General features: G+C 38.0%; 4 protein-coding genes, 1 long non-coding RNA gene, 1 other non-coding gene and 1 pseudogene across 7 annotated transcripts; 3 read left to right on the top strand and 4 right to left on the bottom strand.

Moving 5' to 3' along the window:
* The window catches only part of LOC101035910 (uncharacterized), a 12,209-nt pseudogene extending 7,295 nt beyond the window's left edge, over positions 1-4,914 (bottom strand).
* Positions 4,915-44,001: 39,087 nt separating this feature from the next.
* On the bottom strand, positions 44,002-96,493 carry HAO1 (hydroxyacid oxidase 1). Its single transcript, XM_003933214.4, has 8 exons — positions 95,229-96,493; positions 89,411-89,562; positions 72,234-72,489; positions 64,211-64,386; positions 53,763-53,854; positions 46,441-46,599; positions 46,266-46,335; positions 44,002-44,399 (listed from the first exon to the last, which is right to left on the bottom strand). Exons 1-8 carry the CDS (start codon positions 95,363-95,365, stop codon positions 44,329-44,331), a joined length of 1,113 nt encoding a protein of 370 aa, XP_003933263.1. The 5' UTR covers positions 95,366-96,493; the 3' UTR covers positions 44,002-44,328.
* An 11,640-nt stretch (positions 96,494-108,133) lies between these two features.
* TMX4 (thioredoxin related transmembrane protein 4) lies at positions 108,134-164,673 on the bottom strand. The gene is made up of 8 exons (XM_003933213.4): positions 164,303-164,673; positions 155,281-155,396; positions 144,426-144,471; positions 142,358-142,486; positions 139,115-139,160; positions 131,025-131,126; positions 127,514-127,577; positions 108,134-125,453 (listed from the first exon to the last, which is right to left on the bottom strand). Exons 1-8 carry the CDS (start codon positions 164,476-164,478, stop codon positions 125,083-125,085), a joined length of 1,050 nt encoding a protein of 349 aa, XP_003933262.1. The 5' UTR covers positions 164,479-164,673; the 3' UTR covers positions 108,134-125,082.
* Positions 125,464-127,506, bottom strand: LOC101048235 (large ribosomal subunit protein eL36-like). The gene has a single exon (XM_074406260.1). It carries the CDS (start codon positions 126,596-126,598, stop codon positions 126,281-126,283), a length of 318 nt encoding a protein of 105 aa, XP_074262361.1. The 5' UTR covers positions 126,599-127,506; the 3' UTR covers positions 125,464-126,280.
* An 89,159-nt stretch (positions 164,674-253,832) lies between the features above and the next one.
* On the top strand, positions 253,833-978,119 carry PLCB1 (phospholipase C beta 1). Of its 2 annotated transcripts, XM_074406259.1 has the most exons (33): positions 253,833-254,343; positions 271,361-271,438; positions 483,786-483,854; positions 730,447-730,584; positions 750,913-750,992; positions 752,687-752,740; positions 754,006-754,081; positions 760,990-761,090; positions 762,332-762,498; positions 788,500-788,646; positions 800,862-801,019; positions 811,874-811,956; positions 817,747-817,831; positions 819,163-819,340; positions 823,832-823,899; positions 826,479-826,575; positions 829,114-829,198; positions 831,195-831,319; positions 835,415-835,569; positions 837,573-837,737; positions 839,153-839,252; positions 840,240-840,344; positions 841,351-841,460; positions 856,856-856,988; positions 860,855-860,908; positions 865,213-865,432; positions 874,216-874,396; positions 888,645-888,721; positions 888,828-888,917; positions 890,007-890,064; positions 890,680-890,766; positions 901,788-901,905; positions 975,738-978,119. In XM_074406259.1, the coding sequence occupies exons 1-32, from the start codon at positions 254,245-254,247 to the stop codon at positions 901,884-901,886; spliced, it is 3,522 nt and encodes a 1,173-aa protein (XP_074262360.1). In that variant the 5' UTR covers positions 253,833-254,244; the 3' UTR covers positions 901,887-901,905; positions 975,738-978,119. The 2 variants fall into 2 exon arrangements, with proteins under 2 accessions (XP_074262360.1, XP_074262359.1); XM_074406258.1 differs by lacking the exon at positions 901,788-901,905.
* Positions 271,446-390,187, top strand: LOC141585683 (uncharacterized). Its single transcript, XR_012519303.1, has 2 exons — positions 271,446-287,466; positions 289,024-390,187. It is a non-coding gene; the product is annotated as an uncharacterized LOC141585683 (long non-coding RNA).
* A 4,261-nt stretch (positions 978,120-982,380) lies between the features above and the next one.
* LOC120367942 (U6 spliceosomal RNA) lies at positions 982,381-982,487 on the top strand. The gene has a single exon (XR_005582183.1). It is a non-coding gene; the product is annotated as a U6 spliceosomal RNA (small nuclear RNA).
* Positions 982,488-1,153,433: the final 170,946 nt, after the last annotated feature.

The raw sequence follows: 1,153,433 nt of genomic DNA, 5'->3' as shown, positions 1-1,153,433 counted from the left end.
TCTGTTCTCTCTTATTCCTTCTTGTTCTTATCCTCTCCCCTCTCCTTCCTTTTGCTCCAACAAAGGTAATAAACTGACATGGGCTTGGGTTTTAAAAATAGTTGGGATTAGACAGATATTAGAAGAAGGCATTTCAAAGACAGGTACAATTAAATTAGGTTGAGGTATTAAGTAGACCAGACCAGCCAGTTTAAGGAGTGATGCCAAGTGAGGTGAGACTAGAAGTTTAAGTAGTGTCCGGATCATGAAGATTTCCAATTAACAAATCTGTCCCCAGACAGTTAACCATGAGAGTTTTTAGGATTTCGTGAAAAATAATGACATAGAAAAAAGTTAAATTTTAGGAAGATTATGTATATTAAATAGAATTATACATGAAGGAGTATGTATGTAGTTTTAACTATAAACTACACAACACAAAAGTACATGGGTCAGTACAATGAACTTCAAAGAGATTACACATTTCCCTTTAGTGAATGGAGGTAAGGAACTTGTAGAAAAATGACTAATGTTTACTCACAAGGAAACAACTGGAAGGAGGTGGAGGGATGTGGGTGTGTCCATGAGTAATGCAAGGAGGAAATAAAAGAAAGAATAGAGATCTCTCTAATTCATCCAGTACCTTTCCTCAGGGATAGAGTCTGGCTTTCAAATGACCAGCAAGTCAACATTGGCAGCAACTCAGCCACCAGAGCAATATCCAGGAAGCTACTGGAATCACAGAGGATTTTGAAACACTGCGTCTGGATTTCAGTGTTATTCCTGAGTAAGTCTGTATTCTTCCCTCAACACCTCCTTCTATGAGAAATGGAAACTCGGGAGACACAAGGCAAGGAGGGACAACTGGACACACCAGCTGAATCATAACTTCTAGTGAAGACGTCTTTGCTATCATAGAATCTGAGTGATGGCTAATAATCAGACCAGCTCCCAAAAGTAGCTTTTCCTACAGGAGGGTGAAACAGCCTCAGGATTTCAGCTCAGGGGGAAATATGTCTGTATGAGTAGGAGACAAATGGAGTTGTGTATAAGCATATGTGTGTGGTTTTCAAAGCAGACGACAAACACAAAATCACATAGCCTCCTGGTCTGATGGATTTCCCTGACTTGGATGTTTTAGTGATGCAGTTTGACCCTCGAGCCTTCATCTGAGCTAAGGTTCCCTCCCTCTCTTCTTGCTTCAGCTCAGTGTTTTGCTTGAATCTGAGTCATAAGCTCCTTAAGCTGGCAGGAAGCGGATAGTCGGGCTGGCAGCTCGCTCTCCCCCAAGCAGAGGGAGTGTCTTGGCTGACACCTAAGCAACCTTTTCCATCCCCAGACTCTGTAACAGAACCAATGAGCATTAGAAGAATGGAAGGCTGGGCTATACTCACAGAGTAGAAGAGGGAAACCATCCTATAGAAATCCATTAGCTCAAGCCATGGTTAAAAATAAAAATGGCTTATGGAATTTCCTCATTCACTCATGAAGTCCTTAGCATCTTTTGTGTTCATCCCGCAAAGCTGCTCGATATACACTCTCAATCTAGCTCCCATCCCAGCCCCATGCGTCTTTATTCTCCATCAGGTTTCTGAATGATTTTCCCCCCTAGCAAACTCCATCCTTTCCTCTGCTTATCCTAAACCACAGCCACCTTAACAGCTAAGCTCATACTCACAAAGGTTGCCATGTAGGGACTTAGAAGAGAACACTACCAAGTATGACACCTTGGCATGCTGAGTACTTTGAAATGGAGGACATTGGAAAAGCCTCTGCGGGAAGATCTCTTTTCCCTCTTCCCTCTCCCTCGCTTAAGACATGTCATAGAAACCAGAATTCCTCTCCCAAAGGTAGGTCATAGAAATTAGAATGCCTCTACCCCAAAGCAAACCATAAAACTTAGAAGGGCCACTCTCTGACCTACCTTTCCTGAAAATAGGTCGACATACCCTCATTCCAGAAGGTCCTGCCCCCTGCCCAGGAAGAAATAATTCTACACAGAGATATCAGGAAGAAGCTGAACAAACAGGTCCTGCTAGGGTCTCTTCTTTCCCCCAGTTTATTGCCGTTAGATCGTACTTTTTGGCCCAATTGTTTTTCTCCACAGCTATCCACTTCTTTCCTTAGACTTAGCATAAAAACACACAGCTTTCCCTGGGTCTTCAGGTATTCATTTCTGAAGGCTCCCATGTCATGTAAAACTTAGTTAAATAAATGTATGATATGCTTCTCTTGCTAACCTGTCTCTTGTTATAGGTTGTGAGTCATGCCTCTTGTGATGGATGAGGGAAAAGCATATTTTTTTTCTCCTTTCAGCCCCCACTCATGGGTAAAGTAGTAAACTGCAATCTGAAGGAATTAAGGGAAGACCTCTCTGCTGCCCAGTTCCAGAATTCCCACTTTACTGCACGAAGAAGGGTACAGATATGATCAGAGAGGAAGGAAACATGGAGACATTATCAATCATTGATATTCCAGTTCCCGTAAGTTGTCAAATTAACTTCAACAAAGATCAAGGGCACAAGCAGAGAAGGAACCAGATTTGGGGGAAACAGAAAAAGTAGGAGAGAAAAGTCTGGCATATGAAGCTTGTCATACCTAATGATTACTACAATGTGGGTGACCTTGGAAGCTGTAGTTCAGGAAAAGGGAGGGTGGGAGTCTGAACACCTGGCTGGAGCGAATCTGCCAAAAGAGCTAAGGGGTGTTGAAAAGTCATGGCAGAATGTTGGCAGCAAACCTTACCTCCTTCATAGTTTTTCCTTCCACCAACCCGGTTCCTTAAGTTTAGGACTGAGACTTGGCAGGCTTTCTGCGTGCAGACCCCAGTAGAAAAAGTCTGTCTCACCAAAGAAAGATCCAACCCTCTGTATGCCCCTTTCCCAACTCCTTCTGACTCCCTTGCAACCTCCCACCATCACCTGCCTTCCCCTGGCCCTCATCCCAGCCTACTCAGACTTCTGACATGGGGTAAGACTTCAAGCCCAGGGCCCCTGGCCTGTTTTCCACCCGATGCTTCTCTCTCTCTGCACCATTGCCTGATACCTTCTGATTGCTCAGACCAGAGCTCTACTGTCAATCAAGTGCTTGACCTCCAGAAGGCAGTCTTTGGCTATCCAATTTAAGGAAAGTAAAAACAAAACAAAACAAAAAAATCCCTAAAATATTTGAAACAGGTTCTGTTTGGAAAGTTAAAGCTGGTGAATACTGAATGTGTAAAATAACGTCTCCCACTGTCCTAGAGAGAACTTTGCAAAGCGGCTATAGTTCCCATATTAGAAATATATGCAGTTTTGTTATGAATTGAGCTCTTTCTTTTTACAGACACTGGCTCTTTGTTTATTTCAGATATGAGCAGCTACACAGCTGCTCCCCCGTTCAATATTTGCAGCATATTAGTTATGAGAGATAACATTGAATTATTAATATAAATAATGTGTTAATACTAACCCACGTGTATGTAGAAGAGGTCTTGGAAAATAGTTCCTATGCTTATTTTAAAATGATACTCAGAATGCAATTTTCATAGGGGAGAAGAGGACACATATTCATAAGCACCAGGCTCAAGAAAGCCCATTTCTTTTTTTCAAATCTGTTCAGATGAGATGTGCTCTTCAGTCTTTCCCCACATGCCCATTCGGAACATTTCAATGCCAATCTCCTTGAAGACAGATTTATCTTAGAGAAACTCAACCAAACTAAGATCTTGTGGCTTGGTGTTTGAACACTGCAGATTTTATCTGACAGTTTGGGATTTAGAAATACAAGGAATAGAAGCAATCCATCAGAAAGCAAGGAACTTAATGAAGTCTGGTAGGAAACAGAAGTGACTTCAGGAAAACTTCATTCAAAGAGTTGAAGAAAGACTAAAATGATGAAAGTTGACTTACAGAGGAAAGAGTTAGGTGAGAATCTAAATTCAGACAATAATTCTGTCTCTAATGAGATATGTCACCTGAAGCTGAACTAAATGTTTTCTAATGTCTCATAATATGTTATAATATCCCATGAATGATGTACTATTTTATGTTCCTTTCTGAGTTCAGCCTCAAAGAAATGATGCAAAGGGAAATAGTTTATACAAAAATAATAATAAATAGTTCATACAAAAATAGTTCTCCTCAAAATAATTTCTTTATTTGCATTTTTTGAAATTCTTGAAGAGAACAGAGAATCTCCAGTAATGCTTTTAAAAAAAAAAATTCCTCTTTACTTTTATCCACAGAAAGACAAGAGACTTCCAAGACACTTTCTTCAAAATACCCAAGAATACTTCCCTCTAACCCTCCTGCCTTCCAGACATTGACTCCTACTTTTGGCCCTTCACCACTTCACCACTTTGTTATGACAATTGGTTGGCTGCTTTTTGCTAATCCTTTCCCCTCTCCTCTCACTTCTCAGGCCCCATCCCTCTATGGTTCATGCCCTGGTTCTCCATCACAAATGCCAGAGGGACAGCACAGACCCTCCTCAGACGACAGAACTAAAGGGGGCCAGATTCTTATTTGTCCTGCAGTGGATGTGAGAGACTGAGCATGCAGAGCGGAATGCCTTGCATTGTCATGCCAGACCTCTATTGATATGGCACCATGTACGAGAGGCTGAAGAAAAGACTGAGTCAAAAAATGAGACGTTGAATTTATTAGGGAAACTTACATAAAGGGACAGTCCAGTGGCAGTGGACTGGACAAGAAAATTGCTACTATTTGTAAAAAGCATGCAGGTTATATAGCACTTTCACTTAGCAGCTTCTACCTAGCAACCTCCATTTAACCCAAATAAAGGCCCTCTCTTCTCTGTATGGCCTGCATTCCAAGGGATGGACCGGGGATTCAGATGTCCTTCATAGATAAGGAGTGGATCTCCAGGTTGACCATTCCTGGATTCCTTAGCTAGGGACTCTGAACATACATTCTTCTTAGACCGTCGAGTCATTCTCCTAAGAAGGACTCCTCAGAATATGCTTAAGTTACTGCTCTCAGGAGCATCTGTCATTCACATATCCATTTTGATAATGGCTCATGCATAGTCTTAAGTAGAAATGATATTTTAAAATGCATAGCATATTCCAAAGGGTTTTCCAGATAGAAACGCTAAATCTTGATGAGTTGCTGTGAAGTATTCTATCTTGAAGTAGACTATATGGCATTCAGTGGAAATTAATGCATTAGAGCAACATGCATTGGTGTGGACAATTCTCATGCATATCTTCCTCTCCTCCAATACTCCGTTCTTTGAATACCTTGGTCTCCCCAGACTGTCAGCTATCTCTCCTCCAAGCCCCGCCTGGGTTCCCCCCTCGTGAACCATAGCGCAAAATCTTACTCAAGACAGTAAGCTGTGGCCATCACAGGACTTATCATACTTATTTGCCATTTCTCAAGAATCATTGTCCTGTGGCACCTGGCGACCAATATCTTAAAAATATTTTCCCATATATTTTGTCTGATTTATTTTATTTTATTTTATTTTATTTTATTTTATTTTATTTTATTTGAGAAGGAGTCTCACTATGTCTCCAAGGCTAGAATGCAGTGGCACAATCTCGGCTCACTGCAACCTCTGCCTCCTGGGTTCAAGCAATTCTTTTGCCTCAGCTTCCTGAATACCTGGGATTACAGAAGTGCACCACCACCTCTGGCTAATTTTTTGTATTTTTAGTAGAGATGGGGGGGTCTCACCAGGTTGGCCAACCCGGTCTTGAACTCCTGACTTCAAGTGATATGCCTGCCTCAGCCTCCCAAAGTGCTGGGATTACAGGCATGAGCCACCCTGTCTAGCAATGTGATTGTTACTATTTCAGTTAAGCAGGTTAATACAGTTCTTAATTGATCTCAACCAGAAGGAAATTCCCAGCAGCTATGGGTTTAACAGAAACTCACACTATTTGGTAAACTAAATTGCTAAAGAGCCACAGCTTCAGATACATAGCAGCCCTTCTGCCACCAAAACCAGATCTCAAAGAAAATCCCACAACCTTCACTGTGTTTTGGGTGCTTTCATCACAGTGTACAGCGTCACTCAGGGCGAGCAACTTCTTCTTGGGTGTATTAGTTTCCAAGGACTGCTATCACAAATTTCCAGAAGCAACAGAAATTCATTCTTTCACAGTTCTGAAGGCTAGAAGTCCAAAAACATGGTGTCAATTTATAATTATCTGGAGGCAATTAGAATGTCTTCATTTTATTCTAACACACAGCATCCAGCATTGTACTTTCTTCCTTAGACAATATCTAAAGTGTCTTTATAATGATTAATTTAATTGTAATGGCTAAAAGCCTTTTCCGTGAAGGTGATTTCAGCCTCCTGTTTTCAATTTAGAAACTCCTAAAAACAGCACCAGGTGTTTGTTCTCACGTGCTTGTAAGGAACACCGGACTAGGGAACAAGCTATTTTTCCCACCTGTGTGGAAGTTACTGGAATGCTAAACTGGAGAAATTTCATTATCTTATAAGCCACAGAGAAAGATAAAGTGGTTGCTATAAAACTTTTAGCTAAAGCTAAGACAGAGTCAATCATAAAATGCATTCCTGACTTCAGAGATAATTAAAAAGTGAAAGATAGTGAATTCAGAATTTAAAAAAAAAAAAAAAAAAAAAAAAAAAAAAACACATGTACGGTGTGGATATAACCTTTGTGAGCAAATGGAGGTTGCTATCTTGCCAGTGACCTTTCACCCTGTCCACAAAGTTGCTCCAGCTTTCTACACTATGAGATTCGCTCATCTTCTAATCCCTTCACCCGCAGACATCCAATCATATACTGCATCTCACAGGTCCAACCTAGCTGGGCCCATCATATTTAAAATTTAAAACAGAAACACCAGAGGCTGGGATTCTTTGTAACCAAGTCATACTAATGGCAATTGTCTGACACATGGTGCTGGGGTGTCTCACAACTTTCCTGCAGACTACTCTTTCCAAAGGCTAAGGGGTTTAATCCCCCCTCAATTCCGCAAAACACCCCAACATCATTCCAGTAAATTCTTTTTTGTGGCTTGAGTCAGCCAGAGTTTATTTTTCGTTTCCTGAAACTCAGAGAACCTTAACTAACACAATGCCCTAAGAACATTTTCGGAAAGCTATGAAAGAAATTAACCTTAATTATCTCTGAGAAATGAACTAGGTGTCCTAATGGTGTAGAAGGCAACTTCTGCTATTACTTTGTAACGATCTGTATGATTGGATGTTGTGTTGTTATGGTTTGGAGAAAGTCATTGGAGCAAAGGGTTTCCAGTTCAGAGTTTAGTCTGTTTTGGGGTGTTCAATTTTACACCAGGAGCATCTATTACTTGCATACATTTTTCAGCTAGGTTCTGTGTGTGTGTGTGTGTGTGTGTGTGTGTGTGTGTGTTTACTGTCATATTTGAAAAGGAATAATATGATGGTAGCTTTTTGATTTTTCATGGCTTATGCTTCTCCTTATTCTGGTCTAGCCCCCTTATTGCACAGACATACAAACTGACCCTAGAATAGTTAAGACAGAGCCAACCATTTTACAGCTACCATGAGATCATTGCTTTAGACTAGCCTAGAATTACTCTTATTGATAATGACCTCGTCTTAAAAGTAATGATCTTATTTTTAAGTGCAGTAGATACTTAATGATCAAACATCTTCCTATGAAGTTGCCTTACCTGTTCTCCTTCTATGTAATATGCCAAATTTACTCAACTTGAAACTTTTGCTGGTTAATAACCTCCTACTTTGCAAATAAGGTTAGATGAATTTGTTATTGATCACACTTGAATGTGAATTGTCTTAACTGGGTTGTAGGTAGGCAGAGACTTGGATAAAATCACTCTCACTGAATAAGCTGGGTGTTCTGATGGAACTGTGATAAATTTAGACTATTGGATGTCACATGGGAATACTCCTGTAGCTCCCTCCTTCATCTTTCCCCACTGCTACCACCTAAAAAGAAAAAAAAATTAATATGGTCAGAAAAATTTTATCCCCTGAAAGGAAATTAGCACAAATCAAGACAAATAGACTGAATTAGCCATTTGTGGAAATAGGTCATTCTGGGAGTTGACCTGCAAATATCATGTCGTTGGAGCAAAGGGTTTTGAGTTCAAAGAGGGCTGGGGAAAACCGGCCGGCATGTTACAATTATAAAGCAGTAAACTCTGCAGTTGTGTTTTACCTTGTTTAGGATGATGTCATGGTGCTTTAGCAACTGATTTTAAAGTAAGCATCAGAGTGTAAGAATGTATTATTGTTTGTCCAGGACTGTCTTGAGAATCAGAGAACCACCCAGGATCACTCTGATTCTACACAAGGGATCACAGTAATTTAAACAAGCAACAGGTGCTTCCTAGTCCACTAAACTTAGTGGAAATAGGGTCACAAAGACAGAAAGGAAGGAGGGAGAAATGAGTGGAGGGATGAAAAAAGGAAGTGACAAATGAAAGGAGGGGAGGGAGAAAAGAGTAAAGGCAAAGAAATTAGGCAGAGAGGAAGAAAAAGCCCCCTCTCCAAAAACAAACATAATTCGGCCCCTCAAAGTGTTAGAATGTTGGAGCAGGGTAATGATCCTTTCTTCTTGTATATTATAATTATATATATATATATATATATATATATATATATTTTTTTTTTTTTTTTTTTTTGAGACGGAGTTTTGCTCTTGTCACCCAGGCTGGAGTGCAATGGCGCGATCTCGGCTCACCGCAACCTCCGCCTCCTGGGTTCAGGCAGTTCTCCTGCCTCAGCCTCCTGAGTAGCTGGGATTACAGGCACGCACCACCATGCCCAGCTAATTTTTTGTATTTTTAGTAGAGACGGGGTTTCACCATGTTGACCAGGATGGTCTCGATCTCTTGACCTCGTGATCCACCCGCCTCGGCCTCCCAAAGTGCTGGGATTACAGGCTTGAGCCACCGCGCCCGGCCTTATAATAATATTTTTAACCAATTTTCCTGATACAAACTTACATTATTTTGTAGTGTGAATCTAAATATGGAAGTTATCAGGTCACTCCGGCTTGAAATTCACAACTAGTCCTCCATCTCCTTTAGCGCAATGTGGTTTATCAGTTAAGTTTGCCTTTCTTAGCTCAGAACCACACCTCCCAGCAATGTCCCTTCATAGTGCCCTGGATTTTTGTTGATATGTGCAGTATGCCTTGCTTTTTCATACCCCTGAGCCTTTTGGTATTCTAGTCTCTCTAGAGAGAAAGAAAAGTCTGCCTTTTAACCCCCACCAACCATCACCCGCTTTGTCTTACTGTCTTAACCAGTGAGACTCTGCTCAAACAATATTTCTTCTGTAGAGCCACATGTGCCTCTTCATAAGAGAATGATTCATTAAGATTTTATTGGCATATAACAAATAAACTGTGGTTATCTGAGTGAATCCCTCTCTTTCTTTGTTAATATTGAGCTCCTAAGGAACAAACACCTTCTCGTATTTACCAGCATATATATACACCAGTCTCCCATGTATACTTATAAGTTGATCCTCAAAAGTACTTGAATTAATGAAGAAGGCAATAGAAATGATTTTCTGGAAAATGTACTCAAGACTTGAAAATGACATTAAAAAAATTCTTGGCTATTTTAAAATTCTTTAGGGATGGCTATTAATTTGTAGAAAATGAATAGTAATGTGGATAATTCCTGTCCATAGCAATGCAAATGAATTATATAAATCCCTGCAAGTCAAATTTTCATTTGAACCGGTCAAGATCTTACTGTTCTCCTTATTTATTAATGAGTCAAATAAAATCTTTGACATGCATTCATTTTATATTTGCATGAGTCATGATTTTACTATTTTTTTTTTATTAATTTTGTCTGTCCATAAACGGCCAAATAGCATAGGTTAATAGAATATTGAGAATGTTTTCTATTAAACTTAACATAATAGCTGTAAGGCAGCATGGAAGAGAAATTAATGTATCTGTTAAAAACATAATACTAAATTAGAACACCAACAGAATAACATAATAGAGTCCTTTAAAGCAAGTGGTTGCCAAGTTTACATACACACACTCACACATGCACATACGCTACGTATATACCTACAAAGAAATATATGCACGTATATGTGTTAAAATGTAACTGATACATTATAGTCAATATGTTTTCCATAAAGTAATTACAAGTTTATAGGTTTCTGCATCACAAGTATGTATCACACTCTATTAAACATGTGGTCATGAGAGCACAATGTTAACTCTATTGCTTAACTCTTTTAATCACTATTACTCACCCTTGCCTGTTATTTGCTTTTCCATCATTTTCCTTAGCTAAAGCCTATGTATCATCCCCCTGCCAGACATCCCCCTTCCACTTATTTGAGTGGAAATAGGAACCTTTCCCAATAAAGGACAGATGAACAGACCACATTAAGCAAAAACGTTTCAAATCTAATGACCCATTAGTCATACTCAACTGATGACCCACTGAAATGACTGGCCAGGTAACTAAGTCAGCTAGCTCAAGGGAAGCATTTATTATACTGCTCTCACTTTTCCAAACCCAAGGACCACAGCTTCAGCCTCCTTTCACAAAGACAGGACATGGACCCAGAAGCCATGTGGCTCTTTACCTGCGCAGTGGGAGTTTCTTGTGGATACATGCATGCTTCAGAGGATCGGGAATACACCCTTTCTCTAAGACTGAAGTTTAGATTCTGTCTAACTCTAAGAGAAGGGCACTGCAAGGTCGCCAGTCCAGCACCTTTTTTTAAAGCAGTACATCATTTCTTAAGATACATATTACGTATGATTAGAACTTTACCCTATTTTCCTCCCTCTCTTAGCTGGCATACCTTTGGAGTAGAAAAAAAAAAAATCAAAGCCATTCCCACACAAAGGTTCACATTGAAGTATGTTTAAGTGTCAGAGTAAAACTAACAAAAGACAGGAAATAAGGAGTTAGACTTTAACTCAGTCCTGAACTCACCCTATTGTGCCTAGGTACCAAGGGGTCAGGAAAGAAATTTCTAGGTTCAGAATTAGCTCCTTCTGTTTCCTTTCACTGCGAAATATTATACTTCAAAAAAATAAGAAATTGACAAGAAGTCCCCAAGTGCCTATAACCCCCATAGGGTGGTAATCTGTGCATATCTCTAGCTTTAAAAGGCATGATTCAACCTTACACCTCTTCAAAAGTACAAAAACATGTGTTACCTTTGGTAAATCCCCTTCTGTATGTATCTGTTTTTTGGCTGTACTATTTCCTTTTCAAAAAAAAGTAAATAAGAAAAAGAAAAGATGGCCAGGCGCGGTGGCTCAAGCCTGTATAATCCCAGCACTTTGGGAGGCCGAGGCGGGTGGATCACGAGATCAAGAGATCAAGACCATCCTGGTCAACATGGTGAAACTCTGTCTCTACTAAAAATACAAAAAATTAGCTGGGCATGGTGGCGTGTGCCTGTAATCCCACCTACTCAGGAGGCTGAGGCAGGAGAATTGCCTGAACCCAGGAGGCGGAGGTTGCGGTGAGCCGAGATCGTGCCATTGCACTCCAGCCTGGGTAACAAGAGTGAAACTCCGTCTCAAAAAAAAAAAAAAAAAGAAAGAAAGAAAAAGAAAAGATGCCAGAAGTAGGGAAAAACAAGGATTTCTTAGCAGATAGCAACTGGCAACTTATTTCTGCTTTTCTCTTCTAAAGAAAGTGCTAATTTCATATCCAAACTTAATTTTCTAATCTAGGATGACTTCCAGTACCAGGTATAATTCTGACTCTTCCTGATCGTTTTTCAAATTTGTCCTATGGTAATAATTGCACCTGCCTCCAGCTTATTCGCAGATGGAGAGTGCAACTCCTCTGCAAAGGGAGACTGCCTTTGGGACCTGGAGCCTGTTTGCTTAGAGTTCTCTCACAGCAGTGCTGGCATAGACACTACTCAGGTATACATGCAAATCTGCTGATTGGAACTGGGAATGCATTTTATATTTTGCATAACGATAAACCATAGTTAGCCTCCTGTGAACCACAGTATTGCTGAGGAAATTAGTGAGGGTTATTAAGACTGCAGGTACCACGAGTGCAAAAGACATCGTTGGGGAGAAATACTCAGGGTTCTAACAACTCAGGGTCTGTGACACTCTTGTTCTTGGATGCCCTTCTCTCATGCTCCATGACTTCAGACAGAAAGATGTTCTAGCAGATTCATCTCCCCAGATATGAAAAACTACAGATGATTGAAAGTTCTTGCTGGTAACAGTCTCCCAGATGAATTTGCAGAGCAAGCCTGCACCTGCCACCCAAGAGGACGAGAGAACTGGTACTTTTTTCTCATCACATCCATCAGTTTATATTCCTCTTCAACCCCCAAAAGAAGCGAGCAAATCATCATTCTTCCTTTGACCAAGAAGAACAAAGCCTTTCTTTACCCCTACTAGTAGGAGCAACATTATGGAATAAAAATGAAAAACATCAAAGCAGTCACAATGTTTAAATAAGAATTGTTGGTGCACTGTCTCCCTCAGTTGGGTAAAAGTTTAAAATTGTTTCCCGCTTGCTGGTTCACACCTCTTACTCTCTTCTCCCCTCATGCAAACACACATCGTTCATTTTCACTTAAGTCTTGTAAGAGGGAAACTCAGGCATTGAGAAGACTGTTTGGTATAAGTGTTTCCAGTAAATAACTCAGTAATTTCAGAGAATAATAAAGGCTATAAAAAAGGAAATAGTTAAAAGCGTCATGTAATTTATCATCCCAACTTGTTAAGTTTTGAGAGTGACAGGGGTCAGAACAAATGCTACACTGGACTGGGCACTAAGACAAAAGTCTCCATCTGGGACTCTCCCAGACAAACCTGAAGGTGGGAGGTCTCTCTTAAGATAAAGCGATAAAAATTTCTGGAGTGACTTTCAGACGTGTACTTAGAGAGGCAGTGGGAGGCAGAGGATTGAGCCCAATAGTGCCTGGCTAAAGTGAGCTTTGGAAAGAATTTGAGAGGACGGAGAAAATAGGTAGGTACTTAGCTTATTACACTAGATCTTTGAGAGGTAAGAGAGGCTTACACTGATCAATACCAACAGGATGAATGTGAAGGATTATTGATGTGAAATGAATAGATCTCAAAACCTCATGTCTATAAACAGGGTGAATCAGAGGTGATTTTTCTGAGTAACTCAGTGATGTCTTTAGCAGTATTTTGGGAAAAACTGAGGCCAAAAAGTTGAGTAATAGGCACAATTTCGCCAGCTAATAATGTGACCTCCAGATCTACTTTTTAGTAAAAAGATGACTCTATTTTAGTGTGATAAGGGTCATAAAGGGGACATAAACAAGAAACTCTGACATCCTGGGAATTAATTCTACTTTTTCCAGGTATGGTAAGACCCTGAACTACAATCTAGAGATGGACCTTGCTCACTCAATCTTTAGTTGTATTACTTTTGATGAATAATTGCCCTTTTATGGGCCTCAATTATAGATTTGAAGCTCTCATGTAGGAATGTTCCTTCATTGCTGTGTACCTTGGAATACACAGCTGTCTCTAGCAGAATGCCATTCGCCATCTTGCCTACCAGAGAAGCCGTTTGTCATGCCCAAAGTTACCACCTCTGTGAGAGTTTCCCTGAAAAATCATCCTCTGGAAACATAGCCTACCAATCACCATCTGTTGATTTCTTGTGGCAGATAACAACTTCCTCTTTCCTAACCACCTTCCAGCCAAGGATAGCCATGTAGCATGCTTAACCCAATGATACAAAATCAGAAATCTTTTGAAATGGGGATTCAAGAAGACCTTTTATTTCTCTGGTTCAAAGGAACAGCCATCACACTCTTTTGCCCTTTTCCCTTCAAGCTGCCTTGAACACCGTTATAACTTTGTAGATGAATCAGCCATCTGGCAACCATGTTGCTACCAATGACAGAATGAAATCCAGCAAACTAAGTTGTAGAAGATGTGATTAGTGGATTCATTTATGTCATTTCGAAGCACTGAACCAGCCCTGTATCTAATTCTATTCTTCCTATTATAAAGACAAATAAGCCCCTGCTTTCCAACCCCTGTGAGCAAGTTTTTTCTTAAAACTAAAGGCATGCATAGTTAGCACACTACCGGCTATCTATTGCTGAGTAACAACCCCCAAATCTGCAGGTCACTTGCATAGTCCTGCTGATCTGGTCCATGTTTCTGTTGAGGTTTTCAAACATCTGGAGGCTACACTGCCAGGCTGGCTAGACTAGGAAGGCCTCATCTGGGACATCTGAGCTCCACTCCATGTTCTCTGTCGTCTCCTACCTGGCTAGCCCAGGCTTTCGCATGTGGGAGCAGGAGAGTTTAAAGAGAATGTGGAGCAAGCAGGTCTTTACCATCACTTCTATCATGTTGTTGGCCAAAACGAGTAACTAGGCCAGCCAGATGCAAGGGGAGCAGTGGAGAATTGGAGGCATGACTACTTGCACTTAATCTGTCAAACAATTCTAAAGTATGGGAGTTTGAGAACAAGGATTGTGAGATATTTGTAACTTCTATAGAGTAAGCCTTCCCTAACCTTATTTTTAGCCAAATATTTGCTCTGCTTAATTCACAGGGCTACTGAAAGAACCGTTTATTTCTGAGTCCACAGTAGATCAAGTGGGAGGACTGTGGAGATGCAGGGAAACAGATACTTTACCACATACTAAATTACTACTGGTATAATTAGATTTTTGAATGCATACTTGCAGAGCAAGGTTTTCATCCATCTCCAGGGGCTTTGGAAGAAGACAAAAAAGGAAACCAATACATAGACAAGCTTTAGCTCCTGGCTGAATTTGAAAGTTGTTAACACAGAGTGATTCTTATTCTTGCCATCCAGTTATCATTGCTCATTCCTAGTGAATAGCGTGTCGTACGTCAGTCACCTACTTGAGATAATACTTATTTTTTTCCTGGGACCAAACCCTCCCACCTGGTCTATATAGGCTCTTTTGAGACGATTTTCAGCAGATCATCCTCATTGTTCCCCAGAATCACGAGTAAAGAAGCTTAGAAAACTTGTGAGATCATGTCTTCTAAAGAAAAATTTTTGACTTTGAACAAGTTGGAAGTAGAGAACCATGTGTCCACTGTCTGGGAAATAATCAATAAACATCCTACTCCTAATTTATGAGACATCAGAGACTGGCTAAATGCTCACGAGTTTCTTAGGCATACAGCTGAAATACACTTCCCTGACACTCTGTATCTGGGTGGGGATATATGGTTGTTTTTTGCCAATGGAATGTGAATGGAAGACACACCTTCTGCTGTAATGCAGGGATCTGCAATCTATAGCCTACAAGGTGAAGGTGGCCAATCACCTGTCTTTGTAAATAAAGTTTCATCTGAACATAGCCACCCCTACTCATTTATGTATTGTCTAAAGCTCCTATAACGCCAGAGTTGTGTTGTTTTTAACAAAGATTAGGTGGCCCTCAGACTCTAAAATATGTACTATCTGTTTCTTGACAGAAAAAAAATTAGTTGACTCTTGGTTTAAGGCATATTAAAGTGAGTGCCTGTTCCACTTGCTCCTTATCTGCTATCTGAAAGATGTCAGGCCAGTTTTTGAAGCCATGACTGGATCTTGCAGAGGCTCGTTATTAAAATAATTGTATCTCTGAATGGATGCACAAAGCAGAGGCTTTTGTCCAAACAACAGACCCATCCTCATTCTCTTGGAATTCATATTGGACCATGATACAAGCAAAGAATAAAACTTTATTGTTTTGAGGTACTGAGACCTGGGGATTATTTGTCATAGCAGCAAACACTACCTACCTTGACTATTGTAAATGAGCAAAGCACAGGGCTCTACACAAATATGATATTTAAAAATTGAGTAACTGCAGCACAGAAAAACAAAGGCATTGGCCTAAGACCTATAGCGAAGCTTGGTCGAGACAAGAGTAATTATCGTTTCCCCAGCATTGTGGTGAATTGGCAGACAATCACCAGAAATCAAGTCTAGCACCAACCCTAGGGTCCTCTGACAGGTGATGTGACTCAAGGAAAACTGAAGATTCAAGCCCAAAAGAATATCCCCTTGCTGGCTTGTCACTGATGCCTGACTAATTTGCTTTTTGTTAATAAAGGCTGCCTTGTTGTTGAAATATGAAAACCCCAGAAGATCATTAGCTATTCAGTATTAGAAGTGATCTCATTATACTCTTTTTAAAGAAGAACCAGTTAAATAAGCCAGAAATATATTTTTATTCTCTCAATACGGCTAAAATCCTAGACCTGGAAGAAAGGGCTATAAAAAGAAAGGTTGGTACTTCTTGCAGAAATAGATGGTTGTCTAACTTTGCCCCCTTCACTGGTATAAGGCATGACTCGGGAACCCGGAAATCATCTTGAACTCAGAGGCCAAGACGTTTTCTTAACTACCGTTCCCTGTATTCCTTACCTGCTTTGTCACTTCCTCTTCAATGTGAGTCACTTCCTCTCAGAATTCTTCAGATCCATTTCAGATCTATTCTTTTTTAGTCTTTCACAACCCCGGCAATTAATAAACGCCTCAGGAGAGCACTTGTTACACTACATGGCAAGTGTAATTTTACACATCTGTCTCTCCTACCAGACTTCAGTCCAGGGCCATTTCCTGGCATAATTTCTGAAATACGGAATATAGCCATATATAAATATTTGTTGAGTTAAAGGAAAACTGTTCTCTAGACCAATGGGCCTCCAGATCTGATTAAGACTTAAAATTTCTTGAGGAATACATAAATATGGATTTCCAGACCTTCTGAGTTAGAATCTAGAATTTAGACCATCAAACTGTATTTTTCACGAAGTGATGGTAGAGCACTGAGTTTTATTCTCCAAGAATCTAGACAAGCATTAGTCTTTCTCTTTGGTGGTCGGTACTTGCAAAGCCTCACAAGTATCATGAAAACAAGGTGGAGAATACATTCATTTATTTATTTAGTCACAGTTATTGAGTGTCCCTTTTGTGTCAAGCACTGCTCTGAGCTTTGGAAATACAGTAATGAATAAAATAGCCAAGAATTCCTGCCCTCATGAAGTTTGTATTCCAGGAAGCTAAGCAAGACAAGTTAAGTGCAAATTGTGTTTGTAGTACGTGCTGAAGGAAAAAAATAAAGCTAGGAAAGGGTCAGAAAGTGTCAGAGAGGATCCCATTTTAAATAGAGCAGCCAGGGAAGGCCACAGTAAGAAGGTGACATTGAGTCAAGATGTGAAGGAAATGAGAGTGAGAATCATACTTGGGGGAGGAGCATTTAAGGATAAAGAACAAGTGAATAGATCCTAAGAGAGAAGCTCTCCTGGAGCATCTGAGGAGGAGTCAGGAGAACAGCAGTAAGAGAGAGTCAGTGACAGGAAATACTATCCCAAAGTATAGAAGAGGTCACATCACACTGGACTACCTAGGTCACTGTTAAGGTCTTTGCACTTCCTCAATGTGAGAAGAAAAGCCTGTAAGGCAGGCATTCCCAAACTACTGCTCCGGAGCATGCAGCCCCCTGAGGCCATTTATCCGGCCCCCCTCCACACTTCAGGAAGGGGCACCTCTTTCATTGGTGGTCAGTGAGAGGAGCACAGTATGTGGCAGCCCTCCAACGGTCTGAGGGACAGTGAACTGGCCCCCTGTGTAAAAAGTTTGGGGACGCCTGCCGTAAAGGTTCTAGGCCAAGATTTGACAAGGTCCGGTTTACCTATTAACAGCATTTCCGTGGCTGCTGTGCTGAAATTAAAGTGGGGACAGGGGCTGATGCAGGGAATTCCATTAGAAAACTTTTGTCCTAATTCATGTAAGTGATGATAGTGGATCAGACCAGGATGTACCAACGGAGGTAGTGAGAAGTTTTTGGATTCTGAATACACTGTATTTTAAAGGCAATCCCAACAGGTTTTGCTTGTAGCTCAGGTGTAGAATAAGAAACAGGAAAATCAAAGATAACTCCAAAGCTTGGGGGCTGAGCAAATAAAAGGATGGCATTTTTAAGTATCCGGATGGAGAAGATAGGAAATTGAGTGGATAGGGGATGGATGTAGACGCTCAATAGTGTTAAGTCGAAACACCCAAATGGAGACCTAAATGAGAATAGATGTCATCAGTAACCTATGTGTTTCTTCCTCACTGACCTTTTCTGGCTTTGATCTCCAATGCCCTAATTCAAATATCTACTTTCTAAGCAAAGGGATAATTGCATATGTTGGTAAAAATTACTCTTCGAAACCATAGAAGGCAGCACTATCAAATGAACATTATTATTATTTATACATGGAAATCCCAGGACGATGCCATAAACCCCAAGAAGGGCCTTTCATTTGGTCTTTTGAAAACCAGGCTCTAGGAAACATGAGTCCACAGCACCCTCAGGGTTTTTGGGCCAGAGGAATACAGACTGGATTTTTTGCAAGCAAATATAGTGCCCTTTATGGAAACCTTCGCAGTTTGCTAAACTTGTGGAAAATTAAACGCCCATCATTAAATTGTAACCTAAGGGGACATGAAGAAACAACTATCCATGCACACCCACCTCTTCTCTCCCGGGAAGTAAAAGCATTTTGTGCAACTAAAGGAATGACAAGTTCAATCGAGAATATGTAAAAACCAATGGATTTCCTTTTTAAAGAAACCAGAGTCTGTAGTTGCAATCCATCTCCCACTTCCATCCCATCTTGCAACCACCAGCTCTGCCCTCGTTCCCACCCGTCAAATCTTGGTAGAAACAGCTGTCACCACAAAAGTCATACTGGGCCAGGCAGACAGCTGGCTCTGTGATTCACAAACAAATTAACCTCGGTATTTTATTTTGAGCAAAGGGGCTTCCTATCCTATGTTCTTCAGGGCCATCCATTTTTTGTCCTTGTGTAAACACACACGGACTCAAATGTCACACAAGACTGAGAGACATTTGGGGTTTTCAGGGTCACTACCCACTATTGCTTTTTAAAAATATTTCTTCTTAATCAAAGGCCTTTATCTCTTGACAGATTTTCCAGTGAAGAAGCGTACCTAGTTGAAGTAGCCAGACTCATGGCTGGAGTTTCACTTCTCAAAGAGGGAGGGGTGTGAACATCGTTGTTCCATTAACAATTTAAGGATCAGTTCTCAAAGTGTAGTCATAGGTGTAGAATTAACAGATGACATAATAGGATATTTAAAAATTTTAAGAAACCCGCAAATATATGTCTTGCAGCACAGCACCATCTACTGACCAGATAGAAAAAGAATATGGGGGTTGGGGAAGAACGGAGGGAGAAAGAAAGGGTAAGGGATGAGAAGGCTGGGGGGAAGGGGAAAGGGAAAAGAAGCTGAAAGGAAAAGAAGAAAAAAACAGGACTTTAGATTTCTGTTAATGCAATTCCACATTCCACAGATAAGGAAACAGAGCTTGGAAAGCTTAGTTCAATTCACCAAGGATACAAAAGGCTCTCCAGTCTCCTTTTATAAGAAAAATTATTTTTACATTTTTGAGGTTCAAAAAAGAATTATCCTGCTGTAGAATTTGATAAATTAATCAACATATACCAATGGAACTGATTAGGGAGTGCAGATATAGACCCATACGTTGAGTCCATTATTTTTCTACCTTTGTACAAAAGCAATTCAATAGCAAAATGATAATATTTTCAACAAATTTTGTTGAAATGATTATTCAAAACACATGTAATTTCAACTCATCGTTCTCATCTTATGTAAAATTTTTATACACTTTGTATGAAAGTTAAATATATATCATAAATATCATAAACCTACATAAAAACCATAGAAATTTAGCCGGGCATGGTGAGGCATGCCTGTAATCCCAGCTACTTGGGAGACTGAGGCAGAAGAATCACTTGAACTTGGAGGCAGAAGTGAAGTTGCAATGAGCCAAGATTGCGCCATTGCACTCCAGCCTGGGCAACAAGAGTGAAACTTAGTCTCCAAAAATAAAAATAATAATAAATAAACCATAGAACTATAAAACTTCCAGGAGAAAACATAAGAGGAAAACTTCATGATCTTGAGTTAGGCAAAGAAATCTTGGATAGAAAATCAAAAGTGTAATCATTAAAGAAAAAATAATAAATAGAAACTATCAAAAAATTAAGAATTTCTGCTGTTTAACAGACCCTGCAAAGAGAGTGAAAAGACAAGCTAAGAGCTGGGAAAATATTTGTAAATTGCATATCTGATAAAGAATTTGTGTCCCCAACATATATTCAACTTTTAAAACACAATAATAAGAAAGCCAACAACTGAATTTAAAAATTGTCAAAAGAATTGAATAGACAAAATGTTCTATAGTGGTACTAAAGAGGAAATTAAAATTGTGGAAATTAAAACCACAATGAGATGCCACTACATACCAATAAGAATCTTTAAATTTTTAATGTCCTTACAATATTAAAGTATTCAAAATGATTGGAAATCTTTAATGTTGCTGGTGGGAATTTAAAAATGACATAACCACTTTAGAAAACAGTCTGACAATTTCTTTATATAGCTAAATATACACTCAATATGACACAAGAATCCTAATTCTATGTATTTACACAAGAGCAATGAAAATTTATTAAAAAAAAAAAAAAAAAAAAAAACTATGGGCTAAGTATGGTGGCTCACACCTGTAACTCCAGCACTTTAAGAGGCTGAGACAGAGGATTGCTTGAGCCCAAGAGTTCGAGACGAGCCTGGGAAACATAGCAAGATGCCATCTGTACAAAAATTAAGAGAGTAATGGTGTGCACCTGTAGTCCCAGCTACGTGGAGCACTGAGATGGAAGGATTGCTTGAGCCCAGAAGGCCAAGGCTGCAGTGAGCTGTGATCGCACCACTGCACTTCAGCCTGGGCAACAGAGAGAAACCCTGTCTCAAAAAAACAAAACAGAACAGGCCGGGCGCGGTGGCTCAAGCCTGTAATCCCAGCACTTTGGGAGGCCGAGGCGGGTGGATCACAAGGTCAAGAGATCGAGACCATCTTGGTCAACATGGTGAAACCCCGTCTCTACTAAAAATACAAAAAAAATAGCTGGGCATGGTGGTGCGTGCCTGTAATCCCAGCTACTCAGGAGGCTGAGGCAGGAGAATTGCCTGAACCCAGGAGGCGGAGGTTGCGGTGAGCCGAGATCGCGCCATTGCACTCCAGCCTGGGTAACAAGAGCGAAACTCCGTCTCAAAAAAAAAAAAAAAAAAAAAAAAAAAAAAAAAAAAACAGAACAAAATAAAATTATGCATGACCATTTATAATTCCTTTAGGTGTGATCACCAAAACCTTGGCTTTCCACAGATAAGAGATACATGAACTATGGCATAGGATATACTACTCAACAATAAAAACAAAGGAAATCGTGATTCACCTAACAATGCAGATGAATCTCAAAGGCATTATGGTGTTACATGAAAGAAGCCAGTCTCAAGGGGCTACGTACCGTATTATTCCATTTAGTGGCATTCTTGAAACGGGATATCTTTATAGGGTTACAGAACAGATCAGTGATGGGTAGGGCTGCAGTGGGAGAAGGGGTTGGCTCCAAAAGGACATATGGGAATTTAGGGGACTAGGAGGTGAGAAAACTTTCATATCTTGATTGAGATGATGATTACGCAGCTGTAAGCATTAGTAAAAACTCTCACAGCTGTACAACAGAAATAGTAATTTTGCTGTATGTAGATTATAACAACAAAAAATGTTTAAATGGTCTGTAGTCTGGAAAATATTTTTCAAAAACATAGAATTAAAATATTCTGCCCTTATACATGATTTGTTTATATAAATGAATTTGTTAAAAAAAAAAAAAGTAAATAAAGAAAATAAAATGAATAGTGACTTCTGACTCAAATATCTTTTATTTTTAAATAATGGAAACTTAATGTCTAAGTTTTTAGTGCAATATGAATAGTTGGTTATATTATGAATATTTTAAGGATCAAAATTTATTACAGAGAGTAAGGCTAGGCACAGTGGCTTATGCCTGTAACAACACCACTTTAGGAAGTTACGACAGGAGATTTGCTTGAAGCCAGGAGTTTGAGACCAGCCTGAGCAAAAAAGCGAGATCCCCATCTCTACAAAAAATGAAAATTTTCCAGTCATGGTGGCTCATGCCTATAGTCTCAGCTGCTGCTTGAGATGCTGAAGCGGGAGGATTGCCAGAGCCCTGAAGTTCAAGGGACCTGTGACCATTCTACTATACTCTAGGTTATCTGACACAGCAAGACCCTGTCTCAAAAAATTGTGGACAGTGGACTGGGCTTACATTTGATGCAATCTTTGAATATGGTTTTAACGTGAATTTTTATCCTCATGAAATGCCTCTAAAATTTTTTTCTGGTAGCTTCCATAATACATACAAATAAGTGAATTCACAGTTCGGAGCACTGTCTCTTTCTTTTCAGGCTTAAAAATTATATTCCCATCAACCTTCATGCAGCCATACACTTGTTCTCACAACCTAGGAGACATCGCTGCTCCAAAGAGTTCAAATATTGCCCCATATCGGAGGAACACTTATTGACTTGAATTTATGATGCCAGGAGTAATGGTAAACTGAGAAGGAGAAAAACTGGTAAAAACCTTCACAACAATGAGAGCCGGTTTTCCACTTTAATATTTATCTTATCAGTGGTCTCCTTACTGCTTTTCTGTAGGCTTCTAGTCCACTAATAAAATTTACTTATTTAACAATTATTTTCTGTATGTCTGTTATGTAAGGTACTGTGCTAAAAATGAACTCGGAATATTGTGGAAAACCGAAAGATAAAGGAAGTATCCAGAAACAGCTCAGCATCCTGGGGAGGATATATAGATACATAAAGTCAGAAATTATGGCACAATAGTATCAGATGTTGATGGGAAGCTTCAGGAGCACAAGAAAGGGGGGGTCACCAAAGGCAGGGGCATGGAGCATAGTCAGTAAGAAAAAATAATTATGAGAGCGTAAGCATTAACCTGGTTGATGCCCACTGACCGTCCATTCACCAGGTTGATTGAGGAAAATGGGCAGTAAGAGAAGAAAATATGAGCAAAGCCCTAAAGGCTTAGAAGTCTTTAGCTTTCTGTAATCTTGTAGTTAAAGCTTTGCCACATGATAAAGATTATGCTTGGAAAATATAAAAACTCAGCAAAACTTTAAAAAAAAATTCAAAGCTTGGTTTAATTGATCTGCAGCTATCCATTTGAAATAATCCAGTTGGTGTTAAGAGGAAACAGAGAGGCCAAATTTTATCTAGATAAAATGCTATCCCTAAATGATGTAATTACTAGTCTTTAATTGTGGAAAATACTTTGATATTAGAGTGACAGCCGACACAACTAAATTTTCACAGAATGTTGTCAGTAAAAAGCAAAGTGTGTTGGTCTTTATAACCATTCTAGTTCTGACACTGTACATTTGAAGGTAGAATCTGACCAGATCGATTTCTGACAGATGTTGTTTTAGAAATAGTTGCTCTCTTTTTATGTATTTCCTGCAACAGGAATATCTTGAACATTTAGTCATGCCATTTCTTTGCATCTAAATTCATTGTTGGTAGAAAAAATATCCATTCATTCGACAAGTCTTCATTTTCTGCCTACAGTGTGCTGTAATTAGAAAATCTTCATTTGTATTAAGTACTTGGGTAATTATTCTCATCAGTCATATAAAGTCTTAAGATGTACATAAAATTTCTTAACGCATAGCTTAATTGCTTAGGTAAGCTCTCCCTCAGACCTCAAAAGCTACAATAAAATAAGAACTAAAATGTTACAAACCTAGCCATATTTTTTATCTGTACTATTTTTAAGATGGCATTTCAATAATTATTATTCTTTTACCATGCCATAAATTCACTTCTCTGTTACTTTAATAGCTTAGTCATAAATTTATGGTTCTCAATTTTAGTGAATTTGTATGTCTTCAACCATCAGTATTTGCCTTTCCAAAATATCCATATTAAGTAATTCAGAAAGAGCATCTTCACACCTACAATGAGCTGGTCTTCAACAAAGTCAACCAAAATAAACAATGGGAAAAGGCACATCAACAAGAAAAAAAAATCTCATTAAAAAGGGAGTTAATGCCATGACTAGACACTTTTCAAAAGAAGACAAGTGGCCAAGAAATGAAAAAAAAATGTTCGGCATCAATCATCATCAGAGGGATGAAAATCAAAACTGTAATGGGATACCACCTTAAATAAATCAGAATAGTTATTATAAGAAAGTCAAAAATAACAGATGTTGGCAGGGTTGCAGGGAAAGGGGAGTGCTTATATACTTTGCTGTAAATGTAAATTAGTTTATCCGCTGTGGAAAGCAGCTTGGAGATATCCGAAAGAATGAAAAATAGAATTACTACTTGACCCAGAAATCCTGTTACTGGATATGCACTCAACAGAAAGTAAATTGTTCTACCAAAAAGACACCTGCACTTGCATGTTAATCAGATTACTATTCACAATAGCAAAGGCATGGAATCACCCCAGATGCCCGTCAGTGGTGGATTGAACAAATTAAATGTGTACTACATATACACTATGGAATACTACACAGCCATGAAAAAGAACAAAACCATGTCCTTTGCACCAACATGGATGCAGCTGGAGGCCGTTATTCTAAGTGAATTAACACAGAAACAGAAAACCAAATACTTCAAGTTCTCACTTATAAGTGGGAGCTAAATATTCGGTACACAGAGGAAGAAAGATGAGAACAATAAGCACAAGAGATTCCAAAAGGGAGGAAGGAAGGAGGGGGTAAGAATTGAAAAACTACCTACTGGGTACTATGTTTACTGTTTGGGCAATCTTTCTACAGCTATTTAGCAAGAAACCATTTTTTCAGGTTCTGGTCTCTCCTCTGCAGTGACACAGCACGTGCTGTGTGAGATACCCTTTCATGTAGAGAATGTGTTGCATTGGGCAGAAGAAAGTACTCCTACAGCAAATCATCTAAGTGAGCTGCTCCATAAGGAACTTGAAAAATTGGGCAAAACAATGCAAGAAGCAAGCATGAAACCTGAGGCTGTTATCATTGCCAACATACAAAGTTAAATACATGCAACCATTACCAAGTATGTCTGCCCACGCCAGTCAGTGGATCAACTTAACACTCACCATCTTTTATTTTTATAAGCCAAGAGAGAAACACAAGAAAAATATTTCACCTTTATATTTATAAGGCAAGAACAGAGGACATGAAAAAGGTAAATTTGGAAGAATATTCACTGTTTACTTTGGGTAGTTATTGTTAACTCTTAGAAGTTAAATCAAAAGAAATGTGGGATTCTACCAATCCTGGGCGGTGCTAGAGAATGTTCACCCTCATTTTTCATTACACATATGCCATGTACCTTCAGAATTGAACCTCGCAGTAGCCTGAGAAGCAGCACATCGAGAGAGACTCAGTGATGGGTAATAGCTTCATTACCTCCTACCCACTTGATAATTACAGAGATTTTGTTCAAGTCCACTTTGTAAATTTCACACCTGCAGGTTGGTAGCCAACTTAATTCAGGTGCTAATGCTCCCTTAACAAATCTGCTGGGAAATCTTGACTAGTCCTGAACCTACATAGCACAGTCCTTAAGTCCCATTAGGATTAAGAACTTGACATACAGGCTGGGTGTGGTGGCTCACGCCTGTAATCCCAGCACTTTGGGAGGCCGAGGCGGGTGGATCACGAGGTCAAGAGATCGAGACCATCCTGGTCAACATGGTGAAACCCTGTCTCTACTAAAAATACAAAACATTAGCTGGGCATGGTGGTGCGTGCCTGTAATCCCAGCTACTCAGGAGGCTGAGGCAGGAAAATTGCCTGAACCCAGGAGGCAGAGGTTGCGGTGAGCCGACATCGTGCCATTGCACTCCAGCCTGGGTAACGAGTGAAACTCCATCTCAAAAAAAAAAAGAAAAAAGAAAAAGAAGAAGAACTTGACATACAGAATGAAATGCGTTCCTCATCTGCAACTCCTGCCCTCAAGCCCACATCTGCAATAGTCTCCATCACTCCCATGTTGTTTCTTAGAAAATTGGGTAGAGGATAGTGTCTGCTACAGGGAAGATGGCTGAGCTCCATTCAGAGGCTCTTGTTTAATAGACATGTTTCACATGGCTTGCACCTGTAACTCCATTCAGAAGACTGATAATTAGGCAACTGGAGGCTACTTTGCTGCCCAGAGAGTCAGAGGTACCTGGGGATTGATACCCTTCAAGGATGACCAAAAATTCCAGTTTGCTTAAGACTAAAAGATTTCTCAAGATGATTTAGTGCTGAAAGCAGGACAGTGCCAGGCAAACCAGGACAGCTGGTCACCCAGTGCACCCCCAAACTCCAAAATGGACAGTGCTTAGCTTCAAATGGGGATGAATTTTGGGGTGAAACTATACCCCAGAGCTCCTTGCAGGACCCAGCTCAGGCTGGCATTTCCTCTGCTTGTCATCTTCCATTCCGTGTTTGGTTGCCTCCCTCTCACCTCTCTATGTTTACTGGAAGTACCTTCTTCATAAGTCTTAGGCACCCCTTATCACAGGGGAACATTTCTGGGGATCCCCACTGAGGACACCTGCCTCTCCATAAATGTTAGAAAATTCTAGGATGTGTCTTCCACTGAGATCCATGAGGCAGTCAGAGATTTCATTTCAGCCAAATTTTTGAGCCTCCTCTCCTAAAACAAAACTGATACTGGAAATATTAGCAAGTAGAAAAATCTCTCATCTTGTTTTTTTGTTTGTTTGTTTGTTTGTTTGTTTGTTTGTTGTTTGTTTCCATAGCCTCAGGTCAACCTGGATGTGGTGGTGATGGCAGCAGAGGGTGAAAGCAGAACTGATGGCCCAAGAAAGTAAAAGAAGGAAAACAGAATTTAAATAATAAATACCAAGCCATCAGGACATGATTATTTCCTCTACCGTGGGGCTTGAAAGCTATTTTTCCTGAAATAAGACAAACATCTAGAGTACATTTTAAAAAATAACTTGCTTTACTATGATATATAGTAATATACTGATATTATTTATATAGACTTTAAAATATTTTTAGAAACTGTAACTCTGTAAAATATTAACCTGAACTGGAATGGTCCTCTTTAAAAAATATATAATTTTTTTTAAAACTCTCCTTCACTGACTTGCTCTTTCAATGAACCACTGAAGTCACTATATGATGAGGAGCAATTTGCAATAATTTACCAAAATAATAAGGTAGCTCTATATACTGTGTGTCTGATTTTTTTTTAAAAAGAGTTTCCTTTTCAGGACCCCATGAATGTACAAGGTTCAAACAAAGTGCGGGGCGCTAATGAACAGACTGTTTTCCTGTGCAGGGCCCCTGTACAGAATGACTTCATTCAGGGCTACTGCTCGCGCATGGAAAGTGCTGGTAAAAAATCCCACAGAGTTCAGACGACCTTTTCCTAACTTTCGTTTTTTTTTCCCTTGTTTGTCTTTCGGGCCTAAGCCAGGGAAAACATAAATATTCATCAGCTGATATTTGCAGTAGCTGTGAAGTTATGAATGAGGCCATGCGGGTTTCCTCCTAGCCCATCTACAGAATGGCAGCTCCTCCACTCAGCTCCCAGCCAAACGACACTTTCCAAAATCCCCAAAGTGTACTAGAAGGCTTTTCAAATTCAGTCTTTTTTTTTTTCCTTTAATGCTCAAAGCAGAAATGCTGTCTGCTTAATGTTTACCCTGGGATTATAGAAGAAGAAAAAGAAAAACATTGCTTTGCCAAGCTTTAAACTTTCAGATGCCTTGACGTAACAGGTAAACGTGCTAGCAGCTCAAAACGCTAGTAGGATGTATCAGTGGATAGGATGGTGTCAGGGTTTTTTAATATCAAACACGAGACAGACACCTGAGGCATTTATTGTGTGAAGAGCAGAGAAAATAACCATTAGTTTGATCTGGTTCCACTGCTTTGTTAACATCCCGACAGGTGTTAGAGATGTTGGAAAACACTTTTGAATAGGATTTCAGATAGGTCCTCAATATTGTGATATAAAAAGAATGAAAATTATGCCTGCTGGGTCTGGAATGGAGCAGGTCTTTCTGTAGTCCAGATTCCTCACAAATTAGTGCCTTAAAATCTGGAATATTTCTATCTTCCAGGGTCTGTTACTCAAATAGAACTTTAGTAGAAGGTGAATTGTGAATGGAAGAGACCATAGGGTAATGAACAGAAAATAGTCCATCGGTGTCTACAAACAAACAAAACCTGTTCTGGGCTTAGCATAACCGTATGTCTTCGAGCTTCCTGGATCTGGTCCCTGTAACACAGAGGTCTGAAGAACCACCTTCAGAAAGAGGAGGCATATTTGAAAGTGATGGTAAAGATGTTGTCTAAAACACTTCTGAAAACTGCACTGTGCCAAGAGGCAACAAATGATGAGTAACAGTGAGAATGCAATTAGGGAACAAATTGATTCAACTAGTATAACACCCGCCTCTCAAGGATTCACTTCTACAGATGACTGCGGGACTGACTGGTGAACCCAGAAGTAACCAGGATTGTGGTCCAACTTTTAATACAAGAAATAAGTTTGTGATTCTAATAGAAAATGACTTTTAAATAATATTTTTAATGTATAATTGTGAAATACAAAATGGAACAGCAAAAAAGAAGTCAACAGCACATCAGCTAATCAATCAATCCCCAATGATTAATGAGCATAAACAATGAGACATGTTTTTATAGATACAGAATATATGTGTCAATGTTCAATATTCCCCTTTTGAATTTGCTCATCAGTATGTTTTATTCAAAGCTCAATATTTGGTCTCTCCTTGTCTCTTTAGAAATGTTACCTCCCTGATGGGTTTATTGGGCAATTTTAGGGTTGGAGGATTATTTGTAAGAAGTGTCACTAACTACAAGGTCACACTTGGTGAAAAATTGTTAGAAATATTCTCTATTTTTGAATTTTAATTCACTATTACAGATAAGGATCTCTTATAGTCATTGTTCTGTATTTTTTCTAGGGTTAGCCATATTACCTATACCTGGCAGTGGAAATCACTGTCTAAACCACCAAACCAAAGAGGTGAAGAAAAGGGTCTCAGGTGTTCAAGTAAGGACCAGATCCCAGATTGGCAAGAAAGCTGACTGGAACAAATGCTCATGGCTTGGTCTCTGTCTCTTTCTCTGTTCTGGAGTAGCCTTGCCGGGGCCAGAGTATTCTCCCTGGCTTCAGCCCTCACCAGAATAAGGCCTGATGAACAGCTGTGGGAAGGTGTCAAAGACCATGACCTTCTGCAGGAAAAACTAGACAGCATTACAGGAGTGATGGATTGTCATGCATGCCCAGAGACATTTGGGAGGCTCGCTGAGTTAGCACAGGCAGGAAGACATTTCCTCTCCCTCTATTCCTTGCCCAGTACTGAGTATTTTGAGCTAGAAGTAGCAGAGAGCAGAATTATTTATCCATCTTTCTCTATGAAACTCATTTTGCAAATCACATCATAACACAACATCAAAAGGCATTCCGACTTGATATTCATTACACTTATGTTATCAGAGAAGAAAGTCACTTGGTTCAAAGGTGGCTCATAAAATCTCGTGTACAAGTGATTTTATGCTTTGTTCTTGGACACAAGTAAAAAGCATCTCTGATTTGGTGATTTTTCTTTGTTTTGAAAGGGATATTTCTATGTTAAAGCCCACTATCTGAGTTACACTTTTTCTTTCATCCCTCTGCCTTCTCTGGAAATACTGTGTTTTCCCCTGTGAATATCTCCTCTGTTCAAGTACACAGCTAGAGTATTCAACAAGACCAGAGACCACTGTATACCCATAATCTGATCATTTGATGCATATCACAAGGACAGCTCATCAATGTGGCCTATGTAATTTTTAACCTAAATTGAGAGATTTTGACAGTAAACAGGGTATATTATTAATTATACTGGAAGAGTGAGTATAAAACCAAGATTATTATGAACACACTGTTTAACATATGACCACCCTACACATGGAATCTTCTAGCTGATTCTATTTTTATCTTCAGTTTCCACTTTTGCTATCTAGATAATAAGTTGCTTTCCTATGAGGAGATTTAATAACACCTTATTTGGCTGCTTGATCACAGCTTTACCAAGTTTTCGTCAACATGCTTCACTTAGCCTACACCTTCTTGAGATTGTCTGGGAAATGTTATTTTCCTTCTGCCTTCTCAATGATTTTAGTGATTTCAAAAGAACATCACAGCCGGGCATGGTGGCTTACGCCTGTAATCCCAGCACTTTGGGAGGTTGAGGTGGGTGGATCACCTGAGATCAGGAGTTCAAAACCAGCCTGGCCAACATAGTGAAACCCTATCTCTACTAAAAATACTAAAATTAGCTGGGCATGGTGGCAGGTGCCTGTAATCCCAGCTACTCAGGAGGCAGAGGCAGGACAATCACTTAAACCCGGGAGACAGAGGTTGCAGTGAACTGAGATCATGCCATTGCATTCCAGTCAGGGACAAGAGTGAGATTTGATCTCCAAATAAATAAATAAATAAATAAATAAATAAATAAGCATATCCCATAGACAACTGTGTGTTCTGCCTATATTCAGAGCTGACACTAACTCAAGAAAAATAGATTATTTCCATTGCTTCGAAGAGACTACTCGGTGGATTCGAGGTATCCAGTGTTGGCTCTCTATACTGAAGTATGCTCAGTTCCTGATAGAATCAATATGATTTGCAAGTTACAAAACGGTCTCCAATCACTTCCATGAGGTCAGTGTTTACCCGTGTTAGAGAAGGGCACCTTTGTAGAACAGTCGCTTGCACACATTGGGTTTGGATTTCAGGGTTTCATGATACCTGAGGATTTCCAACTCTTCTGTGGTTAATTCCTTTTACTGTTTGTTGATCTTGAAGTGCCCCACTGTACCGTTCTTGCCTCATATAGTTCCTTCTGCATTGTAATGTGGAAAACAAAATTGTACCACTTCAAATTTGATAATTTTTGAAGTAATAATTGCCTGAAGTCTGCAGTCAATTTAAACTGATTAAGAGAATTCGAAAAGGACTTTGCATAAATAAACGTTTATTTTTCTTACCATTAATCCCTGATGAATTTTGTTATTAAAACTTTATCAATTATCTCCAGCTCTGTGATAATTAGTTGACTGGCCTTGGGTAAGTCATAATATTTCTGGCGAGTTCCCCAAACTACAGATGAAGGGGCTGGATTTTTAACATTTCTCACATAGCATTCCACAGAACTCTAGTTGTTTCCCATATTAATTGTACACATTCACAAAGGACTAACAGGAAATCCCTGGTTTAACAAATTAGATTTTCTTACTATAAGACTTAAGATACCCTACTGTGCAGAGTGTCTTTTCAAACCACAAGACTCAACTTTACGTTTACATGATTAATTTATGCACTTCAATAATAAAGTAACCAAGAAGTTAAATTTCCAAGAATAAACACATTAACTTTGGAATAACATGTTAAACTCCCATCAAATATTCTTGGTCTTAAACTGACATTATGGTTCTGGATCACTGATGGGTGGGTAAGAAAAATAAGACACTACTCATAGTGGGTCTCCAGGCAACTTCTCCCAAAGCATGCAACATCCCAGTTGCAATGTGATGCTGTAGCCATCAGGTGTTATACAATTAAGATAAAAGAACTAATGATTCCTCAATCCTTTTTTAAATAAAAATATAGTCAGAAAACATTAGTTGATTTGTAAGGAGGCCCACAGATAAAGTTGTTTGGTTTACCAATACATAAGACAAAATATACAGGGTGCCAAGTACATTTGAATTCCAGAAAAAGAGGTAATTTTGTTGTCGTTGTTGAGACATAGTCTCACTCTGTCACCCAGGCTGAAGTGCAGTGGCACTGTCTCAGCTCACTGCAACGTCTGCCTCCCGGGTTCAAGCAATTCTCCTGCCTCAGCCTCCTGAGTAGCTGGGACTACAGGCACACGCCACCATGCCCAGCTAATCTTTGTACTTAGTAGAGACAGGGTTTCACCATGTTGGCCAGGATGGTCTCGATCTCCTGACCTGGTGATCCACCTGCCTTGGACTCCCAGAGTGCTGGGATTACAGGCATGAGCCACCATGCCTGGCTAAAAAGAGGTAGTATTTTAGTGCAGGTATGTCCAAAATATTGCCAAAGTCCAAAATTTTATATACTAAAACATTTGTTGTTTCTGTTGGAAACACCTATTGTTTCGTTTCCAATAAAACTTTTCTACTCTGGGAACAACGGTACTCCTCATCCCTCCTCTCCACATTACAACACTTAGAATGCATGGTAGCTCCCAATTCATAGAGCATCCTTTCTTTCTGACCAAATTTGATTGGTCAAGAGACTCAATTAGCATTCTGCTCTCAGATAATATTGAACTTTAGCTGGAACAAGAGAGTGAATTCTTCCAGTGGCAGAAGAGATATGAATCTGGGGAGCTGCAGATGGCCATGTGCCTCACTAAGAGGCAGATGCAATGTATAAAGCCTACATTCTGGGGAAACAAACATGGAAAAAATAAAACAAAAATAGTCCTGCATCTTTCAAACTCATGGTCCCAAGCTTCCCTGGGCCCAATTGCGTCCACACTTTTACTGTGGCTTGGTGGTTCAACACTTTGTGTGACTGAGATAGTAAACACTCCTTCTTTTCCTCCACCTGGTTCAAGTTGCATTTTGTTCTTTCCAATGCAAGATCATGAGTTATGAAATTTTAGCTAAACATTGTTTAGGATGCTTAGATAAAAATTAACTTTCTCACAAACACTAAAGATGTATTAATTACTCACCACATTTTACAAACTAACTTGCACAATTGAGATGCAGCACATACCTTCATCCAACTGATGTGCCCACAGAATTCTTTTTTCAAAGACTGGATTATAAGACTGGTCCATGGAATACACATCTATAACTTCTAGCCATATGCTCTGACATATTTTAAGTAACTTTGAAATTCTATGACTTTGTGACATTTTAATTATTTATTAATCTCAATTTGATACTTATTTGCTGAGAATAGAATCAAATGTTTAAATGTTGAAATCTGTACTTGAGAAAAATCATACTTTGATATAATATTCCCTGTTTATTTCTGTTATAAAAATTAAGCATATTTTACAATAGCAATTTATGATTACAAAAAATTTATTTAAAATCTGTGTTCTTAAAATTTTCCATTAAATCTTGTGATTTTACATTTTCTCAATGGCATACTTTAAAGTCTTTGCTCTATTTGATTCTAAGCATAGAATGTTAGAGTTAGGTCTTTAAAAAGTAAATAATATCCATGACAAATATTTATTAGTTGATTAAGAAAATATTTATTGAATACTTATAATTTTACATGCAAGGTGTTGGTAAGACAGCAAAAAAAGACATATTTCATCCTATGAAAATGACAGTCCAGTTTCTAGCACTGTTTTCTCATAATTTTCCATATTGATGCTTCTTTCATTCTTAGGACAACATTAAGTTGACCCACATGTCTACTTAACAGCATGTAAGAAAGTAAAGATCATCACATGTCATCCCCAAGACCATGGTGCAGTCTATAAGCATGACTTGATTTCCAGGCATCTTTCCCATGTGCTTTCTCACCCCTGAAAGCATTCAGTGTGGTCACAACTGGAGGCAATGCTAAATGAGTTGACAGACCACCACTGAAGGGCACTCTCTCCTTTGTTCTGGATGCTGTATTTCTATTACCAAAGTGCAGAGCAGAAGTCAATGAGGCCTGACAGAAAGGGTTCTTTGTCAGGAGCCCAAAGACATGGATGGCTGCTCTTACCCCAGTACTCATCATGGAATGACCTCAGTGATCAGAGATATATCTAATGGCATCTGCACAACATCTAGAAAATTATAGTTTGTGTCCAAAAACCTTCCACCCTGCAAACTTCCTTCTCATCCTCTATATGAAACTGCCTGAAAGTTTTTAAAAAACAGTATATTGCTTTAGTAATTGACATCCTATCATATGACAGCAGGTGACAGGCATAATTACTGATTTTAGTAAAATGCTTTAACAGTGCAGACAAATTCTAATTATGAACATTTTCTGACGGCAGCCCATATTTCTGGGTTTCAAATTAATCTAGTCTGGGAAATAATGTTGGCCTTTATATTGAATAGACTGCTAAGAATACCTGATTTTGCTTTATTTCTGTGCAAGAGTCAAAAAGACAGAAGTGTCAGAAGCACATACAATAAATTTTAATTGATAGGAGAGTTAGATTCTTGCAGGATGTGAGTCTTATTTTGTTGTTATTATTGTGGCAGCTGTATCATCTCTCATTTCTCCTCTATTGGGCAAGGTGAAAGACATTAGAGGATAATGTAAACCTTCATTGTCAGGAAGGATTGAATAAGCAACAGGAATGTAAATATTTATGAAAACAACTAGAGACTGAATAGTTGTAATTGATTCATCATACATAATTTTAATTAACATTTAAAATATATGTTGTTATTTTATTAATCTGAAGCCTTGAAGAACTTTGGAAGTAGGAGTGTTAACAAAGAGGATGTTTAGTAGAGGAGGGAGAGCTTCTCATTTCCTGAACTTCTGGAAGAAAGACGTCTCCAGTGGGGAGGTAGTTTGGACATTAACCTCCTGTATCCTTTTAACCACTCCCTTCCAGAGAAAGGCCCAAAACTGTGGGGAGTGTTCTTCTTTCCAAACACTTTCTTTATATGTTTATTTGCTTGCACTTGCATCATTTTCTCCATCATTTGCCTGCCCAATAAAGGCAGAGGACAAGATGGACAAGAGATGGCAAAAGAGTTCAAAGCCAATCAAATAATTCTGGTTAAATTGTTAACAGACCCGGAATAAGATTAGCCAAGAAAAATTTAGCTAAAATAAGATTTGGGGGGAAAATCTGTGGATTTCATTTAGATTGTGTTTACATGACAACAAAGCATCTGGTCAACTTAGTGGAAAGTAGGCAAATTGTTTATGCAGTTATGTAGACAAAACAGTTGCTTCAGTGATTACCTTTTCAAGTTGTGGATTCTGGCTTTCTTATACACTGCCCTGCTTATAATGATGAATTTATAATAATTGTATAAACTAAATTTTTTGATAGATTAACATTTTACTAATGCCTGAGTCTTCCAATATTTTTTGTGTTTTTGTCTAGTTGGTGGTGGTGGTGCTTTTTTATCTTTTTATTTATTTTGTCATATATGTGGCTGATAATCTTGCAAACAGTGAGTGCTAGCTTTATTCAGTCAAATAATTGAAGAAGTTTTAAAAAGAGTTTCTTCCTGACTACTTTTGTAGTGTATTAAAACCAAAATATTACTATGTAAAACAGGAATGTTCACATCATGACATATATTATATGAAATTACTATTACTCAGAAATTCTCCAAAAAAAATGTTGAGAGATATTGCTCTTTAGTATTTCAACTAGACAGTATGGTTATAGTATCAAATACTATTCAAACCAATCCTGCTGTTGGGTATTGATATGGTTTGACTGTGTTCCCATCCAAATCTCATCTTAAATTCCCATGTATTGTGGAAGGGACCCAGTGGGAGGTAATTGAATTATGGGGGCAGGTCTTTCCCATGCTGTTCTCATGATAGTGAATAAGTCTCACAAGATCTGACAGAATTATAAGGGAGTGTTTCCCTGCCCAATCTCCCTCTTTGCCTGCTGCCATCCACGTAAGATGTGACTTGCTCCTCCCTGTCTTCCACCGTGATTGTGAGGCTCCCCAGCCACATGGAACTGTTAAACCTCTCTCTTCTGTAAATTGCCCAGTCTTAGGTATGTCTTTATCAGTGGTGTGAAAGTGGAGTAATACAGGTATGTACTCAAAAGAAACGAAACCAGTACATCAAAATGCTAGCTGCACTCCGATGTTTGTTGCCACACTGTTCACAGTAGCCAATATTTGGAAGCAACCAAAGTGTCCAGCAATGGATGAATGGATAAAGAACATGTGGTATGTGTACACAATGGAGTACTAAGCAGCCATAAAAAAAAAATGCAATCTTGTCATTTGCAACAACATGAATAGAACTGGAGGATCATTATGTTAAGTGAAACAGCCAGGCACAGAAAGAGGAACATTGCATGTTCTCACTTATTTGTGGGATCTAAAAATCAAAACAATTGAACTCTTGGACATAAAGAATAGAACAATGGTTACCAGAGGCCGGGAGGGGTTATAGGGGATGCAAAGGAAGGTGAGGATGCTTAATGGGCACCAAAAGAGTAGAAACAATGAATAAGATATTGTTTATAAATTATTGTGCTGGTATTTGATAGCACAATAGGATGACTATAGACAATAATAACTGCACATTTTAAACTATTACCAGGTATTACAAGGGAGAGTTTCCCTGTCCAATCTCCCTGAACTAAAAGAGTATAATTGGATTGTTTGTAACAATCCTTGAGGGGATTAAAAAATAAAACAAAATTCAAACCCAAACTAAATTTGTGTATATGGAATAGCTATCGTCTACTATTATTCAGAGTTTTTTTTAAAAAAAACTAAGTGGTTGGCACATTAATAATAAAACTAAATAACATAACATCAAGAAATAAAGAAAAATCACAGCCAAAATACGTTCTTGACTTGGGCAATGATACTTGTGCATATGATAAAGAAACCTGTGCTCTTATGTCAAGGAGATGCCAACATTTCTTGAGAAAGACTTCTTATTGGTGTCAGTTTGCTGTTTAGGATACAGGGAGGGTTTTATTCACTCTGCTGGAAATATTTCATTATAGCTAAAAGCTTTGTTCCTACTTTCCAGATTTCCAGGATGTAAGTCATTACGTTACAAGCCAAATATTCTTATTGCTGTTCTTTTCATAATAGATTACATATGGACTATTTTTACTGTTTGAAAGCATAGCACTATTTGTCATTACAACCTATTGTTTAAATATATTACTATTCCACCTAAAGGATGAAATCTAACATTCAAGATTATTTTCTCAAGATTATATGTCCACTCAATGGCTGGGCTGCACCATGAACTCTAAACTTTAGAAAAACTTACTGCATTTTTCTAGGTTATCCTTACCAACAAGGTAAGGGTAAACTGAAACCATAAATGGAAAGATTAATAAGAAAAACAAAACCAAAATGATTCCACAAAACTGCTTTAGGTCAATATAGTATTTTCCTTCCAAATAATTTTAAAATTTTATTACATTTGTTAATGCAATTGCTATACATACTATATAGAATAACTTATACATTATATTACATTTATCACTACAATTTATATGTCTACCATATGGGTAAGAGGTACTATAAAATTTTATTTTATTTTTTTAATTGGAAAACTACATCAAAAGACTTTCTATAACATCCTTAGGATAATCAGGTAGCAAGGTTGGTCAACTTCAAATAGTTTTGAGTCTATTAGATTAAGTTTCCCCAATGCCTAAGTTTATTCTTAACATGTAGATCTGTGCTATTCAATACACACCCACTAGGCACATGTGACTAATTAAATTTAATTAAAATTAAATAAAATGAAGCATTTGATACTTGACACATTTCAAGCACCCAAGAACCACAAGTGGCTTATGGCTACTACACTGGAAGTGCAGGTAACATTTTCATCATCACAGCATGTTCACCAAAGAGCACTGGTCTGGATCACAAAAATCTCTAAGGAAGTTTGTTGTCATGGAACAAATGTTCAATAATATATAATAACCATTGCTATTAATGTAGTTATAACATGGTTGGTAAGAATAACACAGAAAAATAGAGAACAATGCTGTAAAAATGTATGTTAATAATTGAGATGAGACATGCTGATTTTTTTTGTAAATTCAAATTTAAAATAAAATACAATGGGCTAGGCATAACTCTGATTTACAATCATAAGCAATGTGACATTTAGTTTTACCTTAGCTTAAGTTATTGATATCAAAGATAAATCATTTTTTAGACATTGGGTTTGGGAAATGAATGGGGGGAGATTAAGTTAAAACATCAAGAACGGAAAAATAGCCCAGTTTTGATTTCTTCACATAAAATTCAGTGCCAGAAAGCAATCTAAAATGTCTACAAACAGAAAATGTGACTCCAAAATAGTATACCCATCAACAGTATCATTCAAATACGAAAGCATCAAGTAGATTTTTAAACATTCACAAACTTAAGGAATACAACTATTTTTGAAATTACAGTTGACCAATGAAATCTAAGGAACCAGGAGGTGAATCAAAGTTTAGAACCAGAGCCTGGAGAAGCTATGAGAATGATAAGTACTGAAACCATTTAAAAGAAAACCAATATTAAACAGTTTTGGAAATCAATGATAGAGAATACAATGATTTACATTTTGATAATATAAAACTAATATATTAACGACCAGGTGCGGTGGCTCATGCCTGTAATTCCAGCACTTTGGGAGGCCAAGGTGGGCGCATCACCCAAGGTCAGGAGTTCAAGACCAGCCTGACCAACATGGTAAAACCCCATCTCTACTAAAAACGCAAAAATTAGTCAGGCGTAATGGTGCATGCCTGTAATCTCAGCTACTCAGGAGGCTGAGGCAGGAGAATCCCTTGAACTTGGGACACAGAAGTTACAGTGAGCTGAGATCATGCCACTGTACTCCAGCCTGGACAACAGAGTGAGACTTCATCTCAAAAAAAGAAAAAGAAAAAAATATATATATATATATACATATATATAAATTAAAATATATATATACATATATATAAATTAAAAATATATATATATTAACTAATGGGAAGAGGAGAGGAAAAAAGGACAGTACATGTAAGAGACTCATTACTTCATTTTTTATAGCAATGAGTTAACTGATGCTAAAATTAAAACGTGTATGCAATAAATCAAAAATTACTTCAATCTTTTAAGTTTTCATAATTTTCCAAATACATTGTGCAGGCACTCTTAAGCTATAATATCTCTTTTTTAAAAAAAAAAATCTTAATTTTAAATGTTTTCAACTTTTCTTTCTAAAATCGAAGTAAAAATAAATTGAATATTTTACTTAAACATAACATTTATTGTATAGTCCTATTTTAGTGAAGCTGTAACTATCCAATATGTTCATTTTGTCCACTGCACAGATAGAGCCAGATTTTCAAGACACAAATTTGTAATACAGAAAGAGTTTAATTCATGTAGAGCCATCTAAACAGGAGACTGGAGCTCTATTATTACTCGAATCAAATTCCTTGAACATTTCAGAGTTTAGGATTTTTCAAGGATAGTTTGTCAGGCTAAGGAATGGGTGCTGCTAACTGCTTGGGGATGCAATCACAGGAGTGTGAAAAATGGTCCTTGTGCACTGAGTCTGCTTCTGGGCGGGGGCCACGGGACCAGCTGAGTCAAGAGTCACAGATTGGTGCCGCCCAGTCCTCAGAAATGCCAAAGCCTGAAAAGATACCTCAAAAGGTCAATCTTAGGATATACACTGGTAATGTTATCTGCAGGAGTAATTGGGGAGGCTGCAAATTTTGGGCCCCCAGAATAAAGGCTGATCATCCTTTAGGCCTACATCGTAACAGAATGCAGGCTCCTCTCATCCTGCTAACCTGGTAATCCTTCATTAGCTTTACAAGGGCTGTTTAGTTTTCAAGAAGGGATATTATCATTTAAACTATAAACTAAGTATCTCCCAATGTGACCTTGGCCCAAGCCCTGGAATGACCACAGGCAGTTTGGAGGTTAAAGGCAAGATGGAGTTTGATTAGCTCAGATCTTTTGCACTGTCAGAATTTTCTCATTGTTACAGTTTTTGCAAAGGTGGCTGCAAAACTATGTTTATCTATCCAGCTGCTACTGATTATACATACACAGCAATGTCTGACATGATATTCAGCTAATCTCAATAAAAGTTGTCTCTGGGTAGAATCTGTGGTGATGTTTATTTTACTCTATAAAGAACTTTTTTTTCCCTAAATAAACACTATAAAATAAAATACTTACTGGAATGTCATATTATCTTTCTTGATAATAATCATTATTAAAATATTACAAAATAATATCTTCCTTTGAATGTTGATTTACAGTTCATGATAAATTCTCACATATTTTACCATGCTATGTTCATAATCACCCAGAGAGATAGGCCGATGCTGCCACCCTCATTTCACAGCTGAACATCTGAGGGTCCTCTGGTTAAATAATGATTCACATAGCTAATCACTCAGATCTTTAGGATTCTAATCCAGCGCTTTTGAGCAGGTTAGCCTTGATGTTCATTGAGTAAATTTAGTGAGAAAGCTCTAACATAAAATGTAAAGAATCTCACCATAAAAGACTGTCAATAAGCAGATTCCACTGTTAGAAACGGACTCAGGATGCTGACAGTAATGGAAGGTAAATCAGCATTAAAGACAGATGATCTAACCAGAAAAGATAGATAGGAAGCCAAGCAAGACTCTTTTCCCCTGTGATGCTGAATCAAAGGAACAAACAAAATCAAACGTATTGCTCACTTGAATTCCAGCTCTTCTTTTGGCATCATTCATGGTAACACAATTCTTAACTGAAGGTCCTGGAAAACTTTCAATTGAACTTATACTCGCTATCTACGTTCAGAAAAATATCAGTGGAGAAGGAAACAGATAAAAAAGTATCTTTTTATTTCCTCCAACAATGGGCAACCACATTAGGGAGGAAAGAAGACACCTATTGCTCAAGTTTGATTAGGGTAAGGACAGGAAATTGCATATTTTAGAATAGAAGAGATTTCCCATCATATAAACATATAATAATAGCCTTCTATCATTTGGGCTAACATTTACATTACCTAAAATAAACTCTCATCCTGATGTTGTTCTATAATTGGCATGTGACAGAATGCACACTGAGGCAAATATAAGTTCAGAAAGCATCCTCTGTCTTTATGTTATAAGAAATCTTCAGACTTTCCTAAACAGACAAACTTTATTTTGTTGCTATGCAACTGACATGCAACATAGTCCATCAGACAGTAAATAAGTTATGAATTTTATAATGAAAAGTCTTTTCTCTCTGTTTGAGAACAAGCCGCAACTTCCTTTCATGCTTTCCTAATCCACCACAGCCCTCTAAAGCTGTTTCACAAACGGCAATGTTTTGGCAAGATAAACAAGCAAATGAATAACACAGCAATGACCCAAATGCAGTTTGCAAACATCACGCTAAGAAGCATCAATACCATTCAATTCATTCCTACAAGCCTGGGAACCTGGGCTCCCCAAGCCTGGTAAAAAGAAGTTTGTTTCGCACCCACGTTCTTCCAGGTGGCTGAATATAAATAAGCTTAAACAAAGGAGATTCTGGCAATATCTGTTGAGAGGCACCCATCACTGCTACGCATCTCAGCCACGATTCTGTGTCAGGGCATAAGGTTGATTTCAGCCATGAGGAAAACATCCATGAGGATAAAATGTTTCAGGGTTGAGACTTGCGGCTTGTGGGCCACATCCATGTTTAACATGACCTGTTCAGTGTTCAAAATGTTAACTATCATCCAACATTTAAAAATTTTTACATAAAAATCTAAATGTCTTGCATTTCTTGAAAAATCATAAAATAACACTGAATTTGCATTTTTTTGCAAAAATCAGTTAGAATCGACTTCCAGCAGAAAACTGGAAATAACCTAATAGGAGAAGAGATAGATAAATTGTAGTACATTCCTACAATGGATTACTACAGAGCAATAACCAGAACTAACTCAACATCATGAATGAGCTTCACATATCACAAGCAAAAGAAATGACACACAGAAGTGCACACTGCCTGGTTCCACTTATGTGAAAACTAGTGAAAAACCAATCAACGGCAGTGAAAATCAGCATAGGTTTATCTCTGGTGGAAGGAGTATGTTTGGAGATGTTGGAGATATTTTATATTTTGATCTGGGAGGTAGGCTTATAGGTGTAAATGTAAAGTGTAGCCACTGATAAATTCAGGTTTCAGCACCTTCCACACCTTGCTGTATGCATTTCATATGTCAATAAGAAATGAAATTAAATGAAAATGTATCAATTGGCTAAGGAGCAGCTGGCCTTTTAAGGTGAGGCCTGGCCTCTCTGCCCGTAGCCAATAACTGTCTCACTCAGATGGCTGCAAAAGAATCCATGGGCTGGGGCCCAGCAATCTGTTTTAAGGAGCCCTGCAGGTGATTCTGATGAACTATTAAAGCTTGAGAAACTGCTATAGAGCACTATGTACACAAAATAACATACAAGAAAGGCAGAGGCAGCCCATATGAAGCCCTGTTACCCCTTCCCCCATCATATTTCAAGAAACCTAGGAAGAGAAGAGTTTGTTGGCTTCCTCAAAGAAATCTATCAAGACTAAGTTACAAAATTCTTGGAAGGAAATGTGCAGCCAACACACACCATTCCTCTTTTAACCATTAGACATTTTGATTTCACTACTGTTAAAATTGGGTCCATATCACTCATTTTAAAAAGTAGAAGCAAACAGCTATATATCTTTGATTATGATAAAATTATCAAACATAAAGCATTCAGATATGTTCCAACTCTGAAAACATAAATGAAAATCTACATTAAAGGAGTTATTGTGGCTCAGGGAATCTTAAAAGTTATGAGAAACTCACAAATTCCCCATTCTCACTGTTACTTGCATAAACCTTACATAAAACACCACTTGGCAATCTCTATTTTCTGGGAAGTTATCAACTTTTAAGCAAGTGCCCACACAACCACACACTGCGATATAGTCAAAATGGAAACTCAGTGGCAACAGAGAAGGCATTTTGAATCTGTCGAGGAAATCAGAGATGCTTACTATATACTTATTCACTGATTAATATTAATTAGAAAAGCATAAAACAATTACATGTTATGATAGAAATATTTACTCTGTGTATTTGGAGAAAAGTTAAGGGATAACTTTTCTTTTTTGTAAGCTTAAGTGATTCTCCTTTACCAAACTGGTATATATTCTCAGAACAAAAATCTTTTTGTGTTCATGTTAATATTGAGGAATGCCCTAGCATTTAGAAGGAGAAAGAGAGAGAGTTCTGAGAATAATAAAGCATAATAATAATACTACATAATATAATAATCATGTTTTCAGGTGATGATTCTCTGAATTGTTTCATTCAGTACCTCACAGTGGTTGAACACACAGAGAGATAATGAAAAATCAACTTCAAAATTACTTTGGCTACCTAGTTCACCTCCAATTTGTCAAATGCTTGGTTTGGGAATTAATCTAGACGTCGTGTGATCAGGGCTTCGTGGGCGTGCTCCTAGTGCAGTGGACAGGGCTCCATGCTCAAAAAGGGGTCTCAGGCTTGGGGTTTGATGCCCTGTGGTTGATGGCTTGAAATACTTAATAATGTTATCATTAAATTTGTGTTTTATAAGTGAAGCTCGATATGACAGTGGACCTTGTGCTGGGGACACTAAGAGCCTAGCATCATTCATTGTTCTAACTCCTGCCAACTCCCCATGTCTGCTAAGTGAGTTCCTGGTTACTGGCTCAGGCATTCTGCTCAGTATAGTTGCCTGGCACCCTGCCAGGGTCCGGGGCATGGACACAGGAAAGGTCGAGGCAAGTTACAAGGCACCCAGAAGGCTCTACTCTTACATGTGGGTACCCCCATGCCCAAGAAAGCATAACATGAAATAGCAAAAGACTCCATGACAGGTTAAGAGAAAAACTGTGGAAGAAAGGAAAAGGGTTGCATCTTGCTTTTTGAACAAGTGGCCCACATTTTCATTTGGCATGGTCCTCACACATGATGTAGCTACATTTGCCCGTTTCAATGGTAAAAAATCAAAAGAGTAAAGAAAGGGAAGTAGGAGGCATAGAACCAGTGAGGTACGCAGAAAGGAAACGAGGGGATAATTAGGGTTCAGAAATTAAAATTAAAATTTCATATTGTTACAAATGGACTATATATCTTCTTTCCAAAAATGCTTTATTCCTCTCTGATTAAGAAGTAACATACATCCCAAAATATTCAGATATATTCAGACACTAAAGATGTGATTGTAAATCTTCATTCAAAGAAGTATCACCAATTACCATCACCCAATCCAGTTCTATCCAGTGTTACCTTCTCAATGTTGTGAATCAGGCATTTCCAGCACTTTGAACCTGAGCTTACTCTGTTTTAAAGACATCTAAACTGAATGCAGGTTAATCAACAATGAGATCATTATCTTTTCACCTTACTGTTTGCTACCTCCAATTTTACTAAAGGATACAGCACTTTAGCCTGCCAGGGGATGACGTTGACTAAACACATTTTCAATGTTTTCTTTTTAACAGTTAATATATTTCCAGGATGAAAGTCCATTTCTTTCTAAAAGGTTCCTAGGACACCCATTGAAAAGTCAAAAGCAATGAACTAAAAGGGATTGCTATTTTGTTGGAAAAGAACGACACCCTTTGTATTGAAGTGGGGAATTACAGACTGTGGTCACCCTCTGCACAGTGTCTCTTTGTCAAGTAATACATGCTGAAAAAAAAATAATACAGATGGGAAAATATTGTGCACTGTCAGATCTTGGAAACGGCCAAAGGATTTTTCCTCACCAATGTCTTGTCGATGACTTTCACATTCTGGCACCCTGAAAAAATAATGCATACATTTAATATGAACTGAATGCAATAATAATCAGGCAGGTAATCGTTTTCCCAAGGAATGTAAAATTTGACAAATGTAAGGTTTATGATTCAAGGTAGGCTTGCCAAATCTTATGTGGCATGAGACCATTTTTTATTACCTAAACAGTCCTTAACACAAAATGACTGGCACATATTTTTATTAACACAAAGAGTATATTCTTTCTGCCACATTTAATAGAGAGTCAGTGACTGAAAGCTCTCTTTTAGGATATGTCTGTAGCAAATTAAAATGCGTATTGAGGATTCACAGAATGGCATTATCCTCGCTGAGGCTCTGTCTGCAGACTGAGTACAGTAGTGAGTAGACCATTTATCTGGGGAGTTCTGTATATGGGAACAATGCAGATCACATGGATTACAGAAAAGGAAACCCTCTTTACCTTCAAAAATTGGGTCACTGATAATTAACTCATGGCCATTCTTTCTAGCTACTGGTTCTTTCTGAGTCAAATTAGAAATAGTCACTAGTAATATTTTAACATTTATTTATTTATTTATTTATTCATTCTCTCATTAAATATTGTTTGTGTGCCAGGCACTGCTCCAGGAACTGAAATACTGTAGTCAAGACAACAAAGCCCCCTGCCACATGCATCTTTTGTTCTAAAGGGGAAACACAATATATGATGCCTATAATTTTAAAAGGAAATTCTATGATAATGATATATAGGAGACAATCGGTGCTGTGGAAAAAGGAAGAAAGAAAACTAAAAAATAAAACTGGAAGTCAAATGGATGGGTGGAGGATGAATTGCTATTTTAAACACAGTGATCAGGATGGGCACCTTTAAGAAAGTACACTTTATGTGAACACGTGAAAGATGAGAGGAAGTTATTCATGAAGGTATCTGGAGGAAGAGCATCCAGGCAGAGGGAACAACCATTGCAAATACCCCAAGGCTGAAACATCTGATACAATCAAGGGACTTCAAGGAGACATGTGTCTCCTGGGTAGAATAAGGAAGGGTCACATTAGTTGAAGTTGGGATCAGAAAGATAACAGGAGTCAAGCCACATGAGGCCTTATAAACTCCTGCAAGGACTTTGGCATTTACTCTGAGTAAACTAAGAGCCACAGGGGGTTTTCTGATCCGAAAACTAACATGATCTCAATTAATTTTTAAAAGAACCATTCTGGTTGCCATGATCAGAATAGACTGGGAGAGGTTAGGGAGGTGAGGACAGACACGCTCACCCACAATGTCCATGGGAAGAGACACAATGATGGCTCTAGCCAGGGCAGTGGCAGGGGAGATGACAGGGAGGTCAGATTCTGATTATATTTTGAAGATCGAAGATAGAGCCCCTATGGCTGTGAGGGTGTGAGAGAAAAGAAGAGTCAAGAACAACTAAAGATTTTTGACTGAGCAACTGAAACTATTGGATTAACATGAACTGATAGAGAAACTGCAGGTGGAGCAGGTTTAATGTGGAAGGTTAGCAGCTTAGATTTGGACAGGTAAGGGTTTTGAATGTCACTTAGCTATCCAAAGGGAGGTGTCAACTATCCAGGTAGATTTATGTGTTCATGCATTATGAGATGAGAAAGCGTCAGATGTTGCATCTACCCTTAAGCACTCATACTCACCAAAATATTCCTCATAAAGCTGTGAAATATAAAGATTGAGTAATTACTAAAGACTATGCACATGTAGAGTTTTTCAAAGCTGTCAAGATGGGGTCAACATCAAATTTAATATACCCCAAATGATCCCACACTCTTCCCTTTCAATTCACTTGTCTCCACCAAGGACCTTCACTTAAAGACCATAAAAGAAAAGAAAGTTGTAAAGAAGATTGAGTCTTACCACTCAGAGCCATGGCCAACCGGAACTCTTCCTTTAGTATCTCAAGGACGTCTCGAACACCTTTCTCCCCCTAACCAAGATACAAAATAATTGTGCAAATCAGTCTAACTTGTTTTATTTATTTGTTTTACTGTAAAATTGTTTGTTTTATATATTTATTTCTTTGTCCAATTACCTGGAAAGCTAAGCCCCAAATGACTGGTCTCCCTACAAACACAGCCTTGGCGCCTAGAGCCAGAGCTTTCAGAACATCAGTGCCTTTCCGCACACCTCCATCCAGGAAGACTTCCACCTTCCCTTCCACAGCCTCCACAATTTCTGGCAGAGCATCAATCTGGGAAAGAAAAGTTCAATAATGTGACTCTATTAACACTGAATTGTTATTCACCTCCACCTCCAAAAAAACCACTGACATATCCAGCTTGGGCTTAGAGTTAAAGAAGGCAAGTAGGTTTTGAGTCAATAGTAAAATTATTTCCTCCTCAAAGAAGAGAGGTACAAATGCTAGTAGCTAAAACATCAACGAAATTTGGAAATAAGTAGCTTATTTTTCTTTTAAAGTGCAAGGTTGCCTTTTTTTGTTTCTTATATTCAAAGATTGTTATAATAAAATAAGAACATAAAACACTTGCTCTTAGCTTTGTTTTTTTGAGACAGGGTCTTGCTCTGTCTCCCAGCCTGGAGCGCAGTTCTGTGATCTCACCTTGCTGCAACCTCCACCTCCAGACTTCAAGCGATTCTCCTGCTTCTGTCTCCCAAGTGGCTGAGATTACAGACACCCACCACCATGCCCAGCTAATTTTTGTGATTTTAGTAGAGACGGGGTTTCCTCATGTTGGCCAGACTGGTCTCTAACTCCTGACCTCAAGTGATCTGCCTGCCTCAGACTCCCAAAGTGCTGGGATTATAAAATGTGTAAAAGTAAATGAAGTATTGTGTTTACATAAATTATTCTGAGCATTACTCGTTGCAAATCAATTGTTAAAATTCATTCTCAGATAATAGTGCAAGCAGTGTGCAAAATGCAAACACAACTAATAAAAGCAAAAAGTAGTCTCTTACTTTCTCATCCAGACTATTTTGCATCCAACCATACAGCAGAGAACTGTCTATGAAAATAGTTTTCTTGATTTTAAGGAAATGTGACCACTTTCACCATGAAGATCTGGTCTTGATTGACAACTGATGATGATGGGCTTAGGTTGGCATCAAAGTGCACTTGCCTGCACGCTTTGGCCACTTCAGCCAAAAACATGTGAGCAGAGTTGGTAGAATGCCATTTCTGAACACAGGCCTTAAGCAACCTCGTGCATTCCCGCTTACTCTTTTGCACCATGTCACTTGCCTTGAGAAGAGCTTCCACCAGGTATTGTTTCCCTTCATCTTTGGCCCCAGGATAAATATTCAGGAAGCAGAGCTAGCACAACCAAGCCCAGCTGGAGCTGACAGATAGTTGGATACCAGCCACCTAGCTAGTACCAAGCCTAAATCAGTAGACACTGGTCAACACAGACTTTCATGGAAATAAATGATTGCTGATTTCAATCAATGAGTTTGGGGTTATTCATTTTATAGTGTCATATGGCAGTGGCTAACCAATACCATTGGCTACTTTGATGGGACTCTGCATTTTAGAATAAAAACAATTTACAAGGTGGGCTAGAGGTCAAAATCTGTAGAAATCACTCACATTCATCTCAAAATGTTAAAATCTAAATTAAGTACAGTTCCAACTTAAAATGTATGCTGAGGAAGCTGCCACACACTGAAGTCCACCTTGTTCAAAATAATTGTGCTGAAATCATTCAAAGGTTATCCTACCTCTACCCTAAAATTTTAGAGTCTAAACTTAAATAGAGTTTTATGTATGAGGCTGAAGACCAAACAGGGCTACGGATCTGAAGGAAGTGGAGGTAACACTTGGCATGTGGCCCCTAAATGTTTGGCAGGTAGTGTGATTTTCCTCTTTTCCTTTTGGCTTTCCTGCCTTGCCAAACATGCTTTGGATCTATTTACATATTTCCCTTTTCCTATACATAGTCCTCTTTTTGCATTCAGGCAAGTTACGTCAACATATAAATGCTATAATTTCCAAGCGATGATGCAAGCTATAATTAAGCATATTTCCCCATTTGAAACCAGAACCAAAGAAAAATATTAGCTAGCTTAGGTTCAATACACATTTTCAAAGGCAGTCAAATCAAGTGTGTTTAGGTAATTTCCAATGCCTACCCTGGCCTAAAAGTAAACTAATAAAGATACTTATAAACGTGAATCTTGTGTTAAAAAACTGAGACCAGATTGGTGTTTCGTGTGTCTGTGAACAACAATGTTCCATCTATTGCTAAGCGTTTCAATCCTTCCCTTTTTCTTTCAATAGCTGCAGTTTTACTAGGTGTATATTACACAAAATAATTCCGATCAGAACAGATTAGATAAATAAATACAGGAGACGGACTCACTATGTTATAGCCCTGTTTATGTTACCCTCTTTTCAGCTTTCTATACATCTGTGAGGCCATTCATTTTAGCTGTTTCTTAGTGCTTCTTTGGGCAAGTAATTGTAGGCTTAACTCCACTAGAGTTAATCTCCAGGAAAATATGGTAATATCCCTGTATACTGTTGCTTATTCATCCCTCTATTTGCTGTTTTATCAAACACTTTATAAAGGACGTGGTATATTCAAGGCACTAATGTCAGGCAGAGTAAGGGAGGTGGAAAGAAACCCACAGGGGTCTGACTGTCAAAGAGAATCCTCTTTCTCATTTGTGTTTGAGTCACACTCTTCCAGAATGCTCCCTCCACAACTTGCTCCACCAACTCCTCCCCCAAACACAACTTCTACTCGCAAGGAGCTCTCTCTCACCTTTCCACCTTCCTGTTGCATCCATTGTTGTACTCTTGATTTCTGACATTTTGGGTATGGAAACATTTGTTCAAATCAGAACAGTTCAAAATAAACAAAGCAGGTGGAACCAAAGGTGCTTAGTTAAACACAAAGAAGACAGAGTCCAACTTACTGCCCATAAATACTCCCCAGGCTGTGTACCCACTCCACCCATCACACTTCACCATGCAGCCCTAAGGGGCTTTTCCTAAGCACACTTAGGAAATCACTGGTCCATATACATTTTGCCGATTGTCTGCAACTGCAAAAATGACTGCAATGATTTCCTCTCTGTCTTCATTTCCTTGTAACATTATGGGAGAAAGGGAAAGGAAGGAGGGTTCTGTTCCCCCACTGCTTAGATCTGAACTGAACTTGTGATTTGCTTTCACCAGAGGAATATGAGCGAAGTGACAGGATGTTCATTCTAAGCCTAGATCTCAGGGGGCCTTGCGTGCTTCCGCTAACTCTCTAGGAGACCTGCCATTTCATGAGAATAAGCCTAACACGCGCTGGAAGATGGGAGACAATGCAGAGCATCCCTGCCGAGCTCATCCTATGCCAGCCTCCTAGTAGACCTAGTAGCTGGTCATAGACACATGTGAGTGAGTCCAGCCAAGACCAGAAAAGCACTCAGCAGATCTCAGCCCAAACTGCCGACCCACAAAATTGTAAAATGAGATCATGACGATTGTGGTTTAGCCAGTAAGTTTTGGAGAGGCTTGTTACACAGCAAAAGCCAACTGATACATTAAATGTTTCTCAAAGATGGAATTGCATGGACTCTTTTTTAAAAAAATAAATTAAAATCTCTTAGAGTTCACAGGACATGCCCAAGAACTTAACAACCCAAATGATTATTCTATAAAAATGTTTTGCAGTTGAGAGTTTTCACCGTGAAAGAAAGTCATATTTCTAAGCTTGAGGTAGTTTGGGTCTGGATAGCATCAAAATAAAAAGGCAAAATTGAAAAATAATGCTCTAGTGGGGAGGTGGGAAGAGATAGCATGGGGAGAAATGACAGATACAGGTGAGGGGACGGAAGGCAGCAAAGCACACTGCCATGTGTGTACCTGTGCAACAATCTTGCATGTTCATCACATGTACCCCAAAACCTAAAATGCAATAAAAAAATAATAATAATAATAAAAAAAAAAAAAAAAAAAAGAAAAATAATGCTCTTAGGATTCAAATACTCCAGAGAATCTCAATTTGAGAAGATCTAGTGCTATGGATTTTAGAAATCATTATTCTAGCCTATTATTTTCTAATTACTTCAAAGCCAATCTGGATCAAATTATTACCATGAAATGATAAGTGTATTTTGGACACAGTCTTGTTTTTTAGTTTTTCTGGGATGTAGCAGGGGCCTAGCAGTACTTCTCAGAAGCAACATATTAAGATGAATTGAAGTTAAATACCTGTTCTAGGATTCCTAGTGACAATAACTATTTCTCCATATAAGCAAACTCTGATTTATATTAGCCTGGCTAATATAAATATTTATATTAATGGTGAAGTTACTTTTGCACCAACCTAATAGAAATGTAGAATTCAGAAAGTTGTCCACGTTCTTTTTGTAAGCAACACAATCCTGTGAAGATGTGTAGACTTAAAAGTGTCAATGACTTACTCACCTATATCTTATCCCCTAAGAAAGGTGAGACAAGACTCTTATTTCAGTGCTCTTCCCATGACATCATGCTGCCTTCGTGGCTCTAACTTATGACATAACAAAATCTGCAGTACAGCAAGTTCTTCTGTGCAAGTACTGACACCTGGACACCACAGCCTCCCCCAAGCTTTTGCCACTCAACGCGAAAGCCACACACTGAGGGAAAAGCACCCTTCACTGTACACAAAATTCTTACTCACATTTCTCTCATCATCATGAGCTTTAAATCTGCTCTGAAGTGTGAGGCAAAACTCAAGCAAGTATCTCCCCTCACGTACACAGCATGCAAAGAGGAAGCTTATTGTTTTGTTTTTTAGATGGAGTCTTGCTCTTGTTGCCCAGGCTGGAGTGAAATGGTGCAATCTTGGCTCACTGCAACCTCCACCTCCCAGGTTCAAGTGATTCTCCTGCCTCAGCCTCCCAAGTAGCTGGGATTACAGGAACCTGCCACCATGCCTGGCTAAATTTTTTTCCTTTTCTTTTTTTTTTTGAAACAGAGTTTAGCTCTGTTGCCCAGGCTGGAGTGCAGTGGCACAATCTTGGCTCACTGCAATCTCCGCCTCCCAGGTTCAAGTGATTCTCCTGCCATAACCTCCCAAGTAGCTGGGATTATAGGCACCCACCACCACACCTAGCTAATTTTTGTATTTTTAGTAGAGACAGAGTTTCACCATGTTGGCTAGACTGGTCTCAAACTCCTGACCTCAGGTGATCTGTGTGCCTCAGGCTCCCAAAGTGCTGGGATTACAGGCATGAGCCACAGTGCCCAGCCAGTTATTGTTTTTTGTTTGTTTGTTGTTTTTTTAAATTTTATTTTATTTAGTGGTGATTTGTGAGATTTTTGGTGCACCCATCACCCGAGAAGTGTACACTGCACCATATTTGTGGTCTTTTATCCCTGCCCCCCCAACTTTTCCCCCCAAAGTCCCCAGTGTCCATTGTATTATTCTTATGCCTTTGCATCCTCATAGCTTAGCTCCCACATATCAGTGAGAACATACAATGTTTGAATTTTTATTCCCGAGTTACTTCACTTAAAATAATAGTCTCCAATCTCATTCAGGTCATTGCAAATGCTGTTAATTCATTCCTTCTTATGGATGAGTAGTATTCCATCATGTATATGTACTGTGGTTTCTTTATCCACTCATTGACTGATGGGCATTTGGTTTGGTTCCACGATTTTGCAATTGTGAATTGTGCTTCTATAAACATGCATGCGACAGTATCTTTCTCAAATAATGACTTATTTTCGTCTGGGTAGATACCCAGTAGTGGGATTGCTGGATCAAATGGTAGTTCTACTAAAAGTAAAACTAAAAGTTCTTTAAGGAATCTCCACACTACTTTCCATAGTGGCTGAACTGTTTTTTCTTTGTTTGTTTGCTTGTTTGTTTATTTATTTATTTATTTATTTATTTATTTTTATTATACTTTAAGTTCTGGGGTACATGTGCAGAATGTGCAGGTTTGTTATATAGGTATACATGTGCCATGGTGGTTTGCTGCATCCATCACCCCATCATCTACATTAGGTATTTCTCCTAGTATTATTCTTCCCCTAGCCCCCCACCCCGCTACTAGCCCTAGCCTAGCTCCCCACCCCCTAACCGGCCCCAATGTGTGATGTTCCCCTCCCTTTGTCCACGTATTCTCATTGTTCAACACCCACTTCTGAGGGAAAGCTCTTAAAATCTGCCCCAAGTGCCTCTGTTGGTTTTTTTGGCTTTAGGCTCTTTGGGGTCTAATTGCTCTTCAATATAGTTCTAATTCAGTCCCACACTTTTTTTTTTTTTTTTTTTTTTGAGAGTCTTGCTTTGTTGCCAGGCTGGAGTGCAGTGGTACAATCTCAGCTCACTGCAACCTCTTCCTCCCACATTCAAGCGATTCTTCCGCCTCAACCTCCTGAGTAGCTGGGACCACCGGCGTGCGCCACCACACCCAGCTAATTTTTGTACCTTTAGTAGAGACGGGATTTCACCATAGCCAGGATGGTCTCGATCTCTTTACCTCGTGATCCACCCGCCTCGGCATCAAAAAGTGCTGGGATTACAGGCGTCAGCCACCGCACCCGGCCCTAGTCCCACACTATTTAGGCCAGTTTAGTTCACTTTTATACCTAGATTCTGGACTCTGATTTTCCAACCCCAATGTATAAAAACTAAAGCTGCACATTGGAATCTCCTGATAGCTTTAAAAAAAATGCTACTGCCTGTATATACCGCTAAGCCCCAAACAGAGATTCTCATAAATTGATCTGGGGAGCAGAGCAGGATTCTTGAAAGCTCCCCAGGTGATTCCAATGCACAGCCAAGGTGGTTCACAACTCAGCCAGACTAGGCTATTTGCAGCTCCCTTCCCCTCACCCGGGTCTAAGCCCTTTTCTCCTTTTCCCACCTCCCCACCCTTTCTCTGTAGCTTTTCAAGCCCCACCCCACAGGAAATTCCAATAGGTCCCTCCACCTGATTTCTTGCCTCAGTTGTACTGATGATCTCAAATTCTACCAAAGCCTTTGCATTCCCACAATTCTCTGTTAGCTCACTTCTTTGAACATTCATGGCATAATCCTTTCTTTCATACTCCGGTTTACATACTTATTGATGTATCTATGAATGCCAGAATAATCCCTGCCTACAAATGTCTCCTTATTTAACAGGGACTTTCATAGGTTACAAATAAATGTACTTGGCTAATTAAACATAAATGTTTAATAATTATTATATATAATTTATAATAATTATTAATAATAATAAAACATAATTTGGGTAGTTAGGTGCCACTAAACTTAAAATCCAAGATCTCACATATTTGCACCTATTTCACCTTGAATGATCACAGAAAGTATGTACACAGAGGAGGCAGACATAAAGATAGGAACACAGTGATGGAAATGGGAACTCCAAAGGGAAATCTCAGTGTTTGCAAAAACTCACAGTGGCTGGCACCCCATCAAGTTGTCGAGCCCCATGATTCGACACCAAGATCCCATTCAAGCCATGTTTAACAGCCTCCCTGGCATCATCACCTGGAGAGAGTAAAACAAGCATCTTAGGAAAACTATATAACTTAACAGGAGGCTTGAGTTTAGAAGCCTCCACATTCCAGTCAAAGGGAGGCTGATTCCCACATGCATACCTTGGTCAATACTTTTACCATAACGGTATACCCTAGGGTTACTGTTAGAATATTAGTGTTAGTTTTCTTGGCCAATGAAAAAAACAAATGTTATTACTTATAGCAATTTAATTGTAAAATAAAAGTATCAATAGATAATACATTGACATAAAGCATATTATCTTTACACGGGTGTATTTTTGCTAAATATTTTTAATTAATAAGATCATACCACTTTATCATTTAGCAGAATTATTCCTTGACAATTTAGATAGCATAAAATAACATAAAAATGGCAAGCATTTTAAATGTAACAGGCAGTGAACAAACCTATTTCTAAAAATAATCTTTAATACAAAGTTGTTATAGCTTTAGTAACTATTTTAAGTACCATTGTTCTATAATTAAATATATGTTTGCTCCAGAAAGAAACCATTTTCTAAAAGAATCATGAAAACAACACTGGTTCTCAGGTTTAACGTTCAACGTGCAATATTAAGCAAAACCAGCTGGTTCAAGAGTGTAGTAAAAATCAGGCCTTGGAAACGTAAGCAAATGGGTATAGGTCATTGCTAATATCTACACATTCAGTAGTGGAGATAATAGGCAGACTTGACTATGAATAATTTTAAAAGATAAGCAGAAAATCTGTAATTTTAATTATTTTTTAAAGTATATGCTATCATTTTCCAAACTTTGTTTTATAGAATCCTATTTTTTAAACTATTCTTATTTTTTTCAAATGATGATGGTGATACTTGTCTTCTAAAATTATAGGTATGTGAAAATTTTAAACCTATATGTTATAGACTGAATATGTTTCCTCTCCAAATTTATATGTTGAAGCCCTGAGCCCTAGTGTGATGGCATTTGGAGATGGGATCTTTGGGCGGTAATTAGGACAAGATTAGGTCATGAGGGTTGGTCCCTTGTAAGGAGATTTGTGCCCTTATATGAAGAGACAGCACAGAGCTCTGAGCTCTCTCTCTCTCTCTCTCTCTCTCTCTCTCTCTCTGTGTGTGTGTGTGTGTGTGTGTGTGTGTGTGTGTGTGCGTGCTTGCACAAAGAAGAGATCATGTGAGCACACAGGCAGAAAGGCAGCAGCCTGCAACCTATGGGGAGAGCCCTCACCAGAAACCATCCACACCAGGACCCTGAACCCAGACTTCCCACCTCCAGAGTTGTGAGAAAATAAAATTCTGTTGTTTAAGCAACCCAGTCTGTGGTAGTTTGTTATGGCATCCTAAACTGACTGGGATATCATAGTATTATAATTATTGCTATTTGAGAATTCATCTTTAAGGAATCCTACTACAAACTCTAAAATGCAATGAAATAGTACAAAAGATTATCTGGTATATGAATTTCCAGTGTTTACCAACTAGTTTGTATTTTATCTATTCATTTGTGAGCCTGTGTTTTGTTACACATTTTGTTGTAAACTCCTACATAGTTAATAATCTATACTTATTTACGTTAAATATAAGATCTAATGTTTCTGTTAGATTGTTTTTCACTCTCTGTTTTAATTCAAGCATGCATTATATTTCATGAGATTTCATTGGTAACTTCTGAGCCACTCCTGGGGGAAAAGCCCTAGGCTCCAGATGAAAAGATGACTTTTTTCCCACCCCGTGAATTGCTTAATACTTTACATTTCATTGTTGCTTAATATTTGGACCCTACCTATTTTATAATGCAGCTTTCTTTTTCCAGATTTCTAATTGCCTTTCTTCTCTTTTTTCCATTTATTGTGAGACTTCAGAACATCATCAAGTTCTTCAAACTTTTCAATTCTTTGATCTAACCTATTAGGTCACCTTATTCTCCCCCTGGAGATAACCCCTGGAGCCCTCTGCCTTCCTGCTCCATTCGTTGTGGCTACTCACAAGACGTAATGTCTGTCTTCAGCTTTGAGTTTGCTCTTTTTTTAAATTGCATTTTAGGTTTGGGGGCTCATGTGAAGAACATGCAAGATTGTTGCATAGGTACACTCGTGGCAGTATGATTTGCTGCCTTCTTCCCTATCACCTATATCTGGCATTTCTCCCCATGCTATCTCTTCCCAACTCCCCACCCCCTGCTGTCCCTCCCCTATTTCCCTCCACAGACCCCAGTGTGTAGTGCTCCCCTCCCTGTGTCCATGTGTTTTCATTGTTAAACACCGTTCTATGAGTGAGAACATGCAGTGTTTGATTTTCTGCTCTTGTGTCAGTTTGCTGAGAATGATGGTTTTATTCTTTCTGAGTTGAGTATCTTGTAGTCTGAGTATGCCCTCGTTTGGTGTATATTCTCATTGTTTGAAGTATATTCCTTTGTAACTTTCTTAAAAAGAATCCAAGGGAGGTAAACTTACAGACTACCTAAATAGCTTCTCTGGTGTGTGCATGATAATTGGATTGAGTATAATAATCTAGGTGGAAAAACCATTTGCCTGAGAACTTAAAGACATCAGTCCATTGCCTTCTAGTATCCATTGCTAACGCAAAGACTGACACCAGTTTGATTTGAATTCTTTTATAAGTAAGCAGTTTTATGTTTATTTTCTCTCTTATACACAGTATTTTTCTGAAATTTTATAAGGAATGTGATAAGTTGTGATTTGTTTTCTCATTCTAATGACTTACATCACCAGCTTTCAGAAATTATTGGTCTTTAATAACTTCCTCCAGGCCTCTTTCTTTTACTTTTCTATCTGAAACTACTATCAGTAGGATACTGGACATTTTAAAGTGGTCTTCATGTACATTCATGTAATAATCTTTTCTTTCTACTTATCTTACTGTTCTCATTGTTTTACCTTTTGGGAAATGTCATTGACTTTATTGCTCAGCCATTCAGTCATTTCAGCAATCACGTTTTTAATCCTTGAGAGCCCCTTTTTATGCTTGATTTTCTCTATATTAAAAAAGTCAGAAGTCATTTTTCTAATCATTGGGAACTCTTCTTTATGCTCTACCTTTCTTTTCATGGCAGACTCTTCCTATTTATATATATTTTCAACTTCTTTGAGTCTATCATTTGGATTTTTAAAAGTTTTTTTTCTTATTTTATCTCTTTTTCCTGGGATCAACTTTTCTATAGATTCATCTTGATTTTTTTTATGTTTTGGTGTTTCTGATATGCCTAGTGATGCTAAATTTTCCATTTATATTTAGGGAAGAAAGATTGAGGAGCTGTGCTGTTTTGTAAATTAGTTTTGTTCTTGCCAAGTCCTTGCCTGCAGTGGAAATTCTTTCTTGGAAGTTCATGTGCGAAAAGGCAGGAAATGTCAACTAAGAGGCAATTAGACTGTGAGCTCCTCAAGTGTCGGGAAGAGGACAGCATCATGTCATATTGGAAATGCCACCCACCCATATTTGGTCCCAGCCATTCATTCATTTCTTTAGACAGGATCAGCTACTTTCTTACTGAGAAGTCCATGCCAAGTGTCCACTGTTGCAAACAAAGTGGGGTGGGAGCACGTTTTCTGGCAGGCACGATAGCTTCCCACATTGATCTACGGTCAGTCCCCTTTCATTTAGTCTTCATTACCCCCTCTGCCATCCTTGCAGACTGTATACCTACAGCCTCTCAAGCATTCCATTACATAATCTACCCCTAGCTCCTCCAGGATTTCCTGAAAGCCTATCTTGAGGTATAGTTTTCTTTATGTTTTCCTGCTATTAACAGGCTTTCAAAAGTTTCTTAAAATGTATCTGCTGTTTCCGCACCTCATACTCCTTTGCTTTGCCGTCATTGGTGTATACATATTTTTATTTCTGTACTTTAATTTCAATGAGGTCTTGGCTTTAATGAGAGGGTTCATGTTTACTCCATCCATCATTTTAAACCAGAAGCCCAATACACTTTCATTTCAAACATATATAAATGGTTCTCTAAAGATAGGGCCTTAACACACTACCATAGAACGTTCTGTGATAATAAAAATGTTCCAGATCTCTGCAGTTCCATCATACAGAACCACTACTCGTGTAGCCATTGAGCAACTGAAATGTGGCAGTGTGACTAAGAGACTGGAATTTTGCCTTTATTTCATTTTCATTAACTTACACAGCCACATATGGCTAGTAGCTACCATATTGCACAGCTCACCTTTAATGTTTCCATGAGCTGACCTGTCCTAAGAGACATAACATGGTATTTATTTTTAAAATCTAGGTGTCATCATAAATAACCTTGTAAATAGTATAAAATTATATTCAGAATTGGTGTGATTTGCTCTGGTTATCTAGTTATGTACATGATACTAAACTTCAAGTCAAATGTAAAAAAAACACTTAAAAAACATAGACAGTGGTATTTTTGAACTTCATAACTGAGCATATGTTAGTTCTCCAGTTTATATTCCTATGTCTTCCACTATGTAGCTACATCTTGCATCATGAGAAATCAAATATTATCAATAAACAAATCCCGTAAAGGAGGAAGAAGTGATTCACTGCTTAGGCTAAGTCACTCGACCACCTGGACCTAAATCCCACATCTGCTGTCTGCTTTCTGTATAAGTGGCAAGTTACTTAACTTCTCTGTGCATCATTGTCCTAAACCAGAAAACGAGGATGCTGATCCACATGTGATTAGCTTGTGGATTAAATGAGTTGAATGTGCGTTTAGAAAGTGCCTGACACATGTGGAACACTCAGACAAATATTAATGATTATTACTATTTTCCTCTGATGGTGCAGGGAGTATAAACTAAGAAGATGAGTAGGTGGAGAAAGATTTGTTTGCAGGATGCGTTTGGCAAATCTATTTGAGTTCTGTTTATAACAGTTTCATCCTAGTCAGGATTACAATAATAAAGTGCCTCCCATTTGAATTAAATGCTTCTTAAGTAACAGTCTGTTTTCCACCATCATTTCAAGTGGTTTTTCATATTCTGTAGGTAGTACTGGGAATATAGGGAGCATGACAGAATTATTTACTCAGAGGATAGGATTGTGAGTTTCTAGAGAAGCAAAGACAATAAGGGTAATTTATAACCGGATATAAGCCCCTTTTATTAGCTGCTTATTCAGCCTTGTCCACAGTTTTACATTTTATTTTAACACAGAGAGAAAAGCAATTTTGCCTTAATGAAAGGGTCAAAATATAACCACTTAGCAAAATGTTTATGAATCTTGGATATTTTTATTACTTCTTAGACTTTTAGAGTGTGGTGTTCCATATTTGTGAACTTGCCATTAAGTTCATTAAATGAGAAACACAGTCGTCAATGGGCAGTGGCACTGTTTGCTATCCTATTAATATTTTATTTCCATATTTAATTTAAAATACCCAAGTGAAATGCCAGTACTCAAGATTGGAGCTCAAACTTCAAACCCTTGGAACTTTTGGCCTAGACTCTGTTCTGATTTAGGGGAGTGTAATAACTAAATCCCAGACACATGACAGCAATTTTAAAAATATTAAGCGAATATTTTTTAGAGTACCTTGAACAATATATACAGGCATACCTGGTTTTATTGCACTTTGCTTTATAGCAATTTTCAGATACTGAGTTTTCTAGAAATTGAAGGTTTGTGGCAACCCTGCATTAAGCAAATGTATCAGCACTATTTTTCTGACAGCACATGCTCACTTCGTATACCTGTGTCACAGTTTGGTAATTCTCATTCTATTTCAAACTTTTTCGTAATTGTTACATCTGTTATGGTTGATCTGTGATCGGTAATCTTTGATGTTACTATTGTAATTGTTTGGGGGTGCCATGAACCATCACATTTAAAACGGGGAACTTAATTCATGAATGTGTGTGTTCTGACTGCTCCACTCACTGGCCATTCACCCATATCTCTCCTTCTCCTCAGGCCTCCCTATTCCCCGAGAAACAACAATATTGAAGTCAGGCCAATTAATAACTCTAAAATGGTATCTAAGCTCTCAAGGAAGAGTCACATACCTCTCATTTTAAATCAAAAAGCGGAAATGATTAAGCTTAGTGAGGAAGGTATGTCAGAAGCCAAGCTAGAACAAAAAAAAAGGTAGGCTCCTTGTGCCAAACAGCTAGGTTGTGAATGCAAAGAAAAAGTTCTTAAAGGAAATTAAAGTTGCTACTTTAGTGAACACAGGAATGACAAGAAAGCAAAGCAGCCTTATTGCTGATAGAGAAAGTCTGAGTGTTCTGGATAGATGGTGAAACCAGTCACCACACTCCCTTAAACCAAAGCCTAACCCAGAGCAACACCCGACCTCTCTTCAACTCTATAAAGGCTGAGAAAGGTGAGGAAGCTGCAGAAAAAAAATCTTGAAGCTAGCAGAGGTTGGTTACTGAGGCTTAAAGAAAGGAGCCATCTCCATAACATGGAAGTGAAGATGAAGCAGCTGAGTGCTGATGGAAAAGCTGCCGCAAGTTATCCAGGATATCTAGCTAGGAAAATTGATGGAGGTGGCTACATCGAACAACATATTTTTAATGTAGATGAAACAGGCTGTATGGCATCTTCTTCCAAACAAGCCTTCCTCATATTGAAAGAAGGTGCCATCTAGGACTTTAATAGCTAGAGAGGAGAAGTCAACACATGGCTTCAAAGCCACAAAAGACAGGCTGACTCTCTTGTTACAGGCTAAGGCAGCTGGTGACTTTAACCTGAAGGCAATGCTCTTTTACCATTTCAAAAATCCTAGGGCTTTTATACTAAACAGTTATACTATATGTTATAGTATATAATAGTATACTAAATACTATGCTGATTTAGTATAATCCTAGGATTTATACTAAATCTACTCTGTCTGAGCTCTATAAATAAAACAACAAAGTCTGGATGGCAGCACATCTATTTACAGCGTGGTTTGCTAAATATGTTAAGCCCACTGTTGAGACCTACTGCTCCCAAAATAAAAGATTTCTTTCAAAATATCACTGCTCATGGACAGTACACCTAGTGATTCAAGAGCTCTGGTGGAAAAACACAAAAAGATTAGTGGTGTTTTCATGCCTATTAACACAACCTCCATTCCACAGCCCATGGATCAAGGAGTAATTTTGACTTTCAAGTCTTATTATTTAAGAATATATTTCATAAGATTATAGCTGCTATAGTTAGTGATTCCTCTGATGAATCTGAGCAAAATAAGCTGAAAACTTTCTGGAAAGGATTCACCATCCTAGATGCTATTAGGAACATTTGTGATTTATGGGAGGAGATCAAAATATCAACATTAACAGGAATTTGAAAGATGTTGATTCCAACCCTCGTGGATGACTTTGAGTTCAAGACTACAGTGGAGAAAGTCACTGCAGATGTGACAGAAACAGTGAGAGAACTGAATTAGATGTGGAGCCTGAAGTTGTGACTAAATTGCTGCAATTGTGATAAAACTTAAATGGCTGAAGAGTTTCTTCTTATGAATGAACAAATAAAGTGGTTTATTGGGATGAAATCAACTCCTCATGAGGATGCTGTGAACATTGCTGAAATAAAAACAAATAATTTAGAATTTTACAGAAACTTCACAGATAAAGCAGCAGCAATTTGAGAGGATTGACTCCAGTGTTGAAAAAGTTGTATTGTGGGTAAAATGCTTCTCATGGTACAGAGAAATGTTTCCTAAAAGGAAAGGTTAATCAATGCAATAAACTTCATTGTCTTATTTTAAGAAATTACCACAGCCACCCTAAACCTTCAGCAACCAGAACTCCGATCAGTCAGCAGCCAGCAGCATCTAGGAAAGACCCTCCACCAGCAAAAAGACAACTCCCTGAAGGATCAGATGATCATTGGCATTTTTTAGGAGTATGATATTTTCCAATTAAGGTAGTATATGTATTTTCTTATACAAAATAGTCCACAGTATAGTGAAAACGTAACTTTAATATGCACTGGGAAGTCAAAAAATCTATGTGACTTGCTTTATTGGGGTGGTCGGAACTGAATCTGCAGTTATCTCTGAGGTATGCCTGTATATGAAGAGCTAACTAGAGAAAAGTTTCTCAGAAACAAAAAGCTGCAATAGAAGCAAGACAGCCTAACTGAAAAAAATTAAAAGAAAAAGGAAAAAAAAGCTCTAGAAAGCACTCTGCCTTTGCTCAGAAAAGCCATTTGTTCGCTAATACGAGTTCTGATGAAGACCAAATCCTGTCTCAAGCACACGTTTGGAGCTAGAATTGCAGTTCTCCAAGGGCAGTTTAACCACAGTAAGAGATTATATCTTGCATTCCAATTTGCATTCATTAAAATACAATTCTTAAAATGGTGAAATGGTCAGATGTTTGGTAGTGATCTTTCCAGTTGCTCATGATTTCATGTTCCTGCAAACATAACCTGCACTTTTCTGTAAAAGGAAAATGAAAAAAGATGGGTGACTCTCAGTCAATCCATGTGACTTCTTGATGAGGACCTGTGAAATGGAGAAAAGTGGATTTCCCAGAACTGACCCTGCCACCACTCCCTTCAGATCCAGATTGAGCATATGTGTTCCTTGGTGCAATTGTTGTCATAGAGATGGTTCTTGTTTGTTAAATAAATGAACCAAATAGTTACAGAAAACTAGACAATGTAAACTGTACATGTATAAATAAGTTATTTCCCTTTAAATGTCACATGCCCCCATCTCTCCTTCTCTTGGTTTTTGAACTTTCTCTAATTAGAAACTCGTAGTTTTTATCAAGAAGTTCAGTAAGTAAATATTTGGGCTATCTAATAAGTGTAAAATGTCACAAAAAACATTTAGAAACAAGCCAGGAATCCATATGGATGAGAAGAAAAGGGAGGTGGTGGTGATGGTGGTGGTGGTGGTTGTCCTAGTAATGGTGGTGTTGGTGGTGGTGGTGGTTACAGTAGTGGTGGTTGGTGGTGGTTGTTCAGGTAACTGTGGTGTTGATGGTGGTTGTGGTTCTGGTGGTGGTGGCAGTGATGGTGGTGGTGGCGGTCATGGCGGTATTGGGAGTGGTGATAATAGCACTGGTGGTGGTATAAGTGGCAGCAGTTGTCCTTATTATGGAGTTGGTGATGGAGATTGTGGTTATGGTGGTGATGGTGGTGGTGGTGGTGGTGGTGGTAGCAGTGGTCCTAGCTAAAGTGATAACAGAATGAAGTTCTAGAAATCAAAATATTTTTCAACGTAACATGTGATAGTAAATCTAATTCAACTGATTTGCATCATATCTTAAGGGAGAAAGTTATAGAAAATGATACACATTGGAAATCCTAAATTGAAAAGGTGGCTAAAAAATAAAATGACCTCCTTCTTATCTTTGTTCCTTATTTGAAACAATTATGAAATAAGACTAAAATTTTACTCTTCCTTAATGTTTTAAAGCCAGTTCCCCTGGGCCATCTCTATGATTAACTGTCTTAATTTTCTAATTTAATTATACCTTCTCAGTCCCCTCCCTGCCATTACTCTAGGTTATCGCTACAATTATCTCTTTTCTGGGCAACAGCAGTTTCTAAATGTCTTCCCTGACCACAATTTTGACACCTCCATCAATTAGGTCCATTGTGCAAAGCATGATTTCTCTAAAATGCTTAACTGATGAGGTTGCTTCTCTAATTGAGACACTTCAGTAGTTCTCAGCCACTTTGAAGTCCAAATTCTCTAAATGGCTTGTTTTTCATTAAGCATAATTGCTTTATTCTGCCAATACTTCGGTCTGAAATAGAGTTTACTGGCTTGATATCATGGCAAAAAACTCAAGCATCAACTTTCATTTTGAAAAGTGTTTTCTAACCCACTCTTATATAATTGTCCATATTCTTGTTTGAGCCACACCCTTACATTGCATGGATTTCTATATAACATTTTATTGGACACAAAATGCTTGTTTTCTACAAAATACACTGTCTTTTTATCCAAGGATCTGAAATTATTTTATTTTTTAAAAAAATATTGGCACACACTAAGTATGATGTTTATGGATTGAATGAGTGAGGGAGTGAATAAGAGAATGGATGAATGAATAAATAAATGAACAGCACAGAACCTTCTGGTTAATACTATTTAGTCCCCACAGTTGAATGCTGCCACAGTAAGTAGCACTAATAATCATGGATGACAACATGGATGCAAGTAAAGGAAGTGAAACCATTGTTTAAAGGTGTCTGTAAAAAGCTAACTTCCTACTTCATGAGAGTTTAGCTCTGCTTCAGAATATTTAAGAATGAAGAGATATGTATTCACTAACATGAAAAGAGAGAATTGAGAATTGGAATCTCTCTCGATATCCATGTTAATTTTTCCTTATTTTCCTTTAAGAATATTATGACCATATCCACAAAGGATCATAAAATTGGTGTGAATTCAAGTGGAGAAATAAACGAACCTCTCAAAATGCCCTTTGCAACAATTGGCAGTGATGTCAGTCTTCTCAGCCATTTGATATCTTCCCAGTTGATAGATGGGTCTATTGCTTTAGCCACATATGCAGCAAGTCCACTGTCGTCTCCAAAATTTTCCTCAGGAGAAAATGATAAAGCACTGCTTTCAAAATTTTTCATCCTAAAATGAGAGATGCATAAAATGAGAAACTTGCCAAAGTTAGAAATATCTTTCCAATTATTCATTCAATGAAAAAAGTTACCCTTTTCAAATCAATTGGCTGTTCACTCCTCATTCATCTATAAGTCAATTTCATACATATTTTCCATATTTTGATGTAGGACTGTAGACTAAATGTGACACTCTAGTGGTCTTAATCAGTGACCGAAAGTTTATTTTATACCTTAGCCTGTGTTTATACAAACAATTACGTTTCAAGAAAAAAGAAGTGTCCGTATTCAAACATCTCCTTTTTAAGACAGTTTATGTATATAGACAATAGAGTTGACACTGTTTTCAGCCAGCAATGCAAATTAATCATAATTTTAAAAACATTTTTATGGTGCTTTATAATTTACAAAGAGTTTCATATGCCAAAGTTATCACAATTTTTTCTTTAAAGGACTCTTAGAAAGTAAAACTGATACTCTGTGATTCCCATAGAAAATAAAAACAGAGGTACACAACGAATTGTCTCAAATATAAAACTAGCTAATAGTATTTGGGCACCATTCTAGGTCTCTTGACTTGGTTCCTAATTCTGTTCTCTTTGCTCAGATCTCAGTTTCTTCCTGGCTTTGGTACCTGACCTCAGGAAACCTCACAATGCCCTTGTAGAAATTCTAGAAGAGGTTGGAACTGCAGTTAGCAGGTGTTAACACTAGTGTCTGTTGACCCTGTAGACTCCTTCCTGCCCTGCTATTGTGGTAGTGGTGGTTGTGGGCATGGGAGAAGTGGGAAGTGTTTCTCAGCAGATGAGCTGTCACCTCTTGCCTTTCCCTCCGCCTTTCAGTTGTTCTCTCTGAACCTCTCTGCTGACTCAAACTTCTCTCATCTTCCAGACAAGTTTGACAAGATCATGAGCTTTTCAGTTATCCATACCTTCATTTCTCTGCCAGTGGTTTTGTTCTTGCTCCTGGGCCTGAGTCACCACCCACACATCAGACTGGAAGCATTACGGATGTTGAAGTGTAAATACCCCAGCTCCCTCACCCCTAAGTAGACTACCTCTGAGATAAATTCTGCCTAAGCTCCCAGAATTTTCCAGCAGGGTTAAGCTTAAGTTGCCCACAGCTGTAGCTGTCCTGGTAATATGCCCTTTGTTGAATGCCTTCCCTCCTTTGCCTCAGTTTCCTACTCCTTTAACAGTATTCTCTTTACCTTCCAAATGAACTAATTGCACTTAAATCACAGGCTCACAGCCAGCTTCTAGGAGAACCCAAACCGAGACATAGTACCACTGAGTTGCTTCCTTCCCGTGTGCCTATTTTCACTGACCCAGCTTAGCCCAGTATTTCTCTAACTCACTTCTAAGAATCTGCAGCTGGCTTCCCCTATGCCTGAGGTCCTTTCTTTTGGCCTAATATCCTGACTAGATTTTGGCAGTTCCCTACACTAGGAGCAACATCTTTTCAGCCTGCACGTCTGACTGCTAGATAGATGGATGACTTCAGGGTACACAATAGAATCATTCCTGTGACTTATCTGCCCACAGCCCCAAATCCAGTTGCAAACTTCTCCTGAAAGGCTGTTTTTGACAGTAACTGTGACTTTGACAGTGACAGTGACAGTGACTGGACTCACCTTGCTTTTCTGTATACTGTTAATTCTCCTGCCAGTCATCTCCTTTTTTGGTAAAAGTATAGTTGTATGTATATTGATCTCTGGTTTAGTCCCTTCTCTTTCTTTCCCTCCACTAGTTCTGTCATTAAGTATAGAAAAGATTATGGAGCCATATAAAAATGTATATACCATACTAGAAGAACCTAGGCACACTATTCTAAAATTATTTTTAACAGTCATGACTTTCTTTAAGAAAAAACTGTGATTTTTTTTTACACTTTAGTGTATTTTAGCTAACATAACTAGTTATGTAGCTTGGGTGGCATATATTATCATAAAGACGTGAACATTGATATTTCATATAACACAGTTCATATCCCATATAACTCAATTCATATCCCATATAACTCAATCCAAGCTGTTGACAAAGCTTTCTCAATAAGGATTTAAATAGTTAGTCCTATAGTTTCATGGACTCAGATGGCCATAAAAGATCATAGAAAATTTCAGTGAGTCACATGGATGCCCATCTAGTGGTTGGCCTTTGGTGGGGATTTTAGCTGAAATGCCTGGACTTTGTGTTTATTTAAGTCAAACCACTTACGCTTGTACATTATCTCATAGTCCTTCGTCCTCTCTGTCACCCTAATTTGAATAAAGCTAACTTCTGGTCAATAAACATATCCTTACCATGAAGACTTATTTCATTACTTACAAATGATTAAATTATAATAAATTCCAAACTTTTAAATAATATTGTTAATAAGAAAAAGTCCAATCTGTCTATCCCATAGCAAGACCAGGAAAAGAAAAAGAAAAACATCTGTATGTGTATATACTCTGCATGGCACCCCACCCCCATCCCAAACAAGCTCCAGGGTTTCAGCAGGGGTGGGGTGAAAGGGTGAAATGGATAGGAAAAAACAGAAACATGGATAAAATTATATAAATAACTGTTGTTATTCTTGGATGGTGAAATGCGGATCAACACTTGAATGAATGTTGCCTTACAGAAGTTTCAGTGCACAATGAAGCCTTGTTGTTAGTCTGAAACTTTGTTCAAAGCCAGAAGCCAAGAAAAAGTTTTCAGATATCTTGACAGAGACTCACGATGGAGTGTTTTACCAAGGGCTCTGAAAGAAATCTCCATGAATGCTATTTTTATTCGGATTATGACATATATATAAAAAAAACACTTAAAGTGGCTTCTGATAACTAAAGTATTTCATTTCATAAGGAGAAAAAGGGGAGAGATCAAAATAATAACATGATTACTTAGGGCTTAATTCTGCAAATCCTGATCTGTTTAATGACGCAAAGGTAAGAAACAAGACTTCTTCTTTGTAAAGTACTCATTATCTCTTGAGTGGCCCTCAAATATACATTTTAATATAGAAGGTGTTTCAGCTGTTAGTAATTTAGCATCATAAAAAACAGTAACAACTGCTAATGTAAGTTAAACATTGTTAACCAACAGTAACACTAATTATCATGAATATTGAGTAATACATAATATTATCTGTTGTAGGTATTGATAATGTAGCATTAAAGATAAAGGCACATAATTTTGTCTTGGGAAATGAAAAAATAAAATGACCAATAAAACCTACAGTATTAACATAATGTGAAAAGAAAGAGATGGAAAGAGGGGCTCTCATAAATACAGACATTGATACATGGGCCTCCAGACTTTGATTCTGCGGTTCGGAAAACGCTTGTGTTGAGAACACAGCCTGGTAATTTCTTCCTCAATGTGGCTGCTAGAAGAAGCGTTCAGGGAATGAATTTTGAGTTCTAATCCTGGTTCAGCCTCTTACTAGTTTTGTTACATTGGGAAAATCTTATATGTTCTAGTATGTTTTATTGATTGATTCAACAATCACTTATTGAGCATCTACTACATGCCAATGTTTTCAATGTTTAGGATGTATCGATAAATAAAATAGTCAAGAACCCCTGCCCATGATAAGCATAATCAATAAGTAAATTAGAAAGTGTATCAGAACATAAACACTATACAAAATCAAGAAAAAAAGTAGATCAGATTAAGAGGGATAAGAGTTGGCAGAGACTCAAAATGAAACTTTAAGTATGCTAACCAGTGTTGGCAAAATTGAGACGCTACCTTGAGGAGGAAATTAGTAGAACTGTGTTTGTGGTTATTTGTTACAACATCAATAAGAATAGCATGAAGGCATTAGATTACAGTTCCAAACGTCAGAAATCTAAAATGTGTCTCACTGGACTAAACCTCAAGATATTAACAGGGCTGCATTTCTTCTGGAGAATCTAAGGGAAGCCCTATTCCTTTGTCTTTTCCAGCTTCTAAATACTCCCTGCTTTCTCTGGCTCCTGACATCACTCCAATCTCTACGTCTGTCATGTCATCTCTTTCTTTGACTCTGACGCTCTTGCTTCCCTCTTATAGGAACCCTTTTAATCACATCAAGCCTACTGCGATAAAACAGGAGAATCTTCCCATCTCAAGCCCCTTCAGTTAATCACCTCTGCAAAGTCCGTTTTGCCACATAAAGTAACAGGTTCCAGGGATTTGTTCATGGACATCTTTGTCCTGCCGTACTTACCGATGTGAACAATTTCCTAACCAAGGAATTTAGAGGCTATTGTGCCATGAACCAAGTCCTTCACTGATCTCTCTTTTCCCTGGCCCTCCCCTACCCTGTTATGCTGCTCATATTTGCATCTCTACCATCAATTTTTATTGTGGTTTCCCAGTATAGAGACTTGTACATCCATTCCTAATGTCAAGGCTCAATGGAAGTGAGGATATTAGTCATGTGTTGATTCTGGACATGAATGCTACAGACAGAGGGAACAGCCAGTGCAAAGGCTCCAAGGTTCCAGCATGCCTGGCATATTGAAAGAACAGCAGGAAAGCCAGAGTGGAAGACGAGGTGAGGATGTGAGTGCTAGGCAGTGACACAGAGGTCACAGAGACCTATTCACATTGAGTCTAGCAGGCCACTTTAATCATGAGAGACCTAAGAAGACAGTGGCAGGCCCATCTGTTTTAATCTGATATATTCTGGCTACTGTGATCAATAAATCACTTCTGGGCTTAAGAAAACATGATGCTGGGCAAATCATAGAAAAGGTAAGTGTCATGATCTGCCTTGATCTTAGTCAATGACCAGAAATTACTTTTCTTCTCTTTAAACTGCCTTGGCACTGCATTGAAGGGCCAAATCTTAATTCAGGGTAAATAAACCATCTCCGTGGGGATACAGAGAAAGAAAAAGTTCCTGCCCCAAAGCCTCAGGAATCACTACTGAACTGGCTTCATTCCCTGCTTCTTCCAAGAGCAGATAAGAAATCCCTTTACTCCTCTCAGTTTCAGGAACCCCCATGCCATTAATAATGTATACGCATACATCTGTTTTGCATATGGACCAAGCAGAGACTACCAAACCTCTGAACTCCTGCTGGGTCCAGATGCCAAGATCGATCGGGACCCTCCCCCACACCCAGGCAGAGGAAGCAGCAAGGGCTGGAAAGAGCCATGCTTTACAAAGTCATTCTCCTCTGGATTTCCTGCCTCCCTTGCCTGCCAAACCTCACTTCTCAAAAGCCAGGCTTCACCTTCTATGAGTCAGGTCAGTTGCGGAAAGAAACCGATTTCATATCAGGCTGTAACAGATGAGCTTTTTGGGTGCATGTGGCCTCAGGCGGAAGCCTGGACCTCCCATTAGTGTGCTCTGCCTTTGAGAGCTGAATGTGGGCCACTGAAGAACTGACCAGAAGGCACTGGCCTACACCGAAGTCCGCTAGGACAAACAACGCCAATGTGCACTCTGAGGGGCTGGGGTACAACCCGCTGTGGGGTGTTTCCCGTGTTCCCTATAACCTGGATGTGTTGCTCATTATTTGATCATCTTCAGACCGGAGATGTGACAAGCTAGGGAGCCGCAGCCAGTTCTATGCACACTGACGGCTGAAAAGGGTCTTTGTTTCATGGCCCTTCACGTCATCTGGGAAGGAGCCCAGGAGGAAAAGAAAAGGGAGAAAGCAAATCAACCTTCCCGCCACTCATTGAGTGGCCCCGGCACTGAAGAAGCAAGAGGTACCAGCCAGAATTAACAACTGTGTCATCCCCACCCCGTCTAAATAGATGCCTCTGTGAAACACATTGTGCTGTCTAGAGCAAGAAAGTGTGTCTTAAGTTCAAAACAAAACAAAACAAAAAACGGTACTGTACTTATTATTGTTGTTACTATTGTTAGCAGTAGTAGTATTAAGAGATGGAGGAAAAGGAAGAACAAATTTCTTTTCAAATGGCCAAGGGGAAATAATGAGGAATGTTTCCTGTAAGAAGTCTCGATAGTGGAAAACTATTTTAGAAAGTCTTTAAAATAAAAGGTAGTCAAAATAGAGAAATAATGTAAATACAGGTTTTATATTGGGGGAATTTGAAGCCATCAGCTTTCTGATGAATTTGGCAAGGAATAAGACTATGTCAGAGGCTTTTGTTTTGTTCTCTTTAAACACAGGGTGTTTGGGTAACCTTGAGTCTGGGATATGTGGAACAGTTTTATTGGCAAGTTCGGCAGGGAAAGCACTTTCTTTTTCTGTCATTGGCCTACTCCTGGTGCCACATGCAGAAATAATATCCTAAACCAGCCTGGTAGTAGCAGGAAGGTAACATTACACAGCTAATTCACACATAGCTCAACAGCAAGATTTTATGCATAGTAGTTTATTTTCACATAGCCACATCCACAGCAGAACTATATGACACTTGTATAAGACCATGCACCAACTTCCATGGTGAGATACACTCTGCACTGACCGTAATAGATATGAAATTCCAGGCTTCCAAAAATATTCTCATCCGTATATGGAATGTGAATTTGATTTTGGATCTTTTAGTTTTTGAATACTTTAGAAGGTGGCTTCTTTTGTCTCCACTCTTTTGTCTCTTTTCAATCTTCCTAGCCCTGGCTTTTAATTTTTTTTTCCAAATATAATTCGAACATAGAATAAGCAAGGGCCTATGTGGAATGAGGTCTGAGTGCCCAGAAAGGCACTCCTCATCATCTTACATATTCTGATAGAAGCTGTAGGAGTCCATCATAAAAATGTTCTTCATTAAAACTAAGATTTTGATCTCTTTTCAAATACTTATAGAGGGACATCAGACATTTACATGAAAAATCCAAGAGGACATTTTGGTGGCAACTAAAGGAAGGAAAACATGATGGCAAAAATAGGTGTATAGATAGTTTAAGGAGGTTGGGTCTTTCCCAGAGACTTCCACACAGTTTCTAGCTTTGACTCAAGATGATTGTAGTCCCAATATACTATCAGGAAAGAGACAATAATTCACTGCTGTGGACAGGGTAAATGAATGGCCTGATGAAACCGGTATATTTCAACATCAGATTATGTGATATATTGTTTTTGATAAGATGAATGATTTGAGTGAATGAATGAATGCTTTTTTTTTTTTTGAGACAGAGTCTCACTCTGTCGCCCAGGCTGGAGTTCAGTGGCACACTTGTTCACCACAACCTCTGTTTCCCAGATTCAAGCAATTCTCCTGCCTCAGCCTCCTGAGTAGCTGAGATTACAGGCACCTGCCACTGCGCCTGGCTAGTTTTTGTAGTTTTAATAGAGACGGGGTTTCACCGTCTTGGTCAGGCTGGTCTTGAACTCCTGACCTCGTGATCTACCCGCCTTGGCCTCCAAAAGTGCTGGGACTACAGGCGTGAGCCACCGCACCGGGCCTAATGAATCAATCTTGACCCATGGATGAACCACAGTGAAAGGACTATTGCTGAAAGAAGTAGACAATGAGGGATCAAATATGTTGCTTTTTAAAATTGCTCTTATTTTCTCTTAGCCTTAGCTTCTCCATGTATAATATTAAAAATAAAATGTAAATATGGCTCTTTGATTTTGACAAAGAAATATGGTACCAGGGTGATAATAATAAACTGTCACTTGGGCAAAATTAAGTATCATCCATCCGTATAGAAATTCATCCTTCCCAAAGCCATAGCCCTTAACGCACTCTGGTCTAAAAATGTATTTGACTTTTATAAGCATATAGGCCATTTCTGTTCCTAATGTATAGCTCAAAAAAGTGACATCTACAAAATGGATGTGATTAGCTGAAGATTAATCAGATAGTTAGCAATGATGCTATCAGTAGTAGAGCCCAGACCCTATCATTCCCAGACAAGATCCCTTTCAACCCAGCTCAGGGCCCACACGATCATGGTTACCTAAGTTGTGGTGGCAGCTTGAATCTGTTACGCACATCATCCAGACGGTTGCCCAAGTAAGGTGTGTCCACTGTCACAAATATGGCCTTGTAGCCCGTTTTCTCTGCCTGCCGCACTAGTCTCTTGGTGACTTCTCGGTCCTTGTAGATATACAGTTGCAGCCAACGAAGCGCCTCAGGACCAGCTTCCGCCACTTCTTCAATTGAGGAGGTGGCCCAGGAACTCAGCATCATTCCCGTTCCCAGGGAGTGGCAGGCTAAGAAAGAAATGGAATGATCAAAACAGGCCTGGCATTGCTCATCCTTCCAAGCCTTTGTAGTTCAATGAGTAAGGGTCTCTAGAAGAGCAATTAGGCAATATGAAGTCAAATCTTTTAAAGAGAGAAGCAAGTCCAGTCCATACCATCTATTTCCTGACTCTACCTCCTCTGCTACAAATGGCTGCTGGATTTATTGCTGCTCAGTGTTTATTTCACATGATTAGAAATACACAATTCTGGCCGGGTGCAGTGGCTCACACTTGTAATCCCAGCACTTTGGGAGGCCGAGGCAGGTGGATCATAAGGTCAGGAGTTTAAGACTAGCCAGGCCAAGATGGTGAAACCTTGTCTCTACTAAAAATACAAAAATTAGCCAGGCACAGTGGCGGGTGCCTGTAATCCAGCTACTAGGGAGACTGAGGCAGGAGAATCATTTGAACCTGGAAGGCAGAGGTTGCAGTGAGCTGAGATTGCGCCACTACACTCTAGCCTGGGCAACAGAGGAAGACTCCATCTTAAAAAAATAATAATAATATGCATTTCTTTCCACACTTTCTATATGGTTCCTGAAGAAGAAAATCAGTCCAATAGTCAAAAATGTCTATAAATACTGGCAAAAAAAATTAAGAACAACCTGAATGTCCAGCCTTAGGGGATTGGTTAAATTGTAGTTCATATATAAAATGAAATGAAGATACCCATTAAAATTAATATTCTTATGATGATCAATTTTCTGTGACAATATGCTAAACCATGGTGCCTAGATATTTGGTGAAACATGTCTGAACGTTGCTATGAAGGTGTTTTGCAGATGAAATTAACATTTTTGTTAGTAGACTATGAGTAAAGCAGATTATCTCTCATAATATGAGTGAGTCTCATCTAATCAGCTCAAGGCCTTAAGAATAAGACTGTGGGCTGGGTGCAGTGGCTCACGCCAGTAATCCCAGCACTTTGGGAGGCCGAGGTGGGCAGATCATGAGGTCAAGAGATCGAGACCATCCTGGCCAACATGGTGAAACCCCATCTACTAAAAAAAAAAAAAAAAAAAAAAAGAATAAGACTGTGAAGGAGAAGGAGAAGGAAGACTGCTAAGAAGAAGAATATTTCTGCAAGGAGCCTGCCTTCAGACTGGAGCTGCAACATCAGCATTTCCCTGCCCACCTACTCTGCAGATTTGAACTTGCATGCCTCCACAAGCATATGAGCCAATTCCTGAAAGTGTCTATCTATGGATAGGTATTTTAGAGATAAAGATGGATTGAGATAGAGTGATAGACATATGTATGTATCTATCTGTATCTATCAAGAGAGAGAAAAAGATGAGAAATCTTCCAGAGGGAGATCCCATTGATTCTGTTTCCCTGGAGAACCCTGAGTATTACAGTTATAAAATAATATAAACATAGAAAGATGTTTAAAATATATGGACATATTAAAGAAAGAAAGAAGTTTAAAAAATGACATGGATTACATGATATCACATTTATACAAATGTAGTTATTGGTAGATGAATCTAAACAAACTAAATGCTAATGATGGGTGGGAGAATTATGGGATTAGTTTAATTTTTTCTTCCTTTTTAATTTAAAATTTTATCCTTCAAAATTATATCAAAGATATAGTCTACCATTTATGTTGTCTTTTAAAATCTAATAAAATGTGTGTGTTAGATATCCCAAGTAGACACATCTTTTTGAGCAAGGTAGCAGTTACGTTTTGGGGGGAAAAGAAGGAAGAAACGGGCAAATAAATGAAAAATTAAATAGACTCATCTAACTAATACTTTTAGAGGGTACTTGAAAGAACATGGGTGATAGACTTTCTTCCAAAAATAGGTAGTAAAATTGGAGTCAGCTTTAGTGAAGGAGAAACTGATAGCATGTTTATATGTAATATATAAAACAGTCAAAGCTATTATAAAGTATAAATACATAAAAGTATATTATGTGAAAGTATTCCTCCAAGTCATTTGACTCATCTGCGTGCCCACCACGCATCAAATGGGTATAAATATAGTTGTCCAAGTGGCACTCACAGGATGTTGATGGAAATCCAGTGAGCTGCTCTTTGTAAATCTACAATGAGAGGTTAAAAAGTTCCCATGATTCTCAAACTTTAGCAGGACAACCACATCCCCTGGAGAGAATGTGAAAACACAGATTTCTGGGTCCCACTCACAGAGCTTCTAGTTCAGTAGGTCTGAGATGGGGCCCCAGAGTTTGCCTTTCTAACCATCTCCCAGATGAGGCTGATGCTGGGTCACATTTTGACATTTAAACAGTACCATAGCCATTAGATAATAAAAGTCTCAGTTTAAGTGTAATAAAATGGATTTTGTTTTTGAGAATTGTTAATTTTTCAATGCTTTTGAAGGTGTTTTTCATACATGTTCTCCAGGTCAGTGGTTAGCGACAGAAGATCTGACTTGGAGGTCATCATGTCTATAGATCATTAATCTGTTTGGGAATTTCTTTAATAAAAACTCATGACTGGCAAAATATTGTCCAAAGCCCCCATTTTGTTAAGTAACAACACAAATGAACATCCGGACCACTGTCTGATTTTGGTTGAGATTGGGAAATGTGGAAAATAAATTCAGGTCACTTACTGCTGTTTGAAAGGAACACCAAGGGACCATTGATTGCTTGGATCAAAATCCTCTAACAATCAATTCGCCTAAAAGAAATTATGTCCTTGCTGGGCTTGCTGGCTCACATTTGTAATCCCAGCACTTTGGGAGGCCAAGGTAGGCAGATCACTTGAGGTCAGGAGTTCAAGCCCAGCCTGACCAACATGGTGAAACCCTGTCTCTACTAAAAATGCAAATATTAGCTGAGCATAGTGGTGCACGCCTGTAATCCCAGCTACTCGGTGGGGGGGCTGAAGCACGAGGATCACTTGAACCTGGGAGGCAGAGGTTGCAGTGAGCAGAGATAGCACCACTGCACTCCAGTCTAGGTGACAGAGTGAGACTCTGTCTCAAAAAAATAAAAAGAAGGAAATTATGTCCTGAAGAGGATGTTACTTAAGATCACACAGAGATAAGGAGAACTCAGCATGTCTGATCACTCTCCCAGGGCAATGATCTTTCTAGACTCCCTACATGCCTAAATGACTCCCTGGTACCAAGCATAGATAAATGTACTCTCTCACTACTTCAGGGCAATGACACCCAAGAGAGTAGGTTTGCCCTGTGCATGAGATACTGCCATGCGTTGGGAAGGCATGGAATCTTGGAATCAGGTGGGAAGGTCCTCTGTATACTGGAGGTACAGAATGTGGATGCACACAGGGTTCTGGCAAAGAGAATCACTCAGATAACAGCGCATGTTTTTGTAGTTGATACAAATCCATCATGTTGTCTAGCAGCAGTTGTGCCGATAGGGAGGTCAGAATCCACAAAAGGATTCCCTTGAACTCATAAGAAATAGCTACAGACATTCTACACAGATTACCAAAATGCCAACACACACACACACACGCACACACACACACACACACACACACACAATTTCTATTTCTCTCGAATCATCTGACTTGCAGAAGTGTCAGCCCTCACAAACAATTTACCCAAATCATTTGGGTATGCATATTTAGAGAGAAGCAAGTCTGGTCCATACCATCTGTTTCCTGATTCTACCTCCTCTGATACAAGTGGCTGCTGGAGTTATTGCCACTCAGTGTTTATTTCCCAATAATTAAATCATACATTGCTGAAATTTTGAATCAGAGTCTCCAAAATTCTTTCAAGAGAATGCTCCTGTATGTAGGGAGCATATCAGAGTCTGTCTAAGATATTATCATTTGAAGCTGGGAGAAAACAGAGGAGCAAAACATCAGGCTCCATACTCCCTGGAATAAATATGAGTGATCACTGTGATCTTAATCCACTTGTGACTATTTGCTGTGACAAAGTAAAATTATTGATGAATTACATTCATTATTTTTAATATGGTTTTATGTTAGAATGAGCTAAGGGAGTCTGGGAATTTATAAAGACCATTCAGAGAGGCAAATATTTGTCTATTTCTTAAGGACAGATCTGAGATGAAGTTGATACATACCAGAATGGCAATTATGTTTGTTGAATTATTAAAATACTTCCACTCCAACTGGTAAATAGCCACATTTCTGAAGTTAATAACCCTAGCCCCTGAGTCCCTTCAATATGCCATTGTGCTTCAGTGTGTCATCACTTCCTTTCCTCCTCAAGGAACCCCCAGACTTCCTCACGTTCCAGCAACTTAAACATCAGTGCCTGGCAGAGCAGGGGGCATCCAGCCTGTTAGAGCATTCTATCAAAGAGACACATGCACCTGCATGTTAATCATAGCACCATTCACAATAGCAAAGACATGGGATCAATCCATGTGCCCATCAATGGTGGACTGAATTTTTAAAATGGAGTACATATACACCATAGAATACTATGTAGCCATAAAAGAGAATAACATCATGTCCTTTGCACCAACATGGATGCAGCTGGAAATCATTATCCTAAGTGAATTAATGTAGTAACCAAAAACCGAATACCACATGTTGTCACTTATAAATGGAAGCAGAACATTGGATACACATAGTCATAAAAATGAGAACAATAGATGCTGGGAAATACAAGAGTGGAGTTGCAATGGGGAAAAGGGCTGAAAAAAAAAAACAACTATCTATTGGGAACTATGCTCACTACCTAGGGGATGGATTCATTTGCACTCCAAACCTCAGCATCATGCAATATGCCTTTGTAACAAACCTGCACACATACCCCCGGTCCTGAAATAAAAGTTGAAAAAAAAGAAAAAATAATGGGCAAAGGACCCGAACAGACATTTCTCAAAAGAAGTGATATAGCTGGTTTATAGATATATGAAAGAAACTTGGCATCTCAAATCATCGGGGAAATGTAAATTAAAATCACAATGAAGTATCACCTCCAACTGTTAGAATGGTTATTATCAAAAAGACCAATGATAACAAGTGTTAGTGAGGAGGTGAAAAAAAGGGAACCCTCGTGGAGAAAAGGGAACCCACTGATGGCAGGAATGTAAGTTATCACAGCCATTTTGAAAAACAGAATGGAGGTTCTTCTACAATGATGTTGATGCTCAAGAGACCCATTCCTCTTTTCCCTGGCAAATACAGTGTCCAATACTCACTACCTTTATGGAGAAAGCTTTTAAACGAGAGTAGAATCTTCTCCAGGGCCAAGAACTCCCTGTGAGGACCTATATAGGGAGAGAATATCTAAGGAGATAATTTCTGCATTCCCAGGATACACATTACTTTGGAGAGCTGGGAACAAATAATCCAAGAAGTGCAACCAGAACATGCTTTTCCTCATCCCCCATTCTAATCTGTTTACAACTTTTCACGGGGGGAATTGCAGAGTGAGTCTAAGGGGCTATCAGCACTTGCATAGTCCAACCATCAATCACTAATACTTGGAAGAAAAAATTTAAAGTTCTCAGTATATGTTTTTGGTTTCTCTACTCTTCCATTTGCAATGTAACTATAATATAAATAAACTATAAATATAAACTATATAATAATATAAAATAAATGAGATTAGTATCACTGCTTACTAACATCCATTCCCCCCAGTCTTATCTCAAAAAATGAGCTATGGCCAGTGGAATGATTTCTGTTTTACATAATAAAAGTTCATCTCAAACCCACCCATAATAAAGATTCTTATTAGAGTTAAATTACATGCCCTAGAGTGGGAAGATGCCACGAGGGTCTGCAATAACTTGACATAAGGTAAATGTAGCTCGACCTTTCTAAACTGCTCTTCAATACAGGGTTGTCTAAATTTCCTATGCTATGGAACCCATAAGCAACTGCTGAGATTTATAGCAACTCATCAGATATGAATGCAGTTACCTCTGGGATAGACACGAATTCTAAACTCCAATGTACAGCGATTTAAATGAGCTAGGGCAATGTACAGTGATTTAAATGAGCTAGGACAGGTAAACAGCTTTGGAAAGCAGCCCTGTGGCTGAGAAATGCAATTGTTCTTCTAGAGTTTGGTAGTTTTTTATCTTGTTTGTTTGTCACATCAAGCCTTAATGAAGACATTTATTTCTGATCCTGGTAATCTGGATGTAAAGAAGTAAAAGTAGGCAATCCATTGAATACATAAATTTTAGAGGCCTGGATACTAAGCCTGCCTGTCCCAAGTTTTTAATCAAACTACCTTGAAGACATCTCTCAATTATCTAGAGTCTCCTCGTGACTTCTCACTCATTTCAGGCAGTCATTCTAAACTTGACAGGCTCTCAGAGGACCTTGAAGGTCTTCAGAAGAGAACAATATCCATCTACATCTAATACTGTTCATGTTTGAAGTCTTTAACTATGCCTTTGACTTGGAACCAACAGAAACTTTCATCCCAGGCTCAGTCCAGGTCTTCTCAAGCTTTGAGGTGCATAGGAATCACAAGGGGATGTTAACAAAATTCAAATTATGACTCAGTAGTAGTTCTGTGGTGGCACCTGAGATCTGCATTTCTAACAAGCTCCTGAGTCCTGCTGATGCTGTTGTTTCAAGGACCATACTCTGAGAACCGTGAGGTAGACATTTTATTTCAAAAGGACTCATCCAAGTTAGCAGAATATGTGTGATGTCCTGAGCAAAGTTGGGGTCATTGAAAATGGGAGGGAAAGCCAGAGCAATGGCAGTGGGGTTGGTAGTGGTTGTTACATGGTTGCTAATGGCCAGCCATGCCTTGCTGATAAATCTGCCTTTCTTCACTGCTGGCAGCCTCTGGAGAGGGGCACAGGCACATTTGTGCATTTGCTTATGCATTCATCTCTTACTACTTCTAAAGCCAAGGAATTATGCTGTGTTCGTATGATAGCCCCTTGGTACACTTAACCATTATCTCATGACTTTGCTTTGATTTAAGTTGTGTTTTGTTTTTTTTTTTCAACTTGCTTATCCTGGATTTGTCCAGCTTCCTAGATCTCAGATCAGAAGCAAAAGGAAATGACAAAATAAAAATAAAGTGGTACAAGATGAAGAAGAGAGCAGTTACCCAAAGCTGAGAAAGCACAATTTACCAATTATAAAATAGTTTCCAAATGTTTAATGTCAGGGCCAACAATCTTACACATAGAAATAAGATGATGAACCAACAAGCAAAACTAAATAGTTATCATGCTGGGCTTGATGAGGAAGGAAATTACAATACATTTGAGAATGCTGTTCATCCACAGCCACCATCACCACCACCACAAAACAACAATAGAGGAAATCGAAAATATTAGTTATCAATGAGAGTAAATTATTTGGAACATAAATTCATGTGGGACTAATCATATACCAAGATTCAATTAAGCAACATGTTACTTTAGACCCAAATAATTTCTTTGAAAATAACTCTCTTTTATGGGAAGGCAAAGTCGAGCTTCCAAAATTATGGTTTTTAAGGAAAAAAAGGAAAGAGAAAGCAAAAAAGGGTAATATGTTCAAAGGGCCTGAAGTGTTGAGGTTTTCTTAGGTGCGTTTGATTAAAAAGCTCCTACAAAACTTAGTCATAAAAACAGCTGCACTGAAAATAATTTTGTTGAGAAAACTCATTTTGTCATCTGCACAGGAAGTCATTACGTAATGGGGAAAATATGCAATGACCAAGTACCAAGCAGTTGTGTGGTTCTAAACTCAAGGCCTGACGTACTGAAGTGTTTGTATAACTCTACACCATAATGTCCATTGAGTGTGTCATCCTGTCTTCACAGAAAAACTACCATCATAGAGACGCAACCAACATTGTTGTATGAATGTCTGAAATGGCAATTGAGATTAAGCAGAAAAATAAAGTTTTGAAGTCAGTGGTCTAAAAGAATAAACCTTAACTACAATAATGCTTGAAATACTTAAAAGTTGTCAAACAAATCTTAATTAACAACTTTTGAAACTGAACCAATTCAAACACTGCCAAGAAAGACCAGGAAACCAGACTTAATCTCTCCAGTGCTTTCATGATGGTCCATTGAATGAATCTGGAGCTATATAATCTTGAGTGATCACACTGCCACTACACCTCTAGACCTTTTTTTTACTGTATGAAAATATTCGCAAGGAACAATTAGTCCCAGCGACACCTTAGCTCTCCATCCTTGTTTTCACCGTATTTCTAAGGAAGAACTCTGCCAATAGACTAAAGCATTAACTCTACTGAAGTGATTCCTGTGTTGTTATTCTGTCATTTTACTGAATTGTCAAGTTCTGACATAAGTGGCAGATCACACGGAGACACAACACAGTGATAGGCCTTTAAATAATGGTTTTAAGGACTACTGAGTTGGCATACAACAACTTCGACCAACCGTCCAGTGTTTAACAACTTTAGTGTTGGGACACACATTTGATCCTCTTGACTTCACTATCACATTTTAATGTCATCAGGCACATTAACAATTCTAAGAATAAGCAATCTCATACTCTCAAGAAAGCCACCCAATAGCTTAAATTTTGGTGCAAAATCCTAGAAATCATTTGATGACTTTCTTTAATGTGGCTAGATCCTAATTTTTAATTGGTGTTTTAATTAATAATCTTGTTTCATTGCAAAGTAATTTTAATACTGAAGCCACCATCTTTATAAAAATACTTTAGCATAGAATTATACATTTTAGTATATGCATATATATTAAATGTCCATAATCTTTTAATACATATATAAGTATACGTAATGTGTGTGTGTGGGGTGTGTATGCCTACCCACAGAAAGAACATGCCACTGACTTTTTATTGTTAGCAAAGCAAGTACAAAACATAAAATCTGGTAATACTTTAGAGTGAAAGACACTTGGGTTCAAACCCCCTCTCCACCATTACTGGCACTAGACCTTGGTCAAGGGCTTTCTTCTTCTCTACTGTCAAACAGAATGAGAATAACTTCACAGGCCTATTGTAAGGATTAATCACAAGAACATAAAGTACAAGCATTACACCTGATACATGACAGGCACTCCACTTCAGAAAGAGTAAAAATTTTCCTTAAAACAAGTCCAGTGCTTTCCCTGGATTAGGTAAAATTGAGACTAATGGGGATATTTTCCTAGTAGGTATGCTGAAACATATATCTAGTTGGTCACCTAGCACAACACATAAATATATAAATCAATAAAGCTTTCAGAAATACATCGTTTGGACTTGGAGCAAAGGAAATGACAATTTTTCCTGTTGAATGGTCTTTCACTCAATGTAAAGGTTGATCACTTAATCTTGGAAAATCCAGAAAATTCAACAGCTAAAACTCTCACCTACACCCTCATGCAGTTATTTGGGGTCTGTGTGGCTCTTTGTGTTACTTTGCAATCTGTTCCACCTGCATCTTAATAGGTGGTCAAGTCATAGCTGAATCCCAAAACTTCACTTTGGAATGTTCTGGCCTTTTAGGCTCAAAAAGAAAGTGTTTAGATTTAATGGTTTTATGGCCCATCAAATCCTGTGTGGTAGCCTCTAATTGCATCCAGGGGCTGGAATTTCTTTTAAAACTTTTTTTTTTGACAGTTTAATAAGAATTTACTAATATGCTGAGCATTCCTGGAACGCATTAGATAGGTTTTAATTTTTCTTGATATGAGGTCCCAGCACTCCCTCATGTGGCACTTGCCCACATAACAAGTCAGAAACAAAAGGATAGGTAAATATTTAATCCTTTTTTTCTCTTTCTTTTTGATTTTTCATTTTTAAAGGGAGAAAAAAACCATCTCAAGTAGCTCCATGAAAGATGAAGGAAAATTTTATTGTAGTTACTGTGCATAAAACCTAAGAGGTTTCCATGATAATGTTCTTAAAGTGCCAGAGTATAGTAGGCATTTTATTAATTGGATATTTAAGAAGAGATGTTTTACTTATCCTGCAAGACTAAAATTTAGCCTACTGATACCACCTATTTTATATGTGTTAGCGTTTATGTTTATTATTGCTATTTCCTTCAATGTGTTAAATATTTGTAGAAATAATTTTGTATTTTCCTTTAAAAAACATAAATAACAAAATTCAAAAAAATAAATAAAAACCTGCTAGCGTTTCAAATGGATATGCCGTTATAAGTAGAGGCACTTATGAAATGAGCATTATAAGATTACAGCTATTAAAATGTTGATTAAATAATCTATTGAATCAATTTTTTATTCACAACACAGTGCATTAAAAACTGCCCTTCATTCAGTATTTTTCAGTTTCTTTCACTTTAAAAGACTTCTTAGAATTTTAATTTTTGTTCAATTTTATTCATGACCCATATTTTATGCTCCCAAATTTTGCACAAAGTCAATATTTCCTAATAAATTTCACTTTCAGTGGCTTATTTCATCTTCTCAAAGTTAAAAAGATAAAACAATAAAACATAGGATGTTTGCAATTAATATTTCAAGATGATGGCATAGTTCTTGCCTTAGGATTCTTGCTGCAGTTAATGACATTTGGAAATATCAGTAACAGACCAAGATATTATAGGCAGCACTGACTAAGTGATTAATAACCTGAGCAAAGAGTTTAACCTCTCTAAGCTTTGGTTTATAGATGACTGTAAGGATAGGTGAATAAATAATAAAGTCAAATTGTGTGGCACCATTAATTGCTCAATAAAGGTTGGTGATCATCATTTTTCACAAGACTTTGAGGTATCACTTTCTGAGTTTATCCAGCATTTATTAAAAATATATTTGTAGCCAGGTGCGGTGGCTTAAGCCTGTAATCCCAGCACTTTGGGAGGCCAAGGCGGGTGGATCAGAGGTCAAGAGATCGAGACCATCCTGGTCAACATGGTGAAACCCCATCTCTACTAAAAATACAAAAAATTAGCTGGGCATCGTGGCACATGCCTGTAATCCCAGCTACTCAGGAGGCTGAGGCAGGAGAATTGCCTGAACACAGGAGGCAGAGGCTGCAGTGAGCCGAGATCGTGCCATTGCACTCCAGCCTGCGTAACAAGAGCGAAACTCCATCTCAAATATATATATATATATATATATATATATATATATATATATATATATTTGTGTTTTTAGCAATAGTCAGAGATAGTTACATATCTTGTTCCTCTCCTATAGACCAAGAATGTACTTTGAGAAATGGAAATCAAAAGCATTAAAATGCTCACTGCCTCATCTAAACCCTCCAGGGCTGACATAAAGTACAGATTTTAGAAGTGTAAGAAAAGGTATCTCTATACTTTGAATTGTCTCCCATTTTGCATTTGATAAAATTTGAAATGGTATCAAAATCATTTATTTATATACTAAAAAAAGTGGCAAAGATTATCCACTTCTATGCCAATTTTCTGGATTTTTGTTTTTGGAGGTTTTTTGCTGTGAAAGTTTTTTCTTGTGTTTGTTTGTTTGTTTGTTTTCTCTTACCAGCAGAACTCTTTATTTAAAGAACTTGTCTTTTGAACACCAATATGCAACACAAGTAGCTGCATGGTCAGTGTCACACCTAAGTTCTGTAAGATCCCTGGGAACAACCCTAGCCCCCTTGGGACATGGCATTCAAACCACTGGTCTTGCTCAAGTAGCTCCCTTTATCAATGAAGAAATGTAATCCTAGAGAGTGAAAATGACCTGCCACAAGAAACGAAACTAGTTCTTTGTAAATTTCCACATAAATCAGATGTCCCAGATGGACAGCCCTGGGAACACTTGTAGCCCACAAAAGTATTTACTTTGGCCCACAAATTGTTACCCCAAACAGTGTTTTAGGGAATTTTGATTTATTTGCCCACATTTAAAAAACAGGAGATGTACATAGAAATCAAGATTTCTGGCTTCTCTTAAAATTTCGGAAGATTTGGCAGCTCCACACCCCTGCTCCATTGGGTTATCAAGCACTAAGCTGTGGCTGCACCCTTTTGATGGAACATGCAATCTCAGGTTCGCTACAGCCTCCACCCAGGGGCTGGCATTGCTTTGTTTGTTTGTTTGTTTCAATTTCATCTTTTTTTGGACATTTGCATTACAAGCCTGGCTCCTAAAGGCATCTTTTTTCCCCCCAAGGTTTTTACATAAAGCTTAAAATAAAAATATTTTTAGGAAAGAAATAGAAGTTTTTATTTCCACTAAGATGTAAGTGGAATATACTTTTCTGAAAGTGAGTTTTTGTGTGTGAAAGATAAAGAATTTGGGGACTTCGGGCTCTCAGAGGCAAATAAAGATAGTGTGTGCCCCATTTCTGTAAGCTTTTCTAGCATTTATTTCATGAACCCTCACAAAAACTCCTGCAGGAAAGAGCTCTTTTTCATCTAGGGTTCCCAGATTGAGCAAACATACTGAACACCTATGATTTGTTGTTTGTCTGAATTCAAATATAGCTGGCCATCTACGTTTTACTTGATAACCTTGTATTCATCATCATTTTGAAAATGAAAAGTGTAGCTTAACTGGTCACTCTACAACCATGCAGCAGTGTAAAAGTAGAGTTCAGTCCTCTGTCCCAGTTAACAAAGTATGTGCTCCACAGCTGCTAGAGGAAGGGCAGAAAGGCCCTTGAAGTTAGACTCTGAATAAATCCGGAGAATCAACTGGGAAAGTGAAACTATGATGCCATAGCAATTCTTAGAATTTTCTGGAGGCCAATTCTAATTACTCAGGTCAGACCATTGGCTGTGGCCACCAATGGCTTTCACTTAACTCTTGCTGACCACGCTGAGGGAGACAGTTCTCCAGAGAGATTGATAACCAACCCCTGTTCTCTAAATCTTGCCCCAATTTCTCTTCCTTGCTAGAGTCTTAGTCCCCGGAAACAGAAACGCTTAGCAGCCAGATATTTAGGAGGGTGACAAAAAAATGATCCTCCACAACAACTTCCACAGACTTCACAATATTCCCAAGGACTGGCTTGCTTGAGAGGATTTCCATATTATTTCTTGGAATGATGGAATAAATCCAATAATAACTTCATAATTCCATGTGGATTTTCTGAGTTTTCATAAATAACTCTCTGCCTAATACGAATATTCTTACACATGTTACTTAAATTCTCCTCTGGCTATCTATAGCCTTCAGTTAGCTATTATCCTGGTTTGCATACTTCCAGAAGCCAAAAATGACACAGAGATGTGAGAGCAAGTCATCTTATTTGGAAATGATCTCAGTGAGTCGAAGGAATCGGGTAGTGAGAGAAGAATGGGAAAGAAGCCAATAAAAGATGGCATGTTCATGGGCAGGTAAGTTCTGTGGGCAACTGGGACTCAATCCTTTCAGGGAACACTGGGTGACCATATTAGAAAATGCTTTACTTACCCTGATTAAAGAAAGCCGGGGTATTTATCCACCTACTGCTGTAGGGTTCCCTCATTAGCTAGGGAACCCTCTCCCCCATTCCCCTACTTCTAACACATCTATCTGTGGGCTCCTGTTGCAAGAGAAAATGTCAGGCAAAAAGTGGCAGGTCTGATGGAAATGGGAAGCAACAAGGGAATACCTCCATGGCACCAGCAGCATCTACTCCAGGCAGTCATTCTTTCCTTGCAAGTAACCCACTATCCCACAACCAAAACACACCAGCCAAGGAGTACTCATAAGCTGATGACCATTAACTTTCTGGATATACCTAAATATTGAATAGACAACCTACAGTTAGTCTTTGAAACATAGGTGAAAGCTTAGAAACCCTTGAGAGAGGTTTCTAGTACAAATACAGCATAGAAACTCTGCAGATGCTGCCCTAATAGGAACCCAAAGGAGGATCCTAGATTTTTGAGGGCAGCATGTATACACTCCATTGTCTTCTCCAGTTCCTCTGTGATCTCGATGTCACCACCCTCTCTTTGTTCTGCTGGTTCCAACTTACCCAGATGTCTATTGTGTAACTAACTCTCTTGAGAGGCCTGCTTTACATGTTCCTAAAACTATAAATTAATTACTTCCAGGGGATCACAGTGGTTTTCTCCTTATGACACTTCATAAGATTTTCTGAAATTAAGAGTTATGCAAAGTGGTGAGGAGCCCAGATTCTGGAGACAGAATACCTGGATCTGAATCACATCTCTATCACTTATAAACTGTGCATTCCTAGACAGGTTACTCAGCTGGTATGTGCCTCAGTTTCTCCTGTGTAAAATAGGTTTAATAATATGACCTATTTCTTCAGGCTGCTCTGAGGCTTCAATGTTGTAGTACTTGTAATATACTTAGAATAGAGTCTGGAACATGATTTTATAAGTGTTAAATAAATCTAAGAGGATAAGACTGTAATAGGCATTTAATATCCTCTTATGGTTACTTCTTGAGGAAATAGTCCTACTCATGCTGTCAAATCATAGTGTCTAAGGAAGCTTTCTTTTCCTCTTTTTTCCCAGCCCAACTCCACAAAGAATAAAGACTGGTCTTGGAACCATCAAAAATGACTTGGAGAATAAATCTGTCATTGATTACCTACGAAAAACTGTTTTCTCTGGAACTCTAGCTACTTGCCCACAAAATGGGGACAGCAACACTTGTCAAATATCAAATAAAGTAATAATGTGTTGTGGTTAGGCTTTGTGTCTCCCTCCAAATCTCATCTTGAATTGTAATCCCCAGGTGCTGAGGGAGAGACCTGGTGGGAGGTGATTGGATTGTAGGGGCAGTTTCCCCCAGGCTGCTCTCATGATAGTGATTTCTCACAAGATCAGATGGTTTTATAAGCATCTGGCATTTCCCTGCTTGCACTTCTCTCTCCTGCCACCATGGGAAGAAGATTGCTGCTTTCTCTCTGCTTTCCACCATGATTGTAAGTTTCCTGAGGCCTCCTAGCCATGTAGGACTGTGAATCAATTAAACCTCTTTCTTAATAAATTACTCAGTCTCCAGGTGTATCTTTACAGCAGTGTGAGAAGGAACTAATGCATGTGTGAAAATAATTTGCTGGCTCCAGGGTGCCTTACCCAGTGAGCTCTGCTTGCTGCTTCTCTGCTTTCTTTCTTCATTTCCATTCTCTTCATGGTCCCTTGCCTTTTTTTTTCTCTCCTCTTTTAAATCTAATTTTTATCATCTCTTCCTTGCAAAATAATTCAAAGAAGAGTTTATAAGAATGAGCCAAAAATCAAAGGAGTATTAAGTCAGGAGTACTCTTATCACTTACAAATAAACACTTGTAAATTGTGATCTTTGAAACTAAATATGTTTTAGGACCTGACTATTGTTTGCAACTGATTTCCTGCTCTTTTAAATTAAAACATCTTTCCATGTTATTGTACTCTTCCTATATGTTTTAATTCGATGTTGTTTTTATGCATTGAATTAAAAAATATTTTACAACGTATTTCCAGTTAAGAGATGTTTAGGTATTTTTTTTCTAATTTTTCTCCTACTGAAAATAAGAGGCATGAAAGTCCTTGCAGAAACTCTTTTTTTTTCCTCAACAATCATAATTATTGTTTTGGAAGTCCTAGAAGAGAATTTTTAGCATTATATGGGATTCACATTTTTAGAGCTTTGATATAAAGTGCCAAATTATTTTCTAGAAAGACTGTTTCACTTTACACTTTTCTCAACACTATTTGAAAATGCACGTTTTCTCCCTTACCTAATCATACTACCTGATCTTAAAATAAAAATTTGATATTCAGAAAATAAAATAGTTGGTCATAATTTGCATGCCTTTGCTTATTAATTAAACTGAATATTTCGTATGTTTGTTGGTCAATTTTATGTCTCCATTAGTAAATTTCTTATTTATATCTTTTGTTTATTTATTTCTCTTTGTCCCTTTGGGAAATATATTTTCTTGTTCTTCAAATATAAGGGCTTTTTACTCGGAAAAAAAATTAGCCTTTTACAATCTCATACTTTTTCCATTTATTTCAGTTTATCATTTACAGTTTATTTGTATTGAAATTTAAGAGCACCGTAGTTTCAGTTTTTTGATGTTCATTTGTTTTCTTTGTTCTAAGGTTGTTACCTAGAGCTACATGCGTGAGAGGGCCTTTATTATCCCCATTTTGTATAAATATATACCCATTTTGTATTTTCCTTTTTTTGTCCTTCTCGCTGCTAAGTCTGTCCAGCAAAACCTCATTGTGCAATTCAGGATTTTATGTCAGACATTTCAAAAAGGGAGGTAAATTCACAAGATCCTTAATTTTTAAAACTAAAATGTTTAAAAATATTATATAGTCATGCTCTTTTTCTGCCCTGCTTATCATCAAAAGAATTCATTACCAACTTTTATATGAGTTTCTGAAGCAGAATTTGGAGAGATTTTTCTCTCTGCACAGCCTTTCAAATGTTCACAGTTGCTAGAGAACTGGAAAGTTAATAAATTAGCCCTAATAAGAATTTTTTTTATATCACATTTGATTTTCTCATTACTCACTCCTGAGGCACCTGGAACTGCTCTATTGGGAATATAACTCATCCATAAAAAAGAATCATGATCCAAAACACATGAAAGAAAACACAACCAACCACATTACTGCATTTGCTCTTTGGCTGTGAGAGCCACTTTGGTTTGGGGGCACGCATGAGGGTTTGGAGATAAGGTAGCCAAAGGGCTGGATTCCAATTCTGTAACTACCTGGCTGTGACCTTGGGTAAGTGTACTTGTCAGAGCTCCATTTCCTCAGACGTCACTATTAATACCCGTAATATAACCAACAGTTACTGAGCCATGACTCTGTGCCATGCACTTTGTGTGCTTGAACTCATTCAATCCTCACCATAACCCAATGAGGCAGGTACAATTTTTGTCCCCATTTTACAGCTGAGGAAACCAATGCAAGGAGAGATCATCTTGCACAGTTACACAGCTGGACAGAAGAAGAGCAGGACATTCAAAAACAAGCATTTTGATGGTAGAGTCTATGAGCTTAATGCATCTGAATGTAAAAACATCAAGGGACACGTTTGCTTGGTGCATGCAGAGAAGGAAGTCGATAAGCATTAGCCTCCTTCTGTCCCTCGGGTGACAATCTTCCTCCTACCTCGCACAGTGGCCAGCTCGCCATCCACATGAGCCATGCGCTGCATGGCCGTAGCCCCGACGCATACTGGCATGCTGACCCTCTGTCCTAAAACAGACGTTGACAGGTCTGTTTCAGAAACATTTCGGAGCATCCTTGGATACAGCTTCCATCTAGAATTTTTAAAAAATAGGGAGCTTTAGCATTTCAAAAACATAACCAGAACTTTGACATTACATTTTTGTTAAAAAGAAAAAATATCATTGGATTTTTTTCCATCAAGCAAATGACTTTATAAAGCTAATGGAAAAGAGGCAGTTTTACTGTTTGTTAGGATAGAAAGTTAACAATTAGAGGGTAATGAATTTTCCACGCAATTATTTATTAAAGTATAATTAACATAATATTCACCCATTTTAGTGTACAGTTTTGTAAATTTGGACAAATGCATATGGTGGTGTAACTGCCATGACAATCAAGATCTAGAAAAGTTCAGCCATTCCCAATAATGTCCCCATTTTCTTTTGTAGTGAAACTCTCCCCAGTTCAATCCCCTGACAACCACCGATGTATTTTTTCTTTGCCCTGATAATTTTGCTTTGCAAGAAAAGCATGTAAACAGAATCATACAGTATGTAGTCTTTTGAGTTCAGCTTCATTCACTTAACATAACACCTTAGAGAGTTTCTCATGTTGTTGTTTGTATCAATAGTTTGTTCCTTTTGGTTGATGAATAGTATTCCATTATACAGGGGTACCATCATTTGTTCAATCATTCCCAAGCTAAAATACATTTGGAATAGTGCCATCTTGGGGGGCAATTCTAAATAAAGCCACTACACACATTCACGTACAGGTCCTTGTGTGAATGTAGTTTACATTTCACTTCTCCAATCTTGAAGATCAAGATGGTATACAAGTGCATAGAGTTTAGCTCAGAGTTTAAGGAGATATGCTATGTCTAATTTGTCTTCTTTTTATGTAATTAACAGCAGGCAATTACTTTTAAAATAATAATTTGGTTCCTTGAAAATTATTGAGCTATATGCTGCATCCATTAAAGTGTAATGAAGAGTAAGGGTTTTTTTTTTTTTCTTCAGTTTAATTGAACACTTTTCTCAAAAATGTTGTTGCACAAAAACTGCAATTTGGGGGTTAAAAATTTTTTTGAGTCCTGGACAATATTTTAAATGACTTTTCTGTGATTCTTCTGTGTTGGAATGAAAATTACCGACAAATCAGCAACCAAAAATTTACCAGTAAAATTTACAGGAGAACTAGTTCTCTTTCTTCCTGTTAAATTTCTATCTCCTATTTGTTTGGATTTATTATTCTCCTCATTAGTACTGATTAAAACTGAAGAAACTACAGCCCTATTTCTAATTGCATCTGTATAATAAACATGTTGTATAAGCACACATGCGTATCTAACCAGCATTCATCTGGTATTACCTAGATTTAGCTCTTCTTCCAGAGATAGCATGACTTTTTAGTAAATATAGTGAAGCATGATATAGCAATGCAGTAACTACAAAAAGAAAAAAAAAGGAGAAGAAAAAGCAAAAGCCCTTAATTGTAGCATATTTCCTGTAGCGGAAGAAGAAATTCTGCCTTATGTTGCCTTGTGGAATAGCTAAGGGTCTGTAATCTAACCCTTCCTCACATAATAAAGTAAAAACATCCAGTCCCTGAAAAGCATAATAAAGAAGTTTTACTGTGTGATTTCTATGCTATTCCTTTGAACATCATAATTGTCATTATTTTATGTCACACCACATGCTCTGTTGCTGAAAGTCTTTTCTTCTCGACGGACCCTCACAGCGTGGTTCTTTGATCTCCATTTGGAAGCGGGAGAAGCAGAAGCCTTGAAAAGAGTTTTTATTACCAATCATCTCTAAGTGTGTTGTTATTAGAATGGGAGAAAACGATTTTAATAGCAGCCATTGGCATGCCAGCCTTGGAAGGCATTAATATTTACTTAGAGCTAGAGAAACAATGAAAGCTTTTATGACAAGAACACACGAAGCTGCAGGGCAGCAGGTGTGTGTGTGTGTGTGTGTCTGTGCGTGTGCGTGTGCGTGTGTGTGAAAAACGACATTTTTAAAGGTCAAATTCCCATTTGTAAAGCAAGGCTCAATCCTACAATCTCCAGACAGCAGCTTAACGCTTGTCCGCTTGGTGGCGCAGTCACTTTAATAACTGTGGGCTCTTGCCGTAAACAGTATTTTCTGTTCTGAGGATGTGACAGAGGCTCGTTAACCAACGCACAAAATGCAATTCCTACGTAAATTTAGATAAAATCAATGGAATGGGAAAATGTATGTTATCTAAAGAGTCCTCCACGTTTTGATAACTTTTCAAACAGCCATCACAACAATTGTGTCAGCTTAGTAGTTTTCCAAGCTTTGCCCAACCCCACCCTACATTCAATCATACATAAAATAGTACCTCACTATATCCTCGGACTGTGCTCTCCTGGGCCTCCACTTTGGAAAAAGAATATGACGATTGGCAAACAGTTGAACCAACTGAATAATAAACCTTTTTCAAAGGGTAGAAAATGAGATGCCAAGAGTCAAGGAAGTGGGGTTAAGGTGAGAATCTGTTCACAGGACTTTTAACCCCGCTTCACATCTAACAAAGGCCTCAAATTTAACTTATTAAAAAATCAATTGATATCCACACTCCTCACAAAGTAGCTGCTCTGTTGAAGGAAGACACTCATGCCTCACCCAGCTTTATAACTGCATGCTGTTTCTGAATCACACCAACTGAACATAGTGGATTAATGTTTTATAAGTTATGTAATACTATAATATTGCATTCCAATTTTCTGCATATTAATTTTTGACTCTAAACATTTAAAAGCTATAAACGAAAAAGCACCTTATTCATCTGTTGTGGATACTAGCTGAGTGATTTTGTAACATTATGCCTGTGAGAACACAATGTCACTGCTAAGTTTATATCACTTCTCAAATATTGAAGTGAGAGAATGACATCAGTTTACCCATCTGTTATTTAAAAGAAAATAATGCAGTCTTTAGTATCAACCGGTGATGCAACAGAAAAGAGTTTCCTTTTCTGAAATTATGAGGGCTTCTAAGTATCCAAATTGTTGAATTACCTTCCATCAATGATAATTTAAAAAAAAAAAAAAAAAAAAAAAAAAAAAGCTACAACAAATGTGAAGACCGTAGCTGAGAAGGCCACTTTTAATTAATGTGTAAGAGAAACAAATTACTGTTCTTCAAATTAATGCCAATCAATTCAGGCCATGAAAAATGTAGCAAGTCGACATTTGCCCTGTTTTGTTACAACTGCCATAGAAAATTTTGTTCTTCTGGGTGGTCCATTTATTTGTCCTTTTTAACTTTTTTTTCTACTGCCACAGTAATATTGGAGTCTCAAGTCTTACCCAGAAATATCTCCAAGCAACTGCTGGGTCACATTGAGTGGCCCATGTCCACAGAACTGAGTACAGAGAAATAAAAGTTGTCACTATGAATGACACTGTTGTGCTTGTGAGAGGTGTATAAATTTTGTAAATGTATTTGAAAATTCTGACGTTGTATCACAATGGGTTAGCTGAGGTTTGAGTGTTTTGCACTTTTCATTAGAATCAGAATGTGAAATTCCAGGTTGATTTCCTTCATGCCATCTACCCAAAGCCTCCACAACCCTGGCAGAAAGTCTATTCTTAGTTTCACATGACCAGCTACACAACATAGTGTGAGGAATCAAGGATCACCTAGCGAGTCACACAGCACAATAGGAATTGAGATATTAGCTAGGTAACAACCCCTAAAATTAGTTGCGATAAAAACTCAAGCAGTTGATAATAAAATAGCATCAGCTGTCCCCCAAAGAAAGTTAATCAATACGGTTTTTTTTTTTTTTTTTTTTTTTTTTTTTTTTTTTTTTTAGTTTAAAGCCAAACAAAAGAGAATGATCAAGGTTCATGGAAAAGGTGGCATTGCAAATTCATTTTCATTATCAGTGTCCTGTCCCTAAGTTACTTGGTACACACATAGGATGGGGATACTCACTTGAATATTGTGTAATTCACATATGGCATGAGGCACTTATCCAGTTTACAACTTAGAAGTCACCAAGCCTTCTATGTCTCCCAAAGTTTCTACAATTGATAGGGTTGCATAGGTGATCCATCTGCTTTGGGGCTCCCCTTTGTATCCTCTTTTAGACCTCCACTTGGCCAACTATTTTGGGCCCATTTTGCATCATTTCAACCCAACAGCATTCTGAAGGTTGATGCATCCAGTGGAATGTAAGCTCCTATAGACAGAAACTTCATCTGGTTCACTGCTTTTTCCTCAGCATGTAGTTAGTACACAGTGTAGCTCATGGAGACTTCTAATTATCCCTGGTTAATTAGCTAGCATGGGACAAAGGGAATTAAGAAGTGAGGAAGGCTACATATAAATGAAGTAAACAGGCACTTGAGCATTGGAGTCCTGGCAACGCCGAAACACTAACCCTATAAATCTGCCAAGGGTCTGAAGTTTCCTTGGTTGTAATGACCTATTTGGGTTAAGGTGTTTTCAGACCACTCGTAGGCAAATCACATTACTTGGTAGACAAACTTAACATTGGCCTGAGAAGGGGCGTCTTCCAAGAGCAGAAACTTTTAAATGAGCCCAAAATAGTAAATAATGGTGCAGAATTCTAAGCTCCTCTCCTCTCAGTCATCTTCCCTTCCCATGACTTCCCTGGCATTTGTTGAGCTCATTTGGGTTCCAGGAGAAACCTAAGACAAAGTCAAGGCTTGGAAGATTTGAGGAGAGGCCCTGTCCTCACCCCGTTGCCATTCCCCATTTTCTGCATGGATTTGTGGGTGAATCAGTACTGCCTACCAGGGACCACCTTGGTCAGGATAATTTTGTTTCTCCTAATTTAAATATAGAAAACTGATTTTGCATGATTTTGTTGCAGGCTAAAGAAGAAATCAGGGAAGAAGGTGGATTCTCTCCCCCTGCATAAGTTCTGCCTTTTTGACTTTAAATCACCATCAATGAGTAGCCACAATACTGATTGCCTTTACTAACAGCCACAGTGTTAGATGGATGAGACTGAAAGAGTGGAGTGGAGTGAAGATTCCCCTCTCTTGCTCCAGCAAATAAACCATTTTTGTTGCAAAAATAAAATAAAAAAAAAACCTTTGAAATGATTTTATTTATTGTTTTTATTACAAACAGAAGACATAAACTGTGTCACTCACCATCTTGTGCTTTGAAATATGAAAGTCCAAGGAAAACTAATTTGGGAAGAGAGATGAAGTGCTTTTAAGGAGAGATGTAACAGCCAGGTTGAAAGATTAATGCTACATAAGGCAAATTGAAATCTAAAGTGAAAGTTTAGACAACAGTAATCAAAATGAATGATAACATGAAAAGCCAGCAGGAAGAGAACATTTGAGCCAACAGTCCAATCTGGTTCATCCAGATAAGATGGTTATCTGGCATTTAATGCTGTTTTACACCATAAACATAAGCACTCACTGTCATACTAGGAAAAAGAAAAGTCATCTGAATTTATTGCTATTTTTATATGTAGTTAAATAAATTGTTATCATACTTCCAAGTGCAGTAAAATAGGGTCGGCTTTTGCAGTCAGTTGTTCAAGATTCATAGGCTTGGGATATTTTTTTTCAACAATTTGAAAGCCCAAGATTTCTTACAGCCCCAAGAATTTTCCCCTCACTACTAAGCACAAATCTGAACAAGTAATTCCACACCACCAGCGTAAAACTAGAAGACCTTATTGTGGTGCAGTCTTTGTATAATTTTAAAACATGATTTTAAAAAATGAATTTTCTTACCTGGAAAATGCTGCAATATTATCAGCCAAAGTTTCTTCATCATTTGCCCCAGACCTATAATAGTCATATATAGACTTTGGAAGTACTGATTTAGCATGTTGTTCATAATCATTGATACAAACTAGCCGGGGAAGCATTTTCACAGGTTATTGGATCCCAGATGTTTTTTTTTTTTTTTTTTTTTTTTTTTTTTTATGTATTGCCTTCTACATCCTCGCTGTTCTATTATTTGTCAATTATTAACAGACTTTTGCCAAAGTTCAGATTTAGTCCCCTGTTGCTTACATCAAGTAAGCAAACATTATATGCTTAGCCTTTGAAATTTCATTTGCAGGCTATCTGCCAAAGAACATCTGAGTCACTATCTGCCAAAGAACACCAAATTTGGGGCTGGGGAGGCAGCATAAGGTAATTAGGCATCTGTCACATTAAAAAGGGCAAAGGAATAAGTCAAATGTTAAAGACTTACAGGACTTAGAGGAATACCCATATAAAAGCACCCTTGGTTAGGTTTTGTCTAAGTTTGCTTCTTCCACATGATCTGTGCCTGTGCTCTTTGCTTTATACCCAGAATGGGCTACCCACTCATTTTCCTTCTACATTTCAATCATGCACAAATCATGTAAACAAGAGCTTATGAACCGAATGGGGCACCCATGAAATACTGTATTCCATGAAATTGAGGGCTTCTACACAATACAAAATTTAGCTGATTACAAACATAAACACAATTTTAAAACGTGATTTAAAAAAAATAAATTTTCTTACTTGGAAAATGCTGCAATATTGTCAAAGTGTCTTCATCGTTTGCCCCAGACCCATAATAGTCATATATAGACTTTGGAAGTACTAATTTAGCACGTTGTTCATAATCAAAATTACAGCCAAGTTTTTACATACATTCTGTATCTTTGAGGTTTGCAACATGACATTATGATATATACGTACATAGAAAAGTTGTTATAATAGTGAGGCAGATACAACATATCTATCATCTCACGTCGTTCCTTTCTTGTGTTTATGACAAGAACACCTAAAATTGACTTAACAAAAACCCCTAATACGGTACAATTTTATTTTATTTTTTATTTTAGTTTTTTTGAGACGGAGTTTCGCTCTTGTTATCCAGGCTGGAGTGCAATGGCGCGATCTCGGCTCACTGCAACCTCTGCCTCCTGGGTTCAGGCAATTCTCCTGCCTCAGCCTCCTGAGTAGCTGGGATTACAGGCATGTGCCACCATGCCCAGCTAATTTTTTGTATTTTTAGTAGAGACGGGGTTTCACCATGTTGACCAGGATGGTCTCGATCTCTTGACCTCATGATCCACCCTCCTCAGCCTCCCAAAGTGCTGGGATTACAGGCTTGAGCCACAGCGCCTGGCTTACAATTTTATTAAGTTTAGTCCTCAAGTTGCACATTAGCTCTGTAGACCATGGGTCCCAAACCCCTGAACGTGAACTGATACCAGTCCATGGCCTGTTAAGAACTGAGCTGCACAGCAGGAGGCAAGCAGCCCGTGAGCAAACATTACCACCTGAGCTCCGCCTCCTGTCAGCTGAGCAACGGCGTTAGATTCTCATGGGAGTGTGAACCTTGTTGTGAACTGCACATGTGAGGAATCTAGTTTGCACCACTCCTTATGAAAATCTAATGCCTAATGATCTGAGGTGAAACAGTTTCATTCCTAAACCATCCACTTACTCCCACCATCTGTGGAAAAACTGTATTCCACAAAAATTGTATTCCACAAAACTGGTCCCTGGTGCCAAAAGAGCTGGGGACCCTGTTGTAGACTCATGGGTCCTACATATCTGCTGTTTTTTGTCCTTTGAGCTATATCTCCCCATTTCTTCTCCTCTGCTTCCCACTAGTGGTAATCACTGTTTCATTCTCTAGCACTCTGCATTTCAGGTATTTTTTAAAACAAAATCCCACGTATAAGTGAAATAATACAGTAGTTTCCCTTTTGTGCCTGGCTTATTTCACTTAGTATGATGTTCTCTGGGTATCCTGCATATGGCTGGATCCCATTCTCTTATAATGCTGAATAATATTCCATTGTATGTATACCTATACATTTTCCTTATCCATTTGTTTCTCAATGGGCATTTAGATTTACCATTAATTCTTTTTTTTTTTTTTTTTTTTTTTGGCAGAGTCTTGCTCTGTCACCCAGGCTGGAGTGCAGTGGTGTGATCTTGGCTCACTATAGCCTCTGCCTCCTGAGTTCAAGAGATTCTCCTGTCTCAGCTTTCCAAGTAGCTGGGACTATAGGCATGTGCCACCATGCTTGGATAATTCTTTTTTTTTTTTTTTTTTTTTTTTTTTTTTTTTTTTTTTTAGTAGAGAAAGGGTTTCACTATGTTGGCCAGGCTGGTCTTGAACTCCTGACCTCAACTGATCCACCTGCCTTGGCCTCCCAGAGTGCTGGGATTGCAGGCATGAGACACCGCACCCAGCCTACCAATAATTCTTAGAGTCTTATCTTGCTCTGGAGAGGATATAGGGAAGTGCCATTCCAAAAGACCTGTAGTCTCAATCTATAATTTCATTAAATCATGGAACACCTGGGGAAGATTCACTTCAGTAAGATATGCTTGAGAAAGCAATGATTTTAACTACAGTCAGACCTGAGTTTCAATCTAGGAACCTCCACTTAAATCTGCTTGCCAGCTCTTCGCTACCTAAATTCCAACCACCTACATCTGTAGAACCTGCTCTTGAACTTGGAGCCTGCTTTTCCATAAACATAGCATGCCAAGCAATACAGTTCCATGCCCTGTGGAACAGCCTTCAACCACAGGCCCAAGGAAATTTGTGCATAAATACCCGACATTTCTCATTCTTCAGGTGGGATTACTCCTAGGTTTGTGTTCTACATTGCAGGTTTCAATTGTCCACAGTGTGAGCTGATTGATAATCTGCATCATGTTGCTGCCTTCCCTTCTAATCAGACTTTCCTACACCTCAGTGGTGCTTCCTCTACTTCCCAAATAAACTCCTTGCATTTGTGTGCTTGCTTCTCAGTCTCCTTTTGGTGGAACTCAAACCAGGACAAGGAGAAATATTCATCCCTACCCTGAGGAGTGACTGTGAGAACAAAAGATACATGGTCGGTGAAACACGTGGCATGTAGTAGGCACAGTTGACCTCTGAACAAAAAAGGTTTGAACTGCGAAGGTCCACTTCCATGTAGATTTTCTTTAGATTCATTCACCCCTGAGACAACAAAACCAACTTCTCTTCTTCCTCCTCTTCTTCATTCTACACCATATGTAGATGACGAGGAGGAGGAGTTTTGATGTTCCACTTACACTTTATGAATAGTGAATATGTTTTCCCTTCCTTACAATTTTCTTAATAACATTTTCTTGTGCTAGCTTGCAAATATATTCTTACAGTATATAATACATGTAACATAAAACATATATGTAAGTTGATTTTGTTATTTGTAAGGCTTCCAGTCAACAGCAGGCTATTAGTTGTTAGGTTTTGGGGTAGTCAAAAGTTATACACAGTGGGTCGGTACTTCTAACATCGATGTTTCAATGGTAAACTGTATTTCATTAACATTACCCACCCTCATCATCTCAATATACTTTACCAACACATTTTTCCAAAAGACTTTTGTTTAATGTCAATTATATAAGGACAATTCCCTAATGTACAAGAAATTGGACAAAGAGAGTCTTGGTTTTCTGGAAGGCCACTGCCATTTTTCTTCCAGTAACTTAATCCCTTTGAGTATTTCTTTGCTAGGTTTGCAATTAGTCCAATTGATTTCCTGCACCCTCAAGAGAAGTGTCTTTCATAAATAATATATATTTATATAATCAGATCTTTTTGAAAAACTGCCTTATCCTATGCCGTATGAGGCTTTACATGGTAGAAAGGATAGGGTGTAAAATTATGTCTTACTGTGGGTAAATATCCTTTGAGTTTCTTTTGGAGAAGGAAAATCATCTAAGATGAAGAAGAATACTAAGGAGCTCAGTATGTAATCTGTGACTTAGTTTTGACCTGTGGCCACAGAGAGAACGCAGAGCACAGTCACCTGTTACATGAAATTCCCATGCTGTGGGTCACCAAAAGGAGCAGAAGAATGGATATGGTCAAATCTACTTTCAATACTGACAAGGCAAGTAGAAACCAAAGATGGAGGCTCCATAGCAGCCTATTGGGCAAACTAGGAATGAAACCAGAACCAAAAATATAAGCTGGTAGGTCATTCCCGGCCATAATGATAGATATGGCATACAAAAAATAAAAATTTTTAATTTAATCAAAGGGACATGCTGTTAAAATTGACATTGAATTTTTTTTTTTTTTTTTTTTTTTTTTTTTGAGACAGAGTTTTGCTCTTGTTACCCAGGCTGGAGTGCAATGGCGCGATCTCGGCTCATCGCAACCTCCGCCTCCTGGGTTCAGGCAATTCTCCTGCCTCAGCCTCCTGAGTAGCTGGGATTACAGGCACGAGCCACCATGCCCAGCTAATTTTTTGTATTTTTAGTAGAGACGGGGTTTCACTATGTTGACCGGGATGGTCTCGATCTCTTGACCTCGTGATCCACCCGCCTCGGCCTCCCAAAGTGCTGGGATTACAGGCTTGAGCCACCGCGCCCAGCAATTGACATTGAATTTTATAGTACATAGGTTTATTCTCAAAGTTCACAAATGCTTACTTTTTGCATCAGTATAGTGATAGATAAAATGACACATTAAAATTGCTATTAGGATGTGAAAAATCTGCTAATAGGATAATCAAGTTCTAAGTAACTCAGTTTCATAGTTATCAAAGCCATTATGAAAATGTGGTCAAAGGGATCTTAATTACTTATAACCAATTCAAAATTTACAGATTAAAGCACGACTGTTTATGTGCAAATTTAGCATTTATTAAAACAATTAGCATCCTACAACTAATGTAATTAGAATGAAGAGGCAGTCAATTATTCTGAATTAGGTCAAGTACTGGTGAAACTAAAGAAGACACATCACAGCCAGTGGTTCTCAAAGTGTGGCTGTGAACCACCAGCATCAGCAGCAACTAGGAAGTTATTAGACATGCAAATTCCAGGCCTCATCCTAGTCCTACTGAATCAGAAACTCGACAGCTGTTCATGCTATAACAAGCCTTCCAAGTGATTTGATGCACAATTTTGTTTGAGGGCCATGGTTTGGGCATGACGAAATGTAAAGGGGAACCTTTTCTTAAGAGGCATATTCTTTTTAATAATCTCAAATTTTATCTTAGATACCGAGGCATATATGCAGCTTTGTTACCTGGGGATATTGCATGATGCTGATGTTTGGGGTACAAATCTTGTCACAGGTAGAGATCACAGTACTTGATAGGTAGTTTTTCAATCCATACTCCCTTCCCTGCCTACTCACTCTAGTAGCCTCAGCATCTGTTGTTCTCATATTTATGTCCATGCATGCTCAATGTTTAACTTCCACTTCTAAGTGAAAACATGCAATATTTGGTTTTCTACTCCTGCATTAATTCACTTTGGATTATGGCCTCCAAACTGTCTCCATGTTGCTGCAAAGGACATTATTCCATTCTTTTTTATGGCTGCATAGTATTCCATGGTATATATGTACCACATTTTCTTTATCCAATCTAACATTGATGAGCACCTCTGTTGATTCCATATATTTGCTATTGTGAATACTGCTGCAGTGAACATATGAGTGTATTTGTCACTTTTGTAGAATAATTTATTTTCCCTTGGGTATATACCAGTAATGGTATTGCTGAGTTGAATGGCAGCTCTATTTTAAGTTCTTTGAGAAATCTCCAGACTGCTTTCCACAGTTGCTGTACTAATTTACATTCCTACCAACAATGTATAAACATTCTCTTTTCTTCACAGACTCTCCAGCATCTGTGTTTTTTTGTTTGTTTGTTTGTTTTGTTTTTTTGACCTTTTAATAATAGCCATTCTGACTGGCGGAAGATGGTATCACATTGTGGTTTTGATTTGCATTTTTCTGATGATTAGTAATGCTGAGTTTCTTTTTTATGTTTCTTGGCTGCTTGTCTGTCTTCTTTTGAGAAGTGTCTGCTCATATCCTTTGGCCGTTTTTTAATGAGGTTTATTGTTTCTTGCTTGTTGATTTATATTCCCTACAGATTCTGAATATTAGGCCTTTATTGGATACATAGATTGCAAACATCTTCTTACATTCTGTAGGTTGTCTGTTTACCCTGTTAATAGTTTCTTTTGCTATGCAGAAGCTCTTTAGTTTAATTAGGTCCAACTTTTCTATTTATGTTTCTATTGAAATTGCTTTTGGGGACTTAGCCAAAAATTTCTTGCCAGGGCCAATGTCAACAAGAGTGTTTCTTAGGTTGTCTTCTAGTAATTTTATACTTTGATGTCTTACATTTAACTCCGTGATCCATGTTTAGTTAATTTTTGTATATGGCGAACAGTAGGGGTCCAGCTTCAGTTTTGGCATTTGGCTGGCCAGCTATCCCAGGGCAATTTATTGAATAGAGTCCTTTCCCCATTGCTTGTTTTTGTCAGCCAGTCACGGATCAAATGGTTGTAGATAAGTGGCATATTTCTGAGTTTTGTTTTCTGTTCCATTGGTCAATGTGTCTGTTCCTGTAACAGTATCCTGTTATTAGTTACTGCAGCTTTATAGTATAGTTTTAAGTTGTGTGGTATGATGCGCCAGCTTTGTTCTTTTTGCTTAGTATTTCTTTGACTATTTGGGCTCTTTTTTGGTTCCATGTGAATTTTAGAAGGTTTTTTGTTTTTTTGTTTGTTTGTTTGTTTGTTTTCTAATTCTGTGAAGCATGACATTGGTTGTTTGATAGGAATAGCACTGATTTTGTAGATTGCTTTTGGCAGTATGGCAATTTTTATGATATTGATTCTTCTAGTCCATGAGCATGGAATTTTGTCATTTATTTGTGTCATCTTTGATTTCTTTCAGCAGAGTTTATAGTCTCCTCTTAGAGTACTTTCACCTCCCTGATTGGCTGTATTACTAGGTATTTCATTTCCTTTGTGGCTATTGTAAGTGGAATTGTGTGCTTGTTTTCACTCTAATCCTGGACACTGTTGATGTATAGAAATGTGAATTATTTTTATACATTGATTTGTATCCTGGAACCTTATTAAAGCCACTTATGAGTTCTGGGAGCCTTTTGGCAGAGCTTATAGGATTTTCTAGGCACAGAATTATATCATCATTATATCATCAGTGAACAGAGATAGTTTGACTACTTCTTTTTCTATTTGGATACCTTTTATTTTTTTCTCTTGCTCGATTGCTCTGGCTAGGACTTCCAATGCTATGTTAAATAGACATGGTGAGAATAGGAAATCCTGGTCTTATTCCAGTTTTCATGGGGAATGGTTTGAACTTTTGTCCATTCATTATCATGTTGGCTGTGTGTTTGTCATAGATGGTTGTTGTTATTTTGAGGTAATCTGTTGAGAGTTTTCGTCATAAAGAGATGCTAGATTTTATCTCATGTTTTTTCTGCGTCTGTTGAGATAATCGTATAGATTGTGATTTTAATTGTATTTATGTGGTGAATCACATTTATTGATTTTGCCTGTATTTCCTACTTGGTTGTGGTGTGTTAACTTTTTGATGTGAGGCTGGGTACAGTTTGCTAAGATTTGTTGAAAATTTTCACATCTATGTTCATCAGTGATAATGGCCTGAAGTTTTTTTTTTTTTTTTCCCCCCTGCTGTGTCTTTGCCAGACTTTGGCATCAGGCTGATTGTGTCTTCATTGAAGGAAAAATAAAATACTTCTGAGATAAGCAAATGCATGAGAAGCCCATCTTCAATATTTTTTAATAGTTTCAGTAGGATTTGTATCAGTTCTTCTCTGTACATCTGGCAGAATTTGGCTGTGCAACCATCTGGTTCAGGGCTGTTTTTCTTGGTACATTCTTTATTTCTCATTCAATTTTTAGAAGTTGATATTGGTCTGCTCAGGATTTTACTCTCTTCCTAATTCAATCTCAGGAAATGGTGTGCTTCCATGAATTTATCCATTTCCTTTAGATTGTCTAATTGTGTGCCCAGAGTTGTTCATCATAGTCTTTGAGGATATTTTATATTTCTGAGAAATCAGTTGTAATATTGCCTTTGTTATTTCTGGCTATGCTTATTTGAACATTTTCTTTTTCTTTGTTAGTCTAACTAGTGATCTATCAATCTTTTTTTTTAATAACCAACTCCTAGTTTCATTGATGTTTAGTTTGTATTTTTGCATCTCAATTTCATTAAGCTTGTTTCTAATTTAGCTCTTCTTTTCTTCTGCTAGATTATGTAATGAGGCTAGCTTTTTTTTTTTTCTTTTTGTCTAGTTCCTTTAGGTGTAGAGTTAGTCTGTTAATATGAACTCTTTCTAACTTCTTGATGAAGGCATTTAGGTCTATAAACTTTCCTCTTAACAATGCTTTGGCTGCATCCCAGAGATTTTGATAAGTTGTGTCCCTATTTTCTTTAACTTCAAATTTTTTTTTTATTTCTGCCTTAGTTTCAGTGTTTACCCAGGAGTTATTCAGGAACAAGTTGTTTAATATCCACATATTTGGGTGGTTCTAAGAGATCATCTTGGTATTGATTTCTGTTTTAATTGCACTGTGGTCTGAGAGTGTGCATGGTATGATTTCAATTCTTTGAATTTATTGAGACTGGCTTTATGAGTGAGCATGTGGTCAACCTTAGAACATGTTTCATGAGCAAAGGAGAAAAATATATATTCTATGGTTGTTGAGTGAAATGTTCTGTAGATGTCTATTTGGTCCAACTGGTGAAGGGTTAACTTTTTCCAGAGTTTCTTTGTTAGTTTTCTGCCTTGATAATCTGTCTAACACTGTCAGTGGGGTATTGAAGACTCCCCTATTAGTGTGAAGTTGCTAAGTCTTTTCTTAGGCCAAGAAGAACTTGCCTAATTATACTGGGGGCTCCAGACTGGGTGCTTATATATGTAGGATAGTTAAGGTTTCCTGTTGAATTGTGCCATTTATCTTTATATAATACTCTTCACTGTCCTTAATATTTACTGGTCGAATTCTGCTTTAGCTGGCGTAAGAATAGTGACTCCTATCTTTTTTGTTTTCTATTTGCATGATAAACTTTTCTTTATCCTTTTACTTTGAGTTGTTGGTGTCATTACATATGTCATACAAATGTCTCTTGAAGGACAACAGATGATGCTTAGGTCTTATCTTTTTGTCCAGCCTGCCACTCTATGTATTTTAAGTGGGGCATTTAGCACATTTGCATTTAAGGTTAGTATTGATATCTGTGATTTTAATCCCGTCATCATGTTGTTAGTTGGTTGTTACATAGAATTAATTGTGCAATTGCTTTCCAGTGCCTGTGTGCTATGTGCTTACACGTGCTTTAGTGGCAGCAGGTGTCATTCTTTTGATTTCATGTTTTGTACTCCTGAAGCCTCTCGTAAGGCTGCTCTAATGAAATGCATTCCTTCAGCGTTTGCTTATCTAAGAAGTATTTTATTTTTCCTTCACATATGAAGCTTAGTTTGGTGGAATATGAAATTCTTATTTGAAATTTCTTTTCCTTAAGGGCGCTGAAAATTGACCCTAATCTTTTCTGGCTTGTAAGGTTTCTTCCAAGAGGTCTGCTTCTAGCCTGATGGTGTTCCTTCCGTAAGTGACCTGACCCTTCTCCCAGCTGCCTTTAAGATGTTTTCTTTGGCATTAACATTGGTGAATCTGATGACTGTGTGCCTTGGGGATGATCATCTTGTATAGTATCTAACAGGTGTTCTCTGCATTTGTTGGATTTGTATGTCAATCTCTTTAGAAAACTTAGGAACATTTTCATGGACTATCTCTTCAGTAAATATATTTTCCAAGTTGCTCATTTCCTGTCCTTCTCTTTCAGGAATGCCAGTGAGCTGTAGATTTGTTCTCTTTACATAATTCCATGTTTCTCGGAGGTTTTGTTCATCTTTCTTATTTCTTTTTTCTTTATTTTCATTTAACTGAATTGATTTGAAGAACTGGTCTTTGAGCTCTGAGATTCTTTCCTTAGCTTGGTCTTTTCTGCTGTTAATACTGCCAACTGTTTTATGAAATTCTTGTAGTGAATTTTGCAGTTCAAGAAATTTAGTTTAGTTCTTTCTTGAAATGGCTACTTTACCTTTCAACTTTTGAATCGTTTTACTGGATTGCTTGGCTCCCTTGGATTGAGTTTCAACTTACTCCTGGATCTCAATGAGCTTCCTTGTCATCCAGATTCTGAATTCTATGTCTGTCTTTTCAAACTTTCACACTCGTTAAGAACCAATGCTGGAAAGCTGGTGGGCTCATTTGAAAATAGGAGGACACTCTAGCTTTTTTAATTGCCAGAGTTCTGACCCTGATTCTTTTGCACCTGGGAGAGCTGGTGTCCCTTTGACTGTGTTATACATTGGATATAGTCTATTGATTTCACTTCTGGACGTTTTCAAAGGGCTAATGCTCTGTACGGGGTCTTTGTTGTTGAATTCTTGTAAATGATACGACTTTGATGATTGGAGAAACACCAGGTTTTTCATCTTGAGTTCAGTTAGATAAGATGATATGGCCTGGCCTACCTGGCATTACCTGGTTTCAAACTGGCCTACCTGGTTTGCCCGGCCTACCTGGTTTTGTTGCCTGGCCTGGCTGGTTTCAAAATCCTAGCCTCAAGAGATGTTCCCACTTCTGCCTCCCAGAGTACTGGGACTACAAGCATGTACCACCGTGCCCACTCTTCATCTTTAACTTACTCTTGTCTTCTTTCTTCTCTTTTCTCTGCCTCCTCACCTTTATTTTCTTCTTCTTGTTTCTCTTTCTCACTCTGTCTTTCCATGTTGCAATTAGAACCAATTCCTAGAGAGACAAGTTACCTTTAGCTAGGTTTTTTGTTTTTGTTTTTGTTTCGTTCATCCTCTAAGTGTGTTGCCCTTTGAGGTCCTGGCTTTAAGCTAGACTGAATAAGTATGCCAATGGCTATCAAATTCTGGGAAAGGCTTTCCTCTTTCATGCTCTACAACCACAATACAACTTGTTGCCTAGGGGTGGCGTGAAGATAGAAATGAGAGTGAGAAAAGTTTGCATGTATTGCTACATTAGCTTCAGTTAACAACCTTTTCAGTATTCACCTTTAAACTAATGTGGTTTGCCTGCACTTCCCACAACAACCATGAGGTCATTAAAAATAAAGCTCTAGTGTGTGATGCTCCCCTCCCTGTGGGGTCTGTGGAGGGGAACTAGGGGAGGGACAGCGGGGGATGGAGAGTTGGGGAGGGATAACATGGGGAGAAACGTCAGATATAGGTGATGGGGAGGAAGGTGGCAAACCACATTGCCATGTATGTACCTATGCAACAATCTTGCATGTTCTTCACATGTACCCCAAAACCTAAAACACAATTAAAAAAATATGTGTATATATATATATATATATATATATATATATATATATATATATATAAAATACAGCTCCAATGCAGGATTGAATTCAGCACATACACTTAGAGGAAAAGCAGCTTAAGAACTCCACTTACTTCTCCAGGTTCTTGCTCTCATAGATTTTGGTCTGTTTATTCATTATTATTTTACGAGCATTTTGATATCTTCAGAAATATAATTTGTTATATCTGAAATAGCTGTTGTTTTTACCAGGATGACTGAACTGGTATATTTTAGATCACTCAGTATGAATATAGGGAAAAAATCATTTGACTACTAACTACTGGTCATAAATTATTAGTTGTGCTTTGGCTTTTTCATTATCCCATATGCAGTATGGAAATGTAATTTTCCCTTGGATTGCCCCCTGCATTAAAGCATTTTCCCCTCCTATCCCGCCACTGAAGATGTCATCTCTCAGGTTTCCATCTTTATATGATAGTCTCTTAGTCTCTCATCCTTATGTAGCTCCACACAGGCGCTCTGTGTAGACAGGGCTTAGTAGAGGAACTTTAGGAAATCTTAGGCTTCAGTGCCATTTACCTGCCTGTTGAGGTTTTACTTGGTTTTGGTAGTTTTGTGTGTGTGTTTTGTTTCTTGAGAATATCCATGACTTTCTTGTCATCTTGCCATTTCAGCCACACATTGTAAAATAGGCTTATAACATTTTATCTCACATCTGCAGGTGTTTTGTGAAATACTTTACCTCAGTAAATCTAGTCCACATATCTCTAAACGTTTTAATTATGGTTTTAATTATGGGCCTGTTGCATAGAACTTTAAATGTTTATTACAGTCAAAGATATCAGTAGTGCTACTGAGGATCTGGCTTTTTAGTCTCGTTTGGAAAATTCTTCTGCAGTCTTAAAAACATGTTTTCTTCCATCTGGAGCTGATCTTCGTGCACTGTGTAATCACTATTTTGTTTCTGTAAGCAAAGTGGGCCAAATATTTGGTTTAACAAATACATCCAGTTCATTCCTTCAAGGCACATGGTGAAATTGCATGTTCTGGTTTCCTTGTGGATAGAGCCATGCTGGTTCTGGGCCATATGACCAGTGCTGGCCAATGAATTGTTGATGTCTGATGACCATTGAATTGGGTTTGGAGCGTTTAATTGCCAGTGCAAGAGCTGTATTAGCTCTCTTTTCTTTGGCAGATCAGCAACCTCTATTCTAATGGTGGCTGCTTTGTCAGCCTGGGTGATGATAAGAAAATCCCCAGGCAATACAGGACTGGCAAATAGTATGTGACTATAAATGCCAAAAATAATATCTTTGGCATACAAAGTCACTAATGTATCCTAATCTTACCGATATACATAAGACCCAATGTAAGAATTAATTTATTTTTCCAAATAAGTAACCAATTATCTCAACCTCACCAAGTGAATAGCGCATCTTTCTCCACTCATTTAATGATATTTGTTAAGATAGAATATTGGATACCATGAATATAACCGAAAACTCATGTTTTTGTTTAATCCATAAACATTTCCCATGTGCACATAAACATATTTCCAAGGTTAATGATGAAACAAGATGGATAATGGATGCTAGCAATCTTTAGAGATTTCTGCATGCTGCCTACAAAAAGATGACATATAAACCCCAGCCACCTGCCTCCTGACTTTTTTTACATAGCAGAACTTGACCTCCCATGTGATTTAACTTCTTTGTGTGGGTGTCTTTTACTAGCATCCAAACGCGGATCCTCAGTGACCCAGATCTCCCTTCACTGTGAGTCCCAAGAAATGATGTAATAAGGTAAACAAAAAGATATGTATTATATATACATACATAGATACATACACACATACTATACACACCATGTTTTAAATATATAAATAAATGAAATTGCAGTTTACCTTACATATAAGCTAAGCTGTAATTTATGGTTAAATGAGTTAATTGTAGTGATAATATAATATAGTATGTAAGACTAGAGATACTAGAAATCATTGAAATTAATCTCCTGGAGTAAAATCCCAGAAATAATCATTAAAAATGATTCCTGTTTTGTTTTCTCTAGCATGGGTGTGTGTGTATGTCTGCATATTCTATGATTTTCATATTCAGTATTGTAAGAAATATCTTGATTTGACAATTCTGTTCTGGCTCTTATCGACTGAAATATTTTCTCAAATGCCTGGCCTCAAGCAGTCTTCTCATCTCAGCCTCCCAAAGTGCTAGTATTAGGTGTGAGCCCCCATGCCCAGCCCTCAAGTGAAATTTTCTAAAGTAATCAAACACTGTCAGTGAGGGCACATCAGAAACTCTGAGAATATTTGAAGTGCCTAATAATATAGCTTCTGATGCCACAAGAGTAGAATGATGTTTCCTTGTAAAATCCTATCATAAAACCATGTGCCCCCCCCAAAAAAAAGAAGGACCTCATTGTTTCTAACATTAGAAAAATATCTGACCAACTGCTAAGATGGGTTACTTAGAATTTTGAAATCCTAACTGAAGAAGTTATCTGCTCTATACAAGAAGATACATACAAGACAAATACTCTGGCATTGAACCCCAGCATCTAGGTGGATACTAACCCTAACAGTTGTGTCAGGTACTGCCAATGGGACTATGTCCTGAGTAAAGGGCCTTTATTCTTAATGAACCCATGTAAAAGCTGTCAAGTTCAAAAAAATAGACCCAATCTGTTAAATGAGATCATTAATATCCCAGATCTCTTCTGGATAATAAAAAACCAAAGAATGTTCCCAAGTTTCCGTAAGCTCTTATAAATTTACCTATGTGAATAGCCTCATTATAATAAGGAAAATAAAGACTGCTTGTCAACTTCCATGCAGCATCTAGGGAAGTATACCTATTTTCATTACAGAAAACAAAAACAGACCATTTTTCAGGTGTTCCATTTTTTTATGTGTCTGTAAAGCCCCAGCAATGGGTAATTCAAAAGACACATCATAGGGTTTTCCACGGTTGGTTGTCTTTCCAAGTTACAGGGAGACAATGTTATAATAAAACCTTGTAGGTGGGCTGAGTGTGGTGGCTCACACCTGTAATCCCAATACTTTAGGAGACTAAGGCTAGAGGATCCCTGAGGCCACGAGTTCAAGACCAGCCTAGACAATATAGCGAGACCCTATCTATTCAATGAAAGAGAGAGAGACAGAGAAGGAAGGAAGGAAGGGAGGGAGGGAGGGATGGGGGGAGGGAGAGAGGAAGGGAAGAAAGGGAAGAAAGAGAGGGAAAAAGAAAGAAAAAAAGAGAAAGGAAGGAAGGAGGGAGGGAGGGAAGGAAGGAAGGAGGGAGGGAGGGAAGGAAGGAAGGAGGGAGGGAGGGAAGGAAGGAAGGAGGGAGGGAGGGAGGGATGGAGGAAAAGGAAGGAAGGAAGGAAGGAAGGAAGGAAGATCTTGCAGCTCTTTTATTTTCTAAGCCTTGCTTTACCCACTGTGGAATAACTCCTGAAAGTTAAATGAACAGAGGTTTAATAATCCTATCTTAACCCTTCCTTAAAAGAGAAAAATCACACAAAAAATAGGTTGAAATGTTGAAAAGAATATGGTGAATTTGAAGCAGAAAGAGAATTAGAAAAAAAAATCCATCTGAACATTTTCAATATTAAGTGGCTGTCAAAATATTAGCAAAGTCAGTTGTTCCCTCTGAGCTCTTATGTCACTTCTGGAAACAATAACATTAGCATTGTTTTCACACAAGTCTTCAGCACACACGCTTCTACCTTTTTCTCCACTTTAGTTAGACAGTCATTAGACAACATTGGGAAGCAGGCCAGCTCACAGTTCTTAGCCCTTTTATCTTAATAGGATTTTCCAGAAATCATGTGGACAGGGATGATACAAATTATTCTGCCCCTTCAATTTTCAGTAAAAGAAAAGTTTCTGTGAATAAGATTTCAGTATTGATAGGCATCAGTATTTTCCAGAAAAGAGATGGCATCATTTCCAATTTACAGGAAACAATTTTTCAATGGACAGTAGAAAAAGCACAGGAAATATAAAATGATGGACTTAAAAATTATGGTCATACAGTCAGATTTTTATTTTAACTAACATTTCTAAGTGGAAAGAAAAAGCGTTTTTATGATTCTTGTATCTGGAGTTATCTACTGCTGAAAAAAATCTAATAATGTTTTTAATAAATGGTTTCTGAATACATGTAAGTTCTCAAAATGTTTGGATACATATAAAATAAGCAGTACTTAGGATTCAAATTCGACTAGTAAGGCATATAATCTATCTTTCTATCTGCCTTTTTTCACTTCCTTTGTTTGGCACACTTATAGAAAAGCAACAGCTTCCAAAGTAGTTTCTCAAATTAGGTTCCATGGATCGCTAATAGATATTCCTTCACAGAGAGTAGCTATGTGTAGGGAAAAAAAATACGTGGTTTATTGGAAGATTACAATTGTCTGGATCAAAACATTCCAGATTACCTGGAATTAGTCTGTCATTATCTTTGAGCTATTTTACAGCTCTATCAGTTGTACACGTCTGATGGAAATACACAATAAGACATTCAGTTCTAACAGTAGCTTAATCCAATAATTTCATCTTTCATCATCATTCACCCATGACGCTTAGGGCAAAACCTAGGAAACATTACTAATTCTTTTCCTTTCATCATCTACAGCTAATCCAGTAACAAGTCCTATTTGTTTTAACATGAAATTATACCCCAATTCTCACTGCTAAATAACGTGTGAATTTCTTTTTTTCTTCATTCAGGTTTCTCTTTTATTCAACTATAAGCAAACAGCAGAATTAATGCAACGTTAGCAACTCCAGACCAACTTTTCTTGTCCCCATGAAGAACGATTAATTTAACAGACACAGATGTGTGAATTTCAACCATCCTTATCCAAGCCTCATACTCTGTTGCTTGAACTGATGACCAGATGATGAAACTTAAGTCATCCAGGCATGGTGGCTCCTCCCTGTAATGTTGGCAGTACGAGGTTAAGGCAGGAGGATCCCTTAAAGCCTTAAAGTCCGACACCAGCCTGGGCAAGAAAATGAGACCTCTTGTCTCTAAAAAATATTTTAAAATAGCCTGGCATGGTGGCATGATGCCTGTAGTTCCAACTACTCAACAGGGTAAGGCAGGGGCCCAGGATGTGATGTGATGATGAAAGTGGAGATTGGAATGATAGAATAGGAGCCACAGAATGCTGGCAGTCTCTAGAAGCTGGAAGAGACGGATTGCTCCCTAGAGCCTCCAGAAGGAATGCAATTTACTGACACTCTGACTTTAGCTGCCTAAGACTCATAACTTCTGACCTCCAGAATTGTAAGATAATAAATTTGGGTTGTTTTAAGCCACTAAACTTGTGATAATTTGTTACTGCAGCAATAGAAAATCCATATAGTTGCCCTCAGTAGATATTAGCTTAAGGAATCCATTCCTCAACAGAGGCAACATATAGTCAGGCGCTGCAACACAATGTTTTGGTCAGCACATACACAGACAGACCTCATATATGACAGTGGTCCCATAAGATTATAATGTCATATTTTTACAGAACCTTTTCTGTGTTTGGATACATTTAGATAAACAAATGCCATTGTGTTGCAATTGCCTACAACACTGAACACAGTAATAATATGGTGAGCAGATTTGTAGCCTAGGAGTAATAGGCCACCTCTAGCCTAGGTGTGTGGTAGGGTCTACCACATAGGTTTGTACACTCTATGATGTTCATAACAACAAAATTGCCTAATGGCATATTTCTCAGAACATGTCTTCATCATTAAGCAAAGTGTGACTGCAATAATGATTTGGCACACAGATTGAGAACTAAAACTTTTGGAGTTCAAATCTCATCTCTTAGATTATAATGCCAGCTATATTATTATTGTGTTTTATTGCTCAGTGAGAAGTCCTAGTCCTGTGTTTCTTAACCCTGGCTGCACATTAAAATCACTTGAAGAGGTAAAAAATGTTCACTCTTTATCTCTGAAAAGCGGGGCCAGCTACATAATTTATAAGCCCCATGCAAAGTGAAAATGCAGGGCATGGTGGCTCATGCCTATAATCCCAATATTATGGGAGGTCAAGGTGAAAGGTTTGCTGAAACCCGGGAATTCAAGACCAGCCTGGACAACATAACAAGCCCTCATCTCTACCAAAAAGATACAAAAGTTAGCCAAGCATGGTGGCATATGCCTGTAGTCCCAATTACTCGGGAGGCTGAGGCAGGAGGGTTATTACTTGAGCCCAGGAGGTCGAGGTGGCAGTGAGCCACAATTGTACCACTGCACTTCAGCCTGGGTGACAAAATGAGATCTTGTCTCCATACTACTACTAAAATATAGTAACATCAACAACATAGCATTTAAGCAAAGCTCTGGGCCCGTCTAAACGTGGAGTCCTATGGAACTGTAGGCACATCCTTAGAGCCCACCTTGCTCAAGGGATTCTGAAATTATTCTGAAATAAATTATCTGTAACGTTTAAAAGCCAAGTTATTGTAGTACAAAACCCCAGCTGGAACCACCAATGTAGTCCAACAATATCACTTAATAAAAAATATTGAGCCCCATGTTCAATGCTGGCTTCCCAGAATGTCCCTAAAACAATCTATTGAGGCCTGGCGTGGTGGTTCATGCCTGTAATCCCAGCACTTTAGGAGGCCAAGGTGGGCAGATCATGAAGTCAGGAGATTCAGACCATCCTGGCCAACATGGTGAAACCCCATCTCTACTAAAATGCAAAAAATTAGCTGGGCATGGTGGCACGCACCTGTAGTCCCAGCTACTCAGGAGGCTGAGTGAGGGGAATCTCTTGAACCCAGGAGGCAGAGGTTGCAGTGAGCAGAGATTGCGCCATTGCACTCCAGCCAGGTGACAGAGCCAGACTCCGTCTCAAAAAACAACAACAGAAACACAACCTATTGATAGGAAAAAGTTGAGCTTATTGCTTACTACGGTATCACAGCACTATCTCAACAGTCTTAATTGCATCTCAGAGGGAGGAATAGCAAAACTGGGAGATCTATTGATATTTGGAAGTTTCCTTTAAAGGATTTCTTTGAGAGTGGCAGGAAGATTGGTTAGGCCTGGGTAAGGATCAGAGTATAATAGTGTGGGATCAGTGGACACCTTAAGGCAAAAAACTTGAACACTACCATTTGATGTCTTCTATTGAAGAGTCTGATGAGTCTTTTAGAGTCTCTGGAAAAACACATTATACTTATTTGTAACTTTCATCTTTCTGAGCAAATGTTTTCTGGAATAATAAAATTATATTGATGAAAACTGTGGAATAATCAAGTCAGATTAATTTAGATAGCTATGTAGATAGCTTGGATTCTGAACAGAAGGGTTAAATGATTTACACAGTATTATGTAAGTAGTGGGTAAGTCGAGGTAGACCTTAAATGTCCTGACTGAAAGGTATAAATCAGGCTGCTTCTATAAAACCCAGGAATCTAAATCAAACCACTCACGTTATCATAATTTTTACAAAACACATTTTGAAAGACAGTATCCTCAATTGGCATTACACTTCCAAAAAAATTGTTAAGTGGTAACTTTCAATTGGCTATTGATAACAGAAAAGCTTAAAGTATTCATTTTTCATCATTAAATAGCTGTTTTTCAGTCCAAAGGTAAATTATGGGAGTTTTTGAGGATTTTGAAATTGTGCCACACTTAGGTAATAACAAATCTGTAAATCTCATAGTTTGTAGCAGAAAACACTGAGTTGATTCAGGAAATCAGAATTGAGAAGGCTTCACAAATTATTACTTCATGGCAGTTACTGTAAATTAAAATATATCCTAGTCTTTCAGCCTAAGTGCTTTATTTTTTCAAATGAAGCAGCAATGCATATTTCAGAAAATTTTACAATTCTCCATCTTTCTGTGTTCACTGAGTTATGTCAAGAATAGAAGTCTTTGTTGAATTTTAGCTACACTAGAGAAGTTGTAGTTCTAAAGAATCAGCCCACACTTGTGCAAACTTTCACAGTAAGTTTTCTCAAATTTTCTGTTGGCTTTAGATTTTTTTCTTTTACAAAAAAAGAAAACTAATTAATAATGATCTCTGTGACTGGAAGGCTATTTCCTTGAGGAGACAAGAGTGAAATGATGAGACAGAAGAATTCCTTTGGAGAATTTTTTACGTATAAAATTAAATTGCTTTCTGAACAAAATACCTTAGCCATTGCATACTCTTGTTTGGTAACTTGTGACAGTGACATGGAGAGAAAAAAAAGTGGCAGAAGGACAATTCTTCCCTATGCTGGAACAGCAAGTAGTGAGATTCTTTTTCCATACCCCCAAACTAACTCACTTCTGGGCATCCAGGAAAAACTGAATGGAATTAATGTCACTAACTTGAGAACTCAGTATAACATCTTTCACTCGAATGTGAAACTTGCTATAAGTAAATGTTGGGGAAGGAAGGAAGAACAATTGTTTTATTTCTGGTTTTAGACTGAAGACCCAAAGGTGGTGACAGTTGGGAGGTAGTCAGCAAAAATATAGTCCACAGAGGTAACAAATTATATCAGCTTTAATTTGTGAGTGTTTGATGATTCCTCCTGCCCTCAGCAAGGAATGTGAGAGCTTTCTCTTGTTTCCTCCTTCACCCACTCCACCTACCCTTAGACCCTATTTATACGAACTCGGGGCAGTCAAGTAAGGAGGAAAGAGGAAAGAGAAAAATATAAACATTTGTAGTGGAAAAGGTTGAGACTTTCGAAAGGAGAAAAATTGAGGCTTGGAAGGAAAGGAGAAGGAGAAGGGAAAAAAGCAAGTGCTTTTGCAAAAAGCATGGAAGGGAAAGTTTGTGAGGGAGGAAAATGGAGAATGGGAAAGAAGGTAGGAGTTGAAGAGTAGCCCCAGGGATCCATGTATGATAAAGTAGAATAATAGAAGAAATGCATGGAGCTTTTAAGAAATGTGAGTCTAGATAATGAATTAGGCTCTCATTATTTTTCAGAGATAAAATGATTTATGTTTCTGGCTCCTGGGGTGAGTTTTGTGGTCTAGAAATACAGGATCATGTAGAGTCATGGAATTTAGACAGGTTACATTCTAGATGTGAATCTCCAGGTCTCTGGGTGTATGACATGATACCCAATTGCACCTTGATTTAAATTATTACCCGAGACAGTAGTGTATAATTGGCATGAAAACCAGACTCTTCAAACATTGGAAAAAATAAATGGGAAGCTAAGAGTTAGTTCTTCTAGCTCCAGAAAGTCCAAGCAATGTGGTTGAGGCTTTGAGAAAATGAAAACTGTAATCTGGCAGGGAGAAGGAGAGATGCATGGTTCCAATTCGAAAATCAGACTTAGGAAACAAATATAATGCAGTAAAATTGAGATTATCTTTAAAAGAAAAATTTCCCTTGTGAAACTGCCAACTGGATATTAAGTTTAAGACAGCTTCAGTGGTCATCTAATTTCTCAAGAACATACATTGCGTTCTTAACAGAGAGAGAACCCATGTCAATCCTGCTTGGAGCAGTCAAATCTGCTGCCTTCTGTACTATGCTGAGTATTTTCATTCCAAAGGCATCTGGCTGCTGCCATGAAGTCCACTTCAAGTAGGCTTTGGAACTGTTGCAACAGGCAAATAACTCCCAGAAACTTGAGAAATTTGTGGAAAATAACAGGCAAAAAAGGGCCAAATCAAAAAACCTTGAGTTGTGATTTGAGCACTCCACTAAAATGTTGTAAGATATGTGGACACAAAAATAAGAAATGCAGCACCTACTCTCCTATGCCAGGGGCGATTTATAAAGTTAAAGCAAGAGAAGCTGCTGTTAATGTTACAGATGTTTTTGAGAGGAGGTACCCATAAGAAGTAAGTGGGTAAAATAATTCCTAAGGTGGAATGTCTGCCAAGAGTGATGGAATGAGGCTTGGCAAATGTCCTGGTTGAATAACTCAACATGCTTGAGTCCACATGAGGATCACCCTGGTCTGCCTGGCCAAACTTGGAGGACTAGACATGATCAGTGTTTACTTCTATCATGGAGAAGAGGAGCATCTAGTGGTAGTTTCTACCAGAGGGTATTTAATACCGAATAGGGACTGGAGGAAAGGACTAGAGTCTCCAGATGGGAAGCGGTGGGGAACAGCGTTATTAATTCCTAAATGTAATATTTTGGCCATCAGAGAGTTCTCCCATTCTCTACCTCCAATGTTTGCAGAGAGGACAGCGATGAATTTTGCTGGAGGCAGCTAAGTCCAATAGTTCCTTCTTTGAGAACTGCCTGATGGGAATTTTAAATCTACATAGTATACACTAGAGAAGCTGGGGAGCAGCAGATGTAAAGTGTAATAGGTAAATAGGCACAATTCCTTTTGACACATGGAAATTCATGGCCTCCCAATCACCTCCTTCCCAATCAAGAAAAAATAATGGCAATGCCATTTTGGTATTCATTACCAAATACTACACACCAATAAAAAGTATTGAACTGATACATGCAAGATGGATGAACCTAAAATACATTATTTTGAGGAAAAAAAGTGCCTAATTCTTCTGTGTTATGTTTTAGTTGTTTAATTTTTTTAATTTAAAGCTTCTATTTAATAATTTTATCCCAAGTATTTAGGCAAGTCTTACCTTGCTATCTAATAGTTTCCTTGTGTGATTTGTAATTTTGAATTGAGTTTATCTTAAGCAAGACTTTGTCTATGGGAATCTTTAAGCCAGACAGAGGGTGTTTTCAAGAGCAGCTCAGTGCTTGCTTCTGCTAGTATATATCCCCTCCTCCACCCCCGACCCCTGCCCACCGTGTATATACCCTGCCAACTCTATTAGCCTTTTTATGAGAATTGTTTTGGTGTAGGTCCTTTTGAGAATATGAAGCTACTGTAAATTCAAACTTTAAGTCGTGTAAGGTCAAACTATTGATTGTGATTTCTTAGAGAAGTCTATTATTTTTCAACACATAGACCAAGCCAAGACAGAAGAGCTTTCTTGAAGTGTCTATGTGCCAGTGAGATTTTTTATTTCACCAAGGATGGAGCTGGGAATTTTATGCAGTTTCAGTTCCAGTTTTCTAACTTGCTATAGTCAAGGTTTTGTATCCTATACCTACATGGACAATAAAATGTACACTCTGCTTACCTAAGGCAGTAGCTGCTTTCTCTGCTATCACTGGTGGCAGTTCCAATATCAGGTCATATTTCTTGACCTCTTGGTTTTTGGCCTTGTGAGTTTTTCTTACCTTCTTTTGAGTTCAGTTCTACAATTAAAAAGATATTGGTTATATTTTAACTAGCATTTCTAGTTTTTGTAGTGGGATGGTTTTCGAATGATCTATTTCATAATATCACTTTTCAAGTAAGTTTTGGAAAAGCTAGAAACTAAGCTTCTCCTTGGAGAGTCACATGATTAGCCCATTAAAGGTCACCAATTTAAAAATTATCTGGTCATAAAACCCTTTATGGTACATTACACACAAAGACCTCCCTGACTTCGGTTTGGCCCTAAATCACCATTTTGTTTACATATTATGAATGAGGCAGTTCTCCCCCCAACTAAGACTAGTCATGAGCTGCTTTTTTAGATCACTACTTTTTTCTTTTTTTTTGACATAAGGTCTTGCTCTGTCACTCAGGCTGGTGTGCAGTGGCATGATCATGGCTCACTGCAGCCTCAAACTCCCTGGACTCAGGCAATCCTCTCACCTCAACTTCTTGAGTAGCTGGGACTACAGGCACGCACCACTACACCTGGCTTATTTTTGTATCCCTTGTAGAGACGGTGTGACATCATGTTGCCCATGCTCATCTCAAACTCCTGAGCTCAAGTGATCCAACCACCTTAGCCTTTCAAAATGCTAGGATTACAAGCATGAGCCACTGTGCTCAGCCAACCAGTTGGGATATCAAAGATATTCAAATGAGAAAAAGTTCATGCAAAGATTAGTAAGAAACTGTGCCTCCATCACTCCCTCATTTAAAAAAAAAAAAAAAAAAAAAAGAGGGCAAGAATCTACCATGATGACTTAGTAGACATTCTCTTTGAGATTAAAGCTATCCTCTGTTTTCACACATGCTGCTTAAAGGTTGTGTATACCCAAGGGGTCCCATACCACCTTAGCCTCCGTAGCCCCTAAGGTTGCCCTGCTGGTCACACATACTGTCTACACCCTCAGCCTAGGTCAGTTTCTTTTTTATAAACTCATATAGCATCCATTAACTTTTCCACTTGGAACTCTTTTCCTGCTAATATTCACCTTCCCAAGTAAAATACAAACTCCATGAAATCACGATTCTTGGTTTGAAAACTCTGGTATCTTGAAGGCCCACAATGGTCAAGTCCAGCAGGAAGACACCCAGCACTGGGGCCCTATGTACTCTGTCCTCTCCTGCCATGTGTGCATTCAATCATACCATTTCCCAGGAGCTTACTCTATAAAAGGTCTGGGGTTACAAAGATGGGTAAGAAAAAGTCACTGTAGCAAGAGATCGCTACCTCTCAAAGTTCCCTTTTTTCTTAAGTACACAGCAAGATTACACATCCTATTCTTCCTTTCAGTTAGGTATGACCCCGTGACTAAGTCCTCTCACAGGAAATGTGAACGTAAGTGATGCATGTGTGCCAGCCTTGCTAAAACCTCTCAGCAATGTTCCTCTATCTCTTATTCCTTCTGACTGATGGGGATGAAAATGATCACAGCCACTTTAGCAGTCACATGTTAAATAGCAAAGCCTCCCTTGACCTTGAGGCCCAGAAAAACCACAGAAAAACCTGCATGGAGCACAGCCACTATTGTCTGGTTTGCCTGCCCTGGACTATGTGAATCAGCTATACAATTTGGGGGTCTGTTAGCACAGCCTGGACTATCATAATACAGTTATCAATCTCAAGAAGCCCAAATGTTCTAAGAAAGAATTCCTGTTATTGTGAAATATATTTCAATGAACATTCAAGACTACAGCAAAGCAGGAAGTTAAATTTGTAATTCAATGTTGTTGGCTTCAAAGCTGCAAGCTTTGCTACAGGCAAGGATGAGTAACCAAAGTCATCTAGGCAGACACAGCATTACGGACCTCTCTCTGTATAGGCAAATAAGCATTCTGAGCCACTATCTCTGAGACAGGACCTTGGTGGCATGCAAATTTAGAAACACACACCCCCCCTCTACTGTTTTCCAAAGGACAAAAAATCAAATCTCCATTGTTTCAGTCTCTGAGGATGTTTCAAGGACCCACCTTACCTCCTTGATGCTTTTCCACTAAAGTGGTGGGGAGCGTTAGGTGTAGAAGGGAGTTTTCTGAAAGCCCCAAAGACAAGGTCAATCCAGTGTCTTGGAGGAGCAGTAGTATCCCATACCATCTGGCTACCCCGAGACCTCAGGATAGAGGGAGACCCCAGAGGTTTCTAAAGGCAACACACTGGCTGCAGAGGCCTTGGATCTTTGGATCCAGCCTTGGTTTTGTGTACTTTCCAGAGCAACTAAAGGGCACGGGGTCTGAGTTTCACCAAGTTGGGAAGGGAGAAAGAGACAGAATGAATGAACAGACTAGATGGAGGATGGACACAAAGGAAATCTTTTTAACAAATTAATATTTTTTTGCTGCCTAGGCAAATGGCTTTTGTGAAAATACTTGTATGAAAAGCAATACACCATTTGTTTTTACTTATTAATCACAATCATTAGGTTTTGATGCAAATGGGAATTTACAATAAAATGAAACAAATAGGATCAAGAATTATGTACAATACTGTGATCAAGTGATTTGTGATTCAGGCAATGTACTACTTAAACACATATCTGGATTTCTCATTCCAATTGCTGCAGATGCCATTTGAGGAAGCAAAGAATACAGAAAGAAACATAATTAAGTTCATTAGGCTAAGACTAATACAAAGAATATATATAACAAATTTATGATGCATTGCATTACAAACAAGCAATGTTTTTAGTATAAAAGTTGCATTTCCACAAAGCAGCTACCTAATAACAAATATGAATAAACTACTTCAGAAATGCATCAAAGTTTTATGAGTCACACATATACAGTGTCACAGTCTACATAAAGCTTTACTGAGAATAAGCCATCTGAAGGCCATGTCCCAGGCTGAAGTGATCAAAAACCTTTCAACTGAAGCTCTTCCTTCCGGAAAAGCTATTCAAAAAGTTGCCATCAGGTTCACCAGGCTTGGTGACTTCACATTTGGCTTTTGAAGACAAGCTAATATCTCCTCCAGAGGATCAAAACATAGGACTGAGGTAAAGAGATACTACATAAGGAAGAACTTTTCTGTTGGCATATGAGATTAACATGAATACTTTCGATGATGTTGGAACATTTGACAAGATGGGTCAACCACACATTTATAATACTGACAGAAATAATACTGCCAACACCAGGATGAAGGACACAGCCTATTGATAGGAGCAAGAGCACCAGCCTCCCTCCCTCTTCTCTCTCTCACTTCATACCAAAAATTTTGTGCTGAAATCTCATGTTTTACCTTATGTTTTCCAAGTTCTTTAAAATTTATTTTTCTCTGGACTCTTTAATGTTTCCATCCTGTAAACAACATACCAGCTCTACTACTGATGCCCTTGCTAATAAAAAGTCACATGGTAAGTATTTGCCTTAAAATTGACTTTTATCATCTACCTCAAAGGTGCTTTTACAGGAGGCAGGTTCTGTAAACTTACATATTTCCAAATCATATCAGAATATCACAGTTGTCAACAAGGAACTTTGGCCATAAAAAGTAAACTTTTGGCTTTTTCCACTATCAAAAGCTAACCCAGCTGAAGCTTATCTATTTTCTATGACAGTAGTTATGTTGAATGTATAAAGAGGTCTGTGGTTAACAGGCAGGGATTCTACGCACAAGATGAGCTTGTAAGTATATGCCCATGCACTGCAAGGCCCTGTGAGCCCAACAGGCCCTGTCCCTCATCCCATCCAATAGCTATACTTCGAAGGGAAAGAAAAATGTGGATTGCTTGTATGTTGCTTTAATATGAGATAGCTGAGCAAGCTGGGTTGGTTTAGCAGATCTAGCAGGAGATAAATAATAAGCGAAACTAACATAAAGGTAATCAGAAGTTTCAAACTTTCCTTCTAATCAACGAAAAGGTACCCTGCTCCAATCCCCAAAACATGAAGCAATGCACATTCCCATTCCAAAACCAGTTACCTTCACTGCATTCACCTAATTTTAATTTACATAAAATACCATTCTGTGACTAAATAACTGATATTGCAATAGAGGGAAGCATGATTTTAATTTTTTTTAGATTTTAAAAATCAAAATCATGTTTCCATATACTCAAGTTCTGGATCAAATATATTATCTATAGAAAAAATCCACAATGTCTTATTGAATTGTTCACATAATTTTAAGTTTAAATTATTTTAGGTTAACTTTTCTCCTTTAGTTTATATTAAGTATTCAAAACAAACCTGAAGTCTTAAGTGGAAAGACATTAGTTATGTACTTATCAGGCCATCTGGTAAAAAATCCATCTTTTCCATGATGTTAAAAAAGGGAAAATCAGGAAAAATCATTCCCACAGATAAATATTTAAAGTTTTAAAGGGTTCTCTTCTCCAAGATTCTTTTTTCCTTACCCTTCAGTCTTTTTAAAAGTATTCCTGAGAAAGAAAATACATTTTCTGCCAGGCACAGTGGCTCACACCTGTAATACAAACATTTTGAGAGGCCGAGGCAGGTGGATAACCTGAGGTCAGGAGTTCAAGACTAGCCTGACCAACATGACAAAACCCCATCTCTACTAAAAGTACAAAAATTAGCCAGGCATGGTGGCACATGCCTGTAATCCCAGCTATTTGGAGGCTGAGGCAGGAGAACTGCTTGAACTAGGGAGGCGGAGGTTGCAGCAAGCTGAGATTGTGTCATTGCAGCCTGGGCAACAAGAGTGAAAATCCATCTCAAAAAATAAATATTTGTCTTATTATATAATTAGATATAGATCAAATATCCCTTGTCCAAAATGTGTGGGACCAGAAGTGTTTCAAATTTTTCTGGATTTGAGGATTTTTGTATGTGAGAGATTACCTTGGGAATAAGACCCACATCTAAACACAAAATCCATTATGTTTTACGTAGACCTTATACAATATAGCTTGAAGGTAATTTTATACAATATTTTAAATAATCTTGTGCATGGAACAAAGTTTTGATTTCACTGTGACCCGTCAAATGAGGTCAGGTTTAAAATTTTCCACTTCTGACATAATGTTGGAACTCAAAAAGTGTAAGATTTTGGAGTGTTTGAAGTTTTGGATTGGTGTATCAGGAATGTTCAACCTGTACTATTTGGGGTCCAGTTGGAAACTGGCTTTACATTTATAAAAGCCAGGGTAGACTGTATTTCTGCCTTCCCTCCCCTCTAGTCAAATCCTCCACTAAAAAAACAAAACAAAACAAAACAAAAAAACAAAACAAAACAAAACAAAAACAAAAAAACACAAATATTTCAGTTTGAGTGGGAGGCATTACATAGAAAAGCCAAACTATAAAACCATTCTTATTCCATAATACCTGTGAACCTGAGTTTACTGTTCTTTGAAAACTCTGTTTCAGCTGATTATAAGAGAAAGAAATCCAGTGACAGGAGGACAGGCAGGCCCAGCTCTGCTCTTATCCAGAAAAGCTTCCTGGTATCAGGGAGATGGAACTGCCACCATCAGAACCATGGCACTTTGGGTGAAGATGTGTCAGCGACCAAAGCGGCAGGAAATGGGCAGTGACTAAGGGGGCAGGAAATGGGCAGGACATGGCAAGTTTCTCCCAGCTCATCAGCTGGGTGATGGCCTCAGTCTTGAAGCTGCACCACTGTCTGAAAAGCACAATTACTGATGACTCTTAAACTTTACCATACTAGGGAAGGAGACTGTCAAGTAATTGAATTGGAAAGATGAAAAATAATCATCTCTAAAAATTGATGCTGTCAGAAGAATAACCTCCTTCGTGCAAGTCTTGCAACAGCTTCATTCAGCCACAGGAGGGCAGAGAGGTTTCAGTACCTCCCCCCATTGAGCCCTGTGCTCGCAGTTAATACGAGGGAGGGGTTATCTAAACAGATGGATAGAAATATACCACATGTTCCTTTTCAAATACAACAGAAACTTTTAGAGTTTTATAAACCTGTACTCATTATGCTGTCTGGATCCAAGGGGCATAGAATCAACTTTAGGCATCGTTCATATGCTTGGAATCTAATTTCACGAATTTATTCTAATACAAAAATCAGGTAAGAGAAAAATAAATGGATAGACTTTTTAAAAGAAATTAGGCTCCCTGGGGACTTATAGTGGATTGCGTATTGAGAGATTTACAAAGATATAATTCTTTGGAAGATTACAGAAGATGGAAACAAAATCAAATCTTTCACTTTCAGATACTGAAGTTCATTAATTCTTTCACCAAAAGCACAACAGTGGAGGAAAACCAGAAGTGGCTTTTAGTTATTATTAAAGTAGTTCAAGACCCAGGGAACCCCTTGAGATGAAAACAAAACAAAATAGTTTCAACTTTTCTTCACAAGACCACCTTATACTGGCAAGACTTAGAGGACTTCTGGCTTGAAAAAGAATATTGTTAAGGAAACTTAAAAAAATAAAAACACTGTATTTTGGCCAAACAATTTTTTTAAATCTGTCTTGTAAAATCCTTACTTCCTTTTGAATCTCTGATGGCTGCAACATTTCATTTGAGATGTTTGGTGGTCATGGCCTCATGGGTTACGGTTACTGATTACCTAAACCCATAGGTCAGAATAAGCAACATAGTTCATGTAAACCTGGTTGCTATCGGAGTCCTCTAACCAAGAGGTAATTGTGAAGAGTGTGGAAAGCCTGAACTCCCATGGTGGAAAAGTTGGAAAAATTAAAGGTAAGAAATAAAACATGACACAGGAGAGTCAGAGGGCTGCGATGACTTCTGAGCTCCTTTCTATACCCAAGGCCTTCTCAACTGCTATCTGTTGAGTGTTCATGCACTGTGGTGCCTGATGTTTCTTGCAGTTTGACAAAAATAAATCATTTACACAAGACAAGGAAGTAAGGCTTCTATGCTACGCTTTGAGGATGCTCAGGATCCAACGCTCTTGCTTTGCTTTTATTTCTCGGCCTGCAGCCTTGTCTGTAGAAGGTGCTATTTAGGGCTGGGAGTGGCCTCCTCTAGTCAAGACTTTCTCGCCGCCAAGTAAATGAACTTGTTCCCATCCCAGCCCCCAAACAGATCCCAACACTACGTTTGTTTGTCTATATCCTGACTGTCACACCTGACTCTCCTTAGCATAAGTGAGGCTTACTGCCATGAGACCAAATGACTAGAGAGCATCTTTTAAGAGAGAAGCTTGCTCATTTAGGAGAAATTAAGGATTTGGTTCAAACTGCAGGCCAGAGGGAAGCTGACATATTGTTTTGGTCTGTATTCTTGAAAACCCATCATTAAATCTACAGTCCCTTGTCAGTATGCTGACTTTTACGTTGCCTCAAGGAGTCTTCCGCCGTCTCTGTGTCAGCTGGGCAGGGCTGCTCAGAGATGGCTTCTTCAGGCTCCTCAGGCTCTAGTTCCTCCTGGGTCGCACTGCCCTCTCCTGGGGGCCCCTGGTCATTGGCCTCACTTCTGTCTTCATCCACACCAGCAGCCAGGTTGTCCTCCTCCTCTTCTTCCTCGGCTTCATCCTCATCGCCAAGGTCTTCTTTCTCTTCTTCATCATCTACAAGGCTGTCTTTGTTTTCTTCTTCATTTGAATCATCTTTGTCCTCCTCTGCATCCTGCAACTGTTCAGCCCTATGAGCCTCCTCCGACCTCCGATTCTGCTCTGTGGAGGGAAGAAAGAGGAATATCCTCTGAATAAACAATTGTAATTTAGTAATCAAATGAGTATGTTTAGCGGTGAAATAAAAACTGAGGGAAAGTGACAGTTTTTTCTATCTTGAAGCTATGGTCACACAGGATAGATTCTCTGGTTGGCATCCTAGTCCCATTTAGGGCTTCTCCGTCTGTCTCTGAAGATTTCACGGACCTTAATGACTTCAGCAGGGCATGTGGGCAGCAAGAGCAAAGTTTCCTTAATGCTCTGTATTTTGTGTCTTGTAGAAGGCTCAGTGACCCTATTGGTCATGGTGATTGGTTCAGAAATGTGACAAGCTGAGCCACTCAAAGGACCAACAAGGAGTTCTGGGCCAGACTCAAGAGGAAAAGTCTCTCTTTCTTCAGGGATTTTTAAACAGAGAAAATGAGCACGAACTGTCAACAAGTCTTATGAATAAGCCACACAGAAAGAAAAACCTAACATCACTTGGGCCATGCTTGAAGCTAGAACATCCCTGGGCTTTTCAGTTATGTGAGCTAATAAATTTTTATTTTTTTCCCTAAACTGGTTGATATTGGGTTTCTATTATTATTATTTTTTTAATCAGTGTGGCAGAGGAACTATTTAATCATTAAAGTCATTTCCAGTATGGGGCCTCCTTGCCTGCTGTCCCAGGAAGGGTGGGTGGGTAGGTCCACCAGGGCTTTGATTCGTGGCGTGGCTTAGTGGGCACCAAACAGATGCTTGAAGGACTCCGCTCCCAACCTAGGACAGCAGCAGAGCCAGGGCTTGGGTGGAGCTGTTTATTTCAGGGAGAGAGCAGGGGAGGGGGCTCACTCTTTCTTGGTAGCGGCTGTTCTCATGGCAGCCAGGGCATTGCTCAGCTCCTCCCGCTTCCTCTTGGTGCAGATGTGTGTCCCCACCCTTTTCTTGACAAATTTGAGGGCCCATTTGTCCTTGGAGACCTTCAGTAACTCCATGGCATGCCACTCGTACGGGGCAAAGCCACACACCTCCCGGATCATGTCCCGCACAAACTTGGTGTGTTTGGTCAGACACCCGCGGGGGCGGCTGTGCCTGGGCTTGCTCACATTCTTGGTTACCTTGTGGCCCCTGTTGAGGCCCACAGCCATGGGATAGCGAAGAGCCATGGCTGCTACTCTCCAATGGCGACCGTGGCGGAAGGGCCGACGTCGCAAGGAACTATTTTCTAATTATCAATCAAAGTCTCAAAGCCTCAAAAACTTCAAGAACTAAAAGGAAACATGAGTTTATTTAAACTCCTACATAAAATTCAACATTACAAAGTCTCGTGAACATCTTTATGCAGTCTCAAAAATAGTCTGGAATAAAGACATGCAAATCCAGGGCCACCTGGCCCTAGAAGCAGTGTGGAGCAGTGCAAGGATTTGAGGAGACTGCTTTTAAAGGACTTAGGAAAGTTACTGGCAGAGAGCAGACTCAATATATATTGAATTCCCCTTCTTCGCTTCTAGTTCTAGTTAAAGGAAAATATGACACTGATTAATGAAGAGCACACACTTAAAAAGAAAAAGCATTTACCAAAATGAAATATTTCCTAATTTAAGAGAAGGAGAAAAATAATTTTTGTTCAAATCTACCTAGGAAACATATTTTAAGAAATTTGGAGGCCAGGCGCAGTGGCTCAAGCCTGTAATCCCAGCACTTTGGGAGGCCGAGGCGGGTGGATCACAAGGTCGAGAGATCGAGACCATCCTGGTCAACATGGTGAAACCCCGTCTCTATTAAAAATACTAAAAATCAGCTGGGCATGGTGGCGCGTGCCTGTAATCCCAGCTACTCAGGAGGCTGAGGCAGGAGAATTGCCTGAATCCAGGAGGTGGAGGTTGCGGTGAGCCGAGATCGCGCCATTGCACTCCAGCCTGGGCAACAAGAGCGAAACTCCGTCTCAAAAAAAAAAGAAATTTGGTAGTGATGATTTGGCCTAGCAAATCAGAGAGAAAACCCACTATGTATATGAGCACAAAAGGGCACATCGAAGAATTCCAAAAACACTCTATGTCACCGGAGCGCATCGTACTTACCAGAATGCTCCGATAAATGTCTTGGAAACGGCACATAGAAACATTCTGATATTACCACCAAGACCTGGAGGGGAAAAAGTGATTTTACAGTGAAGAGATAGGACATTTATTACCAAAGGGACTCAAAATTAGGCCTTGCTTCTATAATCAGATATTCTTAGACTATTAATTAGCAGCTAGTCAAAAGTCTTCACAAGAGACAAGGATATAATTAAGAATTTCCTAGTTTTCAAATGTGATATAATACAGGAAAATACTAATTTAGAACAGTGGTCACAAAGTCAAAAGTCTACAGAGAACCACTATAAATAGATGAACCAAGCAGGTATAAGAAGATAGACACTATGAACCAAGTCTTTTAAAATACATATTCTGGACAACCAAACCACTCTGTATATAGGCTGCCCCTCACCAGTGGGTAACCCCTGACTGAGTGGTAGAACATTTCACAAATGTTACAACCAGCTGTGGGTGGGGAATGATTGAAGATGACTTGAAAGGAGGAGGCATTTAATGCCCTGGGCAGTCAGGAGAGAACAGCAGCACCACTTGGCTGCTCTAAACTAAACTAAGCTGGATCTCCATGGGGGATCTTGGATCCAGAGAAAGCCCTGAATGATAAACTGAGGAGACCCAGGAGGTGGGGCAGTGAGATGCAGGAAGGCTTGGTGGGTTGGGGAACAATAAACTCTAAGGCATTAAATCAATTTGAACAACAAAGAGAAAAAGCATTCCATCTGAAATGACTCAGGTTTGAAAACCTTACATTTTAAAGTGATAGTTATATGTTTGCTGGGTATTCCAGGACATAATTTTTTTTGACTTTTCTTTTTTTATTTATAATTGACACAAAGTAACTATATATACTGACGGGGTACAATGTGATGTTTGAATGCATGTATATATAGCATTATGATCAAATCAGGGTAACTGCCATATCGCTCATCTTAATTTATCCTATTCTTCTATTCTGGAAAGTGGTATACCCAACAATGTCATCTCAGGTTTAGTTTAGTCTATCTAACTTACTCATTTAATTTTGACTCAGTTGGTGAAGTTACCATATATATATATATATATATATATATATATATATACACACACACATATTTAGATCCTAGCTTCCCAACAGGCATGTCATCCCTTAAGGAGTCTGGGCCATTCAGAGTCAGCCTCAGGCAGCTTTGCCCCTCAGTACCATCCCTTTACACTGGCATGCTACATAAATATTCTCTATGTGGCTAAGATATGGAAACAATTGAGAAACAATTCTCCATCATCCTAAGAAGTTAACAAAAATGTCATTCTGGAATAGACGATTTAAAATGGGATAAGAATGCAGATGTTTCAAATTATATAACTCTCACAAAAAGAAGTTGAAAAGTACATAAGAAATTAAAGGTTACTAAAGGCAAACATTCTAGTTGTTGTGTGTTTACACTTTACAGTTAATAGAAAAGGCATTCTGTTTGTTTGTATGTATGTATTATTTTTATTTTTATTTATTTATTTTTTGGGAGACAGGGTCTAACTCTGTCACCCAAGTTGGAGTACAGTGGCAAGATCACAGTTCACTGCAGCCTTGAACTCCTGGGCTCAAATGATCCTCCCACCTCAGCCTCCCAAGTAGCTGGGACTACAGGCGTGTACCACTATGCCAAGTTAATTTCTGTATTTTTTCTAGAGACAGGGTTTTACCATATTACCCAGGCTGGTCTCAAACTCCTAGGCTTAAATGATCCATCTGCCTCAGCCTCCCAGAGTGCCAGGATTACAGGCCTGACCCACTGTGCACAACCTAAAACAGGCACTTTTGAACACAGATATGTGTTTATTTTTTTGAAACTTATTAACAATAAAGGTATGACTCTTCTTAAATTTATGATTCTTATGCTTTGAAATTGTTATTTTATTAAATAAAGTTATTTTCCCAACTTTTTACTAAGGAAGGATAGTCTATCTCACTTAATCAGTTGAACAGGCTAGAATCAACTCTCTCCTTTCTTCACGCCAAGGCTCCAATAACCCTTCTGCACTAATTATCTGAATCTAGGCTTTCAAAAGAATCTAAGGCATAGGCAGGCAGGCCCAACTCAATTTCATGAACTTAAAGTCAACCTCAAAGTAATATTCTAAACTTCTAAGCATTTTCACTAGACTTCCAGCAGGTTCACACACAACCTACATTCCCTATAACTCCATCATTGATTCTCCTGGGACCTCATACTGTTCCCCCTACAAGAACCTCACACTATGCAGCCCCAAAATACACTGCTAGAAAAATCTAGCAACTAGACAACAGATGGGAGAAGCACACTGACATTCCATTTATAACCAGTGTCGATTCTCTTTAGACCCGGGCAATGGGGACATGCTAATTAGCAAAAAGATTAATGCAACAGAACAGAACATACCCAGGACCTAATGAAGGACACATACAGGTATCTAAGTAAGTCTCATTCCCACCCCTCAAGTTAACATCCGGAGCCAAGTCTTAAAGATAAGCCATGATTTGAATTAGTTATGTTCATGGAAAAGTCAAATTGAGCCTCCTTGGCTCCTTGGGGGTGGTTATGACTTATTATCTCAACTGTTAACATTTTAAGCTTATTTTTAAAAAGAACTTGCTAAACAGACAAAATTCACTATAAAATATTAGGATAGACTTTAAGATAACCTTACCTTAGAGTCTGTTCTCTTATATAAATTTTTAGTAATCATCAATTATTCCCATTATAGTGTATAGGAACTATGTGATTAGTATACATTATAAAGGTTTTTTAAAATTTTTTGGCTTAATTAGGGTTTAAAATGAAATCGAACTAATCAAGATTAGGTTAGTTAAGAGAAAGAAAAAAGTAACAAAGAATACAACATGCTAAACATTTATAGTTGCCTATACAGTTAGATAAATAAATTTACTATTCAACTCTTGCCTGAAACACTGGGGAGAAAATGCACAGATATATACTGGGTACTGATTTTCATGCCCCAAAAATAATCGTGTTGTTTTAACTACATTATCTTACAAACTATATCTCAGGAAAACCAGAGTGTATGCATGAATAAGCAGCTGGTCAGCATTAGTTCAACTGGAGGATAAAAACAAAACAAAAAATCTTGCATCTACCCAAGGAACAAATTCAAAACACTGGCCTTATCACTACAGTGTTCTAATTAAGTGAGCCATATGTGAAATCACAGCTGACTCAGTTGTCTTAGAAACTATCAATTCAGGTAGGGTCTCTCTTTTATTTGTATCACTGTCTATACTCTAGGCAGTGACTCCAAAATATTTAAGGGATAGGATTGGGGATAAGAATTTAATAATTTTTCAATTGTATCTCACATTACCATTGAAAGCAGTCTCAAACAAGCAAATGCCATTTAACTACTCAGATTACACAAAACACCATTATGTTACGTGCTTTTTCTTTCTCGGCTGCCTTTTAGTTGTACATGAAATTCATTTTGCCTTAAAGACAGAAAAAAGTTTGGTATTATCTCTTACCAGACCCATGAAAAGGCCAAAAACCAAGGTGGCTATGACGAAAAAGACGTAAGAACACCAAGCAGGAATTCCAAGGGTCACTGTGAAATAGTTGTGAAGATGCTGTAATTTGAAGGAAAAAAAGTAAAGTATTTATTTTTTCGAGAACCAAAAATATTTGAATCTCCTTCTCTAGCTGTTGTTTCTACATCCATAGATTCCCACAAAGGTTTATCTATCTAAATGATTCTTAGAGAACACATCAATTTTATAATACTGGGAAACTGAGAGTAATAAGTTCATTACTAAAAAAGTTACACTTGTTTAGAGTTCATAATCTGGATAGAATTCTGGTAGGAGCGTTTTGACAGTCCTTTCTTCTATCACGATGGATGCTTTTGGTCCTCCTCCCCTAATAATTATATGTATCTCAATGTTTACTTATAATAGGGCATTCATTAAAAAAATGAAACTTTTTCAGCCTTTATTGACTTTTCAGTAAAACTAAATTACTACTTACAGAACATCAACCATTTAAAATGTCTCCATACCTCCTTTTTCTAATCAGACTCTCATTGCTCTATATCTATTCATCCTTTCAAAGTTTAGTAAATTACCAGAAAACATATAATGTAACAGTAGACAGAAGAAACAGTTTTTTTCTGGTTAATGTATTATGAGCAAATTAGATTTCAGCAATCTTGGAATAGAGTGTACATCCCTTCATGCTCACTGTTCCCTAAGACTCTATTTGATGAAAAATACTTTAAAAAGTAGTGAAGGGACATAATCATTGCTAGAAATTACTTACATGCTAAATCATACAGAAATTAACAGATATGAACTTGCTATTTTAAAGTCAAAGCCTACTTAGATGTAGACTTGCAGAAGCCATGCTTCCTTACAATGATTTAGTCATTTGTTTAAGATGCTGACAGCTTCAAAAATGGCCATTAACTAAAATTCAAGCAATTACTGGACACACGATGAAATGGCTCCAAATACCACCAGCAAGCAGAGGTAATGACAATGACTTGCCTAGAACTAGTAAGGTTGATGAAAATGAGTCCAAGTTTCTATTTTAACTTCATATTTCTCAAATTTGAAATCACTCCCATTGGTTTCTTAGTTTATGTTAATGCAATCAAATAACATTTTATTCTGGCTTAATTTGGAATGATAAAGAAAAATGCTTGTTATCAAGCATAACCTGAAATATCTCTCTACAATTTCTTATTCAGCAAAATAGGTAGAGCTAAAGACTCAGCAAGTATTTTAAACACTGACACGTGGAATCAAAGTGTTCAATCAGTGTTTGTTGTATAAGGAAAAGATGCATCAAATACCTGAACTATTCATAGGAAATGCAAACACACTCTTGATTTGTAAAGCTGGCATCTGTCTTCTGTTGATGTCACTGGCTATCAGTGTGTGTTTAGCCAGGACAACTGTTTATTAAGAGTAACTTAGTATTTTACAACTCAACAAGCAAAGGGCGTATTTGAGATATCAAAATATCGTTTCATTCAAACTCTTTTCAATGGAAGTTTTAAAATTTATTGTACAGTTTACTACTTTAGAAAATACTATGTATTCAACTTATGCTTTTCTCAGGGACTCAGTACCATCATCAGAATTAAACTCTGATATATACCAATGAATGAGAAAATGGTAAAAGTCAATCTGCCTTTGTGCCAACCCAGGAATGTATTCTAGAACTTGATTTATAAGTAGCTGCTGATTTATCTTACTTGTAAGATTAGGACAAATAATGTGCAGTTTTAAGTCCTTCTGTACAGTATCTTATGCCCTATCTGCAAAATAAATGATAAATGCAACTCTCAAGAAACTTTCTAAATTATTTTTTAATTTCTTTAAATCATTTGCTTTTCAAGTATTGCATTCTGACTCAAACACTTAGTACTTTCAAGAAATCCCCTTATTTTAATAAGCTGCACTTTAATTTTCTTGTATCAACTTCCTCTTTAAAGGGATTTGAGTTTCTTGGAGAAACTCTGCCATCTTCTGGTCTTTTATGTCATTATTACTAAAGATTCACTAATCACATCGTACCTTCACAACTACAGATATAAATCTTTATCTGTTTACTTTGTCTGAGTCTACAATAGCTTTAAAGCCCCTTATGAGTGTTAGGTACCATGTCCTTGAAGTTTTGCTTTATATATGTTTCCAAAGCAATAGCTTATTAAATCAAATCCAATTCAGTTTTATATTATTGTGTTTCTGTTTCTTTAATTACCAGGCAAAGTGACAGTTTTCACTTAATGGAAAATACTGATCCTTGTTCAATATTATATGTGCTTACCTCAAGGAAATATCCCTTGTTGTTCATTGAAAATGCACAAAAATGTAACCTGATGGGCATGATACCTTATACAATTGTACTACATGAATAAGAAAGCATCTTACTCTGTTCACTGAAAATACACTAAAATTCTGATGGGCATGATGCCTTATATTATCACAGTGCATGATTAATTTAGAGCTAACTTTTGGCTACATACGTATTTGAGTGAGAAGACAAAACAAAACATCATTACAACAGAATAAATGAGAAGAGCATTCTAATCAGTGGTCCAATGGACTTAAGGAAGACAGGCAGGTCAAGGCCCCCATGCATCTGAGGTAGAGGCTTTCCTCCTCAGAAAGGTAAAGCACTCCCTCTGCAAGTCTAAACTACTGCAGGTTGAATTAAATCCTGCTTGGTCATCCAGCCCAGTGTTAAGAGTCTCATTCAAACCTGGAGTGGCCCTGAAGGACAGAAAGTCTTTGGATTTAGAGTTCACCTGTGTCATTGGATATACTCTGAGGAGATCTGGAACAAGTCCTTTATCTCTTTCAGACACAGATCAGAATCCCCAAAATACCTTCCCTGGAAGCAGACAGCTAGGAAAGACTCTTCAGTGATGGCCAAGGGTTCACTTCTTTCATGCTTTAGCTTGCAGCACTTGTAACAAAACATAGCCTGAAGCCTCTCGTAGGATCTTTGAGAGGTACCTTAGACATGTGCACCACTATCTCACTGTAACATTCTACAAAACATTCTAAACATTTATATATATATGAACATTGAGAAGAGGCATGCTATGTAAATCACAGAAGAATGTTTTCAAGTTTTAAAATATATTTGTTATTCTCTAGTCTAAATGTTCATGGCTTTTAATTCTAATAATCAGATACTTTAAATAAAGCCTTAAATCTTCTGTCATGTTGTTCTAATAAAAAGGGAAGGTAGCATCCATCACACAGATTGTCCTCCCAAGGATGTAGCACATCTTATTTTAGCTAAAATTTGCCATATGCCTACATCCTCTCAAAACAACAGTAACATTTAGGAGAGGGAAGTTACATCCTGTATTACCTCTGTGAACAGCAGAGATTCACCAAATCCCATAAAATAATGCTTTAAATACATTTAAATGCTAAACCTAGTTAGCAGAAGCATACATAGGTTGAGAATCCCTTATCCCAAATGCTTGGGACTGGACCTGCTTCAGATTTCTGGTTTTACTAGATTTTTGCATTACACTTACCAGTTGAGCATCACATATCCAAAAACCTGAAATTCAAAATGCTCCAGTGAGCATTTCCTTTAAGTGTCATGTTGGTGCTCAGTTTCAGATTCTGAAGTGTTTTGGATTTTGAATTTTTGGATTTGGGGCTGCTCAACCTGTATGTTGAGTGACTACCGCAGAACCCTATTTTAAGCCTGCTATCAGCATTGGCTAAAAATTTAACAAAAGTATTCCATGTTGCCTATAAAGTGAAGGGAAAAGTAAAATAATAAAGACAATGATGATTAATAAATATAATTAACAAAAAGCAATAATCAAGCACATAAATAGGTACCAGATTCTGCACTAAGCACTCAAAGGGTTCTAGGAACAAGCCCATGGCAGGAAAAAAAAAAAAAAGATTCGGGGACCTACAAACAAGGTGGGAAGCAATGATGTGCCTCTCTGCAGCACTGTAGCCAACTGTGAAAAGAGGGAAGACAAGACTGAACGGTCTCTCTCCACACGTGTGCCACAGACAAAAAACCCAAGGACTTCTAATCCCATTTGATTTGGCAGTGATGCTTCTTGAAGTACAATCTTCTGCACATTGCTTTCATGATATCCACCTCACTTTGTGCCATCCATTAGAGTATTAACATTTCTACTTAGTCACTTTAAGTTGTATATAGATTTAAAGAAATTTTATATTGCTACTATAATATAAAATCAAAATCAATTTTGTCCTTTGAAGATGTCAACTTTCTGAGAAACTCCTCTAACTGTCCCATCTCCCAGGCCTGAGTGACTCCATCTTTAAGTGAGATGGGGAAAATGTTGAGACTAGCCATGAGGATAGATATTATAGCTAATGTGGTAATTACTTCTGTGAGTTTATACAAAAATTAAAATATGCAGGTGAATGCTATGAATGACTGAATTGAAAAGACAATTTAAATTTAGTGATGGAAAGAACACTGGAGATCATCTCCCCGTGTCCACATTGTGGTACAAATGACATATGGAGGATCTCTGGGATTCAGGGTAATAGCAGGAAGCTCACAGGAATTGCCTTATAAGACTATTCCAGGGATTTTCTCACCTCAAGGGTTTACTCAAGCAAGAACACAGGGAAGGTTGGTATAAAATTAAGAAGGTCAAATGCAAACCAAAACACCTCCCGAGTTGATAGGAATTTGGCCGTGTAAGTGCCTCATCACCAGGGGAACCCAGAATCTTGAGCACCAGCTTTTATCTCCAGAATGTCAGACTGAGCAAGTTGGCTTTACTTCGAAGGCAGAAAGAAGCTCAAGCCTCTTAAGGAATCGAGTTCAGTAGGCTCTGATTTTCTAGATAGATCTCTGATCTTCTAGATATTTTCTAGATAATCACTAGTTCAATAGGCTCTGATCTTCTAGATATATTCTGTTTTTATTTTCTCATTACAGAAAAAATAGAAGTTATAGAAAAAAGGTTTTTAAAAATTGTTCATAATTCTAATATCAGAGAAAACTGTTGATTTCTCTCTAGGCATTTTCCTACATACATACAAAAACTCCAATAAACATCACATTATACTGTTTTATCTTCCCATATAAATACTTAAATCTAACCAGCTACCCATCCAGGGAAGTCTGTTGCTGAGGAAGGACTGATTACTATCTGTACATGTATCCAGATATTTCAATAGGATAAAGAGACTACGGATAGGCATAAACAATCTTGTCTCACTGGCATTAGCCATTCTATCTTTCCTTCTTCCATCTTTTTAATCTTTCTCCGAGACTTTACACTTTTTTGGTTCCACCTCCCATCCCCATCTCTGTCTCACTATATACAGTGTTTCTTCTCTTCATTATTAATATATTTGCACTGCAGTTTCATATGATCTAGAGGTGAGTTAAAAAACAATTAAGTTTGCCACAATTATACATTCAACATTGATTTGAGGAACTCCAGCTAAAGAAAGAGTCAGCTGAATGAGCTAACTGAGCAGGCAGGGCAGTCAGCTGGGAGGACTGACTGAGTAAGTGGCTCTCTAAGGACAGCAAGGCAAGACCATAACTGGAGGTGGAAGTGGGAACCAGAGACCTGATGGGTAGCCTAAAGGACTGGGTCTCTTTAGGTCAGAGATTGTATGCCTCGTAAATAAGAGGACAAGAGCCAAATCCTAGAAATACAAGTGGCAAGAGGCCTACCTAGAGATTTAATGAAAGGATGGGGACTTATTTCTATTACCAAAGTTAGCAAGAGGCTTGGGGAGGCTACATGCGGATATGGAGGATACTATCAGATTTCACAAATTATTAAGGTAATGTATACACACACACAAGGAGATCAAAATAATCTAATACTATACCATTTGTGCTCTTTTATGTACAACTCTCTTCCATTCCCCTACACACACACACACACACACACACACACACACTCTCTCTCTCTCTCTCTCTCTCTCTCTCTCTCTCGCTCTCTCTCTCCAATCAGGATAAATGTTTTTGTGAGCCCAAAAAATATAAATGGATTAAATTAATCAGTTAAAAGAATTATGTATTGCTATCTACTTTTTATAAGATTTACTTAAAACATAATAAAAAGGTTGAAAATGGAAAAATTATTCCATGCAAATGTTTATAAAAAAAGATAAAACATGGTATTAATAATTGTATATTTTACATTCTACATTTTACAATTACAAAATGTAATTATTTGTGTGCCAAATTTTAATTTATTTTATAAAATTATCATTTTTGGTTCCTTTCGGAAATATATCTGGAAAGAAATTATAAATATACATTTATATAACATATGTATTCTACTTCTCAACCATTAAGAAGAACATATTCATGAGTTATTCAGACATGGATCAAATTCTATTCTCCAAATGGCTCTTTTTCTTCAGTTTAATGCATCCACACGGAGTACATCTGTGTTGCCCATAGTTGGGCACTGTGTGTACAAAGATAAAACACCCACTCCTGGCCTTGACACACTGTAAGTGTTACACATTGTAATCATCTGCATGACATAATGAAAAATTGTATCTCCTTATTTAAACTCTTGTTTAACTAAGCTTCAAGTGACAAGCTACATGAGGTCAGAGTATGTAACTTCCCTGCTACTGTCTTTAAAAGTAGAACTTCTCTTTTACAATCAATGAAGGCCATAATCAGCTTCCATCTAAGCTCTTCTTAACCTGCAGAACAAATTCTATTGTTCTATACTTACCATAGATTTGGTGCTAAAATTTCAGTCAGTGCTGCCTGACAACCATCTATTACAATTCTTCTGTTGAATTACATAGTATAATGCTACACAGCTCAGTCAGCTAGCAGGCTACATGATTTTGTCAATCTTTAATATCAACATACTGCAAAAGGCAGAATCTCTCTTCCCAGTTTGCAGTTCATAATTCTCAGCCCTTAATTTAAGGTCTCACCAATGTTAAGAAAGCAGTAAAAGGAAACCACATGAAACTAAAACTATCTGGAGAGCAGAAAATATTAGTTACTGTTTATTGTAATAAACAAATGCCAAAAAAGTTAAAATTTAACCTGAAAGACTGAAACCAAGTCTTTGATTAGCCTCTGTTGTAAAAAAAAAAAATCACCAACCAAAAAAACCCCATAGTAGGTATTCTATTTCACAAGGCAGAATATAAATGTTACTGAGAAAGTGGAATACAAAAGGTTTTTCTCAAATGTCTTTCAACATATATGAATGTGTATGAGACACAGAAAAAGAGTCTTCACAAACTCTTTGAATATTACCTTCCAAACATGGCACCATAACCTACAATCATAGCATAGAAAAGACATATATAGAGAGACTCGCTTCTAAGAATTTTTGAAATATTTTGAGCTATATTTAATTCTAGAGCAATTTTGTTAAATCTGGTTGGATTTAGTCCTCCCCTACAGAGAAGGAGAATAAAAGGTTACGGGACATATTCAAGATTATATAATAGTTCAACAATTCAAACTGAAATACAGTTCTAACCCACTGAAATGACTCAGAAAAATTATACAATCAAATATAGCAGGGGTCTACTACTTAAAGGCCAGATTGTAAATATTTCGGGCTTGTGAGCCACAACTCTCTGTGGCTCTGTCACAACTATTTAACTCTACCATTGCAGAATGAAAGCAGTCACAGACAATAGGTAATGAATAAATGTATCTGTGTTCCAGCAAAACTTTATTTACAAAACAGGCAGCTTACCCACAGGCTAGAGTTTGCTAACCCCTGACATACAGAACTACTTTCAGGCTTAGATAGTCTTTCCTATGTAGGGAGACATGCCAATGTGAATTTAAGATAAAATAAAATCACATAAGCCCTTTTGCTTGGATCAAAGACTCCATCACTGATCTAAGAAAATAAGACTTTGACACAGTAGTTACAGGTTCGTGTTCAGATTATGCCCTTCTACATAAAGACATTACTACTGGGAACCCCACATGAGAGTAGCTGCATGGCTTAAGAAAAAAAGTGAAATTATAAATTTACTTATAAATATTTATTTTCCTATTGCTTAAAAGCTGTATTTTTATTCTTAATATCTCTGCAAATATAAATGTTTTATTTAAGATTACTTACCCATATTTTGCCAGAGATGCTAAAAAGACCAGCCATTCCAGACATCCTTAAAAAATAAAAAGAAGAAACATTGATCACATATACTATTAAGAAAGCAAACAAACAAACAAAATGAAAATCAGGTCAGGAGGACTGGTCCTTTCCCCTCCACTTCTTGCTACATATTTTCCCCTCTCCCAGATTCGTATCTGTTCTTATAGAGCTTAGATTCAGTGGCTATCACTTGAATCACTCTGCTGCAAATCTATTCCAGTTCCTTAGCCCTTTCTCCTTTCACTGTACCACCTGGCAAAAATCTCAACCCTGAGCAGCTGAACGTCTCTGGGGGAAAAACATCACATAACCAGCTGACGGTTCTTTCTTCTCATAGTACCATACCTAAGTGGACACTAATACTGTCCAGAATTTTCTAGGCTCTAACTAAGATAATAGCTCATTTCCTTTTCCTTTTCTTCAAAACTTACACATTTTCCCATCCCCATGTACTCTCAGCTAACAAGCACTTCTCCAAGCTCTCCTCCTATGTCACTGTGAAATCAGAAGCCACCATGTGATCTCTCTTACTTTCCCATTACCAGATCTGAGCCTGGTGTCCAGCTGCATCCACCTTCTCTTGTTATGACAGGGAAAGTCTAACTGTCTTATCACAGTCGGAGCCTATCCCTTCTGTCTTATTACGACTTGGCTCTTTCTCTCATTTTCCCCTCCTGCATGAGCAACTTCTCTCTCTCTGCTAGAATAGTCTCATAGGCATATAAACCTGCTCTACTCTCTTCTAACTTTTTAAAAATATATATACTTTAAGTTCTGGTATCCCTGAACCTCACAGGGCCCTCCAGCTTCACAGACAAATTTCTCCAGGGTCCTCTACACGTGCTGTTTCTTCTTCTTTACTGTATCTTTAATCCATTCAAATCTGGCTTCCACCTTCACCACTACAGGAACCCTGATTGTCAAAGCCATGATGACCTCACCATGCTTCACTCAAAGTCCATGTATCAGACTTGACCTCCCTCCTCCTCTTAGTAACATGGGCCACAAGAGACTATACCCTTCTTCTTGAACACTTTCATTTGGTTTCTGGAAAATGGCAGAGCCTGGTTTTCATGATGCCTCTCTGGTACTCATTTCAGTTTCCTTTTGTTGACTTCTCAACACAGGTTCTTAATTTGGGGGTGGCCCATGACTCACCTCCAAGTACTCTTCTCCTTTTCCTTCTTTCTAGGTGTTCCCCTCACTTCAACACTGCCTGCAGGTTTTGTCTTTGTTTTCCTGAATTCTTCTAGGGACCCAGCTCCATGCACCTGACATGGTTTGAATCTGTCTGTATCCCCACCCAAATCTCATGTTCAATTGTAATCCCTAAAGTTGGAGGTGGGGTCTGGTGGAAGGAGATTGGCTCATGGGGGCAGTTTCTCACGAATAGTTAAGCACCATCCACTTGGTGATGTTCTCTTGATAGTGAGTGAGCTCTCACGACATTTGGTTGTTTAACAGTGTGTGGCACCCCCCACCCTTCTCTCTTGCTTCTACTCTGGCTGTGTGATGTATGTGCTTCCCTTTCACCTTCCACCATGATTGTAAGTTTCCTGAGGCCTCCCCAGAAGCCAAGCAGATGCCAGCATCATCCTTCCTGTACAGCCTGCAGAACCATGAGCCAATTAAACATCTTTTTTTATGAATTACCTAGTCTCAAGTATTCCTTTATAGCAATGCAAGAATGGATGAATACAGCAGCCAGTGTGACAGTTCTTTGAAGTCTGCATCTCAAACTCTAGTTTTATACAGAATCCTTAATTTTCTCTCGCCCAAAGCATTAAGTAGTATCAAGATTCATCATGTACTCAAACCAGAAACTTTTAAGTTTTACTTATGAATCCTTCTCCTTCACCTTGGCCAAGTCTACCTTCAAAGAATATGTTAAATCCACTCAGTCTCTCCATCCCCATATCCCCACTGCCACCACCTGACACAAGCTACCACTCCAAGGCTGGACTCGCTTCATCCCTTCTTGCCCTCGCCAATCTCCTCTAAGAGTCACCTTCTCCTTGCATGTACTGATAACTTCCAACTTCTTTCCTGTGGCCACAGGCCCTGTGTGATCGGGCTTCAGCCTGTCTATCTTACTCAGCTCATCCTGTGCTCCCTTTCACTGTGCTTGACCCTGGTCACCACTCTGTTCCTTAAGTATACCAAGCTCTTTCCCAAACAGGGGCTTATGCCTATGCCATACCATTCCTGGGAGTATTCTTCCCTCTGCTCTTTACCTAGGCTAGTTCCTTCTAGCCTTCAGATCTCACCTAGAGGCCTCCCTTCAGAGAAACATCTCCTACTCCCTCCACCTAGAAGAGTAGGTCCATAACCCCACAGCTATCCCCTGTCTTTGTAAAGTATGTTGTGTTTTTTATCCACCCTTATCCAGACTATGATTCTCTGTACCTGAGGCGAATGTCTGTCTTGTTCAGTGTCGAATACCTAGCACCTAGAAAGGTATCTGGCTAAATCAGTGTTCAAATGGTTGTAGAATGAAATGCCAGAGGGGAGTTGTTTTTAGAGCAAGCTATGTGTTTCCTTAATATTAATATAGATGCCACAAGCTGATTTATTCCTGAAATATTGCAAGATTTGCTCGTTTTTCAGTAGGGAAATTTTTTTACAATTGTATATACTAATATAAAATTATCTATATATATGACAATCCATTCCAAATTAAAACCAACTGTGGAAAAAGTTGTTATGGCTTGGCCTAATCTACCTCACTAAGTATTAGACAGTTGGCCATGAAGGCCAAAAGCCACCCCCAGTGGTATTCTGCTAGGCAGCCAAAGACCCCACAGGTTTTGTTTTCCACGTAATATATAATAGCAATTCCTCCATAAACTATAATTTAATAGTTACTCCTCTGTCTCATCAATAACTTAAAAGGAAGAATGATAAACGATGTTCAAACCATATTTTGTAAAGAGAAAAACAGTCATCATGGCTCAATGCCAAAGGCAGAAAAGAGGCTTTCTGTAACTCACCCAAATCTGGCTACTTAATTCCCAGTGTACTAAAAACCAGCTGAAACATATGTGGGTCACAAAACCAAAAATACTGCATGGGCTAAGCGTGGCCACGAAGAATCTGGGTAATAGGAAGCAAATGTGAAGAAAAACATGGGCTTTTGAGGCCCACAGGCTATTAACTTAAAACCTCCTGTTTCATTAATAACACCTTGTCATTAAAAAATTAACAAGTTACGTTAGAGAAGCCGGGGATTTCCAGCCGGTCAGAGGCTCAACTGATTGCCATTTCTTCTCTAAGATATAATTCTGCAGGTCTTCGAAGATTCCTGGGCCACGGTAACGGCGGAATATCCCATCCTTTGCACTATAAATTATGAAAACAAGTAGAAAGCAAATGCATTAAAGCAACAGATGTTGCCGATAATAAAAATTAAAACAGCTATTGGTCATACATCTGAACTCCACTTGAATTTTAAATGGACTCAACTGAAAAATATACACAGACATAAATCAGAAAGCATTAATAAGCTTTATTACAAATGATAAATCCAAACCTGAAAGTGTTAACATTCTATGTTATCACCATACAATGTGAGTCCTTGGCAGTGTTTCATATGCCAAGTTACTTTTTATTATTTTTGCTACCAATTACTTTAATTTTTCTCTTACAATAGCAAAATAGCCATTGTTACCAAGTTTAAAACACTGCATCCACATTTTCAAATGTATGTCATTCATGGCCCTCCCTTCAAACACCAACAAAAAACCTCATACCGCCCCTTCAACCTGGTCTCTCTCTCACCTACTTGCCGCAATCAGGGCTCCCAGGGAAGAGTCTAGGCTTGCTGTTTTCTCCCCTTTATGTCTCATTCACTACTTGGGGCAATTGGGGGTTCTGCTCCCAGGACTCCCTTGAAACTGCTCAAATTGGGGGTCTCCAATGACCCCTAAGTGCCATATCAATTTCTGTTTCCTTCACCTGTCACTGGCATTGTTCACTCGCTGCTGAACACCACTTCCTTCCTCCTTTTGCTTAGCTTTTATAACAGGAGCTCTCTGGACTTCTTCCTGCTGCTCTGAGCATCCTTTCTCCAAATCTTTCACTCACTGTCTTCCTTTGCAGATGTCTTAAAGTTGGCCAATCCCAGGTTCTGTCCTTGACCTGCTTCCCTTCTCACCATACATGTTCTCTTTAGATATATTTCAATTGTTATTTACTTCAATGCTGAGGAATTCTCAACATATATCTCCAGTCTAGATCATTCTCTTTTATTCCCCCAAGATGAAATTTCACTCTTCTTGCCCAGGCTGTAGTGCAATGGTGCGATCCCAGCTCACTGCAACCTCCACCTCCCGAGTTCAAGTGATTCTTCTGCCTCAGCCTTTTGAGTAGCTGGGATTACAGGTGCATGCCACCACACCTGGCTAATTTTTATATTTTTCGTGGAGGCAGGGTTTCACCTTGTTGGTCAGGCTTGTCTTGAACTCCTGACCTCAGGTGATCCACCGACCTCAGCCTCTCAAAGTGCTGGAATTACAGGCATAAGCCACCAGGCCCAGCACAGTCTAGATCTTTCTCCAGAGCTCTGGGTCCTGACATCAAACTGTATCAAGACTTCTCCATTTGGAGCTGGGAAAGTTAATTCACCCTATCTTTTGTATTTTTGTCTCTATCTTCCAAACCTCCTTTTATTTTAATGGCTCCTTATCTTGCAATAGTTTTTACTAGTTAGTTACACATGGCCTGTGGTAGTCATCATAGACTCTTTCTTCCCATGGCTAATCAGCCACCAAGTCCCATTGATCCCACCTCCTAGTTATCTCTCTAATCCACTTCTTCCTTTGTCTTTCCCCTGCCTGTACCTGAGTCTCTTTAGCCTCATCACTCAGCATGATCCAGCTATATCTGTGGTCCTGCCATATAGAACTAGTTCAAAGTTCTCAAAAGGTACCTCATTTTCTCTTGGGCTTTTATATGCTATCTCCTTTAACTGGAAAGACCTTCTCTACCTTGTTAGTTTAATCCGTTCCTACTTAGATACTAAGAATTATCCCACCTCTGATATCATCAGAGAAATCTCTGACTCCTCCTACCCACCCACCCCTGCCTGACATTAGGACTTCCTTCTCCGCAGCACTCTAGGCAAGCTTCTCTTGTCACAGCTCTCACTCAGAGCACATTAGCCTTGTTTCCCTCACATGTTAAGCCGAATGAATGGCAGTCATGGAAGACAACTTAGAATTCCTGGTACACATCTATCGATTTCTAATCTTTGCAAGACCAGAAGATTATTTAAACTTACTGAAAAAATGCTGGGAGAGTGGTGACAAAGAAGCGGCCACTCAAACCTACAAGAAGCACAAACAGAACAAAAGTTACACTTAAGTCCTTCAAAAAAAGCATTCTTGAGGTTACTTCCATAATCACATTATTAAAATCATTGCAATTATTGATTCCCATTTACTATTATTTTTTGACTTACAGAAATTTCATTTCTACCCATTTTTATTTACCTAACACTTTCCAGTAACTGACATACAATTTGCTTATCTTCACTGTGTTATCCTGGAATTTCAAGGTTTGAGCATCACTTGGATTGTATGGAGGCTGAAGGGATAGGATTTAGAGCCATGCAAACTGGGGTTTTGCAAAGTTAAATACTGATTTCCCCATTTACTAACTTTATAATCTTAGATAATTTAACCTTTCTGAGTCTCAGTTACCTTCTCTGTAAAATGTGTGTATAAATACCTTACCCAATTATTATAAAGTTAGATTAGGGCAAGTATTAGGCTTACCATGGTGCTGGGTACATAATGAAGGACTCAACAAACTACAGGAATGCTTCTAACAGTTATCAGTTTAAAAAGAATAAGTAAAATGAAATGCTTAAGATCATGTATAATATATGTGAAAAGTATTTTTTTCAATTCGTCTTAGCAAACCTTTACTGAACACGAAGTATATATCAAAATGCTATGCTATGTGCATGTAAAGACAAAGATAAATAAAACCCTCAGTACCTCAACAAATATTTACCAAGCACCTTCTTTGTTCTAGAGACTGTGCTAACTGCTCAAGACACATGGATGAACAAAAACATGTACAACCTTTATTGTCACAGAGCTTATAGTCTAGTAGCAGAGGGAAAATACTTACTCAAATATTCACAATCACAACCACAAACAGAGAATGATAATATCAAAAAAAAGGAGGGAGAGGCATGAAAAAAGTGCTGAATGAGACTAGGAGTAAAGAACAGATCCCTGCCCTTTAAATGTTATACATAAATAATATTTGCATGGGCACCAAGAATTAGTAAAGATAATGAAAGCTTAAGGATCCTCCTGGCCAACATGGAAAAATGACAGAGGCATCACTTTAACATTTCCCATCACAGCTGCCTTTCCCACTGTAGAGTCATGTGGACAAAATCAAATATCTATTCAAATTAATTTGCTCAAATTATATATCTCTGTGGTCACTTGCAATTGAAAACACTGAAGCTTTACTTTTAATAATACAGGAAATTTGCCTTTACCTATTTTATAAATTAAACCCATATTTCTCATAATTTAGCAACAAATGATGACTCTAAGAATTCTCTATTTTATTTCATTCAGACTAAGTGGATTCCAAAACATCTCAATTGTATTTAAAAGGAAACACAGTACTCCATAGTAAAAGTCAATGTCACAAAAAGAAACATTTACTACAAAAGCTAACATTGTACATTGGAAAAAAAGTTGTGTCACCAGTAATATAAACATAAGTGACCTGAAAAGAGGTCAACTGAGGATTGTAGCAAGCACTTCTAAGTGCCATTTTCATCTGTGAGATTGCTCGGAGTTTCACCCTAGAGGGGAACAAGGGCATTCTACAATATACTTCCAATTCTAAATTGCCAGGGGGAAAAACATTGTTATCCCTAAATACTTTAAAAACTAGTATATGCCTTTAGTTTCAGATAATTATTACAAACAATTTCACATATTAATTCTTACATAGCTACAAATTCTTACGACCAGTCAAAAATTTTATCTAAGGACAGTTTTGCAATTAGGGATGTATATTTTATCTGTATGGCTTTTTAAAATGGAGTGAAGAAATTAAATACTATCTCATCACTTCTTAAGAGTTTTTTACTTGAATTTAGACAAGATTTCTATTAAATATTAGGCTTCACTTAAAGTGATTTTTCAACTTACTCTTTTAAATATTTTTTATGTTCTTAGTCATCACTGGCTATGACAATAAATAAAGAATCAATCAGTAGAAAAAAATTCATAAAACACAATTATACAATATATAAAACATTTCCAGAATCAGAAGCCTTTAGTTTTAAGTCTTTTGGAAGTTGCACCTTATTTCAGAAAACATAAATTATCTTTACAAATAAATATGTCCATTAAAATCAGTGAGTACAAAGAAAAAGTAACAAAGTAATGGATGGTCTCTGAGATTTTTCTGCATCTTTCTGGTTCATGCTAAAAGGAGTAACAGGACAGCTGTTCCCAAAATTGCCAGATTAAAGGGTATAATAACTTTATGTCTCTTGATATGAATCACTATGTTGTTTCAGTGACTATTGTACCAATTTACAAGGTCATCAATTAAGGTTTATTAAAATAAAGACCAATAAATTATATCACCTCAAGATTACTTTCATTTATGTTTGTCAATATTTCTTCAAATGACAACCTATGTGGAATATTAATAATAAGGTTGTAGCATCCAACTCAGATGAGCCTCAGTTTGCTGTCTGGAATAATATTGTGTCATGTAATGATATATTCAGTAAAATCAACAACAAAACCCAGAATAGCTGAAGTCCTCCTAGATGATGACATAATACTAAATCCTTGTAGATCCAACACCACAAGCGATTCAACTTAAGAAAAAAAAAAAAGTCACTTCTGGGAGGCTAAAAGACATCTGAAAGCTCTGGGTCTCATCTCAGTGCTCCAAAAATGTCTTCTGACCTTGAACACTGATTCTATGAAGGGTCAAGAGAGATGTTTTTTACTTGAAAATTAAAACATGACCACCTTGGAACACAGAAGTACCATCTGAGATTGTGGCTTCAGGGTTTAAAAACACAGTTAAATGTGGATTTGACAAAGAATAATTTGAACATTATAATAGCAGCTTGTCTCAAGGTTAACATAATAGTTCACTGCAAGAACTTCAGTAAGCTTAGAAGAAACAAGTGTACTCCTAAGCCTTTCACTAAGAAAAACAAAGTTAGGCCACAAAGACTTCCAAAATTTCTGCATATCTTTTTTACTTTAAGGTTAACTTTCACTTTAAAAAAAAGGCTGTGAAGCAACATAAAAAGGGCATAAATGGAGAATGCAGGATAGATTTTAACTTTGTATCAGAAAACTTATCTGAAACACATGCAGCAAAAGAAAGCAAAATTAAAAGCTTAGAGAAAGAACAGAATTATGATAGAGAATTACATTTTGATAAGCCAAAACACAACAGAGATTCTATAGGTTCAGTATTAGGAAAACAGAGATAGCTAATAGCTACCTATTAGCTATTGTTATACTATTTATTAGCTGTGTTACCTTTCTCATGTTACTAAACCTCTCCTAGTCTCAGTTTTCTGAGTAAAACAGAGATAAACAGTTTGTTCTTCACAGAGCTGTTATGAAGCTAAAATGCATGTAAGGGTATAACACAAATACAGGCTGAAGTAAATGCTCACTAAATGTTGTTGTTATCACCAAAGAGGGTAGCAGAAGGAAAACACAATGAAAAAAAAGTTAACCTTACCTCTGAGATTGAAACAAGGTTGTCATCATAATAGAATACTAGATAAAATTTAAATTATAAAATTAAAACTATAACACTAACTGAAGCACAGTAAACTAAACTGACTTCTGCATTAATCAGTAGTTTTAAAAACAATTCTTACTCTTGGCTGTGTGGTAGGAATCTGGCTTACCTCTAATCTAGTGAAATAGTCATCACCCATGGGGATCTATGAGCAGCTGCTGTTTTCCTGTCCTTGACAACTAAGCTCATCTGCATGGAACAGAAGGTTCAAGTATATACTCATTAAATTTAATTTCCCAAAGTCAGTTCAACTGAAACATCACCTGATCTATGCAGTATTAAACAGGCAATGCGATATAACCTAATCTAAAGGATGCCCTTTCCTTGGCTTCTACATATCAGCCATAAAAATGCAACATGATTATATTCTCTAGTCTTGATGATACGGAAGACAGCAGGGAAGTGCTGGGAAGGGAAGGACCATCCATGGAGAGGGCTCCACCCTCAGGCCTGTGCCCATGGACCTAGGTGAGAACAGGCATTTCTGTTTTTATACCCAAATGTTGCATTTCCCAAGACAACCATGGCCCGCCACACCCCCATCGTGTGCATATATAAATCCCTAGTCTTTAGCAGGCACACAAACAAGCAGCTGGGTGTCAAGATGAACACATTGGCAGAAGAACATACAGGGAGCTGAATATTAAGAGGACACTGAGAGGAGCACGCCTTTAGAAGGACACACCAGTAGAAGCACATACCAGCAGAAAACCACCACCTTCCCACTGCATCCCCTTTCTGACCTCTCCATCCACCTCACTGAGAGCTACTTCCACTCATTAAAACCTTGCACTCATTCTCCAGGCCCGCATGTGATTTGATTCTTCTGGTACACCAAGGCAAGAAACCCCAGGATACAGAAAGCCCTCTGCCCCTGCGATAAGGCAAGGGGGTCTAATTGAGCTAACACAAGCCACTTACAGACGGCTAAATTGAAAGAGCACACAGTAACACTCGCCCACTGGGGATTCAGCTGTAAACATTCAACCCTATACACTGCCATGGAATTGGAGCCCCACAGCCTGTTCATCTGCATATTCCTCCTAGAGGTTTGAGCCACCAGGCACCAAAGCAGCGAGCCACACCCCCATCACATACCCTTCGAGGGGACAAAGGAACTTTTCCCATTTCATTGATAAGTCTGAAATCTTATTTTGTTTAAAACACTTAAAAGAATCTCTTATTAGATGTACTAATGGAAAAGGTACAAGATAACTAAAGAGTATACATGAACACTTCAAAATTATTGTTTCCCCTCTTTTTAAATTTTGCTTACAGGGAAAGAATTGAAATTATTCCTTACTAGCACTTCTGTGGCAAGGCAGGAATATACTAAGGAAGAGCCACAACCAAACATAAATTTGTATACAGAAATACACAGTAAAGTGTTCAACTATGGGGAAAAATTGTATCATTTCAATGGGTTTCTAGTTTTCATTCAAGACATCAGAGTTTGTAAAAAAGAAAGAAAGAAATAGTTTCCAAGATAGAGGCAAGCTGCCCCAAAGGCTTGCCAATGAGTTAGTACCACATAAGACACTCTTCTTTACTCGGCTTCCAGACCTCCTACTTCTCCCTCTCTTATCTTACTGGTACTCCTCCTCTGCTGCAATTTATTTTTTATTTTTTATTTTTATTTTTTTGAGATGGTCTTTCACTCTCATTGTCCAGGTTGGAATGCAATGGCATGATCTCAGCTCACTGCAATCTATGCCTCCCAGGTTCAAGTGGTTCCCCTGCCTCAGCCTTCTGAGTAGCTAGGATTACAGGCACCCACCACCATGCCCAGCTAACTTTTATATTTTTAGTAGATATGGGATTTCACCATATTGGCCAGACTGGTCCTGAACTCCTGACCTCAGGTGATCGGCCCACCTCGGCCTCCCAAAGTGCTGGGATTACAGGCATGAGCCACCACACCCAGCCACAACTTCTTTTTTCTAAATGTTGCAGTGACCAGTTCTCACTGCTCTAGCACACACAGATTCTCAATAATCTGAATTTTTCTTCTAGCTCCAAATGCCAAGTTCACTGATAGTCCTCAAACTTACATCTCTAGTTCATCTCTATTTGGATGTCTATTTAGCATCCCAAACTTAGCCCCTGTTCCAAACCTACTTCTCCTGAGTCTTCTCCATTTCTTCCTTTTCCACCACTTCCAACAACCAATCCATCAGAAAATCCTAGTATCTCAAATCCAACCACTTACCACTGCTGTTACAAGTCCAAGTCATCATCTCAGCTCTGAACTACTGATTTACTGCCTAACCATTCTCCCTGCTTCCTTCTGATCCCCTTTAGTCAATTTTTTTTTCACATAGCTGCCAAAGGAATTATTATAAAATATAAATCATATTTCTCTTCTGCTCCAATCTTCCAGTAGCTCCCTATCCATACATTGTAGGAAATCTAAACTTCTTGCCATAACCAACAAGACCTCATAGGGTGTCGTTCCTAGCTACTTCTCCATCCCCATTTGTCTCAAGTACTCCACTGACTGTCATACTGTTGCCCAAATAAGCCAAGTACACTGCTACCTACACATGGTGTTTGCTCTGCCTGGAATGCTCCTCCCACAAAGCTTGTTGAAATTTACTTCCTCAATTTATCAAGACCTCTAGCTAAACAGGGTTTTTGATAAATTGAGGAAGTAAATTTTGTACATTTTTATCCAATCATTTTGTATATTTTTATCCAAATTTTTCTTCATATCCCTTACCAACATTTAACATTACTTGCCAATTTTCTTTTGTTACTATTTATCTCCTCCACTAGAATGTAGCTCAATGAGGAGCCAGGCCTCTATTCCCCTTATTCACCTTTCTATCACTGGTATCTAGAACACAGTCTGTTTACAGTAGAAACTCAAATACTTGTTGAATAAACACATTACTTATAATCACTATTAGAAAATTAATTGAAAGCATTAAATTTGTAATTCAAAGTAAAATTATAAATTTAAAACAGTATAATCTGAAACGAAATATTTTATAGGTCTCTTGAATAATCATGCATGTAGAAGTTTATCTCCTATTTTTTATTTATGAGTTGTACTTTTTAAATTTTTTTCATTTAAAATAATTCTAGAGCCTCTGCCTATAAAAAATTGTTCAAACACATAAAGTAATCATCTTTTATTAGGCTTTTTTTCACTATTCCTACAGAATACCAGAGTTTTTTCCTTCTCCTTTAATGAATATTTCAAGTATATATATCTTAGATATACATAAAGCCGAGTCAACACTGAATGTATTACAAGTATTTCTTAAAATCAATTTCTCTCTTACCTCATCATCAAGAAAACCTAATCAATTCACAATGTTAAAAATAGCTGCAAGTCTACATTTTTAGAGGGAAAGAGTATATTTAACTACACATTAGATTTGTGAACCTATCACAAGGCTGTTTAATTCTTTTAATTCAAATCATGCTATAAATTCAGGGCAGGTATACCAAATTATTGAAATGTAAATTGACCAGCTGCATATTTAAGAAACCTATCATAAAATGTGCCTGGTGCCCAGTAATTAACAAGTCTTATATCTGATTTTATTTTACTTAAACTCTAAAGACGAAACAAGTTTTCAGCAAAAATGTATTTGCAACGATTTAGCCTCCAAACAGAATAACTTATTTTAACAGCCAAAACCATGAACTAATAGCTATAATTGCCCATCTCTAGATGGAGGACAGACAGGTGGATTTGCATCAAATGCTTACAAAGATAGAGGCATGAGGATGCATGACTTTTAATAAAAAACTCGCTCCATGGGTTTGTTGACACATCAATTTTAACATATATTATCCATTTTGTTGTCCAAGTAACTGGTACTTCATTACTTTGTGTGTTTTGAACACACAGTTTATTACAGAAAATGAATATGCCCATTTTCTTTTTGCCCTTGTAAAAGGATGCAAGGATGCAGTAGGTATAAACTGAATGTCAATAAAAAAAGATGACTATTAAAATTTTTAAATAGCAGAAATAAAGGGTATTCAAATAGGAAAGGAGAAGGTCAAATTATCTCTATTTGCAGACGACATGATTGCATATCTAGAAGACCCCATCGTCTCAGCCCAAAATCTCCTGAAACTGATAAGCAACTTTGGCAAAGTCTCAGATACAAAATCAACGTGCAAAAATCACAAGCATTCCTATACACCAATAACAGATTTAAAGAGAGCCAAATCAAGAACGAACTGCCATTCACAATTGCTACAGAGAGAATAAAATACCTAGGAATACAACTAACAAGGAACGTAAAGGACCTCTTCAAGGAGAACTACAAGCCACTGCTCAACGAAATAAGAGAGGACACAAACAGATGGAGAAACATTCCATGTTCACAGTTAGGAAGAATCAATATCATGAAAATGGCCATACTGCCCAAAGTAATTTACAGATTCAACGCTATTCCCATCAAGCTACCAATGACCTTCTTCAGAAAACTGGAAAAAACCACCTTAAACTTCATATAGAATCAAAAGACAACCGGCATAGCCAAGTCAATTCTAAGCAAAAAGAACAAAGTGGGAGGCATCACACTACCGGACTTCAAACTATACTACAAGGCTACAGTAATCAAAATAGCATGGTACTGGTACCAAAACAGAGATATAGACCAATGGAACAGAACAGAGGCCTTGAAGGCAACACCACACATCTACAACCATCTGATCTTTGACAAACCTGACAAAAACAAGCAATGGGGAAAGGAGTCCCTGTTTAATAAATGGTGTTGGGAAAACTGGCTAGCCATGTGCAGAAAGCAGAAACTGGACCCCTTCCTGACACCTTACACTAAAATTAACTCCAGATGGATTAAAGAGTTAAACATAAGACTTAACACCATAAAAACCCTAGAAGAAAACCTAAGCAAAACCATTCAGGACATTTGTGTAGGCAAGGACTTCATGACTAAAACACCAAAAAAGCCAAAACAGACAAATGGGATTTAATCAAACTCCACAGCTTCTGCAGAGCAAAAGAAAGTCATTAGAGTGAATCAGCAACCAACAGAATGGGAAAACAATTTTGCAATCTACCCATCTGACAAAAGGCTAATATCCATAATCTACAAGGAACTAAAACAGATTTACAAGAAAAAAACAAATAAGCCCATTCAAAAGTGGGGAAAGGATATGAACAGACACTTTACAAAAGAAGACATACATGAGGCCAACAAACATATGAAAAAATGCTCATCATCACTGGTCATTAGAGAAATGCAAACCAAAACTACATTGAGATACCATCTCACACCAGTTAGAATGGTGATCATTAAAAAATTGGGAGACAACAGATGCTGGAGAGGATGTGGAGACATAGGAACATTTTTACACTGTTGGTGGGAGTGTAAACTAGTTCAACCATTGTGGAAGACAGTGTGGCGATTCCTCAAGGACCTAGAAATAGAAATACCATTTGACCCAGCAATCCCATTACTGGGTATATATCCAAAGGATTATAACTCGTTCTACTATAAGGACACGCACACATGAGTGTTCATGGCAGCACAGTTTACAATAGCAAAGACCTGGAACTAACCCAAATGCCCATCGATGATAGACTGGACAGGGAAAATGTGGCACATATACACCATGGAATACTATGCAGCCACAAAAAAACAATGAGTTCGTGTCCTTTGTAGGGACATGGATGAACCTGGAAACCATCATTCTCGGCAAACTGACACAAGAACAGAAAATCAAACACCGCATGTTCTCACTCATAGGTGGGTGTTGAACAATGAGAACACATGGACACAGGTAGGGGAGCACCACACACTGGGTTCTGTTGGGGGGAAATAGGGGAGGGACAGCGGGGGGTTGGGAGCTGGGGAGAGATAGCATGGGGAGCAATGCCAGATATAGGTGATGGGGAAGAAGGCAGCACATCACACTGCCATGTGTGTACCTATGCAACAGTCTTTCATGTTCTTCACATGTACCCCCAAACCTAAAATGCAATTAAAAAAAATAAATTTGAAAATAGTCAAATTTTGGAGATTTAGATTATAAAAGGCCAACTTTTCTTTTATATATAATATCAAGTTATTTTAAAACTGCAAACACCGACAGGCATAGTAGCTAACGTCTGTAATCCCAGAACTTTGGAGGCCGAGGAGGGTGGATCATGAGGTCAGGCATTTGAAACCAGCCTGACCAACATGGTGAAACCCTGACTCTACTAAAAAAAAAAAGATACAAAAAAAAAATTGCAGATGCCTGAAATCCTAGCTACTCAGGAGGTTGTGGCAGGAGAATTGCTTGAACGTGGGAGGCAGAGGCTGCAGTCAGCCAAAACTGGACCACTGCCTCCAGTGTGGGTGACAGAGTGAGACTCTGCTCAAAAAATAGGAATGCAAACACAAATTTATTGTATATATCTTTTCAGAATGTAAAAGTCTCTATATCTCTCCACTCCTTGGGGTAAAAATGATTCATTCTTTCTTATGAAAAATTACATGATTCACAGCTAATCAGTGTAGACAGAATGACAGAATTAGAAATTTTCTCTTCTGGAATCGCAGTAAAATATAGTAACTGATTCAGACAAGAGCAACATGGATCTTAAAACCCCCAAGAATCATTCCAGAGGTTACTTGCTAATCACAATGTGGGATCCTTTCTTCATAATTGAGATACTTAGTGTCATCACCATAACCAAGTGCTCAAGCTTAACATTACTACTAATGGTGACAGCATGTGCATGTAATATGAAGTCACAGTATCATCTATGAAGTACTCTTGCCATAAATGTCTAACCTATATCATGCACCTAAACTCTCAGTTTGTAGAAAATACTCATATAAGTTAATATTCTTATAAGTTACATGTCACCATAAGGAAACACCTAGGAAAATCCTGGCCTGATCTTTTCAGAATATCAACGTCATTTTAAAAAATGAGGGATAACTGTTGATTGAGAGAGAGTAAAAAGATGTTAACAACCAAATGTAATTTATGAACCATGATTCGGTCCTCAGTCAAAAAACTGTTAAAAAAAAACACATGGGAAATAATTAAGAAGGCTTTAACATGCTAAAGAATTGAAGGGTAAATTATCACGATGTCTGTAACTTATTTTCAAATGGTTCAGCAAAATAAAAACAAATATATATGCAAATATGTATTTGCAAACATACACATGCAGAGACAGACCCAGGTATGCAAAAATGTAATCTGCTAATTAAAGGTGTCCAGTTTATGGGTAATCAATATCCTAGACTCTCAATGTTTCCACATGCTTGAAAAAACTCACAATAAAAAGTTGTTAAACTTTTGCAGTTTATGTTCAACTCTTACGGTACCTGGCTCTTGAATGACATCTACCTTCCCCACACTGATCTGAAGAATTTCACCATTCTTTGCAAAAGTCTCCCATTCTGAATCAGTCTGCTGGCAGGATGGACACCAGGGGGCATAACTAGAAGAGAAGAATAAGAATTATATTAATAAACATATGGAAAAAATCTGTAAAACAAACTAGAGTAATAGAATGTTTAAATTAAAAAATAAATTCTTAAAAAAGAATTATAAGAGGAGGCTTTTCCAAAGTCATTTAATATAGAAAAACAAGCACATTGTTCCCCCTAGTATTTAATGTATGAATGTCAATTCTATAGGAAAAAAATTGGCCAAAGTTTGAGAATATTTCCAATAAATATTATTAACCATAAACATTTTATTTCAATGTTAATAGTACAATTTTGTTACTCTCCAGAGAGCTTTTGATTTTTTTTTTTTTTTTTTTTTTTTTTTGAGACGGAGTTTCGCTCTTGTTACCCAGGCTGGAGTGCAATGGCCCGATCTCGGCTCACCGCAACCTCCGCCTCCTGGGTTCAGGCAATTCTCCTGCCTCAGCCTCCTGAGTAGCTGGGATTACAGGCACGAGCCACCATGCCCAGCTAATTTTTTGTATTTTTAGTAGAGACGGGGTTTCACCATGTTGACCAGGATGGTCTCGATCTCTCGACCTCGTGATCCGCCCGCCTCGGCCTCCCAAAGTGCTGGGATTACAGGCTTGAGCCACCGCGCCCGGCCCGAGAGCTTTTGATTTTTAAGGGGAAGCACTCTTTTTAGTGCCCCACTAAAGGAGGATAATTTTCACAGGGTGCACCTAAACTAGCAAAACCGGTTTCAAATCCATCAAAGCTACAGATCTGGTGGGCAGAGATCAGATCTGTTGCTTGAGGGTCCTCAACAATGTTTCCAAGATCTATGGCAAGTCTGAACTATTCTGAAAAGGAAAGTAGAAGCTATAGGCTAAACCAGCTCTAATCCAACAGTGTCTTACATTTAGCGGCAGTTAAAAATACCTTGGCTTTCAAATCAGAACTCTACTTTTTACAGTAATTTTTCATTCAATAAATACTAAGAAAGCACTATGGTAGATGCTGAGGCAACAGTTGTGAAGGAGATTTGGTGCCTCCTCTCCTTGGGGATGGTACAACCCAGAGATGAACAGAGATAAGCACTGGGACAAACACTATTACTACTCTTATTTTTATGTCTAACATTTTTCATAATAAAGGCTTGAATAAATAGAGAAATATGCCAACTTGTGGATGAGCAGGCTGAGCATTTTTAAAATGTCAATGCTCTCCAATTTATTTTTCATTTGTTCCATTTCTGAATTGCTTTTTACAAAATGTGGCACCTATTATGTTTGTATTAAAGGAAGAAAGGGGCCGGGGAGAGAAAGTAGAAAAGAATGCCTGCCAACAATATGTAACACTCTCACACACAAAATGCCTTAGGAAGGGAAACAAAGTAAGGGAAAAGTAAAAAATTGATCAAAATCCTCTAATAAGATTTAGGCTCAAAGGTGCCTGTCAGGTCACTATTTACAAATCCCTTCAAAATTCTGAACTGTGCAAAAAGCATGTTAAGTACCACTGAAAAAATCAGTGCAATTACACACACAAACCAACTTTGCTGAATAACAAAATAAAAACAGAAAGCTGAAATTGGGCAAGATTTTGATATTTCACATTATAAAAGAGGAGTTCAGGGTTAAAAAGCCAAGATTAGGAGAAGGAATGCATTTATTTCATGAAAAGTACTGAAAATTAGGCAGAACCCAGAAGAGAACTGGCTACCTACCCAAAGCCAAAGCATTCATTACTCTATCCAGCCAGGCCCCAGAAGCAGCAAGACTTAGCAAGCACAGTTGTTCACCATCTCTAGAAAAGGCTACCTTATAGCTGATTCCAAGATCATGCTAAAACCCCATTAATCTCCCCATTACAGCTCACTGTCCAAATCCTGAGATCCAGAAGAAAGGAGTAACAAAATAATCTGCAAACATCTTTGAATGTGGATTTTGTAAAAACATTCGTGACTGTATTTCCAGGGAAAAATACATTCTTGATATATAGTAGGTGTTCAATAAACATTTGCTGAATAAACAAGTATATCATCTTTAATGAAAATCATATTCTTCATCTGTGAAAACAGTTATTTTCTATGTAGTTTCTAAATATCCAAGTAACAGATGAGACTCAGGCAGTTGGCAAACTTTAGGGGAAAAAAGGAATTCTGAATTATTAAGTAAATTTCAACAGGCATTTCATGATATTGAATAAGAGCTCTGCCAGAACAATCAGAAAGATCAACCAGGAATTAACCATGATATTCTAGGCAGGTTAATAATTCTCCATGCCTCAGCTTCTTCAACCATAAAATGGGATAATTATGGTAGCTATCTTAAAAGGTTACTGAGAGATTAGATGAAATATGAAGCAGGTACATGCTGCTTCAATAGGAGCAATAATTAATACAAATTACATTTGTAATATTATTTGGGGTCCAAGACATTTTTACAATGCATTAGCTCATCTGACCTTACAGCCTCACTGCCAAACAGACAAAGCAGGTATACAGACTTGCTTAAGATCACTCAGAGCAAGAACCCAGACAGAGGTAGTTCTTTGATAAAAATCGTCAAGGAATATAAAACTCTACCCCAACACCCAGAGGGAGAAAGAGAGAAGTTACAAGAAAGTAACAAGAATAAGAAGACTATCTTGAAGTGTAACATAACGAACTTCAGATCCTCTTTATTTCCCTAGATTCTCTTTCAGATAAATCAGAGGCACATTTTCTACATCAGCAATTATTAAATCATGCAAATTTCATAATTTAAAAAATCTCAGGCCTTAATCTCTAGATAGCCTATTACATAAGTTTTTTTTGGGGGGGGAGGGAAACTGACATTCAGATATACAATTATAATACATCCTCAGATATGCCACTGAGGTAATTTTAGATATGCCATTTCTACATAGCTGCTATTCACTGGTCTGTGGCATTGTTAATGGCATTATTTCACAGATTTAACCACAGCTGATTTGTGTTGGAATGCGCCCAGATGTTCTTTCAGTGGCAGAGATAAGCCAGCTCGGAGTCCTTCGCATGGAAACTGGCCCATTGTTGCTGCAGTTTTTAACGTTTTTAGTATTCTTTTGTATATAAAGAACAGTAATCTGTGCAAAAATTTAGAAACTAAGTAAAATATCCAGGGACAAAATGAATGCAAGGATAAGTCATGTGACCTTCATGCTCTTCTCTTACTTTGTGTACATATACATACACACACATATATATATAATTTATGTATATATGCATAAATTAAACTTAAAAAGAACATGAACATGATCTTCATTAACAGTTATTTCAAACTAGTTCACACTGGCAATCTTATCCTAAGAACTATAAAAGATATGACCTACCATAACTTTGTCTCTTACACATAATCCTTAAGAGCCTCCAAGGGCAGTTAGCTCCATTGCAGTCATAGAAACTGTAAATCAGTATCTTTTCTACTGAACTTTTGTTGACTTGTTTGCAGGTCACAATGGTATGCAAAATTAATAAACTTCATAAAGATATTTGAAATATATTCCAGATGGCCAAAAAGCTCTGCTAAATTACACCAACTTCTATACCAGTGCAATGTTTTTAACCATTTCTGGGAAATGAAATTCTGTTGTCCATGTTAGTATTCATGTCCAAAGTGGCCTGAGGTTCTGCCTGATGTAAGGTGAAGAACACTCAATCTTTTATTCCATGAACTTACTGAATCTGGTGTAAGATTTCATTAGGTTCACTAAATATTTCAGAGAAAGACTTACTTAATTACATTTCCTAGAAAGGAAATTTTACAATAAATTTTTATTTACCAATAAAGAACAACTCTTCTTCTGTTTTGACTCTAATTTCACCAGTGTTTCTCAGTACACTCTCTTTTCTCCTGACTTTTTCTTTCCTTGCAGAAATGAGACGGTCAAAAACAAATCCAGTCAATTTTCACTTAGTAGAACGAACTTTGATCAAAGTGCTCAGAATACTCAGTAACAATGAAGAGGAAAGAGGTATGCTAGACTCATCTTTCTATGACTTAATAAAGGAAACTAAATAAAAATGTCAACAAAAGACGCCTTAACTACCTCAAATGTTATTCTTCTTTTTTGGCAAATGTGGAATGACTCACAAATTGAAAGTCTTATGCTCAAATTTATTTATTTGGACAATAATTTCTAGAACATGCTATCACAAAAGGTAGAGAAATATAAAAACTAGCAGCTCTATGAAAATCGTAACACTGCTGGAGAAAGTGAAATTCATGATTTTCACTAGAATTAACACTACATGAAAGTAGGGACTGCTGCATCACTTGCACCTAGAACAGAGTCAGGAAGGTCCTAGGCCACCACAATAAATATTCTATTAGTAACCACATGGGAGATGATGGTAATTATCCTTAAGACTTCAGAAGATATATAAAGATGTTCCCTTCAGTGATATGCTTGAAGTGCCTGATTAAAAGAACAATTAGTCTATTATTCACTCATTTATCTTGTCACAAAGTATTTTTTGAACATGAACTACTTCTGAGTTATTAAAGCTTTGGAGATAAACAGGGAAGGAAAAAATATCCTTGTTCCTTTACTTAAAAGCTTATAATAGAGGAAGTCAAAGAAAGACCTAGTACAAAAGTATATAAATAAATTTATAATTACTACTTGTGATAGGATCCTGCTAGACACAACCAAAGCATAATGAGATAGAATTTTCCTGCACGTTGGGATGTTGGGAAGGCAGGACACCTGTTTAAGTGGTGAACAGTGTCAAGAATGGGCATACACTAAAATGTTCTTTACTTGCAGAAACTAGAGAGATGGTAAGAGCTTGAATGGGCCTTTGAATCCTTTAAGAACAAGGCCTCCCCTCAGGTGAGTCAGGTTGCTGGCCAGATGAGGGCCTAAGCAAGAGTCCACCAGGTTCTGTGCCTTCTTCCAGGCTTCCACGAGAAGTAGGAACTGCGTTATCAAAACCTGCGAAGCTCAGGCTGGCATTACGGCCTTGCTCACTACTTACTAAGGAGCTGGCATTAGCCAAAGCTTAAATCTTGTTGTTTCTTTTTTTTAATCTCCCCTAGTCGGTGAGAATGGGAATAATTCTTCACTAGATTGCTGGGATGATCAAATAAAATAGTCTTTGAAACATGTGATGTAAGCAATGTAACTGTTAAATGTGATTGTGATGATGAGGAGGAGGAAGTGGAGGAGGCAGACGCAGGTGATAAGTATGACAAGTTTTAATGAGACTTTAAACCCTTTGTGGAGACTATCTAGAATCCAACATTTGCATGTTTTTAAATACCCATAACAGTACCTAAAGCAGTGGTTTTCAATTAGAAGCATTTAGTAGAGTGCACACGGGATGGGAGCTATAATTTTTTGATGTCACATGACTGAGACTACTAATATAATATAATGAGCAACGATGCCAAAGATTCTGCAACATGTGGGCCATCCCCACACACCGAAGAACTGTCCACCAAAAATGCCAATAGTGTCCTCTTGGGAAGCACTGATAAATGTCCAACACAGAGGAAGCATTCAGGAAAAATTTACTAAATAAATGAACATAACTTATACGACATATTTCCTTCAGAGCACAGTAGGCCAATCTTTTGGAAACCTCATTCTTCTTTACTTTCGCAGGTACCCAACACTGAACCTGACGTAGAAACATTTAATGACTCTCTCTCAAACATTCCATCAAGACCTCAAGGCAATCTATTAAAATGCAAAAAATTGTAACTAATTGACATGGGCAAGCTAAGTCAATGATGTTCAACACATCTCTCCAGGTATAAAGGAAGACTAGAAAGACAATACTAAAACCCAGAGGTCCTACAGAAATAAACAAAGCTTTGATCTATCACCAGGTGTTTAATTTTAATTTTGAAACATGATCATCCCAGGAACAAAAATCAGAAAAGGCAATAATTTATAAAGATTTATATGCTTTGCAGAGGTAAATTAACCCAAAGACATACTTTTCCTCTGAGTATCAGTTTGAAGGTCAAAATTAAGCCACTTGGCTATTTCTTCTGGGCGGAAAAAGCCATGAGAATGTATCATATTACATACTTCTGTGTTTCAAAAGAACAAAATTCATTTTCTCCAGGACTGACATAATGAGAACCAAGCAAGTGTTGAAAGTAGCAAAAGGTTGCAAAGGAACTGAATGAGGAGTAGTATAAAGCAACAGAAATAGAGAAAGCATGCATCAGAAAGTAATTTAAAGATTAGATCATTTTTCCTAATTCAGAAAAAGGGCAAATGAGTATACAATAAACCCATAGCATTAAAGAAAATGCATGAAGCAATGGAGGAACTTTTCAGATTTCTAAAAGCATCAGAATAGAAATGGTGAATTACTGCAAATATACTTTTAACTGATACATTTTAAACACATTGTAAATTCAATTGCAAGAATCCAAAAATTGACTGTTGGGAAGACAAAGAAAATATAACCAAATTAAATTTCATAATAGGGGCTTTTTATGTCTTAGAGCTGCCAAATACTGCTAGATTCTTAAGAACAAATTGTCTATGCCAACATAACCAGAAATTACATTAGAGGGTATCTGTATGACATGGAATATAAAAGAAAAAATTCCCAGGAGAAAGAGAGCATATAAGCAAATGACCAAATAAAGAACTGTCATTCAAAGTAATAAATACATTTTGATATTAGCAGAAAGCTTCTCAATCTGTTTCTTTAAAGAACTACATCTTTGAACTCCTAACAATTTCCATTTATGTATGACCAGTTCATGTGAATAAAGTGTTAACATGAAGCGAACATATTTTGTTTTTCTCTGTTATATACATCAAAAAAAAAAATCTGGTAACTTACAGGCTATTTGAATGAATTCTTTGAAATTGACAGCAGGCCTATAGTGATACTGAGGCTATAACGAATTTTATATTATTTTAAGTACTGGATTTTTTTTTCACAGCAAGGAGGAAGAATATCACCTAATAATACAGAAAAATCACAAATAGGTAAGAACCAAAATATTTCTTCGGAATGGGCACTTGGGTTTTAGTACGTAAAAAGAAGTTGGATGGAATGGTTTAGATCAACTCTCCTTTACAGCCTTGCTTCCTAGTCTACCTATTCTGAAGTGCACTTGATAAATAGAGAACTTCTACTAAAATGACCTTGTGTCTACACCTCTTCCTTCCCGATTACAAGACTCATCTTGCATCACAGCCCAAGCATATCCCATACAACTGGATATATGACAAACTCAGAGCAAGTGATTACTATGATTATACAATCATAAAAAAGTAGAATTTAAACCATCAACATAGCCAAACAGGATTTGTTGGCTGTCACGCATTTAAAAACTTATTGAGGCTTTAGTGTTCTTAACTCTATTAGAAAAAAAAAAAAAAAAAAAAAAAAAGAGCAATTCCAAAAAGACCATGAAGGAGTTGATGTCATTAAACATGAGGAGGCCTTTGTTTTAACTTTCCTTACATACATACACAAACTCAGTTTTACTCTGTAAACTGACATCTAGGAAAAAGTCCATTTTGTAAGCACCTACTGAAAAGAGAACTTTCTGTAGTATTGGCTGACAAAACGTCGTTTATCCAAAACTCTTAAAATTATTACATAGCAGTCCTAATACAGCTCCACTTATTTTAAAAGTTTCTCAAATAGAATATGACACCCTCGCCTCCTTCCAAAAATAGTTAAGTGGAAGATTTTAATAACTTGTTCGTGTCTACAGCTCCCACTGATTATGATATCAAGGATATTTCATTTTGAGGTCTAAAATTTCCCCTTCGTTGTGACCAAGAGGTAAATGCACATTTGAAAGGGTGACATGCCTTACGTTCTTTGAGCAAGGTAATCTGCCATGTGACATAAATTTTGGCTCTGATCTCACACTGGGGTTTTCACTCCGTAGACACTTGCTTGCAATCTAAATTGAAAGAACCAAAACTTGGTCTTGGATAAAGGAAAGAGCCAATCTGTGTCTGTGTCCTCAACATAAAATAAATATTGGATAGTAGTATACAGATTGCCTGAAACCACCCTGACATTCTTCATCCCCTGTAAGCCCACTATGATGGTCTCAAGCCCATTCAGACATCTGTCCACCGTTCACTGCAAGCCTTCTTTCAGATGGTCACCTCCTGTTACAAGTTTAAACTATGATCAACAAATCCCTTTCTTTCTCCTAACTCAAAAGTATAGTTTTCTTCTGAAAGAAAAGGCACTATCCCAAATTTACCTCTGTTGTTAAAAGGGGTAACATGTATATTCTTTTCTTTATGACAGAAGCACAATTATTATATTACCCAGAAAGTCCTACCTTTAAAAGTTATAATAAATATCAACATTTCTTTGAAATCTTATTGTAAAACTGAAAAGGCATCCATGTTTGTGTTTTATTTTCACAATGACATTTCAAGGTCTTCAAACGGAAGACTATGATACACACGGCCTGCCTTCACCGTGCTGCAATTACTTCAACAGGTAACTTAACTAGCCTGTGCTATGTATTCATACTGCACATGCATGTCACTGAGTGTGCTTTTCTCTTCCAATGCATATCTACATATAAAACCACACTGTTTGCTTGCAGATTTTCTCCCTTCCCTTCTCCTCCCTTTGGGAAGATGCCCACTCCATCCCCAAAACACCTTCCCCCAAAGCAAGGGGACGCTCTGCACTCGGCTGTCACTGCGAGGGCTGGGCGCGCATGCGCGGCGCGAGCGGCCCGGCCCCGGCACCAGCACCGCCGGTTTTTGGCAACGTGGGTCCGGGGCCCCCAAGTCTAGCCCAGTGGCAGTGCGGGATCTCGAGCGGCCCGGTCCCGGCGCCTCGGGCTGATGACAGGGCGGGTCCGGGGTTTCAGGTTGACCCCAAGCGGCAATGCGAGATCGCTAGCGGGCCGCGCGAGCCTGGGAGGGTGACGCCCGAGGACACTGCGGCGTGCGGGGCGGGCACACTCACAATTTCAGCATCCACTCGCCCTCCATCACCAGCGTCCAGTTGGAAGCGGTCATGGGCTGGACCCGGCTCTGCTCTGCCGGCAGCGCGGCCTGATCGGGGCCTGTCGTAGCCGCCGCCGCTGCGACCCAGGCAGCCAGGAGCGCCGTTAGCTGCGAGCCGCAGCGCCCACCCGCCATGTTGGGCGCCGAGCGAGGCTCCTCGGCCTGGCCGGGAGGGTGGGGAAAGGCAGCGGCCGGGCCCGCAGCCTCGCTCGCCCGCCCTGGTTTTTCAAGGCAGCGGGAGACGCCGGGGCCACCCCGCCTACGCCCGGCCGCGCAGACGGGCGGTGCTCGCAGCGCCGCGGCGGACGCCTCCTCCCGTCGTTGCTCGCCCGCCGCGGCCACGCCCCCTCCCGCCCCCGCCTGCCGTTGCCCGGGGTGTCGGTTGCCTAGGCAACCGCCGCCCTTTCTTCTGACCGCCAAGCTGACAATAAACAGATGACCCAATGTTGCCTAAGTTAGAGCACGCAGCGCTGCTGCTAAGGCTCCAGTGAAGGCGGGGTTGGCACGTGGGGGCTTCTCTAAAGGGAAACATGGCCGGTAATTTTAAAATCCATCCCGTCTTCAATGACAGCAAAAAGGAAAGCAGCGGACTGCAAAGTACACGTCGGTTTAATGAAAAATGGAGGGACGTGGTGAGCATCTCCTGCTGAAGAGAGAGGAAAATTTAAGTACTCTCTGCATGGGTATATTGAAGCATCACTAATTGAGGATTTGATGAAGCCAGGCTATGCACTTGCATTGTTTTTTTTACAAAAATAATGTTCTTGATTTCATAGAAACTCTTAAAAACATGAGTACTAACTGATAAAATGAGTCAGTTAAGACTATTGCCACCTGCAGTAAAATGGACCTCACGTTTCTCTTGACTACAGTTTTGTCAGATTTAAAATGAGGGTAGCTTTAAGTGATTTCCAATTTTCCTTCCAGGCCACATTAGCTGAATCTGTACCTTGGGACCACCACACCATTAGTATGTAAGACTGGATTATAATTAGAGGATCAAGAGCTTTCTCAAAGGGTGCTTTGTATGTGTTTACTAGGTGTGCAAACCATGAATCTCGGTAATGTGGTTAACAGATCATGAAAAGGATGTGGTTTCTGCCCGGGGCTTAAAACGAAGACAAGCTAGGTGACTAAAAGTACTTCAGGGCACATGAGAGCAAACTTCAATCAGTACTTATATGAGGGGAAAATTAATTTTGCCTAAAGAGAAGATCTAGTCTGGATTATGCATTAATTAGTATTAGCTAAAAACTATGTGCACCCAGCCCTTATCATTAAAATAAAACACTCAAGGGTTTACGAACTATTGGAATTTAAGAAAATGTTTTTGTAATGAATCCTACTAAGACTCACTGTTACTAAGCACATACACATCAATCCCATAAACTCGATCGAAAACATTTTACTGTGCTTGTAAAAAGCAATGATTCATAAACAGGAATTCTATCACTTTCAGTGCAACTTTTTTTGTATCGTATATGTAATTGGTTTAAAAAGTTCTTAAAAAATAGCATCTGAAATTAAAGAATTACTATTAACTTTGCTAAAGGTGTAAAGATGTGATAACTATATTTTAAAGATATTTATTGCTTATAGATAGTGAGATATTTATGGATGAAGTAACATGATGTCTAGAATTTGTTTTACAATGCTCCAGAAATAAAGTGTAGGGAATGGAGAGAAGATAGGTGAAAGGTAAGTGGTGCAATATCAGTCAGTGTTGAAACTAAGTTCATTTTGCTTTTTTTAACCTACTCGTGCATATGTTAGAAAATTTACAAAATGAAAAGCTAAAAAGAAAGAGCATCTGCAGCACAAAAGACAGCTGTTACTGAAGCACGTCCTATCTCTAACAAAAGTTGTGGGTTTAAGGATTGCATTTTTTGGCCTTCTGACTAAGGATGGTAGCAAGAAAGTGTGGGCGTGACCTTGTGGTGAGGAGTCACAGACCAGGGTAAGGGAGCTGTTGCTGTCAGACTATGATTGGCATCTCAGCCCTGACACTTCCTAGCTATGATTCGGGGCTAAAACTAGTTAACACCAAAGTTGTGTTAAAATGCAGGTTGTAATAGAACCTGGTCCAAAAAGGTGTCTGTAAAGATTATATTAGATAAGAATAATATGCTGACTCAAAAAGCTTATGTACTAGGTTGATGCAAACATAATTGCAGTTTTTGCCACAACAATACTGCCATCATTAATATCATCATTTGGAGACAACAATATGCTGTAATGTCTCTATTTTTCCTAAAGTCAAGTTCACTTAGTGTGATACACAATGACTTTCACAGTCCAGCTTCAGTTTTGCCCACTTTACATTTCACTGTTCCCACAATTCCCTGTGTCCTAGTAACACAAGCTGCTCCCCAGTCCCAAAGCACATTGTGTATTTCAGTGTCTCCTTGCCCCTATGTTCTGCTTAGGACACTCTTCTTCTGTTGTCCAGTGAATCATTCAATCTCTGTCATGCAGCCCACATTGTACCTCTGATAGCTCATGCAGAAGGAGCTGCTGTCTCTTCTCAGAACCAGTTGCTCTTCTGTGTAACGGATATGGTTTGGCTCTGTGTCTCCATCCGAATCTCACTTTGTAGCTCCCATAATCCCCACGTGTTATGGGAGGAACCCCAAGGGAGACAAAATCATGGGGGCAGGTCTTTCTGTGCTATTTTGTGATAGTGAATAAGTCTGAGGAGATCTGATCGTTTTAATACAGATTTCCCTGTTTACAAGTTCTCTCTTGGCCTGCTGCCATCCATGTAAGACATAACTTGCTCCTTCTTGCCTTCCACCATGATTATGAGGCTTCCCCAGCCATGTGGAACTGTAATTGCACACTTGATCGTAGCCAAAAAGCCAAGAAGCGATCTGTAAGTCCAATAAACGCTTTTTCCTGTATAAATTACCCAGTCTCGGGTATGTCTTTATCAACAGTGTGAAAATGGACTAATACAATAACTTTACCACATACCTGTCATAGTATAATGCAAATATACATAGTTATCACCCTCTACCGTCACTCCTTCAACCATTCTTAAAAACTCTTCAAGGTCAGGGGCTTTATCTTATATATCTTTGTGTCCCCTGCATTGCAGAATACCCATCCCATAGGTGTCCTTGGGATAGGTAGCTTCTGACACTGCTCCTGAGATCTCTCCCTCCTGGTATTCAGCCCCTTGTGTGATTCTTCCCTCTTGAGTGTGGGTTGGGCCTGATGACTCACTTCTAACAGAAGATGGGAAAACTGATGGGTTATGACTTCTGTGATAAGGTTACGAAAACCTGTAATTTCTGTCTTGCTGGAAACTTCTTTTCCTCTTGCATGCTCACTCTGCGACTCTGTGTGGAGAGCTCCATGTGACAAGGAACCTCCATGTGACAAGGGAGGTCTCCAGCCTGAGGAACTGACACCTCAGCCCAACAGTCCTCAAAGAACTGGATCTTCAAACAACCACATGAGTGATCTAGAAGCAAATCTGTCACCAGTGCTCTTGAGACAGATGAGCCTTATAAATGACCTGGAACCCGGGGGCACAGCTTAGCTTAGCTGGGACCTCCACCCACAGAAACTGTGAGGTAGTCAATGTTGTTATATAATATCAAGCCACTAAGATTTGGGGCAATTTGTTATGCTGTAATTGATATCTAGGCCAGTATGTGATCCATGTCCATGTTTAAAACACGGATTTACAGTTTTAAGAATATTGGTACCTGGTACTAGGAGAAAGGGCTTTTGTCCCCAGAGTAATGGTGGCACTGCAAGACAGCTTTGGTTACACAAAAATACGTGGTTCCTGGTAAGCAAAGGAATTCCTAGGACTCTGATGAGGTAACATCATTAGCAGGAGAGAGGGGGAAGGTGTGGTAGATGCATATCTAGCTCCCTTTCTTTCCCTACCCCACAGAGGAGTCTGCTCCTACCTCCCTCAGAAGTTAGGCATATTTATATGAATAGTTGTGACCAATGGGCTATGACTGGAAGGGGTGGGTATGTATCATTTCCAGGCTGAAGCATTTAATCACCAGCACAGAAGGTCCCAGTGTTTTGTTTCCTGCTGTGGAAATTTTAGAGAAAAGATCATGATCTAAGAGTCTACAAAACCAGAGCAGCCTGAATAGTTGAGCTGCCTCACGGAGAATAGTGGAACTGGGTGGTTCCCTGGATTCTTAAAAGTATTTTATGGCCAGGCGCGATGGCTCAAGCCTGTAATGCCAGCACTTTGGGAGGCCGAGGCGGGTGGATCATGAGGTCAAGAGATCAAGACCATCCTGGCCAACATGATGAATCCCATCTCTACTAAAAATACAAAAAAAAAAAAAAAAAAAAAAAAAAATTAGCTGGGCGTGGTGGCGTGCGCCTATAGTCCCGGCTCCCCAGGAGGCTGAGGCAAGAGAATTGCTTGAACCCAGGAGGCAGAGGTTGCAGTGAGCCCAGATCACGCCACTGCACTCCAGCCTGGCACCTGGCAACAGAGCGAGACTCTGTCTCAAAAAAAAAAAAAAAAAGAAAAGAAAAAAAAGATTTTATATAGGCAAGAAATAAATTTTCACTATGATAGACTATTCAGGTTAAGTACTGCTGCCTAACCAACCACCCCAAAACTCACCTGTCATGGTTTTGGGGGATAGAGAGCTCAGCTGGGCTATATTTGCTTGTATTCCTTTATACGGTGGCAGACACCTGAAGACCGAGGCCAGAATTAAAGTCCCTATCACTCACTTCTGGCTAGTAGCATAGGCTGGCTGGAACAGCTGGGGACTGTACAGGCATTGCTCTTAGCCATGCATTCTCTCTATGTGGCTAGCTTCGGCTTCCTTCAGCATGGCAGTTTGAGGTCTGTCATACTTATTTTCTCTAGAGTAAGAGTTACCCAGAAGGTCAGGTGGAAACTGCATTGCTCCAGAGGTCTGAGAATGGCATTTCTACCTCATTCTATTAGTGAAGGCCCTGAAGGACACCCCAGACTAAAGGGAAGAGGAATTAGACTACCCTTTAATAAGAAGCAACAAAATGAATTGCAGCCATACTTACTCTATCAAAAGGCCACTCCAAAAATTTGGAATTGTCACTGAAGCATAATCTAGCCTGTTTTGACTAACTCACTGTTTTCCTTTGACTACTTATTTATGAGCATCTGAGAGCTGTTTATTTTGGAGGGGAGGTGATATTTTCAGAGAGCAGAGTAGGAACTTCCTCTCCCTTTTCACCTTCTGTAAAATGATTCTCAAGCCTGTGGGCAGGTAGATGGATTGATGCCTTGGCATTTAAGTGCTCATCAAATGTTAAAGAATTTTTGTTAAGCTTCTTCAAAAAAGATTCAAAAGCATATGCTGAGATTTATGTAAACACATCTATTTTACCCCTGAATAATGGATGTAGGGAAACGATTTACCAAGAAGGACAAAACTTATATTCTAATGATTAAAAATTTTAATACATAGCTATAGACAGTGACTTTGATAAAACTGGTAAGTCAGGACTTGATATTAGGAGGATAATCAGTGAGAGATAAGAAGATTGTATTCAGATTACAAACCCTATATTAATAGGGTATAGTCGTAATATACAAAGGTTTTCCTATTGAAGATGGTAAAACCAGTATGGAAATATTAAATAAGTTAAGCAATGCTGTAAAATTAGTCCATAAAGTAATAATAGTACAAAAATTTAATTACACAAACAGACTTGCTAAATGCCTTACAGGAACAAGAGGTAGAATGGAGAATTTAAATAGGACACAGTAATATTTCCTAGAACCAGATGGTAGAAGATATCATGAATGATGAAAATACACTGAATTGCACCCAGGCTTGTGCCTAGAGACAAATCCAGAAGAAATGATAAGCCTCTAAGAAATAACCCCAGGACAATGTCATGGTGCAAGAAAATCAACTAATTATTTTCAGAACTAATGAATGAGCTGAGGAAAAGAGCAGGAATGCAAGAGAAACATAGAAATCAATTATTTTCCTGTACACTACTTAGAATTAATTTTAAAATGTAATATAGACAAAGATCTCATTCAATAGCTTTAAAAAAACCCTATGTTTTAAAAAACTAATAGAAATATACAAGACATAGGGAAAAAGCTACAGGACATTATGTGGCAATTATCGTAAATTAATCTATAAGCTATAAATCTAATACAATACCATTGCAAATTTCACCAAGTTATCTTCTATAGAATTATAAAAATCTACCTTAAAAATTAATGCCTGAGACCAGTCAACAGGATTTTGAAAACAAATAATGATGTAGGTCTTGGCCCTCTTAGGTATTAAAATCTGCTATAAAGTTACTATAAAGAACAGTTAAAGGGAAGTATTGGCATGAGAAGAAGCAAATAAATAAATGGTTCAGAATGAAGACTCAAAAAACAAAACCCCCCAAAATAAATACTCATATGTTTATGGGTATTTATATATGTTAAAGGCCATATATTAGTCAGGATAAGATAGACTTAGGTAGCAGTTAAAAAAAAATCCCTAAAATCTCAGAGGCTTAACTCAAAAAGCTAATTTCTCTTGCATGCAAAATTGACCTTGGAACTAACAGACTCTCCAGAGAAGCTATACCTTAGTCAGGGTCCACACAAAACACATTGCTTAAGTCTTGTATCTCTGCTGTCTCAACATGAAACCTTTCCCATGCACATAGTAAGAAAGGAGAAATATATACGCTTCAAGAAGCTTTTTGCTTTCTTAGTCCACAAGTAACACCTACCAATCTAGCTCATACGCCATTGGCAAGAACTAATCATAAGACCTCGCCTAACAGAAAGGAAAGATGGTCTACCATGGGAACTAAATATTGATGAATATAATAATGTCCACACATGACCTTTCAAACCAGTGGGAGAAGTGAGACTAATATACAATGGTGTTAGAACAATTTCCTCTTAATCAGTGGGAAAAAAAGTATATCTCTACATTAATCTATGTCCAAAATAAGTCCTAGATCCACTAATGAAGAGCACAAAATTTAAAATGCTCTTGGAAAAGCGTTTGGAAAATAATTATATAACCATCTAGTGGGCAAAGCCTTCCTATGTAACGTATGAAACACTGAAGCTATAAAGGGGCTTTAGGAAATTTGCCACACAATTAAAAAAAAAAAAGCAAAGCCAAACCAGGTGAAATGATCTGAACTATACTTTTATTTGTGAAGGATTTTACAGCCAGCCTTATCCATGAAAAACCCTTTTCTTTGGTAGATAAAAAATGAAGACCCATTGTAGGTGAGAAAGTTTATGGTCCATATGTTGCCTTATAATCAGTCCAAACTCTTATTAACCCACATCATGAGTTTAAAAGAACATGGTCAGGAGACCTCGGCTCTTCCAGCAAGTCATCATTTGTTAGGTCCTGTTTCCATGATTTTGTAATAAAAGAGGCAATAATTGAAAATGTACTCCTCATAATAGGCTCTATAGCAGATTCTACTGTAAAGGCTATGGTTACACAACAGACTTTACATTCTCTTGTGAAAGTTATGCTAAGTGATAGAATTGGCTAAACAGAAAAGTATCTGTGCAGCTGCTGACACTTGTGGCCTGTGAGAAATACAAGAAATGTCAATTCTAAAACTTCAGTTCTAGGAGATTAATGAAAAGACCACATAATCATGTGAGTAGACTCTTCATCTAGCTCTTTCTTTAATCTATTTAATTTCAGGTGGTGTGGTTTATAGGGACCCTGGATAAGGAGCATACTCCAAACTATTGCTATAATCCTCCTGATAGTCATAGTAATAGTCTCCCTAGTGTGCTGTATTCCTTCAAAGGTTTCAAATGTTTGCATGCAGCTATCTCTAGAATGTCAAATGGTCTTTCTTCAACTGGAATGACAAAATGTGAAAGAGGAAACCATAACCTATGAATGACATGCTGAGACTGGAAACCCAAAGTGATAGTAACTGAGAGTGGCACTAAGGCCTACATTTTGGTCACACTCTCACCTAAGTGAGAACCTGCTCAAAAAAGGGGAAGTTTTTCAAAACGAAATTATGGAAAGCCATTGTTTTGGACTGAGCTCATGCACTAGGCCCCAATAGAGCAAATCAAATTAAAATGGAGTCACTTGTGCTGAAAGTGACTTAATCAAACTAAGGACTTAAGGAAATAGACCCTAGAACAGACCAGTTTTTGTTTTTCTCCTATAAACAGAACATTCCAGCAAAAAGATGTATTCTCTACTCAGTCCTTGTTCCCTCCTTAGAAAATCCACTGTTCTAATGTTTCCCAGCGGGTTTCAAGACCATATGAATACATTTACCATGGTGTTAGTGACGTCAATAACTAAGGTTTTGCTCATTCTCTCAACATTGAGAAAATGACCGAAAGGAGGAATCGTTAAAGTGAACTAAATATGGCCTGAGAAGGACTCCATACTTCTACATTTGAGTCCTTGTGGATGAAATGCAACCTAGCTTAATAGTCAGACAAGACTGAAAACCTGACTTAGGAGTATGTGCCTATAACTGAGTGTTGGCCAATCCCAGCAGCCGTATTTCAACCACTCGTAGACTGCTAAGTGTTCAAACTGTGTTGAAGTAAGGCAAATGGCAAACTGTAACCAATCCAGCTGTTTCTGTACCTCACTGCTGATCTCTGCATGTCACTTGCCTTTTCTTGTCTATAAATCTTCTTCCATTACATGGCTACACTGGAGTCTCTATGAATAATCTTCTGTGATTCTGGGGGCTGCCAGATTCACGGATGGTTCATTGCTCAAACTCCTTTAAACTTAATTTGGGTGAAGTTGTTGTTGTTTTTTATCAGTAGGTAACAGGTAAAAATGACAGGCAGAGAAAATTTCAAGTCGGGAAAATGGCCTGATAAGAAAATATAAGAACCTTAAAGTTTAACTCTCGGTCTGAAAACAAAAAACAAACAACGAAACAATATTTATGATGAAAATATATCTGTTCTTGTCTTTTGACATTTGGAGACTGGGAAATCAGGAACTGTATTTATGTACTTAATGGATTTAGTTAAGATTTATTTTTACTGAAGAGAAGAAACTGGAAAGGAACAAAGATATCCATTGTGTTTACTGCTTTGCTGCAAGGCAGCAAAACGTTAACTAAACCGTGGTTCTTATATGTTTACCAAGAATTCACTTTACTTTACAGATCTCATTTTAGAAAACATTTATTGATATTTGAACCAGATATCATTTAATGTACTTATATGATGCATTTTTAAACTTTGTTTTGTTTATATTTCACTGAAGGTAGACAACAACTGTTCATTTAATAAAGGTTATTTTATATTTCTAACTTAGTATCTTTTCCCCATTTCAAGCTGCTCTCCCTTTGTCTTCATGTAAAATTTTGAAATCCAAAATTAGATACAAATAAACGCTAATATTTTAGATAATACAGGCCAAGAATTTACTATTTTGGATTTTAATAAAATATATTGGGATAATTGCTAGGCAGTAATTTTTATGTTCTTGATAGAAGCTGGGAAAGCAGTTAAGATGGATTCTGTAAGAGAAAGCAGAACTAAAAGGTAACTACAAGTCCACATTTCACATAAATCATTAGCAAATTTTACTACAAAAGCATAAATATACTTTAAACTTCTAAATATAGTAGAATAGAGTCTACATGACACCATTTAGTCTAAGTGCCAGTGGCATGCTGTCAAATGCTTGACAATGCATGTTCCTGAGGTGGGGGAGCCCTGATTTGTTAAGTTTGCTGACTTCTGTGGTCTAAGTATTGCTGCTATGACTGCTTTCAGACTACCAACTTGGTATCCACCAGCGAGTAAAATTTTTAAAGCTTATCAATTGGTTCTTGCAAACTAGTACAAGATAATTCCAAAACCACACTGTAAACACTGATAATAGTATACTACCACTTAACAAAATACTTACTCTTTACTTTTTCTAAATGTTAATGGGATAAACTAAAAACTCTAAAATACATTTATAAAATATATGAATATAGGATTGTATGTATTGCATATATATCGACTTTAAAAATAGCACACTAGACTCATTTTAAAATTCTACACTTGACCCAATCCTATGCTTTTAGGCACTTACTGAATTTATTTCTTTAACATCTTTTTTTAAAAAAACATAACTAAAGAACACACATGTTATCAAGTGAATTATTTTGCTACATTAAATGTTACTGGTGTCACTGCTTGTGTATATTGCTGCATGCACACACACACACACACACACACACACACACACACACACGCACCTTGAGTTTTTAAATAACTAAATTTAGTACAGGTGGTTGGGCTGTGGCAATGGTCCTCTTTCCAACATAACGAAATGACGCTTTTCCTGTGTTCCATGGCAGATTTACAGCACTGCCTAAACCCTAATGAATCATAACATTATTTTTTTTTCAAAATGCACTTACATAAAAGACAATGTGCTTTAAAACATCTGTAATACAAAACATGCACTGTGTTGTCAAGTTTTCAGCTTCTACCTTTTTTTAATCAATAAAAGAGAATGTAAATCTAACTAACTCAAAAATGGTGTTTTCCTAGACCAAAGGGCCAGGAATATTAGGCTAGTTTTAAAATGTTTGATTTGAAAATAGAAGAACTTTCTCTATTGGTCTTATTTTATGCCATGCACAGGGAACATTTTCATCAAATCTTTGAAGGTGATGAAAAGTTCTTCTCCCATTAACTAGTGGCCTGTAAAACTATCACTGACTAAAGGAACTGGGGAATGAAAGCAATCTCAAAGCTAGGATTTGCAGAAGCAGCAGCAAATGCTCCTGTGACAAACTACAGAAATGTCCTACTACTTTTCACTTATGCAAAATGTGGTATGCTCGAGTAAAAATCATGTTGGCTATTGTGAATGAGTAACAACCATTCTTGGATTATATTAGAGATATTCATTAGAGAACACCAGTGGGTCTCAAGGAAGGGTGGGAGGTGACCTTGTTCCCCAGGGGACATTTGGCAATGTCTGCTGATATTTTGGTTGTCAGAACTTGAAGTGGATGAAATGTTACTGGCATCTAGTGGGTAGAGACCAAAGATGCTGCTAAATATGCTGGAATGCACTGGACAGCATCCCACAATAAAAAGCTAAAATTTCAATAGAAACCTTGTGCTATACACAAATATTTGCACACATGTAAAATCACACAGATGAAGAAACGAAGCACCACCAGCACCACTGAAGCCCCTCACATGTCCCTCCCCAGTCACAACACCCTCTAGTCCCTGCAGAGGTGATCTCTGTCTCAACTTATGTGGCATATATTTTCCTACCCGCATTTATAGTTTTTCTATCTATGCATGTATCACTAATATTAGAGTATTATCAGTCTCATATTTTATATGAATATGTTTTTAGATGAATATTATTCTTTCATCAGATTTTCTCTATCATCTTGCATCTCTCACTCAACATTATGTCTGTGAGTCTTATGCATTTGACTGAATGTAACTGGTCTCTTAAGTTGCTGTGTACTATTGCATTGTATGAACAAAACATGATTTATGTGTCCAATTTAATGCAGATTGATGTTTAAGTTGTTTCTTTCTTTCTTTTTTTTTTTTTTGAGATGGAGTTTTCGCTCTTGTTACCCAGGCTGGAGTGCGATGCCATGGTCTCGGCTCACCACAACCTCCACCTCCTGGGTTCAAGCAATTTTCCTGCCTTAGCCTCCCAAGTAGCTGGTAGCTGGGACTATAGGCTCGTGCCACCATGCCCAGCTAATTTTTGTATTTTTAGTAGAGAGAAGGTTTCACCATGTTGACCAGGATGGTCTCGATCTCTTGACCTCGTGATCCACCCGCCGTGGCCTCCCAAACTGCTGGGATTATAGGCGTGAGCCACCGCGCCTGGCCTAGGTTGTTTCTAAATTGAGACTACCAAAGACAATGCCACTATGACCATCACTGTACATGAACCTTGAGACAGATGTGGACCAGTTGCTCTACATTATATACAGAGGATTGAAATACTAAATCCTGGTGTACATGTATTTTCAGCTTTACCAGGTAACATTAAATTGTTTTCCAAACGGTACTCTGATGCACAGTCTATGAGAATCCCTAGTAAATGACATCTTCTCCAATATTTGCTATTGTCAGACCTTATATCTACCAATCCAGTGGTTCTACATCTTACTGAGATTTTAATCTAATTTTCTGATCACTAACAAGATTGATAATCTACAAATGTTTATTGATCAACTTCTTGTCTTTAATAAAGGGCTAGGTAATTTTTATTCTCAATTTTTTTTCTACTGGTTTGTCTTTTTTTTGTTGATGTGTAGTATTTCTTTTTATATTTTGGAAATTAATCCTTTGCCAGTTACATGTAGATTTTTCACTGATTTTATGGTGTCATTTTGATTAATACAATTTCTTAAAGTTTTTAATGCATTTACGTACACTTTTCTTTTTGTTAGTACCTTTTGTGTCCTGTTTAAGAATTTAAGCAGCTAGAAAGCTACTTTTACTGTATTATCTCTAAAAGTTTTCCAATTACGTCTTTATTTTCTTAGGCCTTTACCCTCTTTAGTTTTTTAATACTGTGAAGTAGGAATAACTTTTTTCTCAAATGGCTACCAAATTGTCCTAGAAACACTTAATGAACTGTATTAACTTTCCCTAGTAATCTACTACTCTGTCATAGTCTATTGGTACATAGGTAATTCAATTTCTGAGTTGTCTGCTCTGTTTCACTGAATCATTTGTCTTTCCTGTACTGACTCTATACTGTTTTAACTAGCATAGTTCATGGCCCACCTTGATATCTGGTAGATAAAATTGTACCCCTTTGCCTATCTTTTTTATTAGTTGCTTGGGTGTTCTTGTTTTTCTATTTTTTCATATACATTTTAGAATTATTTCATTTTAGCCAATCCTAAAATCAAACAAACAAAAATTGCTTATTATGTTTGTTGGGATTACACTGGTTATTTAAATTAAGGTAACATTTTCCTTTAATACACCTTATTTAATGTCTTTCATTAAAGTTTTATATTTTCTCTATCTAGATTATACAATTATTAGTCATATCAACTACTAATTATTCAATTTTTAATTCTATTTTAAATGGTCTTTTATCATTTTTAAACTATTTCTAGTACATAAAAATACAAATGTTTTTGTATATAAGTTTTGTAAACACCAAACTTGCTCAACTCTTACTCATTTTTTTTTTTTTGTGATGGAGTTTCACTCTTGTTACCCAGGCTGGAGTGCAATGGCGCGATCTCGGCTCACTGCAACCTCCGCCTCCTGGGTTCAAGCAATTCTCCTGCCTCAGCCTCCTGAGTAGCTGGGATTACAGGCACGTGCCACCATGCCCAGCTAATTTTTTGTATTTTTAGTAGAGATGGGGTTTCACCATGTTGACCAGGATGGTCTCGATCTCTCGACCTCGTGATCCACCCTCCTTGGCCTCCCAAAGTGCTGGGATTACAGGCTTGAGCCACCACGCCTGGCCAACTCTTACTAATTTTTAAAAAATTTTTTCTGAAGCTTTGTGACCAAAAGAGTTCTAAGACAATTCCTAAGATTTCTGCCCTCTGGTGGACACTCCCTTTACCTGTGGGCAGGGCCTGTGAGTATGATGGAATATCACTCCGTGAGTAATAGGTTTAGTTGCGTGGCAAAGATAAAAGGATTTTGCAGAAGTGATTAAAGTCTTGAATCAGCTGAGCTAATCAACAGGGGGCTTGTTCTGGACAGGCCTAGCCTAACCAGTTGAGAGCTCTTAAGGAGGGGCTGGGCTCTTCCTGAAAAAAGAACTTCTGCTAACCTTGAAAAAGCAAGCAGCCAGGCTGTGAACTGCTATAGAAAGAGATGGCCTCCAACAGCTGAGGACCTCAGTCCTACAACCACAAGAAAGTGATTTCTGCCAGCAACCTGAATGAGCTTGGAAAAGGCCCCTGAGCTCCAGATGATAACACCCAGGTCAACTCAAGTCATGAGCAGCGAACCCTGTTATATTGCTCCTTGGCTTGTGGTTCATAGAAACAATGAGATTATAAGTATGTGGTTTTTAAGCCATGGGGTTTGTGGTAACTTGTTATACAAGCCTCTTTTAAATTCTTTACATACACAAATATATTCTAAATGAATAATGAGGCTTCCTTCCCCATCTCTATACCTTTTAGTTCTTATTCTTCCCTTATTGCTTTAAAACTTCTAGTACAAAGTTGACTAGAAAAGGTGGGAGTGGCATTATTGTCTAGTTGTTTACATCTAAGGGAACATTTTCATGTTTTGATGTTAAGTATGACATTTACTGTAGGTTTTTCATAGATACTGTTTAATCAGATTAAGCAATTCTTGTTGATCCCTAGAATTATTGTCAAGAATAAGTGTTGACTTATATCAAACACTGTTTCTGCACCTTTTAAGAATAAGTGTTTTTTCCTTCAAATGGTTACTGTGTTGAATTATGTTAGCAGACATTGTAACATTAAAGTAACCTTTTATCCCAAAGAAAAAACGGTGAGAATAGCAGTTTAGTTATGATGCTGTATTCCTTTTATAAATACTTGGATTCAGTTTGCCAATATTTGGTCTAAGATTTTTGCATTATGTTAATGACTGGAAATGAGCCTTAATTTTCCTTTATTTTTCTGGCTTCTTTGGATTCTGATATCATGAATATGCAAGTCTCAGGCAATAAATTTTATGGAAGAGTTGTATAAGATTGCAAAGTTTTTTTGAGTGGTAAAATATCTACAAATGGAGGACTACTGAAGAATTGGATATAGTGTCTGCAGGTTGTAAAGAAAAATATATTATAAGTATGCTAACACTTAGAAACACTCAGACATAGTGAGCTAAAGTTGTTTAATCAGTTAATGATTTTTGTATTAACATATCTGCAGAAATAGAATGAGACTATAAATTAGTGTTTCCTGAACATATTTCACTATCAAACACTTCCTCAATTTTAATTTGTAAAATAAAGTGTTTTGTTAATTTAAAACTTTCTTCTTTCATTAAAAGTTTCAAGAGAAAGAGTTTCTTTAGTGTTTTATAAACATGAAATCCTAAAATGACAAATGCATACTGAATTTAAATATTTAATCAGCATACATCAGTTTGTTAATAAATGCTGCTTAGGTATTAAAGCATAGATTTTGCATTCATGATGCATAAAAAAGTGTAAACCATGTGGTTTCATCCCGATGCAAGAAGAATACAATGCCACACGCGAAAGTAATCTCAAAATATTTGCATTTCTCAAGCAAGCCCTTTGAAAACACTTAAGCCACATAGTGCTTCTTAAAATAAGTAAATAAATAAAATAAAATTCTATTTCTTTTCCTACACAATACCGCCTACATCAAAGCTGTTAAGTCTTTCTCTAATGCACTCATGCGTGCACACACACACACACACACACACACTTAAAAAATATAACACTTCTTAGACCTTGGCCTCTTGTTACTCTTTTCCTTCAACAAGAGCCACTGAAGTTACACACTCACTCAAAGATGGGAGAGACGAGACTAACGGAGACAAAACAGCCTTGACTTCAGCAGCCAAGTGGAAGTCTGGAAACACTGATAAACATGAGCCCCGTGGGCTTCCTGTCGTACATAGATAGACCACACCATTTATAAAGGTGAATTATGACATAATAATGAGCAATTATGTGTACCAATTTGGCAAATTTTACTTGTATTTCTGATGATTTCCTAGATTTATTTTTCCTTTTGATTAATTTTTTCTTCGATAATACACCTATTAACTTTCCATGGACTAGTAGGTTTCCAAGAAACATGATCTCTACAAAATGTACTGTTTTTTTTAAACATCGTTTAGTATTTAGAGATCTTTTTTTAAGATTACTTCCTTCAAATCACTATCTTTTAGGTAACTTAGAAATGTCCTTATTGGGGTTGTAGTGAATAATGAAGTTTGCAGGTGCAGCATATAACCAGTGTCAACCATATAAACAGTATTTGAATATTATTTGTGGCTTTAATTAATTACAGGTCTTTATAACTTTTAGTCATGTGAGCTTATATGAATAACTTCAGTTTCACATATATCATGTCGTAGACACCTCATAAGTTTAGGTTTGCAAATGATCAGCTGAGGTTTTAGTAAGAAGAGCATAGTAAAATAAGTTGCAGTTAATTTATTGATGGAAATTTCAGTCGTGGCTCACCCTCTATTGCTAATGAAAACTATTTGGTAGTCTTCAAAACAGAAGATTTAGAAGATATATAGAACACTTCCACTTGTTACTATGGGATTCTATTTCAAATACTGTGAATTCATGAACAAGTTGAGAGAGAGGATGTGGGGTTGTCATGGATGTTCTGAAGTGAGTTTGTTTACTCTGATAATTTACCAAGCTACATGCTTATGGTTTGTATACGTTCCAATATTTGTATTTTACTTTAATTAAAGTATTTGAAATTCATGTTGTTGAAGTTTATTAATGTGATATAATGTTGATCATTTAGGAAATTATAATAAACAGGTTATAAAATAGCACATTTAGTGTGATACCATATTGGAAAAATATGTAAGTATACTTAATCAGAAAGAAAAAATACTTGAAGGGTGTACACCAACACTTTGCTAGCAATTCATGAAAAGGTTTCCCCCAGTTAATAAAAGCATCGTAGTGTGTGCTGTAGCTCATACAGTTTGTAGACATTTCTTTTCCTTTTTTGAGACAGAGTCTCTGTTGCCCAGGCTGGAGTGCAGTGACACGATCTTGACTCACTGCAAACTCTGCCTCTTGAGTTCAAATGATTCTCCTGCCTCAGCCTCCTGAGTAGCTGGGACTACAGGCATGTGCCACCATGCCAGGCAAATTTTGTGTATTTTTAGTAGAGACAGGGTTTCACCATATTGGCCAGGCTGGTCTCAAACCTGAGGCTCAAACCTCAAATCTGAGGCTGACCATAGGTGATCTACCCGCCTCAGCCTCCCAAAATACTGAGATTACAGGTGTAAGCCACCATACCCAGCTCAGTTTGTAGAAATTTCTATATCAGGACACAAAGAGCTTCCTCATTGTTTAATGGCTTCTATGTATTTATATCTAATCGAATCAATATTCCATTGATGGCATTTAGGTAGTTTCTAAGCTTTTACTCCTGTAAACAGTGTTGCAATGAATAATCTTGTACATATACTGTATTGTTCATTTGTAAATACATCTGTAGAACAGTTTTCTAGAATTAGAATTGCTGACTTCAAGGAAATATGCATCTTAATTTTGACAGCCGTGGTGCTTCATAGCAATGGTGCTTCATGGAGATTGTATCAATTTATGCCCCTATAAGCAAGGTATGAAAGTACCTGTTTTTATACATCTTTGCTAATAAAGTTTGTATTCACCTCATTTCCCCCCAAACTTAAAGCAAAATATATAAAAAGAACAAAGACAAATATTTTGGTAGTATTATGTGATTCACTCTCCTTTTGTTTTTTTTTTTAGCTTTTTAAAGATTTTCAAATAATCAGGAAAATATCAAATTATAGAACAGTATTTATACCATACCACCACTAGTGTAAAAAGGGTTAGGAAAAGAATACAAGTATGAGCCAGGCGTGGTGGCTCACGCCTGTAATCCCAGCACTTTGGGAGGCTGAGGTGGGTGGATCACAAAGTCTGAAGATCCCGACCATCCTGGCCCACATGGTGAAATCCTGTCTCTACTAAAAAAAATACAAAAAATTAGCCAGGCGTGGTCAGGTGCACCTGTAGTCCCAGCTACTCGGGAGGCTCAGGCTGGGGAATGCTTGAATCTGGGAGGCAGAGGTTGCAGTGATCCAGGATCCCGACACTGCACTCCAGCCTGGCAACAGAGCAAGACTGGTTCTAAATTAAAAAAAAAAAAAAAAAGAATAAAAGTATGTATGTATATGCATAGACATCCTTTAGGAGTCTGGGTAACACACAAATTGTCATGAATCAGAGATACATTTCCCTACATATGGCATGCTTTATTTCAGAATGGCAAGGTCCTATGCAATCAAAATGCTCAGATGCAGCAGAGAGACCTGGGAAGTTATGCTGGCTCCACAGGCTAGAAGGCCATTCTTTTGGTGAAGTTCACAGAACTGTGAAACATTTCCACTATAGACCTACATACTGCTCAGGTCCAACCTATGGGAGCTCCCTCGGCCTCAGTGATTCTGGGTTCTATGGGCTATCTTAAACCAGGACTACCTTCTAATGGCCTTCCGGAGACAATGCCTCTTCCTCCTATAAATGTCCATTACGTTTATTTATCTTGAGGTCCAGATGACTTAGAAATTAGACCAGATTCTCTGCCTTTCTCCTGGGGGTATTTCCCCTAAAAAAAAATTGTGAGTAAATTTCAAACAGCCAACTTAATCTTTCTTTCTAGAAGGATATACAACAGTATTTTAGGGATGCAAGATAGTGGAGATCAAGATAAGATGGACATTTTAAAATGAATATTCTTTGGGGACTTGTAAGTGTATTACTTATTTTAAAATGATTACATAAATATAATTAACAAAAGTAATAAAGAAGAAGCCTGCAATTTATAACCAATACCACATGATATTTCTGGATCGAATTGTATATATATTCATGGAAAATGCTTCTATGCTATATTTAAACATGGCTAATCTAATTTTGGTAATGGAGTATTTGGCACAGAGACGATTGGGGCCGAGGAGGAGAATGTGACAAGATTAAAATCCTTGGGAACATTACAGATTCTTGTGTTTGGTTTTGGATATCTGCCTAATTAAAGCCTTTTTTTCCCTCCTGATATGTATTAGTGGATTTCATGTGCCTTCTGAATGTATTTATGACATTACCATTTTTAAGTTTGCCCATTGTATATGTAAGTGTGCTTTCTGAAGTGATGGAAAGGCTTCAGAACATTACCATACTAATCCTGTCTTTGTCACTCTATGGCCTTAAGAAGGGCATAACGTTTTTATCTTGGGTGCAGATACAGTATGGGATGGTGAGGAAAGCCAGACAGACCTAGGATTTCGGCTGGGCTTGGCATGCCCTTGCTATTTATGTGACTCAACTTCTCTCCCTTTCACTAACCTGATCCCCATCTGTAAAATGGGAATATCAATGCCAACCGTTTTAGTCCACATTCCCTAGAAAACAAAGTGTACAGGCAGGTTGAAAGCATCAATACTTAACTGGGGGGTTGTAGGGCAAAAATCTGGAGCAGCAAGTAAGGGAAAGAAGAAACATGAGGCAAAAGGATACAGAGAGCCGTGGTAACCAGCAGCTGCATCCACTTGGCACAGAATTTCCTGGATATCTAAAAAGGGAATCCATGCATCAAAGCAGGAAAAGGGAATACAATTGGCTGAGCTTCACACATCTCCTCTTTCCCACTGGTCACAGTTTGCCTCCATTGACTTTACCTCCATGCACCACCTCGTGACATCCTTTAGCCCCTTCAGTTGCCTCTTGGAATGACATATGTCAAGTCCTGTGGTGTGACATTCCATTGAAGTCCTCTAGTGGCTGGAGGAGTCAGAACTCCAGATGGGTCTGCCTGGCTGCTTTGTGGTGGCCAAAAGGGAAGTTCCAGCATTCATGGGACAAGTAACCATCAGCCCCAGGAGGTGTGCATGAGCCGGGGCAGAGCTGGCATTGTGTGGAAGTGGCTGAGGCAGAGATTAGCTAAGGTTCTGGAAGGTGGCTAATCCCCAGAGAATTGTGGACATGTATAATAACATTTGCATCCATTGTATCCAGCTTGCTTTGTGTGTGTGTACGATGGCTAAATAAAATAAACTGTTTCATACCTCATTTATAGAGGTGCTCAACAATACTATTTGCCTCAAATGGTGTTTGGTGAAAGGCCCGTCTATACAAAGCAACCACCAAATGCTGAAGGAGTGGAGAAACCAAATAATCGGACAAACAAATCCAGTTTATTAATGAAAGGTGTTTTATTGGGTGAACTTACAGACTGAAGCAATGGTCTTGGGCAGCAGCGGGGCAGGTAGACCTCTGCACCTTTACTCCCAGACCTAGGACTCATATACCATACAGAAATGTATAAATGCTCAGTACAAAGCAATTAAAGGCAACCCTCCAGACAGGCAAGAATACTGTGTGCATCATAGACTATAATTTGTGCAATAACATCAAGGATGATACGTTCTTAAATTAGGGACAGTAAATAAAGCAGAAATCAGGAGGCATTCACAGGACTGGGGCCAATCAGAAATCAACATGGTGGATTAGCCTCCAAGATGGAGTCACCTTTTCTCCACAAATGGATATAACAGCTATAGCAATGATCTCTCAGGGATATGATTAAAACTAAAAATATATTAGGTAAGTTTTCTTTGAACATTCCAGAAAAATCCTTTAGTAATCACCTAGGTTTAATAATTAGCAAGGTTTTCTGTCCCTGCATCTTTATTGCAGCACTATTCACAATAGCCAAGATATGGAATCCATCTAAGTGTCCATCAACAGATTAAGACAATGTGGTGCACATATGCACAATGGAATACTGCTCAGCCATAAAGAAGAATGAAATCCTGTCATTCAAGGCAACATGGATAAGCCTGAAGAACATAGGTTAAGTGAAATAAGTCAGACATATGCCAAGAAAAATAAATACCATATGTCCTCCCTCCTATGTGGGAGCTAAAAAAAGTTGAGCTCGTAGAAGCAGAGAATAGAATTGTGGTTATTAGAAGCTGGGAAAGGCAAAGGGTAGAGGAAGGGGAGAGATAATGTTTACAAAATTCCAGGTAGATAGAAGGAAGGAGGTCTCGTGTTCTACAGCACTGTAGGGTGACACAGTTAACAATAGATCGTATGTTTTCAAATAGCTAGAAGAGGATTTTGAATGTTCTCAACGTAAAGAAATGATAAATATTTGAGGCAATGGATATGTTAATTACCTTGATTTGATCATTACATATTGTATACAGGTTTCAAAATATACTAAGCACTATTCTGACACAAAGGAGTAATAATTAGTCATATTGTTATTCTTGCTTTTTTAACATCTCCTTTTATATTGTTTTTCCTACAAATTTTAAAGCAAATTCTTGGCATAATAGTTTTTTTAACAAGAAAAAATTCAGAGTTTATTACTAACAAACAAGGACTTAAAAAAAATAAAATCAGCTTGGTAATATATCTAGTAAAATGAACAAAATTTATTCAAGACTTGGGGGATTTTTTGGTTTTGTTTTCTTTATTCTCCACAGATGATGTGTCTTCCTATCTTCCTGCAATAGATGATAAGAAGGGAGGAGAACTGTCCCAGGAACGTAGACAGCAGTACAAAGAACATCTCTGTTGCTTTTTCTTTCCCTCTTTTTTTTTTTTTTTTTTTTTTGCTCTGTTTTGTTTTGTTTGTTTGTTTGTTTTTTTGAGAGGAAGTCTTGCTCTGTTGCCCAGGCTGGCATGCAGTGGCATGGTCTCAGCTCACTGCAACCTCTGCCTCCCAAGTTGAAGCGATTCTCCTGTCTCAGCCTCCTGAGTAGCTGGGATTACAGGCTAATTTTTTGTATTTTTAGTAGAGACGGTTTTTCACCATGTTGGCCAGACTGGTCTCAAACACCTGACCTTGTGATCCGCCCACCTCGGCCTCCCAAAGTGCTGGGGTTACAGGCATGAGCCACAGCATTTGGCCTCCCTCCTTTTTCTACCTCCTCCACCTGTGATTCCATCTCAGCCTGCTGCACCACAACCATCTCTTCAACCACAACTCACTCTTTTGCCTCCACTAAATGCTGCTTATGAGGTCCCTGTCCCTTCAGTCCCCAAACCACCATCTCTGCCACTTTTCACTTCACTTTTTCACTGGCGTAACCTCCACACTTTGGCTGCCAATTTGACTACACAGTCATTTAGCTTCAGAAACCCAAGTAAGCTTATTACCTACAAGAGATGTAAGCCTCGTTAGGTCCACCTATTAGATTAGGAGACACCCAGGTTTGGGAAAGTTGAACAAATTATTTAGTGTTATTCAGTTCTTCCAATTAGAATATAAGATTATATTTTTTTCTCTTATGCGATTTTTTGCTTGAATCCAGCACTTTAACTCCTCAATATCATGTTAAAGCTTGGCCTTGTCTTTATATAGGTATTTTCTAAGCCTGCCTTTTATATTTTCAACCAGGGTTTGTTAAGAATAGTCAGAAGCCTAAAGTACTTAGTCCACCTGAGACCGTTTTTGAAGTTATCATCTGGTCATTGGCTCTGATGGTTCAATCCAAATTGCTTAATGTTATTTGGTACCCCATCTATTCATATCACCCCAGTTTCTTAAACATGTCTTCTAACTGTTAATATGATCAGGTTATGAGGTCGACACATTGTTTTTGATTGATGTGTCTATAAATTTAAGCAATAACAGACCCTTTCTCCATACCCCACCATTCTATATCATTTATGTTTTGAAGAAACGTGCCAATTTGTCCTGTAGAAGTTTCTCATTTTTATTAGCATCATGTCATCAAATCCACTTCCATCTTTAACTCCTGGCAACTATGATCTGTTATTTGTTGGTACAGGTTTGTTTTCCAGAATGGCATATAAATGGAATCATAATATGTAGCCTTTTAAGTTTGGCTTGTTTCATGTAACAGAATGCATTTGAGATTCATCCACGTTGCTGTGTGTATCAGTAGTTTGCTGAGTATACTCCATTGCTTGTATATCTAATCTCTAGTTAAGGAACATTTAGTTTATTTCTAGTTTTTGGCAATTGTGAGTAAAGCCACTATATATATTTGCATAGAGGGTTTGGTGTGAATTTAGGTTTTCATTTGACTTGAATGGGATTTCTGTGTCAAATAGTAAGGGCATGTTTAACTTTATAGAAAACTGCCACTAGGCAGTACCATTTTGTATTCTCATGAGCAATGATAAAAATTTGAGTTGTTCTGCATCCTCCGGGCAATTGGAATTGTCAGGGTTTTTATTTGTTTTATTATTTTAGTTATTGTAATAGGAATATATATAAAGAACTATTATTCTAGCATAAAATTAATGAAATAATGAATATATGGTACAACGTGGATGAAAAAGCATTATGCTAAGCAAAATAAGCCAGAAGCATTATGCTAAGCGAAATAAACCAGAAGACACAAAAGGACAAACATCATAGGATTTCTCCTTTATGAAATAGCTACAGCAGGCAAATTCATAAAGACAGAAAGTAGATTAGAGGTTACCGGGGCTAGGGAAAATAAATTAGAGGTTGTTATGAGACAGGTATACAGTTTCTATTTGGGGTGATACAAAAATTTTGCAACTAGATTATGGTGACAGCTGCACCACATTGTCAATATAATTAATAGTGCTGAATTGTATACTTAAAAGCTATTCAAATGGCAACTTTTGTGTTGTATTTTATCACAATTTAAAAACCATTATAAAAATCTAAAAACAAAAATAGATTTTCCAGATCAATTTTCATCAATTTTAGGATGACAATAAAAGGAAATAATTGTTTGTCATGGTTGGTGGCTCATACCTATAATCCCAGCACTTTGGGAGGCCAAGGTGGGTGGATTGCTTGAAATCAGGAGTTTCAGACCAGCCTGACCAACATAATGAAACTCCATCTCTACCAAAAATACACACATTAGCCAGGTGTAGTGATAGGCACTTTTAATCCTAGCTACTCAGGAGGCTGAGGCAAGAGCATTGTTTGAACGTGGGAGGTGGAGGCTGCAGTGAGCCAAGACTGTGCCACTGCACTCCAGCCTGGGTGACAGAGGGATATTCTGTCTCAAAAAAGAAAAAAGGAATTGTTGAGCAGTCTAAGGTTTCATGCACTGTTGGCCTGCACTGTCAAGTTACAGCTCACAGAAAAAAGAAAAGAATTACAGGAAGAAGTGGGAGACATTCAGTGGGTTTTGATGACATTGAATTTGAGATTGTTACAGGCTATTGGTAACATGATTCCATGCAATGGAGAAATCCATTTGAAAATCATTAGCATTTAGTGATAGCTGAAGAAACTAGAATGATAATTAAAAATTGAGATGATTTTAGGAAAATTTAAGCTCCTCTCCCAGTCTAATAAATTTAGTTACATTACACACTCACACACACAAAAATCAGATGGAAAACAGCTCCCTTCTTAACAGTAGTCATAATTCTATACTTGACTTTTCTCGAAATGGAAAAATTAGAGTCAACATTGTTGTGCTTCTTCATAGCAACAATCTAATTTGGTTTTCTTTTGTTTACTGCCAAAAACTTAATTAGAGATATAATCCAGGGTCATTATTTGTCTATTAACTCCAGGGGACAGTGGACTTTTGATGGCTGGTTTTGAGAATCAACTTACATGCCCTGGTGCCCTCTGTGAAAGCAGGGATTGTTGCTAAGACCCCTACACACATATCACCAGAAATGACTAATGGGCTTTACCCTGGAATGACCTCACTGTGATAGCCTCCCAATCCAAGGTTCAAATGAGGTAACACATGAGAAAACCTTGGTATAATTTAAAGCTCTCTATAAACATTATTTATTGTTATTACTTTAATAAAATTAGGCTGGGTCAATGGAACAGCTTGTATCTTTAGCAAAACCATCTTAAAAGGAACCTTAGTAGTGTGAAGGCTTCATATGTGTGATACTAACAGGTTTCCCTAAGGACTAAATGTCTCAGGAATCGTTCCTTAACTAGTACCTAAACTGCGCCGTTAGTGTATTGGGGGATTTTCAACCTCAGCAATAAAAACATTTTGGACCAGATAGTTCTTTGTGTGGTGGGTTGTCCTGTGCATTGTAAAATGTTTACTAGCATCCTTGGCCTCTGCCCACTAGATGCCACTTCCACCTCCCCAGTCCTGACAACCAAAAACATCTGAAATATTGACAAATGTTTCCTGAGGGCCAAATACCCCCTGCTGAAATACCCCTGTAGACATTTACATCTTGTCTCATTTACAAGAGAGATAAACAGTATTCAAGAGCAACGCTCCAATTGTTACCTAATTGGACTATTGACCTCCAGAGATGCTGAATGAGAGACGCTTGACTACTAGAGAGCAAGGAAGCTGTTCAAAGTGCCGCAGCTGATCCCAGAACACCTGACAGCACAGGGTGCAATTGGGTGATTAGGTAAAAATTTTCTCACTACTAGAGGCGTCTGTCCTCTCTGCATCTCTGCATCTATGGTTTCATTCTCAGCCTCAGCAATCTCCCAGCAAAGCCACAGCCACAATACCATTGCCATAGATTTGTCACTCCTGGGGATAGAAGGGTGGAGTTCGCTCCACTTAGGGAGAGATGAATAATGATTTTTTAAAAATCAATTTCTGAAAAACTGATAGAACATTAAGGTGATCATAAACACTCTAAACATTCGGATTTCTGATGTGAGCAAGAAAACATTCTACACATTGACACATACTATGTAAGATACTTAGGAAGTCTTGTATTTTGTTGCTGCTGCTGCCGTTTTTAAATTACAAATGTGGAGTTCAGCAACAAACAACCCACCACGTAAAGAAGGTGCCTGAAAACTGAGAAGCCTTTTCTTTATTGGTAAGAGAAGTAATAAATAAATAGAAGGTAACTATACAAGAGAAAACATTTAAAAATATGTACGTGCAAAGGTATATACATGTTTTATTTTTAAATAATTTTAGACTTATAGAAACATAAAAATAATACATGTATAGTTCCATGTGGCTCCTTATCAGTTTCCTCTGATATTAACATCTTGTCATCATCAACACAAGGATATTAACATTGGTGCAATATAATTAACTAAGCGGCCTTATTTGAAGTTCACCAATTTTTCTAGTAGTGTTTATTTTTCTGTTCCAAAATCTAATAACCATGGTCCTACATTGCATTTAGCTGTCATGTCTACTTGGTCTCCTCCAATATACAACATTTTCTCAGTCTATCCTTGTTTTTATGACCTTGGCAGATAGACTGTTCTTCCATTTGGGTTGATGTGATTTTTTTTTTCAGGATTAGGTTGAGGTTCTGCATTTTTGGCAAGAATACCGCAGACATAATGCTATATCTTTTTCAGTGCAGCCTATGAGGTGATTCACGAAGAAAATGTATCATATTATCAATAAATGTTATCCTTGTTCTCTTAGTGAAGGTGGTTCCTGCCATGTTCTACACTGTAATGGTATTGTTTTTCCATTTGTATTTTATTGGGGAAGACACTTTGGGATTATGCATACATTTAGCTTCTCAAACTTTCGCCTACAAAATTTAGTATTTTATCAGCACATCTAGCCTACCACCATTATTTTTCTGGTATTTTCCTAGAAAGATTTTCCATTTCCTTCATTTCTTCTACATTCATTAATTAGAATGATTGTCTAAGTAGAGCTTTCCACACACCATCCCCCATTTATTCATATCTTCCAATCGTTACTCTCTCTGCATGAGTGCATGGATATTTCTTAATTCTCTGGGTGATGATTCAATCCTATCATTATTTGTTTAGTTGTATAGATTGTCTTCGTTTGGCTGTTGGGAGCCTTGTCGATTTGTGCCTGTGTCTATATGACATGCCTACATTCTTTTCTTAGCATCTCTTGACTTCTGGCACCTTCAGAGGTTCCAGGCTCGTCTTGTATTTTTAAATTAAATCTTCTTTTTTTTAAATTTTTATTTAAAAATGCAGATTGAACAGGTTTTTCATGCAGTAAATAAAAAAGAACTAGGCTTTACAAAAGCCGAGTAATTATTTTAAAAGAAAAAAGGTAATTTTGAGGCCAGGTGGTGGCTCACGCCTGTAATCCCAGAACTTTGGGAGGCTGAGGTGGACGTAGCACTTGAGGTCAGGAGTTCAAGACCAGCCTGGCCAACATGGTGAAACTGTCTCTACCAAAAAAATACAAAAATTAGCCAAGTGTAGTGGAGCGCACCTGTAGTCCCAGTTACTCAGGAGGCTGAGGCGGGATTGCTTGAACCCAGGAAGCGGAAGATACAGTGAGCCGAGATGGCACCACTGCATTCCAGCCTGGGTAACAGAGTGAAACTCTGTCTCAAAAAATAATACTAATAATTTTGAAAGAGAAGAGAAATGGTAGATTTGGGGAGGAAAATACAAAGAGAACCTACAGAAGGGCAGTGCAAATAACATGTGCAACAAACAGGTGAATCTGGGAAGAGAAACAAGTGATAGCGGAGAGAAATAATTTTTACAAAAAATACAAACGACACGAAAACACAGTAAAGGAAAACGAAAAATTAACCAGAAAAGGGAAGTACACTGATGATTTATAGCAAGGAGTAATTTAAATCTGTGTTTGTATGACATTTGGGCCTTTTATAATATTATAACTAATATTCATTTGTACTATGAAAACATTTATGAAAATTAGAGAAAATATTCAAGATTCCAATCTTTTATTGCTCAGGGTCTTTTGATTTTAGCATTTGTTAAATTTGTGGATAGCTCCCTTCCCCGAGATAAAACCTACTTTGACTAGATTTTTTAAAAAATGAGATAAAAGAAGAAAAATGATTAGAAGAATTCATAAGCCTATTCCTCCTTATTAATTACAATGCCAAGCCTTGGTTAGCCATTACCCGTTCTGGTTTTGGTCCCTTCCCTGAAGCGAGGAATCTTAAATTCTAATCTGGGCTCAAGCTGCTGTTGATGCCCCTAGTCGCCAGGGAATGATGACTCCTTGGGTGGCTCTGCCTCTCTACCCATGTCCCTGCTGTTTGCACAGAAGCTCTGTGCTAGACAAGTTCTCCTTAGAGTAGGAATTGTGGGCTCTAGATAAAATCCAGTCTCACCAGAAACAAATACTTGCTACAGGGCTTAATAATAAAAGCAATGTCCTGGAACAGACTTGGTTATACTTCCAATCAGTGGGGAAATGAGGGCTTTTGTACTAGAAGATGTAATGTTACTAAAACTGGAGAAGCAAAGTTGGATTTCTTGCTCACACTATATGAAAAACTAAGTGGGAGTAGGTAATGATCTCTTAAGTAATACTAAAAAAAATTTAAAAGGCACAAATAAAATTAGCCTCCAACAAAATTGAGAGTTCCTGTTTGGTGTAGGGCATCATAGAGAAATTTTGGGAGAACTTAAATGTTCTTTCAAAAATGTTAAGATATTAAATCATATCAAAAGATATAAAGAAAAGTGTAGTTACCCAAAAGAAAAATGGGTAAACTATATGAATAAGCAATTCACAGTAGGAACAAAAATGGCTAACAACTATATAAATATAGACTTTACCACAGTGAAAATCAGAATATTGAGAAGCAACAATAAGGAATTTGGCAAAGAAAATTCCCCACAGTCATATATATCAAGCACTGGCATGGGAATGGGAAGTGGAAATGGGAAGCCCTCCTGGACTCCAGGTAGAAGTCTGGACAGTGCAACATACTGAAAAGAAATTATTACTTTAAGAAACTATTCTGTAAAATCCCTGTAAAGTACCCTGAGAATATAAACCAGGGAAATTCCTGCAGGAGGGTCATATACAAAGGTGCTTATGTAACATTACCTGTGGTACCAGGAGGAGGAGGCAACCTGGTGTTCTATCACTAGAAAAAGTGGAAACAAAAAAGTAGAAATACTATGTAGAAACTAGTCACAAATAACTGAAGTAGAAACAGTAAGGGGAAGAACCGAAGTAGAGTTTAGGTGAAAACAAGTAAGAAACTGAATGAAATTGAGATTGAAACAGTGCGGGAGAGGAGAGTGTAACAAAATAGAGGGGCTTTGTATAAAATAATGATTGTGTCCCAAGAATTGAGATGTATGCTTATTTTAACTCTTCACCCTGTAAACCCAAACCAAACATTTCTGCATCTTTTCCTCTGTGCAGATAAGCAGCTTGTTTTATTTAATATACGTGATGCATCTGTGATGAATGAACATTAAGGCCAAGGCAAAAATAATTTTATATTCCATATACTTCCTGTTTTATACTCAGCATATTTATTTAAAAACAATTTTTGAGTCATTTAGCCAAACCAAAAAAACCCAATAATTTTAATTATAATGATCAACACACATGCTTATAAATTTAAGATAAATTAGAAAATGATATTATAGAAACTTAATTACAAGGTCTGTGCTACAAAAATGAGTTAAGGCTAATATGTCTTTCAAAGTTTAACTGGTGTGTCTTTTTGATATTATGCCGAATGATCTTAAAAGTAAAAGTTGGTCCTTATTATATTTTTTCAGGGTATTTTTACTAAATCTGATTATTCTTCTTCTGATTGCTAGCAAAAGCAGGAAAACAAAGCTCAGAAATATGTCATCTTCAAACTGTTTAAATAAAATCAATCATAGATAATTTTCATATTTTTATCTAAAAGAAGATGTTATAAACATTGTTTCTGAAGCAACAAATACTTTTGACGTGCTAAGAGAAAAATGAAAATTGTTCCTAAAGTGAAGATAACTTAGGTTTCTCACCAAGTGAAATAATGCATAGACGTGTTTTATATTCGCTTTCACACCTTCTTTTAAAGTCTAAATAAGAAAGCTTGTAATTAATACATAAACTACCCATGTCACTCATTCTACTGCATAAGAGAGAGAATCAGATTCGACGGCATTTGGTTCTTGAGATAAGGTTGAATCCTCCCAGACAGGTGAGTTCTGAATACCTTCCTGTTGATTGGTTCTAGCTGATTTTAAGATTATTGCCACTAGATGGCGATAGAGGTTATAACTACGCAGTTAAATCTTGCATGCTGTGGGATCTTTTTAGTACTCCCTTCATGCATCGATTTATTTAAAGTATTCTTTATTATACAAATATAATTATGACTCAGATAACTGCAAGTTATTATGAATTCCTGGAGGACATAAATCTTTTCCATTTCTTTGTGTGTGTGTGTGTGTAATTTTTATTACTTCCCATACTATCTATATTTAAAATGATATTTCTGGGTGCATTGGCTCACGCCTGTAATACCAGCACTTTGGGAAGGCAAGGCAGGAGGATAGCTTGAGCTCAGAAGTTTGAGACCATCCTTAGCAACAGAGCAAGACCATCTCTACAGAAAAATTTAAAAATTAGCTGGGGCCTGGTGGTGCACACCTGTAGTCCCAGCTACTTGGGGGGCTGAGATAGGTGGATCTCCCCAGCCCAGGAGATCGAGGCTGCAGTGAGCCATGATCACACCACTGAACTCCAACCTGGGTGACAGAGTAAGATCCTGTTTCAAAAAATATTAATATGTAATAATAATAAATAATATAGGTTTATGTATATAAATTATATATACTATATTTATGCATTATATATAAATTTAGAGTAATATAGAAGGCAAGTACCAAACAGCAACATATATACCTTTGTTTATTGTCTTGTAAATAAAGGCTAAGCCCAGAACTTGGCTGATCTTCCAATTTGCAGAACCAATTTTTTGTTGACCCATCTAGTACAAAGTCTGAAAAACAGCAAGAACTCAATAAATATTTGTCAAATGAATGAATATATTCAGCTGGCTGTTGTCTCTCCATTTTTCATAAGCTAATCATCATTCTAATAATATGCTATTTCTTTTAAATAGCAATTAATTGATAGTGAATTTGCCACTCGTAACAGGGTATCAAATTCAATCATTGAGTCACTGAATTGTATCTTTGTTTCATGTCCTCAAAGAATCATATTTTCCTACACTTGCTTTAAAAGTTTCTTTGTCATAGTGATCATACACACAGGGAAGTTAATAAACTATAATTCTTCAAGTGTCTAAAATCAGATGATGCTGAAATGGATCATATGGCTACTGAATAAGACACAGAGTAAATTCTACATCTGCTTGGAGCATGTGACTTCCTGTGTAACATGGATAAGCCACTCAACATCACTTAATTACCATATAACAAAAGAGGCCCACTTAATTATGTGAGGATGTGTAAAATATACTTAGTTAATAGCTATATATTTATTATTGTCCTCTCGTTTACAGTGAGCAGTTTATTTCTGACCCAATATTACATTTTAGAATTAACTTTAATATGTACCCAACTTCTCACTCCATGAGGATTCTCCTCTGATATCAGAAACACCAACATTCACTACTAATGGTCCTCCTCAGAGGTTGGGGTCCCAGCCCCATGGGGAGGCTTCTCCAAAATGAATTGCCAGCACCCCTTTATAGCGGTCTGAGTTTCAGCTCCATAGGTTCCCTCCTTTACAGTTCTCATTTTAATCAGACCGACACATTGTCTGTGTTCTCCCATGGGATGGTCCTTGTTTCCTACAGTTCATAATTCAGTGATACCTTCTTTTGCACTTTATTTCTTGTCTGCTGCATTAGCACTTTTTTTTTTTTTTTTTTTTTTTTTTGAGGCAAAGTCTTGCACTGTCCCCAGGCTGGAGTGCAATGGCATGATCTTGGCTCACTGAAACCTCTGCCTCTCGGGTTGACACAATTCCCCTGCCTCAGCCTCCCAAGTAGTTGGGATAACAGACACACACCACCACACCACACAGCTAATGTTTTGTACTTTTAGTAGAGATGGGGTTTCACTATGTTGGCCAGACTGGTCTCGAACTCCTGACCTCGAGATCCACTCACCATCGAATTCCTCACTGTCAACAGAACTGGTACAATTTCTGATGGCAGAACTCTACTGCTCTGAAGTGCTCTTCTAATCCTATTGAAATCTTGATGAGTTTCCCATCTAAGACAATAAGAATTAAACCAATACATAGTAAACATTTACCTTTATTTTGAAAATAAAAGAGTTTCTTAATAATGGGACAGAAAGAACACAAAGGCAGATTTAACAAAACGTGTTATCAATTTTGGCTAAATATGTACCTTGATTTTACAAACATATTTTAAACTGACTGGAAAAATACAGTTCAAGAACTTCTAAAAAGGGATGACACTTTGACCCTGAAACTGAAAACATTGGTATACTGTATAATAGTGAAAGGAAATTGGATATGTTTAATGAATCCTGAGTATTACACTGTTCATAACGTTAGCAAGGACATATTATGTTTTATGTAACTTCTTGCTTCTCAGGATCAAACTAAGCCATGCGGACATTTTTTTTTTTTTCTCATTCAACAGCTTGTCCTTTTCAAAAAGTAGCCACAGTTTAATTGGAAAGAGGTTTTGTCAGGAAAATTAAATTAGCTGGAATAAAGATTCAAGGATTATGATTTCATATCTATTTTGGTAGCTTCTGTTTATCTGTAACATTTCTCAGATAGTGGACTACAGTAGAAGGCTCAGTTTTATTTTGTTTAATCAGATGTTGAGCTTGCTTTTCTTATTTAGCATATAAGTTACAGTAACTACTGATTTTTGAAGAGACACATTTTTTTCTTTTAATGAACGTATCTTTACTGAACTTTTTTCAGATTGCATAATGCTTGCTTTTTAAGACAATTTAGAAGAACATCAAATTATACAAAAGAAAGTAGAATTTCCCTGAAATCTCACACTCTATTATGTATGCACATTAATTTACATAATTTTATGTAAGAATGGAATATAATGGAATTTTTTCATATTGCTTTGTAAAACTTTTTGGCATTATCTTGTATTGCTAACCATGACCATAGCCTGTAACCCAGCAATCCCAGCCCTAGGTATACACCCTGGAGACACCCTTGCTTATATGCCCCAGGAGATATATACAAAGATGTTCATAACTGCCCCAAAGAGAGTGAAAGAAAAATAGAATCTCAGGACCCCAAACTCACTACGCTGCAGAGAAACTTAAGCTTGGGTACTGAGTCATGCAAAAATGTTCTTCCTTTCATTCACAAAGTGATAGCTATAATTGCACATGCTTACTTCGTGTAAAATGTAGATTTACTGAGCACTAGATGAGTGCACAACTTTCGCTTTTATTCCCTTCTTTTCACACACAAAATGTAGATTCACTGAATGCTAATCAGACCTGCACAAGCTGTAACCACTTGCTTTCTTGCCTACCCACCCTACTTTTTCTTTTCTTTTTTTCCTCTTTCTCCTGCTTACTCTTTCCCCTTTAAATATTGAAATCCCCAAGCCCTTAAGTTTTTTCCTGGAAAAAAACATAAGCTCCCCAAGCTTCTTTTGGGAAAAAACACAAGTCATAGGTTCTACTGCGACTTGTATTTCTTTTTCCCAGGCATGCCCTCAACCTTGGCAAAATAAACTTCTGATTGATTGAGATCTGCTTTCATCACTTTTTGGTCTACTGGAGGAGCAACACACCTGTCCATCCATAGGACTAGAGGTAAGTAATTGGTGGTGTAGTCATCACCAGACAATCGTGCCTTTAATCTCATGTGATATTTCTTTATCCTGTTAGGGCTTTCAATCTTAAACTCTCTCTTGTGTGCTATTAATACTGTAAAACGTGTCTTCTTTTTATTTTTGTTTGTCTTAAAACTACAATGTCAGTATTAAAAATTTCCCCTTTTCTTAAAGAAATATTTTGCTCCTTTCTTAAATTTTGTACAAATTCATTTTTCAAGTTCAGGAATGTTACCAGGAATGCCAGGTTTCATTTCTTCAGCTCTGTCAGGAGCTCATTTCTGCTTTAGCCATGAAGAAACTATCTTGCTTCCACTTAGGGTAAATTTTTTCTATTATTTAATTATTAGGTCTCCTTCATCTGCTCTTATTAATAGCATTTTAGAGTTTCTGGAGTTGCACTCCAAATGGCTTACCTCTTTTTTTTTTTTTTTTTTTTTTTTTTGAGACGGAGTTTCACTCTTGTTACCCAGGCTGGAGTGCAATGGCACGATCTAGGCTCACCGCAACCTCCGCCTCCTGGGTTCAAGCAATTCTCCTGCCTCAGCCTCCTGAGTAGCTGGGATTACAGGCACTCACCACCATGCCCAGCTAATTTTTGTATTTTTAGTAGAAACGGGGTTTCACCATGTTGACCAGGATGGTCTCGATCTCTTGACCTCGTGATCCACCCACCTCGGCCTCCCAAAGTGCTGGGATTATAGGCGTGAGCCACTGCGCCTGGCTGGCTTACCTCTTATTGGCCAAATCCTTGTAAATTTTTTGTGTTTAGAGATGTTTAATACACAGGGTCTTCCTGCTCTGTTCTTCCTTTCAATATTTCTCCTGAATTATAAAATTTGATAATGATTTTTGTTTTCAAAAGAACTTTATGTTTTGTCATTCAGATATCCCCTTACATCTTTTTATTTATTCATTGACTTACACAGTTTAGATTGTTAGTTAAAGTTGTCATCTGTTTCCTGGAATGGTTATTTTTGCTCGAAGCTACCTATGGAGGGTGATGGGACCCATATCTTTCTTCCTCTGACTTCTGGGTTCACCTCACTTTATTATTATTTTTCTGTCTGCTTGTGAATGACTCACCCTTAAGTCTATCCTTAAATAAATATTTGATATCCAGCAGAAGCATCCAGGAAAAGAAAAAAATCATAATTATTGGTGATAGAGGAGAGGAATTCCCATTAAAGTGTTAAACGAGGCAACAATAGTTGCTACCATGATCACTGTGCTGGTGATCACAGCCAAAATAATGTAACAAGAAAGAAATTAGGTACATTGAATAGAAATAAAATGAAAAAACACGACATTATTTACTGATGATATCATCTGCCCAGAAAATCTAACTATATCAACCAAGATATCGTTAGAACTAGTAAGATAATTTATCAAGATGGTCAGATCTAAGATTAGCCTACAAATCTCAGTTAGCATTCAATAGGAGTAATAAATGTTACAAAATATCTGGAAATAAACCTATCAAGAGATAAGTGTAAGGTATAATAAGAAGACAACTATGAAACCCTACAAAAGGGAAAAAGAGATAATGAGTATATAGAATAGCATTGCAAAAATCTTAGATAAGAAAATTCCATATTATTAATATTTGAATTCTCCATACATTATGCTATAAATTTGATGCAATTACAACTAAAATTCACAGTGGAAATTGTTACATAATTTAGAGTAACTATATTTAAATCTCATCTGGAAGAGAAAAAAATAAAGATTAAAATAACAAATATACTTTTTATAGAAAAAAATAATAAGGCATTACTCTCCTGGTCAGATATCATAACTTACTCTAAATCTTCAGTCATTAAAACAACATGGCAATAATTTTAGAGACTATGGAAGAGTCATATAAACTAAATGGACCAAAGCAGACCTATTTTCAATAGGAAATTCAATATATGATAAAGGTGATATTTTAAATCAGAAACTGGCGAGCTATGGTGGCTCATGCCTGTAATCTCAGCACTTTGGAAGACTGAGGTGGGTAGATCACCTGAGATCAGGAGTTTGAGACCAGCCTGGTCAACATGATAAAACCCCCGTCTCTACTAAAAATTCAAAAAAATTAGCCAGGTGTGGTGTCTTGTGCCTGTAATCCCAGATACTCCGGAGGCTGAGGCACGAGAATCAGAGAATCGCTTGAACCCAGGCAGCAGAAGTTGGCAGTGAGCTGAGATTTCGCAATTGCGCTCCAGCTTGGGTGATAGAGCAAGACTCCATCTCAATTAAAAACACAAAAACAAAAACAAAAAAGCAAACATAAAAAAACAGAAACATAAAAGGTTGAATTGTAAAGTATACTGAGGTTGTGAATTCTGCATTTGGAAGAAAAATAAATTCAGTTAAGGACTTCACATTTGTTGCAGATCAGGTTCTTTGGGAAGGAGTTTATGAGACGGAGATGTGCTGTCAAAAGGTTTTCTGGGGAGCTGCTCTTTAGATTGACACCTGCGGGGAGGTGAAGGAAGCCGCAGTGGGCCCTAAGAAATGAACTGCAATTTAGGCTCAGTTGAGGCCTGGGCCAACCCTAAAGGGAGCTGTGAAGCTAGGGTGTCCCTTTAGAGCTGTCCAGCACTGGGGTCAGGGGCCCCGCATTTATAGTTCCACAGGGATCAGTCATTGGATGTGGGCTGGCCCCAAGAAGGGAGCATGAACTTGGGTGAGTTCTCCCCTACTGAGAGGGTTGACGCTGCAATGCTCACAAAATGAATTCCAGATGTAGTTAAAAAACAATGGTAGGAAACTATGATATGGGGTGTAAGTTTTTTTAAAAGTAGAGTATATTACAATCTAGGAAAAGAAGGCATTTCAAATGATAGATGAATTTGACAACTAAAAAGTTGAGAAAGCCTATAAACATATTTTCACATAAAGAAAGCCAAATGGCACACTGGGAAAAAAATTTTTTTTGCAATGTGTTTTAATCAATATGTGATGCGCAGAATGTAACAAAAAGTAGCTTTCCTTTTCATTCTCAAGAGACATCTTCAAAATTTTTCATTCTTTTTTTTTGAGATGAAGTCTTAACTTATTGCCCAGGCTGAGTGCAATGGTGTGATCTCAGCTCACAGCAACATCAGCCTCCTGGGTGGAGCCCACCACCACACCTGGCTAATTTTTATATTTTTAGTAGAAAAAAGCTTTCACTATGTTACCCAGGCTGCTCTCAAATTGCTAACCTCATTTGATCTGCCCGCCTTGGCCTCCCAAAGTGCTGGGATTACAGGTGAGAGCCACCGCACCCAGCCTCTCAAAATTATTGAGTAGAAGCTTCAGTGGGCCCCACAACTTTTCTGTCCTATGCTCATGTGAAGTCAAAAACACACCCTCATTTTAGTTCAGGATATTAATCAACACGTCAAACTTCCTTCTGAGATAAGATTTCTCCTCCTCCTCACCAGCTCTGTGTTGCTGGCCATTAGAGACAAGGATGTGGTTGGCTTCTGTTTGTTCTTTTATTTCTTTTTCCCTGATATCCCCTAGCTAGCTGTGGTTTTAGACTCTGCCTAGCAGAAAAGGAGGGAGAGGTAAAGAGATGGAATTGGAAAGTTTCCATTTTGCTGGGGATGGGTTTTGTCACCATTGACTTCTTGTGTTCTGGGGCTGGCTGATATTTAAAGGGAACTCTTTCACATAAGACATTTGGTGGGGTTTTTGGATGCCCCAGTGGCCTCTCTCAACCCAGCCACCGCATTCACGCCTTCCCGGTCGATGCCTCCAGTTCACTGGTGGACCACATCTCACACTCTTGCTGTTAGAGCACCTGCATTCTCCCAGGCCATTTTTAGCACAGTTGAGAAAGACACTTACATTCTTAGACCCACTATGAGTGGAAAAATATTTATTTCCCAAAATGTAGCCCTCTACAGTCTAACTAATTTGTCACCTTGTAGACATCTGGAATAAGAGGCAGACAGTAGTCTGCTTTTTCCTACTTGCAACCACTTGGAGGATGGTGCTCACTAGATGTGAAGAGAAGGGAGGAGCTTTGCTGGTTCTGCAGGGCCAGGGCTCAGGCAGGATAAGTCACACCAGGCAGAGTCTCTGTTAAGAAACCCCTTATAAATCCCTGCCTACCTTCTCAACCTACCATGGATAAAGTCTTTTTTTTTTTTTTTTTTTTTTTTGAGAGGGAGTCTCACTCTGTCTCCCAGGCTGGAGTGCAGTGGCACAATCTCAGCTGACTGCAACCTCCACCCCCTGGGTTCAAGCAATTCTTCTGCCTCAGCCTCCCGAGTAGCTGGGAGTACAGGCATATGCCACCATGTCTGGCTAATTTTTGTATTTTTAGTAGAAATGGGGTTTTCACCATATTGGCCAGGCTCGTCCTGAACTCCTGACCTTGTGATCTGCCTGCCTCAGCCTCCCAAAGTGCTGATATTATGGGCGTGAGCCACCGTACCCAGCCCTAGACAAAGTTTTTTTATTTGTTTGTTTTAGATTCAAATGTGTTCTTTTTGAAAACATCCTATCACAATATATAACTGAAAAGTGATTGCTATACAGAACTCATAAGGAGCTTCTACAAATCAACAAGAAAAAGACAAATAGCACTGTAGAGAAATGTGGGAATGGTATATACAGAGATATACAGAGGTATATACAGACAGATACAAAGAAAACATGCTCAAAGTCACTGGTAATCAGCAGAATAGACCTGAACTCAACTGGCACTTGGATTGTCAACATTAAAGAGATTTAAAGCATCTAGTTTGTCAAAAATGTGGGGAAGTAGACACTGTCATGCACTGTAGTGGGAGTATGAATTGCCAATTTGACAAGGGCTATGAAAGTTTTGGGAAAATGTTATTTGGCTATATAATTAAAAATTCAAGTCCTCATACCATTCAATCAATTAAAAGAGACTATATTAAGTTTTCTAATGATGAGTGAAAATGGATCATCAGAGATCAGGAAAATATACACAGTTGTAAAACAGAGATTTATTTTTGTACACATCTGATTTGTGATCATTGAAGTGTTTGCAGCACGTGTCTTACCCAAGTTTTTATGAGAATATATTCCTGCAACACTTACCCACTTAAGAAGTCACTTCATTTTATTATTGTTTTGCAGTAAATCAGTTCCACAAATACAACATTTGTTTTACAAAGCATAAAATGATTTCATCATCACACACTTCTTTGTTCTTTCCCAGGCTCCTAGCTTTAGAGGAAGTAAGCAACACCTTCTTTTTTATTTTTATTTTGTTTTGAGTTTTGCTCTTGTTGCCCTGGCTGGAGTGCAATGGCACTATCACCTCACCGCAACCTCCACCTCCCGGGTTCAAGTGATTCTCCTGCCTCAGCTTCCCAGATAGCTGGGATTACAGGTGCCCAACACCATACTGAGCTAATTTTGTATTTTTAGTAGAGACAGGGTTTCTCCATGTTGGTCAGATTGGTCTCAAACTCCTAACCTCAGATAATCCACCCACCTCGGCCTCCTAAAGTGCTGGGATTACAGGGATGAGCCATCATGCCCGGCCAAAGCCTTCTTAACAATCATTTTATTGCCATTTGGGAAGAATTATAAAATTACAGAATTAGACAAGCAAGACATTTATTTAAACCCTGGTTTAACTATTTCACTAGGTCATCACCTATATTCTTTTGAGATTAAAAACATCAGATTAAACTCTAATGTTCACATTGAAATTGTTTCCATAGCTCTGAAATTAAAATCATTTTATTTCTACAGTCAATCCATATTAAAATCGTCTTCTGTTTAAGAAAGTGTCTCCGTGGCCCATTTCTCCTTCCCTACAGTTGTCCTTCTAAGGGAACTTGGGCCTCAAGAATCATGTTTCTATTACTACAGGACCCTGTCCAACCTATTTCTGCAGCTAATTGGATCTTGATGTTCAGGTGACCCAAGATATATATATATATATTAATCAAAACGTCTCTTTTCAGTATCTGGGAGTAAGATCAAGACACTAAAGAGTCTGGATTTGTTGCTTGAACAGGAAACAGAAACTCAAGAGAGTTAGAGATGTGCATTCAGAAGGAGGTCAAATCATTCTGCAGAGAGGGAAAAATAAAAGTAGATGTATAGAGAGAAGTTGGGAGGGAGACAAATTACAGCTGCCTGCTCCCCTATAATGGTTTATTCCATAATGGTTCAGAGTTGTTTTCTTTGTATTGGAAATCATCACTATCAGTAATAACATTGATTGAGCATGTATTGTTTGCCAGGAACTATTCTAACCACTTTACATATGAGATACTGTCTCTTTCAATCTCTATAGCAGCCAGAAGACTAAGGACTCTTACAACCCTGCAAATGGTGGCAGTTTATCTACCTATGACCTCAGAACTAGTAATGCAAACAGCAACAATCTGAACCCAGGCTGAATGACTCCAGAGCCCAGATTTGCTCTCTCCTTCTCTCTCTTAATTAGCTTTTCCTTTAATTTTTCTCCTCCCTACCATAAGTTTTTATTTTGAAAATTCCTTCTTGTCTCTAGTATTTTCTTTAGCATCACTTCCTCCCACCCACCCAGGATAAAATTCACATCACGTTTGCTTTGAGTTGTCGGATTATTCTAGTCTCCTTCAACCTGAAATAGACCCTGATGTTTTGTTTTGTTGGTTGGTTGGTTGGCTCCCTGTCCCATCCTGTTCACAGTTACCTACTGTTGCATAACAAGCTACCCCAGAGCTTAGCAACTTCATGCCATTAAAAAACAACCATTTAATTATGGTCATAGACCCTGTAAGTCTAAAAAAATGGACAGGGCACAGTGGAGATGGCTTGTCTTTGCTCTATGAGGCCTGGTGCTTCAGCACCTGAGTTACTGAAGACTGGAATCCCCTGGAGTATTCTTCATTGACATGCCCCAGACTTGGCTTGGACTTGGATGATTCTAGGACTGGATTCAGCTGTGATTATCACTTGGATCACTCACACATGGCTTTTTCATGTGGCTTAGGCTTCCTTACAACATGGTGGCTAGAGGGTAGTTAGCCATCTTACATCAGCTCCTGGCTTCATGACCACATATTCCAACACTACATTTAGAAGCTGCAAGGCCTTTAATGAGCTAGCCTCCGAGTCACATGCTGTCACTTTGCCTCTGCTGTGTTGATCAAAACAGTCACAGAGGAGGGAACACAGACCATCCCACCTCATATATTATTGGGAATAGTGTTAAATAATTTACAGCCATGTTTTTGTTTTGTTTTGTTTTTTGTTTGTTTGCTTGTTTGACAGGAGTTTCCCTTTTGTTGTCCAGGCTGGAGTGCAATGGTGCTATCTTGGCTCACTGCAACCTCTGCCTCCGGGGTTCAAGCAATTCTCTTGCCTCACTCTCCCGAGTAGCTGGGATTACAGGCACCCACCACTATACCTGGCTAATTTTTCTGTATTTTTAGTAGAGACGGGATTTCTCCATGGTCTTGAACTCCCGACCTCAGGTAATCCACCCGCCTCTGCCTCCAAAGTGCTGGGATTATAGGCGTGAGCCACCACGCCCGGCCCAGCCATGTTTTAAAACTATCACAATATCCTTGATATCTTTGAAGCATCCAGGTCAGTTGAGCCGATTTTGAACTCTCATGTCATATTGTTGCCTTCTACAAGTTACCCTGTTAACTTTCCAATTTTTATTTTCTAACTCTAGTTTGAAGTGGATTTCTGTTAAAGTGCTGTAAACAATAATGAAGAATATTTCCAATGTTTTAATTGTGCTGAATTCTCTTGTGCTAGACAAGCAGGCAGGTCTTCAACAAAACTGCTGTTTATTGTTGAAGAAAATGTTATAACCTTCACTTTCTCTTGCTCACATCACCAAATATAAAACAACATGTAATGCCTGTAACTCAGAAGGAATATTGAACCATAGCATCTTGTAGCATGTATCACATGCTATTGCAGGAAGAAAAAGAAAACTGGTGTGCCATTCTTTTTTTTTTTTAAGTTCTTGGATATACATGCTGAACGTGCAGGTTTGTTACATAGGTATACCTGTGCCATGGTGGTTTGCTGCACCTATCAACCCATCATCTAGGTGTTAAGCCCCACATGCATGAGGTGTTTGTCCTAATGCTGTCTCTCCCCTTTCCCCCCACCTCCAAGAGGCCCCAGTGTGTGATGCTCCCCTCCCTGTGTCCCTGTGTTCTCATTGTTCAACTCCTACTTATGAGTGAGAACATGTGGTGTTTGGTTTTCTGCTCCTGTGTTAGTTTGCTAAGGATGATGGTTTCCAGCTTCATCCATGTCCCTGCAAAGGACATGAACTCATCCTTTTTTATGACTGCATAGTATTCCATGGTGTATATGTGCCGCATTTTCTTTATCTAGTCTATCACTGATGGGCATTTGGGTTGGTTCCAAGTCTTTGCTATTGCAAATAGTGCTGCAATAAACATATGTGTGTGGTTTGTCAGTCTTTTAACAAAAATTAGAAGGATATGAAATCCTCAACCAAGAACAATTTTTTAAATAAGGTTTGTTGATATATAAATACATAATTTATATCTGGTAAAATTCACCCTTTTTGATATGCCATTCTATGAGTTTTGACAAACTAGAGTGTATAGTCAGTCATGGAAACTTCCCCACGGTTAAGATATAGAACAATTCCATTTACTTCAAACCATTCCCTACTGTGCCTTCACAGTCAATTCCCTTTACTCACTCTTAGCCTCTGGCAACTACTGATCTCATTTTTTACACTGTAGTCTAAAATTTTCCAGAAGGCCATATCTATAGAGTCAAATTGCATGCAGCTGTTTGGGTTTGGCATTTTTCACTTCAACAATACATTTGAGATGCATTCACATTGTTGCGTTTATTCGTAGCTCGTTCTCTTTTACTGCTGAGTCGTATTCCACTGTATCAATGTACCCACGATTTCCATCCATTCTCCCACCAAGGGAAATTTGGACTGGTTTTAACACACGACATTTTTTTTTTTTTAAATAGCAGGCTTGGGTAAAAATGAATCTTGTTACAGAGTCTTTAATTTCTTAACTCTTCACATTTCCAGGTCACTCTGAGTGTTTTATTAATAAACTTTAGAAATCATCGGTCTGAAAAGAATGATGAAAGCTTTGAGGGAGCACTGTCTTTTTTCTAATCAATCTCTTCCCACTGAATTATTTCCAGTTTGATGCAATTGCTCCTGTTTCTCAACAGTCGTGATTATGGAAAGTGTTAAAAGAGGATTATGTTCTGATTGGTGACAGCTGGCTTCATTAACAATTGGATGAACAACGGATTTTCCAAGTGTATAACTTTAAAAAATTGAGCCAGGAGCTGGGTCAGAGGATGAAACGAACACCCTCTTTGGCTGACTTTGAAGCTTTAGGTCCTCAAATGATGCTGTTGCTTGGGTAATCGCGGACTCGCTGCGGAATCGAGAGAGAAGAGGCAATGGGAGGCACTAGAAAGAACATGATGAATATTTCTGCTTTTTCCATTATCCAGCTCCCTTTCTGCAATAATCAGAGCGAGTCATTTCACATGCTGTGCATGATTTCAATAGGTTAAGAACTAATTTTAAATCCATTAAAAATGAGTCCATGTCAGCATTGTCTCCGTGACCCCTTGCCTTTAAAACAACTGGGAACAATGTTGCCTCGCTGATTTTCTCACGCTATTGTATCATTTGGCATAAAACAGGTGTGCCATAGACGTTTCATTGTCAGCTCAACATAATGTGCCTGCACAATTTTCTAATTTCACTGTCAATGCAGCAATCTTTTCTCCTTTGTTAAAAAGCTCTCAAAATTACTGTAATGCCAATGCATATTGAATTTAAGTCAAATCGTACATTTGTCTTTCTAACTTTAAATCTTTAAAAAGCAAAATCTGAAAAATTAGAGATGAACCCTGGTCTGAGTCACTGTAAGGTAAATTTCTCTTGTTTTGTGACAGTCAATATTTCTAAAAAGAATAAACAAATAATAGGAAAAATAATTTAAAGTTCTTCAATTGTGCTTGAATTCTCAAGTCTTATGTCTTTTATTTATTTCCAGTTCTTTTCTTTTTATAATAATCTTTTCCTTAAAGGAGTTTCCACTGAAAAATGAAATAAGCATCAATTTGGATTCACATGCCAACTGTCTGTTTTCCTTGTCTACCTAGCTCCCTAATAATGCTACTTTCTTAGTACCTCTCATGAGCAGTGTCTGGTGAGGTACATAACTAGGCATTTACAGAGCTATTCATTGTTACCTCAACCAGGATCACAAAATGCACACTTCTTTGTCTGCACTGATCATTTTGTGTGCAATGAATGGGAATGAAAATAGATTCTATTATTTTTATTATATATACAAGCTAAGGGTCCAAAAGAGAAAACACAGAAGCACAATGAAGAAATGAAAAAGACAACTGGAGACTCTAGGGGTTACAAATTAATGTTTCAAACTGTATCTGAGAGTGGAGGACTGACTTAGGCCAACCCAATGCATTAGGCCAACCTAATGCATTCCTGTTCATTAGGCCAACCCAATGAACAGGAATCAGCATGGTGGAATGTTAATACCAAAACTTTGTATCTGATCCTAATGTTAAAGGACAAGAAAGATGTAATGGAGTCAAAGGCAAAATGAGCCACTAAAATAATAGCAGTAAAAGAACAGACACAATATTGCACATGTTAGGTGCAAGGAATAATGCAGTCTGGAAATACAGGTGTGTAGTAGGCAAGTAGAGGAATGAAGGCTACAAAGGTGTAAGGGGGCAAGTTTATGAGGGGTCTTGACTTCATGCTGAATTTGTTCTGTAGCCCTTAGGGACTTGTGAAATGATTCTGAATTGAGAAATAATGAATGACATGTACATATTCTGGGAAGGTTACTTTAGGAATCTTGCACATAATAGATGAAATGGCATTTGGGTGACAAAGTTATAAACTGCAAGAGAAGAGTTGGTATATGATGAGAGCCTGACTATGGGTAATGATGGAGAAAGGCATACGAGATGACTCATTTGAAATATATTTTTGAAACGAACTTGATGACCTACTGAATGAAGAGAATTGAAGCTAATACTAGTACTTTCTAATTCTAGAAAGTATTAATAGGACTGGATGATGACCAAATTTAGGGAGAGAAGGTTGAGTCTAGTTTGGAATTTTTTAATGTTGATAATGAAACCCTTTTGTGTTTGTTAACATGACAAGGATAGCAATTAAAAGTAATGGAAAACCAAAACTGTGTTATAAATCTTACTTTGAAAATTCATTGTTATTATTGCTTATTTTCAAAACTGGAAGAAATTTTGACTATACCTGAAGCATTTGTAGGAGAAAAGATAAATGAGAGGAGAGAAAAGAAAGACAAACAGTAACAGTGGGCTTAATTTACAAGACAAACATGTCTGGACAATGAAATGATATATTAATATTCTGTAAAGATTGCAGGCACGATAGAAGACTAGAACACATAGATTTAATACATAGATCTTTCTATGTATACATAGATTCTCTTTCTTGGCATCTCCATTCCAGCCCAATCTACATGAGGAATCATCAGCACCATAATAAGAGAGGAATTAAGTGAAAGCATAATAATTAATCTACATCAGTATTTTTAATATCCTTAAAATTGAAAAAAAGTGATCTTACAAATGAGACGTACATTTAATGGGTCTTCTTACGCCATTCTTTTTTCAATTCTTTGTATTACTATAATTTATTCATTCAAAAATATATATTTTAAAATCTCTTACTATGTTTCAGGCACAATTCTAGCACTGGAATGTAGCAGTATGCACAACAGACTGAAAATCTCAAGAAATTTAATGATTATCCAGAAAATAACTTCCCCTTCAAAATTCACAGCAACTTTATTATGTATTTACTTTCTCCTTCCACTTGTCAAGGACAACTACAGCTAAACATACCCATTATTGTAATATACAACCTGCATTAGGCTTGGCAATTGCCATAGGCCAAGAGACACCTGTCTCATAGAGATAAGTGGGTATTAGGATTTCAGCATAACTCTGCTAACTGCAAAATGCTCAATAAACATTTAAAGTGCCTCTGTAATTCAGTAAGTGAAGCCTGTATTTTATGAATAGAATTTAATTCATGTTCATAACTGCTTTAATTTTTCACATGATGAGAGCTTTTGACATTGCACAGTTCATTTTCCCAGAAAGCACAGTGAGTCCTTAAAATAATTATTTAACTAACCTCTGAGTGAACTAGCTCTGCTGTCACTGCTAAAATTTGGATGTACTCATTGTATTAATAGGTTTTGGCTCATTTCTGCTTCTTTACTTCCATCTTTGAAAAATAGACCTTGATCTCAGTGAGCTACATTGTGAAAATATAAAAGGCATTTAAAAAAATAAATCCCACTGTTACTTCTAACTATTATTTCCTCTTGGAATTTCATTCTGGAATCTAACATAGTTAAATCTAGATGGCATTGAGGATCTTCATCATTGTGAGAAATTCCCTTATATAATGTTAGCTGGCTCACACTGTTAAAACTGACTGGTATTTTCTCTCAGTCCCAGAAAAGTTCCCAGGATTAGAAGCAAATACAGTACATGCTTTTCTTCAACTGATCATTAAAATCCAAAATGTTAACTACTAACATGTTTGTAAATTTGTATTTGAAAATCATATTTGGACATGCTTTGATCTTATTTGAACTATGACCTCTGTGTGTTATAAATCTTACTTTGAAAATTCATTGTTATTGTTGCTTATTTTCTGCTACTTTGATGAATACAATTCCTCACTTCAATAAGACAAATTCCTGCCAGAATATCAAGATTCACAAGTTACCCAAAACACTATAATTTCACTGAAATAAAGCAAAATGTTTCAGAATAGCCCTCTGGAAGAAATCCAGCATTTAAGAAATATTCTTAACTTGGATGAGCAAAATTTCTGTGCAATAGGGTTCTGTTTCATTGTATTTATAGAGTTTACAGATGCCTTGAAATATGTTCTTTTCCTCTGAGAGAACATGAAGAAAGCCAAATATCTATAGAAATTCCTGAGAAAGTATGTTTTAAGCAAAACTGTCTATGTGGAGAAAAAAAATAAAAATAAAATGAACAGATTTTTATTTTTCTCAGCACTGAGTAGTTTCCTTGAAAAAGTTCCAGTAGGGGAAATCATAAAATAAAATTACAAATAAGGTAGCTTGCTAAAATTATTATGCATGAAAAACTTCCTCTACAGTGTGTTCCAGATGAAAAGAATTTATATCTGTGTTTCAATGTTAGTCATACATTCACGGCATAATCCGTTCCGTTCCATTATGTATTCCACAACCTTGAGATTAGATCTTGAATCTTTTTATACACTAGAGCTCCAAGATTTTATTTGCAGTATTGGCTTAATTTTTTAAAACATATGAATAAGATGTTTTATATGCATTTTTATTTTTATCACCATGCTGTATATATTCCAGGCACACCATGTCTGTATGTGATGGTTGCATAAAAAAAAACATTGCATGGTCATGCTTAAAGAAATGAAATGCAGAGTTTACTTCTCACTTTACTGAAGGTCAAAGTTTATTTCTCACTTTACTGTAGTTCAAAGTTTAAACTTCTCACTTTGCTTTCTAAATTTATTTCTCACTTTACTGAACACTGCAAGATATAAACAAATCTCTTTAAAAATAAACCACCAAGAGTGTAGTGGAGATGAGGCTCCACTGTGATATTTCTTTGAGCGAAAGTCAATCATGTGATTAGAGCTTCACAGACTTTAAAAACAAGCTGATTGAATGTGGTGTTTAAAATATCGGAAAAATATTGAGGCATGCATATTTTAACTTTGGCTTTGGATATTAAGAGTGAGCCCAAACCATTCTAACTGTATAAACCACCACGTGGTTGACTGAAGCTATCAGGATGGTATTCCACAGTTTATGGCTCCTGCCAGGCCACAGTATTTCCAGGCTCCAAGGTCAACAATCATCCAGTACTTGTTCCCATAGCAGCCGTCATTGGAGGAGAGTGTAGAGAGACTTATGTCCCTTTATTTTTTTCTGAGAGCTATAACGCTGCATGTTCAACTGCATCACCTGAGATAGAGACCTTCAGAGTCGCTGTTTCCCCATATGGAAACCAAGGCAAGAAAGCCATCAAATGATTCTAAATTTAAAGAAAATAATTTCCTTCCACTGTGATGTAAAACTTTATAAGAAATAGTAAGATTTAAGTAGAAAAATATTTTCTATTTTAACTGGCTACATACACAGGACAATTCAGTGAATAGATTGCAGATTCATTATTTTAGAAGCTTTAAATAAAGCATAGCTCAAAAATGTATTTGTGAATTCTTTTCAAAATTATTTTATTTCTCATAGAAAAGTTTATACTGCTACTCGATTTGATTTTGTACTGCTTTTTCTTATTTTCTAAGGATGTGAACTCTTTTAATAAAAATGAAGGACAAGTAAATTTGCCATTCTTATGTGTTAAACTTACATGTTAAACCGTAAAGATGAAAACAACTGTTTCCTTTATTTACAGTAAGACAAGTTAATGTTTTTGCATGTCTACTAAGTACATTCTACTGGGTTGCAGAAATTTATATATAAATTTATTCATTAGAGTGAGGAAATGGATGAGAGAGTATGTAAATAATAAGAGATATGATGTGTTTATTGCAAATAGCTGGTATAGACAATAAATACAAATGCAAATTTAAAGGAGATACATTTCTTGTGGTTAGGCAGTCAGGGAGGGTTTTATGGGAAAGTAAATAACAAAGTAGCATTCTAAAGTGGAAAAACATTCTTTCATTCCATAGACTTTTTTAAGGTACCTCATGTACACAGGGAAATCTGAAAACTACTGTTGGAACAATAGTAAAAAAGAGCATGGCTGTGGCATGAAGACACTTAGAGTCTGGTCGGTTCATCAGTTATTTATTGCCAGACAATGCTCAATTAGGATAATCATAAACCTTGGTAGCACACAACAATAAGCATTTATTTAGTTCACAAGCTCATGGTTTTGGATGATCTTGGCTGGACTCATTTGCTCCCACCTGGACTTGTTCATGTGTCTGAGGTCAGCTATGGGTTGCTAGGGTTGCTCTGTGGATCTTGGTGGGGCCTGCTTATATGGATTAGGGCAGGGGCAGAGGGGAGCTGGCAGTTGGCGGGTACCCTCGGTTGATGTAACTTGGGCATATTTCATTCTTTGGCAGGTAATTTTCTACTTATATCTCATTGGTCAAAACAAGTGATACGGTCATTTCCAGAGTCAGAATAGCAGGATACAGCAAGATTACAAGGCAAAGAGCTTGGCTACTGAAGGGTGCAAAGCACTGGGGCCTTTGATGCAATCTTTCTACTAAAGTGACTGAAATATGAACTACAAGATTTGAATGCTTAAGGAAGGGACACATTCACTTGGGAATTAAGAGCAGAATCAGGATAAATTCAATCTGTTGTGGGTTCATGAAAAAATTTTCAAAGTAAATATTATTTGAGCAGGATTTTGGAAAAAGGGTTCTATGTGAGAAAATTTTAGTAGATTTAGTGGAGCAAAGACACAAGGGTCAGAAAGCAATCAGCCAAGCCAGGTGACAAAAGGGACAGCAAATTGATTCCACTCTTAGTTTGGGGTAGGGAAAAATCTTGAGAACAAGATTTCCAACATAGACTCAAGTGAGAGTCTAAATTGCTTGGAATGCTTAGCTAAAGGAGTCTGGATTTTATTTGTAGACAGCAAGAGTCTTAAAAATTTGCAAACAGAGGTGTGCCTTTTCTCAGGATAGCTAATATCTGAAGTGGAACTTGTGTTCAGCTGTGTAAGTTTACTACTACTTATGCTCAATGTATTAATTAGACCTACCCAGAGCACCCCTACTACATGGGGTTTCTTTAATAATACTATAAACTGAGGTAGAAAGAGTTAAGATGTTAATGGACACTGATGTGTGCAATTTTGAAAGTGACTTCTGAAGCAAGTTGTGGTTTATTCTTGTTTCATACACTGATTTTCCAAAGTCTTGAAACGGTTTTAGGACAAATAGAAAAAATTAAGACTACTCCAGATAAATAGGAATTGGACTTAATACAGTAGTTTAAAAGTAGAAACTAGAACAAAATACAAAGGAACTTTAGAATAAGATACATTCTTTTATGTAATATAAGATCTAATGGGAAGAGAAAGCATATAGTTAAAATATGTTACAATACTTTTATGTGATAGAAGTGTTTGCAAGAGTTTTGGGATCACTAATAAGAGAACTCTTATGTGATTAAATTTTTAGTGAACTACATCATAATTTCACTTGTACTTATTCTAGGACAGGCTAGGACAGAACTGTTTGGATTATGAAGTAGATGCCTTCAGTTTCCTGTCTACAGCCTTCAGATCTTATCACTTCTGTGTCCACTGGCCTACTTTCAGCTGCAATTATCTGCACCACTTTGCTCGAGAATGTTCTCCAAAGCTGCTGATGTCCTTTCTGCTTCACTGCCCATGTACAGGGTGGTCTGAAAATGACAAGAAAAATAATGCCCATAAAGAGAAGCCTTGATCAATGACTGAAGGAATTGGCATGTGATAAATGTCTTGCTCCTTAATTAGGGTAACTCTTGAGTGGGTGTTCTATACTGTCTCCTAGAGTTCTTCAGCAAAATTGATTTTTCAATAAACTCACAAAGGTTATTTGCCAGATAGCACACCATTTATTGACTTCCTTTTCCTCCATCTCTTACTTCCCCACTTCCCCTATGGATGCCTCCTGGATCACCTCCCAGGTAAGCTGCTTGCAGTCAAATGCTTATCTTGGAGTCTGGTAATGCAGGAACCCCAATGAAGACATATAGGATACATGTCATTAATTTTGTGTTAGCCAATGGAGCCATGTTTGACTAACACCGAAAATGATGTATATGTGCAACAGAAGTGATGGGAATGACTAGAGAACTACTGAGACACAAAAGCTCTCCTGAGCCACACTTGGACTGGTTTTCTCTCTTCAGATGCTTAAGGCTCCACTTTATCTTCAATAACAAATTAGGATAACATTATCTTTTATGGCCAATGATATTCCATTCAATCTCATTCTAATACAATTAGGAACCTACTGAAAGTGATTTTTTTAAATGTAGAGAGATTTGTTCTGAAAAAATACAAGTTCCTTTGCATTGTTTTTGTGGTCTAGGCAGTGGTACCAAGCTTAAGGTGGAACATGATAACCAGAGATATGTTCCATAATTGGTGATGAGAGACAGACATTAGCATAAGTGAAACATCATTTTTACTTGGTCTTTCATGTGGGACTAATTTTGCATTCTCTCTCAGCCACTACATTTTCAGAAAGAATCACAAATTTGATTTTATAAGAATGATCTCGAGGGACACTCAGTAACGCCTAGTTTTTTCTATTTTTTTGTGTGTGAAGTGATAGTAATTCCCTCATCTCATGCTAAAATTAGAAGTAAAAGCAGGAGCTACTACAGGGTCATATATGAGAAATCTTATTCATTGGTCATAGCTAATTATCTTATTGATTACTATTTATATAACTGGAAGAAAATAGTCTTTTAGTGTAAGAATCAAAACTGCTGTGGTTTTCTCAAAATGAATGCCCATATTAAGACAAAATACAATGAATTAAAAATTTTCCTCACTTTAACCCCATAAAATTATATTCCCAAATTATATTTGAGTAAATCTCTCATGCTTTCTAAGTCAGTTTGTTTCTAGCCCCTTGCAGCTTCCTTATTAAAGCACATACAAGAGTAATGAGTAATGTATAGACCAAGAAAATGTGGATAAATTGACCTCCCATTAAAACGACCAGAATAAATAAAAAAGTATGACCCTGTCCTCAAAGGAAGGACTGAAGAGATGACACATTTAAAAAGTACAACGACTTCCTTCCTATCCCTGGAACATCATGAGTACTTCTGTCAAAAATTGGAATGGTATCCTCCTTAGCTTTAAAATATAATGCCTGCATTAAATCAAGATATGAAAATTTTTTTTAATATTGGTAATTCTTATGCAGTATAACCAAAGGGAACAAATTGCTTTTAGAAGTGAGCAGTGTCTGTCAGATGTCCAATTCTTAAAGTTACTTTTACTAGTTCCATTTCATAGATAGTGAAATTGAGAAGTTAAGAAACACTCCCAGAGCTTGTATTTCTGGATCTAGAAACCATGCCATTAACTATGATATGATAGCTAAAAAGCAACAGGGTCCAGGAAGAATGTAAGATACCATCTGTTAATTTGAAAAGGAGATGAAGAGATTGGGAACATGAGGTACTGTCCCTCTGGGCTATAGTAACTCTTTTGAACAGAGAATAAGACAGTCTTAATTTCATTAGATTAGCTTCAGTTATTAATACTTTATGCTACATTCTTAAATTTATGAAAAGAATGAAAATTCAAAACAGACGTTGCCTTTGAAAATACATGAAGTATTTTTTTTTAATTTCATTTGTTTTGTCTTTTTTTCACACTAAGATATTTGGAGATAAATATTCCTCACTACCAGCTCTCTTTAACTCACAACTTCATATATTATTCCTATAATCTGATTGTATGATTTTTCATTTGCCATTGTATAACAAACTGCTTCAAATCTCAGTGGTTTAAAATAACAACTTACTAGTTCTCATGAGTGTGTGGTTCAGCTTAGTGGTTCTGCTGATCTTGTCCAGGTCTCATTTATGTATCTGATGTCAATTTTGGGTTTTGCTGGGACTGAATGATCTAGCATGGCTTCAAAAGGACCATTTGATTCAGTCTACATATCTCTCATCCTCCTGCAGGTTAACCCAAATACATTCTTATGGTAATGCCAGCGGTCCACGAAAGAAAGTGGAAATACCCAAGTGCTTTTGCAAAGCTGGCTTCAGTCAAGGCACCTGTTCAAGGAAAAGAATCAGTGCAGGATAGCACTACCACAGTATATAGTTGCCAGGAGGTGTGAAAAAATGGGGACATTAACAAAGCCAATCTGCCATAATACTTAAAAACAGTAGGTTTTCCTTATAGCTCTTGTAATAAGATGTAATAAGTTGGCCAGCTTTGGAAACCACCGTATTGTCATTAAATTGGCAACTTTATGTTATTTGTAGGCAAATAACACTCCAGTCAGTCCCCAAATTAATATATTTTATTTCCCATTGTGAATAATGGAAGTCCTGCAGGTGAGTTCATTTCCCTCCACAGTTCTAGTCTCCTCCAATAGAGACCAGAAATCATAAATAAAAGAGAGAGCAGTTCAGTCCACTTTGGCCTTATAGCATTGGAGGGTTTTCAGCTGCCAGTTGAAGTTGCCATGTCCTAGTTTTGAAGCAACTACAGATGGTAGTGTAGCACCTTGCCTTGTGTTATATTCTCCTCAAGGTCAAATTGACCCTGTGAGGGGAAGGTCTGTGTTCTTTTAGTCCCTTACTTGGAAATGTTTCCAGGTTCTATTGGGTCCCAAAGTGGTTGATAGACACAATTCACTGTCGGCAGCCCTTTGGTGAAGATTAAGACTGCAGTGGAAGAGAACTAATGGCCACCGTATCTTTCACTGATTCTCTTCTACAGAAGGGTGTCCTACAGGCAGGTGAGATGCTATCCACACCAGTGAAAGGATCATTGCTGGTTAGAAACCTGGTAAGGAGAGACACCTGCTACCATCAAAACGATAGCTGAAAACATTCTTGGCTTGTTAGGATAAATGAGAAGAGACATAAATCCAGGCTATTAGAATTCTCAGTGCCCAGGCCTTTCAGTTCATACACAGTAAAATTATGTGGCTTCAGGCAGACCTAGTTTTATTACTTAAATAATTCTTACTTCAGAAACACTAGACTTCTCCATGGATTGCTCTGCTGAACTCACATATTTGAGCTGATTTTTGGATCAATTTATCTCCAGACGTATAACTTTATTTCAAGTTATCTGTAGCCCTCTGCTGCTACTGGGTCTTTGTGGCTGTCACTGTGGTTTAGCCTTAGCAGTCTCTCATTTAGCAGGAAGTATTTGGATGCCTTCTTCCCAGGAGATCCAGAGTACCTTGTATAAATTAACCTGCTTCCTCTATCTGAGACTAGCTCTGACAATCAATTACCTTCTCACAGCACCTTCCTTTGAGTATTACAAATTTGCCTAAATGATAGCTATTTAAAACACACTTTTAAAAACCATTTTTGTCATCCCAGTCATTGGATAGGCAGAGACAACCAGGTGACAGGCTCTTTGAGGTTAAGTGTATAATGTTCAGAGGATTGAAAGGCTTCATTCACGATCCCAAGTTTGTTCCATTGTAGATGTGGTCCCACATTTCCACACATAAATCTCAGTCCATACTTCATTCACTACAAATACACATATGACAATTAATAACATACATGTCCATATATGTGAATATATATGAATAATATATATTTAGCCTTAATCCATTCATGAACAGCCCTTTCATCAGTATCCACCTTGTGCCAGGCACAGTGCCAAGTGCTGAATTATATCAGAAGAAGATGAAGATAAACATGACATGGTTTTATTTCTTGAGCACCTGTCTGTTTTTAAGGCAGGCAGGAACAGCTATAGGAAAAAAATGAGCATTTTGGCTATTTTTTTGTAATTTTTCACAAATGTAAACACATACTGTTTATCATCAGAACTCAGAGAACATGGATAAGTTGTGTGCAATTCACTAGGCTAAACAGTTTTTAGGGCTTCAGAGATGCTTTAAATAAAAGTTCCAGGACAGAATTTATCACAAGCAGGGCTATTGCGTACTTGGAAAAGATAACTAAGGTGAGTCAGCGCCTGGCTTTTTCTTTTGATATAACTCAGATGACTGTGATTTTGCCAAAGTTATAAATGGCCAGCAGGCTCTTTGCTGAAACATATTTTCTTTATCCCGAACTGTAAGTTTTGCATCTTCTACTTTGGAAAATTTTATGCGCACCACTAGAAGAGGCCTTTTGGAGAAAAGGCATAGTTGCATGTTGAACAGTGATACCTGTCTCACTACTCAACATCCTCATTAGTACCTTGTTTAAATTACATCTTTGGAAATTCTCCATATTCTTTCAACTGATGTCTACATTCAGCACTAGAAATATTATTAAATAATCTATCCCACATTTTTGCCATTAATGATTTCACTTTGAGCCAGGCTTGATACCTATAGAAACAATTGAGGGTTAGCATATTATTTAATTTTCAATAATTTGAAACATAGGGTGATAACAATTTCTGAGATTTATACTCAGACCTAAAGTAAAAGAGATGGAAACAGAGTAAAAGAATGGCAGGGAGAGAGAGAGAGAGAGAGAGAGAGAGAGAGAGAGAGAGAGAGAGAGAGAGAGAGAAAGGGAGAGAGGGAGAGAGAGAGAAAAAAAAAGGAATTAATTTTCTATGTAGATTCCAGAGACAGAAAGGGGCTTAGTTATTTGACAATATTAGAAGAAAATAACTTTTCTTCCCACTCAGTTGAGTGACCCTTGAAATATGGAAAGAATCTATTATCATTATTTTAAAGGCCTGAGGCAGAGCAGTGTATTTAAAAGCATATGCCTAACACTTTTAGAAAGCATGAGACATTATAAAAGAATGCAAGCCTTAAAAGAGAATCCTATTTCAACATTTAAGGAATTGATTTTACTCACTTAAGGAGCTGGTAATGGGTATAAATCAGTTCCCAATAATTAGCAATATATTTCACAAAAAGTGATTGTGTAATGCTTAAAGTGAGCCAAGCATGGGCAACCTAATATGGTCAGGAAAAGCAATAACCTTTAGGATGCTAAACAGGAGGTATGGTCTACATTTTTGGAAGGGATGTGGACACAAGGTTTAGTATTTCATGTAGGTATCTCTATACTGAATATGGTCATTCCCCAGGATGTAAAGAAAGCTAATCATTTACTCTGTAAACAATTGTTTTATATGTTTATTCTAGTAAATAACAGGAATATTGGGCATTGAATCATTATACAGAATGAATTTTTGTCATTGATGAGAAGGACACTTGTTTATTATAAAAAGTTTTTAAAGATAAATATTCAATTGAAAGGACAGCATTCTCTGTCTATTCCTGAAAATGGTCAATTTTCTAGTTAATTATTGGTCAAGATGTGTTCTGCTGGAGGACGTTGGTCATGAACTCCCTTTGACTCTCAAAAAAGTCAAGTGGCTACCTTCCTGTGTCTTCCTCTCCCCAGGAAATCACAGACTAAAGTCAGAATCCTGAACTCATTTAACAAGAACCTTAAATTCTGGGAGCAAACGTTCTGATGTCATGAGCATCCACATATTTCCTGCTTTCTGGAAATGCCTGTTAGACCACCCATGGGAATGTGTAGGAGGAAAATGAGCAATACGGATTTTTCAATTTGTTAGGTAGAACTAGTGCTTCCAGTTAATTATTCATTTATATTCCCCCAGTGGCTTATAGATAAGTTTTATTTTATTTATTTTTATTACACGAATTCATATGTAGATTCTATTTCCAAGTTCCATTCCTAAAATAGCAAATAAAACTAAAGAGCTTTTGAATAATCACCCATCCCAGGCCATTCATACTGTATCTTTTTATTCCTTTTACTGTGCATATACATCATATGTGACTGTGTATAGATGTGTGTGTATACATTCATATACTTACAAAATATATGTAAAACATTAAACAGTTTTTCCATATAGTTTGGCTATTTGCATTTCCTCCCTATAAATTTCTTATGTATAACATTCAAATGAAGAGCTTATCAAAATATAAATACACAGGAATTTTTGACATATGAATTATTTTATTGGTTGTATCACTGTGTAGGTCACTTAGAAAGATTTTAGACATTTTTCCTTGTCAGAGCATAGAGAACTACCAATTTTTTTTAAATTGCTGGATAGATATTCCGCAGAGGATATTTAACAGATTTTATTCAAATATTCCCTTTTTGTGCCTCTTTGCACGTGTGTCAGGTTTTTCTAGCATAACCAGAAGTAGAATTGTTCAGTCAAAGGAAATACATATTTTAATTCTAATTTTAAAGAAATTCTGCAAAATCCTCCTTCAAAATAGCTGTACCAAATTATTCCCAGCAGTCATGCATGAAAGTTAATATATCTCTCATCCTTGCCAACACTTGAGACTAACAAAGTTTTAAATTTTTGCCAAGCTGATGCAAATTATTGCATCAAATTTGTTCAAATTTTCAGTTCCCTGGGTAACAAGTGCAGTTGAGCATGTTTTTCATATAGTTATTGGTCAGTTGCATTTCTTACCCTGAATTTCTAATTTATGAAATTCAAATAAAATGCAATTATTATGTCAATGAGTGTAATAGTATTATTTTTGTCTATCTTTTAGCTATATTTGGTAAATATATTTTCTTATCAAATTGAAGAAATTAAATATCTTGAATATTTATTTAATTTGTTTTATAAATGATTTCCCTATTTTTGGTTTGTCTTTTAATTTTAACAATCACATATTTAATACTATAAAACCTTGAAATTGCTGGGCACGGTGGCTCAAGCCTGTAATCCCAGCACTTTGGGAGGCCAAGGTGGGTGGATCACGAGGTCGAGAGATCAAGACCATCCTGGTCAACATGGTGAAACCCCGTCTCTACTAAAAATACAAAAAATTAGCTGGGCATGGTGGCTCGTGCCTGTAATCCCAGCTACTCAGGAGGCTGAGGCAGGAGAATTGCCTGAACCCAGGAGGCGGAGGTTGCGGTGAGCCGAGATGGCGCCATTGCACTCCAGCCTGGGTAACAAGAACGAAACTCCGTCTCAAAAAACAAAACAAAACAAAACAAAACCTTGAAATTACGATATGATTTAAATTTGTCAAACTTTTTCTTTATAGCATTGTCAGACCTTTTCAAAGTTGCCAACATACTCTCATTTTTGTTAAGGTTTTGTTTATATATGTTGATTTTAATCCATCTGGAATTATTTTTTGTAAGGGATGGGTGGAAGGCAGGGTTTGAACTTAACTTTTTCCAGATGCAAAATCATTTCCAGATGCCCAATATCATTTTGTGACTTTATTCCCTTGCTCATAGGAGATGCCACCTCATTTACATATGAAATTCTCATAAATACACATATATTCTTGACTAATTTCTCCCATTTAGTTTTAAAAAATTATACCACTTACAAATATTAGAATTTTATCTATTATTGGCAATAATCAATTATGCTTTTCATTTATTTAATCATGTTTATTGCACATTTATTATGCGCTGATCACACTATTGTAAGCCTTGGGAGAGAGCAATTAGCAAAACAGACCAAGTCCCTGCTCTCATCGCTGTTATGTCTCTAAGGTGCGGTAGGCCAGAGAGCACCACTCCACCAACGGGTATGATGTGGCTAAACTGCAGGATGTCAAACTTAAAAAAATGTTGACATTCTCTTATATTGTCTGATCCATTTTATCTTCATTAAGTCTACGGAATGTATCTGGTTTTGTTTTTGTTTGTTTTAACTTATTTAATTCTTTTCTTCTTTTTTGAGACGGAGTCTCACTCTGTTGTCCAGGCTGGAATGCAGTGGGGCAATGTCGGCTCACGGCAACCTCTGACTCCTGGTTTCAAGAGAGTCTCCTGCCTCAGCCTCCCAAGAAGCTGGGATTACAGGCGTGGGCCACCATGCCTAGTTAATTTTTGTATTTTTAGTAGAGACAGGGTTTCACCATGTTGGTCAGACTGGTCTCAAAAGTCCTGACGTGGTGATCAAGCCACCTCAGCCTCCCAAAGTGCTGGGATTACAGATGTGAGCCACCGTGTCTGGCCTAACCTATTTATTTCTAAACTTCACATCAGAGATGATCACTATGCAAAACTTTGAAACTACAGAAAAAGTATATGGCAAATCCTTTTTCCTAAAAAAATTTGAAATCAATTGGAGGAAATGAGACATCAACAATCAAAAAGATAAGACGTAAATAAGCAACCGGCCTAATAAATGAGAGGCTTCAAGTTAGTACAGAGCTAATTTTAATATTAATAAATAAACCATAAAAACCATGCCAACTTGAGAGACCAGGTCTTTGTCATGTGGACAGATTGGTCTAAACTCTGACTCTAGTTATAAGTTTACAAATGATTGGATACAAACAGCGTGGCATTCTTGATTAGGGAAATTTCATCAGTTTTACTGGAAAAAAAAAAAAACGACATGTCATTAGAGAGTAGGCTGAAAAAGTAGTATAGAGAGAGCTTTTAGAGGTCCTTAAATAGCTAAGTAGTTTGATTACATCAAGGGAAATCAAAAGAAAACTTTTTAGCAGAAAGCCATGGTCAACGTGTGATTTCAATGAACCAATGGTCCTGGAAACCTTGAAGACAGGGCTTCTCTAGACAAAAATCTGTCTTCTTTACCTCAACTTTTCTTAGATTTTTCTCTTCTCCCAAAGATGTTCAGTGTCCTTGGGCTGACCTTTTCTTTTTAGTAGTGCCTTTTGGTATTTTGGACACTCCAGAAATACAAAATACTCTTCTCTATTTCTCAACCCCTATGGAAAAATTAAATAGGCTCTGAAATCTGAAAATAACCCATAAGCACAGATTATCATGGCTGCTCTTGAAGATAACTTTCCTGTAAAACACATTTGCATGTAACATAAGTTGCTGAAGAAAGTCAAGAGACAAAAATCTCTTTACTCAAAAGTGTATGAGAATTTCAGCTTCTGGTGTGGCCTGGGAGGAATGTTTTTGTCTCTGGATAAGCTTTAGATCTCATGGTAGCCTCTAAAACGACTCCCAGTGCTCTCCTCTGAGCTTTCCTCTGTTCGTGTCATCCCCTTCTCTGAAATGTAGGCTGGACTTAATGTTTTGCTTGCGATAAACAGGATATGGCAAAAGTGATGAGATGTCACTTCCAAGATTAGGTTGTAAAAGCACAAGTTCCATCTTGCCTGTTCTCTCTGGCTCTCTCTCTTTAGGTCAAAATGAACGCAAGCCAACTGCTATGTTGTAAACTGAGTGATAGCAGGCCCCCATGACAAGGAACTCAAGGAGGACTCAGTCTACCAGCTAATGAGGACATGAATACTGCCAACAAACATGAGAGTGAATTTGCCCCTAGTGGAGGCTTGAGCTGGCTTCAGCATTAGTCTTTAAGACTGAAGACCCAGTGAAGCCACACCCAAATTCCCGACCCTAAGAGTCTGTGAGATCAGAAATAATTTATTATTTTGTAAGTTTTGGGTAATTTGTTGTTCAGCAAACAAAACAAATACAGGCCACCTCCCAGCAGAACATTTTGTAGCTATTGTAGGACTCAGAATGTTGGCATAGAAATAGATTGAAATCAACTGGATTTATGCCCTGTTAGATGTTTGAGACCCTTGTAATTTCCTGCTAATGATGGTCAAGTCAGACCTGCACATCTCCAATGCTGTAAACATCTTAACACAATTTTCAGTTGACTCTGGAAGTTTCCTGTAATAGTCTCTTAATAATGATGAAGTTTCATGTCTCTGTGATCAACTATCACTCATGCTGGCTTCTCTTTTGTGATAAGAAAAATTACATTATCAATTAAAATTGATGGGAAAGGAAAAGTATGTCATTTAGAAGATCATCATTCTTGGTCTAATGCATCTTTCTATAGCTGAGTTTCCAGTTTAACATGCAATCTCAGAAAATTGAAATGGAAAATGTCAGTATAATTGTGCTCTGAAGCCATGATAAAAAGTAAAAAAATGAATTATCTCTGTAGTTGTAATAAATACCCACAAATATTTCTTTTTTTAAAAAAAGATAAAATACAACTAACAAATTGCATAGTATGAGTGATTCGGCTTTTTTAGGAAGAAAGACTGCACAATGATAATCCGTAAACTCATAACATTAATAATAAGCTCTTCATTAATAACAAGCATGAGACAGCTGCACTGCATCTTAAAATCCCACAGCATTTCCCAATTGCATTGCTAACAAATTGAAGTCATACACCCAAATGTGGTGAAGCAATCCATTCACTAGCAGCTGTGAAAGACCGGTCAGCTTAAATAGACTCTGAAGATAATTTAACTGGCAAAGGCAATTGAAAAAATACTGCACTCATGGATGATTTGTGAATCTGAGGCTATTGATAGCCTGCTCTTACCCCCTTGAGACTCATCCCTGCACGATGAAGGCTGCTTATTGTAAACACCTGCTGCTTTCTGCCTGTGAGCTTTAATTCTGACTCATGTTTAGGGCAAACAAGACATGCTGCAGGAAGGATAATGTTCTGTATCCAAACTTCAACCAACATTGGAGTAGAAGCTGGAAGACAGATACACCATCTCCCTGCATTTCTGTTGGCATAACCTCAATGTATATTCTACATTATCTCCTAGGGTCTCCCCACCCAACTACACATATTTAAACAGCAGTTGCCCACAGTAGGAACTGCTTTGTAATGTCGCCTTTATTGCCTGACTTTCATTCCCTGTTTTCCTATTCCACTACTAGTGTTTCCTGAGATCACTTCTAATAACCAGCAATGTTCCTAATATCACTCAAATAAAGTATTTGGACTAAAATCCATGTCTCCACTTCAGTTTCTAAGGAAATCCAACCTAAGACAGCTTATTTGACAGTTGTGCATTTTAATCGGGTATTATTCTCAAAGAATTTGGGAGGTTTTATACCCACTAAAATGCTTAACGATGGAGGACACAAAATGCAGCAAATTTTCTTGAGTAAGGAGCCAAAACCAGACTTGGGACATTACATTATGAATTTCTGTAACATTTTCCTTTACCTATCTTCAATTTTGAAGTGGTTCCAGAAGTCCATTTCTTTTATTACAACAGAGATTTCCAACACAGTCTTCAAACCTTCATGAAACAGAGGGTTAAATATAGTATTCCACAACCCAAAGAGACTGTGAATACATAAAGAAAGGTTCACAGTATTAGCAATAACTATAATAAATTCTTATTATGGGACAGGAAATGTTATTATACATATTTACCCATTCCATGTTCAAAATAACCTTAAGCATTAGGTACTGTTCTTGTTATTTGATTTTGTCATTTTGTAACAGATTTATTGTTGACATAAATGACATAAAATCTTTACATAAAGTACAGTTTGACAACTCTAGACACGTACACATACCCGTGAAATAATTATCACCATTAGGATAGTAAATATATTCCAAACTCCCAGAAGCTTTCTCATGATCCTTTATAATTCCTCTCTATTCTTTACCTCTTCTCCCTGCCATCCTGAGGCAACAGCCAGTATAGATTAATTTACATTTTCTAGACTCCATACAAATTTCAGAGTAGTTTCATCCATATCTTCTAAAGAAATTGCTGGGATTTTGACAGGAATTGCATTGAAACTGTATGTAATTTTGGGGATAACCGACATCTTTCCTGTGTTGATTCAATGTATGAATGTAATATGCACCTCCATTCAAATTTTCTTTGCTTTCTTTCGTCAGCCTTGTGAACTTTTAGTTTATAAGTACTGTACATGATTTTAAGAGGTACTCCTAAGAATTTTATTTTTTGAGCAATTGTAAGTGATATTACGTTTTTAATTTCTGTGTTTACATGCTTATTGCTAGCATATCAATACAATTGATTTTAATATGTTTATCTTGAATCCTGTGACCATATTGACTTCAATTATTGGTTTTAGGAGTCACCCACCGTGATAGCTGACTTAAGAATAAATATTGTATTGGTTGATTTCTGTTCCAAGCCTCAGCTCCCTAGTCCCAAACCACTGTTCTCTAAACTTTCCCAAAAATTACTTGTACTTGAATATTTGCCTTAGTGTCTAGAGGGATCAAAATTAAGACTACAGATTACCAAGGTCATATGCCATGAATCACATTGTCATGCATTAGATCCTCTCCAAACATTTTTTCTTAGAAACAGGTGATATAAGCAGTGATGCATCACTAGGTATTTAACAAGTAGCACTGTGGATGAAAGTGGCACCTTGATTTGTAGCATTTGCCAATTTCTGTTATGCTAATATTCTATCCATTGGTGATTGCAAGTTGCCAACCTGAAGTAAGTGGATTCTCAGTCTGAAGAGATGCATCCAGTTGGCTTTACAAGATAATATGAGCTGGTTCAAGCATACTATTAACTTAAGCACCTCTTGAGAGATGATTATAGGATACCATTAGAAAATTTTAATAGACACTAGTACAAGCCAGTTTATAGTAATCTGTTGACAAGGCAAATTTCAATTTTTTTCTTTACATGTTGATTGATGGAGTTTGAAGATGAAATCCCAAACAAGGGAGTATCAAAATGTTCTGAGTCCAGTATGTCATCAGATCACTGGCAAATATCCAGTCCCTGTTCCAAAGTACTGAGTGCCAGCTGACTTCATAGAATATTTAAAAAAAGCAACTCTCATAGTCAAATGTAATTGCCTAGCCACCATAAGCATGACAGAAAGCTATTCTTTTAATCATTGAAAACAGATTGATCCAATTCAGTGCTGGATCCCCTTACGGGAAAATGTGAGCCTGAGGTTTTTTCCAATAAGGGTCTATTGAAAAATAGTAGCAGAAAGCTAACACCATCAAGATTTTCTCAATGTACATGGTATGTGACTCTGTCTCCCCTCAGGTGAACCCATTCAGATATGACCTCCACAGAAATCTGTGGAAGTGTATTTCCACCGTGGCATCACTAAAAAGCTAGTATTCTTCATTGGCTATTTCAGCACATCAAAGATATATTGCATTATTTGACCTAAGTGATTGCTACACGTTTTAGGATGTTTTACTGCTGATAGATTATATAAAGAACACCCTGCAATTCACTAGGCAGTATTGGAAAATGCATGGATATCCACTTTTCTATGTGTTTATTGGGAAAAGCAATATAAGAGTTAGCTAGTTCAACTTCATGTTAGATTTGCTAGCATCCTTTAAAAGATGTTTGGGGGAGTCAGGTTCATGTTCATTATTTATAGATACTAATATCTTGACTAATAATGAAACATGACTTCCTACAAAGCAGAAACATAGAAAGAATAAAAGTTGTAGGAAATTGGAACATCTCCAAAATTCAAAAGTAAAAGATAAACCAGTTCCTTCAGTGTTCTTGCTTAATAGAGGCTTTATATAACAACTGCTCAACAGAAAAACAAACTCACCCATTAAATCTGAACAACTGCAATTTTCTGGCTTTACCATTCTGCTGGGCATACTTCTCAAAAGACAAGGCCTGAACTTCATCACAAAGCAAGATAGTCTTTCTGATCACGTTGAAATATTCTATCAAAGAGCTGGCAGTACAAAACTTTTGAAGGCTGCAGTAAGTTTTAAAAGTAAAAGGGTGAACAACTTGGTAGTACACATTATCTTTTAATGCAGGGCAAACAGGTAACTCTTGGTGCTGTTGGGCATGAAGAAGAGATTATTTCTAATCCTTTGTTTCCAAGAATATGTAAGAATGCCATTTATTACAATAGTTGTAATGAAAGAAAAGTAGTCCTCCAGTAAGAACTGATCATCTGTTTGACTGAATCATTTTCAATATTCCTGAATTATTCAGTGTCATGCTGAAAATACAAATCATGTGGGTTATCCATGCTGTGGAGTAACAGCAAGAAATCTGTAATAGTGGCAGGCCAGCCATAAACCTAAATCAGTGTCTCCCTGTGAGATTAAGCATCTTCTGTGGGATATTCCCCAGATTTAACTGAATGGGAGATGGTAGATGAATTTACCTATTTGGTGCTTACTAAGTAGGTGAGTCTTTGACTAAAACCCCCACTGGGCCTCTATGACCAAGTATGGCAGATCCCAGAGTGAACTCACAATGATAATGTTGTAGCTGGGAATCATTTGCCACAGCAAAAAACAAACAAACAAACAAACAAAAAAAAACCCTGTCATATTTGACAATGTCTGAGATAAATTTCTCTCCCCTTATTGAAATATGAGTCTTGAGAAAGACTCACCAGCCTAGGGAGAGACAGAACATTGTGTAATTCTTAATGGTTGTATCCTTTGTATTGGTAAAAGTCCTGAACTAGAATTTCAAGAAAAAGTGAATCTAGACAAACTGACAAAATCTTTCATTCTTTTCATACATCATTAATGATGAGCAGCTTTGAGTTATTTTACCATTACAAAGGAGGATGCCTTGACCGTTCACTCATTTGTCTTATTGATTGCTTGGTCAGCAAATAGACACAGCTCTCTTGTGCACCAGCACTAGGGAAGAAAGGTGAGCAAAATAGACATGGTTGTTGTATCCATTAATTTTATCACCTGCCGTACAAAACATAGATATGAAAATTTAAATTAAACTTAATTATGTTCAATGAGCACAACAAAAGATTCTCAATATTAACTAATCAGAGAAATGCAAATCAAAACTACAATGAGACACCACAACTTCTAGGGTGACTATAATTTAAAAAATAGATAATAACAAGTGACAAATGGTGAGGATGTATAGAAATTGAAAGCTGTACACATTGCTAGTGGGAATGCAAAATTTTCAACCTCTGAAAAACAGAACGTTTCTCAAAAAAATGTAGAGTTTTAGTTAAAGACTTACCTACTTAGTAAGCACCAAATAGGTAAGTTCATCCACCATCTCCCATTCAGTTAAATCTGGGATCTCAAAAAGTTAAAGTTACCATAAAATCTAGTGATTCCATATATGCCCCAAATGATTGAAAACATGTCCATGCAAAAATTTGTACACCAATGTTCATAAAAGTATGATTCATAATATCCAAAAAGTGGAAATAACCTAAATTTCCATCAACTGATGAGCAGATAAACAAAACTTAGTACAATAGAATATTAATCAACTACAAAATTTAGTGAAGCACTGACACTTACTGTAGCATGGATAAACCTTGAAAACTGTGTGCTAAGAGAAGGAAGCCAGACACAAAAGGCCATATGTTATATGATTCTATTTATAGTGAAATGTCCAGAAAGTAGATTCAAGGTTGGTAGGGGCTGAGAGGCAAAGGTACTGTGGTCACTGCTAATGAATAGAGTTTCTTTTTGACATGCTGAAAATACTCTGGAATTAGATAGTGGTGATGTTTGTATAACTTTGTGAATATACTGAAAAACACTGTTCTTGTTGTTGTAGTATAGTCACAAAGTTATGCAAATACCATAAATTTTTTTACATATTAAAATATGCTTTCTTAATGGGTAAAACTTTATGGTATGTATTTTATGGTATTTTTAATGTAATGTTAATCTAAAATCCAAACAATGTAATATATCAATATGTTAGTACATTTAAATAATTTACAAATAGATCTACATTGTTACAGTGTATACAAAATAAATTTTGCTGATGGAGTGAGTGCAGGATCAATGGATTATATCTCGTTACTTTTAAGGAAATGTGTAGAACCCTAAGACAAAGGAACAGGTTACTCCTGGTTGAGAAAATCCTTACTTGCAGGATTCTCAGTGCTGCCTCTGCAATCTTCATTTCAATTTGGTGCATTTATTCACCTGTTTCCACTGCTTCACAAGCCTGAAGTTTGTTTCTACTCTAGCAGAAAGTGCATGCAAGCTTTTGGCAGAACTGAATTTTTGCCTTTGTCTCTAGGTCACCTGAAAGTCTCTGAGATCTATTACCTAATTCTATACCTATGCAACTGGATTTGTTTTACCTAATCTCTGTCACATCTTGGATTCCTGCGTTTGCCAAGTTTGATTTATGACCACTGACTCAGCCAATATACTATTTTCTATCTGATGTTCATCTCTATACTTGGATCACATTAGCCCATCTGTTTACACATTCCTCCTGTCTACCTTTACTTTCTGTATGCCCTGTGCTCACTACTATCGAACTCAGTAGGTCTCCAAGCTTTCTCCTGCTCTCATTCCATCAGTAAAATTTCTTTGTATACACCGTAACAACGTAAATATATCTCTGTAAATTCTTTAAATGTACCAATATATTGATGCATTGTTTAGATTTTACATTATCTAATGTTGCATTAAAAACAACCACAAAACTTAATAACATGCAACAACAAACTTTTTTTTTTGTGCTCACATACTCTGAGTCAGAAATGTGGACAGGGGATGGTTTGTATTGGTTCCATAATGCCTGGAGCTTCAACAGGCATTCTCAAATAGCTGAGAGTGACTCAAAATGCTGAGGTATGGGATCATCTGAAGGCTTCTCTGCTTACCTGTCTGGTGCTCAGTCTGGGTTCACCTGGGATTTGTGGTGGACCAGAGTGCCTACACGAGAACTTTCCCTGTAGATTGGGCTGCCTCACAGCATGGTGATCTCAGGATGTTTGGACTCATTACATAGTCATTCAGGGTTGCAAGAGCAAATGTTCCAGTAAACAAAATGAAGCCTGCATCACCTTTTATGACCTAGCCTTGAAAGTTACATGGCCTCTCTTTTGCCACCCTCTATTGATATAAAAATTTAAATTCAAGAGGAGAGAACATAGACCCAACTCTTGATGAGAAAAATGTCAAGAACTTATGGCTGTGTTTTAAAAATTCTGCATGTAGCTGGGCGCGGTGGCTCAAGCCTGTAATCCCAGCACTTTGGGAGGCCGAGGTGGGTGGATCACGAGGTCAAGAGATCGAGACCATCCCGGTCAACATAGTGAAACCCCGTCTCTACTAAAAATACAAAAAATTAGCTGGGCATGGTGGCACGTGCCTGTAATCCCAGCTACTCAGGAGGCTGAGGCAGGAGAATTGCCTGAACCCAGGAGGTGGAGGTTGCGGTGAGCCGAGATCGTGCCATTGCACTCCAGCCTGGGTAACAAGAGAGAAACTCTGTCTCATAAAAAAAAATAAAAAAAAAAATAAATTCTGCATCTGTACATCACATGCACACAAAAGATAAATTTTAAAGCATGAGATAAAAATAAGTATTCGTGTAAGTTGCAGTATTTTAATTTTCACCCACTGAATCAACTTAGTTGCTCATTGATATTGGATAGCATACTGGAGACTGATTGGTCTCCATGGGTGAGAGTTAATATTTCCTGCTAAAGCTGTAAGGATGGTTAATGTTGACATGTGGGGCAACTCTCAGAGATACACCAGTTTTATGCACCATTCCTAGCACACTTGTTGCAATGCTATCTCTTTCTTTCCTACTCTATAATTTACGTAACAATTCCAGGAAGTGAAAATGGCATTTTATGGGAGTAGCCCTAATTCCATTCTCATTTAGTAATAATACATATTAGTCATAGTCTGTTAAGAATAAATTACTTGTATCACACTTCACAACTGATTGCGGCACACTGGTGTAGTGACACAAGGATCAACAGTTGTCACTTGAAGTGCTGTTGCACAACTCTAATGCTGGCCTCCCTCATCCTGCAATTCACGTCATTGAAAACGTTTTCTCAAGACTGGGACAATATTTAAAAATAAAAATTCGAGGATAAATAATATTTATTTGTAAATATCTGCTCCTCTGCAGTGTGATATAACACCTCTCCTTCAGCTGTTATAGTCATTTCCTATGCTGGTGCCCCATGTTTCTCCCCTGGGTATGTTCAAGGTGAGAGGAGAGAACCCTTGTGGGGTGACAAGAAGTAAACAAGATTGAGAATTTCACAATGAGAAAGTGAAGGGAGAGGTAACCATGGGGATATAAACCTTCTGTGGAACTTGTGGAAATTATAGAGAGGGCAAGAAAATTTGCACAGGATTCAGTCTGGGGATTGAAGCCAATTTTGTAAATCTCAAAGGACACGATGTAATGTTTGGTTACAAAAACACGAAGCTAGTAAAAGTGTTGGCTGGCATTCAGCCAAGAGCCCAGTTTTCTCCAGTTCTTGTTGGCAAAGTAAAGAAGCCTGATTTGGCTGCCTGTAAAATGAGAGTAAAAGAATCTGCTACAGCAAAAAAATGGCCAACGTATAGCCTTATAACACAGTTATAACAACTTAAAACAAAGCAATGCTAGTTTCTAGCATCAAATGCTCTGCCTCATTCATTCCCCACCATCACACAAGTCTCAAGAGGAGAAGCATTATATCTTAAAGGAAATGCACACCAAGGGATGTGCAAGATGATCTACTGTAATGTGTAAGGAAAATATGAGCACTTCTATTTATGTTTATTTTGTAATCCATGTTTTAAAATGTGTGGGTTGCATTCGTACAGAAGTGCATGCATATCATTTATAAATAAATATATTTTATAGATGTATGTACCAGTTATTTTTTACTCATGAGCACTTGGAGTTTAAAATGTTTGATACCACAGATTGACAGGATAAGGCATGGTTTTAGGGTACCCAGAAACTAAAAGTACAGTTGAATCAGAACATGCCACAGGTTAGGCTACAAGAATCAAATAATCTGCTAAGCTTTGGATAAATTATCAAGTATTTCTCTAGCTTTTCTGTATATCCCTTGATAATTAATTGCCTACAGAACTGTAATGAACGAGAATTACTAAGAGCAATTATGAAAGTTCCTTGGAGAAAATCTGCTCATAGAGGAAAAGACTCCTTATAATAATAAATAGACACATAATAATAAAATGTCACTGCAACTGATAAATCCTGGCAGGGAAATATGGACACCACCCTGATTCCTCTAACTTTGTCAGTTAATAAGATTTGAACTCACAATATTGTGTTAACATTAAAATAGGAAGAATTGACATTGTCAGGCATTTTGCATATGTTAATCTATTTGATCTTCATTACAGCTCTGTAAAAAATGGCTAATAATTTCTCCCATTTTACAGAAAATGAACCAGAGACTACGCACTTCGCAGAATGCCTCTCAGCTAGAAAGGGAAGAGTCAAGATTCAAATCCAATTCTTTTGACTCCGAATGACATGGTGCTGGACTGTTGTGGTTATTCCTATCTAGACAAAAAATAAAGAAGTTCTTTGAAGTTCTCAGATTTCTAAACAATATTGTTTTTTCTGCATTTTTGGAGCAAAGGAGAGGCAGTGCCCACTGGTCTAATGTTTTAAAATGGAAAGAGGATGTTAATGTAATATTGAAATTCATGTTAAAAAGAGAAAGTAAGATCATTAAAAACTCTGCTCATAGCATTTAATTGTTGACCCCTGAATGATTTGTGGAGCTCTCTTTGACATTCGGCAACTGAATGTTGAATTAGGGGCATGTTAATTGGAAAAAGTTAATTGTCATCTCCATCTCATTAAACCAATTCTGTGAGACAATTCAAGAGACTACATGGCTATGTAATTTCGACACATCATTTGTTTGCTAAGTCACTCAGCCCTGGATACCATTTATTTTTCAATTCTGAGCTAAATACATACATGATTAAAAGCTCGATTAAAAGCTCAGTCTACACAAGGGGTTGATGTGGGTTTGATGAAAGGGTCAGTCAGGGCCTTTTCTTAGCAGCAACCCCATTGGACAGAGAGCATATCTCCCCAGAGGGTGTATGCACTTCAAAGCATGCTATTAAATGATAAGAAGGAGAAGGAAAAATGCAATTTCTCCAGAATAATTTTTGCAACTACAGAAATATCTTGCACAGGTGGGTATGCAATTCTTTCCCATTCTTTCCTAAATGTACAATGCTGTGGCCTGTGATGAAATATTTGGAATATCTAAGGATCTGCGCCTCCTGGGAGTTGCAGATAACAACCCATTGCCTGCATGATCATATTTCTATTGTCTGAAAAGGTGAAGAAAAACCATGGGGGCTCTACAGATGTGAGTGATTCAGTGCATTGGATTCAGAAACAAAACTACTAATCAGTTGCAAAAGAAAAGAGCAAATCTCAGTCCAAAAATTTCATGGTGCTGGTGATACAAAATATGCTATGATATATTTGAGAATATAGTTTTTTTTTTTTACAGGAAAAAGTAATAGGAAGTTTATATTTGCTGTGTAAAATTGTCTGATAAAATATGTGAATATTCCATTAAATAGTTGTAGTATTTTATATACTTGATTCCTGTTTCAATGATGTTAAATCAGCAAACATTTTTTTTTTAATTTGAAGCATTAGTAAGCAAGTTAGAATAAACTCACTTGGGTCAGTATGGAATTACCAAAGATGAGAAAAGATTATAGTGACAGAGGCATTTGTCCTCCAAGCCTGATTTATTATTTATCCTGAAGTATCTTCTTTAAAAAATACTTGCCCTCTCCGTCCTTCCACTAGTCCTATTGAAACCTTTAGTTCTGCATTTCACTTCTTGATTCAGGAGCTTTCAAATCCTCTTGAAAATAGAGACTGTCCCAAGGGTCCATTAAGATGGTGGTTAACTATGCTTACTGAGTGCCTTGTAACGTTTAGGTCCTTGGGATAGGTTGGTAACTTGACCTTAATCAAACAGAAAAGTTGATTGCTTATGTTTATCATTGTCTTATTTATATATTATACTCATTTTTTTGATTTCTGAGTGAGCACAAAATTGTTCTGAGTGCCATGATACCCTGTCCTTCCCATTCTTTCTTTTTCTTTCTAATTCAACTTCATTCCCTTTGTGAGTAATATTTTTATTTATCCAAAATTTTCATTCATAGAAATGTATGGTGCCAGTTATTAGGCTCCTACTCTGTAGCAGGCAGTAAGCCAGATGCTTTACACAAATTAATTTTAATCTCTAGCTGTATGGAGGCAGATTGGGAAGAAAAGGAACTATTATAGTATTTTTTGTCACTTTCAAGATTTGCAATAAATATAACCTTCTCAGCTGCCAAATTAGGAGTATTACCTGCCAGCTACTGCAATCCATGAGAAATGGTTAAGTTTAATTAGACAGGATCAAATGGCTGGAGGAGAGATTGAAAGCTGTCACCTGAAGTTTCTCAGCCTTTTGTAGATATGTATGTGTGCCTGAGCATGTGTATGTGTGTGTGTTATGTGTGTACATATATAATATGTACGTATATATGTAAGAGAGACTAGCCCAGTACATACTTTTATATATTCATCAGAAACAAAATGATAAAGATGCTCCATTAAAAAAAATAAAACAAATGTGATGATGAATTAGTGGCTGCCCTACCTTCTTTTTTCCCCTTAACTCTGGTAATGCTTTTACATTATTGTCTGGGCCTCCCATTCACATGATTTCCAGAAAGTGAGCTAGTTACATTTTCCAGGAATTAGTCTTGAGAAGGTTCAAGTCCGTGACTTTCAGGGGAGTCCTCACTGGAGAACACCTTCAGGGATATATGCATGTATATCTGATTCAGAGTGTAGTCTTCCCAAGTTTTCACTCAAATCTCTAGAAGACACAGATAAAAGTGAAAATAATGCAAGAGAAAAACTGAGATGATGGCCTTTCCCTAAGCAGAAGCTGTGAAAAAGAGACTCCTGGGAGAAGCAAAAGGACCTGGACACCAGGCAATGGCCTTAGTGTGAAACGCAGAGGACCTCAGTTTGTCTCCAAACATTCTAAAATGTTTTACTGGTTTTTTGCAACTGAAGTAAAGGTTTCTAAAATGATCCACAATTAGAATTTATTTCTGAAGCCTAATCTGAATTTATTGTGTTAAGATTTAGATCCATATTTTCCTTCTCAACTTTAACTAATTGAAAAAAATTATTTAATGTCTGTACCTGAATTACCATTGTCCTTTATGTAATGACTTTATGTGATTTAGAGTCCCTTGCTTATGTGTAAGTAATCTGATCTTTAAAATTGTTTTTTATATACTTTTTTGACCTCAATTTAATAGCTTTCTTGTTATTATCAATAATATTAAAGTAAGTAATAGCTGTTGAGTAAATAACTTTGTGGCAAGGACTGAAATATGATTTACATAAACTATAGGAAGTAGTAGTCAAGAGTAAATGCTCTGGAATTTGAAATTCTATGTTTTCATTCTGCCCTTATCACTTAATACTGTGTGACCTTATGCAAGATACTCCCTGTGTTTTACTTTATTCATGTATTAAGTTGCAATAAGGAATTGCAGGAAACGTCTGGTTCCAGCAACAGTGGAATATTAGAGTTCAGATTTATCTTTCCAGCTGAAATAATAAAACCAACTGAGTGAAATATACTAACTATGGTTTTCAAGACACTGGACATTAGACAAGCAAGAATCGTGATCCCAGAGAGACATGAAACCAAGGAGGTTAGTCGTTAATTGGCCCCATCATGTGAACTTTTATGCCTTGGCAAAGAGATGGAGAATCCCAGGGAAAGCACAGAATATTCTGGGCTTGATTTGAGGAGAAGGAACTGTGTCTGGAGAGAACAAGTTGTCTACAGTTCTCTTGACAAAGTGTTGGAAATCGGAGAGCTGAATAGAGAGAGAATTCCAGAGATATACAAGGGGTGTCCCATGGCTACTCAGCAGAGCAGTGATGGGCACTTGCTCGTATAGAGATTACCTGAGGCTGAGGAAAGAATGATTCAAAAGGATTAGAATGAAGACTGTCTAACACTCACACAGGACTGGGAATAATGGATGTACCAACTAGCTAAACTGGAGAACCTCAAAATTCATAGAACATTGGATACAGTACCCAGTACTCAGCAGTGGGCCTCAGTGGTAGATAATGATTAACCTTAGACTTAGTATCTTATGGATCCACATACAAATTATAAAAGCAAGACATGAAAGGATTGAATTGTTTCTAAGTAACTTAACTCTCTTCTAGAATAAAGCTACAGGACACATTTATAGTAATATGTAAACATTAACACACCAAAGGATAAAATTTGCAGTCAATGCCAGCTATCCAATCAAAAATTGCTAGGCATAAAAGGAAACAGGAAAATAAGATTCACAATGAGAAGAAAAATGAATTAATTCAAAATAATCCAGAACTGACACAGATATTAGAATTAGCAGACAAGGACATTAAAGCCGTTGACATTGATTAAAAAAGATAAGTAGAGAAACGAAAGATCAAATTAAACATCTAGGAATGAAAACTATAATGTGTGAGATGAAAAATGCACTGGATGAGATTAATAGCTGATTGAGCATTACAGAGTAAATTGTTAGAAAGTGTGAAGACATAGCAATAGAAACTATCCAAAATGAAATGCCCATGACATATGGCGGGCATGAAAACCAAGTTCCTGTGCTTTTCAACATAGCATGTAGATTGCTCATTGAAATGCAATCAACACATCACATCTGCTTTTAAATAAATGAACACAAAAGCCTGGAATGGGTCTAGTGAGTTGCCATCCACTGGAGTGTGAATCAGGGATCTTGGTAGGAAGCAGATGACACTTCAAGCTGGGTAATCGATGAAGGTCGGTAAAAGGACTAGCAAAAAGGTTAGAAAGAAAAACGAGGGATGCAGGACCCTGGCTGAGCCACGTAGTAACATCAGGGAGCTACTATTACTCCTAAACCTGAAGAAGTAAGAGGTGGCCCCCAGGACCTGTGGAAAGAGCTGTGAGGGCAACTTGACTGGAGTTTGACAGTAGATGGGACCAGCAAATGAGATCCAGCTGGCAGAGAGCCAGGAGAATAAATACTCTGACTTCACTCTCCTTCCTTCCTCCCATTTCATCCTGATGCATCCTATGGCTGAAGCCACCAGAAGACAGAGAGCAAGGTACCCCTGGTACCTTGAGATATTTATTTAGCTTAGTGTCCCAAAGGCCAGGGCAGACAGCAGTGTAGAGAAGGACAGGTAGAAGATCTTGGAGGTTCAACAGAAGACCTTTAACATGGAGAGTTTGCTACCCCAAGCCTTAAGTGATAGAAGTAAAATTCACTTGACTGCTTAGCCTGTGCTTGATTGGAGAACGACAAAGCTGATATGCTTCAAAGAACCTGGTGTGCTAACAGGACTTCTGACAATATTGGAAGAGTAACTTGTTCTTGTTAAGAAGCATAACCAGATGGGGTCCATGGTTTAACTTCCCACTTAAACAGTGTGCAGCTGTCAGTTGTGGCTACAATCCTGTGTTGCAGAGGGTTGCAGGCTGTAATTTTGTGCCCAAGACCTTCCAGAGAACAACTAGCATGCTCTATGCAAAATAAGTGCAGGCTTGATCTATCCACATTGCTAACATCAAAGCATATTCTTCATTAATTGAATGTGACAGTGCATTTACCCCTCCTTTACGAGAGAACAAAATACTGATTCAAAGATTGTTCCGACTATGAACTCCAACACCACACACAATAGATGCCAGTGAATCAGTTTGGTCTATTTCTTCATGAATAGATTCTTCTGTGTCGTGTATCACAGTGAGTCCTAACTTGCAAAGTCTTAACAGTGCTCTCTTGAGTTAAGCCAGCAGTAGACTTCTCTCTAACTTTTACTTGGCATGGCTTTTCCTCTTGGGCTATGATGATCTCAGCTACATTAGTGTGCAACTTGTACACACAGAATATTAAGGAAATGACCTGAATAAATCTCTTTCAAGTAAAGGGTCAGACTCAGGCTTCTGGTATTTGTGTCTAAAAACTGGGATGAACCTTTTCTGGTTTCATCATTGTATGATCCTGGTGACCTCATTAGCCCCTCTAAACTTTAGTATTTTCTTCTATTGAGAGACATTTAACTTCCCTTCTTACATCCTCAATGTTTTGAAATCTTATAAGGGCCACCTAATTACGAGATAGTACAATCATATAGCTTACAGTTATCAAACATAAATATTAATAGTAAATATCTGAAAGCATGTACATTTGTCTCTTGTTTTCTGCTGCATAGTCCATGGGACTTATAAGGTATATCTTAACTAGACAAAAGGAAAGGTATTTTATTTTATGAAAAGTTGCATGAAGATGGAAAAGCCACTTGCTTTTAAGATTTAGATTTCCTATGTAAGAAAGAGGTATGATGAGTATATTTACCTCAAGAATTTTCTCGGAAATGGAAAGAATAAAAACTTTTATTTTAAGAAAAAGATTTAAAAAAAACTTTTAAAAAATCAAGTCATAAAAATGAAAGCGGCTTCTTTAGTTACTGTAGGTGATGAGTCATAACATTCGATACATCAATTTATTTTCATTTTACATAAATAGTGTTTGTTACCCTTGACGAATATTAGAGTCAGGATTCCAGTCTATGAAAATGGAAGGTTTCAGGATTTCAAAAAACAACATATGAAAGTCATGATCTGAATAACTTTGGTAAAGTGGAAGCAAACTCTGGATTTGCAAAGAGAGAGAACACCAAAGAACTAATTGAAAACAAACAAAAAAGTCTTTTATAGGTTTAGTGAGATTTTGGTTTAATAGTAATATCCATACACATATAATTTATCTATTGCTATTACAATGCTGTGTTATCATTCACCCCAAAACCAAGTGGTTTAAGACAACTGATATTTATTGCTGCTAATGAGTACATGGGTCAGCTGGACTGGTCTTTTCAAATTGGCTGAACAGGCTCACACATCTGCGTCAGATGTAGGGTGGAAAGGCAGCTTCCTTGGACTTGGCTGGGCTCTCTCTCATATTTGGGAATGGACTGGCCTTAAACTGGTCTAGATTGGGCTTAGCTGAAATGACTAAGCTTTTCTCCGTTGGTTTCTCATATCCCTCCCGCAGGCTTGCTAGGGCTTATGTCTATGGTGTTTGGGCATAGTTGAGGCTTAGGCTCAGAATTGACCTGTTTTCACTTTGGCACTATCCTTCTGAACAAATCAGTTGCAAGGCCAGCCCAGATTAAAGGAGTAGGCAAAAAAGACTTGACTGTGATCAGTGCAAAATTACATTGCAAAAGATGTAGATACAGGGAGAGGAGGAGAATTAAGGCCACTTTTGCATTCAGTTTACCATGCTACTCTACTTGAATTTTCTTTCAAGCAGAAGTCGAAGGCTTATAAACATCTGGAAAGCTTCAGAAATTTGGACATTGCTGCAGCACCATGACACCACAACTGGCAGGCTATGTAGAGCAAGCCAGATTTGTACTTAGAGGGATCTATAAGACATGCCAACTATTTTTATGAATGTACAAGGTTGGCTGACATACATTTTCTGATGTCTGAAACATCCCATTTGTGCTACTTGAGCAAACAAATCAGATGTGATAACTGGTTGTGTGATTCCCCTCCTCAGCCGTCCTTATCACAGGAGAATTAAGTTGCTAATTATTTTACATATGGGATTTAATTTACAGAATACATTAATGTTATTTTCAATTACTGTCTCAATTGCTTATATTTTTAAATGAAGGAAAGTTATCTTACTTACTCATATTTGGAAAAATGGCCCCTAATACAAAGGGTAGTTGTATAGCAAATTTATTTGTATATTTAAACACCAAAATAGTATATGGTGGGAGGAGTACTTATAATTCTTTGCTTCTGCAGCTGTAGACATTTCTTCATTTAAACATGGAGTTCTAAAGAGGAATTTAGATCAATTATAATAATATTTGTTGCCTGGCTTCATTAATAACAAAGTTTCTGCTTGCATAAATTGCATATAGAGAAAATAGAACTAAAGGATATTATGGGGACAATAAAATGGATGACAATGAAATCACTTAAATCATTGAAGAAAATTTAAAATTACCTAATTAGGAAAGCCATAACTCCACTGATTCTTTTAGGTTATTTCAGAGTAAGCCAAGGCAGCATCTCAGCCATGGTCACTCCCAAGATAAGATTTGAAGTTATGAAATGTAGCACTCATACATATAGAAAATTGAACATTTTCTAACCAGTCATGAAGTGAGAAAAATAATCTTACATGTTATGCTTCAACTTGCAATGTTTTTACTAGTTCTAGTCATGCTTTATAACATCAGAATATTGTATGTGTTATGCATGTAGCAAGAGTTAAATGAGGAAATTACTGCAATTTCATCAGTTCATTTTCCAAAGTCTGAATTAAAATTCTCTTTCCCTCAATTTTTCTTTCTGTACCTGCTGAATTGCTTTTGAGCTCAAAGGTCTGTGCCGATCTACATGCTCTGTGTAGAGATTAAAATCTTATGCAAGCCTTGGACTTAAGAGTTCTGTTTTGGCTTTTATCTGCCTAATATTAGTAACTGTCTATCTTAACTTCTTGTTCACTGAATTCATGAATTTATTTAAGTGGGATATTTATGTCATTTAAAAATAATAATAATATTTAAATCTTATGTTGGCGAAAGCTGAAATTTGGGGTTAAATCCTGGCTCCTACCTTATTAATTAGATGACATTGATAAGGGTTTACCTTCCAAAAGCTTATTTTTCTCACCTTTAAATTGGAGATAATGTTGCTTAACTCAAAAGATTGTTGTAAGTAATATAGTTAGGTAACATTCATAAAGCAAACATGTAAGAATTCTATTAAGTAATGACAGCCAGAAGTCACACTTTAAAACACACCAGTATCTTAATCCATGGAAGAATCTTTGCTAGGGAATATGACCAAAATAAGAGAAGAAAACCTAAAAATATGGATATTGAAGTTACTTATCCAAAAGCCCAATCTTATTACCCTACAGTATGAGCCACATGTAACAAGCCCTGTCTATGCACTTAAAGCTTTCAATTGGCATTTTTTTTCTTGTTTCACTTTTAAAAAAATAAACTGGCAGCCAAAAAAAAAATCAGATATTTATGGGAAGCATCTAAATTAACACTTGACATCATGATGACACAATGAAAATCAGAGGCAAAGCAAGCAGGAGGAAACAACCAGGTGGAGCCAAGACCAGCTGAGACAAAGACCAGCCTTTAGAAGACTTTAAAAATAAACACGATAGATCAACATGATGGAGAGAACTTACAAAGAGACTAGGATGCCATAAAAATGATCCTTCAGAGAACAAAAACAGCTCTTCAAAATTAAAAACATGATAGCAGAGAGGAAACCTGAAGCAGAAGAGTTGAAAGGTAAAGTTAGGAAATGCCATAGAAAGTAGAGCAGAAAGATAGAAGAAAGAAAGATAAAACATAGAAGACAGGAGAATGTATAAGAAAATTAGAGGATCAATCTAGGAGGTATGATATCCAAAACATGAGTCTTCCAGAAAGAAAATGAAGGAGAGGAAGTAATCAATGAAATATTTCTAGAACATTTCCCCTAATTATAAGTAATGATTTTCTAAATTAAAAGAGCCCAATTAGTGTCTAGCATAGCAAATGAAAATAACTCATAGGCGGGTGTTGAACAATGAGAACACATGGACACAGGGAGGGGAGCACTACACACTGGGGTCCGTTGGGGGGAAATGGGGGAGGGGCGGGGGGTGGGGAGGTGGGAAGAGATAGCATGGGGAGAAATGACAGATACAGGTGAGGGGACGGAAGGCAGCAAACCACACTGCTATGTGTGTACCTATGCAACAATCTTGCATGTCCATCACATGTACCCCCAAACCTAAAACGCAATTAAAAAAAAAACTTAAAAAAAAAAAAAAAGAAAATAACCCAAACCACAGGCCCAAACTCACATAAATTCAGTACTCTGTGGAAAAAGAGGAATGGCAACAAATTTCCAGGGATAAGAAACCCACAAAACCCAAACAAATTTTCATATGGAGGATCAAGGCAGACAAGCAAATTTCTCAAAAGCAATACTGCTAAAAGACAATGAGAGAAAGAAAGTCTTCCAGATTTTGAGAGAATGTGATTTGTAAACTAGGATGCTTCTGTTTGGCCAATGTATCGATTAATCATAAAGGGCAGAATAAAGGCATTTTGGTAAATATCAGCGTTCAAATATTTTACTTCCCTTACACAACTTCTCAGAAAGGCACATAAAGATAAAATCCTTGAAATCTTGCTGGGTTGAACAAAAATGAAGGCAAGAATTAGAAGTTTCCAATAGAGCCACAAGGCAAAGGGAATTCTCAGCCTAATGATGAAGGAGAGCTCCAGAAGATAGTGGTGCAGAGACCCAGAGCACAGAGAGAATCTACACTGGAGCAGAGAACAAGTCTCCAGAAAATACCCCATCAAGAAAGAGGGATTGAGAGAATATTCAACATGTTTGCATATATCGCAAGGAGCTTTCAAAATGGAGGCTATCTCTGCCTTGAATTAGTGGTAAGGACAAAATGAGCCAATATAAGTGATAAAACACAGCATGCAGAACAAAATATACAGGAAATGAAAGGAAATTATGGCAACTGAATAACTCAAACTCACCTGTAAATATATATACCCTTATAGAATTCTAAGGAACTATATATAGTATTATAATTATATATCATACCTAATATTAACAATGTGAACATGAAATATTGAGCTAACCAAAATGAAGATAAATCCATCTTTATGGTGGTACAATAAGGGCAGGAGAAAGAGGGAGGGGATTGTGAAAAAAGAAATTCCTATCTTCTACACTGAGAAGGCGACAGACAGGGAACAGAGTGAATCACTCAGCAGCTATATAAAATATGTGGCTAAATGCCAAAGAATCACTAGAATAATTAGAAGTATTTACATCTGAAGAGAGGGAAGTTGTGTACAGGTAGGACAAAAAGCTGCTTCTATTTATAAGTATCTTTGTAGATTTATTTGATTTTTAAATGTTGTTGGTATAATTTGATGGCAATAAAGACTAAATGTTGAAAACAATGCATCTATGACATTATTCTTATTGGTTCAGTGTTTTGGAAAATAAAGACAAATATTTTTCCAAATAAAGAGTTTGTTGGCGTTTTAAAACATGAACACATTGACATATAGACACGCACACGTGTTTGCACACATATTTACATCATCATCATCATACAAAGCAACTATTTTCTAGATGTAAAACATATTTTTTTCTCTCAGTACTGCAGTGCTTGTCTAACCTTTATCTGTAGATTTTATTGCACATTCTTGAGAACCCAAACCTGTTAAACAACTTTACAGCTAAGTCTTGGCAGCAAGAAAGCAGTGGCCAACATTATTCTCTGCCTCCTTCCCCTGGAATAAAAAACAGTGAAAATGTAGGATATATTTTATTACTAAATACATAAACATGGATGCTTCCAAAAATAGACAAAAGTAATAATCGGTCTCATTAAAATACATAAAAGTCTTCAATTAAATGAAGGATCAAAAATTAAATACGTATAAAGGAGGCAAATAATTATGTAAATAATCTCATGTTTAAAATTCAAATATCAACTATTATCAATTTACAATCCCGTAGTGCCTTTTTTTCTAAGTACCACTGGTCATCGTACTATGAGGCCAAAAATCAGTTCTCTCAACATTCAGGCGTAAAAAAAAGAGAGAAAGCATTCAGATGAATTAACTCTCAGTATAGAAATTAAACAGTGTGTTAGCTTTCTCATGTGGTTCAATCTTAATCTCCACCACAGCACATAAAACAAGATTCTAACATGAATAATTAAGTGATTGGTATGTTTCCCATGCAATGCGGTGTCAACGTAGACTTTTTTTTTTGCCTGACTTCAATAGCCCATCAAAGCTCAGCATGTTATTCCATTAAACAGAGTTGGCCTTAGCTATTCTGTAAAGCATGAACATCTTGGGAAATGAGGCTTGAGATACATGCCTAGAAGGCACTGTGGTTATTTTATGGATAACAAAAAAGTCAAATTTTCTGCCAAGATATTCTTTGATAAGAAATTGGTTCCCAAGAAAGTTGGAACCAGGATGCCAGGACACTAGAGAATCACTTACCTGACTTTGGCACTAATAGATCCCACAGGTGCTTCGTAACTCCGATGTGCATGCAATCTCCTGGGCCTCTGGCGAAAAGGTACCCACTGATACAGTAGGCTTGGAGTGGATTCCAAGATTCTGTATCTCTAAGAAGCTCCAAGCAACGTTGAAGTTGCTGGTCTATGGACCACACACTGAGTAGCCAGGCATTAAATGATACTATAAGCTGCTCATTTACTACATTGCCAAATTTCATATGCTGGCACGGAAGACAGAAATCTAGTAATAGATTCATTAGATTTTCTATCACATAGAAACACAACAGACTTTACATTCTCTTGTGAAAGTTATGTTAGAAACTCAGCATATTTTGGATAACTATAATAACCTTGGAAATGGATAGGGAAATCCTAGAGAACAGGTCTTAGCTACATTTAATGAGAGCTACGCTATTTTCTACATATGCTTGGTGCAGTTTTACATTTTATTTATACAAATAATGCTAATGAGAAGTGCTATTAACTGAATTTCTCAAATATTTTCAGAGATTAATTTGCATTGTTATAAATTAGATGCCCCAAATATTATTTTATGAGAAACATGTGTTTTGCAAGATGATTTCCTTAGAGAGAGAGGGTGTGTGTGTGAATTTTCTGTTGCCAGGTTGTTTTTGTTGCACATGGTGGTTATGGGTCAAAATCTTATATTCACTCATCTTTACCTAGTTTAGCCTGTTTCCCATCTTCATATATAAAACTTATCCTGCTTCAGATCTACTGCAGTATATGGATTTACTTGTTATAGTATAATAGTGGAATTAACTAAAGCTGCATATTATATACCACAGAGAAATAAAGAAATGACACATTTATAAAGCAGTAAATGCTCAATTATTTTAGAGTAGACTGTGAAAGTTTCAAGAAATATTGAAATTACGTTTTCCCGTAAGGGTTGGCGAACTATAACCTATGGGCCAAATCCAGCCTGCTCCCTGTTTTTGTAAATAAAATTTTATTGGAACACAGGCACACCCTATCAGTTACACGTTGCGTATGGCTGTTTTTGGACTACCGTGGTGGGGCTGGTAGAGCTGGGTAGTAATGATGGAGATCAGGCCTGCAAAGCCTAAAATATTTCCTCTATGACTTTTGCCAAAAATGATTGTTCTGCCATACAATTAAAGCTTATATTCAAATACCTTAATCTGAAACCGTAACAGGAGATAGCTTTATAGCCTCCACTTGGTAAGATTAGAATTAGACTGTAGGATGACTACAAATCTTACTTTGTCTCACTCTTTGGAAGATGCAGTGGCAATATAACTCATATCACAGAATAGAATCTGGTAGGGAAGTGGGAGGTTCTCGTCATTGTCTTTATTTGCAACTTATTATTATTTTTTACCACTACAAAAAAGGGAACTATTTGCTTTTTAAGTGTTTTCAATTATTTTTGTCTATAGTCATTAAAAAGGAGGTGTTTTATGCATCTTCATCTTGATTATTTGAATTTTTTGCTACAATTTTAATTTAGTCATTTTCCAAGTTATTTTTCTTTTCCCTACTTGTAATATAACCACTGCCATCTGTGGCTTGGCTTAGCTTTTCTTTCCTGCTCTTTATACATGTTTGCCTATGTGCATTGGATAGTTAATAGGAACCAATGGGCATTATATATATACATATATAAAATAGGGGAAATGTATATGTATTTAAAAGTTATCTGATTTACCCAACTTACATATGTACAATTTGAATTCAATTCAGTTGATTCAAAACTTTAGTGCCTTAAACTGCTAACCTAGAACCTCTTTTTTTGTGAATCCCAAAAAATTCCCAGCTCAACATTATTCCTTATCTGTATGATTCAGTTTGGCATTACAAAACTAGGTCAACAATGATGTAGGATTATTTGTTTATTTCAGTTTTCATAGTCTGAGAGAACGTGGGATACATTTCTTTTAAGTCATACTATTTAGTTAAATGAAGAATGAAATTGTCCAAAGCCTTGTTCATCAATTCCCTAGCATATTATAATATCAACATTAACATAAAAGATGTGAATTCAAGTGAGAAAAAGCTAAACCTCATAAGAGAGTATCTGTAAATCACCACAGATTGACATTCATGGTGACATCTACTTTAATTATGTAGCTGCTACAATAGCATTGGGACTAATTTTTAATAAAATGCATCACTATGCAAATTCCTTTGTTACCTACCTTTGCAGATACTTTGAGTACAATTATTCTCCATAAAAACCAGTGTTTCTATACTGATCCTGGGGAGGCCAGGCAGGTCAAAATTATTTTAAATTTTGGTGGAATGAATGAGAACCAGCAATTTATTCAGGAACAGAACCTTAGGGAAATACATGAAAAAAAAAGACATTTTCCCCAACCGGCTGGCACAGAGCTTAGAAAGGCAGTTGGAGAACTGGTGTGGAATAAAGCAATAGCACTAGAAGCTGCCAGTGTTCAGTATTTGCTGTTATATCATTGAGAGTTGGTTGTGACTGCATAGGGTGAAAACCACTAAATTATAGGGGTTTAAACAAGATGGAAACTTTTTTAAATGTCATTTAAAACCTCGATGATCTAGGATGGTGTGATGGGAGACCCAAGGATTTCTTTCTTCTCTACTAGTCTAGCTCCTGGTTTTCATGCTCAAGGTCACCTCCTGGCTGGAGCTTCAGCCCTGGAGTGTTCATTCCAGGCCACAGGAAGGAAGAAGGGGGATGGTAAACAAAACACACTGTGACTTCAAATTAAATTGAGAGTCCCGCTACTAATGGACACTAGGAAAATAGATACTGGATGGCAAATAGAAATCTCTAACAAAGCCTCTTTGAAAAGTGACTTTCCCCCCTCCTTTGCATGCTTTAAGAATAGGAATAGTTGTAACCAATAAAAAAGTCAAAGAGTTTGCTTTTAGTTTCCTAAGGTGGTGTGACTATAGTGAAATGAGGGAATACCAGAAAGAGAAGTCCTGATGAAGCAACATCATGTTATTGTTTGTTAAAACTTCTAGAAAAACGTGAAAAGATGATTAGTCGTATTTCATAGCTGTCACTGTATCAGTAATGGTGGTTAAAGTCTTTGTACACAAAGTGAGACACTGAAGTTTAGAATTTAACTTCAGCAAAATTTGGAAGAGGATTATTACCCCAAACCAATTAAAAGGCAAAAAGATGTTTTAAAAATGCAAATTTGTTCAGTGTCCCTAAGTGAAAATAAAATGAAATTTCCTTCAGATTCTGTTGCTTACAACCACGGATATCATTAGACCTAAAGCTCAGTGGTTTTATTTGACATGAGAGAGTACTGTGGGTATGCTGATATTTATTTTTATAGAACAGGGAAGATATATATCTGGAAGATAAACTGACTCATGAAGATTATATGTTTACACTGGCATGTCTCAGTCACTGTGTCTGAGGGCCCAGAGATGACAGGGAAGGAAACAGGGTGAGGTGCGTGCTTCTTACCATCCTGAGGCATAGTTTCTTCAGTCTTCTCCCCAAACACCTACATTTTCTGTGAAATCTGGATTGTGCTGAGAGGGTCTCCCCTTAAACATTTTTGTATCTGAGCTTCCAAATTATTTTTCCAAAATTGTGTTTAAGGCGATCAGCCAGATTTCAAAGAAAGCCTTTACTTTATATGAAGGGTAAAGTAGAGCTTAAATGAACATAGGGTCATTTTTCTCGTTTTCCAAGAAGAAAAAAAATAAAGCCTCACCATTTTTGTAACATAACCAAAGCAATCTGAAGGCTTTTTCTTTGTGTGATAAAATTTAGAGAAATGTATTGTGCTATCAAGAAGGGGTTCAAATAGGAACCTCTAAGGAAGATGTTCTTCTCCATGTATGGGTGATAATGTTAAGTTGTCTTCCTTTGAGTCTCTGCCTATGTCAGTGTTTTGCTTGATAACAGAACTCACTGAGTCAGAGGCTGGGAATTTCATCATGATGCATTCTCTTATTTACCATTCAAGATGTATAAACCTTATCTTTTATAATAATGTGAAATGTGATGAGAATAATGATGCCAATGGCATTTAATTCTTGGCTCTAATACTTTATAAGTGTGCTTCTTGCTTGCATAATTGTACTGGGCACATGAGCAAGTCATCAGGGTGACCTTTTCCCATGGAGTTAATCAGGGACTCAAATGAACAGAAGCTCTGCCTTCTTCAATATGTGCCTTCCAAGGTCACCATGGGGATCATCTTCACTCTGTCCAGCCAGGCAAGGAAAGAGCATGGATCAGCACACATGGGGGCATTTGACATGCAAAGAGTATTGACTGTAGCCCAGATGCGGTTATTATAAAAACTGGTTCTGGGTAGTTTTTCTCTGTATCTCTCTTATTTCAAAAAAGGTGAGTTAAAGGAGCCCTGATGCTTAGGTGCAATTAGAACTAATTTATTCGTGATGGAAAAGAGCTTTTCAATTCTAGAAGGTTAGAGATAAAAATGAATATGATTAAAATTTGTGGAATCAATGCAGCCTAAAAGAAGTTTACTAAGTCACAGACCATAGAATTAGGGTGCTATCTTTAAAGACTAAAAGAGTTATTCTAAGGCATATAAAGAGAATATAGTAGAATTTTTAGAATAACTGTAAGTGTGTTAAACAACTATTGATTAACACTGTGACAGGGACTTAGATACATTATTTTATTTAATCTTTGTAATACCTCTTTAAGATAGCTTAGTGTAGTGGTTAAATATGCAGGCTCTGGGGTCAAACTGCCTGGTATAAATTCTGGTTCCTTCGCTTACTACGTGGAAAATGTTGGACAACTACTTAACCCTTCTCTGACCCAGATTACCTAACTATAAAATGGAGATAATAGTAACCCAGCTCATAGGGGTTAAAATGAGGATGAATGCATTAAAAATGTAAAACCCTTAGAACAGTATGTGATATAATAAGCTTTGACATTATTATTATTTCTCCATTTACATATTAGGATATTGTATTTCAGGAGAGATAAGAGACTTTCCCAGGGTCACATACCTAGTCATTGGTAGAATTGGCTGTTAAAAGCTATGTCTATTCAAACCAAAACACTGTTCTTCCCATTCAGGCCTCAAGTGAGTTATGAGCTGACAAGAGACAGGAGTACATACCACAATCTAGTTTCCAGGAGAATTAGGACTGTTTACATTATCTGGTGGCAAAAAGGAGAGAGAAATTACTCATATCTGCCTTGTAACTTCTAGAAGTATCTACCATGATATTTAAGAGTCAAGGTTCTAAAGTCAGACTTCCTAAGTCTGTCTCAATTCTGAATTTTGTAACTGGAGGAGGTTTATTCACCCTCCAAGACTTAGTATCTAAATCAGTAAAATAAAAGACAATAATAATATCTAGTAACAATAAAGCTTAAATAATAAAGAGATTTATTATCTCACTTATTAAAAAGTCTAGAGGAAATTTAAAGGGTTTAAAAAGCTCAGGAAGGACCAGGTTTCTTTGTATCTTTCTTGTCAGTGTCCTTTTACATAACAATATGAGACAGAGAGAGAGAGAGAGAAAGACAGACAGAGAGAGAGAGAGAGAGAGAGAGAGATTTCCCTGAAGATATTAGTCAGAACTGAGTCCTCCTGTAGCTCCTAAACCAGTCACAGACAAAGGAGAATGGAATTATTGTCATTAGTTTAGGCCAATCATAGTTCGTTCCCTGGAAAGTGAGAGGGGCCATCATTCCTAGGCATGATTGCCACCAAAATTTAGTCAGGGTTTGCTTACAAGGAATAGAAGGTGGAGAATGGTGTTGAATAGGAAGGGTTATGTTTTTGAGTTCTGGGAAGTGCTTAGCTTAGTGCCCTGATCCACAATGAGTGTTCAATAAAGGTTAGCTTTGCCAACTCCCCGAGGCTGACATTCCCCGAGGGCAATTCTGTGCTCTCACAAAAAACAGACCTTCCAATTGTTTCAAAAAACAGTACACAGCACCAAACTTGATGGATCACAGGCCTGGTTCACACAATTTTGGATTTCTTACAGATCCCTTTGCAGAGCAAAAATCTCCACAGTTTAAAAACATTTCTATCTTGTATACCGAACAAAAGGTGTGGAAAACGAGGGAGTTAAAGTATGCTGCTTCAAGGCTCATGCTACATGCTGAAGAGACTTATCCTGTAGTCCTCCTGCATCAAATTGTGTCACTTTGCTGGCTGAAGATACTCTTGCAGCCCATGTTTGTCTTGAAGACAGCTCCTGTTCAGATTTCTACAGCATTCTCTCCTTTGTGCGTTCATATTCACAGCAATAGCTGGGAGGAATCAGGACTAGATGAAATACTCAACTATCCATTGCCAATAATCGTGCTTACCCAAGGTCTCCCAACTCAGTGCCATTCAACAATGAACATTTATTGCTATGTTCATGAGTCCGCAGGTTGGCACGGTCTGGCAGATCTAGGATGGTTTCTACTGGGCTTGCTTCCAAGCTGTAAATGGGGCTTAGGTCTGCCCTGATCGTCTCCTTGGATCAGAGAGAGGCTCCCTGAGTTATGTTTATCTCATGGAAATGATAAGAAACCCAAGAGTGAAAGCCCAACCTCAAAGCATATTTGGAGCCTTTGCTCATATCACATCTTCAAAATCCCATTGGCTAAAGCAAGTCACATTGCCCAACATCAGTGGGGTGGATAAATAAACAGCATGTCTAGTAAAAACTGTAAGGTCACAAAGGAAAATGTGTGGACACAGGAAGGTGCAAGGAGCAGAGAACTACGATGCAATAAGCTACCACAGGAGGTTCAATCTGTTTTCTTATTTTGCTTAGAGCTCATTTTAACTCTCCAATCTCCTCTTCTAGTGAGCACAGCCGTGTCTTGCCTTCCTAAGCCACTGTGATAAGTAAAAACTATTTGTCCAATAATCTTTACAGTAAATAACAGAGATAGAAGAAAAAAAAAGAAAGGAAAGAAAAGGAAAGGAAAAGAAAGGAAAGAGGGAAGGGAAGGGTAGGAAAGGGAGGAAAGGGAAGAGAAGGAAAACAATTTGGTAGGATCAGTTGTAAGAACAATTGAGAAGTCCTGGAGCCCTGGAGGCAGAGTTTCATTGCAGTACTCTGGAGTAGAGAAAATCAACATGAGAAGGTGACTGGTACCTTCTGTGAGGCAATTAGCAAGCCAAGGCTGCTGGCTAGAGGGACCGTGGACCATTCAGGTTTTAGTTTAGGGACATGCGATCAAAAAGAAACCAGTCAGCTTTTCATGGAATTCTTTGTAGCAAGTGGCTTCCAAGCACAAGGCAAGACCTCCAAATGTCAGCAGGAGTCATGGGTCTTGTTCACCAGGGTATCCGTGGTGATTACAGTAGTGGCTAGTATACAGCTGGCTACCAGTAAGTATTTAAAAAATGCATTGAAATGTTTAATAGCAAATTTTTGTATTGGATTTTGGTAATCTTTTGACTGAGTCCGTAAATATCGGGCATTGGAATCCTGAGGGCAGAGAACAGGGAGCATGAAGACAAGAGACAGTAGTGTTTCTCTCCATTTTTCTCTTCATATTGTTTCTTCTTTTTAAAAATCAACCTTTTTGAGATGTAATTTACTTAAAGCAAACTGCACTCAATTTAGGTGTACTTATAGAACTTACAAGTTTTGAGAAATAGACACCCGTGATATAGAACATTTCCAACACGCACAACAGGTACTGGCAACCCTTCCCTATCTCTACCCATCCCTGGCCACAGGCAGACTTTCTGTCAACACAGACTAGCTTGCTGTCCTGCAATTCCTACACATGGAATCATGCAGCCTGCAGTCTATCGTGTCAGGCTTCTTTCACTAAGCTTAAAGTCGCGATTCATCCCTGCTCTTGCATGCCCACTCATATTTATTGTGGAATAGTTTTCCAGTGTTTGGGCATACCACAGTTTGTGTATCCATTCACCTGTTAATTGACATTTGTGGACTGTTAATAAGAAAGTTATTCACATCGCTTTATAAGTCTCTATGGACTTAGGCTTTCATTTCTCTCGGACAAATACCTAGCAGTGGAATTTCTAGGTTGTATGATAAGTAAACATCTTACTTTGTAAGAAGCTGTTCTCCAAAGTGGCTTTACTATTTTATATCCCTTCCAGCAATGAACGAGAGTTCCAGTTGCTCCACAGCCTTTCAAACGTTTGGCATTACCAGTCATTAAAGTGTTATCCATTCTGGTCTCTCTCTTTCCCTTCCTCCCTCCCTTCCTTCCTTGAATTGAGAAATGTGTGTTGAAGGAGTGAAGACAAACATTTCTGAACCTATGTTCCTAAATGAGCAAGTTTTTTTTATTAATAAGGGTCTCCCCTAACCGCCACACATCCTACATACTCAAGGAGAGGGAACCCTTTTTCTTCCTTGGAAAATAAAACCTTTGCTTTCTTCACGATGGGCTTTCTATCTCAAAAGCACAACGAAACCATTTGCCCAGGCTTCAAGATCAGCGCGCTGCAAACTCTCAGGCGCAGCGAGGTTTCTTTAAAGAGCCTCTCAACTGCGCTCTTCTCTGCTTACAAATGGTAATTCTCTTTCCAAATAGCTGCTTTGTGGCCGGCGCTGGAGAGCTCCAGCTAGAGCCGAAAGCCGCGGGTTGCCTCTCTGGTTCCTCCCTAGGGGCCCCTTTTCCCACCCGGTTGGGATCCAAAGACGCCCCAGAGCTCGAGCCCAGGTTCCCAAGAAAACCCCAAAGAGCGTTAACGCTCCCGGGCACCCCAAGTCCTCCTGCAACCAGGGCACGGGGCATGCTCAGAGGGAGTGCGGGAGGCAGGCGTTGGCTGCAGTGGGGCGCAGGAGCCACGAGGTGCCGCTGCAGCCCCGCTTCCCGGCGCCTGACCCAGCGTGCGAAGTTGGGCTGGGAGCCGCGGGGGGAAGGAAGGACCCAGCGAGCGAGGGTGGCGGGGAGGAGGGAGGAGGGAAAAGAGCGGGGAGGGGGGGCGCCGGGCGTGTGTCACTCGCTCTCTCCCTCCGCGTGTAGAGGATGTGCTGAATGGTGCGCTTGGAGGCGGCGGCTGCGGAGGAGCAGGATCCGGCGGCCACTGGCAGCCTCGGCTGCCCGGCTCGGTGTCTCTTCGCCTTCCGCGGCTCCTTACCCACCGCGGGCTGCCGACCTCGCGTCCCGCCCGGGGCATGGCCCGGCGCTGCGCCCCCAAGCGCTCCGCTTGCTGAGCAGCGCCCGAGGGAGGTGCGGAGGCCGGGAGGCCGGGGAGGCCGGCGGGGGAGCAGAGTCGAGAGCCTCAGGAGAAGAGAAAGGAGCCCCCGGCCCGCGCCCCGCGCCCCGCGCGCGGTCCCCAGTCCCTGACGCGCTCGCCCGGGCCGCCCGGAGCCCAGATGAGCCCAGATGGCCGGGGCTCAACCCGGAGTGCACGCCTTGCAACTCAAGCCCGTGTGCGTGTCCGACAGCCTCAAGAAGGGCACCAAATTCGTCAAGTGGGATGATGTAAGTATTGGGGCGGCCCAAGTCGGGGCGCTGGCTCGGGCATCGGGCAGGGCGGGTGTCGTGGGGGTGGGGCGAGGGGCTCGTTATGCAATGGGCGCACTGGGAGCGGGCAGGGGCCGCCTCGGGCGCACAGGTTGGCATCTGCCAAGGCGGATGGCCAAGGGCAGGAGCTTTGCGCGCGCTCCTGTTTCATCGGGGTTTAATAGTTGCCATCCTTTCTGGGTCTGGCAAGCGCCCCCTGAGGGTCTTAAATCTTTTGGGCCAGTGGAGAGGGAGGGACAAGCTTTGCCTGGTGACAGGTCCTGAGAGTTCGGAAAGTGGGGAGTGTGAAGTTAGGACCAACTAGAAAGCGCCTGGTGTGAACAGGACGCGCCCCTCTCCGCCTGGGGACGCACCTCCTGTTACCTCTTTTGCCCGATTTCAGGAAGGAAGGGCCTGAAGTTCAAAACAGTTTAGTGATGTGAACCCTCTTAGCGCTTCTGTGGGAGTCCACGCTGCGGAGGACACAACGGTCCAGCCAACAGGTGGTCGTTGATGCCAAACTTCAGCGCCTGGCTTCTGAGTGAGGGTCCCTGAAAAGGGCTGCGGGGACATGTCTGGGGAGGGCGTGAACAAAATGGGGGCCCTTGAGGGGTCCTGGAGGGCTCTTGGGCCTGCAGGCAGGTCCGAAGGGCTGACTTTGGAGAACTGAGCTGGTTGGAGTCTTCTGCTTGAAATAGACACGTTGAGAGGTTGCCCCACAATTTACCTGCACCATTTGACAGGTAGGGCAGAGCCTAGCCCAGTGCAGGGGTCTCTAATGGTTTAAGTGCATCCCGGACCCCGGGACTTCAAATGACTTCTCCTTCCCCTCTACCCCAGTTGTCTTCAAAACACTTAAATTAGTCATCCAGCTGAAAACATGCAAATCTTCGGATGGAGAATATTATGGTATCAATTTTTATGCCCTGGGTGTCATTTAAAAGGTTCGATAAGAAAAACCCACTGAAATAAACCAGAGTTGCCAGGCCCTAAGGAAATTTAAGTCCAAATGACTAATACATCTCTTCATCAGGAGGAATTATAGGAGAATGAGGTGTTCTTACAGAAAAGATTTTCCACCTAGTAAATTATAGCCTGTTATCCTCTAGGGTATTTTTCTTTAATCTTCTTAAGCCATTTTCCAGTGTCTGAAAACAATTTAAATATTCCAGGTAGTGAATCCAATTACTTAGCTGAGTGCGTCTGTGTCTATATTTTGTCCAGCTGGAAGCGCAAACGGAACTCAGAGTATGAGCCACAGCTTCCTTGAAAGCTCATGCCAATTATTAAATGCTGTAGGCAAGGATGTAAACATAGATTTTTTTTTTTTACCATGGACTTCACACTTTTCTTCCTTCTTTTCCAGTCTAATTGGACTGAATGTTTTTGTAAATGAAATAAAACCTAAACAATAAATACAGATGCAGATTAAATGCTTTGTGCCAGGGGAAAAAAGACAAAGAAAATACAGTTCAGCAACAAATAAGTCTTGCCCTTTTTGGGATCCTTGAATAGAGAAGTGATGTGATGATGGATTTACTGAGGGAGTGAAGGGGAAAGGGAAGAAAAAGAGACTTTGTAGAATTAAAAAATAGGAGTTTCAGTATAACCTTTGGATGTGTATACAGTGATGATTCTAAACTGTGTTTTAAATAATTCTCTATAATTTCTTGTTTGGGAGAAAATAGCCAACATCACACTAAGACTGAAAGTATTCTATGAAAACACATTTTGATATATCCAGGTAGATGACTTTTATTATGTGCATTTCCATAACATATATTTCTTACTCTTCTATTACTGCCAATCCTGGACTGGATCCTGGAGTGGTGAAGAAAGTAGACAAAATCCCTGCTGTTACAGACCTTACATGCTAGGTGGAGGAGACAAAAATCATCAAAAACACCAATGAGAGAAAGATTGAGTGATGTATTGAGGGTAATAGAGAGGCTATTAGTGAAATACCACCCAAATAAGTTGAAAAGAGCTCCCTCTGAGCATTGCAGCAGTGAGTTTCCAAAGAAGCCGTCCTGGAAGGAAGGATGTAGGCACTAAGAAGGCCAGTAGAATCTCAGGTCTTTTAAAAAAGAAAACCTAGACTGTACTCAGGCGTCAAGTTATCTGGAATATAATGAACTATCCTGCAGGGTCTTTGGTTCTCTGGGTCTCCAGCTAATCAGTGGACTACAAGGGACCCAGCCTTTCTTAGGGTTGCCTTTTTCCTCCCAGGCATCCCTCTTCTACTCTTCCCAGCTCATATTTGCCCTTCCAGAATCAAGCCAGTTCAAGTGATCTGGCTATTTATATTGTACCTTAGTTAGACAGTGTGTTGAAGACAAAAAAGGACTAGATCTTGAATTAAAGGCCTGAGTTTACTTCCTAGTCTTTCACCAGTAAGCTGCCTGATTTTAGGCAAATCACTTAGCCTCTCTTAATTTTTGGTGATTCTTGTGTAAAAGTGTGGTACTGTTATGGGGCATTCAAAATAATGAATTTGGAGCTGTTTAGGGCGTGAAGAAATTATCTCTTGCTCCTGAAGTGATTAAAGCAGTATAATCACTGGTCCTGTTGTCCTGACCACCATATGAAATGGAAGATGTCAACCAGAGGGTGCAGTACCATGCATAATTTGTTGGCCACCTACCAAGTCACGGTGAGGCTGTGGATGCTCTAAAGGTGATAGTCTAATCTTTAACATAGGCACTAACTAGCTACAACAGACAGCAAATGGATAATAGATACTGGAGATAACCCTGTTGTTCCAGAGCGAGGCATTAATGTTTTAGCTGCTTGATCATGGGGAGGTCTGAGGATTCCCAGGGTCTGTGGATGGTGGTTTTTTTTTTTAAACCATTTTGATGTTTTAAAACTCATGGTGTATATGGTCTGAACATCAAGGCTATACTTGTTCTCTTGAACTTGGCATGGAGTTAAAGGACTGACCAAATGATATTTAAAAAATTCAACTTCCTGTCTTTGCTTTGGTTTTGCATTTGTCTATTAGCAGGTTCTGGTGGCAGGAGGTGGGTGTAAAGGTCTGTGAGTATTATGGGAGAATTCTGGTGAGGTAGACAGTGGAAGGAGAGTTACTTTCTTGATCTAAGCTAGGGACCTTGGGAGATTGTGAGAGAAGCCCCTCTCTCTTCTGGACCTTGGCCTTGGAGAGAAAGAGGAAGGAACGTAAGCTGCACGATAGGGCCCCCAGTCACCTCCCAGTCACTGATTTGGCCGTTTTCCATGCCTAAGCACTCTGTTTCACTGTCACACAACCTCTGAGGGATGGAAGGGTTGTCATTTGTTTGTTTTTTCTTTTTCTTTGTTCTCACCTTCCAAATTCAGATCTTACTGTGGGCAGGTTGCTTAATGCATCCCAATTTCAGTTTCCTCAACTGTAACATTCAAATTGTAATATTTCCTAACTCACAGAACGGCTGTTGAGCTTAAATGAACGAAAGCATATGCATTGCTTGGTATAGAGCTTGACGTACAGGAAACCTTCAATAAAACATATTTTTAAAAGTTACTGTCCCTCAAAAGTAAGAGGAACATGAATGTTATCAAAGTGGTTAGCAGGTGTTATATGACTCTTTTATTTTACTAGTGGAAAAATTCAGAGCTTACTTCCATTCCCTTTAATGTGTGGTTGGTTTGATATTTTATAATTTGAAGAAAAATCAGGTTTCTTAACCCCTTTTAAAAATCTAGGTGTTTCACAGAAAAATAAGTCTACTTAATTTAGAGCAAGACCTATTCTCTAAAGCAAGTCAGTTTACAAATAATTCTAAAGTTTATGTTTACTTAAATTCCACATATATTTATGTATATATCAGTATATAATTTCACGTTGTGCATTCTGTGTTACAAGCATATACTAACACAGAAAAATAATTGCTAGACTAAGTTGTTTGAGAAGTCTGAAGAAACTCAGAGATTTGGATTTGCATTAATGCCTTCCAGATTCCAATCAAGCAACTCCCTCCTTTACCACACCTCCAACCCCTACAGGTAAAACAGGTAATTTAATAAATACTAGTATATTGCACATTTCCCAGCATCCTACACAAAAGCCTAGAACTTTTGCATTACATGGAATCTGCTGTTCCAGTTTCAAAAATGATGACAAGAAAATGATGACAAGATGACACTGACAAGATTAATGAGGGAGCAGAGGGGAAAAAGGTTTTTGAGGAGGGAATTTAGTAGCATTCACTTTGGAAAGGTTATGGAAAACAGAGAAGAAACTTCTTTGAGTTGGCATGTGGCTGATGTGGATAGAATAACTACAAAGTGCAAGGTGGATTTCAGACTAAAAGGCTGAGCCATCAGGTGCCCTCTAAAGACCCACTTAAATATGCCCAGTTAGGTCCATTTTTCTTATCCAAAGAGCTTTTTGAATTTCTCGCTGTCAGTCAGTAATTACTGTAATCTAAGTGTAAGAATATAACTTTTTTCCAAGCAAATCAATAAAGCTACTTGCAACTTAACATGCATACAGCAAAACACAAATCCTGTGTCTAGCTGGATCTGTTTTCACAAAGTGAACACTCCCATGTCATCACCGCCAGATCAAGAAACAGCATCGCTTGCCCCAGAATTCCTGAGTGCTCTCTTCCTGTCCTTACATCCCCTTCCAAGGGTAACCCTTATCTTGACTTCTAACTTAATAGCTTGATTTTGCTTGTTTTTAATCTAATAAGCTATTTTTATTTTGAATAAAAACTTAAAAAAAAAAAAACCTCTTCAGCCTAAAGCATTTTTATTATTGCTGAATTGATCCTCTTGAACAATAACAAAAGTGACTCATAGTCAGTTTAGATGGCCCTTGATCAGTTCTTATCTGTCCCAGAGTGAAGTCTGGGAAGGGCAGCAGGTATAGTAAATGCCTTGAAGGAGGAAACAGTTAAACAAAACCCTAGTAATTTACTGAGGAAATGGAATGCTTAAGGCTGTTATTGGAATGGCAAAGCAGACTAGTACAATACTGTTGCTGGAATATATTTTTCTCTCATAGGTTTTCTCTCTTATCTTGCTTAACACTGATATTTCCTACCTATGGTGCATGAGGATAATTTGCACTGGCTATTAGCTTCGTTTGAAAGTTTAACCTATCAATAAACAGATTGAGGTTATATTTACCTGCAATGATATATAAATGGAACGGAAACATTTTGCTTTTTTATGTGGGAATTGGTAACCTGTAGTTAAATGTTTCCTTATCAGAATTGTTTCATGTTATCATGAACAAGAAGTACCAGCAGAAAACGGAAGGGGATTGATGGTGAATTGTTGACTGATGCTATGGGTCTCCACTTAAATAACAAACCTCTGATAACTGAAAACATTAGTCTTCTTGTTACCGGAGCTAATATTAGGTTCATGTAATCTTTTAGATTGTATCATGAATTCCATATGGTCAAACACTTTTCAGTCTATTCCATCTAATCTTTTCCCTGTCCTACATCTGATCTCCTAATCAGAGCTATGTGCCCCTATGTGTAATAGTCAAAGGAAATATAGATATATTTCAGAGGTCATTTACGTATATGACCATAAAGACGCCATTGATTTTTGTAACTGACTCACTGAAATAGGATATAAAGGAATAAACTATTTGGAATAGGATCTTAAAGATGCTTATGCTCTTTAAGAGTCTCTCTGGTTTTCCTCTGATCTCTTTAAGATCCAGTGTTTATTTTAATATCATTAACATGTGTTAATTTTCAAATATTTTATTTAAATTTGTATTTCAAAAACAGTTTACGTGTATCTATTAATCAGGTTAACTAAATCTATACATTTATTAAGAAACGATTAAAATTGGGTAACAGACTATTATGTAAAATTGGAAAAGAGGTATTTTTATTTATATTAAAGTAATTTAAAAATATTTTTATTTATATTAAAACAGAAATAAAACATCCTATATATATTTTATATTTCAAGGGCATTTTAGTATACTATATTTGGTTAATGTTCTATTTCTTTTTATTAAATTGATATCCAATGAACAAGATCACAGAAATTGGATTAGTTAATAAAGAAAACATTTACCTGAAGTAGTCACCTGCATATCAATATGTAGCATTGATGTCTAGATGATAGATATTATTTTGCCATTACAAATGTCAAATTTTTTTGGAAGTTGTCTATGAAATAGTTAAGGATAAGGAAAATTCAATTTAATTTTAATCAATTTTATAGAAGAACCTATATGAGTTCATAAATCTGGAAAACCATATAACAAATCAGCAATTGATCTGGTCGAAAAAAAGTTAAGGATGCCAATCACGATTCTCCTCAGGTGTGCTGTGTTGGATATGGTTGAATCTCACATAGCATTCATTCTTTTCTTTCTTTTTTTTTTTTTTTTGAGATGGAGTTTCGCTCTTGTTACCCAGGCTGGAGTGCAATGGCACGATCTCGGCTCACCGCAACCTCCGCCTCCTGGGTTCAGGCAATTCTCCTGCCTCAGCCTCCTGAGTAGCTGGGATTACAGGCACGCACCAACATGCCCAGCTAATTTTTTTTTGTATTTTTAGTAGAGACGGGGTTTCACCATGTTGACCAGGCTGGTCTCGATCTCTTGACCTCGTGATCCACCCGCCTCAGCCTCCCAAAGTGCTGGGATTACAGGCTTGAGCCACCGCGCCCGGCTAGCATTCATTCTTACATCCTCTTAGTAGGACTTCCTATGATACAGAGTCTGGACTTCTAAAGCTACATTTACCAGACTCCTATCTGACCAATATTCTTCTTGAAAATTAATGTTTCCACCAAATAAATTCATGCATGTGAAATGTGCAGGGTGGAAACATTAAAGAGGCCACTCTGCTGTATCCCTTGGGTTCTTTCTAGAGATACATGAGATGCTAAAAGAGATGGCATCTTCTGTAATAGTTCTTCAGTATCTCTGAGAGGCAGTTGTGACAGTGGCCACACCCTGTTGGCAGCTTACACTTTTTTGGCTTCAGCCACATTGGTATTTTGGACCCCGGAAGTTCCTTCTTGATTTCTCACCTTTCTGTATGTGGTAGAGACAATAGCTCTCTTTAAGGGTCTGTGCTGCTATGTTCTGGGATCATTCATGGAGACCCAACCTAAAGCCCGCTCCTTCAATCCTTCCAGTCTTTCTGTCAAGTGCTTTATTTATATTAAGACCCTTTGTCTTCAAAATTTAAGAGAGATTTTTGTTTCTCGCACCAAGTCCTGCCTGATATGGCCTTTTGCGGTTCTAGGATTTTACAACTTTCAGTCCTAAATATAATAATCATCTAAGCATCTTACATGGTTTTCTCCTTCAATACTACAGTAGAGTAAAATGGAGTTTTTAAAATAATATTTCCTCTGGAATTGAATATCCAGAGTGAGTCTTAATAGCAGGCATTTATGCTTATATAGCAACCCTGCTTATCCCTGTTCCATCATCAAGACCACCTTGGGTGGTAGGAAAAAGAGCAAGGGTTCTTCTTTTGCATTTCACATAGAAGTAAATTGAAGCTAGTGATTGTGATTTGTCCAAGGACACATGACTAGTTAGATCTGGAAAAGGAATTTAAAACTAGATCTCTGGCTACATTCAGGGTCCTTTCCAGTCTACCATGATGTCCCCAAACAGGATCCTTTTGGTAACAATAACAACAACAAATTTATTTATTTATTTATTTATTTATTTATTTATTTATATTTTTTAATGAGAGGGAGTTTTGCCCAGGCTGGAGTGCAATGGTGCAATCTCAGCTCACCACAGCCTTCGTCTAATGGGTTCAAGCGATTCTCCTGCCTCAGCCTCCTGAGTAGCTGGGATTACAGGCATGCACACCCGGCTAATTTTGTATTTTTAGTAGAGATGGGGTTTCTCCACATTCGTTAGGCTGATCTTGAACTCTTGACCTCGTGATCCACCTACCTCAGTCTCCCAAAGTGCTGGGATTACAGACATGAGCTACTGCACCCGGCCAACAAAAAGCTTTTAACAGAGTCTAAATGAATACAAATTTAAAGAGATCGATAGATTTTTCCAAAGAATTTCTGTTATTTTAGGATTCATACATATGAAGCTTAGATCCCTGCAAACTCAGTTTTTGAGCTATTGTCTTTAAAATAGCTATTTTTAAATGATGTATGTACAGTCCATTTTTGTCTACACCATGCAAAATGTGTGAGTGTTGGAAAACCTCACTGCTGCTTTGAGACAAAATGGGTAAGCCAGCTGCAGTGGCTCACGCCTGTAATCCCAGTTCTTTGAGAGGCCAAGGCATGCAGATCACTTGAGGTTAAGAGTTTAAGACTAGCTTGAGTAACATGGTGAAACCCTGTCTCTGCTAGAATACAAAAATTAGCTGAGTGTGGTGGCGCACACCTGTAATCTCAGCTACTTGGGAGGCTGAGGCAGGAGAGTTGCTTAAACCCGGGAGGCAGAGGTTGCAGTGAGCCAAGATTGTACCACTGCACTCCAGCCTGGGTGACAGAGCAAGACTCCATCATGAAAAAAAAAAAAAAAAAGGCAATGTATGCTCTATAGTCTTTAAAGATATTCTACATCTTCCATCAGTGTGGAAACATGCACATGGAAAGACAGCTATTCAGATGTGGTATGAAAACAAAGGTTTTTGTTTTTATTGCCTAATAAGTGACAATTTCTGCATTCATCAAGACTCTGTATTTGTTATTCCACCTTTTCGTCCTCTCAACATACTTTCAAATGTTGTTTTCCTGATCCCTGTTAAGACTGGTCACATGGCCTCTCATAGAAATAACATGGAAGATTAAGAATATGGTAGGCTGAATGAAGTGTAGAGGGTGAGTTGCCTGCCCCCAAGCATGATGCAGAATGCAAGGTAGTGTCAATTGAGAGACCAGATCTATATTACTTGTGCAGGGAGGTGGATATGCCTTGTTTATATTACAACTAGAGCAGGGCTTTGGGAGGGCTATAGCTTTATAATTATTTGTCTTTTTTTCCTAACAGAGAACATAGGCCTGGCACCCTGGGGGTGCTGGTGTGCAGGAGATACTTGTGGAATGAAGGAATTGTCTGGTGTGTGTCTGACTCACAGTGGGTTCCCACAGGGGAGTGTGCAGCCTTGAGGCCAACCTGGAGGGCAGTCATGCTCCTGTGAGACCTTTGTGACCTTTGAGCTGTTGTATAGCATTGGTTGGGATACCCTGCTCCTTGTCCTTCCATTCCATCTGAAATCTCCCAGGCTCCTAAGGGTCTCTGTGGCCTTCTTAAATGGGATTTCTCCATGTGAGTTTGAGAAGGAAAATATTTATTGGCAGTGCAGAGATCATTACTGTTACAGTGCTGATTTCATTTAAGGTCCAAATATGGCTTAAGATTGAGTGTGTACTCCACTGCAATTCAATATTGGTTGAAGATGATGATGTTTAATGTATTTGTATCTCATATACTAAATGTTACCATTAGTTCCTATTTTCAGAAAAAGATGCTCATACATACACCAAATATTGCAATGAAAATTGCCATTAAAGAAATTCAGAAATGTTGGGAGTGACAGAACAAAAGATGCATCATCATGAAAACATTCTATTACGATGATGATTCTCAGAGAGAAAAAAGAATGCTTGTGCTTTATTACTAAAGGGAGAAAAGTGACAAGCCATAGTTCTAAATTTGATTTATAATAAACTTCCACCTGCACTATTCTTTGTGTACAGAGGCAATGGAAGTCACTGGGACAATGCTTTTAATTTCCTCCTTCTTCCACTCCTCATTTAATGTACTTGGCCCCCCTCCATTATTCCAGCTGCCCTCCTGCCCCTGAGAAAGCACCTCGCCTTCTGCATTTGTATTTTGGAGCCCATCCTTCCTGGCATCTCTGAATCCTGACTTCATTATTATCTGCCACCACTCCCCTTTCTTTTGACAGTATCTGTGTGAGTTTCTCCTCAGTTGAAGCTTCCCTAAGAACATGCCAATATGCCTTTACTAGTAAAAATTCTAACATCAAAACCAACACATTGTTCCCCAGCCCTTTTTTCTCCTTTAATTACCGTCTTCTCCCTCATCTCCTTCCCTCTACTATGAAAGCATAATGTACTCACTGTCTCCCTGTCCTCACCTCCTACCCACTTCTTCTCAGCCCTCCAAAGCCTTTTTCTGCCCTCACCACTACTTTGAAATTTCTTTTGCTATGGCTGTGGGCAACATGGCTCCCAGCAACCCCAAATGATATTTTTCAGAATCTTCCTTGTTTTTATTTCAATGAGTACCTTCCACCCATTTATTCATTCATTCACCAGTCATACTTTAAAAATGTACTGGTATCTCTTTTAAGCATTGTGCTAGTGTTGTGGATTGATGATGATTGATGATTTCGTGCCTGCTCTTATTGGGGAGACAGATGCTAAGTAAATAGAATCACAATTATTTTCATTATAACTGCTACAAAGGAAAAAAGTACAAGTGAGTATGGGAAGCGTGGAAGGTTTCTCTGGAAAATTCTATTTATGAAAAGTGGGATTTAGGCCAACATGAGTAGAAGAATGTGTAAGGTGGAGGGAACAGTAGGTGTGGGTATTCCAAAGAGCCAAAGAACACAGGATTTTGAAGGACAGAAGCAGAATTAGCATGTGGAGAGTGTGGCTCAGATAATGTGGATGGATGGCAAGGACCTGCATATATACTGCTTAGGTTCTTGCAGGATTTTAGAGATAAAATCAAACAGAAACGATTAAATCCATGTTTTCAACCCTGGCACCATTGGCATTTGGGCCCACTAGTTTTTGTTGCAGAGTCTGGTCTGTGTAACGTGATACTTAGCAGCATCTCTGGCTCTAGATACTAGCTGTCAGTTGCCAAATCCCCAAGTAGTGACAACCAAAATTGTCTCCAGACATTGTCAGAAGTCCCCTGGGTTGCAAAAGTGCAACTTGAGAATCACTGATTAAAATGATAAATGATATACTGTGCTCTTAGAAGTATCAGGGCAGTTCACCACCCTCCTTCCAACCCCAAAGGCCAGTAAGTACATGAAAAGATGTGTAACATCATTAGTCATTGGGGAAATGCAAATTACAAACACAATGAGATGCCACTGCATGCCACCAGAGCTATATGTTATTGAAATTATTGGTTTTTCTTATCTGATGTCCCCACTAAGCCAGGAACACCTTGGTTGATTGGGGATCCGGGCTTTAATTTGGTTCTCTTGTGGATTATCTGAAATATCTTGCATGGTACCTGAAGAACAATGCTTCCATTGTTTCCCAACATTGTGTTAGAAGGGATTTTTCTGCTTGTTCTGTAGCAAACCAGTATCTTCACATTGCTTCTCTCCACTGTTTCACATCCTCTGCTCTAGACCTTCTTCATTTCTTCTGCTTTTCTTTATTTTGGGAAATTTCAGATTGGATACACTCTTGAAGGAAAAGTCTCATCAATGCTGATACACATGGATGTTTTACTTAAATGATCTTAATTCCCCAATTAGCATCCAAGACTCCCTTTCTAATGTTTTCATTTCATAGTCAGGGCTGTATTGCTTATGTTTAGTTTGACAGGCATCACATCTGATTTTCTGTGACCCTTAGAATTTGTTGTCCCCTGCATGGCTGTTTTCCCCCCAGTGTCTCTATTTGCCGTGTTTGGCTCTGCTGCTTCCTGATGCAAGTCTTGGGCAATCCCTGTGGAACATTGCTTGTTATTTTTCCTGTTGACTCTGTAGTATTGATTAGTTTAGAAGTGCATGCCTCTATTCATGTGTGTTCTCTTGTAATAGCATAAAAACTTGAGAAGTGATGTGGAGTGAGAATTGTGGTCAACCTTGGCCAGAAGACTTTCTGACAGTGGTGCTAAGGAATGTGCTGTGGGTCTGTGGACTGGCCCATGACATGAGCCTTGAGGTTTAGGTTTATGCTTTGTAGTAGTTTACTAGGACTTCCATAATAAAGGACCACAGCCTGGGTGGATTATACAACAGAAATTTATTTTCTCACAGTTCTGGAGGAAGTGGGAGATAAAGGTGTCAGCAGGGTTGCTTCCTGCTGAGGGCCATGAGGGATGGATGTGTTCCAAGCCTCTCTTCTTGGCTGGTAGATGGCCAACTTCTCCTGCATCTTCACGTCATTTTCCTTTTGTACATACCTGTGTCCAGATGTCCTCTTCTTATAAGGACACCAGTTATGTTGGATTAGGGCCCTCTCTTAAGGCTGCCTTTTAACGTAATCATCCCTGTAAAGACCCTATCTCTAAATAAGGTCACTCTTTGAGGTACTGGGGTTAGGACTTCAACATGTGAGTTGTTGGGGAGGTGGCCATGACAGAGCCAATGACATTCCTCAGCCTGGTAAAGTGTAGCTCAGAGGGGAACAACATGATGGCCCTTGTTAGATACTGAAGAATTTACACTTAGAGAGGAAGTTAGATTTATTTTGTACTACTTAAATGTTAAAAATTAGATGATAGCTGCATATGTGGATAAAATCATAAACTATCTTGCTGGAATTGTGTGACAAGAGCACTGAGATTGCTTTGTGAGAAATTTCCCTGTTAAGGAGTGTCCCCATGAAGATTTCTTCTAAGAGAACTATAACAAGAACCACATAGGACACTTGTAAATGTTCTAGTTACCTCATTAAAACAAGTAAAAAAGAAACAGATGGAATTAATATGAATAATATATTTAATTTAATCCAGTGTAGCCATTTTGACATGTAATCAATGTCCAAAATCATTAGTGAGCTATTTTCTATTCTTGTTTCCATTCTTAGTCTTTGAAATCTTGCAGCACATCTTAATCTCAGCAGTCACATTTCAAGTGCTCAGTAGTCACAAGGGAGCCACAGCAGCTCTTGTACTGGACAGCAGCAGTATAGGGCATGCATTCTCAACAGGAGCCATGTTGCTTCCAAGGAAATGAAAAGTGGTTTTGGGGAACAAAAAACTCTTTTTACTCTCTTTTTTTATTTTTGGTATAAAGCACAGTTATACATACAGCATATAAACAGATATTCAGCGTATCTGCCATATTGAAATGTCATGGGGGATGATCAGAAAAATAAAACCCCAAAAAGCTCCTTTGCAGGGCAATAATGGAAAATGTTGAGAACCACTGTTATAGAGCGTGTTTAATTTCCAGCGCTTCCCATGCCAGCTTGACTGGCTTTCCTTGAGCAAGTTAGTTAGCCCAAGACTTGGTGTAGGTATTTTTAAATGGGAATAATAATAGTGTCTCCCTCTTAAGTTATTATAAGTATGAAAGGAGGAAATCTATGTGAAGTTTGCCACAGTGATTGCTTAGAGCAAATGTTGAATATGTATTAGTTACTATTCAGTGAGGGATTTTTATAAAAAGGTATACTGGTATTAGAAGTGAGTTTGGATTAGTAGTACCTTTGCCATTTCATCTCAGTTTCTTTAATATTTATTATTGAGTTGTATCAGTGCATTGATGAGCAAATCATTGTAATGTTAATGTTGATTCCAGTGACCCTTCTTGCTGAATTGTTTCTTATTCTTCAGGATTTTGAGGTTTTGTTAAGGTCTTTTGCTTTGCTCCTTGATCATTTTTAATTTGGCTTACAGACTCTTTAGAGATTGATGTAAATTACTAAATAACATCTTCTTAATTACTATATTAATATTCACTATTTATGATATTGGAATGTCAGTAAGATGTGTTCTAGCAAATAAAGAGCAGCAAGTAGAAATTTACTGAACATTATCTGCTATTACCAACTGAAGACTGGTATATTTATTACTGTTTTCTTTTTTCAGACAAATATTTGTCAGAAAAAAACTTGTAACTTTAAGTAAATTACAGTTGAATTCTTAGAAGTAGTGTACTTACAAGATATTGTTTGCCTACATTCTGAGGTCACAGGTGTTCTTGGAGGAAAGCATCAATATATTCTCGACTCAAAGCCTTACCCATTATAGGCTTACATCGTGGTTTTTTAAGCGTGGCCCTGGACCAGCAGCATCAGCATCACCATGAGCTTCTTAGAAATACTGATTTTCAGTCTCTTTCCCAGAGCTACTAAATGAGAGACTCCAAAGAAAGATCCCAGCAATCTGTGTTTTTACAAGACCTCTCAGTGAACCTGATGCATACAAAAGTTTCGAAGTCACAGTCTTATGAAATACGTATGTTATAGATACTGATGGAGAGGTAAAAGATTGAAATAAAGACCTTCTGAGAGTTGTCTTCATCATTCTGCAAAGGTCCCAAGAGTCCCGACCTGTCTGCAGTTTCTTTGTCAATGAAGGATGGCCATATGTTTCATGTTTGAAACCTGGGCATATGTTCTGACAATTAAGAATATTCGAGATCTGGGTTGAGTAGCTACTTTGGTATGGGGAGAATATAGACACTAGCAGCCATGTGGGAGGTGGGAAAACAAGCAGGTGGAATTGAAAATAGACATTCATATATTTCTGGGTCAAATCCTGCCTTGCATGGCAAGAATTCCAAGTTCCAGCTGATTTTGGAATGTTAGAGGTGATTATGAAGGAAGCAGGCAGGGAGCCGAGATAAATGATCACTTAACAGAGGAACTGTGGCCGGAAGAATGGGGTCAAGAAACATTGAACAAAGAAGATTTGATTTTGAAGGGGGACAAGAAATAAGCTAGAAATGGAAGTATCTGAAACAAACTAGGCAGCCTAGAACAGTGTTCCTAAATATAAATTTTGAAAAATTTTATTCTGCTCACTTAAATGTTATTGTCTGGGATCCTTGCGAGGACACCAAGATTTTGATTAGAATTTTGTCAGATGCTCTGATAAGAAAAGGAACTGACCTGAAAAAGATAAGTTACACCTATAGTTAATTCTAAATTCCTCTAGAAGTGGGAATGTGTGCTGCGTGTAGCCTGTCAAAACTTTTATTTTGCCCACTTCTAGAAGTAACAAAATGGGACTGAACTATTTCTATGATTTATTGGAAATATTGCTGTGAACTGTTATGCATGCAATCTCATGAAAGAAGCCTAAAATATTTTAAAAATTATTCTTTCATTATAATATCAAGTTTGTTTCCAAACGTCTTTTTTTTTGACATTTAGAAGTAATTGGGAAATTTAAAAATTCCAGCTGAAGTTCCTTGCAACAGCATAGTCCTTGTAAAAGACATTTTTCAAACTGCATGTTAAGGGTGTATATGTGGAATATCAGGATAAAACAGAATTGTAGTTCCTAAAATAAATAAATAAATAAATAAATAAATAAATAAATAAACATTGTCCTAATACATGATCCAGTAATTCCACTTCTGGGTATATGCTGAGAAGAACTGAAACCAAAGACTCAAAGAAATATTTGTGCACCTATGTTCATAACAGCATTATTCGCAATAGCTAAAGGGTAGAACAATCCAGATACTCGTCAGTGGATGAATGGATAAATAAAACATGGCATATACATAAATGGAATATTATTCTGCTTTAAACAGGAAGGAGATATGACACATGCTCCATGAATGAAGTTTTAGAACTTTATGCTAAACAAAATAAGCCAAACACAGAGGACAAATACTATATGATTTCACTTATATATCTACTTAGACTAGTAAAATTATTTAATTACCTAGAGTAGTAGAATTTATAGATACAGAAAGTAAGAATGATGGTTGCCAGGATATGGGGGGAGGAGGGCATGAGGAGTTAGCGTTTAATGCATGTAGCATTTCAATTTGGGAAGATGAAAAACTCTGAAGATGGATGGTGCTGATGATGGTAGCACAGTGAGGTGAATGTATGTAATACCACTGAAATGTATATTTGAAAAGAGTCAATGTTACATTCTGTATATTTTACTACTGTAACAAAGAATATCCTGATAAACTTTCATTTAGTATTTTGATACATCTGTTTTTAAATATAATTTACTAAAATAATAATGAACATTTCTACATGGCAAATGTGCCCAGATACTTTACCCCAAATTATCCTAGATAATTTCTCATAACAACCCTCTGAGTTAGGTATAATGATTATCCCCTTCTTTTTTCACTTGTGTAAAGTTATGCACCGAGGTGGGACAAGCAGGAATTTGAACCCAGGAGGACATCTTCTAGAACCAGGATCTTATAATAAAACTTAATATGTAGATTGAAATCATTCATATTGCTCTGCCTATTAAGAATAAAAAAGTCCCAAATGCCAAAATTATCTTTGCAAGTTCTAATTTTCATTACAAGTTCTTTTAATATGCTAAATGATATGACACACTATGGTTATGTGTATGAAAATGTTTAAAAAACTGGCAATTTATATCTCTCTAAAAAATGCAATTCCTGCAAAGGCCTGAATGTTTCAGTATAAAAATCCACATCCAGTGACATGTATTTTCTTGTGCAGATGGTATGTCTTGCTGAAAACTGCTTAGAGAAAGAACACTTATTTTAGAAATTGTTTAATATTGTAATTACAATATATGTGAGTTTTGATTTGCACTATGCATGCTTTAAAATCAGAAGACTATTTACCTATGCTGTTTTATTTTAGCATGTAAAATTGAAATTTGCAACGAGTTTGTATATATCTTTCTGAATATGTAGAAGATGGCCTTATTTACTGTTACCTTGGAAATAGTGATGCTCAAATGTTATGTTTTACTCTCTTTATTACAATTAAAAATCATTTTATGGAGCAAATGTAATTTTAAATACTATTCTTAAGCATTGATTTTAGTTAATATGAATCATACAAAATATGTAATGATGTTTAGTGTTAAAATTATTTGAAAAACGAAATACTGGTTTTTAATAGAAAACATACCTTGATCAATAAATGCATAACAGTTTTTACCTTTATAAGTTATGCATAAGTATTCTGATTATTAGAAAAGGACCATAGTTACATAATGGATAATTCTATGAAGTTAAAAGTGCCATGTCTAATTTCTTTTGAAATTTTTCTTAATAATTGATGACTTTGGAGAATCTCTTTACAATTATTACTTCTTAAATAACTCTAAGATAGATTTTTCTACAATGATATATGTTGATATTCATGTTTATTCTTACATTTCTAGGATTCAACTATTGTTACTCCAATTATTTTGAGGACTGACCCTCAGGGATTTTTCTTTTATTGGACAGATCAAAATAAGGTAAGAAATGAGATATGTCTTTCTTACATTTTTCAGTCATTTTTGTCATTTTCTACTTTGAAAAGTATTTATGTGTCTTATCTATAGAAGCATATCCATTTCACAGATATTTTGCAGTTTATTGAAAGGTTCTACTTTTAAAGAATATCTAATATATTCTTAGGATTTAGGACTTTTCTAGTTTGAAATATTAGATTTGCTAAATTCTAGAACAATTGGTATTTTTTAGTTCTGATTATATTATGTGTTAGGATAAGAACAGGGAAATTTGAATTACATTTGGTGTAGAACATTATTAGCCAATGTTACTGATTTAAGTCCTCACCCATAAAGGATGCAGAAAAATGATGAGAAAATAACCTTTGACCCCAATAGCCATACCCTTGGCTTTTATTTCTCTTTCTTTTCCCCTGTGCTGTTCATTAAGGACTCTCTCAGAATCCTGCAGGAATTTGGCCTTGATAATTTGTTCATGTCAGAAAATCAAGAATAAAATTTCTTTAGCCTATTACTGCAGTTTTCAGGAATTGCTTACTAAATTAGCTTTCTGCCCACAATACCATGAATTTAGTATCTCATTTATTATGAAAACAATTGATGATTCTGTACTGAATTATTAAAAAGTAGAATGTCTGCCGATCATAAGATTTATTTGGAGTTTAATAGGCAGTTAGACAAGAACACTCATGGAAAGTGGTTATTATTTCAGACATCATTGCCACAGTCCTATACTTGAACCTCAGAGGCCACAGAATGTAGAATGTTTTTGTTCTCTAAGTTTTGATATATGGAGAAATGAGATAGGGTTTACTGAGAATCCTAAATACATATTGAAAACAATAGAATAGTAATAGTATACCATTAAAATAGCTGGAACCTCCACAGTTACTGATGAAGGAACCAATTCTTAGCTCTTTCAAAACTCCACATTAGTTTTTTATATCCAAAGTTCCTGGAGTTGTCTGTCAGCTTTGCCTTCTGTCTCTGGGGCAAGCTCAATTACACCTGTGAGGAAGGTGGTGGAAATGGCCCTGTGCATGGCATGGTGGGGGCCCTGTGGATCCTTGGGGGAGTTCTTAGCATGCTGGAAGGTAATGTCTGGTCCCAGGGCCACTCCTGAATCAGCCTGTTTATACATCATTCAAGAGGCAAATTTCAGTCTTGTCCTGGAGTTAGATGCTGAATCTGTGTGCCCTGGAACCATGTATGGCTGTAGAAGTGGGGGTAAACCCTAGACCCTATGCTAATGTCAAAAATTGTATTTGAGTAAGATTTTCTACTTAATGCTCACATTTATTATTGGGTGTGTTAATTGCTTTAGCTTAGACATTCTATTTGGTTTCCTGCTGTTATGTGTAAAACAATGGCTTGCAAGAGGTTTGTTTTTTGGTTATTTTTTTCTTCTCCCAAAGGATATTTTTAGAACCGTTGAAACTATATTCATGAAATGCCTAGAGCGTTTCTAAAGGTTGGGTATTTGTACAAGAGACCAAACTGTCAGTTTGATTTTTCAACTTGTAGATCAACCTTCTATAAAAGCAACAGAAGATATTCTGGGATTTTTAAATAATTCATTGCAACTCAGTTAAGCTCCCCTTTAGGCCAATCATCAATATTTCTTTGCTTAATAAAGAAAAAGGGTTTAGGACCAAAGGTTCTTTGTTGTGTCTCTATTGTGAACCCAGTATTTTGACCCATGCTTATTTTCAAATGTAGGAAATTTTGTTTTCATTTTTTATGCAAACTTTTTAATCTTGGTTGTAATGCTGTTTGTGACCAACTGAAACAGATAATGTGGTAGCAATTCCTTTTACCACTTTATTACTTTTCTTTTCATGGATATTACTCTTACAGTTTTAGCCAAGAGATAGAAATAGTAAATTTTACTTTTCACTTTCTAAATACCAAAGTCATCTCTCAGTCATTTATCAGAATTTGGAGGCTTATTTCTTAGTCAGTGATCATATATCTTAGAATCCAAAAGATGAGAGGATTTAAGAAAAAAAAATAAACTTACCATTCTTTCAAGTTTGTCATTTTCTTTCTGGCTTTAAGCCCAGTCCTGGAACCAGAACGAGTGATTCATCCACTTTAGGAGATGGACGACTGTAAGTGATGAATTAGAGTAAATGTGTGCTAGGAGAAATGGTGCGTGCAAATAAAGGATGGCACGCCAAGCTTTTAGTGGGTATTTTTGCATAAGATCATTTGAAGGTACATGGATGAATGACACAATCATGAAGCTACTTAGAGGACCACTTTCTTTAAAATATTTTTTATCTGGCAATTAGTTTTAGGAATCTGCCACATGTACCACCATAGAGATAATCTCTCAGAGAAAAAAAAAATGTGATGCCTTTAAGTTTATCCCTTGATTTTATACACTGTGTTTTCCTTTGGTTCGGAAGCTTGCATTGGCATTTATTATAATATGCCTTTCTTCTCCCTTTGGGCTTGTTCCCAATATATTCCCTTTTTGGTCCATGAAGCTTGTACCAAAGCACTTGGATTAGCAATCATCTGAGGCCTAGTCTGCTCAGAGGTGAGCAGAAATTCCTAGCAAAGAGGATTTAGCAAGACTTTTTGTTTCTCTTTTTTATAGCATTGAAGGTAAATAGTCACATTGTATGGTGTTCTATGCATGTCCTTCTCTTGTCGCGGCTACATCAGATTTTGTTATCAGAGCCACTTATTTCAAGCCAATGGCTTTCCCCTTTGTAGAAAATGACATGCTGCCTTCCAAACCCCTCCTTTGATTTGTCACCACAGAAATGATAGGTGACAAAGAAGACAGCACAGATGATGGATTCAGGAATCAAAAACTAAAGCTAGCGAGTCATCTTTAGGTAGCAGAAATGTGCTTTAGTGAAACACTGACAGAATGTTTGGAGTTGGTGGAAGCAGATAAATATGAATATTATTTTTAGGGATAAATACTCATGCTTTGTACCAGCTCTGGACTTATTTTAATAATTCTCTTCACTGTTTTTGTTGGCTCTGTAAATCTTATTGAGTAAAATTAGCAAAAATGAATTTGTGAATATGACTATTTTAAGCAGAGTGGTTTTCTTGTATAAGTGTAGGTGATGTGAAGAGGATGCGTTTATCTGTAAGTCATGGGTAAGAAGGGAGTCCTGCACAGCCTGAGTACTTGAGAGGCTGCCTGCATTAGGCTGTAACTTTTCTTTGGATCTGTGCCACGTGTGTACTAGGAACCAACACAGGAAGTATTAGCTGTGAAAACCATGTGAACTATAAGAATCTGCTCCACTGATTTTGAAAGGCTAAAGAAGAAAAAAGATCAATGTTAAAGAGCTAACCAAAATCTATTCTGCTAGAATATAAAAAAAATTAGACCTTCGCCTTGCAACTTGATGCCCTGCTTCTGTGCCAACATGGGTGTAAAAATAAAACTAGTCGCTGCTAGTTCAGATCCAAGAAGTTCAATATAGTTCAGTAAAGCCATCCTTGTCTTCATAAAACTGGAGCTTAGGAGAAGGGAGGAGGAACACATCATTAAATTTAAAATGGAAGGGGAGGAAAAACACATGGTTTACATGAAGAACTCCTATTACTTTCTTTTTTTGTTATACATTTTATTTATTTTTAATATTGTGAATAATATGCAAATATCTTTTTATCTGTAAAAGAGTAAAGTGGTATAACTTCTTTAAACTGCAATCTCCCATGGATTCCAATCTTTAAACTGCACTCTCCCGACTCCAATCCTAGTTGTCTATCCAGAAACAACTAATAGTAATAGCTTCAGGATTTCTTTCTAGGTCTCTTTTAAATAAATTTGTGCAGACATAACTATGGAAATATTTCATTTTGTTTTGCTTATGTTCATTTTTATACTAAGTCACATCATATTATTTTAACTATTCACAATTTCCTTTTCACTTTACACTGTGTCTTAGAGAACTTTTCAAGTTAGTACATGTATGTCTATCTCATTCTGTTTAATTGCTCTATCTTAGGGATTTTTTCATGTTAGTACATGTGTATTTATCTCATTCCTTTAAATTGCTCTATCGTATGTTAAACAATTGATTACTAAATTTTATTCAAGAATGTGAAAGTTCTCATTGATGGATTCTCGGTATTTGCTTCTAATTTGGAGTTACAAGGCATCCTGTAATATGGAGTAATAGTCAGCTCTGTGTAGCCCTCTCTGGGAATATGGGTCAGGGATTCCCTAAGATAAATGCTCAGAGGTGCAATTGCTGATTCAAGACTATCTATACCTATCCTAAATTTCAGTTAATGGCTCTACCATCTTATAACCCCACAAGTCTTATTTGAGTGGAACTGTGTTATTCAACCCAACCAACAGTAATAGGAAATACTTTATTTTTTTGCCAAACTGATGCAAATGTTATATTGCCTTGTTTTAATCTGCAATTGCCTGATTTGCTAGTAAACGGTATATATTATCATATACTTATTGGCTATTTCAGTTATTCCTTACATGGATTGCCTATTTATATCTCTTGCCATGGTTTTGATAGTTCTCTGTATATTCTAGATGTATTCCTTTAGCTGTTATAAATGTTGCAAATACATTCTTCCTGTCTGTGGTTTATCTTTGACTTGTTTAACATTTAATATATGAGTAACAAAAGATGACTTGACGCTTTAAATTTTGATGTAGTTACATTTCAACTACCTCCCCACTTTTTGCTTTATTTAAGATATTTCTGATTCCTTTTCTCATCGCCATTATTAATCTAGGTTTTTAACGCATATATAATATGTTATGAGGACTGGTGCGAGGTAGATCTTTAACTTCAATTTCTTCATATCACTCATAGTGCTGACACTTTCACCACCTTGTTTGGATGCCCCAAAGATCTGTTATATTTTAATACCTGTGGATTGCTGGGTTCTGATTTCCTACTTCATTTTTATCTCATTTATTTTCTGCCTTTCATACTTTCTGGTTCAACACCTGTAACTCTTTTTGTTTATCCATAATCCTAGATGATAGATTTAAATTTATACCTGCAAATTTAGTCATTTCTAGTGACTTAGCACAGGAAAGATTGGTTCTACCATCCATGCCATCTGCCATTTTGTTCTGGCTTGTGAATTTGCATGAGACATCATTCTGGATGCTTGCACAGAGTGATGATTCAGTTTCCCTTAATAGTAGCCGTAGATAGCCTTCTCTTATGATAACCTTAAATTTCTACAGAGTTCAAAAGCAAATTTTAAAAGTTAAATATTTACATAAGTCACAGTAACATTTTTCAGCATGAGTCCAGAGTTCAAAAATATTTTGGATGATGCATCATAAATGTCAACAAGAAAATCTAGTGATTTCCTATTAAAAATAGTTTGGCTTCCATAAAAGACTACTAGACACCACATATTTCATTCATGATTTTTAGCAGTAAAGCTTTCTCTTTGGGATATACTTCTCTAGGGTGTCCCAAAAACATCAACTTTGATCCTTCTTGGGTATGGTAAGTGGGACAGGTCATTTAACAGTCCACTGAGTGATTAAATGCAATGATGTAGTTATAAATTTAGAAGATAAATGCTATTCATTTTAACAGACATTATCTCTTAAAAAAAACCAGCAAAATTCGTGTGAGAATTGCTTTGTGAGGGCTGGGATTGTTCCTTGGCCTGGAGCAGTGTGTCAGTCATTGTTGACAAAGCAGCAGCATCTAGGGACTAAGTCTTTTCCTTCACTTTTTCTGAATTTCCTTCACCAGTATTGATGATATTAATAGCTAGAATAGACACAGTGCCATATCCATACCCTCTTCCTCACCATTCCTGAGAACACAAACTGGGCTCCAATGGCTGGCCAGTGCCTGTGTTCGTTTGCTTTTTCTGGCTACTAAAACTCATATTGCCACCCATACAGCTGCCCAGAAGTTCCTGGCAATTCACACTCACCCTGACCAATGGGATTCAGTGGATAAATACCACAGCTCCCTCACCTCTTGGGTGGGATAACTTAAAGGTGCATGCTTTATATTATATCCCAGAACTCTCTAGTTGGATTAAGCCCAGTCACCCACAGTGGTAACTAACTTGAAAATGTTCCCCTTACGGGCTTTCTCTCCTTCCTGTCTCACTTCTCCCCTCCTGACTGTGTTCTAAAACCACCTCTAAAATAAACTACTTTTACTGGAAGCCTTATCTAGCAACTGTTTAATGCAGATGCATAGTGCTAAACAACTTAATATAGATGCCCCCGAATGAAGTATTTTAAAAGGATTCCTTGGTTAAGAGGCATTAAAACATATTAGGCGAACACTTCTGTTTGAAGCCAAGACTGGTTTTCCTAAAACAGTTCTAATTTGGGAAGCCCAAAGCTGGTTGAAGAAACCAGCTTTGAAGCGGTGACAGATGTGGATTGTCACAGTCTGGCTCTACTATGTATTTAATGAGTCACCCTCAGTGAATCTCTTTAACAACCAAAGCCTTGGTTTCATTATCTATAAGATGGGTATTACTCTCTTAGAGTTGTGAACATTCAATGTGTAAAATGAATGACTTTGCATAATACCTGCTACTTTGTAAACTCTCCATCCTTTGTGGTGGCTTTTATTATTGCTACATAATAAACAATTCATCTCTGACCAAACAACTGTCCATAACTATTAGGGACCACAAAAATGTGCTGTTTTGAAAACCAAGTGACCATTTATTTATGTATATGTTTTTATTCCTTTTTTCTTCTTCAAGGCAACATTGATTTGTTTTCTGTTTAGACTCTGCTGTGGTCTTTTGATCTGAAACATTGAAGCTTAAGTCTGTTTGGGCAAATAAGATGTTTATTTATGTATTTCATAATGTTTTGGGAACACAGCCATGGAAGGCAAAAGAAGGCATTTATTGTTTAAAAGACTTTCCCTCTGAGGATAATTTGCTAATAAATACTCCATCATCAGTGAAAGTTTCTTGGACTCTTGGGAATTTGAAGCGTCTTATGGAGCAACTTTTAAGATTATTTAAAGGACTTTGATAGGAGACAATGATAATATTCATAGGAAGAATTGGACACAATCATGGTTGCCTGTGCCTTTTTCCTAAGATAATCACTTTAGGGTTGTGATAACTACATGGGCATCAGGCCACTCCTCTTCCTCCCTGCTGACCAAAACTTTAGAGATTAAACCTTTAGTGTTTTTGAGCATAGTTTAGCCACTAAGCCAAGGTTCAGATTGCTAAGGAACAGATCTATCATCATATAAACTTCCAGGTTAAGTTTTTCCATTTTTCTTAACATTACCTTCGTTTCACTTCTGTGACCCCTGAAGATTTTGCACCAGTGAACTCTGGCTAGTGTAGAATAGACATGCTGTGATGCCTTAGCTTATGTAGACACAGCATACGAATAAATGTTATTAGAATGGAATCATTTACGAGTTCTTCTTAGAAGATGTGATTCATGATTTTTTGGTAGAATTTCTAATTGAAGTGTAGCCTCTTAAAGTATATTTTAAAATTAGGCTAGCCATTTTGAAATGGCTTCATTGCAGTTTCTTCAGAATCATTTTCAAGGTGTAAATGCATTAGTATGATTTTTATGTCACCATCACCACACTTCATTATGCGAATAACAACAGCAATGCTTATTTTAATACATTGTAACCAGAGTTTAGAAACATCTAATACTATAAAAATTTATTACTACTAATATAATTTAATTACAAAAATATGCTTCAGTTTTATAAGTTGCATATATTTTTCTCTTCCCACTATTTTAGTAGAAATTAAATTGGATATTTTCCATGCTATGAGGATATTATAATGGAATATTTGTACTTTTTGATACCAAAAAATTGTTCAAGACATTGGATTGGAAGAATATGTGAAGGAAATACATTCTGCATATTGTTCATAATTTTACTTTCTGTTATGGAGAAAATTCCTTTGACTTTGTTGCAGATAGAATCCCCAGGTACTTGGTATTGATATAATGCCATGCTCTTTTGTTTGATTTACAAATGTTGTAGGTAGAGTAGGCATTTTTGTTTGTTCTGTAGTTCTCTTTTTTTTTTTTTTTTTTTTTTTTGCAAATTCAAGATTGTTTGATGGTAATGATGGAAACATCGTTGAATTAGTCCATTTTCACATTGCTGATAAGATATAGCGGAGAGTGGACAATTTATAAAAGAAAGACGTTTAATGGACTGACAGTTCCATGTGGCTGGGGAGGCCTCACAATCATGGTATCCAGTGAAAGGCTTGTCTCACATAGTGGCAGACAAGAGCAGAGGGCTTGTGCAGGGAAACTCCCATTTTTAAAGCCATTAGATCTCATAACACTTATTCACTGTAATGAGAACAGCATGAGAAACCAACCCCCATGATTTCATTACCTCCTGCCTGGTCCCTCCCACAACACATGGGAATTCAAGATGAGATTTGGGTAGAGACACAGCCAAGCCATATCATTCTACCCCTGACCCCTCCCAAATCTCATGTCCTGATATTTCATAACCAATCATGCCTTTCCAACAATCCTCCTAAGTCTTAACTCATTTCAGCATTAACTCAAAGTCCACAATCCAAAGTCTCATCTGAGACAAGGCAATTCCCTTCTGCCTATGAGCCTGTAATATCAAAAGCTAGTTACTTTCTAGATACAATGGAGGTATAGGCATTGGGTAAAAAGACCCATTGGAAATGAGAGGAATTGGCCAAAACAAAGGGGCTACAGTCCCCATCCAAGTATAGAATCCAGCAGGGTGGTCAAATCTTAAAGCTCCAAAATGATCTCCTTTGACTCCATGTCTCATATCCAGGTCACACCAATGCAAGAGGTGGGCTCCCACAGCCTTGGGCAGCTCTTCCCCTGTGGCTTTGCAAGGTATAGCCCCCCTCCTGGCTGCTTTCATGGACTGGCCTTGAGTATGGCTTTTCCAGGGACATGGTGCAAGTTGTAGGTGGATCTACCAATCTGGGGTCTGGAGGATGGTGGCCCTCTTCTCACAGCTACACTAGGCAGTTCCCCAGTTGAGACTGTGTGTGGGCTCCAGCCCCACATTTCTCTTCTGTACTGCTCTAGCAGAGATTGTCTCCAGTTCAAAGTTTCACAAATCTTTAGGGCAGAGGCAAAATGCTGCCAGCATCTTTGCTAAAACATAACAAGAGTCACTTTTGCTCCATTTCCCAAAGAGTTTCTCATCTCCATCTGAAACCACCTCCGCCTGGACCTTATTGTTCGTATCACTATCAGCTTTTTTGTCAAAGCCATTCAACAAGACTCTAGGAAGTTCCAAACTTTTCCACATTTTCCTGTCTTCTTCTGAGCCCTCCAAACTGTTTCAATCTCTGCCTGTTACGCAGTTCCAGAGTCGCTTCCTCATTATTTGGGTATCTTTTTAGCAACACCACTCCACTGGTACCAATTTACTGTATTAGTCCATTTTCACACCACTGATAAAGACACACCCAACACTGGACAATTTACAAAAGAAAGCGGTTTAATGGACTTACAGTTCCACATGGCTGGGGAGGCCTCACAATCATGGTATAAGGTGAAAGGCATGTCTCACATGACATCGGGCAAGGGAAAAGGGTTTCTGCAGGGAAACTCCCATTTTAAAAACCATTACATCTCAAGAGACTTACTCATTATCACAACAACAGTGCAGGGAAGACCTGCCCCCATGATTCCATTACCTCCCACTAGGTTCCTCCTACAACACAGGGAAATTCAAGATGAGATTTGGGTAGGGACATAGCCAAACCTATCACTTGTCAAGCTCTTTCTATATTTACTCGGCAAGACAAGCCTCTTTTTTCTCTTGGTATAATAAATTTAGATCGATAGTTGGGTTATTTAAACATTTATCACATGCATACAAAATACTAAAATAAACAATATACTTTCTTCCATTTAAAAATATTTTAAATTTAAGCAATTTAAAAGGCAAAAATGGAAACTTTGAAAAACTGATTTATTAGGAAGTTGGTACCTATTATAAATAAGTTTCTCAAATCTAGGGAAGTATATAATATTCAGTAATTCCCTTTGCACATACCTTTCATTATTGTTGTTATTATCGTTGTTATCCCTAGCACCACCAACAGCAAACACATATATGCTGTTTTATGTATGCCAGGCACAATTTGAATACATATATAGTCTGTATATTTATTGCATATACATATTTTATACATATATTTATATAGTATATGTAGCATATATGTACTTGACTACATATATATGCTTTGTGGTGGCTTTTATTATTGCTACATAATAACCTACATAATAAACTTGTAGCATATATATGTAGTCTATAATAGTATGTTTATTGTGCATGTATGCTACATATATACGTAGTGTGTCTATATGCTGTGCTACATGTATACCTACATAGTGCGTTTATGTGTACAGATATATATGGTGTGTGTGTACAGACATATGCAATTTTATGATGTCCATAATCCTATGAAGGACAGTGCTACAATTATCTACATTTAAAAGTGAGCAATCTGAAGTGTACACAGAAGTTAAGTCATGACCTCTGGTCACACAGTTGGTTAATGGCAGAGTCAGGAATAGAAAGAACAGTGGCGGCACAGTCTGGCTCTATGTTCTGGCTCTTAACTTTTTGCTTTTTAAAGAACCAGAACATGTTTAATATGTAAAGTTAAGTTTACCTGCAGGACTTTTTCCTTAGATTTGTTTGAAAAAGAGACCTCAGTAGGCCTAGTCCGTTTGCTACAAAGAGACAAACTGTGTGAAGAAGGTATTCTCAAGTTAGGCTGCACATTGAAATCACATGGGGAGCCCCAAAGGACGCTGCTGCCTGGGCTTCCTGCCCCCGGAGAATCTGACTTAATTGGTCTGGGGTGTGGTCAGAACCTTGGGCTTTTTTTCTGAAAGCTCCTTATTTGATTCTAATGTACAGCCAAGGTGAACACAGATAGAAAGCAAGCTGACCTTACAAATTAATTCAGTAAACTTCCTGAAAGGATGTACTCTCTTTGCCTTTCCTGCCTGTGGTGTGGCCTACTTTCTACTCAGAAGTAATACTCCACATGAGCAACTACAGGCCCTACAAGATTCTGAATTATTTGACTATAACTGGATAATATTCCTTATACTGTACTTAGTAAGGCAAGAAATTACTAGCATTTTTTAGAATGAGTCTCAATATCTAAGTTTGAATTAAAATAGATTTTTTTATTATTTTCTGTCAATTAGAATTTTTTTAACTTTCCATTCCCTGAATTTTCCAAGTATTACCTGGTTCTTTTATTCTTACCAAACATGCCCTCAAAATTCCAGCCCTGTTCATTAACCTTATGTTTGTGTTTTTGAGAACCTTGTTTAGATCACAGTTCTATGTAAATCCCATACTTAATTAAATTAACTGCACCTTTGAATAAGTGACTGTGGTTTAAAGAATGACTTTATGTAATTATTTTATATCTAAATTTTCGCTTATGGATACAAAGGCAGATATTATCTTATTAAATTGCAGCAGTATATCATTTCTTATCAATTTGTAGGAATCCTTTCTTAATTGAGATACTCAATCAGGCAAACTAGAGAGAGCCAGATAATGTCAGGTGTGATAGGAAGCTTGCCTTTCATCACTGCTACACGATACATTTCAGAGTAATAAAATTCACATTTCTTCTGTTTGAATGTTTGGTTTTTATTCTGTCTTCTATAGGAAATGGGGATAGTGGTAATGATTTTTCATAAGATTTCTCTCTGGCATTGTGCAAAACTCCCCACTTACTTAGGGACTGTGGTCTGGAAATTATATTGCATCATGGCAAACAATGCACCTGTGTGAAATGAATGCTTCAGCGAAAAGGTTTATGGGAAAGAACTAGCTGCTATGTTAAGAAACTAATGACTGCCAGTATACATAATGGATTCCATTTTTAGACAAACATTTGGTCCTATAGCGTGGCTTCATTATGCAAGAGAACAGAAGTTTCAGCATTACATTGTGAATATTGAGATATTAGTATATCAGAGTATATGCCTTCTTAGATACTAAAGTGACTTTTTCATGGATTTTAGCTCTGACATAGTTCATAACTAGAGGGGAAAAAGTCAAAAACACAAACAAAATTTCAAAATAATGTCAGGTTTCTGGTGTTTGTAGGTTGAGTTTCTCCAACAGTTGATTGCAAGGAAAGGATTGAAGCTCAAATGGTTTATTTGGGAGGTGACCCCAGAAAACGTGGGCAGGGCAGTGGGGAAGTGATGCAGCCAGGGAAGACAGCCATTAAAGGGTGAGCTATCAAATAAGTTACCAGGGTGGACAGGTGAAAATCCATTCCTTTGAAGAGCTCGGGGAGCTCGTGCAGAGGGGAGAGGGCGAAGTGGTATTTACCCACCAGTTCCTACTAATCAGTGATTGGGAACAGCTGTCTCAGGGGTTAGCTTCTCGGCTAGAAAAGCCGAGAAAGAAAGCCAGTCTTTTCTCGGCAGAAAGCCAGTCTCGCCTAGAAACTGAGGCGTTTTCAGGCCAGCAGGCCTCAGGCTTTGAGGAATGCCTCCGACGCAGATGCAGTTGTAACCTGTCCGTCGGCGTTCATGGAAACACATGGGCACCACCAGCAGCAGCCGCTCTGGAGGCTTTAATTTCTGGTAAGTCAGACTTTTAAAAACTATATCACAGTGTGCAAAGTGGAGCCTGCACCCGTTCACAAACAGTTCTTGGTTGGCCTGTGCAAAAAATTAAATACATGAAAGTGAGTTGCCAGCATTTAAAAATCTGCAGGTTCATGTACAGATCTGGATTTCTAAAAAAATCAGAAGGCCTGGCAGTACCGGTTGACCTACCCCCATGGCCACATTTAGCTGGGGCAGTGAAGCAGCTGCCTGCTTTATACAAGGTGTGTGGTATGCAGTCTGCCGCAGTCCCCACCAGGCTAGCCTACCCAATTTACATGGCCTTTTAGGCTCATTTAGACATTTGAGTGTAAATATTTGGCTTCTAGGGGTAACATCCTGTAGTGGAAGCTTCAAAAGCTAACGGTGGCAAAGCTTCATATGGAATGAGGTTAATTATCTTACAGTGGACCTACTGGAGTGCTGCGGCATAAAGACAAGATTTACGGTAGAAAAATGGCTGAAGGTCAGTGTATCCGGGTCCTGCTCATAATGGCCATAAGAAAAGCAATTATGCTCCAATCCCCATTTTTCTCTGAAATATGGACCTGAAGTGTGGGAGCCCTGAGGTCCCTCTCTGCCTTAAAAGGCTATTATTCCAAAGTGACTTTCAGGTGGCATTGTGGTAGGTAAGATTTATAAATATGAGTCCTTGGCAGAGGATTTTCATGCTGAATTGGGCCATTGATCTAGGGAAAATAAGAATGGTGGACTCTGTGACACCAGGTAGAATGACTTCCCTTTGCCAAATGAATGGGATTAACTTCACCCCCAGATCAAGTCAGTGAGCATGGAGTGGTTTAGCCAGTGTAGTCCACCGCCCTCTCACCATAGAAGCTGCGCTGTCTCATACTGTAGCCTCTAGACTCGTGTCACTGTTTACAGTTGTTTTAAATAATTAAAATGAATTCAGTTTCTCAATCCCACTACCCACCTTTCAGGTGCTCACTAGCTACTTGTATCCAGGTGCGGTTTCCATCATTGCAGAATATGTTATTGGGCATGGCTGCACGGAACTTAGATCAGGAGTGGCTCTTCAGAGTCATTGCAAAGTTTCTTGCAATAAGAAGCTTCCTTGAATTTGTGGAGAAAGAAATTTTCCTTCTTTTTCTGGATTATATGCTGCAAGGATTTAATATCCAGACTCACTTTTGTTGTCTTGTTCCCACGAAAGAAGATGTTGAAGTAGCTCAGTACTTGGGATCCCAAAGGGGAAGCTAGCTTGCAGAAGACAAACCAGTGAAGAACCAAGTCCCTAGTGGTGTCATTTGAGATGCCAGATCAGTCCATTTTAATTCCATGAATGAATCAATCTCCTTCATAGTCTATGCCAGTTTAAGATAGAGTGTTTGTCCCTTTGCAGTTAGAATTACTGACTGACATATTGGGCAATCATTTATTTGAAGAAAGGTAGGGACTCAGATGTTAAGGATCCTGCTACATCTGGCCCATAAACTTTGAAGAGAAATAAAAGCGGGAATAGAATTTGTTAACTGTCAGTGGCTGTCATTCCCTGTACAAGACATGAGTATTATTTTTGCATAGTTTTTGAATCTGGGCTTTAACATATCAAGGATAGTTTTAGTGGCTTCTAGTCATTATGAGGAGAGAATATGTCTTGAGAAACATGGGGAAAATTGAAAACTGTACAGAGAATATAAGTTTTTGGCAATTTTGTATATTTACGTAATAGCCTTAATGGTACCACAATAATTTCTAGGGAAGGGATGTCAAACTTATTAAAACTGTTGTGCTGCAGACATTGTATCAAAGTACCCTATATGGACAGAGTATCACATAAATTCATCAATTGACATTTTTCCATTTTGCATTGAGGAAACTGAGGCTATGGATAGTGATTTTTTTTTTCCCTAGAAGACTCTTTCTAACTCTGCCAATTTAGAATGGAACCTTCTCTTCGGTCTTCTAGAATACCTTATGACTTCCTTTACCTTAGCACTTTAATGCTGTGTTGATTCTGACTCTTTTCCTTTCCCAGTGGATGATGAAGGCTTTGAATTCAGGGACTTTACCCCATTTTTTTGTGTGTGGCATTTTGAGTACACTGCTAACATGCAGTCATTGCTCAATGGATGTGTGTCAAATGAATGAGACTTACAAAGGCTGTGTATCTTGTCTAAGGTTAGGGGTTGCTAAGTGGTGGAAAGCCAGATCTGTCAGGTGCAACCCAATGACCTTTCAATAGATCATTCATTTAAAGACTTTCCCTCTAGTTTAAATCTCCAGCTGTCTTACTTTTAGCAGTTTATGTGGCCTCTGCCACCTGGAAAAGAGAGAAAGCATATTAGGACATCTCCACCTATTCCCTGCCACCAGCCCTAACAGCACACTTTCATTTTCAGCTGCTTCCTTTTGTTTTTCTCTTCCTTTCCCAGGCCATCCTTTCCACCTTGATATAGACCCTAGCTTCTCAATGATTCCACACTAAAACTGATCCCTTCTTTCTTGTGTTGTCAATATTTCCCCTGTAACCAGATCTGTATATCAATATTAAATATGACCTGGTTCTCCCATCTTAAAAGGAAACCCCATACCCCCTCTTAACCCTCACTGGCCACTTCCTTTCTTTCTCACTTTCATAACAAGCTTCTTCAAAGACCTGCTTGTACTCTCCATTATTCACACCTTCCATCAACTCTCCAATCCATATAAACCTGGATTCTGCACCCACTACTCCATCACTCTTTCTAAAGCCATCAATGACCTTCACATTTTAAAACATATGTGACATCTTTAACTCTCTTGGTGCTTGATTATCATCATAATTTTACATTGTTGATCACCCCATTTTCCTTGAAACACTTTCCTTTCTTGACTTTCTTGTTCTCCTACCCCTTCCTGCCTCTCCAGCCACACATTCCCAGTCTACGTTACTGGCTGTAAGTTGTGGAATCTCACCTGCACTTACAACTTATTTTATCATTTGGACACATTGGCTCCCAATTTCACATCACCATCCAATACCCTGTTCCTGAGATACCAGAAAGCAAACATTTCCAAGATTGGTATCATACTTTTCCTCTCTTAATTCCTGACCTGGTCCTGATGCCTTATTAAAGGCACCATCCTTCACAGAGTGGCAAAGTCCTGAACCCTGAAAATCTTCTTTAACACCTCCTTTTCTACCTTCCCTCCAAGTTATGGGTGCCTTTCCTTTTATGCTCCATCCACAATAGCCACACTAGCCTTCTTCTGTTTCCCTAGACGTGACATTTCTTTCTGCTTGAAGTCATCACAGTACTTTTCCTCTGCTTGGAACATATGTTTTCTCCCCATGCATTAGCTCTTCCCCTGCTTCACCACACTTCTCACTGTTGTAATCCAGTGTTTTTTACATAGTTATATAATATCTAGCTCCCCTATTAGGACGTTGACTCAATGAGAGGCAAGTCCAGTGTTATCCTTGTCGATGTTTAACACCTGGCTCTCCTGGTGGGGAAAGTAACTTGTAGCATTCCCTAGTTTCCATGGTATAAACACTCCCACTGTAGTGTCTGATTTTGAGATACGGACACATCATCACTGAGCACAGATTTAGAGAGTGAAGGGTACAGTTGGCTCTCACAAGCTTACAAAGTTGCCCCAGCACACAGCTAGGGCAGATGCTTGTCTACCTTATTGACTGCTGCATTTTCATGAGTTGGGGCAGTGCTTGGCATAATGTAGAAACTCAGACTATTAGTTGGAGGGATGAATGTGGTGTTTTTATTCCCACTGGAAATGTGGTAAAAAAAATGCTTATGTTTCAGAGAAAAATCAAATTTTTTAAATTTTAGAATTGGACCAGGTCTGAAAGTTTATATGCAATCCCTTTGTTTTTCTTTGTTAGAATTGAGGGTCAGAGAATGGGGTCTGCCACAACCACATAGCTATTTAGTAAATGAGCCCAGGTTAAAATGCATATCCTTTAATTACCAACCAACACTCCTACTGTAGTGCATTGTCATTTCCAAGAAGAAAGTAATTGCTTTCTACTAGTGATTTAGTTCAGATTGCATTATTAGATAGTGATGTAGTTAAATGCATAAATAAATCTGCTTTGCAAAAGAAAAAGCAATATTTTATCATTTCTTTTTAAATTATGAGTTGTCTCTTAAAAGGGATTTCCATTTTCTTTTTCCTCTTTAACATTTTGATGTACTTATTTATAGAACAAAAACATTAGTCAGCTTTTGTGGTGTAGCAAACCACCCCAAACTTACGTTTTTAAACAACAACCATTTTTTTAAGGTCATTCTTCTTTGAGTTAACAATCTGGTGTAGGCACTGGGGGATCATTTTTCTGTTCTCAGTTGGGCTCCTTCTGGCTTCTGCAGTTACCAGTGGGTTGGATGTGTGGCTGTGCTGATACGGCTGGCCCTCCTGTCTGAGGCTTCAGCTTGGATGGCCAGTCTGATTTGTATCTGGCCCATGTGGTCTCTCATCTTCCAACAGGTGAGTCCGGATGGAAGCTGCAAAGTCCTAGAAGCAGAATGGCCATACTGGCACTTCTGCCACATTTTCTATGCCAAAGCACATTCATAGGTGGAAAAGTACATGCCACCTATTGATGACAAGATCTGAAAAGTCACATTGCAGAGAGGCATGGTTACAGTGAAAGGTTGTTTTGTATTAAATACAAAAGGTAATTTCTTCAAATTACTAGATGATTCTGTGATGGGACAGAACAGACTGATAGCTTCCTCATCTTTCTGAAATATTCTGGTACTTCATATTGCCTTCAAATGTGAAGGCAATATGAAGTACGAGGCCTGGACAATTGTGTTAAGGATAAGTAAGTGTTATCCTTGTCCTTAACAGTGTTGTCCTTGTCCATGTTTAACCCTTCACTCTCCAAATCTGTACTCAGGGATGATGTGTCCGTATCTCAAAATCCGACACTACAGTGGGCGTATTTATACCATAGAAACTGGTGAATGCTACAAGTTACTTTCCCCACCAGGAGAGCCAGGTGTTAAACATGGACAAGGATAACACTGTTAAGGGTAAGTAAGGATAGCACTTAACACAATTGTTAAGGATAAGTAAGGATAGCACTTACTCTCCAGTGAGGTAGTTGTCTCTCACCACACCCTAGACTTAAAGATCTCTGACTGGTGTTCTGAAGATTCCTGTGAGGCTAGGGGAGTAAAGCCACATCCTAACCTGGTACACAGACAGCAGCCTACTAGCAACGTCTCTTAAAACAGATGGTGTTTTCAGACATATTGAGGAATAAGCTGGGTTGGGAACAGTTGCAACAAGAGAGGGAAACCTTAAGTCATCTTTGAGGATACTGGTTTGTTATCAATCTCTCATTTTGTTATGCTCCCCTTTTTCTTCCTAAATGATTTGGAAGTGATTTTACTGTGCCTGATAGTCTTTTTTTTTTTTTTTGTATTCTGTGTTGGGAAATGGAAATAATTCAAAATCTATAAAAACACTGGGAAAATGGAAATCAAACTTTGGGATTCTTTACTGCTGAAAAATGATTATGGGAAATGTTCCATAGTGGAGAAGTAGAAATCATTTTAGACCCCTTCTTCTAGCCAGGTCCCACAACATGCATTTTTTTCTGGAATGAAAAACACATGAGTTCGACCAAGGAAAAGTTTGGTAGGTTTTGCCAATGAAGCATGGAAAAGGATCAGTCCTTAGTCTCAGCTCATCTCTTTTTATTTATTTATTTATTTATTTTAAAGCTGAGTATGCTCTTGGAAGATGTAGGCATCAGTGTATTTATCTGACTAAGCTGATGGGGCATGTGGTGAAGGGGAAGGAAGGACATTATCTAGTGGATGTATATTGGGTGGGGAGCCACTGAGGTTAAAAAATTCAACCGACTGCCATCTTTTCACTTTGTGCTGTATGGAATTTGTTCATGACCTCCATAATTGTTCTTTTGTAAGATACCCTGTATCTGATTATAGACTCTGAACTCCAACTCCCAGGGTTCAAAACCTGCCTGGAACACTATGTATCTCTGAGGAAGACATTTAACTCACCCGAGCTTTAGTTTTCTCTTCTAGAAACTAGAAATACTACATAGGACTCTCGTGAGGATTAAAGGAGATAACACATCTGAAATACTTGGCACAACACACATGCTGGTAGGTGCTTCACATCTGCTACCTATTTTTAGGATAAATTCTAGTAAATTTGAATGTATATTGTGTGAATCTAAACTAGAAAAGATTTTTAGATATTGATGATTCATATTCTGAGTCTTTTTCAACCTAATTTCATTGAAACATTGCCTTTCATTCACAAGGAATGCCGTTGTCTCAGGTTGCAGATAATACTGCCAAGTTGCAGGTATACGCCTTGATTGGACAACTATCTAAGAGTAGGTCTACTCACACTCCCAGGAACTTGGATCACAGATTTTGATGCCTGAATTCAGAGAGGACATGGTGCATAGTGCGTGTGGCTTAGGTCTACAGTTGCTTCTGGCCTATTGAATCTTAGGAATAGAAGGCTGAGGGGGAGAAGATAGTTTGTCATCAAAACTAAGGTTCTGGACAAGTTTGGAGGGCTCACTTGCTGGGCTGGGCCTAGTGAATGAGACTGAATTCTCAACCTTTTGAAAACAGGTACCATATTTGATTTCTTTGTGTCAGCGAGGCATCTTCTGTTAAAAGAATGGCATTAGGGTCTCAGTCAAGATGGCCTGAGGCATTTAATTAAAGGGACACTGATTTATCTTTTCTGCTGGTCAGTGTCAAGGTTCTGCCTTGGTTCTCTTCGATCCCTGTGTACCCACCGTGGATATATTTTTTTCTTTTTTTTAAATTATTATTTTTTTAATTGCATTTTAGGTTTTGGGGTACATGTGATGAACATGCAAGATTGTTGCATAGGTACACACATGGCAGTGTGCTTGTAGGCAAGGACTTCATGACCAAAACGCCAAAAGCAATGGCAACAAAAGCCAATAGAGACAAATGGGACCTAATCAAACTCCACAGCTTCTGCACGGCAAAAGAAACAGTCAGTAGAGTGAATCGGCAACCAACAGAATGGGAAAAATTTTTGCAGTCCACCGTGGATATTTTTGAGTGCCCATGATGTGCTCTTCATTGTTGTATCTGAGATCTCTAGTTGGGGAGGCCTACCAAAGTAATAAACTATTCAATCTATTATAAGGACAAACAGAAAAATCTTACTAACTCTAGGAGAAAATGGCATGTATTTCTTTTTTGTAATATGATTTCAAATCCTAAAGTAGCTTCACTTGATATTTACAGACCCCATGTAATAAACTCTATTTAAAACCAGAGGTAAGAAGGGGGAAGCAGTAGAAAATATAACTGGAGTAATCAGTTTCATTCAAAATGTAAGTGGGAGAATCAGAATAGAAAATAATGTGATTTGCAGATTTATTTTAAATCAGATCTAAATTTTTAGATTTGCAAGGTCTGGATGAAAAAGAGTGTCATTGCTTAGAACTTCTTAGGAAAATTGATCAATAAATCAGTAGGAAATAGGCTGTGTGGTAAGCTTTATTTGGTTTCTGCTTTTTGACCTAGAAGAAGCATATTATATTAAAAGGGTATATACTTGGTACACAGAAGCAAGGCGACCTTTAATCTCTGACTTTATATAAACATAAAAACCATGAATAGAAAAGACTGAGCCTAAGAAGAAATGAAAAAGGAGCCCTGAATCTTTGAGGCTGAGCCATATGAAATAGCCATAATTGTAGGTCAAAAAATGGCCATACACAGGTGGTTTCTCATAGGCCAAGAATACAGCCATTCTGAGAGAGCAACAGTATTACTTTTGATTACTTGACCATCTACTTATGACAGTTTAGAACCTCATATTTATGTGGCAAACATAAGTTAACTTCTCTATTAATGGATATGATTTTATCCTAATACAATAGTATATGGTGCAACATTTTATAAAAAATATGCTACTTTCAAGAATATCATGTTTAATATGTAATACGTAAACATGTAAACTATATGTAACATATATAAAATGTATAAATTTTATATATTTAACTGAGTGCAAATACAACTGTTGCTTGAGGTCAGCTTCAAATTGAAACTTGAGGGAAATAAGATTCAATTTAATCTCTCATATATTCATCAATTTATTTGCTCATAAGTTATGTTCTTTTTTTTGGTGTATGGGAGAGGAGCTGATATAGGTTGCTTTTGTAGTATAGGGTGGTAGTTAAAAGTACATACTCTGAAATCCATCTGCCTGGGTTTGTATCCCAGCTCTATTCCTTGTGAGGTGTGTGATTTTGAGTAAGTGACTTAACTTCTCTGCCTCTCAGTTTTAATATATGTGAAAAAAGGATAATAATAGTACTCCCTTAAGGTTGTGTTAGGGATTACATGAATTAATATAATGTGTTTGGATCAATGCTTATCGTGTTGGAAGCACTAGGTAAGTGTTTATTATTATTACTTCTCATGTAGTCTCCTTTATGAAACTTGTGTGCATAGGCTGTCTGGAGGATGACAATCTCTCTTTTAAAGAGAGAAGCTGTACTACTTCTATTGAACCAGAAATTCATCTGAGTAGGTTACTTTCTCATTCTAAAGTCCATGGAAGCCGGATAAACCTATAGGGTAGCATTTCCTTAATTAGTTTACAATTTCTGAGGATTGGTTGGTGGGAGTAAACTGAGTGTTCACTTGTCTGGGAACTGTCCCATCTGTTGTTGCCTCTCATGTGTTCTAGTGCATCGTTTTTTCAGGTATGTCCTTTCCCACAAAGCAGTTTGGTGTAATCATTGTAATCCCAGTAAACTGATGGTTGGGGTCTATGTATAGGAATGTGCACTTTGAGATTCACTCATTTATTCAGCACAGTTTTATTGAGCATCTACTAAGTGTTAGGCACTCTCTGTATCAGATATATTACAGATAATATAGAACTACTTCAATGCATACTAAGCAAGACAGTATGCCATTGAGAGTAGTAAGAGTGATGAGAAGAGTTCAGGGAGGGAGTAGTAGTAACTATTTTACATAGGTACTCAGGAAAGACATCTTTGAGATGATTTTTGAGCAGAGATTTAAAGGCTGTGACAGATAAGCCATGTGATTATTTGGAGGAAGAATGTTCTAAGCAAAAGAATTGGTAAAATGTAAAGGTGTGTGACTTCTGGGACAGTTTGAGAAACAGTCCAAGTGGCCGGTTGGCTGCAGCAGAGTAAATGGGGATTGGGATCAGTAGTAGGACGTGAGATCAGAGAGATAGCTGAAGGCAAGGGTAAATTACATTAGGTTTTTACAACCATTATAAGGGCTTTGGCTTTTTTTCTGTGAGAAATTCAAAGATGTTATAAAGTTTTGAATAAAGATTTGTTGTGATTGGATCACTGAGACTTCTGAGCTGTACAAGATGGCCAGATTAGATATAGAATCTGGACATTATTCTTTGTTGTTCTTCCCTAAGTATGGCTATACATCCCGGACATAATGTGAGAGGCAACCAGCAGAGAACTCTGAAAGGTGCTAAGAGGAAGGCAAACTGGTTTCTGGCATCGGGACTAGAGAAACAGCATAGGGCAGGGCATTTTATGTTTCCCCCTGCCGATAAAAGGTGATCAGGACCAGCATTTTACAACTTCTGACCTAGCAACAGGAGGTGGCTCAGGAAAGCTCCTTCCTTTCATGGATTTCATAGGAAACCATCCAGTGTCACCAGGGGAGCCCATCACCACTGGCATGGGGATCAGTTGAGAATTCAGTTAGCCATATGTTGGCTATCCATACATGGGCAGGGTAAATGCTCTTCTTCCTGACCAGGCCTGGAGCTTCTCCCTTTACCAAGAGGTATAACACAAAGTTACCAGGTTGTACCAGAAAAAGGGAGCCCATGACAGTGAGCACTGTGGCCTGGGATACCTTTTTCTCCATGAGCCTGAAACTCCTCTCTCCTGTCCAGAGACACTGGGACTGCTGGATGGTACCAGTAAGAGGTATTTCACTAGAACAAGCTCTTGGCCTAGGAATCCTGTTTGTCTCTGTAGACATAAGATGCTGCTTGCTCACTAAGACACTGGAGGATCAGACTGAAGAAGCCTCTCAGCCCCCTCAGATACAGGGACCTGTGGAAGCCCCTCTTATATCACATAAACCAAGCAGACCAAAATAACACAGCAAAGGTTCTGAAAATTAAAACATCAGTGGAATGACAACCCATAAAATAGACCAGAACTCATGTGATAAACTTAAACCAGGGTGACTATCAGTTAAAAGGAAAGCTTTGAATAAAATTTAGTCTTCTAACATAAAATTAAAATGTCCAGGATACAACTGAAAGTTACCCAATATATCAAGAACCAAGATAATCACTGCTTGAGTCAGGAAATTTGGTCAACTGATGCCAACATCAAGATGAATCAGATTTTGGAATTATCTTACAAGAATTTTAAAACAGCCACCATAAAAAGGTTTCAGAAATCAGAAACAAATTATTTTGAAACAAAAAAACTGTAAAACTTTTGGGAAAATACATAGGAAAATCCTTGGGAAAATCCTTGGAATATGGAACTAGACAGAGTTCTTTGACATCGAAACCATGATTTATAAGAATAATTGGATCTCATTAAAATAAAAAATAATTTATACATGTAAAATCTTAAAAAGAGCATGAGAAGACTATCTACAGACAGAGAAAGTGTAAACCACTTATCTGCCAAAGGATTTGTATCTAAAATACATAAAGGACCTTCAAATCCACAGGAATCAAGAAACAAACCTAAACAATCCATTTAGAAAATGGGTAAAAGGTCTAAGCAGACAACCCACTAAAGAGGATACACAGATGGCACATAAGCATATGAAAAGATGTCACCTTCATTAGCCATTAGGGAAATGCAAATTAAAACCCAAGTGAGATCTCACTGCACACCTATCAGAAAGGCTGGAATTAAAATAGTGACATTACCATATGCTAGCAAGGATGTTGAGAAACAGATCAATGGTAGGTTAGACAGTTTGGCAGTTTCTTATACAACTAAACATGTAGTCACTATATAGCTATTGTACTCTGGAGCATTGATCCAAGAAACATGTTTAAAAAGTATGTTCACACACAAAACATCTGTACACAAATATTCAAAGCAGCTTTATTCATAGCCCAAACTGAAAATAGCCCAGATGCCTTCAGTGAGGAAATGGTTAAAGATGGCATATCCATACTGTGGCATATGCTACTCAGCAATAAAAAGCAATGAACTATTGGTACACATAGCCTGGATAAGTCTCCAGTATGCTGAATGGAAAAAGCCAGTCTCAAAAGATTGCATGCTGTATGTTTCCATTTACATAAGTTTTGCAATGGCAAAATTTTAATGAGGGACAAATTTGGGTCTGCAAGGTGTTAGGCACAGGCGTAGGCAGGGAGGGAGGCTGCTGTGCTTATAAAAGAGCAACATAAGGAATGTTTGTGGTGACGATGCTGTTCTATATCTTGACTGTGGTGATGAATACATGAACCTACACATGATAAACTTGTATAGAATTAAATACACACACATGCTCACCCACTCACACAAAAGTAAAACTAGGGAAATCTGAATTGGATTAGTGGATTGTATCAATATCAATGTCCTGGTTGTAATATTGTATTACAGTTTTGCAAGATAATACCATTAGGAAAAATCGGGTAAAAGGTAAAAGTGCTCTTTCTATATTACTTACAACTGCATATGAATCTATAATTATCTCCATAAAATTTCAATGATATATAAAGGAACCCTGGAGTAGCACCTGAGGACTCTCAGTAATATCGTTGACCTCAGAACATCTCTAGGCAAAAGTGATAGAATATCACTTTATTAAGAGTTTTTCATAACATGATATTATCACTACTTCCTTTTCACTAGTCAGTAGAATAATAGTATGTTTATAGAAAAATATCTCATGGTATATCAGTGTTGGTATTAAAGTAAAATAATTTTACATGAGGGAGCAAAAGGCTGACAGATTTAAATCTTTGGGAGATGTTTACATTTCAGAAAAAGAATGATGGCTAAAGTCTGAATGTTTGTATCTCCTGTGAAAATCATTTGTTGAAATGTACCTCCACAGTGATGGTATTAAGAGATGAGTTTTTGGAAGGTGATTAGGTCATGAGAGCTCTGCCCTTATGAATGGGATTATTGCTCTAATAAAAGAGGCTTGAGGGAGGTTTTTTTACCCTTCCACCACTTGAGCATTCATGGAAGGCACCTTCTGTGAGGAATGGGTAGTTACCAGACACTGCGCAGTGTCTTGATCTTGGATTTCCCAGCCTCCAGAACAGTGAGGAATACATTTCTGTTGATAAATTACCCAGTCTAAGTAAGGTATTTTGTTATAATGGTCTAAATGGACTAAAATTATGATGTCAATTCAAATAAATATGACTGGGAGAAATGTTTTTGGGCAATATGGCTTTATTCTGCTGTTTCCCTTCTAGGCTGATATTCCCTCTTATAAGACACAAGGGCAGATATTAGTAACTTCACCCTCTGTTTGTAAAAGATGTTATTCAGGGCCCAAGTATTATTATTGTTACTATTTTAAAATTTTATTTTACTAATTTTTTTTCTGGTATGTGATTCAGTTTTTTGAAAAACTTTTATTCATTTTCAAGAGTACATGTGCAAGTTGGTCCTATAGAAAAATTATAGGTCCCAGGGGTTTGGTGTATGTATTATTTCATCACCCAAGTAATAAGCACAGAACCCAATAGGTAGTTTTTCCATCCTCAGTCTCCTTCTAGTCTCTACTGTCAAATACGTCCCCATGTTTATTATTCCCCTCTTTCTGTCCATGTGTACTCAATGTTTAGCTCACACTTATGAGTGAAAACATGTGATGTTTGGTTTTCTGTTCCTGTGTTAGTTTGCTTAGGATAATGGCCTTTAGCTCTTGCTGCAAGGGCACGATCTCACTGTTTTTTTGTGGCTGCGTAGTATTTTATGGTGTATATATACCATATTTTCTTTATCCAGGCTACTGTTGATGGACATTTAGGTTGATTTCATGTCTTTGTTTTTGTGAATAGTGGTGCAGTGAACATACATGTGCATATGTCTTCATGGTAGAATTATTTATATTCCTTTGGGTATATATCTAATAATAGGGTTGCTGGATTGAATAGTAGTTCTAAATTTTTTGAAAAATAGCCAAACTGCTTTCTAAGTGGCAACTAATTTACATTCCCACCAGCAGTGTATAAGTGTTTTTTGATTTTTCTGACTGGTGTGAGATGGTGTCTCACTGTGGTTTGATTTGCATTTCTCTCATGATTATTGACATTCAGCATTTTTTCATATGCTTGTTGGTCATGTATTTGTCTTCTGTTGAAAAGTGTCTGTTCATGTCCTTTGCCCACTTTTTAATGGGATTGTTTGCTTTTTCTTATTAATTTAAATTCTTTGTAGATTCTGGATATAATTAGACCTTTATCCATTTGCAAATGTTTTCTTGCATTCTGCAGTTTGTCTGTTAACTCTGTTGATAGTTTCTTGTGAAGAAGCTCTTTAGATTAATTAGATCCCATTTGCAATTTTGGTTTTTGTTGCAATTGCTTTTGGCATCTTCAACATAAAATTGTTGCTAGGGCGTCTGTCTAGAATGATATTTCCTAGGTTTTCTTCAAGGTTATTTATAGTTTTCGGTTTTACATTTAAGTCTTTAATCTATTTTGAGTTGATTTTTGTATATGGGTTAAAGAAAGGGTCTAGTTTCAATCTTCTGCATATGGCTAACCAGTTATCCTAGCACCATTTATTGAATAGGCAGTCCATTCCTCATTGCTTGTTTTGTTGACTTTGTCAAAGGTCATATGGTAGTAGTTGTGTGGCTTTATTTCTGGGCTCTCTATTTTGTTCCATTGGTCTATGTGTCTATTTTGTAATGGTATTATGCTGTTTTCATTAATGGATAGCCTTGTAGTATAGTTTGAAGTCAGGTAATGTGATGCCTCCAGCTTTGTTCTTTTGCTTAGGATTGCTATGGGTATTTAGGCTGTTTTTTGATTCCATATGAATTTTAGAACAAGTTTTTTCTAATTCTCTGAAGAATATCATTGGCAGTTTGATAAGAATAGCATTGAGTTTGTGCATTGCTTTGGGCAATATGGACAGTTTATCAAGGTTGAGTCTTCCTATCCATGAGCATGGAATGTATTTCTATTTGTTTGTGTCATCTCTGATTTCTTTGAGCAGTGTTTTGTAATTCTTACTGTAGAGATCTTTCAATTCCCTGGTTAGCTGTATTCGTAGGTATTTTATACTTTCTTCTGCCTATTACGAATGGGATTGCATTATTTATTTGGCTCTCAGCATTGATATTGCTGGTGTATAGAAGTGCTACTGAATTTTGTACTTTGATTTTATATCCTGAAAACTTGCTGAAGTTGTTTATCAGATGAAGAAGCTTTTGGGCAGAAACTAGGGTTTTCTAAGTACTAGGTGTAAAATCCTATTGTCTGCAAACAGATAGTTTGACATCTTATCTTTCTATTTGCATGTCTTTTATTTCTTTCTTTTGGCTGATTGCTCTGGCTAGGACTTCCAGTACTATGTCAAATAGGAGTGGTGAGAATGGGTATCCTTGCCTTGTTCTTGTCCCAGTTCCCAAGGGGAATGTGTCCAGCTTTTGCTCGTTCAGTATGATATCACTGGAGTTTTCATGAATGGCTCTTATTATTTTGAGGTATTTTCCATCAATGCCTAGTTTGTTGAGGGCTTTTAACATGAAGGCATGCTATTTTTGAAAAATCTGTTCTGCATTTGTGTAGGTGATTATGTGATTTTTGTTATTTCTGTTATGTGATAAATCACATTTACTGATTTGCATGTTAACCCAACTTTGCATCCCAGGGTTAAAGCCTATTTGATCATGGAGGATTAGCTTTTTGATATACTACTGAATTAAGTTTACTAGTATTTTGTTAAGGATTTTTATGTCAGTGTTCATCAAGGATATTGGCCTAAAGTTTTCCTTTTTTGTTGTGTGTTTGCCAGATTTTGGTAGCAGAATGATGCTGACCTCATAGAATGAAGCAGGCAGAAGTCCCTCCTCAGATTTTTAGAATAGTTTTAGTAGGAATGGTACCATGTTCCCAGGGCTATATCAGAAACAGAGTTGTATTTTGAAACAGATTAAGGAATAGGCCAAAAGTGAGACATACAGGGGCATGTGACATATTTTCAGCAATCCAAGAAACAGTTCATTGACAAAAATGTATTTGTCAATTTCCTTTTTAAATTCCAAATGAGAATTTGGGTTACATCAAAAGAATATATGCTATCTAGGGTAACAATAGATGAGGCTAAAAGTCTTTAACTATATGGTGATATGGGATTGCCTGAATCATGGTTCCTCTAAACATTGCAACCCTTAAAAAGTCATGCTATGGATGAATGATTAATGCCACATGAAATATTTATGAAACTTTAAATTTAAAAAAGGACTTGCATTTTGCATTTTCATACATTCATAATTTCAGTGTGTGTGTGTGTGTGTGTGTGTGTGTCAAGAATAAAAAAAGACTAGAAAAATATGTCAGAATTTTAACAGTGCTTTGCTTTGGGGAATGGCAGGAATGTGTGTAGGATTTATTTTCTTTCCAATGCCATTGTGCATTTTCAGATTTCCTCTTGATTTCTTTACCTTATTGTTGAAACTAAAAAATAACAATAACAATACATAATTATTTTTTAAAAAGGAAAAAGTTTAAGCAAAGGAAATCCTAACATAAGACAAATAGGTAAAACCACAGGTAGAGTTTATTAGCCAATATGCCAAAAGGCCTGGACTTGGCCTTTTTAGTTCAAATGATTTATATTTTGGCTGAGTTTCTTAGAAGTGTGTAAAAGGATTCTCAGTGGTGACTGGAGTGAATAGACTAGCTGTTCAGGAATATAATACCTCCCATATTTATTAATAGCCACCACTGGCTGGTCATGGTGCCTCACACATGTAATCCCAGTGCTTTGGGAGGCTAAGACAGGAGGATTACCTGAGACCAGGAGTGCAAGACCAATCTGAGTAACAAAGGAAGACCCTATGTCTACCCAAAAAAAAAAAAAAAATCTGGGAATGGTGACTCACACCTATAATTCCAAGTACTTGGGTTGCTGAGGCAAAGGACCACTTGAGCCTAGGAGTTCCAGGTAACAGTGAGCTATGATTGCGCCACTGCACTCCAGCCTCAGCTACAGCATAAGATCCTGTCTCTAAAGAGAAACAAAAAAGCTACCACTGATGCTGATACTTAAGAGATTTCTCCAGTATATACCCATAAAGAGGAAAAAAATCACAACTTTTAGCGAGTGACTATCTCTGTAAGACAGAGGTAATAGCATTCACAGGAATTAGTCTCATATCATTCTGAGACACTGATCAAAAGTTATTCATTACTGGCAATTCTAGCAGATGTAAAACTATGTGAACAAGGTGTGCAGCAGCTCTCTGGTGTTGACTGTGGAGGACTGGTAGCTCTAATATTTCCCTTTCCTGTGGCATACCTCTTTGCAGTTTGACTTTGTAGATTCTCTCATTGAGATTTGGAGAGTATTTCCTCACCAATTAAAACTGGGCTGGGGTTGTGAGTTTGTCTTGTAAAATGTCGAGGAAGTGATGGTGTTTCATATCTGAGTTTGGTCTTCCAGTGGCCTTTTGTGTTTTTGTTTCATCCTGTAAACCCCTATGTCTGCCAAGAGAACAAGCTCAGACTATCCTGCCAGAAGATGAAAGATCATGTGGAAGAGGGACAAGTCATCCTATAACATCAAGCTCCTATTTGGCTTGCCAGTTGATCACATGTATTTGAGCCAGTGAAGCAGCATTCAGCTGAGCTGGGCCCAGATTAGCAGAACCATTGATCCGTTCCATACACACATGAGCAAAGATGAGCCTTGCATGCCTTTGAGCTTTCGTAGTTCTTTGTTATGCAGCATTATTGTGGTAATAGATACACGATCCATCTGGCTTTATCCTTGTAGAGAAGAAGATTGGCTGTATATCCATCAGGTTCTAGTCCTGGTTCTTTCTTTAACTAGCTATGTGGCTTCAGCAAATATTTTAACATGAAGTGGCATATGTAAAATGGAAAAAAAAATTTTGTCTAACTCACGAAATTGCTAAAGTGAAAAATATTTGTAAATGTATTACTTATAAATCACAATGTAAATTGATTAATTTAAAACTCTGCTCTGTAATGATATACCATGTTTAAGTTTTTTTCCAATGCATTTGATCTTTCAGTTACTAAGCAAAAGAAATAAACATAATGACTATTCTAATGCCATGCCAGTCAGTGTTAAAATAACTTAGACATATTTTGATAGCCCTTGATATTTTTATAGTGAATTTGAAATTAACTAGATATGAAAATTGTTTTAGTTTTGGAAGTGTGGCTTACAGAAGGAGACTTAAAACAAACAAGCAAGTTTTGATTTACTCATGGGCATGTTTTAGTTCAGAATGTCAAGTATGAATGTCAGTTTCCAGGCATATCAGGCTGTGAATCGGATGCACGTGTTTCACAATCCACAGGTTTCTATACGATTTTGAAATGTAGAAAAAAAGTTTCGCTAATTTAATCTTATCAGAATTCAGAGTTACCTTATTTGCAGCCACTGAGATAAGTTAACTCTGTATCCTTAACTAACTTACTATTAGAATAACCACAAATATTACCATTTTGGTTAAAAAAGAACCTAGTTTTCTTGGTTTTACTGTAAACTGCATTATTCCATCTTGAAAATTTTGAATGCTTCTAGATTTTAAATATATTTTTGGGGGTAATATGTAATATTATAAAATTTTAAGTAATAGATTAATTATAAATGAATGAAATTAAATAAAATGTACTCCAGACACCTTCACCCAGAAACCACACTGTTGATTAACTTTTAGAAACTAAAATTTCAGGTAGCAGCCTGTGCATATATACACATGGAAAGATAATGCATAAATAGGAATGCTTTCAGAACAACTAGAATATATGATGCATAGTAATTTAATTAACATTTGAAATTTAACTTTACTTGAAATTAAGCATGAAAAAAGAAGCTGAATATAATCTAAGTGGCTGAACTCTAGTAACAATTTCAATGCCAAATGAATTGTTTCTAAAAGATACCTCTAAAGTTCATAAGAAATGATTATGAAGAAATGGAAGTTTACATAATAATGTAACTAAAAATTTAACTATCTCTAATTCTTGTTAGGAAAGACAAAGAAATTAGATTAGGTAGGCTTCTTTTTTACTTTACCATCTCAGCCTCTGAATTTGTTAGAGTTATATTATTTTTAGTTTTGAGGCTTCTGCCATGCTAGGATGCTTTGTGGCAGTAATTTCTGAAATTCTTCAAAATGAATTTTGTCAGAAACTTCACAATTCAATTAAAATTGAAAATGCAAAAAATCCTTAGATACATAAGGAAACCCAAACCCATTTGTAATAGTCAAAATGCACATTATAACCACACTGAATTTCCTTTTCTTACCAGGTTGTCAACATTCTGAAAGTTTGACAATACCTTTTAATGTTAAGGCTATAGGGAAACGGGCTTTATCATGCATTTCTGGGAAAAGGGCAATTCACACCACTCTTACGGAGGGTAATTTAGTGATATCTACCAGAACTACACATGGACGTAGCTTTTGACCCAATAATTTCTTTTCTGGACATTTTGTGTGTGTGTGTGTGTGTGTGTGTGTGTGTGTGTGCATGCGTACGTGTGTATATGTATATATACACACACATACACACAATTGTAATTGTGTATATATGCACATGCACAAAAATGATGTATGTACAAGGTTACTAAGCTGAATTGCTTATAAAATTCTAACTTACAAAGAACCTAACTGTCCATCAGTAAGGGACTGGTTAAATTAATGGAACATTCATACAATGAAATATTTTGCAGCTAAGGGGGAACCAGGAGGAAAAGGTGGAGAAGGGAAAAAGAAGAGATCTCTGTATTGGTGTAGAAAGATTTCTAAGGTGTATTGATCAGTAAAATGTTTGTCCAGAAAGTGTGTGAAGAGATACGATTATATTTGTTTGTATTTATGTGTATATATACATATATTTATCATGCCTTATATGTGTATATATACACTTTTTATGTAAACACTTTAAGGAAAATGTTTACCTTGTGTGAGAGGGGACAGGACAGGGAGGGCACTGGGAAACTGGTAACTCTGTCTCTTTAATTTGTTTTATTTGTCACTAATAACTTATTACAAAAAGAACATTAAAGCATTAATTAAGTGGATTCATTCTGAATACCGCTGCTTTGTCTGACTCTTCATTCATGATTTCTTTCATTTGTTCCACTTTTTGGTTAGCTAGATTTTTGCCATTTAGGAAATTTTAATGGAAATGAATGAACGTTCTGTTTTCTAAGTTGCTGCATGAATGAGACTATCTATCAAAATTGTATGTGTGTATTCTCCCTTGAAAACCTTTAAAATCTTTTGGTCTCACTTGTTTTCTACCTCAAAACCTTGTTAGTACTGTTTCCATACCCTATGGAATGAGATTTTGACAATTTCAAAAAGAAGAGTTTTTCAACCTATACTTTACTTTTTTTTGTTTTTGTTTTAGTGATTTTTTTTAATATAGAAAAGGAGCTCACTAAAATGGTTTATACATTCTAATTTTACCCCAAAGTTTGGATTTCTTATTGGGTTATCTTTTAATGTTTCATTATTTTGTGAATTTTAGCTTTATCTCTAACTTTCTTTGTATGTCTTGAGAGATTTAATTCAAAACTTTCTCTATGCAATTATTTGTATACTTTTCCTGAGTGTGTGAATCAAATTTAAGAATAATATGAAGTTTTGTGTTTGATTGTATGTGCATTAAAATCGATGTTAATTAATGGTAATTTCTTTACTCCTTACTATATTGTTTAGGTTATAAATTATGTGAGTGCTTTCTAATAGAGAGGTAGGCTGTTTAATATCTTTATTTTCTTTTGACTGTGACATAAGCCTTGAGATAACATTTTTCTATATGCAAAATGTACAAAGTGTCTCGCAAATCGGATTTTGCACCCATGATAAAACCATATGACTGAAATAATAAAAAGAAGGACATCATCTAGTTTATGTGCCTGTGATAGTCTAGATTCTCCGAGAAGCAAACATCATGGTGAGATTAAATGTGCAAAAATGTTATTAAGGAGAACACCCATGCAAGTGAAAAAAGAGAGGGAGCTGGGGACAGTTGAGAGAGTCTTCAGACTGTGATGCACATTTGACCTTGAGTGAAGGAGAGAGGGACACAGTGCTGGCATGCAGTTTCAGGAAGCCTGAAGGCGCATCAGGGTTCACTGTTAGAGGAGCCCCATGTGTCCTAGGAAAGGACCTGCCTTCATCTCTCTGTTGGGATTAGTCATTGCTGGGAGTACCAGATGGCCCCAGCATAAATGGGTTGATGGCTTTCAGAGCCAAGAAGGCTGAGCCCCTTGGTCAGCTGAGATTCCTATAGGGCTTCTTGCCAGTGCATCTTTCTAAAGCTTGTAGTGGGCCTCTTCTTACCTTACATTTGTTCTTGGATGACCTATCCACTACTGTGAAGTGGACTAACACCTAGTCTCAGTCTGTAGTCCTGATCACTATCCTATCTGGCATGCCAAGCCTGTTTTCCAATTGCCTTCTGTATACTTTGCTGCCCTGCAGATCCTCCACTCTCAATATCCCACAATGAACTTAGGATCCTTTACATCTCCCAGTCCCACTCTTTATTCCTGTCCCAGTTTACCATGTCTCCTTTCTTCCCCAACCCATATTGAAACTAGGAGTCATCTGTACCTCTTCCTCTCCTTCACATCAAATATCCAACCAGCCACCATGTCCTTTGCATGTATCTAAAGTTCTAAACTCTGGTCCCTTTTCCCGTTCCTGTGATGACAGTTCTAATTTTGTTCATAGGTTCTTCTTTATAATCACATACTTTAAGATGGAATTTGCCACTAGGTCCATCATCTCTTTTTTTACAATAGTGACTGGCAGGTACTGCTCCACTTCCAGGAGTTTTCATTGCTCATCTCTTCCTTAGCCATTCTTCTGCACTTAGGTTTGTAGAAAAGGTCCAGATCTGCAATGGTGAATGCTGTTGGAGTGCTGACAATTTTTCCATCTGCTTGTCACACACATATTATGAAAAATTTTTGATGGATGAGTTCCAGACACCAGAGCCAGCAATTCCTACTCCCTATATTATGATACAGAAAGCATCTAAAATAGATAACTGAATTAATAAATGTATAGGACCACTATATATTTTGTGGTGCTGGTGGTGGTGGTATGTGTGGCTGTGTACATATAGGTATGTTAAAACTAGATATGATAAAATCTTAACAGTTTATTGCTGTATGAATCAGTTATTTGTAACCAACAACCACAGAATCTCTGTGGCATGAAACAGCGGTGGTTATTTCTAGCATGTTCATGCATGTCTTGGCTGAGGCTTGGCTGATTTAGGCTGGGCTCACATAAGCTTCACATCAAGCTTTGTCTTAGGCGTTTTCTGCTGCAGGCTCAGGATGTGTATGAGGCTCTGGTCTTCCCAACATGTGTTTGTTGTGGGGCCCAGATTTAAGAGCCAGCAGCTGTGTGAAGAAGGTTCTTTTCATAGATGGCAAAATACAAGAAAGCAAGACCAATGGCAAAGCATATTTGAAGTCTTTGCTTATGTACTGTCCACTAAGATTCCTTTGGCCAAAGCAAGTAACATGGCCAAGCCCAACATCAAATGGTCTGGTGGGAGGGAATGCAAAGGAAGTAGACACAGGGAGGGGTGAAGTACTGGGAGCAGTAATGCAGTTGAACACAATTGCAATGGTTGCCTTCCATAAAAAGAAAATAAATAGAAAAAACTTAGTTTATTATATGCAAATGCCTTTCTTGTTTTATGTTGAATTCCAATTAGCAGAGGAGATGCATTTCCCTGTTAAAATTAGAAACTAAAAGAAGAGCAATGTGGATTTCTAGACAGAAGTAGATTTATGACATTATTACATGCTAATCCTTTGATAAGAGTAGCCATCAATTTATAGAAAACTTCCACAGTTCTTTTGGAAGCTTCTTGAGAATTGTCTATTTTCATCTATGTTTGTAATCTGACTCTCATCAAGAGTGAAGTGTATTGTGACGTTTTCACATTCAAAACTATTCTTAGCTCATTTTATAAGACTCTAACAATTGGCTAAAGAATCGAACATTAACATATAAGCTTTGAATATATCAGGATATAGAATCCCAGAAAGTAAACTTAGAATTCTTAAAGAATTGTGCAGCTGACTGTTAAAATTAGTTTAGAATTGATGACATTGTGATTTGATTGGTAATTCAAATATTTTGTAAGTGTTTCAGAGGAAAATAATGCTATAAAACAAATAACTTAGAAATTGAAATGATACATGTCCCAAGAGGTGAATAGTTGTAATATTTATTTAAAAGTAATGTTGCCTGTCCTGCTCCTGATAACCACTCTTTCATTCCCTAACTCTGTACATTTGACTGTTTTCTTCTAGGATTCCACATGTAAGTGAGATCATGCAATATTTTTTTTTTCTGTGTCTGGCTTATTTCACTTAGCATAATGGCTTCCAAGTATTTTTTTCGGGATTTTTGCTAAGTGAATAGTTATAGCTGCTCTCTCCATTGGAGAGTGGGTGTATGGGTAACTATGTGAGATGATGGATATGATAATTTGTTTCACTATAGTGACTATTTTACCATGTATATATATAAAACATCGTGTTATATACCTTAAATATGCACAATAAAATATATTTTAAAATATTAACATGATGTAGGGTTTCCTTTTTTAGTATTAGGAAGGATTCTAATTGTATATGTAGATATAAGACATTTCCAAATGAAATTTATGTAAAAACACAGATATTACACAAGGAAAATGGGTCTCTTTCAGTTTTACACTTGAAATGTAGACAGGGGAACTTTTATCCAATCATAGAAAACACAATGAATTTGTGGTGGAATGTACTTGAATTTTCTATCAAATTACAATATTTGTCAAAACTGTAGTGCATTTATCATCCACCATGCTTCAAGGGAATGTTTTGCTAGGAAAGAAACTGCACAAGTGTGAAAGAGCAGGAGAAAGAGAAATGTAGTTTTAATAGAAAGTCTGAGGTTTAAGGTTATGATATGAAAACTAGGTAGCATGTTCCTAACAAGTCCTGAATTAATGGCAAACTTAAGGCTTCACTGATTTTCTTTCCCCTCTACCCTGACATATAAATACATGATAAATATAGATTCCATACCAACACCTAAAGACAGAGTTCTTATTCAAGTTTCTTTCAAAAACTAAATTCAATGGCAGATGATAGCAATACAAGTGTGCTGTAGAAATATGCTCTGCACTCCTGTGTTTTCATAGTATACGTTCCTAATGCCCTTTTTGTGAAACCTGGTTAATAATTAAGCAGGTCAGAGTGTATGAACCACCTGAAATTATTGGATGCATAGTTTCTTAATCTTTTATTTTTGCTTATTTGAAAAGTTCAATTTTACACTTTCTTTATAAAACTATTTTTTCCTAAATACCCCAGGGTGATTTTGAAGTTTGAAATGCCTTAACATTCTTTCAGGGACAAGTTATGTTTTGTAGTTAGTGGACTGATACTCACATGTAGCTTCATGTTTATGATGACAGAGGGAAGTGAAGATTGCAGACAATTATCTTGATGGTCAGGCCTCCAGGTCAGCTGGCTGCCGTGTTTACAGACAAAGTGAGCAGGACATTGGGAAGTCCACAGGCAACTTGTTAAATACATAATGTCTAAATTGCCTTCTATTCTCAGGGCACAAGTCACTTGCTGGTGTAAGTTGGCTATTTAAGGGCGAGCATTAACTCTCGTAGGTCACTAGGGAACCATTTAATAAGTAACTAGAGGCCTGGAGATGTTCATGTATTCCTCTAAATGCCCTGGTTTTGTTACTGGTGCAGTTCATTCAAGGTCATTCTGCAGCTTCAAATATTTAATGTCCTTTCCCAAGTGAGTGACCCGGGTCTAGTGGAGAAGCTGGCTAATTTGTTATTTGTAGTCAGCCAGTACATAGTAAGCTAATCAAGTTCATAGTAATTATATCCTGACAAGAAAAAGCTGATTAACAGATGTAGTAGGAGTTTAGAGATGCTAAAATAAATCTGAGTTATGATAAAACAACCTCATTAGAGAAGAGTATATAAGTGCATAAAGATTCTGAGTTGAATACCTTTACAGTTTTTTGTAACTTTTTATTTTGATATAATATTTTATATTTTTTATTTTTGTGGGCATACAGTAGGTTTACATATTTATGGGGTACATGAGATATTTTGATACAGGCATGTAATGCATAATGATCACATCATGGAGAATTGGGTATTCATCCTCTCAAGCATTTATACTTTGTATTGATATAATTTCAAACTTAGAGTTTGTAAGATCAAGACAACGAACAACTATCCATCCTTCACACAAATTCACTGATTGTTATTTTTTTCTATCTGCTTCACATTGTATCTACCAAGATATCAATCTACATAACTTTTTTTTCCTGAACCATTTCAGAGTAAGTTGCAGACAGGATAGCCCTTCACCTTAAATAATCCAGTGTGTGTATTCTAAGGAGAACTCTCTTTACATGACCACAGTGCATAATTATCAAAATCATAATGATGCATATGACTATCCAGTTGTGGTATATGTTTTTAATATATTATAAAGAGAGAAACAGAAATGAAAGTGAATGGCTACTATTCCAAAATGCCACCATATTGGTTGCAATGGGACAGATACTTACCCTATAAAGGGGAAATGTAGCTGACTTTATTTAAGTAATGCATTAGGCTAAATTTCAATTATGAAGTTACTGGATGATCCAAATACACATTAGATGAGGGTTGGCCACTTATTCAATAACTCATTTGCATATTTTAGTCAATGCTCAGGTGTCTCTCTTTTTTTTTTTTTTTTTTTCCTAATAACTTCCAAAGGAGATAACTGGAACTTATGCAGCCTAACTTTCACATACCACTTGTAAAGCGGGATTGAATAAAAGGTGCAAGGAAGGTTGACTTTGGCCTCAATATTCAGTCCTAACTGGACCTCTTAGTATGTTGGATTTCTGGTTTTCAGTGTATAATTCAGTATAAATATAGTTAAGATACAATAAAAGGCTGACCACATATGTCTGAAATAAGAATTGTTAATAACACAGTTTACAAGAGAGTCAGTATAGTAACACAAGTAATACAGAAAAGGCATTCCATTTTAATTTTGGATTTTAGAAAATGTCATCCATTTATTCAGACTTTCTAATGATGCACTATTGTAGCGATAATTAACAAGGTTAAAACCCTCTTCCTGAAGACTTTAGGGAGATGCCTGCCCATTAGTATAATCTCTTTCTACCTATCTCATGTTTGTTTTTACAGCCCCTGTTTCAAGGGATAGTATTAAGTCTGATGGATTCTCTTGCCCAAGAAGCTAATTCAAAAACGTATTCACTGGGTGAACTGCAGACTGCTAAATGGTGGGACTGAGATTAACACCAAAGAACAACATGAAGAGCAGCTCTCACTCACCTGTGAGGATTTGGTTAGAGGTGTGGGAGGAGCGCTTTCCTGAGTATCTTAACATAGTGCTTCTCTGAAGGCACTGGTAGGTTTTTTTTTTTTTTTTGAAAGAATGCAATATCATCTGCAACCTGAAGTTAGTTATGGAGGCAGGATGTGCATCATCCCTAAGCCAGTTATGGAGGCAAGACTTTACTCATATCACTGTATTCATATCATTCACAAGGAGTAACTGCCACATAAGTGGCACCTAAGGATTCAGGGGATGGAGAGGTATCTTAGAGACAAATAAAGCAGACTTAAGGAATTGGATAGGTAGAAAGGAGGGAAGAGAATAATAGATATAAATAATAAAAGAAGCAGATAACTGTTGAGGAGTGGCCAAATATGGAATTGGGCTTGGCTAATGTGCTTGTCAGAAATTTCCAGTTTCCAATTCTCATGAAATAGGATGGGTGCTAAAGGAGTGGTTTCTAACATCCAGTTAGTAGAACACGATGTACATAATGGGTGGATGTCTTTCAAATATTCGATTACATTCAAAACTTTGCTAAAACATTTGTTCATGCACATCTTGCCATAGTGAAGTCCAGACCAGGAATTTCTGCCTTTGCATATGTAATAGGATATAACCAGAGACTGACAAAGAACATTCAAAATAAAGAGAACTATTATCTTGACACTTATTTTGTAGGAGATCCTGTGGGAAAATAGGCGTATTTACATATTGCTGGTAGGAGTGTAAATCATTACCTATAGGTGGACAACTTGGTGACAACTATCAAAATTACAAATATGCCCTTTGCCCTGAAGATCTAGTTTCTGTAGTGTATCTTACAGAATCACTTATGCAAAATGCATAAAAAGTGGAAGATTAAATCCAAAACCAAATAGTTGACAATGTAAAGAGGTCAAATAAACCCCAGTAGAGCCAGCCATGCAATACTATGCAACTGGAAAAGAAAAATCAAAAGGAGAAGTGGAGGAGGAGGAGGAGATGTGCTCTATAGGTTGATATGGAAATAACACCTAGAGAGAAGGCAAGAATAATCACATTTGCATGTATTTGCATAAAGGAACTAGAAGGAGATATAAAAAACGGAATAAAAGTGTTTTGTAGTGGGTGGAAACTGGTAGATGGAGACAAGGGTGGGTGTGAAAGTCCTCACTGTATAAAACTTTTTATACTTTAAGGTTTCTAAGCTGTTTCTGTACTAGTTCATGGAAAAAATGAAAAGAGAACTATTGTGTTCTTGTAAGAATGGCAAGGACTGCTAATTTTCCACCCCAACATTTATTATTCCAATTATTTTTTATCTTAAACCAGAACAATGCCCTCTAGACTTAATGATGTTTCCAGCTTCTCTTGCAGCTAGGTGTGGTTGAGGTCAATGAGGTATAAGTGCTGTTCGGTACATCTTGGTACTTTTTAAATGGATCTATTCAGCTATGAAGGTCTTTCTGCCTGGCTTTCTTCTTTCTAATATAGATGTGATGTCCAAAGGCTCAGCAGATATCTTGGCAATGAGGGGACCTTGATATTGGAAACCATGTGCTAAGAGGACAGAGAAAGACCCATGAGTCCCTGGTGATACTATGGTGCCAACATACTGGCTGCTTCCTGGTTTCTCTTATATAAAAGAAAAAAGCTCCCACCCTATGTGCATCACACTTATTTTGATCTTTATGGTGTTGATTAGACACTGGAGTCTAATCCAGTATTTGCCCCAGTTATAGAATACTGTTTTTCTTTAAGATTGTTACTTTGTGAACTTTGCCTGAGCACTCTAAACTTGTGACTTCACTTCAAATCCAGTTCCACTTTGGTTTGATACAATTATGGCATGTGAAAAATGTTTCTGGAGAATCATGTGATGTGACTATTACCTGTTAAAGTGTTTTGCAGTCCAGGGTGCCAATCTTGCAAAAACTCCCATAAGTACACTGTCGTTTTCTTTTTAATATAGGTGTATAGCTGAATTTTTAATATTTCATGTGCAATTAAATTAACCATACTTCCTGTGTCAAAATAAATATTCAGAACCTCAGTTAAGGATTTAAAGATGCAGAAACACATTGATTTTAGAAAAAGTACATGTCTCTTATCACACGTATAATTCTGGTAAAAATTATGAATAATAGAGAAAAGAGTATGGAAACATGAACAAAATTTGATTTATAGATTTGCAGGCTGTTAGCTAACATGGTAGAGAGGGCTGATGTATTTTCAGTCTGACATCTGTTTTGTGACTATAATAAATAAACTGCATTTGCTAAGTAAACATTAAACTTTTCCCTCAAAAAGATTTGGTAGTAAAAGGATATGTCATTGTCTCATTGCTGGAAGCCTCATTCTTTTTCATATTGGACAAGGAAGGGAATTCCATCAGTGGTAGCACAAGTCCATCTGTCTTAGATTAGACATCTGTGTAAACCAACTTTGCTCAGTGAAAAGCAATGTAATAACACCACTGAAGAGCTTTCTTAATAGACTGAGGAAGCAAACAAATTCAACTAGTGTTTCATAATACCTAAATTTTTAGACCTGAGATCACTTCTTTGGATTTTTTTCTGATTTTAATTTTATATATTAAGGATCTTAATGATTTTTCAGTTACTGTGAATAATTTTTCTAGTTTGTAACTCATCTTTTAACTTAAAATATTACATATGAAATAATTAAAAATAAAATGAAGATCTTTGTACTTACAACTCATATTTAATATAATTGTACAAATTTTTGTATATTGTAATAGTAATATCTTAAGCATTTATAAATATTATTTTGTCCTCATAAAATTATTTAAGGTATATCCCGAAACTATCTCTATTCTACAATGAGCATACTTAGACATGGAAAGGTTGAATGTGCTGCCTAAGCTCACATAGGGACTGAGTGGAGAAACTGGATTCAAAGCCAGGCAATTAGCTTTAGAGTTCTTGTTCTTGCCGCTGCATTTTATAATTGGTTAAAAAAGTATTTATTCTGGATACTAATTCATTGTTACTCATTTGCACTACTAATATCTTCTCCTTCTTGGAAGTCCCTTTTAATTTTGTTTATGCTATATTTTGATATATACAAGTATGTCATAGCCATTATAGGATCATAATGTGATCAGCCTTAGCAGTATTTTTCTTCCTGGGTATCATTTGTGTAGCATACTTGAAAATCGATTGTTACTCTTATGTCACAAAATAGAGCCTAATATTTTCTTCCAAAAATTTTGAGTTTTTATTTTTAACATTTGGAGCTTTAATCTACATGGAATTGATTTCTATGTTTGGTATGAGATAGGAACTTTATTATACCTATTTTGTTATAGAAAGTGTATAACATCAGCAATATTTATCACTATAACTTTATTAAGGCCTTGAACTTCTCATTTTATTTTTTGTGCTTTTAAAATTTTATTACAGTGAATGAAATTGTTTTATTGGCTTTCAAAATTTGTTACTCTAGTGTGTAGGAATTCTATTGGAGTTTAGAATAGTGATCTAGTAACCTTAACAGTCTTTTGAATTTTAATAGTTTTTTCCTGAAGACTCGCTTGTATTTTCTATGTAGAAAATTGATCTTATCATAATCGATACATCACCAAACATTTTTCTAACCTTTTTACCATTTTATATTTCTCTCATCTCCTTGAATTATCTTGAGCCTCTGATAAAATACTGAATAAAAGCGGCATTTATCTGGACTCATGTCTTTTCCCTGATCTTAGAGGGAAGGCTTCTTGTGTTTTAACATTAAGCATGGTGTCAGCTTTTGATTTTTAGAAGATATTTCTTAAGAGATTAAGATCAGTTCCCTTTTATGTCTGATTTGCTAAAGGATTTAGAAAAATTGTAAATAGGTTGTTTTGTCAAATGACTTCTCTGCATATAATAAAATGAGCTTTTCTCCTCTGAGCAAACTGCTTGCTAATATTTTATTTTGCATCTATATTCATAAGGCAGGCTCACCTAGGATTATTATTTCTTAGACTTTCCTTGTTCAATATCAAGACAATACCACTTCATAGAATAAATTAGAATAATTGTTTTGTTTTCTTTAAGTTTTATTATGTTCCCAAATCTTCTCAGCCATTTGAAATTAGTTTCTGTCTTGCATGTTTTATTTATCAAAAAAGGTCCCCCTCCAGCAAAAGTAAAATAAAAATAATCACCTCTTTTTCTTTATTTTTATTTATTTATTTATTTTTTTGAGACAGTTTAGCTCTTGTTACCCAGGCTGGAGTGCAATGGCACGATCTCGGCTCACTGCAACCTCCACCTCCCGCGTTCAGGCAATTCTCCTGCCTCAGCCTCCTGAGTAGCTGGGATACAGGCACATGCCACCACGCCCAGCTGATTTTTTGTATTTTTAGTAGAGATGGGGTTTCACCATGTTGACCAGGATGGTCTCGATGTCTCGACCTCGTGATCCACCCGCCTCGGCTTCCCAAAGTGCTGGGATTATAGGCTTGAGCCACCGCACCCGGCCTCTTTTTCTTTATTTTTAAATATTGTGTGTTTTTTTTAACCTTTAAATCGTAAACAGATAATTTCGAATTGGCCCCTCCATGTATATAAACAAAATGGGGTTATACAATTCTTATTTTAAAACCAGAGGAAAAAATCCAGAGGTTTTTTTTTTTTTTTTTTTTTTTAAAGCAGAAGCCTCAAATGTATTCTTCATGATGCCAGCCGGGGTGCCCAAGAGAATTGGTATAGGTTTCAGGTTTAAAATAAACCTGAACTCTACCTAATTCAACATTATGATTTGGTACTTCATGCAAAAATAAGCCTTCAACTCAAAATACAACTGGAGAAGAAAAATTTAATTCCAGAAGCCTTCCATCTCATACAGGTTATTACTCAGCCAGAGTAAGGATTTACTTTAGCAAGCAGTTGGAATTCCCAAGCATATTGAAGCAAGTTATAGATAGCCTGAAAAGCAATGTGATGTTTTAAAGCATTCATCTCTGGAGCAATTTTCCTCTCTCAGGTTTAGAATTAATGATGCTAACAATGACATGGTTTTAAAATTCTTGTTGAGTAAATTTAAAGGAAAATGTTAGTTTTTTAAATGAGCAAACATGAAGAACATGGTTTACCTACAGCATAAATGAAGAAGTACAGAGTTATTGCCTGTGTTGGGTTTTATAGATCCTTCTTGATTCCTGCCTATATTTAATAGATATGCCAGAATGAAAATGTCCATCATGGTTGATCTTAATGTTATTCCTCAGCCAGCATACTCAGGAAGGCAATATTTTGTAATCTTCTTCCTTTGTTTTGTTTTTGTTGTTTTCAGACAGAATCTTACTCTGTCCCTCAGGCTGGAGTGCAGTGGCACCATATCTGCTCATTGCAAACTCTGCCTCCTGGGTGCAAGCAATTCTCATGTCTCAGCCTTGTGCGGTAGCTGATTATAGACGTGCGCCACCATGCCCAGCTAATTTTTAGAATTTTGGTCATCACGAGGTTTCTCTATGTTGGCCAGTCTGGTCTCCACCTCCTGGCTTCAAGTGATCTGCCAACCTTAGCCTTCCAAAGTGCTGGGATTACAGGCATGAGCCACCATGCTCAGCCTGTGATTTTTTTTTACAACATTTATTTCTTGGCATTTGCTTACTTTTTATTTCTGTTAATGTTGATATTATACCATTTGGAAATTCAGCTATTTTATGTATACACACATATGTGGGCACTTTCTACATAGTCTGTTTCTACAGAGATATCTGTCTGTAGATATTTATGACAGATAGGCAGACATTCAAATGCAGAATGCATCAAGGTATTTGTTGGACTAGATGATATTAATTTCACACAGAATAGATTTACTTGCTTGTTTAATTCAGTCTCGTATATTGAGAGTACCAGTGTGTACCAGGCAATGCATTGTGTTCTGGGATCCCACACAGGGACAAAGACCTCATAATGGAGGGAGGTAAATGGTTTGCCTGCAATAATCACATCAGACAATATGCTGACTGATAGTCTGGTGTCATAAACAGTGTGTCAAGGGAGCACAGGGAAGGAAATTTGTTTAGCAGGGACTTGAGGGTGAATGTGGGAGGAGGGATGAGGAATTTGAATTTGGTCTAGGCCTTGAAGGGAGTTACATTTCAAATGGTGGGGAGCAAGTCAAAACATTGAATCACCAGAGTACTTTGCTTTAGTGAACAGGAAATATTATAGTGCATGTGGCAAATAGTGGTGATTATGGAGCAGGAAAGGTTAAGCTGGATTCAGTCATTCTGGATTGTATACACACACACACACACACACACACACACACACACACACACACGGTCAGTGGCATGGAGGATCATTTGGAAGCTGGAGAAAGTAAAAATCACTGCCGTTTTGAGGATGCGGATGAGAATCTTAACAATGGGTAGCAGTCTAAACAATAGGAACATGGAACAGACATAAGAAGGGGATGGAATTGATGACAAATTTAACATCGGAAATAAGTGAAGATGATGTGGAAGAGTCTAGTTTGTGTGACCATATGGAAAGTGACTTGTTAATAGAAGAGTATTAGGATGGAGAAATTGTTTTATTTTTAAAATGATTTCCAGTGTGGTGATGAAGAGAAAAAGGTACTGAATTGGATTTTGAACATACTGACTTTGAGGAGCCTACGGAAGTATTTGGGTGGAAATGTCACTTTATATGAGGAAAATGAGTTTGGGCTCCAAAAAGAGAGGTACGTGCCACCAGGATGGGGAGGATGATTTAAGCCAAGGGATAAGATGCCCTTGTTCAGAGAGAGATGCACAGACAAGCCAGGTTCCTGAAAAACAAACATTTAAGGCATATGATGGGAAGGATCTATTTTCTTGCTGAAGAATGATCAGTGAGGTGAAGGGAGAAAACTTGGAGGACATTTGATTGAAAATTAAAGAACAATGTTTCTAGAGGGAAGACGGAACAAAATAATAGATTGAGATTGTTTAGTAAGTGCCCTAATGTTGCATGCCTGTAATCGCAGCTACTCAGGAGGCTGAGGCAGGAGAATTGCTTGAATCCAGGAGGGAGGTTGCGGTGAGCCAAGAGCATGCCATTGTACTCCAACCTGGGCAAGAAGAGCGAAACTTTGTCTCAACAACAACAAAATGCCCTAATGTTCTTGCCCTTGAATTGATAGAATCCTGAAGCACATTGCACACAGTCTTCCAGGATTTCCCTGCAGGATTCAGCCCCAGTTGCCCACAGTGAGTGACTTATACTTTGAGACACCCTTCATTGCCTTCCATCCCCTCTCTGCCTCACTTCTCAACTTCCCTCTTAGTGCCTTCTGGGGCCACCTCATGATAACTTACTTGCAACCAAATCCTTGCATCAGGTTCTACTTCCGGGAGACAGAAAACCTAAGATAAAACAGAATTTTAGTTTCATTCTTCCTAAGAGTGGACTATAATGGATTGGAAGGAAGATGAACTGGAAAGAGAGAACTTGGAATGATAGGGTGGGGAAATAATTGAATATATAGTCCAGTGTCACAAACAATGTATCAAGGGAGCAGAGGGAGGGAAATAATTTGTTAAATTATTAACGACTAAATAATTGGATTTGGAGGGTTAGGGGCTTTTCATCTCTAGAGCAACACAGGAATAGATTGAAGTGAAAGTACATAATGGTATGATCATTCTTGAACATTCATCCTGTCATTTCTCACAGAAGACAGAATTGTTTATTGAGCTCATACATCTTCATAAGCACCCTGGGTGATATAGTTTGGATGTTTGTCCTGGGGTCAACTCTCAGTTAAATTGTAATCCACAATGCTGGAGGTGGGGCCTGGTGAAAGGTGTTTGGATCGTGGAGGCCGATCCTACCTGGCTTGGTGTTGTCTTTGTGGCACCTCCTTCCACCCCACCTTGCTCCCATAATGTGAGATGCTGGCTTCCCCCTTTGTTTTCCACCATGATTGAAAGCTCCCTGAGGCTTCCCCAGAACCTAAGCAGATGCTGGCATATGCTTCCTGTACAGCCTGCAGAACTGTGAGCCAGTTAAGCCTCTTTTCTTTACGAAATACCCAGTCTCATGTATTTCTTTATAGCAATGCAAGAAAAGCCTAATACACTGGCATAGTCCATTCATTCTAAGTCTGTTATTAGTCATTCAACAAATATTTATAAATCATATCCTGTGTGTCACACTTATGATTTTGTGTCTTGAATAATAGGGTTCAATTCATCATTTTTTTCCTTGCTACTTATTTGACAACACAGGTTGCTTCTACTTTCTGACATTGAATTCAGTTAATCTTATTCTGCTTTTGCCATCTGTGATCATAAGTTATTATCCTAGAAATGTTTTGAATTTAAACTGAATATCCATCTTGGAGTTACCTTAAATTCTTTATGCTAAAGTCCACTTAGAATAATAATCAGGAAAGACAGAGTGAAAAAAATTATTTAAAATAGTTGATTTAATGTTATGAAACATAACAGGACTCTTGAAAAGGTGATTAATATTCTTACACATGCTGAAACAGAACAAAATGAGATTTTTGTCTACTTTTCCTATCTGGTTCTTCTCCGGCTTCTAACTTTATTAGCATGCACATGGTATATTAATTAAAAGTCTTCTTGATATACATTCTGTGAAGTACTCATAACAAAAATAAGTATCAAACCTGAAATTCTTGAAGCTTCTAGATTCAGCTACTGACTTACTGAAATTATTTGGAAGAGAAATGAGTGATTAAATGATGAGGGATGAAATTGGTCTGTACTATATGTTACTGGGAAGTTGGAAAATCTTCAGGCCAATCAATCTAGTTTAGTCAACAAATAAATTGCAGGAAAAATTAAGACAGAATGGGAAATCATAGTTTAGAATGCATACAGCTTATCTTAATTCCAGTGTATAGCTTCGTTTAGATTGGGATTTTAAAAAATTATGGCACTTGTGAGATAATTTAAATATTGAATATTTGATGATATTCAGGAATTACTGTTAATTTGCTTTTGATGCTTTGGTTATTTGCAAAAGGGAAACTATACCTTTAAAGATACATTCTGAATTATTTACAGTTATATTTATGTGATATCTAGGACTTAGTTAAAATAGAATAGGGGAATGGGAGAAGGGATGGGGTTGTGTAGGATGGCCATAGGTGAATGGTTTTTGAGGCTGGTTTATGGTTTTGAGTGTGCATTATACTATTAAGTATACTTTTGTGTATATTCAAAATTACCTGATAAAAATGGAAAAATTAACAGTATATAGATAGATCATTCTCAGTGTATGAACAAATATGGTTTATTTTTTCCAATAAAAACTTTGTTATATGATAGCATGGTTTCTTAAATTTATCTCTTTAATAGTTGATTTTTGAACTGGTTTAATCTTATTTCTAACATCCTCCTACAGTAAGCTTTGCAAATCTAGTTTTGACCTTTGCTCAAGGAAGAAAATGAGAAAAGAACACATGTGTGCATGTTCTTTTCCTGACCTATGACTTCAATAGATGTTAGCACAGTGGATGTGTTTATAAGGTAAACATTCTTCCAGCATTTCTCATGTTTCTCCCATTTCTCATCCTTCTCCCACCTTCTTGATATTTTAATCATTAACATATATTGTGAACATTTAATGTGAACATTTTAGATAAGATGTAGAAGTCTTATATAGTGTCCCTCAGTTCAATTTGTTTAGTTTCAGAGCTGCAGGATTCAGTAAAATGAGATAGGAATGAGTAACTGCATAATGGAATATGAAGGCATTGTAATCATTGCGATCTTTTAAAGGAAATATGCCCTCAGTCTGACTTGTAAATTATTAGTCTTTCATATAGTAGTTTGGTAGATTTAATAAAATTCATTTTGGACTTGCATCTAGATTTGCTTCTGTCACAACTAATATGAAGTATAAAATAATTACTATGTTTTAACTAACACAGTAACTTTTTATTCCTAAGAATGGTAAATATTAAGAATAATCTATATCGCTATGCTGAATCATATAAATATATCCTAAGTAAATATTTCAAAAAAAGAAAATAAGCACAAAGATAGTCATTATAAAGGACAGCAAAGTCACCAGAAAAAGAAGGTTGTCATTATAGTATTTTCAGGAATAAAACAATTAGACATAAATCAAATGATAAAAAGTTTCAGAAAGTAAATGCATAAATCATATTTCAGTAACAGGAATTATTGAAGTGCCATGAGAAATAGTTTTAAAATGCAACAGCATAGAAATATTGAAATGTAAAATTAGGAAAAAATACAAGGAGAAGACCGGGCGCGGTGGCTCAAGCCTGTAATCCCAGCACTTTGGGAGGCCGAGGCGGGTGGATCACGAGGTCAAGAGATCGAGACCACCTTGGTCAACATGGTGAAACCCCGTCTCTACTAAAAATACAAAAAAATTAGCTGGGCATGGTGGCGCGTTCCTGTAATCCCAGCTACTCAGGAGGCTGAGGCAGGAGAATTGCCTGAACCCAGGAGGCGGAGGTTGCGGTGAGCCGAGATCGCACCATTGCACTCCAGCCTGGGTAACAAGAGTGAAACTCTGTCTCAAAAAAAAAAAAAAAAAAAAAAAAGAATAAAAGTTGTCTTCATTCTGATATAAATATGTAAAATATCCTAGTGTATAGACAAAAGACTGGAAGAGGTTGTTCAAAAATGAAGCCAAATGTTGCATTATAGTGTTGGTATTAAGGATTATTTATTTTTTCTTTAAAATTCTCTTCTGCTGTTATAATATTTATAAAATGTTAAAAGTGCAGAAAACAAAAATTCTGCAATAAAAACCCTAATTATATTGAAAATACATTCCTACAGGGAAGAAAATACAAGATTACTTTTAAGTTAGCTCTAATAAATACAGTGAATGATTTTCAAAGAACTGTCACATATTTTAAAGTCTAGTTTGTATTATATAGAACAATGCAGAGCATCTCTTGACTCTGTCCTTGTTAAACAGAAAAGGAAAATGGTTTTATATATCTTACACCCTTAAAGAAACATTGCATCATTAAGAAGATGAGGTTTACCTAATATCCAGTACGCTGCTGGACTCGGGTGGGTACTTACCAAACACTTGTGGAAAGTCTGAAAGGATGCTGGTGAGTGCCTTAGTCACTCACATAGTGCCTCCCAGAGGTGGTATTTTCTTTTCCATTGTCTCATTTTGTTCCACTATAATATGTTGCTTTTTACATTTTTTTAAGGGACCAGATCTTGGTTTGTCACCCAGACTGGAGTGCAGTGGTGTGATCATAGGTCACTGCAGCCTCAAACTTTTGGGTTCAACGAATCCTCCCACCTCAGACTCCTGAGTAGCTGAAACTAGAGTCATGCACCACAACACCCAACTAATTTTTTAATGTTTAGTAGAAACAGGGTCTCGCTCTGTTTTCTAGGCTGATCTCAAATTCCTGGGCTCAAGTGATCATCCCATCTGGGCCACACAAAGCACTGGAATTAAAGGGATGAGCCACATGTCTGGCCAAATTCTTGTTTCAATAACTGCCTCCTTCCCTTCCTGTTGCTTTTAAATCATAGATAAATGTTTTCAGGTGCTAACCTAGAGTTTTATTCATCCATGTTCCTATGAGATATTTGCATGCTAGAGGAAGGAAGAAGTTGAAGAGACAATTGGCTTTTTGCTGGGGGTTTAGTGCACTGGAAGACATCTTTAGAACATTTCGAGATTTGCTTCCTTTTGCCAGGATTCCAAAGACTAGACAGATATTTGAACCACACTGTAGATAACTGTTTTCATTTTTTCTTTGTCTCTTTCTTTTCCAGAGACATCATAAGTCCTATTCTGGGATCCCCATGAATTGTTCCATAGACTTAAAGAAATTCTTGGGCTGTGGGACTAGAAGGCAAAACCTTGTAACTGGATGGAATGTTACTTTTTTTTTTCTTTTTCTTTTTCTTTTTCTTTTTTTTTTTTTTTTTTTGAGACAGTTTAGCTCTTGTTACCCAGGCTGGAGTGCAATGGCGTGATCTCGGCTCACTGCAACCTCCGCCTCCTGGGTTCAGGCAATTCTCCTGCCTCAGCCTCCTGAGTAGCTGGGATTATAGGCACGCGCCACCATGCCCAGCTAATTTTTTTGTATTTTTAGTAGAGACGGGGTTTCACCATGTTGACCAGGATGGTCTCAATCTCTTGACCTTGTGATCCGCCTGCCTCGGCCTCCCAAAGTGCTGGGATTACAGGCTTGAGCCACCACGCCCAGCGGAATGTTTCTTTAGCTTATCCTTTCAATTAAGCTAAAATTAGAAACTCTGAAAAGCTGGCTGCTTTTAAAAGGAAATAATGAACACAACCTTTGAGAATGGTTGGTGATGGAAGGAGAAGGGAGGAGGTGGTCATTTTTCCGTACGTCAATAAACCATAGACATGCTTGGTTCATTCCACCACTAGGTTATTGCTGCTGGGAAGCAAATATTAACGCTGTCTCTTGTTTATGGAGTACTTTTTTTCAAGTTAATTAAAGGGTTTATTATCTCACTAAACACACAGACATCTTAATAAAATGTAGAGCTATGTTTAGTATCATTGCATCTATTTCCTAGATGTCATGTAGAGTGTTCTTGGAATATAAAAATATGATCCCTGCCCCAAGGAGTTTGTATACACTTTTTTGATGCACATACCAAAACATAAAATTGGCAAGTTGAATTATAGATGAGGATGACAGTGATGTTTTTCACATTTCATGAGACTACTGAAAATTGAATAACTGAGAATACTGGCAGGGCATGGTGGCTCACGCCTGTAGTCCCAGCACTTTGGGAGGCTGAGGCGGGCAGATCACAAGGTCAAGAGATCGAGACCACCCTGGCCATTATGGTGAAACCCCATCTCTACTAAAATACAAAAATTAGCTGGGCATGGTGTAGCATGCCTGTAGTCCCAGCTACTAGGGAGACTGAGGCAGGAGAATTGCCTGAACCCAGGAGACAGAGGTTGCAATGAGCCGAGATTGTGCCACTGCACTCAGGCCTGGTGCCTGGTGACAGAATGAAACTGTCTCCAAAAAAAGAAAATACTGTTTCAGATAAAATAGTGTGCAAAATATTTTATTGATTAATGTAAATTTTTCTAACGAAAGCCACTGATCAATTAGTTAAGTAAAATAGAAATGGAAGAAATTTTTGTTCTGAATATTAAAATTTTGCTCAGTTTTGTCTTGGCTCTCCAGTAAAGATTATAATCAGATAATCAAGATTGTATTAATGTGTTTGTTTCTAAAAATGTAGGCAGTTATCCTTGAAGAGGATGATTAATAGTGGTAGAGATAACATTAAAGAAAAACTGGTTCTACAGATTGTACAGATGGTCTTCAAGGGGCGGCTGTCCTGACCACAGGAACTCTGGCTGCTATTTTAATTAAACTTGAGGGCAGAAGAAAAGAAACCGTTTTTTTTTTTTCTTTTTAAATAAGTATTGAGGTTACACAATGTGTTTAACCTTGGGGTTTGTCAACAGCTGTTTAAAAAAAAAAGTTTGCAAGAACAAACCAGTTTTCAGTTTTGCAGTTCAGTAACCAAATGACTTTCCCATTGTAAGTGAAAGTGGGAAATAGCTTTTCTTAGCAAATGTAGACTTTGTTCTCAGAGGAGTTAGTTATTTTCAAACAATTGGTATATGTAAAATGTAATTTAGGAAAAGGAAAGTGTGTAGTCTTATGATAATTTTATAGTGATGTGTTACTTTAAAACGTTATTTCCTTAAACTTAATTTTTCCTTCTTTTTTTTAAATTATAAAAATAGTACTTGCTTGTTGAAAGTATTTGAGGATTTTCAATTCCGGCATCATAATTTCCGTTGGGAAAGAAGAACTAAATGATACAGAATTATGTGAAACAAAAAGGAGTTTCTTCATTCCCTGATCCACACAGGGGTCGTGTTTGTGATCAGTTTGATATGTCGCCATATAGATTGTTTTATTCTAAGTAGAGGCAAACATAGTGACATAGAAAATCATCAAATATAATGTGCACAAGTGTTCATCCCACCTCTGTTCCTGTTTAAGTGCGTTTATACAGTTTAGTCACTTCTCTTTTACTCACTTTGTAGCCCATGCTAAAGTGCGGTGGAACTATCATAGCTCTCCTTAACCTTGAACTGCTGGGCTCAAGTGATCCTACCACCTTAGCTTTCAGAGTAGCTAGGACCACAGGCTTGTGCCACTACACCTGGCTAATAAGTATTTTGTAGAGATGGTGTATTACTATGTTGTCCATGCCGGTCTCTCACTCCTGGTCTGATCTGCCAAGCTCAACTTTATAAATATTTTTAATGTGAAAAGTATGACTTTATTGGAAATATATCTCTTAATAAGATAGATGAGACTCTCTTTTAAAAATCAATTCATGTGCCTGGAGTGAAAGTTATTACTAAAATGAAATGAGCATTAACATCAATAGTACTACTATATGTGTATGTGTATATATATATAGATAGATAGATAGATAGATAGATAGATAGATAGTACGTGGTAAAAAGAATGCTCACATAAATAAAAGGATGGTAATAGTACTTTTTATAGTCATGCCTCCTATTTCTTTGAACTCCTAAGTTATATGCCAAAAACATCATCAGTGCTGTCACCAAAAGCCATTTTATTAATCAATTGATGGACAACTTAAGTAGGCTTACCTTCAAATTCATTAAATCTAAGGAATTGGAAACAACCTGACTTGTAGAAAGATTTATTTACCAGTAATGAGGTCTTTTACTTTCTCAATTTGGGGCAAGGGATCAAAAGATCATTCTCCATATCAGTTACTCTTTAGCTTAGTGGAATCACGTATAACTTAGAAAGGTTCGGAATATTGGTAATTTCAGTATACTTTTGCTCATGTAATTTTTTAAAAGGAAGGTTTTATCTTAAATTTATGTGTATGCAATCCTTGGAGCTGTAGTTTTAATTCATTCAATTCATGGGAAATGTTATTTACATATAATCTAATTGGAAAACTCAGCCCTCAATGTCAGAAAAGGTCTGATTTCATTTCTCAGTTCAAATGAACATGTTAATATGTACTGCAATGATCTCCATTTCATTTCTGAATTCTGAATTGAGATAGAAGAGGTGCAAGGATTAGTGAGGAGACGTTGTGCTACTGTCAAGGTTTTTTCCAACTTGTTCCCATTTGTCCTCATGGGACTATCCCTCATGATGGATCCATGCATTCTCAATAGCAGGGGATAAAGAGGCAAGATTGTTCAATGAAAACTGTTAGCTCTACCACTGCCTCACTCTATAGCCTATCTGAACTCTGAATGCATATATAATGCAGGGGAGACCAAAGCACCTTTATATGCTTATGGTGCCTTGGATGGAAGAAACTTATTACATTCCTTTGTTTGATGCCCTGGAGGATTCTATTCCCTGAGATTATGCCCCTTAGCAAGATTCTGGTTGGATGAGAGACCTGGCTTTAGTACTTAAGGGATGAGAAGGACATCGCTTTAGGGTGGTTAACAAAGGAGCAGGAGTAGCCAGCAGTCCCACAGACATCTTAGGCTTATCAGACTTGTGAAAATTGAAAACCTATTGGAATTTCATTCCCTTATAGATCTCCATGGCCATGTTTCTCTCGAAAAATCTTTATGTATACTTCTACCTCTAATTGTGTAACATCATTTTAGATCATTGACGTGGAAGAGTTAGTTGGCTGTTATGAGAAAAATGTCAGTGATGAGCATTTACAAATTTTGCTGAATTTGGACTTTTAGGTTCTCTACACATAATTACAATCAAATGAAGTTGTAGGGCTATAGATTAGTCTATAAAAATCTTCAGAGAAAGGAGAGGATGCGGAACTATGGGTATTGATAATGAAATAAGGTAGGATAATATAGACCATGCTGTCTTGGGTTGCTGAGATGCTTTAAATTGTACTTAGTTTTGTATTTTAGAGAAGAAGATGTATTCATTCCAAGTTCTGTTAACATCTATTGCAATTCTTTCGTGAATTGTGATTGGAACAGATTGCAAAATCTTCCAGTGTATCAGTTTTCCTAAAATAAATCATTAAAAGCAGTTCATTATCTATAATTCTTTCCTGAGTTAAAATAAAAATCTGCTTTCTAGGTCAATCTTCATTAAGCTATTAATATCCTTTTCATATTATAAGCCTTTTAATTTCCTTTATTAGCAACTGAAAGTAGCTGAAATATGAATGTCATTGTTTGAGTATAAATTGATGTTTGAATTCTTTTTAATCATTTTACTCTGATGTCAGTGAACTTCATTCTAGCCCACCCAGGGACAAGGAACCTCTCCAATATATTTATATTTACTGAGCTGTATTTATATCTGCATTTTACTTCTGGGGATAGATGTTCCTGGTTCTGATTTTTATTGCAGCAAAATTCAAGAATTGTCACAAGGATGCTTAGTTAGTGGTACATTAGAAAAGCCTGATTTTTATTTTGCTTTATTTTCAAGCAACTCAAAACCTCTTCAGCATAAAAACATGAGAACTCAATTTTCTAAGTCTAGAACAGCATCTGAATTTTTGATTCATAGTAATTGTTCAATTTTTAAAAAATTACTATATAAACATTTTATATGCATTCTATTCTAAATACAGTTGACATCAAGAAAACATGATGGGTGAAAAGAGTACTGGAGTAAGAGTCTGACAGCAGTCTTCCTTTTTCTGCTCTGACCTTTGTCAAGTAAACATGTCTCTGAGTCACTTTGTTACCATTTATAAAATGAAATGGTTGAGTCATGGTGATTATTCCTAATTGTGACTGAGATTTAGAATTTTAAAAGCAATATAAAATTAGAGAAAGCACAAACCACGTAGATATACATAACACAAAAGACGAAACATCTCTGCAATTTCAGACCTTGGCCAAAAGCATTGTTCACTGCCAGTGGCTGGATGATATACCCTTGTGTGAACACACAATTATTTACCTCTTGAAGGACATTAGGAGCACTTTGGAGTTTCAGTTGGACTCCACATGCAGAGACTCCCAAAGAACATTCTAGTACACATTTTAGAATTTATATATGAAAATGTGGAATCAAGGTATGTGAACATTTAAATTTTCACCTTTGCTACCACAAAAGCTATATCAAAAATTGACATTGTAGAGTTTTTTTTTTCTTTGCAAATCTGTATGAAGAAAAACAAGGTTTCTTTCTTCCTGAGTTCTCTTCCTCCACTGCTGTCTTTGTGAATGGCCACTTCATTCAAGCCTCTCCAGGTACCTTTTAGATTGCACATCATGTTTCCTGCTGAGTTTTCACAACTCTACTGTCTCAAAGCTTGATGGTGGTAAAAAGTGTATTCACTAATTCATCCGAGAGTTCTTGGGGCCTGGTGTTACACTGAAGGCTACAGTGGTATACAAGAGCATTATGTTTCTCAGTTGCTTTTGTGAAGCTTAAGGTCCAGTGGATCAGGGAAAAAACATGTTAATTAGATAATGGCAGGAATGCCTGTGCTTTTCCAAAATTAGAAGGGTGAATATAGAAGGACGTGACGGAGTCTGATGGTGGCTGGCAGTGACCAGGGGCTTCAGGGAAAAGCTCACTGAGAAGCGATCTTAGCTCCAAAGATGAGTAATAGCTAATTATCCAAAGTAATGGGGAGGAAGTGGGATGGGAGGAAGAGCTTTGAAATCAAAGACATGCAAAGGTCATATAGCAGGAGGTAGCAGGGCAATCTGGAGTTGTTGAAGTTATAAGGCCCGGTGGCTGAGCCCAGAACATAAGGTGAAATTTGGTCAAAGGTAAAGCCAGAACAGGGTTTAGAATAGAGTTTGCCCTGTTGGCCATTTTTCCTTACATCTGAAATGCAGTAAGAAGCCAGGGAAGAATTTAAGCAAGGTGGAAATAGGGGAAATGGTGGTAGTGGTGGTGGTGTGTGTATGTGTGTGTGTCTGTGAGAGTAACATCATTAAGTTTGCATTATCACAGATGGCCATAAAATATAAAAAGAATGCTTAGACTTTAAAAATTATGATCTTGCTTATCTTGTATGAGTTGTCTATGTAAGCAGATAGTTTATGATACTTTTTGAGGAAGTTCTCCTCAATAATGGGGTTATTTTCCAGCGTTTAGCAAGGAAATACAAATAAAGTCATTTTCCTACAGGGCTAAGAGTCCCAGTCCAATTTAGCATCCACAACTAACAGTTCTGTTATACTTTAATCCTTAAATATTAGACCAAAGCATGGACTAGGGATCCTCCTGATTAGGGTGACTAAAAAGCAAAAGTGAAACAAAGGAGGTTGAGGTAAAGAACAGTCTTACGTGGAAGGGTCCAGCTTCGGGACTGATTTACAAACAACTGAGTAGAAATGAGTATTAAATACATGTTGATGAAAGTAGCTATGTGATACAGTTTGGATCTGTGTCCCTGCCCAAATCTCATGTTGAACTGTAATCCCCAGTATTGGAGGTGGGGCCTGGTGGAAGGTGATGGGATTATAGAAGTGGATTTTTCTTTTTCCTTTTTTTTTTTTTTTTGAGACGGAGTTTCGCTCTTGTTACCCAGGCTGGAGTGCAATGGCACGATCTCGGCTCACCGCAACCTCCGCCTCCTGGGTTCAGGCAATTCTCCTGCCTCAGCCTCCTGAGTAGCTGGGATTACAGGCACACACCACCATGCCCCGCTAATTTTTTGTATTTTTTTAGTAGAGACGGGGTTTCACCATGTTGACCAGGATGGTCTCGATCTCTTGACCTCGTGATCCACCCGCCTCAGCCTCCCAAAGTGCTGGGATTACAGGCTTGAGCCACCGCGCCCGGCTAGAAGTGGATTTTTCATGAATGGTTTAACACCATCCCCTTGTTGCTGTCCTCACAACAGTGAGTGGCTTCTCAGGAGATCTGCCTATTTAAAAGTATGGCGCCTTGTTCTTTCTTGCCCTTGCTCTCGCCGTGTGAGACCTCTCCCCACCTTTGCCTTCTGCCATGATTGTAACCTTCCTGGGGCCTCCCCAGAAGCAGACGTCTACGTTATGCTTCCTGTACAGCCTGCAGAACCATGAGCCAATTAAACATTTTCTTTATCAATTACCTAGTCTCAAGTATTTCCTTATAGCATTGTAAGAACAGCCTAAGACACTGCTTTCATTCATTAAAAGGCTACTGAACCATGCCTACTACTATATTTTGCAGAGTTGCTTTTTCTTCATTTAGAACTAATGTCTTTTATTTCAAGACCTAATGTCGCCTCATTCCTTTTTCACATAATATCCTCTGATGTGGCCTTTGAGTTGCCCATAAGCAATCATGGAATTTGGGATAATGGTTTTGGGGCTGTAAACTATTTTACTTTATTTTTTTATTCTCAAATACAAAAAGCATGTAAGTGCTACTCCCAAAATTATTTGGGGGGACTATTTGCACTTTCTTGCTTGAGGTGTTATGGCTGTGGGGTGGGCAAGATAGAAAAAAAGCCAGACTAAATGAGAAATGGTGCAGTGGTTAGTGAAATAGGTTTCCCACCATCTAATTCCTTTGTGTGCTACTGGCTGAAAAAGTCCTTTTCCTTCTCAGCTCCACAGCAGCTTCTTCAGGAGAGAGTCTGATTTACATAGCTAGGCTGAATGCAGAAGCTGTGTTTACCATGTGAATTTGAGGCCACTGAGAAGATTATTTTGTTTTTCTGATCTCCTGACCTTCTGAAAGCTCCCATCAGACCTTTCTCCTCCCACCTTCCACCAAACTATAAATAAAAGCCAACCCATAAGCACCCACTCAGATGTATCCACTTCTTAAATTTTGAAATCAATTTGTTAATCTCAAAAGGCCTTAAAAACCTGAAAACTTAAGTAGCTAACAGATTTTTTAAAAAGTTCAAACAGATTCTTGGAAGACTTTGAAGCTAGGATGCTTGGGGAGCATCTTTATAGTCTGTAAAGGGATTAGAGGCGGCAACATCGTGTCGCCTCGCAAGCCAGAGGACAGCTTTGAATTACAGCCAATCAGGAGCCACAGCATGTTTTTGGAAGGTGGTGGCGGCCAGCTTTTTCCCTTCAAATAGCTGACATTTCGCAGCCCCCATCCCCCTTGGAGCATGATAGCCAGAGATTATGCAATTTGTTTGGAATTCTCTCTTAACAGTACTAGTTTGAGGCTAAGGCTAGGTTTTGAACATTCACAGTTTTTGTGTGTCTTGACAAACTTGTATTCATCATGTGCTCTGTGACCATCAGTATTGCTTTGGTTATATAGACCAAGTGTTCTGGGCTCAGATCCAAAACTTGCACAAGTAAATCAGACTCAGACTTAGAGATCTTTGAAAAGAGCTGAAGTAGGGAAAAATATTAGACAATTTGCCATAATTTAATATGTGTGTGTATATATGTATATAAATACATAGATTTCTTATGTGTGTACTGCTCCCTGCTGTGAACATATATGTAACTATATAGTCATATACAGTTATATATAATTATATATATTTATGTATAGTTACATATAGTTACATATGTATTCACAGCAGGGAGCAGCACACACATCATGAATAAGAGAGAAATCTACTTTATGCAGAGTTAATTGGATGATACCCTAATTCGATGATACCCATATCATTCAATAATTCAGTTTTGGGCTTTCTTTTTATGCTTTTCATTTAAAAAAGCTATTTATATGATGTTGAGGAGTTAAAATTAGCTGATATTTCAGGATCCTTTTGACATTTTATATGATTATAGGACATGGGGACATTAGTTCAGAAAAACTGGAAGGCTCTCACAGTTGAACAACTGCCATATTTGGGAGTCTTTGGTGAAGTTTTATGTAAACTGTATTTTTTTAAGGAGTCTTTATAATAGAATTAAAAGCACCCATCATACTTTGTACATGGACTTCTATTCACAGAATGAATTAAGCAAAGCTATTGAGCAATATAAACTTTTTGGTTAGAGAAAAAATAGCTCAAATGCTGTGGTCATTGTGGATCTCAGACTGAGTACGAGGCTTCAGAATTCACTCCTGAAGCTAGAAACAAACCTGAATCTGAGACCATGCTGGAATGCTGTAATTTTCTTCCACAGAGTTAAAGTAGACTATGTTGTCTTCTGTTTTGGTCTCCACAGTTTAAAATGGACTTCTAAAACAGACAGAGTTCAGAGATGAATTTGAGTTTAAAAATATGATTCTAAGTAAAGATAGAAAGTGGGTATAGTTGAGTAGAAATAGAAACCCGTTCATGACTCATGGTGTCCACTCAACCAAAGGTAGTTTCCTGGGAAGTAGAAGATTCTTCCACTCAAAGAGGTCAGAGAAAAGGGCCCACAAATGCTTATATTTAAATATTATAGGAGTACACAAAAATGATATAGCATAAGAGGGAGAAATTTAGAGTATTTCCCTCACTATGGATGAACGTAAAAATATTTACCATCTGCAGTGGCTTTATAGAAACTCAAGTACATGGAGCTCTAAGTCTACTCATTATAGAGCATTCAGAAACCTGAACAAACCAAAACCAAAATATGGTGTCAATCCACTTCTTTGACATGCCACAACTAGTGGCAGATACCTCCTGGGCTCCCCCTGACCAGACATTCACCCACATGTATGCTCTTGTGCATGGCTCACCACTGAAGTGCTTTGTTACTCCTCTTCTCTACATGATTTCAGTCTATCTGATGGTGAGTGGATACTGTGACGCTTTCATCCACCTCTCTCAAACCTTTTAAACCCACTTTATGGAAGGTGACATTTCCCCAGTTATTCCTTATTCACATTTCCTTTGTAAAGCATCTGAAACCTTGACACAGAAACCAAAATATGTTACAGTTCTGAGTAAAGACTCCATTAAACATGAAAAGTCTAGGACTAGGGGCTCCCTAATGCTATGGGATCTCTGTAACAAGTGCAGTAAAAAGGTGGGATAACGTCTCAGTAAATGGTATAGTTGAAGGCCAAGGTCTGCTGATTGATAAATTCACAGAGAAGAAAGCTCGAGAAGAAAGCAAGGGAATGAATGAAGAAAAAAGGAAAGAGAAGAGATGGAGTATCCCATCTCTCCCTGAGGATGGAAGGAGGGAGGACAGAGAAGAGTAGCACAGAGGCTTCCAGGTGGAGAGAAAGATGTAGCTGTTAAATAATCTGATGGAAGTGATGGGAAGGAATTTGTGAGACTGTAATATCAATGACCCTGGACTGCCTACCAAAGTAAGAAATGCAGTGTGATTTGCCAGTAGGATAATGCCTAGAGATGCAGCTCTTGAGGAGAGTTGTAAAGGAATAGTAATATAGTTTGAATATGTCCTCCAAAGTTTATGTGTTGGAAATTTAGTCCCCAATGCAACAGTGTTGGCTTTTCAGAGGTGATTAGGTCATGCACGCTCTGCCCTTATGAATGAATCAAGGCCATTATTGGAGGAGTTGGTTAGTTATTGCAGAAGTGAGTTCCTGGTAAAAAAGATGAGTCTGGCTCCTTTACTCCTTATTCTTGCTCCCACTTGCACACTCTTGCCATTCCACCTTCCACCACAGTATAATGTATCAAGCAGACCTTTGCCAGATGCAGGCACTTGATCTTGACTTCCCAGCCTCCAGAACTCTAAGAAACAAAATTCCGTTTATTATAAATTAGGTATTTTGTGGTATTCTAATGGCAACATGAAAATGGGCTAAGACAGGTGGGCTAACTATTGAAGTGAATTTTTTGATTTACATTTATTCATCCATCCAGTAATATTCATGCCCTTTGTTGTATACCCATTATATATGTTAGGGACATGTGCAGTGAACAAGGCAAATGTATTCCGTATTTCCATTGGTAGGGAATGCCTTTGCAAGTGTAGCTTGTAAAGGGGCAGCATTTTATCCCCTGGGAGAGTGTTAGAGATGGGAGTATCTAAAGGGGCTTTGGGTCCCCCCTGCATATTACACATGCTCAGAGTTCAGAGTGAGGCAATGATAGAGCTAACAGTTTTCTTTTAACAAACTTACCTCTTTATCACCAACTAATAAGAAGCATTGGTACAGAGGAGAGTGTTGATTCTGGAGCCAGACTGCCTAGTTCAGCTTCTACCACTTAATCAGTTCTGTGGCTTTCAGCCAATGACTTAATTCCTCAGTTACCTCTAATGTACACTGGGAGTAATAATACCTACTTCAAAGAGCTATTTTGAAGATTAAATAAGTTAGTGTTTATAAAATATCTTGGCATATAGTAAACACTCTATAGGCATCAACAAATAAAATTAGGAACTTAGACAAAATCTAGTATGTAAAAGGCAACAGAGAGCATGAATTAGTGGGCCTCAAGGAAGGGCAATGCCACTCCCTAGAAAATATTTTAGAATTTTGTGGGCATTTTGGTTATTCCATGGATTGGGGAATATGATGGGAAAGGGTCAGCACTTTCTTGCACAAGTTTCAAATTTTCTAGCCGATATTTATGCAGATGAAAAAAGGCATTTTAAAGTGACCTGAACTACATATATAATTCCATCCTATATATAGGTGTGTTAGGGTTTTATTGAGCTGTGAATTAGAAGTTTCAGAGTTTGATTTCTACACTGGATTTCCAGGACTGTGACTGCCTTATAATTGAGGAATGATTTCCCTTGTGTTGTTCAGAACATTACCAAGAGTTACTTACCATTTTATAATGGTACTGCTACACCAGTCCTAGCATTCGAATACTGAAGTAATGCACCTCCCTCAATGTGCGACACTCATGTTGGTTCTCCTTATTTGTACAAGTATCTGATGACTTCACTGTGTCTTCTAGTGAAGCCATGGCCAAGCACTAATATAGCAAGATGCATATGCTATTAGAAAAACTTGATTTCCTTTTATGTCTTCATATTTCAATGAGAGCGTTATATTGGTTTTTAAGAAATTATATCAGTGACTAGATTACATGATCAATGAATTTTATTTTATGATACATATTTGTTAGTGGCAGTGTTGGGACTGATATTGGTGGGAACCTCTGGTACAAGCAAAGGCCCTGGAGCAGGTGTTGGAGGTATGGAACCTGGATAGTTGTTAGAGGTTGGGCTGCTCTCTCTGAGGCAAGTACTGCTCTCTGTAAGGAATGCATTTGTTAAATGGGCAGGAACTGTAACCTGAGGGATTTAGCCTAGTTGTTGCTTCCCAAGCTCTGGTTTGTTGATGTAATATATTGACAGTTCTCTTTAAACCTTCATAAACAAGACAGAAGCTCATGTCTTTCTGATAGAGAGTAGTCACTACACCTAAACCAACAGCTCAGATGTGTCCAAATCTATTTGTTTACTCACACACTTCTAGAGTTAAGTTCACTTGCTCCCACAAATGTGTATTATTTGACTGATTTCTCCCACAAATAAGAGTTATATTATTAGAAGGATAGGTAAGAATTTGAATTGTTATGTTAAAAATTAATGCTTTCACATTGATGCATTTGATATATTATTTATAATTAGTATATGTGGCCCCTTTAAACAATGTGAGGGTTTTCTAAGTGATTATTTTCTTCTGGGTTACAAACTAATGGCAAGTGGGGAGTCAAGTTTAAAGATCCTTGTGCTCTTGGTAACTAAAACAATGCCTGGCATAGAATAAGAATGCAATACATCTTTGATAAGCCCTATTTTCAGGGTGTTAGATTTGGGAATGTAAATTGAGTTAAAGTTACACATTCTAGATTCTACTTCCTGATCTGTTGCTTAACTGAGTTTTGAACTTTGATAAATGACTTAAGATCTCAGTATCATCATCCAAAAACTGAGATTGGTATCACATGCCCAGGTTCTGTATAACATTTTTAAGATCAAAAGAGAGAAGACAGATAAAACCATTTGAAATTCAGAAAGTGCTAATCAAATGCAAGGTTTACTAAATTCCACAAAAACAGTAGAATCAGATTAGGGGTTATTCAGAAAGAAATAGTGCATTCACTAGGGGGTTCCTTGATTGAATAGTGTTCCCTGCAAATTCACATCCTCCTAGAATCTCAGAATGTAAACTTACTTAGAAATATATGTTTTTTGAGGATAAAATGAATTAAGATGAGGTTGTACTGGATTGGAGTGGACCCAAAATCTTATGACTGGCATCATGGTAAGATGAGGAGATGACACATGGGGAGTCACAGAGAAGGTCACATGATGACTGGGGCAGAGATTGGGGTGATACAGCTACAAGCCAGGGAATGCCAACCACTGCCAGGAGCCACTGAAACTAGGAAGAGGCAAGGAAAGATTCTTCCCTGGAGTCTAGAGAAGGAACATGGCCCTGCTGACAACTTGAGCGTGGACTTTCAGCTTCCAGAACCATGAGAGAATAAATTTCTGTTGTTCAAAGTCACCCAGTTTGTGGTACTTCGTTATGGTAGCGCTAGGAAACTAATACAAGGAAAAAGGGACAGGATCAGAGGTTAAATAATGCTTTTGGAAATTTGCCTTGTGGCCTGGCATCAGTACCATTGGCCAGACCTTTATGGAAATAGAAGCAGTTAGCATAAGGTTTAAAAGTGCTGGCTTTGAGATTATGGTTTCATCAGTAATACTCTGGGAGGTTGGGAATCTTCCACTTCCCACATGTAAACTCCAAGTAATGATAGCTGTATCCACTCTATTAATTGACTTGAAGATTAAATAATACATGTAGGTTAAATATATGTGTACATATATCTTGGAATAATACATTCTTAATGTTAATAATTATTGCTATAGACTAGGTAACTTTAGGCAATGATAGTTCAGTATCAGACAGCTCTACTTTACAAGACTGTGAGCCAAGAACTTAAAAAAAGAAAGGTGACATTTTTCATTTTGATTCAGGACATGATCACCTCTTTGTCAAAGCATCTAAATTCGCCTTTGTTATCGTGATGATGATAACCCATACTGGTCAATTAACCTCACTTGCCTGATTTGCATTCTAATTTTAAATGTTTTTTTAATCTATCTTTTAAATAACTTCAACGTTTGGACAATAAGAACCAAGAAATCGAAAGTTAAGAGCTTGAAAAAGTCCTTGAGACTTAACAATTTATTTATAGGCTCTGTATGTTTCAAAATAAAGGCAAGGTTTTAAATCTCAGTTATCATGAGAAGGTTCCAGGCTGGTTCTTTGCCAGTGTGTTTAACTGAGAGATGAACACACCAGATTCATCTCTCACATACTACCACTGTCACTGTCACTGATCTCTCTGACCTCAGGCTGGGCTCTCCTGTCCCCGATCAATAAATGGTTCTTCATTAGGCTTAAAAATCTCAAACAGCAACCTAAGTGCATTAACGAGATAGGTATTATAAGAAACATTCAGAAAAGAGAAGTTCAAGGGCAAAGCTAAAATTTACACAGTTTCAATATTTAATAAGTTTGAAAACTCCATATTCCACAGCCCTGTACATTTAACTATACTTCTCAAACATCTCTGTGCACACTTATGCTGAATTGAAGCAAAAAGTTCAAAATGGAAACTTAGGTTTCACTTTCCATTATTTTTCCAAGAACTTTTCGTAAATGTGTTCAAAACAGCTTTAATACTACATTTCATCATGTAGAAATTATGTAACCATATGTGCTTATTTACCTGCTTCTTGGTTCCATAGTGGTTGTATGTTAATTATAGCAACATACTTTCTGAACAAGACAATGTTTGTCATTTTCTAACAAGAAATTTTCTGACTTTCTAACAAGACAGTGCTTGTAATTTTGCTTCAAATGCTAACATGTATTTTGAAAAAATGTGAAATCATCTTTAAAAACACCTGCCTCGCATATTTACCACTCTCAGTGCTTGTTATTAATTTCTGAAGTTCCAAGTTTCATTTCTCTTCAGCCTAACTTCCTTTAGCATTTGCCATAGTACAGATGTGCTGGAGAAAAGTTCCCTTTATTTTATTCTGTTTAAAAATGTCACTATTTCTCCTTCATTTCTAAATGATATTTTTTCCTGGATATATAATTCTCGGGTAACATAGTTGTCTCCTTTCAACACGTTTAAGATTTTTGTCAACTTCTTGTGCCCGTTGTTGTTAATTACTCAAATTCATAGTTCATGTCTAGGTAATATTTTGTGTTACTCTAGGAACTTTCAAAGTTTTCTCTTTATTTTTGATTTTCAGCACTTATGATGAATCTAAACATGAATTTCTTTGTATTCTATTTTGTTTCTGCTGAGTTTCTTTAGTCTATAAATTCATGTCTTTCACCAAATTTGGCAAAATTTTGTTCATTTCTTCAAATATCTTTTCCCACTCTTCTCTTCTTTTGGGACTCCAATTACATGATGTTAGACTTTTTAATGTTGCCCCCTTTTACATCATTTTTAATAATTTTGTTCAATGTCTGTCTTCAGTATTGTAATCAGGTACAAATAAACTGGTTTTCTCAACCTTGACTACATCAACCTTCTCTGTGAAGTTTAATCCTTTACTATTCAGTGTGCTTTTGTAAAAATACTGTTCAGCTATTCAACAAATGTGTGTGTCATCCTTTTCTATAAATGTGTCATGGTCATAGCATTTAATTAGCTAAATTATTATTTCACTCATGAGTGATAACCTATGTCTATATGTCTACTGTCTATCCTAAATTAAACAGTTTTGTCCACTGATAGGTAAATGTTCCAATTTTATTATAGCTTGCAGCAGTGCCTGATAAGTGGAATTGTTTCTACCAGAGTGTCAATAAGCTTTCCTGTTTACATCCCATGTAAGGACTTGGTTGCATTTCTATTGCAGAAGCTATAGTTGCCCTGCTAAGGAGTCTTGCCCTTTCAGGGAATTCAGCTTCAAATAAAGTGCCAAAACTCAGGCCTTCTTTGAACATTTATATTGTCTCACAGCTCTATTTAGAACATGTTGTAAGATCACTCTGTCCTGAATAAGACTTGAAGACTGGTTTTTACCATCACATTGGCTAATACCCTGCAAGCCAGCCATTTGGAGGAGTCCAAGTTGAACAGTCAAGCCTGAAGTTTTGATAGGGTCTTAGCTTTGACCTTTTAGTTTTTTTCTCTCAATCTTTCTTTCTTAGTAAATAAAAAGATTGATTGCTTACTATTGATTGTAAAGTGTCTCAACTTTTGAAATTCAGCGTTTAACTTGTTTTACTGTGCACATTTGCTTTTGTTGAATTAAGTCCAGGTCTCTTCATTTCCCAGGGCAAAAAATCTTGGTTAAATTCCATGGGAAAGGATTGTGTTTTGGGTATATAAACATCTATCCAAATACTTGTAGAATTCAAAAAGAGCATACATTCTTAAGAGTGACTCAATTCAAACATATGCTTGCAAATTAAACCTCTTCTTTAAGGAAGCATATAGTTAATAGTTTTAAAAATGAATTTCCCCAACCTGATTTGACAAACTCCCGTTCTTGCAGAATAAAATATATCTTAAGTTCAGATAGGATCATTAGCCTCACCCCTAAGCTGCTTGCTCAGGAAGCGGCAATTATGCTCTAGAAAGCACAAAAGGGGTAGAGTTAATAGGTAAAGTATAGGGAGATTTGGTGTGTGTGATGTTAAGGGAATTTTTCAAAGTTGCTTATTAAGTTGCATACAGTTTCAAATTATTTTCATTTTGAGTTATTTTGCTTAAAACAAATTAGATTTTTAAATATTTTTATTTTTATACTTTAAGTTTTGGGGTACATGTGCAGAATGTGAAGTTTTGTTACATAGGTATACATGTGCCTTGGTGGCTTGCTGCACCTTTTGATCCATCATCTACATTAGGTATTTCCCATAATACTATCCCTTCCCTAGCCCCTCACCCAACAGGCCCTGGTGTATGATGTTACCCTCCCTGGGCCCATGTGTTCTCATTGTTCAACTTCCACTTACAAGTGAGAATATGCAGAGTTTGGTTTTCTGTTCTTGCGTTTGCTGAGAATGATGGCAGACACCACATTTTAAACAACAGTTTGCTTAATGTAAAATAAACATATAACTTAATTTGCATATCTGTTGGGTGCTTGTTTTGGAAATCACTGTGGTAAAATGAAAATAATAGAGGCATTTGAGCCAGGTAGATGTGTATTTGAGTCCTGGCTGACTAATTCTGTGGCATTGGATAAGTTTCTCAGCCCTTCTGAGCCACCATTTCCTTTTCTATAAATTAGAAATGATTGTATCTATCTTTAAGGGTGGGTTAGAGGGTTAGCAGTTCAGCACCCACAGGGTTTTTAATAAGTACTTTGAATTTTGAGAATAGATGAGACCAAAAAACTAAAATAGACACCTATGTAATCATCACGCAGTATATAAGCTTGAAAAAAACCTTTTAAAAAACTTTTTTATGTTACAACAAATACATAGAAAAGTGAATAAATTTTAAAGGTCGTAATTCAAAATAATTTTCACAAATGGAACAACCTCATAACCATTGCCTGATCAAGAAATAAGACATTTTGGCACCATGCTCTTGCCCACCACGCCACCCCTAGAATCTCCATGTGTTCTTTCTGTTCACTATCCATCCTCACCACGGTGAACTATTCTGACTTCCTTTCATTAGATGAGTTTCGCCTGCCTGGTTTTGAACTTCATATACACAGAATCACAGTGTGTACGCTTTTATATAATGGCTTCTTCAGCTCATTATGCTTGTGGTATTCATTTTTAAAATACTCATTGTGGAAAATTTCAAATGTACACAAAGGATGAGAAAGTATAGTGAACCCTAATGTATATATCACCTCTTTAAAACCATCCTCAACTCATACTTTGATCTAAACACTGATTTAATTCTCTGCTGTCCCCAAGGCAATGGGTTATTTTCCCCAAACATCCTATCATTTCATCCATAAATATTTCAGTAAGTATCTCAGTAAGAAAAGGATTCATTTTGTCACATATATGAACTTAACAGTAATTACATGTTTTCAATATCCAGTCATGGATCAACATTTCTCCATTATTTTTCCCCCCACTTTTGTTTTTTCTGCAGTTGGATTTTTTACAACAGAGTCTGAATCAAGTGTGAAGATACCGTCTTTTAAATGCCTAATTGTGAAGTTGGGGACTATTCTATTTATATAAACTGAGTCTTTGAGTTCTTTATGGCACATGTGAAGAAAGAAATATACTGCATATTTTCAAATTACATCTGTTGAGGTTTAAAATATTTTAAAATCTTAGAATTTGAGATAATCTTATAGTTTCCTGATATCTTGTATCCTAACATACTTGGATTCCCCTCTGTGTTGTGAAAGGGAACTTTCAGCTTCACGTACTTTTTCACCTTTGGTATTTTAGAGTCAATTTTTTGCTGTTTCTGTTCTCATGATTCACCTGCCAAGTGGCAGGCACAATGAGCAGTCTTAGCTAGGCTCATCTAAAGAAATTTATCACTGAGACCTGCAACAATTCCTTGAAAGGAACTATAGCCAAGGTGTTCTCACTTTCAGTTCTCACTTCTGCCAGTTGAACAGGATAGGGACTTTAAGGATATAACAGTAGAGCTGAGAGGATTAGGTGTTTAAGTGATTTTTCTTTTCAATTTTATCTTTTTAAAGCTGACTACAGCAAATATTTGATGTTACTACTTAAATATTTTGCAGTCTTTTCACATTTAAGACCTTTTTAGTCTTAAGTTTCTGCCTTCTTATCTGTAACCTGTACAAGGGTTTTCCTCTCTGTCTCTTCCATCACGGGATGGTGTCCAGGCACATGGGGAGGGCCATCTTGTTCTTGCAGTGGTCACTGGTTGATTGAGGGCTCCTATATTGTTTAATATCAAGCCAGGTCTTCTGTGGTTATTGAAAATCATGTGTCTTTTGCAAGTCATTCTCATACCCCTGATGGTGACCTTCACTGATGCTTCAAGCCATAAGCTTACCTTTCACTGTGAACTCCTGCCCCAAACCTACACCTACTTCTGTCCACCAATCCTACAGCTTCCCTTGGTACCTGTGTACTCTCTGCTGCATTCTCTCCACTAACTGTAGTGTGCTGGACTCGGCAAAACCACCTTTGCCCACTTACCCCTCTCACCTTTGCCGTTCTACTGTGCCCAGGTCATATTGAACATATTGCCAGGAGAAAGGTTGAGATTGGAGGATGTGTATGCGGAGAAGCTGGGGGCCTGTAGCAATGATTTTAGAATCCTTGATCCATAGTTTGATGCTTTCCTCATATGTTCTGCATTTTCCCTGAAGACGTTTCCAGGACCTCTCTATCTCCTTTATGTTATAACCTCCTACTGCAACAATCTAGGATTGATGCCCTGACTTCCTTTAAATGAACAGGTAATGTGAAATAGTCTAGTTGCCAAATTAAAGAGACATAAAAAGAAGCAAGTAAAACTAATTTTTAAAATATTTTTATTTAACCTAAAACATCTGAAATATTATTTCAACATGTAATCAATGTAAAATTTTATTGAGATATTTTACATTCTCCTTGTTTTATCTTTTTCCTTTTTTTTTTTGTGGGGGAAGGAATGAGTACAGAGTCTTTGGATCCCAGGATGTGTATTTTTCCTTTACAATACACCTCAGTTTGGACCAGCCACACTGCAGGACTAGAGGCTACCATATTGAACAGCATGAGCCTAGGTCATGAATGAGGAGGCTTCTAGATAATTTTAGGAGAAAAGCAAAAACAATAAATAACTCTTAGAATGGTGCAGCTTTGCCTGTCTACCTTAACATTTTATTATCTCCAGGTGCTTGCTGCCCACTGCCACTTGATATGTAAAATATTTCTTCCACGCAACTAGTTAGCAGAACAGACTGGAAAAAGAAATCAAGGCTCTGTTTTTCTTTCAATCCACCCAAACATAGCACAGTGCTGACCTCGCAGCAGGTACTCCCACTATCCAATCCCTGAATTAAGAACCGATTACAGGCAGCTGTTTGATGCCTTGCCGCTTTCACTCAGTGAGTTCGTTTTATTTGTCTGACAGCAAAGCCCCAATTCTGTCTTCACTCCTCCCACCCACACTTCTGCAAATTGCTTTATAGTTTAAGGTCGAAACAGCCAGGCTTTAAGAATATAATTTCATTATGTACAGGTTGGCAATCAAGAAAGAAAACTGGGAACTTTGTATTTAAAAGTGGAAACTATGGGAACTCAAATGAAGCCAATCCAAAAATTTGGAATGAAGCTCAGAAATGGTCATTCTGATTTTAATGCTCTCTAGAGTCCCCATAAAATATATGGGATTAGTAGACTTTCTGGGAAAACCCACTCAAAGAGATGACTTATCAATATATGCATGAAGCAAGAGCGATTCCCAGATTTTATCCAAAAATATGTCTAATGATATATGAAAATGATCATCCTACTTAAATGTATTCTAGTGATTTGAACAAATCTAAATAAGTTGGCTCTATCCATCGTAAAGCCTAATGGCACATTTGGAGACTTAAAAAAGTATGAAAAATGAAAGATGAACTCCTGAGGTTGAGGCAGGAGAATTGCTTGAACCTGGGTGGCAGAGGTTGCAGTGAACTGAGATTACACCTTTGCAGTCCAGCCCTGACTACCGGAGCAAGATTCCATCTCAATAAACAAATAAATAAAATAAAATATGAATAACAATTGGTTCATTCAATCTTTACCTCAGCAAGAGGATGTTTCATTTAATTACCAGCACTGATTGTTAATACAAACGCCCACCTCCCTACTACCACATATACTCACTCAGTTACCAATCTTTACAGAGCACACCTTTTTAATCCTCCTCAAAGCTGCACTTTCCTCTCTTTCCTGCCATCCATCTATCCATCTGGATTGCTGGAATGGCCTCCTGGCAAGTCTCCTTGCCTTCTCTGTGCATCCCCACCCCTATATTTGTCCTCTAGGCCAGTGTTTCAAACTCTCCACTTTTTTTGTTTTTGAGACAGGGTCCTTCACGCAGGCTGGAGTGCAGTGACATGATCAGGATCATGGTTCACTGCAGCCTTGACCTCCCTGGCTCAGGTGATTCTCTCATCTCGGCCTCCCAGAATACTGGAATTACAGGTGTACACCATGCTCCACTAATTTTTTTTTTTTTTTTTTTTTTTTTTTTGTAGAGAGAGTTCATGTTGTTCAGGCTCAACTCTCCACTTGTTTTTTAATTTTTTATTAATTGGCATATAGTAATTGTACATATTTATGGATACATAGTGAGTTTTGATAAACGTCTAGTGATCAAATCAGGGTAATTAGCAAATCTATCACCTCAGAATCTCATCATTTGTTTGGTTTGGAACATTCAAAATCCTGTCACATATATTTGAAAATATATATAATTTTTGACTGCAGTCACCCTACATTGCTATAGAACACTGTAATTAATTCCTCCGATCTAGCTATAATTTTGTATCCTTCAGCAAGTCCCCTGTGCACCCTCCCCGCTACCCTTCTCAGCCTCCAGTAGCCACTGTTCCACTCTACTTCTAAGAGATTCACATTTTTAGCTTCCATATGTGAATGAGAACAAGTAGTATTTATCTTTCTGTTCCTGGAGAAGAGCAGGTTTTTTCCTGAATGTATCACTGTCTAATATTACTATAAGACAATGTAAATGAATTATTAGAAAAATTAAATGAAAATGCAGACATGCATATTTTTAAAAATTTAAAAATTATTTTTAAAATTTAAATAATAATTTAAATAGACTAACATTGCTCTCTGATTGCTCTGTAAGTTCCCATATTTACTTTGTTTCTGTACTTACCTTCCTGTGAAATTCTAAAACAGCTTGGTTCATAATTCAGGTAGCACAGATATAGATCTGCATAGTCCAATACTATGCATAGCCAGTACTCACATGCAGATGTTCAAAGTTAAATATCCATCAGTTTAACTTAATTAAAAATTCCATTCCTCCATTGCATTAGCCACATTATACATATTCAGTAGCCACATATGGCTAGTGGTAACTATATTGGACATCATAGATACAGAACATTTCCATCATCATGGAAAATCTTATTGGACAGTGCTGCTGTAGACTCTTGCTATTTACAGTGTGGTCCATGAGCCAAAAGTTCTTACTTCACATGAGAGCTTGCTAGCAGTGAAGAATCTGAGCTGGATGCAGTGGTTCATACCTGTAATCCCAGGACTTTGGGAGGCCAAGGCAGGAGGGTTGCTTGACCAGGAGTTTGAGACCAGCCTGGGCAACATAGTAAGAGCCCATCTTTACAAAAAGTAAAAACAATTTAGCCGGATATGGAGGCACACACTTGTAGTCCCAGCTACTTGGGAGGCTGAGCTGGGAGTATCACTTGACCACAGGAGTTCAAGACTGCAGTGAGTCATGATCACATCACCACACTTCAGCCCGGGCAACAGAGTTGAGACCTTGTCTCAAAAAAACATAAAACAAAGTAGGCCTAAACCTACTGAAACAGAATGTGCATTTTAATAAGTTTCGAAGATAATCCCTATGTACTTTAAAAGTAGAAGCCCTACTCTGGGATATTTCTAGGCAATCTAAAGTCCAAATCTCATCAAACTATACTACTAATCCTTTTAAATTGATACATAATATTTGCACATATATGGGATGCATGTGATTATTGGACATGTGATCTTTTGGCACATGCATAGAATGTGTAATAATCAAATCAGAGTATTTAGGATATCCATAACTTTCAACATTTATCATTTTTTTTGGTGTGTTGGAAACATTTCAAATCTCTTCTAGCTATTTTGAAATAAACAATATATACAATATATCATTGTCAGGTATAGTTACCCTACTGTCCTGTCCAACATCATAATTTATACCTTCTATCTAGCTGTATGTACCCATCCCTAATCTTTCTGTAGCTGTCAAGATCAGCTATATCTAAAATGGTAGGCATTAGCCACATGTGTCTATTTCAACTTAAGCTAATTTAATTTACATTTAGTTTAATGTCAATTAAATTTAAAGTTTAAAAATAATTTTCTCAGCCCCTCAGTCACATTTCAAGTATTCGTTTCTCACATGTGGCTGTTGGCTACTGAGCTGGACACTGTAGATTTAGAACATTTTCTCCATTGCAAAAAGTTTGATTGGACATTGCTGATCTATACTCTGGTTTAGCATCCGGATATCTCATCTAGCAGAGCTACCCCCTGCCTACCTCTCAATCCTCCAAACAACAATGCTCCAGGTTGGGCCTTGTCTCTAACATGAATAAGTTATGTAATGCAGTTCCTATGCACCATCACACCTATTGTTCCTTCACCCTGACCACTGTTTTTCCCTTCCCTTCTTTCCACTCACCTCCTCATAATCTTCTACTAATCTGTGTCAAAATTTACCTCATGAGTCAGGTGCTCAGGAAAGCTTTTCTAGAAACCATCATATACTCCAACCCTGCCATGATTTAGATTGTTCTCTTTCATTTCTTAGGTAGAAACCTATGTATGTGTGTATCACATGCTTTTGTTACTGATTTATTCTCTCCATTTAGATCAGTATTTCTGAGCCTCAGCACTATTGACATTTCGTGCCAGATAAGATAACTCTTTCTTGGGAAAGTAGACAGCTGTCTTGTGTGCTGTAAGATATTTAATCTCATTCCTGACCTCTACTCACTGGATGTCAGAAACTTCCCCAGTTTCGACCATCAGAAATATATCTGCATATTATATGTCCCCTGGGGGGCAAAATTACCAATGCATAAGAGCCACTACTTTAGACCTATCTGTTCTCTAAGGAGAGCCTCTTGAGGTCTGTGAGACACTTCAAACCACAGCATGGTAGACAGGTCCTACACATAGCTGGCATTATGTTGGCATATATGCTGAATGAATGATTGATTAGGAAATCTGTTGTCAGAAGGTGTTTCCCTTCTTTCCTTGCTTCATTTGTTTCTTTCATTCTGCTTCTGCCCAGTAAGTGACACATTCCCAAGTCTAATTCTATTTCATAAGTGAACCCACTGACCAGACAGGTGAGCCCTGCAGGGCAGTCATTGATCAGATGTGTCTCCCATGGCCAGTTGGTTTGGTTGGCTGATCCACAGTAGAGGGATGGACAGAATTACCAACCTCTTAAACTGAAGACTGGGAATGAATTGATGTAACAGCCTCCCTGTGATGCAGTTTTATTAGCTATTTTATATACTGTATATATGTATGTAAAATAGCTGTATCTTATGTAACTTTTTAATATAGCTTCTAGCTATGGGTCCGAGTTGCCAGTCTATCAGCTTTTAAGCCAGCTGTCAACACAAGGTTTCAGAATTAGGATGAAACTTAATATACTATGCATTCCAGCAGGACTTGGTGGTGTGCATCTGTAGTCCTAGCTGTAGGAAACTAAGGCAGGAAAATTGCTTGAGGCCAGGAGTTCAGTGCTATGGTGCACCATCATGGTGCCTGTGGTTAGCTACAACACTCCAGCCTGTTCAGCATAGCAAGAGCACGTCTCTTTAAAAAAAAAAAAAAAAAAAGAAAAAAGAGATTATGCATTTCAGACTCCTCATTTTATCTACAGCTGGACACTTTCCTTAGGTCCTGCTCTAGCCATCATTAGCATCTTAAGATAAATGTAGAATTTTGAGGTGTCATCATTTATAATCAATCAAATGCAGAGTTATAAGACAATGATCTTGATTTGAAAGCTCCAAGCTTTGATGTCTGCTGCTCCCCTCTTCACTGGTAAGTTTCCTGGCACTAGAGCAATGTTATATGTTGGTGTTTAGTTTAGCTCTACCAATTCCTCGAGCCAAGAAGAGAAGACCTGAATGTTCTCTGCCATCCAGACCTGCAACAGCTTTGGAGTCTTATTTGCTTTGCTCTTCTATCTAGAATCTTCCCAGAAGCCTGATCCCCTACTTTGTGCATTCTGAAAGCCTGGGCCTTATAGTATTTATCCTTCATGCTGGGTACCGTTTTTGCCCCTGGTACCTGATACATCTTTATATACCCAGCTCTAATTGTCCTAATATTGCCATTCTCTTGTTTTGGACTGAAGGAAAGATGGTTAAGTCCTCTTTCCTGTCCTGGTTTAGTATTTCTCGCAGTGTTGTTCTAGATTTGACCTACCTTTAATCTCTGCTTGCATGGTCCGATACCCTTCCAGCAGCTGGTGCTAGCATTGCAATATGATGCTGCCACTATGCTATGGGCTGGGCTCTAAGTGGAAGTATGTATACATCTTTCACTGCAAACAGTCAGCTCCCTCTCTCACTGCAGGAGATGGCTTGCTTCAGCCCTATCACACTCTTGGTCCTAGGCAGCTTTCAGCTTCCTCTGTAACTCAACCACGTGGCCAGTTAGATGGATTGAGAGGTTGACCAATAAATCACCTGGGACCCTACTAATCATAAAACCATGAAGCTTTGTTACAGCCATTTATTCAATTCTATCAAATATTTATTGAATACCTACTCTGGAATAGCTCCAGTGGATACAAGTAAGATGTCATATTCATCAAGCTGCTGGTCATCTAATGGGAATAATAATGAAGCAAAACATGATTATTATACAGTGAGAAATGGATATATAAAGGGATATGATAATACAGATAAGGGAGAAATCGGAGAAAGGTGATAAGAATGAATCCTTTTTAGTAACAATGTACTGTATGCCAGGCAAGATGCTGGTAATTTCTATATAGTTTACACCTCTATTTAAAGTCTCATAACCGCTTGGTGAGGTGGACAACATTCAAAAATAGTGAAAACCGTCTTTAGAAATTGATACTTGGTTGAGTTGATTATTTTTTCTTTTACCTTTTTTTTGAAATGTAAAATACAGTTTAAAAGGTACACTGTTCTAAATAGTATAGCTCAGTGAGTTTTAACAAGATGAGCACATCCCTGTAACCAGCCGTCTGATACCCATATTAAGAAACAGGACATTTCCAGCATCCCAGAGGTCCTCACATTACCCTAACCGCACCCTCTTCCCACTACCCCGCTCCCTTCCTGAATTCTGCTACCTCTCCACCCAAGGCTAATCTCTTGGCTTTAACAGCATAGATTAGTTCTGCCTGTTTTATTGTTTACATCAATGAAACATATTCATGTACTCTGTGTGTGTGTGCGCGCGCCTGTATTTTTTCACTCAACTTGGTGTTTGTAAAATTTATCCACACTGTTGCATCTGATTGTAATTCTTACTGCTGTACAATATTCCATTGTGTGGATGTTCCGCTTATCCGATCGACTGCTATGGGCAGTTGGATAGTTTTATTTTTGGATCGTAGTTCACAGTGTTGCTATGGGTATTCTACTTTCATATCTTCTTGCACACATGTAAACTTTTCTGGCTTGGTATGTGTCTTAGAGTGAAACTGATGAGTTATAGGCAGTTGTGGAATTGAAGGTGATATGGGAAAGAGATGTACACAGTAAGCTCATGAACTGGTGACATGGCTGGTAAAAGGAAGTGCCTATAACCAGCTTTAATAGGTACTGCCAAGTGGTTTTCCAAAATGGTTTTAAATTGCTGAGTTTTGAGGAGCATGCAGGAGTTAGCCAGAAGGTTAAAGTAATAACAACAACAATAATAAAATAAAACACGGTGGAGTTACAGAAATGTGCAGTGTATGATTGTCAAATTTGGTTGTTCCTAGTTAGCTGGGTGCATGAATTTGCAATCCTGTCATGTGTTCATTTTGCTTATTCTTGCTTGAAATTTCCAGCCACTAATGGAATGTAACACTTTACCCTTTTTGAACTACTACTTCTCAGTGCAGTACCACATTAAAGGTCAACTGTGAAATTTCCACATCATATTAAATACTATTCCTAGAACTGGATATAACAGTTCAGAATGCTACTCCTGTTCCAAGGTATACATATACTTTAGTGAACATGAAATTCTGTGTTTGAATATCCAGATTTTTTTTTTTTTTGGCCTCTATTGTCTTTGCTTGACTCTGTGGATCTGGCAGTGGTTGATAGATTGTTTTGGAGTACTAGATTAAAAACAGTATTTAACTAAAAATAGACCTATTGGCTGATTATCAGTGTTTCAAGAGGCAGTGTGAATGAATATGTTTCTTTTTGCCATGATGTTAGGTATCACCCAGAACATAATGCTTACTGGCTCAATCCCCCCCACCTTCTTTTTGGATTATGTTTGGAATGTATATGTCTCTTTGTAAGAATCCAATTTGAGAGGTTCAGAGTCACATAGTGAATATGTCTGAGTACTGATTTTTCAATAATGATTTTTACATGTTATTTCTTCTGAAAGATAACAGAGCACCATTTGCCAAAATTCATGTAACTTCCTCCTGGGTTAAGGTGTTTATTGGATGTTTCTGAATATATGCTCCATATGTGGTTATCTTTGAAAGTGTGTGTCCAAGATATTATTCAGAGCCTTTCCCAACCATTTAGAAATGTATGTGAAGCTTAGAATAAAAATATAACATGCATTATTTACTAGTAGTTCACATAATATGTTCCATTTCTAAAGCATGTTGCAAAATTATTCTACCAGGTAATTAAGATTGAAGTTGTCCTTAGATAATAGCTAGCAGTATAATAGAAATACCACATAATTGAGATTGATTTTGAAATGTGAGAATATTTTATTATTAGAAAATATATCCATATAATCATTACTTCTACAGATAGAGGAAAGCCACATGATCATACTAATAAAGTGATGAAAAGACATGATAAAATTCTACTTCTAATAATTTTTAAAATCTCTTGCAAATTAGAAATAGTAAGATGCTATCACAGACCAACAGCATCATACGTGGTAGTACCATTCTGGAGCTTGTCTCTAAATTGGGAAAGAGCCAGAGTTATTCACTGACATCCTTATTATTGAACACTGTTTAATAAAACGATTTAAGCACTATAAATATTAGAAAAGAGAAGACATTTTATAATTTGCATATGACATGGTTGTCTACCCTGAAAAAACAAGATCAACTAAAACGTTAATCCCAGTGAAGAGTTCAACAAGAGTATTATTTCACAAATACTTTTTTTTTTCAATGGAGTCTCACTCTGCCACTGAGGCTGGAGTGCAGTGGTGTAATCTCAGCTCACTGCAGCCTCCACCTTCCAGGTTAAAGCTGTTCTTCTGCCTCAGCCTCCCAAGTAGCTTGTATTACACCTGGCTAAGTTTTGTGTTTTTAGTAGAAACGGGGTTTCACCATATTGACGAGGCTGGTCTGACTTCTTGATTCACCTGCCTTGGCCTCCCAAAGTGTTGGGATTACACGAGTGAGCCACCATGCCAAGCCCTAAAATATTTTTATAAAATGAGAAGGTTTTTTTTTATGTCTAGTAATCAAAAGTTAGTGAAGCTGACATTCAAAACCTCAACCTAAAATACAAAAGACTCAGATTTTAAAAAAAATCCTAAGGAGTATATAGGATTCTTGTATTAAATTGAAGCTCTTAAGGCAATGCAAAATAGTTTTAAATAAATAGAAGCACTGTGTTTCTGGAAGGAATAATATTTTAAAGATACATGCTCTTTCCAAATTAAATTAATGCAAATTCAGTTAACGTTAGAAAGGTATTTTTCTGACTGGGAAAATGACTCAAATTAATCTGAAATTTTTTCGAAGAAACTACTTGAAAAACACTGAAGGACTTATGTCAACTAAAACTTCAAATATAGTGTAAGACAAATAATATAGCACTTTATTGATATGGAAATTAACTCATCAGTAAAACAGAATAGGAAGTTTATAAATACAGTAGAAAAAAAACAAACAACAAAAAAAGACATGGTGACTCACAACTGTAATTCCAGTAATTTAGGAGGCTGAGGCAAGAGGATGGCTTGAGGCCAGGAATTTGCCACAGACAATGTACTGACACCTCTGTCTTTACAAAAAAAAAAAAAAAAAAATTTTTTTAATTAGCTAAGAGTAGTGGTATCTGCCTGCAATTGTAGCTGCTCAAGAGGCTAAAGTGGGAGGATTGTTTGAGCCCAGGAGTTCGAGGTTGCTATAAGTTATAATCTTAACCCTGCACTCTAGCCTGGGTAACAGAACAAGATCCCATCTCAAAAAATTAATTAATTAACATAAAATATGCTAAGTCAATTTGGTAACACCGGATTATTCATGAGAGGCAGAAACTACAAAAGGAAAGACAAATTTGATAGCAGCATTATTTAAAAATACTTCTACACAGAACAATTCACAAATGCCAAGTCCAAACTAAACAAACTGGAATATTTTTGCTCAATAGGTGACATTTTAGAAACTTTAAATCCTTATTCTTTACTAGCCTTTACAAATTAAAGAGAAATAGAAAAATGGGTAACGAATATGAATGGGTAAGTAACCCCCCAAAAAAGAAAGAAATGCAAACATAAATAGATATCAGCAAGTTACTAATTTCAGTAATAAATAAATACATATTATAACAATAAATATTTTCACCCATAAAATTTCCCTTATTCTCAAAACTAAAAGTTCCTGTGGTTGGCAATGGGGAGGTTAAATAATGCTCGAATCTATTTTGCAGATAATTTAAATTGGTTCAGATTTTCTGGTAGCTTTTGGCGTATTTATCACAAGCATGAAAGTCCTCAAGCCCTTTTATTCAAGAATTTTATTTTTAATGCATTATTTTACAGGAGTTACAATGCAAGTAGGTAGATATTACAAAGTAATCCATTGTAGTACTGATCAATAGTATAACAAATTGAAAAGTAAACTGTAAGTATTCAGCCAAAGGGAATAAATTAAATAATCATGATATATGTCGATACTGGAATCTTAGGCAGACATTAAGAATGCTGCTACCAAATTAAATAATACATAAATATGTTCATGCTCTAGTGTCAAGGGAATTATGCAGATTGCAAATGAAAATGAACAATAATATCGTATTTTTTTAAAAAAGAAAAAAATGCCCAGAAGTCACATGGAAAAGCAGCAAAATAACAGTGGTTTTTTCTGTCTGGTGTGATTATAAATGACTTTACTTATTTGTACTTGCTTTACGTCTGCAAGTTTTTTTTTCCACAGCAAGTATATATTACTTTTATAACTTATGATAAAAATCCTATTTCATCGTATTTTACAAGAGACATGCTTTGTTTTCTAAAATCAGAAAACAAATGAAATAATTAGAACTATGTCTTAATTCAGAGTTTGAAGGAGGAATTTCTATTTACTGGTTTCCCCATTACTACTTAATTGGATAATCTAGTTTTTCATTTACCCTGATGTAGACACAAATAGAATCTGCAATATAATCAGGTGCCATCAATGGGATTAATTAGCTGACTAATTATGTAAATGGATCCCAGTTTTAACAACCATACTTCTGCAAAAATTGTCTTTTTCTTTGCAAAAACAATGAAGTATCATTAAAAATTAATCCGACCAACTTCTTATAAAAAGATTGTATAATGTCTTAGGAAAAGATTTGTAATATAGAAGTTAAGATGACCTTTGAAAGATGGACAGATTTGAATTTAATATTTGACTCTTCTCTAAGAATTTAAAATTATTCTTAAACAAGAAAATAAATGATCTGAAACTCAACAAAATCTTTTCCACATGAATTATATACTCATGGTGGCCCTGTAGGAGTTAGAGAGGTGAATAAACTGAATGAGTAATGATTAGTACTCTCAATAAACTTACTGGAAGGAGAGGTGGCTTAGAGGGTGTTGGTGGGAATAGCCAAGGTATGACTGTGATTTCAGGTAAGACAACTGGAGGATCTGGCAAGTTACCTCCACAGAAGTGTCCATCAGGCATTTGGAAATATGTAATTGGCTCCAGAATCAGACATGTCAGTGGAGATAATACTCATATGAGTCAGTTACCTAAAAGTGACAGCTGAACCTTATCAAGACAGTGAATTCCAGGTTAGTGTAGAGCCCTCTGTTTGCACAGTTCCAAGCCCAGGGAATGCTCTTCTCATTCTCTTATCTGGGGGTGTGCTCCAGGGCTTATCACTCACATAAACTACATTATGAACAATGCTGTTTCCAACTCTCTTCATGCCAGGTGTCACATACTAGATGAGGTCTCTTAGAAGTACAAGGACTCACCTTTATTAGGTACAAAGTGAGGAACAAGACAATACTTACAAACACTCATATTAACATGTGCAGGATGAAAGGGGAAAAAGAGGTCAGTCAACTGGTTTAAAAAAAAAGGATGAAATAGTCTAGGTTTAAGGAAAATGGAAAGGGGGCAAAATTATATGAAGTGTTTGGCTTGTGGTTTCAAATGTTGTAGGCAGACCTGAGGCAATGAGAACTGAGATAAGCCACTGGGCCTAAAAGAAGATAGAAATGGGTAATTTTGGAGATGGTGGAATCCATTGAGTAAATGGGGAGGAAAAATACATCAGACCCAGAGAAGCAGAAGCTAATGCCTGGGGAGGAATGGACGACTATGGATTTAGAGTGTAGCTTCATTGATTGAAGGACTTTTATTTATATTTAGCGAGACCAGAGCATCTTTTTATGTAGAGTAAAAGGAAGCAGGGGAGGGGAGAATACTGAAATAGAGGAAAAGGGGGATGGTTGAGTAAACAAAGAACCCTAAGTGAAAGCAGGAGGAGATTGGAGCAGTATACCACGACCAGGATTAGCCCTTGAAAAGAGAGGGAACACCTTTTTCTCAGAGCTGGGATGAAACTGAGGTGGACAAGGGACTAATGCCTTTGAGAACAGAAATATGTGGTCCAAAGAGCCATTGAATGCAACTTAAAATCTGGTTGGAATGTGATGGATAAGGAGAGACTCAAAGTTATCAAGCCTTCTCATGAACTTTCAGTCATTAGCCTTTCTATATGGTAAAGACAGAAAAGATTTTAAGCCATATTAGGCAAGGCAGTGCTAAGAATATGCTTTTGTAAAGTCACCACCTGGTGTAAGGAATAGGCATCAGCTTAGAGATGTTTGCAAATAGGCTAGTGGTGGGTGTGGATAAATCAGAGGTAGTACCAAAGGCAGTTTGCAAAAGTGTTAAGTTTTGTCTCTAGTAAATTGCATGTAGTTTTACCAAATACTGCTTCACTATTCTGTGTTTCCTCTTTCTGGTACTTAAAAATATTAAAGGCAGTTCATGTAACTGAGATAAATCTTGAGAAAAAGTGTTGAATAGAGTACTGAGTTTATTGGTTAACACTTAGAGATATTTTGCTTGATAGGAGATCCTTTTTATGAAACACAAAGAATAGCATTTTATTCTATGCCTTAGAATTTTGTGATAGAATTGGCAACAATTCAGTTCACAAAGAGCCACAGAACTGTAGCCACTAATGCACTGTAAAATGGGTTCTTTGTTGAGTGTGATTTGGAGGCTGTGTTAAATATCCTGCCCACAGCTCTAAGATTTTGGGTACAAATCTATAAAACTGTTTCACAGTTATGCTACTTCCTTTCAAGATGATAGATCAGTCCCAATGATTTGCTTATAAATCAGATATGGTTTTACAAAGCAGACCAAGAAACATTAAGATTTCTGAAAACAACTTATCCATAGTTTTTTTTAATAAACATAGAACTGGGAAAAAGACTTAATGATTATCTAGACTATGCCTCCAGTTTTTAAAATCCATTGTAATTGCAACCATAATCTACAAATTTTTTTTCACGTAAAAACCAAAAGCAACGTGAATGAGGTCAGTAGCTCCTTTGACATTTCTCAATCTCCCAAACAACCACAAAGGTTAACTGTTATCAGTTTGCTGTGAAGCCTTCCAAAGTTTTTGTGATACACACACACACACACACACACACACACACACACACACACCCCTGTCTAGTATGCAGTATTTAATATATATGTTCAATACATAGCATCATGGTTTTTTGCATTTTGCTTTTTATAGTGATATATCTTAGAGATCTTTGCATATCGGTATGCCTAAAGTTACTTCATACAGAAACAAATCTTCTGATTTTTAATATATATTTATGTGTGTGTATGTGTGTGTGTGTGTGTGTATATATATATAATTGTACTTTAGGTTCTGGGATACATGTGCAAAACATGCAGGATTGTTGCATAGGTACATACATGGCAATGTGGTTTGCTGCCTCCATCTCCCTGTCACCTATATCTGGCATTTCTCCCCATGTTATCCCTCCCCAACCTCCCTACCACCTGCTGTGCCTTCCCTAGTCCCCTACAACAGACCCTAGTGTGTGATGTTCCCCTTCCTGTGTCCATGTGTTCTCATTGTTCAACACCTGCCGATGTGGTATTTGTTTTTCTGTTCTTTTGTTAGTTTGCTGAGAATGATGGTTTCCAGATTCATGCATGCCCCTACAAAGAACACAAATTCATCATTTTTTATGGCTGCATAGTATTCCATGGTGTATATGTGCCACATTTTCCTTATCCAGTCTATCATTTATGGGCATTTGGGTTGGTTCTAGGTCTTTTGCTATTGTGAACAGTGCTGAAATGAACATATGTGTGCATGTGTCTTTGCAATAGAATGATTTATAATCCTTTGGATATATACTCAGTGATGGGATTGCTGGGTCAAATGGAATTTCTGCTTCTAGGTCCTTGAGGAATCGCCACACTGTCTTCCACAATGGTCGAACTAATTTACATTCCCACCAACAGTGTAAAAGTGTTCCCATTTTCTCCACATCCTCTCCACCATCTGTTGTCTCCAGATTTTTTAATGATTGCCATTCTAACTGGCATGAGATGGTATCTCAATGTAGTTTTGATTTGCATTTCTCTAATGACCAGTGATGATGAGCATTTTTTCACATGTTGGCCTCATATATGTCGTCTTCTGCAAAGTGTCTGTTCATGTCCTTCACCCACTTTTGAATGGGTTTGTTTGTTTTTTTTTTCAAATCTGTTTTAGTTCTTTGTAGATTCTGGATATTAGCCCTTGGTCAGATGGGTAGCTTGCAAAAATTTTTTCCCATTCTGTTGGTTGCCCGTTCACTCTAATGATTGTTTCTTTTGCTGTACAGAAGTGCTGGAGTTTACTTAGACCCCATTTGTCTATTTTGGCTTTTGTTGTCAATGCTTTTGGTGTTTTAGTCATGAAGTCCTTGCTTAAAGGCACAGAGATTTTATAGTATGCCAAATAGCATAACAATTTAAGAACTAGAAATCAAATATCCTATATCCCTTATAGATTTATAGTGCCTACATCAAAAATTTTCCAAATTTATAGAAGGAGAAAATAACATATATTAAACTAGCTCCATAAAATTTTGCTTCATACTTTTCCTATCCTTTACCAACAAAGCAAAACCATTTCTGACTGGTCATTTAAATCAGCAAGTTGAATAAAAACAAAAGCATAATTGCCAAATTGTGGGTTATGGGAAACTCTTATGAATACAAGATTCTTTACTTGTCTATTTTAAGTTATTTTTCCAGGTTGTATGGTACTATGATCACAATCTGCCAAAATTTTCATGGTTGGGGTATTTTCTAATGTAATTGAATTTCTCCTGATTTAGAAATTTATCAACAGAATCATCTTTACTTGTTCCGTTAATGTATTTCCAAATGTAAGAAAAATATGCACAGTGAGTTGATAAAAAGAATACAAGTAATCTACTTGTAAAATTAAGCCTCTACTTTCGAGGAAAGATCATTTTAATGGAGTTTTGGTTCATTCTCTGTGAGTTCTTCTATATCCTAATATAAGGTTGGGTCACAATTGTCTGATGATCCTGGCTAAACATTTGGTTAACCTCATTTTGGGTCCTCTTTCTCTCTTCACATGGAAGAGCACAGCACTTGAACTCTCCATGTTTGAGGACAACTGGGCTGACGTAGTGTGTATTTTTGGAGAACTATTATGTCTTTATAGTCACTTAATGTCAGCTTGACATTGAAGCAAAGTTCTGTAGGAGTCAACAAATACAAGAGGTGCAATGAAATATTAATTGGGCACTGAGTAGAGGCAAGGAACTGGGCTAGGCATTTTTTATATAATCTAATCTATGCTCACATGACTTACAACAAGGGTTGTAAATCTTGTTTTGTTTGATTTCCATATCAGGAAATGGAGGCCAAGAAAGAGAATAGTAACACGTCAACTAGAACATGCAGCGGTTCCCTAGGTTTTCCTACTTCTTTCTCCCACCTTAGTAGAAATCAGAGAACACAGGAGCAAAGAGAGCCTCTTGGAAGAAGTGGAGTTAGAGCTAAGTCCAAAACAGTGGCTGAGATTTAGATGATTGAAGGAGGAGGGGTCCACATTTAAAGAGGAAGAAGAGTCTGTATAAAGGCACAGATGAAGACAGGCATGGTACACACATGCTTCCACTGGGTTAATGTACAAGAAAAGAACCTTGTCTAGCTGGCTTTGGGAAGTACAATTTTGGAGGATAAAAGGCATTTGCAAGAAACTCACTGGGGTCTTGTGAAGAACATCCAGATATTAGGAGTCGGGAGCTAGGATGACTCCCTGTGTCTCTCTAGAGAACTTAGTGTTTCTTCTCTCTCCCTTGATCTTCCAGCTACATGTTTTCTGTTGTGGTGGTTGTTTTGTTTTTCTCTCTCTGCAGAATGGCTTATTTGCTCTACTCTGTGTGTGATCACATCAGTTAACAGCAGAGATTGCAGCTACTAGCATCACTAGGCCTCAGTGCCCGATTCCATGGGCCAGATGTCCGTCCCTGGTCCAGTCAGCTGTGATGAAGATAATGTTTTCAGGTCCTTATTTTCCTTGGCCTGGGAGCGGGTCCTTTTATGTCATCATACAAGCAGCTCCTCTAAGAAGGCAATGATTAGTATTTGAACCACAAGGAATAGGAGAAGTGAGGGGTCAATGTGGTCAGACTTACTATGGAGTATTTTAAAGGCCACTGCAAAACCAGGCACTTGATCCTCTAATTGAGAAGGAAAGTTTGCAAGGGAAAGAGGTTTGGTACAGGGCAAGTTGAAAGGATGGAGAGACTGAGCCCCAGAGGTGAGCTGAAAGGTAATAGTAACAATAGAAGCCTAGGGATAAATTACTAGACTTAGAGAGAAAAAAGAGAAATGGCAATCGCTGAGGAAATGAGGAGTTGCCTTGAAAGAAGGACAAGCAGGATTTATTGACTGGTTATAAAGGCAGCTTTGAGCTCCAAGGAGAGGGACAAGGTTGTGTGGCTTTGGGATATAAAGGAGAAGGAGGAGGAACCTGAATGTCAGGAGAGAGATAATGCATCTGGTTTGGGAATATTGTCTCTGGTTCAGTTGTGCTATGGGAATAATGGCCATAAGCCTACAAATGGGGTGTATAGAGTGAATTGGATAAGATGTGAAGCTATGTTAATTGGAAGTTAATGGGATGAGAAGTGGGGAATTTTGGAGAAAAATAGGAAGTCAGTGGCCCGTAGCCTTAAATCTAAATTTGCATCAATGCAGGGCATGCTATCTGAGGGTTGGTGATAGGATTTCACTCACCTTCCAGGTGGCTAGGTCATATTATCAGGTGGTGAAACAGTTGAAAAATATCATGACCTAAGAAAGTTTTGGTGCTTGCTGAAGCATAGTAATAATAGAGAGTGAGTTCTGTTCAGTAGGGAAAACTCTAAAAGGAAGCCCAACACTTCAGTGGATAAGACTGATTCTGGAGCCTGCTTTAAAGGTTGTGCTCAGCAAATGGCTGGTGATTCCCAAAGCTTACCTTAGACTACAAATGGAAACAGGAAAAGGTTAATTTTCTAACACAAGCCTAAATATTTCTTGTACTAGTGGGACCTAGCCATTCTGTAATGCAGGCAACATAGGTCTGAAAGAATGGTTGTATTTTGGCCAAACTACGAACTTCTTTTTGAGACCTTGCCAGTTCCTGGTGGAAGCAAGGAAATATATTTTTAGGCCTCTGTAACTTTGGCTAAGGGAACTATGTACTTCCTAATGATTGGCATCCAATGGATATAAATAGAACCTTTAAAGAGACAAGCCATATGCTTTGTGGTGCTTGCTTTATTTAACTCCAAATCTGATTTACAGACAGTTTATTTCCTAAAAACCACTCCATTTTGTTCATTAAGAATATACAATGGGAGGGATGGGGGGTTGGGAGGTGGGGAGAGATAGCATGGGGAGAAATGACAGATACAGGTGAGGGGAAGGAAGGCAGCAAACCACACTGCCATGTGTGTACCTATGCAACAATCTTGCATGCTCTTCACATGTACCCCAAAACCTAAAATGCAATAAAAAAATATGCAATGCACATAGGAATGTTTTGTAACTTGGCTGTGGAATCAGAGATCAAGAATATTTTCCTCCCCAAAGCTTGTGATAAGGTCAAATGCTAAAGGCCTATATTTATTGTTTTTAGCTGTTCTCTTAGAATTGAAAACAAATGTTTTCTTATTTTTTATTGTACTTTAGGTTCTGGGTTACATGTGCAGATCATGCAGGATAGTTGCACAGATACATACATGGCAAGGTGGTTTGCTGCCTCCTCCCCCTCCCCATCACCTATACCTGGCATTTCTCCCCACGTTATCCCTCTCCCCCTCCCCTCCACTGTCCCTCCCCTAGTCCCCTGCAACTGACCCCAGTGAGTGATGCTCCCCTCTCTGTGTCCATGTGTTCTCATTTTTCAGCACCCGCCTATGAGTGAGAACATGTGGTGGTTGATTTTCTGCTCTTGTGGAAACAGAGGTTTTCTAATACCAAAGTGGTGTTCTGTTGGCAATGAATCTGTATGGTACAATTTCCTCATCATTTTTATGCATGACCTCAAAACTAAATGCAGTTCTCTATTTTTTGAAGAATTAAAAGAATAGGGTTTTACTAATTAAGATCAGATTTATACTCTTTTGTATCAGATAATGTCATAGTGAAAATTAATATAACAAAGTCATACTGACATTTACTTTAGGCCAGTGTAGAAATAGGCTACATGCGCACTGGAATAGCAAAAATTGAATGACTGGCGATACCAAATTTGGCAAAGATGTAGATAATGAGAACTCTAATGCATTGCTGGTGGCAGTGTAAATTGGTTATGAGCACTTTGGAAAATTATTGATTAGTGTTTATTAGTGCACTACATATATCTACTGTGAGTCTAAGAGAAACGAGCATATGTGTCCACTAGAAGAAAGTTACAAGAATAATCATACAGTTGTATTTGTAACAGCTCCATACTGCAAACGGCGTAATTGTTTATCAACAATAGGATAAACAAATTGTAGTATATTCACAAAATAGAACACTATTTGGTGATAAAAAAGAATGAGCTATTAATCGATGCTACAATGTGGATAAAATTTCAGAAATGTCATGTTAAATAGAAGAAATAGGACACAAAAGAGAAATATGATTCCTTTTATATGAAATTCAAGAAAGGCAAAACTAATTGAAGCTAATAGACATCAGAAGAGTAATCCACTCTCTTTCTGGGGAGGGTTTTACCAGGAAATGGGTGCCTGATGATTTTGGAGTTGTCTAAGTGGTGCCATGGATGTGTACATATGCAAACATTCATCCCACTGTACACTAAGGTTAGATACTTCTCTATGGATGTGCTATACTCCAGTAAAAATATGAAAGGTGTTTTATTCCTCAAAATATTTCACAACACACTATTTTATCTTTTCCAATTCCACAGAAAAAGGAGAGGCTAAGGGTAGTACAAAAGGTTGATCCTGGGCCAAATTCGGGAGGAGATGATGCAATGGAAGTATCCAGGCAAATACAAAGCGAGTCACAAAGCTATCTCAGATTAACTTGTCTGTGTTTACTGCAAAAAGGAAATTTGTTCTATTGTGAAAGTAGTAAAATTGACTGGCTTAGGAGAAGTTCTATTTTGGGTGGGGGCGCCTGTATGACAAGTAATGTTTTCTATTTTATATCCTATCTAATCAGACACATTGAAGAAGAAAAAATTTTAAGCAGAGATTTTACTTTTTAAATTTTTAATATTTATATAATATATAGCCACTCTTATAAATAGAACCTTAGGCATGCGTGTGGAGTATTACTTAAAAGTGTTTTCCCTGTTTCTTCTACCTCCTTTACTTTACCTCTCTATTGCCACAACTTCTGTATGTCCTACCTAATATTTAAGCTCATATTATAAGGCACACTTATCATATAAATACATATGTATATATGGGTGTATATGTGTACGCCCATGCATATTAACATTCATAGATAAGTGCAGCTTTATTGGTCTTTGTGCTATAAAAATGATATGATGTTACACAAACGTCCCTGCAGTTTGCTTTTATTCACCCAGTAAAACCATGGAAATTCCTGCAAGTCAACTTGTATGTTATGGCAGCCCAGTAGTCTATGCTGTAGATATGGCACAATTTACTTAACCAGTTCTTCATTTATGAGTTTTGGTTAAACAAGGTCTTTAGTGTACTGCAGTGAGAAAGCTTTGGCTTTGGCTTGAAACAGCAATCAGAGTTTGTCACTTAAATGGTCTGAGCACATGTTTCCTCATCCATCAAATGGAGATAAGTTTATACTAGCCCACTCACAACACAGGGAAGTTATAAGGCTCAAAAAGACTATGTATAAGTCTATGTGTTTGGTATGATGGGAAGAGCTTTGCCAAGGTTAACAAAGTTCACTTGTGTTAAGTACTTGCTGTATATGAGGCACTGTTATAAGGTCTTTTTGTGTATTTATTTAATATTCACCATAATTAAATGTACTGTGTATTTTTATTCTTCTAACTTTTACCAAATGAGGGAATTAAGAAAAAATTGAAATAATTTTCACAAAATCAGCGGGAGACCTCAGATTCCAATCTTGGATTTTCCATTTGAGTGTTTGTGATTTTATCTACCATGCAATATTACTTCTCAAATGTGATGTTCACTGTACCTTTTATTTAGTAAATGATTGTTCATTGGTAATATGAAATTGGGTGGCGTTCAGGATTACACTGTCAAACAATACTAAAATTTAAAACACAAAAGACGTGCATCAGATCTCACTATTTTTGTGCAAAAGCCATCCCAAAATGTAATGACTTGAGATTACAGCTACATTTAGGCTTTCATTCTGTGATCATCTGGTTAGGGCTTAGTTGCAGGATTCTTCTGTTTCATCTGGGCTCATTCAAGCATCTGTAATAAGCTGCTGAGTCAGCTAGGCTGCTTTGCTCTGAAAATTGACTTCAGCTAGGAAAATAGGGGAAATTGAGCCATGAACCTCTTTTCCACCAGCAGGCTCCTTCAGGCTTTTGCACATGTAAGGGTATGGTTTCAAGAGAAAATGTAGAAACATACAAGAACTCTTGGGGTCTATGTTTAGAACTGACATAGCATGGTTTCCACCACATTTTATGCTAAAGCAAGTCACAAAGCTATCTCAGATTCAACCACTTGATGGAAATTACCACCAAGGCACATAGCAGAAGGCAAAGATAGAGGGTGAGGAATAATTGCAGCTATTTCATCCAGTGTGGATGAAACAAAGCAAAGCAAAATAAATTTTCTTACTACTTTATTTAATTGAACCCATAGAGCCCTGACACTGATTTTTTTTTCTTTTTTACCATTACTGTGTGAGAGAGTGTGTCCATATGTGTTTCTGCTGAGAATACCTCCTATGTAGTTTAGTTTTTATATCTTAGTTTGAAAATGCCTGGTTTTCTTTTCTTGGGGAATTTTTTTCTGAGATGAGGATTTGCTTGCTCTGAATGCCTAAGCTAGACTGAATCTCTCTACACTTTAGAGCTATCCTCATGCTCTTGAAGTCCTTCTGTCTGCAACGATTTTAATCCCTATTTTTCAGGTAGCCAAAGGACAGGATATTTTGTTGTTTTCCGCAGCAACAGGTCTGTTTGGCTAGATAATCAAGGTATCAAAACTAATTCTTTAATGCAGATGGCTTACAATACTTGTGAATTGCATTTTCCAAGGAGCACTGTCATACTTCTCAATATTACCACACTTCTCCCTCAGCATCCTCTCTCAGTTCCCAGCTATCTCTCAGCATCATACTGTCAGTTCGCCAAATACTTGCCCTGTTGTACAAAAAAAAAAAAAAAGACGTTTATCAGATGAGTACACTGAGGCACAGGAAAATATCTAAAGTTTCATAAAGGGTTTATCGCCTGGGATGCCTGGGTTTCTCATTTCTTGACCCTCAGCCATATGAATTTTCTAATTTGATTTTCAGATCGTTCCAGGTTATTCTTTTTTTTTCTTTATACGGCTTAAAGTGACATATTCTCTAACTCATTTATCCAACATAACATTTCTTTTAGAAGGCCTAGTGACATAGAAAGGATGATATCTTTAGAAATTGTTAGAAATTTTAAATGGTTAAATGAAGGAACTTCAGAAAACCATCTTAAATTAGGAGCTTCGTGAATGTTGCTTTATGTGTTTTACTCACGAATAGTAAATGAAAGCATGGATTTAAGTATTGGCTAGGCTAGTATTCAAATTCCAGTGCCACCATTTATAAATAATATGGATGAACTAGACAATTTAATGCAACACACACACACACACTCACTCACTCTCTCTCTCTCTCTCTCTCTCTCTCTCTCTCTCTCTCTCTCTCATCTAATACCTGGAACATAGAAGTAAATGGTCAATATTTTTTATTAGTAGTATTATCCTCAGAAACAAGGGGCAGCATAGGAAATGACTCTCAAGTCAGATGGGGAGTAGTAACTGGATGACAAAGGACCACTTGTACAGATGTCCTTGTGTTTCTTCACCTTAGCTGTAGGGTTTTCTTTCAAGTTTCCAGATTGTACCTGTATTATCCTTGGATAAGAGCCAATGAATAATACATGCGGAGTGCCTAGGGCAGGGTCTGGAAGGAGTAATGCTCTATAAAATTAGCCACCTTCTTTCACTTCCTCTCTTTCTGGGGGCTGACCAGCTCATAAACTAGTCCCGTGTCCTAGGTTCGTTTCCCCAAAACAGACTTTAAAATGTGGATTATGTGCAAGTGATTTATTAGGGAAGCATCTCGGGAGAGACTGGCAAAGGAGCAGGCCAAGGAGGGGAAAGAAGACACTTCTGGGTTCCATTTCAGATGAAGTCCCAGTCTCTGCATGAACTCACAGAGTACTCTGAAACATAAATAGCACCTCAGAATATGTCCTGCGTGGAGGTGATGGAGCTTGGCTTTTACACTCCTTCATCGATTTGCCACTAGCTGTGGACCCTCCTGGATGGGTTATAACCTCCCAAGCACTTCCGGCTCTCCATAGTGTTGGGACACTATGGAGAAATTATATGTAGCAACAGAGAAATTTCTGAAGAAGGCTGCTACAGATACTGCTGTAGCAGTGTCCGCTGTTGCCACCCAGCTTCCCATTTCCATTCTCAGCCTTGTGAAGAATGTAGTTGGAAACAAAGCGTGTAAAAGCTGGGAATGGGAGCACAGAACCTGCAGGAACAGAGGTGGCAAATCTGGGTGGCGGCAGCAGTGTCTGCTACATCCTCCTGGGTTTTATAGGCAGCAGGAAAACACATCTCTTATTAAAATGGTGGACTTCTGATGGGAATAGCAAGTCTACTACTGAGGTCAAAATCATGTGCTATTTTGTAAGTAACTATTAAAGCAGTTATCAGTCCAGAGAAACGAGTCCATCATTGAAGACCAAATACCCAGAAGATCTGCTTCACCCTTCCCCCAGTTAATCTTCTGCCAGAAGATTCACAGTCTAAATATGGCTGTGAGTCTTTGATTAGAGTGTTAGTAGGTGGAGGAAGGTAGTATGCAAGAATTGGCTTTAATATTATCCCTGTAGAAGGAAATAATTGGTGATTAGTTTTCAGGCTATATAGGACTATTCCTCCTAAGTGAATGAATAGCTGAGAGATTTATTTCTAAAGAGGTATGGTCTTTTTATTTTAACTTGAGATTTTAGGAAAGAGCAACTTTAAAAGAAGGCAAAGGAAATTTCAGGAGATTTCAGAATTTGGAAGGAATTTTGAAATTCTCTTTTGGGGAAATGAAATACTGAAACTTACATGGATATTTCTGAAAACCAAAATGAAATATTTTGGTTGCATAAATCTTCGACTATAATTTTAACTAAGGAAAGGTAATAAAAAAGATCCCAGTATTCGATTTACATAAGAAATAAAGTTCTTTAAATAGAAGATTTTCAAATTGCTGTTAGTGGTCTTTGACATCTTTAAAAAGGCATTTATATTTGTAGAAGGATGATCTATTTTAAGGTGCAATTATTTCTAATGTGCCTCATTTTGGGGTCTCTCGAGAGATTAGAAATTGCTAATAAGCAATTTTGAATATATTGGAAGTTAATAAAATACTTCATCTGTAATTCATGGCTTGTTATCATTCTCCCATTATTCTTGTGTGGGTAAAGACCTGTCCATCATTGGAAGTAATTGGAAAGAAAACTTTGCCTGAAGCTACATGAGAAGTGGAACTATTAAATAATGAATGGTTTGGGAGGCTGAGGCAGGAAGATCATGAGGTCAAGATATGAAGACCATCCTGGCCAACATGGTGAAACCCCATCTCTACTAGAAATACAAAAATTAGCCAGGCATGGTGGTGGCATGTACCTGTAGTCCCAGCTACTTGGGAAGTTGAGGCAGGAGACTCGCTTGAACCCGGGAGGCAGAGGTTACAGTGAGCCAAGATTGCACCACTGCATTCCAGCCTGGGTGACAGATCGAAACTCTATCTTTAAAAAAAAAAAAAAAAAAGGTGGCAAGATTTTAAAATAAATTTTGGAGACTATTGAAATGATGTAGCATCCTTTAACTCTCATTTTGATTAACAGAAAGTATCATAGATGGACAACTCACTTTCCCTTTCCCTTTGCTCTGTGTTCTTCCTGGTGATTTTAGGTCACATGCACTCTGAAATCTAAGCTGTCATCAAAGCCATGTCTTCATGTATGTCTGTCTGAAACAGCAAGGATAAGACAGACTGTTGGGGTGTGTGACCCCAGTGAGCCCCATAACCAGAAGTTCCTGAGTCTCAATTTGTTTCTTTTGATAATTGGCAGATAACGGTCTGTGTGATTTCTCTGATGTGACTGAGCATATTAGCTGTGCCCTCCCCTAATTATCCAATGCTACTCACTTGAAATTTATGACAGTGAGGATGGTGGATGAGAAGAAGCCTGAGGAATTGAGGCTCAAGCCTGCTGCCAAAGATTTACTGTCATGGTTTTAGTTGCGAAGTATTAACAGTCAAGCCAAGTAACTTCAATTCCTGACTTAGTACATTTAGTGGAGAATTAGCTGAGAATGAGTAAATTTTCTCCGACACAGCTGTAAAATCAAACAAGAGGAGTTGTTGAAAACTAGAATTTAAGCTTAAACCTATCTTTTCCATATCTGTTGGGCACCATCTCATATCTGCGAACATCTGACATTGGGAATGTGAAATGCAGGCTTAGGAGAATGCTTTCAAGGTGCATAGCAAAAGTGATTTTACCCTTTAGTGTTTCCCATTTAATATTTTCAATTTTTAGTTGATTAAAGAGAAAATTACTTAATAATCACATAACATAGATTGCTACTATAAATACCTATTATCATCTGTTAAAATTATCGCATTCTATGTTACTTTATTTGTAATCTGTTGGATTTTGTGACCTTGTGATTCAAATGATTTTGCATTTGTAAGGTAGTTGGTTAGATAACCTTCATCATATCTTTCGCTATCTTTTGGGAGGCTTTTTTAACCCTTCCTTTTTTTTAAAAAAAAAAAATCTTAATCCACAGTCTAATAAAGTAGGAAAAAACAATCAGGAAAGCATACCTACAGAAGTTCCATTTAAAACTTTTAGTGAACTTAAGTTTACTAACAGAGGATTTAATCTTCCTTTCTGTCTGTCAGTTAGCAAATATTTATTAAGCCCCAACAATATAACAGGGACATTGCTGGCTGCTAGGTCAGGGGGCAAGAGCCATGATACATTTCATCTTACTTTGAGGCTGTCAGTCCACAAATATTTATTGAACTCCCAACAATATGCCAGGGACTTTGCTAGCTGCTGTGGATTGAGAGATGAAAAGACATAGTTCCTTTTATTCACAGAATTTACAAAAGTGATACAAACAAAAAAACATAGGAGACGTAAGATATGTGCTCTAATTGTCTTAGTCTGTTCAGGCTACTATTACCACAATACCTTAGATTGCATAATTTATAAACATTAGGAATTTATTGCTCACAGTTTTGGAAGCTGGAAAGTCTAAGATCTAGGGGACCAGCAGATTTGGTGTCTAGTAAGGGCCTGTTCTTCATAGATGGCTGCTTTTGAACTGTGTCTGCCCTTGTCAAAAGTGCAAAGAGACGAGCAGCCTCTCTCAAGCAAGTTTTGTAAGGATACTAACATCATTCATGGGGGGATGTCCTCATGACTTAATCACCTCCCAAAGGCCCTACCTCATAATACTGTCATGTTGGGGATTAAGTTTCAACATAGGAATTTTGTGGGAACACATTTAAACAATAGCACCGATGATGGTTAGGCCAAGCACAGTACAGTCCTCAAGGAGAAAAGCTTTATATCTGCTTGGAAGAGTAAGGAGGATAGCCTTGGATCTGAGGTTTGGTGCACAGAAAGGAGTTTGCCAGGTGGATAAGAGCAGGAGAGGTCATTCAAAGTAGGGGAGACAACATGGTCAAAAGCACGAAGATCTGCCAGAGCTTCCAGAATGAATGAACTGTTAAGGAGTGACTACAGCTGAGGCATGACTGGATGAGGGTTAGATTATAAAGAAACTGTATATGGTGTTAAAAGTGGTTCCTGTATTTTCTTCCAGCTGGTTATTAGAGGGAATGTGGCCCTTCTAGGAGGCATCTTCTATGGTTAAGATAATAGAAAAGGGAATTTTGCAACAACTCAGATTACATAGTTGTGAGTGAAACACATTCCAAGGTCACTCTCCTTCTAAAGACTTCGGAATTGGAACAGACATTTTAATGGTGAAGTTTGTGGTGACATCACTTTGTTTGCTGCTGTAAAGACCAGTGGAATTAAGAATGCCCATGGATGAAAGATAATTATTGCCTTGGACTTAGGAAACTGGGTGTGAGTATTTTCTTATTGGTGGGTCAATACTGACAGCTGCCCTCTGCAAGCTCTTTGAAAAGGTAGGAAGCCCTGAAGCGCCTGGGTGATGTTAGTACTTGATGGCTTCAAGGAGATCTTTACAAATTTGATGCATGAAAGATAGGCAGTAGGACATGAGAGTGATGAAGGAGTGAGGTTAGAGTTGTACATCTATCATGGACTGGATAGGAAACAAAGAAAATCGGGGCAAGGAGGATATACAACTTGGCAGCGTCCAGATTCAGCTGTCCAAACAAGCAGGGAAAGTCCTTGGTGAAGCTTGACTCCCAGTGGTCACTGGTTAGCATCAGACACCTGCTAGTCTCTGTGTGTAAAGACAGCATGGCTTTTCTAGACTGTAGTGAATAACCACCAGAATCTCTCAGATATGAACTTACTTCCCTTGAAAACTATGCCTAAATGTCAGCGAATCCAGTGTTGGAGCTTCTTAGGGTTACTAACACCAAGGAAACTTCATACTTCACTTTTCTCTTATCCCTGCAGAAAGCTGGAATGAAAGAAAAAAAGATGAAAAGTAGGTCATATAAATTGGTAGTGGCTAATTCTAATACAGTGATCTCATATAACATTTGAATAAATTAGAATGCATTTTGATGAAAATTTCCATTTTATTAAATAGCTGTTTCGTGCATAAGCAGTGCAGCTGGACCACACCATTTCTAAGATTGTTTTTAATAAAAATCTCATTAGCTCACCAGGGCAAATTGAATTCTCACTTGGTTAACCCATCTGCTGTGCCTTACTCACCTCTGCTGAATTGAGCACTGAGTGCAGAATTCAGCTAGCCAGACCACTTACTATTTGACAGAGATGTGGAGGAAACAACCTTTAGCTGTGCCATGTCTTCCTCTCATGGCTATAATTAGCATCAGTTCAATAGGCTTGAGTTAAAACAGTTTCTATGGTGCCATTATAGCTTTGTTTTGCCTCACTTATATTTAGGTGACCACATGTTCAGGTTTTTCTGGGACAGTCCCTTTTTATGCCTGTTTTGTCAGTATAATTCTTAATAATGTCCATTGTCACTCTCTGAAGTATTGCAGTTTGGATTAAAAATAATGTGGTCTCCTATAGCAAATACTATGAATTTTCTCATAGCCCTCAAACCTAACCATTTCAGAATATTCTTACTGGCATTAGCCTGTTGATATTGTATGCAGAGTGCTCTACTGAAATGACAAAAACTCTTGGCCCACTCACCAGGCTGTAAATTAGAGGTATTGACTTCCCTAAGACCATCCCTTAGCCGATACCTGATAGGAATTGGTGGTCAAATTTTATTTCATTTTATTTTTCCTCGTGGATGTCCAGTTGCTCTAGCACTATTTACTTAGAAAATTTCCTTTTGCTAGTCTATTGGCATCCTTATAAAAAATTAAGTGATTTTATATATGTCAATCTATCTCTGGACTCTTCTGATCCATTGACCTACTCACATACCAATATGAGACTGCCATATTTATGCTCAGATGACTTTAGTTTGCCATTGGGACTGAGAATCACCAGTTTAGACAAACTGTGATTTATTGCTTAAGGCTAAATGCATTGCTGGTCTACATGAATTTACAGTTTTATTCAGAGGAGAGGATGAATATTGAGTTGACATCTAGCAGTTTCTGCTTCACATATCTATTTATTTCAACATTTATTTTAGATACAGGGGGTACATGTGCAGGTTTGTTACCTGGGAATGTTACCTGATGATGTGGTTTGGGGTACGAATGATTCCATCACTCAAGAACTGGGCATGGCATCTGAGTTTTTCAATTCCTGCTCCCCTTTCTCCCTCTCCCCTCTAGTTTCCCCCAGGGTCTATTGTTGCTATCTTTGTATCCACCAGTACCCAATATTTAGTTCCCACTTATAAGTGAGAACATGCAGTATTTGGTTTTCTGTTCCTGCATTAATTTGCCCAAGATAATGGCCTCCAGCTGCATCTATGTTGCTGCAAAGGACATGGTTTCGTTTCTTGTTATGGCTATGTAGCATCCCATGGTATACATATACCACACTTTTTAAATCAAATCCACCCTTGATGGGCACCTAAATTGATTCCAGGACTTTGCTATTCACACATATATTTAAAACATTTATACTAAATAATATGTTTATTATGAATAGTGCTATATTATACACATTTCATAGAAGCTTTTTCTCCCTGCTAAATCTTCACATGACTCTTGGACATAATGCCTTTGTGACCACTGAAGCACCTTTTGACATCATCTAGTAGGCTTTTCCAGAACACATTTTTCACTTATATTTATATTGTTTGAGGTACTGCAAACCTCTTTAAATTGTATACAACACTTGCAATTTTTAGGTTGTACCCACCTGGGAATAATTACTAAGTCTGTCATCATTTTTGTTTAATTTCCTGATAAATTTGTTTCATTTAAGTAAACCTCTAGAAGTATCCCAACTAGGATTAATAGAGGTAATTTTGGGCTAATGTATCTTCCCCAAACATTGTTCTGTTGTTCAAAATAAGATAATTATAAAGACATTGGTAACATGAGTAACTTTGTTAGGACTTGACTGTAAAATCACTCTTTCTTGAGGAGTGCTTAATCAAGAAAAAAAAGTATCATCTTATATACAGGCTTATGTAATAAACAGGCTACCAATCTTTGACTTTGTAACTTGGTTTGACTATGGTCCAACCTAATATGGTTGACTTATTAGGTTGAATTACTTTATACCACTATGAGGCACTTTTAAAAATAATGTATGCCTCTTCCAGAAGATCTCTGCATATCACACATATAAACTAACTAAATTACCAGGACATGGGAAAATGGTGTCATATATCTTAGTTGCTGAAGGTTCACTTTATCTTCAATAATAAAATTACAGATCTACCTAGAATTGAACTTAATTGCACAATATTGTATTTCCTTTGCCAATTAACCCAATGGAGGTTTGAGGTAATATGTATGAAAAATGCTTTGTAATCTGAAAAGTACCAGGCACTTGTTAATCGCTGTCATTACTATATTGGAAAAACTACCTGTGGCCACTTGCAATGGAGAAAAAAGTCTTAACACTGAGCAAAGAACAGCTCAACCCTTAGGCATGTACTTTATTATCAAAACATTTTCCAATGACCATGATTCACTGCATATGAAAACTAACTCCAATGTTTTTTAAACTAGTGGTCTTGATCCATGTGTAGGTTATGATATCATTTTATTGGTTGGACATCAGCATTTTAAAAAAAGAATGGTGCAGTAAAACATAACAGTATATACTAGAAAACATTAATATCGGAGATAGTAAGGATAAATATTGTTGTGAGAAGCTCTCTATATACATATACATAACTGCATAGATACGAATACTGTATGGAAATAGAAAATGTTCTGATTGTGAATCACTGCTCAGAAACAAAACAAAATGAGATAAATTCAATAACAATGTCATTGCCCTAATCCTTATTTAAGATTGTTGAAGAGTGTAATAGCTGTCCTTCAGCTTAGCAGTTAAAAGGTATGATATAAAATGTCAAGACAAATTTATATATCATATGCTTGTAATTCCTGAGTCCATACAGATTCTAAGGATTTTTACCATTAATATCCTTCTAATAAAGCTTTGCATTATTAAAGACATCCAGCTGGCCAGTAATGTATAAAAAAAAATCAAGGAAAATAAATCAAGCTTTATACAATTATATTTTATGTTAAATAACAGTTTAATTTCTTCTATGGGGTATAAATATTTAATAAGTAGTTGATTTTCAAAAGGCCAATATATTTTAAAATATTCTGGGTATTTTTATCTATATAGTCATCCTCATAATGATATTTCAATCAACAATTTGCATATATGATGGTGGTCTCATAAGATTTTAATACTGTATTTTTACTGTACCTTTTCTATGTTTACATATATAAATACTTTCCATTGTTTTACTGTTGCCTAGAGTATTCAGTACAGTAACATACTGTACAGTTTGTAGCATAAGAGCAATGGGCTATACCATATATGCTGAGTCGCCATATATGCAGGTGACTATACCATATATGCAGGCGACGCCATCTAGATTTATGTAAGTGCACTCTGTGATGTTTGCACAATGAAGTCACCTAAGGACACATTTCTCAGAAGTTATCCCCCTCATTAAGTGACACATGAGTGTATTTCCTGCAATAGAGACTGTATCCGTTAACTATTGTTGTGTAACAAACCATCCCAAATATAGTCACTTCAACAACCATTTAGTTAGTGCCAATTCTATGAGTTAGCATTTAAGCTGGCCTATCCTGAGTGGTTATTCCTGGCTATGTATGGTCCTGGCTATTCCTGGGTATGTATGGTTCTTCCTGGCTGTATGTATGTGTGTATGGTCAGCCATTCCGCTAAGCCACTCTGGTTTGGAGAGTCTTTGGCTGTTTGCTTGAGGCACTTCAGCTGTCCTCTACCCTGGTCATCTCTAATCCTCAATAGACTAGCCCAGGCCTGTTCAAAAGGCAGAGATAGGGCTCCAAGATAATGGAAGAATGGAAGGCATATTGAGGCCGAAACTGGATCAGGTACAGTGTCATTTTGACAGCATCCTGCTGGCTATAGGAAACCACATGCTGGCCCAGATTTAAGGGGATGGGGAAATAATCTTCAATTTTTTTGATGGGAGAAATGGCAGAGTAATAAGGCAAAGGATAGAGAGAAAAGTAAGGAGGCCATTAATGGAGGCCATGAATGCAGTCAACTTATCAGATGTTCTTCTCCTCCCTACCCTTTTCATTGGTGCAATATAAAGAAATCCTTCAGGTCAAGTGTCCATAAAGACCCTCTTTCCTGCTTCTGGCTGAGCTCCTAGTAAAAAGATTAATGTGGAAATTAATAATCCATGGATTAATAAGTAGAAGACTTGCTTAAACTGGGTAAATTTCTCTCAATTTGATTATAATATTTTTCATTTAAGAATTTACTGTTGCTAATGGAAGGATTGTGTTTTTATTCTGGGAGCATTGTGAATCTTGCCTTACTGAACAAATGGTTTCCTAAAAGGGTGTGAGTACATAGAACTGTAAATCAAGCCATTTTTTTAAATTTTGAGCCCACAATTTAAAGGGATCATTTTACATGTGTTCGCTATCCATTGATCTCTGAAAGTTGTAAAGTTTAGATGGATGATTCCCCAAAGCAACCTTCACCTGGAGAACATAATTCCTATTTTTAGCTCAATATTTGGGCCAGAAAGGCTAACCTGTCATACAGTTTATAGGTAAGATAAATATCATCTGTTTAGAGTAGTTTCATCAACTAATTCTAGGAAAAGCAGGTACTGGAGTGATTTTTACACAATTGTTTCTTGTTGAACACATTACAAAATTAGAGACAATGAAAAAGAAAATTACATAGGATAGTGTTACATATCTACCTATATGATAATAATTTTATAAGAAATCAAAATATAGCATCTGTATCTACCTGCTCTGTGATTTTTATAGTCTCATGTAATGAGCGAGATAATTTTAAAAAGTAGTTAGGATGACTGACTTCAAAGATAGACTGCTGGCATTTGAATTTAAGCTTTGTTATTTGTTATCTGTGTGTTCTACATCATTTATTCTTTTTACACCTCCCAGTGTAATGGTTCCTACATCAAAAGGTGGTTGTGAGAATTTGATAAGTCAGTATATGTGGAATAGAGAGAACAGTGATCAATGCCTGGTAGGCAATAAATGTTAACTCTCACTGTCAACATGCCAGTTGGTTTCTATTCCAACCTTCCTGAATTTTCACTGATTTTTTTTTTCATGTTTTAAAATTTCTATGATGTATGCCTCTGCCAGGGGCCTGAGATACAGAGATAAAGGACAAAGACACTGTTCCCAAGTAGCTTGAGGTGTATTGGATGAATACCCTCCACCACACACAGATGCACAGATAGTGATGCCACTCATAAATGGGATATAAGACTTAAAGATCATTCAGAATGTTCATGAGACTTGTTTTTTTTAAGTTGTTTCTAATATATAATTTTATGAAGCAATAGGCATGCTTTTTAGGCTGTTAGCTAGAATGCAATGAATTACCTAGATTTACTCAAGTTTACACTCATTCTGCATGTTTTTATAAATATAGAAATTTCTCATTGTGCATGGCATGATTTTTTTAAAGAAGAATTATATATAAAGAGTACATGAAGCCTAAGAAAAGTGGCACATTCTTTACTCTTGTAATATGCAATCATCTTATTCTTTGTTTGGTGGTTTCTCATTGTTCCCTAAAAATGTACCAACCATATATTGACTGAATTATGCCACAAATAAAAGAAAAAGTGATTATAGTTCTCTTCATTGATCCCTGGACTCCATTTAAGGATTTATTGTGGAGCCTTCCTGGAGAACAGGCTGAGTCAGTGCTATACAATCTTTACTACTGAATTAGTTACTCTTAATTTGGTCTCATTCATGGGTTTTCATTTACTCTGGAAGTGGTAAGCTTAGCTGATAGGAAGACGTTTGGTATATGAATTTCATACACTTGAAAAAATGAGTCGAATTCAGTTTTTCCCTGCAAAGTGCTAGACCTTAAAAATCTGATTTGCATAGACTAGAATTCATTGATTAAGAAGATGAATTTATTATAGATTAAGAATAATTACTTCTGAAGAGAAAATCCTTTGAATTTGGGATTCTATTTAAAATTGGCAATAATTTTACTGTTACCAATAAATACATTGTTTTTAAAATTTCAATTAATGCTATTTTTGACTTAATATGCACATTGTTAAGCTATGTGTTTTTTTTCCTGTTTTTAAAATTTAAGTATACTTTGCACAGAGTAAAATTTACCCAAACAAGTCTATAGCTGTGCAAGTTTCAACAATTCTGTACAAAAGTCATCACCAAAGTCAAGATACAGAACAATTGTCACTGGCAACATTTGCGTGCATTCTCTTGTCATCAACCCCTTTCTCCAGTGTCTGGCAACCATAGATTTGTTTTCTTACCCAAAATATAAATGAAATTATACAATATGTAGCCTTTTGGGTCTGGCACTTTCCATGTAGCGTAATGCCTTTTAGACTCATCCGTGTATCAGTAATTCATTCTTTTTTACTACTGAGTAATATTTTATTGGATGAATACTTACAGTTCCCATTCACTTGAAGGACATTCGTTTCTAGTTGTTGGCAGTTACAACAAAGGCCATTTAATTATGTTCTTATTTGTTTTGGAAAAGATCCAATAAAATGGTAAAATAATTTGTGTGTATAGGAATAGGGTGTGGTAGGGAAGTCTGAATCCAGAGGTGTTACTGAAAGCCTCTGCCAGCTGGGCATGGTGGCTTGTGCCTCTAATCAAAGCACTTTGGGAGGCCGAGGTGGGTGGATCACTTGATATCAGGACTTAGAGACCAGCCTGGCAAAATGGCAAACCCTAACTCTACTAAGAATATAAGAAGTAGCCAGGCGTGGCGGCACACTCCTGTGGTCCCAGATACTGGGGAGGCTGAGGTGGGAGGATCGCTTGAGCTGCAGAGGCAGAGGATGCTGTGATCCAAGATTATACCACTGCACTCCATTCTGGGTAATGTGATGAGACCCTGTCTGAAAAAATAAATAAATCAATAAATAAAGTCTCTACTAAAAGCAAGTATATATTGTCTACTAGCATAATCAGGCACACCAGTAGATCTCAGACTGTGTTCCCATTTGATTACCATTGTTCTGTTGCTTAAATCCAAAATATGCCAATTTTTAAAAATAATTTTCACAATTAGTACATTGTATTTCCTCAATCATAAGTTTTCTTCTAATCATTTGAAATACTTGGATGTCTCACAGAGAATCATGTGGTACCTTATTTGGCACACAGTCATCACATTGATTTTCCTGAAGTTGAGTCTAGTAACTTTGGAGTGTTACATAAGCATGTAACTTTTAGGCTCTCTCTCCCTAAAAAAGGAATGTCATAGGAACACATTCTAAATCAATCAGGATGTGAAAATAGGACTCTTCTTGTATTCTAGTGGCCAAGGAATAAAGATCATGGCTACTAAATTCTTTTTCTTTTCATTCGTTTCTTTTTCTTTTTTCTTCTTTTTGAGACAGTGTTGCCCGGACTAGGGTGTAGAATTGACGTCATAGCTCACTGCAGCCTCAAACTCATAAACACAAGCAATCTTCTAGCCTCAGCCTTCCTATCAGCTGGGACTACAAGCACACACCATAGCACCAAGCAATTTTTTTTCTTTTTTTAAAGAGGCAAGGTCTTACCATGCTGTCCAGGCTGGTCTCAAACTCCTGGGCTCAAGCAATCCTCCCGCTCTCAGCCTCCCAAAGTGTTGGGATTACAGGCATGAACCACTGCACATGACCTACCACTACATTTCTTAATGAAAACCACAAAGTAAGACTGAGAGGCTTGGAGAGGATGAGAAAGCTGAGATTGGGTCTTGTGGAGGACTTTAGGGAGAGCTAGAAATGTTGTCTGAGATCCCTCTTACACCTCTAGTGCAGTGAGTAGGGCTTAACAGGACCTCTTGCAGATGGCTTGTGGCCAGTGAGGAAGAGTCTTCTTAGATTCTCTCCAAGGTGCTATTATAAGAGAGATGAGCAAATTCTAGCTTAGATAAGCTAGAATCATCTATGCCTAGAGCTAAAGAGGGAAAAGCAATGAGCTAGAGGGAAGCACAGCATGCCCATCCAAAGAGCTCCTAAAAAAAAAAAAAAAAAAAAAGAGCTCTTGTTGTGGAAGCGAAGTTAGCAGATGTTTTTCATGCTGCCTGTAACTCCTATATCCAAGGGAGGTGCATCCTTTCTCAAGCAGCTGTAGGTACCAGTTACTAGAAACTCAGAGCTGCCCCCATTCTCTGGCCAACTGCCCTGGGATGTCAGGAGACCCCTTTCCCAGAATGCCTAGTGATTTATGCCTTATGCCAATCTGGAGACTGCCCGGGGTCAGTGAAAAATGCAGAGGTGTAAAAGAAAGCCTGGCTACCTCAAGACCTGGTAGCCTTTGTGTTGCAATCCATACTCCCAGAGCTCTACAAGGGATCAGGTGGACACTAAATTTTAATCGGAAACATTTTTGCCAAGCTCCTCCTGCCCGCTCCTGCTTCTCTTGATCTTTTAGAGGGTTCTTCTGGGAGCTCTCCCTCAAAAACCATTTGCACAAGAATCCCTGTCTCAGGCTCTACGTTTAGGGAACTTAACCTCTTATAGGGGACTCTCAGGAACCTAAAAAAACATCAAGAGGAGGGAGAGAGAGAATTTGATACATTTGCCATGCTTAGAGAGCATATTGACATGTTACTATGGTAGCCATCAGGTAAGAACCTCTCTGCCTCCCCCTTATCCCTTCGCTAAGCTCCTCTAAATGCTAAAAACCATGTAAGCAAGGTAAAAAATGAGATGTCTAACTAAGTTATTTAGGAAAAGATGTCTTAAGGCTATCAAACCCCTTTCCTTCCTGTAAGATTCCAGCTTTGTGGTTGGTCTTGAGCCTTATGAAGAGAAGCCTTAACATGAAATGAACATGATCTTTCCATGAGACATTAATTGTTGACTAGGGGGATCAGGGAGAGTGTAACTAGAAAGTTCATGGAGACTTTTGTCTAGGAACCCAAGAATAACCAACCCACCTAATTTATTGAAAGTGACCATGGGGTAGAGTGCATGATATCTCCTGGGTCTTGCCTATTTGGTTACTTGTTATCCTAGAACAATCAAAAGGACAAAAATGTAATACAATGCTGAATTGTGACAAATGAAGACAGAAAACTTGCTTTTCTTCTTAAACCAAGAGCATAAGCATTCTATTTAATATTGACATTAATTCTCATTGAGATATAATCCATCAGACTCACAAGTCTCCATGTATTGGTCACCTGGGCGTTGAGATCTAATCCATCACACAAGTCTTTATGTGTTAGACATCTGGGTAGCTCCACAGACATTTCAAACAGGGCACTCTTAGCTGCTTTCTTCTTGATGGCAGCTGGGGATTTTAACTTCCCTTTATTTTTTGTTTGTTTTTTTGAGACAGAGTCTGACTCTGCTGCCCAGGCTGGAGTGCAGTGGCATGATCTCGGTTTACTGCAACCTCCACTTCCCAGGTTCAAGCAGTTTTCCTGCTCCTTCTGCCTCAGCCTCCCAAGTAGCTGGGACTACAGTAGCCCACCACCACACCTTGCCAATTTTTTTTTCATTTTTTGTTTTAGTAGAGACGGGGTTTCACCATGTTGGTCAGGCTGGTCTTGAATTCCTGACCTCAGGTAATCCACCTGCCTCAGCCTCCAATGTGCTAGGATTATAGGCATGAGCCATTGTGCCCAGTCTTCCTTCCCTTAACACAAGGAAATATCCAATACTAGGGGATAGAGTAGTGGGACTGTATAATCCATGATGTTTTTGTTTTATGAGAACCCCAATGAAGAAAGAGAAACAGGGAGTCATAGTTTAGAGCAGGCATCCCCAAACTATGGCCTGGGGGCCGCATGCGGCCCCCTGAGGACATTTAACTCCCCCCCTCCCTGCACTTTAGGAAGGGGCACCTCTTTCATTGGTGGTCAGTGAGAGGAGCACGGTATGTGGCAGCCCTCCAACGGTCTGAGGGACAGTGAACTGGCCCCCTGTGTAAAAAGTTTGGGGACACCTGGTTTAGAGCATGACACTCAGTAGAAAAGAATAGAATTTAGAATTGCCTTCAGTCACTGGAAGAGTGTGAGTATACCTGGCTTTCCCCCCCAACCCCACCTTTGTTTTTGAAATGGAGTTTCACTCTGTCATTCAGGTTGGAGTACAGTGGTGCGATCTCAGCTCACTGCAACCTCTGCCTCCCGGGTTAGAGTGATTTTCCTGCCTCAGCCTCCCAAGTAGCTGGGATTACAGGTGCATGCCACCATACCCGGATAATTTTTATATTTTTAGTAGATAGGGGGTTTCACCATATTGGCTGGGATGGTCTCAAACTCCTGACCTTGTGATCTGCCGGCATTGGCTTCCCAAAGTGCTGTGATTAAAGGTATGAGCCATTGCACTGGGCCTACCTTGCTATTTTAAATATATAAATATGCAGCTTTATTTTATGAATTTTTATGCTCCCCAAAATTTGAGTTCTCTTTTAGTACAGGCTGTTATAACAAAATACCATAGATGGAGTGGCTTAAACAGACATGTATCTCTCACCACTCCAGAGGCTGGGAAGTGTAAGGTCAAAGAGCCAGCAGATTCAGTTCCTGGTGAGGACCTGCCTTCTTGCTGTGTGTTCAACTGACCTTCCTTTTGTTTGTGTATGAGGGAGAAAGAGATTTGTCTTCCTCTTTTTAGAAGGACTTTAACTCCCTCAGGAGGGTCCCACTCTGATGACCTAATCTAAACTTAATTACTTCACGAATGCCCCACCTCTAAATATAATCACATTAGGGATGAGGGGCTTCAACAGACGAATTTCGGGTAGCACACAAGCATTCCTAATGCAAGACAGAGGTAACGTTTCTGTTCTGCCACTGACTGCCCAAATAACCCTGGACAACTTCCTTAACCTCTCTAAGACTTGGTTTTGTCATCTGTTAAATGGGAATAAATGAGTTAATATCTATAGTACCAATATATAGATACACACACACATTTCCCTCTTAGGCTTTATTTTGATCCTTTATTAATGTAGTATAAGTCAATATTTATTGGTAACAAAGGATATTTTCACCTTAGCAAAGGACAGATACAAAGTTTTACTCTAAAGAATTTTGGTGCTTTTCTCCTACTGCCCTGGGTAAAATGTAGCAATCCCATATAATCTCCCAGCATGCATGGTTGGAGATGCATTTTAGGGTGTTGGGGAGATAATTAGGAAATGTTGAGAGTGATATCTAGATGTCTAGCTCTTACCTCAAAAGGAAATTACTCATAAATCCAGGTAATGGCCATGCTGAAAATACTTGTCATTTGTCTGATATTGTACATAATTCTAATGTTTAAGGGCATCAGCTTTAGTGGCAGGTACTCATGAATTTAATCCTACCTTTACCAATTACACCAGTCATTAGCTGCATCATTTTGAACAATATCAATCTTCTCATCCATAAAATGGGAGTAGCAGTGTCTATTCCTTAGGGCAGTTGTGAGGATTAAATGAGTAAATGCACATAAAAAAACACTTAGTCCTGAATCTGGCACATGAAAGTACTGGGATAGTCGTTATCATTGGAATTGTCTAATTCAGGGCCTTTCATTCCATAAGGGATTGGTAAAGTACCATTTAAGACTTGCCAACCAGTGGGGGAGCCATTTAATATCCAAATAATATCACTGATCATTTCTAACTGAGCACATTTTTGGCTAGAAGGGAACTTTGGATGAAATATAAAAACAGTTTTCACAGACATTTTTGTTCTCTCATTTATGCTTTGAAAAAATATTTTCGGGCATCTATTATGGGTAGCGAAATACATCCCAAATTTATATCTTAGTGTATTCTTGTTCTTTCATTTTTATTCTGCAGCATATAAACTTCAGTAATTTCTAGTGTTCAGAATTGTGAAACATAAATACATGCCTCCAGTTCCCATCAACTTTGCTAAGTCATAATAATAACAAAATCAGTCTTTTCTTTAACCTAGTAACAGTTACTTAACAATAAAAGCAGCTGCCAATAGAGCAGGAATAGTGTTTAGTGTTTTGTGAGCCATTTAAAAAAAATTTTTTTTTTTACCATCACTTTAGGAAATCATACAGGTGTCATTGTGGGAATCAATCATTAGATTAGAGTGGAGGACTAATTTTTATTGTAAAAATAACCATACTGACCTGGATACTTACTTAGAGTCTAAGTAAGAATGCCTGTCTTCTTGAGTCCCTTACTTTATGTAGTCGAATGCTAAGTTAACTTGCTGTTAAGGCTTTGGGTTCTCTTTCAGTCAATACCAGTGCTAAGGCATTGTGTATCAGCAATTTTTAATTACGTATCTATTAACCATTGACACAATAATGCTGGGTAACAAGCCACCCCAGAACTTTAGGCTTAATGCAACCGCTTGTACTTTCTAAAAATATGACTGTTGATTCTGCTGATCTGAGCGTATCCCATCATGGCTCATTCACATGCCTACATTCCGTTCTGTATTAGCTTTGTGGTTTCATTTGTCTTGGAGGGGCAATTACATGGCTGGGCTCTCAGCTGAGAAGAGTGGGCTCTTCTCCATGTGGTACCTCATCCTCCAAGAGGCTAGCTCTGGCTTTTACTCAGGCTAGTCCAGTCATAATCTCATAGCAATCACATAGCAGCAAAAAGAAAGCAGAAGTGCTCAGGCATGACTACTTCTTGAGTCAAGTCAGCTAATATCCTATTGCTCAAAGAAAGTCCGTGGCCAAGTCAAGAGCAAGAATAGGAGGGAGCTACAAAGTTATAGGGCAAATGATGTGGCTACATGGAGGCTATAAATTGGGTTGTTCATGAAACTAATCTACCACAGATGGTAGGACCCACTGCATATCAAAGCCGCCACCTTTTAGGAAGATTTCCTGAACTGGACTTTTAAAATAGCCTTTCTGTCCAGACGCCCTACCTATCATCTTATCTGCCTGTTAAGAATGGGTACATCTGGGCCAGATAGGTATGCTGCTACTGGTACCTTAAATACAAGACGTGACCTGTTTACACTGCCAAAAAGAAATGCTTCAGTGATATCCTCTACTGGTGGAGGAATGGTAACTTGTCAATACTTAGCAAGCGATAACCGTGCCTTAAGGGTTGATGTTGGCTCTTGCCGATCCCCTTGGGCTGACGATTCTCTGGCTGCTGCTACTGTTCGCTTTTATGAGCCCACAACTGAGTCCTATGGAGAACTGTTCCTAACTTACAGGTCGCATCCCACCCACTGCCTTCTGAGGGGTAGCCTGTCTGACACAGTGCCAGCATCCCAACCACTTTGCCTCAAGATGGACATCTCTGTGGTACAATCCATGCTCCAGAGCTCCTTTGGGTCCGCACTCAGGACGGACTCCAACTGAGGCCACATCTTTGCTCAACTCTGCCCCATTGCCTTTCTGCTTCCCTCCCTCTCCTGTTCCTGAGAGTCACTTTCAAGAAATCACAGGCATCCTAATCCCTGTCTCAGAATCTGGCTTTACCCAGCCTGAAATACATGTTACAATGTTATTTTCTGTCATTTTCTCTGTGTATTTTTTTTTAACTTCTCAGTGCCTTGAAAAAATAGAGAAAACTTCACAGATACAAAATGAGATTAAACTCAGACATTTGAGATATATTTTTAAAGGCACTGCTTCAAAATTTTCAGTGCACCTGTATGTGTTGAGGCAGTCTTGGAAGAAGGGACATCAACTTTGTTTCAGAGAAAATGAATTTATCCCCTCCCTCTGCCTGGCTTGGCCACTTATCAATCCTGAGAATTTATGAAGATCTTTTACTTGATTCTTTATATTCTCATATGCAAAATTGGAATATTAGTTACTATTGCAAGGGATTTTGTTGAGAATTAAGTTAAATGAGATAATGTATGTCAAAGGAGTTTAAAGGGCAGATCTGCTATTTTTACTTATATACTGTATTTTCTTATAACTCAGAGCTTTAAAAACCAAGTATAACTACCTAACTCATAAAATGGAGTCGTGAAATAATAAAACTGATTGTCTTACTCCTAATTTTTTTTTGAAAATGATTTTGTTGCTTACTATTTTTATCATTTGGTCAAAATTGAAACATAAGTTTTGTGTCTCTATCCAGGGGATACAAAGACAGGATTCTGGCTTTTATTACAACAGCACAGTAAGATACAGGAATGTTCACTTAATTTTAATGTTATATTTTGACTTCTTCTGAATGCTTTTTCAGGCATATGGCAAAATAAACTTTCAAAATTAGTAAGCTCTGAGGTATAAATAATAAACAATCTTTATTTGTGAAATGTAGATCTTTTCCTTTAAAAAAAACTCAGCTAATTATATTTAATTCTACTGAGCTTTACAATTTGTGGATATTATGATCAGCAGATTGCAGATTCAAGCTGAAAAGGACACTTTCCTTGGTACCAGATCAGTGGTAAAATTCACCTGTATTTTGGGTTAGCCCGGGGTTAAATTAAAAATAATACTCTTTAGTATTTGTGGCCAGAATATTTACCAAACAATCTCTACCAAAAAGCATTCCTTCTTAATAAAAATAATGTCCTGGAGATACTGCATAGCACTGTGATCCAGATGCGCACACTTGTGCTAAGAGTACCTGTGTGTGCAAAAACTTCTCTTGTCATCACTTTTGTAATCACATTACACTGACGTTCAATGTTTCTCCCCCACACCCTGCCCTTCAACTTGCTTTGTACAGAGTGTATTTATTTTCTTCCTTAAAGACTTTCTTTTTGGTTCAAAAATACTTTCTTCAGAAATTTGGAAAATTCAAGGGAAGGAAACAGAGCTAGCTGACTTAGATTCAAATGAAGTTTGATGCTGATTGTTATGTAACAGAGGCATGTAATAAATGGGAATGCAAACCTCTGAGATGATTGATACTGGACAAGGTTTGGGAAATGTTGAACAGATATTTTCGCATATGTTCCAGCATCTTCAGTTAATGCGGAAAAACTAAATGTGCTTAGATTGATAGATAAATAAATTGATTAATCAGTCAATATACTGATTAATCTGAAAAAATAGAAATCAAATTCTTCAAAGAAAACCCAGTGATGAGAATTCTTAAGATTTAAGATCTTAAGTTTTCATTCTTTGAAATTTATTCTTTAGTGTGTGTTTATCCTGATGTCTGTGCTTTAAATCCAGTGTTTCCTTTTCTAGTTTTTGAAAGTAATTACTTTCAAAAAGTAATAGAAGATTCTTGCTTATTTCTGTCAATAGGGTTTGAAATAATCTGACTTTTGATTAAATGCCTCAGTAGTATAGTAGCATTTAAAAAATTATACAGCTACTGTTACATAATTGCCCTTAATCCCATCCTGTACCCCTTTTGCTGATAGAGCAAAACAAACCTACGCAAGTATGGAAGAAATTATCCACAGCGGTTACCAACCCCCGTGCTGCTTAGTAGAATTCATTGTTGTACATAAACTCAGGCTGAAAATACTGAACATTCTTCAGCCATGGCTGTGTGTTGTTGGCTGTACCATTGTCTTTTGTTTGCTATTTAAAAATTTTTGTCTACCGTGTTTCACTGACCGTGGTAGACATCATTCCCTTAGATGCTTTTGGTTTGCCTATAAGAAATATAGGAATAAAAGAGATGAGGATGATTACATTTTGGCTTCCTTCAGTCTTTCTTCTGGCAGTTTAGTCAAACCTCATCTTCTTTTGTTGATTTTGTAATGTGAGAATTTAAGGTATTCAATAGTAGGTTATATGACTGAAGTTGTTGGCTGTCTCCATTCCCATGAAGAGGAAGTATTTCTACCTCTCTCCAGTAGAATCTCAAAATCCCATTGTCTTATTTTAATTCCTGATAGAATTAAGGATCCATGTTTTAGAATTAATGAAAATTTTAAAACCAGGTTAAATTTATTTTATGGAAAATCATTTATATTACTTTAAATTCATGGCTTTTGTTTCTCTCATTGTTATTACTTTCCGAGTCTTTTGATCTTAATTAGAGAAATTTCTGCAGTGGCTCCTCTAAGAAGTAAGCACATATATAATAGGTGAGGCACAAAAGGGCTTGATTTATAAAATGTTTCATTAGTAGAGAAGAGAGGCAAGGTAGAGAGTCTTGTCTTCCAAAACAAAGTTGTCCTTAAAAGTATTTAAAATTAAAGCTTGAATCTCTTGGAATCCACCAAGACAGAAATAAAATTAATATTTATGTAGGTGTATGGGCTGTAGCATCCTACAATCCAGTTACATAATAGGGACAAACTAAGGTAACCCTGGTATAACGTCTTGTAAAAGAAGAAGTGAGGTTATATAATTAGACTGCATTTATCAAGCAGCACATTCCACCTACACAGGCTCTGAAGAAAGGAGGAAGTGGGGAGGGAAAGATTTCTAAGGAATAATGACTAAGAACAGTTTGATATGTACATTTGTGTCATCCTTTCGAACTTTTTTTTTTTCTTTTAGTATTATGCATAGTGTCACTTAGGTGCCTCATGGCTTACAGTATTTTCCTTCAAAGACCTTGATCAAGCAGTGTTTGGGGCAAAAAAAAAAAAAAAGAGTTTAGATATATGGTGGGGGGAAGCAATGCTGGACCTTTTAAGAATTTTGTCTAAGGAAAAAGGTCAATAGCTAACTAAGAATATGTTTATTTGGAAAGATCATTTTTGTATTGGTAAGTAGAGTTACTAGGTGAACAGAGAGCACATGTTTTGTGCCTTGAGAGGAGTGAACCGGAGGATTAGACTAAGGGAATATTATTGCTGTTTTAATGCAGATATTGCAGTATGTTTTCTTAATCCAGCAGTATCGTAGCAAGATACAAAAGGTAGAAAGAAAAACCAAGTTGGTAATAAGGAGCTTTATTATGGTGACCAGTATACAGGAGGGGCAGTGGATAGGGAGAGTCATTCCAACCACTGCCTAAACCATAAATAGTTGTCTCTATTTCACTCATTCAGCATCACTTCTGATAAGATGTTTCTCAGTGCTGTGCTATTAAAGCTGAAACAACAGTAATTCCTGCTGAAGAAGAGTATTTTACCAACTGACCTTGAGTATACCCACATTAGAAAACTAAACTGCAAACCAATTTTCAAAATTGTTTCTCCTATTTTTTTTCCAGTGTTGGAGTTTGTTGGAAATGCTAAGAAAATGCCCTCACACCAAATTTATCAGACATCAGAAGTGTAGTGCCTTTCACTTGTCTCAAACTTGAGGTGACAGCTGTTGATTAGAGAAACGAAAATATCAAAGTCCCTGCTAAATTAAATGTAGTTGCTGAAATGACCAACAATGCATTCATGCAATCAGTACATGACTGCTCTCCCATTGCTGGTGTTTGTGCTCTCTCTGAGTGCAAAACATCTGGTGAGGAATATGCAGCACATGTATGACTTTCCTGTTTTCAGTGGCTGTACTCATTGCTGACACAAAGGAGAGCAAGTACAAGTAAAGCAGTGACAATTAAAATGTAACAATTCCCCAAATATAGACTGATGTAATCATAAGTTTAAAAGACGACAATGAACAACAAATACTGTCAAATGCGTGAGAAAAAAATTGTCTTAGATTCTACTTTTTGGAAATAATCATAATTAAAGTTGGATGAACTAAATTCTAACAAGGAAGTTGACAAATAACCAAATCTATGTTTAAAGACTTTTGGTCCACCAGATCTTGCATGTATGTATCTCTCATTTTATGACTTGGCTTTTCATTTTGTTGATATTAACCATCAATAACTTCCTTTTGGCTCTGATGGACTTAAGTCTAAAGGTCTCAAAGTTGAAACTGGCAAGAATGAATTGCTTTTTAAACTCATTTCTGATTGATAATTTTACTTATTTAAAGGAGAGGCTATATTTTACATATACATCATTTGGCAACAGTAATTCATTTCTAAACTTTTATGGTGCAGAATCTATTGCCAATTTGGTGAATAATTTAGATGGACACTAATAGTCCTGCTTTGCCACTTCAAAGCATCCAGCCTGAGAAATTTCATAAGTAGAAAACGTAACCCCACTGGTTGAACTGATGTAAAGAACTACCTTTTATGTATTCCCTTATATTTGAATTTTTCAAAGCTTCTTTGGAATATTGTTTTTTAGGAGCAATAACAATTTTCATTTATTTCAAGAAGTTGATTTCCAGTAGGCTTCAAAGACATTACAGTTCTGCATGGATTAGTTTTAAAAACCAGAGTGAGAAAATAAATTGTTTCTAAAATTTATGGTATAAATACCATAGGCACTAGTATGGAATGGATCTGGATTCTGATTTTACCTCCTCCATATAAGGTGTACTTGGGAAAATCTGTTTCCTGATCTGTAACATTAATACCACGATAGTTCATAGAACTAATGACTTAGAAGATGCAAATGTATATCCATATATAAACACTGTTGGAAAATAATAGAAAGGAAAATATAAGAGAAAATCACCATATTGAATTTAGTAGAAAATTACCATATTTAGAAGTGATGAATAGAGGCAGAAGAAACCGGAAAGATATTTTCAATGTAAAAATTCATTTTAAATAATGATTAACCACTATTAACAGCTTTTCATATTTGCTCTCTGTATTTTTTAAAGCATGACATTGTTTTTGTACCACCCACATACATTTGTGTTTGTATGTGTGTCAAATAGTGAAAATATAACAAAATCAAAGTTTTAAAAAAATTACCCCAAAGTCTACCACTCAGAAATAACCATCATGTCAATGGTTTAACATTATTCTAAATATATATGCAATTATCAATATAGATAAAAGTATATAAAATAGTTAAATAAAAATAATTATACAAATACTATTAACATGAAGCCTTAAAATTTTTGTTTTTATACTGGTTGCCACTCTATGAAGCATGAGAACATTCACCCCCCTAGTGTGTCCCTCCCTCTCCGCCTCTGTCTGGATGTTTGTCACTTATGTCACTAATTTTACATTGAGCATCTCTAAAACACTCATGGTGTCCTAGAACCATGATTTCTGTATTTCATTAGTACTAGCACTATATTTAAATAAAAAGATCAGTGTTTTCATTCCTCCATTTACCATGGCTTTGTATTCTTATTTAGTTTGCTTCTTCTCCTAAATGGTTCTATTTTATCATCAAGGTCTATTTTTTAAAAAATATTTTTAGAAAGGATTCAGAGGTGTATGTATTTTATGAGTTCTCCCATGTTGGCCAATGTCAATCATTTCCCTTAAAAATGAATACTTTAGCACAATATACATTTTGGGGGTCATATTTATAGCCATTTCTCCATGGGCTTCTAGCACTAAATAGTGCTGTGCAGAAGTCTAAGGAGAACCTGTTCTTTTCATTGCAATGAATTATTTGCTTTTGGTGCCTAGATGCTTGAAAAAGTGTTTTCCTTAAGGCTATTTTGCATAGTTGTTTCGGTCTTTTTTTGATCTTGCTTGTATGCCTCTTTTCAAACATTCTATCTTGTCTTTAAAAATATTGGTGACTTCTTGACTTTCTTTATCTGAGATCAGAATGTTTCTTTTTACAGGCTTTGGTTTGAGAGTTGAATATTTCACGTTCTTTCTGATTCTCTTGAGAAGGGAGGCTGAAGGGAATACTGATGTCATTTGCATTCTTTCTCAAATTTCAGGTCTATTTTCTCTCACACTTTGTTAAATGTCCTGTACTAGGTTTGCATCAGCGTGCATGCATATGTGTGTGTGTGTGTGTGTGTGTGTGTGTGTGTATAGGTGTGTAGGTGTGGAGGGGCACATGGTCAGGCTCTATTAGCTTCCTCAATTCATTCTGAAGCAGTGGTTGGGTTCATCCCTAAATTCAAAGTAATTATTGTCACCTATTTTGCTCAGTGAGAAGCATCTTTGGTATTACTCAGACAAGGGAAACTACCAGGATACCCACTCAAGTTGTTTCTTTCTCAATTTGTGGTTATGAACCAAAACTTCCAGTAAGTTTGCACTCAGCCATTGCCTTAGAGGAGGGATCAGTGTTGGGAGTCAGTGACTTTATGTGCCATAGAAATTTCTGTTATTTTCTCAGCTATTAAATTACTGCATTAGGTCAAGCTTTGTTTCTTATATGTTCCTGTTTTATTTTGTTTATAACTGTTTTGCCCATGTTTAAATGTATTCTGCGAAGTAGTTTTCATCTTCTGCCTTAACCTGAAAATCGCAGGGTTTTAACCTAAGCCCGGAAAGTTACTGCTATTTCCTTTGCAGATGGTGCATTGTCCCTGTGGGGAAGCTATCTAGAGGGTAAAACCAACGGTGTGAGCTAGGCTTATCAGAAGGACATTTCACTGAACACCCGCTGGCTTTTATTTTGTTGCTTTATCTCTTGTCAGTGTCAAGGGTATTATATTTTTTCCTTTTTTTTTTTTTTGTCACCACTTACAAGCTGGATAAGACAGAACATTCACACCTCACTGACTTTCTTTTTATTGGGAAATTTTGATTTTTCCTCTTGATTTATTTTTTCTTGCTCTGAGGTTTATAAAACCAAAGTGAGGAACATTCAGATAAGATGCACTATTGAGATTATTTTAAATCCCAGCATCTTTAATATTTTGAAAACAAAACTTAAAAAGTAATTTAAAAATTTCCTAAAATTTGAAGGTGTTTTCCTTTCTAAAATGTATTTCTGCAGGAATTCTCACTGATTTGAAAGATAAAATTGTATCAAATCAATATCCCCAGTTAAAAAGCTAGTTTTTCATGATTTATTTCCAAATGCTATTAAGGGAATAAAGTTTAAACTTTTTTTGTGCGTACATGTTATTCACATGTGAGAATAATGAAGCATAATATAAGATTCTTCTGCTGTATCCTTTGCTACATGTAGAATGCTGCTTGGGAAACCTGCCTCACAGTATGGTTGTGAGGATTAAATGTGCAAATATATAGAAAGCACTTAATACATATTATCTCTGGCTGCTGCTGCTGCTTTCATTGTTATGCCATCCATTGAAAATTTCCTCGTGGATTTGTTCTTTGAGTGTTCTGTTTTTATATCATTAACTCCTTGAATGAGATTTTTGTATAACATTTAAAGCACAAATTCTATTGATTTTCTAATACTCTAAACATCTTTTCTCCAAAACATGTTGTGTTGTTTGTTAAAATGGGGTAAGGGTAGTCAGTGGGCTGTGATGGAGAGGCCTCAAGTGAATCCTTTGTACCCATCTTCAGCAATTGTCTCTTAGCATGAGTCTCCAAGCCCAGGGCAGTAAGGGATTCATATATACAACAGCACATCCATAGTCCCTTCATGATATGCTGCTGGAATTGAGGAATGGGACTATTATATCCTTGATTTCAATCTTAAACCCACTTTTGGGTAGCTCATAATTTTTACATTGTATTCTCCAAGAGTTCAAATCCCTTTGCACACGTGAAAATTATATGTGAAATCATTTGCATATGAGGATCCTATCACACCAAGCCACCTGCAAAAGAGAGGGTATTTTGAGCATAGCATCCTAAATCTGGATTATTTAAAATGAATAGTTACTGTACTTGATGCTTTATTTCAAATTTCCTCTTTAAATTACTGCAAACATTTCACAACGTAAACGCTACTCATATGTATTTCTTAGACTCACAGCTTTGACACTAAGTTTAAGTGCAGAATCTCAGACTCCAAGCACATCCCAGACATACCAAATCAGAATTTGCATTTTACTGAGATTCCCGGAAATTCCTAAGCATGTTAATGTTTAATATTACAATCCTAATGTAGTTGACACTGTTAATAAGAGAAGCCATTACACTCAAGAGAAATAGGGATTTAAAAGGCCTTTAAACATATGAGACAGAAGCTCTCCATAATTTTTAAAATTACAATCTAAAACTACAATCCAATGCCAATGTTCTCTTCATAGACAGATAAAAATCCAAAGGGGTGACAATATACTGTGGAATGCCCAGAAAGAGCATTAGCATTGCTGGAAGTTGGGGAACTTTTGTGCATTGCTGGTGGGAATATAAAATGGTCCAGCTGCTATGGAAAAAAGCTTACCCATTCCTCAAAAAGGTAAACATAGAATTACCATATGATGCAGCAGTTCCACATCTAGGTATATTTGCAAAAGAATTGGACTCTAACGAATAAAAAATAATAATAATAATAAAGCAGGGACTCTAACGAATACTTGTATGCTGACGTTCCTAGCAAAACTATACACAATAGACAAAAAGTGGAAACTCAAATGTCCAACCCGGATAAATGAATACGCAAAATGTGGTATACTCATATGATGGAATACTATTTGGCCTTTAAAAAAACATGAAATTCTGGTATTTCCTAGAACACAGATGAAGCTTAGAAACTTTATCCTGAGTGAAGTAAGCCAGTCACAACAGACAAATATTGTAGGATTAAAATAGGCATATTCACAAAGACAGAAAGTGAGATTACAAGGGGCCAAGGGGGAAGGAAGAGTAGAAAATTATTATTTAATGAGTACAGTGTTTCTATATGGGATGATAAAATGTGTTGTGTAAAGTGGTGATGGTTACACAATATTGTGAATCTACTTAATGCCAATGAACTGTATGCTTAAAATGGTTAAAATAGTATGTTTTTTGTATACTTTACCATAATAAACAAACTACAGTATGTTCATACAAAATAATATACAGTGATGAAAATGAATACACTATAAATACACTCCACAGGTTGAATATCTCAAATATAATGTTGATTGAAGAAAGTCGTATACAAAATAATGCATATAATTATTTGTGTGTAAGTTCAGTTACATAAAGGGCACATAAGCAAAACTAAACTATGATTTATCAAGATGCAACTATTGGGAGAAGGTAAAAGGAACAAAAGGAAGGAAGTGCCCTGGAAGGCAGGTTAGCAGTTATTGTTGATGACAAGCAGAGGAGGCATCTTTGTGGTGCTGGCAGTGTTCTATCTCTTAATCTGGGTATTCACTTCACAATGATTTGTTTAGCTGTACATTTTTTTTTTTCTTTTGGACAGAGTCTCACACTTTTGCCCAGGCTGGAGTGCAGTGGCACTATCTCAGCTAACTGCAACCTCCGCTTCCTGGGTTGAAGCAATCCTCCTGCCTCAGCCCCCCATAGTAGCTGGGATTAAAAGCATGCACCACCATGCCCAGGTAATTTTTGTATTTTTAGTAGAAATGGGGTTTTGCCATGTTGGCCATGCTGCTCTCGAACTCCTGACCTCAGGTGATCCACCTGCCACTGCCTCCCAAAGTGTTGGGATTACAGGTAGCTGTACATTTCTTAATGCATTTTATGTATGTGTGTTACATATAACAATAAAATGTTTTTTTAGGCCAGGCACAGTGACTCATGCTTGTGATCCCAGCATTTTGGGAGGCTGAGGCAGGTGGATCACCTGAGGTCAGGAGTTTGAAACCAGGCTGACCAACATGGTGAAATACCGATCTCTACTAAAAATACAAAATTAGCTGGGCATGGTAGTGAGTGCCTGTAATCTCAGCTATTCAGGAGGCTGAGGCAGGAGAATCGCTTGAATCTGGGAGGTAGAGGTTGCAGTGAGCCAAGATAGCACCATTGCACTCCAGCCCGGGGTGACAAGAGCAAAGCTCTGTCTCAAAAAAAAAAAAAAAAAAAAAAAAAAAAAAAAAAAAGTTTTTCAAAAAGAAGTAAAAAAAGTGGTTATGTGTTGAGGATGATAATGCAAGAACTGGATGACATGGGCATGCTTCTCTTAACTATACCATTTTTTCAATTCAAATTACTAAACCAGTAAATTACCAAATGACTTGGATCAGATAAATCCAAGAAATTTTGATTCTACATAATCAATTTAGCCTTCTAGGAAATATAAATACTTGTTTTATAGAAACATAAAAATAGAAATATAAAAACAAATGCCTTAAATATAAGTATCAAATTTGATTTATCTTCAGTCAGTACTAAGTTCCACTTCAAAACTGTTTTTTGACTTAGGTCATTAAATACTAAACATTTAGTTATTACAAATTAATAGGAAAATATAAAGGAGGATGGATTTGTTTCTTTTTCAACTGAAATCAACAAGAACAGAGAAAAGAATACTCTGGATATTCCTAGAAGTCACACATATAATTTCTATTTAAATTTCATTAGTCTGTGCTCAGTCACAATGGAAGACTGGGAAATTTCATCATAATTGTAGTTAATACTGTGCCCATGTAAAACTGGTGATTCTACAGGAAGAAAGGAAGACTGGATATTGGGAGAGAGCTGGCAGTCTTTTCCAGAATGCAAAAATGTATAAAGAAGAAAATAACTATTAAAACCTAAATATATGGTTACCTTTAATTTTTGACATAGCTCACTTCAGTACTTCAATGCACTACATGTTTCAAAAAGAATTATATGTTATAAAATGCTATTTTTCCTTTTTAATAAACCCTCAAACATTCTAACAGACTTTAAAACATTATTTTAATGGCTGCATAGTATTATATACTATTATAATATATTTAACTGAATTCATACTTCTGAGCATTTAGATTTTTTTCTAATTATGTTCAAAACACATTTGTGTTTATAATTTTTCAGTTGTCTAACATATATAACTTATAGGTTAAAATATTCTTTTTAAAGTTTTTATTTTTAAGATTGCCTCTCAATAAGGTGGTATAAAATTATATTCCTACAGTTATATCTGAGTACTCACTGCATCAAATCTTTCTCATTATTAAATAGAACAGATTTTAAGATGATTACTCACGGAATAGTTAACAAATGGCCTCTTATTATTGTTTTAATATCTATTTCTTTGTGAACAACAGAACCTTTGAAAAAACCATTCTTGGTAATTTGTGCATCTGGTTTAAATTTTCTCTATGTGATCTTTATCTGCTTTTCTACTTATAAATTTATGAAAACTCTTCCAATGATATGGATACAATTTATCTTTAAGCATGGTGAAATATTTTCCCAGCTTTGAGTTAGCCTTTTCTTTCAATATTTATATTCTTGGAAATCTGCTTGGTGATAGTATCTAGAATAAATATTTATTTGTATCTAGTAAGCAGTGAATAAATGTTCATTTAGTGAGAGATCAAAAGAGTGAACAATTAATTACCACATTTTATTGCTCTTAATGCTTACCGCTAGTCTTTTCTCCTTTTAACTAGATATTACCCATTTGGAAGTTTTTCTTTTTGGTTTTCATCTTGAATGACTAGAACGTATATGTTTTAGCAATACTTTTGGTATGCTTCATATACACATGCATATCAGAATATCATTCTATTGACTTTACCAAAGAACTTGGGTGATTGTATAGAATTCACTACAGCTGTTTTCCTTCAAAACTCTGTATACCTTTGCCTATCTTCTGGCATGTGAAACAAGGTGTAAGAGTAGCCTGAGTTTTATTTCTTGGTAAGAAATTATTGGCCAGGCACAATGGCTCATGCCTGTAATTCCAGAGCTTTGGGAGGCTGTGATAGGAGTTTGTCTTGAGCCCAGAAGTTTCAGACCAGCCTAGGCAACATACCAAGACCCTGTGTCTATCAAAATAAAAGAAATTATTCCTCTTTTTGTTTTATCTTCTGGGCAGCTCTAAAGTATTTTTCCTCTCCTCTTTAATTATGCCTCCCCAAATCAGCTCAATATAATAAGTGGAAATTGATAACATTTCATAACATCGCCTAGGAATATTAGGAATTTTATTAAATAGACAGATTTGGAAATGTTTCCTTCCACTTTGCCCTTAATTCTTATTTCTCTTGAGTCTGCTTGGCCCCTTCCTCTGGAGCATCAGTTTATACTATTTGAGTTTGCTTCTCATATCTGTTGTCTTCTTTCTCATTCTAAGAATCTTTGTCTTTTTTGCCTCTTTATCCTGGGAGAATTTAAAAGGGTTGTTCCTATTCCAGTGGTTTGATTTTTCCGATCTGACATTTATGTGCCCATTTTCTAATTAAGATGTTAATACTGTTGTGGTATTTTTATTTCTCAGTGTTATCTTAGCCTATCCTGTTCTTGTTTTGTTTTTGCATGTGTCTTAGCTCCTATTTTCACTCATTCTCTGGCATTTTCGTCTCATTGTTTACAGAGTTCTTGTTTCAAGGAATTTTATTGATCTTATAAACCAGATGCTTCACTTGTGTTTGCTCAAGTAAATATTTTCCCAAATGTATGCTCCTTCTCTTCATTTTGCTTTTTTCTGTATATACATATGCATATATGTATATTTAGCTCAGTATCTTCAGGGCTCAATCTTTTAAAATGTTTTTCTTTTCATATTTATTCAGAATTGAACACAGAGACTATGAAGCAGGCCAGATATTTGACCATAAACATGAAATAATGGCGGCTAGATTCTAGGATCTTTTCACATCCAATTTTTTGTTTTTATTTTTTTAAGAACTCTGTCCCATTTCTGAACCTGGAAGACTGGATGTTACAGTCATAGGTTCATATGGCTGGTTCATTGATCCAGATACTTGAAGGACATGGATGTTTTCTGTATTTAACTTTCTGTGTGGAGTGGCCTCTGTATCAGGTACATAGTGTGACCACGGATGCATGACCTTCCTTGAGCAGCTACCCACGGCATTATTGAAATGAAGCTCCAGATCAGGGAGATGATCCAAAGTTTACTTGGGTAGCTGTTTCGTAAAACAGAAAAACATTCTCCCTTGGCCTTCACACCTGTACCCACCAGTTGGGGGTTTCCAGGAAACTGCAAGAATTGTAGTGTAACCATGCTGTGTTTATTCCTCAAGTGGGAGGCTTGCAAGATAGTTCTCAGTGTTTCCCTTCAAACAATTTCTCTTCTCACCAATATTTAGCTAAATTTTTATGTTTCTCAAATATTGTTGGTATTTTTTCAGGGCTGATACATTTGTCCTTTCATTTTGTAGTTCATTGATCATTTTATCAGGAATCCAAGAAGCCTAGCAGAAGAGAATAAGATACATTTTCAGATTGGCGTGTGGCTCACACCTGTAATCCCAGCACTTTGGGAGGCCAAGTCAGGTGGGTCACCTGAGGTCAGGAGTTCAAGACCAGCCTGGCTGACATGGCTAAACCCTGTCTCTACAGAAGTATAAAAATTAGCCAGGCATGGTGGCACATGCCTGTAGTCCCAGCTACTCGGGAGGCTGAGGCAGGAGAATCACTTGAACCCTGAAGGCAGGGGTTGCAGTGAGCCAAGATGGTACCACTGCACTCCAGCCTGAGCAATAGAGTGAGACTCCTTCTCAACCAAAACAAAGAGAAAAGACACATTTTCTCAGTGCCAGGTTTACATGAATGCCATTAGCTTAGCCTGTCTACTGTTTTGATTCCTTTTTCTCATAATATGTAATGGCCATATTTCAATATTATTCAATATACTGACAAAAATTATTTTATACTACTATTTCATTAAAGACGCTATATATACATACTCCCAGAAGTATTTGAGCTGGAGGAGACTGGACTGTTGGCCCGTAGAGGGGATCTGGGCACGGAACCCACAGCACCCAGTGCATTAATCCTTTACAGTTCCTTCCATGCGAATTGTCTGAGTGTGCTCCTTGCCCATTTAGTTAATTAATTTTTAACAATTCAACAGTTATTGTCTACTATATGTTCAACAGATAGTTATTTCCTACTATATGTCAGAGCTCTTGAATCTTTCCGAGAGATGTTCTTCAATGAAACACAGGGATTTGCCAGTTCCTTATATTTAAGAGAGGATATCCTTATAGTAGCTGCTGTATAATATTCTCTTGTCTGCTGTATTTTTAATATTTTCCTAGTTCCCTGTTCTTGCTGTAAACATGTTACATGGTTTTGGCCTGGACAGGGTGAAAATTCTTATACTGTAGAAATTATAGGCCTTTGTCTATACTTCTTCCATTGCTTTGTATGTAAGGGCAGCCAAGTATATAAATTCTCATATCCAGAGTTTTAATCTAGTTATTTTAATATTTAACTTTTTAATCCAACAGGATTTTATGTTGAATTTTTTGTGATTAGTGATATTCAAATGAATGTATTTTCCTCAGAAAACAAGACAAATTCTACAGTGGTGTCTATCAAATATTTCCTACCAATTCATTTCTTTACCCTATATTCCCCAAAATATCACCTCAATGTAAGTAAGCTTAGTCTACATTTATGTTTATGTATAAATATATATAATATTCAATAGTGTGTTACATTGTATATGATGTAATAGTCTATGATACATGCATATAAATTGACATGTTTTTATGTGTATTTAGTTTAGTGTTTCTGGGATCAGGAATAGTTAATAATATAAAATTTGTGATTAGAATAAAGAAAAAGACAAGATGTCACCAGTTTATTGATGATTACTGCCACCCCAATACCTCATCTTGTCCCCAGGAGGCTTGCTGAGGCATGTGGAGGAGGGATGGAGAGCCAGATGGTGCCTGTGGCTCCATGTAGATGATTCCTACAGGACTGGAAAGCAATTACTCAGTACCAGTCCCCTGGGAGGCTGCTGACAAGGCAGGCATGTTCCCTGCATTCATCTCTACAAGGTGTAATAATTAAGCCAGCAGAATCATAGCACTGCCTGATGGATGTACAAAGAATCAGCATGGACCCTCTTGGCTTGTTCATTATTTCGACGTCACCTACACAAACTAGTAATTACTCATGGAATTTATGGCATTTACATGTGATGATGATCTTTGCTGCATTAATGCCTTCTAAAGCTATGGTCCAAGGGGCCAGTTAAAAACTGTTTATTACCAGTGAAGCTTAAGCATTGAGGATTTGAGTATCTTTTACTGACACTACACTTAGAGAAAGATTTTAGATGTCTTCATGAAGAAGAATACAAAGGTGTGTGCTGGATGTAGCCATTTTGTTGATATTTGGCAGCAGCTTACTAAATACCCTGTAAACCAGATAACTTCTCAGTTTGAGGTGTAACTGTGTATTATATTTCTCCTACTGACTTAGGCTAGTTGCAGAGACTCAGCAGCAGAGGACGCTCCAATTGGTACATTGGGAATTCTTGGCTGAACTTGAAGGCTGTGTTTTAGCTGTGTCCTTCTCTATATTGCATTTCTATCTAGAGACCAATGTGAACTAAAATGGGGCTTCTTGTACTCAGCTTCTTCTTCTTTTTTTTTTTTTGCTTTCCACAGACTGTGTTCTTTTTTTTTTTTTTTTTTTTTTTTTATTGCATTTTAGGTTTTGGGGTACATGTGATGAACATGCAAGATTGTTGCATAGGTACACACATGGCAGTGTGCTTTGCTGCCTTCCATCCCCTCACCTGTATCTGTCATTTCTCCCCATGCTATCTCTTCCCACCTCCCCACCCCCCGCCCCTCCCCCATTTCCCCCCAACAGACCCCAGTGTGTAGTGCTCCCCTCCCTGTGTCCATGTGTTCTCATTGTTCAACACCCGCCTATGAGCGAGAATATACGGTGTTTGATTTTCTGCTCTTGTGTCAGTTTGCTGAGAATGATGGTTTCCAGGTTCATCCATGTCCCTATAAAGGACGTGAACTCATCGTTTTTGATGGCTGCATAATATTCCATGGTGTATATGTACCACATTTTCCCTATCCAGTCTATCATCGTTGGGCATTTGGGTTGGTTCCAGGTCTTTGCTATTGTAAACAGTGCTGCAATGAACATTCGTGTGCACGTGTCCTTGTAGTAGAATGATTTATAATCCTTTGGATATATACCCAGTAATGGGATTGCTGGGTCAAATGGGATTTCTATTTTTAAGTCCTTGAGGAATCGCCACACTGTCTTCCACAATGGTTGAATTAATTTACATTCCCACCAACAGTGTAAAAGTGTTCCTATTTCTCCACATCCTCTCCAGCATCTGTTGTTTCCCGATTTTTTAATGATCGCCATTCTAACTGGTGTGAGATGGTATCTCAATGTGGTTTTGATTTGCATTTCTCTGATGACCAGTGATGATGAGCATTTTTTCATATGTTTGTTGGCCTCCTGTATGTCTTCTTTTGTAAAGTATCTGTTCATATCCTTTGCCCATTTTTGAATGGGCTTGTTTGTTTTTTTCTTGTAGATCTGCTTTAGTTCTTTGTAAATTCTGGATATCAGCCCCTTGTCAGATGGGTAGACTGCAAAAATTTTTTCCCATTCTGTTGGTTGCCGATTCACTCTACTGACTGTTTCTTTTGCCGTGCAGAAGCTGTGGAGTTTGATTAGGTCCCATTTGTCTATTTTGGCTTTTGTTGCCATTGCTTTTGGCGTTTTGGTCATGAAGTCCTTGCCTACACCTATGTCCTGAATGGTTTTGCCTAGATTTTCTTCTAAGGTTTTTATGGTATTAGGTCTGATGTTTAAGTCTTTAATCCATCTGGAGTTAATTTTGGTGTAAGGTGTCAGGAAGGGGTCCTGTTTCTGCTTTCTGCACATGGCTAGCCAGTTTTCCCAACACCATTTATTAAACAGGGAGTCCTTTCCCCATTGCTTGTTTTTGTCAGGTTTGTCGAAGATCAGATGGTTGTGGGTATGTTGTATTTCCTGTGAGGCCTCTGTTCTGTTCCATTGGTCTATATCTCTGTTTTGGTACCAGTACCATGCTGTTTTGATTACTGTAGCCTTGTAGTCTAGTTTGAAGTCCGGTAGTGTGATGCCTCCCGCTTTGTTCTTTTTGCTTAGAATTGACTTGGCTATGCGGGCTCTCTTTTGGTTCCATATGAAGTTTAAGGTGTTTTTTTCCAGTTCTGTGAAGAAGGTCATTGGTAGCTTGATGGGAATAGCATTGAATCTGTAAATTACTTTGGGCAGTATGGCCATTTTCACGATGTTGATTCTTCCTAACCATGAACATGGAATGTTTCTCCATCTGTTTGTATCCTCTCTTATTTCGTTGAGCAATGGCTTGTAGTTCTCCTTGAAGAGGTCCTTTACGTTCCTTGCTAGTTGTATTCCTAGGTACTTTATTCTCTTTGTAGCAATTGTAAATGGCAGTTCGTTCTTGATTTGGCTCTCTTGAAGTCTATTACTGGTGTATAGGAATGCTTGTGATTTTTGCACGTTGATTTTGTATCCTGAGACTTTGCTGAAGTTGTTTATCAGTTTCAGGAGATTTTGGGCTGAGATGATGGGGTCTTCCAGATATACAATCATGTCATCTGCAAATAGAGACAATTTGATTTCCTCCTTTCCAATTTGGATACCCTTTATTTCTTTTTCTTGCCTGATTGCTCTGGCTAGAACTTCCAGTACTATATTGAATAGGAGTGGTGAGAGAGGGCATCCTTGTCTAGTGCCAGATTTCAAAGGGAATGCTTCCAGTTTTTGCCCATTCAGTATGATATTGGCTGTTGGTTTGTCGTAAATAGCTTTTATTGTTTTGAGATACGTTCCGTCAATACCTAGTTTATTGAGGGTTTTTAGCATAAAGGGTTGTTGAATTTTGTCAAAAGCCTTCTCTGCATCAATCGAGATAATCATGTGGTTTTTGTCTTTGGTTCTGTTTATGTGGTGAATTACATTTATGGACTTGCATATGTTGAACCAGCCTTGCATCCCCGGGATGAATCCTACTTGATCATGGTGGATGAGCTTTTTGATATGCTGTTGCAATCGGTTTGCCAGTATTTTATTGAAGATTTTTGCATCTATGTTCATCATGGATATTGGCCTGAAATTTTCTTTTCTTGTTGAGTCTCTGCCGGGTTTTGGTATCAGGATGATGTTTGTCTCGTAAAATGATTTGGGAAGGATTCCCTCTTTTTGGATTGTCTGGAATAGTTTCAGAAGGAATGGTATCAGCTCCTCCTTGTATGTCTGGTAGAATTCAGCTGTGAACCCATCTGGACCTGGGCTTTTTTTGGGTGGTAGGCTCTTTATTGCTGCCTCGACTTCAGACCATGTTATTGGTCTATTCAGGGTTTCGGCTTCTTCCAGGTTTAGGCTTGGGAGGTTGCAGGTGTCCAGGAATTTATCCATTTCTTCCAGGTTTACTAGTTTATGTGCATAGAGTTGTTTGTAATAATCTCTGATGATGGTTTGGATTTCTGTGGAATCTGTGGTGATATCCCATTTATCGTTTTTTATTGCATCAATTTGGTTATTCTCTCTTTTCTTTTTTATTAATCTGGCTAGTGGTCTGTCTATTTTGTTGATCTTTTCAAAAAACCAGCTCCTGGATTTATTGATTTTTTGAAGAGTTTTTTGTGTCTCTATTTCCTTCAGTTCTGCTCTGATCTTAGTTATTTCCTGTCTTCTGCTAGGTTTTGAGTTTTTTTGATCTTGCTCCTCTAGCTCTTTCAATTTTGCTGATAGGGTGTCAATTTTAGATCTCTCCTTTCTTCTCATGTGGGCACTCATTGCTATATATTTTCCTCTAGAGACTGCTTTAAATGTGTCCCAGAGATTCTGGTATGTTGTGTCTTCGTTCTCATTGGTTTCGAAGAACATCTTTATTTCTGCCTTCATTTCATTGTTTATCCAGTCAACATTCAAGAGCAAGTTGTTCAGTTTCCATGAAGCTGTGCGGTTCTGAGTTAGTTTCTGCATTCTGAGTTCTAACTCGATTGCACTGTGGTCTGAGAGACTGTTTGTTATGATTTCTGTTCTTTTGCATTTGCTGAGGAGTGATTTATTGCCAATTATGTGGTCAATTTTAGAGTAGGTGTGATGTGGTGCTGAGAAGAATGTATATTCTGTGGATTTGGGGTGGAGAGTTCTGTAAATGTCTATTAGGTTTGCTCGTTCCAGGTCTGTGTTCAGGTCCTGGATATCCTTGTTGATTTTCTGTCTGGTTGATCTGTCTAATATTGACAATGGGGTGTTAAAGTCTCCCACTATTATTGTGTGGGAGTCTAAGTCTCTTTGTAAGTCATTAAGAACTTGCCTTATGTATCTGGGTGCTCCTGTATTGGGTACATATATATTTAGGATCGTTAGCTCTTCTTGTTGCAGTGATCCTTTTACCATTATGTAATGTCCTTCTTTGTCTCTTTTGATCTTTGTTGCTTTAAAGTCTATTTTATCAGAGATGAGAATTGCAACTCCTGCCTTTTTTTGCTCTCCATTTGCTTGGTAGATCTTCCTCCATCCCTTTATTTTGAGCCTTTGTGTATCCTTGCATGTAAGATGGGTTTCCTGGATACAGCACACTGATGGGTTTTGGCTTTTTATCCAATTTGCCAGTCTGTGTCTTTTGATTGGGGCATTTAGTCCATTTACATTTAGGGATAGTATTGTTATGTGTGAATTTGATGCTGTCATTTTGATGCTACCTGGCTGTTTTGTTGGTTAGTTGATGCAGATTCTTGATTGTGTTGCTGCTTTTTTACCATTTGGTGTGTTTTGGGAGTGGCTGGTACTGGTTGTTCCTTTATATGTGTAGAGCCTCTTTCAGGAGTTCTTGTAGAGCAGGTTTGGTGGTGATGAAATCTCTGAGTGCTTGCTTGTTCACAAAGGATTTTATTTTTCCTTCACTTATGAAGCTGAGTTTGGCTGGATAGGAGATTCTGGGTTGAAAGTTCTTTTCTTTAAGGATGTTGAATATTGGCCCCCAGTCTCTTCTGGCTTGTAGGGTTTCTGCTGAGAGATCTGCTGTGAGTCTAATGGGCTTCCCTTTGTGGGTAACCTGACCTTTCTCTCTGGCTGCCCTTAGCATTTTCTCTTTCATTTCAACCCTGGTGAATCTGACGATTATGTGCCTTGGGGTTGCTCTTCTTGAGGAATATCTCTGTGGTGTTCTCTGTATTTCCTGGATTTGAATATTGGTCTGCCTTGCTAGGTTGGGGAAGTTTTTCTGGATAATATCCTGAAGAGTATTTTCCAGCTTGGATTCATTCTCTTCATCACATTCAGGTACACCTATCAGACGTAGATTAGGTCTTTTCACATAGTCCCACATTTCTTGAAGATTTTGTTCATTCCTTTTTGTGCTTTTTTCTCTGTTCTTGCCTTCTCTTTTTATTTCATTGAGTTGGTCTTCGACCTCTGATATCCTTTCTTCTGCTTGGTCAATTCGGCTGTTGAAGCTTGTGCATGCTTCACGAAGTTCTCGTGTTGCGTTTTTCAGCTCCATCAATTAACTTATTCTCCTCTCTATGCTGTCCATTCTCGTCAGCAGTTTGTCCAATCTTTTTTCAAGGTTCCTATTTTCTTTGCGATGGGTTAGAACATGTTCTTTTAGCTCATTGTAGTTTCTTACTACCCATCTTCTGAAGTCTGATTCTGTCATTTCATCACCCTCCTTCTCCATCCGGTCTGGTTCCCTTGCTGGTGAGGAGTTGTGATCACTTTTAGGAGGAGAGGTGTTCTGGTTTCGGGAGTTTTCATCCTTTTTACGCTGGTTTCTACCCATTTTTGTGGGTTTATCCACCTGTTGTCTGCCTCTGTCCCAGGGAGTTGGAGCTTTATGAGTTTCCGTTGCACTACTGCCTTTTTTGATTTTTTTTTTTCAGGTCGGACCCGCCCAGCTAGCAGCACGCCTAGCCACTGCCTGCCCGCAGGGGCTTTGCTGAGCTGCTGTGGGCTCCGCCCAGCTGCCCTGAGCTCTTCCCTGTAGTCCTTTTTATATGGGCGTAGTTAGAACTGTCTGGGCAAGGGTGGCCCCGCCTCTGTTATGGCGGACTCTCTCTGTTGTGGCAGGTTGCCTCGGCAACGGCGGGTTGCCTCCGCAAGGCAGCCTGCCTCCGGAGTGGTGGAGAGTCTCAGTAATGGCGGAAGCCCCTCCCCCACGGAGCCGGACCGTCCTGGTTCACCTGTGCTTGGTTTGAAGGGCTCAACCCAGAGGGTTTCCAATTACTGTTTTTGTTTCCGTTGTTGTTGGGGGTGGAGGGGTGGGACCAACCGAGCCTGATCACCTGGCTCCCTGACTCAGAGTCTTTTCTTTTAAGTTGAACGACCCCGCGTTCCAGTCGCTTGTTGAAAAGGCGCCGGGATCTCCCGTGCTGCGACTCACGGAGTCGGCTCGAACCGCGGCGCCGGCTCCTGGTGGATTTTTTGCCTAGGAATCTCCTGGCCTGACTCGCTATTTCAGATGAATGGGCTATTCTGCCGTCTCAAGGCTCTGCTCGCCAGCTAAGAGGGCTCCCAGACCAGTGGCTTTTGTACCGAGAACCGTAGCAACAGGGAGTGGTCACAGCAGCCGCGCGGGCGGAATCAGCCCCTCGGGGGCCAAAACAGCTGCACCGGCTGGGACTGCAACGCTGGCGACCCCTCTGCCTGGGTATCTCCTGGTCTGTGGGCAATAAGAGTTCGTCTGGAAATGCGGCGTCCACTCACCCTCTGCACTTTCACTGGGAGCTGAAGTCCTGAGCTGTTCTTAGGCGGCCATCTTGAAAGTCGGATCCTCAGCTTCTTCTTGAGAGGCCTGTAGTCTACAAAGAAATGAGAATTGGCCATTCATCTTGATATCTGGAACTCTTGCCCTGGGATGCTGTCAAAGAAAAAAAATTCTGGAGAGAAGAGAAGTTACTCTCTTTTGTCAGATTACCTAGAAGGAGAGCTTGAAATGGAACTTCTGATGCAAGTGATTTTTGGAGTTAATGCTCCCTGGAGAAACAGAGTGAGCAAAGAAAAATAGGATAGGATTACAAACAAAGTAAAGATGGGACAGGGGGTCTAGCCTTCACCTGGTCCTACAGGGAGCTCTGGAGCAGGAATTGTACCATAGAACTGTCCTGCGGATTGTCATGGATTACCAGCAGCCTATCCCTTCTAGAAGTGGGTGCATAAACCTCCAGTATCTTCAGGGTGGTACTCCTCAGCCAAGAACGGTCCTTCAGAGAATGGTAGAAGTGCCAGCTGTTAGCAGCTGACACCTGCAGCATCTACAGAATGGGCGCAATGACCCAGTGAAGGAAACCTGAGTGGGGCACGGAAGCATTAACTACAGTTACTGACCCACCTTCCTTTCTTTTGCTTCTAACAGTCACTCTTTCTATTACTGTTAGGTACAGTCATAGCATTTATTGCTATCTGGAAGTGGCAGGTATATTTACTGCTTATTATCTGTCTCCTTTCTACTAGATTCCATAAGCTTCAGAGCACATCAATGTTGTATCATCAGTTTCTAAACAAGTGCCTGGCATATAGTAGGTACTTGGGACACAGTTTGTTGAATGAGTGGGGGCAGGATGAGACAGGAACTTTGGAAGTCTATGTCATGCCCATTTGTAGTGGATGCTATCAGTGGCCCATCCAGATCACCTCAGATATTGGCTTTTCCATCCCAGGTTCCCATTCTCCAGCTTCTGCATGTTTCACTTCTAATTAGTGTCATCTGCTTATTACTCTGTGCCTTATTGGTTGAAAAAATAATAGCTAGAATTGATCGAGTGCTTTCAGCCTGTCTAACTCTGCTTTAAACAAGCACTTGACATGTACTAAAGCAGTGCTTCTCAGGCTTTAATGTGCACACAAGTCCCCTGTGGATCTTCGTAAAATGCAGACTCTTTCAGTGGGTCTGATGGGAGACCTGAGGGACTGCATTTCCATTGAGATCCCAGGGAAAGCTGATGCTGCTGGTCTCCAGACCACACTATGAGTAGCAAGTGATTTGCTCATTAATCTTCTTAACTGCTTGGTGAAATAGGTTCTATTATTTCCATGTTACAGATAAGGAAAGTAAGGCAGAGAGAGGTTAAGCCATATGCTCAAAATGACACAGCTGCTAAGAGATGGAAACAATTTGAATCCAGGCAGCCTGAATCCCAGTGTGTCCCCTGATACACTCTGAAGAAAGGCCTCTATTGAAAGATGAAGTTGTAAGTGAGGTTGACCAGGCTAACAAGTAAAGACAATGCATCCCTCTGGTGTATCTCAAAGTGAATAAAGTCTGTACACTGCCCCCAGGACACTTGGAATCTTGAGTGAGCATGACTCAATGGGAGACTGTTCTACTGTCAGTTTCTCTTCCAGCCTCCCATGACTCCAAACCAGTAGGCTGCATTTTTGACAGTGTTTCCCAATGGCTTCAAAGTAACCAATGAGTGAATGCCAGTGCCTAATAGTGGTGGATGATGACAGCAGTTATAATTTCTCAAAGATCATTTGATTGGCCTTTTGTAATATTTCAACATTTAATGTAAAACATCAGGCAACTGGAGATTTATAACCTGATTCATTCTAATTGATTTCTTGGCTTCCTTGGGTCGAATTAATTTTTCTATGTACCCTAAAATGGTACAGTAGGCTTCCTAAAAGCTGTTAGAAGGCAGCTGTATCATAGTTCATGAAAAGCTGAGACTTGGCTTTTATTTGATAGGTAAATAGAAATTGATTTTGCTGTTGAGGTCCAGACATAAAGTAGGAAAATTGACTCCAGAACTTGAGAGAAGATCCTGGATTACTCTGTTGTGGTTTGGGTTCCCCCAGGAGGAGACTGAGACAAGGGCTCTGAATGCAAGTAGTTTTCTGGAAGGCAGTGCCAGGAAACTCGTCAGAAATAGGGAAGTGAGACAGGGAGGGGAGGAAGACAGATAGGGGGTGCATTGTCAAATAAGTTATATTGTGAGCAGCTGGTGTTCAATCTATGGAGTTGCCTAGGAGATAGCACAGGTTCACACTTAGGTTTTATTCCAACCGGGAGCAAGTCACCAATTGCATCAGTCATGGGTTGAGGGATACTTTTTCACATTATCTCTAAGCACTTCTGGACATAGGCCTGGCTGGCTTTGACAGCCAAATAAAACTCTCCATCAAAGAGATGAAAGTGCTTCCACTTGGAGATGTAGGGTTGAGTCTACCTGGGAATAATAAATGGCAAGGGGATGTAGACAGAGAATACAGTGTTACAGTGTCCAAATATAAACTGTGTTGCTTTGACCTTTTGTGCCCTGGTGACTTCCCCCGCAGTGCCCAGCCACTTGCTCCTGACCTTGCATAGAGCCCATAATCAAGACTTCTGTGCCACTGACTTGAAGATCTTTAAGACAGCTGTCCATCTTACATTTTATAATACAACACTGTATCACAGTTTGAAAGAACATACATTAAATTATAACTATAAGTTACAACTATTGATGAGATGATACAGACTTAAAGGGCCTTGGGAGTTTATTCATCAGTGTATTCAGAATACCCCTCATGGTGACTTGGCTTTGAGTGGACCCCCAGTAACAATCTCTGTGAAAAAAGGAAGAAATGAGAAAAGAAACGCCCTAACAAACTGAAAATTGAGTAGAAGCTTGGGTGTTGCAGTAATTTTTAGTGGGCTTAAAATTTAATCTTGAAAATGCAATGCTTGTATTTAGCATTGTCAAAGGCATAAGAGGAATAACATAGTTATTGAACATCAAATCAATGAAAAATAAATCCAGCTCCTGATCAGACTCTGCTGCTTGCAGGGTGTTGTTGCCTGAATCTTCTGACTGGCACTACACATGCTTTCTTGCCACCTGCCAAGCCCAGCTCCTCTTCTGTCTGCTCACCTGTGAGACTTATTCCTGCCCAAAATAAGGAAAACAGCAAAAACAGTGTGGCCACTGAGACTGGACTCAAGGTTCAAGAACAGCCTTCCCTTTGGATTCTGTTATTGCCACCAAGAAGCTACTCATGGAAACCCAGGAGCAACTAATTATTAACCTGCTTCTCTCAACTGTTTCTTTAGGAATCATGTGAGTGTATAGACGCTACAGACAACAAGGATAATTTCCAAAACCAAGCCCTGATTTACTTGTCGATATCTGGAAATGTACATTCAGCTTCTTGTGTTTTATCACACAACTCCATGACACATTTTCATTTTGGTTTTATTTTAATTAACCAAGGATGTGCTCACCATGTGCCAGGCCATACCAGCAGTTGGCAAATTAAACTTTAGTCCTCATAACTTCACCATGGTGTAGGTACTGTTTTTATTCCCACTTTGCAGATGGGGAAGTTGAAGCACTGAGAAGCTGTCATGGTGGTATTATCCTGAAAATAACATTAAGATTGATGAAATGTATATATTAACTGATTTCGACTCATAGGTTAATCCTTCTGCCCTTCCCTGCTCCTATCCCAGATGGCTTTTGGAATGTTTTCTGGTACATACTAAAGGGTTTATCTGTGCTGTCTCTGGATTCTACTAAGAAAAATGTTGCCCAGGCTCTATTATAGTGAAGAGTAGGTTATAAAGTCAGCACATAGTGGAGAAAATGCCACAGTCCAAATTAACTCTGAAAATGCTTTCAAATACCTCCAAAGTACTGCCATGTGGTTTTATGCATCTGACCCTCTGTGGTAATTCTAAGGGAGTTGAAGTTCTAAAACAACAGAGCCTGACTGAAGAAAGAAACTTTCAAATCACTCAGCTTCTAAGATAACCTCAGGGTCGAATGGGTATTGGATGAATCAATCAAAAAGCTTCTGCTTGCCTGCAAAGTTGATTCCTTTCTAGTTACACATCAAGCCTCTTTAATCTCAATGTCTGGTAATAGGCTTATTTGTTACCTTAAACATATTTGCTCAAGCACAGTTGTGCTTTTTGATGAAATGTAACCAGTTCCTTAGGAAACAGGTCTCAAGAAGTAGAAGGCCTGAGTTTGATTTCCAGTCTTTTTACAGATACTTAGAATTGACGAATTACATAAAGTGTTTGACCTTCAGTTTTTCCATGTGTAAAATGGGTGCATGATCTATACCTAACCTTATAGGTTCAGTGTGAGGACTAATTCCCATGAAGCTCTTTGAAGGGTGCCTGGCACTTACTAAGGGTGTTCCAAATGTCAACTATTCCTGTTATTCTGAAGTCAGAGATTAATTTAAAGACTAGGTTATAAGATTCAGCTGTAACATATTGTTCTACATAATGCTATCATTGCCACCTGGTTCCATTACTTATAAGCTTGTGACCTTAAGTTACTCAACCCTCTATGGCTCAATATCCACAACTACAAAAAGAGGTTTTTAATATTACATTTCTCATAACATTATTGTGAGCATTAAGTTAATTAACATATGTAAAACTCCTTGGACAATGTCTGGGTTTTTAAATCAGTTACCACTGCTGTACCCCAGAACCTAGCACACAGTAGGCACTTTTGTTAAGTGGTTGAATGGACTATCAGTAGCCACAGCAGGAAGAACTTACCACTTTAAAGTGTCATGTTTTGATTGATACTGTAGTTAGAAAAACATGGTATTTTGTCACAGCATGATTTAATGTCATATGTGGTCACATTAATTAATGTCAACACTGATCTCATTCAAATAATATGCATCTGTAAATATTGAGGAACCATCAAGTTTACAATGGTGGATACAAGCTTCCCAAAATTCCAAGTTTTGCTTGGTAGCTTGCATTTTATTATTGGCAACGCATATACTCAGTTATCTACCTTGAATTGACAGACCCACTTTATTCATTTTCAAGAAAATGTCTGTTGCATATCCAAGTCTGAATAAGCCTAGTTTTCCTGACAGCTCTTCTTTCAAGTAAAAATGGTGTTACATGGGAAGAATGACTGGTTCAACTTGGAACTCACTCTCCTAAGTGTTTCAGTATGCTGCAGAATTGTTTTGCGCATAGTTCTCATTTTGTCATACAGAATATTTAAAAAGCTTATGGCGTTTAAAGAGTTATAGTCAGAATTTAACAAAATTGATAACTTTTAGCACTTCAAGAATCACATTCTTGAAGTGTGTTTTTAACAATGAGTGTGTAGAGTGAATAATCCAGTGATTTCTGGTACAATGGAAGTTTGGTGCCATTGTCTTGATTTGTATGAAGATACCAGCAATTTTTTTCATCACTGCTTTTGTATAAAGTGCAGATGTCATCTCGGTGAAAAAGGTAGTAACCTCTTAATATGATTATGAAATTATTTTGACCTCAGGACATTCAAAGGGTCTTGGGGAATGCCAGAGACCTGTGGACTATGCTTTGAGAATCACTTAGCTACAGAAACATTCAGTAGATAAAACTGGCTGGTGAAAGGGATAGCAGTCAGGGATGACACCATTTCCCATTCTAAGACAGTGAGTGGGCACAGATGCCATTGCAGAGGAAGGAGGAACTAGACAGAGAGCGGTTTTGTGGTAGGAAAGATTAGTTCCATGTTTGGCATGAGGCATCTAGAAGATACCCTATTTGAGTTGCACATCTTAGGACATCTTGTGCAACTGTTCATTCAAGAAAGGTTACTAGAACATCCACTGTGTGCTGGGGATAAGAGGAATGTTTTTCATTCCCAATTTTTTAATGCAGAAATCATTTTCTTAGTGAAATTGTAAGCTTCTTTAGAGGATGACCTAAATTATATATTTAGAAAAAAATTGTATGAACCTAATACAATGCAAGACATTGACAAAATATCCCAGTTTACAAAAAATGATATTCTCCTTCCTGACTCCCCACAATGACATAACGTTTTCTTATCCCAAGTCAGACAGTAGATAGTCTCTTTAAAACTTCATTATTAATCAGGAAATTAATGTCACAGTGAGATATTGTATATCCAATAAATTAGTGAAAATTTAAAATTCTGACAGTACCAAGGGTTGAGAATAAAGTGGGTCATTGGGGAAATGAAGCATCCCCTATGACTCAGTATATGTACATAAAATATATATGCATATATATAGCCATGTTTACATATATGTGTGCATGTATATATTTATACCTATTTGTACATATGCATGCATATGTATGTGTGTCTATATCTACATGTCTCTCTATATATGTATCTAAGTATAAAAGTGAAGACAAGATGACCCTGGACTAATCATCCAACTAGCGAACACAAGCACTCCTGATAAGATGGTTTTATCAGAAGTGCTTGTTCTCTGCTACTTAGAAGATTAAATTGACACCACCATTTGGAAAACAATTCCCTATAATCCAGAAAATCCAGTTTTAGGGATATACCCTGCCAAAAATCTAGCACAAGTTTACCAAGGGAACTGTACAAGAATGATGATAACATGCTAATAATGGCAGCTTAAACGACCATCAGTAGGAAAATACCTAGCAGCATAGTCCCACAATGGAATACTATATGGTGTTAAAAAAATGAACGAACTACCACTACGTGCAGCAGCATCTTGAAATCATAGAAATACAAACTTTAAAGAAAAAATCCCAAAAGACTACAAGTAGTATAATACCTTCTGTTCAAAGCAAACATAACTTTAAATACATTATAGTGGATAATACCTATTTGATAAAACTATACAAACAATAAAACAGGACTACATTTAACCAAAAATTTTAAGAAGGTGTTTTCTCCTGGTGGGTGTGTAGAAAAAAATATGCTATAGGAGGAATATATAGGTCAAGGCAATGATAAAGGTAACCTATATTTTAAATTGGGAAGTAGATAAATTTGTTTTTATTATAATAGCAGAATACACACAAATGAATGTGTGATACACATATTGCTGAGTATTAGGTTTATAACAAAAATAATATTAAAATATGATAGGAAATGTTTCCTTGTTAAGCCTTTAAGATTTTGTAACTTTCTTATTTTTCACATGTATTGTAAATACAAATTTATCTGCATGTCTCCTAATAAATTATGCGAGTTTCCAGGGCAAAAATGTTATTTACATCTTGCCTTAAAACAAAAGAATTTCTAGGCTATATTATGCACTGAAGCTATTGTTTGTTAATCAAAAACAATCAGAATAAATACATAAATAGAATCTGCTTTCTAGATTGATCTGCAGCCAAAATAATTCACTGATTTTTTTTTTTCACTTCTGTTCTTGCCAAAGGATATTAGCTATGATTTGGCATTTAGGCAAGATATATATATCTGTATATCAAATCCTAATTTTTGCTTATTTGAGACGTCTCCCTTTGTCACCCAGGCTGGAGTGCAGTGGCAAGATCATACCTCACCGTGGGTCTCAACCTCCCTAACTCGAGTGATCCTCCCATCTCAGCCTTCCAAGTAGCTGGGACTACAGACTCACACCACCACGCCTACCTGATTTTTTCTGGTTTTTTTTTTTTTTTTTTTTTTTTTTTTTTTTTTTTTTTCTAGATATGTGGTCCTACTTTGTTGCCTAGGCTGGTCTCAAATTCCTGGGCTCAAGCAATCCTTCGACCTCTACCTCCCCCAAATTTACTTTTTTAAAAAAAGTAAATAGTAGATTACTGAACCAGTTTTGACTAAGTTTGTGGGGTGAGTTCACTTCAACTCAATACTACAGAGGATTGAAATCTATACTAAGATAGTCAGTGCAATTATTTTCATGTTAAGACGAGATATCAGAACATTTGTAAAATTGGCTTTCTGTTAGTAATTAGCCACTGAATATGTCAAGTTAATCATATCATGTCTTGCTGTAGCTTCACATGAGAAACTTGCAAGTCTGTTTCGTACAATATTGTGTCTTAAACGCTGTGTGTGATCCATCTGTCCTCTGAAATTACTTGGCTTCACCTCCCATCACCCATCAGTGTTCTTTCGGGAATCATACAGATTAATAGAGTTCTCACTTCCATGCTGTGCCCTGAACCTTTTCAACTTTAGTATAGTCGTGAAGGTGGGGAACAGGGACAAATGTATGCCCACCAAGAGCTGGGAGCTCTCCACATTTTGTCTAGCTGAAGTAATAACCAAGTTTATTGGTATAGGCAATGTCTTGTAGGTCCCTTTTCCCATTAACTTTGTGGTTGTGAACAGTTGTCTTGAGGTTAGGAGGAAAGGTGATTTAAGGAAAAAGAAGGAACAGAGAGATGGAACGTGTATGTAGCCCTTTCTTTCTGAATTATGTCTCCTTGTTTGGCGTTGCTTCCTCTGGGTGTTTTGTTGCATTGGCCATGGTTGAGCCCAGCCTTTATTGATCCCCCTGTCCTGCCAGCACTGTGTGATGTAAATGCAAATGTCTGTAGTCATTGGGATGCTTCATAAAGTGTGGAGCAGATCTAGAGAAAGGTTATGAAAATACACAATGCTTTTCCATTGTAGCTTAAATCAGACATTATTTACATATCATGAGGTGACCATATATTTGAGTAACCATTTATATGGAAGTTGAGAGAGTTTAAAAGTTCATTTTTTTGTTAGAAAGTATTTTCTACTCAGTTGCAACCTATTATATATCAGTATTTCATCATTTACCTTGCTTTGAAAGAGCTTGAGTATATATAGGGGTGTGTGTGTGTATACATACATATACACATACATACACACACACCTATATACATCTGTATAGATGTATGTATATGTACACTATGCATATATACATTACATAATCATGTATGTGCATATGCAGGTGTACATGCATGCATATTTCTAAACATATGCATGTGTATATGTGTGTGTATAGTTATATGTATATAAGTATAAAATCGATGATAAGATGGCCCTAGTATGCAACCATACCACTTGTGTTTCTTTCCCATATTGAAAATCATCAGTCTTTCCCTATTTCTGTAGAAAAAAATGACTTTATACTCAAAAAGCTTATTAGCCACGTTAATAGTAATGTTCAATATCTGGAGATTAGCTAAGTAGATTCTTACCCCAAATAGTCAATACAAAAGTAGTATATGAAAAAGCCACTAAATAACATGGCGTTTTTAATTGTTTATTGACAAAAATTCCAAAAGGGAAGTGGAGAAAATGGAAAAAGGCAATTGAATGCCAAGTAATAATCATTATAACCACCGAGGGATGGCTGAGAGTAGATAGTATTGATTGGAAAAAGAAAGCTTTCTTGGGATTCTGAGGATGTCAGTATCATTAATGCACAACCACTGAGAAAGATTTTAAAAGGTGAGACATAGACATCACTGTTAGAAGTAACAGCAGGGCATTTTTTCAGGAAGCTTCTGGCCATTTGGTCAGTCAAAAGCTATTAATTTCAGTGAATTCTGCCTGCATAATATGTGCAGCCCTCTAGACAGGCCACCGCCAGTCCTAAACCTCAACATTCATTTGCTGTCTTACCACCTTAGTAGATTTCTCTCCGGGTTTTTGTTTTTGCCAAAACCTTTACTACATGATTTTACAGGCTTACATGCTTCTTGTTTGCCATTTTAAAATCACAGTCCCATCAAATGTCCGTTCTCTTTAATAAGATGAAGCAAAAGCCTGGGTGCTTGGCTCACATGTGTAATCCTAACACTTTGGGAGGCCTAGCCAGGAGCTCAAGAGCAGCCTGAACAACATAGATCCCATCTCTACAAAAATAATCTAAAAAATCAAAACAGGGATATAGTGGTGCATGTGGGTAGTCCCAGCTACTTGAGTGGCTGAGGTAGGAGGATCTTTTGAGTCTGGGAGGTCAAGGCTGCAGTGAGCCATGACTGCACCACTGCACTCAACACTGTGTGACAGAGCAAGACTCTGTTTCAAAAAAAAAAAAAAAAAAAAACAAGAATTTGAGTCAAGAATGTAAAGTGAATATAAAGCTCTGCATCTGCACCACAAGAGAAAAGAGTCATTGATAGAGTTTGCATTATGAAGAGTCCTTGTGACTAGCAGATGCTGAGAGAAAAACCAACATATTTTGTATTCTTGTTCCTCAAACTACTCATTATTATCTTGGTATATTTCTAATATTTATTTTTTAAACTGACATACTTTAAAGTAAATATACTGAAAAAGACATTATTCACTGACTGAATTAAATATTCCATTTAGAAGTGTGGAATTCGGGCTTTTTTTTTGGTCCTCAACATGGAATGAGTCAGTGTGGAATATTGATTGTTCATCTGAATATTTAAATCTTGTTTTTGTTTAACATGTCTTTTTGGCTCAGAAATAAATAATTCCATGTAAACATTCTTTAATTTCAGAAGTATTCTTGTATTCAAAGCTCTCATGGTATTACATAGCACACAGGAATTCAAATGCAGCAGAGCATCTAAAACACAACTGAACATATGTGTAGGCATGTGTTATGCTAATAGGAAAGACTATGCACAGCATCACTCTAACCATAAACATGCTTCATTAAGATTGTAGACATAGGTATTAGTAATTGCACAATCACTTCTGCACCAACTTAAAGGTAGGTAGGCAGATAGTGTAGATTCATTCATTCATTTATTCATTTTTTTACTGAAGAAGTAGCAAAAGGGAGACTGCAAAACTTCCTAAAATCCTCTTGAGGCAAAGCCAACACATTATCGCACCTGTACTTCCCATGCTGCATTGCACACTTACTGCTTCCCAAATCTCTCTCCTTTCTAGAGTGTCCCCATGTCCTGCTGGAATTCAGTTTAGACTCTTTGACTGTTCTCTCTATCCATTATCCTGACCAACACATAAAGGCATATAAGCCAAGCTACCCAATAATTATGCCCTGAAACAGTGGTTTTTAGTTCTTTTTTTCTTTGTGATTTTTATGAACTCACAATAAAACCTATATTTTGTCATGTGCCTTGGCATACAAGTAACCGTCTCGCTCACGCACACACAGACACACAACTTTCAGACCCAGGCCCTCTCTCATTCTCAATCAACATTTTCTCAAGGGCATATCATTGAATCTCATGGATGGAAGCATACCTGCTGTCCACTCCCAAATTCACATCACTGTTTCTTCCATATGCCCCTTTTGAGTTCAAGGCTGTCTGTCTGATATTTCCACTTATATGTTGCTCACGCACCCTGATTTCTCAGCTGTAACTGAATTCTTAATTTTCATTTACCTCCAAAACTGCTGTTCCTGTATTTCCTTTTAAATAAATTCCTTAGCTATCAACTTAGTTGCCCAAACTGGATGTCTAGGAGTCTCTTTGGGTACCCCTTAGATTCTTCCATCACTGTGTCCTATTGATTTAATATCCAAAATACATCTAAAATCCACCTACTTCTCTCCATTTTCACTTTTTCTTAAGGCTCAAGGACTTCCTCTTGCTTAACATTGCTGACTGTTCCTCAGGGCACAGCTATAATGTTGCCTTATGTATCAGCTATCCATTGTCATGATAATTTTGTGTAACAACCACACAACCTCACTGGCATAAAATACAGTAGTAGGCATTTGTTGCTCTCACATTGGAGTGGATAGGGTTCACCTTGATGACTCTACTGGCCTTAGCTGAGTTCACTCACATGTCTGGGGATCAGCAAGCTGCTGGCTGACTTAGGATGGCTTCAGTTAAGAAGACTAAGATGACTCAATTCTGCTTCAAGTGTCTTATCCTCCCTCAGGCTAGCTAGGGAATGTTTTCATGGAAATGACAGAGTGACAACAGCACAAGTAGAGACATCAAGTACAAGTATTTTTTTCAGCGTTCTGGCATGCTACATCTTCTGATAGTCCATTGGCTGCAACAAATCACATTTCCTTTTTTTTTTTTTTTTTTTTTTTGAGACGGAGTTTCTCTCTTGTTGCCCAGGCTGGAGTGCAATGGCACGATCTCAGCTCACCACAACCTCCGCCTCCTGGGTTCAGGCAATTCTCCTGCCTCAGCCTCCCGAGTAGCTGGGACTACAGGCACTCACCACCATGCCCAGCTAATTTTTGTATTTTTAGTAGAGATGGGGTTTCACCATGTTGACCAGGATGGTCTCGATCTCTTGACCTCGTGATCCACCCGCCTGGGCCTCCCAAAGTGCTGGGATTATAGGCGTGAGCTACTGCGCCTGGCCACAAATCACATTTCTTAACTTGTGATCAAGGGATAGAGAATTAGACTTTGCTTCCTGAATGGAGATCTGCTAATTCCATAGAAAGGACAGGGATCTAGTGAGGATGATGAAAGCCATCGATCTACCACACTAGGTCAGAAAGGCCTTTTCCCCAAAATTAGTCTCACCTCTCTCCCATTTATACTGTCTCACAGCACTCCTTCTATGATTACATAGCCATTTGTTTAGAAGTGGCTATTTTTAAGGAACTAGGTACTATTTGAACTTGCAAGCCCTGCGAGAGCCCAGGGAAAGGACTTCCCTTTTGTTTATTCACTCACAGAGCCCAGCACAATGTCTGGTTTATTGTTAAGTGCTCAGTAAATGTGGAGGGGAAGGCAGGGAAGAATTGGCAGTGGAATTCTCAAGGTGCAGATGATGTATCCTCAGATAGCCCCAGGCTAGAGTGCTGCTTACACCTGCAGGTAAAGATAAGGACTTCAGCCAATAAATTGGCCCACCACCACAAGGCCTCTGATTTGATTGAGCCCTTTGGGAGATGCACCAGGGAGACTCACCCTGACCAGAGTCTGGGCAGGAGTCAGTTCTACAATGTTGCAATCAGGAGAGCCTTGCCTGCCTATTTCTACTGGTTAAACTTCCACCTGGAATTATTACATGACCCAGTCAAAGCCGCTGGAGAAACTGGTATCCCTGAAAATTCAGCGGTCCTTTGAGGAACGTAACCTACAACAACGTATACTCTGGTAATGCCACGTTTCACAATATCTTCCATGCCAAGGGAGGCATTTTTTTTTTTTAGTAAAATGTTCTTATAGTGCAAGAAAAGAAGCTGCTTTTAAAGAGCTGAATTTGGTACCTCACAGTTTAATAGACAAAACCATTTGCTATTTTCAAAGGGTTTCAGGGGAATTTAAGAACTAAGAAGGACTGAAACATCCATAATACTTTTTTTCTAGCAAATTATGAATACAAGCAGCATTAGTACAGTGGAGTACAACTGCAAGGAATCAAGGGGATTATAAATCCAATTAGAGAAAAGGCAGCCAGAATGCTGGTAAGAGAGCCACCACCCACTGCTCCACCGTGACCCACCATTCCATGTCCCATCCTATCCTCCACACACTAGACACATGCAACTCCTGCTGCCGCTGGGTCGTGATCCCTGTTGTCCTTCTGGTCATGCTGTTTCCACCATCTGGAATACCCTCCCCCACCTTTCCTGACAGTCCAGGCTCCACTCAACATCTAGGCAGTAGGTATAAATTTAAAATGTTCAAATGCTTTGACCCAGTACTTTTGTTTTGAAGGATTTATCCTCAGGAAATAATTGGAGTTGTCCCTTGAGTTTGCACAGCAATATGCCAGGATGCTAGCAGTATTTACGTCATCTCCAGGAGTTAGGATTTGGTGGTCAAGAATGTGCCTTTGGCATCAGACTGCCTTGATTCAAGTCTTGGCTTCACCATTTGGTGGTTCTGTGACCTTGGACAAATCATTTAACCTTTTTGCCTCAACTGCTTCATACTGAAGACAGAATTAACATCCACAACTACCTCCTAGATTTATTGGGAAGATAAAAAGTGTCAGCAAATGTGAAATGCTTTGAACAGTGCTTGGTGCTCAATAAGAACTCAGTACATGTAAGCACTTATGCTTTCAAATAGACTCTTGTTGAGATTTTTTTCTTCATTTTCTTGCTGTAGTTGCTACTAGTGGAAGGATTAGAACCTTCTCTTTGTATTCTTTGCAGTCTTTAACCTAGTATGTTAGATATATTTGATGTTCAGTGAACAGTTGTTAATGTGTCAAGAAAAATAATGAAGGTACTTTAAATTTTTTATGGAAGAACACAAGCCAATTTGCTAATTTGGGGAGCTACTTTTCTTTCATCATAGCATCTGCAGATGTCATGACAGTTTTTCAAGACCCTGGCAACTTGATAATGTGGCCCAAATATGGAGCCAATTTAATTCTGCTATGAGTCCAATTAAACAGGCTAGATTAGGTCAAAATTAGACTTTTAATTATACTTTAATGTCAGGAGTCAGCGTTGTGCTTTAGCTATTTAAAACTTTGGTTTTCAATTAGAAATTTGATAGTAATGTATTGAGTGCATCTCTTCATCTTTTCAGAATGTAAATATCTAGCTCTTTTTCTTCTTTGGTTAAAGAGGATTCCAATCATTCCTGCTTGTGTAAGTTGTAAGTTGCACACTCTAATGCCTTTTCAGTTTTTAATTTTATTTTTTAACATGCGCCTTTATCCATACACAAATTGTGTCAAAGAACAAAATTGTGTTTTTCAAGTAAAAACTAGGGTTCCCTTTATTTTTTGAGAAATGATTTTCTTCATTAAATGTTATGGTATACCATAACATAGCATGTGGACATTGGGATGGAACTTTAAAGATGGTGAAAGACAGTCTTGATACAATAAGATTGAAGATGAAAATAGGCTAATAGAATTGCAACCAATTATACTGGCTGCACCCACTGCTATGCTGTGAGGTAGGGATCAATAACAAAGCTTGGTGTACTTCTAGAGATTGGAACTATCTGTACAAACCAAGGTAAGCAGTAGCCTTTCCTTGTGAAAGCAGAATTGATTCGATCTTAGATATCCTCTGTATGTCCCTGAAATAGAAGTTCTGCTCCCATGAGCAGCTTCTGAGAACATAGGAACATCTGGGCTGAAAGAAGGTTTCCTGTTTCCTCCTTGTTACCTTATTCTTTGCATAGATCCGGGGTTTCAAAGTAAAGGTCATGATTTTATCTCTTCAGTCATTTTGTTGCTGGGCCCTATTTACCTTTATGGCAAATGTTGTTGCTATTTCTTAAAACTACCAGTAGTTATACTTACCTTCCTGAGCAGGTGGAAGCGCAGGAGTGCCACAAAGATGAAGATAGATTTTAAAAGAAGTTTTGGTAAGAAACTAGGGAAGTGATGAATCATTGCCCTCTGCTAAACAGAAAACAGACTTATTAATTGGAATACTGCATTCAAGTTAAGTGACATTTTACTCTTTTTTTGTATGTAGTGCATTACTTCTTTCATTAAAGGACTACAGAAACACAATATAAAGGTAATTTAAAAATCTCCAAACAGTGAAAATACTACTTTTTCCCCTTCAAAATGGCCTTTTATGTCCAGTTTGAGCTACATTTTTCTTCCTTAGTAAAATCAGCAGGAACTTCCAGGTGGCTGAAATCCACCCTGTGCATTGTTGCTGAGAACATTTATAGCACATTGTTCAGAACAGAATAGCTGAGAACGACAGGGGGCTCTTCAAATGTGCCTCATCGAGCCCCAAATGGGAGATGTGTTTTTGTCATTTCAGAGTTTCGGCAGTAGGGTCTAGGATTCAAAGCAAATACCAGTTCCTACAGAACACAAGGCTTAATTAATTTCCAGCAGGACATGAGTGATTGCCAATAAGCCATGAATTAAAATGGAACGGTGCACCAAAGACCAGGTCCTCATCTCAAATGAATAGCATTTCTTGCTGTTTTCTTGAAAGGAGAGCTGAGCAAGCTCCCATGACAGCTGTCTGTCTGTAAGAGGCTAACTGGTACGGACAAACACCGAACAATAAGTCCTGGCCCAGTAAAAAATGGGACCAAATCTGATAAGGGCATTTTGTCAGTATCTCCATCACATAGCCTATGATTTTTATGGAGAATCTATTTTTTGGCTTCATTATTTCTCGTGTTATTAATATTCAGTCTTGAGAAAGTCCTTAAAGGTCAGCTGTTTCCATCACTCAGTCAGTGCTTGCAGTGCACTGGGGCTACTTCTGCCAAAGGGGTGTCCAGGTGCTGCTTGAACTCCTCTTGTGGCCAGAAAATACCCCCCTCCAAGAGCAGCCTGTTTCATCTCTGAGCAGCTCAGCCAGTTTTCATTTTTTCTTAAAATTGAGCAAAAACGAATCCCCTGCTGCTTAGATCCGTTGAGCCTGGTTTATCCCTGAGGGCCAAACACAATGAATCAAAAACCTCCTTCTGCTTGATAGCTCTTTAATAAAAGGGGAAGGCAGGTCTCACACTCCCCCTGAGGGGCCTCTTCTGTGGGCAAACATCTCTGAGCTTTTCATATCTTCTTTGAGAGTGCTTTGTGTATATGCGTGTATCTGTGTGTGTCCACTTGCTCTTATGTAAATTCTGATTACTCTTATAATAGCCAATACATACAGAGTGCTGCCAGTGGGCCAGGCAGTGTTCTAAGTGCTCCCATAATCTTCACAACAACTGTATAAACTGGTTACTAGGATTATCCCATTTTACAGAGAAAAAATGAGGCACAGAGAGGTTAAAAAACTTGTTCACCAGGATCTGCCTCCACTATTCCACACTCTTAACCCCAGCACTCTAATGCTTCTCATGTCCCCATTTGTCTATTTCAACCATACCCGTCCTGAAGACGAGAGCCATTGCTAGTTTCTATGGAAAACTGACATCACTATCATGTACTCCACATGGGTTATATGCTAGGAACTATAGATGTGTTGGTCTGATTAATCTTTACAACAGTCAGCAATCATTGTTTTCGAGGATTTGTTGTTTGATCCAGCACTTCTCCATCCCATCACCATTAATCACTAATTATGTTAATGAGGAACACCTGTACTTAGGCTCATGCCATTTATTCCTTTTCCAGAGTTATTTATTATCTGTATTTTAGAGAACTTTATTAAAATGGTTAATCCAGAACTTTTTGGTTTGGGCCAAACGAGCAAAATGCATTGCTGGTTTATGAAGACCTTTTTTTTTGGTAAGGAGACAGTTTTTCATCTTTTCGTAGCCAGCAATTAAAACTACATGAGATAGGAATTCAAATTCTTTCTGAGCAAAATACTCTTCCTACTGAGAAATGTGCTCAAAGTGGTTAAAGACAATGGGAAGCAGCAGAATTAGGATTTGAACTCATATGCTTCTGGGCCAAAACCATGGAGTTCCCAGTCTGCAAACTCACTCTGGGGTCTGTAACCACGTGCGGCTCCCTGCAGGAGCCGACCAACTTTGGTAAAGGCGGGAGGCATCCACTTCCTGTAAGGCGCAGCCCTGCTAGTCGTGACTAGTGCCCTCTAGTGGTCCGATAGAAAGGGTAAGGTGAGTTCTGGTTTATGATTTGACTTGAGGCATTCAGAGGCTAAACGTCCACAAGGTTGGTTCCCTGAATCCCCATAAACCTTGCTGTTTACATCTATTCTTCAACTCTGAGGCCCTCACCCTATGTCTGATGCAATATGGAGTCAGCCTTTAGCGACAGAATTGTATACTGAATAGCTCATTTCTGTGCCGCTGCAGTGGTTAGCTTTGTTTTTACAGAGATGCACACAAGAAAAAGTCTGAGACTAGAGTTTGACTTGTGGGCGGCTAAGATAAATTGAACCCATGTGTGTGGTATCCTCATGATTGGGAGCAGCAGCAGAGAGTGGGCTAGGATGCTACCAGAAATGAGCTTCAGGAGCATAAAAATAAGGACTTGTTCTTTTACATCTGCCTCTGTTGAGGTGTGTCAAGATTTGTTGGAATTAATGCATTTCTCATTTAAAGTTTCAGCACTCTCAGAGGATGTCCAGCGATGGACTATTCTCGTTATAGAATGAATCGCTTCATTGGGTTGCACTTTGCAAAGATTGGCTGCAGGGAATAAGTGATTTGTTGGGAAAGAAGCAGCAAAAAAGAGTAGAAACAGAAAAGAGTCAGTGTCTCAGACAAGTCTTCAACTTTTCCTCTCCATCCAAAATGAATTCATTATGACTGAGAGATTCCGGCTGGACTCCTGGAGACATTTAGGAGTGCCCCAGAAATGCCACTTGCAGGTCACTGGTCATGTCAAAGTAAAATCTTCTGCACAAGTCAAATATAAGAAGGAAACCTGTTTCTTTTTAGTCAGATTTGCTTAAGTTTTGGACTGGCTCCTAGATTGGCTTCTCACTTTGGGCAAGCCCCTTAATGTTTGCAATCCTCAATCTTTTCATCTGTAAAGTAGGGCTTGTAATGCTTACTTTGTGAGACTCTTTGCAATCAAGCAAAGTAATGTCTGTAACTTGAATAGTCTAGCGCATACATAGATGCCTCATCAAATGGGATTATATTAAAATTATTGTTTTAATATTAGGTTATGAAAATATTGCTCTCACAATTTTTTGTTCAATTTTGCACATGAGCAGTTTAAGGAAACTTTTAATGGGATTTTTAAAAATACTTGATTTGGAGGCAGTGAATCCTTAAAAGCTGAACCATGAAATGTTACTATCAGGGAAGAGCTGCTGCTGCTGCCGTTTACACGCATTAATGAAATCCCCAAGAATTAAGCTAGGACCCACTGCATTCTTAACAAGGTGGTTTGGAGTTTTCAGATATATCTTTATTTCTTCAGCTCATTTGCAAATACTTATCTCTGATTTAATCATTCAAATGACTTCAGAAACACAATGGAAACAGAGCAGAACTAAGTGTTTCCAACTGTCAGGTCTGGTGAGGGATGATGTAAAACGGGACATTTAGCTGGCATCCTGCATGGTCTCTAAATAGAATTAACAAAAGCTTCCATGTTTCAATGGCTAAAGATAGTATGTATTGTAAAGGCAGCATGCCTGGGGACCTAAGGGTGGGAGTGGGTTGGGTGGGCATGGGCACATGTGGGTGCAGGCATGGCATTCTGAAGGGTCAGTTGAAAGGCTCTTCGTCTCTGGATTCAGCTTTAACTGGTTCCAAAATAATGTAGCAGAAAATGGCGTTCCTTCTCGTTTTGGTGTCAGCTTCAAATAAATTATGGATACTAAAACTACAGAGGTAATACTGATTGAAGAATTGAATAATCCGCTGATTAACTACAGATTGTCAATCGGAATAATCTGTCAAAGATCTGACTGCCCACCTTTAGGATTTAGATAGTACTTTAATGTTAATGAGATTTTGAATTTTTTGTGCTTTTAGTTTGGTGTACTTTTAAAAATTATTTTTGAGGGTTTTGGGTGTGTGTACTTCGTTTTTTGTGTTTTTTTTGGGGGGGTGGTCCAGCATTTCCCCACCTCTTCCCAATTCATCATTATGTTGTTAGCTAAGAACACCTGTACTTGACTCATGGCAGTTTATTCCTTTTCTAGAACAATTATAGGGATTAAATATCAAAGCAGTTATTCCTGAACTTTTTATTTGGATCAAATAAACGAAATGCACTGATGCTTTGTGTTTTATGCAGATGACTTTCTCCTGGTAAGGAGACAGTTTTTCATATTTTCATAGCCAGCAATCAAAACCACATGAGATAGACCTTATTCTAATTATTTCTGAGCACAATATTTGTCCTTTATTATTTAATAATCACATATGTAACACTTACAATCTGCCAAATGATTTATATTCTTTGCAAATATTAACTAATCTTCATAGAGACTTTCTGAGTGAAGAACTATTATGCTCCTGTGTTACAGATGAGAAAACAAATACATGGAGGCTACGTAACTTGTCAGAGATCACTAGTAAGTGGAAGAGGTGAAATTTGCAGCTAGATAGTGTCCCATAGCTTAATCAGTGATCTCTCAGTACTTGTTGGTCATACCTCTTAAGTCTAATAATAAAAAAAAAAAAAATGCCTGCCAATCATAGCATTGTACTTCTTCTGCCTTTATAGTGTGGTTCATTTTGAATCCCAGATAGGGACTCATGGATTCTTTTTTTTTTTTTTAATATTTAAAAAAATCTCAAATTTGGTGACTTAAAATCCATGTAGATTTTTTAAAAATGTGGACCTAGAACTATTATTGGAAAAAAACATTGTGAATAAATAAATAGTGTGGTTTATGGGATCATCAACTGTTAGCACTGGGAGGAATAGTATTTTTCTTACCCTTTTATTTTCAGGATGAAGAATCTGAGGTGGGAGAGTCTCTGGTTTTATATAACCATAGGTTGCCCATGGCTTGCTTTCTGAGTAGACTGGGGGAGATACTTGCATAAGAGAAGGACGTGTGTGAATAAGAGGGTATGGTTTTCTAAGAATGATTTGATTAATCCTTAGAAATATCATTCTTAAGAGGCACAGAGGGAAGTCCTCTCTACCCCCAGAATAATGCACAAGACTTTACTGATCTGTAAGGGTCATACACATAGAACTAAGGACAAGAGAATTCCTATGCCCCTGTAATGGCCTACATAGGAAAAGCATTTTTCTTGAATAAGAAGACATAACATCCTTCAGATTTCTACAAATATAGTAGAAATCTATACTTCTACTTGTAACTGGAAATAGTTAAACAGTGTCATATTTGGATGACTGTATTTAAACTGGCTAATAGTTTTGTTAATTGGGGCTACAAATGAGAAATAGAGGTCCCATGATGATCTAGTCCATTGAAGTGTCAAGTTTAAGTCTCCTGGTTCAGAATTAAAGGGAGTAGCCGTAGGGTGAGAAGCAATCTGTCCGTAATCCCGTTGACAGCACTTTTCTTCAGGCTTTGATTCATAGCTCATCTGCTCCCTGCTGATTGCCCTCAGCTCAGCAATGCCATGCTGGTTTCCATGGTGCTGATTTGCATACCAAACCAGGACTTGTATTTTTGTGTTTGCCTCACACATTTCCAGTGCTAAGTGTTCTTCTAAGAAAAGGATTAGCACACTAGCCAATTAAGGGAGTTTGCCAGAAATAAAGCACCCAGGGAATGTTTCTTCAGGTTACATATTGCTACTGCTATGCCTAAATACTGACATGGTTGATTGGTTTTCTTAGGCCAGCAATGAGTCTTAATGATAAAATGTCTACTGTATAATCTTTAGTGGGGATTTTTTTTTTAAATCTGTCTTTTAATCAGTTTGGAATGATTCAGTGATTAAAAGAAAGATTTGTCGTGGAGCAGAAATGGATTTCAAGAAGTTTACCTTCAGAGCTTTTGTTGGTTTGTTTGTGTTACGATGGGTCTCTCTAGTGGAAAAAACTTCCCCAACCCTTTGGGAATATTTTCTTTAAAAAATCATGTTTTTTAAAGAAATTACCTGAATTATCTAAATCAGCATTCTAATCAACTTGAATCATCTGAACAAGAGCTGGAAAATGTTTACTTGTAAATTTCACCAATGAATACTACTTAGCAACATAAAGTTGAATAAAGTTCAACTGTTATTCCCAAGCTTATGGACCAATCCTGAAACATGATGCTGAGTGAAAGAAGCCTTTTACCAAGAGTGTATACTGTTTGATGGCCTTTAGATGAGTTTCTAGGACAAACTAAATCTATGGTGAGAGAAGAAACAGCAGTTACCTCTGGGTGCTAGGGCAGGATTGACCTGGAAAGGGGTATTTGGCGGGCTGTCTAGGGTAATGAAAATGGTCCATTCATCATTTTTGTTTCTTTTGTAATTTCCATTTTTATTTTAGATTCAGGTGTTATATGTGCAGGTTGGCTACAAGGATATTTTGCATGATGCTGATCCCTTCACCCAGATAGTTTTCTATTGATCCCGTCACTTGATGACTTTTCAGCCCTTGGCCCTCTCCCACTGTCCCTCCTTTTGGAGCCCCCAGTGTCTATTGTTCTCATCTTGATGTCTGTGTTTACCCAAGATTTAACTCCCACTTAAAAGTGAGAACATGTGATTTTGATTTTCTGGTTTTGTTTTAATTTGTTTAGGATTAAGGCCTCTAGCTACATTCGTGTTGCTGCAAAGGACATGATTTGTTCTTTTTTGTGGCTTCTGCATGGTATTCTATGGTGTATATGCACCCCCATTGGTGGGCACATAGGTTGATGCCATGTCTTTTCTGTTATGAAATTATACTGGATATCTGGGTACCCGCAATTAGGTGTTGGCTATGTTAATGTTTTGCCTGCTCTGATGCTACTGCATGCAGTGCTTGGGGAGTGCCACTCTTTACATGAGACAGAACCAAGAGAAATGACCCTCCCACATAGTAACATGGGGAAAAAAGGAAAGCAAATTATGTTTATTTTTAACATTTTACTACAACTTTATATCACTCTCACCAGCAGTGAACAAACTTTCCTTTTTTTCTATAGCTTTACCAACATCTTTTATTTTTTGGCTTTTTAATAATAAAAATGGTCCATATTTTGTTAGTTTAGGTGACCTGTATGCATACAGCAAAACTTGTGAATGCTCACTTAGGATGTATTCATTTCGCTGTATGTAAATTTTACCTCAATGTAAAAAAAATTGTAAAAATAATGTTCTTCATTGTAAAATCTAAAGCAATTGTTATCAAATACTTAGAAATACTAGAAACTGAGAAAAGGTGGTATGATTTGTAGCAGTTCAATTAGTTAGAGAAAAGGCATCTGTGATTGTCCCTTTGACTGAATGGGATTCAAAACCTTGTTTCTCAGGGTGAGCTTAGGGTTCATCTCTATTAAATGCATCATTTCTGAGGCTTTCCAAATGCTGCTTTCACTCCGGAGTGATCTTTTGCCCTTACCAGTACTTTGGCTTTTTTAAGTTGCCACTTGAACTTGGGTAAGAGGCCAAGGATGTGGTGGCTGAGGCAGTCAAATCTCGTGGAAGGTGGGTATCAATGGATGCCCTGAAGTTAAGGTTGGTCCATATTCCACAAATGACAAAAACGCATATGCAGTTGTGGGCCCAGAAATGGAGTGATGGAGAAGACCTTGTGTAATGTCTACACGGGAGAAGAGTGAGCCTTTGAACTCCAACTGTCTTGTGAATTTCCTTCTCTTTTGATGTCCCCTCTTCCTTCTCACTACTCAACCTCTAAGTCCATGCTGGTTGCATATACAGATAACAGTGAGTTGCAGAAGATATTATAGGTGGCCTATCCAGATCCTTGTCACCTGGCCTGTGCTTTTAAAGCCAGGTGCTATGAGGATTAATTGGAAAGTCTTAACAGCTGCCTTCATTCTCAGAGAATTACCTTTGACTGATGGAAGTTATCTAGCCACGGATAGTTGTAGGTCTACCCACCCACCAATGACACCCCTTTTCCCCACCTGCTCACACCTACCCCTCTCTTCTTCCATCCTCCAAAGCCTGCAGGACTATCCCACCCCCACAGTTAGGAATGAGTCTGTGGTAACTTTCATGCTCTAGAGCGCTCTGTGGGATCAGGCCAAAGATTGCACTTTATTTATCTACTTCATGAGGATGGTAAAGAACCTCAACAGACCTTCAAAGAGACTGAGGTTTGCATTTAAGTCAGGATCAGTGATTGCCTCTAAGAAGAAATTATACTGGATGTCCGGGTACCTGTAATTAGGTGTTAGCTATGTTAATGTTTTGCTTGCTCTGAAGCTACTGCATGCAGTGCTTGGGGGGTGCCACTCTTCTTACATGAGACAGAACCTCCCACATAGTAACATGGGGAAAAAAGGCAAATCATGTTTATTTTTAACATTTTACTCTTCTTAAAAGGGCACTGTTTATACTAATTCCATCTGTAGAATTTCCGACACAAGGGACACATACTGAAGTAATATAAACCTGATCTTGAGTTATTAGAATATGGCAAAGACTTTGTCATTCCTGAGAGCCACAAGCCTCTATCTTCCCCCTGCGTGCCTCCTCCCACCCACCGCCTTTCTCTTAAAAAAAAAAAAACCTTCAATCATGCAATCATTGGTCAGCTCTTCTGTGCTTGACACTGTCACTGTTTTGAAGACTGGCTGTCCTCTTCAAAATATTTGGCATTATAGAGAGTTGCAATAAAAGTATAACTCTTTATTCTGTGCATTTAATTATGTTGAAAATGATATGTATATTTGTATTTAATAAAATGTGAAAAGAAAGGAAAAGAATTTTCAGAATAAGACTTTGTGCCCCGGAGGGTTTCTCAGCCTCCCTGCAGCATGAATTTTACTTAAAGCAAAAAGCACTAGTGTCTTTAAAAATACAGTGGGATGCAATAGAAGAGACTATATCAATCATTTTTTTATAAAATAGTGCTGTATAAAAAATCATCTGAAATTAAAATAATTAAATTAGCTCAGGTATCTTTAGTTTGTCAGCATAGACTGGGCTCAACTGGCAGTTCTTCTGGTTCTGGCTGGGCTCACCTGTTCCTGGCAGCTGGCTGATGTTTGGGATGATAGAGACAATGGAGCTACATGTCTCTCATTCTCCAGCAGACCACCCTGACCATGTTCTCATGGTGGTGACAGAAGAGCAAAGATGAGAGAAAACAAGATACTTACACCGTTTGAAGCCCCCACCTGTGTCTTAACTTCCTAAGATCTTACTGGCTAAAGACTGTCACCTACTAAAGCATAGGGTCACTGTAGGAGGGCATTACAAGATTAATGATCAAAGATGTGAATGCTGAGAGGAGCAAAGAATTGGACACGATGAGCAATCTACCTTATATAAGAATATACATATGAAATTTCATCAAGTGAAATATGAAGCTCTCTAGCTAGAACCTCAAAGCTCCCAAAGTAACTTCACATTTTCTCCCTGTTTTCTTTCCAGAATCTTGCTCCTACTAATTGGTCTTGACCTTTCTCATTTTGAACACTTAATTTCTCTTTCTTGGAATATCTGTTTTTCTTTTCTATCCAAATCCAAAATATTCCTCAAAACCCAGCTCAAATTTATACTTTACTAGAAGTCTAATATTTGTGTCTTTATTCAACTTGGTTTATATATTACTTTACAGTCATGATTATTTTTATTTGTGTAACACTGCCTTCTTGCTTCAACGAAGTTTAAGCTCCTTCAGGTAAGGAATCATGTCTTATACTTATTTGACTCTCCCGAGGTAGGCATATTGTATAGTAAGAGTTTAATAGTAAGTTGATTGACAGGTAGTTGACAGGTAGTTCCCTTTTCAAAGTTCTACGCTAATCTCCTTTTCCTTGTCTCTACCAACGTTATCTTCCTCTACATCTGAGATGGCATCTTGAGTATCATCTTCAGTCCATTAGTAACAGCTGTCTTGGAGAGGAACAACTCTAGCCATAACTAGGAAGAGTTGAAATGAGTGCTACTACAGATTTGTAATGTCTGCCATAAATACAGGAGGGGATAGGTCAGGTGTCCCCAAACTTTTTACACGGGAGGCCAGTTCACTGTCCCTCAGACCGTTGGAGGGCCGCCACATATTGTTCTCCTCTCACTGACCACCAATGAAAGAAGTGCCCCTTCTTGAAGTGCGGCGGAGGGCCGGATAAATGGCCTCAGGGGGCCGCATGCGGCCCGTGGGCTGTAGTTTGGGGACGCCTGGGATAGGTCATTCATATTTACTATCAAAACAGTTCTTAATTTTTTTTTTTGGAGTGGCCTCACATCTTCTAAGCTCAGTGGAGAAGTAGTAATGATATCCATTGAAGGGAAATGATAGTGATGGCAAAATATTAGAAGATATGTAAGAAGCCATATATTCAGGGAAAAAAAACTTAATAGGCAGTATTGTGCTTACAGAGGGGCTTTCAGCCAATGGACCTGACATCAAATTCTGGTTCTGCTGATTACTGTCACTGTGACTTTAGGCAAGCTATATAACTTTTGCCTGCCTCAGTTTCCCCATGTGCTAATAATGGCACCAAACAAGGGTTGTTTTGAGTCTTTAATGAATTAATATACCCAAAATGCTTAGCATTTTTCTTGGCCAATAGTAAGCACTGAATAAAATACTAGCACTATTTTTTATTAAGCAGTGGTAAAAATTACAAATAAGTAAAACATATCTTTAAAGTTTAGATAAAATGTAACTCCTCTACCTGGAAATCTTACATGAGGGCAGTTGATGAGAGGAAGGGGAAGTGAGTGACCCTGGGTCTAACAGAGGGTTAGGCTAATCCCACGATACCAGGAACAACTTTGAGCAATGAGTTGGCCAGCTACTGGCACTTGATTTCAGTCAGATTCAATTAGAGAAGCAGAGCCGCTAATGAGAATTGGTTCCAGGAATTTGACCTGATGAAATTGTGGGAGCTGTTAAACAGCCCCTGTAAGTCTGTAGTCTTCACATCTGAGGGTGGAGCTTAAAGTCCACAGGGAAGGAAGGATAAACGTAAAGTGGGGGAGAGCAAGAACAAGCTGCAGCTCATGAGCTAGAGCCAGACTTGATGAGACCAGACTAGAACTCAGTTCAATTCTCACTTCCTCCATCCTTGGACTAAGCAGGGATCGTACAGGAGAAGCTGTCTCACTTCATGGAGCTGAACACATCTCAGACTGAGGAGGTGATGGATTTGAAGGGGCAGAAAAAGGTGAAGCAATTGCATGACAAATAAGTGACGAAGGGCATCTGCCCTGACCTGAATGGGAAGAGCAGTAGGGCCACTTTATTTCTTTTTTCCAGCTTTTCTGCAAAATGTCTCTTGTGGCTCATCTAATCATAAATAGTAGGAAATCTTGTTAACCCTAGTTAAGCTGACACATTGAAAAGTCACCATACTTCTCTCTAGTGGCCATGTGGTACAACAGAAAGAGAATTGGCCTTCAAGTCAAAAGATCTGGCAGTGTAATCTTAGCCAAAATCACTTACCCTTTCTGATGTGTTCAGGTCTTAGTTTTCTTATGTATAAAGTGAGGGAGGAAGGTGGGCTTTTTCATCCTTAAGATCCTTTCCAGTTCTTAGTCTGTAATTTTGTCACCTTACTGCCTACTTTCATGAAGTCTCTTGTGTCTACCTGTCTTGCTTACATATTTCCTGCAATTTTGCCCTAAGAAAGCCAGCCAAGCTGAAATGAGCAGTAGGCAAGGGAAAGAAGCCTAAGTGTTTGCCTAAGCACTCAGGGCTGCTGAAGTCAGATGCTGAAGGCAAAGGGCAACCATAAGTGATTGAATTAAATATTTACTGTGTTAACCGTGACCACTCATGGATTTCAGAGAAAGCTGACCATATTGACTGGAGTTTTCACTCCAGTTTTTCTAATGATATGCAATCTTAACTAAATCTGCCAGCTCTCAGGGGGTTGAACACTATTCAGCAACATTAATTTCTTTGTCTACTTCCAGTTACAAGCAATTATAATCTTGGCAGTTTTACTCACCTTGAATAAGCACTTGTATGCTTTATTGATATCTGGCAGAGCTGACTCCTTCCATGCAAAGACCCACTTATGTTTCTGACACCGATAGCTCTACAAAGTGCTCAAGCTGCAGATCAACATTTGCTGGGCATTCTAGGGGAAGATGTTATTTCTGAATGTGGTGGGATAGAAGGTTCCAAGAAAGCTCAAAGAAATTGTGTTTATATGCTCTTACACACATTTTTTGGTCCTCTCCCCTTAAAATCAGTGAATGAACCAGTCCTGAAAGATACTTGGGACAGTTTCACAGTCTCTCTTTTTTTTTCTGATTTTATTTATTTTATTTTTTTATTGCATTTTAGGTTTTGGGGTACATGTGAAGAACATGCAAGATTGTTGCATAGGTACACACATGGCAGTGTGGTTTGCTGCATTCCATCCCCTCACCTGTATCTGTCATTTCTCCCCATGCTATCTCTTCCCACATCCCCATCCCCCCGTCCCTCCCCCATTTCCCCCCAACTACCAATGACCTTCACAGAACTGGAAAAAAACAGTCTCTTATTGACAGTTTCCTCTTTGGAATTCACCTATCCTGGAGAGAGCAATCTTGCCTATAATGCCTCCTTCTTTATAGCATACAATCAATTAGTGCTTATCCCAGTATTTAGGACCCAGCCCCCTCACCCCGATTCAGGACAACTCTGTAGGTCAATCTCAACCTGGAGTTCCCATGAGGTAGGCTGAGACCTCTTGGGCAACTGTGACACAGCCAAACTTCTTTTATTCCAACTGTTCCCTTCCATAGTTGTTAATCCTGTAACTATTCTCTAATAACTATTTACAAATCCCTATCTTCAGGCTTGGTTTTCCAAGGAATCAGTGATATAATTGCCATGACAATGAAATAGATCAGAATATGGGAGGCAGAAAGACCAGGGGTGGGAACTTGAATTTCTTTCCTCGTTTATAACATGATCTGGTTGGGAGGATTCAAGGCAGCCTAGTTAGTATAGATCCACAGTCCCCTTTGGGGATCATAGTGCTCTCACTCTATCCCCTCACAACATTTATTAACTTTTCTCATATAAAATTTATTATGTTTTACATTGCTTGCTTACTTTCTGTCTATACCCACCCCCTGCCCACATACCCTCAAACAAGAAAGTAAGCCCCACCAAGGTAAAGATCTTTGGTTTGTTTACCAATGTATTTCAAACACATAATAGCTGTCTCTAAATGCTAAGTGAATGAATGGGCAAATACAGGCAGGGAGAGGAGTTGGGAGGATGTGACAGTAATGCAGGTGAGCAGGGATAGAGGCTGAATGACATCAAAGAATGGGGATGAGAAGTGGTTAGATTCTAATGTTTTGGGGATAATAGAATGCACAAAAGTGCTTTAGAAACACGAAGTTCTCACTCTTGAGGATACATCAGATTCCCATGGAGGGCTTCTCAAAACAGATTACTGGGCTCCATCCCCAGAGTAGATGAATCTGGTCTGTAATCAAGGCTTCGTTTGGGTTTATTTAACAACATCTACCATCATAGACTGAGAACCCCATGGTAGGTGGGGCTGTGCCACTCTGATCACATAGGCTGTGTCCCATCACTAGTGGAGTATTTGGCACAAGCTAGTACTCAGCAAGATTTGTTGAGTGAGTAATTTACCCTCCCCACACATACAACCCCATGCAAATATGTGCAATCAGGGTACTTGCAAATCCTTAGTATTATCAGAAGAAAAATCCAAGTTCTAAGGCATTCTTATGCCCCAGTGTTGACCAGAATTGATGTGTGAAGATGAGCTCAACACCCAATCCAGATTATTCTTAGTGCTGTTCAAGGTGGGAGAATCATCAGCCCCTGCTGGTATGTGCTCTCATTAATTATTATCCTTCTTATTTCAACTTAGTAAGGTTTTTGGTTATTTTACTCATTGCAGAAATAAAAAAAGTTAGTGTTGGCCTTGTAACAATGAAACTTCATGGTTTAAAAACAATTATTAAATAACCAATTCATCTTTCTTCTTTTAGTTTGTTTGAAACTCTTTAAAAAAAATTATTTTCTCCTGTGCACTGCTGGCAACATTTATTTTCCTTCCATTGAGAGTTCATTAATTATTTATTTTACTTTTGAAATTTATCTAACATTTCAACTTCTTTATTGGAATGCAGAGACCAACACTGAGCTTGGAATTCATAAGTAAAATGGCAGGTATAGCAGACATTATTTCTCTTAAGCCTTATCTCTGTGATGCTTCCTAGTATTCATACTAGATCTTAAATTAAAAAAATATATTTTGGCCGGGCACAGTGGCTCATGCCTGTAATCCCAGCACTTTGGGAGGCTGAGGCAGGTGGATCGTGAGGTCAAGAGATCAAGATCATCCTGGCCTACGTGGCGAAACCCTGTCTCTACTAAAATTAAAAATTAGCTGGGTGTGGTGACGCATGCCTGCAGTCCCAGCTACTTGGGATACTGAAGCCAGAGAATCGCTTGAACCTGAGAAGCAGAGGTTGCAGTGAGCCGAGATTGTGCCACTGCACCCCAAGCCTGGTGACAGAGCGAGACTCCATCTCCAAAAACATTATATATGTATATTGTAAATTTTTAGACAGTGTATGATGTTATATGACTTCTAGGACTTAAAAGACATTTGACATTTAAAAGTCAGAAACACTTATTTTCCTTTTTGACTATACAGTCTACTACATTCATTATTAATTCCTAGCTTGATTTTCTAGTGGGAGATGAGGGAGGAATAAAACTTTCAAATAATAAAGTGTACCTGAATTAAGACCATTTTGACTAGTCAAATGCAAATATGCAGATATTTTTAGACCTTTTGAACCTTTCATAGAAACTGCTTTTTTTTTTTTTTTTTTTTTTGTAGGCATCGGGCTGTTTCTCAGTTATACAAATAAAATAGAAATTAGAACTGAGATTGTTTTATCTAACCCTGAGTTCTCAGGGATTAGCTTGATACCTTCCACATCAAAGATGCATGGACAGATGCATTTTTGAATGATTACCAATAATGAAGTTTTAGTATCATTTTTATCCAAGGCCACTGTATTTTGTTCTGTGTTTATTTTTTGGATTTCTGTGACAATATTATGTTCCTTGAAAACCAAATAAGAAAAAAATGAAAAAAAAATGTTTTCGTTGGGCCAATAAGATGCCTTTGTGCAGGTTTTTGTGGTCTGATGTTCAAATGATACAACAGTCAGATAATCCCTAAAAATAATGATTTATAATCTATTAAGTGTCAAAAGGGAGAGTAGTCATCTTACTCTTATAAAATACTTTTTTATACTCATAAAATACTCTTTTTTGATAAGTTTTATATATATATATATACACACGTGTGTGTGTGTGTGTGTGTGTGTGTGTATTTAATCCAGTCCTTCCAACAGCTAATCCCTTCAACTTACACTTAACGTGGCCTGTGTTTAGCTGCACCTGCTCAACATATCTTTTAGTAATGTAGTATATATTATATATAGGCACCCATACACATATGTTTAATAATGCAATGACTGCTTTCTTACAGCTTTGAGGACATGGGTCTCAGTCACAAAACCTAGTGTTGAAATCTTCTATTATTGCATCAGTTCTTTATTGCCCAATAATGTTGCATAACTAATCACTCCCAACCTCAGTGGCTTAAGACAATAAGCATTTATTTAGCTCATGTAGCTGTAGGTTGGAGATTTGAGCAGGGATCACCTGGGCAATTTGGTCTTCTGGTCTGTCTCACTTATATGTCTGATGAGTAGCTGACTTCTGTGACATGAGTGACTGGGTCGTCTCTCTCATCATCCTGAAGGCTAGCCCTGGATTGTTCACATGGTTGCCGGGCAGGTCTCCGACAGAGTGGGAGAACGTCGGGCCCTTTGAGACCTAGGCTCAGCATGACACACTGTCATTTCTGGTGCATTCTTGGGCACAAAAAAAAAAAAAAAAAAAATTGAAAATCACAAAGCTTGCTGGAATGCAGACTCCACTTCTTGAAGGCAAATGGTGTGAGTATAAGAAGGAGGGGGTGATTTAGGGCCATCTATGCAGTCCATCAGAGCTATTCACAAGCTGACTTGGAGCAGTTTACTCCAGCCTCACCTAGATAAACAAGGAGAGTTCATGCTTTTCTTTCCCTTACTGTGACCCCATGGAGGGTGCATTACTCTGGTGAAATAAAGATTCTTCTTATTTACCACCAAGGCATGGGAGCAAACCAGCATACACACTGTCACTCTCCTATGCTGGGACGAAAGGGGGAGCCTCACTGCATGTGTTAGTACTAGGTTTGAGGTGAAGAAGATGAGACATGTGAGGTCCAGGGCCATGGCATTTTGGCTGCCTGGCTATACCAGGATTTAGTGGAATGCATAGAACTTTCTCACTAAGTACATGGTGGATGAGTAAATGTGCTTCTCTGTGTGTTGTTATTGTATTTAATAAATTAAGTGTGTTTTTCACACTGTAATCTTTCAGAGTAGCATAGACTCACATACCTATGAAATTGATGACTGTGGGTATCAACTACCAAACATCCATGTAATAGCAGTTAATACTGAGTATTAGTTACATGCCAGACTCAGTTCTAGGAGCTCCCTTTTGGTAACAGTTAATTTTTAGGAGGTAGGTATTAGGTATTATAAACTTCCTTACTTTGCAGATGAGGAAATTAGGTTCCTAGACATTAATTGTGTGGCCTAAAGTCACACAGCTAATAAATGCCAATGGCAAGATTTGCCCTCAGGCAGGAAAGCTCCTGGCTCAGAACCCTAAACCCCTACTCTACAGCTGTGGCTTCAGTTAGGGTTTTCATATGTGGTCGCTGTTGTAATTCTGGCTTCCTTCCTTTGAACCAACTTTCAGGAAAACCAAACCATGACTTGCATGTCACTTCATGGGTGTTTTTCATCCAGTTCTGGCTTTGTCCTGACAGTCATTTAGTACATATCTAATAAGACTTTCCTTTGCCATCCATTTACGTGTCATCAAGGAATGCAAAACAGTTTTAATGGAAAATTCTTGTAATATTAGCCAAGAAAGAAAACAAAGAAAAAAGGAAGGAAAGAAGAAAAGGGAAGTAAAGCAGGAAGGGAGAGAAAGAAATAGAGAGAAAGGAAGGAAGGAAAGAAATGAAAAATAAAGGAAAGAAGGAAAGAAGAGGAAGAAAAGTTGAATGGATTGCAATATTTTTCTGTCATCCTCAATATTCGGCTCTCATCCTGTACTTCTGTGTTAGCAAACAATTGAAATAAACCTTTTAGGTAGTAAGCTAATTCTGCAGCATTCATAAAGGACAGCATGCCATGCTAACAACTGGCAAAACTACTCTTATTTTTGTTTGCATAGGTTTATACATGTTGCTGTTTTGTAGCAAAATGTAAACACGTGAGAAAAACTGATTTGAAACAGATTTTAAACCAGGCAGCCCTTTCACTGGTTCCTAATTGGTATTCATTATACCCCTTACTGTCATGTTCTAAGCACTTCGTACATTTATTTTTCAGTCCTCAGTTTCCTCTTATAAACTTCCATGTTCTGCTGCCTAAGAATTTGGTACATGTTAATAAAACTCAGCTTTTAAAATAAGCATTCTTGCTGCCCTGGCAATTAGGAGACGCTTCGAAGAAATTGAAGAAGTTATATGGATCCTGGGATGTGAACAGTGGGCTTCTGATAAAAGGAGATCAGAAATTCCTTTAAGTATTTTACGAGTATCCTGTAGTTCTCAAAATCGCATATACAAAATATCATGGGTACAGATCAACAACAAACTTAGACTTGCTTTATAATTGTGCATGGTCTACAGCTTTGTTACCAAGTCACCAACATGTTCCCAAATAAGTTAAAAAAAAAAAAATCCCACATTAAAGACCTCCATCCTATGTCGCTCTCTTCTCTTCATTGGGTTCTGGAGGACTTTGGTCATCATAGTTGACGTGTCAGTGTCCCCTCAATACACACGCGGGGTATATACTGCTAACATCTTGTTATAAGAGTCTGTGATTTTCTGTCTAAGAGATCTGGCTTCCAGAATGTTTTCAGCCATATGCTGGGCAGGCTGAAAGTATTGGGGAATTAAAGCCCCTGAAAGCAGCCATCCACTAATTACTAAGGAATTTGGTAGAAAAATATCCCAAGTCCATCAGGTTTTAGTTGGGACAGATCTGGGACATGTTCTCCTGAGTCTTCTAGAATTCCCCAGCAGAACTGAGCCTTTATTGCCAACAATGGTTACCCATTTATTAATATTCTCTATTTTGGCATCTTTCCCTTCATTGCCTTGTATTCCCACTCACCTGTCATTGCTTCCTAGGATTACTTTTCCCAGATAAACTCCCTCTACCTCAGCCCTGATTCAGAATGTGTTTCTGGAGAGACTTTATAGAAGACATCTTCTATAATATTCTAAAAATTAAATTACTGAAGCTATTCAAATTATTTTCTTATATTCTATTCTTTTCTTATTTCTATCATCCCATCCCCATTTATCTTGTTTTCCTGCATTCCGAGATTATTTAGCACCATCTTACAAGGTCAAGTATTTTATACACCAGCTAAGGAGTAAAGTATGAAATAAAAAAAACAGTAAGTAGAATATAACACTGGACTCTTAATAGTTCTTGCTGATAATACTCTTAAGATAAAAAAACCTCATTAAATTCCAAGAGAGAAGATGGTTATAAAAACTGAATGAAAAGATAGAAGATATTTCACAAGCATTTCTTAAATTAGTTTTTTAAGAGCCTTAGATCATCAGATATCAAGTAGAAAAACACTCAAATCTACAAAGTGTTTCTCAGTAAATGAAAGAATGCAGAAATTTACTTCCAAAGTTTTGAATTAAACATGATAGAAGAAGGCATCAGTTTGGAAAACTTTCTCAGAACTCTCCCTATTAGAGTGGGCAGCCTACCTTATCTGTCAGAGGAAAGATAGTAGCTGTTACTGACCAGACATATGTTGAATTGTTTGAGTCTGTACCGCATGTCAAGGTTTGACAGAACTGACATAAAAAATATGCCTCACGTCGTGTTAGAATTGAAAAGAACAGCTTATGTTCATTAGGAAGTGAGGCTCTTCAAAGAAGCTTCCTGGTGCAGCCTGATCTCCAGCTCAGAGTAAAAAGGGTTTCCTATCGAGCTCAGTTAACTGATTCCTGATTCCTCTGGAGACAGTCCCAACAGGGATTTGAAGCCAGCATAAACTTGGTTACATGTACAACTTGCAAGATTTTGTCATTCTCTTTCTTTCTGATATGTTTTGTGTTCTTTCTAAAATACAGTCGGTGATACCTTAAGTTTGTATAAGGTCTTTATGGGAAAATTTATTTATAAAACACACAATATTCCAATTATCAATTGCTATATAACATATCACTCCAAACTTAGTGTTATAAAACAATAACAGTCATTTGTCGTTATTATCTATTGTGGTTCTGGGTGTCAACTAGGCCCAGCTAGTTAGTAATCTTTCCAGGTCCCTCAGGAATCTGCACTCAGAGGGTGCCTGGGGCTAGAGCATTGCAAAAGCTTCCTTCCCCTCTCACATATCTGTTGTCTTGTCTGGGCAGACCCACACAGTTGGACATTGATCTCTATTCCTATATACTCTCTCCTTATGGCCTCTCTAGCAGGATGGATTCAGGATAGTTGGGCTTCTCACCAGAGGTTCAAGGCTCCAAAGATTCATGTCCTACAAGGGAGCACCAGGCAATGGCTGTGTTGCCCTTCACAATCTAAGCTTCTGTAGGCTAGAAGCAAGTCACTAAAGCAGCCCATATTCAAGGGAGGGGCATCAATTTTACCTCTTGATGGAAGGATTGTCAAGAAATTTGCAGACTTTTTTTTAAAAAAAAAAAAAAAAACCATTACATATAATAATGATTATCTTTCGTCATCATAGGGCCTTACTGGTATTTGTAAGCCTACTTCACTTAGCCTTATGTCATGCTTAATCGTTGCCAAAAAAAAAAAAAATCTGGCTAATGTAATGTACCAACAATTATAATACAGTGATACTTTTACTAATTCTTATGCTCTATTCAACTATCCTTTAAAATATACTTATCTAGAAGGAAGAGTTAAGTGAGAAAACCGAAGACTTAAAAGTTGTTGATTTCTAAATCAAGAAAAACATATGTACTATTGTTTTTTCATTGAATTCAACTGACTTTTAGAGTGACTGATAGAATCATAACACCGTATGAGAATACTATGATTAATACAGCTTAGTAAAGACAGTTTTAAAATTATGAACAAAACTTAGTCCTAGTTCATAGTCCCTAAAAAGTTAGGGTGTGTGTGTGTGTAAAATTAATTGACAAGGATTATTTACACACCATTATAGAAGTCATACTAATTAAATATAATGAAAGACAGGTATTCAGTTTTGCATGAGGGTCAGGCAAGAGTTCCAAACAATCTTCTAAATCTACAATCAATCCAAAGGAAATTATAAACAATAGGCTTTGTATGGAGAGAGTAGGTGGATCATATTAGGTAATAATCACATGGCTAATTTTTCTTACTATAAATTGTGATTTATGTACCATAAATAGCATATAAATGTTTGTTAAATGACTGAATGGGACCTTATGAAGTATCACTGGGCAAAACCTACAACTGGCAACTCTTCTCTAATATGGGGACTCCAAGGGTCGTTGGAACCTGGGGACTGGTGACTTCTGGAATTACTTTCAAGTATAAGTATTTGAATTGTAGTTGAAAGAAAATAAGACCATCAATTTTCTGTCATTTTAAAATATATGTGTAAGCTATGCCAAGGGGCACTTTCTCATTTGCTTTCAGTGTTATTTTGGTTTCATGAATTCATAAACATCAGCATCTCTACCTATTTTAAAAAAAAACACCTGTGCTCAAATCCTTGTCTTAGTCACCGCTTCTAGGGAAACATAAACCAAGACAGTGATTAATCGCAGTTCTGGGTATTTGAAAGAGGTTCTTATGAATTTTTCCATGTGGGGATAACTTCTAAATAAGTTTCCAAGAATGAAAATTTTGAAGTTTTTGCTAATTAAAGATACTGCTACAATCCAGACACAAACAGGTTTTTCCGGTGCTCTTCTTGTGAAGCTTTGCATTTAAACTGAAGATTTCTTCTCATAACAATCATGGTGCCAACAGTAGGACATCCCTACTATTCACAGGAATGGGAATAATGGGAGTTAACAGGTGAGGCAGAAAAGAAGGGACATTTCAGAGATTCTCTGTAATGAACAACTGACTGAAAACTATAGCATCGATTTTTCTTGGTTGGATGAATTAATGCACAGTCTGAAAGACAGTGTTTTAGATTTCAAGTTACAGGTCTTCTAGAAGGAGCTACCATGTGAGCTAAGATTGATGCACTCTAGGCCATTATTCTGGACTCTTCTCTGATAAGCCTGTGAGATAATTTTGTTGAAGTGTGATTATCCCAGCATTTCAGTTATGTTTCACTGGAAAATTTAAAATATTTTAATAAGCAACATTTGTTTGGAAGAGATATACCATCTGTGAACTTGGCCTGCTATGATGTGAATCCTCTTTTCTGTTCAAAGGAGGTTTTCTCAGACACCTGTGGAGTCGGAGACTAACATGACACTTAAGTGGTACTTACTATGTTTTAGATACTGAGCTAAGTGTGATGTATTAGTTCATTTAATCCTCACAGCTGGTCATTTAACCATTTCATCTACTTTAAAAACAAGACTCGGGTATAGTGACATGTGTAAGGTCACACACATATGATTTGGTGGAGCATGGATTCAAAACCTGTCTGTCTTTAGAGTCCACGCTTTTGTGAGACTCCATCTTCAGCTGTTCCTCAGCAGTTCCTAGTTAAGCAGGAATGTGGGTAGGCAAGTCCATGATGACAGGGTTAGGTGGATACTGGAATGTTCAAGAAGTTCCGGAAAGCACTGAGGATGAAAGGCTTGACTTCACCTTGGAGATTTAAAAGCTCCAGAGGACAGCACCTTCATTTGAATTGGAAACAAAACAGTATTTTGTTTCCAGGGAACAAAATATTTTATACTATTTTGAAAATCTTTATGAAGCTACAAGTACTTGTAGTCAATTTTGTAATCTAGGTAGCAGTAATTAAAAGTTGATTCTTTTAAAAGAGATTTACCCTTCGAAGTTGTCTACGTAAATATTTTGCTCTCTGTTAAGTGTTCCTACTTGGAAGTGTAAACATCTGCTAATGTGTTTCTGTGAGTGTCTCTAACTTCAGAAAGAGTTCTAATCTATTTTCTTCAAGCTCTTCATGCTAAATATTAATTCTCTGGGAAATTACATAGCAATATATTGGCCTCTATAGCATAGATTCTTCATATAAATTAATGTATGTGGTTTTAATTTTTTGTTACTCATTTCTCTAGCTTGTAAGTATTTACTTGTGTCCTGAGTGTAGGATTGTGGGGTTGGAAGGTTTGCATTCCAGCCCAGCTCCTACAGCACAGCACAATGAAGCTGAAGGCCATAGAATAGGCAATTTTCAATTGCTTTTAAGCTTTCTAGGAATGGTAGGTTATGATTTCCCTCAGCCTGTGATTTATCTAGTTTTATAAAAAATATATTTCCTTTTTTTATGACTGACAAAATCGTTTCTGGTATAAGTTACCTGCTTCTTCAGAAAGGTTTGTTGGTGACTTAGTTCAGCTGTTAACCTGTGAAGTCTCTGAAGCAACAAATGCCTATTATTAATCATATCTTTTGTCCAGGAAATCCCCAATGTCTTTTAGTATTTTTAAAAGAAATATATCTTTTATAAATCAATGCCAGATTGTAAGCCTCACTTTTATTTTACTTCTATCATCTTCCAGAAATTTCTCAAAAGTATACCTGCTTATTGGTTTTGAAATACTACACGGAAACAGATGCTGATATTTGCTAGAGTGTGGACAGGCCTGCTTTTGCAGAGCCCAAATAAAAGTGACTTAAACAAGATGGAGGTTTTTTGTTTATTTTGAGATAGGGTCTTACTTTGCTGCTCAGGCTGGAGTGCTGTGGCACAATTGTAGCTCACTGTAGCCCCAACTTCCTGGGCTCAAGCAATTCTCCCACCTAAGCCTCCTGAGTAGCCAAGACTACAGGTGTGTGCCACCATGCATGGCTAAGTTTTCTATATTTTTTGTAGAGACTTGAGTTTTACCATGTTGCCCAGACTGGCTTCAAACTTTTGAGCTCAAGTGATCCACCTACCTTGGCCTTCCAAAGTGATGGGATTATAGGTGTGAGCCACTGTGCGTAGCCTGTTTGTTTTTCATGTTGAGGTCTGAACCAGAGGGCAGTTTAAAGTGACCCTACTCCATTTGGCTGTTGAGGTGTCCAGGATTGTTTTATGTTATTCCACTATGTCCTAAAGTATTTGTATGTCTGAACATGTGTTACAGCACCATGTCCTCATTCCAGGTGTGGGGAGGGAGAAGAAAGTGGGAGGAAATTTTTCCCTTGAAGGACATAATGCAGAACTTTCATACATCACAGATGCGCTTGTTCTATTTTGGCCATAACTGAGACAGATGCTCATGCTTAGCTGCAAGGGAAGTTGGAAAACGTAGCTTCTTAATGCAAGAATTCAACCAGCATACTCAGAGGTTGCTCTTGCCAGAAGGAAGAAAGGAAAACATGGATATTGGAAACTGGCTTCTGCCATGAAAGTGGCCTCTACCATTGCAGGACTCTGCCATAGAAGGCCTGTTAGCAGCCTCTTCCGTAGAAGGCCTGTTCAGCATAGTTCAGTTTAGAATATCAGGGTCTTCCTAAGTTTATGTCATGACAATTCTAATTTCTAATGTTTAAGTTAACTTGTGGTTCACTTAGGCCTTCAGGTTTTTTTCTGAGGGTTTTCTGGCTATCAATTTATTTCTCACATTGTTTAAAATTGTTATCTTCTAGTTGCTACTATAGAAAATTGATTATCTTATAGTTCAGTTCACTACAAATATATGTGTACATATGTACAGTTTTATATATATGTACAGTTTTATGTGTATATGTATACATACAAATGAGTGTTATATACCTATACAGTAATACACATGCTTATGTACATATATACACATATATAAACACACACAAATCACACAAATGCAGGTTGAGTATTCTTTACCTGAAATGCTTTGATCCAGAAGTGTTTAAGATTTTGGATTGTGGCCGGGCGCGATGGCTCACGCCTGTAATCCCAGCACTTTGGGAGGCCGAGGCGGGTGGATCACGAGGTCAAGAGATCGAGACCATCCTGGTCAACATAGTGAAACCCCGTCTCTACTAAAAATACAAAAAATTAGCTGGGCATGGTGGCACGTGCCTGTAATCCCAGCTACTCAGGAGGCTGAGGCAGGAGAATTGCCTGAACCCAGGAGGCAGAGGTTGCGGTGAGCTGAGATCGTGCCATTACACTCCAGCCTGGGTAACGAGCGAAACTACGTCTCCAAAAAAAAAAAAAGATTTTGGATTGTTTTGGAGTTCAGAATATTTACATTATACTGGTTGGCCATCCCTAATCCAAAAATCTGAAATGCTCCAAGAGCATTTCTTTTGAACATGTTGACACTCAAAAAGTTTAGGATTTTGGAGCATTTTGGATTTTGGATTTTCATGTGAGAGATGCTCAACCTGTACATATTAACATGACTAGGGGTATTTTGAAGAATATTTTGTCCACCAAATTCTTTTTTCTCTCATTTATCTTACTGAATGCCTTTATCATAGCTTGAATTTGAATTTGCTGCTTCTGAAGAGTGCTTAAAATGGAAAGAGGAGGCAGATGCTGGAGTTTCTGGTATCTGCAGCCAGCTTCTCTTGTCACTGTGTTGGCTTTTCTTAATTTTTAAGCATATGACATATGACAAATTGTTTTTTGTTTTTGTGGTGCGTTGCCTGATTGTGGCCCTAACTGTTTCATTTTCATTTTAGTTATCCTGTGTCATTTCTATAGTGTGTTTTATTTTTTCTTTATTTCTGGGTGACTAATAAATATAAGCATTTATTTATTATATATAAATAAGGTAAACTTTACAAATTAAATGAGCATGTATATGTATAATAGCTTACTGCTACTCTAATATGGGACTTTGAGTGTATTAAAGTTGATTCTGTTTTGAGTTTTCATATGCTCTAAGACACATGCCTCAAAGTAAGATACCTAATAGGAGTACCTACTGCGCTAGGCTTCTAGAGGATTCCCTGGGGTGGGAGACTGCTTAGAAAGGAAACATGGAACATAAGCATGATATGTTATGGCCAACTAACTACAGACATCTAGTCAATTGACTAACAAGGTGTGTGTAAGACCCTGCACTGGGTACACAGTCAGGGAAAAGCTATCAATTCTGAATAGCTCCAGTATCTTCAGAATCAATTACTAATGCTAACATTATCTTCCAGTGTCAGTTGAGAATGCAAGATTCACATGATATTCCTAACTAGTTACTATGACTCAATTGGTTAGTTTTGGGAGGTCTTAAACGACAAAATTTAATTCTGTATTTCTGTATATGTAGTCAGTATTTTATAAAAAAGCAATTTGGCGACGTGGTTCCATATGTGTTTCTATGAATTGAAACAAATGCCAGCCACTGGAAAAGATTTCTAAATGTCTTATTTGCTTTTCTAGCAGATGTGCTTGAAAGTGAGTGCAAATCTCCCAACTAGAACTACCAGGTCTTTGAGTATAGGTGGCATTATGTCTTAGCCTAAAATAAATATATTTTTTTTCTTTTTTGAGATAGAGTTTTGCCGTGTCACCCAGTCTGGAGTGCAGTGGCATGATCTCAGCTCACTGCAACCTCTGCCTCCCAGATTCAACTGAGTTGTGATTCTCATGCCTTGGCCTTGTGAGTAGCTGGGATTACAGGTGTGTACCACCACACCTGGCTAATTATTGTATATTTAGTAGAGATGGCATTTCATCATGTTGGCCAGGCTGGGCTGGAGCTCCTAGCCTCCAGTGGTCCACCTGTCTTGGCCTCCCAAAATGCTGGGATGACAGGTGTGAGCCACAGTACCCTACCAAAGACTTGTTTTTATTCACCACACCTATAGCTGTTTTTTAAATCCCTGCATTCAGATAATTAAAATATTTTTCTTTAAATTTCCAGAAAATTCCAATATCCAGATTCTTCGCTGAAGCTACTATATCATTGTTCTTTGTGCAATGATAATATCACTGATGACATAACATCTTCCTCTGTCAGTGGAGCCTAAAGCCTGATTTACAATGAAGCTTTTTGGCATCGCTCTCTTTCTAAAATCCTCATTTGATGCAGGCTGTAGTTTACTTTTAGGGTTTGCTTCAGAGTCCACCCATGCAATACTCAGAGCAATGCCACAGCATGTTCTGAAGTCAGAGTTGGGTCTGTTTAGTCTAGCAACCTCATGAGGACCCTGTCTTATAAATTGCATGAACTCATCTACACAGTAAAAATGTGTATTTCTATAGGCATTACTTAAATGTTTTTAAAGGAGCTGCATTTCAGTTTTCCCTCTTGTAATTAAATGCTGACATATTTGCAATCGAAAATAGGAAAAACTAGGTAGGTGGCAAGCAGGTGTTCAGGAATAATTCTTTTCTCAGGCAAAAACCACTAATATCAAGATTCTACCCCCTTGTTTCTTCTGCTAATAAATATAGGACAAAACCATGGGGCCTTAAAATAAATGGGAATAATAACATTGAATCAATAATAACAGCTATCATGTGCTGGGCCTTGTTCTTAGCACTTTACAGCGTATTAACACATTGTATCATTATAAACAATATAGACAGCAGATATTCTCAATTTCCTTTTTAAATGGAAAGCTGAATCATAGAAAGGTTAAGCAGCTTGCACCAAGCCTCACAGCTATAACTGGTAAAGGTGAGATTTGAAACCAGATAGTCAGGTTCCCAAACCTGTATGCTTTAACCATCATTACAAGGACACAGTTCTAAGCATTGCATATAAACACTCAAGAAGCTGCATTTTATAGCCATAGAAGAGCCATGTCACATTGATGAAGCGTGCTCCTTAGCAGACTCTCAAATGTTGCACCAGCTCACTGGCTTGGGTAATTAGTCCCCCTTTCATTGGTTCAGTTGCATTGGGCCAGTGTTCATTTCTCACACCCAGCAACCACTCTCAGTTCTGTCATTCCGTTGAATGCATGCCAAGCTATGGAGCTTCCTTTTTTCTGCAGAAGTTGTTGGCTCAGGATTCCTACTTTCTTGATAGCATTCAAGGGATCCTGCAAAGTCAGCAGAGTGTTCTACAAGTCTACTTTGAGGACAAACTCATTGACATGTAACAGATTCTGAGATTGGTGTCTGGACATTTTCATGCCATTTGTTACTAGTTGAGTTGAAGGAATGCTATTGGGACCTACAACATTAGCATCTAAGTCCTTTTCTGTGTCATAAAGGATGGATGTAAAATAGAATGAACTATGAAGGAGGGAGGTAGGAAGTATGATATCCTCTCAGAGCATAGATTTTCAGTGTACATTGTACGTTTATTATGCACAGAGCACTTCTGGTACCTATGAGGTTAAGCTATATAAAATACCATTTTGGTAGGTCAAAAACAGTGGACTAGCAGAAATTTCATCCACGTACATGCACAGACATACAGACACATGCACAGTGTATACACTGTGTGAAATATGTTGTTATTTTAGTTAATAAAACAAATGGACAAACTCAAAATTACCCGGTGGAATTGGGCTTACCCTCCAAAGAACATTAAAATCCTGTATGACTGAAATTAGAAAGAGACTCTAAGGACCCATTCTTAAAATTCTATCAGGAAAGAATGTTTTACAGACAAAAACTTGCTTTTGGAATACTATGCTTGCTACCCTATTCTCAAGGCAAAATTTACACATTGAAAGAATGAGAATACATGTGAAGTTTTTTTGTTTTCTATGTTCAAATCGGAAGAAGGGCAATATACAAAGCCGACATATTGAAATTTTTTGTTTTTTTGTTTTATGCCAGTCTGCTGAAGGCAAAGCCTTTTCTCTTGGCAGGTTTACGCCTTTTGCAAGGTTTTGTGGTTAGGGGCGTGCCTGTGCTGCAGTGATGTGAGTGAGCAGTTTATCAGCACTGTTTTTCTGACAGAAGTTACTGAAGCGTGGTGTCTGAGTCCACCAAACCATTACATCTTCAGTTACCAGGCACCTCACTAAAAGGAGGGCTTTGAAATATTTTGATCCTAAACAAAGAGCTTGTTGTTGGAATAAAGTGGTGTTACTTTGTTTTGTTTTATTAAAGAAATGAAGGCAAATGCTCATAGGAGGTGGAAACTTACCTTCAGTTTTGGGTAAATAGCCCTTAAATAGAAGTATATGGAAAAACCTGGCAGCTTACTAACAGATATTCTGTGAATTTTTTTGTGTCTGCCTCATACGGCTTAATATCACTTCACTCTGCAGAATTATGGAATATAAAGTAATACTCATCAAAGCAGCACAGGTAAGACAATTGGCCCAAGAATTAGCAAATGTAGGATTTGGGCTCATGTGTCCCATTTAACCATGGACTTCTCTGGACTTTTTTCTCCTCATCTGTAAAACAAGTGATTCAAGACCATGAACTGGAAGATGTGGTTGGGTGCTGGGTGTCTGTTCTTAGGAGGCTCTAGGATTTCTGGCAGCTGAACTGGCAGAGGAACACACAAAGCATTTGACCTTGCTCCCATCTTTCATAATGCCTCGTGCTGCCCTTGGTATGTAAATGAACATGATTCTACTGACTTGCTGTCAGCGGGACTTGCACTCTGGGCTGCTCTCCAGTGGCAGGGAAGGATTTATGCTCATTCATCGATACTTGTTTTCCCAGATGCCTCTGCTCCCACTTTCTACTGTCAAACTGAGCATATTTGCCAAAGTCAGTGAAAGAGTTTATTTGTTCTTTGCAAACAGGCTAGAGTGGGAAAACCTAAATATATCCCCAAATAGACAGAATTTAAGTGTGATGTATATTAACCAGAAAATTCTGTAAATTTATCGATTATGTATTAGTTATCTCTTGCGGTATATTAATAAGCCAAATGCACTGGACACTATTTTAAGTGCTTTCTATGTAGCATCTCATTTAAACTTCATGACCGCTCTATAGTATGGTAAATATGATTATCCTAGATGAGAAAATGGAGATGCTGAAAGACTAAATGACTTGCCTGAGGTTACACGCAGCCACTCAGTGGCAAAGCCAAGGTTCGAGCAGTCGGACTCCAGTGGCAGTCCTTATAACTGCTACATTGTTCCTCTCTTTGACTAATAGTGCTTTTGTCTACCTGTCTTTTGAGGCAGGAACTCTCAACTCATAGCCAAAGTTAGGGATTCTAGTCCTGGGATATCAACCCAATTAAGAGGAATTATTTGTGTGCAAACTTTACCATGTGTAAGTATGTGAAAATAGCACATACATGATTAGAATCATACTTGCTTAACTTTTAGGGTTCTTATTTGACTAAAATACTTATGTAGCTGCTTTGGGAGATATATAGCTGTGGCACAGATGGCTAGATGATCACTAAAAATACACATGCCTTTTCATGGTGTAGGGAGATTACTGGCAAATGTCTTCTCAGTGAAGAACTACATGACCAATTCTCACCAATAAAATGTGAGAAGTGATGTGCATCACTTCCAGGCTGACATGGTTACAGATGTGTGCTTTCCTCACCATCTTTTCCCCACTCCCTGATTGAATAGAGGGAATTCCAGTCACGTGTTGAAGATTATGAAGCCAAAGGCATCGGAGCCTGATTCCTGAATGATTACCTGCAGGAAACCCCTCTGATCAGGAATACCCACATTGGATTTTCACATGAGTAAGGATAATCTTGCAGTGAACTAAGGCACTGAGTTCTATGTTCTAAAGTTACTTTGCCTAACTACTGCCAAAAGCTCAAAAGTAAAAAGGTATTGTTGCTTCAGTCTAGGTGGGGATCCTATGAATGTCCAGCCTTTACAATAGTAAGTAAGTAAGTGAACTTAGCAATGTCTTCTGTTAGGTTTTGATAAAGAAAATTTTTATTTCATAGCCTCAGAGCAATGTTTTCCAACTAGGGGCAATATTGTACTTATCTCTAGGGAAGATTTGACAATGTTTGGAGACCTTTTTTGTGGTCACAACTTATGAGAGGTTACTACTAACATCTAGTGGGTAGAGGCCAGGGATACTACTCAGCTTATACCCTTATAAGGATACCCTTATAACATAAAAAGCATCTGGGCCAAAATGTCAACAGTGCGGAAGTTGAGAAACCCTGGCTTAGGAGCATGTTTGCAGCTGCAGGTGTGAACATCTTTGCTGTGTTCTTGTGACATGTAGTTCAGTTGAACTGGTAGAGACCCTGTCTACCCCCTGCTCTGCATTGGGTCTTCCTTACTGGGTATACATCATTCAGGGCACATATTCTTTACAACAAGACTCATTTGGTTCTCATATGGCATTCTGTTGTGAAATAAACATTGAGTGGAATAGAAAACATTAATATTAAAGCTAGATCTTTCTGTTAACTTGCCCCAAATCATATAGCTGTTAATAAGCCTCTGTAAGCTTCACTTCCTTCACCTGTAACTGGGAATAGTATCATCTGCCTCGTAGATTTGTAAGCATTAAATTGAATGATATACATAAAACATTTACTATAATCACTAGCATATAACAGGCATTCATTATAAATATTCTTTTCCTTCCCAGGACTTCATAAATGTGACAAAAATAACTTGTTAACAAGATTTGAAAACATACAGTAAAATAAATTAGAAATAATTTACTGAGTGCCATAATGTACTGACCCATATTTTTGTATATTATTGCTTTATTGGCTGAATAACTGGTTTCCAAAACAAAACAAACAAACAAAAAACACTAAAGTTAAGATTCAGCTCTAACTCATGCCATTCCAGTTTTAATTCCAGTCACTTCTTAACAAAGAGTTGGTGAACCTTTTTTCAGCAGTGACTTGGAGAAATGTTGCTATCCTGAAACAGGTCCAAATTCTTTCTTCTGTGGTCATTCTGGTTCTGTGTGGTCTTCTGTTCTTTTATATCCTAGGCTAGTCTATGACCCACATCTACCTCTGCCCCATGCTTTAGCATGCAAAGTGGCTTATGTCCTTGTAGCAAGGTCAACATACCGTTGCAGAAGATTCTCAGGTGCTCTTGGCAATGAGTCAAAGTTCAAACACTGAATTTCAGACTCTTCATACAATTTTCTATAGCCATACCTATTTCTGTACCAAATGCTATCGACACAGATTAATGCAATGCTAAGCCTTAATGAATGAAAGGTCTACTCATCAATACTTGCACTACAGATGTCTTTTCCTATTACTTGGGGAGTGTTTACTTTGCTCCAATGATGTAATAAATGTTTTCAAAATAGCCCTAGAATTTAATGGAAAAATAGTATTTTTGTATCAGTGGTTGTAATTTTTTTGTGACACAGCATACATAATAAAAATATATTTGCAGATCATTTGGTGCTGGAGGTGACAAGCTGGGACCTCTTACTCCTGAGGACTCACCCAGCCAGGCCAAAGAGTCAATATTTAGGCAGACCGGTCACAACCGTTCATGACATGCTGACTTGCTGAGGAGCTCCATTCTAGACTGTCTTAGCGTTGAACCATAAAAAAGACCATTTTAACACAAAGTCTTAGATACCTCCCTGTAACCCTCAATCTCCTAAATAGTTCACATTAAAGTCTTGTCCTTTACTCTTAGGTTTTGTGGTCTTATCTGAATTGTCACTTTATCTTCAGGAGCTTGATTCATGTTTCATGATTGTCCCTGATGGCTACACTTGAGTGTCTCTGTGTATACATGAGTAGATCTGGTCCCCACCCATAGTTGTTTTCCTCCTGTCTTGGAGATTGCTTAGTGCTCCTGTGCTGTCTTCCTTCAAGCATGATACACATTGTAATTATTCTCTTTTGTTTCAGAAATGCATATCAAGTTCTATGCAATTAATGCCATTACAAGGCAAATGCAGAGCCCTTCCTGGCATTTCCAGTACATCTGTAACACAGCAGAAGCAAGCACTGTAGTTTACGTGACTTAGGAACTTCTTTTTTCTATGACTGTTAAAATGGCATGTTAAAACGAAGACGTTATTAGCCAAGAAAAAAGGTCTTCTGGAGAACAGCTGACTGCCTACGATAATCCTGGTCAGGGTGAATTGGGTCTGGTGCTGCTTATAGAGGCCTGTTGATCTCAGCAGAGAGAGATTCAGAAGGGTGAGGCAAGGGTGGTAGAGCAGCAGGATTCAGTGGAAACATTTGGAGCCTTTAGCCTGAAGAAAAGTAGTCCAGAGGGCTGCAGGAAGTTATGTTTAGCTCTCTGAGGAAGAATTCCTAAAACTGATCTTAAATTCTTCGGTCAACGGAACAAACACTAAAGAGTAAAAAAGATAGTCACAAAGAGAAATACAAACAGCACATTTAAAAATTGGTTACTAGTGTCAACAGATAGTTGTTATCCTCCCAGAAGATTTTCTATGTAAACCTAAAGCTACACCTATATACATACATATTTTTATTATGCATATATATATTTAAGAATAGTTTTACAAAAATGGGATTATGGCTCATCTATTTTCCTTAAACTGGGAGTCAAATTTGGATTTCATATAACAATGACATTTTAAGAATTGGGAGTATCTAGGATTCCATGCAATAGTATCACCAGAGGAACAGACTGCCTCATGAGTAGCAGGCTTGCCATGAGTACAGTAACATAAGCCAGCAGGTCTCCACATTTAGTATTTATGCACATCTCCTGGGGACATTGTTGAAATGCAGATTCTGATTCAGGAGGTCTGGGCTGGGGTGTGAGATTTTGAATTTCAAACAAGATACCAAGTGATAGTAGTACTAGGACTACACTTTGAGGAACAGGGGTCTAGCTGAACATCCCTAGGGATGCTAGAAATAGATTCCAGTCTTGGAATGGAATAAAATAACCCTAAATTTCCATATAACTTGAACGTTTTACTTCATCTGGGTTTTAACTTTATTCTTTTCTATGGAAAATAATGTTGATTATATAGGTGTTTCATTTGCTGTCTCACCATTATTCATCATTTTTTTTTTCTTTTCTATTTCTCTTTGTCCAGTATAGCCTACAATACTGTGGTAATAACTATGATTACAATCTTTCCTTTTTAACATTCAAAACAAATATTTTATTTCTTCCACTAGTTTCTTATATTATTTAAAAAACAGGTACTTACATATTTTAGGATGATTTCTATATGTCTAATTCAGTTCCCATAGTAATATGAAGATTATATTTAAATTATCCCCTAGCAATTCTATTAGAAGGATTCAGAATGAAAAATAAAAATAAATAATAATGACCAAGACCAATTAAACACAGCTTATGTGATATACATTGCTTTAAGGGGTTTATATACATTAAATTATTTAATCCAAAGTGTAGACCTATGGAATAGGCATTATTTTTATTGCATTTTATTGATAAAGAACCTAAGTCATAGGGAAATTAAATAATTGATGACAGTCACTCAGTTTTTGTGGTAGAATTGAAAATTGAACCCAGGTAGTCTAGCTTCTTAGTTGAGCATCTCACTGTTATAGCCATATTGGAACAATTCATTAGAATGATGCAAAATAAGATGTTACCTTATATCAAAACATGGGTTTTCATTTTAGTACCATGAGGGTACCATTTTTTGCTGATAACTTTAGTCTTTTAAATAGACATTTAGCCTTTGAGGGCATCCATGCTTTTTGTAATTTCTAACAAAATTGCCTTGTTGAATTGCCTTAGACATATGGAAAATGTTGGACTATCTGATTTAAATTTCATGAAGTAAACATTAAAATAGCACTTGTAAGATACATCTGAAACTTTTTGAAATTCATGATGATAATTTGGTGGCCCTTGCTAAACTAGAGGATGCTTGGGTTTCAGTGTTGGTTTCAGAAATTTTAAAACTCTTTTGCAAAGTTAGCATTCTCTCTTTAGCATTCTCTCTTAAGAGAGAAGTTGAGATAAGTGATTTCTTTTCCAAAGAGGTTTATCTTCTTGGTAAGTTAACTGTGAATAGGATTTAGTATTCACTCCTTGACATGTATTTCTATAAGGAAAATGAAAAGGATTACTTAAATGAGTAAGAGTGAGGTCCTGGCATCTGAAGTTGTAGAGTTGTCTATGGCAAGGACGTGCTCATTTCAGCACATTATGACCATTGCTGGAGAGAAGGATGAACAGTGAGGGATGAATGATGCCCAGAAAGGTGCCTATATCCAAGACTGTGGTTCTCAGGAATCCAGAGACATCCAGGAGCCAGAGATATGAGGGCAGTGGTGGTACTTCAGGAATGATTCACAGTTCTATGAATTAGCAAGGGACAGTTTGTTTCTACTTCCCAAATACTTTAGTTTATTAAATTTTTATAATATATAATACACTCTCATACTTCCAAAAATATAAAGGGCAGGATTTTAACAATGAGAGGCATGTTGGTTATTCACGGAGTTCTGCACATTCATAAGGAAAGCTTAGATGTGTCCTATTTCTCTGTGAGAGTATATTCTGCCAGTGGAGCCCAGCATTATAATTATTTTGTTAACATTAATGGGAGGAATGTCTTTTCATTGATATGCTTTTGTTGAAGACATTAAAGTGGTCAGGTACCAGGACAACTGTTAAATAGAATAGGCAATTCTGGTGCAGATTCTCTGTTTCATTGATTCTTTTTGCACCTTGTGATGGTGGTGATGGTGAAGTCTAAAGAGCAGAGTTAGAAGAAAGATGATGAACTTAAAATTCATCAATGAAAAGGTATTTTTTAGCCCAGCTGTCAGAACAAGAAAAATTTTTATACGATTTTTTAATCTTACATATTAACGGTTCTTCTTTAGGATACAATTTATATGGAGTAAAATGTACAAGTCTCAAATATATCACTCAACAAATTTTGACAAGCGTATACACATGTGTAAATACAGAATAGATTAAGATAGAACATTTCATGGCCCCAGAAAATTCTCTTGTTCACTATTCCAGTCAATACCTCTCCCTACTACCCCTGCATACAAATAAAATACTCAGTGATGACTATCATCTTATTACCCAGCTTAGTTTACTGATAATTACCGTTCATCTAAGTGGAACCACATGCTGTGTTTTTGTACGTTTGGCTTCTTTCATGCAATGCGATATTTTTTGAAACTCATCCATGTTATTTCATGTTGCATTCCTCTTTTTTTTATTGCCATGAAGTATTTATTTGTATGACTGACACAATTTGTTTATCCATTGTTCAGTTGATGGATATTTGGTTTCTTTTCAGTTTTAAGCTATTATGAATAAAGCTGCCACAAACAATTTTGTACAGGTCTTCTCATGGACATATATTTTCATTTCTTTTGGGCAATTAACTAAGAAGGGGCTTACTGAGTCGTGGAAAAGGTGTCTGTTTTACTTTATTAGAAATCCCAGTTTTCTGAAGTTCTGTGTCACTTTATATTCTCACCAGGAGTGTGGGAGAGAACAAGGATGGTCTTCATCACAGTGCTTTGCTTGTCACCTGCTTTTCATGTGGGCACTTCCACAGTCTTATATACCACTGAGCTGGAACAAGTAGGAGAGTGATAGGCTGGGGACAGGAGGCAATGGAATTACAGAGTTAGTGTAGGAGAGGTAATTGATCCTGCCCTTGCCAGCAAGACCAGCTCATTTACTCCCAGAACTGCTCCTCAGACCAGAAATGCCTGCCAATCTTCCATTAAAAGTTACACCGTGCAGACTGGCTGTGTTACAGAATTAATTCTTGGACTGGCTTTTAGCCCACTTGCACCTTGACCTCATCTCTGCCTGTTTTATCTCACAACCAGCTCATGTGTATTCGTACAGCTTCACAAAAACTCTCTTCTGTTGTTGGTAATTTTTTTGATTGATCCTCATCACTGAAACTTCATAGTCATGAGCTGTCCCTTAAAAGATACAGAACTTTGGGCCAGTTACTTAGCCCCAAGATTCTGCTTCCTTGTCTGTAAAATGGGGATCAGAATGCTATACTAAAAAGCTAATGGGGCCAGGCACTGTGGCTTATGTCTATAATCTCAGTGCTTTGGGGAGCCAAAGCAGGAGGATCACTTGAGGTCAGCAGTTCAAGACTGAAGTGATCACACCACTGCACTTCAGCCTGGGCAACAGAGTAAGATCCTGTATCTTAACCAAAATAAATAAATATTTTTAAAAAAGTTAATTCAACTGTTAATGCCTAATAAAGGGATCAGCACATAGCATGTGCTCAGTAAATGCTATTCCAGCACAACCCCTCCTATTGTACTTCCTACATGTGATTGGTTTTCCAACCCTCTAATTCCCCTTAACTCAGAATTCTAGTAAAAGACCCTCCTGGGAAGGAGCCTAAGAATTCATGCCCAGGTCCCTTCCTTTCCAAGGCTCAGCCTCAAACCATTAGTCTGAGACAATTATAATGAAACGGGCACCATTTCGACTGTAGACTTTAAAGTTCCTGCCAGCTTGAGCTGGGGCTCTTCGGATTTTCTCTTTTGTATTTCCCAGGATGAGGATTAGATTTTAAGGATTACATGCTAAAAACAGACCTTTATTATGCATTTTCAAAAATTTCAATGTATTGTTAAACTCCAGTTTTAACACACATAGTACCATTACCACCTGCTGAATACCTAAACATGATTGTTTTGTGCTCTTGATGTTCCTGTGATCTCATGGAGTCTAAGGTGCTTTTCCCAGTTACAGCAGAGAAGACTTCTTGAGCCCTGGGTACAGAAAGGTCATTGTTTTTATCTTAAACAATGTCAGCCACCTGCTGCCCACTTTTTTTCAAGCGCTTCAGTTTCCAGGCATGATGCCCGTGAACCAGTCTAGCTCTTCACACTCATCCCTCTGTCTCTTGCTCCAGCATTATGCTTGGGTGTCACGAGCCTACATGTGGACATCCCTTCTTTCCCCTGTCCCACCATGCCCTTCCCCACTGCATACACATCACAAAACTTCTCTTCTCCATGCCTTCACTCACATTATCTCTCTCTGGTTAGTACTTCCTCATTATCAATGTGAAAGCTGCACGTACTACTCATTCTGTGACTTCACTGCTCTCCTGTACAAACTCTTTAGAGAGTCTTTACTCACTTCTCTTAATGAAGACTCTTTAGAGTCTTCATTGTGCTTCTTCTCCTCCTAGTCTCACTCCAGTGCATTCCATTATGGCTGTTGCCCATCCACTCTGCTGAAAAGTTGCCAGTGTCCAACATCTTATTCCTTTTCATTTGACTTGATGCCTTAAGCTCATTTTATTATGCCTTATGGGCCTACCTCTTATTTGAAAGGTGCTCTTCTCCTAACTTATGGGATGCTGGACTTGCTGTTATTTTTCTGCCTGGACTGTTTTCTCTCAGATCTTCATGGGGATGTTTCTTCTCAACATGGATACAACCACCTTGCAGAGGCCTTTCCAGTCCCAGGACATCCTAATCAAAGCAGCTTCCTTCAACCTTTGGCCTCACTTTCTATCTACTTTACATTTTTAACAGCACTACTTATATCTGACCTTCTCATTGATTGATATAGATGTTAACATTTCATGGGAAGTTTGTAACCATTAAATTGCACATTTGTCAAGAATGATCCCTGATATTCATTAATGACCCATGTGCTATTCCTATCCTAAACCCTTTGCATGCATTAGCGCATTTAACATTCACAATAATCTTATGAAGTAGGCACTATTATTTTCGTTTTATGTATGTGTAAACTGAGGTACAGAGAGGCTAGATAACTTGCCCTTGATCCCAAAGCTGTAAGTAACATAATGAGAATTCAGATCCATCTATTTTCATGCCAAGATCTGTGATATAAATCATTGAGGGGGGAAAAAGTGATTTAAGCTGTGTGCCCATATTTTCTGGGGACACAAAGAAGGATTTGGTGGGACAGAACATCTTCAAAGGCACCACCTGGAGAGAACTAACATTTTGTTTGCTCTGGAGTGTTGAGAATTTAAAGGTTTCACTTTGTGATGGCTCGAGCAGTTAAATAGATCACACACAGTGAGGAATTCGTCTCATTTTGCATTGAGTGTGTAAAGCATTCATAAATGATAAAGAACTGCATTATGGATCTGTGTAAGTCTTAGCGTAAGACTATAATTTTTTTTTTTTTTTTTTTTTTTTTTTTTTTGGAGACGGATTCTCACCCTGTTACCCAGGCTGAAGTGCAATGGTGTGAACTTGGCTCACTACAACCTCCACCTCCCGGGTTCATGTGATTCTCCTGCCTCAGCCCCCAGAGTAGCTGGGATTACAGGCACCTGCCACCATACCCAGCTAATTTTTGTATCTTTAGTAGAGATGGGGTTTCACCATGTTGGCCATGCTGGTTTGAAACTCCTGACCTTGTGATCCACCTGCTTTGGCCTCCCAAAGTGCTGGGATTATAGGCGTGAGCCACTGCTTGCGGCCAAGAGTATAACTTTCTAAAACTTGAAGTTTGTAAATAAGATATGTTAGTTTACTTATTAATGAATTCATAATCTAGAATGAATTTAATTTGATTAAATTTTATGATTAAAGCAAAATAAGGAATATACACTGATCTATATTTTTTCCCTTTGACTTTCCACTTAATCATTAAAGCCATGGTCTTAATGGATTACTGGCAAGGGAAAGCAGATTGTAACACATTTTGCAGCTAGAGAGAGCAGGTGTTTCCCACCTGTTCAGTTCCATCTCTGGGATGAACTTTGACTTCATTACATGAATCCAGAGCATACCCTCCCAGCTTGTTAGTGCTCCTGTGAACTGTTGATTGGTTGCAGGCAAGCCTGAATAGGCCAGCACAGGAGCCAGTCTGCCTAGAAATCCTAAACTGAGTCTAACCTGTTCTCAGCAAATTCCATCTCTGCCTCTCTGGTGAGTCCTCACGGCAATCTTGTCTCCTGCCTATTACTTCCCAAATAGAGACAAAAAGTCTTTGGAAGTGTTATACTAATGAATTTATATATAAAACCTCTCTCAGAAATGTTTTTGTTTTTCCTGGAAGGGGATGATTAGAAAGGCCGATATGTAACACCACAGAATGAAAAGTATTATTCAGCTACAGTAGATACTGGGTGCCCTCAAATCACAACAGGCCAATAAATTCCATCCACATGGGTATCCCAGGAATAGTTTTATACAACTGGATTATAAATCAAGTATTTGAGGGAGAAGCTGTTCTGTTCACTAATTGCCCAAAACATTCCTTGAGTCTGCACCTCCTTCTCATTCCCACAGTGACTCTCTTTTAGGATTTTATTATTTATCTCCTAGTCCACTTTTCAAACTCATTGTGCCTACCAAGCACATGGAGCTCTAGATAACACACAGATCCTGACTCAGCAGGTGTGGGATGAGGCCCAAGATTCTGAATTTCTAGCCAGATTCCAGGAGATGTGATGCCATTTGTCCACCAAATCACACATTGTAGAGCAAGATCCTAGCCCAGTACTTTCCAAGAGAGTAGGCCTCAAAATCCTCTGTAGACATGTGAGAACACAGATTTCTAGGCCCCATGGCAAGAGATTCTGATTCAGTAGGTCTAGGATGGTACCCCAGAATTTGTATTTTTAAAAAGTTGCCAGGTGAAGCTGCTGCTGCTGGTCTGGGTATCCCACTTTGAGAACCACCATCCTAGATTATTGTAGTAGCCTGTGCCTTCTCTCTGTCCCTTCTACTTCATTATTTCACTGTCACCAGAATTATCCTTAAAATTCTAAAAATGATTACTTTGTACACTTTCATTGTTTAAAAAACTGCTAACAATTTAGGATACTTCCAGGCTCCTTGGCATACTGTAACACACAGTTAGAAATAAGCAGCTAAGATGTTTTTCAGAGGCCTGCCTCAGTGGTTATCTCAATAGCTACTGTGACACATAGCCCATCCAGTTCACATGCCTGGATTTATCAGTGATTTAGAGAATTGTTTATTTCAGGAACTTGTGCAGACTACAAAAGCATTTGTTGTCTATTTATTTCTATATACTATAGAATGATGTGTACAAACTGTTAGTAATCCATAACAAGACAATACTAAGTACAAAGCCATCATGCTTTGTAGGTTATCAGGATTGGCAGACATACTGGCTAATATCAGGATTCCATTGTCAACCTCCATGTCCAATGTCTTCAGAAACTGGCTAGTGTCAAGCCAGAGAGAGGCTGTTCTGTCCTGCTCTGACCTAGCCTTCACATCTGCCCTATTTCTGTTAATTGTCTTCTGTGAGATCCCATGCCATTTCTTCTCCAGGCTACTAGATGCAAAGATTGTTTGTTGTTGCTGATGTTTGTTTTGTTGTGGGGATCTTGGTCCTAATTCTTTTTCTTTGAATCTGTAAATACTCCAAGTGCAGTCCATAAAGAAGCTTGACTTGCCTCCAGAATGCACTGCCAGATGCTAGCTTCCAGCTTTACTAACCAACCCGAGAGATGGATTTTGTGGGTTTGTTTGGTCTCGTAGTTTGTGCCAACTGGGCACTGTGTCCTTAGTCCACCCTCTTCTTTGCACACAAGTACAAAAGGGAACATTTTATTCTGCTCCTTTGGGTGGGAACAGTCACTTTATTTATGGGGTGTGAGCTAAAATTTGATTTCTCTATTGCATAGTGCTCTGGCTTTATCTGTGTACATCTACATCCTTTATTATTTTGCCATTTCATGCCCAAGATTTTCTAGGCTTCTCATGGTGTTCCAGCCTTTTGTAGCTTCAGTATTCCTTTCCAGCTTCACCTCCCAGTACTGCGGCCCATCTACTCCAGCGATCCCCTGAAAAATCATGTCCTCTGTAGTACATCCTCTCCCAGTGCTCACCCCAACAGGAGTAAGCCCATACATGCAGGCCTACCCAGATCCTAAACTCAATCCTTTTAAGCCCAATGAAAGTCCAGTGGTGTGTCTTGCAAAGGCTATTGACTTTAACTCCTCTCAGTTTCACTTTTGTCTGGTTTTCAGAAATCAGGGAAGTGGTTGCCGCAGGCAAATGTTTGAACATTCAGGACAGTTAAAAGAAGAAAGGATATAAGGGTTTGTGAAAGCCAGCACAATTGATGGAGATTTGGCAAGCCTAAAGGAATTTTTGCCACTTAATGATCTTTGTTTTCTTTTTGCAGCATAACCTGAGGCAATTAAACGCAGAAAACTAATCAAACTAGCAATTATTTTTTAGTATACTTGGTACAATGCATATTCACTCTCCACGTTTTTAGAATTTTTGAAAAGTAAAGAAGCTTCAAACTGTCAAAGTTGGCTCTTCTTTCACTCTTCATGCCTTAGTAGGAAAAAGAAAAGAGCTGTGCTATTTGCTCTGGGTCCTTTTATGCACTGACACGGATGCGTTGGAAGGATTTGAAATGTGCTGCAATTTGAAACTTGAGTTCCTTTTACTCTTTATTTCCTTTTGTGCTTTCACTCATTGATAACCCTTGATTGATAGTGTTTAAGTCAGGGGATAAGCCTGGGGTTTAGAACATGGATGTTCTCAGCGAATGACCCTAACCTTAAAAGGGAACTAAAACTCATCAGGCCTCATGTGTAGAAATAGTTTATTTTTAATGAGGCCCGTATTAATGAGCCGCAGCCCTACTCTTCAGGGCTGTGGAATGGAAAGCCTTGAGTAGCAAATGGTGTTAGTTGCCTGGCCAGGCCATCTTTCTGGTCCAGGCAGTGTTCTCCAGCTGTGACAGGTGCTGCTCTGGGCATTGTAGGATGTTCTGCAGCACCCCTGCACTTAATACCCTAGATGCCAGGAGCATCCCGCCAGGGTGACATACAAAATATTCCCAGACTTCGCCAAATGTCCGAGGCTGGAGAAAGATGAGGCAGAGGCAGTGGGAGGCAAAATTGCCCCCAGTTGAGAACCATTGATTTCTAGGGATCCTGAAAGTGTGCTGGGCAAAAGCTGACTCTCTTCCTAAGCTGATCCAAGCACAAAGAAAAGTAGAAGCATCTGCAAAATGAAGACTACGTTCTTTTTGTAATATCACTATTTCCTCTCCACCCAATTTTGGCCAGTTTTTAGAAAATGACATCTTCCTCAAGCACCTAAACTCACAGAAGAGAGAAGATGTCATGGCTTTTGCTTTGAAGGATTCAGTGAGGTTTGGTATAGTCTTCACATAAAGAAGCCAAGGGTATGTGCGTTTTATGATAGGTCTTGGCAAGATACAAAATTACAACAGAGGTTTCATAGTGTCCCAGACTTCTGTTTTGTTTTGTTTTGTTTTAGATGGAGTTTTGCTCTTGTTGCCCAGGCTGGAGTGCAATGGCATGATCTCGGCTCACTGCAACTTCCACCCCTGGGGTTCAAGCGATTCTCCTGTCTGAGCCTCCTGAGTAGCTGGGTTTACAGGCATGTGTCATCACGCCCAGCTAATTTTGTATTTTTAGGCTAATTCTGGGGTTTCTTCATATTGGTCAGGCTGGTCTTGAACTCCTGAACACAGATGATCCACCTGCCTTGGCCTCCCAAGGTGCTGGGATTACAGACATGAGCCACCATGCCCGGCCTTTATTGTGTTTTTTAAAAGAAAATAACTTATTGATTATAACTGCCAGATATTATTAAGATGGAGATAGTAAAACTATTCAGATTGTCACCCTATTCAGATTGCAAAGCTGACTAAACTAATTTCAGCCTTTTCTTGCTAACAAATTTCACTCTTTGTTTTCTCTCTCTGTTTTTGCCTGCCTATATGACTCAATCATTTATATTTACCCAGGATGAAAGGCCTACATGCAATGAAGAAAATTAAGCAAACCTGATTTTTAAGGAGAATACTTTAAAAACTATGATTTTGACATTTTAAGAATGTTATACTGACCTTGATCAATCATGAAAATTAAATGCAGAGATGTACACCAAAGCAAGGCCCCTAGCTTAATAAAGATGTAATTTATACTGTTTCTTAACATTTCTTTTTTAGTCCACACAGCTCACATTATACCTTTTCTCAAAGTAATCATGACTTATAATTTAAACTGTTAAATACACTGCCTCAATCTTGTATTTTGTTGCTACATTAATCAAGTTAGTGACAAAATTCTATCCAAGGACTCTTAACCTTGCCTTGCAAGAAAAAGTAATGTTCACTTTTTAAATGAGCCATTAAATAAATCCACTGACTTTTTGAGTAAAAAAAAAAAAAAAAAACAAAAAAAAACAAAAAAACCTCTCCTTGTCCCAAGAACTCAAATTGCACTCAAATTGCATTCAACAGTTGCTTTTGGAACCCCAAAGACAGCAGCAAATAGTAAGAGTTATGTATCTGGAAGGCTTCTTGAATTCCAAAAGGCAATTTCCTTCCTCTCCAGAAAGAAGTCAAAGAGGAAAAAAACAGGACTCATCTAAAAGATAACTTAAGAAGTAAATCATAACTCAGTGGAAAGCTAGCTATTGAGGCAGATAGAAGGAAGATACAGGCTTTCTAGAGAAACTGGGATTTTAAAGCATTTACGGAGTAGGGAAGAAATGACTGTAAATAAAGCCAAGTGCTAAATATAGAAACTATGGAAATAAATAGCCCATGCTCCCAGGATAGCCTTAGCTTTGATGTTAAGCAGCAAAGCAAATCCAGAGGGTTCCTGTTTAAAGCTATAAACAGAAAAGAATTAAGAATATGCTGATTGAAGGAAACAAATGTGTTTTACCTTGGGAATTACCTCTGCTTTGTGCTATTTATGGAATAAGAGACAATAATGTCATAGCAAGCAAAATTCTAGAGTTCATAGTGGAAAAAAAATATGCCTTTCATTGTCTTGAAATGTCTGTTTCATGTTTTGTTGTAAGGGAGCTTTAGAAAGGTAGGTGCCTTATTCTGACAGTGCTAGCTAACAGATAAAGCAATCAAGAACATGAACTCTGATAAGCAGACCTGAAACCAAACCAGAAGGCAGAAAGGGGAAAGGATGAAGTCTCCAATTGGAGCTAGGTGATGTGTCTAAAATAAATTGCATGTGTGCCTTTCTTTTATATTTCCTTGGATCAATTTTCATGGAAATTTCCATTAGTGGGGTGACCTAAGTAAGTAATGGATAGAGATACTTAATTTGTTTGCTGATAAGTTGAGAATAGAGCCAAATTAGGGGAACTGGAATTGCCAAAAAATGTAGGTGGAGTGTCCTTGAAAATATTGCTCTACTTATTGTTTCTTTTAGGGCCATTTATAATGTTACCGTAACAACCAATGAATGGATTTAGGCCTTAAAGATAAGACGAAACAAAAGATGATAAATTTTTTAAGTTAATTTTTTAATTGAATTATATAAAGAAATATCTATAAAATCTCAGGGTTGCTTTAGTTTCTAGTGTTCAGAAGACAAAAAGAGCCTGGCTTCTTAAGTCAGGTAGTAAGCTGGTAAATCATGTCACTGGAGAAAAAGATTGGGAGTATGCTGGGGAAAGAGGGTTGCAAATACTGCAAGTTTCTGTTGGGGAAGAGGTGTTCGTAGTCATGACTGCAAAGATGACCTGGGAGAATCTAGGAAGCAGGTCATAGGGCAGTTCCAGAAAGAGGGAGAATTATTGCATGACTCCATTGTTTTTCAGCAAGTGCTTGCCTGATTACGTCAGAACATACAACTTTTGCTGATTAGAAACATGCAGGAAGGATTGTACTTCTAGATAGAGAGACCTTGTAATTGACCTTGTGTCTACTCTCCCCTATACTTCCAGCATCCCTTGCAGCTAGATGTGCCTCTGAGCTAAATTCTGGCCAAGAGGTATCAACAAAAGCCTGTGAGAATTTGGGGATCTTTTCTTAAAGGTAGGGACCTAGGCTGCTTCTTCCTTCCCTTTTTACTGCAGGTTGAAATGTAGCCAAGAAGAATTGCATTGGAGTAGACGTCTCTACCATGAGGGAGATGCTGCATACTAGGGATTGAGAGGCTGTCAGAGAAAAAAACCTGAGACCCAAACAACTCTGTGATGCAGTGCTAGCAGTCTGGTCTCCTACTTCCAGGCTTCTTTCACGTAAAAGAAATAAGTCTCTAACCTGCCTAAGATACTGTTATTTTGGCTTTTTTAGAAACAGCTGAACTGAAACTTAACTCATACACATTCACTATGATTATAAGTAGAACTAAAAGATACTTAAGTCATATTAAGCAGTTGGTTTTATTTCCCCAGTTCATACTGAAACTAGAACAATATATTTGCTTAAAAACAGAAATCAAAATCAATCAAACATAATTGATTGAATATGGATTGTAAAGAAGTACAAAATGGAATTTTGGCCCCTAAGTGGCTTTCTTCAAAATGAAGAAACAAGACATTTAAAAACATATGCATATATGTATGTGTATATATATATATATATATATATATATATATATATATATATATACACACACACACACACACACACATATATATGCATATATATACACATGTATGTGTGTGTGTCTTTAGGTATATACACATACACATATATATACACACACATAAACATATCCACATCTATATACACACACCCATATACTATACACATATACCTATATAAAAAACAATATAAAAAACTCCATCGTGTAATAGTGTAATAGAACCCGTGGTACACAGAAAATACAACGCTTGGGAATTCAGAGGAAATAGCTGAAAGACATGGAAGTTTGTGGAAGTTTGGACAGAGAACCTGATTGTGAAGATTAAAAGGAAAGATTAGACAGGCGACAAGAAGAGGAAATAGGACACAGTGAATATATTGTTGATAAAATGAAAGAGTTTTAGGTTGATATCTTAATATGACATTTATAGTCACAATTCAGTATAAAGGGTCTTTTGCTAGCATTCATGTCTTTTATCTGAGCTTAATACAATGTATAAGTTACCATGATAGACCTCACTGTTCCACAGGTAGCGTTTTCAGGAAAACTATGCAATTAGTGTCTGAATTTCTTTTATGAAGAGTCCTTACTATTTGTCTTCAACTTGCAGTTCTGTGGTCAAAGGAGCTGAGTGAATGATTGCGGTGTAGTAATTGTGTCTGTAGAAGATATAAGCAAGGTGCTTTGTTAAGCAAAAACAGTATTTGGTTTTGTTTTATGGGTTTGTTTTTGCTGGCAGCTTTGCTAGTCAAGACTGAAAAATTAGGGCATTTAAATAAAATATTGGATTAAGAATGGTGGTTGTTGGCTGGGCGCAGTGGCTCATGCCTGTAATCTCAGCACTTTGGGAGGCCAAGGCGGGTAGATCACGAAGTCAAGAGTTCGAGACCAGCCTGACCACCATCTCTACTAAAAAATACAAAAATCATCTGGGTGTGGTGTCAGGTGCCTATAATTCCAGCTACTCAGGAGGCTGAGGCAGGAGAATCGCTTGAACCCGGGAGAAGCAGGTTGCAGTGAGCCGAAATCATGCCACTGCACTCCAGCCTGGGTGACAGAGTAAGACTCCGTCTCAAAAAAAAAAAAAAAAAGAAAAAAAAGAAAAAAAGAATGGTGGTTGTTACAGTTTCTTATATAATTAAACATACTCTTACTGCGTGATCTAGCAGTTGTGCTCCTAGGTATTTACCTGACAGATTTCTGTGGGACCTAATAGGTCCCTCAGAAACCTGCACACAAGTATTTATATAAGCTTTATTCTTAATAACCCCGAACTGGCAGCCACCAAGATATTCTTCAATAGGTGGACAAACTGTGATATATACAATGGAATATAATTGAGTGGTATAAAGAAATTAGCTATCAAACCTTGCAAAGAAATGTACCAACCTTAAATGCATATTGCTATGTGAAATAAGTCAGTCTGAAAAGGCTGCAACTTGTGTAATGCCTTTTATATATTATTCTGAAAAAATCCATAGACCATTTTATTATAAATCAGTCATTGAATGAATAAATAACTGGGAATACCCAATTCTCCCATGTAGGTTACCAAATAATTTACGTAGATAATATCCCCTCAAGGAGGTGGAGCTTAACTGCCTTCTCTTACGTGTGGGATTCATGTACCAACTTCCTTCAAAAAAAAAGCACAATGTGGAAAGAGGGGATAAAGAGTAACTCTGTGGTGCAGAAACTGACAAACACTGCCTCAGTCAGCTGATCACGGATAATCTCATCAGTATTGTCAGGTTGATAGTAGGTACCTCTGACGTGATGTGATGAAAATGGCACTTTAACTCTGTGGTCTTTCTCCCAAACAACTTCAGCCTAATCATGAGAAAAACACCCTGTACCTATCAAGGGATATTCTTAAAATGCCTGAGTAGTTCTCCTCAAAACTGTCAAGGTCATGAGTAACAAGGAAAGAAAAAGTGAGACATTAATGACAGAAGGACTAAATGCAATATGGTGCCTTTTGGGCACAGAAAAAGAACAGTAGGTCAAAACTAAGAAATATGAATCAAGTATGGGCCTTAGTTAATACTAAAGTATCAATATTGGTGTATTCATTTTATCAAGTGCATCATAGTAATGTAAGATATTAGCCATAAGGAGAACTGCCTGTGACATATATGGAAATTCTCCGTACAACTTTTCTGTAAACCTAAAATTATTCTAGAATAAAAGATTATTTAAAAGAAAAAGACAAAAACTAAACATATAATGGTGGTGGCCAGGGGCTGGGAGTGAGGTTGGGGAATGGAGAGTTATTGCTCAATGTGTACAGAATTTCTATTTGAGAAGGTGTAAAAAGTTCCTCAGATTTATGGTGGTGGCGATTACACAACAGTGTGAATATACCTAATGCCACTGAGTTGTACACTTAAAAATGATTATAATAGTCATTTGTATCATGTATATTTTATCACAGTAAAACAAGAATTTCAAGAAAAAGCTCAGATACACAGAAAATTAGAGAAGAAAAACATCAGAAGGACTATAAACAAAATTTAAAAGTAGACCAACAGTGGAAAAGGAAGGAGAGCTGGGTAAGATGTGCAGGGCCAAACACTCCCATTACTAGAACACCGGGAAAGAAAACACCTGTTTAGAAACCACAGAGAATAAATTAATACTCACAGTTTACTCTTGATTTGCTAATTTTTAAATTGTACACACCCTCTTCCAAAAACCTTACAACAGAAGGCAAGGAATACAAAACTTTTTGTTTATTAGTAAATTAAATTTGGTATTGAAAGTGGAAAAACAGAACAAAAAGTGGAGGTGCTGATACACTTTGTCCCTGAATACTGGCCCTCTGAGCTGAGGAGAGTTGGGGTAACCAGATGTTATACACACACATACACACACACACACACATACACACGCATGCACGCATGTATGTGTATATATATGTGTGTGTGTGTGTGTGTGTGTATGTATGTGTGTATGTATATATATATATATAAATTGTTGTTATTGTTGAGACAGAGTCTCGCTCTGTCTCCAGGTGCCAGGCTGGAGTGCAGTGGTGTGATCTCAGCTCACTGCAACCTCCCCATCCTGGATTCAAGCAATTCTTCTGTCTCAGCCTCCCAAGTAGCTGGGACTACAGGCGAGCACCACCACACCCAGCTAAGTTTTGTATTTTTAGTATAGACAGGGTTTCACCATGTTTGCCAAGATGGTCTCCATCTCTTGACCTCGTGATCTGCCCACCTTGGCCTCCCAAAGTGTTGGAATTATAGGTGTAAACCACTGCTCCAGGCCATCAGATGTTATATTAATGGGCTGGCATTTAGGAGCCAGGCATTACACTCAATTTTATATATCATTTTAAACCCTCACTACAGCATTATATGCTAGTAATATTATTTCTCACTACAGAGCTAACATTTGAGATCATAGTTTTCTGTCAACGAATTGAATTTAGTAGCAGTGAAAATTCGTAGACATAGGAATATAGCAGAATTTTTGAGTAAGGCTGTAACGTTTAAGTGAACTTAGCTGATCCTATTTATATTGGAGAATGCTTGCTATAAATTCAATGGGAATCTGTCTACCAAGTCAGAGAGTGGTTTAAATGTGCTGATGTATCTGGAGTATTACAGTCTACAGTCATAAAATGGAACCCTAGTTGTACAACTCATTAGCTATGTGCTGTCAAATTACTTAACATATAGATAGCTCAGTTTTACCATTTATAAAATGGAGATAAAACAGATTCTTGGCTTATAATGTTCTTTTTCCTTTTCTGATATCACATGTGCCTGCTTTTTATAATCAGAGATAGTGGCATTAGAGAAAGAGAGGAAGAAAGAGAAAGAGAGGAAGGGAGGGGAGGGAGGGAGGGAAAGAGAGACAGAAGAAAGAAAAAGAGGAAGGAAGGAGGGAAGGAAGGATCATATAAATCCTATATTGAAGTATCCTAGCTACAATAAAAAACACCAGTTTATTATTTTTTATTTATTTTTTTAGGGTGGGGTTTCACCGTGTTGGTCAGGCTGGTCTTGAACTCTTGACCTGAGGTGATCTACCCACCTTGGCCTCCAAAGTGCTTGGATTACAGGTGTGAGCCACCGCGCCCAGCCAAGAAGTCTGTCTTGGGTGTTCTTTATATAAAGGTGACTTTCTTCTACCTGGTGATTCAGGGACTTAGGCTCTGTCCAATCTAACAGCTCTAGTATTCGCTGAGGTCTCTTTGTCCTCTGTAAAAAGGACACAGCAGAAAGAAAAAGACCTGAAATGACCCTCATCTCTTCCATTCACATTCCATCTGCGAGAACTACTCATATGACCCTCCTTAAATACAAACAAAGGGTGCTGTAAAATGTGACTGGTATTCAGGCAGCAATTTCCCTGTAATTCTTTGAACTGTGCAAGGCAAAGTGCAAATTTTGGTGGTGAATGAACCATCTCTGCCTTAAGCTCTGTGCGAGGCCAGTAATGCTGAACTGTGCAAACCCACTTGCCTGTATAGAAGAGTAGCACCATTATAGTAAGGACTAATGCAGTAATCACCAAGGATAATGGGAGCACTCAACCCTCATCTTTCTATGTGCCTTAAATGATTTAAAAATAATTCCAACAGAAAATATTTATAAAGCATTCGGAAATGCTTATAAAGGATTAAAATAATATTAAATCATGGAGTCTCAGCATTAAATGATTTTAATGCAACAAAGTTTCATCATACTGCATTTTTCTTCTTAGCTTTAAAAATAGACTTGCAGAATAGATATGGCATAAAGTGAGACTCCACAGTGTCTTGAATTTTTTTCATTGTATTTATACGGATATTCTCTTTTCCAGTGTATCAACTTTTAGTTATATATTTTGTGCAAAAATAGCACCTGATCATAATAAACATCATTTTTTTTTATTTTTATTTTTTTGAGACGGAGTTTCGCTCTTGTTACCCAGGCTGGAGTGCAATGGTGCGATCTCGGCTCACCGCAACCTCCGCCTCCTGGGTTCAGGCAATTCTCCTGCCTCAGCCTTCTGAGTAGCTGGGATTACAGGCACGCGCCACCATGCCCAGCTAATTTTTCGTATTTTTAGTAGAGACGGGGTTTCACCATGTTGACCGGGATGGTCTCGATCTCTCGACCTCGTGATCCACCCGCCTCGGCCTCCCAAAGTGCTGGGATTACAGGCTGAGCCACTGCGCCCGGCCACATAAACATTATTTAAGTAAAATAACATGCTGCTTATGAGTGCTTTAAAGTAAACCTCAGTGTTTGTAAGAGAATTATTAAGAAGAAACCCTTGTATATCCACATGATTAATGTTACCAATCTCTAAGTGTGCATCCCAGTGGTTCGGGGAGATGCACAGAGTATATCAGAATCACCTGTAGGATTGCTATAACACAGATTGCTAGGTCCCAACCCCTAGAGTTTTCAGTTCAGAAAGTCTGGGATGTGGGCCAGGAATATGTGTTTCTAAGAAGTTACCAGATGATGTGATGCTGCTGGTCCAAAGACCATACTTTTAAAACTACTGATTTTTCTGTCAAATAATGCCAAAGAAGGTAAAGAGAAAGGTATCAAATCTATGTGGTTTCTCTGAGGTTGGACTACTTGATGTGTCCCAGCTTTTATGTTTTAAAAAATATAATGCCGAAAGACATACAGTGCTTAAGACTCAGGTTAATTTATTTCTGTAATCATAAGGCAGAATAGCACCAAATTCGGTACATAGAGGCTTCTGTACTTAATTTTGACTGACCCACATAGAGAAAATGTGATTTATCTGACTTGAAATTGAAAACCCGAATAAGCTACGTTGTGAAACACAGTTTTTATGATGGGCCCTATAAGGAGAGGTATGAGTTATTATAGGAATGACAGTGATTAGGCTAAGGGTACACAGCAAATACATTGCAAAGATATTAAGGAAAATCACAAGAAAATTATAGAAGACTTTAAGGAAAAGCACTAAATATGAGTTCAGGGTCTGAGCTAAGTGGATTTTCAAAAAAGAAAAAATCCTGTGTATTTACTTTCTTAATACAGAAGAAGTAATTTGGAGGAACACTTATTTTTAGGTTTTACTTTCATCTGAGCAAAAAGAAATATATTTTGCAATAATAAAGTGATCTAGCCTCTTGGGTGCTCAAAACCTGTGTTAAGGATTTTTGAGTTATTTAATTAGAAAAATTATGCACCTAGGGATAGTGACCTTGGTCAATATTTAGGCTTCAAAAAATGATTATGAAATTCAGTGTTTCTAAACTCCAGAGGATAAAGTGTTTTACCATTAATACTATAAATTGTGGGTTAAATGAATAAAAGTCACAGTGGATTCTTTTTTGAAAGTCTGGGGCTACCTGGAATCAGCATATAGGACCCAACTTCAAAAGGTGAACAATTATAGTAATCAATAATATATTTCTATGAGGAAATAATCTGGAGCAAAAACATATTTCACAGACCAGGGAGGTAACATTCAAGCAACTAAAAAAGGGAATGACTATTTCTTACAACTATCTTGCCCTTGGTGAAAAATTCTAATATAGTGATTTTTTTTTTCTCCACTATATTTACAAAGGAAGCATAAAACTAATGATGTTGGCTGGGTGTGGTGGCTTACATCTATAATCCCAGCAGTTTCGGAGGCCAAGGTAAGAGGATATCTTGAGCCCAGAAGTTCAATATCAGCCTGAGCAACATAGTGAGACCTTGTCTCTACCCCCGCCCCCACCCAAAAAAAAGGGAAAAAGAGAAAGTGAGAATGTCTTGATTTGAAGGAAGAAAAGGATTCAAAGAAATTCTGCCCTGCATTCTGCTGATAATTTTATTTGAGAACACTTTCACTGTCAAACGTTTCTTAGTTCCTCACCCATTTTAATATTTCAGAAAAGTCATCCAAGGACTGTTTTCTTTGGTGGTTTTCTTTCTGGCAACATTATGCCTGCTCTGTTCTTGGAGTGTTCTTCTGCCTTGACAAGGTAAAGTTCATGCCTAAACTTTACCTTGTGCAGAAACTCAGGGTCAAGTGCACCTCTGAGCACTTTTAGAGTGAGTTTTTAAGGGGACAATGTTGTCACAACTGCTCTCATCATCAAACAGCAAGCCTTCATGATAGGCCTGCCAGGGAGGTGGTCCTGGCAGCCAGCTGCCTCTGTTTCTTTTCCCTTTCCCATTTACACTGTTGCGTATTTCTCCATATTGCATTGATGTTTGCCCAAGAATAGCAAGCCTATGGGCTGACCCTAGTACTCCAGGGCCATAAGCTTGCAGAGTTACCACGGTGACATGGCCCATGGTTTGTCCTGCCCCATCTTGCTTTCTTCCTCCTCCTCTCCCTTTATTCCTTCCTTCCTTTCTCTAGCAGTACTTTTGATATGTAATAGAAAAGCACAGGACATAACAGGAAAAAGTCCCTCTGAAATGTTTTCGCGTTTATGTTTTGCATTATCCCAGTAGCCTGTTTCATTCATGTACTTTGTCTTTAGAGTGCAATTGTGTGCAGTACTTTCTTTGGATTCTGTGCCACTTGCACTGACATTCTCTTGCCTTAATGTTGTCTCTTCTTATCTACTTATTTCCCATTTCTCATCTGGTAACTTTTTTAAAGATTCTATGCTTCTCCCCAATTTATTGGAATAAACTGCCCTGTGTTTCCACATTTCAGGCTTTCTAATGAAGGGAGTAAATGTAAGAATTAACTCAGTTTCTCATGAAGGTCAAGTCAAGGTTGTGTTGGAAGAAGACAAATGCCTTCTATTAGTTGTCTTTCCTTATTTTGTTTCTACCTACTGTTCTGAAGCAGCAATTGTAGTAAACATAAGGCCTTTTAAAAGAGTTTTTACACAATATTATTTCCTTCCTCATTGTTATGGTGTGCAGATGGGAAGCATATAGGCTTATTGCTCTGCAGCTTTCTGTTCAGAAGCTAAAGAATTCCATCAAGAGTATGTTTTTAAACTTCCTCTTGATAGCCACTAATCCACTGCCCACTTTCCAAATCTGTCCACATTTTACTCGAATAACTTAAATCCCTACACTCCCTCTTTAAAACATTTCAATGTCTAATTAACTTACAAAAAGGTCAAAAAATTCCCTCCTTTCCATGTTAGCTTTATTCTCTCTTCTAAATCTGTGCCATCCCTGCGTTATCCCAAGGTTTCTGGTGGGTAAACTTTATGTAGATGCCTGCTTTATCCTTGAATTTTGGCTTTGCAGTAAATATTTAGTTTGACCCCTAATGATTAAATTATTTTTCTTTTCCCTCTTCCTACAGGATCTCCTCTCAAGAACAGTTGAGGAGATTTCCCAGTCTTCCTATCATTGTCTTTAAAATCTGTCCCCATTCCACTTTTGGTCTGACAGTGATTGCTTTTTACTTACTCCCTCTCTGTTCATAAAGAGGTAGTAATACTAAATAGTGTTTGTGAAAATGCCTGGGGAAAAAATGTTATTACATAAAATCTTTTAAAAAATTATCCTTATTTTAAGGAAAGTTTTAATGATAAAATAAATTATTTTTATTCAACTTTGGAGTAGAGCTTTATATATTCTGTTATGGATAGATTTTTTTAAATGAAAGTCAGAGTAGGTGGTAGGAAATAGAATAAACCTTTACCAAGAAAAAAGTAAAAGTGAATATAAACATACTTCTTTTTAGCTATGGGTGTGACAGAAATGAACTCTGATTTGGGGATTGGGTAAACTGTTGTTTTTTATAGCTTTATTTTTAGTACGGAGTATTTTTTGTTTGAAGTCAGACACTGTCTTTCAGATGATGATGAGGGAAAGCTTTTGTGAAAACCATTTGCACATTAGATTACGTGGTATTTATGCTTATGTTTTTCCAGAAGTACTCAATATATTTAAAAACCTGATTAAAGATGACATAAGATAAAATGTGATAAATTGTGACTGAGAACTCCTAGTCTTGATGAATGCTCATTTTGTGAGTATAATGATTAAAACGATTTTCAAGAAAATTTTTAAACATTCAAAAAACATACAGAAATATATCTAAAGCCAAAAAGGTAATTAATAGAAAAACTATGAGTTTAAAAATAGTAATCTGTGATTCAGAATAATTTCAAGTTTAACGTTGTTTTCTAAGTTGATCATTTGCAAATGATAGCTATCTTGGATCATGTTCTCTGAACAGACCCAGATTCGAGGAGTTGTAAACAAGTGATTTATTAAGGAAGCTACTTCCAGGAGACATCGGTAAAAGAGGGGAGGAAGCAAGACATGGAAGAAGTGTTAAGTAAGGGTGAGCTTTCAGGTGAAGTTCCAGCCTCAACCTAAGCTACTGAAAGCTCCAGAGCACAAATTACACCTGGATTTGCTTCTACTGCACCTGTCAGACATAAGCTATCAGCCCTCTTGGGAAATCTAGCATCCCAGGTATTTCCTGCTCTCTGCATACCTAAGTGAAGTGGCTCCAAGAAGCCAAAAGTAGTCAAAGGCTGCAAGTCAGGAATAAAGTGCATAGACACTGGGGGATGGGAGTCTAGCCAGTAAAGGAGCCCAGCAGGGATCCAGGTTACTGTCAACAGTGGTTCCTAAAAGAGCTTTAGACAAACTTCCTGAGGAACTGGAAAATGGCCCTAGATTGAATTTTTTCAATCATTCATAGTTCTTAATATGAAGAGCTAAGTTCATTTTGTGTACTTACATCATGTTGAGATTGATCAACAGTTGAATGAAAAGAAGAGTTTGCTTTTGGTAAATTTACAGCACTTAGGCAAAACCTTGGAGCTGATTTATTGATTGTTTTTCTCAGGAAAATTCATTAAACATAATATTCCCTTTCAGACATATCCAGTCCCTATCCCCACAAATTAGCATCAGATAAGATTCAGCTGGATTCCTTCTGTCTTGCCAGAAAGCCAAAAGTAATCTTAAGCAAATCTTCTTTGAAAGAGAGGGAAAAAGATATTATTACACACTTGTCAACTTAAAATATCTCATTTTGGAAAATAGATTAACTCATTACATATTCACAATGTCTTATGAGATGAAAAGGTCTTCAGAATGCAAACCTTTGACAGAAAAAAATTGTGATATATTTTGGAATAAATAACTGGAGAAAATGAGACTATCCAGGTGGATATAATAAATTAGCTACTAAGGTAAAGCAAGGATAAATGCCATCTATCTATACTTCAGAAAATATGGAAATCACCAGACATGCTATACTGTGTGATGAGAAAGAAAATACGTTGGTTGCTCACTAGATGTAACAGGCACAGGGCTGAATCAAAACATGGAAATCAGCCAAGCATTTTTAGAACCTCTCTTTGACACCATCTGGCCTCTAGGGCCCAATGTGGAAATTGCTGCTTTAATCTACGTGGTATTAGAACTACTGGTAAACACAGTAGTCTGAAGAAGACTTCTCAGCTTTATTAGCGGTTTTCTCATTGCTCTTAGGACTCTGATGCAGTTACGTTGTAACTGGACGTAGGAAGCCTGTCCAAGTGTCAGAATGCCCTATCCGTTCTAGACCTAATTAGCCTTCTCTGTGGGCAGCCGTTGTCTTCATTTAATATCTAGGACAGAGATTCTCAAACTTCAGATTGCAACTGAATCACCAGGAGGTGAATCACCCCTCACAGATTGTTGGGACACCCTGGAGGTTCTAGTTCAGTAAGCCTAGGGTTGAACCAGAGAATTTGTATTTTTCACTTGTTCCATGTGATGATGATACCATAGGTTAAAGGGCCACATGTGGAGAACCACTGGTGTGGAGAAATGAAGGCATTTAAGTCCTATAAGCAGCTAAGTGATGAGTTCAGATATTATATTATGCTAGGATTGGGGGAGTAGTTTGCACTGCTAGATGAAAAAGCTTGGCTGGCTGTTCAGCCACAATGAAATAGGTGTAAACCAGAGATAACATTTTAGATGATTCAAAGGGAAAATCTGGCTACATTTTTATCATCTGGACTTTTCAAGTGGAAACAGCTTGTTTGCCTGATGAATCTATATCGTTTCCACATTTCTTTTCAAAAGACCTTTTATCAAAATCAGATCTATGCTCACCAAAAATAGGAAGGTATTTTTTATAACTAATGAGACTGTTTGCAAAATGATGCATACTGTTTCTAGTTAATCTGATTAGTCCAAAATGAGGACTTTAGCTTAACACAAACAGTAATAGAAAATTGTGAAAATGCCATCTTTTTCATCATAGTTGTGACTTTTTTAAACCCTGAGTTCTGAACACATGCAGCGTCATTCTTCATAAAGATGTGGAGAATTCCTCAATGAGATGCCTGGTAATATATAAAATCTAGAAAAATAAAGCACATTGCTATAAAAAGCCAATAAACTTCTGAAATTATTCATCTTTTAAATATATATAGATTTTCCATGTAATTATGGAACTTTTTTCTCAGTCCTTTAATGTCACCCTAGTAAGCTGACATCTTGTTAAAATGAAGGCAGTTACTACCATCTAAATCTCACCTGTTTTTCATTCATCATTTGAAATAAATTGCTAATATATCTCCTAATACTTTGTAGAATCTGGAAGCAAGTGTAGCAGTTTCTTCCCTCAGAGTCATAGATGCATGCAACTACACCATAAATACTGTTACAAGTAACTTTTATTCATTTTATGTCTTAAAGCCTTGGCACTATCCATAGATTTTTATGTTTAGCTGCATTAACTTTCAATTTTAGAAATGTTTTACTCTTAGATGACTGTATAAGAGTTTCTAGGGTTGCTGAAGAAGGAAGGAAGAATGAGAATATTTGGCTATTGCACAACCAGCAGCCAAACTATCTCACCTGGTAATCTGCAAAGAATAAAGTAACTGCATATCCTCCGATATATTTCAGGCTATATATATATATAGCCTCTGAAAACTGCTGAATTTATCATGGTATTTTTTCTTATACACGAAAAAAGTAGTTTTCTTTCATTTATATTATACAATACTCCTACTACCCTATTGATATCAAAAATTTTTAGTAAAAAAGTAAGTTTGTGGATATGTAGATTCTTTTTTCTATTATGTACCCAGGGTTAGCGATTCTGGGCAATTAACATTTTCTCTGGGACTTAGTTTCCTCATCTGTGTTTTCTTTCCATTATCAAGGTCTGTGATTCTATTATAGTAATTGTTTCTGTTTGGGCATATTCAATAATGCAGCCATTTTTATGCAGGGTAGAGTGCCAAGATATGTAAATTCATTTACATTTCTTTTTAATTAAGTACATTAGAACTTGGAAACAATGGGATTACTATATTAGTTATCTACTGCTTCATAACAAACTGCCACAACTTAATGGCTTAAAACAACAAACATTTATTATCTCAGTTTCAGTGGGTCAGAGTCTCACCTGCTTAGGGTCTCCCAAGGCTGAAATCAGGATGTTTGTTTCCTGGGCTGTGTTCTCACCTGGAGCTCAAGTTCTTCTTTCGCGGTAATTTAGGTTGTTGCCAGAATTCAGTTCCTTGTGATTGTAGAACTGATGCTCTTATCTCCTGGAGGCCTTTCTTTCCATAGTCAGTACACAGCACAGCCAGCAGATTAGTGTCTCTGCTGCTTCACGTCTCTCGCTTCTATACCCCGTTTTGAAAGGCTCACCCAAGATATCTCTCTTTTGGGTAAGTTTAAGTTGTCTGATTGGGAACCTTAATGACACCTGCAAAATCTATTCACCAGTTATGTAACATAATGGTGGGAGTGACAGTCCAGCACTTTTGCCATGTTGTATTGGTTAGAAGAAAGTTGCAGGTCCATCAGTCGGAGGGAGGGGAATACACAAAGTCCTGGATACAAGGAGATGCAAATGAGGGTGGCCATCTTAGGGTTCTGCCCACCAAAGATAGGGAAAAATGTTTGTGAGAAATTGTGCAATTGACCAACAGTAGTTAATAGTAGTCATAACTATCTCTGTTAGTTCTCTCATCGGCAAAACAGAAATATGATACTTAGATGACAGTATTATTGCAAGGACTAATGAGATAATACATGAACGTTTTATAATTCTTGGCATGTTGGTTCTCTATTGTTTTGACTACTATTGCTGTTGTTATTAATGGTATTATTTGACTTTGCCTCCTTTGTAGGAACCTTTAATGTCATCCACAATACTTTCTCAGTTTTTATTTTATTTGTACTGAGCAGACTCTTTAGATTAAAAAGCACATTAAGAGAAATTGTCTAGGTTTTTTTGGTTCAGTATTCGCCTGTATAGTGACCTTGGCTCCCGGAAGAATGCATGAACTTCAGACGGTGGTGGATTCCTTATCTCCCTAGGACAGGCAATGGGACAATGAAGGAAGCAAGGACATAAATTAAAAATGAAAAGTTATCATCCACATTATCTGCCACATTTGTATACTTGCCAATAACATTAGGCCAAAGACTTTGGAAGTAGGGCCAGGGATAACATTCAGACTCTAGAACAGAACCGGTAACATCCAGAGGCATTGGATCACCCAATTTTCCCCAATTTATACTACGATATTTATGAGAACATGAGAGCATGGAAGGTAATTATGACCGCTGTATTAATGAACTTTCAATTTCCCTTGGTTGCTTGCAAAAATAAGGCATCTTGTTGGTTTTCTGGGTAAAGATGAGTCTGACTGTTTTATATACTGTGTTCCTATTAGGACCAAAATCTGAAATACCTAACATCTTCAGCAGGGTGTCATTCATTCACAAACCAGTATGAAATAAAGCCTCTGTGCTGAACTTCATGTTAAACACTGTACAAATGGAGGTACAAGCTCAAGGTCTTTTTGTTGATGGCTTCACACCAAGTGGTGAAACCCCATGTCATGAGACAGTTACAGTACAACCCGTAACACATGAATGATCTCATTGTTTTTCCCATTTCAAATGTTGATGCTATTCTGCATTTACCTGTAACACATAAAATTTTTTTCTAGATGTTTTCTCTCTTACTTAGGTTTTAAGTTTTTATGAAACAGGTATAGAGTCCAGGGTTTTCAGATCTTTTTTTTTTTTTTTTTCTGTGTTTATTTGCATTCCTTGTGTGTATTCCAGATGCTTTACCTAACAACTTTTAACTTTTCTGCCAGGATCTTTTCCGTTTCAATTAGAATGGGAAATCTTGCAAGAATAATAATGTGTATATATTTAGTACTCCCTGCTTGGTAAATGGAGATCTTAGTTTAATATTTCAGTTGATTTAGCAGCAGCCCAAAGAAGGAGATGTTGCTGGCATCTGCACTTGCGTTTGACAGATCAGGATACAAGGCATGCATGAGCATCTGTAGCAACTTGTTTAATACTGCATTGATAAGTGATAATTTTAGGGAAGAACTTAAATTTTCTGCCTCCTAATTCTACAAAATTTGCACTATATTAAATCTAAGTGTGTTTAAGTAAAGAAGGCCAGATATGTCATCTTTCTCTTTTCTCTGCCTTGGTTCTTGTTGATGACTTGTACATCTCATTTCCATTGGCGTTTCTTACTGTGGGTTTCCATTGCAAGTTGTGGAAATAAAGATGAAAATGCTGCCTGGAGAACAAAGGAAAAGAGAGACCAGGTGGCAGACGGTGCAGGGATTTCTTTGAGAGGTACATTGCACAGATTTTTTTAATCCCCCTCAGAGGTGGAATAAAGTTAAGGAACAAAAAATTGAGTCTAAGTCCATCTGCTTCTTGTTAAATTAAAACCCTTAATTAAAAGACTCTGAAATAGTTTCTTTTTTAATTGTGCATTTTAAGGATGTTTGGCAGTCAATAAAATATATTAATGTATTCTACTTCTGGTAAATCAAAATAGACCAACCTAATACTATACCCCACACACATGTGGAGGTATACATACTCACAACGCACACACCCAGTCATTAATATCTTCTCTGTGAAATGTTTATGACTATAATTGCTGCTCTGATTATATACTGTGTGAACCTGAAGCACATTATTATATTGGGTGACTAATAGAATTCAGTAACAGTGCACAGAAGTTGGGATTCTGGAAAAGTTGTGTTTTAAATTTTATTTCTTCCTGAGTTTGAAGTGGATTTCATGTTTCATCTACCACATAGTATGTTGTGGCTGATGGATTGAAATTTCTTTGCTAAATAATAAACAAAAATGACAATTTAGTCTTCCCTTAGCTTGCCTGTTTTCTCATAACTCATTCAAAATATTTTTTAAAAATACCAAAAACCTGTTATTACTATTTATTTAGTAATAATGAATTATCACTAATTAATGGATTGATTAATTAGTAATAACTATTACTAATTAATGAGTTTGGGGTATTTTAAGAAAATATGACTGTTAATTCACTTTTATCCATACTGACAAGAAGAGAGGGCATATTCATCAGTGCATCAGTGGATACATCTGAGGTCCTGAGAGGTTAATTTCCAAGCTTTGCAGGGTATCATTAATGGCCTTGGAGATAAAGGGTTCTTTTATTGCATTCCTCCTTTAATGATTTGGGTAGGTTATGTGACTTAAGGCACTTCAATTCCTTTTTCATTGCTGGATGTGCTTAAAGGTTAGAGAGAACAAATTTAAATTTCTTTCTTCCACTTTTCTAAAGATGTCTCTGATGTTATGAAGCATAATGCAAAGGTTCTGTAGTAGGACCATAGATATGGCAAACAAAACAATTTCAATGGTTGCTTGAATTTCTGAACACGTATGACATTTCTGAACATGGATAGGATATGATTTAATACTAAAGAGAAATTACTAAAATAGCATTTGAGGGCATTTGTAATTCCATAGTTTTTCTTCAGCTAAATCTCACCACTAGATATACTTTTATATTCAGTAAGTATAATATTTTTGATAGTTCCTGATATAAAGAAATGACAGTTACAGATTCTTCATAGTAACCTAAGTAATGTAGTGCTTTATCAATGGTGGTCACATGAAAGGCCTTATAACAACATGAGTGAGTATAATTAGTGCTTCTCAAACTGTGGTCATTAGTACCAGCAGCAGCAGCATCACCTGGGGGTTTATCTGAGATGCAAATTCTCAGGGCTACTCTAGATTCTGGAGTAGCTACGCCAGAATATCTGACAGGTGACACCAAGTGATTCTGTATTTTGATAAGCCTTTCAGGCAACTCTAATGCAGGTTACAGTTGGAGAGACACTGGTATGGAAGGCATGATTATACTCATTTAATAGATGACAAAATTGCTGCTCAGTGTGGTAAAGTTATTGACTGAATACAGGATAATTAATTTTAAGGTCCTCACTCAGACCCAAGTTGTCTGCATATATACCCTGTGATCTCTCTCTCAAAGAGAGGAGTAAAGAAATAATGAATTCCACAAAGCTGGAAAAAAGAAACTCTTAAACACTTAAACAAAACGAGAAAGGGCAGAAAGGGGCCATTTCACTGCTTTATTGTAATGAGAATGCATTCTTAAAACTATTGCCACAAAAATATAAACCTAGAAAAAGTTTTAATGATATAAGAAACACGTTTGTGGTCGTGCATTGGGTTCCTCATTTTCTTTTTAGTATCTGAGAGAAAGAAATGCAGTTAAACTCCAGAGGGGTGGCTGTGGCATGTTAATAGAAGTGGGAGGCACTATTTTAAGCATTGCTTTCTAGCCAAATTAGTTCATGGACAGCTTTTCCACCTAGGTCTTTCCTACGCCACATTACCCTTGATGATAGTGCCCTGCAGTGGTTTTCATGCACCCAGTTGGTGTTAACTACCCCTTGGTGGCTTGGGGAATGAATCCTGAAAGTGGAATACAGTGTTCATTATCTGTAATGCAAAAGTTTGTATAGTGATACCTGCTAAGACCTAGTTCTTTTTGAACTCAATTTGCACTTTGTGTATATAATCAAACAAGTTATGTTTAAATCTATTGTCTCTTCAGCTGGGAGGAATTTCCTTAAATAGAAAATATTATAGGCTGGGCACAGTGGCTACGCTTGTAATCCCAGACTTTGGGAGGCCCAAGTGGGTGGATCACTTGAGGTCTGGAGTCCAAGACCAGCCTGGCCAACATAGCAAGACCCCATATCTACTAAAAATACAGAAATTAGCTGAGCATTGTGGTGTGTACATGTAATTTCAGCTACCTGGGGGCTAAGATATGAGAATCATTTGAACCTGGGAAGTGGAAGTTGTAATGAGTTGAGATTGTACCATTGCACTTGAGCCTGGGTGATGGAGTGAGACTGTGTCTCAAAAAAATATATACAGAGAGAGAGGTTATAATATGTATATATAGTTATAGATTAGGTAAACATAATACTGTGTGTGAGAGAGATTTTTATCCTACATAGATGTAAAATATCATGCAACATATATGGAAAATAACATCAAACATAAATGTTAATGTTTTATACATAATTGTGAAGAGAACACCCATGTAATAACTATTAAATCCCAAAGTAATTTTTGCTGATGCTCCATATACCTCTGTGACATATCCTAAGTCAGTTGTAGTTTTCTGTACACAATTTCTGCCTCTATGAATTTGTACCTGCAGTTTTCTCTCTCTGAAACCACCACCCACCCTCACACCCCAACCACATAGTTATAATGCTGACAAATTCTGTCTCACCCTTGTGTACTGACTGAAATCATGCCATTCCTCTCTGTCACCCATGTCTGTAGGGCACTTTGAAATATTTCTTTTAGCATATAATAATTGGTTTGTTTGTGAGCTCATCAAAACTGGGCTATTATCTTTGAATGTTTTAGTTTAACACTCAGTACTGGTGTGTACCTGATACATTGTACGCATACAATAAATAATGCTCCAGTGAGTTAATTACTGGCATTTCCACTTGGATAAACCCCTCGAATCAACATCTCCAGAATGTACTATCATTTTGCCCAAACTTCTGAGTTTCAATGTAGGGAATGTGGAAACTGCAGCATGCTTTATGACTTCCCTCTTTGCTTCAGTCAGTTCCTCCATGGCATCTCTCTCGTTTCTTCCAGTTCCCTACCTTCATTTTGTCTCTCATCTCTCGTCTCTCATCTCTCAAATCTCCACTTAGTTCCCATCTTCTAGATTAAACTTCTTCAAGCTTGGTTTCCTTACTGTTTCTCATCTTCCAGAAAATATTTTGGTTGACATTGCTGCAGAGATGAAACTTGGGCATATGCTTAACTTAGTTATGTCCGGTTTTTCCACCGTTTCTTCAGTGAGGGCTCTATAATGTACATTTGCCTAAGTGGAGCACTGAACATGGTTGAGACCATTGTTTTCTAACACTCATAGGCAACCTCCAGTATTGTGGATGGTGTAGCCTTCAGGTAACTGTGGCACCAGTCACTCTGTCCTGCAAGATCCTTGCTGGGTTGTCGCCTGTCACGCCCCAGGGATTGGGAGGGTTTCTACAGGGTCAGACACAGCATGCAATGGGCTAAGGAATCTTCTAAAATGAGGAAAAGGTAACTTATAAGATCAGGGTGAGCAAGAGCAGAGACCTACTGTTTCCTGTCCACCCTTCATCCCACAGAGAGGTATATCAGTTGTTCTGTTGGACCTGCTGTGTGGGTTTGCATTCAAGGGGTGAGGCTTCACTTTTAATTTGGCCCTCATTACATGACAATCTTAGGTGCGGGAAAATAATCAGACCAGTTTGCACCAGAAATTTGGAACTGGCATCAGCTGTTTAAAGAAGTTGCCTAAGAACAAAAGGTGCTGGTTCTTAGGAAGCTTGGCCAGTAAGAAGTTACAGCCACTCCTATCCAGAGGGTCTATTGGCAGCTGAAATAGGATGCAGTGCATTCTGGTGGGAGAAGGGGACTCGATGCTCTATCCAACTTGCTTATTGTCCAGGAATCATAGTTTGAACATCTGGAGTCACTTTAAGACAACTGCTTATTGCACTGCAGTCCTACCTGGCTGGTGGTAGAGTCCACTGTCTAACGCAGTGACCTGTGTGTGTCACAAACCTCATGGCTCATCTCCTTAGGCAGACATTGAGGGTTTCCATCCTTTGGCCCATATTCCTTTCTGGTGTTATCTCCCATGACTTCTTGTCACGTGTTTATGCTCTAGCCAAATGGAATACTGAATGTCCTCCCACGTCAATCCCCTTCCATCCTTCTACACAACTGTGCCTGTACCTTTGCAGTTCTTTAATCCTGGATGCTTCTCTGTCTTTCTCCCTACCTCCTATCCCTGCAATTTTCTCTGTCTCTGAAGACCATTAATACGTCAAGGTTCAGCCAAAACCTCTGGACTTTTCTCATCTAGTCATTTGCTTATATTTTCCCCTCCAACTGGGAGGAGCCCTCTTCCTCCCCACTTCTTTTCTCCAAGCTAATGACTTCTCATAAACTTTTCTCTGAGATCCTAGGAGAAAAACTGTTTTCTTTGCTGCCCTCCTCCACCATAGCAGTTAACTTTAAAATTGGCATTGACACATTCCCCTTTGTCTTACACATATACATTTATTTACACTTCTGTTTGATGGCAAGTCCATCCAGAAAAGAAATCACATCTTGTGTGTCTTATTCCCTAGAATAACTTGTGTATTATGAGTGTTCAATGATGGGTAATGATTAATTGAAAAGATCATGTTGTGAGGTATGTGTGTAAAAGGCTGGGGACTGGGGGAGGCAGATTTGTATCTCTGCCTTGGTGGGATAAGCTGGGTATGTGTGTAAACCAATGGGAGCATCTCCCTACATCGTCCTCCCTAATCCTTCTCCTCACCGACATACCCTCCTACCCTCACTTACACTCAGAGTGACTCCCAGAATTATATTCAACAGAAAGAACAAGCAGACCTGATTCATTGTGATTTAGCAATGGCTTATAGAATAGACTGGGGACATAACCACACACTTTTTGTTTTCAAAATGTATAACTGAGCAATTAACAGTTAGCTACCTTTTTGTTTCCATTCTAATTCAATTGAGAAGTGATATAAGAGGAAAGAAATATACCAACTGCAGAGAAGTCTTCAATCAAGTCTCAAGATATTTTTTAAGTGATGTCAATGACATAAAGAAGAAAGATCCGTGTGGTTGCTTAATGATTTCACATTTTTTGCCTTCCAGGAGACGGAGCTACTGGATCTCAGCCTTGTCAAAGATGCCAGATGTGGGAGACACGCCAAAGCTCCCAAGGTAGGAGGCTGAGTGTTATGCATGCATCAGATGCTACCTCAGTTGTTTAACTGTGTCACGATATCAATTAATTGCCCCAATTAAAAGTTTCTATGTTGTAGATGTTGTAAAATACAACAGCAAGTATGCCCTAAACACTTTCATTTTTATTAAAGATGGAAACAATGAGCAAATATGTGGGCTGTTAGACATAGGGGCTTGCTTTATGACCTCTAATTTTGCCTTTTTTTGAAAAAAAAAATGCCAAGTTACTGGATGGTTAAATTGTACTTGAAGCTGTTTGAAAAAAATCCTTGAACCTCGTAAGCATATGGGAACTCACCGTTAGACATGATGAATGAAACTCCTGTATAGCTTAAATGCTCTGCAATTGGAATGATTCTATCCATGATGCCAAAAGATGTTTAGTCTTAATTCTGCAGATGTTACTAGTGAAGATCAGCATACTTTGGGATGAATGGTGTGCAGTGTCATTTGTTTTGGTTTCAAAAACTTACTGAAGAAATGGTCAAAGAAGTGTTTGCAGTCTATTTTTTGAAGATTATTTTTAAATATTGGATGAAGAACACAATTTTTTTAGGCTTACATGATCTGGTAGGGTATACTAGCAGCATGTGTTGACTTGCCATCAAAGTTAAAAACTATTCTTCATTGTGTATAAAATGTAATGCTTTACATTCTTCATTTCTAGCAGAGAGGGTATTGGCAAACACAGAAGTATGGTTGCCATTTAGGAGCTCAAGGCCTCTTTCTATAATTGATATAAAACTAGCTGTTTTTCTATTTGTCTTCCCACAACTTTTGTTTTATCTTTAAAAGTCAAAATTCTTTCTTGACATCAAAATGCTTTGTTGCTTTGGAGATGCAAGAAAGAAAATCACCTGGAATAGTTATTCTTCAGAGATGTAACAAGGTAGTAGGTGCCAATAAATTCTATGACACAGCTACTGGTTTTTGTTTTTGTTTTTGTTTTCCTGAAAGGGTTAAAATGATCTATGGTAAAATGTAAAAAATAAGGGCTTTTAGAAAGAAAAATTAGAACTGTTTTCATGAAGGCTTCTGTGTTTCATATGAAATTAGTCTGTTACTTACATTTATCTCCTTAGTAACACAGAATTTCAGTAGTTTAGCCTGAGTTTTGTATCAGACTTACCATAATTAATGCTTTGTTGATGATTCAGAATTTCTCACAGTTTTAGTATAGAAAAGAATATTTTTTCTTCTTCCCCCAACAACATTTCGGCCAAGTTTCATGTAAGTCTGTTAGTTCCAAAAACTACATTGATAATATAGCTATAAAATTTGTCTTTGAACCTAAGTTTATTGGCCTAACTTACAATTTCAATATCAATATTAGTAAAGCCAGTTGCGGGGACTGCATCAGAGCACGCTTTGTCTCCAGGCATTGAAAGTCAAAGTGAATTCTGCTGCCACATGGAGGGTTTCTTTTAGGCTTGGATCTGTCTCTTATTGCAATACACAGCTTGCTTGTCAGTTAAGTGTTTCGTTTATGGATGTGGTTTGATAAAAGTCTACTGAACGGTGACGAATGAACAGAAGTAGAGTTTGTACTGTGCTGAGCTGATAAACCACTCTTAGATCCTAAAATGCTTCTCTTAAGGATGGATTTTTAACACTCAGAATACTCTGACTTGGACTGTTTTTTTCCATCAGCTCTTTCTTGGAGGGACCGATTGCTTTCTCTGTGGATTATCTATGCTCCTGGCTTCATATTTTTCCCGCTCCTATCCCTTGCTGGTGGTCAGGAACCTCACTCTCCTTTAATAATTCCAAAGTCTGGTTCTATTAAATATTACCTGTGTGGCTTTCCTGAGACTCGGACTCCTTCCTTATTAGCTAAATGGCAATGATAATGATAATAATAAGTACTCGAAATGATTGCTATAAGGCTTACAAGAAATAATTCATTAGCAAACGTTTAGCACAGGAGTTCTCAAATTTAACTGCTCTTGGAATTGCCTGGGAAACATTAAAAAATGCTGATGTGTGTTTTCCACCTCCAGAAATGCTGATACCATAAGAATCAAATTGATATAGGTGTGGTGTGGGCGTCACAGATTTGAAAAACAAATTTGCACAAAATTTGAGCACCACTGCCTTAACCTGCTATTGGTATATAATAAGTACTTACTAAATATTAGGCGATATTGTTGATAGTAACATTGTTTTTGTTATCACTAAAAAAATTCAAGTCAGAATTATATAAGTCCACTTTTCATTTCACTCACTTAATTTGGAAAAGTTTATGTCAGCAAGAAGGATCAGAAGAGGGGCTTATCTCAAAGGGGGTTGACAGGCAAGAAAGAAGTTACTATTACTGTCAGTTTAAAATCTTAAAAAAAAAATCTTCAAATTTCCTGCTCAAGTAGGATAACTAAGAATGTAATTTATTGAAAATGACTGGAATGTATTGAAAATTTCAGCAGAATTGCCAAATTCAGGTTAAAGTTTCCTTCCTCTGCTCAGTTAATGTCACCAAGGACTAGGTGCCTCTCTTTTTCATCAGTATGCCATCCAAGGTTCTGGAAGCGGTTCTGATATAGTTCGGCTGTGTCTCCATCCAAAATCTCATCCTGAATTATAATCCCCATCAGCCCCTTGTGTCAAGGGAGCGACCAGGTGGAGGTAATTGAACCATGGGGGCAGTTCCCCTTCTGTTCTCCTGATAGTGAGTTCTCATGAGATCTGATGGTTTTATAAGAGTTCTGTAGTTCCTCCTGAGTTCATTTTCTCTCCTGCTACCTTGTGAAAAAGGTGCCTGCCTTCCCTTCATCTTCCACCATAAATGTAAGTTTCCTGAGGCCTCCGCTGTCATACAAAACTGTGAGTCAATTAAACTTCTTTGTTTTATTAACTACCATCTCAGGAAGTTCTTTATAGCAGTGCGAGAACAAACTAATACAGGGTCCTTTTCCATCTTCAGGTTCCCCTTGGCCCTTTGCACACCACACTTGGCAGCTCCTGGCCTCCCAGTTAACAGTTTCATATGGGGTGGGCCAAAAGAGAGACTAACTGTCCATGAGATAATTGCATCAGGATTAAAGTATAACTACCCTGTAGAAGGTATAGGCCTGCAAGAGGAAAACTAGACCATTTAATTGGTTAGAAAAAAAGCACCAGTAGGACTTGGAACAGAAGATTAAAAGTATAAAAATATCAGGATAAAGTGAATAAATCTTTGAAACTTGTGACAGAAAGGCAATGGTAACAAAAGGACAGATTGAGTGCAAGAGTTTCTGCGGGGGCTTATAGACCATAAAGGAAGGAAGAACATTTGTGAAACAGATATTTGTCAAAATACCGAGGCACCCCACAAATATTTATCTCTATATTCATATTATTTGTTTTTTACTGCATCTCATTACATAAAAATTCAAGATCTAGTTGAAAACGACTGTTTTTTGTGCCTGCTGTGATTCGAAATAACATTTATAGGAAATGGAAAAGCTTCCATGTGTTACCCTGTTTATGAATTTAAATGTCAACACCCAACACAATATATGCAATTCCAGATCTTTTCTGTATATAACCTTTGTTCAAGTTACCAGTTTTAAAATTCCACATGAGAGAGAAATTGGGAGATTTTTATCTACATGTAAAAACCAAAAGAAAAGAAACATGATATCCTTTGAAATCTAAAAGGTACTTATTTTATTTCTTGCTCTCTCTTCCCCTCATTCCACCCTCCCAGGTTTGTGAAGCACATATAAGGGCAAGATGCTGTGGTATAAACATCTTGTCTGTACTATATACATGTACTTTCTGGATCATCACTTCAAAAAGATCTTTGCTTTTAAAGAAAGTATTTATCACTGTGGCCTCTGATGTATTAGTAGTTTCTGACCCAACAGAGCCATTCAGTGGCTCATGTGCAGCTTTCATAAAATAAAATAAACTTGCCAAGTGTAGAAAAGAAACTTGTACAGAGTGAGTTGTTTTGTGAAGCTTTTTTCATGCATGTTACTGTATGTTCTGAGTCACAGTATGAAGTGTAATTTTTACTGTGGGCAATACATAGCGGAGAAGTTTCAAAAATTATGCTGCACAAGGTCATTTCCTCTTCCTCATGATTCTCAGCTGTATTGAGTGCTTAGAGGTATGGAAAAGTAGGTGAAACCAGGAAAGTGGAGATGTGGGTTCAAGTGCCAACTTTGCCATTAACAGGCATAAAGAAGTTGTGCTGGCTGGGTGCAGTGGCCCACACCTGTAATCCCAGCACTTTGGGAGGCTGAGGTGGGCAGATCACAAGGTCAAGAGATCGAGACTATCCTGGCCAACATGGTGAAACCCCCATCTCTACTAAAGGTACAAAAATTAGCTGGACATGGTGGCATGTGCCTGTAGTCCCAACTACTTGGGAGGCTGAGGCAGGAGAATTGCTTGAACCCAGGAGGCAGAGGTTGCAGTGAGCTGAGATCATACCACTGCACTCCAGCCTGGCTCCTGGTGACAGAGCAAAACTCTATCTCAAAAAAAAAAAAAAAAAAAAAAAAAAAAGGTTGTGCTGTCTGCCAGCACCTCTGCTTCCTCATCTGTGAAATGGGGCATGGAGTAAATGGTTTTAGGTGTGTAAGTTCCGTTAGCCCTTGATTCCAGCTTTTAAATTGAGAAGTTAAACACCCAAGACTTTCCATCTTACATATTCTAAAACTGAAGTTGAAGACGTTTACATAACCTGAAACTTCTTACCTTTGTCATGCAAATCAAGTGAACCCAAAACAAAAAGTCACACTCTAGCTAAGGTAAAGTGCTTCTTTATGTGTGGCTTTTAAAGCTTCTTTGTGTGGCTTCTCAGAAGCATTCTAGAATTGCTTTTGGATGCCACAGGGAGCAACCTCATGGTCACAGAGGCCCTCCCAACCTGAGTACATGAAAACTGCATGCTGACAATTTCCAGCTCTCAAGAATGCATGCAGCAATGTCATTGAAAAATATTTTAATAGTTACACAAAATAAACTGGAGTACTGATCTGACAACTAGTTTATTCTATTGGTAAAGGGAAGTTATTTCAGATATGTAATGTTAATTTTAATGCAGATTCTTTGTAAATATCTAGGCCACAATTAAATTCTAGATGGTAAGTAGTATCACTGGAATCATATAAGGTAGATTAGATAAAATCAAATTTTAAAAATTGGTTAGGCTTTTCTTTCCTAATCTCTACATAAAAATGATGACATTTTTACTTCATTCTTTACTGATTAGACAGATAGTCATTGAGTGACTATTTCTGCCAGGTACTGTTATAGGTACTAGAAAACAGCAATGAGCAAAAAGAACAGCAGCTTTGCTGTCATACAGCATTTTATTTAAGAGTGAGGAAGTAGTGGGACTTTTTAACTGGGTCTTAACAAGAAGAAAAGAAATCCCTGATTTGTTGTCTTGGCTGATTTCCTTTGGGTAACTATTTCTTCGGAGTCAAATTTCAAGCTACCAACCTGATATCATTCAATGAAGAATTGGAAAGCAATACACACCATGGCCAATAGACCTATCAGCAGCTTCCGGCACCTCACAGGGTAGGGGAAGTGGGTAACAGATAAGTTCCACTCACTGAGGAGCATAAAGCAGGATTGGAGACCCAAGACAATGAGTGCTGAGAAGGGGTCTGCTGCTTTACAGAGCTATAATGGGATGAGGTCTCTTGATAGGATGCAGTCATGAGTAGAGACATGAATTTAGTGAGGGAGAGCATTCCTCTTTATAGCAAGAGCAAAGCATGTTTCAGGCATAGAAAAATGAAATGTGGCTACATAGAAGAAGGGAATACAGCAAAAGCAAAGCGTGTTTCAAGCATAGACGGTGGCCAGCGTTGTTTCAGTAGAATTCAGGCCTTGTAAGCCGTGAAAATGACTTGGGCTTTTCTTCTGATCGAAGAGGGAAGGCATCTAAAAGTTCTGAGCAGAGAAGTGACAAGATCTGAGCTTTTGAAAGTTCTGCTGGTAGCTGTTGAGAGTAAACTACAGAAGAGAAAAGAAGCAGCAACCACCAGACCAACTAAATAGCTGCTGCAGATATCCTGGGGTGAAGATGATGACTTTTGCCCATGGTGGTAGCTGGAGAAGTGGTGAACAAAATGATAGAATCCGAATACGTTTTAAGATAGAGACATAGAGTTTGGTAATGTATTGGATATGAAGTTGAGCAAAAGAAAAGATTCTACAACAACCATTAGTGTTTTGACCCAGAGAATTGGGAACATTGGGTTGTCATGTCCTCAGATGAGAAGGGAGGAAGAGCACATTTAAACAGAAAAAAATCCAAAATTTGGTTTTGGATGTTTAAATGTTGAGATACTTGCTAGACTTTTACCCAATAATGTCAGGAGATTTAGACACAAGTCTGGAGTTCAGGGAAGATGCTGGCCCTGGAGATATAAATTTGGGTATTTGAAGCTCAAAGCCTGGGTGAAGTCTCTTAAGGAATATAGGTACAAATGAAAGAGAACTGAAATCTGAGGCGTGAGATTGCCTGCATTTAAACTTTGAGGAAACTTGGAGGAAACAGCAAAAGAGACTGAGAATAGTATATACTTAAAAGAATAGAAGGCAGGAACTAGAACAGATAATTGTATACCAATGTCCATTGATGGATGGATGGATATACAAAACGTAGCATATACTCACAATGGACTATAGTTTAGCCTTAAAGCAGAATGAAATTTTGACACATGCTACAACCTGAAGGAACCTTGAAGACATTGTGCTGAGTGAAATAAGCCAGACACAAAAGGATGAATATAGTATGACTCTATTCCTATATGAGGTACAGGCACACCACAGCAGCATTGCAGGTTCGGTTCCAGACCATCATGATACAGTGAATATTGAAAAAACATAAGTAATACTATTTTTTTTGTTTCCCACTGCATATAAAAGTTAGGATTACACTATACTGTAGTTCATTACATGTGCAATAGCTTTATGTCTTAAAAATCAGTTTTTGGACATAATTTTAAAATTAAATCAAAAATATTTTACTGCTAAAACATGCTAATGATCATCTGAGTCTTCAGCAAGTCACAGCTGGTCTTGCTTTGATATTTAAGGCTGCTGGCTGTTCAGGGTAGTGGTTACTGAAGATTAGGGTAGTGGTGACAACTTCTTAAGACAACAATGAAGTTTGCAACATTGATTGACTCTTCTTTGCAAGAAAGATTTCTCTGTAGCATGAAATGATATTTGATATTTTACCCACAGTACAACTGCTTTCAAAATTGGAGTCAATCCTCTCAAACCCTGCTTCTGTTTTAACAACCAAGTTCCCAGGTACATGACAGGACATGCTGGTTTGTTACATAGGTGTACGTGTGTCACAGTGGTTTGCTGCATCTACCGGCTCAGCCTCTGAGTTCCCTCCCATCATCCCCACCCCCAATAGGCCTTGGTGTGTGCTCCCCTCCCTGTGTCCACATGATCTCATTGTTCAACTCCCACTTGAGTGAGAACATGTGGTGTTTGGTTTTCTGTTCCTCTGTTAGTTTGGTCATGGCTTCCAGCTTCATCCATGTCCCTGCAAAGGACACTAGCTCATTATTCTTTATGGCTGCATAGTTTTCCATGGTGTATATGCACCACATTTTCTTTATCCAGTCTATCATTGATGGGCATTTGGTTTGGTTCCATGACTTTGCTATTGTAAACAGTGCTGCAATAAACATACGTGTGCATGTGTCTTTATTGTAGAATGACTTATATACCTTTGGGTATATACCCAGTAATGGGGTTGCTGGGTCAAATGGTATCTCTGGTTCTAGATCCTTGAGGAATCACCATATTGTCTTCCACAATGTTTGAACTAATTTACATTCCCACCAACAGTGTAAAAGCATTCCTATTTCTCCACATCCTCACCAGCATCTGTTGTTTCTTGACTTTTTAATAATTGCCATTCTGACTGGCATAAGATGGTATCTTATTGTGGTTTTGATTTGTATTCTCTAATGATCAGTGGTGTTGAGCTCTTTTTCATATGTTTGTTGGCTGCATAAATGTTTTCTTTTGAGAACTGTCTCTTTGTATCCTTTGTCCACTTTTTGATGGTGGTATTTTTTTTTCTTGTAAATTTGTTTAAGTTTCTTGTAAATTCTGTATATTAGACTTTTGTCAAATGGGTTGATTTCAAAAAAATTTGCCCATTCTATAGACTGCCTGTTCACTCTGATGATAATTTCTTTTCCTGTGCAGAAGCTCTTTAGTTTAATTAGATCCTGTTTGTCAAGTTTGGCTTTTGTTGCAATTGCTTTTGACATGGACATTTTTGTCATGAAGTCTTTGCACATACCTACGTCCTGAATGGTATTGCCTAGGTTTTCTTACAGGATTTTTATGGTTTGGGATTTCGCATTTAAGTATTTAATCCATCTTGAGTTAATTTTTGCATAAGGTGTAAGGAAGGGGTCCAGTTTCAGTTTCCTGCATGTGACCAGCCAGCTTTTCCAGCACCATTTATTGAATAGGTGCTTGTTTTTGTCACATTTGTCAAAAATCACATAGTTTCAGATGTGTGGTATTATTTCTGAGGTCTCTGTTGTGTTCCATTGGTTCTGTATGTCTGTTTTGGTACCAGTGAAATGCTGTGTTGGTTACTGCAACATTGTCATATAGTTTGAAGTCAGCTGGTGTGATGCCTCCAGCTTTGTTCTTTTTGCTCAGTATTGTCTTGGCTATACAAGGTTGTCTTTGATTCCATATGAAATTTTAAGTAGTTTTTTTTTTTCCCCTAATTCCATGAAGAATGTCAATGGTAGTTTGATGGGAATAGCATTGAATCTATAAATTGCTTTGGGCAGTATGGCCATTTCATGATACTGATTCTTCCTATCAATGAAGATGGAATGTCTTTCCCTTTGTTTGGGTCCTCTGTTATTTTCTTGAGCACTGGTTTGTAGTTCTCCTTGAAGAGGTCCTTTGCATCCCTCATTAGCTGTATTCCTAGGTATTTTATTCTCTTTGCAGCAGTTGTGAATGGGAGTTCATTTATGATTTGGCTCTCTGCTTGTCTATTGTTGGTGTAAAGGAATGCTTTTCAAACTCTGATATCCTTTCTTTTGTTTAATTCAGCTACTGATACTTGTGGATGGTTCACAAAGTTCTCGGACTGTTTCTTTCAGCTCCGTGAGGTCATTTATGTTCCTCTCTCAACTAGTTTTTTTTAGTTAGCTCCACTAATCTTATATCAAGGTTCTTATAATCTTTGCATTGGGCTAGAACGTGCTCCTTTAGCTCAGAGTTTTTTATTATCCATCTTCTGAAGCCTGCTTCTGTCAGTTTGTCCATCTCATCCTGCATCCAGTTCTGCACCCTTGCTGGAGAGGCATTGTGATCCTTTGGACTTGAAGAGGCTCTCTGACATTTTGGGTTTTCAATGTTCTTGTTGTTGTTGTTGATTCTGTCTCATCTTCATGAGTTTGTCTAGTTTTGATTGAGGCTGCTGACCCTTGGATGGGGTTTTTGTGGGGACTTTTGTGTTGTTGATGCTGTTATTGTTGCTTTCTGTTTGTTTTTCTTTCAGTGGTCACTTCCCTGTTCTGTAGTGCTTCTGCAGTTTCCTGGGTTTCACTTCAGGCCCTATTTATCTGGTTTGCTCTCATGCCTGGAGATGTCACTCAAGGAGGCTGGGGAATAGCAAAGATGGGTGCCTCCTCCTCCTTTGTGCATCTCTGACCTCAAGGGGCACCAACCTGATGCCAGTGGGATCCCTCCTATAGAGGGTTTGTGACAACCCAGTTTGAGAGTCTTACCCAGTTGGGTGACATGGGGAGTAAAACCCATTTAATGAAGCACTCTGTCTGTCCCTTGTTGGATGGGGGTGTGCTTTTCTGGGGGGAAACCCACTCATCTGGGCTGCCTAGATTTTTCGGAACTACCATAATGAAAGGCTAAGTCTGCTGGTCCGCAGAAACTGTGGTCACCCCTGCCCCTGGGGCTCAGGACCAGGAAGGTCAGTGTTACTTCCCTGAGCTTCTGACTGGAGCTGGAGTTCCTGCAGAGCAGTCCCACCGAGTGAGGAAGGATGAGTCAGGGTCAGGCCTCAAGAGGTGCTCTGCTGCAATCTGCCACAGCTGGTGTGTTGGGCTGTGGGGAACCTCTTGGGACCAAGCCACTCAGCCTCCCTGGCCCCAGAAGTGGAAAAGTGTGGCCTGGAGCTATAGAGATGGATGCCGTGCTTCTCCCACCCAGGGAGCTTAGCGTGACAGGCAATTATGAATCCCAGGGCTGGCTGCTGCTCCTCCTCTAAAGAGTTCAAATGGCCTAGACAGCAGGCAGCCACATCTGTGGTGCTGGTCACCCCTCCCTCCCAGGAACTCAGCAGTACTTAAGCAGATTCTAGCTGAGAGGCTGTTGGGAATCGACACAGCTTGGATTGGGACCCTAGGCCCCAATGGCATGGGTTCATGAGAGGGATCTTCCAATCCATAGGTTGCACAGTTCCATGGACAAAGCAGTTTCCCCTGCTGGGTAGCACGCTCATTCACCGCCTCCCTTGGCTGGGGGTGAGGGCTTCCCTGCCCCATGTGACTCTCTTGGAGGACCACACTGCTCTTCCTTCTTCTCCATAGATCATGCCAGCTGCCTAGTCAGTTATGATCAGAGAACCTGAATACCTTGTTTACCGGTGCAGGATTTACCTGCTGTTACGGTTCTTTTCATGGAGCCTCTGGTCACCACTGCTCCCAGTTGGCCATCTTGGCCCTGCCTCCCCATTCAAGTTTTATTATAAGATTGCAGCAAAGCAGTCACATCTTTAGGTTCCAATAATTCTTGTCTTCTTGCAATTTCTACCACAACTAGACTGACATTCTCCACTGAAGTCAAAGTTGTCCATGAGGATTGGAATCAGCTTCTTCAAAACTCCTGTTATTGTTGATATTTTGACCTCCTCCCATGATTTATAAATGTTATTAATGGCATCTAGAATGGTGGATTCTTCCAAAAGGTTTTCAATTTACTTATCTCACATCCATCTGAAAAATCCCTATCTATAGCAGTGGTAGCCTTACATAAAGTATCTCTTGAATAGTAAGATTTGATCATCAAACTTATTGTTTTATGGGCTACAGAATGGATGTGTTAGCCGGTATAAAACAACATTATTCTCCTTGTTTATCACTATCAGAGCTCTTGAGTGACCAGGTGCATTGTCACTGAGCAGGAATATTTCAAAAGGGATCTTTTCCCAGCATTAGGTCTCAACAGTAAGCTTAAGGTATTTAGTAAATTATGCTGTGAACAGATATGCTGTCATCAGACTTTATTGTCCTATTTATAGAGTACACGTGGAATAGATTTAGCATAATTCTTAAGGGCTCTAAGAGTTCCAGAATTGTCAATGAGCATTGGCTTCCACTTAAAGTCACCAGCTGCCTTAACGCCTAACAAGAGAGTCAGCCTATCCTTTGACACTCTGAAGCCAGGCATTGACTTCTCTCAAGATATGAAGGTACTAGATGGCATCATCTTCCAACAGAAGGCTGTTTTGTCTACATTGAAAACCTGTTGTTTGGTGTAGCTACATTCATCAATGACTTCAGCTAAATCTTCTGGGTAACTTGCTGTGGCTTCTCTGTCAGCACTTCCTGCTTCATCCAGCACTTCTTATGTTATGGAGAAGGCGTCTTTCCTTAAACCTCATGAACCAACTTCTGCTAGCTTCATACTTTTCTTTTGCAGCTTCCTCACCTCTCTCAGTTGTCATAGGACTGAAAAGAATTAGGGCCTTGCTGGGTTAGGTTTTAGCTTAAGGAAACATTGGGGCTGGTTTGATCTTCTATCCAGATGGCTCAAACCTTCTCCCTATCAGCAATAAGTTTGTTTTGCTTTCTTATCATTTGTGTGTTCACTGGATTAGCAATTTTAATTTCCCTCAAGGACTTTTCCTTTGCATTTACAGCTTGGCTATTTGGCACAAGTAGCTGAGCTTTTGGCCTATCTTGACTTTCGACATGGCTTCCTCATTCAGCTTAATTCTTTCTGGCTTTTGACTTAAAGTGAGAAATGCATGGTTCTTCCTTTCACTTGAACACTTAGAGGCCATTGTAAGGTTATTAACTGGCCTAATTTCAATATTATTGTGTCTCAGAGAATAGGGTGGCCCCAGGAGAGGGAGAGAGATAAGTGAACAGCTGGTCAATGGAGCAGTCAGTACACACATAACATTTATTCATTACATTCAACATCTTATATGGGTGCAGTTCCTGATGCTCCAAACAATTATAATGGTAACATCAAAGATCACAGATCACCATAACAGATATACTAATTATTAAAATATTGTGAGAATTACCAAAACGTGACACGGATGCATGAAGCATATACATGCGATTGTAAAAATGGCACCAATAGACTTACTGGAGTCAGGAATGCCACAAATCTTCAATCTGAAAGAAACAGAAAAACCTACAATATCTGCAAAGCACAATAAAGCAAAGTGTGATAAAATGAGGTGTGCTTGTAGCTACTGTTACATTGTAGAAAGTTGCATGGTGGTCACCAGGGCTGGAGGAGGAGAAAATGAGGAGTTGCTGTTTAATGGGTACAGAGTTTTAGTTTGAGAAGATGAGAAAGTTCTAGAGATGGTTGGTGGTGATGGTTGCACAACAGTGTGAATCTACTTAATGTCATTCAGCCATATGCTTTAAAATGGCAAATTATATGTTATGTATGTTTTACCATTTTTTATTTTTTTAATTTTTTTAAAAAAGGAAGAAACAGAAGGAGCAGTTAGTGAGTAGGGAGAAGAACCAGAAGAGTGCATATTCTTGATGCCTAAAAAATATTTCAAGGAGGGGAATCAAATGGTGAATTCAGGTCAAATGATGAATTCTCTTCTAGCTTTTCTTCCTTTGTGGAGACTTCACTTTAGTATACTTGTAACTTTACTGACGATACCCTTTTATATATGCTTTCAATTTTTTCCTTATCTCATGAGTGTTTCCTGCTAATGTTCAAATTAGGCCATTTGTTTAAGGGTTGTCAAATCTCAAATAGAATCTGGATGCCAATATATAAATCTCATAATGAGCTGTTATTTGGATGTTATACAACAGTGGTTTCAATGAATCATCCATGAGGACTGGAGTTGAAATGAATGCTTTATTTATTGTCCCCCATTCCTGATTATCAGCTGTTTCTCTGACTTTGTACAGATTTCGCCATTATGTGAACCCACAATCATAAAATTTGGTATAGATATTTAAGGTTTAGGAAAGAAGAAGAAAACTGTTTATACAACAAAATTAAAGGTTTCTCCTTTTTTCTCCTGGTTGCTAAGGAGATCGACCTTTGACCCTTATTCTTGGCTCCAACTATTTCTTAATTTACCTAACGTGTCAATAGTTTTTTTGGTTTGCTTTTTTGGCTTGTTTCGCCATTCTGTTACTATAAATGTGTGTTTATTTACATCTTTACTAAATGGAGCAAAATGGGGCTAAAAATTTACTGAATGATCTCTGTGTGTATGTGTGCATGTGATGATTTTGACAGCTATTCACATTTATCTTTAGATGTAAATTATATGGCATAGTTCCTTTTTTATGTTCATTAAATTCCATAGATGTCAGTGGTTTCCTTGGAAACAAAAACCTTTATATAACTACTCAGATTTGGTAGCAGAAATATCTGGATGCTGGCAGGGTATCAGGGGTGGTTAAGGAATGGTTCCCTTGGTAGATATTTGCATTTAAAACTCTTCTGGCTTTTCTCCCTGTCCCTTACTATCATGGCCATTCAGTAGTGAATAAGAGAAGATTTTTAAAGCAACCATTAAAGTGTAGAATATTTTCTGTAATGGTTAAAAGCTTTTTACTTAAAAAAAAAAATCGCAGATATGCTGTCTTTTCTGGGATGGTATAATTTCCCAAATTTGAGAACAGGTCGGTGTATCTCCTATCAACAGTTAAATTTGTGTGTTTGGGCAATGCCTACATTTTTCAGTGTATATGGTATCCATTTTGTAAAACACAGTGAACTGAATATGCATGTGGTTGAATCAAGATTCTATGCCATGTATAATGGCAAGCATCTGTCCTATTACCCTATTGCCAAAGGGTTCTAAAGGACCTGGAGAAGTTGTAGAGATGGTAAGGGAAAGGTCACAGTTCTGCTCAAGGGTAATCATTGGTAAAAGGCCTGTCAGCCAAGAACATTCTCATGGTGGCCCAGAGTGGACCTGTTGTTGAAGGCAGAATTACCATGAGTTAATCAAATGCAGGTCTTTTCAGAAGATTGTGACTCATTTTATCATTGCTTCTGTCTGGTGTAATTTCAACATAAATCCAATTTGTTCTACATGGAATAATACATAGTTGCATTTTGGAAACATTTCTCAATGTTAATTCTTTTAAATGCAGTAATACGCCATCTTGTGGACATATCCAGTATTAAATTCTTAATTTCTACTTAGTGAACTCTAAACCAGGGTTTTCAATCATGGAGTCTAATACAAAGATATGAGAAGCACTTGAGGAGCTTTTAAAATCTGATGTGCAGGCCACACCCTGATCAATTAAATGGAAATGTCTGCTGTGTGGCTCCAACACTGATATCTTCTTTAAAGTTTCTGAGAGTGTCCTGTGTTCGGCCAAATTTCAAAACCATTCCTCTAAGTAAAAAAAGTGCCGGTTTAAATGGATGATTTCTCTTTTGGAAATAGAGATTTTTATGCAGAAAAGTATCGAGAATTTTCCTACAAAACATGCTTGTCAAAAGGACCACTTTTCAGTCTAGTTTTCCTTAAACTTGACCACTATGCTTAATGTAGAGAAATATGCCACGGTACTTCTATCAGTCTTCTCTGTACTCTGCAAAGTACCACAGACTCAGTGACTTTACGATTAAACAACAGAAGTTTGTTTTCTCACAATTCTGGGGGTGGGAAGTCTGAGAGGAAGGTGCCAGCAGGGTTTTTTCTTTGGAGGCCTTTCTCCTCAGCTTACAGATGGCTGCCTTCCCTGGGTTTTCACATGGTCCTCCCTCTGTTTCTATGTCCTAATTTCCTCTTTAAAAAGGAACAAGTCATATTGCATTAGGACCCACCCTCATGAATGCATTTAACTTAATTACCTCTTTAAAGCACTGATGCTGAATACTGTTACCTTCTAAAGTACTGGGGGTTAATACTTCAACATATAAATGTTGAGGAGACACAAGTCGGCCCTTTAACAGTGTTCCTTCATTACATTACAAAGTCTAGTTAAGGATTTGCTTCTTTATAAGGAGTAGCAGTGTATGATTATTTTGCTGGTGGTTTAATATAGAAAAGCAGATTTTTTTCTTTATAATCAATACAATGGTCAATGTGGATAAAACTGTGCAGTCAGAATCATTTTGGAAATACACATGATCACTTTTGCAGAGTGGCTTTATTGCAGAATATGTTGATTTGGTACTATCAGCACTAATTTCTGCATGCCCCAGGGCACCCAATATGTGTCTTTGTGTATTGTAAGTGCCTATAAGAATGTAGTTATTAGGGGCACGAGTTCTTGGGTCAGACAGCCAAGCCACAATGCCAGTAACAAGCTGTATAATCCAGCAAGTTATATCACATCTCTGAGACTTAGTTTCTTCATCTGAATTATAGGAATAATCTCCATGTTTATATCATGTAGTTGCCGTAAGAATTCAATAACAAAATGCATGTAAAGCAACTAACACAACTGTCACATCCATTGTTCATCTAAATGCATTTTAGCCATCATCATCATCATCATTAAGTAAATAAAATATGTATCTTATATGATGTATTGGGGAAAAGCAAGGTAAATAGGCACAATTTGCCTATTTACAGTAGAATTCCAAGTACTACTATGGATTGTCACTAAGAGATTTAGACTTCTGTAGCTGTGGCATTTAGCCTTACTGATTAAAATCTAACTTCTAGATATTAACTATAGAAAAATGAACCTGAGGTATATTTATCTTTGCAGCCAAACACCTATCCCCAGAGAACGATTACAGCAATGTTGTACTAAGACTCACAGTTCTTATTTAGAAAACTGTCTAGATTTGCCAACAGTTAAATAGATTTTTTCCAACCATCAAAATAATTTTAGAGCAATTTACTTTCAGTTAACGACATGTCGGCATCTTTTTCTACACTATGAAGTCATTGAAGCAAAATCCAAAGCACTGTTTTTCTGAAATGGAATTAACAAGTTTCGGTGTCAGAGAGACCTAGATTCAAACTCCAGTACACTTATTAGCTGAGAGAACCCAGAATGGTTTATTAGTTTCTCTCTGAATGATAATACTTTCTGTATTGATTTGTCTTGCTAGTTGGATTTTAACTGGTAACAAAACATAAATCATAATGTCTGACACTACTTACTTCCCTATGGGCCTGAAGTTCACTTTTCAGTTTATTCTTAATGTTCTGTAAGACTGGTAAATAATGAAGTATATATATTACTTGAACTTCCTCAATTTTGGAGATTAGGTTATAAACTAATGTGGCATGTAATTTGATGCATATACCAACAGGGAAAAATACTGGGATGTGCTTTAATGAAAAAAATATTTAGAAGTGGGAATATTCTCTTAGAATATGGAGTATAATATTACAATTCCTTTTCAGCCTTAGGACTCATAGTAGACTGGGCACTGTCCTAGTTTTCAGGTCACCTAAGTGCTATAGTATGAATGTTTGCATCCCCTCCAAATTCATGTTGAAACTTAATCTCCAGTGCAATAATATTAAAAGTTGTGGCCTTCTGGAGGTTACACAATGACTTAGGCAATAAGAACTCCTCCCTCATGAATGTGACTAAGGTCCTTATAAAAGGTTTCACACAAGGTTCAGTCCCTTTTGCCCTTCTTTCTTGGCTCATGTGAGGACACAACATTCAAGGCACCATCTTGAAACAGAGAGCATCTCTCACCAGCCACAGAACCTGTCTATGCCTTGATTTTGAACCTCCCAGCCTTCACGTCTGTGGGAAATAAATTTCTATAAATATCTGACAGATCTTTGCTTGTAAATTTGTTTGTTATAGTAGCACATATAGACTAAAATACTAGTTTTTAATTTGGGTACTGCAGTTGGTGGACTAACCTTGGTAGAGTCATACCATCTTTTAGGAATCTCACCTTCCTCATCAAAAAATGAAGGAGACAAGCAAGATGATCCCTGGGGACTAAAGATAATATTTGTATCCACCATAGAGCTATTGGGAGAATTAAATGATGTACATATCTCAAATGGATTTGCCAGCCATAATGTGTGACACAGTAATATTAATTTGTGAGCAAGTTGGGTAGAGTAGAAGGAAGTTAGGGATGTGTACCAGTTTATTCTGAGAAATTTGTTTTGTCATCTTTAAATGGGAAATGGCTGAACATTTTTAAATTCCTTCCGTGTACTATACAAAAGTGAAATTTTACGTCACTGCCTTTGAATGTGATACATGGCACATGGTAGCTATTTTCATAGATAAAATAATTCTTATGTATGGCATTTCTTATGTAAAAAGTGGCAATTAAGATAGTAAAATACTTGCCACTTGGCAGATCTTTGTTAATGACAGAAATAGTTTTCCAAAACTACTGAAATTAATATCCATAGATATTTCAAGGAGATGAAATAGCCTAAATAATTAGACAGTATGTTTATTGGTACTTAAAGGTGAGACAAGATCACTGAGATTAAAAGATCAGAAAATTCTTCTCACACACCTAATACATTTTCTCTATGCCACCTGGTACTTCTGTACTCAAATATTGTTTGATTTTTAAATTTATACCCAAGCATTACTGATTTCAGGTAAGACAAGAGGGCTTGGGGGAGGAATTTTCTTATCACTGCCAGCCGTAAATGGGCATAGCTTTGTCGATAGTTATTGTATTTTTTTTCTCAAGGATATTGAGTACTTTATCCAAACCAAGGCTCAGTATTTCTCCAAGCAAGTTCCTTGGGATACTAATAGATTTTATGAAAATGTTGGCTGGGTGTGGTGGCTCACACCTGTAATACCAGCACTTTGGGAGGCCAAGGCAGGAAGATTGCTTGAGGCCAGGAGTTTGAGACCCAGGGCCTTATATCTTAGAAAAATAAAGAATGAAAGAAAAGGAAAAAGAAAAGAAGATGGATGCATGGATGCAGTGGTGCATGCCTGCCTATGCTCTCAGCTACTCAGGAGGCTGAGGTGGGAGGATTGCTTGAGTCCAGGAGTTCAAGGCTGCAGTGAGCTATGATTGCACCACTGCACTCCAGCCTGGGTGACTGGTCAAATAACTTTAAGAAATGCTAGGGTTCCTTTATTGCAGGATTTCTCACAGCTTTTGATGTGTTGGACATGGGTTAGTGTCATTTCTTTCTTTTTCCTTTAACTATGGGTCTCTTTGTCACAAGCATCTCATAGGATTAATATAAATGTTCTAAAAGCCATTTATTATAAAGTCAACCATACTCAATAAACTGAGACAGCAGATTATGAGTTACGATTGTCCTCACAATAGTGCAGATCCTAATTAAAGATGTATAGAGATCAGGTTCTTAGGTGATCTAAACCAGAAACATCTTTCTCATATCTCTTGACAATATTAATATAACATTGAATTTTGTCTTATTTTTTTTATTTTAAACTTTACTATTTGCATTATTCCCACCTAATTTATTTTTTCAATTTGAGATCTTAGTTTAGGACAGAAAGCCATCAGCATTGCCCACATGTTACTCAATACACAATAATTTCATTTATTCTCACAGGACCTGGAATCTATGCTATCATTTAGACAAGCCTAATGCCTAGTGTACCACTAGAGTGCAATTCCGTGTCTACTCATAACTATTTTTAGAGCCCATTTTTCTATGGTTTTACATCTTACGAGTTACGTAAAACTGGTACCACTTGGCCTTTGTGGAAGGATTTTAAATCAAGGTAAATCCTGAATTGAGGTTAGATTAAAAGTAGATAGAAGTTACTTAGGTAGCAATAACCTTTAACAGTCATGGTTTCTTTTTGGTTCCTGACGTGTGTATGCAGAAGGAAAGAAGTATGATGTTCTCTGGTTCATGGGAGTTGACTTTTATGCCCTGAAAATGAGGCTTTACTTCTGTACCCTTAAAATGGAGAACAGCTGTGGTTAAGAGGTTCCACCAGTATTATCCATGTGGTCATAGACAGGTTGCTTAACTTCATGTCTTGCTTTCTTCATCCACAAAATAAGGTTAATAGTACTATTTCTCAGGGTTATTGTGAGAACTAAATGCCATAACATGTTTCATAAAAGGGGATCTGTAAGTTATAGCTATGGTTATCCTTAAAATTACAGGTCATTAGTACATATGTTTAATAGGCTTGAAGTTGGTGCCCTTATTTTACAAGTTAAACTCTTGGCTGCATTATCCATATCCATGTTTTTCTTTAGATATTTGCATTTGCCATCAATAGTGTGTAGTTTTCTATCTGGCAAAGTTTTCACTTGGAATGATATTTTTCACAACATTTTTTCAAAAGCTTTGTACAGTACTCATATTTCAAAAATAGTAAGGGCATGTTTAAATTTTTACATTAAATAGTTTCTTCCTAGACTATTTCAGGATTTTTAATATCTGGTTAAAATTGTTTATCAAACACAATTTTTCTATGAATGTTAATTAAAAATTAAAATGGGGCCGGGCATGGTGGCTGAAGCCTGTAATCCCAGCACTTTCGGAGGCTGAGGTGGGCAGATCACGAGGTTCAAGTGATCGAGACCATCCTGGCCAAACATGGTGAAACCCCATCTCTACTAAAAATAGAAAAAATTAGCTGGGCATTATGGCATATGCCTGTAGTCCCAGCTACCTAGGAGGCTGAGGCAGGAGAATTGCTTGAACCTGGGAGGCGGAGGTTGCAGTGAGCTGAGATTGTGCCACTGTACTCCAGTCTGGTGCTTGGCACCTGGTGACAGAGTGAGACTCTGTCTCAAAAAAAAAAAAATATATAAAAATAAAAATAAAAATAAAAATTAAAATGACCTGCCTTTAGTTGAAATAAGTCATTTTGTATCTGTGCATGAATTATATTTTCCTTGATTCTTATAGTAACTTAGTGTAAATTTAATATGAGTTTAAAAAGAAAGTTTCATGGGTTGAGACACATACAAAGGATCTGGGAAATTTCATAACCATTGACTTTATTATTTTTGCCATGGGTAAATCTCTACTGTTGGAAGCATAGTTAATGGCACATTTATTTTATTTTATGGGTCTATGAAACATGCTTCTGTTTTAATCAATTTGATTGCAATTTTGTTTGAAGATTAAAGATTGTATAGAAGGCATTGTCTACATATTTTTACTTATGAATACCAGATGAAAACCTAAATAAAATTCATTTAAGATATATTAGTTCTGTCCTACACATATACCAAAGAATGTGGAATGGCTGAATAAGGAAGATTAAATTTTATGTTTATACAATGTTAAAGTCAGTAATTCTTTCAAATAAATTATATACAATATTAAAAAGGAATACCTCTTAAATATCTAAAATAAAAATAGATGTTTTAGTGGGCTATTTCACATAAGTTAGTGGTTGATAAAACTTTAAGAAAGCATGTTAAAAAATAAATTGTGTAAGTAATAGAAAACGAGACTCAATATTTAATTTTATGCTTAGCTGCTCAAAATTTCATGGTTTGAGAGTTCTTAAGTCAAATAACTTATTTGAAGGATACTGTAGAGCATTTGAAATACTGTGAAAGTGTGACTAGAAATCTGTTTTTCCCATTTTTTAGAAAAAACAAAGTAAATTGTTATTCTAGAGTATAAAATATAGAAAGTCATAATAGATGGAGTCTCTGCTCTGTAAATGTTCTCCCCCAGATACTTAACTGTATCATGTTATTCTAAATTCTTTCAAGTAAATGCTTAGAACTGTTCCATGTATCTAGAAACTCATCAAGCTGCTTTTAGTCATGTCCCTCACATGTTCTGCTTGTAATTTACTAATATTCATGCCTTATTTAAGATTGTAAATGCAGAAACTATAAAATTGTAACAAAATAATATTTTGAGCTGAATCATGCCTTGCTTTTGTAAATTGAGCTTGTTTCTCTGGCAACAAGATGTTAGACAATAAATCATATATCTAAAACCATGTAACTACAGAAGTGGGGAGCTCAAAGTTCAGGAGTATCATCTGACTGTGTTGATGGCATCTTTGCCCCAGTTAATAAGGTGTGGGAATGTTGACTCAAAGACAGAAATTCAAGCTGTGGTGGATCCAAGGGGATTCAAAATATTTCTTTCAATCCTAACAAAGCATATTGCTTTAATAGCATTAGATGGTATTAGTTGCATGTGGCAAAAATTTCATGCACTATTCTTCCTAGCACTACCCTGCAACACTAGAATTATGTGTCCTTGGCATTAAATAAATTTTTGGTTGTAGGACTCAGAAGAGTAAAATCAATTATTTTAGAGACCAGTCATGAATGATTACCTCAATAAAGGTTCAATTTCAAGAAATGGGAAATTTCACAGTTTAGTTTAAAAACAAGATGGGAAGAGTAACAGCAAGTGAGCCTTTAATTTTGTCAACATCTGAAGCTACTATTAATATAAAAAGTTTCTTTGAAAAAAGAATCAAATTGCCTTAGTAGTTTAGTAATTCCAGATATACCCAATCGTGTGTTTATTTCCCCAAAGATCAAACTGTGTTCATCTATGTATTTGCATACATACATACTCATGTTTTTTCACCTAACATGACATTATAAGCACAGCCATGATCCTAAATATTTTTAATCTGCATCAGTTGTATAGCTGAATAATAATGCATTGATTGGAAATTATATTAACTACTTAATATTTACTATTGAATATGCAATTTCTGTTTTATTTTTGCTATTATAGGAAAATCTGAAGCAGATACCTATTCTTCATTTAGCATTTTTATTCTTTGGTATTATTCTCTCAAATTGTAATCCTAGCAGTGAGATGACAGATCTGAATAGATCTAATTCAATCCATGATCACAGGTTTCTTCCTCATTTCCTCTCCTGTCATGTATTTCTTCTGGTTTTGCATAGCAGCAATTTTGATTTCTTACTGCATTAATATGTTCACTTATTTGTCATAGTCTACACAAAATAATTCTAAAATTATTAGAATTCATACTGATGCTACAAGTCCACTAGAGAAAATCCAACATTTCTTTGCAGTTCTCTTTATTCCTTTATTGTATGTCTCACTAAGAATATATGCTCCAGGATTATTAAAATTGGTTTTTTAAAATTATTACTATACTTTAAGCTCTGGGGTACATGTGCAGAACGTGCAGGTTTGTTACATAGGTATATACCTGCCATGGTAGTTTGCTGCATCCATCCCCCTGTAATCTACATACCTTTCTCCTAATGTTAGTCCTCTCCAATCCCCCCCGCCCCCTGCTGTCCCTCCCCTGTCCTCCACCGGGCAACAGGCTCTGATGTGTGATGTTCCCCTCCCTGTGTTCATGTGTTCTCATTGTTCAACACTCACTTATGAATGAGAACATGTAGTGTTTGGTTTTCTGTTCTTGCGTCAGTTTGCTGAGAATGATGGTTCCCAGCTTCATCCTTGTTCCTGCAAAAGACATGAACTCGTCATTTTTTTAGGCTGCACAGTATTCCATGGTATACATGTGCCACATTTCTATAGTTATATTATTAATTTGCTATACATTTAGATTCATTTATTTATAGTTACATTAAAATTTGTAGATTAAGATGCTCTACTGCTTTTATCAATTTTTACATTTGGAAAGTATAAAATATTCATATGGTTCAAAACTCAATATTATATAACAGAGAATACTCAGGAAAGTCACTCCCGTCATATCCTTTCACGCTATTCCCTTCTGATTTTTTTTTTTTTTACCATGTTTCTATTTGCAAAAGTAAGTAAACACACACAAACACATATCCAGCTACCCAGTCCTCTCATCTCATTTAATAAAAAGCCCATCTTTTCCTGGTAAATTGAGATGCCAGTTTTTTCAAAATATGTATAAAATACCCCAGTCTTTCTTACACAAAATGTAGCATTCTATCTATATGCTTTTTTAGGTTGCCTGTTGCACTTAATATAACCTCAGTATCTCTCCATGTGGGTCATGGGAATTTTTTTCATTCTTCTGCACAGCTGTGTATTACTCCACTATATGGAGGTCCTGTAGTTTTTTAATCAGTCTTTGAGTATTTAGGTTGTTTCCATTATTTTTTTTTATTATGTATAAGGCTACAATTTTTTAAAAAATGCCTTTCTTTACATATGCAAAAGTTTAGTTTCAAGGTAAATTCCTAGATTTGTTTGTTTTGCTAACACCTTCATAGACTTGTTCTTTGTTTAGTTTTTACCAGTTTCTACTTTCCTTGCAATGTATTAGAGAATCTTTATTCACTCATAGCCTCACCACGAAGTGCATTACTAAACTTCTTATTTTTGCCAGTTTTGTAAGAAATGTTATTAGTACATTTCTAACTTACATTTTCTTACCTAGGCATGAAACTAAGCATTCTTTCATGTTTGAGGACCACATCTGTATATACATACATATTTTTCTAAAACATATATAAATATATATTTATACACACACATATATGTCTTAATAAAATATGTATATTTTAATATGTCATAATATATGTCTTAATATACATAAATGTGTCTTAGTCACTTTGGACCTCTATAACAAATTATAAATATGTCTTAGTCACTTTGGGCTTCTATAACAAATTACCATAGACTGGTGACTGAAATAAAAACACTACCCACAGTTCTGGAGGCTGAGTAGTCCAAGGGTAAGGTGCCAGCAAATCTAGTGTCTGCTGAGGGCCCACTTCTTAGTTTGCAGATGGCTGCATCCTCATTGAATCCTCACATAAGGGAAACCAGAGAGAAGGAAAGTTGACTCTCTAGTCTCTTTTCTAAAGATGCTAATCCCATTTTGAGGGCTCCACCCTCATGACCTAATTACTTCCCAAAGTCTCCACCTCCAGTGTCCTATCACATTTGGGTTTAAGCTTCCACATATGAATTTTGAAGGGAGACAGTCAGTCAGTCCGTAGCAGAATGTTTTTGTGTATTTTGCACTTTTTTAAAATCTGATATTTGGTCCTTTCCCCCGCCCCTTGATTTTTTAAAGCTCTTTATATATTAGGAGAATTAGCTCTCTCTCCTACCTTAGAGGTTCAAAAATGTTTTCCAAGTTTATTTTTTGCAGTTTGATTTTGTTTTTGGTGTTTTGTTATTGTTGTTTCTGTATTGTAAGTTTTTGTTTTTATTTTTATCTAGTTAATATTTTCTTTTATTTTTGGAGTTTGGGTCACAGTAAATATTCATTCCTAGTTTATAAAGAAAATTCACCTATAATTTTTTTTTTCTAGTATGACTTTCTGCTTTTCCATTTAGATCATGGAGCATCTTGGAGGTTTTTTTTTTTTTTTTTTTGGTTTGTCATGAGGTACGAACTCAATTTTATTTTTCTAACTTAACTATTTTTTTGTCCCAATACTATTTTTTTTTTCAGACCATCTTTTTCCCTATCCTGGTATTTAGGTATTCCAATAAAATATTTAAAAGTCCAATTGTATATCTCTTTATATTTGCTATCCAGTTGTGCCAACACCACTTACTTAAAAGTCTGTCTTTTGTACTACTTATCAAAAAGTCCAACTTTTGTCCAGGTAAGTTGAGATACCACCTTTTTCATATATAATGTTTCCATGTGTATCTGGATCTATCTCTGGACTATTTTTTACTGTTTCATTGTTCAGTGTGTCTATTAATGCTTACTGAAATACTTTAAATTCAGGTTTTCTAAGGAAAAAATGGATTGTTATTCTAGATTAACAAAACAATCACAAATTGTCATTTTTCGCCAACCCGTTATATTAAATTTTACTCTCATTACTATACTCTCCTTTCCAACAGCCACCTTCCATGAGAAAACTATTTTTCCCTAAGACAATTTTTGTTTCATATTTTATGTGATTAGAGAATGCCATTTTCTAGTTTTCAGAACTTAGTTTTTTTCCTTTATTTTTTTCAAATTCCTAGAAAATGACAAAATAATTACTAAACAATTGGCAATATAGTGTAGATTTACCCACAAAGTCCAGAAAATAAGAATAAGAAAAACACACTTGTGGTTACTCTGCCTTATAACTTGCATTTTAGAAATCCATGCCATCATATAAGTGGTTTGTTCTATAATTTCTGAGCTCGTTTTATGTAAGAATAACTCCTGTGCATTATTCATGTTGACAGGCCCTTTAAATAGCCATAAAGCCTGGGGGAACAGATTAATGCTGCATCTGCCCTGTGCTTTTTAAGTCTATCATTTTTATGGAATGGAAATCTTCCATAGTGTCAGAAGTTTTCTGACATTGCCAACTGCTTGTGGTGGCATAGGGAAGTACCTTAGCTGCACTACATGGGTGACAATGTCATATTTCCTGATTGGATTTTTATCTGAGGAGGGTGAGAGCTGTCAGTTTCACTTCTTGTTAGAAAGATATTTTAAGTTGAGTAAGTTTTCCTTTAAGTGAATTGTCATAGGTACCAACTCTCTGAGCCTGTATATTCTATTCTTTTTGCCAGAATTTTTCTTACCACTGATTACCAGGCACATAACCACTCTTGCCATTTGTGACCTTTGGGAAATGAAAATTAAAATGACATTAGTCCACATGAGTAGCAGTGTAATCGGTCTTTAATGTTTTAAAATTGTTTTTATTTTTGAAATAATTTTACATCTACTAAAAAGTAAATTATAACTATTAAAGGTTATCTTATTAAAAAGTATTTCCCCTCCTCCATTTCTTCTGTTCCCTTCCCCTGAGGCAAGAATTCATAGTACTGCAGTTTCTTGTTTTTATTTCCCAGAAAACCTGTAAATGATGACATGCTATCAAATGCTATTTAAACTTAGCAATATGTTTCAGAAATTATGCCATGTCGGCACAAATACACATCTTTTTTTTTTTTTTGAGGTTGTGGAATTTTAATTTGTCTTATAGATGTGCCATAATTTATGTACTGAGTCATTTCTTAATAGGCATTTTGTTGTTTCCAGTTTTTTGCTGCTTCAAACAATGCTTTGATGTGTGTGTGTGTGTGTGTGTGTGTGTGTGTGTGTGTGTATGTGTGTGTGTGTGTTTATGTATAACATCATCTTTGGGCATAATACGGGTATATTTGAATTTCCTATTGGGGAAATTGCTGAGTCCAAATGTATGTGCATTTTTAATTTTGAAATACATTCCCAAACGGCTCAACAAAGAGATTGTATCAATCAATTACACTTTCACCAACAATCAAGATTACCTGTTTCTTCATAGTCTTGTGAAGCCATGTGTGGTTGAATTTTTTTTTTATTTTTGTAAATGTTATAGATGAAAAATTGGGAGCTCTTTATTACTTAAATTTGCATTTCTTCTATTATGGGTCAAGAGGAAACTTTTCTTATGTGTAATTTATATTTCTAACCATATTTTTTGCCCATTTTCCAGTAGATGGCTGTTCTTACTGCTTTGTAAGATACTTTGATAAATTAAGAGCTATCATATATTGGAAACATTATCTCCAGCTTTTAATTTTAATTTTACCTTGTAGAATTTTTGCTTTCCAGAATTATGTTTTGTAGTCAAATTTATTAGTTCCTTTTAAAAAATGTGCTTCCGATTAGAGTGCTGCCTGGAAGAACTATCTATTCTAAAATAATAAAGACCATTTTGTGATTTCTTCCAGTGTTTTTACGATTTTAATTTTTATGGTTGCATTTTTGAGCTTTCTGGATCTTATTTTATGATAGTGACAAAAGAATCAGGATTCGTTAAGGTAGTCCATGATAACAAACAACCCGCTAATATCAATGGAGTAACACATCAAAAATACATCTCTTGCTCAAATCATCTGCTGAAGGTCTGCAAAAACATTCCAAGATAGATACCCTTATCTAGAAATGTTTCTATCTTGAGCTCTACCATCTCAACAAGAGGCCTTGTATTTGCTGTGGCAGGAGACACAGCTGGAGAATCAAAGAGGATTCCTCAATGCCTCAACCTTGAAGTGATGGACATCCCTTCTGCTCATTGCCCATGTATAAATCACATGGCCCAGCCCAATTCAAGGAGGCTAGGACAGACAGACTCCAATATGCCCAGGGGGGAAAGGAGAACCAGTGATTAGTGAGCTCATAATGTTTACCATAATATTTATTTTATTTTACTCTAGGTGGCTGCTAGGTCATCTAACATTACTTATTGAATAATCCATGATTTTCTCATTGATTTGAAATGCTATCTTGGTTATACACTGAACACCACTGTATCTTTCCATTTTTCCCCTAGTATCATTGACTTTTCTATATGTTTTTAAGCTAGTAATAAAATGTTTCAATTATTGTGGCTTTACAATACATATTACTTGGTATAGTCCTTAATTTTCATTAGAATTTCAGAATCAATTTATATTGTTCTCCTAAAAACCCTGTGTATTTTTTTACTGGTATTTATTTAAGTGATGAGATTAATATCATACAGTTTGTGTCTTTAGCCTACTACTTTTATGCAAGCAGAAAATGTTTTCATTTATATTCAGGTTGTCTTTTATAACCCTTAGTAATGTTTTAAGGTCTTTATCATATACATCTTACACAGTTAAAGTTAAGCTTCCTCTGAGTGTTCTATCACTTTGGCTTTTTAAATGGAGCTTTCATTTATATTTTTAACCACCTTTTATTAAATAAAGGAAAACTAATTTTTAGCATATTATGTATTCATGTAGTTCACTGATTTTTTAAAAAAAATAGTTTTCATTTGATTTTTTTCATTTTAACCCATACTCGAACAATTATAGTGTCATCTTATTTCTAAATTTTATATCTGTTTTTTCTTTATCTTCGAATTTAACTTTACATATTTTGATTTGGTAAAATTCTCATCCCTTTGCAGTTGGGCAAAAATTAATTGATGTTATATGTGATATCATTTTATTAGATTCTGAACTCTTTGTGAATTAGAACTATTTAATTCAATAAAAATATTATCTCCCATAGGAAAATCACTGAGTTCCCAAGTGATTAAAAAAAAAAAAAAACATGGTTCTTATATGCTCATGATTCTTACATTTGAAATCCTCCTACCTTAGCTATCCAAAGCCAGGCACAGTGAGTGGCTCATGACTGTAATCCTAAGGCTTTGTGGGGCTGAGGTGGAAGGATTACTTGAGCCCAGGAGTTCAAGACTTCTGTGAGCTATGATCACACCACTGAACTCCTGTCTTGATCAATGAAGCAAGACTGCATCTCAAAAACCATACAAACAAAAAACAACAACAAAAATGGAAAGCAATAGGGAGTATACAAACAGCTGTAATACAAGATCAAATGTAGTAGATAATGTAATTGGAAATTAAAAGAAGTGTTTGGAAATACTAGGATTTGAATTTTGCCCAGGGGTGCTGGGAGTTGGAATGGAGGGAATGCAGGAAGATGGGTAAGGCTTCACAGAGAAGGTAGCATTTAAATGAAATCTTGATGTTAAGAAACAAAGCCACTTGTGAGCAGGGTATAGTGACAGGTACCCATAGTCCCAGCTATTTGAAGGAGGAGGATCTCTTGACCCCAGGAGTTTGAGGCTTCATCGAGCTTTAATAGTGCCACTGCAAGACAGGATGTACATTGCAGAAATGGTCATTGCGTTCCACAGGGGAAAATCTATACTCATTTTTGAAGCTTTATTTTTTTTTTAACATGTAGAATAGGTAAGCCCATGAACATTCAGTATCTTCAGGAGAATAACCATATGTGGGAATGATTCACTAGTAACTCATTTGTACATATCTTAATTTAAAAATTGAGTATCCATTATACTGGAAACTAGGACCATTTCTTTCTTATTAATTGAGAGTTATGGTTTGTCTATAATTTCATTTCTTACTCAGAATTTATCTTATACTTTGAATTAAATCAGACTTGCTTTTTACGTATCAACAGAAATTGTGTTTTTAAATCTATTTTTAAGTAAAAATGTGACATTAATTTTGTAGCAACTAAGATGAGTTTTTCTTTTTTTTTTTTTTTTTTTTTGAGACAGAGTCTCACTCTGTCACTAGGCACCAGGCTGGAGTGCAGTGGCGTGATCTCGGCGCACTGCAACCTCTGCCTCCTGGGTTCAAGCAATTCTCCTGCCTCAGCCTCCCGAGTAGCTGGGATTACAGGCATGTGCCACCATGCCCAGCTAATTTTTCTATTTTTAGTAGAGACGGGGTTTCACCATGTTGGCCAGGATGGTCTCGATCTCTTGACCTGGTGATCCGCCCCTCTTGGCCTCCCAAAGTGCTGGGATTACAGGTGTGAGCTACCGTGCCCGACCTAAGATGAGTTTTTCTTTGCAGACAAATTTAATTTAAGGAATACTGATAATCAACTTTCATTGAAAGCAATGGGTTTTGTGATTTCATGGAATAAATACTCTGTTCTAAGAGTTAAGTGACCTATGTTTTTGTTTCAGGGTTTTGGCTAAATAGCTGCATATCTGTGGCACAAAGCCATTTTTTCTCAGTTTCCTATTGTGTAGAAAAAAGCATGTGGGATCATAAAATTCCTAGATTCCTTCCATTCTGAAACTTTTCAACCCAATTGCAACTTTGCCTTGCATGTCATATGATTTTCATTTCTCTACATAAAGCATATCTCCTGGCACTGAACTGAAAATGAGATTTTAAAACACCTAATATAGAGGATAAAAGATACAATTCCTAAACTTATTTTTCATTCGCTTCTTCCTTTTTTCTCCCCTGAGAGGCAGGATGTCAAGCTCCTTGGAAAACTGATATTTCAAAGGAAATAACAGTTTACAGCTGAAGTATGGAATTGAATTATTTTATTGTCTCAGAATGATACGGTGGTGAGGGTAGCATTCTATAATCTAAATATTCAAAATTTCCAAAAATGTAGATTATTTTAATAATTCTTCCCCAGAAATATTAGTATTTACTAGTAGTATTTTTTAAAAAGTAAGTTTTTGCAAGGTATAATCAGTATTGAATCCATAAAACAGAATATTTTGGAAGTATGGTTTTAATACCATGGCGTAATTATTGCTGATGATTACTAGAGTTTTGGATTCAAGTAACATTAGAATACCACAATTCTTGAAGTTGCATGTGTCCAGATTAGCAAAATAAACAATATTTTCCTCTCAACCCTTAATTCCTACCTGTTAGTCCTATTTCCTCTGATATTTTCAGGAGACCTCTTTGCTTTCACTAGATAGTCAAATGATGACTCTTTTAGTTCTCCATATAGAAGACAGAAATCAGTCTTACTCTCAAGCTCTAACAAACCTTACCAAAACCCAGTGGCATAAAACAATAAACATTTGTTATTGCTAATGAGTTTGCCAGTTAGTTGAGTGGTTCTGGGTTCACATATGTGTCTATGGTCAGCTGTCAGTTGATCAAGTGGCTGATTTGGGCTGGAGTCTCACATGTTTTGGAGACATCTGGCTCTAGACTAGTCTAGGGTTGTCCCTACTCATCTCCACGTGTTTTGTTCACTTCTCTTTTAAAATCAGCACTCTTCTGGTTTCTCCTGCAGAACAGTAAGAGACAGAGTGGGAACACACAAGGCCTCTTGAGGCCTAGAATTGGAACAGGCACTCCATCAATTATGCCACATGCTTTAGCCCAAAGCAAGTCTCAATGTCAACCCAGGTTTCCCCTGATTTAGGAGTAGGGAAATAGACTACCCCTTAATAGTAGGAGCTACTGTCATGTTGCAAAAGAATGTAGATAAAGTGAAAGTAGAGCATTGTGGCCACTTTTGCAATCAATCTACCCGACTTTTCCTTCCGAGAAGCTGGATGTTTCCACTGAGATCAAAGCCAGCTGAAATCTGGACAATCAAGTAGCCAAAAATGTTCCCTGTTAGACCTCAGCATATTGAACTTGGCTTTTACCAATTTACAGAGCCAGTTGTTAAACACAGGTATTAAACTACATAAACTTCCATCTAAATACATTATACTGAAAAAAGATAATCATGCTAATACTGTCACTTCCTAGTTTTTATTATTATCCATGCTCTCAAGGTTATTTACAACCATTATGTCCAAATGGTAGAAATGCTATATAATGTTGCTACTGACATCTCTGCCCAAATCTGTGCTCAGTGACACTATGTTGATAGATTTAAATTTATCTAAAGAGATTTTAGATAAATTGAGATTTTTTTTTTATACCAGAGAAATTGAAACACACTACTAATTAGGGTTTTTTTCTTCCTTTTTTTGTTAGTTGCTTGTTAACATGCAGGTAATGGTTTAAATTATAGCTTCAGTCATTAAAATATGGCATATGCATTCAGGCAAAAATTGCCTTGTGTTAAGTTTTCAACACGTAATAATTTTAGGATGAAATTATTATGTATTAAAAAGCAACAAAAGGAAAATGAGGTTCACTATCTTCTGTCTCCTTGCTAATAGAGACAAGAGCTTATTTATTTGGGTGAATCAGATGAATTGAAGTTTGCCTTGCAGTATTCCAAAAGAGCAAAAAGTCATTCCATCTATATAAGAGCCTCTCGAGCAGAGAACCCTTTTCATAAAGAAAATTCATTGGAGAAGCACTGGAAAATGAATATGATACAAAGAGTAAGACTATTCAAATTATATTTTTCAGTTTTACTGATAAATTTATTACAGTAAATTCCCAGAAAAAGCAAGAATTGTAGTGATTTTATATGAAGGATCAACTTGTCTGTTTTTGGCTTTTTAAAATCCGTTTATTAGGGGGTATTTCGATGAATTGTTGGAATGTGGTATTGGACAGTAGGAACTTAAGATAAATATTTGGGATGTGGTGTTTCAGAGTAGGAAAAATGAGACTGGGATGTAAGTAATGACTTAGGATTCTATTTATAAGCCCCTCGCCATCCTAAGAAAATTGTTTTAACTTTCAGTGTAGCTTCTGAGGCTACAGAGCCCATTGCCTCTTGGTATTTTAACTGTTACAGATAACCAATGGAGGAAAGCTAGAATGAATCATGTGATACGAAAATGAGACCTGCATAGCTTAATATGGAAACAAATGGATAAATTTGAAAATAAAAAAAATATATTTTTTAATGTGAGCAAATAGACACATCTTTTATACAGAATAGTCCCAAATAGCTTATGTGGCTAATGCCCCCTCAATAGGCTGGAACAAAACTCCCAGCCTATAAATCACAGGTAATGACTATCTTCCAAAGAGTACAATATGGAAAAAGGGAAAAGTAACTTTCTCAGTGGAGAAACCTGACGAACACTCTGTATTAGTCTGTTTTCACACTGCTGATAAAGACACACCTGAAACTGGGAATAAAAGAGGTGTAATTGGACTTACAGTTCCAATGGCTAAGGAGGCCTCAGAATCATGCAGGAGGCAAAGGAACATCTTAAGACAGTGGCAGCAAGAGAAAAATGAGGAAGAAGCAAAAGCAGAAACCCCTAATACGCCCTTCAGATCTTGTAAGACTTATTCACCATCACTAGAATAGCACAGGAAAGACTGGCTGCCATGATTCAATTACCTCCCTACTGAGTCCCTCCCACAATATGTGGGAATTCTGGGAGATAAAATTCAAGTTGAGATTTGGGTGAGGATACAGCCAAACCATGTCACACTCCCTCAGCCAGGTGATCAAGGTCAACATTTTCAGTATTAAGTCATGTTGCTGGTTTGTAACCTTGATGGGATGTAATAATGACATTATCTCCTGGTCTTCCTCCCCAAAACCGATAATTCCAGTCTGTTCATGAGAAAAACATCAGACAAATCCAGATCAAGGGATATTTTGCAAAATACCTGAGCAGGATTCCTTAAAACAGTCAAGGTTTTGAAAAATAAGGAAAGTCTGAGAAATTTCATAGTATAGGGGACCCAAGAAGGCATGGTGAGTAAAAGCAATGTGGTATCCTAAATGGGATTCTGGGACAAGAGAAGGACACTAAGGAAATATGAATAGAGTATGGACATTAGTTTTTTAAATATATCAATATTTGTTAATTGGCTGTGACAAATGTATCATACTAATGTAAGATATTAACAACAGCAGAAACAGTTTCCCCTGCTGTAGAGGGTATAGGAGAATACTGTCTATTCTCTTTGGAAATTTTCTGTAAATCGATATACAGACATCTAAAATAGTTGCTGCAGTAGGGCACGGTGGTATGAACCTATAATCCAGCTAATCATGAGGCTGAGGTGGGAAGAATCCTGGAGCCTAGAAGTTCAAGGCTGCAGTACATAAGGATCACACTTGTAAATAGCCACTGCATCACTCCAGGAGTCTGCGCAAGACCCATTCTAGAAAAGAAAAGAAAAAGTAAAATAGCTACTGTAAAACTTTTCTGAATAAAATTTTAAAAAATTGGGTTGTAATGACAAATATTAGATTTCCCTTAGCAAATTCTCTGATATTTTAAATCAGATGCTTGGTACATAGTATACATTTTTAGGTAGCTGGATGCAACACATATTTAATATAATGATTCTTAACTGTGGATAGTTTTACACCTTTAAGCATATCACCATTTTTGTCTGAGTAGCTGAAATCACACTGTAATAAAATGTCAACCGTGTTAGGGTCTATTTCTAGCTGTGCCACAACCCAGCTGTGGCATCTGAAACAAATTACTTCATCTCACATTCAGCAGCCTTTCTGCACATGCCACAAATTTATTGCTGCATGTTCAAGACATTCAGAAGCCATGTAATAGTACTAATTATTTTTCTATTGGTAATGGCTATGTAATTTCCTAATATTAACTCTTCAAGTTCTATTTGCATAAGGACTCTATAATCCAAAATATAGTTGATTTACTATCAAATAAATTTAATTTTCAATATTTTATATGGTATTCAGCATTGCAATTTAAAAATTTCTTTTAGAAACAAATAGCATTTTTGTGGGTTAGAGATTGATTTGGCGGGACCACATCCACATTCACTTACCATGTGTTCCCAACTAAATCAGCTGAAGATGCAAGAACCCAGTGGACATAAACTCAGAGCTGAGAGAGAGAAAGTGTGTATTAACTAGGCTTCACCCTGGTGGGGAAAGGGCTTTTCTGTGATGGCATGCAGCTGCCCATGACATTCTTTTTACGAGCTGGGTCTTGACAGAATTAAAGACCATAACTAGAAATTGCTATGCTACAAGCATTTTCTGTGGGGGACTTATATCCCATTCTACATAAACAACATTAGCAATCGGTTGTCTGCAAATACTTTCTTGAATGAAATTTGACATCTCTGAGGGCCAACAAGGATGCTGCTCCTTTGGAATGTATATTCTTTTTGTTTTTATTATATATTTTTTGAGATGGAGTTTCACTGGTCGCTCAGGCTAGAGTGCAATGGCACGGTCTCTGCTCACTGCAACCTCTGCCTCCCAGGTTCAAGTGATTCTCCTGCCTCAGCATCCCAAGTAGCTGGGATTACAGGTCCCCACCACCATGCCTGGCTTATTTTTGTATTTTTAGTAGAGATGGGGTTTCACCATGTTGGTCAGGCTGGTCCCAAACTCCTGACCTCGGGTGATCCACCCCACTTGGCCTCCCAAAGTGCTGGGATTACAGGTGTGAGCCATCATGCCCAGCTGGAATGTATATGCTATTAAGAGTGGGGATCCATAATAGAGGACAAACAAGCAAACAAATAAGATTATTTAAGAAAGTGATATGAACTATGAAGAAAACTAAAGCAGAGTCACAGGAAAGAAGATGATAGGGGATGAGGTCTACCCATTGAATCTGATTTAATACACGTTTATTTGGGTGGTGCAGATAATGGATTGGATCTGAGGAAAATGATCATAAATCTATTCTCCTGATAGCTAAGAAAAATTAGAACTAATAAAAATGATAATTTTATATAAATAAATTTCACACTGTATATGCTTTTTTCTCTCTAGCTTCGTTCACTCAATATTATATGCATATATTATTGGATGTCACTTTAGATTGTCTATTTTCTTTGCTGTGTAGAATATTTCATTGTATGAATATACCAAATTTATCCATTGTACAATTGACAGTCTTTTTTATAGCTCTTGGTTTGATGCTATGACAAAGATTGTTGCTTTCAAAATCCTAACACATGCCTCTAACACAAACACCTGTGGGTGTAATTGCTGAGTCTTAAGGGTGTAATTACTGAGTTTGGATTCAGATTTCAAATTGGGTTCATATTTTCTCTTCTGGTTTTCTAATCTCCTGAGACCCAAGGCTGTCCTTCCAATGGCAATGCTAGAAAGTAAAAAGATACAGAAAACTCTTCCTGCCTGTTAATGCTCTGGTTCAGATCTGGCTCTGTCCTATCTCTACGGCATCTAGTTGGCCAAAACCAGTCACATGGTCCAATCCCAAATCAATGGGCAGAGATGTACACACCACCTACTCAACCCCACTTTGGGGTTCCAGAGGGTGGGATTGAGGAATTTAGAACAATTATTGTATCCACTACACAAGAAAACATGATTTTCCTCCTCTATCTGTCATTTCAATAGCAGGTCTACATTCATTGATTATCTAGAATGTAATCAAAGTGTACATTAAGAGAAGTGGGAAATCAGAGACGAGTAACTAGCGAGGCCCTGGTTTACAGGATTTTATGGTCTAACAGGACACAGGCCCATTATTTGACCTCCTTGTGCTTCCTCATGTATAAAACAGCACACTACTGCATGCTTTACATGGATATCATGAAGAGTCATATGAAGGGCAACTCATCAAGATTATAAGATCATAAAGATATAGCTGTTATCCATATCTGTCTATCTACTTGTCTTGATTTTTAAAAACTAGCTGCAGCTATATTGATAGGTACTTTGGAAATAAAATGATATGGAGGAAACACAGCTTGTTAACAGTGCCTACGTTTGGGTTTTGGCATAATCAAGATTTTTTTTTCTTTTTATATGTTTCAATGTTTCCTAAAATTTCTTTCAGGATCATCTGTGACCAAAAGAAAAAAAAAAAGAAAAACTCAATGTACATTTTAAAAGAGAATTTACCCAGTGGATTGGCTTAACTGGGAATTTCAGCTCCAAAATTTGTTTTATTTGTTAAAGACATTGACAAAATTCTGTAGATAATTATGCAAACATTAAAGTTTATTTTGTTTTTATAGTTACCACCTTGGAGTTTTCTAGAAAACGTTTTGTTTGTAGTATATATTTAGGAATTGGATTTCTAATAATTTGCATTATTTTTATTTTAATATGTCTGCTTAAACTATAAACAATGAAGTGGTCTGCCATGTTTTTCTTTCTTTCTTTTTTTTTAAATTATACTTTATGTTCTGGGATACATGTGGTGATCATGCAGAATTGTTGGATAGGTACATACTTGGCCAGGTGGTTTGCTTCCTCCATCCCCCGTCTCCTGCAACTGGCATTTCTCCCCATGTTATCCTTTCCAGCCTACCATCCCACCCCCACTGACCCCAGTGTGTGATGCTCCCCTCCCTGTGTCCTTGTGTTCTCATTGTTCAACACCCACCTATGAGTGAGAACATGTGGTGTTTGCTTTTCTGTTTTTGTGTCAGTTTGCTGAAAATGGTGGTTTCCAGATTCATCATGTCCCTACAAAGGACACAAACTCGTCGTTTTTTATGGCTGGATAGTATTCCATGGTGTATATGTACCACATTTTCTCTGTCCAGTCTATCATTGATGGGAATTTGGGTTGGTTCCAGGTCTTTGCTATTATGCTGTAGTGAACATTCGTGTGCATGTGTCCTTATAGTAGAACAATTTATAATCCTTTGGATATATACCCAGTAATGGGATTGCTGGGTCAAATGGAATTTCTATTTCTAGATCCTTAAGGTATTGCCACACTGTCTTCCATAGTGGTTGAACTAATTTACACTCCCACCAACAGTGTAAAAGTGTTCCTATTTTTCCACATCCTCTCCAGCATCTGTCATCTCCTGACTTTTTTAATGATCACCATTCTAACTGGTGTGAGATGGTATCTCAATGTGGTTTTGATTTGCATTTCTCTGATGACCAGTGATGATGAACATTTTTTCATATATTTGTTGGCTTTATAAATGTCTCCTTTGGTAAGTGTCTATTCGTATCCTTCACCCACTTTTGAATGGGTTTGTTTACCTAAAACCTAACACCATAAAAATCCTAGAAGAAAACCTAGGCAAAACCATTCAGGACATAGGCATAGGCAAGGACTTCATGACTAAAACACAAAAAGCAATGGCAACAAAAGCCAAAATAGACAAATGAGATCTAATTAAACTTAAGAGTTTCTGCACAGCAATCATTAGAGTTAACTGGCAACCAACAGAAAAAAATCTCTGCAATCTACCCATCTGACAAAGGCCTAATATCCAGAATCTATAAAGAACTAAGGCAGATTTATAAGAAGTCAGCCATGTTTTTCTTGCCTCACCTTATTGTTATTTAAAATTGTCAAGTGTTAATGTTTTCCTCTCCTTGACAAAGATAGGGTGTGCTGTCACAAAAACCCTTGTTATATGAAGGCTCTTCGAGGTTTATTTAAATTGTGAACATTTGTACTCAATAACATGAACAATGAGCAGTCTGCATTTTTCTTTTTCAAGTTGTCAGTGTAAGCAAGTAAAGGCATTTTAAAATCTGAAAATCTGCTTCCACCAACAGTTTTAATAATTAAAGTACACAAAATGTATCAAACATTTGAGATAGGTCAAGTATTCTGTTGAATTTGTTACAGATCTTGAAGTTGACTCGGTCACTAATTGCTACTTTTCAGAGACCCTTTCAAGGTATGCTAGCTAGGTATGAAAGGCTAATATCAGAAGGCTTCTATTACCACTGTTTGGTTGCAAAGGTAAAGAATATCCAATAGACAACTAAATTCTAGATCCTTCTTTATTTGTGATATGGGACATTTTTTTTTTTAACATATTCTGAATCTTGTTTTTTGCAACTTTCACTGTCTCAAATTAGATTTTAAAACTCAGTAGCTAAAATAATTGATCTAGCACCATCTCTGGTGTCTTCCATGGACTTGTTGCCTATAGTATATTCTGTCATCATCTGTAGTTTTCCAAACTGAATTACATTTAATTACAATCAAACAATTCATGCTGTATTTCAACTTGAGGCATATCTTTATTTTCCAGAAAGACTGTTTATCAATAGCCACTCCTGACTTCCTGAAACTCTAACAGATTAACTGAGAAGAAAACAAGTATTATATTTATAAGGGCATTTTCAGCTACTGGAAAAGATAAATGACTATATGAGTCAATAAAAAAGCATCATTTTCTTGGAAAGGTAGATTGGAAGAACAGTATTAGGACAAAAAAAATATCTTTTTCATGAAAAAAAAAGATCTGTTTTCTCAGTCTTCATACTAAAAATGAGTAGTGTCTTCACATATTTTTATTTGGAATAATAAAATTGAGAAAGATTATTACTATAGCCAGTATACTAAGAAAAGAGGACATATAAGCCAATCAAATTTAATGTAATTGCCCCACTCTATCTTCAACAAAACAAAAACAAAAAAACAAAAAACAAAACAAAAAAAACACTTGGAAATAAGATTTATGAATTGCACATTGTCTTGATGACCCATGGAATTTCTAACCAACTCTTTTAGAAGAAGTGTATCTAGGCCAGGCGTGGTGACTCACGCCTGTAATCCCAGCACTTTGGGAGGCCGAGGAGGGCAGATCAGGAGGTCAAGAGATTGAGACCATCCTGGTCAACACGGTGAAACAGTCTCTAAAAAAAATAATAAAATAAAATAAGTGTACCTATAGGATGCCTTAGACATACCCTCCCTTTCCGACTCCTGTATGAATGTGTAAGAGAAGAAAAAATTCCACAGACATAGCAAGGTATGTTGGAAAGAATTGGGGAAGGTGAGAAATAGAAAAGATTAAAATAATCAAAAGCTCAAAGAAAAGTAAAATATTATTTGAGAACATTTCTCCAACATTTAATTCAATGCACGTTCAGTGCTTTCTGCATTGCTAAAAATGTTCTGTATCTGTGTTGTCTGTATAGTAGCCATTAGCCACATGTGGCTGTGGACCACTGGAAATGTGACTTGTGTGACTGAGGAACTGAATTTCTAGTTTTATTTCATTTGAACTGTAAATAGCCACATGTGGCTAGTGACTGCCTTATGGGAAAGCACATGTTCAAAGCTCTACCTCTCAAAGTACATTTCGGAGTTTACTAGAAATACAACTTCTTGGCTCCCACCCAGACCTACTGACTCAATATGCATTTTAACAAGATCTCCAGGCAAGTGGTTTGCTCCTGAAAGTTCCAGAGGCCCTGCCCTAAAGCAGTGTTCACTTACTAACTAATCATCCATTCAGAAACATTGAGAATTCTTTATTTTTATCATGGGAGAGTGAACATTAGCAGTGTTTTCATTTTATCCACAGAGGAGTACTTGATGCAACAGGATGAGTCATAATAGTACTTGAAATGCTTACTTTAAATCTTTTCCAAATGTGAACAAAACTTACCCAGCTGATTGATCTGTTGATTTTCCCCATTCATGAAACAAACACAGAGTCCTTACGTGGTAGGTGGAAGAGCATTAAGGTTTACCCAGCATTGGATTTAGATATGTGCCTTATTTCTCTGTAGTGAAAGAAAGTAGTCTTGACACCTGGGTTAAATAATTATAAAAAATAGTAAAGGAAGTAACCATTATAAGTATTAGAACTAGAGAATGGTGTTAACAATTTATTGCATTTGGCCCCTTTTCATAGGTCTTAATTTAGAGTCCTACAAAAGCCGACTCTGAGACAAGGACTTGCAGGTAGATTATTTGAAAGTGATCCGAGAAACCATAGTGAGTGGAGTACGGGGAGTGAAGCAGAGAAGGGACAAAGGTCATTAAAGGGTACTTTGATGAGTGGGCCACTGATATGAGCAACCAGGGCTCAACCCCTCGTGGTGCCATCTGAGAGGCTGGGCACGTAAAGGAAGAAGGTAGCATGTGCGGAAAGTGTGCACCTAAGCTGCAGGAGTCCTCTTAGATGGTGGACATGGCGTAGGACACCAACAGGATCTTGTAAACCATAATGGAAATTGCTTATGTAATGGGATCCTACCTGTAATGTGGGGTAGAAAAATATCAATGGCTGCTGGGGAAGGAGAACTAAGATCCAGGACACCACCATGAAGCTAGTAAAAGTCTCCTACTGGTCAATTTGCCTTGAGTAGGTTGCTTTTGGCCACAGGGTATAATGGAGGCTTTGGACTATGTGATAGCAGGGGTTATTTTCTGCTCTCGTGCCAGTATTCTTCTGCATCTTTCCTCACCAATGTTACATTTATTTACTTTTTCTGAAACTTGCTCTTTCACTCTGTCTCTCCCCTAGGGAACACTAAAAATAACCTGTAGGTTAAGGAATCTCCAAAACACAGGTATGATTGCTTGAAATTCTGTTCAACTTGTGTGTTGAGCTACTTCTAAATTCAAGGTATTCTGAGTACTTGAATGACACTTTTTAGGACCAAAATAATGAGAACCCATGGTCTGACAAGGGAGATTTTTCTGATCCTTGTTGCATTTATTTAGGTTTATCTGAAGCATGATATAAAATAACTTATGTATATACATAGCAAGTGAGTTCTGAATGGAGAAAAGATAGGACTATTTATAGAAAAAGTCTTTTTAATGTAAAAATATTACATTAAATTAGATTTAGTTACATATGATGAAGTTGTCATTTCTAAATAAAACAAAATTCTAAAGGCTCTGCTCGAAATTAAAAAAGATGTGGTCACACTAGCTACAGAGGGTGCAAATGTATGCTCACTAACATCAAGCAATTTACTGTCCCTTTGGAAGGCAATATATATTCCCCTAACCAGGTCAAATAAGTTTACAAGGGAATACAGTTGATGTGCAGACACATGAGTATGACTTGTAAAAGAGTCTATAGATACTCTGGAGGATGTATGTGTGAGACAGAGTATGGGATTTTACATGGCTAGTAATGACCTGCTTGGAGATGGAAGCATTTGAGCCAAGTTTTGAAATATGAGTGCTTTGTGTAGAGACCCTTCCAGGGAAACAAAGCAAGCAGAGCTGAGCATGATCCTGGTAGCCTGACTGAAGAGTATTTGGCAAATTAAAGAAAATATAGTTACCAATGCCAGGGAAAAAATGTGAATGCTAGGCATGGTACTTCTGGGGAATAGTCCTTGATGGTGTCTCTTTTACAGATGAAGAGACAGAATACACACACACATGCACACACACAAACACACACACATTCTGTCTCTTCAGCTGTAAACACATATATATGTAGTTTTAAATACATATATATGTATACACATATATATTTTTTACCTCTTCGGTGTGTGTATATATTATGTATACACACATATAACACACATTTATAACACACTGTGTGTGTGTGTGTGTGTGTGTGTGTGTGTGTGTGTGTGTGTGTAGCAGAGTAAAATTGATCTTAGCACTAGGAGTCTATTGTACCAATAGTCCAGGGTTTTTCTTTTTTAATTCTATGTAAAACCAGTATCATTGATTATCAATGAATTCATTGATAATAAAGAACAGAATAAATTCATTTCTGTTCTTGTGTCAGTGCCTTGTACTAAAACTACGATGCTGAATAGAACATGTTCTTTCTTTTAGAGGAGCTCAAAATACAGGCAAACAAATGATTACACTTCAAAGCTATGTCATAATAAAAGTGCCCATGAAATTATATACAGTCTAATTCTAATCAGATTCTCCAATTGATTTGCTATTTTATTCCTATTCTCAGTGGACTCCCATGTACTTTGTAAGGAGACAGAATGTCTGAGCAGTGAATCTTTAGAGAGAAAATCCAGTGTGTCAAATACCATCTTGGATAGCAAATATCCATCTTTTACTTGTGAATAATAATTCGGTCTAGCAGAATGTCCTCATCCAAACTGAAATGAGCCTACAGACCCATCTGTAGGAAAACAAGAGGACTCTGAAGCATTACACACAGGATGTCGCTGATCTTGGGTCACCTGGCTGGCACAGAGCAGCCGTCTGTGGTTCTGTACCTCTGACTGGATTTCCTCCTTCAAATTCTGAAAGTCCAAGGCATGGGGACAGTTCCCTGGTGAAAATCACCAGAATTCTTCTGTGGGCCAACTGAATTGTTGAGGTGGGAGGTAGTAAAAGTCAAATTTAGGGTCTAGTTTGGCCTCCCTCTTTTTTTTTAAATTATACTTTTAAGTTTTGGGGCACATGTGCAGAATATGCAGGTTTGTTACATAGGTATACACATGTCATGGTGGTTTGCTACATCCATCACCCCATCATCTACATTAGGTATTTCTCCTAATTATATCCCTCCCCAATCTCTCCACCCCCTGCTATCCCTCCCCTAGCCTCCTTACCCCCCTCAACAGGCCCCGCTGTGTGATGTTCCTCTCCCTGTATCCATGTGTTCTCATTGTTCAACAACCACTTATGAGTGAGAACATGCAGTGTTTGGTTTTCTGTTCTTGTGTCAGTTTGCTGAGAATGATGGTTTCCAGATTCATCCATGTCCCTGCAAAGGACGTGACCTCATTCCTTTTTATGGCTGCATAGTATTCCATGGTATATATGTACCACATTTTCTTTATCCAGTCTATCATTAATGGGCATTTGGGTTGGTTCTGAGTCTTAGCTATAGTAAACAGTGCTGCAGTAAACATACATGTGCATGTGTCTTTGTAACATAATGATTTATAATCTTTTGGGTATATACCTGGTAATGGCATTGCTGGGTCAAATGGTATTTCTATTTCTAGATTTTCGAGGAATCACCACACTGTCTTCCACAATGGTTGAACTAATTTACATTCCCACCAACAGTATAAAAGTGTTCCTATTTCTCCACATCCTCTCCAGCATCCGTTGTCTCCTGATTTTTTAATGGTCACGATTCTAACTGGCATGAGATGGTGTCTCAATGTGGTTTTGATTTGAATTTCTCTAATGACCAGTGATGATGAGCTTTTTTTCATACATTTGTTGGCTGCATAAATGTCTTCTTTTGAAAAGTGTTTGTTGATATTCTTCACCCACTTTTTGATGGGGTGGTTGTTGCTTTTTTTTTTTTTTCTTGTAAATTTAAGTTCTTCGTAGATTCTGGATATTAGCCCCTTTGTCAGATGGGTAGATTGCAAAAATTTTTTCCCATTCTGTTAGTTGCTGGTTCACTCTAATGGTAGTTTCTTTTGCTGTGCAGAAGCTCTTAAGTTCAATTAGATCCCATTTGTCTATTTTGGCTTTTGTTGCCATTGCATTTGGTGTTTTAGTCATGAAGTCCTTGCCTATGCCTATGTCCTGAATGGTATTGCCTAGGTTTTCTTCCAGCCAATATGATGTTACGTCTTATGTTTAAATCTTTAATCCATCTGGAGTGAACTTTTGTATAAGGTGTAAGGAAGGGATCTAGTTTCAACTTTCTGCATGTGGCTAGCCAGTTTCCCAATACCATTTATTAAACAGGGAATCCTTTCCCCATTGCTTGTTTTGTTAGGTCTTCCCTCTCTTTCATTTTGTGACCAGCTTTCTTTCCCATTGCCAACCTTGATCTACAGTTAGTTAAGTCCCAAAAGTAGATGCAACAGCAACAATCTGTAATAGACATCACCAGTTCCAGTTTCCTCAGTTTTGTAAGATGGGGTTGCTCTGAAAATCCCTTTTTCTGTCACTCTAAGTGGCTCTGCCTCCCTGATCATGTGTCAGCTGCATTGGATCCTTGCACCTGCGCAACCTTCAGGCCACCTCCACCATCACTCACTGGGAGATATGTTCTGTGCTTGAGTATCTTCAGAACATGCAGATTTGTCCTAAACAGGCCTAGGAAATTAATACACAATTATATGTAAATTTTTATTTTACTGAAATTTGCCGTGAGTAAAATGACAGTCCCTTAGCTACTGATGGACTACATTCTAATAGCTTTCTTTCTTCTTTTTATCAGATTATTCATTTAATATAAATTATATATTTTTATGTATTTTTTCAAAGATAATCATTTTAGTTTTAAAAAATTATATTGTAATAAAAATCAAAATCTTTACATTTATATGAGGACAACTACTTTGTCCATGAACTTCTTATTTAATGACAATGTAATTTTCATAAAGCACTAAGTACTGTAAAGGCATGGGTTGTCTCAAACACACAGATGACTTTGTTTACTCTAACCCAACTATCCGAGAGTAAGATTGGTTTTGCTGGGTGAAATGATCCCCCTTCTCCAATGCTTCTGATACTCCATTTCATTATCTGCCTACAAAGAGGGGAGAGGGCAACAACTGAAATTTCTTACAGTCGCAAAAGAACCATTTTTAAAACTCAGTCTACATAAAATAATTCCTGGATGTTTTCACTAAAGTTCATTAATGTAATTTTCACATCATTATTGCAGCTAATGATTATGTAAGCATCCCTGATCGTGTGGAAAATTAAAGATGTTAAAATATTGACACTGATGTTAGTAAATACTGGTTGTTTATAAGATGTCTGCATTTTAAAGGCTTTGTTTACATAATCTATTAAAAATGGAAGTTTACTTATCTTTGGTGTGTAAAATTAAACATGTGACTCTGAACTTTGTAGAATGTTTAACGGCTTTTATAATACATTTTTGGGGGGATTTGCATTTGTTATGGCATTGGTCTTTTTACTGACTCTGCTTATATTTTCAGAAATGTGTCTTTAGCCACTACCCAAGGACAGTGCCTGACCAATAAAAAGCATCCAAAAATGTTAATGATTATAGATAGTTCCACAACTTACAATGGTTTATGTTATGATTTTTAAAATTTTCCAATGGCTGGAAAGTGATACACATTCAATAGAAACTGTACTTCAAGTACCCATAAAATTATTCTACTTTTCACTTCCAGCACAGTATTCAATAAGTTGCAAGAGATACTCACACTTCATTATAAAATAGGCTTTGTGTTAGGTAATTTTGCCCAGCTGTAGGCTAAGTGTTTTGAGCATATTTAAGGTAGGCCAGACTAAGCTATGATGCTCAGCAGATCAGTTGTATTAAATGCATTTTGATTTATGATATTTTCAGCTTACAATGGGTTTATCAGAACATAGCCCCAAAATAAGTAGAGAAGCATTTTTATTATAGTGATTCCACATGGAGACAATAGTAGGAAATGGAACCAGCTGTTCAAAAGCATAGTTTGTTTGTAACTTAAATGTTTATGTATCTAATCTTCTTATAAAGTTTGATTTTTTTTTTTTTTTTAGGATACTATACTGGTTGTCTTAGTGTTGTGGCAGGTTTGTGACTGTCCTTGATTTGTAGTCCTTAAATATCCATAGGAGCAGAAATTTATATCTGAAATTATTACAAAGGAATTTGTCTATTAGAAATATGCCCAAGTTCCATTATTCAATAAGGTCACAGCAGCAATTGTGATTAATGGAGCTGATTCTTGACAGCTCTCAGGATACTTCCAATGCATATTATAACTTGTATAACAGAGAAAGCCCTTAATTTCTTTATTACTCTGTAAAATATGAGTAATAATTCCTGCCTTATGAATTGTAATGAAAATGAGAGAAGCTCCCAAATGATCTAGGTGAGACAATCAAGTGGAGATCACACCAAGATGCTGGGAAGTCAGCTAGCCACTTTCTCTCTTCTAGCAAACTGCTCCTACCTACATCCTTGCAAGAGACAGGACTCTGATTTGTCATTTTTAAATATTCCATGAACCACCAGGATTATTCACTATTATTTGAAACCATAAATACATATTTGGTTTTAATTTTTAGATTTAAGGGGTACTGTACAGGTTTGTTACATGGATATATCGTATGATGATGAGGTTTGGGTTTCTAACAATCTCCGCCCAGATAGTGAACACAGTACCCAAAAGATAGTTTTTCTATCATTGCTCCCCACCCTCTTTTGGAATCCCCAGTATTTGCTATTCCCATCTTTGTGTTCATTTGTATCCATTGGTTAGCTCCCACTTATAAGAGACAACATGTATTATTTGGTTTTCTGTGAAACCATAAATATTAAATCTAAGAGTAACAAGAGTCTACTGAATAACTACAGCAGCATTCCTTAATGTTATCTTTTTGAATAAATACAATTTTGACAGCTTCAGCCCTGTACGTCAGATCAATGCACTTAAGTAGCTAAACAAGAATGTCATAATATAGTTCCAACCTGAACTTAAATTCCAAGTATATCTGTGAGAGAAACAGAAAGATCCAAATCAGAAGAGCAAATTTGCCATCCCCATTCAGAATTTCTAATCTTACTAGAAGTACATACTTTTCAAGTATTTTGGTTTTAAATTTCCTGATGAAATAGACCAGTTTGGCAGTCTGAAAAGGAACTATAAAAGCTCAGCTGTCAGACAAAATAATGTCCCTAGGAAGAGACACAACTGAGGGAAGGACATAACTAACAGAAATAAGACACAGGCATCAGCTTTCCAAGTTAGACCAGTGAGAAGAATGAACAGCATCATTATGTGGAGAAAATGAATTATAGAACTTTATCATTGTGAGCTCACTGATGTAATGAATTTGCTTACACAGTTTATATGTGACAAAGTTTTGTAGGTATCCACTTCTCCTTGTCCTTAAGCAATAAATTGCCAAGAGTCTACAGACTTGGCCTTCTTGCTGAGAAAATATGTAGAAACTGTCATTTCAGAAAGAAGCAAAAATGAGTACAAAACATTGAGACAATTTTTTTGTTTTGCCTGGTTTAATTTCTTTTTTTTTTTTTTTAAGGCAATCAAACCCAAGGATACATCCTTGAGAAAAACAGGATAGGAAAGAGTCTCTGTGGTCAGCTTGCCCTGTTAAAGGAGCACCCAAGACCATCAGATGGTCTGCAGGGAAAGTGTTTATGCTCTAATATCAATACATTTGTGAAACCTCATATGTCCTAATGCTCTCTTGAAGAGTGACAATTCATATTAGCATGCTAAAGGCTTTAACTTGTACATTAAAGAAATCTCTAAGTTTAACCTAGTGAGTCCCAAACTTTTTTGGCCAAAAATCCCTTCTGTGCCCTAAAACCTTTGCATCAATGTTTATTTAATCCAAACCTGAATTTGTCCTTAGTAACTTCCTGTGCAACATACGGTCCTTAGACAAACAGCATCAGCATCACCAAGGGATTATTAGAAATGCCAATTCTGAGGTCCAGCCTCAGATCTATCAAATCAGAATCTGCCTTTTAACAAGATTCTCAGGTAAAATGAGCATGCATGCAGAAGTTTGAGAAGCACAGGCTCAGTATTCCTTCCGACTCACCACCTTCACTTCCTTGAAGTTAAAGGTCTACTGAGGAAAGGTCTTATGCACAGTATTTAAGCAATATTAGAACTACAGGCAAGTTGTACCTGTAAATAGTATTTGCACATGCTGCCTCTCTAGTTTCTGTGATGCTGGGAGATGTCTTTCAGAGGCCTGAGTGAGTCTTTACAACCTGCTCAATTTGTTTTGTGAATTATGAATGATGAAATTCTAGATTACAAATAGCAGACAAAGAAGTCTGTGCCTTTTCCTAGGCATAGTATCAGCTGGTGAAGTTTATAGAGTCGGATGTACTTAGTAGAAATCAGAGTGTGACTAACACTTCAATAATAAGATTTGCATATGCACAAAAAGGGTAGAGAAGTCCAGGATTGCAGCTTACCTGCCTTTCAAATATGATTATTGTTTTTTTCCAATAGGTGAAACATTTTTAAGGAATTAAAACACCACTCATTATGTAAAATGCCTGCAGAAATCTCTCTATCAGAAGCAACTAAAATGTATACAGTTGACCGAGAAGGAGAACAAGGGCCCCTTCTCAGGTCTTGGAAATGGTCTGAATATTGATAGGGGTTATATGGGTCCATGCATTTGTCAAACTCAGCAAATTATTGAAGGTCTGTATATGATTTCACTGTCTATGAATTATACGCTAATAAAAACGTACATTCATCTTATGAAATTTGAGTGCAGCTGATATTAGATACAGCAATGTAAGCTGTCAAGAATACTTTAATGGAAATGTGCATTTGGAAATAAATGCCCTTCACCTGGTATATGGAGAGATTTTTATTGGAGGGAATAGCCACTGAGTAGGCTGGGTCCCTGTGACCTCATGGGCATGCCAGTCAGCAATGCCAGCTCTCCAGATAGGAGAGGGTGTTGTAGAATAGGCTCTGAATTATAGATTCTGGGTTCAAGTCTGGCCCTAGTTCCCAGTGACCCAGGACATGTGATTTGACCTTCCTGTGCCTTCGTTTCCCTATCTGCAAGTGGCAATGATTGGAATATTTCCTTCACAGGAATGTTTTGAAGACTGAATGATTTAACATTTGTGAATAACAGAATAGTTCTGGCACACAGCAAACACTATATACATATTTATCAGATAAACAAAGTGACTCCAATAAGCTAGCTACAACCACCATAACTGTCATCTAAAACTTAGGCTGTTTTATTTTTTTACAGCACTTATCCTTCTTTAAGATGATCTTATTTTGAATTATTTATTTGCATGTCATTGTCAGTTACCCACCCACCTACTTCATGAGCCCCAAGACATAAGGGACTGATCTGTTTTGTTCTTCACTGTACTCCCGGGGCACTAGAACAGTGCCTGACACAAAGTAGATAGTAGTAACACACTGAATGAAGGAAGGAAGGAATGATGTTTAAAGCAAAACAGATTCTTAAAGAAGTGAGTCCTATGATATAAATGTTCCACCAAAATCATATCCTTAAATACTGATTAAATTATCATGGGCCTATTCTGTGTGCTGAGTGGTACGTAAACAGCCTGCTAAGGCTGAGGTATCTGGATTGATATGACCAAGAAAGTCTCTTGAGTGAGAAGGAGTCAATAACTGGAAAACCCCAGACCCTAAGGCTTGTAGCATGTCCCAAGATCTGAAGAAGTTTTATATATCAATATTTAGACTAAAATCATATTGGTCCTCAGAGAGACAAAAACTTCTGCTTTTAAGAATACTCAGAAGCTAAGCAATTAATTGTACTATCTAATTGTGCCATATTTACCTTTTTTCTTCAGGATAGTAGATCAACTGAGATTAAGCAATTAATACAATGACTGAGAGGAAACTCAAATTAACAACAGAATAGTTTTGCTTCTCAAATTTGTCAGATGCTGTATTTCCATTAATCCCTCCATCTGGCTTCAAATTTCATGAGGCAGGGTCCTGATCATACTCATCTATGCATTGCTGAGTTTCCTAGAGTGTTTTGTACTTAATACGCACACTAAACATATAATCAAGCTAAATGAATTAAATTTGAAAGTGTAAATACATGCACAAGGATGTATTGAGACCCAGGATTTAAAGAAAGGCTTTGTATTTTATCAAGACTGCCTGCTGAAAGGACAGAGGGGTCACCCACACAATCTAGAAGTTGGGCTCACTCCTTACATTTTATTTAATTCCTTATTGGCCTTCCTAGACCTACAATTTATTCTTACAAACTTGACATGCACGTGCACACACACACACACACACACACACAGTAGTGACGGATTTACTTCAAGTACCATGAGTTATGAGATAAGCCAAACAGAGCAAGAGTGTACAATACTGCAAAGTATGTTGCGGTGAAGATTCATGTTTGAGTCATAGGACAGGACTCCAGATGTTTATTTTGACGGGTTTCAGATAACATACCTTTACATTTGAAAGGCAATAGGGTATTTGCTCAGTTACACAATATGTATTATCTTGTTGATTAAATTACTTTTTTTTATTTCTATGATGTAGCACTGTTTTAGTATGGAGGGGCTCATTTGACAATTCCCTAACCTTTTTAGTAGAAACGAATTTTGATACAAGACCAAATGAGTGTCTCTTTCTTTTCACTAACTCTCATGACCTGTGTTCTGAGTTTATTTTTAACTTAAGATGCATGAGTCCTCTGGGCTGCATTCTGTCATCCCCAACATCATTTCTACAGACTGAATTGACCAAAGATGGCTTAGCAAGCAAATGCTATGTGTTTAGCAAGTCTTCCAACCAAAATACTTACCTATGCTCAGAAAGACCTGATCATGTTAATGGTAGAGGGTGGTAACTGCTGGTTGTCCAGGTTCTTGGCATTTTCAACAAAGAATTGGAAAAAAAAAAAGTCCAGCAAAACAAAGAAAGAATGAAGCAACAAAGAAGGAAATCAGGGATTTATTGAAAACAAAAGTACACTCCACAGTGTGGGAGGAGACTGGAGCTGGGAGCAGGCTCAAGTCCCCAAATACAGAATCTTCTTGGGTTCAAATACCCACTGCAAGTTTCCCACTGGCCACTTCATGCTCACCTCATGTAACTGAAGCAGTAGGCTTCAATCAGTGTGATTGGTCGCAGAAAGCAGCCAACCAGAGGATGAAATTAAGTTACAAATGTCACACTCTTGTGCAAACATCTGATTGATTGCTTTTTGCCACCAATGACCTGCATTCTGAGTTTTTTTTTTTTTTTTTTTTTTTTTTTTTTTTTTTGTATTTAAGATACTTGAGTCCTCTGGGCTGCATTCTGTCATTGGCTGCTTTTTGCAACCAGAGGGTAGAGTGAAGTTACAAAGTTACCAAGGAAGACTGAACCTGCAATCAGTCTGATTTCCCATGAGCCTCTTAGAAAATGTCAAAGCGGGGAGCCTCTGGTCCTTTTGCTACTTAGGCATGGAAAGTTAGGGTTTTCCTTTTAATTTAGTTCTAGGAAGTTGGCCTGTAACAGCCTTAAGTTCCCTGCCTCCAGGCCTTATTCTCCTGCCTCAATCACGTTATCTGTAGCAGTGCTTCAAAAACTATTAAGCGCATCCACATCTTGGGGGAAACTTTGAAAGTGCCAATGTGAATTCACTAGGTCTGGGGGGTACCTGAGATTCTGTATCTCAAACTGGGCCCTGGGGGTTGCTAGAGACCACACTCTGAGAGGCAAAGCTCTAAAGGGAAATATATTTATCACATTCCCACAAAGGGATTCCTTTTTTCTTTTTCTTTTTTTTTTTTTTTTTTTTTTTTTGAGATGGAGTTTCACTCTTGTTACCCAGGCTGGAGTGCAATGGCGTGATCTCGGCTCACCGCCACCTCCGCCTCCTGGGTTCAGGCAATTCTCCTGCCTCAGCCTCCTGAGTAGCTGGGATTACAGGCACGCGCCACCATGCCCAGCTAATTTTTTGTATTTTTAGTAGAAACAGGGTTTCACCATGTTGACCAGGATGGTCTCGATCTCTTGACCTCATGATCCACCCGCCTTGGCCTCCCAAAGTGGTGGGACTACAGGCTTGAGCCACTGCGCCCGGCCGGGATTCCTCTTTAAAAAAAAAAAAAAAAAAGAAAAGAAATCATGTTTTCTTCCTTAAAACATAGTTTAGTATTGTTTTTCTCTAAGTAATGTGACTATAAACTCTGTAGGCAATGAGGAGATTCCCAGCTCTGCTGGTCTGAGTGCAAAACAATTTTTACACACCATCATCAGCAATGTCCATGCTCATTAAGGCTGTAATTTTTGGATTTTCCTTTGCAATGGGCTTCCCTGTTAGGTTTTCACTACATCCAATTTCAGAAAAAAAAAAAAAGTTTTGAGAAAAGATTCTCCATGTGAAAGCACTTCTGTGCTGTTTTCAAAACTTCTCTCTCATTTTTCTGGTATCTTCCAGCAGGCAGTGGGAAAACCTGCTTAAGCTCACCCCTCTTTCATTTTGAGTTTATGGTGACACTTTTTTGGCACATACGTCAGGAGAGCCCGCTTTTTAGCAAAGTTGAAAGGAACACGGGAAGCACTGCTTCATTTCTGCCTGGAAAAGCCAGGGACACGATGAAATGTGATTTCGTTTCCTGAGACATGGAAGGATGATCGGCGAAAATGAAACGGCACAGCCATCTCTCTTCACTAACGGCCAACTCCTTGAGAAATGTGCTACTTTAACTCTCAGTAGTTTCTGGACGAGGCCTAAAATCAATCATAATCCTAAAGGAAGAAAAAGTTGTATTTCTTTTCCAGTGGTATTTGAGAGAACAGGAACTCCGTTACAATTTGTACTCTGTTCATGGAAAACTGACCATGCATGCTGGTTTTGTTTATTGGTTTGTTTGGATACACACCTGCATGCACATGCTCAGACCACAAAATTGAAGCTCAGAATGGAAAACAGAGGTTTCCACTGAGGTTTCAGCCAAAATAAATGTAAATTTAAGCCTTTCTTTGGCAGTTTGTGCTATACAACTTCAGAAAGTGGGGAGATGCAGGTCAAAGGGCACAAAGCAGCAGCTATGTAGGATGAACAAGTCTAGAGATCTCATTGACAACATGAGGACTGTAGTTAATAAAACAGTATGGTATTGGGAATTTTGCTAAATAAGTAGGTTTTAGCTGCTCTTGTCACAAACTCGCAAAAGTAACCATGTGAGATGATAGATAATGTGAATTTGCTTTAAAGTAGCAATGATTTTCCTGTCTATGTATCTCATAACATCGTGTCGTGTCGTAAACCTCAAATATATACAGTACAATTTATTTAAAAATACATATAGGCTGAGTTTTTAAGAACATAGAAAAGAAACAACTGGATGAGGATGAGAAACTGACATAAAATGGAATATGATGACAATGATGATCATGATGATGATTTATTATTTTGTGATGGAGTCTCACTGTGTCACCCAGGCTAGAGTGCAGAGTCGCCATCTTGGCTCACTGCAGCCTTCCTGGCCCAAGTGATTCTCCTGCCTCAGCCACCCAAGTAGCTGGGATTACATGTGTGTGCCACCACAACTGGCTAATTTTTGCATTTTTAGTAGAGACGTGGTTTCACCACGTTGGCCAGGCTGGTCTCAAACTCCTGACCTCAGGTGATCCATCCACCTTAGCCTTCCAAAGTGCTGGGATTACAGGCATGAGCCACCATGCCCAGCCAACTGTAAGGATTTTCATAGATGTGTTTACATAAAAGAAAATAGCGCAGGAAGAAAATTGTGTAGTGTCAATAGATGAGACAGGATTATTCACTCCTGTTTTATATTCTCCATCCCAAGAGAACCACCATTTAACTGCAAAGGCATATTAAGAGCCATGTAGAGGAGTTGTAGCAGATTGAATAGGAAATTCTACCTGGTTCCAATGAATTCAGATCTCCCAAAGATGTCTACCTGGCCTTTCAAAGAATAGGCCAGGTAGTCCAGGTTGTCTTTGAGAAATGATAGAGAACATAGTGTAAGAGGTGAGGGGATTCTGTGGCCTCCATCTAGAATTCTGCTTGGCATCTCTGACAAATACTTCTCAGAAATATGAGAAGTAAAGGGAGAAAATGTTTGAATTCTGTCCCATGGCAGTTAATATGGAATCTGTTTTGCGTTGTGAATTAGTTTTGTGATTCCAGTACCACTGGGGGTTCCAAAAGGCCTTTCAAGAGCCTCTGAGAGGCCAATATTATCCCCAGAAAGAATCAGAGGATGTTTCTTATATGTACCCAAGCAGTATCTATGAGTCCCTTTACTTGCTTATATCTTACCCTCTTCTGCCCTAGGAACACACTCCTGGGAGAAGTGACACCTTCTTGCCAGTCTAGAGCACTGTAGATGTTAACCACCAAAGTGGCTGACACACATACTTACTCATTTGATTTTAATTTGCAGAGCAGGAAAAACAGCCTTAGATTTTTTTAAACTTCTCTAACTCTTTAATCTCTGGAAGAAATAACTCATGGTGGGAAGACAAACGAATCTCCTGGTAGACCTTTTGAACAAGAGTTCATAGATTTCAGTGGCACTGGTAGCCAGTGTGACACAATGGCATTGCTGTCCATTATGGTTTTTTTAGTTTGTGATCTATTTGTGGGTCACCTTTGTGGGTCACAACATTATGAATTTAATGTTGTAGATTGGGACCTGCAATTTTTTAAAAAAAAAGACAAAAGAAATAGAACATAATAGAGTCAAGCACCATGCAATCCAAAATGTCAGGGGTATCCCAATAAGGGTGAATGATGGTTTGTAAAACTTCAGTTATGTATGTATACATGGATGTATGAGGGTTCTGAGTGATAATACAAAATGCATTTTTTACTGAGGAGCATGATCAGAACAATGTCAAACCACTGACCCACATCAATGTATTTCTGTTAGAAAGATATCTAGATGAAGTTTTTGTGATAAAAAGAAGAAAGAACACCAAAATACGTGTGAATCTACCCTGCACAAGCAATTTAATCTTTTTAGCCTCTGAGACAGAAGCTCAATATTACCCTGTTTATGAATAAAACCTCAAAGATCTAAAGAGGTGAATTAACTCTCAGGGGCTTTAAAAGATAAATTAACTTGAACACGCCTAGTTGTCTTTTTCAGAGCCAAAATTTGAACATGGATTCACTTTAGCCGCAGCAAGCACACGTCTATCAGAATTCAGGGTTGGTAACAGAAGGGCAGGCCAGATTGGAGAGAGCTAGAAGCGTATTCCAGGTAGAGACAATGGTGCCTAATGAAGCCTGAGGGTCTCAACGCTGGAGAAAAGCCAAGGGTTATTTACATTGTGACTGGGTGTGAATCTAAAGCTACATCTGAAACTAGAAGATAAGCCTGTGAAGGGAATGGAAAAATGCCCTGATTTTGAGTTACATTAGCAAAAAAAAAAAAAAAAAAAAAAAAAAAAATCGAAGCTGAGTCCAAGATGGAATAATGTCTACATAATTAGAGAGGACAGAAGTGATCACGAAGACCTACGGGACGGGGAGAGGCCTCAGGTGATGCAAAATCTGAACATAGTGATTGAGGTCAGGAGAACAGATGCTCTTCCCAGGTCAGTTTTAAGGCTGAAAGTTTTCAGGAAAACTGGAAACAAGGCGTGGTTGGGAATAGCAGGCTGAGCTGATGCATCGGGAGACTTCACATCTCAGCATTGCCTTGCCTTGGAACAGGATGGGCCCCAAGTGTGGCTGAGAATGCAAGTCTCAGGGGTGAACCTACCTGGGAGATTTTGAAAGGAATACCGGTTCTGATGTGAAAGTTTCTTTTCAAAGAATAGGCCAACCTAACTATAGCAGGGCTGATTATGATGGAAATATCCTATTTTTATTCCTCATCAAAAGAGCCAGCCAGTACAGTGGTTCTTGATTGTAATCTCAGCACTTAGGGAGGCCAAGGTGGGAGGATCACTTGAGGCCAGGAGTTTGAGACCAGCCTAGGAAACATAACAAAACCCCATTTCTACTAAAAATTTAAAAAATTAGCCTGGCATGGTGGCATGTGTCTGTAGTCCTAGCTAGTCAGGAGGCTGAGGAAGGAAAATCTCTTGAGCCCAGGAGTTGGAGGCAGCAGTGAGCTGTGATCACACCACTTAAAATCTAGCCTGGGCAACAGAGCAAAACCGTGTCTCAGGGAAAAAAAAGAAAACGTGGAAATTAAAAAATTTATCTTCATGATTTCTCTTTATTAGTTTGACACATTAAAGGGGTTTATATTTTACATATATGCATTAATATATAATTAATTAAATATGTATTAATATATTATACATTAAACTTACATTGTCATCTTCTTCAATTCTAAGCCTTAAGTGAAATGTAGAAGAAGACTGAAGAATCAAAAAATTAGTCAGCTTCAGGCATTATCCCAAATGTTGAAGTTTTCCATGTGAATAAATAAAACCTCTAAAATTAACAGGAGGCTATTTTCACTGTTGTCTGTTGGACACAAACTTTAATTATGACAGTGATCTGAATAGCCAAGTTAGACTGTAAGGCTGCTTCCCTGAATGGAAACATCAACCCTTTCTGCTTTTTTTGAAAAGGAAGCAGAAACAAACAGAAGGAGAGGGAGAGGGAAAAGGAGAAATCTTTCTGACAAAATGCATCAAATGTTTGACTCTTCACTTCAGATGCAATTTTTAAATACCTTAAATTGTTTCGTATCTATTCTCATAAGGTTTGCCACCAAATGAGTTTGCTGTAAACTCATGACCAGATGTTTGGTTTTCAGAAGTTTCAGAAATTCAGAATCATGGGAAGGGATTGTAGACCTGTATTTGGTATGTACAATACTGGGGGACTTGAATATTAAGTCTGATTGGGAACATCTCTGGGTTTCTTTTGTGTACACATTCTACACAATAGTGTAAAGTTTTCTAGAAAATTTAAAGTGTCAGAAAAATTACATTGGGGTCTGAGTTTTTATGTGAGAATCTTACAAAGATCAAAATATTAGCTACAATTTAAAATTTGAGTTGAAAGGTCTTGAATGCTGTATTAGTCTGCTTGGGCTGCTGTAGTAAAATGCTATAGACTAGCTAGCTTAAACAACAAACATGTCAGTTGGGAAGGCTGGGAAGTCCACGACAGGGGTGCTGGCGAGGTAGGTTTCAGAGCATCCCTTCTCTTGGCTTCTAGGCAACCACCATCTCACTGTGTGTTCAAATGACTTCTTCTTTGTATATGGTGGTGGGGGCGGGAGATGGGAGGGCTCTCTAATATCACCGTTATGGGATTTTTTTTCCTTAGTTCAGCTAAAGATGGGGGTCCTTATCCCACAGCCACTAAAAATTAGGCTTGCAGACAATTAAAAGCCTGAGGAGGGCAAGGTTATTGGGTTAAAGAGGGAAACAGGGACTCTCCATAGGGCTGGCCAGAATCCTTGCCATAGGGCTTCCTACCTGACAGATTGAATCCCAGTTTCCACCCAGGAATAGGAGGAGCCAGGCTTCCCCAGCTGCCAACAGCAGAAATTTCTGTAGCTCCACCCCAGTGCACACTCCTCCCAGTGTGCAGGTTGGTTGGAGATTTTCTGGGAACCCCCTTCCCACCTGGATGTCTCATTTGTTTTTGTAAAGACATAAATCCTATTCTATCAGAGTCCCACCGTTATGACCTTATTTGACCTTAATTACTTCTTTCTAGACCCTATCTCCAAATACTGCTGCTTTAACACATGAATCTGGAAATGGGGGCCATAATTCTATCCTTAGCAAATGCTAAAACTCAGAACTTGAAACTGCTTTACCAAATGATTATGATGTGCTGTGGTCTGTAGTAGTTTTTATTTTTTTAGCCTAGTGTTTTTCTTTCCCATGTTTGTTTCTTTTCTGAGGAATTATTTTCTTCATGATCAAAGTGACAGAAACTTAAAAGTGGCATTTGAAGTTGCCAACATTAAATCTTTGATCAATCCAGCCTAGTCACCAGCCAAACAAGGAGGAGAGATTGTTGCTCATCTATCTAAATTCACAGCTCAAAGGTGCAGAAATCCAGCTGGAGTAGAAAACATTTTCTGTCTGGAGTTAAATTTCACTGAACTCCCCATGCCTGGATGATTTCTCCCAGTGGCACCCATGGAGGCAGGATTGTGCAACCCCCATCACCCTCTGTAGGTTTCCTGATCACACGTGGAATCCATTCATCAGCCCTGGCTGAAACCAGTTTCCCAGAGCAAACAGATTCAGAATGATCAGCACAATCAGCAGAAGTTCACCAAAGTTCTAAATAGACCCAGGAAGGTTTATTAATACAATTAGCTTTACGGAGGACAGTTACAACAGGAAGCAAATTCCTTACGGAATCCAGTCCTCTCTTAGCCATGTTAGTTGATTAAAAGGAAAGCCTCAGACCTCAGAATCAGGAGCAAAATTGAAAACATCTGGAAATTTAACTGTCCAATAACTGTAAAGTTTTAAATGTAAATGTTCTAATAACTGAAGTAAAATACAACTTTCTAATAATGTAGAACAAGAAAGCATTCTAGAAAACTGTCAGGAAAAATATTAATGAGGGGCTGGAGGGTTTAAGTTTGGGGAGAGTGGGATTGTTTTGATTTGCAATGTGGAGTGCATGTGCAATTTTGCCCATGCTTTCTGAAAGTCTTCCATAAAGAGGGGAACTGTGAATTGCAAAGTAAAGTTCCCATTGTGGAGTGAAGTTGCTTAGGTCATAGTTTATCTGTGTGATCCTTAGGAAGTTCACTAATCTCTCTTATCTGTTTTCTGGGCTGTAAATACAGGCAATGAATAAAAGTAACTGCCTCACAGGATTGTTGCAAGTATTAAATGAGAAAATTTATAAAGAGTGAATATTCAGTAAATGACGAGTGTATCCTCCTCCTGCTCCTCATTATCATCATCATCATCATGGTCAATTGGTTTCATCCATCTGATAATGAAGCACTGAATTTCCCCCAGGAGTGCTATAAATGATGTCTATTTGTATATAGATGCTCAAAATTGTTTAATTCCATCAGTATGACATCTAGATGGGTCATGGGTAGCACCAAGGGATAAGCTCTTTCTCTGGAAGAATAGTACATTTCTTTCTATTAAAAAAACATGAATTACTCAACCATTATATTTTTGGTTTTGCCCTTATTACCAGAAAATTACAAGGTGATTTTCAATCACAGTGAGGATTAGTTTCTGTGACTAACACACTTATTTCTTTCTCATTCTTATTAGTTTGATTTCCTTCTTAAGCTAAAAAGCACAATAGTTGTGATTGTGTGTTTCATTTTTTTGAATGAGGCAGGAAGATAGCTGACAGTTAATTCATGTATTCATTATAGTTTTGTGTCTGTACTTCCTCCTGGAATTTAAACATTTTTGAAGATATGGTCTCTGTTTTATTTTTAATTTTTCATTACTGTAAAACTTTATTGAATGCCTATATGTGTCCCACATATCAGACCCTAAGATTTCACAGATAAGTTAGATTGGTTTCTGTCCTTAATGGTGTTCTCATATAGCAGAGGAGAAAAATCAAAAAATAATAATATATGAAATGCATGTAAACATGTAAGGTCAAGAGGGCGAAAATTTATTCTGTCTTATTCACTGCTTTATCGCTACTAAGGCAGTGCCTAAAACAGATTAGATGTTCAATTAATATTTGTTCAGTCAGTTACTATCCCAGGCGTTTTACACATATTAGAAATATGAGAACTAATGTTTATTGAGCAATTCATATCTGTATACCAAACATTGTACTGTTATTTCAACACCATGAACTAGAAACAATTAGTAAGGTTATGAAATAGGAGTGAACACTGAGGTCTAGAGAGGTTATGCAATTTGCTTATGGCCACACAGCTAATAAGAGATAGACAGAGGTCTGCTCTAGAGCTCCTGCACTTAACCAGTACTTCCATCCATGACACTGTCTTACACTAATACTTAAAAAGGTGGAGGATAGTTTCCCACACATCGTGTATCATAAAGGTAAAATTTTCTAAGGCAGGACCTGGTTAATGGAGGCCACATTCAAGCTGATACTCTCAGGACTCCAAAATGTACACACTTTTCACTATACCACACAGCCTCTCATGCACCTAATCACACACATAAATCTTCTAACAAAAGTTTGTAGAAATTGTGCTGGGACCATGTTGTATAGCTGTAGTGCGTGGGTCCATGGTGTATAAGATGCTTGCAGGAGAATATCTGTTAAAGGTACAAAGTTAACCTGTTGGAGAATGAATTTGGTATGATACTTACAAGCTCCCCAGTGGCTTGAGTGTGTCACTCTTCACAACACTGCTTAGTTCTTAATTACACTATAAGCATTAAGACAATGTATCCTTACTGTACAAAACTATGCAGCATAAATGTGGTAGACATAATTCTAAGATGGCCTTCAGGACCCCACCCCCTGGTGTTCATGTCCTACCCATTAAGTGTGGGCAAAACCTAAGACTTGCTTCTACCCAGTAGAACATGACAAAGGTAAAGGGATTTTGCAGATATAAAGTTTTATGTCAGTTGATTTTGAGTAAATTAAAAGGGAGATTATCCTGAGTGAGCCTGACTTCATTAGTTGAAAGCCCTTAAAAAAGGAACTGGGCCCTTTTGGAGGCAATAGACTGTCCTTGAAGACTTGGTGCAGTTAGTGGCTCGTTTGGAGAAGCCTACAGGTCAAAGAAATATGACAGCTTACGGATCTGCAAGCAGCCTCTGGTATCCACGGCCCCAGCAAAAAGCCAGGGCCCTTGGTCACACAGCTCAAAAAATTGAATTCTACCATCAACCTGAATGAGCTTGGAAGCAGATTATTCTCCAGTCAAGCCTCCAAACATTAATACAACCTGGCTGATCCCTTAGTTACAGTCTTATGAGACATTGACAGGAGAGTCGGTTTAGATGTTAATATCTCATTTCTGTTACCAGATATACTGCAAAGGCGGAGAGTTTTTTCAAGGAAGTTGTGACTAAGCACCATTTGAAATATTATTGTGGTTGACTAACCCCAGATGGAAAAACGGATTCATTATAATGATGCCAGGTGATTCCTAGATCAGATACACTAAAATTTCTCTCCACACAAGGAAAATCACAGTGCGTTCTCTACTTCTCTTGGAAATTCCATCATTAAGGATATCGAATATGGCCAGGCACAGTGGCTCACTGTAATCCCAGCACTTTGGGAGGCTGAGGTAGGTGGATCACTTGAGGCCAGGAGTTTGAGACCAGCCTGGCCATGATGAAACCTGTCTCTACTAGAAATACAAAAAAAAAAAAAAAAAAAAAAAAAAAAAAAAAAAAATTAGCCGGATGTGGTGGCACAAGCTTGTAATCTCAGCTACTTGAGAGGCTGAGGCACAAGAATCAAGAATCGCTTGAACCTGGAAGGCAGAGGTTTCAGTGAGATGGCGCCACTGTACTCCAGTCTGGGTGATAGACTGTCAAAAAGAAATAGAATAGCAAATATAATATGTGTGTACATAAGTTAATTATTTTGAGCAATGACTATCTGCTTCAGAAAATCTAGAATTTTTAAAATGTATTCAGGAAAAACACTTCAGGTTTATCCTTTTACATTGTGACTATGTGGGAAGAGAGAGTTAATTTTAAAAATCTGTTAACAGCAAACAACTCTTTTTTCTTTTTCCTTCTTTTTTTTCTCTTTTTTCTCTCTCTAATCATTTTATAGGTTTTTGGTGTCTGTTGTTTCTTATCCATGTATTGCCAACCTTTGCTCTAGGCTTACATACTTTTAACTTCAAACCCAAGAAGGATCCCTGATTCTACCTGTTCCAGTAAAAACCCATACCTTTCATTAAACCAACCTAGAACATGTAGCAACACTTGATCTAGCCAGTGTAGCCATGGACTTTTTTTTTTTTTTTTTTCCGAAGCAGAGTCTTACTCTGTTGCCCAGACTGGAGTGCAAGGGCGCTATCTCAGCTAACTATAACCTCCATCTTCTGAGTTCAATCGATTATCCTGCCTCAGACCCCCAAGTAGCTGGGATCACAGGCATTTGCCACCACTCCCAGCTAATTTTTGTATTTGTACTAGAGATGAGGTTTCATAATGTTGGCCAGGCTGGTTTCGAACTCCTAACCTCAAGTGATCCACCCACCTTGGCCTCCCAAAGTGCTGGGATTACCTACATGAGGCACCATGCCCAGTCTGTAACCATGGACTTTAATAATCTGTTAAGCCAGGCCTGAAAAGCATGCCTTTCTCTGTAGCCAGGAGCAAAATAAGCTTATCAGAACCCTGCAGACTGGCATTACTTTTCCACTAGGAAAGTGGATTAAAATGTTCCATTACTGAGACAACTTCAGACGTTTTCCTCAGAGTGGAGATCAGAAAACCAGCTTAGAACCATCTCAAGATTAGAAAGAATTTTGGCTAAAAGGAGAATATTCTAAAGCTACTATTTACTAAAATATTACCTAATAGTACAAGAAAGACAACTGTATCAATGGAATAGAAGAGACTAGAAACTGTTCAAACAAGCATAACTCATTTAGAATTGAGGCATGAAATGCTATTTCATTGTAGCACTATTGTTTTAGAAATGGTTTTCTTAAACTATACACAAATATATGAACACAAATCCATTACAGTACAGAGTAGTTCAGCTACTATTTCTCAAATAACTAGTCATCCAGTATAGTAGACTGACATCTTACTGTTTTTACCATCTATTTGTTCTCTCTGGTATGGTGTTTATTTCTAACATTATTTATATTTATATGAACATTTTTGGGCAAGATGGCAATAAAAACTGTGCACCAGAGTGGCAAAGAAAAATTCCCTGTTCAATGTAAAAATAGCACTTTTACTGGGGCTCTGGGAATCTTCAAGACAGTGAGCAAGGAAATATTAGGTAAAATTACAATTACTTAGCTAATTAGATATTAGAGGAAATCCTCGAAAACTTAGTAGGCTGCATACATATCACTGCAACCTATAAAGATTGACAAGTAGAGGGAAAAATAATTGCCAATAAATGATACTGAGTATATATCTTATACTATGCCATTATGAGATAATCACTCCCAGAAACACAAAAAAGTATACTTTATGAATTTTATATACTTATAAATATATTTTGTGTATTTACAGTATTTTAAAAATTTATATTTTTATACATGAATTTTATTTTGTATGACCTATCATATATTGATGCATAATTCATAAATGTTTATTTTTGTTAAATAGATATCAGCATCTGATATAAATGACATTTCCAGTTGATAGTGAAATGGTGTTTTCTGTAAAGATATTGGAACAATGAATATTCATACATAAAAGTAATTTTGGCACCCTACTTCCTACCATATAAGCAAATAATTTCTATATTGTATACATATCTAAATATTGAGGGAAAACAAAAATTACTGGAATATGCAAAATACACATTTTGTAACTGTAGAGTGGGAAAAAAACATTTTTGGACATAGCACAAAATCCAAAAGCCATAAAGTTAAACACTGGCAGATTATCTGCTTAACAGATTATTGGCAAAAGACATAGTAGACAAAGGTAAAAGACAAGCTAAATGTTGGGAGAAAACAGTTACAAGATATATCAGAAAAAGAGAAGTACATATCTCTGACATATTCTTACATGGCTCTTACAATCCAGTAAGAAAGTAAAGTTGTCAGGTATCCGTGGATGCAAGCCGTAATTGTCTCTTAGCCATAATGTCTAGGATCAGGATTCAGATGACTGCAGTTCCTGGCCAAGTGCCCCCCACCTTTGTTGAATGTCCTTGCTCTTTCATGGCTTATGGACCGTAATCACTGGGTCCAGATCTTCACAAAATTTCCAGACCCAAGGAGCCACAAAATCCTTTATCCTCACCCCAGGCCACAAAAAAAATCTCCTCAGAAAGTGTCCACTGGCTATCTCACCTGGCCCCAAGATGAAGGAAGGCACCCACTTTACTTTTTTGTGATGAGGCGGAGCATGATTGTCCTTACACATGACCTTCAGGCACTGTCTGTTCGCTCTTTGGTTGTTGACTTTGCTGGCAGGGAATTCGGAGGGAAGGAGAGTCAGAGACATGCTCTCATAAGGTCATCTTCTTAGAATACCACTCTCTCCAATTATATTAAACATCTCTTTAGAGTTTTCTACATTGCCAAGTTCCGTTTTTCTACCTTTGTATCCCTAGTGCTTTACACAGAGTGGACATTCAGTAAATATTTTGGCAAGAGTGAGCAAATGATTTAACAGTCGATGGAGTGCAAATTGCTAACAAGTTACTGTAGCTTTTCCATCCACAATGTTCAGGGTCAGTAGCTAAAGTACTCATAGTAAAGACGCCAAGCTTCCAGGCATCTCGCAGGGTATTAGCACACTGAAGCATTTATTAGACTCAAGAATATACTTTTTTATTGGCTAATTTCAAACAATACCTAAAAAAGAAACCTCTTTTTTTAAAGGCTTCAAAAGATGACAGGATGTTTTTTTCCAAAGACTCATAAAAACAGGTAACGTAAACTGTTAATATTTTATACGAGAAACTTAGGTACAGAAATACTTACCCAAGGGAGCTGGAACTTATGTCAAATTTTCTTGAGGAATTACATGGCTTGAACTATTTAAACCATGCCCTAAACAAGCATTTATCGCTCTTTGAAGTTATGTCATATTTAGAAATCTAGATTCATAATAATTAGATATTTAGATAGATTATATTGGAATATTTGGAAGGTTTATGAATAGCAGATCTGTAAATAAAATTTGTATCTTCACTACTGGATTTTCTACATTCTGTCTTATGTTTTATTTAAGCTTTTTTCCCCCCTTCTTTTGACTGGTTAGATTTTTTTCTCATTTCTTCTTTCTTCTAGATCACTGACTTTTTTACAGGCATAGAAAATGCCTCTTACTATGCAACAAAGTTCTTAAATTTTTAAAACCTTTCTTTGACTAAAGCATCCCTTGCCCTCTTTTCGAAGCTATGATGACCTAAAATAAAATAGAAAATTTTATTTTAATTAATCATATCTCAGGATTTGTAGGCTCACATGTGGATGCACGTATATTACCTCATTAAGGGTAAAGAAGGGAGTCATACAAAAGATTATGTTGGTTTCGAATAATGTTAAACTAAAGAAATGAGAAGATTTCTAAATAATATAGTTATACATATTCAGAGCTTCTTTCATAAGGGCATTTGAAATATAAGCTGATCACTTCAAGGTCACCATGAAATAGGAAGATTTAAACTATTGGTGTTTGGACAGAAACAACTTTTAGCTTGAAATTCAGCAATTAATTGCTGAAAAATATATCTCCAAGGCTGGAAAATCATTTTAGTAGTATGCAATATTCTGATGACAAAAAAGGTTCAAACATTTGTGAATCCCATAACTAATATTAATGTGGGTAATGGGAAATAATGATGTATTTATTTTATTTGGATTTTAGTCATGTTTTATTGTCTATAAAAATGACTTAACTGTTATAGCTGGAACATTGAAGAAAGAAAGGAAACAGGTCAAATGGGTCCCCAGTGATTTCCGATGGTACCTGGACTTTCCCGAGAAATTGATTGCTACATACTACTTCATCACACACTTTTTAACCAGTCAAGTTCTTGTCTATGTATCCAGACAATTCAGTCTCCCCAGAGCTTACCCATGTTTCCATATATCCAGAAAGTTTGTATATTATGGCTACAAAAGAAATTAACCCACTTTGGAAGGGTTGGGGGAAAGGAGGGATAGAGAGAGATTTGTTAAAGGATACAATAGGAGGCAAAAATGCTAATATTATATAGCATTGCAGGATGACTAAAGTTAACAATCATATGTTACATAGTATCAGATAGCTAGAAAAGGATATTGAATGTTCCCAACACAAAGAAATGATAAATGTTTGAGATTATATATATATATACACACACATGTATATGTGTATACATGTTTGAGATTTCATATATATTATATATATATATATATATATATATATATATTATATACAATACATGGTAATTACCCTGATCTGATTACTATACATTATATAGATCAAAACGTCACTAGGTACTCCATAAATAAATGCAATTATTATGTGTCAATTTAAGAAATTTAAATTGACACATTAATTTCTCTCTTTAATTTAAATTAAATTAAAACGAGAAATTAACCCAGCCTCACCATTTTATAGTAGAGGGACTTAAGGTGGAAAAAATTCAAGAAACTTTACTCTTGTCATTCAATGCAGTGATCTTTTGAAAAAGGTAGCATTACAAGAAATCCAGTATATACCGGAAAATAAGTGGCCACATTTCTCAATAATGTTCCAATTATTATTGGTGTCTACAATTAGAGTTAAAACATTGTTTCTAACCAGTAATAATCCAAGTAAAGTAGTAACATCATTTATTCATTGGCATTAAGCATCTATGGTTAGCTCTACAGAATTTACAGTTGAAATCTATGTGATAACATCAATTTTTATATTTATAGACCATAGTACAATACTTACAGAAGAGCTTGATACCAGATCATCAGCCAAAAATTTTCTGAATTTGATATGAATTTTCAAAAGGTAGAGTTATTTGCTGCAAGAGAAAATTGCTTTGAGTGCATTTTGCAGTCAAGAATTTTCACACCTTGCAATTTACTAGTTGCAAAGATAATCTGATCACAGAGTAGGGCATTGGGTCATTGTAATTCCAATTTATATCAAGAAGAAATAAATACTCTTTATTATGGAGGTTTGCTAAATGAGTTGAAGTTTATCTAAATGCAGACAGTTTTGCATGAACACTAGGGACTGAATGGAACACTGTTTACCTACTAATTAACCACGAAGGTATGAAACATAAGCAATGACCAACCACAACAGAAGAGCTCTCAGGTATTAATCACTCTTTTAACGGAAAAATTCCTATGGGCAGATAGTGGAGAGGGAGAGGACAGCATTCTCTTGAGATTGTCTTTGAGAAGGTTGATCATGAAACTCCTTATATCTGAAAAAAAATTTTAATGCTTTTAAATATCAATCCAGGAGGATTAGCTAAGCAGCAACAATAAAGCACCTTATCATATAACTGTTACGTAGTTAGTTTAAAGGAGCATTGTATCAAGATAAATACAGAAAACCAGGAATCCGTTTTGAAGTCATAACTTTGTTCTAGTTCTGACTTCAAATTTAAAACACACACATGCAGCAGGCACACTGAATGTGATTGAATCTAGAATATTTGAAGAAATAAAATAATTGAATATATTCCATTTGTTAGTGTGTGCATGTGTTTTCCAGACATGGCTCAATGATTCTGTAGTTTTTCCTTATTTTTATTTCGAGAATTTTCTAGAAAAATTGTTTTAAATACTTTTTACTTCTTGGTTATCTTAGTTTGTTTGTACTCATATAGCAGAATATATGAGATGATAATTTCTAAAGAACAGGAATTTATTTTCTCACAGCTCTGGATATGGAGAAGTCCAAGGGGCTGGCAGGTTTGGTTGTCTGGTGAGGGTGTCTCTCTGCTTCCAAGGCGGTTCCTCTAGAGGAGGGAACAGTGTGTCCTTACTTGGTAGGATGGAGGCTTAAGCCCTATGTGAAGCCTCTTTTATAAAGGCCTTAATCTCATCTTTGAGAGAGGAGCTCTCATAACCTAATCGTCTCTTAAAGGTTCTACCTCTTGATACTATTACATTGGCCGTTAAGTTTCAGTTTCTGAATTTTAAGGGGACATACCGAAGCAAAACAAACATTAGGTTTTTGACAAAGTTCCTTTTTCTTTTAAATTTAAAGCTTTGTCCAATGAATGTCTGTAATAAAAGGTTAGTGAAGCCCTCAGACCAATATTACCATCTCTTGAAGGTAATTCAGATGGACCTTTCTTGAGTTATCAAGATTTATAATATCTATTCAAAAATTTTTTATTTTATTAATAAAACACAGGAGATTAAAGTACCATGGCATGACATGGAAACTAGTAAAACAACCAAATATGAAAAACAAGCATGCTGGGAAAATCCTAAAAATGGTGAAATGGCTACCAAGTCTTTGTTATTCCCTTGGACAGTAGCACAACTTGGAAAGACTTAGCAAAGCCCAGATTTCAGAAAAGTAGAAAAACTGCATTTAATGTTTTGATTTTAAAATTATCTTGTAAGTTTTAGTGCAACTGGCAGTTGACTGTGGGTCCTAACCTTGGACTCTCTTTTTCTCAAATGTAAAATTATTGGCTGGCATGGAAGACCATCTATGTTTTAGGATGAGGTCCTACTTTTTATAAAGTAATAGAAGAGTATGCTATTCAATGTTAAGTGAAAAATAACTTTTGCCAGTGTGGAAAAGAAATGAGAAGGGAAACCGATTGACCATTAGGCTTAGTTTTCTGTTTGCTGCCCCAACTTCACTCCATTCCCTGTCTTTCAAGTTTCCATGTTTTTCTTTCCTACTCTTTGCCCCAGAAAACTGCATGATTCAGGCTCCCTGACCAACTGACTTCAGCTTGAGTTTCACCAGTGGGAGGTACTGTCATGCTACTGGAGGGCAGGAGAAGACAGACATGAAATGGTTATTCCCTATTCCCTTCTGCTTCTGCATCACATTTCTGGCAGTGCCTGAATATCTCCCTAACTACAGCTCCCAACAGGCAACCTCTCTTTCATGGTTCCAGGTCTTACCAGTTACAATCGTTCTATTTCTATTACAACCCCTTCTTCCACCCTTATCCCCAACTCTTCCAGTAAAAAGCAGCTCCCGACAGTGGCTCCCCATATTATGGGGAGTTCCCGTAATAGCTCCCCATAGTGGCTGTCTCCTGGGTGTACCAACTTCTTTTGTTGGTTCTCCCAACCTGCTTACACTTCAGAGTTTTTCCCTCATTAAAGTCTCTTCACTTAATTTATATGATTTGAATTTGTTTATTTGCTGAGATATTGACCAATACCTGATTTTTAAGCTCCTGATTAGGAACACATAGGAAAAAGAAAGTCGAGTGTTAGAAATGAGTAGAAGCAGACTGTTTAGTCTCCTCAGATTAATAGCTGTTTGTGCAGACGTCATCAATAAATAGATGCTTGCTTTTTTTCTTTCTGATAAATTGTTCATATTCAGAAATTCTATGAAGCTATCATGGAAGATGTTATTTTCTAATTTTACTTGATGCACAATTTGGAAATATAATTAATTTATTCAATCATCAAGGTTCAAAGAGGTCTCAGTGATCTGGGATTCTAGATATGTAAAATAGAAATTCTGAAATTGCACACAGTCATAAGTATGAGTGTATAAAGATACATATACTGAATGATTTGCTTTGCAACATAGTGATTTGGCTGTTTAGAAATATTAATGACATTTGAACATCATTCAAAGAAGTCAAAGACCAACTATACCCTGTGCCAGTCAGACCATATATGGAGACCTACTGCCTTTTAGGGGCACTATGATGAACAAGTAAACAACCAAGAGAGCTGTGTGAGAACTGGTTTTAAGCTCAGGGTGTTTAGAGCTAGATTTAGGGGCCTGGGTTTTACTCACATCTTCCTCCCATGCTAGCTGAAATTTGGGCAAGCAGCGTATCCTTTGCTCCTCATCTCTGAAATGGGAGTCCTAAGATCATGGAAAGACTCGTTAAGGAAATACATGTGAAACTATGCCTGACACATTCCAAAAACTCTCCGGACAATACTTAGAATACTACTAACAATTACCAGTGTGTAGTGGGTCTGGAAACCACATGATGTGAGTAACAGTCTAGGGAACTGGGAACAATTAAGCATGTGGACTTTAAACATACTGAGAAATAGAGTAGGTTGATTTCAAAATGTAAAAGATTGTCCAAGAGGAGAGAGAATTGTTCTAGGACGGCAGAATGAGGCTCTCAGTGAAAGGTACAGAGGAATATAATTTGGCCCAATAGTGGAAATACCTTTCTAACTTCTAGAGCTGACCAACAAGTAAACAGGCTGATGAGCAATGTCCTTTTGAGTCATTTGTCAACAAAGACTAGATAATTACTATGTGGAATATGATTTTAGGAGGAACTCTTGCAATAACGGTTGGAGTAGGGGAGGGGAAGGACAGGGGAAAAGGTGACAACATGACCTCTAATTTCCCTTTGCACTCTATGATTTCAGACTCTCTGTATGTGTTGGACAGAACATCAGGAAAACGGCTACAACCTTTGTTTGCATTCATGTTGTCCTCTTTCAAATCAGGCCTTTGGCAAATGTCCTAAGGCACAATGTTCAAACTTGCTATTGACAATCCTATTTATATTTTCCTGTTCAGATGCTTTGCCTGCCAGAGGTTCATTGGGTGTCATACAATAGTCTTCTGTGTCACCAGCCTTGCAGATTTCTTCAAGAAACTGTTTGTTGAGTAGGCGCTTACTAACTGGAACAAATCCCTTTGCAAAGGTTTACCTTACTTTTCTTGAACAGAATGAAAAATGTGTTGAGTGGGAAAAGAAACTTCATAGTGTTTGTGTTTTTCTTCTGGCCCTTTCTGCTAGGTATCCTCACTCTAATTGTGCAGGCTCTAGAAACCTGAAACGCACATCAGTCCTGTGCCTTTTTCTGTTTCTACCACTAGCGGTTGATAATTATAGCTTTTCAAAGATACTCAGCACATTCCATGTTTTTGGTGGGAACAGAGCCTCTATATGGCAAAGTTGCTGATATACTTCTAACTAAATCTGTAGACGTGTTATGTTTAGGAGGCAGCGGAAGAAGCCTGAGCTGGCAGAATAATTGCTGTGTTAGGATGCCAGTGAAGACAAATTGTGTGCCCAAGATTGTGAAAATCCTTTCTTATAAAACTTTTTTCAACACGAGGGCTCCTATTGGGACAGAGATGGCAATGTCTATTCTTTCTGAGAAAACTTGGAGAGACTGTCAATGTGATATCTCAGGGATAATTCATTTTTGAAAAAGGAGAGTCTTTTCTACTGAATACTTTTTTTACAGGGACATTTTTAGCTTTTCAAACTGTACTTTTCTTCCCTGTCTAGATGTTAGCTGTTTGTATGAGTGGTGATGACAAAAAGTAAAGAAGTGCATCTTATGAAAACTCAGTTCTTTAAAGTCACGTAGATGGCTTCAAAGTAAGAAAGGAAATTATATCAGCTGAAAGGCAGTGCACAGGCTATTGAATAGGATGAACTTGGAGGTCTCTTCTAGTCCTGGGATTTTATGATCCCATGATAACAGAAACTACTAATGAATGTGACATTTCATATCTCATCCATTGGCTATTTCACATGTCAACTAAAGTGAGAAGAGAAATCATTTATTCTTAAATGCAAAGAAATTGAATATATTTCTTGGTGTTGATGAGCACTGATCATAGTAAGATACATGTTTAGAGATAAGAAAATAAAAACAGTTTATACTTATTGAATGCTTGTCACATACCAGGTCCTATATACAACATTTTATATGCATCATGGATTCTATTGTTGTCAATGTCTCCTGGAGGAGGAAACTGAGGATTGTAGCTATTCTGAAGCAGTGTCATTCAGTTGACACTAAACGAACATCCTTTCGGCTGCCATCACATCCTGCTTCTCTATAGCAGACACTGGTGATTCATCACACCCCATTTCTTCAGCACTCTGGATTTCAGCTCAAGTGCTATAGACAGTTAATTGCCTATTGCTAGTGCCCCCGCTTCCTTCAACTGCGTGTGGGAGAGTTGGAGAGGGAAGAGAAACGGGAATACTCTTCAGCAGGCAGGTACCATGAAGAGAGGATAATATACTCTACCTAAGGACAGCCCTCAATCGGTGGAATGATGGGCATAGTTTCTGGGTAAATTCCCAGCCTCATTGTCCCAAGGAGGACACTTCTGGGGCACATACTACGATAGTTTCTTAGAGTGTTCCCAATAGGAGTGAGTCCCCTTCCAAAATGGTAAGAAACTCATTCCTGCTTTCTTCTAATACATCTTCCTTCCCTATCTCATTGTCTCTTCTCATTGCTATGTCCTAGGATCACCTCCCAAATAAACTTCCTGCCCTCAAGTCCTTTACCAAAGTGCTGTTTTGGGAAGGAGTCAAACTAAGATATTTTTGAAGAATGCACATGTTACTGCTATAGTAGTTACAGGCATAGTCTTGCTAATGAACTGTAATATCCATCATATGATGGTGTTGATGGTCACAAAACCTAGTTTTATTGAGGAATATTGCTATGTTATTAAAGCTCTAACTATGTAATAAAAGCTAATGGTAATATATTGATATTTGTTCTTTGGAATGCAATTATTCAATAAAATAAAAGGAATCTCTACCACACATTAGCATGACCCCTTTGAAGTCTTCAGAAAGCCTAATGATTTAGCATGACTATTCCAAGATTATTTTTCCTAGGCTTCCTCCCAGCCCAATCCTGGAAGTGCTCTGCTATTAATTTCCTTTGTGGTCTATTTGAGTCTCAGATTGTAGGTGAAATCATTAAATTCTCATTTCTTTTGAAAGATTTCACACCAAGTCTCTTTTCATCTACTTCAAAACCTGGTATTTAATTTGAATGGAATATAACAACTACATTGATATAGGGAAAGTTTTATTCAATGATTGAAGAAAGCCATTACATGATTTTTTTTTTTGTAGTCTCTGAAATTAGTGAATAGATAGAGACACCCGTCAGCTGGATCATTCTTAGGTATTATTTTGCTTATACAAACAGAGCAGTGCTGAAATGTAGAATTCTCACATGAGATTTTTACCATTTACAGCTGTTTTCTTCTTGTTTCTGATTTTTTCGATCTCTGCTCCTCAAACATCCAGGTAGCTTTGCTCAGTGCTTCAAGTGAAGGACTGGAATGTGTAATATATTTTTCTATAACCTTGTAATGAAAGCATGATCTCTTCTTAAGGACTCTATTCTTACTGGGATAACTATCAGTGATTTTATACTTTGTAGATTTTATTTGGCTTGTTCTACCATCCTCCATTTAATACATATGACAAACTCAGTAAGATCAGGCTAAGAACTGGTTCCTAGAAGCTAATGTTACCGTGGACAATTAACAAAATTTTTGTGGAAGTACTACAGAGTTAGAACACATACTAAATAGTACAATTCTACACAGATTTCATCAATTTACTGTTAAGTTGTAAAAACTAGGCCTGTACCTGATGAAAACATTGGCAAATGTATATACCATGCCAGTGAAAAATATGCACCAACTGGCAAAATAAGACATGATTCTAACAGCTGTCCATGTTCAAGAACTGTAACAGTAGTGGGATGAATGCTAAATCTTTACAATAATATAGAAATTGTACACTCGTTTTTTATGGGTTATAAGACATTTTTCATTTTTCAGCCACACAGTATTGATTCATCAATTCCATATTCAGTTCTGCCTATATATGTTCATGTCACATAGTTATTTTCTCATTAAAAATTTACTCTGTCCTTGCAATAAGAAACACAAAAGTGTTAGGTCAAAGGAAAAAAAAAATGACAATTTACATCTAGATAAAAATTGTAAATACATTTATTTTTGACTCATTCTGTGAATCCTTTTCAGACTGCCTTCTTTATTTTTTATTTTTATTTATTTATTTTTAAACAGTCTCCTTCTGTCACCCAGGCTGGAGTGCAGTGGTGCGATCTTGGCTCACTGCAACCTTTGCCTCCTGGGTTCAAGCAATTCTCCTGCCTCAGCCTTCCGAGTAGCTGGGATTACAGGTGTGTGCCACCATGCCTGGCTAGCTTTTGTATTATTTAGTAGGAATTGGATTTCACCATGTTGGACAGGCTGGTCTCAAACACTTGACCACAAGTGATCCATCCACCTTGGCCTCCCAAAATGCTGGGATTGCAGGTGAGAGCCATTGCATCTAGCCCAGATTGCCTGCTTTAAATAAGCATTTTAAGCTTCTTATGAACAATTTCCCTATTTAATCCCTTCATTTTCTCCCTTTCCTTCCCCTCCTATGACTCTCTTTCTGTTCTTTTCATTTGCCTGTTTTCCTTTCTCCTTTCTTTCCTTTTTTGCATCCTTCCTTTGCTCATTCTTTCTTACCTATCATCTTTCTTTCCTCCCTCTCTCCGTTTTTCTTTCTTTCTTCCTTCCCTTCATTTATTCTTCCTTATTTCTTGTTTTCCTTCTTTCTTTCACTCATCTAAAAAAAAAACCTTATAGATCTTTGAGGAAACTACTTTAGTTTTGATATTTATCACACAGTTGTCTGTAACCCAGTTCTGGAGTGTTTTTCCTATTTTTAAAATTAAAAACAGCTAAGTGATTTACTAGGAAATTTTGGAACAATGTTGATTCTGAAAGTTTTTAAAATTTCTAATATTTAAAAAACAATTGTAGCTCAAATGAGCCTCAATTTGCAAAGCATCATTCCATTTTCATTTTTAATTCTCTGTTCCAATGCCTCTGCTAAGAAATAAACATTTTCTTGTAGAAAGAGATTATTCCTTTTAACTTGTTTTTCTATTTTAATTTTTACTCAGCCTCTTAGCCTTTTGCTAAAACCAAAAGTTTAAAAGAAAGGTGATGAGGGAATTTTTTAGCCATGTGAGAATATATGGTAAAATCATTCAAGTGGATGCAACATAGTCTACTGGAAAAGCACTTGGGTTTTGAAGATAAAACTTATCTCAGTTCTGCTATTAGTTAATTGGCTTGGGCAGGCATCAAGGTCTTCCTCTGAAAATTGTAGTTCAATTTTCAAACATTTATTGTGTTTCTCCAAAGTCCTAGGCATATTCTTGTGTGCTGGAGATGAAAGATGAATAACACGTAGGTACTGTCTTTGAAGAACATAGAAGAGAGAGTGAGCTAAAACAAATAATGATTTGTGTGCTAGAATTGAGCCAGGCTGTACAGAAAGGTTCTATTAATAGATCTCAGTGATCCCTGCAAAAGAAGCATTTGATTCTGTCCAAAGAGATGAGTACAGAAAAAGCCAAAGAGAAGAAATGATATTTGATTTGGGATTTTGAAGGATGAATAGGACTTTACCAGATGAATACATTGGAGGAAAGATATTCTGGTAGCAACACTGAGAGTAAATAACTGTAGGACGTAGGGCTTGTGAGTAGTGTCCAAGATGGTATGTACATTGGTGTAATAAGGATTCCTTGTCAACAACGCCATGTTTGCTTGCCTGGTTAAATGTCCCTGAGTACACCAGCTGACATGAGTGCCAGAATTCCAGCTATGAGAATTTCTCCTCTATTTATTTTAAACCTAGATAGAAATCAGCCCTCTTTGAAGCTTGCCTGACTTTGTGTCACGTTTTCTTCTCCTTATCTACTCCTTTGTGAATGTGATAACTCAACTTTTGAACTGTAATTTCATTTCTGGCTTTGCAACCTTCCTAACATGCTCATTCCAAAAACTACTCTTTCACTGCACTGCTTAGGCAGGAAGCCCCCAGCATGGGTCTCAGAGTTCTCATCATGTCACCGTAGTGTCCCATGGGTTCCAATGGAAGGTGAGCAATAACAGTAGCTCCTGCGGCCACCTCACGGAGCTGTTGTGAAGAATAGAGATGATAATAGATGGACCATGTATTGGAGGTCAATAGACTTGGATAATTCCTGAGTCTCACTGAGTAAGCCAAGTCAAGTTATTTAGCTTCTATGGGCCTCGATATTCTTGGTTTCCTATGATGGGGCTAATTGTACCTTCTTGGTAGAATTGCTGTGAGAGTTTTTATTCAACAAATGTGGACTGAACACTTGATACATATATAGGCTACTATTCTAGGGCCCGGGCATGTAATTGTATCCCTCTAAAAGGCATGTGCTGAAGCCCTCACCCCCAGTGTGACTGTATTTGGAAATAAGACCTCTAAAGATGCAATCAAGATTAAATGAGGTCATAAGGGTGTGCCCTGATCCCATGGACTGATTTTTTTTTTTTTTAATATAGACAGAGTCTTGCTTTGTCACCAGGTGCCAGCCTGGCGTGCAGTGGTGTGATCTTGGCCCTCCGTATCCCGGATTCAAGCAATTCTGCTGCCTCAGCCTCTCAAGTAGCTGGAACTACAAGCACATGCCACCACGCCCAGCTAATTTTTTGTATTTTTAGTAGAGACAAGGTTTCACTATGTTGGCCAGGATGGTCTTGATCTCTTGACCTCATGATCTGCCTGCCTCAGCCTCCCAAAGTGCTGTGATCACAGACGTGAGCCACTGCGCCTGGCCTTGGACTGATGCTTTTTTAAGATGAGGAAGTCACCAGAGCTCGCTCGCTCTGTGCACACACAGAGGAAAGGCCATGTGAGGAGACAGGGGAAGGTGGCCCTCTACATGTCAGGAAGGGAGGCCTCACCAATAACTACCACTGAAGGCACCTTGGTCTTGGTCTTCTAGCCTCCAGAATTGTGAGGAAATACACTCCTGTTGTTTAAGCTACCCAGTCCGTGGTGTGTTGTTATGGCAGCCCAAGCCCACGAATACAGGCTCTGAGGCTGAAATGACCCAGGCATGAGATTGCCCCAGAATCAATGATGAGGATTGATGCTGGGAAATGTCTTGGAGAAGTAGCCAGGATTCAGGGCACCTTTGCCAAGATGAGGAGTGAGGAGTTGATGCCAAGGGGGTTGGATGTCTTTGGAGTATGTGCTTCAAGGAGTAAAATGATATATGTATTTTTAAAAGATCAAACTGGCTGCTATGTGGGGGATTGACTCTGGGCCAGAGAACATGGTCTTGAGAGCATTAGGTAGAAGACATGAGCCCCCAGTGGAGTTGGTGAGAAAAGGTTGGGATAAATTTTGGAGATGGAGCTGACAGAATTTGGTGATGGATTGGATGCGAAATGCGAAGAAACAAGTCAGGATGACTCACCAGCTATTGGGCTGAGCATCTGAGTGACTGATGGTGTGGAGACTGCAATTCTTACATCTATAAAGCTATTCTACAGACACCAGTGTGGCTCACTCTCTCTCCTCCTGCATTTCTTTACTAAATGTCACCTTCTGGTTCAGACCTTTCCTGGGCAGCCTTTCAAAAATTGCATTGTCTCTCTGTTTCCCTGTCATGCCTTTCTTTTCTCTATAGCATTTATCCCCATCCAACATATTGTATATTTTACGTCCCAGTTTTGTTTATTTTCTTCTAAAATGTATACTTCATGCATTTTTGTCTGTTTTGTTCACTGCTTTTTAGTTCACATTGTCTTGAACATGGTCTGGTATATAACAGGTGATCCATATTTCTTCAATATAAGGATGAATGAATGAATGAGTGAAACCTGGGGAAGAGGAATCAAGAACTTTGTTAAAATGAGTACTAGTCAACTGGGTATGGTGGCTTATGCCTGTAATCCCAGCACTTTGGGGGGCCGAGGAGGGTGGATCACCTGAGATTGGTCAGGTCAAGACTAGCCTGACCAACATGGAGAAACCCCATCTCTACTAAAAATGCAAAATTAGCTGGTGTAGTGGCACATGCCTGTAATTCCAGCTACTCGGGAGGCCAAAGCAGGAGAATCACTTGAATCCAGGAGGCAGAGGTTGTGATGAGCTAAGATCGTACCATTGTACTCTAACCTGGGCAACAGGAGTGAAACTCCATCTCAAAATAAAAAAGAGAGAGTACTAGTCAAATATAACAACTAGTATCTTGCCTACAACATGGTAACAATTATTATTACAAGTATTCTTTCTCTTCTAAGTCCGCTGAACCCACCTCTTAGTAGACTTTGGTTGGGATTTTCTGAGACTGGTCATTCTTAGTTCTGAGGCTGAGTGAGCACGTGGTTGGGAGAATGTGGGGAGAACACGGCCGTGACCAACTTTGTCTTTTTGTAGTACTCACTCCCCACCATCACACACATGGATGCTTACACAGATTTCCTGTTTCCTTCATAGGCTCCTATCTTTGGGCTGAGTATTAATTCCCATCATTCAAGGACAGTAATCAGGCAGGGGCAGTAATCAAAATGATGTGTACAGCAAAACCAAAGCTTTTGCATCATAATCAAAATGATGCAGTAAATTATAGGAATACGTGTTCTGGCTTAATCAATGACTGATCTTGTCTGGATGCTTGATACAGAGAGAATCAAAGATTTGGTTTCAAATTGGCCAAGGGGAACATATTATGAATGATCTCATATGACTTAGCATGCTATCCCAGTGATCATTTTTTAAATAATAAGATTTTACTGTGTGTCTTACCATACAATTTTAGCACAAGACAACCAAGAAAAATCCTTTAGTATTTGTCTTTACTTTATATAGTGTCTTGAAGAATGACCTGCCTTCCGAAAGTTTGTTACAAGACAGATGATGCAGGCATGAACAACAAAAAAAAAAATGGTGAATGTGCTTGTACCCAGCAGTGTTGAGTAGATTCCTGTCTTTACTGTGAATTGTGAGTGAAAGGTTTGGGGTGAATATTTTGTTTTTCATTGAGAAGTGAAATAATTGTTAGTTTGTTTAGTGGAACTGGTTTTAGGGGATTTTTTTTTTTGTCTTTACACATTGCAGAGTAACAGTAAAGAAGTTGGTTGATCTTTTAAAGGATGTATTTTCTGCTTTTAATATACAGCAGTTTTATGAGAAAAATTTTCACATAAAAATAAAATGTATATAGTATAGATTTAATAGGTATAAAAGGAAAAAAATCCTTTTACCTTCACTTTTTCTGGGCTGCTTTAACAAAACACCATAAATTAGGTAGTTTTTAAAGATCATAAATTAATTTCTCAGTCCTAGAGGCTGAGAAGTACAAAATCAAGTTGCTGGCAGATTTGGTGTCTGGGGAGAACCTGCCATCTCACAGATAGCATTCTCACTGTAACCTCATATGGAAGAATTGACCAGGGAGCCCTCTGGTGCCTCTTTTATAAGGGCACTAATGCCATTCATGAGGGAGGGCAACACCCTCAGGTGTTGTGACTTCCCAAAGGCTCCACGTCCTAACATCATCATCTTGGGGGTTAGGATTTTGATATATGAATTTTGGATCGGGACATAAACAGTCAGTCTACTGCAAATTTCTTCATGTCAGTCACATTTTATCCAAAATCATCTTATATGAAATTCTCTAGAGGTAGTTATATTTTTTAACCAACTGTACTTTTATACAATAACATATTTTAATATGCCACCTGCAAAATGGCCTCCTGATGAGGCAACCTATTTTTTGTAAGTGTAAGAGACCTAGCTTGAAGCAAGTCAAGTGTGAAGCACTGTCCTCTCTCTAGCAGGGACATAGCACATCTAGGTGAGAGCAACATGAGCGTTGCAGAGGTCATCTTGGCCTCCTGTCCCACCTCCACCACTTACAAGTTATTCACTTTTATTATTTACTTCCCAACCTGTTCTCCATGAACAATGCCACACAGACACCTAGAGTGACTCTGTTATTTTCTTGTCTTCAAGTCACCTATTTAATTTTTTAAAAATTGTTATTATTATTTTCCATTACTAGGATAGAGACTTGCAAGTTTGTCATGTAATGCCCTGCATAATATTCCTGCTCTCTTTATTCAAAGTAATTTCCTATTTATGCCCCTAATGTACGTGTGCGCATGCACACACACACACATGTGCACACACGCATGCACGCACACACCACCCTGTCTTCCAGGCAGCCTCAGCCACCTGTACTACTCCTGGCATGCTGTCTCCTGCACAACTCTCATTGCCTTTTACCTTCTCTGTAATCTCCCTATCTGTCCTCTTACCAAATAACTTTATAAACTTATTTTTAAATATGTGCTTGTGAAAATAAATGAAGAGCACACAAATGAGAACAAACAGGTGATTTATTTAGCGTTTGCAAGGGAGTCAGTCACTATCAATTGCATGAGGAAGCTGGAGTTGAGCTATCTAGATGTGAACATCTGATGTGGCTGGTTTGAGAAGCAGATTTGGCTTCCTCTGGTTGATCCTGAGTTGAAAGGAGGGAGCCAAGGAAAGTGAAGTTGGCAGTCATTGACGGTATGAGGATTGTTGGGGCCAATTGCTATAGAGGTTGTGGTTTAGCTTCCAGCTGGTTACTGCAGAGGTTGTGCTCAGAGTTCTGTTGTTATATATTGTCTGGCCATTGTCCATTTGTATATTCCATCTCTCATGATCAGTATTTTTTTGAATGAGTACATGAATATTTCATTTCAGTAAATGATCATTCCCTCTTCATCCATCTTCATGGTAAAATTCTAATGTCCTAGGTTCTTTATCTTTCAACAAATTACGTTTCCCTTTTTTTTTTATTGCATTTTAGGTTTTGGGGTACATGTGAAGAACATGCAAGATTGTTGTGTAGGTACAGACATGGCAGTGTGATTTGCTGCCTTACTCCCCATCACCTATATCTGGTTTCCCTTTCTTAATGGATAGAAAGGAAGCTTCTCCATAGGTCTAAATGTGCTGACTTCAAGAGAAAGCATATTTCTTTCCAACAAGAAATTGCTCAAGCCTCTTAACCACTATGCTACACCACAATCCTTAGATGAAACAGAGAATTGGGGGCATATATTCTCTCATTTTTCACAATCCATTTTTAACACATATTCAATTTGACCTGCTTACCTTATTTACATTACCTGCCTCGGATGACAGACATTTGAGGCTGTCATTCTGGACTCTTATGTAAGTTTTTCCTTTAAAGTAAAGAAGCTGACCTTCCAAGCTAATTTATCCCACTTAACAACAGTAATAATAACATACCACCCACTCCAGAAAGGAAATCATGTGGATGAATGAAATAATGTTTGTACAGAACTTGACACTCCATAAAATATTCTAATAACATGGTGTCTACACTTTGAAATGTTCAAATCCTATTTCAATAGAATTAAAAGCCAGTGAAGAATAAAATGTGAATTGCTTGTCACACTTTTCCATAAAGGCGTGGGGTGATACTGATGCCATTAGACAATTTAAAAGCTGGGTTTTAGCAAAGTTTCTGAAGAATCTGATTGGTTTGTGGGGGAGGAAATGATGGTGGTATTGGCGTGGGGTGATACTGATGCCATTAGACAATTTAAAAGCTGGGTTTTAGCAAAGTTTCTGAAGAATCTGATTGGTTTGTGGGGGAGGAAATGATGGTGGTATTTATTTATATCCATTTATGTAGAAAAACAATGGGTTATAACATGAACCAAAAAAAAAAAAAAAAAAAAAAAACTTATGCAGCTAGATTCACAGAAATCTGTCTACTCATCTCCGAGGGAAAGTTTTGGCTAAGCAAGTTAATTTTGTCCTTAGACATTTGCATAGTAATTGTATTGAGTCTGAATGTGCATCTGCATGGAAAGCATGTTTTTTCAATCCTGTTCTTTGGACATGGTTTAATATAGATCCTGGCAAGTCCTTAAATAATAGTTTATTGATGTTGAATGCCTAATTACTTTACGTTTAGATCTTTTGTAACCTGATGCTTGAACCCCTAGTTTGCAGTATATTGCTTCTGCTTTTATTGGTGTTACCAGGTAATATTCACCTGAGTTTTTCATACGGTCTTGGTTTGAAGGTAGTCTACTAAAGAATGCCTACATATAGTGTTTAAAATATTATTAAAGAGTGATAATTAAATGTGCCTAATATATAAGAAGGATGTCATATTGTTTAAACTAATGCTTTTATTGTGACTGTTGTGATGAAAACCTTGATCATGTAAATTATCTAAAAGGATTGTTATAAACTTCATGTGACCTCAGGTCATTGAAACCATTGGATGTGGTGACCAGCCATAGAGGCCACAACATTCTTCCCTTGCCTGTTGTATCCAAGGTCATTTTGCAAATCAACACTTTGCATGGGACAACCATCAGGGTTTCTAGAAATCGCCTGGAGTGATAAGCCAGAGTATTTTCAATGATAGGATTTCCTAAAATTAGTGGGACAGGTGTCATTAAGTTACTGTATAATATCCTTCCCCAAAATTATGAATATCAATATAGGTTATGTGCTATGAATAATAGGAGCACACTGAATATGCGCTCCTATTATGCCAGCTTCAGTGACAGTTTTTAGCTCAGAAATTATGAACTAATGTTTTGTCTATCTGAACCAGTTTGGCCTCTGTGGTTGGAAGATATATGGGCAGATTTAAGAACTTGGTTTTTTTTTTGTTGTTGTTGTTAATTCAAAAATGAATCTACTAAACTCTAGATGAGAATCAAGTGGTGATAGAGGTATCAGCTGAGTGAGTTCTGTATTCTGGAGCTTTCTTGAATCCTTCTTAGTAATTCATAACATTTTTCTAGACTTCATGGCTGCAGTTTCATATTGACATCATCCAGTATCACTCTAAAGGGACTCTAAAACTACCTTCCTGGCATTCATCTAAGAGCTGGGAAGCCATCCACTTACACCTGGCTTAGAATATCATTTTTAGAGACATGACCACAAGCCTGCTGACATTCAAGAGCATAGCTTAAGTGCATCCCACTCAGAGCTTTTTGAATTCTTCTTGTAAATTATGATGCCTATTCAAGGTTCAGTGGAAATACTCCCTCTTCTCAAGTATTTATCGAAACACAAGGTGAATACATCATACACATTGACCACTGTTCAAAAATTTCTGTCCAAAAGAAGTTTTAATATATGCAAAGTCTCTGTGTGATGCCTGGCATATGGCCAACTGTGTAGGATGACCATGACGTTTATTACTGATTTCTTACTGTTTATTTTTAATGTAAAGTTCTCTGTTTTTTCTAAAAGTTCCTCACTATTTCCCTCACCCACCTTCCTACATATTTATATATTTTACTTGGTTGTGACTGTTTCAAGAAAGCCCTTGGAGCTTTTTTCTAAAGCACCCTATTTAAGATATTCAAGTACATAGGAATCACTGGGGACTCTTACTACCATTCTGATTTTGTAGATTGGGGCCAGAGAGTCTTCATTGCCAACTAGCTCCTAGGTGATAGAATTGGTGCTGACAGCACACTTTGAGTGGCAAGTCTCTAGAGCAGTGCTATCTAATAGAACTTTCTGTGGTGACGGAAATGCTTCATATCTGTGCCATCCAGACCAGTGGCCACTTGACTGATGTGGCTAATGAGTATTTGAAATGTGGCCAGTGCAACTGAGGAACTAAAATTTAATTTTATTTAATCAATCTAAATTTAAATAGATACTTACCTTATTTGAGTGTGCTAGGAGAATTAATATCTTTATAGCTCCTTGGCTTTCCTCAGTCTTGAGAAAAAGAATCTGAAAGTTGAGGGCTCCATGTAATCTCTGATTTCCCAGAATCTTTCCTAGGGCTAAGAATATTATGTATGCATATTAATGACATTCCTATTAAGAGATGTAGTCTACAGTTTTGGGGGAAGACTCATAGAACTGTCAAATAATAAAAAGATTTGACTTTGAAGCTATAAGACATGGTGGGTAGGTGGCTCAGACTCTACCACTTACAGGATAATTTCTGACAAGTTACTTAATCCCTCTAAGCATCAATTTCCTCATCTCAAAATAGCAATCATGATTATGGTAATGTAATACCTGTCTCACAGAGTTGCTGCATTATGCACATAAAATTCCTGGCAAATTGTTTTTTTCAAGTGACATTTATCCTGCAAATGCTAGTTTTTGTGATTATTTCAGTATGAATTTCTTTTTTCCCCTAATTATTGATATTTTGGTAATACAGTAGAGATAGGTGCCCTGTGTGGATATAATTGCAATCTCATTGAGAGGTCAAGTACTAACACAAACTTCTGTGCAGTTTTGTATCATTTCTCATGTGCAGAAAGTAGTTTTGATGGTCAAGGAGAAGGACTTCAGCATGTTACTTTGATTCTTTGCATTTCATGTTATTTTATGTGGAAATAAATATATTTTTGGCCTGATATTTAGTGTTGTTTGATTTAATTTCCTTATAAAAATGTATTATAAAAATGTGTCATAAATGTTTTGCTAATTGTGATCGAAATTTCATAACTTTCTCATCTTAAAAATACCCCATTCCAATTTGCCAAATACGTAATTTCCCCTTGTTTATAGCGATACAACAGACGTATTTTCTTTTTTTTCTGTGTATATTTGCTTCGAAATAGCTTTTTTGTTTTTCATACCTTTTGTTAATATATATGCAAATATATGTGTAAATATGTAAACTATATGTATTTACACACACACACACATATATATATATACACATATATATTAACCAAAAGAATTTCCTACTTCATGAAAATAAAAATCGCAATAGCTAACATTTGGCAAGTGTGCAAAGCGCTATTCTAAATACCTTATATGTATAAAAGCATTTTTTCACTGAGGCTGAGTAAATCTTTAAGCTCTTTTACTGTCTGCTGTGATGTTGAGTTCTGAAGATATTGATAGTCCTGTTATCACTGGTAATGACATGAAGTGCCATCCAATCACCTTTGTACAATCATAATTTATGTATAGGTTGAACTGGGAGCTTCACCATTTAAGCATGATTAAGACAAATCAAGGCATTTCTGAAGAGAACAGATTGATTTTGTTTCTTAAAGTATTTAAAGCTTGTAAGGCAGCTGTCTGCTTTTATATATTCTTAAACAAGCATCATAGACCTTATTAAATAATTTAAGTGTTTTGTTTAAAGCTATTTTGTTTGCAGCAAACCCAACTTTCCATTTGCATTGATCTTTATAGACATTTTACCTTCATTCTAGATTACATTTTAAAGTAAACCAACCAATCTGGGTAAATGTAAAAGCAGTCATATGTTAACAAATCTCCTGAGACAGAATTGGTGCTGGGTATTTCTAAGTTCCTATGGAGGGAAGATAGTTGGAAGTTCAGACTGACCCTTTTACCATCTGAGATCCATGCCTTGCCCATTGCTTCCCTCCACAATAAGGCTTAATTTTCCTAATAACCTCTCAGGCATGAGTGACCAGGTGATCTATGGCCAGCCAGTGAGCCAACAACAAGTAGGGAGAAACTCCTTTCATTAATAGAAAGGCAAAACTTTGTGAAGAGAGCACCATTCTGTTATTCCAACCTCAAATAAATGATAATTTATTTATTTATTTTATTCTAGTTTGTTCATTTATTATTTATTTAGACAAAGTCTCACTCCATCACCCAGGCTGGAGTGCAGTGGCATGATCTTAGCTCACTGCAACCTCCATTTGTCAGGTTCAGGCAAGTCTCCTGCCTCAGCCTCCTGAGTAGCTGGGATTACAAGCATGTGCCACCATGCCCAGCTAATTTTTGTATTTTTAGTAAAGACGAGGTTTCACCATGTTGGTAAGGCTGGTCTCGAACTCCTGACCTTGTAATCCACCTGCCTAGGCTCCGAGGTGCTGGGATTATAGGCGTGAGCCACAGCGCTCGGCCCATTTATTTCTTATACACTCTGATTAAGAGACAATTCACTACACTGTTTTTTTTTGTTTTTGTTTTTTTTTTTTTTTTTTTTTTTTTTCAGATTCATGCCCATTTATCTTCTTAAAGTGAAGTTACTACCAATGTTCCAGGATTATCTAACCTAGTACAGAGCAGAATATTAATGTGTGTGTGTGTGTTTGTGCGCGCGCGTGCACGCATGCTCATGCATGCTTTTAATTATACATTGAAGATATGCTAAAATATTTATAATCCCTATCAAAGATACAAAGAACAATAATAAAATAAGCAGCTTTCCCTATCTTAGAAGCCCTCTGCTACCCTTTTCTTATCCCTTCATTTTCTTCTCCACCAGTGTAATGGCTGATCTGAATTTTTCATTTACTTTTCTCATTCTTCTTTTACAGTCATACTACATATCAAGCACCTCTAAAGATATAGTTTAATTTTACATATTTTGGACTTCTTTAAAAAAAGAATCATACTGAAAAAATGAACTCATTGCATGTATTCTTATGAAACTTCATTTTTCATTCAATAATTCTACTTGAAATGTATTTATGGTGATGCAGCTCTATATTTCTCACTTTTGCCAGGTTTAACTTTTCCTCTTTTCTCCTTTGAACTAGCTTGAAATTACATACTTTACTCTTTTTTCTAATCTATTGGTTACTCCAGAAATTTTGACATGTATACTTTAATCAAAATCTTTATTATTCTCTTGAATAATAAAATATGTTCAGCATTTTAGCTTCAGCCATTGTTGTCTAGTATTTAATTATATCTTCCTAAACCACACAAATTAGACATTTTTACTACAGTCAATGCTTACTGAAATTCACTCACATATTTATCAGTGTTTTTTTTTTTTTTAAATTTACCTCCTTCATGCATCTCTGACTTTGCATTTGGGATTATTTTCCTTTGGACTGGGGTTGGTTCTGTAGGAATTCCTCTAGGGAAGATTGTCAAATGTTTTCCATTTGTTTTAATGAAAAATGGCCTTTTGAAATCTTGTGTATTAAGGTGGATTCACTGGGTTTTCAGTTCCAGGTTGACACTTGTTTTTCTTGGCTCATTGGCAACAGTTTCTCCTGTGGTCTAACATTCACTGTTGCTGTTGGGAAGTCATGATAATTGTTATTCCTCTGGTTGCTTTCAATATTTTTGTGTTGTATTGGGTGTTCTGGAATTTCACTGAGTCTCCAGATGTAGATTTCTTTCTAAATATCCTCCTCAGTATTTCCTGTGCTTCGTAAATCTGAGGTTTGAGGTAATCAGTTCTCAAGAACTTACAGCTCATTGCTACGTTGCCTCCCTCCCATTCATTCTGTTTTCCTTTTCTCAATAGACTTTCCCACGCTGGCATGCCTCCCAACAACTTTCTTATGATTCCAACCCAGTTGTCTCATTGTGCTGCCTTCTAAATCACTTTCATAACTATCTTCTAAGTCAATAATTTTTCCTTCAGCTAGTCTAATCTGTACTGCAGCTATGTTCCTTACAGATGTTTTATCATTAGATTAGAGTAGCTGGCATAGGGCAGCAGGCATAGGCTGAGGTAAACAACCTGGATGACTTAGCAGGTTTGTGGTGCAAATGCACAGCCCCATGTCTTATATAATCATAGCCATGTAGACATAACATAGAAAAGCTCACCACCATAGCCATAACATAGAGAAGCTCACCATCTAGTTCTCAGCCACTATTGTTTGTGTGATGTATAAAAGTAACACTGACCCTGTGTGAGAGCTGCTGAATAAAGCTATGTTTCATCTACTTGCTGTTTCTCAAGTATTCTTCTAGCTCCCTGCTTCATGTCCACCCACTCTCCTCAGCCCTCAGCTGTGCTTGGAACCTGACCCTGAGCATGACAACATCCACTGGTTTTCAATTTTAATTATCATCTTTTTAATTCTTAGATATTATTTTTTGCTTTATTTTGAAATTGATTTGGTCATTTTTAATAGTTCTTCCTTAGTCATATTATCATCCTTTTATTTATTTCCTGAAATGTGTCAGACATTCTTAGATAATTCCTATATCTAAAAGAATTATGAGTTGAAGTTGTTGTTTGCTATTTGTGCTCTTCTTATTCATGTTGACTTGTTATTTTATATATTATGCATTTCCATGGAACTTTGTTTTAAGTATTGTCTGAGACCTGGGTTCATATCAAGGATGATTTTTGTTTGCTTCAAGTAGCTCTCCACAGATGTAGAGGTGGGAAACCAATCAGTGACCAATAAATTCACACCCCAACTCCCTACAAAAGTATGAATGCAAGCCATAAACTCAAATACAGACCAGGTTGTGGATATGAAATCTCATGGGAGATATTTTTTCCCCTTCGCTTAGTGCTCAGTTCATCAGGCAATTTCCCTTTTTGTTTTCTGGAAGAATTTATTTCCAGTTTCAGCTTATAGTGCTGTTCCAATTGTATAAGGTATCTCCAGTGAGACCCCCCACACTGGAAAGTCTTCAGATTTTGTCTCTCATTGGTCCAACCCCACATCTGAAATCATACAGATGGAAGCTCATGGTTGCCAAGACTCAGCAGATAGCCTCAAGGTGAAACCTGGAGTTGGTGTTAATGTCTCTTAAGGGTGTTCAGTTTGTTTTCATAGTTTTTTTCAGCAGAAGAGCTATGCAGGGAATCTAGACGGCATACTGTAACAAACAAGACACATATGGCAGCTCTTTTCGCTATCCCCAACAAAATACTAACAATTGAGCTTATAATCAGCTAAATCCAAATTCAGCAAGATTTTTCTTCCCCATCTTTTACTTGTGCAGTTGTGTTTTGAATCCAGATTAAAGACTTTAAATTTAGTACTACTAAGTTTTTTGTTTGTAGTTTTGACTTAGCTCAGGAAAACTTTTTGGATCTCAATTCTATCATTTAACAGACACAGTTTTCCCCAGTTTCATGTCATGCATACATTTGGTCATCACAACTTGAATGTTTTTACTATACCATTGTAAAAATATTGAGTAGGATAAGATAAAAGATACAGCCTCAATATCCTCCCTAGGTAGAGACTCATGTATTGACTAGGTCTTCTGCTAGGAATACTTTCTTTTTCTTTTCTTTAAAAAAAATTTTTTTTGAGTGACAATCTCCCTCTGTCACCCAGGCTAGAGTGCATTGGTGCAATCTCAGCTCACTGTAACCTCTGCCTTCTGGATTCAAGAGATTCTCATGACTTAGCCTCCCAAGTAGCTGAGATTACAGGTGTGTGCCACCATGCCCAACTAATTTTTTGCATTTTTAGTAGAAATGGGGTTTCACTGTGTTGGCCAGGCTGGTCTCAAACTCCTGAACTCAAGTGATCTGCCTGTCTTGGCCTTCCAAAGTGCTGGGATTACAGGCATGAGCCACCATGCCCATCCGTATTTCTTCATTGTATCTTCAAGAACACATTTTGCCAAATACCTTTCTGAAGTCAGTGCACATTATATTTATGATTTTTCTAGCCACAGAACTAAATCAGTTAACATGAATTTGACTCATAAATCCAACTCTGTGTTAATCAAAGGGCTCCATGGATAGCTACACCAGGTCATCATTTATCATCTCCTTTTATTTCTCACTGGGGTCATTTGAATATTCTGACTCAGAATTACATCCCTTGATGCCTTGCTAAAAGTCAAGTTAAGCTATAATGGAATTGTACCTACTTTACCTAATATTTGTGGAGCCTCTTTTCCTGAAGTCTGTAATAAGGACTCTATGAACTGCCATGAACTCCATGGACAGTAGGTGTACAATGTGGTGTTTGAGTTTTTTTCCTTTTCCCCAGATGTCCAGGTAATCTGTACTGTATTTCTATAATGACATAGCAGCCAATCTTTTCTCCATTTGGGTATTTTCCAGGGTGCTTTCATTATCTTGGTTTTGGATTTTATCAGAATGTATGTCCTTGAACTTGCACACAAGAAAGACTTTCGGTGATTGACACATCCAAGCCTTCTTATTTAGTTTTGCTTCAACCCAACCATATTGCCTGATAGGAAACAGCCAGGCTCTACTGTCTGTATCATTGGGATGATTATAAAAATAATTTGACTAGAGTTTTCCTATTTATCATTCAAATATATAAGTTTCTACTTAGCAATATGAAATAATAAACCACAGCTATACACAGAATGTGGATAAATCTCTCGGAGATCATATGGAGCAAATGAAACAAGTTAAGTCATATGCAATAGACTGCTTACTCTTGTTCTGTTTATAGGAAGTTCAAGAACAAGTAAAACTAATAAACAGTTCTAGAAGTCAGAATAGAGTTTTGCCCTGGGATTAGGAAATATTGACAGGAAGAAGCATGCAGAAGACTATAGAGTAATGTTCTGTATTTTGATCTAGTTAGTAGTTATAAGTCTGTATACATACATAAATATTCATAAAGCTGTACATTTATGTGTGCATTTTACTATATATATATTATACCTTAAAAGAAAAATTCATTTAGGTTACGAGTGAGAATCATTTTAGTACAGTACTTATATGCATATGGACTCTGGAGTTTTGGATATATCATCAGTTGATTACAATAAACATTTGACTGATTTTGGAAACTAAGTTTCCTCATCTGTAAAATGAATAATTTTCTGTAATAACTGTACATTTTTACTTTTTATATAAGGCATAATGGAGTGATGTGCATAAGTCACTTACCATCATGACTGCCACAATACATGTAAGTTTTAGTATAATATCCTGATTCAGAACATTTCCTCCTTTTTAGGTTTTTTCAAAACCTCCTGCTGTTTAGATAGTTGACTGACATTATTCAATACATCAAATGGTATTTTTTTTATTAGTTTTCTATTTGTGACTTGCTTAGTAATTATAACGGCAACTGACATTTATGTAACTCTTTATATTTAAAAGCTACTTTTATATACATTATCTAATTCACAACAGTGCTGTAAAAATGATATTAATTTTATCCTCATCTTGCCAACATAGAACCTGAGATGCAGAGACCTGAAGTAACTTGCCCAAATATAGCAAGGAAGTATTAGAGGGAGTCAGAACTCAGCCATTTATCTTTAACTCTTCAAACCGAAGGGTACATTTGAGTCACCTACAGAGGTACTTACAAATTCAACCCCCCAGCCCCTGTAGCATCTGATTCTGCAGGTTTGAGGTGGGTCTTGAGATTTGTGCATTTCCCAGGTGATACTGACACTACTATGCTATGGACCTCACTTTGAGTAGCAAAACTTTACAGATGAATAAAGTGTGAACATCGGAAATGAGTTCTGCCTTCAAAGAGCTTGCATTTCTTTTTCCAGGAAACAGGATTGAAGTATGAAATAATAGAAGCCCCCTAAAGTGTTTTATAATGTAGAGACATACTCCTAGCTGAGAAAGAAAGTTTTATAGCAGAAGAGAACTTAAGAACACTCAAATTATATATAGGAGAACAATGTATGCTTAGATACGCTAATTTTAATGGTGCTCGATGATTTATATGCCAAAATGTTAAAATGGTGGGAGGCCCCTAAATTAGTATTCTAATTCAAGTATCCTAGTCATGTTATTCTCACAAATTGTCATTTCATTATGTCGAGTAGTATTTTAGGATATTTTAACCATTGTTATTTAGGTCTTTGATCGACGTGAAAATTAGCCTCAGTGTTGTAACCCCAGGTTTTTGTCAGTGTAACTCTCCTTAGTTCCAGCTTCTTTTTTAAAAAATGTACATGTATGTACCCATAACCATTGTTACTAATTGGAGCTACTTGAAGAAAAGAGAAAACAGTGACCAAATCCTTATAAAAATAAAAAGCTTTCCATTTTTTTTCCAGCTTTCCTTTGTTTCACACCAGCCATTTACAAGAGTTTTAACAAGCAGCCAGTCACCTATATTTTTTAAATAACAGCATTATTAAGATATAATTCACATACCATATAATTCACTCATATGAAGTGTACAATTCTGTGGGTTTCAGTGTATTCATGGAGTTATGCAACCATCACTACAATGTAATTTTAGAACATTTTTGTTACTTCCCAAACAAACCTTGTACCCATTAATAGCTATTCCTCATTTGTCAATTCACTCTGCCCTTTGCAACTGCTAATCTACTTTCTATCTCCATGGATTTGTCTATTCCAGACATTTCATAGAAATGAAATCCCAAAAATGTGGTCTTTTGTGACCAGCTTCTCTTACACAGAATGTTTTAAGGTCCATCCATGTTGTGAAATTGATCCATTTTTTATTCCATTTTATGGTCAAATAGTATTCAATTGAATGAATATGCCATATTTCATCTATTTGTTCATCAGTTGATGGACATTTCAGCCGTTTCCATGCTTTGGCTATGAGTAAGAATACATTCATATATAAACTTTTGTGTGGATAAATGTTTTCATGTATCTTTGGTATATAACCAGGAGTAGAATTCCTGGGTCATATGGAAACTATGTTTAAACCATAAGGAACTGAAAGTTTTCCTAAAGAGCTGTGTCATTTTACATTCCCACCAGCAGTGTATAATGATTCCTGGTTCTCTACATTCTCACCAGCTCTTGTTAACATTTGTCTTTTTGTTTATGGTAGTGGGTGTGAAATGGTAGCTCACTGTGGTTTTGACATGTATTTCCCTAATCCTAGTGATACTGAGCTTTGTTCAGTCAGGTACACCAACCAACCAGTCCTGTATTGGGTGCATATGTGTTTAGGACAGCTGGTTCTTCTTGTTGCATTGATCCCTTTATCATTATGTAATGCCCTTCTTTGTCTTTTTTGATCTTTGTTGATTTAAAATCTGTTTTCTCAGAGACTAAGATTGCAAAGCCCACTTTGTTTTGCTTTCCATTGCTCGGTAAATCTTCCTCCATCCCTTTATTTTGAGCCCATTTGTGTCTGTGCACATGAGATGGGTCTCCTGAAACAGCACACTGGTAGATCTTGACTCTGTATCCCATTTGCCAGTCTGTGTCTTTTAATTGGGGCGTTTAGCCCATTTACATTTAAGGTTAATGCTGTTATGTGTGAATTTGATTCTGTCATGATGATGCTAGCTAGTTATTTTGCACATTAGTTGATGCAGTTTCTTCACAGTGTCGATGGTCTTTACAATTTGCTATGTTTTTACAGTGGCTTGTACTGTACTTTTATTTCCATGTTTAGTGCTTCTTTCAGGAGCTCTTGTAAGGCAGGCTGGTGGTGACAAAATCTCTCAGCATTTGCTTGTCTACAAAGGATTTTATTTCTCCTTTGCTTATGAAGCTAAGTTTGGCAGGATATAAAATTATGGGTTGAAAATTCTTTGCTTTAAGAATGTTGAATATTGCCTCCCATTCTCTTCTGGCTTGTAGGGTTTCTACAGAATGATCTACTGTTAGTCTGATGGGCTTCCCTTTGTGGGTAACCTAAATTTTCCTTCTGGCTGCCCGTAACATTTTTTTCTTCATTTCAACCTTGGTGAATCTGATGATTATGTGTCTTGGGATTGCTCTTTTCAAGGAATACCTTTCTGGTGTTGCCTGTATTTACTGAATTTGAATGTTGGCCTGTCTTGCTAGGTTGGGGAAATTCTCCTGGAGAATATCCTGAAGTGTGTTTTCCAACTTGGTTTCATTCTCCCCATCACTTTCAGGTACAAATTTCTTTTCATTCTTCTTTCTTTAATCTTGTCTTCATGCTTTATTTCATTAAGTTGATCTTCTATATCTGATATCCTTTCTAATGCTTGATCAGTTCAGCTATTGATACCTGTATATGCTTCACAAAGTTCTTGTTCTGTGTTTTTCAGCTCCATCAGGTTATTTATATTCTTCTATAAACTGGTTATTCTAGTTAGAAATTTCTCTAACCTTTCTTCAAGGTTCTTAGCTTCCTTGCATTGTGTTAGAACATGCTCCTTCAGCTTAGAGGAGTTTGTTATTACCCACCTTTTGAAGCCTACTTCTGTCAATTCTTCAAACACATTCTCCATACAGTTTTGTTCCCTTGCTGACAAGGAGTTGTGATCCTTTGGAGGAGAAGAGGCATTCTGGTTTTTGGAATTTTCAGCCATTTTGTGCTGGGTTTTCCTTATCTTCATGGATTTATCTACCTTTGACCTTTGATGTTGGTGACCTTCAGATGGAGTTTCTGTGTGGATGTCCTTTTGGTTAATGTCGATGATAGTCCTTTCTGTTTGTTAGTTTTTGCTCTAACAGGCTCCCCTGCTGTAGGTCTGCTGGAGTTTGCTGGAGGTCCACTCCAGACCTGTTTGCCTATATCACCAGTGGAGGCTGGAGAACAGCAAAGATGCTGCCTGTTCCTTCCTCTGGAAGCTACGTCCCAGAGGGGCATCTGCCAGATGCCACAGCCAGAGCACTCCAGTATGAGGTGTCTGTCAATCCCTGCTGTGTGGTGTCTCCCAGTCTGGAGGCAGAGGGTTCAGGGACCCATTTGAGGAGGCAGTCTGTCCTTTATCAGAGCTTGAGCACTGTTCTGGGAGAACCACTGCTCTCTTCAGAGCCTGCAGGCAGGAACGTTTAAATCTGCTGAAGCTGTGCCAACAACTACCACTTCCCCCAGGTGCTCTGTCCCAGGATGATGGGAGTTTGATCTATAAGCCCCTAACTGGGCTGCTGCCTTTCTTTCAGAGGTGCCCTGCCCAGAACAGAGGAATTTAGAGAGGCAGCCTGGCTACAGCAGCTTTGTTGAACTGCAGTGGGCTTCGCCCAGTTCAAAGTTCCTGGTGGCTTTGTTTACACTGTGAGGGAAAAACTGCCTACTGAAGCCTGAGTAATGGTGGATGCCCTTCCCCACACCAAGCTCGAGCCCCAGGTCCACTCTAGACTGCTATGCTGGCAGTGAGAATTTCAAGCCAGTGGATCTTAGCTTGCTGGGCCCCATGGGGGTGGGATCTGCTGAGCTAGACTACTAGGCTTCCTGGCTTTAGCCCCCTTTCCAGGGGAGAGAATGGTTCTGTCTTGCTGGCATTCCAGGTGCCACTGGGGTATATATATATATATATATAAAAACTCCTGCAGCTAGCTCAGTGTCTGCCCAACTGGCCTCCCAGTTTTGTGCTTGAAACTTAGGTCTCTGGTGGTGTAGGCACCTGAGGGAATCTCCTGGTCTGTAGGTTGCGAATACCGTGGAAAAAGCATAGTATCTGGGCTGGAGTGCATCATTTCTCATGACACAGTCTCTAATGGCTTCCCTTGGCTAGGAGAGGGAGTTTCCCAACCCCTTGTACTTTCTCAGTGAGGTGACACCCCGCCCTGCTTCGGGTCATCCTCCATTAGATAAACCCACTGTCTTACCAGTCCTAATGAGATGAGCTGGGTACCTCAGTTAGAAATGCAGAAATCACCTGACTTCCGCATTGATTTTGCTGAGAGCTGCAGGCTGGAGCTGTTCTTATTTGGCCATCTTGACAGCCGCCTTCTCTCTCTCCCCACCCTCCCAACCCCCTTTGAGGCAAGGTCTCATTCTTAGTCCAGGCTGGAGTACAGTAGTGAAATCACAGCTCACCACAGCCTTGACCTCCCAAGCTCATGTGAGTCACCCACCTCAGCCTCCTGAGTAGCTGGGACTAAAAGCTCACACTTTTTGTTATTTTAGAAATGGGGTCTCACCATATTACCCAGACTTGTCATTCATTTATCTCTTTTGGAGAAATATTTAGATTCTTTGTCCATTAATTTTTTTTTTTCTTTTTAAAATTTAATTGTAAAATTTGAGTCACTTTTTTGTGCTATTCCTTGTTTTTGTCTTGTCTTGTTTGATTTGATCTTGTTTCCTGACCTTTTGGTGACTAGTGAGTAACTATTGGTAGAAAGTGGGTAATAAACATATTGCAATGAGAAAAAAGAGAACCAAATAGTGTGGAACACTTGCAACTATGATAACTAAGTTTTACCAATTATAAACAGGTTAATATTTGGTTTACCGTTTAGAAAATTATAATATATGATTTACACATTGGTTGTAATAGAGTAATCTGTATCTTTGTGTTAGATTTAATACCACCACTTTCCAAATTGTTCCATGGAATGTTAATAGATTTTATGTCGAAAGGGGGTCTGTGGCTTAATAAGTCTGGAGAACCATAGGCTCAATAAATGGGATGGAGTATTTTAACGCAAGGGCTTCCGTAAACCTTTAATATGTAAATAGACACACATTGTAAGTGTTCAAAGAAAGAGCTGTATATGAAAATGAAACCCTTTTCTTTCCCTAGTCATTTCTTTTAGGACTTGTATTCTGTGGAACACACTCAGGGAAGCATTGCTTCATAGATTTTTTTTTTTTTTTTTTTTTTAAAGAAAGTGTATTGCCCTAGAGAGCTCAGATTGTGTGACAACTGGACAGGTACAAAGACTGGATATAGCAGCAGCAACTGTTAAGTTACATGTTACAAAGTCAGAATTAATATGGGACGGATCCTGACTTTTACGAAGTGAAAATTAATATTAATTGAACAGAAAGAGAAATAAACGTAGGAAGACTGGAAACAGTTTGTGATTCCTCTCAGCTAGCTGGCATGTTTATTTTTTATTACAGTGCATAATTGACCCCCTGCTAGGTGAATTGGATTTTGCAGGCTTGCTTTGTTGTGTATTTCAAAGAACTCTAAATTTAACACATGCTGCTCCTCAGGGTTCAAGCTTTGAATTGCCCTCCTTTTCAGGGGTGTGTTTTAGCTGGGTAAGTTTCTCTCTATTCAAGAACAGTAACTTTTTCAATGCAGACAGTTTAATTATCAATATCTTCTAATTTAGGTAATGTTTTGGTGAATCTCATGTTTCCTCATAAATTTAGGGAGAATGGAGCTACTTCTAGAAATAGGAATTAATAGTTGAGTTGTTACTGGCTCTTTTATTGTCCTTTCCAGAATTACAAAAAAACATAGTCATTCACAGTTCACATTGCTTCAGGTAGAAAGTATACAACATTTTAAAATGATTACATATTCATTATAAGTGCAAATATAATTATTTTTGACTTCTCCCTTAAGGTAGTAGCAATGTGTCCATTAGGAAATTTAGCTCTTATTTTCAGTGAAGTAGCAGAACTTTTGTTTCAAGGCAAATTAAGCACAGATACTTGATGGCAAAAATATTATTGTTTGCAAACCTTTGTGGAGTTTTTTGGGGGACAAATTAAACCATTAACTCAAAAGAATGGCCCTTTTATTGTTATTTTCTTTTCATTTATTTGCTTTTACGTATATTATTAATTTTATTTTATTTTTTACCAGTATCAGCCCCATCACTGGGATTCTGGTGACCGCTTAATTTTACTGTGAGGTAGAAGCCAGAAGATGGATAAGCCAAGCCCCAATATGATAGCTAAAGCCACCTTAACTAGCTAAACTGACGTAATAGAGCTTAGCTCTGACCCCAGATATACGTATATAACATCACTTTACAGAATGACTCTCTCTGGAATAGCTACGTTCTCTTTCAGCCAGGCAGGGTGGTGCATGCCTGTAGCCAGGGAAGCTGAGGTGGAAGGATCACTTGAACCCAGGAGTACAGGGCCAGCCTAGGCATCATTACAAAACCTCATCTCAAATAAAAGAAGTTATCTTCATTATCGAGATGTTGTATTGATCACCCAAGTATGGTGAAGAACTGAAGAATAGCCAATTAAAGTGTTTGATTATGAAAACATGATGCAAGGTAGGGACAAGGAAGGTCACCAGGGTTCTCCCTGTGGCTAGCTGCTGTGAAAGATAAACCCCCACATCTCAGTAGCTTAACACTATAGAAGTTTGTTTTGTTGTTTACAAAATACTCTTTCTGGTGGACTCTTTCCCTTCAAGCCATGATTCACATGACCAGCATCATCCATCTTGTAAGACCATCATCTGCAAATAGAGACATGCAACTTACTCCACTAGGCTGCATCAAACCAGAAGGAGAAATAGCATGAAGGGTCACCAGTGGAAGGTTTCTGTGAACGTGACTCTCTAACTCCATGGGCTAGAAGTCGGTCATATTACCAAACCTCATCCCAAGGGACACTGAGACATGTAATCCAACAACATATGTTCAAGAATATGAAATGGATTTTGGTGAACACGCAGAGATCTTGACACACACAGCTGGATATTTGCTTTTTTAAAATATATTTATCATGTTGAAATTAATCTGGCCGGGCGTGGCGGCTCAAGCCTGTAATCCTAGCACTTTGGGAGGCCACGGTGGGTGGATCACAAGGTTAAGAGATCGAGACCATCCTGGTCAACATGGTGAAACCCCGTCTCTACTAAAAATACAAAAAATTAGCTGGGCATGGTGGCACGTGCCTGTAATCCCAGCTACTCAGGAGGTTGAGGCAGGAGAATTGCCTGAACCCAGGAGGCAGAGGTTGCAGTGAGCTGAGATCGTGCCATTGCACTCCAGCCTGGGTAGCAAGAGTGAAACTCACTCCGTCTCAAAAAAAAAAAAGAAATTAATCCGACTAATGAAATGGAGTAAGTTATCTTGAAAGAAAAAAAATTACACATTCACACACATTAATTATACATTTAAGTCTTAGCCTAATAATTAATATATCTACATGTTAAATAATTTCTTTAATAAGTTCTCTTCAAATTAGTTCAAAGATATCTTTGGCATTCCTGGAAGGCACATTTTATTGATCTGCTCTCAATTTACAAAACAAATAACTGACTCTTTCTATCTCCTGAATCTCCTTTGAACATTAAACTGAGTAGCAAAGCATCACACATAGCTAGAAAATTGATTTTGACATCCCAGCCTTGTTAGTTATCATTTCAACAGCTACCATTAGTATCAAGACTGAGCTGCCTGCCACAGCTCTAGTGCAATAATGGGAAGTAAATATCCATCCAAGCACCCTGGCCTCTTCTCTAAAATAGAAAATGACATCATGTAATTGGTTTTGTCTGAACTGCTCAGTGGGTGAAAATGTGATTCAGAAGAGTTAAGGCATGATGTCATTATTCCTGAAGTGGATTCTTGCAAAGGCTGGGCACTCAGCAGCCTGAGTCTTGAAACCAACAGCAGCACAAAAACCTGAGACAGAACCTTAACCCCATTTATATAATATGGTGACTTTTTTCCGAAACAGGAATATGGTGCATTATCTTTAAAAAGAAGTGATCACATGCTCCAGAACGCCACTGATGCCTCTGAGAAATCTTATTGAATTAAGACAATTAATTAATTGTCTGCTATAGTCTTGACTCTTGCCAGTCTCTCACTTGAGCATGTGTTGTAAATTAGGCAGGAATATCATTAGGGCATTCAGCTCATTCCCATGCCCCAGTGGCAAAGAGGGGCAGGGCATGAAGATGATTTTATTTATTTAACAAATACTGACCACCTGCTATGTGCCTGGTAATGATCTTAGTGCTGGATGTATAGCCAGGAATAAAATGAAATTCCTCTTTTTATACATAATAAGCAAATAAAAATACAACCCAATGACAGGTAGAGCTTCATGCTGAAGAAAGATAAAGCAAGCTGAAGTGCTAGAGGAGGGGTATGCAGGAGTGGCATGGCACAAAAAATGGGGTGTCAGAGTATGATATTTGAGCAGAGGCTGAAATGCTCTGAGGGAAAAAATCATGTTGATATTTGTTGGGGAAAGAATTATAGGTGTAGGGAACAGCAGGGGCAAAGTCCTTGGATCGGAGTGTGCTTGGCAAGTTTAAAGATGAGCAAATGTAAATGATGGGTAGAGTGGCCGGAGTGATGGTAGAGGGAGCAGAACATGCAACATGCTGGATGCTGCTATAGGCCCTCATAAGGGACTGACTACAGAGCATAAAGTGACTCTATTTCAGACTTGCCATTCATGCTTGGTCACCAAGAAGTGTAATGCTGGGTGGTGGATGGGGTCTACATTCAGGCTGGGGACTCAGATGTGGCGTTTCTGGACCTTGAATGATCAGTAAAGGATGGGAGGTTGGTTCCAGGTTCAGAGAATAGGGAGGTACATTGCCCATAAAGAATTTTAAGAGTTCAGGCCGGGCGCGGTGGCTCAAGCCTGTAATCCCAGCACTTTGGGAGGCCGAGGCGGGTGGATCACAAGGTCGAGAGAGCGAGACCAACCTGGTCAACATGGTGAAACCCCGTCTCTACTAAAAATACAAAAAATTAGCTGGGCATGGTGGCACGTGCCTGTAATCCCAGCTACTCAGGAGGCTGAGACAGGAGAATTGCCTGAACCCAGGAGGCGGAGGTTGCGGTGAGCCGAGATCGCGCCATTGCACTCCAGCCTGGGTAACAAGAGCGAAACTCCGTCTCAAAAAAAAAAAAAAAAAAAAAAAAAAAAGAATTTTAAGAGTTCTAAGTGTGACCACAGTTGGTGATTTTATTATCACATCAGTGCTAAAATTCTGCACTCTTCTCATTCCATAATAGTCTGCTGCTTTCACCTGAAGTTCACCAGGTATGAATAAACATTAAGTAATTCAGCTTCCGGATATCTAGCAACAGTATACACTTGTCAAAAAAGATCTCTCTCTCACACACACACACATACGCGCACACACTCACTCTCTCTCTCTCTCTCTCTCTCTCTCTTTCTCTGTCTAGTATATTTATCAAGGAGAACTCATTGAGTACATGAATTTATAATGGGATTGTATATTTTCAAAGATATGACATGAAAAATGTTCAATCAGTAAGATAAGGGAGAAATTTATGTTACATGGTACCCAAGATCTACCAGTAAGGTTTTTTTAAAATACATTTTATTCATTCATTCAAGAACCATTTGTGGTGGGGGCTGGGGGGAGCTTACTCTGTGCTATTGAAGACATAATGAAGATGAGGAGATACGCTGGCATCTGAGAGCAGTGGTACATGCCTGTAATCCCAGCTACTCAGGAGGTTGAGGTGGCAGGATTGCTTGAGCCTGTGGGTAGGAGACAAACCTGGGCAATATAGCAAGACCCTGCCTCAAAAAAATAAGTGGGAAAAAAAGAGAGAGCTGTCCTTGCAAAGGGCTGTCCTTGCAACGAACCAGAAAGTAAGTATAACTATTCTAATTTTACCAACAAGGAAACTGAGGCATGGAGGAGTTCAGCCTGTGCTCAGAATCACAGCTGGTAACATGAAGTTGTAACTCAAATGTAATTTTTTTCTACACCTGTCTTTTTAAACAACACCAATTGGACACTTGCACTTTTTTTTCAGATAATTGGTGTATGGAAAGTATTCCACTCCGCATGGACTATTGGGTGGATATATAACATCTTAAATATAACCAGTATCTTGTACAGGAGCAATGTTTGTATGCAGTATAGAAAACCAATGGGATAATTCAATGCAAAGTAGAAAGTGATAACACACTTTCATGATTAATACAAGGCTAACTGGTAGAGAGTGTACGCTGTTTTCTTTAAGAACAAGTCTTCATCCCACCCATGACCCTTGTATTAATATTTCTGTAACTTCCAATTATTCACATGGCTGCTTCTCTACAACTCCACAAAGACAGTATCTAATGCACTGTCATACACCATTGCTTCCCATCTTGTTAAAATGCCAGTTCTGACACAGGTCTGGCATGGGGCTTGAGATTCTGCATTTCGAACAGACTCCAAGCATGCAGATGTTGTTGCTCTGTGCTCTTAAATGTTAAGTTTAAGGCTATTACAGCCATTTCTGGCACCAACCAAAACACTGTTTCTTGGTCCCCACCCTTACTGCTGATTACTTTTGCAAGAATGTTTCCTAGGAAGACCTAGTAGGGCAGCTTACAGGAGGATTTCATGAAGACATGGAGTGATGGTAGAAAAGAATAAAGAGGAGAAGTAAAGGTGTTGGAATGGATTTTGTACCTCATTCCTGAAGAAAACACAGACCAATCACCTCCTCCTTGTTCAGCTGTGTCAGCCTGATTTGGCACAGCTGATTTGATGATGCATGATCTCACACAGCAAAGCTATTGATCACCTTGAAGGATATGTATTTTGCTCCTTGGTGTAACCTAAATTTTACCTTGCTAAAACAAAGCAAAAAGAATCCGGTATTCTACTTGTATTATTCATTCTGGCTGGATGTTCAAGTTAATTTCCTTAAGTGCTTCAGATACTATATTAAAACTATCCTTTTATCAAATATTTTAATATAAAGCTTTTGAAAACATGCAAGAGAATTTCTTCATTAGAGCCTTCTCCAGTTGTGATGAGCACACAAATCACCTTAAAATATTATTAAAAACATAAATTTTGACTCAGTGAGTCTGGGGTGGGTATTGAAATTTTCCATTTCTTAAAAGATCCTAGATAAGGTGGATACAGCAAGTCCTTGGAGTGCTCTGAATAGTCGGGCCTTGGGATGTCTTATCTTCACTTTTATTATGATGGTTTTTTTGTGTGTGATACTCAAAGTGATGAGGAAGCTATATGTTTGCATACCACCAGAAGCTTAAAATGATGGAAAGGAGACCCCCACCCCATCTTTTAGGCCACTGGTCAGATTCTACAACCACAATATTACCTTACCATGGTGGATTATTCAAACACCAGCTATAGAAAAAGGATTTTTGTCAGCAAGCTGATGATCCATTCTAGTTTTCCTGAAATCAAGCTATACTTGAGGATTACTCAGCGGGTTGCAAAGAGTACAGACATTTAAGATCCACCCCAGACCAACTAAATCGGAATCTCTGGGCATAAGTCTAATGAGTCATCTCTAAACCAGCAACACCTGCAAGCTTATGAGCCATACAGAATCGCAGGCCCATCCAGATCTACTGAATCAGAACTACAGCTTGAAAAGATCCTCAGCAATTCTAATGCATGTTCCATTTTGAGAGGCACTGCTAACTGGGAGGTAAAGCTGTAGAGTTGCTGCAGCAACTTAATTTTAGGTACTAAAAGTCGCTTTCCTATCTAATAGTTTAGACATCTGCCTGGTATTAGGACCAAAAGAAGACAGACAGACATAAGGGCCCATCCAAGGGCAGTTACGTTGATTATAGGCCTTCCTGAGGCATCTGGAATGGTATAAAATAGCAAGGAGAGAACACCAAAAATGTATCTAGTTCCATGTAACTAGTGTGTATTAGTCCATTTTGCTTTGTTGTAAAGAAATATCTGAGACTGGGTAATTTAGGAAAGAGCCTTATTTGGTTCATGGTTCTGCAGGCTGTACAAGCATGGCACCAGCATCTGGTGAAGCCTCAGGAAGCTTTTACTCATGGCAGAAGGCAAATGGGGCAGGTATGTTACATGGCAAAAGAGAAAGCAAAGAGTGGGGAGGATGCACCAGGCTCATTTAAACAACGAGCTCTTCTGTGAACTAGTTGTGCAAGAACTCACTCATCACCAAGGGGATGGCACCAAGTCACTCATAATGAAGGATTTGCCCTCATAATCCAAGTTGCTCCCTCTAGGCCTTATCTTCAATCCTGGGAATCACATTTCAGCATAAGAGTTGGATGGGACACACATCCAAACCATATCTTAGTGCTTTACATAGACCTTTCCACCTATCTCTCCTCTTTGTCGTGGGTGTTCATTGACTTTCTCCCAGAAAGTCCTCACTGCTTACTTCTGGCTTTAAATCTATTGAATAAAAGTTTATCTGAAGGAAATTACATCACAGTTTTGTTGATTTGTAGTGGTAGCATTCCTTATCACTGGCTGAAACTCAAGTAAAGGAGTGAACGATCAAGCATTTATTGAGAAACTAGTTTGTGCCTGGAGTCATGCTAAAGATTATGGTGACAAAAGCAAAAGATTAGTTTCTTGGCACTTGTTGAAGATGCATGTATTTAACTTACGAATAATATACACAACTCATGTGTTATTAAGTTATCCAGTACTAAAAAGTACATAATGGGGATTGAACAATGAAGCACAGACAGACTGAGCAGAAAAAAAATTAGTGAAGGGAGGTGTCATTTTGAATTGAGAATGCAAGAACCATTGGAACTTGAGTTGATTGGATTTAAGATGTGGGACATTCCATTTAGAGAAAACAGCTTGAATAAAGGCAAAATATATAAATATATATAAATAGTACACATAGTACACTGATGACAGGAAACAAATAATAGAAAAGCTTATTCTTAAACATGCAGCACTATTTTATATTTTGCATTTTTAATTTGGGGCATAGAATTTCACATATGTTGGGAAAATTGTAGAAATTCTGATTAAAGAAGGTAGGTTTGAAAATAAGCATATTTTAAATAGTTATAATTTTTACTATTTTTTCCTCAAAGTTATGGATTGTAGTGTTTCTTTGTAGTTTTTGCTAACTTCAGCATGTAAACTATGAAGGTTTTATGAAATATCAATTCTGAAAAATTTTTTTCCTGCTACTAATGATCTAAAAACTGCTACTTTAAGCAGGCTCTTTTCATAGATTAAAAATGCTCAAAATTACTTGGATGTTATGTACTGCTGTTTCATAAAAAACTTCATTCTATTATAATTGTAAAAAGCTTCACTACATGGTTTATAAGCCAGTTTTACAGTCTGGCTGTTAAGCCTAATTCTTTAGATAATTACCATTTGAAATTTCAGTTGTCATTAATTCTTCATTGTGGAAAACTGGATTTATAACTTCATTATAATTATGGAATAATATTACTATGTTCATAAGAAGTGCACATATTCAAAATACTGTAAAATTATAATACTGCACTATAATTTACATATTTCTTTAATATCTTTAATTTTTATTAACTTTTTTATATCATCTACTGTAGAATGCTAAATGGTAACATATTATATCATTATAGAATAGGTACAGGCCATCAAAGTGTACATTTTTATGTAAATATTTTATTTTTATTATAGAATGAGTAACTGAAAATAAATGCAGCACATTTTCAGTATTAAGACAATGCTGACATATATTTCAGATGATACAATATTTCTAAAACTGAAAAGAAATTATAAAACATTAGCTTACGTGAAATAAGATTCATGCTACATGAGCTTTAATACTGCAAAATCTATGGCTACTTACAGTGGAAAAATTTGTGAGGAAAATGATTGTATGCTATATCTTTGCTTTCACTAACAGCAAACATGGAGTGACAATTCTTAATAAGACTGCAGACTCCTTTACAACTTAGCCATCTATATTATTTTCTTCTATGCCCCTAGCATTGATGATAGATGGTGTTTATTCACAATTATTCCTTTGCTCTCCATGTTTGTCATGAATGTAAGTGGAGTTGACAATCTACTGCATTGACTTGGCCCTATGACTTGCTTTGGCCAAATGTTAGTGGATGTAATGACTTTATGTGTGCTTGTGTGGTATGACTCCTTCTCTTGCATTTCTGCCATTTACTATGAGAAAAACGTGTTCCACATAGTTGATGATTTCAAAATGAAAAAGACATGAAGATCAGAACCCAGCCTGTAGCATAACACAAGTCTATATGCACAAAGCACCTTTCATGCTGCCATGTTTTAGTTCTGAGATTTCTAGGTATAGGAGTTCCTCGAGCACTACATATAATAATGGTGATCAAATATCTAGATATTGGTTTCTAGAGGTTTTCTCAGTAGTAGGACAGTAGCTGAGAAATAAAGGAGAAATTGGCTAGGCCAGGAGACTTCTCCATCTCTGGGGTTGCAGGTAATGGTTCAGATTATCTCAGAGATTCAAAGGTGCAGCGTAAGTACATGGTTTTCCAGGTTAGCAGGGTCAGTAAGTTACCAGAAGATTTGCAAGCATGACTTGGTCCAAGTTGAACAGAGAATAAAATCCAGAATATGATCAAGCTCATATGCACCACCATAAAATGAACAGAAAAGCATCAACACAGGTTTGGTTAATACCCAGTGTTCAAGGAATGAGAAAAGGGATAGAAAACAAACTTGAAGCATTGAAAAACTTTGTCAGGTCCTGAAACTAGGGGAAGTAGAAGTGGGAAGGAGCTGTTCTGAAGGACGTCATTGAGAAAGGCATATTTATATCTGAATAAGTTCTCTCCAATCTGCCTCAATTTTTAGTAGTTTGCCTAGTGTCGCCAGATTACAGCCTTTTGGTGTGGCCTGTGTCACCAGTGGGGAGAGCTCTGTAACTGTTGATAACTTCCATAGAAGGGTGGGTTTACTGTCAAGTCCTCCAGGTTCTACGCAGATGCTCCCAGGGTATCTGACGGAGGATGGATTAAGGGAGTCTTTTGAAGAATAGAGTAGTATACAACTTGAGAACCACAATGTGGACTGAGCTTGAATCTCAGATAGATGGTGTCATAAGCAGACTCATAAAACTGCCTCTCAGTTTGGGGAACTGAAACTGAAAGTTTACTATTGAATATAGAAAAATTTTGGCCAGGTGCTGTGGCTCACACCCAGCACCTTGGGAGGCTGAGGTGGGCTGATCACCTGAGGTCAGGAGTTGGAGACAAGCCTAGCCAATATAGTGAAAGCTGGTCTCTACCAAAAATACAAAAATTAGCTGGGTGTGGCAGTGCATGCCTGTAGGGTCCTACGTAATTGAGCGGCTGGGCCCAGAGAATCACCTGAACCTGGGAGACAAAGGTTGTAGTGAGCCAAGAGTGCACCACTGCACTCCAGCCTGGGCAACAGAGCAAGACTTAGTCCCCCTAGACCCCCTCCCCACCAAAAAAATAAAAATAAAAATAAAAATGTATTTTACATTTTACATTAAATTGTAGCATATTTACCTTTAGTAATAAATTTTTATAATATGTCATTACCAGGCAGATGAAAAAACTTCAGATATTTACTTTCAAAGTGCCTTGGGTGTCTTCTGATAGAATTGCTAAGAGCAAGACTAGTATTCTAGCTAAATAGCGCTAATTTGATAATACTAATTATTGTGAATTATTTGAATGACTGCTGATAGATATGTTTTAATTTGAAGGGACTTTTTCTAGGAATATTGATATTTAATATCTGTTATATCTTCTATTGATAGATGATTATTAAGTTTGCTATTTTCTCTACAGAGTATTAGGAATTTCAGTTGTTACTGGTTGGTGGTTGCATTTAGTTTTGCTAACCAGAATGCTTAATAAAACATTTTAAGCTTGTTATGCCTCGGCTGTATTTTTTTTTTTGTAAATTCACTCAAAATTAATTGTAGGCTAGCTTACTTATAATAATAGTCCTTAATTACCATTTTTGGGGGGAATTATTTTATATAGTAGTTGTTCTCCTTCAACTAGAGTGTATGTGCCTTCTCTATCCCTCACCTGAATAATATAATGCTGACCATCATGGAGTAGGCACTGAACTTATAAATCATTTGAGTTTTTTGATCTGAAATTCACAGCTGATGAAAGCAATTTCCCAAGCTGAGATCTACTTGAATATCTCTATCCTAAGAAAGAGGCAAAATTAAGTATCATGATTACTTTCAGGCTTAGAATAAAATAATCACTTAATAGTAATGTGAATTTTCATAAACATTCACAGCTTAAAGAATTCTTTTAGTATGCCATGTATTTATAGTTTAATAAAACCTGTGTTTCTTTATAGCTCAATCTATTTGTGCTTGAAAGAATTTATTTTTTAAACTGTGGTTCTGTAGTCCTAGGATAGAATGTGTGTCTTTTGTGCAGCTTCACAAATTAGCATATCCATTTACCTATAGAAATGCATAAAAGAATATTTCTTTAAAGATGTATTTGTATAACATCCTATAGTCTCCTCTTTATTGAAAGTAATAATAGCAATATTTCCAAAATTATTTAATTTTCCAGTCAATGCCGAACAGTCCCAATTATGGGAAAGTGTGTTCCATTTTGGAAAATGCTGCATGCAGTTCTCATTTTCACTCAGAAAAATAAAAGGCAATTTAATTACAAAGGATGCAATTTTATAGATTGAAAAAAAAATACAGAAATGCAGACTGCTTGCCAAGTGGGGCTGTATGTAATGAAGTAGATTTTGAAAACTTATGCTTAAAACACAATCAAAAAGTCACAGAGTGTGAGGATGTTATGGGTGGCAAAGAGATATTTGGCAAATGTAAGCAGGGCAGGTAGTCCTTCATTTTTTTTTCAACCCCATTTTCTAAATGCTGTCCGCTAAAGGAGGGTAGTTATTTAGGAGTAAGGAAATGATTGTGGGAAAAAATAGGGGAAGCACTTTTCTCTCCATGTGCCTGAAATCTGTAACATTGCTCTCTCAATCTATGGAAACAATAAAAAAGGAGAGACAGGCCATAGCCCTGGTTGATTAACCAGCCCACTATTTAAGAGCACAATTCCCCAAAACAGCCATTTTTTTCTATCTAATAAACATTAGTCTCAAATAACATATTCACTCTCTAATTTTATTGTAAACACCTTATGACAAAACCTGAATCTTCTATTTTATCCTAACAAGTGATCCAATGTGCTCCCTAGAGAAGACCCTTCCTAAGTGTGTTTGGCTGAGTTTAGCTGTTCCACCTTTTTCCAAATGTGGCACTTTGTCATACCTTATAAATGCACACCTAGTTTCATCATTCCATTAATCACATGCTGACATAGCAGCTTCAATGTTTTTAAATCAAACATTTACAGTCAACATTAGTTATATGAAGTCGGTCCTCAGAAATCAATATATGGAACATATTTTTATAGTTGACATTTTATTGTTTAACAATGACCTTCCAACTGTTGGCCAAGTAATTTGCCTTCGTCCGAAATCGTAGGTACTTAAACAAAGAGTTTTCTGGGGAGATCTTCCTAGTTAAAAACATTGAGTTTTTATCTAAACTTATAAATAACTTTGGGATATTTGATATGAGTTAGGGTTAGAACAATGCTGCTTATTTCCAGCCACATATATAATTAATTTAAATTCTTCTAGATTAAAAAAAAATGTGCAGAATGCTGCAGAGCTGCAAATGAAGACTGTATCCCAATAAAACTATTTGATCCTTTAAACTGGCTTGCTTCATTTCGTATTGGATCAAAGACAATGGAGACAAAATGTAGGCAGTAAAATAATAATGTGTTAGTTCCAAAATAGAAATAGGAAATTAAGAACAAGAAAAACAAAACACAAATACACAGACCTAACAGCTAAGCTGGCTCGTATCTTAGGACCTTTGGACCTGCTCTTGCCTATTCTTGGACCTATTGCTTTCTCAGATCTTTTGTTGTGTTTTTTGAGATGGAGTTTTACTCTTGTCACCCAGACTGGAGTATAATGGCGTGATCTCGGCTCACCATAACCTCAACCCCTTGGGTTCAAGCAATTCTCCTTCTTCAGCCTCCCAAGTAGCTGGGACTACAGGTGCTCCCCGCCATACCCAGCTAACTTTTGCATTTTTAGTAGAAACGGAGTTGCACCATGTTGGCCAGGCTGGTCTCAATCTCCTGACCTCAAGTGATACTCCTACCTTGGCCTCCCAAAGTGCTTGAATTACAGTCATGAGCCACCGGCCTGCTGCTTCTTTCTTGTCATGTGTCTCTTTGAGATATAACTGTTCCAGAGATGCTCTCCTTGACCATCTTGTCTGAACTATCTGTCTAGTCCCCTTGTGACATCTCCCTTTGCTTTATTTTCTTCAGATCATCTATCAAAATCAAGTCGTTCACTTGTTCACTTACATGTGTAAGTATTGTTGTCTGTCTACCCCAATTCAAATACCAACTCCAGCAGAGTTTGTCCTAGTTCTGCATATGGACACCAGGTGACACTTTCTAAGTAGTTTAAAGTGAGTACATGTTCTTAGGAACTTGCTATGTGGCCAGAAGCTTTCTAGAAGTTAAAATGAAGAGAGAGAAATTAGAAAGGCAGATGCTTACCACTGCTCCCCAGGGAAGAATAATTTGAAAACCAGCACTTAATTATAATAGGCTTGTTTTGCCAGGAACCCCATTCAGTGGGTACTGAACTGATACAGTGAGAAAACTGTCAAACAGAACTTTGTACAGGAGATACTCTTATTGTGGTCCAAATCTGGAGGGTTCTATTAGAATGAAGTTCATCCAAACATATAACTTAGATTAAGGGAGCAGATGTATACTCTTCAGTCAGTCCTCCACAAAACTCATTTCTTTCCATTGGGTTCTTTAAAAGATCTGGAAAACAAACAGAAGAGTTATTTAATAAATTACCTATTTTTTCCCAAAGTTCCCCTTGTTCTCCTGCTGATGATTAACTCTTCAAATAAATTGTAAGTTGCCTAAAGGCAGAAATGATAATGTATTTAAATATGCCTTCTTATTACTGAAACAGAAGAAGGTCTGTATATATGGCAGATGTTCATTAAGGATCAGGGTTCAGTGATGTTAATAGTATTATACAGGTTCATTAGTCACATAAAAATTCATTATGTGCCAGGCACTTTCAAGGCAAGTTCTGAGAAACAACATTAACGGTTGGGCACGAAATATCAGACTAGAGGACCTCATCTGGTGAACTTGGGCATGAATGAGCACAGCTAATTAGTGGCAGAGTGTAGGACTTATTCTGCTAATAGGACCAATTCCAATGTTGGCATGGACTCACATAGGGAAATGTGTTATACATGTTTCCATCACATAGAGAAAGCATTAAAAATGTACGTGCTTGGACTTTACTCCTAAATCAGAGATTTGGTGTCTACAGAGGTGTTGAAACTCTCCCTCAATCTTGAAGGCTGTATTAGTCTGTTCTCATGCTGCTATAAAGAACTGCCTGAGACTAGGTAATTGATAAAAGAAAGAGATTTAATTGACTCACAGTTCCACAGGGGTGAGGAGGCCTCAAGAAACTTACAATCATGATGGAAGGAGAAGCAAACACATCCTTCTTCATATGTAACAGGAAGAAGAATAAGAAGAGGGAAAAACCCCTTATAAAACTATGAGATATTAAAAGAACACACTCACTATCAAGAGAACAGGAGCATGGAGGTAACCGCCCCCATGATTCAGTTACCTCCACAGGGTCCCTCTGACCACACACGGGGATTATGGGAACTATAATTTAGATGAGATTTGATTGGGGACACAACCAAACCATATCAGAGGGATACACTGAGATACAAGGGGTGTGCATGAGGTACCTAGGAGATATAGAGAAACAAAGATGGAGGGATCCGGTTATCCACTGAATATGATAAATTACTCCAGAACTTAAAGGCTTGAAACAACCACTTTATTATTGTTACTGCCATGGTCATATACAGAGCTCAGTGAATAACCCTAATCTCAGATCAACAATGTGTATTTCATACTGAGTTCTACGGGAACTGGGAGAACTGGGGATGGTCAAATAGCTCTCTTTTGTCTTGTGCTCTCAGGCTTCTCTGGGGTGTTTCTAAGATGACCTTTCCACCACGGTAACCTCAGGGTAGTCAAACTTCCTGTAGTTCAGGGAGTTCTTGGAACTCCGAGTGGAAGGTGTCAATCTCCTAAAGCCTGAGCCCAGAAAGTACCACAGCCTCTCTTCTGCCGTATTCTATTGGTCAAGCACATACAGGGCCCTCCAAGAATTGAGAAGGGGAGACATAAACCCCTAACCTCCAAGGGAAGTGTGTCAAGGAATTTCTGACTGGCTTCGTAACTTCAGCAGCACTTTTTTTTTTTTTTTAGCTCACAAAATCAAGAGCAAGAGTTGAAAAATTTTCTGACCATATGAAAGATTAATTCTATGCCATAAACCTTAGAATATGTGGAATAGTTTGGAGGTGCTTCTAAAGTTAGTGTTAGAAAAGCTTGTTTAAAAAACTTATAAGTGTGTATAAAATAGGATTGGCAGAATAATTAGTCCTATGTTAATTTATTATTGATTTATTTTAATTTGCATTTTTAACAGGGAAGAAAAATCTAAGTGGCAAATAAAATAATGTTTCAATGTTGGATTAGGAAATAAAAATTTTGTTAAAGTAGCTATTTTAGGAGGTGGTGGTGGTTGTTAAAGCCAAAAGAATGTTATGTTGTTATGAGGAAAGAAAACGTAAAATTAAACTTTACTGAATTGAATGCAAATGTCAACATGCTTAATGTTTATGTTGTGTGTCAAGTGGAAAAATACATTGGGTGGAGTTAAAAACATTAATTTCAGTGTAGACATAAAAATCTCTGGAGCATTTTATACTGAAAATAAGATGCCTGAAGCATATCCAGGCCAATGGGAATGCTATTGCTGATATATTTTTTTTCTTGTTCTACCCAGTTGCATAGCTGTACCATAAACCTAAACTCTCAGAGTTTTCCAGGCTTGAATAAGCACCTATTATTGTGAACTTGTAAGATAGTTTTAACTCAACAAAGCATTCTGTTAGGGGTGGTTTCCCCCATGCATTTTAGCCTGTTGAAAATTAGTCCACTTTTCACATACTTTAATCTTCTACCATACTGGTCATCAATAATGGGGAGGTTTTTGTTTTGATTATTGTTGTTGATATTTTAGTTCTTGGATTGAGAACATAATTTAGAGCACTCTTGAATTCCCAATTAACTACCTGACTCTCCATTTTTTTACTACTCTCGTCTTTAACTTTAGGTGGCTTGTAGACTGTATTCTTGTTTTATATTCAATAATAATAGTTTTGTAAGTGGGAACAGCTCACTGTGTGGTTTTGAGATTAACAGACAGATAGAAAGTACTGAAGTGGGCCAACCTTGGTGGCTCACACCTGTAATCTCAACACTTTGGGAGGCTGAGGTGGGCAGATTATGATGTCAGCAGTTCAAGACCAGCCTGACCAACATGGTGAAACCCTGTCTTTACTAAAAATACAAAAATTAGCCAGGGATGCTGGTGCCTTACTGTAATCCCAGCTACTCAGGAGGCTGAGGCAGAAGAATCGCTTGAACCTGGGAGGCGAAGATTGTAGTGAGCTAAGATTGTGCCATTGCACTCCAGCCTGGGCAACAGAGGGAGACTCTGCCTCTGTCTCAAAAAAAAAAAAAGGTACTAGAAAGTAAGACCAAAATCGTCATTGTTTCCACTGAAAATGCAATTAGTAGTAAACCTTTATAAGAAGTCCACATACTGCTTTTTGATTCTTAAACATGGTTGTTCTAAGTGCTATTTCCAAATGTTTAGCAGTTAGGTTTAAATGACATTGTGTTATTTTATGATGCATATAGCTCTTTAATGAGGATGTATGACAATTTAGAAAACATCCGTGGGAACTCACTCACTATGGAAGAGGTGCCAAATGCAGTAAGACTATGATTGTTCAAACTCAAGCTATTGCTATTATCTATGCAAATCCATCTTTTCTAATTCCTTTTCTTATAATCCTCAAAACCTTTTGTATCGCCTATTAGTTTATCAGATACTGTGTAATAAGGAAGTAAACTAATTCCTTATTTTTCTTATTAAAATATTATTCATTTTAACAAGATAAGCTAAAAATGTTCTTGATAGATGGACCTTTCTTTCCCAAGCAAATGATAATAGACTGGGATCACACTCATTTGGCTGATCAAATCCAGTGCCAAGAGCACGTGAAAAGCAGTCAGATAGTCCGTTTTAGTCCCACCAAAGACCTTCTCTCTGAAATGTTATAGGAACTATAGACTCTTAGTCCTAAGTTTTCAACAGTGGCATGTTCAGAAGGACCCTTCTTTTAATGAGTAATAAAAGTGAAACTTCCATTTTCCACAGGAATGAATAAAAGAGAGGTAGCCTGATGATACTATCTAGGCATTATTTTGAGATTTTCAACGGTTTTCTGGGAACACATAAAATTTGTTATGAAATTAAACAATGTATCTTCTGTGGTTTGAATGTCTTCTCCAAAACTGTTGTTGAAACTTAAACCCCAATGTGGCAGTACTAAGAGGTGGGGCTATTAAAAAGTGATGGGGTCATGAGGGCTTAGCCTTCATAAATGGATTAATCTATTCATAGATTAATGGATTTATTAATGGGGATAGGAAGACAGGTGACTTTATCAGAAGAAGAACAGAGACTGGAGATAGCATACTCAGCTCCCTTGCCATTTGATGCTCTCACCAGATGCAGCTCCTCCAATTTGGACTTCTCAGCCTCCATAACTGTACAAAATAAATTATTTTTTCTTTATAAATTACCCAACTTGAGGCATTCTGTTACAAGCAACAGAAAATGGACTAAGACAATATCCTAACTTGTTTTGAACAATCCACTATAATGTACACTCCATCAAAGCAAGGTCTTTGTTTTTTTCATTATGATATCTCCAAAAATGAAATCAAGGCCTGATCTATATGCTCACTATCTATTAAATGAATGAATGAATCTCAATGCTATAAAGGTGACAACATCCAGGCATTAATATTCTAATGATGTAATTTTGCTACCACATGATGAAACATGATAAACTGATCAGGTTGTCTTGATCCACTGAGTGAAAAGAATCAATCTATTTAAGACAGATAAAGCAGTTAAAAAAGCAAACTCGAGGCAATTGAATTTCTTATATATCTTCATTCTGACCTGTTCAGATGTACTGACTTGCCAAATGCCATGGTTACTTTTATGGTTACTTTTCCCTCTTTAGACTTTCAAGTTGGAAAAAGCTTTTTTTTTTTTTTTTTTGCGATTCAGAAAGATATCAGCCATGCAAAAATTTTTTTTCTCTCAATTGCTTTTATTCCAAAATCTTAAATACTGACAATCCTGCAAGGATGTAAATGTTTTTGTTTGTTGACGTTCTCTATCAAAGAGACTTCTAAGCACTTTTGTATTTCTGATGTGAATAAAAGAAATACAACATTTAATAATAATCCAGGCAGGTTGCAGGTGGCATAAGGCTTCAGAATACCACCATAGAAATGAACATGATTGGAAATGCAGCAGTCAGCATTTTGACAGAAGAATGAATGTTTCAACTGCTTTATGTTCACAAATTGTTTCTATTTTCTTTATATTTTACAAAATATAAGCCGTGTGAGTTTGTGTCATATGTGTATGTGTTTGTATGTAAATTGAAAGGTTTATCCTGTAATAAGATAGAATCAGAGATAGAGTCCTTGCTATTCTCAGGTTATTTTTTCCTTGTTCACATTTTTTTACACTTGAGTAAAATACTTCTGCAAGAATATTGGAATAGTTTTATGACTAAATCCTAGAATATGCAAAATAGTGAATTACAGTATACTTTTTTCCATTGGACACTAGTTTGGCCATACTTGGTTGGCCTCTGGAAGTACGAAGTAGAGGTTTCACAGTGACATCTCTAACAGAGCTCCCGGGGGACATAGAATGACACCCAATTCTCTTATACTGGGATTCATCCAGGTGACCAGCGCTTGCTTTGCAGCAATCATCTGTGGCGATTACCCAACTGTAGAAGGGTTTTCAAGAACTCCATCATGGAGTTTTGTAATGGTAGATTAGCTGTCTTCTACTTCCCCTGGAATGGCTGGGATTCTTCAACACCAAAAGAGGCACTGAGGCTTTCTTAATTGGCGTCAGTCAGAGAGGGAGGAGACATGGGAAGCTTCTCAGTCTGATCTGTTCCTCAGCTCCTCAGCAAACTTCTACAGCTACTCCAGGTCTGTTTCAATACAGGGATGGTGATTTGATGAAATTAATCATAACAGCCCACTTTAGAGGTCTGCCTGGTATTTTTAATAGCAGATGTGTTTAGTGTCCTACTTACGTCCTTTTTACGGAGGCTGGTGCACCCAGCCCTTGAGATCCTGGATACATTATGTTCCATCCCTCCAAGGGGTGGCACACAGGCAGTGACTGACTGTATGAGGGTGTAAATGTGCAGCTCCCTTGCCTCTAGGTGTGATGTGGGCTCCAGGGCTCCACAGAGATCAGGCTAATCCAGATGCCAAATCTTCGCTAGCTCCTTCCCCTGCTCCATCCTACACCTCTCACTCCCCTACAGGTTTTCCTTAAGTGTATTCCCTTAATAAATCATGGTACAATTATTTTCATCTCAGCCTCTGCTTCTGGGAAACCCAGCTAAGAATGTCAAATATGGAAACATCAAACCTCTGAATATAACCAGGGCTACCTCTTACGTAAAGACTTATACTTGAAATAACCTGAAGTGCTTAGAATAATCTACCTTACCTTTTCTTGACTAATTGAAATTTCTCCAAAGATGCTTTAATTCACTTCTGCAATGGTTAAGATTTGTATTACTAGACCCACTCAAGTCATTTAAATCTTAAGTGCTCTGTAATGAACAAATGGACATTTTTAGAATTTTCATGTTTCTTCATAACATCATATCAAAATTGATTGAACTTCATTAGATAACTATTTTGTTTTGCTAATAAGCATAGTAAGACTTCAAATAGAGGTATTTGTTGAATCTATGTAAATTTTCTAGATTTAATGACTTTATCCCAGACAGTGCTGGCATACAGATAAACATTTAACTGATAGCTTATTTTATGAAAAATATAACATGGCAAATGTTTACAGTCCTGTTTAGTCTCATCAATGGCATGTTAATAAGACAAATGGAGATTAGGAAACATTTTTTCTAAATGGACTATCTCATTTTGTATGGTACCAGTAAGCAGTATTTACATGAAATAAATTATTTTTCATATACTTATTGAATACTTTAGAAGTATGTGTAATAGTGCTAAGAGCTGGGAATCCAGAGTAAAATATAGGTCTTGCTCCCAAGAGGATACATCTACTGTTGGGAGGTAAAAGGGGGTTGGGAGTGAGCACAGACTTGTAAATAATTTATGAGTAAACATCTATACACGAAACTCACCTAGAGCATGGCAGAATATTGGGTATAGCTTTAGCAATGAAAAGAACAAAGTGCTAAGAGAACATAGAAGAATGTACCACCGGGAGCTGAATATATTTTTTTTTCATTAAAGATGAGTATTGCATAACTAAAATATTTCAGCGAATGACCTGGAGAAATAAATAGTTATAATAAATAAAAATGTCTTCATGTCTTTTTATAACTGCTCATTTTGTAAAAAGCCTAACTTGGCTGCATACCTTTTTCTCCGTTCTTCTGATACATTCTTGGAGTTCGAGAGGTATCTTTGATTTAGTAGATTTTTCAAACTGGTTTGGGTCAAGCAGGTGGTGAAAATCATAACTGCCTCCAGAAACCAGGAGGGCCCAAACAGTACAGGACTTGGCAGGCCCTGGTGGCCTAAGGTCAGCCAGAGTGCAGATGCAATGCAGCAAACATAGTACCAGCGTTACCTTAGCAAGTTCTTACTTCTTGGAAGTACTGACTTGTAAAGTAGCATTTTAACTTTATCATGTTCACCTTGGAGTCTTCCACATCTGAGTCTAAAAGGGAACTGTATTCTTCCTGCAAATTTGAGATTTTCTAAATAAAGTTCCAGGGCACCAGTGGTTCCATTGGGTAAGACTTAACGATTTATTTTAATGAGGAGCCCTTCCTCCTTGTTGATGTCTGACAGCATATTCAGATATCCAATCATTATGGGGTAAGATAGAGAGAGTCAAGGTAGAATATAATATAAAAATTTCTCGAATTAGACAAGAGAAAACTCTGGCCCTATGGTAGATTGTGTAATTGTCCAAATATTTGCTACTATGTTACCTGTTCTTCACTGAGCCCCTTTCTTCAAAAGGTTATCCTTCACACCCCATCACTGTGAGGCTTGAGCTTTGAACAATGAAATGCAAGGGAAGCAGTGGAATCCATTTCTGAGCCAAAAAAATTAAAAGCCATTGAGTGGTTCTGCTAGGCAATCTCCTGGGTCGTCTCCAGAATCTGGAGTGAAAAGCCAGACTGATCCATGAGGAACATTGTATAAGCAGGAAGTAAGTATTTGTAGTTCATAACTGCTAGTGTTTTGGGGTTGTTTGTTACTGCAACATTGACCCATTGGTAGAAACAACTCAGTTTCTGTATAATAGGATATTATTTTAAAATCTATTATGAATATTCATGTATAAGTCTGTGTATGGACATATACTATTTCTCATAAATTTTTAAGAAAATGGCAAACTGTTTTATAAAGTGGTTCTATGATTTCACTGTCCTACTAGCAGTGTATGAGACTTCCAGTTGCTCCACTTTCTTACTAATACTTTGTATGAGAGCATTTTTAAAATTTTTGTCATTCTAATACATGGGTAGTGATATTGCAGTATGATTTTAATTTGCATTTCCCTAATGACTAATGATGTGAAGCACCTTTCCTAGTGTGTATTTGCTATGCCAATTTCTTGTTTGCCGAAGTGTCTATATAAACATGCCTATTTTAGGAGAATATTTTATTTTTAGATTTTGAGAGTTGTTGGCTTGTATATATAAGCATATAGATGTGTATATACACATATTAGCATATACATGTGTTTTTTCTCAATACGAATCCCATTTTTAGATGTATAATTTTTCAAATATTTTCTCCAAGTCTGTGGCATGTCTTTTCATTCTTACAGCACTATCTTTCAAAGAGCATAAATATTTCACATTTATAAAAAAGCATAAATATTTAACTTTTATAAAATCTAGTTAGCAATTTGTTCTTTTAAGGATTTTGGTTAGTGTCATAGATATAAAAATATTTACCTAACTCAAAGATTTTATTCTTTTTTTTCTTTAATAATTTATTTTTTAGTTTAGGCTTTATGCTTAGGTCTTATAAAAATATTGAGTTATTCAATCCATAAGCATAGTATATCTCTTCGTTTACTTAGTTTTTAAGTTTATTTCAGTATTGCACTTTAGTTTTCAGTGTATAAATCTTTAGTGTTTCTTGCACTTGGGAATGCATTCATTGAGTTTAAATTTATTCTCACCAAATTTGAACATTTTTCAGACATTATGTTCTCAAATATTTTTCTGCCTCTCCACCTCTTTCACGGACTCTAATGATTTTACATTAGACCACTTTTCCAGTCTGGAACTTGTTCCAGTGGGAACAAGTACTGTGTGTAGTGCTGACCATAGTTACCTCGAATTCTTGTTGGTAGTCTTTCCTCAGCCTTGGGAAGTTGGTACTCAAGTAAGTACTTACTGAGATCCTGTACAGAACTCCAGAGTTATTTCTCTGTGAAGCTCTTCCAGTATTCCTTTCTATGAACTCAAACTGCCTTAATCCTCTTGGATTCTCAGCAATACCTCCTCAACTCAGGAAATACCTGGATTTGTCTTTCCTGTACCAAAGATTGCCAACTCTCACAAGGCAATAGTTGGGTTATGATAGTACTCATCTCATTTGTTTCCCTGCACACAAGGATGACGGTCATTTGTTATCTGACATTCTGTGTCTTTAAAACAGTTGTTTTGTATGTTTTGGGTTTTTTTAATTGTTGTTTCAGATTGTTGAGGGTAACTCTCATCCCTGTTAATCCATTTTGACTGAAAGTAGAAATAACAAAATTGACTTAGAAACCATATATATATATATTTGGTTTACGGTGTAATGGGCTAAAGTAATTTTCTCCAAATTGTGTTATTTGTCTTGGCCACATCATTAACTAGCAAACCTACTCAGTTTTAATAAATGGTTGCTTTGCCAACCATTTTTATTCAGCCAGCCCGTCTCTTTTAAAATAAGAAAATTAAGCTACCACTTTGTTTACTTACATAGAGTTGCACTATTTAGGCTTTTGAAAATAGGCCTTCTGACTTGTAAAGAATTTATTTGATTGTGTGTGACTCACTCACTTTTATGTAGCTTGCATTGTTAACTGCATCTTCCAAACTGAATTCTGGTGATGCTGATAAACTGTTCAAATAGGTATTTTTTAAGTTTGCATCAAAGAAACTTTTATGGATATGTTTGGCATAATTAAGTGTTTTTTCTCTCTTTCTCTGTGTGTGTTTTAAGTAACATGGCATAATACTAAATAATCCAAGCAGGAATGATTTGTTTTTGAGTCAGATTTCCTCCTATACCTATGTTGGGGAGTAATTTAGTAGGTTATAGTTTTAGTGTGATAAAAAAGGTAGGGGGGTGCTGGTAGAAATGATGCCTTTCTTCTGTGCCTAAGTAATAATGTAAACAAACATAAGTCTGGAACTAAGAATATCTGCCTGAGAATATATAGTAGGATCAAATCTGAGCACAAATATTCCCAGTAGATTTTTCTTATACTGATTTAGTTATGAATTTGGAAATTTGCTTTCATGTCTCAATTTCTACAAAGGAAACTTTATTTTGTGTGTGTGTGTGTGTGTGTGTGTGTGCGCGCGCGTGTGTGTGTGTGTATTTTTCATGTATGTTCATTTTTTTCTGTTTCTTAACATGTTCATTATATAAGTTCATAAATGATAGCATTCTCACTGTAAACAGGTCAAACTTTTCAGATAAAATTCCCTTATATCACCTTTTTATCTCCAACTGATTTCTTTCCCAGAAGGTAATCACTGAAATGAGCTTAGTATGGGCACCTACCAATGGGGGCCCCAATATCCCTTTCTGTAACATACCTGCCACCATTGAGGTTTGAATACTCATGAGCTGCTCTCCCCGTATCAAACATCTATCCATGCCCATATGTCATCCATCTTTCACTGATTTCTCTCATTTCTGGTCATAAGGGCATCTCTTTTTATTCTATTATTTGGCTGAGAAAGTGGCAAAAATAAATACTGACTTAAAAAATCATATTCTAAAAATATTTTAAGTTTAGAACAAAAGTAAATATATAATTGGTTAAATTTTCTTATATAGGTTCTAATAAATTTAATTTTCATCAAATTCCAAGGCTGTGGTTTTATATCATTTGATTTTAACTAATGGTTTAATTTTATGGTAGATTCCAAAGGAAGTACTATTTAGAGGAGATAAAAGGGTTTGGTTTGCTTCCTGTCTCTGGAACATTTATTAAATCTCCATAGTTTTCAGAACCTAGCAAATGGTAAGCTTTTTTCCATTCCAGTTTTATGAGATGCTTTGTTTCTTATAAAGTTTTCAGAGTGTTGTGTGCTTTAGCACCATTGGAAGCTGAACTTCAGCTATTGCTCCTTGCCTTGGTGTATGAGAATCTCCATTTCCACCTTCGAAGATTCTGAAAAGGAATTAAAAAGTAATGTCTTGAATATTTGATAAATTGAAGATTACAGGAAAACATTCTGGAACATGATTTTCCTTCCGCTTTTGAAGTTTTTCACTTCTTTTTCTTTAGATCTTTCTATAGATATTCAGAAGTATTTTAGGTTGAATTATTAGGTATTTAAGGAATTCTAAGACAATAATTACCCTGAAATTAACTCAAATTACATAATTATGTATTCTATACATGACACATTGTATTGTTGTGGTAGGCAAAAATGCCATGACCCAGCACAATATTTTTAAATTAGCAATGTATTTTATTTTATTTATTTATTTATTTATTTATTTATTTTTATTGCATTTTAGGTTTTGGGGTACATGTGATGAACATGCAAGATTGTTGCATAGGTACACACTTGGCAGTGTGGTTTGCTGCCTTCCGTCCCCTCACCTGTATCTGTCATTTCTCCCCATGCTATCTCTTCCTACCTCCCCACCCCCCGCCCCTCCCCCATTTCCCCCCAACGGACCCCAGTGTGTAGTGCTCCCCTCCCTGTGTCCATGTGTTCTCATTGTTCAACACCCACCTATGAGTGAGAATATACGGTGTTTGATTTTCTGCTCTTGTGTCAGTTTGCTGAGAATGATGGTTTCCAGGTTCATCCATGTCCCTACAAAGGACGTGAACTCATCGTTTTTGATGGCTGCGTAATATTCCATGGTGTATATGTACCACATTTTCCCTATCCAGTCTATCATCGTTGGGCATTTGGGTTGGTTCCAGGTCTTTGCTATTGTAAACAGTGCTGCAATGAACATTCGTGTGCACGTGTCCTTGTAGTAGAATGATTTATAATCCTTTGGATATATACGCAGTAATGGGATTGCTGGGTCAAATGGGATTTCTATTTTTAGGTCCTTGAGGAATCGCCACACTGTCTTCCACAATGGTTGAATTAATTTACATTCCCACCAACAGTGTAAAAGTGTTCCTATTTCTCCACATCCTCTCCAGCATCTGTTGTTTCCCGATTTTTTAATGATCGCCATTCTAATTGGTGTGAGATGGTATCTCAATGTGGTTTTGATTTGCATTTCTCTGATGACCAGTGATGATGAGCATTTTTTCATATGTTTGTTGGCCTCCTGTATGTCTTCTTTTGTAAAGTATCTGTTCATATCCTTCGCCCATTTTTGAATAGGCTTGTTTGTTTTTTTCTTGTAGATCTGCTTTAGTTCTTTGTAAATTCTGGATATCAGCCCCTTGTCAGATGGGTAGGCTGCAAAAATTTTTTCCCGTTCTGTTGGTTGCCGATTCACTCTACTGACTGTTTCTTTTGCCGTGCAGAAGCTGTGGAGTTTGATTAGGTCCCATTTGTCTATTTTGGCTTTTGTTGCCATTGCTTTTGGCGTTTTGGTCATGAAGTCCTTGCCTACACCTATGTCCTGAATGGTTTTGCCTAGATTTTCTTCTAAGGTTTTTATGGTAATAGGTCTGATGTTTAAGTCTTTAATCCATCTGGAGTTAATTTTGGTGTAAGGTGTCAGGAAGGGGTCCTGTTTCTGCTTTCTGCACATGGCTAGCCAGTTTTCCCAACACCATTTATTAAACAGGGAGTCCTTTCCCCATTGCTTGTTTTTGTCAGGTTTGTCGAAGATCAGATGGTTGTGGGTATGTTGTATTTCCTCTGAGACCTCTGTTCTGTTCCATTGGTCTATATCTCTGTTTTGGTACCAGTACCATGCTGTTTTGATTACTGTAGCCTTGTAGTCTAGTTTGAAGTCCGGTAGTGTGATGCCTCCTGCTTTGTTCTTTTTGCTTAGAATTGACTTGGCTATGCGGGCTCTCTTTTGGTTCCATATGAAGTTTAAGGTGTTTTTTTCCAGTTCTGTGAAGAAGGTCATTGGTAGCTTGATGGGAATAGCATTGAATCTGTAAATTATTTTGGGCAGTATGGCCATTTTCACGATGTTGATTCTTCCTAACCATGAACATGGAATGTTTCTCCATCTGTTTGTATCCTCTCTTATTTCGTTGAGCAATGGCTTGTAGTTCTCCTTGAAGAGGTCCTTTACGTTCCTTGTTAGTTGTATTCCTAGGTACTTTATTCTCTTTGCAGCAATTGTGAATGGCAGTTCGTTCTTGATTTGGCTCTCTTGAAGTCTATTACTGGTGTATAGGAATGCTTGTGATTTTTGCACGTTGATTTTGTATCCTGAGACTTTGCTGAAGTTGTTTATCAGTTTCAGGAGATTTTGGGCTGAGATGATGGGGTCTTCCAGATATACAATCATGTCATCTGCAAATAGAGACAATTTGATTTCCTCCTTTCCAATTTGGATACCCTTTATTTCTTTTTCTTGCCTGATTGCTCTGGCTAGAACTTCCAGTACTATATTGAATAGGAGTGGTGAGAGAGGGCACCCTTGTCTAGTGCCAGATTTCAAAGGGAATGCTTCCAGTTTTTGCCCATTCGGTATGATATTGGCTGTTGGTTTGTCGTAAATAGCTTTTATTGTTTTGAGATACGTTCCGTCAATACCTAGTTTATTGAGGGTTTTTAGCATAAAGGGTTGTTGAATTTTGTCAAAAGCCTTCTCTGCATCAATTGAGATAATCATGTGGTTTTTGTCTTTGGTTCTGTTTATGTGGTGAATTACGTTTATGGACTTGCGTATGTTGAACCAGCCTTGCATCCCCGGGATGAATCCTACTTGATCATGGTGGATGAGCTTTTTGATATGCTGTTGCAATCGGTTTGCCAGTATTTTATTGAAGATTTTTGCATCTATGTTCATCATGGATATTGGCCTGAAATTTTCTTTTCTTGTTGAGTCTCTGCCGGGTTTTGGTATCAGGATGATGTTGGTCTCGTAAAATGATTTGGGAAGAATTCCCTCTTTTTGGATTGTCTGGAATAGTTTCAGAAGGAATGGTATCAGCTCCTCTTTGTATGTCTGGTAGAATTCAGCTGTGAACCCATCTGGACCTGGGCTTTTTTTAGGTGGTAGGCTCTTTATTGCTGCCTCGACTTCAGACCATGTTATTGGTCTATTCAGGGTTTCGGCTTCTTCCAGGTTTAGGCTTGGGAGGATGCAGGTGTCCAGGAATTTATCCATTTCTTCCAGGTTTACTAGTTTATGTGCATAGAGTTGTTTGTAATAATCTCTGATGATGGTTTGGATTTCTGTGGAATCTGTGGTGATATCCCCTTTATCATTTTTTATTGCATCAATTTGGTTATTCTCTCTTTTCTTTTTTATTAATCTGGCTAGTGGTCTGTCTATTTTGTTGATCTTTTCAAAGAACCAGCTCCTGGATTTATTGATTTTTTGAAGAGTTTTTTGTGTCTCTATTTCCTTCAGTTCTGCTCTGATCTTAGCTATTTCCTGTGTTCTGCTAGGTTTTGAGTTTTTTTGATCTTGCTCCTCTAGCTCTTTCAATTTTGATGATAGGGTGTCAATTTTAGATCTCTCCTTTCTTCTCATGTGGGCACTCATTGCTATATATTTTCCTCTAGAGACTGCTTTAAATGTGTCCCAGAGATTCTGGTATGTTGTGTCTTCGTTCTCATTGGTTTCGAAGAACATCTTTATTTCTGCCTTCATTTCATTGTTTATCCAGTCAACATTCAAGAGCAAGTTATTCAGTTTCCATGAAGCTGTGCGGTTCTGAGTTAGTTTCTGCATTCTGAGTTCTAACTCGATTGCACTGTGGTCTGAGAGACTGTTTGTTATGATTTCTGTTCTTTTGCATTTGCTGAGGAGTGATTTATTGCCAATTATGTGGTCAATTTTAGAGTAGGTGTGATGTGGTGCTGAGAAGAATGTATATTCTGTGGATTTGGGGTGGAGAGTTCTGTAAATGTCTATTAGGTTTGCTCGTTCCAGGTCTGTATTCAGGTCCTGGATATCCTTGTTGATTTTCTGTCTGGATGATCTGTCTAATATTGACAATGGGGTGTTAAAGTCTCCCACTATTATTGTGTGGGAGTCTAAGTCTCTTTGTAAGTCATTAAGAACTTGCCTTATGTATCTGGGTGCTCCTGTATTGGGTGCGTATATATTTAGGATCGTTAGCTCTTCTTGTTGCAGTGATCCTTTTACCATTATGTAATGTCCTTCTTTGTCTCTTTTGATCTTTGTTGCTTTAAAGTCTATTTTATCAGAGATGAGAATTGCAACTCCTGCCTTTTTTTGCTCTCCATTTGCTTGGTAGATCTTCCTCCATCCCTTTATTCTTTGTGTATCCTTGCATGTAAGATGGGTTTCCTGGATACAGCACACTGATGGGTTTTGGCTTTTTATCCAATTTGCCAGTCTGTGTCTTTTGATTGGGGCATTTAGTCCATTGACATTTAGGGATAGTATTGTTATGTGTGAATTTGATACCGTCATTTTGATGCTACCTGGCTGTTTTGTTGGTTAGTTGATGCAGCTTCTTGATTGTGTTGATGCTCTTTTACCATTTGGTGTGCTTTTGGAGTGGCTGGTACTGGTTGTTCCTTTATATGTGTAGAGCCTCTTTCAGGAGTTCTTGTAGAGCAGGTTTGGTGGTGATGAAATCTCTGAGTGCTTGCTTGTTCACATAGGATTTTATTTTTCCTTCACTTATGAAGCTTAGTTTGGCTGGATAGGAGATTCTGGGTTGAAAGTTCTTTTCTTTAAGGATGTTGAGTATTGGCCCCCAATCTCTTCTGGCTTGTAGGGTTTCTGCTGAGAGATCTGCTGTGAGTCTAATGGGCTTCCCTTTGTGGGTAACCCTACCTTTCTCTCTGGCTGCCCTTAGCATTTTCTCTTTCATTTCAACCCTGGTGAATCTGACGATTATGTGCCTTGGGGTTGCTCTTCTTGAGGAATATCTTTGTGGTGTTCTCTGTATTTCCTGGATTTGAATATTGGTCTGCCTTGCTAGGTTGGGAAGTTTTCCTGGATAATATCCTGAAGAGTATTTTCCAGCTTGGATTCATTCTCTTCATCACATTCAGGTACACCTATCAGACGTAGATTAGGTCTTTTCACATAGTCCCACATTTCTTGAAGATTTTGTTCATTCCTTTTTGTGCTTTTTTCTCTGTTCTTGCCTTCTCTTTTTATTTCATTGAGTTTATCTTCGACCTCTGATATCCTTTCTTCTGCTTGGTCAATTCGGCTGTTGAAGCTTGTGCATGCTTCACGAAGTTCTCGTGTTGCGTTTTTCAGCTCCATCAATTCACTTATACTCCTCTCTATGCTGTCCATTCTCGTCAGCAGTTCGTCCAATCTTTTTTCAAGGTTCCTATTTTCTTTGCGTTGGGTTAGAACATGTTCTTTTAGCTCATTGTAGTTTCTTACTACCCACCTTCTGAAGTCTGATTCTGTCATTTCATCACCCTCCTTCTCCATCCAGTCTGGTTCCCTTGCTGGTGAGGAGTTGTGATCCCTTTTAGGAGGAGAGGTGTTCTGGTTTCGGGAGTTTTCATCCTTTTTGCGCTGGTTTCTTCCCATTTTTGTGGGTTTATCCACCTGTTGTCTGTCTCTGTCCCAGGGAGTTGGAGCTTTATGAGTTTCCCTTGCACTACTGCCTTTTTTGATTTTTCTTTCAGGTCTGACCCGCCCAGCTAGCAGCACGCCTAGCCACTGCCTGCCCGCAGGGGCTTTGCTGAGCTGCTGTGGGCTCCGCCCAGCTGCCCTGAGCTCTTCCCTATAGTCCTTTTTATATGGGCGTAGTTAGAACGGTGGCCCCGCCTCTGTTATGGCGGACTCTCTCTGTTGTGGCAGGTTGCCTCGGCAACGGCAGCCTGCCTACGTAGCGGTGGAGAGTCTCAGTAATGGCGGAAGCCCCTCCCCCACGGAGCCGGACCGTCCAGGTTCAGCTGTGCTTGGTTTGGAGGGCTCAACCCAGAGGGTTTCCAATTACTGCTTTTGTTTTCCTTGTTGTCGGGGGTGAAGGGGTGGGACCAACCGAGCCTGATCACCTGGCTCCCTGACTCAGAGTCTTTTAAGTTGAATGACCCCGCGTTCCGGTCGCTTGTTGAAAAGGCGCCGGGATCTCCCGTGCTGCGACTCACGGAGTCGGCTCGAACTGTGGCGCCGGCTCCTGGCGGATTTTTTGCCTAGGAATCTCCTGGCCTGACTCGCTATTTCAGATGAAAGGGCAACTCTGCCATCTCAGGGCTCTGCTCGCCAGCTAAGAGGGCTCCCAGACCAGTGGCTTTTGTACGGAGAACTGCAGCAACAGGGCGTGGTCACAGCAGCCGCGTGGGCGGAATCAGCCCCACAGGGGCCAAAACAGCCGCACTGGCTGGGACTGCGATGCTGGCGACCCCTCTGCCTGGGTATCTCCTGGTCTGTGGGCAATAAGAGTTCGTCTGGAAATGCGGCGTCCACTCACCCTCTGCACCTTCACTGGGAGCTGAAGTCCTGAGCTGTTCTTAGGCGGCCATCTTCCCAGCATTCCCCCTAACAATGTATTTTAAATACTTGAACGTTCTCTTTTATATCAGAAGCTAGCCTGCTATTAAGTCAGAAAACAAAAGATAGCCACCAGAGTGAATGAAATATATTAGGAAGAGATGGGAGAAAAACAGGCTTTTCTCGTTCTGTAATTCTGAGTGTTCTTTAAATGTGTCAGAATATTTGCTTTGTCCATTTTCCTTGTCAATTTCTACTTTTTCCTTCTTGCTCAAAAAGTTCCATAATGCTCCAAGTCATAATTAAGTCACTTTTCTTTCCTCCCTCTCTTGCTGTTTACTTCCTTGCTTCCTTCCTTCTCTACCACCGCCAATTTACATAGTAGCTCCACCCCAGGGTTCTTTTGGGTTACTACCCAAAGTAGTAACTTAACCCGCAAATTTCAGTTTCATGTTATATGTAAAACACAGATTATACTTACTGTATTTCCCAGGGTTGTTATGGCGATGACTGAGCCACATTATGTGAGAAGCCTAAACATCATGCCCTTAATACTGAATATACGTTCTTTTCCCACTTTTCTTTCTTCACTGTCCCACTCTGAGACTCCTTTATTCTTTCCACTCTAAGATAGTTTTAAATCTTTTATGAAAAAATAATCTTATGGAGAAAGGGAGGAGAGGTGGATTCATGAGCAGGGGGATAATAACAGTGAACTTATGGCATCAGCTTTTACTATGGCTAGTGACCATTTTAAGCCTGTCATTTTCAAAAATTCATTTAGTCTCATTACAATCCTATGAAAGTGCTGTCATTATGTCTATTTTACACTTAAGAAAGCAAAGTCTTAGAGAGATTAAGGCAAGATTATATAGTAAGTGATGGGGTTAAAATGCAGACCTTAACATTTTGGCTTCAGACTCTGCACTTTGAGTTCAGCCAGTGGTTGGAACAGGACTGATAGCAACAAAATGTGGACTTTGCCTTTCCTTTCTTAACCAGTCACGCCACTAACTTGCATTGGCCTCAATACCCAACATTTCCCTACCTTGGGGCCTTTGTATTCTCTATCCCATCCTTTCTGCAATTTTTCCAGATCTTTCCAGCTCAGCAAAGTTTCCGTATCTCCACATTGCCTTGTTCACTCACGCTATTCAAAGTAATGCAGGGTACTTCCCCCAAAGCAACTTTTATGTTCCCATGGCTTGCTTTATTTATTGCCACAGGATATGATCTCCTGCCTTAGGTTTTCCTCCTTGTTTTCTGCTACCCCTGAAGGATGTGAACCATAACAGAGCATAGACATTGCTTTTTACTTTATAGCTTAATCCTCAGTGTCTAGTATTGTTCTTAGCATAGAATATGTTCAATGTGAACTGAACGAGAAAACTGAATGAAAGGCTTTATCTTACATAGCAGTGAAGGTATGTCCCAGACTGATAACTCAAGGAGAATTTACTCTCTAGAATTGTGCAGTAGCTGAACATGGTGGCTCATGCCTGTAATCACAGCACTTTGGGAGTCTGAGGCAGGTGGATGGCTTGAGCCCAGAAATTTGAGGCCAGCCTTGGCAACATGGCAAGACCTCATCTCTACAAAACAAAATACAAAAATTAGCCAGGCATGGTGGCATGTGCCTATAGCTCCAGCTACTTGGGAGACTGATGTGGAAGGATCACTTGAGCCCAGGAGATGGAGGCTGCATTGAGCAGTGATCGTGCCACTGCACTCCAGAGAGAGAGGAAGTTGTGGAGTAATTTGTACCCTTTACTTTGAAATGATTAATAATTAGTGATTTTCTCAGTCCTCTCTCTTTTTCATGGGTCTCTTAAGTAAATGGTGATAGATAAGATTCACAGGCCATACCTTAAAGCCATTGATGGAGGTATATTTTCTTACCAGGGTGCTTTTTCAGCATGGGGTTGGCTAATAGTGTGCTTAAATGCCATCATACCTTGGTATAAGGTAGAAATCAGGTCAGAGAAAGACTGGCAGAAGCAGATCATAAGTTAATACATGAATCAACTTGACTTGTATCTCACCAAGTACAATCTTTTGTTTAGTGGTTTGTCTAGTACCAGATTCTCATATTCCTACTGATACTTTAAAATTAACCTCAATGCTCATTTTTATAATAATGCTGAAGGTCAGGCAAGAGATAACATCCTCATTTATAGGTTGAGGAACTGAGTCAAAGAAGTACAGGACTTGTATAAAGAAAAACTAGCCTATATGTTGTCTCTAAATGCTGGGTCTGAACTACTTTGACAATATTAAGAGATTACTTGATATAAAATTTTAAGACTGTTATGATTACAATGAATGATAATATATGTGTCTAAGGAATTTGATAAACATACATTAGATGCTCTAATCAATTCAATTGCTAGAAAGGGAAGAGGAAAAGGCACAGAACTTTTACTTAGGCTCATGCTTTCCATGTAGAAACAAACATTGAAATTTGGAAGTAAAAGACAAATCTACATCTTATTTTGGGTTTAAAGGCTGCCTATGTATATTAATACAGTAAGATCACCCACACGTAATCTTTTAAATCATCAGTGAGTCAAAGCATGCTTGGATTATAAGATCATATAAAACTATACTCCAGCAGCCACAACCAATCTATTTTATGGTAAAATGCATGGTTAAATATTTTATAATTAATTAGCTTGTAACTATTATGAGCAGCCTTCACAAACTAAAAAATATTTGTCTGGTTTTAGAAAGTGCCAAGGATGAGAAGGGTAATTTGAGTAGCAATTACTTCTCTAAGCGTATTTAATAATTGCTGGCAGAACTGTATTCAAAATATTATCTTCTGAATTACTTTCCAAAATTAATTTTAGACAGACAGTGTTTACCTAAATCCTCATATATCATTTTAAACAATAACAAATATCAGATGTGTATTTCAAATATTCAACAATGCAGTTAATAAATTTTAAACATTAAATGATTATGTGTGGGTGATTTAAAGAACAAGAAGATTAATAAAATATTTGTTTTTTATAAAGGTACAGAATATATTTTGAATAAATAAAGTATGGAAAAATATACCTTAATTCCTCATGCATTTTTGAAATCAGTTAATAAATAGTAAACATGCAAGAAGCTCATTAACTATAGAAATTTAGCCTTATTAGGTAGTGTTTATTTTTAATTACTATGTTCATTTTCTAGTCTAATGCATAATATTTTTCACAAGTATTTCAGAACCTCATTTTTTCTTTTTATGTAATAATGACTCTCCAAGTATCATTTTGTTTCTTGGTCATTATTTATCTTTTAGTAAGACAATAAAACCAGTAATGAAAATGTATTCCTATAAAACACTTACAGGAATTACACTGATAATACAAATAGCCAAGAATCAAAACATGCCTTTATGTTATTTTTTTTTCTTTCTTTATTGCATTTTAGGTTTTGGGGTACATGTGAAGAGCATGCAAGATTGTTGCATAGGTACACACATGGCAGTGTGATTTGCTACCTTCTTCCCCATCACCTATATCTGGCATTTCTCCCCATGCTCTCTCTCCCCAACTCCCCACCCCCCACTGACCCTCTCCTATTTCCCTCCAACAGACCCCAGTGTGTGATGTTCCCCTCCCTGTGTCCATGTGTTCTCATTGTTCAACACCCGCCTATGAGTGAGAACATGCGGTGTTTGATTTTCTGCTCCTGTGTCAGTTTGCTGAGAATGATGGTTTCCAGGTTCATCCATGTCCCTACAAAGAACACCAACTCATCGTTTTTGATGGCTGCATAATATTCCATGGTGTATATGTGCCACATTTTCCCTGTCCAGTCTATCATCAATGGGCATTTAGATTGGTTCCAGGTCTTTGCTATTGTAAACTGTGCTGCAATGAACATTCGTGTGCATGTGTCCTTATAGTAGAATGATTTATAATTCTTTGGATATATACCCCATAATGGGATTGCTGGGTCAAATGGAATTTCTATTTCTAGGTCCTTGAGGAATTGCCACACTGTCTTCCACAATGGTTGAACTAATTTATACTCCCACCAACAGTGTACAAGTGTTCCTATTTCTCCTCATCCTCTCCAGCATCTGTTGTCTCCAGATTTTTTAATGACTGCCATTCTAACTGGTGTGCGATGGTATCTCAATGTAGTTTTGATTTGCATTTCTCTAATGATCAGTGATGATGAGCATTTGTTCATATGTTTGTTGGCCTCATGTATGTCTTCTTTTGTAAAGTGTCTGTTCATATCCTTCACCAACTTTTGAATGGGCTTGTTTGTTTATTTCTTGTAAATCTGTTTTAGTTCTTTGTGGATTCTGGATATCAGCCCTTTGTCAGAAGGGTAGACTACAAAAATTTTTTCCCATTCTGTTGGTTGCTGATTCACTCTAATGACTGTATCTTTTGCTGTGCAGAAGCTGTGGAGTTTGATTAGGTCCCATTTGTCTATTTTGGCCTTTATGTTATTTTATTTAACCTTCAAAATAATTATATACAATTAATATTTCTTTATTCCACAATGCTTATTGGGAAACTAACAACTATGAACTCTTCTGAGAATTTGGGGTACAGTGGCAAAATAAGGTTGTTAAAGGTCCCTGTTCTCTTGGAGATTACCATCTCAAGGCAGGGAACATCCAGAAATAAGATAGTGGTATTTGGTGATGCATTACCAGAGACATGTGTTGCTGTAATAGTGACTAACCCAAGGACAGTGAGTTAGCTTTTGCTGCATAAATTGCTCCCAACATTTAGTGACTTAAGACAACCCTTTCTTTATGCTCATGTTTCAGCTATTTGAAATTTAGGGTAGGCTCACCTGGCTGGTTCTGCTGATGTAGGTCAGGCTAAGTTCTGTTAGAACAACTTACAGGAAAGCTGTGAACTTCCAGGTGAGTCAAAGACTGGCTGCGAGAGTATCCTCCACTGAGATGACTTTTGTGTCACCTGGTGGTGTAGGGGTCCCAAGTGCAGCATGGGTCATTAGGAAAGCAGATATTCTGGCCTTCATTTCATTCTTTTGAGTGTATGCTGTATAAAAATTGACCAAATTATGCACAAATCTTCTTGTATCACTTATCAAGCTTGAAAACCCAAGAAAAGATAAAATTCATTCTATCACTGCAGTGATATTACTGAGCTTTCCAGAGTCTATTCTCATGCCAAGATGTATGTTTGTCAAATTTTGAACCAGTATGTGTTTTTCATTTGGAAAGTAAGTATTTTATGATGACTTCTCAAGTAAGAAATAACTATAATAGTTTATGTGGTTATGGGATATTTTAAGTAAGGGTGAAAAATAATAATTCTGAGGAAAATACAAGTATTACTTTTTTATTCACGTTCCCTCATTTTCTTCTATTGTACATTTCATGGAGCAATGCCTTCCCTATATTCACCTGACCTGTTGAACACCAGCACAATACTGAATAAAGCAAAAACTTGTGTATGAGTTACACTGGAGAAAATCAAATAACTGTATAATTTTTTCTGGCATTAGGAAGTCAGAAAGATATGCAGAATTAGTGCCAATGACTGTATCAGTTGTTCAATGATGTGAAGATAAAGAGGTCATATAGCAGAGAACTGTATTTGTATACTCTTGTCTATAATATTTAGAATATATTGGTTGTTATTTAAATTCATATAAGCTTGTTTTATTCTTGGTATATGTGCCAATATCTACCCTTTAAAATTCAAGGCATTCAAGTAACTCAAAGGATGTACTGAACTCCTACATTTGTAATAAGTGAATAGGCTACATTGCTGCATTTTGATAAAAATAGAAGCACACATTAAGTTAAATATTTGTGGAGATTCGGGTTGATTCACAAAACTTTTCTCTTTTTATTTTTCATTAATTCATTCAACCAATGTATGCTAAATGTATTATTTGTTAAGCATTGTTTTAGGTGAACGGAACATTGATAAATAAACAGGTAATGTCACTGCTGCCTTTGAGCTTCCAGTGTGTTAAATATTAGATGGACAAGTCAGTTTTTCTACTTTTTAAAAATAACCAGCAAATAATATTTTTTAACAAAAATTATGATGTAAGAATTTATTAAAGAATTCAGAAAAGACTACTTTTTTTCTGATTATATAAGAAATTTACTGAAAGATTATAGAAAAGATTATGACTAAGCTGTACCCAGTATTTCAGTGATTTTTTTAGCAGATTATTAATTTAGGTAAAGGTCATTTTCATTGGAAACATCTATCAAATCAGTCCATGAAGTAAAAGGAAGCAAAAGAAAGCAGAGTCTAACGAAGGAGACAGAACATTTTAATACAAGATACCTTTAAATTCTCTTTTATACCATACAAATTGGTCTCTTGGTTTGAGAATTCAAATATTTTACAGTCAATACAACATACATTTACTTTTTGGTTCAATATACTCTTCTAGTCTCTAGTGAGATACAGATATTTCAGATAATAAGAACAAAATCTTGCCTCAAATGCTAGCATCATTGATGTCAACATAGAGCCTAGTGTAATCCTAGATATGAGCAATGATGGTAGATTTGACAGCTGCATAAGGATCACAGGAGAAACTATATCAGAGCTTTACCTTTATCAAACTACTATATAATTTTTTCTGTCATTAGGAAGTTAAAAAGATATACAGAATTAGTGCCATACCTGAGAGTTCAATACAGAATTTAGTTCCATACCTGAGAGTTCAGTCTGTGTGCAAATAGTTCACACTGTCTCTAAGTGTTTTATTTCTGTAATTAGAAAGGTAAGCTTTTGCCAAACTCTTTTTTTCTTATTTTTATTCTACATCCCTTATTAGTGATTAGTATCCCATGCTCAAATGTCAGCTTGCCTTGAACCAAGTCCTAGAGACACTCTTAATTGTTTTTTATGGTATTGGGCAAGTGATTTCTTCTTCCTAAGATGTAGTTTCTTCTTCCGTAACATAAGATTCGTGATGAAGGTACTAACTTGTGGTAGGGTAGTCAGGAAGCTTAATGAAATCATAGTTAAACAGTTAATTCCTGGAACCCCATATGTATGCTGGATATCCTCCCTATTGATACCTGTATTCATATTTGCATTCATAATACCCATTTCTCAGGTACTTCAACAGTTCTTATCCAGACATTCCAGTGGATACACCTGAGACTGATATCAGGTCATCCTTTTTTCTTCTCACACTGCCAGCTACACAAGAGGTACCCACTGTGGATGCACCGAGCAACCAGACAGAGGCTATGTTCCATTCAAGACCTGGAACAGATGATCCCTTTTCCACAACCTCTGCCAAAACAAATCACTTGGTACAATTTCTAACTCCAAATTCATGTCTTCACTTATTTGCCTCATAACTCCTTCTATCTTCTGCTGTCAGGACTGGCTAGGAGAGATACTATTGAACAAGCAGTTGACTGTTCTTCCCCAGGTGCCTAGCACAGTGCCTGGTGCACCACAGGCTCTCAGTGTGTGCTTGTGGAAGAAACAAAGACACAGTGTGTCCTTTGCATTGGAAGCGGTGGCCCAAGGTATTGGGTCCAATCCAGGTCACCTCCATTGTGCCTTCCCATGAGGGCTTGCTCAGCTCTCTCCCACCTCCTGAGACCACCTCTCTAAAGAAGCTGCTTCCAGGTTGCTGCATAGTTTAGCCTGGACTACTGAATAGCATCCCTGGTCCTTCTGAATTGTCTAGCTGGCAAAGCAAATGGTCAGTCTACGATTAATCCCCTGCAATAGATGGTAGGAAATATACCCATGCTGTATCTTGGCCTGAGGCACAACTCTTCTGTGGAGTTGAGTTGCCTCTACATTCATGGCTTTTGATTGTTAGTGTGCAATCTTAAGGCCTTAACATATATTTACAGTCTTTAAAAGTACAGAAGTGGTGTATATAGTATGCAGTATGCCACTATTTTTTAAAGATATATTGCATATATATAGGATTTTTTCTTGCTTGTATTATTCCTATTTTATTTTATTCTCCAAAGTGGATATTGTTTTCTTCTAAGAAATACAATTCCAAAAAAGCAAATATGCAAACCAATAAAGAAGTAAAATTTATGGTTAACAGCTTCACTTCGTCTGTTAAATATAATTAACATATATCTTTTATATTACTAAGATTATTTACCATCTTAATGTATACAATGACTATTGCTTTATATTTTATTTTTAAAATGCTGTTACATAAACTTAAAACCAAAATTAACAGTGTTCCATAAAATAGCTCTAAATATAGCTATTAAAAATATATATCCTTATTATGTGCTAGGAAGAAAAAAATACTTGACATGAACTTTTCTGACATTTAAATCTTCTCTTATTCTTGTCAGCACAGTCACAGCAAATGATGAAGGTGGCATTAATAGCCATATCATTTTCTGAAAATTTTTAAACATTTTTTGACTCACAAGGCAGCTGGACATATTTATAGCTTGAAATCTTTTATTATATGTGGATGTCATTTATGAAGAAAATAAAATGCATAATTATTTTCTAGCGTATTGACTTGCATTTAATTAAACAGTTTTCCCCTATTTAAGTTCATTTATCTATGGAACATTTTCATGTCCTAATTTTTCTTTGAATAACTGCCTTCTTATAGATAAGAAAATTTTCAGTTTTGCTGATTGGTAAATTGATAATTATGACTCCAATTTCGGTTGTTGGTACTTTTCTCACTCCAGGTTCAAACTCGAAGAAAATATTTTGTTCTGCCTGCACCTGTGTAGAATTCTTAGAAAATTTCCTGGCAGAATGGTTGTAGAAAACCCCAATTACAGATAATAATTTTGCCATTTTCCTGATAACTTCTAGAGAGTAATAAATTTACAAAATTAGTTTAATTTTGTTTTACTCGTTTATCTTGTTCATTCTCATTTCTTTTCCCAAAGTTGTAGAAAATACATAAGCCCAGTACAGATTCACTCTACTTTTCCACTCTACTCTGGCCAGTCATCTCTCTTTATCAATCTTGGGCATGACCAAAGGGAAGTAGGGAATATATGATCCTTCCACTGACCAGCTATGTGCAGGGGACATTGGGCACCTGAGTGGACCATTATCTGGACAATGTTAGAATGAGAACCCCTCTTAGAGGTTAATGTGAAGATCAAATTAGTTAATGGAAGGGAAAACACTTTGGAAAGTGAACCATAAAGGCCACTCGTAGGTGGAGAATACTAGGAAATGATCTTTCTAAATGCCAAACTGATCAAGTGTTTTCTTCAACCTGCCTCCAACAACACAAAGTATCCAAACTCCTTAGGATGGCATTCAGATCTCTAAGAATAGCTGACGGCTTCTTGGACTGCCCTTTGATTTCTTAGAGATTACTGCCCATGGTTTTTCCTTTCCCTCAAATTCCTGGTAAGACACTTCTGTCTTCCTCCGACACACAATTCAATACCTTCTTCTCTTTGACACACCTCTTCCTTCCATCTCTCTTACCCGCAGGGTTAGAAGACACCTGCTGTGTGAGTGTATGCAAACCATACTTCACAGAGCAAGTGTTAACAAATTCCAGCTTTCATCCTTTTTCCTTTCCTTCTCATGCAACCCTATACAGTTATATGTACAATGTATTGAATGAGTATGGTGAGAAAAGAGTGATATATTTATATTTCTTGTACAGTCATCTAAAAATCTCTGAACGCAAACATGACTGATTAAAAAAAAAAGTTTAGAAATTGGAGGTTAGGATCTGGACTAATAGGTTTGGGGGGTATGAGGAGACTTCACATTGTATGCATTGCTTTTATCTTTTGAATTTTTAATCATGGAAATATAGTTATGTCAATATTAAGGAATTTTAAGTCTAGAAAAGTTGAGTGTAAAAGTTTCATTCACTCACCTAATATCTAAGTTACCAGACTTAGAAGCATGTGGTGAAGAAAAGCATATGGTTCCCATTGTCAACATTTCCTTTCCTCCCCTTGTCCTTCCATTTCTCCTCCGTTTCTCAGTATAATGCTCTAACGTACTTAGGGTTGAAGCAGAGATGGAGAGGAGAGTTAAGGAACAAAAAGATTTTACTTGAAAGGCATTGGTTTAATCAGTTTTGGGCAGCTGAGCTTGACAGAAAAAAAAAAAGTGTATTTCTGAGTCTGGCTATGGTCCCATTGCAGATTGAGAGATGGGTGTGCTCTGTGTCACCTCCACTCTAAGGCCCAGTGATGGAGCTTGCACCATTTCTAAAGTTGCTGGTTCCTGTGGCAGATGGAAAAAGCACATGATGGGTCATGCCCTGGCTCTTCAAATGTTTGCCCAGAAATGACACAAGTCCATTGAGCTATAAATTCCTGGCCAAAACAAACAACATGGTCACACCTAACTTCAAAGTGGGCAGAGACAGCCAGGTGCAGGGGCACATGCCTGTAATACCAGCACTTTGGGGGGCGAAGGTGGGCAGATCACCTGAGGTTGGGAGTTTGAGACCAGCCTGGCCGACATGGTAAAACTCTGTCTCTACTACAAATACCAAAAAATTAGCCATAGTGGTATGTGCCTGTAATCCCAGCTACTCAGGTTGCTGAGGCAGGAGAATCGCTTGAACTGGGAGGTGAAGGTTGTAGTGAGCAGAGATCACACCACTGCACTCTAGCCTGGGCAAAAGAATGAGACTCTATCTCAAACAAAAAAAAAAGTGGGCAGAGACATGCGGTGCCCCACGTATCTAGAAATATTAAAAATAATGGTAAATAGCACTGATAAATATTTTCTGAAAAATATAAATCAAGAGTGGAATTCCTTATAATTTTCCATTTAGTTATAATCTGGGCTGTGAGGTGGTTGTATTACACATGAAATTCACATAATTAGAAACTATAGGTGAATATGCCTTAATACTTTGCCCCAGCTTCCTCCTCTTTCTTTGTTCTTATCTTCTTCCCCTCCTCTTTCACTTATGTTTTCCTCTCATCTCACCCTAAAAACACAGTTTAACCTACAAGTTATCAGATTACCAAACCAAAACAAACAACAAAAGTTGAGTGCCCTCTAGAATATTTGGTTCCTAAGAAAATACTGAAAAGTACAGCATCACTGAATTGTCTAATATTACCAATGTGGCATTAATAAATGGGCAGTAGTGCTCTTTTATAACTTTTGTCTCTAGAAGGAAGATGTTGGATAGTTTTTTGTTTTTTAGAGATGAGGTCTTACTTTGTCACCTAGGCTGGAGTTCAGTGGTATGACATTGGCTTATCTCAGCCTTGACCTCCTGGGCTCAAGTAATCCTTCCACCTCAACCTCCAGAGTAGCTAGGACTACAGGCACACATCACCAAAGCCTGGATACTTACTTTTTAAAGTTTTGTTAGAGCTGGGCTCTTATTATGTTGCTCAGGATGGTCTAACACTTCTGGCCTCAACAATCCTCCTGCCTTGACCTCCCAAAATGCTGGGATTACATGTGTGAGCCCCTGTACCTAGCCAGATAGTTCTGTGACAAGGAGACAATAAGCCTTTTCTCAGGGAGGACCAATGGCAATTCTTTTTACCCCACATTGCCAACAATGATTCTTCCAGGGCCGTTTTCATTTCTTCAGTCTGTTGCTTCCTTTCTCATTGAGCAGCAAGTGCTCTTGAGACCCAGCAGTTTGCTGCATCTCAACCCACTGTGACTAATAAGAAAACATAGGCTGGGATGTAAGGAATGGATAATGGATACTGGTTTTAGTTACCCCACCAGAGACATTTTGAATTAATGCAATTGGTGAATAAAGCATTGCGTATGGTTCTCTCTCACCAGGGGAGGAAAGGAATAGAAAGAATAGAGAAATACAGCCTAACAGGCAGTTTGGTGTTTGTTCCAAAATAAACCCTAAAATCTTTACAGTGACAAATTCCTTATTACTCTACCATCAAGTGAAATGCTCCATGAAATATATTCTGCTTTGCTAGATGTGTGTGGACAGTTTTCTGAAGCTGTTAAATTGCTCAATGGTATTAACTCTTCTCCAACAGACCATTAGATATTTTAGCATTTAAAAGAGAAAAGAGGGAAAACAGAGTTGGCTCAGTTGAGCTGTAGTCTCTTGGAGCTGGTAATTATGTCACATCTGTTTGGAGAAACAAGTTGGCCTTTAAGAGAGTGAATGGGCTAACAATTTAATTAAAGATGGGTTAGATTGCATGCAAATTGCTTGCTATTATTATTGGAGGAATCTGTCGAAATGGACCACTGGGAAACACTGGGAAAGCACTGTTTTCCATGTTTCTTGAAAGAAATCATTCTTGGCATAATAGTAGAATTTAACTTGCTTTTCTGAATGTAAGTTTCAACCCTGCTATATGGAGTGAGATCATTGCATAGGGTCTGTGCACTTCCACAGTTTCTATTTTCCTCCTTTCTTACTCAGTTGCTATTCTTTTATAACTTGGTTTAACATAACACTTTTATAACTTGGTTTAACATAACACAGTATGATCTGGTTTGTGGTTGCTTTCTTCGGTTTGCAAGAATTTTGGAAGCAATTATTTGCCTTTAAAACAAATTATTTGCCTATTGGCATCTGGCCCATAATTCCAACCTAAAATTCTTAGCTCTGCGAACTTGTACCTAACTCAACTGAACTTGCTTATCTAAGAATAAGTCCATTGCCCCACCTCAATATTACCAATGGGATAGTAGAAGGTTTCGTAACCAACTCGGTTTTTTTCTCAGTGTCAAATCATCTATATCAATCTTTTTGATGGTGTACCCTATACTGAACATGGAAATTCCACCATTTAATGTGCTAAACAGCTAGCAAAGAGCTATTCAATAAATGTTGAACTTGAAAACTATACATTTTAATAAACCAAAGTACATCTCAGGACAAACCTGAACTTTAAAAAAGCTACAATTTTAGATATGTTAAAAAAACACCAAGTCCATTGTAAATGAATTTCCATTGTTTGATTGGTTATTTATAGGGTGAATTGCCAAAAAAGATAAAAGTCAAATAACCAATCTGTCTAACTGACCTTAGCTAATGTAAAATTACTTTTTGTAAGCCTAGGTTAGTTATGAAAAGATTGACTATTTACCCCAGTTTATCTGATATAATCTCAGATGACACCTGTTTATTGGTTCATCATTTGCCTCAAATTTTTAATTTTAATAGGATATTATTGGAATTTTATTTTTAAAAATAATTTTAATAAAAATATTAGATCGGTCTATTCATATAATAAAACTATAGTAGAACCTTGAACAAAATAGAGGTTAGGAGAGCTGACCCTTTACGTTGTCAAAAATCCACTTATAACTTTTGACTGCCTAAAATCTTAATGACTAAGAGCCTACTGTTGACCAGAAGCCTTACCAATAACATAGGCATTTAACACATATTTTGTATGCTATGTATTATATACTGGATTCTTAAAGTAAGGTAGAGAAAAGAAAATGCTATTAAAATTACAAGGAAGAGAAAATATATTTACTAGTAGTTAAGTGGAAGTGGAATATAATAAAGGTCTTCATCCTGTTTATCGTCACATTGAGTAGGCTGAGGAGGAGGGGAAGACGGAGTACTTGGTCTTAACTGTCCCAGGGGTTGCAAAGGCAGGAGAAAAATCAGAATATAAGTGAATCTTGCAATTGAAACATGATTTTCAAGGATCAGCTGTAATTTCTTAGTGATAAACCTTTTAGTCTCAAAAGTGTCATGATTTGAACAATAAATTCTATGGTCACATTTGTCACCCTAGGTAGAAATTTGTTGATTTCAACTAATTGGAGGCTACTGCATGATTGTCAGGATCTGAGAAAGCAACTGAGAAGTAACAGTTACAATAAGTAACAAACCTTTTAGGACAGTGAACATTTTAAGGTATATGTTTTATCCACATGTCACAACCAACAGTAAGCAAAGATCAAAATCAAGGTAGAAAAGCAGGATTTAATGGACATCGGAGATGGCAGATGTGAAATACAAGGCAGTAGAAATTTACAACAAGGAAAGGGTAAGCCAGAAAGAGCTGCTTCAAGGTGGTAGGCACGGGGGCATTGGAGAGAGTGGTGCCAGAAAGTTGGATTGAAAAGTTAATGCAACAATTACAAAGAAGTTGCATTAACGTTTTTGAAAACAAATATTTCAACAAGATAAATATAACACAAAAAATGTCATAAGAAAAATACATTATTATCGAATATTCGGTATTGAGTTTTGGAAGTTTATGTGTCTCTTTGTCTAATGCCATGATTTTGCAGGGCATTATTGTTAGCAATTTTTAGGTCTGTCTGTCCAAATTAGGCCTTTGCAGCATCTAACACCCTCCACCATAGCTCACTTGGTGGCTCAGCCTCAAATGACTACAACCAAGAAGGATTTAACACAGGGATTTTATTACTTACAACAAATCAGGAGGACATGGGATTGGGGTAGTTCCCCAAAATAGAGCCTCTCTGAACAAAGGTGAATACTGGGCTTTTATTGAGCCAGTCAGCTGAGTTATTGCATATAAAGGGGGAGTAAAGACAGCCAGAAACAGTTGCCTATCATACTTCTACCTATATCACATGTATAGAAAAGTGCAAATAAACTTCTTCCTGGGCAGGATTTTTAGTATGCTAATGAGGGGAGTAATCCAACTTCAATCCAACTCAAGCATCAGCATCACTGCATCCAACCCGGTTTTGTTTGGCTGGGGCTGAGCTTCTTCCTGTAACTTTTTGAACAAGAACTCAAGGTGTAACACTTACAAGTGGGTACTTTTTCACAGTGTGTACCCCAAAACCTGGAGACCCTGGATTACAGAATGACAGACTTGAAGTAACTCAAGTTCTAGTTGTTCATCTTTAGATGGTAAAGATGACTGTACTGTCCTTGCTTATTTCCAATCTACTGTTTAAAATCTGGTATATCTAATACCGCAGAGGCTAGAGATACAACCTTTGATCAAAGTGAGTGAATTCAAATAATCTATTACTAACCTGATCTGGAAACAAACATGGTGTTGAATGTGTACATATCAGCTGTATATTGAGAATTCACTATGAATAGGAGTTCTCTAAAACACTTCCATATAGAATGCAATTATTATTTTAAAATAAATCATAAAAATGTGCAAATTTAAAACATATATATGCTTTGAATTATATATATAAATAAATTATATATATATACACACAATGAAAACTAAACAGCAACCTCAGCCATTATTTAAAAGGGAAACCAACAAAAGATTTTGGGGGAAGGAAGTAGATTATTTTAGTACTAACATAAAGAATTGCCAGGAGACAAAGACAGCAAAGGCAATCAACTTTTAATTGTAATTTGAGAAAAATTATTTCAGATAATGCATTCCTCTGTTACCTGAATGGAGGACAGACCACTCCTTCCATTCCGCTCTTGGTACACACCACTTCCTAAACTGTCTTATTGCTTTGAATTATATATTTTCCCTTAATATCAATGTAAAATCTATGACCCATTGGCCATCAAAACCTGACCTATTTGAAGTAGTAGCAAGCAATTCAACATTAAACCTTGACTAGTCTTAAATAATATCTTGGGGCTTCATGTTATATGCTACCGAGTGACCGCCCAAGTTCCTTGCCCACATGTGGGTAGACAGTATAAATAGCTCCTTGCTTCAACATGTTCCCAAAACATATTGCACAGGAGAGAGCATCAGAGCACCAATTCCTGTAAGACAACTGGGAAATGATGTCAAAATTTTGAGCTGAAGCAGGGAAGCTTATTAAAAATATTTTCCATGTGCTTCGAAAATATATGCAAATTAATGTGAAAAATTATTCAATGAGACCAATCAATTTGGTGTAGAGAGTAAAGCAATCAGCATTTGCCATTTTGTTTGAACTCTAAAAGTTAATTAACGTTTTTCATCAAACTGTATTCTTCTTTAGGCTTATAAAGTGCAATGAAGAGGAAGTAAAGCGAGAGCGAATATCAGTGGCTAAACCCAAAGTTGTTTTAGTGTTTAGACTGTGGCAGCCTCTAGAAGACACTGGCATGAGAGAAGCCATTAAAAATATTAAAAATGAGAGGTGAGATAAAAAAAAAGATTAGATAGATGGATGGATGGATGGATGGATGGATGGATAGATAACAGGTAGTAGATTGATAGAGACAGAGAGAGATAAGATAGATTTAGATAACAGGTAGGTAGATGATAGATAGATAGATAGATAGGTAGATAGATAGATAGATAGCATGAAGATGGTTGAGGTGACTACAACCTACGCTTCTTTCTGAAATTTCTGGAATAATTCTTCATTTTCCAAGTGACTGCTCAATACAACATTGCTTTGTTAAGTAATTTAAAGACTGGTGCAAGTACAGAAAACATTGCCATCTGCTTTGTTTCTTTTGGTCTTGATTATAATGTTACTTTCTTTTCAGAGGCTGTACTGTGAAACACTTATTATTCACCATTATTTCTTGCAGTGATTATTGTTTATATCCAACAGTGCAGCACTGAATAATGTCTTGATTGATTGACTGATTAATATAGATTTTGTAGGTAAGAGGGGACAAAGAGTTTGAGAAAATTTTTTTGGAAATGTAAAAGTAATTATATTTTCTACTATATTTGAGACCCAAAGATCACTGTACTGATAATTTTAGTGAATAAAGTATCAAATATAATAAGGAGCTTGTTTATTCTATCAAACATTTGATTTCAGAACTGGAGCTTGCTTTCACTTTTGAAATTTTCCACAAGCTAAATCGAATCCTCTATATTTGTAACAAAATTAATTGTCCAAGTTAAATTTATTTTAGGATAACCCTGTTCTTTTTCAAACTGCAATTTAAAATTTACTGATTATACAGAACTGAAGATCATTCTGAAGAAGTAATTAAAATTTAATTACTATTTCTGAAAGAGAGGGTTTTTATCAGGACTTTTTTAGACAGGACAATAATTATTTCATTTTTTGAAATTTATTTATAATTAAAAAATAATTACATATATTTATGGGGTACAATGTGATGCTATGTATATACATTGCTGAATGAGTATATCAAGCTGGTTATCATATCCATCATCTCCCATACTAATCTTTTTTTTTTGTAGTGAGAATGCTTAAAATCTGCACTGTTAGCAATTTTGAAATATACATTATCATTAATTATGGTCATCACACTGTGCAATAGATCTCAAAAATTATACCTCCTAACTGAAATTTTGTACTTTTTGATTGACATCTCTGCCTCAGCCTCTGGTAAACACCATTCTACTCTCTATTAAGTTTGGTGTTTTTTAGATTCTACATGTAAGTGAAATCATAACAGTATTTGTCTTTCTCTACCTGGCTTATTTCACTTAACATAACTTTCTCCAGGTTCATTCCTGTTGTTGCAAATGACAGAATTTGTTTCTTTTTTTTTTAAGGCTGAATTTTATATATATATATATATATATATATATATATATATATATATGGAGAGAGAGAATATATAATATAGTATACTATATTATACCTATGGGATATATAGTATAGTATATATATAGTATGGTATATGTAAGTATAATATATATATAAATATAAATAGTATATATTACATTTATTAGTGTATATATACCACATATATATACTGATATAAATACAGCATATATATGTATACTATATACTATATATAGCACAGAAATGGACAGTCTCAGGTTACTAATATATATAAACGGCATATATATATATATATAAATAGTATATATACTATATATAGTATATATACTAATATATGACATATAATTATATATATAGCTAAATATATATAAAATATAAGTATATATATATAGCTGAATATATAGTCAGATAGTATACTAATATAGTATATATAGTATATACAATATAGTATACTTATATATACTATTTATATATAAGTATCCATTCATTAACTGATAGACACTTAGGATGGTTCCATATCATGCCTTTTGTGAATAATACTTCAATGAACATGGAAGAGTAGATATTTCTTTAACAGTTGATTTCAAATCCTTTGGATATGAACACAGGAATGAGATTGGTGAATTCTAGGGTAGTTCTATTTTCAGTTATTTGAGGCACCTCCCTATTGTTTTCCATCATTGGCTGTACCAGTTTATATTCTTGCCAAGACTGTACAGGTGTTCCCTTTACTCCACATTCTCACCAACATTGGTTATCTTTTGTTTTTTTTGATGTTAGCTATTCTAACAGGTGTGAGCTGATATCTCACTGTTGTTTTAATTTTCATTTCTCTGACAATTAGTGATATTGAGCATTTTTTTATAAACTGGTTAACCATTTGTATGTCTTCTTTCAAGAAATGTTTATTTAAATTCTTTAACCATTTTTTAAAAATTTGATTATTTGTTTTCTTCCTAAAAGATTGAGTTCTTTATATATTTTGGATATTAACTCCTTATCAGATGTGTGGTTTGTAAATATTTCTCCTGCTCTGGTTTGTCTCTTCAGCACAGAAATGGACAGTCACAGGTACCTGTATGATTGTTATTTTAAATACAAGCAGGAAAAGCTTTTGGATTCCAAAATTTCAGTCTATGTGATTGAAAAAGTGCCAAAGTGAAATTGAAACATTTACTGGATTGGGGATTAAGCTATTCATTCCTCTGGTGTTAAAACAATGATGTACTTTTTATTTATGAATCTATGAAGTTAAGCGCATAGTCATCACTTTTAGTACATTCTGATCCATTGAAACCCTGTAAGAATTTATGGGAAAATCTATGTAAACAAGCTTTAAATAAGACAGTATTCCAATACCAAAAATCAGAATTTAGGCATAGGTGCCATATTTACAATTCTTAAGTAATTTTCATGTATTTCACATATTTTAAAAACTCATGTTATAAAATAGCTTATTTCTCTTTACTCTCTGTGTATGAGGAAGGAATTAAATTTTGTAATATAAACCTCCCAAAAGTTACTAAAAATATTTATAAAATAAGCTGTTTTAGCTTCTTGGAGAAATTATGTAATGTCAAATTTTCTTTCCTTTTTTAAACAATAAAAATCATTGTGGCTTTGGATTTTTTTAATTGATAATAACTATACATTTATGGGGTAAAATGTATATATGTATCTAGTTGCACCCTATATTGTACACTGGGTTGCAATCTGTATCCATTATACAAATTATACCCCAATGTACAATATATGGGGTACAATTTGATACATGTATACATTGTGGAATAAATCAGACTAATATATCCATTATCTTACATACTTATCATTTCTTTGTGGCACAAACATTTCAAATTCATTCTCTTAGCAGTTCTGAAGTACACATTATTATCAACTCTACTCACCTAGTGTGCGATGGATCACCAGGAATTATTCACCTTGTCTAACTGAAACTTTGTACCCTTTGACCGACATCTCCCCTTTTCCTCCCACCCTCTCCCAATCTCTGGTAGCCATCATTCTACTTTCTACCTCTCTGAGTTTGAATTTTTAGATTCCACATATAAATGAGATCACATAGTATTTTTCCTTCTGTGTCTGGCTTATTTCACTTAGTATAATGGCTTCATTTTCTAAAATAAATGTTTAAACGAAAGGTTTCAATACTTAAGACGCAAACAAGTATTATGTGATTCCATTCTTTATAAATAAAGTTCAAGAACAAGCAAAGTTGATCAAAGAAAAGAGACAAACTTTCAGTAGTGCTGGACATATTCTTTAATCTTTGTGGAGGCCACACAGGGATATAGATGTGAACAAATTCACTAAACTATTCAGTCAATATTAGAGCCCCTGGCTATACATGTGTTATGCAGTAACGAAAGGCACATACACACTCATTCATTCACACACAGGAATAGTAATCTATGAAGTGACAACACAACACAGTGAACACTGTTTTTGTGGTAAAGTTGCAATAAGACAAATTATGTTACTTTTACAGTGTAAACAGTTATCTTCAATTAAATGCACCAAGTGTGCTAGAATATATTGGATAATTTAGAATGAATACCTATACGGCAGGTGCTGAAATCAAGAGAGAGACATTCCCATTGAAGTATTGTAAGAATTCTGTTCCCTCTCTGCCAGTTGCTGTCATGAGATAACACTGAAATATGATAGTGTTTTCTAAAATCTGCATGAGGATGGAACAAAAATGCTTTCAGTGAAATGCTAAAAGGCTACGAGAACTAAATAAAACAAAAGTGGTTAGGCATAGTGGCTCGTGCCTGTAATCCCAGCACTTCCGGAAGCCAAGGCAGAATTGCTTAAGTTCAAGAGTTCAAGACTAGCTTGGGCAAGATAGCAAAACCTCCACCTCTACAAAAAAATACAAGTAAAAAAATCTAGCTGGGCATGGTGGTATGTGTCTGTAGTCCCAGCTATTAAGAGGCTAATATTCATCTCCAGGATTTCAGGGGTTAGACTGAGATCCTGAGTTTCCAATAAGTACCCAGGTGATAGTAATGCTACTGGCCTACACACCACATGTTGAGTAACAAGGTCTTAGATTAAAATATACTTGGGCCCACTAACATTGATTAGCTTATGACAGAAAGACAAAATACAAAAATAAAAACGTAGAAGGCAAAATGTTAAAGTCAAGGTACAAAGTATTGTTGTAAGGAAAGTATTTGAATTTTCAATACATTCAGCCCTGGAGGAACAGCTTCCTACTACCACATATTTACTGTTTCTGTTCTAAAGTGACTGTAATAGCCCTTCAATTATAGAGCTGTTTCAGTAATAGCATCTGCTTCATTATAACAGCAGTTTTATTAAACTAATAGTTATCAGCATTGAGACATCATTACAGTAAATTACATTTATAATTATGGCTCTAAATATACTCAGGTTGCAAACAATTATTAAAAATTTCCACCCTAATCATTTACCTTTCCCGAAGCTTTCCTCCTATCTCATAGACACTGTAAATATGTGTTAGTGTATGCAGGCTTTTCTATGTAGCTGTTTTCCTATATCTCATACAGATTGTTCAAACTGATGCCTGGTGAGTCTAAAAACGTGTTCCTAGCTCAGAGAGCAACTAATTAGAACTTCTTTCTCAATCTCTACTGCCCGCAATCTGGGTCATCTCCATGTTTAGTGCCTTGATCAGAAATAATTTATTGTCTGGTTGTGCATGGCTTTGAGGAAGGCACAATATAAAGAAAAGTTCATATAAGAAATGTGCACATTAAACATCAATGCATGACACACACCCCAAAGCATAGTCACTTAAGCTAAAAACTATTATCACTGCAGTCAAGACAGCTGAGAGCGCTTACCTAGATTTGGCTCAGCTAGGCAGGTTAGTTGAGGTGGCTCTGGTCCACAACTAACTAATTAGTTGTATTAGTATGTTGTATTAGTCTGTTCTCATGCTGCTAATAAAGACATACCCAAGAATGGGTAATTTATTAAGGAAAAAGGGTTAATGGACTCACAGTTCCACAGGACTGGGGAGACCTCACAATCACAGCATAAGGCAAAGGAGGAGCAAAGTCACATTTTACATGGCAACAGGCAAGAGGGCATGTGGAGGAGTACTTCCAATTATAAAACCATCAGCTCTTGTGAGTCTTATTCAGTAACATGAGAATGGCACAGGAAAGATCCGCCCCAGTGATTCAATTACCTCCCATCAAGTTTCTCCCACAACACGTGGTAATTATGGGAGCCACAATTCAAGGTGAGATTTGGGTTGGGACACAGCCAAACCATATCATCATCTCACATGCCCCCTCTGAGCCCAGGGCCTCCTGGCAGGGCCCAAGCACATGAGAACACATTCAACCATGGCAGCACATTTCAAGCCTCCACTTCATTGCTTCTGATAATATTGCATTGGCCAAAGCCAGTCACATAGTTAAGCCCAACCTGTATTCATTTTGCCCACACTGAGGCCAAAGCAAGTCATATGGCCAAGATCAACATAAATGGAGCAAAGAAGTGTCATCTCCTATGAAAGCAAACAGAAATGAGTGATGATTTTAGGATAACAACCTACTCTATCAGAGATAGTTTCCCTTTTATACATGTAAATACAATAATGTCTAAAGTCTCTGAGTTTGTTTTCAGAACATTCTAACTAGCCACAGCCATATTTAGCCAAATTACAAAAACTGGGATTGCTTAGTTTCTTTTAGAATCTTAGGATTTTATAGAAAGTGAGAAATTATGGTCCTAACATCCATGTATATATATTCTGTGTTGATGCTATGTACTACCAGTCAGTCACCTGTAAAAGGTTTTTAACTGAAGTCTTTGGCAAGATAGATACAGTTGAGTTATGGTCAAGGCAGCAAGGACATTCACTCAACAAGAAGACCATTCATCACATATTTCCTATGTGCCCTTTGTTATGGCTATGCTGATAAGTACAACACAGTTCTAGGCTTTACAGTTCTTAGAGTTTACAGACAAATGAGTAAGATGCTCAATACAAGGTGGTAGGTCTTGTATACGAGGTGTATGTCAGAGCTCACAGGGAGTGAGTTTAACCACTAGACAGCAGAGTGGCTGCTAGAGCTGACTCTAGAAGGATCAGAAAAAATTCACAATAGGGGGTTGGGCATTCCACATATAGAGATGACATCAGGCTGCATTCAGGGAGCCACAAGTAACGGCATAGTAGTGTTTGTGTCTGATATCCCCTTCCTGACATCCCACAACCTAGTGTGATAGACACTGAGGGGGCCCTGTGTGGTGATCCTAGAGCCAAGTGAAGATGCAGGAACAAAACAATGTATTGGGACACAGAAAGATATAAAACAAAGGTAGTTGTTCTGAGAGGTGTTATCTACATTTGAAATTGCTGGGTGTTGTGCTGAACCCCTATTAACCTCAATCAGGAAGGCACAAGATTCAAGAGGCCAAAGAAGAGACCAAGAGCCAGCAAAGGAGATAGGGGATTTTGTTAGGGGCTCATGTACAGGGGAAAGAGTCCAGTGGTGGCGGGCTAGGTCAGATAACCTCATAGTCATAGGCAGTGGGCAGGTTGAGAAAACAGCAACTGCTAGCAAACAGCATGCACTTTATACAGCATTTCCAGTTAACACCCTCCCCCTAAAGATCTCCACTTGGCAACCTTCATATTGTAACCTAAAACTCTGGGCCTTAACCACCTGTATGGCCAGTGTTCCAGTGTTCCATAGGACTGGATGGGACAAGGGCTCAGATGGTCTTCATAGACAAAGAACAAATCTCTGGGTTGGCTACTCCTGGATTCCCTAGTTCAAAACACACACTGAGGTGTGTCTGCCATACAAGGTCATTCTAAGGGTATGCTTAAGTTATTGCTGTCAGATATGTTTATCCTACACCAGGTTGATGAGACAATGAGGTCATCAGTCAGAGCCACATAAACTTGACACCATTAAAAGTTTATCTTCCTATGAGTGGGATTAGTCTGATTCAGGGTAGAGGGAAATGGAGAAAGAGGGTCCAACAAACCCTGTGTAGCAGAAACAGCTCTACCAACACTCAGGTTCTCTTCCTCCTGGACACACAATGAGCTGCATTACCTAGCCGCCCTTGTAGTTATGGGATATATGCCTAATCCCTGATCAATGGAATGTGAGTGGAAGTGGTGGACCCCACCTCTAGTCCCAGCCCAATGCCAATGGATGCAGAGAAGCCCAAGACCTAGAGGAGAGCAGAGGGGCCAGATGGATGGAGTCCAGGTTCTTGAATAACTGTAGAGAAGAGAACCACCTCTTTCTCAACTCATCTGGACTATAGTATGTTCTTAGAAATTAAACTATATGACCAGGTACAGTGGCTACACCTATTAACCCAGGGCTTTGGAACGCTGAGGTGTGAGGATTGCTTGAGGCCAGGAGTTTGAGATCATGCTGAGCAACATAATGAGACCAAATATATGTTTTTAAATTATGTATTTAAATATATATAATATTTTAATTTATGGTGTTGTGGTGCATGCCTGTAGTCCTGGCTACTTGGGAGGCTGGAAGATCACTTGATCCCAGGAGTTTGAGGTTACAGTGAGGTATAATTTTGCAACTGCACTCCAGCCTGGGTGACAGAGTGAAACCCTATCTCAAAAACAAAATAGGATAAATTTTTTAAAAAGAAATTAACTTTTCTCATGCCTCTTAGATTTGGGAATTGTTTCTTAGCCTTAGCTGTCTACATTGACTAATGAATCTGGTCATGCTTAGTTTGAGTGTCATCTTTTCTCTCCCAGCTTCAGAAATACTATATGTTTAGGAACATAGAATTTCTTTCACAGCTCACAAAGGAGCCTCTCAAAGAGGGGAAATGTAGGATAGGACTGACAAAAGAAAACCCTACTGGGGAGAAAATATCAAGTAAAGACTGAGTATTCATTTCTACTCTTTGATAAAGAGCAGTTAATATTTTCACGGTTTTGGTTCAGAATATTGTCAGTTTCAGAGAAACTGAATTAGGATTAGGTTTCATTAGTTTATCCATAAATTTGCCCATCCTGTACTTATTGGGCATCTACTAGTGCCTAATGGTGTCCCCACCATTTTTGGCACCAGAGACTGGTTTCTTTAAAGACAATTTTCCATGGACCAGGGCAGCAGATTGGGAGGGCTGATGAGTTCAGGATGATTCATTGGAGTGCATTACATTTATTATGTACTTTATATTATTATCACACTGTAGTTTATAATGAAATAATTATACAACTCACCATAATGTATAATCAGCAGGAGCTCTAAGCTTGTTTTCCTGCAACCAGATGGTCTCACCTGGGGGTGATGGAAAACAATGAAAGATCATCAGGTGTTAGATTCTCATAAGGAGCATGCAAGGTAGATCCCTTGCATGCAAAGTTCCCAACAGTGTTCTTGCTGCTATGAGAATCTAATGCTGGGGACCATCTGACAGGAGGCAGAGCTCAGGTAGTAATGTGAGCAGTGGGGACAGGCTGTAAATACAGATGAAGTTTCACATGCTTGCCTGCTCCTCATTTCCTGCTGTGTGCAGCCTGGTTCCTAACAGGCAACGGACTGGTAGCCCATGGCCCAGGGGTTGGGGACTCCTGTACTACAGCATGCCAGACAAAATGCCTACTGGAGTTGGAAACAAAGTGAAAATAGACACAATCCTTGCTTTCTCAGTAGTTTACAGATTGGAGAGTAAGAAAAATGTTACAACTGTGGTGAATATTATACAGTAGTAGACAACGTGTGTGTGAATGCATTTAGTATGGAGTTGTGAAACACTTATGGGAGGAAAAGATAAGGAAAAACTCGGATGAAAGGACTTTAAGCTGACATCAGAAAGAAGAGTAATAGTAAACTAGATAAACAAGGAGTAGATGAGGAAGTAGGAGGTACAAAATTCAGAACAAAACACAGAATATCACCCACAACAAAGCCCTCTTTATTCTGTGTGCTCCCTCTCCCTCATAATGATTGACAATTTGAGGAAGGGGAGTATTCTTAGGGATCAAAATATTTTTGTATAATTGCTTCCATTTTGCATAATTGCCTAGTTTCCCAGGGTAAATAAAGGCAGGAGACACATTAGGGTCGAAATGCAGAACTCTACACTCTTTCTTGACTGACACAACAAAACGATATGCAAATATTACTATGTAGTATCTATGTTTTGCTTCTCCCCCAAAATTCCCATGTGAAAATAAATTTTCTATGACCTATATAGTGTCTTTTTGCTTAATCATTTTAAGGCAGTATGAGGACATCATGTATTAAATCCTGGAGAATTTTTAGTTTTCAGATTTCTTGTTGGATATTTCCCAATGAATAATGTGCACAGGGAGTTGATATTTGGGCCAGAACCATCACTTTAAGCATCTCTGTATTATAAGAAATCCTCAGGCTACTTAATGTAGTTTTTTTTAAAGCATAAATGCTTTAAAGTTTATTTTTTAGTCAAGAAGGAATTGCATTTTTTTCAAACCTGATAGGCCCAGAGAAAAGCTATTTAGAAAATCACACTTAGGTGACAGAACGATTAAAAAAAAAAAAAAAGTCCCTTTAGGGGCCATTAGCACTTCCTGAAGAAAAACTGTTGGTGGTTCTTCTTAACTTTTTAACTTACAGAAACAGCACTATTGGAAAGCTCTTGGTAAAACCCATAGAGGTAAAGCAGTTTATTTTGGAATCTCGTGTTGGGAATTTCAGGATATTCCATTGGTAAATTTTAAGTTAGCATCCTTATTATTGCAATTTCCATTTTAAATAGATATATAATATTTGTAATAGGTGGTGAGACAAAGATTGGAGTTTGGATATATCATAGAAATCTATATACTAAACTTCTGTTTAACTCTTCTGCCAGTTAACCATGGCCAACTGATTTTTTCTTTCTGTGTTAACCTCCTCCATAAAGTTTAAGATTCGAGTAACAATCTATGTACATCTGTTCCTAATAGTACTTTATTAAAGTACAATTTACCTTAGTAAAATACACAGATGTTAAATGTATATCACATAGAACTTAAAAATATATACACATTTAACAATCATCCAGATCAAGATACGAAGCATCACCCCAAAAATTCCATGTTGCCCTATTTTAGCTAACCACTCCATGACCAAACGCAACTGCTATCCAATTTCTATGGAGATAAATAACTTTTATTTCTTTTCAACTTCATATCAGTAGGGCCATAAAGTATGTAGTTTTTTTGGGTCTGGCTTCTTTTACTCAAAATCTGTGCATTTTGAGGATTTCTGAAATGTTAAGGATAGCCCAGGGCTTCTGCAAATGTCAGGTGGACATACAACTCAATTTATATAAATGCTGTTGGAATTAAACTAATATTTGTTAACCTGAAAGTTCCTGATTATCATGCAGTATCCCTAGGCAGGGACTCTGTTAAGTTAGGTATACAATATCTAAGAAAACTATCCTGAGACAAATATAGAAATAAAATCACAGGCAATAGCAAATATGTCTAAGCTTCTTATAGATAAGCTCATCCTAAGTACTCTTGAGGTGTAAAAGAAAAGGCTAATTATAAATTATTCTTATCCATTTATTGAGGCTGTTCCCTTAAGGGCTAATTCTAGGTAAGCTTCATTAACCTTGTATCAGTTACTTGTTCTTGAATTTTAAAAATTCATTTTTTTCATAATTTTTGTTCAGTTAGGCCCTCCTCCTCATTTGTACAAATTAGTAAGGTGTCAACCTACATGTGAAGTTCTGGAGATTAATCTCAAGACTTATAGAAGGGGAAAAAAAAAGAATAAGTAAAATTATCGAGGGACTTGTACATGCTAATGGCCAAGATACTTTCACCCACATTAACAAATTAAATTATTTCAGTAGGCCCTGCAGGGTGGCTCATGCCTGTAATTTCAGCACTTTGGGATGCTCAGGTGAGTGGATTGCTTGAGCCCAGGAGTTCAAGAACAGCCTGGGCAACATGGAGAAAACTAGTATTTATAAAAAATACCAAAAATTAGCTGGGTGTGGTACTGTGTGTACCTCCCTCCTAGTTACTTGGGAAGGGTGGGAGAATCACTTGAGCTTAGGAAGTCAGGACAGCAGTGAGTTCTTATCATGTCATTGCACACCAGTGTGGGCAATGGAATGAGACTTTGTCTCAAAAAAAAAATCCTTTCAATAAATTGTGATTCACAGAATCCAATACATCCAATGGTGCGCTAGTTCAAATACGTTGGTACTCAATCATAAACTGCATTCTAAAAATTCACCTCTAACTCAGTTATTTTATCACAGAAACACAGATATATAACTAAAGACCACTTTTATAGAATAGTAAATGTAAGTCTGCTGTGTGTATAATTTACCACATCATCAAATGTTAAAAGCTGTTGATCATGAGAGGCACTCCTGTTTATGTAACCAATAATAAAGGGAGAAGAAGACTGCCAGTTTTTATACAATTTTATGGTATATGACAGTCTAGTTTCTGAGATGTTAAAATATGAAAAGATATATCTTAGAATTCATGAAATACAGTATTTGTGTGGAACTGGAAATCCTGGCTATCAAGAATGTGGTTAAGAATCAGAAAGGCGAGGAGAAGCAAGGGCTTAGAACAACTGAAATGTTCGTTCAAAACCATTTGCAGCAGACTTGGGAAAATTAAAAGATGTTCCAAGACTCAGCAGCCCTGGACCACTACCAACAACCAAAAGGAAGTGGAGGCTGAAAAATCTCAAGGAAAGGGTAAAATTGTGAATTGCATTTCAACCACACAAAAACCAAAGTTCGGGAGTGTAAAATATATTCTCCTTCTTTCTTTCTTTTGAGACGGAGTTTCGCTCTTGTTACCCAGGCTGGAGTGCAATGGCGCAATCTCTGCTCACTGCAACCTCTGCCTCCTGGGTTCAGGCAATTCTCCTGCCTCAGCCTCCTAAGTAGCTGGGACTACAGGCACGCGCCACCATGCCCAGCTAATTTTTTTTTTAATTTTTGGTAGGGACGGGGTTTCACCATCTTGACCAGGATGGTCTCCATCGCTTGACCTCGTGATCCACCCACCTTGGCCTCCCAAAGTGCTGGGATTACAGGCTTGAGCCATCGCGCCCAGGCCCTCTCCTTCTTTCTTAACTGAAAACTTTCCATTGTAGCAAATGTGATCAGGCAGGACCTTGGCTAAATCACTAGGACAGTGGGTGCTGGCACAAAAGCTGGAACCTGTAAATGCCTCCAGAAGATTGTCCTTGAGAGACTAGAGTCACCTTCTCCCATGGTAGGCAGTCCCCTATATTCCCATGAACCCTAAAGCTGGTATGCAAGGATTCTCTGATCCTGTGGTGTGAAAACTCAGTCCTCTTGTCTCAAGGATACACAGGTAGAGATGCAACGTTGTTTCCGAGCCACCATTGGGTTGAACACACATCTTGCTTCCTTTCTTCCCTTACAAGTTTTTCCTGAGAGTCTTTCTTTAATAAATCATTTTTTAAGAATCTGTTACCTCTCCATCTCAGGCTCTGCTTCTAGGGGAACCCAACCTAACACACCCATTTTATCTATGACGTCATCCTCATTCTGGCTATGGTTACACTAACAGTTGTCTTCTCCTGGAGTCCACTGAGAAGGACAAAAGTCAGAATGGACCAATAAAATTCAAAGCCTATTCTCATTCAAGCACCCCATGCTCTACACTTCCTCCCCAACTGACACACATGGGCAAGCAGAATGCAACGCCCTTTTCTTGGAGCCCAGAAAAGTCAAATTAAGGAAAATGAGTTTGGAACAGTGAAACGGTCTCCTGTGAAAAGAAAGCAGACACTACGATTTTAAGTATGAATAATTGGAAAACAAGGCATTGAATAGTCTTAATTATAATAAGTATATGAAGTTTGCATTAGTTTTATTTACAATTAATATAAGAAGTTTTAAAAAGTTGTCTAAAAGAAAAGTGTGTCCTTGTGTATTATTCCAAATATAGGAGGATAATTAAGATAAGACTATGAAATGAAGGCTTATCTTTGAGACTAATTTTCTGAGGCAAGAAAGTTGGTGGTGTGGGGTGATGCCTCTGCTTCTCAAATAAGGAAATCTTAAATCCATGCCAGTCAATTGCCCTGGCATTTTAGTGAAACGGTATAATGTTATAATGTGCGGGCCAAGCTATCAAATAAAATGTTGGCCATAGAGCCTGATTCATGGTCCTCAATGGAATCGGCAATTGAGAATAAGATTATTGTAGATGCTCATCATCCTCTAGAGAAGTGATTAACTGAGAACTTATATCTCTGAAAGGGTCATATAATCCTTGGACAAAGGGGTTAGTAGGCGTGTTATCCCTGTTGCCTTTATTTATGCACCCATCTAAACAACCCTCCCCTTAATGTTTACTGAATGTCAACTCTGTGCCAGGAACTAGTCTAGATACTAGGGATATGGTAGAAAGAGAATGTGTGAGGCTCAGGAAGTTGCAATTTAGTGAGGATTCAAAAGATTAGCAAGTCTGTGGAGAAAAAATTAGTTTCAAGAGGAAATCTTGTAAATGATCCTGATCATACCAAATATATATATATATATATATGGAGAGAGACAACATTTCCAAAGAAAAGAGAAAAAGCACATGATCATGAATGAATCCAATAGTATGAGAGTCTGATTGAAAGTCTCAGGGAAGACCTGAGATACAGTGAATGGGTGGCCACAGAGATGTCAGTGGACATCAGCTGAGTTACTGAAAAAGAGTTTTAAATCCACATGGACAAATGAAATTTACTCAGTTTAGTGTATTAAGATGACTCAGATCAATGTGCATTGGGAGGGAAGAAGATGCTTGTGCATTTTCAGAGTTAAGAACTAGAGACTGTGTGCCTGCAAAATACCCAGTGAGACACAGAGGAATCAGCTCCAGGGATCCAGCACCATGCCACCCAAAGGCCTGCATGGAGAGCTTGTGTTCTATGGAATCAACTGGGTGGTGTTAGTATGTAAAATTTCATATTAATTAATTAATTGGTTAATCAACTAATCTTAATATACTAAAAGGTGTCCAACAGACATATCAAAATTTGATGCAAAATTTGAAAAATACTTGAGAAAATTAAAATACAGAAGACAAAATCTTCATTTATTTCCATGCTATATATTAAAAGCCTTCATACCCAAAAGTAGCAAGATTGTTATTAAATATGTTTATATACTCTAGTCACAACTAAAACATTCTATAAACTAACATTAGAGAAGACAAAGAAAAATAAACATTAACATACAGCCATATGGCTCTGGCAATTCAGAAAATTCAGTAAATCATGAGAAGAATGAACCTCCTGGGTTGTTTTTATTTTTTTCTTTTGAGGGAGGGGAAGGGAGCACTAAGAGTTTTCTCTTTGTTTTTATGTTTTAAGTTCTTTTTACAGGCTATCTAAGCCTAGGTCAGTTGTTTTTAATAACTATTTTGCTAATCAGTCATGGCACTTGTTTCTCTCCTTAAATGCAAATTAGAATGAGAACAGCATTGTAAATGTGTCCTTGTCTTCTCAAGGTCATGTTTGGCCAACAGTATCAGTCAGGGTTTTTCCCCCTCCCCTTTTTTAAGCAGGCAGCCATGTTCTGATTAAATATTTATAAGTCTAGTTGAGTAAAGTTAAACGGAGCAGAAGATGCAATTAAGAAGTAAAACCAAGTGTCAAACTGCAGGGACTCCTTAAATGACTCAAGACCTTGGGATCATCACACTTTTCTTTAATACTCTTTTTAAGCCAGAGTTGTTTTGTTTGTATGAGAAGTAGCAGTGCTTTCTAAGGTTTACTGATCCCTGTTTAGAAGTCCTCTAAAATTAATATTTGAGTAACTCATACCCTCTCCATTTTCCCCAGAAACAGTTTTACTATGGGGGTGACATGTAGGAGAAGGAGGTAGTGACTGTGTACTGCCACAGCTGAGAACATTACCACACCCACTTCCTAGTGCCTTGCAGGCACCTTTGGGGCTTGCTAAGAACCTTTGGAGAAGTATAAGCAGAGGTTAATTGTTCAGCCACCTGCTTTCAGAAGATATAAATTTTATACATGTAAAATAATTGTAGAAATCATGATTAATGACTTATATCCCTTTGGTTACTTTTACAAAGCCTTCCAGTATCCAGAAGGAAACTGTTGACAGTGACATTTATATAGAAGAAAAAGAAGTAATTTTTCAATCTCAAATTGAAGGGTAGTGGATAGAGAGGGGAACATAAATTCATTATAAAATATCCTCTTAACCCGCATATATGTAGCAAAAAAAGAAAAGGAGCTAATTGCAGACCAATTATGGGAAAAACTTGACCTTATCAGAAGGGCATGCTATTTATTTATAATCAGTGTTAAGAATTTAGAAGCATTTGCAAGGTTTGCATTTATTTGAGGTTGAAATGTCATAAATATTTGTCAGCATGGTAATATTCTAATTAATTTGATTTTTGTGTTGATAAGGCCAAGTTCAAATAATCAATCTCAATTAGGCTGATTAGTTTCATACTAAAAAACTGTACTGAGGGGACACAATTTACTCAAACCCTAATTGACCATGTTGTGCCTTTGGGCACAGAATGATCTTAAAAAGGAGAAATCAGGGAAATAACTGTACCCAAACACTGAAAAAACTGACTTAATTTTCCTGTTTTTGCCAACAATCAGTTATGCTGCTGTCAACTGGTTAAAGTAGAACTTTAGAGAAAAATCAACTCTGGGGAGTCTCTTAAAAATACCTGAATGAAGTTAAATAAAATTCATAAAATTCTCTCCAAAAATTGAAAAAAGTCAATTTTTTTTTTTTGGGTGCTAGAGGATGATGTTGAGTAGTTCTATTCTGTTAGCTCTTTCTGTAGCTCTATTCTGTTAAATTGTTATGATACTTGTTCAGCTCCTAAAAAACAAAAATTGGGATGGAATATCAATTTTTATATTTTTTTCTAAAGCATCAGTATACTTGAAGCCTGTGTTACTATTAGTGGTTACCCTTAAAATGAAAGAATAGTTGTTACTTTTGGAGTAGTATAGTAACCAGGATAGGGCATATGAGTGGCTTATGAAACACACTAAATGTCCTATATCGAGACTGGGGTGGAGATACCTGAGTATGAACTTTGTGAAACTTTATTGACTTACACGTTTATGATTTATGCACATACAAGTTTACTTTATACTCTAATTTTTTTAAGTTGTAAAAATACCTTTATATTCAGAAAAAGGTTGGACTCCTATGTTCATTTCTATAAATAAAGTTGTCACGCAGACCTGAAATTTTATTTGAGCACTGGCTCTATCCTTTTCTTTTGATGATGATGTTTCTTTGATGTATGCATTTTTATCAAGTATTTCTAATTTGATGTTTCTTTGATGCATTTTTACCTACCTTTTAACTGGGACCTGGTTTCTGTAGTGTAAAAATCATTTGCAATTTCTAGTATACTCTACTATTTAATACCTCCTTCTCATTTGGAACTAGAAAATCACTTGGGTTAAATGGTGTCCAGCTGCCTTCAGAGATAAGCCCTGGCTTTGATTTATTAATATCTTTTCATTGGCCTTTCCTGGGCAACAGACATTCTGACTGTCCTCCAATATGGTAAAATATTTAGTGGTAGAGTAGTCTTGACCCACAGTATAGTTGTTGAATCCATGCTGTTTTTCAGACATTGGCTGCTCTGTTCATTACTTTCTATACAATTTTATATACTGATGTCTTGGGGTTTTAATTGAATTTTAATGAAAAAATGGCCCTGATTAGCAGTACTATGGCCACTTGTGGGGTACAATGTTAATATACACCTACCATTTCAATTTGCTGCTAAAGCTGATAATGACCGAAGAGGGCAGCTGATTCGAAAAACTATGCCTGGCAAATACATTTGTCATCAAGTCAGCTTTTCACCTCTCATCTTTAGCAGCTTGCCTCCAGCTTTTATTAAAGAGCAGAGCAAAACAGGGCCAGTTCAAGCGTCCTCTGATGCTTGCTTAGACTTTTCTCTGCTGACTGAGCAGTTGCAATATTAAAGGACTAGTCTCCAGTACAGTTACGGGTGGTGGTGTTAGACACATCTGAGTGATGCCAAACACATTTGAGTATGCATTCTTCTTCAGCCATACTAGCCTTGTAAGATTTAGTAAGGTAATTTTGTACCTCTTAACTTCAGATTTCTTATACACAAAAATTGGTATAATTGTATCTTTCTCTTGGATTATTAAAAGGATTAAATGAAATTATGGATATAAATTCTTTAGGTTAACACCTAGTACCCATTTCTGAGCTCAACAAATTGTGACCAGTGTTTTTATTAAATATGCTTCAGGTTTTCCTCATCAATATCAAAAATTAAGATTGGACTTGGAATAAAAGTTCTATTTTATATTTTAAATTTTACATATGAAAATAAACAGCGTGGATTCAGTAACTATACTGCTAGTCAAGACTACTCTTATTATACTGAACATTTTACCATATTGGAAGACAGGAAGAATGTTGGTTGCCCAGGAAAGACCAATGGAAAGGCAAGTCAAAGCCAGGACTTGTAAAGTATATGATTCCACTTATATGAATTTTAAACACAAGTACAATCATTTTGTGGGATCGGTGTCAAAATAGTAGTCCCCTTTGTGAGGCATAGTACAGACTAGAAGCAGCAGAAGGGTTTCCAAGATGCTGAAAATGCTCTATTTCTTCATCTGGGCCGTAGCTGTTGTATTTTATATATGTAAAAATTCATTAAGCTGTAAACCTAAGATCTATGCACATTATTGTAATTATGTCACAACTCAAAAGGAAAGAGCTTAGCAACAATTTTTTTAATTGATTGAAAAAATAAACTAGTATAGGCCTTTGGGAAATTAAAAAATCATGATAGCATTCAGTAATCCCAACCCTAGTTTCTCTATTAAATATTCCAATAGCAGAACTATTCTTGTAAAAGACAAAATATTATTTATAAGAAGGTGTTCAAGCAGCATTTCCTATTTTAGAAAAATGACATTGAAAACAATAAAAAATGTATAATAATCTGGAAACAATTACATAATTGATGATACATCAATTCCAAAATTATACAGTCATCAAAAATAACTACATTATGTAAAATGGTGCACCCAGTTTAGAGGACTCTTTGGCAGTGTCTTATAAAACTAAACATACCTCAGCTCTATGACTTAGCAATTCCACTTCTGAATTTCTACCAATACAAATGAAGACATATGAATCCACACGATGACTTGTACATCAATGTTCACAACAGCTTTGTTCATAACAGTCCAAAACTGAAAGCAATCTAAATGTCTATCAATAGGACAATAGATAAAGAAATGATGATGTATTCATATAGTGCAATAAAATTCAGCAATATAATAACATGAATAAATCTTTAAAAATGTTGAATGAAAGAAGCCAGATAGAAAAGATTACATCCTAAGTTATTCCATTTGTAAGAGGTTCTAGAAGGGACAAATTGGTCTATAGTGATACATATTAGAACAGTGGTTACCTCTAGTGGGAAGGTCAGGTATTGGATGGTAATAAAAATTACCTTGTTTGGCAGCATGTACAGCAACCATCATATGACACTGAGGGTCTGCCCAGTAAAACTGTAAAAGTTTCAGTCCTAAAATTGTTGAGCTGGTGAACCAATGCCAGGACTTTGATAGTAGTTATGTAAAAGAACGTAAAGCCCTATTTGTTCAATCCATTATATCTGATAACATTCTGTAAAAGAGGATTCAAATAAGGGCTGCTATAATTTCTGTCAGTGTATAACAGAGTTATTAAGGAGAGCTACAGAAATTTCAGAAGGCTTCTGGCCCTGACTCTGGCAATATAGACTAATAGGCTGGAAGAGACATTAGCATTTATTGGAAATGATATGACACCCAGAGACATTATATGTCTAACTCAAAGGCACTCTTGACCAATACTAGATAATACACATTCAATCATTAGACCCTTTTAGGAGAAAAAGGGGCTAAAAGAGCTGTGACAATTCTGAGAGAAATTGAAATGGATATTTCCTGTATAGTGCTAAAAGAGCATCAAATATGAAGTAAGAGGATGTGAGGAGAAGCTAACTACATAATGCTTCAACACTGAAAAAAAAACAGTTCTACACAATAACCTAATGATCCCTCATTGTGGATGTGTAGGTGGTTTGTACTTCCAGTCCCTTCAGTATCAGATGTTTATCACATCTCAGAATCACACACTTGATGTTTTTCTTTTGTGCTGAAATTTTTAAATTGTTTTCATTCTATTTCAAGAAATATCGATGAATCATTTTGAATTATGCTTTTATTAAGGCATTCATGCAAATCTGTAGTAACTTTATAATTGTATTTAATTATGTATCCATTTATCATTTTCCAAAAGATTAAAACATGCACAAAAATACCCCTCTGTGTTCTTTATGGCAGTATTAATAGTTGCATATATCTAGGAGAAAAAGGCAATTTAAATTTTCTCCCATGTTATTTTAGATGTATTTTACTCCTCCTCCTCAAAGTGGGTATGAACAGCAACACTTCCCCCACAACCTCTAGCATATGCTCAAGGAACATTTGCAGGGATTTTATATAGTCCGTCCTCTCTTTGGATTTGTTTTTTTGAAATAAGGAAAAGTTCCATCTTTTAAGGAAGTGCCTTTTATTGACATTCAACTAGTTACTGATGGATTTTTGGTTCAGTCTCTTAAAAGGGTTTGAGAGAGTGAGAACCGGATAGTTGTGTTGTTGGTTAACATTATTTATTTATTTTATCAATAGTTAATATAAACATTGTACTGCATTCACAAAATTCAGAAGGAGGAAAGAAGCTAGTCTCCCTCACTCCCTCCTTCTCCAGCCATCCTGTACCCTTCCTCAGATGTCATATTTTCAAATAGTTTAACTATGTTTCTGTGTTGATTACTTTGCCATTTCAAACAATATTGCTATGAACATTCTTGTCATTGTTCACCAGTGCACATGATTTTAAGAGTTCTGTAGCTCTTGGAGTATGACAAGGACTAGAATTTCTGCATTGTATGCTGTGAGTATTTTCAACCTAGCTATGTAAAATTAGTTACTGTTTTCCAGATAGTTCTCATTTATCTTCCTATCAGGAGTGGAGGAGAACTGTGTTGCTCCACATCCTTGCTAATAACTGGCAGTGTCAAGCTTTTCAATCCAGTGGCTATGAAATCATATTTCACGTGATCAAAACGTGAATGTTCTGGACTAACGAAGTTGAGCATCTTTTTGGGTTTATTCAAGTTTTTACTTCTATGAATTATCTTTTCAGGTGTTCTGCACACTCACTTTTCTCTGTTGTTTCTTGGATTTTTTTCTTATTGACTCATAAAGCATCTCCCATATATTTTGGATGTAGGTATTTGTCAGTTATATTTTTTAAATTCCTAAATTGGATTCAGCACTCCCTAACTTCAAGCCTGTCTTATTTTCTAAAGTAAATATTTAAGATCATTTCTTCTCAAGTCTTAACTACATCTTATAAGCTTTGATACGTAATATATTTGCTATAATCCACTTGTTAATACAGTCTGATTTTCATTATTTGTCCTTTGATCCATGAATTGTTTTGAAGTATGTTTTTATGTTTATAAAAGAATGTAGTGTTTCTCGTGTAATTTTTTATTTATTTAAACTAAATTGCATTATAATCAGAGAATATGTTCAATGTGATACCAATACCTCAAAATTTGATAAGATTAGCTTTATTGCTAAAACGTAGTTAGGTTTTACAAATGCCCACATGTGCTTCAACATGTGTATTCTCTATTAAATCAAAATAGTACATTGTACTTTTCAACTATTCTGTGTCTTTACCATTTGCCTATAATTGCAAGAGTCTGATTTGTCCATTATTAATGAACACTTTCAGTTTTATATTCAAACATTTGGTTTGTTCCAGGTTTATTTTTACATAAAGTGTGAATCTAAATTCGGGCTGTTTTCCCCCCCAGATTCCAGATGTAACAATAGTTTTTATTGAAAAATTATCTTTTTCATTACCCATTTGTTTTGTCAAATTTACTACATACCAAATTGTTTTATTTTTATTTATTTTTATTCTACTTCATTAATCTATTGATGGGACATTTTTATTAGGTGACATCAGTAATGAAAATTGAAACTGCGCTTTGATGTAGTGATATACTGCCCAAGGTAGAAAATGAAAGCAGATCTAAGGAGAGAAACTTTGGAAAAATGGATAGGGTCATGGTCTTTTTGTCTGAAGGAGAGTGTGTACATAATAAGTGCAAATGAAAAATCTCAGCAGAGGGAAGTACACATTAACAATGATTTAGACCCATGTGAGAAAAGACCATAATTCTCTGCTCTGTAAAAGAATCATATTAAAGAGATAGATGTCACACTAAATTATACTTGCAAGACTTACGAGTATGTAAGAGAAATGAGTGAATATAATCAGTACATGTGTTATGATGTTTTGACTCTAGTCAAACCAACTTAAATGCATTTACTTTTTGAACAAAAAATGATGAGACATAATGGTTACAACTGGAATGTGATAGTAATATATATATATGTATATCTTAGTGTATGTGTTTATATATGTATGTATGAATTCCTCGTGTCTAAAACACTTTCTGATAGTAAATTAAGCCAGCCTTCTATGTTTGTACTCATAATCTATCCTCCAAGAAATGTAGAGTTTGTACAAATTAATGCTTGCCTATAAAATTTCAACAATGCTTCTCCTATCTCTGTATCTCCCCTCTGTATACATTTGAAAAATTAATCCTGACCATCCCAGGAGGTAGAAAGGAAAGGGTGGTAAAATGAATAATTCCCTGAGATTTTACAAATTCATCCAGATTTTAAAAAATATATTTACACACATATACATACATATATTGAAAAAGTTGTGATGATGTTATATGTCAGAAACAAAGTTGTTTCCACTCATCCAAAAGTTTAGGACTCATGAATTTTTTTCAAGCAAAAATAATTTTGTTTCATAAATTTGGTTTAATTTCTTTTGATTATATATAAAACTAGAAATGGAAATTGATGTATATAGCAATGTAAAAACAATAGTTTAATGCTGAAATCTGATCTACTGGGCTCTGTTTAACCTAATACCCAAAGCACAAGTAATGGGTAACTTGGGGTTGAGAGAGGCCTATTACCTTATTCAGGGCATTGGTAATTTGTTTCCTACCTTAGTCTAAAATTAGTGTCCAATTTGCCATCTAATACATTTTACAATCAATTCTGCATTGCCTACCTTTTGGGAGTATTTCTATTTAAATAAAACAAAATGAGCATTTAAACTGGGAACCTATTGGATTCTTCTGAGCTATTGGGTAGTATCAGATCCTTCAGCAAGAAAACTGTTTTATTATTTACTAAGTACATAGGCACTGCATCATCTTGCCCATTAAAAGCCATGTCAGTTACACATTTTGGTTGCTAGGATGCTGCTGGGGAAGCAATTTTTTCTAGACCTATGACTTATGCCACCTGGCCTACATTTCACACTAACCTCCCCAAATTTCCCAAAGAGTTGTTAGAGAAGTTCTCATGTTCCTGTCTTCACTTTTCATTTCCCCGTCATAAGCACTCCATTTATTTGTCAGCTTTCATTAAGGACATTTCTAGGAGCTAAATATGGTAGATTTCTATTAACTGATTCTGAAGATTCACATTAAACAGAAATAGAGCAAAACCATAAAGCCATCTGTGGAATTTGAGAGTCCAGAGGGGAATATATTAAGATTAAAAGATAATCCTAGTTACATTTCCATTTTTATGAAATTCGGTAAAAATACTTTGGAGGAAGGAGAAGAAATGGAACCATGAGAGGGAGGGAAGAAGAAAGATACCTGGAAAGGAGAAAAGGCAGAAAGGCAGATTGAAGGAGAGGTAGAGAGGGATGAATGGAAGGAGGAAATGCACTTTTAAAATCATCTTTGAGGTGAATATGAACGATTGCGGAATATTCCTTGTATGACAGACTATTTTATTTTTGAGATGGGATCTCACTCTGCCATCCATGCTGCGGTGCAATCATAGTTCAGTGAAGCCTTGAACTCCCAGGCTCAGGCACTCCTAGCCTACCCAGCAGCTGGGACTACTGGTATGTGCACTGCCATGCCCGGGTATTCTGGCTTGAAGCAATCCTCCCACCTCAGCCTCCCAAAGTGTTGGGCTTATAGGCAGGAGCCACTGAGCCCCTGGCCCTTGTGACAGACTTTTAATGAAACTATTATATTTCCTCTTTGACAGCCTGTATTATGTCAGTTCCTCCAGAGGCTACAAAGTCTGTCCTCATGGTTTAGAGCCCTGGCAGTCACTCCCTGAAATAGGAGTGGAGTGAGAAAGGCAGTTCTGTAGGAGGGACTTAGGGACCCCTTAAGGGCAAAGGCTGTTGGAGTCCCTGCTGAGAGAGCTCTGCCTTGTGGAACTGGAGTGAAACAACGGGGCCTTTGCTTCCAACCATCTGGGAGACAAGATCCAGAGCTTCCCCCCCAGAGAGCTGGGATGTTGTCAGCAGGCATCAAACAGCAAAAAGCCATTTTTCTTGATTCTATTCCTGGCACAAAACAACTGAGATCTTCGTTTCTCTTTGGAAGTGGGGAAGGGAGAATAATGGAGCTTTTGCAGTGATGGACAGGGGAAATGTGGGAGAACAGTTAATTATCCATCCTGACAGGTGTAGACAGAGGCTTGGAAGCTGAGTGTGCCTTCATCCCTGCTGCTGAACCGCCATGGAGAGCAGGAAGTCTACAGTCTCCTTATACCAGCAGATGCATCATGTTGAAACAGTTTTACTGCTTGCTTTCTGAATTTAAATATAGACTTTCTCTGAGAAGGGCTCAGGCATGCAGATGGTAAGAAAAACAACAATCTAGAAAGATATCTTCAAGTTTCTTCTCCTGGTTGGTGGAAATAGAGCAATTCTTTTCCAAAATATAATTTTTAGAGTTTAAAAATAATAAAAAAAGAGTCAATTTGGAATTTCTTAGTTGACCATTCTATTAGAGGATAGGTTTACAGAAAATAGTTTATAGGCAAAACAAACAACAAAAAACCTGTTTTAAGTCTGGTATCTTCAGTTTAAATATGTATGTTTAAATATATATAGTTTAAATATACTATGTTGGTTATATAGCTTAAATATATAGTTTTAATATATAGTTTAAATATACTATGTTGGTGTAATTAGTTAGAATATGCAATTATTTTATATTAAACATATCCACATCTATAGTAAAATGTGTTGTCCTATATTTCAGATAACTATAAGGCTTTTTGGAAAGGAAATTTAGCAGAATACATTAAAAGCCATTTGAGCCTGGCACGGTGGCTCAAGCCTGTAATCCCAGCACTTTGGGAGGCCGAGGCGGGTGGATCACAAGGTCGAGAGATCAAGACCAACCTGGTCAACATGGTGAAACCCCGTCTCTACTAAAAATACAAAAAAAAAAAAATTAGCTGGGCATGGTGGCGCGTGCCTATAATCCCAGCTACTCAGGAGGCTGAGGCAGGAGAATTGCCTGAACCCAGGAGGCGGAGGTTGCAGTGAGCCGAGATCGCGCCATTGCACTCCAGCCTTGGTAACAAGAGCGAAACTCCGTCTCAAAAAAAAAAAAAAAAAAAAAAAAAAAAAAAAAAAAAAAAAGCCGTGTCAATGCCATTCCATTTAACATAGTAATTCATTTCTAAGGGAAAGAAGTTAAAAACTGAATAAATTCATATGCATGAAAATGTTTCATTTATAATCATTAAAAAAGAAAATAATATAAGTAACCAGGATAGAGGATTGATAAGGGTAGCTGCTCTCAAACAGAGGGGCAATTTTGCCCCCCAGGGGACATTTGGCAAAGGACCGTGCCCCCACAGCAGAGTTATCCAGCCCAAAGTGTGAATACTTCCAAGATGCTAAACTGTGCATTAGTGTAATTAGAGTGTACTGACTCAACAGAAAAATGTGCAGGCTTTAAAGCTCATATTATAAAAGCTAGGCTTCAACATGATAAATTATTTTGATATAAAAGAGAAAATAACAGGATGCAATTTCATATACACATTATGATCAAAGGTAGTTTTACCATGAAGCTGGTGAAACTTGAGTTTCAGGATCTCTCACTTACAAAAGGCCTTAAGAGGCCCTTATGGAGTCTGTAGCAATGTGTTTCATATGGTTACAGACTTTGGTATACATTTTTAAATTAAGATTATTTTAATTTTATTTTAATATAATATTTTGTCTTTTTTCCCCCTGAAGTCATACAAGTTCCAGGCATCACTAAGCTAGATTTTCCTTTGATCATCATTTTAAGGAAGTGAAACTTAATGCACACGATGGAGGAAAAAGAATGTCATAAGAAAATTACCAGATAGGTAACTAAAGTCATGTAAGGATGGCAGGATAATGGAGAAACGTTTTTCTCTTTTCTAGTTTCCAAATGTTTTGCAGAGCTGTTATATTAGTTTATAATGAAAGAAATGATTTTTAAGAGAAAGTTTGTGGATATACAAGAAAAAAAATGTAGAAAAAACCCACCATATTAGGCACTGGATGAGTTTTTTGTGGTTTCAGTTTTGATCTTCTCATGCTGATCTTTCTGGCTTCGTAGTTCTCTCTCCTCTCATAGCTCTCTGTCACTCATACTTGTGTCCAACCACAGTATTTTACTAAGAGAGCATGTGTTCTAGTGCACTACTGCTGCAGAGAAAACTACCCAAAAAAAAAAAAAAAAAAACCTACTTTAATTCTGATGGATGGTTCTCACTAGGGACCTCTCATAACAGTTGCAGCAAGATGGTGTTTGGAACTGAAGTCATCTGAAGGCTCCACTGGGCTAGACATCCCAGATGATTGTCACTCACATGTCCCATATCCCACTGAGATTCCTCACTGCTCCTACCTGTGGAATCTCTTCACAGCAGAGTAGCCAGGTTTTCCTACATGGCAACTTGGTACTACAAAAGGCAAGAAGAAAGTGCCAGTCCTCTTAAGAACTAGATCCAAAACTGAGAGAGCATCCCTTTTACCATATTCAGTGGTGCAGCACAATTCCAAGCCATCACAGATTGAAGAGGATGCAAAAATAGATTCCTTTGCCACATGGCGGAGTATCATACAGTGCAGCAAAGGAAGTGCTTGATGGTGGCCTTGGAACACAACCTACCACAGCAAAGAACATTTGATTTCCAAGATTCTCATAAAGTAGGGAGGGATATGAAATATAGAGTGAGCATCTTCCCTAGAACCATGCATATGATAGAAATGTCTACCTACAGAGACACTGTTATCAGTGGAAGTTATCTGAGTTACTGGTGGCAAATTCGTATGGGTCTACAGCAGCCTCAATTCTTGCCTCCTCAGAAGAAAGAATTTGACTGAGGGGCATAAGGTAGAAGAAGAGACTGAGGCAAGTTTTAGAATAGGAGTGAATGTTTATTACAAAGCTTTAGAGCAGACATGAAAAGAAAGTACAGTACACTTGGAAGAGGGTCATGTGGACATCTTGGAGGTCAAGTGCCCTGTTTGACCCTGGACTTAGGGTTTTTACATGCTGGCCTACTTCCTGCATCTTGCGTCCCGTTTCTTGTGGAAAGCCCCCTGAAGGTCACATACTAGTTAAACTTTGCCATTTTTCCTCTTAATGTACATGTATCAGCTCACTTGCCCAACTCCTGAGATCTCATCAGGAAGCTGCAGATCACCAGTTTCAGGTGTTTCCTCTCTGTACAGGGAGACCATCTTTCCCTGGTGCTGGCTGTGACCAATTATTATTTTAGAGAGACAGTTAACAGCCACCTGCCCATCAACTGATAGTCATCTGACTTTCTTGGTGGGTTATGAGTGAGCCCTTTCCTGCACTGCTCATGCCTGACTAGCTGTCTACTGCAACACCATGGTTATATACAGAAACTACCAATGAAGAGTGTGTGTATGAAGTTCAAACTTTTATCTTCCTAAGTTTCTTAAGGAAAGCACTCGGGATTGGGAATAGCCTCAACAGATATCAAGCTTCAGTTTCATTTCTCAGTAAGTTTAAATGGTCTGCATTCTGAAATAGCATTTGTCCTAGCAATCTTGAATAGAGGGGTCAATCATGACCTTTTACATATTCAGTGGTTCAACACAGTCCCAAGACAGCACAGATTGAAGGGAATGAAGGAATAGACTCCTCTCCATGGGACTGTGTCATATAATACAGCAATCCTAAGCACACCATTTCACCTTTCTCAAAGGAAACCCCTTATCACTATGTTCCTTGCTGTGGTGGCTTGTGTCCAAAGTCTACCATCAAGTGTTTCCTTCGCTGAATTGCATGACACTCCCACATGGAGAGACAGAGACAATTCCTCCATCCTCTTCATTCTTTGCTAGCTTGAAACTGTGTTGAACCACTGAATATGGCAAAAAGTCATGGTTTACTCCTCTGTTCATGTCAGTCATATTGATTCTGTTCTTGAGCCTGTGTGATACTTTAATATGAGAAAATCTTTCATAGCTGTTGGGTCTTGAGAAAGGACGATGGGAGAGCCCCACACAGGAATCTACAATGCCCCGTTTCCCCCAAGTGTTTAGCAATCAACAGTATGAAAAATTTTGACTAGTGGTTATTGCAGATTCGCCTGGGCATACTGCGTAAATAATTATGTGGGATTGAATTACATTCTTAAAAACAGTTTAAAATATATCCAAATCTATGAAATACATAACATCTGAACACAAAATGAATATTCCTGACAATCAGCTATACAGTGTAAAAGCTCTTAAGTATCTGCCAATTAGAAATGCTCTAGGATGGAGCCTCCTAAAATTCTCCAATGTAATAATTTGCATGGAGCTCTATCAGCATAGAGCAGTCATACCCAGAGGAAATTTGGAAATGTTTACTAGTATAGTGTTTTATGCATTTTAAAATAAATAATAACTAATATTTTAAATGGGATTTTTAAAGAAAAGACACAAATTACTTTCAACTGAAGGCAAGTGTTCCAAGCTAAAAAGATAACCTTTGCATCATCATAGACTGACTGCCTAATAGAACAACTAAGGAAGTAAATGAAACGGAACTCACTAGAGGCCATCTGAATCACCAACAAATTAATCAATCAGAAATGTTAACTAGAGTTCCTCTTTGATGAATAACAAAATTCTTATTCTGTTTCCAAATGTAAGAATAAATGAGCAGGCTGTTATTTGCACTGGGGAACTAATATTCTGTAGATTCAGTTAATCTTGTGGTTAATGAGCAAATAGTCAAGATAATTAAAATATGCACATATGTTATGAAATAGAGATATTTGCAAATATCAACAAAGGGCATTATTTTAAAAATTCACTTATTAGAAGCATGTCAGTAGGCCACAAATTAACTAGCACTAAGCATTATTTTGCTTTCTTTGTAGCACATTCCTCTTATGTGGTACTCTCTTCTGGGAAACAGGTTCTTGCACTGTCACCCAGGCTGGAGTGCAGTGGCGCAATCATGGCTCACTGCAGCCTTGAGCTCCTGGGCTCAAATAATCCTCCCACCTCATCAGCCTTTCTAGTAACTGGGACCACAGGTGCATGCCACACCTGGCTAATTTTTAAAACTGTTTTTGTAGAAATGGGGTCTCCCTATGTTGCCCACCCTTGTCTTGAGCCCCTGGGCTCAAGTGATCCTCCTGCCTTGGCCTCCCAAAGTATAGGGATTACAGGTGTGAGCCACTATGCCCAGCTGATAAGGTACTCTTTAATGCCAGATATATTAAACAACTGTATTTATTGATATCAAAGCACAATGTACTAATTCTGTAACCAGAAAATGAGACAATAAATTAAGACTATCTTAAACTTTCTATTCCCCATTTTAGTTTTACAGCTAACTTTTGTTTGTTTTGTTTTTGAGATGTAGTCTCACTGTGTCACCTAGGCTGGAGTTCAATAGCTCGATCTTGGCTCACTGCAACCTCCACCTCCCAGATTCAAGCGATTCTTCTGCCTCAGCCTCCTGAGTAGCTGGGATTACAGGCACCCACCACCATGCCTGGATAATTTTTGTATTTTTAGTAGAGACAGGGTTTCACCATATTGGTCAGGCTGGTCTAAAACTCCTGACCTCATGATCTGTCCACCCTCAGCCTCCCAAAGTGCTAGGATTACAGGTATGAGCCACCATGTCTGGCCTACAGCTAACTTCTTAACCACCCCTCTCCTTAAAAGAGTCATTAAATATTTTCACCATGATTTTAATTCTCATTTTTAGTTTATCATAGCTATAGAAGAAATTGAACTTGGGATTAATACAGAATAATTTCTTCAGTTACTTACTCTGTATGAAAAATGGAACCCGTGACATGAATGCTAAGACCTCATATCTTGAAGACTCTCAAGTAAAGAAATGCTCTGGGGAAACTAATTTGAAACCATTTGTCTCTGGTTTTGATGCACTTCAAACAAAGTTGTACAATACATTTTCCCAACCCGAACATATTCATTCATTCAAGGATAGATCAGTCACCCAATGGACACATATTTAGCAACTATTCTATGTGCAATGATGATTCTGGGAACATAGAATTAAAGGTGATTAATAAGTTAAAACCTCTCCCTTTGAGGTCAGAAAATACTCACCCAACTTTGCTGTTATGCTGTTTTATCCCATAGTGCCTAAGACTATGCTTGGCACAGGGTAGATACTTGCTTCTTCCTTTCTCTTTGCCTCCCTCCCTCCCTCCTTCCTTCCTTCCTTCCTTCCCTTCTTCCCTCCTCCTTTCCTCCTTCCCTCCCTCCTTTTTCTCTTCCATTTGTTGTTTTTGTTTTCTTTGATATTTAAATGAATGACATTAATAAAACATACAAATTGGTGTAAATAGAAGAACATAAACAGCTTAGGTGACTGGAATTTAAGCATACGGTTATCTATGTCTTAGCAACCCTTATGTGGTTGGAGGTTATGTCAGCCTTATACCCTATTCAACCTCCAGCATTAGCCCAGTGGCTGGACAAAAAAAGTAATAAATTAATAATTGACGTCAAAATAAATGATTCAGTATCTTTTCCACATAGGACAACACAGTCAGTGAGGCTAATAAGAATGATATCAATTTTTCAAGACATTAAATGCTACAGATTATACTATTCTCAAAAAAAAAATCCAAGAAAGTTTGCATCTCTTTTTTTTTTTCATTTATATGGAAACTTTATTTGTGTTGAAGTTCTCATTTAGCTTTGGTGCCTGATGAATGAGCTATTACTTGATATTCTCTTGCTTTCTCAATAACTATCTCATCTAGAAAGCAGGGTGGTAGTTCTTATTTTTTTCCTTTTTTGACATGGTGACACTTCTATCAAAACATCTTTCCTCTCACTGGCAACTCACTACACAGCTTACAGAGGTTCACAGGTGGATGAAACCCATCCCAGTTGTAAATCACAACATGGGTATATCCTGCATATTTTAGAAGACAGAAAAGAAAATACCTTGTCAGGCTGCAATCAGAAGCACATTATATCTCAGAAAGTTTGCCCCTTGTACCTGTCAGCCTGAATGGGACCTTTCACACAAACCTTCCTGCCAATTCACTTAGAGCAGCCAGACAACTCCCTCCCTCCCGTCTTTCAAATTACTCCGCATGTCTAAGTTTTCCTTTAAAATCTTTCCAAACCACTGGAGCATACCTCTCGTCACAGACCCCCATTGATGAGAGACAGGATTGAGGTTGTGTCAGATATAACTGATGATTAGAGCTATTTCCACCTTCTCCGCAGTTGCTGACAGACAGCAAATAAAGGCAACATTGTTAGACCTACAATTGATCTATTGAAGTTAGGACTTATTTTTGACTCCTGAAAATACAACCTCCTCCTAGGGCTATTCCAAGCCAATCATTTAGAGGCCTTATGCCCTGTATTTATTTATTTTATTATTTTTTTACTGATTCTTCCACTGCTTAGGCAATGAGGCATATCATTATTATTATTACAACTGCTTTGCTCTCAGTGGCATATGCACAAACACACGGAAAGTAAAGGAATACAGAATCTTCTGTTAAAGTTGAGAAGGAACAGACACCATAATGGCTTTCCGCTGTCCCTTCTATTTTAAGTAGCGGGGATCTTACCTATGCTAAGCATTTCTAGGTGAAGCATAGACTGCTTAAGAGCTGTATGAGTAGAAATTATGAATTTAGGCTTTAGATCCAACACCATCTGGATTGGTATTTGGGTTTCATCATGTAGTAGCTCTGTAACTGCTGGCATACCACTATTGCTATCCAAATATTAAGGAATGTTTTGAATGCTATTCCAAGGTGTTTAGGCTTTCTTCCATAAGCAGAAGAGAGCCTTTGAAGACTTTGGCGCAGTAGAGTAACATGGTAGAAAAAAAAAGCTTCAAGATAACTTGTAAAGAGGAGATGTCAATCTCAAGTATTTGCTCAACTCCATTCTCCTGGGCACGTAGAAGTGCTCTGTGTCTGGCACTGCACTGGTTTTCCAAATTTTACAAACAGTGCAGTGAATGACTGTGCTGATTGAATAATTGACCAAGAAACCCAGATAATGAAAGAAAGAGAAAGAAAGATAGTGAAATGTGGGCTTGGTTGACTAACGTATGAGAGTTCATCAGATGTATAGCATACTTTGCTTTTGAATAATTTTTATTTATTTATTGAGCATTAGCTGGATAAAATATATAACTTGTTCCATGCCTTACTTAATGGTTTAATTATCAAGAAGTTTTGAAGCAATATTGACCTGCAAGCAATATCTCAAATCTAGAAGCTACCAATGCAAGTTTTCTTTCCCCGTCTTTTACATTTTGAAATGGTAGCACAAGTTGGATCAGATAAAGAACAGGGTGGTTTCAGCTAGTGGCAGAACACAGATGTGACTTCATTACCCAGCTGTTAGTAATTTTCCTCCCAATCAGAGATAGAATTTTGAATAGACTGAAAGCATTGTTTGTGCAGTGTTCTAAGATGCTACATTAATTCAGATGTTCATTTATTTAATTCACATAATAGCTTCAGATGATATCTTTCTTTCTCAGGACAAGGCTATTCTTTGTCTAAATGACCAGGTAAATGTCCCAGAAGCTAATGGTCACTGATTTTTCCATGACCAGTTCTTTCATAAGTGTGAAACCTGCTGTACTACAATCTACTACTGCCTCAGGCATTCCCTTGGCCTTTGTCTAAGCAGAAAGGGTAGAACTTCCTGAACACCAATAAACGAAACATAAAAGGTAGGGATCAGCTGGAAGATTGGCAATGGGCTGATGAAACTGACAGTCACTTTTGACTATTTTAAACAATAAGTTTGTTGCCACTACAGCATCTACATTAGCTTCCCAGTCTTGTAAAATGTCACACTGGATATTATGTGGATTTTTTTAAGGGGCCTTTTGGCTGTGAATATGGCCTGGGAGCTTTCTTTCATTTTAATACTACTTAGCACATAACTGCTCTGAAATAACATGTTGGAAAAGCTCTTAACTAGAACTGTTGAGAGAAGAGAGAAAAAGAATAGCACTTAAGAAAATAATGGAAGAGTTTCAGTGACATTTGCAAAACTGCCTTTCCTTCTGATTTGGTGGGGAAATTATTTTTCAGATTCTAGGGAATTACTTTTCTCATACATTTCATACAAGAACATATTTCAAGCCAGAAGAGACCTTAGAGGTGATGCTCAGTGTCGTTTGTTCAGATCAGGAAAAGAAACTGAGGCCCAAAGACATTAATTGACTTGCCTTAGTGGTGGCTGCAAAGTCAGCCAGTGAAAACAAAAATTCTCTAGGAAGCCAACTTTGTTTCCTTATATTTAAAAGTCATTCACTCATGCATTCATTTGGCCACCAACTATGTATTGAGCAGCTATTAATACTATGTGGCAGGCCATATCAAGGCGCTGAGAATACAGTGGTAAGCAGAACAGATCAAGACTCTGCCCTTATTTTGGTGATAAATGCTCTAGCACCTTGGTGATCAAAATACCTGCATATTAGCAGTTTGTCAGAAACACACAATCTCAGGCCCCTGCCCAGACCTACTGGATCAGAATATCCTTTAAATAACACCCCTCTGGAGTTTCATATGCATATTCAAGTTGAGAAGAATTAGAGACAAAATAAATAGAAGAAAGAAAATAGGAGTTTGAGGAGCTCTGTGGGAAATGATAAAAGAGAGATACGTGGAGGCCAAATGCCCAGGGTTCTGTGGGTTACTTGAAGGACATAGGCTTTTGCTCTGAGTGGGGTGGCAAAATTGGAGAAAATTTTGAGATAAGGCATGGTGTAATCTGACTTAAGTATAAATTCTATGTAGCACAGGCTTAAATGTTAGACAGAAAACAGATCAGTGGTAGCCTGGCAATAGGAGATGGGCCACAAAAGGGCACAAGAAATTTTTAGCGATAAGAGAAATATTCTGTCCCTTAATTGTAATGGGATTATACCCGTGTATATATTTGCCAAAACTCTCTATTGATGCACTTAGAATGAATGCATTTCATTATTTGCAAACTACTTCAAGAATTACCAATAAATAAATAAATAACTGTTGGACACATCTGATATAATTTGGCTGTGCCCTCACCCATATCTCTCATCTTGAATTGTAGCTCCCATAATCTCTACATGTCATGGGAGGGACCTTGGTGGCAGTGAGTGGATTATGGGGGCAGTTCCCCCATGCTGTTCTCACGATAGTGAATGAGTTCTCACAAGATCTGCTGGTTGCATAAGGGACTCACTCTCATTCTTGCTCCTGTTACACTGTGAAGAGGGACTGTCCACCATGATTATAAGTTTCCTGAGGCCTTCACAGCCATACAGAACTGTGAGCCAATTAAACCTCTTTCCTTTGTAAATTACTCAGTCTTAGGTATTTCTTCATAGCAGTTTGAGAACAGACTAATACAACATCATAACCTGAATATAACTTAAATTGTAAGAAATAAGCAGGATCACCTGCTTATTTGGATACTATGCTCACAACGTGGGTGACAGGTTCAATCACATCTCAAACCTCAGTGTCACACAATATAGCTTTGTAACAACTGCAGATGTACCTCAGGTTCTAAAATAAAAGTTGAACAAGTAAAAAAGAAAAAGAGGGCAGATGAGAGAAAAGCTGTTGCAAAGAGTAACAGTTGAAACCAAACTTCTCTCTAAGCTAGAAGAAAGTGAGTGTGTGAGTATGTGCAATATTTTGCACTGCAAGAGATCATTTCAGTAGGTTGCAGAATAAGAGTGGAGAATTCAAAGTGATACCGAAATGCAAAAGCACACTAGGTCAGGATTTATGAGATAGATTTTATTTCTGCCTCACTTCTACAACTGCCTAACTTTGTGACCCTGGACAAGTCACATATTATTCTTGGGAATACAATTTTCTTCTCTTTCAAGTAGCAATCGGAGCACCTATTTCCACATTGCTAGGTAGGGGTCAAGTGCAATGTGAATGCTGGGAAAGTGCTTTGAAAATTAGAAGGCACTGTGTATTTGTAAGAACTGCCAAAATGTCCTTTTCCAACATGCATTCACATCAGAAGTTGGAAAGGATACCAGTTATTAAATGTTTTTGACACTGCCGTACTTTCGTAACTTCAGGTCATGTGCAAGTTTGGTGGATGCTCACGCAAAACTGTGTTTATTACATATGCTTAAATGTTCCCCCAAATGGGACAACCACCCATATGTCTGATATATTCCTTAGGTAGAGCCATTCTTCTCAATAAAACACAAATAATGAAAGACAAAAATGTCTAATTTGTAAAGAGAGGGTGTCTGTAACAAAAGTGAAAGTCACAAAATAGATTTGATATCTACTTTTACATTCTTGTATCCAGTAACACTTTCTTGAGCATCTGCTACTGAGTGAAGTATGGAAGGATACACAAAGAAGAATAAAACACAGTCTTTATTGTCAAGGAGATGATAGTCTAGAAGAATGGATGTGTCTAAAAGTAACTTGAATGCAAAGCCATATGTGGAAAATATACGACAAAAATTAATGCAATGGAGTTAGGGGGAAAATAAGCACTTGTCTCTTGGAAATATTCCTGAGAAGAGTGGTGTTTGAAGTGAGCATTAAGGATAGATTAAGTCATGTCATAGAATCCGGAAAATACAAGGCATTTCTGGATGACGTGCTGGCCTGTTTGGCTGGGAGACAGCTTATGTTTGGGGTACTAGTGTAATATGGCTAAAGAAGCTTAATAGAAGACAGGACTGTGGAAGGTTTTCCATGTAACCCTTCTTGGCTGGAAATGGAAAAACCACTGGAGGTTTCTGAGCAAAAGTGTGGTGTGACTCAAAGTGTGTCAGTGGAAGAGGACTTTGGCAGCTCTGTTGAGTATGGACTAATGTTGGGACAGACCAGTGGTAGGAGGGCCAATTAGAAAACAAATGCAATGATTTAGGGGAGAGAAAATGAGGATTTCAATTAGTGTAATAGATTATAGATTTGGACAGATATGAATGAATATAAATAACTTTGTAGCAAAAAATTGGCTGGACCTTAAAACTCTCTGGATGTGGGAGGTGAGAAAGAAGAAAATACCAAGGATGACTCTCAAATTCCAAACCAAAGTGAAAGGCACTGAAGGAGTGCATGGGTGAAAGATGGTGGATGTACTTTTAAGACATGCTGAGTTAGTGGTGCTAGTGGAACAGCTCACCTTATTATTTCTTCCATACTGCACACATTTACATATATTATTCTATCTGATAATCAAAACAGGTTTGTAAGAAGAGACAAGATTATACCAGTTTTACATAGAAGGATTAAAGCTAAAGACAAGTAACTTGCCAAGGTGGCAGAATCATCATTCGAAAAGAAATACAAATACTGTGTTCTTTAATGCCATCATTGCAAAAAATCTAGCAGATTGTTGGACATAAGAAACTGAAATTCTTGATTTCCTGATCCAGTGATCATTTCTAATTGATAGTAATGAATTCCTCTGATGAATGTTTCTTAATATATGATACATTCATAAGTCGGTTCCTAAGCTGTATTTTAGGAGAAACACCATGATTTAGAATTTTCTTATACTACCCAGAATGCCATTCTGATTCTATATGGAAACTGAGACCAGTCATTTAAAATCTAGAAGGAGGTAATGTAATCCAACTTGTGTTTTTAAAGCACAACCACACTATAAACAGATCTTGCTGCAAAAGTCAGTATATTTAGCACAGAGCTGATAAACCTCAGATCTGTGGCTGAAATGATCAGTTGATGTTATTATAATGACACCATCACCAGTGTTGTGTTCTGGTTGTTTTAATGCAAGCTGTGTGTCTGTAGGAAAAGACTGGTATCATAAACTCTCTGACAAAAATATATAAATAAATAAATAACATTTTTCTAAAGAAGAGTTTTTTACATTATAATAAATGAGTTCTTTTGAATTTATCTCTGCCTTTCTGAATATTATCTTCTGGCAATGCCCTCACCTTATCTCTACTCTGCTGTTTCCGGAGAGCATAATTTTGCTAAATGTATCTAAAAATTTGTAACTGCACCTCTTAATTGGAAATCAAGGCTTGGCATTAGTTAACAATTACTGGTGAAATGGCCCACTGATAAAAACAAATACTTACATTTCTAGAATAATAACTTTAATTCTTCTCTAAAGAACCCAGAGTGACAGACTGTTGCTTCACAAAACTTTCTCATTTCCCCAAACTTGTAATAAAGCCAGCTCACTGTTTCTTCAGGCTACTAACCATCAAGCAGTTTGTTTCTGTGTTCAGTTTGTCATCTTATGGCTTGCTCTTGTGTTCACTGAAGTCCTATGGCAGACTCTGGGACCATTTTTTTTTAAATAAACAATTATGGCATCTTCAGATATGGATATTATCAAAGGAATGAGCTCATTGTCCACCACAGATTTGGACCATGCAATTATTCCTCATAATCCCTCAAGCTGAGGCTCAGGAAACTAGCCCTTCATGGGGACATATGTCAAATGCATTATAAAAGCAGCATCTCTTTGGTCAAATTAACATCACCTCCACCCTCCCAGTGTTATGCCAGCAAGAAACTTAGGCAGCATCCTTTTTACCTCCCTCCTCCTCCTTGCCTATATCCAACCTGTTCTGTGTTCTGAAATATTACTTCAGGATTCCTTCTGCCCTGTTGTGTTTTTGGATCCATCCATTTTTCTCTTTTCCAACTACCCCACTTGTCCACCTTGACATTTCCTGGTGGCCTCCTCACTGTTCTCTCCTTCATTCATGCTTCTCTCCAGTGTTTTCTCCACCCACAGTGAGAGCAATGTTTCCAGATTCGCTAGTCTATCAAGTTGAGTCCCAGGTTTAAAACCCCGAATTCACTTTCATTGCTTTTAGTATAAAGACCAAAATCCTTATGCAGGACCTTGAAAGCTCTACATGTTCTAGCCCCACTTACTTCTACAGACGATTTGTTCTCATTCTCCTTGTCTCTGGGAGGAAGAGATCCCTTCTGCTGAGAATGCTTCTCCTCTTTCATCTCTTCCTTTAGTTAATACTTTTCCTCCACTCATATCACAAGTGCTAGTTCCTCAGAGAAGCCTTCCTAAGCACTCACTCGTTCCTGGTCCAGGAACCTACCTGCCTTTCATCTTCCCTCCCTTCCTTTCCCTTGCCCTCCCTTTTTTTCTTTCTTTCTATTCTCTCCTTCTTTATTTCTCTTTCTCCTTTCTCTCCATTATCTTTCTTTCCATCTCCCTCCCTCCCTCCCTTCTTCCCTTCCCTCCTTCCTCCCTTCCTTCCTCCCTTCCTTCCTTCCTTCCTCTCTCTTTTGTTCTTTTCTCTTTTTTCTTCTATTATCTACTATCTATGTTTGTCTATTATCTACCCATCTATTTACCTGTCTATCTCTATATGTATATATTCAATAAAACCAAATCTCTGTATTTCAGAACAGTGTCTACTTGTAATCTTATATTTATTCATGTCTACCGTCTCCAACTCTAGGCTGTAAACTCCATGAGAATAGTGGTCGTATGTGGTATTACTTAATTTTATAGTCTCACACCTAACTTAGTGTCTGACGCAGGTAAACTTTCAATACATAGTAGTAGAATAAGTTAAAGTGCATTTTTGAGCTCAGAATGTTGATCAAGAAGTAATCCACTGCAAAATATTAGATACCAAGAAAATAAGCTATTTAATATTTGCCAGCAAATGATTTTCAGTGAAACAGTGAGGATGGGAAAGACACAATTCCTGAAGACTAAAAGCAATTTAAAAAGAAAATGGGAAGGCAAATGAAAAGCACATAAAACAGACATCTAATATATGTGGGACTTAAAACTCTCATGATGAGTTGATAGGTACAGCAAACCACCATAACACATGAATAGCTATGTAACAAACCTGCACGTTCGGCACATGTTTCTTAGAACTTAAAGTAAAAATTTAAAAAGAAAAACAAATATTAAAAAAAAAAAAACTCTTTGATCAGGTATTGTTATAGTTGAAATAGATGAAATGGAATCTAAAAAGAATGTCTAGGCCCAAGACGCCAGTGATTGCTTTTAACTATTTTCATTTTTTAGCCAATTCTAATTAACAGAAAGCCAGTTCAGGACTCATTGGAATGTCCAGATGGCTAGGGGGCTGCACAGTGTTTGCTTTTAACTACAAAAACAAGCTCTGGCTCATACACTTCCTGATAAGTTTGGCTCTGTGTCCCCACCCAAATCTCACCTTGAGTTGTTTTTATTGTTATTTTGAGATGGAGTTGTTGTTTGGAGATGGAGTCTCGCTCTGTCGCCAGGCTGGAGTACAGTGACACCTTCTTGGCTCCCTGCAAACTCCACCTCCTGGGTTCAAGCGATTCTCCTGCCTCAGCCTCCTGAGTAGCTCACCATGCCCAGCTAATTTTTGTATTTTTAGTAGAGACGGGGTTTCACCGTTTTGGTCAAGAGTTTTCGAACTCTTAACCTTGTGATCCATGCCTCTCAGCCTCCCAAAGTGCTGGGATTACAGACGTGAGCCACCGTGCCAGGCCATCTCACCGTGAAATTGTAATAATCCCCAGGTCTCATGAGTGGGACCAGGTGGAGATAAATGAATCATGGGGGTAGTTTCACTCATGTTCTCCTGAAAGTGAATGAGTTCTCATGAGGTCTGTGTTTTTGTTTTGTTTTTTTCTGAGACAGAGTCTCTTCTTGTCACCCAGGCTGGAGTGCAGTGGTGTGATCCCAGCTCTTTGCAAACTGCTTCCTGGACTGAAGGGTAGCTGGGACTACAGGTGTGAGCGACTAATGCCCAGCTAACTTTTGTATTTTTGTAGAGACAGGGTTTTGCCATGTTTCTCAATCTGGTCTCAAACTCCTGAGGCTCAAAGCAATCTGCCTGTGTTGACCTCCCAAAGTGCTGGGATTACAGGCATGAGCCACTGGATCTGGCAGAGATCTGATGGTTTTATAAGGGGCTTTCCCCTTCCTTCAGCACTCATTCTTTCTCCTGCTGCCGTGTGAAGAGCTGCCTTCTGCCATGATTGTAAGTTTCCTGAGGTCTTTGGCTGGATTTTTGATTTGCATGGGGCCTGTGGCCCCTTCATTTTGGCCAATTTATCCTACTTGGAACAGGTGTGTTTACCCAATGCCTGTACCCTATTGTGTCTCGGAAGTAAGTCACTTGTTTTTGACTTTACAGGCTCATAGGTGGAAGGAACTTGTCTTATCTTAGATGAGAGTTTGGACTTGGACTTTTGGATTAATGCTGGAATGAGTTAAGACTTTGGGGACTGTTGGAAGGACAAAATTGTGTTTTGAAAGGTGAGGACATAAGACTTGGGAGGAGGCAGGGGTAGAATGATACAGTTTGGCTCTGTGTTCACCCAAATCTCATCTTGAATTGTAATAATCCCCATGTGTCAAATGGGACCAGGTGGATATAATTGAATCATAGGGGTGGTTTCCCCCATGTTGTCTCATGAGAGTTCTCATGGGATCTGATGGTTTTATAAAGAGCTTCCCTCTTCACTTGATTCTCATTCTCTCTTCTGTCACCCTGTGAAGAGGTACCTTCCACCATGATTGTAAGTTTCCTGAGGCCTCCCCAGCCATGTGGAACGTGAGTCAACTAAAACTCTTTTCTTTATAAATTGCCAAGTCTGAGTATTTCGTCACAGCAGTGTAAGAATGAACTTGCTGGGCGCGGTGGCTCACGCCTGTAATCCTAGCACTTTGGGAGGCTGAGGTGGGTGGATCACCTGAGGTCAAGAGTTCAAGACCAGCCTGGCCATCATGGTGAAACCCCATCTTAAAAGAAGAATGAACTTACACACTTCCACAAGACCTCTTCATTGCTGGGCCATCACAGTGCCGTCATTGAATATATTCTTAAAATCAAACTTTAAACCAGTTCTTTGCTTTTAAGTTTTTGCTATGGTGTCTTGTGCAACTTATATCAAATTCACCATGTATAATGAATTAAAAAGTATAACTCATAGCAATAACTCCTAAAGAGTTTGGAGACTTCTGGTGACTCATCTCTCTTGCTCTTGTGATATCTCTCTCTCTCTCTCTCTCTCTCTCTCTCTCTCCCTCCCTCCCTCCCTCCCTCTCTCTCTCTCTCCCTCTCTCCCTCCCTCCCCTCCCCCACTCCCCCCGCTTTCCCCGAGTCTCTGAATAATAAAATTTCTATCAAGGGTGGATTAACAGATACATCAGTCAGTTTACCAATTTAGATTCTATAACAGGAATTACAAGCATTAAGACATTATATTGAGTAAGGTCTGGGGCTAATTTTTATTGTTATTCTCACATCCTTTCCACTGATTAACGCAAATAATTGAATTGAGTGTAATTTCACAAACTGTGAATGTACTTCATCTTAAATTACTCATAAATTCTTTTGCTAAATTGCAGGTTTTCAATTTAGGATAACTGAAGGATAGGAATTTTACCTTCAGGTTATTTATAACCAAAAATATGAGAAAAAAAATGATCTCTGCCAGATCACTGGGAGAGATTTAGTGTGAGATATCCTTCTATGGGAAGATCAGAGCAATACACACTGGCTCAAAGAGAGCAGATAACCTCAGACTTTTATTCTAACATATAAGAAATGGTTTTTATGTACTTTGTGTTCATGGATACTTATTTTCTTTCTTGGCTTCATCCAAAATACTAATATATATTCAGCTTTCATTTTTCATGCCAATCATTGATTCTCAAGGCCTGGCACAGATATGTTCTTTGAAGGATGTAACCTTTACCATCCTGTGCACACCAGCTGTCTCCCCATTCCTATACCTGTATCCCTTTGCCTGAAGGCTTTGTCTGGTAGATGGTCCTTTTGCATGCTGGAGAGTGAGCTCTCTCAGAGGCAGTCCTCAAACCATAATCTATGGGAGCTGGCAGATGCTCAGCTCTGTCATCCCTTAGGTGATGAACTGCACCATCCCTGGGGCATCCCACATGGCAAAGTCCTGCAGTAGTAGCTTGCTCAACAGTGCAGCCCTAACTGGATCTTTTCCGTCCTTTTCCGTGCCCTTTCTTGCTTTCCCACTCTTCTACCCATATTTTCTGTGATCACTTCCTAAATGAACTATTTCTATAGAACCCTTGTCTCAAGCTTAAAATTTTTCTGCCAAAGGGAATGCCTTTGGATTTCTGTAAAAGGGTCTGCTTCAGAGAGGAATGCAACCTGAGAGAGAAGGCCGTGGTATTCACAAAAGCCCGTAGTTACAATGAGATTTGAGGCTTAAATCCAGGCTTGTAAGACTGTTATGTGTTACTAGTTGTTAAAATATTGAGCACTTTCATGCTTGTTTGCAAATAGCTACTTCTCCCAGCTCTGCAGTGGTCATGACCACTTCATGGTCAACCATTCCTTCCCATGATTCAACAACTAAGATTTATTACTTGCCACAACAGGGGGATTCTAAGACCCTCCTCAAATGCTATGGGTACCAACTGTTTGAATGATTAGTGTGCTTGAGTGAATTAAATATTTAAAATACTATTTATGTTTAATTTGGTGCCCACCAGACCCAGATATGAAGTACAGCTTTTCCTTTGATTGTGTAGTTAAGACCTTGCAGTTATGTTCTTTTAGCTCAGTCTTTATTATTTCTCTGTATGAAGTCCTTCAACTCTGTGTCCAGTTGCACTGTGGTAGATTTGCAGGGAAGTGGATGGATGAAAGAGATAGGAGAAGGAAGAGTGGAGAGAACAATCAATACTTGATGATGAACCTCTGGGAAACTGTGTGAGCATTTCAATTTGAAACAGAGTGTTTCTTATACAGTAGCTGTATTGTAGTTGTAAATAATAAAATGCCTGCTAGTGTGCAATGGATTGCATTTCTCTGACATTATACTTATATTCTTGTCTCTGCTTTTTTTTCTGGATTCAAAATATTCATGAGAAATGAAATATGGAACCAAAAGTCACACATGCATACACACACAGATACATTTCATAGTGGATATCTGCTGCTTGGCCCAGATATGTTTGGTGGATTAAATTCTAGGCCCAATGCTGGGTGCCAGACCTACTTCTCATGTTTAGACCCCTAAACATCAGAGATTTAACACCTGGCCCTGTGCTCCCAGCTGCCCATCCAGGTTGCAAGTTTTATATCTGGAAAAGCTTTTTCAGGCTGATTTCATGGTAAATGTATACTAATCACCTCAGGGAATTATTGAGAATTCGGGATAATCTTGGTTAGGTGAACAAGCAGCCTGTGTCCAAATATCATTATTCCTGAGCTGTATCTTTGATATACGTGATGATGCTTGAAAACAGTCCGATTTACATCCATAGCTGCATTATAAAGAACAGCTTGAAGCCTTATCAGTTGAATTTTATTGCAAATGCCAAAGCATAGGTCACAGATCAATCAGTTATCAGAATAAGGGTGATTTTTTAACCTGCATGTGTTTTATAGTTTCTCATGACAAAATAATCATAAAATTCAAAAGGCACACTCTTGCAAGTGTGAAAAGGCAATTTCAGGGTTGGTTTCTGCTGTTGCAAGGCAGGATTTAGATACAGTTTCCCACTATTTGGATTTGCTATTGAAGTTTTAGTGGCATGCCAAAGATTTCAGTTAGCAAGTGTCAGTGAATGATATCAACATAACTCCAAGTTCAAGGAGGAATCATTTCTTGAAATAAAGCAAGCATTTGCTGCCCAAAAATCTTGTTTTAAGATTCACCAACTTCTTGGCTTTGGAAGGCTCTTTATTTTTTAAAAATAGATTCATATTATATAAGCATCAACTTTTATTGTATGTTCCTGTTTCTTATATTTATATACATACACAGCGAAAGTTATTTTTAAATCTTTTATTCTTATTGGTAACTGCTGACAGCATTTGGGGTGTGAAAACTTTTAAGACTGAAAAATTAAGTAAAGGAAAATTCAAGTAAATGAATACAGAAAAACATTATTATTAGGAGCCTTAATAAAACTCCTGTTTAGCCAGGCACAGTGGCACATGCCAGTAATCCCATCACTTTGGGAGGCAAAGGTGGGTGGATCACTTGAGGTCAGGGGCTCAAGACCAGCCTAGCCCACATAGTGATACCCTGTCTCTACTAAAAATCAAATACATTAGCCATGGATGGTGGTGCACATCTGTAGTTCCAGCTACTTGGGAGGCTGAGGCAGGATAATCATTTGAACCTAGGAAGCAGAGGTTGCAGTGAGCCGAGATGGCACCACTGCTCTGCAGCCTGAGCAACAGAGCAACTCCATCTCAACAACAACACCAGCAAAACAGCTGCTTAACTCCATAAAAGCCATTACACCACTATACATTCACTAAAATTGCTAAAATTAAGGGAAAAAATAGTAACAATGCTATGTGTTGACAAGATTGTAGAATAGCTGAAATTCTCATACAAAGGTGATATAAAAATGAAACAATTACTTTGGAAAACTCCCTGGCAGTTTCTAATAAAGTTAAATATATACTAACCTCTCCTATGGCCCAACAATTCCATTCCTAGGTATTTATCCAAAAGAGATGACACATGAATTCATATAACAACTCATAAAAGAATGTTCATAACCCCTTTATTCATAAAAACCCCAAACTGAAAACAACTCAAATTTCCACCAACTGGTAAATGAATAAGCACACTGTGGTATGATTATATAATGGAATACTACTTAGCTATAAATAAAAATGAATTGCTAATACATTCAGTCTAGCGATGAATCTCAAAATTGTAGTGTTTTTGATGAGAGTTGAAGAGACACAAAATGGACCATACTCTAAATTCCATTTATATTAAGTTTAAAGACAAGAAAATACTCTGCAGTGATAAAAACCAAAATAGTAGCTGACTATGGAGTACAAGGGCTTAATTGGAAAGGAGAACAGTCTAGAGAGTTGAAGTGTATTTTACCTTGGCCTGAGTGATGATTGCATGGTCATATAAACTTGCTAAATTGCATTGACTCAGATGTTTATGATTTGCATTATTTCTATATAAATTATACTTCAATAAGGTAGTGTTAACCAAAACAAAAAATTTCCCAGCTTCTGAGTTCTTGCTTGATAATATTTGTATCACCTGCTGTTTCTCTATGTTAACTCAGCAGCTAAATTCAAATTCGGTGTATGACAAAGTCTCAGTGTGAAATTAAAATATTCCAGAAAATTGAAGATTCTCCCTTCATGTGACAAACTTAAAAATATCTGTTGGGGGGGCAGAAATCTTTGGGTTTCATATTTGTGGTCTTCTTGTGTGGCATTGACAAAAAAAATTTCCACATATTTAATATTAAGATCGCCAGAAAATATTTTCTAAACAATACGATATTTCATACTTCAGAAAAAATTTACTCTGTGGAATGTCACAAAATTCCTTTTATTTATGTCTTTCTTTAGCCCTGCTGTTTAATATCAACTAACAGGTAGAACTCTTTGGGGGGTTTGAAAAAAGCAAAATGATTAAACTACAGATAGAGATGGATGTGATGGACATGACAGCAGGATCAGGTTGAGGTACCATGCAGGGCACTCAAGTGATCAGACCCATTCACTCTGGAAATATATTTAAAATCTAAGACTAACCTAGATCTTTTGATCATTACTGGATAAATCTTTGATCAAGCAAAGATGGGCTTCCCAGCACATCACCAGACATTCATGGTCACTTATTTAAATTTCACTTCATTAAAAAAAAATCATTTATGTGACTCAGTGTCTCTTTCGTGTAATTTGTCAAAACTAAAATGATTTTAAAATTTCTTTCTGAAAATAATATGCTTATTTTGTGGAATAGAGAAAATTGGTTCCATCTTTATTGATAAGAATTTTCTAAGTTGTCAGTGGCTGATTATTTGGGGCAGACATGGAAGTTACAGTCTATGCCCCTCCAAGTCAACAATTTTCAGATGTTTTGATGAAGCCCTGACAACCAAATGGCTCCTGTAATATTTATGATAAGAGCACATGCCATGTTCTACTCTGACATACACATTTGGCTTTACCTTACCATTAACACAAAGTCTTTCCACTTGTTTTTAATTTGTCACATTTGAATGTAACACTTAATAAGAGAGCCAGATATTTATAGGAAATACATGGAGATAGATGACCTTTCCAGAGAAGACTGAAGACCAAACAGGAAGTAGAAAGTATGTTTTTGGAAGTGCTTAAATCATAGCAGTCGAAGCCCCATCCCATGTTGAGTGAGGTGCAGCATTTCAGGTAGTGGTGGATGGCCTCAGTCTGTGAGTTTGTGTTCTTCTCTTGCTTCTGGATTGTATGACATGATGGAGGGAGAGGGGTGTGGGTAGAGAGTGTGCATCTATTTTGTGTTAGGATCACCTCTTTCACTTCGGAGCTTCTATCATTGGCTTAGTATCATGATCCTTTGCCTGCCCTGTCTTTTAAAACCCATTCAACCCTATTAAGGGTAGAGAGTTAAGAGCATGAGGGTTGGTGGTGAAGTCAGCAAAAATGTCAGAGTAGGGAACCCCAAGGACCCATTTCTCCGCAAAAACACTGATAAAACCAGCAAAAACTATCAAACTCAACTCTGTCAGAACTCTGGAAAATAGACAAAGGGTTAAGGCAACCAAGTAAATGCCAAGTCAAGAAAAAGGTGACTTTCACATGATAGAAGAGCTTTGTGACATTTTAACTTAGCTTTGCCACACACCCTCCTCAGCATGGCAGCAGCAGGAAAGATGGCAGACACATTCTAGCTATGGGTATCTGATTCTGGAATGGGCAGAGTAGATCTTATTACTAAAGAATTGTGTTTGTCTGTTTTGACTTGAAGAGTCCCTGAAAAAATGATGAAAAGTACTTGCCTTCATTTTACCTAACTTGGAACTCTCCTAGGGCAGAAAAGCAGCCACACAACGGATATTCCTCAAAAACATAGAATATGTTTTGAGGCAATTGAACAAGCCTCTGCCACTTAGGGCAAAATGTGATAATTGTTACAAATAATAGACATCCCTAAATCCTATAAGGAGAATCTGGAGAATTAGTCATTTTGGGGAATAATTGCTTTGAAAAAGCTCCCATATAATGAAGAACCTAAAAAGTCATGTGTATGCCCAGGATAGAACCCATGCTCAGAAAATATTTGAGAAGACACTAAGCTTTCACTTTCAGCTTGAGATCTTAAGGCTTTATGACAACAGGAAATAAAGACTAAGACAGAGATTTAAACAGCTAGACTAGGAGAGGAGTGTGTGTGTGTGGTGGGGGGCTGCTCTAGGCATTTAGGAAAATCTGTCAAACCATTAGCTAACCACAAGCTAACAAAATAGAGACTTCAGAATACACACAACAAAACATATAGCTTTTAAAAATAGTCTAGAAAAATGAGCAAAGTGTTTGAATAGATATTTGTCCAAAGAAGATATTTAAATGGAAATAAATACATGAAAAGAATCATAACATCAGTAATCCCTCAGGAAATGTGAATCAAAACCACAATGAGAGACCACTTGACACTATTTGGATGGCTATTATTAAAAATAATAATAATGGAAAAAAGTGTTGGTGAAGACATGGAGAAATTGTAACCTATGTATGTTCTTAGTGATGATGGGAAATGATATAGCCACTGTGGAAAATAGTATTTTTTTCAAAAATAAACATAGAATTACTATATAATTCAGCAAGTTCACTTCTAGATATATATCCCAAACAATTAGAATCAGGAACTCAAACAGATACTTGTACACTCATAGCAGCATTATTCCCAATAGACAAAAGGTGGAAATAACCCAAGTGTCCATCAGTGGAGAAATGAATAAACAAAATGTGGTATATACTTGAAATGGAATATGATTCAGCCTTTAAAAAGAGAGAAATTCTAACACAAGTTAGAACATGGATAAACCTTAAAGACATGCTAAGTGAAATATACCTGACACACACAAGAACAGATTTTTGTATGATTACACCTGTATGAGGAACTAGAGGAGTCAAATTTATAGAGACAGAGTGGCAGTTGCCAGGGGATAGTCGGAGAGAAGTATAAGTAGTTATTGTTTCGTTAGTATAGAGTTTCAGCTTGGGAAGAGATGAAAAAGTTCTGAAGATGGATGGTGGTTGGTGATTATTGCACTACATGACATTGTGAATTTACTTAATGTCACTCAACTGTACACAAAATGACTAAAACAGTAAAGTTTATGTCATCTATATTTTATCACAGTAAAAACTAGTTTAGAAAAGTCGCTAAAGAAAGAAACAACTGCAACCCACAGCAAGCAGCAAAAATAAACCCCAAGGAGTGGGAAGAATCTAATTTCTGGAGTTACCACATAATAATATTCAAAATGTCTTGTTCTCAACAAAATATTATCAGTCATGAGAAGAAACAAAAGAATATTCCACTCACAGGAAAAAAAAGTAACAAACTCTCCTTGAAAAAAGCACAGATATTGGATCTACTAACTAAGACTTTAAATCAACTCTTACAAGAAGGATGATGATCAGAACCTGGGAAGGCTGGTGGGTAGCAAGGTGGAGGGGGAAGAGGGGAGGCTTAATGGGTACTAAAACATACTTAGGAAAAATAAGTAGGATCTCATGCATGCTAGCACAACAGGTTGACTATGGACAAAAATAATTTAAATATTTTAAAATAACTAAAAGCATATAATTGGATTGTTTGAACAGAAAGGATAAAATCCTGAGATGATAAATACCGCATTTACCCTGATGCAATTATTACACATTGCTTGCCTGCATCCAAATATCTCATGTAATACATAAATATATACACCTATGTACCCACAAAAATAAATAGTTAAAATAAATGAATCAACTGTTGTATATACTAAAAAAAGATAAACCATGGACAAAGAATTAAAAGATAAAAAAATAAAGAAAAATGAACAGAACCCAAGAGACCTATGAGACACCATAAAGCATAATAACATAATACAAGTCTCAGAAAGTGAGGAGAGAGAAAAAAAGGCAGAAAGAATATTTGAAGAAAATATTAGTAAAACTCTCAAAGTTGATAAAAGGCATAAATCTACACATTCAGGAAGCTTGATAAACTTCAGGTAGCATAAAGACAGCCACACTCAGAGAAATTGTAATCAAACAGTCAAAAGCTCTAGACAAAGAATCTTGAAATCAGCAAGAGAGTAGCACTTAATCACATGCAAATGATCCTCAATGAGAATAATTGAATTCTTATCAGAAACAATGGAGGCAAGACTGCAATTGGATGGTATATTCAAAATGCCAAAATAGAAGAAAAAACCTGTCAACCAAGAATTGTGTACCTGGCAAAATTAGTCTTCAAAATTTAAGAAAAAAGTAAAATATTTCCAGATAAAAGCTGATAGAATTTATCACAAGTAGACCTATCCTACAAGAAATGGTAAGGAGATGCCTTCAGGATGTAATACCAGCAAACTTGATAGTAGCTTGAAGGCATACAAAGAAATAAAGCACACTACTAAAAGTAACTACGGTCCTATACAGAGGCCTAGTTTATTGTATTATTGGTTTGTAACTCATCTTTTTTCTCATATGATTTAACAGACAAATATATCAAATGATGAATATAAGTCTATGTTATTTTGCACACAGTGTATAGTCTGTGACAAAAACAATATAAAGAAAGATAAATGGAGAATATAGGAGCAAAGTTTGCATACTCTTCAAGTGAAATTGGTATTAAATCAAGCCAGACTGTATATTTAAGATGTTAGTTGTAATCTCTAGGATAACTACTAAAAAATTAACTATAAAATATACAGGAAAAGAAATGAAAATGTAATGAAAGGTACACTTCAAACATAAAACACAAAAGAAGGCAGTGGCAGGGGAATTGAGGAACAAAAAAGACATACAGAAAACAAATATCAAAATGCCAAAAGTAAGTCCTTTCTCACCCATAATTACTTTTAAATGTAAATGAGCTAAACTCTTCAATTGAAAAGCAGAGATTGTCAGATTAACCAACAAGAAGAATAAGATTCAACTCTATGCTATTTACCACATACTCACTTTAGCTTCAAAGATACAAATAGGTTGAAAGTGACAGAATGTAAAAGGTTTCATTCAAATTCTAAACGATAACTAGAATAGCTATACTAATTTATAGTAATCTATACTAATTTATAGTAATATCAGTCAAAATAGACTTTAGATCACAAATGTTACAAGAGGCATTATGTACTGATACATGGGGCAATTCATCAAGAATACAAAACAGTTGCAAACCTATATGCACCTAAGAGCTTAAGGTTTGATATAGAAAAGAGAATGAGCCTAGGTTGGTCTTATACTAATTCAATTTAATTTACCTCTCTGAGTTTCATTGTGTATAACTCTGCAAATCCTCTTTTTTTGTAAAGCAGAAATTCCTTCCTACTTTTCTTCCTTCCTTCCTTCTTTTAGCAGGCAAGTTTTGAGTACCTACTTGTGACAGACCCTGTACTAAATTCTGGAGATATACAACTGAGTAATTACAGCCCCTATAATTGTAGACTTTATTGTCCAAGTCAGTAGTTTTTTAATTTTAGTTTACCTCAGAATCCCCTGGGAGGCTGATAAAAATACAAACTATTGGGCCTCAGCCGGTGTGTCTGATTCAGTAGGCCTGGAGTGAGGCCCTAGGACCTGCATTTCTAACAAACTTCCAGGAGATGCTCATGCTCCTGGTTTGTGTCCCGAACATTGAGAACTACTGGTCTAAGTCATGGATTCTCCATTTAGCCTGTATATTGGCATCACCCTGTGAGCTTTAAGAATACTGAAGCCTAGGTCTCATCTTCAGACTTAACTTAAATTGCCTGAGTGTTGCCTGACCATCCCGATTTTTTTTAAGCTTCTCACATGTTTCTAATATAGAACTAAACCTGAGAACCACTTCTCATTTCTGGCTGCCTATTACAACCACTAGGGAAGGTTTAGAAAAAATACTGGTATCTAGAAAGTATTATGGATTAATTCAATCAGAATCTCTGAGGATTGAGCCTGAGTACTAGTATTGTTCAAAAGCATCCCAAATGATTTGAATATTAACCAGAGCTGAACTCATCTAAGCAAAGGTAACATACAAAGAGTGAAGGAGACAGGTATTTTAAAATACCATTTTTTTGTTCTTTTCAATTATCAAGAAACATACGGGAACATAAATGGAAAATCAAGTCTCTAACTTGCCACTATAGTATGTCTATTATAATCAAACATTTTTCCTATCCATTCTTTGACCATATGTGTATTTATATGGATCCTATATGTGCAATTTGAGATTCTGCCAAAAAAAAAGTCTTTAAGCCACAAAATAACCTTGTAAAAATAATAACTAAAATAGTGGCATTGTGAGATTTTCTCCATGTTCACTGAGGAAAGATAACTAGAATAAACTTACATCTCAGCAGGGTAATTTAGGCTTGCCATTGGAAGGAACTTCCCAGTCAGCAGAGTTAAACTGCTCATGGAGAGAAAGTGGTGATAAACTAGGGTATGGAAGAAGGAAGCAAAGTCCAATCTAGAAGCCAGATGATGGGAAAATGGCCACAGAGAGATGACCTGGGATTTGGCAGGAACTATTCCAGATAGAATGCTGAAGACCATTAGTGGAGAGAATTTGTCTATTGACTTATATTTCATTTAGAGTTTCCTGTGCATGGTTCACCATTTTGCTATGGTTTGTGGATATACTTTCTAGTCTAAAGGAATAGAACTGGATTAATATTTTCTATTGTAAAATTTAGTATCTTTAACCTAGAACATAATATAATTATGAACCATATAAATAAGATTTGCAACTCATGCAAGGGGATTATAGATAACCCTAGAGCACTCATTCTTTATCTGTTCTAAGATAGTTTGGATATGAGCAGTTGAAGACACTCCTCTTAGTTAACTCAAGTGGTTGCCAAGACCCATGCATTGGAGAGCTGAAATAAAATGCAATGCATTTGAAATTTCAAGCAGAAGTTCAAGAGTCTCTTTCTATTCTGTCTTGATATATTGCATTGAAATAACTGCTATGGTTTAATTCTGTCAATGAAAGTAACAGGGTTTTGTGGGGTTTTTAATTTATTTTTCCCTCTGCACATTAATTCTCCTTATTTGTGTTCAGTAAATTTGCTTCAACTGCTCAATTTGCATGAGGATTAAATTTTATTAACAGATGCAATTAGTGGAATTTATAGAATAAATCTGCTTTATACCCTAACCTAATTGACATAAAGATTACCAATGTAATTGACTGGAAATCCTTTCAAGACAGTCAAGCTGACAGTTAATCGTGTTTTTTTTCTATAAAATTAAGAATGTCCACTACAATCTATATATAAGAACAAGTCTAGTCCCTCCACCCATCACCTAAAATTATAGAGCTAGGTCAACTTTATATTCTTGCAGCAAAAACCTCCCCCTGGCATGAGATGAACAAAGTCTTGTTAAGCCTGGTATTTTTTTTCCTTTTAGCAGACCTTCCCTTGAGTAAAGAAAGAGAAGAGCAATGGGTCTTTGCTAAGTGCACTCATAGTTTAGCTAAAGTCTTTGAAAGCCAAGTGCAGAGTACACAGACAAGCTCTGTTGTGGAGACCCCAACCTAGCGTACTAAAGGAGTTAAGAAAGAAACACAAAGATTGAACAGCAAAGTGGAATCAGGGGGGTAAATGCCTTCCAAGCTGAGAGCCTCAAGCAGACTCTGACCCACATAGTTAGCCTCTCTGAACAGGTGATTATTATTAACAAGCAGGTGTTCTATGTTTTCTCATAGATCAAAGTTAAAGTAGGCAAGCAGCTGGTGCCTGCTTACCACTGATCAAAGACAAACTAGAAAGCATTCTCCACAAGGGAGCAATGGGGGCAGGGTCACATATCCCATGTTTAAAGAACTAGTTTAACTGGTGTATGATATACATATACTGCTTATTATTTTAGAACACCCTGAGCAGCTTTCCGTTTGGTGGGGGTGGGGGGTGGGGGCATCTTGGTTTTCCTTGTCATCATTCTCAGCAAACAATATAATCCATTACACACCTTAGGACTTGCCCCAGCGACAGAGGGGCTTCAGCAGTAGAAAGCAGAAATTAAGAACTGCTCCTCCACACATTCTACTCACATCTTTAGCCTTGTTTCTTTATAGCAGTGGTTTGCAACCTTGGCTGTACATTGGAATCACCTAGAGCACCTTAATATTTTTTTTAGATGGAGTCTCACTCTCTTGCCAGGCTGGAGTGCAGGGATGCAATCACAGCTCACTGCAACCTCTGTCTCCCAGATTAAAGCAATTCTCCTGTCTCAGCCTCCAGAGTAGCTGGAAATACAGGCATGCACCACCACGCCCAGCTAATTTCTGTATTTTTTAGTAGAGATGGGGTTTCAGTATGTTGGCCAGGATGGTCTCGATGTCTTGATCTCATGATCTGCCCACCTCTGCCTCCCAAAGTGCTGGGATTATAGGCATGAGCCACGGCATGTGGCCGCACCTTAAAAATTTTAATGGCAAGACCCTACTGTAGGATTTTATATACTTGGGCTGGGGTGCAGTCTGCACCTTGTAAGTGTGAAAAGCTGCCCAGTGATCCTAATGTCTGGCCATGGTTAACAGCTATTGCTTTATAGTAAGCAGTACTTTACCTGTGGCCAGGTAAGGCAAAGGGAAGGAGGTTCTCTCAATAAGAGCTATGCTCTGGCAAAAAGCAGGTTAAGTGTTCCTTGCTGTCTATTTAAGTAGTAACAGTGCCAAGGCAATCCCATTTGCTCTGGCTGTGTGATAATTAACAATTAATATTTGTGTGAAGCCAGCCTGCCTAACAGAATGGCATGCGGTTTTTCAGCCAAACAGTACACTGGCTCCTCTGTGGATTTAAAATTGCATTCTAAAGAAGTAGATGGCATTCTTAATAAGAAAAACCCCAATTTAAATATAACCAACTGAAATTCTAAGTAACTTGGCAATATGACTTCATGTGGGGGTCATCTTAATAATACCTGAAATGAAATAATTTCTAAAATATTTCTAATCTCAAATTACCACCTTTGGTAATGTTTTAGGTGATAGACTATTTTTACAAACTAGAATAGATTCTAAACCAGGAAAAGTACATAATTGAGGTCTGGCTTTTTGCAGCAGAAAGTCACTCTTTTTTAATGAAATACATGTTTGCTGACCCTGGGGTAGGCCATTAATGTCATTAACTGTACCACTTGTATAAGATTGAACCCTTTTGTAGCTTATAGTATGTAATCCTATGAGACTAAAGTATGTAGACAGCAAAAAAGTATGCATATTATGTTAAATCACTGGGTAGTTTAAGATAGCCAATTTGGAAGACTTTCAGTTGGAGAAGTCCTTGTGTGTTGGCAAATAACACCTGCATTTATGCAGTGAACAAAAAAGTTTGCTTAAGATTTAGAAGCAAGTAATTGATTTTTTAAAATGATGTGGTCTGGGTAGAAGTAGTGTAGCCCTACCAAGTGGAAAAAAACCAACCAATTGAGTTAAAAGGTGTCAGCTGAAAAAAAAAAAAAAAATTAGTTCTCATCTATCTACAAGGGCTCTGCCCTTAGGTAGAGCAGGAAGATTCAAGGCCCCATCATCTCTCTCCTCCCACTTCTCAACCTCCTCTTGGTGTGTTTCATTGTCCAAACTCAAAGGGAAGACAGTGGGTGAAGGCTGGCAGATGATGCAGTTCAGAGAAGATTGTTTCCTGGATGCTGTGCAATATGGAGAAGCTGGAAAGTAGGTCTAAATGGACAAACAGAATACATGTACTGTATTTGTTTAACCAATAGCTTTTCTCTCCTTTTTCTGGAAATGTAACCAGCTAGAAGACTGGAGTAGCCATGTGACTAATTTTGACTAAAGTGATGTAGGCAAGAGTGGTAAGATGGGACTTTAAGGAAGATTTTTTTTTTTTCTCAAGAGGATATAGACCCTGGAACCTATGTTTTGTCCTCAGTCATTTCCTCCTTTATGATGCCTGTAAAACGGAGGTGAAGACCGAAGTTCCAACTGTTATTTTGGACTGAATTTAAGCAAATTTGCAGTTGAATGTCATTACTAAGTATGGGAAAGCAGAAATTTACAAGAAGTATGTGCCCTAGTGACTAAAGCCACCACAGCAGCCCTGGATTCCTCTTCTGAATTTATTCCTATGAAAGAAAATCAATCCTTATATATTTTTAAAAACAGTTCAAAAGCTTCATCTCATTATATATTTGCTATCAGTTACATAAAGTATGATGTAATAATTTTTAAATCATCACTCTTAAATTTTAAAAATTACTTCCAAGACCCCAAACTATGTGTAATTTCACAGAGTATATTTGACTGTCTTACAACAGGCTACTATCTACTTATGTATTATGCTTTCTTGAGATGAAAATTGTGCCTTAACCACAGGTGGAAACAATCATTAAATATTTTAAATGTTTGCTTAATGTATCAAGTGAATGGGTGGAAAAAGCATCCCAGTTTCTATTGGTTTTTCAATGTGAACCTAATGTCCACCTTATCAAAAGGTTGATTGTTTCTAATAAGCAAAATAACAGATACTCTAGCACCTTCAAAGTCAAACAGAGCCAAGAAATGAAGTATGACTTATCCTTTGGAATGTAAAATACAACATTTCTTAGGAAGCATGTGAATATGAATGAGAGGATGATCACCACTTAAATATTACTAAACATAACGTTTCTGTTGGGCACCTTTAGAGCAGTCACATTTTACATGGAATATGTTTCAGCTTTTTTTTTGTTTGGTTGCTAATCATAGCACTGAATTTTATAAGTAGAAATTATTGAATTTTCTTGAAATGTTCCTGGTGGTGTAACATAAATTTAGTGCTTAATTGGCTATGATATATGGTAATATATCTATAATACTTATAGGCAGTGAAGCCTGTTTTAGGTTTTCTGGACCTCAGGTGCCTAGCTTGAGCTATCTTGAGAATATACATTACTTCTTTTTTTTCAAACTATACATTCATGAAATGCAGCATCAATAGAAGATGATTCATTTTGTGACCCTACTGGCACAAGAATATATTGATATTCTAATTTTGCTAGGTGTCATTTGTACTTGGGGGTTCCTTGGATTAGTATTCAATAGAAAATTAATTCAGAATTGCAAGGTAGAAAGGAAACATCACAGAACTGATAATTCCGATCCTGAGCCAGTTAGCTGGATAACTTGATCACATCACATCTAGTTTTTCTCAATGAGAGCGCTGTTGGCATCTCAGGCCATTGTGTGATATTGGCCTAGGCATTGGCCTCATAAACATGGAAATGCAGTAACACTTTCAGCCAGTTAAAGTGCCAGGGACTTCTGCAGCAGCCTCTTGATTTGTGTGTTCCTGACTCGAGCTCCAGAGACAATGGACCACATTTGGGAGCAAGTACTAGAGTTTAGGAAAGGTATTATACTTAAAAGCAGGGGGGGGGGGTGTGCTAAAATGTTGACTCTGATAAAGGTCTGTGACAATTTAATTCCATTTCCCCTCTGTCTTGAACCCCTTTTACCTGATCGCTAACAGTTTGTAGCCTAAATTATCCAGATATGCAAGTCTTCACTTTATTTTCTGCCGTGGACAGCCCAATGCCTGGGAACATGATGTCCATAAGTTTAGTATTCTCCAGTACATCAAGATCTTGATGGAAAATCTTGCTAAAATTGTGATGGGAAAAATATTCCCTCCAAATTCCAATTATTTTGAGTGAACATCATGATGCACATAAAACCAACCTCACTAGCATGCATCAGAAACTTTAATAACATAAGTTAGCAATAATCATTAGTAGTCAAAACTTCCTTGCGGATCAGCAGTGTGCCTGTGCCTGTGAATAACCACTGCACTCTAGCCTGGGCAACATAGCAAGACTCCATCTCTAAAACACATAAAGAAAGAAATATTTTTAAAAATCATTAGCAGGCGGTGTGTTCCTTCTCTACTTAAAAGCAACCAATGTTGAAAAGTCCATTTGAAGTTGTTAAAAATTTTAAAAGACATGACTTAGAAATTGTGACTTAGCAATTAAAGCTGTGGCTTTAAAGTAAATTTATACTTTACAGGAAATCTATTATCAGTTAAGTTTTCAGATCTCATAACCAAATTGGAAATCTGAAGAAGTCAGAAGTTCTAAAATGCAGTGCTTTAAAAGGGTATTGATATATAGTTGTGATATTGTCTTAGCAACACACTTTTCTTTAAAAGAAGAGTTTCTTATATTATCAATCCTTAAAATGGGTCATGCGTTCTTGGAAAACAAGATATTCAAGCAATATTTAAAACACCATCTAAGCTTCAAGTGAACTTCAACCCAAACCAAATATATGCTGGATAAAGTATATTGTGGTTATTGGAAACTTTAAAATATGAAACATTCCCATTACTGTTGGTATTTTACCTCTGAGAATTTTCTAGCCAAGGTTCTATTTGAACTGAGGCCAAAAATCAGTTACTGCGTGGGCTTTTCTTAAGGGATGAATTTAATGAAAGGGCCTAGTTATTGCAACATATGCTGCCTTCATTTCAAAAGATTTCCTTAAAGCACAATTATTAAAGCCTGGGGAGAAAGAAATTTGTACTTTTCAAAAGCTCCAAGAAGTACCCCACAGAAGAAAAAACAAAGTTCTGAATCCACATATAGAGTGAATAAATACTCCTTTTAGCTTAAAAGTCATAAAAAATCATTAGTTATTTTTGCTCCTTTTTATTGAAATTGCTTTAAGAGTTTTAAAAGACCAGTGTACATTGTATCAAATATTCCTGTTTATTTCCAAAGAAAAATCAACTCCCTTATTTTGAATTTTTTTTTTTACACAGAGTAGGGAATAATTCAAATGTTCAAGTATTTTTAAGAGCTTAAGTCATTGTTCTAAAGTAAATTTCACTTGATGGCTGTCTTAGGGTGACTTCTCTAGAACCAAGGACTGAGAGACACTTTTGGGTACAAAGAGTTTATCTGGAAGGTGAACTCAACAAGGGCTAGTACAGGAGTGGGGAGAAATAGAAGGAAAGGCAGGAAGGCAGCCAATATGGTGTGAGTTAACAAGCACGTTACCACTGTGGACAACTGGAATCTAATCCCACTGGAGCACTGAGGATGAGAGGTTATAACATAGAACTTACTGTTAAGCCCACATGAGGGGCAAGGGAGCAAGGGTAGCTATCCACCAACAGGTTTTGATTGGTGGCTGCATCTGGTTTGTAAGGGAGAGCATTTCATTCAGTCATTTGCTGCTCATCCCATACTTAGGCCTACTGTACACCGGCAAGAGTGTCCTTAGGCAGAAAGCTTCCGTTGTTTGCCTTAAAAGTCATCTTAGGAGTGATGTGAACTCAGAAAATATTGTCAGGACACTGACTACATCTGCCACAATGAAAAGCTGACTATAAAATCCAACTACAAAGTAAATAAGTATTTCCCCCAAAGATAAATATAAATAGTAAAATGCATATCAGAAATTATCCAAACCATCTAGTAATCAGAAAAATACAAATTAAAACAGGATTAATCAAATTTGAGGGGCATTTATCAAATTTTTGTAAAACTGTGACATAGCCTAATATGGCAGGGTACTGTTTGTATTAAAAACATTATTTCTAAACCCAGATGCCCATCGATGATAGACTGGACAAGGAAAATGTGGCACATATACACCATGGAATACTGTGCAGCCATAAAAACTATGAGTTTGTGTCCTTTTTAGGGACATGAATGAATCTGGAAACCATTCTCAGCAAACTGACACCAGAACAGAAAATCAAACACCACGTGTTCTTACTCATAGGTGGATGTTGAACAGTAAGAATGCATGGACACAGGGAGGGGAGCATCACACACTGGAGTCTGTTGCGGGGACTAGGGGAGAGACAGCAGGGGGTGAGGAGGTCGAGGAGGGATAACATGGGAAGAAATGCCAGATATAGGTGACAGGGGAATGGAGGCAGCAAACCACCTTGCCATGTATGTACCTATGCAACAATCCTGCATGATCTGCACATGTACCCCAGAACCTAAAGTACAATGTGCGTGTGTGTGTGTGTGTGTGTGTGTGTGTGTATGTGTATGTATAAAATTTTTAGAAGCCATTTGGTTTTGTTTTTCAATAGGTAAATCAGTGTTCACATATCCTGACCTACTTATCAAATTTTATAAGTATGAAATGAAATAAAATTTGGAGTGATGATATCCTACATGTCCACAAAAATAGGGAAATGATTAAGTAAATTATACTATATGCAATCACTAGATATTTGTATAATCAACAAGATTAGTGTTGTTAAGGTAAGAATTGGCATGAAAATAAATGCTTATACAGTAACAATAAGTAGAAAAATGATACACAAAAGTATATATGCATTCCAGTTGCAGCTATCTTATTTTCAACAGCATTAAAAACTACTATAAGGAAATACACCCGAAAGGCTAATAGTGATTAAAATTTACTACCAGTGTGAATTACAATGTTTTATTTGCAGGAAGAAAAAACCCAGCTCCCACTGGCTTAAACAATGAAATGTATTGCTTCATGTAACTGTGTAACTGGAAAGCCCATGTTTGGCTTCAGGTTTGAACCAGCCAGCAGCTCAACCAGCTCATGAAAGGTCTAGTTGTTTTCTTTCTTCTCGCTCTTCCTTAATGTTTGCTCTATGCCAAAGCAGGCTGTCCTCTCGGTTGTCATTTTGATGACAGCAGAAACTAGAGCTAGAAACTAGATGCTTCCTTGGTCACACGGAGGGACAGAATGAGGGCTTTTATTCCTCAACCATTGAACAAAATTGCAGAAGTCATCTTATTATCAGAGTTACAAGCCCATCGGTGAACCCAAAACTGTGGCTGGGGAATAAAATTGGCTTTAAGCAGATCAGGGCACCCCTCTGCAACAATGGTGGAGTCAATTCCCCTCTAAATCTGTGGTTTCTACCCAGTGAGGAAGGTACAGAATGGGTGCAGAGGAAACAATGCCAATATCTACAGTAGTATATGAATATAGAGAGATATATGTTGTTTTTGCGTGTTGGTGCATATATGTAAAGATACATATATACAAACACACCCATCAACAGAGGAAACACAACTTCTCTTATCACACTGATTTTTTTATTTACTCATTTATTCAACGCCTACCTTGTTCCAGAGACTATCCTAGAAATTCCAGAAACAACAATAAATAAGACAGATAAGGTCCCTGATCTCATGGAGCTGACATCCCAGTGGTGGAAAACAGGCAATAAACAAGTGAATTAATGATTAGGAAAAATGATGTGAAGTAACTAAAACAAGGCGCCAGTTGGAATAAGTAGGTATATTTTGTTTTCTTTTGAGTGGTCAGAGGAGGACTCGTAGAGGAAGAGACATTTAAGCTGAGATCTGTCTGAAAAGAAGAGCCATCCAGGCAAAGATAGGGGGTCTGGAGCACACAGAGAAGAAAGCTCATTAGTATAAAATGGCTGTAAAAGTCAAAGCAAATCCTTCACAAAGAAGTTCTGCAAAGCAGAGCTGTGGTGTATGAAAAGTGGAATGGGATAAGAAGAGTGCGGAATGGTATGTAGGCACCAGATTATGTAGAACTTTGGAGATGATGGTCAGAATTTGGGTGTCATGCAAAGAGCAGGGAGACTCATTTCAATGTTTTTAGTAGAAAAAGAAAAATATCTATGTTTTTTAAAGATCTGCTTGGGAAGACAGGCATGTTGGCTCATACCTATAATTCCAATCCCAGCACTTTAGGAGGCCGAGGAACACTGATCACTTGAGGTCAAGGGTTTGAGACCAGCCTGGCAAACCTGGTGAAACTCCATTTCTACTAAAAATATAAAAATTAGACAGGCATGGTGTCACACACCTGTAATCCCAGCTACTCCGCATACTGAGGCAGGAGAATCACTTGAATCTGGGAGGCAGCGGTTGCAGTGAGCTGAGATCATGCCACTGCATTCCAGCCAGGGTGACAGAGTGAGACTTAGTCTCAAAAAAATCAGTTTGGAGATGGTTTCTAAAATGGCTGTGGAGAGACAACAGGAAATCCAGGGCTGTACTTGTGTAGGCAAGAGATGATGCTGATCCTTGAACTGAAGAGTAATAGAAGATTGAAAGGAATGGATAGCCTGAGGTACCCTGTGTGGAGATAATGCCCTATGTCATACTGATAGAGAAAGTCATGGAATAAAGGTTAACTCTCAATTATCTTATGTGAGTAACTGGTGGGTTGATGGCTGTGACCAAGATTAGGAAGACAAGGGAAGATTCGGAAAGAAAGGGAAGAACTAAGAACACTTTATGGACATTTAAAATTTGGGATGTCTATTATTCGTTAGGGCCAATTACATGTTTGCTGGCATCCTTCAAAAGTGAAACTGAGGGGCCCCTTTTTCAAAAGCAATGGGGGTAGTGTCAATAAAATCCTAAAATAGAATGCTTTTTTCTTTTTTCTGCAATCTCTCTCTTGACAGGTCACGGTATTTTTTAAATTTTACTATTTAATGTCATTCCAAGCAAAGAAAAATTAAAATTGTATATTACGTGTTTTAACATTCATCCTTATATTGTACAATGCCATTTTAAGCATTTAATTTATATACAGAATCACAAAAATTATATAATGCAAATCTTATAGATTGTGCATGCCTATGTATTTTGTTCTTATCAAGATAGTGGAACTACTGCACAAAACTAGTATTATTGCTTTTATTTTACTTCTCGATACATGCACACTCTACCAGCCTCTCTACTTTCAGCTTACTGAAGAGAAAAAAAGGACTGGAAAGAAGAGGAACTCTGGGTTGCTCCGTCCTTCTCACTTTTTCTGTGTATTGGTTGACTAAAATAGAGTGCTTTTTTCTTTTTATATAGAATTTTTTGTATGAAAATAGAATGCATATTCAGTGTAATGGTTGATTAACATAGATAAATGACACATATATGATTGGGATTATTGGTGTTTCATGTTTTAGAATGCTATTTCTGCATTGGAAGCAAGTTCCGATTCTAATGGAAGGCTTGACTTTTCATAGTTGTCAGAACCGGAAGATGTAACACTCTTATCATGTACTTGGTTTGAGTCTCATTGAACTCTCGTTGTGGATCCATGGACATTCTGTGTGCCTGAGCATTGCAAATTCAATATATAAACAGGACAGCAAAGAACAATACACACGTATCTCGCACATATCTCCTCTGCTGAAGTGCATTCTCCATTGTTCCATCAGACTTCAGTTGCAAAACACAAGTTCAAAGATAAAACGATGGAGAATTTCAGGACAATGACTGCAAAACATTAAACTAAGCATGGGTCCTTCTGCGTATAGGGCTCTGTGTGACTGTAGAGGCCTCACACTCATGAAGCTGACCCTGCATTCATGTGGAAATGTGTAAAAAATAGATACTGAAGTCGGGAGTGCTGGGGAAAGGTTATTTTCAGCAATGTATGCTTGGGAATTATTAGTATTAATGTATTAAATATTTTAGGGCATAAACAGGATGAGACCACCTACAGGGAGTGTGCAGATGAAGAAAATTTCTCAGAAAACAATCTTAGACACACTAGTAACACAAAAGGTCATGGACCTGCAAAGTATATTGAGAAGGCATGGCCTGAAAAGTAGGAGGATAACGGGAAAATCCAAAATTCTAAAATCCATTAGAAGACAATAGTTAAAGTAGAAGGACATGGTCACTTATCTGAGAAAAGAAATGTTATTATTAGATTTGTCAACATGGAGGTCATTGGTGACCCTGGTGAATATAGCCTGTCTTGAAAAAGGGGGATAAACTCAAGTGAACATTCAGGAGATAATGAATGGTGAGAAAAGAGACAGCAATGTTGACAGCTTTTTCAAGAACTTTAGCTAGGAAATGGAACAGAGAAATGGGCTGTGTTTGCAGAAGGATAGGGTATCAAGGGAGTGATGTCCATATATTTGGCAGTAACTATTTTCAAAGCTGTGTAGTATTCCACTCTCTGAACCCATTGTAAACTATATATTTATGAGTTTAATATATACGCATACCTCTGTTTTCCAAAGCAGATTGTCATGCTATTCCCATCAACAGGGACAAGAGGTCCCAATTATTCACATTCTTATTCAAAGTGTGAGACTCTAGCCAAATGATCCTTCTGACCTCTCTGTAAAAAGGCCAAGTTCTAAATTACTTTGGGTTTCACTTTGGTCTCTGCTAATCAAGATTTACTCTGAGCTCCCAAACGCATAAAGAGCTTCTTCCTTTTGGTTTGTTTTTTCTCTCCAAGCAGGACTCTGGAGTATCAGTGGGTGATTACAGTGATAGTTTCCTTCATGGCTTTCAAGCCACGAACAAATGAAAACAGAACAAAAAGCCAAGAATCCCATGCTTCTGTAAGCCTGTTATTTCAGGGTAATTACACATTTACATTTTTGCAGTTAGTAGCTGATGGACATTATTCATGTGCAAAAAGGAAAAAAGATAAATGTAGATTTTTTTAAGGTTTCCTTTAAGACTTTCTTTTTAAAAACTGGTGTTTGAAGCATATAAATTAGATCTCAAAAGTTTCCAGCAATTAGTTTACACAGCAAAAGAGAAGAAATCAAAACGAAAGAACAATCTTAATTAAAATGCTGTGGTTGGCCTTGCACGGTGGCTCACGCCTATGATCCCAGCACTTTGGGAGGCTGAGGTAGGTGGATCACCTGAGATCAGGAGTTTGAAACCAGCCAATATGGTGAAACCCCATTTCTATTAAAATACAGAAATTGGGGCCAGGCACAGAGTCTCACCTGTAATCCCAGCACTTTGGGAGACCAAGGCTAGTGAATAAACAAGGTCAGGAGTTCAAGACCAGCCTGGCCAAGATGGTGAAACCCCATCTCTACTAAAAATACAAAAATTAGCCAGGCATGATGGTGGGTATCTGTAATCCCAGCTACTTGGGAAGCTGAGGCAGAAAATCACTTGAACCCGGGAGTTGGAGCTTGCAGTGAGCCAAGGTCATGCCACTAGACTCCAGCCTCAGTGACAGAGGGAGACCCCATCTCAAAAAAAAAAAAAAAATTAGCCAGGTATGGTGGCAGGCACCTATAATCTCAGCTTCTCTGGAGGCTGAGGCAGGGGAATTGCTTGAACCCAGGAAGTAGAGGTTATAGTAAGCCAAGATTGCACCACTACACTCCAGCCTGGATGACAGAGCAAAACTCCTTCTCAAAAAATAAAATAAAAATAAATGTGAAAAAAAAGCTATGTTTAAGAAGAGGGTATCTGAGGATCATAGAATTTTAGAGTCACTAGAAAAAAAAATCAGAAATAATAAGTGTTACAAATCATTTTCATCGCATGCAGGTCCTGAGTCAAGGACTTGAATGAAAATAGTTTATTTTGAGGAAGTTCTTAGGAAACAGCATTAGAGATATAAGGAAGGGAGACAGAGAAGTGATGTAGTCAGTAAAGGACATGTTGTCAAGCCATTACTACTGTGGGCAACCAGAGTAAGTCCCACTGGAAACTGGGAGGCATGATCAAATACAAGCCTCAGAGTTCCCCTACTGGAGGTGCAAGGGAGCTGGGGTATCTATCCACCAATTTTCTCCAGTCATTGGTTGACCATGGTTTCCAGGAGACATCAAATCTCTTGCACTTCCAGCCTCCTTCCCTGGCCATGGAAAAATCACTCCAACTAAAAAGATAGAAACGCTGGTAGTTAGAAGTTAAGTCCAAATGCAATAAGGTGGTAAAGAGAGACACAGCTGGGGACCCAACAAGGGTTGTAATCCAGATGGAAGGGACAATAGCAGTTAAAATACAGCTCCCTCTGTACTTGTTTCTAACACTAAATGAAATGAGGACCTCCCATTACCCCTTAGGAAATCATCCATTTAGTCCAACCCACAGATTGACTTATAAGGACATGGAGGCTCAGTGACACTTAGTGACTTGCTCAAGGATGCACAGATGTAGTAGAGAAATTTGACATCTTGATGTATTAACATGTGAGCTTGATGAACATCAGTAAAATGTGTCTTCAAATATTTAAACAGAGATAGAGAAAATAGTTGTCTCAGACATTCAAGTGAAGCATTTCAAAATGGAAACTACTTAGCCCCAACCAGACTCAGAAACACATATGGACACTAGACTAGACAGCATCAAGAGTCCAACAGGAGTTCTCCCTTCACAGTGGAAGGTTATTATTGTCCCCATAAAAAAATGTCTTTGCATAGATAGAGCCCATGTGACTCTCGTATTTTCTTTCTTGACTCAGACATAAGTTTGGCAAGAGAGCATCATGGGAAGTAGACAGACTGTTCCTTTTGTCCTTTGAACTAGGCAAGAATCAAGCAATGACCCTACCTTAGCACTTTATCTAGAGATGAATTCTCCTGCTCTAGGGTTTTGGTGGACAGGTTTAACTCACCGTAAGTGGGAAAATACCTGGCTATTTCTCACCTCACCCAGGGGTGCTAACAGAGGGATTCCCATTGATCTGATTTGTTTGCGCTGTATGACTGGATCCAACTTTAGCGTGAAATCATCTTGCAATCTGAAATAATCTTGATTGGATTTCCATTTGTACTAACATCACATAATAGTTGGTATTGACTCTACCGTCAGAGACTGTGGTCTATGCTGATACTTTTGTCCTTTTATTTTATACAAGTAATGACCTTGGAGATGTGTATCAGTCACCATTTTAAACCAAGTGATCAAACTCAGAAAGAAAGAAAACCTCTTGCTGCATGGAATTCACCCAGCCTTCAAACATTTGCAAATTAACTGAGTCATAAGTACTCTAGACCAATTTATAAAACATAGTTGAATTATCCCAGTTAAAATCATACATGCTTACATATGTTTAAACAAACTGCAATAAGCTTCTATAAAATTGCTTAGAAAATATAATTTCTGCTTTAAATTTGTAAATTATTTTCCAGGTTATCAAATTAATAATTGAAAAAAAAACTTCTAAAAATTGGGGGGCATTTCTGCCTAATTTTTATTAAAAGTAGTAGTTCAGTTCATCTTCCTGAAGCACTTAACCTGATTTTATGTCTTAATAAAGGAATGCTATTTAAGAGTTCAGGGACTGTGCTATGCTGTTAAAGGCATTCCTTGGAGCTCGTTTTTGATATTGATTAAATCCCTCCAGTCTGGGATGAACAAACTGTAAAGCAATAAATAAAAGACCAGGTGGAAGAAAAAAAACTCTGATCAGACATTTCTAATTCTAAATATAGTTTAAGAATCTCTCTCCTGTTCGTTTCAGCAAAAGGTTTGGAAATAATATTTCACACTGACATAAATTTATTATTTCCAGTTTTTAGTGTAAGTATACATTTACACATGCCCTCTCTTAATATATAATTACTCTAAAAATCTAAGCTCATTCTAGAAATATTTTGGGAATATGTATCTTACAAAGAAACAGAATATAATGTGTTACTCATCTGTCCAAAGGCAACCCAAGTTAACTTTCTTTAATCTCTCCCAGGAGTATTGTTAAGCATTCATTTGTCTTTTATTTTATCTAGCTGAAATTAAATTAAATGTGAGATTGTGTTTTATGCTATTGCTTTATAAGATATTAAAACAATTTTTTAAAGTTGTAGCCATCAATTTAATGATTACACAATAATTCATACATAATAATTCATACCTAAATTTCTATGAGTTTTTCTTTTTTTTCTTTTTTGTTTTTTGTTTTGTTTGTTTGTTTTGTTTTGTTTTTTGAGATGGAGTCTCACTCCATTGTCTTGCTGGAGGGCAGTGGCTCGATCTCAGCTCACTGCAACCTCCGACTACCTCGTTCAAGAATTCTCCTGCCTCAGCCTCCCGAGTAGCTGGGATTATAGGCATGCACCACCACCATGCTCAGTTAACTTTTGTAATTTTAGTAGAGATTGGGTTTCACCATGTTAGCCAGGATGGTCTCAATGTCCTGATCTCATGATCCACCTGCCTCAGCCTCCCAAATTGTTGGGATTCCAGGCATGAGCCACTGTGCCCAGCCAAGTTTTTCAAGTCTACATGTGATGGTGAGTGAGGCCTGAATTTGAGATAAGGAGCAAAGTGAGTGTAACATAGGAAGAACAGAAGTAACTAATTAGAGAGTTGACCTTAATCCTGAAGAGCTGGGTCATGAAAAGGGAGTAGAGAACTTCAAAAGAAGAGCAAGGGAAGAAAGAATGTGAGTTTGATGACCAGTTGCATTAATGAAAAACCAGGTCATGTATTATTTGTAGAAATACAAGAGGTAAATACTTTTTAAGAGTCTTGAAAAGAATGATATTGAATCATAAAAGCATCTCACATTTTCCTTGATGACCTTCTAACTTAAGCAACCTTAACTGGCAAAAATAAAACATCAAAGTATTAATCATTTCCCCACAATGCGTGTCCTAGTTTAGTTTATAAGTGTTAGTACTTAAGGGATCTGAAGAGAACTTACATTTAAAACATTTTAAAAATAAATTTAAAAGGTTAGAGGTAAATCCAAAGGCAATAAACCATAATAGAGGTAAATCCATGGGCAACAAACCATGCCAGTTCTCTTTTCTGTGCTAATTATTAGATTATCAATGACTTTTAATTTTCTCCCCTTTCTGTCTTCCTTGTTTGATTTTGTTTTCAATGTTAAAATGCCAAGGCACTCATTATTGCTTCCCGTATTAGGTTTTCTTGTGAAAACCATTTGTGCTTTTCTATACTCCAGATTCTCATTATAACTGGGTCTGTGCATGTGAGCTGTGGAGGCTATGCTTTTGTAAACAACCCTAAAAATTTTGCTTCAGTTACTAATAAGCCTGACCTCTTCTGCCCATAGGGATCTCTTTCATCTCTGTTCTAATGAAACTTACTAACAATTAATTCATAATCCTAACCTTTATAAGCCTTTGTAATTTATTTTTGGTATACTCATTTCTTTGTCTTCACTGCTTAATAGCTTAATAAGAATAAGGACCATGCAAAATTTTGTGTGTGTTTTCAGATACCAATCCAGTATTTGGCATGTATTATACCTGCCATAATTGATATTTTTTTTGAATGAGCCAACTTCCTTTGGATGGGCATGAGATAACCACTTCTGTATAATACATTCTCTCCAAGGCAATTAAAGCTCAGTGTGAAGGTGGTAAAGGATCATATCTCAACAGTCCTTGATCTTTTGAAGCACAGTAAGTGAAGGAAACAAAGCTGTTGACTCATAAAAATGAATTAATAAAAAGTAACCTCTCCTAAGTAAGAAATGGAATATAAAGGGTAAGTGTTGAATGGCCACCTGGACCATAACTAGAAATTGTGATGGAGAACACATGTAAGTTATTTGCAAGAAGAGTAAATATATTACAGATAGAAAGTTCTATGCACAGAATAGTTCTAACCAATACCATTTAAAGGACTATCCAGACTATAGACATTAGATGAAATTCTTAGGGGAAACAGCCTGTGCTTGTACCCCCAGTTATTTCTCTGGGCTTTGTAAACACTGCATATTTAGTGTTTGTCCATTACCATTCAGGGTCATTAAAAAAGAACTCAGTGTTGACCTGCATTCTTGAGAAAGAAATTACAGCTTTTCTTATTATCTTCCAGTAGAACTTGAAGCAATGATTCAAACTCTACTTTAAGTTATCGTATATCATCACAAGTGAGTATATTAATAATAAAGTGGATATTCATATACAGACCTGAGTAAATTTCTGATAACAGTCACATCATGATAGGAATAAATACTGGTTCATTACAAATTACTTAATAAATATACATCTGGATTCCCAAGCATTATAACAGATGATAGAATATTAATCTTGTCTTTAAATTATACTTGCTGCTATTTACTTTGCCAGAAGATTGATTGCATTATTGGCCCCAGTTCTTCTTCATTACTACCTTCCTGGACCCATGCCCTTAGACATGTAACTTAATAATTGTCTTCCATTCTGCAATGTGACACATTGCAAATGAAATGTTGGCAAATGTCACATATACAGAGAAATGAAAAGCACTAGTGCAATTGGGCTTGCTCTGAGGGTTGTCCTCTGACACCATCATGAGAGGGATAGGCCCAGCCTATCCTGCCAGAGAAGGAATCACATGGGGTAGAGCTGAGTATCCACGGTGTCTCAACCAATGCCACCCTAGATAAGTCAGCAGCAAGTCTGCCTTCACACGTGTGAACAGGCTTAGTCAAGACAAGCACGACCATGCATTCAAGCCATACAAGCATCAACTGAACAAGTACTTATTCTTTTAAGTCTCTGCCTGTAGGTTAGTTTGTTACATGGCATTAGTATGAAAATACCTGACTGATACTCCTTGATTTCTCAATATTCAAATATAATTGCTTCTTGTTAATCATAAGTATAGAAGCATATGGACAATGACTAGAAAGACTTTGAGTATGTCTGTGGTCCCATTTGTAGGATGTGATATCAAATTAAATTGAAAATACAATGTATTTTTCCCACAAAATGCTGAGAACGTTTGAACCATTCTGTCTTCATTTATTTCCTATATGAAGAACCAAGTGACTATAGAAGAGTCTAGCTGGCCTTGTAGTGGGTTCTCTAGATTTATGTATGTTTTTTTCCAAACAATATTAATGCAGTGGACCTTAGGAAATCTTTGGAAGGCAGTCTTCTTCACTGTATAGAACAGAATGAGACAATGAATACTTATTCTTTCTCTATTCTGCAGGTTGGCTAGGCAGATCTTGTCTGAGGTGGCTCAGTAGTGGCTGGAAGGCCTAGGATGGCCTTGTTCATGTGTCTGGAGCCTCAGCTAGGACAGCTGAGCCTCTCTTCAAGAGGCATTTTATCCTACAGGTAGGCTGGCCTGAGGTTGTTCACATAGTAGCAGAAGGGTTCCTAACAGCAATAGAGAAGAACCTGCAATGGGCAAACACTTTTAAAATCCTTGCTTGCATCACATTTGCTATTATCGCATTGGTCAAAGCAAGTCACAGGGCAAAGCCTACTTAGTATGTGTATGGCCAGGGGGTTGGGAGAGGAGAACCATGTAATGGTATTGTTCAAAAGAGTAGAATTATGGCAGCCACTTGCAAACAATTTACCTCATATGTCATGCCTGTGTCTTCTTGGTGGGGGACCAGAACCCTTACATGCACATTTCTCTAAGCTATTCAGTAAGTCCTACACCCTGGCCCATGGAAGACAATTTCACCTCTGTTTTTAGATATAGATTTCATTCTTCTTCAGGTATGTTGAGGTCAACAAATCAGAATCTGACCAGTATTGAAAAGATAGCTTGTTACAGTTTCCAAGAGGAGGGAGCATGCCATGTCACAAGGGTCCACATAGAAAAGCAACAGAATCATCAGGAGATGGAGCAAGGGAAAAATGTGTGCACTGTCTTTTATTCTTGTTTCCACAGGAACAAATGGGCAAGGGAGTGTAAGGCATGCTTAGGATTGGCTTGTCTGAATAATTTCAGCAGGCTCTGGGGTGCAGAAGCTCTCACTATTTTCTGGTACCTGTCCCTGGGAGATGGAGCGGTGGAATATTGGCCCTGAGTATGAGAGCCTAAGGAGGAGGTGTGGATATGTGGACTCTGGATTGGTTAGCTTGTATATGAAAGGTGTTGCCCTTCTTCTCTGTCTCCAGGAATTAGCTAGCCCTCAGTGGTGCAGTGCCTCAAGTGTCAGCAAAATCCAATCTGGGGTGGCCCCACGTGTCAAAGCATCAGAAATACAGAAAACAAAAAGGCATGACTAACACAACCTTCCCTTCGAAAATATATTTCTAAGGCAATAATATATTACTGTCCTTAGAGAAGTTAGGAGAGTTGAACTGTACTTAAAGTCATGTAGATATGCCGTGATAATAATATAATGACTACAATGCTCTCAAAATATTTTTAAATGAATTCTCAGTCTTATATAAAGTTTGCAGTTTTAACTTTTTGCTATACTGTCCTCTTTCTAGGATTTTCTTTCCAATGATCAACATTGATGTAGGACCTTCTTAGCATTCTGCTAAGTACTCACTCTAAATATATGGGAAAATTATATGGCATGTTTCCTGAACTTGTGGAATTTTTGCAGGGGAAGCAATAAGAAAGAAAAGGCAATGTGAATTTAATGTGATTTAATAATGATGTACTGTACAACTACTAGGTGCTAGGCACTCTGATAAGTACTGGAGGGTTTTAGTCAAACATGATTTATGCCCTCAAGGGACTCATAGTTTAATGAGCACAAATTATATGAAAGCAAATGATTGAGCTATGGTGAGCAGTCAGTTCTGTTGGAATTAGGCACAGAAGCTTCAGAGAGGAGATCATCAAGGTAGGCCTTGAAGGATGAGTTTGACACAGGGCTGTAGATGAAACTTCAAGCACCGGGAACTGTATGTGCAAAGGCACAGAGGCAGGAATTAAAGTGTCATAAGAAGCTACAAACACTTTACAACCAGAAGCTGGAGTGCATGTGGGGAAGGGCTAAGACATTAGGCAAAGCCAGAAGTAGATTGTGATCAAGAAGGAGCTCAAAGACTGTAGTAAAAAGTTGAGGCTTTATCCCACTAACAATAAGGAAGAATTCATGAATTTTAGGCACAGAAATAACATGAACAACCTGCCTGCTCAAAAGGTTATTTAGGCTCTACTATAAATGGCTTTAAGTCCTCTGAGGGTAGGGATTCTATCCAACTTTTCCAACTTTTACAATTGTACTGCAGTACAATTTGTACTGCAGTACCTAGGGCCTAGCACCTAGAATGTATTTATGTGGCTGAAAACACTGTGCTTGTCAAATGTTCCAGTGCTCCACCATACTTCCTAGTTCTCCTTGTAGTTGGATTAGAGTCCTGTAATTAGTTCTGGCCAATGGTTATAACCAGAAGTGAATTGGTGACCATTTGGATATAGGAGGTGAAGATGAGAGGTGAAACTAGGATGACATTTGAAATCTTGCTTGGAGTGGTTCAGAGCTGGTTATAAGGAAGAAGTGTGGGACAATTTTGGATATCCTGAGTTCAAGATGACCGTGAGATGGTTAAATGCTACAAGGTTTGACATAGGCAACAGTTACTATGGGCAGTTAGGAAGGTAAAGTATTAAATATGTAGCACTTGGCAGGGTTCGTTAGAGTGACCCACCATCCAGGTTTGCCCAGGCCTGAGGACTTTCTTGGGATGCATGAAGGACTATCAATGATAATACCAAGTTAGGTCCAAGCAAACCCGGGTGGTTGGTCATCCTAAGTCTACTATACCATATATATCACCTGCAGAGAATAACTACTGAGTATTTCTACTCTAAATTCAAAAATGTGGATTCCTCCAAACCTCTCTATCTCAACTACCATTCAATTGTATGGAATATGAATCCAAATTGGCCAGACTAGGCAAGAAAGTATAAATTCTGTGAACTAGTGTTGTGTGAGAACCAATTGACACCGGCTCAGAAGAGCTGATTTTACTCATTTCCTCACAACTGTACATTTGCTGAGTCATGCTAAGAGGTTGCAGTTGGCCATGGTGGAAGAATGGACACTATGGAAATCAGCAGGTTCTACAAATCAGAGCTTGTCTCCCTGATCCCCAACCCCAGAACTGGTTGTTAAACGTTTACCAGCACACCACTGCTGTAAGCGCAGTTGAAGTGGTTTGGAAGACATTATATTGGGGGGATAGCTCAATGTAGTTGCTATTGGTATGTCACCCCACCTCCCTTTACCTAGGGAGTGCAAATGTTGGCTGCTAACAATTCACAGGCATCCCTTTTTCTAGGAAGTGTCTTCAGCCAACAGAAGTTGCCATAGCTGGAATGCCTGGGAGGTAATGCCCTAAATCCAGTAGTGGCTTGTAGCCCATGACTGACTCAAAGAGTGGTGTCAAAGGTCAGGTTCTTTACCCTAAGTTGGAACAGAAGTGGTACTAGTCATACTCCAGAAGTCTCTGGGATCAGGCTGAGACTAGTCTCCAGCTGGAACTACATCCTTGCTTAGTTGCCTCTGTTTCCCTATCTTACTTCCCTTATTCCCTCATCTATTTCCCCTGAGAGCCTCAATGAATCCTTGCCTTATATTCATATTAATAATAGCCAAAAGTGGAAGCAACCCAAAAATCCATTGATGGGTGAATGGATAAACAAAATGGAATATATCCATACAATGTAATACTATTGTGCCTTAAAAAGGTAGATCAGCTGGGCAAGGTGGCTCATGCCTCTCATCCCAGAACTTTGGGAGGCCATGATAGGCAGCTCAATTGAGATCAGGAGTTCCAGATAGTGAAACTCTGTCTGTACTAAAAACACCAAAAATCAGCCAGATGTGGTGGCACATGCTTGTAATTCCAGCTACTTGGGAGGCAGAGGCAGGAGAATCACTTGAACCCAGGAGGTGGAGGTTGCAATGAACTGAGATCATGCCACTGCACTCTAGCCTGGGCGACAGAGTGAGACTTCATCTCAAAAAAAAAAAAAAAAAAGAAAAGGAAAATGATTCTAACATATGCTCCGACATTGGTGAACCTTGAGGATATTATGCTAAGTAAAGAAAACTAGTCATAAAAAGACAAATACTCTATGATTCCATTCATATGATGCATATAGAGCAGTCAAATTCATAGATACAGAAGATAGAATGGTGGTTGCCAGAAGCTGGGAAGAGGAAGAAGTGAAGAGTTTTTGTTTAATGGGCACAGCGTTTCCATTATGCAGAATGAAAAGAGTTCTGGAGATGGATAGTGTCTATGATTGTACAACAATGTGGATGTCCTTAACACTGCTGAACTTAAAAATGGTAAAAGTGAAAAATTCTTATTTATATTTAAATAAATAAATTAAAAATAAAAAATAAAAGACATTAGATAGTTTAAAAAAACATAAAATAAAAATTAATTAGTTAAAAATCCTCATCTTAGGCTCTGCTTCTAAGGAATCTAACCTAACCCAATCAGCCCTGGAGAATTTCTATGGAATGAACATATAATCTCAAGTACATATTTCACATGCTAACAAACACATGAGAGAACTCTATGATTTGTGTGCTTTCGTTGAGCAAAGAACATCCCTTTGATTCCTGAGCTTACTGGAATATCATTGTGTAATTCTCCCCCATTTCCTGCTGCATACCTACAAGTAATCTCAAAAATCCTTTCAAGTAGAGTTTTCAATTTTGCATTCTGAACTTTGGATCTGCCTTCATTTAACTAAGTGAGAGAAGGAGAAACAAAATTCCAGTGTATTAGCATGACATTTAAGGTGGAGAAATTTAGGTAGCAGGCAATCATATGCAGCAGCGGTTTATGGCTGAATTCTACCATTTGTAGCTACTTAACATGCTGCACCATCCCTCTCTGTCTGGAAAAATCATAAAAAGGGGCCTGTCAGCACTCTGAGTCACTGCTAAGAAGCTTATGCAGCCTCACACCTGCATTTAAATGAGTGTTTCCGGGGCAAAAATGATGGACCTCAGAGAAATGCAACGAAGCACTCTAGCAGAGAAAAACAACATTGGTTTTTGTCTGCATTTGTAAATTAACTGCAGGAAGAACACTTTTGGGATTAGTTTAATTATTAATAGAAATTGCTTTGAACAACTGTTTTGCTTTACATTTTAATTTAAATGAGGACAGTCATAAAAGGATTATCATCAGGTGGCAAAATTTGATGATACTCAAAGTGTAAAGGAACAGCCACTCATACCAAGATATGGTGCCTCACACCAACTAGGAATTCTGTACATATGGGGTGAATTCATCAATTATGTCAAACACAAACATAGGTTACAAAACCAGTACTTGTGAATGCTTCATCTTTAGTTTCTTCTTTCATAAATTTTTCTTCTTAGTAAGGTATAACTTACACAGAGTACAGTGAATGAATTTTAAGTGTATGTCTTGATTAATTTACACAAACACACATAGATACACACACACACACACACACACACACAGTCTCTACCTATATTGAAATAGAGAATTTCTAGTGCCTCAGCAAGCCTCCTTAATTACCTCTCCATCAAGAGCTCATTACTATATCACTATTATTCAGACCTCCCACTATAGATCTTCCTAAATTTTCACACTTCCATGGAAGAATTGTTTTTCCACATTGCACCAGGAGTAATCTAGTCATAGTATCCATTGATTCCCATTTCAAGATTCCTTTTTTTTTTTTTTTTTTTTTTTTGAGATGGAGCCTCACTCTGTCACCCAGGTTGGAGTACAGTGGCGCCATCTCGGCTCACTGCAACCTCCAACTACCCGGTTCAAGCAATTCTCCTGCTTCAGCCTCCTGAGTAGCTAAGATTACAGGCATATGCCACCACACCCAGCTAATTTTTGTATTTTTAGTACAGATGGGGTTTCACCATGTTGGTCAGGATGGTCTCCAACTCCTGACCTTGTGATTCGCCTGCCTTGGCCTCCCAAAGTGCTGGGATTACAGGTGTGAGTCACCACACCCAGCCCTCGTGATTTTCTTTAGCCTAACATGATCCCAAGAAATCATTAGTCTTTTACTACTTACCCTCAGAAGGGATCACCCTTGCACTGCCCTCGTTGGGTGCTCTTGCCCATGCTATAGCCATGTTCTCAGTGTAATCCTTGGAGCTTCGGCTTACTTTTGGGGGGCAAAATGCTTCCAAGAGTCTCAGTATTATGACTTAGGTGCATTTCTAGATGGATGTCCTAGGTTCTGAACTAGGCTTTTCAGACATTCCTTACCTGCCAGAGGTTAAGACTTTCTCTGTGCATGTCCTGAAGCCAGTGCCACCATGCTGTCCCATAAGCTGATGGGACAGTGTCCTTAACACTGCTGAACTTAAAAATGGTAAAAGTGATACATTCTTATGTTAGTTCTATTTTATCACAATACAAATAAAAAATAAAAAAAACCTTAGTTTTTTAAAAAAACATAAAAATAATTAACTAAAAACCCTCATCCTAGGCTCTGCTTCCAGGGAATCTAACCTAACACAATCAGCCCATGGTAAGGACATAATGGCAGAGGTAGACTGCATTGCCAAGACTCCAGTTCACTGACCCTTAATTGTGCACAGCTCAGAAGAGGTCACAGTTTGGCTCAGGCTTCTCAAACAATTTCTGGAAGAATTGTTTGAAATGAGAAGAGGTTGGAAAGAACTAGAAACTCTTCTCCTTCTATGATCCACTGCACACACATTTCATTCCAATAATATTAAACAGCTTCCAGTTTCTGTTCTACCGTGTCGGTTCATGTCTCCCTGTCTTTCATCACGTTATTAGCTCTTTTTAGAAACATCACGTTTTTACCTTTCTTGACCTGGTGCTTTTTCTTTTTCCCTCAAGTCTCATCTGAGGTATCATATTCTAGAACCCCGGGTTCAGCTAAGTCCCACTTCTTTGGGTCCTCATGCTAATGAGCTTCTTTAGAATTGCGTCCACTGTTTCCTAAATGTGAGGTGCCCTCTGCTCCTTACCTGCTTCAAGTGACCAAAAACTATATTTTTATAAACTCAAGTGTAGATACTATCTCCATGAAATCTTTTTACGTCTTCTCCAGGGAAGCTCTTTGCATCTTCTCTATGTATATTTGACTGTTCCTTAATACCTCTCAGTGGTTTTTCATATTTTTATTTTTCCCATTAGATTGTAAAACTTCCTTCAGAAGAGTTTTAACATTGAATTCCAATCTACTCCAGTGCCCAGCTCATTACCCCAGATTCAATAAATGCTCCCTGAATGAATGCATGCAGAGCTCCGTAGATAAGCAAGCTTCCTTGATTAATCACACCAATTAAACTGAGTCAAAGATGTTTTGCTATGTTGGTTCCATTATCTGACTTTTGGAAAAGCAATGTGACCTATAGAGTTGACATGCCCTTGATATGGCAAAAGAGGAGTTTCATCCTCAAATATCCCATTAGCATTTTATTTTCCCTGTTTAGAGTATATAGTTGACTTATTCTTGTCACAGACCTAAGTAACTACTAATACTGAAATTTTCTCTCTAACTCTTAAACTACTACTACTTTTTTTTTCTTTTCTTTTTTTTTTTTTTTTTTGCCTACAAAGCGTCATCTTTCTGGATCACATCATCATCTCTAGCCTTTTGCTTTCTATCCAGGAACATTTTTCACAAAGAATTAAAACTGTTTAGTGATGGTAGCAGAGTTATCAACATGGTGAGTAGAGAAAAATATATTTACATTTGAAAGCAAATCCTGGACCTGTGGCAGAGCCAGACTTAGTAATTACCTTCCTTACATTGGCCAGCCTGATAAAAGATGGTTAGTGGTCACTCACAAATAGGAAAAAAAAAAAAAAAAAAAAACTTGGAATATTAAATTCAAAGATTAAAGAATCCCCTTTTCATGTTTTCTGCAAAATCCATTTTGATGCAAATTAGGTTACAGAAAATTTAAGAGTCCTGTAAATGTACACCGTAGTTCTGTAAGTGACCTTTTACCCTTACCCCTCCACACCACACTTCAATTTCAAAATTCAGAATGACGGTATTAGTTCTAAAGTCTGAGCTATGAAAGCTGGGTCCCTTATATAAGTACACCATGGAATCTGTGTGATATAAATTCCTGGTCTTGCATTTTTGTTTGAAATGTTTTAGTTTGAAAGTATAGAGGATGAGCTGGTGGCATAAGCTATATAACAATGATATTTTTATTAAATTTGCAGGCCTAAAAATATCCTGTAAAAAGAGAAAGTACTTTTACCTACCATAAATGTTATTAGGTTTGTGTAATTGTGCCAAAATTCTGAGAGCAGAAATGATCTGCTGTCTTTGCTATTGTGTAAGACTAATGCCAGCACTATCAAGTAAAAAAAAAAAAAAAAAATTACAAGATCTCAAAAGGGAAGAGGATGTAGAATCTACTTAGCTTTGAGCAGTACCGCAGTACCAATGGAGAATTCTCCTAGGACTCATACTAAAGGAGTTGGGTTATTATTAATCAGTAGGAATTAAAACAATTAGCAGATCATGTACAGCTCCATTCTTAATGTAGCCTGCCTAGGGACCCTGTTAGGAGGGGTGTGGCCATTTGGTTCTTGCTTTCTTTTATGATAATATCATAATGTCCCAAGGTAGGGGGATTCCAACGATGGTATACACCCACTTATCCAAAAGGGGACATCTTGGCATTCCAAAGAGTGAAAGAAAAACAGGAAAGCAGATGTGCAAGCAAAGCCATTCCTCACTAAAGACGTTGTGAGTCCTTTGTTTTTTTTTTCTATTTTCTATTGTCAAGAATATTTATATTTTCTATTTTCTACTGTCAAGAATATCCATGCAAGGTTGCATGGGGGGGCGGAATATCACAGTTGCACATTTGTTGCCATTGGGTTCCAGCTTACAACCGTCTTGCCTGAGATTATAAATTTTTAAATTAATGCAGTATTCATGCAGAATTTGTTCATCCTGGAATTTGTGTATCTATCATAAGTAAATCCAAAGAGACAAGTAGCATATGAGGTAAGGAGTCCTGGGTTTGAACTTTTTCTAGTAGAGCAGCCATCGATTGTAGTTAGTAAACATTTCTGAATGTTCTACAGTACATAACTGTAAAATAGAATGATAGATGACTTACCAGGCCACTTCCAATTTTGAAATTGTAAGATTTCATTCAGTCTCTCCCAAACCCCACCAAAATAAACTTATGAAACCAAGTTTGTACCAGACGGATGTGTATTGAAACTGTCACTCTGATGTTGGGATAAATGGCCATAACTTTCAGTTACTGTAAAAAAACAAAAAAAAAGTTGAGAGTTATTGGAGGATATGACTTAATACATGGTTGTTGAATATATACTTTAAGGTTCTGCACTGGAAATTTCAGAGAAGTTCAAGTATATTTAAAACACAGTACCTGGTCTGAAGACACCTCCAGGGGAGGTGGGAAGAAGAAAAAAATAATTATCAAAATTATTTTGAAGAAGGGTAGAATAGCTCACCGTAGTAGTGATCTGTCTTTTCATCAAATGATACTTATAAATTGCTTTGGGTTTTTCTTCTAACTTTAAAAAAAAATTGTATATGCAACCGGGATTTATATTTCATTATATAGCCAATGTTAGGGACTAAACTGTGCTCACCCCATTTTCACTGTCAAAGCCCTAACCCCCAATGTGACTTTATTTGGAGATAGGGCCTTTAAACTAGTAATTAAGGTCAAATGAGGTCATAAGGGCAGGGCCCTAATCCAATAACACTGGTGTCTTTATAAGAGGAAGAATACCAGTCCTTCCTCTAAGAGGAAGAAACATCTGAGAAGCATGTGCACAGAAAAAAAGGCTGTGTGAGGACATAGCAAGAAAGCATATTGGCAGACCAAGGAGAGAGGCTGCAGGAGAAACCAAACCTGTAGACATCTTGATTTTCAACTTCCAGCCTCCAGAACTGAGAGAAAATACAATTCTGTTGTTTCAGCCACCGAGTGTGGTATTATGTTGTGGCAGTCCAAGCAAACTCATGTAGCTGACTTCAGGAACTTTCTTGTTTTCTGCACTGTTGCCTTTCTGATGTTTATAATTTTCCCTATTCCCTCTCCAATCCTGAAACTAGAACACAATCTTGGGAAAGGACACTTGTTCTCACCTATCCCCAGCACAAAAATCCTGAAACACGTGTCTGACAAGACAACCTACACTGGGTCGCTGTTTTGTGAGAGTGTCAGATGTCATAGTAGGTCAGCAAGTGGGAGAGACTGACTGCACTTCTAGAGTGCCCAGGACAGGCTCCGGGAGCAGGCGGCATTTCAGCAAGGTCAGGTTAACTTCCATTACTGTTTTGTCTTTGGGCTTAGTTATGTTCTTCTCTCATTTTATCAGGGTAGACGGAATGGATTAAGACATGAACATGTTTTGAAACTCATTCCTTCATTTGTTCAACCGGTAATTGAACACTGGGCACAGTTCTAAGTGACTGAGTTACATTGGTGACCAAAACAGACTCATATTCTACCTTTAGAATTTACACTTTAGTAAAGTCCTTGCCTTTGAAAAGTTCAGTATCTTGTGGGGTCCTTGTCTTAGTCTGTTCGGGATGCTATAACAAATTACCATAGATTGGGTGGCTTACAAACAACACAAATTTATTTCTCACAGTACTAGAGACTGGGAAGCCAAAGATCCAGATGCCAGCAGATCTGGGGTCTGATGAGAACCCACTTTCTGGTTTGTAAATAGACCAACTTCTTAGTGTGTCCTCACATGGTGGAAGGGTGAGGGCTGTCTCTGGGCTCTCATTTTATTTTTTTTGCAACAAGGTCTTGCTCTGTCACCGAGACTGGAATGCAGTGATAAAATCACAGCTCACTGCAGCCTCAACCTCCTGGGCTCAAGCAATCCTCCCACCTCAGCCTACCAAGAGGCTGGTGCTACAGATGGGGCCAGCATTCCAGGATAATATTATACGTTTTTTTTTTTGTTTTGTTTTGTTTTTTTTTTTGTAAAGATCGTTGTGTTGCCTAGGTTGTTCTCAAACTCTTGGCCTCAAGTGATCCTCTCACCTCAGCCTCCCAAAGTGCTGGGTTTACAGACATGAGCCACCACATTTGGCCCCTGTGGTCTCTTTTACAAGGGTATTAATCCCATTCATCAAGGCCCTGTGCTTATGACCCAATTAGCTCCCCAAAGCCCCACCTCCTAATATCATCACTTTGGTGGTTAGAATTTCAAAATATGAATTTCAGCTGGAGACATAAACATTCAGCTCATTGTAGTCCCACTTAAACTGATGGTTTCAATAATATAATAAATGTAGAGAAAAGGAAGCCTGAACATGGAATTTTGAAAGGGGCTGGTGGTAGCCTGGGAATGATGGAACTGAGACTTTGAAGAATTCCTGTTTTTTTGTTTGTTTGTTTGTTTTTGTCCAGAGAGTACCAAGGAAATCCCCAGCCCAATGTGCTTATCGCAAATTCTGAAGTAATACGTTGTGAATTAATTCTGCTTTATTGTCAACTCATTATATGAACGTAAATTAGAAATGTCAGTGGGTTAATTTTGGCTCCTTTTGTGGAAATAAACATATTATTTATACATTTAGTTTATTAGAATATAAAATTGGTTGCTCTTTGGTATTTTTTCTAGTGGCTATTTCTATTGCTGCTGTGACAAATTAGTACAAACTCAGTGACTTAAAACAACACACATTTATTATTTTACAGTTCTATAGGTCAGAAGCCTGACATAGAGGTTACTTGGCTAAGATCAAGGTGCCAGCAGGTGCGTTTCTTCCTGGAGGACCTGGGGGAAAATCTGTTTCCTCACCTTTTCCAGTTTCATAGACCCCTTCCTCCAACTTCAAAGCCAGCAATATTAGGCTGTGTCCTTCTCATACTGACATCTCTTTGGTTCCTTCTTCAAACTGATCTTGTTCCTTTTTATAGCTGCATAGTGTTCCATATTGCATAAGACCAGCTGACTAGCATTATTTAGTTTAATCTGCAGCCTTAATACTTACTACTCCCTTGCCATGTAGCCTACCAAATTCACAGGTTTCCATGCTTAAGACATGGACAACTTTGGGGAGCCATTATTCTGCCTACCACATGGGTTTATTTAATATATTCTAATCACCAGGGAGACAAAGTAGATAATAAGCATGAAAGAAGCCAAAAAAAGATCTGTCTGTCCTGTGACACTGAAGAACATAAAGAATCAAAGAGCTTTATTTTTCATCTAACTCATTTTGATAAAATCCCAATTTAGAAGGTAAGGTAAAGGAACACTGATTTCCTACAGTACAATTTAAATTCAGAGCTTGCCCAAGTAGAATGTTCAGCTGCGGGTACAGAGCGAAGGTGTTAGTAAAATGTATTCACACCCAGGGCACTTAAGAGACATTATTTTTTGAGACTTGCAATAGATACGCTTTTCACGATAGAGCCACATGAAAATTTCCACCTAAGAAGCATTTATTGTTAAGCACTTTTTTTTGCCTGTCTTTTCTTCAGATTGTACACCTTTCAGGGACAGATATCAGTATTATACATAGCTCTTTGTATATTCTAGGGGTAGGGGTGACTGAGAAACGTGTTTTCTTACATGTAACTTGCTAGCCATCCCATATATTACAGTAATAGTAACCACTATGGGTTGAATATCCCATATCTGAAATGCTTAGGACCAGAAGTGTTTTCAATTTCAAATGTTTTCAGGTTTTAAAATACTTGTGTATACATCATGAGATGTCTTGGGGGATGGAACCCAAGTCTAAACAAGAAATTCACTTATGTTAGATATGCACTTTATAAATATAGCCAGAAGGTAATTTTATATGATTTTAAATAGTTTTGTGCATGAAATAAAGGTTTTGTACATGAAATAAAGGTTTTGTACACTAAACAATCAGAAAGCAAATGTGTCACTACACTATCTCAAGCCCATGTGGCTCGTCTTTGGCCACCATCATCCCTAACTCTGAATTTATATGTTATTGGTAAGCAATCATTTTCTTACACTTATACCTAAGTACGAAGTAAAAACGACAAATCATTGATACAGTTAAAAAAAATAATGTGTTCAGGGTAACTAAGCAGCACAGTAGCATCACCAGATTACTTGTATTTTATCACTATTACCCATAGAGGTATCTGTAGGCCTTTTTGACATTTTCAATGATATCTTTACAGAGCAGAGAATAAGCAAAAAAAATGCACGTAGGTCTTCGCTTCATATGGGGCATCATAGAGAACCTGTTGTTGGCACACCTGGCCGGCATACATGTCATTTTATTAATTGTTCTGGGAATGCTTACATGAGGGAGTCTGGATAAGGCAGAAAATATATATTGTAGCTGAAGGGGCCTAAGAGGGTCTTTTTTTCCCTTGGAGAAGCCGAATAAACTGTGTGTTGTACACCTACATTTTGATGGTGACTCGTCACATGTGATCAGGAGCAGAATTTTCCACTGTGGCATCATGTCAGCACTCAGAAAGTTTCAGATTTTGGAGTTTTGGATTCAGGATGCTCAATTTGTATTTTTGTTTTTAAGCAAGCAGTTACACTGAGGGCCAAGACGATGTTAAATGCTCGCCATGTATTATCTTATTTAAACATAACAATGGTGCTTCAGGGAAGGCCCTGCAGTGGCCATTCTCAATGTTGGCTGCACATTAGAACCCACTGAGTGGCTTGTGAGACTCTGGAAACCCAGGCTGCACTCAGGCCAGTTGATCAGAATCTCTGAGGGTGGGATCCAGGCCCCTCAATTTTTAAAACTTCCAGGATATTCTAACATACAGCCAAGGTTGAGCCTAGATCTATCTGATCCCAAGCCCAGATATTTTTGCCTGCTGTGTAAGCAGTATTACCCAGGCCTTTCCCCATCTTTGGCCCAACTCTCTCACTCACAGACCCACCCCCAATATCTTACATGTACACTTTTATTTTAAGACCAAGAGTCTTGCTCTGTCACCCAGGCTGGAGTGCAGTGGCATGTCTCACTGCAGCCTCAACCTCCCAGGTTCAAATGATTCTTCTGCCTCATTCTGCCAAGTAGCTGAGACTACCTGCACGAGTCACCATGTCCAGCTAGTGTGTGTGTGTGTGTGTGTGTGTGTGTGTGTGTGTGTGAAGACAGGGTCTTCCTTTGTTGCCCAGTCTGGCCTTGAACTCCTGGCTTCAAGTAATCCTTCTGACTTAGTCTCTCAAAGTGCTGGGATTACAAATGTGAGCCACTGCACCCAGCCCCATGTAGACTTCTATTCCCAGTTAAATTTTTGCCCACAAAATGAAAATTATAAATTTTTGAAGTCCTTAGTATAATACCAATGATAATCTGACATTGTTTCTTAACAAAAATAAACTTTACTGTTATTGGCATTTTCCTTTTGTTTTTATTTGATTTTTTTTATGAGGGGAGGGAGGTGTCTTTATAAGTAACAGTGATAGTAATTTTGCGATGTTGATTTTGATAACTAAGAATGTATCATTTTATATACTAGGAATTTTCATGGACTTGGCATGCTTTGTGACATTTTTTCAGGGAAGATTCTATTATTAGGAGAAAACTGAGGCTTTCTCCAGAGGCACAGCCCTGACATTCAAGCCCAAATATATGTTATGTTATTTTATTTTATAGGCAGGGTCTTGCTCTGTCACCCAGGCTGGAATGCAGTGGTGCAATCTTAGCTCACTGCAGCCTCAACCTCCTGGGCTCAAGTGATCCTCCAGCCTCAGCCTCCTGAGTAGCTGGGAGTAGAGGTAGGCACCACCATTCCCAGTTAACTTATTTTTTTTTTATAGACAAGGTCTTGGTATATTGCCCACGCTGGTCTTGAACTCCCTGCCTCAAGCAATACCTCTGGCTTCAAGCAATCCTCTGCCTCAACCTCCCAAAGTGCTAGGATTACAGGCATGAACCATCATGCCTAGCCCAGATATATGTTATTTTAGAACATCAGTTTATAGCTTCTGCTTGACATTTTCTAAGCTTGACTGAAAATAAAACTGTCTTGAGAAACTTGTTGGTCTCCTGAAAATTCTGTCTGGAAACTCAATGTGGATTTTTGAGTTTGTTCTTTGGTGTTCCGGGGCTACTCCACCAAGCTACAGTATGTTACCTTCAGTCTTATCAGGGCTTCTCAAACATTCATGTGCATGCAAGGGATGTGGGGATCTTGTTAAAATGCAGAACCTGATTAAGTCGGTTAGGGACAGTCCTGAGATGCTGCATCCCTGCCTAGTTCCCAGGAGATGTGATGCTGCAGTCCACAAATGACATTTGGAGTAGCAACTTATTACCTGGAAACTAACAAGTTTTCGGAGAGCAAAGTTCTGAGAGCGCTGTTGATTTTCCAGGCATTGTAGTGTCTTTTTGCACATTGACTTGTAAAAACTCTTTAGTGTATCTTTGAGGAAGCCAAAAAAAAAAAAAAAAAGACTTTTAAGACAATGACATCAATATGAACACAGTGCTTTAAGTGCATTTTATAAATAGCACAGCAGATAAATTACTTTTAGAAATAAAACATTTAACCAAGTGTATCTTGTCTCCATTAGACATTAAGCACGTGTCTAATTCATTCTTTGAGTTCCTCACCCAAATTAGGTGTTTAAAAAGGCATTTCTTAAAGGAATAAATCATTTTACAAACCTTTGACTTGTTTTTAAAGTAGGACTTAAATTTTATATCCCATCTTCTAACACCTAGGTGCCTTTTTGAAGATGCATCTGTGAATTTTCATTCAAAAGTATCTATAGATTGCATAACATATGCATCTTAGGTATAATATAAAGACAGATTTTTTTAAAGGCAATTAATGTGTCTGTACAAAATATAAGGAAGAAAAGAAGACTTTTGAGAGGCTGAAACTAGCCTAAACATACCACTAAAGAAGTAGAGAGAAAACAGAGTGTTTTTAACATTTATTTAGTTCAGGAGTACATGCGCAGGTCTGTTACATAGGTAAACTTGTGTCATGGGGGTTTGTTGTACAAATGATTTCATCTCCCAGGTATTAAGCCTAGTACCCATTAGTTATTTTTCTTGATCCTCTTTCTCCTCCCACCCTCCACCCTGTGATAGGCCCCAGTGTGTATTGTTCTCTGTGTGTCTATGTGTTCTGTTATTTAGCTCCCACTTATAAGTAGAACATGTGAGCTGGTTTTTAAATTTATTTCCCAGACTTGTGATGCCCATTGTGAAAATGTATATTATAAGCTTAAAAATAATAATGGTAATAACGGAAATGTTAAAAGCTAACATTTCTTGAGCACTTCCTGTGTGCGAATTTGTACTGATCACTGACTGCCAAGCAGTGAGCCGCCGAAGGGTGCTGTCTGGGCCCTTGTGTAGATAAGGAAATGGAGAAGCTGAGTGACTGCCCCCGCTAGCATGGCTGGGATGTGGAAAGCAAGGACTCACCCAGGTTATTCATCCCTAAACTGGAATACCTCTGAGCAAGTTTTCTTTGCACTTGAGTAAAGCAGATAGATTAATATTTTCTAGAAAGCTACTAGACATTGATAGCCAAGTTTGCAATGTAAAATTTGTCTAAATCTGCTAATGTTTACTGGTACGATCTCCCCTTGTTTTGAGACAAGGCTTGTTCTGGAAGCGTTGCAGCTGTTTTCTTCCACAGCTCTGTCTATCAATCCCCTCCTCTTTCCCTCCCTTGCAGCACCAACACTTTTAGCATCATCATCCTTTTATCTCCTAGGTCTTGATGATGTCCATGTTTTAGTATATCTGATGTTCCTCCAGTGTCACTTAATGTATTTTCCATAGGGCACCGTCTTCCCTAGCCTCAGATAAGAATTAAAGTTCTCTTCATGAGGCTAATTTGAAAAGTTAAACCTGTAAGACAGAGTATAATTTCCCAATGCCCGTTAAGATGGATATTCTTTTTTTTTTTTTTTTTTGAGACGGAGTTTCGCTCTTGTTACCCAGGCTGGAGTGCAATGGCGCGATCTCGGCTCACTGCAACCTCCGCCTCCTGGGTTCAGGCAATTCTCCTGCCTCAGCCTCCTGTGTAGCTGGGATTACAGGCACGCACCACCATGCCCAGCTAATTTTTTGTATTTTTAGTAGAGACGGGGTTTCACTATGTTGACCGGGATGGTCTCGATCTCTTGACCTCGTGTTCCACCCGCCTCGGCCTCCCAAAGTGCTGGGATTACAGGCTTGAGCCACCGTGCCCGGCCTAAGATGGATATTCTAAATAAAGAGGAGGATGTGACACCAGCACCAAGGTTTTCTATAGTCAAAAGCAAGGTTGAGGGCCGGGCGCGGTGGCTCAAGCCTGTAATCCCAGCACTTTGGGAGGCCGAGGCGGGTGGATCATGAGGTCAAGAGATCGAGACCATCCTGGTCAACATGGTGAAACCCCGTCTCTACTAAAAATACAAGAAATTAGCTGGGCACGGTGGTGCGTGCCTGTAATACCAGCTACTCAGGAAGCTGAGGCAGGAGAATTGCCTGAGCCCAGGAGGCGGAGGTTGCGGTGAGCCGAGATCGCGCCATTGCACTCCAGCCTGGGTAACAAGAGCGAAACTCCGTCTCAAAAAAAAAAAAAAAAAAAAACAAGGTTGACTCTTGTTATTCCTAGAATACAGGCTTTTATAACAGACCTTAAACTGCCTTAATTTAAATCAGGCATATAAATACAAAATGGTATTTAAAGAGGTGTAGAGATATTAATTAAAATAGGCTTGCTGAAATGCCAGGGCTATCATCACTTCTGAAAATTGAATTAAGCCCTGAATGTCAATGGTGAATTAACATGAATAGACTTATCTATCCCTGTCCAAATGTATTTTATCCACAAACTGTGTAATACACGATGATTAACCAGAGGTTACGGATTCTAGTTGAAACCCAAACCAATTCTTCAGAATTCTAATTGAGGGATGCATTCAGGTCAAAGAATATTAACAGAAAAGCCTCTGTCATTTAAAGGGCAAGCAGAGCGAGTGTTTAAAAAAATGTTCAAAATTTCACTTAATTGTTCTCTTCTTGAGCTATTGTTCTTGATGATTTAGAAAACGTGTGTGCTGCAAGTTAACTGCTTTAATTACAGTGATGTCAAATATGTAGGCCTTTCTATCTAAAGGGAGTTTAATTTCTGTGGCTTATGAAAGAGAAACTGAAAGTATAGTTAAAAGTGGATATGTTAGTTGAGAAAGTTCCTGATCTTACAAAGCAATAAAATTTTCCTCTATGGATGTTTGAAGGAGAGCTGGTATTGAAAGGCATAGTGCAGTTGAAGCTCCTCTGTTAGAAGCCCAGCATTTTGCTTGTCTAGTTTTTTTGTCCTCAGGGTGGCTTACTTTTGAAAAGCCTCAGATATATAAAACTCATTGTTAAAGTATTACACGGTTTGTACAGCAGGATGATTTGCATTATATTAAGGACACCGAAACACAGAAAATGAAAGGTCTACTCTGTATGAAAACAGGACAAATGCTCTAGCAAAAATAAGTTCAATTTTCCCTCAAAGTTAGCGTACTTGTTATTTAAAGAAATGCAGAAAAGAAACACAAGGTTTTTTTTCTTTTCTTTTTCTCGCTGACTTTAACTCTCTCTGAATGGCACCTATAACTAAAAATACATTTCAGGGATCAAGTACCCCTCTTTTATATACGTCCCTCTAAATCTATGGCTAAGTCCAATGTTTAATGTTGTCAAAGTGGCTCCAGTCCAAAATCAGGCTAACATTTGCACTTTCCCTGAAGTGGAACTCCTAGATGCAATTCAAACAACCGTTCTGGTAATCTCAGGGTGTAGGTTTTACCATCACCAGCTGGCTCCAAATGGGCCACTGCTCTCTCTGCAAAGAGGTGGGAGCCTTCAACATAGAGGCCATGCTTGTCAATTCAGCTGTGTCTAAATTCACAGATGAATGTTTCTCTCAGTCCCTAGAGAAACACAGCAACATCGGCGTCCCTTGGAAACTTGTTAGAAATGCAACGTCTCAGGCCTTGCCTCACTGAATCAGCACCTCTGGAGTTGGACCCAGTGATGTGTGTTTTAACAAACCCTCCGGGTAATTCTGATGCACACCTAAGTTTGAGAACCACTTTTGTAAATTTGTGTTTGAATTTGACACTAACCAGTAATTCTACCATTTAACATTAACAGCTTTCAATTTTATGATCCTTCATGTTGAACAGGTCAAAGCGGGTGATTTCAATTGTTTAATGGGTACAGAATTTTATTTGGGGGTGTTAATAATATTTTGAAACTAGATATAGGTGGTGGTTGCACAACCTTGTGAATGTACTTAAGTGCCACTGGATTCTTCGCTTTAAACATGATTACTTTTGGCTGGGCATGGTGGCTCACACCTGTAATCCCAACACTTTGGGAGGCTGAGGCAGGTGGATCACATGAGGCCAGGAGTTCAAGATTAACCTGGCCAAGATTGCGAAACCGTCTTATTAAAAATACAAAAATTAGCTAGGCGTGGTGGCACGCACCTATAATCTTAGCTACTTGGCTGACTGAGGCATGAGAATCTCCTGAACCCGGGAAGCAGAGGTTGCAGAGAGCCAAGATCACACCACTGCACTCCAGCCTGAGTGACAGAGTGAAGTGCTGTCTCGCAAGAAAAAAAAAAAAAAAGGTTACTTTGATCTTGTATGTTACATAAATTTCATCTTGTTTAAAAATATATGTAACATAAATGAAACTCATTTGCTTTAGACATGCCTATCTAAAGAAACCTGCAGATTAAACAATTTCCAATTCTTAATCATTCTTATTTTGAGTACATCCTAACTCTTTTTTAAACATATGATATGGTGCATTCTAATTACACAATTAGTAAGGTTTCCCAAGTAAACATGTAAAACAGTGCATCTGTAAAGCTGTGATTTGAGTGCTTTTCATGGAAAGTTTCTCATTAGAATTTCTTGATGAGTCAAACAGTTTTCTACTACAAGCAAAATAAGGGAAAGTATTATTTGGTTGCCTATCATTGTTAGGGTGAAGACCATAAAAAAAGCAGAAAGAGTCAAAACCAGGCTTTTAAAATTAAATTTCAGGCAATATTTTATAGTACCTCCACCCTCATGTTGGGCAATTCAAGAGATCTATTCACATTGTATTGTATGAATAGAATTTTATTTCTTATGAAATGTAATGTAGAACATTTTATTTTATCATACGATCTAAGGATGCCTCCTGGAATTGTGCAACATAAAGGTTTTTTGTTTTGTTTTTTTTGTTGTTGTTTTGTTTTTTCGAGACAGAGTTTCGCTCTTGTTGCCCAGGCTAGAGAGCAATGGTGCGATCTCAGCTCACCGCAACCTCTGCCCACGAGATCAAGTGCTTCTCCTGCCTCAGCCTCCCGAGTTGCTGGGATTACAAGCATGGGCCACCGTGGCCAGCTAATTTTGTATTTTTATTATAGATGGGGTTTCTCCATGTTGGTCAGGCTGGTCTCAAACTCCAGCCACAGGTGATCTGCCTGCCTTGGCCTCCCAAAGTGCTGGGATTACAGGAGTGAGCCACCGTACCTGGCCAACACAAAGGTCTTGGGTGTTGTCCTTTCTGGGTGGAGGGTTTATTGGCTACTGAACACATTTTTTTTATATCACTGGGGATTTTTTAAAAAGTTATTCAATCAAAAAAAATCCTAATCCTGTGGAGTTTTATTAAATGTAAAAAAAATACGTAAATTAAGGCTTCAAGTAACATTTTATTTTACTATATAACCCTGTAACTCCCTACCGCCCCACACACCTATTATAGACATAATACATTACTATATAGAATACTGGAAAATATCATAAAATATATTTAAAAACAATTTCTCACACTCTCAGAACTGAGAAGTAAAATTTGTTGTATATTAAGAGAGTATATATGTATGTGTGAGCACATGTCACACATACATACAGTTAATAACATAACAGCATATTCCATTTTAAAACCTATTTTCCCCTTACCATATCAGATTTTTTTCTTAACAAGAAGTATTCCTCTGCAATATCAATACCATTATAAGGCTGTATAGTATTTTCACCTATGGACTTAGTTCACTTGATTAATTATGAGTTCCCCGTAATTGAACATACTTATTACTTCTAGTTTTCCTTTAAAATATACCATCCTTATACCTGTATATTGTGATTTTGCTGATTATTTTTCAAATATATTGATTTGTAATATCTCTATTTATACTAGAAACATCAACCTTTTTCTTTGTCAAATAGTTCTTCCACTATTTTGTCTTTTTGTTACTTTTGACTTTAGCACTTATTTTATGCTTGATGTTTTCTTTTTTAGAAAGAAAGTTCTCATTCTTTTTTGAAAAATAGACTCAGGGGTACAGGTGCAGATTTGTTACATGAATAAGTTTCATAATGCTGAGGTTTAGGCCTCTAGTGGACCCATCACCCAAAAAGTGAATAGCATATCCAATAAGTAATTTTTTGACATTCACTCTCCCCTCATCCTCCCCACTTTAGGAGTCCCCAGTGTATAATATTGTCGTCTTTTTGTCTATGTATACCCATGGTCTAGCTCTCATGAGAACATGGTATGTGATTTTCTGTTTCTGAGTTATTTCTTTCAGGATAATGGCTTCCAGCCTCATCCATTTTGCTACAAAAGACATGATTTCATTCTTTTCATGGCCACATAGTATTCCATAGTGCACATATACCAGATTTTCTTTGTTTAGTCATCCATTGATGGGCACTTGCATTGATTCCATGACTTTGCTATTGTAAACCTTTTATGTTCAGTGTTCTCTTTCATAGTGTTGCCTTCCTGTTCCCACATTATATACAAATTTTCCTATGGTTTCATTATCATGGTTTTGTTGTTAAAATTTAACTCTTTATTTGAACATCAGTGTGACCTGTGAGATGGTAAAAAGATCTAAGTTAATTTTTACAAATCGTTAAAACATGATTTTTTCATCATTTGTTAAATAACACAGTGCTTTCTACATGGACTTGCAAAATAAGTTTATCCAACAAGCGGCATAAACAGAGCAAGTTATTTAACCTCTCTGTGCCTTCATTTCCTCCTTTAAAAGAAGAAAGCCAGTAATAGCATCTCCCTTGAAAGGCTAATATAAAAAAATCCACAAAGTGCCTGACACAGAATAAACTTGATCAACATTATATTACTACCACTAGTATGATTGCAATTATTATTAGTGCCTGTCTTTTTAAGGATATTTACAATTATATTTATAAGTAAGATGGCCTATATTGTCTGTGCTTACATCAACTCTGTCAAGCTTTGAATGAGGGACTTGATGGTTTCATAAAATTAAAAAGTTCTATGCCTATTTTATTACTAAATGTAGAATTTATCCTTGTCATGATAGATTGACATAATTCCTCTCAAACCTTTATAAGCCCTGAACACTTCTTTAAGACAACACTTAGAAAAATATGTCAAGGTCTTTCTTAATTTTTGATCTATTATTAAAAATTTCCCTTCCTTTTGGATCAGTTTGGTAATTGCTATCATTATAGAATGAATTGTTGAGAAGCATGCCTAAAAGTAGACACCAAAAAGGAAATTCTGACAGTTTAGTCAGGAGATGGCTCCCAATTCTAAATCCATAGCTTTCTCTAATATCAAGCTTGATAAATAACAACATAGTATCTCCCATTTATAATGCCAAAACTGGGAGAATCCTCCTAAATTTCTTTCTTTCCCTTAACACCACTTACCATCCTCCCTCATCTCATTCCTCAGCCAGGCCTGTTGCCTTCATGTCCAAATTACATCCAATGCATCTACTTCTCTCCATCTCCATAGACCTCGCATTAGTCCAACCTCCATGAAATAGACTCAGTTGAAATAGCCTCTTAATTGACTTCCTGCCTCCAGTTTTGCACATGGAAGACAAAGTGATCTTCCAAAAATACAAATTAAATCATTTTACTCCCCTTCATTAAACCTAATAGATTTCTGCTGTGTTTCAAATAGAAATCTAAACTCCATCCCTCTAAGAGCCCTTGTGACTTGGCCTAGAATTTGTTCCTTGCCCCAGTCACCTCATCAAAGATCACTGTGCCCCTCTTTTTCTACGTTCCAGCCTCTTTTGACTCTGTGTTCCTAGAGTGAGTCAATTCGTTCCTACCCCAGGGTATCAGCACCTCCTGGAACTACACCAATGTCTGGAACTTCTCTTCTCCAGACTTTTGTGTAACCCCTTTCTCTTTTTTTTCTTATTTATTCATTTATTTATTTTTTTATTATTTAAGTTCTGGGGTACATATGCAGAACATGCAGATTTGTTACATAGGTATACATGAGCCATGGTGGTTTGCTGCATCCATCCCCCTGTCATCTACATTAGGCATTTCTCCTAATGCTAGTTCTCCCCAATCTCTCCAACTCCTGCTATCCCTCCCCTAGCCCCACCAACAGCTGACAGGCCCCTGTGTGTGATGTTCTCTTGTTATGTGTAGAGGACCATCTAATACATCACACTTTGGAGATGCTTTTTTTGTTCTAAATCACTATTCAAAACCACCTTCACAAGACGTAATAGCCTTAGAAATCAATGTTTTTGATAAAGGGCCTTTATTATTCAAGTATCCACTTTCCCTGCTGAATGCAAAAATGCACAGAAATCTTTGCTACTATCCATCTTCTAAAGAGATTTATCCAAAATGTGTCACCTCTCTTTGAGACCCTTTAGAAACTGTTCTTTGATGGACATACTTCATTTGGCTCTCCTGGAAGACATTTTGATAAGTATAAAATGACTTTAACACAGGAATCCAAGGGAAAAATATTGCAGGATTAAAAAACAATGACCTGAAATCCATGGAAGGGGAGAATATGTAACAAATCTACTTGACATCTTGCTCTGCAAGTTGCTTTTGCTGTATTTGAACTCCTATCCAGAATCAAACTGAAATCCGGGGCTTTGTGTTCTATGCCATTCCCTGGTACACAAAACTTTCCAATCAGATTTCTCTTTTGCAAGGAGGAATGCCCCAAGGGTTCCTTGGACTTCACATATCCAAAACCAAATTTATAATCATACCATCTACTCCTCCCCAACAGGGTCCTTCTCCAGGTCTCCCTGCCTCTCTTGACTACAACTCCTTTCTCTCAGTTACGAAGTTCAGAAACCAGGGGTTATAACTGACACCTCTATTTCTTCAACCCCCAAACTCAATCCAATCATCAAGTCAAGCTGATTTTGCCTCTTACATATCCCTCCAATTCTGTCCCCCACATTCTAGCAAGTGACATTCCATCCATCCCTCCTTTAAAGCCATTTGGTGGCTTCCCCTTGCTTGAGGGCTCAGAATGCCTTAACAAGAACAAACCTTACCTCCTTGTAGAGTCTGGCTCCCTACCTATCCAGCTTCATTTCACCCAACTTTCTCCACTAGCATTTAATTTTCTCATCTTTGCTGCTCTTCCTCGTACCATAAGACATCTGCATAACATGTTACTCCACTCCCAGAAGTGCTTCTTACTATCCCTCCTTCATCTAAGACTCTTCTACATCTTTCAAATTTCAACTCATCATATATTTGTTTAGGAAAGTCCTCTCTGATTTCATAATTATGTTAGACTCCACTACTAAACTCTCTTGCACACATTAATGAGGCCATTTTATTTAATGCCCATTTCCTTGCCGGAAGTAAGCACCACCAGGGTGTAAGCATCTGTTTTTGTTCACCAATGTAGCTCCATCAACTAGCACAATGCCAGATAAATAGTAGGTGCTCAATAAATATTTGTTCACTGGATGAATAAAGACGATGCGGCAGATGCTCTCAAGCACAAGGAAAATGTTGAATCCTCTACAAGAGTCTTGAAGCATTGGTTAACAGCAGAGCTTCTCTAAAGAAACAGATTCTCTCATGAGAAGAAAGCTGCCTAACTCATCATACTTTATAGTGAAATATCCTAATTACATTTCCGTTTGAGTAGGACTGTACTATATGTACTGCACTCAGTATTCCCCAAGAATAGTCTCTATCTGAGATACAGAACCCAGGAGGCTAGAACAGGCTACTGGACAGGACCATTCTTGGAGAATACTCAGAGTGGATTCTATTTACATTACTCAGAAAGGCCTAAGGAGAGAGATCTTGAAAGCATTCATGATGCAATCTCCTGCTGGGAAGAAGAAAGACAGATGGGAGCTAAAAATTGATGCCAATAAGAGACTTGGAGCAATGCTGTTCAAACTGAGGCCTTTCCCTGCTTCCCAAGAGCAAAGAGTCACCCTTCTACTAAGTTTTAAGGCTTATAGACCACTTCTAAATGCGACTCAGTGTGCTGGAAACAGCTTGTCCCACTTCATGATAGCCAATTGTTAAATGTTTCCTAAATTTGCTACAGATTGATACACACAGCCATTATGATAAATAATTTAAACTTACAGATAAATAAATTATATTAAAATGCAGGTAATGAGTACTCAAAACTCATCACTTTCTAATTATTTTATTAAATGTTATGATTAAGTATGATTTCGAGGCTACTTATACTCTTGTAGTTGTATGGTGAAATAGTGTGCTAGTGCTTATCTTTTTCCAATTCTGAGTTCAGTGAGGTCATCAGGGTGGCTTGAAATTGGCTATGTTGGGACTATTTACACCATGGAAAACAGCAAATGCTAGCATTTAGGGGTCTGGAGGCTTTTGTTGTTGTTGTTTGGGGTTTTTGGTTTTGGTATTTTTTTGTTTCAATTTGTTAAAAGCCTGTTGTTAAACATTTACCAGCATACCACAAAAGGGAACAAATTCATGGCCCAATGTAATCTGCCTTTTTGTACTAAATTGTTGAAATTACCTAGCAATACTAGGAAACCTTAGGTTAAAGTGAAATTGTAAATCAAGCTTCGAATTATCTAAACCACATTTCTTCTCAACTACATTTCACAAAAAGGTATTAGGTGGGACTTGTTCAAGAAATAAAAGAGTATATATATTATTTCAATCCCACACTGTATACTATTTTTTGAGTACCTAAGATAGTGTTTGGTATAAATTAACCATATAGAAAATATTTGAATAAATTAATTATAGAAGCCAAGAAGTGTAATAATTTAAGTTAATCCTTGACAATAGTATGGTTCGAATTCTTCTCAAAATGGCTGACATTATAATTCACTTCAAAATATTTTATGCATTAAATATCTTCTTAGGAAGAAGATACAAGAACACTTGACTTCTCAGTTTCCAAAGATTTTTAAAATCTGGGAAAACATTGGTGGGGGAGAAAAATGAGGCTTTAAAGAGGGGGAAGAAGAGAAAAAGGTGAAAAAGTAAATGAGGTTTAAGAACAAAAGAAAAATAATTGCCTAAAAATTAATCAGTGCAGGCCAACAAGTAAATGCAAAGAAGTGACTAATGTCCTGGGAATATCTACTGTTTCCGTAAATTTTTTTTAAATTAAAAGAGCTTTACACTCCTTAAATTTCCTTTCCATTCCCTATTTAGAATTGTACTGGCTGGGTGCAGTGGCTCACATCTGTAATCCCAACACCTTAGGAATGCAGAAGTGAGAGGATAGCTCAAAGCCCAGCAGTTTGAGACCTGCCTGTCCAACACAGCAAGACCCTGTTTTCTACAAAAAGGAAAAAAAAAACCCAACAAATTAAAATGGTACTGACAATTCTGGTGATAGCTTTTACAATCATATAACATAACTAACAATAGATACAATCACATAACTCTCAAGATTTTTTTTTCTTGTTGAAAGTTGAGGTCTTAGAGATGACAACTTTGGTCTTCATGTGTAATGTGTTTTGACAGATCAATAGTAAGGGATTTTAGAAAACATTTTCTTACTTTCACCTCAAAAGAAGCCCACACACACAAAGGCAATATTGAAGACAGGGCTTATTTAGATGTAAATAGTTATTCCTTATAAAAGTAGACATCAAACCTTGTCACGGCTTTGAATTGTTAAGATCTTTATATCCCTGTGTTTCTGAAGGTATAATACATTATTGATTTTTATGTATTATAGAATATGGTTAACCCATGTGTATCTAGAGTAACAGAAAAGAGATATAAATAAAACAAAGGAAATAAATCTCAAAATCAAGTAATATCCTATCTTGGAATATTTTTATAACTTTCAGCAAATACATATTCACATCTATATTTAGCTTTATAGATAAATTACCCATTTACTTCAGACTCCTTTAGTTACCTGCAAGTTGCCTAATTTTCAAAGCTAGTTAAATGAAGAACCAGAAACAGAAAAGTTCTAGAAATGACTTGTCCTTTAGCACTCTTTAAATTAAGCTTCCCTTGGAAAAGTGAATTAATGGAAAAACAAAATGAAAATGCAAATGTTTAGAATATAGGCAGTCAAATGTACACAAACCGTGAATGTATACTTAAATGTTCACACAAATGTATGTATTGATTGACAAATCTCAAAGTAAGTAAATGGATATACATAGAAATACTAAAATGTTCTGGTCTTTATAAGAGATTAAATTATTCAGTATATTTCCCCCATATTGTCTTTTATTTTCATTTGTAGAACTTTTCAGTGTCTGGTTCTTCCATCTAATGAGCATTGAAAATTACACAACTTATATTATCCAAGCTTCAACTTGGTTTCCCTTCAAGGTGGTTGATAATAGCAATGTCTGGTCACCTTACAGCAGTAGTGTGGTGACCAAACTCAAATCTGCAAACTCTGATGTATCACATGTACATAAAGAATTAATATATTTTTGTGGTGACTGATGTGATTGATTACTTATTTTAAGTATGCCACCAGCTATTAATGTTTATTCAAGTACTCACAGCTTGTTATGTGTGGCTCTGAGCTCTTAACATATAATGATTCATTTCTTCCCCATAATAACCTTTTTAAGGGGACACTACTATTATCCTCATCCCACAATTTGGAAAACTGAGGCACAGAATGATTAACAAAACTTTTCAAGGTCACATTGCTTCAAGTGGCAGAGCCAGAACTCAAAGCCAGACAGAATGCAGGCCATCTGGCAGGGCATGGTGGCTCACACCTATAATCCTAGCACTTTGAGAAGCCAAGGTAGACAGACCGCTTAAGGCCAGGTATTCCAGACCAGCCTGGCCAACACAGCTAAAAACTGTCTCTACTAAAAATACAAAAATTAGCCAGGTATGATGGTGCATGCCTGTGGTTCCAGTTATTCCAGGGCTGAGGCCTAAGAAATGAGTGATCCCACGAGTTAGAGGCTGTAGTGAACCCAGATTGCACCATTGCACTCCAATCTGGGTGACAGAGCAACTCTGTCTACTGCCCCAGCGACAAAAAAAAAAAAAAAAAAATAGAATACATTTTGTCTGCTGTTTCCCTCCATGTGTCAAAAGCCTGTAGCATAGATGGTGGATTTTCTGAACAAACAGAGCATTGTGTTTGTTGTTATTAATAAATTATCCTCGCCAGGCGCGGTGGCTCAAGCGTGTAATCCCAGCACTTTGGGAGGCCGAGGCGGGTGGATCACGAGGTCGAGAGATCGAGACCATCCTGGTCAACATGGTGAAACCGCATCTCTACTAAAAATACAAAAAATTAGCTGGGCATGGTGGCACGTGCCTGTAATCCCAGCTACTCAGGAGGCTGAGGCAGGAGAATTGCCTGAACCCAGAAGGTGGAGGTTGCGGTGAGCCGAGATCGCACCATTGCACTCCAGCCTGGGCAACAAGAGTGAAACTCCATCTCAAAAAATAAAAATAAAAATAAAAATAAAAAAATAAATTATCCTCCTTTTTTGATTTTAAATTATGTTCTGAGGTTCTAGAAGCCCCTTTGGCCCATCTAGCTATAGCAAAGTACAATGGAAGGAAGCAGATATCATTATAAAATAGGAAAAATTAAACCTCACCAGAAAGAACTCACCAACTAGGCAGGTGCTGCAAACTCACTGTAGAGGTATCTGTGCATTCTATTAACAAACAGGCATCGTTATGATACCTAGAAGCATTGACCTTGGATGAAAGTTGAAGGGGAATATCATGCTTTTCATGCTTTGTTGGGGGTTTAAACAGAAAGGCATATAGGATCCTAATTGTCTGCTTTGCACATACTGTTACCCCTCAGGGCATGTGGATTTTTATACATTGCAGTGTTAAGGGCTGTGCATACAAATTTTACTGGCAGACAGGTGGTAGCATATGTCAAAAAAGACTGGGGGGATAGTTTAAAACATGGCTGACAAGCTGTCTATACTTTAGAATTTTTAAGTTTGACAAATACTGACTCGATGAGGAGGAAAAAGCTAACTACTTTTTCCATTGACCCGTTTTCAAATTGCTATATATTTCATGCACTTTGATTTTCAGCAAGGATGATTGTACAAATAATGATTAAACTTGACCATTTAGCTTCCACTTTTTCCTAGGAAGGCAGGCACTTCCATGAGACCATCTTTCTTTCCTATTTTGACTTTTCATATGGATAATTTTATATTTTTAACAAACTGCCTAAAATATCACTAAATGATGTAACTTGGATGATTGTTACTTATTAAGTTTTATTCTGCCAATTGAATTAGTTGCACTATTTTATATGAACTGCATCAAATTGGATATACTTTGTAACACAGTATGATATGGAGAGGGCTTAGAGTTTACCATCAGGTATACTTGGATTCAAACCTCCCTTTACACCATTTGATAAAACTGAGCAAATTACTTCATCTTTCAGCACCTCATGTGAAATTGGAATAACAATAACTCTGTGTTAGTCTGCAGATTAAATAGGGGGAAGAAGATACAGAACAGCTAGGGTGGTGGTTGACAGAGTCACTAATTAGAACTTGTTGTTATATGTACTATTTTTATAGAGAACTGAACAGAGTTAAGAGTCTAGTAGCCTATCTAATGAAATTCTTTCAATTGTCAATCCCATCGAATACATGAAGATTAATCAATATCAGGATAACATTTCCTTGTTTCTTATAATCACTGCTTTAATGTTGTCACAGGTGTATTCAGTCCCTCAGATTGAATACAGGTGTATTCAATCCACTCAGAGGCTCAGAAGTTTGAGCCTCAGTTACCCAAAATGGTAAACTGCTAATTAACACAGCCTTCGTAGACTGTCTTCCCTCCTTGTCTTACTTCCCTATGCCTCACTGTGTTTTTTGCAGTCATCTCCAAAATAAATTACTTGTCCCCAGATCTTTGACTTGGGTTGGCTTCTGGGGCATCCGGACAAAGATCCTATCTGCCGAGGATGTGTATTGCAACCTGGGAAACTATTAGGTTGGTGCAAAAGTAATTGCGGTTTTGCCATTACTTTTGCACCAACCTATTAGCTCAGGCAATGCAACTTTTTGAAATAGGTAATAGCAACGTTTTCCCAGCTCTGAAGTTGTCCTTCTTTTAAACATATCCACATTCTAGGCTAATTTACTTGGTCCAAGGACTGGGAGTACTTTATTTCAGTATTTTTTTCTGCTGCTTCTATGGTCAGCCTGCTTGAACGCTCTCCAGCAGCCCCTTTCTTATCTTTCCTTCCTTCCTGGCCCTTGAAACTGCATGATACCAGACCTGGGCTTGTTCCTAGAGATGAGGAAAACCTAGGGTGCTATTTAGGGATGCTCCTTTAACTTTATTTATCTCTTCTCAGTGATCACTTCCAAGCACAACCAAACTTTTAGCTCCATGGGAACTCTGGGGAACTTTAAGCTTTCCTGTTTGTGAACCTGGAGAATATTTTTCTCGATGATCCCCTTCATGTTTCTTCTATTTTTTTTTTCTTTTAGATTTGAATAGTGTGTTCACTTTAGCTCAATCAATTCAAGCCTGACAGCTTCAAACTACTTTATTTTGGGTGAAGATGCATGGCTAAGCTAACTACATTTTTCTTCTTCATCAACAGATTTCTATACTTATACAGTGACTTTACAAATTCATCATTATTCCATCCCAAAACAAATATGAATGCCCTTGTTATGGTAATACCACTGCAGGATATGAAAGGGCAGTCCTCGACTAGCTCTTTTTTTTTTTTTTTTCTAGTGTGTATCCATAGCTGCTTTTCTTTGCCATAGTCAATCTGTTCCCCTTCCACTACCTCTAGTTAAAGAAATAGCTGAAAAAAGACTTTCCATCTGTTACTTGCAGAAAAAAAAAATATTTAAACAAGTAACATCCTCCACATCTTTTGCTCTAGAAGAACATTCACAGCACCATATTTCAAAGTCATCGTCAATGCAAGTGGATAGGCATCTTCTCTATAAAGGCTAACTGGCTATGTGAGCTGCCTAAGACACTGGTACACCCTGGTGAATAGAGTGATATCCTTCATCACACTCGTATATAAAAGAAAGAAGCATTGGACATGAGAGGTATAAGGATAAGCATTGAGTCAAAGGGAATTTGTTAGTCTGTGTTTTATTTTTTGAGATGCAAATGTTGAATTCAAGGGCCTGATGGAAAACCAGCCTGGACGTAAATTTGTATCTTTCCTCTACAATGAAATTGAATAAAGCATAGCAAGTTGGCTCTGCCTTCAAAAATCAGGTAGCGTTATCATTATGAAGGCGAATCATATAAATCTCACTTAAGTATGAGGATTCCATTTCTTTCATTTCCAGCTGTTGTAATGAGTCCTACTGGATTATTATATGCCTGATGATTGATAGGAATGGATTTGAGTTACATCCATATAACTGTAATTCAGATTGAGAATATTGCATTAAGTGCAGGGAATCAAATTAACTTATACAAATCATTGGATAAGACTAAAATCTAATAAGGATACATTTCATGAGGCTGAAAAAAATGAATAAGGTATATTTTCTGAACCAAAGATGTTTCTGGTATCAAAAATGAAATCTAAAGGTCTTGAAAAGATGTCTTACTTTGTAAATATTTGGCATGCAAATAAAATAACCTTTTTTAAAAAGTGATATTAAAAAGTAAGGGTTCAAACTGGCATTTAATTCTTTTTTTAAATCGTCTATTAGCTTACATTTATTCCTTCCATTAATTTCTAATATTTTAAATGATATAATACAGCAACACATGCTGTAATGGAGTCCTTGCTTCTTAGATGTAGAACAGTCTTTACTTTCTTCTGTAGCCAATTACCTAAAAATGGGAATCATCAGCATGAGCTTTAACAAGAGCAAGACTCAACTTTCTTTGCAACAGACATGAAATAATTTAATCACAAATCCTGATGATTGAGAGAAAATGAATTTACTTAGACAGTCTCTCTTTGGTAGCACTTATGGGAACAGAAATGATCTAGATTTGACTTTAAAAGTGGAATTCAATTGTAGCTCCCAGGATTCTGAGTTGGTCTGGTTAGTTCCAGCTGTGGAAATACATGTAGGATATTCTCTGCAGAAAGGAAGCCTTGAGTGACAGCTTAGCAAAACATATGAAATTCCAAGTTCACCTCACCTCTTACTTTTCTCTGAGCTGTGTTCTTTAGTTTTCTCCAGCAGAGACATTGAACAGTTTTAGAGTTATGGAGATAGGGTGTTTTCTTTGTAAAATGTTTAACAAAGTTATATCAATTGCAAGGATGGAAAAATGTGTTTGAGTCTGGTAGTAACTCAGGTAGGTAAATCCTTTTCTGGAAACTTCCTAGGAAGTTGAGTCTATGAGAAATACTCAGACATAAAACTCCTTGGTAGAATAGGTTTGGGATGAGATGGTTTGCATGCCAATTGTCTATCAGTTTTTGTTATTGTTGCTATTTTGATTTTGTTTGTTTTTGAAACGCAGCCACACATTTCCGAAGAACTGAGAATGTCACACTCTAGAAACAACCACTTTTTAGACATCTGCTTTCATCAAATTCCTTCTACCTACAAAGTCCTCTAAAAACTTGGTGCATTTGTAGTTTGTCCTTCCAGACAATCCCCTCTTTGTGTCTTCCCTGAAAGTCTGAAAACAACTGAGGACAACTTGAAGGTTCAGGTGTCTTTCTGAGGCTACCCCTTGCATGTCAATATGCTCAACAATGAGTTTTACTCAAAAATAGACAAGTTATTGAGTACAGGTTAAATAAAAAGCAAACTTGTTTCTTAAAGGAGAAATAGAACATAATCAAATTTGGAGTTGATAAAAATGAAATAAATGAAGAAAAGATACAAGTTTAAAGATAAAATGATCAATGGTGGAAAAGAAAGTAAAACATGGTTTAAATTAATGTGCTCCATCACTGAAAAAGGACATTAATAAGAAACTTGGCTTGTTACGTACTTTAAATTCTCTGTTTACATTCAAAACTATATGATTTTAAAATATTGTGGTTTCTTCTGAGTAAATTTTCCTCAACTCTAACTGTTCCTTCAGTTCATATACAATAGCCTTTAAAAATTTTTTTCCAATTGTCAACTATCCCAGACGTAGAATAGTGCAATGAGTCCTCAAATACTCACCCCTCAGATTCAAACAGCATCATCATTTTACCTGCCTGTTTCATCCACCCAATCCCAAACATCACCTTTAAATGCTTGATTATAAATTTCTAATTATATAAAGGCCAATAGTCTTTTAAAAGATATAAAACACCTGTAATCCTAGCACTTTGGAAGGCTGAGGCTGGTGCATTAGCTGAGAGCAGTCTGGCCAACATGGTGAAACACCATCTCTACTAATAATACAAAAATTAGCCAGACATGGTGACACCTGCCTGTAGTTTCACCTACATGGGAGGCTCAGGCAGGAGAATTGCTTGAACCTGGGAGGTGGAGGTTGCAGTGAGCCGAGATCACACCACTGCACAGCAGCCTGAGCAACAGAGCAAGATTCCATCAAAAAATAATATTTTTATATATATGCGCAACAATTACCAGGAAAACTTTTCAAAGATTCCAGAAAGAGTTGATCATGTTTCTCATAAATTCTTAGTGGGAATTTCAGAAGCACTTTTCCAGAATTGTTTTCTACTCTGAGCACCTACTCTGGGTGATCTTTACCTGCCCTGAGTTCCTATGTCTTAAGGATGATTCAAGAGAATCCCTGCCCCCACATATGGTGTCCGCAATTCTGACAGGTGGTGATCTTTAACCAATTATATATTTATCAAGTTTTGAGCAAACATGTTTTGAATGGACATGAGAATTAGGCGATAAAATAGTGTAGACTGAACAAAAAATTCTTGGGGGAGAAAAAAGCCAGAGGATTATTTGTGCAGCTATCACTGGAAGGAAAGAAAGAGTCCAATATATAGATCCAATTTATTTCCAAATATTTTCCCACTGAAGATTGTTGAGGTAAATGTGCTGATGGACTCTATAATCACTGATTTAAAACTTGTGCTTTATAATTACAAGTTTCAGATGATTTCTGAGAATGCTTTTTCTCTTCTGAGTATACCAAAAAGAACCCCACAAAATTACAGGTACTGATATGTTTTCTCTTTGAACCTTGTCCCAGTGGTGTTCAAAAACTTCAGTGCAATTAATCAATTCATAAAACACCTTGTTATCAATGTTTAATTAGCCTTCACAAAACATTCATTCTTCCTGAACATTCTCCTTTAATCTTTCATTAATGGTAGAGTGCTATGTTTCCCTTTTTGCTATTATTGTTTATTTAATAAAACTTTTGATATAGACCTCTCCTTTTCTGGGTCATGCAAATGGATGCTTTTGTGGTAGCATTTGATCTTTCTAGGAGACTTGATGTGCTTGATAAGCTTGATAAGCTTGTTACTGAAAGTGCGGTTTCAGTTATATTAGGCAGAACTTTGAAACGGGATTTTCTTCATAACTTTCCTGAAAATGTGACTCTTCAGGCAGCCAAACAGAGAAAGTTTTATTAACTAAAGAGAGAATTTCTGGTACCAAGTAAAGCAGCTCAGCTGGAAAGGTTTTGTTTGTTTTCTTTCGTGTGTGTGTGTGTGTGTGTGTGTGTGTGTGTGTTTTAACATCTGCTATTTCTTCCTAAGGATGATGTATATTAAAACCTCCAAAAAGAGGTCAGAATAACCAGTCTAAGTAAGTAATCAGGCCCTGTTGGCCCAGTATTTAGCTAAATAAATAAGAATGTAAGTGTATTCCTGGCTCAGAAGCTAGCCAGCAAATTTGCTAAGTGATTGATTTGATGCTAATTTTCTGCATGGACTTCTCATTTCCGTCAGGGCCTGTCCTATGGGAGGAAATCAATTCAGCCAAACTGACTGAGCCCTATTTTAGGTTTTACCTTGAACTTTGAATGTTTGGAACACTCCCTTTCCCAGCAGGACTGTATATCCAAAGGACTTCCACTTATGATGACCCCTAAGAATGCAACTTGCTCTGAAAAGACTGCAGAAGTTCCCTATGTCCAAATCCAAATACATTCTGAGGACAGAATTGAAATCAACATATGCGTGGCAGGCACCACGGTTTTGCTCACACTAATGCCGTCTCTTTGCATCAGTACTCAGTGTTGGAGCAGGTCTATGCTGAGTGCCAGGGCTATGTTTCTTCCCTAGTCGTCGGTAGGCATTCTCATATTTTAATTTCAGAATAACTACCTTCCTTGTCTTAGTGCATCCAGGAATTGATGAGAAGAATAGAGATTTTTCATTGCAATACACAGTTTACGTGATGATTACAGGAAAGAGAGAACCATGCCACATAAAAATGTGTGATAGGATCCCAGAAAGAGCACTTAACTAAAGGCTGTAAGTCTTGAGCCAGAAATTGTCTCTCCACTACCTCTGGGCAAGTCGCTTTATCTCTCTAGACCATTCGTAGGATGGGAGCCTTAAACTACAATTTTCTAGTAAGAGTAAAAGCAACTTTGTTTTGAAATCGTTGGAACCCAACAGAAGTTGAAGTTATGCTATCACATTGGAATCGCTAGTTATAGACTAATTTTTTTTCAACATTTATTATCCAGGACCCCAAATTACGTGAACTTTTGGACGTGGGGAACATCGGACGCCTGGAGCAGCGCATGATCACAGTGGTGTATGGGCCTGACCTCGTCAACATCTCCCATTTGAATCTCGTGGCTTTCCAAGAAGAAGTAGCCAAGGTATGGTGGATGGAAACCACTAAATGTTATCATTATGATCTGAGTCCTTGAGATATCATATTAATGCCTGCAAAAGACTGAATTTTTGTCATATTTAGCATGTGTTAAAATTTCACCTAAAAATAATTTAGCTGCCAAGTGCAATTAAAACAATTCCGAATAATGGCATCGATTTAAGAATTAGGAAGTTTTTTTTCATTAAGAATAAGGCATTTAGCCAGCTGCGGTGGTTCATGCCTCTAATTCCAGCATTTTGGGAGGCCGAGGTGGACAAATCACTTGAGGTCAGGAGTTTGAGACCAGCTTGGTCAACATGTTGAAACCCTGTCTCTACTAAAAATACAAAATTACCCGGGAGTGGTGGTGGGCACTTGTAATCTCAGCTACTTGAGAGGCTGAGGCAGGAGAATCACTTGAACCCAAGAGGTGGAGGCTGCGATGAGCCCAGATTGAACCACTGCACTTTAGCCTGGGTGACAGAGCAAGAGTCCATCTCAAACAACAACAACAACAACAAAAATAAGGCATTTTATATAGTTTCTTTGCCAAACAAAATACAGACAAAAACACATTCTGTTTCATCTAAACGCTTTCTCCCAAGTCATTCTCTTTTAGCCTCAGCCCTATGCCACTTCTAAGTCCATCTCATTTCCAGCTCTCTCTTGGGAGACGGACATATTCAGCCCCCTTTAAGCTTCTTAATCCCTGTGTAGCACCTAGCTCACCATAATCCATGTATTAGTTAATTAATATGTCGAAGAATGAAAAAATAATACTTTAAAATAAAAATTTTAAATAATAATAAAAATAATACTTAAATAAGAACAAATAATGTTTATTCAGTTATGGACTAGAGAGATAAATTAGATATGGTCCACTCATTAAGGAGCTGCTATTCCACTAGGAGTGAGCCTTTCAAATATGAAAATATCTAGAAAACAGGTATAATATAGCAAACAAGAAGCTGTGAACATCTAGGACCCCTGGATTCAAGTGCAATGCTTTCTCTAGAAATGTCCAATTGCCATTAAAAGAACACTGAAATGAACATATTTAAGGAAGAGCATTCTTTTTCCATGTTTTTAGTTTATAGAATACTAGTGATGGTCCTTCTCCATCATTTAACTTCAAGAGTTGAGATTATGAATCTAAAACACTTTGAGTTCTGCATAGAATTTATGCGCCTTACAGAGCTTCTCATGTCATGCATCACAACTAGTACAGGGTCACTTCACATTGGTGTGCCTTGTCTGAGTATGGTGACCTACAATTTTTTAACCCTCAGTGCTCTGATGATTTTCTGAGCTATATCAGATGTATCGGCCTGGTTTCTAATTCATTAGTGATTATTGACAGGGATTTATGTCTAACATTTACATAATATTGACTTTAATTCTTATAATGGAATGCATAAAATGCCAACCAGTTTTAATATTCTAAGATCTTTAGAAACTACTCTTTCCAAGTATATTATAAATGGAATCTTTCTCTAAGAACCAAGTTACCCATTTATTTCTATAGTATTATTTACAGTTGGAGAGATTTCAGTTCAATGAACATTGTCTATGTGGCAGCATTGTACTAGTGCTGCAATAGCACAGATTCTGGTATCTGTTTGTAACATGTTGGGTTTCATATGCTTTTTTCTACATAGGAATGGATGGTTGGATGGATAAATGAATACAGAATAAAACAGATTCTGAATGTTTGCAAAATATTTTTAAAATATCTTTCCCCCAGAACAAGTATATTCCTTTTTTAAAAAGTGACCAATTGGTGAGATGCACTAAACCTCACTTAAAAACATACAATAACTGACAGTAACTTTCAGGGAAGCGTTTGCACAGAGTGAATATATTAATATTACACAAAATCTGCGTATCTTAAGTTGCCTTAAGCCTTTGCCCAGTCCTATTTAAAATATATTCAATTTCCTTCTCTCTGTGGGTTCCTATCCACTAAATTTCCTTAAGGATTTTTATCTCCAATCCCTGTAAAAATCCCCATCAGGAATACATCTATAGAGATTTTGAGCACCTACTTGATGTTCCCAGTATAATTAATGAAGCTATGGAGAATATTTGCCTTTCATGGATATGATGTTCTATAGAATATCCCCTTCCCCCTTGCCCCTCACCCCACTGCAATTGCTTAGCCAGAAACTTAAAATTTCCAAGTACCTCGTGATCCACCTGCCTCAGCCTCCCAAAGTGCTGGGATTACAGGCTTGAGCCACCGCGCCCGGCTAAGAGATTGAGACCATCCTGGTCAACATGATGAAACCCCGTCTCTACTGAAAATACAAAAAATTAGCTGGGCATGGTGGTGCGTGCCTGTAGTCCCAGCTACTCAGGAGGCTGAGGCAGGAGAATTGCCTGAACCCAGGAGGCGGAGGTTGCGGTGAGCCGAGATGGCGCCATTGCACTCCAGCCTGGGTAACAAGAGCGAAACTCCGTCTCAAAAAAAAAAAAAAAAAATTCCAAGTACCACTGCTATCTTGTAGCATCACATATGGGAGTCACCTAGGGTGCTTGTTAAAACACAGATTGTTGGTCCCCAGACCCAGCAAGTCTGGGATGGAGCCTGAGCATCTGCATTTCTAACTGGTTCCCAGATGATTCTAATGCTGCTGGTCCAGACACCACATTTTGACAATCTCTTCCTTAGAGAAGCTTGGGCACAGTATTACCAGATCTTGTATTTTCTTCTAAAAGGAGCTGGAGAATCCATGAAAGATGTTGAATAGTGGCAACAGTTGTTTAGAAACACCATGTGAGCCAAAAAACACAACTGTGGTCTGAGTAAGACCTGGGGGCTTCCACTTGGCAGATTTTTGGTCTAGATTCATATTAAGTAGGAAAAACATTGTGCTAAATAAAACCTCAGGTCCTGACCACTGAATACAATGGAGAAAGCACATAACATTATCTTGCAGAGCAGAATCAGCACTCCCCACCATATTTGTTCATTCTCTTAACTTCCAAACCATTCTTAGAGCCCTCTGGGTGCCTAAGAAATGTCGCCTTTTAGCACAACCTTTTTCAATAGACAGAAAGCTATCTGTCCCCTTAATGGTCATTGTGGAAATTTTTCAAAAGTTTTACAATAGCCACTTTTTTGTGACTTAGATTGGATCCTATTCTTAACCACAGCATCTCACATCCGCTGTAAAGGAAAGAGAGGCAGAATAATATAAAAGAAAATCTTTTGGATGTCTCCAGGTTCCATTTTTAAACATGTAACTTGAAAATTAAAGAATAAGGGAGACAAATCATGCCTTTAGGCCAAATTTAAAAGTCAAGAAGAACATGATCGCTGCACGATGTTGTACAAGTTCACCTTACAGCATTCAACCCATTGATTAAACAAATGCAAACCAAACAAAGGAGAAATTACTGCTGGAGGAGACAAATAACAGGTGTTTTTTCCCTGTTGAAAAAAGTAAAACTTTGTTGCAAATAAAATATGTTCCCACGAAAGGCCATAATTGGGAAGGAGATAAGCAGGGGAGAACTTATATTCATGAGTCCTGAAATTCAGGACCCAGGAAGGAACACAGTAAAGGGGAGAGAGCACTAGAGATGTCTATAAATCAGAAATGTCACCATTACTCTTCTGCCAAATGGATATGAGCCTTCACGCCCTTTGACGGTTTGGGTACATTCTTCATCCATAAAATGAAGAGCTTGGATTCGTTCACTCATTCATTCAACAGCATTTTCTTAAGCCTTCCGCAATGTGCCAAGTACTTGCTGGGGATAAAGCAGTGAAGGAAATAGATAAAGCCCCTTGCCCATGTGGAGCATACATTCTAGTGAGGGAGACACTATAAATAAAATAAAGAAATAAGACACGCAGTGTATTAGGAAGAGATAGTGATATTGACAAAAATGAAGTAGGGAAGGAGAGTGCAGTAGAAAAGGGTATTAAATAGGGTGGTCAGTGCAGTCATCTCTGCGAGGTGACACATAAGCAAAGATTGGAAGGACATGAAGGACCAAGCCAGGAGGATATCTGGAGAGACAGTACTGCACGTAAAGGGAACAGCAAGTGAAAAGCCCTGAGGCAAAAGATAGTCTGATGTACTTTAGGCACAGCCAAGGGCAAGCTTGACAGTGGCTGGGTAACCAAGATTGAGGGAAGGTAGCAGAGGGGACTGAGGAGGCACCTGCAGTTGACTTTGCTGTAGGGTAGTATAGGTGGTATAGGCTTTCGAAGGACTTTGGCTTTTACTGTGAGTGAGATGGAAGCCGCGAGGGAGTTTTTAGCTGACGACAGATGTGATTTGACTTAACATTTAATCAGTAATGGACTGCATGGGGAAGGGGCAACAATGGAAGTAAGCAGATCCATTACCAAACTATTGAAATATTTAGGTGAGTTGCTAGTGACTTAGACCAAGGTGGAATGTGGAGGAAATTAAAAGGAAGCCAAATTTGTATGTATGTATGTATGTATACACACATATACACATACACACACACGTATATTATAGAGGAATTTCTTATAAATAAATGTATAAGCATAAATTCATATGCTTATGAATTTTATGTTGCATGTAAAAGAAAGATGCATGGAATCAAAGATGATGTTAAAGTTTTGGCCCAAGAGGCAAATACAGAAATACCATTTACTTGCATAGGGAAAATATAAAATATAATTTTTTGTTTAGGAGTATATAACAGAAGCTCAGTTTTGGTCATGTTCAGTTTGAGATTATTATTAAATACGCAAGTAGGGATTTTGAGTAGGCAGTTGGATATATGAGCCTGGAAATGAGTGCCGAATATAACGTGTAAATGTGGGGGTCATTGGGTATTTGATTGTATTAAAAAGTCATCATACTTTTTAATGAAGCTGGATGAGATTAGCCAGGAAGTGACTGTAGACAGAGGAGATGTCCAAGGCCTGAATCATTGACACTCCAACGTAAAAAGATAAGAAAGAAGCAGAAAAATGAGGCTGAGAAGAGGCAGCCAGTTAATGTCATGCTCATGGGAACTGAGCCAGATTATTTAATGTTTTATTGAAATGTAGCATGCACAGAAAAGTGCACAGATCCTTACTCTATTCCCTGATGTCGTTTTGGAAAGGGGACCTATCCACATAATCAACACCCAGATCAAGAAACAGCACAACCAGCACCCTAGATATCCATCCTTCTAACTGTACCGCTATATTGGCTGTTAACATTATAGATTAGTCTTATCTGTTTTAAAACATCTGTAAATTAAATCATACAATAAAGTCTTTTTGGTCTGACTTCTATTATTCAACATTGTATTATGAGATTTATGAGATTCTTCCATATTTTATGTGTGATTGTAGTTTGTCCATTCTCTTTGCTAAGTGGTAGTCAGTAATTTACTTACAGTTAGTTGATGGACATTCAGGTAGTTGTCAGTTTAGTGCTGTGACAAATAATGATGCTGCAAACATCTGCCTTTCTGAGGGCTGCGTATCGAAGTGTAATCACTGGTCATACATCTTTATGTGTACTGCTTTGAATGATACTGTCAATTTTCCAAACTTGTTGAGCCATTTTAGTTTTTAATGTTATTTCACACAAACACATAATTTAGCCAAAAAAACTCTGTATGTTAAACTATTACATTTTGAAGTAGCTGTCACAGAAGAAATATGCTTTTTTTTTTTTCTTTTTTTTCTTTTTTTTTTTTCAGATAGAGTCTCTGTCTGTCACCCAGGCTAGAGTGCAGTGGTGCAATCTTAGCTCACTACAACCTCTGCCTCCTGGGTTCAAGCAACTCTCCTGTCTCAGCTTCCTGAGTAGCTGGGATTACAAGCACATGCCACTACACCCAGCTAATTTTTGTATTTTTGGTAGAGATGAGGTTTTACCATATTGGTCAGGCCGGTCTTGAATTCCTGACTTCCTGTTATCCATCTGCCTCGGCCTCCCAAAGTGCTGACATTACAGGCATGAGCCACCGTGCCCAGCCAGAAATGTGCTCCCTAAAAATATGTTCTATAAGCTGAACATTAGTCTTTAGTGTCTGTAATTTTAAATTTCTCCCCCTCTGTAGCTATATCTTAGAGAGTCTAATTCACTTATTTCAATGATATGAGTAGGATTTTCTGGAAGTTTTCATTAACTTCTTCTATATCAGTTTTTTCTGCACAATCTAGATAGCACACTAGCTCTCTGAATTTCCTAACTAGCTCTCACATCTCTTTCCTGGTGTTCCCCCCTCCACCCCCCACTTCCTGCCATCTTGTTAAGCCCTCGACAGGTCTCATCTATAGTCCTTATCTACCTATTTCTTTAAATTCTCTCATATTTTGTTCTACAAATCTTCCTGCTCATCTGCATAAGAAGGGTCTTTAAAAAATTAACTCAAACATTATCATATTTTAAATCATTTTCATTCTCTATTACCATAAAAAAGAAGCTCTGTGCATTTAGTGAACAAATATTTATTGAGGTCCTAGTATGTGTCAAGCACCTCACTGGGCACCAATAACTCCAGTGACCAAACATAGCCCCTACTCTCAGGTACTAATGGTTCACCACTTTGACCACAGCACCATTCTGCTCCAGCAGTTCCTAACTACTTGTAATTCTTCTGCCTTTATAATTATAAATATTAACGCCTTTATAATATGGTGGTTTTCTAAACTGGCTTTTTCTCTTTTGTCCATGAAGAAAAGTCCTAGGCCTCTTGAGAGAATCAGCATCAATTCGTTCATCCATCTCTCGCTCCCTCCCATGACTTGCATGAATAACCCATTGTTCTTTCTTCTCCTGTTCTGTGAACCCTGAACATATTTTCAATTGCAGTTATTACACTGTAATTATTCATCAGTGTGTCTGATAACCTATCCTGTTTTGTGAGCTGATGAAAGTCAGAAGCAAGAGTTTAGTCCGTTTTGTGTTCCCAGGATCTGGCTTAGTGCTTGGCATGTAGTAGATGCTCAATAAATGTGGGAGCTGTGACAGAGGAAAGGAAGGGAAAGGAAAGGAAGGAAAGGAGAAGGAGAAGGGAAAGGGAAAGGGAAAGGAAAAGGAGAGGCTTTTGAACTCTTGAAAATAAGTGATAGGTCACATAAAATCTTAGAGTCGTAGCAGCTTTTAACATCATGTGTTCCAATCTTTTCATTTAGAGTTGGGAGGAACAGATTGGTTACCCTTAACAGATTGGTTGCTCAAGCTTCTTCCCAGAATAATTCTCTCTCCAGTTTGCTGGGATTCTCAGTAGGAGGACTCAGGTGGCATTCATTACAAAGGCTTCCATCTTCCTAATTTTTTTTTTTTCTCAAAGCTAACTTCATTCTCACTCAGAGTTACTGTGACTGTCACTTCCCTACCCACCAGTTAATTTGTACTTTCTTAAGCAAAATAGTTGACACTGTTCAGGCCAAGGAAATGAGAGAAGACATCACAGAGAGGGGAGTTACTTTTAAGCGAAAGAAATTATAGCCTATGAAATGAAGTTGGGAAGTAGAAAAGAAAGAGGGGCAAGTGAAGGGATCTGCTAAGGCTACCTCTGGGCCATTCATCAAAAACTTCAGAAATTTTCTTAGAATTGCTCTAAAATAATAGTAGTAGCTATTTAAAAATGACCTCAAGAGACATGACACTTTTATATTTATTTTTATTCTGGGGACATATACATTGAAGTAAGAATTTTCAAACACTTGCATATATTCTGTACCAAATGTGTACTTTATCTCATTTCTATTTTGGATTTCAAGCCAATTTATGATGAGTAAGCAATAGCTATAAGCTTGACTTTAAGTGAAAAATGATTAAGAAAAAGAAAACATGGCACCATAAATTGTGTTTAGCAATGTGTTTTGGGACATAATGGAAAACTGTGCATGACTTCCTTGTGAGTAGAATACATGTGCCAAAAAGATCACTGCTTACAAACATGAAAAATTAGGTCAATAGAGTATTGTGTTTTTGTGAGATCATCATTACCTGCTCTTCTTGACCTTATCATATTTTTTAAAATGCCTATGTCATCTTAGGCTATTCTTCCACACAATCACAAAAAGGTCCAAGTTCTTACTATGCCAATACATTGCACTATTAGTCTTGGAATTTTGTAGTGGTAGGTGTCCCTTGTTGGAAAATGAGATTTACTCTATGTTCTGCACTTTTTGGATATGTCAAGCAAATGAAGGATGCACAACTTAAAATTTTATTTAGTGAAAACATCATCTATTGGGAACATTTGTTTAAAAGTTCATAAGTAAAGGCCAGGCGCGGTGGCTCAAGCCTGTAATCCCAGCACTTTGGGAGGCTGAGGCGGGTGGATCACGAGGTCAAGAGATCGAGACCATCCTGGTCAACATGGTGAAACCCCGTCTCTACTAAAAATACAAAAAATTAGCTGGGTATGGTGGCCCATGCCTGTAATCCCAGCTACTCAGGAGGCTGAGGCAGGAGAATTGCCTGAACCCAGGAGGCGGAGGTTGCGGTGAGCAGAGATCGTGCCATTGCACTCCAGCCTGGGTAACAAGAGCGAAACTCCGTCTCAAAAAAAAAAAGAAAGTTCATAAGTCAAAAGAAAGACATTCATATTGAAAAGATTTTTGTAAAAAAACAAAGGGGTGGGGCAACTTGGATTTCAGTCTCTCCCTTACACACACAGAAGCAGAAGCAATTGCTATTCTGGTGATTATGGAAGAAAGCACCCCTGCCTTCTGTCTCCTGTGTATCTTCTGCATTCGTTAAACAAGAGCTTTTTCGGAGCCAGCCAGTGTTCAGTGGTGCCCACATAAAAACAATTAATATCAAGCTGAAGGAAAAATGTCAACCCTGCGACATAGAAATGATTGTGATTTCAGACTGTGGGCTATTGTTAGTACAAGCCCACCTCTCCCCCGAAAGAGAAAACAGAAAACTGTTTCAGCAATAGCATTTCTTCTTTCCTTCCATCTAATCTATTGCACAGGGACAAGCTTATCTTTTGAGTACCTGCCTGCCTAGCTTCTGATGCCTGGCAGCTGTGGAAGCCCTGATTGCATTACCTGTGTGCCTACCCTGGAAGCAGGAACATGGCTACCACAAAAAAAAAAAAAAAAAAAAAAAAATCACCATGACTTTTTAGAAGGAAGAATTATTCTAAGAAAATCTGGCTTCCTTTCTTAAATTTCTCCCTCCACATCTAAAATATTGGTGGTGGCAGGGGAATATCTGACATACTTTGAGAAAGAAAGGCAGGTTGATCTGTTTCACCTACCACCTTGATATTGGCAACCAATTTGGTAGTTAAGCCAAATAATGCCTAATGAATAAACTGTCACTAAGGTTTAAAAACACTTTTTGAAAATACCTTACTAGTCATTTTCCTAATGACTGTATTATAATTTTTATTCATTCAACAAATATTTAAAGGCATAATCAGCTAATGAAAAGGAGAAATCAGAAGAGGGGAATTAAGAAAATTTTACAACAAAACATCTGAGAGCTAAACAAAAGTACTGGTCTTAAAGTCTAAATAGCAAGTATAGGAATGGAGTAGGTTCAGGTAATTAGTAGGAAGCTGGAAGATGACAGATAAATGAAAAGGGCTTATTTTTCCCCCCAAAAGAAAGTTATGGTAGAGGGGTGGGATAAATGTGCCAGAAATGTTTTATCCAAATATAAACCATGCTAAAACATGCAAGATTTTCAAAAACTGAAGAAATAACTTATAAAGATCCATATATACTTGTTATTAGGAATGTTCCCCATGTGGGTTATGGTGTTGGAACTACAGTTATGGTTATAACTACCATGTGGGTTATGCTATATTATAATCTATGGCCCAGCAGAAAATTATAGTTGCAGTTTCATACTCATGTAAATTTTTATTGTATTCGTGTTTAACTTCCAGAATCAATTTATATGCAAATAAAGTCATAATTGTGAATGCAGAACAAGATTGAAAACTGACAATTTAAAAGTGAGTTTAAGCTAATGAGAGTTGGAAGTAAAAGGAATGGCAGGTAAATGTTTTCCTGTCACAGATGAGCCAAGGGATACTATTTTTAATGAGTGGATCAAGAGAGTTTGAGATTGTAGAGGTGACAGGGAGGACAGGGCACTGTGAATCCAAGGAGGGCAGATCACCTGAGGTTGGGAGTTTGAGATCAGACTGACCAACATGGAGAAACCCATCTCTACTAGAAGTAAAAAAAAAAAAAAAATTAGCCAGGCCTGGTGGCAGGCACCTGTCTGTAATCCCAGCTACTTGGGAGGCTGAGGCAGGAGAATTGCTTGAGCCCAGAGGCAGAGGTTGTGGTGAGCCAAGATAAAAAGAAAAAGCAAATAAAGAACTCTATCACCAGCAAGGAGAAAGGGTAGGCAAGAAATAGAGTCAGAGATGTAAAGCCTCTTCAATCAGAGCAGGGTACTATAGTCAAATTCTAAAAGAAGTCAAGAAAAAAACATTATACACACACACACATATATAGAAATATGTAAGTAACCCCCAGAAATTTAAAAACAGAAATGCTCAGAATAGTTGTCAAGAAACAGAACTAGGACATAGACATGATCATTGCCTTTCCAACCTCTCGGAACCACTTTTAAGAAACTCAGTCTCAGTTTCATTGATAAATAATAGTCTTTTAGGTTACTGTTATTTAACAAGCATATGTTACACCTGCCACTGGTCTAACATGAATTTCTCCAATTCTCTCAAAAGCCCTATGAAATAAATTATATTATTACCTCCATTTTATATGATATATGAATATTGGGGGACAAATTTAAAAAGACTTGTCCAACATGATTCTGTCACTCAGGACTTGCGTTTGGCCTGGAGTAACAGAAAACCAAATCAAACAGTAGCTAAGACAAATTAAGAATTTTTAATTTATGTTTTGTTCAGTTTTGCTTTTCTTTACTTTTTTTCTCATGTAGCAGGAAGCCTGAAGGTAGTCTCATGGGTGCTACTGGCTGGGATGAGCATTGTGAGTGGTAAGAGAATTTATCAAGACAGTCATAGGTAAAGAAAGACAGATTTATAAGAGAAAGTATGAAGACATGTTGCAAAGGTGCAATGGGCAGCACAGCAGAAAAGATGCTGTCTGCAAAGAGGAAGGGATTGGAGGGAAGTTTTATAGGTCATGATGGAGGGGCTATGTGCAGAATGAGGTCACACTGCTGGGGTTACTGGTGCTATATGCTGAAGGAGGTATTTGGGAACAGAATGTTGTGCCAGGGGGTTGTCTGTGATTAGCCATCTCAGATTGTTCTCCCCAACATAGGGCAATTTCCTCATTGTTGCTCACTTATCTTATTAGGACTCCACAGGTGGTTTCTGGCACTGATTCAGGAGCTCAGAGATAACAAAGCCGAGTGGTAACAAAGCCAATTCTCGTGGCCTTTTTCTCATAGATCAAGATGCCTCTGTAGCTCCAGCCATTCCATTTATGTTCCCAACAGTGAAAGGAAAAGAGCACCTATGTCAGGAAACACATTTCCCAAAAATCCCCAGCAGCATCTGCTTACATGTGATTTGCCATGTGGCACATGGTGGCCACCCAGCTACTAAGAACATTGGAAAATGTATATATTTTTTTCAGTTGGACATATTGTTGACCTGAATACTGTTGAGTCTCTGTTAGGCAAGAAGGATAAAGTAGATATTAGATAGCATTTAGCAGAAAGTCCCAGCTAGAAAATGGTAGAATGATGTTCTGAAATCCAGTAAATGGTATTTTTAATAAGCTATAAAAAGGATCCACAATATGAAAGTCAGGAAGAGCCATTCAGTAAACTGATAACAATATTTTACCTTTAAATTAGAAGACAAGAAAAAAACAAAACTGTATTTAAGAGTCACTGTTCCATGGCCTCCACAGGCAGTGAGAATGATCAAAGGTGAAACAAGGCCAAAGGCAAAGAATCGTTCTTATAGCAGAGGAGGAACTAATGGGATTGAGTTACCAAGGGCCAAATACCCTCTTCATTTGGAGAGAAGAATCTAGCTTGCAAAAGTTTAAAATAAAGTTGAAAGGTATAATTAAAGGTAATTTAAAACAAATTTATTTCCAAATGAGAAAATTATATTTCAGCAGAATTCTGTCATTAAATTGTAAGTTAATGAGGAACTACGTGTGCCTAGTTCACTAATCAGTTTTCAAGGAATGAAGTTTTAATTTTGTCTAACAGATTTCATAAGAAGCAGATAAGCAGCACGCTTACTGCCCAAGAAATTGTGACTGTTCCCCTTTTTATGTTTGACATACATCTTATAAGGAAATTAGCAGTGCTTTTTCTCTTTTAAAATCCTTTTTCATGTGATCTCTTCAAATAGAATTATTTGTGTAATGAACAATGATATCAATTATAATTACAGACCCCACTTACATTTATTGTCTATGGTACACAGCACTGAAGCTGATACAACCAAATTAATAATTAACACTGAGACTGCTAGGATTCAAAGGTGTAATAGCAAGTGTTTTCATAAGAATGACATGAGACTGTTGGAAGAATCATTTCAGGAACGTGGTGGATTGACATGAAACTTTGGGGGTTCTGCATATGAGCACACAATTAGCATTTTCTCAGTTGTACAAATGAATAATGACTCAGGAAACTAGCAGGAGGAAAGGGAAGAGGTCTCCCCAGTGGATGCTAAGAATACACCTGAAACTCCCAGAGATGCAGCTGCAAACCTCCGATTGTGAAAACTTCAACAGAAACAAACATCTCTCCTTTCTTCTGCTCTGTGCCATGGACAATGCTCTTCTGGGGAGTTTTATTTTTTCCTGTTGAAGAATTCTCTTTAAGTTCATTTTCATTTCATTTCACCACGTTAAACTGTTCCCATTTGGCAGAGGAATGTCAAGAGGACTAGGACATACTAGAACCAGCAGCCTGAACTCTTCCTTATGCCATCAGAATACCATTTAGTACAGCAGCGCTTCATTTATCTGAAAAAAAATATATTTGAGCAACAGTTCTTCAGAATACAGCCCAAAATATCAACCAAAGCATAAGTATGTCTACATAGCCAACATAGATGCCCTAAACCGTAATACAAAAGCTTCTCTACTTTTATTAATTGGAGAGCTTGCTAGTCCCATGTTATATCCAGGACTCCTGATGTTTGTAAACTAGTCCAGTATAGTTCACATCACAACAGAAATGCATAAAGCCAATATCACAAGCCCTCTAGCCAGGAATAATGATTGAAACTTTTAATGATAGAGGAGATATACAAATTAATTTCAAAAGACATAAATTATAAAGAATGGAAGTCAGTCTCATTTACACATTCATTCTTGCAGTCAACTGAGTGATTATGAATCTATTACCTATTTCATTAAAAGAATATGAGGCAGAACTATGAGATCCCACATAAGTTATGAAACAACACACGCCTTTCCTTCTGTCTGCTTTCCCACAGGGATCCTAGGTAATAGGCATTTGTCATGTTTCCTATACTCTCCCTTCTTCTGGTCACTGCTTCTTTCCCAGCTCCAATTACTTGGTTGCCATGGACACTGCTAGGTTCTTACCTGATGGATTGTTCGAGAGGTAGACCAATCAGACCTTTCCTAGGATTCTTGATACTGAAAATGAAGGAATCACAAAGACATCATATGTGACAACTCTTGGTGAAGTTGGTGGCTAGGGGGAAGCTCCCATCAGAAGGGAAAAGAAAAATGCTCTCAGGAAGAGAGCAGAGTAATGGCAATGAAGAAAGCTCCAAATTCCTGATGATCTTATATTATAAATGCATTATTTGGCTGCAGTTTGTCCAGTTTTTCCATCAATTACAGGAAACGACCCAGTGCCCTTGATACTTTCTCTATGTCCTAAGTTATTTTGAGTTATGCTTTTGTCAATTGTAGTCTAAAGACATTTGAATAACATGATCTGAAAATAATTATGCACCTTTTCTTGATTTAATAATATTATTATGCTAGTTGTCCTAATCATGATAATATTGAATTCTAATATGTTTTCTAGTTTTTTGTTTATTTAGAGTTTTTTTGTAATTATGTATGATTAGCAATCATTTCTCTTCGAGTATAAGATAAAAATGAGAACACTTTGACTATGCTATAAGATCTTCACTACTACCTAACACAGAGAAACTATACCAGAATTTTTTCCAAAATTCTAGATGTTCAGTATAGTATCGTAAGTGCAGTGAGTTATCAGATAGTCCTTTCTGATTTTAACAAAAGGTTCTCCAGCTCATGTATCATCTTTCACCATGAAAAGTTTCTTCATTGCGTCATTAAGACAAATGCTCAGCAGGATGAATTCTGATTCGTGCCAGTAGTGAGAGAAATGTGCACAGCCAGGTGAGGCAACACTGACTGAGTCACACAATGTTCCTCCTTACTCAGATCATACACTGCCGTCGTCCCCTTATGAGGAGAGTTAATCAAAACAACACCATTATCAATGACAGCAATAGATGTTTGCCAATAAATGAAAAATAAATATGAAGCATTTAAAAATAGGAACTTTACATGTCTCACCAATATTAAAATATCTTGTTTTAAATTAGTATCTATCCCAGGAACTTTTAAATATTAACTAAATAGAAGGTGGGATAAATAAGTGGAACACAGAGAATTTTTAGGGCAATGAAACTACTCTGTGTGATACAATAATGGTGGATATGTGTCATTTTAGATATGTTCCAACCCATAGAATGTACAACACCAGAGTCAACCCCAATGTAAATTCTGTATTCTGGGTGAACAATGATGTATTAATGTAGGTCCATCAATTGTTAACAAATGCTCCACTCCAGTTTAGAGTTTTGCTAATGGGGGAGGCCATGCAAGTGTGGAATGGGATATATGGAAAGTCTCTACCTTCCACTCAATTTTACTGTGAATCTAAAACTTCCCTAAAAAATATTCTATGAAAGAATTAAGTGTAATGCAATAAATAGAGGCTTGCAAATCAGACACATTGGAAATACAGTATTCCCTTCTGTGGTTTTACTTTCAGTTACCTACAGTCAACCATGGTCTGAAAATACTAAATGGAAAATTCCAGAAACAAACAGTTGATAAGTTTTAAGTTGCTCTTTGTTCTAAGTAGTGTGATGAAATCTCAAACCATCCTTGTCTGTTATGCCTGAGATGTAAATCACTCTTTGTCCTATGTATCCACGCTGTATATGCTCACCTCCCATTAGTCACTGAGTAGCTGACTAGGTTATCAGGCGGCTTACAGTATTGCAGTTCATGTAACTTTTATTTTAGTAAACAATGACCCCAAAGCTCAAGAGTAGTGATGCTGGCATACTGTTATAATTGTTCTAATTTATTACTAGCTATTGTTGTTAATCACTTACTGTGCCTAATATATAAATTAAACTTTATCATAGGTATGTATGTGTATACAGGAGCAAACATATAGGATTTAGAATTAGCTGCAGTTTCAGTCATCCACTCGAGATCTTGGACCATATCCCCCATAGATAAGGGGTGGGGACAACTACCATACCTGCTTTAAAGTTATTATCATTTGTTATTCCTTATAATTCATTAGAGTAACCATTGGCTCACAATTTTGTGTGTGTGTGTGTGTATATGTATTTGTGTGTGTGTGTGTGTTGTGTGTGTTTGTATAGATGAGAGATTCAGTATGCCTTTTAGAATATTTTTACTTTCCCAAATAACTCTTTAAATGACTATATATTTTTGAAAGTACACTGTGCCTTTTTTGGTGACTCCAGCTGGTTGGTATCAGGTTGCAGCCATGGTCCAGGGCCTTGCATATCATGATACCATTTACAACAGGCAGCCACCATGTGGCATGTTGTTTTTGCCAACAGGACTGATACTGACACAGTCCTGTGTTTGGGCTCAAACTTAAAAAAAATGAAAACCTCTCCAGTTTTGAAAACAATGAATACATTTTCCCCAACCTGTGTCTATGTGTTCTCATTATTCAACATCCACTTATGAGTGAGAACATGCAGTGTCTAGTTTTCTGTTCTTGTGTCAGTTTGCTGAGAATGATGGTTTCCAAATTCCTCTATGTCCCTGCAAAGAACATGAACTCATCCTTTTTTATGGCTGCATAGTATTCCATGGTGTATATATGCCACATTTTCTTTATCCAGTCTATCATTGATGGGCATTTGGGCTGGTTCCAAGTCTTTGCTATTGCAAACTTCCGAAGTTCAAATCCCAGGTGTACTGGTAACTAACTATGTGGTCTTATGCCAGTTATTGAATGCCCCTATGCCTCAACTCTCCCATCTGTAAAATGAGGTAGTAAAAACAGAATATATTTCCTAGAGTAGCTGTGAATATCAAAGGGGTTAATTACTTGCAAAATGCTGATAGCTAGACACAAAAACCAGCAGACCTGCCCCAAACCTGCCCCATCGTGAAGTGCCCACCAATGCTAGTATGGATGTGCACAGAAGGGGCACACAGTCCTGCACTCACCAGCACCCTGCTCCTGTGCTAACACCAGCAGTGCTAGCTAACATGCACAGTCATTGGAGGGGGTCCCCAAACCCCCCAACTGTGCTGCTACCACCACTGCTGTGAAGGCCGGCACAGAGGCCAGCACCCTGGCACCCACTAGCCCTCTGATGTAGCCTAAGAGTGTGCACCCCACTGTGGTGCCACTGCTACTGCTGCTGGCACATGGGAACAGGAATGGATCCTGCTGCCACTTCCCTACTTAGTGCTTTGGCTGGCACCACCCATCAGAGTGTTGTGATCAGTCGTCCAGGAGCACCCCTGCCCCTCCAGCACAGCGGGTTGGTAATCTTGAGGGGCCAGAGAATAAAGCTGGGTTAATACAAATCCCCCAGTGTTAGAACATGCAGTCCAGGAATCCTGAGCTGAGCCTTGGCCCCCTAAAATCTTTCAGAAATGAAGCCAGTAGGCAATACCATTTAGGACATAGGCATGGACAAAAATTTCATGACAAAAACATCAAAAGCAGTTGCAACAAAAGTGAAAATTGACAAATGGAATATAATTAAAGAGCTTCTGCACAGCAAAAGAAACTATCATCAGAGGGAACCGACAATCTACAGAATGGGAGAAACTTTTTGCAGTCTATCCATCTGACAAAGGCCTAACATCCAGAATCTATAAGAAACTTAAACAAATTTACAAGAAAAAAAAAAGCTCCATTAAAAAGTGGGCAAAGGACATGAACAGACACTTCTCAAAATAAGACATTTATACAGCCAACAAACATGAAAAAATCTCAACGTCACTGATCATTAGAGAAATGCAAATCAAAACCACAATGAGATATTATCTTACACCAGTCAGAATGGTCATTATTAAAAAGTCAAGAGGCCGGGCGCGGTGGCTCAAGCCTGTAATCCCAGCACTTTGGGAGGCCGAGGCGGGTGGATCACGAGGTCAAAAGATCGAGACCGTCCTGGTCAATATGGTGAAACCCCGTCTCTACTAAAAATACAAAAAGTTAGCTGGGCATGGTGGTGCGTGCCTGTAATCCCAGCTACTCAGGAGGCTGAGACAGGAGAATTGCCTGAACCCAGGAGGCGGAGGTTGCAGTGAGCCAAGATCGCGCCATTGCACTCCAGCCTGGGTAAAAAGAGTGAAACTCCGTCTCAAAAAAAAAAAAAAAAAAAAAAAAAGTCAAGAAACAACAGATGCTAGTGAAGCTGTGGAGAACTAGGAATGCTTTTACACTGTTGGTGGGAATGTAAATTAGTTCAACTATTATGGAAAACAGTGGCAATTCCTTAAAGACCTAGAAACCAAAGTACAGTTTGACCTAGCAATCTCTTGACTAGCTATATCCAAAGGAATAGAAATCATTCTACAATAAAGATACATGCATGCGTATGTTCATTTCAGCACTATTCACAATAGCAAAGACATGGAATCAACCCAAATGTCCATCAGTGATTGACTGAATAAAGAAAATGTGGTACATATACACCATGGAATACTGTGCAGCCAAAGGATGAGAACAGGTCCTTTGTAGAGACATGGGTGGAGCTGGAAGCCACTATCCTCAACAAACTAACACAGGAACAGAAAACCAAACACCACATATTCTCACTTATAAGTGGGAGCTAAACAGTGAGGACACATGGGCACAAGGAGGAGAACAACAATACACACTGGGTGGAGCCTGTCAGTGAGGGAGGGAGGGAGAGCATCATGGTAAATAGCTAATGCATGCAGGGTTTAATACCTACGTGATAGGTTGATAGGTGTAGCAAACCACCACGGCATACTTTTACCTATGTAACAAACCTGCAGGTTCTGCACATGTATCCTAGGACTTAAAATAAAATGAAACCAGTTGACTGAACCCATCTTATGCCACAATCAAACCCACAGGTTATCAAATAGGATAAAAGAAGAAAAAAAAAGGATGACAACTTCAAAGATTGGAGGAATATCTGATGATATCTCATATCAGATGAGAAAGAACCAGCATAAGAATTCTGGCAACTCAAAAAGCCTGAGTACCCTTTTCTCCCCAAACAATTACACTAGTTCTCCAGCAAGGGTTCTTAACTGGGCTGAGATGGCTGAAATAACAGAAAGAGAGCTTAGAATATGGATAGGAATGAAGATTATCGAGATACAGGAAGACATTGAAACCCAATCCAAACCCAATCCAAGAAAGCTAATCATAATAAAACAATAGAGGAGCTGACAAACAAAATAGCCAGTATAGAAAAGAATGCAACTGACCAGAAAGAGCTGAAAAACATACTACAAGAATTTCATAATGCAATTGCAAGTATTAAGAGCATAATATACAAAGCGAGGAAAGAATCTCGGAGCTCAAAGACTGACTTTGTGAAATGAGACAGTCAAACATGAAAGAAGAAAAAATAAAAAGCAACAACCAAAACCTCCAAGAAATATGGAATTATGTAAAGAGAAAAAAAATCTGTGACTCTTTGGCATCCCTGAAAGAGATGAGGAGAAAAGAAACTACTTGGAAAACATATTTAAGGATATCATCTATAAAAACTTCCCCATCCTTGCTAGAGAGGCCTTCATTAAATTCAGGAAATGCGGATAACCCCACAAGATACTTCACAGGAAGATCATTCCCAAGTCACATAATTACCAGATTCGCTAAGGTCAAAATAAAAGAAAAAAAAAAATGTTAAATGCAGCTAGAGAGAAAGTAAGGTTACCTATAAAGGGAAGCCCATCAGACAAATAGCAAACCTCTCAGTAGAATCCTACAAGCCACAAGAGATTGAGGGCCTATATTCAGCATTATTGAGGAAAAAAAATTTCAAGAGTTTCATATCAAGCCAAACTAAGCTTCCTAAGCAAAGGAGAAATAGCCTTTTCAGACAAGCAAATGCTGAGGGAATTTGTTATCACCAGACCTGCCTTACAAGAGCTCCTGAAAAAGACACTAAATATAGAAAGGAAAGATGGTTACCAGCCAATACAAAAGCACACTTAAGTACACAGATCAGTGACATTAGAAAGCAACCACAAAAACAAGTCTGCATAAAAACCAGCTAACAACATGACAACAGCATCAAATCCACACATGTCAGTTCTACCCTTGAATGTAAATGGCCTAAATGCCCACATGAAAAGGCATAGAGTGGCAAGCTGGATTCAGAAGTAAGACCCAGTGGTATGCTGTCTTACTTTTTTTAATGTGGTTGCTGGAACATTTAAATTACCTATGTGGCTCACATTTTATTCCTATTGGACTATATATAATGGAGGCCTTGGCTTTCAACCTAAAAGTTCAGACCAAGTTAAATTTCCCCAACTCTTTTTAATGCCTTTACTGTACCTATTTCTGATGTGGAACTAGCTCCTGATAAACATACAAAACTGTATCTTGCTATCAATTATAAATACTTCTACCAGTGCAGAAAGTTGGCATGGAGATGGAAATGTCTAAAGCTTGACCCTGAGCCTATAAAATATTATACCAGAAACATATTTTTGAAACCAGTGCCAGTAGTTATTATCAGTTTAAAATATCTAATTTGAGGAAAATTGATTTTTAATTTGTTATATAGTTATTGTGAAACACTCTTCTGTGCCTGCATAAAGCTTGGTAAGCAATAATTTTGCTTCCCTATTGCAGCTATATTTTGCCGTCTTTTTACGTCCTCTTAAAAAGAAACAGCAATTTTCTATTTATACAAATTTTAAAAAGCAGAAAGAACTTTATGTACAAAGAATATCTCCTTAGGAAAAGAGTAGTCCCTCCAGGATTTGAATTTACTTGTGTCGTTTTTACTCAAAAAGGGGATAATAAAACAAAACAGAACACCTTTGGGATATACATTGAAGTAATGTGTCTTCCTGGAAGCGAAGCTAAAAGCATGTGTCTAATGACTGTTCAGCATTTAAGCTAATGCAAGTGTGATTTACATTTTTCAGGAATGGACAAATGAGGTTTTCAGTTTGGCAACAAACCTGCTGGCCCAAAACATGTCCAGGGATGCATTTCTGGAAAAAGCGTAAGTAACTCTAATTTTATTGCTAAGGGCGTTGATTCTTCTAAGTCAGTTTCCTTTCTCCTTTGTGAGTCGTTTGTTTATGCTGCACCACCTTCTCACATTGATAAACATAAATTTTCCTTTGGGATTTGCTAGAGAACTGATACCTCCCCTGTTCAGAATTGGAAGACTTCCAAGAAAGATCGCTTTTCCTCCAAGCTGCACATTGATGTTACACCTTGGCTGAGCTCACATGAATGTCAGTGCTTTTGACACACAACACAGAGACCAAATCCTGGCAGCTGTGCTCAGAACTAAAAATTATTAATTTCAGATAATCTCATGCTTCTACATCTGCCTGTGTCCTATCAATTATTAATCTGAGGAAGAGCATATGTTTCTCATTTCTCTAGAGTTACAGATGTCTGATAGATGCTACAATTACTTCCTGACTACTTAAATCAATAGGCTGTCGTCCTGATTCCGTCTCATGTAGATGATCCCAGCCAGTATTAGTAAGAAAAGAGAAAGAATCTAAAGGAAAGAGAAGAAAGAAAATAAGGAAAGAAAAGCAAAACAAATGGCCAGATCACTCTGGAATTGCCACAGACTTTCTAAAAATTGTTTGACCAAGGAAAATAATGACTTAGGCATGATGAGCAGCAAGGAAAGCTGGTTGTGTTCATTTTGGAAGCTGGGGCTGCTCAGGAGGTTAGGAAGTCTTTAAATCAAAACCACAAGTGGAAACATTAATAGGTGGTTCTCTGTTTTGTTCTCTCTTCCCTCTTCTTATGTAAGACATAACCATCATTCCAGACCAAATACCTCAGCCACCTTCCTTTTTTATTCTTCTACGAATTCTTTTGCTTTTAGTCAGTACCTCACAGGTCTTCATTTAAGAGCTTTTTTGTAGGGTTGCCTTCTCTCCTGAGTTTGTTACCTTAAGGACTCTTCCTTCATGCCTCTACCTGTTCCCTTCCCTTCTTCCTCCTCCCTTTTATCCTGTCTTTGATTTTGTCATCCTTCTTCTAGAACATGTTTTCCAGGCAATGTTTCTAGAAGACTTGTTCTCCCATGCAATGCTAGTGAAAGGAGACAGGGGTAAATAACATGTTTTATCTGAAACATAGCATGTTATTGCTAGTTGGCTAATCTTTACTACCAATGTCTATTCCAGAAAGATGCCTCCCTATGAATAGCTACTGTCGACATGTCTTTTGGTGAACATATTATTAATATTTTTGTTGCACACATCTAGCTTTGGGATTGCTCGGCCTTAGTGTGTGCAGCTTCCTGAAGTAGAATTCCCAATGTATGCATTCATCAGCAGTGACCTCGAGTTCTCATTCTGACAATGAATATGTAAGCAAACAATAAGCAAAATATGGTTAGGTCTCAGAAACATAATATTCAGTGAAAGAAGCCAAACACAAGAGTACGATTCCATTTATGTAAGGTTCAAAAGTAATCTATGGTATTTGTAGTTAGGATAACATTTCCCTTTGGCAGGAGGTTTGGGAAGGACTTCTGGAATGCTGCTTAAGTGACAATATTCTATTTCTTAATCTGGGTGCCAATCTGTGGAGACTTGGGCAATTTTAGGAAATTCAGTGAACTGTACAAAGGCATGGGCCTTTTTAAATATATTTTATTCTTCAAGAGAAAAAAGCTTTTTTTAAAAAAATCAAACCCTTGTTTTTCTGCTTCTCCAACAGCTATACTAAACTTAAGCTGCAAGTCACTCCAGAAGGGCGTATTCCTCTCAAAAAGTAAGCTTCGTGAGCATTTCTCATTATTCATTTTATTTTCCTCAAAGATCTGAATTCTTGCCATGGCTCTGTTTTGTTTCTCCAGCAGCTTAAGTGGGAGTGTAGAAATGCGTGGTAGCCCCATCCTCCCTCATACATGTCTCGTGGCAGTGCAGCTGCTTTCCTCATAGACATATCCCCGGGGCTTCCCTTTCCTCTGGCATCATTTTCAAGAATTACCAAAGCAGGAAGCGGGTGGAGGAAGTAGAGGGAACCTTGCTACTAAGCCCAAAAGGCCATCTGAGGTTCAGATCTATTCTAGGAGTAGAAATTGGCTGACCTCAGTGCTTCTTTCTACCAAGATGACTGTAGCCCTCAAGCAGGAGTTGCAACCTCAGATGCTAACAGGATCCAGGCAGGGAATGCAAATGATGAAACAGGTCAGGAGGAGGAAGAAAAAGCAAAGAGCAAACCTTGTCTAAAGGAGATCACTAACAAAAAAAGTCCATCTCTAGGTTGTATTCAGCCAAAAGTCTTTAACTTTTGACAGGCTGCTAGAAAGCTTCTGCAGATAAACAAATTAAATCAGGCATAGTGGCTCATGCAAGTAATCCCAGTGCTTTGGAAGGTCAAGGCAGAAGGATTGCTTAAGACCAGGATTTTGAGAGCAGCATAGGCAACATAGTGAGACACTATCTTTGCAAAATTTTAAAAAATTAGCCAGCTGTGATGGCACATGCCTGTAATTCTAGCTACTAGGGAGGCTGAGGCAGGAGGATCACTTGAGCATGGGAAGTGGAGACTGAAGTAAGCTGGGATCATGCCACTGCACTCCAGCCTGAGCAACACAGTGAAATCCTGTCTCTAAAAAAATAAATAAAAATAAAAAAGAATTAATTTAAAAATAAAAATTTAAAAATAAATTTATTAATGCAAGGTACACCTTGGGGCAATAGGTAGTAGTAGCAAGGGAACAAAATTAATATGGATGTTTATGTTAATGCTTAATATTAGAGATTATATAATGTAATATTTTTTAATTGCTTCAGCACCATAGTCCTAAAATATTTATTTTATACTAGATATCTTAATTTTAAAAAGAACACAGGTTGATCGTTCTGAAGACAGATGCAAATGCATGGAGGAATGGTTATCTTTTAGTTCGTTAAATATAAATAATAAATACATTTGACCAAATGGAATATTTTGAGTTTGGAATCATCAATTAGTGTTGTAATTCATATGCCATTTAAACCTCTCTTCTTTGTTATGTTTTCACTTCACAGCATATATCGCTTGTTTTCAGCAGACCGGAAGCGAGTTGAAACTGCTTTAGAGGCTTGTAGTCTTCCATCTTCAAGGGTAAGCACGTAGTGTTACACTATAGTTTGAATGTTCATCCCCTCCAAAACTCATGTTGAAACTTAATCCCCAATGTGACAGTTTTGAGAGAGAGGGCTTTTAAGAGGAAATTAAGAGTCTCCATGATTAATGGGTTAATAGATTAATGGATTATCATGGGAGGGGACTGGTGGCTTTATAAAAAGAGGAAAACAGACCTGAGCTAGCATGCTCTGTCACCTCACCATTTGATTCCCTGTGCTACCTAGCATGTGGAGAGTCCCCACTAGCAAGAAGACTTTTCCCAGATATGCCCTCTCAACTGTGGACTTCCCAGCCTTTGCAACTGTAGGAAATACATTTTGATTCCTATATATTACACAGTTTCAAATATTCTGCAATATGCATCAGAAAACAGACCAAAACTGAAAATTGGTACCAAAAGGTGGGTTTTTTGCTGATAACAAATAGCTGAAGATGTAGAAGCAGCTTTGGAACTGGGTAATAGACAGCTGCTGAAAAAAGTTTATAGAGCTGGCTGGAAACAGCCAAGACTCTGGTAAGGCCTTTTTTCACTCTTATAACCCCAGCATTTAGTTTTACAATTTATAAGCTACATAAGCAATTAGTATGGTACTATGTGTTTATAAATCAATATATTTACATACTTTACAAAGCTGTGCTCAGAAAGTTTTTACTGAGAGGGATGCAGGACCAAAACAATTTGGGTAACACCTACTTTGCTCATACGGTGGTAAAGTTTGTGAGAGGACAAGCGCATAACACGCTTTTTGTTTTTATGCCTCACATGTAAAAGATACATCACATACATTAACCATCTCAAATAAAATAATTTGCCTTCATTTTGATTAATGTCTACATGACTGTCTCTAAAATGATTTGTTACTATTGTTTCTGGAAGTTCATCATATAAAACTTTTTTCTTATGCAGAACTCTCTTTTCTATTACAAATTATTTTTATCTTAGTATCTAAGCAATAAGGAAGCATTTACTTAAGGATAACACTGACTTTATAAAAAGAACCTTTGAGTCCTTCGAAATGTGCCAGCGATGTTCAAGTTGCACTGAATTGGGTTGTAAGGCCATTCTTATACTTATGATTGAATTATAAAAGTATCAAGTGCTTTGATTGAATTTATCAGCCAACTATTGTTGTGAAGACTTTTCAAAAAACAAAGTTCATTAAAACTTTGATAGTTTCCAAGAAAAAAATAAGAGCACCTCTCCACTATCACCTTCCTTCTACAGGTGGGAAAAGTTAATGAGGCTGCAAAACTGAGCAGAGTTGTGGCAAGGCTCCCTCAAAACATTTTCACCTTCATTTTATAAAGCAAAATAAAATGCTTCAAACTGCTTTTTTGTTAGATGCTTTGCATTGGGAAAAATATAACAATTATGGTCCTGTCCCTGACTTCAACAATGTTATTTCTTGAGATTTTACTATGTGCCCATAGATATTGAGAATATGGTGGTGAACAAAATAAAATTCAAGGGTTCAAGGACCATAGAGTCTTCTGGGGAAACTTAGGAAATGCATTTGTAAACTGGGAGAAGTGCTATAAAAAGGAAGACTGGAGAACTACTATTGAAAAGAAGGAAATCTCATTTCAGAAAATGAAAACAATGTATGCAAATCCCTGAGGCTGGAAATAATTTCCCTATTGGGTTTGAGTAACTGAGAGAAGACCACTGCATTCAAGCAAACATGAGAGATGGATTTGCAAAGACATGCAAATAATTTTTTTTCCTTTGCAATCACTTCTGATTTTACCTTTTCTGGATAATGTGTGGTAAAATATAATGATCAAAATATTTAACTGATGAATCCATCTAAGGGAAAGAAGGAATAGAAAATTAAATGCATCAACCAATTTCCCATAAATTGTAATTTTCTAAACAATTGGATTCTAGCCATTCAGTCAATAAATATAAATTCAGTAAGCTACTATATCTGTTATATGTTCCAACTTTCAGACCAATGTCAACTGCAGACAAATTTAAAAGGAAAATGAGATTCAAATAACAAGAGTTATGTTTAAATTGGAAAAAAATATCTTTAACAAATTAAATGTAATGACAATAATCTGAAGTTGGAGATACTTTAAAAACAATCTGTATCCTAAAATTTTGAAAGATTATTATTCAAAGTATAATTTCCTTGAATGACTTACAGAATTAGAATGTTTTTAAAATATCTGAAAACCAAAGACAGCTTCAGAACTAGGAAATAAATGTTTCTGTGAACTGACTATGATGAATCAAAACTCTGTTTAAAATCTCTAGGTAATTTCATTTCTACATAACAATGACTGTAGAAAATATCCACAAATTAGCAAAAAAATTTTTGGCCATATTGACAAGAATTATTTTAAACAAGCCACAGAAGAAAAGGGTTATATAAATGGTAGATGGTTCTGCATAAATGGAAGCATATTTTGCAGCTCATAGACATTTCAGCTAGATTGAATTGTGCTCTGTAAATAGATATACTACCAGAAACACAGAGGATATCCTGTTGAGTTTTTTTTTTTTTTTTTTAACATGATATTTGTGCACACTGTTAGGGGAAATTAAGGCACTTGAATTTGTATCCTGGCCAACATGATCCACTGGGATAACACAATTCTTTAGAAGGTGCTACTCCTTTAGAGAGTACAGTTGCTAGCCTGAAGTTGCCCTAATTGTTCAAAAGTAGTCCTGTTTCCAAAAAGAGAGACAAAGCAATTTCTGTCCTTCTGTTAACCACCCAAACATATTTTCCATTGAGACCTTGGAAAACTGTTCCATATTTTAAAAAATTACCACTTTACCCACAAACTTTCTGAGAACTGAAAATAGTTTATTTGCACCAAATTCCCTTGATTTAAGGCTTATTGACTTGAAAAGAGCTCAGTGACATTTGGAATTGTATAGCAGTCATACCATAGGACTGGCATGTGGAGTTGCATTTTAACGAAGAAGACAAGGAATAAACTCTGTATTTGTTTCAAATAATAAAGTTTACTTTAGTTGATGGGCACACATGTAATACAAAGATAAATTAATTATTTCAAATTTGAAGAATACTATAAATTTTACTAAAGAATACTATGAATAAAATGTATAAAATAACTTCTTGTGTAACTGTAGTATGTTGCCTTTCTTCTATGCCTTACATACTGAATATAAATCAGAAAAAATAATTTTTGTACTTGTGATTCTTCAAATCAATAATATCAAGATTCTACTTTAAAACCACATTGAGTATTCAGTTTATTATGAGTCATTTACTTGTAGTTATTTCATGTATTCCATGGTTAGTTCAACATTCTATTTAAAGTTTCAGAATGAAAATATTGACAATACGTTGATTTTCTGAATTTACTGGGAAATTGTCCATCAGCTTATCAAGAAAAACAAGTTTATATGTGGACTTTATTCATTAGTTTCTGCTTCAGTGAATTAACCTATTTTGAAATAATATTTTTCTGAAATTTAAGTATCCATTCCTCATGTAATTATTTGCAAACCCCCATCCCAAAACTAATAGAATATTTAGTGTACTGGTTTTTAGCATAAGGTAGAGAATTAAGCAACTCAGATTCAGAATATAGTCATGTCACCCCATCATACCCATTTGCTCACCCAAGTCCTTAGAGAAGTTTCGTAACCTCTGAGGGCCTGAGTGTTCCTGTCTATAAAAATGGTACAGTAATAATGCCAACTGCATTGAGTTGATGGGATTACATGAAAATATTCAAGTAAAACTCATAGAGCTATGTTTGATATACTCTAAGTGCTAATTTTTATTTTCATTTTGAATATTTTTCATATGTATATACTGGGGACATCTTTTCTTTATTTGGCATTTGGATATGACATTACCGGGTCTATGGAATCTAGAAATCCAAATGCCACCAATACTATCACCAAGATAGTTTTAAAAAAATTTTTCCCTTTTGAGAGTCCTTGTATATAAGCATGATATTGAAACAATTCCATTTTTTCAAGTTTACCAATACTTTTCAGTTTCTAATATAAATGGGCCTGGTTCAGATTACTAATTTAGATTATACTAGCCTTCTTAAGTCGCCCTTCAAAAAGGTCAAACAACAGGTAACTACTGAGAATGTGTGTTGTATTGGATGCCTGATGTGGTGGACCAAGTTCTGGATTAAAAGGGAAGACCTAAGGTCTGGTATCATCTCCTGGGTTCATCCAGCAAACACCAATTAGGTATCTGTTATATGTCAGGTACCATACTGAGAACACAAAGGAATTAAATAAGAGATTGGTCACTCAAAAGCTCATAGTTCAGTAGAAAATCAGAAATATGAAAAATTTTAAAAAGCTGTGGAGTGAATGCAATAACAAAGATATATAAAGGGAGACTGTGAACACAAAGAAAAACTAGTGTCATCTCTAGGTGATGTAGTCAGGAAGGGTTCACAGGAATATTTGAACATTGGGTGTGGTCTTTAGAGTATTAGACCTTGCATTTCCTACTAGACTAAAGGAAAAATGAATCTGTACCATTTACTTCACCAAGTTATGAGATCCGGAAATGGAAAGTATGTGAATAAGGTCTGTGAATTTCAGTCTTGTTTAAAATGCAAGGAATTAGGGATTATCCATAGCTTTTACCTAAATATCTCCCCTATTCCCTTTCATTTTTGTTTTCAGTAATGCTTACTTATTTTAACGTCTCTCTACCGAACACATTTTCTCCCGTTTTCACCTACTAACTCCAAAGACTTTGGGGTATCCTCATCAGTCAAGTTGGGCAAGAGAAAAATAAGACAAAGAAAATCAGCTATATTGAAATTTTTTTCATTTTTCAATATGGTAACATCCAACTGGCAATGAAAATAATGTTGTGTTTATTCAGATTATCTCATTAATTTGACCCTCCTAATTCACAGCTGGTACATAAACAATGGTAAGATTTTAGTAAAGTATGTTGTTCTATCAAATAATGTGTCAGGACTCTTATGTAAATTATGTTAGTTAAACCTGATTTTTCAAAGGAAATAACAGCACGAGTGCTCACTATCAATTTCTCCACAATTCTCAATAAATTATTCATTTAGTAAATATTTATTTGTACCTTACTATATGTGGCACACTGGAAATAGAGCTGTTAGCAGACAACACACATGTCCTAGCTCATGTACATCTGCAGATTAGCAAAGAATAGAGAGAATTGTATAGCTGGGAGCACAATACATTGAGTATTGAAAAGTGAGACATGTAAGGTGGGATGTGTGCACAATTGGAAGACAAAACCCAGTTCAAGGAGGAGGCAAGGCTTTCCAGAGGAAAAAGGTTATAAACTAAGATGGGAAGGAAGAAAAAGAGAAATCAGTAAGTGAAGGATAACAATTATTGATATCCTTAGATCAAATCAATTTATACATATATTGGGTGAGGTTGGTGGAGGGGGAAGTGAGGTGAACTCTATTTAATAGGGAAAATAGGAAAACATGCATGGGGTTCATAAAATCCAGTAAAGCTGGAGGCACTTGAGTTGGCCAGCAGCGACACTGAGCATTTTCTTGCTCAAGAAAGATTTTAAATCTTTCTCTCCCCTCTGTCTCACAGACCATGAGTAAAGTAGATAGGGTCATTTTCATTTATTAAAACTATGCACAGAGCTCTAGGTGTCCAAATCAGAGAGAGGGTGGCACTGTAAAATGTGCACTCTCCAGCTAAAGAGATTTCTCTCTTTCTATAAATCAAGTGGGATTTTGGAAACCTGCTTGCAGATTATACTTGTTCCCATTTTATGAATAGCAAAATACTAATAAAACAATTCACAAGAAGTCCCCACTGCTCTTAGATTTGACCGCTTGTGCTTTTTACTTCAAAGTGTGTGCCCAAGTATCCTAAGTTATAATGGTACAACACATTGTACCATTCATGTGTTCTTTATATAATGATTCATGTATTGTTTGGTTTTCTCAAAATTCTGTTTTGCAAAATAGATTTTTCTATCTCTATAAATAAAGTTGATAAAGGAAATATTACTTCATTTATTTCACAAATACGAATCTTCTGCTACCTGCCAAGTGGTGAGCTAAGTCCTCTTATTTGTCTGGAAGTGGTGAACAACTTCAGACAATAATTTTTAGACATTTGTGTAACTGTACATTTCAAAACATATGAAAATGGTAAAAAGAAGGGTGTGTTCTTTTGTTTAAGGGCTTGAAAAATCAAAATAATCACATTAACACATACCTGAAATAGGAAAACTGTATGAAAAATGTCCTTCCTGTTAACAAAGTCTTGAATACATGCTTCCGGTTTCCATGGCAGCCCAACCAAACAGAAAAAATAAGTCATAGAAGTGGCTTTTTATACCAGTGACTTATTTCCTAAACAATAGGATCGGGAGCAATCAGTGAAAAATAATGACGGGTGCTGTCCTACTTATGAAAACTGTTTTACAACTTACCAGATTATTTAAACCAGAGGGAAAATTATCTGAAAAAAATGACACAAAATTAGAATTTATGTTTTTATTTTGACTGTGTCTGTCTCTATGGTCATTACTTTAAAAAAAAAAAGATTCAAGTAAAACTAAAAATAATTCTGCCAAACAGATTATCTTTCCTAGGTCTAATTTACTTTAGGAAATGTGTGTAGGAAATTGCGTTAACATCCCTTTGGCAGGAGAAAACTCTTAAGCTTAAATAAAACTGAAAAAGCCACAGGAAAAAAAAGGGTTTCACACCCAAAGCCAGTGTCCAAATGAATGCTATGGTTGACCTCATAGATGTGTTGTGAATGTTTACCCTGACCTCCAAGAAGAAAAGAAAAAAGAGAGAGGGAGACAGGGGAGATAGGGGAGGTAGACAGAGAGGAAACAGGGAAGGAGGAAGCTGGGGAAAGAAAAAGACCATTTGCTGACTGTTGTTTTATTTCCTAGAATGATTCAATACCTCAAGAAGATTTCACTCCAGAAGTGTACAGAGTTTTCCTGAACAACCTTTGCCCTCGACCTGAAATTGATAACATCTTTTCAGAATTGTAAGAGTACACATTTTCACTCACATCTTTTCAGCTTGCATTGATTCTCAGGTGGCTAGAACAGGACTTTGAGTGGTAATTGGAGATGGAAGAACATCATACACTATGTCTAAAAGCAATATTCCTGTGTCATGTTTTTGATAGGATCACACAATCTTTCCCCTGAGGAGCAACCACTGCTTTTAATGAGTAGAAGTTTGCTGTGATATATTGCTGGTGGTAGTTGTTTTTGTGTGCTCAGATAACTCTGTGTGGTTGAAAGATTATGGCTAGAACAGGAGGCATCTTGGCTTAGTGGAGATAGATTTATGTAGCAGGAAGAACTGTCTATTGGGAACCAGTTATTTTACCTCTCTGAGCCACGTTAGTCACATTAGAAGTTTGGATTACTAAGAATCCTCTCAGCTGAAGAATTATTTGCTTTATGTTAGAAATTATAAACTTATATCAAGGCATTACTTTTTTTTTTTTGATAGACTGGAAGGAAAAGAAAGAAATCAAAACACTAAGGCAAATATGGGGAAAGTAGCAGTTTACTTTTCTTGAAATACTGAAATCTACATGACAGAAAATCCAAAATATGGTAAACAAAATAAGGACTTCTTTATATGAAAGTCAGGCAAATAGTACTGCTGAAAATGACATTGCATATTCTTGCTTTGTGCTGTTCATTGCCATCATACATTTATTGAGTATCTGCAACATTTGTACCACTGAACTTGTCTTTGGATGATCAATATGATTGAAATGGGAAGTTTGAACACTATGTTGAGGAGTTATAGTCTCTTGTTGAAGCCTAACTGTGATTTTTTAAGAAATGCTCAAACAAGTTGTTTACTTTTTTTAAGGTAATGATAATAAATACATCTTTAAGTGATTAAATAGATACGGAGTTGGATGATTAAACCAAAAATTTATTGTCAAAAGACCAGTGTTCAGTGTTGAGTAGTGCATTCTTATGCACATGATGCAGTGCTTTTCTACTGTGAGTTTTCTTACCCATTTGGTATTTTTCAAGAGCACTGGGTTTTAGTGGTAGTAATTGCACAAGATATTTGTAGCCCTTGAAAGTACAGAAATTATGGTGGAGCAGCACAATGTTTTTAGGGCAAGACAGGAGTTTCAATATAGCATTTTCTTATCAAGTATAGCAGGATTTTATTTCCCTAGAGTTAAATGCAAATATATAAAGGAAACTTAGTTTAAAATTTTCTTATTTCTTGGTTTTTAATTGTTTTTAGTGGTGCCAAAAGCAAACCATACCTTACGGTTGATCAGATGATGGATTTTATCAACCTTAAGCAGCGAGATCCTCGGCTTAATGAAATACTTTATCCACCTCTAAAACAAGAGCAAGTCCAAGTATTGATTGAGAAATATGAACCCAACAACAGCCTCGCCAAAAAAGGTCAGTACTTTCTCCTACACCAAAGGAAAGCGCTTGTTTCTGATCGCCTGTGGTCACACCCTGGGAGTTAGGGACACCAGTGATTGTTAGGTTCGTTTCCTTTGTTTACAGAGGCGTTCCTTTCTGTCTGAAATCACTTGGTGGTTCAGTGAAGTAAGTTTTTCTTTAAACTTTGGTGTGTGTTTTTTTTGTGTCGTTGTTGTTATATGTATGTATGCATATAACATATTTTTAAAATGTCTAATCCTTTGTTTAGTTTCAAATTCACCCAGTGACTGAATGCATATTTCTCATATAGGAAATTCGTTATCTTTAGGTTACCCTTTTGGGTCTTTTTCTACAAAGTTCTGTGAAGTCGCCAACAGATTTTTCTAAAACTCTAAAACCAAAGAGAATATTTAGTCAGTGAGACTCTTCTCTTTTTCAAGTATATGCTATCTGATAAATTTTTCTACTTAGGGAAATAGTCTAATATTTAGCTTTCTGTGTAGAAAAACTTACAGATATAAAACAACCCAAAAATTGATATTCCGAAGGCAGCTCTAAGTTGCCTGGAAGTCATTAAGAAATTTATATTTTTGGGAAATTTATATTCTGGGAAAATGAATTGACAAAATAAGATCGTGAAGATATTATTGATGCAAATTTTCAACTATATGTGGCAGCACTGTCCCTGAACAAGATCTTCTATTGCGAAGATTAACTCTCATCTGGATTGAAATATCTGCACCAAGAAAATTAGTGTCATCACTAATGTTATTGCAAATTGCCTAGGTATTCCATAGGGAGAAAAATAAAGTACATTTAACCAATTATTAAGAAGAAATCAATGATATGTTAATATGTAGGCAGTTTCTAAAGTAACAGAAATAACTCTAGCAAACTTATAGTCATAAATAAGAATGATTCGCATAAAAGTAAATTTTAAGACTTTTAACCCATTGTATTCAATCTGGAACTGGTCCTCTAAATGGAAAATGAAAATATGAAATATTAATGGGCCAGATGCTATGTCTCATGCCTGTAATTCCAATGTTTTTGGAGGTGAGGCAGATGGATAACTTGAGGTCAAGAGTTCCAGGCCAGCCTGGCCAACATGGTGAAATCCTGTATCTAAGAAAAATACAAAAATTAGTCCAGCATGGTAGAGCACACCTGTAGTCCCAGCTACTCAAAAGACTGAGGCAGGAGAATTGCTTGAACCCAGTAGTCTGAGGTTACAGCGAGCCAAGATTGCACCACTGCACTCCAGCCTGGGCAACATAGCAAGACTCCATCTCAAAAAAAAAAAAAAAAAAAAAAAAAAAAAAACACAAAGAAGTATAAATGTAAAAATCTATTAATTTTATTCTACATGCCACTTGTTGGGAATATTTAGATGCAGTTTTTGAATTTTCATTTGTTTTCATTTGTTTTCTTGGTGAAGCACTTTGCCTTTGTTGTGGTCACCATTCTTACTGTTGCTGTGAAGATGAGATTAAAGGAAATAACTAATCCAACAGCATATCTTGGCATGGCCAGGTCTGCCCCTCCAAACCTACTTAAATAGGTTGCTCTTTTTCCCCTAGTACACAGGAGGTTAGGTTTCCTCTTATCATGAAGAAGGGAACATCTTCTTGGAGGTTTTGCCTGTGTTGCTTAGCAGTTCCCTTATAAAATCCAAACTTCTCCAAAAATAACTAACACATTGTTACAACAAATCCAACAACACTTCTAAAAACCAGTTAGTCCACACTAGGAAAACAAAAAGCTTTTGTGAAACCAGTGAAGCACTCCAAAGTGTAAGCCTTTTCCTTTTCTCCCTCCTTCATACCACACTGCTGATGGCCCATGCTTTAGCTGGTATCTGATGCCTCCATACACCATTCTCTGCTGACTTGGATGATGTAGCGGTCACAAAGAGAAAAAATTGTGATAGGTTACTATAAAACCCTATAATCCTAGAAAAAACAATTTTGACTCCAATGGAAATTAAGATGATGTCTCCTAGCATTTGCAAAATTATTTAGTGCAATTTTAGGAATTTCACAATGGAAAGAGGCACACAAAATATTTAAAAATTTAAATATTTTTAAAAGCAAGTTTATCTGTTTTTCTATACCTTAATATTCCATTGATTGAAAACCTCTGTATCAACCTTAATAGCAGTATAAAGAAGCAACATAGAATAATGGTTCCACTTTTGAGTTTCAAAGCTGAGATCCACTTCACTAGTTATATAGCCTTGGTACATAACTTCTCTATGCCTTAATTACTTCATCTTCAAAATTAAGGACAGAAGAATTCTTGATTTTCTTGTTGTAAACTTGAATTAAAGAATACCTGCAAAGCAATTGCAAAGAAGAATCTGGGCCTGTGTAGTACGATGAAGAAACATTAATTCTTCTCAATGTTTGGAAGTGTAGTGTGTTGGTTTTCATTCCTCAGGTGTCGTCGTCCATTTTGATCACATGATTTCTGGGCCCTAAACTTTCTTTTATTTCCCACAGCACCTAGAAGATGCACCTGCTTATGATGAAATCCTTAATGTAGACTTGTAGGTGTGATCTAATCAGTGATGCGAAGCACTCGTGTCCCAACTTATCACTTAAGAATGTTGCGTGGTGGTCTCTGTGCATAAAAATTTTGGTTAATGCCATCTCTACCTAAAGCCTTATCTAGCACATGGGAAGGACAGGGGCTTTGGAGTCCAACAGCTGGAATGTGCCTAAAGGGCCAGCCACCTGCTACCATATAGCATGCATCCTCAGTCACCCCAGGGGACTCCAGCACCAGTTCAGAAGTTCTGGTTGGCAGTATCTATAGCCCGTTCCTCTCCAGAATCCACATGAAAGAAATTCAGCTCTTGAGGAGTTAAAAGTCAAATTACAAAGACCTTAGTATGGTCACTTCAGCTCTAAGGCATGCGCACAAAAAGGGACTCACGATAGCTGCCTTGTTCTAGGATAAAGTGAGATTGTGTCTGTTAATGTTTAGTTCAGCACACAATAGTCATTCAGTAAATAGCACAAATTGTTATTATCATTGTTTAAAGGTGACCAAATAGTACTAGAGGAAGCACACAGTCTCTAGTGTTCTAGTCTTACAAACTCAAACTTACAAGCCAGCCTACATTAATTCATTCATAACTTCAGCATTCAACAAATCTTCAGTGAAAGGCAAGGATCTATAGACAATAATGAACCCAGAGATAAACCCTATGCCCCTAGAGGTTTGCCTCTTCAAAGAATATATATATATATATATTTTATATATATATATATATATATAAAATCTAAATATCATGTTAATATGTAGTATCTCTAATTAATATAATATCTAAATATTCTTGAAGTCCAGTATGCACCTGAATCACCTTAGCCCTTGTTAAAATGCAGATCTGAGATTCTGCATTTCTAACAAGTTACTGGTTGAGACAGAATATGCTGGGCAAAGGCCCACACTAAGTAGCAAAGCTCTAAGAAGTACAGATAAAGTGCAGTAAGCATGAAGATAAAGAGATTTCTTTCTGTTGGGGACAGTTCATGGAAGAGAGAATATTTGGGCTGAATTGATTTTAACAGAGATGAGATAGAGACTTTAAACTTTTAGTCAAGTAGTTATTACATTTGGATCAGTAAACACATAAGAAAATAACAGGGAAGTTTAATATTACATCATAATTTATTCTTCTGCTTCTTTCATTAACTGCATGCAGATGTACCCAAGTGTTAGTTAAATTGGCGTTTATCTCAGTGCTGACACAGAAATTGAGTCTTATTTACCTGAGAAAGGCACTTCCATATAGCCTATACTTGTTATAAAATGCTAAGCCTAAGATACATGAATAATATACATAATAGAATATAAATATATATAACATATATAATGAACACATATATACACATAGCATATAGTTGTGTGTGTGTACACACACATATTCTCTGATATCAAGAAACATATCTTAAAACAGGTTTTAAACAAATAAATAATAGAGAATCCTGATATATACTGTTTAGTTTTTATGTGCATTTTATGTAATTTTTACATAAAAGATAGACTTAAAATTAAATGAAAATCTTTTTTGTCACCAAAAGCCCAAATGCCAAACCCGACCGTAGTTTAGCTGACTAAAAGTGTGATATATGGAAATATGAAATGAAACTCCAGAAGAGACAATAGACTTTGATCCTTTGAGGATCTGCTGTAATTAGCATGTTGGCCACATTTCCATGCTAGAACTTCTGTTTTGGGAGATACTTATATTGGTTATAAATAATCAGAGGGTTTCTGTGCAGTCTAAGGCCAAATGGGTCATGTGTGTGGGTTCCACAGAGAGAGAGTTTCAATGTTGTCACAGAGGATACTATTCTCCTTGGAGTTTGGTTTATTTTTACCATGTAAAAATCACACACTGAAAAATGCCATGACCCCTGGTCAGCAAAAGTTTCTTCCTTTCCATGTTGTTTGCACTATATACTTAAATATTCTTGGCACAGGAATACACAATGACCCTTGCCTCTTCCAAACAAAATGTTCATGCATATCCTATTTTCAAGACCAGTGTCTCCAAAACAGTTATTTTTTCAGTTACTTAAACTCTTCAGACAAAAGGCAGTGAATAAAATTAACATGAAAAATAAAATAGCTCTATAGGTACCTTTGGTAACAGAATACAGACCTCAACTGATCTATCTATAAACAAAGGCCATATTTCCATATATCACACTTTTAGTCAGCTAAACTATGGTCGGCTTTGGCATTTGGGCTTTCGGTGACACTAAAAGATTTTCATTTATTTACTTAAATAAACTGCCAAACCAAAAGAAAACAGTGATTTTTTTAAACATGTTTTTATTTTGTGAAGAGCAGGTGTAAATGAATGTTTGTTAAATAATTGAATTAATGTAGCAGATTATAATATCAGCAGATGTTTCAAACTACATTCCTTCTATCGTCAGTTCTTCCTCTTAAATTTTTATAAGGTATACTATATAAAAGCTTCTCCCACTTTGTTGTAATTAATCGTAAAAATGAAGCTATATAATTCCTTTTGGTGATCAATACTCACTGAGTTAGTAGTTTAATAGTTGAAATGAACTCAAAATTATAATGGCAAAGCAATTTGGTTTTAAGCAAAGCTGTAGAAGTTCAGGCATAGCAAATGTTTTTCTCTTTTTGCTTTAAATAGACCTAAGCCAATAATGATTGTATCAGTAGGAAAAAAAAACCCTATTGCATTTTTGATATTGTTTTATTTAAAGTATTATACAATTGGACTATGTTCTCTCATCTTCAACACCAAGAAATAGACCGAGAGTGATAGAAAGAGACTGGACTTGGGAAACTTGAAACCTATAGTTTTAGGTGATATTCCAGTTGAAAAATGGCAGAAATGTAACTCAAACTAAAGCACAGAAAGAAATATACTTGTGCATATAAGCAAAAAGTCAATATGTCAATGATTTCAGGCATGACTATATCCAGAACTCAAGTCATGTCATCAGTAATTGTCTTTGTTTATCTCTCATCATTTTCTCATACTGGCTGCAGTTCTTGGGCAGATTTTCCTGAATGACAAGACAGCCAGCAGCAGCTCTAAGCCTATAGCTTACCAGTTCTTGTATAGAGAAATCCTTTTTACTCATGGTTCCAATGAAAGTCCCAGAATCCAGAGCATGGCTTCGGTCACTCAAGGCCACTTCTAAATTAGAATCACAGTGTCCTGAAGGATGCGCTAAAAATAAATGGACAGGCTTAAGTTATATGACTCTCCCTAGAGCCCATAAAGGGTCAACTACCTAAAGCACAAAACACGTGAACTGTCAGTTGGAGAGAGATGGTTCCTTAAAATTCAACTAGGACATGCTTCCTAGAGGAAGGAAGAGTGGTCGCTGGGCAGATAAAAAGGGTTCAGAAGTCAGTCATTCATTGTGACTCTATTTGACCTTACAAAGCCATCTAACTTCTTTGACCAGCTCTGCTCCCTAGTTTTCTCAACTTTGAAATGATTTCTGGAGAGAATTTCTAGAAGAATTAAATGAGATGCTTTTTGTAAGAAGGATGCATATATTCATTGCTGCCCACTAAATCATTGTTTACCTGAACTAATGAAAAGTGATCATTGACATTTACACCAATTATTTCAAAACATTTGTGAGTCTAGAAGTAAGACTCAGAGCCTTGGGCTGAGGCATTCCTGAACATGCCGTTTCTCATGTACAGGCTTATTTAATGTCCTACAATTAAGGATAAGTATAATCATTTATTAATGAAACTTAAAAAAATATGGCATGGCATATCTGTGCACAATGGTCCTTTCTGACTCAATCATTCTTTTCTATATCTTTTTATTAAAATGGAATAGTCATAAGTGTAGGGATGTACACTTGACTCTTACTGTTTACTTCATTATCACTTCAATTTCCTGGTAGATTTTTTGAATTCGATTTTTCAGCACCATTCCTCTTTACTAGGTAGAAGTTATAAAACTAATGATGGTGATGATTATAATCTCTATTTTACAACTTTGCCAGATCAAACATGCCTAAATTAAAGAGAAAGACTGGCAAAGTGTCATGAAATCAGTAAACCTCAGGCAAGACACTTTATTTGTGTGTGCTTCAGGTTCTTCATCTGTAAAACGGGATGAGACCAGCAATGTAGCAGACACCTGTGCTATTCCCATGTCCCTTGGTACTCATGGTTCCAACCCAGCCACCTACACACTTAGCAACTCTCCAGGGCCTTCTCTCAGTCCATCCATAGCCAGGCTACAATTCCCAGGGATTTTATGCCTTGGAGCAGTTGAAGAATAAATACCTCATCTTCGTTGCCCTTTAAGTTGCAAAGTTCTGATGTGTGTTCTCTGCTTTTTCCCAGAGTTCCTTGGTGAGACTGAGCCCTAATTGCCCAGAGCTATAACCTGCTTGATAACCTTCTCTTTATTAGCTGCCTTTCCTTCTTGTCTCCCTTCTCTTCTTTGCTATTGTTTCCTAGGGTCAACTCCCAAAAAAGCTACTTGCACTCAAATCCTCGATTCAGACCCTGTTTTTGGAAGAACCCAAACTAAGACAAGCACTTTTCTATAAATGCCCTTAAGATAATCAAAAGTGAATGGGTAAGGTTAGAGTTGCTGGGCATTTTGGGAGAGAAAAAAAGTGGAAAGAGCCTGTGTCTCATCATTCCTGCCAACCTATCATGTTATTGTCTTCATTGTTTCCAATCATGAAGCCCTGGCCAGTAGACTCAAATCACAGATTTCCTGTCTACAAAAGACTTAGCCGTTTAGCCCAACTGTCAGGTTATTAGAAGAGGCAGTTTGCAGAAATGGCAATGTTGGGACCAAGACCGTATTTTTTTTTTTGTCCCATTGCAGAATTCTTCCCACTACTCCAAACATCCACCTGGGCACTCCAGCAGGACTTACTTAGAAAAAAGATGCAACACAGACCATTTAGAGGTTAGTGATTGATCTCTGTAGCAGTGGTTTCCAGCCTAGTCCTAGATATAGAACCCTTTGTTCCTTCTAACAACATCTCATGAGAAAGGCTAATATATAGGGAAAACCTTCAAAGGTACTGTTTTGGTGGAATAAAGGGGAGCCTGGAATATAGGTGATGGTGGCTGTTGCCCTACCACTCTTTCCCCTCCTGACCCACCCATTCTCTGCAGGGACATCTGCCTAAACCCCAGGATATTCAGTATGCTCAGTTTAAAAACCACTCCTCTGAAGGAAATATTGACTAGCTTAAAGATTGACTAGCTTCATAATTAAGGTGTCATCCATTTAAGTCATTTTATATAGATTACCTATGTAGTAGTTGAGGAAGAAGAACCAAAGTGAATCAACGAAGCCAACACAAATTAGACAGATTTTCTTCCCAAAAGACAAAAACAGGAAAACTATATGACATAGCCAATGCTTTTCATGTCTTAATTAAGTTACTACACTGAAAAAGCTGCTGAAAAGCTACTGTAGGATTTTATTGATTGAGATCTCATTTAAAGTCCATCTATTGACTTTCCAGTCTCTGTGGAAGGTTACAGAAAAATAGCATTGTTGTCCCCGAGTGCATTCCAAGTTTTTCTTAACTCCGTGTTTGGTATGTTCATAGACTTCTCTGAAATATTTCAGATTGGCTAAGAATGAAAAAAAAAAAACAAAAAACTGTTTTCAAGACGGTCATTATGGATCTATTGTTCATTGGTTGACTTGGCAACTCCCTTTGCTTTCCTTTCCCTTATTACATTTCCTTTTTTTCCCAGGAGGCAGAGCCTGGGCCTGAAGAAAGGCAAAGGCCTGGCCCAGGAATCGGTTTCTTTTTTCCTTTCTTTCAGTGACCTCAATGTCTGCTCAGTCCCACAGCTCTGGCCAGAAAGTCACAGCCCTGTCCACTCACAGTTGAAATGTTCTTTGTTCAGAAAATAACCAGACAGGAAAAATATAAATAGTAAAAGACAAAGTCAAATGCCAGTCCATGGGATAGAGAATTGAGCTTGGTAGCCACATCGACCCCATAGTCTGCTAAGTTTTGTTAAAACCTCTTTCCTTTATCACACCTTCCAGAGGTGCCTTGCCATTTCGTGTGGGAGCTATTGGGACAAAGCAGAGAATGGCTTCTTTCTTTCCCTCTAAATGTGACCTCCCAGCAGAACACAGCATTAACAATTGTTGGCTAGTACACCTTTCCCTGTGTCAGCAGGAGCTAGGAGCATGTTGGGGGGACTCTGGCTCAGTCAAAATAGCCTGGCAGGTTTTAGCGTGTTGGGAGGCAGAGAGGTCACAGAGCCACAGGCATTTGGCTCCTAATGTCTGCATTATCCAGTGTCTTGTCAATAGTTGATGTGATGCAACAGATAAGTTGGAGGGAAACAGGTCGGACGCAGAAAAAAAAACAAACCACAGGGAAACCAGATTAAGTAAGGTATGGACCTTCTACCCTAACCCTTAATAGAAAAGCTGAAAAATGTACCATGGCAGGGAATACTGCCAGAAAGCAGAAGATGACCAAGGATTTCACTAATCTCTTATGGTAATAGCATGGAGGGTCTGTCTTAACTCTGAATCACTGCAGTCGCTAGGATGCCAGCCATGACAGCAAAGATTATCTCCAGGCTAGGGACAGCATTATTTTAACAGGATAGTTAATTGAGAATGATGGACAGAATTAAACTTCTTACCTAAGCACTCTACCTTACATGTAGAAAATGAGCCCCAAAAATGCTTCTGAACAATGTGGCTGTATGTCTTTGTTGAGGGTTTTCCCAGAGGCCAACTCCAAAAGAAGATTCAAGTGCATAGAATTTGAAAGAAGTACTAGTAGGGCAGCACGAAGTGTGAATGAGGAAGAGAAAGCAGCTTACAAAAATTGTGTGTCAAGGCAATCATTCCCAACCACAGCCCTTGTTGGAGGATGCTCTTAGAAAGTGTTAATTCTTAGGCCTTTCCAGCCTGCACTACATTAAGCCAGCCATCAGACAAAGATGCAGATAGAAGTGCAGCCCAGTTGTATCTCCTGGAGCATCAATACAGTCTGCTATGATATTATTACTGGCAAAACAATATTCACGGTACTATAAAAAGGATATTCCTACTTCATTCTGCAACTATAACGAGAATCTCCAGCATGTCAAAAAAAGAGATCCTTCAAAGCACCTGATGCTTATTGAACTCGTTTCTTTATTCTGACATATACCTAATGCAGTTGTGTGGACACTCGAATCTAACAATCATGTATTGCCCATCTAACTTATGAACTACTAGAAAGGGGAACAAAATCGAGATAAAGTATTTGTTCTCAAGGAGCCTATAATTACAAGGAGAAAATTCCAATATTACAAATAATTATAAAACAAGATGTAATGTCATTTACTTCCATTTATTCATCTAGCAAATATCCATTCATTCATCTAGCAAATGCCTACTGAATAACTATGTGCTAGGAAAGCTTAAAGGAAATGGGAAGTTTTGTTTATTACATTATGGGGAGTTTCCGGAATTGCTCCAAGCTCTTTACCTGCAAATTTTCTTGTACAAAATCTCAGAAAAGTCTTCAAGTCCATGTTTTTATTCCCATTTTATGATGAGGAAACCGAATCTTTGGATGGTCCAGCAATTTGACTTGTTATACTGTTCGAGAAAGAGTTATTGTGAGGTTAGCATTTGTGACCTGAATGGAAGGATTCATGCTATTCTTGACTTATTGATTGGTTTATATACTCAACACACAGTTTTTTGAGTCTTGCCACCTGTGTTAATCCCTGAGTTAGGCAATGAAAAGGCACTCTTCTTCACCTCTTGGATCTCTCAATGTAGTCGAACCTCCTCTGTAGTCAGTACAGTGGGGAAGGATGTGCTGAAGGCTTCCAAAGAGGAAACTGACATTCCATGCTGTGCTTTATGCTGCAGAACAGAGGGCCAAATGAGAGACAAGTGTCATTTAGGGCACTAAAAGATAACATGTTCTAAGTAGCTCATCAGAAAGCATTAGTGAGAACATAATATTCTGGGCCTGCCTTTATGCTAGACTATGAAAGAGATATAAACAAAGTGAAGGCCATGGTCTTTGCTCTTAGAAAGCCAACGTCCAATTCGACCAAGGAACATGACATTCTAGTGAAAGAGCTAGAACATTTTTCCTCCTTTGCCTTATGGTAAGGAACCACTGTGGAGGGTCTCCTCCCATAAAGCACTGTTGACGCTGTACTCATAAAAGGCAATGAAATTGGTTTCCTACCCTCTAAGAACCTCTAACTCTAAACAATAAATCAGTACTATACAAATCCATGCTCCAAACACAGCTCAAAAACTGCATTTAAGAGAGAAAGATTCTAATCTGGATTCTGTTCTTATCTTTCTATGTCATTTTAAAGACAAGTTGTCTCTCTTGGGACAAGTTTGCTTATCTGTCATGTTAAATAGTAGAACTGCCTTCTACCTACCAAATAGAATGATGAAGAGTAAATAAACTCAGAGATGTGAGAATATTTTTAAAAAGGGAAAGTGCTAAATCAAATCACGGTGTTTTATTAAGAATTTTCACACACAACCACATCAAATAGTACAACTTAATGCAAGGGAAACTGCAGGGACACAGAAAGCTATGAGCACTGCATGAAGAGCTAATCTACAGGAGCTTTTGAGAAGAGCACATAGCCATTTAGGGGCAGTTATCACACCATATCTTGGAGTTGTATTTGCACATAGTTATGGTAATAGCACAGTTTTTGCAATCAAGATGGAATAAGAATATATGACACTTTTCAACTTAAGATAAAATAACACACAAAAACAGGCATAGAACATACTGACTCCAGATATAGGGAAAAAATGGTAAAATAAAGAGGCCAGCGAAGTTCATGTAATGTATAAAAGCACCGTTAGTTGGTCTGTGTGACAGGAAAGTTTGTGCCCAGGCAAAGATAATTGAGAAGGGGACATTTAGATTATTTCTTGAAATAGGCAAATAGACTTTGGTGAGCCATGGGATAGGAATGCTATCTGCACTTACTTTCTCTGAGCTGATCTAGCAGAATTCACAAGGGCCACAGCACCAGGAAAAAAATGTGAGCGGAGAAACTGCTTTTCAGTGCTATGCTTAAAAGTGATTTAAGAAGGTGCTAAACCACTGGGCTGGTAGTGTTCCAGTATGCTCTGGTATTATTGAATTAAAAGTGAAGATTGAGCAATGATGAATGGATTCTCAACCACCTAATTCCAGTGACATCCAAACATCTGAGTGCCAGATCCTGCCTAATTGGCATTTGGCACAGTAGAAGGAGGCTGGTGTCCATGCAAGCTGGCAGACACATTGTCCAGTTTGCCCATCTTGACTGTGATGATTCTACATGGATTTATGGGCCATCTGTCTTTCAAGGCAAAATGTGTAGATTTCTTTGTGCTGCAGAGCTTTGAAGATGTTATTTGCATGTGTTTGGCCGTTTTTATTTTTTAAAGCTAACCTGCATATTTTTTGCAAAGCCCGCAAAACAATGTCACTTCTTATGTTTAACATTTCTCTTGTCCTCATGCTGGCATGACAAGTTTTCTATTGCATTTCATTTTCCTTCCTAAAAATCAGACTCACGAGTTGAAGGATAAAAATGCTAGAGGATGCCTTTAAATTACTTGCAGAGATTAGAATGTAAATTAAGTCTGAAAAAGAATTTGGACCTTGATAGACAAATTCAAATCAAAGAGCTAATCCTCACGCCTCTGCCAGATGGGTCATTTGTCCGCTGGAGCTCAGTTTCTTTACACAGAAAGATTACAGTAACACGTTTTAGAGAGATAAGTAAATCATGGGAAAACTCTCCCTTGGTCACATTTAGGATTATTTTTAGGACCAATTCAGAGTGCCCAGAATGAAGCCAACTGCCATGAAGGCAGGACACCTTTCCTCCCCATCATCCATGCCCCCCATCTAGGCCAGTGTTAGGAAAGTTATGAGTTATGTGGATAAGCACTGTCAAAAACACCCACCACTGTCTATCTTTCCATTGGCCAGGCATGGTATCCAGATCCATTTCACACTAAATAACCCTGTGCCCTCAGACAAGTTGCTAACATCTCTAAGCCTCCGTTTACTCAACTGAAAATGGGAATTTAAAAGTACTTCTCTCATAGGATTTATATGCCTTTATCCCTGGGATGTGGTCAATGCTCAGTAATAATAGTTCCCATTGTCATGATAGTTATCATTACTTACCTTCTTCTATCACTAGACGATGTGTGATGTCTTCTACAGCAAGCAGCATAGCATCGTGGTTAATGGCATGAAACACAAAGCCCGACTGCCTGGGCTCAAATTCCAACTTATTCACTTATGAATTGTAACCTTGAGCAATCTTATCTTTGCTTGGTCAAAAACCGTGAACAACCCACTTGCCTCAGGTTTCCCATCTGTAAAATAGTCATAAAAGTACCCACTTACAGAGTTACTGTGAGGATGAAATGAGTTAATTCTTGCATATAGCAAGTAGTATATCACAAAAGTATTGAACAATATACTGGGAATATTTTAAATCATGAAACTCTTCTAAGGCTCTTCCTTTGCACATTCCTGTCATTTTTTTTTTTAAGTATTGCATGTGTAAACATGCCCTGCCACATTTTCTTTCTTTGACCGTTTTTCCTTTAGCACTTTGCTGCCGCTTTCTTACATCTGCCTCTAGGACTAGCTCGGAAGCAGTTCCATGCTGGTTCTTTGGTGCCATCATGGGGACATTTCCTAGCTAACCATCCAGATATGTATACTGAGCAGGGAAGAGCCTCAGTGGGGGTCCTTCCATGTACCTTAGCAGTGTGCCATGAGTTGTATTTAGGGATTAGTTTTTGACTATGCCTTATGTACTTTTTCGTTCCCCTGGGTCATGGAGCTTATACAAAGTGTAAGGAGAGAATCAGATGCTGAGGACTTGCTACTGCGCTCAGAAATTTCAGTTAAATGAAGAGCATCAGTGTGTGTGACCTGACCTTATTTAAAGTTACATTTGTCCGGGCACAGCGGCTCATGTCTGTAATCCCAAAACTTTGGGAGGCCGTGGCAGGCAGATCACTTGAGGTCAGGAGCTCAAGATCAGCCTGGCCAACATGGTGAAAACCCATCCCTACAAAAAATACAAAATCAGCCAAGCATGATGGTGTGTACCTGTAATCCCAGCTATTCAGGAGGCTAAGGCAGGAGAATCACTTGAACCTGGGAGGCAGAGGTGACAGAGCCAGACTCCATCTCAAAAATAAATAAATAAATAAATAAATAGTCACATTCATGAACTTATTTGTGGAAAGCGAGAGCCTATTAAATTATTTCAGATACTTGTGAATCTAATAGGAAATTCTACCAGGGATGAATAAAGGAAGCTAAGGAGAGAGGGCATTGATGGAGCAGGTGGCTTGCAATGTGCAGTGTCATGAAGTACAGCCAACTCTGCTGTCACTTAAGGATTGATTTCCCCTATTCTGAACTATTCTAGTCCCTTTTTCTGGTCTATTTTGATAACCACTTCTGCCAAGGGCTAGGCAGAGGTAGGGAGTAAGGATAAACCTTTCAATCTTTCTAAGACTTGGTTAGGACTCAGCCACCCCAAATCCTCCCCGTCTTTCTTCAGCATATTTGTTGGCCTTCAGGGTACCATTAGTCAATGCCAGCGAGGCCTCTTGGTTCTGGTCTGTGAGCTGTTCATTGCATTTCTTTGATGTTTTCTTCTCAGTCCTTCCTCTGCAGTGTCATTTACTACTGAATTCAGAATTACCATTTTACTTGTCTATAATACAATGTCATTTGAGATATCTGGTTGCCAAGATGAAGCACAAAACCACTCACAATATAAATTAATACATAAATGTTAATATCTTGGCACCAAATAGTCATTTTTTCAATTATTATTTATTGAGCACTTATAAGTCAGGCACTGGTGTAAGTTCTAAATATCAGCAATGAACTAGAGAATCCCTGCCTGTCTGCTGAACTTCCCAAAGTGCCTGCGTCTCTTTGCTCAAGGCTCTCTTTAGCTGCAAGAGCCCCTTCTTCCCAAGGGTGCAGTTGACCAAAGATAATGGGAATTATCCCCCTTGGAGCATCCCTCAAACAACAACTGATGGGACTTGGTATAAATACTCCAGCTTCCTCTCCCCTTAGTTGGGATCACCTTCACGTACATCTTCTGTCTCATTTCCTTCAAGGGAAACATAAACCAAGATACTTCATCCTCATGAAACTCACAATCCTTGGAGGAAAAGACCAAAACTAACATATCGGCAAATACATGTATTAGAAGAATGACAGATGATGACACATGCTATGGAGAAATATTAAACAGCATATGAGACAGGAGTGCCAGCAGGAGAGATTGCTATTTGTATGGGCTACTCAGGAAAGGCTTCATGTTGCGCCAACATTTGAGAAGACTCTCAGTCCACTCAAAACAAACTTCTTTTTCTCTCAATTTCTGTTTTGAAGTAATCCAGAGTGGTGGCTAAACATTAAGATCCTTCCCTAGTGCCTGGGCATCAGAGAGGGAATCTGGTCCAAGCTAGCAGCCCTGCATCATCTAATTCTTTTCTGGTCTTGGTCATTGACCATCCATTTCATAACCACAGGCTCAGCCCCATCTTTGCCAGCCTTGGGTGGACCAAGGAGGAATGCCCTAAGGCTCAGGCCCATCTACTTAGACACTTCTGCTTCTATGGGTTCTGGCTTCTTGGGGATACCAGGGCTTGCAACTTTCTGGAGCACCTTCTGGGAACGGAGCCACACAGAGCTGCCTTCTTCAGAACATCAGATTGGTCTGAGGTTTCCCCTAGACTCGAAAGCAAGGAAAGCTTGCTATGAGAGTGTCCTCAGGACCAAGCAGAAAAATGTCTCTTTTCATTCTTCCTTCTCTGCCATCCCTTCCTTCCCTGAGGCAAAAGGTCAAATGCTTTGTCGCTGCCTGTTTTGGAAAGGAGTAAGAGGGACTAGTGAAGGATAAAGGAGGAAATATGTCAACTTGCCAGTATGACAGGATCAAACACATGATTTATTTCATCACCTTAGAATTTAGTTCTAGAAGTCTCCTTAATTTTTTTTAAATGTAATGGTATCATTTCTCTAGCAGTGTTTTGAATTCAAATTGCAATTTTACATGACAGACTTAGGGTATTACAAATCTGGACATAATTAATTGCCTGGCAATTGAATCAAGTCATGAAGGACACATCCAGTGACCACCATGAGGGGAATTGGACAAGTCACCAGCACTCAGAAAATCAAAGGTCAGCTTGACTCAGTGATCACTCCCTTAGAAACATGGGGCATTGCCTGCTACTCACACACATCAGTGCACCTGTTCCACACAAGCAGCCTCATGAGATTGGCAAGAAGAGCAAGAGATCCAAGCTACTGCCCAACTAATAAGTACCTGGGAGCTCAGTCTTCCTCTGTGGCTCTGACAGCACTCTACCTGGGAGAAGATATAGCAAGGAAAACCTGACAGATCATCCATACAGTGCCATCTGTGGTAAGAGATCAATCACTGCATACTTTTCATTAGAAAAATCTAAAGAAAGCAAGGGAATCCCAGGATATGTCCCTGCCAGACAAAGCAGAAGACCACTGCTTTTCCCATCTGATTCAACATTACCTATAAATACTGAGATCAGAGATAAGGAATATAAGATTTGACTTTTAAACTTAATCAACAAAAATATCTGCAGTATGGTACAGTAGAAGAATCATGGAACTTCCGGATAAATATTATAGATTGAACATATTCAACTAATTGAATGTCCTTGAAACCACACCAAAACTGCATTGAAAAAGACTTTTAAGGGCATAATCTGGGAAGGGTGAAGGATAATAGATAACAGATAACCATTACATAATTTAGACATCTAGCTATATGTTTATAGCAGTTAACAGATCTGAGAACCTGATCATTGATCATCCACATGAAAAGCTAAAACCAGTCCAAGTTATTTTATAAAAACCTTAAAAGTCTCTTAGGCCGGATGTGATGGCTCACGCCTATAATCCCAGCACTTTGGGAAGCTGAGATGGGTGGATTACCAGAGGTCAGGAGTTTGAGACCAGCCTGACCAACATGGAGAAACCCCATCTCTACTAAAAATACAAAAATTAGCTTGGTGTGGTGGTGCATGCCTGTAATCTTAGCTACTTGGGAGGCTGAGGCAGGAGAATCACTTGAACCTGGGAAGCAGAGGTTGCGGTGAGCCAAGATCACGCCATTGCATCTAGCCTGGGCAACAAGAGCAAAACTCCATCTCAAAAATAAAGTCTCAGAAATAGATGGTGCTTATGTCCTCTGGAAGTGGGATTCAAGACAGGTCATAAAACAAAAAGGATTAGTTGACAACTACTTAAGGAACAGTCAAAACTACCACCTGAGAGAGACTTTTTATTTATCTATTCTTTGGAGTCAGGAAAACAGAGGGTATGAGGATGACACAAAGTCCAGATGAAAACAGGCTACAGTCCAGGCATGGTGGCTCACACCTATAATCCCAACACTCTGGGAGGCCGAGGCGGGTGGATCACCTGAGGTCTGGAGTTCGAGACCAACCTGGTAAAACCCCATCTCTACTAAAATTACAAAAATTAGCTGGGCTTGGTGGCATGTGCCTGTAGTTACTTGGGAGGCTGAAGCAGGAGAATCACTTCAACCCAGGAGGCAGAGGTTGCAGTGAGGCAAGATAATTCCACTGTACTCCAGCCTGGGCGACAGAGCAAGACTCTGTCTCAAGAAGAAAAAAAAACAAAAGCAGGCTACCATTTTGAAAGCAAGAAGAAAGTGACTGTCAGCATACCAAAAAAATGCTGAGACCTCCTGCATTCTTCCCCCATCTTGCACTAGAATGCTGGCATCCAGACCTTCACTCTATCCTGGCAAGACATTAGATAGTACTTCTCCCAAGACTCTGATCTGCCTAAGAGGAAAGACCTAAGGTTATCAGTGTTAGGGATTACTCTGAAAAAGACAAAGACAGACCCCTCTGCAGTGATGCCTTACCAACTCTCATACTTTTCAAGTCCAGCAAACATGTGCAGAAATCTAATCAGCTTTTTAGTCTGCCAATTTTAAATACAAACATAATTAAATGTTACTAGACATATGTGGAAAACTTCCTTAAAAGGCAGGGGAAAAAGTAACTTTCTAGGAAATAATGACTATATAGTGAGAGGAACTCGTCAAGTATACATGTGTCATTAATGTCCATAAAGAAATAACCAAATACATTATGACCATGAAAAAGAACAAAATGGTAATTTTTTTCAGTAAATGTCAGAGAATATAAACTGGCTGTTAGACATTAAAAAGCGGGTAGCAGAAACAAAACACTCAGAAAAGAGGTGGAAATACAGTTGAGGAAATCATTTAAAGAGTGAAGCAAAAAAATTAAATGAAAGATTGGAGAGAAAATGTATAAAAGTTTAAAATCCGCCTGGATGCAGTGGCTCACACTTTGGGAGGCTGAGGCAAGCAGATCACCTGAGGTCGGGATTTCAAGGCTAGCCTGACCAACATGGAGAAACCCCGTCTCTACTAAAACTACAAAATTAGCCAGGCATGGTGGCACATGCCTGTAATCCCAGCTACTCGGGAGGCTGAGGCAGGAAAATTGCTTGAACCCAGGAGGTGGAGATTGTGATGAGCCAAGATTGCTCCACTGTACTCCAGCCTGGACAACAAGAGTGAAATTGCATCTCAAAATAAAAAAATAGAAAAAATTGTTTAAAAGTTTAAAATGCAGACAAATAATATTCCAGAATGAAAACACAGAGGAAATTATCACAATAATTCATAATTTTTTTCCAGACAACAGCTTTCAGGTTGAAAGGCTTCAAAAGGTGCCCAGCACGGGGGATAGATAAACCTATGCCAGAGCACATCATTGTGAAATTTTAAGAAATAGAGACCAAAAGTGCTAGAAATTTCCAGAAGGACGAAAACCAAAACAAAGCAGGCCACACACCTGTTTTTAGGATGGTGAATCACAAAGTCTTCAAGCCTCTTCACAGAGCTAAAAGACAATGAAGCAAATTTTTCCACAAAAATTTTTTTTGAAAAAAATCAAATCCGAAATACTGTGCCCAGAGAAACTGGCAATCAAGTGTGCAAGCGCAAAGAAGCCACCATTTTTACCGATGGGTACAGCAAACCACCATGACACATGTTTACCTGTGTAACAAACCTGCACTTTCTCCACGTTTACCCCAGAACTATAAAAATATATGTATATATTTTTTTATAAATATATATTTTTAAGTATAATAAAAAGCCAGTTTTAGACATGCAAGGCATGTTAAGAAACAACATTCATGAACTCTTCTCAGGAAGCTACTGACAAATGTGCTCCAACTAAAACAAAATAACAATGAAAGGGGAAGACATGGTATAAATAAAAGAGATTTAGCACAAAATAGAAGTGAAGAAAACAGAAATTAATCAATCTGGATTAGAGCAGGTAAAAGGCTCCAGAAAAGACTTCAAGAGAGACTAACCAAGAGAATACTTGTTATATTTGAACATATTGCAAAAACATTTAGATAACTGGTAGATTATCTAAATTTAGATAATCTACCAGTTATCTAAATGTTTTTGCAATATTTTTGGAGTTGGACTGGAGATATATGCAAAAATTAAGCAAATGACAAAATCAGATCATTATTAACTATATGGGAAATAAAAAATGCATGAAGATAAAAATAATTGTTAGGTTACTGTATGACTCAGTGCTGAACTGACTGTGTAGTCATGATAACATAAACACTGAACACTGTAACTAAATTATAACTAACTCTGAAGAATGGGAGTAATGTATACATGTACTGCAGGAGTAGAGATAAGAAAGAGCAATATTCTCATCTTTCATGGTGGTAAGTCAAAAATAGCAATACATGCATATTATTTTGAGATACAGAAGTAAACACCAAAAGCTTCCACTAAAAGATTTGAAAGTGTTTGCTTCTAAGTAAGGAGACACGAGGCAACGTGTTTCTACTAACTGTCCTGGTAAAAGTAGTGCTGGACAACAGCCATAGAATAATTCTAAATTTAGCAGATAACCCTTGGCTTCTCGACCATGTTGTTTTTCCTATACTTGTCTCCTGCAGTCGTATCTGCATATCAAGAGCAAATTACACAGGTGGCTTCTTAGCTTCCCTTGGTGACTTCACACTCTGGCCACACTCAACTCCTACCTACCCCTTCCTTCTAAACTCAGCCCATCAGCAATCAAAGCTGACTGATTTTTCTTCATCTTCTAACAGATTTGGGCAGCAGAATGGTAGAAGGGAAACTGGAGCAGAACTAGATCAACATGAATTGCTTCTTTCAAAAGAGTTCTGAAATTTACATCCACAAGAAGGTTCCTATCTGGCCAACATGAAATTAGTGTGTGTGTTCACTAACTGAGCGTGTAGGCTGCAGCTCCCAACTGTTTAGTGTTATATGCACTAAGAACTACACTAAATCAATAGAAACCTGAATTGATCAGCAACAGGAATCAAGGAGGACTTTTATGTGCCATGTTTTTAAGTTCTTGAAAGACAAGGCTCTGATGGACACATCCCAGGTTATTTCCAAGTCTTGGCACATAGAGATGCACCCTCAGTAAAAATGCATTCATCAGTAACCACCAGCAAGGAGTGCCCCAGCTCCAGGCTGCGTTTAAGACAACTTGCTGTTCCTGGAGAAATAGGAGCTGAAAACATCTTTTCCCAAGTACCTGGAACAGGAGGGTCAACCCAGAATGTCTCCTTAAAAGTAGATATTTAGAAGTCAATAGATAAAGGGATCGGAACCTGAGAATATGAGAGGACCATTCCACAATGCTCTTCTAGACCAGTCTTCCTTTCTATTCTCCAGGGCTTCCGTTACTAGACACAGATCTTTCTCATTCTTAATTATTCCAAGGCCCATGGTATGGCCCTGGGTGTAGGGGAGGCATTGGAGTAGCCCATAGCCCACTAAATACTCAAGGGCCTTTGTCTGGACTTGCAAGCATGGTGACATCCAGCAGAGTGTCACTGGATACACTGCAGGGTTTTAAAGCATGATTTTAAAGCGTCTCTGGAAAGTATCATTACATCATAGCAGAATTTTGAATTGACATCTTTCTGACATCTTTAGGAGCATGTTTTTTTTCCATTCCTTGAAGGATTTAAATTTTTTCTACTTCAGCTGGAAGTGGTATAAACACCATGTATGTTTAAATGCAGTTACATGGATGACATGTCCAAGTGGAAGCATACTGATCTATTATTTGGAAAATATGTAAGGGAATTTATTTTCAGCCTTAGTCAGCTAACCTTATCCTTCTGAACGCAACTTCTCTTTCTGGTGGTTTTACTTCAGAAAATAGTAGCATTGCTTTTATTGTGGTTGATATTTTATAATCTCGCTCAAATATGGAACATTTTGTTTTACTTCAGTTAGAAATAATTCCTAACATGTTAGCCTGATTGAATTCATAGACTTTTAGAGCTAGAGGAGACTGAGGCATCCATAAGGTTTACTCATCCTGTGATTAAGGAATTTGTCCCTGACCAGTTACCGCTGGAAGACATCCATGCAAGAGTGAAAGAAAGCTGGATTTCTTGTGCTGTTACAATTTGTTTAGAAAAGCAATTGTGGGTTCTTAATCTTAACTCTTTCATTCTTCTACGTGTCTCAGGGGACCAGAAAAAAAAATTGTAAATTTTTCACAAACAGTGCAAGTTTGATAGAAAGGGACTAGTGCGTGTAAGTCAATGGCGACAATAATATTCCAGCTGAAGGTTATATGAAAGGAAAATCCTCAGAATTTGTTCTCTGCTCCCAAGTCTTTACTAGTCAGAACTACCTTTTAGGCTAATTAATTATGACAAAACATCAGTACTTTTTCAAGTAAACTCCTGACCCCTTAGCTGACACCTACAAGATTACACACTGACTACTCTTTATCCTTACATTTTATTCACTTTCCTTGTCTTTGACCTATCTCTGTCCCAACCATTCAATGTATCAGAAATTTTCAGCATTTGCTCCTTCTGTTAGCAAGACAGAGCTTTGGGATTGGAAAGTTGATCCCTGGAATCTTCTCACTTGTAGTCTGCAATGGTATTCTATCTGACATGCCCTTCAAACTCAATCTTTGTTCTTATTCAGGGTTAGGTAAATTACTTCACTAGGGATTTTAAAATTCTTTAATATAATCATAAATAATCCTTACACTCACTCACCAAACTATTGTTGTTTACTGATTTTAATCTATACTAAAATTAGCTTAAAATCTTTTATTCCAGTGAGATAATAGAGATAGAGAAAATAACCAAAAAGTTATGGTTTAATTGACCTGTAGGATACTAACTAGTCTGTATTCAATTTAACAATGTCTATCTAGGTTATGTTTTTGATTTTTGGTTTATTTGCTTGGTTTTCGTTGACAAAAATGTACAAACACATACATTTGTGTATGTCTGTATATATGTATATGTATATATGTGTTATATAGTATATATGTATATATACATATGTGTGTATATATGTATATGTATATATGCCTGTTATATAGCATATATACATATATGTGTGTATATATACATATGTATGTGTGTGTTTTATATAGATATATAATTATATATTATAATTATATGTATAATTATATCTATACATAATATATACATACTACATGTATACACTATATACATATTACATATGTATATATAATATATACATAAAGTATTTTATATAGATATAAAACACATATATGTATATATATATTATAATTGTCATTTCTGCCCTATTGGCCTATGTTGGTTTTTTCTTGATTTTAAAAGTTGTTGATCAAACCAAAGAATGTTTATTCTTGCAGTTCATAACTGCAAGGTAACAGTTACAAACTGACAGCCTCTGGGTCAAATCCAGCACCATTGTATTAGCTTTCACAGTCATTTTATTGCTATGATATACATGTGTTTACAAGGAGCATACACCTGCCAGTTTTCCATACCCCGTGACTCCCCCAGTATGCACATTCATCCAGCAGTTACATTACTTTCCTTTCTGGACCCTGAAGACACTTACATTTGCTGCCTGCCTTCTAAGGAACTGCTATAGTTAGAGATTGAGTTGTATAAAATTGCCTTTTGCATAAGTTAAAAACAGTAAATATTACAAATTCCTTATCATTTGACCTAATCAGAATGTAAGAATCAAACAAAATAGTGCTGTCTTTAGTGATCTTCCAGTTTCAAAACAATTTATTTTCTATTTTGAATCACAATAGTTATCCAAAAGAAGCGGTGAGTTAGTACCCACTGTGCACAAAGCATCTAGTAGACACCAGGTACGATAAAGGTACATGCACACTAAGCTTTTAGAGGTGCTCATGCCTGAGTTTCAATGGGTGAATGACCTTATTTTCTATTGGACAGTGACCTCTTTGAAGGCTGAAGCTGCATTTTGCTGTGCTTTATTTTTCTGTGAATTTATCATGTGATAGATGTTCAGTAAAGCTTTGTGAAATTAGTGAAAGATAAAGAGATAGGGGAGAAGGTAAGGAAATAGAAAAGGAGAAAGGGATTCTAGTGTGAAAAGCATCTGCCCAAGCCCAGCGCAGTGACCTGTAACCTCAGAACTTTGGGAGGTTTCAGTGGAAGGATTGCTTGAGACCAGGAGTTCAAAACCAGCCTGGGAAACACAGGAAGACCCCTGTCTCTACAAAACAGACAAACAAAAAATTACCTGGGCGTGGTGGTGCATGCCTGTGGTTCCAGCTACTTGGGAGGTTGAGGCAGGAGAATTTCCCAAGCCCAGGAGGAAGGATTTCTTTTATGAAACAGCTCCTCTCATCAAAAGAGCCAAAACAAACTTACTTTCTTATTTTTTATTCTTGGACAATAGTAAAAGCAATTTAGCTATCGAGTTTCCAGAACTTGGAAAAAACAGTCATCAGTCACCTTGAGAAATTTATTAAATGTGAAAAGATTTTTACTGTGGTAAATAATCAGTACTAGCTTTGTCATTTACAGATGACACATCTCTTACCAATCAAGAATAAATAATTTTTAAATCAGTAAAAATTATAATGGTTAGATATATTTTTACTGATAGGTTTGGCAATAAGGGTGAAGGGAAGGGAAATAGGTACTTTTATATACCATGGTGAAAGTCAATTGCTAGGACTTTAACAGAAATGAAATTGGTTATGTGTATCATAATCCTCAAAAATATGCATAGTCCTTGAATCAGAAATTCTATTTTTGGGAATTCATCCAAAAGAAATAATTAAGTATTTATACAAAGATTTAACCATCAGAGTAGTCAAGCCAATGTCATTTATACTAGTAAAAAAAAAATTAGAAACAACTTTAATGACCAATGATAATAGAATATTACTTTATATTATACTGCTATATTTTATGACATATAAAATAGATATGACATAAAATATAGTTGCATATTTTGTATGGTATAATTATTTATCTGAATGGAACTTATTTTTACATAAAAATATTTATAATCAGTTAATACAAAGGTTATTAAATTATATACATATATAATTATGTGTATGTGTGTATATGCATTATAACTTCATAAAAGAATTATACATATACAGTTATTTTTTCTGATAAAAATTATTTTTATTCATAAATATAAATATGTATATAAAATACAAAACACTGGCCTTGAAAAATCGGAGATTATAATATATTAGCTGTATTTTTTTTGATATAAGCAAATAAAAAATTTGGTGTGAAAATTAAAATTATTTTTCAAAGAAAAAGTAGTAATACTTTAAATATATTTTAGCATTAGAAAATTCCTGTTTCAGAATCTTCTGTCACTGGTAATGTAAACCTTTGGACATGACCACAATCATAATTTCAAAATTCTCTTGAACTTATTTCCTCTGTAACATATTTATTATAGTAATCTATAATTATGCTGTTACCATAATGAGGGGTACTTCAATTTGCTTTTCTATTGGCACAATATAATTTTGTAATGTAAATGTAAATTTGGTCATATTTAAATATGACTATCTTACAAATGTATAAAGCTGTAGAATTTTGATTGTGAACACGCGGGTATTTTTCTGGAAGCATACACACCAATATTTTAACAGTAGTTATCTCTGAAAGAAAAGTTAGGGATGTTCAAAACACGTTTTATTTTTCTTCTCTGTTTATCTCATTTCCCAGTTTTTCTTTAATCAACATATTCTGCTTTTATAGTAATAAAAACTTTTTCAACAAGATAAAAAGGAAATGCTACCCACCAACATTTATTGGCAACATCTTTACTACCCTCAAGTGTGCTGTTGTTTTGAAAATGTGATTGTAAAGATTGAAGAAACAAATTGTGGTAATAGACCTAAATAGTTAAGATGATTCTATGTATCTATGAAGATTACTATGATAAAGAATTGTCTCAATACATGTATCAAAATATCTAGTTGTACACCTTAAATACGTAGGTTATTTTCTATTATACTGCAATAAAGTTGACAAAAGAATTTTGTCAATATTTAGTATTAGTCAATTCAGAAAGGTTACAACATGGAAAAATTTCTAAATAGAATCTGAGCAAACTCAATTAGGTGTGTCATATTTCTTCCATTTGAAGTAAAATCATTCTTAATATGAAATTTCAGGATCTTTTTTCATGAGCATTCAAATTTTTATTTTTAGGAAAGAGTCATTTGTGGGCATCTTTATATTCTGTTTCAGAGAAAAATATAATTATTTGAAAACACATTATTTCAAATAATAAAACCACTTGTAAATAATTTATTTTTTATTTTTTATTTTGAGAAGGGATCTTGCTCTGTTGCCCAGGTTGGAGTGCAGTGGTGCAATCTCAGCTCACTACAACCTCCATCTCCCAGGTACAAGCAATTCTCCTGCCTCAGCCTCCTGAGTAGCTGAGATTACAGGTGCCTAACATGCCTGGCTAATTTTTGTGTTTTTAGTAGAGATGGGATTTCACCATGTTGGCCAGGCTGGTCTCAAGCTCCTGACCTCAAGTAATCTGCTCACCTCAACCTCCCAAAGTGCTGGGCTTACAGGCCACTTGTACATAATTTTTATTATAAAGTAACATATATTAATAAGAAAAAATGGAAAAATTACACCAAATTCTATCACACAGAGATAAGCACTGATAACATGTTAGTGCCCATCCATAAGTTAATACCCAGTCTTATATTGGAAAACAGGTGGTTGGTGTTTAGTTATGTAAATCCCCTGAAAAGTTGGTGAGGCTCCTGTAACTACATTTTTTTCTCTACTATCTGCGACATTTGGAAATAACTGTAGTTTCCTACAGCAGCCACAATTACATTTTAGTATGGATAAATAAGAGTGTAACATAATCCTACATTCTTATTTATCCATACTAAAATGTAATTGTGGCTGCCGTCTTCTACTTTGCACATTACCAGAGACTTCTGTAAAAACAAACAAACAAAAAAGAGGCAACTTGATACACATAAAAAGAATGCATTCACATCCTTTCTAACTTCATGTGCTCCAGGACAGATATCAGTGGATGGGTTCATGCGCTATCTGAGTGGAGAAGAAAACGGAGTCGTTTCACCTGAGAAACTGGATTTGAACGAAGACATGTCTCAGCCCCTTTCTCACTATTTCATTAATTCCTCGCACAACACCTACCTCACAGGTATGAATTTTCTAGTTATTTGTTACTTCAGCCACTCTCATCAAATTTCACCAATTTATACCTTCTGTTGTTCAGAAGCTAAAGTATCTTTTCTTCCATTTCCTGTGACATGCCTCTGAGAACTCCCAGGTTCTACCACCAAAGCCTCCCGCCTCCCATGAAAAGTCATATCCACATGTGTGTGAAGCATATTTCTCCATAGCCTAAGTTTTCGAGTCTTCTAAAATGCAACCATGGCTGACATTTTCAGACCAATGGGATTTTTCTGTAACTGATCTCATTCTTCAGTACGCTCAAAGCCATGTCCAGTCCTACCCAGTTCTCTGGGCTGTGCTCATCTATGTGAGGGCTTGGAAGTTCTTCATAACTTCTGAAGTTATTAAGAATTAAGTGGCCAGGCAAGGTGGCTCTCACCTGCAACCCCGGCACTTTGGGAAACCTAGGTGGGCTGATCACCTGAGGTCAGGAGTTCAAGACCAGCCTTGCCAACATGACAAAACTGTGTCTGTACTAAAAATCCAAAATAAATCAGCCAGGCATGGGGTGTGCCTGTAATTTCAGCTACCTGGGAGGCTAAGGCAGGAGAATCCATTGAACCTGGGAGGCAGAGGTTGCACTCAAGCCTGGGTGATAAGAATGAAACTCTTTTTCAAAAAAAAAAAAAAAAAAAAAAAAGAATTAAATAATTGCTCTTTGTTCAAGGTAGGAAAGGGTTTTAGACAAAAACAAACTGACCTGTGAATGACAACTTATACTTTATTGTAAATATTATAATGAAGTAGGAAAAAACAACAAAACTATGTTTTCTAATCTGATCCTAAATTAAGCATTGACTTATTTGGCAGTCTGGTGAAGTGTATGCACCCTTCTCAGAATGCAAAATGCATAAATTAAGTACCTAGAATTAAAAAAGAAATGTTTTTATAAAATGTTATGATATATAACTTCATATATCTCTACATTAACACAATTTAAAACAAGCATATTGCAGTGATTGGAATATGATACACAAATCTTGCTAGTGACTCGTAAACTACATACTTAACTGAAGAGAATGTTAAATTTTGTGTGAGGTTAAAATTAAAACTGTAATCGTTTTTCTCATCCAAGTTCAAGGAGATTCATGGAATATCACATTAAGAGTCTAGATCTTTGACAGATAAAATTCAAAGAAGTATAATTTTTAAAATATGAGCACATTATAGAATCTTGCTTTTATCCTATATTTAGGACCACAAAGCTCAAAAATACTTAAATGTGTGTCTGGTTGAATTTTGGGTATTGTATGTGATTTTGTTTACTTGGAAGTCACAATAGAGAGTAGATTTTTTTACTAGTAATCTTTTGAGTCCAAAATACCTTCCAACTGATGTGTTTATATTCATTACATTCTATTTTATTTGTCATATAATAAATGAGTCAGTAATACTAAAATGATTGAATGACAACACTGGATATACATTCTATTTTTTCACCTTCTTTCAGAATATGTTATTTTTTCCCTTTCTGCATATCGCTGTGGTTTTCAGATTTTATGTGTGTTCATTCAATCACAGCCACCATTCTCCTTTTGAGAGACCAAATTGTGTCAACTTTGGTTAGTAGGAGCCATTTTTAGGCTGTCATCTGTTGTCCTCTTCACATGACCTATTAATCTTTAGAAGTGTCCTGGCACATAAAGATCTTCTAGACTCATCTTATTCCTTTCTGCTTCAGAGATGGAATCAGACTTTTCCCCAGTAAGCCCTGGTTCTTTTTGATGGGAAGTAAAAAGTATGAGTAAAAGCAATTTGGACCCTGAGCATTGTCTGGAGGGTTTCAGTAAACAAAGGAAGAGAAGAATTTTTTTTCTTTTTAAGGCATGAGTTCACATAAATATTTCTACTTCTACATACCAACTTAAATTCTTTTTCTTTCTTTCTTTCTTTCTTTCTTTCTTTTTTTTTTTTTTTTTTTTTTTTTTTTGAGACAGAGTCTTGCTCTGTTGCCCAGGCTGGAGCACAGTGGCATGATGATAGCTCACCGTAGCCTTGATCTTTTTGGCTCAAACAGTCCTCCCACTTCAGCCTTCTTAGTAGCTGAAACTAGAGGCATGTGTTACCTCACATGGCTAATTTTTTATTCTTGTACAGACAGGGTCTCTCTATGTTGCCCAGGCTGGTCTCAGACTCCTGAACTCAAGCAGTCCTCCTGCCTCAACCTCCCAAAGTGCTGGGATTAAAGGCATGAGCCACTGTGCCTGTACGCAGTTTAAATTCTTTTTTTAAATATTATTTTTACATAAGTTATTTACAGGTAGTACTTGATTACATGAGTAAGTTCTTTAATGGAGATTTGTGAGATCCTGATGCACCCATCACCTGAGCAGTAGACATTGCACCATATTTGTTGTCTTTTATCCCTTACCCTGCTCCCAAGTCCCCAACATCTATCGTATCATTCTTATGCCTTTGCTTCCTCATAGCTTAGCTCCCACACATCAGTGAGAACACAGGATATTTGGTTCTCCATTCCTGAGTCACTTCACTGAGAAAAGTTGTCTCTAATCTCATCCAAGCCATTGCAAATGCTGTTAATTCATTCCTTTTTATGGTGGAGTAGTATTCTATCATATATACATACCACAGTTTCATTATCCACTCATTGATTGATGGGTATTTTGGTTGGTTCCACAATTTTGCTATTCCACAATTTTGTTACTGCTGTAAACATGCGTGTGCAAGTGTCTTCTTCAAATACGACTTTGTTTTTTTTTCCTCTGGGTAGATACCCAATAGTGGGATTGCTGGATCAAATAATAGTTCTACTTTTAGTTCTTCAAGAAACCTCCACAGTGTTTTTCATGGTGGTTGTACTTGTTAATATTCTCACCAGCAGTGTAGAAGTGTTCCTTGATCACTGCATCCATGCCAAAATCTACTGTTTTTTGATTCTTGGATTATGGCCATTCTTAGTAAGGTGGTGTCGCATTGTGGTTTTGATTTGCATTTCCTTGACCATTAGTGATGTTGAGCATTTTTTCGTATGTTTGTTGATCATTTGTATATCTTCTTTTGAGAATTGTCTATTCATGTCCTTAGCCCACTTTTTGATGGGCTTGTTGTGTGTTTTTTTTTTTTTTTTTTTTTTTTTCCTATTTATTTGTTTGAGTTCATTGTAGATTCTGGATATTAGTCCTTTGTCAGATGTGTAGATTGTGAAGATTTTCTCACACTCTGTGGGTTGTCTGTTTACTCTGCTGACTGTTCCTCTGGCTGTGCAAAAGCTCTTTAGTTTAATTAGGTCCCAGCTATTTATCTTTGTTTTTATTGCAATTGCTTTTACCCAAAAGCAATTTTTGGTCATGAAATCCTTGCCTAAGCCAATGTCTAGAAGGGTTTTTCCAATGTTATGTTCTAGAATTTTATAGTTTCAGATCTTAGGTTTAAGTCCTTAATCCATCTTGAGTTGATTTTTGTATAGGGTGAGAGATGAGGATCCAGTTTCATTCTTCTATATTAGCTAGCCAATTATTCCAGCACAATTTGTTGAAATGGTGTCCTTTCCTCACTTTATGTTTTTGTTTGCTTTGTAGAAGATGAGTTGGCTATAAGTATTTGGATTTATTTCTGGGTTCTCTATTATGTTCCATTGGTCTATGTGTCTTTTTCTACCAGTACCACACTGTTTTGGTGACTATAGCTTTAGAGTATGGTTTGAAATCAGGTACTGTGATGCCTCCAGATTTGTTCTTTTTGCTTAGTCTTGCTTTGCCTATGTGGGCTCTTTTTTTGTTCCATATGAATCTTAGAATTGTTTTCTATAACTCTGTGAAGAATGGTGGTATTTTGATGAAGATTGTGTTGATTTTGTAGATTGCTTTTGGCAGTATGGTTATTTTTACAATATTGATTCTACCCATCCATGAGCATGGAATGTGTTTCCATTTGTTTGTGTTGTCTGTGATTTCTTTGAAGAGTGTTTTATAGTTTTTCTTGTAGAAATATTTCAGCTCCTTTGTTAGGTATATTCCTAAGTATCTAAATTTTTTCCAGCTATTGTAAAAGGGTCAAGTTCTTAATTTGATTATCTGGTTGGTCACTGTTGGTATATAGAAGAGCTACTCTGTACATTAATCTTGTATCTGGAAACTTTGCTGTATTCTTTTATCAGTTCTAGGAGCTTTCTAGAGGAGTCCTTAGGATTTTCAAGGTAAACAATCATATTGACAGCACACAGAAACGGTTTGACTTCCTCTTTACCAATTTGGATGCCCTTTATTTCTTTCTCTTGCCTGATTGCTCTGGCTAAGAATTCCAGTACTATGTTGAAGAAGAGTGATGAGAGTGGGCATCCTTGTCTTGTTTCCATTCTCAGGAGGAATGCTTTTAACTTTTCCCCATTCAGTTTATGTTGGATGTGAGTTTTTCATAAATGGCTTTTATTACAATAAGGTATGCCCCTTGTATGCCGATCTTGCTGAGCTGTGCTCTCTAGTAATATTGATACCTAACAGATTATATATACTAACTCATTTGCTTTACTCACAACCTAATAATAGTATTAAGAAATTTTTCAATATTAATACAAATAGTAAAACTACAGAACGTAGTTCAAATTTGTATATGCAGTTTTTAAATTATATTTCACTAAAAATTACAATCAAATTAATTTCTTCTAAGTCATTCATAAGCCTTTCCTATGTATAGCTTGGTAAACACAGATGTGGTAGAAAATTTGACTCCATTGTGTGAGGCTAGTTTAAATTTGAGGGTGTTGGCATATTAATGTCTGACCAGACTTAGAAGGATATGTGACACTTTCAGCTATTAGGAAATATAAGCATTTATTATTTTATGAAGAAAGAATCTAAAAGCTTTCTCTAAATTTCTTTACAATGGTTTTGTATCACCACCATCTGATTTATATACCTGGTTTCTGATCAATTTTCTCTTCAACTATTTAATTTCCAGTGCTATTAGAATCCACATATTTTCAAATGTTCAGTTTTTTAAACTATGTTAACTATGTTAAATTGTATTCTCATCTAAGGGGTTTTGTTGTTGCTGTTGTTTTTTATCTTGCTCCCTTTTCTGAGCTCTGTATTATTATACTAAGGTTTGCATTAGATAAATCTGTCACCACCAAACCTGGTTTCTTCTTGCTTGTTGCCTACTAAAAACCAATACATGGAGAACAGCAGGTGTTACAGAAGAGAAAGTTTACTTATTGCAAGGCAGCTGAGAAGAAGGATGGGACGTATTTCTCAAATCAGTCTCTCTGAGAATTCAGAGGCTAGGATTTTTAAATGATAGTTAGGCCGGTCGGGGTTGGGAAGAGGTTAGAGAATGGGAAGTGCTGATTGGTTGGGTCAGGAAGGAAATGACTTGGGAGTCAAAGCTGTCTTCTTGGACTTAGACAGTCCCTGGAAGAAGTTGAGTCGTTTCTTTTCTTGGCATGGGTCACTGGATGTGTGACACCAGTTGGTCCATGAAAATGCAAGGTCTGAAAAATACCTCAAACACGAGCTTTAGATTTTATAATAGTTATGTTATATATGGGAGCAATTAGGGAGGTTAGAAATCTCATGATCTCAGTCCTGAACCATAATTCCAACCTTGTGGTCAATTTTTTAGTTTTACAAAAGTTGTTTTTGTCCCCAGGCAAGGAGGGGAATTGTTTTGGAAAGGTACTGTTATCATCTTTGTTTTAAAATCAAACTATAGACTAATTTGCTCCCATAGTTATCTTGGCCTATGCTGAGGAATGAACAAGGACAGTTAGTTTGCAAGGTTAGAAGCAAGATGGAGTCAGTTCTGTCAGATTTCTTGTGCTGTCATAATTTTTACAAAGGTGGTCAAATCTACATTCTCACAATATTACTTTGCCCCAGTATCAGTCATTTATTTTCCTGCAAGGAAATTGAGGAGAATTCCATTTAATTCAAAAAAACAACTATATAAAAATATAAATACAGGCTCTTGAAGCTTTGCCTGAAATGCAGTTTTGACTCATGGGTCAAAATTTGGTTTTACATCACGTATTAATGGTAGAATCATTGTTTTAATTGCAGATGAAAGTAATGTAGAAGTCCTGTTTCTCAGAAGCCTTTGGATAAACTCAGATTTCTATGATATAAACATTCAAGCTACCCCAAACCAATAAAAATATAATCAATGCCTAATCCAATAGAATCCAATAAATTTTTTAACTAATCTCTAGAAAATAATTTAGTTTTTATACTTTAAAGCCATTTTCCAAACAAGTAGAAACTGTATCTAAAGAAACATTATTTCATACAAAGAGTGATTGGTGAAAAAAGAAAGTTATCCTATTCAAATAAGTTTAAGAAATGCTAGATACCAACAAAGGTTAGTACCTACCATAATGTGTTTTGAATATAAGATAAAAGGATCAGAGTCTTGCAGCCCTTATCTTTTCATCCTTTTTGTTACCAACCAATTTATTTTTGTGGAGCATTTTAAGAACTAATATTCCTGAAAGATGTTGTCTAAATCCAAACAGGAAGAATTTCAACATTCAGGATATTTTCTTTGAGCATCCAACAGGACTGTAAAAATTAAATATACAGAATGAAAACCAATGAGTTTAGCAATGCATTATTATTATGTCTATTTCTCTGCTCATTATTGCCCCTTTGTTGAATATCAGGATGCCCAGAAGGAAAAATAAATTGGATCACGGAGATAAATCAATGCGATGAATAAGTTGGCTTTTAATTATCATGGTCACTTTTTGGGTTTTGGATGATTTTGGCAGTACCCCCAGTAGTGATTATGTTTTAAAGTATTGTTTTTCCTTGAGAAATCCACCCTTATGACTCAAGAAAAAAAAAATTCTCCCAGAAAGAAACAGTCTGGAGTAAATTCAACCTACATTTGTGCACCTCTTCATAAACCTCCCCATACTCCAAACCGTTTGGGAGATAATGGCTTCAGAAACACTGGAAAAGCAAACTAGTCTATCTCAGGATAGTTAATATCTTCATTCAGATAAGAAAGAAACCATTAGATTTGAGGGTTTTGCTATCCCCAATACTCTGATGAATTAAATTATCTGACTGAATGTTTCTGATAATCATTCAGCTCCTCTCTTCATGTTTAAGTTCTTAGCTGCAGAAAAGTTCTAAAAATGATTCAAGACCTAGCTCTGTCCTTGCCAGTCATGTGCTACCAACCCAGACTTTGAGCATCCTTCCTGTCTTCTCCATCTCTCCCACTCAGTTAGCTCTTAGTATATGCAACCTCTAATCATTTGCTTTTGGTTTAAAGCACATGCAGACCTAAGAAAGTTGGGTGGTAGAATGGAAAGAAGATGAGCTTAGGAAATAAACAGGGCCCATTTTGAAACGGCCTTTAAGTGAATGCCATGCTTAACTCTTCTGAGCGTTGGTTTTTTGTTTGTAAAACTGAGATAAACTAAAACAGTCAGGGTCCTTGTGGCTAAAAGTAATAGTCTGCTATTATTTAATGGCTTAAAGATTTAAGCCGTGTATTGGCTCACACAGCAAGACACCCAGGAGCAGAGTGGTTGAGGGTTGGTTAAATAAGGATTTCATTACTATCAAGGAAGACCCAGATGCTTTCTATCTTTTTGGTCCCCTTATGATTTCATGATGACTGTGCACCCTAAGTGTTACCTCCCTATGAATCAAGATCCCACAAAGGTCATGGCGAAAGTTCTTGTGACCCTTTTAAGAGTGAAGAAAATGTTCCTAGAAGTTCCCTGACAGCCCCCCACCTCCATCCCCTCAATCTGGTAGCTATTCTTTATGCCATGTTATATATAGCTCAGAGTCACACCACACAGCAATGCCCTCATTAATTGCTAACATGGCCATGGAGCTACCATGACTGACTGAAAAGAATCAAGATTTACCCCAAGGTTTCAGAGAAGACCCTGAAGCATATCAGAACCTAGATAAAATATTTTATTGGCAAGGAAAAAGAGTAAGAAGAGACAGAAAGCAACCAGAAGTGTAAGAATTGAAAGAGATTTATATTTTCCTCCCTACCTAGATGGTAAGGGTTAAAGAATATGTCTCATGTCATTTTCATATCCCCAGTAACCAGTATTTTGCCTCCCACAGAAAATGTTTTGGGGAATATGTGCAAACACATAACGGGACGCTTCTATAATCAGTAAGGCATATGCTTGAAGTTGCTTTCTCAAGAGTGGAAATAACTTTGGGCTCTCCCATAGATGCTTTGTCTCCTAAGCCATCTCATGTCAATTGCTCTGTGTTCAAGAGGGCACCATGATTTCACTGGGGCAATAGACAGATACCATGCAAGGGAGAAATCAGATCCAATGGATGCATCTAGAGATGGTCAAGACAAATAATACGTTCTGTGCATTTTGGACAGTTTCCTCAGGTGTAGCCATGAGATTATAAGCCCTGAAGGGCTGTCATAGCATTGAAAGCAAGGAAATATAGTCCTCATCTCCATCTATTCAAGGGGACAGTGACTATTGAAGAACACCACTGAATTAACAAATAGATCACATTCTGGAACCTTCTTACCCTGGAGGTTGAAGGGAGGACATTAATGATAAATATAAAAACAGGCAATTAATCATCAGCCACTTTAAGAAGAGAAATTCTTCAGAAGCTTGTGTTGATAGAGGGACTGCTATTTTCGATCTTCTGTTTTTTTTCTATCCCTGGATGCCTTGGGTAATCTGAGACAAAGCTCAAGGGAATGTAACCAGCCACCCAAAATGAATGCAGTCAAGTGAGAATTTGCAGAGCTGTGACTTGAGGCAGTATTATGAATTACTCCGAGAAGGAGCTTCAGCTCCCAAGTTCAATCATGGGCTTGGAATGTATTCCAGAGGGTGTTCAGAGCCAGGGAGAAATGATGTCAAATACTAGTTTCAGAAATACCAAGGGCTGAATGACTTATGACATGTCACTAATATCAACCTCCAGTGATCCCCTAGCCCCAGGAGATATATTTATTGAATATATTAAAATGGAAGTATAATTGGTAGATGAGATGTAATAATGAAGAGTTAAGAATTTTAGGGAACAAAAATAAATCAACTTTGAGGCTTAAGGCAGAAAAGGAGATAATAACAGAATATAAATACATATGTTTGAAAACTATTTCCGTAAATGAAATAAAACATACAGGGAACCTAATATGCATTCTAAGGAATAGGATAATTATGGATAAATGTGGGTTTTCTCAAAGCATGCTTTCCTTGAGAGACTTCCATTTATAATAAAAAGTATTTATTTTAAGAATGAACAATAAGTTTACCTTGGAGGGATTCTGTTGGTCTTAGGTGTTGGACAATAAACTCTTTCTCTTTTTTATTCTTTAGTTTTTTTTCCCCACATTCCTTTGCATCTCACAAACCCAACTTCATGCCTTACCATGTCTTTCAAAACATTAACTGATCAACATTCAAAAAATACATCAAATTCCTTCTAATTGTTTTTTGACAAAAAATATTCACAAGAAGATCCAAGGAAATGTTTCTCAAAACTTTGAACCTCTTATGACATAATGTTCTAGTGTCTGTTAGGTATCTATCTACTTTGATACACTGTTAAATCTGATTAAATTCATCACACCATCCTTACTAAAGTTAGTAACATTCAACAAGTATTAATAAAATTGATTCAGAAATTGTACAATATGTAATTGTGTTGATATAGTCAATAATGTACTTAATTATCTAAACAGTACACACACAAAAATCTGCTCCATTCTTTAATACTGGTGCAATTTTCTGCAGGAGTAAGTATTTTAAATTAACCTGATAATATTTGAATTATTCACTTCTTTAGCTATGGTAGCTCTCCTTTAAGTTTAAGAATAACATATAAATGTTTGTCTTTTCCCCTTTACTCTGACTGTCCCCTTGTCCCCAATGTAGCAAAGACCTTTGTAAATCTTTGCCATGACAATGAACTTTGGGGCAATTATGAATGGCAGTTTGATTAGCTAGCCTCAGGAACTTTCTAGATCATTTTATCAACCTTTTTTGCTTTTCCAAATGCATCTTTGTGTTTAAAACATCCTATTATTCCAGTAGAGGTAAGTGATTATGCAGACTCACTTAATCAGCCTTTCATTATATTTACTAGGGCTTTGTAGAAATCAAAAATGTCATCCTTTTGTTATGCTGATGGTTGAGCATTACGACATGCATATAAAAATAAAATTAAGCTAGTAGGCTTAATCCCATTTTCTCTGTCCTGTGTCTCCAAGGGGCACATCTTGTCCATTTCAAAGTCATTTTAATAGTTTGCATCAATATGTCATCTTTTAACTGGCTATTTTTAAAAAATGATGGTTGGCCAAATATGGTAATTTATGCCTGTAATCTCAGCACTTCCTGAGGCAGAGGCAGGAGCATCAGTTGAGCCCCAGGAGTTTGAGACCATCCTGGGCAACATAAGGAGACCTTGTCTCTAAACAAAATACAAAATTAGTTGGGCATGCTGGGGCACACCTGTGGTCCCAGCTACTTAGGAGGCTGAGGAAGAAGGATGACTTGAGCCCTGGAGGTTGAGGCTGCAGTGAGCTATGATCATGCCACCGCACTCCAGCCTGGGTGAGAGAGTGAGATTCCATCTCAAAGAAAAAAGAAGAAAAACTTAAAAAAATGATTGGGGCTTATGGAGTATAAATCAAAGAAAATATTTAATATGGAAAACCAAAGACTTCAATTTGTGTGTTGCTAATGGGCCTGTTGCAAGAACTATTTATTATGATGTTTTCAAAAATAATTTATCCTGAAATCAGTGATTTCCATTGACTTAAGTAAAACAGGAGCATTCGGCTTCTATGCCCTGCGTACTGCTGCCCTCAGACCTTTCAGGTGCCTTGATTATAGTAATTCTCATCACTTCACTAGGGTATGTTAGTGTCACAAAAGTCCAATTTTGGTAAAGTTTATCTTTTTCTTCTGTTGCTTGTGCTTTTGGTGTAATATCTACAAAACCGTTGCCTAATCCAGGTCACAAAAATTTACTGCTGTGTTTTCTCCTAAAGGTTTTGTAGTTTTAGCTCTTACACTTATATTCTTGATCCAATTTGAGTTTATTTTTATATGGTATTACTATATAAGTTGCTCCTGCAACTTTTTCTTTTTCGTCTTTTTATTTTTTTATTTATTTATTTTTTTTGCATGTGGCTATCCAGTTTTCCCAACATTCTATTGAAAAGACTATTCTTTCTGCAATGAATTGTCTTGGCAATTGTTGAAAGTTAGTTGACCGTAAATTGAGGGTTTATTTTGGAAATCTCAATTCTATTTCCATTAATCTATATGTCTATCTTTATGCCAATACCACATGGTCTTGATTACTGTAGCTTTGTTGTAAGTTTAGAGAAGTGTGATTCCTCCAAATTTGTTCTTATTTTTCAAGATTGCTTTTGGCTATTTAAGGTTTCTTACATTTCTATATGAACTTGGGATCAGCTTGTCAATTAAAAAAAAAAAAAGCTGATGAGATTTTAATAAGATTGAATCTTTAGACCAATGTGGGGAGTAGTGTCAGCTTAGCAATACCAAGTCTTCTGCTTGTTGAACATGAGATGTATTTCCACTCATTTGTGCCTTCTTTAGTTTCTTTTAACAATGTTTTGTAATTATTAGAGAACAAGTTTTACACTCATTTGTTTAATTTAAATTTATTTTTACAAAAAGAACACTTTTAAAAACAATATTTAGCTTTTCTCAGCATTTGCGCCTTCAGCAAATGTTTCAGATGCAGCTGACTTATATAATAGAAAGTCTTCCAACAAACTCTCATTGGGAGGCAGTCAGAATTAAAAGAGTGTGTTTCAATGCTGTGGTCCTGGATCTTCTACTTCCTAGCATTGGAAACTTGGGCAACTGATCTCTGTGCCATTTTTATTATGTGAAGTAGGTATTTAAAAAAAAAAAAATAGTTATGCCACAGAGATTGTTTGATAGATACACAGTCCAAAGACCTGTAATTGGCACATGGTAAACAAACATGCATGTTGTTATTGTTACATTGTTATTTTAATCTTTCCCCAAAGCACTGCTAGGAATTCTATTTGAGATTGTGCCGTTACCTTCTGTTATGTTGAGACAGAAGAAAGGCAAAGAATAACTGCTCCAGCTCTTGGACTCTTTGTTTTCCCATTATTGAAATGTCATTCTAAGAAAGCACCACTGCCTTCCTTGTTTCATGGGAGTCTGGGGTTTGTTTTGTTGGTGTTTTATAGCTGGCCAACTGGCTGGAAACTCCTCTGTTGAGATGTATCGCCAAGTGCTCCTGTCTGGTTGTCGCTGTGTGGAGCTGGACTGCTGGAAGGGACGGACTGCAGAAGAGGAACCTGTCATCACCCATGGCTTCACCATGACAACTGAAATATCTTTCAAGGTAGAGTATATGAATGTTACTAAGAGAGGCAGCTGGGGACACCTGATCCCTTTTGGTTAAAGCCTCCTAAGGTAGAAAGTCCCAATGATCACAATTAAATCCAAAGGTTGTTAATCATCTTTGCAATTTCAGAGGCTAAAATGTAGCTGTTTAGTCATGAATAATTGGCATCGGGTGAATTAATTTATGTTAACCAAATTCTCAGGAAACTGTCTTGTGAAAGGAAATATCAATGTATTTGTCTTGTCGTCTTTAGCACTCTTACTCTTAATTTCTTGCATTTTATTTTTGTGAAATATAACATACCTAAAGAATACAGACAATTTATTTATACGCCTTAACTAATGGCTATAAAATATGCATCCATGTACCTACCGTCTAATCAAGAAGTAGAAACTTGTGGGTACCTGCAACACTTCCATGTATTTATTCCCATCAGAATGGCCTGCTTACCCTCAGAGGTGACCACCGTCCTGACTATTGCAGTGGTCCCTACTTTGCACTTCTTTAGAGCACAAAATACAGATTTATGTGCAGCCCTAAATGATGTAGCTTCACCAATTCTTTTTCACTTGTAAATTGATTCACACTGCAGTATGCATTATTTTGTGACTTACTTTTTTCACTCCACGTCGTTTAGAAGGTTCATTCATATTGTTTCATGTAACTCTAGATTTTTTCTGCCTTATCATGATAAGCATTACTGTTGGTTGTTATATAAGATTCCATTCTGTGATGCTAGATTTTAGAATGTTGATATCTATCAGTCAAAGACCCCTAGGAACATAGACATGGTCACCTTGGGATTATTTGCTCCTACAACAAAGGAGAACACATGTTGTGGGGAGCTGGGATGTCTCAGTAAATGTGTATTAGAGAAGACTTACAGGACTTGGGCTTGTAATAGGTGATTTGGGAAATGATTCAAGGGAGAAGGATTTTGCTATAGATTAGGTGCTGTTGGGAAGCAGAAACAATCCTATGACAGGGTTTCTTAATAAATCCTATCTAGGAGGCAGGACTAAAGCTGTTATTGATAAAGATGCATCAGTCATTCTTGTTGGTGAGGAATGGAGGTGTGTTTGCTCTCTCTTCTACTTCTACCCTTAGCTCTATTTTACACCATTAAGGGCCACACATTCATGTGTATGGACACCCAAGCCCAAAGAGCTAAGGTCTGTCCACATCTCCAGCAAAGAACCATCCCCAGCGGGTTGGGGCTATTAGGGTAGGGGAAATCTGGGGTCCTAGGTACTTGGAGAGTGAGGAGAAAGAAGGTCTGGGCTTCAGGGAACATGCTCTCTTGGCTGCCTCAGGGTTTTTTGCCCCTTTAAACGGGAATCAGAAGAGAAGGGCCAGAGGACAACCTCTTGCACTAGGTCCCAAGGCATGAGCCCCAATTGCCTGGGATATGTGGGTCTCAGGGAAGTATTGGCTCTGGGTCACCAACTCTTATCCGAAGCAACAAAGGAAACAGAGTCCAAGTATGTAGGTAACTAAGGTGAGTGGAGACAAGGCCATTGAAAATGGAAGATCAAAATACTGAGAAGCTAGAATATGGCATGAATTCAATGTTAATATCACCAAGGTTAATGACAACGTTTTGGATGAAGAAGACAGTGAGACACTTACCAACTCTTTGCTGAGTGGGGTGGCTCAGTAGATGGCAGAAGTGAAGAAGAGGTAAAAACTCATTTAGCTGCCTTGTATGAACTAGGATTTTTTTTTAGAAGATTGAAAGGTAATGTTTCACAAGTAGCACTGAGAGAAAAAAGATCCCAAACCCCAGCTTCTAGCTGTGAAACATTTCAGATATGAGAAAATAAACAGTATATCACCAAAGAGAGCCGCTAACAAGAAGCAAAATTTTCAAGGGACAGGAAAGTTTCTGTTTAGATAGAAGGATTTTTCTGATCAAAGTTGCTATAATAGATAATAATAAAAAACATTTTCAGCAGTAATATCATTCGCACCTAAAGATTTGTGTATTATGTTGTGCCTAAGGAGTTTGACTTTTCATTATTTCTTCAACTTAGCCTACAATGCAATAATGAGAGAAAATAGCACCCTTCACTTAAATTTTACAACAAAGTTTAATATGGGGTTGACATTAATTCTGATCAAAATCTTTAAAAGCAATGTCTGTTCCTGAAATTGAGCACTATTATGAACCTTGCATTTTCTTAAGTGGAAAATCAATGTGTATGTGTGTGTTTTTTTTTTTAAATTCATTTCCATAGTCCCGCTCCCTCCCTCTCAGAACTTGCTATTGTCCTTAAGATACCAGATGAAGATAGTGGGGCTCTTTAAGAAAAAGTAGAGACAGATGACCCTGTTGTGGAGCCAGTGCAGCTTGGGCTCATCTGTCTGTTGATGGATGATGATGCTCCTGGAATGGCAGACAACACGCCCCGATGGAGCTGAGAGCTGGTGGCACCGCACACTGCCCCACTACCTTGAAGACCTGCCACACTCCCCAGGCCACGGCCCTGTCTACCCGCCGGAGACATTTTGAGGAGCAATTGTTATTTTTTAAATAATTTAAAATCCTCCAAGTTCTCTAAGTTTCTCCGGGGAGAATAAACACCAAGTACACCCTGAGGCATGTTTATTTTATGTTGAGCATTTGCTTGTTGGCCTCTGCCTGCCATTGAGTCAGCTTGGAGTGACTCTCCTTGTGCACTTGACCATAGAAGTGGTTCTTCAATGACATCTGTAATCCCAGAGTCACAAGCTGATTGAACATCTCTTCCTTGGCTCTGGAAGCATGGCTTCTCAACCACATCCACACACTTGCCAGTGAGTGAGAGGCTTAAAGACTAAATCTAGCCCAGAATACTCTTTCTTTCTCTGTCTGCTAGAGTTGGGAGTGGGGAGGTGACCAGGATGGCTAAAGAGAGGAGTGAATTCATCATCCCAGTTGGTTTTTCTAGCTATTCCTCCTGCTAATGCACATAGCAGGATAGACAGTTCTGGCTGCAATGTGGGTAGGTGATAGTGGGTGAGGATGGATGTGGGAGTAGAAATGTCAACCTATTTTGCAGACAGATAAACAGTAGCAGGGATGTTTTGCATCAGGACTGAGACTAGGGGAAGGCAATTAAGTCTCCTAGCAAGTAAAATGTAAGGCGGCCTTTGCTCTCAAGGTTGTGTTAGCACAGAGTTGGCACTAGAAAATGAGTGTCTCTTTAAATTTTGCACTTAGTCGCCTCTCTTGCCTCATCCTAGTTCCAACACTGCTTGCATGATTATTAGCATGCAGTCTGCTTTCCCAGAACCCAGTGTGTAAGGTGACTTTGTAAGAAAGAGTAAGAAGGGAAACAGGGCACAAAGCCCTACATAATCTCCAATTCCCTCATTACCTCGTTTCTTACTGCTTTCCCCCTCACCTAATGGGCTCCCACTACACTGACTTTGCTGTTCCTTGGCTGTGCCAGGCTGGTGACACCTCACAACCTTTGCACAGCCTCTTCCCTCTGCCTGGAATGCTCTTCCCGTAGGTATCTGCCTGCTTCTTCCCTTCCCTCCTTGAAGCCTTCCTCAAATGTCACCTTCTCGTAAGGCCTCCTGGGACTGATCTATTTAATACTGTCACCAGCAATCGCTCCCACTCCCCACACCACTGACATAACCCCCTACAACCCCACTTTATAGTACTGTATTTTCCTGAAGCACTTATCATATCACCTTCTAACACTCTGCATAATTTGCTTAATTCCTTGTTTGTTGTCTCTTCTTCTATTAATGCGTAAGTTCCACAGACAGGGCTCTTTGTTCTGTTACCTTATCTGTCCCAAGTCCTCTTCTTTAAGCAGAATCTAATATACAGGAGGTGCCCAATAAATGTTTTTGAATGAATTTTCCCTTCCCAAAGCAAGTAGGTAAAATATAGCATAAAGTTCATTTTTAGTCTTTCTCGCCTCTGCTCATCAGATAAGTGAATTTGTCTTTCTCCATCCTACACAGGATGTGTTGATAGGCAGGGAAAACATCCCAACGTTTGCCAGTTTTAGCTGCCCTGAAGATTTGGGCCAGATATTCGCGTATAATTAGAGTGTATTCTACAGCTATACTGCACAGTGCAGCAGCAAAATAAACTGATTGCAGAGTTCAATTTTATGTCATCCAGTATATCTGCTTTCAGTATGTGTGATCTGAAAAGCTGTGTGATAGATCCCAAAAGCAAGAGATCCTACTGGCATTTGCTCCCTGTTTACTGGAAGGGTCAAAATAAGAAGTTATGTTCTGGGAAAGGAGACATTCAGCCTCATTATGAAGGGTTTTGTGTTTTGTAGGCTGGCTTCATTATTTATCTTATGTATCTGCTTCTATGCCTCATCACCTTAGCCTTCCTGGTGGCCATCGCCTAGCAGTTCACCACTTGGTCTTCTCTCTTCTCCTACCTTTCTCTTTATGCTTGACACCACCCACCCACCTCCTTCCCAGGGTGGTTTATCTTCCTTCAGGCAGCTTTCTTTTAAGCAGCAATTATACAGGATGGAAAACTGGGTAATGTAATAAAATATATGAGGAAAATGTATTAAATTTGAGTAGATTAAATTGAGCACTTCTGAAAATAAAGCATCATTTGTTCCCTAAGAGAAGTAATAATTTAGGATGCAATTTCACTGCTACCTAAATGGACATATCAAATGGCTATCCAAATACACCCTGTTGTTGTATGTCAAGGATAAAGGATTTCAAGGGCAATTTGTCCCACGGGAGTGTAATAATTGAAGCATATGGTTTATAGATTATTGAATCTAGTGTTGCAAGTCTCTGAAAAACAGTTTTGACTTGATAAGGAGCAGTGGAGCTTTACCGTACTTTCACATCCAATGACCACCAATTATAGCAAATATGAAAGAGTGAAACTTAAAAGCTAAAACTGGCTTTCTCATCCTTACTGATCATGCACGCCATACAAAATATTTCAAAGGCACAAAAGCATGAAAGTCCTCCAGTTGAACTTCTAAAGTTTTCAGTTGCTCCCAACTAAAATTATTAGATGAAGTTTAGTAATCTTTTTTTCCCGTTTAATGACTTGAAAAGGTTTCCTAAGCTGTTAGCTAAAGTTATGGCAGAGATGGGGAGAGGTGGACGGAGAGAGGAGGGAGAAGGATGACTAAGAAAGAGGGAAAGGTGAGCACAGAGGGTAAGGATGCTACTCTGGAGCTAACAGCCAGAGGTCCAGTACCAGCTCTTCCATTCAGTTGCTGCAAGACCTTGAAGAAGCTTCCTTCCCAGTGCAAGTTTCCTTTGCTACCAGCAAAATGGAGATGATAACAGTGCTTACTTCCTGGGGTGGTTGTAAGCAAGCATTCAATAACCCTACTTAATACACAAATATTGCTTAAAACAATGCATGGTATGCAGTGACTACTCTATAAATGTTAGCTTTTGATATTTTCATCGAAATGCTTAAAAGACAAATGTTAGCTGGCTTTCTGTAAATATAACATAAGCATGGACTTATTAAGCCAGAACAAAGGTGGGGGTCTGAAATAAGTCATCTGTAAGGCTACCATGGTAGAAGATGTGGGCATCCTCCAAGCTCAACCCATGGCGTCTGCCTCACCTCCAGGAAGGTGCCAAAAGCCCAAATTGTAGTAAACTAAACACAGCCCAGACCTTGGTTAGGGGCCCAGTAGGAGCAGAGAAGGGAACAAATAGATAGGATTGGATGTTCCACTGCAAACTCAAGTCCTAAGTCAAGCACACAAAATCAGAAGTGCACAATGCCAGAGGGAGGACAAAGGGAAAAGTAGGAGAAGCAAGACAGTTAAATCTAGGAACCCCAGTGGCCTCACTGTAGTTCAGACCATCCTTAGCATCCCTACTGTGGGAAGAGAGAACCAAACCCAGGGAGCTAGGAAGATGGAGGGGCATGGACTCCCTACAAGTCTAAAAGTAGGCCCAGAGAAGCACTGGCATTTTATCCGCCAAAGATAAAGGAAGATATGAGAGAGATTTGACCTGGAGCCAAATACCCACTTTCTAAATTAGAGGAGGAGAGTAAGGGTCAGTCTTACCCACTGTCAGATTTGACTTTCCTTGACCTAAATACCAATGAGAGGAGCCTACAATCCACTTTCATTATTAAATGTAGTTGGAGAAGTTCTCAAGCAGACAAGGAAGACAGCCATCATCAGAAAAGTTAGCAGAGATGGCTGGGTGCAGTGGCTCATGCCTGTAATCCCAGCACTTTGGGAGCCCGAGGCAAGTGGATCACTTGAGGTCAGAAGTTTGAAACCAGCCTGGCCAACATGGCAAAACCTTATCTCTACTAAAAATACAAAAAATTAGCCAGGACTACGTACCTGTAGTCCCAACTGCCTGGGAGCTGAGGCACAAGAATGGCTTGAACCAAGAAGGCGGAAGTTACAGTGAGCCAAGATCATGCCACTGTATTCCAACTTGGGCAACAGAGCAAGACTTTGAAAAAGAAAAAAAGAAAAAATGACAGTTATTAGCAAAAACTAATTATACTTTTATTTACATGTATATTTGAAGGAGTTTTATTTATTTTTATTGCATTTTAGGTTTTGGGGTACATGTAAACACCGTATATTCTCGCTCACAGGCGGGTGTTTTTTTTTTAATTTAAGGCTCAATGTTTATTGGAAATTTCAACTATGAAGGTGTTAAAAAGTTAATCTGGCTATTGAGTGTGAATCGACATTCAACCTTCTGTATTACAATTTACCTTTAGTTACAATCAAGTTTTAAGCTTTGCTTAATACTTTGATTAAGTATAACTAAATCATTAACCAAATACCTTTGATTTACCTTTGATTACAATCAAGTTTTAAGCTTTGCTTAGGCCAGTGATCAGACTAGTCCAAGGGTCAACAAACTGTCTTGTGCAGGCCACATTTATGCTACCATCTGCCTTTGTGAATTAAGCATTATTGAAACACAGCCACATCTACTCATTTATATATTATCTGTGGCTACTTTGGGGCTATGTATTAGTCTGGACTCTGTCTCCAAGGAATTGGCTCATGTGGTTATGGAGGCTGAGAAATCCCAAGATCTGCAGTTGGCTAGCTGGAGACCCCACTGACCATGGTACAATACCAGTCCTGGTCCAAAGGCCTGAGAATAAGGAGTAATGGTGTAAGCTCTAGTCCAAGTTTAAGTCTCAAGGTAGAAGAATACCAATGTCCCAGTTCAAAAACAATCAGGTAGAAACCGTAAATTCTCCTTTACTCTTTTTTTTCCCCTATTCAGGCTTCCAGTGGATTAAATGAGGCCAACCCACATTAGGGAGGGCAAGCTGCTTAACTCAGTCTATCAATTCAAATGTTAATCTCATCCAGAAACCCCTCACAGAGACACCCAGAAAAACATTTAACCAGATATCTGGGTACCCCATGACCCAGTCAAGTTGACACATACAATTAATCATCACAAGCTACAAAGGCAGAGTCGAATAGCAGCCAAAGAAATAGAAACCATATGACCAGAAAAGCCTAAAATACTACCTGGTCATTTATTAAAATTGTGTTCCGACCTCTGAACTAGTCAATAGAAGAATAAATGGGAACACAAATTGCTAGAGTGTTTCTCTTCTGTCACATCTTAGCAGTTCATTCATCCATTTGAAAGTATTTCATGAGCATCTAGAATGTACCTTAGCAGAACAGTGAAGAAAACTAGTTCTTACCTCAAGAATCTTACACTATCTAGTGAGGAAAGATAAATCAAAATAAACACAAAGATGTGGTACCTAGAAACATGCTGGTAAAGCAATCTAAATCAGTGGGCAAGGAAAAGAGAGCTGAGCTATGCTGTCTGGGTGGTGGAGGCAGGCTTTTGGTAAGGTGATGCTTAGGCACAGGAGCTATTGCTTACTCCCAAAGTAACACAGTAAATCATGCTTTCATATAAGAATATTTTTGACTGAAGGAACAAAGTGCAAAGATGGTGAGATGAAAGCATCCTTGGTATATTCAAAGAAAAGCAACAAGATCAATGGACTGTATCCAGGTGCCTGAGAGGGAGAGGAAAAGGAGATGAATTTAAATAAATGGCAGGTGTCAGATCAAGTTAGGCTGTGTAGATGATGTTGGATTTCATTTCCTGTGAAATGGGAGGTCACTGGAAAGTTTATAAAAAAGAGTCTACTCATGTTTAGGAGTAATGACTGGCTTTGGTATGGAATACAGCAGCAAGCACTAGAAGCCAGGAAAGCAATCAAAAGTCAGTCAGCTTCTTCTAGGCGTGGCTGCAATGATAAGATACCCCCAAGATCACAGTGATTTACAACCACAGAGATTTCCTTCTCAGTCAGGTTCGATGTCAGCTGTTGGTGTGATTGCTATTGTTTGGAATTCATATTGAAAGAACAACCCCCGTCTATGATATCACTGGGCTCTTGGGAGGGGAGAAAGAGAAACAGCTGGATGGCAACATGGTGGGTCTTCAAGACTCTACTCAGCAGCAGCACATGTCATTTTCCCACACAGGCCCTTGGCCAAAATAAAACACACTGCCAAGCCTATCGTCAGCAGAGTGTGTAGACAGCATCCTCACAAAGGAAGGGGGAAGCACATATGTGGGAACAATGATAAGATCTACCATAGCAGTCATTGCAGTGGTTTTTGTATCTGGATGATAGCAGTGGAGGTGCTGACACTTGAGTGTATTCTGGATCTATTTTGGACAAGAATGCTGATGAACTGAAAGGTATGAGAGAAGGAGAGGAGGAAAAAATGGCTCTACTATATTTATCCTTTATCTGATACATTAGTGCCAAATTTATGAAATAAACAAAATCCAGTCCTTTTTTTTCACACTTAGTATCCACATCCTTGATGACCTCTATTATCAGTTCTTTTTGAGGGCTTTGCTCTTAGCTGGCTAAGATTATTAGCTGCATGGAAGTTACTGCAATGGTTGGGTATTGATAAGCTCTAGAGTCAGACAAATCTTCCTGGGGTTTAATCTTGGATTCTCTTCTCTATGACTTAAGGTAAGTCGGTTAATATCTCTGCACCTTAGTTGAATCGAGAATACATTAGGAGCTGAGTCCTTTGCCGCCTCTTGCTGCATCTTCACAACAGATCTGTGCAGTGAAGTTTATTGCCCCCACTTGATAGATCAGCAAACCACCATGCAGCGGCACTAAGTGATTTTTCCAAGGTCACACAGCTCATAAGTCTCAGAGGCAAGGATTCAAAGGTCTGTTTGAATCCAAAGCCTATGCTCAAATAACTCAAATAAAGCACTTAAAATCTTGATATTGCTTGCCTTTTATAGTGCTTGGTTTTTTTTGACAGACTCAACTATCATAAAAGTTAAACTGATTATGTATGAAAGATAATCTATGAGTTCATTTCTAAGGAACAGTAAGAGTGATTCTTCTCGCTCCATGAAGACAAATCTTTCTTAGAGGATATATGCAAATGTAGTACAGAATTAGAAAGGCTTATTTATACTCTGGGCGAGGGAAATAGCTTTCAGAAGTGGATATAAAGAACACTATATATTGGATAGAGAAGGTAGAAACGATAGCAGAAAAGGCCCAGGCACAAAGAATAGGAGTGGAAATCCCTACTTGAAAGGAGAATATGAAAAGAATAAATGTAACTAAAAACAAGTATATGGGAATATGAAACCACTACTTCTGTAAGTGATATCATTAAACAATAAATGAGACTGCACTTTACTACCAGTTAAATGAGAAAATAATTTTTAAAAATAATGTCCAAAACTGGTGAATATGCATTGAAATCTGTTCCTGCATGCATTACTCTCAGCAATCTAAAATGAAAAGTAATTTGAAGATACATGAGGGACTATGAGAGTATTCATATTCTTAAATCAAGAATTCCCCTTCTTAGAATTCATTCCCAGAAAATCATTCAAGATATTAGAGGAAAAAAATGAGGATGTTCTTTGTGGAATTATTTGAATGACAACTCTGAAAATGTACCTGTCCAACAGTTGGGGAACGGTTAAATCAATTTTGATACCTTTACTTTCTACAATTTTGTACATATATTGAAACTTGTGATACACATTTTTTAAAATACAGATTGAAAATGGAAGTACTGATACATGTTACAACATGGATGAACTTTGAAAGTATGCTGAGTGAAAGGTGGCAGGCACAAACAGCCTTATATTGTATGGTTACATTTATATGAAATAATTAGAATAGGCAAATCTGTGAAGACAAAGTGGATGAATGGTTGCCTGGGACTAGGTGTGTGGGGTGGGGTGCAGGAATCGGGAGTGACTGCTAGTGGGTACATGGTCTTTTTCTGAGGCAATAAAAATGTTCTTAAATTGGGAGATGCTCACATAACTCTGTGAATATACTAAAAAACATTGAACTGTACACGTTCAATGGGCAGATTATATCTCAAAAAAGTTACATCTCAAGAACAATGCTTTCTAAAAATACAACTTGAGTATATACTGTAATTAAAACTAAGCTATATAAATACATGAGAGACTAGAAGTGAATATAATGAAATGCGAACAATGGTTTGGTTCAGAAAGTGGATTTGTGGGTGAAATCTTTTGCCTTCTCTTCCTCTCCAAAGTGTTTATAGTATGATTAGGTTTCTTTCATTATTAAAAAAAAAATAGATTCAATTAACAAACAGGAGACTCCTCTCCTTTGCATTTCTGTCTCCCCTCCACCAAAATCCAATCATCTTATTACATTGCAGAATCAAGAGTCAGAAATAGCACTGTCCAGCAGCCCTCAAAATCCCTTCTGGCCATTTCAAGCCATTTGATACAATTCTCTGAATGGAAAAGACAACTATTTAATACCCCTCAAGAATATACAGATTAAAAATTCTGGCATACTGAATATGCATGTGTTCTCATTTTTAGGAAGTGATAGAGGCAATTGCGGAGTGCGCGTTCAAGACTTCACCTTTTCCAATTCTCCTTTCATTTGAGAACCATGTGGATTCGTAAGTATTCAATATCTTCAGGAAAGAATCTTTTTCCAGAATGGGTCATACTGAGCAATTTTTTTAAATCAGATTTAAGATTATTAGACATTATTAATGGTGTTCTTCCATCATGTTATATATTAACTGGCATGTTTTCATTTGTATATGGTGGAATTCATTTAAATATAATCAACATTAAAATAATCCACTGGACTTGTAGGATCCATTTTCATGTCATAGTATGGTTTTTAAATTAAGAACTCTTCTTTTTGCAATGCAGTGGAACATGTTTTCTTACACAATATATGTCTCTGTTATAGATTTGGGGTGCTGTGGGCCACTTTTATAACCCTCCTTCATTAGCTCCTTTTATTGCACACAACTTGAGTCCATTTCATCACCTTAAAATGGGCAGTTCCCTCACCTCGTGGCAGGTGGAGGGAGAGCTGTGAATTACTTTCCACTTACACAGAACTCAGTTCACCAAACCTCCACCTTCCCCATTTTCAATGGCTTTCCCTGTTAATATTTATATTTGCCAATTTCAAAATACCCTGCACTTACTGCTGAGCTACACAAAGAAAATGTTATTTTGACTTCACTGTTTTATATTCATTTTATCTTAAATTACCAAAGAGACATATTTATATCTAATAGATGTATATTAGTTTATCACGTAGTTACTCACTTTAAAGAGCTTCAGAATGAAAGATTCTTCTCCATATAGAATGAAAGCCCTCTCTTTTATTTCAAGAACCTAAGCCAGATTTTTCAACTAAAAGCCAACAGCACCTGTCCTAATTTGGATTACAAGTTTCCTTTTACTCTCCTTCCTATTGAGAGTGTTTCCCAGGTCACTGAGCCTCTTTGTCCCGGTAATTTGCAACACATGCTTCAATTCTCTAATTCTTAAATAATTCACTAAATCTTAAAGATGCAGATTGGTCATGAGCAAATTTCAGCTTGTAGAAGTTCTAAGTAGTTAAGTGTGATAATGTGTCGATATGGAGAAACCTTATTTCAGAGGAACCAATTTTATAATTATCTGTATTTTTTGAATTTGCCCTCTGGAAAACCATATTACGTTTACTGGCTTGTGGTTCTGTTTCATTATGCAACAGTCATCCAATGAATGATGTAATCCTTTGGCACACAGTGTCTCCAATGCTTCTAAGAGTCAAATGAAGAGAGAGGAATTTATTCTGTTCCATGCTACTTCTGTTCTTACTCAAAGGGGCACCTCTTTAGTAGCTGTATTTAATACCTGGTTTGCTGTGACGGCTCTGCTTTGCAATTGACTCTGTTAAACAATTTCTCATTTCTGTCCATTCATTTGTAATTGGGCTGTAACAATATGTATTAGTCCATTCTTGCACTGCTATAAAGAAATGCCAGAGACAGGGTAATTTATGAAGAAAAGAGGTTTAATTGGCTCACAAGTCCGTAGTTTGTACAGGAAGCATGGTGGCATCTGCTTCTGGGGAGGCCTCAGGGAGCTTTTACTCATGGTAGAAGACAAAGTGGGAACAGGAGTCTTACATGGCAGAAGGAGGACAGAGAAAGAATGGGGAGATGTCACACGCTTTTAAACAACCAGATCTCATGAAAACTCACTGTCACAACAACAGTACCAAGGAGGATGGTGTCAAACCATGAGAAATCACCCACATGATCCAATCACCTCCCACCAGGCCCGCCTTCCAACATTGGGGGTTACACTTTGACATGAGATTTGGGCGAGGATGCAGAACCAAACTATATCCCAATACTTGAGCACTTTTCTTTCAGGCATTGTAGTTTCCAGACTTGAGGATGTGTTTTAATTTTTTAAAAAATAAAAGAAGGGCATCTGGCATACTTATTTTCTTAAAGAGATGTTTCTATTTAAATTAGACAAAATGAAAGGGTATGGTTCCATTCTGTATTGTCACACCTGCTAAACTGAGCTTCTCCTTGACATAGCCAGAAAAATATCAACCATCACCATCAACAATAATGTAACAGCTAACCTTTATTAAATATTCGCTTTGTGCCAAGCAGCTTTTGAAATACTTTACATGCCTCAGCTCATGTAAGCCTCACCACAAACCCAGGTGCTTCTATGAGTAATATGATTCTCTCCATTTTACAGATGTCAAAGCTGAGTCCTAAAGAGGAAGAGTAACTTGCTCAAGGCTATGTAGCTAAAATGTGGCAGAGAGGGGATTCCAATCCAGTTAGTGTGGCTTCAAAGCTCACACTTTTAACCAACACATCCCCTACACCTAAACAGAAGCATCATGAGCCTTCAAAACATCAAATTTAGACAACCAGAGTATCCACCAAGCAATGCCCAGCAAATGTTCGCCTCTATGGCTTGTAAACCTTAAACATAGGATTTTTTTTTGCAGTTTTTCACACCAGTCATTTAGAGATCCAAAACTGGACATGAAAACTAATTTCTGCATCATGCACAGACTAGTGCCATTGTACTTGCCTTACTGGCTTAAAAATAATAAATTTAGCTATTAAAAATTCATTAATAATGCATATGTGGCAAAATAAAACAGGAAAACAGCCTTTCCAGGATGCCATGATTGTGTCCCAAGCCACTGAGATAATGTAATGGCAATGAAATAGTAAAAGATAAAATTCTGTTGTGGAGGAAGTGGGTGGACATTGCTTGCTTCATATTTCCCTTGTCCTTCAGATATCAAAACTGCTCAGCCACCATTCTTTCCTGGGAGGCTAGCACACACCCAGAGAAAACCGATAAGCTTTCCTCTTGCTGGTAAAATGTTGTGCTGGACTTCAGAGCCACCTCATCTAGTCCCCGAATCTGTAGCAGGCAGTAGCAGCGCTCTTTCCCGCTAAACCTGAAAGTAACCTCAGAATCCTTCTCAACACAGTGACCTTGCAATAGACCATCAAGATGTCTGACAGCTATTTGCTATCTCTAGTGAACTATTTTATTCTCCTGTGTGCTGCATATGTGGAATTTCAGATTCAGAACTCTGATCCCAGCTCACTTGGGCCACACATCCAAAACCAATTTACACTAGAAAAAAGAAAAGTCACTGAAATTTCTGGTTTTCTCACCCAATATCTGAAATCACCTATCCAGGGACAACAAAAGGGAATCTGCTTTTAGCTGCTTTCATGTGTCCTGTTGCTACATCAGAATCCCATGAAGTGTCTTCAAAATGCAGATTTCTGAGCTACACCCTTACCCTGAGTTAGAATTTCTAGAAATAAGACTTGAAAATATATTTTTAAAGCCCTACTTGACTGATGTCCTACTTGTGAACTAGCACTTTTATAAAAAGAATTCACCAAATTCAAGTGAAGTAACTTTTACCCATGTTCAGCCACAGAAAACTGAGATTTTGTACAAGTTCTTAATTTCTGTGCATTGCAGATTCTTCCTTGATAGGGAAGGAAGCTGGTTTAGTTCAACTTGGAGGATTTAGCCCCAAGAAATCAGGCAAGTTTCTTGGTCAGAAAACTAACCTCTTGTCCCAGATACTCACACCTTAGGAGTATTTTATTATGCTCAGAAATGTCTGCTATGACCTGAAGTTCAAAATGCATTTGTGATTTTTTTTCCTCTCACTTCCTCTCCATGGTAGCTGATATTGATGCTCTAAACTAGGCGTCCCCAAACTTTTTACACAGGGGGCCAGTTCACTGTCCCTCAGACTGTTGGAGGGCTGCCACATACTGTGCTCCTCTCACTGATTACCAATGAAAGAGGTGCCCCTTCCTGAAGTGCAGCAGGGGGCCGGATAAATGGCCTCAGGGGGCTGCATGTGGCCCGCGGGGCCGTAGTTTGGGGACGCCTGCTCCATGGTATTGAATCGTGTTCTGCTGTGAAAGGGAAATGGAGGGCTTGGCCATTTCTTTAGCGCACTCTAGAACACGTCATACCAGCACAAATGTACTTCTTCTCAGCAGCAGCCACAGTGCAGGCTGACCTGGTTGAACCCCTGTGCAAGTTATCAATGGAGGAAGAACACCTGAAACCAAGGATGCCCGGGGCTGGCCCTACCAAGTCAGCCACTTCTTTGCCTGCTCCCAAAGGTCTCATAGACACAGTTTCTAATGGCTTATTCTTCAGCAATGTCCTCCAATGCTTTTCAGGGTCAGTCCTCTGGTTAGCAGTTTTTCTTTTCTCCCTAATACTGCTGAGGAATGTGGCAGTTTATTCTGATGGCTGCGTAAGCCATTTAGTAAGCTCTCATACAGACCAAGAGAGGCCTGGTGAAAAAGGGCATGGTTTCTGCGGAGGACTTTGCAAACCCTTTGACTCTCCCCTTAGCCTCTCCCTGCAGTTCCAAGAAAGCAGTGACTTTGGAAGTTCATATTCAAATGCCAGGGAACTCACTTGCCCCCCCACAAAACACATGTTTTTTTGTTTGTTTGTTTGTTTTAAAGAAAGGACTACAAAAAAGTGACTTTCCCTGTGGACCATTGCAATATGATTTGAACCCTCAATACCACCCCACCAACACCAGGAAAAAAAAACAAAAAGAGTCCATGATCTGGGCTTAAACATTCATGGAGAAGGGAATGAAAAGAAGAGTCACATGTTATGATCAATTTGAATTTTCATCAAGAAGGCTTTTCATTGCTGTTACTTATTCTTAGTACAATCATGGTTCTGCTAAAATGTATTATCATTGCAGCATGTAGAGATAACTATTGAAAATCAAGTTCAACAGACTGTAGATCAAATTCAAAGTCCATAAAACCCAAAGGAATTGGATACCTTTATAATGATATTTAACATTCCACAAAATGAGAAAAAAAAATATTGCTTTTTGAAAGGTCAAGGGAAGCAGTAGCACTGAAAGAATATGAATGTTCCCCTATATCAGCTGTGTTTACAAGTTACTGGGTGTAGAGTTTGTCTAGTCTAGCTGGCGGATGCTGCCTCATAACAGTGGAATCATCTTACATTTACTCTGCTCTTTTAATGTTTCAAAGGCGTTTGCATCCATTACTTCATTTCATCTTCTCAGCATCCTCTGTCCCTTTCCAAGAACAGTTATTATCCTCCTCATTTTATAGACCCAGAGTGGTTCAGACCCTGGACCTCAGCTCAGCATACCCTGCAGCGCCACCCTTTTTCCATTATAGCAGTTTCCTACTGGCAACATATTCAGAGCAATACCACCTTTGCTTTTCTGTTATGTACCTAAGAGTTGCACACACCTTTCCCCAAGGTGTCTGCTACTTTTGTCTTTCCTCCAGGACTCCTATCCCAAGTGGACACACTGTTTGCCTGTCTTCCCTTTTCTAACATTTTGAGATTCTCTCCCTCTCTTGTTCTCTATCATCTCTCTTTCTTCATTCAGCTCCCTCCCTGCCATCCTTCCTTATCTATCCTCTTTCATCTCCTCATAAACACTTTTTTTGCAGCAGTGGTTTACAAATTTTACTCGAGAATTTAGACGGATATATGAAAGGGTTCTTTCTCCAAGTGTCTTGCAATTGACTTAGAATCAGCGATTTAAACAAAAGGGACTGAGCCTCTAACTCTGGGAATTTCAAGGCTCCAGTGACAGCAAATGACCTGCTGTCCCCTCCACTTGTGTCTATGCAGGTCTGCCTTGGGAACCACCTCACACATCAGTGTCTTCACTGTCTACCTGGGTATATTATTTAAATTTGCATAAGTTAGGATAGAGATCTAGGATGATAAAAGCCAATCCTGATTGGTGGGATTCGAGAATTACTTCTTTCAGTAGTTAATAACACAAAGCAATCCCGTTCACGCTCTTTGGATAACCCTCCTGCCTTCTTTCTTCTGTTCTTGTTCTCCCTTAGCCCAAAGCAGCAAGCCAAGATGGCGGAATATTGCCGACTGATCTTTGGGGATGCCCTTCTCATGGAGCCCCTGGAAAAATATCCGGTAAGCAGTTCTGATGTGTGTTCTTGAAGGAATGTGTGCTCTATTAATGAATGAGGTTGAGAGGAGACTTACTTCCTTTTCATGTTTATGTTTCTTGGTAAGATTAATGCAGTTGATGAAGAAATCTTTGACATGAAAGATACCAGCAGTGGGCCCTGCTGAGGGTACAGGATGTGCCTCTGCTCTCTTCCTCTTCCCACACTCCTCTCTCCCTGGCAGCCTGATGAAACTCAGTCAAAAGTGCAGATTTCCCAACAATGACAATCAGCCTATAGAGACAGTCTAAGAGGACAGGCCTCCTCCGATCACTCCCGGGGAACCACATCATACCCCTTTGAGATAAATGGGTTGGCAAAACAGAACACTGCAGGCGGCACAATGTCTTCTTGGCCCGTCCCTGCTGGCTGCTGTCTATTTCCTTGTACACACCTTTTGGTGTGTCACAATTCAGGTCGCCCATTGCCATGATGGCATCTCTGCTTTGAGAAGGAAAACAGCAGAAATATCCTCAAAGTAGCCTTTTCCTTCCTACACCCCTTTGCTCAATCTCCATGTATTTTTAAGTAGATTTATACCAGCCCCCAGACTGATTGCAAGCCAAGAATAGAGGACTAACTTACGCAATCTGTAGACTTTCTCAAAGAAACCTACCTTGTGGCTTGTACACATGCTCTCTGATACAATACCTAATGACCCTCTTATGGGATATTGATTTTCTCATTAGACATACAAGCTCTAAATAGTAAAAATAAGGCTTGCAAATACGGTAGCTTGAATCTTAGGGCTGGGAGGAAATCGGAAGCCACCTCATCCGCTTCTATTGATGCCAGGGAGGTATGCAGCTAACCTAAAAGGATTGGGATTTTGCCCATTTTAAGGGGAGTCTGAAAAAATGATTTTATGGGCTCACCTGGAAGCCTCTGCCCATCTTTAACAACTCTTCCTAGGAGATGCCTGGCTTCCCTCCTTCAAAAATTCAGGCCAGAGTCGTCTTAACTGTCCTAAATCACAATGATTGGGTTTCTATGGTCCGTTGGAAAATTAATAAACGTTCAGATTTAGTACATCAAATCTACTAGTACATTTCTATGGTCTTGTTCATGTAGAAATGTTGCAAAAGTATAGTAACAAAAATATATCTTTGATGTAAAAAAAAGAAAAAAGGAATTAGCCCCCATGCAGGATACACTGAGAAGAGTTTAATGAACAGTGCTGAAGGTAGGGAAGAACAGTCTAGACATTTCATATTCAAAGCTGAGCTGGGGGTTTGGGGAGAGGATCTGAAAAGAGGGAGCAGCATTTTTAAAGAATATACCTTTCATTTCTATTAGCTCGAATCTGGAGTTCCTCTTCCAAGTCCTATGGATTTAATGTATAAAATTTTGGTGAAAAATAAGAAGAAATCACACAAGTCATCAGAAGGAAGTGGCAAAAAGAAGCTCTCAGAACAAGCCTCCAACACCTACAGTGACTCCTCCAGTGTGTTCGAGCCCTCATCCCCAGGAGCCGGTGAGGGGCTAGCAGGCTCTGCCCTTCATGTTTCGTGTTGCTTTAAGAATTGCTGCTCTGAAATTAGCTTAGAAGGACTTTGAACATTCCTATTTCTGCACAGTTTTAAACTATTGGTTTTCTCTTGCTGCTACAAACTTTGCGGCTTAAACCAGCACGAATGTATTATCCCCCAATCCTGTAGGTCAGGAAGCCCCCTGGGTCTCACTGGCTTACACTCCAGGTGTCTGCAGGGCTGCTTTCCTTCCTGGAGGCTCTAAGGGAGAAGCTGTTTTCCTTGCTTTTTCCAGCTTCTAGAGGCCACCCACTTTCGTTGGCTTGGGGCTCCTTCCTCCAGCTTCAAAGCTAGCAAGGTCACATTTCACCAACCTGTCTTTCGTGGTGACATCTCTCTCTGACCACAGGCAGGAAATGTCCTCTGCTGGCAAGAACTCATGTGATTATATTGGATCCATCCAGATAATCCAGGCTAATCACTCCCATGTCAAGTTCTTTAACTCCATCTCTGCAATGTCCCTTTTGTCATGCAAGCTAACATATTAGTGGAGCAGAGACATCTCTGGGAGGTCTATTCCGGCTAACATGTAAGCCAAGTAGTCTTCAGAGTGACCATATGACTTGAAGGTTCATAATGGGAAATATTCACTATAGAACTGAGCTCAGAATGCATTCTCGCTGATAATATGCTGAAGAGTTCTGGGCATTCCAATTTTTTTCATTTTTCAAGTTTTAGAGAGATTTTTAAGATCTGCGACATGGCAAAATTAAATTATCTTTGGAAGTTCCTAGAGGATGCTTAATATCATTTCTTTTCCTTTTAAATTAAGGTTGAAATACATTTCTGTGGTTGGGGAGAAAAGAATTCGGTGGTCATTCATTTCCTTTGGATTATTTGTCATTTAGTCTAATTTATCTTCCAAGTTCAGTCAGAAGCTTGGCAATCTGAAAATTGCATTATAGACATCTCCTGATTGTGGGGTGATTAAGTGGAAGAAACTTTAAACTTGACTCTAGGAAGTTTTTCACTTATTAAGTTTAACATAGGAATGATCAGTTTGGAAAACCACTTAACAGTGTCCACAAAAGCTGAATACATGCACTCCCTGTACCCCAGGAATTCCATTCTTAGGTATATACTTGACAAAAATACATATTTAGGTTTACCAAGAGACACGTACAAGAATTGCTTAAAGCAGCGGTATTGGCCGGGCACGGTGGCTCACGCCTGTAATCCCAGCACTTTGGGAGGCTGAGACGGGCAGATCACGAGGTGAAGAGATCGAGACCATCCTGGCCACCATGGTGAAACCCCATTTCTATTAAAAAAAATACAAAAATTAGCTGAGTGTGGTGATGCACGCCTGTAGTTCCAGCTACTTGGGAGGCTGAGGCAGGAGCATTGCTTGAATCCAGTAGGTGGAGGTTGCAGGGAGCCGAGATCAAGCCACTGCACTCCAGCCTGGCACCTGGCAACAGAGCAAGACTCTGTCTCAAATAAATAAATAAATAAATAAATAAATAAATAAATAAATAAAAAGCAGTGATATTCAGAATAGCCAAACACTGAAAATCAAATGCCCATCAAAAGATAAGTGAATTACGGTATATTCACACAAAGGAAGAATATGCAGCAATGAGAATGATCTATAACTAAATGAAAACTATGGATGAAACACTATGAATAAACATAATGTTGAGCAAAGGAAGTCAAGTACAAAAAACTATATACCGTATAATTTAATCTACGTAACATACAAAAACAGGCAAAACTAATTTATGCTATTAGAAGTCAGGATAATGGGTTCCCTGGAGGAAAAAGCAACCAAAAGAGAGCCCAAGAGGCTTCTATAGATTGGTAGTATTTTGTTGCTTGATCTGGATGTCATTTACTCAGACCTATTTATTTGGTGAAAATCTTTGCATTTATGATACGTGTACTTTTCTGTACACCTATTATACATCAGTTATAAGATTTTAAAATAATTAAAATATAAACTCTAGGGCAATCAGGGTTAAAAAAAAGAAGTGGGGGAGACTGAGACTCTGATTTGTCTTTTCTCCTATTTTCCTATCTCAATTGCCTATTTTTTATTGTTTAGATTTAAATTTTTATCAACAGACGTAATTCTCTGAAAGGGTTTTGTTTTGCAGCTTTTGAATGTCTGTTTTCATCACTACTGTGCAAGTCTTTCAAAATTTTTTCAAAAACAATATTCGTTCTCAGTAAAAATGTTCTCTTTGAAGTTTGGAAGGGAATATCATTAACTGGCCTATCATTCACACCTATTTCCTAACACAACTCTATCCCTTGAATGCTAACCTTGCTATCCTTTGCATGTGGTGCTTGTCTTTTTTACCATCTGCCTTTCCCACTACCAGTTCTCCTCCTCTTATTAACCGGATGCACAACACAAGTGACGATTTTTACAGGCAGTGAACATTATTGCTTAATACAGAGAAAGGGCAGCAATCTGTTCGTTATTCAGTAGATTTCCTAAGCTATTCCGTCGTCTGTTGTGTAATCAGTGGAAACTTTTAGACATTTTAATATGAAGATAGGCCCCTGAATAAAGAGCACTGCTGATTTACCATTTGTTTTGTAGATGTTAACAGTATTGGGAACTCAAGTAATTTGAAAATGTGAAAGGTATTGTATTTCAAAGCTAATTTACTTATCATGGCATCCATTGGCCAGATGCCTCTTCCACGATTCAGCCCTTGGCTAGACTTGTCCTAACGAACTAGAGTAAAGTAAGATGTCTTTTAGAGTTCAGCAAGTTTCCCCCAACATCCCTCCAAAGATTTACAAGAGAAAAATCAGGTTTCTGCTTTTTATAGAATAGGAAAATAAATTCTTTCTTTCCCACAGAAACCACAGAATGGCCTGATTGGGTATTTGAAATGACTGTGAATTGTTGAGTCCCATGAATATTTTGTAGAAAGCTCGGCCAAACTATTTTTTAAATTACTTAATTAAAAGAATCCCCTCTCTGATTTTTTTAAAAAGGTAATAAAAACTTGGTGCAAAAATTTCATTATAAAAAATGTTTAAGTGGCAATATCCTAAAAGAATATCTTTAATATAGTAGTAAGATACATTTTCTATCCAAGATATAATTGATTCTCCTTATTTACTAACACAATATCGGCATTATAAAGTGGTTGTATGTGGCTTTCTTTGCTAAATAATCCAATATATAATAACCCTTGTTGGTCCCAGAAATTTTTTTTCTCCTGGAGATTTTTAAGGAATTTTTTTTTTCACTGCTGTTAGTTAATTGAACTGTGTTAGCCAAATGAAAACATTTATAAGCTTCTCAGAGGACAGTGCAGTGGTCCCGTCTCCATTTACATAAATTGAGTAGGGCAGCTAACTCAGAAGGCTGGCAGTGGCAGTGAGCGGGGTGCAAGTTGCCTCATTGTTGAACCAATATTGCCATCTATTGGGCTGATCATGCTATTGCATCATGTGCACCCTGAAAGCCAGTAGTTAAATCAATTTAAAACTTTTGAACAATTTAGAACAACCGTATTGACTTTTTACTTGAAAATCTTTTTTATATAGCTAATATTACTGGGTCTGATTGAAGCCCAGAGCTGTGGAAGAATGTAATGCTTCATCTTGATATGAATAGTTAACCAAGCAGAAATGTCCATTAATTCTTCAGGGAAAGAACAATTCAGTTAAATGGCTGTATATTGGCTAAATATGAAGCTGAATTATTTCTGATGGAGTTAGATTTCTAAGCATGCTGATTGTTAAGGGCTCACTCATGTTATCCTGCCCTCTTAAAAAGAATATCAGCGTTTTCTATGCTATATGCATTGTTGTGATAAGAATATATCCATCAAATAAGCTTGCAGACAAATCATAGAATAAGGATGGCCCTTTACGATTTTTGTGTAGTCAGTTTGCTGCCAAAGCCTCAGAGTTCCTGCCCCAGCTCCTAACTTCTTTGACTTCTGTGAGATCCTCTCTGGCCTTGAGAAAATGTCAACACAAGATCACTGAGCTATGTGCTGACCAAGCATTGCATGGAAGAGTCAGGGCTTGGGAAAGGAGGGAAAGATGAAACAGGGGTTGTTTATCTGTTTTCTGGGTCATAGAAACCCTGGGAGGGTGTTTCTGTATCAAAATAGAATACATGTACCATAGAAAGCAAACTCTATTAAATGTCAGCAGACTGTTTTCAATGTCATGTGTTTAAAAACATATAGAGAAAAATATTAAGACAGGCATTTTCCTATAGAATTTTGAAAATTTAAGTGGCATTAACAAATTTAGAAAAAAGTTTAGAAAAAATCTATATTCAAAATGTCAATATGATTTTCTATAATGAATAAAATTTAAATCCCTGAAAAAAATAATTTTAAACAGAAAGCCCAACTTTCAAGGAAATCTCTAATTCTTTTTGGGGGAAACGTATTACAAGGGCTTTAAACTTGAATGTTGAATTGTCGACATCATGATCTGTTATTAAAATTTGACAGGAGAAGCTGATACGGAAAGTGACGATGATGATGATGACGATGACTGTAAAAAATCTTCAATGGATGAGGTGAGTACCTAGGGCTTCTGGTCCCAAAGGCATTCCACCAACCTGCCGTGCCCAGTATACCCTCCTGAATCTGTCTCATGGTCACTTTCTGCCATCTAGTGGCAAAAAGTAAATGTGTGTATTCCAACTGTCAGCTTCAATTTTTGAGGCAATTAAATGGCTTATGAAATGTTCCAAAGTCCAGAGAAGATACGGGGCTTAGAAAAATGTTCAGAACTGTGACATTCCTTGCATTGTTGTGGTTTGAGAGCACTAGAACTACATAATGATATAAACTTAGGCATCCCAAGTAACTTGATTAGCTTAAAAATAATAATTGCACAGAACCTAGAAGAGAATCAGAAGCAGATCAATGGCAATTTTTGAATTTTGTCTTAGCAGAAGTTTATACTGAAACAATCTGGGCAACAGGGTGAGACCCCATATCTTTAAAAAGAAGTTAAAATGAAAGATAAAAATATCCAGATGCAGTGGTGCACACCCATAGTTCCAGCTACTAGGGAGGCTGAGGCAGGAGGCAGGAAGATTACTTGAGTCCAAAAGTTTGAAGCTGCAGTGAGCTATGATCACACCACTGTGCTCCAGCCTAGAAAACAGAGCAAGACACTGTCTCTCTTTAAAAATACACATTTTTAAGTTTATATTGAATCTGCTTTCAAATTTGTTAGATATTTTCTGTCTCAGTACTTGTAGCTCTACAATTTAGTAAAAATAAAACATATAAGCTGTTCTTACTTGATGCCCTTCCTCTTAGAATTATTTTTTAATGTCTAAAGCTGTGCTTCATTGTGTTCCCCCACTAAATTTCAATTTTTAATTTCCCGGAGGAAAACGGTTTACCGTATCTGACAAAGTGTATGTGACTGAAAATTATTTCAATTGTGTATAATTTCCGATTCATGATTCTAAATATTTTTTTTTTTTTTTTTTTTTTTTTTGAGACGGAGTTTCGCTCTTGTTGCCCAGGCTGGAGTGCAATGGCGCGATCTCGGCTCACCGCAACCTCCGCCTCCTGGGTTCAGGCAATTCTCCTGCCTCAGCCTCCTCAATAGCTGGGATTACAGGCACACGCCACCATGCCCAGCTAATTTTTTGTATTTTTAGTAGAGACGGGGTTTCACCATGTTGACCAGGATGGTCTCGATCTCTTGACCTCGTGATCCACCCGCCTTGGCCTACCAAAGTGCTGGGATTACAGGCTTGAGCCACCGCGCCCGGCGATTCTAAATAATTTTTAAACTCTCTTACTAATTGGATAGTCTATTTGCAAATGAATGTTTCCTGGTTAACATTTGACCTAAATATTACTACCAGAATTTTTAAAAGAAACTCATCTCCACGCATTCTTTCTTCTAAAAATGTGAGAAAATATTAGATCACTCTACAGAGGCCCAGGTTGTGCCAATACTAAAGTATTGGTTTTCTTTTTCATTAAAAACTCTATTTAAGTAATATGTCATAGCTAATAATAGCAAAAGCACCACGAGATTGTAACCCTTGCCAGGCACTCTTTTAAGCTCTTTCACATAAATTATTTTATAATCAAAAACCCCTATATGCTGTAGGAACTGATTTTATTCTAATTTTGCAAATGAGCCAACTGAGGCACAGAGCAGTTAAGTAACTTGCCCAAGGTTGCCTAGTTTATAACTAGTGGACTTGGGATTCAAAATCAGGCAGCCCGACTCTAGAACCTGAGCCATTAATCCCTGCACGATACTATCCTGCTTGTCTAATAGACACATCAGGAACCAAGAAGGGAGGGAGGGAGGAATGCTGATGAAGGAAAGCAGACATTGTTTGCTGGTCCCAGCTCATTTCCACAAAGGAACCTCTTTTATCAGTAGTAAAAATTTTCAGTTCATTTGGTGGTCACCTACCTTCTAATTTTCTTATTGTACAGTGAATTCTTAATTTGCTAACCTGATGAGAACACATGGGCACATAGAGGGGAACAACAAACGTGGGGTCTACCCAAGGGTGGAGATGGGAGGAGGGAGAGGATCAGGAAAAATAAATAATAGGTACCAGGCTTAATACCTGGGTGACAAAATAATCTGCACAACAAACCCCTGTGACATGAGTTTACTTATATTAACACCTGCACATGTACCCCTGAACTTAAAAGTTAAGAAAAAAAGTTTTATTAACCTTAGACAACACCTGCGAACCCCCTGCAATGGAAGATGAGCTATAGTTCAGTCCTTCTCAAACTTTAATGGGCATTCCAATCACCTTAGTAAAATGTGGGATCTGAGTCTGAGGCCTGCAGAGGAACTAAGAGCAGACATTTCTAAACTGGTAGGTGGGGGCAGGGAGGAAGGGAATGAATATGTTGGGGCCATGCTGCCAGCCACCGTTCAATCTCCTGCCTCCCTTCCTCCCTCCTTTTATAAAATGAGGTATTGCTCTTGCCTTTCTCCTGTAATGAATTTTCTTTTTGTAATTTTCAGAAAGGAAGTGATGATTTTCTGCAAGCTTGAGTCACATGGTCATTTTCCCGGTGAAAAGCAGATAATATAATGCTGACTCTGAAAATGTTTTTTTGTTTTTTGGATTTTTTTTATTCCTACCTCCAGGGGACTGCTGGAAGCGAGGCTATGGCCACAGAAGAAATGTCTAACCTGGTGAACTACATTCAGCCGGTCAAGTTTGAGTCATTTGAAATTTCAAAAAGTAAGTTTTCCCTGGAGAAAAACCCCTCTTGTAGCATATAATGATTATGTTCAGAATACAGAGTAATGGGAGCAAAGAATGTTACCCTTAACAGAGTTATTCATGTTTTTGAAGTCTTAAGTAGATATACATTTTGACTATCCTGTTATCTTCACACATATATGTAATAAATATACATGTGTAGTAAGATTAAAATAACTACATGAGAAAGTATTCTATGATGTTCCCCTAAAATATTGAATAGGGCTACAGGCCATACATGGTTATCTAAAAGACACATGACCAGAGTACATCTAATTTGGAATTGTGCTTTGCTTTCTGTTTGCAACACACAATGTAATCCATCTGTTACATAAGTGATAATGTTGAAATAAATTATCTACCTATTTCCCAAAAGGGAAGCAAGCAGAGACTTGATGAGCCCTGATAATTGCAAATAGAAACAATTTATCTATATTCCCTTTGTCTAGTACAGTTCCAGAAGAAAATGCATTAACTTCGCATCACTTGTGTTTTCCCTTTATTCAACTCTACATCCATATTTACACAAAGATAAATATCATCTTTACCCAGACAAAGGGCTCTTTATGAAAATGCCCTTTGTATTTTGCATGAAGTGTAAGATACTATCAGATTAAGGGAATGCTTGAAACTTACTAGCTGCTTGTAAGGGTGTGACCTTAAAAACAGAAATGTTGCCTACATGTACTAGCTTCTAATCAAGGATGGCTTTGCAGCTGTATCAAAATCCAAGCCTCTACCAAACACTCTTGTTTATATTTGTATAGTTTTTCAAATAGTCTTCGCCTGGTAGCATATGGAATCTAGAGCTCTACAACAAAGAATTCAACTTCCAAGATTATTATAATGATTTCTCAACATTTAATTCTATGTCTTAATTTCTGATGTTTCTTACAAGTTGTTTTATTTGACACATCCCAGCGTAGTTATTTTGATATCACTGTAATCTGATTGGCTGCAAAATGAGTTTCCCTAACTCTTTAGTTAAAAGCTCAAAGACAAGTAAACAAGTGTGAAAAAGAGCCAATACATTTAGATTCTTCAGAACCTGGAAACAACAGCACCAGCTAGACACACAAACACGCTTTTTTCCTTGTGTTTAATATCATTTTATCAACTTTTAAAAAAGAATAGTCAATATATTTTACCAAGTGCCTACTAAAGTTGACTTTAACAATCATTCCTAAAATAATAAATCATATAAAAATAGATGTATGATGGACCAAAATAAGAGAAGTCAGGATTTGCCTTAGAGTGAACTGGAGAAGGTGAGAAGGTAGGTAAAGAAGCCTGGGAATGATTAAGACAAATGAGATTTTAATTTTGAAAGAGAGGTCAAAAAGGGAAAATATCTCAAAGATAACTCAGTTTAAAAAATTTAGAGCTATCTATCCACCTTGTAGGACACTTATGTAAAATACTATTTGTAATAGTTGGTTTTTAGTGGGGACGAGTAGAGAAAGTGACTCTCAGTCTTCCGAAATGAAGATAACTTTGTTTGTTCTCTCAGTCTAATCAGAGGCTTGAATTTCACTTTCAAAATATTTATCTTCTGTTCAGCACATTCACCTCTCTGGCCTCTATTTTATGTCATATTGTATTAGTCCATTCTCACGCCACTATAAAGGAATATCCAAGACTGGGTAATTTATAAGGAAAAGAGGTAATTGACTCACAGTTCTGCATGGCTGGGGAGACCTCAGGAAACATAACAATCATGGCAGAAGGTGCCTCTTCAAAGGGCAACAGGAGAGAGAATGAGGCCAGGCAAGGAAAATGCCAGATGCTTATGAAACCATCAGATCTCATGAGACTAAACTTACCATCATCAGAACAACCACCCCCATATGGAAAACCACCCTCATAATTTAATTATCCCCACCTGGTAACATCCCTTGACACGAGGGGATTATAATTCAAGATGAGATTTTGGGTGGGGACACAGCCAAACCATATCACATATCTAATATGAAAAGTCATGAGACAGGAAAATTTCCAAGGATCTTTCTGTTTCGAAAGACGGTAATTCTGTCATATTAGTTGTTTGAACCAAAAAAGTATATACAAACTGAGAAGGTGACAATGTGGGTGTGAAAGAGATAGTCAGCACCTAGCACAAACATTCCCATCATCTCTTTTGTTAATCCCCACATTGGCCCTAAGAAAAAAATCTGGATAAATTTAGAACAAAATATTCCCATGGGGTCCCTGCTCTTCTGACAGATTTTTTTTATTGCCACACTATACTCATCTAAAATTAATTCATGTCCCTAAATTACAAAAGCATAAATAGCTCTGACCCAAGGAGCAAATATTAGAAAAGACGACTAACAAGACTCAACTTTTGTTACAAGTAAATTGTTCACTAGAAAAAAAATTAAATATTAAAGGTACATTAAGGATTATTTGCCCTCAACTTCACTGAAAATTTGCCGATTTCTTTTATAATGTTATAATTTCTAAGAATTAATTTTTTTTCTCACCTTCCCTTTTTTGTTTTGTTGTTGCTTAACTCAGAAAGAAATAAAAGTTTCGAAATGTCTTCCTTTGTGGAAACCAAAGGACTTGAACAACTTACCAAGTCTCCCGTGGAATTTGTAGAGTATCCTTGATTTGACGAATGACTGCAGAATGAACACAGCTGGAGTCTTGTGCTATTTGTTCATTTGTTTTCTTTTTTCTTTTTAAAAAATATTTTATTGCATTTTAGGTTTTGGGGTACACGTGAAGAACATGCAGGATTGTTGCATAGGTACATACATGGCAATGTGGTTTGCTGCCTTCCTCCCCATCACCTATATCTGGCATTTCTCCCCATGTTATCTCTCCCCAGATCCCCATCCCCTGCTGTCCCTCTCCTAGTCCCCCCTCACCACAGACCTCAGTGTGTGGTGCTCCCCTCCCTGTGTCCATGTGTTCTCATTGTTCAACACCCACCAATGAGTGAGAACGTGGGGTGTTTGATTTTCTGTTCTTCTGTCAGTTTTCTGAGAATGATGGTTTCCAGGTTCATCCAGGTCCCTACAAAGGACACAAACTCATTGTTTTTTAGGAGAAAGATGCATAAAACGGCTTAAGTATATAGCCTGGAGGGACAAATAGTTTCAGGTCTGATACACAATGCTGGGTGGCGTAGTCTGGCCTATGGAATAAAAAACATGTCTTGGAATAAAGGAAGCCTAGATTTCAAGGTTGCCTTCATACCACCAAGCTCTGTGTCCTTCAGCAATTTGCTTAATCCTGACTCTCCTTGTCTATAAATATAAATAATGATACCAGCTTTATGGTTTGCTCTTTGGATGAGGTACAACATATGCAACATGGGTGTGCATATTTTACACATAAGCAAGATAATATGTAAAGAATTATATACCTTACTTGGCATCTCACATACTTATATGTACTATATGTCCAAATAGTAGGGATGATGATATTATAAATATACATTGCTAGGAATGGCTTTATTGATATTACTGACAACAAAAATTTTTGGTATTATCCATGAACTAAAATAAAGTGAACCAGGCTATTAAATTTATTTCATAAAATTAACACTAAATATCACAAAGTGCTCAATTTCATGTAGTAAGTCCTAGAATAAAGTTAACCTGTAAAATTTATCAATGGAAAAAGATATGTTGACTCTATAAATAAAGTTCTACTACAAAATTATCATCATTAGTATTCATTATAGACTGTGACAGATCTTGTCTTATCTCATTTAATCTTCACGATAGTCCTATGATGTAGGAATTGTTAAATCTATTTTATAGATGAGGAAACTGAGGCACAGAAAAACAAAATAATTTGTCCAAGATTATTTGGCTACTAAGTTTGAGAGTTGAGATTCAATTTCATTTTGTCTAGCTCAGAACCCTAACCAACCTTTACCTAACTTGGTGATAGGAAATAGTGTTTTAAAGACATTGCACCATCCAAAACTACAAGATTCTTAAGATGGAAAACTGATGATGATAGGAACCAAAACGTGAAGCAAGATCAAAAACTTCCATGCTGCACTGACCTTGTTATCAGTTATAAAGAGTAACACAGTCTTGGCAAATAGCATTCCCAGAAAAGGTTAATAAAATGAGCAGACAGCATTTCAAAAATAGCTATGCAGTACATCGTATCTATTTCTCCCAAATACAATATCATCCTTTCAAATGATTTAACACATTCCAGCCTCCTCATGTGTCCTTAGTCATGAAGTCTGTCCTTAATACTCTCCACAAAAATCATATTGACTTTGGCTCAGCCACTTTTGCTACCTCATTGACCTTTACCCACAAGACTCTGCAAAGCTGATGCTATGCGTATGTGATAAGAGCATACTTATTCTGTTAGTTTAGAAGGCTTTTTGCATATTTAATATGACAAAAAATGTTTGCTATTATATATGAACTAAAATAAAATGAAACAGACTGTTTAATTTCTTTGATTAAATTGACACTAAATATCCCAAATTAGCCCAGTGAAATAAATCATCAATATTTATTTCATTTTCCAAATGGAGAAAGATGGAAGGTAGCTTCTCTGTTACTACTATTGAGTAAATATTTTTATAATTGCATTCACTACTTAACATGATGGTCCAGATATAACAAAATGCAGCTTAGCAGGATATATCCGAAAGGAACACGTGTGGATTCATCCAACTATATGCCTCAGCTCTTCTGGAATGCAGGTTGTCAGATGGTGGCACTTAATTTCCAGACAATGGGTAAGTACATGCTTGCTCCCATTCTGCTATGAAGTCACGTTGCCAAGTGTCCCAAAACCATTCCCACATAAGTGGGAAGACAAAATTGCCAGACTTGATTGAAAAATTAAAGCAAATTTCAATGAAGGTAATATCAGTGCAAAAATTAAAGCGAACTTTGAAAATTGAGATATTTTCTTCAATTATTCCATAAATGGATCTTTATTTCTACAGGTTTTGCATTATTTTTCAAACAAAAATTTTTAGGCTTTTAAAAATAATACATATTTAGTTTGAAAACAATGGAAAAATTAATAAGTATTTTAAAAACAAACGGCCAGGAATGCTACCAACTCAGAGATTCCACAGTGTTGACTTTTAGCTTTGTAATCTGTCTTTATTTTCTACATATAAATGATTTTTACGTAAATCCTCATTTAAAATAAATATATATTCATATGTACATATATAAACTCACTTAAGTGTCATATGGAGGCATGCATTTCAATAGCTGCATACTAAGTATATTTCACAATTCACTAAAAACTTATTTCTAGCCACTAAATTTCTTTTGGAAAAGTTTTTATTTAAATAACTACTGATGTTAAAAGATATGAACGTCTTAAGCACCTTTTTGAATATTACCAAATTGTCTGTAAAAAATGTGCTATGTTACTCTGCTGTCAGTAATGGTTGTTATGGGGTAGTCTCTCTCATTTGAGATCTTGGTTAAGTATTATCATTAAATAATAATTAAACCAGACAAAAATGTTATTTCACTGTTATTTTAAATTCATTTCCTGAATTATTATTGAGGTTGAACTTTTTAAAGTATGTTTCTTGGTTTTTGTATTTCTGCTTTTATGAATTACAAATTCAGGACTATTATCAATTTTCTTGCTGATTTATAACAGCCTTTTTATTTCAAGGGTATATTGTCTTTTGCAAAACAGAGACAAATTCATTGGATGAACTCAGGCTGATTAATGTTTAATTAAAGTTCTTGGTTTACTTGTATGATTACAGCCTCCCTACCCAGGATGAGAGCCCTATGGTCCCATTTTTCTTAACCTTTCATCCATCAAAATTTAATTTTGGTACATAGTCTCAGTGAGAGCAATCCTTTTTTCAACCTAAACAATCATCCCACTGAACTGGAGTTACAGGTTAATAGATGCATCCTTTTTTGTTGCTGTTGTTAATTGAGATCCATTTTTTTTCCACTTTATACTTTTTCCATTAATAAATTTGTCTGCTTTCCTGGATGCAATAACTCACTGTTTTTACTCTATTTTATAATATGGATTAATACCTGTAAGTGGTGATTCTCCTTTACTACTATTAATTTATAGTTCCTTTTTGGCCATTGCCAGTGAAATTATTTCAAATATATTTAGTTTAATCATATTATGTTTTTCTTAACCACTAAAAAAAGAAAACTATTTTTAATCATATTAAATTTATAAATTTATCTGACAAAAACTGACACCTTTTTAACTTTTAGTTTTTCTGTCATGAGAAAATGCTTTTCTCTTTACTTTACAAATTTTTGTGTTAGGTCCCTCAGCAAAATCACTCGTCTTCATTACAGGTCTTGTTGTCTTAGATTGAATCTTCCTTTTTATTTATATTATATTTTTAACAGATTGTTTCTGGATATGTATATTTGTATATTTATTTATTTTATAAATGATTGTATTTTACAAATGCTCATCTTTCTAAACTCTTACAATAGCCTATTTTTTGCAAGTAGATTGGAATTTTTAGACACACAAAGACAGTAATTTAATCATATCTAATTTCTCCACCTGCCTTATTTATTGCTTTGTACTGACCATTCTAGGATCTTAAATGAGGGTTCCAAGTGGACATCTTTCTTTTTCTTTTTTTTCCCAGGAGGAAGTTCAACATATTGCCTTTTATTAAGTACCTGTCAAGCTCTAAGCCACAATTAAGAGTGATTTGCAAGATATTTATGGCTTTTCTTTTTAAAAATCAATTAATTTATTTTTATTGATACATAATAGCTGTACAAATGTTTGCAGTACATATGATAATTTGATATAGTCATAGAGTCAAATCAGAATTATTGGTATATCTATCCCCTGAAATATTTATCTTTACATTGGAAACAATCAAATTGTTCTCTTCTAGCTATTTTTTAATGTACAAGCTATTAATATTAACTATCATCACTTTCTTATCTATCAAACACCAGGTCTTACTTCTTCTATCTAAGTGAAGAGTGGGCATCTTTGTCTTTATCCTGATCCCAACATAAATTATACTGTTGTGATATCATCAAGTTGGATATTGGCTGTGACTTTGAGTCAGATACTCTTTAACACACTAAAGGACACAAGTCCTATTTGACTAATGTTTTAGAACTTTGTATTGAATGTTATTAAATATCTCTTGGACCTTCATTGGGATGATCATATGTTCATCTTTCAGATATAAATTCGATGTTATCTTAATAGATCTTATCTCCTAATATGCAATTATCCTTTTGTTCCCAAGATAAGCTCTACTTATTTGTTGAGTATTATTTTTAGAACGTATGACTTGCTAATGTAATTTTTAGGCATTCGAAGCCAATTTTTTTCAAGTGTCCATTATTTTTCTTGAAATCGTGTCCAACTTTGGTTTCATAGTTATGTTTATAAAATAATAGTTTAATAAGAGAGAAAATTTCACTTATTTTCCCTGCTCTGAAAATGATTTGTTATATGAGACTTTACAATAATTATATCATCACCTCTTTATTAGCCACATAAATAGAGATGAGTCATGACACAGATAATCTGGAACAGTTGACAACTTCCCAGATTCTTTACAATTTTAATATGTATTTTTTCACCCTATCAGTTGCAATATGTGTGAATATTCATTTGATGCACTGACTGAGTCTGAGGAAAATTTTGACCAGTAACCTCTGTCCACTGGAAAAGCGTCCATGTATAATTAGATATTCATTATAAGTAATCACAGAAGTCCAAATTTTAAAAAAGAATTTTTCTGTGCAAATTAAAAAGCAAGAAAAGGCATTATAGAATCCTATTTTAATGAGGTATGGAGAAGTCCATTCTAGAAAACAAGGCTTGGGAATATAAGTTGATTTAAGCTTTCTGAAGGGCATTTTAGCACAGCATCAAAGAAAGCTTTTCCAATGTGGACATTATTTGTCCCGGAAATTCCACTCATAAGAAAATCACTGATGATGTTTTCACAGATTTTGCCACAATGATGTTTATCAAAACATTATAAGTTAGGGTGAAAAATTAGAAGGAACATATATGTGCCCCAAAAGGGGACTGGTTAAATATATTCTAATATATGCTTACATATTAGAATAATATATTTAATATAGTATATATTAGATATATTAGAATAATATATCTAATATATATTAGATATACTAGAATAATATATTTATTATAAGATATGTTAGAATAATATATTTAGTATATTACATATTAGATATATATGTATATAATACATATTATTCTAATATATTCAAAGGAATTTCAGACAGCTTTTATAATTAAGGCAAATAAATATTAAATGAAATCAACATAACATATGCCAAAAATATATTTGAAGTAGAAAAGCAGACTGTACACCCACCTGTTGTATTTCTGGATTTGGGGATTACAGGTAAATTTTTTTTTTTTGAGATGGAGTTTCACTCCTGTTGCCCAGGCTGGAGTGCAACAGCACAATCTCAGCTCACCACAACTTCTGCCTCCCGGGTTCAAGTGATTCTCCTGCCTCAGCCTCCTGAGTAACTGGGATTACAAGCATATGCCACCGTGCCTGGTTAATTTTGTATTTTTAGTAGCGATGGGGTTTCTCCATGTTGGTCAGGCTGGTCTCGAACTCCCAACCTAAGGTGATCTGCCCATCTTGGTCTCCCAAATTGTTGAGATTAAAGGCCTAAGCCACTGCACCCAGTCAATTTTTTTTTCTTATCTGTGTTTTCTACATTCCTCAGTGACTATCTCTCTTGTAAAGGAGTCCATTCACAAAAGCGGACTGTGATAAATCTTACTTTACAATCTTTCTTAATCCAAATATAGATACTCTCACAATAAGGCTTGTGTTTTTTATATTCAGACCTGGCTATGCAAATAAATATGGGCATGTATGAATACAACGGGAAGAGTGGCTACAGATTGAAGCCAGAATTCATGAGGAGGCCTGACAAGCATTTTGATCCATTTACTGAAGGCATCGTAGATGGGATAGTAGCAAACACTTTATCTGTTAAGGTATGTACACCCCATCACAAAATTGTTCTTAACAATAGTCTTGAATTTATCTACATTGCATAAAGAAGTGGTTTAGTCATTAAAAATGTAGTAACTAGCAAAGACTCTACTTTTTTCATACATTTTTTTTCCTCTAACGATCAAATTCGCATTAAAAGTTTTCAAGGCCACATGGGTGAGATAAAGGGGCTAAATCTCATTCCTAATATAATAAAAGTTTGACTCTAAATCAATAAAATGAGTTGGAGAGATTCATCATGACCAATCCTCTTTTTTTGGTGTAAATATCCTATTGTGAAATTTACATGATAATTAGTGGCCCATATTGGAGAGATTTTCTGGTCTTTTTTTCCCCTTTGGTTCTGAGCAAAATCAGAGAAAGAACATTCCCTCAATAAATTATCAAATATTAAACAAAAGCTTTCAAGTTACTGTAGGTGGTTTTTAAAAATATTATAGAGTATTCAGAAATTTTAGAAGACATATTAATGATATCTAACTCTAAACAATTCCAAATGGTTTTTTAGTCTTTGAAATTGATGTTATACCAGATATAATTTTTTTAGATGTCAGAAAATATTTTTAAAACTATGAAAGGAGAATCAATTTTTTAGAGTACTTTTTTTTACAAGGATTCTTCATTGTTAAAGCTTTTTTAGAATATTGTCTCTTTTCTCTATAACTGAATAACTATAGAACTAAGAGATGTTTTTACTAGATATAAATGCAATTTTTTATTAACCTTAAACAAAGGCATTTGAAAAACTATGTAAAAAACTTTCTATAACAGCTTCACTAATTTCTTTATACCTTAATCAGTTGAGCACATTTTTACCTTAAAACTTATGTCACTTTATATCAAGGGTTTAAAAACTAAAATTTCAATGAAGTGTCTCATAATTATATCTTTTGAAATTACTTCGAGCCACATATATAAAGATTTGAAGTTGGCAGAATTAGAGTTTTTTGCCACCATTTTGTCTGATTTCTGGCCCAGTCATAAGCTTGGAAATTCTGTCTCCTTTCACAGCTTGAGCTCAGAAAGTTCCTGGCCAGCAGGCAACTTTATTGTGACCACATAACCCAGATTTACCAGGTTTGGTCTGTCAGCACTTGCTTCCTGCTGTTCCCCTTCCCAGTATACAGCAGAAGGACATCTTGTTTGCTTCCATTAACCTTTGTGGCAGGGGATGGATACCTCAGATTTTGAAAATTTGGATAGAAACAGAGGCAGACATGGAAGACATTTTATAAATATGTAATATTAAAAACCTCTTTTAAGTCTATAATATCCGTTAGTTCTGTAGCTAGACAAATAATATCTAACACTGTGTAGATGCTGACCTTGTGTGAGATGGGGGTGACGATAAACTGGTCTTGATGGTTTAAAGTGAATACTTGTTCATTTATTCCTCCTACAATACTTTGTCTTATATTAATTGACTACTTCTAACCTCACTATTTTCAGAATTCCTCTACCAGCCTGTATTAGTCTGTTTTCACACTGCTATAAAGAACTACCTGAGACTGGGTAATTTATAAAGAAAAGAGGTTTAATTAACTCACAGTTCCAGATGGCTGAGGAGGCCTCAGGAAACTTACAATTATGGTGGAAAGTGAAGGGGAAGCAAAGCACATCTCACATGAGGGGAGGAGTGAGAGCGTGAGGGGAGAACTGCCACACACTTTTAAACCATCAGATCTTGCGAGAACTCACTATCACGAGAATAGCATGGGAAAAACCACCCGAATGCTCCAATCACCTCTCACCAGGTCCCTCCCCAAACATGTGGGGATTACAATTCAACACAAGGTTTGGGTGGGGACACAGAACCAAACCATATCAGGAGCCTTTAAGCAAAAGAGAAATCATATTTCTATTCTTGCTTCTGTTCCATTTTTCTTATAATTCAACATTCACCAGCAGCATTTGTGACTTTTTATTCTCTTATGTCTTTGTTATTTGCATATCAAAACTCCTTATGGATTGATTGATTTTCTAGATTATTTCAGGTCAGTTTCTTTCTGATAAGAAAGTTGGGACTTATGTGGAAGTGGATATGTTTGGTTTGCCTGTGGATACAAGGAGGAAGGCATTTAAGACAAAGACATCCCAAGGAAATGCTGTGAATCCCGTCTGGGAAGAAGAACCTATTGTGTTCAAAAAGGTTGGTCACATGTTCTTGATATGAGCTATAACTGCGTTTTTCAGGTGTTTTACGTTGAGAAAATAATGAAATGGTGAATTATTTATTGTTTAATTTGAAAATTTACACATTTATAAAGCAATTACCTTTTGAAGGCCATTCTGAAAACTCTTCAGGATTTCTGTGAATCACTTGTTTGGATTTTCAGAATTGTCTTGTAAATCAATTCATTCTAGTTTGCTTCAAATGGACGGTCATAAAAACATATAAATCTAACTCATATCATCTCATAGTACAAGTGATAAATGATACATTTTAATTATAACACAAATGAAATAGAGGGGAAGTAGGGAATAATATAGTGGCTGAGAGAAGAAAAATCCATACTTTCTTTAAAAGGAATATTATTTAAATTCCCTAAAATCTCTAGCCACTGAGAGCTAGTCATTCAGTCTTATCTGGATTCTGTCTAATAAAGTTAAAACGAATCACACTCGACTGGGCCCTTCTCTTTCTTCACCAAAAAGCAAATCTTCACATATGCTTATCATGTAAAGGAAGAAAATAAGTTCAGTGGGAAGTAGACTTTTTACCCTCTTTGCTTTTATATGGCCAAAATGTCCACAAAGCCAGTCTTCTGCAAAGAGAATAGCTATATGAAAACTCTCTGTTCTCTGGGATTTTTCTGTATTTTAACTGAGTTTAATAATCTTGCTTACCATAATGTTTACTTCTTAGAGTTATTATGAATTTTGCATAAGTGAATAAATTAACCACACTTAAAAAATGTCTAGCACAATGAAAATATTCAATAAATGTAAGTTTGCTGGTTTTGTAAACAATAAATTTTTAAACAGATGGTTGACCTCATGTTCTTGACATGAGCCATAACTGCATATTTTAGATGTTTCACACTGAGGAAAGAAATGAGTAATTGCTTGTTGCTTACTATAGGAATTTACAAATTTATAAAGCAATTGTATTTTAAAAACTATCCTGAAAGCTACCCTTGTTTTTCCAGTGGTGGCTGTTTTTATTTTTGCTCTGACTTTGAAGATGCAGAAGTAATTTGATTTGAAAACATAAACACAATATTCACATGGTAATAAGGCCACCAAACTCTTTATTTAAGGATAGAACTTTTGTCATTTTCACATTTAGAATGTTCATGAAAAACAAAACAGCCTATTTTTTTTTTTAACAAATGCCTCATTAAGGCAAGGTGATAAAACATAGATGAAGCCCTATCCCTGGCCACTCGTGTCTTCTCCTCTGAAAATGAAACTTATAGAGCAACATCTTAACTTTTGTCTAAATTAGCTAAGTAGTAACTTCTACTTGGATCTGAAAAGCAAGTTCTGATTGAATAATACCTTTTTAATTATTTCTTGGAACTGTTCATTCTTATAACCAGGTGTCCTTAATGTCCCTTGTAGGTGGTTCTTCCTACTCTGGCCTGTTTGAGAATAGCAGTTTATGAAGAAGGAGGTAAATTTATTGGCCACCGTATCTTGCCAGTGCAAGCCATTCGACCAGGTATGGATAATGTGCTGAGAAACTTTTTATCAAAGTTTCAAAGACAATCATCACTGCTTAGAATATTACTGGAAAATGATTTCAGAAACTATTTTCTGCTTTGTAGATAACATGGGCTATGAGATTATTTAAATTTGACAGTTACATGTTTTGTGACATGTTGTTGTATTAATACATTAGTCAATTCTTGCAACAATAATTATATGTAAGAAACAATCTGAAAACATATATGCCAGTGTTTGTCTTCATGCTCATAAGTCTGTGGGTTGGCTGAGTTTGGCAGATCTGGCCTGGGCTAGCTGCATAGCTGTGCTTCTGGTTCTGGGTTGGGTCTCTGTCTGTCCCACATGCACTCACTCTGGGGCACAGGCTGAAGTGGCAATGGCTTCCACAATATGAACTTCTCTTGGCAGACCATTGGAATACAAAGGGCAAATCTAACTCCACATGTTCATTTTAAGCCTCTGCTTACACCAAATTAGCAACATACTGTTGACCAAAGCAGAGCATATACTAAGCACAAGTCAAGAAATATGTCAAGGCTGGGCATGGTGGCTCATCCCCATAATCTCAGCACTTTGGGAGGCTGAGGCAGGAGGATTTTTTGAGGCCAGAAGTTTGAAACCAGCCTGAACAACATGGTGTGACCCTATCTCTACAAAAAAAATAAATAAATAAATAAGGAAGTCACATCAAGTATGATTCTGTTATGGGTACACATTTGGATCAATAATTTAATCTATGACATATGATTTTGAATTCTCTTTATGGGAAAAAACATGGTTGGAAAGGGAAAAAAATCACAATGCTTTCTTGTCTAATGAGAAAAATAATACCTTATTCAAAACTGTTATTACAATGAAAAACATGACCTGTTTTTCATTGAAAGTCACCTCAAATACATGTTTTCATCACATAAATGAGCATGGTTATAACTAACATTGTGAGAAGAAATGTGTGCTACACAAAATTATTCTCACCCTCCAGGCTATCACTATATCTGCCTAAGGAATGAAAGGAACCAGCCTCTGACGCTGCCTGCTGTCTTTGTCTACATAGAAGTGAAAGACTATGTGCCAGACACATATGCAGGTAAACAACTTAACTCAAATGTCCCTTTACTCAAAGAATTATGTCTGTCTGAGTCACCATATGTGTTTGGGTTAGTGGAAGGAAAACTGAACCAAACAAAAGCAGGAGATTCTGGCTTCAGAATCACCCCTACTTTCGTATGTATGGTTAGAGATAAATTGCTCAAGCCATTGTGAATATATTTTAATTTGATGTATTTTAATTTAAATCACAACACCTTGGTTTTTTGAATGTTTACTCCCTGATAGTTTTATTCTCCTGGGCCCAGCACTTACCAACTCATGTTATCCGTTACAACAGATGTCTAGGTCTGTACACTGAATTTGTCTTCCACTAGTTTTAGAATGCTGATTCTTTTCATGGGTGACATCATTATTTTTAAAAATTAACCAAGAATCATAAATGTAAATGCTTACACTGCCAAGTAGCTTGGGTGTAAGACACTGGGGAGTGGTGGAGACTATGGTAAACTTGGGGCACACGGGCCATCCAAAGCTGGCAGCCATAACTCATTCTAGCTAGGCACTGCCATTCAAATGATAACTATATTGCCAGATCATTGGGTTATTCCAAGAGTCCAGAAAGTAGACTTTTTATGTGAAATGTCTCCATTTATAAAACATCATTGGCCCAAATAGGACAATTGTGTGGGCCATCGCTGGAATGGATGGGGCCCTCAAAAAGAAATTAAAGAATTAAGAGTATTGAGGGATCCTAAGTTGGAGCCTGTCCAGTTTGACTCTCAGATCTAAGCTCTTAATTTCTCTCTTCCTGAAGTTTCAACAGGGTTTTCACCCTTGTCCATGTTCTAAGTGTTGAAAGAGGAGTAGATAGTTATATGGGTAGATGGAAGAATGAAAGATGAATGATGAATGAATGGGTGGTTGGGTGGGTAGATGGGTGATGAATGAATGCATGGACTGATGGTCAGATAGAGTAAATAGATGGATGACAGATCCTCAATACCTCCCAGACCTCTGATCTAAAATGTCTCTTCCCTGTTTAGATGTCATTGAAGCTTTATCAAACCCAATCCGATATGTGAACCTGATGGAGCAGAGAGCGAAGCAGTTGGCTGCTTTGACACTAGAAGATGAAGAAGAAGTAAAGAAAGAGGTGAGAGGGCATTTTAATCTCATGTATAGCATTAAGCATGATTTCCACACCTACTTGCTGGCCTTGCCTAAGTAATATCTCACACCTCAGGAGAAATAGCACAGTGGAACAACACTTTCATGGAGTTCAGAATCATGTCACAGAACATCTAGATGATTGGCATAAATTTTTCACATTTCATTTCCTTTTGGCATTCTGTGCGTCATATCTTGTGATAAAATTAAACTGTACACATCCTATTTCAGATGAAACTTTCTACGTGATTTCATGTTAATTAAAGGTGATGAAGGCACTTAAAAAGGAAGATAATCATGAAATCATTTAGTATTTCCCTTTGTCTTTAACATAATATGCAGGATTTTCAAGGTGCTTTTCTGATTTTTTAATAATACATAAAATATTTAACACAATACCTGGAAAATAGTCTGAACCATAAAGAGTCTACTATTATTACATGGTATATTTATGTATTATAATGTACGTCCTCCAAATAATTGATATAGCATTGTAATTTGTATTCACAATACAAAGAATAATTAAGGAAGGGTCTAAAAATAGTAGAAATGAAATTTAAAAATCTAAAGCCTCTATGTAGACTGACAGTCTTTTCGATTTTTAAAAAAGTGAACTATAACTTGATTATTGAGGGTACTAATATTAAAAATAGTGATAGAAATTGGCTATTTTCATATTTTATTCAGAGGAAAAACTTGAGAAAAAAACATAGAAATGGAGAACTATCAGTATGGGGGGGGAACCTTGAAAATTCTTTTCATAACTATAATAGTTATCCATTAAATAGTCCTTTTAAATAGTCTATTAAAGTCGATATTGTTCATTAAGTAATGTTTTTCTTATTTCAAAAGTATTCTAGATTTGTTATAGAAAATTTAAAACATAAAAATGAGAAAAGAAAACCCCAAAAAAACAACTGTAATTCAAACACCAATCCACTCGGAGACAGTCACAGTGAATGTGGGGCGTATACATACCCAGCCTTTTTATGCACAATTGTTACTTTTTCACAAAATGGGATAATATTCACAGTCTGTGTTTTGAATGAAAATAACAGTATTAAATATCTCATTGTCCATGTCATTAAATGTTCTTCTATGACATGACTTCATGACTCATAGCCTTCTATCATATAGCTCCACCATAATTTAATTACGAAGTCCCCAATTATTGGATATTTGCAATACTGCACTATTTTTTTTATATTTATGGGTACATAGTAGGCATATATATTATGGTGTGCATGAGATATTCTGATACAGGCATACTGATTTTCGTATGCTGATTTTTAATCCTGCAACTTTACTGAAGGTTCATCAGTTTTAAGAGCTTGTAGAGTCATTAGGTTTTTCCAAATATAAGATCATACCATCTGCAAATGGGAATAATTTGACATTTTCCAATTTGTACACACTTTATTTCATTTTGCTGTCTAATTGTTCTAGCTAGAATTTCCAGTACTATGTTGAATAATAGTGGTGAAAGTGAGCATCCTTGTCTTATTCCAGTTCTTAGAGGAAAGGCTTTCAGTTTTTCTTTATTCAGTTTGATACTAGCTGTTCAACTGTTATATATAGCTTTCATTGTGTTGATATATGTTACTTCTATACCCAGGTGGGGTATAGAAAGTGGGTTTTTTTTTTTTTTTTTAGGGTGTTTATCACAAGGGATGTTGAATTTTATTAGATGCGTTTTCAACGTCAATTGAAATGATCATATGGGTTTTTTTTCCTTCATTCCGTTGATATGATGTATTACATTGATCAATTTGCATATGTTGAGCCATCCTTGCATCTCAGATAAATCCCACTGGGGAGAATAACAGCTCAGTACCTTACCTGTGGTGGGCAACTTTTGTGTTACAATTCATGCTCCAGAGCGCTCTGTGGGATCAGTCTGAGGCTGGAGTTTGCCTGAGACCACATTAGACTTACCTTCCTTCCTGTATTAACCTGCTTGCCTCACCTCCCTGCGGTTTTTTTCCTGAGCGCATTCTCTCAGTTACTCATGTGCTCATGAATCCTTATGTCCACTTCTGCTTCTAGGGAAACCAGCAGTGCTAAGTAGTTTGCTGTTTTATAAATAAATACAAGAATGAGTTCCCTTTCCAAATTAATTGCTTGGGAACTAGAATTTAAATATTTGGCAATAGTTACATCTTTCATTTTAATATTTCTTCACTGATAATAATGCTTTTTCTCTTTTCCATGGCCTTTAAAAGATTAAGACTAGAGAATTCTGTGAGTTTCGCATTTTACTCATATAAACATGAGTCTGTAATTAATTTCTCTCTTTGGAAATCTACCAAAGGCTCTAGAATTCTTTTCTCTTTTTACTGCTTTACTTAATAGCATATTTAAGAAAGTATAATTCGGGGTAAAGATAATTTATGTAGATAAAAATAAATCACTATTAGTAGCATTCTTCTCTAAATAGAAAATGGGACCTATTAGGTACGATGCATATTACCTGAGTGGCAAAGTTATCTGAATAACAAGCTCCTATGAAACAGGTTACCTGTGTAACAAACCCACACATGTACCCCTGAACCTAAAATAAAAGTTAAAAAAAGAGAAAATAGGAGCATCTTTTTTCAACTGGCTGTATTTTGTTCTGTAAGAAATAGAGATTAAAAGAAAGCATTTTCAAGTGAAATTACATGTATTTTCAGTATTTAGAAGAAATACTTCATAGATTATCAACTTTAACCCATTCATTAGCCATTGTCTCTAAGAAATAAGCACTTGCTTCAAGATAACATTTCAACACTATCATATTTCAGCCCACTTTTTATATTGTCTGACTCACACGTTCTTGTGAGTGAGCTGAAATTTATCTAAAATTGTTTGCAAATATTAGCTGGGTGTGCTGATACATGCCTGTAGTCCCAGCTACTTGGCAGCCTGAGACAGGAGAATCACTTGAGTCACAGAGCCTGCAATGAACTGTGAATGCACTACTGCATCTTAGCGTAGCCTGGGCAACAGAGACCATGTCTCTAAAAATAAAAAATAAAATAAAATTGTTTGTAAATATTTCCTGATTCAGTATATGGCCCCAATTCAATATAGCAATTGAGCTAAAGGTCTCATGATGGAACATTTTACTAATGGTGCCTCAGAGAGACCATTTCTGTAATGACTAGGGGATAAAGTCACTCTAAAGAATGGGAGCCGTAAGGCCTCTGAGATTGTAGGGCTCTTTTTACAAATTGGTGTCCTTTGAAAACCTTATCTTTGCACCAAGTTATTTTAGGAGAATAAAACGTACAAAAATATAGAAGTAGAGTTTTAGGTCAATCTTATTTTTGTTTAGCTTTTCTTAAAGGTGATCAGAAAAGATTTTTAGAAATGTATAATATTGTTTAAACTTGGACAATATTTGGACATTTTTTGGTTTTAGAAATAATTTTAGAGGTATTGAATCACATAGAGTCTATATTGGTCTAATAGAGAAAATATGATTTTTTTCTTTTGACATGTCTAAACTCTTAACTGGCCTCATTTTTAAAACTCAAGAAAAAAAAAATCATTTGCCCTTAACATGTAATACTAGGAAAGAAAAGACATTTCACACTTTGAACCCCAGTGTCTTTTATCTTGTCTGCGAATAATGTAAGTTTGTTTGAATGATGCCACTGAAAATAAGTAACTGGTTTTCTCTAAAGAAAATTCTATCTAGGACATGGCAGGCACTGGAGACACTATTTTAGCAGCAAAGACTTTTTTAGTATAATCATTTTAATGTGATGCTTCTAAAGGTCATTTCTATTTGAACATTCAAAACTTCATTGGACTGCAAAATATTACCAGATTTTTAATAGTCTTATAAAGTATCTTCCAGAGTAATTTACAAACCAAATAGATAAGGAAGTAGAATTTCCCTCCATGATTTGAACATTAGACATTTATTTCAGATAAGGTAAAAATACATTATTCAGATTATATTATACATATATTGTGTGTACAATCCATATTTGGGTTACATATTATCTGAATAATGGTTGGAAGTTAAGGAGTAATAAAGATTCGTTATTGGATTTATTTTGTCTTTGTAAATTGAGAGGTAGATTAGTCAGGTTGTAGAATAAGAGCCCAGCTGAATCCTAACAAAGGATAGCATTCACAGTTAATTCCTCTAAATAAAAAGTCATGCAGAAAAATTTTAAAACATAGTAAACTAAAGAAACAAAAATTTAAAACCCTCTAATTCTTCAAATACTGTTAACATTCTAAATGTATATCCTTCTAGCATGTTTCCTATGCACATTTTGTTTGTTTCTTGAGACAGAGTCTCACTCTGTCACCCAGGCTGGAGTGCAATGGTGTCATCTCAGCTCACTGCAACTTCTGCCAGCCGAGTTCAAGTGATTCTCCTACCTCAGCCTCCCAAGTAGCAGGGACTACAGGCACCCACCATCAGGCCCGGCTAATTTTTGTATTTTTTAATAGAGACAGGGTTTCATCATGTTGGTCAGGCTGATCTCAAACTCCTAACCTCGAGTGATCCACCTGCCTCAGCCTCCCAAAGTGCTGGAATTACAGGCTTGAGCAACCACATCTGGTCTCTATGCACATTTTAAAAAATATTTTTAAATATTTTACAGACCGAATAATGTTATTACAGAGATGCCTAGTGAAATATCACAATAGTTTTTTTTCTTTTCTATTTGTAAAATACTTGGAAAAAGTAAATAATGCATTTATTAGGAAATATGTGATAATAATGCAAAAATGCAATATTTGAACTTTTTTTAATGTTAGAGAAGTAAAAACAATATAATGAGCATTTACTGAGTGCTTACTATGTATCTGGCACTATATTGAACCCTTTATTTTGTTTTTCTTTTATCAAGACAGAGTCTCAATATGTTGCCCAAGCTGGTCTTCAACTCTCAACTCAAGCAATCCTCTCCCTTCCACCTCCCAAAGCACTGAGATTCTAGGGGTGATTCACCATGTCTGGCCGTGAAGCTTTTACTGTATTTAGTCACTTAAGTCTTAAAACATCTAGATGTCCTAATTACCATTATTTCCATTTAACAAATGAAGAAACTAAGGCACTGAGGAGTTAAATTTCTTGCCCTATACCACGCAATCAGTAAAGAAAGGAGTTAGGACTGAAACTCAGGCAATCTGGTTCTACAACTCATGTTCCACATCAGCATTTCTCCACATTAAGTGTGAAGACCAGGACATCATGATAAAATGCTGATCCTGATTCACTGGGTCTTAGGTAGGGCCTGGGACTCAGCCTCTCTAATAAGCCCCCAAGTGATGGGATACTGCTGGTCTTCAGAGCACAGTTTGATAGGCATCTTCACCACACAAACACGCACTGCCTCTATAACAAAGCTGTAATTATCTGGTAACCTTTAGCAGGATGGGCCATTCATTCATCTTTCTGTCCTCCATAGCAGGATATGAATGAATGAACATAGGATACGAGAACTTTACCTTAAATAGTAACATTCTTTAATTGACTTTTTAGTTTAATGTCAAGAATTCCCCCCCCACCCCCGCTCCCTGCCCCGCCCTTTAATCACTGGATGTTGTCAGAATTTATTCTTCAGAATGTTAGGTTTCTGAATCAAACAGAACCCTTTGTGGGTTCTATTTGATTGGTTTGTGCATTGGCTGGCTGAAATACATATCCCCCAACTTGAAAGTTACAAAAGCTGTATTCATATACCAAGCATTCATTTCCATACTTGGGAAAGTATGCTAAGACAGAGTACCTGACACTGCAAACCTTACCCAGCCCTCAGGGCCAAAACTCTTCACAAGAATTCCCAACATCGTCTGTATTTGCACCTGCAAGTGAAAGTGTGTGAGTGGTCTTTGTGTAATATTGATGTTGAAAGGAAAAGTTGTTTGGTAATACAGTTTATTTATTCCTAAGGGCCTACTTTTTATATTGTCTAACTCACGTGTTCTTGTGAGTGAGCTGAAATTTATCTAAAATTGTTTGTAAATATTAGCTGGGTGTGCTAACACACTCTGTAGTCCCAGCTTCTTGGAAGCCTGAGGCAGGAGAGTTGCTTGAGTCTAGAAGACAAAAGCTGCAATGCACTACTGCACCCTAGCCTGGGTGACAGAGACCATGTCTCTTAAAAATAAATAAAATTATTTGTAAATATTTTTCAATTCAGTGTATGGTCCCAATTTGATTAGTTGAATAATGATATGAATTTCACCAATAAAATAACCTGACATCAAAACAATCCAAGGTAGTATTTTCATAAGGTTACAACATTTTACCCAAGGCCTTGGATACCATTTAATTATTCAAAACTTAAGCTCAATATTTCATCCACAGTTTAAGAACTTGACGCTAAAATCAAGGATGAGGTTTACAGCTCATTTTGGATTCTCTTTAAACAAAATTCTCCTCCATCAAATCTTCCCCCTCAAACGATAAATAAGCAAGATATTAACTGATAGAAACGATAGTTTATCAAAATCCCTGAACTTTAAAGCATCCAATACAGTTAAAAAAAAGTTTTCCTTATAGGTCCTAACTAAGAAAAACATAGTAATCCCCATTTTTAGAGAAGGGAACGATTGCTCATTATGGTAGCGTGATTTGGTGCCATCAATGGCCGTAAGTTGAAGAACTAGGGTCTTTTTAAATAAGCATCAAGAAAAGACCATTTATTCACTTGAATTGAAACTAGTCAATGATTGGTTCAATTCGACTGCTTTTGCAAATATCCTCCATAACAATTTCTAAAATTTCAATGGATTCTAATGAGGGGCTTTGGGTTCACCTGCCTAAAATAGGGATGAATACATTAACTTAAATATCCATGTCATGCCCAACTATAAGAACATGGCTCTCAGTTAATAATGAAGTTTTTCATTCTGCTTTAGCACAGGACTTCTCAAATTTTAATGTGCATACAGGAGTAAGAAATAGGCGAGGTGTAGGTCAAAGGATGCAAAACAGGATATCTGTAGGATTAACACTTAAAAAAAGTCTAACGTACAGTATGAGGACTGTAATTAACATTCGTGTATCATAGTCAGAATTTTTGCTAAATGGATAGATTATAGCTGTTCTCCCCACAGGGGGAACAAAATGGGTAACTATGTGAGATGAAGGATATGTCTGTTTGTTCCCTTATAGTAACCATTTTACTTATAATATGTTGTATGCCTTGAATATACACAATAAAATTTATTTTTTTAAACATACATACAGATCACTTGAGAATCTTGTTACAATGCAGATTCAGATTCAATGCGTCTGGCATGGGTCACAAAACGCTGCCTATTTAACAAGCTTCCAGGTGATGCTGATGGCTCATGGACCATATTTAGAGTAGCAGGGCTCTCACACTTTAGTATGTGCCAGAGTCACCCAGATGGCTTCCTAAAACACAGATTAATGGGCCTCATAGCCAAAGTTTCTGATTCAGTAGTTCTGGGGTGGACCCAAGAACTTGCATCTCTAACAATTTGCAGTGAAGCTGATGCTGGTCTAGAGACCACATATTAAGAACTGCTGTGTTGAAGTCCTGTATCTGTCTCTTTCAAGTGTGTGGCTCTCCCCAGATGAAACCCATTAATTCCATCCACTCTATAAATGCCAGCTTAATCACAGAAACCTGGGAAGGGCTCCAGGGGACATTTTTTTTTTTTCTGGGAATTATCCAGAATTTGTCCTGCGATGATTGACCATAGCCTTTGCCAAATGATTTGACTTAATTAATTTCAAAGATATACTTCCACAAAATTAACGTAAAGAGTTGTTGGACTTCTACCTAACTACCAAGAATTCATTCCTTCTGATTTCTTTGAAAACTGTATCAAAACACTTCTAAGAAATTAAAGTTGGTACATTAAAGTTTATCTATGTAATACATATAAAAGGGTCAGTGGAGCTTTGTTCTTTTACACTTTGGTAGCTTTCTGAATAAGCTGCTGTTATTAATCATTAAATACAAACTTACTACAGACAGCAGAAAGCAGCATCTTCACTCTTTTCATTCATTGATTTATTCATTTATTCAAATTTTTTTAAATTTCAGCATAACATTTAGGTGGTTCTTTACTTTCAGGACTTTGCCATTAATAGGATAGCTATTTATTGTGTACCAGCAGGAAACAAGATGTGAATTCATTCATTCATTCAATATATTAAAACAACAACAACTATGTGTCGCTCACTCTGATGGCCTTTATATAGGTAATGCTGAGGAAAATTAGATACTCTACGGCCCTTACAACTTGGAGGAAGAGAGTGACATTAATAAAATTTATATATCTATATGTAAAATTGCAGCTGTTACCGATGTTCAACAAAATAATACCATGTGAGTGCTGACGATTCCTTTATAAGATGATGCAGCCATGCTGTGTCAAGATTCACTTGAATCTGTGTTCCAGTTACTGCTGGAAGATCTTGCTGGACATTAACTGTGCAAAATACCAAAAGTACTTTACTCAGTGTTAATGAAGAAGCTCAAAATCAGGCATCCCCAAACTTTTTTACACAGGGGGCCAGTTCACTGTCCCTCAGACCGTTGGAGGGCCGCCACATACTGTGCTCCTCTCACCACCAATGAAAGAGGCGCCCCTTCCTGAAGTGTGGTGGGGAGGGGACTGGATAAATGGCCTCAGGGGGCCGCATGCGGTTCACGGGCCATAGTTTGGGGACGCCTGCCTGAAATACTGGAGTCAACAGATGACTTTATCTGGCTCATTAAAGCTGTCTCTTGCTTCTAACTCACCCTGGCAGACTCTTCAAAATTAGGAGTTTTGACATATTATGAAAAATTCTAAGCTAACATTGAAAGAGCTGTACAAGGAACACCTATATATCAGCCACCTGGATTGCATAATTAACATTTTGATGCATTCACTTGATCACATATAAATCCCTCTATCCCTTTATCAATCCATGTTGGTTCAATATGATACATTTTAAAATAGGTTGCATACATCAGTATACTTCACTCCTAAACACTTGGGAGTGCATAAAGCAGGACACAGCTTTTAAGAATGATTCTTGATTTCTTAGAAATATGCGGCAGATACATTATCTAATTTCATTCAACTAATAGAAATTTAAGATACAAATTGTACACATTTGAAGAAGCTCCTCCTTAAGGGAAAGGCTGGCTCTAACAAAGCCACTTTCTGACCATGTATGTCCTGAGTGGAATGGATTTCTGCATGATGAAATTATGAGACTCACCCATAATATGCTGGAAAAAACTGATGACCTTGCCCCTTATCCATGTGGTGCCCATCCAAAGCAAGAAGCTGTCATCCTAACCAGCTACATGGAAGGAACTGCACTCTTTAGATGACTCAGACAAGGAAAGCATAGTCCCACCTCTAATAGCCTAGTCACACATCTGATATTTAAAAGACCCTTTACCTACCATGTTAACCATTCAGTGAAATCCTCCAAATCCTCTACTGCTTAATCATCAGATCAAATATTAAATGCCTAGGATGGAAATCTTTTCAGCCAGCACATCAAATGGCTTTTCCTCCTTCTATAAACTTATAAAAATGATCTTTTCGGTTACCCTTTTACTGGTTCACCTGTATTCTATTTTCAAAGCCGTTCTGTTTATTTTGAAGAAAAAGATATCGCAATGATTTCGTTTGGCCAGTAGATGGCAGGAACTTACTTCTGTGGTTCATTCTGCATTTTCTTTTCTTTTTTTTTCACTACCCCCAGCTAAGCAAAATCTAGTTAATCCACCTGAAGTACTACTACTTTCTGAACTTTCTTTCCTTGATATTTGCTTAATTGATATATAAGTCTTTGAATTAAATTAACAAAACTGACATTGCTAGTTTCTGTTTCTATCACAATTTCCAGTACCAGGTTTTTATTCACTCATAAAAACAAATAATGGGGGAGAAATAAAGCATCGACTTCTGCTGATTCTCTTGAGTGGAATAAGGAATTTGGTTTTTGCACCTTGGCTTACAGATCAATGTAGTGGGAATTATTTGATCTTTCAATCATAATATCAGAAAGTTCAATTTTAGTATTGTACTCCTATAGGTGCTTTTTTCATTTTTCAGCCGTTGTTTTGCTTATTTAACTTTGTATATACAAATGCCTTTTTAGTGCAACAGGGTAGTTTTTTGAGAATTATGTTTACGTGTAAACATCTGTATCTCAGCAGCAAGTTATTATTACAGTTCCTTAGGCTGCTGTTATCATAGAGTGGACTGCTGCAGTAGAAAAATTTAGTCTTTAGCATATAGTACATATTCAGATACTCGTTCACAGTTTCCTGTGTGACCTCTGGCAAGTTATATGGCTTTTAATAAAATTTTTAGTAAAGATTTCTAATAACATCTCTTTTTTTTCTTTTTGCTCTATAATGGTACTCTGAGTGTTCCCTACACTGACTGGCTGTGGAAAAGCTGTTGTATATAACAGTGTCTAACCCAGAAAGATCTCAGCCACTTCTAATTGTAGTCTCAATTTGGCAAATGTAGTCAATTAAAATTTGTATCTACTGGTGGGCGGGGGGGGGGGGGGGGGGCAGTGGCTCACGCCTGGGAGGCCGAGACAGGCAAATCACTTGAGGTCCAGAGTTCAAGACCAGCCTGGCCAATATGGTGAAGCCCCGTCTCTACTAAAAATACAAAAATTATCTGGGTATGGTGAGGCACATCTATAATCCCAGCTACTTGGGAGGCTGATGGAGAAGAATCACTTGAACCCCAGAGGCAGAGGTTGCAATGAGCCAAGATCACACCACTGCACTTCAGCCTGTGTGACAAACCGAGGCTCTGTCTCAAAAAAAAAAAAAAAAAAAAAAAAAAAAAAAAGTATCTACAGCCCTTAGCAAAAAAGTTTAGACATCAGTCACATGTAGTTGTTATTATAGAATCTTACTTAACTCAGGTGTCCCCAACCAGTACTGGTCCATAGCCTGTTAGGAACTGGGCCGCACAGCAGGAAGTAAGTAGCAGATGGGCAAGGAGCAAAGCTTCCTCTGCATTTACAGCTGCTCCCCATCACTCACATTGCCCCCTGAGCTCCGCCTCCTGTCAGGTCAGCTGCAGCATTAGATTCTTTTTTTTTTTTTTTTTTTTTTTTTTTTGAGACGGAGTTTTGCCCTTGTTACCCAGGCTGGAGTGCAATGGCGCTATCTTGGCTCACCGCAACCTCCGCCTCCTGGGCTCAGGCAATTCTCCTGCCTCAGCCTCCTGAGTAGCTGGGATTACAGGCACGCGCCACCATGCCCAGCTAATTTTTTGCACTTTTAGTAGAGACGGGGTTTCACCATGTTGACCAGGATGGTCTCGATCTCTCGACCTCGTGATCCACCCGCCTTGGCCTCCCAAAGTGCTGGGATTACAGGCTTGAGCCACCGCGCCCGGCAGCATTAGATTCTTATAGGAGTGCAAACCCTATAGGGAACTGCACATGCAAGGGATCTAGGTTGCGTGCTCCTTATGAAAATCTAATGGGTGATGATCTATGACTGTCTCCCATCACCCCAAAATGGGACGATCTAATTGCAAGAAAACAAGCTCAGGGCTCTCACTGATTCTACATTATGGTGAGTTGTGTAATTATTTCATGATATATTCCAATGTAATCATAATAGAAATAAAGTGCACAATAAATATATGCTCTTGAATCATCCCAAAACTATCACCCCCATAAGTCTCTCTCCCCTCTGGTCCATGAAAAAATTATCTTTTATGAAACTGGTCCTTGGTGCCAGTAAGGTTGGGAACTGCTGACTTAACTCGTATATAATATTTGTCTTCAGAAAACCATAAGAGGCACCTGGCAAAAGTCAGACTATGCAAGGATCTCCAAATTCCTTAGCCCAGCATTTAACTCCTCCTTACCGACCCTCTTCTCTATGTCTTTGCTTGACCCCTGGGGCAAGAAGGTGACAAGCTGTGGGCTGCAGACTAGTTGGCTCCTGGCCCACTCAGTTCCTAGCACAGCCCTGTCCCTTCAGCATTGCTAAGGATGCATGGCTCACTCTTGCCTCATCTCAGAATTCCAGGCAACCTCTGCCACTCCTGGCAGAGGGTACAGAGTGGCAGCTTCTGGGCCAAATGCAATCTGAAGGTATGCTCTGTTTGGCCTCTCAGTGATTGGAAACTGGGAGAATTCGCTCAAAAATTTAGTTTTTCAGTTTTTTTTCAAAACCTGGGCAAAATAGTCTAAAAATGAACAACAGCAGCCACCCCATTGACAGCCTCTCTCCCTGCTCTGGACATGACCTCTCTTAGCCCTATTGCATTAAATCTGGTCAACTTCACTGGTTTCTATCATTTCCATTAACTCCCCATTATTCTACAGTGTGAATAGTATCCCTGGGGGTTGTGTCCCTAGAGTGACGCAGTCCACTCTATATGAAGACATCTCCAGGTGTGACTCCTGGACAAAGCATTTCTCCAAAACCTAATTCAAAGTCGAGCACCAACCCTTGGTGACCCCTTCATCCTCAATTGCAACCGTAAAGTATTTGCCTGAATGTTTACATGACATCTGCTTTTCAAAAATATCTTTGATTTTATACATTACGTCCCTTTTTGGAAGGTGGAACCTTTGTCTCACATGCCCTTGATTAGCAGAGATTTATTTTTTCCTTTACTTGACTCAAATTGACAACTGAACTTGGTTTCCCAAGGGCATACAGCTACATGGAGTCTCTGAAAACCTGATGCAAAGCTAAAAATAAACTTGTTGGATCCAGTTTGAATGCACCTCCAGCCTACCACAAGACACTAATGCTAGTTGCCAAGAAAAAAAAAAAAGCCACCATTATTACTTTCACTGAAACTGGTTTTCTCTAACTCCCGTTCTTTTCTCCATCAAAATTTTCTTTTTCTCTATCCTTTCTTGGAGGGCTAATTTTAGTCAGCTGTCACATTGAGAAGAATCTGGTTCATTCCCCACATGGTTTTAGAAACCAACTTGGATATAGTGGGGAAGGTCAGATCCCCATGGAACAGGGATATTTTCCTACCTTGTTTCTAAAGCAGCTGAGTGTGGTAACCATAGGTACCCTCTTCAGCTGGGAGGCCAGGAAAGCATTGTTACCCCTGCTGTATTTAAACCAAAGAACCACCCACCGTGGGTGTATAGGCCCCATGTAGTCAAATCTAGTTTTTCAAGGGAAGCAAGAAATCCATTGTTTCAATATAAAATCACATTAATTAAAAGATTTGGCAGCATTGGTTGAGCCAGAGAAAATGCATCCATGCACTCCATTGGGACCATGAGCTTCCAGTTTGCAATGTCTTGCTGAACCAAACATACACAGTCCTTTCCCTTTGCATATAATTCTAGGGAGAATTTTTCTGATGGGTGTAACTGAACAGTGTGACCATACCAGCACTTACCCATCAGAAGCAGCCATTTTTCAAAAGAAAGATTCTGCCCTAGTGAGCTATACAGGCTGCCCAGGTTACTTATTTAGGCTCCTGTCTCCCCTAACTGATGTCCAACCATTTCTACTAAGGACTCTTCCAGCACTGAGCTGGCCGTAGTAAGCAAGCAGGGATGATTTGCTGAATTAAAATAAGTTCTGCCATTACTTAATGCAGTTTTGGAAGATGTTTTAAAGATTAATTGGGAAACAGATTAAAGACCACTGGTGACAATCAGTGTCACTATTTTCACTTTTACTTTTTATAAAAATGTTATAGGACAATTTTTCATCTGTAATGACATGCCAAAAATGTTACAATGTTAACTCCAAATGACTTCTGGGAAACTATATTTCCTAATGTATTTTTAAAATATGCTACAAAGTAGAACATTGGGATAATCTCCTTGTCAGTAAAACCTGCCAGGGACTTGGAAGGCAATCCTGATAAAGAGTTACAGAGAATTTAGCACATTGAAAAGCAACATTAAAAGAGTATGTAGGCAATTATTTTATAAGAATCAGCATTTATTCAACAAATACTTTTAAATGTTTACTCTGTATAGGGTATAGTGAATTAGCTGCTGGAGGGTGTTGAGTGAAGATTTCACGTTTCAATGTATTTATTATTGTTATTCATTGGTAATATTGCACAAGCTTAAATGTTTTATTTGTTTTACGTCAACATGAATAACAAACAGATGCTCTCTAAAAGAAAATAATATTATTTAAGAATAGGGCATACTAAATTATGTACATAGGAAGGGAAGAAAGACAAAGGCTTTTGAAGGATAAATGAGGAGGATTACGTAACTGTTTTGAGATGATTATCCTTGGCTGCAAGGATCAATAACAAGAATGACATCAGTCCAAGGTTGGACAGGCAGTTTCTGAGCAGATGTCCTCACTGAAGTATTTTTTGTGTTACGTTGCTGTGGCCTTTGTACCAGGTGATACTTTTGGCAGTCTTTTGTGATAGCTTTTCTTATCAGGCATTTATGTGTGAGAATCTTTTTTTTTTATGACATTCCTGGCTCTTTTTGCCAGGGTTTTGGGGGATTTTGTCATCGTCGTTGTTGTAATGAAAGGGTCTCCATTTGGATTCTGACAACATTATTTAGCATCCACATATTTACTCTGTGCCAGAAACAATTCTAAGCAGTTTATAAACATTATTTAATCATCTAAACAATCTCACAAGATAATATTATGATCCCCAGCACACACATGTCTTCGTCTATAATGATAAAGAAAATTAAGCACTGAAAGTTAAGTGAACGGCCCAAAATCACACTGCTGGTAAATTGCAGGGCCAAAATCTCAACCCAGGCAAGCTGCACTCCAAAATGCATGTTCTTATCCATCACATCAATTAGCTCATTCTGTAAAACAACCCCAAACTTGGAGGCTTAGAACATCAACCAGTTATTCTTTTTCATGCATTATCTGGTCATTATTTGGTCAGCTGGACAGGTCTGCAGATCCAGACCAGACTCACAGACTCAGCTCATCTTAGCCAGGCTCACGCGTGTGTATGTGCTCAGCTGAGGACTGGCTGGTCCAGGACATAAGGATGACTCAGCTCTCCTCCAGAAGAGCTGGATGAGAGACAAGGATGACTCAGGTCTCTCATCCTCTATTGCTATAACAGGGTCCTGAGAAACAGTGGAAAAGTTTGCAAGGGCCTTTTGTATCAAGTTTACTACCCCCTCATTGACCCAAGTAAATCCCATGGTCTGGTCCAGAGTCACTGTGGAAGGACACCACCAACGGGCATAGACATAGGTTGGTGTAAAAATTGGAGACTTTGATACAATTAATCTCCCATATTCATGGCTCAACACTCTGCTATTTTAACCCTGATTTCCAGGCAGTATCAAATTTGGTATTTCCAACTCCAAAAGAATTGTCAAGATGCTGCAAAATATAGCCTTGTTGATTTAGGAAGGCAAGAAAAGACTAAAAAGAAATGTGGAAAATGAAAGGATGTTTATAATTTTAGGCTGATCCTGGAGAAACACCATCAGAGGCTCCAAGTGAAGCAAGGACGACTCCAGCAGAAAATGGGGTGAATCACACTACATCCCTGACACCCAAGCCACCCTCCCAGGCTCTCCACAGCCAGCCAGCTCCAGGTAAGCCATCTGGAAAGAGCTGGACAACATAAGCAAGATCCTTCCATTCATTAGTGCCACTGAAGGAGGCGTGATGTGGGTAGCTAAAGCATCAGGTGAGGAAAGATGCATGGATTTACGAGGTGCTCCATCAATGTGCAATCAATGAATGAAGTCCAGAAGAGATTCATATGTGTTCATCTGACTCTCCAGATAACTTATGAAGCCACAGCAAAAAATCACCCAGATTTCCTGTGTCCTTTTTTAGGGATGAATTATGATCCATCTGCTAGCACAGTTTGAGTAGAGTTCTCCAAGTAGCTTATAAACAATCAGACCTTAGAAGTGCATTCTTGAGGTCAGGCACCATGGTTCACGCCTGTAGTCCCAACACTTTGGGAGGCCAAGGCAGGAGGATCACGAGGTCAGAAGATCGAAACCATCCTGGCGAACAAGGTGAAACTCCATCTCTACTAAAAATACAAAAAAAATCAGCCGGTGGTGGTGGCACATACCTGTAGTCCCAGCTACTCAGGAGGCTGAGGCACGAGAATTGCTTAAACCCAGGATGTGGAGGTTGCAGTAAGCTAACATCGCACCACTGCATTCCAGCCTGAGCAACAGAGCAAGACTCAGTCTCAAAAAAAAAAAAAAAAAAAAAAAAAAAAAAGAAAAGTTCATTCTTAGTCCTGTTTCATTAATTCTTTGCCAAGGGCTCCTTTTCCTCTTTCTCCAGCTTTCTTTTCAACATCCTTGAGTGTCTGCCATGAGCTGGGTGCCGGACACATTGCGAAGCCTTTCACATGGATCATTTCAATTCCCCACCCACCCCATGCCAGGCCCAAAGAGTAGATTCTATCATTGTCCCCATTGTGCAGCTGAATAAGCTGCCATTTTCAGGTGATAAAGCACTTATTGAAGGCCACAGAGCCAGGGAAGAGTATAGTCAGGCCTGACACATTTCCCTGTGATACTAACATTCTTGCTTTTAGCTCCTGTATTCCAACCAAAGCCAGGCTCATGCCTCATTTCTTAAAAAAAAAAAAAAATTCTTTGATCTGTATGCAGCTAACTTTGACATTTAATCTTAGGCAGCTTTATGTAACTCTTCCTGGTGCATATGTCCTGTTTACCCCAGTAGATGGGAGGCTTCCTAGGATAGACTTCAGTGTGATGCTTCCTCTGTACATCAAACGGTGCTGGGGAATGGCATGGACCTGACAATTTCTTGTTCAATTGGTTAATAAAGTAAGTAAAAAGGAACAGAATTTCCTTCCATGAAGGTGTGGAAAGGAGCTCCTTTCTTTGTCATACGAGGTCAGGGCAGCAGTCGATCCAGATCTTTTATTTAGGGTGGAAGGGTATATCTCATGGGGGAGAATGAGAATTTTAAAAGAACAAATTATATTTAATTTCTATCAGACATGCTTGAACTGCTTTTTAAAAGGTTGCTGGCCAGGTGTGGTGGTTCATGCCCATAATCCCAGCACCTTGGGAGGCCAAGGCAAGCGGATGACTTGAAGTCAAGAGTTTGAGACCCGCCTAGCCAACATGGTGAAACCCTGTCTCTACTAAAAATACATGTTAGCCTGATATGGTGGTGCATGCCTGTAGTTTCAGCAACTCAGAAGACTGAGGCAAGAGAATCGCTTGAACCCCAGAGGCTGAGGTTGCAGTGAGCTGAGATCATGCCACTGGACTCTAGCCTGAATGACGGAGCAAGACACCATCTCAAAAAAATTAAAACAAAAAATGCCAATAGTAAGAAGATGACTTAATTATGAACAAGAAGTAAATTTTCAAATAAAGAGTTTTTTATACCAAATACAAACATCTTGAGTGCTTCTGAAATATAAATCTATCATTTAAATATGTGAGTTAATAGTCATGTGTTCCTGAAAGTAAAAGAGAATTTAGTATTTTCACATTTAATTTTTTTTAACTTGATATTTTGGAAAAATTTGACTTACAGAAAACACACACACACACACACACACACACACACACACACACACACACACACATTTTAATTTAAGAGATGGAGTCTCACTCTGTTGCCCAGGCTGGAGTAAAGTGGCACAATGCTGGCTCACTGCAACCTCCACCTCCGAGGTTCAAACAATTCTCCTGCTTTAGCCTCCTGAGTAGCTGGGACTACAGGCATATGCCGCCATGCCTTACTTTTTTTTTTTTTTTTTTTTTTTTTTTTTTTTGGATTTTAGTAGAGATGGGGTTTCACCATGTTGCCCAGGCTGGTCTCAAACTCCTAAGCTCAGGCAATCCACCCGCCTTCCCAAAGTGCTAGGATTACAGACTTGAGCCACCGCACCCGACTAGAAAACAGTTTTTAAATGTCAGAGAATGTATTGCAAAAAGAGCCTTCCTTTCCCCTAAAGTTAACATCTCATGGGATTATGGGGCAGTCATGAAAACCAGAAAATTAACATTGGCACGCTACTCTGACCTGAACTGCACACCTTATTTGGGCTAACCTGCTTTCCACTGATGTCCTTTTACTGTTCAAGATTCCAACGCAGGATCCCGCGTTGTATTTTATTGTCATGGTTCCTTAGTCTGCTTTCATCTATAGTGGTCCCACAATCTTTCCTGTCTTTCATAACCTTGGTACTTTGGAAAAACTCCGGTCAGTTATTTTGTAGAATGTCCCTCAGTTTGGATTGGTAGGGTGTTTCCCCATGGTTAGGTTGAGGGCATGCATTTTGACAAGAGCACCACACAAGTGGTTCTCACCCTTCTCAGTGCATCACATCACAGGTATATGATGTTGCTGGGTCTCCTCACTGATGATGTGAGATCACCTGGTTAAGGTGGTTTCTCCACTGAAAGTTATTTTCCCGTCTTAGATAAATTGGGACAACTCCTGTTCTTCCTTAAACTTTTACTTACTGATTTTAACTTTGCCAATGGATCTGTCCTGCAACAGTTATTACTGCCTAGTGGCCAACATTTGACTTTATTTTCATTTTTGTTTTTTTGAGACAGTTTCATTCTTGTTGCCCAGGCTGGAGTGCAATGATGCAATCTCAGCTCACTGCAACCTCCACCTCCTGGGTTCAAGCGATTCTCCTGCCTCAGCCTCCTGAGTAGCTGGGACTACAGGCATGCACCACCACACCTGGCTAATTTTGTATTTTTAGTAGAGACGGGGTTTTGCCATGCTGTTCGGGCTAGTCTCGAACTCCTGACCTCAGGTGATCCACCACAGCCTCCCAACATTTGACTTTTAAAAGGCCACTTGTCATTCCTGATTTTTCCAGAAGGTGGCAATAGCATTATCTAAACCAAATTTGTTTTGCTTCCAAGTGGGTGTCTTTTCTCTTTTCTCTCCCTATAAATGGAGCATATAATATCACTTTTTTTTTTTTTGAGACAGAGTTTTATTCACCCTGTCCCACAGGCTGGAGTGCAGTGGTACAATCTCAGCCCACTGCAACCTCCACCTCTGGCTTTAAGTGATTCTCCTGCTTCAGCCAACCAAGTAGCTGGGATTACAGGTACCCGCCATCACACTCAGCTAATTTTTGTATTTTTAATAGAGACTGAGTTTCCCCATGTTGTCCAGGCTGGTCTCGAACTCCTGACCTCAAGTGATCCACCTGCCTTGGCCTCCCAAAATGCTGGGATTACAGACATGAGTCACTGCACCTAGCCTAATATCACATTGAATTAGGTTTGTCTCAAAGCTACAAATGAAGACTTTTTAAGAATAATTTTTATAAAGAATTTCTCCCACAATTTGTCATTTCTCTGAAAAGAGATTTAGATTCAAGGCCAAAATGTTTTTGTTTGCTTTATTTGTTTACAGGAAGAACTTTTAAAATTTTAAAAGTTGAAGAAGCCTATTTATTTTATCTTTTATATTACAGGTTCTGTAAAAGCACCTGCCAAAACAGAAGATCTTATTCAAAGTGTCTTAACAGGTAACTGCCACCCTTTCCCCCCATGGAATTAAGCAGCTGAGTATTACACAGTGGAAATATTTAGAGGAGAGGAAATTTTCATTCATATCTGAAAAATAACGTTAATATTTCTTCTTCTAAAAATCTACAGATATACACTCTTAGTTTAGTCTATGTGATATGATATAATCAAAGAGAAGTAGCCATACTTTGTAGTTAGAACCCTACTAGCATAAACATAATGTAGTTTCACAAGATAGCTATTTCACCACCAGAAAAGAGTTTCATGTTGGAAATGTATCTCAGTGAACAGGAATGCCTGTCTTCCCAAATTGCCAACAAACTGTATTTTAGATATGCGGAATATGATCCATTTGTAAGCATAAAATGCACAGTGAACTATGATACAGTTTGGAATTATTTTATATTTGGTTAATCACATAAGCTAATGGAACTAAAATTGGTACAAGCTTTGTGCAGTACAATTAGCAGTATGTAGTGGAATCTTAAAAATATGTATAATACTTGGCTCAGTATACAACAGAAATGTACACACATGTTCACCAAAAGCAGCACCATTGGTAAGGGCCAAATATGGAAACAACCGAATCTCCATCAGCAGTAGGGTAGGTAAATAAATTGTGATAAATTCCCAGCATAGAACAGGAGGCAGCTGCAGGAATAAATAAACTACAGTCACACACAACAACATGGAAAAAACTCAAGCATAATGTGGAGGGAATAAAAGCCAGACACAAAAGAGCACGTTCTGTAGGATTCCATATACATCAACTTCAAAGACAAAACTAATTCATGTTATAGAAACCTAGATTTGAAATATACTTCCTGGGAAGCAGGGACCAAAAAGGAAGGCTTCTAGGATGCTGGTAGAATTTTTGTTTTGACCTGAGTGATAGATATTGAGGCTTTATTGGCTTCGGGAAAATTTACAAGGCTATACATTTATGATTTATGTACTTTGATGTGTGTATTTGTATCTCATCAAGAAATGCATAAAATATGCATAGAAAAATTACTTGAGGAAAGTATTAAAAGAAAACAAAACGTGGGGTTTTTTTTGTTTGTTTTTGAAATGGAGTCTCGCTCTGTCACCCAGGCTAAAGAGCAGTGGCACAATCTCAGTTTACTACAACTTTTGCCTCCAAGGTTCAAGTGATTCTCCTGCCTCAGCCTCCCAAGTAGCTGGGACGACAAGCGCATGCCACCACGCCTGGCTAATTTTTGCATTTTTAGTAGAGATGGGGTTTTGCCGTGTTGGCCAGGCTGGTCTCAAACTCCTGACCTCAGGTGATCCACCCACTTTGGCCACCCAAAATGTTGGGATTACAGGTGTCAGCCACTGCACCCAGCCCAACAAAACATGTTTTTAAAAGATTTACTTTCATGGGGAACAATACTATATTAATGCATAAAGCAAGAGACAGAAGTGTTCCCAGAACATGATTTCAATGTTATTTAAAAGTATGTAAATGAATGGCCAAAAGGCAATGGTCTGTACAATACACTAGCTGTGATTATCTATTGGTGGCTTATTTATAAATGATACTTGTGTCTTTATGTAAGTGGACATTACCTTTATACTTAAGAGCATATTCTAAGGAACAGCCTCTCATCTACAGACTTTTTAAATATAATAATTTATGTGGATTACTTTCTAATCACAGGTTAGAACATCTAGAGCTTTATTTCCAAACTGCCTATAGCTGATATACTGTAAACCACTTTTAAAGAAATAGAATTGAATCTACCACCAAGAATGGAGCAATTCCTTGGGATTATAAATTCTTAATGTAATACCTTAATATGCAACCATAATGAGTCAATTTGGGCCTGAGGGAAAGAAACCATTAAATAAGTGTACCTGGTTTTCTCCACAGCCTCATTCTCAAAAGAAATACAATGTCAGGAGAATAGACACAGTATAAGAAAAGGAAACATATTTCTACTGCTTAAAGACATTAACATTTAAGAACATAAATTATTATTCTAGTTTCGATGTTTATTCACTAGATATCTTATTTCCTATTCAGGTCTCTTGTTATTCATAGCATATATTATTTCTGAATCTCTTGATAGTTTTATATATTTACGGTAACATTTTTTGTTCCCAGAAGCAGGATATTCAATTCAAAGCATGGAAACATATGAACTATGACTTCATCTAGGTCCAAATAAATGATAATTCACTGAAGTTAAGATACCATCAGTTGTAAGGCATTTCATGTTCATGTATTGCTAAAAAAGAAAATCACCGATGAACTGTAATACCCTACCAACCATAAGATGCATCTTGATTTCAGAAATATTAACATATTTTTAAAATACATATTCTAGAATTTATTGAATATATCAGTAAAATACATTTTTTTTTTCTTGGACGGAGTCTCACTCTGTCACCCAGGCTGAAGTGCAATGGTATGATCTTGGCTTACTGCAATCTCTACCTCCCAGGTTCAAGTGATTCTCCTACGCCAGCCTCCCAAGTTGCTGGGACTATAGGTGCCCACCACCATGTCCAGCTAATTTTTAATTTTTTTATGTATTTATTTATTGTTTTAGATAGAGTCTCACTCTTTCACCCAGGCTGGAGGGCAGTGGCACAATCTCGGCTCACTGCAATGTCCACTTTCCGGGTTCAAGCAATTCTCCTGCCTCAGCCTCCTGAGTAGCTAGAATTACAGGCATGTGCCACCATGCCCAGCTAATTTTTGTGGTTTTGGTAAAGATGGGGTTTCGCCATGTTGGCCAGCCTTGTCTCAAAATCCTGAACTCAGGTGATCCACCCACTCAGCCTCCCAAAGTGTTGGGATTACAGGCATGAGCCACTTCGGCCTCATTTTTGTATTTTTAGTAGAGATGGAGTTCCACCATGTTGGTGAGGCTGGTCTTTAACTCCTAACCTTAGGTGATCCACCCACCTCAGCCTCCCAATGTGCTGGGATTACAGACATGAGCCACTGTACCCATCCCAGAATGTTTTAAGGTCAGGCTCCGTCACATTAAAAGCTTTCTCAGCATGGGATTAAAAAAAAAAAAATCAGCGAGGCACCGTGGCTTACGCCTGTAATCCAAGCACTTTGGGAAGACAAGGAAGGCAGATCACTTGAGACCAGGAGTTTGAGATCAGACTGGCCAACATGGCGAAACCCTGTCTCTACAAAAAATACAAAATAATCAATGTTGGCACGTGCTTCTAATCCCAGCTACTCAGGAGGCTGAAACATGAGAATCACTTGAGGTGGAGGTTGCAGTGAGCTAAGATCACGCCACTGCACTCCAGCTTGGGCAACAGAGTAAGACTCTGTCTCAAAAAAGGAAATAATAATAATAATATAGTAATGTGGGCTGCTAGGAAGCCTCTGATGACTGTGCAAATTATATTAAGAGATCTTCTCTTGAGACACTTTACTGCGATATGCTGCTGTGATAAATGTACAAACCTGAGATGTTTATACTGTGAATGGTACCCTTTAGAAATGGTGCTGTAGAACCTGCAGTTATTTGCTAAACCTCCAGTCACAGTGCCAGAAACTGGGTTAAATACTTTCCGTGAGTTCTTTTATTTCATCGTCTTAACTGCCCTATAAAGTCGTAGAAGTATTATAATCCTTATAGCAATGCTGTTGGTGCCCTGCCCAGATTCCTTGTGCAGCTGGTGCAACTGTCTCCTGGCTGTGGTAAGGGTTGGCTGCTAACAGCTCATTATTTCTCCTTCTCTGCAAAATTGCCCTCAACCAAAAGGAAGCCCCCTCTCCAGACGGTTATACCTCCCTGCTCTGACTGTCCCAAATGTGTGAGAAGCTCACCTTCTTCCCTCAAGGTGAGACCAGCTCAGTGGTACAACTCACACTCCAGAGCTTCCCATGAGATCAGGCAGAGGCCAGACTCCATTATTCTGAGATCACACCCTTGCTTAGCTCCTTCCCCAGCCCCGTATACTTCCCTAGCTCCCCTACTCTGAGAGTCCCTCAGTAAAGCATGTGCAACTGAATCCCCATCTTGCTCTCTGTTTCTAGGGAACCCAAACTAAATATATATATATATATATATATATATATATATATATATATATATATATATTTTCGAATGAACCAACTGGGTCTCTGAAAAAATTTAGGAACATAGTTGCAAAGTTAGCAAGCGATAGAGCCAGACTGGAACCCAGATATATCTGACATCAAAGCTTTGCTCTTAAACTCCAGCTAGGCAAGATAAAACATTTCTTCCAAGAAGGTGGCTGCTTCTCTTTCTATCTGGACTTTCAGTCCTCCCATTCCCTTAGCTTTCATATTCATTTGTTGCAGAAGTGGAAGCACAGACCATCGAAGAGCTAAAGCAACAGAAATCGTTTGTGAAACTTCAAAAGAAGCACTACAAAGAAATGAAAGACCTGGTTAAGAGGCACCACAAGAAAACCACTGACCTTATCAAAGAACACACTACAAAGTATAATGAGATTCAGAATGACTACCTGAGAAGGAGAGCAGCTTTGGAAAAGTCTGCCAAAAAGGACAGTAAGAAAAAGTAAGTTCAATGAATATTTTTGGTTAGTTTCATAGCATGAAGAGTCGTTAACATGGATTTTTAATGTTTTAGATCATATTTTTGCACCTGTACCATGACAAGAAAGCCACTTAACCTCCTCCGTTCTCCACAGCTCTTGACGTACCTTAGCTCAGATTTGCTTGTGGATTGAATTTTTTTTTTATTTGACCAAATTCTGAGGATAAATATGCAGGAAGTCTTCCCTGGAGGCTAGTCTGTGGTCCCAATTCCAATTAGCTAACTTCCTGTATTACAGCTGCCAATCTCATGGGTATGAGACTTTGCCTTGTGTACCTAGAACCTAGTTGGAGAGGCAACTGGTCTTTTTTTGAGACAAGAGTCTTGTCCCATTACCCAGGCTGGAGTGCAGTGACCTCATCTCAGCTCACTGCAACCTCTACCTTCTGGGTTTAAGTGATTATCATGCCACAGCCTCCCTAGAAGCTGGGATTACAGGCATACACCACCACATCTGGCTGTTTTTTTTAATTATTATTTTTAGTAGAGATGGGGTTTCAACAGGTTGCCCAGCTGGTCTTGAACTCCTGGCCAGGTGATCTGCCTGCCTTAGCCTCCCAAAGTACTGGGATTATAGGCATGAGCCACCATGCTTAGCCACAACTGTTCTTTTAGAAAAGAGAAGCTAATTATCGTTTGCTACCCTGTCTGAAATCCATAATGCATACAGGTGACTATTATGTTTGGGCCTGGGTTTCTACAGCCCCATGTACCCAGACCTTGATGGTGAGAAGCATCTCTCACACATTCACTCAATTAATATTTATTGAGTACCTACTGTGTCCTGGAGATGCAGCAATAAGCGTGACTCACCCAATCATCATCTCAAACAGCTAACATGGTAAAGTGGGAAACGTGAGCAATAAACTACAGACACACAGCATAATCTCAGGTTATGATGAGGACTATTGAGGAAAGAAATAAATAGGACTATGGGATAGAGAATGATTGGAGATGGGAGATCCCTTCTGACATGTTGATCTGCAATAAGGTGATACGGAAAGAATAAAGCCTGGTCAGCTATGCAAAGGACTAAGGAGACTTATTACAGGAAACAGCAAGTACAAAGGCCCTCAGGCAGGAAAAAATGAACTTGTTCCAGGAACTGTAAAGTGGACAAAGTGGGTGAAACATAGTAAACCATGAGAGGAGGGAAACAGGATGAGATCAGAGAAACAGGAGGGAATCCCACTGCTAAGTTCTTTAGAGCTGGAACAAGTGACAGTTCAAAATGTATCGAATGTGTAATAAGATTCTACTGAAGAATGAAATTGACATGGTGAAATTTAATAGTCTCAGAGAAATGACTCTAGCTGCTGTGTGGAAGAAGGACCCTCAAACTGTGCATCTCAAATGGGTGTGAGTCACGGGGGATTTTGTTAAGTGCAGATTCTGACTCTGCATGTCTGAGTTGGGGCCTGAGCAGCACCAGGTGATGCTGATTCTGCAGTTCTGTGAACAACACTCTGAATAGTGAGGATCAAGGGCTCAGAACGGAAGTGGGAGACCAGTTAGGAAACTTTTTCACTAGTTCAGCTGAGTAATGATGGTGGTTTCATTTAGGATGATGGTGACAGACGTGGAAAGGGATGGATTCTTGATTTGTTTTAAAAGGAGCATAAGATACATGGTCAGAGGGCTGGAAGAGAGAAGCCTGCTTATATGACTCTGAAATTCCCAGGTGTCCTTTAGGGAAGGAAACTCATGCTGTTACCCACACCAAATGTGTTCCTGACACTCTTATCTAGACTAGACCAGTGTATCTCAAATTTCAATGTGCATATGAATCATTTGCAGCACTTGCTAAACACAGACTCTTGGGCCTTGGCCCCAGAGTGTCTGCCTCAGAGTCCTCCTTGGGTGGGGACTGAGCTGCTGCACTTCTAAAAAGTTCCTAAGGTTTGCTGCTGCTGCTGGTCTACTGACTTTCTGCAGATTGGCCCTGGTCTAGAATCATTCAGGAGCATCCTAGACATTGAAGGGTACCTGAAAGGCCTTCTTTGGTCTAATCCCTGCCTGCCTTCCCAGGTGCCATCTCCCACCACCTCACATGAAAACCTGTATTTTCTTCTTAGTTTCCAACATAATGAGCTAGGCCAGTTTGGATTCTCTGGGCGCAGGGCCCTTCTTAAACTGCAAGACTCTTGTGTGAACAATGCAGACCCTATCTCTGAACTCCCACAAAGACCTACTTCCAAATGTGAGGATGACATGTGGACTTCAGAGTATTACCTGCTGTCAGAACCCCACATGTGGACTGTTCACCATAGCTTATCATGGGACTTTGTGGACACAGGGTCTGGCTGACCACAGGAGGCTTCCTGTTTTATACTCTATTGAGGGCCTATTCCCAGTCCTGGAGTAGCACTCCATTGAGTGTCAACAAAATGTTGGGCATATGTGTCATATCAGTTTCCTAGGGTTGCTATGAAAAGTAAAACAAACTGGATGGCTTAAAACAGTAAAAATGTAGTTTCTCACAGTTTTGAAGGGTAGAAATTCAAACTCAAGATATGGGCCAGGTGCGGTGGCTCATGCCTGTAATCCCAGCACTTTGGGAGGCTAAGACAGGAGGATCACTTGAGAACGGGAGTTTGAGACCAGCCTGGGCAACATGGTGAAACCCCATCTCTACTAAAAATACAAAAATTAGCTGGGCGTAGTAGCACACACCTGTAATCTTAGGTACTTGGGAGGCTAAGGTGGGAGGATTGCTTGAACCAAGAGATGGAGGTTGCAGTGAGCTGAGATAGTGCCACTGCACTCTAGCCTGGGCAACAGAGAGAGACTCTGTCTCAAGACAAAACAAAACAAAAAAAACAAAATTAAGGTGTCAGTGGACTATGCTCTCTCCGAAAAGCCTAGGGGATGAATCTTTTGTCTCTTCTAACCTCTGGGGGTTGCTGGCCATCTTTGGCATTCCTTTGTTGATAGACACATCACTCTAGTCTCTGCCTCCATTATTACATGAATTCTCCGTGTGTAGGTGTGTCTTGGTCCAAATTTCGCTCTTCTAATGACAGACACTAGTCATAAGATTCAAGTCCATCCTAATCTGCTATGACCTCATTCTATTACCTTTACAACCCTCTTTCCAAATTAGATCACAGGCTGAGGTTCTGAGCAGAACCTGAAGTTTACAGGGATGTTATTTAACCCAGTACATGTGCTAAGTATTTGCATATACTATTTCCCATAGCAGCACTGTGAAGTAGGTACAGACATCACCCACATTTGACAAGAGAGGACCTAAAACTCAGTGAGGCCAAGTAACCTGGCCAGGGGCACACGCAACACACAAGGCTGTAGTGACAGTGAAGTCATGGCACAGTTCCTCCTGAGATGCTTCTTGTATCCTATGACAGCGTAGATCTGGAATCTGCATCTCTGTAGACCTGTGACTGTTCTAGTTCCTATACTTGCAATCTCTGTACAACAAACATCTTTGAGTATCTCTACCCAGCAAATGGATACATAAAATAACAATGCCCAAATAAATTTGCTCATTAACTATTTCAAATGTTATGAGATTACTCTTCAAAATTTAGATTCCTGGAATTTCTTTGAACATCCTTTGCAGGTATATATTATGAACTTGCTGACAGTAAATAATGTTTTGCAACATGAAGTTCTCTAATTAACAGTGTTAATGTTTACATTAAAATATTCTATTCAAAGTTTAATAATTAGGGAAATGGAAGTAAATGCAGTTACTTTAAATTTTGTTGTTATCCCTTTAGGGCACAGACAGTTCTTGTCTGAGATCTCAGGGCTTATTTAGCTATCAAGAATATTTTTATTTTGAATTTTGGTTATTTAGTGAGCACTAACAGAGTATTGTATAAGACATTGTTCTTAAGTCTCTATAAACATCAACTCATAACATTTATGGTGTTTTTTAAAAAAGGTGTATCATTTAGAAGATTTATAACTTTCAAAGCAAAATATCCCTTAGTTCTATTTCAGTGTAGATATAGCATTTTAATGAATTGTATTAAGAGAAGAAAAGCCTTTTAAGTTTAAAGTATTTCTCCAGTTCATTTTCGGTACTATAGCAGATAAATTACTCTTATCAGATAGCCCATTTTTCATATATTAGCTAACCAATGGACAAGGTATTGCCAAAGATAATCCACTGATCTTCCCAGCTCTACTAAGTCTTATGCAGAATTAATTGTACATTTACTCAAAACTTTTTTAGAATCATTGTCATGAGCTTTCTCAGTAAAGCTTATCTCAAAAGCTTGACTGATAATTGCTACTGATAAATAAAATTGCATTCTTTAACTGAAAACTTTATAAATTACCCTGAAACTATGTAAGCATGTAAGTGACCTGTCAATGAGCAAAGTATAAGACAAACTATTGCATTCTTCCTTTACTGAATAATCTTCTTTTGATGCCAAGTCTTAGAGATAAGATGCATTTTTTTAGATTTATATTGTGACATATGATTTACCACATGCTTAAATTGAAAGCACTATCAAAACCTAATACTTGGGCTTTAAAAAGTAACAAAATCATCGTTTCTGGAGGCTGGAGCGGCCCTAAAGGCCGTCTAGATTATCTTTGTCACTTGTTTAAGGAGGAAGCTGAAAGCTAAAGGTATTACTATTTACTTGTAGTTATATAGCCAATTCAGGCAAAGCTTTTCCTAAAACTTCTCCTGAATTCCTACTTTAGTTATATATACTGTGACCCCCCAAATCTGAGACAGTTAATTTAGGAAGTTTATTTAGAAGGTTTATTTTTCCAAGGTTCAGGATGTGCACACAGCCTCAGGAGGTCCAGACAACGTGTGCCCAAGGTGGTCAGAGCACAATGTATAAAATATTCTAGAGAAACATAAGGCATCCCTCAACATACGCAAGATGAACACTGGTTCTGTCTGGAAAGGCGAGACAACTCCAAGCAAAGGCAGGGAGACTTGAAGCCAGGAAGGGGTTTTCAGGTCATAGGTAGATAAGAGACAAATCGTTGCATTCTTTTGAGTTTCTAATTAGCCTCTCCAAAGAGCAGAGGCATGACTTGGAATAGAACAGGAGGCAGGTTGGCCAGAAGCCATTCACAGATTGACTTTTCCCTTTAACTTAGTGATTTGGAAGCCCCAAGATTTATTTTTCTTTCATAGTACGTATTTGTTTATTCACTTTTGTATTTACTTTTAAGTCATATCCTGCAAACTTCCAGTAGAATATTGAAGTAACATCGTAGAAGACTTGTATGTAAAAATCCCATGAAACGAGAATGAGAAACAGCACACGTGCATAGGCTGAGCTTTGCACAAGTTATCTAGGCCCGCTGCCCAATACGGAGCCACTAGCTGCTGGTGGCTCTCAAGTACTTGCACTGTTGCTTGCAAGATATGTTATAACTATAAAATACATACCAGATATCTAAGACTTCACTTTTAAAAAATAATGTAAAATAGCTAAAATCTATCTGTTGACTTTAATTGCATGTTGAAATAATATTTTGGATGTATTAAGTTAAATAAGATATATTATTAAAATTCACTCCTTTTACTTTTTAAAGTGACTAATAAAAGTTTGAACTGACATATATGAAAGAAATCACATATGCGGTTCTCATTCTATTTCTACAGGACAGCACCAACCATTTAATGTCATTTCTGTCCTTGAACACTGAATTTGGTTCTTATCTTCTGAGAAAAGGACATACGGTTTTGATAATTCTCCTTATCTGATTAAAGGATACTTGCTGACTCTTCCAAGAGAGACAGGCAATTTCCTAGTATTAAACTGCCAAAGATTTAATTTCATGGATTTTATACAAGCAGCAGAGGGGATAATGCCTTCAACTTTGTTTTTATAGAAGATGCAGAGACGTTGTTCACTTGGTTTTTTCTTGTATTGTCCCTCAAAACAAAACAAAACCAAAAAAAAATTCCTTAGCACATAATATCTAAAGATACGTCAGGAGGAGCTTTTCTTCAAGTGGCAAAGCCAGTGGGTCTGAGTATGTTTATCTGTCTTCCAGCTCCCTTGATATGCAATAAAATCCTGAAAACACCTAGAAAAATGAATGGATGGGCATTACATCCATTGAGTTACTTTTCCCTTCCTCCCTCCCTCCCTTTTTTCCTTCCTTCCTTCCTTTTGACAAGGTCTTGCTTTTTTGCTTAGGCTGGAGTACAGTGGTATGATCACAGCTCACTGCAGTCTTGACCTCCTGGGCTCAGTCAGTCCTCCTGCCTCAGCCTCCCAGGTAGCTGCAACTACAGATGCATGCCACTATGCCCAGCTAATTTTTTTTTTTTTTTTTTTTTAGAGATGAGGTCACACTATGTGGCCCAGGCTGACATCGAACTCCTGGGCTCAAGGGATCTGCCCACCTCAGCCTCCCAAAGTGCTGGGATTAAAGGCGTCAGCCACCACCATGCCTGTTCTGTCTTTCCCCGTTTTCTACAGATGATAATACAGAGTACAAAATTGGAAGGAATCACACCAATTTCTTACTCAAATATTAATCATCTCCATTGAGCTTTCTACATAATGTGAAGACAGGTTATTAAAAAATAGTTTTGTTCCAGACATGGCATACAGTCATGCTGTGTTGCTCTTAAGAGCACAGGTGTTGCTCTTCTGCCCTGTAATCTTTGACCTTGGGCAAGTTGCTGTACTGATCCCCCATGCTGTGTCCTTGGCCAATTATGTCTTAGAGCCCCGGTTTTCTCAAATGTAAACTGGAGATGGGTAGACCGACTAACTAGATTATGAGTGTGCCTAGCTCATGGCAGGTGGTCAGTAATGAGAGCTGCCTCTGCTGGAGTGGTTGGAACTGATTGAAGAAATGCCTCTATGCTCTGGCTACAATGACTTCCTGCACATAAGATAATTCAAGGTAACTTGTGTCATGCCAAGAGGAAAGGTCTCCTCAACACTGCAGTGAGGAGCCTTGTAGAATGTTCATCTTCATTTGGCATTACACATAAATACGGAAAAAGAAACTTGAGAGAATTCTGCATCCCTTATTTGACAAAATCAGATTCTAACACCAGCTTCAACCAACTCCCTTCTCCATGTGATGCCACCGATGCTGGCCCAATTCAAAGAAAAAGCAACCAGATTAGTGACCGCTGATTCTAAGAAGGTTTAGCTGGCCCATCGGACCGCAAGTGAAAAATATGGAGGCAGAGTCTGATGTGTTCGATGTCTTAGGTGGGGGTTTAGTCTTCTTTCTGGAAGGGATTCCATATAAATGAAAAGAGCATACCTACTCTTTGTACCCTGTTCCCAATACTCGGTCTTCCCATTGTTTCCTGCAGGTGATAGTACAGAGCACAAAATTGGAAAGAATCCTACCATAAGTTAATGAGAATTGGTTTCATTTATTTTGATATTCATCCTAACCTTCTAAATATCTGTATGATTCTCAAAGAACAATGCAGAGAAAGTCACGTTGCTCAGAGGAAGCATTCTAAGTATTTTAGAATGTACTAATGCATCTTTTCCCCCTTGTAAGCATCGTATGGAAAGTGCCATTTGGGTAAAGATATCCATGAAGTTAATGAAGCCTCCAAGTCTTATTTTCATTGTGTGTCTTTGCTGTTAAAAATCGTGTTAAGAGGCCAGGTGCAGTGGCTCATGCCTGTAATCCTAGCACTTCAGGAGGCCGAGATGGGCAAATCACTTGAGATCGGGAGTTTGAGACCATGCTGGCCAACATGATGAAACCCCATCTCTACTAAAAATACAAAAATTAGGCAGGTGTGGTGGCACATGCCTGAGGTTCCAGCTATTGAGGAGGCTGAGGCAGGAGAATCACTCAAACCTGGGAGGTGGAAGTTGCAGTGAGCCGAGATTGCACCACTGCACTCCAGCTTGGATGACAGAGTAAGACTCTGTCTCAAAAAACAGTGTTAAAAAACAGAACTCAGATGTCAGTCAGGAGGGTTATCTGTCCATGGCAACTACATGTGCTCTCCATTTATAAATCATCACCCCGATGCTAAACAGGGCACATCTTTAGCTTCCTCTAACAAAGTCTACTCAGTGCAGTGTCTTCTGAAGTTTTCATATGGGAAAGGTTACCGGGAATGACATTACACTTGTCATATTTTAAAATAATTAAAAAGATTAAAACCTGAAAGTTTTTTATTAGACACTGTTTTTCCCAAAGGAAAATTATTATTCTCACCACTGCTGTGCCTAGGGCCCCCAGACTCTGCTTTTCTTTCTGCCCTTGCCTCTTTCTAGAGCAACACAAATTCCATTCACCCTCTGGAACTGGAGACACTCTTGCTAAGCTTGTCCATGGGATTTCACCCGCTTCTCCAAGTGGCTTACGAAAATATGTATTTCCAGAGAACTTTCTCTCTCTTTTTTTTTTTTTATTTTTTTAGACAGAGTCTCGCTCTGTCGCCCGGGCTGGAGGGCAGTGGCCCGATCTCAGCTCATTGCAACCTCCACCTCACAGATTCAAGTGATTCTTCTGCCTCCGCCTCCCAAGTAGCTGGGACTACAGGTGTTTGCCACCATACCCAGCTAATTTTTGCATTTCTTTTACTAGAGGCGGGGTTCCTCCATGTTGACCAGGCTGGTCTTGAACTCCAGACCACATGATCCACCCACCTCAGCCTCCCAAAGTACTGGTATTACAGGCATGAGCCACCACGCCTGGCCAAACAGAGAACTTTCTCTAGAAAGAACTCAGGCGAATAACCTTCCCTCCACCTTGTTATGGCCTGCCTGTTTTGTGAGTCAAGCTCTGTGTCTTTGCAGATCAGAACCCAGCAGCCCTGATCATGGTTCGTCAACAATTGAGCAAGACCTCGCTGCCCTGGATGCTGAAATGACCCAAAAGTTAATTGACTTAAAGGACAAACAACAGCAGCAGCTGCTTAATCTTCGGCAAGAACAGTATTATAGTGAAAAATACCAGAAGCGAGAACATATTAAACTGGTAAGCCTGAGAAACATGATTTATGTTTGTGCAACTTTGGATACGTTTGAATAACTAAAAGGACATGAGGGCGGGTGTGACTGGCACCAACTTGATAGATTGTTTAGGTGACATGGTGTCTACCACACTAATATTTTTATAATCCCCACCATTTTAGCATCTTTACCAAGCTCCTGTGTCTTCTGCCAATAAGGCTATATTTTATTATCTTTATTTTCGCTAACTTATTTTGAGTTTATAATTGCTTTTGGGAATCTTTGAAATCTCACAAGGAAACAGAAAACACTTATCTCTGTTTAAGAAATTAAGAGTATTTTGCAAACAAATTTTCCCTTTTTGTTTTTTTGGGGTTTTTTGGTAGCACTGGGCTTTGCAAGAACTAAATATATATATATATATATTCATTCCACTCTCCTATAGTTAGAAAAGTCAGTACCTAAGTGGCCGACATGGAGTGTTGGCTACTCAATTCATAAGGCTTCCTGTGAAAGGAAATGCCATCCTCACCATTGATAATCAGTTTTGCTTCCAAAATGTTTTCTCATGAATTGAGACGTTCTCTCTATTGTTGTTGATTCCTTGACACATAGTAGGGACACAGTAAATATTTGGTGACAGGTAGATTAAATAAATTTACAAATAAAATATCCTTGAAAACAAGCTTATACCAAAACCAAAGAAATAAGTAAGCTGGATAGAAATTAAGGTAGAGTATCCAGAAGAAACGAGTTTTAAGAGATATTTGTATAAACTGTCCATTTCTTTGCTGAGGATCTGTGTATATAAGACAATTCTGAGCTGCTTCAGCTTGTAGGGTTGGAAACCTACAGACGATTTAGCTATCACTGTATAATGGGTGATTCGGTGTAATGCTGTTGTTCTAATACTGGTTCTCCAGTGACTCTATGCAATGAGTACATCAAAATCGCATGAATTGCTTATTGAAAATCAAATTCTAACTAGGCCAGTTATTCTCAACTTGAGCATGCATCAGCATCACCTGGAGACGTTGTTAAAGTGATGTTTAGGGCCTACCTTAAATTTCCAACAGATCTCTTGTAGGGCTGGTGTTTTCCTATTTCTGGTCCCAGGACCAGACTTCAAGAATTCCTGCCCAATACTTCAAAGTGAGGCTCATGATTTCCTTTTCAACAAGCTCCACGTGATTTTGAGGGGTTGCCTTGCTTGTGAACGACTGAAACCAGATGGAAGCAGTAAAAGCATGGCTGGGCTGGGGTTGGATCAGACACAAGGAGGGATTGCCTTGACAGACCTGAGAAAGTCAAAGTAATTTCTAATGGGCAGTGATGGCTTTGAGACCCGGCTGCAACCACTGCCATCTGACTTCCTCCAGCAACGCATCCCCAGTACTCCAGAACATAAAAATAAAAATTAAAAGAGCAGCCATGTATCAACCAGTCATCATGGGGCTATATTCTGTGCTGAGCCGTTTATAGGAACCATTCTATTTAATTCTCACAATAAACATTAGAGTTTGGTACTATTGTCCACCCCATTTTGCAGATAAAAACATGTATATAGCAAAATTTACTTTTCCAAGGTTCAACAACTGGAAGGTGGTACAGTTGGGATTTGAACCTTAATCCCTCTAGAGCCCCTTCTTTATAACCATTGCACATGTGCCTCTGCTAATTCAGATTTCAAGCCAATGTCATCATAATGAAGGGAGTTGCTCTGGTGTCCTGCTCACACAGAGAACACACAGCAAAATTCTTCATTATGATACCTGAAATGTCATTCCTGTCTCTCTTTGAACAGCTTTATTTCACATAAACACAATTCACTCATTTTAACGTGTATAGTTCAATGGTTTTTGTGTATTCATAGATATGTACAACCACAACCAGAATCAATTTCAGAACATTTTCATCACCTTAAAAAGAAATCCTGATGAATTACAATTCATCCATTCATTCATTCCTTGAACAAATGGTTATTAGACACCTGCTTGTTAAATAAACAGCAGTAAATAAAAGTAACAATCCTAGGCTTTATGGAGCTTACATTGTAAAAGGAAGAGTCAGACCATAAACAAAATAAGTTGGCAAAATATGTAGTATGTTAGGTAGTAATAAGGGCTTCGGAGAAAAACAGTATCAGAAATGAGGTAATAGGGAGTGGTGGTTTGGGGAAGGATGATGAGTTTTTTTTTTGTTTTTTGTTTTTTGTTTTTTGTTTTTTTTTTTTTTTGAGACGGAGTTTCGCTCTTGTTACCCAGGCTGGAGTGCAATGGCGCGATCTCGGCTCACCGCAACCTCCACCTCCTGGGCTCAGGCAATTCTCCTGCCTCAGCCTCCTAAGTAGCTGGGATTACAGGCACGCACCACCATGCCCAGCTAACTTTTTGTATTTTTAGTAGAGACGGGGTTTCACCTTGTTGACCAGGATGGTCTCGATCTCTCGACCTCGTGATCCACCCGCCTTGGCCTCCCAAAGTGCTGGGATTACAGGCTTGAGCCACCGCGCCCGGCGGATGATGAGTATTTTAAATAGAATAGGCAGGGAAAAGTTTGTGGAAAGGTTTACACAACATCCGAATTAAGAGGTGAAGAACTGACAACAGCCAACACAGGGAGGAAGACTCTTCTAGACAGAAGGATTGACATGCAAAGACTCTGGGCTGGAAATGGGCCTAAATGCTGGGGGAACAGCAGGGTGGCTCTGCCTAAGGAGGGTTATAGGGCAGCAGGTCAGAGAGATGGGACTTTTGGGGTAGGAGACAGACCTTTTGCATCTTTTGGCCTCTGTTTTCACTGAAGATCAGGTGGGAGCTGTTGGAAGCTTTTGAACAGCAGACTGATGTGATCTGAAGAAAATTCCACAAGGACCACTCTGGGCCTGTGCTTCCCAGTATACTACGGGAAGTCGTGTCCCAGGAAAGAGCAGTCCCAAAGCACAGTTCAGGCCAACAGTAGCCCAAGGGGTTAAGGAGTCCTGGGGTCTCCAGCAGATGACTCAAGTTTACTAACAGGGTGAATGTTGCTTAGAGCTCTGAACATCCTGGCCAGGAGCGGTGGCTCATACCTGTAATCCCAGAACTTTGGGAGGCCAAGGTGGGTGGATCACCTGAGGTCAGGAGTTCAAGACCAGCCTGGGAAACATAACGAAACCTTGTCTCTACTAAAAACACAAAAATTAGCCAGGCATGGTGGTGGGCACCTGTAATCCCAGCTACTCAGGAGGCTGAGGCATGAACCCAGGAGGCAGAAGTTGAGCCAAGATTGCACCATTACACTCTAGCCTGGGTGACATAGCAAGACTCCATCTCAAAAATAAAGGAAGAAGTCTGGTAATCGCAATATTAGTTCGTTTCACACTTCTGATAAAGACATACCTGAGACTGGGTAATTTACAAAAGAAAGAGGTTCAATTGGACTTACAGTTCCACGTGGCTAGGGAAGCCTCACAATTATGGCGGAAGGCAAGGAGGAGCAAGTCGTGTCTTACGTGGATGGCAGCAGGCAAAGAAAGAGAGCTTGTGCAAGGAAATGTTTCTTTTTAAAACCATTAGCTCTCATGAGACTTATTTACTATCATGAGAACAGCACAGGAAAGATTTACCCCAGTGATTCAGTCACCTCCCTCCATGTTTCTCCCACAACACATGGGAATTCAAGATGAGATTTGGTTGGGGACACAGCCAAACCATATCACCAACAATAATCATCTGGAGTTTCCCCAGGGCCCCAATAGGCAAGACCCATTCCCTGAGGAAAGACACATAGCAATTCAGAAGAGAGGTGGCAGAGTGAGAGGGAAGCCCAGTACTCAACAGGAGAATCCTGAAAGAGGAATTCAGAGTGCAGATGAAAACAGAAGCCAAAACATCCCTAGAAGGCCTCATGGAGAGATTTGAGCTGCAGAAATAGGGTACGGAAATCACAGGAAAGTCGTGCAAAACCTATACATCCCAGGAGCAATGCCTGAGCATGAGGCACTATGTGGACTCCCACTGATGAGGGTGTGAAAAGCAGCTCAGGAGCTTTTCTCTTGGAGGAAAAGGCTGGTAGAGAACTGAGGAAAACCAGCTGAGCTTGTAGGTGGGAAAATTGTGCTTGAGGAGCTAGGGAGGTGGTAGAAATCTTACTAGAGGTAGCAACTCCACCATAAGCCCTTCTAGTCCCCTATCCCTAAGAAGGAATGTGAGTATACATTGTAAAAGTTTTGAAGACTGTTCAGAGGCATAAATACATGCCCAAGCCAGCCTGGCCCTTTCAGGCCAAATGTAAGTCACCTACTCCAGGTGCTTACCCCTGCACCACTGTGATTATGGATTTGGCTTTCAGATAAAGCCCTAATGCCTGTTACACATGCCTGTACCGGCCTGAATATCTTGGAATTAGAACCACACAATGTTTATTTTATGGCCATTTGGAAGCATTTACAATTTTCACTACCTGCCTTCAGCTGCGACATGTGTGCCAGGGCTTCCTACCAGCTCCATTTGTAATGATCAGAGATTGTTCTGTCAGGAAATCTTTTGACGGAAAGGCATCCAGAAGTGTTAGTTCTGTCTTTGCTGGTGGTTCTAAATAATGAACAGGCCTCCCAGGCTCAGTTAGACAAACCGAAGTATAATTAAAAAAGAAGTGAGCTCCAGGTTAAAAGGAGTAGTTGGGTGATGAGGAAAATTAAGCTGACAGTATTTCATCTCCCCAAATTGCTTTGGGGATTAAATGCCAATGTGCTTTGGTTAAGGATTAAGCATTTCAAATGCCAGCATCCACAGTTCAAGAAATATCATGCATGGTGCCCATAAACTCCCTGTCAAAAGTTTATTGAAAGCTTAATATTTGTACAACATTCTGATAGACACAGGAGATGAAAGTGAATAAAACACTGTGACCACACACTCAGGGGATACATATAATAAACACTTCTAAGAAATGAAATAATATAGGCAGAAAAAATGGATATGAAAGCTCATATTTGCCTAAGTCTATCAATTGATAAGCACCTAGAGGATATTTTTGAGGTAATTGTTCATATCATCATAGGAGACATAAAATGCACACCAAGCTCTGTAGACTCTACTTCTGTCCAAAAAAAAAAAAAAAGAATCTGTGTCCTTAGAGCTCCACCCCTAAATAACTCTGCAGTCCGGCTACTCAAAGTGTGGGCCGTGAATCACCTAGGAGTGTGTCAGACATGCAGAGTCTCGGGCCCCAACACAGACCTGCTAAATCATGATTTGCATTTTAATAGGATTCCCAGGTGACTTGTTACGTGGTCCAGTTAAAGAAGCACAGTTGAGGCTGGGCGCGGTGGCTCACGCCTGTCATCCCAGCACTTTGGGAGGCCGAGGCGGGTGGATCACGAGGTCAAGAGATCGAGACCACCCTGGTCAACATGGTGACACCCCGTCTCTACTAAAAATACAAAAAATTAGCTGGGCATGGTGGCGCGTGCCTGTAATCCCAGCTACTCAGGAGGCTGAGGCAGGAGAATTGCCTGAACCCAGGAGGCGGAGGTTGCAGTGAGCCGAGATGGCGCCATTGCACTCCAGCCTGGGTAACAAGAGCGAAACTCCGTCTCAAAACAAAAAACAAAAAACAAAAAACAAAAAAAACAAAAAAAGAACAGTCTTAGAGTGTGTGTCTTTGCTCCAAATGCATTTTAGAGTAAGCCTAAAATTTATTTTACTTGAAATGAGAAATGCAGTGAGCTCTTTACAGGTTGGTCATCAAGTTGAGTGTATTATCCACTGGTGACCAAGTCACAGTTCCTGTGGAAATCACTCCTGTGGTTCCCTCCCTACATTCACGGTAGAAGGTACTGGTTGCTTTAGTTGGAAGTGAGTGAAAATAAAGACGGAAGCTTCTCCACCCCATTCAAATGCCTGTGCTCCATGATATCTCTCCATGAACGGCTTGGGGGGCTGTAAACCCCAGGTAAAGGACTCTGGCTCCAGGGAAGAACTACAGAGTCAGGGAATCTGTTCTAAACCGTTTATCTGTTTTTCATCAGCTGCCACCAGTTAAACCTGTGTTTTGTCTATGCCATTAGGATTAGGTTTTAATTTTAAAAGTGACTTTGGTAAGGTTGAAAATTCTTAGGGGTTCACCTGAGGGTCCCCAGTCACTCTGCGTATTCAGTTCTAGCATCACGTTCGACTAAACACCCACAGCCCAGTGAGCAGGGATTTTGTGGTAATGTTAATGAGTTTTTGCTTCTCAGTCACAGATGTACTTGACCCTCCATTTGTCTTCTTTCTTATTCCTCCTTTTTAGTAGCTTCACAAAGAGATTTCCTCGTTTCTTTCACAGTCACCATAGGTGTTACCTTCTGCAGAGCCTTGCTTTGCTTCGCGTTGATTTGCCTCCTGTCTTCTGTCTCCTTTCCTACATCTCCCACAGGTTCTAATCCCATGCATTTACCTCTTTCTTCACATCAACCTTAATGGCTCACATTCTTCTTGCACATCCTCCCGTCTGTCCCACCAGCAATCATTCCAGACCCCAAACCAACGTTAGTACCATCAAACTGAGTTCGTCCCATAAAGGTAAAATGTTGTGTTTCAGACCGAAAGTTCTGGGCAGATACTGATCAGCTCTTAATGCACTGGCCCATTGAGATGTGAATGGTGTTGAGTGGGGGTCTAGGGTCATATCTCCTCATTTCAGGCCACTGCTCCTCCACCAAGTCACTGAATGACCACCTGAATGTCAGTTTTCTCACCTGTCCAATGAAGATAAAAATATCTCTCACCCCGTGGAACTGTAAGGAGGAATAACAAGATAATGTACATATATTTTTAATGAAAGTCTTTTTCCGTACAATACCTGAATTGACAATGAAATATATGCACTTCAAATATAACTATGTATTAAGTTTTTTATATCCTGCTACAGCTTGAGGGAACTCATTGTCTCTCTCTGAATGATCTCCCAGCACCATGTGCTCTCCCAGCTATCTGGGAACCAAACTTGAATGTTCTCCTTTCTGTGGCTGCCTAGATGAAGTATATGTGTCAGGAGTAATTGTAGTGTCAGGAAGCATTTCTACTATCAGCTATGGTAGTGCTATCTGTCTTCCTCCAATATTCTGACTTTAACATAGGATCTTTTTTTTTTTTAAATAAATGATTCAGCTTTCCCCAAAAATGTTGTTTTCTACTAAACAGGAAATGACAAATAAGCAAAAGACTTTACTAGTAAAATAAGAAATAAAATAATTATCAACATTTTGTCAGTTTTCCTGATTATTACCCTAACGGGGTTCACACAGTCACACATACACACACACACACACACACACACACACACACACACACACAGAGAGAGAGAGAGAGAGAGAGAGAGAGAGAGAGATCCAAATCCATATAGTTTTCAATTTGCTTCTTTTACTTAGCATTATGTCATGGTTATTTTTCATGTCATGCTTTTTAATGCTTTCTCATGGCTTCATATTATTTTATTGTATGAATATAGCTGAATTTATTTATCTGGTTCCCTACTTGAGGTGGTGTATTAGTCCATTTTCACACTGCTGATAAAGACATACCCAAGACTGGGAAATTTGTAAAAGAAAGAGGTTTAATTGAACTCACAGTTCCATGTGGCTGGGGAGGCCTCACAATCCTGGTGGAAAGCAAAGAGGAGCATGTCACATCTTTCATGGATGGTGGCAGGCAAAGAGAGTCTGTGCAGGGAATCTCCCCCTTATAATTCTGTCAGCTCTTGTGAAACTTATTCGCTATCTTGAGAACAGCATGCAAAAGACCCACCTCTATAATTCAGTCATCTCCCACCAGGTCCCTCCCACAACACATGGGAATTATGGGAGCTACAAGATGAGATTTGGGTGGGGACACAGAGCCAAACCATATCAGGTGGCAACTCCAGATTGAATAGAAGTCTTGGTCAGACTTTCACATTCATTTTTTTTTTTTTTGCAAGGAAAAAAATTACAAACATTATTAAAACATTGAGACTCAAGCAGCTATTTTAATATCATTTCTATGCAGCTACAGACATTTTTAAAATAATGATTTTAAAGGTGTGAAAGAATATCTCATAGAATGATCAAGATGCTTGCCCTTTTTGTTTAAGACTTTCTCCTTCTGGCAAGAGAAGGGAGCTAGAAGAGATTATAGCTCTGGGTGGACAGGGCTCTCTCTGCTCACAGAGAAAGGTTGGACCATCAATATTAGCATAGTACTGGCACATAGTAGGCAAATATTATTTGAATGAGTGGTCACGACACACTCCCATATAAACATCTTCCATGTTTTTGCTTTATTTGTATTTATTTATTTATTTTTTTTTTTATAGAGACCAAGTCTACTTTGTTGCCCAGGCTGGAGTACAATGGTACAAACATAGCTCACTGCAGACTCCATCTCCTGGGCTCTAGTGGTCCTCCTACCTTAGCCTGGAACCACAGGCATGCACCACCATGCCCAGCTAATTTTCTGTATTTTTTAAGAGGCAGGTCTCACTGTGTTGCCAAGGTTGGTCTCAAACTTCTGGCTTCAAGTGATCCTCCTGCCTCTACCTTGTTTTTAAATTGTCCGTGATGTGTTTGCTGTGTAGGTTACTTAGTTCAGATGTTTTGTAAATTAATTTCTTGTAGAAGAAAAACAATGTATAGCAAAAATCCAGAGTAGATGCTTTGACTAACGGAAAAGAAGGAGGCATCTTTAGATATTAGTGGAAGGGAAAGGAGATGTGTTGCGCCTGAAGTGTGGATATTCTAGACTTGGCTTTTGGCCTATGTTCCAAAATTATCCTTCTTAGAAGAGACTCCAAACATACCAATTTCTGTCCACATATTTCTTATGCCTTTTGAGTTAGAATCAAATAATTATTCTCTTCCATGGAAACCATTTTCTCGCCCTCATATGACTAAACCAAGTGAAATTTAGCAGAGTTGAGAAGCAGCATGAAATTTTACTCCCCAGGGCCTTTTCTTTAACTCCTTAAAAGGTTTGGAACATTGAGCTGGGAGAGTTATCACGAGTGGCAAACAAACCAGCAGAGGAATTGAGATGTGTCTGCTCCTTTGGGACAGAAAAAAAAAAAAAAATCATACCAAAAGTCAAAATTAAATGTTGTTTACTACTATTCAGTTTACCACATACCCTCTTAATTTATTTCCTAGGAAGTTCAAGTGAATCTTTGCTTCTTCTCTACCTTTAATAGTTTACTTTCAGTGAGTTTTGTTACTAATACGTGATTGAATGGCTCTTTGAGCAGAGTGAGCCTGCTAATAAATACACCAAAAGTTGGTATACCTTGCCCTTAGGTTAGTCAAAAAGCATTTCAATTATTATATGAAAAAAATCACTCTTCTGGGTCTTGTTTTCACATCTCATGCAGTAAGAACTCTGAGCCCAAAATACAAAAGTTTGTCTCGTATAGAGATTAAGCAGAGAAATTGTTTTATTTCTGTTTTAATTAATTTGTTTTTATTTTGTCTGGATTCTTTTGATTGCAAGCCACAGAATTCCAGGCTGGACTAACTTAGGTCAGAAGGGTATATACTGGCAAAGTACACAGGGTATATCACACAAGAAAGGGGACTGTCCAAACTCTGCCCCTGCTTTCCTCTGCATGTTCATGTTATTCTTTTCCAAAGTACAAGACAGGCTTCCCCTTGATAGAAAATACAGGTACTGATCCCTTCTGAGTTTTATTTCCCCATTGCCGTGTAAAAAACAAACTTGGGGAAAACCTTGTTTGGGTCCTGTGATGACCAAGCCTGCAACCAGAAGTCAGGATGACTGACCCAACTTGGATTGATGCCTCCCCTGGACGAATTACTTTGGACAAGGGAAGAGGGATAAAAAATATAGCAGCTCCCAAGGGAAGCATATGAGAGAGGCTATTCTCAGAAAGAGAAGAAGTTCCTCCTGGAGAAGTAGTATTGGATAGAGAAAACTACAGCTGTACCCCAAATCCTCTTTTTGTAGCATAAAGTAAGAGATAAATTGTCGATGCACATATAAAATCCCATTGCCAATTTAATGTGAGTTGGACAGTAGTAGCATACTATTTAATATTAACAAAATCATAATGTTAATTCCATCTCCTGGAGCTTCAGTAGACAAAGTTAAATAAATATAGTAAATGCCATATGGTCAGCATTACAGTAAGAGTGACAGTCTTCTAAAAGATAGCTGAGGTCAGACTCAGTGACTCACACCTATAATCTTAGCACTTTGGGCGGCTGAGGCAGGCCGATCACCTGAGGTCAGGAGTTCGAGACCAGCCTGGGCAACATGGTGAAACCTCGTCTCTACTAAAAATGCAAAACTTAGCTCGGCATGGTGGCACATGCCTGTAATCCCAGCTACGCAGGAGGCTGAGGCATGAGAATTGTTTGAACCCAGGAAGCGGAGGTTGCAGTGAGCCAAGACTGCACCATGCACTGTAGCCTGGGCGATAGAGTGTACTCATTCTCAAAAAAAAAAAAAAAAAAAAGCTGAGATGGGCAGAGGTGAGGCTGTGTGGTAAGGCAGTAGTGGGGAGATGAAAGTGAGCACAGTAAAATGATATTTACATATTTCACATATTAAACACAGAGATGTCCTTGTAAAACACATACTCTGGGATTCTAGGGAAGCACCATTTTCATTTAGTTGCATGCAAAAGGCTCATTTTAAAAAATACACCTGGATTTCACATTAAGATGCTTTTTCCTAAAGGAACAAAACTTAGCTTGTTAAGCACAAAACCTATATATTTTTAAAAGTATTTTCAATAAGGCAGCCTGTGGCTTGAATGTGAGCTTTCATAGCTACGGCTGAGGTTAGGTTCAGTGTAGTTTTAAAAGTTAAAAGATGTCATTCACAATTATTTTTTCAGTGCCTATTTTGTATAGAGCCTGGGGTTCTAAACATTTATTGAGAATGAAAGGTTGAAATGGTAACATCCTTTGTGGGAGCAATAACAAGGTATTTACATACAAAAGGTATGTCTGTAAATGATACTTTATAGGAAAAGCCAATTAGGGAGCAAAACCCAGAGTTATCTGGACAATCAAAGGGGACAGTCACCTAAGGCTGGCTTAGAAAGGCAAGGATTAGAGAGAGGTTGAAATGGTTTTTTCCAGATTGTCTCCATCTTCCACAACCACCTACACAATGTTTCTCAAACTCTAACGTGCACTCAGATATCCTGGGAATTTTTTTGAACCTGTAGATTCTGACTTAGTTGATGGGGTAGGGCCTGAGAACTTACATTTCTCTAAGGTACTCCCTGGTGATGCTCATGTCACTGGTCCACGGACCACACTTTGAGTAGCAAGATCTAGAAAGCCAGGTCATCAGCTCAGAGTTTCTAGAACAGTGCCTGCTATTTAGTAGGTGCTTAGTAAATATTCATTGCATCCTGGCTGAATCTAATAGTTTAGATAAGTGTGTATTCTGGGACCACCGGAGGTGGGAACCAGTTCTGCAAGGGGTAAAGAGTAAATGCAGGGGGTGGGAGGGGCACCAAGACGGAGGCAAGCGGACCCAGCAGACAGGGACCTTCTGGGGAGCCTGGAGGGAGTGTGGTGCTGACAGTGGTGTGGAGCCTGACACCAAACCAACATAAAAGTCAGAACTGAGTGGACAGAAGGGCTGTGAATTCTCAAGCTTAGCCCCATCATTGACGGGATGCTGATGTTGCTGAGGGTGAGGGCAGTAGGTGGAAGGAAAACAGTAAATGTGAGCAGATGCTGGCATGATCCAGAAAACGTTCTGACGTCAGGTGAATGACAGAGATGAGAACATGGAAACAGAAATGTAATTTTTATTGAATTCAAAAGAGTTGCTGGGAGACTTAGCGGTGGCTTGTAGAATGAGGGTGGGTCCACCAAGACATCCGCCAACTTCAAGTCTGGCACAAGGCATCCAAATCACCTGGGGAGATTTTGCAAATATTGATTCCCAGTTCCTACCCCTAGACATTTGAAGTCCATAGGTCCTGGAATCTGTATTTTTAAGAAGTTCCACCAAGTGATTCCGATGTTGCAGCCAAGGTGGGAGATCCCTGGATAACCCTCAGTAACTCTTTCAAGGGAGTGGAAGAGGAGAAAGGCCCTCTAAGGAAGGGAAGGTGCTGGTGAGAGGACACTTGCAGCTAGACAGAGGCTTCACAGGAGACCCCAGCAAGTGGCTAGAGTCTTTGCACATTGGAATTTTACATCGAGACAGTATGATAAACGGCATGACTACAAAGTAATGCTTCATGATTTGTTTAATTGTGATAATCATGATTAGGCAATCCCTTTTGAATGATCAAATAGGCTTTCTGCTGACCCAAGCCCTAGTTAATATTTGTTCAGATTTAATCCACTTCACCGATGAATGCATCCAATTTCATGTTAATTTTAAATGAATGTGGATTCCATATTGTAATTCTCTTACAAGCCATGGAACCTTATTTGTCTGGGTTTTTACCCAACTCAGCCACTTAACCAGCTCTGGGGCCCCGAGCCCAGAACTTGAGCCAAGTGTGTCAGCGTGTGCATATGTAAAACAAAAATAATAACACCAACTGCATAGGGCAACTCTCAGAATTAAATAAATACATGTGAATTGATTGATTGATTGAGATGGAGTTTTGCTCTTATAGCCCAGAGCGTGCCCAGAGTTGCTGGAGTGCAATGGTGCAATCTCAGCTCACTGTAACCTCTGCTTTCCAGGTTCAAGTGATTCTCCTGCCTCAGCCTCCTGAGTAGCTGGGATTACAGGTGCCCACCACCATGCCTGGCTAATTTTTTTGTATTTTTAGTAGAGCCTGTTGGCCAGCCTGGTCTTGAGCTCCTGACCTCAGGCGATCCACCTGCCTTGGCATCCCAAAGTGCTGGGATTACAGGCACATGTGAATCTTTTAAAACTATGCCTGGCATATAGAAATTATCAACGGAAATGTTGTAGGACCCTCTCCTTACTTCAGCTAAAGTCAGGGTCCATGGCCACAAAGGAGGAGGCTTGCAAACAATTTGAAGGGTGAGGAGGACAGGGTTTTATTGTGTGAAAAAGAAAAGGGGGAAACAGGGACTCTCTGCAAGGCCAGAGTCCCTGCTAGTGTGCTTCCCACCTCACAGATTGAATTCCAGGTTCCACCCAGGAAGAGGAGGGGCCAGGCTCCTCCCTGCTGCAGATGAGGTGAACTTCTGTGGTTCCATCCTAGTGTGCATTCCTCCCAGTGAGCAGGACAGTTGGGGTTTTTCTGGGGACCCCCTTATACTTGGCTGTCTCAAAAGTTTGTGGTATTATAATTTGTCTTATCCCTGTTACAGCTACCACTTATATAAGACTAATCAACTCAGCTTGCCTTGTATGTTTTGGGGAAAGAGAATCTCTATCTATGGGAAAATCAGTGGGGCCTTTCAGAGGTTGTCCACACCATCTGTTCGGTGCTCCAGTAAGAAAGGTTGAGTCCAGTTGCTACAGCCACCTGAAAACTTTGCCGAAGGTTCTTTAACTTCCTCATGTGAAAAAAAGGGAAAGATTGGTAGTCAGAAGTACCTTTACGTAATTGACAAACACTTATTGGGCATCAGGTGAATATACAAAAACACCACTGATGCCCCCTTGAGGCTTGCTTTGGTAATAGAGGTAAGACAATAAATACTTGCGTTCACAGTGTAGTGATAGTTCAATGACAGCACAAAGAGAATTTCTGATGTTCTTTATACCTGCTGGACATTACCAAAGCAAGAACATAAACATCAACTTCTAAGATGGGTAACTCATGCCATCCTCAAAGCAATTCAACAATGAATGATAGTTGAGAGCCAAGAATTATAGTTCACGGTTGATTATAACTTACATTTGTGTCATACATATTTTTATTTTGAGTTCACACCACCTCCAAGACATAAAGGCAGTGATAATCCCATTTACAACTGAGAAAATGTAGGTTCTGAAAATGTAGGGTTTTGTCCCAAATTCCACTTTTAATAAGTCATAGAGTAGAGATTGGAACCAGGGTCTACACTGTAAATTGTCTTCGCACTGAGCTGGGCTACAGTAACTGCCACAACAATCTAATGAATTCTGTTTAATTAAAAAGAGATAAGAAGAAGAATTTCATATTAAAACCCATAGGCCTAGATAATATGATGGTTCTAAATTGTCCTCACTGCCAATATTAGATGTCTGGCAACTTTAACTATTGTGAAACATCTATCACAGATTTTTTTAACTGTAGATTCTGTTGTTTGAGGGAGGTGGGGAGGAAGCTCTGTTTGTGATCATTTGAAATAGCAAACTGGCATTTTCTTTTTCCAGCTTATTCAAAAATTGACAGATGTCGCAGAAGAGTGTCAGAACAATCAGTTAAAGAAGCTCAAAGAAATCTGTGAGAAGTAAGCCTTCATTCCCGTTACAATTGACGTGTGCAGCTAAATTTATTCAACACAAATTCCCATCTGATTTGCCTCTTTTTTTCTTTTACTTCCATTGCGACTTCAGAGAAAAGAAGGAATTAAAGAAGAAAATGGATAAAAAGAGGCAGGAGAAGATAACAGAAGCTAAATCCAAAGACAAAAGTCAGATGGAAGAGTAAGTCAAGTGCCCCCTCTTTCCAACAGTTTACCTAGGAATTATATTCTGTAGGTCAGAGTCACAGGTTCTTAACCAGTTAAAGACCCCTCCATGAAGTTTCCCCTCTAGTCAGCCTTTCAAAAGATTCCTTTGGTAAGATTTTTAACAGGGAAGGCTTAAACAAAGAGTAGTTCGGCACACCTCGGGCCTTTTAAATAAAGGGTAAGCAAAAAGCTTCCTTCAGGGAAAGGCTAAATCCTCACTTCCTGCATATAACCTTCCTGGCATTCCGTGAAAACAGAGCCTGTGCCTTGGGAGGAACCTGACTTTTGTCCTGAGGCTGGCAGATTACACCTTTCTTACAGCAGTGATAAGAACTTTTTGATTCACACTTGTAATCTCAGCACTTTGAAAGGGGTAGGTGGGAGGATTGCTTGAGGCCAGGAGTTCAAGAGGGGCCTGGGCAACATGGCAAGACTCTTTCTCTACTTAAAAAAAATTTTAATTGGCTGGGTACAGTGGCTCATGCCTGTATTCCCAGCACTTGGTGAGGCTGAGGCAGGCAGATCACCTGAGGTCAAGAGTTTGAGACCAGCCTGACCAACATGGAGAAACCCTGTCTCTGCTAAAAATACAAAATTAGTCGGGGGTAGTGGCTCATGACTGTAATCCCAGCCATTCGGGGGGCTGAGACAGGAGAATCGCTTGAACCCAGGAGTCAGAGGAGGCAGAGCCGAGATCATGCCACTGTACTCCAGGCTGGGCGACAGAGTGAGACTCTGTCTCAAACAATAAACACAATTTTTTTTTTAAATTAAAATTAGCTAGGTGTGGTGGCACACACCAGTATTCCCAACCACTCAGAAGGCTGAGGCTAGAGGATGGCTTCAGCTGGGCAGTTCAAGGGTTCAGTGAGCCATGATGGTGCCACTGCACTCTACCCTGGGCAACAGAGCAAGACCCTGTCTCAAATAAATACATAAATAAAAATAAGGGAAAAAAAAAGGAATGTTGAGGGTTCTGTAACCTTTCATCTAGAAGTCTGAGATTCCCATTTGTCGATTTTGGATGAGTTGGTATAATGATGTATTCGTCATTTGCTTTCAGGGAGAAGACAGAGATGATTCGGTCATACATCCAGGAAGTGGTGCAGTACATCAAGAGGGTATGTGGGCTCATCACACTCTCTCCTTTGCAAACCATGTGTGAACATTTGGTGAGCTCAGTGTGAGCTTCTGGAAGGAAATGTCATGCCTTGTCATATCTTTTTATCACTAGCACCTGCTAGTCATAGAGCTGCTTCACGGGGTGGGCAATCCTTAATCAACATTTTCTGCAAGTTGAGTTGCAAACCACTATGTAAAAGGGTTTATCTAAAAATAGACAATGAAGAGTCATTTCCAAAGTCAAGAGCCCAGAAACATATTGTAAATGAGAGTTTTCCCAAAAGAACCTTTGTCATCAATGATAGAGATGATGGCAACCTCCAAAGGCTGTCCTTTTTTTTTTTTTTTTAATTTGATGTCATAGAAATGTTCGCATATTTATAAAAATGTAAGAACAGTCCAGCCCATTGATCACTGCCTCCCACCCTATGTTCTGTCACCCAGCTTCAACACTTACTGTAGTCTCCTATACTTGTCAGTGTAGTTCTCGATCAAGAGATCAAATAATCAAATGTAAGCCATAGATCTGTAAAACTTTCAATATTTTCTGAAAATGTGCACTTTTAAACATTTAGATGTTTAGAAAATGATGTTCCTTGTAACTTTTCTTACAGTTAGAAGAGGCCCAAAGTAAACGGCAGGAAAAACTTGTAGAGAAACACAAGGAGATACGTCAGCAGATCCTGGATGAAAAGCCCAAGGTAAATGCAACTGAATCATAATGCACAATTATTCTATTTGGTTTTCATTTAGTAAGAATGAAACCTTCCGGGCTCATGTAAGTACCTTGCACGCAGTCTGAGATCAGTTCTTGCATATGAAACTCGTATCTTTCTCAATGAAGGTAAAAATATAGCAATATTCAGTGAGCATTTGTCACCACCTGGTGAGCTTTTAAAAACCGCAAATGTACAGAACCCACCTCCAGAGATTTGGCTTTAATTAGTCTGGGGTGTGGCTCAGGCAAAGGTTATTTTTATAGTATCTTTCCCCCCTGGAGAATCAGAGGTAAACCTTCAGTTTGGTTACTACTAAGTAAACTTCAGTTCTGAATACAGTAGCTGATGAAATGTTGTAATGCCACCCTCTGTCCAGCAGAGGATGCCCTGCCCCAAAATCACTCTGGTTTTTATCCAGCAATAGTCTTAATAAACCAGAGAAAAGCAAATCTTTTGCTCCCCATAGTAACAGTTGATTTGGCTCTGCTTCAAAATTATCTTGTGTTCATTGTTTGGTTAAAATTAATTGTCTTATGAATATTAACTTTGAATGAACTGAATATCTTTAAATCAACTACTTTCGGGTTAGCAAATAGCATCTCAATTTTAGAACGTTCCTTCCATTTTGATTCATCACTGAATATTTTTCTGTGTGTGGAAAATGTGTTTTTCAATTTTCTTGCCCTTCTATTTTCAGTTTAAAATATCTACTTTAAAAAGTGCTGCCATTCTACACCAGTATTTCTTGATTCCTCAAAGTTCAAAAGTTTTATTTAATTGTATGTTTCATTCACCAATTTACTTCTTATAGATTTCTTGTGGACAATTCTAAATATATTTTCACGGTTATTTCCACTCTTCACCTTTCATATTTATTGTATACTTATTTAGTATTTTTAATTTCTAAGTTTTTAGGGTTGGCAATATAGATTCTCAAGCAGGAATTAATAATTACTTAGATAGGGTGCTAATTCTTAGTTTCTCCTATAAATATGTAATGTAGATCTTCTCAGCCACCCACACAGATTAATTATGCACTAATAAAGTAGAATAAAGTTTAACATAATTTCAGAAATTACTATACTTTCAAATCAGGATTGATCTTTTAAAAATGCTCAGATATTTGCAGCAAAAGATCCAGTTTGATTGAAATTTAAGTAAAAATAATCAGTCCCAGGTGATATATTCATATACATACATTTTCAATCTATGCTGTCTGGATTTAAATTTGTTATTACTTTGTACATCGACATAATAGAATTTGCTTTTGGTTGATGGCTCAGCTAGTTTTTGGTATTTTAAAAAAGTTTATCTTAGAGAATATGGTTCTTTTCAGAGTTTTATTTTGCTTTTTTTTTCATGTGTGTGTTTTGGTTCAATGTTAACTATTTTACTTACAGGTAAAATGTGAGTGTAAAATCATGAATGTGTTTAAATTGCACAACTCTCAGTACAAATAACCCATATATACAAAGATTTTCATGTTACTGCTCTAAGTCATCATGATGAAAGTCAACCTCAGTAAATGTGGAAGCACCCTTAAACTTCTTCTCTGGATATACCTGGACATGAAAAGAACTAATAACTTTTGGCCAATTGATTAGCAGTCAGGGTGCATTCAGCTGCAATTTTACAATAAACCCAATTGAAACTGGCTTCAACAGTTAAAGTATTTAGTAAGTCATGTTACTGCAAATTCAGAGGTACCCTAGTTCTAGCAATGATTCATTTTGTGGCTTAACAATTTCATCTGCAGGTATTTTTAGAATGTCCACTGTTGTTGCCTTCCAGCCCCAGGCTGTAAACTCACGGCCATGAGGTGGCTGCCCTAGCTCCATGCATCATAACCTTACACAAACCCACTCAAAGGCTACACAGCAAATGTCTCAACTTTGTAACCCTTTCTAGGATTGAGAAAAACCTTCCTACATTTCCCCCAGCTGGTGTTTCCTCCTTGGCCACAATGGCCTCATATTCTCATTTTTAAACCAATCATGGACAATAGGGAGTAACTTTCATGATTGGTTTAGAGTAATTAAGATTCATTCCCAAGACTAGAGAGAATTCAATTTCTCTTCAGTTCTCTGGTCATCGGGTGCCTGAACAAAATTGATATTTTATCATCAAAGAAACAGAGGGGAAATGGCAATTGGGTGGACATGTATCATACAATGTGTGTTACAGCCATGTTGATAACAATGTTTTATTCCTTTTTGGCCCCTTGGAAAGAGATCTGAAGTGTTTCTATGGCTTTTAGTAGATCTGTTGTCTCCATGTTTTATTGTAAATAGGTACCATGATGAATTCCTCTGTACTTTTCATCCATGAGGTCGTTCTGTGACCATCTTCTCATGTCTGGATTTGAAGGTTGCCCTTGAAGATTGTTGGTTCCATGTCAAACCAAACCATTTCTTGAGAGTTTTTCTTCTTGGCTTAAAAACGTTGTGCCTTAGAGCTGAGACTTTATTAATAAAATAATCAATCATGAGTGTTGACATGGTAAGATATAGTGGTTAATAAAGGGAAATGACAATGATAAGAGGAGCAATAATAGTGGAGTGAAACAACAAAATCAAGTGTGAGGCATGTGAAGAAAGCACAAAGCACAGGGCAGCAAAGTAGGTATAATAAATGGGTGGTGAGGAAAGGCCAGCAAGCATAGCTGTCGCCATGCTCCCATAACCGTGGGGCGTGGATCAGAGCTACAATAGCACTAGCTTTGAAATAATCCCTCTCCACATCTAGTACTGATACAGCCTTTGAACCTTGACGTAGATATGAGGGAAGTTAGCAAAAGTCAAAACAAAATAAGAAACTACCAAGGGAAATGAAACTAATCAAGAGAATCTTTAAAACAAGTCCATGGAGTCTGTTCCATTCAGTCAGAAAGATAAGAAGAGAGAGTGATTTTGTGACATCTAGAACTTTATGAAGGGTTCCATTACTGGGTTTTGGATGAGGAACTTGAGCACACATTGCAGCAGGTAATATTAAAGACAATCGTAACCGTCTTACGAAGAAGAAAGCATGCCAAAGTTTGCCACAGGTTACTGAGGAGCATGTATTTCCTCCCTCAACTAATTTACAGATGGGATGAAGTTTTTTAACTAGAAACTGATCATGGCTAATTTTTTGCTGACACCAAAAGTATGTATATGTTACATGACATTATATTTCTTCCTGTTCTTCCATTTCTTTCACCATGTTGCTCTATATAATAATTTACTTTCTCTTCATCTACTTATTCTAACTAAAGTAATAAGGTGCTTCATGTTCACAATCTTGTTATTAACAAGGAAGAAGCTCTTTTTACATTACTGTTTTCTCTGGGGTATTACTATTTTGAGCTATTCTGAACCTTGATCAATCCCAATCATATCAGTATAATTTTCTAAGACATTGATAAACAACTACTTTGAAAGTAACAAACACATATTTTGCAAATCTTTCCACAAAAGAAATTTGAAAAGCTAATGGCTTCAAGTTAACAGTTTTTCAGTGGCAAAGAAGTAGTGATTCTGGCTCAATTTAAAGCAAACTACTCAGGAAACTTCATTCAAAGTGTGTCTTTTCCAGCAGTTTACTCAGTAATGTGCATGTCATCTGGAGTTCTCAACATTTTTACTATCCTGCAACAGCAGTCATAGGAGAATATGCCTCAATCAAAGTCAGGCTAAAAATTTTGTTTCAATTCTGCATGTGAACCAGGACCTTCAGTCTTTCTGGTACATATTTGGTAGGGGATCAAATGTGGCCAGCCACAACGTAAAAAGTTTATTTTAGATTGTCCTACTTTATGACATGCACCAGGCCCTTTTCATATGGAAAGTTCATTTTTTTCCCTATGAAAGAAGACAATAAATTAGTTTATTCCTTTTGCAGGTAATTTTTGAGGACATTGGGGAAAGTGGAAGTAGGTGTTCCCTTGAGGTAACTTATACAATAAAATATTTTGGCACTCAATTTGACATAAAATGATATTGTACATTGCTATACGTAAGTCCCACTGAAACTTATAAACAACAATAGACACTCTTAGAAGAGAATACTTAGCTCCTTTTCAGTAGAGTTCTGAATTCTGGAGAAACATTCAACTGCATGTTTTCTGGCAATGAGATTTTCGATTCAGTCCCTGAGTGTATGTGGGTTTTAGTTTTGTTTGAGGTGTGCCTTTTTATGAAAATCATAGTGTTAGAATTCTCAAGATCCATGAAGTAAACACTGGCCAGTCTTCTGACTCAGTGAAATAATTGGTTTCCTTGGGATTTGCATACATGGGTTTGCCAAAGCCAATAGGAAGGTGTTTATGTGCATAAACGATGTTAAAAACAACTCAAGAATGCAACTGCCAGTGCAGAGAGAATTCGTACCTTTTGTGGTCCCGCTCAGTCCTGAATTGATCCATTGTAAAAATGACCTTCTGTCTTTTTCCCGAACACTTCAAAGATATTCATGTTAACATATGAAAACACTGTTGGCCGGGCATAGTGGCTCACGCCTGTAATCCCACCACTTTGAAAGGCCAAGGCGGTCAGATCACTTGAGATCAAGAGTTCGAGACCAGCCTGGCCAACATGGGGAAACTCTGTCTCAACCAAAATACAAAGATTAGCCAGGTGTCATAGTGCGTGCCTATAATCCCAGCTACTCAGGAGGCTGAGGCAGAAGAATCACTTGAACCCAAGAGGCAGAGGTGACAGTGAGCCGAGATCATGCCACTGCACTCCAGCCTAGGGAACTGAGTAAGACTGCCCTGTCAGAAAGAAATAAGGAAAGAAAGAAGGAAAAGAAAGAAAGAAAGAAAAGAAAACAAGGTTAATCATGAGTTGCCTTGAGTCTGTTGTGAATATGCCAATGTTTATTAATCACTTTGCAGCTCCTGATCTCTTCGTAAGAAGAATCATCTTTCGAGGGGACTTTTTAATGAACTGTCTCCATAACCTCATAAAACAGTCAATAAATGTGTAATTTACTTTTTCTCTGATGCTTAACTTGTCTTTGATGCATCTTAGAACACAGGTTTTCTGTTTTAATTTAGCTCATCATCAAGAGAGAATTCCAGGAAGCTTTAGGGCATTTTAATTTATTCCCAAAGAACATTTCATCATGTAGCTACTGGCTCTTTTTTTATTTTTTTCCTCCACCGAGGGAATATAGACTGATTTTCCTCATTTCCCCTCTGACATCTTTGTAACAGGGTGAGTGACTCATCGCTCTGCTTGAAGTTTGTCTTGACAGACCTACCGCTGGGCTCTGAGACAAAACCTTAAATGCGACTGATACTTCCCTGTGTTCAGGAGAGAAAAGGCAAACTTAGGGCTTTTAAAATAAAAACATCTTTTTAAAAATAATGCATTTGTGCCTCCTCTAATCTTATGTGGCTTGATGGGGAAATGGATTCTCTCTTGCCAGTACCTCCTGGATATTCTCCCAGAAGCCAAACTGCAGGGTGGGAACTGGCTGCCTGTAGACAATGTTTCTGCTCATTGTTAAGTCTCAAATAACCACACAGTGGTTTGTTTTTGTTTGTTCTGTAGAAGAAAATGCTTTTTCATTTCTGTCAATATAAAGAATTGACGTTTTAGGAAACAAACATAGCTGTGCATTATTTTCTTGAACATAAAACTTAGACATGTTTACTTTCTTTCTGGGCAATACTAGGGCATTGGAACAATGTTAATTCCACTGGTCCCTCATCAATTTCCTTTTGAAATTTAATCCAATAGACTCTTAAACACATAAGACATTATTATTCTATGGTGTGATCATGGTTCATTTAGATATGTCTACATTTTCACAACCTTCTCTGTGGAACATTCTTGTATCCTCTGCCCATTTGGGATCATCATCTTATACTTCCTCTAGAAGAAACTTTTGTGCAGTGTACTGGTAGTAAACTCTTTGGGGTTTTTATTTTTGTTTTTGTGCAAAAATGTCTTTATTTGTTTAATGTATTAGTAGATAAAAATCCACATTTCCTCCATTCTGGAATGGTATTTTCACTGGATATAAAATTTTGTGTTGATGGTTATTTTCCTTTAGCACACTGAAGATAAAATTCCACCACCCTCTAGCATCTATTGTTGCTGTCGAGAAGTTAACTGTTAGTCTTAATGCAGTTCTTTCGATAATAATTTGTTCTTCCCACCCCCATCAACTGCATTTAGGATTTTCTTCTCATATTTTGTGCAGGTTTTCTATAATGTATCTAAATGTGTTTGAGGTGACTAGATGGATCACTTTCCTCAGTTCTGCAAAAACTCTAAACTATCATGAAAGCAAATACTGTGCTTTTTTCCCTTTACTTCTAAGATTCCATATATATTTGCATATAAAATGAAATCAAACTTTTTACTCCATCTCCTCTGTTACTGAACTGTTTTTAGTATTTTCCATCCTTTGTCTTTCTGTACTGCTCTGTATGCAATTTTTTTTATTTCTGACCCTTTTTCTAATAGCAGTTTGTTTAAACTGCTATTCTCTACATCCACTGAGTGTTTTAATTTCAGGTTTTATATTTTATTTTCAGATGTTCTACTTGGTTTATTTTTAAATCTATAATCTGTATATCCTAACTTGTTGTAAGAAGGTGTCCTGTGAGATTCCTTACTCTGGGAAAGCCTCAGCTCTTGAATGTAGGTTCCTCACCCTTGAAGGCTATCAAAGGATGGACTCAAAATTTTCATCATGAGCAAAAGCCTATCAGGGTAAAAGCAACTTCCTTGCTTATTAAGTGTCTGGGTTCAATGTCCCCTTCAGTTTGACCCTGATCATTAAGTTGTTGTAGTTCTTTGAGTCTTTAAAGATAGTTTTCATGGCCAGGCATGGTGGCTTACGTCTGTAATCCCAGCACTTTGGGAGGCCAAGGCAGCAGAATCACTTGAGGTCAGGAGTTTGAGACCAGCCTGGCCAACATGGTAAAACCCTGACTCTATTAAAAAAATATATGAAAATTAGCCAGGCATGGTGGTGTGCACCTGTACTCCCACATGCTCTAGAGGCTGAGGGAGGAGAATTGCTTGAACCTGGGAGGTGGAGGCTGCAGTGAGCAGAGATCATGCCACTGCCCTCCAGCCTGTGTGACAGTGCAAGACTCCATCTCAAAAAAAAAAAAAAAAAAAAAAAAAAAAAAAAAAAGAAGTGTAAGTATCAAACCTAGCCTCTTAATTGTTTTCAGTGGAAAGGATGGCCCAAATAACCTAACCAACTATTACCAGAAATAAAAAGTCCCCACACTGTGTTTCTAAAATTTTTGAATTAATTAACATCTATATCACTCAGGATTCAACTAGAGAAACAGAGCCAGTAGAATATTGTATATGTGTGACAGTAATTGACTTACGCAATTCTGCTGGCCTGCTATCTGCCTCCTTCTCAAGGCTGTCTCCCTTTTTAACAATGGACCCTGACAGGCAGGCAGGAAGGGAAAATTACAAGGAGGCTTGGTGACTAGGGTAACCTGCAGAAGCTAAGCCTCTTTGTCCCGGAGTTGAACATACACACATACATACATATATACATACATACATACATACATACCCAGCCCAGGAGTCAGACAACTAAAGGAAGACCCAAAGGGCAGGAAAAATGATTGCAGACTCAACTGCTGCTTTCCATCAACCAGATACATAAATCACCAGATCAGCAACAATGCCTGCATATTACACAATGGCTGTTGCCTCCCTCATTAAGCTCTCCAATTCTCAGAAGAATCTCCATGGAACCCACAATAACTGGAAACATACAGAAAGGGAACTCAGGGAAATATAGTTTGGCTGAGACAGTTGGCACAATAAAACACATCACACTGTTGTGTAAAAATCAGAAAATGTTTTATTTCAAAGATACTCAGTGTCTCTTGAAAAATTAGATTCTAAGATTATAATAGAAACATGCAAAAAATTTCTAAAGGTAAGAAGAGGCTGTCCCTTAGGGCTGAATGGTGCTCCAGAGGCTGTTTAATAGATTTCTATTGTCTATTGGCCCCTATAAGGCAGCTGTTTGAAATTTAAACAAAAATTATAACTTAAATTCACATGGATGCCGTTGATTTCTCCGCTTTTTCTTCACCATATCAACTTTATTTCTCCTTCTTTGTCCATATTTTTCTTTCTTGAGGATGAGAAAATGTGGACATAGAGTGATATTGGATAGAGGGCAGAGGTTCAGAAGAGAATCTTCCCCACCTGCTGAGTAGGGGCTACATGTTGGTAGAGTTCAGAGCCTTCCCAGCCAACAATGATTTTAACACCACGAATAGGATGAAGTGGACTTTACCACATTGGCTTTCATCAGCCCACCTGCCATACACGAAGGGTCCACACTCTTGGATGGAAAACCTTTGGGGCTTATTTCCACTTCTACTTCTGTGTGCCTGTTATTGGGCATGATTTCTATGAATTTTGCTAATACTTACTAGATTTTTTGATCCTCAGTGTATCTCTTTTTTAAAAAAAGCCCTGTTTTGATATAACTAGGATAGTGAAAATTGTCAAACACACACACATCCCAAACACTTTAAAACAACTGATGTAAAAGTTTAATTGATTTCCAGAAACCATTACCTGATCTAACTATGACCTTCAGTATTTTAAAGGGAAATGAAGACCAACCTCAAATCAAGAGAAATACTGTCATCCTTTGGTATCTATGGATGATTGGTTCCAGGACTCCCCTCAGATACCAAAATCCACAGATGCTCAGGTGGAAATCCTTTATATAGCATTGTATAGTATTTGCACATAACCTATGCACATTCTCCCATGTACTTTGTCATTTCTAGGTTATTTATAATGCCTAATAAATACAATGTAAGTTCTATGTAAATAGTTGTCATGCTGTATTGTTTAGGGAATAATGTCAAGAAAAAAAGTCTTTACATGTTCAGTACAGACACACCATCCACTTAACGTTTTTTCTAAATAGTTTTGATCCAAAAGTGGTTGAATCCACAAATGTGGAACCCATGGATATGAAGGGATGACTATTTTCTACAGAAAATCTGAAGGGGAAATCTACTAGGTGCTTTGAAATATTTGATGATGAAGTACTTGGAGATGAGAGAAAAAGCTATTGCATGAGGGCAAACACAGGAATACTGTTCTGAAGAAAACAATGAAGAAAGCTTTCCTTCCAAATAGGAAAGCAGTTGCTAAGAACAGGATCACGTTATCTGTTTTCCATGTATTATAGCTAAGGCCATATTCATGCAACAAATTCACTACTTGGGAGTCCTGTTTACAAATTTTCTGTCAACAGAAATCAACAGACACAAGTGTTCTGTGTTTATTGTAATCATTAGTTGAGGTTAATCTTTGAATTTAACAAGGAGGTGTTTGAATTTCCTCAAATAATATTTTCAGATTTTAAAGAGACACACACACACACATATACAATAACACACATTTATATACACACACAAACAACTTTGTACAATTGGAGAGATGCTTAGCAGATGAACCATTTTGGCATAAAAATGGATTTTGCCCTAGCTAATTATGCTAGTATGTGAAAATTCCTGTCCAAGAGAGTAGCCAACAGCATGTATGTGTGTTAGGTACACAAGAGAGAATAGAAAATGCATTGTCTTCTATCTTTGGCTGAGAAAGATTTGTTTCCTTTTTCTTTGCACCTTACATATTATCCAAAAAAGAAAAAAGTCACTCTTAGGTTTTGCAAAATACACAATGAGCTGTTACAATTCTTAAATTTCTTATTTGGTCTGTGTTTTAGGTGGAACAAAAAAAAACCCTAGGACTTGAAAAAAAATATTGTAAAGCAGTGAAGATATCTTTATAATTGTTGAGTACCAACTGCAGTGCAATCACCTTAGTTAAAGCCACCATCGTCTCTCCCTGGATTTCTAAGTAGCCTCCAAACTTGGCTTCTGCTGCCACATGTATGCCCTCAAAATCTATTCTCAACATGTCAGCCAGAGGCATCCTTTTAGAACACGAGTTATATCAGCTTGTACCTCTGTTGAAGATGCTTCTGTGGCTCCCAACACACTCAGAATAAAACCTTAAAAGTCCAGTAGGGTCTAACTCCACTGTTGCATGTTTTCTGCCTTTCCTTCTTGATATACTCTCTGCTCAGACCACGATGGGCTCCTTGCTTGGCCCCAACAAGACAGGCGAATCCCACCTTGAGCCATTGTATGAACTGTTTCCTCATCTCCCAAGTGTCTGTTTTGGCAGCTCTTTTGTCTTTCAAATGTTTGCTCAAATCTGTCAAAGAGGCTTTCCATACCACTTCATTAAAATGTACAACCCCCTCCAGCACTCTCCCATCCCTGCCATCCCCTCTCCTGTTTATTCTGCTGCGCTTTCTCTTTTTCATAGCATGTATCACCTTCTCTCATTCAGTCATACCCTTCTTTCCTAAGTGTGTCCTTCAGTACTGCCCCACCCATCAGAATGTAAGCTCCACAGGGGCAGGGGCTTTGTTGCTTCGTTCCCTGATGCTCTTGAGTTCCAGACACCCAAGAACATTGCCTGGCATAGAGCTAGTGTTCAATAAGTATTTTTTGAATGCATGATGTATATAGAGGGCTAACAACATTGACTTTGTATGTTAAAAAATAGTCTGGCTCTTTGGGGAGAGAAAAGTAGTGCCTTTAAGCCCAGACTCCTTGGACTGTGTTGTTGACTGAGCAAACAGCTATCAGTCCTTCATCGCCATCTTTTCTCAGGTTTCTTGATGGTAGTGGGATTTTGTGGAGAATATCTCAAAAGTAGCAGTCGTGATCATTTTTAACATCTAACTCTTACAGAGAGTGGGGAAGGCCAAGGAGAACTCAATGCCAATTCCATTGTGTTTGTGGGAAGCCAGGTGCCAAGCCACACTGGGGATGTTGCAGCAGGTAAAGGCAAACAGAAGAGATAAATCTGTATTCTAGAAGGCACTCCAAGAGATGTCCCAGACAAATAATTTGAAACACCAGGTGACTTAGAAATCAATTTCATTGCCACAAAAATGACAGCCTCCCTTTTTTTCCCACACAGGGGGAAGGTTCCTCCTCATTCTTGTCGGAAACTTGCCATGAGGATCCCTCTGTTTCCCCCAACTTTACTCCCCCCAACCCTCAAGCTCTCAAGTGGTGACCACCGTCCTTCCGGCCAGGTAGGACTGGATGGGAGGGGTCGCTTTTGAGAGAAGGGTGGTGCGTAGCCATCCGGTTTTCAGGCATCATGGACTTGCTTCTTTGTCCTTCATCCTCCCTTTCTATACATTCCCATCTTTTTTTTCTGCTAAAGTTCCCAGTCACACCCATGATCCTTTGCTCATCCTTTCTGCCTTCCTCTGGTATTAATTTCTCTGTCATTGTGCTCTCTCTTCCTGACATAAATACCATTCTTAAATATTGTCTTCTTCCTCTTTCTCCTTTTTGTTTCTCTGTGGGCAAAAGTGGCTTCCTTTTTCATCTGGATTTTTCTCTCTTACACTCAGACTATGATTCTCCCTTTTGAAACATTATTTTTCCATTTCTGCTTCTCACTACACTATTTTCCTGCAGTCCTATTATCTTAAAATCCAGTGGGATGGAGTTGTCTCTCAAGAAGTCTTTTTTAATCCACTCCACTCAACTTACCACAACCCTCCTTTTGGAAGTCCAGCAAAATTAATTTTATTCCCACATGGTATTTTGAGTGAATGGGGACAGCTTGCAATATCCTGATTCTTTAGAAGCAAGAGTTCTTGGAAATATCTCACTAATAGGGATGCTTGGGCTAGGAGCTCTTTGTTGGAGCAAATTTCACCTTAAAAATCAGAACAGAAGGTTAACTTACCAAAGGAGATGCATCATGAAAACTATTATATTCCCTTCACTAATAAGAAAACTGGCATAAGCCATTCCAAAGACTGTGTCTTTTGTAGAGAAAAGAAGCATTCTTGTGATTATAAATACAGCAAACTGGCTTATACTGTTTTTTTTCTTTCTTCAAGTATTTGTCAATCTGTGAAATAATGCAGTTTAAAAACATGTTGAAGAATTACTGAAAATAACTCTTTACTGAGAAAGAGGTGTAAGTTCTTCCTTTTCCTCGACATCAGTTGTTGCTCTGGATCACTGCTTTTCAGACCTTAGTGGGTATGTGAATTACCTGGACATCCTGTTAAATTGCAGACACAAGTTTAGGATGTCCAAGAAAGGCCTGCAAGTCTGTCTTTCTAAGTAGCTCCCAAGGGATGTCGATGCTGCCACAGTTCCAGGGAACACGTTTTACCTGGCAAAGATGTAGTACATTCCTACCTCCTGGCTTAAGCACCTGGAAGAAACTTGAAGCCACCTTCTTGGTGTTTTAATGTATTTTAACTTTTTGAGCCAGTCACAAGCCTGGGCCTTTGATATATTTTTTTTATTTTCTACTGCCTATAACACTAGAAACAGACACACAGGGAATGCCATGTCAGAACAGTCACAACATGGCTGTGAATTCTGTTCATGTGCTCTCAACAGTGATAATTTTGTTTCTGTGTGACCTTGTGATAAAGCCCACATTGGAAGGTGGGTAGAGGAGGGACACATAATATCAATTTCCGGCTTCTACAGGAAGGTATCAGGGAGACCTTGAAATGTCTTCTTCACTTGGATATAAATGTTAAGACTGTCTTTTAAATCATCAATGGTGAGCATCACTGGATTTTGTTGTTGTTGTTGTTGTTGTTGTTGTTGTTGTTGTTGTTGTGGCTGTTACACTTGTTACTGCCTTGGTAGTTTTTATGTCTTTTTGTTTTTGTTTTTGTTTTTGAGATGGAGTTTACTCTTGTTACCCAGGCTGGAATGCAATGGCACAATCTCGGCTCAGCACAACCTCTGCCTCCAGGGTTCAAGTGATTCTCCTGCCTCAGCCTCCCGAGTAGCTGCGATTACAGGCATGCACCACCACGCCTGACTCATTTTGTATTCTTAGTAGAGACAAAGTTTCTCCGTGTTGGTCAGGCTGTTCTCAAACTCCCAACCCCAGGTGATCCGCCTGCCTCAGCCTTCCTAAGTGCTGGGATTATAGGTATGAGCCACTGCGCCTGGCCTACTGCCCTGGTAGTTTTTAAAGCTATTGTGAAACATCTAATACCACAAGTAGAATATCATATTTTCTCAGGGGATGCAAATGACAGCTGAGGAGCTAAGAACACATGGCTTGGGTTTTATTTTTCAAAACAAATGCAATGGAGACAAAAATGCTACTTTGTTGCTATGCCCTCTCAGGCTTGCAATGAGCTGTTCACAACTTCTTGTCCCTTTAGAATGTCAACTGAGATACCAATGGGTAAAAATATTTATTTTAAAAAAGAGAAAAATATCCAAGCAATACCTAGACTTCAAAATTTTAATCATATTATTAGTTTGGTCCCTTAGCTTTCCACATATAAAAGATGACATAAAAATAAATGTTTTACACTTTTAATGTCAAAGTAGGTCTCATTGCTAAAGCAGAAAAAGAAAATCCCATTATAGTAATTTATATTTAAAAAAAGAACAAAATGTTATTTTATAATAGTGTATGGAAAATAAATTTTTGGACCAATTTTAATAATTCCTCCAAATGTTTTTTGCAATCTTATTCTTTCCTTAAATATCTTCGTTCATACACTACAGCTGAAAACAAAATGATGAATAAAAAGTAATAGTGCATAAGGCCCATGCCTGTAATCTCAGCACTTTGGGAGGCAAGGTAGGTATATCACCTTAAGTCGGGAGTTTGAGACCAGCCTGACGAAAATGATGAAAACCCGTCTCTACTAAAAATACAAAAAATTAGTTAGGTGTGGTGTCGGGTGGCTGTAATTCCAGCTACTTTAGAAGTTGATGCTGAGGCTGAGGTGAGGTAGGAGAATCCCTTGATCCCGGGAGGTGGACATTGCAGTGAGCTGAGGTCACGCTGTTGCACTCCAGCCTGGGCAACAAGAGCACAACTCTGTCTCAATAATAATAATAATAATAATAATAATAATAATAAACCCCAATAATAGTACCTAAAGCTATCAAATATTTCCAAAAGATAATGTTTTTTATTATGAGAGAAGATTGGTCCCTAGAGTAATCATCACATAAATAGTTAGAATTTCACATTTTTAAGTTTGTGCATGCAAATCTTCATTGGTGAAAAAATATATTCCTTGTTATCAACTAGATGTTAATAGGTGACGCTAAGTAGGTGAGTTATACTTTTAACCATGGTAACCCATTTTTTAAATAGCTACAAATCACTGTAGAGCAAGATATAAAATAAACAAAAAAGATGTTTGTTCATTTTATGTGCATATAAGCCTTTAGATAAAGAGCTACAGAATGACCAATTTCTAAAAACACTAATGAAATATTGGAAAATTATAAATATATGCCAAGTAATTATGAATGCCTGCTTTATTCTAGGATATGCCAATTTCAATAGGAAGCACAAAAGAACAGAAAAGATACTTCCTACTTGCTTTAAAATAATAAAAGGCAGTTTAAGGTCATAGAAAGGCATTAAAATATTTTTCTGACAAATGATAATAAAAATAACAATTAGCATTTATGGAGCAGTTACTGCATCATCAAACACCTTTAAAGCACATATAACGTGTTATCTTCTTGTTCTTACCATTGTACATTTGGGAAAACTAAGGTTCAAAAAGGTTAATGAACTTTACTAAGATCAGGCAAGAAGTGCCAGACCTTGGACACACCATGTGTATTATGCCCTTCAGCTTTCTTAGCAAATGTTTGAAGCTAAGATTTTGTGATCTAGATATCAGAATAGGCGGCTTATCTTTCTCATGTTGTTATGGAAAAGCAAGCAATAAGGGTGTAACATCTGTGCCTCAATATATCTATCTGTAAAATGGTAAGATGACTAGCCTCTTTGTTAAAGAAGCGTATCTCTTTGAGCAGCTAGAAGGGATGCACACCACACATGTATACCAAACACTGTTTCGTTGCTAGTTGCATAGCCCAAGCTCCACAAGATCATGGCCTTGTTACCCTTCTTCCGTCCTATACAACAGAGGAGTTAGGGTACACACTGGGCTTTGCAACAGGTCTGCTTTCATTTGTTAAGCAATTGTTTTTCATTTGGATTTCATTTATTTATTGAAATATTTAAGAGGCCTTAGTATTTACCCTGAGAATGCTAGGAATTCTAAAGGAACATCTTGGAAGAGAAACAACTCCTTTTAGGTTGTATTTTAAGTTTCAATCATAGCACAGAAAGGGGCTTCTTCAGAACCTGTGATAAATCACCCTCTTCTCCTTTTGCTCTGCAGTTAGATCCAGGGGGACTGCTTTGGGCTAAATTATGAAAGATGTAAGCAGGAAATAAAGAGATTTTTCTGAAAGTAAAAATATCTAAATACCTAAATAGATCCCCGAGGGATATTGTGTGTCTCTTTGAAGATCTTTACATGTGGAGACAAAGGTGTCTACCAGCAGAGGGTTGCATATGACTGAGTGACCTTTTTATGATCTTCTTTGAGTCTGTGAAGGATGTGATTAATTAAAGTCAGAAGTTTGTCACTAAAATAATAGTTATGAGATCCAGAGAATTCAAGGTGTTGGAGGACTCATTAAGTAGTTGCATAAATATCATGCTGAAAGATTTAATGAGACCATAGGGTCACTTATAGAACAATGGAGCAGAGATGGCCTAGAAAAAATAAATTAGAATCAATATTGTGCTTCCGAATTAACAGCTATAGATTGCTATATTAACACCTGCGAGATGAATTCTATAATTATATCTTAATGATGCATATTGATGCCCTTGTCATGGGAAAAATGAAAATTGCTCACATTTAGTATTTTACTTATCAATAACCAATTTATACTTGTGTGCTTATTTCTGTGGCACTTGGGAACCACGAATGCTTTAAGTAGCTACAATTAAGTGAATAGTGTTTTTTCTTCTTTTAATTCGACCAATAGTTATTGAATGCCTACTATATAACAGACACTGGGCTAAGTATTAGGATAAAACACAGATACTCCCCTTCCTCCACTTCAAGTCAATTATAGTATAGTGCTATCCAGTATACTTTTCTGCAGTGATGGAAATTTTCCATGTCTCAGTGTCCAATGCAGTAGACACTAGCCACAAGTAGTTATTAACCATCTGAAATGTGGCTGATGCAACTAAGGAGTTGAATTTTTAATTTTATTTAACTTTTTAACTGTTCATATGTAAATGTAAATATAAACAGCCACAGGCTTAATCTTAATTTCTAATGTGTAATCCGCAGTTGTATTAAAAAGGATTGCACTGGGACAAAAGACTGTTCATCATTATAACAGAGCTATTTACATGGGAGGAAAGGCTGACACATAATTGGCCGACAGAGCTGGAGGTTATTGACCTGAGACTTAGAGGAGCAGATAGGAAGGACTTCCTCATGATAATTGTGACAAAGCCTGAGATGCGAGTATCATATTATGCTTGTGGAACTGTATGTAATTTTATTATTTACATGTTGTGTCACTCTGCTCAGCTTCCATAACAAAATATTACTGACGGGGTGGCTTCAGCAACAGAAATTTATTTTTTCACAGTTCTGGAGTCTGGAAGCTTAAGATCAAGGTGTCTGCAAGATGACTTTCTGGGAAGGCTTCTCCTCTGGGTTTGCAGACAGTGGCTTTTTGCCATGTCCTCATATGACCTTTCTGTGCATATGAGAGAAAGAGAGAGAGAGAAAGAGAGAGAGAGAGAGAGAAGAGAGAGCGCACAAGCGTAAGCGCATGCTCTAGCACTTTCTCCTTTTCTTATAAGAACACCAGCCTCATCAGATTATGGACCCACTAGTATGAGCTCATTTAACCTTAATTACTTCATTAAAGATCTTGTCTCCAAATATAGTCACATTGAGAGTTAGGGCTTCAATATATGAATTTGGGGGAGACACAGTTCAGTCCATAAAGGAAATATATCTGGTGTACATAGCTCACACAAATTCTATAGAAAACTATCATCTATCTACCTAGCATCACGTGATTTTAATCACTGCTTTTCATTTGCATAGTGGTAGATGATGCAGGACTCTAGAATATTAATAAGTATGAAAAATACCTAAACCAAAGTATCCACCTCACAGAACTCGAATGTAATTAAATATTGTTTAAGCAAATACGAATTTTCCTTTATTCTTTGAGGACAAACCAGTGGTGAGCTGAAGCTTACTATCTAAGCTCACAAGAGTTGATTTTTAAATTTTTCAGGGATTTTGTGACCTGGTTATTAAACACAACCATTACTACAAATTAAATTATATAAATTTCCAATGAAATAAATTTATTTTTTAAAATGTAACAAATACTCATAGCTCATCATTTACCATTTTTTTTTCCTAGAGCTTTGTCGAAGCACCTTTTTGTTGTTTTGTTTTCTTTTCTTTGTTTTCTTTTGTTTTTTCAGACAGGGTCTCACTCTGTTGCCTGGGCTGGAGTGCATTGATATGATCATGGCTCACTGTAGCCTCCATCTCCCGAGGTCAGCTCAACCTATCCCCCCACATCAGCTTCCCAAGGACCTGGGAATACAGGATTGCCACCACACTTGGCTGATTTTTTAATTTTTATTTTTGCAGAGGTGGAGTTTTACCATGTTGCCCAGGCTGATCTTGAACTCCTGAGCTCAAAGTGATTGTCCCGCCTCAGCCTCCCAAAGTACTCGGATTACAGGCATGAGCCACTGTGCCCAGGTCACTTACAAATATTTTAATACCTCTCACTATTGTCTGTGCCTGTGTTCTAGAGGTACTTTGCATCTTTACATCTACTACACACCGTCGGTAGTGGTGGCTATGACAGTCTGCTTCTGTACACCCCCTCCCATCTCCTTATTCAGGGTCCCCACTTTGGTAGTTTGAGACTGGCTCTGGACAAGTTTTTACACCACTGAAATCAACAAATGCTAAAATTGGGCCCTTTCATTTTCCAGGAGAGCCATGTATTAATCATTTACCAGCACACCACTGGCACACGCCTTACCCTGTTTCATGGAACAGGGTTTTCCCAGTATTTGGAGTTCCTGTTGCAGCTTTCCATGGCTGAAACATTATTACCCACCCTTTAAAAATAAAATGAAACTTTTTACTGAAATAGATTACCTGTTTTTAAGCTTGCTTCTGTTTCCTACAGCAGAGAGAGCCTGGACTGCTCCGTTGATCTATGCACTTTCAGGCCCTCGGTATAAAATGTTTTAAGAACAACAGAAAAATCCCCTAAAACTTAAACCTAGCATTGGCAACATTTTTCTAGCCCCCTCAGCAATGTCTTCTACCTGAAAACTGCCTTAGCTATAACATAACACACCTGCCCCTACTAGTACTAGCTCACAGCTAATACTGAGCATAACACGTAACTCCGCTTTACAGGGGCCACTTTTTTTCCTTTAAAAGTTTTATGTAGCAGTAAGTGAAATAGAAGAGATTCTAGGGTAAACAGCAGTTTCCAGATTCAGTGCGATTTTCTGCAGGAGACATTTCTCTCCAATGTTGCCCCTCCACACTATCCTCAAACAGGTAAAATGTTGCTCAGACTTTGAAAATGTAATACCATCTGGCAGCACTCACATTCAACCCTTTATTAAAACTACAGTTATATCACACCTGTGAGATCTAAAATTCAAGGCTCCAGAAGTTAAAGCAGTATGTCCAAGGTTACATGGAAAATACTTGAGAGCACTCACTTTCCTGCCCTGGCCTTTCACTTCAGTTTTACAATGCAGTTTTGATTTCTTTTACCATCATAACATTTTGGGGGGCTGGTATGAGGGTGAGTATAAGAGAAGGAATTCCAGCAGAAAAAGTAAAGTAATTTAACGTTTCCACCCTTTATCCAAGTGAAACTTACGTGCCCCAAAATTTGAGAATCATGAATTTAGATGGAATAAGAATGGATAAAATCCATTTAGAATCAATTTAAATTGCATAAGAATGGATAAAATCCTTGGCATATCTAAAGAATAGGAAAGTGATCCCAGGAGGTAGCTCTGGATAACTTTTAACTTTAAAAAAGTCTGGTAGAGGCCAGGCATGGTGGCTTATGCCTATAATCCCAGCACTCTGGGAGGACAAGTCAAGCAAACAGCTTGAGCCCAGGAGTTTGAGACCAGCCTGGGCAACATGGCGAAACCCTATCTCTACAAAAAAATACAAAAATTAGCTAGGTATAGTGGTGCATGCTTGTAGGCCCAGCTACTTAGGAGGCTGAGAGATAGGAGGATTGCTTGAGCCTGGGAGATAGAGGCTGCAGGAAGCCAAAATCGCACTATTGCACTCTGACCTGGACAACAGAGTGAGACCCTGTCTCAAAAATACATAAATAAATAGGCTGGCAGAATAGAAAAAGCAAGTGAGAAACAAGAAAGGGTCCATCTACGAGGTAGGAGGAAAACCAATAGTGTTAAAGAAGCCCAGAGGAAAAGCAGTGCCTGAGTGTGAAGGTTATGAACCCCAGTGTCTAAAGCCAGTGAATGCTACAGAAGAGGTTCTTTGGCTTTAGTATCCAGGAGGTCAGTAACGGCCTTGGTATTAGTGAGGAATCAGCCGAAAGGTGGGGAAGGGAACCATGTAAGAGTAGATTGATTAAACAGGAGGCCAGGAACAGAAGACAGCTTATCTAACACTCATTTGGAAGTTTAGACTTGAAGGGAAGCAGGAATCTAGACTAGTAATGGAGGAAATTGGAGGGAAAATTCATTTGAGAAGAGATTAATGAGTCCTTTGAATTCATGGTTCGGCCTAGTTTATCATGAAACACTAAATAAAATGAAAGAGTTGCTTCTATAGCCCTGTTCACTTCCATCGGCAGATTTTATATTGGGTTGGGTAGATCAACCCCATTGCCAGAAGAACAGGAAAATGATATTTCCCCTACATTAATGGTTGGCAGAATGGGTTTTCCCTCTAATAAATGAATATTCAATGGAGGAACAATATCTTAATGAGTATGCAGTGTGTATTATCCGGAAGAATAACAATAAAGGATTTCTGTAGTCTTGTTTAAATGTTAGGTTGTTTTCTTTTGCTGTTGAGTACATGAATGGCAATACTTACACAACTTACATCATGATCTTCAGAGCGGATAAAGAAGGCAACAGGCCTCATGGCTGTTACACTGAAGTGTCTACAGACCAAGAGGCTTCACATATGGCTTCCTGTAATTAGTGTTTACTCAGCCTCCTACAGCAGGGAAAATATTTTGCACATCATAAACTCATATATTTCTTTACCCCTTAAGGGGTAATGTACCTAATTACATTCTGCTGTAGGATTTTTACCAGCAAGGTTGAGCCACAGCTCCAAAAAAGGAAAAGAATGGGGCTCCCTAGAAGAGAAGATCCTCATTAGCAGGAGGGAAATTTTGAAAAACTGGGATTACAAGAGAGGAAGGTATTTATTTTTTCAAATTCCTTTAGCTTCTTCTAACACAGAAGCCAAGTCTGGGGTCTAGAGCCTTGCTAAATACCCAAAGATGACAGAACTCAGGATAAGACATAGAAAAACAGGAAAGCCTGTGCTCCCTTCCACACCCAGCCGTGGAATTGTTGGAAGAAGAAGGGAGAGAGAGAAAATAGAGCAGGAAATGAGACTTTGTATGTACCTCTCTGACATCTCTCCAGGTGAAAATCTGGAAGATTCCGGAAGAGGCTCATGACTCCTCATATTTTGTGTGTCTTAGAAGGGATAGGAAAGCTCATGCATATCTCGGTGATGAGAAATGGTGGTGTGAGCAGGGGCTGGTGAAAGCCTAGGGACAAGACAAAGAGGCTCCCTGGGGTGATGACTTCACAGCTGATGTCAGCTGGACTCAAGTCATGAGTGGACTTGGACAGACTCCAGCAGGGTATCTCACCCCAAATGACCAGCCGTCTTTCGTCCATGAGAAATCTAGACTAACCATTTCACAGCACAGGCCTGTGAGGATGCAGAGAGCAGCCTTGCAGGTCTAAGTCTGTGCCTTTCTCTCCCTTGGAAGACACACTGAATTCCTGAACAGATTTACCCACCATTTAGGGGAGCTGAAAATGGGAAGGACAACTTTACAAGCTTGAACTTTACCCAAAGAGACTGATTCATGCAAAACACATGTAAAACCATTCCTATGGGGAGTGAAATGTTGAAGAAACCATAAGGAAACCATGCCCTAGCCTTTCTGTCTGTTTCCTTTAACAGAAAGGCTAGGGCAGCTTCCCTTCCTGTCATGGGAAGTGTGGCTCCTACGCCTTCTGGGCGAGTGGTTTGAAAAGTGTTTCCGCTGTGACTTAAATTATAGCCATTTCCCGGGCAGGCAGCTCAGGGACTGTGGTAGGCAGTGCCAGCTACTCAGAGTCAATTGAAAGGGAATTGGTCGCCTGGGAGGTTTTTAACCTGATTTCAGGTTTCCTGGACACCGTGTCCTCGCCTGACCCAACACCTGCTGTGACAGATAGATGTTTGTAATGAGGTGAATAACAAACAGTTTCATGAACATTAGGTCACACGGAACAAAAGACACACTGGCTTAGGTGGAGCCTGCATTTTCCTGTTTTCTGATACATTTCTCTACCAAATCTACACACTCGTGGAAAGATTTGGCAAGATTTTTTAGGCAAAGCCTTTAAACTCACGTTTTGTAGAAGAAAAAAATGTTTGCTGTTTCACAGCTGAAAGAGAGACTCAATTCTGTTACCTTGAGAAATCTTTTTTTTTTTTTCTTTAAATGTCTGTTTCATACTTAAAAGCTCAGAATATCTAACTAAGGCCAGCTCTAAAGCAAACTATTTTACCACATACAAAGAAAACCCAACCATCATAATAAAGGGGGCAGAAGGAAATATTGGAAGGCAATGAATTTGTTATAAAAATGAATGAGGGCCAGTGGTGGCTTACACCTGTAATCTCAACACTTTTGGAGCCCAAGGCGCGAGGATTGCTTGAGCTGAGGAACTAGAAATCAGCCTGGGCAACGTAATGAGACCCTGTCTCTAAAAAAAAAAAAAAAATTAAACAATAAGCCGGGCATAGTAGCACATGCCTGTAGTCCCAGCTACTGAGGAGGTTGAGGCGGGAGGATCACTTGAGCCCAGGAATTCCAGGCTGCAGTAAATTATGATCACACCACTGCACAGCCTGAGCAACAGAGCAAGATTCTGTTTCAAAAAAATAAATAAAAATTAATGAGTAAAATTAAATATTCCTAATAGACAAACTGGCTTTTGACTTTTCTGGTGAGTTGATTTCTCCTGCAGAGGTATTAATAGGTAAATGCCTGCCCCAGGAAGGGCCCAGTGTGAGCAAAGCTTTCTATGTGATTTGCAGGTTTTTCCTCTGTCCTGATATAACTGCCAGAAGTGGGGCTCAGCTGGGAGTTTTAGAAATGACTTTTTTTTTTAATTGCATTTTAGGTTTTGGGGTACATGTGATGAACATGCAAGATTGTTGCATAGGTACACACATGGCAGTGTGGTTTGCTGCCTTCCATCCCCTCACCTGTATCTGTCATTTCTCCCCATGCTATCTCTTCCCACATCCCCACCCCCCTGCCCCTCCCCCATTTTTTTTTTTTTATTTAAACTTCGTGCCTAACTGTATTCTTGGATGTATTAGAGCTTCATCATGTCAACAGTCCCTCAGTATTTAAGTCTTACTAGCAAAATTAAATGTGAGAAAGGTATTGTGTGAGATTTCACAAGAGCCCAAGATGAAGAGTATAGATGTGCGTCCTGTTCGTCGATGGCATTACGCTTCTGTCATTGTTCTGACAGAATTCTGGCCTTTTGGAACATTCTATCTAAGGATTAAAGCTAATTTAGTTGAGAAATCTAAAGACTGTATTTCGAGAATGATTTTAACACCTCGATTTCCAATCTTGAAATACAATAGTCACTCACTTATCAAAGAGTAGAGTAGAAAATGGGTCTTTCCTTTTAACATACTTTCTCTCTTAAAATTGGAGGACAGTAGATTTATAACTAGTGTTCCATCTATCCATTCATTCATTCATTCATTCATCCATCCAATTCTTCCATCCACCTATCCACCTATGGTAGGTACTTGTTTGTGTGTGTGTGTAAACATATTTAAAAGGCAGATTTATTCATTGCTTTGGTACAGTTCTCTAAAGAAGCTTATGTTGGTACTTTTATTGTCATGAAGTTATATTGTGAAACAATAACATGTAGGAGGGATGGGAGCCCATAAATATCCTCTTATTCTCTTTTCATTTTGGATCATGTGCACTACTAATGTAGGAGACATTTGTTAATCCATTGCTATGTTTGGGACATAAATTAGACTGACACCTTCATTTAGTAGAGACAGAAAGAGGCCCAGGGAGTTCCACTTGCAGGCAGGAGTAGGGCCAGCCCGGAAATCTAGTCTCGTCTTTTTGCTTTTCTTAGCAAACAGATTCTCCAGCGAGCAGACTTCATTGTGTCTTGCTGCACAGCAGTCCGCACTAACTATACAAGTATAATGTCCATTATTTAAAAAATCCAGTCCCTCTCATTTCAGATCGTGTGCTTCCCTTCTCTGCTGTGCAGATGTCAGGTAAATAAGTAATTTCTGCACTGCTTCATTGTTTGTTCCAGTCTTTTTTTCTCTGTGTTCCTGCCTTTGTTTTCAGCTGTTTTTAGTTTATACACAATCAAAGGGGGAAGGAGGCCTATTAATTGAAAAATTGATGACATAGCTTTGAGGGCTTTGCTTTAATTACCTCTAGTGTCCAGGAATGACAGTTCTTCAGATTTATCTTCTCTTCCTTAATAGAGAATGTTTCCACTGGATGGACTTCTGGTGATATTTAGTGTTCAGACTGTAGTGCCATGCTCAGCTATTTTTATTAATCACACAAAAGTGGATTGATGGGCCACAGGCAAGTTAAATTTATAGTCACTCAATGGTGGAATAAAAGAGCCATTGCTAACCCTGGCAAACCTAAGCTATAAAATTTCACAAAATTACATAGATGGTAAGAGATGGTTTTGACACAATTTGAGCTGACAGTTTCATTTAGCCAATGTGGAAAGAGGCCCAGAGAGGTCCACTTGCAAGCAGTGGTAGGGTTGGGTCAGAAGTCTAATCTCCAGCCTCCTTGCTTTGTCCTCCCGGCCTCAAACCCAACCACTCTTTTCTCGCAACCATATTGCATCTCAGTGAGTTTATAGTGCAACACAAGACCTAGAAATATCTGACTACTCAAAAATTATCTGCTGACCATAAAACAGTTGAAAACATATAAAAGAATTTAGTTAGGGGCTGGATGCAGTTTAAAATTTGAAAGTCAACAGTTTTCCTCTATAGCATCAATAATATCTATCTAATTATGTAAAATATGACACAAAACAACAGAAACTGTAAGATATATTAATAGAACACATATAACCTGTTTATAGATATTTCTAAGGAGGATAGTGGGAAAGATTTCTGGAAGTGATATTTAATGATATCTAACAAAATGGTAGTGAAGAGAAAAGTTAACAGTGACAAAAAAATATAAAAGATGAGATACCAGTGTATAAGAGATCAATACATAATTAAAAGCAAATGAAATGGGAAGGAACTGATCTTTCAAGGAAAAAAAAAAAAAAAGAATATACAGCTAAGTGCCCAGAGCACAGGATCCCACCTGAAAGGGGCACTGGAAAGAGAAAACCAAGGGAAGTAAATTATCAAAGAAATATTATAAGAAATATTTTCACAACTGATGAACATTAATTACCACACTGAAGGGCAAAACTGAGTGCCCCGCAGCAAGGAAGAAATGACCCACACTTGGGCTCCAAACTGGAAAATTTTGGAATGCAAAAAACAAAGAATTTTTCTCAACATTTCTAGAATAAAAACTACCACTCACAAATTGAAAGTCAGAATGGGATCAGGCATCTCTACAGAAAATGAGAGTTTCAAGAGTAAAGTAAAGCCTTCAAAGTTCTAAAATGATTTAATGGGGAATTCCAAAGCCATACTATTAAACCAGAGAATAGAACAAAAACATGTTTAGACATAGAAAATACTGTACCGTCTACATATTTTTCTAAAATGCAAAACAAATTGTTTCTTTCTATGAGCATATATACAAATATGAATAAATAGAGAATTTCTGGACATTTACATGCCAAATTTAAACCATGGTTAACCTGGTGGAGGGGACTGGAATTGGGGAGAAGGCCAAAGGGTACTTTGCAGCTATCTGTATTGTTTGTTTGCATGTGTTTAATGAAATAATGTATTTATGTATTATCTGGATGATTAAAAGTATTCATGTTAATGCAAAAGAATCCATTACTGATAAAAGTTAGTTTTAAATGAGAGATTATTTGAAATTCTAAGCTTTCCTATAACTGTTCATCTAGATCCACTTATTTCAAGTACGCTTTCTATTTCTAGCTTTAAAAAGAAACCCAATTCAGGCTAAAAGGAGCCATTATGGTTTTTTGATATCATCACATTTCTGTTAATGAGCCCTTCAAACTTGATTCGTTCTTAGTAGAATTACAGTGATTCTGAAGCAATCCTGAAGTCACCTGTTTCCCTCTGCTATATAAAATGCCACATCTGTTGCTGATATAATCTAAGGTAACAAAATATCAAGAAAGCAAAACAGAGAGACCTGAGTTTCCAATGAAAACTCCGTATAACTTTTAAAAATATGTTTAAATGTTGGGGAGAGATAGCAGGGGGAGAAATGCCAGATATAGGTGAAGGGGAGGAAGGCAGCAAATCACACTGCCATGTGTGTACCTATGCAACAATCTTGTATGTTCTTCACATGTACCCCAAAACCTAAAATGCAATAAAAAATGTATATATATGTTTAAATGCATCAGTGAATGGGAAAAAAGTAAGGAATGCTCAGAGGACAAGGTGCAAGTGAAAGCAGGTACTAGAGAGGTGGACAGAGCAGTCAAGTCATCCTTTATCTTGAAGGCGTATCTCAGTGTCAGCTTGGTAGGACTTGGTATCAAAACTTGGTGTAGAATAGAGGGGAAAAAAATTCTCCCGGAGAATTCTAGATTGCAAGCTGGTCCTCATGGGGATTTGAAGCCTGAATTCACCCCACCTGACAAACTCAGGATTTAATTTAAATCCGTCTCATCTTGGAAATCCTCTGGGCTCCTGGCATAATTAATCAGTTTGTTTATAAAGGAACCCATCTTTAAACCAGACCTTAAACTATTACTACATATGAAGTGCCAGGAAGTATCAGCACATGAAAGCAATCATAATGAATATGAAAAAAAGTCCATTAGTGAGAATGAGCAAAAAAAAAAAAAAAACCCAGACAGCAGAATCACCCCTATAAAAACTTAAGATTTTGGAATTATGAGAAACAGAATAATAAGCAAGTGCTTTTAAGGTTGACAATATGAGTAAAGAACAGCTGACTAAAAATGTGATGAAGCACATTTGCAAACAAACAAATTGATTATCTGCAAGTGAAAAATATATCTAAAATACCATGCATAGTTATAGCAACAGAAAGAGAATTAGTAAATTTTCAGAGATTAATTATCAAGAATATAGCAAAGTATCAAAGAGATGGAAAATAGAGATCAAGAGGCATGAAGGATAGAGTTAGAAGATGTGAGAACAAATAGGTACAGGAGATTATTTGAGGAGATTATGTTTCAGAATTAATAAAAGATACAAATTCATAGATTAAGAAATCTCAAGCATAGTGTATTTTAAATAATGCCATATCTAACTATATCATATTTAAGTTCTAGAAACTCAAGTATCATTTAAGAATGAAAGTAATAAAGACATTTTTAGCACAGGCCAGGAAGACAAGAGATGGGGAGCAAGGGTACAGTGAGGACTGAGGGTTTCCATTAGCAGATCTTCATTCACTAAAGGGAATCCTATCTCCATATGCTAATCAGAGGAAGAGATGACCCGAGATGAAAAGTCTGAACAAAAACCAAAGAAAATTGTAAATGGGTAGATAAATATAAATGAACATTGACAGTATATAAGAATAATAATGTTTTATGGAGTTAAATAAAAATAGAACTAAAATATAAAACAATACAATCTCAATTTAAACAGATAATTCATAATAAAGTACTCTGAGTCTTTGTGATGTTCAGGAAGAGGACGAATACTGATTGACTCTAGGATGTGATACATATTGAAATATCCAGTGCTACTAAAAGAATAAAAGAACAAACCATAAATTTCAGAGGGAAAAATGTGAGATTACAAAGAAAGTCCATGAGTGAGAATGAGCAAAAATAACAGCCGAATGAGCCATAAAAAACTTAAGGTTTTGGAATTATGAGAAACAGAATGTTAAGAAAGTATTTTTAAGGTTGACAACGTGAGAGCAACTGACTAAGTGATGAAGCATATTTGGATGAAAATGTTTTCTTGCTTTCATCTATATTTGGATGAAAATATCCAAAAGAAAGCAATAAAAAGGGGAACTAAGCACAGAAAGGAAAGTAAAAGATAGAAAGCATAAAAATGAATCCATTTGTATCAGTAATTATAACATATGCAAAAATGTTCCATTTTCAAATATCAAAGATTGTCAGCTTGTTTTTATTTTTTAAATTCAACAATATGCTGCTTCAAAAAGACATGTATGGAGTATAGGAGTTTAGAAAACTTGTAAGTATAAAGAAAACAAAAAATATACCAGACAAATACTAACCAAAAGAAATCTGCTTTAGCTATTTTCATATCAAATAAAATAAATTTTAAGGCAAAAACAAAGCAAGCTGTGGAGCATATAACAATTTGAAACTTATGTGCACATACTAATGTGCTCTCACAATATGTCTAGTAAAAATATTGACAATATTAAATCTACCTCTGTAGTCAAAATGTTCAGCATACTTCTCTCAATAACTGATGCATCAAGAAAACTGAAAACAAATATTGTCACAGTATAGATTTGAATAAGGCAACACAATTAGAAACTTTACTAATGTGTCTGTGTGTGTGTGTGTGTGTGTGTGTGTGTGTGAAACTCAAAAGCAAAATCCAAGGAAAACCTTACAGTTAAAACATTCTCTTTAGAAAAGGATGCCCACTATTTTCCCTTTCTGTCCAATGCAATAAGACAAGAAAAAGAAAGAAAAGGCATAACATTTAGACATTAAGTGAAAAAATATTGCAAATGATGTGACTAATGATTCAAAATCATCTACAGATAAATTATTTAAATTAATGAGTTAGCAAATATGCTGAATATAAATTATTAATATTTATTTCATTTCCATATATAAGCAACAGTCAGCTAGTATAACTTAAAACATTTATAACATCATAACAAGTAAAGTTATTGGGTATAACAGATTAGGGAAATTACATAAAACAATTGGAGAACATCAAACAAGGCCTATTATAACATGCTTATGAGTTAGAAGACCCAGTAGCATAAAAATAAGTGCTCCCAAATGAATCTATAGATTAAATGCAATACCAAAAAGAGTCAACATTCGTATAATTTGACAAGCTGATTTTAAAATGACTATAGAAAAGCAGTGGCCCAGGAATTACTGAGATGCTTCTGAAGTGGAACAGAACATAAAGATTTATCAAAAATCAAAAATCATTGTGACTATATAGTAATTAAGATATTAGTGGGATATTGGCAGATTTAATATTGGCACAAATAAATGGTCTATGAAAAATGCACACTGATGTGAAAACTTGATTTATAAGTGAGATGGCACTGGGACATGTGGAAACTCAGGCTTTACAATAAATGGTGCCATAAATATTATTGATATGGAAAAAAACTAAATTGGATTGCTATCTCACCTAACACACAAAAATCTTATCTATGTGGTTTCAAGACTTAAATGTAAAATATAAAACTATAAATCTTTAGAATATTATGTAGAATACCTTTGTGTATTTGGGAAAGGGAAGGTTTTCTCTACCAATGTAGAAAAAGAACAAAATTTAACAGAAAGATTGATAATTTGGGCTAAATTAAAGGTAAGAGATTCTGTTCATCAAAAGACACTGTGAAGAGAGTAAAAACATAGATAACTCCTACACTTAAAACTTAACCAAAAATTAGTATTATACATCATACTTTGCTGGCCATGAGGGATTGGTTCTAGGACCGCCCCCCTCACCCCCCACAGATACCAAAACCAGCATATGCTGAAGTCCCTCACACAAAATAGTTTAGATAATCTCAAATTGTTTTCCAGATGATTTTGTCAATTCTTACTCCCACCAACAGTTTACAATTGTCCCAGATTCACATCTTTAAAAATCACTTAATATCATTAGATTTAAAAAGCAGCAAAATACAAATCCGTGGATTAGTTGGTTATATAATGGATTCTCATCTTCCTACACATTTCCTCAGATATGCCAGTGTAAAGGTATAAAATGACATTGTGATTTATTTACATGTATCATAAATATACATTATATATATTATAAAACCTATTCACATATATTAAATCCTCTCTAGATTACTTAGAATATCTAAAATGCCATGTACATACTTATTATCTTGGTTTTAATTTGCATTATGTTTTATTTTTGTTTTGTTTTCAAAATTTTTTTGGTCACAACTGATTGAATCTGTGGATATAGGACCCGTGGATACAGAGCCAACTGTATTGTATTATATATACTCTATATTAGAGTAATATATTGTAAAATAGTATCTATTATTGTGTGTGAATTTCCTACAGATTAAGTGAAAGACAAATAATAGAAAAATGTGGAAAAACTCAGGTGCTTCCGACGTGGAGAAACACAAAGGATCAGTAACATATAAATAGGCTCAAGCTCATTAGTAATCAAAGAAATGCACATTTAAACCACAATGTTATATTATTTTATGCCTTCAGATTGGCAAATTTTTTAAGTCTAATCATATCAAGTGATTTGCAAGGATATGGTGCATCTGGGACAACAGTAAATGGCAGGTGGGACTAAAAATTGGTACAAACACTCTGAAAAGCAATTTGAGATTATGTAGTTAAGTTTAAAGTGTACAGTCCTGTTCCCAGAAATTCTTCATCAAGGTAGAAATTCCCCAGAGAAATTGTTGCATAAGTGCATAAGAAGAGCTGTGCAAGAGTGTTCATTAGCAACACTCTGTACTAGAAAAGGAGATGAAAAATAACCTATCTATAATAGTAGAATAAAGCAATGTTAATCTAGTCCTACAAAAGAATGTTACACAACAACTAAATAAATGATTTGTAGCTACACATAACAACTTGGATAAATTCCAGCAACAAAATAAAAAAAACAAGTGGCAAGAAAAGATACACAGTATGATTCAATCCAATAAATTTAAAAGCATGCAAAATGAATCAATATATTGTTTTAGTATACAAATATGATACAAATAATTTTTAAAGTATGGGAATAATAAACCAACAAATTCAAGACTACCATTACTGCTGAGGAGTCAAGGAAAGAGAAAGGATTTTGTAAACTACTCAGTAGGTGTTTATTGCTTAAATGTTCTTTATATCTTTTGACTATTTTACCCTCTTTTGTATCTACTCAATATTTAAGGGATCAAAGCTATCTTGAGAAGAGGTGAAAGAAAAATTCTTTAGCTACAAAATATATTTAAAAGGCACTTTTAGAAAATGGAGGGAGGAAAGTAGTTATGACATAAGAGTTTAAGTATAATTTTGACTGATGGAATATTTTCTCATGTCAACATCATTCAAATTTTTTATGTTAAACTGATCAACAGCAATTACATATAAAAAGTGGACATTCAGTGGGATGCGGTGACTCACATGTGTAATCTCAGCACGTTGGGAGGCCAAGGTGGGTGGATCACGAGGTTAGGAGTTCGAGACCAGCCTGGCCAATATAGTGAAACCCCATCTCTACTTAAAAATATATGTATGTATGTATGTATGTATGTATGTATGTGTGTGTGTGTGTGTGTGTGTGTGTGTGTATATATATATATATATATATATATATATATATATATATATAAATTAGCTGGGCATGGTGGCACACGCCTGTTGTCTCATTGTCTCAGCTACTCAGGAGGCTGAGGCAGGAGAACCTCCTGAACCCAGGAGGCAGAGGTTGCAGTGAGCTGAGATCATGCCACTGCACTCTGGTCGGAGTCTCACTCTCGGTGACAGAGTGAGACTCTTGACTCAAAAGAAAAAAAAAGTGGACATTCAACTCATTCAGATAAAGCCACTATCCTGCTTAAGCGCTTTGTGGGTTTATCAGAAGGTGTCAAGCTTTACCTCCTCAGTAGATGTCTACACAGCCTGGCCCTGTCTCCCTCTCCCCAGTGCACACTATACTCCCACTCTTCTAGCTCTTCATCTGTCCCCAGATGGAACTATGCTTCTGCTGTTTCTGCTGCTAGGCCACAATTCCTCCAGGTATCTCCCCACTGGTACCTTTTTCTTCAGTTCTTGGTTCAAGTATTTCTTTGCAGGGAGACTTTCTCAAATGGTAGAGTAGTTTCTATCGTCTTTCTTTCTTCTTCTTTTTTTTTTTTAATGTATGGCACCATCATTCTGAAAATATATTATTCCTGTGCTTACTTGTTTATAACTTGTTTCATCCCCACAGGGGCCACATCTCTTGTCATGTCTCCAAGCACCTAGCGTAGAGTAGATCTTCAACAATTTTGTAGAATGAGGTAATATTTTGTAGACTAAATAGTTCGGAAATAGAACATTGCATATATATGCTGATTTTTTAAATTGAAGAAACAGTAAATTTCAGACCCTTTGCTTTAAATATTCATCCAAAAGATATTTATTAAGCATCTACTATGTGTCAGGCACTGTGCACAGCCAGAGATACTGAGGATCCAGAGTGAACAGGAAGGTAGCCAGGACCCTGTGCTGGGAATTGACAGGCCTCCAGATGCCCAAGAAGATCAGAGTAAAATCAGGAACCAAATGATCTGGAAGCCATGTTGTCAAAATACTGTGGGTAGGATTCTGGGCATTTTTCTTCAATAATTCTATAGAGATGCCTAAAACCAGGGTGCAGATTAAAGGATAAGACTATCAGAGATAAGGGGGGCTTTAGGACACAAAGGCAGTCATTGCACCAATGCCAGAGTTTCCACTAGAAAGAAAAAATAAAAAGCTGCAGAACACGAGTCCCTGGATTAGTTGGTGAAACAACAGTCCCTCATCTTCCTAAACGCTCGCTCAGGTCTGTCATTGAAAACCCCAGCTGGGAAGACCCCTCTGAGTTTCAAGACTGACTGAGGAAATGATATTTTCTACCTCTGATCTGTTGCAATAAAATTAAGATGTCAACAAAAGAGAACAGAGATGTCTCTATAAAGTTCCCTGTCAGCCCTTTGTATCCATGGGTTCCACATCCGTGGATTCAACCAACTGCGGATCAGAAATATTTGGGGGGAAAATGGTGTCTGTGCTGAATGTGTACAGATTTTTATCCTTGTCATTATTTCCTAAATAATATAGTGTAACAACTAATTTACATAGAATTTACATTGAGTTAGGTGTTATAACTAACCTAGAGATGATTTGAAGTGTATTAGTGCATGTGCAAAGGTTATATGCAAATCCTACACCATTTTTGTTGTTGTTGTTGTTGTTGTTGTTGTTGTTGTTGTTGTTGTTGTTGAGTCAGAGTCTCACTCTGTTGCCCAGGCTGGAGTTACAGTGACACGATCTGAGCTCACTGCAGCCTCCACTTCCTGGGTTCAGTAATTCTCCTGCCCCAGCCTCCCGGGTAGCTGGGATTATAGGCATGTGCCACTGTGCCCAGATAATTTTTGTATTTTTAGTAGAGATGGAGTGTCACCATGCTGGCCAGACTGGTCTTGAATTCCTGACATCAGGTGATCCGTCTGCCTCGGCCTCCCAAAGTGCTGGGATTACAGGTCTGAGCCACCACACACTGCCAGAGTTATCACCCGGCTGCATGCACCACTTTATATAAGGAACTTGAGCATCCATGGATTTTGGCATCCAAAGAGGGTCCTGGAACGAATCCCCCATGAAAGCCTAGGGACAGCCATATTCTATTAGTTTGCTAATCGATTCATGTACACTTTACCCAGTTTTATACCATATTGAGGTATTAGTATTGATTGGACATACCTGTGGCCATTTTTGAACAAGACCATTTGAACTAATATGTCTTCATGTGAGGGCATATTCTCTAGTGGCATCTTTGTTTCTGTGGAATGCTCTGATTCAGTTTATATCCCTTTGATTTATATCATTTCCTTCAGGGAGCAAGCTCTAGGCACTAAGACCTTCTACACAGGAATGCCTTACCATCTCTTTTAGATAGTTCAGAAGGACATTGAAGACCTTACATATTCTAAATAGCCTGGGACACTCTCCACCATGTCACAAGGTCATTACAATTGTCTGCCAGTGGTAGTTTTGTTCCTTCGATTCCTAAACATTTACTTTTGGTTCTCCGTGGCTTTGCCTGCATCTCACAGGGCTGGCAGTGACACCCACTACACTTCTCTCTATTCAGCCTTGGGGAATCGGTTTAACATCTTATCTCCTTGCTTGTTGGAATTGATGCATCCAGCCAGACTGTCCATGTTACATGTAAGATAACTAACAAACAAAATAGCATTTTTTGAAACTTAAAGTCTCAATATTTTTATTTAGTATTAGACTGCAGATTTTTGGGCCTGTAAGTAGGTCACACATTGCCTAGAGTGGTCCAGCTCTGTCCTTTGCCATCTGGCTGCATAAATCAATGTTAGATGGATACAAATATATCTCTGGAAAAGGGACACTGGGGAAAAGGGTAGATATACTAAGCACAGACCCCAGGACCTGTTTCAAAAGAATATTTTCATGGTAAATCCTAAAATATTAAAGCACAGGTTTAAATGCTGGCTGCATGCTTTCTCTGTCTTTGATTTTCATAGGATGATAGAATTTGAATGAGCTCTGTTTCTGCTTCATTAATCTATATTTTATTGCATGCCCAGAAATTCAGGGGAACTCAGGAATGGCAGGAAGTGGATGAGAAAGAGTATGTGGTAGCCTTAGGGCAAAAAAAGAATAATGATACTGAGATAATGAGGCTTGCTATCCAGCTGGCTACTGGATTGTCACATGGCCACCAGGATGGGCTCTCAACTTGGACTTCCAAGGTTTAGCAGTACAATAAGGATTGGGATTCATGAGTTATAATTATAAATGCTATTTATTAAAAGGTAGTTTTGGTCCCAGAAAAAGGAACACAAATAATAATAATGCATACAACACTGAAAGATAAAAATCCATAAAAAATAATTGGAGAATATGAGATAAGGAGAAAATTAAGAATAAGAATAAAAAAAGTCACTTTTTTTATTCTTATTCTTAGGGAATAAGAATTCTTAGGAGGAAGGGAAGAATAAGTTAGTAAACCAATCATAACACATAACCCATAACATCCTGGATATTGGTTGATGTCTGGACATTGAGTTCATGTGTCAACACTGGCCACAGAGGTGAAGCATTATTGGAAGGAAAGTTGTCATTATATCCCTTCCCATCCCCAGATGCCACCAAAGACTTACCTACACTATCCCCAGGTCCTTGTTGTACTCATTTTATCCATTCACACATTTCTTGAATGTATTCAATATGCCAACAACCAGGTTCTGGGGAAGCCATATTTGTAAAAAGTAGACATTATCCCTGCTCCAGTGGAATTTACCGGAAAAAAAAAAAAAAAAAGGAGAGAAGGAGGCAATAAACAAATGATCACATGAACTAATTATGTAGCTACACACCAAGACAAGTTCCCTGAAGGAAAGTGGCATGGTGCCAGGAAAACCCAGACTGATCACTGAGTAAGGTAGGTATAGGGGATTGAAGATCAGGCAGAACATCTTGGAGCAAGTGATGTTTGAACTAAGAGCCAAAGGCTGAGTAGAAATTAACTAGGTAAGTAATACAAGGTCTAGTAGAGTGAGAAAGAGTGTGTGAATGAAGAGAAACTCTTAAGATAGAATAATAGATGCAAAGTCCCTGTGATAGGAGGGACCATGGTGTGTGCAAAGAACTAAAGAGTAATGGTAGATAGACCACCCAGCATCAGGAATAGAGTACACAATGGAGCCAGAAAGGTAGACAGAAATGAAACCCATTAAGCCTTGGCTGCTGCATTAGTAATTTTGGCTTTTATCCTAATAAGACTTAAGGTTGGCTGCAGGTAGTGATATGATCAGATTTAGGCTTTCAAAATATTTTTATTGATTGAGGTGGGTAGCAAATTAAAGGGTAGAAGGGGCAAGCAGGATGCAAAAGATTAGTTAGGGCTATGATATTAGTGCAGGCAAGAGACACTGGCAGTGTGGAGTCTGTGTGTAACAGTGTTGATGGAGAGAAATAGAAGAATGTGAGAGATAGGGCCTGAAGCTGGGTTGGCTTTAGGGTACAGGGAAAGGGAGTAGTCAAGGAAGTGCCTAGACATGTGGTTTGCGCAACTGAGTGGATTTTGACACCTACTCCTGGGCTAGGTGTCAAACTGCCAAACTGGGAATGAGGGTAGGGAGCCATGACAGCAATGTTGGACATAGTATGATTGAGATGTTTTCAGGCATCTAGAGAAGTCATGTAGATGGTGAAATGTATCAGTTTGGAATTGAGAAGAGAAGTCTTAGCTGGAGATAAGAGATTTGTGAATCACGCATATAAAAACGGAAGGAAAGTGGAGAGAATACAGCATGACAAAGGAAAGGCGGCCTCAGATGGAGCCATGGAGAGGTTTCAGTGAATAACCAGACCTGGGATTATTCTAAACTCAGCACTAGAATTTTAAGGGCAAATGTTTATTTTCTCACCATTAACTTAAACTTCTTTTTTATTGTTTTGTGTTACCCATGACAGACAACTGTCATTCATCTCTCACTCTAGAATTTCCTTAGTTAAACCTAAATCTTCTTTGCCAATGATGGTAGAAGTTTCACCCTAAATAGGTTTAATCAAGATGAAAAATATAATTGCATCATTTTATAATGAATAAGACTTTACAGGTATGGGAAATGACTGTTACCAAAACCATTTCAATGGTAGTGGTTTTATAGTTTTGTGTTTCACTGGTCAGCTTCTCTGGCCTTGACCTGTGAGCTCAGCATGAAGTGCTGAGATTTGATTTAAGATGACCTAGAGTTTATGTACTGTCATTCACTTGGAAATTATCACTTTTCAGATTTCAAAAGATGCCATCTCTTAGGTCAGTTTTTCAAATTCTTTATTGTTACAAGCTGTCTAAAGGAGGCATAGGATTTTGTAACAAGTAACTAAGGAAACTACCAGAAAAGTTTAAGCTTATTTTATATGATAGTTTTCATTATCCAATACTGCATTTTTATAGTAGACATTGAATAGAAGGGGAATATCCTTGCTAAGTGGTAAGCATTTTCCCCCATAATTATTTGTTCACTGAATTTGGAAGTGATGGAATTCCAGTGAAGGGCTATATCAGGATTGTATGCACCCATGCACATGTGCCGTATGGGTATTTGCAAGTGCTATGTGTGTTTCCCTGTGTTTGTATGTAATATATAAAATCAAGACATCAACTGTGATCTCCTCAGTTATAGCTATATAACTTAAGCAGCAAAGGAAAGGATTTGGGGGTCTATTTTAATGTAGGAAAGATATAAGACCATTTTTTCAAGTTAATAGGAAAGAAAATTATGGAGCTCTACTGTCCAAGGTGGTGAACACTAGCCGTACAAGGCTATTCACATATAAATTATTGAAAAATTGAATAAAATTTAAAATTCAGTTTCTCAGTCACACTAAACACATTTCATGTGCTCAATGTACTCATGTAGCGAGTGGCTATGGCATTGGACAGTGCCAATATGCAACTTTTCCACAGTCACAGAGGGTTCTATTGAATAGTGCTAAACAAGCAGGGATCAAATCCAGGCCAACGCCTCTTTCTGCACAGCCCATGCACTAAGAATGATTTTGACATTTTGAACTGATGGAAAAATAATCAAAATACGAAGAATATTTCAGAGCATGTGAAAATCATTTGAAATTCAGATTTTAGTGTCCTTAAAATTTCTATTGAGCACAGCCGTGCCCATTCTGTTATATATTGTTCATGCGTTCACATTACAACAGCTGCATCGAGTAGTTGTGACAAAGACTTTACAGTCTACAAAATCTAAAATATTTATTCTCCAGCTCTTTAAGAAAAGTCTGCCAACCCTTGAGCTAAAGGAAGGAAAAGAGTAGTGTCACATATTAGTTTCATAAACAAATATTCTGTATAGTTTTGGGAAATGAAATCAATAAGAAGAAGGGAAAGTGTATCTAGAATTCATGCCCTGATTTGATAGTTCTGGGATATTCTGCATTTGGGGATTTGATGGTGGATCAGGGTGAAAGTTCTGGAAACATTGGCAATAGCCTTTAACATGTATCCAGAGGGCTCCATCAAACCCTCAGGTTTCTCAGTGTCTTTGCAGGTTTTTTTAGGATACTCTCCAAAGCTCACTTCTCTCTGTAATTCACCATCTTCCCCATTGTCAAAAGGCAAATTAAGTCCTCGCAAAAGTTTAACAATATGAAACAAGGAAATTTACTTACCCTCTTGACAGCAATCCCAATTATCTTTTTTTTTTAACATTCTCTTAGGTGAATGCCTATGACAATGGAAAATTATTTTGCAGTGGGACCTGAGCCAATCCAGACTCAGTCTGCTCTCATTACGACCATCTCTTCCCTTCTCTTGAGGATGCGCTCACTAATAAGAATACATTGTCTCTTATTGGGCCAGGTTCAAATACATGGAAGAACTTCATTAAGTCGTTCCCTATCAGAATAGGGGCTATTAAGAATTTCTTCAGAACTAGGGTTGTGTCTTCTCTACCTATGAATTTACTGGTGCCATGACAAAGCACTCTAGGGAGCCCTGCCAACCCACTTGATAATGTTGATGGACAAGATTGTACGGGGAGTGGGGAGAAAGAACACCTTTTATTTTCTTCCCTGATACATGTGTAAGTAGTTCTTTAGGCAGAGATGAAATGCATGGTTTTGTCCTGAATAGATTCCATTAAGGGACACCCAGGGAATTCCTAGGCCCAGTGGAATTAATGTTTGAGAAAGAGAATCATGTTTCTGTTGCAGAGGGCCCTTGTTTTTTTTTTTTGTTTGTTTGTTTTTTGTTTTTTGTTTTTTGTTTTTTTGAGACAGAGTCAGTCACACTCTGTCACCCAGGCTAGAATGCAGTGGCATGATCTCAGCTCACTGCAACCTCTGCCTCCTGGGTTCAAGCTATTCTCCCATCTCAGCCTCCTGAGTAGCTGGGATTATCAGTGTGTACCATCATGCCAGGCTACTTTTTCTATTTTTAGTAGAAACAGGGTTTCGCCATGTTGTTCAGGCTGGTCTCAAATTCCTGATCTCATAATCCGCCCACCTCGGCCTCCCAAAGTGCTGGGATTACAGGCATGAGATGCCACACCCAGCCCAGAGCCCCCTTCTTAAACCTAATGAATCCTAGTTAATAATATATATAATAAAGTATTTGTGTTGACACCTGCAACTTCCTTTGAAATGCACCCAAAAGGATAAATGATATAGACATATGCTAAAGCAAGTATAGTAAGTGCTACTGGTGGAATGTTTATGGTAGGTGTATGGGTGTCCACTGTAAAATGCTTTCAACTGTTCTATATGTGTAAAGATTTTCATAATAAAATGTTAGGGAAACAAATCCTCCCGGAATACACTTCATGTAAGCCTCAAATTCCCCAGCATTAGCCATAAGCAGAACTGTCTTCAGAAGAGTAAATCATCAGGAAAAGTCCATGATTCCAAAAGAGTGCTGTCCAAGTTTTCTTGGGCATGGCTCAGAGTCAGGCACAAATGCAAGTCCCCATCTCCTTAGCGTGTGCCCACTGACCTCCCCATAACAGTTCTGCCCATTGCCCATTAGGGGATAATTCAGATGAACACCTTCGTGCATAGAATATGAGCACTTAGACTTTTAGATTTTAAAACGATTTCTGAGCCCAATCCTTACACACATGCTTTGGTTTTTACTGTCTTTCTGTACATCCTCAGTAAAGAGATGCTTTCTGGAGTGTTCTGTCAATGGATTTGGATTTGAAGACTTCTCATTGCTTCAGTACAGAAAGCCCTGACATTGCATGCCAGGAAGGAGTCCATGGACTGATCTTTTCTAGCCAAAGGGAGCTAAAAAATCAGCCATTTTGACACTTGGCTTTCTCATTGATGTGTCTTGTTTCTTTAATTTGATTTAATATTAAAGAATAGAGAAGGTAGAACAAACTGTTTAACAACGTATAGATCATTAGGTTTTAAAACCAAATTAAAAGTACTCAGAATAAAAATTTGCATGACTGAAAGGATTTTGAAATTATTCTTGAAATCTCTAAAGCACACAGTGGCAGCTTTGGACGTGATGGATATTTTTGGCACATAGAGCATCCAGTACCAAAGAGATGATTCTGTCAGAAAATATTATGAAGCCAACCTATGTTTGATAATTGCTTAAAATTGTCTACATAAAATCCTAAATCTCTTTTCAAAGTACTTACACTGTCAGCAGTCTTTGATTTATAAGTGCTGGTCCAAGGGATGGCCTATTAATAATATAAAACAGAGTCTTAGCTTCACTGCGCATCATTTGTAGAGGATGTGAGGCTTAAGGCAATATAACAGATGTGTAAGTAGGAATGAGAACTCCTAGAAGTCATAGGAGGGGTTTTGAGTTAGAGGAAATAGCAGATGTAGCTGGCCTGAGGCAAAGGGACTAGTGAAGGATGGTAATGAAGTCCATTATGATAAAAAGAGCTGAGACCAAGGCAGAGCATAATGGGGCCAGAGCATGCAAGACCATTGCAAGAATTATCAAGGGCTTGGAGCTTTATCCAGAAAAGAGAAGCCATTGAGAGGGCATGCTCCAGTTTTTGTTTTAGCAGAATCTCTTTGAGTGTAATGGGGAAAATGAATTGGTGAGGGGAAGCAGGAAATCGATTATGTGGCTACTCCTATAATCCATGAAATGGCAATATTCTGCTTTTATGTCTCTGAGAAGAAAGCTTAGGTAAGGACCACCCAATACACATTTGATGGAAAAAGGATATTCTCTGGTTAACGATTAGGAAGATAAAGAAAACAATCAGGACAGAAAACAATCAGACTCTCACTCTGTCACCCAGGCTGGAGTGCAGTAGTACCATCGTAGCTCACCACAGCCTGAAACTCCTGGGCTCAAGCAATCCTCCCACCCCAGCCTCCCAAGTAGCCGGGACTACAGACACATACCACCATGTTATTTATTTTTAAAATAATATTTTAAAATATAACCAGCTAGACATTTTTTGCTAAATGAATTTTTGAAATTAATTTCACGAATACTTCCCCATTTTCAGTTGAAGGTTAATTTTTAAAAAAAAATTTTTTTGGTACTACTTCTCACATAGCAGGGCTATCCCATAGGCAGGGTGCCCAGAGTAGCAAAAATTCAATTTTCAAAGGGCTTTTAATGCCAGAATCAGACTATGAATTCACTCAGTAGATATTACATGCCACTGGCATAGGACCTTTTAATAGACATTTTATTGACCTAGAAATGGTAAGGTCTGAGACTTGAGTGGTTCCACTTCTAACAGCAAAAAGAAACTACTGCTGGCTATAATAAAATATAGTGGTCTTAAAATTTAAATAGAATAGTTGTTTATACTTACTCAGGGAACTGGCGGGTTATATAGGATATTTCAATAAATTGTAGAACAGTTGGTCATGAAAACTGCTCATTATAATGCTTTAAACAAATTAAATTTCATTTAAAAGTTTTAGGCCTCCAGAACTCCAGGGAAAGGTGAAAATACAGTCATGGGATGTAGAGACTAGCACCAGGAAAAACAGCCAGAAATTCTGAACTTGGATCTCTTCACATGTCCTTGTGCTGCTTAACAGATTACTTAAGAGATGACCTAGATAACATTTAAAAAATTTGAGTGCAAAGTGCAATGTGTTGGCTTTGCGTGGATTAGAGCACATGATAACTCTTGAGCCAGATTGTAAGAATCCCTATCATAAGATTATGAGAAATGAGAGAAAAGAATCAGAATCGAGAGCCTGACCCACAGCTGACTCCCTTGTCTTAAAAAAAACGCTTGGTCTTGCTTTCAGCACATGGCTTCCTGAAAAATATCTTTAGTATAGTAAGTAACTGTTTAAAACTTTACTTATTAATTTCAATTAGCTTGAGTCCTTAGGGAATCCTGCAAGGGTTTAGTTGTCTTGATTACAAAGGCCCACATCCCTCACAAAGTGTCCCCATGTCGGCATCTAGACAATAACCTTTAAGATTGTCATTGTGGAATCATGGTAAAATCCAATTTTTTATCTCACCATTATGAGTTGAGTGGTGGTCCCCAAAAACACATGTCCTTACCCTATTTTCTGGAACCCGCGAATGTTCCCTTCTTTGGAAAAGAGATGTTTAAAGATGTTATTAAGGCACAGATTTTGCAATGAAGAGATTATCTTGGGTCTTCCATGTGAGCCCTAAATCCAGTGATGTGTGTATTAATCTGTTCTCATGCTGCTAACAAAGACATACCAGAGACTGGGTAATTTATAAGAAAAAGAGGTTTAATGGCCTCATAGCTCCACACGGCTGGGGATGCCTCGCAATCACGGTGAAAGGCAAAGGAGGAGCATAGGCATGTCTTATATGGCGACAGGCAGAAGAGCATGTGCAGGTGAACTGCCCTTTATGAAACCATCAGATCTCATGAGACTTATGCACAGCATGGGTAAAACCCACCCCCATGATTCAGTTACCTCCCACTGGGTACCTCCCATTACACATGGGGATTATGGGAGCTACAATTCAAGATGAGATTTTGATGGAGACACATCCAAACCATATCAATGTATGTCCTTAGAAGAGTGAGGAGGTGGGGAGGGATTTCACACAGAAAGAAAAGGAGGAGGAGGCAATGTGTCCACAGAGGAAGAGACTGGAGTGGTGTAGGCTCAGGTCAATGAATGGTGACAGCTACTAGAAAGTGGAAGAAGCAAGGATCTGATTCTCCCAAAGGAATGTGGCCCTGCTGACATGTTGATATCAGACTTCTGGCCTCCAGAACTGTGAAAAGAATATACTTCTATTGTTTTAGGCCACTCAATTTTTGGTAAGTCAGTATAGCAGCCATACAAAACTAATACACTAACAATGAATTCTGTTTCCTCCATTTATTGGTACTTTCCTTAATGTCTGCTTTTCCCAGGTGAGGTATCTGAAAGGCCTTTTTCCCTTTCATGCTCTTGCACATCCTTCTGGAATATTCTCTGTGGCGGTTATGCAGACCATTACAACCACGTTTCTTGTGGGTTGTGTGTGTGAAATCTGCAAAGCTCAGAAAAAAAAGTATCAGAACAAAATTTCTTTCTTTTCATTATTCATGCAACAAATATTTATTGAGTATATGCTATGTGCCAGGCATTGTTCTTCATGCTGGAGAAGTCTGGGGAAGTGAGGGGAAAGAGGAACAAAAATTCCTACTCCCATTAAGTTTTCATAGGCAAGCAATACATAAAATAAAGAGGTAAAGTTATAGCAGGTTGAATGGTAGTAAAAACTACAGAGAAGAAAGAAAGAGGGATAGGGAATAGTTTTATGTTTTAATAGGATGGTTATGGAAGACTTTACTGAGAAGGTGACCTCCAGAAAGGAGATATATTAGTCAGAGTTCCCTCGAGGAAGTGAGCCAATAGGAGATATTTATGCATGCATATGTATGTGTATGAGGTATATTGCAAGGGAATTTGTTCATGTGATTATGGAGGCTGGGAAGTCCAAAATCTGCAGAGCAAATCTGCAGAGCAGATGTCCCAGTTTGAGTCCAAAAGCCACAGGCTTCTGGTCACCACAGTGGCTCATGCCTATAATCCCAGCACTTTGGGAAGCCAAGGCTGGCAGATCACTTGAAGTCAGGAGTTCAAGACCAGCCTGGCCAGCATGGTGAAACCCTGCCTCTACTAAAAATACAAAAATTAGCTGGGTGTGGTGGTGCATACGTGTCATCCCAGCTACTCAGGAGGCTGAGACAGGAGAATTGCTTGAACCCGGAGGCAGAGGTTGCAGTGAGCCAAGACCGAACCACTGTACTCCAACCTGGGTGATAGACTGTCAAAAAAAAAAAAAAAAAAAGCCATAGGCTGCTGTAGAATCAAAAAGAACCAATGTCTTAGTTCAGAAGCCATCAGGCAGGATAACTCTTTCTTACTCAAGGGGAAGTTAACCTTTTGCCCTATTCAGGCCTTCAACTGATTGGATGAGGCCCACCCACTTTAGGGAGGGTAATCTCCTTTGCCCAGACTACTGATTTAAATGTTAATCTCATCTAAAACACCCTCTCAGAAACATCCAGAATAACTATTCATTAAATATCTGAGCACTCTGTGACCCAGCTAAGTTGACACATAACATTAACCATCACGGGAGAGGAGTTGAGTACTCGAGTCATGAGGTATCTGTGGGAAGAGCTTTCTAGGAAGAGTAAATTTCAATAGCTAAGGGCCTGGCTTGGTGAACGATGAGGCAGCAAGTGCCAGAGGGACTGAGAGACCCAGGAGCTGAGCAGCAGATGACTTCAGAGCGCCCTTGTGGTGAGGCTGGTAGCAGACCTGACTGACCATGGACATGGATTTTTTTCCCCACTTTTAGTTGCTTTGTTAGACCTATTTTAGGATCTCCACCTTTGTCACATTCTTTGCTTTTCATGAGTATTTTTTTCCTGGTTATACTCATGAAACCTTATTTTAGGTCCCTAAACACAGGCTTTAGCGATCTATGCTATATAAAAAGTGCATCATCCAATTCTATTATGACTTATTTATAGCAATCTGCTCATTCACAAAACAAAGAATCCCAGGCATATCATGTTACTAGCCTGTCCTGAGTATCGATGGTTCAAATTCATCTGTGGACTCTTGAGTAGGGTTGTCTGTCTGTAATGACAATGCACATACATGCAGGCTTGTTGTAGAATCAGCTTATGAGAGTTTATGTTTTATAAACTACATAATAGATTTAATAGTTTCTCCATACATATTTAATGATTTCCACCTCAGAGGGCACAGGAAATGTTCCAAAGCAGATGCCTTTAGCTTAAAATGACTGACAAGGCTTCTGTGTCAGAGAGCTTTAGCTGCAAAACAAACCACTTCAAAACTCAGTGACTTGAAAACAAGTCACTATTGAGACAATAACCATATGTTACTGATCACAAGTCCATGGGTCAGCTGGCCCTTTCTGCTGATTTGCATTGGGTTACATTGATCCCAGACAGTCTTAGGCAGATGTCTCTGTTCAGCTAGCAGATCAACTAATGTCTGGCTGATTGAGGATAGTCTTACCTACCTGTCTGGTGGCTGGCTGGCTGGCAGTTGGAACAGCAGGAGTGATTGGGTCCTCTGTCTCTCATCCTCTGGTAGGCTAATCAAAGATTGCTCAAAAGCAGGAGCATACAGGCTTCTTATGGCCTAGGCCCAAAACTGGCATATTGTCACTTCTACCACATTTTACTGTCGAAAGCAAATCCCAGGACCTACCCAGATTCAAATGGGAAAGAAGTAGACTCTAAGTCTTGATAGGAGGAGCTGAAAGATAACAGTGGCCATTTTAAAAAATCTTTACATAATATAATTAATTGTATGTGTTAACTTGACTGGTCCACACAGTGCCCATTCAGTTAGTCTGAGTCTGATGGCCTGAGAATGAGGAGAGCTGATGGGGTATTACACACACACACACACACACACACACACACCCTGTTTATTCTGTCTCCTAGAGAACCAGGACTAATACAGATTTTTGTCCCAAGAGTGATTCTAGAGGAAGAATCATCTAATTGTAAGGATGAGTTTCTTGAACTCCTGAGGTGTGTGGCATTGGCTCTTTCATCTGATTAGGTTTAATGATGCTAATAACACTGTTTTCATTAATAAAGAGGACACAGTTCATGGTTTCTAGATTCGGCAGATCCAGTGACACACTATTATGTGTCATGTCCCAATAAAGCCTGGAAGTAAATATTAACACCATTGCCATCACACACCAACACATACCCCTATAAGTGAAGAAACGGGGACCTCAAAGCAGGTAAGTGATTGGTCACAAAATTCACAGGTAATAAAGCCAGGCATCAAACATTATCACAGCATGCTAGAAAGCCTATCTGCTTTTGATTTTTCAGTTGCTTTTTTTTTTTTTTTTTAAGTAATTCTAAGAAAAAAAAAAAGGCTTGGCCGCTGTGGTGGCTCATGCCTGTAATCCCAGCACTTTGAGAGGCTGAGACAGGTGGATCACTTTAGGTCAGGAGTTTGAGACCAGCCTGGCCAACATGGCAAAATCTTGTCTCTACTAAAAAATACAAAAATTAGCCAGGTGTGATGACAGGCACCTGTAATCCCGGTTATTTGGGAGGCTGAGGCAGGAGAATCACTTGAACCCAGAGGTTGCGGTGAGCCGAGATTGTGACACTGCACTGCAGACTGGGTGACAGAGCGAGACTCTGTTTCAAAAAACAAAACAAAAGGCTTATTTGGTGGACTCTAACATAATCAGGGCTAATTTATGTATTACTGGATTTCTCTTACGTATTTTCCCCAATGTTCTGTTCGTATCTCATGGAACCACTGAGAATTCTTCTCTGGCATTTGCAGGGTCCCTAAGTACTGCTTCACAGACTGAACTGAGGCAGTGTTAATGGGTCTCTTCCTAGATGAACCCAAGCCTCAAGCATAGCACTGGGCCCTCAGCCAATCTAGAAATAGGGTGAGCTTCTAAAGAGGAAAGGGCATGGTCTCTGCTTTCAGTAATCTCACTAGGGCAATATAGCCAAGTGGAATGAAGAGATGAGACAAGGGCTAGACTGTGTCACATGGGCCATAGGTTGACAGAAGCTCCAAAAATAGAGTGATTGCTCTGAGGAAGCTACGCAGTAGCAACAGTGTGGTGAGTTGGGTAGAAAACAATGAGTTAGGTCTCGCAGGAGGCTTGGGAAAGGTGGGACATCAGCAGAGGGACCGGCTTGAGCAAATTGTCTCAGAACAAGCTGTGGATTCTCTCTTCTAAAGTTCCAGACGTTCATAACTTCGCTTTGGTCTGCATGCTTTTCTTTTGGAGGCAATAACCTCATAAATGCCGTAAGAGGAAGTTCAACACAGAACCCTCCGCTGATTTCATTTTCTCTTTTAATTTGGCAGAGACCGCTTTAGGACCGAATGTCATCAAGAATAACGTAATCTGAGCTGTCTGTTGTACTAAATGACTTCTCTCCTCTTTTTAAATTTGAAGTCAGTGTTTATTTACTTACTTAAGAGATGGGGTTTCATTCTTGTCACTCAGGCTGGAGTGCAATGGCGCAATCTCGGCTCACTGCAACCTCTGCCTCCTGGGTTCATGCGATTCTCCCGCCTCAGTCTCCAGAGCATCTGGGATTACAGGTGCCTGCAACCACACTCAACTAATTTTTGCATTTTTAGTAGAGACCGTGTTTTACCATGTCGGCCAGGCCAGTCTCAAACTCCTGAACTCAGGTGATCTGCCCACCTTGGCCTCCCAAACTGCTGGGATTACAGGCGTGAGCCACCACGCCCACCATCAGCTTTTATTTTATATGCATTCATAGAATCCCACAACAATAACTTTAAAAAAAAATAATATGACATTAGCATTTTCTATCATTGCAACCCATATAGAGAGGCAGCCTGGTGTTATCCTACAAGGCAGTCCCTTAAAATGTGTGAGTAATGGCTATTAAGCCGTTTTATGGAGTCATTTCTAAAACAATACTCTTTGTCACTGTTAGCGTTATTACCTTTAACCATGGCCATATTTTAAAGAACAGAACGCTTTATTGTGACTTGTAAATACAGACAAATTATTTTTTCCCATTGCAGGAATCACAAGGCTAATTTGTTTGCCTTTTTCCTTCTAAAACAGACCTTTATTAAAAGGAAATCAGTACCATCATTGTGATTGAGATCAACAGCTCTCTCAATTCTGTGTTCTGTTGAATCTCAAGTCTTTTCTGCCTTCCTACCCCTCTCTTTCCAGAAGACAAATCCTTTTGCTGGCAAGGGGTATATGTGTGCATGCAACTCCTGACTTATAATCTCCACTCTTACACTTGTGCTAACCGATATTAAAATTAGACGTCCAAGATGCTAATAAAGAAAATAAGCTCTGAACCACGCAGGTCACAGTTAATGTTGGTTGTATTTGTGTCAGGGGCTGTCAGACTCTGCAGTTTCAAATTTAAGTTCTCAATGGACTCCGAGCACATGTTTTTGATGTGTGATTCACCCCTATGGTATCATCATGGAGTCTTTTTATTGAAATGTTGAACTTGTTTGGAGGGGCCTTACTTCTTTAGCTTTGGGCAAAACCTAGTTTTTTGATGCGTTCTCTGTTTGTGGATAAGAGAGTAAATGTAAATAAGATATTAACATTGCCCAAGCCCTATTATAGTTAGTATTAATAACCTTTGCCTATAGGTTTGAAAACACCTTGGCTTATGTTTATTAAGATTATTAACCATAATAAACTTTGGATGAAACAAGGAAATGATGACATCAGTGTAAGATTGAATGAGATTTGACTACTATGCGTGCCCTGCTTTACAATAGTCTAAAAGTCTGGAGAGAACGGTCAGAACCATCTAATGCAAGCCCAGGGATAAGCAAACAATCAGTAAAAATGCTCACATAGAAAGCGCATGACATTGATATGAATTTTCATTATTTAATCAATATTGGTGGCTTTTGTCAACCTTTTAGCAAATAAACAGTTTATTATTATTAGAGCTTCTTGCTAATGGTTACAGATTTTGTCTGTAGGTCTAGTCTTACAATTTATTCAGAAGTTTGGTTTTAAAACACAAAGTACTTCATGGCAATGCAAAATCTTTTGAAACGTTTTGTGTTATTGTTTGGTTTTGAACTTAAAAGATCATGTGGATTCTGTACATAATAGGTTTTATTCATGGGCGTGATAGTTAAATGATTTGGCAATAACAACAGATAAAATATAAAGACAAAAATTATTAGGTTGGTGCAAAAGTAATTGCGGTCTTCGCAACTGAAAGTAATGGCAAAAATCACAATTAGTTTTGTACCAACCTAATATATGTTTGGATATATATTCATTAATTGATGTTAACTTACACATTAAGTTTTTAAAATATTAGAAAACATACAAAATCTACTGAGATGAAAATGAGTATTTGAACATGAAGGATGGCAATCTTTGACTCATTTGGTTTTACCAAATCGTCAATAAATCATGACCTGGTCACATCACCTAGACAAAAATTTTGTGAAATTTCTACACTATAAATATACAGAACCCCCTTAACGTTTCATAATGTTTGTAACATTTGTAACTGCCTGTAAGGTAGTAAGTATTTCAAGGTTAGGATCTCCTGGCTTTGGCAAATTTTATTTTTCTGAAAAATAAAGTTGGGCATTGGCAACCCAATACCTTTTACCCACTAGAACAAAATTAAATATCAGGGCCAGAAATTTGCAGCAGTGGTATCCAAACTTTGCCATTTCATGCTCCTTCAAATTAGGCACTCACGGCCCCCACCATAGGCATATTCACTTATTTACGTATTCTTTTTTTTACATTATAGGCATTACTAGACTTAACACGTACGTTCATTATAAATGAATGTATATTTTTATTGTAATAAAATATAAATAATGAAAAAGGATAAAGATGAAGATGATGTTTTATTTTTTAATGATTGAAAACAAATCTTTGCCTTCAAAATAGAGAGTTCATGTGTTTGAATAGACTTCGTTCTTTTCTTTTTTTTTTTTTTTTTGAGAGGGAGTTTCATTCCGTCTCCCAGGCTGGATTGCGGTGGTATGGTCTTGGCGAATTCTGGGTTCACTGCAACCTCCACCTCCCTGGTTCAAGCGATTCTCCTGCCTCAGCCTCCCAAGTAGCTGGGATTATAGGCACCAGCCACCACACCCAGCTAATTGTTTGTAATTTTAGTAGAGGCAGGTTTTCACCAGGTTAGCAGGGCTGGTCTCTAACTCCGGACCTCGTTATCAACCGGCCTCCGCCTCCCAAAGCTCTGGGATTATAGGTGTGAACCACCATGCTGCACAGCCATTATTTTCAAAACTCCTCACTTAACACTTTGATACAGGAATCCAAAACTCTGATCTTAAGTTTAGAGTTTCTTTTTCATGATTGGTTTTAATGGCTGTCACTCCGGGGGGCGGAGGTGGGGGGAGATTCCTCACACAGATTTGAAGATTAAAATGGAAGATGTGCATCTTTTGCAGAGGCTACTGCTTCATTACACTCCTTTTATTCATTCCCATCCACCAGTTGTAAAGGTTGGACTTTCTGATGGATGCTTAATTTGTAAGTGCCTGCTCATTACAATGGCTTGCCACTTTCATTAACATGCCATACACTTAAGGCAAGGCTCACTGTTAGCTGTAGAGAAAGTAAAGACATATTTCAAATAGTCTTCTAAATGGATTTTCCTGCAATATCTGATTGTTTTCATCCCAGTATGTAGGAAAGGAGAAAACATCAAACTCTGCCATTCTCCTTTTGTTTGCCATTGGCACAATTGCGAATGTGATTCATCCCCATGTCTTTGCAGGGATTAGTCCATTTGGTGAGGGTTTGTTTGATTAAAATAGGTAAGGTAGCCTGTAAATCCATTTAACCTGAGTATGTGTGCATTGAATGAATGTGTTGAAGCGAGCTAAAAAGTCATTACATAAGCAAGGGCACCGCTATCCAAGCTCTCGAACATGTGGGACAGGCCAGGTGCTGTGGCTCATGCCTGTAATATTAATGTTTTGGGAGGCTGCGTCAGGAGAATCACTTTAATACAGGAGTTCAAGGCCGCACTGAGCTATGATCAGACCACTGCACTCCAGCCTGGGTGACAAAGCAAGACCTGGTCTCAAAAAAACGGTGGGGTGAAAAGATATGGTACCCTCTTCTTTCCTTAGAAGACCTCAAGTCCTGTAAGTCACTCACAACCTTTTAGCAAACTAACATGATGTCAGTGTCAACACTGGTAACAGGTCTCAGTAAAGCTAATTTCCCTTACAAGTGAAATTCTGGTACTCTTTTCCAAGATTCCAATAGATTAGATCAGCTTTTCTTTTATCTCCTGAACATATGCATGCATCTTTAGAGACTGCATTTTCCTTCCCAATTAAACAGATCATGAGTTCTTTTGGTGACTAGGGTGTTCTGGTATTTTGGAGGCAGGAAAGATACAGGAAGTTTTCATGTTATAAGTACTATCTCTTTGAACATATCTAAGCATATTAGATCTGTTCATTTTTGCCTCATATCGTTTGAAGGTATAATTATTGGGTGTATACATTCTTAGTATTGTTTCTCAAATACATTGATCTTTTTATTATGAAATATCCTTTCTGTGTTTTCTTGCCTTAAAGTAATCCCGTTTCATACAGTAGCCACTAGCCACTGCCTATTTAAATTTAAATTAATTAAAGAAAAATTTAAAAATTCAGCCCTTCCTTTGTGCTAGTCACATTTTAACTGCTGAATAGCCGCATAGAGCTGTTGGTTACCCTATGCTCAGAGAACATTTCCGTCATCACAGAAGGTTCTGTTGGGTCGGGCTGCCTTAAGGCTACTTCATCTAATATTAAAACAACTATATCAGGGAGTTTTTGGTTGATGATTATATGGAGAATTAAATAAATCCACAATTATAGATGGAAATTTTAATATATGCCTCTCTGTTACTAACAAAACAAGCAGGAAGGAAAAAAAAAAAAAAGAAAATCACTAAGAACACAGAAGATTTGTTTCACACAATTAACCAAAATAATATAATTCACATATTTAATGCATTACATTCAACGGTTATTTAATGCAATATGTATTAAGTACACAATGAAGATCTACCAGCAAAGACTATGTACTAGGTCATAAAGTAAGACTCAAAACTTCAAAATCTTGAAATCATGCAGAGTATATCCTTTAACCATAGTGGAATTAAGCTAGAAATCAGTAACAGGAAAATAAGTAAATATATCCAAAATTTGTAAAATAAGTAATAGCCTTCTAAATAACACATGGGTTAAAAAAAAATAGAGAAAAACCAGATAAAAGCAAGAACAAAGTTTGAACTAAACAACAATGAGAATACGAAGTACCAAAACAACATGCAACGTGTAATGCGTATGCAGTGTTTGGAGGAAAGTGCCTGGATTTAAAATCACATATTGAAAAAGAAGGAAGGATGAAAGTTAGTGCTGTAAGCATTTATCTCAAGAAGCTAGAAAGGAAACTGCATATTAAACCCAGAGAAAGTAAAAAGAATGAAATGCTAAAAATGAGGGCAGAAATCAGGAAAATAGAAAGCAGACAATAGAGAAAATCCACAAGGCTGAAAGTTTGGTTTATTTATCTGTAAAAATTAATAAAATCGATAAATCCCCCTGAAAGCTTTCCTTCCTTCCTTCCTTCCCTTCCTCCCTCCCTCCCTCCTTCCCTCCTTCCTTCCTTCCTTCTTCCCCCCTGCCTTCTTCTCTTTTCCTTCCTTCTTTCCTTCATTTCTCTCTCTTTCTTTTTCTTTCTTTTCTTTCTCTCTCTCTCACTTTCTTTCTCTCTGAGATGGAGTCTCACTCTGTTGCCCAGGCTAGAGTGCAGTGGCACAGTCTTGGCTCACTGCAACCTCTGCCTCTCAAGTTCAAGTGATCCTCCTGCCTCAGCCTCCCAAGTATCTTGGATTACAGGTGTGCGCCACCTCATCTGACTAATTTTTTTTGTATTTTTACTAGAGATGAGGGTTTCACCATGTTGGTCAGGTTGGTTTTGAACTCCTGACCTCAGCTGATCCACCCGCCTCAGCCTCCCAAAGTGCTGAGATTACAGGCGCAAGCCACTGTGCTCGGTCATATTTTTTTCTAATGAACTTAATTACATATATTGCCCAGATAAAAGAAGTTTACTCTGAAACTATAGTTTGCTCAACTTCCATCCAAGTCAATTGTCTTTCCATTATGCCAGGGTTTTTCAAGTCCTCTTTTCATGAGCTTAGTTGGATTATAATGACAAGAGCACAATCAAGATTAAAAATAAAGTGCTGCATGGGGAGAAATGACAGACACAGGTGAGGGGACGGAAGGCAGCAAACCACACTGCCATGTGTGTACCTATGCAACAATCTTGCATGTTCTTCACATGTACCCCAAAACCTAAAATGCAATAAAAAAATAAATAAAATAAAATAAAATAAAAAATAAAGTGCTGAGGGGAAAAACAAAACAAAACAAAACAAAAAACCTGTGAATATGTGGAGCAACAGGAGACATGACCTTTCTGAGGTCCTCAGTGAAGAGTATGGGGAGACAAGGACATTTTAATAATTTTTTTAAAAAATGAGAAAGAGTTTCTCTTCTATTTCACCTTTGAAAAGGTAGAACATGACTGAAAGTTCATGTTTGACTAATCGGGACACATTGTAAGACACATTGGAAGGTTTTAGGAGGTCTATGCGAGAAACCTGGGACAAAGACTAAATATATTTCTTATATCACATCTGGGTGCCCCAGCATTAGGGAGGCTATGTCTCCATGTGCAGGAGTCATAGTCTTGTGAACTAGACTACTCACCCCATGAGGAGTGTGTGGATGAAGGTAGGCTGGGGGCCCATGAGGGCCCAAGGAATGGATCTCTCTTGCCCACATCTTGACATCTGGGATGAGGCCTGAGAGTCTCTTTGTAGCACGTTCTCACCAGTGATTCTGATGTAACTTGTCCACAGGGTACACTTAGAAAGAGAAACTCTGCAGAAAGATCAGAGCTAAAAAAAAAAAAAAAAAAACAACTCCCCTCTTTTCTCTCTTCTGCTTAACAGTTCTCAGTTCTAGTCAGAGCCTGGAAGCTACACTTGGAATTTTAAATAAGAAATTTGTCATGCTTTTCTAAATGGATTGTATTTTGGGGGCTTGGAAGCCAAACACTTAGAATCTGCAAACAGTTTGTCCTGGGAGAGAATGGCTGCAGGCTGTCAGAACAAGAGAGGGGAATTGAGGCTGGCTGCACTCTCTGCTTCTCAAAGCTCTTTCTGTTAGAATTCTATTGTTATATGTGGTCTTAGAAATAGAAGAGAAGCCAAACACTCCAGTGGGCATTGCTTCCATCTGGGTTTACCCTGTAAAGTAAATCCTGCCTTTGCTTCAGGATTTTGAATAATGAGAGATAACATCATTTGAGTTTTTACTACCTACCCAAGCACTGAGCTGTCTTCTGTAATCACCCACAATATCTACGATGCCAGCTCCATCATTCCCATTTTATGCAAAGAAACTGAGATGCAGAGAATCACGACTGGCCCAAGCTCATACAACTATTCACTGACAGATTTAAGAGCCAAGTACGGCTGAGCACAGTAGCTCACACCTGTAATCCCAGCACTTTGGGAAGCCTAGGTGGCAAGATCACGAGGTCAAGAGATTGAGACCATCCTGGTCAACGTAGTGAAACCAAGTCTCTACTAAAAATACCAAAATTAGCTGGGCGTAGTGGCATGTCTGTAACCCAGTTACTTGAGAGGCTGAGGCAGGAAAATTGCTTGAATCCGGGAGGTGGAGATTGCAGTGAGCTGAGGTCGCACCACTGCACTCCAGCCTGGCACCAGAGGAAGACTCTGTCTAAAAAAAAAAAAAAAAAACCAAGCAGCCCGGCCCTAGAACTCATATGCTCTAAATCACTACTCTGAACTACCTCTTTAAAACACACGAGTGTAAATGCCACAGATTTCAATTTAGAGCTATGTGACTCCCCGCAGATTTCTTTTTTCTTGAACAAAGGCGATGACACTGTGAATGTTAATGTTTGTCATAGCCAGAGCAGACACCCTTTAGCTTTTGGGCAAACTAAAATTCTCAAAAACACCCACAGGCACAACATTTTCTAATCGTGTTTTAGAGCCAGGCAGTGTGTTCATGCATGTAAAAGGCTATATAAATGTATATAGTAGCACCAATAGTGCTCATGAATTATGGATGGAGAGGAACATTCAGAAGCAAAACATTCCTGAGAAGGCAGACCAGGCTCCCTTTACTTGGTCAGGAAAAGATAAAAGACTAAACATCCCATGCCAGTTGACTGGTGATTCTCATTCTAACATCTGAAAAAATAGGAATAAAGTTGCAATGGTTTGAATATGTGTGTCCCTTCAAAATTCATTCTGAAATTTAATCCCTAGTAAAATAGTATGAAGTGGGGACTCTAGGAGGTGATTAGGTCATGAGGGCCCTGCCTCCATGAATGGGGCTAGTGCCCTTTTAAAAGGGCATGAGGGCACCTGTTTTGCCCTTTTTGCCTTCTGCCATGTGAGGACACAGCAAAAAGGTACCATCTTGGAAGCAGGAGATGAGCCCTCACCAGACACCAAATCTTCCAGTGCCATGATCTTGGAATTCCCAGCCTCCAGAACTGTGAGAAACAAATTTCTATTATTTATAAATTACCTAGTCTAAGATATTTTGTAATAGCAGCAGAAATGGACTGAGACAGCAGCCTATTTCAGGAGCCCATCTCTGATGCTCCTATTCCAACCAAAATCCTTAAGCCAGAGATTGCAACCGGTAACCTGGTTGAATAATCCATCAGAAGTCATCAGCCCTGTGCTTCCATCTCCATTTCTTTTTGTTTGTTTGTTTTTCTTTTTCTTTTTGTTTTGTGTTTCTTCTCTGCCTCCTACTTATTCTGTCATTTCAGCCACATCTGGGGTTACTAAGTGTCATTTCTAAATTGCAGCTACTGACATTAATGAATATCTTTTCGCTGGGTCTCCCAAAAGAAAGATCTATCATTTTTCTAACTCCTAATTGAAGAACCTGAGACAACTGCTCTGTTACAAAGTGTTTCTTTTCATCAAAAACAAAGCAATCTTCCAGGACAGAGCTGAGGAAACCCAATTCTGTCTAACCCAGCCTGAGTCTAATGACAGAAGCTACTCTGGGTTACCTATTCCTGATATTCCAGGACTGACATCAGGGCCCCTGTCCCAAGAAGTGGAGGAGTGTGGACGTCCTGCTAGCCATATCCCAGTCTCCTTAGGATAGGCTTGTGGTTCTGGGAAATCTGCTCTTCTAACCTTTCCTTTGTCCACAGAACCCACATCAGAAGAGGGTCAGTCACAGACAAGGGGTACACAGTGAATAAGGAGGCACTTACTTCTTGGATTAATTGGCTTAGTGTGAGAAGGCTCACTTTTATGACCTAAGATTGGAAAGTGCCAGAAGTCCCCACAAATCTCCAAAAGCATAGTTTGCTCTCCAATTTTCTCAACTCTTTCCTGGTCAGTAGCATTTATTGTTTTCTTATAATATTCACCAACCATCTTACCTCACCAATGCTAGATCCTTCAGGCAACAGAAGCACAGTATACCAGAATGATCACACCCACTAGCTCCTGGCTAGCTCCAGGTGTCATGAAGTGACCTCTGATTTTGTCACTGCCCCTGAGTGGTGGCCAGAGGTCACATTATGTCTGTTTACAGTGTGGGAGTCCCCATGACCATGGGGGACATGAGAGTCAGCCAGGTCAGGTAAGTGGAAACATCTCTGTAAACAACTCCCACTGAATGCATGAATTACGGATGATAGGAAAACACATGTGCATATTGAATTTTCTGAAAAATGGCTTATCATAAAATAAAAAAAACAAGTATTTAAGGAATGTTGGGCACATAAGGAAATAAATCCAATTGTTTGCTCATGACAATTATTTATAAATAAAGTAGGTTATTAGTCCATATGAGATAGCCTCAGGAAAAAAATTTAAATGCCCGGATCAAAAGTTCATAGCTTGACAAATTTTTACAGGATTTATGAAATTAACACTTATTTCAAGATACAAAATGTTATCAACACCCCAGAAGCTTCCCTCATGCTCCAACCCTATCAGTACTACCTCCATCCGGAAGTAACAGCTATTCTTATGTCAGTCAATACAGAGATTACTTTTCAGTTTCACAACGTTATATAAACAGTCATATACTTTATAGTTCTTTGCATGTAGCTTCTTTTCTTGTAGATAGCTGTAGTTGGGTTTTGAAAAATTGCTATAAAAATATGTGAATACATCACAATTCATTTACCCACTCCTCTGTGGATAGACATTTAGGCTGTTTCCAGCTTTTGCCTGTTACATGTAGTGCTTCTATGAACACTTGTCCTGGGGAAAAAAATGCAAATGTTAAGGGTAACTGCCTCTAAATTGCCACTTCAGTTCAAGCAAGGAAAAGAGAGCGTTTCCCTAGAAAGATTCTCTTACTTTTTGTATGAGTCTCCCAAATGATTGCACTCAGAGTGAGACACTTTCTTCTCCTTCCACAATCCCCTGTGCTGTGGCATTTTATGTGATTGTGTGAGCAACCGTCAAACTTCTACAAAGAAGTGCTGTTCTCCCAAGCTCTCAGCATTTACTCATAATGGGCATGAAGTTATTTCGAGCACTGTACTTTACTATTTCACCACTAGAGGGCAAGAACAGCCCCACAATGCTCGGCTTTGTCAGATCTGCAGTCAAAATGATTAATCATGAGGCAAAACCAAGAAGCCAGAGAGAAAAAAAGGAAGAGTTCACAGAGGCGAAATAAACATCCATAAACTTTAACTTCCCTGGGTAGGGAAGATCTGAAAAATGTCACCCATGAGCCACTTTCTAACACTCATTCCATCTTTCCTTTCTTACTCCAGTGTGTAAAACTCAATTGCACAGTCCTCAGTTGCTGAAACTACCACCCAATAGGGTGGGACTAGGTCAGGCAGACAGATCTCAGAGGGCATTTCTTAGCACTGCCTAGACCCTTGGTATTAGGAAGGCAAGAATCTTGCAAAGCTCCCGGGAACTCTGAACAAGCATCAGGGAGTTCTGTGAGTTCTTCATTAAAAGTACTATTTCTTCCAATAAAACCATGGTGTTTATTAAAATCAAGGCACTAATGAGTAAGGCTGCCAGCTGCAACACCTCTCCTTTCTCTCCTCTTCTTTATGGGTCCAGCCTCTTCAACCTGCCCACAAACTTAACTGAGATTACAGAATGGAGAGGTATTCTTTTTGCAGGGGGAGAGGAGTAGGGAAATTAATTACGAAGCCAAGTTGCTGTTAAACTATTTATAATAAGTTTCTATTAGAAAAAGACCTTTGGCTGACAATTGTTTTCTTCTGCCTTGGCGTGACCAAATACAGTAAGAATTCAAAAGGAAAACTGAAAAGCGAGGAAGAGCCCACAGCTGGAGCAGTGTTTTCACGTCTCCACGCTGACAAATGACAAACTCGGCAAGGAGCCTCCTGTGTATTCCCTGTCCTCGTTATCTCAGTTCTTGCTCTGAAGGGCTAAGAAGCCCTCACCGTTAGCCAAGACTCCTTCGTGCTTCAGCTTAATTTTCCTTGCATAATTTTAAATACAGATCATGTCTACAGTGCAGCAATTAATGGATAGCCTAAAGACTTATTATTTCAAACTAATTGATATGTAGGAAAAGTTTAAATAACATAACAGGGAGGGGGAAATTTTAAATGATGTATGCACAATGAATTTAAAATTTCTCTCTGTTGCAGATGATAGCAAAAGATCTGATTAATAAGGGGATGTGATCAAAATGTAGAATTGATCTGGAAATCTTTCTCTTTTGACATTCTTGAGCATATGATTGGAAGGAAGAAAGATTCAGACATTTCAGAAATGGGGTAAAGGACACAGAGGGGAAGCAGGTTCCTCTCTTGACTCACCCCCACCAATTCTAGGGGATTATCTCACAAGATAAAAGAACACCTTAGTATATTTTGAATTATACTGTTAGATAAGAAAAATGAGCTGGGAGAACAATGCCATTATTTCCATTCTAACTCCTTCACCAAATCCCTCTCTTGAGATAAACTTGAAAGAGAAGTCTACAAAGACCAAGCTCACCCAGCTGCAGCAGAACCTATTCCAAGTCACCAGCACTCGCAGACCCAGGATTCCCTCCAAGTTCTAAGAAATGTTCTGTGATTAATCACCTCACTGACACACAAAAAACAAGTCATTCTAATTTCCCCATTCACATTCCAGCAAGTTTAATAGGAAAGTTTAGAAAACTCATCTGAAGAAAGAATACTCTTCAAATGGGAGAGCACAGGAACATTTTGTTCTAAGAAGGGATTGAGACCTAATGATGCTAGGCAACATTTTAAATATCAGAACACAGCATTTAAAAAAAAAAAAATAGAATTTGCTTCAAGCATACACCATAAGGGGGAAAGACTACCTTTAAAACGTATTTTATTCTTATCAAGTTCATGTCACAAGAATATCTGAATGACTTCTGGCCAAGTCACTTAAACTTTGTGGTCTTTTTGGTCTTTTCAAATGTAAAATTTGCCACAGACTGGTTATTTTTTAGAACGCTTTCTTCCCTTCTGTTCTCCTACTTTATTTAGGTAGCTCTACACACACATTTTGAAAATTGGATAACAGTCTCCTCCTTATTGGTCCATGCAAGACCATATTAGTGTATTTATAATACATGCCCATAAAATAACTATACAACACGAAAACTACAATACTGGTTTCTCCTCCTCTGGTACCCTGATCTTTCATTCTCCACCCTCTACCCTTCAGGATAATGATGAATCTGAAACTTGTGTGCGTATACACACACACACACACACACACACACACACACACACACTCCTGTACTTTTATATTTACATGATTATAGATATACATGTGCATATATATCATGCATACGTATTCCTCTAACACGTTATTTTTTTAAATCTTAGTTGTTTGTAACTTCATAAAAATGGTATCATATGGAGTATCATACTGAAATATGATAATTTAAGTTAAAGGACCATACTGAACCTATATACTGTATATAATTTGGGGGAGTCTATAATTTTTCTCTTAAAAATATATTGCTAACTTTGGGAGGCCGAGGGAGGTGAATCTCTTGAGGCCAGGAGTTCAAGATCAGCCTGGCCAGCTTGATGAAACCCTGTCTCTACTAAAAATACAAAAGTTAGCTGGGCGTGGTGGCACACACCTGTGGTTCCCAGCTACTGGGGAGACTGAGGCATGAGAATTGCTTGAACCAGGGAGGCGGAGGTTGCAGTGAGCTGAGATTGTACCACTACACTCCAGCCTGGACAACAGAGCAAGACTGTGTTTCAAAAAAAAAAAAAAATTAAGTAAAAGGAGCCAGACACAAAAAAGTGTATACATTATTATTCAGTGTATATGAAGAGTTAGAAAATTCACTTATCTTGGGTAGGGGACAGGATGGCTAATGATTGAAAGGTGGCAGGAAGAGGTCTTATGGAGTGCTGGTATTGATCTGAGTGCAGGTGAAATGGGTGTGTTCACTTTGTGGAAGAAAATCCTAAGTCCACGAATTGGTTGTGTCAGTTAGCTATTGCTGTATAACAAATACCACCACAAAACTCAGTGGCCTAAAACAATAAGCATTTATTATTATCCACAAGCTGGTGAGCTGGGAAATTTTTCTGGTCTTAGTTGTTCTCACTTACGGGTCTAGAGTCAGCTGAGGGTCAGGAGGATAGCTCTGCTGTGACATTGGTTGCACCCTCTTTCATGTTTGAGGGTCACCTGGATGTAGGCTGGTCTAAGAAGGCCTCTGCTAGAACAACTGGATCTCTCTATTTAGTCTCTAATCTGTGAATAGGCAAGCCCGGGCTTGTTCACTTGCTGGTAGCAGGGTATCAAGAGAGAGAGTGGAGGCATGTGTGTTTTTTTGAGAATGGCTCAGCACTAGAATAGTATCACTTTTGTCATATCTTATTGACAAAACAAGTCACAAATGAGGAGTGAAGAATTGTGGGTTTTTTAAAACTCAATCTACCACACTTTATATAAACTTCTATGTGTACTAATGAAAACAGTTTTTTTAAAAGTGTATCTATGCATAATGTGTCTATGTTGTTAAATGTGGCTCTAGTTTATTTTGACTTCTGTGTAACATTCTATTCCATGAATTTATTGCACTTACTCATTCTCCTGTCAATGGGCTTTTAGTGATTTCCAGTTGACTGTTGCTTTAAACAGATCTGCTATGAACATGCCATCACATATCTGCTAGGAGGCAAACTCTGTACCAGAATTTTTCTTGGTTGTATATCAAAGTGTGGAATTACTGGGCCGTAGGGAATATGAATATTCAGTTTTACACGATGATGCTAAATTGTCTTGTGAAGTAACTGTTCCACTTTACAATTCCTTCAGCAATATACGAAAGACTCTATTACCCTGACGCTTGCCAATAGTTGATATTAAAGTCAGACTTCCTAATATTTCCTACTAAGATGAGTATGAAATGATATCTCATTAGGGTCTAGATCTGCCTTTTTCTGATCAATGAAGAGACTGACCATCCCTTCTTTTTAATTTGCTTTTGCTTTGCCTTTAGCCCCATGTTTCTTCATAAGCAAAATGCCTTTTAATCTTTTGCTTATTTTTTTCAATTGACTGGTCTTCTCTTAATACTTTATAACAATCCTCTGTATATTCTCAATAATATTATTTTGTCAGGTGCTTGTTATGAAAGCATTTGCCGAGTTTATAACTTTCTTCTAACTTTATTGAGGGTGTCATTTGAGTAATGGTTTCATAATTTTAAGTATTTGACTTACTGTTTGAGTTTTTATAGTTAGCTTTACCTGAGGCCTATTTAGCCAATCCTTAACTACCACAGGATCTGAAATATTTTGCAGTCAAAACATAAACTGCAATACTGTTTCATTTGCCTGTGACACACACATACACACACCATGGCCAGCTCTTGTTACAAGCAGTTTTGGTAATGCTGCTCCTATGTTCATTATGAAATATTTAGGTATGGACTTGTCCTCAGTAATAGCATCTAAGTATCACAAACTCAGGAAATCTAAATCGTTCTGACAAGTTACAAGAATAATTTCAAGGGACATTTACTTTTGGCACCAGACCCTGATGTTGTATAGTAATGGAAAAGTTTAAATTCCAATGATAGGGCAGGGATGGCCCTTGCTAGAATAACACAAAAAATCATTCACATCTAAATGGCATAAGTCTGCAGCAGTCCAAGTGAGATCCCTCAGGGAGTCTTGGGCCTTTTCCAAGATGTAGGCTCCCTTCAGCGTGAGTGTCCAGAGACTGTATGATTCCACTGGGATCACTTCCATTGATGGGTTCAGTGGACTGTAGCATTGACCTTCATATGGCTTATTTTCATAGCTTAGAGTCCTAAAGTGGGATCAGGTTATAGGAATATTTCAGCAGTGTAAACAGCTCACGTGTCTTCCTTGCTAATTTACTTAGAAGTGACCAGATGAATTGAACATACCCTAATGCTAGGCTCTGAAAATAGGATTTTGTTTTAAAAAGGGGTTTAGCAGACAAAGAAGACCATTTCCTTTTTTCCAACTCTTGTTCTTAGGGCAATGTTCTCAAACTCTGGCAATTTGAGTGTGCAAAAAAAAAAAAAAAAAAAAAAAAGAGAGTATGGAAGTAGGACAAATAGTTCCTCTTTAGCCTCCTGAGGTACCTCTTGTTTAGAGGGATGAGATAATCTCTCAGTCTGCCACCTGGACAAGACAACTGGGCAGTGCCCTTCCAACTCAGAAGCCGTGAGGATGCTGGCCTGCTACCTCTTTGCTGGTCTATCTTCCTCAAGCTTTCTGCTTTGGAAGTAGGGACTGGTTCTTAATTAGTTCATCTACTTCTAAGGCCAGCACTTCGGAATAGTTTGCTTGTTCTTGACTGGCTCAAGAACTTTAATTAATGAAGAAGCACCAAGTCCAGAATATTTATAAATAACATCTGCTCACAAATAGAATATTGTTACAAATAGTTCAGCCTAAACTTTTTCAGCTTCATATCCACATTAAGAAAATCATAACAGCTATTTTTAAACTCATGTTTCCAAAAATTTGATGTGCATGTGAATTACCTGTGGATCTTGTTAATATGCACATTCTGATTCAGTAGATCTTGAGTGGGCCTGAAGGGATACTGCGTGTGGTCCTAGGACCACACTTTTAGTAGCAAGGCTTTCTAAAGTTCTAAACCTGACTTTTTTTTTTTTTTTCCGATCTTTCTGGATTTTTTTTTTTTTTTTTTTTTTTGAGACAGAGTCTTGCTCTGGCAGCCAGGCTAGAGTGCAGTGGCGCCATCTCTGCTCACTGCAAACTCTGCCTCCCAAGTAGCTGGGATTACAGGCGCCCACCACCATGTCCAGCTAATTTTTGTATTTTTAGTAGAGACGGGGTTTCACCATCTTGGCCAGGCTGGTCTCAAACTCCTTACCTCATGATCTACCTTCCTCAGCCTCCCAAAGTGCTGGGATTACAGGTATGAGCCACCACACCCAGCCAATCTTTCTGGGTATTTTAAGAATCTCCTCCTAATTCTGGAATGTTGCTCAGGTATTCCTCATTGAAGTCTTTTCCACAGTGTAGACACTAGCTTTGGGGTCTATTAGAGCAAGTTAAATGCCGTCAGAGGTTATAGGTTATTTGTTTACTAGACTATGGTGAAACCTGGAAAACGCAGTGGAAATAGGAGAGGGAAGGGAAAAAAGACATAATTTACCTTTCTCTACTCTACCTACCATAATAATATGCATTAATTTTGCCTTTATTCTTTCTTTATTGTATATAAAAGCTTCCACTAACTTAGCATTCTAGTGAGTCATTGAGAGAGTACAAATATGTGTGCTTCTTGTTAAAGCCTGATAGGAGAAGAGATTATTATACATAATTGGAGACTGTGGAGTCAGAACAACTGAGTTTGAATTCTGACTTCATCGTTTACCAGCTGTGTTGCTTAACCATAAAATGTTCATAATATTTACTCCAGGAATTAATGGGAGAATTCACAGAGGTAGTCATGCAGATAATCCATGCCAGTCATTTAACTTAGTGTCAGGATATAGTAAATGCTCAATAAATATTTAAAGTAATAATCATTGTTATTTGTTAACTATTACAAAATAGCTCCTAATGGCCTGCTGAAGAAAAACTTTGTGCTTAAGACACTGGTAATAAGTTCATTTTCATGTGATGTAACTGGAAGCTTTGGTTTTCTAGATTAACTCAAAGACAAGTCCTACCACAGTGATCCACAGTTCCTGAATTCATAACACTGTGCATATCACTGATTTGGCAATTCACCTATATGACTAGCTCATGTTATTATTCAACTTTGCCTTGGCTCACCAATTACATTTTAAGTTTCTAACCTTTAAGAGACAACAATTTTACACTGTTCAAGATTCCCTGAACCAAATGGCATAGAGCCATTTGTTTATATTAGTAGGTCCTCAATAAATATTCATTAGTTATTTCACTGATTAATTAAAGTAATCCATACATCTCCACAGGGACTCAGGCTGGCTGAATCAGGAGAGACATCTTCAGATCTATTCCTCTTTGAGAAATTAGTATAATGTCAGTGCATTCTCATTTGTTTCTTGAATTGTGATCTCCCTGATGTCTAAAGGGGACTCACAGGGAAGAGTTCATATACTGATAGAACAATCGTTAGTAAGTTTTCAAAGTAGTTTTTATTTGAAACTAAGTAGTTTCAATCAGTTTTTTGGCTTTCAACTCAGTGGTAGACACAACTTTTTTGGCTTTCATCATGGTAGACACAACTTTCTTGGAGGAACCACTATCATCATGTCCATGTTTGACTTGACAGACAAATATTGCAATTTTATTCTGTTGCATATTTTCCCAAGAAGTTGGTTACTGATTTATTAAATAAATACACATACATATTTTAGGGTAGCGGAAGAAGAAGGTGAATAGAAATTAATGGGTGAGTAAAAGTGAGGGAAAACCAAATCACCAGTTTTCTTTCTGATTATATTTTAATCTAAACAGCTATGTTTTAAATCAGGTTATATGTCTCGATGAGTGGCATTTCTACTTGAAAAATGTTGGTTGTATTTGTATCCAAAGTGGGAAATGCAACATACTTGTATAAAGTAAACAAGTTTAACTTGTGTGTTTGTATTAACAATATGTGATCAAGGCACAGGAAATGTTAGTAAAGAATCATACATTTATGATGTTTGTTTGGAACAAAACAAAGGATAATTCATTAGTTGGTGAACTGGGTCATTTTCTTTGAGATAAGACATTTGGTTAAAAGGCTGGCTAGGCCGGGCATCATGGATCATGCTTGTAATCCCAGCACTTTGAGAGGCTGAGGTGAAAAGATCACTTTAGGTCAGGGGTTTAAGATCAGCTTGGGCCAGGTGTGGTGGCTCATGCCTGTAATCTCAGCACTTTGGGAGGCTGAGGCGGGATCATGAGGTCAAGTGATCGAGACCATCCTGGCCAACATGGTGAAACCTGGTCTGTGCTAAAAATACAAAAATTAGCTGGGCATGGTGGCATATGCCTGTAGTCCCAGCTACTGGGGAGGTTGAGGCAGGAGAATCACTTAAACCCAGGAGAGTTGCAATGAGCCAGGATCACACCACTGCACTCCAGCCTGGTAACAGAGCAAGAGTGTGTCTCAAAAAAAAAAAAAAAAAAAAAAAAAAAAAAAGACCAAAAAAAGATCAGCTTGGGCAATGCAGCAAAACCCCATCTCTACAAAAATTTAAAGCTTAACATTGAAAAAGCAGACTAAAGAAAAAATTTAATTAACTTGATTTACTAGAAAACATTGATTTATTGAAAAAACAATGAACATGTACATTGATTTATTGGAACTTGATTAACTTGATTTATTGGAAACACATTGAAAACATACATTGGGACAATAGGATATTGAATATTTATTTCAAATTAGATTTCCTTTAAAAACAGACTGGCATTATGTTATTTGACTATTATTTTAATGTAAAAGCTATTTTCTTAGAGATACTATTTATATTTCTGCTACTGAATACAGCACAGTAATATATTTTCTCTTGTAGAATACATTTAGTCTTGTTTTGATGGAACAAACTGCTTTTGAATACACTCACTATGCCATGCATGATTTATTTATTTAAATTTCAGTATAATTTTTCTTGACAACCTGTTCTTTCTCTTGAAATGTTATGTAACAAAAACACCAGGACCAACTGGCATTTTAGTTTATCCGTCTATTCCATATGCTGCTGGATGAAGCGGAAAATGAATGTGTATCATCACTGTGCCAGGGACATTTTATTCACAGCCTTTTTTCCTGTATATCAATTTCTCTTCTCCATTTAGAAATAGCTTTATAGCAGGTTAGTTCTATAGACCTTAACCTGAGTGATCACATGTAATGTAACAGGAATCTAATTGGCTATAGTTAGATTCAGGGACCAAAAGATACTAAAACTTATTTGTATTGCTGCTTGAATATAATCACTTCAAGGCCAAGTAGAACCATTTAGACTGAGAGAGAAATGGGTATTTTTCAATCTAAACATAATTGCTGGGTAATTTATGATAGATTTCCAGCCCAAGCATTTCATAAGTCAAATAATGTCGACATGTATCAGGGACTAGGGCACATTAATCCCAAACTACAAAAAAACCCTGCAATATTTCCACTCGATATATGCCAGCCAATAAATTTTAACTACGGACTAAGTTAAGGTCTTAATTTGGGTTCCCTCAGAAGCAAATCCTGAGCAAGGATTTGAGTATAATTAGCGTTTCTTAGCAGTGGTCCCAGGAAACCAGCAGGGAAATAGAGAGGTGAGGCAGGAAAGGGAAAGTAAAAATTAAAAGGTGTGACTTTTCTCAAGCAAGTTACAAACGTGAGCAACTAGTGATCAATCCCCCTATGGAACTCTGGGAAACCGTGTAGACTCTGCACCTTAGAGCAATTTCTTGCAAAAGGTGAGGGAGCTGGAGTGTGTCTACACCAACTGTGAAGGCACTTTCAGCCAGTTTTGCACCCTGCCAGAGAAAGCAAGAAGTTGGAATTAGGACAGTCTGCATGACAATGGTTAGGCCAAAGAGCTATAAACTGGGCACTAACAATCATTAGCTTCAAATTGGATGAGAAGTTCCCCAAGATTATAATGCTATAGTCTCCATAATTCACATTTCAGTGGCATTAAGCCCATACCTGTATCTGACAATAATTGAGTTTGTTTGGGTTTAGAAAATATTTTCCAAATCTGACACTACTTTTTTGGCAAGACTTAATCATTAAATACATGAATGATTCTCAACAATTCATGTAAATGAGAATCACCTTCAAGGCTTCTTCAAGCGCTCAGTCGATGGTCCTCACACTTTGGGATTCATCAGAATCAGCTAGGAGACAATAAAAGACAGATGACTGGGCTCCCACATCCAGAGTTTCTGACTTAGTAAGTTTGGAGCAGGCCTGAGAACATGTGTTTCTAACAAGATCCTAGCTGATGCTGCCTGGGGACCTCAATTTGAGAACTCTTTCTCTGTATAACCTCACACTCTACTTGTTCCTGCCCTAATCAGCTTTGTATTCTACCATTATATCCAAAAGAAGTACATTCTTCAGATAAAGAAAATGTTAAGAGTCATTGATTGTCAATCTACTTCTAACTTAGGAGTTAAGCAAAGGAAGTTTTTTCTACCTCTGAAGAAGGCAAGCAACACAAAGGTAGAATCTTCTCTCCAGAGTTGAAAACCCTATTATATTTATAATCATTTTTTATTAACACATATTGAAAGATAGTCACTCACAGCAAGAACTCATAGGTAGAGACTAGGTTGGTAGGGTTTCTGAGTGGCATTTTACATAGCACTACGAAAAATTATGAACATGATCTTTTTTATTGATCACTGATGTATCAAGAGATATCTTCAACTTTTAGAATATTTTATTCTTGGTATACAATTAGACAAAATATTTCAGTTTTCAAAAAACAATTCAGAGTTCTTATTATTTTTCTTCTATTAGTGATTTTAAAATTTAATTTGATGTGCTGCAAAGAGAAAAGGGGAAGGGATATGGGCCTTTGATGAAGTGAAGTGGCAGTCACCTGGACAAATGTGCAAAAATACTGGCATTTCATAATATCCAGCACTTCCGGTCTTAGGTAGTTTCTATTCTGTGATGGCAAGGAGAGGCAGTCACTCCCTCCTTTGTGTTACATTTGTATACTTCATATAATTTTCCCCTGTATATTGTAATATACGACATATAGTGTATATAATTTTACATATCTCTGTTTATCAACTTATTTCACATTCTCCCACTAGTCTTGGACTTCCTGAAGCCAAGGCTGTGTTTCACTCATGTCCCTATGTCTAGCATCCATCACAGTGCTAGATTTGTAGAAGTACACTCAATACATTTTTGGATACCTGAATGAATAGATCAATGAGTGCATGAGGGAGAAAAGGCCACAAAAAGTAAATAGAGAATGAGCCATGAATCAGCGATATTTGCTGTTCAATCCAGTATTTCAAGTATAGCAATATGTTGCATGACTTGGAATTAGGATGGCTGTCCAGCTGACATGGCCAACCAAGAACCAGAACAGGCTTGTTAGAACTAGAACTTAGAAGATTTTTCCTGTCACCGGTAAGACTAGTTGTAGCTTTCCCTAAAGCCCATTTACCCCTGTGTAAGTAAGGACGCTTGTGATGCATCAGAATGGCTTTTAATCTCCAAGGTTAAGTGATTTGAAGAAAGCCCCAAGTTTTGGGAAGCAGCACCAGAATTATATATGCCAGGATATGGTTATCTGATGGGAAGATGGAAGGAGAAGGTAAGATTTAACAGACCAGCTCTGCCTTGTAAATCTAAGCAGAAGAAAAATGTTTTAAAACTAATTTGCAATTGTACTGAATTGAAGTCACCCCTTCCTGTCTTTATAAGATTAACTCCACTGCGGCTATAGGTTCTGTATGTACTTTAATCCAGTAATAACAATGGAAAAAGGGAGATTTTTTTTTCATCTTTGAATATTCCTTGTAGAAGAGAAAGAGATAAAGATTGATGGAAAGTAAAAGTGCCCCTGAGCTTTCTAACATTAGCTCTTTCTTTCTCATAGTTATAAGGTAGTTATAAAGTTACTCATGATTTATAGTTAGGATTATTCTCTAATTCTACTTTAACTTCAGAATAACCAAAAAGGCCCCCAGAAATTTAAAAGGCTATCCTTATGGCATAAAAATTGGCTAATAAAAATTAATCATAAATAGGAGAAACACTCATAATATCTGCATATATATTCATCATTCTCTGACCTCAGGATAAATCATGCAACACAAAATATATATGTGAAACTGTATTGGTTAGCATAATACTAGCTGCTTTGACAAACAGTACTTAAATGTCAATGGCTTCATACTATAGAATTTTTTTTTTTCATACAACAGTCCAACATAGATGCTTCCAGTTGATGATCAGCTTAGTTCATCGTGGCGATTTAGAGAACCAAGTTCCTTTCATAATGTGGCTCCATCATCCCCTAGGATCTTACTGGAAAAAGGAAAAGAGATAGTAGAGATTCCCCATGTGTCTCCAAAAAGCCCTGCCCTAACTTTCCATTGGCAAGAATTTTTCAAATAGTCACCCCTGGATTAAAAAATGTTGGGAAGGACTTGTAAACATTGTCCCTGGCTTTGGCAGCTGCACCCAGGCACAGCAGACACCATGGACAGGTGAACGCAAATTTTGAGGATACAGAATTATTTTCTGCAATGTAGACGAAAATATTGGAATCGCTAAATGTAGAATTACTCTAAATTGACTGCTACTCACAAAGACCTTAAAGATAAAATCAGTAAAATGATGACTTTGTATTCCAAATCACCTCTGTAGACTTTTTCGAGAAATGGATCCATTGATGTAAGCTAGAAGACTTACAGAAAGGGGATTTCTATAAAAACAACTTGCTGTTCAGTTTATCTGATGTTTTATTCCAAACTCGGTGTGTTTAGCACAGTTACATCACCACACTTACATGACAAATGAGGAAATGGGAAAAGACGGAGATGTCCAATATTCTCTAGCAGATGCCTTTTATTCAAGAATAGGATCAAAGGTTTACCTGGGGGGAAGGAAAGTGTCTCCCTCTTCCCAGTGGTAGTTGCCTTGTTAAAGACTTGGGACACCAGCACAATATGGTTAAGTCTCCACTCATGCAACAAAGAAAAGGATAGAGACCAGTCCCTGAATGGGGAGGCCCCAGCAGACTTTCAGGTGATTATCAAGTCCAAAGACAGACAAGACAGATGGCATACATTACCCAAATACTCCAGAAGTTGCAAATTGACCTATGTGATGTTTTATAAATTTTTATTTTTTTTATTGCAATTTAGGTTTTGGGGTACATGTGAAGAACATGCAAGATTGTTGCATAGGTACACACATGGCAGTGTGGTTTGCTGCCTTCCATCCCCTCACCTGTATCTGTCATTTCTCCCCATGCTCTCTCTTCCCACCTCCCCACCCCCCGTCCCTCCCCCATTTCCCCCCAACGGACCCCAGTGTGTAGTGCTCCCCTCCCTGTGTCCATGTGTTCTCATTGTTCAACACCCGCCTATGAGTGAGAATATAGGGTGTTTGATTTTCTGCTCTTGTGTCAGTTTGCTTAATTTAAGGCAACACTGACAAATTAGAAGACTGAATGCAAAATCCAGATTTCTGGCTTCTTTTGAAAAATCAGATGTGGCACCTTGGGCATACGCTTCCATGTGCTCGTAATCTAGTTAGAAGAATGGGCGTCTGCTGCCTGTAATTACCCAGCCCCTGTCACTCGTTTGCCTTTTGATCTGGCCCTGCCTCAGTTTGCTCTCCCTAAGAAATCCCATCATCGTTTTCAGCTTCAGCTTGGGTGGAGAATTCAAGCACAACAATCAGCTTCTCAAAAGGCCTGTGAGGCCAAGAAACAAATGTCTAGTTTCCTTTCAGATAAAATTGTAAATAGTCACCCTAAAAACCACAGCAATTTAAGCAGGAGACATAAACATCATGTTTAGAAGGAGGGACTATATAATTAGGACGTACTCCCTTAAGCATCAAAATCAATTATCTTGATAAAACCCTAGGAAGGCTAACCACTCTTGAAATATACATTTATAAAAGGAAAAAGAAAAACCAAAACTAATTTTAGGTGATCAGGAGAAGGGTGTTCTCCAGGGACATAGCTGAGTTCATTCTAGGACATTTGACACAGTCTGTCTCTTGTTTTGTAAATGCCATGCACAGGCTTTGAGATGAGAGAGTTGTTGTAGCTAGGGCTCAAGTCGGCAATTACCAATCCTTGGTTAATCTTAAAAGGAGTTAGCATAAAGGCATGCACCAATGAGGAGACCCTGATCCAAGCTGAGGCCCACACAAGGGCAGGACCCCCACATGAAAAAGCCTTTGGAGACCCAAGGCTTGCTCAGGAGGATGCTTCACGGGACTCCAGCTTCTCAGAGATGGTTGCTTGCACCGTCTGCACTATTGATCTTTGCTTCTAATGTGACTCAGTGTAAGAATTGAATTCACAATGTTCTTTCCTGTTGGTGGCATTTCACCTGATTGAAAAGAAATGCATCCTTCATCTAAAAATAATTAGTCTTTGAATGGTGTTTTATCTTAATCGCCTGGAGGCCTTTTATTGATTTTTTTTCAAGGTTTGTGTGGTGAGAGAATGGGATTCTTCTAGTGGTGTCTTTCTTAGCCTCTTTCAAGTAGGCGGTCATGCCCTTGCTCCTAATGTATGGCTAAATCAGAAGCCACAAGGTAGTGACTTGCAGACTCAGTTGAGCTCTTGGTATATGTTAAAATTTCTGAATTTGAGTGTTTTATACAAGAAATACAATTCCACTTGACTATAGATTCCACTACTTCTCAATTGCCTTATACCAGATCTCATTCATAAGTTTGTGTTGTTTCTTGAGCCCCATAGATATTTGAGTTCAGAGATTTTGAAATTAACATACATAAATTAATACAGGTAGGGTTCTAGGAACAATGCCTACCACACAATAAGCACTTAATTTTAATGTTACCATTATAATAGTAAATATTTTATGGTTCCATATTTCCTTATTAGCAATTTACTAGGTTGGTTATAGCCTGAGATATTTTTTCTTTTTCTTTTAGTTATGATTTTTCCTTTTTCCAGTTTTCCATTTACTTGTCCTTTTCTACAGTATTCTATTCTTTACAGAAGTGTTCTGATTAAATTAGACCGTACTTAATGGCAAACAGAAAAACAACTAGCTAATCAAATAAACATATCCTAAACTGAAGAATGGCATAAAAGGAGTGAAAAACCAGGATCTTTCAAGTATGACAGACACAAAGGAAAGCCTGTGAAGATTTAGAAATGGGCTGGGCTAATTGAAGCTAATTGAGGGTCCTTATTGTTTTCCATAAAACCATACTGTATTATTAAGAGGACAGCAAGTCAATAACACCCTGTGCCATGGTACCTCTCTTCAGCATCGCTTTTCAGTAAAAGACACTTCCTGATTATTTTGTGAAAGCAACTTTGAAATCCTAAATGTGCAAGGAAAATACATTGGCACGATTTGTTATTTTCCCCTTAACACACAGAATATCAGGTTCCTGAGGTTTTCACACCTCCTGTTTTTGCATAGTGAACAGTTGGCCTGGAATGATAGGGATGGAGGCCTGGATAGGAGGCAATTATTTACTTACTTTATTTATTTAGAGACAGCATCTTGCTCTGTCACCCAGGCTGAAGTGCAGTGGCATCATCTTGGCTCACTGCAACCTCTGCCTCCCAGGTTCAAGTGATTCTCATGCCTCAGCCTCCCAAGTAGCTAGGATGACAGGCACCAGCCACCACACGCAGCTAATTTTTTGTATGTTGAGTAAGAGATAGGATTTTACTACGTTGGCCAGGCTGGTCTCAAACGCCTGGCCTCAAGTGATCCACCCACCTCAGCCTCCCAAAGTGCTGGGATTACAGATGTGAGCCACTGCACCTGGCCAGGAGGCAAAGATTTAGTATTCTGATCTTGATTCTACACTGAAACACTTGGATGATAGTCTTTAGTCTCCTCAGTTCATGATTGATGGGATTTGATGAGCAATGTGCTAAATGTTTATTTTCTCAAGATTATAAAACAAGTCTATTAAGCTTCCTTACCCTAGACTACAGGGTCTTCAAAGACTTAGAACATCTTTTGGTATTTCAAATACAATAGTAACTTTGTTTGACAAGTGTCTTTGGGCTATTATCTTATTAATCATTTTAGTAAAATCAAAATGGTTTTACTAATTCACAATCTTTTTTTTTTCTCTAACCACTAGATGACCAGGGATTCACAATCATTTTTATGCCCAGCTGAGTCTTCCAAAAGAAAGCACCTAACTAAAAATAGAAAACTTCTAGGTCTTAATCACAGGCTCCCATAAAGAGAAAGTCCAGTGCTTACACAAGAAGTTCAAGGCTGGGAACCCACATATTAGCTGGGCTGACTTGGCCTGCCGAGTAGCATAATTGTTGTCCTAAATTGTTGTATAAGTTGCTTTTAGGGTAAGTGGCTTGGATATGTATATAAAACAATAAGAGTTTTGCTCCTGGAAAATTGTAAACAACTCATTTCATGTCAAGGCTACAGAACTTAATGTACACTTTTGAGAATCATGGGGAAATGCAACAGTAATACCATACAATAGACACAAAACTTCACTGGCTTACAATAATAAACATTTATTTAGTTCCTAAGATTGTGGGGCTCAGCTGATCTTGGCTGAGTGTGGCTGAGTATAGCTGGACTTTTTCGTACATTCATGGTTCGTTACAGGTCAAGCAGGTGGCTTTGCTGATCTTGGCTGACTTACATCTCTGAGTATAAGTTGCATGTTGATGAATCTAGGATAATTTGGGGTATGTGACTAGGATGATTGAGGTGACTCAACTCTTCTTTGTGTTAAATCTTCTACTAAAGTAGTCCAAGCATGTCCCCATGACATGCCATAGGAATAGGAGTAAAAGCTAAGTAAGTGCTTTTTTAAGCTTCTGCATGAGCCGTGCCTGCTAACATCCTATTAGCCAATGTCATCACATGAGCACATCATCTTCAAGAAGTGGAGAAATAGACTCCACATCTCTAGCAAGAGAAGCTGAGAATTATAAAGCAAAGGCTCTGGATATAGGAAGGAGCCATTAATACAGTCAATCTACCATAGAGGAGAGAATTGACAAGATTCTGATCCTAGTTTTGCTGCTAACCAACCATATCCTTAAGAAAGACACTAGCTTCTCAGGGCCACAGATTTCACTAAGTGAAAGAATGGATTTGAGTATAATTACTAAAGTCATTTTCTGAGATGTCTAAGTGATAAAGTGTTTGACTATATAATTGTTAAATGTTCCTTTTCCAGGTTTCTACAGTCATCTCTAGACACCTATGAGATGATTAGAAATTTTGATATATATTTCAGGACTCAGAGGAGGTGTAAAAGCGTGGACTATGTTAGGACTTTTCCTCTTTTGCAGTTTCATGGAGTATATGCATATATAGAGGAGTTCACACCTTAGAGCTATGTCAGAATGCATTTGGCTTTTGACTTGAAATAAAGTTTAAAAAGGAAATGCATGTTAGGAACTGTGCTTGGTAAATCACATACCCTCTAGCTTCTGTCTTTCCTTTTTTAGTGATTCAGTATTTGGATTTACTTAGCATTTTGCCTACCTCGTCCTTGACTCCTCCATCCTTCCTTTCTGGCATACTTAGCGACCCTCATTCTGCCCTTCACCCTATAGCCTCCAATGAACACTTTGAATCTAAATCTGAGCATTAACATTCCAGAAGTCTAAAGATATGAGATCTATAAAAATATTTAATATTTATCAAGACCCTGAAGTAACGTTGTTGAGGTAGGAAGAGGACGCACGAAAGGAGAAAATTGTTGAAAGACCTTTGTCTAAAGTGGTGTTCTTCACAGCGTGGTTCTTAGACCAAACATCGACACCACCTTGGAGCTTGTTAGAAATGCAGAGTAGCATGCCCCACCCCAGATCTTCTGAATCCTGAATCTGCATCTTAACAACATCCCCAGGTGCTTTGTATGTTCTTTACCTTGTCACTTTTAATGTGCGTCCATCTGTTAAATTGGCCATAAATCATGAAAACAGAATATGTGAGAATTGTAATCCCTCCATTGTAATCTATGGCTAATTATAATGAAAGTCAATGTGTAATAATTTTTTGTATATTAGAGCAGATTTTAAGTTTAGATTCATGTTTTCTATCACATCTACATACTTACATTACATACCTGTAGATTATGTAGGGAAGAGGGCAGTTACAGCTGGAGAGCAAGAGCTGTGTCTCCCCAGTGAATGTCATCTATTGTATGTCCAATGGAGGAAGTGTCAAAAGCTTCTGCTCAAGATAAGGATAATGCTAAAGGTATTGGCAGATTGTACAAGGCCAAATTTTTAAGTCTAATGTCCTTCATAAAGTATTTCCCATATTACCTTAAGGCTACAATACAGTCTTCATTTTAGCATCTACAGTCCATCTTGTGTGTAGCACTCATTCAGTCCAACGTTTTATTTTCCCCGTATACATTGCTTCTCACCTTGGAAGGATTCTAATTTCTTCAGTCACCACAACACCAAACAGGGCCTTGCATGAGTCAGAGTGTTCGAAATACCGTTTATTGATAAATGACTCAAAATCAACAACAAACCAGAACATAGTCCCAAAAGAGAAATTCAACAAGTACCATGACTCACCAAATAATGACTGTAATTAACTGCAAAGAACAAGGACCAGTTCTTAGGCAGGGGTTTAGATTTGTTTGTTTTTACCGTAAATTATTTTTTTCTGTTTTTAAAAATGAGATGATATATTAATTAATAAGCAATCAGAGTATGCTAAGCATTTGATATGTATGATCTTGTTTAAAACTTTTAACAGCCCAGGAAATTTGGGTTTATTATTTTTATTTTCTATATGAGACAATTGAAATTCCAAGGGATTAAATAAGCTTCCCAAGGTCATATTTTGTAAAATGCAAGTGTTCTAATCCCTATGTGGATAAAGAATCTTACTTATCCCTTACTGAATTGTCTCCTTTGTGTAGGTCTGTAGCATCAGTTTTACTTGTAGTTGCCTTCTTAGTCCTGTGTAACAGGTTCTATTGCTAGTTGATATTTGTCCACAAGATAAAAGTTAATTTTAATATTATTTTGAAGCGGATATAATTATTTAGGAAAATATATCCCAAATATAGGCATGCACCATACTCCAGCACTCAATAAAAAGCAGCAGTAATTACATTGTGAATGGCCTGTAGTTTTCTACATTGGCATGAACTATCCAATTTATTTCTGTTTACATCTGGAGTATTTTCAACTTTAACCTAGAAATACGCTGATTACCATTTCACTCCTTATCTTTAGATTTCAGTTGCCCACGGCAACCTTGAGTTACAAGGTTGAACGAAAGTTGCATTTTCCTTGAGTGATTTGTAATTTTGAACTTGAGTTCACGTTTCCTAGGAGTTGTTTGTCATAGGTGTCAGTCCAGACCTTGGTTGTGGAGGAATCCAGTCTGAATTTGCTGTGCCTCCACTGGGACTCAGTGGGCTTTGTCAGTTTCTGAATAGTTTTTGTTTTCATCTATTGGGACTGGGTACTCAATTCACAGGGGTAATGTGAATTTGGAAACTGCACCCACTCATGGGTTTCTGGTTCCCTTTGTGGATGCTTTTTCACAGTGTGCTCCATGATTATTTGCTTCCTTGCCTCATCCCCAAGTTTACAGGTTGGGTTTTCCCAGTTCCCAGTTCAAGGGTGGGCACTCCTGGCTCTATGCAGGGACTTCAGTTTCTGTACTCCAGCACCCAGCATTCTGAGGCCTCCTCTTCCAATCTCTCCCAGCCCCGCAAAATGGAGAATCAACTCTGTTAACTGAGTTCCTTTGTTATTTCTGTGACTTGAGGATTTATTTTCCTTATATTCAAACTCAGCTACAAATTTAAGTAAATATATATGTACTGTTTTATTTTGCATTTCCCTATGTTTGGAATAGAAAAGGAAATTTTCAGCCAGCTATATGGACTCAAAGTCCCATTGCAATTTATTCTAAGGAAACTTAGTAGAAAACAAATAAGCAAACAAAAACTGAAATGGTTAGGATACAGCATGTGCTCCCATTTTCCCACACGCCACTTTCCAACGATCCTTGGGTAACCTGACTAACCTCACTCTGTAAATTTCATATGATCCTGTTATTTTTATTCTTGAAGTAAGATTCATGAGATTATTCTAAAAATAAGATGAAGCCTTGCATGTTTGCTCAGGCTTAATTTTGAAACCACCCATTCTATGAATGTATTTTTTAAAATGCATTTCCCATTGTTTTTAATATCCACTTTGCTAACTGATGATGTTGAAGTTAAAATACTATAGTCCCTGCAGTAATTCTTTGCAAAATTTTCTTAGTCAATGTATCCCACATTCAGAGTTCTACATTTTTCTTTGTTGTATCTTATAAAAACTATATTAGATTTTGTTTTCATTTTGGAAGGCTATTTTTATGCTAAAAAATTCACATTACTATAAAAATGGGAAATAGAAAAAAGATACTCATAATTCTAACAGTTTATATTTTAGTGTTTCTTTTCAAAGTAGTTTTGTATTCTTTAAAAAATTGTCATAGTTATTATCACAGTACCTATACAACTATAGGTAAACTTTTTCACTTATCACAGTAATATAATTATTTCTCCCTGTTTTCAAAGACATTTATTGGTTGATATTATTTGACTGCATCATATTGCTTTAAGAGCCTTATAATTTGTTTTACAGAAATACTTAAGTTTTATTGGTGTTTTTGCTGTTTCTTGGCTTAATTCTACTATTCTCCCTAATCTTTAACACTATATTCTAAAATATTCTGAGCAAGATAATTACAGTATCATTATTATCATTCCTGTGTCTCAAAGGTCAGGAGATATATTTTAAAAGTGTTAAAAGACCATAATACATTAAATTTTAAACATATACAGCATGTGTTTTACATTTCAAAATTGCTAAGAAACTAAATTTCAAATGTTCTCACCACAAAAATAAGTGTTTGAGGTGATAAATATGTTAGTTAGCTTTATTTAATTACTGCATGCTGTATTTATAAATCATGGCATCACTTTGTACTACATAAAAACATTCAAATATAAATTGTCAATTGCATTTATATATCTGTGTATGTACACACACATATGCACACACATACAACAGATACTCCCAGAAAGGAAAAAATAGTAATTGAAAATGTCTAATGAGAAAACAAACTGAAACGAGTGATCCTATGTCTATATTCAAGGCAACATAACCATACAAAGAATACAATTACTCTGAGTGAATTATAGCAGAGTAATATAATTGTGCATCCTTAGTGGGATGTATCTGATAAAAAGAACTTCAAAAAAGTCTGAAGCTTTATTTGCTTATTGATAGGTCATATTGAAACTATTTCTGTATATATTAATATAAAGCAAATAAATAAATATGCTAATGTTATCAGATAGCAACCTTTTTAGGAGATGTATGCTTCACTATTTATGGGTGAAGTGTCATGATGTCTGAAACATTTTCAAATGACTCAACAAAAAATATAGAGCTAGACAATGCATATGTGGTAAAACATTGAAATTAAGGTGGTTTTCACAGGCTGGTTTTGTTTTTTGGTTGTTTTGCCTGTATGAACAATGCTAAAACAATGCTATTTTTCCTGTACAAAAATAAATATTTTAGTGTATTCATTCTTATATGTTGGTGGGTTTGTTTCAATGGGCCAAATTCCCGAAAGTGGAGTTGCTGGGTTACAAGCTTCTGTTTTCCTACTTATAAATTTTGTCAAATATTGCCCAGTGTTTCAAAGTATCAATTTCTCAGAATGTTAGTGCTTTTTTAAATTTCTTTTATATTTAATGAATTAAATTAAATGTAATCAATATAATTAAATGTCCCTTGAAAAGGTGTGTCATTGCATTTCTCTGATTGCTAATGAGATGCTTTCATCTATGTTTCAAATATATTATCTATGTATTTGTTTTCCTATCAGTTGCTCTATTTATGCTCATTTTTTTCAGAGAAATTGATTATTTTCATCTAGATAAATATAGCTATATTTTTCTTTCTTACCTTTTTCTGTCTTGCTTAAGAAGGTCTCTGTACCCCATGATTATACAATTATTCACAATTATACAATTATACTTTTGGAGCATTCTCCTAGACAAAAGCAAATAAGAATCCTAAGATTGTTACTGGGTTTATATTTTATATTAAGATATTTCACACACTTCATTGGGCAAAATGACCTGAGTTGGACTGGAATTCCAAAACCTTGAAAGTATCTATCTACACATTCTCCAGTGGAATTTTTTCCTAAAGTTTTATCCGTTCTTCTTTGTTATTCTACCGTAGCTTATTGTTCTATGGTTTCAATTTGTTTCCTTTGAAAGTTGGTTTGATTGTCTCTGATTCAGAACTCAGTAACCTGTCTTATTTAATATTTATGCCACATGTATGTTATACTGGGTTTTGTTTGTCTGTTTTCTGATTGTAAGCTAACCTTCACTAGTAACTTTGCTTGCTCCTTGGTCTCCACTTATGTTTATGTATCTAAAAGCTTTCCTTAACTAAATCAATTCTGCTTTTTTAAAGATAGATTAAAAGAATGTCAGAGGGAGGAAAGCATCCCAAGTACAAAAATCTTTGATAACATAGGCAAAATTGAATACATTTTAATTTAACTGTATTGCCTTTTCCTGCTTAACTACCCAGAGTTTACAAAAATGACTAGTGAGGAATGTCTTTTGAAAATCAGGTTAACTGAGAAATTTAGAATTTGAGCCTGATTCATTAAATTGAAGAACTTGGCCTATAATAAAACAAACTGACAACATTCTTCTTTATTGATATCTGAGCATATAATGATAACTCATCTTAAATTTAGAGGTTAAATTCAATCATATTCTTTCCTCTTTCTTGTTCATTTTCCAAAAAGAGGTCTTATGAACTTAAGATCAAAAAAACTCATGCTTGACAATGTTATGCTACAAAGACTCCAAGGCATAGCCTACAAAATCACTTTTGTCTTGAAAATCTATCTGTCCTGTGGTGATTTTTTCCTAAGAATATGCTTTGAGGCCACAGCAAGGAAAGCATGAGGCCAACTGAGTTAGCTTATGAGTTTTTTTATAGGGCCAGGACACATATGAGATGCCTTTCTGTTCCCCTCACTCAAAGTTACGGCCATAATACTGCTGCCTAACAACCTACCACAAAAATCAGTAGCAAAACAATAAGAATTTGCTGAATTGATGAGTCTATGAACTGGTTCTGGTCTGGACCAGGCTCACCTGGTCTCAGTAGACTTGCTCATACCTGTGGTCAGCTAGGAGTGAGCTGGTTTAGAATAGCTTCACTTGTCAACTGAAGTGATGGAAAGGGTATAATAACTGGGCCATGTGTCTCCTCTTCCAGCAAGCTAGGCTGAGCTTGTTCATATGATGGCTGAGTAAACTTCTAACTGAGAGCAGAAGCACACAAGGCCTTGTGAGGTCTGGACTCAGAACAGCATATACTTTTGGCACATTCTCCTAGACAGAAGCAAATAACAAGGCCTCCCCAGATTCAAGAAGATAAGAAATACACTCAGCTGGGATGAGCTGCAATTTCACACCACAAAGGTTGTGATTGCAAGGAGGGGAGAAGAATTACTGCCATTTGCACAACCAATCTACCATTCCCACCCAACACACTGTTTCACTTGCATAGAACAGAAATTCAACACACATTAGAGTACAAAACCCAGAGTGTGGCAATTAGCTAGGATGATGCTGAACCCCAGAACAGGGACAATCAAGAGGAAGCCCTTGTGATCTGTGGAGGACCATCTAAGCCTAGGATTATGGGGAAGGGAAACTAGGAGGGATCTAAACTGAAATTCCACAGTTGGATCTAACTTCTGGAGTCCCCTGGTTAAAAACAAATTTTTTTATTGCATTTTAGGGTTTGGGGTACATGTGAAGAACATGCAAGATTGTTGCAATAGGTACACACATGGCAGTGTGATTTGCTGCCTTCCTCACCATCACCTATATCTGGCATTTCTCCCCATGCCATCTCTCCCCAACCCACCTCTCACTGTCCCTCCCCTATTTCCCCCCAACAGACCCCAGTGTGTGATGCTCCCCTCCCTGTGTCCATGTGTTCTCATTGTTCAACACCCACCTATGAGTGAGAATATGCGGTGTTTGATTTTCTGTTCTTGCGTCAGTTTGCTGAAAATGATGGTTTCCAGGTTCATCCATGTCCCTACAAAGGACACGAGCTCATCGTTTTTTATGGCTGCATAGTATTCCATGTGTATATGTGCCACATTTTCCCTGTCCAGTCTATCATCGATGGGCATTTAGGTTGGTTCCAGGTCTTTGCTATTGTAAACAGTGCTGCAATGAACATTCATGTGCATGTGTCCTTATAGTAGAACGATTTATAATCCTTTGGATATATACTCAGTAATGGGATTGCTGGGTCAAATGGAATTTCTATTTCTAGGTCCTTAAGGAATTGCCACACTGTCTTCCACAATGGTTGAACTAATTTACACTCCCACCAACAGTGTAAAAGTGTTCCTATTTCTTCACATCCTCTCCAGCATCTGTTGTCTCCAGATTTTTTAATGATTGCCATTCTAACTGGTGTGAGATGGTATCTCAATGTAGTTTTGATTTGCAATTCTCTAATGACCAGCAATGATGAGCATTTTTTCATATGTTTGTTGACCTCGTGTATGTCTTCTTTTGTAAAGTGTTTGTTCATATCCTTTGCCCACTTTTAAACGGGCTTATTTGGCTTTTTCTTGTAAATCTGTTTTAGTTCTTTGTAGATTCTGGATATTAGCCCTTTGTCAGATGGATAGATTGCAAAATTGTTTTCCCATTCTGTTGGTCGCCAATTCACTCTAATGACTGTTTCTTTTGCTGTGCAGAAGCTGTGGAGTTTGATTAGGTCCCATTTGTCTATTTTGGCTTTTGTTACCAATGCTTTTGGTGTTTCGCTCATGAAGTCCTTGCCTACACCTATGTCCAGAATAGTTTTGCCTAGGTTTTCTTAAAGCCAAATTTAAATCTGCTAGGGTAAAGGTTAAAAATTCTCCATGAGCCCAGTGGGGCTCATGAATGTGATTTTAATTGATTGCCAACAATAAAAACTCAGGCTCTTACATAAATATGTAGATTTCTGACTTCAATTGAAAAACAAAACTCTGAAAAGCATCAGCTAGAACTGAGTTGTTGGTATCCTCTTTAGACAGAGCCTGCCATCTCTAGCTCTTCAGAACCCCCACGATTCCTACTTTCTGGCACACAGCCTGCTTCTCTTATTTTCATGACTTGCCTGGTCCCTGTAAACATCTGAGTTTGCAACCCTTGGGCTGGAATAGCTCTAGACCACTTATGGATGGGCTTTGTTGGAATAGAGCCAGAATTACCCTGTATACTTTTTATTTTTTTTACAATGAACAAGTATTTAGTTTATAAGAAGAAAAAGCAAAAGGTCTAACTTGGAATGTAATAAATACAATTTTGAAATTAATTAATAATGGCTTTATAAAAAGAGTGAAATATATGACATTTAATATAAGTCATGAGGCAGTGACTTAGTTTAGAATATAATACAATCTACTACTGTACCATGATAAAAGTCTACTAAAGTTGTAACTTAGCCACAGCTGGGTCAATTATTATAAATTATTAAAAATTATTAAAATTAAATTACTAAAATTTAAGTTCTTCTTAGAATTAAATTATTAGAAATGTTAAAAAGCATTGGTTTAGGTATTTGACATTTTATGTTTTACTTTTTTTAATAATTAAAAAATAGCACTTATCAAGCACTATGAGGTCTTGTCCACCAATAAGCATTAACCTAAGAGGAATTGTCTACTAGGTCAGGTACCATATATCCATAGCTGAAGGTTCCCCAGTCCAACCTATAAGAGAACAGCAATCTGTTGTTTTCTTAAAACAGGGTCACTTGCTTGTCTCCCTTCCCTATCTTCCTTGGAAACACATGTGTTACTGAATTAAAATTGAGGTGAATTGATGATGAGGTTTGAATGGTAGTAAATGGAAGCTGTCAAACACCAGGCTAAGATTTTACTCATGCAATACAGTGTGACATTGTAAAAGCTCCACTTCCTTCTAAATTGTTGGAATAGCAGGGAAAGAACTGGCAATTGTCTTCTGTTTGCTGCTCCAGTGTCTCATATGTGCCGACATAGAGAGTAGGGCCCTGTTCAAGGTGCTCCGTCACAGCCATGAGTCCAGGGCCCTGAGTGCTCCCCCCAGTGTGTTTCCTCCTCAGCTTATACGCATGTATATGCTAACAAATAGATTTTAAAATACTCCACATTTTTTATCTGGGGAGAATAGTTGACTTTCAATACTCAGCCTAAGCCATTTTTACCAGATACCATGTTTATTTTTTCTTTTTCTTTGATACTTATAGAATTTTTATAGATTTCTTAAAATCTCAACTTTTAGATTCAGGAGGTACATGTACAGGCTTGTTACATGAGTATATTGCATTATGCTGAGGTTTGGGATACAAATGATCCTGTCACACAAATAATGAACATAGTACCCAGCAGTTAGTTTTTCAAGCCTTGTCCCCGACTCCCTCTCCGCACTCTGTTAGTCCCTAGTGTCCATCATTGCCGTATTTATGTCCATGAGTACCCAATGTTTAGCTCCCACTTAGAAATAAGAATGTGTGGTATTTGGTTTTCTGTTCCTACATTAATTTGCTTAGGATAATGGCCTCCAGCTGCATTGATGTTGCTGCAAAATACATGATTTCATTCTTTTTTATGGCTGCCTAGTATTCCATGTTATATACATACCATATTTTCTTTATCCGGTCTACCACTGATGGGCACCTAGGTTGATTTCATGTCTTTGCCATTGTGAATAATGCTATGATAAACATACAAGTGCATGTCGCACACCTTTTGATGCAAAAAAAAAAAAAAAAAAACGAGTCATTTGAACTAGATCCATAATCCATTATCTGAGATTCTTGGGGCCTGTTATTCTTTAGAATTCTTAAATTTTCTGATTTTAGAAAGGCAATGTGATGCATATGCCATGAACATAACACTTCAGGGAGACCTGAGTCATCCTCAAAATCAAGCAAATGAATCTGTCTGCAGTTCAGTGCACAGTCATATGATGAGGAATATATGAAATGATACATATTTCATGTATCATTATCATCCCAACATCAGTTCACATCAATGAGTTTACACAAATTTGCAAGAAAGAAAAAAGAAAACTTCTGCATTTCAAAACTTTGGGATAGATAAGGTTTTACTTAATATAAATTAAATAATTTAGTATTGGCAAAATTTATCTGGCGTAGAAGCAAGAGTGAAAGGAGTTGGACTAAAGAGGAAGCTGCTGACACTGTCTAGAAAGAGGCTAAGACTCAGAAAGACAGATGCCCTGGGGACCAGCTTCACTCTGGCATTCCAGAAATCAGAACAAGCCCCAGGAGTTGCCCTGAAAGATGAAGGATGCACAGCCAGGTTCAAGACAAAAAGCAGAACTGGGGTCTGAGGGTAGAACCTAGACAGGGAGCTATCAGAGTGGCCAAAGCAGATCAACCACCCTGGCATCCCCCGAGAGCTGCTGAGAAATGCAGGAGCTCGGGTCCCACCCAGGCCTCCTGAGTCGGACGGAATCGAGATCAAAATTCCAGATGATTTGTGTGCACGTTAAAGTTTGAAAAGCAGAGAAAAACAATCCAGGTTTTAAGACCGTATTTAAAAGTTGCCTCAAAGCTAATAAGGGTGTGTGGGGCAAGCATTTAGCCTGGCATGGCATTTCAAGGATTATGCTCCCTGGTTACCAATTGATAAGCAGAGAGAATTTTATTTAAAATTCAAGGTTTTCGCTTGGGCTCAGCACAGCGCAGCTCCCTAGCAGACAACTCTCCCTGCTGCCCACCTTCTCTCCCCATCTACCAGAGAATTGCAGCTTTTGTACTATTTTATGACTGAGACATCCATGGAAGTCTCCATTTAAAGAAAGGGTTCCAAGGACTTTAAACCATCTGAAAATTCTCCAGGGCATAAAATAGACACATTAAAAGACAGTTCAAAGGGTAGCTAAAATAGTTTACAAGGCAAATAAAAATTAGAAGGAAAAATGAATCAAAATAAAGAGGTGGTGAAAGAAGTCAAAATAAGACTAAAGCTGCACATCCCAAAGCCCACGCCACACTCCTCTGTCTACTCAGCTTCTTAGTTAGCTTCCCCTAGCTAGGTTCATGGCTGACCTTGACACACTCACCCATCAAGGTTCTCAACTCCTAAATGTAAGAATTTTAGATCACTTTATATTATTTCTGACATCTTTTTCTCTTTTACTTTTTTTCTTTTCTTTTCTTGAAAGAAAAGTCTGTTACCCAGACTGAAGTGCAGTGGTGTGATCTCGGCTCACTGCCACCCCTGCCTCCCGGGTTCAAGGGATTCTCCTGCCTCAGCCTCTTGAGCAGCTGGAATTACAAGCGCCTGACACCATGCCCAGCTAATTTTTCTATTTAGTAGAGACGGGGTTTCACCATGTTGGCCAGGCTGGTCTCGAACTCCTGACCTCAAGCAATCCACCTGCCTCACCCTTCCAAAGTGCTGGGATTACAGGCGTGAGCCACCATGCCCTGCCTCTGACACCATTTTTCAAAAGACTCACGTGTGTGTGTATGTGTGTGTGTGTGTGTGTGCACACGTGCACGCATTTGTAGATACCATTATTCATCTTATTCCAAGTCTTTAGCCTTACTGTGCCACACATAACTTGAACTTGACTTTCAGCCACAGATAAATGACGTGTCCAGCTAAACTTTGTTACATCTCCTCTATAGGTGACCAGTGAATGATATTTTAACTTCATGTATTCATCGCCCCCTTTGTACATCTCTTTCAGAGAATTTCTATGGGGGTGGGTATAGAAACATAAACAACTTCAAGTCATCGCCTTACTTGATGTCTCCCAGCTGCAGGTGGAGCTGGAGCAAGAATACCAAGACAAATTCAAAAGACTGCCCCTTGAAATTTTGGAATTCGTGCAGGAAGCCATGAAAGGGAAGATCAGTGAAGACAGCAATCATGGTTCTGCCCCTCCCTCCCTGTCCTCAGACCCTGGAAAAGTGAACCACAAGACTCCCTCCAGTGAGGAGCTGGGAGGAGACATCCCAGGAAAAGAATTTGATACTCCTCTGTGAATGCTCCTGCCAGGCCTTCAGAAATTTGCATGGCCACTCCGGTGTCATCAGACTCTCTCTTACTACAAAAATCACTGCCCAGGACCATCTTCCCAAGAAGCATCCCTTAGCCTAAAATCCACACCAAAGGGAGAGTTCCAGAGGAATCCATGCAGAAGTCCCATGCCCAGGCTCCATGTGTCACTTGGAAACGTCTGCAGGTCTACTAGTGAAGAATGCATGTATGTGAGATTTTTGTTTTCTTTCTAGTAGTAAATTCAAAGCAAGCAACTTGCAGGCTCCATGGAACTTTTAATGAAGGACGGTGTCTTCTTTGAAGAAAATCGAGCTCATGTTTTTATTCCAAGCTCTGGTGTAAAGTATTTCATAGAAATAGTTTGAGAAATGCATAGCATTATTTAACACTATTGAACAGCTGCCTTTGAGCATTTTTTTAACTGCCCCTCAACTACCATTATCTTCAAGTCAACATGCATATTACATTATTTCATCCTTTGCTTTGCAAGCACTGGTGGCTTGCATTTTGCTAATTTATTTATCATAGAACCATCGATGTATTTGTTGCTGACATGGTTTTCTTAGATACTGTAGTGATTCAAATAAGTTTGTTTTCTATTTGGAAAAAAAAAATCACTTGATTGTATCCTTATCCAGTGAAGCCATCCCAAGACTTAGCAATATGGATTGTACATTTGGCTGCATGAACAAGTGGGCCACACATTTCCAGCCAGTGTGCTGTCTGAATTGACTATTTGCACTCAAAGTCTGGGTATTCATTGGTTGTTAGCCTGAAATGATCAAATAACTACAAATGGTCTGTTGAATAAAAATAGTTGAGCTGATATATGTTAACCAGATATTCAATCAGAGTGAACAGGTTCCAGTGGTTATTTTGCTGTTTGACATTTCTTATGGTTCATTTATTTTTAATATAGAGAGGAAGATTGAATATTTATCTAGAGACTACGAAGACCCACATGTAAATGATAGGTATTATCTCCATGTATATATGTACCCACTTAGTCATGTAAGTGCATATACACATACACACACACGAGTGTAGAAATGTGCTTATTAACTGACAATGACCCAGATCTCTTCCACAAGACTTAAAACCAAATTCAGGGATAAATGGATAGAGAAGAAGAGGGTCAAACATCTAGATTACATGGATTAAGGTTAAGTTATATGGAGATGCTAAGAAATAATTGATGAAGCCATTGATGCAAACTGACATAGATTTAGAACTTAGAATATGAATTCAATTTATATTTTGCAAGATCAAAAATTAGATGTTAAGTATCAGATTTTAAGCTTGTTTTAATGGTCAAAGAATTAGGACAGAAATATGGACATTTATTAGTATCTTCCATAATTTTTAAGACTGACACATTTCTATTTTATTCTAACTTAAAAAAAAACTTTCATTATATATTTACTAAGTACATTCAACTCACTTAACTGTGTCTCTGTAAGTTCCTATTTTAGGTGGCATAAGAGAAACAAGTTATGTCAAGGCAAAACTGATCAAAAGCTAATTGAAAGTTCTGAAAAAAGAAAGAATAATAATATATAGAAAAATGTAACTTAGAGAGTAACACAATGAACATTGAATTTAAAGCCCAGAAGCCAGATGCTCACAGTTTTATTTTACTTTAAAATAAACCTGTCTGATTGTAGCTTAACAAAATATCTTAAAATGCAAAAACCAGTTGTGTCCTGAAAACTGTGTTTCAAGAATTTAATATTTTTATGAAAATTATTTTGTTTAACTTTAAGCAATAACTAGAGATCACAATTAAATTTTAATCAAAATGAAGGCTTAGTTCAAACATAAGAAAACAGTGTTTAATTAGAAAAAAAATCTAGTAAGATGCAAGGGGAAAATCACATCCTCTTTGGAAATGATGATATTTTGATCTGAAGGGTTTGGGGTGTTAATTAGACACTTAATAAAACTTAACTTCCACTGAAAAAGAAGTCTTTTGTAAATCGTTCTACTTTTTGCACTTTGAAGGAAAGGCATTAATCATAAAGAAGCAAGAATGGTCAAAATCGAATGCTGCATTTTTATAAACAAAATTACAGACTGTCTGAAATTGCAGAAGAATGAACTAACAATAGCATTCATAACCAAACACGATGGTGATTATTACAGAACATTGTATCACATTTTAGTCCAGAGATAGACTAAGGTTGAATAACCTTGACTTACACAAAACTGTTTTGGTAGTTGGATTTCATTATCTTAGTGAATTTAGTCATTTTACAATATGTTTGTATTTGGCCATTTACTGTAATCACATTTTTATATCTGTACAATGACACTTTTTACAGTTGTGGGGTAGTGTGTAACACTGTCCATCTTGCATCATTGAAACTACTACAGTGATACTATCATTTAATAATATTAATATTACTTGAAATAGACTAAGATAAAGAAAAGGGGTCTATATGATGTGCAGTTTTGTGCCTTTATGTATTTGCCTTGTTCTTTGTTGAATGTGTGAAATTCTGTACTGTGGTTTTCCCTATAATAGAGAGTAGAGCTGTGTATTAAATTAGACCGTGTCTCTCTGATACCTTTACACTACTGAGACTAGCATGGTTTTGGCCATGTAAACCAATTTTCAAAGTTCTAATGACATGCCATGTGTTTTTGGTTTTTTACATTTCATTTTAAAATTTCAGTATCACCATACATTAATTAATACTCCTGTAGTAGATAAGCAGTCATTAAATAATTCCAAAAGAAAGGGCCATTGCTTGCATTACTTTGAATTTAATGTTGTGCTTGCGCACTGTATTAATATTGTTTGTGATGGATTGGACATTGTGACTCTTGCCTTTTAAGAAGAAACAAATGATAGGACAAAGTATTTGAAGCTCTTAAAATGTACATATTTTGGTTCTTCTATCTCAAATTATTTAAAATGCATAATTCACATTTTTGTAATAATTCTATGCAATTTTGTGGCATGATGTTTCTTCCACTTGTAATTTTATGTGCTTTCATCATAAATCCAAAGGAAACAATAAAAATTTCTTAACACAACTCAGTTGTTATTTCCTGGTGTCAGAGCCAACCTTCTTTTGACAGGCAAAGTGGTGGGAGGGGGCATAATGCCAGTCTTTAGGGCCATTGTGCCCGCCATGACTGGGCACATCTGTGCCTGTAAAGGATATTGGGATGCTGCAGTGTGTGTGCCAGAGGACACAGTTGTCACTGCTGTCATTATGCCACCCTCCACCCAGGAGTAGCATTACACTTGCTGTTCTTCCCATAATGGAGATCCTCTCTCCCTTTCTCCTTTCCTTCCTTCCTCCCTTTCTTCCTTGACCAAAGAAAAGCAAAACAGTCAAAGGTTTTTTGACAAACAGTTGCAATGACAAGAATTGACAGAGCACTTGATGCAAATTTTATCATAAAACAGATTTTAGAAGCGTTTACAGTTTTGATAGAATAAGAAAGGTATGTGTGAGTTTTATGTGAATGTTCCAGAGCCACCCCAAATGCAATGTATGAGTTACTTATTTCTGTGTTATAAATAATTCTAAAATCTAGGGGCTCTTTGACATGTCTGAGGGCTATGGCTGAAAAAACTGGGCTTACTTGACTCTGATTCATAGGATTTCTCCTCCAGGAGATAAAATATGTATATGATAAAATAGTCTCCAACTATTAAAAAGAGTTAAATACTGATACATGCTAAAACACAAATGAATCTTGAAAACTTTATGCTAAGTGAAAGAAGCCAGATTGAAAAGGTTACATATTGTATGAATCCAATTGTATGAAATATATGGCTTTTTCACATGTCACAGGCAGGATCTAAAGAACACACAAAAGTGCTCAAGGCCTCTTGAAGTCTAAACTCAGAACCACACACCGTCACTTCTACCACATTCTATCAGTGAAAATAAGCAAAAATGGCAGCCCTGATGAAGAATAAAAGGAGCCTCCAATGTCATAAGGAAAAGAATGTAGACGCAGGATTGTTACTAAGGCAATCAACCCACCAACCCCTTGTTATTTCTTCCACGTAGAGTACATACTAACTCCATGTGATGGCCCTCCTACTGAAATACATCCTCCGTGGACAGCATTGATGTCATATGTCATGTCTCATTTGCAATGAATCTTCACACTCACCCTAATGTTTCTTATAAATACTGCACTTACAGTGAATAAATACATTTGCTTATCTAGCTATTAGTGCTACAGTAAAGAAAAATACAACTGGCCAGGTGCAAAGGTTCATGCCTATAATCCTAACACTTTAGGAGGCAGAGGCAGTTGGATTGGTTAAGCGCAAGAGATCAAGACCAGCCTGGGCAGTGTGGTGAGATCTCATAAGATTTGTTGTATTTTAGATAGAATTATTTCTCTATTTCCTAAAATAGAAACAGATTAGCTGGGCACAATGGCATGCAACTGTAGTCCCAGCTACTTGAGAGGCTGACACGAAAGGATCACTTGAGCCCAGAAATTCAACGCCGCAGTGAGCCATGATTGCACCACTGCACTCCAACCTGGGAGACTTAGAACAAGACCTTGTCTCAAAAACAAACAACAACAACAACAAAAACCCAGAAAAAGAAACAACTGATATCTCAATAATAAATGTCATTAAGTCAAAGCTACAATGTTTAGATACTTTCTGAATCAGCAACACTGTAATAGTAAGGCTATACCACATAGGAGCCACCACTCTTTGCCCTTGACTTCCAGTACCAACACAAAAGAGCTAGTAACTGATAAAACCAAATATTAGGTTCTGAAACACAGGTGAAGAAAGTGGGGCTCACCTTACATCCTGGGGTTACCAAGCAGCCTCTTTTTGCTCATAAGACAAAAATCAGAAGCAATTCATTTATTGTTAAATTGCTTCTTTGAGTACTCTGGATATTTTATCTGTTTTATGTTTCTCTCTGATTCTAGAACTTTTATTCTTTTTAATATTTTATTTAATTTTTTAGAGGCATAACTTTACTCTGTCACCCAGTCTGGAGTGCCATGGTACATTCATAGCTCACTGCAGCCTCTCACTCCTGGGTCCAAGCAATCCTCCCACATCAGCTTCCTAAGTAGCTGGGACTACAGGCATGCACAACCTGGCTAATTTTTAAATAACAGCCTTATAATTTATGTACCACAAAGAACACTGTTTTACAAAGTACACACTTCAGTGGTTTTTAGTATAATCACAGAGTTTCTCATTAATCATCACTCTAATTTCAGAACATTTTCATCACCCCAAAAAGAAACCTTATACCCATGAGAAAACATTTCCCATTTCTTCCTCCAAACATTCTCTCTTCAGCCCATGAAAAGCACGATTTCTTTTTCTGTCTCTGTGGATTTATCTATTCTGGACATTTCATACAATTGAATTTAAACAATATATGACCTTTGCATCTGGCTTTTTTCGCTTAGCATAAAGTTTTCAAGATTCATCTATCAGTATTTAACTCTTTTTAATAGTGGGAGAATATTTTATTGAAAACACTTTAATTCATTCACACTTGATGGACATTTGGGTTGCTTTCATTTATGCTTATTGTGAGTCATGCTGCTATGAACATTTGCATACAAGTTTTTATGCAGAAATACATTTCCAGCTTCTTTTGGGTATATACTTAGGAGTGGAATTGCTGGGTCATTTGGTAACTTTATGTTTAAGTCTTTGAGGAACTGCCAAAGTGGCTGTACCACTTTTTATACCCAGCAATGTATGAAGTTTTCAATCTCTCCATATTCTTGCTTACACTTGTTTTCTATCTTTTTGATTATTAATATCCTAGTGGATGTGGAATAATATCTCACTATGACTTTCATTTGCATTTCTCTACTAAGTTGTCTTCTTGACCATTTGTATATCTTCTTTAGCAAAATGTCTGTTCAACTCTTTTGCCCATTTTTAATTGGTTGAATATTTATTTTTAAATCTAGTTCACATTTCTTGATTTTTGGCCTCTGATAATTTTGTGACTGTCCATCACAAAACCTTGTCTTAGGAAGGCTCTTTCAATTATTATTTTTTCTTTTTCTGAGGCTGCTGAATAGCTGTAGGTTACTTAGGAAATTGTTCTGGTTGTTTTCTATGTGAATCCAGAAAACCATTTGTCTGCTTATTGTTTTACTAAATGTCAAATGTTTATTTCCCCAGGGTTCTCTTTCTTCTAAAATTAAGAGTTAAAAAAAAAAAGTCTGATAAATATAAGTTGTATTAACTTGGATCCAGTAAATTTCTTACAGGAAAAAAAAATGTATTTGTTAAGGACAAGTGAAAGTTTGAATATTGCAAGGACAGTCTTAGCCACACAGCCTTTAAAAGTTGAAGCAAATTACATAACACATTTTTCAACTGATGCTATCAAGAAGTTCAATGTGTCAATAAGAAACATACCAGTAGTGCTCACTTCAGCAGCACATATGCTAAAATTGGAACGATACAGAGAAGATTAGTGTGGCCCCTGCGCAAGGATGACACGCAAATTTGTGAAACATTCCATATTTTTATGTGCATGGTTAGGAAGAATCAATATTGTGAAAATGGCCATACTGCCCAAAGTAATTTATAGATTCAACGCTATTCCCATCAAGCTACCAATGACCTTCTTCACAGAACTGGAAAAAAACACCTTAAACTTCATATGGAACCAAAAGAGAACCCACATAGCCAAGTCAATTCTACACAAAAAGGACAAAGCAGGAGGCATCACACTACCAGACTTTAAACTATACTACAAGGCTACAGTAATCAAAACAGCATGGTACTGGTACCAAAACAGAGATACAGACCAATGGAACAGAACAGAGGCCTCGGAGGAAACACAACATATCTACAACCATCCAATCTTTGACAAACCTGACAAAAACAAGCAACGGGGAAAGGATTCCCTGTTTAGTAAATGGTGTTGGAAAAACTGGCTAGCCATGTACAGAAAGCAGAAACTGGACCCCTTCCTGACACCTTGCACTAAAAATAACTCCAGATGGATTAAAGACTTAAACATTAAGACCTAACACCATAAAAACCCTAGAAGAAACTCTAGGCAAAACCACTGAGGACATAGGAGTAGGCAAGGACTTCATGACCAAAACACCAAAAGCATTGGCAACAAAAGCCGAAACAGACAAATGGGACCTAATCAAACTCCACAGCTTCTGCATGGCAAAAGAAACAGTCATTAGAGTGAATCGGCAACCAACAGAATGGGAAAAAATTTTTGCAGTCTACCCATCTGACAAGGGGCTGATATCCAGAATTTACAAAGAACTAAAACAGATCTACAAGAAAAAAACAAACAAGCCCATTCAAAAGTGGTCGAAGGATATGAACAGACAATCAAAACCACATTGAGATACCATCTCACGCCAGTTAGAATGGCAATCATTAAAAAATCTGGAGACAACAGATACTGGAGAGGATGTGGAGAAACAGGAATACTTTTACACTGTTGGTGGGAGTGTAAATTAGTTCAACCATTGTGGAAGACAGTGTGGCAATTCCTTAAGGACCTAGAAATAGAAATTCCACTTGACCCAGCAATCCCATTACTGGGTATATATCCAAAGGATTATAAATCGTTCTACTATAAGGACACATGCACACAAATATTCATTGCAGCACTGTTTACAATAGCAAAGACCTGGAACCAACCCAAATGCCCATCAAAAATAGAATGGATAGGGAAAATGTGGTACATATATACCATGGAATATTATGCAGCCATAAAAAATGATGAGTTCGTGTTCTTTGTAGGGACATGGATGAACCTGGAAACCATCATTCTCAGCAAACTGACACAAGAGCAGAAAATCAAACACTGCATGTTCTCACTCATAGACAGGTGTTGAACAATGAGATCACATGGACACAGGGAGGGGAGCACTACACACTGGGGTCTGTTGGGGGGGAATGGGGGAGGTACGGGGGGTGGGGAAGTGGGGAGAGATAGCATGGGGAGAAATGCCAGATATAGGTGAAGGGGAGGAAGGCAGCAAATCACACTGCCATGTGTGTACCTATGCAACAATCTTGCATGTTCTTCACATGTTCCCCAAAACCTAAAATGCAATAAAAACAACAACCACCACCAAAAAAAAATGAACAACAGAAAAGAAACACACCAGTAACAAAGGAAGACAAATTACCAATTAAACTATGACTCCTCATCAAACATAAGGCATCTGGTTCAATTTCAGGAAATTCAAAGGCAAAAGTATCTTAGAATCAATGAGATATCATAATTTTCTTTCTTTTTTTACTTCCAAAAACATATCTGTTCTATTAGAACCTATGTTTATATATTAATTTATTTAAAACCAATAAAAAGCACAACCTCCAGGCAGCATTGTATTCAAAGTAAAAATAGCCCAACACCAGAAAAATAGTTGAAAAGCAGAGATAAGTCTGTACTAACGTGCCCAAGTAAGATTTGATTCATAATGCACCACAAAGTCTCTTAAAGTTGCTGTCACTCCCTTAAAACCCAGTCTGTGCAGCTCTTGCCTTTTCTCCCCTCACCCTCATCTCTGGATTTACTCTATTTTCTTTAATCTTTGCATGAATCCTTTAATTTTCCCAATGTGGATCATTGTATTCTTTGAGTGCTCTAATGTTGCTTCATTCAGCCCCCCAAAACCTCACAAATAAAGCAGACAAAAATAGAATTATCTTTATGCTGGGAGAGGCTACAGCTACCCCTTCATTAACATGTTTTCCAGTAATCAATCAACACATATTTAATAAACACCTACTATATTCTAAGCATTGATTCTGCCATAGGCTCAGTCAGATTTAAAGTGCATATTCCTAGGTAAGTATATCTTTAAGTCCACCCTCTGTATCTCTACTCATACTCTGTCTCTACCCTAACACAGTTTGACAGAAGGAAGGGTCTATTTCTCTTTTCTTACAGCTGGGTTAATGCTGTGCAAGTATGCACACTTGCGTGCTCACACACACACACACACAAATCCCAGGTTGTGGCAGAGGGTCTTCAGCATCGAATGGCATTTACCATCTTTTTGTTCTCACTTGCAACTTACATGCAGCAAAGGGCCACCCCAAGTTTTAGAACCTCGAATATCATCCAAGAGACAAGTTTATGAGTTCAAGTAGTCTATTTGGGAAATGAATTTGTACTAAAATCTCTATTAAAAATACCAAACTAGGATTGATTCACAACACATTACAAAGTGTTTACTTTCCCCATTTTTTCATGTTCCTGTTTATGATTGTTATGAAGACCAGCCCCTAAAATTTCCCTCAATTCCCAGTGGATTTATTCTATTTCTCTTTTCACTGTGAACAAAGGAGCTCAAGCCCCCCCAGCCAAGCTCAGAAGGCCTTAGGTGCACCCCTCACAGTTACAGTTATTGATCGACTTACGACCTATGCAACTTACAAACATTCGCCTTTACGACCACAATTGCTAGCCACGACTGCTCCACGTCTGGCAGCGCAAACGTTGCCCAGCTGGGCATAAGACAGTGTGGACCAGCTTCCGGCAGCACTACCATCTCCATGTGCACCATTTCAACTGTTATCCCAGACTCAGTACAGCAATTTGTGTTTTGTACATGTTTATATATTTTGATATGTTTTGCAATAGGGAAAATGTTTCCTATGGTATTTTTTACACCTGTATTTTGTATTTTTGTATGCACCTGTATTTTGTAATTTTGTATGTTTTGCAAATATTCAACCAGTTGTACTAGGAATGCAGTGTTTTACTTAAACCTGACGAATGTAAAAATAAGAAACAAAATGGTGTAGAGATGATACAAATGGCATAAAATGAACAAAAAATTATAATAATGAAAATTATGATAAAATATGACTTAAAGATTTTTATAACATCATTTCACAGTACTGTACATATAGCCTACTCAACTTACAACCAAATCATGTTACGACCGGTCTGTCGGAACCAATTGTGGTCGTAAGTCAAGCACTAGCTGTAATTCACCAAGACATGAAGAAGCTTGGACATTTACCCACCAATTCCCATCACTCATTGGTTGAGGCTTTCTGCTGAGGCACTAGCCCTTTAACACTTCCAACTTGTACAGTCTCTTAGCCAAGGATGCTCCTGTGGCCAGAAAGCATCCTCAGGCAGAAATTTAAAAACTTTTTATGTGAATAGAGATTTTTCCCAAATGATCTCTGAAGAAGGGAAGAAGGCTAAGGGCTACATCCTAACACTCAACATGTCAAGAAAGGTTGCATTCCATCTGTAAGTAACATACATGGAAGAGTCAGGTAAACTGGTTTCCATAAAGCTACCTATGCACTAGGAATTGCAGATCTTTAACTGTCAAACCTCAAGGCACCGCCTTGCCCAACTCTGAGATTTATGTGAGAACATAATTATAGCTTGAATCCTCCTTAAATGGAAGGACCCAAGGAATAAGCCTATGCCAGCCCTAGAATTGGGCTTGGAAACATTTGGGCCAGGAATTCTGGGGTACTGGATGTAGTCTAAAAAGGGTATGTTGCTTCCGGTTTGGCATATGCTATAGGCCCAACAGATTTCTCCTTGTGTGGGAGACACAACCAGGGAAAGGCCAGAGTTAAGACCTCTAAAGCATGAGACCCAAGGCAAGCACTTCTCTTGCCTGGATCTAGGACAGTACTGCTTCCAAACATATGCTGCTGGATAATTTCAAAAATATTAAATAATATAGTATTGTCCCTATTTTATATGGTTTGGATGTTTGTCCTACCCAAATCTCATGTTGAAGTGTGATTCTCAATGTTGGAGCTGAGGCCTGGTAGGAGGTGATTGAATCATTGGGGTAGATTCCTCATAAATGGTTAGCGCCATCCCCTTGGTGATAAGTGAGTTCTTGCTCAGTTAGTTCACATGAGACCTGGTTGTTGAAATATCCGAGACCTCCTTTCTCTGTCTCTTGCTCTCATTCTGATCATGTGACATGCTGGCTTTCCCTTTGCCTTCCACCATGAGTAAGAGCTCCTGAGGCCCTCAACAGAAGCTGAGCAGATGCCAGCACTATTCTTCCTGTACAGCCTGTCAAACTGTGAGCTAGTTAAACCCCCCATTTTTTTTTTAATCAATATCCCAGCCTCAGGTATTTCTTTACAGCAGCTCAAGAATAGACTAATATACCATCTGATCTTTCATTTACTCAAAAGTCAAGCCTTTCTGTGTTCCATGTCTCAGAGAATAAAAGCAGTAAGGTGGAAAGCTGAAAGTTTGTGAATCTCTTCTTGGCTTTTCTCATTCAAAAGTCTAAACACTCGGAGGAATGGAAAGGATTCCAGTTATGGACAAAATGTTGAGAGAAATCATGAAACTAAACAACCTCTGCCTGATCTGGGAAAAATAGACAGACACACAGGATATATTAAAAGTATAAGTGTGAGAGGTTCCTGAGAAAGGAATTTAGCCTCTTTATGCAAAACACCAAAGAAAGAATAAGATGCCAGAGGGACCACAGTCAACCTTAGCAAATTGTACTCAGGTAGCTTCAATAAATTCCTATATTCTAATGTGGCATGAAAACAACAAAAACATTCCAGGACTCCCAAGGCTGAAACAGACAAAGCAGTGAGAACTATTGAATATTAATGGACTAGCAGGACAGCAACAAGGTAGGGTAGTGGATGTCTCAGCAGAGGCTGCAAAGAAAGATGACATTGAGGATCAGTGGGTTCTCCTTCTGGCATGTCTTGGCACTATGTAAGGCTCTTGGAATTTAGCTACATCTGCAAACAGTGAGTTTTTCTTAGCAGATGGGCACTAAAAAAATTAATTATTGAGTACATAAAAACATCCTACCAAAGGCTTCTGAATTCATGAAGATAGTCATTTATACCCAAAATGACTAAGCTTATCCAAAATGTCCTTTAAGACCTGAAGGAATACACACCTATATGACATAAAAGATAAAAGGTTGTTCCACTGGCCAACTATGATGAAGAAAGAGCTGCCTTAGCGATTCCCATGATGACCACTGATTTTTCTACTCATTGCTTAAAATCTTGCTGATGTTTTCCTAAATTCCCAAATTTGCCTTTCTTCTGCTTAGAAGACTTGGGCATACCTGAATATTTACCTTAATGTGCTTAATGCCATACACTGTCCTTTCTATTCCAATGGCCCATAGTGGTCTGTGGTCCAGTATATTGAATTATTCTACTTATCATTTGCTGAAATCTAATTCTGAGGAAAGAATGCCATTGTCTATGTTGTTTATTTTATTTGCTGTCTAAATACTATATAATGCAAATGGAGATTAGATAGCCACTTATATTAAATTAGCTATTCCAGCTGTTCAAGGCTTCTCAAATCCTCTCTGCTTTTTGCAAGTTCTTTCTTATGTCATTCAGCACATTAACTTTATAATGACCTCTGAGAAAGCTGCCATTTTCAGTGAACTTACTAGTTCTCATTTCTTCCAAATTATCTTCCAGCTTAATGATTCTCTTTTCAGCTGTGTCTAATCTGCTGTTAAGTCTGTCTATTGAGTTATTTGCTTTTTATTTCAATTATTGCATATTTTATTCCTAGATGTTTCTTTTGGTATTCTTTTAGAAGTGCTAGATCACTTTTCATCATTTTCTGTTCCCTGAAAATTATTTCTACTTATCTTTTTTTCTTTATACATGGCATGATGTTTTTTATAAATGTTACCTTCACAGGTTAGTTTATACTGGTTCTTGCTTAGAGTGCTTTATATTCTTGTGTTTTTTACTGAGTAGTACTTATTTTCCTTGAAAAATTATTTATAGCCATTCTTGGTGACCTAGGATGGAAGTACCTTCCGACAGAAAGAATTTGTGTTTGTTTCTGCCTAGAAGAGTAGCTAATCTAGATCTCTTTAGTGTTTGTTTATTTTTTGTTTGGTTTTTTAATGTCTCTAAACCACTAAGGAATATAATATCTCATTTTAAGAATAAGATTTCTTGTGAGGCCAGTTTTATAGATACAACCTTTTTGGAAAACTTGTTTCAACAAACGTTTCTTTGCAGGCCCTATCATAAAGACAGTGTTAAGATTACTTCTAATTTTTCTTTATCCTAATTTTGAACCCTTTGGGGCATCAGCTTAATGGTCAAATGACCTCCTATTAGACTTTCTGATTTAAATTAACTCAGACTTTCATTTTTATCTGTCCCATGGGGCCATCAAAATTGAAGTTCAAATTTGCCAGGATTGGTATACAATGGCTTTGGTGTTCTACTTACCTCTCTGGATTCTAGATTTCCCTTAGAGTTTGGCCTGATAATTACATGCTATCTGTCATCTTCATTATTTTTAAGAAAAAGTTTTGTTTTCTATTTTACCTAGTATTTCAGTTGTCTCAGAAGAGTTACTCAGTTCCTACTGGGTATATTTGAACATTTTTAACTATTTTTTCTGAAAAACACATTCAGTGTTACCCAGACCTAGCCCTGCATCTGGCTTAACATGAAATTTTTACTCCTAATCTCCTGGGGAAAGTAGACAATCAAAGTATAAAAATGAAGTGGTTCATTTGCTGTTTGGGGATCCTCCATAGCCTCACACTCATAGCAATTAGAACAATATCAGGTAGGGATGGCAAAACTTTCATCTATAATCTAAAGACCTTCAAGTTGTTAAATGTATGTATGATATCCTTGTAAGCTAAATTTAGCACCCAGAGCTCTAGTTTCTCTCTAAGATGTGTAAAAACTCATCTAGCCTGACAGTTCCCTGTTGGCTGCACCTCTGAGAAGTCAATTATTCTCAACAATGCCAATTTTAATTTACGTACCCTAAATTACTCCTAAATTTCTATGTGTTTTTTAATAGAAGGTATAATACAGAAATTAAGCACTAATGGCTTTCTGGACAGTGATATAAAGTCTGACCCTGAATCATCAAATTGCCTAAGGAAATAGATGTTTTGATTACATTATATTTTTCACTAAGAAATCAGTATAAGATCAATTATTCTTTATTTTATCCCCAGGGCTTATAGTAGCACTGGGCCAGGCACAATTAATGACAATTAATAAAGGTTGAATAAATTAATTAATCTCTGGTAGATTGACTGCAAAAAATGCAACTAATTCTTCACAGCCTTCCTGTAATTTTGTAATGTGATTTTGCAGATCCTGCCATAAAGAGGCCATGTCTCTTCTTTTTCCCTGAATCTGGGCTCATCTTAAGATAGGCCTTGGCTAAGAGAGTGAGTTACTGTATTATTCCAAGTCCCAGATTAGGCCTTTTTTTTTTTTTTGGAATCTTGTCACCACCATGACAACAGGTCTTTGCTACCCTGCAGGAGGAGAAGGTAGAGTTGACCTAATTTTCCCAGCTGAAGGATCAAACATATGATAGAGCACAACCAGGATCAGTTCAGCCACCTAGCCAAGCAGCAGATGACAGCTCCACTGGGCAAGCCCCCAGCTAAGGAAGCAGAGCTGGCCCAGAGAGAGCAGCAGAACTTTCTAGCCAATCCGCAAACTTGTAAGCATTCATGAATGACTTTTGGTTTTAGCTGCTAAATTTTGGAGTGGTTTGTTATGTAGCAGTAACTAACTTGCACAAAATCATTGTTACAAACCCTCCTAGGGATGTTTCAGAAGAAAGGACACCAGGTTGGGAACCAAAAGTCTACAGTTCCAGTTCATTCTCTGCCATGAATTTGCTGGTCTTGCACAAAATATGCCCTCTCTCTGCCTTAGATTTGAGATTCCTTTGAGTTCTAAACTTATTTTTCATGTAGAATCGCCCAAATTTTTTTTTCTCTGCATTCCTGCCATCCCTCATGATATAGTGAGAAGTTGATTTTTTTGTGTGTGTACTTGAGTACTTATTGAGTCTCCAAGGAATTTGCTTGCACATCAAGTATTAGAAATTCTAGAAAATTGAGTTGATGTATTCTTACTCTAAGCCTTCTCTAAAAGCGTATTTTTAGAACAAAGCCTTATTGGGAGCTTTCTGTGATTTGTGTTTTCTTTGGTTTTTGTTATGTTATTCTCAAAGTAGAAGTCAAACAAACAAAATCTATTAAAATAAACATCCTTGTTAATCAAGGCTTTAGTGAACTTTGTTCTTTATCATCATCCCAAAGAGGAACACAAAAACAGTGATTTAATAATGGAACAAAAATATCACTCAAAAAAAAAGAAAGAAAGCACTCCAATATCCATCTGATTTTTACTAATTGTTTATGTTATTGGAGTAGAGATAATTGGACCTCATAGCTCTCAATTCTGAAAAGTATAATGGAGTCATATATAATGGACTCATATATAATGGACTCAAGCACACAAATTTGTGTTTATACAAGGGGAGTCTATGTGACAAAGATTCTTAATAGTGGAGATTAGGAATCTCTTAGAGATTCTGATGAAAACTAAGAAACTTGATTCAGAAAATCATACATATGTAAACATTCACATAGTAGACTTTTTCATGCTTTTTGCCTCCTCAGCACTTTATAAACACAGTTCTTTTTTTTTGAGATGGAGTCTCACTCTGTTGTCCAGATTGGAGAGCAGTGGCACGATCCCAGCTCACTGCAACCTCTGCCTCTCAGGTTCAAGTGATTCTCCTCCCCCAGCTTCCTGAGTAGCTAGGACTATAGGCATGCATCACCATGCCCAGCTAATTTTTGTATTTTTGGTAGAGACGGGGTTTTACCATGTTAGCCAGGCTGGTTCTCGAACTCCCAACCTCAGGTGATCTGCTTGCCTCAACCTCCCAAAGTGCAGGGATTACAGGCATGAGCCACCGTGCAGGGATTACAGGCATGAGCCACCATGCCAGGCCTAAACATTGTTCTTATGTTTCAGAATTTTTTCCCTATATTAATCTGCATACCTCCAGAGTAGAAACTAAAAATTCACTTCCCGTGTTTGCATCTATGGCACAGACACATGGTCCAGGATTCAGGTAGACACACGTAAGACAGCTATTTGAGGCCAGGCATAGTGGCTCACGCCTGTAATCTAAGCACTTTGGAGGCCAAGGCAGGTGGATTACCTGAGGTCAGGAGTTCAAGACCAGCCTGACCAACATGGTGAAACCCAGTCTTAAAATAAATAAATAAATAAAAATAAAGACAGCTATTTGAAAGCAAATGATATTCAGAAGTATGCGCTCACAGATCCATCTGGCTAGGATGAAGGTGAAGACATTGAGATTTCAGACACAGCACTGAGTGGGCAGAGGTACTTTTACATCACGGTGCATGGCAGCTAAGTGAGGTGCAGTGACTCTGTCCAGGAGTCGGGGCATCAGAGTATTCCCTGAAGCACTGTGCAGTGTAACTTTGGAGGTGTCCCTAGCTGTGCAACTTTCAAGCCTGATTCTTAGACCCTTTCAGAGTTGCTGGGAGTCATCTGATGCCCTTCAATAAATGTTTAAACGATGTCTGCAACAAAGAACTCTGACCAATGTATGCATATCACAAAAACATATTTTTCACATAATTTCAAGATTTTTACAAGACCTTCTGAAGACCATGCATGGCTTAGCTCTCAGAATACATAGATGCTCATACATTATATTGTCAGGTAGAGAGGTGATGGGGGATGAGGTAGTATAGGTTTCTTGGTACAGAAGAACTAACTTTGAATAGAGTAAGCAGTCTTGGCCCTAATCTTGGCTTTGCTACCATTTACCTAGTCATTGAGCACTAAGTGGTGTCTATGTCCCCTGTCCTGAAGCTGGGCAAGATTGTGACCATTAGAATAAGGTGACAGTGGTGCTGTGTGACTTCCAAGGCTAAACCACACAAGGCAACAGATACAGCTTCTGCCTTGTAGCTTGGGACACCCTGAGCAACCATACAAGAAGCCTGACTACCCAGGGGCCTCTATGCCGTGAGCAAGCCCGGATCATATAGAGCAGCCATGTGAGGTGCCCCAGTTGAGAGACCCAGCTGAGGTCTCAGCTGAAAGCCAGTAACAACTGCCACACACAACTCTATAACTTCTCATGCACACCCAGGACTGTCTTGGGAAAACCGATGTATGATCACCCTTTTGAGCGTCTACTCTGAGCTAAGCAATTGTGCCTTCTTTTGCCTCTGTAAACCCCTTAAAATGGGGTGAGAGGTTGTTGAGCTAGTATTTGCCACAAATCTCAGTGCTTACAAGGATAAGGCAAGTAACCAAAACACATGAGACAGCTGGATTTGAGTAACAGAACATGGCAAGGACTTCAGTAAACTGAAAAGCACACACCAAGTTTAGAGGGAACAGATACTCAGCTCCCATGTGTATTATCAGAATGCAATGCAGGCACAATATTTCCTATGGCTTACATTCAGGTCTTTTCCCTCTGTGTTTTTTCTGAGATTCAGGCAGAAGGAGCAGCATCTATCCAGCAGCAACTCTCCTCACAGCAGATCACCAGAATACCAGAGCCAAGCCGAATCGCACAACTAAGGCCTCTGTTTGCCTCACATCTGCTAATATATCATTGACCAAATATGGATTTTTTTTTTCAAAAGAAGTTAAAAATATACATTTTTCCATTTAAATTTAAAACTTTCTAGACACTTTTTAAGGTAGTGTTTATGGGTTAGGAGGATTTCAGTGGACTCTCCAAGTTACTAGGCCAAAATCAATTAATGTAAGTACCCCAAGGCCATGCTTAGGTGTCTGCTAATCCTGGTTCTCCAGCAGGAAACAGCTGTCATTTTTGTTAGAGGGTAGACCACTTTGTATCCAAAGCTACTCTTTTGACTCAGAATTCTAGATTTAAGATAATTAAAGCTCCCCTGCTCCCCGTCTTTTTAAAAATCTTGTGTAAAGAAGTTTTAAACTATCATGTTCTGTTATATCAACATCCACCCAGGTACAGAAAAAACATAGCAATCATTAACTCTATTAGCCATTGTTGTAAAAATGTTATGTAACAAATATCCAAATAACTTACAACAATCCTTAATAATACATTTCATTTTCTGGGGCTGGCTAATCTAGGCTGGGCTCAGCTGGATGGCTCTGCTTTAGACTGTGAGGCAGCTAAACTATGGCTTACATTCAGGTCTTCTCCCTCTGTGTTTTTTTTCTGAGATTCGGGCAGAAGGAGCAGCATCTATCAGAAGCAACTGTCCTCACAGCAGGATGCAAACAGCCAAGCCTAACTGCACAGATTTCACTAAGGCCTCTGTTTGCCTAGCATCTGCTAATGTATCATTGACCAAAGCAAGTCACAAAGCCAAGCACATGCTCAAGGGACCAAGGAGGACACTCCACCAGCAACAGAAAGGGAAAAGAAGTGAATGTTTACTGAAATTAACCCCAACTCTCATATCCTAGATGTCTTTTTGAAAAGCTGGGTTCCTCTCTAAATCAGCCCCAAACAATCTCCCTCTGAGGCCCCACTGGCTCCCCCTGGAGCTGCTGAACTCTGGGACAACACCCCAAGTGGATTTTGGCCTGCCGTGAGCGAAACACGGGGTGGGTGGTAGCAAATGCAGAAGACTTGGAACTCTCAGGACAAGTGCTCTAAATTAGGAACAAAGCATTCCACGGACTACGTCAAAACTTTAAAAATAAGCCTTGCTCCATACACAGCTAATGACCTTGCTGAAGACATTAAAAAAATGCCTCATTTAAGATGTTTAAGTAATTACTCAGGAGCAGTGACCTTAAGGTTTTTCCATCCCATCTGTGCCCTGCCTCTCAGGCCTCTCTTTCCCTTCACTGTCATGGGTCCCGGTTCCCATGCAGGCTGTTCTGATGTAAGACAGCAATCTAATGTAAGAAATCTACAAGTCAATGGTGCCTTTGGGTGGTTTCTTCACTAAGAATATTGCTTTATTTACTCTGCTCTTTCGATGCCTTCTAAGGAGAAAGAAGCCAACTACTGTCACAGTGAGTATGTCTTTAAGGCTGAGCCACAGGGGACCAGGGGATAGAGAATACCTAAAATGCTCTCTGACCACAAACTCCTTTAAAATATCCTTTTCTAAAAGAATCATGAAACAAGGTGAACATCCTGCAAATTCAAGCCTGGGTAAATCAAAAAAAACCCACATATTACCTGATGTTATGTCAGAGATACAAGAACCAGGGTGCATGAAAACTTAGGAAGTAGATATTAATCAGAAGTGGACTGAGATAGGGGATTCCAGGCTTCCAGATTTATTTACTGTGTAACTCAAGATAATTGGACTACCTCATGGTCATTCTTGGTACATGGTTACATTCCAAAGAAACACAGTGTCTCATCAAACAAACTAACCAAGAAATTTGAAAATCTTCCATGAAGACTCAATGAGATGTCAAAGATGGAGGTAAATTTTGTTGCATAACAGGACACACTCTGTTAAAATGGCGCTTTGAATGAAGAGACGCCCCAAGCAGGCTTTGCGTGAGCAACAGGGCTGTTTATACACCTGGGTGCAGGTGGGCTGAGGCCGAAAAGGGTGTCAGTGAAGGGTGGTGGGATAGGAGTTGGTTTGTAGGTTGGGGCAAATCTTTTGGGGAGGAGGCAGGGGTCTTAGGAGGAAGATCAGTTACAGTGGTGGGGGTAGGGGCAAGGAGTGTATATTACCATAAGTTCAGTTACAATGGCAGGTGGGGTAAGGTGTAAGAATAGTTAAGATGGTAGGGTGGGGCAGAGGGATATGGTGGTGGAGGGATATTCACAGAGCAAGAACAGATGAGATGGCAGGGTGGGGTGAGAAGCTCCATGTCCAAGGAAACTCCACTGGGCAATCAGGGATAATGGCGAATGCAGGCGAGGGACGTCGGGTCGGGGGCAGTGGTGTGATCAGAGTGGCATGCAGGACTTTAGACTTTCTGAGTGCAGCTTGCACATGGAGGCCTGACAGTGATTTGCCTGCCTTGGCCTCCCAAAGTGCTGGGATTATAGGCGTGAGCCACCACGATAGGAGTTTTTTAAATTCCTGTTTTACAGTTGAAGAAAAAATGTTCATAAAAACAAAATAACTTGCCCAAATGCAAACAGCTAGTTAAGTGATGGGATTGGGGTTTGAATCAAAGGCTTTAGGCCTCAATTCTATTTTTTTAACTGGAACATGGCTGTGAATACAACGTCCAACCAGAGGAACTCTGGACCCAGTATGAGAGCAAGTGCTTATCTGAGGTGTGGAAATTGACCCAAGCAAGTGTGACCAAGAAGTACGTTCTACTAATACATATTGACCGACTCTCTACCCTTGTGTATTTGTTTAGATCCCAGGTTGCTCTTTTTTTTCCTTTTCTTTTTTTTTTTTTTTTTTATTTAGAGAGACAGGGAGTCTTGCTCTGTTGCCCAGGCTGAAGTGCAGTGGTGGAATCCTTGCTCACTGTGGCCTCTACTTCCTGGTCTCAAGTGAGCATCCTACCTTAGCCTCCTGAGTACCTAGGAGTCATGCACCAACATACCTAGCTAAGTATTTTATTTCTGGTAGAGATAAGGTCTTGATGTATTGTTCAGGTGAGTCTCAAACTCCTGGCCTCAAGCAATCCTTCTGCCTTGGCCTCCCCATGTGTTGGGTTTACAAGAGTTAGCTGTTGCACTTGGCCCCACGTCTTTTTTAAAAAATGATTTTTGGAGAAACAAATGGGAAGAATTGAAAGAAATAAATTTGATTAAATAGTTGCTGTGAGATGTAGGACTTCAAGAAGACAGGGAAAAGGAGTGCGTCAGGCCTCCATGTGCAAGCCCAGACCCAGAAAGTCTGACGTCCTGCCTGCCTCAGCTGATCACCTCCTCCATCGCCCCCACCGCCATTCACCATTATCACTGATTGCCCAGCAGAGCTTCCCCAGGACATTGAGCCTGTTGCTGACACCCTTTTCGGCCTCAGCCTACCTGCACCCAGGTGAATAAAGAGGCATATTGCTCATACAAAGCCTGTTTGGGGAATCTCTTCATTCAAAGCATGTGTTTTAACAATCACAAGGTCAGAAGTTCAAGACCAGCCTGGCCACTATGGTGAAAACCCATCTCTACTAAAAATACAAAATAATTAGCCAGGCATGGTGGTACATGCCTATAATCCCAGGTACTCAGGAGGCTGAGGCAGGAGAATTGCTTGAACCTGAGAGGCAGAGGTCGCAGTGAGCTGAGATCGTGCCACTGCACTCCAGCCTGGAAGACAGAGCAAGACTCCGTTTCAAAAAAAAGTCTACCCAAGGTACTCAATCATTATCAGGATTAAGTGATATCATGGAAATGAAAGCTGGAGGCAAGTGGGCACTAGGCAAGCATGTGTGAATTCTGAACAATACTGGGGTTTAGAAAGTGCTTTGATCACCTAGATAGGCCAGTTTTTCAAATTTCTCTTTTATTTACATCCATCCCCTAAAATTATATTAAGGCTTCCTGACTGCTGTGGACTGAATGCTCCACAGCCTGCCACAAATTCACACATTGAAACCTAAATCCCCAGTGTGATGGTATTTGGAGGTTAGGACTTTGGGAGGCGATTAGGTCATAAGAGTGGAGCCCTCATGATAGGATTTGTGCCTTCATAAGAAGAGACACGATAGAGATGATTTCTCTTAGCCAATGTGAGAATACAGCAGGAAGGTGCCATCTGCAAGCCAGGAAGAGTCCCCTCACAGACACCAGATCTGCTGGCACCTGGATCCTGGAATCAATCTGAGCCTCCAGAGCTGTTAGAAATGAACGTTAGCCATTTAAGCCACGCAGTCTATGGTGTTTTATCATAAAAGCGTGAGCTAAGAGTGACTCACATAGTGCCAGTCCACTGAAGTGTATTTGAATATCTATAGTAGGACATCCAGTGTTGGTTTCTTTTACATGTATGATGAAGACAAGTTAGTTAAAAAGATGATGGAGGATGAGTTGGGTTACCCTAGATGATCCTCTTTCAGGAAAGAATGACAAATCCCAAGGAACCAGGTACCTATTCTCTGGGACGCTTCCTCCACCCCAGTCCCATTCATATGTTTGCCCCATTGGTGGCTTTTATAAACTTTACTGAGCTTTAGTTTGTCTCTGCCTGCTTTTATTGACTACTTAAACAGTGCGTAAAACATCTGGTCCCCTGAGAGTTTTTACCAGGCTCTCTGGAGTGCAGATTAGATTGTCATTTGTCTAATTTGTTGTAAAATTCAAAAGAAGGTCTTCTAAACTGAGGGCATTCAGGACATTCGCCTGGGCTTATCTGTGGGCACCGAGAGGGTAAAGGAGGTTGAGATTAAGCCCTGAGTCATGACGCTGGATTAAAGCTCCGTGGAAGGGATGTCTTCTTTTAACTCGACTGCCTGGGGAAATGCTTTTTTTTTTTCTTTTTTTTTTAATCCCGGTGGTTCTCACAAAAGTCCTAGAGGGTTGGCTGCAGTCCTGAGGACTTTAGTACACATTTTGGTTGTTCATCTGAGAAAATTGAGATTGAAACTTATTAGAACTCCTTAGAGGAAATATATTATTATATGGACAAGATCTATAATTGCTTTCAAGACTTACCATGGAAATTATTATCTATCCAAGAGAGAAAAATCTCAGCTAATGTCCACAGTCCAAGTTAATATATTGAGTAAAGGGCCTCAGAGAAAAAAAAAAAAGAAATATATGCTATTTAAAAACTACAAAAGTTAGTTTTCACAGGAGATTCAATCTGGTAGGTTGTCAAGAATTAGTGGTTTCATTTCATTCACTTAAGTTATTTAACAAAACGGGACTTTTGACTTCACGCTGTTAGACATTCTCCTCTATTAAGACAACAGCCATCTGCTGGGGCAAGAATTTTTGGTGGGATGTGGTGGTGCATGCCTGTAATCTCAGCACTTTGGAAGGGTACAGCAGGTAGGTCACTTGAGGCCAGGAGTTTGACACCAGCCTGGCCAATGTGACAAAACCCCATCTCTACTAAAAATACAAAAATTAGCTGGGTATGGTGGTGTGTGCCTATAATCCTAGCTATTTGAAAGACTGAGGCACAAGAATTACTTGAACTTGAGAGGGGGAGGTTGCAAGGAGCCGAGATTGAGCCACCACACTCCAGCCTGGGCAACAGAATGAGACTTTATCTAAAAAACAATAAAATAAAATAATAATTATTTCTCATTCTACACCTGCATTATTGACCATTTCAATATATGTTTGTAAACTGAATGTCTTCTCAGGCTTGATAATAAGTCAGACTCTTCTTCAATCTAGAAAGAAAACTTCAGCAAAGAGATGTTATCAAAGTTGCCATGCTCCTTAGAAATGTATGTTTGCTCCTTACACTAGGTTCTGAATCCCCATATCCCACCACAGAGTGTGGACATTACCCTGATTCTTTTCCAGTGCCTGATATATGATGGTCACTCTAAATGCTTCCTGTTTTAATGAATGAATAAACTAAAGTTGTGTTGTTACATTGTCTTTCTTTTCAAATCTTGATGTAAAATTTGATATGTGTTTGTCTGGCAGGAAAGTCTTCTTTAATGTTGGAATTCTCACGTAAGTTATAGTATATTCCATATACTGTAAAACAGTATAGGTTACATATGATTATACTATATAATAACATATTATCATAATATAATAATAAGCAGCAGCATATTCTTGCTGGGTGAAAAATGTTTTATATATACACATATTTGAATATGTGTTTTCTTTGTTATATACTCTTAATATATAATATACTGTATAATACACACACATATATACATATATATATATATATATGAAGATTTTCTGTTGCTCTATCATGATCCCTAAAAAATAAATAGCTTTGTCTAGCCATTGTTAGGAACTGGGAAGTAGACAGAATTTCTCATTGCTTTCAATTGATAAGACAGATGTCCCAAATATTGTCTTTCCTGCCCAGGTAGACATAACATGGTAAATGTATGCATTTTAACACAATAAAGATGCTTCTCTAGACCATTTTTCCTCAAATTGTGGTCCATGGACATCAGCTGGGGGCTTGACAGAAGTGTAGAATTTTGCCCCTATCCTAGACCTACTGAATTAGAGTCCACATTTTAATAACATTCTGGGCTAGAAAAACATAGTTACACCAAAGTCTGGAGGTCTCTGTGACTGCTCAACTATACCTTGGGAGGCAGTCAATGTGACAACAAGGAAGTCCCTACCACCCCTCCCAGGTCCTGCGTCTTTCTCCTTGAATTTGCGATAGATGGGAGGTCAGCCATTCCTAAACCCATCCCCTTCTCTCAGCACTGTTGACTGGGGCAAAGTATGTGCTTTAAATGGAATGGATAATAAAACATTTACCTTCATGAATTTGTGAAATGCTTTCATCCTATGTTTGTTTTCTGGGCTTGTGAGCCTGGGCTCTCTTTCTTAGAATAAAGTCACTATTTATCTTTCTCCACACTCAACCTTGCACAGACTGCTTATGAACATTTAGTTTTTATGTTTTCTAAAGATGATGATGATAATGATGATGACAGTGATGGTAATGATATGTTAAGAGTGCTTCAAATACCTCCTCCTAATCATTCTCAACAATCTGCTTAGAATTCTAAGTAACCAGTGATTTTCAAACCAAGACCTGCAGAGGCTAGGCACTGGATCACTGCCAGAGGAGAGGAAGACAGTCGGCAGGATGGCTGAGTGTCATGACTGACCCACAGGGATTGAGGTTAAGATCCAGAGGATGGGGAACACAAAGCTGAACATTTTTACTTTCATCTGCTGTTACATATTAAAGCCTGGAAAAGCCATTTTTTTTTAACTTAAATTTCTTTGGACCTAATATTCTCCTATTAAAGCAGCCTAGATCACTACTGTGATCAGTAATTAGTATATCTTTAAATACTTAGCATTCATATTTTCTTGGGAAGAAAAGAGAAACATTTAAGAGAATAAAAAATTATATTTTGGCTTGAAGCATATTTTTCAATCAGTGGAGGTTGATAGACTTTGTTTGCATATTTCAAATTCAGATTTAGGTTTTAGTAATACCATGAGATGTTATGATGAGGGAAATCCAATACTGATAACATTTTAAAAGTTTTAAAGGCCTTGAATTCTTTGAAAGAACCTGGTACACACAACCAAGAAATGTCATGGAAGAGTTTCCTTCTATGGGTACATTCTGGGCAGGGTGATGAAAAGAAAAAAATCTCCTTGGAATTTATTAAATTCAGTTTAGTCTGGAGTCAAAGGAATGGGCTAGATACTCATTAGTGACCTGATCTATTACAACAATTCTACAATTCTCAGTTTACTTTTGAATTCCTGAGGTAGAAATCCATTTTAGTTGAGAACTACGAAGCTGGTAAATTAATTGTATTGCCAACAAACCCAGATTTCCAATCTTTCCATTGTCCATTCCTTTTGCCATCATCTGGCTTCATAATCCTGTCAATCCTTAGAAAGACATTGAAATAAGAAGGAACAGAAATTATATTCATTTCAAAAATCTTCCCAGGTTATGTGTGTGGCAGACTATATTTTCCAAAGACAACCAGGAGATCTTGTTCCTACAGTGTGATGGTGACACAGCTTCCATCTACTAGGAAAATAACCTGTGTTCTTTTCCCTTAAACCTCGGCAGACCTTTTGTGACTGCCTCAATCAACAGAGAATGAAGGAAGTGACACTATGAGATTTTCAAGACCAGGTCGCCGGCCACGGTGGCTCACGCCTGTAATCCCAGCACTTTGGGAGGCCGCGGCAGGAGGATCACAAGGTCAAGAGATCGAGACCATCCTGGCCAACATGGTGAAACCCCGTCTCTACTAAAAATACAAAAATTAGCTGGGCGTGGTGGCGCGTGCCTGTAGTCCCAGCTATTTGGGAGGCTGAGGCAGGAAAATTGCTTAAACCCAGGAGGCGGAGGTTGCAGTGAGCTGAGATTGCGTCACTGCACTCCAGCCTGGAGCCTGGCGACAAAGAAACTCTGTCTCAAAAAAATAATAATAATAATAAAAGACCAGGTCAAAAAATAATGGCACTCACTTCTGCCTTGGTCTCGTTGACCACTAGTTCTTGTGAATGCACCTGCTATGCTCTGAGGAAGGAAGTCCAAGCCATGTGGGTAGACCACACACAGGTATTCCAGCTTACAACCTCAGTGGAGCTTCCAGCCAGCAGCCGAGATCTACCACCAGATATATTCCTCAGGGAGCCTTTACATGACTCCAGCATCAGCCACAGTTTGACTACAGCCGATAGAGGAAGAAAAATATCATTTCTTTCTACCCATCTCAGGTTATTGGCTGAATGCCTTTTAACAAAAGAGGGATGAACAAGAGGAAAAACGTGTTTTTATGTAACATAAGTTTTACATGTCATGGGAGCGTTCGTGAGAAGATGAAGACTGGAGGAAACAACTAAACTTGGGTGTTTGTATAGTAGGTTTGGTGAAGAATGGAAAGTCATTTAGAAATATGTATGACAGGATAAAAAGAAGTCTGAGCTAACTGGAGAAAATGGCAAGATGTGTTTGTTCAGATTCTTACTGGCATCCCTTATCTTGGAGGTAAAAATGTTCCTTTACTCTGGGTATAGAGAGGGCACCTCTCACATGAGGGTCTTATGACCTGCTTCAAGGGAGAAGGGTAGGGGAAGGTCAGAGACACCTTCCTGCACATGCTCTTTCTCAAATTATTTCAGCTTAAAATGTTTAATATGCCCGGAATAGCAGGTCACAAACTCCACTGAGCTCTATGACATACCCCACCAAGCTGAACCCCAGTCAATTCTCAGAACCATGAGAGATAAGAAGAAAATGCTTAGGGTTGATTTAAGCTATTGATTTTGGAGTGATTTATTACACAGCAAAAGAAAAGTTAACACTCTGTTAACTAGGGCAGAAGACCCTGTGATCCTGAATGGTCAACTAAATTTTCTTTCCTGAATAATTAATTCATCATTAGAAGTAGATGGTATTAATTTTAGGTCTTAATAGCCTTCATTTCCTAAGGGAGCTGCTGGACTTAGTTTATAAAGCAAACACATCATTCTACCCTCAAAACTAGCACCTCTTTCCGACTTTCCTACTGCTGTTAAAGACTCCAATTTTCCAGGCACTTCAGGATCATCTCTGACTAGAAATGTCTCCATTTTCAGCATAGTAACCACTCAGTTATCAAGATCTTTTGATACTTTATATTTTAAATGTCTTCCAAATTCAGATACCAAAATTTGTCTAGCAACTTTCAGCTTGTTAACCTTCTGCCTCCACATCCCCAGTCCTACCACCAGAATAGCCTTTTTACAGATTACATTTATCATGTCATTCTATTGCCCCCCAAATCCCCTGTCCTGCAAACAGTCCCACTACTTAAACTAATGTTGCAGACTAATATCTGATCGGGGCCAATCAAGTAAGGGGAATAAGTAAATTAGGGCAGGTGTAAGACAACAGTGAGTGGGGGAATTGCAGCAAACTAGATTACGCATTTCTCATCTAAGAGAAGTAGAATCGCTCAGGTCATAATTGTTCTCAAACAGAAATGTAGGCCCAGTATTTTCACATCATATGATTTTTTTTTTCAAGGGAAGGTGGCATATTTCTATGAGATCACCCATCAGATGTTGGCATATGAGTCAGTTCGTTTTTACTATGTAATACACCATTCAGAAACATAACTTAAGGCAACAGTCTTTTACTTAGTGGGTGGTTCCACAGAGTGGCAATTTGGGCTGGGCTCACCTGGGTGGCTTTTCTAATCTTAGTAGGGCTTCCTTTTGGATCTGTGGTTTTCTGCTACATTGGACTGGGGGAGGGATCATTTCTTTTAGGAAAGGGTTAGCCAGGAGGGCTTGTCTTTGCTCCGTAAGTCTCTCATGTTCCAGCAGGCTAACCTGGCTTTATTCATGCAGTGGAGTCAAGGTTTCAAAAATAATGGAAGCAGGCAAGACCTTTTGAAGTCTAAGCTAACTAGCACCACATCATTTCTCTGCATGCTATCGTGCAAAACAAACCACAAGGCTAATTCTGATGCACCTAGTGGAGAAATTGACTACATCTATTGAGGGGTGGACATACAAAGTTACATTGTAGAGGGAATGGATATTGGAAGGGGAAAAGGATTGGGATCCTTTCTATAGTCTGCCAAAATATTTTTTAAACTAAGACGTTCATGCTAAAAAGAATATGGGTCAAAATTATATATCTCCACTTGGCTACCTGTGCTTCCCTCTTATGCCCTCACTCACAGAGCCACACTTTTCTCTTACCCTTCCTCTTTCTCCTTGCCATTAATGCATTGGCTCCATGCACAGTTCCATGCAGGTCATTTGTCCTTCATACCTGCCCTGCTCATTTTCATATTTGAATGTGAATCCTTTGCTCACCCTTTAGGAATGGCTTTTATTACCTCTTCTGTAGTTCATGTTCTCATTTCCTTAAAGCCTTCGTCAAATCTCTGCATTTCCATGAAGCATTCTTCAAATGCATCATATTTGATGCATTCATTCATTACATTAGCTCATGGTTTTTTGCATGTTATTTATACTTTGATTGACACTACTTTATATTGTTCTTTAATATTTTTGCTTGTGAGTGTTCTGTTTTCTCACCAAAATTATAAAATTTATTTTTAGGGTAACAAAACCATGCAATTATCTCATGTAGTAATCACACACTGGGATGTGTATTAACAGTTAGCTATTGCTGAATAACAAATAGCCCCAAAACTAAATGACTTAATAATAAGCATATATTTAGTTCACAGTTCTGTGAACTAGCAATTTAGGGTAGACTTAGCTGAATAATTCTCCTTGTCTTAGCCAGGCCTCTTCATGTGAGTTGTCTTTACTAATCTTGCTGTACTCTCTCACATGTCTGAGTCCTCAGCTGGGGGGGAAATGGACAAATTTGTCTATGTTCCACATATTCTCTCTTCCTCTAGCCTAGGCTTGTTCACCACATCACAGCTAGGAACACTGGCAACAGAATGAGTGAAAATTCCCAAGGCTTCTTGAACCTAGGTTGATAACTGGCAAATTGTTACTTCTTTGAATTCTGTTCGTTAAAGGAAGTCACAGGGCCAGCCCAGATTTAAGGAAGGAGAATACAGACTCTTAAGACGAGAAGCTACAATATCACATTGCAAAGAGATTTTGATATAGAGAGGAGAATAGTTGCAGCCATTTTTACAAATAATCTACCAAATAATGCTGATTTGGCTCCTACAGATTCTTGGAGGAACCCCATCTGTTTATCCTTTTCATTCTGTGGAATTTCCCCTTCCTCAATTTGAGCTTTGTCATTAGAGAAAAAAATTGTACCTTCTTCCATAATCAATGCCTCTCTGGGCAAAATCATTGGATAAAAGCTGGCCTCCTGTCCCAAATGTGTTATTCACAGTAAGTCAGCTACCATTTTCCCTCCTGATTCCTGTAGCAATGACCTCCAGGACTGGTCCAGAGATACACACATAATCCAAGCTTTTGCAGTGAGAATACATCTCCAGGGCTTTTATCATTAGAACTGATGCTAAAAAGCTATGTTTTTCTCCTTTGTTCTTGGATTAAGAGCCCAGTCCTGTCATCACCAATGTACCCAGCTGCATAAAGAAGACTGCCCTCACTAGAAAAGCCAAAACTCATAGAAAGCAGAGCTGAAAGGCCAAGAAAGTCTTGATGATATTTGGGTCCCTACTCTAGCTTCTTTTCTATAGCTTACTTATGCGGGCAATAAATTTGTCTGATTTTGCTGATGCTGGTTCAAATTCAGTTTCTCTCACTTGAAAACAGAGTATCCTGACAAATACATTAGGAATATCCTTCAGAATCCAGCACAGTGCTAGGTCCACAATGGGTTATTTAATAAACAAATGTTTAATACAAATAGAAAATAATATGTGATACTATACAATCCAAGAAAATAACTAAATTTTCCTTTTTTTTGAGACAGAGTCTCGCTCTGTCACCCAGGCTGGAGTGCAACGGCATTGTCTCAGCTCACTGCAACTTCCACCTCCAAGGTTCAAGCAATTCTCCTGCCTTAGGCTTCCAAGTATCTGGGACTACAGGCATGTACCACCATGCCCAGCTAATTTTTGTATTTTTAGTAGAAACGGTGTTTCATCATGTTTGCCAGGATTTTCTCAATCTCTTGACCTCATGGTCCACCTGCCTCGGCCTCCTTAAGTGCTGGGATTATAGGCATGAGCCACTGCGCCTGGCCAAGAATGACTAAATTTTTAAAAGACAGACAATACAATACCAATATCCTTAAAGATATAGAGCAATTGGGACTCTCATATGGTGCTGGTGAAAATAAAAATTAACACAACCTTTTGGACACCTCTTTGGTAGTATCTAGTAAAGCTGACTATATCTGTACAACCTAGGATCCAGTGATTCTAACTCTAAGCACATGTACAGCAATACTGTAAAGATATGTTCAATAAAAGACATGTATAAGAAAACACTACTCATAGTAGCCCCAAACTAGAAACAACCCAAAAGTCCATCAACAGTAGAATAAATTGTAATGTATTCATACAAAAAAATACTAAACAGCAATCAAAATGAATTTACCACAATTAATGTAAGAAACATAGTTGAATCTCAAAAACATAATGATAATGGTCTGGCTGTGTCCCCTACCAAAATCTCATCTTGAACTATAGTTCCCATAATCTCCACATGTCATGGGAGAGACCCAGTGGGAGGTAATTGAATTGTGGGGGCAGTTACCTTCCTGTTGTTCTCGTGATAGTGAGTTCTCAGGAGGGCTCATGGTTTTATAAGGGGCTTTCCCAATGCTTTGCTCTGCACTTCTCCTTGCCGCCACCAGGTGAGGAAGGATGTATTTGATTCTCCTTCTGCTGTAACTGTAAATTTCCTGAGGCCTCCTCAACCCTGCAGAACTGTGAGTCAGTTAAACTTCTTTCTTTTATAAATTATCCATTCTTGGGTATGTCCATTTTAGCAGCATGAGAACAGACTAATACACATAATATTGAGCAAAAGAAGTAAAATACAGAAGTGTACATCCTGTGTGATTTTTATTTACAGAGTGCAAACAGAAGAAACTAATTTTCACTGCTAGAAATTAGAAATTAGAATAGCTCCTTGTGCGGGAGCTGTTACTGGAAGCAGAATAAGGGCTTTCTATACTGGCTTCATGGGTGTGTAAACTTATAATTTGTGCACTATTCTATATGAATGCTATACATCAATCTAAAGTTTATCCAAAGAAATTGAAGAAGAAATGGTTCTGCGCATCTTTGGACAGTTGTATGCTGGCCAACTTTTTCCTCTCCCTCTTAGTGCTGTGCCTGACGCCTCCTTGCTCTGTAGTAGAGGGGAGAGGAGGTGAGAACTGTAAGAAGCACAGTTATCCCCATAAAAGAGCAAAGCCATCAAGAGAAAACACTTCTGTGACGAGTGAAAAACCTGTTCCTCGACTTTCCCCATCTGTCACACCATATGCCACAGCATCTATCAACACTCAATTTGCTGTATGTAGTTGAGGACATTCCTTCCATGTGGGAGAATAACTTACCCCAATTATATCTTAAGATTAATTTTTTTTAAATCTTGATGCTTTGTGAGTCATTATCATTTCAGGCAGCCTTAGCTGAACAGAATTGGATCTTGAACTTAACAAAACTCACAACTCCACACCTAAGATTTCCACCTAAAATCTTAAATTCCAAAAATCCCAACACAGTCCACAGTTCTTCGACTTTCATTTCTTTCTTCCAGGTTTTCTACATTTGGACTTCATTTTAACTCCATAGACCAATCTACTTCCAGGCATTATATGAACACCTTCTAAGGGTGGTAATTTCCCTAACCCATCCTCTTTCAATAGCTAATTGAAATCTATTAATTTCAATTACTTTAATCATTAACTTTTATTCCTTTAACCTTCAATCACATTTGCCCAGATAAACTTTATTCCTACCATTTTTCATTGTTTTAATTTCTATATTTAGTCTTTTGAGAACCAATGGCGAAAGATCACAGTGATACTCCTACAAATTCCTGCTTTCCCATCAATGCCTGGCTTTCTTCCTTACCTAGTAATTCTCTTTCAGGTCCATAGTTGATTTTCTCTCTAATTCCCCTCAAGCAGTGTTCCAAATTTTCAGCAGCTTTAGTAACTCCTCTCACTTCTAATTTCCATAAGAAAGCCCATCTGGTGAGATGTCCCTCCTCCAGGGCTAGTTCATAAATGTGCAAAACCAGTGTAACCACACAAGGTTTCTAAGGGGCTTCTAAGCCCCACACTTAGAAGAGTACTGTGTGTGGTTTAATGCTCTGCAGTAACCATCTTGAAATTCTTAATCATTATAAAAAAAGGGGCCCTGAATTTTCATTTTGCACTGAATCCCACATATCATGTAGCTGGACCTGCCTCCTGCCAATAGAAACATGTAATTTATACCCCTCTTGGCATTCCTGCCTCAGGATTAAGAAGGCTCTTCTCCTACCAAAGTGAATTCTGTTTTTTTTTTTCTTGTAAGTTTTTTTTTTAATGAGATACAGTTCACACACCATTACATTTATCCATTTAAAGTATACAATTCAGTGATTTTTAGTATATTCACAAAGTTGTGCAACCTAATTCTCAAAAAAAAAAAAAAAACCCTATACCATTAGCAGTCATTCATGATTCTCCCCTCCCAACAGCCCCTGACAACCACTAATTTTTCTGTCTCTACAGATTTGCCTATTGTAGCATTTTGTACAAACAGACTCATGCAATATGTGGCCTTTTATATCTGGCTTCCATCGAAACCACCTTTTCAGAATTATGTCAATGAGAGAAATCTGGCATAGCTGACTTCACCTTGCTTTTAACCTTACAAGCTGTGTTTGCTCATTCCTGGGCATAAGCCAAGCTAACTATGGGAGGAATTTAGTTTGTGTTTTAACCATAAAGCAAGGATAATAATAGCTGCTTCCCAAAACTACCCACTCCTTGTTTGGGAACCGAAACCATCTTTATAAAACTAATGAGAAGCCATGAAATTAGGATTATGGGAGAGGTCTGAATTTTGCTAAGACATAGATATAGTTAAATAACTAGTCATTGTGTATTGCTCAGGAATCTCATAGGGGTGGACACAAGATTTGTAACTTCTCTAATTGCTCCTATAGATAACACTGCTGTTGTAAAACCTGAAACTGGTGTTTGAGATATTTTTCATGCTGGCAATTAACTACCGATACCAAGCATCTAATTCAGCTTGGCCCTGTGACCCTTACCTAGGAATTGACTCAGCCTAAGAAGACAACTTCCACCCTCTATGATTTCATCACCAACCCAACCAATCAGCATTGTTCATTCCCTACCCCCCTGCCCACTAAACTATCCTTCAAAAACTTTAGCCCTTGAACTTTTGGATAGGCCGATTTGAGTAATAAACTCCCATTCTTCTACTTGGCTAGCTCTGTGTTTATTAAACTCTTTACTGCAATACCATTGTCTCAGTGAATCAGCTCCATCTGTGCATCAGGCAAGAAGAACCTATCAGGCAATTACACTTTCACCTAGCATAATGTTTTCAAGGTCAAGATGATTTCTTGTGGCCCTTCTTTAGACCTCAGCCTCTCCTACTATGGAGCCAAACCCAGAGTTGTTCTCATTTTCCATTGTTCCTTTTCCAGATCCTGGGTAGAAAGTGAGTCAATGTAATTAAATTCTTTCCAGTCTTTACAATAAAAACACATTCCTTCAATCTCACAATTGCTTCCATGAGTCCATGCTCTCCCCTGTTCTCCCTAGCCAGGCTTCTTAGCTCTCTGCTTTCTCATCTTTCACTTACTTTCTGCCTTTTCCCGCCTGACTTCTGTTCCCACCAGGCCAAAGAAAATGCACCTGTTAAGTGACAAATGGATTAGCTACCAAACCAGTGATGTTTTCTGCCCTTGGCTTTCTTGACCTTGCTGCAAAATTTGACATGATTGACCACTCGCTTTTGATATCTCCTTTTCCATTACCTCTTGGTCTCCCCCTAAATCTCTGGCTATCCTTCTAATTTTTTTTCCAGAATCTTCATGTTTCCCTTGATGCCTAAATTCCAGCACACCTTAGAACTCTCTATTTGGTTCTTATTCTCATTGTATACGTTTTCACTGGGACCTTCATCCAAACACATATATGTTAACATTCCCAAATCTATGTTTCTAGACATGCTTTTTTCCCTGGGTTTCAGACCTATATGCAAAGTTCTACTAAATATCTTTTTACCTGGATATCTACCAACTCCTCAGCCTCCTTAAATGTGCTTGTCACTAAACTCACAATCCTTTTCCAAACATATTCAAGTGAATGAGATCTTTGTCTATCATCCAAACTATTTTACACAGAAGCTGGGACTCACTATTGTGAGCAAGACTTCCTCTTACCCATATACAATTAATCTCCAAGTCCATTTCCCATTCTCCATTAACATCTCCCAAGCGTTGTGTTAATCTGTAGTCTCTTCCTCCCCACTCCAACACCATAGCACCACCATTGGTAAAGACTGCAACCTCACCCTACCCCAAACAATCCACCCAACAGTGCTTACAGAATAAGCTTTCTGAAGCTGGGCACAGTGACTCATGTCTATAATCTCAACACTTTGGGAGGCCAAGACAGGTGGATCACCTGAGGTCAGGAGTTTGAGACCAGTCTGGCCAACATGAGGAAAACCTGTCTCTACTAAAAATACAAAAAATTAGCCAGGCATGGTGGTACATGCCTATGGTCCCAGCTACTTGGGAGGCTGAGGCATGAGAATCATTTGAACTTGGGTGGTGGACGTTGCAGTGAGCTGAGATCACACCACTGCACTCCAGCCTGGGCAACAGAGTGAGACTCCATTTTAAAAACAATAAAAATAAAAATAAATTTAAAAAAAGAATAGGCTTTCTGAAACACGTCTTGTTATTCCTTTCCTCTACTAAACTCTTAGCTTCATAATCAAGCCCTGAACTAAACTAACTTTATGACTTTCTCTTCCACTGTCCTTTTTTTTTTTTTTTTTTTTTTTTTTTTTTTTTTTTTTTTTTTTTTTGAGACGGAGTTTTGCTCTTGTTACCCAGGCTGGAGTGCAATGGCGCGATCTCAATCTCAGCTCACTGCAACCTCCGCCTCCTGGGTTCAGGCAATTCTCCTGCCTCAGCCTCCTGAGTAGCTGGGATTACAGGCATGCACCACCATGCCCAGCTGATTTTTTTGTATTTTTAGTAGAGATGGGGTTTCACCATGTTGACCAGGATGGTCTCGATCTCTTGACCTCGTGATCCACCCGCCTCAGCCTCCCAAAGTGCTGGGATTACAGGCTTGAGCCACCACACCTGGCCTCTCTTCCACTGTTCTAATCAGAACATGCCATAGGATTTCACAGCTCTGTATTTAAATACATATTCTTTTCTCTACCAGGATTATCTCCATCTACTACCCCATTTCTCAGACTAAATAATGTTCTGTAAGCTTGTACATTATTTTCCCAAAAGCTTGCTCCTCCCAGAAGCCTAACTGGTACAATTTAGATTCTCCTTTGGCACTCAACATGCACGTCTCTCTAATTGCATGCTGGCAGCATCTATTAATTTACTTACCTTTTCCTCCTACCTAAGTGCAAGTTCTTGATCAATTATCTGGCATTTTAGCCTTCATACCCCAGTGACTAGTAATGTGAATGGCACATAGTAGGTGCTCAGTTAATGTATAATAAATGAAATGAAAATTCACTTCTAGAGGTCCTATGTGATTGTTTGTCTCTCTTTTTAGCTGATTCTCGAACATTTTATACAAAAGCAGCACAATATACTCAATGGGTTGGAGACTCTATGGAAAACAATAGAATTCTGTAAACTTAACTGGCTTGTGGTCATCAAGTCTTTTAAGAATCTGATGATGTCTGGATTCTGTCCCTTAAAAAAATGCTCACACATATCCAGGGGTTTGCTAACAATTTTGGTGAATTCCTGAAACTTGTATGCTCTGCTTGAAATTCTAAACCTGAGTTCTGCTTTCTCCTGTACACTTCTGAGCAGACCTAGCTCCCAAGAAGACATTCCTTTTTACCACCTGAATTGAGATAAACAGACTAGCTTGAGGGCATTAAGACTTGATTGAATGTATTAACATATCAAAAGGAAAGATGTGCAAAGCAGAAGGGAAATGGCTTAGCCCTGGAAACACACAAAAATAAAGGGTTTTTGGTTTGTTTGTTTTTGTGGTTTTTGAGACAGGGTCTCACTCCGTCTCCCAGGCTGGAATGCAGGGGAACAGTCTCCACTCACTGCAGCCTCAAACTCCCACGTTCAAGTGATCTGCCTACCGTTGCCTCTCAAGTAGCTGGGACTGCAGGTGCACATCACCACATCAGCTAACTTTTCTATTTAATTTTTCTTTGTTTTTCTGTAGAGACCCAGTTTCTCCATGTTGCCCAGGCTGGTCTCAAACTCCTCCTAGCCTCAAGCAGCCCTCCTACCTTGGCCTCCCAATGTGTTGGATTTACAGGCATGTGCCACTATGCCTGGCCAAAACAAGCTTGATAATGACAAAATTAAGTGGTGTCCACCTTAGCAGCATTGGATGGATCAAAGTGAACATTGCAGTTGTAGCCCACAGAAAGCATATCCCATCCCAGGGGCAGGAGCTTTCCTGGTGAGATACAGAGGCATTAGCCTCTTTCAAACTTGAGTCACTAATTTCTAATCCCCCTTTATCATTCAGTTAACATAACACATTTTTATTTGAGAACCTACTATGTCAGCTACTGTGCTGGTGAAATCATCCTATCCCCACAAAGTTGACAATAATTGCATGCTGGGTTCTGGACAGAAATATAGTAAAATTACGCATTAATCAGGCTGCATTTTGGCCCACTTCCTTGTTGCTAAAAGTCATGTAGCACTGGATACTAGCCATTTGCAACCCTACTTTCCCCATGGATAGGATTTCCAAAGTCTTAGGACATTGAAAGACTTTTTGGAAGACTTGATTTGCAACTCATTATCCTCATAGACAGGATCTCTGACCTAAAAATCACAAGGCTCTTGTTTAAGAATCCCTTAAAAGGTTTTTTAGATCCTGAATTCCAGCAACCAGTATGAAGACCCCCACAGAGGAACTGGATCATCATGAGAATATAGCATCTTTATCTCTTTCTCCCATGACTTCGTCCTGCAGTCTTCAACCAATCAATGATCTCCACACGTTGGCCCACTCCCAAACCCTTAAAAACCCTAACCCCCAATTCCTCCAGGAGATGGATTTATGGTTCCCTCCTATTGCTCATCTTGTGACCCTGTAATTAAACCTTTCTCTGCTGCAACCCAGTGTCTCTGCATACTGACTTGCTATGTGCATGGGGCAATGAATTTATTACAGTTACAATAGGGGTGGTGAAACAGTGGTGAAGATGATAGATTTGAACTCAGCTCTCCTGGAGTTTGCCTTGTGTTTCATTTTCTTGCTTACTCAGCAACCTTCTGATTTCAATACTGCAGCAGCCTTTACCACAGATTTGGACTACTAGACATTACAATTCAATGTTTTTTTCTCTTTAGTGAGAGATATTTCTAGCTGCTCTGAGTAGAAACCCCAAAAATATACCATGAAACAGATCTTCTACCAGTAAAAAAAGAAAAAAAAAAAAAGGCTGCGTAAGTGATGTCCTCAATTATATAAACGGAGGTCAGTTGGCACCATTGTTCTAGTAAAGGGGAAATTAAAAAAAAAAAAACAGCAAAAACAAATTTGTGTTTTGAAAAGCTCAGGGGGAAAAGGCTCCTTAATACCTTGTGGTAGAAGATAAAGGTGGAGTAATGAAGGTGCACCCATCAAGACACTAGATGAGCCCCCCGGCTGATAGCCAGTATCCTATGTCAGCCACAAAAGCCACCTTGGACACCTCGCCCAGTCAAGCCATCAGAGGACAGCAGCCCAGCCAATGTTTGACTTCAACCACAGAAGAGACTCCAAGAGGGCCCTTCCAAAATTCCCAGCTCTCAAGACTGTAAGCAAAAGTAAAGTGACTGTATTAGGCTGCCATATTTTGTGGTAATTTGTTATGGAATTATTGAGACAAAGCGATTATGATTAATGAGTTAATAGTAACAGAAACAACCATTTGTACTGCAAGTGAACAGCCCTGCCAGACTGTAAGCTCTGTCAGGGCAAAACCACTTCTGCTATGCTCCCTCTTTATCCTCAGGATCTGGCCCATAGAAGGTACCAAAGTGAACTAATAAGCAAACAAGGCCACGTATGAAATTTGAAAAATATCCTATTGCTCTTGTAAGTTCAAATAAATATTTTTTGTTTCTTTGTTGTTTGCTTATTTGTTTTTGTTTTTTGAGACACAGTCTCACTCTGTTGCCCAGGCTGAAGTACAGTGGTGTGGTCACAGCTCACTGCAGCCTCTACCTTTTAGGCTCAAGTGATCCTCCCACCTCAGCCTTCTGAGTAACTGGAACCACAAGCATGTGCCACCAAGTCCCAGTGATTTTTTAAATGTTTTGTCAAGATGGATTCTCCCTGTGTTGCCTGTGGCAGTCTCAGACTCCTGGGCTCAAGTGATCCTCCTGCCTCAGCCTCCCAAAGTGCTGGAATTAGAAGTATGAATAACCATGCCTGGCCAATCATCTTTCATTATAAAAATCATGAAATAAAATCTTCCTAAGATTCCCTAACTGGCTGCAGGAGGTAATGTTTCCTGGTTAAAGCTAAAAGCAAGCACCACAGATAAATTTTGTGAGACCAGCCAGCACTGGAAAAAGCTCTTTTCCAGGTAATAATCATGATAGTTATAAAACACGTCCTCAAATTTGGAGGGACTCCTGTCAAAAGATGAGTTCTGTGTCCTCTCCTCTTGAATCTGGGCCAACATCTGTAGTTAGAAATTAGGGCTTATTCTAACTACAGAGAGCTCAGAGAGCAAAAATATATGTAAAAGTAAACTGTAGTTAATTCTTAAAAATAGGAACTATGCTAGCTTAGCAAATCCACTGATTAGAGTCAAGTTTACATTTCTGCTTTCAGATGTGGTCATGTGTGTATTTGGACAAGAGATACCCTTTGATCCAGATTCAAGGGCCACAATGTCGATGTGTCACTCCTCACATCTCACACTAGGGAACACACACGCAAGACTGAAAATTGGAGTCAGCATTAACAAGGAGGCATGAGGCAGTCTGCAACAAATTGTCAAACAGCACAATTAGAAGGGAAGAGGCCATTTAAGGGGGCAAAGGATGATGTTTCTAGATGAGAGAGATGGGCTAATGGTCCCCACTGGGCAAGGGCATGGTTCTGAGGTTACTGGCAGTTAAGATTAAAAGAAAACATGTCAGTTTTGGGAACTGACATCAGGTTTGCTTCTTCAGGCAAACTCCTCCCAAGAACTGAACTCCAGAATTGCCTGGGTATTTGTAGAGTAGATAATGTTTCCAACCACAACTTTGGGCAAGACATAGAAATTTACAGTTCATTTAGAGTGACTGAGAAAATAGGGAGGCAGATACAATAGGGTGTGCCTGGAGGCTGAGGCTGGAGGATCACTTGAACCCAGGAGTTACAGACCAGCCTGAGCAACATATCAAGACCCCATCCCTTAAAAATAAGAAATTAAGAATGATTGAGAATGTAGTCAATAATCCAGACACACAGAGAAGGGCATCTTGCTGGTGTTGCTGCAATGCTGCCCTGATGTACAGGGTGCCCACATGCTGACTTCCTGGTGGGAGCCTGTGAAGATATTTCCAAGGGCATAGTTCCCTGGCAAGAAGCAGCTCTCTGCTTTACAGTGACCTCATCACACACTTCTCCATCTCTTTATCTCCTACCCCCAGCATGTACTCCACAGCTCCTGTTGTCCCCTCTGCCTCTCTACTGGCTGGCGTACTGGAAAGATAGCTCAAGATCAGCCCCTGTTGTCCATTTGACTCATCCAGAAACTCAAGAACTTCCCCTGTCCAGAAAGTGGAGGTAGGGTGGCTCATTTTCCCCTATCATCTCTCACCAATCACTTTAACCTGCTCAAACAATTCAGAGATTGGGTCACAAATGCACAGAGCAGTGAGGCAAAGAAAGCAAGCCCCTCTTTCTTCCAAGTAACCAGACATACGGTGTCTTCACTTGGCTGGGGGAAGGAAGCACCTTCCCTTCCCATATCCTATAGGAGAGAGTAAGTTTGTACCTGGAAACTCAATCCCAAAGTCTCCAACAAATTCTGCTAATTCTTTTTATGTAGGCTGACATTTGCTTTCCAGACTGTGACCTCCTTGAAAGCAGGCATGCATCTTACCATCTAGCCTATCTGAAGAACCAGATAAATATTTCAGTGAACAGAACCAGTTTTAAGATTGGGATTTCATTTACCTTGAAATCTTTACTGCCAGCTTTCATTGCAGCAGAGCTTTTATGATGTAGATTCTAAGAAAAATTAATTACCTGGCTATTTCTGAGCCTTCTGAACTGTAAGAAATGTGTTCTTAGGAAAATCAAAGGCTCGCTGTGTGGCATAGTTAGAACCAGAGAGGGTACCCTCATCTAGCCTCTTCCAAAATACTGGGCCAGGTGGCTGGATGAAAAGAGGGTTTGATTCCCTGAGCCTGCAGGAAGGAGATGAGTTCCTGAGTTCCTAATAAATAGATCTCCTTTTGTTATTGTGAAATGAGATCAGTAATAGCCTCAGAGTAAGCAGAGTCTCTGTGCCTGTGGGGACTTGAGTTTAAAGGGTCCTACAGCAATAGCACATATCATCCATATAGCTTGGAGTGCCCAGACGGAGATCAGGAAAGCACAACTCAACTGCGGTCCTTGAGGAGGCACGCTCAAAAAGGAGTCAAGTATTTATTTTCTTTGTGTGTATGTGGTTTTATAACTTATTTGACAAGCAGCAATTAGCTCTCATAAACATTGACTACTTGTAGATTTTTTAAAGTAGTAAAGGGTACATAGGGAACCCAAGTATAGAACTTGTTTGATGAATCTTTATCCTCATTACATTTTCCAGACAGTTGCACATGGATGGGACATGCCTTATTTCTTTGGTCCAAACAGCTTTGTTGAACCAGGTATCAGGGTGGTGGTTGCTTAAGGCTGGGGTTGCTGTGGTACTTTCTTAAATAAAACAACAATAAAGTTTGCCGCATAAGTTGACTCTTGTTCTCACAAAAAAATTTCTCGGTAGCATGCAGTGCTCTTTGACAGTATTATACCCACAATAGAACTTCTTTTGAAATTGGAATAAATTCCCTCAGCCCTGCCTTTATCAACTAAGTTTAATTAATATGCTAAACATTTGTCTTCATTTTAACAATATACACAGCTTTTCACCAGGAGTAAATTTCATCTTAACAACAGATCCATCAGAAGAGTCTCTATCTATGGTAGCTATAGCCTTATGAAATGTGTTTCTTAACTATAATGATAAGACTTGAAAGTTAATATTACTTTTTGACCCATGGGCTGCAGAGTGAATGCTGTTAGTAGGCATGGGAACAACATTAATCTTCCTGTACATTTTCATCAGAGCTCTTGAGTGACCAGGTGCATTGTCAATGAGTGGTAATATTTTGAAAAGAGTCTTTTTCTCTGAGCAGTAAGTCTCAACAGTGAGCTTAAAATATTCAGTAAATCATGCTATAAACAGATGTGCTATGAACCATAACTTTGTTGTGTCATTTATAGAGGACAGGTCTAGTAGATACAGCATAATTTTTAAGGGCCCTGGAATTTCCAGAATGGTAAGTAAACATTGGCTTCAACTTAAAATCAATAGCCCCATTAACCCCTGACAAGAGAGTCAACCTGCCCCTTGAATCTTTGAAGCCAGGGATGGGCTTCTCTCTAGCTATGAAAAGTCCTAGATGGCATCTTCTTCCAATAGAAGGCTAATTCATCTACATCAAAATCTGTTGTTTATTATAGCCACCTTCATTAATGATCTTAGCTAGATCTTCCCAATGACTCCTGGCAGCTTCTCCATCAGCACTCGCTGCTCCACCTTGCCCTTTTATGTTATGGAGATGGCTTTCTTTCTTTAAACCTCAGGAATCAACTTCTGCTAACTTCCATGGTTTTTTCTGCACCTTACTCACATCTCTCCGCTTTCCTAGAATGGAAGAGTCACAGACTCACTCTGAATTAGGCTCTGGCCTGAGGGAATGTTTTGGCTAGTTTGACCTTCTATCCAGACCACTCAAATGTTCTCCATATCCTCAGAGGCTGTTTTGCTTTCTTATTCATGTGTTCATTGGAGAAGCACTTTAATTTCCCTTATGAACTTTTCCTTTGCATTCACAACTTAGCTAATTGTTTGGCCAAGAGGCCTAGCTTTTGGCCTTTCTTGGCTTTCAACATGCCTTCCTCATTAAGCTTAATCATTTCTAGCTTTTGACTTCAAATAAGAGATGTGCGACTCTCCCTTTCACTTGAGCACTTAGGGGTTACTGTATGGTTGTTAATAGGCCTAATTTCAATAATGTTGGGGGTTAGGGAAGAGGAAGGCTCAAGGAGAGGTAGAGAGATGGGGAATGGCTAGTTTTCAGAGCAGTTCAACCACACCCAACATTTATCCATTAAGTTTGCCATTTTATGTGGGTGCAGTTTGTGGTACCCCCAAAAGAATTACAATAGTAACTTCAGAGATCACTGATCAGAGTGATAACATGTATAGTAATGAAAACATTGTAAACATTGTGAGAATAAAAAAATATTACCCAGAGACACAAAGTGAACACGTTTTGTTGGAAAAATAATGCCAACCCTTAGTTGACACAGGGTTGCCATAAACCTTCAATATATAAAAAAAATGCCATATCTGCAAAGCACAATAAAGAAAGGCACAATACAATGATGTATGGCCATATTATTTAAGAGAACATACCAAACCCAGAGTTTCTCCCTGTCTCTCCCATACCAGAGACTGTGGAGCTCACCTAACTCTCTTTGTCTTCAGAGCTAGCACAGTGGAGAAAGGTTAGGGGATGAGCAAGGTCAATTAAAACATCCCTGTTGTGCCCAGTATACCCAGCGTCCTTGCCCCTTACAAAGTACAAGGAGGGGCTTGATAGGTGTCCCAGATCTCTATGCTGATGGATTTTTACCTGAATACAGAAATGCTTAAACCTTACTTGGAAACAAGAGAGTGATTTTCCTTTCCTTAGAAGAAAGGGAGAGTGACATACACATTGGTAATCTACTAATTATAGACATACAGACAGTTAGGGACAATCTCCAGTTACAAAACAGGCCTATATCCCCTGAGGGAATTCCGTCTACTTTTCTCCTTTCCAGAGAGTAGCTAGGGATTCATCCAAAGGAACAGAAGGGGAAGAAGCTAAAACAAGATTATGAAATAGCTTCCAGAGGAATTGTTAAGTGGATTCCAAGTTTTCATATGCCCCAGTACACATTAGATTGAACTAAAATTTACTAATTACTGTGGAAGATTGATCCTGTTAATGACCCAATTATTTTCCTTCTCTATATCCATGCCCCTTGCTTTATGACTTTGCAAGTCCTCCTATTGGAGAGACAGAGTCAATTCCCCAGTCTTTAAATAGGCTAGACTATGTGACTTGCTTCAGCCAACAGAATGCAGTGGAAGTGATGGTGTGCTACTTCTAAGCCTTGGCTTCAGATAATTTATGTGTTTTCATCTGCTCTATTGTCATGCTAACAGCATGACAACATTCTTGGAGTAACTGGCTGGAGGATGAGAAATAAATGAAAAAGAGATGAATAACCCACTCATCCAAGTGAAGGCCAGCCTAGAGCAGCTGACAGCCAGCCTAACCCCAGACACATGAATGAGTTCAGCCAAGATCAGCAGAGCTGCCTAGCTGGACCCCAGCTGACCCCAGATGTGCAAACAATCAATTTTTTTAATAGTTTTATGTCACTGTGATTGCATGAGTGTCTGCATCACTGCTGTGTATGCTGACCGAAGATAACTGACATAGCTACCTATCTTCCCAGTTCTCAATTTATCAACACCCAAACCTCCCAATCATCTGTGAGAAATGTGTCATTATTTGCACTTTGTAGATGAGGAAACTGAAGCATAATGAGAGTAAGTGATCTGTCCAAAATCACAAATATAGTAAGACAGGAAGTTTTTATATCCAAGTCCAGGTTTTTCTCTAATGCATTACAGATGAATTGGAAGAAAGCAAAGAGTTTTTAAAATAAAGACGATTGCAGACTGACTTCCTGGGTTAAATTCCTGGCCTTCCCATTTACTAGATTTGGAACACTGCAATTTTCTTAGCCTTTTGGAGTCCCGGTATTCATTTCTGTAAAATGAGGATTATGTCATCTGCCTTGAAGGAAATTCGTCTCACAAATATTACTGAGTGATGATGACGTGCCAAGTACTGTTCCAAGTGCTGGGAATCCATTACTAATCCAAAGTGAAAAGATCTGGATGCGGGACTCTGTCTTGCACGTTTGACTTGCATGTTTGAAGTACAGTTCAAACTTCAGAAAAAGAGGGAGCATTTGGCATATAGACAAAGCATTCTGGTCAGTGGCTTGGTCTATTTTGCATTATTATTAAGGCATACCTAAAGGTGGGTAATTTATAAAGATAAAAGGTCTATTTGGCTCACAATTCTGAGAGCTGGAAGATTTAAGACTGGGCGTGTACCTGTGATGAGGGCCTCAGGCTGCTTCTACTCTTTGCAGAAGGTGAAGGAGAGCTGGTGTGTGCATGGTCACACAGTGAGAGAGGAAGAAAGAGAGAGAGGAGGGAGGAGGAGACAGGCTCTCTCTAACAACCAGCTCTCTTTTGGGAACTAACAGAGTGAGAACTCACTAACCCCTTAAAGAAAGGTTAATATATTCATGAGGATTCCACCCCCAGGATAGAGACGCCTCCCATTACAGCCCACCTGCCAACACTGTCACACTGGGGATTGAATTTCAACATGAGATTTGATAGAAACAAACCATGTACAAACCATAGCAGTCAGAAACTTGAAAGACGGATTTCCCTTTCTAAGATTTATTGCTACATTCCTCCCTTTGGGATTAGGATTGGAGAGCACTGCTTGAAAAACATCTGGGATCTCAGAGCAAAGGAAAACAACATCCTTCTGCCTCAGTGCCTCCATTCTGGGGGACTGGTTTGTGAGAAGACACAGAAAAATTCCCATGCCCTGAGGATAGCATAACTAAATCACTAGAACTAAAGAGCATGACTTCTTCTCTAGTGGACATCTCATGAGGACCCATTTCAACAATAATCCATTAAAAGATTCCTGCCACAAACCCCAGCATTTCAGAAACTCACTCCAGAATTCTGACATAAATTCTGGGAAGGGAACACTTTAGAGACCCCAGTTAAATTTTCTCACCGTACTGGAGGAATGAAGCTTCAACATGCAAATTATTTGGGGTTATGGGAAATAAAAGTATATATTTGCAACCCAGTTTTGTAGCCTTAGATTCACACATTTTAATTAAAATCAAACAAATGTTATGTTGTCGTTTCTTGTAAAATAAGGTAAAATGTAACGTCTAACACTTTCTGTAGGAGAGACAGCTAGTTCTCCACCAAAATGTGTACTTTCTGTTCCATGATACAGTATTTAGCTAGAAAGCAGCTGCCCAGCAAGAGATTATATTTCCCAGAACCCTTTGCATCCAGGCAGGACCATGTGATTAGTTTCTACCAGCAGACTGTGAGTAGGCATGATATATGTCTTTTCCAGATTGAGGTCTCTTCTGTATTATCGCTTTTCTCATCGTCATCTAAATTACATAGGACCCTGAGGCTCTGGGGAAGCAGAAACACAAAATGGAAGGAAATAGAGCTCCTGAATGTTTCCTGGAATGTCTACCTTTCGATCAAGGATGCCAGCATCACATTGCTACATCAGCGATGAATAAATGTCTCATGTGTTAAATCACTGATATTTGGAGGCTTATTTTTCTATATTAAACAATCTTTATTTGAAAAATAGTACCTTGCAATCCTAACACTATCTATTAAACTTCAGTGAAAGCAATTTCAGCATCAACTAATGAACAGTAGCTAAACTGACAAGAGATCAATCAAAAGTACTTTAAAGTGAGCAGCACCAGCTGATGTGCTGCCGAGTGTCCGGGTGTTTAAGACCTAACTACAGGGAAAATGGAATCAAATCAGCAGGTGCTCTGGACCCAAGCCCACACATCATAACCAGCCTCCCTCCTTGGCGTCCTCGTGGTCCACAGTCCCCCTGGTACTTCCAAGCCCCTGTGGGCTATGGGTGGAGCCCTAGGAGCCAAAGGGCCCCTTGGGAAAGACTGGAACTTGGCCTTGATAGAACAGCCCCAACGATCCTGGCCTTTTCACTGAAAGTATCAGAATGCATGGATGAATTGGAGTAAATAAGGTTTTAATTCAGATCTAGAAGAAAGTACTGTACAATGGAATGCAGATTTTTATCCACAGGTAGTTGTAGTGTTTAGACATGACAGGACCTATTGTTGAGGTTTATAAGACTTACTATGGGCTGTAAACCCATTTTTTAAAATTTCTTAGAAACCTGAGACTTGCCATCTGGCATTTTAGTTTAATACAAACTAATGATTGCATTTGAAAGAGATTCTTGACCTTATTTCTAAACATCTAAAGCTCTGAAATGTTTTGATGGAAGGTATTAAACTATTTGCCTATGTACAAAGAAATGTTAAGATTGTTGTAAAAAGAATTACTGTAAGGTACTGTGAAATATTGCGTGATTTTGTGAGCAAAACATACTTGGAAATGCTGATTGATTTTTATGCTTGTTAATGTATTGCAAGAAACACAGAAAATGTAGATTTGTTTTAATAAACCAAAAAATTTACATAAAAAAAATTTAGGCCGGGCGCAGTGGCTCAAGCCTGTAATCCCAGCACTTTGGGAGGCCGAGGCGGGTGGATCACCAGGTCAAGAAGTCGAGACCATCCTGGTCAACATGGTGAAACCCCGTCTCTACTAAAAATACAAAAAAAAAAAAAAAAAAAAATCAGCTGGGCATGGTGGCGCGTGCCTGTAATCCCAGCTACTCAGGAGGCTGAGGCAGGAGAATTGCTTGAACCCAGGAGGCGGAGGTTGTGGTGAGCCGAGATCTCGCCATTGCACTCCAGCCTGGGTAACAAGGGTGAAACTCCGTCTCAAAAAAAAAAAAAAAAAAAACGAAAATTAGCCAGGTGTGGTGGCGCGCGCCTGTAGTCCCAGCTATTCCAGAGGCTGAGGCAGGAGAACTGCTTGAACCCGGGAGGTGGAGGTTGCCGTGAGCACAGATCGTGCCACTGCACTCCAGCCTGGCACGTGGCCACTGAGCGAGACTCTGTCTCAAAAAAAAAAAAAAAAAGAAAAAAAAGAAAACAGCATCCGGCCTCCAAGGGTGATGGGAGAGACTCGGCCTCCCCCTCCCCCTCGGGGCAGCCGTCTTGCCGCGGCTTCCCTCCGGAGCATCACGAGCTCCACCCCGACCTGCTTCTCCGCTTTTCTTCTCCCAGCTGTTACCAGGCAGTGGCTCCGCCTCTCCCGCACAGCAGGGAATGGACACGGGGAAGGGAGGAGTCGTCGTGGCTCAGGCGTGGAGGCTTATTGGTAACAGCAGTTATGCTACCCCGGTACCCCGGTTATTACAAAATTGCCTCCACCAATCACAAAATGACCCAAGGAAGACATAATGTCTAGGTTTTAAGAAACTAACTCCTGAAAGAATTGATTCATCCTGGGACAACGTACAGAGTCACTGGGATAGAATTCTTCCAGAAATAGCGTGGCATAAAGGTGCGTGCTAAGGACTCTAGGTAAAGAATCACGTGCAGAGAATCTTCAGATTTAACACAAAGACGCCAGAGTTTCAACAAACAGGAGGTAAACGACTCAAATGGGAATCTAAGTTATAGCCCATCATCACGGCCTGCTCCTGCCACAATTTCTTATCGATGCCAGGAGACTGCCTTTGTTTATTGCAGTCATCATGGCTGTTGGAAAGTGTTAATAAGCTTTTTTTTTTTTTTTCAAGAGGGTGTGAATTGCACGGATTCTGTTTCCTAATAAGAGTCTAGTGTCACCTGATATTTTCACCTAAAAAGAGCTGCCTTGTGGCATGGCTTCTGAAGCTAACGTGCTCATCCTTCAGAAGCCCACAAAAGCTGCGAACTATAATTCAGAAATTTGATTTGGTCATTCCGTTAAACCTCATGAGCACTATGTTTTCTTCAGTTCCGTGTTTTCCTTGCCATAAACTTACCCTCAGTGGGAACCACTGACATTTTAAGAGCTGAATCCTCACAGACGCTGAGGCCAAAAGGATTTCAGTGACTCGCTTAAGTCATTAACGTGGTAGAGGTAGTGCCAATTCTGCATTTTGAGGCCATTAAAAAAAAAAAATCACCAAAGACAGTGGTTGCCAATCAGAGGTTCTCCATAGTGAGCGTCCAACGATAAGATCACAGTGACTGCTTATTCCAAACCAAAGTTACCACATTTGGTACTCAAGGTTTTCCACATAATTGATTCCAATTAGAGCTTCAAATTTTCTATTGAGCTGTATGAAACATTATATAAATCTATTGAGAACACCAATTGAAGAATGGCTAACTAAACTGCAATTTACTGGCACAAGAGAATACTATACTGCAATAAAAATGAGCAATCTTCAATTACATCTGCTATGAATTTCACACACATAATATGGGGCACAAGAAGGCAGACAAGATAATATACAATATATGAGTCTCATTATATAAAGCTCAAAAGCAGACCAAATTAATCTATTGTGTTAGAAGCAAGAATGAAGATTAGGTTGAGTACTTACCAGAGGAAGGTATAAGGGAACTTCTGGAGAACTCATCATGTTCTGCTTTCAAACTTGGTCTCTAGTTCCCCAAGCGTGTTCAGCTTGTAAAAAATTTACTAAGCTGTACACTACCTCCTAGTGCACTTTTCTAAATACATTATACTTAAATAAAATGTTTATTTAAAAACCAATAAAAAGTCTTAAGGACCCCTGGAGAGACATCTCAAAGTTTAATGATCCCAGGTAATGAATCACTACCTCATATACTTTTGAAAAAAATTAATCTCGCATTTTGTCATATATTGCCAATTAGAGTCTGTATTAGCCAGCTCTCACACTGCTATAAAGAAATACCCGAGACTGGGTAACTTAAAAGAAAAGAGGTTTAACTGGCTGGTGGTTCCACAGGCTGTACAGGAAGCATGACAGTATCTACTCAGTTTCTCGGAGAACTTACGATCATGGTGGAAGACAAGGGGGAGCCAGCATTTCACATGGCTGGAGCAGAAGGAAGGGGAGGGAGGAAGGTGCTATACACGTCTAAACAACCAGATCTCGGGAGGACTCAGTCACTGTCATGACAGCAGCACCAGGAGGATGGTGCTAAACCATCCATGAAGGTTTGGGAAGATCATCCCCACACTCCAATTACCTCCCACTAGGCCCCACCACCTGCGTGGGGGATCACAGTTCAACATAGGATGTGGTCAAAGACACGGATCCAAACCAAATCACAGTAAATCATGTTAAAAGAGTTTTACAAATACAGGATTTGGAAAGATGTATTTATGATTGGATTCTGTTTCCCCCTTTTCCCCCACCTGTTTCAATTTTTGATTATAAGGAAACATACACGTTTTAAAGTGGTGGCTGAGGTTCAGGTGTGGTCTGTGATCTTGTCAAAAGACAAAATTTCAACAAATTTAAAGATCAAATTGGCTTTTTTGTGCGTTGGGGAGCATCTCGTCTAAAGATTTAGAAAAGGGTCTCTCATGACCTGAGCAGAAGTTGCCTTTATAGGCAAAAGGGGGCTGAGGAAAGCAAAAACAGGGAACATAAAGCACATTAGTTAGCATCAGATTGCTTCACATTATTCTCCTTGTAAGAGTTAAAGTAGAGGCGACTTCCTTATCGTGGGGGATAAAAACTGGCCTTTTGGAGAGTTTGACTACTAGTTGTCCCTCTCAGGATTTCTTGGAAAGTCAGAAAACAAAACTTAGTTTTGGTGTGGTAATGGAGACCTGGAACATGACTGACTCCATTTTGGTTTGTTCTACTGAGGCCTAATGTAGGAGCTCAGTCCAAATCAATGGCCTCTTATAAATTTTATGTAACACTTCACAGATAATGTATGGACATAAAACCAGACCTTGCTTGACAGTGTTAAGTAGTCACGACTATTATGTGCTCAAGAGTCAGTACAGCACTTAAAAAGTTACCTGTCGGAGAGAGATCCAAGAGGGCCGGCTAGCAGCAGCTCAGGATTGCAGCTCCCAGCGAGGGCACACGGAGTGAGTGGACGCCAGACTTCCAGATGAATTTCTGTTGCCCACGGACCAGGAGATTCCCAGCGGAGGAGCCCCACGGGTCGCCAGAGCGACTTTTTTGGCCGGAGCCACTGTTTAGCTGGCGTCCTGGCATGGCGGTTCTCAGTGTGGACTGGGTGCCCTTTTGATTGGCGCTTGGAGCTCTGGGAAGGCAGAGTCGCCCATTCAGCTGACTGAAGGGGGGACTGAAGCCGAGAGCCAGACCGGGAGATTCCCGGGCAGAAAAGCGCCACGGATCTCAGTGCCACTGTTTCAGCCAGTGCAATTGCCGAATAGGAAATTGCATGGATCCCCCCACCTTTTTGGCGGGCAACTGGGGCAGCTGGGAGAGAATCGAGCATTCAATCAGGAAAAAAAAAGGAGGGGGCTCCCAGGCGGGAAGCCAGGTGATCGAGCTCGGCTGGTTCCACCCCCACAAAAAAAACAGCAGTTGGAAACGCTGGCAGTTGAGTTTCACAGCAAGCACAGCTGAACCTGGGAAGGTCCAACTCTGTGGGGGAGGGACATTCGCCGAGGGAAAACGAAGATACAGAAATAACATCACCACCAACAAGCTGGACGTCCACTCAGAAACCCAATCTGAAAGTCAGCAATTACAAAGACAACAGGTGGATAAATGTACAATAATGGGAAGAAACCAGCGTAAAAAGGCTGAGAATACCCAAAATCAGAACGCCTCTCCCTCTACAGGGGATCACAGTTCCTCATCAACAGGGAACAAGGCCTGATGGAGATCAAGTGTGTTCCATTAACAGATTCAGGCTTCAGAAGGTGGATAATAAGAAACTCTGTGAGTTAAAAGAACATGTTCTAGCCCAATGTAAAGACACTAAGAACCTTGAAAAAAGGTTTGACGAAATCCTAATGAGAATAGACAATCTAGAGAGGAATATAAGTGAATTAATGGAAGTGAAGCATACAGTAGGAGAACGCCGCGAAGTATGCACAGATTTTACCAGTCGAATTGATCAAGCAGAAGAAAGGATATCAGAGGTCGAAGACCAACTCAATGAAATAAAATGAGAAGACAAGATTAGAGAGAAAGGGGTAAAAAGGAATCAGCAAAGTCTCCAAGAAATATGGGACTATGTGAAAAGCCCTAATCTATGTTTGATAGGTGTACCTAAATGTGACGAAGAGAATGAATCCAAGCTCGAAAATATTCTTCAGGATATTATTCAGGAAAATTTTCCCAACCTAGCAAGGCAGGAAAATACCCAACTCCAGGTAATACAGAGAACACCACAAAGATATTCCTCAAGTAGAGCAACCCCAAGACACATAATCATTAGATTCACCAGGGTGGAAATAAAGGAGAAAATTCTAAGGGCAGCTGGAGAGAAAGGTCAGGTTACCCACAAAGGGAAGCCTACCAGACTCACAGCAGATCTCTTGGCAGAAACCCTACAAGCCAGAAGAGAGTGGGGACCAATATTCAACATCCTTAAAGAAAAGAACTTTCAACCCAGAATTTCGCATCCAGCCAAACTAAGCTTCGTAAGTGAAGGAAAAATAAAATCTTTTGTGAACAATCAAGTACTCAGAGATTTCATCACCACCAGGCCTGCTTTACAAGAGCTTCTGAAAGAAGCACTACACATAGAAAGGAACAACCTGTATCAGCCATTCCAAAAATATACCAAAAGATAAAGAGCATCAACGTAATGAAGAATCTACATCAATGAATGGGCAAAACAGCCAGCTAGCATCAAATGGCAGTATTAATTCACATATACTGTTATCAATCCTAAATTTAAATCTACTAAATGCCCCAATCAAAAGACACAGACTGGCAAATTGGATAAAAAGCCAAAACCCATCCATAAGTTGCATCCAGACCCATCTCACATGCAGGGATACACAGACTCAAAACAAAGCGATGGAGGAAAATTTACCAACCAAATGGAGAGCAAAAATAAAATAAAATAAAATAAAATAAAAAGTAGGAGTTGCAATTCTCAACTCTGATAAAATAGACTTTAAAGCAACAAAAATCAAAAGAGGCAAAGAAGGACATTACATAATGGTAAAAGGATCAATGCAACAAGAAGACCTAATGATCTTAAATATATACACACTCAATACAGGAGCACCCAGATACATAAGGCAAGTTCTTTGACTTATAAAGAGACTTAGACTCCCACACAATAATAGTGGGAGACTTTAACATCAAATTGTCAATATTAGACAGATCAACAAGACAAAAAGTTAACAAGGCTATCCAGGACTTGAACTCAGACCCGGAACAAGTAAACTTAATAAACATTTACAGAACTCTCCACCCCAAATCTGCAAAACATACATTCTTCTCAGTACCACATCACACCTACTCTAAAAGTGACTACATAATTGGAAGTAAATCACTCCTCAGTAACTGCATAGCATTTCACAGGTTTAAATGAAACATTGGTTGGCTGCTTGTTTGTTATTTTCCTCCCTTATTCCTTCCTGTCTCCATTGTTAAGCACAATTATTGGCATAAAAGAGGTTTTCAATACCCATTTTTAGACTGCATTCTAGCCTGGGCAATAAAGCAAGACTCCCTTTCTCGCTCCCTCTTTCTCTTCCTCTTTCTCTCTTTTATTCTTTCTTTTCCTTCTTTCTCTCTTTCTTTCTTTTTTTCCTTTTCTTTTTTCCTCTCTTTAAAAAAAAAAGTTACCTCCCACACCTCAGTGGGAATGAAATGCAGCAAAAATTTGTTCCTCAACTCATTGTTTCTATTATGCATCTCTTTTTTATTCTGTCCTAATGACACATCTAAGTCCCAATCAATATGTATCCATCTAACCTTGATAAGCTTTGTTGTTTCACAACCACCACCAGCATCTCCACCATTGCCCTCATAAGGTTAGAGTAATATTCACTTGCTGTTGTGACTGTATTTCTGGTTATTATCATTGGTATTATTGCTACATAACAGACTACACAAAAACTTAGCCATTTTTATTATTTTATCTTGTTTTTAGTCTTGTGGGTTAGGTATTCAGAAATACCCCAGCTGAGCAGTTGTCTCTTGGAGTCTCTCATGCAATTACAATCAGATGTTGGCTGGGCTGCAGTCATCTGAAGGACTGGACATCCAAGATGGCTCACTCAGGTGGCTGGCAGGATGTGCAGGCTGTCAGTGGGCTTAACTAGGGCTGATAACTGGAGCATTTACATGTAATTTCCCAGCATGTTGGTGTCAGGGAAGTCAGTTTTCTTACGTGGTTAAACTCTAACTTCCCCATAGCGAGTGTTCTCTGAGAACCCAGGGGAACTGATCTTGCTTTAGAAATCATACTGCATTGCCTCTGTTGCATTCTGCTGATTTTAAGTGAATCACAAACCCAAGCAAATTCAAGGGGAGGGGATTAGACCCTACCTCTGAATGGGAACAAAATCAAAGGATTTTCAACCATTTTCTAAAACCACCACCCTGTGTGACTAGTGCAATAAGCAAATTAAATTTAATTGGTTGCTTTTCTTATGCTGCTGTCCTTTGGGTCTTGACTCAGAATGTTGCATGTAGTCATAGAAATGCAAATAGATTAATCCAATTCCTGCATTAAATATATTATCAGAGAAGCCACAAGATGTTTCCATTTAGTGAACACAGATCTTTGTAGACCTTGTTCCTCCAATTCTGTGGGAAAGCACTTGTTATTTACCTGTTCCATTTGAAGAAACGGAAACCTGGAAAGACTCACAGTCTCCTATCTGCCAAGATTTAAACATATTTTCTGACTCTAAGTACAAGATTCACAAATACATCTCGGAGAGTTTCAAGTTTAAATGAGCTTCATTCCTTTCAGTAATATATTTTGCACGAAGTACCTGGATTTTTGGAGATGAGCGTATCTTACATTTTAGCACTCTATCCTGGGATTTTCTGATCTACTTGTTTAAGCTGGGAATTGTGGTAGTGCCAATGGAGTGAAGTATCTGCTGCTCTTCTGAGCAAAGAAATGGAATAAACAATTTTAAGAACTTTAACAGAACCATGCACCCAAGAGGAAGGACATTTTATTCTGGGTGCAGAATATCTTTATCAATTTCCTGGCTGAACGAACTGGGGATTAATAAGGATTAGAATGGCAAGCAAAATGAAGGTAGATGGAGTTGCTAAGGGATCAATGGACCAGACTAGAATCCCGTATGATCCCAGGTAAATTAAAAAGACAGCTTCCTAGAAATAAGAAAAAAATCAGTAGGAACAAATGCAAGGTGGATTATCCCAACAAAAATCCACATTGCTGCAGAGGTGGCTAAGACTGGCTAGATATAACCATAGCAGACACTCGCCCCAGAGCCAATGAACACCATGTGATAGATGAGAGTCAGCAATATTAGTTTCAGGTGTGGGAGTTCAAGGGCAAGATGAGAAGACTTTAGCTCAATGCATGGAGAATTTCTCTGACCTCCCCCGCAAATTAGATCAACTCTTCTTGCAATACATAATCAATGCTCCTTTATCTTTTATTTCATGGACTTTATTACTGTTGCATTTTTTAACATTTTGATGTAATTATTGGATTGATATCGTCTTTTCACCAGATCAGGCATCCCCAAACTACGGCCCGAGGGCTGCATGCGGCCCCCTGAGGCCATTTATCCGGCCCCCCGCCGCACTTCAGGAATGGGCACCTCTTTCATTGGTGGTCAGTGAGAGGAGCACAGTATGTGGCGGCCATCCAACTATCTGAGGGACAGTGAACTGGTCCCCTGTGTAAAAAGTTTGGGGATGCCTGCACTAGATGATCAGTTCCATGAAAGCAGGGTCTGGATCTGTTTGCATCATACATGCAGTGTCTGCCATATGCCTAATATGCAGTTGTGTTTCTCAATAGTTATCGAATGAGTAAATTAACATTAGGCTGAATATAATGTATACTAGGGCTTGGCAGACTACGGCCCACTGACCAAGTTTGGCCCATAACCTGTTTTTGTATGGCCTACAAACTAAGAATGGTTTTATATTTTTTAACGGTTAAAAAAATCAAAAGAAGAATATTTTATGATTTGAAAATTATATGAAATTCAAGTTTCAGGGTCTATAAGGAAAGGTTTATTGGAACACAGCCCATGTATGTACCTACTGTCTATGGTTGCTCTTGTGCTAAAACAGCAGCACTGTGTAGTGGCAACAGACTACATGGCTCACAAAATATAAAATATTTACTATCTAGCCCGGTTACAGAAGAAGTTTTCCAGCCGCTGATGCAGACAATCTGGCTGTCATCATCCTTGGAGTTCTGAAAACTCATGGGTATGTCTTGCTAAGCTTTTGGCTGATATCTAATGATTAAAGTGACTTTTGTGCCCTCCCTACCCGCATCGAAAGAAAATAGCCACTCTGTTCTCTAAAGACTGAATTGTTTGAGCAACAAGAAAGAATAGAAGCAACTGGTTTGCAGACTACAGAGCAAAATGAACACATAGCAAGATATCTGTGTAGAGAGAATGAAAATAGCCCCTCTCTGTTGGGATGGGAATCCTTCTGAACCTGTTATGAATGGCAGCAGGCATTTTCAACTCATGGGTAGAGGTCTAAGTTCCTTAAGTCCTGCCAATGGATCCCAGCCCACCTCCGTCTCCAAGCTGCTTATACAATTCAGTTCCTCAAGCATCCACTTCTCCCTGTGGATAAGCTAAAGAAACAGGGGTGAATAACGGTGACTTGCATTCCATTATTTGTGCTAAACATTTGGTGCAGCCCCTGTCCTTCTGAATTCTTTAGCATCAGAGGCAAAAGATTGGAAAAGAGAACAATTATGCACAGAGGTGGGTGATTCCATTCCATAAAACCAAAAGTTTGGAACTTGAGCATCAAATCTGTTAAGTCTCAGGTATGACGTGCTAGCAAGATATTGTTAAAAATTGAGCTTCAGATTCAAATTGCATAGCAACTCTCTGATTGCCTGCTCTCAGAAGACTGAGTTCCTTCTGCTGCTGCATAGAAATTGGATACAGGCAGAGATTTATGAGAGAACAGCAGCAAAGGAGCCAGAGATTTCCCTCGTTACAGATTTTTCAGAAAAACACATGGCAGTCTGGGGAAGTCCCTGATGCTAATGACTTTCCACTTCCTAGTTTCATTCCCTGGATGGCAGCCTGGCTACTTTTCTGTCCTTGGTTCAGGGAGGTGGTCATGCACAAATTCCTGTTTTAAAACTACCTCTAATGGAGTTCAGTCTATTCTCACAAACATGCCTGGCCTGAAATAATACATTTCCTGGTGCATAATTGTCATTCAACAATGTAATGATTGTCATTATTTTTTAAAGTATTATTAGTTGGCATTATTGTTATGGAATAATGGAATATTGCTATGGAATATCCAGTGGAAGCCAATAATCATAGTTTTTATAGATGCAAACTGCAGCGTGCAGGCATACAATGCCATGGTGTCTGGGATTTACTTCAGAGCAATTCCATGATAAAACTTTCTTTTTGTTTGTTGTGTGTGTGTGTTTCTATGATAAAACTATAAAAGCAGGAAAAAAATGAGAAAGAAAGAAATAGATAAAGCAATTTTGGTAAACTCTTGGTAACTGTTGAGTCTTGGTGATGGGTATATGGAAGTTCATTGTATTATCCGTCCTGTTTTGTGTATGTTAGAATATTTTCTTAAGAAAAAATTAGATTAAGATTATTTTTAGTTAAAATAATTAGATTTTAAATATAGTAAGTTGCTTACATAAAAGCTCTAAAAAGTCAGTTCGTCATACAGATTACAAAGAATATTTTAGAACTATTTTTTCTTTCAAAATATAAAGTAACCTCTCTTGGATGACATAGAGCAGCCTTGAAACAGGGAAATGGACCAAATGACATTTTAAGACACCCTCCGAACATACAAACACTTGCCACCTCTACGATTCTCTATTGATGCATTTCTTCCTAAACAAAAGACAAAGTATTTTTCCCAAGAATATTTAGAAAACCATCAACAATCCAGATGTGTCAAAGATTGCAATATGTCCTTACATCTCAGAAGGAGAGGGAAATCATATTATAGATTTCTTCTTTTCTTTCTTTTTTTTTTTTTTTTAGACGGAGTTTCGCTCTTGTTACCCAGGCTGGAGTGCAATGGCACGATCTCGGCTCACCGCAACCTCCGCCTCCTGGGTTCAGGCAATTCTCCTGCCTCAGCCTTCTGAGTAGCTGGGATTACAGGCACGGGCCACCATGCCCAGCTGATTTTTTGTATTTTTAGTAGCGACGGGGTTTCACCATGTTGACCAGGATGGTCTCCATCTCTTGACCTCGTGATCCACCCGCCTCGGCCTCCCAAAGTGCTGGGATTACAGGCTTGAGCCACCGCACCCGGCAGATTTCTTCTTTTCTAATACATTGTGCTAATGACAATGAGTTACATTCTCATGGGACAAATCAGGCCGAGGGTTCTGTTCACTGTGGCTGGTAAATCAGCCCCTGGAAATTGTGTCACCCTGGCTTGCCTCTTTCCCTAAGTACATACAATCAGCCGCCCGCTAATTCTGGGCTAATGAAGTCCAGTTGCTCCATAGGCTGAGTAGTTTGTATAAATGGGAGAAATAAAGACCAAATATGGTCTGGCCTGAGTAAGACATATCAGTTTGCAGCACAGAACTGCGCCAAGAAAGGGAAGCATGGGAAGAAAGGGGCATAAAACACAGGCCCCAGCATGCTCTCTGCTTTAGAGGCAGCCAGAGAAGCAGCTGCTCAGTCCACTCCTGAGAGAAAGAGGCCACCCAAGGTTGGCAGAGAGGGCATGCTGATGATGGAAGGAGAAACTTTGATGCCTCCTCCGTCTTTTTATTCCACCCTTTCATGACCATGGCCTGAAACTCGTAACTCCTACCCATGCAGGTTGGAGATTGGAGAACTTCTTACTTGAATAAAAGGTGATACTTAGAGGCAAGTGAACAGAACTAGATGATTGAACACCTTTCTAAAGGAAGGAGCAAGGCAGCACCTAGCACAGAACCTGGCAAATAGGACGTTCTCCGTTTATTTATTCATTTGTTAGGAAAAAAATGGCGAGTGGGTGCCTACTATGTGCTCTGTACTAGGAAATTCGGCCCTAAAGGAAATAGACATAACATTCTTGGCCTCTAGGAACATAGTCTGTCAGGAAGATTAGTAGTCACGCAGATGAGCATATAATCGCTAAGTGTGAAAATCAGAAAAACACTGATCTAGAGGGGCTATGGGAGTCTTTAAGTGTTTTGTGCCCAAAGGCACCCAGTGACAGAATAACATGATTGACTACAAGTCCAAGCTCCAGAAAGAGGCTTCCTGGATTCAAATTCCAGTTCTATCACTCCCTTTCTGGGCTACCCTAGGCTGGTTATTTAACCTCTCTGTTTATCTGAAAAACAATCATCATAATAAAGTGAATGTGAGAACCAGCCACAGCCCAGAACAGGAACCCGATCTCTAACGGCTCTGCCACTTGGCCCCCTTGCCCTCTGACTTTTGGTTGGATTTGATCAATGAAAAGCAAGCTGAAGAGATTAGAAGGCCATAGTTTGGCAGTTGCCAATTTCTCCTGTCTGCTGACCCTCCCTTAGAACTCTCACTAGCTTTGAAACCCACCCACTCCAGAGTGGTGTCCGGTAAAGGCGAAAAGCTCGCTGCTCTTGCTAGAACAGCAACATGCCCATTGTTTCTTATAATAGTCCCTTCACTAGACAGCCTTAAACTACCCTTTTTAAATGTACCATGTGCTTTCCACTGATGCCCTGACAAGGGCACCTGAAAATAATGCTTGGCCTTTGATAAGCACTTGATAAACAGAAGCTAACATTATCCAAGTAAGATACTATTTTAGATTTGTGCTATGTTATAGACAGTGTCTATGACACCCCCATCATTGAAAAAATGTTGAGGGGAGATAGTCTAACTTTTCCCAAACTCTCTAGAAGCCCGTCAAAAGAGGATAAGAAAACTAGGACCCAGCAAAACACTAACATAAAGTGGCCATTCGTGGGTGAAGAAATAATAATTCTGATCACCAGCAGCCCCTGCCTGTGTGCAAAAATCACAATGCCATTATAAAAAATAAAAACACTGCCGGCCCTTTGACAATGATGAGAAAGGGGAGATTTTCCAGCAAAAGAATCTCAGCCAAATTTGAAGCTGTTATTTACCCACTTAAGACAGAAAGTATCCTCTCCGGGTTCCTTGTGATCTAATCCTTTAAGCTTTCTGCTGGCACTGGAAACAATGTTAAGCTTTGGGATCAGGCCCTTTGGTTTCTATAATCCATGGGAATTTGAAGATGATAAATCTGTGGAGAGCCTGAAAGTTCCTGACGTGTAATGGAGCTCAGAGGGGAAATAATTAGGATACAGTCACGTAACTCCATCAACGCTTCTGGAAGGCTCTAAATTATATAAGTCCCCTGCTGCAGCCTTCCTCCCCTGCAGTCCCATTTTGCCATGCAACAAGAAAAAAAAGGCAGAGGCAAAGAAATAACATGAAAAAAGGAAAGATCTTTCCAATGTGATTATTTATTTGCATTTTCTATGAGAAGTCTTGTGGGGAAAGAGTTCAAACTATGACAGAAATGAGGGGCAGGTATCAGCATTAGACTGAACTTATTCAGGCTCTCTGGGCTCCCCGCAGCCCTTGGCCATCCTTGACAAAGGTAACCAACAACTACACACAACAAAGAACACGTCGGACCTATTCTCATTAATTAGAAATTTGGGGGCAAGATAGTCCTAATTTATGCTGGCATGGGCTGCACTATTGAAAGTAAAAGGATGAACAAGAAGTTTCTTCGATTTTAGCTATAGCTGTCACTATAAATAGGACAGCTACAAAGAGAGTGGACTTTTGTGGGCTGTTCGAGCAACGCCTGTGGAAGGTTGTAACAAAACCTCAAAAAAATCAATTCTTACATCTCTATTTGTCAGAGGCATAACCTAGATTTGTCATCACACTCATGCCAAGAATTGAGCCTGCAGAGACCTGTGGGAACTGCTGCCTCCGTGCAGGTTCCACTGAGGGGTTGGTAGCAGGGAGTATCAGCTGGTGTCAGAAAAGAGGGACACCTCCTACACTTGGTTCATGCTTGAGTGCTGCTTCATCTCCTCTTCTCTTATCTACAGTTTCATAAGACATTACCCAACTCATTTTTATTCCAATAGACTCGGTAGAAGTCTATGGGGAGCCAGAAAAAAAAAAAAAAAAGATAATTGAAAGCCACCTGTGAATTTCAAGCACAAATAGCTCCAAACAATAACTGGCACAGAGTGTGGGCTTGTGCAATAAATGATTGTCGGACTCAAATGAAGTCAGTGTGCAAGTTTTTGTTGTGGAGCAGACCAATGCTTGCAGGTACACCTGCAGGTTTGCCATAACTTGAGATAACCAACATCCAGGTGGGCTTTTTAAGCCATGAGGAGGATGGGCCTAGCCATAAGCAAAGGTGGGACAGGTATATTCACATGGGTGGCACAATCTGAAGAATTGTTAGGACTGTTCTATTTTCAGGCTGTTGCAGTTCTGCCATTAGTGAATTGCTTCTGGGGGCAAATGTTGCCTTCCCAAAAGAATTCATTTGGGGAGCAATTTCTATAAGATCTCATATTTTTAAGCATTTAGGACTCTTCTGTTTGTGTTCATATTCTTTAATCTGCCTAATTCTCAAATTGTTTGTTTTCATCTAGGTGGAATCTTTACTGGTAAACACTGTACAGGTGAGGAAATTGCCATCTTGACTTTGAGGGAAATGCTTTCCAGGAATTTGACTCAGGTGTACCAGGACAGGTAGCATATAGGGTGCTGATTTATTTTGCAGAACAAGTTCTCTCACTGGAGAGATAGATTCATAGGAAGTCTCAGACCTCAAGGGTTGGGAATTGAAAGCAGATTCTATCTAAAAGCTCCAAAAAACTTTGCACTCTGCCTACGGTGCATTATGAATAATTTAGTAAAGTAGTCTTAAATTCAAAACAGAACCTGGCCCCCAGAATGTTGAAAGGATCTTAAGAACACCGCACATGGGCAATGTCTTTGCACTCTGACAGAAATGCTTTGAATGCAGTTTTCTTTTCAACCATTTGGCAGCAGATGTCCATGTCTGTAGTCTCATCAGGGAGACTAACACTGCATCTCCTGCTGATCATGCCACTGTGCAGACAGACTTCATCGACAGCCTTGATTGAATGCTCTGATTGGAAAGTTTCCTAGAAAGTTTCTGTGCAGAACATGTGGAAACAGCCTTGCTTTCAAAACATTTGTCTACACATAGGCAGAAACCTGTGGGCTTAGAAGGAAGACTTGAAAGAATTATTGCCAAGCCTGCATTCTTGAAGTAAAGCAGCCTAACTACAGAAGACAGCCCTTAAGTATACTGAAGAGGCATTTCTTAAGTGTGCTAAAGAAGCAGATCTTGTCCAACATATTCCTTGGGCAACATCTGCTCAGTAAGAATTTATCTTTTGATCTGTTCCTTCAAGAGTTCTTTACTTCATCTCATTTCTTGGCTTCTACTTTGGCTTGACCTGAAATAGTCGTTTCCTCTGTTAACATCACATCTTCAGCTTCCTCTACCTCAGCCTGCTTCCCCATTGTCCTCTTTCTAACATTGGGATCTAAGTTCTCAATGTCTATCTGAAATTTCTTGATGGAGAACATGATACTTTACAAGGAAAGTAGCCCAAGGAGAGGAAAATACTGCTCAGAAAGCTTTTGTTTCTTGACTGCATCAGATATTTATTCTGCAAAACAACCATTTTAGTTCATGGCACCCATTTTAGTTCATGATTTTATGAACTGGCAATTAGGCTTGGCTCAGCTGGGTGGTTCTTCTGGTTTCTACTGGGTTGGCTCAGAGATCTACAGACTGGTGCTTATCAACTGGCAAGTCATGTCTAAGTGGGGCTAGGTAGTCTAAGATGCTCTCACTCGAATATCTCATGGTTGGCTCACAGTTATCTGGGATGATGAGATTAAATTAACCATGTGTTTTTCATTCTTCCACAGGATAATCTGGATTTATACATATGGCAGCTTAAAACAGTTCTGAGAGGATAGAAGCATATAAGTGCTCTTGAAGCTGTGTTCAAAACTAGAATGTCACTTCCACTGCATTCTATAGGCCAAAGAAAGTCGAAAGGCCAGCCCAGAATCAAGACTTGGAGAAGTAGATGCCTTGATGGGAGTTGCTGCAATGGGAGGTGGTTACAGAGAAGAGTGAAGAATTGAGTATGTGTTTACATGACTCAGAGAAAGTTCATTGACTAGAGAACAGAACCTACTGACCTAAATACAGACTTATTTCCTCATCCCATGCATCTCATTCTTTGCCCTTTGAAACTCCAAGAGAAGTTTAAAGAAGTCAGGGGACTTAACACAATTCCATTTGCATGAATTAGCAAAATATGGGTCAGAGATCACTGTGTTTTTCCAAAAGGTGGAGTTTCTCATTAATGATCTCACAGTGCATGGAGAGTTATAGGCTATGCCATAGTAGACTAAACAAAACCCCTGATATATCCACCACAAAGCCTTGGTATATAAGGACTTTTTCACTATATTTCACTATACTCACAAAACATGCTACATCCAGCACTTGCCCTTACTAACTAAGCCTTTCAGCACTGTAGACTTTTTGATCTGATTTTTTGTATCCTTGATCCCTGCCCTTCAGGGTCAGCTCTGGAATGCACAGATGTTTAATCAAACTCAATATATGATGACTATCATCCAGTCTGAATAGAGAGGCAGATGGAACAAAGACAGATTAGGGAGGCTTGTTGAAATTTGGCTTTGTTTTTTTGTGCTCCACATTACAATCATGTTTCCAAAACTGATGAATGATATTTTCCACAATCGTCTAGACTGAAGGAGGAAGAGAGGAATATAATCAACCTCTTTAACATCCTCAGCTATTCCAGTGACTGCTTCTCCAACATACTGCTTCAGACAGGCCTGGCCCTTCTGCATGAGGACCAAAACTCTGTACATATAGTCTCCAAAACAGCATCCTTCATCCGTCCTCCATTCATTCTCCCTATACTGACAGTTCTATGACTGCTTACTTCATTTCTACAGGGTTTGCCTGGCTGGACAAAGAATATATCTGACTGAGGCCCCCAGTTTGCTTTTGCTTATGAATGGTGCTACATCTAAGTCTTCTCCAGATACTCTCTTCTGTCAGATGAAAGGGAATAATCAGACAATAGATGATATCTCACAGTTACAAGATATCAACCTCTATTTCTTAAAATTTCTGTGAAATAACTGTCATCTCACTTCCAAGCAGAATACTCCCTCACTCTATTGGGGGTTTTACTGCTAATTACCTCATCCTATGGGTCTTTCCTGATACCAGCCTCAGTTTCTACCCTTTTTAAAGGTGCTCAGCTAAGCTTTGTTTTTTGTTTTGTTTTGTTTTTGCTGTTTGTTTGTTTGTTTTTTGTTTTGTTTTGAGACAGAATCTCACTCTGTCACCTAGGCTGGAGTGCAGTGGCACGATCTCTACTCACTGCAACCTCCATCTCCCAGGTTCAAGCAATTCTTCTGCCTCAGCCTCCCAAACAGCTGGGATTACAAACACCAGTAACCACACCAGTAACACCAGCTAATTTTTGTATTTTTAGTAGAGACAGGGTTTCACCATGTTGACCAGGCTGAGCTCGAACTCCTGACCTCAGATGATCCACTCACCTTGGCCTCCCAAAGTACTGGGATTACAGGCATGAACCACTGCATCTGGCCTGACTTTTGTTTTAAAATGTAGGTATTATGATTCAGATATGGTGAGACCAACAGATAGGAGACAGTTGCCATTGAAAAGATAGTTTATCACTCACAGTTCTCAAAAGGAAGGGGCAGCTATGCCCTGCAGGGCCACACCAGGAGAAGTGCCCAGACCCATAAGGAAGCAGAGGGAGCAAGGGGAAAGTGTGGGTGAGAGCATTTTTTGTGGTTTCCATGGGAAGAAACAGGCAAAGCAGGGTAAGCAGGCTTAGGGTTTTCTAGTTTGCATAATCTCAGTCTCTCTGAAGGGCCAGGGCTGTCCTGGTATCTGGCCCTGGAATCATGAGGTCAAGGGAATATTGGCCTGAAGTGGAAGAGCTAAAGGAGGTAGTTGGGGGTATGAGCTTTGGACTGGTTGGTTTGCATATGAAAGGCATGCTCCAGTTATTTTTTCTCTCTAAAGATGGGCTGACCCTAAACAAGACAATCTCTCCCTGGTCAACAAAGCCAGAACATCATTAATATAGATTCCAGCCCTACCAAGAGACCTTTTTCAGAATTAAGGGGCTACTTACTGTTGCTGGTACCTAATGAGTCCTTGCACATTGGGTACCAACTACTTTTAGGTCTTAGGGACCCTTCCTCACAATATGCAGACTCAGATGTAGCTTCCCAGTTCCACCTCCCTCTGTCCTTCCCTTTGGCTTCTCTGTGCTTTGTTTCAAATGGCCTGCACCCAATAACTCTATTTCTACAACTGCTTTTGGGCTACCAGAGCTGCAATACCCATTCACCCTGAAAGCTGTAAGTTCCTAGAGGACTATGCATTCGCCCTTCTTCTCATCCCTGTGATCATAAACCTAAGACTGACTTATGTAAAATACAAAAGTCCAGCTTCTTTCCCTCCAGTGGGGACAAACTCTGAGGCATGTGTAGTTTATACACCCAAGCTCCCCTGCAGGGTCAGGGTCAGGCTGAGCCTGAGGCCGCACCTGAAATCACAGCTTCCATTGGCTTCTTCTCCTTCCTTTCCATGCCCGCTTGTCCCCACTCCCTTTGTGGTTTTTCCTAGGCACACTTCTTTTGAAAAAATATTGCTACACATAAATCCCTATCTCAGGATCTGCTTCTAGGAAACCTAAGATAAAGAGGAAACCAGATGAATTTATCTGAACCATGGTAGGCTCTTAGTGCATCTATCACCATCTGCAATACAAGTTTTTATGAATCGGCTTTTTATACTATCTGCCCAGGAAAATCAGTTTCCTAGATGAGTCTTGGGATATTTGACCTGTTGGGGAAACATGCTGCTGAGAGTCACAGGGGTCCCTCATTACCCTATTCCCCCAAACAATATCTTATTTCACCCATCGTGACTCAAAGTAGCCCACTGGTTGGCATTTCAGCAGTCTGCGTGGCCCAGCCTGATAATATAGTGGACCAATGAGATGCTGTATTAGTCTGTTTTCACACTGCTGATAAAGACCTACGAAGACTGGGTAATTCATACAGAAAAGAGGTAGCATTGACTCACAGTTCCACCTGGCTGAGGGGGTCTCACAATCATGGTGGAAAATAAAGAAAGTGCAAAGGGACTTCTTACCTGGTCACTGGTGAGGAGAGACTGAGAGGCAAGTGAAAGAGGAAGCCCCTTATAAAATGGTGAGATTTTGTGAGACTTATTTACCACCCTGAGAACAGTATGGGGGAAACTGCCCCCAGGATTCAGTTATTTCCCACTAGGTCCCTTCCACAACACATGAGAATTACGGGAGCTAAATTCAAGATGATATTTGGGTGGAGACACAGCCAAAGCATATCAGATACATTTCTTGGGATTCTGAATATGTAAAACAGAGGGACTAAAGCAGTGAACGGCAGGGTAGGCACTGAGCGAACTAATCTCACATTTCTTTAATGAATAGACCCAGGGATATCATGACGAGTGTCCTGTAGAGCCCATTTTATTGGCTATACCTCATGTAATGTTTTTGCCTCCATCCTTCCTGAGTGCATAACATGTAGAAAAAGTGTAATCAAAATTGCCTTTCTGCAGTCCTCTCACAGAATGATCTAGACAATCCTCTGCCCTTTCCTGTTTTCCTGGCTACATTATCTTTTCCTGTGAGAAAGACTTTGAACAATTGCTTTGGGGAATCTTAACATGTCCAAAGTGCTCTTTAAGAAAATGTTAGGGCAGCTTGACAGATGCCGAGAGATGTGAAACTGAAGGAGAACAAAATACAAATTCCAGATACTTAATCGTAAAAATAGCATAAACTAGGCTCCACCTTTGGAGAAGGGGGACTGCAGGCTGGGGGCAGAAGATGGTCCCAGCGATGACCACCCCTGCACAGAGCTGTCTTCTGTTTCTGTGCTCCTGCAGGGCAGAGAGAAACCCCTGGGAAGAACAGGGCAAGGTGGATGGAGTGCTCTCATTTTGTGTTTTGACCTTTCAGTTCTTCCCTTTCCCTCAGGGTTTGAAAGGCACTTTGTGGGTGGTAAAATACAAAACCTAAGGTTTTACTCATTTGAAATACTAGATACAAGAATATTTTCCCTAGTGCCCTTGTCCATTTAGGCTGCTATAACAAAATATCATAGATTGGGTGACTTGTAAACAATAGAAGTTTATTTCTCACTGCTCTAGAGGTTAGGAAGTTCTAGATCAAGGCATTGGCAGATGTGGTGTCTGGTGAAGGCCGACTTTCTGGTTCATAAACACTGTCTTTTCACTATAACCTTGAATGGCAGAAGGGACAAGGGATTTCTCTGGGGCTTCCTTGATAAGGGTACTAATCTCAATTATAACGTCTATGTCCTCATAACCTAATCACCTCCTAAAGGCTTCACCTCCTAATACCATCAACCTTGGGGTTGGGGGACGGGCATTAGGATCTCAACATAGGCATTTGGTAGGGATGTATACATTCAGCCCTTCATACTACTTACAGCCATTCTGGGTCTAATCAAATAACTTATTATAACAGCTGGATCCTCTATGCCATGGCCCCCTAATCCATCCCTGACTTATCTGCAGCTGCGATGGGGACAGTTCCTGTGGCTCCATCATCTCCCCACCTGAAGTACGTGCTTCCCTCTTTTTCACTGCAAAAAAGCCTTTTTCCAGAGCCTCGGTAGTATTCTCCGACTACCTGTGATGCAGCCAGGAAGGTGAGGATTTAATGCTGCCAGGAGTGGCCCTCAGTCAACGAAAAACAGAAGTCAGTAGATAAAGACCAGAGTTTCTTCATTGCTTGGGGAACAGATCTGATGCATGTTCTACACAGTATCATAGAGTCTCCATGGAAGTGAGTGCCAGTTACAGCAGTAACCTGCTCGTCGACACACTTTTTACTGTATTTCCTTCTTTTCCTGCTTATTTTCCCAACTCCCTCATTAGTGCCTTCCTGGAATCACTTCGAAAATAAGCTACTTGCACCCAAGTTCTTTTCTCAGGATCTGCTAATTAACGAAGACACTTGTGGTTAACTGGAAAAATATGACCCTTTCTCAAAGTTCACCGACTTTTCCTAAGACAATGCACTGAGTACAAGTTGAAATTAGGATGGAACAAAAATTCTGAGTAGCCCAAGAAAGCCAGCTGATGGCAGAGATGGTAAGAGAAGACCAAGTTGCCACAACTGCTTCAAGCCTACATGATGCCTTTTGCAAATTTCAAAAGTATTTTACTTCCTCAAGATACTTTATTTTCATCTATTGAAACATTTTGTGATATAAGACAAGGAACTTCATTGCCAAATGCCAGGAAATTATCATAATAACAATAAAAATGTACAGTCTCTAAGATGTGAGAGGCTAACGCAGGCATCCCCAAACTTTTTACACAGGGGGCCAGTTCACTGTCCCTCAGACCGTTGTAGGGCCGCCACATACTGTGCTCCTCTCACTGACCACCAATGAAAGAGGTGCCCCTTCCTAAAGTGCGGCGGGGGGCCGGATAAATGGCCTCAGGGGGCCGCGTGCGGCCGCGGGCCGTAGTTTGTGGATGCCTGGGCTAATGCAAAGTCCCCCACATTCACAACCATGTATGGTGACTCTGCCTTTCCTTTGGTTTCAGTTATAGGCCATGGTTCCTGCCCTTGAACTCTGGTGAGAAACCCCATTGCATTCTCCCTGTCCTTAAACAAAGCTTGAATGGGTCTCTAGCCTTTAAAGCAACATTAGAAGTCCTAAGTCAATTGTTACATATAAATCAGGACCCTCCGGGCCAGTGGTGTAATCAATTTCTAGCTCTAAAATTTGTTAAATAGATATTGATGAACTCCAGTTCGAAAACCAGTAGGCTAGCTTTGATCAAGGTCAGCAACACAAGCTATTTATGTAGCACACAACTGTTAAGGTATATTAGGTGTTTAAATGTGTACTGCTTTATTAAAAAAACATTGAGGTGTATTAGTTAGGTTTCTCTAGTGATATTGTTCCATAACAAACAATTCCAAAATTTCAGTATCTTAAGACAACTAATATTTATTTTAATACTACAGCTTGGTTTGGCCATTTTCAGTTGGGCTTGGCTAGGGCAGACTCCAAGTCGTAAGTCAAGTTCAGGTCTGCTCTACATTTTTTATTCCAGGATGCGGCTGAAGGAATAACATGTACCCAAAGGACCCTCTTTTCATGGCAGACGATGGAGGATAAAAGGCTAAGTTAGGCCAGGTGCAGTATCTCACACCTATAATCCTAGCATTTTGAGAGGCCAAGGTGGGCTGATCACTTGAGGTCAGGAGTTCAAGACCAGCCTGGCCAACATGGTGAAACACCCATCTCTACACACATAAAAAAAATGAAAATAAAAATTAGCCGAGTGTGGTGGCAGATACCTGTAGTCTCAGCTACTTGGGAGACTGAGGCAGGAGAATTGCTTGAACCCAGGAGGTAGAGGTTGCAGTGAGCCAAGACAGAGCTACCACTCCAGCCTGGGTGACAGAGTGAGACTCTGTCTCAAAAAAAAAAAATAAAAAAATAAAAATAAATAAATAAGTAAATAAATGGCCCAGGCAAGCCAGCAAGCATTTAAAGTCTCCATGTTCATTGGCTTGATTTAGTCATTCCACAATGTATACCTATTTTAAAACAGCATGTTGTACAACACAGATACATACAATATATTTGTCAATTAAAAATAAATACATAAAAATTATATATAAAAAAGAAGTCTCTGCTAGGACATTACCCATGTCAGGTCTAGTCACATTTCATTGACCAAAGAATGTCCCTGGGCTGTGTCTCAGCTAAGAAGAAAAGTATCAGTGCTTAGCAAAGTGGCAGGCACTACACAGTCAAATAGCAAAGAGTGTGCATATGTAATTCTATTCAATGGGGACTAAAGAATTGGAAATCTACCACAATGTGGAAATTCTTAAACATACCCTAAAGTAGACAGAATGTCATAATAAACTCCAGTGTACCCTGTCATACGGCTATAACACTCACTGCATTATTAATTTTCTTTCACTCCCATATAATTGTGAAGCAAATTCTGGATATTATGAGTGTCTTTGAAGGGCAGAAAATGAATATTTTTGAAGATGAGAGTTTATTTAGACCTCAAAGAGTTTACAAAACAATAAAAAGGATTTACTACTAAGTCAACCTGATATAAAATAAAAGACAAATACATAACAACATTAAGAAACAGTCGGTTGGGCACAGTGGCTCGCCCCTGTAATCCCAGCACTTTGGGAGGCTGAGGCAAGCGGACTACTTGAGGTCAAGAGTTCGAGACCAGCCTGACCAACATAGCGAAACTCCATCTCTACAAATACACACACACACACACACACACACACACACACACACACACATACACACTAGCCGAGCTTGGTGGTGTGTGTCTATAATCCCAGCTACTTGAGAGGCTGAGGCAGAATAATTACTTGAACCCAGGAGGCGGAGGTTGCGGTGAACCATGATCACACCATTGCACTCCAGCCTGGGCAACAGGGCAAGACTTCATCTCAGGAAAAAATAAAATAAAGAGTCAATTCCAAGATGCTATACATGGGTGCTTTACACTGAATATTGATGAGTTTTATTCTTGACTGCCTGGTCTAGCTGAAATAATGAACACCACCAAAAATTAAAAGTAAATGCCCACTTTTTATCTAGTTCATTAATCTTAGTGACAAAAGAAAAAGAGAATTTGTGATAACGGAATTTTAAGATGCCAACCAAAGTTACTTTGGACTAGTCTGTGGACTAAATTGCATGGTTTTTGGACAAAGCCTTGCTTTCTCTAGACACTTTGCTTTCATCTTTGGGAATCTCTTAAAGGACAACCACAAAATAAACTTCAAATGAGTTACAAAGGACAAAATTTTTAAAAGTATAAAAATAAGAAAATTTTCAGAGTGTACTTAATAAAAGGAATCATCATATCAATATATTACAGTGTCACTTTTAACTCATACTTAAAATAACATCTCAGTTTCTGAAATGGCCAATAGAAATCCTTTTTTTTTTTTTTCTTTTCTGGAGACAGAGCTTCACTCTTGTCGCCCAGGCTGGAGTGCAGTGGCGTGATCTCGGCTCACGACAACCTTCATCTCCTGGGTTCAAGTGATTGTCCCACCCCGGTCTCCGCACCTGGCCTACTTCTTTACCTTCTCATAGCCTCAGTTTTCTTATCTGTAAGTTGGTTCGAAATACCAACATGATAGGACTGTTCTAAGGTTTAAAGCATTGAAAATTTGCAAAGCACATGGAACAGATCCCAGCACATAGTGAGTGCTATATTATAGCCTATTAACTATGTTGTTAGCTAATTAACTATTATAAGTATTAGTATTAGTTGTAAGAGGTTGTAGTAATACTCACTAATGTAATTGTTATGGACTGAACTGTGTCCCTATCAAATTTACATGTTGTCACTTGCATCCCCTATAGGAATGTAAGGAAGTAACTGGGTTAAATGAGGTCATAAGAGTGAGGCCTTAATTAATATGACTCGTGTCCTTTTAAGAAAAAAGAGAGGCCGGGCGCGGTGGCTCAAGCTTGTAATCCCAGCACTTTGGGAGGCCGAGGCGGGTGGATCACGAGGTCGAGAGATCAAGACCATCCTGGTCAACATGGTGAAACCCCGTCTCTACTAAAAATACAAAAAATTAGCTGGGCATGGTGGCACGTGCCTGTAATCCCAGCTACTCAGGAGGCTGAGGCAGGAGAATTGCCTGAACCCAGGAGGCGGAGGTTGCGGTGAGCCGAGATCTCGCCATTGCACTCCAGCCTGGGTAACAAGAGCGAAACTCCGTCTCAAAAAAAAAAAGAAAAAAGAAAAAAGAAAAAAGAGAGACAACAGTGATGCAAGAGAACAGAGAAAAGGTCATATGAGGACACAAGGAGAAGGCACCCATCTGCAAGCCAAGGAAAGAGGCCACAAGAAACCAAACCCACAGACATCCTGGGCTCGGCTTTTGGCCTCCAGAACTGTGAGAAAATAAGTTTCTGTTGTTTAAGCCACACATTTTGTTATGAAAGCCCTAACAACTTAATAGAGAAATCATGCATATGACTTTAAAAATGAATTTTTGGCCAGGTGTGTTGGATCACACCTGTAATCTCATTACTTTGGGAGGCTGAGGTGAGTGGATCACTTGAGTCCAGGAGTTCAAGACCAGCTGGGCAACATGGCAAAACCCCATGTCTACCAAAAATAAAAAAATTAGCTGGGCATGATGGCATGCACCTGCAGTCCCAGCTAGTCAGGAGGCTGAGGCAGGAGCATCTATTGAGCCCAGGAGGCAGAGGTTGCAGTGAGCTGAGATGGTGACACTATACTCCAGCCTGGGTGACAGAATGAAACTCTCATATGAAGAAGAAAGAAGAAAGAAGAAAGAAGAAGAAGGAGGAGGAGGAGGAGGAGGAAGAGGAAGAGGAAGAGGAGGAGGAGGAAGAGGAAGAAGAAGAAGAAGAAGGAGGTGGAGGAGGAGGAGGAGAAGGAGAAGGAGAAGAGGAAGAGGAAGAGGAGGAAGAAGAGGAAGAGGAAGAGGAGGAGAAAGAGGAGGAGGAGGAAGAAGAGGAAGAGGAGGAGGAAGAGGAAGAGGAAAAGGAGGAGGAGGAAGAGGAAGAGGAGGAAGAGGAAGAGGAAGAAGAATAGGAAGAGGAAGAAGAAGAGGAGGAAGAGGAAGAAGAAAGAAGAGGAAGAGGAAGAGGAAGAAGAAGAGGAAGAAGGAGGAGGAAGAAGAAGGGAGAAGGGAGAAGGGAGAAGGGAGAGGAAGAAGAAGAAGAAGAAGGAGAAGAAGAAGAAAGAAGAAGGAGGAGAAGGAGGAGAAGAAGAAGAGGAGATAGAGTAGCCAGTTAAATTAGGATGCCCAGTTAAATTTAGATTTCAGATCAACAATGAGTAAGTTTTTAGTATGTGTATACTCCAAATGTTGCATATGACATGTCTATGCTAAAAAAGTACAAGTCGTTGAAATTCAAATTTAACTGAGCATTCTGTATTTTTACTTTCTAAGTCCTGTAACCCTAAGTTAGAGGTAAGGTTTTTTGTTGTTGTTGTTGTTTTTGTTTTTGTTTTTGTTTTTGTTTTTGTTTTTTAATTATACTGGAGCATTGAGTTTTAAATTGCTCAAGAGACTCTGGAGTTTTTAAAAGATACATTAGGAGCCTGCTGAAAGGGCAAAAGAGAAGGTAAACATTGAGATTCTCCCTTTCAAATACAGCATCTCTTTTATATATTGAGATTCGCTATAAATATTCACTTCAGAAAAACATTTCTTTGATTCAAAAAGTAAATCTGGAAAACTACTGTTTTTCAAATGAAATTAAGATAACTTCTAGATGTTTTGTTTTTTGTTTGGGGGTATTTTTCCCCCAAAAGAGTGCCTTTTTCTTTTCCAAATCTAGTATTTTCTAACTTTTTCTCTCCCTAAAGAATCCCCTAAGACTGGCTCATTTGCTTGGAGAACCCTCAAAGAGAGGTTTGCAAATTCTGGCCAGTGGCCTATAGGCTGCCTCCATTTTTGTAAATAAAACCGCATTGGCATTGTCTATTAATTTACATATTAGCTCTTGCTATTTACACACTGCAGGGCAGAGTTGAATCGTTGTAACAGAGACCATGTGGCCCAGAATGCCAAAAAATACTTATTATGCTATTTACAAAAAACTTGTCAACTCCTAATTCATATGTTTCTATCTGCTTCTGATTGCTGAAGGAACGGCTTAGAAACAAGTTGTCATGAAGAATTTTTAATTTAAGTTTAGAAGAGGAGATTTACCGGGCAGATCGATTTTCTGTGATAACTTTGAACACTATGTCACTTGGAAAAACTGTCTCATAAAATAGCCAAGTTATCCAGACAAAGTGTTCTTATTGAAGATTCAGTCACATGGGTTGTTGCTGGTAATGACCTTTAATTCTGGAGAGATGAAAAAGACATGAAGCTTTTACTGAGACAAAGTCTATCAATATTTTTCTGCACTGATGACAACTCTTTTCAAAAGTGAATGGTGAAGCAGAAACCTGATAATTTCTTCCCTGTTTGCCCATCACTCTCTTGTCAGCTCTCTTAACAAGTTACAATGGTCTGCAACATTGGAATTCCAGGCAAGCCATTTAAAGCCATTGGACTCCTATAATAATCTACAAGGATTTAGGTTGATAATCCCAAAATCAGGCCTGGAAACTTTAATAGAGCTGCTGTGTCTTTGAAGTTATATCTTAGTGACACCTTAGTCTTGCTTCGTAGAAAGTTGTCCACAAACGCATAATTCACCTCTTGACCCTGGAGAATCAGTTCATCACTGCCACCTCATTTTGCATTTTAAGCAGTTATTTTCTGTAGCTCCCAGATTCTTTCTGAATCGCCAATAGTCGTAATTCTTCCAGGGCCATGAAAAGACTCAGGAGAGTAAAGCCACTTAGAAAAATGTTCCTCTCTGAAAGTTGAACTCTGCATACTTAATACTATGAAAACCACACTGTCAATCTAGCTGGTACACATATCAGTAATATTACAATTTCTTGCTTTTTTCTTATTTACACTTTCTTATGATGTGAATCATGTATGATTTTTAAAAATTTAAAGTGTCCAAAAAATTAAAAACATATTTTAAAGAAAAATGTTTTGACATAATTTAAAGAACCACATGAAAAGACAGTCATACAGTCATATTCATAGAAACATCAAACTTTTCCATGATTATCATGGCTCAGATTTTTTTCCCTTGAAACCAAAGAGCCACATTAATAGTATGTTTCAAAAACATACTTATTATAAATGATGAGACAGTCCCTTTACATCATTATAATGTCTACATCATTTATGATGTCCATTTATGATAAAAGAAACATATTTGTCTTTTTCCGTTTTGTGTTGCCTTAAAAGAATACCTGAGGCTGGGTAATTCATAAGGAACAAAACCTTTATTTGCCTCATGGTTCTGCAGGCTATCCAAGAAGCATGGCAGTGGCATCTGAATCCAGCGAGAGCCTCAGGAGGCTTACAATCATGGTAGAAGGTGAAGGGGGAGCAAATGTGTTCCATGGTGAGACAGGGAGCAAGAGAGAGGGAGAAGGATGCCATGCTCTTTTAAACAGCCAGCTCCCACGTGAACTAATGAAGTGAAAACTCACTCATTACCTCTGGCTAAGCACCAAAGCATTCATGAGGGATCTGCCCTCATGACCCAAACACCTCCCACCAGGCCCCACCTCCAACACTGAAGACCAAATTTCAACATGAGATTTGGAAAGCACAAACATCCAAATTACATTAACATTAGAAACCACCTCCTTAGGAATGAGACATCCCTTTGGTGCGAACAAGGATCAGTCAGTCGTTTTAGAGGTGTTTTGAATGTGTAAAAAGGTAGTTTCAACAGTTCAGGTGGTTAGGAAAGCCAATGTACACCATCTTATCTGATCGATGTTATTATCCACAGTAACCTCGGAAGTGTCTGGCGTTTGGTGATTCATTTGGGATTGGTGTTGTGCCCAAGATCCCTCTTCACAATGAGGCAAGTTGATGCATGTCTAGGGTTTAAGAATAATTTCCCCTAAGGGTCTCAATGAGAGGCACATGAATTTTCAGAGAGAAGTTGGGAAGAAGTCACCCTAGGAGATAGGAGGGTAAGTGTTTTTTCAGACAGAACAAACTTTCACTTTCTTCCTCTAACAGCCATGGCAAGAAATAATTGCCTTGCGAGAGTCAACATTGAAGTTGGAAAAATGATGGCATCCAAACAAATAGACACAACCCTAGTCAAGAAAATAAACTACACTGAAGACAGAGGAAAAAGACTCAGAACTGTTCTGATGTGTGAGTACGTAGGGATGCTGCATGTAGTTGTGTGGTTTGTATAGTGTATAGTTGTAATCAGCCAAGAAAGTGGATATGGCCACGGCTTTAACATGGGCTGCTGTCTTCCCAGAAGGATAATCTTCTCTTAATTTCATATCTTATTTCAGGGGTTCTCCAACTTCTGAAATTCATACAGAAACTCCAAGATTAAGAATCCCTTGTTTGGATAATGGTATTATAACTTTTTACATCAGGCCTTTTTTTGTTTGTTTGTTAATATTAATTGATTTTTCTTTTGTTCTTTGTGAAAGAATAACTCATCCATTGGTTATAACAAAATGTGAACTAAGTGCCTTCTATGTAGCAAGGGCTGGGAATACATATTGTGGGAGATTCATTACATCACTGGCCTTAATAATGCACCTTCTCCTGCTCCCCTTTGGCTGTGTGCAACTTTCTAGTGCCCATCTGCCCTCTCTCTGGGCTTGCCCAGTGTGACTTACTTCGGCCAATGGGATATTAGCAACCATGACATAACCCAAGGCTTGTAAAGCTGCCTGCTCACTGGGGCTTGTTCTCACTGTTGCATCCCCACCTCTGCCTTGAGCAAGCCCAAACTATCCCAATTATTCACATCACTCCAGCTGACAGCCAGCCAAAAGCCAGACACATGAGCTCAACCAAGATCAGAAGAACTGTCCCACTGAGCATAGTCTAAATTGCTAACAAGCAAGTGCATGATAAGTGCTACTTGTTTATGGCATTGAGGTTCTCTTGGTTGGTTGTTACACAGCTTTAATTGCGGCAGTAAATAGCTGATACACATAGTGAACCTGACAGATAAGGTCTCTGTTCTCCCAGGCCTACATTTTAATGGGGAAACAAGATAATAATTGAACAAATAAGGGAACAAATGAACTAGAAAAAAAAATAGCTAGTGGTAAGTGATATCACAGAATTACATCAGAACAGGGGAGGGGAGGTAGAAGTAGGGCCTACACAATAAATAGCTTTACTTTTGATGCTGAAGGATGATCTTAATTAGCTTAAGATCTGAAAGAAAAGAAAAAGTCAGCCAGGCAAAGACCAGTGAGAGTAGCAATCTAGACAAAAGACGAGCTATTGCCAAGGCCCTAAAAAGGGAATGAATTTGGAGAATTCTAGAAACAGAGGAAGCCACTAGGCTTGGAGGGTAGGGAGTGAGGGAAAGAGGATCAGCACAAGGTAAGATCAGAGAGGAAGACAGGCCAGATCACACGAGGCTTGTAAGCCAAGCAAGGAGATTGGAGTACCCACCAGACATAGCCTTTATGTACCCACCACAGATGGCCTTTGCATTCCCACCAAAGATGGTGTTTGATGTTCTCTGAATCAGGCCTAGGCCAGAGCACAAAGCAGCAATAACAGAGAAGCAACAGAGAAGTTATTGAAAGAAAACGATCCCATTCCTGGTTTCTGTCAAAAGAACAGGAGGGGACACAGAGGGAGATTCCTGGGGTTGGGAGAAAGGGGAGGAGAGGAAGAGGGTGGAGATTCCCCTAAACTGGACAACAGATGGAGGTCTGAAGGCCGGTCCTTCATGAAGGGGCCTTCCTTCAGGAGGGACAGGGACTCCTGGCACAGCTGCAAGGACACCTAGGATACCTTCTCTAGGCACGGCAGCCCTGCCCGTGGCAGATGTAACTTGTCTAGGAATTGCAGGGAGTCTCCATGGTCTCAGTTTCCAAGCACTATGGAAACTTTCCAAGATGTCATGCATGATGACTCTGGTCAGACAATGGGCATATTAGGGAAGCCAGTGTGCACCATCTTATTTGACTGATGTTATCCACAGTAACTTCAACAGTGGCTGGTGTTTGATGATTCAGCCAATGTGGAATAAGGAAGGGAGAGGCCTCGCCAAATGTTTCTGTGCCTGAGACCTCCCTTCCTCCATAGCCAGACTTGCCATGACCTTATAGCTGAGGCTGGAGCTTAGAGCCCTAATTCTGACTCAGAAAAATGTCCAGAAGCCCACTGCCATGGCACTCAAGATCAGTTAATCTGATTTTTAAGAAAATTAAGAAAAGTTCCATCTGAATCTCAGAAACACTATATTGAGGTAAAGGAGCCAGACACTTACATGAAATTCAAGAACAGGAAAAACGAATCTGTGATGATAAAAATCACACAGTGGTTTCCTCTGAGGGTTGAAGTAGAGGGCAAGTGACTGGTAGCGGCATGAGGAAACTTCAGGGGTGATAGAAATGTCATTCTCTTGATTCACATGAAGCTTTTAGGTCTTAAGCTAAATGTCACCACTAAGTGTATACTTAAGATTTGTCCATTTCACTGTACATAAATTTTGCCACTATAAAATATTGACTTAAAACTTCCATGGCATTTCATGAATGAAGGAAGGAAGGAAAGAAGAGAGAAACAGAGGATTGAAGGGAGAAAAGAAGAAGAAAATAAAGGTGCACCTGTTGCAGATTCCAGGCTTTCACCCATTGCATATTTTCCACCTGTTTTTTCTGCAAAATAAGCATCTAGTTTGTGGGAGCTTGTGCCAAACACCCAGTCTGTGCCAGTGGCCAGAGAGAAAAAAATATGGAAGCAAATAGGAAGAACACAGAGCTCAGACCTAGGCAGTATTGGTTCTATCTGAGGGTGAAGGAGACAAGCCCTGAGAAAGATTTAAAGGGGAGAGAAAGAGTCATGAGGGCTGGAGAGACGGGGATTCTGAGATCTGCATTCACCTTGCGCTTTTCTTTCTTCTTGAGAAACAAACCACAGCAAGTCAATCTTACAGCCCAGGACTCAGCTTCTGCAATCTCTGTGAAAGGTGCTTATGACTAATGCTGATGCCACCATGAAGCCCAGGAAACAATTTACAGGGACATGGGCTGTTCCGAGCCCCCACAGCCATGAATTGCCTAATCATTCTGACAGATTCCCGCAGATGCTGTGCTCAGGTCACTGAGTTTCCCAGTTGTCACTGGTGAACTGGACTGGAGGAAGAAGGAAACTCTTTAGACATGCTGTTCCCTTCAGGAAACAAGGGACAAAAGGGCTGCTCTGAGGACACTTGGGAAAGTGACATTTCCTCAGGCCCGAGGACATCCCGAGGTGACTTTCTGAAACACTGGGTTAAATTGGCCTGATTGTTTATTTTCTTCAACTTGCTTTAGAGGAAAAAAAATGTCCATCTGTAACTTGAAACAGATGTGGGGGAGGGGTGCTAGAACCTGAAGGAGCTGGGAATAGATTCAAAGCTTTCTGAAATGTATGTTCAAGAAGTAGCCTCATAGGAGACTCCATGGAAAAAAACTCCATGATCAAGGGTTATCAGTCAACATTACAAAGAACTTGGAGTCCATTAAAATTAATTTAAAAAAAAAAAAAAGCTGTTCTCCATACTTAACATACTATTTATCACTTTATTGTACTTTGATATCAATAAAAAGAGGATTTGAGACTATTAAAAACACTGGTGGACATTTGTTTGGGGGAATAGAAAATAGTGCCACCAGTGAAAATGGCAACACACACAACCTTCCATATGGTCATTTCTCTGCCTTGGTCCTTCCAGGCTGAACTGCTTGTCAGCTCCAGCTTCTCGCCACTTTGTTCTCAGGGAAAAAAACACAGAAACCATCTAGTCCCGTGTGTTTAAGTAAAAACTTCCCAAGATGCCACTCATCTTGGGTCTGGAAGCAAAATTTAAACATGTTTCAAAAGGAGCATTTTGCTGACACCTTATAATCTGGTTTATGACGCTGCTTTGGCAAGAGGCAAAGGTTTAATTAACTCTATTTTCAATTGAATTGAAGATGTTCTGAGTCAGTGGTTCTTGAAATGTGGTCTCTGGACCAGCAGCATCAGCATCACCAGAGAACTGGTTAGAAGTGCAAATTCTTAGCCATGGGCAGTAAGTGTGGCATACCAAGACACTGTCTCAAAAAAAAAAAAAAAAAAAAAGGAAAGAAAGAAAAACAGAAGAGAAAAGAAATTCTTCTAGACCTACATAATCAAAAACCCTAGGGGTGTGCCCAATAATCTGTGGTTTAATAAGTTCTCTAGGACAGTTTGGGAAATGCTGTTTTGAAGAACCAAGAAGCTAGGCTCTCTTAGTTCAGGATTGAATTCAGCTCCAATTTAAGACTTTCAAAATAACAGTGACTTAAGGTAGAAGTTCATTTCTCTAACACATAAAAGAAGTCCAAAGGTAGATATTCAGGGCTAATATGAAGGTTCCAATGTGACAGAGGAAACCTATGTTCTTTCTGTTTTTCTGCTCTGCTTTCCTTTATCTATAGTTTTTTATTTCAAGCTGGCTTCATAGTTCAAAATGGCTGCAGGAGCACCGACCATTACATCTCCATTCCAGGCAGAAAGCAGAAGCTGGGGAATAGAGCAAGCAAGTAGGGCCTATTCCTGCTGTTTGTATCCCTCTGCAGGAATTTTCTCACCAGTCTCACCTAACAATTCCATTTATATTTTTGGCCACCTATACTAGTTAAGAGATGCTTAGAAATGCAGTCTTTTGTCTTATATTAAAATTGTCATTATTGACAGGTAACTCACTTCTCCTGCCACCACAATTCCAGACATTCTTCCATGGAAATACACATAATTTCAAATATAAAGCAAAGTTAAACTCTTACATATCCCAAGGAAATATCAAACACGAGTATGACTGTATTTTTAGTAATTTTATGAAAGAATAATAAGTGATATATTGAGAATCTCATAAATGATCTTATTTAACTTTGCATTTCACAAATGAACCAACTGTGGCCCAGAGAGGGAGATTTTCATGTTCCTAAAGGAAACAGCTGGTGAGAAAGAGACTGGGGGTGCTAGAACCTGAAGGAGCTAGGAACAGATCCAAAGCTTTCTCCTATGAGCAGTAGTCTCATAGGAGACTCCATGGACAAAAAACTCCATGATCAAGGGTTATCAGTCAACATTACAAAGAACTTGGAGCTTATTAAAATTAATTTTTTTTAAAAAAACAGGCTGTTCTTCATACTTAATACACATACTGTTTATCACTTAAAGTGAGTTCTTAGAGCATTAAAACTAAAGTAGTTGTATCAGGAATACATTTTATTGCAAATTCTCAGGACTTATTTCAGAACTCCTGAAGCCTCCTTAGACGATTTCACGTACTGCTTATAAAACATGGACAACTATGTGTGGTGCCTGCATTCTTAGCCTGGGGGGAGTGTAAAGGAGACAAAGAGGAAAACAGGGTGAGAAGGAAGAAAAAGAGGTGAAGAAAAGCAAATGTGCTTACTCCAGGTAATTTTGACTTAGGAACTCTCATTAACTTATGCACTAATTAAGTCATTTCCAGATTTTGTACAGTCTGAAAGTAGGCCACCTTCCCCATCACCAGGTCGCTCAAGGTGACCACAAGAAGATTGTCATCACCATATCTAAAAGCCAGCTGGCACTCAAGGAATGTCATTTCACTTGAGTGAAGTGAGAAGGTTCACAGACTAGTGTAGAGTGTAGACTCTGGAAAATCCAACTGGAAAACAGGACAGGGAAATAGCAATATTAGGCATCAAAGCAGCAAAAACGACTCAATTACCTGGTATGGGCATTATCAGTGGAATAAATGTGGGGTTTGTTGTTTGTTCTTGGGATTGTTGTGGGGTTTGTTTAGACTTTAGGGTCTCACTTTTCTCAACCAACTAGATCTGTGCTGTGAGCCACATAGGTTTTGAGTATATGTTTTGGGACTTTATACTGGTCAGTCTTGGCTATGGTAACCCTATGTAACAAGCATCCCCAAAAATCTCAGTGGTGGCCAAAAGCAAAACTTTACTTCTCATTCATGGGTTTTCAGTTTGTTCAGGCTAAAAGTAAAATATACAGATTCTCCACCTCTCTTTCATTCCATACTGAAAAAGCAATCAACTGCTTGGGACATAACTTTTCTCATAACAGAGGCCAGAAGTGAAAGACACCAAGTCATCTTGATTATGCAAGCTCATTTCAAATGCAAACAATGTCATGTCTGCTTCTATTTCATTAGCCAAAGCAAGTCATATAGGCAAGCTCAACATCAGTGGGGTATCAGCACACTCTCCAATGGAAGGAGAAGGGGAGCATGAGTATTTGCTGAACAATAATGCAAGACAGCACAAGACTCGGCTGGAGTGAGAGGGAGATCAAAGCTCTGGCTCCTGCCCAGTCTTCAACAAAAGCAATGTGACTTTGACCTGTTTTCTCCCTTGGACTTGAGTAATATTTTATTTCAAAGAAGTGTTACATTGTTTATTAAAAAGAAAAGAAAAGTTTGAAAACCACTGTTTCCAAGTCGCTTATTTTGCCAATGAAGAATCTGGAGTCAGAGGGTAAATCAGCAAGGGCTGATTGTATGTCAACCAGATCTAGATTTTTAATCCTAGCTCTACCATGTTTTAGCAGAGACACTTTGGACATGTTCACTGTCTTTTCATCACCACAGGCAGGGTCTGTTCAGTACCCTAAATCCTAGGGCTCTCCAGTTGCTAACCACACTGAAGTGATGAAATATATGAGTGGGCCCTCCACTGGTGTCATCTGTACTCAGACAGGGAAAGGCTCTCTCTGCTCCACTGTTTCCATGAGATGAGATGGAAAAGTGTACCATTCCTGGTGGTGATGCTTCTATTTAAAATACTGCTAAACTGTTGAGTTTACTTCTATGCTCTTCTCTCTCCCTTTGGCAAACCTATATATGACTTGAGTATACAGCTGTCTCCCCTGATGGCGCACAGGCTTTCTGGAGGATAAGGGTCACTTTTTCCATGTTAATTTCTTCCTAAGCCTACACCTTACACCTCATTCCAACTCCACAACACAATAACCATCTTATCTTCACAGCAGCAGAGATTCTGCAAATGGTTACAAATTAAATAATGTGTTTTCTTCTCCATGACCCTATGTGGCTTTTTGGAGAATACATGATTTCAGGAATGAGTTCCCAGAATTTTTGAAGGTCCTTAAAACTAAAGAAGAAAGTCCTGTGATATCTGCAAAGGCTCATTTGCAGAAACTGGCCCAGCCCAGGTGTACAGAAACAAAGAAATGCTACAGGCAGTCAAAACCATTTGGCTCACTGGCTCTTATTTCAAATCAGCAGAATAAACAAACTGCAGTCCAAGTAGGAACTGGTTCTGCTGTCCTCTTCTTTTGAGCCAAGTTACAATGTTTGAATGTTTCAGAAGTTTCTTTCTAATGGATTTCCTTTTATTGTATGTGCCAGATGGCCAATGCATCCTAGGACAGTAAATTAACGTGCTCACTTTAAACTCTGACTTTATTTGTTTAGTACTTTCCTGGCATCAGTTGTGCATATTATAAGAAGAAAGGTGTGGCTATCGCATTGTTCTACAATAAATCCAGCTGTGTTTTACCCATATTTCTACTCTAAACATTATGACTTCTGGTTATGCACCTTTTGCAGAAATTGACAATAAGAGCGGGTTGTACATATACATACATCCCCCTCCACCCAACACTCCTGGTAAGTAACGAAATCCATCCTCCACCCTGAAATTCAACAACCTGGTGGTTAAAATGAATGTTTTGAGGCACAATGAAAGAAACATGTCTACTTGTTCTAAGAATTCATGAGCTGGGACACATTTTACATTTTCTACATCCAGCTCTCTTTTCATATGTGTTTTTCTAAGATCAGGACAGATGATCAAACTATTTAACATGGAAGAGCTCTTCTTACCCTACACATTTCAATTTCAAAATATAAACAAGAAAGAGGTAAAATAGCCAGTGAGTCTTCAACTCATGTTGTCACTACAAGTGTGGGGATTGCTTAGACAGCCTGCCCCAAACTGGACAACACAGTGACGTCATCCAAGAGAGCCTCATATCTGAACAAATTTGTATTTTTAAGCAGTCAAAGAAAAAACCTGAACAATAAGAATGAATTTCAAATATGCTTACTGTCAGAAAAGCAGGACACATATAAATGCCCACAACTTAATTCTGGAGGTAAGATGCAAAAAAAACAGGAGAGCATACCTGAGCCTTCTGCTCCAGCAGGGACGGGTCGTCTCTTAGCCTTCCTTACAGATTCAATGTGGTGGACTGAGGGTTGACCTTGCAAGAAGAATCATCTTAGAAGTGTGTTTCACTCCATACTTGGGCTTCACATTCCAGCTCAGACATCCCCTTCTTTCTGAAGACTTTCCTTCTTATGTTGGACCTATGAACCTTGCATATCCTCCTGTGGCAGCACTAATCACATAGCACTGTCATTTTTTATATACACAATTGTCTCTTCTATTAGGCTCTGATCTCCTTGAAAGCAAGGATAATGTCAACCTGTCCATAGAATGTAGCACCATGCCTATTGCTTAGTATAAAATGCTGGGGTGTTCAAGCAACTCACATCACCCAGTGTCAGTAGATTTCCTTTTCTCTTTCCAAAAGTGAAAGTCAGGAATCAGCAACTGCAATCTCTTCCTAGGATTTAGAATCAAGAAAATAGAGAGAGAGATCCAAGATGGCTGATTACTAGCAGTTCAGGATTGTAGCTTCCAGTGAAAGCGTAGAGAACGAGAGGACGCCACACTTTCAGACGAATTTTTGTTGCTCACAGACCAGGAGATTCCCAGCAGAGGAGCCCCACGGGTGGGGAGTCGCCAGCGTGACTCTTGTGGCCGGCTCAGCGGTTCTTGGTGCAGAGTAAACGGGACTGGGTCCCCTTTTGGTCGACGTTTGGAGCTCCGGGGGGGCAGAGCCGCCTATTCAGCTGATTGAAGGATGGACTCAAGAAAGAAGCCAGACCGTAGATTCCCAGGCAGAAAAGCACCACGAATGTTAACGCTGCTATTTTAGCTGGCACAGTGGGTTGCTCAGATTCTGGCGCTGGGAATCAACAAGTTGGACGTCCACTCAGTGACCTAATTTGAAAGTCAGTAATTACAAAGACAACAGGTGGATAAATTTACAATGATGGGAAGAAACCAGCATACAAAGGCTGAGAATACCCAAAATCAGAACGCCTCTCCCTCTACAGGGGATCACAGTTCCTCATCAACAAGGGAACAAGGCCTGATGGAGAACGAGTGTGTTCCATTAACAGATTTAGGCTTCAGAAGGTGGATAATAAGAAACTTCTGTGAGTTAAAAGAACATGTTCTAGCCCAATGTAAAGACACTAAGAACCTTGAAAAAAGGTTTGACGAAATCCTAATGAGAATAGACAATCTAGAGAGGAATATAAGTGAATTAATGGAACTGAAGCATACAATAGGAGAACGCCACAAAGTATGCGCAGGTTTTAACAGTCGAATTGATCAAGCAGAAGAAAGGATATTAGAGGTCAAAGACCAACTTAATGAAATGAAACGAGAAGACAAGATTAGGGAAGAAAGAGTAAAAAGAATGAGCAAAGTCTCCAAGAAATATGGGACTATGTGAAAAGACCTAATTTATGTTTGATAGGTGTACCTGAATGTCATGAAGAGAATGAATCCAAGCTGGAAAACATTCTTCAGGATATTGTTCAGGAAAACTTTCCTAACCTAGCAAGGCAGGAAAATACCCAACTTTAGGTAATACAGAGAACACCACAAAGATATTCCTCAAGTAGAGCAACCCCAAGACACATAATCATTAGATTCACCAGGGTTGAAATAAAGGAGAAAATTCTAAGGGGAGCTGGAGAGAAAGGTCAGGTTACCCATAAAGGGAAGCCTATCAAACTCACAGCAGATCTCTCAGCTGAAACTCTACAAACTAGAAGAGAGTGTGGGGGTCAATATTCAATATCCTCAAAGAAAAGAATTTTCAATCCAGAATCTCATATCCAGCCAAATTAAGCTTCATAAATGAAGGAAAAATAAAATTTTTCACGAACAAGCAAGCACTCAGAGATTTCATCACCACCAGGCCTGCTTTACAAGGGCTTCTAAAAGAAGCACTATATACAGAAAGAAACAACCAGTATCAGTCATCCCAAAAACTTAACCAAAAGTTAAAGAGTATCTCCATAATGAAGAATCTATATCAACTAATGGGCAAAATAGCCAGCTAGCATTAAATGACAATATTAAACTCACAAATATCTATATTAATCCTAAATTTAAATGGATTAAATGCCCCAATCAAAGACACAGACAGGCAAATGGAATAAAAAGTCAAAACCCATCAGTTTGCTGTATCCACATCCATCTCATAAGCAAGGACACACAAAACAAAGGGTTGGTGGAAGACTTATCAATCAAATGGAGAGCAAAAAAAAAAAAAAGAAAAAGAAAACAGGAGTTGTAACTTTCGTCTCTGACAAAATAGACTTTAATAGTAACAAAGACTAAAAGAAACAAAGAAGGACATTACATAATGGTAAAAGGATCAATGCAACAATAGGAGTCAATGATCATAAATATATATGCACCCAATATAGAACACCCAGATACATAAGACAAGTTCTTAATGACTTATAAATGGACGTGGACTCCCGCACAATAATATTGGGAGACATTGATACCACATTGTTAATATTCGACGGATCAACGAGAAAGAAAATTAACAGGGACATCTATGATTTGAACTTAGACCTGGAACAAGTAAATTCAGTGAATATTTATAGAATTCTTCACCCCAGGTCCACAGAACATACATTTTTCTCAGTTTCATATTACACCTATTTTGAAAGTGACCACGTAATTGGAAGTAAATCACTCTTCAGCATTTGCATAGCATTTCACAGACTTAAATGAAATATTGGTTGGCTGTTTGTTATTTTCTTCCCTTATTCCTTCTTGCCTCTGCTGTTAAGCACAATTATCAGCATAAAAGAGGTTTTTAATACCTATTTTTAGATTGCATTCTAGCCTGGGCAATAGAGCAAGACTCCTGTTCTCTCTCCCCCTTTCTCTTTTTCTTTCTTTCTTTAAAGAAAAAAAAAAGAATCAAGAAAATATAGACAAAATTCAGGATTTTGAATGAAGAAACCTATACATTGGTCATGTAGCTTCAAGATGAAGCAGCCATTTACTATTTTGTGGCCACAAAGGATGAAGAATAATTGCACAAAGAGGGATGATAAAGCTGTCACATAGAGAGAAGCAGAAAGTCGTCTGCTCCATGTGTCTCCAGAGAAACACAGACAGAGAGAGACAGAGAAAGAGAGAAGAGAGACAAGGGAATACTCAGTTTTCTTTTTCTCAATTCTTGCCCAATAGGAAGCCTGTTATTCTCCTAACATTGAATTCCATATTATTCCCTTCCACGATATAGTCAAGGTTTATTTTAGTTTACTTAAAAGGGTCTTAGTTTCTCATATAAACTAAATTATTTCTAACTAGGGCATTGTAAAAGACAGCATTCAACCTTCACCTAATATATTCATTATTGATATATACCCATAAATTGGGGCTTGATTATGTTTAGAGAAGTAGAAATCCTCTCTGTAAGGCCTGCTCATGAATAAACCCTTAACTAAAGATAATTTATTCTGCACCACCTTCTTTGCCATGTAAAGGTCACCATTTTTTAAGTCAAACTAATCTGGATTATAATCCAAGCTCTGCTTAGTTAATAACTAAGTCAATTTTAGAAAGTTATATAACATCACCCTGCTTTATTTAAAAAATAAATAAATAATGTTACTTCTACTATGGAAAATTTCAAACATACCCAAAAGTAGAGAGAATAATATAATAAAAGCTCATCCATAATAATTATTAGCATAATCTCAGTCTAATCATGAAAAAACATCAAGCAGCCCAAATTGAGGGACAGTCCACAAAAGAACTAATGAATGCTCTTCAACAGGGACACAACAGTCAGGGGGAAAAGCCAAGGGACTGTTCAAAGATCAGAGTAGCCCAAGGAGACATGACAGGTAAACACAACATAGGAGCACCCTCAGTTGGATTACGAAAAAGAAAAATGACATTTGTAGGGAAAAAAGGGCAAAATTAGATAACATCTCTAGGTCACTTAATAGTGCTACCTTGTTAATTTCCTGGTTTTGATCATTGTACCATGGTTACGTAAGACATCACATTAGAGGAAAGTAGGCAGTGTGTATTTGGGCCCTCTGTGCTTAAAAAAAAAAAAAGTAACAACTTCTCTGTAATTCTAAGACTGTTTCAAAATAAAAAGTTTTAAAAATAATATTTATCAACATTCTGCCATTCTTGTTTCATCTACTCTTCCCACTCTTTTATTTCTTTTCTCAAGTATTTTAAAGCAAATCCAGACAGGATATAATTTCACCATTTGGTCTCTGACTGATAAGGACTCTGTTTTACAGCTTAGTAACAGGACCACACCTAGCAAAATGGGCAACAGTTTCTTAATATTTAACACCCAGTTTATGTTCCGTTTTACCAAATGTCTCAACCATGTCTATTGAGGGGTATTTTGGTTAAATCAGGTTTCAAACAAAATCCTGATGTTGCAGTTTGATATGTCCCTTAAATCTCCTCATCTATAATAGTTTCTGCCCTTCCTGCTTTTTTTCATGGCATTCTTTTCTTAAAAGAAACTGGGTCATTTTTTCCTGTAGAATTTCCCACATTTTGCTGTGGATGATTGTGGTTCAGTTTTATTATATAAAATGGGGACAATACCACTCAGAGCTCAGAGAGCTTTTATAAGGCTTCCATGAGAAAACGTATGAAAATAAAAGTCTAGAGTTTAGTAAATGTTCATCTCCAACCCCTATTCAGCACTTCATCCTCCAATCCTTTCTGAAGGCTTGTAATGTATTTGGTTTTGAATAGTCACCATTTGCTTAACACAAAGTTATCAGTGGACTCATTTGCAGAGAACACTCACTAAGGCTATTAGATAAGCTTTCACAAATGATATATAATAAAGATCTGATTTTAGAAAGAGACAAGTAAAATTGTATCCAACCTCTAAAAGTGACCCTGTAACCCCGCTGCTAAATGTGTGGTCTGTGGACACGCAGTAGCTCCTTCTCTGGAAGCTTTCAGAAATGCAGTATCTTGGGCTCCTCCCCGGAAGTGCTGAATCAGAATGTGCATTTTCACAAGATTCTCCAGGATATTTGGGTACACATTATAGATTGTGAAACACTGATCTATAGAGTACTAAAATGTGGGTTTTCGTTTACAAATTGGAGATTCCCTTTCTCCACCCCACAAGTGAAGATTCTAATCTACTCTCAAACCGTGATAACCTTAGAAAATCTTATCTCCCTACCATTCATTTCTGTCTCTCTACCTTCCAACAAGGAGTTGGACAGTTGTACTTCTATGGGAAGAGGACAGTAGGAAGTGAATTACTTCTTTTCTTTCTTTCTCTGTTAACTCTGTCAGAGACATTTGAACCAGAGCAACTCCATCTTAAACAGGAGCTGGGTAAAATAAGGCTGAAACCTACTGGGCTGCATTCCCAGATGGTTAGGCATTCTAAATCACAGGATGAGACCGGATGCCTGCACATGATATAGGTCATTAAGACCTTGCTGATAAAACAGGTGGCAGTAAAGAAGCCAGCTAAAACCCACCAAAGCCAAGCTGGCCACGAGAGTGACCTCTGGCCATCCTCACTGCTACACTCCCACAGCCATCATGACAGTTACAAACGCCATGGCAATGGCAGGAAGTTACCCTATATGGTCTAAAAAGAAGAGGCACGAATCATCCACGCTTTGTTTAGCATAATCAAGAAATAACCATAAAAATGGGCAAGAATCGTCTCTTGGGGTGTTGTTTCAGACAACTTTCCAGTAACAACTCCTCAGAAGGAGTATTGAGAAAGATGTAATTTTCTTAGGGTTTCTTAGGCAGCATTTGGGTAAATGATCCATGAATTCTCACATTCCTCGGCTACATATACAAGGAAGGTCTTTCAAAAACTCTTGAACATAGCTGTCATTTTTCCTGTACATTTTACTCACTTCTAAGTTTCTTTTAACAAAAAATAAAATTCTAAGTCCCACAACTGACTGAATGGACCCCCCTCTCAGACAAGGGCATTCCCAAGAGATCTGAAAAACTGACACAGCCCATGATGGGAAGGGGGATTCAGACACGCCTCATTGTACCCTCTCCCTTTTGGAGTTCAGGCACAATTCACCAGCTTTAACATTAAAATAGATCTTAACAACTGACGAAACAGACGCTTTTTTTTTAGGCAGCGTCTTACTCTGTTCCTCCGGCTGCAGTGCAATGGCATGACCGCTGTAGCCTTGACCTTCTGGACTCAAGCAATTCTCCCACCTCAGCCTGCCAAGTAGCTGGGACCACAGGCATGCACCACCACAACTGGCTAATTTTTAATTGTTTGTAGAGACAGGATTTCACTACAATGCCAGGGCTGGTCTCTAACTCCTTGGGCTTAAGCAATCCTCCCTCCTTGGCCTCCCAAAGTGTGTGAGCCACTGCACCTGGCCAAAACAGACTCTTTGTAGCAATAAGAAACCAAATCTCAACCTGACTCTAGCATAATATCACATGAGAGATAAACAAGGAAATCAAAATATGTTTCTTTGCCATATTTTGAAATAGCCTTGCAAAACCACCTTTTGTGGGGGAAAAATTTGCATCTGTAAAGAATCTCTGTTAAAATAAGTAGACCTTTCCCTTTCCGATTTCTCCCGATCCTAGAGATTGACTGAAATGCTAGCACCTTTAAAAAATCTCAATAGGAAACATTTGCCGCATCTCTTGTCTCAAATAGCAACCACCTGTGAGACTCATCTACATACTAGTAACCTCAGTCTCCACAATCCCTTATCCTTATCCAGATCCTCCTTTCTACTAATTTCAGGTCTCTTCGGATAATAACTCAATTCTTTCAACTAATTAATTGCCAATCAGAATTCCCCTCCCTTTAGGTTGTCTCCCTCCCTCAAGTTGCCCGACATTTCTGGACCAATGTATACCTCACATGCATTTATTGATACCTTATGTCTCCCTAAAGCATATAAAACCAAGCTGTAACCCAAAAACCTTGGGCACATGTTCTCAGGACCTCATAAGACTGTGCCTTGGGCCATGGTCACTCATATTTGGCTCAGATTAAGAGTCTGGCTTTTTGTTGCTGTTGTTGACACTTATGACCACACTACAGAAGGGAGACATTCTTGCTTTGGGTTAAAGAGATGCTTCCAATTGGGCCATCTCAGGTAGCGCTGGAGGGTTTGCGGTGAGCATGGGCAATCCTGACCCTACAATGACAGCTACCTCCCAGGGGAGGAGTGGAGTGTTTCCATTTCACCTAAGCATATCAGTCCACAAACGTTTTTGATCTTAGAGAAATTTGATTTTGTTGTAACACAGTCATATTAAACATATACAAGGAATTTTCATCTTGCCTCAGAATCCAAGGTAGAACTGGTATCTAAACTTAAAGCCAGATCAAATTAATGGCTCCGGGTATCATGGCTAAAAAAACCACCAAGAACAACTACCAAAAAAAAAAAAAAAAAAAAAAAAAAGCAAATAACAACAACAACAAATGCTTTTAATTGTACAAAAAGGAGAACACATCTGAGGTTTTTGTTGTTGTTGTTTTGTTTTTGTTTTTGTTTTTTTAAGACAGAGTCTTGCTCTGTCACCAGACGCCAGGCTGGAGTGCAGTGGAGTGATCTCGGCTCACTGCAACCTCTGCCTCCCGGGTTCAAGCAATTCTCCTGCCTCAGCCTCCCGAGTAGCTGGGACTACAGGCATGTGCCACCATGCCCAGCTAATTTTCATATTTTTTAGTAGAGATGGGATTTCTCCATATTGGCTAGGATGATCTCGATCTCTTGACCTCGTAATCCACCCACCTCAGCCTCCCAAAGTGCTGGGATTAGAGGCATGAGCCACCATGCCCGGCCCATTTGAGTATTTTTAAGTAAGTCACAGACATTGTATATTTCCATGTATAGTTATTTAAATATGTATCTGTAACACATTATTTTATATAAAATAAACACATTATTTTATATTTTATATAACACATTATTTTATATAAAAATATAACCAAAATAATAGTTTCATATCAAAAATAATTCACAATAGTTCTTACTATTTAGTACCAGTTCACGTTCCACTTCCTGTTTTCTCAAATTATTTTTTAAAGTTGGTTCACAAATTATAATTCATGTATTATATAATAGTCCCTATTATTATTATTATTTTTTGAGACAATCTCACTCCACCACCCAGGCTGGAGTGCGGTGATGCCATCTCAGCTCACTGCAACCTCCACCTCCCAGGCTCAAGCAATTCTCATGCCTCAGCCTCCCAAGTAGCTGGAATTATAGATATGCACCACCATGCCTAGCTAATTTTTGCATTTTTAGTAGAGATGGGGTTTCATCATATTGGCAAGGCTGGTCTCGAACTCCTGGCCTCATGTGATCCACCTGCCTTGGCCTCCCAAAGTGCTGGATTACAGTCGTGAGCCACCACGCCCAGCCCCTATCCATTTTTAAATGCCATTTATGTGTTGAAGAAATAAGGCCATTTGTCCTAGAGGATTTCTCTGATTCTGGATATGGCTGAGGATTTCCTTGTAATATGTTGTAACTTCTCTACTTCTGTATTTCTCATAAATGGTTAGATATTATGTAAATTTAAGTTAATACCAGGCAACACAAAGTTCTTGTACTTAGGGGCTAATTGAAAGTTTGTATCCCCGCTAATCCCCATCAAATTCACATGTGCAATCCTAACCCCCAGTGTGGTGGTACTAGATGGTGGGGCCTTTGGGAGGTGTTTGGGTCATGAGGACCCAGTCCTGATGAATTGATTAGTGCCTATACGAAAGAGACACCAAAGAGTTTCCTCGCCCTCTCTCTGCCACTTTAGGACACAAAAAGAAGTTAGCCGTCCTAGAAGAGGGCTCCGACCAGAACCCTACCATGCTGACACTCTGCTCTCAGACTTCTAATTTCCAGAATCATGAGAAATTAATTTCCATTGTTTATAAGCCATCCAGTTTCCAGAACCATGAGAGATAAATTTCTATTGTTCATAAGTCACCCCAGTAGGTGGTACTTTGTTACAGCAGCCCAAACTAAGACAGGGGCTGTCTGGGAAGGACACAAGGAAGTGAGCATGGCTTTGAGGCTCCACAGAACCCGCTCTTCTGAGCTCTGTAACTTGGGCTCCACCTGTCACTTGAAGTCAACCACGCCATGATTTCACACATTCTGCATCTATTCCTCGTAGCAAGTGGTGAGTATGCAAGAGATTACCTTGAAGATTTGACATTTGCAAAGCAGTGATCTAACATACAATTGATACGGCATAAATGGTTATTTTCTTTTCCTCCCTTCGTCTCACATTTCTTGACAGTTAACTGAAATGACTGGACTGCATGGCCTGTTTCCTCTCCAGCTGGGAAACATCAGAGACTGGATCAGTTAAATTGGCATCGAAGAGAATCCATGGCTTACTTACTCTTTCCTACAATAGAAGGGGCTTAAAAGTCATTTTAAATTATTTTTTCATTCAACAAATGTTCACTTGTCCCCAGCTGTGTGCAGAGACATTCCCCTGGGGCATATAAAGATAATCGGGACATAGTTCTTCCACTCAGGCAGCTCACAGTTTAGGAGTGAGGGAGGAAACGAACATACAAGATAAAGAAGCTATACCAAGCCCGGTGTAAAGGCTCATGCTTGTAATCGTAGCACTTTGGGAGGCTGAGGCGGGTAAACTGCTTGAGGTCAGGAGTTCGAGACCAACCTGGCCAATATGGTGAAACTCCGTCTCTACTAAAAATACAAAAATTAGCTGGGCGTAGTGGCACACATGCCTGTAATCCCAACTATTCTGGAGGCTGAGGCAGGAGAATCACTTGAGCTCAGGAGGCAGAGGTCGTAGTGCGGTGAAATCGAGCCACTGCATTACAGCCTCGGTGACAGAGTGAGACCCTGTCTCAAAAAGAACACACCTCCCTAACACCTCTAGTATAGCTCTTTGTTTGTTTTTAAGGTGGTGTTTCACTCTTGTTGCCCAATCTGGAGTACAATGGAGTGATCTCAGCTCACTCAACCTCCACCACCCTGGTTCAAGTTATTCTCCTGCCTCAGCCTCCCAAGTGGCTGTGATGACAGGCATGCACCACCAAGTCCGGCTAATTTTGTATTTTTAGTAGACACAAGGTTTCACTATGTTGGCCAGGCTGGTCTCAAACTCATGACCACAAGTGCTTGCCCACCTTGGCCTTTCAAATTTCTGGGATTATAGGCGTGAGCCACCATGCCCAGTCAGGAGGTGCATTCTTTAGAAGAGCAATATCAGAAGCAAAGACAGCATCACATTCGGCTTGTGTTTGAGTAACTCTTCTGTCAGTGGGAGTGGGTTTGGGCTGGTCTAATTGCTCTTTTTCTCTCTCTAGCTGTTTGCTGTCTGCGTTCCTTGCGACTAAGGGCAAGCTGGCTGTGATTTATTAAGGAATAGTCAACAGATAGAAATAAAAGATTGGGACCAAAGGACACTGTCTGTGAGGAGGCCGGCACACTCTCATGGCCAACCAGGGTACTTCATCGGAATGCTGCCTCCAAGGCTAGCTTCATAGAAGACACCACTGAAAAAGTTGGGAAGAGACAGTTGGGATGGGGACAATGAATAATGATTTGGAGACTTAGTCAAAGTAAAAAGTCAAGAATAAAATGTGAAAGAAAGGAAGAAATCTAAAAGTTCTAAGCAAGCAAAGTAGTGAAGAATGTTTCATTTTACACAATTAGCATTTTCTAAGCTTCACAAAGATAGCAGAGTCAGGATAACCAAGTTCAGTTACATCAAGAAAGAAACATCTGACCTTGACAGGCAGTTTCCTATGTCAAGGTCTTACCATCAGTTTTGTTTATAGATTATTGCTTTTCACACATTGTACAATAAACACACACCTTCACACACCTATAAATAAGCACATAGAGTTTACACGCATCCACATATATACACACATTTATATTAGGGATACTTAATGTTATGTTAAACATTATAATACTAATAGTGTGATATATAAACTCTTAAGTATACTAGAGCCATATAGCTATGATATATAAGTAATATGTAGTGCATTTGTTAAAGAAGACTGGCACCCTAAATTTTTTTAAAATTATGTTTTCTACAGTTCTTAAATCCCTCACACTTCATATTCAAAAACTGTTGTAGATAACTTGAGACAACATAAATGCACAGAAGCATCATAATAGAATTCTATCACTGACTTTCCCTGAATCAGAAAAGAAAATTCGGAATTCAAAAATGCCATGAAATATCAGGACAATCATCTTAGTGACAAACGGCAGACCTTAAAGCAGCCACCTGCCCTCCTTCCGTGTAAATATACTAAAGAACCCATCTGAAAGTATTTATTGGCACTAAGAAAATATAAGCAATGTTCAAATATCAAGAGCTCTTAGAAAAAAAAAAAAGAGCTCTTAGGAAAAAGAGAGAATTGCTCATTCCGCGATCCGTTTCAATGCTTGGTATGTTTTATTGACACATCATTTAAAAAGGTAAAATTGGATGTGAGATAATTCTATCAGAATGCAATGGTGTGTTTAACCAAGATCCCACTGTGACAATCATCTAGTACATAAATAACATGGATTCATCCATTAAGAAATACAACACCCTACATACACTTCAACCAGTGGGTTGGTGCCCAAGTAGCTAAAACAAAAATCAGATCACTCGTACTACGGCATGTTCAGAAAATGACCAAAATAACTACTACAACTCTCATGAACATGAAATGAGGACTTGAGAATGTAGTTACTAAAAGGGTCTGTGGCTTGATGTAATATGAATTTAAATATTTGGAAGCCCTCTGAAGTGACAGCCTACATCCCTGAATCTCCTGGATCAGGGGTCAAAAATATTTCAAATAAAGGGCAGATATTAAATATTTTCAGCTTTGTGGATCATTCAGTCTCAGTTGATCACAACTATTCCAGTCTGCTGTTGTAGTATAAAATCAGCCATAGAAAATATGTAAATAAATGTGCATGACTGTGCTCTAATAAACTTTATTTACAAAGCAGGGGGCTAGCTGGAGTTGGCCCATGGGCCATAGTTGGTTAACCACTGTCTATATTTTCCTGACTAATTAAAATAAAATTTCTTCTTTAATATGCACTTTCACACAAGAAGAACAAAAGCAAAAAAATACAAGCAAAACTGAATAATGTAAATTTGATTCATTTAGGGCAAGTGGGTACTCTCTTAATTGTTTTTATTATATTGGGGAAATTATAAAAACATGATTTCAAGTGGACTCTAGTCTCTAGGAGTTGGCCACATGGTGAAATTGGGATTAAATATAACATCCATTATTCTTGAATTTTGTGGGAGCTATTTTTTTCTATTCTTTTTTTTTTTTAACTTTAAGTTTTGGGATACGTGGGCAGAATGTGCAGATTTGTTTCACGGCATACATGTGCATGGTGGTTTGCTGCACTTATCAACCCATCATCTAGGTTTTAAGCCCCACCATGCATTCGGTATTCATCCCAATGCTCTCCCTCCTCTTGCCCCTCAACCCCCGACAGGCCCCAGTGTGTGATGTTCCCATCCCTGTGTTCATGTGTTCTCATCATTCAGCTTCCACTTAATGAGTGAGAACACGTGGTGTTTGGTTTTCTGTTTCTGTGTTAGTTTTCTGAGAATGACGGCTTATAGCTTCATCCATGTCCCTGCAAAGGACATGAACTCATTATTTTTTATGGCTGCATTTCTTTACATTCTTAACATTTGCATCCTATTCACAACTTTGAATTTACAGCACCAAATAGATTTTCTTATGAGTTAATGGAATTAAGTCTATGGTTTAATTGAATGCGTTTTATAGAATCAGTGCATGAGATGACAATTTTTCTTGGGTATTTGGTTCTAAGTTATTGGTCACCAGCATCATGAATCCTTCCCTAATATCAGCCTGATACAATATGAAAACATAGATTTCTGATTTTTACCTCCCATTGTGATTGTGAACAAATTCTTGCAAGGCTAGAACAACCATTATGCACAATTACGATATGGCATATAATATAATGGAGCTACCTGACTTTGCATTTCATTATTGTTTTAAAAACCCAGTGAAGGATGATTCCGTTCTGGGTGAACAGGTGAGATTGACACGTGCTGGGACTAAGTGGTATCCAGTGTAGAAGAGTGGTTCTCAACCAGGGGTGGTTTTGCCCTCCAAAGGACATTTGGCCATGTTTGCCAAACAGTGTCTGTGGATACTTTTGACTGTCACAACTAGGGGGATGCTACTGGCATCTAGTGGGTAAAGGTCAGGAATGCTGCTAAACATTCTATAATGCACAGGACAGCTCTCACAACAAAGCAGTATCTGACCCCAAATGTCAATCAAGAAATATTATCTAGAATCACTCTTGAACTCAGTCACCCTGCACCCCGGTCCTGGGCCCCAAGCTTCATGGCGCTCTAGACCTCCTCTAATTATGTGGCTCCCCACGGAGCAAGAAGTCTGTAGGCCAAAAGGACAGGTCCATCCAGAGCCCATATCTCTTCTTGTAGACCACATCCTGGGTAGCCAGGACCCAGAAATCCTGAGCAGGGCTTGTATGGGTCTCTTCCTGCATCTGTCTTACCTAGGGAAGACCTCTCTGGTACCCTTATGCCCAAAAAGTTACATGCCAGCTGGGGAGAGGGTACATGTAAACAAAGTCCCTCACAGTAGTGGGAACATTAGGGATGGAGTGGTTCTCAAGCTCCATTTGTAATTTTGACCCAAACACACAGTTGTTTGAAGTGGGCTTGATCAGTTTATCCTATGCAGGGACTATAGCACAAGCTCACTTCCTCACAGGTTTTGAGAGCCCCATATGGTGGCCAACAGTCTCTTCAAGTTCCAAATGCCCAAGTACTTCCATGATGCTGTGTGTGTATGTGTGTGTTTTATGGGTGAGAACCGAGTGAGCATGTCGTGTCAGCCCAAATACTATCTCAGTCCAAATTGGATTAACAGCAACCCAGAGTTGGATAAGGCTCAGGGCTGCAGAAATCCCCAGATACCTAAAAGACACAGGAGATTTTCAGTGCATCCTGGACCCAAGTAATCTGGCTCCGGGATTCTCCTAAAATAGTTCTGGGGATCCTGTTATGGGTCTAAGTTCCAGGGCAGAGATCTGCAAAAAGGAATCTGAAGACCCAGCCGTGGGCCCAGTTCCCAAGACCAGTGTTCTGTTTGGCCCTGTTCGACATATCGCTAAAGAGTCAACACTCTCTATCCCTATGAGAGATGGGCAGTGGGCCACTGTTTATTGCTTCTAGTTTACATTCAAGCATGCACTTGCCAGTTAAGAACTGGCTAACCTGCAGGCATGCCTTGCTGAAAGTAACAGAAATGTTCTGAAAACATGACTTGCAGTGAATTTTTGTCAGTGGGATCCTATTTAGGTGCAAGAGGGAAGATCAATATCTTGAATCAATTACTTTTTGAATATCTTGGGCCCCTGCACTAATTTATCTGGTCTAGATTTTTATATATAATGTTGGTTTAAAGCATGGTACAATAGGGTTGCATAAAGGATATTAAAAAACACATTTTTTAATTCCCCTACTGAGCCTAGATATTTAGTTACTTGAAGAAAAGGGTACTGAATACATACACTAAATACATACAAACACATACACTTAGATATATGCCTTTTATTCAGAGGTACTGTGTCTCCTAAAGTAACATTTTCCAGCTGGAAATGCCTTTTTTTTTTTCTTTTTTTTTTTTATTGCATTTTAGGTTTTGGGGTACATGTGATGAACATGCAAGATTGTTGCATATGTACACACATGGCAGTGTGCTTTGCTGCCTTCCGTCCCCTCACCTGTATCTGTCATTTCTCCCCATGCTATCTCTTCCCACCTCCCCACCCCCCTGAATTTGAGACCACCCTGAATTACATTGTAAACTATGAAGTGTGATCAAAATGGTGATTTTTGTTATTACAGGATAGTCTCTGAGATTGACAGGACATTCATTCTGTATTAAAGTCATCATTAATTTGTCCAAATGAACTTTTAAAACACAACTCAAATTATGTCCTGCCCAGACTGTGACCCATTGCGATCCTGTAAGAAGCCAGCCATGGTCTATAGACCAGTATCTTTGGCATACCTGCAATCCATGAGCAACATTTGGAAATAAGCCAATCATAGAGAGCTAAGTATACTGCATGATTTCACTTACATGAGGTATCTAAAATAGTACATTCACAGAATCAAAGAGTAGAATGGTTGTTGCCAGAGGCTGGGAGTGGGGGCAGCGGAAATGGGGAATAACCAATCAACGGGCATAAAGTTTCAGCCAAGCAGGATAAATAAAGCTCTAGAAACCTGTTGTACAACATTGTACCTATGGTCAACAGTAATGTATTGCACACTTAGACATTTATTAAGAGGGCAGCTCTTGTTAAACGTTCTTGTTAAATGTTCTTAGCCCATGAATAAGTTCTAGAGATCTACTGGACAATATTGTGCTTATAGATAACACTGTATTGAACACTTAGAGACATGGAAGGTAGATTTCATGTTAAGTGTTCTTATCCCAATTAAAAAAAAAAGTGTTTTAAGCTTAAAAAAATTAAAATCAAAATTCAATGCTTTGCAGGTGATATGGTCTCTGTTATAGCTGCTCAGTTCTGCCATTGCCCTGAAAGCAGCCACAGATAATATGTAAATAGATGGGCATGGCTGTGTTCCAATAAATCTTTGCTCACACACACACACACACACACACACACACACACACAAAGGTGACAGTGGGATTTAGCTAATGAACTATAGTCTGCCAACCCCCGGCCTATGGGATAGAGGGTACCCAAGTGGGATCCTTCATCTTATCTTCCTGTGTCATTCTAGGCTGGACTCTAACCACAGCAGTCTCCAAACCATCTCTCACCAGGGTGTGTGTGTAATCTTGTTGATAAAGTCAATATAATATCATGTGGCATGTGGCAGGAAGGGACAACAGGAAGAGTTAATGAGAAAAGTAAAGAAAAAGAATTAGCATGGAAGAAAATATTTGAACTTGCCAAAGTAAGTCCCAAACCAAAAACATTTAAACACATCTTTTAAATCTTCCCCCAATTCTCCAACTTCTTTTCCTACTATTGATTCAGAAATCAGACAGTCTTCCCAGTAAAGCCGCCTTTTGGGTTTTACTTCATTGAACACCTTCCTAAAACTTCAGTTCTCAAATATCATGGAAAAGCTTATTCTGAGTTATATGTGGCTGCTATCACAGAAAAAAAAAAAGAGAGACTGAAAAATAAAACCAGAAAAACATTTAATGGGAAATAAAGGGAGGCTGTGGACTTTCTGCTATTGATGTTATTTTTGCAATATAGCTGAAGCCCTTCAATGTGTCTGAGTTTCATCTCTGACCGCTCAAGAAAAAAGGCAATTTCAGTTCCTCCCTCATTTTTATCCTTCCATTCAAACAGACAAAACAAAAATATTTTATAGACAACTCGTATTTTTAGTTCACTCAAAGGTACTAATTCACACTGAGTAAGAAGTCATTTCAGTTTCTCCAGTTCTATTACAATTATAAAGGGAAGAACAACAGTGAGGTAAGTGGATGAATTATTCATGTATGTGACCACTGAGTCCCTTGCATACTTGCATTGGCTTTGTAAATAAGTGTCACACATTAAAAACGTTAAATTGTTGTGAATTGTTTCACTATTTTCCATTTAAATTGAAAAACTACCAATGTTATCTTCCTGTTAGAAAGTCAACTCAGCAGCATAAGAAAGGGTCAAAAAGATTAATAATAATACCCGGAGCTAATTACAACTCTATCATTTCCCTGTTGATAATGCTATCTCGTGTTAAATTTCACATTCTACAAACATTTTATACAGTGTCTTCCCGTAATTTCAGTTCAAAATGAATAATAACGTTCCCCGAGCAACGACTGTGAACAGTAGTTTCTATATCTCCTTTTATCCGGAACGCTGCACAGATTATTGAGAGGTCGTCTATTTCTCTGAATCAGGCAGACACTGATAATTTAGTTCCTGACGTTAGTACCAACAATTGTACCAAATACGGAGGCATTCAATGTAGAGCCTTGAGTAAGCAACATAGTTTTAAAACAAAGCAGAAACTTTCTGAAATTAGCCATAATTAAAATGCACTGATTATAATGTAATAAACATAGTACAACAGGCTGAGGAGTGAGGTAGAAATATTTTTAAATGTTCACACATCACCTGTGTCTGAAAAAGTACATGGGAAACAATTTGGAGCTCAATATTACTCAAAGGCAGGATTAAATGCATGCTTGAGTCTCTCAAATCCTGTCATACTAGACTTACACATAACAATTACAGAACAAATAAGGAAATTCCACACTTCAAGGCTTATAGAATAAATAAAACTTATCTTTTGTTCTCAACAGCAGTAATTCCTGGTTCCGTGTCCATGAACCTGTAGGAGTCCAGAGATTAAGCGCCTCCGACAGCTCTTTGTCTTGCTTATCCATTTTGGTCTCATGTTTGTCTTTCATTTTCTTCTGAAAACCAAAATTCTTAAGGGGAAACTCTTCTGTTCCTCAATGACATTACAACAATTGAGCTTTGGTTCAACTGGAATATGCTCAATGGCAAAGCTCAGGGAACTGAACTGCTATATATAAACGTAGCTTACCTTCTGTGCTTTGGATATTGGAACTTCTTTTTTAATGAGTAATATCCTTTTTTTTTTTTTCATTATAACTGGGATTTTAGTTCTAAGGGGAAATCACATAAAAAGTAGGTTACCATATATCGTTGTTCGTGCAGACTGTATAGAATCACCAATCTTATTCTCTAAATATGCAATCAAAATTTTCTAATTTTAGTATTCAAAAATCACTTTCTTGATACAATTTTTATTTTATATATTACCATAAGTTTTGTTTTTAGGTGTGTCTTCTTAACATAGGTTGTTGAATTAATTCCTCTGCCAAAGTTAAAATCTATGTGGTCTGCATTTCAAAATCGACCAATGATTTCCTAATCGCGTGACTGACCCTAATTATGTCAGGGAGTGTCTCAGAGCCCTAAATCCACTTACAGCCTCTTAATTTAACTATATATATATATAGCACAAAGTACTTTGAAGGCAAAGGGATGAGTGGGTTTTGTAAAATTCAAGCCACAAACTGATACAATCTAAAAAACTATAATAATGTCTACAGATTTGAAGTACAATCATCTCTTTGCATGCACAAGGGATTGATACAAAAATTCTCAAATGCTCAAGTCCCTTATAAAAAATGGCAATTAATTTGCTTATAGCCTACACACTTCCTCACATATACTTTAAATCATCTCTCGATTACTTATAATATCTAATACAATGTAAATGCTATATAAATAGTTATTAAGCTGTATTGTTTGAACTTATCTTATTTTGATTGAGCTTTCCCTCCAAACATTTTCCATCCACAGTTGGTTGAATCTGAAGATACAGAACCCATAAATATGGAGGGCCAACTGAATACTCATTCTCAGATTTGCCATTTTAAATCTTCCTTTTACAAATGTTGGCAGATTATATAAACAATTGGCCTGTATTCTTCAAAAATATCAATGTCATCAAAGATCAAAAAAGGACAGGTTGATGAAATTTTCCAGATTAAAGCAGACTAAAAGGATTAAAAATTAAATAAGAGACCTAGGAACTGGGATGAAGATGGAAGTGAGAAAAGAAAAAAAAAAAATTTTTTTTTTTTTTGAGACAGTCTCACTCTGTCATCCAGGCTGAAGTGCAGTGGCACAATCTCAGTCCACTGCAACCTCCATCTTCTGGGTTCAAGCGATCTTCCCACCTCAGCCTCCCAAGTAGCTGGGATTACAAGCATACACCACCATACCCAGCTAATTTTTGTATTTTTAGATGAAATGAGGTTTCATCATGTTGGCCAGGCTGGTCTCAAATTCGTGACCCCAAGTGATTGAGAGATCCCACCTGGGCCTCTCAAAGTCTGGGATTCCAGGTGTGAGCCAGTGCACCTGACAAAATTTTTAATTAAATAAAATTCCTATTCCTATAGTGGATACTGGATGGGGAAGAATATTGTTATTCAAGACATTATTGAAGACATTAGCAAAATTTGGATATGTATTCTGGATAATAGCATTGCATCCACATTCAATTTCTTGATTTTGATCATTGTATTGTAGTTATACGTACTTAAAAATATACATTTGTCTGTGTAGATGTATGCAAAAGGTGATGTCATGACTTACTCTCAAATGATTCAGCAAATACATGTGTACATGTCTGTGTGTACATGTATAAACATATACATACACATATGAAGGACAGACACAGGTAAGGGGAAATACAGAGAAAGACAGGGGAAGAAAATGGGCCAAAAAGAACAATTGGTAGGCTGGGCGCAGTGGCTCAAGCCTGTAATCCCAGCACTTTGGGAGGCCGAGGCTGGTGGATCACGAGGTCAAGAGATTGAGACCATCCTGGTCAATATGGTGAAACCCGGTCTCCACTAAAAATACAAAAAATTAGCTGGGCATGGTGGCGGGTGCCTGTAATCCCAGCTACTCAGGAGGCTGAGGCAGGAGAATTGCCTGAACCCAGGAGGCGGAGGTTGCGGTGAGCCAAGATCGCGCCATTGCACTCCAGCCTGGGTAACAAGAGTGAAACTCCGTCTCAAAAAAAAAAAAAAAAAAAGAACAGTTGGTAAATCTAGGTGAAGGATGTAAGGTGCTGATTGTGCTGTTCTTAGCACATCTGAATTTTTCAAAATAAAAAGGCACTTTAAATGTTAGTACAATTGATAGCTAATTCTGATGCTATAACAATATTATCAAATGTTTTCACATATATCTATGTTTAAATTTAGACTACTATTTTCATGTTTATAATGAATATGGTGCATTTTTCCAGTGAAGGAACTAAGCTCTCAAAATACACAGTCAATAATGCAAAGTCAGGGCCCACATCTTGGTGTTATCCACAGAAACACAGAGTTTACCACTGTAACTTCCAGCTAGAGAATATCCAGTGCTTGTTAAGGCCATGTATTTTTGGGGAACATTGTTGAGGCTATGAAAGATTTTTGTAATCACTGTGGCTGATTCCCCAGTTGAGAACAGGAAATTACACAAAATATGGAGAAGTTTTCCTTCTTCCCACTTCATCTACCAGATGGCAGAAGAGAAACAGACAGTCTTTAGGGAATGTTAGCAGCCCCGGAGAAACAAAACCAAAGACACTGTCAGTGGCAGTTACCCAAAGACACTGCCATAATGTCCACCAGCTTCCCCTCCACATTGGTTGAGCCTTGCCATCTTGCTGGAAGGCCGAATGCCTTCCTGAGGCTCTAGATAAATCTCCAAGGCAGAGAGCAGAAAAATAGAACTTTCTCCACATGCAATGCTGCCAGCAAGGGGACTGAGCTCACACAAATTATCCACAGTAGCTGCAGCTGAAATCAGATGAGCCAAGAGATTGTGATTTGGGAAACCAAAAGTGTCTATAGATTGCTTTCAGGAGGGGATTTCTGACAATACTTCACTGCTCCCCACCCACCTCTATTCATTTGTTCCCCCAGAAAAAGGAGGAAGATTGATCGATCCAATATGGAAGATAGTGATCTTTACTGCGCCCTGTTTCACTAGTGGGCTAAGTTGCTGCACCTCAAAAGCAGACACCTCATCAATATTTTCTCTTTTTAACCACTTAAACTCAGGCACAGCTGGACTTCTTACCTGCTTTTTCACTTCTCAGCTTTCTGTCTACATGTGGCAGGGACACTTGACAAGGTCTACCTGAAGAGACTTTCCAAATTTTCTTTCTGTTCTGTCAAAGTGTAAGGTTAACAAGGCAGATCTGTACCATAGACAAAGATGTCTTTAGTGGGAGGGAGCAGAATCTGAGATCTTTGGTTTTAATGGGTGGACAGAGGACAAAGGAGGGTGACAGGTAACCAGAAGAAGACTGATAAAAAGAGCAGGTGTTTAAATTAACAGAAATGGAACAGGAAATACGTTTGTTTAGTTCTTTTTGCTATTTTTAAGTTCAAAGGATACTGACATAATGACAAAGAAACAAGGGACTGTTAATATTTATCATGCAGATCTGAAAAACCATCACACGGATGTTTTAAAGGAAAAAAAAAAAAACAGCTAAGTGAGAAATCCGATGGATTAAACAGTAGATTAGACACTGCTGAAGAATCAGATAGACATCAAAGAATTATCTAAAGTATGCAATCCATAGAGCAAACAATGGAAATTACGAGAGAGAAGTTAACAGATGTAGATGGTAGAGTGAGAAGTTTTAGCACATATCTATTCAGTGTCAGAAGGAGAAAACCAAGTGAATGGAGTAGTGGAAATATGTGAGAGATAGTGGCTATCATATTCCAGAATTGGGTAAATTTCATAAAGAGCAATAAAATACTAGCAGCATAAATAAAGAGAAATCTGCACCTAAACACATTTTAGCAACCAAAAAAGAGAAGGTCTTAAAAGCAGCCAGGGAGAAAAGATATATTACCTACAAAGTAATAAAATTTAGACTGATAGCTTATTTCTTCTAAAAACAACGGAAGAGAAACAAGTGGAGTGGTCTGTTCAAAGAGAAAATACAGGTATAGCTCTGATATATTGCATGTCAGCTTCCAGATCACTTCAATAAAGCAAGTCATATGAAATTTTCGGTTTCTCAGTGTATATAAAAGTTATTCTGAGTTATATAAGCTTAAGTTATATAGCTTAATAAACTACACTATTTTATAGTCTATTAAGTATATAATAGCATTATGTCTAATCATATTTACATACTTTAATTTAAAAATGCTTGATTGCTAAAAATTGCTAACAATCATCTAAGCCTTCAGCAAGTCATAATCCTTTTCTTAGTGGAAGGTCTCATTTCGGTGTTGATGGCTGCAAACTGATCGGAGCAGTGGTTGCTGAAAGTTGGAGTGGCTGTGGCCACTGGAAAAAGACAACAATGAAGTTTGCCACAATGAACTCCTTGTTGCATGAAAGATGTCTCTGTAGCATTTGATGCTGTTTGATAGCATTTTACCCATAGCAGAACTTCTTTGGAAATTGCAGTCAGTCCTCTCAAACCTGCCACTGCTTTATTGACTAACTTTATGAAATACTCTAAATCTTTATTTGTCATTTCAACAATGTTCACAGCACCTTCACCAGGAGCAGATTCCATCTTAAGAAACTATTTCCTTTGCTCATCCATAAGAAGCAACTCCTCCTCTCTTCATGTTTTCCCATGAGGTTGAAGCAATTCGCTCACATCTTCCGGGTCCACTTCTAATTCCAGTTCTCTTGCTGTTTCTAACACATCTGCAGTGACTTCCTCCAATGAAATCTTGAATCCCTCAAAGCCATTCATGAGAGTTGAAAGTAACTCCTTCCAACCTCTCATTAATGTTGATATTTTCACCTCCTCCCATGAATCATGATTGTTCTTAATGACATCCAGAATGATAAATTCTTTCTAGAAGACTTTCAATTTACTTTGCCCATATCCATCAGAAGTATCACTATTTAGAAGAGCTATAGCCTTATGAAACGTATTTCTTTTTTTTTTTTTTTTTTGAGACAGAGTTTCGCTTTTGTTACCCAGGCTGGAGTGCAATGGCACGATCTCGGCTCACCGCAACCTCCGCCTCCTGGGTTCAGGCAATTCTCCTGCCTCATACTCCTGAGTAGCTGGGATTACAGGCACGCACCACCATGCCCAGCTAATTTTTTGTATTTTAGTAGAGACGGAGTTTCACCATGTTGACCAGGATGGTCTCGATCTCTTGACCTCGTGATCCACCCGCCTCGGCCTCCCAAAGTGCTGGGATTACAGACTTGAGCCACCGCGCCCGGCCAAAACGTATTTCTTAAATAGCAAGACCTGAAAGTTGAAATGACTCCTTGAGTCATGGGCTACAAAATGCATACCGTGTTAACAGGCATGAAAATAACATTACTCTCTTTACACATCTCCATCAGAGCTCTTGGGTGACTAGGTGCATTGTGAAAGAAATCCTTTTTTTTCTGAGAAGTAATTCTCAACAGTGGACTTGAAGTATTCAGTAAGCCATACTGTAAACAGATTTGCTGTCATCCAGGCTTTGTTTTTTTAAAAAAATTCACAGAGCATAGGTAGAATAGATTAAGCATAACTCTTAAGGATTTTCAGAATGGTCAATTAGCATTGGCTTCAACTTAAAGTCACCAGCTGCATTCATCCTTAACAAAAAAGTCAGCCTGACCTCTGAAATCAGTGCTTGACTTCTCTCTAGCTATGAAAGTCCTACATGGTTTTCATCCAATACAAGGATGTTTTGTCTACATTGAAAACCTGTCAGCCCAACGTAGTGGTTCATGCCTGTCATATCAGCACTTTGGGAGGCTGAGGCAGGAGGACTGCTTAAGACTAGCTTGGGCAACATAGTGAGGCCCCATCTCTACAAAACAGTTTTTTGTGTGTGTGTTTGAAATTAGCTGGGTACAATGGCACACCTGTAGTCCTAGCTACCAGGGAGGCTAAGGCAAGAGGATTGCTTGAGCCCAGGAGTTCAAGGCTACAGTGAGTTATGATCGTGTTACTGCATTCCTGCACTCCAGCCTGGGTGACTGAGCAAGATAGTCAAGAAGGAAGGAAGGAAGGAAGGAAGGAAGGAAGGAAGGAAGGAAGGAAGGAAGGAAGGAAGGAAGGAAGGAGAAAGAAAGAAAGAGAAAGAGAAAGAAAGATAGAAGAAAAGAAAGAAAGGAGAGAAGAAAAAAGGAAGGAAGGAAGGAGAAAAAAGAAAATTCTTCTGGTTAACTTGCAGCAGCCTCCCTCTCCATCAGCATTTGCTGCCTCACTTCACACTTCTATGTTATGCAGGTGCTTTCTTTCCTTAAAGCTCAGGAACCAACCTCTGCCAGTTTCAAACTTTTCTTGTGTAGCTTCATTCCTTCTTTTGGTCTTCCTAGAATTGAAGAAAATCAGAGCCTTGCTCTGGATTAGGTTTTGGCTCAAGGGAATGTTGTAGTTGGTGTGAGCTTCTATTCAGACCACTCAAACTTTCTCCGTATCAGCAATAATGCTCTTTTGCTTTCTTGTCATTTGTGCGTTCACTGGCTTAACAGCTTTAATTTCCTTCAAGAGCTTTTCCTTTACCCTTACAACTTGGCTGTTTGGTGCAAGAGGTCTAGCTTTAGGTCTATCTTCGCTTTCAACACGCATTTCTCACTAAGCCTAACCATTTCTAGCTTTTGGTTTAAGGTAAGAGATGTGCAGCTCTTCCTCTCAGTTGAACACTTAGAGACCATTGTTGGATCATGAATTGGCCAATTTTTAACATGGTTGTGCTTTGGGGAATAGAGAGGACCTGGGGGAGAGAGAGAGACAAGGGAATGGCTGGTCTGTGGAGCAGTTAGAAAACACACGTTTATCAATTACGTTCATTGTATTTTATGGGCAAGGTTCTTGGTGCCCCCAAATGATTACAATGGTAACATCAAAGATTGCTAATCACAGATAATCATAACAAATGCAATAATTTTAAAATTTGAAATATTGTAAGGATTAGCAAATGTGACGCAGAGACATGAAGTGATCGTACGCTGGTGGGGAAATAGCACTGGTACATTTGCTTGATCAGGGTTGCCACAAATCTGCAGTTTGTAAAAAAAAAAAAAAAAAAAAAAAAACACAGGATCTGCAAAGCTCAATAAAATGAAGTGCAATAAAATGAGGTATGTCTGTATTTTTCAACCCAGAATTCTATACTCAGTAAAAGCATATTTTGGGAACAAATGTGAAATATAGACATTTTCAGACGAATAAAAACTGAGAAAGCACCAGGCGCGGTGGCTCAAGCCTGTAATCCCAGCACTTTGGGAGGCCGAGGCTGGTGGATCACGAGGTCGAGAGATCGAGACCATCCTGGTCAACATGGTGAAACCCCGTCTCTACTAAAAGTGCAAAAAATTAGCTGGGCATGGTGGCACGTGCCTGTAATCCCAGCTACTCAGGAGGCTGAGGCAGGAGAATTGCCTGAACCCAGGAGGCGGAGGTTGCGGTGAGCTGAGATCGCGCCATTGAACTCCAGCCTGGGTAACAAGGGTGAAACTCCGTCTCAAAAAAAAAAAAAAAAAAAAAAAAAAAAAAAAAAAAACTGAGAAAGCATAAATGGGGTGGAGTTTGTATAAATAACATAGAAGGAGAGAGCTATATAGTAAAACTGAAATAACCTTATTAATTATATACACATATATATTATGTGCATTCTTATGTTATACTTTGTGTGGGAGAAAATATAGTGAATCAGTTTACTGGCAGCCATTTTATTCTACAAGATCATCTAAAGAATGTGTTTAGGCAACAAGAATACCCACTTTCACCATTATTATTCAGCATAGCACTGGAAGTCCTAACTAGGGCAATCAGACAAGAGAAAGAAATAAAGGGCATTCACATTGGAAAGGAAGAAGTCAAATTATTTTTGTTTGCAGATGATATGATCTTGTATTTGGAAAATCCTAATGACTCCATCAGAAAACTATTAGAATTGAAAAACAGATTCAGTAAAGTTGCAGGACCAAAAATCAGCATTCCAAATCAGTAGCATTTCTATATGCTGACAGTGAACAATCTGAAAAAGAAATCAAGAAAGTAATCTCATTTATAATAGCACAAATAAATTAAAAATTTAAAAATGGAAAGCTATTCTGTGTTCATGGATTAGAAGAATCAATACAGCTAATATGGCCATACCACCCAAATCAATGTGCAGATTCAATGCAATCCCTGTCAAAATATCAATGATATTCTTTACAGAAACAGAAAAAATAATTCTAAAATTTATATAGAACCACAAAAGACGAAGGAGAGCCAAAGCTATCCTGAGAAAAAAGAATGAAACTGGAGAAATCACATTAACTGTCTTTAAATTACACTACAGAGTTATAGAAACTGAAACAGCATGATACTGGCATACAAACAGACACATAGAACAATGGAACACAATACAGAGCCTAGAAGAAAATCCACACACCTGCAGTGGGCTCATTTTTAGTAAAGGTACCAAGAACATATACACTGGGGAAACGACAGTCTCTTCAGTAAATGATACTAGGAAAACTCAATATCCATATGCAGAAGAATGAAACTAGACCCCTATCTCTCACCACATACAAAAATGAAATAAAAACAGATTGAAGTCTTAAATCTAAAGCCTGAAATTATGACACTATTACAAGAAAACATTGGAGAAACTCAGGATATTATAGTGTTTCCTAATACTAGTTACTTTCATTATTGTGATATCATAATTTTGTTATTATTATCATCGCATTAATGTATACTTGAACCAGTGTCTCCAGGTCAGTCCTATATGCACGTGAAAGGAAAGGGTTATATGATAAAACAGAAATAACTAGATTAATAGAGGCCCAAACATCTCTGCTACATGACCTTATTTTCAAAAGATATGAAGTTTCAAGGGAGAAAGTTTTCTCAACTGGCCAACATTGGAAACAAACATTGGAGACTCAGGGGCATGTGGACTAAGAAAAACAGAAGCCCCCAAGGAGAAGAAATAATTAGAGGTCAAGGACAGATTAGCATCATCTCAGTGACCCAAGCTGATCACTGATTAAATTAATTGGGGTTAGGGTTAAGGTATCAAGCCCTGGCAAAGCTGGCAATGTCATTTTGAGGAGAAAATCAGAGTATTAGGCAATGGCACACATGTTATATAAAGCCATCCTTCTCTCCTTTGGAAATTCCCATAGAGAGTGAGCTGCCAGCCTAGCAGACTATTGAAGTCCTGTTACCTAATAAGCGGGAATACTCAAATGGAGTGTGTATTTTATAAATACATTCCTGATTACATTAAAGAATAGAAAATAATTTTCTGGCCAACACTTATAAGAGCCCCTTCATCCTCCATTATAATTATCAGGATAAATCAGAGTGTTTTGTTCATTATGACCAAGGCATGAGCTGCAAATACTGCACTTAAAAAGCATTTGCTCTTATCTCAAAAAGAGCAAGTGGTTTGTCACTATTCTTACTAGCTCCCAATTGGTAGAAGGTCAGGTTCATAGACTCCCCGGGGATTCATCTGAGATATTTTGTGCATTCTGGCCGATATTGTTAACTGGATGACTGAGTTCACTGTAATAGCTCTGACTTTTATTATTGGGGACTGAAGACTTCAGGCTTCTTCGCTGCAGCTACTTCAAATCCTCATCTTTTCTGATAATTTAATAGAAGTTGCGAGGGAAGGGAAACATGGAATTGTTAGCTAAGTGGGAGTCCTATTGAGGTTTTTAATGGTCTCAGGAATTGGAACCACCTCTGGTCCCAGAGGAGGCTCCTTCCCCTGCAGTAGTGATTACTTACGCCTTAAAAATACTAAATGTGGCTAGGTGCAGTGGCTCACGCCTGTTATCCCAGCCCTTTGGGAGGTTGAGGTGGGCGGATCACGAAGTCAAGAGATTGAGACCATCCTGCCAACATGGTGAAACCTCGTCTTAGCTGGGTACGGTGGCGTGCGCCTGTAGTCCCAGCTACTCGGGAGGCTGAGGCAGGAGAATCGCTTGAACCCGGCAGGCGGAGGTTGCAGTGAGCCGAGATCGCGCCACCGCACTCCCGCCTGGCTCCTGGCAAAAGAGCAAGACTCTGTCTCAAAAAACAAAACAAAAAAACAAAAAAACCTAAATGCCCTGGGGTTAAAGATTTTGAAAACTACTGCAAAGGTCACTTTAGCCACAGCGTTTCTACAGGGCAATGAGACCAAGCTGGTTATGCATCATACTTAATCGAGGCAGTATTTGCATGAGCAGTTTCTCAAAATATCAACCCCAGTCAGCAGGAGCAGCATCACCTGAGTGCTTGTGTCAGAGTGTACATTCTCGGACCTTACTCTAGACCTACTCAGTCAGAATCTCTGAAGATGGAGTCCAGCTGTCTGTTTTTAAGACTTCCAGGTAATTCCGATTCACACTGAAGTTTGAAGAAACCTGGTCTACAGAGACCAACAAGTCTTGACTGTTTTATCGGAACTGACCTGCTGAGTCAGCTACACCAAAATCATTCTGGCATGTCAAAAAGCCTTGAACTATTGAAAAATTTACCAACTGTAAAGTAAGTTTCTTAAAGGGCCTAACTCTCTTCTATAAACAGGTGCCCCAGGCTAGAGGAAGCACTCCAGGCCATTAGCAAAACTAAATAAATAGAAAATAAAACACTGACACCAAGTCCAACACTTAGGAATTCTGATGTAATTGGCTGGGTGTGCCACCTAAACCTCAGGCATCACCCCCAATTGATTTCAATATGCTACTGTGGTTGGCTGATTGCCAAAAGTGACCACAAGTTATGCCCCTTCTAGCATCCATACACTTTGCAAGATGCCTTTGTCGAGTCTCCTATTAAGAGAAATCTGTTTCTCCACTCTCTTGAAGATAATGTTGGCCACACCACTTGCTTTAGCCAATGGGACAGTAATAAACATAAGCAGAAACACAGTGTTATAGTTTGGATGTTTGCCCCCTCCATTCTCATGTTAAAATTTGATCCTGAATGTTGGAGGTGGAGCCTAATGGGAAGTATTTGGGTCATGGGAGCAGATTCCTCATGAATAGATTAATGGCCTCCCTGGGGGAGAGGATAAGTGAGTTCTCACTCTATTAGTTCCCAAGTTGGTTGTAAAAAAGAGCCTGGTACCTCCCCTCTCTCTCTGGCTTCCTCTCTTGCCATGTGATTTTCACACATGCTAGCCTTCCACCATGAGTGGAAGCTTCCTGAGGCCATCACCCAAAGCAAATGCTGGTGCTATGCTTCCTGTACAGTCTGAAGAACTGTGAGTCAAATAAACCTCTTTTTAAAATAAACAACCCAGCCTCAGATATTTCTTGATAGCAACAGTAAATTGACTAAAACACTTGGGAGGTACTTACACATTGGAGCTTGCTCATTTATTGCTTTTGGAACCTGAAACTACTGTATGAAAAGCTTGGAGGTTGAAAGACCATGCAGAAAAGACCCCAGTTAGCCCATCTATCACAGCCCCGAGCAACACAAATGCTGACAGCTCCAGCTCACTTGCTGTCAACAAATGCATGAGCAAGCCCAGCCAAGATAAGCCAAATGTGAACCAAGAACTGACCCACCATATTATGAGCTAAATAAATAGTGGTTGTTTTAATACACTAAATTTGGGGGATGTTCATTGCCCAAGCAATCATGGGCAGGTGGAAGTTAATGTTTGCTGTCAATAAAATAAAAGGAGCTGAAAGGGGAATAATCAAACCAAGATCATTCCAAACACCATCCTCCTTAGGATTGTCTGGTTCTGGCCGGCAGGCCACGTTAAGCCTCCACATTCCCTCCTTTCAGGCAAGAATAACCAGTGGATTCCATAAGTCTCCTGATTGACTCAGCCATCACTAAAGGCAAAAAGAGAACTGGATCATAAAAGCCTAAAGACTTTGGAGACCTTCAAAGAAGATAAAATACAGATTTGAGTCTGCAACATGTTTTTACAGGAGAATACTGAATAGAATATTTATTAAGCGTCTGAGACAGCTTGGTTTCTGGATTATCCCCAGCAAGGATTACAGAAAGCTTATGAGATTTGTATATTAAATCATCACAAAAAATTATTGGTATGTAAAAGGAGACATATTTCTTAATAGAAAGGAAACCAGTAGGAAGTAATAATTAAACATAATCCTTTACTCATGATGTATAGTGGTCCCAATATCCTTCTGCCACTCAAGGTATGATAAGCAGGATGATATTTTCACTAGGGGGTAGGTTTGATTTGACTCATCTCTGGCCCTTAGTTATGTCTCATCTCTCCATCTTCATTTGGCTTTACTCTTCTCTCTTCTAATATTATCTTGTTGCTATCTTTTCTAGCTGGGCCTCTATTTTAAGTTCCCTTAACCCTTTACCTAATGTATTTCTTCTTTCATAATGTTTTAAATTTTTATTATTTTAGAAAACAGGGTCGCTGGGCAAGGTCACTCACACCTATAATTCCAGCACTTTGGGAGGCCAAGGTGCGTGGATCACTTGAGGTCAGGAGTTCGAGACCACCCCAGCCTGGCCAACATGGGGAAACCCCGTCTCTACTAAAAAATACAAAAATTTGCCAGGCGTGGTGGTAGGTGCCTGTAATCCCAGCTACTCTCGAGGCTGAGGCAGGAGAATCGCTTAAATTTGGGAGGTGGAGTTTGCAACGAGCTGAGATGACACCACTGCACTCCAGCCTGAGTGACAGAGCAACACTCCGTATTAAATAAATAAATAACAGGGTCCTGATCTATCACCCAGGTTGGAATGCAGTAGCATGATTATTGTAGCTCACTACAACCTCAAATTCCTGGCCTCAAGGGATCCTCCTGCCTCAGCTTACCTAGTAGCTAAAACTACAGGGTCATGCCACCACACGCAGCTTTTAAAATTTTTTGCAGAGACTGGGTCTTGCTGTGTTTCCTAGGCTGGTCCCAAATTCCTGGCCTCAAATAATCCTCCTGCTTTGGCTCCCAAAATCATAGGCATGAGCCACTGTACCTAGCCCTAATTTACTCCTTCTTATTTCCAGATATTATCCTTAACTCTTCCAAAGGCTTAGTCTAGACTAAGTTGTTGGTCTGCTTTCTATATTCATTCTTTCTGTATTTATTTTTATCGTAACTCTTTCACCTATATTGAAGTGACTGTAGCGATTGGGCAGCTTCAGAGTAGAATCAATGTTACATGTTTTCTACTGGAGCCATTGTTACATGTTTTCTACTGGAAAAACTTTTGACTACAAGTGACAAAAGCCTGACTAACATGGCCTTAACAAAGAAAGGCTTATTCTCTGCGGGCTCAAAGTACAAAGGAATCTGGAGGTAGCCAGTTGGTGGCTGTGATTCACACAGTTTAAAATGCAAATAGGGAGCCAGGCGTGGTGGCTCAAACCTGTAATCCCAGCACTTTGGGAGGCCAAGGCGGGTGGATCACGAGGTCAAGGGATCAAGACCATCCCGGTCAACATAGTGAAACCCCGTCTCTACTAAAAATACAAAAAATTAGCTGGGCATGGTGGCACGTGCCTGTAATCCCAGCTACTCAGGAGGCTGAGGCAGGAGAATTGCCTGAACCCAGGAGGTGGAGGTTGCGGTGAGCCAAGATCGTGCCATTGCACTCCAGCCTGGGTAACAAGAGTGAAACTCTGTCTCAAAAAAAAAAAAAAAAAATGCAAATAGGAATTCTAGCCCTTTCCGTCTTGCTGCTTCAACATCCTTAGCACATGACTGATATTATTTCATCTTTATCATTATTAATAACCTCATAGGTGCAAGATGGCTACCGTGCTTCCAGGCATCAGGCTTAGAATCAAGTCAGGAAGTGGAAACACCAGTCAAGTTTATCCTTTTTTCCATGAAAGCAAAAGTTTTTCCAGAAGTTGCACAGCAGAGCTCTCTTTAGGTTTCATAATTTACAAATGTGTCTTATGGACTTCTATTGCCACAAGAGAGTCTAGAGTAGCAAGTAAAAGGAGAGTACTTACAGTGTGTTGCATGTGTTACAGTAGGTAGCGAGTCAGCTATGAGCAGAGCAGGAGAGGGCTCCTCGCGCACGCGCGCGCGCACACACACACACACACACACACCACCCACTGGGAATGTCAGGTGACCACTGGGTGATGGTCAGGCGGTTGTTAATTGTCTCTCTAAAGTAATAATTGGTTATAGCCAGCACCAGGGAAAGGCAGTTTCTCAATAAACAGAAACACCTGAAACTGGTGATCAGCAGCTTCCAAAGATCTCAGGAGCTGGGTGATGGGGCTCATGCACATGCATGAAGAGGAAAAATGGCAGAGTTTAGCTGGTATATAACCTTCTAGGAATGGCAGAGTTTAGCTGGCATATGACCTTCTAGGAATGGCAAAGTATAGCTGGCATATGACTGGTAAGAAAAGACTACCTCAACTAAGCATGCGTACAGCTCCAGTAAACACACCGCACATGCTCCCCTCCCAAGTGCCAGCAGGCCACTGCACATGTAGACAGCCCACCCCGCAGGAAGAATCAGGGGAGAAGGACCGTAAGACCCCAGAAACATGCCAACATAAAAAACTTCACATTAAAAGGTCAAACCATGGACTTGATCTCTCAAGTCACCCTTTTGGCCCTCTTCCAAGTGTTTACTTCCTTTCATTCCTGTGCTCAAGCTTTTTAATAATCTATCACACCTGGTCTAAAACTTGCCTCAGTCTCTTCTTCTGCCTTATGCTTCCTCCATCAAATTCTTTCTTCTGAGGAGGCAAGAATTGAGGTTGCTGTAGATCAGTATGGATTTGCTGCCGATAACACAAACATATTTGTTGAATAACTGTATGAAGAAATTGCATTGCAGATAAGGGAAGATCATACTGAACTTCTCCCTCTAAGAGTCCTTGACTCTCACATCATGAACACTACAGGATAGCAATATTAGGCAGAAAGTTGTCACACCTGACTCACTGGTGACCACTTTAATAAAATCCAAGGATTTGTGCATTTAACTTTTTGCAGGACATGGGGTGAGTCACGTAGGTGGTATGAATTATGGAATCCAGCCATTCCACAGTCTAATGAAGAGGCCGTGTATAGAGGTTGAACTGGAAAAGGTTATTTCAACTTTAGGAAAATTTCTTCCAAGGAAAATTCATATGGGAATTTAAGGAAGTTAATGTCTAGCACCCATTTTTTCACTCACCCAAATTTGGAACTAACAAGCAGATGGATGCAGACATTAATCAGAATTAAAAGTATAACTTTTATGGCTGAAAAATGCTAAATGTAGGAAAGCGCTTTCTGTTTGCTCCCCAATATGGCTTCTGGAGTGGAATTTGTGTATGAATTACAGGATTTGGGAAAACATCCATGGCCCCATGGGGGCCTGTTCCTGAAAATCTTATGTAATGAAAGGGATGAGAATGAATGCGCTTTGCTAGCAAGCTGGTACCATAGGACAACTTGAGAACAGCTTGGAATTGAGCTTCTTCTGAACTCACCTATCAATTGAGTCTTTTCTCCTGTCCTTCAGAGGACTGGGTAAGAGAATGGAAAAAGACCAGAAGTGTTATTCTGGTGGAAATACCTTTACATGGAAATATGAAATTGGGGAAGGGAGATCCCATCCCCAGCAGACAACAATATGAAAATGCTTTCTTACCTCCTTCTCTAGGAACACTGATAAACTGTTTTCCTAGCACCTGCTGCTAAACTAGCAAGGTTTAAGAGACTCGTATCTTAAGAGATGCCATGGAAACAAGGATAGAGAACTGTGCCAGATGGAACATGTTCATCCAGAGAGAGCGTTTTCTAGTGGCACCTTACAAAGAGTAAATACTGATGGTGATGATGACAATATGAGTAATAATTCTACTCTGACTGGTTTTGAGTGAAAAATGGGAAATAGAAACAGAAGCATTAAAGGATATAAATTAAGATAAAAAATAAATGATGTGAGAGGGATATGATGAAGGAATTATCAGCCATGACAATTTGATATTAGTCTCTGTTTAGAACAGTGCTCCTCAAACTTTTCTTCATTATTGCCTCCCTAAAGAGACCTATTAGATGTTTTTATACTAATCTCCTTCACACTCTACCCCCAGTTGATAAAATTCCAACTCCATAATATCCTGTATATCTTTATAACTTACTCTGGCCCTTTGGTGTGCCAAATGCCATTGTAACATCTAAAATCCTGCCCCATCCCTACCCACAACACCACGCACACACCAAAAACCAATTTTATTTCCTTTGGAAGCAATGTTGCCTTATTGATTGAGAATGCATGGCTTAAGACAGTAAAAAATATTCTACTCTATAATTCTGGGTTCATTTTTTCAGGCCTCTTGGATTCCTTCAACTCCTCATAAAGAGACCTAAAACTCATGACCCAGGAAGAAATTAAAACTTGTTTTAATGAAATGACCTGGCATTTTTAAAACATTTCACTGCTGTAAACTAACATTTTAGCAGCCAGATAAGGTTTTATGTCTTATAATAGCCCATTCATACACAGTGCCCTAGCAACCAATACTTCATATTATCACCATACAAAGCCACACAGTCCGTAAGTCAGTCAGGCAAGCAGTCTACCAACTTTTAAATATCAAGTTAGAGGGCTTTTGAAAGGTAGATTCCAAATTTATCATCGTTTAAAACCAACTGAGCAACTGGTAGAAACTATGGTGGTTTGTCTATGTCAAATCTGTGATGCAGGCCCCTAAAATAAGTCATTATATTAGTCAGCTACTGCTGCATAACAACACATTCCAAAACTTCATACCTTAAAGTAATAAAAACTTGTTGCTCACATGTGTCCAGGTCAGTTGCATATACTTGTGGTCTTGACTGGGCTCATTCATGCCTCCATATTCAATTGTATTTTGAAGAGGCAGCTCTGAAGTTCTTGGCTAGGCTGTCTCTTATGTTTACAGATTAGCTGGCTATAGGCTGGTCTAGGAAGCCTTTAGCTGCTACAATTGGGCTCCCCTCCATGTGGTCTCTCTTATTCCAGAAAGCTAGTCTGGGGTTGGTCACATGCAGGTATCAGGGGTCCAAAGAGAGTGGACACTACACTAAGTAAACTAAGTAGCTTTTATGATTGTAAGATAAATTAGCAAATCACAAGTAAAAAAAACACACAGCATTGATGCCCAGAAGCACGAATTTCCTTATGAAAAAGAGAAACAGAGTGGCATAATGGAAAGGGAATTAAAGTAAGGCCCAGGGACTGGATTTCTTATTCTAACTTCCCTAGGATGTAACTTCAGACAAATAACTCATTCTCTTTTAATCTCCATTTCTCCACCTGTCAAGTAAAGTGGGAATTACATATTTTCTTCCCATCTCCAAAGCTTGTTCTAATGAGCAAATAAGATATATATATATATATATATATATATATATATATATTTTAAGATGGAGTCTCACTCTGCCACCCCGGTTGGAGTGCAGTGGGGCGGTCTTGGCTCACTGCAACCTCTGCCTCCACCTCCCAGGTTCTAGGGATTCTCCTGCCTCAGTCTCTTGAGTAGCTGGGACTAACATGCCCGGCTAATTTTTGAATTTTTAGTAGACGTGGGCTTTCACCATGTTGACTAGACTGGTCTCAAACTCCTGACCTCAGGTGATCCACCCACCTTGGCCTCCCAAAGTGCTGGGATTACAGGCGTGAGACACCACGCTTGGCCTGAGATTTTGAGTGGTGAAACTCTATATAAATGTGACTTATCCCTTCTTCCCATATGTTTGCAATCTCAAACCATTTCTTTTACTAATTGCCATAATTAATAAGCAGAAATTTTCTGCATTACTTGAGTAAAAGGATTGGAGAAATCGTTCTTCAGGAAGAATGAGGACACTAAGCTTTAATGTTTGGCTACATTGGTAAAAAGCCAAATGACTTTGGGGAACCCCTGTGACTTGGGAAACCCATGTGACTTAGAGAAAGCCGTGTGACGCTTGACCCTTACATTCTTTTAAGGGAAAATCACGGTCCAAGATTTTATTATTTCTGAGGTTTCTTCCATCACTCAGATTCTAAATGAAACGAGCTTTTATTCCAACAAGTTAAAATCTACTATGTTTATGTTAGTAGAGTTAAAAAGCAAAGGAGATAGAACTAACTGACCCAGGCATTCTGGTGGATTAGAAGGAATAACAGAATATTCTTAATTACAATGAGCCTTTGTAAATGAGAGGAAAGAGAGAGGAATGAAAAGGGAAACAAGGTTTTGGGAGGACAACAAGGAAGAGTATTGAAGAGCAAGAATGACAGGAATTGGCTTAGATTAGGGCATTATTCACAGGTCTTAAACTAAAGTTCTATCGGCTGGCACCCAGAAGGTTTTTGGAAAACCAGCACAGGCCTTAAAACTTTTACAAAGTGGAATGCTTTTAGTTGGGGCAAACATATTCCATTTGGCCATAGTTCTCAACACTCGATCCAAATCACAGCTTCATGTTACCTGCCTGCTTCCTTTTAGGAATCTGATTTTGCAGTCCCTGGTTGTTAATAAGCAGTAATTCAAACATGGCTTCCCACCCCAGCAGCTCGTTACATACTAGATAGAAAAATTACCCTATGTTTCTATTTTCTCTAAACGGTAAGCAGTTAACATCTAATTTAGGGGGTTTTGTGGGAATAAGGGGGATTAGCAAGTTTAAAGAGTCTAGCAAAGTGGCTGGCAAATAGAAGGTACTCACTTAATCTTCTTTGTTTCTTTTTCTCTCTCTCTTTCTTGCTTGCTTTCCTCCTTTTGTGAGACAGATTCTCTGTTGCCCAGGCTGGAGTATAGTGGCTGAATCTCTGCTCACTGCAAACTCCACCTCCCAGGTTCAAGCAATTCTCTCTCAGCCTCCCAAGTAGCTGGGATTACAGTCAGGCGCCACCTTGCCCAGCTATTTTTTTTTTTTTTTAAGTGGAGACAGGTTTGCACCGTGTTGGCCAGGCTGGTCTCAAACTCCTGACCTGAAGTGATTCACCTACCTCAGCCTCCTGAAGTGTTGGGATTGCAGATGTGAGTCACGGCACCCGGCTTTCATTTCTTTTCTGTCTCTTTTGTTTCTCCCTTTTCCATCCATTTCTCTGCTGCCTATTTTCTTCCTTTGTCTGTCCTTTCTCTTTCTCCCAGTTTTTCTCCTCTCTTCTCTCCTGCCTCTGACTCAGGCGCTCACACCTCAGGGACCTCTGAGCTCAGCTCCTACTCCTCAGAAAGGGCAATGCTTTCTCCAGAATTAGAATCAGCCCCGGCCCCATCCCTACCTTTAGCAGAATTTTACTGCAAGATTCATGTCACAGTGACAAGAGGAGAATGAGGGTGTCTCAGAATACCTTTGACTGATGCCTTAAAAACAACAGAAATGCATTTTTCACAGTTCTGCAGGCTGGGAAGTCCAAGATCAAGGTGCTGGCCAGTTCTGTCTGGTGACAGTCTCCTCTCTGATTTAGAGATGGCACTCACTGTCTTCACATAGTGAAAAAAACAAGGAAGCTCTCTGGGTTTCTTTTACAAGGGCAGTAATTCCATTCGTGAGAACTCCACCTTCATGACCCAATCAGCCACTGAAGACTGCATCTCTTAATAGCATCACCTTAGAGGCTAGGGTTTTCAACATATGAATTTTGGAGGGACACAAACATTCAGACAATAGCAGAGGAAGCTTCCTTTTCTGAACTTGAGGCTTCTAGAATCAGTTTCACATCCATGGACAAAAGTTGCACCAGAAAATCAGGATTCCAAGTACCCAAAGTAGAGAACAAAAAGTGATTTGAAACAAACAAAAAGGCCAACAGCTGCACCTACTTACCTCCCATATATATCAAGGGAAGTTATTTTAATTACCTTACTCTTTCTTCTCTTAGCCGAAATCATTTGATATGGTCAATACTGAAATACAAATGGAAAAACACCAGAGTTTGGGGTTTTAAGTGGCGATTTTCTTAAACAATTCTGTACTCAATGCCAGTTGAAGTGTTTCATTTATTTCTTGATGGTGCTGCTCTTTATATAAAGTTAATGGTGTGAAATGCACTGAAGAAATACATCTTGGATTTCTGGTAATAGTTTCTGAAACAATCTGGAAGATAGTTGTAACCATTAATGAGAATCCTTTTAATTTTTTATTGTAATGGGTTATCTATTCTCTCTACATGGAATTTTGCTGGGTAATTTTATTAGTTTCATTCCACTTTGCAACTGTGAGATTTATGTTTGTTCACACCATTGGAGAGCCATTTATGGTCATTTCCCCCTATTTCCCCCTATTTATGGTCATTTCACATATAAGGATATAAGCATCATTTTAGATGCTTATATCCTTATATGTGCTGTTTTTTTGTTGTTGTTGGTTTGTTTGTTTGTTTTGAGACCTAGTCTCACTCTGTTGCCAGGCTGCAGTGCAGTGGCACGATTTTGGCTCATTGCAACCTCCACTGTCCAGGCTCAAGCGATTCTTCTGTCTCAACCTCTCAAGTAGCCGGGATTACAGGCACCTGCCACCCTGCCCAGCTAATTTTTGTACTTTTAGTAGAGATGGGGTTTCACCATCTTGGCCAGGATGGTTTAGATTTCTTGACCTCATGAACTGCCCACCTCGGCCTTCCAAAGTGCTGGGATTACAGGTGTGAGCCACCGCACCCAGCCTTATGTGCTCTTCTTAAAGAAAAGAAAGTTTGCCCAAAGTGTGAGGTGCTTCCAGTCTTACCTTTATCATACAAAAGTACTTCTTGTCTTTGTTGGTATGATTGTTTACCCATTAGACTAGAAGACATTTGAGAATAGTAACTTTGTTTTTCTTTATATACCTAGTGCTTAGCAGAATCACTGGTAAATAGCAGTTACTCAATAATTAATGAGACTCTCAACCAGGTGCAGTAGCTCACGCCTGTAATCCCAGGACTTTGGGAGGCCGAGGTGGGTGGATCACAAGGTCAGGAGTTTAAGACCAGCCTGGCCAACATGGTGAAACCCCATCGCTACTAAAAATACAAAAAATTAGTTGGGTGTGGTGGTGTGCATTTGTAATCTAATCCCAGCTAAATGGGAGGCTGAGGCGGGAGAATCACACCACTGCACTCCAGCCTGGGCAACAGTGCAAGACTCTGTCTCAAAAAAAAAAAAAAAAAAATGAACCTGAAACACTTATGAGCAGTTAAGTTATCAGGGAACTATGTGTGTTAATGTAATTCAGGGACGTCCAATCTTTTGGCTTCCATGGGCCACATTAGAAGAAAAATTGTCTTGGGCCACACTTAGAATACACTAACACTAATAATAGCCAATGAGCTAATAAATAAATTAGTTAATTAATTAAAAGTCACAAAAAAATCCCATAATGTTTTAAGGAAGTTTACAGATTTGTGTTGGGCTACACTGAAAGCTGTACTGGGCCACATGTGGCTCATGGACCACGGGTTGGGCAAGCTTGACTTAATTCATCTTCAGTATAGCCTTATGTGGTAAGAACTATTACCTGCTCTTTACGGAGGAGTGAATTGAGGCATTGAAAGATTACATAATTACCAAATTTATTCAGCTAGGAAGGTACAGAATTAAGAATACCCCAGATATTCACTAATAGATAAAAGAAATAAGAAAGAGTGAATGAACTGATAAATGAGATTATTCTCTATTTTATGAATACCTAGTAAGCCTCTCATCTGGGCTCATTTGCAAAACCTACTCTACCATAATGCCAGAGAAATATCTGGAAAAATCCATTGAACCCCAAAGTATGTGCTTTGTCTTTTCACTAATGCCAGGGATTTCACCATTAGAACCCATTGCCCTCTCTTGAAGCTTTGCTCTCCTAAGTTACCAATGCACTTTGGAAGACACATACTTTTGGTTACTCACTGTCATGTATTCTTTAGTGTGGATGAGTGAGGTTAGGATGGGTGGAGTTGGGGTGGGAAGGATCATGAGAGCTGTGCTCTTCTAAGTTGGGTGGTGATATGGTTTGTCTATGTCCTCATACAAATCTCATCTTGAATTGAAACTCCCACAATTCTCACATGTCATGGGAGGAACCTGGTGGGAGGTGACTGCATTATCTTTCCTGCACTGTTCTCGTAATAGTGAATGAGTCTTACAAGATCTGATGGTTTTAAAAATGGGAGTTTCCCTGCGCAAGCTCTCTCTTTGCCTGCTGCCATCCATGTAACATATGACTTGCTCCTCCTTGCCTTCCGCCATTATTGTGAGGCCTCCCCCAGCTGTGTGGAACTGTAAGTACATTAAGCCTGTTTCTTTTGTAAATTGCTCAGTCTTGGGTATGTCTTCATCAGCAGCATGAAAACAGACTAATACAGTTAGAGAAGAAGAAAGACTGCCAACAACAGAATCTAACTTCCCCTATGTCTGGATTCTTCATTAGCTTTTATTGCTGAATGCTTATGGGTTTTTACATTTGTTTTGATTTTTTTTAAAAGAAAGGCTTAGGTCACCAGAACTAGAAATGAAAAGTGGTAACATGGAAATCTACTGTGTCATTAAATGCACTTTAAGGATGGAAGAAACCTCACAGCATCAGAATTTATGAGATCAGGCAGGGCCTGGCTACCCACCAGGAACTTTTCATCCGCATGCCTGGGTGATAAATTACACTATCATTTTCAGGGACCATTTGCTATATAAAAGCAAATTAACCCAGTAATTTTTAAATTATACCTCTGAGGCTTCATGAAGATGCATCCAGTCTGGTTATGTTTTGGTCCTAAGGCCAAACATTCTTCTCTGATCTTACTAACTCCAGTTACTGTTTGATTTGGGAGTACCATTATTTTTACAGGCTTGAAGCCTGTTACAGCAGAAAGCTAACAAAGATAAAGGTTTTAGTTACCTCTTAATTTTTTCATGACTTTGAGTTCTACCTGTCACTATTGAGTTTCCTTAAACTAAGTTGACTCTGAAATCTGTATTTATTTTAAGAGTTTGAGATATTTGGTTTTATTAGCTAAATTGCATTTATGTTCACTTGAATGAGAAATTATAGCTTCTTTCATGATTGAATGATTTATGCTATTAATTGATGACTATTTATTGATAATGTATTTGAATCAATACTACATAATTTTTTAATTAATGTATTTTTACATATAAAAATGCCAAAATATTCCAACTCCTCAGCTTAGTTGGTCATTGTTCTCTTCTATTCAGAAAAGGAGAGCACATTTCCTCTGCTGTTCTTTTTCTTTATCTTTCCAAAGTCACTCACTCACTCATCCACCCATCCTTTCATTGGATAAACACTCATTAGGCACCAAATATGTCCCAGATATTTCATTATGGGATAGGGATTAACTGGTGGGCAAGGATGGTCTTGTCCCAGCTTCATACTTGAGTGGGTTTTATAGAAAAGGCAACAGGCAGTTGTGGAACAAGCCCACGTAGGTAAGCAGAGTGCTCTGGACAATTCAATGACGCCATGTAATCCAGCCTAAGCTCAGTGGGTGCTATTAGCTGCTCTTCTTTCCCCTTCTCCTCTTCTCTCCTATCTTCTGTTCTCCTCTCCTCCACCCCACATGGCTTTCTTCCCTCTCGTGTGTCAGCATCACTTATCTCTGGCTAGACATGCTTCCTCACTCACTGACCCCTGTTCCATTCTCCCAGCATGGAAACCCTGGCAGAAAACTTCTTTTTCCTCTGTGCATGTATGAATTCCAGAAAGAATTCTAATGGGCCTTTCTTAAATGAATCACTGTGACCAGTGAAATAAGACACTATTTTTAGCCTGGCCTGAGCTATATTATTTTCTATGTGAGGATAGGTAAGGTAACATGACTGTCCATTCCAAGGAACCACCTAGAATGAGGACCATCCATCACAAATTTCACTAGCATCCTTTACTCTCCTTCTGAGCACTTAATGTAATTTGTAAAAACATTATTAAATCTTAGTTATTTGTTAAATGTGAGTTCCTATAGACACTAATGTCCATAAGAATAGGGATTGTGGAAAATACCGTGATACTGATATATCCACCAGAAGCTAATATCCTTATTCTGCTTGCATCCTATTTCTATACCCCTGTATCCCTAGTGCCTGGCACATAGTAGGCTCTTAAAACATATTTGAATGACTAATCGGTACTATTGACACACTATATTCCCCTGAAATGGTCCTCTTTATCTCTAAATTTTCTATTTTAATTCTGCTGGAAACTTCATTTTCTTTTGAGCTCGGGTACTAGAGTTCAATAGCAAAGAGAATGGGATTTCATCATGAATTCAGGCAGATGTGAGTTTAAATCCAAGTTCCATCACTTCCTACCTGAGAGTCAGCTTACTTCATTGTCCTATGAAGATGTCTGCTTTGCATTGCTAATTTGATAATTAACTGAGATAGTGTATGCAAAGTGCTTATGATTGTGCCTGTAGTGGTTTTAAAACATGTCTGTAAATTCTTTGTCATGCTCTCACTAGATAGAGTATAATTCTCTTCCCTGAGGATGGGCTGGCCTCAGTGACTCCGTTCTCATGAATAGAATGTGTGGCAGAAGTGACACTGCATGACTTTGAAGTCTCTTTCAGGCCACATGCGTTAGAGCTCTGGACTACCATGTAAGATACCTGGCTACCTGAAGCTGCCATTCTAGAGAGGCCACATAGACCTAGTGCCCCTGCTGCTCCAGCTGACAGCTGTTTGTGTCTTCCTAGCCCAGGCACCAGGCATGAAAGTGAAGAAGTTTTCAAGGTGACCCAGCTCTGTCCTTTGCCTAATTACTCAGCCACCGTCAGGCTGCAACTGCAGAAGCCTGCAACCAATGACCTCCCCATAGAGCCCATTTGACTTCCAGAACCAGGAGAGGTAATGATAATAAATAGTTGTTGTTTTGTGACACTAAGGTCAAATCGGTTTGATATAGAGCTATTTGTAAATCACAATAATGACTTACATGGTAGGTGATCAATAAATGGTAATTTTAAAGCGTAAACTTTAAACTACAAACTGTCATCTCAGAACATAGCATATATCATGTATCAAACAAACAAATGAGGTAAATGATAGTAGGACTAGCTGTCATTTGTAATAATCTCAATTGCTGTAAGTAAACTAGAGCTGACTTAATACTCTGCATATTTGATTTAAAAAATAATGCGTGAGACAGTATAGCCCGGTGGTTAAAGTCAGCAGTTTTGGAGACATACCACTCAGTTTCAAAACGTAGTCTGTTATTTCCTAAGTGCAAGAGATCAGACAAGTTTCTTGTCCTCTGTAATATTCAGTTTTCTCATAAAACAAAGATTTTTATAATACTTTTTTCATAAGCATAAATGGAATACTTCATATAAACTTAGCCCACTGGTTAAAAAACAGTGCCTGAAAAATGATAGTGATTATTATATTGGAAATCTGCACCCAAGCAAATGCAAGCTACTGGGCCAACTAATTATGGACTTCCAAACCATGAGATACAGGCATTAAGGAGCCATTGAATTAACTCAGAAAGCCTGACACAGAGACAACAGTCCACATATAAAATGTATGCTTGACAAAATAGCTGCAGATGCCATCCGAAGATGCCTAAATTATCCTATGGCAATAATTAACATTCTGTAGCATGTTTTCATTGTGCTTTTTATTGGATAATATTGTTGTTGACCAGACTGGAAATCTCATTGTGCCACATTCTTCTGGCAGTAAATTCTCTCCCTACACTTCATAAACTCTTTGAGAATTACATTAAGATTTTCATTTTCCTAGGACAAAATGTATGCCCATGGTAAATTTTTTTCACTTAAATTAGTGAAATCAGGGCAGTAGCACATTAACTTTTTAAGATTCCATCCTGCAAGCACAGGCTCACGCCTGTAATCCCAGCACTTTGGGAGGCTGAGGCGGGTGGATCACGAGGTCAAGAGATCGAGACCATCCTGGTCAACAAAGTGAAGCCTCGTCTCTACTAAAAATACAAAAAATTAGCTGGCCATGGTGGCGTGTGCCTGTAATCCCAGCTACTCAGGAGGCTGAGGCAGGAGAATTGCCTGAACCCAGGAGGCGGAGGTTGTGGTTGAGCCAAGATCGTGCCATTGCACTCCAGCCTGGGTAACAAGAGCAAAACTCCGTCTCAAAAAAAAAAAAAAAAAAAAAAAAAAAAAGATGTTAAAATTTTAAGTAGCCTTCTGTTATATGTTGTTCATAAGTTTTCTTATGCATTCATGATGGAAGAGTGGAGCATAGGCATATTAATGCTATAACTCCTGGATGTTCATTCAAGGTTTTACACCTGGGACGATACACAGATAACTAGTAAGGTTAGAGCTTCATATCTCTAAGTAGAATCCATTTTTAAGTGATTTCTAAAAAAATCAGTGTTCAATGTTTGCCTCTTCTTTCTTTTTGGCTGAAGATCTGCTTGTACAGACAAAAATAATACTACTATTGAAAACTGACAAAATAGATGAACAAAGCAGGTTATTTAACAAAAGGAAGCCCCAGAAACTTCCCTCCTGTTCTCTGTAAGTCTTTCTGTGGCTTTAAAAAAATAACCCTCTATTCCTGTTTTGCTGCCTTTTTCTGATTTCCTGGTGTATCAAATGAGAACAATGGTTTCTTCACAGTGAGTGGATAAACACTGGTACACTAGGGTGAAAGCTTTAGAAAGGTGGATGTTTCTGCAATTATTTTGTGGACAATACACATAGATATATGCCTGCTCCTTACTGCAGAAACAGTATTTTGTCTATGAAAGGATAAAGGAGAGTATTTCAAAAGACAGTTTTTGATTGCTTGTCAATGGGTAATATGTAAAAGATGAATAAAATAAAAGCTTAAAGTCAAACCTATTGAGACGTCTAAGTTTTTCAGGATAGGCATACATAGGGAAATTTTAAAGATGGATCTTTTTAATTATAGGGATTTATTTTGTCCTTTTTTTAAAAAAATTATTTTTTATTTCCATAGTTTTTTTTTAGGACAGGTGATGTCTGGTTATGAATACGTTCTTTAGAGGTGATTTATGACATTTTGGCACATTGAAAAGAAGGACATTTTTGGCAATTGAACCATCTCAGGCCTCTTCATATAAATATTAGGCCAAAGAGCATGCAGAGGAATGTCTTACCCATAAATGGCATGCATTGAGTAGATACCACCTGTGTGCAAATACTCTGTTGCTACTTTATCAGTCTAATAATAACAGGCCTCATTCCCAGAATACTGAACTCAGAGGACACATATCTTTGGTTGAGGATTTGACACATGGAATCCCTTCTTTCATCAGAGCCCACAGTACTCTGGCTCAAGAAAATGAAACTAGAACCCGTGTCAAGTTTGAATATCCAATTATGTCAAAGCATGAGATTCTTTTCAGTGCAAAGGGGATTGCAAGAGAGGGCTTACATTTTATGGTTGTAGAAAATTAAGAAAAATATACCTTTGAGAGAGAGAAAATGGAAATACCATGTATTTATTTGGCTTCAGAGTCTGTATTTTTCATCCCAATTGATAGATAAAAATGGGCAAGAAAATAAATGTATGTATTTAGAGAACTGGTTTGTCAAAATATAGCCAATTGTTATACTAGTAACTGGGTTATTTTACAAATATTAATAAAATACTAATAGCAAAAATAACGACAAACTTAGGCAGCCCTTACCATCTGCCAGGCACTGTTCAAATTACTGCATACATATGAATTAATTAAATCCTCTACTAATGAGGAAACAAGTCATGGAGAGTTTAAGTAAATTTTCTATTGTCTCACAGAGCTGTGGTGTGAACCCCAGCATTCTGGCTCCAGTGTCTGTTAACCACTACACATGTATGGTCAAAGCTTTAACTGTAAATCTGTGAAAAAGATGAGTCAAATGTTATGAACTGCCACATTCAGTAGCATTACGGATTTTTTTGGATTGTAGATCTTTTTTAATGTTCGGACATACTAACCAGAGCATAAAAAGTTCTGAAAATATAGGCATTCATTAATTTGACAATTAAGTCCTTATCAACAACTGTGCTCAGCCCTAAGGACATGGCAGCAAACAAGTCTTTCTTCCAACTCAAAGGGATTCAATCTTCCAAGGAGACAGGAAAGCTGGGAATTAAAATACAGAGTTATAAGTGTTAAGATCGGGAGGCGTCATGGGCATAAAAGAAGCAGCTACTGATCAAGACTTTTTGGTGGAAGGAAGTCATGGAAGACTTCTTGACGGTGATAACTTTCAATCAGAGATCCTGGGAAAATAAGACTTTAACCCGTTGAAGCAAAACTAAGGGATTTTAGATTTTGGAGAAATGGAAGAGTCCAGATAAAGAAAGCAGCATATGAATGCGACACTTCTCTTCCAAAATGAAAAAAAAAAGAGTCAAAATTTAATTCTAAAATCACCTTGAATATATGTGCCTATTATTATAATAGCTTATAATTAATAATAATATTTTAAATTTTATCTAGTAAAATTAGCAGCTATTATTTTCTCATTTTGGAGGGATATAGGAATAGTAAACATTATAAAATGACTATACCTTTTTTCTCCTCCTGATTTTTATTTTTATTTTTTTATCTTTTTGAGACAGAGTCTCATACTGTCACCCAGGCTGGAGTGCAGTGGCACAATCTTGGCTCACTGCAACCTCCACCTCCCATACTCAAGCAATTCTTCTGCATCAGCCTCCCAAGTGGCTGGGATTACAGGTGCCCACCACCTTGACCGGCTAATTTCTGTATTTGTACTAAAGACGAGGTTTCATCTAATTTTCATATTTGTATTAAAGACAGGGTTTCACCATGTTGGCCAACCTGGTCTCGAACTGCTGACCTCAAGTGATCCACCCACCTTGGCCTCCCAAAGTGCTGTGATTACAGTCATGAGCCACCACACCTCATTTTTAGAACATAGCACTTTAAAATGTGAAATTCATCTAGGAATGTGTGTATGTGTGTGTATAATGCCCATGAGGGAGGTATTCAAAATCTTTGGGAATTTTAACACCACATCAACCCATAAGGCCAAAACCCAGGTACTATATAAAAATTGATATATTTTTTCCCTACAAAGCTATTCTGCCCCAACATCGCTCATATAAATATTCTTTTTCACATCATTATGAAAGGAACATCCATCACGTCTCTATGTATCCTCATATAAAAAGCACAGTTGCTTATCCCTGAAAGGTTATATAACCGCTAAACAAAAAATATTCCAGTAATGTGTTTTTCATTTGTTTCAGTTACATAAGTTGGTGTCCTATTTTGCAATAAACAAAAGACCACCATTGATAGTAAAACTGCAGAGAACATTTTGTGGATGTTTAAGGAATGCTTTTTGAAGCAAAAGCAACTTTTGAAGCAAGTGTCTTTCTTTTCTGTTGCAAGAAGATCTGTACCAGAGAGAACTAAAACATGTTGAAACTGTGCTAGTCATTAGAGCTGGCATCTCTTTCTGTATTAGGTTAACGGTATCAAGACACTTAGTCACCCCAAGAGCAGCATTTAATAAGTGTAAAAGTACAGGCTCTCCCATTCAGGCAGGATAAGTGTTCCTTTATCCTGGAAGCAGTCTACCCTGAATTAACATGTGTCTTAACATAATGTTATTTCTTTCGATGCTGGGATTTAAAGGAGACACGTTAACTTCCTGAAGCCACCAAGATATCATCCAGTTTTGTTTTTTTCACTCTTTGATAATTTAAACATAAAGCACCCACCAGTGCTGCTACTGAATAATGCTCATAGGATAATGCACTTTAATATCCCCTCTGTATTTCTCCACTCTAAAGGACATTTTAGACCTTTTGCTTTAGCATTATCACCCAGCTACAGACTTGGCAGAGCAACATGGCGTGCAATTTTGTGTCAGTCTACATAATTCATCAAAAATAAACAAGAAAAATATAAGAAAGTAAAAGAAAATTATAACTAGTAATGAGTCAGTATATAACACAGGCTGAATTCCACTGTGACTGGTACAAATATTAAAATCGTGGTTTCACATTAAAAAGTTTTTTTTCTATCTACTCAAAAATCAGTTTCAAACTAGGAGCTGACTATGGCTTATATAACTGGCTAAAAGCACAAACATGTGAAGGGAATATGGGAAATCAAAATTTACATTATGAAAATATTGTTAGAACAAACTACAAAATAAAGTGTTTTGAAGAGAGATACCGTTATGTTATATAACATGGAAAGGTGCCCTGAAATGTTAACATGACCGTTTTCATTTTCTGTGAAGATTTCTATCTCAAAGTCTCAAGTACATCATAACTGGTACAACGAGATTCTATTACAGGAGAACTTTGTGTCAAGACTTCAGGGTTATCTACATGGCATTGTTCCTGGTTTAACTGAATATAATAGTGCCACATTTATTCAGCATCACTGGATAACCTTTAGATAATGAAATCCTCTTCCTGTAAGCTACAAAAACTTTTTTTTTTTCTTTTTTAACCAGGTTACTCTACTGCTTAAAAATTAAGACTCCACAATACTTGGGAGTACAAAAGCTAAACTCCTTGAACAGTCTGCAATGACTTCCCCACAGCAATTCTAGCATCTTCTCTGTCTTACTTCAAAAATATATGCCTCAGCCATGCGATTGTTTCATGACCCTGTGCTTACTAAAATCTACCTTAACTCGTTCCCTTAACCAAACCGAAATGAACTTAAGACTTCTCAGCCTGTTCAGTCCCTATGTCTGTTTTCCCTGTCTCTTCCCTTGCCATCAGTTTCACTCTTTGCTTCCTCCAATACAATGGAAGCAAAATTTGAGCACGCATATGAATCATGTGAGAGGCTTGTTGAACCACATGCGCTGGACCACATTCCCTAGTTTCTAATTCACTAGGCCAGGGATAGACCTGATCTTTGAATTTCTAGCAAGTCCTCAGGGCATACTGATGTCCCTGGTCCTGAGATTATATTTTGAGAACTCCAGATCACTTTTCCCCTTTTAATTGCTCTTTCAAATTTTCAGAAGACTTTCAAACCAGATAACTAATCTTATTAGATTAGTTATGTCAACTAAAAGAGAGTCTAAGGAAATTTCCTCTAAGACAAGTGAATTTTGGTTTGTGGACTTTTTGACATCTATTTTGGTTTCACAGAGATCTTTTGCATAACACCCTCAGCGCTAGCCTATGTCCTGAGTGGTTCAAGTTACAGAATCATTGATTTCTAGATGACTGAGTTGATATTCTACCATGAGGTATAGTTTTTGTGAATTCTATCACCTTCAAATTTTTGCAGTTATTACAACTGAGCAGAACTGGCCAACAGAATGTCTTTGAGCTGGTGGTCCCAAACTTTCACATGCATAAGAATCTCCTAGGAGATCTTGCTGCAATAATTCATCCAGTCTGGGTTGGGATCCACAAGATTCTGTAATTTGTTGTTGTTGTTGTTGTTGTTGTTTTGAGACAGAGTCTTGCTCTGTCACCCAGGCCCAAGAGCAGTGGCACAATCTTGGTTCACCACAACCACTGCCTCCCAGGTTCAAACAATTCTCCCTGCCTCAGCCTCCTGAGAAGCTGGGATTACAGGCACCTGCCACCACGCCAGGCTAATTTTTGTATTATTAGTAGAGACGGGGTTTCACCACGTTGGCCAGGCTGGTCCCAATCCTTGGACCTCAAGTGATCCGCCCACCTCAGCTTCTCAAAGTGCTGGGATTGAAGGTGTGAACCACTGCACTGGTCAAGATTCTGCAATTCTAATGAGCTCCTAGGTGATGCTGATGCTGCTGGTCCATGGACCATACTTAGAGGGAAAAAAGGCGTTAGGCTGTCTTTGGAAAACTCCAGCCAAACTAATTTTTGACTTAGTTTTAAAAAAAAATAGAGTATCATGAAGAAACTCAGAAGACACTCAAAACAATGGCTACTTCTGGAGGTTAAAGTCATCTTTTATGAAATTCTCGTGATTGACATGTATGTTACTCACTCATGTTATAGTCACAGACAGGTAGTGTTTATCGACAAATTCAGCCTTGCAGCAATCTGTCATATTCAGGTGAGTGCCAAACACCAGCAAGCATCTCTCTGACAGACAGCAGGCAGTTGCCAATGGTCTTCTACAGGCTCACTACATGTTGTGTTTGTATACATCAAGAGAATCTGTTTGACAGTACCAAAATTAGAAGGGCTTTTTTTTTTTCTTTCCCTCAAGATAGGGTACTATGTGCTCCTCAGTCTGGGATCAGGAGATCATTGTCTTGGGTTTCCTAGAAGCAGAGCCTGAACCAGAGATGTGTGTACACATAATTTATTAAGCAGGTGCTTTCAGAAGACCCATGGGAGAGAGAGAAGAGTAGAATAGAGAAGCAGAAGGAGCCAAGCAAGGATGAGGCCTCAAGAATGGTAGCCTCAACCTGGTCAGTGTGGAGGTGCTCTGGAGCACAAATTGTATAACAAAGTTGTCCGGTATGTGGGCACAGGCTTTTGTGCCCTTTTATTTATTAGTCATGGCCACTTGGTCATGGAAGAGTTAACCTACCAGGCATCTCCAGACCAGGTGACTCCCTTCAGTCAAGGGCTATTCTCCAGTGAAGGGTGCAACTATGAGCCATTAGCTGCAGCTCTCATGGCAGCTGAGGGATGAGGATGAAGGACAGTAAACAGGATCCGAGTGGAGAAACAACCGTGCCAGCTGGAAATGAAAGGGATACACCAGTGGATGCGGATTGCTTAAAATGAGGGCTCCTCTTCATAGGCAGATAAACAAACCTTTCCGCAAGAGGCCTTTAGGAAGGATATGGAAGTTAGTGGCTAGCATGGATAGAGAGAGGCCACATCAGAGAAGCAAACAGCTAGCCTGAGCCCTTGCTCGTGACAGAAGAAACATGGGCACATTTAGGACCCAGAAGCAAATCTCTGGGTTTTAAATTAGGTCCCAGTCAGGAACTCAACAGCGGGGAATAGGGAGATGTCTTGGGTAACTTGCGGACTAACAATGCAGTCCCTGTTCTGCAAATCCTTCCCCAAGAGAAAGCTTGGCAGGCCTGTGGGCATTCCACGGGGCTTTCCTTTCCAGTTACCTTTCCACAGGCTTGACATTCTCCAAGTTTGTGCTCTCCCAAGAAATCAAAGAGGCCTTCTGTCCTATCAGATGACAAACATCTCGCTTTCCTGGCACCTCTCCAAGAATAAGCAAATGCCAGACTTCTAGATTTTCATAAACGAAAGATTCCAAAACCTAGAAAATCCTTTCCAGGGTTGATGGGAATAGGGAAAAAAAAAAAAAAAAAAAAAAGGCTTTCAGTTATTTCTTTACCCAAATGTCTGTGCATTTCAAAGTTAATTGCATTTATTTTCTGTATCCTATCTTTCTGGTTTTAAACAAAGTTATGCGTTTAAAACTATTGCCTGTTAGGACATTTAAAACTAAACAAAGACAAATTTAGTTTTAAATGTCCTAACAGGCAATATTTTGTCCCCAGGATAAACATTCTAAATATTTCTTTGTGCTGCAATTGAATAATGCTTTCTAGACGTGGAAGGTAAGTACCTTCCGGAACAAACGCGATATTGTCTATCTATTCACCACCTTAAAATTAAATTTTTAAAAAAAACTGTATTAGCAAGGAGTGAAAGACATTGTCTAGACAGCTTCCTTTAGGCAGAATGAACAGCGGCCAGTGCAGCTGGAAGTTCTGCCCTTTGGGAAATGGGTAGTCAGAGACAGCAGAGGGTTCAGGGAGAAGAGGAGGTAGCTAGGAAGACTCTCCATATCTTGACAGAGCAGTAGAGCAAGCTCCAGAGCATCATGCTTCTCTGGGGTCTCATTAAGATCCCAGTAAGTTCCCATTAAGGTGGGCAGCCAGGAAAGGCCGCTACAGTGGCAGACTCCTATATCAGCGGAGCTGGAAACTCCAGAGAGCATGTTCATTCTTCATTCCAGTGTTGGACATAATAAATAATGGCCCAGATGCCATTTTCCAGTCACACAGATCGCATTTCAATAGTCTTGTTGGCAACTGGCTTCCATGATGGACAGCCCAGAAGCAGAGCATTTCCAGCCACACGGGCAGTTCTGGTGGGTAGTGCTGACAGATGTGGAGGGTTCGTCTACTCCAGTTCCCTCATTTACAGGTGAAGAAACCAAGGCTCAAGGAAACAAAGACTTGACTAAGATCACACAGATAGTCAATAACAAATAGAGTATGAAATCAGTTCTTCTGGCCGGGCGCGGTGGCTCACGCCTGTAATCCCAGCACTCTGGGAGGCCGAGGCGGGTAGATCACGAGGTCAACGGATCAAGACCATCCTGGTCAACATGGTGAAACCCCATCTCTACTAAAAATACAAAAAATTAGCTGGGCATGGTGGTGCGTGCCTGTAATCCCAGCTACTCAGGAGGCTGAGGCAGGAGAATTGCCTGAACCCAGGAGGCGGAGGTTGCGGTGAGCCAAGATCGAGCCATTGCACTCCAGCCTGGGTAACCAGAGTGAAACTCCATCTCAAAAAAAAAAAAAGAAAGAAAGAAAGAAAGAAATCAGTTCTTCTGATTTCATAGACCAATGTGTAAATAAACACATGCTAAAGTGCTGTCTACTTCTTTAAGACAAAATACGAATCAAGTAAATAAAACAAACAAACATAAAGCCCTCCCTTTGCCTTATTGGAGTAAATACAGCCAACTACAGAAACAGAAAGAAATGCATTTAGTGGACATTCTCTCTTTTTTCCTGCTGTTATCTGAACTGTTATTTGGAAGATATTTCCTGCTGTATGAGGCTTGGTAAAATGTAGAGCTTAACTCCTTTTTAGATGCTGGAAAAAAAAAATGAATAGCTTTCCGTCCCTTATGTGGTGGCTGACTCGGATTGATGAACAGGCTTGGTTATTCAGATGTTCCTACACGGGACTGAAGCCGCCATTGCAAAATTATAACTGAGACGGTAAAAAGATCTGACCTAACCAACTCCACCTTGCTTCCAATCTCCAAGCTGTGCTTGTCTGTTCCTGGGTGTAGGCTGCACTAATGTTGGGAGGAACTTAGTGCAGTTTATAATTTAAAACAAAGACAATTATAGCCCTTTCCCAAAACAAACCTCCTTCTGGCCCAGAGAGCAGACTGTCATTGAAGGACTAACAAATTAGCCACAAGATTAGAAATTATGGTTTAGGAGTCCCGCAGCTGGAGGCTACAAGATTCTGACCCTCCCTAAACTGCTCCTAAGATCAGTGCTTGAGATGTTTTGCAGACTCTGCACTTGATGGATCAGCTGGCACCACCCAGATGGATAAACTGGCTCATATGACCTTGAGGCCCCCACCCAGGAACTGACTCAGCACAAGAGGACAGCTTCAACTCCCTATGAGTTCATCTCCAACCCAGCCAATCAGCACTCTCCACTCACTGGCCTTCCTTCACCCACCAAAGTATCCCAAAAAACTCTGTTCCCTGAATGCTCAGGGAGACTGATTTAAGTCATAATAAAACTCCAGTCTTTCGCACAGCAGGCTCTGCATAAATTACTCTTTTTATTTTATTTTATCTTATTTTATTTTATTCTTGAGACAGAGTCCCACTCTGTCACCCAGGCTGGAGTGCAGTGATCTCAGCTCACTGCAACCTCTGCTTCTCCGGTTCCAGCAATTCTCCTGTTTCAACCCCCCTGGTAGCTGGGATTACAGGCATGTGCCACCACGCTAGGCTTATTTTTGTATGTTTAAGTAGAGACGGGGTTTTGCTATGTTGGCCAGGCTGTTCTTGAATACCTGACCTCAAGAGATCCACCCACCTCAGCTTCCCAAGAAATTACTCTTTTTCTATTGCAATTCCCTTTTCTTGGTAAATCTCTGTCTAGGCAGCAGGCAAGGTGAACCCACTGGGTAGTTACAGGACGTGTCATGGGAAGCTACAGAGATACAAAAAAAGGAACGTAGCAGCCACTTAAGTTCTCAGGTGACTGCAACTGCATGCAGTGAACAGGCCATAGACTCAGATTCGCCTTGTTTCCCGTCCACTTTCAAATCCCAACTATCTAACCTGCCTACCATTTGTGTGAGCTGTGTACTATTCCTAAATGTTTTTTCAGCTCAAATCAGTCAGTGTTCAATTTTGGTTGCTTGCAGCTAAATGCCCTGACTGATATAGTGTACCAATCAAATTAAAATGCATTTGATTTTTATTTAGTTTATGAAGAAATAAAGGTTTATTTGGCTCATGATTCTTTTATTTGGAATGTACAAGATTGGTCATTTACATCTGGTGAGAGTCTCAGGCTGTTTCTACTTTTGCTGGAAGGTGAAGGGGTAATGGTGGGTACAGAGAGAGAGAGAGAGAGAGAGAGAGAGGAAGCAAGGGCTAACATACATTTGATTTTGGAGGGAAGAAAAATCATCTGTTTCCCTCTCCCCTCCTAGGTTTTCTGGCTGAGGCTCTATTGATTCAACTGACAGAAGTCAGATTAACAGAGAAAAACAAACAGAAGGTTATTAACAGACATATCACTCATACACCTGGGAGCACTCAGTAACTCTGGGTGATTAGAAGAGCAATAAATTTATGGAGAAGTGATAAGACAAAGGAAAAGGACTTTGAGTTTTTAGTGGTGGCAAATTGTGGGAAGGCAAATTTATGGGAAAACTAATAGCAAATATGAGCTCGTTTTAGCAACATTTGTTCCCTGTATTTCTCTGATACCATCTAAGGTGTCAGAAGAACTTCTGGTCTTCCTGGCAGAGATGGGAGGGGAGACACCTTTAAAAATTAATGTTCTGCAAATAGGGTAAAGCCAGATAATTTTCTTCTATCTGCTACTTCTCAATTGCCTTCAGCTCAAAATAATTTTTTTTTTTTTTTTTTTTTTTTTTTTTTTTTTTTTTTTTTTTTGAGACGGAGTTTCGCTCTTGTTACCCAGGCTGGAGTGCAATGGTGCGATCTCGGCTCACTGCAGCCTCCGCCTCCTGGGTTCAGGCAATTCTCCTGCCTCAGCCTCCTGGGACTACAGGCATGCACCACCATGCCAGCTAATTTTTGTATTTTTAGTAGAGACGGGGTTTTACCATGTTGACCAGGATGGTCTCGATCTCTTGACCTCGTGATCCACCCGTGTCGGCCTCCCAAAGTGCTGGGGTTACAGGCGTGAGCCACTGCGCCCAGCCAGCTCAAAATAATTCTTATTCCAAAGTGGTGTATTTTGAAGTGGCATATTCTGATACAGTGTACCAATCAAATTAAAATGCATTTGATTTTTATTTTAAATGAATGTTTCAATTTTAAATGAATGTTTCCTGGTGTTTTTGTTTATATTGAACCTTGAATATCAGGCCATCATTCTGGCTTATATGGAAAATATAATTAATAACTGAACACCAGCAGAAGGTAGATTGCTCAAAGCCTTGAGCTTATTTATTAGCAGAATTAGCTGATTTAATTGATCTTGCATTCAATGATTAAGAAGAGCAAAACATAAACATTTCCAGATTCATGGTCACTCTAGCTTTGTATAATCCTTGAAAAAAAAATGCTTGGAAAGCTGAGGCTCGAAGTGCTGGGATACTTCTGAAGTTCCGATGATACATTTTTTTGTGTGTGAGTTGTATGAAGTTAGGCATCAGTAACTGTGTTTAGTCATTCTCATTCACTCAGGAAATTTGTCTGGAAGGAAAAAGCAGTGAGCCATGTTGAGTTAGTGAGAGAATTTTCCAAGTTTGAGAATGTCAACAAAGTAAAATTGTTCACGAGCACTTAGCAATAAAATAGTCTTTTACATGAATTTACCGTATTTAATTTCTATTCCCCAAATGATTAGGCATTTAATTTTTTTTCTAAAACTAAAGAGTCTATATTAACCACCTTGACCCAATTGATATTTATAGACTGTCTTACCCAATAACTGCAAGACACATATTCTTTTCAAGTGCAGGGAGTGGAAACAGCAAATTCCCAAGGATAGAACAGGTGCTGGGCCATAGAAAACCTCTCATTTCAACTGGCTGAATCATACCGGGTATGTTCCCTGCACACGATGGAGTTAGATTAATAACATATGGTGAAAAACTTCAAGTCTTTGGAAATGAACACACTTATAAATAACCCATGGCTCACGGGTCTTAATATTGCAGAGGGCATTTAAAAATATTTCTAACAGAATGATAAAAATAAAGGAAAGGAATTCAAGTGGAAGAATTTTCTAACATCATATCTCAAGATAATAACAATGATTAAAATATACCTAAGATTTGCATAGCACTTCACAGTTTACATCTATTCTGACATTTTATCTTAACCACTGTAGAGATGATATTAATATACACGGATATCGCACCAGCCCAGAGCAGTACATTAAACATCTCTACACTTTTAGGGAATGACTAAGAGGCCTGTCAGGCTGCTGGTCAACCCCGTGGGAGGGTGATCTTGCCCTTCTAAACTGGCTTCCAGCCTTGTGCTATGTTCTACCCCAATTGGTCCTCCCCCTTTCTGTGCCTGAGACCGTTCTGTTACTTCTCTTGCAATGCATAATAATATTCAAGAACATTTGTGCATAAACTTGTATGTCTACCTAGCTGTTGAATCATTTAAACCAAGGTTAGCTATCCCTACCCACTCCTTCTCAGTAAAGAGGCTAGCACACAGCCAGGCCTTCTCTCTGCAAGTCCAGTGTTTCTTCTTAACAGGAAAACCTTGCTATTCAAACACATTTTGTACTGAGAAATTTAATTCCATTTAAAGTGGTGACCAGAATTTCAGAGGAAGTAGTAAAAAATGATTTAATATTAAAATAAGCCTGAAATATGAAAGAGAAAAAAGTATGAATTTAAATCTATTTTACTTTATATATATATTTTAAAATTAGGTTGAAATAATAGTTTTACATGAGTTCTAGACCAGACAGTGAGTAAATCAAATGCTGACTTTTGTATATAAGTAGTATATGTGGAATTATGAAAATGCAGCCAGGTGTGGTGGCTCAAGCCTGTAACCTCAACACTTTGGGAGGCTAAGACGGGTATACCACTTGAGCTCAAGAGTTTGAGACCAGTGTGGATAACATAGTGAGACTTCCCCATCTCTATAAAACAAATACAAAAATTAGCCAGGTACAGTGGCATACACCTGTAGTCCCAGCTACTTGAGGGGCTGAGGCAGGAGAATCACTTGAGCCTGAGAGGCAGAGGTTGCAATGAGCCTAGATCGCACCATTGCATTCCAGCCTGGGTGATGGGAGTAAAAAGGAAAAGAAAAAAAAGAGAGCAAAATGAAAATCTACAGCCCAGACCTATTGAATCAGACACTCAGGGTGTGGTGTCCAGGAATTTATGTATTTACAAGCCTTCTATGTGAGTTTCATGCATACTAATGCTAAGAACCATGGCTCCAGAGCAGGGAGTATAGGTTTGTGGGTAGAATAACACAAAAACATACAGAGAACGAGGGGCAACCAACCATTAGGTTAAGGTGATTATTTTCAGACATTGAGAAAGGCAATATGGTTTTTCTATCTATCTTTGCTAGACTCTGATTCTAGCAAGAAGCAACTTCCTTCTTCATTTTCCCCATGCCCCAGATCTCCCTTTAAGGAGTCTCTTTGTCCATAAACCTCTGTGGCCATATCTGGGGAGCACAGTAGAGACTCTGCCTTCCTTGAGGGATACACAGTTTTCACAGCCAGATTCTAGCTGTAAATTTCTGATCTCTGATGGTTGTATTGTGGTGTTTGGTTTCATTCATTCTCAACAGATTTATTAGGCATATACTCTGTATGAAGCTCCATCTAGGTACTGGGCACAGTGGTTTAAGAAGACAAACAAGGTCCCTCTTTTGATGTACCTTACATTCTAAGGAAGGAAACAGACTGCGAGTTGTTTTAAAGTTCAAATAATCCAAACGTGCTCAGTACTGGCTCACAGTTTCTTTGGCAATGCAAGCACTTCAAAAATGTAGTACACTCACGTCATTACATAGTTCTGATCCTAAACATAGTTCTCAAATCTGTTTTTTGTTAGTTTGTGTTCTAGACCCAACATCTTTCTTTCTTTCTTTCTTTTTTTTATAACGTTCTTTGGGAAGTAAGTAGCTGCCAGCGTTCTGTGGGGACTTTTAAGCTCTTAAACGCTGACCCAGAATCCTCCTGGCCTATCCTTAGAGTGATGTGGACTCTGAAGCACCCAGGGAAATTGTCAATGACTAGACAGTGAAGAAGTGATGGTAGATGTGCTGAGGCTAGCAGTTGCCAAGGGCAACATGATAAGCAGTGTGGTGTAGCAGTTAGAAGCATGAGCTCTGTGGCCAGAAGACTATGGTCCTGCCTCTGTCCTCTAGCTGGGTGATTCTCTGAGCCTCAGTATCCTCATCTGTGGAATGGGGATGATTTTATTTTATTATTTTTTTTTTGTATTACATTTGCTTTATTTTTATTTTTTTATTTTTTTATAAGAAAAAGAATAAAGAAGAAGTAGAAAGAGAAAGAGGAAGAGGGAGAGAGGATGGGGGTATTGCTTTATTGCCCGGGCTAGAATGCAATCTAAATATGGGTATGCCTATAATTGTCCTTAATAATGGAGATATAAAAAAAATGAGGGAAAAGAATAATAAACAAAGAGCCAATCAACATTTCGTTTAAACTTCTAAAGTTGATATGATGTGGTACTGATCTACGTATTCCTGTATTGGGTGCGTATATTAGGATCTTTAGCTCTTCTTGTTGTTGCATTGATCCTTTTATCATTATATAATGTCCTTCTTTGCTTCTTTTGATCTTTGTTGCTTAATTGTAACTTCTGCTTTTCATTTGTTTATTTTAGCTCTCTGGTTGGTAAATCCTTCTCCATCCCTTGTTTTGAGTCTTTGTGTATCCTTGAATGTGAGATGGGTCTGGATGCAGCATACTGATGGGTTTTAGTTTTTTATTCAAATTGCCTGTCTGTCTTTGGATTGGGGGATTTAGTCAATTTAAATTTAGAATTAATAATAATATATGTGAGTTTAATACTGCTATTTAATATTAGCTGGCTATTTTGCCCATTAGTTGATGTAGATTCTTCATTATATTGATGCTCTTTTTGGTATTTTTTTTAAAAGGCTGATACTGTTTGTTCCTTTCTATGTGTAGTGGTTCTTTCAGAAGCTCTTGTAAAGCAGGCCTGGTGGTGATGAAATCTCTGAGTGCTTGCTTATTCACAAAAAACTTAATTTTTCCTTCACTTGTGAAGCTTAGTGTGGCTGGATGTGAAATTCTGGGTTGAAAGTTCTTTTCTTTAAGGATGTTGAATATTGGTCCCCACTCTCTTCTGGCTTGTAGGGTTTCTGCTGAGAGATCTGCTGTAAGTCTGATAGGCTTCCCTTTGTGGGTAACCTGACCTTTCTCTCTGGCTGCCCTTAGTATTTTCTCCTTCATTTCAACCCTGGTGAATCTGACGATTATGTGCCTTGGAGTTGCTCTTCTTGAGGAATATCTCTGTGGTGTTCTCTGTATTACCTGGAGTTGAATATTATCCTGCCTTACTAGGTTGGGAAAATTTTCCTGAATAATGTCCTGAAGCGTATTTTCCAGCTTGGATTCATTCTCTTCGTCACATTCAGGTACACCTATCAAGCGTAGATTAGGTCTTTTCACATAGTCCCATATTTCTTGGAGCCTTTGCTCGTTCCTTTTTATCCTTTTTTCTCTAATCTTGTCTTCTTGTTTTATTTCATTGAGTTGGTCTTCGACCTCTGATATCCTTTCTTCTGCTTGATCAATTCGGCTGTTAAAACTTGTGCATACTTCACATAGTTCTTGTATTGTGTTTTTCAGCTCCATCAATTCACTTATTTTCCTCTCTAAATTGTGTATTCTTGTTAACATTTCGTCAAATCTTTTTTCAAAGTTCTTAGTTTCTTTGGATTGGGTTAAAACAAGTTCTTTTAATTCACAGAAGTTTCTCATTATCCACATTTTGAAGCCTGCTTCTGTAATTGGAACACACTCGTTCTCCATCAAGCCTTGTTCCGTTGCTGATGAGGAACTGTGATCTCCCGCTGAGGGAGAGGCGTTCTGATCTTGGGTATTCTCAGCCTTTTTTGGCTGTTTTCTTCCCTTCGTTATAAATTTATCCATCTGTGGTCTTTGTATTTACCGTCTTTGTAATTGGTTTTCTGAGTGGACGTCCGACTTATTGATTCTCAGCGCTGAAATCTGAGCAACCCACTGCACCGACCAAATCAGCGGTGTTAAGATTGATGTTTTTCTGACTCTGCACCAAGAACCGACACTTCGAGGCGCCGGCAAAACCGCCTCGCCAGTCACAAGAGTCGCGCTGGCGACCCGTGGGGCTCCTCCGCTGGAAATCTCCTGGTGCGTGAGCAACAAGAATTCATGTGAAGGTATGGCGTCCTCTCGTTCTTTGCGCTTTCACTGGGAGCTACAATCCCGAGCTGCTAGTGATCAGCCATCTTGGATCTCTCTCTGGAATGGGGATGGGGATAGACCCAACATCTTTCTTTTTAGCTAAGGGCAACTACTTTGAAGACATAAGGAACAGACTCAGGTAGAAGGAAGGTCAAGGCAGTTTATCTGCTCTTTGTATTTGGCTGAATAACTTTGTTCAATTATGAAAATTTCCTGGAACATTGTCAATCAAGGTTCTTTCAGTTTTGCCTACCACTATGTGACAGTCCAATCCCATAATAGGGATCCTTCTGATTTCCTTTGCTATTGCCTTGAAAACCAGCCATTTCTTGACTAAGCCTATTGCAATCTTCTAATATCTTGCTCAGCACCATCTGTAGTGTCCCAAATGCTGACTTTTCCATTCACTTTCCCCAGAGCAGTGGTTCACAGAATTAGGTCCCCAGACCATCAGCATCTGTACCACCTAGAAAGCTGTTAGAAATGAAAATGCAGCCAGGTGTGGTGGCTCAAGCCTGTAACCTCAACACTTTGGGAGGCTAAGACAGGTGTACCACTTGAGCTCAAGAGTTTGAGACCAGTGTGGATAACATAGTGAGACTTCCCCATCTCTATAAAACAAATACAAAAATTAGCCAGGTACAGTGGCATACACCTGTAGTCCCAGCTACTTGAGGGGCTGAGGCAGGAGAATGACTTGAGCCTGAGAGGGAGAGGTTGCAGTGAGCCTAGATCGCACCATTGCATTCCAGCCTGGGTGATGGGAGTAAAAAGGAAAAGAAAAAAAGAGAGCAAAATGAAAATCTACAGCCCAGACCTATTGAGTCAGACACTCAGGGTGTGGTGCCCAGGAATTTATGTATTTACAAGCCTTCTATGTGAGTTTCATGCATACTAATGCTAAGAACCATGGCTCCAGAGCAGGGAGTATAGGTTTGTGGGTAGAATAACACAAAAACATACAGAGAATGAGGGGCAACCAACCATTAAGTTAAGGTGATTATTTTCAGACATTGAGAAAGGCAATATGGTTTTTCTCCTGAACAAATTTTTAGGTAACGATTACAGGCCCTTTAAAGATAACCCTATTTTTCTCACTTTTTACCTTTTATTTAAGTTCAGAGGTACATGTGCAAGTTTGTTACATAGGTAAACTTGTGTCGTGGGGATCTGTGGTACAGATTATTTCATCACCCAGATATTAAGCCTAGTACCGATTAGTTATTTTTCCCGATCATCTCCCTCTTCCTACCTTGTACTCTCTGATAGGCCCCAGGGAGAGTTGTTCCTTTCTATGTGTTCGTATGTTCTCATCATTTAGCTCTCACTTGTAAGAGGTGGCATTTGGTTTTCTGCTCCTGTGTTAGTTTGCTAAGGAACATGGCCTCCAGCTCCATCTGAGTCCCTGCAAATGACATGATCTCGTTCTTTTTTATGGCTGCATAATATTCCATGGTTTATATGCACTATATTTTCTTTATCCAGTCTATCATTAGTGGGCATTTAGGTTGATTCCATGACTTTGTTATTGTGAATGCTGCTGCAATGAACATACCTGTGCATGTGTCTTTATAATAGAACAATTTATATTTCTTTGGGTATATTCAGCAATGAGATTACTGGGTCAAATGATAGCCCTCTCTTTAAAATTTTGAGGAATCACCACACTGTCTCCCACAATGATTGAACTAATTTACACTCTTATCAACAATGTATAAGCATTCCTTTTTCTCCACACCCTCGCCAGCATCTGTTATTGTCTTTTTATTTAATAGCCATGCTGACTGGTGTGAGATGGTATCTCATTGTGGTTTTGATTTACATTTTTCTCTCTCTTTCCTTCTTTTTCTTTTTTTTTTTTTTTTTTTTTTTGAGATAGAGTTTTGTTCTGTCCCCCAGCCTAGAGTACAGTGGTGTGGTATCTTGGCTCACTATGACCCCTTCCTCCCAGGTTCAAGCAATTCTCCTGCCTCAGTCTTCTGAGTAGCTAGGATTACAAGCATGTGCCACTACGCCTGACTAATTTTTGTATTTTTAGTAGAGATGAGGTTTCACCATGTTAGCTGGTCTCAAATTCCTGACCTAAGGGTGATCTGCCTGTTTTGGCCTCTCGAAGTGCAGGGATTACAAGCATGAGCCACCATGCCCAGCTTGCATTTGTCTAATGATCAGTGATGCTAATCTTTTCTTCCTATGATTTTTGGCCACATGTCTGTCTTCTTTTGAAAAATGTCTGTTCATGTCCATTGCCCATGGTTCATTATCCTTTTTAATGTTTTTGTTTTCTTGTAAATTTGTTTAAGTTTCTTATAGATGCTAGATAATAGACCCCTTTATTGGATGAATAGTTTGCAAGAATTTTCTCTCATTCTGTAGGCTGACTGTTTACTCTGTTGATAGTTTCTTTTGTTGTGCAGAAGCTCTTAATTAGATCCCATCTGTCAATTTTTGCTTTCATTGAAATTGCTTTTGGCATCTTTATCATGCAATCTTTGTCCATGCCTATGTCCTGAATGGTATTGCCTAGATAACCCTATTTTTCTATGGTTGTACATGCAGTTGTCATCAATGTTGTCACCACAGATGATGTTGTTGCATTGTTGTCTTTATCTACAGAGGACTCCTATTGCCTTTGGAGATCATTTCCTTCTTAATTCTATGAGGCCCCAGGTGTACTGTCAATCATAGAGTTCCAAGCCTTTGCTTTCAAGAGAAGGAACATGACTCAGACCCAGTTGAATCTGGTCATGTGTCCCTGAGACATTAGCAATTATGATGGCCAAAAACATGTGACTCAAATACAGTCACTTAGAATCCAATCGGGCCAATGAATATGAATGACCTTGGCACCAAACGCCACAGTTGTCCACTCATCTGTCCACAGACTGAGCACAAGGTCAACCTGGCTCTTCATAGTACCAGGTATTATCCAGAGAAAGAAAAATTGGGTGTTATAACATACAAAGCTCCATATTTCAATCCCTTAACACAAACAAAAGTTATTTCTTGCCTGTGTAAGAGCCAAGGTGGATGTTTCTGGACAGCAGGCAGTCTTCCACACAGTCATTCAGGGACCTAGGCTCCTTCCGTCTTATGCCTTCAACATCTCCTCAGCCTCAGTTTTCAGCCTGATCCCCTACATTTATCCAGCACATAGGGAAAAATAGAGGGAGGGAGCATGTGAATGATTGGGTGTGGGAAGTACTTGCGGGCCAGACCTGGAAGTCACTTGTCACTTCCATCCACATTTCCTTGTCCAGAACACAGTCACGTGGTTACATCAAACTGCGAGTAAGGTTGGGAAAGAGGTCTGAATATGTGCCAGGAGGCAAAAGAAAAAGATATTTATTAACCCATAGCAGTCTATGCCATATATCCCACTCATGGTGATTGGTTCCAGTATTGGACATGTGATCTAAGGCAGCCAATCAGAGTTCTTCCCTGGGATCTAGCTATGCTAAAATGAATTATAAGAAGTCCTGTCATCGTTCTAAGGTTATTAGCTAGCATCAGCCTGAAATTGTCTGTACAACACTGTTCCCTTCCACTCCATCCACAGACTAAGAGAATAAGCCCAAGACATAGAGAACCAACATCAAAGAACTGAGTGAGTCATGATCATTTCATTTTGAGTCCTGCATCAACCATCTTACAGTTTAGGTCCAAACTCACCCTTTGTAGTGACCCAAGCCAATGAGGTCTCTCTTTGCTCAAGCAAATTTGAGTTGAGTTTTAACATAGATAGCTTTGGTCAACTGTTTGACTTCTTTACTGATGTAGCTTAGCATTAACTGGAAATTCTTCTGTACCTCTGCTATAGAGAGAAGGAAGACAGATTTCTTTCCGTATGAAGCAAGTAAGTCTTTCTCATTCTCTTTTTTCTTTCTTCACATTGCTTTATAGTTTAAAAACACATGCATTTGCAGTACAGATAAATCAAAATAGAAAATGGAAACATAAGAAACTTGGTTTTAAGAAATGACTGTCTACTTTATCATTAAGTCTTACAAAATTTTTCTGCTGTTGACAATTTTGGCGTCCCACCCAGACACCCAGTTGATATAAATTTTGGCCACTCACAGTTCACAGATGTACCCTTCTCTGGAGAGCTGTCTTTGGCTGTGGGAGCCACCTTACCTGGAATGGCCTGGGAAGAGTGGTGGCTTCTCCTAGAAAGAGCCCCCAGTCAGTGGCCAATACGGTGATTTTTTTAAAAGCCCAGTCCCCTTGCTTCAAGGGAGGACAGCACTGTGGTGCTGCTCTTGCTCCAGAGCTCATTGCAGGAACAGGCTGAGGCTACCCTTTAGCTGAAGTGAGCCTATCTAGCTTCTTTCTGGTGCTATCTGAGTTGTTCCTGAGGACATCTCAGATTTTGCCTCTATGGAATCCTAGCTAAGGCATCAGCATTAGCTCCTTCATACTCCATATTCATCTTTTCATTTTTATCCCCACTGAAACTACTCTCAGCATTCTATCTCTCACAGTGAGAGTTAGCTAGAGTTAGCTCTAGCCTTTCCTGCATAGAACAGTCAGTTTTAGCATTTTACATCCCTACTAAAAATGCTTTTGAAGAACTTGGCGACTGGGCATGGTGGCTCATGGCTGTCATCCCAACACTTTGGGAGGCTGAGATGGGTGGATCACTTGAGCCCAGGAGTTTGAGACCAGCCTGGCCAACATGGCAAAATCCTGCCTCTACAAAAATTTAAAAAATTAGCCAGACATGGTGGTGTGCACTTGTAGTCCCAGCTACTCAGGACACTAAGGTGGGAAGATCACTTGAGCTCAGGAGGTCAAGGCTACAGTGAGCCATGATTATATCAGCCTGTGAAACATAAGAAGACCCTGTCTCAAACACACACACACACACACACACACACACACACACACACACGGCTCTGCTTAAAGGTTTTTGTGAAGCCCTCCTGAATACTCACTTCTATCTCCCACACATCCCTAGTTTTTTAAGCATTCTGCATTGACCCTTACAACATTCTGCTTTTATAAGTACTTAGCCTTTTGCAAGCCTGTCTTATTTGAAAAGAGTTTGTGTACCTTTCATCCATGTGTACCTAAAGGGTTTTTCATAATTTCCCCCTCAGGAAGCACATCAATAAATGCACTTGTGAGGATACCTTAGCTACAGCCTTAGAGCCCTTTAAATGCCCCCTGCTTGGCTGGGCTTGGTGACTCATGCCTGTAATCCTACCCCTCTGGGAAGCTAAGGTGGGAGAATTACTTGAGGCCAGGAGTTGGAAACCAGCCTGGGAAACATAACAGGATGCTGTCTCTACAAAATATTTCAAAATCAGCCAGGCATGGTGCACATACCTATAGTCCCACCTAGCTACTTGTGAGGCTGAAGCAGGAGGACCACTTGAGCCCAGGAGTTTGATGCTGCAGATAATGCACTGCACTCCAGCCTGGGCAACAGAGTGAGACACTGTTTCTATAAATAAATAAATAAATAAGCAAATTTCCCAGGCTCATGGCAGGGCTGGCAGAAGATCCCAGAGCAGAGCAGAAGGATCAGGAGAGATTAATTCACCCCAAGTGCCTGTGGAGACTGTGGAAGCAAAAGGGACAGGGAAAGGGGTAAATTAGAGGGAGTCCCAGACTTGCATGAATGTAACGATATGTTCATGAACAGAGAAGGCTTTGATTGTATGGGAAGATGGGAGGCAGGCCTTCTCCTGGGCCAATCAGATGGCAGGAATGTGGTGGTGAAAGGTGTGGCCGCTGGTGTACACATTATATGGTCAGAATGCATTAAGGTCCCAGTCAGGATAAGGTTCTAGATAAAAGGCACCATGATCTCAAAGCAGGTGTGGCCAGCTGGAGAAAAGAGGTACTGGCATGGCTCCCTATCTTATTTTTTCATGTGTTTTCAAGGTCCAATACAAGGCAGGAGACAATTGCCCATGAGAGTATGTCATTCTGGGTTGTAACTCATAAAAGGAAGAATATGTCATTAGTGTGTATAACTTTTACTTGTGTCTGAACTTCCCTTTGCCCCACCAACCAGGGGAACCTGATCTCTCCTGCATAGTCCTAGCAGTGATTTATCAGGGCACTGGAATTTTGGATACATGTGCTGGACAATTTGACATCACTTTATAAAATCCTATCTTGACTTGGAAGTATAATATTTCTTCACAGCCATGCCTTTGATTGTAAGTTACATCATTACATTATTTTACGTACAGTAGTCCCCTTATTCATGGTTTCAGTTACCTATGTTAAACCATAGTCCACAAATATTAAAGGAAAAATTCCAGATATAAAAATGTATACATTTTAAATTTCATACCATTTTGAGTAGTGTGATGAAATTTCTGCCTATCCCATTCCATCGAGCCCAAGACATGAATCATTTCTTTGTCCAGTGTATCCACACTGTATGTGCTGCCTGCCCATTGGTCACTTAGAAGCCGTCTCAATGATCATATCAGCTGCGGAGGTATCATAATGCCTTGGTTCAGGTCACCCTTATTTTACTTAATAATGGCCTGAAAGCACAAGAATAGTGAGGCTGGCATATTGTTATAATTGTTCTATTTTATTGCTACTTATTGTTTTTAATATTTTACCGTGCCTGATTTATAAATTAAACTTTATCATAGGTATGTATGTTTGGAAAACAACATAGTATATACAGAATTCAGTATTATCCGTGACTTCAGGGGTTTTGGAACATATCCAGTGTGGATAAGCAGAAATTACTGTACCCTTAAGGGAAAAGAAATGTGGGCAGTGAGACTTTAAGATGTCATTGGTTGTTAATGCATTCTAATTTCACAGATATTAAAATGTGACTATATGTATATATATATATATATATATATATATATATATATATATATATATCTTACAACTAACATAATGCAGAAATATCTAGACTTTGGTTAAGAACTCTGGCTTTGGAAAGTAATTTTGATTCAAGTTTCAAATTTTGGCTCTGTCATTTATTATTGAGTGATCTTGCAAAATTTACTTCAGTTTTCAGAATGAAATAGAAAATTGAGAGCCTTTAAAATCACAGAGCCATTGAGCGTATTGGATGAGTCAATACGGGCAGGGAACTCATCATGGCGGACAGTACATAGTAAGAGAGGGTGAAGATGTTTTGATTGCCAGTCCAACAGCCTTTCTTTTCTTTCTTCCTCTTTAAGAGAATGCCAATGTTATCTACCTCCCTCAGAGGAACAGCGTGTTAAAAAGCCCAGGATTCTCTTAAATCCAGAGGGAGAAATGATAATTCATCTAAACAAATCTGAGTTGTTTATCTCTTGTCAAGTGATTGGTTTAGATATTAGTATGTGATGTAATTCTGGCCAATGGGATATGATAGGAAGTGTCCTGTGAGGACTTCAATAAAGGGATGCGTGATGGGAATATTTTGGAAGTTGTCATCTGCATAAGATTGCCATCTTGGTGCTATGAAGGTGCAACACCACCATGATGACAGAACAGAAACAAAGAAGCCCTTGGATTCTTGGGAGATACTAATGAACCACTGGGAGCCACACCTGTAATCCCCTTTCTCTAGACTTCTTGCACAATAAGCAATTAAATACATCATTAAAGCAACTTTAGTTGAATATTATATTATGCATAGCAAAAAAGGCTTGAAAATTGATGCAGTGTTTAGTGGCTATGAGCTCATAACTGTTTCTCTACTGTTGTTAGTGTGTACTTTACCATGTGTTCCTAAGTTTCCTCATCTGACACAGATATTAAAGATACCAGCTTTTGAAAATTGTCAATAGGATGGATAAGATAATGCATATCTATGGAGAGCTTTGTCCATTGGCCAGCCCAAAGAAAGCATTTAATGAAGTGTAGCTTTTCCTCATAATATTATTTTATTGTTATAGTGTCATTATTTAGGACAATGTTGTGGATTGTATTATTTTTTCACAACCCTATCTGGGGTCATTTCATGGCTCACTTTTAGCAGAATATACTATTCTACAATCTACTGACTTTTGGCTTGTCCATGTGTCTTGCTTCGGTCAATGGAATGTGAGAAGTCATAATCTATACCATATCTGTCCAAAGATTTTGAATGTGCTCATCTAGTTCCACTTACTGTCTTGTATTTCTGCCATTTGCCATGAGGAGAACACATCTCAAGTAGTTTCCATTTCTTCATGCTGGGTCCTTGAATGAGAGGCGTATGGAGAAAATCTAAACCCAATTTGCAGCCTGAAGCAGAGCTGACTCAGCCAGCCTTCAGTTGATGGTCCAGCAAGCTGCAGGAAAGGAATCTCAAAAGAAATATAAATGTTCCTTTGAGTCACTGAGATTTGGGGGCTGTTTGTTATATAGCTATTATTGCCATGAAAAATAAAAATACCTGGATAATACGGCCCAAAAAAAGAGAAAATACAAATAGAGTTTCAGAATCTTCGCCAAATTTATTGCAGGGTCCAGGGAGACTTGTGACGTCTGAGATAGGTCCTGAAACAGTAGAAGAGCTGATTAGACCAGTGGATTCTGGGTCCTGCTGATAATCTTCTAAGAGGTGAAAGACTCAGGCTACTAGAGAGAACTCCTCTTTGCGTTGTTTAACTGACATGTATGGGCCAGATTCTTCCTATTTCATGTTTCTTCAGGGCTCCCACTAATGGTAATTGAGACACAGTTAGCTAAGATTGACTTGGGAGGAGGGAGAGAGTCTGGACCCTGATCAGAGGCATCTTTTGACTAAGCTGTGTGGAACATAAATCACTCTGAGGGAAGTGAGTCTAAGAAACAGGAACTAGAGCCAGTGCAGACAATAGAAGGAAGTCAGAATAGAAGGAGAAACAGGAATGAAAGACTAGGGCAAGAAGAATCAAAGCTACAAAGCCTGAGAAAGATAGTCAGAAGAGCAAGCAACCAGATGTTCCAAAATCACACATTGGAAAAAATCCAGTGGTGAGAACTGAGTGGAGGTCAGTCCTGGAAAATAGGTAAGGTGTGGACTGCTGGGGGCGGAGGGAAGTGTTTCTCAGAGTCAAAGCCATGGCCCGTTTGTTCTAAACCACTGGGGCTGGATAAAACCTACTTTTGAGTAAGCACTGGAGCCATGAAATTGGGTGGATGAATCATTAGTGTCCCAGGTGTCATAGGACAATGAGACTCTTCAGTCTGGTTTTCTGGCTGGTACCCTCATGCCTCTAGAACTCAGTTTCAGAATTTCTCATCCTGGTTCTCTGAAAAACTAAGCCTTCCTTAAGCCTCAAAGTTGCAGTGGAGTCTGTGCTTCCTGGCGCTGCTGTCTGCTTGTCTGGATGTTGCCTGTTGCCAGATCCCCTCCAGTCTGCCAGGACTCCCAGTGACTTCCTCTTGCTGTGCCTTCTACACTGACCTTTGGAGGAGCTAAGCCCCTGACTTCCACCTGCGACCAAGCCTTCCCATCCCACGCTCCACCTCCCACTTTGCTGTGGCTCACTCAGGAGCATCCACAATATTCAGCCTAGTCCTCAGTTTCTGACTGTTCCTCCCCAGGTCCTGCTGTGCGCCACTGCCCAGTGTCTGCCACATATTCAGGCTTGAGAAATATCTATAGCTTCCTTGAGTGACCTTCTTTACTTAACTTTCTGATCCCTGAAATTATACTTTTATAGATATGGTCCTTTGGTTCACATTAAAATATAAATTCCCTATAGGAAAGACCCTATTAAGCCTTGCAGGGAATTGCTAATTTACATCTTAATATGAAAGAGGTTATTGGATTTTTTCCCCCTTAAAGCAATATCTAATGGAGGTAGGGGAAATATAGAGAAACTAAAATCTTCAGACAATGATTTAAAAATGGCTAAGGAAACAGGGAAAGGAAATTTGGGTTCATGATTTTTTGTAAGGCATTTAGTGTGGATAATTGTTCCAGATGCTACTTTTGACCTTGATGAGTAAAGGGCTTTTTGGTTTTGCTTTGTCTTGCTTGAAATTTTACTCTGACTGCATTATTTCTGTATGGAGTGATGCAAAGCAAAAGGATTAATGGTAACTATAAGCGCATCCTTAAGATGAAAATTGGTCCACATAAGGAAGATGCATAGGATGATGGATATAAATGAATCACAAAACTGTCTGACTATTGTGTAGGCTGTAGCTAAAGCAACCCAGGAAAGTAGATTTCTCTAAGGAGACTGAGCTCTCTGCAGTGTTATGACAGTGAGTATGGTCCTAAGTGTGCATTTTCAGAAACTCAGTTTTGCTGGCATGTGCAATAGATCAGCCTCAAAGGATTGACTCAGAGTTCTCAAGCTCACCAGAGTATAATGGGAGGCCGTTCTAGCTTTCATAACATTTTATACACTGTCAGTGTGCCTTTTCCTAGTTATCAGGATCATTGGGAAACCAACTTTGTAGCAAGATGGCAGCCTGTTGGAAATGACTGGAGGGAAAGGCTTATCCTCACAGCTGCAACTGAGTTCTTAGGAGCCAGGAACAACGTTCTCATTCTCAAAACCATCCACAAGCTAGGTATTTTCATTTTCTCCCTGTTATAGATGAGTAAATGAGACTCCAAGAATTTATGTGTTTATCCCAGGTCATCAGGCAAGAAAGAGCCTGAGCTGGATTCAGACCCAGGTAAGCGAGTCAGTGAAACAAAACTATGTGGTCTTGGGCTACATGGAAGAACTGAAGGAGGTAGCCATTATCACCATACGGCTCCTGAGCACTTGAAACATGGCTAGTATGACTAAAGAACTAAAGCTCAAAGTATATTTATTTTTAATACATTTAATTTAAATAGTTATCTATAGCTAGTGACTTCTGCAGTGGACAGGATACTTCTAGATGCCTGCTTAGAGAAATCTAAAAGTGGAGAGTGATTTGTTTTTTATAAGAAGCCTTTGTCATACAGCATCCATGAATATTAAGTATTATTGTTCGAACTTTTTGGATGAGATATTCAGAGAGATATTCAGAGGGAATAATTGATTTTGCCCAAGGTTTTACAGCTGGGAGAAGAATCTAGGTCAGAGATACTCAAATCCCAACTTTTCAAAGAATCTGGACTGCTCCATAATGCATGCAACCATGCTTTTATAGTTGGACATTTAGTTTCATTTTCATTTATTTTTCAGAACTCATCTTTCACTGAAATGAATATTTTAGTATATAAGTCATTGTCCTTGCAACCAATTATATACTTTGAAGAGATTACTCTAAGTGAATTTATAGTGACAGAGTATATAAGTATTACACACTATTTCCAGGAATATTTACACTTCCCTTAGCCAGGCTAGAGAGTATTTGTTTCATCTGTGGTAAGTGTAGTCATTTAAGGACTCCTTTGCCAGTTCAGTCAGTGAGAGATATTATCTTGTTTTCAATTTTTATATTAATTACCATAGGTGAGGATGGACATTTTTCTCTTATTTCATCTGTAAATTAGCTGTTCCTGACCTTTTTTGAGACCGTAACATTTTTTCCCTCTGAGGCCTCCTAGATAGATTATAGACCTTCAAAAGCAACAAACTGTGAGAAAAGTGTATTTGGGATAAGCAGACCTCTTCTTACGCTGTTTCCCTTTTGAATTCAGAGGAATAACTTTTAAAAGGAGTCACTTTGGAAAGTTGCATGGCTATCTGCCCAAATGTGTAGAAACCATCAACAATTTTACTATTCCTAGGCTTCTAAGAAAGTTCTTCAGAAGCTTGTGGGTATACAAAAGGAAAACCAAATAATAACAATAAATCAATGATCAGTGATTCTATGGCATAATGATTAAAAATGAGCTACCCTATACTTAACTGCTGGTGGGAATGCAAATTAGATTTCCATTGTGGTATGAAAAACAGCATGGAGATTCCTTAAAGAACTAGAAGCTGAACTACCATTCCATCCAGCAATCCCACTACTGGGTATCTACTCAAAGGAAAAGAAGTCAGTATATGGAAAACACACATGCACATGCATGTTTATAGCAGCACAATTTGCGGACTGGATAAAGAAAATGAGGTACATATACATCATGGAATACTACTCAATACTACTCAATAAAAAGGAACAAAATACTACTCAATACTACTCAATAAAAAGGAACAAAATAATGTCTTTTGCAGCAACTTGGATTATTCTAGTGGCCAACCTGGATTATTCTAGAGGCCATTATTCTAAGTGAAGTAACTCAGGAATGAAAACCAAATAGTGTATGTTCTCACTTATAAGTGGGGGCTAAGCTAGGAAGATACGAAGGCATAAGAATGATGTAATGGACTTTCCCCAAAGTCTATTCGGGGTGGGGGAAAGGCTGGGAGTGGGGTGAGAGATAAAAGACTGCATATTGGGTAGAATGTGCACTGCTTGGGTAACAGGTGCACTAAAATTTGAGAAATTACCGCTAAAGAACTTATCCACATAGCCAAAAACCACCTGTACCCCCCAAAACTATTGAAATCAAAATTTTTAAAAAATTAAATAAACTATCCTAGTCTATTTTGTAAACCAAGAAGTATCTCAGATAGGTCTCAATCAATTTAGAAATTTATTTTGCCAAGGTTAAGGACAATGCCTGAGAGAAAAAAAAAAACAAAAAACAAAAAACAGGGAATCACAGAAACTGTCTGTGGTCCATGCCTTTCTCCAAAGATGACTTTGAGGCCTTCAGTACATAAAGGGGAAAAGTGGGCTGGAGGGGAAATAGGGAGGGTATGGTCATCCACATGTCTCTAGAGAAAAAGAGCAAGTGGGGATATCATCAATTATGCATTTGTCTTGTGCTCGGTGAATGGGCACTTTAAGATACGGTGAACGGAGTAGCTACCTACAGAGATATTTTACCTGTAGCTATCTGCTTAGGAAAAAAAGGAAAGGCAGTTTCTTTGATAACTCAACTTTCAGTTTAATTTTTTTCTTTTGGCATAGTGAATTGAGGTCCTGGGTTTTTATTTTCCTTTCACAATTAAATGTGTGTTTTCCTTTCACAATTAAATGTAGATCCTTAACTCTTTAGCAGATTAAGTTGGGGACAGAGAAATTTAGTAGCTTAAAAGATGCTGCCTCTTGAAGAAGAATAAGGCAGAAGTTAAAACAGCTCTAAAGCATAATTTGACAGTAAAAAGAAATCCAAATTTTATAAAACATCAGGAATAAATCACTAACTGAGTTACACCTATGCACTGAAATTTGATGATGATGATAGGTGTGGGATTAAGAGCCAATTAGTCAATCTTAAGTAATCATTATCGTAAAATGAAAAGCAGTTAGAAACTGGAAAAGTTAGTCTTTTTCTGTTTGCTTCTCAATCATATCAACATGAAATATTAGGTTGTGTCACTGCTTATCACCTTGCTCAAACTTGGATTCTTTAAGAAAAAATGCTGTCCGCCGGGCACTGTGCCTCACACCTGTAATTCCAGCACTTTGGGAGGCCAAGGCGGGTGGATCACCTAAGGTCAGGAGTTTAAGACCAGCCTGGCCAACATGGCGGAACCCTGCTTCTACTAAAAATATGAAAATTAGCCAGGCGTGGTGGTGGGCATCTGTAATTCCAGTTACTCAGGAGACTGAGATAAGAGAATTACTTGAACCCAGGAGGCGGAGGTTACAGTGAGCTGAGATCTCACCATTGCACTCCAGAGTGACAGAGTGAGACTGTGTCTCAAAGAAAATAAAAAAAATAAGTTTTATCTTTATTTAAAGATATTTCTTGTATTTCATTTATCATGGGTTTATCTGCATTAATTTTTATTTTTTAATTATAGCAACAGTCCCATTTTATTAGCAGTTTCACTTTCTTCAGTTTCAGTTACCCTTGGTCAACTACAAATTGAAAACATTAAACTATTTTGGAGAGAGAAAGAGACAGAGGGACAGAAAGAGACCACATTCACATAACTTTTATTGTAGTATATTTTTACAATTGTTCTATTTTAGTATTAGTCTCTTAACAACAATCTGTGCCTAGTTTATAAATTAAACATTTTCATAAGTATGTATGTCTAGAATAAAACCATAGCATGTATAGGGTTTAGTACTATCTGAGGTTTCAAGTATTCATAGGGGGCTTGTAGGGGGGACTACTATATTGTATTAAAGCATTAGTGATTCTAATTACTGAGTATATTTTTTGTGTCTCAGGCAAATGCCACACTTGCCCTAGTCCTGGGTGGGAAACATTCCTTGATCAGCAACCTGTCTGTGGGATCTGTGACTATGAACTGTGACCTATGAAGCTTCTTCCCATTCCATCATTCTTTTCAGCCATATCTGAAATTGGTATTTGGGAAAAGACTCTCTTCAGGTTGCTTTATACCTGAAATAGTCACAGCTTTATCTTTTCTTAGAAATTCTTCCCCCAAACCTAGCAAGCTTATGATCTAATTGCCTGCAATGACTAAAATGACTAAATGACTAAAATGAATGTCTTGGTTATGATTCTGAAGTCCTATTTGCTCCACTGACTTAGATGCCATGTCTCATTTTCAACTTAATGGGGCCTACCTTATGGGTATAGGAATTCAGTAAGAAGGCTGCCCACTTACTGTTATCTTTGCCTTGAATCATTTTATCCAACTGAAAAGTTTTACTCAAAACCATACCCCTACGCTGGGCACCGTGGCTCATACCTGTAATTCCAGCTCTTTGGGAGGCCGAGGAGAGTGGATCACCTGAGGTCAGGAGTTCAAGACCAGCCTGGGCAACATGATGAAACCCTCTTTCTACTGAAAACACAAAAATTAGCTGGGCGAGGTGGCATGCACCTGTAATCCCAGCTACTCAGGAGGCTGATGCATGAGAATCGATTGAACCCAGGAGGTGGAGGTTGCAGTGAGCCGAGATTACCGTGCCATTGTACTCCAGCATGGGCGACAGAGTGAAACTCCATTTGAAAAACAACAAAAAACCAAACCCTTAGTCTTTTCTTTGCCTTGAGGTCTTTTAATCAACTGAAAGTTTATCCTGCTATTTTGTTACATCAATTTTTTTTTTTTTTTTTTTTTTTAGACAGAATCTTACTTGGTCACCAGGCTGGAGTGCAGTGGCACAGTGGCGCCATCTCGGCTCACTGCAACCTCCGCTTCCCGAGTTCAAGTGATTCTCCTGTCTTAGCCTCCCAAGTATCTAGGACTACAAGTGCAAAACACCACCCCCAGCTAATTTTTGTATTTTTAGTAGAAACTGGGTTTCTTTATGTTGGCCAGGATGGTCCCAATCTCTTGACCTTGTGATCCACCCACCTCAGCCTCCCAAAGTGCTAGGATTACAGGCATGGACCACAATGCTCGACCTATTTTTTTTTTTATTATTTATTTTTTTATTTTTTATAATTCCATCTCTTTCTTTAGGAACTGGAAGCAGAGGGCTTTTCCAAAATTACAAGGTCCCGAATTTCTAGAATCTCTGTTTCCTCTCACTTTTACTTGCAAATTGGCAATTGTTTTCTAAGCTCATTGCTTTCTTGTAGCACCTGTGCCAAATGTAGTCAATTGCAATCAACTCCTGAAGTTTTCATCTTCTTCCTCCAGAGCTACCAGTTTATAGGCACATATGACTCCTGGGTTAGGCAGACAATAGCTGTGAAAGATATTCGCATTCCTAATCCCTGGAACCTATGAATATGTTATTTTACATGGCAAAAGGGAATTAAGGCTAGGTGTGGTGGCTCACGCCTATAATCCCAGTACCTTGGGAGGCAGAGGCAGGTGGATCATCTGAGGTCAGGAGTTCAGTACAAGCCTGGCCAACATGGTGAGATCTCGTCTCTACTAAAAATACGAAAGAAACTTAGCTGGGCATGATGGCGCATGCCTGTAGTTTCAGCTATCTGGGAGACTGAGGCAGGAGAATCGCTTGAACCCAGGAGGTGGAGGTTGCAGTGAGCCAAGATTGGCTACTGCACTCCAGTTTGGGAAAAAGAGCAAGACTGCAAAAAATAAAAATTAAAATTAAGGGTCACGGAGGATTGAGTCTGTGGATGGATTAAGGTGGCTGATCAGCTAACCTTAAAATGGGGAAATTATCTAGGTGGTCCCAATCTAATGACATGAGTTATTTAAAAGCAGAGGCATAAAAGTCAAAGAGATTCCACACAGAGAAAGTAAGTCAGGGAAAACAACATAGAAAGACTATACAGGCACACCTCAGAGTTACGTGTTTGACTCTAGACCAGCGGTCCCCAACATTTTTGGCACCAGGGACTGGTTTTGTGAAAGACAGGTTTTCCTCGGACCCAGGACAGTGGCAGAGCTGAGATGCTTTGGGGATGATTCAAGCACATAACATTTATTGTGCACTTTATTTCTATTATTATTACACAGTAATATAGAATGAAATAATTATACAACTCACCATAATGTAGAATCAGTGGGAGACCTGAGCTTGTTTTCCTACAACTAGACAGTCTCATTTGGGGGCAATGGAAGACAGTGACAGATCATCAAGCATTAGATTCTCATAAGGAGTGCACGTTAGAGAATCTAATGCTGTAGCTGATCTGACAAGAGTTGGAGCTCAGGTGGTAATGCTCCTTTGCCTGCAACTCGCCTTTTGCTATGCAGCCTGGTTCCTAACAGTTCCTAAGGTACCAACTGGTGGCCCCTGGGGTTGGGGACCCCTGCTCTAGACCCTAAAACAAATATCACAATAAAGTGAGTCACACAGTTTTAAAAATTTCCCAGTGCACATAAAAGTTTGTACACAGCACTGTAATCTATTAAGTTTGCAAAAGAATTATGTTTGAAAAATGTACATACTTTAATTTAAAATGCTTTATTGGTAAAAATGCTAATGATTATCTGAGTCTTCAACGACCCATAATCTTTTTGCTGGTGGAGAGTCTTGCCTCAATGTTGGTGGCTGCTGATTGATCAGGTTGGTGGTTGCTGACGGAAGGTTGGGGTAGCTGTGGCAATTTTAAAACATATGACAATGAAATTTGCCTCATTGATTGATTCTTCCTCTCACAAATGTTTTCTCTAAGGATGCAATTCTGTCTGATAGCATTTTACCCACAGTAAAATTGCCTTTAAAAATTGGAGTCAATCTGAAGTTTTAATATCCATAATTTAATTTTTAATAAATGGAGTCAATCCTCTCAGCCAAGCCACTGCTTTATCAACTAACTTTATGGAATATTCCATATCTTTTGTTGTCTTTCCAACAATGCTCACAGCATCTTCATCTGTAGCAGATTTCATCTCAAGAAAATACTTTTTGTGTTCATCCATAAAAAGTAAATGCTTATCTCTTCAAGTTTCATTGTGAGATTGCAGCAATTCAGTTATGTCTTCCAGCACCACGTCTAATTCCATCTCTCTTGCTGTTTCCAGCAGATCTGCAGGGACTTCCACAGAAGTCTTAAACACCTCAAAGTCATCCATAAAGGTTGGAATGAATTTCTTCTAAACTCTTGTGAATGTTGACATTTTTACCTCTTCCCATGAATCACAAATGTTCTTAATGACATCTAGAATGGCAAATCTTTTTCAAAAGGTTTTCAATTTACTTTGCCCATATTCATCAGAGGAATCACTAATTTTGCTAGCTGTAGCCTTACAAAAGGTATTTCTTAAATAATAAGACTTGAAAGTTGAAATGACTCCTTGATCCATGGGCTGCAGATTAGATGTTGTATTAGCAGGCGTTAATCTCTTTGTACATCCCCATCAGAGCTCTTGGGTAACCAGGTGCATTGTCAATGAGTAGTAATATTTTGAGGGGAATCTTTTTTTCTGAACAGGAGATCTCAAAAGTGGGCTTAAAATATTCAGTACACCATGCTATAAACAGATGTGCTGTTGTTTAGGTTTTGTTGCTTCATTTACAGAGCACAGGCAGAGATTTAACACAATTCTTAAAAGCCCTAGGCTTGGCCGGGCACGGTGGCTCACACCTGTAATCCCAGCACTTTGGGAGGCCAAGGCGGGTGGATCATGAGGTCAAGAGTTCGAGACCATCCTGGTCAACATGGTGAAACCCCGTCTCTACTGAAAATACAAAAAATTAGCTGGGCATGGTGGCACGTGCCTGTAATCCCAGCTACTCGGGAGGCTGAGGCAGGAGAATTGCCTGAACCCAGGAGGTAGAGGTTCCGGTGAGCTGAGATCACGCCATTGCACTCCAGCCTGGGTAACAAGAGCGAAACTCCGTCTCAAAAAAAAAAAAAAAAAAAAAAAAAAAAAAAATAGCCCTAGGCTTTTTTTTTTTTTTTTTTTTTTTTTTTTTTTTTTTTTTTTTTTAAGGCAGTCATGCTCTGTCACTCAGGCTGAAGTGCAGTGGCATGATTTCAGCTCATTGCAACCTCTGCCTCCGGGGCTCAAGCAGTTCTCCTGCCTCAGCCTCCTGAGTAGCTGAGACTACAGGCATACACAGCTAATTTTTGTGTTTTTAATAGAGATGGGGTTTCGCCATGTTGGCCAGGCTGGCCTGACCTCAAGTGATCCACCCACTTCAGTTTCCCAAAGTGCTAGAATTAAAATGCTGAGCCACCATGCCTGGCCTAGCCCTAGGATTTTTGAAATGGTAAATGAACGTTGACTTCAACTTAATGTCACCTGCTGCATTAACTTCAAACTTTCCTTTTGCAGCTTCTTTACCTGTCTGTCTTAGGATGAAGACAATTAGGGCCTTGCTCTGGGTTAAGTTTTGGCTTAAGGGGAATATGGGGTTGGTTTTATCTGTACAGAACACATAAGCTTTCTTTTGATCAGGAATAAGTCTGTTTTTCTTTCTTAACATTTGTTCGTTCGCTGGAGTTATTTAATTTCTTCCAGGAACCTTTCCTTTGCATTCACAACCTAGCTAACTGGTGCAAGAGGCCTCACTTTTGGCCTGTCTCTGCTTTTGACATGCCTTCCTCACTCAGCTTAATCATTTCTAGTTTTTTATTAAATGTGATAGACATGTGACCCTTCCTTTCACTTTGAACACTTAGAGGCCATTGTTAGATTACTAACTGGCCCAATTTCATTCTTGTTGTCTCAGGGAATAGGAGGCCAGAGGAAAGGAAGAGAGATGGGGAATGCACAGTTGGTAAAGCAGTCAAAACACACACATCATTCATTAATTAAATTCATCACTTCATATGGGTACAGTTTGTGGCACCTCAAAACAATTACAATAGTAACGTCACAGATCACTGATTATAGATTTCATTATAAATAATGAATATTATCATAGATTTCATTATAAATGATTATAAATAATGAAAGAGTTTGAAATATTGTGAGAATTGCTAAAATGTGGCACAGAGACACAGAGTGACAACACACTTTTGGAAAAGTGGAGCCGACAGATGTGCTTGATGCAGAGTTGTCACAAGGCTTTAATTTATTAAAACACACACACACACACACACACACACACACAATATCTGTAAAGTGCAATAAAGTGAAACAAATAGAACACGTATGCCTGTATCTACCCTGGCTGGCTTTGGTGGTGGAGGAAGGGGATAACAGGTCAAGGAATGTGATAGCCTCTGGAAGCCAGAACAGCCCTCAGTTTACAGTCCTCAAGAAAATGTAAATCTCAATCTTACAACTGCAAGGAACTGATTCTGCCAACAACCCAACTGTGCAAAAAACCAGATTCTCCCTTGGAGCTTAAAGAAAGAAAGGCAGGCTGCCGACACCTTCATTTCAGCCTGGTGAGACTCATATAGGACTCCTGCATGACAGATCTTTAAGATAATAAGTTTGTGTTGCTTTCAGCCTAAGTTTGTGGTAATTCATTAGAGCAATAATCAAAATCTAATACATGTCCCAAGATATCACTGATACCCGTTTTGAGAAATATTTTCCCCCTGTAATACATGCATCACTGTCTTTCCAGACTTGTATATACATTACCCAGTTGTTCACCACCTGACTGACAAGCCTCTACCAAACATTTTACGTTTGTGTTATGAAAGCCCCCTTCCTCCAGTTTCAATGCCTACATGAGTCAGAATAGCTTAAATTATCCTGTCATTACAAATTAACTAGGAATCCCAGTGATTTCACAAAGGTTTATTACTCATAGAAAATTTGCTGTGGGCCCAGCAGAACTCCAGGACACCTCCCTTCCAAGAGGTGACTCAGAGATTCAGCCTGCTTACATCTCATGACTCAGTTTAATCTAATATGTATATTTTCAGGGGGCCAGAGCAGGGAAAGAAAACACTGGAGGATTTTTACTTCCTCAGATGAAAAAAAATCACTTGTCACTTTTTCTTATGGTCTGTTGGCCACAAATAAAACCAAGCTCTGCCTAACTGCAGGAGGATGAGAAATGTAAGGATTTTTTTGTGTGTATGCTCAGGAAAAAAAAAAAAAAACCTCAATATTGGTGGTAACTAGTGAGATCTTTCTATACTTTGTTATCAAAAAAAAAAAAAAGTCAGGCTGGCTGTGATGACATATGACTGTAATCCCAGTGCTTTGGGGGGCTAATGCAGGAGGATCCCTTGAGCCCAGGAGTTCAAGACCAGCCTGGGCAATATAATGAGACCCCATCTCTACTGACAAAAAAAAAAATAGCCAGGTATGTAGCACATATGTGTAGTCTACACCACTCAAGAGGTTGAGGCAGGAAGAATGCCTAAGTCTGGCAGTTCGAGGCGGCAATAAGCCTCGATCACATGCACCACTGCACTCCAGCCTGGGCAACAGAGTGAGACCCTATTTCAAAAAGAAAACATTTATCAGATTGGTATAATTTAAAGCTCCAGCTTAAATTATTTTTAATTTAGACCTTTTAGAGACTTTCTTACCTCCTGACTTGGAAACTTGGAAATTCTAGTGAGAGAAACAGTGGGCAGCATTATTAATTCTTCTCCCATGCAAGCATCCTAAAGTGGAGGAAAGGAAATCCGTTGTATTTTATGGGAACATTTCTTTCATCTCTGTCCAGGTTGTAATCCTTTGTTTTATAGAGATGATGATGAAATAGGAGAAAAAGAAATAGAAATGACTGTCTGTTAGTAGAGGAATGTGCCCCAGTCTTCCTCTGGCTGATATGCTGCTGATGGCCTATTTCAGGCTGATTTCCCTTAGGATGATGATGGATTGTTTCTTGGGGTGATGTTCAGCATAGCGTTGCCTCTGCCCCACCGAGGACCTTGTGGAGAGCAGCAGCCAAGTCTCCCTTTGTCCTCAGCCCCATTTCTGGGTTGGGCATCACAAAGCCTGAAGTAGCTACTCAGTTTGCTTCCTTTTCTAGTCTTTGTGCTTCTTCATGCATGGAAATTGCTGAAGCCCTTTTGTATGGCCCCCAAGAGTCTCAGGGCATTGAGCTATGGTGAAGATCGCCCACATCTTCTTACTGGCATGTAACACCACAGTCCCTTCCTGATTGGCTCCTCTTCCCAACCCACCTCAAGTTTCTGCCATCGATAACGATCTCCATGTGAGAAGAGGCGGCATCGTACTTCATGTCCATTCAGTAACTCTGCAGCTACATCTCAAGCTCTCCCAATAACTTTTTCCCCTGTTTCCTCATTTAAGCTCCAGTTAGCTTAAATGTGGGCCAAATAGGTTTTGTAGCCCAGATGTTGCCTAACTACATGCTCCATGAGATGCCAATCTTTGTTTCTAATGGGCAAAACAATATCTTTAGAAATGGTTTATTCAGAGCATCTCCCTTTCTTTGGTGTGGTGTGGGAGAAGAACCCCTCTCCTTTCTCTCATGAAAAGGCAGGCAAAAGCCATGGTTCTCCTTACTACTCAGCAGTTGAAGATGTCAGTGATTTTCTCTTTTTTTCTCCCTAATGTCTTTGAGAAAACATAATGTACACAAACAATCAATAAAATGCATTACAATAATGTAAGTGCTATATAAAGTCTTCCTTTATAGTACTACCACTAAACCATTGTAGAAGTTCAGAGAAAGAAAGAGATTAATGAGATCTAGAAGTAGTCTGAAAGATTCCTGAGTTAGCATTCACTGAATTTTTGTAGGTGCCAGATACTGTGCTAAGGACTTGTGATTGTAAATTTTATGTGGCTATTTGACCGGGCCATGGGGTGCCCAGACATTTGGCCAAACATCATTCTGGGTATGTCTGTGAGGGTATTTCTGGATGAGATTAACATTGGAATCAGCAGTAGACTGACACTGTTTTTCCTGATATGAACACAATTATGGAGAAACTGGAGTGAGAGAAGCCATCTTGACAATCGTTACCTAGATTCACCAAAACTGCACCTGGAAAACTCCATTGCACTAGGCAGTCTCTTATCTATGCCTACATTTAATTCCAGTTAACTCATTTCTGCTTCAATTTATTTTTATTTTTCTATATTTAGCCAAAAGGCTGTGTCAGCCCAGACTTAGTGCTCATAATCACTTGGGCCTGGCTCACTGAACAAGTATTGTCGTTCCTTCATGAAAATGGCATTGAAATAGCCAAAAGAAAAATGCACCCAAAGCCATTAACCAGATGTAACTAGAATCATGCTTTCTTGGCAAAACATCAGTGCAGTATTAAAAAAAATAGTGAGAAACAGTTGGCAATAGATGCTATCTGTCCATCGGATGCCATTTCCAGGGTTCTAGATCTGCATTTGGGGTTTGGGAGAAAGAGGGCATCAGAAGACATCACAGAAGCTATTGATGTTTCAAATAGGATTAAAATAAAACCAAACCAAACATTTCTCACATGCTGTGGCCAGTTTCAAAGAAGTGATTTGCCTTGAGATTTTCAGCAGTCTACATGGAAATTCTCAGAACTATTCTTCATTCTCTTTTTAAAAAAATAATGAATTTACCTATTTCTTCAAAGTGTCAGAGATTTAATCCAAGCTGTAATCAGTAGTTCACCTTTCTGAGTACATTTTACAACAAGATTCTAAATGTTTTCATTTTCATAATTCTTGAATGTCATTTGTGTTAACTTAATATTTTTTGTACAGTCTCTGTTACCAAAACCTTTTCCTACATTTCATCATATTTCCCAGAATGAATTCAGAGTTCAAAAGGTAATTTTAGAAGTGTCTCTTTTAATCATCATAAATTAGAAATAGTTTTTCATTTAATCTCCAGGTTTAGTATTTATCATTTTTTACATCTTATATATCCACTATGTAATATATTTTATTTATATTGTATACCTATATTTAAACTCTATATACTGTTTTATATTTATACTTCATTTTATATTTATATTTGATCTCCTATACCAGCCATCCCCAACCTTTTTGGCACCAGGGACCAGTTTCATGGAAGAAATTTTTCATGGAACGTGGTGATGGGAATGATTTTGGAATGAAACTGTTGCATCTCAGATCATCAAGCATTAGTTAGATTCTCATAAGGAGCATGCAACCTAGATCCCTTGCATACAGAGTTCACAATAGGGTTTGCACTCCTGTAAGAATCAAATGCTGCAACTGGTCTGACAGGAGGTGGAGCTCAGGAGGTAATGATCTCTGGCGCACTGGCCACAGGGTCTTACCTCCTGCTGTGCGACCCTCTGGTCTGTGGCCCTCTCTTTTACTGTTTACTATATTGGTAACTAGTACATCTAGGAAATGCTTTAACAGACTTTTCAAATAATATGTTTTAAATGAAATATTTTCTTCCTAAAAACGGGATTAATCGAGGTATATTTACATGAGACATAATATGATTTTCAACCCTACTGTGCAAGATAAAGATTCTTACTTATCTCAGGATAGACCAAGTAATTTGAGCACTGTGGAACTTTACAGCCTCTGTAAGTGTCAAATAGAACCTCGCCATTGCAGTGTAGAATTAAATTTGCATGAGAACAACTGACTTACTTTTTCCTTCAATTCCTTCCTGCCTCTGTAATAGAACTGCCCCCTTCCCCCAAGATGTCCATATCCAAATCCCCAGAACCTTTAAAAAGAGTTCCTTGCAAGGCAACATAGACTTTGCAGGCATGATTAAATTAAGGATTTTCAGATACTGGAGATTATCCTGGATTATGTAGGTGTTACATCCTGCATACCCTGGATTATGTAGGATGTAGTCCTATATTTCCTTAAAAGTGGAAAGGGAAGAAGAAAAAAAAAATGGAGTGATGGCATGTGGGAAATGTGTGACCTGCCATCAGTATTGCTGCACTGAAGACAGAGGAAGGGAGTCAGAGCCAAGGAGTATGGGTGGCTCTAGAGGTTGGAAAATGCAAGGGAGCAGATTCTTCTCTAGAGAGTCTGGAAGGGAACACAGCTGTGCTGGCACCTTTATTTTACCCAATGAGACTCATTTTGATCTTCTACAGAACTGAGATAATGAGTGTGTGTTGCTTTGAGTCACTAAGTTTATAAGTAATTTGTTAGAAAAATAATAGAAAACTAATACACTTTCCTCCTTTGTTTTCTTTTAGCAATTTAATTAAGTACCTATCATACTAGACCTTGGAAATTAGAAGACAAATGAACTAGAATATGGAAATTATTGCTATGCTTTTCTGATTTTAAAATTTCCTAGTAAAGCAATATGTCCTTTTCCCATTGCAAATCACATTAAAACAAAAGAAAATGAGAGGAAAAAAGGCAATTACCTGACCCTTAACAAATCTGTAAGTAAGAGGTGCAGCATTCAATGATGATGAGATACAGGACGATGCTGAAACAAGACACACCATTGATGTAGAAGATCTAAGACTGAGACAGTAGAATACAATTCTCCAAAGCACACAGCCTCCTTTTGGGGATATTTTTTAAATGTTGAAATGTAATTTACAGATGATTATTTTGAACAACAGAAAGGAAGACTATCAGCTGGTAGTGAGAGGTTCCCTAGACAAAATTTTTTACCGAAGAGTCAGGGTTGATGAAGATTTACACAGACGTCATTATTGGTAGGAAGCTGTCTCTCAATGCAGGAGAGTGGAAGAAAGAGATCTTGCTTTGGGAATAGCCCTGAAGCTGCCCTTTTGTGGGCTGGAAAGGGAGAAATGCAAACTGATTTCACCAGAAAACTTCAGAGAAGATGAAGTGAGTTATAACCAGGAGACTAGTTAGCATAGGTAAGGGAAAAATGGGAGAGAAAAATAAAATCACAAAAATAAACACTCCAGTGAGAAATACAAAGAGAAAAAGATCTGTGCTGAATAACACAGTAGTGGACATGGAAGACAGAATTAAGAAAAGTGAGCGAAATATAATGTAAAATAACGAAAAGTCAAGAAAGATTAGAGAGAAAGTGATACATGGAAGACCAGCAAAAGCAATCTAAGCCACATATAGTTCATCACCAAAATAGGGAAGTGCAATCATGGAACATATAATACGAGAAAATGTTATTCATAACAACTTTGAATCTAGAACTTGAGAAAGCATTATTTCACTATTAAATGTTACCATTGTTGTAAAAATATTATAGTAAAGCTATTTTACTTTTAAGATAAAGAATCCTTTGGAAATCTTGGTTAAAAAAAAGTAATCTTCAAGGGAAAAGCCATTAGGCTAGCCTCAGACACCCTTACAGCAACATTACATGCTAGAAGCAATGCCTACAAAGTCCTCAGGGAAAGAAAAGGTAAAACAAAAATTTTACACAAAGTTAAGCAGTCATTTAAGTATGCAGTGAACAGACAGATATCTTGGCATGCAGTCGTTAAGAATTATGAATCCCATAATTACTTAAAAATTATTATAGGCCAAATGTCAGCAAACCAAAAGATGCATGGAGAAAATACAGAACATGCACTGTCAGTGAAATGATTTAATTTTAAGTCTAAGACTAAATCAAATGCCAGTCAAACCCTGAAAATGCAGGAGTAACATAGTAACATTCAGGAAAGGAAGGAGGCGAAAGATGGAAAGCAACTTAAATATACTGATTACCTTCAGAACCAGATGTCAAAGATATTATAAATCAAATATAGCCAATAATAGAAGATATATTTAAAGTTTCAAAGATAAACACAGAGACAAGTTATGTGGTAAGCAACTACAATGTGGGATGATGAAGGGGAGAAAAAGGAAGGAGAAGGGAGTGGGAATATATTACTTTCATTGTTTCTTGTAGTAAGGAATCGTCACGAATAGTACAGATGTAATAAATCACAGCACATTCATACAATGAAATGATATGAAGCTGTTAAAAAGATAGAGGGTGCTCTACATGCATATATATAATTTCCAAAAATTTTTAAAGAATAGTATATAAGAACAAAGAATGTATGTACATAAGTTTGTATACATACACTGGTGTAAGACTCACAGGCAGACTAAATAAGGCACAGAAATATAACGCTTCCCTCTTAGGACTTGAACACTTGGGGAAAGGCAGTCTTTTTCACTGTATGCCCCCTGTTCCCCCTCCCTTTTTTTTTGAGAGGGAGTCTCATTCTGGTTCCCAGGCTGGAGCTCAGTGGCACAATCTTGGTTAAATGCAACCTCTGCCTCCAAGTTCAAGCAATTCTCCTGCTTCAGCCTCCTGAGTAGATGAGACTACAGATGCCCACCATCATGCCCAGCTAATTTTTGTATTTTTAGTTGAGACAGGGTTTCGCCAAGTGGGCCAGGCTGGTCTTGAACCCCAGACCTCAAGTGATCCATCCACCTCAGCCCCACAAAGTGCTGGGATTACAGGCGTGAGCCATACCCCTCTTTCATTGAAACATAATAATTGTACATATTTATAGGATACATATGATACTTCGATAAATTCAAACAATGTATAGTGATTAAAGAGTAGGAATTGGGATGTCCATCAACTTAAACATTTACCATTTCTTTGTATTGAGAACATTTCAAATCTTCTAGCCATTCTGAAACATACTCCTTTTATGCCTTTTGAATTTTGTATTTTGTGCATGTACTGCCTATTATAAAATACATACTGTGGTTGTTTTGGCAAGGAAAAAATGAGTTAGAATCCTGATTTTACCCTCCAGAGTTTCACACTCCTTTGAGGTGAGACAGATAAACAGATAACTCTTAAATAATGAAGCAGGTGCTATGAAATAGGACTGTATCAGGTGCTTTGGGGAAGCCTAAGAGGCTTAATTCCTACTGGAGGGGTTAGAGAAACTCAGTTTTGAATGGAAAGAATAACATAAGAGATGTTTATAAATGGTGTAGACGAATCTACTTAATGACAGACTCGAAATAAAATGTGAGGCTGGTGAAGAAGCCAAATATGGAAACATCTTGTACCCCATAAACATATACAACTATTATTTATAACCAAAAAAATAAAAGATTTACTGGTTTTGGTTCCAGCCACCTGGTAGATTGCAGGGATATTTATCTTTAGTTCAGCAAATATTTTTTACCACCTCACTATATTCCAAGCACCAGAGATTCAAATTTAAGTAAGAAATAGTCCTTGTCTTTAAGGAAGGTGAAGTCTAATAATGTCATGTGGTAGATGGCAGTCATAACCTCAAGTATTCACTGCTCTCTGGATCCATATCCTTTGCAGCACCCTCCCACTATGGGCAGGTCACTTTGCCTTGTAAGAAACACCAGGCCCAACCCAGTGACTTGCTTTGGGCAACAACATGTTAGCAGATGTGATGCAAGCAGAGGTGTGAAATGGGCTTGGCATTGGCACTTCCTCTCTCTGGTTCTTCTGCCATCACCAAGAAATTGAGACGAAATAAAACCCTTTATGAACCAGCCAAAATGGACACATTCATTTCTGGTTGCATTAACATTATTTTGAAAGGGGAGAAAAAAGCATAAACATCACACAAATCCTTTGCTGTTAGTTACCTGTCTGTAAATCTGCTGCATTTAATAAAATACTATCTATCTATCTATCTATCTATCTATCTATCTATCTATCTATCTATCTAGTAAACCTGGTGGATGCATCCACTCCGTAGAGTAAGACCTATACCACAATTGTGTGCAAAATAAAAAAATGTACTGTATCTTTGGGGCCAGTTCAGCCCAGTGCTAAGCAAAAGGCTTTGCAAGAGGAGCATCTCAGCCAACACTTGCCCCATTGACTGAGTATCCATCCTTATGCAGTAAGCAACCTGACCTACTGTATGTGGTAGCCCTGCCTAAATCTTAGATGGGACTTTCTTGAGTATCAGAAGGTCATTATGGGTGCCAGAAATTCATTCTTCTTATTGTTAAGTGTTAGTGTTAGAGTATCTGTCAGGTCTTCTTCTTTTTCTTTTTTTTTTTTTTTTTTTTTTTTTGGCGGGGCAGGGGTTTAGGGGAGTTGCTGTCTCACTCTGTTGCCAAGGCTGGAGTGCAGTGGCAACCTCTGCCTCCCTGGTTCAAGCCATTCTCCTGCCTCAGCCTCTCGAGTAACTGGGATTACAGGCATGCGCCACCACGCTTAATTAATTTTGTATTTTTAGTTCAGATGAGGTTTCACCATGTTGGCCAGGCTGGTCTCAAATTCATGACCTCAAGTGATCCACCCACCTCAGCCTTCCAAAGTGCTGGGGTTACAGGCATGAGCCACCGCACCCTGCCAGCTCAGTTTAATAAAGTCTAGAAAAGGGAACTTCTCTGAGGAAACACCTGTGAAATACAAGGAGAAATTTTCCTTTGATCATGAGTTAAAATATAAGCTTCATAAAATTCTGTAAAAATTCAATTAATCTTGTCTTTTTTGTTCTGGATTTTGTCAAACTGATTTGAATGCAATATCTGAAAAGGAAGCTGGAGTCCCACCAGCTGGGTATGCAAACTGACCAAGTCACACAGCCTCTTAGACTTCAAATGTTCATCAGTTAGTTGAAATGGATCATTTGATCCTCTAAGTCATTTCTAGGTGGAAAGCTGAAAAAAAATTAGTTTTTATCTTGGTCAGCATTAATCACAATGGCAAAGATGACTAAAAAAACCGGCAAAAATTTATTTTTGTGTGTGGGTGAAAATTGTGGGCTTCCTGAGGCATAGAAGAATAATCACTTTAACTGAATTGTACTTTTGTTGTGATTCCAACCACATGGAGTTAGTGAAGGAAAGAAAAGAACATTGAGTCTTGTTGAGTGTGCAATTGATATTTATATTGTAAGTTAGTGTATTTTTCTAATCTTGTTGCAGTGTAACAGAAATGGTAGGAACAAATCATTGTATTTACAAAACTGATTTGTTCACTTTAAAGAATGGAGAGAAACATAAAACCATGCAATTAGGCCAGCAGTTGAGCAGCCTCATTAAGTACTGGGTATATTTTCCATATGCTCTCATTTCATTTTACGTAATCTTGTCATAAACAACAGGTAAGTGGGAACAGTGCACTCATTTGTAAATCATATCCTGTAGGTTAAATGCTGACATCCAGTTTTGAGGCTTTCTGATTTAAATTTGACATTACATTTTCCTCACATTTCAAGGGAATGATTACTTATGTTTTGGCATCAGAAAAATAATTTAACTGTCTGTTGAATTATTTGGAGAAACCCCTTTTTAAATCCAGAAATATGTCATAATTTTATGTGTGTTCTTTTGAATAAAATATTTGGGAATTTACCATGACACAGAATAATCTTTATTTTCACGGAACAACCCAATATTGAGCACTTAGTATACCACATTGTGCTAGAAATAGAGAATATAAAAAGAAGTACTATAGTAGTACCAGGACCAGCTTTCTTTTCTTTTCTTCCTCATCCCTCCCCCCTTCCTCCCTTCCTCTCTCCCTCCCTTCCTTCCTCCCTCCCTCCCTTCTTCCCTTCCTTCCTTCCTTCCTCCCTCCCTCCCCTCGTCCCTTCCTTCCTTCCTTCCTTCTTTCCTTCCTTCCTCCCTCCCTCCCTTCTTCCCTTCCTTCCTACCTCCCTCCTTCCCTCCCTTCCTTCCTTCCTCCCTCCCTCCCTCCCTTCCTTCCTTCCTTCCTTGCCCCTCCCTTCCCCTCCCCTCTCCTTCCCTTCCCTTCCTTCTTTAATTAGGTCTTGCTCTGCTGCCAAGGCTGGAGTTTAGTGACCACTGCAACCCATACCTCCCTGGTTCAAGCACTTCTCCTGCCTCCTGAGTAGCTGGGATTACAGATGTGTGCCCAGGTAACTTTGGTATTTTTAGTAGAGACAAGGTGTCATCATGTTGGTCAGGCTGGTCTCGAGCTCCTGACCTCAAGTAAATCACACTTCTTGGCCTCCAAAAGTGCTGGGATTACAGGCGTGAGCCACTGTGCCTGTCCAAACCAGCTTTCAAGGACATTTCATGTGCACTTTAAAAAAAATCCCACGATTTTTTCTACCATCAAAATAGATTGTATAAATACTTTCTATTTTATTTTACAATGATATATGACCCAACAATAAAAAGGAAGAAACAACAGATACAAGCTACAACATGAATGAATCTTGCAGACATAATGATGAGCAAAAGAAGCCAGACACCAAAGAGTACCTTTTACATAATTTCATTTATACAAAGTTCACAAAGAAGAGAAAGCAATTTTATGGTGTTTGAACAGTGGTTACCTGTGGTTTGGTGGTAGTGGTGGTGGTGGTGGTGGTGGTGGTGGGGTGTGTGTGTGTGTGAGTGTGTTTGTATGTGGAAGGGTATTGAGTGAGAAAGTGCATGAAGAAATTTCCAGAGTGCTGTAAAGGTTTTATATCTTGATCCAGGTGGGGTCACATAGATGTTTATATAAGTGAAAACTACTCAAGCTCCCACTTAAGATTTTTGTGTTTTATTGTGTATATATATAATACCTCCATCACCTTCTTCATCATCATTATACAGTCTATTTGATCATTTACAGTCTAATCATATCCTAAGCCTAGCCTATATATACAAAATTCTATTCTTAAGCATGTAGTTTGGAATGGAATTAATCTTTATTTTACTTTTCTATTTTCCCCTTACATTCTAATCAACAATTAATTCAATCAGAAGTTCCAGTTTTTTGTTTGTTTGTTTTTTCACTAGCCATTACATTGTATACAAACTCAATCCTTAGGCAATTTTCTTCACTATCATTTTCTTTGGTATTCAAAGAAAACCAAAGTTGTTTTAGTTCCTCATCACACAGGGGAACAAGACACAAAGTTGGGGAAAAGATGCCCTGAGGTGCAGATGGTTCATGTTAGGGCTGTCTGTGTGCTGTTCACTTTCCAAAGATATATGTCTCTAGTTAGGGTAAACTGGACAAATGAGCCAGCAGTGGTCTCTGTCTTCCAAAAGACAGCATGCAAAGAGCTGGGTGAAAACTAATTAATGTGCCACTTTAAATGGGGACAAGAGAAGTACTACTGCCCTTTCTCTAAAAGAGATACAACATGGTCTTTTGCTAATGTGGTTGAGACTATTCACCTAAACATCCTTATTGTCGCTTATTATCCTTTCATGTTAAGTAACAATGACAAGAAGCAAGACTTTATAAAAATCAAAGTAAAGAGCTGGTGGCATTTGAAGTTTCCTTTGGTTTTTCTTGTGGTGAATGTTAATTTACATAACACAGTGTTGCCAGGTAATTGATAACTAGAGTCTGCAGCTGAGCATGAGGAGGTGTTCAGGGACCCACGTTCTAGAGAAAGTCTTCACAACTGGTCTAGGCATCCTCCTTGTTGCAGAAACAGCTCCATCTTACGTGCCTTCCTGCTGGCCAACCCTTTAGCCTGGCTGAGATGGGCAATTTTCTCCATTTTCTCTGGGCTTCCAGTGGATACTCTAGAAGGCTCTTTAGCTTAACTTTCTTGCAGATGCTTCACCCAATAGGGTGGCCTACCTGGCATGTGAGATCCAGCATTGAGTTGCTCTGGAATGGACCACCATGAAGAGAACTGTGGAACTTTGGAAAAAAGGGGAACCTGGGGGTGGAAGTCCCAGAAGGACCCTCCAAGGGCCTCTCTTATTATCTCCGTGGCAGAGAGCTTGCATTGCACATCTGACACAGAGCATGTCCCTGGCATCCTAGCCAGAGGAGGAGCCACAGTGAACCAAGAGAGGACCATAATGGCTACAGGTCAAGGGTAGAGACATGGTTCTTTTCTTCTTCCTTCTTCTTGCCCAACATGCTGGAGGAACTAGGCCTTGAAGGGCAAATGACAGGGTTGGGGAGGGTGGCTGGGGAAGGGCAGTGGGTAGGAAAGTGTTCAAAGGCCAGATCCTCTGCCACTACCCTTCCTCTTCAATAATTAAGGCACCTAGTAGGACTTGCAATGGGACAGGGAGAAGACTGATTTAAGTTGAGTTTGGAGGTGAAAGTCTAACCTGATGATAAGGTTTGACTGTGTCCCCACCCAAATCTCATCTTGAATTGTTCTCACAATTCCCACGTGTTGTGGGAGGGACCCAGTGGGAGGTTATTGAATCATGAAATGGGTCTTTTGCATGCTGTTCTCATGATAGTGAATAAGTCTCATGAGCTCTGATGGTTTTATAAGGCGGAGTTCCGCTACACAAGCTCTTGATTGCCACCATCCATGTAAGACGTGACGTTGCTCTTTCTTGCCTTCTGCCATGATTGTGAGGCCTCTCCAACCACGTGGAAATGTGATTCAGTTAAATCTCTTTCCTTTATAAATTACCCAGTGTTGGGTATGTCTTTATCAGTGTAAAGACATACCAATACACTTGTTCTGAGTTTTAATACTGAAAAGTGATAAACTCTTTCCTAGTGGACCCACTGCCATATCCTTAGAATAAGCTCCTTTTTCTACTCTCCCTCCTATAGGCATTCTTAATGCACATCTTTCTAAACCATCAATCAGATCATGTCATGACCCTGTTTAACATCTTCCAATGGGTTCATGACTAAAATTCGAAGTCCCTTCTGTGACCTCACATGGTCTGGCCCCTGATGCCTCTGTGACCCCACTTCTGCTCACTCCATGTCTTGTTCTGCCACTCTGGTCTCCTTTTGTCCCTTCGACGTGCCAAGCATATTTGCATCTCAGGGCTTTTGCTGCCCTCTCTGCTGGAAACATTGTTCCCTAGATATTAACATCTCTCATTCAGTTTCCACTCAAATGACCTTAGAGTAGCCATCTCTGACCCCTATCTAAAATAGCGGCCCCTCCACCTCATCTCAGGAAGCCTTCTTTTCACAGTGGTTCTTAACACTACTCAGTTTTACATATGTATATATAGACATAGAAAACTACTTAGCACTACTCAATGTTAAATATATATATTTAAAAAGATATATGTATTTTATATATATATATATTATATATATATATATATATATATATATATAAAACCACCTCCCTGGTTCAAGTCTTTCTCCCACCTCAACCTCCTGAGTAGCTGGAACTACAGGTGCATGACACCATGCCCAACTAACTTTTGTATTTTTTGGTGAGTTGGGGTTTTGCCATGTCAGTCAGGCTGGTCTTGAATTTCTGACCTCAAGTGATTTGCCCACCTTGGCCTCCCAAACTGCTGGGATTACAGGCATGAACCACCACACCTGGCACAATGTTACATATTTTTAATATGCTATTGTCTATCTCCTGCAATAGTATCTAAGTTTCTTAGGGGCAATAATTTTGTCTCTTGCTTACTTTAGTATCCCAGGTAAAGAATAGTGTCTGGCACATAGAAGGTTTCAAAAGATTTGTTCAATGGGCCAGGCACAGTGGCTCAAACCTATAATCTGAACACTTTGGGAAGCTGAGGCAAGAGGATTGCATGAACCCAGGAGTTCACAATGAGCCTGGGCAACATAGTGAGACCTTGTCTCTTACAAAATCATAATAGTAATAATAATAAATTAGCCAAGTGTGGTGGTACACACTTGTAGTCCAAGCTACCGGGAGTGCTGAGGTGGGAGGATCACTTGAGCCCCTGAGTTTGAGGTTACAGTGAGTCATGATGATGCCACTGCACTCTAGCCTGGGCAACAGAGTGAGACTCTGTCTAAAAAAAAATTGTTGAATGAATGACTGTCTAAGATGTCATCAAAGGCAGGGTAAGGGAATTTAGAATTTGGATTGAATTTAGGATTTAGAGGAAAAAAAACTAATGTTTATACCTAACTGATTCGAAATTCCTTAATAAACACATTATTAGATTGAAGACTTAACAGTAACAACAAAAGATTACTGTGACTTAGTTTACCAATATATAAAATGAAAGATAGGCTTAATCTATATGACTTTGAACTCTAAGGCAGGAGGGCTATTTTAGGGATCTGATGTGTACGATAGATTTTAAAAACAAAATACTACTTTATTTTGCATCTCCTTTTACCAAAACGGAAGTTAATTTTTCCATGTTTTGAATCTGGGCATGGCCATGTGGCTTGCTTTGGCCAGTAGGGCATTAGTAAGCAGAGGTATAAAATGCTATTTTGAATTAGGGTTTTCCTTCTTTTGCTGCTGGGAACTAGGAACTCACCAGACGAAGAAGCCATATGGGAATAGCCTGTTATCCTTGCCATCCAGATGAGGCTCCAAGCTTTGCATGCCTGCAGCTGCATAAGTAGGCCCAGGAGAACAACACTGCTCAGCTGATTCCAGCTCTAGTTGCTGATTCACAGAATTGTGAGCTGATGAATAATTGTTGCTTCAGGCTACTATGTGTTCATGTGGTTTGTTACACAGCGAGGCTTAACTGATATGTTAAGTATGTTTGGGTGAATTATCTACCAATATTATGTTCTATTGTTAAAAACTGTCAGACTGGGTACAGTGGCTCATGCTTGTAATCCTAGCACTTTGGGAGGCTGAGGCAAGTGGATCAACTGAGGTCAGGAGTTCAAGACCAGCCTGGGCAACATGGTGAAACCCCATCTCTACTAAAAATACAAAAAATTAGCTGGGTG

This window comes from Saimiri boliviensis, chromosome 9, assembly GCF_048565385.1.
Source record: "Saimiri boliviensis isolate mSaiBol1 chromosome 9, mSaiBol1.pri, whole genome shotgun sequence".
In the NCBI taxonomy this organism is placed as follows: domain Eukaryota; kingdom Metazoa; phylum Chordata; class Mammalia; order Primates; family Cebidae; genus Saimiri; species Saimiri boliviensis.
This window is presented reverse-complemented; position numbering and strand designations above follow the sequence as displayed.

What these genes read in the sequence shown, in the direction of transcription:
- LOC101048235 (XM_074406260.1), bottom strand. Translation starts at nt 126,598, where the DNA reads ATGGCTCTTCGCTATCCCATGGCTGTGGGCCTCAACAGGGGCCACAAG.
- PLCB1 (XM_074406258.1), top strand. Translation starts at nt 254,245, where the DNA reads ATGGCCGGGGCTCAACCCGGAGTGCACGCCTTGCAACTCAAGCCCGTG. An exon ending in GACACGCCAAAGCTCCCAAG is followed by an intron (nt 483,855 to 730,446) that starts GTAGGAGGCTGA and finishes TTTATTATCCAG; the next exon opens with GACCCCAAATTACGTGAACT. An exon ending in GATAACATCTTTTCAGAATT is followed by an intron (nt 761,091 to 762,331) that starts GTAAGAGTACAC and finishes AATTGTTTTTAG; the next exon opens with TGGTGCCAAAAGCAAACCAT.
- HAO1 (XM_003933214.4), bottom strand. Translation starts at nt 95,365, where the DNA reads ATGCTTCCCCGGCTAGTTTGTATCAATGATTATGAACAACATGCTAAA. An exon ending in AATATTGCAGCATTTTCCAG is followed by an intron (nt 89,563 to 95,228) that starts GTAAGAAAATTC and finishes TAAAAATTCTAG; the next exon opens with ATGGAAGCTGTATCCAAGGA. An exon ending in TGCAAAGGGCATTTTGAGAG is followed by an intron (nt 53,855 to 64,210) that starts GTTCGTTTATTT and finishes TACTCTCTCCAG; the next exon opens with GTGATGATGCCAGGGAGGCT.
- TMX4 (XM_003933213.4), bottom strand. Translation starts at nt 164,478, where the DNA reads ATGGCGGGTGGGCGCTGCGGCTCGCAGCTAACGGCGCTCCTGGCTGCC. An exon ending in AGATGTCATTCAAGAGCCAG is followed by an intron (nt 144,472 to 155,280) that starts GTACCGTAAGAG and finishes TGCTTCTTGTAG; the next exon opens with GTTTGAGTGGCCGCTTCTTT. An exon ending in GCATCTCTGGCAAAATATGG is followed by an intron (nt 131,127 to 139,114) that starts GTAAGTAATCTT and finishes TTCAAATTACAG; the next exon opens with CATCTTCACAACTATTTCAC.